We start from the raw sequence: 1,153,433 nt of genomic DNA, 5'->3' as shown, positions 1-1,153,433 counted from the left end.
CCAATCAGGAAAAAAATCTTTTATTGGAGACATCTTCAAATCAATTTTAAATTTTGCTTTTGTTGACACCAAGCGACAATTGTCCCTTGAGAAATTCTGCTAATTGTACTGAAACTAAGGATACATCCCACACGAATGAATAATAATAAAAAAACTGAACCAAGTAGGGTTCATTCAGTTCCAGTTTAATTTATTCTAAAATATATGCACTAAGTCACAAATGTCTATACATGGATAATAGTGGATTGGCATGTAAATGTTGGTATTCATTCTCTTTTTCATATTTATTTCTATAGGCTTTTGATGAAAGTCTCTGTAGTGGGTGGAAGTTTGCTATAATTTTTCTTTCCAGGCTATGACAATTTTTAACTTCATTTTTTTGTTGTATCTACCTTGTTTCTTTTTTCCTGCATTTCTACACAATCTAAAATTCAATAAAAATATTTAGAAAAAAATAAAAATAAATGGGACTCCCAATTCGAACTTTCACTAATAGCAATCAGAATGGGTGGTAGCTATCGCACCCCTGCTTTCATCTGCAAAATGTTGGAGAGTATACTTCCCCCAAATTGGCTGTTTATAGATCTGATGAAAGCCCTATGCGTGGATGTAACAATTTGATTCATATTTTTCCTTTTTTTTTTGAGATTGAGTTGCTTCCATTTATGATTCCTGGCCCTACAAACAGATGATGACATCTCACGTGAACTGGTGAAATGTGCCGTTCTCTTGCAGATGCTCCAGAACGCAGCATTGGTCCAGAGTCTGGTTGCAGCTCCAAGACATGCTTCCACATACTGCACTTCTAGAAATCACTTTGGGAGATGCTGGCTAAACTACAGGAGATGTGTGCAATATTTCGGTTAATTAAGAAGCAGCTGGTCCGCACAATGGGGAAGAAATTGTGTGCTGCTGAAATTCCTCTCTGGCTGCTTTTCTGCTCAAGATTGCCTTCCCAACTGCTTTCCCAGCTACATGAGGGGTGAGTCGATATGATGACACCTTCATTGCTACTCTCCCATTCACCATAGCTTCTTTTAATAAAAAAAAGACGAACGTTGGAAGGCTGTTACACACATCTCCTGTGCTGTGTCTAGTTTGGCTCTCAGAAGAGGTAACATACACAATTGTTCTCTCAGAGAACTACTCCCGTATTTTCAAAGCACCTTGCTGAATGTTCCATTCAGAGCCCTCCAAAAAGGAGTGATTCCCTGGTGAGGTGAACAGCTGAATGATAATAATAAGTGACCTTTAAATTCAAAAGTCTCAGAAAATATCTGTAAACAGCAAGCAACTAAAACGCTGCTCCATTCAGCCCCAAGCTGACACCTCCCAGGCTCCTTCTTTGAAGGCCCTTATGCCATTCACACAGCAAATGTTCTCATGTTTACCTTAGAAATGAGTTCAGATCTCTGCATTATTCCAATTTACCTCTTGGCCATTTGGATAACCCATCTATCAGGGCCTACTATTCTGTCTGTCATGCTGTGCGGACATATGTGAAAAGTGCCAGGCAGTGGAAAGGCAGAATAAATGCAGGCAGATACAGAGACAAGCAGCACGGAACAGGAAAGCACTTGCATGTGGACACATGGTGGGCAGTTATGTGCTGGAAATGACATGGGTAGGACATCACTTAAATGATCAGTTTAAGCTGGCAGTCTGACAAGCTGCATTAGCTGTCCAAAATTTGATTTATCTGCTTCATCTGTACCTCATTAAAAAGAGCCTTTCACAACTTAGCATCTCATTTTGCCATTTGAGAAGCTAACAGAGGCATTTCTCTGTGGCTACTTTCCATTTTTAATAACCGAACTACTCGTTTATTAAACTCTAATTGTTAAATGTATCAGAAATCTGCCATATGGCATATCATGTTCCCTGCCTTCATTTCCTTTTTCGTGTTGGGCTGCTGCATAATTCAGCTTTAGGTATGTTAAAGCTACAGACCACAATTGGTGGAGGTTCTGCAGTTGCTTAAAGATTTTGTTCTAGATGTGGCTACCAGGACTATTCTTCGTAAAAAAGCATTTTGGGACCCTGACTGACTCCAGCTACAAAAGCTGAGGCCTAACAGCTAGACTGTGAGAGACAAGTAAGTTAGGGTGAGTGCAAAACTTTCAAATTTTATTATGACATCCAAACTGTGACAAAAGGCATCCAAAATGCAACAGGGGACTATCCACCCCTGCAACAGAACAAATCTGTATTTTAAAGGACAGGTGGCAACTCTCTTCCTTTCCCCCTTTTGAGCCTGCTATTTCCCTCCCCACCACCACCACTTTTAATTAATTTGAACCTGCAACATGTTGTGACAGGAAAGAAAGTCAGGTGAGAGCTTGAAAGGTTTGGAATGCACAAATGTTTACATTTTGATGTATTCAGACACAGGGATTATTGTTTTAGCTTTCCTTGTAACCGGGTCACTGCTTCTGTCCCAATTTCTCACACTTATGTTTTGGAAATGGATATACCACCAGGTTGCCCTCAATTTCATTTCCACCAGTGGGTGTGACACAATGGCATGTGGTGCACGTTTGCTTCTGCTCCCTCGTGATTCACCCACAAGAACGGCAGGAAAGACCTCTAGGCTGGAACAGCACCCCAGATTTCATCACATGGTGTGATTTGCAGCAGAAAATTTACAGCGTAAAACTCCTGTGATTTTCTGGGTTAATGGGGTTGCAAATAGTCCCCCCCCACACACACACACCATAAGCAATTAAACGCAGAAATGAGCTCTGAACTTCCATTCCATTCTGCTACATTTCAGAAAGTGGCTTTGACATTGTGTGGAATAGATATAAAAAATGTGGGAATTAACACGTAAGGAAATGTTGGGGGGAAAGGAATAAGTGCTGTCTAAATGTAGCCAAAAAGAGGCATGCAAGGTACCAGTGTTTCTTTAAAAAACAATTTCCTGCCCATTCCACAACATTACTTGACAACCGTGTGGGCAGGATTTTTGGTTGTTAAAAATAAAGCACAATCTGACATGGTAATTTCACAGCCAATACCACATGCTGCATATTGAGACTCACACGCAGCATTTTAAACAAATCTGATGACAATCTCGTCCCGCTCACTGGCCCGGTGCAGTGAACAATTCCCAAACCTCCCTGTGATCCGTGGCAGCGCCCTGCAACCTCCACTGCAGGTAAAAGGCAGAAATTATCTCACTAAATCTTTTTTCTCTCCCCTTCCCCCCACTTAATTTTCATAAGGAGTGGCAGGTTCCCGGATTACTTATGCATCTGGCTCTGCCTCCAATAAACTAAATGTAATTAAAAACTAGACGGGAGCCCCGTTTCAAACAGCTTGGAGCTCTCCCTGTGGAAAGCTCGGCAAACAGTGAACCAACATGAAGATCCAGCTTTCGGTGGCACCTGCCAGGCACCCTTTGTTAAGATTAACAGCATCACACCAGGTTATTAGACTGAACATAAATACGTTTGAGGCTCTGTGGGTAGTTATGGTATCACGTTTTATTATCTTCCACAGAAATGAAATTACTTATTGTAATTGCTTGTCAGTCACAGGCCAACAAACCTGACAAAGAAAAGCCTGTGAGCTGGGAAGGTGGGCAGAGAGAAAGCGAGGGAGGGAAGGAGGGAGGGAGGAAGAAGGAAGAAAGTTGTGCTCCTCTGACATTGTGTGTAAGTAACAGAAAGTGTGTGTTTTTAATAAGGAGCCTTACACATGCACACACAAACACACACTATTTTCCAGAAGCAATGAAATAAGGATGGATAAATGATGGGGAAATAGTGCTCTGAAAGCAAAAGATCGAAGGAAGGAATAGGGAAGAGAGAGTAAGTTACACTGGGAAGGAGTGACAGGTTTATGGGTGTCAAATGAGCCAAAAGTGGCTCAGCAAAATTCCTCGATAAGATCTAAAATTATTTCCTCCAGACACACTGATGTCTGCTAATGCCAGTCGGCGGGAGATATAAGCTCAGTGTCAAGCATGAATCAGAGGCATGCGAGGGGCGGGTGGGGAGGAATCCTCCATTAGATTGTGTGCCCCTCCCCTTCCTTAAAAGAAAAGTTTGGTATCTACATTGAAATCAGGCTTTGGCAGAAGCCAGCAGGGATGTGCACAATGGGTGTCATATACAACGCTGTGCTCATCCTCCACCTCCACACTATGAATCACGATGTGCGATGGGAAATGGCCGTTAAAGGAGGGACGGGCAAGAAAAGGAGCAGTTCAGTGATAATAAATCACTTAGAAATCCATTAGGGAGGCTGGAGAAGGTGCTGGCATCTTATCGGAGCCACTGCAGCTCAGACTGAAGCTTTTAGGTGTTCACAGGATACTGCAGTTACCAAGGCGAAAGAAGTCATTCAGATGGTCTGACTGCACCTGCATCCTCGGCCTTGAGGTTGGGAGGGAATGATTATAATCAGAACACAGTGCATTATCTATGGGGATGAAGTTGTGATGATGATCTAGCAAGAGACTGGAGTGCTTATGTATACTGAGGGGGCTGAATAAATGGACTTTTCTTACATTTTTTAAAAGAAACCGATTCTCTCCCGCTCTCACCCCTTTACAGCAGTCTTTGCCATTTCTAAAGTACTTTTGCAGGTAGGAGGGCCAAACAGACAGGAAGTATTTATTATTTAGATCCTCAGTTAGAGTCAAAATATGGTATCTGTCAGAGTTTGACCTAAATTGCAGTGGGATACAGGAAATACCCAGAATGGTCTGGATTTACTCCTAGAGGTGCAGCAATAAAAAACTTGTAGCACGTTTGCAAAGCTAATCAGGGTCTGGTACGGTTTCACATTGGATGGGGGACTGTGGGTTGAGATTCCTGCACTGCAGAGAGTTGGACTAGCTGATCCTTTGAGACCCTCCCAAGTCTACAATTCTATGATTCTACATTGAATGTCTTTCAGGGAAGTGACAATCCTCTCTCTCTCCCTCTCCCTGACTCCAGTGCCCCAGCACCATTTATCGGCTCCTGTGAACTACTAGCTCAGCATTTTCTACGATTTGGCCACAATGATCACTACCTGATGACAACTGTATCTGTTCAGAAGTAACTCCTATTTAATTCACTGGGTCTTACTCTGAGCACCAGGTATGTGGGATTCAGATTGCAGCCTTTCCCATTTTTGTATCCCTCCCTTACAACTCCTTTCCTGGGACCCGTATGGCAGTGGGAAGTGGCGCCAGCTGCAGTGGTAGGCAGAGCGATGGATGCATTCCTCTCTTTTTTTAATAATTCATCTTTATTGATTTAAAATATCATCTTAGATGTACATTACAAATAATTACAGCAAAATTAAACACAAAAAATATAAAAGAAAGAAATATAGTAAATGAGGATAAAAAGCAAAGAAGAGTTAACGATAAGAGATGAATATTGACTATAACATCCTGTCTTTTCTAATAGTCTTTCTATTGGCAGTATTCCTAGAAGGAAAATCTCTGGCTTTTTTTGTTAAAGTTTGTTGGGTCGTATATCCTCTGACCCACTGAGTCTGCTGCAACGGCCCTGCAATAAATTTGATTTATTGCCACTCCGACAAACTTCCAATGGTGCCCACACGCTTCCACTCCACGCGCTGCCACTCTCCTCAGTTGCCGGGTAATAGCAGAGTTCACACGCAGCATAAAATGGCTTGTCTGTGTCAACGTGGTGTCTTGAATTGTTGGGAATCAAGCCTTTATCAGGAGAAACTGGCCATTCTCCAGGCACCCGGCTTGATCTCCAGTTGACCTCCTTGTCTGCATTCCCCGGCAGGATACAGGCTAGGTCGCGATAGGCGATCCTTCTCAGCGTGAGAAGAGCACACCCCCTCTTTCCTGCCCCCTCCCCCGGGCAGGTGAAAGAGATAGACAGAAACGTATTTACATGCCTTTATTTCTGTCTTTGCAGCGTTACAAAAAACATGACTGCTCTCTTCAAACTCCAACAGCCGAGAGACAAACTCCTCCTGTACTTCCTGTACAGTTCATATTACACTCTGAGCTAATTCCGGTGCTTCACACTGTGAATAGACTGTCCCTCTGTTTCCCACGGAACAGTCTCAACATTCCCATTATGTTTTGCTTTCAAGCTACCAGCTCGCGGCCGCATTGCTTCTATATCGTAACATGAATAACTCAGCTTGACACCAGCGCTTCTAATATAAAACTCTTTATTTAGTAGCATTCAAAACAGATAAGAAAACCTACAAAATCTAGCTGCAAGTTCACAGCTTTCTGCCTCTTAACAAAAACCGAAACGACCTTGCTAGCGTTCCCGGACAGACTGTTCTCCAGAGACAGCTCAGCCCCCACAGAGCACAGATCAAAGGAAAAAAGCACGGATCATGTGGGGAGTGCACCCAGTTGATAAGAACACTCCTGGAGTGTTAACTCCTGACAGTCCAGAACCACACCCCGTCTCGTTCGCAATGAGCTGGGTGCGAATATACAAACAGTTCAACCCATGTTTAGCCCCTCACAGAACTCTCCGTGCTTCTGGAAACCTAAGGGCTTGGTAAAACCATCAGCAAGGTTTTCTTCACTAGGACAATACCTCAGTTTGATCACGTTTGTCCTAACGCTCTCTCACACGTTTTTGAACCGTATGTCCAAATGCTTGGTCCAGGCGTTAAATTGGTCTGATTCTGCCAATTTCAGGCAAGTTTGATTGTCTTCCCACACTGTTATGGGTAGGCAACAATCTCCACATATCTCCTGGACCAGACATGTGTAGAATTCCAGCTCTCTACACACTCCTGAAAGAGCGCTGAATTCTGCCTCAGTCGATGACAGAGCAATGAGGCTTTGTTTCTTGGACCTCCAGCCAATTATAGAATCTCCGTACATTACAACCATTCTGGAGATAGACTTCCTGTCTGAGTTGTTGGCCCAATCTGCGTCAGCCCAGCACTGAAGCAGTGCATCTCCCTGAGCTGACAGTGTGAGGCTATACTCCTTGGTCTCTTGCAGATACCTAAGGATCCTTTTTATGCCATTCCAGGCCACCACACTGGGTTTTGCAGCCTCTCTGCTCAGGAGATTAACAGCAAAGGCTATACTGGGTCTGCTCCATTGTGATAGATATAGCAGACTCCCCAGAGCAGATTGAAACACCTCCCGGTTTTCGAACTCTGGCTTTACCTCAGACTGGCTGTCTTTCAGAAAACATGTTTCCATTGGTGTTCTGACACCTTTGCAGTCTGCCATCTTGAACTTTTGCAGTAATTGCTCTATCTTTGCTCTCTGATTTAGCAAAAAACTGCCATCTCGGTCTCTGTGAATCTGCACCCCAAGATATAAGCTCACAGGACCCAACTTGTTGAGTTTGAAGTGCTGCTTCAGCCTCCTTGCAAATTCCTGCACCTGTTTACCTGTACTGGCAACAAATACAATGTCGTCAACAAAGATAAGAGCCAGATCCTGCTGCTGGCCTGTCCCCTTCAGGTACAGGCAGCTGTCTGTCAGACTCTTCTGGAACCCTAGCTTCCCCAGAGCTTCGTTGAGACATAAATTCCAATTTCTGGCTGATGTCTAAAGCCATAAATCGAACGGTGCAGTCTCCATACCAGACCTGGTTTGTCACCCTCAAACCCCGGTGGAGGTAACATGTAGATCTCCTCCTGCAGTGGTGAGTTTAAATAGGCAACATTGATGTCAAAATAAGCGACCTCAGAACCTCTTTGCGCTGCTATTGCCAAAAGCAATCGCATGGTCTCATTTCTGGCTGTGGGCACGTACACCTGGGAATGGTGTAGCCCCGGTTGCTGGCTGAAACCTCTTGCCACCAATCTGGCTTTATATTGTGGATCTCCACCTGCAGTGGGTTTCAACCTGTAGTCGCAGTGACAACTCACTGCCTGCTGGTCAGCTGGCAGAGTTGTGGGAGTGTGAAGACTCCTAGAGACTTCGTGGCACTAAGCTCCTTTGCCATGGCTTTCTGCCAATTGCTGGATTCTGCCTGAGGTAACTTCTGAACCTCAGCAAAGCTTTCTGGTTTGCACTGAGCAAAACCAGCCCACACATTCGTGGCTGTGAAACGGTCAAGTGGTTTACCCTTCATGGTCCTCTTAGACCGTCTTGGCCCCATGCCGGACTCCCCCTCTGACCCAGATGTGCTGGACTCTGCCTGTGAGTCCCTGGCGTCTGGTGAACCACCAAGCGACTTGCTGCGCCTGCGTTGCACTCCTGGACTGTGCTTTTCTGTAGGACACAAGGGAAACCTTCTGCACCTGCACCAACTAGGCCAAATCTGCAGAGATGAGGGTACACTCCTGGGTTCTGACTTCACCTCTCTCTTTGGAATTGCCCCCCTGGCACTGCGGCCTGGTGGTGGGCAGCTCGGCAGCAGGTGCATCGCCATCAGCTCTGCCAGCAGGTGCAATTGGTTGACCCTCTGAACCTCTAAACAAAACTGTGAGCACCTCGGGGGTTCCGTGAATCCTGTCCCAACCAGCCTGCTCACAAAATTCAGCATTCCTGCTGATTAGCACATGTGAGCGATCTCCACTTGGATACGTAAACCTCCAGGCTTTTGACCCTGGTTCGTATCCACAGAAAATCATTTTGCGTGATCTAGGGCCACCTTTCCTGCGCTGCTGTTTGGGAATCAATACCCAAGCCTCCGCCCCAAAGGTACGAAAGTAGTGCACCTTGGGTTTCCTTCCACGGAGCATGAAATAGGGCGTGTTCCCAACCACAGAATTATATGTCCTGTTCAACGTGAACGACACTGCCTTCACAGCCTCGGCCCAATAGCATTTGGGCAGCCCTGAATTGAGCAGAAGAGCCTCCATGGCCTCTTGCAGGGTTCGATCCCTGCGCTCCGCAACTCCATTTTGTTGCAGGGAATAAGGCACTGTCTTCCTGTGCTGAATACCCTTCGCACGGAAGAAGTTTTGCAGGCTAGAGGCCATAAACTCCGACCCTCTGTCTGTCTGAAACGCTTTGACACGTGTGTCAAACTCCAGTTCTACTGCCACCAGCCACTCTTTGGTCTCCCTGGCTCCTTGCCCTTTATCTCAGAGTGTGATCATCCACCCCACCCTCAAGAAATCATCCGTGAGACACAGAATGTATCTGGAATTACCCAAGCTAGCCACTGGCATCGGACATCAAAGATCCGCATGCACAAGCTCAAAGGCTTTCTTGGTCACTCTTTGGTTTTTTTAAATGATATTTATTGAAAGTTTAGAATTACAGAAAAAAGTGGGGGGGAGAGATTAAACAATACAAGTCAAAGCATATAAAAAAGAAAAAAAAGAACAAAACACACAATACATTAAGACCAAAAACAAAAGCGAAAAAATTAAAAACAGATCCAATATTTCCATATTTTTGTCTTTCATTAACTTGTTTCATCGACCTCCTCACACCTCCCTTTTTTGTATTCTAGTTATTAATTATTTTAGCAAATCCTTTCCATCTTTCACTATTTTCTGTCATTTAATTGTCTTAATTTATTTTAACCTTATCTTACCATAAAAACCCTAAAACTTATTTGTACATAACTCCTTATAACATTTCTACTAAAGCCATATAGTTTCATTCCAACATTTTTCTAACACTCATTAATTTTACAGTATTCCTCTAAATAAATTTTTAAACTTTCTTCCAATCTTCATCCACCGTCTCTTCTCCCTGGTCTCGGGTTCTGTCAGTCTTTTCTATCCGTTCCATCTAGTCCATCAACCTGGTGATCTCCTATCCGAGGCTCTTAACTCTTTTCCATGCCCCTTCTGCAAATCTTCTTCATTTTTATACCTACACTTTACTTTGTCTTCTGCTGATCTTGTTCTTAATTTCCTTCCTTTGTCACTGAGGAGTAGATCTCGGGGAGACTCCAACCTAACAATGTCTTTATCCCTTCTCGACAGGTCAGCCCATTCTCCATAGACAGGGCCAAAATCCAAAAAATATTTCAAAACATGTTTCAAAGTCCCTCCAAAGTTAAAGGCCCCTGCCACTCCAATCTCCCCCTGGCCCAAAAGCAGATCCCAAAGGCCAAAACATCCCTGCATAAGGGGATCTTTCCAACTTTCCTTCTCCAATCCAAGCGGGACTCCATCTCTCCAAATCTGGCTTTCTCCAGATTCGGTCTTCAAAAACAACAGCTTATGCTCATACAAGGCCGAGGCTCTCTCCACCTGTATTACTTGAGGTTCAACAACAACCTCCTTTGTCTTCTCCACAGCTTGCCATGTCAAAGCAGATTCCTGGGTCGGTTCCTGAGTAGTTTCTTTATAAGTATTCACTTTTTGTCCCAAATCAATCCTTTTTTGTCCAAAATTGTCAATGCTAGTAGTCATCGCATCTATCTTCTCATGAAGCTGTTCTAATAAGGCACTTGTTTTGCAAAAAGCAATCACTAAGGCTTCTTCTGTCCACATTCTTGCCCAAGGTCAATGTCTAATTCTCACGGTCTTTAATCTCTGCAGCTGGAGAATTCCCCAGCTCCACTCCTGTAACAGTTTCAAAAGCTCCCTCTAGGGGAAACAATTTCTATTTGTATCTGTCCTTTTAAAAGCAGGTCCAGCAACAAAGTTAACAATGTTAATTTCGATTTTCAGATATTTTGCTCCTTTCAAGTGCAAAAGGAAACATTGGAATCAATATGTTTCTCTTGTTTAACTATCTGTCAACATACATTTTATTCACAGTCAATGAACTTTCCCAATACGTCGCTCCCTGGCAGCCCGTTCCCAGGTTCAAAATGGTGGTAATTTATCTTTCTTCACTCTCTCTCCTGCAGGCTTAAACAATCTAAACTTTCCCCCTCTTCTCCTGCTTCCAAGGGGGGTTTAGTAATTTTAGCCGATGGAGATTTAATCCTTTACAAAAGACTTTCCAGACTTTAGCTTGCAATGTCTTTGCTTCAATCTATTTACAAAAGCGGAAGGCGCACTTCCTGTTTGGAACCTTCCCGCTTCGGTACCAAATTAAAGATGTTTAGTAATCCAATTTTCCGTTCTACTCACGGGTAGTTGTTTAAAGTCCAATTGTCCACAGGAAAAAGTCAGCGCTCTCCGGCAACACCAATGCGGCTTCACTTTGTGAAAAAAGCAGTCGATTCGAAGCACCGTGCCACTCACCCCATGTCGCTCCGGATCCCCGAAACTGGGTTTCCCCGCGAGTAGGGGAGGCGCAAAAGGTGCCAGCCGAATCCCACGTCCACAGGCTTCTCCCGCCTGTGGTTTTCAATGGGTCTCCGCCTCGCCGTGGCGGTCCAGACCCTGATTTCCATGAAGCAGATCCGCCATTGCCGGAGGCGCTAACCTGGAAGTCTCTTGGTCACTCTTTGAGACCTTGGGTAATTGGTGGTCTACACTTTGGCTTTTTTACAAGCTCTACAGTCCATTTTTCCATATCTTTCTTTATTTCCTTCCATGTATAAATATAGTTATCTTCGTAAAGATTTATGTTTTTATTTGTGATCCACAATCCAAGATATTTTACTTTGTTTTTAATTTCCAAGCCTGTTTTTTCCTGTAATTCAATTTTCTTTTCTTGTGTTACGTTTTTGGTCAATAACTTCATTTTTTGGTAATTTATCTTCAGGCTCATTAGCTTTCCATATTTTTTAACTTCTAAGTATTCAATAACATCTACAATATTTCTAGTGTTAGCCGAGATTTGTCTTCCAGGGACAAATCTTGACTGATTTGGGTGTATTATTTCCTTAATGGCCTCTTTGAGCCTTTGTGCCAATATATTGGCAAAAAGTTTGTAATCACAGTTTAACAACGATATTGGCCTGTAACTGGATAGTTGCTCCAGGTCTCCTCCTGGTTTTGGTATTAATGTTACGTATGCTTCTTTCAATGTATCTGGGATTTTCCCTTTATTTAGAATATTATTCCTTATTTCAGCCAGTGGAGCTATTAGACTTTCCTCCATTTTTTTATAGAATTCTTCTGGGAGTCCATCAGGACCGGGTGCTTTCCCTGATTTTAGTTTTTTAATTGCATTTTTAATTTCTGATGTTGTTATTGAAGAGTCTACGATTTGTAATTTTTCTTTGTTTATTTCTGGGATCCTTTGTTGATGTAGGAAGTTATCCACTTTTATTTCTGCATGTATATCTTTCTTATATAGGTCTTCATAATATTTCTTGAATTTTTGCATTATTACTTTTGGATCATCTAGGATTTTCTCTCCTATTTTTATTCTATTTATTTCTCTTTGATTTTGCCTCTTTCTCAATTGCCACGCCAAATATTTTTTGGGTTTGTTTGTAAATTCAAAATTATTTTGCTTCCACATTTTCACATTCCACTCTACTTTCTGTTCTATTTTGGACATGTATTCTGTTTGTAATAACCTAATTTCTTTTTTAGTTGTTTCATTATTTGATTGTTTAATTTGTTCTTTTCCCCTTATTTCTTCCATTAGTTTTATTTTTTCCTATTCACTTTCCGTTTTTATTTTTATACCTTGTTTTATAAAATATCCCCTAATCACTGCTTTACCCACATTCCAGGCATGCAAATCCCTGGATATTTATACATACCCGCCCCTCATTTACCTCCATCCAGGTAGGCAAGAGACATTATCAGAGTTGATGGACACACTCCAGACAGGAAAAAAAGCATTCAAGTGGTAAGGGGGAGTGAGGAGTCTTGGGAAAAAGGAGTGTGGCTGATGTTCTCTTCCATGCAACATCCCTCCTTCTATCCCTCTTGGCTCCTTTCTCTATGGCTCATGTAGTGGCAATATTCCTGCAAGTGAAATTACTCGCTTGCTTAGAAAAATTGTTAGGACTAGATCTTACGAGAAACATAATTGGTAGCGGGACCCAGAGGAGGAATGAAATCAGCCTCAGTGGAGTTCCCTTGGTTTATTCAGTCCTCGTCCTCAAAGCTGCACACACTTTTAGAGCCAGTTTCACTGAAAGTAAATCAAAGTTAGAGTCTAGCTGGTGCCTCTTTGAATTGCTGCGGAGAAAGGTAAAGGTGAGCCGAGTTTACATGCTCATTTTGTCATTGCAGAGTTTTGAGAAACTAAAAAATAAAGTGCGAGACTGGCTTCATTATTATCAGATAATGGAGGCATATAATTCGGACAAGAAAATTGGTTTCCAGGTGGAAAAATCAAAATTAGAAACAGAACTGTTAGAACCCAAAACTAAGATTTTGTCAAGGATGTACAATCTGCTGTTGAAATGGAATACTCAGGATGAAACGGTGAAATCTGTTATGATTAAATGGGCACAAGATGTTGGACATAATATAATGATGGCTGACTGGGAACAGTTATGGACCACAGGTATGAAGTTTACGGCATGTAATGCCTTAAGAGAGAATATTAAGAAAATGGTATACAGGTGGTACATGACCCCAGTCAAACTTGCAAAAATCTATCATTTGCCCGATAATAAATGTTGGAAATGTAAAGAAACTGAAGGTACATTCTTTCACCTTTGGTGGACGTGCCCAAAGATTAAGTCTTTCTGGGAGATGATCTATAATGAATTGAAAAAAGTATTTAAATATACTTTCTTGAAGAAACCAGAGGCCTTTCTCCTGGGCATAGTCGGCCAATTGGTGCCAAAGAAGGATAGAACTTTTTTCATGTATGCTACAACAGCAGCAAGAATACTCATTGCAAAGTATTGGAAGACACAAGATTTACCCACTCTGGAAGAATGGCAGATGAAGGTGATTGATTATATGGAACTGGCGGAAATGACTGGCAGAATCCGAGACCAGGGAGAAGAGTGGTGGAAGAAGATTGGAAGAAATTCATAGAATCATAGAATCATGGAGTTGGAATAGACCACAAGGGCCATCGAGTCCAACCCCCTGCCAAGCAGGAAACACCATCAGAGCACTCCTGACATATGGTTGTCAAGCCTCTGCTTAAAGACCTCCAAAGAAGGAGACTCCACCACACTCCTTGGCAGCAAATTCCACTGTCGAACAGCTCTTACTGTCAGAAAGTTCTTCCGAATGTTTAGGTGGAATCTTCTTTCTTGTAGTTTGGATCCATTGCTCCGTGTCCGCTTCAAATTCAAAGACTATTTACAGAAATATTGTAAAATTAATGAATGTTAGAATGATGTTGGATAGAAACTAAGTGGTTTTTAGCTGCAACACTATAAGGGAATATGAAAAATGGATTACTAATAGGTAAAGATTTAATGTTACAATATTTTAAGATTAAAGACTAGGATAAACAAAGAGAGGAAGGATTTGCTGAACCAACAAACTGAATTGGAATACAAAAAAGGGAGGCGTGAGGAGGTCCGGGAAACAAGCTAATGAAAAATAAGTAATGGAAAGACTGAGTTGTTTTTAATTATTTTTATTTTGTATTTTTCTGTTTTCTATTTTTATTTTGTAATATTTTGAAAATCTTAATAAATATCTTATTAAAATAAAATAAAATAAAATACATGCTCATTTTGTCTGCCTCCAAAGCTTTGGAATCACTGTGATTCTTTGCTGACAAAAGCCCTTTCCCAAAGCAGAGCTGGGTTTCCAGACATTCCACGAATGCACTTAGAGGGGTGGAGTGGGGGACTGTGACATCTAGCACTAGAAGTCCGGCATTTAGTTTTGCATGTTGACAGGCCTTTGAAGCTGTTTAAATTTATTAGCCAGTCACTTTACTGAGTATTTGTATTGTGTACGTTCATAGTGGCATTTTATACACTGCCCTGATAGTTTACGATTTGGCGATAGAGAAATGTTTTTCTAAATATAAATAAATACAATCTGATGCATGTCTGCACTGTGCATCTCCTTGCGTGCTCGCAGGTGTCAGAATACTGGGGTGGAGCCTGCAACCACGCCCTAGGTGCATTCTTTGGCTATGGTGGCCGGCAACAGAATATTTCTGTCTCTGTTTGGCCTTTTGCTCTAAGAGAGGAAGGGATCGCCTGGCTCTTGGAGAAGGAGGAGGTTCTACCAGGCTTTCTAGTGACTTAGGGGATCTATAGTAAACTCCCACAATGAGGTCACTGTTATTCTTCTCTCCCTTAATCTTGACCCAAATGCTCTCACTTTGGCTTTGAGGTTCTAAATCTTGGATCTCTTCACAGGTATACACATCCCTGACATATAACGCCACTCCTCCTCCTTTCTTGTCTGGTCTGTTTCTCTGAAATAGATTGTATCCCTCCATTATTACATTCCAATCGTGGGACTTATCCCACCAGGTTTCAGTGATGCCTATTATGTCATATTTAGTTTGCTGTACCAAGAGCTCAAGCTCATCTTGTTTATTTCCCATGCTTTGCGCATTAGTGTACAGACATTGAAGTCCATTAATCATTCCCCCGTGTCTCTTATTTAAGGATTTTTTCCTCCCACCACTAGGTCTGCGTGCTGTTTGCTCCATTTGGTCTATGGCATTTGGATGATCATCTTCATTAATTGATAGACTCCTACCTTCAGGAGCACTGTCTCCCTCCCCCACATTAGTCAGTTTAAAGCCCTCCTGATGAGGTTTCTGAGATTTTTGGCAAAAACATTTCTCCCAACCGTTGTGAAGTGCAGCCCATCACTTGCCAGAAGTCCATCTTCAAGAAACTGCAGTCCGTGATCTAAGAATCCAAACCGTTCCTGTTTACACCATTTGCGAAGCCAGCTGTTCACTTCCACTATTTTTTCCTCTCTCCCTGGGCCACGTCGTTCAACTGGGAGGACAGATGAGATGACAATTTCATTTCATTTGCAAAATAGTAGGCATGTTTTGTAGAGCAAAAAAGAGAACACATTTGCTGACTTCTACTTTTAGTTATGGATCACTATGACGACTCTGATGATGGAGATGTGTGGGTTCTCCCTCCAACACACAATGGGAAGGGTCAATATCAATTTTTTATTTTTTGTTTATATGGGTAATGTTTGACAGTCTTTTAGGTAAGTGCATGCAGTGCTTTTTTCTGGGGGGTGCAGGGATACATATACCCCTAAACATTTTGTGAATCTAAGCTTCGCCTCATTGAGGGGCAGTATTTCAATATGAGTAGGAAAATGAGAGTACCCCTAAACATTTTTTAAAGAAAAAAAGCACTGAGTTCATGCCAGCAGAAACTTGGTTTTAATTAAGACTGAAGCCCTGAAAAGTACTAAATGCAGCACATACTTTTCAGTTTGTCTGGCCCCTTAATAACGCTGGCTTACAATTATGTGGTGTTGACAGTCAGTGTGAGCCTGCAGGCCTGAGGTGTTTATGAGCTCTGGGACTAGCGAGTAGAAAGTTAATTGTATGACTGGCACATTGCCCTTCACTCTGTAAAGGCTGGCCAAGTAACAGTTGGCACATGTGGGCATGCATGGCATTGTGCAGAGGCCACGGAACGTTTCCTGAAGATAATAATAAAGCTATCTCTCTCTTTTTAAAAAGTTACTATAAAGCTACTCGCCCTCAAATGCATAATAGCTTTGCAATGTAATATCTGCATGGAAGAAAAATGCTGGGTTTTCCCTAGATAAATCTAGAGTAGTTCCTGAGTTTCATGGCTTATCCTCATGGCTCCCTGATAACAATCCAGCCAGAGTCAGGCACTGTGAACCATGTGCTCAACTCTCTCAGTGAACTCAGGGGGACTTTGAAATGCTTCATTTTCAGTGTGGTGTAGTGGTTAGAGGGATGAACTAAAAGCAGGGACACTTAGCTTTAAATCCCCTCTCCGCCATGAAACTCACCTTGGGCCAGTCTCTGTGTCTCAAACTAGCTTCCCTTCACTGAAGATTTTTGTGGCTTTAGCTCTGCTCATATGCCTGAAGTTTATGCCCTGGGCTTACCTTCTGTTTAGATTGTGCACACTTCCTCCTCATGTTTAAGGAACAGAAGCCTAAAATAACATTAAGAATGCTAATCTAGCATGAACAAAATATACCTGAGTAGTTTTGTCAAAAATAGCTGCCATTTATTTAGAAAACGGAGGCTGTGTTTCTTGTCTGAATTCTCTTTTGGTAGATTGGATGCTACAGAGAGCTTTGGCTGATCGAACACAACTATGACATCACAGAGGCAGCTTCTGAGAATGTCTCTTTATAGGCTCTCCTTCTTTCTAGATATAACAACTGCCTCATATTGTTTAGAGGATGAAGTGTACTGTACTGTCTTATCTCACAGCCTTTGACATCAATGATCTCCTACTTTGTTTTTTAATTGATAAAAAAACCCCACTCACTTTCATATATTCTCTGAATGTAGGCTTTTAAAATGTAATGCTAGGTATGTAAGCTGGGGAAAGCTTCTCTTAATACACAATGAAATAAAATAGATTGTATTTTGTATTCTTGGGTTGTATCCCTGTTTTCTTGTGCCTTGGGACTATTTTGAAGTTATCTTTTGATATGAAGATGATTTTGATCTATGGATGATGAACAGTAAAATTCCTGCATGTTGCATAGTGGGATGAAAAGTCTGATTATAGAGGGGGGCGGAATGCCACCAGAACTTCCTTCAAGCCATAAACTGTTTTTCACACATGCCCTGATGGCTTCCCTTAAGCAGCGAGGAGGTTTTGATGGATGGGTGGTATTAGAAAACTTTGTTTTTCTTCCTTGCCCCATTAAAACCTGTTCTCCTTTGGAACTCAGAGCATGAAACAAGCTGCCTATTATCTTTAAATGCATTTATAACCCAGGCACTCCATAGAAGAGCTCCAAGTTTATGAGATTAAAAGATGTTTGGGAAGCAGAAGGCCTGATGATTTATTGCATTTGACAAGGTTTTTATAGGAATGGTTTTATAGCGATGGTACCATGACAAGCTGTACATGACAAGCCATATCAAAAGTACCTACTGTTTACAGAAATTGATGTTGTGTTCCTTGTCTGAATTACTTTTGGGAGAGTGGATGCTACATAGTGTTTTGGCTTATCATGGTGGGACTTTATTCAAAGGGTATAGCTTGGTTTAGTTCATAATTGAGCTTCAGAAGAGAAGATAGCTCTCACATAGCTTCTGCCGCCAGCAAGAAATGTGTAACAGGAAGGTGACTCATTGGAACAGATTTTCATCTTCTCATTCATCTGTAATTCTCATTGATTTTTGGTGGTTGTAAGGATGAACCTTAAAGATGGGGAAAGAAAATTTCAATCCATTTCAAACAGTTTTACACCTGCACTGATTACTGTATCATTTATGCTGCACTTTGTACATATTTTAGAATCTGGGACCCCCCAAAACCATATCTTGACCACTTTATATAGGATTTTGGTTTTTTTAATATCACTCTATAATGACCAGAGGCCTGTAGTTAATATTCGGACAAGTTGATTCCAACACACACAACTCTGCCCCCCCCCCCAAGGGTTACCTAGTGCACTACAAATCCCTTGGCAACTCTAAGTTGCCGCATAAGTTTTGCTGGTTTTGCTGCAAGAGATTGACATCTCTTTCTCTTGACTGACACTTTCTCACCCATCTCTCTGGCCTAATTCTCGCTGAGATGATAAATCCATATCTGGGTTTTAGTACTTCAAATTCTAGGTGGAGGCTCAAGTGATAGAATGTTCTTCCACACAAAATATTGGGGAATGTTCTCTTGATAGCTGAGGATTTCTCTTCAATGTTTTCAGAGTACATGACTGTTATAGGAAAATCTTCCAGGCTCACCTGGATTGCCAAACAAAGATACCAGCCAAGAATATAGGAGCAAAACAGCCGGCTGTAGGCTTCAAACTACCACAAGGAAAAAGCAGGAGGAAGCCCAGAACAAAGGATGGCTCCCTTTTTCACATGTTTCCCCTTTTACCCACAACACCCTTAGTGAAGCTTCATACATACATCATAAGTACATCACAGCTATGTCATAATCTGGAAAGGGTTTCCTGGCAAAAACCTGAACATTAGGTTTACCTTCATCCTTCCCTTGACCTCCACTTCACACCCATTAAGTAAGAGATGAGTAGTACAGTCATACCTTGGGTTGAATATGCTTCAGGTTGAGCGTTTTCAGGTTACGTTCCACGGCGACCTGGAAGTAATGGAACGCGTTACTTCTGGGTTTCACCGCTTGCGTATGCGCTTAAAATGCGCTCAAAACACAACCCATGCATGCACACTCGTGTAGTCGCGTGTTACGTTCTACTCAGGATGCAAATGGGGCTCTGGAACGGATCCCGCTCATATCCAGAAGTACCACAGTATGTACATGTCCCTGTTCTCTGGTCAAGTTAATCACACCCCTTTGTCTTGACCAAGATCCTAATAAACTGAGGTTAGGTTTACTATTGTTTCTGGAATGGCTACCTGTCTGGCACTCAGGGGCCAGGATGCCAGAGATTATCACCCAGGCAAGGAAGCTGCTGATTACTGGTCTCAGGCTTCTGGAATTGTGGCTGCCCCTGCTCATGTCCCAGGCTCCCCCCTTTGTAGCCATTTCCTTCCTGAACAGAACAAAGTTGGAAGGTGCAAATTGGACACTGGAGCGATTTTATATGACTTTCTAACATTTTCCCATTGAGCCAGTACATAGATACATTTATGAATGAATTGTTACATTTGGTAATGTGCAGCAGAGGCCCTTTTGAATAGAGATAGGAAAAAACTGTGTGATGAAGTGTTTTGTGGGGACATTTGCAGGAGTGATTGTGTTTATTTTGGTAGTCGGGGGGGTGATGTCCGCTGGAGGGGCAGCCCCCAACCTTTCCATGACACAGGTGAAATCATTTCAACTGAGGAGAGAGGACAGAAAAATGGGAAGAAAACAGTTTACAGTTTGAATAGAGGCAGAGGAAGCATTAGCTGAAACTGCGTATGCAATCTTGAATAATTTATGGGAAACTAGTGTGAATGCCCAACTGCTTTCACAATTGCAGGGTGAGGAATCTGTAGGCTTCCAGATGCTACTGGATTCCAGCTCTCATTTGTCTCAGCCAACATGGCGAACAGTTAGGGATGATGCCCGGCTCTGTGCTTTGCTTGAGAATCCATAAATAAAGCAAATTTTAGAGCAACAAAAATAGTCTTGGATATTTCTGCTCGAGAACAGAGAGTATCTTAATTTACATTTATAAGGGATTATCTACTACACAGAAAAACTTGTAAAATTATTGTAAGAATATTTTGACAGCTCATGACAAAACTTACTGTCTTTGACAGCTTTAACTCTGCTTTAATCTCAAAACCCCATCATCTCTATCAGTTAAATCTCAGCCTCAGAACACCTGATGAGCCATTCTTCTTTTGGATTGCAATCTTCCATATTAGGTACAGTCATACCTCATGTTACGTCCACTTCACATTACATTCTTTCAGGTTACGTCCCATGGCGACCCAGAAGTACTGGAAAGGGTTACTTCCGGGTTTTGCCGCTCACGCATGCGCAGATGTGCAAAATGATGTCATGTGCAGAAGAGGCGAATCGAGGACTTCCGGGTTAGCGGATCTGATCTTGAGGAATCCGCTCTGTGAAAATCAGGATCTGGACCGCCACGGCGAGGCGGAGACCCATCAAAAGCCACAGGCGGGAGAAGCCTGTGGACCTGGGATTCGGCTGGCACCTTTTGCGCCTCCCCTACTCACAGGGAAACCCGGCTACGGGGATCCGGAGTGACGTGGGGTGAGCGGCACGGTGCTTCGAATCGATTGCTCTTTTCACAGAGTGAAGCCGCATTGCTGTTGTCGGAGAGCCCTGACTTTTTTCCTGTGGACATTTGGACTCTAAACAAGTACCCGTGAGTAGAACGGAAAATTGGATTATTAAACTTCGTAATTTGGCACCGGAGCGGGAAGGTCTAAACAGGAAGTCCGCCTTCCGCTTTTGTAAATAGTTTGAAGCAAAGACATTGCAAGCTAAAGTCTGGAAAGTTATCTGTAAAAGACTAAATTTCCATCGGTTAAAACTACAAAACCCCCCTTGGAAGAAGGAGAAGAGGGGGGAAATCTTAAATTGTTCAAGCCTGCAGGAGAGGGAGTAAAGAAAGATAAATTTCTATCGTCTTGAACCTGGGAACGGGCTGTCAAAGATAGACGTTTTGGGAAAGTTCATTGACTGTGAATAATAACATATGTTGACAGATAGTCAAATAAGAGAAACATATTGACTCCAATGTTTCCTTTTGCACTAAAAAGGAACAAAGATTTGAAAAACGAAAGCAATTTTGTTGCTGGATCTGCTTGTAAAAGGATGGATACAAATAGAAATTGTTTCATCTAGAGGGAGCTTTTGAACTGTTGTTGGAGTGGACCTGGGGAACTCTATAGCTGTAGAGATTAAGGATCGTGAGAAACAGACATTGACCTTAGACAAGAATGTTGACACAGGAAGCCTTAGTGTCTGCTTTGTGCAGGACAAGTGCTTTGTTGGAGCAGCTTCATGCCAAGATGGATTTGATGACTACTGCAATTGATAACTTCAGTGAAACAGTGAACACTGATATAGAACCTGCTCAAGAACTGACCCAGGAATCTGCCCTGACAGGGCAAGCTGCGGAGAAGACAAAGGAGGAGGTTGTTGTTGAACCTCAAGTAATACAAGTTGAGAGATGCGGCCTTGCAGGAACATAAGCTGTCGTTTCTGATGACTGAATCTGGAGTGAGTCAGACTTGGAGAGACGGAGTCCTGTCGGGACTGGAGATCACAAGTTGGTCATATCCTCCTGTAGTGGTTGGGAGTTACTCGTGCGTAATCCTGCTCCGTTTGAGCATTAGATTGCCTGATTAAACCCTCCGGACTGCACAGCCCATCTCAGCGTGGCTGCCCTTAGTCACTCGTAGAATCTGTCTGTGGGCGTTTCTTAAAGCGTTGCCAACATAAGAGTTGTTTGACGCCCAATCGTCTCCGCCTCTCACTGCGCGGGAGTCTCCTGCGCAGGGTGGGCGTGGGCAGCGGGATGCTTGGGCTCTCCTCACTAACTTCCAATGAAGAGTCCTGGAGCCCCTGCACCTCCCTGTCCCGTTGCTCTCCTGGATCCCTGGTGTTACACTCATTCTCTTCCCCTTCTTCCCAGCTGAGTCTCCCCCTAGCGCTGGGACCTTCTCCTGCAGAATCAGAGACCCTCTCCTTCTCCCGTGCCTCTGATGTCAGTTCCCTGACACCTCCTATGCAGGGATGTCCTGACTTTGGGGATTTGGTTTTTGGCCAGGAGGAGATTGGAGTGGTTGAGGCCCTCAACTTTGGAGGGACATTGAAGTATGCTTTGGAATATTTTTTGGATTTTAGTGCTAACCATGGAGAACAGGCTGACCGGTTGAGAAGGGATAAAGACATTCTTAGGTTGTTCCCCCGAGATCTACTCCTCAGAGACAAAGGAAGGAAATTAAGTACAAGACCAGCAGAAGACAAACTAAAGTGCAGGTACAATTATGAAGAAGATCTGCAGAAGTTAAGAGCCTCGGACATAAGATCACCAGGTTGATGGACTAGATAGAACAGACAGAAAGGACTGACAGAACCCGACTTCCGGGTTAGCGTGATTGGCTAATGGCGGATTCCCTCCGAGCTCCGGAGGGAATCGGCTTGACAGGGGGCTGGGTCTTGCCGTGCCGGCGACACGGGGACCCTTAAAAACCACGGGCACGGAGCCCGTGGACATGGTGACTCGGTTGGCACCGTTAGCGCCCTCCCGACTCGTGAAGGAGCCTTTTTAAAGGCTACGGAACGGGTGCCAGGGAGCGGCGTGGTGCTGTGAGTCCTCCGCTTCCCCTGCCGAGCGAAGTCGCATGCCATTTGTTGGAGAGCGCTGACTTCTTCCTACTAAAATTTGGACTTAAAATCAAGAACAACAACCCGTGAGTAATTTGGAAATTGGATTACAAATAATTCGTTTGTGGATTTGGTACGAGCGGGGGAGGTGAAAAAAAAGGAAGTCCGTCTCCCCCTTATTGTAAACAGTTTAAAGCAAGGATCTGCCAACTAAGGTTGCGAGAAGAACTGTTGTGATTGGATAAAAGATATAAACTCCACAGATTTAAAAGTCTAAGTTAATGTGCTGGAGGACAAGCGTTTACTTGTTTGGATTAAGTACCACTTTTCTCAAGCCCGGGAGTAACCCGTGAAAAGAGCCTGCTGAGGATTTACAGAAAACTTTTGACAGCTGTCAAATTAGCTGTCAAAGTTGGGAAAAACCGAAAGCCTAAATTTTAACCGGTTATATTGCTACAAAATATTGAAAGTAAAGAAAGATTGATACAAATAAATTTGACTTTTGGATCGGAAGGGAAAGGAATACTAAGTAACCAGAATCCCTCTAGAGGGGATTCTTGGACATTACAAGAATGGAACTAGGTCGGGAAATACGAGCTGACTTGCAAGAGCTTCTAGAGATAAGAACCAAACTGTCTTTGGACTTGATTTATCCCTCATCTCACACGGACGCAGGACTGCTGCTACTCTGCATTTTCTGCCCGGGTCAGCCTCAAGCCCCACAGCAGAGCTGCACAGGGGAAGCGCTGACTGGACGGCAGAATTAATTTCCCCAAAGAAATGTTATAAGGAGTTATGTATAAATAAGTTTTTAAGTTCTAAGTTTTTTTTTTTTGTAAGATAAGGCTAAAATAAATTAAGACAACTAAAGGACAGAATACAGTGAAAAATGGAAAGGATTTGCTGAGATAATTAATAATTAGAATACAAAAAAGGGAGGTGTGAGGAGGTCGATGAAACAAGTTAATGAAGATAAGGATATGGGAATATTGGATTTGTTATTAAATTTATTCTTTTGCTCTTGTTTTTGATTTTAGTGTATTGTATGTTTTGTACTTTTTATTCTCTTTTTATTGATTTGTATTGTTTAATCTCTTTTTTCTTGCTTTTCCTTTTTTCTTTTTTTATGTAACTTTAAATTCCCAATAAATATATATTTTTTTAAAAAACTGAAGAGGCGAATCGCAACCCGCGTGTGCGCAGACGCACCACTGTGGGTTGCGCTCTTTTCATGTTGCGAACGGGCCTCCAGAACGGATCCCATTCGCAACCAGAGGTACCACTGTAGTTGAATAATATAATCACTATGAATATTAAGTTGTTAGACTACATCATGGCTAGAGTGTGGTAAGTTTTGTTTTCTTATATCTCTGTACTTTTTGATGATGTAGTTTTATGTTTTAGGAGCAGTGTTGCTCATTCCCAGCATTGCTCAAAAATTCCCCAAACCAGAAAAAAACAGTGAAATTTTGAAATAAGTGGTTAAAATCAGTGGAGTTTTGAAAGCTTCAATCTATCACCTTTATTCAAAATGACTTCGAGCTGTATTCAAACACAGATGAAATTTTTTTCTCTTGATCTCAAGAACCATTAGAAAAATGTGGTAATCATATTGGGTGTCTAAATGCAGAGTGAACCAACAATATTCCATACAGTAGTTTTTGAATTTGCATTTTTAAAATTATTTATTGTATGTTCTCCAGGGAAGTTTATCTTATGGGATGGCATACGCATGGCAAAATGAATAACCACATAACAAAATAAACAGTGACTAAAATCAGTGAGTGAGCAATTATGCCCTTAAATCCAAATCAGTGTTTCACTTGGCATTTATATGGGGGGGGTGGGGGTGGGGGTGGGGGGTGGGGGTGGGGGTGGGGGGGTGGGGGTGGGGGTGGGGGGGGGTAACTGACCGCAGTTACATGTTGGCAGATACTGATAAAATGTGTAATTTGTGCATGTGGAGAATACCTGAGCAAAGGAAGATTTATTATACTTTTAGCTATTCAGTGCAATTGCCTTTAAAATGCCATGTTTTTGTAAATACAGATAAGTGTGTTACTATCACTTGGTGGGAACCCTTAATTATTCTAAGGAAGAAATGTTTCGTTTTGACATGAAAATGGAGTGTCTTAACCTCTGCAGAACTGAGTAAGTATCGTTATCCCTATTTACATTGATGTTAAAAACAAAGTCAGGTGTTTAACAGCATGATGTTGCCATTCAAGGGGCACATAGGTAATAGCCAAGAGCTTTGTGTACTGCTGGTAGTGAGAGAAGGCAGCTTTCTCTCATTAGGGCAGAACTGTGAAAAGTTTTTCGTGCCCTTTGCCTCCTAAGTTCTTATCAGAGCTTTTGGAGTTTAACCAGGGAAGCACTTCTCATTTCTTCTCTGTCTAGGGGTGGCAGCTAGAACAGAGAAGAGGATTCTAACCCCCGCCTTCTCCCTTCCCCTGATTGGTACAACCTTCTAAGATTATACATTATACAATATACAATATCATAAGATGATGATGATGATGATAACAATAGATGCATTGCATTGCAATGATCAATGCAGATCTCAATGCAGCGTCTTTCAGCTAGATCTATTGTCTGTGCACATTCATGGGCAAATGATTGCTGGTGCTTCAATATCTTTTGCGGTCACTTACATTGTATTTTCCTTAAAGCTCTATTATACGTAACAGAATGTTCTCTTAAAGCAGAAGCAACTTGTGTTTTCACCGTTCCTAAATGCTTAGCTTTGGCACATACAAACAACTCTTCCTCCCTGTTTCTCCCCCTCTGCCTTCTCCAGGATTACCCTAGAGCCAAACCGAAGCGGCTGACTCACCTCCTTTCACTCTCATTGGCTCTTATCAGCACAAATTGTGAGAAGGCAACTTCTCAGAGGCTAAAAAGTGCAGTTTCCATGCTGATTGGACAGCTCTATGATGCTGGAGACAGGGGACCTTGATGCACCTCTGCTTTGGGAGACCATCACAGTGGAAGCAAAACCCACCCACTGCACACAGGCTTGTCCTCTCCAGTGACATTAACCCAACAGAGGGAAGTCCTGTGGTTTCAGGTTTTGGGGAGTCCTTTGGGAATGTGTCCCCCATGAGTCCCCTTAGCCTGGAAGACGGGCCAAAAATTCTCCCATGGTGCTTCTGAGCTCCTTGGCTGCATTACTGCTGGAGTAGTGGGGTTTTGCTACTCTTGAGCATATTTTGAACTCCACACTTGCTGCCCTCTGGATCCAGTCCTGTACGTGTATATGTTTTATTTATTATCTTACACTTATATCTCACCTTTATTCAATCATGGAAACCATATAGTGGTCACCTATCCAGGCACTGATCAGACCACCCGGACCTGCTTAGCTTCAGCAAGATGGCAGCCTCATAGGCATGTGAATTGCCTCTCTCTGTGCAAAGCGCACAGAGGTGCATTGAACATCCACCCACGATGGACATTTTGTTAATATGCAATAGAGGATGATTTAGTTATTTTGCAAAATCAGTTTGGTAGGTCTCCAAGAAAGGAAGCTCAGTAAAGGATGATTACTGGAGTGTTTTATTATACGCCCAAAGTCAGCAAAGGGAATAAATGAATAACTTTAAAAATATATATATATATAAAGCTACGCTGAGACAGCATACTTGCAAATATGCTGCAGGACACAGATACCATTGTATTGATTGTGCCAGAAACAATTTACTCGAGGTCCATGTCATCCTGGTCATTAGAGCAAAGCACCATCAAGGAGTTCAAAACATATTTCAAAAGCCCTTCTAGCCTATGTGACTGCGAGGAAAATGCTGAGATGGGCCAGCAGCAAATAATGAAGAAGCTGTTCAACCTGCAGCTAGTAGGATGGTCACCCCCACTCATCTCCATCCCCACGGCTCTTCCTTTTTTCCTAGTTGCAGAGAACAGAATGCAAACATGCTGGCCATCTTGGAGTTTTCCTGGTATACAGTTTGGGACACAGATCAGATTGCCAACTAACTATCCAGGCCTGCTCTCATGCCCTTAATAGCAGCTTGTTTTGTAGAATTATCACCTGCAATTGTCAGCAGATTGAGCTGAGGTGAAAGAGCACAAGTTGGGGGTGCAAAGTTAGCAGCCTTGAATAAGCACAGCTCCCATTGCCCGGTCCCTGCTCCTGCCAACCTAGCAGTTTGAAAGCACCTCAAAGTGCAAGTAGATAAATAGGTACTGCTCCGGTGGGAAGGTAAATGGTGTTTCCATGCGCTGCTCTGGTTCACCATAAGCGGCTTAGTCATGCTGGCCACATTACCTGGAAGCTGTATGCCAGCTCCCTTGGCCAGTAAAGCGAGATGAGCGCCGCAACCTAATGGTCAGGGGTCCCTTTCCCTTTCCCTTTATTTTCCCCTCCATAGTTTTTTGTTGCAATTTTTCATCATCTAACACAAGTATTAATATAAATAAACAGCCTTTGTTTGATGGCTGTAGTCAACAGGATAAACATGGGGCTTTAGAAATACCACCTCTTTGGGTAACTCAGCACCTACACCTGGAAGGATGACCCCTGTGGTATTTAGGATATATCATTTGACACCTGGCCACTAACCAGCAAGCTCTGGCAGAAATTGTGGCTGAGTGCCTTTCAGTTTGAGGGAGCTCTTGCTTTCCCTCTTCCTCCTTTTGCACATTTTCCAGTAGGCAACTGCATGCATTTTCATGAGTTAACAGAATTACCGGTATCTCAAATGAGCATTCAAATGTTACATGGTGCGTGGAATGTGATAGATTCTCCATCTGACTGGGATTCAGGTAAGACTCTTCAACACTGCAGCAGGCAGGTAGAAATGAAGGAAGTAATTCCTTCACTTTGATCGCTTTCTCTCTGAAGTCCCCCCAAAGTCTGGGCCTGCCGACCAAGCTTTGCAATATAGCTTAGGAGAGTCTTAAGCTTAGGAGAGTCTTGCCTGGGGGGGGGGGGAATGAACTTGCCTCTGCAGGATTCTCCCACCTTCCCTTTGTATTGCAGGTTTCAGGGAAAAGCAAAATGTAGGTAGCTTAGATTGTTAAATTATGGGCTTTGAAAGACTGTGAGTTTGTTTTAATTAGATAATTGTAGTAGAACCTATTTGTGTCTTGGGGGGTTGGGAAAGTGTGTTGCATTCATAACCTTGAAGTCATTGGTTACCACTCCATCTTCTGACTAGCCTACCAATTCCTTAGGCCTAAACTTGTGAGTCACCTGACACAAGAATTAATGCAGCTCCTGGGGGCAACACACCACTATGGACAATTGATCCAAGTGCCTCTCCCCCCTTTTCTCTTTCAAGAACAGGCAGGACACAAAGTAACTCCGGTTTCTGTCGGCAACTTAGAACCTGGCCTATGATATTTTTAAATGAGAAATGCAGCTGGCCAAGACAATGTGGTCCAATTGTAATTTAATAAACAAATCCCAATGCACCTCAAATGTCTTTGTAAGGGGAAATGGGTAAATTGTTAGACTTAAAGCTGCACCTCCCTTGAGGAGATAGATGCACCTTCAGTTTGATTAAAAACTCATTGATCTCATAAGGCTCTTTTTAAAAAAAGTCCAAACACTATCCACAAATGCACATTAAGGTTGCAATCATATGCATACTTAAATGGGAGGTAATCACACTGAACACAAAGAGACTTTCCTCTGAGTATGCATGCATACAATTGTGCTGTAGTAGACTTTGACGTTGCTGTTCTATGCATTCTTATCTAGGATTAAGCCCCCCTGAACACAGTGGGTAGGAGAGATGCAGTACCGCTGTCCCATTTCCAGCAGATGCCTCTGATAGGAAGGGAGGAGATTTCCTCTGATATGCTCTACAGCTTCCTGGGGTACATTTGAACCTCTGGAACAAATTGGAGGCAAGAATTTAGGGGGCTGCAGTGGAAAAGGAAGCGATGTCCACACTCTTAGGTTAAAGGAGCTGTCCATGGGATAACCAGCCTCATATAACCAACATTCTAATTAAGGCATGAAGGGGTAATAAGGGGTAATAAGCTGTGCTACTAGGCTTAGCTATGTCACTTCTCCTTACCTTGGGAAGAAATAGGTAATCAAACCTCTCTATCCTACCTGAGAAACTCAGCATGTGAAAAGGTTTGAGGCTCTCACCAGCCACTCTTGAGTTCCTATACCAATACTCTGTTATCACTTTGTAATTAAGCTATGTTTTACTGCCTGTGCAACTTTTCTGACTGATGTGTGGAAAGCATATGAACTGGACCTTTGAATAGTTTGCAAGTAAACCAATTTTTAAATTACCAAATGTGTAGTCTTTTCCTACGCTGGGGGAGGAGGGAAATTTTGGAACTTCCTTGGAAAGGGCATATTGTAAAGGCCTATATTTCCACGCTTTACTTTGCAACATATTTTGTGACTTTAAATCTCAGCTGGAGTTCTCCCACTAAAGAGCACTTGCCCCCAAATTGGATCTTGGCATCCAGGAATTTGTGTGTGTGTGTATTGTACCAACACTGTCCAATGGATCAAAAGCTGCTACATAAGCAGACTGGCTCTATCCAATGGGACATACCTTACTTTGAAGCCCACTTCTTAGGTTGCAGGCCTAAGAAGACCCCTGGTGGATCAGCATCTAGTCCAGCACCCAGTTTCTCACTGGGGCCAAGCAGATGCTTCTGGGAAGCCCACATAGCTTTGCTTCAGTGTAGTGATATAGGGAGAGAAATTTGCCATGGACATTTTTATGGCTTTGAGTGCTCCTCTAAAAAATTCACCCCAAATGCGGCCCTCTTTGGGGGATAAATTAATTAGTGTCTGCTATTGCATTATACTACCCTTTCTACAGCTTCTCCTTTCCCACCAGCAACTGGATAGAATGGCAAATGTATCCCTCAATAGATATCCACTGAATCAGAATGCAGGTGTTTGCATTTCAGCTCTGACCCCCAGGCAGATCATCCATTATGTCTAAGAGAGAATGAATGCCAGTTGGAAGAGGCGGAGCTGCACCACACTGATTGACAATTAGTGCCACAAAAGAAAAATATATCCTCCATGTACAAGTTTAAGGAGAAAAGCTGTAGCTTTGTTAAGTATTGTGGATAAGGAGGCTTCTTTTAGAAGTGGATTAATTCCTTTTTTAAAAAAGTATCTTTTACCAGATTTGAAAGAAAATAACCCGACCACATCTGTTGCCAATTACTTAGTGATGTGCAGCTTTGCTGTACAAAATAGCAATAATGTTTTCTATAAAATTTGGGGGTAATTATGATTTAAAGACCATTGCTCTGGAATCATGCCAAATAGATGCCTATTTTTCATCTTGAAAAATGATAAACAGGAAAATTGCACTCACATAAAAAGACTTTCACACACTCTTTCTGCCGCTTTTGTGGTGTGAATTACTGACTGCCACTGAAACTTGTGGCAGATGCACACCCACATTTGCAGCAGCAGAAAAAAATAGCCGTGGCACTGAAACACTCTTTGACTGAAGGTGGCTCCAAACCTCCTCAAAAGAGCAGCAGCTACACTGTCTCACTTCCATTCGAAAGGTGTGGATGTCATCATTTTCCTTCCACTCACATCTGGGGACCCTTGAGCAAGGGACACTTGACCATGGTAACAGCCTGCCATTATCATCGCCTGAAGATGCCATTCCCCTTCATCACCAAATGGGGAGTGTTGGTTAGATCTTTCTCATGTTGGTGATAGAATGGACCGTACCATTCCAGCTACAGTGGGGCAATCACTTTCTTGATGATTTCCCACAAATTAAAAAAGATGGATTGATAATATGGACAGATTAGCTACATACGAACAAATTGCATGTCGACGGAAAATAAGAATGGATAAATATGAAGAAATCTGGAACGAATATTTAAGCGATAAAGCGGATAGTGGTGGGAAGTAAGGGGAGGACAATATTGTTAAAAAAGGTGTAGTCATAGGTATATCAGTGTATTCAAATCTGAATTGTCAAATTGCGTTATTGTTGTTATTGTGGTTTTTGTTGTATGTGTCTTTTGTGGTTGATGTCTGTATCAAAAAAATGATTATTATTTTTTAAAAAAAGCAAATTAAAAAGGTGTAAGTAGACTAGCGCAGCAGACAGGACTCACCCAGGATCCTATTTTAAGTTTATGATTGCTCGGAGTTTCACATGGGAAAACATTCAAATATGTTATTCCCCACCTACATTCTGCAGTGGTACAGTCCAACAGACATCTTAACCTTTCCTTCCCAGTCTTGTTAAACTTAATGTGTTGATAAAAATAAATAATCTGTAGTAGCTTAGTTTATTATTGTCAATAGCTTAAATGTGCGACTTTGGTTTTTAACTACATAGAAGCATTGAGAGGTGTAAGCTAAGGTTACTAGACGTCCCTGTTTCCTGGGGACAGTCCGTGGATTTACAAATCAGTTCCCTGACAAAATCCTATCATTCCTACTGAAGTTGAAGTGTCCCCGGATTCACTGAAAAAAATCTTGTATCCTTAGTGTAAGCATTTCCTTTTGTGCTCATGAACCATCAGATACCAACAAACAAATAGAACCATATCATAAGCATAGCAAATCAAGGTGCCTGTATGTATGTATGTATGTATGTATGTAGCACATGGAAATAAAGATATATGTGCACTTCATCTGGGATTCAGTAGCAATGGTAAAACTTGGAATGGTAGCACAGGGAGGGAGAAGGGGGCACTATAAGACCATTAACGGAGGCAGGGGTAACTCATCCCATTTCTCTGCCTGAGATGAAATGGGAAGGTGCCCCCCTTACTGGGCTCATGTGACTGCGCTTTCTGGGTTCTGGTGACATCTCATGAGAAGTCTACAAGATCTTGCAGGAACCTGGAAGCCGGAGTTGCTTCTCTTTACTTCTCCAGTGGTGTTGGGGTAGGCGGGGTGCAACCCCTTGAGATTCTACTGCCCGAGGCGGCTGCCTCAGTCTGCCTCATTGGTGGGCCGGCCCTGAGTTGAGTATCTAGCTGCACCCCTCTTCAAATCCATCACTGAGCCTGCATAAGAATCGTAATATTAGACGAGGGAAAAAATACAGAATATGAACATATTAGGTGAATTTTTTTGGAACTTTTTTTTAAAAAAAATTATATTCCATTCTATTCCTTCCTAGCCTTATAAACCAGGGACTAACATTGGGTCCAGAGCAGAAAAAAACCCCAAAGAAAATTTGCCACCCTGATTTAAAAAGCACCTGTAACTATGTATACAGACAGCCATTTGTCTCCTGATTATATTTAAAAGAAAGGAAAGAAGGATGCTATCTCTGGGCCTGTTTTTGGGACTGCACTGGTCATCTTCCCTCTCTAGGTAGTCATTTTAGGGGCACGTCAGCTGTGGGGCTCCGGAGTTTGGCCCCAAGACCCATACCTAGCTGCACCATTGAGCTAGAACATCCCAAATAACAAAGGGAGATTAAAAACTATCAGGCCCAAAACACCTGCCTGCCAACCGCTAGTGGTGTCCAAAGAAGTCTGAAAAAGGTGTGAGAGACAGCATGTTAGGGTGAGTAATGTTAAAAATGAAAAGATTTGAAGTCTACTCTTTTTGAAAGTGATGGATAATATTTTGGTGGCCCAGGGATGTTTACTCTGACATTTTTGATCGAAGGCTAATCTGGTATTATTCATAGTATGCCAATCTCTAATATATTTAATCCCTGACAGATTTTGCAGTGAATAATGTAGAATCAGCATTTTAGGGCCACAAGATCAATCAAAACATCTACCCTCATCTCTCTCTGTGTCTAGCTTTTGTTCCAATGCTCACACAAGCCCCTGTTTAAGAAAGTCTATAAGGCTACCCCATCCTGCGTTCATGAAGAGGCTTTTTGTGAGGTGCAAGCGGCCGTACTGTGGAGGAGGAACAGGAAATGTTCCTCCTATGGGCTTCTGCTAACTTACCTTAGGATCTAAGCCAAACAGTATTTCAGTGCCAGGTTAAACTAAGAATTGTATTGCTACGAAAGAGTAAATTTGGCCTGTTTAGCAGGTTTATAAAGACATTTGGCAGATAGCATCCCAGAAGTCCAATAATGGCATAAGTGTTAAGATTAACAAATCTTAATTACTTAACATTCCCATACTCTTTTCTCATCCCTTGCTACCAATACATAATATCTGAGGAAATGGAATGGTTTAGGGAAAATGCCCAACTGTCTTCTCACAATGAAATATTAGTAAAAACTCCCACAAGAAAAGCATTTGATCATGCCTTAGGCAAATGGATAAAACTGAGTACAGTGGTACCTCAGGTTAAGAACTTAATTCATTCTGGAGGTCCGTTTTTAACCTGAAACTGTTCTTAACCTGAAGCTAATGGGGCCTCCCGCTACTGTTGCGCCACTGCCGCATGATTTCTGTTCTCATCCTGAAGCAAAATTCTTAACCCAAGGTACTATTTCTGCCTTAGCAGAGTCTGTAACCTGAAGCGTCTGTAACCCGAGGTACCACTGTATACAAATCTGGGTATAGTTACTGACACTTATCTTTTTTTACATATACAGTGGCACCTTGGTTCTCAAACTTAATCTGTTCCGCAGTTGTGGACCACAGATATAAAATTTACGGCATGTAATGCCCTAAGAGATAATATTATGAAAATGATTTATAGGTGGTACATGACCCCAGTCAAGCTTGCAAAAATCTATCATTTGCCCGATAATAAATGTTGGAAATGTAAAGAAACTGAAGGTACATTCTTTCACCTTTGGTGGACGTGCCCAAGGATTAAGGCTTTCTGGGAAATGATCTATAATGAAATGAAAAAGGTATTTAAATATACCTTCCTGAAGAAACCAGAGGCCATTCTTCTAGGCATTGTCGGCCAATTGGTGCCAAAGAAGGATAGAACTTTTTTATGTATGCTACAACAACAGCAAGATTACTTATTGCAAAGTATTGGAAGACACAAGATTTACCCACTCTGGAAGAATGGCAGATGAAGATGATGGACTATATGGAATTGGCAGAAATGACTGGCAGAATCCGAGACCAGGGAGAAGAGTCGGTGGAGGAAGACTGGAAGAAATTTAAAGACTATCTACAGAAATACTGTAAAATTAATGAATGTTAAAATGATGTTGGACTGAAAATAAGTGGTTTTGGTATTAAGGCTAATAAGAATATGTAAATATAGATAGTTATTTGGATGAAAATATATAGTTATAATAGGTTAAGATTATAGAGCAGTGTTTCCCAACCTTTTTTGGGCAAAGGCACACTTGTTTGATGAAAAAAATCTCGAGGCACACCACCATTACAGCCCCGTGACGTCAGCGCGCAGCGCCACGCCGGGAGGGACGCACGAAAGTGCAAGTTTCAATTTTTTTCCCTCCCCCTTGCCGGGGAACCTCCAAGCTTTGGGGGTGGTGGGGGGGAGGAGGCAGCAAAGTGAGGGACTGAGGGACTCCTCCAACAACAAGGGTTGGGGAATAAGAGAAAGGGCTATTCCGCTCCAGTCACGGGAGGGGAATATGTACTGGCCCAACTGGTGTGCGGTCTTCGGAAAGCGGGGTGCGGGAAGGAAGCCTAGGCTCGGGGTCCACCGACCTCGGCGGAGAAAGGCAACAACCGAAGCCTCCCGGCGGTTTCGGGGGAGATGTTCAGAGCTTCCCTGGGAGTTTCTCAGCCTGCCTTTCGGAGGAAGAGGCGGAGGGGGCCTGGGGATGGCGGTGGCCTCGGCCTCGCCCTCCCTCCGTCCCTCTACCTTTGTAGTGGACGCGCAGGTTGTTCTGTGAGAGGCCGATGTAGCTGAATTTGTCCTTCGGTCTCCAGGAGCGCGGCAGCGGCGTCTCCTGCTCATCCACGGCCGGGTAGAGCCGCTTGAGGCGCCACTTGAGCTCCTTCTCCTGCTCGTTCAGGGCCGGGTCGCCGCCGTGAGGGAAGGGCGCCGGGGCGCTGCTGCTGCTGCTGCCGCCGCCGCTTCCGGCAGGCATGGGCCCAGCTGAGGCGGCGGCAGCTGTTGTGGTGGTGGCGGCGATAGCGGGCGGAGGGGGGGCGGCGGCGGGGCCGAGGTGGCCGGCGGCAGCGGGGGAGGCGGCGGCGGGTGGAGCAGGAGGGCGGCCGAGGCCGGTGAGGGAGTAGGGTTGCCCGGGGCTTGAGGAGCCGTCGCCGGGAGTTGCTGCTGCGGTTGTTGCTGCTGCTGCCCGGACATGCCGGCCTCCTCCTCGTCCGCTGTCTCGCGCTCCTCCCTTTCGCGCGCACTGCCCCGCCGCCGCCCCATTGGCCGGGTCCTGTCAGCTGATCCTGTGTTATTTCCTGTGTGTGTGTGTGAGGGGAGAATGGAGAGAGAAACCTCGGCACCACCACTGCGGAGCCGCCCCCGGCTCGACGCGGATCCTCGCCGCCGCCCCGCCTCTCGCCGCCCGCCTCGCCCGCCTCCCTCCCACGGCACACCAGGCAACGTCCCGCGGCACACTAGTGTGCCGCGGAACACCGGTTGGGAAACACTGTTATAGAGTAAAGACAAATGAAAGAGGGTAAGGATTTGCTGAAAGGACTTTGTAAACAGGAATACAAAAGGGGAGGTGTGAGGAGGTCAAGGAAATAAGCAAATGAACTTAAAGATATTGAAAAATGGATTATGTCTTTCTAAGATATTTTTCTTTCTTTTTCTCTTTTTTACTTTTTTAACTACCGGGTTTTTTTAGGTTTCTTTTTTGGTAACTTTCTTATTAGCTCTTGTTCTTTTTTCTTTTTTGTATGTGTAATAGTTGGTTTACTTATGTTTTGTGTAAAATCTTAATAAATATTTTATAAAAACAACAACAACAAACTTAATCTGTTCCGGAAGTCTGTTCCAAAACCAAAACATTCCAAAACCAAGGCACACTTTCCCATAGAAAGTAATGCAAAATGGATTAATCTGGTGCAGGCTGTTGAAAAACTGCCCCTAAAACACTTCTCCCCACCACCCCAGTCAGTAACTTTCAATCTTTCTCTCTCTTTCAAGTCAAAGCAGCTGCGCTTCAGAGTGCTGCCGGGACGCTTCTCCCCACCACCCCAATCAGCGCGATCTTTCTAAAAACAGAAGCACAACACTAAAAACAGAAGCTCAAGTCATGTTTGACCTCCAAAAAAAATTGAGAACCAGAACGTTCACTTCCAGGTTTGCGATGTTTGGGTTGTAAGTTGTCCATGAACTAAGGTACCACTGTATACTAAGGAAACTATGAACATATTTGGAAGATGCAACTTAAATGCTAATGCAAAACACTGGAAGAGGCCTCCTGGATCAGACCAAAGGTCCCTTCTATTTCACACAGTGGCCAAATGCATACCATTGAAATGTCACATAGGCTTGCCATATTGTGAAGAGCATAAAATAGGATGCTATGACGACTCTCATTTGAAATACCCCTACTATATGTAGGCTATAGAAGCTGTGATATATTGCTGAGGGGGGCAGGAGAAGAGGGAAACAAGTCTTCAGCCACCAGTTATGTCTAGGTCTCATCCAGAAAGTACAGCCAGAGACATTTTGACAAATTTAAAAATCCACCTGGACAGTAATGTTACCCCTGAAAAAGAGGCTGTGTCCTTGAAGTCACAACCAAAATTGAAGGAGATTGCATCTCCTTCTTTTTGTCACTTGGTATTTAGAGGAACAGTGCCTCCGATTATCGGGATTCCTTTAGGATAGGGATTTGTCTTGATTTTTGGTGATGAGCGTTAAATTATTATTAATAATTAGAGTTTTACCACTTTGCTAATTGTGTTTTACCTTTTTTATGTTGTTCCTGCACTGTATTCTCAACTGTAAGCTGTGTCGAGAAATAATAATAATAATAATAATAATAATAATAATAATAATAATAATAATTTATACCCCACCACTCTGGGCGGCTTCCAAAAAAAATATTAAAATACTGTAATACATCAAACATTAAAAGCTTCCCTGAACAGGGCTGCCTTCAGATGTCTTCTAAAAGTCTGGTAGTTGTTGTTCTCTTTGACATCTGGTGGGAGGGCGTTCCACAGGGAGGGCACTACTACCGAGAAGGCCCTCTGCCTGGTTCCCTGTAACTTGGCTTCTCGCAGGGAGGGAACTGCCAGAAGCCCTTCGGCGCTGGACCTTAGTGTCCGGACAGAACGATGGGGGTGGAGACACTCCTTCAGATATACTGGGCCTTTGAGGCCGTTTAGGGCTTTAAAGATCAGCACCAACACTTCGAATTGTGCTCGGAAACATACTGGGAGCCAATGTAGGTCTTTCAAGACCGGTGTTATATGGTCCCAGCGGCCGCCCCCAGTCACCAGTCTGGCTGCCGCGTTCTGGATTAGTTGTAGTTTCCGGGTCACCTTCAAAGGTAGCCCCACGTAGAGCGCATTGCAGTAGTCCAAGCGAGAGATAACCAGAGCATGCACCACTCTGGCGAGGCAGTCCACAGGCAGGCAGGGTCTCAGCCTGCGTACCAGATGGAGCTGGTAAACAGCTGCCCTGGACACGAATTTGTCCTGTGCCTCCATGGACAGCTGTGAGTCCAAAATGACTCCCAGACTGCGCACCTGGTCCTTCAGGGGCACAGTTACCCCATTCAGGACCAGGGAATCCTCCACACCTGCCCGCCTCCTGTCCATCAAAAACAGTACTTCTGACAGTCTTCCTGACAGTCTTGTTAGGATTCAATCTCAATCTGTTAACTGCCATCCATCCTCCAACCGCCTCCAGAAACTCACACAGGACCATCACTGCCTTCACTGGTTCTGATTTGAAATAGAGGTAGAGCTGGGTATCATCCGCATACTGATGAACACCCATCACAAACCCCCTGATGATCTCTCCCAGTTGATGCATGTAGATGTTGAAAAGCATGGGGGAGAGGACAGAACCCTGAGGCACCCCACAAGTGAGAGCCCAGGGGTCTGAACACTCATCCCCCACCACCACTATTTTTGTATGTGCATAAGGCACATTTGCAAATCAGAGAAGCTGTTATGGGCACCACACAGAAATCACACTCGAGCACAGACTACAGCTTATACTATTGCTGACAACAGAATGTTTCTTTCAAGCCTAGAATCATAGAATCATAGAGTTGGAAGAGACCACAAGGGCCATCGAGTCCAACCCCCTGCCAAGCAGGAAACACCATCAGAGCACTCCTGACATATGGTTGTCAAGCCTCTGCTTAAAGACCTCCAAAGCAGGAGACTCCAACACACTCCTTGGCAGCAAATTCCACTGTCGAACAGCTCTTACTGTCAGGAAGTTCTTCCTAATGTTTAGGTGGAATCTTCTTTCTTGTAGTTTGGATCCATTGCTCTGTGTCCGCTTCTCTGGAGCAGCAGAAAACAACCTTTCTCCCTCCTCTATGTGACATCCTTTTATATATTTGAACATGGCTATCATATCACCCCTTAACCTCCTCTTCTCCAGGCTAAACATGCCCAGCTCCCTTAGCCATACCTCATAAGGCATCGTTTCCAGGCCTTGGACCATTTTGGTTGCCCTCCTCTGGACACGTTCGTTTGTCAGTGTCCTTCTTGAATTGTGGTGCCCAGAACTGGACACAGTACTCCAGGTGAGGTCTGACCAGAGCAGAATACAGTGGCACTATTACTTCCCTTGATCTAGATGCTATACTCCTATTGATGCAGCCCAGAATTGCATTGGCTTTTTTAGCTGCCGCGTCACACTGTTGGCTCATGTCAAGTTTGTGGTCAACCAAGACTCCTAGATCCTTTTCACATGTACTGCTCTCAAGCCAGGTGTCACCCATCTTGTATTTGTGCCTCTCATTTTTTTTGCCCAAGTGCAATACTTTACATTTCTCCCTGTTAAAATTCATCTTGTTTGTTTTTGCCCAGTTCTCTAATCTGTCAAGGTCGTTTTGAAGTGTGATCCTGTCCTCTGGGGTGTTAGCCACCCCTCCCAGTTTGGTGTCATCTGCAAATTTGATCAGGATGCCCTTGAGTCCATCATCCAAGTCGTTGATAAAGATGTTGAATAAGACCGGGCCCAAGACAGAACCCTGTGGCACCCCACTAGTCACTCTTCTCCAGGATGAAGAGGAACCATTGATGAGCACCCTTTGGGTTCGGTCAGTCAGCCAGTTACAAATCCACTGAGTGGTAGCATAGTCAAGACTGCATTTTACCAGCTTCTTTACAAGAATATCATGGGGCACCTTGTCAAATGCCTTGCTGAAATCAAGGTAGGCTACATCCACTGCGTTCCCTTCATCTACCAGGCTTGTAATTCTGTCAAAAAACGAGATCAGGTTAGTCTGACATGACTTATTTTTCAGAAATACATGCTGACTATTGGTGATCACAGCATTCCTTTCTAGGTGCTCACAGACTGTTTGCTTAATGATCTGCTCCAGAATCTTCCCTGCTATTGATGTCAGACTGACTGGGCGGTAATTATTTGGGTCCTCTCTTTCCCCCTTTTTGAAAATAGGGACAACATTTGCCCTCCTCCAGTCTGCCGGGACTTCGCCTGTTCTCCAGGAATTCTCAAAGATGACTTCCAGTGGTTCTGAGATCACGTCTGCCAGTTCTTTTAATACTCTTGGATGCAGTTCATCTGGCCCTGGAGACTTGAATACATCTAAACTAGCCAAGTATTCTTGTACTATCTCCTTAGTTATTCTGGGCTGTGTTTCCTTTGCTGAATCATTTGCTCCAAATTCTTCAGGACGGGCATTGTTTTCTTTATCGGAGAAGACTGAAGCAAAGTAGGCATTGAGGAGTTCAGCCCTTTCTGTGTCCCCTGTTTGCATTTCACCATCTTCTCCTCTGAGTGACCCCACTGTTCTTTTGTTCTTCCTTTTGCTACGAACATACCCATAAAAGCCTTTTTTGTTGCTTTTAACCTCTCTAGCAAGCCTGAGTTCATTCTGTGCTTTAGCTTTTCTGACTTTGTGTCTACACGTGCTGGCTATTTGTTTGAATTCCTCTTTGGTGGTTTCCCCCCTTTTCCATTTTTTGTACACATCCTTTTTTAATCTTAACTCAGTTAAACGTTCTTTAGATAGCCACCCTGGCTTCTTTAAGCACCTTCCATGTTTGTGTCTCATTGGTATTGCCTGACGTTGTGCTTTTACTATCTCCCTCTTAACAAACTCCCAGCCATCATGAACTCCCTTTCCTTTTAGTATTACTGTCCATGGGATCTAACCCAGCACTTCCCTAAGTTTTATGAAGTCGGCTTTCTTAAAGTCAAGAAATTGAGTCCTAGTATGCTTGGCTGCTCCTTTCCGCTGTATAGTAAACTTCAGAAGAGCATGATCACTCGCGCCTAATTTCACCAGGGGGAGGGAGAGGTGACCCTTGGGCATCAGGGAAAGTTTGTGTGGGTAGATGTGTGCTCAAGTGCACTGCTGGCGACCTTGGTATAAGGCGTTGAACAAATGAAAATTTTTTTAGATGGTTATACAATTGTTGTTGTTTAGTCATTTAGTCATGTTCGCCTCTTCGTGACCCCCTGGACCAGAGCATGCCAGGCACTCCTGTCTTCCACTGCCTTCCGCAGCTTGGTCAAACTCATGCTGGTAGCTTCGAGAACACTGTCCCACCATCTCGTCCTCTGTCGTCCCCTTCTTGGATGCTCAATGAACGTAATCAGAAACAGATTTATTTGAGGCTATCAAGTTGGGCATTACTCTAAGTATGACAACCAGGTTGCTCAGCAGATGTTGTTGTTGTTTAGTCGTTTAGTCGTGTTCGACTCTTCGTGACCCCATGGACCAGAGCATGCCAAGCACTTTTGTCTTCCACTGCCTCCCGCAGTTTTGTCAGACTCATGTTTGTAGCTTCGAGAACACTGTCCAACCATCTCGTCCTCTGTCATCCCCTTCTTCTTGTGCCCTCAATTTTTCCCAACATCAGGGTCTTTTCCAGGGAGTCTTCTCTTCTCATGAGGTGGCCAAAGTACTGGAGCCTCAGTTTCACGAACTGTCCTTCCAGTGAGCACTCAGGGCTGATTTCCTTCAGAATGGATTGGTTTGATCTTCTTGCAGTCCATGGGACTCTAAGAGTCTCCTCCAGCACCAGAATTCAAAAGCATCAATTCTTCGGTGATCAGCCTTCTTTATGGTCCAGCTTTCACTTCCATACATAACCACTGGGAAAACCATAGCTTTAACTATATGGTTGGCAAGGTGATGTCTCTGCTTTTTAAGATGCTGTCTAGGTTTGTCATCGCTTTTCTCCCAAGAAGCAGGCAATATGGTTATATAATTTTAGATGATCTACCTCTTCTTGGCATGCAGCCAAAAATAAGCACTTGAAAATAAAATAAGTTGCCCAACTCTGACTTAGAGATGGGTTCTTAGATGCTGGGTCCATGGTTTCATTCAAATCAAAATGCCATGTGAATTTTAAACCAACTGAGGCTCCCTGACCTTTAAAATGCAGCACTGTAAATTCTGCAGCATCATAATTCTGATAGGAATACCTCCAACTCCATAATAGCTTGGATATTGCTTATGGGCTATCATAAAAATTCTAAAGCTTTCATGAGAAGAGTGTTTAATTCCAATCGCTATTATATTTAATACTTTAATAGAGGCTGTCACTGTTCAGGTTTTTTTTTTAATAGTTTGCGACAATTTAAACTCCAAAGAAAAATGGCCTTCTATGCAGGAAAATTTGTGCTGGTAACATGAAGAAATAGGAAGACACTGTCTGCTGACTGATGGATAATTTTACAATATTTTGGAAGGTTTAATAGAAAATGGTCTGTTTGCATGGCGGTGTAGATTCCAGTTCTCTGTTTTAGTGTTTGCATGAAAAGCCCTAAATGACTTCGGACCCAGTTATCTGAAGATACACCTCCTTTTGTATTGTCCTGCCTGTTATTCAAGATCAGCCTGAGTGGACCTTGTTGTAATCCCATTGCCAAGTTAATTGTGTGGAGCTGGGGTTTGGATAGGGCCTTTTTAGTGGTAGCACTTGGGTTCTGGAATATCTCCTCCGCCACGAGGTATGGCTGGAGCTGACATTAATTAGTTTCCAGGGCCTGCTGAAAACTTCCTCTTCTTCCATCTGTAGCCATCTAGTTTGTCTTAGAAAGGAATACCATATTTTTCGCCCTATAGGACACACTTTTTCCCCTCCAAAAATGAAGGGGAAATCTGGGTGCATCCTATGGGGCGAATGCAGGCTTTCGCTGAAGCTTGGAGAGCGAGAGGGGGCGGTGCGCACCGACCCCTCTCGCTCTCCAGGCTTCAGGAAGACACCCGCAGCCTAGGCAGCCCTGCGGGAGTTCCCGCAGGGCTGTCTAGGCTGCGGATAGTAGCTTGCTTCCCGGAGCGCCGGGCACGCTGAAAGCAGAGCGCCCGGCACTTCGGGAACACATCCACAACCTAGGCAGCCCTGCGGGAGGTCCCTGAAGCAGAGCACCCCGCACGTCGGACAGACACCCGCAGCGTGGGGAGCCCAGCAGGAGTTCCCCACAGGGCTCCCCACGCTGCGGATAGCAGCCTGCCGCCCAGCAGGCAGGGCGCCCTGAAGCAGAGCGCCCCTCGCGCCAGGCAGACATCGGCCAGCCCCACAAGCTCGGGGGACAGCAGGGAGGCGCAGCCTCGCCATCCCGCTGTTCCTCAACCTGGTTCGGTTTCCCCAACCTGCTTTTTTTTGGGGGGGGGAAATAAAGGAAATTTCCCCCCCTTTATTCCCCCCCCCAAAAAAACTAGGTGCGTCCTATGGGACGGAGCGTCCTATGGGACGAAAAATACGGTATTTGGAGTGAATCATATATTGTCTTGCTGGATTTAAGATTTTTAATTGACCTTAAGGTAAGGTTACCAGACGTCCCAGTTTCCCAGGGAAAGTCCCCGGATTTACAAATCAGTCCTCTGACAAAATCCATTGAAGTTGAAAAGTGTCCCCGGATTCATTGGGGGGGGGGGGGAATCTGGTAACGTTACCTTAAGGTGTATCTTATTGTGTATTTTTGTCATCTTGATTCATCCTAAGATCACTTTGCAGGATATACACTTTTACAAATAAGTAATTGGTGTGGCAGTCAAAAGAGGGTTGGTATATATGATCAATGTGTGATTCTTTACAATCGCATAGCAAATGTCTACTTGTATCAGCAACCTCCTGGGATCAAGATAATGGTCTCTTTTTCCTACTAGGCTGCAAAATTAGAATGGATCTCTGGAATGCATATGATCATTTGTAAAACAAAATTATGTTTCTGAAATTAAAGCTATGATAATGACCAGATTTTGTTGGAAAATATTTGTTCCCAAAACTTTGTTCTCACTCATTTCAGCAAAGTTTTACAATACAGTTTTCCCTATGTGCTGCCTTGGTTGCTAAAGATAGTGTTATGAAAATCTCTGATGGGATTAAGTTCTGGAAATTGAATTTCACATTTATTACTTTTTGAAAGTGATCCTTAATTTTCTGTGGAGGAATGCAAAGTATCATTTTCTTCTCCTTTCAGATATTGGGCTAGCTTCTTAGATGGTGTAAGCTGGCATTTCACACTAACCCCCAAAGCAGCATAGTGGTCCATTATTCTAGAGCAACTGAGAATCTGAAAGTTCTGTCGTTTCATAGTCTGAAAGTGCCAGCCAGGGAGCCCCATGGGTGGATATGCCAGGTACTGAAACAGGCCTAGGAGAGGAAGACATTGCTGCACATGTGTGGCTTATCCCAAAGCTATGAACAACCAAAGGCTGCACCAAGGACCGCATCCCTGGTGCAATGGGGGGAGAATGCAAATACAGGCCCTCAGCTGCAGCGGTTTCAGGTGGGGTTGCCATTTAGTGGAAAGGAAGCAAGCACTTTCTAAAAGAGGAGAAGTGTCTAGAACAGCATGCCTATGGGCTTCTGGCTCATGACTGCAGCTTGGAACATCAGCTGTGAAATTGCTCCACTCACCAAGACAAGGCAAGAAGAGGACTTCCCACTTGGTCTAAGACCCTGAGAACCAACAGTCTTGACGGCTCTTTGAGTTTCTTGCCCTGCCTCCTTCTGGCTTGTTTCCTTAACCCTGACTTCCTGGTCTTCTCTTGTGTCTCTGGCTCAACTGCTCTAGCTCAGCCTTGACAGGTAATGATGCTGATTGTGTTCTAGATTGCCTCCTTAAAGATGACGGTGGCCATTGTGAAGGAGAGGCTCACAGGCCAGTCTCTCTCTCTCTGGGTAAAGGGCTTGCCAAAAGAAATGGAGAGATTGTTTTGTGCATTTCCTGACACAACTGGCAGCTATGCCCTTCTCTGGAAATGGCTCCTGTCCCTGTGAAACCGTGGCACCGCATATCAGTCATCCAATGTCTTTTGCACTCACTGGTTGCAACTTAGGAAACCAGGAGGACCCAATTTATTCTTACCAACTAACTGGATAGAGTAGACAGCCATAATGGCTTTTAGATTTCTCAAAAATTAAAGGGCTAGAGATGTCATTTTCTTTAAATGAAAGCTACAAATTCAAGGTGGGGTCTGGAAATCCCCGAAAAGGCCAGATCCACACAGGCCTTTCTATGGCATCAGCTGTGGGCACAGCATTGTAAACTGATTGCACATTTTCATTCTGCGTCCCACCAGTTCCCCAGAGGTTGCTCTTTCAATTCCTCCCCACCAGACAAATGGCTATTTCTGAAAGATAAATCACATTTATCATTCCCATTATTATAAGCTGTTTCCCTGCCCCCCCCAAGCTATGTTTTGCTTATTTCATAGCTTCAAAATCCTCTCTCTTTGGATCTGCATTTTGGCAGATATCTTGAGTGGCAAATGTGCTCTATTGTGTTACTGGTAATGGTTGGGGACACAGTGGTGCAAAGGTATGATCTTTCACCATCATTGCACTTGCAGCCAGTGGAGGCCACCAAGATTTATGGGATTCTGGAAACTTGAGGTGTTATATTGTACTCCCTGGACTTAGGTACAATATCTGCTGGTGATGTGATTTTTACAGCTGGATAATCACAGTGAATAGTAGGATGACTATTGATGGGAGGCCTTCCTGGAAATCTTTATAGCTCCTGTAGTCATTGTAAAATATGATGTCAAGGGCTAGTGGAAACCAAAGCTGCCGTGAGTCTAGTTTCTTTTTCTTACTCATATAGCATGATTCCTTTTCTATAGCCATACTTTCTCTTCCACCATTAAGCTGCAACTCATTTTAAGCTTCAGTCAAGGTTATAGGGAGGAGAGTGACATTTTTCACAAAAATAGCACACTGGGATGTGCTGTTTCAGCCCACTTGCTAGGAAACTTTGGGGTTTTCAGGTATTCCCCAACCTTGGGCAATCTTCTGAATCTAAATACTTTTATTAGAGAGGTGATCATTCCTCTATTGTGGATCAGCAATTCTATCAGAGCTCAGGAAACAAGAGTGTTAACTCCCTCCCAATTTCTTTCTTTTTCTTTTTAACCCTCCCTATTTCTGGAAAAAATAATATCCATCAAGGGGTTTAAAAGTGCTTGAATTATGATGGTTAGGGGGTTCCTAAGGAAACCCCAGCCTCTAACTCTGCTCCATTTAAGCTAAATCATGGCCCACATCTGGGTGCCACCAGCCACTGCAAGACCACAATGCTGAGCTAACAGTCTTTGTACCTCTGGCACTTTGCTGTGTTTCTTGCCCATCCAGCAGCACTTACAAGGAACCATTGGTGGCCTCCAGTGAATCACCATAGGAACTCACCTTGTGCATTCTCATAATACCATCATTCTCCCATTTCCACCCCCTCCCCGATATTTTGTTTAAAATCACTTGCAATCTCATGATGATACCACCTTGATGTCTGCAACCCATACAGCATGTGCACTTTTGCACCATGCAGAAAATACCAGATCCTCCTTGCTCTGCACATAAATACTCGGCAGCGGACTTTGTGAGTCCATGTTAGGGACTGGCTAGATGGTGAGGAGTGGTGAAAGGTGTCAGCTGGGGAACCCCCAAGGGAAATCCCAGAGGAGGAAGGATCAGAAGGCAGGGATTGGTGGTGGGACACTGAAGAGGTTAGAGGGGGAAGATTGGGAGGAGGGGCTGGATACTGAAGGGGCGACAGAGTTTTGTGAGTCAGAGGAACCTGTGAAAGGGAACAATTCAGACTCTGAAGCTGAAGCAAAGGAGTGGGGTCAAGGGGCTGCTAAAGAATCCCGGGACTCTCCATCTCCTGCTGCGACAAGCTCCCCCCCCCTCCGGTCTCCAAGAACGTGCAGGAGAATGAGAAGGGCAGAACAGAGGTCAGAGGTGGGCAGACACAGTTTGAGACTGCTTGGGAAACATCCGGGAGAGGTGGAAGGCAAGGACCTTCAATCCAGGCAACCGCTCTATAGGGGCAAGACCTGCTGGGAATAGTTGCTGAGTTGTATGTTGTGTCCTTGAAGAAAGAGTTAACTTCACTGCCAACTGACGCTGCATTGGACTCCAGGCCTGACAGCCCACACTGCTCAGTGAATGAGTTGTAAGTGAATTCATGGATTTTATGGTGGGTTGCAGAATGGGCACTAGCATTTCCAGATCACCATTTTTTTAGCAAATGCTGGTATCAAGAACATCAAAGTGACTTTAACATTTACATCTTGTGAAAACAACAGCATTCTGATTGAATTTTGGCTTCTGCCTGTCAGTGAGGCAGAATAGATGACAACAAGGCATTTCAAATTCTTGAGTACTGTTGTGACATTTCTTAAATGATATATGTGGAGTGTATTCAAACAGCTGTTTAGCTTAGCGGTTCATGGATGGAAATTGTCAAAAAGAATAAATGGTATTCATTAAAATCCATAAAGGTAATAAAATAGTGAAAGAGATGGCAAGAAGAACAACTCCATCACCGGCAGTGTGGTTTGCAAGATAACAACTGTGCTTCATAACATGAAGGCAAGGGTAGGGAACCTTTTCTGAAGGTTGGGACCGATCATTATCTCCTTCCCCCTCCTGTTGCGACAAATTTGACAGGTGGGTGGGGTAGCCCACCTGTCAATCACCTGACATTAGTAAGATGTGCTGTGCTTTGAAGCCCCGATTCTTGGGACTTCAAATCATAGCACGGAGCTGTCTGAAAGCTTTTTGCAAAGAGCCCAGTCCTGCTCTTTAAAGTGCCCCAAACTGGAAGTTCCAAAAGCAGCAAGGGGGCTTTCAAAGAGAGGTGGTCCTTGAGATCTCATGCTCCTGAGCCATAAAGGGCTTTAAAGTTCAAAGCCAGTACTTTGGATTGAGCCCAGAGATTAATTAGTAGCCAGTGCAGTCAGGTCAGAAACAGTGCAATATCACCCGACCTTCTGGTCCTAGACAATAATACGGCCTCTGAATTCTGCACAGTCTACACTGCACTAAATGTATGGCCTGTCTTCAAAGGCACCCCCGTGTACAGCATATTGCAGTAATCTAGCCTAGAGGTTACCACAGGTTCGGCAACTCAAGCTGTCTATATAGGGTAGCAGCTGGGGCACCAGTTGAAACTGCCAGTGAACCTACTTGTGCCTCCAGTGACAGTAAAGAATACAGAAGTACCTCCAAGCTGCATGCCAGCTCCTTTGAGGGCAATGCAAGCCCATCCAGAACATGTTGAGTCCCATCCATCTAGCACTGCCCCATAGCACTACCTCAGTATTATCTGGATTGAGCTTCAGTTTGTTGGCTCTCATCCAGTCCATTATTACAGCCAGACACAATCCAGAACATCCACTGCCACAAATGCAGATGTAGAGGAGGAAGATAGCTGTGTGTCACCAGCTTGATGATGGAACACACCCTAACTCAGCCCTTTCATATTTCAGATGTCTAGCAGCATGGGGGATAAGATTGACCCCTGTGGAACCTCACATTGAAGGCTTCACAGAACCAAGCTGGATCCTTCAAGCACTGCTCTACGGAGACGGCCACCCAGAGACCACTGCAAAGCAGTGCCACCCACTGCTACAAGGAAAGGGAAGACCATGCAGCAGAGACAACTGACCCAGGGACTAGGGGCCGGTAAGACGGAAACTAATAAATAGAGAAAGGTTAACGGGGAGCTAAACTGTACATTAATTAGAAGTAAATATTTCATAAAAACAAGAGATTGCTTCCTTTCTTGTTGGTGGCGACAGAAATGTTTCAAATTTGATAGAAACATGTATGTTGCCAAGTAATATGAATATACTTTTAAACTGAAGTATTCATGGGAAATATCTGCTGAGTATGGAAGTGAGAGCTGGACCATAAAGAAGGCTGATTGCCGAAGAATTGATGCCTTTGAACTATGGTGCTGGAGGAGACTCTTGAGAGTCCCATGGACTGCAAGAAGATCAAACGTATCCATTCTTAAGGATCAGCCCTGAGTGCTCACTGGAAGGACAGATCGTGAAGCTGAGGCTCCAATACTTTGGCCACCTCATGAGAAGAGAAGACTCCCTGGAAAAGACCCTGATGTTGGGAAAGATTGAGGGCACAAGAAGAAGGGGACGACAGAGGACAAGATGGTTGGACAGTGTTCTCGAAGCTACAAACATGAGTCTGACCAAACTGCGGGAGGCAGTGGAAGACAGAAGTGCCTGGCGTGCTCTGGTCCATGGGGTCACAAAGAGTCGGACACGACTAAACGACTAAACAACAACAACATCTGCTGAGCAACCTGGTTGTCATACTTAGAGTAATGCCCAACTTGATAGCCTCAAATAAATCTGTTTCTGATTACGTTCATTGAGCATCCAATATCTTTCTGAATCTTCTGGCCTGTGTCACTATAATGTGTGCTCATTCTTTGTACATGCACATTTGGCATAGTGAAATCTGCATTGTTTTGCCCGACAGTTTCTTTCCTTATGTCCAGCTATATTAGCATGGTTTGGCCAACAGTAGCTACAAGGTACACATTGCAGTTTTTTCTCTAATGCCTTTAATCTTCAAAGTATTTTGGTAGCATTAATTAATTAACATACTCTGCCAAAACCATTTTAATTAAGTGTATTTGCCCCCAAATTATCACTGCACACAAAAGATAGAAAGGTGTGCAATAATATCTCTGCATAAACACTTTCTTGTTCTTTCCTCAATAAAGCATCTAGATTTTCCTCTGGCCACCATTAGAACATAATTAAGCTTTATACTAAAAACAATGTTGGCATTTGCAGTGATATTTGCTAGTGTGTTCAGCATGTATAATGTTTTCAGTTCCTGTAACCAATGCAAACATGGTTATATATATTCAAGGCTGTTTTCCCCAGACTTCAGAAACAGAGCTAATACAAATAACAATTCCTTAACTGGAGGAACGTGTAGCTACGCTCCAAAGAATTAGAGAGCTGGAGCTCTTCTTGGAAGCAACAGAGCACACCGTCCCCACCAAGGAGGAGACAGGGGACTCCCCTGAGAAGGAGGCTAGTTCACCAACACAGGAGCCAGATATATGGAGAAACGTGACTCAAAGAAGTAGGAAGCCCAGGGTTCACTCTGATTGTTTAGAAATACACAATCGCTTTGAGGTCCTCTCCCCTAGCATGGAAGACGAAGAGCAGACTCCATTTGAGGATCTCTCCCTCATTACAGTCGATCAGGCATATGAAGACGAGCAGCAAAGTCAGTCCTCAGGGAATGTGCAGGCGACCTTGGAACGGACAGCTCACGGAAGAACCCCGACCAAACCCAAGAGGAGGCGTGTAGTGGTGATAGGGGATTCCCTACTGAGGGGAACAGAAGCAGTGATCTGTGGGCCTGACAAGATGTCTCAGGAAGTGTGCTGTCTCCCCGGGGCTAAGATCCAAGATGTAACTGAACGACTGCAAGGAATCATAAAACCCACTGACAAATACCCCTTCCTCTTGGTTCATGTGGGAACCAATGACACTGCAAGCAATAGCCTCCAGAAGATCAAAAGAGACTACGAGGCTCTCGGCAGGAAATTGAAGCAACTAAATGCACAAATTGTCATCTCGTCTGTCCTCCCAGTTGAACGACGTGGCCCAGGGAGAGAGGGGAAAATAGTGGAAGTGAACAGCTGGCTTCGCAAATGGTGTAAACAGGAATGGTTTGGATTCTTAGATCACGGACTGCAGTTTCTTGAAGATGGACTTCTGGCAAGTGATGGGCTGCACCTCACAACGGTTGGGAGAAATGTTTTTGCCAAAAATCTCAGAAACCTCATCAGGAGGGCTTTAAACTGACTAATGTGGGGGAGGGAGACAGTGCTCCTGAAGGTAGGAGTCTATCAATTAATGAAGATGATCATCCAAATGTCATAGACCAAATGGAGCAAACAGCACGCGGACCTAGTGGTGGGAGGAAAAAATCCTTAAATAAGAGACACGGGGGAATGATTAATGGACTTCAATGTCTGTACACTAATGCGCAAAGCATGGGAAATAAACAAGATGAGCTTGAGCTCTTGGTACAGCAAACTAAATATGACATAATAGGCATCACTGAAACCTGGTGGGATAAGTCCCACGATTGGAATGTAATAATGGGGGGATACAATCTATTTCAGAGAAACAGACCAGACAAGAAAGGAGGAGGAGTGGCGTTATATGTCAGGGATGTGTATACCTGTGAAGAGATCCAAGATTTAGAACCTCAAAGCCAAAGTGAGAGCATTTGGGTCAAAATTAAGGGAGAGAAGAATAACAGAGACCTCATTGTGGGAGTTTACTATAGATCCCAAAGCCAAACGGAGGACATAGATGATGCCTTCCTGGAACAGATGGCCAAACATGCAAAAGGAAGGGAGATAGTAGTAATGGGGGACTTCAATTACCCGGATATTTGTTGGACGTCAAACTCAGCCAAGAGCATAAGGTCAAACAGATTCCTCACTGGCCTTGCAGACAACTTCATTGTCCAGAAAGTGGGAGAAGCAACAAGAGGAACAGCCATTTTCGATCTGGTCCTAACCAATGTTGATGACCTGGTTAGTGGGGTAGATGTGGAAGGATCATTAGGCGCGAGTGATCATGCTCTTCTGAAGTTTACTATACAGAGGAAAGGAGCAGCCAAGCATACTAGGACTCAATTTCTTGACTTTAAGAAAGCCGACTTCATAAAACTTAGGGAAGTGCTGGGTGAGATCCCATGGACAGCAATACTAAAAGGAAAGGGAGTTCATGATGGCTGGGAGTTTGTTAAGAGGGAGATAGTAAAAGCACAACGTCAGGCAATACCAATGAGACGGAAACATGGAAGGTGCCTAAAGAAGCCAGGGTGGCTATCTAAAGAACTTTTAACTGAATTAAGATTAAAAAAGGATGTGTACAAAAAATGGAAAAGGGGGGAAACCACCAAAGAGGAATTCAAACAAATAGCCAGCACATGTAGACACAAAGTCAGAAAGGCTAAAGCACAGAATGAACTCAGGCTTGCTAGAGAGGTTAAAAGCAACAAAAAAGGCTTTTATGGGTATGTTCGTAACAAAAGGAAGAACAAAGAAACAGTGGGGTCACTCAGAGGAGAAGATGGTGAAATGCAAACAGGGGACACAGAAAGGGCTGAACTCCTCAATGCCTTCTTTGCCTCAGTCTTCTCCGATAAAGAAAACAATGCCCGACCTGAAGAATTTGGAGCAAATGATTCAGCAAAGGAAACACAGCCCAGAATAACTAAGGAGATAGTACAAGAATACTTGGCTAGTTTAGATGTATTCAAGTCTCCAGGGCCAGATGAACTGCTTTCCAAGAGTATTAAAAGAACTGGCAGATGTGATCTCAGAACCACTGGAAGTCATCTTTGAGAATTCCTGGAGAACAGGCGAAGTCCCGGCAGACTGGAGGAGGGCAAATGTTGTCCCTATTTTCAAAAAGGGGGAAAGAGAGGACCCAAATAATTACCGCCCAGTCAGTCTGACATCAATAGCAGGGAAGATTCTGGAACAGATCATTAAGCAAACAGTCTGTGAGCACCTAGAAAGGAATGCTGTGATCACCAATAGTCAGCATGGATTTCTGAAAAATAAGTCATGTCAGACTAACCTGATCTCGTTTTTTGACAGAATTACAAGCCTGGTAGATGAAGGAAACGCAGTGGATGTAGCCTACCTTGATTTCAGCAAGGCATTTGACAAGGTGCCCCATGATATTCTTGTAAAGAAGCTGGTAAAATGCGGTCTTGACTATGCTACCACTCAGTGGATTTGTAACTGGCTGACTGACCGAACCCAAAGGGTGCTCATCAATGGTTCCTCTTCATCCTGGAGAAGAGTGACTAGTGGGGTGCCACAGGGTTCTGTCTTGGGCCCGGTCTTATTCAACATCTTTATCAACGACTTGGATGATGGACTCAAGGGCATCCTGATCAAATTTGCAGATGACACCAAACTGGGAGGGGTGGCTAACACCCCAGAGGACAGGATCACACTTCAAAACGACCTTGACAGATTAGAGAACTGGGCCAAAGCAAACAAGATGAACTTTAACAAGGAGAAATGTAAAGTATTGCGCTTGGGCAAAAAAAATTAGATGCACAAATACAAGATGGGTGACACCTGGCTTGAGAGCAGTACATGTGAAAAGGATCTAGGAGTCTTGGTTGACCACAAACTTGACATGAGCCAACAGTGTGACGCGGCAGCTAAAAAAGCCAATGCAATTCTGGGCTGCATCAATAGGAGTATAGCATCTAGATCAAGGGAAGTAATAGTGCCACTGTATTCTGCTCTGGTCAGACCTCACCTGGAGTACTGTGTCCAGTTCTGGGCACCACAGTTCAAGAAGGACACTGACAAACTGGAACGTGTCCAGAGGAGGGCAACCAAAATGGTCAAAGGCCTGGAAACGATGCCTTATGAGGAACAGCTAAGGGAGCTGGGCATGTTTAGCTTGGAGAAGAGGAGGTTAAGGGGTGATATGATAGCCATGTTCAAATATATAAAAGGATGTCATATAGAGGAGGGAGAAAGGTTGTTTTCTGCTGCTCCAGAGAAGCGGACACAGAGCAATGGATCCAAACTACAAGAAAGAATATTCCACCTAAACATTAGGAAGAACTTCCTGACAGTAAGAGCTGTTCGACAGTGGAATTTGCTGCCAAGGAGTGTGGTGGAGTCTCCTGCTTTGGAGGTCTTTAAGCAGAGGCTTGACAACCATATGTCAGGAGTGCTCTGATGGTGTTTCCTGCTTGGCAGGGGGTTGGACTCGATGGCCCTTGTGGTCTCTTCCAACTCTATGATTCTATGATTCTATCATTCTATGATTCTATCATTCTATGACAAAACAAACCTTCTGTATATTCCACTTTCACATTGTTCTCCACACCCCCCCTTGGCGTCTCCATGGATTTAAGTTACATCTTAAACCCACCTCTGCATAACACCTGTGAGTTTCTGAAACAGACCTTTGGCAAGTAAGGTCTCTGGTATTAGTTGTCTATTATTTATAATATCCCTCTCATTGTTGTTGTTGTTGTTTAGTCGTTTAGTCGTGTCCGTCCATCTCGTCCTTTGTCACCCCCTTCTCCTTGTGCTCCTTGTGATCTTTCCCAACATCAGGGTCTTTTCTAGGGAGTTTTCTCTTCTCATGAGGTGGCCAAAGTCTTGGAGCCTCAGCTTCAGGATCTGTCCTTCCAGTGAGCACTCAGGGCTGATTTCCTTCAGAATGGAGAGGTTTGATCTTCTTGCAGTCCATGGGACTCTCAAGAGTCTCCTCCAGCACCATAATTCAAAAGCATCAATTCTTCGGCAATCAGCCTTCTTTATGGTCCAGCTCTCACTTCCATACATCACTACTGGGAAAACCATAGCTTTAACTATACAGACCTTTGTTGGCAAGGTGATTTCTCTGCTTTTTAAGATTCTGTCTAGGTTTGTCATTGCTTTCCTTCCACGAAGCAGGCGTCTTTTAATTTCGTGACTGCTGTCACCATCTGCCGTGATCATGGAACCCAAGAAAGTAAAATCTCTCACTGCCTCCATTTCTTCCCCTTCTATTTCCCAGGAGGTGATGGGACCATGGCCGTGAACTTCGTTTTTTTGATAGTGAGCTTAAACTTTTAAGGTCTCAGCTATTCATGTATCACACACACTTCAAGATAGTGTGCCTGAATGATCTTAGATGACATTCATCTGGGGCTAGCACTAGGAAAGTGAATTAAAGTGGAAGCTGGCAGACAAAATAAACGTTACTTCAAGAGATTTCACTCTGATTCAGAACAGGGCAAGCCATCAATAACCAAATATTGTTAGTTTCTGTTTGCCGCTGAGCAGAGCTTTGGAGTCACAAGACTCTGTTTACATTCCACACATTCCAGAGACAGTCCAGGCTGTTGGAAGTCTCATGGGAGACGGGAGACAGATGTGACGTTACTAGTTTCTTTTTCCTTTGTTCCTTTGTTGTTCAGTTGCACTCTGTTTTCATAGAGAGAGGATGTTTCTTTTCTGTCTGCGTAACGAGAAATAAAACTCTTTAGCCATGTAGCCATAAATCTCATCACTTCCCTGTGCTGCTTTCATAGAATCATAGAATCATAGAGTTGGATGAGACCACAAGGGCCATCGAGTCCAACCCCCTGCCAAGCAGGAAACACCATCAGAGCACTCCTGACATATGGTTGTCAAGCCTCTGCTTAAAGACCTCCAAAGTAGGAGACTCCACCACACTCCTTGGCAGCAAATTCCACTGTCGAACAGTGGAATTTGATTCTCTGCTGAATGGGAATGTGCCTGTGGCCTCATCAAAGGCTCAGGTCGTTAATCACGTCGGAGGGCGATTCCGGAAGATGAGCTTTATCAGCTCGGTTGTAACGGAGATGCCAACATTTTTGGTTATGGGCCCAGAAGAACGGAATTCAGCTCTTATCTTCTCTGCGTGTCAAGAAGATTGATGAGAGGTATGTGCTCAAGCCCCGGGAAGCCTGCCAGTCCCTAATTAATGGCATGAAGGGTGGACTTTGAACTTCTAGCCAAAGCACTTACCAGCAGCGGCAGGAGAAAGCGAAAGCCTCATGCAGTGTGCTTTTGGAATACAGCATGTAAACAGACACAGCCTGCTTTATAGACACAAGATGGCTAATCCAAAAGTACAGGAGGCTCTTCATTTTGCGTTGGGGATCCCAAAGCTTTCCAAGGGTAATTATCAGAACTTGGTGCAGTATGCAGAAGCTCTGCTAAGAAAAAAGGGTCCGTTTCATGTGATATCAGACGCCCCCGCCCCCCCCAGCTCCAATAACCGAAGACTGGGAGGCTAAGGATTCCAAAGCAAGGGGGACTCTGACGCTTATCGTGTCTCCTGAAGAGTTATGTCTTTTGCGTGACAAGGCTTCAGCCAAAGAGATGTGGGACAGTCTCCAACAGTCACATTTAAGAACAGAGGCGGAGCTTCTTTGTTATTTTATGCCAAGTTGCATGATATGGCACTTGCTGATGGAGCAGATGTACGTGCTCACCTCATGGAAATGCAGAATCTCAGGCATGAGTTGCAACAGCGTGGAATCACCTTTCCAGAGGCTGTGTATTCCTTCATGATTCTACATTCTTTGGGTTCAAGTTGGAAAGTGATTGCCAGCCAGCTTGCTGTTTTGCCTACTGCTCAGTTAACAGTAGCGCATGTTACTGCTGTGGTGTTAAATGAAACGGATCGGTGTAGTGCTAGCTGCATCACCAAGAGGGAGTCCTCACAGATGTCATCCCAGAATGCAGTGCAACCACTAGATGGCACCAAAGCTTTGAAGGCAGTGAAATGCTACTCCTTTGGACGTCTCGGCCACGTGAAGAGGGAATGCAAATATGCCAAGGCAACAGAGCAGCGCAGCGAAAGCTCAATGCGCGGAAAAGGCAAAAGCAAAGGTCCTAAGTCCAGGACAACACAACACAAGGCTATGGTCTCACGCTTCACCCAAAGGTCCAGAAGATGTCTAGATCTCGTTGGTCCACTAGGACCCTCTTTGGGTGGAGCCAGGTACTTTATGGTTCTCACTGATTCATATTCCAGGTATATTCATGTGTTCAATCTCAAGCAGAAATCAGAAGCGTTTCCTAGGTTCAAGGAATTCTGTGCTTGGTTGCAAAATGTGCATGATAAAAGGTGAAATGTTTGTTTACAGATTGAGGAGGAGAATTCACTTCTCAGCAGATTGAAGGTTTTCTGACTGAGAAAGGAATTCAACATGACCTTTCAAGTCCACGGCCTCCTGGGTGAATGGACTTTGTGAAAGGGCAAACCAAACTTTGCTTCAAGGCTTGAAAACCTTACTGCATGATGCCAATCTTCCAGAGAGTTATTGGGCACAAGCGCTCGTCTGTTTTGTTTATACTTATAATCACAGATTATCATCAGCGATTGGTTGTACCCCCTATGAAAAGATTTTTAGCAAGAAACCATACATCAAGCACATGATAATTTTTGTTTCTGACATGTGGGTTTACACACCACAAATCTCCAAGTTAGGCAAACATGGTTTGCATGGTATCTTTCTAGGATATCAGAAAGGTTCTTACAGAGTAATGATGACTGACTCTAACCCAGTTAGGCTCACTAGAAGTTGAGTACAATGCCAAATGGGGGGAGCATGTGGGGATTTTCCAATGTTATCCTGATGACAGTGAAGAGACTGAGGATAAACAACAGCAAAACCCCACACCCACTGATGAAGGTTCTGATTCTGATTCTGAAACTGACTCGGATGGTTCAGAGGATTTCAAGAGTGCTAAGGCCTCTTTGCGTCCCTCTGAAGGCTCTGATCGAGAATTGGAGGAACCACTTTTCTCCTAAGAAAGAAGAGGAGAGAAAGAGCCACAAAAGATAGACTTCCAAAGAGATTTGCTGATGAATTTGCTAAAGCAGCAAAAGCTGTAACTGTTGTTAATAGCTCCAAGAAGGTATTTGAACCTTCAAGCTTCCAAGAGATCCAGGCTTTAGATTCGAAGGATGCAGTGCCATGGTTAACTGCCATGAAGGCTGAGCTTGATACCTTAGAGAGGAACAAAACATGGGAGCTAGTTCAAACAGTTCCAGGGATGGACTTCCGGGTTAGCGCCTCTGGTAATGGCTGAATTCCTCTGGCCGGGAGGAATTCGCTTCATGGAAATTAGGGTCTGACCGCCACGGCGAAGGCGGGGACCCACAAAAAATCACAGGCGGGAGAAGCCTGTGAACGTGGGATTCGGCTGGCACCTTTTGCGCCTCCCCTACTCATGGGGAAACCCGGTTTCAGGGATCTGGAGCGACGTGGGGTGAGTGGCGCGGTGCTTCGAATTGACTGCTTCTTTCACGGAGTGAAGCTGCATTGCTGTTGCCGGAGAGCGCTGACTTTTTCCTGTGGACAATTCGATTTTAAAACAACTACCCGTGAGTAGAACGGAAAATTGGATTTTTAAACGCCTTAATTTGGTACCGAAACGGAGAGGTTTCAAACAGGAAGTCCGCCTTCCCCTTTTGTAAATAGACTGGAGCAAAAAGGCTGCAAGCTAAAGTATTGGAAAGCTTTTCATAAAGGATTAAACTTCCATCGGCTAAAATCATCAAACCCCCCCTTGGAAGCAGGAGGAGAGGGGGGAATTTTTAGACCGCGTAAGCCTGCAGGAGAGAGTGAAGAAAGTCAAATTACCACCACTCTGAACCTGGAAACGGGCTGCTAGTAGGACTGAAGTTTTGGATATGTTCATTGACTGTGAATAGATTGTTTGTTGACAGTAAGTTAAAGAAGAGAAATACATTGTTTCCATTGTCTCCTACGTTTAAAAAGGAGTAAATGTAATTGAAAATTGAAACTAACTTTATTGTTTGAATTGTGCTTAAAAGGATTGATACAAATAGAAATTGTTTTCCCCTAGAGGAAGCCTTTGAAATTGTTACATGAGCTGAGCGGGGAATTTCCAGCTGTAAGACAAGACTGTGAGAATCTGGGATTGACCTTGGACTGTTAAGAATGTTGACAGAAGAGGCCTTAGTGGTTGCATTATGTAAGATTAATGACTCACTGGAACAGCTCCATAGGAAGACGGATGTGATGATTATAAAAATTGATAACTTGGAACAAAAAGTGACTAACTTGAGACAAAAAGTGAATATTAATACAGAAACTATTCAGGAATCAATACAGGGATCTACCTTGACGTGGCAAATTGAGGTGAAGGGAGAAAGTTGTTAGAGCCCCAGCCTCACAGATGCAATTTGATGACTATAAGTGGATGCCTTTTATGACTGAATGTAGAGAAAGCCAGACTTTGAGGATTGGAGCCCCGCTTGGACTGGATAAGGAAAGTTGGACAGATCTCTTCATGCAGGGATTTATCGACTTTTGGGACTTGGACTTGGGTCAGGAGGAGACTGGAGTTGTGGGGACTGCCAGACTTGGAGGAACTTTGAAATACGACTGGAAATATCTTGTGAATTTTAGTTTTAACTATGGAGATTTGGCTGATTTGTAGAGAAGGAATAAAAACATTGCTAGGTGGGAATTTCCTCAAGATTTACTTTTCAGCATCAAAGGAAGGAAAATAAGAACAAGATCAGGAGAAGACAAAGTAAAGTGCATGTATAAACATGAAGAAGACTCGCAGAAGGGACTTGGAAAAGAGTTAAGAGCCTCGGACAGAAGATCACCAGGTTGATGGACTATATGGAATTGACAGAAATGACGGGCAGAATCCGAGACCAGGGAGAAGAGACGGTGGAAGAATATTGGAAAAAGTTAAAAATCTATATATGGAAATAATGTAAAATTAATGAATGTTAGAAAAATGTTGGAAGGAAATTATATGGCTTTAGTAGAAATGTTTTAAGGAATTAAGCATAAATAAGTATTATAGTTTTAATGGAAAATAAGGTTAAAATATGTTAAGATAACCATATGACAGCAAATAGAGAAAGATGGAAAGGATTTGCTGAAACAATTAATAGAAATGGAATACAAAAAGGGAGGTGAGAGGAGGTTGATGAAACAAGGGAATGAAAGAGAGGATATTGAGATGGTATGATGTGTGTTTTTGAACTGTTTTTACTTTTGTTTTGTTTAATGTGTTAATGTTTCTTCTTCTTTCCTTTTTGTAAGGTTTAAAAGTAATAAATATTTTTTTAAAAAACAACAACAAACAGTTCCAGGGATGAAATTGCTTGACAGCAAATGGGTCGTCAAAGCAAAGACAGACCAAAATGGCAAGATAGTCAGACACAAAGCCAGATTGGTAGCCATAGGTTTTTCACAGATACCAGGAGAAGACTATCATGAGACCTACTCACCCACCATGAGATATGAGAGCATTAGGCTTATGCTCAAACTTGCTGCAGAAGAGAATCTACACATTTCTCATCACGATGTGAATACAGCATTTTTGTACGGAACCTTAGGTGAATCACTTTATATGCTTCCACCTGATGGCGTACAGGTAAAACAGGGATTTGTTTGTTCTCTGAAGAAGTCCCTATACAATCTCAAACAAAGTGCACGATGCTGGCAGTCTAAACTCACTGAAGTGTTGTTTTCTCTAGGTTTTCAGCAAGGTAAAGGAAGGGCAACAGAAGCTGTATTGCTTATTTTATGTTGATGATATTCTTTTCTTTTGGAGGGATGTCAAGATGTACAATAGCACCCTAGCTCTACTGAAAGAGCACTTTGACATGAAGGATCTTGGTGAGGTAACCAACTACCTATATCTGGAAATAAAGAGAGACCAAGATGGTAATATTTTAGTACACCAGTCACAGAAAATTGCTGTTAACCAAACTGAACCTGATGGATGCTAACCCTGTAGACACACTGATGACAACAGGATATCAGGTAGATGATACTGAAGAAGCTTGGTCATAACGGAGATGCCGACAAATATATGTGGCTGGAAGTATTTGGTACGAGCAAAAAAGGTGTGGTCCAGATATCACAATCAAATAAATCTGGAAGGATTTTTCTAATTCTTCAGTGCAGAAGCCAGAATTTCAACAGTTTGTTAGGGGTACTGTCAGGGGCTCAGGGACAGAGGCACAGTGGAGACAGGAGATGGAGAGCGAATGGGAAGAATCTGAGGACAGCGGGGGGGGGGGATGACAGGGACCCGAGAGATTCCATGAGCCTCTCCAGCGAATCAGAGGATTCCCAGAAGGGGGCGCCGGTGGTCAGGGCAAGGGGGGGTCCCAGGGGGGACGCACCAGAAGCAAGGGGCCAGCGGGGACTCCCAAAGCAGCAGCTGGAGATCAGGACCAGCTTCCCCACCAGAGCATAGCGGGGGGTGGGGAAGGTTCCCGTGGGTCAGGGCCAGCGTCTCCTCCAGCAGGGAGAGGAGATGAGTCAGGGCTGACCACGCCTCCATCGGAGAGAGGGGGAATGGAGGGGAAGTCAGAGCCAGCTAATCTCCCCGAAGAGGAGGAAAGCAGCAACAGGAGCAGTGTAACGGTCAGACGAAAGGTTGGGGGCTGGGCGCGCGCGCCAAGTTCAAATGTACAGGCGCGCGGGACAGCAGGAAGCCCGGATTCGGAACCAGGTCCTGAAGCCCGCCGGAGGGAGGGAGAACAATCAGGGGAATCAGCGTCAGAAGAATCTAGGAAGGGCGAAACCCCAGCGGGCAGGAGGACCCAGCGTAAGAGAGAGCAAAGGAAGAGGTGGAGCAAGGCAAGGGTCTTGAACTGGTGTCTGGGAGGAACGGACTCAGACGGAGCTTCAACGGTCTAGGGTTTCAGACGTAGGGCTGCGCGCCGCGGCTGTCAAACCGAAAATGAACTGCAATAAAGACTTCTGTATATAAAGAGAAACTGGCATTGGTCCTTTGTGAGCTGGGACCTGAGGCAGCCCTGACAGGTACCATATTTCAAACAGTGAAAAAAAGTTGAGTTGGTTTTTTTAGTTTTGCCAAAATCATCCCCCAAAAGCCATTTCTGGGCTATTTTTAGATCAGACCTCTCCATTCTGAAGGAAATCAGCCCTGAGTGCTCACTGGAAGGACAGATCCTGAAGCTGAGGCTCCAATACTTTGGCCACCTCATGAGAAGAGACGACTTCCTGGAAAAGACCCTGGTGTTGGGAAAGATGGAGGGCACAAGGAGAAGGGGACGATAGAGGGCGAGATGGTTGGACAGTGTTCTCGAAGCTACCAGCATGAGTTTGACCAAACTGCAGGAGGCAGTGGAAGCAGGACTGCCTGGCATGCTCTGGTCCATGGGGTCATGAAGAGTCAGACACGACTAAACAACAACAAATATAATTTGCCTAGTCACTACAGTCAGTGGGATATGCCTTTCTGCACATCTCAGCAGCTCAGCTGATGGAAGAGGGGCAATAATATTTTGCAGCACAAAGGATGTGGTACTGCTGTGATCCATTTTGCCATAGTTCGCTTGTCACCAATTGGTAAACTGGTTGTATGTATAGTCCTACAAACTGGGAAGGGCAATCCTCATTACCTACAAAGTGATTATATACACACTGTGGGGAGGTGTCATTTTCTGGATTTACCCATCACCTGTCTGGGCATCATATGCATGCTGTATGAAGACACACGAAGGAATTGGAATTGTGCCCATTGGCCCAGACTAACCTCCATGCATCCATCATAAATTCTGATCCGATAGGCTATGGATTACAATGAACATGTGGAAAAGGGGGCAGTGGGTGTAATCCTGCTCCTATGAACATTTGAACACAAGACCTGTGTTGTATAAATATGGCTTCTGTGTCTTGACATTAGGTGTTAATTGTATTCTAATTGGCATTTCAGGCTTGGTCTTCTTTCATACTCTGACTTTGCTTGTTGATGTCACTATTCATTTTGTTCCTATTTGTTTGCTTTTATGTAGGGCTTATTTCATTATATTTCTGCAGCTAATGAGGCCAACAAATGCCTTCATTTTCTTGGAGTTTCTGACATTTGCTTCCACATGGTTGTCAGGTTGACTGCAATACAAAAGGAATGTGACATATTCAAATATTGCTGAGATGGCAAACTCAGCAAATTACTGATGGGCAAACTAAGGTCTATTTCATATAATTATTCTCCCTGGAATTCTGTGATTGGTAAATGTTGAAATAACATCACCCAGCTCCCATTACTGCATGCTAAAGATCATCTGCTCCCCTCAGAATAAGAATAGAATCCAAGAAGCACAGGGTGATATTGATTGTTCATTGTACAGAAGTCCTTGGCTATGATGCTCCAAGGTGAAGATATTTCATGGCTCATATCTGATTCCTTTTGTTAGCAAGGTGGGAAGCTGTTCTCTACCTATATTTCTCTAATATAATATAAAATTTAGAGTTTGTGGAGACAGGCATTGTGAGCAATATCACCAGTGAGAGCATGCAGAGGGAAGCCAAAGTTCCTTATCACTTCAAACATACACTCCAAATGTATTCTTCTCTCCCCCCCCCCCGAGGCAATCTTTATTTTCTGTTTCCTGCCCCAGGTACATTGCAGTCCATACTTTGTCCATGTTGTGTTTTGTGTTTTCCTTCAATCCTGTACCTGCAAACAGATAATGATATTTTATGCACATTAGCGCACCTAGCGCACCAGCAGCCACCCTGTCAGGCCTGCTGGAGGCGGTGGCCAGCTGGGCCTTGGAGTTCCCTAACCTATTGGTATTGGGGGACTTCAACATCCATGCTGATGCCACTCTCTCCTCACAGGCTCTGGACCTGGTGTCTTCCATGGCGACACTAAGGCTCTCTCAGTTTGTTTCGGGCCCCACACATCAAGCAGGCCACACGCTGGATTTGATCTTTGGCGTAGGTATGGATGTGATCATGTCTCCTTCGATGAAGGTGCCATGGTCTGATCACTACGCTCTGAAAGCCAGGATTGACTTTCCACCCCCACCCTGCTTAGGTGGCGAGCCGATTTGGGCTCGCCCGCAGAGGCTGATGGACCCTGATAGATTCCGCCAAGCCTTGCGGGACCTTGCTCCCCCTGGCGACTCACTGACTGAGCTTGTTGAGGGCTGGAATACCCAGCTCCTGGCAGCCATCGATGAGATTGCACCTAAGCGCCCTCTGCGACCCCACAGAAACCGGGCTCCCTGGTTTACCGAGGAGCTCCGGAAAATGAAGCAGGACCTCAGACGGCTAGAGCGAGTATGGCGGGGTGCCCGTGACAGAGCCTCAAGAACATCTTATAGGGCTTTTATGAAAACCTACGAGATGGCGGTGAAGGCTGCTAAGAAGTCTTACTTCTCGGCCTTGCATCCGCTAGCTCTCGCCCGGCGCAATTATTTAGTATAATCAGGTCTTTAACGTCCCTTGAGGGACAGCAAAATTTAAATAACAATTTGACACACAGCTGTGAGGCATTTGCGAGCTTTTTTTTTTGCGGAGAAGGTCTTGTTGCTCCGCCATGACCTCCCTGCCAATTTGGATACAATAAAGGAACTGGAGGCCCCTCAACTGTCCTCGGGTCCAGTATTGGACCACTTCGACCGGATATCCCCAGCCGATGTGGACAGACTCCTCCAAGCTGGAAAGCCCACCACCTGTCCTCTCGACCTGTGCCTGTCTTGGCTGATTAGAGCGTGTCCAGACGAAGTGCGGGCCCTCCTGGGGGATATCATCAATTTGTCCCTTGGCACGGGGACATTCCCAGGGGAACTGAAGGAGGCAGTGGTGTGCCCGCTCTTAAAGAAAACATCAAGTCTCCAGGGCCAGATGAACTGCATCCAAGAGTATTAAAAGAACTGGCAGATGTGATCTCAGAACCACTGGCAGTCATCTTTGAGAATTCCTGGAGAACAGACGAAGTCCCAGAAAACTGGAGGAGGGCAAATGTTGTCCCTATTTTCAAAAAGGGGAAAAGAGAGGACCCAAATAATTACCGCCCAGTCAGTCTGGCATCAATACCAGGGAAGATTCTGGAGCAGATCATTAAGCAAACAGTCTGTGAGCAACTAGAAAGGAATGCTGTGATCACCAATAGTCAGCATGGATTTCTGAAAAATAAGTCATGTCAGACTAACCTGATCTCGTTTTTTGACAGAATTACAAGCCTGGTAGATGAAGGGAACACAGTGGATGTAGCCTACCTTGATTTCAGCAAGGCATTTGACAAGGTGCCCCATGATATTCTTGTAAAGAAGCTGGTAAAATGCGGTCTTGACTATGCTACCACTCAGTGGATTTGTAACTGGCTGACTGACCGAACCCAAAGGGTGCTCATCAATGGTTCCTCTTCATCCTGGAGAAGAGTGACTAGTGGGGTGCCACAGGGTTCTGTCTTGGGCCCGGTCTTATTCAACATCTTTATCAACGACTTGGATGATGGACTCAAGGGCATCCTGATCAAATTTGCAGATGACACCAAACTGGGAGGGGTGGCTAACACCCCAGAGGACAGGATCACACTTCAAAACGACCTTGACAAATTAGAGAACTGGGCCAAAACAAACAAGATGAATTTTAACAGGGAGAAATGTAAAGTATTGCACTTGGGCAAAAAAAATGAGAGGCACAAATACAAGATGGGTGACACCTGGCTTGAGAGCAGTACATGTGAAAAGGATCTAGGAGTCTTGGTTGACCACAAACTTGACATGAGCCAACAGTGTGACGCGGCAGCTAAAAAAGCCAATGCAATTCTGGGCTGCATCAATAGGAGTATAGCATCTAGATCAAGGGAAGTAATAGTGCCACTGTATTCTGCTCTGGTCAGACCTCACCTGGAGTACTGTGTCCAGTTCTGGGCACCACAATTCAAGAAGGACACTGACAAACTGGAACGTGTCCAGAGGAGGGCAACCAAAATGGTCAAAGGCCTGGAAACGATGCCTTATGAAGAACGGCTAAGGGAGCTGGGCATGTTTAGCCTGGAGAAGAGGAGGTTAAGGGGTGATATGATAGCCATGTTCAAATATATAAAAGGATGTCACATAGAGGAGGGAGAAAGGTTGTTTTCTGCTGCTCCAGAGAAGCGGACACGGAGCAATGGCTCCAAACTACAAGAAAGAAGATTCCACCTAAACATTAGGAAGAACTTCCTGACAGTAAGAGCTGTTTGACAGTGGAATTTGCTGCCAAGGAGTGTGGTGGAGTCTCCTACTTTGGAGGTCTTTAAGCAGAGGCTTGACAACCATATGTCAGGAGTGCTCTGATGGTGTTTCCTGCTTGGCAGGGGGGTTGGACTCGATGGCCCTTGGGGTCTCTTCGAACTCTAGGATTCTATGATTCTATGATTCTAGAACTGGGTTGCAGTTCCCTGACACATTGAAACTGGAATTTTATACGCAGTTTCCTGTGAGTAATCCTCATTGAATTTTATGGTACTTACTTCTGGGTGGACATATAGAATTGCACTGTGTGAGATACATTAGCAGTGATGTGAATCGCTTCTGGGAACACAGGTCAAACTAGATGTTACACAGGACATATATGTAGCTATCTTCTGCATTTTTTAATTTAAGTGAAAATCTGCCAGTCCACAGAAGGACTGTGGGGTGCTGGGTACCCACAGTGTGGGGCCCAAGTCAGCCCCCCTGTCCACTGACAACCCCCAAGTATGATGATGCTGTTTTAAAGAAAGCCGGACCTGGTTTCTCTTGACACTTTAGTGTAACATCCACTTTGGCCCTTGGTCTGCTGGACTGCTGTGGCAATCAGCTGATTGATGAGGAACTGGTGGAAATGGCAATCCTGCTGGCGCCCCAATCTCTGTTTCCATTCATGTCTGTTTAACATTTATCTCTCTGTCTCAGACAGAGAACAGTAACATAAGAAATACAACCTGTTCTGCAACAATTTTGAAAAGACTTATGGTAGCTGAACTGAAATTGACAGTGATAAATATCCTATATTGGTTAAATAGTCCCATACTGTGCCGTTGTGTATATGGAAAGCCCTGTCTTGTAAATGTATTCCCTATGACATTCCTGCCCCAAACTTAGATTTTTCTTTCTTTAATAAAGAATGTCTGCAGAATGTATTGACTTACAGTGTCATCACAAAAGTGCAATTGAATCAAGCCCCGCCTGATGGCTTGCAGCTGTTCTGAGTTGATAATTATGCTTGATTAGTATTGATTCACTAAGAATAGAAATCAGCAACGGTCTTGGTTTAGATCAAGAGCGACATTTTTCTTCTCATTTGTAGCTATCACATTTGTACAGGAAGAAATACAGAACTGCATATCCCTACAGCAATTGCAGGCTATATGGGAACCATCTGACTAGTGGGTGAAACCAATGGCCTGTTGGGTGCTTTGGAAAAAAATAAACTTTGCCCTTCAAATCCAGTTTGTTGATGGCATACAAATACATATAAGCTGGGGGACGTAGTTTAATTTGGGGGCAACTTCTGCTGCTGTTGTCATCAGGTTTCTCCTTGCAGAACTTACACTACCTGAAATGGGAGTTCAGAATAAATTATGATTTGCTCCATTTTGTATGTTTGTATAATACCTAATGCTAGCATGTATATCTAGACTTCCTAAGCAGAGGCCAGCGCAAGATGGTTTATAACAGTTTAAAATAAGCATTATAACAAAAACAATTTAAAATGCAATAAAACAATGGAAAGCAGTGGAAAAAACAGCAAAAAGTAAAAACGGGCAGCACGGCAGCAAAAGATCCCTGCAATGAAAGAGCTGCAGCAGGAGCTCATCTCTGGAACTCCATGCCACAGGGCAACACACGGCTAACAGGGCTTGGGCAGGGGGCAGACAGCCTCCAAGGGAAAGGCAGCTCTCAAGCAAGAAAGCTCACAACAGACACTGAGCCGGAGCAACACCCTTAATTTTGCCCCCCCCCCCCATGTTGCTCTGTAGCCTCCCCACAGCTCGGATGTCAGGTTAGAGGGACCCCTAAACAAGAGTTTGGGGAGCTATTTCAGCTCATTTGCCCCCAAACCCTTTAATTCCTGCATAAATGTTAGATGGCCTTTGGCGAGGTCCAGCTGGGATTTTCTTACCTTTTTGCTGGCTCTTTCAATAAAAAACTAAGCAATGTAAAGGGAACATGGGAAGCTGCCCAAGCTCAGACCACTGATGGATTGATCTCAATATTGACTACACAGGCTGGCAGCAGCTCTCCAGGGTTTCAGGAAGGGGACCTTCCCAGCCCCACCTGGAGGTGCCACAGGGGATGGAACCTTTTGCATGCCCAGAGGAGGCTCCGCTGCTGAGCTGCAACAGAAGGAGAGAAGAAGAGTTTGGATTTGATATCCCGCCTTTCACTCCCCTTCAGGAGTCTCAAAGCGGCTAACATTCTCCTTTCCCTTCCTCCCCCACAACAAACACTCTGTGAGGTGAGTGGGGCTGAGAGACTTCACAGAAGTGTGACTGGCCCAAGGTCACCCAGCAGCTGCATGTGGAGGAGCAGAGACACAAACAGAAGGAGAGAAGAAGAGCCGATGCGCATTCCAGATTTTTTGGGGGGGCTGTTAACCCAGCAGCACCAGGGCCCCTGAAAGGGGCTCCTTATGTCTCTTTAAGTGTTTCCTACCCATCATCTTCCTCTCCCTCCCTCTCTCTCTTTCTAGAAATAAAAATAAAAATTGGTCCAGTAGCACCTCAGAGACCAACTAAATTTGTTCTGGGTATGAGCTTTCGTGTGCATGCACACTTCTTCAGATACACTGAAAGAGAAATCACCAGACCCTTATATATAGTGGGAGGGTGGGGAGGGGTATTACTCTGAAGGGTAGTAGGAGATGGGTGATTGACTCAATAGGTATGGTCAACCTGTTAATGACTGCAATTACTCCTACAGGAAAAAGCAAGGGATAGAATGCAGATAACCGAAAATAGTTTTAGCATGTGTAATGAGACAAGAATCCAATATCTCTATTCAGACCAGGTCTCTCCATAGTTTTCAATTTAGTAATAAGTTGTAATTCAGCAACTTCTCTTTCAAGTCCGTTTCTGAAATTCTTTTGTAATAAGACAGCTGCTTTGAGATCCAGTATTGAAAACTATGGAGAGACCTGCTTTTTCCTGTAGGAATTGCATGCTTGGCCAGTGGGTGCTTGAGACTGGGCCTTTTCAGTGGTGGCTCAACATTTCTGCAACTCCCCAAAGAGTTATGAATGACCTCGTATAGGTCTTTTTAAAACATATCTTAACCTTTGTTTCAGTTTGTGCTGGATTGAGGTATTGTGCGCTGCATGTTTATACTGTTACTGTTTTTAGATTGGAATTAGGCTGTTTTTGTGTATTCCCTATTTTAAAATTGTTGTTTACCAGTTTTTGCAAGCTTCTCTGGAAGGGCTTTGCCCTGATAGGTGGTATATAAACTCCTCAAATAAATAATATATGGTATGAGTACATAGCAAAGGGATATGCTTAGATCAACACTCAACATATTCTGTTTGCCTGGATTTTGAATTTAGACGCTCATACGAGCTTCTTTGCTTGTGGGGTTTGCAATGCTTACAAATCCATTCTGTATTTTCTTAGCAGTTCTATCATGATAGAATCTGAAGTTCCAACCCAGGTTTTATTTAGTCTTTCAATAAGGTGTGGCTCTCTAGTTCAAAGGCCTTGTGTCATTCGTAACTTAAAACAGCTCTGGTTGGCCAGGAGGCACACATGGAAATTTGATCTTGTTTCCAGTGCAAGAGCCTTAAACTGAATATTAAAAGTGTCTGGGGTTTATGGGAGTTGTGCTCCCCAACATCTGGAGGTCACCCAGTTGGGGAAGGCTGGCTTAGTTTGTCCCAAAATATATAGGAAGGAAAACAGGACTGGCCTGGCCTGAACTCAAGTCCCCATCAGCACCGGAGAAGGCCGCTGCCCAGTTCCAAAAGGGGGAGGGTAGGTGCTTTGTTGAACAGGAATTGTGGTGCGTTTGGGTTTTGACCTGAATGGGCACCTAAGCCCTGTCCTCGCGAGATCAAATCGCAGAGCTCAAGAACTGCATCTAGAACACAAGGAACACTGGGCACCAGTGGAATGCGATGACATCAGAAGACATCAGTTTAGAAAGAAGGGTGGATCTTTTTCTTTAATTGTAGAGAGTCAGAGTTCTACGAGAAATAAGTCAGGGCACTGAGCTTGGGATAGAAAGGGTATCAAGCAGGGGGCAGACCTGCCTCTGTGGGGAGGGGCCGCCCTCTGCTGGGCCACCCTGCCAAACCTCTGAGGACAGTGGAACTGCCAAGAGGGCTCCCTCTACTGATCTCAACACCTGAGAGTGTTGGAGGCGGTCGGACAGATATTTGGGACCTGAGTCATTTAAGACTTTGAACACAAGTGTGAGCACCTTGAATTCGACCCAGAAACAAATTAGCAATGGCAATCGGTGCAACACAGGGGTGAGTTGTAAGAGTTGTAAGTAGAACCCTAGGCAGCAATAATTTCCTTCTTTTCTGAAATGATTCTGTATTCATTTACAAAGAAGGGAACATGTCAAAGTGTCCTTGTGTCCATTTGAGAATTGCCAGAGTTCCTTCTTGGATAGTTCCCTGGCACTCTGTCCCAGGGATGCTTTGCCCCCCATTGGAGGGGGGTGGCAGACCGAGTTTGACACCATGCATACGTGATGCCCGCCCCTGTTGGGTGCAACTCGGTGCATCTGCTGCCACTGTTACTACTGTATTATTTGCCATTGGTATATATTTCATTGGGGTGCAACAAACATTTTGGTTTTTTAGTATAGGCATTCTGCTATTGCAAAAGTAGTAAAAGGAATGGCTGTACTAATCGTAACAATGATGGTGGTGCGTAGACAGAAAAGCACCGTGCATGAGGCAGGAAAAGTCTTGACTGAAAAAGCCTGTTGTGCGTTGGCAAAAATGTGAACGTATGTTGAAAAGCGGCCATATGATTCTTTTGTACCTTTTGTACCAACAAAGTCAATGGCATTAAATGACCAGCCATCCATGTACTTTTACTTAACTGCTTTTTAGATTTAGTAACCATTTGTCACTCTTGAACCTGTAATACCACTTCTCATTCACTCTTGTTCCTCTATGGTTTAAATTCCCTGCACAAAGATTGAAATGGTGTCCCATTACTAATACCTGCCAGTAGCCATTTAATTAGTGTAATTAATTATAAAGCAATTTATTAAAATGTAACTTTCAGATTATTCAGTATAACCCACAAACACATACACATATCCTGCCCTTACCAAAAATTGCAGAACCATTAGGCAGTATGCAGTGGTGCAAATTAAAGCTGCTGAAATAGTAGATAAATGGAACTGTCATAGATCTAATTGTTAGGCAAAGTTTTAGCTGAATCCACTAGAGTGTTATTAGAGTTTTCAGACACAAAAACAATGAATCACCATTTGTTTTCCAGTGTGTTTTGCTGTATATGAAAGATAAGGTTGTTATGGCCGACTAAGGGGCTGCTTTATTAAAGACAAATTTTATGTACCGGTAGTTAAACATAGGGAATGCACCACTGAAAAAACTGGGCAGTGGTGTATCTCTGAAGAGTTAAAACTCAATGGATGAATTTCAGTTATATTAATGGCTTTAATGTAGATTTAAATACCACAATGCAATATTTAATTAGATCTAGCAAGAATGGAATTTCATTCTCTTGTTTGGTCACTAGAAGGTGCTCTGCTTAAGATGGCCTATTTGTTAGTTATTCATCTTAAGAGGATACAATTGCTTCAACAAAGCACATTTGAACAGATTTGAAAAAGAACTTTTAAAAATATATAGGGTCGTAGTCAATGCTATTTGTACTCAAGGTAAGCCTACAGATATTAATAAGCATGCCTAATGATGAGCTTTTGGTCTAATTTCTTGGGACCTATATGGGACCAACATCTGTGCTTGTTATAAGCACACTGTTGAATTTATTTTAGGGACTTAACTAGGGTTCTTTGAAAAATAAATCTGCATCAGAGTCTTTATCTTTTGTAGCTTTGAATCAGGAAAAAACATCTCAGGACTCAGCTACACAGCTGCTTTTATAATGTTGTAAGTGTGTTATTATTAATTGTTTATTTGATTGTTGTTAGCCGCCCTGAGCCCGGCTCAGCTGGGGAGGGCGGGATATAAATAAAATTTATTATTATTATTATTATTATTATTATTATTATTATTATTATTATTATTAAAATGTGGCACCAGATGGCGCTGTAGAGCTCAATGGCAAATTGCATCTATATTTTTATAATGTTTTTAATAGCATTTTCATAGCGTTTTTTCTATATCTGTAGATATCTGTATCTATATCTTCAGAGCAATGGAAGGAAGGAGGAAGTACAATTCTGTAGCCAAAGTAAGTAGAATTACTTATTTATAGTTCAGCTTTAGAATGAACCTTTATTTCCTTCTTCCTGTTCCTGAATCCGTTACGTTCTTTTGAGAGCGATGACCCTTGAAGGATCTATCTGATGGATTGGACAACTCTAAATGTATTGTGCAAGTGCACATTTTTCATAGATCAAACAGACAGACCTACTAGCTCAAGATCAGTGTGGTTTGCATGGCTCTTTCATAACCTTCTTTGCACTTGTTAATAGACATTCTGTTGGCTGTCAGGGAGGGATAATGAAAATCAAGCCAAGCAAAGACCTGCAACCTCACTCCATCGGGGAGAGTTATCTGCTGCTAGAATTGTCTGCAAGGCTTAGCTAAAATCATCCATGCCCACATTACTCTTCCCCCTTTCATTTTTTCACAGCCAAACATGGTCAGAGAATAGAATTCTTCACAAATCTGTTGCTCATCTGCCAAAGCAGCTTTCCAGAAAGGCTCCTCTTCTATCTAGATCCTTTGTAATCAAGTAGTGATTTATTAACTAAGCAAGAGAGAAATATAATACATTACCTTGGAATTCATGAATATGTAATTCTGTTCAGGCATAATAATGGATCACCATTTACCAGCCTCCTCCTTTCTTGTGAGCATTGTGATGTTCATTTCCATATACATTTTCTCTTATTTATGTCCCCTTCCATTCTCCCTTTGTGCAACTCCTTAAAAAAACAATAATCCAGAATGTCTCTGAATCAAAAGCCCTACTCCCAAAAATTCAGTCTATTTTCATAGTACATGTTAACTTTCCTTGTCTGGACAAATACAGTATTATGCTTCCATTCAGGCCACACATGAAAATTTGCATAAAATACTGAAATAAATGCATATATACCTTCTAGTCTAGTACTTACTGCACACCAACATCATTTAAGCACAACACACAATTACAGTTCCTGTTTAACCACAGGTATAAGAATCAAATAATAATTAAACAAACAAACAAACAAACAAACCACGTATAACACATCATAGTTTAAAAATAACCAATCTATATTAGGTTTATATGTCCAGCAAACCTTGCTAGTTGGTTGGCCTAAAATTGTCCGTGGGTTGTTTGTGAAATACCAATAAATATGTTTTGTAGAAGCACTGTTAAGAAACTCATATTGCCTGGCAGGTGAATCCTAAAAGAAGACATTCCTCATAGCTTCATCTTATACTTCACCACAGCAGCAAAACAGTGGTCCGTATGGGGCACAATGACAACTAGACGAAGTGGCAGGGAACAGGAGCAAGGTGAGAAAATGGCCAAAGAGGCAGGCCTTTCAGGACCGCTAGAGACAAGATATTCTTGTTCCATTACATGCAGACAATCGAGAGAGAGGTGCCTAGTTTCCACTGAGGTGGTAAATGTGTGTATGAGCTTTACCTTGAGGTGCAGATTATTTAAATATCTCTTGTGCACATCAGCACTGTGCCTGGCAAATTTGATGCTGGCGGGGGGTGGGGGGTGGAGGGGAAGGTTTCTAGCTTAGCCTTCTCCCTGCTGACTAGGCTTTTGGGTTTAGGATGCCCTCTCCCTGGTCCTCATGCAGAGGAGCATTCAGTCTATGGTTCTCTATCAGCAATTTGAAATGGTACAATCCAAACCTGGCTTTACTCCCTCAGCGACAGCAAGGGCCAAGTAATCCTTCATACTCCCCCCTGGGCGACACAGTTTCAGCCTGTGTTGACAATGTATAATAAAGCAGGGGGCAGGAGGGCCCTTAAGAAAGAAAAGCAAAACTCACACAGGGCCATTCACAGACAGCAATGTTTATTCTGGCTTTAGGCTGCTTTGGAAATAAGATTTCCCTTCCCTTCTAGGTCAGTGCAGTTATGCTAGTTTCATGGCCCCTATTGGCTAGTGACCGTGGCATCAGCATGGTATCCTTTTGGTCATTCCCAGGCCATTTTGTGGCCTACTGTTTCTTCCTTTGTGGTTCAGCAGTCCCTACCGCACTAATCAAGTAGTGCAGCACTCCTCTAATTCTTTAAAATGGAACAGCAGAGAACTAGTAAAGAGTGGGAGGGGTCAGCAACTGGAGTGTCTGTGCCAAATCTATCCCACCGCCACCCATTGCTAACCAAAAAGAAAAAGAAATGTGCAAGGTTACCCCACTACCATGGGCACAGCCTGTATTTTAGTTAGGGGAAGCAGGACCTGTGGGGGGGGGAGGACTTTTGGGGGGGCAGAACCAATGTGATTGGTTCATTAGTTAAGTATTTCTATTATTTTATTTGATCTAAGGGGGGCAACTGCCCCCCCCTTGGCTTTGCCCATGCCCACTCTCTATAGACATGTAGCTATAACTCTACGGGTAATGTTTGAATTTCCAAAAATTGCCTGGATAAGCCCTGCTTTTGAACAAAATTGATTTAAAAGGACAGAAGTGAGGCTCTCTTTCACATTAACATAAAGCTCACAAGGACATTCGCACAGCGGTCTTTCATTAAGCTGCTCTTTCATGCTCAGCTTTGTCCAAGAAACTCCTTGTCAGACTCATACTCCAAGGATCCAGCACTCCTGTTTGAATTACTGGCAGGGTGATTGGCCAGGGAACGCTACCATTATAACTCGTGCCAAGCTCTGCTTGCCAATTGCTTGGGATTAAATAAGAATGGGGAGGGAGGGGGAGGGTCAGGGGGGAAACGGATCCCATTGCACGGCCCAGCCACTCCATGTTATTGTTATCTGCCCCCCCCCCTCTGGATAAACTCCCTGGATGTTAGCCTGACCTTAGAGTGGAGAGCGAGGCTGGAGCAGCCAGAGGCAGCCCTTCCCTTCGGAAAGAGGGAGGATCAGTTAAGCCATAGATTTGTATTACACACACTAAACTAACAGAAGAGACTATTTACAAGACTTCCCTAAATGCTTAAATCTATTTTGTGGACAAAGGGATTTTAAGTTAATTTATTTTTCCAAACGAATAATTTAAAGCAAGTTAGCATTTTGTTGACAGAATTATGATGAAATTCATTTTGTCTGCATAATTGATTGGACAGATAGCAGAATGCATTTCCTCCGCAGAATGAAGTATGTGCAGCAATTGTCAAACAGCATTGCCTCGGTGCTCTCAAATCGGTCTGTCAACAAAATGAATACAAAATCCTTTTGTCCACAACCCAAGGGCAGGTGTTAATTATTTGGGAAATGGATTCCAAGCCAAATTATTCTCTGCTGAGCACTGATAAATTTTTATTCTATGGGTGAAGTACCGTACTCTTCTGCTAGGCAAACGTTAATCTTGCAAACAAATCCCTTTGGAATGGAATCGCATTGTGCCAGGCTCAAGATTGGTCCATGAGTTGGTGATCATGAGGAGAAGAGATCTCTCCCTCTGACTGTCATTTTGTCAGGAGTTTTTCCCAGGTGGTTTGAAACCTGTTAAGTTTCAGGCTCCAACCTCCCAGATGTGGACAATCTGTCACTCACTGTGAAGGTTTTGCTAGATTCTCTGTCAATCAAAGTGCTCCTATTTGAAGATAGAAGCTTTAGTTGGTGGGCAATGCCGGTGGTGGTCTCCTATTCAATGTCAACAGATGGCAGCATGTACAGCCATTTGATTCATTGACAGCAGTGTCTGCTGGTGTTCTTCCAGGGCCATTGAAAGGAGGTGGTTTTGCCCAAACAGTTCCACAAGGACTGGGATTCATGTTCCTTAAATACTGTCTGTCCTTATATCTTTTTGGGGCCTTTGGGTTTTAGAAGCCATCTTGTAGACATGCTGGAAAACTGGCATATTAGTGTTTAAAATAACTAAAATGGCCTTTAAAGTTCATAATTTTTTTAAAATTAAATTGTGAGATTCAGATTTCAAGTTCATGTAACTTGTAAGTTTTATGTCTGTGAAATAATTCTATTTTGTCTCTAGTTTGCATATTTTGATTTGTTGTATTGGTGTTGGGTGTGGGCAGGTAGGAACAGAGGACTCATATTATCTCACATTTGCTGAATTTGTTCATTAGATCGCCACCGGAGGCGGGACACAACTAGCAATAATTAGCAAAGCATGTTTTGTGCTGAAAAAGAATGTGCACTGAATTATAGGGGACGTGTTATGTGGTTGGAGATGAACTCATTTTTAGTTCCTTCTAATACAGGCTTCTAAATACAATACTCTTCCATAATTACTCTCTCTCCTGTTGAGGGTAAAGCAAATCGGTTGTGTCAGCCTCCCTTGCTGCTAAACCCAGGCAAAAAAGCCATTAATGACTGCAACATATGTTGCTGTTTTCCAAGCCATTGGGACCTTCATGCATCTGTTAGTACTGCAGGACTCAAGACATGATTGTTAATATCATCATCCCAACATCCTTAGTCAGCAGAACTGCAGAACACCCCCCCCAAAAAAAAAATTAGCACTTTGTTAGCTCTTTGTAATTCACTGGCAAATAGAGATGTGTGTAAGATACTGATTAAAAATGTTGTGTTGAGAATAAAGGTGGAAAATTAAGCATGAAACTAGCAGGATATATTTACTTAATGAAGTTTACAGAAGGAAAATTTCCTTTCCTGTGCATCAGCCTGTGCCACCCAGGCTTACTGACACACCCATTTTGCTCAAACTTCTGCCATTGTTTTAAAAAGCCACTTCTTTCCTTTCAGTGATCCTCCCCCCTCACTGCACCCCCCTCATTCTTTCTCCTCTTCCATTCCTCAGCTGCTTCATGTGAGCAACATAAAGGATGTGGATCCTGCAGATATTTCCCAGTACTTCGCTCAAACCTCTGCCATTGTTTTAAACCATCACTTTCCCCCTCTGTGTTCCTCCCTTCTTGCTCCCATGCCTTGGCCACTGCTGTTGTGCAACCTGCCTTCACTTTTATTTCTCTATCCGGCCCCTACTTCATGTGAATCCAGGGTTGTGATGGGGCACTATAAATTGTCCAATGGGGACTGTGTGATGACATTATTATATTTTTATTATATAGAGAGATAAGCACCAGTTATGGTCAATAGATTGCTGCATGGGGGTGGGGAGCAGATAATTGGAGCCAGTAAATCCTGTTGGCAACCCAAAATGGTTGGATGGGATTGTTAACCATGTGGAATTGTTGTTAACAATGGAATTGCCCAAAGAAGGGGGCACAAAAACACTGAGGAGTTTGAACTGAGCCCTGTTTTCAAGAGTGCAGGCCCTGAAGGGGTATGCATGAAGGATGTGGGTTATAAAAAAACATGTAAGAGAACTACAGTTGGGAGCTCAGGGTTGGCTGATAAAGGCCCAGCTGGAAGGGCCACCTCTGTGTGTCCCACTTTGATGGGCAGGGAACCTGAGATGCCCCTGCTTTCTTTAGGCAGGCGTCATTTAAGGAGGACCAGGAAAAGAGCACTCACAATACCTGGTAGGACTGTGTATTCAGTATATCAGCAGCAATGTGAATAAAGGTTTGTGGGAGGGGAATGACAATATGGGCTGTCCTTGCACCATTCCTGCGCCGGTTTCATCTGTAAGAGCAATGTCTCAGCATCTGTTGTCTTGCGACTGCTTACAATGTGAATCATAATTGCCTCCTGGTTACCTTATGCTCCCCTTCCATCTGTTTATTTTATCACACCGCTGTTCTAGTGCTGCATCTGATGTGCAAAAATCCTCTGGAGCAGAAATTATGTTTGGGTTATTTGTGTACAGTTGCTAGGGCAGAAAGGCACAGAGACTTGTCCCCTCTACCGTTCCCCAGGCACTGCTGTAATTAATTGTAGAGGGTCTGGTTCAAGCTTTATGGTTTCAGGGGGAAGTTTTGGATGATTAAATACATAACACCCCCCCCCCCCCAGTGTCCCTATTTTCCAGGGATAGTCTCGGAATTACAAAATCCATCCCAGCTTCTGATTTGATCCCAGCGGCGTAGCGTGAGTTGTCAGCACCCGGGGCAAGGCAAGTAATTTGCGCCCCCTAACCCGGGGCAAGGCAAGTAATTTGCGCCCCCCCTAACCCCTAACCTGCCGATCTGAGGTGAGTTGCCGCTGGCGCTGCCGCCCAAACCACGCCGCTTGCCCGGAGGAGGAGGGGGGCAGAGAGGCGAGGAAAATACAACATGGCCCAGCAGCTGCAGCAGCAGCAGCGGAGGCGGGGCTGTGAGGAGGGGCTGCCTGGCGTGTCCTCCGCGGCCCTGACGCGCGGGGCTGAGAGCCGCTGCCTGCCGGACGCCTTCAGCCCGGGCGTGCGCACAGCTCGTCGGTTCCACGAGACATGGGGCTCGACTACAGCCTGCGCCGGAGGCTCTTCGGCGACTCCGGAGGCAGCGAGTGCGCCCATCCCAGATGTTGCGCCCGGTGCGGCCTGCCCCCCTGGCACCCCCCACGCCACGCCACTGTTTGATCCTGAAATGTCCCTATTTTCTCCTCCAGCGCCACCTAGCTCAGGGAAAAGGATAAGCCTGCGTCACTCCTACTGGTCAGATCCTCTGCCCATTCAGGAGCCATCAGATACTCCAGCTGGATCTGAGCTGGCGCTGTCACCGAGGGAGCTTGTCACTTGTTGGGCACCTGCTGTGCCTCCAGCCCTTGCCTTGCTTGTGTACTGTACTGATTTTTGGCACACAATGTGATCTGCGTCCGATTCCTTCATCCAGAAAGCGCCAGGTCAACCATCCATCTTGTGCTTTGCTTGAGATTTGCAACCTACTAAAGAGCCTAGAATAGAAGGTGATGGTAGTAGGTAGCTAAAATTGCTGGGTTTTGCATTGTTCTTATTCCACTGGAATAGCATATTTTGACATCCAAGGAAGCTCTGATTGGTAAAGGTGATGTCAGGAAAATCACATTGCAGTATTAATGGACTGCCCCTTTAAGTAGCTCTATTAAGCAGCAAGCAAGTATTTCTGGGTGACACAGATCCACATTTTCATGGTAATGGAATCTCTAACAAAATCTCCATGATCAATTAACTGTCCTGTTCAATTAGAAAAGAAAGATATCACCCTCCTCCCTTCTGCTGAAGGTGTCCTTGGTTACTATTGATGCTGCCTGTTGCGGTTCTTTCTGGTCACTAATTGTGGCCAAGAATGACACCTGCAGAGCCCAGCACAAACATCTGAAGTACATTGGGTTTGGTGGGGAGCACCTGTGCCCTTAAGTGTCCGGTTAGCTTTGTATCTCCCCTCTCCTCAGCAAAATGGGCAGCATGTCACAGCCACACCAGGCCCAGAGATGGTATGTCTCACTAAGTGATGGTCTTGCAAACAGAGCTTATTTTTTTACACCCACCCTCAAGAGGGCTATGCTCCTTTTAATACAAGAGCATCTCCAAGCTTGCAGAGAGTTCCTTTTAATCACCCCTGAGTTAACAGAGGCAGCTCCCGGACATCTGGAATTCTGGCTAGGGCTTTCAGATCCAGGGCTGGCCCAAGACATTTTGGCACCTGAGACAAAGCACAAAATGGCACCTCCCACCCTGCTAGGGAAGAATCTACACCAGGAACAAGGAGGGAATAAAGATCTACATTGGGAGCTGCTGCCTCTGTGGATCCTGCCACCCGAGGTGGTTGCCTCACCTTGCCTCGTAGGTGGGCCGGCCCTGTTCAGATCACATGATGTGCGTTCCATACAAGTTTGAGGCCTAACACATCATCAAAAATGGTAAAAAATGAAAAAAAGTGCCTGCACAAAATGGCTACCATGGGCAGTTCTTTGTACCGAGAGTATCATCACACAAAACATGACTGATTATAACCACTGCATTGACCCTCATGCTAGGGATGCATATAGCCATTTGGCAATTTTTCTTTAGTGTATAATCCCAGAAATGCTCTTTCCCTGCTCTTAGATATCTCTGCACCACCACTGCTACCTAAACAGCCAGGCTATCTTTCTACCTAATGAACTACATTTGTTTCCAAGCATTTGTGGCTCTTCATTATCAAGTGGATGTTCATTGGTTGTGTTGACAAGGAAAAAACAGTGTGATGGATTAAATCTTGGGAGAAGACAAAATGAGCCCGCCTGAATGGAGCTAGTCAGCAATTGATCAGTTTACCCAACATGCGGATGGCTCTCAGAGATAAAAAAGAACCATTTTTCCCTTTACAAAGTAAAAGCACTCAATTGAATCACCCAAGCTTATTTTCAGGTTCTGTAATACTAAAAGGCACCCACAACCCATTAATTTACAATTTAGAGATGTTAAGGAAATTAAAAGCATAAATCATATTAAATAGGGCTACACAAAAGTTCAACTCCAGCTATTTTGCTTACATCAGTAATTTGAATCCAGGATCCAGGGATTCTCCTGGACTCCTTCTCCATTCCCTTTAAAGTTATAGCTATTTGCAGGCCTATCCCAAATACGGCAACCAGATAGCAGCACAGCCAGCCAGCTTTTATGCCCTGCGAGTGGACCAGACCAAAGACTAGCCTAGCCAGGTCCCCACTCTTCTGGGCTCTGAGCAGCCCATGTAAAATTTAAAATGACTGGTGAGCAATCCCACCAGCCCCTGCAGCCGGCTGAGTCCAGTACTGATGTCAACTCCCGCCACTGTCAGAATTAGGGTAAGTGTTATGTACTGAGAACAATAGGATCCAAATTGCAGCAGTCTGATTAGTCCTAGAACAATAGGATTCAGAATGCAGCAGTCTGATTGGTCCTAGAACAATGCAGCAGTATGATTGGTTGGCAGGAACCACCCAATCCTGCTCCAGATTGAAGTGAATCCACAACCTGATTGGCTTACAGTAGAATTCCGGAATTAGCCAATCATGTGCAGCCCATTGTGTAAATAATGTATATAAAGCAGATACTGTGAGGGGACTTTCATTCATTCCTCCTCACCACTATGAGCTGAATAAAGAGCATGAAATCACTTTGCGACTCTGAGTATATTTCAGTAAGCACCCTCCCCCAGCTCTTCAGCTGGAGAGCCAGTGTGGTGTAGTGGTTGAGAGCGGTAGTCACGTAATCTGGGAAACCGGGTTCGAGTCTCCGCTCCTCCACATGCAGCTGCTGGGTGACCTTGGGCCAGTCACACTTCTGTGAAGTCTCTCAGCCCCACTCACCTCACAGAGTGTTTGTTGTGGGGGAGGAAGGGAAAGGAGAATGTTAGCCGCTTTGAGACTCCTGAAGGGGAGTGAAAGGCGGGATATCAAATCCAAACTCTTCTTCTTCTTCTTCTTCTTCTTCTTCTTCTTCTTCTTCTTCTTCTTCTTCATTATATAAAATGCACAAATAAAACACACCAAAGACCAGAAACTAATTGGTTGCCACTGCAGTCCTGCTAGAATTGGGGTTGCATGTTTGGACTGTCTTGCCCCAGTTAGCAACCTGACCACTGAATTCTGCACCGTCTGCTGTTTCTGATCTGTCTTCAAAGGCAGCCCCATGCATATAGCATTGCAGTAATCCAACCGAGAGACTGCCAGAGTGGGCAGTGCAGTTGTTCATTGGAAACGGGATCCTTCAGAAGGGAAGCAAATGGGTCTCCCAACTCACAGCCCTGCAGCTTAAATTTGCTCTCACCAATTACAGCAATTATACAGGACTCTTAGAGGTGTGAGGGTGCACTTGAAAAAAACATTTTTTTAAAAAAAAACCCAAAATGCTTCTGAGCACATTGATTTTGTAAAAGTTCCCTCTGCTATATTTCCTCTATTACCCAGCCTTGGAATAAATGGGACCCCATAAATGGGGACATCACACCTGTCATTAAATGCAAGGAAGCTTTGTAGACTTTTCTTGGCAATTGCTGTAACTGCTCATGTATGCAAAGCCTGACACATGTGAATTGGCAATGTGGTGCATATTTGGTCATGTTGTCCAGGTGGTGCTCATCTGTTTCAGTGGAAAAAATCAAGATAGGCATTTAAAAAAAAGACACAAAACTCTTGTGCTTCTTTTTAAATCTTGGAATTTCACAGCCATTCTAGTCTAAATATGTCAGCTAACCCCACAACCTGCATACTATCGGTTGATACCATACACCAGCTCTTATACAGCCATGACTGACTCCCAACTCCTCTAGCTCCAGGTCAGCTTACTTGATGTGGAACCTGACCCTCAACCTGTCTTAGACTATGTCATCTGCCTCTGGTGTTTTTGACCTTTTGCATGCTTGTGCCACAATTGGAACCCCAGTTGCAGCCTATCTTAAAAACTGGCCGCAGGCGACAGGAGTATTTTCTCCAGAATAGACTAGAATGTTGAGGGATCCTGGTGGATTTCTCTGAGACAAGAGCAGAGCAATGGAGTTTGATATATAGTCTTGATCTTTTGCAGTCAAGAAATGGAGAGGGACATCCCAAATCAACTGAGGAAAATCGGGATCGAGGTGGAGGACCTGCAGCTTGTAGTAAGTAGAATTACTTTGTTACCTTAATGTGTGATTTTAGCAATTTCTCTCTATGGTGCGGTTCTTCAGATGATGGAAGCAGATCTGTGACTGATCTTAATTTTTCACCTTCTAGGGCTGAAAGTGTTTGAATCAAGGTGAAAACTAATTTCAGTCCAGTTACCATACATAGTCTTAGTTGTGTTATGAATCAAGCTGGAAAATACATTTTAAAATGTTTAACACCCTGAATGCTAGGAGGTCTTGATTTCAAAGACTCAGTTTTCATTTAAAACAGAACTCTTTTTAAAGATCAGCCAAAGTTGGGTACTCAAAATATCTAACAGCTATTAAAAATTTAGACTGTATCCTGGAGCATGGTGCTAATAAGCATTCACTGCCTCCAATTTCAACATGGATGATTCAAGTGATCTAGTCTCATCAGTCCTTTAGTATTTTATATATTTTTCAAATGCAATTGGATACCCTAGTACATTATGCAAAATGAAATACAAGATGACAGTTTAGAAATCCATTCATCTCAATTCACAGCTTTATAACTTCCTGCTAGCTAAATGATATCAACACTGCTGAGATGTCAGAGTGGTTTAGTTCCAACATGATAGCAGGGTACATGTGAAAAGTGTTATGATGAAAACTGATGTCTTGAAAGCGACACAACACTTGCGCAGTGATCGTCATGGGCTTTTGATTTTCAAATGCATCCTTTACAAATTGAATTGGACAGTCCATTTTGTTACAAATACAGAAACGTTTCCATTTTTGTTATGAAATAAAAACAGGCCCTTGTGTGTTCTCTGTGCTAGATTTGGTATTAGGGAAATGTACACTTTTCATTCAGAAATAATGAAACCTGCAATTTCTTCTTGGAGGGATACAATCTATTTCAGAGAAACAGACCAGACAAGAAAGGAGGAGGAGTGGTCGTTATATGTCAGGGATGTGTATACCTGTGAAGAGATCCAAGGTTTAGAACCTCAAAGCCAAAGTGAGAGCATTTGGGTCAAAATTAAGGGAGAGAAGAATAACAGAGACCTCATTGTGGGAGCTTACTATAGATCCCCAAGCCAAACGGAGGACATAGATGATGCCTTCCTGGAACAGATAGCCAAGCATGCAAAAGGAAGGGAGATAGTAGTAATGGGGGACTTCAATTACCCAGATATTTGTTGGATGTCAAACTCAGCCAAGAGCATAAGGTCAAACAGATTCCTCACTGGCCTTGCAGACAACTTCATTGTCCAGAAAGTGGGAGAAGCAACAAGAGGAACAGCCATTTTAGATCTGGTCCTAACCAATGTTGATGACCTGGTTAGTGGGGTAGAAGTGGAAGGATCATTAGGCGCGAATGATCATGCTCTTCTGAAGTTTACTATACAGCGGAAAGGAGCAGCCAAGCATACTAGGACTCAATTTCTTGACTTTAAGAAACCGACTTCATAAAACTTAGGGAAGTGCTGGGTGAGATCCCATGGACAGTAATACTAAAAGGAAAGGGAGTTCATGATGAGTTAACTGAGTTAACTGAGTTAAGATTAAAAAAGGATGTGTACAAAAAATGGAAAAGGGGGGAAACCACCAAAGAGGAATTCAAACAAATAGCCAGCACATGTAGACACAAAGTCAGAAAAGCTAAAGCACAGAATGAACTCAGGCTTGCTAGAGAGGTTAAAAGCAACAAAAAAGGCTTTTATGGATATGGCCGTAGCAAAAGGAAGAACAAAGAAACAGTGGGGTCACTCAGAGGAGAAGATGGTGAAATGCAAACAGGGGACACAGAAAGGGCTGAACTCCTCAATGCCTTCTTTGCCTCAGTCTTCTCCGATAATGAAAACAATGCCCGACCTGAAGAATTTGGAGCAAATGATTCAGCAGAGGAAACACAGCCCAGAATACCTAAGGAGATAGTACAAGAATACTTGGCTAGTTTAGATGTATTCAAGTCTCCAGGGCCAGATGAACTGCATCCAAGAGTATTAAAAGAACTGGCAGATGTGATCTCAGAACCACTGGCAGTCATCTTTGAGAATTCCTGGAGAACAGGCGAAGTCCCGGCAGACTGGAGGAGGGCAAATGTTGTCCCTATTTTCAAAAAGGGGGAAAGAGAGGACCCAAATAATTATCGCCCAGTCAGTCTGACATCAATACCAGGGAAGATTCTGGAGCAGATCATTAAGCAAACAGTCTGTTAGCACCTAGAAAGGAATGCTGTGATTACCAATAGTCAGCATGGATTTCTGAAAAATAAGTCATGTCAGACTAACCTGATCTCGTTTTTTGACAGAATTACAAGCCTGGTAGATGAAGGGAACGCAGTGGAAGTAGCCTACCTTGATTTCAGCAAGGCTTTTGACAAGGTGCCCCATGATATTCTTGTAAAGAAGCTGGTAAAATGCGGTCTTGACTATGCTTCCACTCAGTGGATTTGTAACTGGCTGACTGACCGAACCCAAAGGGTGCTCATCAATGGTTCCTCTTCATCCTGGAGAAGAGTGACTAGTGGGGTGCCACAGGGTTCTGTCTTGGGCCCGGTCTTATTCAACATCTTTATCAATGACTTGGATGATGGACTCAAGGGCATCCTGATCAAATTTGCAGATGACACCAAACTGGGAGGGGTGGCTAACACGCCAGAGGACAGGATCACACTTCAAAATGACCTTGGCAGATTAGAGAACTGGGCCAAAACAAACAAGATGAACTTTAACAGGGAGAAATGTAAAGTATTGCACTTGGGCAAAAAAAATGAGATGCACAAATACAAGATGGGTGACACCTGGCTTGAGAGCAGTACATGTGAAAAGGATCTAGGAGTCTTGGTTGACCACAAACTTGACATGAGCCAACAGTGTGACACGGCAGCTAAAAAAGCCAATGCAATTCTGGGCTGCATCAAAAGGAGTATAGCATCTAGATCAAGGGAAGTAATAGTGCCACTGTATTCTGCTCTGGTCAGACCTCACCTGGAGTACTGTGTCCAGTTCTGGGCACCACAGTTCAAGAAGGACACTGACAAACTGGAACGTGTCCAGAGGAGGGCAACCAAAATGGTCAAAGGCCTGGAAACGATGCCTTATGAGGAACGGCTAAGGGAGCTGGGCATGTTTAGCCTGGAGAAGAGGAGGTTAAGGGGTGATATGATAGCCATGTTCAAATATATAAAAGGATGTCACATAGAGGAGGGAGAAAGGTTGTTTTCTGCTGCTCCAGAGAAGCGGACACGGAGCAATGGATCCAAACTACAAGAAAGAAGATTCCACCTAAACATTAGGGAGAACTTCCTGATAGTAAGAGCTGTTTGACAGTGTAATTTGCTGCCAAGGAGTGTGGTGGGGTCTCCTTCTTTGGAGGTCTTTAAGCAGAGGCTTGACAACCATATGTCAGGAGTGTTCTGATGGTGTTTCCTGCTTGGCAGGGGGTTGGACTTATGGCACTTGTGGTCTATTCCAACTCTATGATTCTATGATTCTTCTAAAATTATGCGGTAAAGGTAAAGGGATCCCTGACCATTAGGTCCAGTCGTGGCTGCCCCTGGGGTTGCGGCGCTCATCTCGCTTTACTGGCCGAGGGAGCCGACATTTGTCCACAGACAGTTTTTCTGGGTCTTGTGGCCAGCATGACTAAGCCGCTTCTGGCGAACCAGAGCAGCACACGGAAACACTGTTTACCTTCCCGCCAGAGCGGTACCTATTTATCTACTTGCACTTTGTGCAATTATGCAGTGTTAAGGTGTGACATGGTGGAGGCCAAGGGAAACAGAGGCTCTTGTACAGAATTGTATATAGGAGAAGGAGAAGCTAGAGCACTTGGATTGAGCGAGATTGGTCTTTGAGTGGGGAGGAAAGAAGGATTCCTCAAGTCAAAGAAAGGTCGGAAGATCTCAAGTGCTCACTGAAATAGCAAGATTTCAATCCTTCTTGGGTCTTCTCTGAATATGAGCCCATTGAGAACTGGGACAGACTGTACTTGGATGGGTCCAGGTGTCTAGCAAGTTGCTAAGCCTATCCCCACCACCACTTCAAAATCATGAAATCTGCTCAGATTGTAAGTGTTCAAATAATGAAAAGGGTTGCAGGAGAGAGAAGAGTTAAAGACCTATACCAATGCAGCAAACTCTGACAGGTAAATGAGAAGTGATGTTTACTTTTTAAAAATAGCAATACATCACCTTCACAGTAGCCTGAAGATGTGCAATAATAGCTAACCAGAAACTCTCCATGCGCCTAATGTGGGGGAATTTATTGTGCGACTGAATTTTATGTTACATTTACTGTAGATGTGCAGCTAGAATGAACATTTTCTGAATGTGAGGCAGTTACTGCTTCTAACATCTCGTTTCCATTTAATAAAATGATTGGGAAACCCACTGGGTTTTTTTCTTTTTTTAAAAAAAACCCATGTAATATATAGGAGCCAGTGGCGTAGCGTGGGGGGTGCAGGGGGGGCCAGCCGCACCGGGTGCAACATCTGGAGGGAGGCGCGCTCGCACTCGCAGCTCTCTGCCCCTACCTGGCTCCTGGGGGCGCAAATTACTTGCCTTGCCCCGGGTGCTGACAACCCACGCTACGCCACTGATAGGAGCCCATCAATGACAGCAAAATAAAATAAAACCCAGTGTGCCTCTGTCTGCTGTATGTGATGTTGCACACAGAAAGCAAACAACTGTCGATATAACTGCAGAATCTTGCTCAAGCATGAAATGCCTGAAGACATGATCACACACTTCCCCTGGGTTGTGGAGTGGCTTTTCACAGGCACCAAGCAGAACCCAGCCCCCCCCCGCTCTATCGCATTAACCACAGGCGTGCTGGTGTGCTCCATTACAACCTCAGCCATTCTTATGCAACCAGCAGCCTGCCGCTCTAGGGTCCTATCCATGGTACAAGAAGCTCGCAGTTTACGCTTGCTTTACTTACGAGACCATAACCTTACATGGATGTGGCTAAATAAATAAGTAAATGACAAGCTGGGGAAACTCACAGTTCTCTGCTCTGCATTTATTTATTCACCCCACCTTCACACCTAGCAGGTTTTCCTTGCTTACAGGGCTTTGGGCAGGGAAACTGAGGGCTCTGACAGCATCCCAGAGCCTTCACACCACCTTCCCAAAGCCCGGTAAACCCAGTGTCCCAGAGGGTGGTTGCCTCCTTGCATACTGGAGTCTGGCAAGGTTGTGGTATGGCCCTGGAAAACTCTCAGGACCCTCCTGCGATCTTTCCAGCTCTGGTAAGCAGCCCTCTGAGTTACATCTGAGTTCACTTTCAGACTTCTTCAACTGGTGACACCCTTCGTTTTGGCACATGACACTGGAATCCATTCATCTTATTGACCTTTTGTTCTGTCTTCTGAGGAGCTCAAGTCAGCATCCATGTGTATTTATTTGCCAGAGAGGCTTACATATCTGACCTAGAAAAGAATGAATCCCTGAGTGAGGAATAGGAGGAGGAGATGGGCCACCAAACTCTGTTGGGTCAAGTTGCCATCACAGCTTTGCCTTAAAGAAATTTGAGGTGAATTTGAGGGTTCTGCCTCAAACATGTGATGTTTTTCAAGGAATGACAGGGCTTTTGACAAAAAAACCACAATTGCTCAGGAGGCTTCTGTGCAAACATAAATTGCTACCTGAAATGAAAACTGAACATATTTGAAAGTTCCTCCTCAAACAAAACGTCCGAGGAAATTTTAATAAAGACAAATAATTGTTGCTCTGGCACATCTCTGCATTTGCAGCACTTCAGAAGCAATCCACTTACTATGTCAAAGAGAAAGGATTGTGACCAGGTATATACCAGAAACATATTAAAAAATTGCAAAAGATGCTGAAAAAGAAGACCATGACATATCTTAGTACCTGTAAAAATAAATTTAAAAATCCCAGCAGCATTGTTATATATGAGACAAAAATGATATAGAACATGAGCTGGGAGTTCAGCCAGCAGAGAATTGCTGTAATCAATTGCAGCCACAACAAAAGCATGAGGTCTCGGGCTGGTAATACTCTGAGATGGAGAAAAACAGCTTTAGAAGTAGGTCTTTAATGTATTCCTTACAGGTCATTAGAATCAACAGTGACACTGAGTTTCTTGACAGAGTTGGTAGATAATAATTGGATATTAGCCATAACATTCACAAGAATCAATAAGTAATTTTGGTGGATATATCAATGCAATACTGCTTACATCTGAGTTCACTTTCAAACAGTTGGTGCTACAAAAGGGTAGCACTTTCTGTGTTGCTGATCATGCGATATTTCCTTAGGGATTAGAAAGATTTTGTTTTCATATATTGCCTCGAGGGCACATTTTCAGCTGTCAGTCATACAGAAGCCAGATTTCTTCATTGGTTTCTCCTCCTCCTCTGAACACATAGGCAAGCGCATCTCTTTCTCTCAAAAGCAGCTTTAACTAGACAGCTGCCAGTCATTTATATGAGCCACACATGCAAGCTCTGTGATAAATAATATTGCAATCAGATAAACTATATGGGCAAGAGCAACAAAAACCCTAAACAGAAATTTACTAATTTATGCAAATCATTATTTGCATTATTGTTGAAGGTGGGGGTAAAAGTACTAAGCAAATGTCTATAGATAAAAGCAGAAACTGTCTTCTTCAAAGTTTCATGATATAGCATTTCTCTGAACAGCAACATATTACCAAATAAATTTTGGTATCTCAACAGATGAGAGAGAGTGGCTAATTGTTGCTAGATCTCAGCATATCCAAGTCTTCTATAAACACTGTTAAGTTGTAGGTGAACATATCAGACGACACAGTGATTCTCCAAACAGCTCTTGTTTATTTACAGGTCAGAACAGAACTGGACTGAAGGGTTCAGCCAGTACAATGTAACTGTAACAACTTTCTGTAACTATCCAATCACTGAATGTCACTTTCGATCCCTTATTTGCATATGTGGACCTGAACTATCTACAGTATCCCCCTGCTGGCCCAGGGTGAGAACTTCAGTACATAACAAACACCAACATTTATTAATAAGATTCAGACATGGCAAAGCACCAATAGTAGGTCCCAGTTCAGTTTACAGAACTGTTTGGCCACACTTTGTGTTTGCTCAGCAAGTACTGCCTACAGGTTTCTTAAAGGACTATTACACCACAGTAGCAGACAGCATAATACTGTAAATATCATACCAAGTGTTATAAATATGACAGCTGCCTTTCAGTTGTGCTTCCGAGCAGAATTCAAAGTCTTGCTGCTTATCTTGAAAGCCCCCAATGGCCTCGGCCCACTAGACCTGAAGCAGCGTCTCCACCCCCATTGCTCAGCCCCACTGGGGTCCTCCTCCAAGGGCCGTCTGCTGCCTGAAGCAAAGGGACAGGGAGCCAGCAAAGGGCCTTCTTGGTAGTGTCGCCCGCCCTGTGGAATGCCCTCCCTTCAGATGTCAAGGAAATAAAGAATGACACAACTTTTAGAAGACATCTGAAGGCAGCCCTGTTTTGGGAGGTTTTAAACTATGGTTACCAGATTTTTTTCAATGAATCCGGGGACTTTTTTTTTTTTTTTTTTTTTGAAGCTGAGTAGCAACAGGGAGTCAGTAATGGGGATGGTGAGGCGAAAGACCCTGGGCCCAAGCACACATGCATATTGTATAAGGGTGCAAAGCCCTTCTTTTGCACCCTGTGAAACATAAATGCCCTGAGTTTTTAAAAAACTGGGCTATGGTGTGCTGCCCACCAGTGACTCCCAAGCCTCAACGTATGCCCCCTTGCCACCTTGTTTTGACTGATCAAGGGAGGCTTGGGAGTTGTGGGCGGGTGGCCGTTTCCCAGTTTTTTAAAAAACGCAAAGCATTTATGTTTCATAGGGTGTGAAAGAAGGGCTTTGCACCTTGCCTGGCAGAAAACCACGTTCCTTGTGCCCCTCCTAGGCAACAGCCACCTGCCTGCGACTCCTGAGCCTCTGTCAAAACAAAGGGAGAAGGGGGCAGGAGATCTGTACTGCTGGACGTCCCTGCTTCCCCCTCAGCAGGGGCGGCGGCAGCAAGCAGCTCCTGAAGCCGGCCAGAGCCAACTGCGCTCCCAGGCTGGCTCCGGGCTGCTGAGGCTGCCGCTGCCACGTTTGCCAGGGACAGATTTGCAAGTCTGGGGACTGTCCCCGGGAACTGGGGACACCTGGTAATCCTATTTTAAACACTTGATGTTTTTCTTATGTTTTAGATATGCTATAAGGCCCAGAGTGGATGAGGTATAAACAACAACAACAACAAATCTCCACAGAACCGCACAAGGAACATCCTATTAAGACCTGGGGAGAATACCTCCACGCAACTGCAGGATACTCTGTATCCTGCACCCAAATACAAACCACCGAAGCACCTTCAGGTGAGTAAATCTCCTCCTCTACCTCCTCCTCTTTGCTATTGCTTTGGATGTTAGGGCTATTATCATTTTACTCTTTATTAAATGTATATACCGCCTTCCACCCACAGGTCTCAGGGCGGTTCACAGAATAAAATCAAAATATAAAACCACCAAAGGGCTAGACGATATGGTTTCAAGCAGAGCTGGCTGGCCATCTCTCACAGATGCTTTGCAGGGGGCTGGACTAGATGACCCTTGGGATCCCTTCCAGCTCTAGACTTCTAGGATTCTATGGGATATATGTCAAGTGGAAGAACAACACCACCTAGCAATACAGGCAAAATAATTGCAGGGCATAACTCAGATTACAAAACTGCGCCGATTTTTTGGTTTCGTGGAATTCCCAAGCAATGCCAGGGCTACAAGTTAAAAATTAAATCCACACTGGAGGACTCAGAATACTATTTTCCTGCCTTTCTCCTGAGGCTTTCTTTATGGGTCTCTTTTGATTTGCCAGTACCTTCTTTATGGGTAACAAAATGTTTTGGGGAAAATGAAGAGCTCTCTAAGGCTAGAATTGTATGCACATTTTCATTTATTTCCTTGCAGTCTTTATAGGCTGCCCTCTAAGTGAGTTCTCAGAAATGCACAGCATTGTAGCATTGGGACACAGGTAAATCCCACTAAACATTACAGGGGCAGAGAGTAGAACTGGACACACGGCTGCCATTTTGCTCATACACAACACATTCTAAGCAAGCATGGATACCATCAAGCTGGCCTGTGGTCTACTGAGAACGCTGCACAAATCACACAGGGCTTTGCAAGAGTGATTTGGTGCCCTGTTGGAAATCACATTCTAGATCCCATGGCATTAGCGTCTGCATTCTGACCCCTAGATTATTTCCCCTATCTATATTGCAAAGTTGCAGCAGTATTTTTTTAAAAAAAATTTGCCAGTTTTATTTTTTAGATATTTGTAAAAGGTTGCTGAAGTGCAACTTTCTTCTCAACTGTGTGAATAATCAGAGAGGATGATTAACGCAGTTCCGATGGTACCTCTGCTCTGACTAAAAGCCGCTGTAGGTTTTAAGCGATGTTTAAATGATATGTTTTCCTTTCAGTGGCCACTGCCAACTGAGCCTCCTCAGTTTTGGGGGGCAAATAAGTGTTGCTGGGACTGGGGATATATAATACATTACAGGGCCTTATTTGCAAGTGAACTAAACATGCCACAAAGGAAAGTAAATTGGTGCCCATCATTACTCCTCAAATGAGGCGTCTCTGCGCAACATTCTCCATATCCCTGTGAAACTGCTTTGTTCAAAGTCTGGTAATCATCAAGCACTGTGGGGAGCATAGGCAGATGGAGGGTGAGCCAGAAGGCTTAAATAGCTGCTGTTCCTGCTTCCTTTCCACAAGAGAGATAGCGAGAAAGCACAGCCCTCTTGTTTGACCTTGATGTAAGACCCTTTAGAGTCCAGAGGCTCTGAGTATAGAACGTGGTGTTACTTTAACCGTCAGAACATTTGCTCTCAGTAACGCCTTTCAAAGTATACTACGCTGCATTTGAGACCAGCTGAAGATGCAGTTTTCCTAAAAGTACTTGGGCAGGTAGTACTTCGGTCCATCAAGACCGAAAGGAGCTAATGATGGTCCATATCCTTTGAGGATCAAACACAAATCTGTAGCTCAACATTTTTACGCTGGCCTTTCATTGGAATGGCAGGCTCACAGCTTGTGGTGACCAGTAAATCTAGGTGTGCATAAATCTAGGAATGCATGGGCAAAATCTAGAGCAGCTCACAGTCTACATATTTGGTGATGTACCACTCCATATTTTTTTTAAAGAAAGTCTTCTACAATTTCTTCTACAAGAAATTGACCCCAACAGCCATTTATTACTTCTGAATATTGTCACTTCCATAACAGCCCTAAGGAAAATCAGATGTTTCCAGTGCTCAGGGTTAGATCTTAAAATATTCGTGGAGTTGATCACGGCTCAGGGAAATTGGAATGAGCCAATCAAATGCCGTGTGAGTACGACAGACCCATATTGCTATAATATCAAAGGCATCTTCCATTCTAAGCTCGCAAAAAATAGTAATGTCTGAAATAGAAGACTGTACCAGGCTGGCAGTGTGTAACATAAATAAAAGGAGCTAATGATGGAATTCTAATATAGGTGCCAAGAAGTTACCATGAGGGTATGGTAGCCCACTCTGAAATTCTGGGCAATCAGGGCATCTTTGCAGTGTAAGAGCATCTAATCAAAGGGACTGTTCACACAGGGTTCTTTCATCCAAAAGTGAAGGTTTGCATGTGTGAATGTGTCATTGCTGATCAGACATCACTGACAGCTTTCCTTTTGTCTCACAGCATCTCTAACAATTGTTTTCAATGACTTCAGCAGGGATGCGAAAACTCATCCATTCATTTATTTCCATGAATCAACTTCTCTCTGCTATAGTTCCTGGATGTCCACCCAGACTGTGGCGTCTCTTGTGTATATATACTTTTAAGAATTGCAAGCACATGGCACCCTTTCCTTTTAATGAACTGCATTTGCTCACACCTTCAAATGCACACCTCCCTTCTCAGTTCTCCAATTACCTTGTACAAGTGTTTCCACTTCCAGCTACAAATAATTTGTTTTTGCAAACTGAAAGTGAGTCAGATAGAAACAGACAATGGGTGTGTTTTGGAGAATTTAACACACCAGCGTAACTTTAATAGCCACACTGGAATCAAAGCTGTTGAATTGTTGTGACATCCCTGGGAGTTGGCCAGTTTGCACATTTCAGCTGCATCAAGTGAAGAGAAACCAAGGACTGCACATGCATGTGGGAACTAGCTGTTAGTTTGGGTTCAATGCCAGTTCCTCAAACAGATTTTTAAAATACAGCCACAGTACTTAGTGGGAAAGAAGGGATAAAGAAGGGAAGCTGCAGCAGAGCAGACAAGGCAAGAAAGGAGAAGAGAGGCGGAAGTGAAATAATAGATGGCTGTTTTGGTCTCTGTGGCATTTTGTGTCCTGCATGAGTAAGCTCTCCTCTGCTCACCTCAGATTAACTCAGAAGCTCTCTGATCTTAGATTATATTACAAACCAATCCAAGGCTTGACGAGAAAGTAGACCAAACTGTCCCTCATGCGGATAGCCCCCCCCCAATCCTTAGTTTTCCTGGAAGCAGCTCCTAGGCAAAGCAGTGAAAGAACATCTTTCTTTTGTTTCCGGGTTTGAGCCCAGATAACTCCAAGGGCACTTGTAGTCCTGTGAAAACTTGCTTTGACATTTCCACAGAAGGGTGAGAGAAGTTTAGTTTGGCACTTTTATATTCATAACTGAGGCAAATGTTTTATTTAGAAAATTATTTTATTTTTTTAATGACTGAGCTAGCAATACATTCAGAGCACAACCCACCGGGCGCTGAGCCCAGGACATTTGCACGGATTTACTAACATTTTTATTTTGTTTGGTTGTTTTGACAATTTATATGAAGCTTAATTACTGCCATCTGTAATTGAAACAATGAAACCAAAAGTAAGTTAAAACTATAAAGTTGGAATTCAATTAAAAGCCTTCATTAGTTCAAAGAGGCCTGTCTGACTTCAGCTGGAAGGACGTTCCATAAAGCACCGTCTCTCATCACGTGAAATGCACCAGTGGTGCAAGTTGCCTTCAACAGGGCAATTCGATTTCTTTTTCATCCAATTCTGGTGAGGTGATGAGGAGCTATACTAGTGCCAGTGTGCAGTAATGGAATGGATGATGTCAGTGCAGACAAAACAGAGGCCCTGTTGGTGGGTGGCTCATGGGAGCTCCATGTTAGTGGAGTTCATCCTGTGCTGAATGGGGCTGCAATTCTCATAGAGAAACAAGTTCACATTCTGGCAGTACAAGCGTCTCCCCACTTACATTGGGGTTATGATCTGGATCTGTGAGCGCATAAGTGAAATTGTGTTAATATTAATTATAATAATAATAATACTAACAACACCAATTTATTTATAAGCTGCCCATCTGATTGGGTTGTCCCAGCCACTCTGGGTGGCTTCCAGCAAATTAATACATTAAGCACGGTAAAACATAAATATTAAAAACTTCCCTATACTGTACAGGGCTACTTTCAGATGTCTTCTGAAAGTCAGATAGCTTATTTGCTTCCCAAAGGGCGGGTGCGACTACTGAGAAGGCCCTCTGGAAGTGGGAGCACCCTCTAAACCCTCTTTAAAGGCCCTCTCTGCCACTCTCTTCAACCCATACCAAAAAGACTATATCCAAAATATCCACAGCTAGATTTGAAGCTCTGGGGCTGGCAGGGGGCTGGAGGACACATGGGGAAGTGGCGCTGGCTGCTGCGCTACCCAGCACAGCAGCAGGGAGCAGGGGGGCCAACTTGAATAAAATATGGGGGGCAGGTAAGCCCTGCCTCACATAGCTGATTGCATGATGCAGTGCACACACAACATTTGAATGGCAATCCCCACCAACTGGGGGGCAGCCCCCTCAAATATTTTATTGTGGGGGCCAAAGCCCCTGTGGTCCTTAGGAGTTGGCTCTTATGGCGAGGAGGCTGAGCACATTAGGCTAAGCAGCATAAACCAAGTCCTGCTCTGCCTCCAGTCTCTTTGGGGCTTCCTCTGCCCTCACTGAAGTCCTCTTCGGGCTCTGGGGATGATCTCCTCATGAGCCACGAGGACTCTTCAGCTCTCTCTCTCCCCATTTCTGGGTTTGGATTTAATTATTTCCTGGTGCTGTACGCATATGTGGTAGTGTGTAAGTTGGTCGCATATAAGGGGGGGTGGCGCCCCTAAACTATCTCTGTAGCAATGCAGGTTCCTGCCCTAGCACAGAGCACCTCCCATCAGATTGGGGTGGTGGACCACATGTCACTCTGTCTTGACAGAGCCTGGCATCAGCGAACTATCTTTTGGTGGCTCCATAAAATAAGACTCCTGTAATACATTATATACTGGGACGTGGGTAGTGCTGTGGTCTAAACCACAGAACCTAGGGCTTGCCGATCAGAAGGTTGGCAGTTTGAATCCCCGCGACGGGGTGAACTCCCGTTGCTCAGTCCCTGCTCCTGCCAACCTAGCAGTTTGAAAGCATGCTAAAAAGTGCAAGTAGGTAAATAGGTACCGCTCTGGCGGGAAGGTAAATGGCGTTTCCGTGAGCTGCTCTGGTTCACCAGAAGCGGCTTAGTCATGCTGGTCACATGACCTGGAAGCTGTACGCCGGCTCCCTTGGCCAATAAAGCGAGATGAGTGCCGCAACCCCAGAGTCGTCCACGACTGGACCTAACAGTCTGGACTGGACCTAACCCTTTACCTTTACTACATTATATAGGTAAAGGTAAAGGTACCCCTGCCCGTACGGGCCAGTCTTGACAGACTCTGGGGTTTGTGCGCCCATCTCACTCAAGAGGCCGGGGGCCAGCGCTGTCCGGAGACACTTCCGGGTCACGTGGCCAGCGTGACATCGCTGCTCTGGCGAGCCAGAGCCGCACACGGAACGCCGTTTACCTTCCCGCTAGTAAGCGGTCCCTATTTATCTACTTGCACCCGGGGGTGCTTTCAAACTGCTAGGTTGGCAGGCGCTGGGACCGAACAACGGGAGCGCACCCCGCTGCGGGGATTTGAACCGCCGACCTTTCGATCGGCAAGCCCTAGGCGCTGAGGCTTTTACCCACAGCGCCACCCGCGTCCCTCTACTACATTATATACAAACCTGCAATTAATTCAAAATGTAGCTGTGAGGCTGTTGAGTGGGATTGGGCTTCTTCAGCCACAGCAGCACCCTGTTTATTTCTGGGTTCAATTCTCCAGAGTTAGTTTGTGGCTGACTGGCTTAAGCTTGCTGGTTCTGCTTGGCAAGCCACCTTACCCTCAAAGTTACATGTCATTGCAGCATCCTATGTTAGTTTCTGGCTCTCCCATTCTGAGTTGCAGTCAACTGCAAGTCTTGTGATCTTTGCTGCCTCCCAGGGTCAGGTAACATTACCAGTTACTTCTACCTTTTGTCATATCTCTCTCTCTCTCTCTCTTCCTCAGGTAACAGCAATAATATTACACATTACATGTCCTTCTTACAGCTGGATGACTAATGATTGTCATTATAGCTCTATGAGAGCCAGATAACTGCAACACTTCATTATATCTCTCTTTTACAGCCTGTAACTGCACTTCTCCACATTATACATTTCTTTCTCTCTCTGCAAATAAGGTAATTGTTATGCTCATCTTTATGTGTCTTTCTGGAGCCTGGAGCTTTAGCAGTTTCCATTGTATCTCCTCCAAGCTTGTAGTGCTAATGCTCCCTGCTATGTATCTTGGGGTCATAAGCTGATATTGCAGCGGAATCATCTCTGCTCTACTCTCCCTTACACGTTTCACCACTGTATAATTATTCTATCAAAAATGTGTGTTTATTCTTCTTCTTTGAAGATCTTAATACTTTTTCATACAGCGGCAAGTTCAGGCCAAGGACTGAGATTTGCGGCACAACAAATAAGAAACACAAGTTTGCAGAAAGGCCTTTATGCCCACTTTCGCCTCATGTCTACATGCATTCAAAAACAAGCTTGGTTTGTTGTTGATTTTTTTAGGGGAAACCCTAAAAAAATAAATCCATGCGAAAACTGGAAATTATTTATAATTACGTTGTTGTTGTTTTGTTTTAGAATCAGATGTAGGAACTAGCTATGAGGCAGTACAAACACTGCTTTCTTGTTTAAGAGCAGCTTCAAATCTGGGTAAAATGATTTTGAAAATTCCCTAAAGATGATGGAATATCCATAACACACGTTCACTTCCTGGGTATTTCCATAGAAAGAGCTGACTGCTCCCATCTACTAATGGAGTTTCCGTTCCCAAACTAATTTCAGTATTATGTGGGGGGGGGGGATGGTGGAGGTGGTGGAGACAATTGAGATGGGGGGGGTGACAACAGGGAGTGACACCCCCACCCTCCATACACCGTGGTCCTGCCCCTAGTTAAAAGAACCACCAATTAAATTGCTTTCACCCAATGACTCTAAATATGTCTGTCAGTCCTCTGTCCTCTTAATCTTTCCTTCAATCTAGTCTTATATCGCTGTAACCCTTTCTTACTCAAACCTCGACATTCTAACATTCAGCAAGTTTATAATAGTCCTTAAGGTAGATTCATGTTCAACAACACCTCCAGAACTGAAATAAAAAGCAATGGGGAAATTGGGCATCCCTGTCGTGTTCCTTTTTCTATCTTAAGTTCCTCAGTTACCACATATTTACAATTAGCTTGGCTTTTTGTTCAGAGTATATCGCACCCATACCGTTCTCAAATCCTTGGCCTACCCCCATCCCATGAAGATTCTTTTTCATAAAACTCCAAGAAATATTGTCAAAGGCTTTCTCCGCGTCCACAAAAATCAGCACTGCTTTAGTGTTAATTTTCACCTCTAGCAATTCCAAAATGTCTATTATATTCCTTACATTGTCTGATAGGTGTCTTTTTGGGAGAAAGCCTGCTTGGTCCTTATGAATCTTCTCCATCAACACTCTTTTAAGTCTTTTTGCCAAAATGTCTGCAAAAATTTTGTAATCCACATTAAGTAATGATATTGGGCGGTAGTTCTTAAGTTCTTAAGTTGAGTCTTTTCAGTCTCTGTCTTTGGTATGAGTGAAATATACGCTTCTTTCCACGATTCTGGTGCCTTTTTCCCCTCTAAGATCTCGTTGCAGACTTCCTTTAACGGATGAACTCCTTCAAAGATTTGTAATATCTGGAAGTCTTTTTTGTTGTTGTTGTTGCTGGTATTGTTGTTGCTTAGCCTTAGCTCTTGTGGTTATCTCTTCCGCTGAGCCACTCATGTCCCAAGGTCGTTCCCAGGAAAGCAGTCCCCTAATGGAAAATTCCACTGTCCTAGGCTTTACAGCTGTTACTTTAGCCCTCTAGGGGGAGCAGGGCAAAAAATAAGTATAGAGACAAAGAAGTTTAAAAACAAGTATATCAGGAGGCTTGTAAAAGTCTTTTACAACACTTTTTCCAGTAGATACAATTTCAACATGCTCCAGTAAACTGTAACAACAAAGACTTTGTATCAACAGAGACTTCAACTATGTAACTTCCTCGGAGTTAAAGACAGTTCAGTGCTTCACTATCTCATTCAGCAGTCTGCTTCAGGGCAATGAGGCAGCAGAAGGGTTTTTCCTTTGTTAAATAAATCATGCAGTTCTTAATGTCCTCCCCCCCCCCCTCTGCCCTGCCTGCTAGAGGGGAGGTCTAAGTTCAATGCCAGGTTTAAATAGTCAAAGAAAAAAGTCTCTTGCGGATGCAGCTTTAAAATTCCGTTGCTTTAGCTGTCATGCAGTCAGGGGAAGGCAGACTTCCTTAATTTTTTGCCTTTCCCGTTTTCAGCCAGATTTTCTTTTTAAAAGTTCCAAATAGCGTTCAATCTTACTCACAGGTTTTTTCAGTACCAGATTTACAGGAAGGAATCGGCGCTCTCCGTCAATGGCGACGCGGCTTCACTCTGCGGGCTGGGCAGCGACTCTCAGCACCGCGCTCTCCCGATGCCGTTCCAGAGACTTTAAAAAGGCTCTTTCTGCAGTAAGGGGGGGCGCTTCTGGTGCCCACCGAGTCTCCTTGTTCACAGGCTTCAGCACCTGTGATTTTAGGGGTGCCCCGCTTGCCGTAGCGGGTCAGACCCGAACTCGCAGAGCAGTCCTCCTCCGGAGCTCGGAAAGAGGGCCGCCATTAACGCTGGCGCCGACCGGAAGTCCTCCAATTTTTTTTTACCCCTTGTAATCTCCCACGTTTCCGGTATATAATTTATAATTAAATTCAATTCCCCTAAATAACAATTTCTTTCTATTACTCTTGCTATATATATACTTACCTTGCACCAAAATGTTCTTATCATTGGGCAGTTAATCATCATATGTACTAAGTTCGCATTTTTACTTCCACATCTCCAGCAGTTGTCTGCATTTGTTATTTTCTTCTGGTAAAGATTTGCTGGAGTCCAGTGGGCTCTGAATATTATTTTCTGCTGAATAAGTCTTAGTCTTAGATCCATAGAGGCTATTTCTGTTGATTTTATGCTTGACTCCCATATATCTTCTGTTATTTGTACCCCTAACTCTTCACTCCATTTTTGTCTATCATATTCTAAATCATATTTCTTCCTGTTGAGTAGGGTTTTATATAGTGCAAGTGTAGAGTTTTTTGTTTTTGTTGCAGAAATTAAATCTTGTAGCAGCCTGGGTGTTTCCGAAGCTGCTATAGCATCAAGGCCAAACTGCCTTTCCAATAGAGGTTTCAATTGGATGTATTGCCATTGTGTTTCACTGGTTAATCCATACTTTACTTGCACAGTATTATATTCCACAAATTTGTAATTTTCATCAAATAACCGATTCAGTGTCAAAATACCATTTGCCAAATTATTACTTGATTTCCAATTTTTAATTTTGGGTTGGCCCATATTGTTAATTTCTCATGCAGATAGGGGTCATGCTTATTAGTGTGGTGTAGTGGTTAAGAGCGGTGGACTCATAATCTGGGGAACCGGGTTCGCGTCTCCGCTCCTCCACATGCAGCTGCTGGGTGACCTTGGGCCAGTCACACTTCTCTGAAGTCTCTCAGCCCCACTCACCTCACAGAGTGTTTGTTGTGGGGGAGGAAGGGAAAGGAGAATGTTAGCCGCTTTGAGACTCCTGAAGGGGAGTGAAAGGCGGGATATCAAATCCAAACTCCTCCTCTTCTTCTTATATTCATCCAAATTTTTATAGGTGCTTTAATAGTCTCCAGGATAATAGGATATTTCATAAAATTAGAGCTGAGTTTAGTCCACCCTTCTAGAAGTTCAAAGAAACTATATTTGAGAGTAGCCCAATTGGGATTCCTGCTAGCTCTCCAGTCATTAATCTTACTCAGCATGTAGGCCTGGTGATATAGTTCCAGATTTGGAAGTCCAAAGCCGCCTTCCTTAGTTGGAAGTAGCATTTTATGTAGTGATATTTTTGGTGGCTTTGTACCACAGGCACCATCTATATAGTTGATTTATTTTTTGGAAGTAAAATTTGGGAACATGTATTGGTAATCCTCTAAGAATGTATAAAAGCTTTGGAACTACATTCATTTTGAGGACATTAACCTTTCCCCACCTTTCAATACCAAAAGTAATCTCATTTATAATTTGATTCAAATTTAATTTTACAATTTGGTCTATATCTGATGAAATCATTATACCCAAGTATTTAATAAAGTCTTTGCACATCTGAAATTGTTGGTTTCTATACAATGTAGCCCTTGGCCCAATTGGTAAAATCTCTGATGTTGTCCAATTTATAGAATATCCCGATATTCTGCCAAAGGTTTTTATTTTCTCTATAATTTTTGGAATTGTATCTTCTGTTTTAGTAATAAATAAAAGGATATCATCTGCAAATAATACAATTTTGTAATTATCTTTGTCGTGTTTTACACCCTTGATATGCTCATCCTGAATTATTGCTCTTGTTAATGATTCCAGGCACAGTTAAATAATAACGGAGAAAGAGGACATCCTTGTCTCGTTCCTCAATTTAAACTAATCAAATTTGAAATTCTTCCGTTGGGTTTTTATAAATCATTTTAATCCGATTACAGTATTCTATAGGGAAACCAAATTTACGTAACACAAACCCTATGAATTCTTTATATATTCTGTTAAAAGCCTTTTTTGCATCTAATGACAATATCATAAACTCTTCATCTTTATTTAAATTTGTCAAATCTATTGTTAATCTGATATTGTCTGTAGCTTGTCTTGTTTTTATAAAACCTGTTTGATTATTAGGTATCAAGTCTTGAATAATCTTTTGTAATTTTGCCACCAATATTGCATTCAAAATCTTTGCATCAACATTCATTAATGATATTGGTCTATAATTTGCACATTTAGTAGGGTCTTTGTTAGGTTTTGGTATAATTATTATTAAAGCTTCATTGAATGTTGTAGCAGATATACCTTTATGAGCTATTTCCTCATAGACTTCTAGAAGTCTGGGGACTAGTAGATTTTTGAATATTTTATACCATTCTATAGAAAGACCGTCTGGTCCAGGTGATTTCCCATTTCCCATTGTTTCTATTACATTCTCAATATCTGATATATTTAGGGGTGCTGATAGCATATCTTTTTGATATTCTTCAATAGTTGGTATTTTAATGACTGTAATGTGTTGTTTGAACCTTAGGCTTAATTTCCAGAGATGGTAAATCTGTGTTTGGGCTGTATGGCCTTAGGGTGCAGGTGAGATTCACATGGCTAAATGCCCCTCCATGTAAAATATTCCCTCCATGTAGGAAAACCAATATAGCAAGATAAAAGAACTATAGAATCATAGAATTGTACAGTTGGAAGGGACCTTGAGGGTTATCTAGACCAACCTCCTGTAATGTAGGCTTCTCAACTAAAGCATCCCTGACAGATGGCCATCCAACCTCTGCTTAAAAACCTCCCAGGAAGGAGAGTTCACCACCTTCCGAAGGAGTCCGCTCCACTGTTGAACAATTCTTACTGTCAGAAAGTTCTTCCTGATGAATCTCCTTCTCTGTAACTTGAAGTCATTGGTTCAAGTCCTACCCTCCAGAGCAGGAGAAAACAAGTTTGCTCCATCTTTCATGTAACAGCCTTTACATATTTGAAGATGGCTCTCATATCTCTTGTCAGTCTCCTCTCTTCCAGGCTAAACATCCCCAACTCCCTCAACCATTCCTTATAAGGCTTGGTTTCCAGACCCTTGATCATCTTGGTTCCCCTCCTCTGCACACATTCCAGCTTGTCAACATCCTTCTTAACTGTGGTGCCCAGAACTGGACAGCTTTCCAGGTGTGGTCTGACCAAGGCAGAACAGAGTGGCACTATGACTTCCCTTGATCCGACACTGTACTTACTTCTGTTGATGCAGCCTAGAATAGCACCAGCCTTTCTTATTGCTGCATCACACTGTGGACTCATGCTCGTGGTTTACAAATGTTTCCTTAATTTTTTTGTTTGTGGGTGAGCATCCTCCCAAGTCCTCACCTACAGTCTAAAGCTCTGCAACCTTTACTTAGGAATTGAGGAAGATGAGCAAACTAAGTCTTGTTTAAGTTTGGCAATATTAATTTGCTGACGTCCAGTCATTTCTGAGAAATGAGGCATTGCTTATATTTCCACTTTAAAAATCTTTCACATGCTTAGAGAAAACAAAAGGTATTACGGAGCAGAGGCTTATTACAAAAATGCCTTTTTATCATGAATATCACATCTCAGAATATAGGAAAGTCTCAGAGCCCTGTTTCAGAGAAGTGTGGCCTGTTTCTTTGGTTCTTTTATGCATGGCTTGAGCTTTTGAGCCAGTGTGGAATAAGCAGATGTATTGGGAATTTCATGGTATCTATGTTGTCAGTAAACCTGGATTTATTTATTTGTTATTTTTTTATTTTTGTGGCCAAAAAAGGAGGATAAAGAAGACAACCTTCTCTAATGTATAAACTGTCTACAGTGGAGAATGGAGCTGGGTTGCTGTTTTATATAAAAAGGCAGACATTTTCTAAATGTTAATAGTCTTATTCGCTCCCCACAGCAGCAATCAATATGCATTAATAGAAATATACCACACATAAAGCCTTGGCAATGTTTTGTTTATTGTTAAGTTTGTATCTGATAAAGTGATTAATCTAATTTTAGTGGTTAAATGGGTCCTGTGAATCCAATAACTTGGTTTTGTTCAGGTTCCAATTAATCTCCCTAGGATACTATCCAAAGGTAGTGACAGAAGCTGCACATACTGAGAATAATAAATAATAATAATAACAATAATTTTATTTATACCCCTCCCTCCCTGGCCAAAACTGGGCTCAGAGTGGCTAACATCAAATGTATAACACATTAATATAAAATCAAGCAGAAGTAGGTGACAAGATGCCCAATTGGTGTGTGTGCCTTGGATGCAGCCTGGTTAATTAACAAAAACAAAATCCACGTTGGGCCCTGGTTTTCAGATCCCAGGCTAATAGAATGAGAAAGGATATGATGATTAGGAGGACTTTGCATGTGAGCTGGTGGGACTTGCCCATAGTCTCTTTAAAAGTGGGGTGAGCCGTGGGGCTGGTGTGCCTCTTTCAGGCAAGGCAATGAGGAGCTGTTAACAGTGGCTGTGTTGCGTGAGGGTGAAGGCCCACCTAGCAGAGCGTGCGTCCTGGCTTCACCAGGAGGGCAGGCGCCTTCAGCGCTGTTTCCAGCATTAAGAGATGTCCAGGTCAAGCAGACTTGTATTGCCACATGTTGTAATGCAACATCCTTGTCCCATTTCTGTTGATTGCCTATTAACTGGAACAGCCGCTTCCTTGCCTCTTTCCGAAGATAGACAACCTTTTTTTAAAAAATAAATCTGAAGCGACAACATAAACAGGACAATATCAACACGATCCAAAACAAACAAATGAACAAACCCGCAATTACATGTGGTGGCCTGCAAGTCAACGGGAAATCCATTGAAAGCAGCATTAATACTTTGCAGTTGATCAAACTAAATAGTAAGTGAATGCACTGCTGCTCAGCAGCCCATGGCACACGACTGAAGGAAGACTGCTTTCCTTCCTCTCCAAAGATGCCTTGCATGGATGTCCAAATATTTTCAAAAAAATAGTATGTTTTACACAGGAGAGTTCTTAACTCCTTTATGACAGCTGCTTCATCCTCCAAACTGCTTTTTAATTGTTTTCATTTTATGTAATCTCCAGGCTGAATTCTTAAGATGCTCATTTGGCTCTTTTCCCGGCTATGAGCCCCACGGGACGTGGCAAACTGTAAACAAGCATAATGAACAGGGACTCATAACCGAGAGCAGAATTTTACTGACCATGTAAAAAAGAGCCTCCTGCAGGACATTGCTTCAATGTGGTTGCTTTGGAATTTTATTTTTTTGCTGGGGGGAATTCCCAATATTATAAATCTTATGAACTTGCAAGCTCGTCTCTCTTCACCTTTACTTTGAAATGGTGTTAATAGAAATGGTGTTAACAAGAGACAAATCTTGCCAGGATTTTACTCTTTACAAAATTTGGGACCCTGGTGCCCAATCTGCGGCATGGCTCTTGAAATGGTGGCAGCAGCTACGGGCTCTCCTACATTGCTTTCAGGGCTGCCTCTCGCCATTGCTTACACCCACCCCATCCACCGAAATGAGGCAAAATCAGAGCATAGTGCAAATTTGATTTGTGATGTTGCTGCTCTAGAACAGGGCCTGGGTCTTGCCATATAAACTGCTTTGCTTCCTACTGTGGATCCTATTGGAGGCCTCTAGTTAGTAGGGAGAAGGAAGCCAGACAGAAGCAACTGTGGCATGATGACACACGCTAATGAAGAAGACTGAGGAGTGGTCAAGGCAGGCAGAAACCTGGTCCAGAGCACAACATGTTAGCTCAGTGCCCTTGGCTAAAAACATTTGTAGGAAAAGTAACCAGAAACAAGAAAGTCATCCCATTGTCTGGGTTTCTGGGGTATATGCTAAGCTTTCTTAAGTTGTCCTTGTCCAATGCTCCTGCAGTACAGAAACACTTTAATATTGAACCTGGATAACTTATTATCACTTTTTAATATTAGACAAGGGCCAAGGCATATTAGCCAAGGTCTAGTACAGCAAAGCAGAACCCTTTTGGGATCCCAGTGGGAGTCTGACAAGGACTTCATTCCAGTAGTGGACAGGGCAGACTCCCACACCCCATTCTTGCGGAATTCCTGTGGGAAAGAGTTAAATATGTAATTACTGGTAACTCTTCATTTTCCCAGGGTAGGATTCACTCTGCAGCAGATGTCCGCTCCTCCTCATATTCTGGGGCAGTTCTTACAACTTCCAACAGAGACTTGGGGCAGAGGAACTGCTCTTCAGTCTTTTGCGCTGTGCTCTGGACCATGTTGTTGTTGTTTAGTCATTTAGTCATGTCCGACTCTTCGTGACCCCATGGACCAGAGCACGCCAGGAACTCATGTCTTCCATTGCCTCCCGCAATTTGGTCAAACTCATGCTGGTAGGTTTGAGAACACTGTCCCACCATCTCGTCCTCTGTCATCTACTTCCAGATGCCTTCCATCTGTCCCAACATCAGGGTCTTTTCCAGGGAGTCTTCTCTTCTCATGAGGTGGCCAAAGTATTGGAGCCTCAGCTTCACGATCTGTCCTTCCAGTGAGCACTCAGGTCTGATTTCCCTCAGAATGGATAGGTTTGATCTACTTGCAGTCCATGGGACTCTCAAGAGTCTCCTCCAGCACCATAATTCAAAAGCATCAATTCTTCAGCGATCAGCCTTCTTTATGGTCCAGCTCTCACTTCCGTACATCACTACTGGGAAAACCATAGCTTTAACTAGGGATTCATCCAGCCCAGCCTTTCGCATGATGAATTCTGCATATAAGTTAAATAAGCAGGAAGACAACGTTGTCTTTCTGGAACTCTCTAGCTTTCTCCATAATCCAGCGCATGTTTGCAATTTGGTCTCTGGTTCCTCTGCCCCTTCGAAATCCAGCTTGCACTTCTGGGAGTTCTCGGTCCACATACTGCTTGAGCCTACCTTGTAGAATTTTAAGCATAACCTTGCTAGCATGTGAAATGAGTGCAATTGTGTGGTAGTTGGAGCATTCTTTGGCACTGCCCATCTTTGGGATTGGGATGTAGAGTGATCTTCTCCAATCCTCTGGCCACTGCTGAGTTTTCCAAACTTGCTGGCATACTGAGTGTAGCAACTTAACAGCATCATCTTTTAAAATTTTAAATAGTTCAGCTGGAATACCATCACTTCCACTGGCCTTGTTATTAGCAGTGCTTTCTAAGGCCCATTTGACTTCACTCTCCAGGATGTCTGGCTCAAGGTCAGCAACCACACTACCTGGGCTGTACGAGACATCCATATCTTTCTGGTATAATTCCTCTGTGTATTCTTGCCACCTCCTCTTGATGTCTTCTGCTTCTGTTAGGTCCTTACCACTTTTGTCTTTTATTATGGTAATCTTTGTACGAAATGTTCCTTTCATATCTCCAATTTTCTTGAACAGATCTCTGGTTTTCCCCACTCTATTGTTTTCCTCTATTTCTTTGCATTGCTCGTTTAAGAAGGCCTTCTTGTCCCTCCTTGCTATTTTTTGGAAATCTGCATTCAATTTCCTGTATCTTTCACTATCTCCCTCGCATTTTGCTTGCCTTCTCTCCCCCGCTATTTGTAAGGCCTCGTTGTACAGCCACTTTGCTTTCTTGCATTTCCTTTTCATTGGGATGGTTTTCGTTGCTGCCTCCTGTATAATGTTGCGAGCCTCCATCCATAGTTCTTCAGCCAATCTGTCCACCAAATCTAAATCCTTAAACCAGTTCCTCACTTCCACTGTGTATTCATAAGGGATTTGATTTAGATTGTATCTTACCAGCCCAGTGGTTTTTCCTACTTTCTTCAGTTTAAGCTTGAATTTTGCTATAAGAAGCTGATGATCTGAGCCACAGTCAGCTCCAGGTCTTGTTTTTGCTGACTGTATAGACCTTCTCCATCTTTGGCTGCAGAGAATATAATCAATCTGATTTTGATGCTGCCCATCTGGTGATGTCCATGTGTAGAGTCGTCTCTTGTGTTGTTGGAAAAGCGTGTTTGTGATGACCAGCATGTTCTCTTGGCAGAACTCTATTAGCCTTTGCCCTGCTTTGTTTTGATCTCCAAGGCCAAACTTGCCTGTTGTTCCTTTTATCTCTTGATTCCCTACTTTAGCATTCCAATCCCCTATAATGAGAAGAACATCCTTCTTCGGTGTCACTTCTATAAGGTCTTGTAAGTCTTCATAGAATTGGTCAATTTCAGTTTCTTCAGCACCAGTAGTTGGTGCATAAACTTGGATTACTGTGATGTTAAAAGGTCTGCCTTGGATTCGTATCGAGATCATGCTATCATTTTTGAGATTGCATCCCAGTACAGCTCTTGCCACTCTTTTGTTGACTATGAGGGCCACTCCATTTCTTTTACGGGATTCTTGCCCACAGTAGTAGATATGATGGTCATCCGAGCTGAATTCGCCCATTCCCGTCCATTTTAGTTTACTGATGCCCAGGATGTCAATATTTATTCTTGCCATCTCATTTTTGACCACATCCAACTTACCCAGGTTCATGGTTCTTACATTCCAGGTTCCTATGCAATATTTTTCTTTACAGCATTGGACTTTCCTTTCGCTTCCATGCATATCCACAACTGAGCGTCCTTTCGGCTTTGGCCCAGCCGCTTCATCAGCTCTGGATCTACTTGTACTTGTCCTCCGCTCTTCCCCAGTAGCATGTTGGACACCTTCCGACCTGAGGGGCTCATCTTCCAGCGTCATAACTTTTATATGCCTGTTGTCTTTGTCCATGGAGTTTTCTTGGCAGGGATACTGGAGTGGCTTGCCGGTTCCTACTCCAGAAGGATCACGTTTGGTCAAAACTCTCCACTATGACCTGTCCATCTTGGGTGCCCTGCTCGGCGTAGTTCATAGCTTCTCTGAGTTATTCAAGCCCCTTTGCCTTCATGGATCACTGCCTTGCTCTGGATTATTTTATAATAATAATACATTTCCCTCCACAGTCAGTCCTGAGTGTGCAACAGCCTAAAGGGCCCAAAATAACCCAAGCAGAGAAATGCAAATAATGTCACTGATTGTACAGGTGACCTGCAAAACTTGCCCTACAAAGGCTCAAGTGCAATTGCATCTTGTACATTACATGCATGAAATTTGCAGACTGCATGGATGAATTTTTGCATATTTGCAATGCCCAATCTTCACACAGTTAGAGGTTTTCTTACATCCTACTGCAGATCTCCATGCAGACAAAGGAGCTGTGAGTACACATCTTCCAAAACAAATGGAAAAGTAGGGTTTCCCCTCCATTGCAATGGTAATAAAGGGTGAAAGGTCAAACCTCCACTGCTGGAAGCAGTATGAGGCTAAATGCCAGTTGCTAGGAATCCCAAGTTGCGCACAGGTCCCCGTTTTGGGGTTTCCCACAGGCATCTGGTTGCTCACTGAGAAAATAGGATGCTGGACTAGAAGGTCCACTGGCCTGTTCCAGAAGGCCCTTCTTATGTTCTTAAGGCATAGAGCCTCTCCCCTCCCCACTGAGCTCCCCACCAGCTGCTAAGCAGGAAACACTGAGCAGAAGAAAGTATAGCTATTCAGTCCCGAGACTTCATAGAATCATAGAATCATAGAGTTGGAAGAGACCACAAGGGCCATCGAGTCCAACCCCCTGCCAAGCAGGAAACACCATCAGAGCACTCCTGACATATGGTTGTCACTTAATGACTCAGGACCGCAGTACCTCAAGGACCACCTCTTTCCATATGAACCTACCCAGACCCTGAGATCATCTTCTGAGGCCCTTCTTCATGTGCCTCCTCCATTAAAGGTTCGGAGGGTGGCAACATAAGAACGGGACTTTTCTGCAGTGGCTCCCCGTCTACAGAATGCTCTCCCCAGGGAGGCTAGCACCTTCATTATGCATTTTAGGCACCAGGTGAAAATATTCTTCTGCAACCTTGGCCTTGGACTAATTATCAGTCTATGTCCTTTTAAATTTGTCTGTGGGGAGGGGGCTATTATTTTGCACCATTACCTGTCTGCTTCATTTTACCTTGTCCTCTCTTGTGCTGCGTGCCACACTTGGCCCAGGCTGTGTGGGAATGTGTGGCACAACTGGACCGGAACAAGCCAGCATGTGGGTCTGGCTTCAGCATATAATCAGGCCTAGCTCTTGAACTGGTTTAGCAGCAGGTGGAGGCTCCATGTCCTGAGTCTGGAAGAGCCTCCAGCCACTCATTCCAGAGATACGATCATAGAATCATAGAATCATAGAGTTGTTTTCTTTATCAGAGAAGACTGAGGCAAAGAAGGCATTGAGGAGTTCAGCCCTTTCTGTGTCCCCTGTTTGCATTTCACCATCTTCTCCTCTGAGTGACCCCACTGTTTCTTTGTTCTTCCTTTTGCTACGGCCATACCCATAAAAGCCTTTTTTGTTGCTTTTAACCTCTCTAGCAAGCCTGAGTTCATTCTGTGCTTTAGCTTTTCTGACTTTGTGTCTACACGTGCTGGCTATTTGTTTGAATTCCTCCATTTTTTGTACACATCCTTTTTTAATCTTAACTCAGTTAAAAGTTCTTTAGATAGCCACCCTGGCTTCTTTAGGCACCTTCCATGTTTCCGTCTCATTGGTATTGCCTGAAGTTGTGCTTTTACTATCTCCCTCTTAAACTCCCAGCCATCATGAACTCCCTTTCCTTTTAGTATTGCTGTCCATGGGATCTCACCCAGCACTTCCCTAAGTTTTATGAAGTCGGCTTCCTTTTAGTATTGCTGTCCATGGGATCTCACCCAGCACTTCCCTAAGTTTTATGAAGTCGGCTTTCTTAAAGTCAAGAAATTGAGTCCTAGTATGCTTGGCTGCTCCTTTCCGCTGTATAGTAAACTTCAGAAGAGCATGATCACTCGCACCTAATGATCCTTCCACTTCTACCCCACTAACCAGGTCATCAACATTGGTTAGGACCAGATCTAAAATGGCTGTTCCTCTTGTTGCTTCTCCCACTTTCTGGACAATGAAGTTGTCTGCAAGGCCAGTGAGGAATCTGTTTGACCTTATGCTCTTGGCTGAGTTTGACGTCCAACAAATATCCGGGTAATTGAAGTCCCCCATTACTACTATCTCCCTTCCTTTTGCATGCTTGGCCATCTGTTCCAGGAAGGCATCATCTATGTCCTATGATCTTCTTGCAGTCCATGGGACTCTCAAGAGTCTCCCCCAGCACCATAATTCAAAAGCATCCATTCTTCGGCGATCAGCCTTCTTTATGGTCCAGCTCTCACTTCCATACATCACTACTGGGAAAACTATGGCTTTAACTATACGGACCTTTGTTGGCAAGGTGAGGTCTCTGCTTTTTAAGATGTTGTCTAGGTTTGCCATCGCCTTTCTCCCAAGAAGCAGGCGTCTTTTAATTTCGTGACTGCTGTCACCATCTGCAGTGATCATGGAGCCCAAGAAAGTAAAATCTCTCACTGCCTCCGTTTCTTCCCCTTCTATTTGCCAGGAGGTGATGGGACCGGTGGCCATGATCTTCGTTTTTTTGATGTTGGCACCAATCATTAGAGGAACTTTTTTGGGGGGGGGGATCTAGCATATGTTCCCTCTCTTTTACATGACCATTTATATATAAGCATATACATATGAATTAAAGATTTGAAACTGAGATGTAGAACAGATAGCTGCCTTGATATAACAAATCATTCTTATACTTAATGGCTGTTCCTACAGACTATTCATGTTAAAGAGAAATAATATTCCCTTTATACTCTTTCCTGCTTTATCTATAATAAAAGAATGCTGTTCTCTTTGATATTATGGAATCTGACAAATATATAACACTGTTGGTATTCCAAGACTTTTCTCATTCATCCTTGGCCTTCCCCATCCCACAGCATTGTATCTTCATTAATTAACACACAAACAAGATTGAAGCTACACAGTCTCAGTACATGGGTTACGATGATGATCAACTGACCCTTTTCCTACATATGTGTACCAGAATCTCTGCTTTTATCATTCCTGTTTTACTCTGGTATTGCTTCCTCCGGACACCAACCCCCCAAAAACATGTACATGCATCTTGGAATCAATTCATAGTTAAAACCCAAGCAGAATATTGGTGGAGATACCTTTAAAAAGGAAAATGTTTAATGTGACTGTCTGAAGAGGAAATGGTTGCGTGGGAATGGAGTGAAAAATCACCCCACTCCTCTCCTTTCTTCTCCTAAATAGCTGAGCCAAAGGACACTTTACGTTGAACGTGTTTCTGCTTCAGGTGGTCTCTTTTATTTTGAAGGAAAGTGGCCATGCTGTTACCTTGAAGCTTATTTCAGCTTAACTCTGTGCATGCCCTGGAACTATGTGACTGCTTTGGCTGTGCTTGGTACGGTTTTCATGGTGCCCAGGTGCAAAGTAGCAAAGGATGGAAACAGTGGCTTAAGCTGGCTCACCTCCCTAGGCATGGGCTGGAGCTAGGAGCATTGTAAAGAAATGTGGTTTCCTAATGAGTCACTAGGGGACGCGGGTGGCGTTGTGGGTAAAAAGCCTCAGCGCCTAGGGCTTGCCGATCGAAAGGTCGGCGGTTCGAATCCCCGTGGCGGGGTGCGCTCCCGTTGTTCGGTCCCAGCGCCTGCCAACCTAGCAGTTCGAAAGCACCCCCGGGTGCAAGTAGATAAATAGGGACCGCTTACTAGCGGGAAGGTAAACGGCGTTTCCGTGTGCGGCTCTGGCTCGCCAGAGCAGCGATGTCACGCTGGCCACGTGACCCGGAAGTGTCTCCGGACAGCGCTGGCCCCCGGCCTCTTGAGTGAGATGGGCGCACAAACCCCAGAGTCTGTCAAGACTGGCCCGTACGGGCAGGGGTACCTTTACCTTTACCTTTAATGAGTCACTAGGAGCTTTGCCATATTGAGTCCCAGGCGACACCTCCATCCTGGAGAATCTTCCCCTGGTGATTAGACTGAGCATCAGTTTACAGTTTTAGGCAGCACTCCTACCTCTTCCCACAAGGAACACCTTCGGGACCAGGCTGTTGGCTCTGATTGGCCCAAGACTCCCTCGTGACAACCCTGGAACTTTGCAGGAAGAAACCTGTCTTTCTATGCCTGCTAACAATCAAGTATCCAAGGTGACCAATGCCCTTCAGACCAGCTTTCTCCCTCCTCTAAAAAGGTAAAGGGACCCCTGACAGTTAAGTCCAGTCGCAAACAACTCTGGGGTTGCAGCGCTTATCTCGCTTTATTGGCCAAGGGAGCCGGCGCACAGCTTCTGGATCATGTGGCCAGCATGACTAAGCTGCTTCTGGCGAAACCAGGGCAGTGCACGGAAATGCCATTTACCTTCCCACTGGAGCTGTACCTATTTATCTACTTGCACTTTGACGTGCTTTCGAACTGCTAGGTTGGCAGGAGCAGGGGCCGAGCAACGGGAGCTCAGCCCGTCGCGGGGATTCAAACAACCGACCTTCCGATCAGCAAGCCCTAGGCTCAGTGGTTTACACCACAGCGCCACCCGCATCCCTCTCGCTCCTCTAGCTACCTTTTAATTGTAGTCCACCAGGTCCCTTTCCTCTCTGGACATCCAGTTCTGTTGTTCAGCCTTTTTGTTTCCCCCAGGAAGTTGCTCCACACTTCATTGGACCTCATGGATATCCCTGGGAGAAGACAGATTTAGCTTAGCGAGACTCCTTCTCCCGGCCCTCTTCCCTCATCTGCTTCTCTCCATGTTTGTCATTTCTCTTGGTAATGTTTCGTAGATGTTTGTTAAACAAAATGTACCTTCATGCCAGCAACCACAAGTAACTCACAACTGGGGGTGGGGGGAGTGGCGAAGGGATAAAAAGACCAAGTTAGAGTCAAAACTTCTGAAAAGTTTTAATTAATATGGAAGAAAAAGAGGATGGTTAGTTCTCTAAAGGTCTCCAAGTCCCCTCTCCAGAGAAGGAAAAACCCTAGCAGATAAGAAATGCTGATTATTAAATATATTTTTCATAGTTGCTAGCAAATTTGAATGCCATGAATTACTTATAGCACAACACAAATTCCCTTGTTTTGATTTCCTCAAAGGCCTTCAGACTAGTGTACAGAATGGAATTCTAGTTAATTCCACATACAATATGCAAATTAAGTTGCGTCCTCCTTTAAAAGCAATTATATTTCTGATTCTTCAACTTCTAAAAAGTGTGTGTGCTTTTAAAAAAAATCGGTTCGAATCCACAGAATTTTTCCTCAACCTCTGCATCCCAAATGTAGCCTCTTGCTACCCTGAGAATCCACTCCGGGGGAGCAGGGGGCTTCTGAGTGGCTTAGGATGCTGTGGGTAGGAAGTGCATTGTGCTTACGCAGAGGGTAGTCTGGATGCTGCACAAACTAATATTTTCTCAACCAAACTCACATCTACTTGAATTTGGCAGCATTTGTAAAGATTCTATTGTGCTTGTATACATTTTAAAATATCCAGTTATTTATGCTGTTGGATAGGAGTTCAGTTCTGGCCCTACCATGGGGCAGAGTGAGGCAGCTGCCTCAAGCAGTGGATACTGTGGGGTGCAGAACGAGAGTGAGATGCTGGAGGACAGGTCTGTGTGCACCACACAATGTGTCCTGCACCTCTTGGCTAACCTGCTGTCTTCAGGTGCAATGGAGTAGGAATCACCAATGCAGTACCTAGAGATGACTTGAGTTTTCTCTGTCCAATAGGGGCCCTGGTGAACCATGTAATAAAGCCCCTTGCTCATGAAGATGTGGGAGAGTGATGTGGACACATGGGTGGGGGGGACAGAAAACGCTGACTTTGACATGGCTGCAATGTTGCCTGGAGTGCCAAGATGAGTGTGACCCAGGTGCCTTTAGAAAAGTTGCCAAGCATAAGGTTTTAACATTACAGCCAAGACACATAAGCATATCCTCCAGGAGTCGTGTGTGTAGTAGACAGACAAGGAATTACATCAAATATTTGTTTTTTCCTCTCCTATAGATGTCTCTTTTTTGGCAATTTGCTGAAAGCAATTTGAAAAATGTAACATTTCAGACCTTTTAAATATACACAATCTCTGACAAGTCATTATCTGGAAAAAAAATATCTTTGGGCTTTTCAGCAAATTTACATTGTAGTTACAGCAGAATCTCCATGTGTAAACCTGGGGAGGATATTGGGGAGAAAATTGATTTATTCCGTGTAAGCCAATTAATTCAACAAACAAATGCTAGCTGCTGAGGAAGAATGACGTGTGATAGGATGAGCAAGAAGCACTTCTTAGCTTTTGGTCAATGCATCAGGATGAAAAAAGGAGGAATTTTTTTACTCTTACAATTACACTTTCTGACAAAATATTTGTTTATTGCAGTATTTTTGTACACAGGAATTGTTGGAATGATCCTGATCTCCCACTGATGAAGAAAGATATGTTAGAACGTTGCCATAATGTCTATCATTCTCTTAGGCTTTTTATATCTTATTCTGGTTGTCTCTTATTTTATTTTTGTACACTGTCAGAATGACTACTGATTTCACTGAAAATGGTTTAAAATGTGGGTTACCTCGGAGCAAAATTTCATTTGCACATTTTTTGAGGAAAATCTGATGATGCGAAATATAGTTACTGTCAGTCAGTGAGTAAGATGGACTGAAAGTTTGATTTGGTGCAAGGAAACTTTATGTTGATATCCTGGAGTGGGGTATTTCTCAGCCTCTTTCTTTCCAACAATGGAAGTTTAAATATCTTTAAGCCATCTTTCCAACTGCCAAAGTCTGTAACATGTATGCTGACGTGAATTAGCGCAAGGTGTAAAGAGGTGAGTGAATTTTGACCTCCTGAAGGATCAGTTCTAGGGTGGTTGACTCATCACTTGGCCTTCCCTCCACTTTTCCATGGCAAGTATCATACAGGGCAAATCAGTATTTACTTAAAATTTAAAAGGTAAAAGGTAAAGGTTTACTGTACTTAATTATAATGCAGGCAAATTAATACAGCTTTTTAAAAAGGCTTTTTTGGGATGCAGGTGGCGCTGTGGTCTAAACCACTGAGCCTCTTGGGCTTGCCAATCGGAAGGTCGGTGGTTCGAATCCCTGCAACGGGATGAGCTCCTGTTGTGCGGTCCCTGCTCCTGCCAACCTAGCAGTTTGAAAGCACGTCAAAGTGCAAGTAGATAAATAGGGACCGCTCCAGCTGGAAGGTAAACAGCATTTCCATGCGCTGCTCTAGTTTCACCAGAAGTGGCTTAGTCATGCTAGCCACATGATTCGGAAAAACTGCAGACAAACGCCGGCTCCCTCGGCCAGTAAAGCGAGATGAGCACCGCAACCCCAGAGTCATTCACGCCTGGACTTAACTGTCAGGGGTCCTTTACCTTTACCTTTTAAAAGGCTTTTACTACACCAAGCTTTGTTATTTTTCAATACTGAAACCTTGAGATTGGGAACTCTGTGAATGCAGAGGGTTCCTGATCACATGGCAGCTTCTAAACACATCCAACTGAATGTGGACTTGCCTTTGGTCTGCAAGGCGAACAGTACTTGCAAGGTGAACAGTACTTGCAGACATACCCACATGAGAAAGGTTGGCCATGCCTATAGAATAGATAGGAATAGATATGATAGGAATAGGAATAGGAATAGGTATAGGTATAGGAATAGGAATAGGAATAGGTATAGGAATAGATGGGAGGTTGGGTCTATAGTCCAAAAACCATTTTTTCCTATATAATCTTGTAATTAATATTTTCATTTGTATTTTGTTTTTTGTCTTTTGGTGTATCAATAAAAAAGAAAAGAAAAAGAAAAAAAGAACATGTGTCTTGAAAGCTCTGTAGAAAGGGCTGAGCCCAGTGAGAACTACAAGCTAATGGCCATTGTGCTAATGAGAGCGAGCACGAGAGCGAGAGAGCTCATAGTACGAGAATTAATCCCAACATCTGTCAATCTTTCTTCATGTTTTTAATGTCTTTGCTGTGGAAGAAGCTGCCCTTAGCATTACTTTCCCTAAACTTTAAAAAAAAGAAGGAAAAAAGAAGAAGCAGTGATGAAACCTGACATGCTGTATTAAAGAGCCGTTGGGGTAACTATATATTTAGCCACTTTTAAAAACATGTCATACTGTGTAGAATTCAGAGTCATGATATCTATCACATCTGGTTAATCCATAAATTAAAGTTAATAAAAAGCCAGGTACATACAATGTGAGGTGGGCATTAAAAACAATCTAGAAAAAAATCATCAACATACTCATTTTGAGTTTCTGCCATGCATAAAGGTGACCTGGAATGGAATAACAGGCAAGTGTAATGAAAATCTGCCAACTTCCACTGACATAAACAGCCATCACTTCAAACGCTTGGAGAATATAGCAAAAGAGAGTGGACTATCCTTTGCTCTGTAAAGCAAAAGGAAGCCTCAAAAAAGAAGAAGAAGAAAGAATCCCTTTATAATCTGTCATATTCTATTTATATTGGTAAACACAGTCTGAATTAGAGGTGGGCAAAACAGGGTCTTTCCTGTCCATGCTACTTTTTAATGTTTTACCATTAAATCTGTTCTGTTCTGTCTCTGGATTAATCTGTGCATTCATTAAAAAAAAAAAAAACCTGCATGAAAACTAGCATATGCATGTATTTCTGAACACACCTCACCAACATTTCTAGACACGTTTTCTCTCAAATAATGCATTTCTAAATGTGTCTCAGAAGACACACTTCGAAACATATTTCAATATGTTTTTTTTAAACTGAGAACCCCATTGGAACATTTAAGAAGTGTGAGGCCCGTGGTCCCGGAAGGGAGAATCAGGTCTCTTTGTATCATAATTCACAAAGTGCTAATCCCTCAAGCATCCTTAATCTGAAACTAGTTTCATTCTTTCTGAATTAAGTTAACAGGCAAAATGGCTTACCTCTGTAATATGTTTTTAAAAACATGGTTGTTGTTTTTTAATTTACTGTTTTTAAAGAGTGCACATGACTATCATTTTTAAAGTTATTAACTTTTGCCCTAAGATTTTCTCAAACCAGAATTTTAGACCTATATTGGATTTTTATTTATTTAGTGTAATTTGTATTCTGCTTAATTGTAAACTGTTTACATAAAATGAAATATACACTCAACTTACCAGTTACAGATAGGTAGCCGTGTTGGTCTGCCATAGTCAAAATAAAAAAATTCCTCCCAGTAGCACCTTAAAGACCAACTAAGTTAGTTCTTGGTATGAGCTTTCGTGTGCATGCACACTTCTTCAGATACACACTAAGAACTAACTTAGTTGGTCTTTAAGGTGCTACTGGGAGGAATTTTTTTATTTTAACTCAACTTACCAGTGAGTCAGAGTTAAAAACAAGTTTCTGTAATACATGATCAGAGCCATCCCTTAACAACTGATAAGATTATTGTATCAACTATAGCATTATTAATATTTCAATTGCAATATAACATTGCAAGGCAATACTGTGGTACCTCAGGTTAAGTACTTAATTCGTTCCGGAGATCCGTACTTAACCTGAAACTGTTCTTAACCTGAAGCACCACTTTAGCTAATGGGGCCTCCTGCTGCCACCGTGCCATTCTCATCCTGAAGCAAAGTTCTTAACCTGAAGCACTATTTCTGGGTTAGTGGAGTCTTTAACCTGAAGCGTATGTAACCTGAAGCGTATGTAACCTGAGGTACCACTGTATCTAAATGGATTTTTTTTGGGGGGGTGTGTTAGAAAATGGCAACACTGTACCTGTCTAATTGATTTCTCAGGGTGTTTGGAGAATTTGTAGGGCTGTAATTCCCTGCTATCTATGTGAACTGTGCAAGAACTTGCAGCACCTCACAATGGCCCTTTTGCATCACTGTCCTTCTGTTGCCACATTACAGGTGCCTTTGGCAATATTGGCACAATATGACAACTCAGGATGATTCCAAGGTGCAGAGACACTTATACACAATCCTTTCCTGTTCACTCAGATACTCACAGAGATTCTTTTAAAGATGGGATAATGGATTTCACACTTAAAAATTGAATCCATTATAGAGTATCAGTTGGAGATATTATTTAGGAAAAACTGGCTTCATGGCCGTAAGGGAGGAAGTGAAAAAGAGAAGTGTATCTCTCCCCTCAATCTCTTTGCTTCTTCACTGCCTTCACCCTTGAGGACTGAAGCTGCTGTCAGTATGCATTTAAACACTGATTCTGGCACTAACACATCTCCATTAAGCTTTCATGTTTTATTAAAAAATCAAACAATGCTAATTATCCTCTAGTTTTGATGTCTGAAATAAAAACAAAAAACCCGAAGCCCAAGCAGCTCAGATTCTTCATCATTGTAGGAACACATCTCCTGTAAAGACTCTCCTCCCTGCAAGGGAAGGGAGTGGTTGTGGGCGGGAGCCCGAGCACCGCCCAGCAGGGGGCGTTGCCCCTGCCTCCAGCTCACCTGGCTGGCGCTCACGCCCCCCCCCCCGGTGGCCACCCAACCAGGTGCCACGGAGGGGGCGTGTTCAGCAGCCTTTTGCTGCAGTGCCAGCCACTCCCTGGCCTCATTCCTCATCGTCGTCCCGTCACGAGTCAACAGGATTGCCAGCAGACTGTCCTCTTCACTGCCTGCTGGAACTGGGGAAGTACTTTGCACGGCTTGAAGTGGTTGGGGGTGCTGGGGTAGCTGACTTTACTGTTAGCCTGCTGTGTTGTTTTAGTGCGTTTTACTGGGGTTACTTTGCTTTCTGATATACTGCTCGCCTTCAACTTCCTTTCTTCCTCTCCCCCCCACCACTCAAGCGGCATTTAATTATTGCTGTTGCAGAGGACGTGTTTTCCCCCACCTTTGGCTGTTCCGTTTTGGCTGCTTATAAGTCTTATATTCGCTAGTACGCGACCTGCAGCTTTACCCTACTTACCTGCCTTTTCTTTTCTGTCTTTTACCCCCAGCTATGCTCAGAAGAAGCGTGTGGATTTGCGGCCACAGTATAGTTCATTGGGCCCGTGTACGAGCGGGGAGCTGCGGCCTGGCACCCAGTCTTGGCCTTCCACATGGTGTTCGAGTTTCCTGGTTTTCGAGAAGAGGCATGCGTTGGGAGGAGCTGATGCCATTGCTGCGGGAGAAAGTAGCCAAGTTCGGCCCTCCCGACATCCTTGAGATTCATTTGGGGGAGAATGACCTCGCTAAGAGAAGGAGTGTGGACTTGCTGTGGAGCATAAAAAGTGACGTGAATGCATTTGCAGCCTTGTGTCCCAGAACGACAGTGTTCTGGTCCTCCTTCCTGAAAAGAACTGTTTGGCGCGGTGCGCAAAGCTGTATGACCATTGAAAGAACCAGGAAACTCGTAAATTGGGCGGTAGCCCGTTGGGTGCGCTTTATGTATGGCCGAGTCATTTATCATGACCGTATCCGGATCGGCGACCAAGCTTTATACCGGAATGACGGTGTCCACCTATCGGATCTGGGGAACGACATTTGGTTAGCTAGTGTCATCAAAAGCATCTGGGATTGGTTGCAGCTTTGAGGGTATTGGCGGCGGGCCTTTGGCTCGGGTGGCGGTTAGGCATTGGAATAATGTGTTGTGGTGTGTCGAAGGGCTAGGTGTGGCCATCGCCTATGCCTTCAATTTTTAGGGGTATTCCGTTAAAGGAATCTGGGGGTCGTGTATTCCGTCCGATGCCTGCTTGGCGGGAGGCCATGGCACGACCCTCGGTGACATCAGGGGGTGAGCCTATAGTTGGATGAGCATCAACAGGCTCCACCTACTGGTGAATAAACCCACTTGTTTCGATCCAATGCCTAAGCCAATACCTTTTCATTGCTGTAATCAATAAAGTTGTGGCCTTTTCTAGCCCATCAACCTTATATCTCGTGTCCTTGTGTCTTCATTTCACTTCGCGGGGGTCGGGTCCTCGAACCACAATTGAAAGCCTTGTCAAGCAAGCTGCCTAGTGAGACTTATGTACAAAAGATTTATCCTCAGTACCAGGCTTATTCAAAACTCACCTTTAACCTATTATCTAGTGAGCATCCTTAGAGGCCAGGGGTGATGATAATCATAAAATGCATTTTCCTTTTAGCACAATAACATGTGAACAGAACACATTTCAGCAGCCAGCCTTAAGAAAACAGCAAGGCTGTGAACCATTGCAAGTGAAGCCTGGAGTCTTGAAAAGCTTCCATCCACAATACCCAGAAACATGAAGGGGGCATGTCCTGAGAATACCGCTGGAAGAAACCCTGCCCCTGTAGGATTCAAAATGACCCGGTTGTGCGCAGCAGTTAAATCTGATTTCGTTATCACAGGAAAATCCAACAGGCATCCCAGGGGGACAAGCTTTGAAGGTGGCTATCTTTGAAGATAGTGCTGACATTCCAAATAACTACTTCTGCCTTTCAGAACTTTAATCATTGATATTGCAGACCTCACCCAAGGCAGAATCCTTCTTATTCCTTTGATGCTGGGAAGGCGATCATGCGATAGCCATTCCCACAGGTGGTAAGGAGGGGGGGGGGCCTAGTGCAAATGAGAACTGGAAACTAAAAGAGCAATTACAGCATGAGAACAAAACAGCAGCAAAATTGTCCACGGCAGAAGTTTGTCATTACTCAATTATCACTGGCAGTGTGCGCTGTGATATTTTTCAGTTGCTGGTTCTTAAACCAGCTCTTCTCTGAAAACTATACAGCATGGCAGTCTGGAACAGGCAGTTGTGCCCATACTGAGAGGGTAGAGATGTAGAACAAAGCTTCCTTTTCCTCTCCGGGCCAAGGAGAATTTATGGGACAGGTGCTATTTTAGCCTGGTACTTCCTTTTCCTGTAAGACTAATATTAGTATTTTAATACTATTAGCTTTAAGGAGAATAAAACAAACAAGAACAATGAGAATGTTCTAAAACGTATAATCAAATTGCTTCTCTGTGAATATTCTCTAGCTATTCTCTGCTCAAATATTTGCTCAATATTCACCGAATATTTTATATGCTTCAGTATTTCACTTCAATATTTTTAATTTTTACAGTATTCTTAATTGAGAGTGGAATTTTTTATTTGACAGCTGGCATGCAATGTTATCAAGTACTTGACAGCATTTGATAGGAAGGAAATACTTATCTAAAAATATTGATTATCAGTAAACAGTGGGCAATAATTTGGAAGCAGATGAGATTTTACATTTAATGGCTGCAAAAGCAAGAGAAGCCTACAGAACTCAGCAATATCTAATTTTGTGGTGAAATTTCATACTGAAAAATTTACACTCACAATTTGAGTTGTAAAACTGGAAATTCCAAATTTGATGTTAACAGACGTATCAATAACGCTTCAAGGACTTAACACTGTGCTTACAGCTTAATAGTTAAATATGAAAATCAGCTACTCAGTTTTATTTACTTTTCCACTAAAATCTACAGTTTACTTACCACATTGTCACCAGCTTGCTGCTCCCAATGTTTGCCAGTTAGGCGTTGCTTTAATTATTTCCTACAAGCACTCATAAACAAATGAGCAAGTTCTATAACAAAGGATTGTAAATCTAATCCTAGATAAACACCCAACTCTGTGCAGGGAAGAACTAGACAGTCAGCTCTGTGTTTGCTGGTCACAAGCCTACGCTGACCAACCCACAACCCCTGAATTAGTCATGGGTGCAGGACTGTTGAGAAGGATGAAAAGGGGCACATTCAATGGGTGAGTTACTTGGATGAGATGAAGTGATTCCTTATTTCCCAGTGAACTGAGGCAATCAGGTTTGGCAGAGAAGTAGCCTCCAGTCTTTTCAGGCTGAAGCTAATTTGGACTCAGAGGAGAAGATGGTGAAATGCAAACAGGGGACACAGAAAGGGCTGAACTCCTCAATGCCTTCTTTGCCTCAGTCTTCTCCGATAAAGAAAACAATGCCCGACCTGAAGAATTTGGAGCAAATGATTCAGCAAAGGAAACACAGCCCAGAATAACTAAGGAGATAGTACAAGAATATTTGGCTAGTTTAGATGTATTCAAGTCTCCAGGGCCAGATGAACTGCATCCAAGAGTATTAAAAGAACTGGCAGATGTGATCTCAGAACCACTGGCAGTCATCTTTGAGAATTCCTGGAGAACAGGCGAAGTCCCGGCAGACTGGAGGAGGGCAAATGTTGTCCCTATTTTCAAAAAGGGGGAAAGAGAGGACCCAAATAATTACCGCCCAGTCAGTCTGACATCAATAGCAGGGAAGATTCTGGAGCAGATCATTAAGCAAACAGTCTGTGAGCACCTAGAAAGGAATGGTGTTGTCAGAGCTGCTTGAAGATCCTAGCTCACAGAGGATCACGCTAGCCAGCGATCATTTAGTAAAAGTCTTTATTGAATTACAGTTTCCATTCTCACGCTGCTGCGCGCAACTCTACGTCTAGTAGCTAGATCGACGAAGCTCCGTCTGAGTCTCCGCCCCGTGCGCACCAACTTAATATCCTAGCCCTGCTCCACCTTTTCCGCCTGACTGTCCTCCTCTGGGTCCCTCTACCCCCCGGGGCTTCTTCCTTCCGGGATTCTTCTGACGCTGACCCGGACCCTCCTGCCTCCTTGCGCCGGGCTTTAGGACCTGACATCAATAGCAGGGAAGATTCTGGAGCAGATCATTAAGCAAACAGTCTGTGAGCACCTAGAAAGGAATGCTGTGATCACCAATAGTCAGCATGGATTTCTGAAAAATAAGTCATGTCAGACTAACCTGATCTCGTTTTTTGACAGAATTACAAGCCTGGTAGATGAAGGGAACGCAGTGGATGTAGCCTACCTTGATTTCAGCAAGGCATTTGACAAGGTGCCCCATGATATTCTTGTAAAGAAGCTGGTAAAATGCGGTCTTGACTATGCTTCCACTCAGTGGATTTGTAACTGGCTGACTGACCGAACCCAAAGGGTGCTCATCAATGGTTCCTCTTCATCCTGGAGAAGAGTGACTAGTGGGGTGCCACAGGGTTCTGTCTTGGGCCCGGTCTTATTCAACATCTTTATCAACGACTTGGATGATGGACTCAAGGGCATCCTGATCAAATTTGCAGATGACACCAGACTGGGAGGGGTGGCTAACACCCCAGAGGACAGGATCACACTTCAAAACGACCTTGACAGATTAGAGAACTGGGCCAAAACAAACAAGATGAATTTTAACAGGGAGAAATGTAAAGTATTGCACTTGGGCAAAAAAAATGAGAGGCACAAATACAAGATGGGGGACACCTGGCTTGAGAGCAGTACATGTGAAAAGGATCTAGGAGTCTTGGTTGACCACAAACTTGACATGAGCCAACAGTGTGACGCGGCAGCTAAAAAAGCCAATGCAATTCTGGGCTGCATCAATAGGAGTATAGCATCTAGATCAAGGGAAGTAATAGTGCCACTGTATTCTGCTCTGGTCAGACCACACCTGGAGTACTGTGTCCAGTTCTGGGCACCACAATTCAAGAAGGACACTGACAAACTGGAACGTGTCCAGAGGAGGGCAACCAAAATGGTCAAAGGCCTGGAAACGATGCCTTATGAGGAACGGCTAAGGGAGCTGAGCATGTTTAGCCTGGAGAAGAGGAGGTTAAGGGGTGATATGATAGCCACGTTCAAATATATAAAAGGATGTCACATAGAGGAGGGAGAAAGGTTGTTTTCTGCTGCTCCGGAGAAGCGGACACGGAGCAATGGATCCAAACTACAAGAAAGAAGATTCCACCTAAACATTAGGAAGAACTTCCTGACAGTAAGAGCTGTTCGACAGTGGAATTTGCTGCCAAGGAGTGTGGTGGAGTCTCCTACTTTGGAGGTCTTTAAGCAGAGGCTTGACAACCATATGTCAGGAGTGCTCTGATGGTGTTTCCTGCTTGGCAGGGGGTTGGACTCGATGGCCCTTGTGGTCTCTTCCAACTCTACGATTCTATGATTCTATGATTCTATGATTCTATGGACCATTTCTCCAGCATCCCTATTTCCATGGAATTATCGTTCTGCATTTGTGTAAGTTGAGATCTCCTTGGCAGCAGCCCTAGCACCCAGACTAAGTTCAAGCTCCAAGGATATAGGTGTGGGGGTGGTCATGTGGGAGGCAACACCTTAACTGGTATAGATAGTTGTTGTTAAAGCTTATTTCTGCATCCCCTTTCAGCCGCAAAAGGTCCCATGGTGTCTCACGAGGGTTGATGCACAGACAAAATTTGAGTAAAAAGATGCAACTTGCAAAAATGTAAGGCTACAAAATCTCAGCATTTTAAAAAAGGCTGAAACCCAAATACATCCAGTGAGGTAGGCACAGCAAGTGAAAAATCTTGCCCCCCTCCCCACCCCATGCTTGGGAGTGTATACATTTTTGGGACAGGCATCCCCTCACTTTCTACCTTTCTCTCACCACCCTCACAAAGCGAAGGTTTGGGGCTGCTGGTGTGGAGCACAAAGATCACCTAGGCTTATCCATCATGATGGCTGATAAGAAAGAGCCAAGAGACAAGGCAACGGGGCCAGGATTCTTACCACAAGGATGACATCAATCCTTAGTGTCTCTCCAGGCTACTAATTCCCTCGTAGATTTCTTCCTCCACAGAAGAATACCCGTGGGGAAGATTCTGTGTCAGAATGCAAAATAGATTTTCCCCCAAGAAAAGGCTTCATTGATCCATTTTCTTGCATATAGATCTTTCCAGCAAAACCCACACAGATTTTGTATTCTGATACGCTGCTTTGGTATATCTCTTTTTATATTCCTGTCAGAAACACACAAAAAAGTTACATGAGAATTGATCTTGAGTAATTTGTGGTTGGATTACACAAGAACCTTATGACAACTACCTAGCTAAAAATCTTAGAGCATAAACTTGCCTTTTAACCTTCATGGTTGCTATTGAGACTCTTTATGAAATATTTCACTCTTCATTAAGATGCACTAAATAGGCTTTTTCAGTTTCATAATGAAAAAATCCCATTTTGTAAGTACTCACAAAATCAAATTAATATTAATTGTATTCAGCTGTGTGCCAGTAAGGGGAATTTCAATTGCTTCAACCAGAAAGTTAATTTCTTTTTTCTGGAAGCAGAACATTGAACAAAATGGGAGGTGTGGGTCATCCTTTATTCAGCTGGATTTGCTCAGCCACATAAGTGTCTTGCTTTCCTTTGCAGAGAATGCTATTCCGAAGGCCCAAGCCACCTCCAAAACCTGGTATGTATAATTCCTATTTTGATAACTTCCCTGGGTTGGAATAGCTGCAAGTGGGTGGTCTGTGAGTATGGGGCGTTAAGGTGGCTAGGAGGGGGTGAGTTTCCTCTGTTTTCCTCCAAATTTTATTGTTATGCTTTGAGAGGATCTATATTTCTAAACAAGTCTGGCATTCTGAGGATGGAGAGTGACAGAAATGTAGTATACAGTGGGCCTGCAACTTACGTGGGGGTGGCATTAGGGGGGTTTGCACGCAAAAGCAAAATCATGCAGAGTGAGGAAGACCTCTGGGACACCCCCCCCCCCCGTGATTATCCCTACCTTCCTGGGCTCTGGGAAGGTCACTCAAGGCCTCTGGAAAGCTGTGGGTGGCTCCCGCCAGATCTTGTGGGAGCCTCACAGAGCCTTCCAGAGTTTGGTGAGCAAGGTGGAGGGCTTCCAAAAAAACCTCTGCAGGAGGAACACCTGGTGCAGAAAGAGCTTTTTACAGTAAGCCCAAGATCTCATGGGTCCTTCACAAGATCTCGCATGGCCTCTTCTAGCTACTCACACCCCAAATTCCCCGTGTACTTATTTCTTTTCATGCCACCCATGGAAACTTGCAACTGCTTAAGTAAATCACACATAAGTTGTGGGTCTGCTGCACTTTAATTTAAAAAGAGTCAAAGTAAGGCCTAGTTCTTATTGAGGTGGTAAACCTATGTCTGGGCTGCACCATTTAAGACTGCAGAAGAGTTCTCACCCAGCCTTAACCCTGACATGCTAACTTTCTCTGTGAATAAGCCTTCAAAGCTATGAGCTCCTACAGCTCCTACAGCCCAGACACAGATTTCCCATCTCAGTGAGGCGTAGGTCTAAATTTCACCTCATTCTTGCAGAACTGGTATTGGTCTCAAAAGAAAGGCTGGCTCTTCCTATATGTGAGATTAAGAATAAAAAGTTACTATTCAGGAATGTGCCTCAAACTCAGGCTGGAAAGTCCCTTCGAGCCAGGCAAGCAGAATGAACCGGTTTTTGTGATAACTGAAGTAACAAATGTAGATTGGACAATGTATTAGGAATGTGCTGAATTCTGGTAGATAGATTGTAAGCCAAGCCTCCAAAAGAGGGGCGGCAGCTGTAGGATAAAACTGCTGTGCTTATGCCCGATCGGGGCTCTTCGTATCCACGGGTACGGAGGGTCCGCCTTTGCAAACGCGCTAATAAAAGGGTTACCCTTATATTGAAGTCCTTTGTCAGTTTCTATCCACGGACAACTTCTCACAACTTTTGGCGCTCAACGTGGGGCCCTCGACGGGCTGCTCGGGGGGATCCCGGAATCCGGGTAGGCGCCCCTCCGTCTTTTCGGAGTGACCCGAGCCGGAGTCCACCCGTGACGGTTCACGAGGGCTAAAAGACAGGACTTGATATAGGGGGATAGAGAGAGAGAACTAGGTCTCATTTTTGGCGGTCCGGGACCGCGAGCACCCAGCGGGGACGCCCGCCTGTCCACTAGTTGTGAGAAGCGACGCTGGACTGTATTGGGTGAGTAGACATGAGAACTTTGTAAACTGTGCTGTGGGACGGGGGTGAGAGACTCGTCTCTTGGATGAAAGAGAGGCTCCATACGGACGCGTGAGTGTGGATCAGGGTTCGGCCCTGACGGGAGGATTAGCTTGCGGTTCCGTCTCTCCCGCGAGGGAAGCGGCCAGGCGATTCCGTGTGATTGTGTGAGTGAGTGAAATTGGAGACATTGTAAACCATGGGTAAGGGTCAGAGTAAACGACAGAAGGATTCAAATGGGAAGGGTCCTATTGATCCTAATAGTCCATTAGGACAAATACTGATGCAATGGGATGAGGACTATCTGAGACAATATACAATAGGCTTGTCAAAAGTGACTATGATTAATTTCTGTAGGGTGGTTTGGCCAAAATACCCTATAGGGCCAGATGGAATGTATAATTGGAACCCTGAGGGGGAGACTAAGGCTGGATCCTGAGCTTGATCAGCTCAGTCACATGACCTCAAAACTCGACATAAATGAAGGTGGCAGAAATACAGGTGGTGTAACTCAAACTGGATGATGTAATTCTAACTCTATTTTAGATACTATTTTTTCCTCTGCCTGGCTTAGAACAGCTCAGCCCGTGGTAGCTCCACTGCTGAATGGAATTTGGAGCCAGTTTATTTAACACAGGCTTAACTTATGCTGGGTTCTTCTGCATAGGATTTCTGCCTAAGAGAGAATGGATTGCTCAAGGTCACCAAGTGAGATTTGAGCCTGAGTCTGGTCAGTTGCAGTCTATAGCCACCTCTAGAGTCACTGCATCATGCTGGCTGTCTAAAACTAGTACAGTGGCACCTCGGGTTAGGAACTTAATTCGTTCCAGAGGTCTGTTCTTAACCTGAAGCGTCTGTAACCTGAAGCGTATGTAACCCAAGGTACCACTGTATATAAATACTGCCATAGCCTGGAACAGGCATAGTTGAAGAAAACAGAAATTTGATTTCAATAGACTTCATTTGCAAAATGAAGTGTTTGAGATCACCACCTGGTGATAAAAGCAACTATGAATGCTGAAACATATAATTTGCTTTTGTTAGTTCTAATATTATTCATTCTCAGACAACAGAGAATATATGTTCTATAACTGAGGGAGGATCCAATAATTTGGATATGTTAGGATGCACTTTCTTTCCACCTAGGTTTGCATAGCACAGTCTGTTTAATCACTACATTGAATAAAGCTGTATTATTCTATATGTTATTTTTGTTTTAGAAAAGTGGAGGCTTTTGTTTTTAACATTATAAATTATCCCTTGCTTCATTACTATTTCCTCAGAGGTGCAAATATTGAGGGTTTAGTGATCCGCAAATCAATTTATTGATTAAAAAGGCAGATGATTTATCTACTACAAATATTTATTATGTGAGTCGAATATTTACTTCCAGAAAAGAAAGAGGAGGCAGTCTTCAAACCTTTTGTCTTTATATGAACTGGAGCTTTAAAACTGCACAGGGACTTGGAATGTTGCGCTAAATCCCAAAGTGGTACATTAGTCACCAAAGGTCAACAGATGCAGCCAAAGATCCATGAGAAATTAATTTTTCATGTGGCTTGGCAATTTGTCACATGCAAGCACAGTTCTTTTATACAGCTATGCATTGGGGGGCACAAAGAGAGTGAAGGGAATTTTGGAATTGCAACCCCCTAAGAATAAAACAGACGTAAGAAGGATGTTAGGGTTGCTGGGGTATTGTAGGCTGTGGATAGATCAATGCGCAAAATTGGTTCAGTTCTTGAATCAAAAACTTGTTGGGGACGAAAAGGTAACGTGGAAACAGGAGGACAAATTAAAATGGGAGGAGATAAAGAGAACACTGATCGGGGCCCCGGTTTTGGCATTGCCCAATCTCCAGCAACCGTTCCACTTATATGTGACGATCAGTTCCCAGACGGCTGTGGGGGTTTTAGCCCAAAAGAGAGGGGGGCGATATCAGCCGGTTGCCTACCTCAGTAAAACCTTGGAACCGGTGGTACGAGCCTGGCCCACTTGTATCCAGGCAGTGGCAGCTGCAGCTGAACTGGTGGTTGAAAGCAGAAAGTTAACTTTTGGAGGGGCCCTGATAGTTCACAGCCCCCACCAGATATCCACTGTAATGACTGGGGCGGCCTCCACCTGGATGACAGATGGTCGCTTGGTAAAATATGAAACCATATTACGGACAAGCCCCAACATCACCCTGAGGACCGACCGAAATTTAAATCCAGCGGAGTTTCTGATCGGGGAAAGAAAAGAGTGGGAGCCGGATGAGCATGACTGTATGAATACTATACAATTAATGTCAAAAGTCCGGGAAGATTTGTCAGAGGTGCCATTGGTAGGGGGAGAAAGATGGTACACTGATGGTTCTAGTTATGTTGAAGAGGGAAGGAGAAAGTCAGGATATGCTATAGTTAAGGAAGATGGGGAAATTCTCGAAAGCGGAGCTTTGCCGGCAACCTGGTCGGCCCAGAAATGTGAGATTATGGCCCTGGCACGGGCTCTCGAGTTGGCAAGGGGCTTAGAGGTAACCATATGGACAGACTCCCGCTATGCATGGGGGGGGGGTGGTACATACCTTTGGTAGGACTTGGCGGGACCGAGGATATATTAAGGCGGATGGAAAGCAAATAGAACACATGGCATTACTAGAAAGACTATTAAATGCCCTCACTGGACCAGAAAAGGTCGCAGTGGTTCATGTTTCAGCCCACACCAGAGGGACGAGCCCCAAAGAAGTAGGAAATAGGTGGGCTGATTTGAGAGCAAAGGAAGCTGCCAGGGGCACCCCTAGAGCCGCATTGGTACAACAATATAGTTTGAAAGTACCTGTCCTGACCAAAGCGGATATAGAAAACCTGGTCTTTACCCCCCAAGGGATAGACTACATGAAGATGGAGGGGTGGGAACAGAGGAATAATGGATGGGAAACCCCGGCAGGACAAGTGGTAATACCAAAGGCTATAATGATGGGAATTCTAGAAAAGGTGCATGAGAGTGGGCACTTCGGGACGGAGGCAATGATCAATATGGTAAAACCCCTGTACTGGAGCAAGGACATGTGGCCCATGGCCCACTCAATAGCTTGGAAATGCCTAATATGCCAGAAAGTGAATAAGGCAAGGGCAAAGAAAACTGAAAAAGGGGGAAGGCCTTTAGCAGTCTGGCCGTTTCAGAGAATACAGGTGGACTTCACAGAGCTACCAGAGAGGGGGGGGGCAGAAATATTTGCTGGTGTTCAAAGATCACCTTACAGGGTGGGTGGAAGCCTTCCCTAGCAGAAGGGCAACGGCACAAGTAGTGACCAAAACTATCCTAGAACATATAGTCCCCCGGTATGGTGTAATTGAGGCCATCGACTCGGATAGAGGCACACACTTTACTCAAAGAATTTTACAGGAAGTGATGACAGCCTTAGGGATTAAATGGGACCTACACACACCATGGCATCCTGAGAGCAGTGGTAAGGTAGAAAGGGCGAATGCAGAAATCAAAAAGCACCTGACTAAGCTGTACCTGGAAAATGGGTTGCCTTCCACTGGCTTTATTGAGGATGCGGGTAGCGCCGAGAAAAGACCTGGGAGTCTCTCCTTTTGAGTTGATGATGGGAAGGCCATATCTGGCCCAGCTGGGTCAGCCTCTAGTAGAATTTAAGGATTTATTCCTAAGAAAGTATCTGCAATCACTCTCCCAGTCTTTGTTGTCTCTCCATAGACGTGGCGTTTTGGCCCAGCGTCCTCCCTTACTGGAACATCAGCACACATTCCAGCCTGGTGACCGGGTCCTGATAAAAGTGTGGAAGGCGGAGAAATTGCACCCTGCTTGGGAAGGTCCGTTCCAGGTATTGCTGACCACCGAGTCTGCAGTAAGGACCAGAGAGCACGGGTGGACTCACTATCACAGGGTCAAGAAAGCCTGGCAGGTAACTGTTGACCCCGATAATCCGCTGAAGGTGACGCTTACCAATCAGGGAACCAGGAACCAGAAAGAATCCAAACGCTGACCTCGATGTGTCTATTCTGTACTTGCAAATGTTTTTATGAATGCTGTTGCTGCGCTCATTGCGAATGTTGTGTGTTATGTGTGCATTGCACTGAGTTGTGTGACATAATTTTCATAGAAGACATAATTATACAATATTGTGCCATCACCCTTGAGGGAGAGGTCAATTGCAGTCTGAGCTGGACTCCCACGGTAGTGCAAGCAGTAAACCAATTAAGACGGAGGCAATGATAGCAGGGTTCAGCCTCCTGATTATGCTAGGGAGTATCCTGGCCACCGAAATTCAAGATGAGAGCTGCAGCCAATGTATCCGAGTTACTAAAACTGGGACAGTAATTACACGAACTTTAATGTATTATAATGTTGCCCCCGAGTGTGTAGTAGAATTAGACCCCTGTGTCCACAATCAGACTCAATATTTTAGATGTAAGACCAAAGAGAATAAGACAGAATGTTATGAGCCCCTAGCAGTGGGACCTATCACCTCCAGCATATATGTATATGGATATAAAGGGGGAACAGCAAATAAGGCAAGTGAAAGGGCACATATGTTTTCCCTAGCACAAAATAGGCAGGGATATATAGCCCACAACTCTACCAGGGGCACAGAGAAGATACATGTTTGTTTTGATGCGTGCATTGCTATCACCAAGGGGCAGGGGCCTAACAACCAAGATGGAGTCACCTGTGGGTCATTAAATTGGGAGAGATCTTATCTCCAAGAGAACAAGTACCTGTTTCAACAGTTTACCGGTTCTAATGTAGGGGCCACCCCAATAACGAATTACTGGTATACCGGAGGGGTGGAAGAGGCACCCCCATATAAGGGCCCAGAAGGGATAAATATCACCAGGGGGGCGGCTTCGACGGCCTGTGGTTCAGGGAAATGCAACCCTGTATGTCTGTGGGCTAAGGAACTCCCTTCCACTAGACCCAAATATATTCACCTTGGTTTAGGGATAGATGGAAATGGGAAGGATCCTTATGGGTACCTGATCATAAAAATACATACCACTAAAGTTAGTAGGAAGCCCATTTCAGTATATGAGAGCTTCGAGGAGGAAATACAGCAATTAAACAATTTACTCCTGCCCCCAAAAGCCCACAACATGTTTTTAAGCCTGGCTGAGACCATCGCTAAGGAGTTAACTGTGAGGAATTGCTTCGTGTGTGGAGGGACAAACATGGGAGACCAATGGCCTTGGGTGGCTCACGAGGTAAATTACACTGAGGTCTGGAAGAATGAAAAGAACTATACATACCATCATCCAGGCAATGAGATCTGGCAAATATCAAATAGCCTAGTGGGAATGGAATGTTTTGTTAGGAACACATCAAGTATAGAGGGAGGCATCAATGTGGGAGATACCCCTTGTGTGGGACAGTGGGATAACAAGCAATGGTGGAGTTCAGATAACATCACCAGGGAATGGCCACCTGCATTAGCTAACATGACTAACATGGCTTTTCTCCAGGACCCCCAGAACACCTCGAAGGAATGGACAACTCCAGATGGATTCTATTGGGCATGTGGGGGGTATGCATATAACAGGCTGCCTCTAAAATGGGTAGGGAAATTCAATCTAACAAATTGTTGTATTGAAATAGATGATAGTGGAAGGGTAGTAAAAGACATAGCTGACCGAATGATAAAATTAGCGCATGTTCCGGTGCAAACGTGGGAAGGCCTTAACTTCAAGGAATTATTCGGTTCATGGTTTCCAAAATTACCCGGATTACAAGCCATTGTAGCTTTAATTGGGCTGATAGCCGCTGGGTGTGTTCTAATCCCGTGTGTATTGCCCATTTTCATTAAGGCTATTAACAACTCACTCTCCCTGTTAGCCCAGCGACATGTGACCACCCAACTGATGGCAATGAGATACGAACCGGTACCTACTGATGAGGAGGAAAAGAACCACTGGGAACTGTTGCGTGAGTTTGAGGCAAAGTATCGGAAAGAGGGGGGATTGTGAGATTAAGAATAAAAAGTTACTATTCAGGAATGTGCCTCAAACTCAGGCTGGAAAGTCCCTTCGAGCCAGGCAAGCAGAATGAACCGGTTTTTGTGATAACTGAAGTAACAAATGTAGATTGGACAATGTATTAGGAATGTGCTGAATTCTGGTAGATAGATTGTAAGCCAAGCCTCCAAAAGAGGGGCGGCAGCTGTAGGATAAAACTGCTGTGCTTATGCCCGATCGGGGCTCTTCGTATCCACGGGTACGGAGGGTCCGCCTTTGCAAACGCGCTAATAAAAGGGTTACCCTTATATTGAAGTCCTTTGTCAGTTTCTATCCACGGACAACTTCTCACATATAGATCTCATGGCATTTGACTTATCATGTCACAGAGCAGGAGACCCCTGTTGTTTTGTACAGGTCCTCCATAAATAGTCTGCTTTGTCAATACTGCAGCCTAACCTGCGACTTCCCAGTCACCCTTCTCCAGGTGCCTTGTTTCCCTAATCTCCAAGCCACATTGTGACACAACAGTAGGTTAATCACCCTGCTCAGCCTGAATGCAATCCATGTCTTCTGAATCATAGAATAGAATCATAGAGTTGGAAGAGACCACAAGGGCCATCGAGTCCAACCCCCTGCCAAGCAGGAATCTGCATTAGACACTGAAACACAAGTGCTCCCTGGCACTATTTCACCTTGACCCACACTGAGGCTAGTTCTTGGTCCTTGCTGAACCTTGCCCTTCCTTTCACTGAAGTCTCAAATGGTGTCTTCGTGTGGGAATAAGGAAAGGATCTATTCTGACACTGAACTCCCCATAGATTACAATTTGAGAAGCCTTCTTTGAGACAGAGGGCTGGTTTTTGCATTGACTCAGACAGTCCATTCTCATGGCAGAAATAATTTAATTAGCTCTAAATCATCCCTGCTAGGCAATGTCAAGTCTGATTCCGAATATATTCAGAGTTGGCAAATTATCTTCAGTGATTTCATGTTGCCTCTTTGCTGCTTGTTCCAACATTTAATTGCTCTTTTTGCCAGGGACTTTATTGAAAACCTTTTTATATTCCTATATCGAATGCTGTGATCACCAATAGTCAGCATGGATTTCTGAAAAATAAGTCATGTCAGACTAACCTGATCTCGTTTTTTGACAGAATTACAAGCCTGGTAGATGAAGGGAACGCAGTGGATGTAGCCTACCTTGATTTCAGCAAGGCATTTGACAAGGTGCCCCATGATATTCTTGTAAAGAAGCTGTTAAAATGAGGTCTTGACTATGCTACCACTCAGTGGATTTGTAACTGGCTGACTGACCGAACCCAAAGGGTGCTCATCAATGGTTCCTCTTCATCCTGGAGAAGAGTGACTAGTGGGGTGCCACAGGGTTCTGTCTTGGGCCCGGTCTTATTCAACATCTTTATCAACGACTTGGATGATGGACTCAAGGGCATCCTGATCAAATTTGCAGATGACACCAAACTGGGAGGGGTGGCTAACACCCCAGAGGACAGGATCACACTTCAAAACGACCTTGACAGAGTAGAGAACTGGGCCAAAACAAACAAGATGAATTTTAACAGGGAGAAATGTAAAGTATTGCACTTGGGCAAAAAAAATGAGAGGCACAAATACAAGATGGGGGACACCTGGCTTGAGAGCAGTACATGTGAAAAGGATCTAGGAGTCTTGGTGGACCACAAACTTGACATGAGCCAACAGTGTGACGCGGCAGCTAAAAAAGCCAATGCAATTCTGGGCTGCATCAATAGGAGTATAGCATCTAGATCAAGGGAAGTAATAGTGCCACTGTATTCTGCTCTGGTCAGACCTCACCTGGAGTACTGTGTCCAGTTCTGGGCACCACAATTCAAGAAGGACACTGACAAACTGGAACGTGTCCAGAGGAGGGCAACCAAAATGGTCAAAGGCCTGGAAACGATGCCTTATGAGGAACGGCTAAGGGAGCTGGGCATGTTTAGCCTGCAGAAGAGGAGGTTAAGGGGTGATATGATAGCCATGTTCAAATATATAAAAGGATGTCACCTAGAGGAGGGAGAAAGGTTGTTTTCTGCTGCTCCAGAGAAGCGGACACGGAGCAATGGCTCCAAACTACAAGAAAGAAGATTCCACCTAAACATTAGGAAGAACTTCCTGACAGTAAGAGCTGTTCGACAGTGGAATTTGCTGCCAAGGAGTGTGGTGGAGTCTCCTACTTTGGAGGTCTTTAAGCAGAGGCTTGACAACCATATGTCAGGAGTGCTCTGATGGTGTTTCCTGCTTGGCAGGGGGTTGGACTCGATGGCCCTTGGGGTCTCTTTCAACTCTATGATTCTATGATTCTATGATCGTATCTCTGGAATGAGTGGCTGGAGGCTCTTCCAGACTCAGGACATGGAGCCTCCACCTGCTGCTAAACCAGTTCAAGAGCTAGGCCTGATTATATGCTGAAGCCAGACCCACATGCTGGCTTGTTCCGGTCCAGTTGTGCCACACATTCCCACACAGCCTGGGCCAAGTGTGGCACGCAGCACAAGAGAGGACAAGGTAAAATGAAGCAGACAGGTAATGGTGCTCTTTCCTTTTCTTACTTTTCATCCAGTCCTCCACCACCGGAGAAACCAGCCCTTCCCAGACGAGTAAGTAAGAACAAAATCAAATGCCACTGTTTGCTTTGAGAGGGAAATAATAACTGACGGTGCATGTCCACAGCTGTGCAAAACACAAACTTAGATTCATAGAGTTGGAAGGGATCCTGAGGATCATGTGGTCACCCCTGCAAGGGTTTCCCATGTGGGGATCAAACCCGCCACCTTGGCGTTATCAGCACCACGCTCTGACCAACTGAGCTTCCAGGCTGACAAAGTTTATGCTCTTGGGACAGTTGCAATAGTATAACCCTCTAAGTGTCCTGATTTCCCAGGGACAGTCCCGGAATTACAAAAGCCATCCCAGCTTCTGATTTGATCCCGGAATGTCCCTATTTACCCAGCCTGTGCTGCCACCACTGAACTCAGGGTGGAGGGTGAGACAGCACTTGCCTGAGTGGCGGCAGAGAGGGAGCATCCCATGGCCTGCCCAGGGCTGCTGCTGCTGCCGGCCTCCTTCCTTGGGCAGCTTGTAGCAGCTGCTAGAGAGCGGGTGAAGAAGAGAGGCTGCTGCCTCTTAAAATGAAATCAGGATTGAGGACGGTGGAGGGTGTGTTTGCTGTGTCCTATTGATAATAATAATAATAATAATAATAATAATAATAATAATAATAATAATAATAATAATAATATTTTTTATTATTTATACCCTGCCCATCTGGCTGGGCTTCCCCAGCCACTCTGGGCGGCTTCCAACAAAATATTAAAATACGGTAATGCATCAAACATTGAAAGCTTCCCTAAACAGGGCCACCTTCAGATGTCTTCTAAAAGTCTGGTAGTTTTTGTTCTCTTTGACATGGGAGGGCATTCCACAGGGCGGGTGCCACTACCGAGAAGGCCCTCTGCCTGGTTCCCTGTAACTTGGCTTCTCGCAGCGAGGGAACCACCAGAAGGCCCTCGGAGCTGGACCTCAGCGTCCAGGCTGAACGATGGGGGTGGAGACGCTCCTTCAGGTATACTGGACCGAGGCCGTTTAAGGCTTTATTGATGAAGTGGTGGCGGCACTCACTCTTCTTCTGATAGGAAATGTTCTGCAGGGCGGGGGGGGCAGGGGTTGAGGAGAGTCAATTCAGGGGAGTGAGAAACCTCCATATTTTCATCTGAGGAAGGTTGGAGGGTATACCTTCTGGGGGTACATACAGGAACTTTTCAATGAACCAACTTCGCTATGCATATAACATGTCTCGGTTATCTTGAGGGAGGAAGAACCCCCTTGGCAAGAATAGCAGAAGAGATGGCAGTCCTGCCGCAACGGCCAAGGCTGGGTGTGTTGCAGCAGGGTCAGCAGGTGCCCAAGGTCCAGGCAACCAGGCAGGCAAAGCAGCGTCCAAAGGCAGCCCAAGATCAGGGCAAGCAGAGAGCCGTCTGATGGTGCCCCTGGAGCTGAGTTTTAAACTTGCTCCTATAACAACCTGTCTTTTAGTTACTTGTTTTAATTATCCATATGAGGTTAGCTCCCAGAACAAGCTCTGTCTTTAATAGGCAACATACTTTTTGAGGAAATGGGATTTCCCACTGGGTTTAAAGTACTAAAACAGCAGTATGAAGAAGCTGGTGCATGCTGCTTTCAATGTAAGCAGTTTGCTGACTCCCTCTCCTCCTCCACTCCCACTCCCCATGGAAAGATGAGGAGCAAGGAAAACCCTTCTATTTGTTAACTCTACAAGCATAGGCTGAACTTTTCTGCTGCATTTTGTACTCTCTGCTCACTGGTCTGTGCTGCCGTTTTAAACTGGAAGAAAAAGAGCTTTGCTGAATTGTTGACTTATACTAGCTGCTAATGTGAGGCAGCAGAATGTGTTGACTTATCCTGGTGACTAACATGATCTCGCTAATGGGTTCAGCTGAAGAAAAGGGCTGCTCTTGTGTGCCAATCCTCCACTGGTGCAATTTGCTCTCTAGGCTTTGCTGGGATTTAAATTGCATTTCCTTCAGTGTTTGCTCTTTCAGAATTGGCAGAGAGGATAGGGAGGGGAAGTCAGAGATTACTTACCATCCTGAGGGCTAAATGGGCAGTGAGAAACTGGCAGCTTTAGTTAATTTTGGCAGTAGTAGGGGCTTCTACACTGGGGCAAAACTGCCTTCTTCCTAAAACGCTCACCCAGTGCTATAAGAAGAAACAAGTCCCATCCCACCAACAAATTCAGTATGAAAACTGCTGGCCTGGTGCAGAATGCAAGAACCTTGGATTTCTTGGTGTGCTTGGGCGTGCTGACATCAACCTGGTCTTAGTCGCAGTGATGTGTCTGCGTGTCTTAGCTGTTATTGCTCCTTCTGCTGCTCTGGCCTGCAGACAGGCATAAACAGGGCCAGAAACATCTCAGGGGATAAGCTAGTCTGCCTGTGATCAAGCTAGCAAGAGGGTGGTGGGAGTTGTAGTCAAAAACATGCAGGGCATTAGGATGGGGAAGGCTGGGATAAGACAAGGCAAGGGGTGGCACAGTGGAGTACGTACTGTTTATGTGAGGCACGGCAACATACTGTGAATGATGGGCAGTGCCTCTAAGGCGGTCTGTACAGACACATGGAGGTACCTCATCCAGAGTGGGACTACTGGCCCATCAACTCCTCAAATGTCTACTCTGACTAGTGGCAGCTGTCACAGGTTTTTTAAAAATGCTATTTCCCAGCCTAGCTACCTACCAACCAGAAAATGTGAGGATTTACGCCTGGGTCCTTCTTGAAAAATCTTGATCTAGCAATGAGCTATACATAGCTCAGCGGTTGTTTTAGTGGAAGGTTTATTATAGAGGAAGGTTGGTCTAGTACTAATGGTCCCCAATAAACCGTGGAAGCAGAGACCTAATCTGTGGCAAATCCAGAATGAGGGACAGATAGGATCAGATTCTCTATCTTAACTTGGTCAGAGGTCACATGAAAAATAGCTAGTGCAGATGGAAGAAGAGTGATGCATGCAGTCCTGCTGGTACCAGCAGCAGCCTGGAAGCTGCTTGCCACAGGCATTGAGGGACTGGGCTATCTGTCAGCACCTGCCGTCATTCTGCTGAAGTTTGCTTGCTCTGCTGTAGAGAACAGAAGGAGAATTCATGACATCGCTTTTCTGCTTCCTCTTGAAGAATCCCTTGTGGTTGTGTAACTCAGTGTGGAAAATATTTCTTGAAGCCAACTTTTCAGATCAAGAAAAACTAAGACAACAGGAGTTTTCAAAGATATGCCTGGTAGACCAAGAAAAATGAATTTCAAGTCACGGAAGTCTTGCAGAGTGTAACCTGATGCCAATGACCTGTTGTTTATAGCAGGAAAAGTATGAACTCATGTCTCAACTAGATGGCAAGGATGGCACCAATACATAAAGACACAAACTATCAAAACAAATACATTCCCCTGAAATCAGTTCCTTGCTTCAAACAGCATAGCATGCTTGTTACATGTTACTTTCTCTTTAAGAGATAGACAGCAAATTGCAGCAGAATTGGTAACTGCCGCCCAGTGCGGACTGCCCTCCCCACTCCCCAGCTATGCTAGGTCTTTTGTTTTTTTGTTTAAGGATGATAAAGTACTGGAAACAGGGATCAAAATAACCTCTGACTTTTCACTCTGTCAAGATCAACACTGATATGCACAAGTGAAGCTTTCATTGCATTGACTGGGTTTGTAGAGTAGCTGGTCTGATGACCACGCAAGAATATGACTAAGGTCAGTTCTGTGTCCGTTGGCATGAGAGAGAGCAGGGCCACCAAAAGAGGGGGGGCAGTGGCCCCGTGAGAGGGGTTAAAACTCACAGCAGGCAGGGGGGAACAACAACCCCACAAGACATCACCACAAGTGCAAAGAACTCTTCTAAACATTTTTTTTATTTCCCAATGTTACACATTTCCTATTTCATGTAAAAAACTGAGGAAACCCCACTGGGTTTCTCTTTTATAACACAGGAAAGGAGGATCAGCTGAAACGAGAGATCAATATTCAACATGGATCGTTATTGGAATCATAGAATCATAGAATCATAGAGTTGGAAGAGACCACAAGGGCCATCGAGTCCAACCCCCTGCCAAGCAGGAAACACCATCAGAGCACTCCTGACATATGGTTGTCAAGCCTCTGCTTAAAGACCTCTAAAGTAGGAGACTCCACCACACTCCTTGGCAGCAAATTCCACTGTCGAACAGCTCTTACTGTCAGGAAGTTCTTCCTAATGTTTAGGTGGAATCTTCTTTCTTGTAGTTTGGATCCATTGCTCCGTGTCCGCTTCTCTGGAGCAGCAGAAAACAACCTTTCTCCCTCCTCTATGTGACATCCTTTTATATATTTGAACATGGCTATCATATCACCCCTTAACCTCCTCTTCTGCAGGCTAAACATGCCCAGCTCCCTTAGCCGTTCCTCATAAGGCATCGTTTCCAGGCCTTTGACCATTTTGGTTGCCCTCCTCTGGACACGTTCCAGTTTGTCAGTGTCCCTCTTGAATTGTGGTGCCCAGAACTGGACACAGTACTCCAGGTGTGGTCTGACCAGAGCAGAATACAGTGGCACTATTACTTCCCTTGATCTAGATGCTATACTCCTATTGATGCAGCCCAGAATTGCATTGGCTTTTTTAGCTGCCGCGTCACACTGTTGGCTCATGTCAAGTTTGTGGTCAACCAAGACTCCTAGATCCTTTTCACATGTACTGCTCTCAAGCCAGGTGTCACCCATCTTGTATTTGTGCCTCTCATTTTTTTTGCCCAAGTGCAATACTTTACATTTCTCCCTGTTAAAATTCATCTTGTTTGTTTTTGCCCAGGAGGTTGTTCTTTTTCCACACTGCCATAATTTAGGAGGCAACTTAATTAGGTTGCACAGGAATGAGAATGTAGAGCGCCTCTCCTTTTGTTTCCATGGATATTTCCATTTCCTTTTAAAAATATATATATTTTATTTCTGAATTTTCATTTTTAATGAACAACAACAGAAATGAAATACAATAGAGATCTCCCCTTTGACTCCCCTCCCCCTTTTGTGGATCCTTATGTTGTGACTTCCCCCTGCATCTCCTCTATAGCTCCATAGTTCAAATTGTTAACTACAGGTTTTATGTCAATCCTACTAATTATTTTAATTGTTTACAATAATTTTTCAAATAGATTATGTACTTTTCCCATTCCTTATTTTTAAAAATGATTCTTCCTGTTTCTGGATTCTTCCAGTAGGTTTTGCCATTTCGCCATAGCCCATTAATTTTATCTTTCATTCTTCCTTGGTCGGGACTGCATCTTCTTTCCGTCACTGGCCTAACACAATCATGTGCATAAACAGTTTTTCCTGATATTTCCATTTTCTTGGCAAAGTGTCCTTGCCCATTTGGGCCATTTATGTGCCGTTTCCACGCAGATAGCCTTAGTTGTTTGATCACTATCTAGGAACCTAACATTAGTATAAATTGTTCCAGGTTGATTAAAAGATTATCAGTACTTGCTGCAACAAGCAGAAGGCCCAGTTACACAGATATAGTATTGTTTGCACTGGCCCTAAAATGATACAGAAACAACAGTCCAGCACAAAGTTAGGTACACTTGCCGCCCGTTGAGTCACCAGACACCAGCCCATTCAAGGAAACAGGCTTCCATACATCTGCCTCAGGGATCGGGCCATTTCCCCTGGCTTAGTGAGACAAATGTGAGTTGGATTGTTGGACTGGACAAGGGACAGAGGAAAAGGCTCTCAATGGCTGCTAGCCTCTGCCAAAGGCAGCTTGCTTCTGAAGAGCACTTCCCTGAAGCCACAGGAGGGGAGGGGGCTCTGGCGCTCAGGGGCCACTTGCTGGTTTGCTACAGGCAACTGGGAGAACAGGAGACGGAACTCGATGGGCCCTTGGCTTGATCCTGCAGGCTCTTCTTATGGTCTTCCCTTTCCTGCCAAGAATTTGGACGTTTCCTAAGCGATGCCCTTGCGTGCTCAAGCACGGAGTCTTCAATGGCTTTTGCACACTTCATGTCTCCAAGTCATGGATGAAAACCAAGCAAAAGTTTGAGGGCGCACCAGAAGAAAACCAAAAGCATAAGGTGCTCTTTGCCAAAAGAGCCAAAAGTAAATAAGATGGCTTCTGCTTAGTCCTTGGCAAAAACCAGCTTGTGTTAACTGGGGACTGCAGGCTTGTTTCCTTCCCTTGGCCGTAGGAACAGGTAGTGCAGAGTGTGTAACAGTATTTTGGCTGGGCAGCTTTCTTGACCTTTGTCTGGACCTGCTAAAACCAAGCAGAATGCGTGCTCTGGAAATGCCTCAAAACAAGATCAACATTAATTCCAGCTATTTATTTAGAACTATCAAGTGTGATTGTTGACTTTTAAAAATCCACGACTGAGCAAGGTGGCTTGTCCGTACTATTCTTGTTGCAAAAATGGAAAGACTCCAAAATACATGAGGGTGCATGTTCAGTTCACACTCCATCAATGTTTTGCTCTGCAGTGTTACTAGACTGCTGGCTTAGCAACAAAACAAAGCCAGGGCAATAATTCAGTATAAACTTACGCAAGTGGGAAGTTTCACATTCTGTTTTCCTTCCTTCTTGTTTTCCTTTTTTTGCTCCCTGATGGATGATATTGGTCTGGAGTAGATTGCATTTTTAAATGAAAGATGGCAGAAGGTGGGTGAATTCTTTGGTTTCTGGCATTTTTCACTACATTTCTTTCATTTGGTAAATGTCTCTGCAAAGTTACAAACTGAAGGGTACTTTTTTATTAAAAAGTTGAATTTACAGTTCAAGTCCATTGCAGCATTCTTTCGTAAAAAGCTTAAATTGCCATCCTGTCTCTTTCCCTCTGCAGCGTAATGCTGATGTTTGCAACCCCCAGGACAGCTTAGATCGATTTGGCAGGTTCCTATTATTGGTGTGTTGGCCGTAAAACAGTCCAATGCTGTTGATCCCACTGCAAAGATATAAGCCATTATCCAGTTATAAGATAGGAGGGTGAATAATTACCTTTGCCTCTGTCTGATGCAACAAGCACTGCCATTATCAACCCTCAAACAATTAAGAAGGATCCCTTGGCAGGGTGGCACAGATTCCCTCTGTCTTGCATGAAATGATCTCAAATAGGCCAGAAACTACAGGGCACAGTTCATGAACCAAGATCTCAGTTCTGTTAAAATAAAGACTGTCTTGATTGCAAGCATGAAACAGATACTTACTTTGTTTTGCAATCTCTGCTTTTATGTGTTTCTGATGCACTTCAGTTTATTGGCGTACTTTTATCAGAATCTTCCATCCTGATTCCAAAAGTGTCACATGTTTTCACCCATGGACACTTGGGGGGGGGCGGGAGGAAGCAAGTAACTGTATGTGTGTCTGTGCTCCTATCTGCCTTTTGTGTTCCCCTGGGGTGTGGGGTATTGTTGTCCGTGTTTGCTTGCAGAAAGAACTACTCTCAGTCTCCACCATTGGATCAGCCTTGTAGTTCAAATTTATTTTCTGCTTGTGTTGCTAGCTGTTTGTGCTGTGACTGTGTGGCTTGTTGTGTAGGAGAATTCTTTAGTCTGGCGGGCTACTCTCTACCATCCATTCTTGTGTAGTAGAACAAAGTAATATTGCCTACCCACCTCAGCTCTTTCCTCCTTTCTTCCTGTACCAGCAAAGTAGCTCAGTTGGAAGAGCAGGAAACTCTTAATCTCACAGTCATGGGTTCAAGCCCCGCTTGGGCAAAAGATTCTTGCATTGCAGAGGGTGGAATTAGATGGCCCTCATGGATCACTGCCTTGCCGTGGCGAAGGGGCTTGAATAACTCAGAGAAGCTATGAGCTATGCCGTGCAGGGCACCCAAGATGGACAGGTCATAGTGGAGAGTTTTGACCAAACGTGATCCACCTGGAGGAGGAACCGGCAAGCCACTCCAGTATCCCTGCCAAGAAAACTCCATGGACAAAGACAACAGGCATATGAAAGTTATGACGCTGGAAGATGAGCCCCTCAGGTCGGAAGGCGTCCAACATGCTACTGGGGAAGAGTGGAGAACAAGTACAAGTGGATTCCGAGCTGATGAAGTGGCTGGGCTAAAGCCGAAAGGACACTCAGTTGTGGATATGCCTGGAAGAGAAAGGAAAGTCCAATGCTGTAAAGAAAAATATTGCATAGGAACCTGGAATGTAAGAACCATGAACCTGGGTAAGTTGGATGTGGTCAAAAATGAGATGGCAAGAATAAATATTGACATCCTGGGCATCAGTAAACTAAAATGGACGGGAATGGGCGAATTCAGCTCGGATGACCATCATATCTACTACTGTGGGCAAGAATCCCGTAAAAGAAATGGAGTGGCCCTCATAGTCAACAAAAGAGTGGCAAGAGCTGTACTGGGATGCAATCTCAAAAATGATATCATTAGGAAGAACTTCCTGACAGTAAGAGCTGTTCGACAGTGGAATTTGCTGCCAAGGAGTGTGGTGGAGTCTCCTACTTTGGAGGTCTTTAAGCAGAGGCTTGACAACCATATGTCAGGAGTGCTCTGATGGTGTTTCCTGCTTGGCAGGGGGTTGGACTCGATGGCCCTTGTGGTCTCTTCCAACTCTATGATTCTATGATTCTATGATCTCTTTTTTTAAAAAAAAAAAAAATTATTGCATTTTTTCCAGATAGAAATAAACAGCTCAGAACAACAAAGAAAACAAGAAAGAGAGAGAAAGAAAAAAGACAGATTATTTCCGAAGCTTATTTCAATCCACCAACGGACTTCCCCACATCTCCCGCGCAGTACATTCTCAACAATAAATTTAACAGCAAATTATAACCTTATTTCGTGTGTTTCTTTTGTACTTTCAAATGCATTTTAAGTTTAAATTACTTATTGTCCAAATTACTCAATAAACACATATATTATCCTTTTTAAAACATTTAAACATTGGTTCTTTCATTATTATTATCTAATTTCATATATATTCCACTCTCGTTGCTGGGGCTATCCTTCCGAATCGTGCAAGCTCCTATAGTTCATATAACTTATAAAATTTTTGCAAATAATCCTTAATTTTTTTCCAGTCCTCCTCCATTGCTTCTTCTCCCAGATCTCGGATCCTGACAGTCATCTCGGCCAGTTCCATGTAGTCCATCAGTTGCGTTTGCCACTCTTCCAGCGTGGGCAAATCTTGAGTCTTCCAGTGTTTAGCGATAAGAATTCTTGCTGCTGTAGTTGCATACATAAAAAACGTTCTATCCTTCTTTAACACCTTTTGGCCCACAATGCCCAAGAGGAAGGCCTCCGGTTTCTTGGGAAAGGTGTACTTAAACACCTTTTTTAACTCGTTGTAGATCATTTCCCAGAAGGCCTTCACTCTTGGACAAGTCCACCAAAGGTGAAAGAATGTCCCTTCAGCCTCCTTACACTTCCAACATTTATTATCAGACAAATGGTATATCTTAGCAAGCTTGACTGGGGTCATGTACCACCTGTATATCATTTTCATAATATTTTCTTTCAGGGCATTACATGCCGTAAATTTAATACCAGTGGTACATAACTTCTCCCAGTCTTCAGACATAATGTTGTACCCAATGTCTTGAGCCCACTTTATCATGGCTGATTTAACTGTCTCATCCTGGGTGTTCCATTTAAGCAGCAAGTTATACATTCTCGATAAAACCTTGGTCTTTGGTTCTAACAACTCTGTCTCAAGTTTCGATTTTTCCACCTGGAATCCTATTTTTTTGTCCAACTTAACAACCTCATTAATTTGGGCATAATGAAACCAATCTTGCACCTTATCCTTTAGTTTTTCATAGCTCTGCAACCTCCAGTTATCTCCAATGTTTTCTATTATTTCCCAATATTTCGGCCAGCCGGCCTCCATATTGGGTTTTTTCCGAGCCTTGGCCTCTATTGGTGATAGCCACCTCGGAGTCTTACTTTCAAGTAAGTCTTTGTATTTCATCCAGACCATGAAAATTGCTTTCCTGACAATATGGTTTTTGAACATTCCATGTGTTTTTACCTTGCCGTACCACAAATACGCATGCCATCCTAACGAGTTATTAAAACCTTCCAGATCTAGGACATCTGTGTTCTCTAATAAAATCCAATCCTTCATCCAGCAGAAGGCTGCAGCTTCGTAGTATAACCTTAAATCTGGCAGGGCAAACCCCCCTCTTTCTTTTGCATCAGTTAGTATTTTAAACTTAATTCGGGGCTTTTTGCCCTGCCAAACAAACTTTGAAATGTCCTTCTGCCACTTTCCAAAACATTCCACTCTGTCCACGATCTGCAAGGTTTGAAATAAAAACAACATCTTTGGCAAAACGTTCATTTTTACAGCTGCAATTCGGCCCAGCAAGGAAAGCTTCAATCTTGACCAGGTTTCTAGATCTTTCTTAACTTCTAACCAACATTTTTCATAGTTGTCTTTAAACAGATTCAAATTTTTAGACGTCAAGTTTACCCCCAGGTACTTCACTTTTTTAACCACAGTTAGCTCTGTTTCCCTCTGAAACCCCTCTGTTTCTAAAGGTGTCAAGTTTTTCCCCAAAACCTTAGTTTTTTGTTTATTCAATTTAAATCCTGCCACCCGACCAAATTCTTGAATCAGTTCTAAAACTCTTTTTGTACTAGATTCTGGCTCCTGTAATGTCAAAACTAAATCATCTGCAAATGCTTTCAGTTTATATTGTTTCGCTCTGACCCGTATCCCTTGTATTTGCCGGTCCCTCCTAATCGTATTCAGCAGCACCTCCAGGACTGATATAAATAATAGAGGGGATAGGGGGCACCCCTGGCGTGTTCCTTTTTCAATATGAAACTCCTCTGTCACCACATTGTTCACTATCAACTTAGCTTTTTGTTCTGAATAGATTGCTTCTATGCCATTTTCAAACTCCCGTCCCACTCCCATCCCTTCCAAGTTTTTCTTCATAAACTTCCAAGAAATGTTGTCAAAGGCCTTCTCTGCATCAATAAAGATTAACACTGCTTTAGTGTTAATGTTTGTTTGCAAAAGTTCCAGAATATCTATAATATTCCTAGTATTGTCAAACAAATGCCTACCAGGGAGAAAGCCTGCTTGGTCCTTATGAATTACTTCATTTAAAACCTTTTTAAATCTACTTGCCAAAACGTCTGCAAATATTTTGTAATCCACATTTAGGAGTGAGATGGGACGGTAGTTTCTAAGTTGAGTCTTTTCAGTTTCCACTTTGGGTATCAATGTGATGAAGGCTTCTTTCCACGTTTCCGGTGCCCTTCCTCCCTCCATAATCTGGTTACACACCTCCATTAGGGGTTGTATCAAATAGTCTTTCAACGTCCTATAATACTTGGAGGTAAGTCCATCTGGGCCTGGAGACTTGCCCAGCTGCATATTCTGAATGGCATCCTCAATTTCCTGTTGTGTTATTTTACAGTTCAAGATTGATCTCTTCTCCTGAGATAATTCAGGTAAACCATTAAGATTCAAAAACTGATCCATCTCAGACATTTCCTCAGGCCCTTGTGTATACAACTTTTTAAAGTACTTCTGGAAACACTTTCTAATTTCGCCTGGTTTCTGGATATTTTTCCCTTCCACCTCTAGATTAGTGACATAGTTCAATTTCTGTCTTTTTTTCAACTGCCATGCCAGCAGTTTCCCACATTTATTCGCTGACTCAAAAGATCTTTGTCTCATTTGTTTAATTTTCCATTCCACTTCTTGATTTATCAATTTCATATATTGTGACTGGTGGAATTTAATTTCTCGCAGAATCTCTTTTGATTTTGGTTTAGATCTCAGTCTTTTCTCTCCATCTCTTATCTTCTCTAATATTTTATCCTTTTTTCCATTCCAGAGTTTTTTCTTAATCGTATTTTGTTGTATCAGAAACCCTCTCATTACAGCTTTACTTGCGTCCCAGATCGTTCTTTTTTCCACCGAAGTGTTCAAATTAATTTCAAAATAGTCCTCTAAAGTTTTTTGGGCCTTCTTTACCAACTCTTGATCTCTAAACAGGCTGTCATTCATTTTCCATCTAAAGGAGCCGGCTGGAGTAAATCTCACTTCCATTTTCAGGGCGTTGTGGTCGGAGCAAGTCTTTGGGCAGATTTCCACTCTTGTAGTCTTTGGTGCCAGCCCTCTAGTTGTCCAAATTTGGTCGATTCTTGTCCATGACAGGTGGGCCTCGGAAAAGAAAGTTCCTTCTTTACCTAGAGGGTTCCTTGTCTGCCAAATATCAATCAAGTCCATATTGTCTGTCAGTTCAAAAAAGGTTTTCGGTAGTCTGCCATCCTTAGTTAAATTTTGATTTTGTGACTTATCCATAAAAGTAGAGACCACCCCATTCATATCTCCCATCATAATGATGTTCGAATAGTCCAGATAGTCCAGCAAAGTCTCATGCAGCTTCCTGTAAAATTCCGATTTCCCCTCATTTGGTGCGTAGACTCCTAATATCAAAACTTTTTCTCCTTGAGTTTGTATTTCAATTGCCAGGATTCTTCCTTGTTCATCTTTAAACAAAAATTTCGGTGACAAGTTCTCCTTTGCGTAGATCACCACACCTCTCTTTTTAACTCTGTCTGATGAAATAAATTCTTGGCCTAGTCTTTTATTAATTAACACTTTCCTATGGAGTCTAGTCACATGAGTTTCCTGCAGGCAAATTATATCCAAATGTTCTTTTTTCAAAATATGAAAAATCCTTTTCCTTTTCTCCGGGGAATTTGCTCCATTAATGTTCCAACTGTACAGCTGCAGAGACATCCTGAATCAGTCTGTTGTTTCTATTCTGGGGTGTCCTTCTTTTCTTCCGAATCCGAGAGTGTAGGTATTGGTGCTATTCCAGGCTGTGGTGGAGGCCAAGGAACTGCTGTTCCCTTCTGCAGATCCTCTCCGTGGTCGTGCAGGAACTTCTGGTTGTCCTCTTTTGTTTTGATTCTAACCTTCTTTCCTTTGTAGTTAAATGATAGACCTTGTGGAAACTCCCACCTGTAGGGTATCCCGTTGCCTCTCTAAAGTCTTGCTAAATCAGTATATATAGCTCTGAGATCCAGTAATTGTTTTGGTATATCCTTGTAAATCTCCGCTCTTCTGTCCTGGATCTCAAGTGATTTATTAAAATGAAGGTCAAGTATTTTGTCTCTCTCCTGTTTAGACCTCAGAATAATCAGACAGTCTCTGGGCCTGTCCTTCTTTGCTGCTCTTCCCAGTCTAAACGCAGTTGTTATTTTAAAATCTTTGTCTTCCACTATACCCCAGAACTTAGAAAATTCTGCTGTCAAATAGCCAGTCAGATCCTCTTTCTCAAGCTCTGGGATAGAGCGTAATCTCAAATTATTTTCCCGGTTTCTCAATTCGACCATGGACAGGTAGGCCTGCTGGTCACTGATGTGCTTATGTAGTGGCCTTACCTCTCCTTTCAGTTCATCCACTTTCTGATTCGCTTGCTCCGCTTTTTCATTTGCTGCCTCAGCCAATTTCCGATTCTCAGAGGTGGCGTCTTTTAAATTCCCAATTGCTTGTGAATGTTGTGCCACTTGTTCAGATAGTTTTTGTAATAGAGGATGTGGCTAAGTCAATTTTTGCTGTTTGGTCATCAACCTTCTTATTTAAAATTGCAAATTGTTGTAACATTTCATTTAGAAGGGTATCAGATCCCCCTGCAGCCATATCCTCTGTTGTTGGCTGTTCAGCTTCCTTTAATAGGGCTGTTGTTGGGAGTTCGACTCCCTTTAATACAGCAGGGACAGATGATCTGCGAGACTAAGAAGTCAGAGTTGTTTGCACAAGTTGGCCTTTCCCTGCTTTCGCTTTTGCAGATCTTGTTTTCGGAGGGCCACTCATTCCACACCTGTCTATGAGTCAAGGTCAGGTTGTCAAATGTTCCATGGGAAAGACAGGCCTCAATGTAGATAACAAAACAGCTGAGAGCCAAAACAAAGTTAGTTCCCAGGAATTTGTAAATCCCAAACTCCACTAGAGGGAGTATTGTTACAGTTCAGGAGAGAAGGAGAAAAGTTTAGCCGCCATTAAAGTCCCTGCAGCTAAATAACTTAACAATAGTCCTGAAAACTTTTTCCACTTGCAGAGCCTTTCCCCAGTTACCATTTAGTTGCTTCTAAGAGGTGCAAGTTACAGTTGCTTAATTGTATCTTCCAATAGCGCCCCAATATAACAATGTGACAATTTCAAATATATACTGTATCCGCAAAGACAGCTCACTTCCCCTCTGTCAGCCCGAGGTTTGGTTTCTTCAGTTTACAAAGTCCACAGAGGGAGGAAAGTTCTCAATTTAAATCGTCCCAAAAGTAAAAGAAAAGAGAGAAAAGACTTGCCTTTCCTTTCGGTTACCAACTCCTCCAGCGCACGATGTTTTGAAAAAGTTTTAAAATCCCTTTTCACTGCTGCCAGCTTGTCAGTTCTTTGCCTTTGATCTGTAAGCCTTGCCGGAAGACGGACTTCCTTTTTTTCGTCTCCCGCTTTCAGCCGAATTCATAAATTTGTAATCCAATGTAAAACAACTCTTACTCACGAGTAGATGATTTGTAATCCAATATTTAAGGAAGAAAGGTCAGCGCTCATCAGCAACAGCCGCGCGGCTTCGCTCCCGCAGAAAGAGCGATGAACTCACAGCACCGCTTCCCCTCCACGCTTCCGGAGCCCCTTACGGGGTCCCTTCTTCGTTTTGGGGGTCGCTCCAGGTGCCCGCCGAGTCCCACGGCCACGAGCTCACTCTGCCCGTGGTTTATCTTAGTGGGTCGTCGCTTTGCCGCAGCGAACGACCCTTTTCTGCGGAGCCCCTCTTCACAGCGCGAAGAGGACCGCCATTGCTTGTTTCGCGCCGCCTCCAAAGCAGACCTTTTAACATCACAGTAATCCAAGTTTATGCATCAACTACAGGTGCTGAAGAAACTGAAATTGACCAATTCTATGAAGACTTACAACACCTTATAGAACTGACACCAAAGAAGGATGTTCTTCTCATTATAGGGGATTGGAACTTGAGGCTTTGTAGGGCAAGTTTTGCAGGTCACCTGTACAATCAGTGACATTATTTGCATTTCTCTGCTTGGGTTATTTTGGGCCCTTTAGGCTGTTGCACACTCAGGACTGAGTGTGGAGGGAAGTGTATTATTATTATAAAATAATCCAGAGCAAGGCAGTAATCCATGAAGGATCACTGTCTTGCGGTGGCGAAGGGGCTTGACTAACTCAGCGAAGATATGAACTATGCCGAGCAGGGCACCCAAGATGGACAGGTCATAGTGAAGAGTTTTGACCAAACGTGATCCACCTGGAGGAGGAACCGGCAAGGCTCTCCAGTCCAACATGCTACTGAGGAAGAGTGGAGGACAAGTACAAGTAGATTCAGAGCTGATGAAGCAGCTGGGCCAAAGCCGAAAGGTCGCTCAGTTGTGGATATGCCTGGAAGCAAAAGGTTTATGCACCAACCACTGGTGCTGAAGAAACTGAAATTGACCAATTCTATGAAGACTTACAACACCTTATAGAAGTGACACCAAAGAAGGATGTTCTTCTCATTATAGGGAATTGGAATGCTAAAGTAGGGAATCAAGAGATAAAAGGAATAACAGGCAAGTTTGGCCTTGGAGATCAAAACAAAGCAGGGCAAAGGCTAATAGAGTTCTGCCAAGAGAACAAGCTGGTCATCACAAACACGCTTTTCCAACAACACAAGAGACGACTCTACACATGGACATCACCAGATGGGCAGCATCAAAATCAGACTGATTATATTCTCTGCAGCCAAAGATGGAGAAGGTCTATACAGTCAGCAAAAACAAGACCTGGAGCTGACTGGCTCAGATCATCAGCTTCTTATAGCAAAATTCAAGCTTAAACTGAAGAAAGTAGGAAAAACCACTGGGCCGGTAAGATACAATCTAAATCAAATCCCTTATGAATACACAGTGGAAGTGAGGAACTGGTTTAAGGATTTAGATTTGGTGGACAGATTGGCTGAAGAACTATGGATGGAGGCTCGCAACATTATACAGGAGGCAGCAACGAAAACCATCCCAATGAAAAGGAAATGCAAGAAAGCAAAGTGGCTGTACAACGAGGCCTTACAAATAGCGGGGGAGAGAAGGCAAGCAAAATGCGAGGGAGATAGTGAAAGATACAGGAAATTGAATGCAGATTTCCAAAAAATAGCAAGGAGGGACAAGAAGGCCTTCTTAAACGAGCAATGCAAAGAAATAGAGGAAAACAATAGAATGGGGAAAACCAGAGATCTGTTCAAGAAAATTGGAGATATGAAAGGAACATTTCGTACAAAGATTACCATAATAAAGGACAAAAGTGGTAAGGACCTAACAGAAGTAGAAGACATCAAGAAGAGGTGGCAAGAATACACAGAGGAATTATACCAGAAAGATATGGATGTCTCGTACAGCCCAGGTAGTGTGGTTGCTGACCTTGAGCCAGACATCCTGGAGAGTGAAGTCAAATGGGCCTTAGCAAGCACTGCTAAGAACACGGCCAGTGGAAGCTGAACTATTTACAATTTTAAAGGACGATGCTGTTAAGGTGCTACACTCAATATGCCAGCAAGTTTGGAAAACTCAGCAGTGGCCAGAGGATTGGAGAAGATCAGTCTACATCCCAATCACAAAGAAGGGCAGTGCCAAAGAATGCTCCAACTACCGCACAATTGCACTCATTTCACACGTTAACAAGGTTATGCTTAAAATTCTACAAGGTAGGCTCAAGCAGTATGTGGACCGAGAACTCCCAGAAGTGCAAGCTGGATTTCGAAGGGGCAGAGGAACGAGAGACCAAATTGCAAACATGCGCTGGATTATGGAGAAAGCTAGAGAGTTCCAGAAAGACATCTACTTCTGCTTCATTGACTATGCAAAAGCCTTTGACTGTGTCGACCATAGCAAACTATGTTGTTGTTGTTTAGTCATTTAGTCGTGTCCAACTCTTCGTGACCCCCTGGACCAGAGCACGCCAGGCACTTCTGTCTTCCAGTGCCTCCCGCAGTTTGGTCAAACTCGTGCTGGTAGCTTTTCCCAACATCAGGGTCTTTTCTCTTTTCATGAGGTGGCCAAAGTATTGGAGCCTCAGTTTCACAATCTGTCCTTCCAGTGAGCACTCAGGGCTGATTTCCTTAAGAATTGATAGGTTTGATCTTCTTGCAGTCCATGGGACCCTCAAGAGTCTCCTCCAGCACCATAATTCAAAAGCATCAATTCTTTGGCGATCAGCCTTCTTTATGGTCCAGCTTTCTCTTGGAAAAGACCCTGATGTTGGGAAAGATTGAGGGCACAAGAAGAAGGGGACGATGGAGGATGAGATGGTTGGACAGTGTTCTCGAAGCTACCAGCATGAATTTGACCATAGTGCGGGAGGCAGTGAAAGACAGGAGTGCCTGGCATGCTCTGGTCCAGGGGGTCACGAAGAGTTGGACATGACTAAATGACTAAACAACAACAGCATGGTCCTTTCCAACTCTACTGGGGCTACTCCTGGACTGCTGCCTGTTGCATGTCCTGGAGGAACTAAGTGCCTCACTGCAGCCTCCAGCAGTAGGAATTCTCCACCTGGAAGAACCTGGATAACTACCAAAAATCGTTATTTTCCTCTGCATTAGAAAGGGGAGAATACAGGTGGGGTTGAAAATACAGCCATGATTCCAGTCATGTGTAGAGAGGAAATATGAACATCAGTATAAAGGAATAAAAACCTTTCATGCCTCTCACCCATCCCGGGGCAAGAGAACCTGTAAGCCATGACCCTATAAATCACTTTCCATGCATTTGTCTTCTAAAATGTCTGGAGGGTGACAGGTTGGTGGAGGCAGCAATGGCGTAATGTAATTGTTGAAAGCCCATGTGAAAACAGCACCATGCAGAAAACAGTACATGGGGGAAATGCCTAAAACCATAACTGCGTGCCCTGCTTCAAAGCAAAATGCCCATTAGCTCTGGGGGAGTGGTGAACAACAGTGTAGTAAGAGGGACAACTAGGCCACCTAGTGGCCAAAGAGTCGCCCTTCTGAAATTTCTGGACAAGGTTGTGGTTTCAACTGCCCTGATTGGAAAGCAAACACCGGTATTGGACAATGGTGTGGTGATTATGTTACATCCATGAATGGGCAAAAGAAGAAAGATAGAAAACCCAACTTGCATAGTATAAATAAGTATTTGAATCATATAAAGCAGGTCATGCCTAAAATAATATAGGATAAGGCATAATATTTGAGTACCCCTCTTCTTGTTTTCACCATCTTTCCACTCAAGGAAAGACCTTTCTTAGCTCTCCTATTTAAGAGATCTGAGGGGCTGAACCTTTGCACAGAATCCTTGTGCTCTGTTCTGTGCTATCATTTGAAGAACCAAGGGTGGGTGGCAGATGCCTAGTATGTTTAATAATAATAATAATAATAATAATAATAATAATAATAATAATAAAATTTATTTATATCCCACCCTCCCCAGTCAAAGCCAGGCTCAGAGCGGCTAACAACAGTAAAAATAGCACAATTTACATAAAATCACAGTCAATTACAGTGGTACCTCGGGTTAAGTACTTAATTCGTTCCGGAGGTCTGTACTTAACCTGAAACTGTTCTTAACCTGAAGCACCACTTTAGCTAATGGGGCCTCCCACTGCCGCCACGCTGCCGGAGCATGATTTCTGTTCTCATCCTGAAGCAAAGTTCTTAACCCGAGGTACTATTTCTGGGTTAGCGGAGTCTGTAACCTGAAGCGTATGTAACCTGAAGCGTATGTAACCCGAGGTACCACTGTAATTGAAATACATTCTAAAATCAGTTCAGAATCAAATTAATGGCAACCATTGGGCTAGAGCTCTATGAAGATTACAGAAGTAGAGAGAGGGTCAGACTGTGCCTTGGCCAAAGGCCTGGTGGAACAGCTTTTACATTTTCATCCCACCTTTCTACCAAGGAGAGCAAGGCGGCATAGATGGTTGCTCCATCACCACCGATTTAGGGTGGGATGGTGAAGAAGAGGACTGGGATCCTGAGTTTAATCATTGTGTGGAATAGTGGGTTCCTGGAGGGATAGCTTGTTCTGGCCACTCTACCATTTCCTGTGAGGTGTCTTTAGGCTGAGATTGGTCCAAATTCACCTAGCGAGCTTAATGGCAGGGGGGTCTCCTGGGTCCTACTAGTACCGCTATGCCACACTGGATCACTGGATGTAGAAGACCCGAAACAATCTGTACTCAGTGGTTCAAGGCTACATGTTTTGTTTAGAGGTGTATCTTTTTATACATATGATATTTGAAGAGCAAGACTTCTTTGGGCTGACATTAAGAAGGTGTTGGGGTGGGGTGGGGTGAGGATGGCATCTATGGATCTCAGATCTACAACACATGTGCCACGGTTGCAATACCATATTTGGGGCAACTTTCAAATAACGGCTGAGCCAAAAGAAAGTAAAGCCATGATTTGAATTTTCAAATGGTATCTGGGGGCTAGCTCGGTTAGTTGCTTTTCCATTTCAAATGTCCCTGAACATACTTTAAATGAAAACAAAACCCTAACATGCCAGGGATATGGTTAAGCTAGATTTTTTTTTGTATGGAGGAGCATTCAAGTAGGCAAGCTCCCGTGTGCAGTGTGAAAGTCATACAATCTAGATTTATCAGCTCAGTGAGAACTCTATTCCAACTCTATGATTCTATGATTCTTTCTTGATATGTAGCTGGGAATGGTCAACAAGTCACCATCCTCTCACCTTACCCTGACTTGCTGCATTGGCATCCCATCCCCTCAGAATGGACATGAAAATGTGCTCTTGGCCCATGAGGTAAGACTGAGTGAGGGGACCCAGGTTCTCTTTCATGGCTTAAAGCAAAGAGCCAGAAAGCAGCCTGCCATTTTGTACATTCAGCCTGCCGCTACCGTGATCTAGCATGACAAATTGGCGTCCCCAGTGTGGCAGCAAAGTAATCAGACTGTGACAAATGGTTTACTTAGAGCAATTTGTTTTCATTTTACTGAAAATTTCCGCAGTCTTAACAAAAGGATTTTCTTTCTTTCTTTCTTTCTTTCTTTCTTTCTTTCTTTCTTTCTTTCTTTCTTTCTTTCTTTCTTTTCCAAGATAAAAGTTTTTATGAACAGTCACAGAGGGTGCATACATTACAGACGATGCCACTGATCAGACATCAGTCTTGGATCTCCACTTGAGCAGCAGGTGGGCTAATCCTTTTCTATTTCTTTTTTATTTTTTTTATTTTCAATGCATAATCATAACAAAAATTACAAGATGTTGAATAAGACCGGGCCCAAGACAGAACCCTGTGGCACCCCACTAGTCACTCTTCTCCAGGATGAAGAGGAACCATTGATGAGCACCCTTTGGGTTCGGTCAGTCAGCCAGTTACAAATCCACTGAGTGGAAGCATAGTCAAGACCGCATTTTAACAGCTTCTTTACAAGAATATCATGGGGCACCTTGTCAAATGCCTTGCTGAAATCAAGGTAGGCTACATCCACTGCGTTCCCTTCATCTACCAGGCTTGTAATTCTGTCAAAAAACGAGATCAGGTTAGTCTGACATGACTTATTTTTCAGAAATCCATGCTGACTATTGGTGATCACAGCATTCCTTTCTAGGTGCTCACAGACTGTTTGCTTAATGATCTGTTCCAGAATCTTCCCTGGTATTGATGTCAGACTGACTGGGCGGTAATTATTTGGGTCCTCTCTTTTCCCCTTTTTGAAAATAGGGACAACATTTGCCCTCCTCCAGTCTGCCGGGACTTCGCCTGTTCTCCAGGAATTCTCAAAGATGACTGCCAGTGGTTCTGAGATCACATCTGCCAGTTCTTTTAATACTCTTGGATGCAGTTCATCTGGCCCTGGAGACTTGAATACATCTAAACTAGCCAAGTATTCTTGTACTATCTCCTTAGTTATTCTGGGCTGTGTTTCCTCTGCTGAATCATTTGCTCCAAATTCTTCAGGTCGGGCATTGTTTTCTTTATCGGAGAAGACTGAGGCAAAGAAGGCATTGAGGAGTTCAGCCCTTTCTGTGTCCCCTGTTTGCATTTCACCATCTTCTCCTCTGAGTGACCCCACTGTTTCTTTGTTCTTCCTTTTGCTATGAACATATCCATAAAAGCCTTTTTTGTTGCTTTTAACCTCTCTAGCAAGCCTGAGTTCATTCTGTGCTTTAGCTTTTCTGACTTTGTGTCTACATGTGCTGGCTATTTGTTTGAATTCCTCTTTGGTGGTTTCCCCCCTTTTCCATTTTTTGTACACATCCTTTTTTAATCTTAACTCAGTTAAAAGTTCTTTAGATAGCCACCCTGGCTTCTTTAGGCACCTTCCATGTTTCCATCTCATTGGTATTGCCTGACGTTGTGCTTTTAGTATCTCCCTCTTAACAAACTCCCAGCCATCATGAACTCCCTTTCCTTTTAGTATTACTGTCCATGGGATCTCACCCAGCACTTCCCTAAGTTTTATGAAGTCGGCTTTCTTAAAGTCAAGAAATTGAGTCCTAGTATGCTTGGCTGCTCCTTTCCTCTGTATAGTAAACTTCAGAAGAGCATGATCACTCGCGCCTAATGATCCTTCCACTTTTACCTCATTAACCAGGTCATCAACATTGGTTAGGACCAGATCTAAAATGGCTGTTCCTCTTGTTGCTTCTCCCACTTTCTGGACAATGAAGTTGTCTGCAAGGCCAGTGAGGAATCTGTTTGACATCCAACAAATATCCGGGTAATTGAAGTCCCCCATTACTACTATCTCCCTTCCTTTTGCATGCTTGGCCATCTGTTTCAGGAAGGCATCATCTATGTCCTCCGTTTGGCTTGGGGATCTATAGTAAATTCCCACAATGAGGTCTCTGTTATTCTTCTCTCCCTTAATTTTGACCCAAATGCTCTCACTTTGGCTTTGAGGTTCTAAATCTTGGATCTCTTCACAGGTATACACATCCCTGACATATAACGCCACTCCTCCTAATTTCTTGTCTGGTCTGTTTCTCTGAAATAGATTGTATCCCCCCATTATTACATTCCAATCGTGGGACTTACCCCACCAGGTTTCAGTGATGCCTATTATGTCATATTTAGTTTGCTGTACCAAGAGCTCAAGCTCATCTTGTTTATTTCCCATGATTTGCGCATTAGTGTACAGACATTGAAGTCCATTAATCATTCACCCCGTGTCTCTTATTTAAGGATTTTTTCCTCCCACCACTAGGTCTGCGTGCTGTTTGCTCTATGACATTTGGATGATCATCTTAGAATCATAGAATCATAGAGTTGGAAGAGACCACAAGGGCCATCGAGTCCAACCCCCTGCCAAGCAGGAAACACCATCAGAGCACTCCTGACATATGGTTGTCAAGCCTCTGCTTAAAGACCTCCAAAGTAGGGGACTCCACCACACTCCTTGGCAGCAAATTCCACTGTCGAACAGCTCTTACTGTCAGGAAGTTCTTCCGAATGTTTAGGTGGAATCTTCTTTCTTGTAGTTTGGATCCATTGCTCCGTGTCCGCTTCTCTGGAGCAGCAGAAAACAACCTTTCTCCCTCCTCTAGGTGACATCCTTTTATATATTTGAACATGGCTATCATATCACCCCTTAACCTCCTCTTCTCCAGGCTAAACATGCCCAGCTCCCTTAGCCGTTCCTCATAAGGCATCGTTTCCAGGCCTTTGACCATTTTGGTTGCCCTCCTCTGGACACGTTCCAGTTTGTCAGTGTCCTTCTTGAATTGTGGTGCCCAGAACTGGACACAGTACTCCAGGTGTGGTCTGACCAGAGCAGAATACAGTGGCACTATTACTTCCCTTGATCTAGATGCTATACTCCTATTGATGCAGCCCAGAATTGCATTGGCTTTTTTAGCTGCCGCGTCACACTGTTGGCTCATGTCAAGTTTGTGGTCAACCAAGACTCCTAGATCCTTTTCACATGTACTGCTCTCAAGCCAGGTGATAGACTCCTACCTTCAGGAGCACTGTCTCCCTCCCCCACATTAGTCAGTTTAAAGCCCTCCTGATGAGGTTTCTTAGATTTTTGGCAAAAACATTTCTCCCAACCGTTGTGAGGTGCAGCCCATCGCTTGCCAGAAGTCCATCTTCAAGAAATTGCAGTCCGTGATCTAAGAATCCAAACCGTTCCTGTTTACACCATCTGCGAAGCCAGCTGTTCACTTCCACTATTTTCCCCTCTCTCCCTGGGCCACGTCGTTCAACTGGGAGGACAGATGTGATGACAATTTGTGCATTTAGTTGCTTCAATTTCCTGCCGAGAGCCTCGTAGTCTCTTTTGATCTTCTGGAGGCTATTGCTTGCAGTGTCATTGGTTCCCACATGAACCAAGAGGAAGGGGTATTTGTTAGTGGGTTTTATGATTCCTTGCAGTCGTTCAGTTACATCTTGGATCTTAGCCCCGGGGAGACAGCACACTTCCCGAGACATCTTGTCAGGCCCACAGATCACTGCTTCTGTTCCCCTCAGTAGGGAATCCCCTATCACCACTACACGCCTCCTCTTAGGTTTGGTCGGGGTTCTTCCATGAGCTGTCTGTTCCAAGGTCGCCTGCACATTCCCTGAGGACTGACTTTGCTGCTCGTCTTCATATACCTGATCTACTGCAATGAGGGAGAGATCCTCAAATGGAGTCTGCTCTGCGTCTTCCATGCTGGGGGAGAGGACCTCAAAGCGATTGTGTATTTCTAAACAATCAGAACGAACCCTGGGCCTCCTACTTCTTTGAGTCACGTTTCTCCATATATCTGGCTCCTGTGTTGGTGAACTAGCCTCCTTCTCAGGGGAGTCCCCTGTCTCCTCCTTGGTGGAGACGGTGTGCTCTGTTGCTTCCAAGAAGAGCTCCAGCTCTCTAATTCTTTGGAGCGTAGCTACACGTTCCTCCAGTTGCTGGACTTTGTCTTTTAAAAGGGCAATCAACATACAATTGCTGCAGGTAAAGCTGCCTGCAACCTTTGGCAAGATGGCAAACATTGCGCAGGAACTGCAGGCGACTGCAGCTGTTCCCTCCCCCTCCATCGTGTCGTTGGGGGTGGCTACAGCGGTCCTCCATCATAAAAAGCATGAAGACAGGATAAATAACTCCCCCACAAAAAACCTAGGTCTCCCCCAACAAACGTTTGAGACTAGCTCCCCTAAATCTAAAAGATGGGTCAAACTGCCCTGCTAGCTCTGATAAGCTCCTCCCACAGCTAATCACCTGCCTCAACAGAAACCCTGCCCCCTCTGACCGTTGCACAGGGAGAACAGCTAATCAGCCACAAAGAAACACACATACATAAGAAAACCCTTTTTGCTCCTTCTTCAACTGCTGCCCTCCTAGCTCTGATGATTTTGCTTATTGCACTTTGTTGTATGTAAAAGCCTCTTATGAAAGCTTTACTTGCATCCCATATTGTCCTGATGTCTGTATCCTGTTCTTTATTTAATTAAAAAAATAAATTCTTTCATTAGTTCTTGTGCGTTTTTAACAATCTTTTCGTCATTTAATATTCTTTCGTTAAGTCTCCATCTTTTATTAGTTTTCTTGTATTCCTTTAATTCTAATGTGACTGGGTTGTGATCTGTAATAATTTTGGTCTGTATTTCTGCTTTTTTAATTTTAGTTGTTAAGTTATTTGATACCCATATGCTGTCAATTCTGCCGGCTGATTTTTTTACTTCTGAGAAATGTGTATACTGTCTTTCTCCTGTGTTTTTATATCTCCATGCGTCAATCAAATTTAAGTTTTCTACCATCTGAAAGAAGGTATCTGGGAGTCTTCCTTTTTTTGATTTTCTTTCTCTCTCTGTCCTATCTAATTCTAATGATGTGACACCATTTAGGTCTCCCATCAAAATTATTTCCTCTTCTATAAATTCCAGTATACTTCTACTTTTCTGAAGAATTCTGTTTTGTTACCATTCGGTGCATAAACTCCTACTATAATGAAATGTTCTTTACCTTTTGTTATTTTTACCCCTAATAATCTACCCTCATCATCCTTAAAAAAATTTTTTGCGTCTAGTTTAGGGTTCACATAGATCACAATTCCCCTTTTCTTTTTTACATCTGAGGATATAAATTCTTGACCCAATCTCTTGTTTTCTAAAACCCTTCTGTGATTTCTAGTCACACGGGTCTCCTGCAAGCATATGATATCCCAATGTTATTTCCTCAATACATGTTCTATTTTATTTCTCTTCCTCTTATCATTTAAACCGTTAACATTCCAAAATATAATTTTTAGATTCATTAATCTTTATTTATTATCTACAGTGGTTTCATTGAGTAAATAAAAAAAGAAAAGAAAAAAACTCAGAAATTTTAGGATTTTGATATTATGTTTCTTCCAATCTCTCTCCCCCCCCCTTAATACCCGTTTGTCTCTCTATACTTCTTGTGGCGTCTGCGTTGTTTCCTCTCGCTCCAATGTTGGATCTCCAGTTAGTTCTTTTTTGTACTTCCTCCAGAATTTTCCCAGCTCGTCTACTGATCTAAAAGTTTTTTCTTTTGTCCTTATATGTGAAGGTGATGCCCTCAGGAAATTCCCACCGGAATCTAATCGAATTCTTCTTGAGTGCTTCTGTTACTGCTTTATAGTTCTGCCTTTTCTTCAAAATTCTTGTGGGGATTTCCTTAAATATCTTGATAGGCCTATCTTCTATTATTAGCTTCGCTTGTCCTTTTTGATGTAATATTTTGTCCTTTAAGAGTCTTGAGTTGAAAAAAAAAAAATCTCCTGCCCCTTTATAAGTGTCCGATCTTCCTGATTTGATCCTGAAAATTTTATCAATATCCAATAGCATCTCTTCTACCTCTACTCCCAACCAGTTTGCAATCTCCTGTGATAGTTTCTCTTGAATTTGTTCATCATGAGTTTGTGGGATACCTCGGAAGCAGAGGACCATCTCCTTCTGACGCATGTCCATCAATGATAAATCATCTAGCAGCTCTTCATGGGCTCTCTTTAGGTCGTTAATTTCTTCCTTCGTTGAATCTTGTGATTTTTTAATGTCCTTATTTTCCATTTGCAATTTCTTCGTCATTTCCTCTTGTTTGATAGATTTACTCTTGAGTTCTTGTACAGATTTATCCAGTTCTTTATTTTCAAGTGAGAGGTCACTTATTTGTGTTGTTAAGTCTATTATTAACTTTGAGTTTTGTTGGATGTTGCCAGCTGGCAACTTTCTTTCTTTCTTTTTCTTCAAATCATGTTTGAACACTGCTAAAAAATGAATGTCTAGTAAACCTGGTCTGTTTTGTGGAGGTGGGTAGCTTTAAAAACCTATTTGTATGTGTGTAAAGGAACAGGAAGGGACGTGGGTGGCACTGTGGGTTAAACCACAGAGCCTAGGGCTTGCCGATCAGAAGGTCAGCGGTTCGAATCCCCTCGATGGGGTGAGCTCCCATTGCTCGGTCCCTGCTCCTGCCAACCTAGCAGTTCAAAAGCACGTCAAAGTGCAAGTAGATAAATAGGTACCGCTCTGGCGGGAAGGTAAATGGCATTTCCATGCACTGCTCTGATTCGCCAGAAGCAGCTTAGTCATACTGGCCACATGACCCGGAAGCTGTACGCCGGCTCCCTCGGCCAATAAAGCGAGATGAGCGCCACAACCCCAGAGTTGGCCATGACTCGACCTAATGGTCAGGGGTCCCTTTACCTTTACCTTTAAAGGAACAGGGCGCTGGAATAGAAGAGGTGTAGGCATTCACACAGGGCTGAACTGAAACTTCTCCAGGTTTGCTCATCACTTTTGGCTAGAAAGTACCAGTTTCCCAGAAGGGGTCCAAATACCCTCCAACAGCAGCTCCTGCTTGCAAGCTGTGCTCCAACACCCTGGAGAAGAGTGACTAGTGGGGTGCCACAGGGTTCTGTCTTGGGCCCGGTCTTATTCAACATCTTTATCAACGACTTGGATGATGGACTCAAGGGCGTCCTGATCAAATTTGCAGATGACACCAAACTGGGAGGGGTGGCTAACACCCCAGAGGACAGGATCACACTTCAAAACGACCTTGACAGATTAGAGAACTGGGCAAAAACAAACAAGATGAACTTTAACAGGGAGAAATGTCAAGTATTGCACTTGGGCAAAAAAAATGAGAGGCACAAATACAAGATGGGTGACACCTGGCTTGAGAGCAGTACATGTGAAAAGGATCTAGGAGTCTTGGTTGACCACAAACGTGACATGAGCCAACAGTGTGACGCGGCAGCTAAAAAAGACAATGCAATTCTGGGCTGCATCAATAGGAGTATAGCATCTAGATCAAGGGAAGTAATAGTGCCACTGTATTCTGCTCTGGTCAGACCTCACCTGGAGTACTGTGTCCAGTTCTGGGCACCACAATTCAAGAAGGACACTGACAAACTGGAACGTGTCCAGAGGAGGGCAACCAAAATGGTCAAAGGCCTGGAAACGATGCCTTATGAGGAATGGCTAAGGGAGCTGGGCATGTTTAGCCTGGAGAAGAGGAGGTTAAGGGGTGATATGATAGCCATGTTCAAATATATAAAAGGATGTCACATAGAGGAGGGAGAAAGGTTGTTTTCTACTGCTCCAGAGAAGCGGACACGGAGCAATGGATCCAAACTACAAGAAAGAAGATTCCACCTAAACATTCGGAAGAACTTCCTGACAGTAAGAGCTGTTCGACAGTGGAATTTGCTGCCAAGGAGTGTGGTGGAGTCTCCTTCTTTGGGGGTCTTTAAGCACAGGCTTGACAACCATATGTCAGGAGTGCTCTGATGGTGTTTCCTGCTTGGCAGGGGGTTGGACTTGATGGCCCTTGTGGTCTCTTCCAACTCTAGGATTCTATGATTCTATGATTCTACCCCTTTTGAGCCCCCTCTTTTTTCTATTTAATTTTCCTTCAAGTGTTCCCAGCTAGGGTTCACCCATACTTCCTTTTGTGTCATATTTCTAGGCATAGGTTTGTACTTTAAAGCTTCATATCCGAACCCGTTTTTGTTTGGTTTTCTGGTTTGCTCTGATGCTTTCTCCACAAAACCAGCTCTTTACCACTGAAGACAATACCACAGAAATCCCAAATTTGAGATAACGGATCACAGTACTATCATAGAATCAAAGAATTATCGAGCTGAAAGGACCCCAAGGGTCATCTAGTGCAACCCCCTGAAATGCCAGCATCTTAACTAAAGCATTCATGACAGATGGTCGTCCATCCTCTGCTTGAAAGCCTCAGAGCAAGGAGAGCCTGCCGTCTTCCGAGAGAGACGGTCCCACTGTCAAACAGCTCTTACTGTCAGAAAGTTCTTTCTGATGTGTAGCTGGAATCTCCTTTCTTGTAACTTGCATCCATTGTTTTGAGTCCTACCCTCCAGTGCAGGAGAAAACAAGCTTGCTCCATCTTCCACATGACAGCCCTTTGGATAAAGGCAACTCCCAGTTTGGGCGCATCCGAATGACTTGCGCATGACACCAAACCCAGAAGTAGCCCCCAAATGTTATTGAAACATCACAAAAATGGCAGGGGCAGACTTAGGCATACTCATCAAAACATGTGGGGGTCCGGAAGAAAACTCCCGTGTAAAAGAAGGATTGTCTGTATTTGAAGAAGGCTCTCATATCACCTCTCAGATTCCTGTTTCCAGGCTAAACATACCCAACTCCCTCAACCATTCCTCATAAGGCTTGGTCTCCTTCATCACCTTGGTCTCCCTCCTCTGCACACGTTCCAGCTGTTCAATATGCTGCCAATAACCTCTGACTTCTTGATTATGCCGCTGATGGTAAATCGATTTAAATTGAGACCATGCAAAAGCAAACACTTTCAAAATGGTCCTCCTCAAATGAGCAACTGCTGATTTGATTCCATTTTCTGGCTCAGTCCAGGATTAAGAGAACTGAGCTGCATTGCCTTTAGAAACCTTTACAACTAGGAGTTTAAATATTTCCAACATGGACAATACTCCCATTTTGAAAAACAAAACAAGAAAACTGCATGTAGATTGTTATTTCTATTACTTTCCTTGTAAAAAGGTAAAGGGACCCCTGACCATTAGGTCCAGTCATGGCCGACTCTGGGGTTGCAGCGCTCATCTCGCTTTATTGGCCAAGGGAGCCGGCGTACAGCTTCCAGGTCATGTGGCCAGTATGACTAAGCCACTTCTGGCGAACCAGAGCAGCGCACAGAAACACCGTTTACCTTCCTGCCGGAGTTGTACCTATTTATCTACTTGCACTGTGTGCTTTCAAACTGCTAGGTTGGCAGGAGCAGGGACCGAACAACGGGAGCTCAAACCTTTGCAGGGATTCGAACCGCCGACCTTCTGATCAGCAAGCCCTAGGCTCTGTGGTTTAACCCACAGCGCCACCCGCATCCTTATACTAACTGCTTTAATAGACCAAGACACACTATTACTGAAATGTATTGAGAATTCACATGTTGCAATAAATCATTTTATCATTATTATTAATGAACTGAACTGCAGGGTCTGGCGTGCCTTGGGATAGAAGTATATTTTAACAATTAGCTTCCACACACAAATGCTTCAGGTCTGCTCTGCAAATCGTTTATTTAAAGTTATTACCCATCCTGATGGTAGCAATAGGTTAAAAGATGTAAAATTTCCAAATAAAATCAGATTTCAGAGAGCTGAAACACGTCTAACAATAATCCTTCCTTCCCTGTTTCCCCTCACTTTACTGCAGTCACCGAAAGCTGTCCCAAATTAAAAGTTGCAAGTTGCTTGGACTGCATAGCTTTAGGTTATTCTATGTTTGGGGGCTATTTACACTTACCATCTTTCCATATTTTTTGTTCTCAAACAGTAATAGTTCAGAAACCAAGCAGGTTATATTAAATATAGCCAGGATGATTCCCTCCCCTATCGGCTAAATCATTCCACACTCATGAATATTCAAGCCTCTTCTGCCATTTCGTTTCCGACTCTCCCAAAGTCAGCTTTAGTTATTTCGAATGCATTTGTACTCTCTTCAGAATTTCCATCAATGTAATGAATATGTTGAGAAGCACAAAACTGATCATTGGGATTCTCTGCATTTTATTTCTAGTGAGCATTTTGGCTTCACCCCAAAGACTGCACTCTGTGTCTAGAGAGCCCTTCTGCCCATCCAGATCCAGTGCGCCCAGAACGCCAAGCCGTGTCTCAGCACAAAGGCGCCACGTGGGGCCTCCTGGAGCCAAGAACAGGAGTTGCGTTGCTCCTCCCCTGCTCCCGCTGCACTTGAGCCAGCTTTCGCTTAACGCTGGGGCACACTTCCCCGGGGGAAACCTCTCTTTAGCACCCAATGGGAGCAAACTGCAATCGGGGTTTCTCCAGGTTGACATTTGCTCCGATTTAGCGTTAAAGAGCTGGTTTTCCCTGAGAAAGGAGCAGGACAAAGAGAAGACTTCTTGGGCTCATGCCTAGAAAGCAAGGTTCAAGTGGAAAACCACTCAGATCCATGTTTTCTAGGCAGAAGACAAGTCTGGACAAGCCCTTAATGTTATGTCTGACCCAAGCTCATATTTTAACTCACCCCACAAATCTAAAAAGCAAATAATGTTCTCTTTGGGAGGCCACAGATTTGTTTGTTCACATTAATCCAATGTTTTGGCTTCGTGTTACGTGCAAACTGGGCCACAGTGGCCTGAGATGCGTCTTTTCAGGGCCGACCCTATTCCTGCCACCTTAATCTGTTTGGAGTGTTTTCGATTCTGAATTTTAAATTGTTGTAGCAGCCCTGGGACTTGCTGGTGCAGGTCAGCTAATAAATGTAATCATCGCCATCACCATCAGCAGCTCAATTATTTCTCCCAACCAGGGCAGGATCCTCCCTGAAGACGCTGCTCTGGAGGGACAGCCAAACTCTAGAGCCTCTTCTCAGGGGCAGTAGAAGGCCGTCAGCAACCTTTCGCCCTGTGTGAGTGGAAGCACCTCAGAGTGCAACCTTTGTAGTCCATCTTACACCCAGCGGTTTGAATCAGTGGCAATGCATCTGTGCACCTCATATGGCCCTTGTGGCAGCATTTGAGGAACATTATTCTTAAAGTCTTTTTGAAGGAAATATAGAATCATAGAATCATAGAGTTGGAAGAGACCACAAGGGCCATCAAGTCCAACCCCCTGCCAAGCAGGACACTTGTGTAGAATCACAGAACAGCCTCTTGGAAGACAACCTATGACCTCTTCCATCTGCCCCAGCCTTCTCATTTGAGGACAGTAATAAACAAGGAAACCACATTGTGCAATACTACATGGGGATATAATCCCACAAATCCCTTTTCCTTGAACATTTTGGTTCCATTATCAGCTCCTTTCTCACCATACTGGCAAATGTCACCCTAACAGCTTATAAATTGTGTGGGACAAAGCTTGTGTTATTTGCTAACACAACAAAATGAGTTAACAGAGGCCATTACTGCAAGAAGGGTTTCTAATATATTAGCAAACATGATAATGCAATGGAAAATTACTGGTACTAATTTGACCTCCAGAAATACACTAAATAGAATGTTTGACTCACGGTTGCACTGAATAATTTATCTGCAAATGAAATCTTAGGTTTTTGCATAACCTGCTGGTGGTTTGTGGTTTGGGATGTTTTTATTGTCTATGCATCTCTATTAATCTGACTGATGTAGGCGGTTTCAGATTGTTGATATTTGTCTAAGTGTCTAAAATAAGTGTCTAGAATAAGTTAGATTTACAACTTCATAGCAAGATATTCACAGCTATATAAAACCATGTGAGGAAATTATTTATTCAAGTCCAAGTCCTGAGAGCGTTGCATAGATAAAATTGTAGAAATTCAAAAATAAGGAAAGGGAATTAATTCACTACTGCTTACTGGGCCAGATCTTTAAGGGGGGGGGGGAAGGACCCAGAGTCTCTTGACTGCTTTCCTCCAAGTTGTCAGCCATCAGGTCTTCCAGCAACCCACTCGTTCTTCCAGTTGGGACTACTGCTGGATCCATTGCTGTTGCTTGAGACTCTGCTGGGCTTGGTGGCACAAAGTGCCTTCCATCAGCTTGGGCTAGTGGCCCAGTTGCACCCGATCTGTTATCTGTCCTGTCGGTACTTCTAGGTTAGATTACTGCAACACGTTATATGCGGGGTTGCCTCTGAAGAAAGTTAGGAAACTTCAGCTGGTGCAGAATTCAGTGGCCAGGTTGCTCACCAGGGCAAGACGGGTTGAGAGTATATTGCCAATCCTGGCCTCTGTGGCCAAGGCTTTGACCCTGATAGGAGGCAGAGCCTGGGAGCTCCTTGGTGGAGCTGAGTAGCACTTGGCCAGAGCAGAAAGCATCATCTGACAAATGGGGAACAGAGCTTGGCTAGGAGGAGAGATGGGTGAGGTCTCCCCCAAGCTCACATTGGATTAACCAGGAAAGGAGACTCTTCCCATCTAGATCATTCCTTGGAGTCCTGAGGAGAACTGCTTACCACATGGGGAGTCCCCAGGCTTGGGAACCCAGCATGCTGTTAATCAGGACAACTGAGCAATGACGAGGGAGAAGGAGTGGAAGGGACAAACCTCCTTCTTGACACCCCCATGCCAGCTGCTCCCTGACACTTTCCAAAGAAAGGAAAGGGGCTGGTGTGAAGGCTTTGTGGGATGGTGGGTTGATCTGAAAGCAGGAAAGGATTTGGCACAATGCAAGGCTGCTAGGAATCTGCTCAAACTCCCAAGCAACTAGACCATCAGAACCTAGCACTGCATTTGCCCCACCCTGCTTGAAGCCAGGCAGGTCTTCTCCAATATTAGAGTCAGAGATGAGATACTGGCCAGGGGGGACTGTGATGTGTCAAATGATGGAGAGACGGGGAGTAAGTTACATTTGCTGAACGTGGCAACAAGAGAAGGGGAAACTAGCATGTTTTGGACACTTAGGAACATGTTGCCTTCATCCCACCCTGTGCTTGTGCACGAAAGAGCATGAAATATAAGGAAGATCCTTAAATATAACTGGGTGCCCATTTGATTGGATTTGAGTCATTAGCTAGATTTTGTAGGTCCTAAAACTCAGGTGAACTCTGCAAATATTTATTTTATCTATTTATTTAACAAAATATACATATTTGTAAATTTAAAAGGCTAAGCACTTTACAAAGAATATGAAATGTATGCAAAACTGCCAATAAAAAATAAAGTTAAAAACAAGTTTTTAATTTAAAATAGGAATAAAATCAACAGGTAAAATTATAATTTAAATGAAAATTACAGATTAAAATGTACGTCAACTTTACATGCCTGGGTAGGTTTGCCTAAGCAGAAAAGTTTTTTTGCAAGTGTTGAGAAGAAGAGGAAAGGTGACTGTCTAATGCCAATATGAGAATCGGTCCTCCACATGAACCACAATACGCCTTCATGGCTCACTTCAAGCAAAGCAGGAGCAAGAACCATATTCATTTTCTTTTTTTACTTTCAGTAAAAAATTCCAAGAAGACCATACAATCCAATTATTACAGAGGAAGAAATATTTGAAATGGAAGTAAAGAAAACTAATCTCTTGTTTGAGATGAAAACAATGGTGAGTTGGTTCCTGTATGTATAGCATATCTATGTGTGGTCAATAAGGATGTATGTTGTCTGAGAGTAAGAGTCTCTGCCACAATGTGTGTGGCTAGCTGGAAGGAAATCCACTTGATAGCCTGCTTTCAACAGAATCCTCCAACATCCCTATAGTTAGAGAATCGGTGTCTAATATACAACATTCAGTATCTAGGATGCAGGCCATGGCATTTAAGATGGAAATCAGTTCCTGCGGAAGAATTATGCAGTTTGCAAATGTTTGGAAATGCCAGACTGATCCTTGTAATGCTGAGAGACAATTTAGAAAGGAGATAATCCCAATAGGCCACCACTGTTTTCATAATACTAAAATGCATTGCTTTCAGGAGCTACAACATCCACTTGTTGCTACAAAAGAATAGTCATTCAACTGACCTCACTGATTTTGACATTTAAGAATATTAAGGCCCCAAATTGCATATCCTGCTTCTAAACCATTCAGCACTGGCTTCTTGTGCTTTCATATTGTGAAACTGGACCTGCACAGCTACTGTGCATCATTGCCTAATCTAGAAGGCTTCCTTTAAAGCCTTGGGAAAGATTGCTTTCTTACAGCCAAGTTTGAACTTTGAATGAGCCCTCTATTAAGGCTCATCAAACTGCTTTTGCAACATGTTGAAGCAGCAAACCCAGGACAAAATTGTCACGAGGTTCTGAGCAGGTGGCTCCAACTACTCTGAAGGATTTGGGGCAGGGCGATTAATATATGTATCAGTTTTGTGCTGAGAGCCAGTTACAAAACTTGTTTGTTTCATAGCCAGTAAATAAAGGCAGGTAAAGGGTTATTTACTCTGAATTAGTTGAGTGGGAGAGTACAGTCAGCATTCATGACATGCGTGCATTTGGAGAGAAAAATCAAAATGTAGGATTGGGATTAATAAACACCAACCTTTTATTTGCATCACTAAATATCAAACTTTGCAATCTTTAAAGGCATCTAGTGATCTGTAAAATAGTGACATTTGAAGCTGGGGAGAAGTGAAAATTGTATGGCATTTGGCAGGCTGTTAATCATACTCTGGTCAAAATTAGTTTATGTTAAAATATGCTGAAACTAATATCATAGGTAACTTTTGCATTGTTGAAACAGGGACTGCACAATGTAGCACCGGATTTGGTGCGTAAAGGCACATCACAGCAGTCCTCCCTCTAGCTCTTATTCTGACAAATGCACCATAATTTCCAATAATGCAAAAAATGAAACAAAAAACCCTTTCTCTGCAGATGGAAAGAATGTGGATAAAGCTATTTGTATGCACCCAGTAATAAATAAATAAATAAATAAGTTGAACGAATGAGAAGTTTTCAATAACTTCAGAATTAAAATTTTAATTTCAAATTGCTGAAATGCTGCTTTTGAAATTTGATACTCCTAGTTCAAGATAGAAAAAATCTAATTATTAGATCAATATATACTTGCTAACTAGCACATCTTAGTGAGTGTGATGGAGTGTGCTGCTCCAGACAAGCGGACACGGAGCAATGGATCCAAACTACAAGAAAGAAGATTCCACCTAAACATTAGGAAGAACTTCCTGACAGTAAGAGCTATTCGACAGTGGAATTTGCTGCCAAGGAGTGTGGTGGAGTCTCCTACTTTGGAGGTCTTTAAGCAGAGGCTTGACAACCATATGTCAGGAGTGCTCTGATGGTGTTTCCTGCTTGGCAGGGGGTTGGACTCGATGGCCCTTGTGGTCTCTTCCAACTCTATGATTCTATGATTCTATGATTCTATGATTCTACTTTCTTATGTGCAACTTAAGTTTGGATTGGATTTGATATCCCGCCTTTCGCTCCCTTTAAGGAGCCTCAAAGCGGCTAACATTCTCCTTTCCCTTCCTCCCCCACAACAAACACTCTGTGAGGTGAGTGGGGCTGAGAGACTTCAGAGAAGTGTGACTGGCCCAAGGTCACCCAGCAGCTGCATGTGGAGGAGCGGGGAAGCGAACCCGGTTCCCCAGATTACGAGTCCACTGCTCTTAACCACTACACCACACTGGCTCTCTGCACACCTGTTGTTTGAAAGTATATCGCTGTTGCCAAGAGTCTGTTTGGCAAGACATCTTTCTTCCCTAAAATTCCTAGAGGATAGAGCATCTATAAATAGGAATGATGAAATAATTTAAATAATATAGATTTGTTTTATTTAATTTTTTGCAAACAAATTTAGACTATTTCCACATTTTCAATTCAGTCGTGTGACTCCTATAGTTGGAAGGAAAGAACTTTACATTAAAATACAGATACATAAATATTCCTTGTTGCACAATTGCTCTGTTCGACATTTGGGTTCAACAACCCAATGCCGTATTGAAAAACTTCATTTTTAGTATTTATTTAAATAAAAATGAAATTATCCTCCCTCCTTTTCAAAACGGAAAGCCTGAATTGGTCAGTCCATTTCCTTTCTGGAAGCAATGAAGTGACCTTCATAGCTCACTTGAGGTCCTGTCTCTTTAGAGTTATGGTCCATTCCCTTGTTAGTGATAATAAACTGTATTACATTCCACTTCACACTGAGGGAGACGATCTCCATAATGGCAAGTATTTTTTGTTTTAAAAAATAAAAGGTCAGCACATTATTCTCTCTGTGTTTTATAAAAAAAAAAACATAACTAGTTCAAATACTTTCATAGAAGATATATGTCCCCCCCCCAATATTATGTTTTGCACCTAAGTAGCCAACCTAGCAGTTCAAAAGCATGCCAGCGCAAGTAGATAAATAGGTACCGCTCCTGCGGGAAGGTAAACGGTGTTTCTGTGTGATGCTCTGGTTTGCCAGAAGCGGCTTAGTCATGCTGGACACATGACCTGGAAGCTGTGCACCAGCTCGCTTGGCCAATAAAGCGAGACGAGCGCCGCAACCCCAGAGTCGTCCACGACTGGACTTAACTGTCAGGGATCCTTTGCCTTTTTAGCTTGGGAAAATATTAATCTATTCATCAAAGGTACCATATAATTTAATAGCCTGGTCAAAAATGGGAGCTTCAGAATGCTTTGCTCTTCAGCTTGAGGGCAGAAAGGCTCCCATTGCAGGAGCCTCTGAAATATTTTGCACCCTTTGAGTGACCCTTTCAAGGGCCACTCAAAGAGCGTGTGAGAGCTCCAAGGGGCAGGGTGTTTTCTCAACTTGCCAGACTCCCTTCTGGCCCCTCTCAGGTGGGTGCCGTTGCTATTCGAATAGAAGGAGGGAGGTGTTCGTGGTGAGTTCTGGTAGCTCTTTTTCTGGGGAAACAGCACTGCGCAGGGTTGCATGCGCCTAAGGGCATGAAGGTCTTCAGGAAAATTCTAACCATGTTCAGCTGAACATTGCTAGACTATTCCTAGGTACCTTTTAAGGCAAGACTAAAAGTTGGAAGGGGAGGAAAAGTTGGGATAGGAGAGCAAACAACCACAGGATGTTGGGGATGGGGTGGTGCATGTGACTCGATACAGTTTGAACCCTCCCCAAGCATATCACAAAGATTCATAGACCTAATCAACTTGTCTATACAAACCACTATCTCCAATTACACAGTAAGACCTAATTCATTTAAGTAATTCAATTGCATGATTAATAAAAACCACAGTATAGTATTACTAAGGACAGAAAATTGCATTCATAATGTAGATTCTGTGGCTTTAAAGTAATTCTCCAGGAACCTCTTACCTTCTCTCTGCACTATTGGCCTATATGACAGGCCTTAATTAGCACAGATTTTTCACGTTCATGGGTAGATTGGAAATTTGGAGGCAGTTAATGAGAAAGGTCTCTTACCTTGACCAGGCTAAAATTACAGTTAGAGGACATTTGCTTGCTCCAATGGCTCACTGCATACAAATATTTAAATATTAACATACTGCATACACACACACACACACACACACACACACACACACACATACACATATGTGCTGCATGTTAATATTTAAATATTTATTTATATAAATATCCCGTGATCTTTAACATTGCAGTTGCTTAGCACCACCAAAGCTCTCAGGTTATACCAGAAGGATGATGGTGATTGCTGCAATAATTTAATTCAAGAAAAAGATAAATTTGAGAACCCCTCAGAATAGTGAGGAAGGCCTATGGAAGGAGGGTGTTGCATCATGGGATCCTTTCACAGGCATTTCAGGAAAAGTACGCTTGGCCAGGAGGTGCCTGCGGAGCATCAGATAATAATGGATTAGAATCATAGAATCATAGAATCATAGAGTTGGAAGAGACCACAAGGGCCATCGAGTCCAACCCCCTGCCAAGCAGGAAACACCATCAGAGCACTCCTGACATATGGTTGTCAAGCCTCTGCTTAAAGACCTCCAAAGTAGGAGACTCCACCACACTCCTTGGCAGCAAATTCCACTGTCGAACAGCTCTTACTGTCAGGAAGTTCTTCCTAATGTTTAGGTGGAATCTTCTTTCTTGTAGTTTGGATCCATTGCTGCGTGTCCGCTTCTCTGGAGCAGCAGAAAACAACCTTTCTCCCTCCTCTATGTGACATCCTTTTATATATTTGAACATGGCTATCATATCACCCCTTAACCTCCTCTTCTCCAGGCTAAACATGCCCAGCTCCCTTAGCCGTTCCTCATAAGGCATCGTTTCCAGGCCTTTGACCATTTTGGTTGCCCTCCTCTGGACATGTTCCAGTTTGTCAGTGTCCTTCTTGAATTGTGGTGCCCAGAACTGGACACAGTACTCCAGGTGTGGTCTGACCAGAGCAGAATACAGTGGCACTATTACTTCCCTTGATCTAGATGCTATACTCCTATTGATGCAGCCCAGAATTGCATTGGCTTTTTTAGCTGCCGCGTCACACTGTTGGCTCATGTCAAGTTTGTGGTCAACCAAGACTCCTAGATCCTTTTCACATGTACTGCTCTCAAGCCAGGTGTCCCCCATCTTGTATTTGTGCCTCTCATTTTTTTTGCCCAAGTGCAATACTTTACATTTCTCCCTGTTAAAATTCATCTTGTTTGTTTTTGCCCAGTTCTCTAATCTGTCAAGGTCGTTTTGAAGTGTGATCCTGTCCTCTGGGGTGTTAGCCACCCCTCCCAGTTTGGTGTCATCTGCAAATTTGATCAGGATGCCCTTGAGTCCATCATCCAAGTCGTTGATAAAGATGTTGAATAAGACCGGGCCCAAGACAGAACCCTGTGGCACCCCACTAGTCACTCTTCTCCAGGATGAAGAGGAACCATTGATGAGCACCCTTTGGGTTCGGTCAGTCAGCCAGTTACAAATCCACTGAGTGGTAGCATAGTCAAGACCGCATTTTACCAGCTTCTTTACAAGAATATCATGGGGCACCTTGTCAAATGCCTTGCTGAAATCAAGGTAGGCTACATCCACTGCGTTCCCTTCATCTACCAGGCTTGTAATTCTGTCAAAAAACGAGATCAGGTTAGTCTGACATGACTTATTTTTCAGAAATCCATGCTGACTATTGGTGATCACACCTGTCAGGGGTTTAGGAGCAGAGGCAAGGGCAAGGGAGGAAACAGAGAGCGAAGGGGAGGAGGCAGAAGAAAAGATGAGTGATGACGACGACCCGAGATCTCCGAGTCTTTCCAGTGAATCAGAGGATTCACAGAAAGGAGCACCAGTGGCCAGGGCAAGGGGGGAGTCTAGGGGGGCACCCCAGGAAGATAGAGCCAGAGGGGACTCAGAGGAGAGCAGTTGGAAATCGGGACCAGCGTCACCGCCAGAGAGCAGGGAAGAGGAAGGGAGCCAGGGGGCAAGCGCTGGCAGCTCACCACAGGAGGGAGGGCATGAGTCAGGAGTGGCCACACCTCCATCGGGGAGCGAAGAAACGGTTAAGAGGAAAGTGGAAGGTTGGGCGCGCGCGCCAAGTTCAAATGCAGAGGAAGGCGGCGCAGTAAGCAGCCCGGAAAGGGAGCCAGGTCCTAAAGCCCGGCGCAAGGAGGCAGGAGGGTCCGGGTCAGCGTCAGAAGAATCCCGGAAGGAAGAAGCCCCGGGGGGTAGAGGGACCAAGAGGAGGACAGTCAGGCGGAAAAGGTGGAGCAGGGCTAGGATATTAAGTTGGTGCGCACGGGGCGGAGACTCAGACGGAGCTTCGTCGATCTAGCTACTAGACGTAGAGTTGCGCGCAGCAGCGTGAGAATGGAAACTGTAATTCAATAAAGACTTTTACTAAATGATCGCTGGCTAGCGTGATCCTCTGTGAGCTAGGATCTTCAAGCAGCTCTGACAGTAAGCTCCGTCTCCAAATTGTGGGCATCTACAGCCCCGAGGAGGGGAGAGAAACAGGTGCCTACTAGTGAGCTCACGAACAGCAGACGACATGACGGCTGAGCAGCAGATAGAGGAACTCAGAAAAGCAGTGGCACAACTGAATGCCGAGGCTCTCGCATCCAGGAAGAGAGAGGAGGAGGCAGCTGCCGCCTGCAGGGATCTCCAGATCAGGTTAGACGTGCTGACGAAGCAGACACCCCGGCAGGAGGGAATTGGGTTGGCGAGACGAACAGGCGGGCTGGTCTCTCACTTCGATGGGAACCTGCAACAGTATCCCAACTTTAGAGCAGACGTACTGTGCGCACTGCAACTGCTGCATAAAGACTTTAGAGATGAGCAAGAGAGAGTGGGATTCATCATGGCCCATTTGCATGGGGATGCTAAAGCATGGCTACGCAATTTATGGAGGGATAAGGATCCGGCGCTCCAGAATGCAGATGCCTTTATTAAAGCGATGGATGGGTGTTTTTTATCAAGTATTGACGTGGATCTTGCCCGGAAGGAGGTGCATGGGCTAAGACAAGGGAGGGCCAGCGTCAGACAGTATCATGCACGCTTTTTCGCCTTGGTCAGTGCCCTGGAATGGGACAGAGATTCGGCCCCTGTAAGAGACCTCTTTTGGGAGGGGTTGCACAGCTTGATTAAAGATGAGATCGCGAGGGGGGAGAGACCCCGAACCACCCAGGAGGTCGTTCAGAGGGCACTGGCAGTGGGGGTGAGGCTGGAAGAACGTCCGTGGAGCAGGGACGAAGGGCGTGGAGGGCGCGAATCAGCCAGGGGCCCCTCCTTCCTTCCCAGAGAAGCAGCGCGGGCGCAATCCACGCCTCCGCCAGGAGGAGGAGCCGAACCTATGGAGGTTGGAGGTGCAAGGGCTCAGTCAGCAACCAGAGCCCTAGCACCGGCAGCAGTGAAAGCGAAGCCTCCTAGAGGGAACAGGAAGTGTTACGTCTGTGAGGAGCCAGGGCATATGGCGAAAGAGTGTCCCCAGAGGCTCCACAAGCTCACTGCAGCCTCAGCAATGGTGACTGCAGCAACGCAGCAAGGAGAACCACAGCAGGGAAACGACGATGTCTGGCTGGAGGAAGAGGCACTGGGGCCCAGCCAGACATGTCAGTGAAGCAGTCCCCAGAGATTTTACAGCCCGTGAACCCCCTCCCGCCCAAACCAGTGGTGAGGCTCACCGCATCTCTCCAGCTGCCCAATGGAATCACCATGGACGTGCCAATTACCATCGACTCGGGCAGCAACGCGGACTTTATAGGGCAGGAGTTTGTCGACAAGCACGCTATACAGTTGCTGCCTGCCACGCTGCCCCTGCAGGTTGTCACGGTGGATGGAAGGGAGTTGCTAGGGGGGCAAGTGGTGAAGCAGACGCCGCCAATGGTGATGCGACTTGGGAATCACAGGGAAATCATCAGCTTCAACGTCACTCAGCTATCGGACACGCCCATTGTATTGGGCATGAGTTGGCTGGACAAGCACAGCCCGGCGCTGGCTTGGTACCAGAGGCAGCTGACCTTCGGCTCTTCCTTTTGTGCTGAACACTGCATCATGCCCCAGCAGGAAGGGGAGCAAGAGGAGTCACAGCTGCAGCTAGGCACGCTGCAAGCGATTCCCCACAAGTACGCAGAATTTTTGGAAGTTTTCTGCGAGAAGGAGGCGGACAGGCTACCCCCTCACAGACCATATGACTGCAAAATTGACCTGCTGCCGGGGGCGGCGCTGCCCAAAGGGAAGCTGTATTCCATGTCAGAGGACGAGCTGCAGGAACTCAAAGAGTTCTTAGATCATAATTTGGAGCGCGGTTTCATCCGAGAGTCCAAGGCAGCGGGGGGCAGTCCTGTATTCTTTGTTAAAAAGCGAGACACGCCCCAAAAAAGACTGGTCGTGGACTATCGCATTTTAAACAATGGGACCAAGCCGTCGGACTTCCCCATGCCACGAATCGATGACCTCCTGGCGAAGGTGCGGAAGGGAAAAGTGTTCACCAAGTTAGACCTGCGAGGGGCGTACAACCTCATTCGCATGCGGGAGGGAGATGAGTGGAAGACGGCCATGTTCACGCCACTGGGTACCTACGAATACAGAGTTATGCCTTTTGGATTGCAAAATGGCTCCCACGTTTTTCAAGCTTTCATGCATCACGTGTTGGCGGGACTTCTCTACAAGACGTGCGTCTGTTTCTTAGATGACATCCTGATCTTTTCGGAATCGCAGCAGGAGCATGACAGACACGTCAAGGAAGTGCTGACCAGACTAAAGCAACATAGGCTCTACGCCAAGCTGGAGAAGTGCCAATTTGACGTGACGGAGGTGGATTTTCTGGGCTACAAGTTGTCTGACAAGGGGCTCGCCATGGACAGCGCCAAGGTTCGAGCGGTATTGGACTGGAAGAGTCCACGCAACCGAAAAGAGGTCCAAAGGTTTGTCGGCTTTGCGAACTTCTATCGCAAGTTTATCAAGGGCTTCGCTATGCAGACAGCGGCCATCACAGACACGCTTAGCTCCAAGAAAAAGAAGTTCGTTTGGACAGAGGAGGCGGAGCAGTCCTTTCAGGCACTCAAGCGTCTCTTCGCGTCGGAAGAGCAGCTGCTTCACGTCAACCCCAGCAGGCCGATGAGGGTGGAGACAGACGCCTCGGACAGAGCCGTGGGGGCGGTCCTGCTGCAAAAGGACCAGCAGGGGGTGTGGCGGCCAGGAGCGTTTTACTCCAGGAAGCTCAGCAAGTCCGAGCAGAACTACACCATCTGGGACAGGGAGTTGCTGGCCATTCATGCAGCGTTCAAAGCGTGGAGGCACTTCCTGATCGGCGCCAAGCACACGGTGCAGGTTTGCACGGACCACAAGAATCTGGAGCACTGGCGCACGGCACAGTTCCTAAACCAGAGGCAGATACGTTGGGCTGAGTTTTTTGCGAACTTCGACTTCCGCATAGAGTATGTCCCGGGGGACACTAACATCATGGCGGACGCCCTCTCCCGTAAGCCACAGTATCTGGAGGACGCAACGCCAGAGGCCGCCATGCACATCTTCGCACCAACAGTATGGGCGTGCGCCGCGGCCACCGTGGACCTGGAGGCGGTGCGACGAGCGTTGCAGGATGACTCCTTCGCGCAAGCAAAGATGGCAGAGGTGCAAAGGGGCAAGGCTGCGGCCGACGGTTTCCAGCTACGAGATGGATTGCTCATCCGTAAAGGGGCCATCTACGTGCCGGGAGACGACCTTCGCGCCAAGGTGCTGCAGCAGCTGCACGACGCGCCCACGGCCGGGCACTTTGGCAAGGAGAAGACGGTGGAATTAGTAGCCAGGGATTTCTGGTGGCCTGGAATGAGAGGGGAGGTCGCAGACTACGTGGCGAGGTGTGACACCTGCCAGAGGGCCAAACCAGTGCACAGATCGCCGGCAGGACTGTTGGAACCGCTGCAAACTCCGGTCGAACCTTGGGAAAGGGTGGCTCTGGACTTTGTCACAGATCTGCCCAGCTCGAGGGGCAAGACGGCAGTGCTGGTGGTGGTGGACCTGTTTTCCAAGATGGCACATTTCATTCCGTGTGCGAAGGTGGCCACGGCGGAGCAAACCGCCAAACTGTTCATAGACCACGTGTTCAAGGTTCACGGTCTGCCACGGTCTATTCTGTCCGACCGCGGGCGGCAGTTCATCTCGAATTTCTGGCAGAAGCTGATGGGCTTCCTAAACGTCAAGATCAACCTGGCGTCGGCGAGACACCCGCAGACCAACGGGCAAGCGGAGCGGGTCAATGCCATCATGCAGCAGTACCTGAGATGCTATGCGAATCAACAGCCTGCGACGTGGGTGGATTACCTGCCGCTTGCCGAGTTCGCCTACAACAACACGAAGCACGTGTCCACGGGGGTCACGCCGTTCTTCGCCAACAACGGGAGGCACCCCAGAACCTTCCCGGGACTGGAAAGAATGGGGGAGGGGGAGCCGCAGACAGCAGATGCGTTCGCGTCGGAGCTGCAGGAAGTCCACGATCAGCTGAGGCGCCACCTGGAGCTGGCCAAACACGCATACAAGGTACAAGCGGACAGGCACAGAAGGGTTGGCGAAGAGCTCCACGTGGGAGACTGGGTCTGGTTAGCAGCCCACGCAGTGCCGGCCAGGTCGTTGGCCAAGAAGAAACTAGGGCATAAACAACTGGGACCCTACCAAGTCGAAGAGCAGGTCAACCCGGTAGCTTTCAGACTGGCACTTCCGGAGGGTTCCAGAATGTATCCGGTGTTCCACAGATCGGTGCTCACTCCCTACAAGGCACCGCACAGGTTCCAGGAACCCGGAACGGCGCCGAGTCCGGTCAGAGACAGAACGGGGCACGCGGGAGTGGCACAGAAGGAGCGCATCAATGACGTCACGGAGATTTTGGACTCCAGATGGGGGGAAGAGGGGGTAGAATACTTTCTCGCCAAGGAGGGCACCCCGGCCAGTGCGAACAGCTGGGTGCCGGGCTACGCCTTGGACGAACCTCTACTCAAAGACGAGTTTCATGCCCTCTTCCCACATAGACCTATGCCAGCAGACTTTTTCGACGACTGGCTTTTCACGCCCACGCTTTCGGCCAGCACTTTCCGGGGGTTCGACTCGGACGAGGACCCGACACAAGACGTCCGTTCCCCGGAGGGGTCACCCTCGGGATCTGCATCAGAACCCTCGTATTGGTGGGACGATAGACCAGAGGAGCAGTTCCGCAGAAGGTGGCTGGAAGGCCCAGGACGAGCAACGCCGCCAGGAGGAAGTGAGGGAGAGACGGACATGGACGTTTTCGGGGACGACCCTGGTTTCGAGCACGGCGGCACAGAGATGGAAGCGGAGGTGACCGTCGTCGACGAGAGCAGGGAGGAAGACCCGCGAGACTTCAGATGGAGGCCCGCCACGGGAAGCGAACGATATCCGACGTTCGTCCCTTTGCAACAGCACACCCCAGCTCCAGCACCGGAAGGAGGGGAGGGGGGAATGGGGGGCTTCGAGGGGGGGATGGATGTCAGGGGTTTAGGAGCAGAGGCAAGGGCAAGGGAGGAAACAGAGAGCGAAGGGGAGGAGGCAGAAGAAAAGATGAGTGATGACGACGACCCGAGATCTCCGAGTCTTTCCAGTGAATCAGAGGATTCACAGAAAGGAGCACCAGTGGCCAGGGCAAGGGGGGAGTCTAGGGGGGCACCCCAGGAAGATAGAGCCAGAGGGGACTCAGAGGAGAGCAGTTGGAAATCGGGACCAGCGTCACCGCCAGAGAGCAGGGAAGAGGAAGGGAGCCAGGGGGCAAGCGCTGGCAGCTCACCACAGGAGGGAGGGCATGAGTCAGGAGTGGCCACACCTCCATCGGGGAGCGAAGAAACGGTTAAGAGGAAAGTGGAAGGTTGGGCGCGCGCGCCAAGTTCAAATGCAGAGGAAGGCGGCGCAGTAAGCAACCCGGAAAGGGAGCCAGGTCCTAAAGCCCGGCGCAAGGAGGCAGGAGGGTCCGGGTCAGCGTCAGAAGAATCCCGGAAGGAAGAAGCCCCGGGGGGTAGAGGGACCAAGAGGAGGACAGTCAGGCGGAAAAGGTGGAGCAGGGCTAGGATATTAAGTTGGTGCGCACGGGGCGGAGACTCAGACGGAGCTTCGTCGATCTAGCTACTAGACGTAGAGTTGCGCGCAGCAGCGTGAGAATGGAAACTGTAATTCAATAAAGACTTTTACTAAATGATCGCTGGCTAGCGTGATCCTCTGTGAGCTAGGATCTTCAAGCAGCTCTGACAACACCATTCCTTTCTAGGTGCTCACAGACTGTTTGCTTAATGATCTGCTCCAGAATCTTCCCTGCTATTGATGTCAGACTGACTGGGCGGTAATTATTTGGGTCCTCTCTTTTCCCCTTTTTGAAAATAGGGACAACATTTGCCCTCCTCCAGTCTGCCGGGACTTCGCCTGTTCTCCAGGAATTCTCAAAGATGACTGCCAGTGGTTCTGAGATCACATCTGCCAGTTCTTTTAATACTCTTGGATGCAGTTCATCTGGCCCTGGAGACTTGAATACATCTAAACTAGCCAAATATTCTTGTACTATCTCCTTAGTTATTCTGGGCTGTGTTTCCTTTGCTGAATCATTTGCTCCAAATTCTTCAGGTCGGGCATTGTTTTCTTTATCGGAGAAGACTGAGGCAAAGAAGGCATTGAGGAGTTCAGCCCTTTCTCTGTCCCCTGTTTGCATTTCACCATCTTCTCCTCTGAGTGACCCCATTGTTTCTTTGTTCTTCCTTTTGCTACGAACATACCCATAAAAGCCTTTTTTGTTGCTTTTAACCTCTCTAGCAAGCCTGAGTTCATTCTGTGCTTTAGCTTTTCTGACTTTGTGTCTACACGTGCTGGCTATTTGTTTGAATTCCTCTTTGGTGGTTTCCCCCCTTTTCCATTTTTTGTACACATCCTTTTTTAATCTTAACTCAGTTAAAAGTTCTTTAGATAGCCACCCTGGCTTCTTTAGGCACCTTCCATGTTTCCGTCTCATTGGTATTGCCTGACATTGTGCTTTTAGTATCTCCCTCTTAACAAACTCCCAGCCATCATGAACTCCCTTTCCTTTTAGTATTGTTGTCCATGGGATCTCACCCAGCACTTCCCTAAGTTTTATGAAGTCGGCTTTCTTAAAGTCAAGAAATTGAGTCCTAGTATGCTTGGCTGCTCCTTTCCTCTGTATAGTAAACTTCAGAAGAGCATGATCACTCGCGCCTAATGATCCTTCCACTTCTACCCCACTAACCAGGTCATCAACATTGGTTAGGACCAGATCTAAAATGGCTGTTCCTCTTGTTGCTTCTCCCACTTTCTGGACAATGAAGTTGTCTGCAAGGCCAGTGAGGAATCTGTTTGACCTTATGCTCTTGGCTGAGTTTGACATCCAACAAATATCCGGGTAACTGAAGTCCCCCATTACTACTATCTCCCTTCCTTTTGCATGCTTGGCCATCTGTTCCAGGAAGGCATCATCTATGTCCTCCGTTTGGCTTGGGGATCTATAGTAAACTCCCACAATGAGGTCTCTGTTATTCTTCTCTCCCTTAATTTTGACCCAAATGCTCTCACTTTGGCTTTGAGGATCTAAATCTTGGATCTCTTCACAGGTATACACATCCCTGACATATAACGCCACTCCTCCTCCTTTCTTGTCTGGTCTGTTTCTCTGAAATAGATTGTACCCCCCCCCCATTATTACATTCCAATCGTGGGACTTATCCCACCAGGTTTCAGTGATGCCTATTATGTCATATTTAGTTTGCTGTACCAAGAGCTCAAGCTCATCTTGTTTATTTCCCATGCTTTGCGCATTAGTGTACAGACATTGAAGTCCATTAATCATTCCCCGTGTCTCTTATTTAAGGATTTTTTCCTCCCACCACTAGGTCCGCGTGCTGTTTGCTCCATTTGGTCTATGACATTTGGATGATCATCTTCATTAATTGATAGACTCCTACCTTCAGGAGCACTGTCTCCCTCCCCCACATTAGTCAGTTTAAAGCCCTCCTGATGAGGTTTCTGAGATTTTTGGCAAAAACATTTCTCCCAACCGTTGTGAGGTGCAGCCCATCACTTGCCAGAAGTCCATCTTCAAGAAACTGCAGTCCGTGATCTAAGAATCCAAACCGTTCCTGTTTACACCATTTGCAAAGCCAGCTGTTCACTTCCACTATTTTCCCCTCTCTCCCTGGGCCACGTCGTTCAACTGGGAGGACAGATGAGATGACAATTTGTGCATTTAGCTGCTTCAATTTCCTGCCGAGAGCCTCGTAGTCTCTTTTGATCTTCTGGAGGCTATTGCTTGCAGTGTCATTGGTTCCCACATGAACCAAGAGGAAGGGGTATTTGTCAGTGGGTTTTATGATTCCTTGCAGTCGTTCAGTTACATCTTGGATCTTAGCCCCGGGGAGACAGCACACTTCCCGAGACATCTTGTCAGGCCCACAGATCACTGCTTCTGTTCCCCTCAGTAGGGAATCCCCTATCACCACTACACGCCTCCTCTTGGGTTTATTATTATTATTTAAAAAAAGAATGATAGCAGCAGTAGATTTAAAACAACACTCCACAGCCAGCTTTCCAGCCAACTCCTTTCCCTTCTCCTCCAAAGGTAAAAATAAAACCTGGCAGAAAAGACCCGTCCAGCGCTGTCTTGGACTTGTCAGTTCTAGCGCCGCATTGTTTACCGAGACAGACAGACCTGGAGCTTTCCAGAACTGGACGTTTCCCATCACCTGCTAGCTGAACCTTTTAACTGGAGGTCCCAGGAACTGAACCTAGGACATCCTGCAGGCAACACAGATGCTCTGTCACCAGACAATGGCCCTTTTCCAGCAGCTTGGCTGTTGCAAAATACAGCAAAACACAGCCTCAAAGGGGCTCAATTCTGCATAGACTTCCCAGGTAGCACATTTAGTGCCTGATCCCACCTGGGTGTCAGGGAACTGCCATCAGCTCAGAGGCGAGAGGTGGAAGGGCAGTTGGGTTACAGGGAGCCTCCAAAGATCATGAGACGCAGCACTTCCTCCGCGGAGGAGGGAAGCCCCGCCTCTAGTGGGGAAGAGATGCAGGGCTCGGAGGATGCAAGGGAGAGACACAGCGCCAAGCATGAACAAAGCGAGGGGGGAGGCAGGTCCCCCTCTGCGCACGCCCTCTCTGTGCAGTCGGTTTACGCGCAGAGAGGGGAGGCATAGGATGAGGGTCAAGAGACTACTCTGCTGGGGAAAGTTTAAGGACCGCCCACTCCCAGATTCTGCTAGTGACTGAGCAAGACATGGAATTGAGACGTTCTGCACTGCGAATGTTTTCGCACCGATAATAAAGCCTTTGAAAAGACCAGTGGGGGTCTTGCCTGTTCGCCCTCGAGCAACCACGCCAGCACACATAACACTGGGCATAACAGGGAACTCAAATTCCTGCATCAACATCATGTGCCCGTCTCAAATCATACAATATCCTGTTCTACATCATTTTTATTTTTAGGCAGTTATTTTATTATATATTTATATAATCAAGTCTTAATTACAAAATAACCTATCCCTTCACAGCTATTCCTAAGGGGTTTGATTTGGACAGCGTTTGCTCCCCTGTTGCTTTTTTATCAGCCTAGTGTGATACATTTCTTGGAGCCCTGCTTGAAAAGTCCACCCTCCAAATCTTGGAATTTTCAGAACATGTTGCCTTTCCTTCTAGCCAAACCTTGCCCTCCCCACTCACATTAGACGAGCCCAGCACAGCTGGTACAAATCAATAAATAGCAGGGTTGTATTTATGGCAGGGTTGTATATGCTCAATAAGTTAAGGCAATACTCAGTTAGTTATGGTGATGCTAAAATATATTTCTGTGTACTGTGCTCTGAGGCAAAAAACAGGCAGAATGTATTCTCTTAGATGAGGCTTTCCCCCTTTCTGACCTTTCTTCCTAAAGCCTTAGGATTAAATGCAAATTACATGTGTTTACATTTCCAGTGTTTTAATAACTCTGAAGCTGTGATCTATTAAAGCTGAAATGTCTAGTTAAAAAAAAAAGATGGATTGATTCTATGATTCCAATCCAATGGAAATCACTTGAGGCCATATTTATTATTATTATTGTTCATCCTCTCTCTATTAATAATAATAATAATAATAATAATATGCCATTTATCCAACTGGGTTGCCCCAACTCCCATCAAAATATTAAAAACACAATGAAACATCAAATAACCCAAGTTATTGTGATTCTGAACATGGGGGTTCCATTTGCAGTTACCATGGCTTCATAGGCCTATCTTCCCTGAATTGGCCTGATTCTGAACTGGTGCTCTTTTTCTATAGGAAATGAGAAGAGAGGAAGAGCTGAAGGAAAGAATAAAGAAATACATGCTCAATGGGAGAAGGAAACCTCCTCCAGAATCCCCAGGTACGGTACCATCTTGCATGAAGTTCAGCTTATGTTTCAGGAGGACCAGGTCAGCAAGCAATACACTGCAGGGTGCCCGAGAATCCCACAGGAAAGTCCAGCCAATTATTGGCAACGTACAGGGCTGGCCCAAGACATTTTTTGGCCCTGATATCCCTCCCCTGCCAGGGAGAAGGGGTGGGTGAAGATCTACATCAGGAACATGGATGGAATCAAGATCTACATTGGGATCTACACTGTGCCCCTTGGGATCCTGCCACCTGAGGTGGTTGTCTCCCCTTGCCTCATGAGTGGGCCAGCCCTGATAACACAGTTGGCATTCATTGGATCTGGATCCAATCCAATACCTGCTGTGTCTCCTACGGCACCCTTGACATTGGTGGAGGGCACCTTGAGATCCATGAGGAATGAGGCCACAGCTCTTGGATGAGTGTCCAAATGCACTTTTAATAAGAAGGGCAGCTTACATTCAACATTAGTGCTCCAATCCCATTCTCCAGCAAACCCACCATTCACACAACCCTTCTGTCCATGAGGACCATTGTGAGCAGAGCAGGCTGTGCAACAGCTTCCCTTTGCAGAAGAACCAGAATTCTGTCCGCATTGTGTTCTGATGGAAGCATGACTTTCTCAGTATTGTGCCATGCTCAATATTGTGCCATGCTCAGTCCAGGATGCGTGTCTGTATATCAGGCCCACATGACAGGGGCTCAATTAGCTGGATAGGTTACATCTAAACATGTGCAAGACCCTCTTGAGAAATTACCCGGGATGATCCATTTACCTCTTTAGTCAGCTGTAAATTTCCAAAGGCTCCAGCAGAATTTGGCCCACACTCTCCAGCTATTATCCAAATATTCACAGCTTGATATTCAAAGTCCTCAGACTATGGCCATTTTAATAACAGTTGGAGAATCAGGGCAAACAGCACCACATGGGGAAAGCCAGACCAATATCACTGGCTGGATATTACGAATGTCATGGTTCTTCCCACTTGATCACCCCTCTTCCATGTCTTTTCTGAATTCCAGTATTACTGGAGCAGCAGGATTGAACCACCAAGGAATGCTAATCACACTCCTTTTGTGACATAACAATTGCTCATTAGCCCTTTGTGCTGCCTATGAAAGAAACATTTATTGCAATTGAATCAGCAGGTCATTAAATCCATCCTGTGAAAAACCACAAATCTGTGAATACACCATGAATTCAACACGGCACATTTACACACATCCTGAACTTATCTTCTGCTACAAGAGAGTCCTTCACCCCTTGTTCTCTGGTCAGATTTGAATATCAAGGGTGGGGTACGGGGAAAATTCCACACACAGAAGCAACCATCTCCTTTCCATCCCCCTCCTCCCCCAATGAAGAAATTAATTAAATGATGTCATGCTTGATTTTATCTGATTTGGAAGCAATTCATCACTCTTTTGCTAGTTCTATTAGTCCAGGCGATCAGCATGTTAATTCATTTGTGAGAATAAGCTCAAGGGTAATTACAGCGGGGAAACTTAATGCCTAAACGTGTTAATGTCTGTAATCAGAACTATTTTCTCAGTGCAGAACAATTGTTAGACAATTACAGTTGGATATGATTGCCCTGGTAGACAACAGAGGCCATGTCAAGAGGGAGATATCAGAGGCTTGTTTTGCAAGTACAGTATTATAAGCAAGCTCATTTTCCTGAAGCCTCTTTTGTCTGGCTCCTGCCAATCTGTCTTCTTTCTTAAACACTGCACTGTTAATCATGTTGAAAAGTTACCAACTTTTCTCTTTCTTCTTGTGAGGACAGGGAAGGGGCATAAAGGACACAGGAGACAAGAAAATCACCTGCTCCTGTAAATGTCACCAAGTTTTGCTGGGCTGAGAGGTACCACCTGTGTGATAAGATGCTCCTAATTTTCTGCAGATCCTAATAAGCAATCAGCGTTGCTTACCGGTAAATAGGAATGGATAAGCATGGTGGACTACTTTTTTTAACAAAAAAGGAGAGGTTTCATTCCCTCCTGCAGACCAAATGAAATGGAATAAATTAGCTATATGGCAGGAAGACTTTTATTTTGATACTTATATTGGGATCAAGCCAACTATGAGGAACGTTATGGGTTAGAGGTGATAGCAGAGATTATCAATTAAATGTGCTGACGAAGAACAACCCATATTGAGAAATACCATTCAACCGCTCTCTTCCCCAACCCCTACCTGTGCCTCATAGAGGCTGCTGGAGGCTTAACGGAGGTGGTGATTCTGTGCTTGAGCTGTGCTACCTCAGACTGCAGGTTGGGTCTCCATACAAAATAACTGAATAAAATCCCACCATATAAAGAGTGGTCATCCTAAGGGAGAAGGCTAGGCCAGATCCTTTTTCCCTTTCATGCTAGGGGGTGCTTCTGTTTGCTCTGTTCCCAAATTGTAAAGTATGATATGTTGTTGTTTTTTGCTATGTACAAGCATCCCATCATGTTAGCCCACACTTGCAGTCGGAAATGGGACTAGCCAGGCCAGACCTTTGCCTGGCTGACCCAACACCTGATTTATATTCAAGAAAACGAAGTGTTCTCTGCCTGCATTCAGACTTCCTTTGGTATGGTCAGAAAGGTTCAGTGTGTTCACACCTTCCTGAAGCACTGACGGCAGTATGAGCCCCAATTTGACTGGTGTTTTCTTCTCCACCGTCCTATATTATGAGCCCTCAAGGTGTATCTCCACAGATTGTCCAGAGATTTCGTACATTTATTTACTTAAATATGACTGAACCCAGCCCACCCCGCCTTTCCATATTTGGATAAAGTCTCTTGCATTGTAAGTGGCTGTGAAATCAAGGAGGCGGCTGGGCTCAGCAAAAGCTGGGGAACTAGTATCAGCCCATAGATGTGCACCACTAAATGCAGGCTTTGCTGTTCAGTCCGGTGAGCATGCTGATGCATTTCAGGAAAGCTGTAGCCGCCCAAACTAAAGAGGGCAGCTGAGTATGGCCCAGGCCCAGATAAGCCTTGCCAGGTATATTTCCCCAAGATCCATTTTTTAAAAAAAAATTCCTGAGATGATCCTGGCATAAAGGCCCTCCTCCGCTTCAGATCATTTTAAAATTATGAGGGAGCCTCTGCCACCAGATCAGCAGTGGTGCCCCTGCTGCAAAAGGACCAACCTTGACAATCTCTCATGGGGTGGTTTCATATTTATTGCAGAGGAGTGGGTGTGCCTGGGAAATGCAGAGGTTTCCTTTCAGGCAAGCCTGTGCCAATTAGGATGCACCACGTGGACTGGAATCCATCGGTTCTGCCTCGTGGCTCTTCATTCCCAAGCAGGCAGCAAAACAAGGGAGTTGACTGAGCCTCTTTTGGCTCACCCAACATGGCTAGTGGGTGGCAATGCGTGCAGGTCAGCTTTTAGAGGCAATGGTGACTCACCTTTGAACTTCGGCAGTTTGCCTCTTTGTCTCTCCTTACACAAATGAGAATAAAACAGGCTGCAGCTTTCTGGTCACATGAAAGTAGCATGTCTAATTCGTTTTCCTCTTTCTCCGTCAACAGGCTGTTTAATCTGCAGAAGAGCTTGCTTAGCATTTGCTAGCTGAACACAGTGTGACTGCATTTGGGAAGGACAAGAGGGGATTAGCAGGAGGAGATCGCGAGGGCTCTTCTGCTGCGCTAAACTAGTCACCCTTTCCTGCCTTTCCCTGTAGTGATCTCCCAGCTCAACCAGGCTGGCCAGCTGCCTTCTCTTTCATTCCAACTCAACCCAGATGCTGTAGGGGTCTAGAAGGTGCATTGAGCTGAGTCTGGGAATACTGGGTATTTGCTACAAATACCCCGTATCCCACTGGTGTTTTAAGAAACCTATTTTCTGGCATTGGAAGAAAAGTCTCCAGCTGAAGGGGCCTCAATCTGGTGTTGAACACAAGGGTCTTATGTTCATGTGAAGCAAAACCAAATAATGCTTCCTTCTCCCTCCACCATTTTGTTTCCAACAGTCCCTCAGCCAGAGAAAAGGGAGAGGAGAAAAGTAGAGCCCGCAGTATGGGAATGACTGTCAAGGCCCAGGAGGAGGTGAGAATAAAGCATAGGGTACAAATCCCAAAATCTCCCGAGTTCAAATCCCCACTCAGCCATGAAGCTCACTGGGTGAGCCTGGGGGCCAGCCACTGCTTCTCAGCCTTACCTACCTCACAGGAGGGGGGAGAGGAGGGGGAGAACCTTGTTAGCCCCCTTGATCTTCTTGGAGGAAACAGTGGGATAGAAATGCAACAAACAAACATTCATTTCCAGAGAAAGACAGGCGCCAGGTCTCCCCTGTGCAGGCCCATGCCAGATGTCTTACTGCTTCCCCAAAGCTATTTTCCAAGACCAGATGAAGGCCAATGGTTGGTAAAAGAGCCTGGGGAGTATTTGCAGTAGGAGACCAGGGGGCTTAGGAAAGGTAAGGCATCCACCTTCTACTTGCTGATACTATTTTGAAAATCCTGCTGCTGCCGCAGCTGATGCACACATTTAGGGAAATACAAGCATGACAGGTAATTCTGCCCACAGCGTGAATGCTTTTGGAGCAGAGTGTAACTATTTCTCCTGGTTGTCCTTTTCAAGGGCAGAACCTGCCCTATACTCCCCTGGTTGATGCCGTTTAGGGACAGAGCAGCAAGGAAGAACAATCCTTTGCTTCCCACTGGTGTGGCAAAGCAAACAGTACAGAAGCGAAGCACTTTACTGCTAGAATGAATGTAGGAGTAAGCTGCTGTAGTTCGAAAAGGCACCTAAGGTTTAATCACTGTAGTATTTTTAAGAGCCTTATGCACATGCTGCTTTAAAATTCTGATGTAAGACTAGAATATGCCCTCCTTGAATATTTGATATCTTGAACAATGCCTGGACCCTAATAAAATTCAAAATGTAATCAATTAAATCAATTAGAAGATTAAATTCTACCATGCTATGTGTACCATTAGCAAAATTTACAAATCACATAATCAATGCAATCCATTAACACTGACAAAGGGTGGAGGTGATGGACTGGAAAATCTCCATCAAGGGCATTCAAAAGATGTAATTAAAAATACATTACACCTTGAATGCAAGGCTCCCTGCCCATTATGGCTGCCTCAAAGCACGAGGCTGCTGCTTCCGGCCTGCACATGGAGATTCCACACAGACAAGGCTCACATCTCATTATAAAGGTTAGGTAGCTGGTGCCAGCAGGGCACTGGGTAGATTCAAGTGCTGTGGACAAAGTCCTTGAGGTACCTTTGCACCATTACAAAAAACTGCCTGGAGAATCAGTCATGTGCAGGGGAAAAAATATTGAGCCTGGGTGTAGTTCAAATCTGTCAAGTGTCTCTGGGCGCAAGTCCCTGGAATTGTTGTAAATCTGGCCCATCCCAGCTTTCTCATCAGGACCTCTTTTAAGAGGAAGGGGTTTGTGAGCAGGGGATGAGCTGGAGTGCTAACAGGTGATGGAGGGCTGTCACTAAAGCTTCAGGAGTAAGTGAGTAGCAGGACAAGCTTGTGGTGCCTACCAGGAGTGGGAATCAGGAACCAAGAGTAGAAACCACATTGAAAGGGAAGGGAGAAAAATATTTTGCCTTAATTTTTTTTTGACGAAACATAGATGGCACTTAGCATAAAATTAATCTCACTACAATAGGTAGACTATTGATGTGGTGATTAATCTACCATCTCATAGTCTGATTTTATGATTTTTAGATACATCTCAATTTGTGCAGAATGGATTTTCTTCATCCCACTCAATCTCAGAATCTTAAAAGCAAGCAATAATACTCTTAAGAACTGGCAATATAACATTAAAATTAGTCAAATCAAATAATAATATTAATTTTATAAAGCAGCAGTAGCACAATCCAGTCTAGATAGGAAAAAAAGCTTGGCTGTCCCCCAGACGCAACAATAGAGTAACCATTTTATTTCCACCACTAATAAAAGTCTGAGAAACGTTGAAGAACAGGATCTGTAGGGGACGTCCTTAGACAGGGCTTCTGGTGGTGGGATTCACTAATTGGATCCTGCCCTTAATGTAGACTCAAATGCTTGTTTAACCTGATCATGGACCCCGAGCAGTGTAGAAATTCACCCATTGAGCCCTGTTGTTGTGGCAATGCCATGCCATAGTACTCAGTAGAAGACTCCACAGTCTTCAGCCATGTCTTCTCCAGCTCTCCCACTTTCCACATGGGGTGTGTGGGGGGGGGATTGTTTCTTGAGCCAGGTTTTACTCTTTCCCCATAAAATAATAGAAATGTAGTGCAAACATTATCCTATATATTTATTGCTTGTTGTTTGGCTTGTCTTGCACTGCACCTGGACTGCCTTGGGGGGCTGGGGTGGGGAGATGACTTTTCATGCTCTGTACACAGCAGCAGGTCAGCTACCCTTCTTCACCCAGTCTCCCAGACTCGGTCTCCTCTCCTTATTCCTTGGAGGGAACAGGGCATATCTATCAATCAATAGGACAACCCAACTGTCAGAGTTGATATATCTTGCTAACAGGTCAAAGCTTAGAAAGGAATAAACATTTCTTAAGCACTTGATAGCCTCAGGATATGAAGTTTAGTTTACAGATCAATATATAGAAACGGTATGTTAGGGTGACTTTGCACATGCATTTAAACACTCCAACATAATACACTGCAGTTAATCTAAAAGGGAAGCTTCCAACCTCTTCTTCACAGCCTCTTCTTCAAAAGGAGAGGAGGAGGGGGATGGAGAATTCAAGCTCGTGGGAAGGCTCGATTTGGCTCACTCCCATCACTATAAATCATAGCTCATTGTGGCTTTCAAACCACTGTCTGGTGTCAAATAAAGGTACTACACAGGCCCAAATCAACTTGCTTTTTAATGGTGAAATACCTTCAACTGATACCATGCAGGCCTGCACTATGACACACGTCATGTGAACAATACCCTTATTAGAGCCAGTGCACAGCATTGTTGTTGTTGTTTAGTCGTTTAGTCGTGTCCGACTCTTCGTGACCCCATGGACCAGAGCACGCCAGGCACTTCTGTCCTCCACTGCCTCCCGCAGTTTGATCAAACTCATGCTAGTAGCTTCAAGAACACCATCCAACCATCTCATTCTCTGTCGTCCCCTTCTCCTTGTGCCCTCCATCTTTCCCAACATCAGGGTCTTTTCCAGGGAGTCTTCTCTTCTCATGAGGTGGCCAAAGTATTGGAGCCTCAGCTTCACGATCTGTCCTTCCAGTGAGCGCTCAGGGCTGATTTCCTTCAGAATGGAGAGGTTTGATCTTCTTGCAGTCCATGGGACTCTCAAGAGTCTCCTCCAGCACCATAATTCAAAAGCATCAATTCTTCGGCGATCAGCCTTCTTTATGGTCCAGCTCTCACTTCCATACATCACTACTGGGAAGACCATGACTTTTACTATACGGACCTTTGTTGGCAAGGTGATATCTCTGCTTTTTAAGATGTTGTCTAGGTTTGCCATCGCCTTTCTCCCAAGGAGCAGGCGTCTTTTAATTTCGTGACTGCTGTCACCATCTGCACTGATCATGGAGCCCAAGAAAGTAAAATCTCTCACTGCCTCCATTTCTTCCCCATCTATTTGCCAGGAGGTGATGGACCTAGTGGCCATGATCGTCGTTTTTTTTGATGTTGAGCTTCAGACCATATTTTGCGCTCTCCTCTTTCACCCTCATTAACAGGTTCTTTAATTCCTCTTCACTTTCTGCCATCAAGGTTGTGTCATCTGCATATCTGAGGTTGTTGATATTTCTTCCGGCAATCTTAATTCCGGCTTGGGATTCATCCAGCCCAGCCTTTCGCATGATGAATTCTGCATATAAATTAAATAAGCAGGGAGACAATATACAGCCTTGCCGTACTCCTTTCCCAATTTGGAACCAATCAGTTGTTCCATATCCAGTTCTAACTGTAGCTTCTTGTCCCACATAGAGATTTCGCAGGAGACAGATGAGGTGATCAGGCACTCCCATTTCTTTAAGAACTTGCCATAGTTTGCTGTGGTCAACACAGTCAAAGGCTTTTGCATAGTCAATGAAGCAGAAGTAGATGTCTTTCTGGAACTCTCTAGCTTTCTCCATAATCCAGCGCATGTTTGCAATTTGGTCTCTGGTTCCTCTGCCTCTTCTAAATCCAGCTTGCACTTCTGGGAGTTCTCAGTCCACATACTGCTTGAGCCTGCCTTGTAGAATTTTAAGCATAACCTTGCTAGCATGTGAAATGAGTGAAATTGTGCGGTAGTTGGAGCATTCTTTGGCACTGCCTTTCTTTGGGATTGGGATGTAGACTGATCTTCTCCAATCCTCTGGCCACTGCTGGGTTTTCCAAACTTGCTGGCATATTGAGTGTAGCACCTTAACCTCAGGTCGGAAGGTGTCCAACATGCTACTGGGGAAGAGCGGAGGACAAGTACAAGTAGATCCAGAGCTGATGAAGCGGCTGGGCCAAAGCCGAAAGGACGCTCAGTTGTGGATATGCATGGAAGCGAAAGGAAAGTCCAATGCTGTAAAGAAAAATATTGCATAGGAACCTGGGATGTAAGAACCATGAACCTGGGTAAGTTGGATGTGGTCAAAAATGTTCTTCAAGCCCCTTCGCCACGGCAAGGCAGTGATCCATGAAGGGGGTGCACAGCATTACCATAACACAATTGCCACCATCAAACTATATAGCTGGTTTGCCTCCTAAAAATGTTCAGTAATACAATTCTAAAAGTGCACCTTATGGCTGTGGTATGAGTTTCCAATACTACATCTTGGGGAAGAGCAGGAACTTGAGTGAGTGAATCCTCACCTCATCCATACCCAGAACCCTACTCATATTTTACATCTATCCCTCCATAACACAACAAGAGGGTCAACTGTTTCTTGGATCACTTGCTCAGTTAACAACCCTCCCAGGAGCCAGGTGGACTCACTCTGTAGGCATGTTTCCCAGCTTGAGGGAAGGGAAGTTGAGGTTTTGGAGAATATAGCATGAGTAGATGAGAGGTGATAAAGCAGTCAAGTCCTGCTCCTTCCTGGAATCATAGAATCATAGAGTTGGAATAGACCACAAGGGCCATCGAGTCCAACCCCCTGCCAAGCAGAAAACACCATCAGAGCACTCCTGACATGTGGTTGTCAAGCCTCTGCTTAAAGACCTCCAAAGTAGGAGACTCCACCACACTCCTTGGCAGCAAATTCCACTGTCGAACAGCTCTTACTGTCAGGAAGTTCTTCCTAATGTTTAGGTGGAATCTTCTTTCTTGTAGTTTGGATCCATTGCTCCGTGTCGGCTTCTCTGGAGCAGCAGAAAACAACCTTTCTCCCTCCTCTATGTGACATCCTTTTATATATTTGAACATGGCTATCATATCACCCCTTAACCTCCTCTTCTCCAGGCTAAACATGCCCAGCTCCCTTAGCTGTTCCTCATAAGGCATCGTTTCCAGGCCTTTGACCATTTTGGTTGCCCTCCTCTGGACACGTTCCATTTTGTCAGTGTCCTTCTTGAACTGTGGTGCCCAGAACTGGACACAGTACTCCAGGTGAGGTCTGACCAGAGCAGAATACAGTGGCACTATTACTTCCCTTGATCTAGATGCTATACTCCTATTGATGCAGCCCAGAATTGCATTGGCTTTTTTAGCTGCCGCGTCACACTGTTGGCCCATGTCAAGTTTGTGGTCAACCAAGACTCCTAGATCCTTTTCACATGCTCTCAAGCCAGGTGTCCCCCATCTTGTATTTGTGCCTCTCATTTTTTTTTTTTGCCCAAGTGCAATACTTGACATTTCTCCCTGTTAAAGTTCATCTTGTTTGTTTTGGCCCAGTTCTCTAATCTGTCAAGGTCGTTTTGAAGTGTGATCCTGTCCTCTGGGGTGTTAGCCACCCCTCCCAGTTTGGTGTCATCTGCAAATTTGATTAGGGTGCCCTTGAGTCCATCATCCAAGTCGTTGATAAAGATGTTGAATAAGACCGGGCCCAAGACAGAACCCTGTGGCACCCCACTAGTCACTCTTCTCCAGGATGAAGAGGAACCATTGATGAGCACCCTTTGGGTTCGGTCAGTCAGCCAGTTACAAATCCACTGAATGGTAGCATAGTCAAGACCGCATTTTACCAGCTTCTTTACAAGAATATCATGGGGCACCTTGTCAAATGCCTTGCTGAAATCAAGGTATGCTACATCCACTGCGTTCCCTTCATCTCCTCCCCCTTCTTTGGAGGTCTTTAAGCAGAGGCTTGACAACCATATGTCAGGAGTGCTCTGATGGTGTTTCCTGCTTGGCAGGGGGTTGGACTCGATGGCCCTTGTGGTCTCTTCCAACTCTATGATTCTATGATTCTATGATTCTATGATCTACCAGGCTTGTAATTCTGTCAAAAAACAAGATCAGGTTAGTCTGACATGACTTATTTTTCAGAAATCCATGCTGACTATTGGTGATCACAGCATTCCTTTCTAGGTGCTCACAGACTGTTTGCTTAATGATCTGCTCCAGAATCTTCCCTGCTATTGATGTCAGACTGACTGGGCGGTAATTATTTGGGTCCTCTCTTTTCCCCTTTTTGAAAATAGGGACAACATTTGCCCTCCTCCAGTCTGCCGGGACTTCGCCTGTTCTCCAGGAATTCTCAAAGATGACTGCCAGTGGTTCTGAGATCACCTCTGCCAGTTCTTTTAATACTCTTGGATGCAGTTCATCTGGCCCTGGAGACTTGAATACATCTAAACTAGCCAAGTATTCTTGTACTATCTCCTTAGTTATTCTGGGCTGTGTTTCCTTTGCTGAATCATTGGCTCCAAATTCTTCAGGTCGGGCATTGTTTTCTTTATCGGAGAAGACTGAGGCAAAGAAGGCATTGAGGAGTTCAGCCCTTTCTGTCTCCCCTGTTTGCATTTCACCATCTTCTCCTCTGAGTGACCCCACTGTTTCTTTGTTCTTCCTTTTGCTACGAACATACCCATAAAAGCCTTTTTTGTTGCTTTTAACCTCTCTAGCAAGCCTGAGTTCATTCTGTGCTTTAGCTTTTCTGACTTTGTGTCTACACGTGCTGGCTATTTGTTTGAATTCCTCTTTGGTGGTTTCCCCCCTTTTCAATTTTTTGCACACATCCTTTTTTAATCTTAACTCAGTTCAAAGTTCTTTAGATAGCCACCCTGGCTTCTTTAGGCACCTTCCATGTTTCCGTCTCATTGGTATCGCCTGAAGTTGTGCTTTTACTATCTCCCTCTTAACAAACTCCCAGGCATCATGAACTCCCTTTCCTTTTAGTATTACTGTCCATGGGATCTCACCCAGCACTTCCCTAAGTTTTATGAAGTCGGCTTTCTTAAAGTCAAGGAAGATGGGGCAATGTGACCAGGCTCTGAATGGGAGGGCGGTTCAGGAGAAGACACCTTACCAGAAGAAAGAAAACCCTATCTGTGCTCCCAGAGCTAGGACATACTAACAAAGTTAATTATATTTTAATTTTTGATTTAAACAAAAGCAGAAAGGGGAGAGAACTGAGGACACAATTTGCTTGTGTCTCATTTGAAGAGATGTTAACCACACTGGGTTAGATTCGGAGTATGCTAGTTGAAGTTAGTCCTAACTGCTGCAGTACAGTTGATTCAATGGAAACTAAGTTCTACTAACTTTGCCTGGCTCCAACCCATAGACAGCAACCAGGTCTTTACTGTTGATATGCAGGGTAGATTGAGAGATTTCACAGCTCACTGCAAACACATTGTGAATTAATAATGCAACTGACACACCGTTGAATCTCTGCCCCTGTAGAAATTAAAGTGTGCGTGGATTCAGCAGCAGCAACCCATAACAATATAGAGTGCCGTCATTGGTTCAGGGGCAGAGGCACATGGGAGGTAGGAGAGGGAGGACCATTGGGCAGAGTCCGAGGGCAGCAAGGAGGAGGAGGACTGTGGCCCAAGGGACTCCATGAGCTTTTCCAGCAAATCAGGGGATTCCCAGGAGGGGGCGCCTGTAGCCAGGGGGAAAGGAGCCCCAGGGGGGACTCATCAGGGGGAAAGAGCCAACAGGGAATCCCGAAGCAGCAGCTGGAGATCAAAGCCGGCTTCCCCTCCAGAGCGTAGCGAGGGGGGGGGAGTTCCAGTGTGTCAGGAGAAGCAGCTCCGTTGGCTGGAACGGAGGGGAGGTCAGAACAAGCCACTCTCCCGGAAGGGGAGGGGAGCAGTGAGAGGAGTGACGTTACCATCAGGAGAAGGGTTGGAAACTGGGCGCGCGTGCCAAGTTCAAATGTGCAAGCGCGCGGGGAAACGGAGAGCCCGGGGGAGGAGCCAGGTCCCAAAGCCCGCAGGAGGGAGGGAGAGCCATCGGGAGATTCAGCGTCAGAAGAATCTAGGAGGGGCGGAACTCCAGCGGGCAGAAAGACCCTGCAGAAAAGGAAAGACAGGAGGAGGTGGAGCAAAGCAAGCATCTTAAACTGGTGTGTGTGTGGGGGGGACCGACTCAGAAGGGACTTCCACGGTCTAAGCTAACAGACGTACGGCTGCGCGCCGCTACTGTGGAACAACTAATGGACTTCAATAAAGACCTTTGTATATAAAGAGAAACTGGTGTTGGTCCTTTGTGAGCTGGGACCTGAGGCAGCCGTGACAGTAAGTCCCTTCTCTAAGTACGCAATATTTTTTTTTGCAAAGCTCACGAAGTTTGGCAGCCATGAGTATGGAGGAGCAGATAACAGCCCTGCGCAACACAGTCACAGAGCTTTCCACTGCAGTAGTGGTCTCTCAGCGGAAGGGTGAAGACGCAGAAAAGCGATGCCAGGATCTGCAAGCCAGGTGGGATCATGCCTGCAAAGTGGGGTTCCCGGGGTCCAGATCAGAGGGAATTGCTCTTGGACGGAGGGGGGGCAATTTAGTAGCCCACTTCGATGGGAACCTGAAGCAGTATCCCAGTTTGAGAGCAGACGTCGTATATGCGCTGCATTTGCTTCGGGCGTACTTTAAAGATGAGGAGGAGAAAGTGGGTTTCATTGTGTCCCACTTGCATGGGGACGCTAGAGCCTGGTTACGCAATTTGTGGCGCGAAGATGGTCCTGCGCGCAGGAATTCTGATGAATATATCAAAGCCATGGACGCTTGCTTCCAGTCCACCGTGGACGTGGATTTGGCACGCAGGGAAATGCATGGATTGCGCCAAGGAAAGACTACAGTCCGTCAGTACCATTCTCGCTTTTTTGCATTGCTGAATGTGCTTGGCTAGGAGAAAGACTCCTTGGCAGTAAGAGATTTGTTCTGGGAGGGGCTTTCTGGTTCCGTGAAAGATGAATTGGCAAGGGGGGACAGACCTCAAACCCTTGCGGACGTCGTGCAGAGAGCCCTCACAATAGGAGTACGGCACGAAGAACGTCCTTGGCACAGTGAGGAGGGTTGCCAGGTCCGTGCACCAGCTAGAACGCCTCCTTTTCTTCCCAGGGATCTGGGACGTGCGCATCCCTCGCCTCAGCTGGGGGCAGGGGAGGAGCCGATGGAACTTGGTGGTGCTAAGGCTCAGTCAGCTGCCGGAGCCCCAGCGTCAGGAGCAGTCAAGGCGAAGCCTCCTAGAGGGAGCAGGAAGTGTTACATCTGTGACAGTGCGATGCACATGGCCAAGGAGTGTCCCCAGAGGCTCCAAAAGCACACTGCAGCCTTAGCAACAGTAACTGCAGCAGCAAGCCATGAAGAGCAGTTTCAGGGAAACGACAATGCCTGGCTGGAAGCAGAAATGCTGGGGCGCAGCCAGGCGAGTCAGTGAAGCAGTCCCCAGCACCTTTGCAGCCTACAGACCCACTACCACCCAAGCCAGTGGTGCAGCTCACTGCAACTCTCCAGCTACCTAATGGACTCACCCTGGAAGTCCCCATCACAATTGACTCTGGCAGCAATGCAGACTTCGTGGGGGTGCAGTTCATCAAGCAGCATCGCATAGAGCTTCTACCAGCCACGCTGCCCTTAAACGTCGTCACAGTCGATGGCAGGAAGCTGCTGGGTGGGCAGGTGGTACAACAAACGCCACCCATGGTGATGCAGATTGGAAATCACTGAGAGGTCATCAGTTTCAACGTCACCCGCTTGTCAGACACGCCTATAGTGTTGGGCATGAGTTGGCTGGACAGACACAGTCCATCATTGGCGTGGTACCAGCGACAACTCACCTTTGGCTCATCCCACTGCGCACAACATTGCATCCAGACAGGCCAGGAGGCGGAGGACCAGGAGGAAGGGCAGCAGTTGAATCTAGGCATGTTGCAGACGGTCCCCCACAAGTACAAGGGGTTTTTGGAGGTCTTCTGCGAGAAGGAAGCTGACCAGTTGCCACCCCACCGACCCTACGACTGCACAATTGACCTCTTACCAGGGGCGACGCTGCCGACTGCAAAGTTGTATTCCATGTCCGAGGATGAGATGCAGGAACTCAGGGAGTTCATAGAGCACAATTTGAAGCGGGGTTTCATCCGAGAATCCAAGGCAGTGGGGGGCAGTCCTATTTTTTTCGTGAAGAAGAAGGACACGCCCCAAAAAAGGCTCATTGTGGACTATAGGTTCATCAACTCGATGACAAAGCCCAAGGCCTTTCCCATGCCCAAGATTGACAATTTGCTCGCGACGGTGAGGAAGGGGAGGATCTTCACCAAGTTGGATCTGCGCGGAGCATACAATCTCATACGCATGCGAGAGGGTGATGAGTGGAAGACGGCCATGTTCACGCCGTTGGGCACCTATGAGTACAGAGTTATGCCGTTTGGTCTCCAAAATGGCTCCCACTGTTTTCAAGCATTCATGCACCACGTGCTAGCGGGACTCCTCTACAAGAAGTGCGTATGCTTCCTCGACGACATCCTGATCTTCTCGGAATCGCAGGAGACTCACGAGAGTGATGTAAAGGAGGTCCTGCAGAGGCTACGGGAACACAGACTCTACGCCAAGCTGGAGAAGTGCCAATTCGACGTGACGGAGGTGGATTTCCTGGGCTACAGGTTGTCCGACAAGGGACTAGCCATGGACAGCGCCAAGGTCCGCGCAGTGTTGGACTGGAAGAGCCCATGCAATCGGAAGGAGGTCCAGAGGTTCGTCGGCTTCGCCAACTTTTACCGCAAGTTCATCAGGGGTTTCGCGAAAGAGACGGCAGCTATCACGGACACTCTCAGTTCCAAGAAGAAGAAGTTCACCTGGACGGACCAGGCGGAGCAGTCCTTCAGGCGACTTAAGAGCCTCTTCGCGTCCGAAGAACAGCTGCTACACGTGAATCCCGGCAGGCCCATGTGGGTTGAGACTGACGCGTCTGACAGAGCGGTGGGGGCCGTCCTCTTGCAGGAAGATCCGCAGGGGAACTGGAGGCCCTGCGCTTTCTACTCCCGGAAGCTCAGCAAGTTGGAGCAGAACTACACAATCTGGGACAGGGAGTTGTTGGCCATCCATGCAGCTTTCAAGGCGTGGAGGCACTTCCTCATTGGAGCCAAGCACACCGTGCAGGTCCGCACGGACCACAAGAACCTGGAGTATTGGCGCACGGCGAAGCTCCAGAGCCAGAGGCACATACGCTGGGCGGAGTTCTTAGCGGATTTCAACTTCAGGATTGAGTACATCCCGGGAGACAACAATGTCATAGCAAATGCGCTCTCCAGGGAGCCGCAATATCTCGAGGAAGCGGCACCAGTGGCGGCAAGACACATTTTCGCACCGCAGGCATGGGCCTGCGCTTCAGCTGCCGTGGACCTGGACGCGGTGCGTCGCGCGCTGCAGACAGATCCGTTCGCACAATCCAAGATGGAAGAACTGCGGAGGGGCACAGCGCAGGACAACGTTTTCCAGATACGCGGTGGCCTGCTGACCCACAAAGGTGCTCTCTATGTGCCGGGGGACGATCTCCGCGCGAAGGTTCTACAGCAGTTGCACGACGCACCCAGCGCGGGTCACTTCGGCAAGGAGAAGACGGCGGACTTGGTAGCCAGGGATTTTTGGTGGCCCCAGATGCGAGGAGAGGTCGCGGATTACGTCGCCAGGTGTGACACTTGCCAGAGATCCAAGCCAGTACACAAGAAGCCAGCGGGACTGCTGGAACCGCTGGAGACGCCACTACAGCCGTGGGAGAGAGTGGCGCTGGACTTTGTTACTGATCTACCCAGTTCGCGAGGCAAGACGGCGGTACTTGTGGTTGTGGACCTGTTCACCAAGATGGCGCATTTCATTCCTTGCGCGAAGGTGGCTACAGCGGAACAGACCGCCAAGCTGTTCATAGACCACGTGTTCAGGGTGCACGGCTTACCACGGTCCATCCTGTCCGATCGGGGCCGCCAATTCATTTCCAGTTTCTGGCAGAAGCTCTTGGGTATCTTGAACGTCAAGATCAACTTAGCGTCGGCAAGGCATCCGCAGACCAACGGCCAAGCGGAGAGGGTCAACGCCATCATGCAGCAGTACCTGCGCTGTTACGCCAATCAGAAGCCTGCGACTTGGGTGGACTACCTACCGATGGCCGAGTTTGCCTACAACAACACGAAGCACGCGTCAACGGGGGTGACACCGTTCTTCGCCAACAATGGGAGGCATCCCAGAACCTTCCCGGGGTTAACGCGGCAGCTAAAAAAGCCAATGCAATTCTGGGCTGCATCAATAGGAGTATAGCATCTAGATCAAGGGAAGTAATAGTGCCACTGTATTCTGCTCTGGTCAGACCACACCTGGAGTACTGTGTCCAGTTCTGGGCACCACAATTCAAGAAGGACACTGACAAACTGGAACATGTCCAGAGGAGGGCAACCAAAATGGTCAAAGGCCTGGAAACGATGCCTTATGAGGAACGGCTAAGGGAGCTGGGCATGTTTAGCCTGGAGAAGAGGAGGTTAAGGGGTGATATGATAGCCATGTTCAAATATATAAAAGGATGTCACATAGAGGAGGGAGAAAGGTTGTTTTCTGCTGCTCCGGAGAAGCGGACACGGAGCAATGGATCCAAACTACAAGAAAGAAGATTCCACCTAAACATTAGGAAGAACTTCCTGACAGTAAGAGCTGTTCGACAGTGGAATTTGCTGCCAAGGAGTGTGGTGGAGTCTCCTACTTTGGAGGTCTTTAAGCAGAGGCTTGACAACCATATGTCAGGAGTGCTCTGATGGTGTTTCCTGCTTGGCAGGGGGTTGGACTCGATGGCCCTTGTGGTCTCTTCCAACTCTATGATTCTATGATTCTATGATTCTAACGATGACGGCGGAGGGGGAGCCCCAGGGAGCTGAGCACTTCGCAGCAGAATTGCAGGAAGTCCACGAGGAGCTCCGACAGCACTTGGAGCTAGCTAAACACGCATACAAAGTGCAGGCAGACAGGCACAGGAGGGCAGGGGAGGACATCCAGGTGGGGGACTGGGTATGGTTGGCGGCCCAGGCGGTGCCAGCCAAGTCGTTAGCTAAGAAGAAGCTAGGACACAAACAACTAGGGCCATACCAGGTTGAGGCCAAGATCAATCCTGTAGCTTTTCGGTTGGCCCTCCCAGAAGGTTCCAGAATGCACCCGGTCTTTCATAGGTCGGTGCTCACACCCTACAGGGCCCCGCACAGGTTTCAGGAGCCAGGGGCAGCACTAAACCCACGCAGAAAGTCACCAGAGGGGGGGGAGTCACCGAGTCACACTCAACGAGGTCACGGAGATTCTGGACTCGAGATGGGGGGAGGAGGGAGTAGAATACCTTCTCGCCAGGGAAGGCACCCCGGCCAGCGCCAACAGTTGGGTGCCGGATTATGCTCTGGAGGAACCGCTTCTCAAAGACGAGTTCCATGCACTCTTCCCACACAGACCCATGCCAGCGGATTATTTCGACGACTGGCTTTTTACGCCCACACTTTCCGCCAGCACGTTCCAGGGGTTCTCCTCAGCAGAGGAGACGACGCCGGAATCGAGCCCTCCAAGGGGATCGTGCTCGGGGGTGGACACGGACCGCTCTTACTGGTGGGACGATCAGCCAGAAGTGGGGTGGAGCAGGAGGTGGCTAAGGCGGCCTTGGCAGACAGCATCGCCCGAGGTAACTGGGGGAGAGGCGGACATGGATGTATTGGGGGAGGAGGATGGGTTCGAACACGCATACAATGAACTGGAAGCTGAGGAGATCGACGTCGACGAGCTTGTTACGGACTGGCTGGATCCAGATGAACTGCGGCGCACCGGAGGGAACGAACTGTTTCCAGCATCTACCCCCGCAACGATGGAGCACCCGGAACCTGCACTCCAGCAGCGGGAGGGGGGATGGGGGGCTTCGAGGGGGGGATGGATGTCAGGGATACAGGGGCAGAGGCACATGGGAGGTAGGAGAGGGAGGACCATTGGGCAGAGTCCGAGGGCAGCAAGGAGGAGGAGGACTGTGGCCCAAGGGACTCCATGAGCTTTTCCAGCGAATCAGGGGATTCCCAGGAGGGGGCGCCTGTAGCCAGGGGGAGAGGAGCCCCAGGGGGGACTCATCAGGGGGAAAGAGCCAACAGGGAATCCCGAAGCAGCAGCTGGAGATCAGGGCCGGCTTCCCCTCCAGAGCGTAGCGAAGGGGGGGGGGAGTTCCAGTGTGTCAGGAGAAGCAGCTCCGTTGGCTGGAAGGGAGGAGAGGTCAGAACAAGCCACTCTCCCGGAAGGGGAGGGGAGCAGTGAGAGGAGTGACGTTACCATCAGGAGAAGGGTTGGAAACTGGGCGCGCGCCAAGTTCAAATGTGCAAGCGCGCGGGGAAACGGGGAGCCCGGGGGAGGAGCCAGGTCCCAAAGCCCGCAGGAGGGAGGGAGAGCCGTCGGGAGATTCAGCGTTAGAAGAATCTAGGAGGGGCGGAACTCCAGCGGGCAGAAAGACCCTGCGGAAAAGGAAAGACAGGAGGAGGTGGGGCAAAGCCAGCATCTTAAGCTGGTGTGTGTGTGGGGGGGGACCGACTCAGAAGGGACTTCCACGGTCTAAGCTAACAGACGTACGGCTGCGCGCCGCTACTGTGGAACAACTAATGGACTTCAATAAAGACCTTTGTATATAAAGAGAAACTGGTGTTGGTCCTTTGTGAGCTGGGACCTGAGGCAGCCGTGACAAGTGCTATCCAACTGAAGGGAGAGTTAAGGCCATGTTCTAAGAGAAGACCCCCCCCCCCCGAGAGACATGTGGGTGAGGCAGGGAGAGAGAATGGGTGGAAATTGCCTCCCTCCTCATTTGACTGATGCCTTGAGATTCTCATAGTATTAAACAAGAACAAAATATATTTGTTGGCGGTCATCAGCATTACAGGAGAAAACCTCTTGTGTGGCAAGATCCAAAGGTGCACACTCTCTGGGTGGGTGTGTTGCTACAATTCAGTTCCTTGTATTTGCAGGCTCAGGCTTTGCATTAATCGCGACAGATGGTGGTACCGCAAATGGTTCAGCACTTGTGTCAACTGCCACATGCAATGGCTCTGTGATTATCTAAAAGATGTTTGAATAGTGTGGGTACAATCCACAACCACCAGAAATCCCATTGATTCTGAGTCATGTCCATGCTTGCCTTTCAGGTCTCCTTCGAAAGAAGTGGGAAAAATAGCACACAGAACAAAGCAGCTCCCACAAGACTGTCCTCAGCAAGCTTCCTGGTCCAGTTAGAATAATAGAATCATAGAGTTGGAAGAGACCACAAGGGCCATCGAGTCCAACCCCCTGCCAAGCAGGAAACACCATCAGAGCACTCCTGACATATGGTTGTCAAGCCTCTGCTTAAAGACCTCCAAAGTAGGAGACTCCACCACAATCCTTGGCAGCAAATTCCACTGTTGAACAGCTCTTACTGTCAGGAAGTTCTTCCTAATGTTTAGGTGGAATCTTCTTTCTTGTAGTTTGGATGCATTGCTCCGTGTCCGCTTCTCTGGAGCAGCAGAAAACAACCTTTCTCCCTCCTCTACGTGACATCCTTTTATATATTTGAACATGGCTATCATATCACCCCTTAACCTCCTCTTCTCCAGGCTAAACATGCCCAGCTCCCTTAGCTGTTCCTCATAAGGCATCGTTTCCAGGCCTTTGACCATTTTGGTTGCCCTCCTCTGGACACGTTCCAGTTTGTCAGTGTCCTTCTTGAACTGTGGTGTCCAGAACTGGACACAGTACTCCAGGTGAGGTCTGACCAGAGCAGAATACAGTGGCACTATTAATTCCCTTGATCTAGATGCTATACTCCTATTGATGCAGCCCAGAATTGCATTGGCCTTTTTAGCTGCCACGTCACACTGTTGGCTCACTGTAAAGCATGCTTTACATTTCTCCCTGTTAAAATTCATCTTGTTTGTTTTTGCCCAGTTCTCTAATCTCTAATCTGTCCATGGGATCTCACCCAGCACTTCCCTAAGTTTTATGAAGTCGGCTTTCTTAAAGTCAAGAAATTGAGTCCTAGTATGCTTGGCTGCTCCTTTCCGCTGTATAGTAAACTTCAGAAGAGCATGATCACTCGCGCCTAATGATCCTTCCACTTCTACCCCACTAACCAGGTCATCAACATTGGTTAGGACCAGATCTAAAATGGCTGTTCCTCTTGTTGCTTCTCCCACTTTCTGGACAATGAAGTTGTCTGCAAGGCCAGTGAGGAATCTGTTTGACCTTATGCTCTTGGCTGAGTTTGACATCCAACAAATATCCGGGTAATTGAAGTCCCCCATTACTACTATCTCCCTTCCTTTTGCATGCTTGGCCATCTGTTCCAGGAAGGCATCATCTATGTCCTCTGTTTGGCTTGGGGATCTATAGTAAACTCCCACAATGAGGTCTCTGTTGTTCTTCTCTCCCTTAATTTTGACCCAAATGCTCTCACTTTGGCTTTGAGGTTCTAAATCTTGGATCTCTTCACAGGTATACACATACCTGACATATAACGCCACTCCTCCTCCTTTCTTGTCTGGTCTGTTTCTCTGAAATAGATTGTATCCCCCCATTATTACATTCCAATCGTGGGACTTATCCCACCAGGTTTCAGTGATGCCTATTATGTCATATTTAGTTTGCTGTACCAAGAGCTCAAGCTCATCTTGTTTATTTCCCATGCTTTGCGCATTAGTGTACAGACATTGAAGTCCATTAATCATTCCCCCGTGTCTCTTATTTAAGGATTTTTAAGGCAGAATGTCTTTTTCCTTTTTTGTGGCCTGGCAAGGCTGCACCGCTTTTTGCCATAGGGAGGTGCCAGGCCCTGGTCCCCATCACTCATCCAACTCTTCTTCTAACCTGAGCTCTCAAGACCTTTGGATTCCTTTCCTGAGCGGACAATTCTTTTTGCAGCGCCCTTGCTCCTTACTGTAGGCACACCGTTTGGGCCCTAGGGGTTTTTCCACAGAGAGGGTCGCCTATTGCGAACCTTGGGCTGAGCCCCCCGGACATCCTTTGTCTTGAAATGCTGCCGCCTTCAAGTGGGTCTGCCTTTTCTCTGCTTCCTTTACTTCCACATCATCTCTCTGTCTCCATACCTTTGTAGCAATCTCTACTAATTCAGCAACCCCAATTTATGAGTGCTTCAACAGACAAAGAACTGAACTTGTAACAACACACCGCATGTGTCACACATTATATATATTAAGGATTAAATAGAAGTTGCTGTTTGTCAGGTGATTAAAAGAGCAGCTGAATGGCAAGTGAAATGATGTCATCTAGACAGTGAAGTGACAATGGCCACAGCAATGGAGATACATCTTGGATATATCCTGTAATGGGGAGGGAAAACAGGTTTTTTTTTAAAGAGAAATTGTATCAAATTAAATTAACTTGGTTTAATTTGTAAAATCAATAATAAACAATTGGCCAAAAAAAGAGGACTTTCCCCTTTAACTCTCCAAAGTCATGGCCCTGCCACAGAATACAAAATTTCCTCAAGTGGGCGGGTGTTGCCCCTCCAAGCGGCTCTGCTAATAATGCCATAATTTACGTATACAGTCCCTTTGGTGCCACGGACCTGTATAGCTGGAAGGACCAGAATCCTTCCTTCTCAGAGGACCCCAAAAACATTAATAGTACATTTCGATCTATTGGATGCCCCCCCCCCCCCACTTGGGAGGACATGCATAACCTTTGGATATGCTTTTTAGATGTGTTTTTGACTACTTCTGAGAAGACCCCAGCCTCATGCCATAGGGGCAAATGTTGCCCAACTAGCTGAAGGTCACCCTGAGGTTCCCCCAGCAGGAACACGAGGATGGGAAGTGGGGGCAGTGAAAGGACAAGCAAAGGCAAAGGTGTATTTTCAGGATGTTTTAGGAGGAATGAGGAAGGTGATAAAGAAGGTAAATAAGCTGTTGAAGGTTCATTAAAAAGGTAAAGGTACCCCTGCCCGTACGGGCCAGTCTTGACAGACTCTAGGGTTGTGCGCTCATCTCACTCTAGAGGCCGGGAGCCGGCGCCGTCCGCAGACACTTCCGGGTCACATGGCCAGTGTGACATCGCTGCTCTGGCGAGCCAGCACCAGCACAGCACACGGAACGCTGTTTACCCTCCCACTATAAAGCAGTACCTATTTATCTACTTGCACTTTAAGGGTGCTTTCGAACTGCTAGGTGGGCAGGAGCTGGGACCGAAAGACAGGATCTCACCCCGCCGCGGGGATTCGAACTGCCGACCATACGATTGGCAAGTCCTAGGCACTGTGGTTTTACCCACAGCGCCACCCGCGTCCCTAAATTATTTAGCGTCCCTAAATAAGCTGTCGAAGGTTCATTAACTGGTGCCTAATGTCTGGATGGGATGCGGGTGGTTCTGTGGGTTAAACCACAGAGCCTAGGACTTGCCGATCAGAAGGTCAGCAGTTCGAATCCCCATGATGGGGTGAGCGCCCGTTGCTTGGTCCCTGCTCCTGCCAACCAAGCAGTTTGAAAGCACAAAGTGCAAGTAGATAAATAGGTACCGCTCCAGCGGGAAGGTAAACGGTGTTTCCGTGTTCTGCTCTGGTTCACCAGAAGAGGCTTAGTCATGCTGGCCACATGACCCGGAAGCTGTCTGCGGACAAATGCCGGCTCCCTCAGCCAATAAAGCGAGATGAGCTCCGCAACCCCAGAGTCGGTCACGACTGGACCGAATGGTCAGGGGTCCCTTTACCTTTAATGTCTGGATAGGCACCTCCTACCTATAATTGTCACTACCCAAGCAGTTTCTGCTTCTACAGGGTCCAGCTCACTAAACTGTCTCATTGTAGTAAAGATTCTCTCCCAAAACTTTGGTGACTCATCCTTTTCCCGCTGCAATTCATGAATCTTCGACAAATGATAAGAGGCTATGGTCTTAGCATGGGCCCAAAATGCTCTTTTCTCAGAAGTGGTCAAAAACACATCCCAAAGGTTGTGCGTGTTCTCCCATGAAGGAAGTCCAATAGATTGAAATGGACTAGTAATCTTTTTGGGATCCTCTGAGAAGGGAGGATTCTGGTTTTTCCAGGTCTGTGGCACTGAAGGGACTGTATATGTAAATTTCCCTGGACGTGTCTGGGAAAACCAAAGGTATGGCAACCCTGCCCCAGAGCCTCGTGGGGGACGGGGGCATCCATCCACTTGAGGGAATCTCACATTCTGTGGCCAGGCCACGACTTCAGAAATTTAAAGGGGAAACTACTTTTTTTGTCGGTTATTTCTATTAATTTTCCAAATTATTGCAAATTAAACCAAGTTTATTTAGTTTAATAAAACTTCCTAAAGAAGAAAATATTTTCCTCCCTGTTACAGGATACATCCACGATGTATCTACATTGTGTTGTTCATTCATTCAGCTGCCCTTTGTATCACCTTGCAAACAGCAACTTCCATTTAATCCTTAATGTATATAACCCGTAACACACGTGCAGCCCTTCCTTTCATTTTTTGTTTCCAGACGTGGTGTGTTGTTACAAGTTCAGTTCTTTGTCTCTTTAAGCACTCGCACACCCTTCACTGGTGAGGTGTTTCACTGCAGTGTTGTCTCTTCAAGGCCGCATTCCAGTCTGGGGACATCAACCAGACAAACTTTGTCCACTGCATTCCCTCCCCCCCCCCCCCGAACCACGTCTGGAGATAGTCATGAATAACATCCATTCACCCCAGGGGCACCAAGTATACGGGAGAGAGGGCGCTTCAGCCCCCTCAATATTAGGGCTCTGCCACCCCCTGTGCTGGGCCCATCCCCTGCCCCGCCACCAGGCAAGCACTCAGCAGCCGAGCAGGACCCGCAAGGGTGGACATCTCTCTCTGTGCACCTCATCCCATGTGCGCTGCAACCTGTCTCCGCCCCGGGTTAAGCTTGACCCAGGCATGGAGCTGCCCCAGACGGTGCAGGCCAGGGGAGGAGAGGGGCAGCAGACTCATGCTCCTTGACCTGGTGGCGACAGCATCATCACAGCAGTCGGTCTGGACTGCACTGTGCCTGGGTCTGACGATCGCTAGGGTGGCCAAAAGACTTTCCTGGCCAATGCACCAGTTTTGTTGCATAAATCTATGCTGGGTTCTTTGCTCTTGGATAGGTGTTCCAGACCCCCCCCCCCCATACGCCTGGCAAGGAAAAGGGAGTGAGAAGCACATGGAGGAAGAATCAAATATATTCATCATTTGTCCTGATTAGAGTAAGTAATCATGATTAATCTGCTTTTGTACTCATTGCTTTGCTGCATGCATTCTAAGTACATTTTTCCTAAAGTAAGGTACAGTCATAAGTTGCAAGAACACTGACGGAACATAGAGAGAGGGAGAGAATGGAACGTTGGCTCTGAGTAGGCAGATAAGATGAAGGAGAGAGCTAGCAGGAACTTGTTGGCAACAAGTTTGGCAGGCAGAGCCGTGCAGAAACAAAACAACTTAACCTGCGAGTGTGGCACACCAACAACTTTGTCATTTGCACGCCATGGCTTCCTTGGACAGATTACTGCCTTCAGTGGTTATCGAGCTGTCTTTCTAAATGAGCAACCCTTGGCTCCAAATTAATGTTTGATTTTCTCCTGTAAAATACTGGCTGATTAATCTCCATTTTGTAAGCTACATAGCATTTGGGAAAGATAAATAAAGACATTTAGCAATAATCTGGTCTCTTACATATTTTCTTCAGGTGCCCTGAATTTATGTATTTTTGATGGGTTGCCAAAGTCTTGCAGCAATCATGTCCACAGCTTCTAAGCCAATCCTGGCCCGCCTGTCAGAGCAGATCTTCAGTTCTCTCCAGACTGAAGTATTAATTAAGACTATATAACTCGGAGTTTAACTTCACAGCCATGCATTATAAACACAACATATTCAAATGCTGTAAAAGACGGGATAGGGAACCAACTGCTAAATATAGAGCAGGTCTAATCAAAAACTGAGAATGCACCATGGGATTCAAAAGGAAACATGAGGATTTATACCCCAAGTACAGGCAGAGGGGATGCCAATCTTGTTTCCCTGTGTCTGTAGCAGGTTGATTTTCAGTCCACTGACATTCAAGGGAATGATTCCAGTGAGTTTTATCTGCATCAGAGAAATAGATTCCATCAATATGCTTGTTGAAGGGCTCAGCCAGGAAGGTTAAAATATTTATCTGAAAGGATGTTGCAGTAAACAGGGTGTTTTAATTTGGTATATGCATGCTTAGGAACACAGCATGTTCACAACACATGAGACCCTCAGATGGTTGATAACATCAGTATCACTGCTTATAACAGAAAATTCCCAGTATTCACTATATAGCCATAACATCACATTTTGTACAATTCATTTGTTTGATTCTGCTGTACATCACAAAAATCTTATGCAATCGTTTTGACATAACTAAGGCAAGCCCAATGGGCTTCTATATCCATCCAGAGAAAAATGAGTCTATTTTTGCTGCAATGCATGTGCTGAAGCATGTGTTCTTCATTTCTCCCAGTGCAAGGAATACATAAATTCATAGAGGCAGCACCAGAAGCCACATGAAACACAGTTCAGCGTAGCATTGGGTAGGTTTCCCTCACAGCAATGCTGCTGCTCAGCTCAAATGGTCAGATTTTGCTATCGTGCAAATGGAAGGCAATGGAGTTTGACACCGACCAGTTCTAAGGTGACAGACCCTCTGGGTCACTATGCCTAGAACACAGACACAGAACACAAGCAGCAGCTGGGGCAGTTGGAGGGTTTGGGGTAGATGTATCTCTTAGAACCTTTAGGTAAAGGTAAAGGTACCCCTGCCCGTTCGGGCCAGTCTTGCCAGACTCTAGGGTTATGCACTCATCTCACTCTAGAGGCCGGGGGCCAGCGCTGTCCGCAGACACTTCCGGGTCACGTGGCCAGTGTGACAAGCTGCATCTGGTGAGCCAGCGCAGCACACGGAACGCCGTTTACCTTCCTGCTGGTAAGCGGTCCCTATTTATCTACTTGCACCCGGGGGTGCTTTTGAACTGCTAGGTTGGCAGGCGTTGGGACCGAGCAACGGGAGTGCACCCCGCCGCGGGGATTCGAACCGCCGACCATGCGATCAGCAAGTCCTAGGTGCTGAGGTTTTAGAAACTTTAAATAGGTCTTAATTAGAGACAGGCAAATGAGGCTTCATAAAAAGATCACCAGTGAAGGAGTTAGGGGAATTCGTTTCAGAGGAAATGGACTCCTCTCCTCCGGAAAGTCCCCCAAACTATTAAGAAGCAGGTTCCCCATATGATTTAAAACAGATGTGGAACTCCAGCTCTCATCCCGCCCAGCCTGCAATAGGGGAGTTGGGAGTCCACAAACATCTGGTGGGACACAGGTTCTCCACCCTGGTTTAAAGGGTTCTTCAACTGGCAGCTTAATGGTCCTGAAATAGAGCTGATCTACCTTTGATACCCCATTTCCCTCCATTCAGAGTTTTTCAGATTCTTTTGAAAAGAAAAGAAAAGAAAAGAAAAGAAAAGAAAAAGGGAGGGAGGCCTGGAATGCTTTTGGGTATCTGGCCCCAGCAGGAAAATGGGCCAAATTTCTCTCTTTCATGAATAATGGGAGTCCTTGAGTGGCTTCCATTAATGTTAGAACATTTCCTTGGTGGTTCTGAATACTTATAAAAGAAAATAGTTGCTTCCTATGGTTTCTGAGGTAATGGCTTTAATCAGTTAACATTTTCTGCAGTTCTGAGGAAATTGCACAGATTAGTTTTGGTGTAGCAGTGCCTTTCTTGCAGATGCTTCCAAAGTATTCAAGACAGTGACTATCCTAAGTCTGATAACAGACTAATAGCAATGCTTCATCTTAGCCCTACATCCATGTGAATCATGGAAGCTCACTGGGAGTAACTGTACGCCATTCATTTTGAATTTCAAACTCTGAGCATCAGTAAAGCTTTGACACATGACATAGCAAGACTGTGACAGCCTGGCTGCGGGCGAACAGAAAATAAATATGGAGGGGATCACTGCGAACTTGCTGGAAGCCATCAACACAACCCAGGTAGCTGGCAAAGACTGACAGTGAAAAATGCTTATGGATTTGCCTATTTCTTTTAGATTGCACTGAAGAGCACCTGGAAACAATTGCTCCTTACAAAGGACAGGGAAGGCTGACCTCCTAAGGCAGCAGGGAGATGCAAATAGGGATTCTCCCTATGGCAGCTTCTTGGGCTATTTTTATATTATCTGACAAACACATGACTTTGGTTTACCAGGGATGCTGCGCAACCTGTTTAAGTAGGAATCAAAGCGCAGTATTGAGCAGCTGCCATGAAAATCAATGTGCCGTTGCAGTGAAAAGGATCTCCTAAAAAAACTCCCCGGCTCTGATTCCATTCAAGGCCACATGAAAGCATCACCAGCAGTTAGTTACAAATATTCTTATGGAACATTCAAACTCTGATGCTAGGATTCACTGGTGCTTTTGGGCTGGATTTGCAGAGGAAGTGAACAAAGCAGGGCTTTATAAAAGTAAGAATTTTATTTTAGCAGATGGAGGCTACTGTGGGTCATGTGGTCTAGAACCAGCCATTGCCACTATAGAATAGAATAGAATAGAATAGAATAGAATAGAATAGAATAGAATAGAATAGAATCATAGAGTTGGAAGAGACCACAAGGGCCATCGAGTCCAACCCCCTGCCAAGCAGGAAACACCATCAGAGCACTCCTGACATATGGTTGTCAAGGCTCTGCTTAAAGACCTCCAAAGTAGGAGACTCCACCACACTCCTTGGCAGCAAATTACACTGTCGAACAGCTCTTACTGTCAGGAAGTTCTTCCTAATGTTTAGGTGGAATCTTCTTTCTTGTAGTTTGGATCCATTGTTCCGTGTCCGCTTCTCTGGAGCAGCAGAAAACAACCTTTCTCCCTCCTCTATGTGACATCCTTTTATATATTTGAACATGGCTATCATATCACCCCTTAACCTCCTCTTCTCCAGGCTAAACATGCCCAGCTCCCTTAGCCATTCCTCATAAGGCATCGTTTCCAGGCCTTTGACCATTTTGGTTGCCCTCTTCTGGACACGTTCCAGTTTGTCAGTGTCCTTCTTGAATTGTGGTGCCCAGAACTGGACACAGTACTCCAGGTGTGGTCTGACCAGAGCAGAATACAGTGGCACTATTACTTCCCTTGATCTAGATGCTATACTCCTATTGATGCAGCCCAGAATTGCATTGGCTTTTTTAGCTGCCGCGTCACACTGTTGGCCCATGTCAAGTTTGTGGTCAACCAAGACTCCTAGATCCTTTTCACATGTACTGCTCTCAAGCCAGGTGTCACCCATCTTGTATTTGTGCCTCTCATTTTTTTTGCCCAAGTGCAATACTTTACATTTCTCCCTGTTAAAATTCATCTTGTTTGTTTTTGCCCAGTTCTCTAATCTGTCAAGGTCGTTTTGAAGTGTGATCCTGTCCTCTGGGGTGTTAGCCACCCCTCCCAGTTTGGTGTCATCTGCAAATTTGATCAGGATGCCCTTGAGTCCATCATCCAAGTCGTTGATAAAGATGTTGAATAAGACCTGGCCCAAGACAGAACCCTGTGGCACCCCACTAGTCACTCTTCTCCAGGATGAAGAGGAACCATTGATGAGCACCCTTTGGGTTCGGTCAGTCAGCCAGTTACAAATCCACTGAGTGGTAGCATAGTCAAGACCGCATTTTACCAGCTTCTTTACAAGAATATCATGGGGCACCTTGTCAAATGCCTTGCTGAAATCAAGGTAGGCTACATCCACTGCGTTCCCTTCATCTACCAGGCTTGTAATTCTGTCAAAAAACGAGATCAGGTTAGTCTGACATGACTTATTTTTCAGAAATCCATGCTGACTATTGGTGATCACAGCATTCCTTTCTAGGTGCTCACAGACTGTTTGCTTAATGATCTGCTCCAGAATCTTCCCTGCTATTGATGTCAGACTGACTGGGCGGTAATTATTTGGGTCCTCTCTTTTCCCCTTTTTGAAAATAGGGACAACATTTGCCCTCCTCCAGTCTGCCGGGACTTCGCCTGTTCTCCAGGAATTCTCAAAGATGACTGCCAGTGGTTCTGAGATCACATCTGCCAGTTCTTTTAATACTCTTGGATGCAGTTCATCTGGCCCTGGAGACTTGAATACATCTAATCTAGCCAAATATTCTTGTACTATCTCCTTAGTTATTCTGGGCTGTGTTTCCTTTGCTGAATCATTTGCTCCAAATTCTTCAGGTCGGGCATTGTTTTCTTTATCGGAGAAGACTGAGGCAAAGAAGGCATTGAGGAGTTCAGCCCTTTCTGTGTCCCCTGTTTGCATTTCACCATCTTCTCCTCTGAGTGACCCCACTGTTTCTTTGTTCTTCCTTTTGCTACGAACATACCCATAAAAGCCTTTTTTGTTGCTTTTAACCTCTCTAGCAAGCCTGAGTTCATTCTGTGCTTTAGCTTTTCTGACTTTGTGTCTACACGTGCTGGCTATTTGTTTGAATTCCTCTTTGGTGGTTTCCCCCCTTTTCCATTTTTTGTACACATCCTTTTTTAATCTTAATTCAGTTAAAAGTTCTTTAGATAGCCACCCTGGCTTCTTTAGGCACCTTCCATGTTTCCGTCTCATTGGTATTGCCTGACGTTGTGCTTTTAGTATCTCCCTCTTAACAAACTCCCAGCCATCATGAACTCCCTTTCCTTTTAGTATTGCTGTCCATGGGATCTCACCCAGCACTTCCCTAAGTTTTATGAAGTCGGCTTTCTTAAAGTCAAGAAATTGAGTCCTAGTATGCTTGGCTGCTACTTTCCGCTGTATAGTAAACTTCAGAAGAGCATGATCACTCGCGCCTAATGATCCTTCCACATCTACCCCACTAACCAGGTCATCAACATTGGTTAGGACCAGGTCTAAAATGGCTGTTCCTCTTGTTGCTTCTCCCACTTTCTGGACAATGAAGTTGTCTGCAAGGCCAGTGAGGAATCTGTTTGACCTTATGCTCTTGGCTGAGTTTGACGTCCAACAAATATCCGGGTAATTGAAGTCCCCCATTACTACTATCTCCCTTCCTTTTGCATGCTTGGCCATCTGTTCCAGGAAGGCATCATCTATGTCCTCCGTTTGGCTTGGGGATATATAGTAAACTCCCACAATGAGGTCTCTGTTATTCTTCTCTCCCTTAATTTTGACCCAAATGCTCTCACTTTGGCTTTGAGGTTCTAAATCTTGGATCTCTTCACAGGTATACACACCCCTGACATATAACGCCACTCCTCCTCCTTTCTTGTCTGGTCTGTTTCTCTGAAATAGATTGTATCCCCCCATTATTACATTCCAATCGTGGGACTTATCCCACCAGGTTTCAGTGATGCCTATTATGTCATATTTAGTTTGCTGTACCAAGAGCTCAAGCTCATACATGGGCCAGCCCTTTCCACAATTCTGTGTGCTTAGCAAATGGCAGGAGTTCTACACATGATTCTATACACAGATGTGTTCTTTCAGCATGTGACTCTCTCTAGATGGGGAAAGGGAATAGAATGAACATGAATGACAGAAATAAAGGATCCCTGCTGACCACACAGACTTACACTGATATGCACATCTTTGATAAGCTTCACAAGTTTGGTAGCTTTGGTACAAAAGAAAAACATCAGTTGTTCTGTTGTGCTGGTTCTTATAGAGCCTCAGCAGGAGGCAATCATGTAAGTAACTGGAAGAAAGCTTCACTTCTGCTGCCAAAGCAAAGAAGACCTGTGTCATCTCCTAAGGGCAATCCTGCTGGCCTACATGGACCATTTCTTCACTGAGCAGTAATATAGGGTTGCCATATTTCAAAAAGTAAAAACCAGGACACCCCGAAAGTTGTTGAACTTTCTCGACAGACTTGCGGTGCCACTTTTTGGAAATTCCCCCCCGGACGTCAATTCCGCCTTTGAAATCCCGGTAATGTCCAGGAAAATCCAGACGTATGGCAGCCCTAAGTGATAAGAAGTAGTTGACATTTTGGAGAGCATGTTGTTGCCAGCTTCTTTCATGGCTCAGTATCTCATGGGTTTAGAGCGAAGATGTTTTCAGAGGTAATATTGGACAAAAGTAATTGATTTGTTTTTAAATTTTATTTTAAATATAAAACATACAGAACAAGTAAAATGGAAATATAACATTCTCCCTAATACCCTATATGTGGCAACGGTATCAGAATACAGATATTGTTCCACTATACTACATGGCATACCTACAGAATAGTAAGAGACGTACTGAAGGTTACAGTTTAGATTTCATTATGAGTTCCAGCTTTGGAGGAATACTGTTGGTAATGTGTTTTTCAACCCTTTTAAGGAGGCAGAACATCATGGCTACAATCAAACACACAACTGAACATGCACAACCCTGTTGGGTTGGTCCAACAAGTGAGTTCCTTATCCTCTGGCAGCGCCAGAAGGCTATGCTCACATGAGTAGGCTCACAGATACCTAACACAGTCTAGGGGTGTCCTTAGATGGTGCTATACCACTGGTTTTCAATGTGAAAACTGCCATATTGAAGGGTATGAAAATATTTGTGAAAATAACTGTTTTCCTCCCACTTTTTCCAAACCTGCTCAGAGCCACTGTTTCCCCAATCTATTACAATTTCAGCAACTTTTAAACATTGCAAATAAGCATTGCTCACATGCTTCTTTTCACTCATACTGCTATGAGCTGTCGTGGGTGTTAATGCACATAAAATGCATGGGATGCACAGTGCTGTACACTGATGCACATAAAAACAGGGCATGTTAACAGAGTCTAAAAGGACTTCAGAGAAACTATTGCTGATTAGGAAGTCTATGAGTGGTTTCAAAGTGCTGGTTTTGACCTGTAAAGCCTTGAATGGCTCAGGACTGCAATACCCCAAGGACTGCCTCTTTCCATATGAGACCATCCTGAGGCCCTTCTTTGTGTGTCTCCCCCACAAGAGGTCTGGGTGGCAACATGAGAACGGGCCTTTGTTTGCTGCAACTCCCAGTCTGTGGAAGGCTCTCCCCAGGGAGGTTTGCCTGACACCTTCATTATGCACCTTTAGGCTCCAGGCAAAAATGTTCCTCTTTAATCTGGCCTTTGGCTGATTGACATCCAGTGCCCTTTTAAAATGTGTTGGGAAGGGGTTATTGGGTTGCGCTTTTTTATTATGTATTTTGTGTTTTTATTGTGTTTTTATCCTGCGAACCACCCTGAGACCTGAGGGTTTAGGGCAGTATACAAATTTAATAAATAAGAATAAATAATAAACACTAGTTTTACATACACTGTATCTACTGAAGTTAATACATATTACTTAAATTCATTATTTTCAATGGGGCTACTCTGAGACAATCAAGTTGATCCATGCAAAATTCCACCTTTACTTGGATTGAGAATCTTTCTGAAATTTGCCTCATATTAATTTCTCTCTGGATTTTGGAGTTCTGAACAAGGAATTCGCTGTTACTCCATTTTTCATTTCTGAATTTTGTAAGGTATACAGGCCATGTAGCGTTTACTGAATTCTTTCTTTCTTTCTTTCTTTCTTTCTTTCTTTCTTTCGTCTTTTACTCTCCTTTTCTGGTGTGCATTTCGTGTCCTTTGAGAAAACATGACAAAAAAGCAGACCTGTGATCCTGTCTATGACTGCATCCATATTAGATTCACACAGAATTTCAACCAATGAGAATGTACATGGGGTTAATGCAAATATATGTACCTTTGTTATGTACCATTTGGATCCCTTCCAGTCGGGATTCAGGTCTCATGGGACTGAAACTGCCTTGGTCGTGCTGGTTGATGATCTCGGGCGGGCTAGAAGAAGAAGAAGAAGAGTTTGGATTTGATATCCCGCCTTTCACTCCCCTTCAGGAGTCTCAAAGCGGCTAACATTCTCCCTTCCCTTCCTCCCCCACAACAAACACTCTGTGTGGTGAGTGGGGCTGAGAGACTTCACAGAAGTGTGACTGGCCCAAGGTCACCCAGCAGCTGCATGTGGAGGAGCGGAGACACAAACCCGGTTACCCAGATTACGAGACTACCGCTCTTAACCACTACACCACACTGGCTAGGGACAAACCACTACACCACACTGGCTAGGGACAAAGGTGAGAGCTGTTTCCTAGTTCTGCTGGATCTCTCAGTAGCTTTTGACACCATCGACCAAAACATCCTTCTGGATCGTCTAGAGGGGCTGGGAGCTGGGGGCACTGTTATACAGTGGTTCCGCTCCTTCCTCCTGGGCCGTGTTCAGAAAGTGGTGGGGGGGATGAGTTTTCAGACCCCTGGGCTCTCACTTGTGGGGTGACTCAGGGTTCTGCCCTCTGCCCCATGCTTTTCAACATCTACATGCAGCTGCTGGGAGAGATCATCAGGGGGTTTGGGTTGGATGTTCATCAGTATGCAGATGATACCCAGCTCTACCTCTCTTTCAAATCCAGTGAAGGCGGTGAAGGTCCAGTGTGAGTGTCTGGAGGCGGTTGGAGGATGGATGGCGGCTAACAGATTGAGGTTGAATCCTAACAAGACAGAAGTACTGTTTTGGGGGGACAGGAGGCGGGCAGGTGTAGAGGACTCCCTGGTACTGAATGGGGTAACTGTGCCCCTGAAGGACCAGGTGCGCAGACTGGGAGTCATTCTGGACTCACAGCTGTCCATGGAAGCGCAGGCTGAGTCCCTCCCTGCCCACAGACTGTCTTGCCAGAGTGGTGCATGCTCTAGTTATCTCCCGCTTGGACTACTGCAATGCGCTCTGTGTGGGGCTACGTTTGAGGGTGACCCAGAAACTGCAATTAATCCAGAATGTGGCAGATAGACTGGTGACTGGGAGTGGCCGCCAAGACCACATAACACTGGTCTTGAAAGACCTATATTGGCTCCCAGTACGTTTCTGAGCACAATTCAAAGTGTTAGTGCTGACCTTTAAAGCCCTAAACGGCCTCAGTCCAGTATATCTGAAGGAGCGTCTCCACCCCCATTGTTCTGCCTGGACACTGAGGTCCAGCACTGAGGGCCTTCCAGCGGTCCCTCACTGCAAGAAGCCAAGTTACAGGGAACCAGGCAGAGGGCCTTCTCGGTAGTGGCACCCGCCCTGTGGAACGCCCTCCCACCAGATGTCAAAGAGAACAACAACTACCAGACTTTTAGAAGACATCTGAAGGCAGCCCTATTTAGAGAAGCTTTTAATGTTTGATGTATTATGGTATTTTAATATTTTGTTGGAAGCCGCTCAGAGTGGCTGGGGAAGCCCAGCCAAATGGGTGGGGTATAAATAACAACAACAACAACAACAACAATAATAATAATAATAATTAACCAATGTGAAGTCAATTTGTTCATCAATAAAATACCACACAAAATGAATCTTAATCCTATTAAGGAAGCTTCTTCATAATGTATTCTCAGTGTGCGTGCACACACACACACACACACACACACACACACACACACACACATTTATATCCGTAACGCTGGAGGAGAGGAAGGAACTGAAAGCTGTAGCATACTGTGCAGGCTCCAACACCAGAATTACAGGATTTTTTTTTATTTTTTTCCTATGTGCAGATGGGGCCCCAGTCAAGTGTAGTGTTATGGGGAGATACACTTCCCTTGACAAGTGGCCTCCTATAGGTGTAAGTAACCAACCTTGTAGGGACGTGGGTGGCGCTGTGGGTAAAAGCCTCAGTGCCTAGGGCTTGCAGATCGAATAGTCGGCGGTTCGAATCCCCGCGGTGGGGTGCGCTCCCGTTGCTCGGTCCCAGCACCTGCCAACCTAGCAGTTCGAAATCACCCCCGGGTGCAAGTAGATAAATAGGGACTGCTTACCAGCGGGAAGGTAAACGGCGTTTCCGTGTGCTGCGCTGGCTCACCAGATGCAGCTTTGTCACGCTGGCCACGTGACCCGGAGGTGTCTGCGGACAGCGCTGGCTCCCGGCCTATAGAGTGAGATGAGCGCACAACCCTAGAGTCTGTCAAGACTGGCCCGTACGGGCAGGGGTACCTTTACCGTTTACCTTTAACCAACCTTGTACTTTGAACATCTGGGCCAAAGAATCAAGATGGGGACCAGTGGTCCTGATGGTGTTGGAGGAACTTTTCTAGTTAAAGCAGAACTCAAGAGTAGTAGAACACAGAGTAAGATGAACTGGGGGTGGGGGGAAGGAACAGAATGTGAAAATTCTTTAATGGATGTAGTATATGCATGTACACTTTTTGAAGGAAAGTTATTTTCAGCCTTAAATTTGAATTTTCTAGTAATCTTGACACTGCTTTGGGACAAAAACCATTCTATTCAGGTTTTAACCAGACAAAACGCTGTCAAAAAAAGATTTGTATTGGAGTTTTTTGTAAAAGTGTGCCCACTCGGGATTGCCCTCCACCTCAGATATTTCAAGGTAGAATAACCTTGTGCAAGTACTAATTCTCCAGAGGGTCTGCGTACTTGCAATCAAGATTTACACTGTTGTGCATTTCTGAAAGAAATTCTCATAGTGTGAGGAGAAGGGATAGTAATCCAGAAACAGTTCAGCAGCACAGTGTGAAGAAGCAATCTGGTGACTTCTTAACGTGATACCATACAAAATCCAACAGAGTCACTGTATTCACAGAGGAACCTTCAGTTTGTGCAATGGGCTCTTACGGTTTGCAGGTGCCTGCCCCAAGCACATGTCTTCTGGTGTCCTCAGGCCTGAAAGGCCCTGGAGTGGAGGAAGATGGCTCTTTGTGAGGCGCGGTCTCCCTGTCCACCTCCTCCATTGAACGTGTAAGTGGGTCAAGGTTGGGGTACATCATATTTTTACATTTGCTTGGCTTCCATTCGCAAACAACCCACCCGTGCCCAAAAGACAGTCCCCAGCTTCAGATGTTCCCTGGGTAGAAGTGAAACTTCCTAAAAATAATTATACTCTGATTAGCATATATGCAAAGCAGGCAGCGTGACATATTCCTATCCCCTTCTAGGGACTCTGAACAATATCCAAATGAAATTCTGAATTAAGGGGGAAAGGCCACAGATTCTTGAAGGATACTTGCTTTCATAGGAGGAGACTCATTGCCTGTTCCCACGCCTCCTTTCTTACACTTTGCCTATTAATGGGTTCTGCGCAGAACTCACTCTTGTGAAAAAGTGCAACACACGCCAGGACTCACAGGTTGGCCCACAGTGCAGATATGTCTCTCTTGGGGACTTTCGCACAGGCTGCATTTTAATCAGACTCCCCCACCAATTTGCTTTGTGGGCTTAGGCACGAGATTTAAGCTCAGAAGCCTGGTTTCCATCCTCTCCTCCAAGCGGAACAGCTCCTACCTGAACTACGGCAGAGCTTTCAGGATTAATTAGTTAATGTTTGTAGAGACCTTTCAAAATGCAAAGCTCTGTGTAAATGTCAGCTCTTATTATGAGTAAGCAGCTTCCCAGCGGCAAGCCACTCCGTGCAAAGAGGTGGAAGCAGGAAGAACCGCTGTTTCTCTTACCTGTGGGGATCTGTTAAGAATTATCTGGGTTTAAGTAAAACCCGTTTGGCTGATTTACCCTGAAAAAGCACCCTTTGCCTCACTTGAGTTCAGCCTAATGAAACACAAATCCAGTCTGAAAAGGTTTGGTGCTGTGCCAGCCCACCAGTGGCAGTGAATGCCCATCTAGGGTCTGAGTCACCCAAGGCAGCAGAGGGGAAATGCCAGCCTGTCTTTTGTGCGGCATTAAAAATGTTCCTTTCTGAAGTCCCTCTTTCCTCCAAGATATATGTCCCCCCCCCATAGGCTGGCAGAAACACACACGCAGCCCCTCCACTGGGAAGTCAAAAGAATGCTTTCCCCATTCTGTACACCTCAGGGGCACCAAGAGAACAGCGATGTTGTTGAAAGCCTGAGCTAAAACAGAAGGTGCTTTATGGAAATGAGATGGATGGATCTGCATGCCTCTTTGCCCGCATCGACAAGAAAAAAACCATTTCCCCAGCTTTTCACACTGGCACATCTGCTGGGCCTGACGAATAGGGAACAGCTTGTTCCCATTTCCAGCCTTTGGCCCTGCCGTATTTGCCAGCAGACTGTCTTATTAAAGCCTTGCTCTGTGTCACAGCATACACAGCAACAAGAACAACAACTGCACAATAACTTACCATTCATAATTTATCGCCACTCTTTGCTAGCATGGGGGCTTATGCCTCTGTGATGTCAAAGGGAAGTTTTCCATTTACTTTAATGGGTTTGGAAGCCAGCCCACACGACACACATTCCAGGGGAAAGTCCCCAACTGATTTATCACGACTGCCGAGTGTCATTATCTCTTACAAGTGGCATGAAGTGGGCAAGTTGATCTATTTTAATAGACCAAGCTCTATCGGTGCAGCAGTGTACAAACCTTTGCGCTCATCAAAATGGTGGAGTGCAAAAACAGAAAGAGGGCAAACGGGTTCTTTTCTTATGACAAGCATTTTGAGTTGCTTGAGGTGGAGTAAACTTAAATGAGATAAGAGCACTCCAAACACTTAAGCCAAATTTGCAGAAAACATAAAGAGCTATGTACAGAGCCAACATCTGTAGGAATTTGAAGGGAAGAATAAGGGAGCAAAGTGAACAAATTTCACAGAAGGGTTTCAAACTCCTCTTCTTATGATAAAATGTGCAGCCTAGGCCAGGCCTGTGCTACTTGTGATCAGGGATGTCAGAGGAATCTGTTGAAAATGGACTGTCAAGTGGCTTTCCTCCCACCTGCCCATTTGACCCCCCCATTGCAGTAACACAGATTATTGCTGTGGAAGCGAGTCACTTTAATTCTCAACAATGAACTTTTAAAAAACAGACACACATTATATGTTAAGATATACAAGTTGCTTTGCAATTTGTGCTATTTACATATTCATTGATGTATACAGGCACCTCATTGCTTTTCTTGTTTCTGGAGCGATGTTTGTTGCCAAAAGCAGCCTATATGCAATGAGACTGCAGACTTCAGCAAGACATACTCACAGGTAAGTGGGGTCAATACTAAGAGGTTCACTAAAAGGACCTCTCCAAACTGAGTGAATGGGTGGCAAAATGGCAAATGCAATTCAATGTAAGCAAGAGTAAGTGATGCATGTCAACTCGAAAAACTTAATTTTACATATATGCTTCTGGGGTCTGAACAGGCAGGGACTGACCAGGAACAAGACCTTGGAATCATGGTGATAGCTCAGTGACCATGTTGAACCAGTTGGCGGCAGCTATGAAAAAGGAAAATCCATGCTAGGGATCATTAGGAAAGGAACTGAAAATTAAACTGCTGAGAAAAGAAGGTACTTCTTCACACACAGTTACAAATTCCAGAGCTCCCCAGAAGAGGCATAGATTGTTATACTATTTTGAAATGGAAGCTCTGTGAGGGGAATAAGAATTGCCTAGCGTCCCTCAGTGTTTAATAAACTACACTTCCCAGGATTCTTTGGGGGAAGACATGGCTGTTTTGCAGAGGCATGAGACTATTTTATAGGTACAGTGCAGATGGGACCAGTGTCACTCAAAAGGAACAGTGCCCATGGCTGCTAGGTTGCTACGGTCATCGTGCCATGCCCTCTGCTTTGACACATGGCTTACGTGTCAGATAAAGATTAAAAGGGGGGAAAGGGAAAGGACCTCTGGATGATTAAGTCCAGTCAAAGGAAAAGGAGAAGCATAATGCTCTGCTTGCTGCCCATGCATTGCACACATGATGCCAGCCCCCTCAATGCTGGGTGTAACTCTGTGCCTGTGCTCTAAAGAAAGAAACCCCTAAGATGCCATGCCTCACAAACAGAGACAACTTCTGCAGCATGGAAAGAAGATTCATTTCAAAACCCATCACAATTGCTTAAGTGCCCTTTGTGCTCACAGGGCCGGAAAACCTGTCATAGTGTCGTAGGTGAACATGGCTCAGAGGCAATCAAATCTACAAAAGCCAGCCAGCTGTTCCTCAGCAAAATCAATCAGTGGTGATTCAGTTAAAGATAATTCATTCAAATCAGTCATTCATTAAACTATTTGCAATATTCAAAAATAGTCAGTTTGGACTATAAGTTATGGTTTAACTCTTAAATATCCAGCTCCTCTGGTGTTCTTCTTGACCTTACTACTCTCTAAGTGGATTCAGTTCCCACCTGTAGCCTGTCCAATCACATATAGTTCAAAATAAGTTCTATAGCAACTAAATTTTCTTTGTGACCTCTGGTAATCTTCATAGCTTCCCATCCCCCCTCACTTTATGTGATATTTCTTCAAGCTTTCTTTATTTCTATGTAATTTTATTTTTTTTCAATTATTTTTATTGATTTTGCATTATTTTTAACAAATTGTGATCAAATTAATACAAATTTTATACAAATGATTACTTTAGTTAGACAAGAGATTTACCATACTAGACTACTTTGAGGTTATTAAGAAATGTATAAAAGTCTTAGTGGAAATTGAGCAGGTGATGTGTAGAGAGAAGGGATGAAAATTTGAAATGAAATCTGGAAATGTTATGGCACTGGGAGCAGTTTACACCTTAGGAAAGGATGGCTGTAAGGTACAATGCCTCAGAAATGTTGACTGCTTCTGTTCCAGAGAAAGAAGACTCACTTGAAAGCCCATTACTGGCAAAAGGTTTCCCTTGGGCAGTTTAAAGCTGGACTATCCTTTTGGCCATATGAGCGTTACTCTGAAACTCCACCCTGGTCTTAAGGCAAGGGAAGCACTGCTCCAGCAATCCCAATCTTCCCTGATCCATTCCAGGTGTCTGTCCCCCAAATGATCAAGATCACTCAACACCCCCCACCCCAAAACCCATATCCTTAAATTTCCACTCACTGAGAAGCCTGAAAGTTGTTCCTATCTGTCTCCTGCGGTGGCCAATGCACCTTCTACAGGATGTTTTCTATAAAGCAGCAGCTCCGTCAACTCTCTCTCACACACAGGTGGGAACGGGTTAGGTAGTCCGAGAGGAGTTCTCTCTGTTTTCGCACTTCCTCCCTCTCTTCCTTGCTCACCACCTGCCTCCACTCAGGTGACTTGCGTCTGCCAGTCAGATATGCACTTTTATTCTGTGGCTGGAGGTGGGGGTCATTTGGGCAGCCTGAGTTTTCTTCTCTCTTTCATCAGTCAGCCTGAGGGGGTAGCAGCCAGCAAGTCTCTCTGTAAGTGGAAGCTTGAAATGATATTACTCTGGATATTATTGTTTATTATTCTGATAAGGAGGTGAGGGCTCAAAGTAGCTGTCAGAGAACTGCAAAATCTGCATTATGTGCTTTTGGTCATTTTATTTTCCTTTTGTTGCGGGAGCCTGACTCACTTCTCCTTTTGCCATTATTTCTTGTTCCTTTATTCTTCTGAATCAACTCGTCCTGTTTCTCTCACATTTCTCTTCTTACAGTGCAGTCCTCTGATACTCAATAGTATGTCCCATTGAGTTCAATAGGGCTTGCTCCCAAGTAAATGAGTAGAGAATGAGTACAGTTTTACAGGGCAATCCTAACCATCTTCACTTGGAAGTTCTCCTGAAATCATTGGGGTTTATGCCAGCTAATGGGGCCATGCTGATGGAAAATCAGATTGCCTTCTGTGAATTTTAACTTCTAGTAACTATTCCTAAATTAGTACCAATACATATAAATTATTACATGCAGCTGAGTGAAGTGGTGGAGCCAATGGCTAGGACAGCTGAGAATGTCTATGGGTGATCCTGATCCAGTCGCTCTCTCCTGGCCTAATGGACAGAGTTGGAGCCTTATAGCTGCTTTGAGCTCACCAGGGTAAAGGTGGAATAAAAGTGCAATAAATAAAACAAATAAAGCTCTTCTGGCCTGTAGCACTTTAGGTGCAGGGAGAGGAAAGAACGCGTCTTGAATGTTTCTTAACCTTAAAAACCAAATGGACCTCCATGCACATAGAAAACCAGTATGCCAGTTTAGAACACTGGCATCTCATGGGGAGGGCCTGGGGACGGTGGCCCCAGGTGCATTTGGGGGGGGGCATTTTGCTCCTTGCCACCCTGCGCGGCTCACACCCCCTCAGTGGTGAGGGCTGGGCACCATTGCCCCTCCATGCACCCCCCCCCCCGGGCACGTGCACCCCAGGGTATGTGTGTGGCTGCCCCAGGCACCAGCAGCACATACTATGCCCCTGGTTTAGAGTACTCTCTCACATTCTATTTTTCTACATAGGGAGGGTATATTTTTGATTTTTAAGAAAGAGAGAAAATGAAAGGTTTTGCCACTACATTCAGTTTCATTTGTACAGTAAGCCCTCAACTTATGCAAGGGTTAAATTCCAAGGTTTGTGCCTAAAGCAAATATCACATATAGTCAAAACACTCTGGGTTCAATGACAGGTGGGATTGCCAAAGTCTTTTTATCTGGATGCATCCTTTCCACCCTGTTTTTCACATTCATTCATTCATTCATTCAATTATTTGCCAAGCACATAAAACTGTGCACAAGTTAAATGAACGCAAGTTGCATGCTTACTGTAAACTGACCATCAGGATACTGAATTTTGAGAGTGACTACTTAAGTGAAATTAACACACCAAAATGCATCATATGAGGGGAATCTCTTTGCAAAAATGTCTTGATCAGGCAAAATACCACACACAAATGTATATTATTAGAAGAAATGGTGACAAAGTTTCACAAGGACTTTTTTTAAAATAAAAAAATGCAAACTGATGCACAAACTGAACTGGAAAAATGAAAAACAGACAGAATTTTATCAGATTTGTCCTTCCCTAGCACCTGTTCTTTATCCTCTCATGCTTAGAGTCACGGGTCTCTGACAAATATGGAAAGTTTGGCAGAAACATCATATCGTAACTTTTTTATTTGGAATACCTGTACGGCTTCTTGTAACTTACTTCCTTTGGAAGCTAGCATGTTTCATGTAGAAACATTAACTGTAGAGGTTAGGAAATCATAAAAACACCTTAATAGGATAAAACTCATTCATAGGAGTAAGTGGAAAGGGCACATTCCTGCTTATGCTGTAAAGATTCTGGGGTATCTGTTGTCATTGAACTGACACATAATATTGAGTTTAACAAATAGATTCCAAACAAACACTGAAATCCATGTACGTTTACAGTGGGAGAAAAATTGGTATGTATCTGCGAAATGACCTTTCCAGGCTACTAAGTATAAAATGTTGAGGTCATTCGTGAAACGCTGGCAATCCAGGAAAGATTGCAGCATTTTAAAATGTGCCTTGAAGAACGAAATGACCTTTACTGTTTCACACTAAATTTAAATGGCTCTCGTGAGTCCTGATATATTCTGCTTGTACTGTTTTAAAGGCAGATTTGGAGCTTTTAGATATGGGACACCCACAGAAACATGACATTGTTCACGATGTAACAGGATTCAGTGCACATGTTGTTCTCCTTTCCCCCTTCCTCCTCTTGCCCGCATCTTCCTTCCTCTTCCCCACATTTCCTGATGCTGAGTTTCAGTTCTTCAGTTCCTTGGTTCAGGGACCTGCCTTTTTGTCTGCTGCCCTATAAAGCCTAGTATTTCCATTAGTGGAGCTGTATTAAAAATTATAATACAGTAACTACTACAGGAAAGGTTTCATCTAGACGGCTTATGGGCAAGCAAAGAAATTTAGTTTCAAGCTTTAAGCTCCTGTAAAACTACCATTCAATGTGTGAATTCCATATTGTTCTCCTCTTGGGAAGTTGGAAATGTCAACAAGTATCTGTGATGACACACTTTTCTGTAAACCCAATGGTTGCTGAGCTCACACCCCAGGTTTAAAAACATGTGCTCCAGGGAGCTTGTGATACTAGCCTCATCTATGAGGCTAGTATGACTCCCAAATTCTCCTCCGCCTGAGATTTTGATCTGAGGCAGAGGGAAATTCTCCAAGGCAATTCTCAGTCACCCAACTGCCTGTCCCCCAGCACCGATCCCTCAACCCCTTCCTCTGCATTTTCCCCACCCCAGTTATCAGCAGTGGCAGCATTCTGACAGCAACTGATGAATAATTAGAGGTTAGTGAAATAACATGTGGCTAACATAAGATTGATTAGTTTTTTGTTTTACTCAGTGTGACCTCAAAGTGGATTTTTGGATTGCATAAAAGAAGAGGAGCCATTTCCTCCCCAAACAGGTAATAATAATAATAATAATAATAATAATAATAATAATAATAATTTTATTTATATCCCGCCCTCCCCAGCCGAAGCCGGGCTCAGGGCGGCTAACAACAATAAAACAGTACAAAAGTACAGCATAAACAACATTCTAAAATCATTCATTATAAAATTAATTAATTCAAGCCACTGGCAACCATTGAGCCAGAGCTCCGCGAAGATTGACGAGGGAGGGAATGGAATGCAATGGTTTAACCAATTCAAATTTGCCTCACCAAGTAAATGGGGTTTAACTGGAAGGCGAGGCATTTGGGTGGAGTGGGGTAGTTAGAAAGTCATCATTCTCATGGTAGCACACCTCCAATCAAAATATTTTGTACTTGCCACATGACTGTGTCTTCATGTTGCAAGCTTCCCAGCCTAGCTTCCCCCAATGGTGGGCATCCCTGTGTTGAATGGTCACTTTAAAATGTGAAGGTTCATTATTATTTCACAAGTTGTGTATGTCTTTAAGGGCCAGGCCCAGGGCAAATAACGAGACCCAGTCTTACAGCTGTGAAACATAGCAGGTGCTGCTGAGTTGTGTTAATCAAGCTGTGTCAGCAGTTGGGTCTAGTATATAAGGAGCAGCACCTAGCTCTCCCATTACCCTGGGGGATGGGTTGGTGGTTGGGTCATGTTGTTGATGTATTTAGTGTAAATGGAGTTTTTGTTTTTGTTATTAAAACCTTGTTTAAGTTATTTTTGAGTCCCTTTTTAATGCATGATCTCCCCAGCAAGCTCTCTGCAGCGCTACTAAACTGCAGATAGCCAACACCCTGATGGTGGGTTGGAGTTGATATTTTGCTATGTGATGATGTGTCTTGCAAACATAATGGCTGGAGAAGGTGGCATTTACCACGGGAACTCAAACAATAGTGACCATAATGTTCAAGTCTTGTCTTGATTGGCTCAGGTGTCAGAAGTGACAGCCAGAAGCAAGTGTGTCCCATAGGGGGCTAGGGGTGTGCGATAATGTCCATTTCATTTGTTTTTAAACTTCTTCAGCTTTAACACAAACAGAGCAGGAGGAAACCAGGCAGCAGTGAAGATGGCCAACGGAACTGTGTTATATGAGGCTTCTAAAATTTCTGAAGGCAGCTAAGGAAACAATTATGTTTAAACTATGCCACATTTTACTGTGGCATAGTTTAAACATAATGAATCAACGTTCATTGGCTACTGATCATTGCTAATTAGTTCTGCAATGACACAGATGACTTATGCCTTTAATTACATCTTGGTTGGGCCTTGAAAGTGAGTGATATTTATTTCTCAGTTTATCCATCTCTCTTGCCTGTATCATTCCTCTCTCAACTTGTACTGAAGCACGCGGACGTAAGCGGGTACTCGCTTGGTGCTAAATAAGGATCAGGCAGACTCAGCAATGAAGAATAAGAAGGTGAAGTTTATTGCCAGGCAATAAGGACCCAGTTTGGAATCTCTTCCAAAAGGAACAGGGACCCCGATTGACAGAAATCCAGAGGTCTTTATACCTGAGCAGATCACAGCAAATCATAGATCATGAGACAACCATGAGGGATTCACGATATTGTCAGCGAGAATTAGCCAATTAGCAAGCTCTTGCCACGCTACCAGCTCCTGGTCAAGCACTGGTCAAGCACCGAGTTCCAGTTCTGCTTTCCATTGCTTGCAGTGACGCTCTGTCTAACCTCTCCCCTAGTTATGACAGGACAGGGAGTTTGGAGATTTTGTGGTTTTGCTCTTCCTGTTCTGTGGATTAATTTAGCCTGTATCTGAGGGGATTTTGTACCAGAATCCCTGATTCACGTCTTCCCCTTGTCCAGGGCACACGGATGTTTGTAGGGGAAAGGTTGGCTCCTAACTTTGCTGTTCCAAGCAGTTTGCAGTTAGCTAAGGCACAGCTTCCCTTTGATTCAAAATGGATTATAAAATACTGTAAGCCTTGATTATGTGTAAGCATATATGAATATATTGATTACTGATAACTGATTATATGGATAGCATAGGGGTAGCCCTTCTTCCTTGCCTCAGTACTATTTCTTTATCTCTCAATAGTCATATGAAGTGTAGGGCAAAAAATGGGAAACGGGGTAGCCCTGTTTATTTGGATTAAATATTACTGTTGTGTCATGATATAAGCTTCAGGGAAGCTTCCTCCAGTCTTAAACTTTGAAGCCCTGATTTTCTTAAATAAATACCATTTTCAGTTTTGATTATTATAATTCTGTGTCTGGGATACATTTACACTTGCTTTTTCATGCCTACTTGGCTACTGAGAACTTCCAGCTATTCCTAAATTGGAGTAGGGGTAAGGAATAAGAGTTTTGGGCACACCATAATTCTTAGGGGCCTTTTTTGGTTTTATTTATTAATACAATGGTTAGAAAAGTTAGACGGAGGAAATTGTAAACACCTTGGACCTGATCCTCAACACATCCCTCTTATCATATCAAGGATTGCTGCCTCAGTGCCTTGACATACTGTGCTGGAGAAGGCTTGGCTCTGCCTGCAGCTTTCCTTTATTCTGCAGTAGTCTGTCTTGTACTGATGTAAAAACCAAAGGGAGGAGTTCTTCTGGTTAAAGATGTGACAGAAAAGACTAACTGTTCCGCAGTATATTGTCAACCATTCAAAATATAGTGGAACCTCTGAAGCCGAACAATTCAGAACCCGAACGCCGACAACCCGAAAATGAATGCTTCCATTTTCTAACGCGCCTCGGAAGTTGAACGGCATTTCTCCATTTTTTCAATGGATTTTGCTGACCGGTAATTGCACTTCGGTTGTCGAGCATTTCAGAAGTCGAACAATCTTCCTGAACGGCTTACGTTCAACGACCAAGGTTCCACTGTACACCTTAGCAGCTGTGAAACAACAGGATGTGTAATTTATATTGCCTTGCAGCACAGTTTTGACTATTTACTCCAAATTAAGTCCCATTGCTTTTGTTGGGGCTTACTCTCATAATCACATAATCACTCACAAATCTCCATTTACCATTGAATTCAACAGGATTTATTTTTGAGCTGTTAGATTTAGTACCAACCCAGCAATATAAAACACAGTATTGAAAACAGTGCATGTTTTGGAGATTGCTATAAGGTTGCCATATTACAAAAAGTGAAAATCCAGCCAGAAAAGTTGAGATATTTTTTGCAAAATCTTTTTTAAAAATTGAAGTTTTTTGAGTTATTTTTAAGGAAATTTACACTAATTTCCCTGGACACTGCATGGGCACTGCCAATTGAAGGGCTCTCTCAAAGAACAGTTCCCTGTTCAAATGAGTCCTTAATATGAAGGCTCTCCAGTCCAAGCCCAGTTTAACTATAAAGAACCTCCACTATGATGAGATGTATTTCTATTTAAACTACAGTGGCACCCCGGGTTACAGACGCTTCAGGTTACATACGCTTCAGGTTACAGACTCTGCTAACCCAGAAAATAGTACCTCGGGTTAAGAACTTTGTTTCAGGGTGAGAACAGAAATTGTGTGGCGGTGGCACAGCGGCAGCAGTGGGAGGCTGCATTAGCTAAAGTGGTACGTCAAGTTAAGAACAGTTTCAAGTTAAGAACGGACCTCCGGAATGAATTAAATTCTTAACATGAGGTACCATTGTATAATTATTATTTTGGTGTGAATATGTATAATTTTTATCTCTCTTTTTGGGGTGTGTGTATATGAAGCATTTTCTCTTCTTTGGCAATGCTTAATGCAAGATGCAGACCCATGACTTTCAGAAATAGGCCATGGGGAGGAAGCTGAACTCTGGAGAATTAGCAACTCACCCTAAAGTTGGAGAATCCTTAAGAAAAATAGCAAATATGAAATGCTAAAAACACCAAGTTTCAGGTTAATAAATGCCTGCTTCCAAGGCAAGAAAGCAAAGTATTTCCACCTTTTTTTTTAGCTTGCGTGCAGACAACAACAGACACAAAACAGCTGGGTAGAGGACATATTTACATCCTTCCAACAGCTGCCTCCCCTTACAGTTCCAAGAGCCAGCAGAAGCTGATACCTTCTGCCCAGTGAAGCCTATGAGACTCAAGGACAGAAAAATATGAGAGTAAGCTATCTTTAATATGCTTTAATATGCTTTAATATGCCAAGTTTTGCTGTGGAAACCACTTTGAGAACTTTTCTGTGAAAAGTGGTATATAAATAAATAAATAAATAAATAAATAAATAAGGCAGAAATGGAGACAAAATAAGCAGTGACCCTTCAGGGACAGGCAGCAGGAAGAGATGTTCCCCCATGTCCCCCCCCCTTCATACTTATTTCACCTTCGTAATTCCTATGATGAGAATTCAAGAAATTCTACTTCTGTTCTGATCAACAGACACATAGGATTTCATCCTCGCCAGGGAGATGTGGAAGCGCAGGACGGCTTGCAAACCTTGCCATGCTGAAAGTTGCTCTGAAATTTGGAATTCTGAGGCTGAGAAGCTACAAAAGATGTCCATTCCCCCACCAGCCTCATTCCCCACAACGTACAACCAAGTCAGGGCTGGTCTAAAAGGTGTGTGATCGTTCATTCAGCCCCAGGCACTCGCCCAGCCCGACTCTCACGTTGTTTAAGGATCTGAGGCCTGGTCACCAGCATTTCTTTCAACCTGGGAAATGGGGATTTATGCAGTTAACCTTTAGTCATATTAGGCCCACTTAAATTAAAGAATCTGAACTAGCCACAGGCATCCATTTACTCTCGAGTAAAAGTCAGTTGGAGACAACTGACACAGTGGTCATCATTTTACTTCACACTTATTAATGTTTGGGTTAGCCCACTGAAGTGCAGGTGGGTTCAGGCATGACCCAAGACCAGATTTCGGTACAATACAGCGGAAAGGAGCAGCCAAGCATACTAGGACTCAATTTCTTGACTTTAAGAAAGCCGACTTCATAAAACTTAGGGAAGTGCTGGGTGAGATCCCATGGACAACAATACTAAAAGGAAAGGGAGTTCATGATGGCTGGGAGTTTGTTAAGAGGGAGATACTAAAAGCACAACGTCAGGCAATACCAATGAGACGGAAACATGGAAGGTGCCTAAAGAAGCCAGGGTGGCTATCTAAAGAACTTTTAACTGAATTAAGATTAAAAAAGGATGTGTACAAAAAATGGAAAAGGGGGGAAACCACCAAAGAGGAATTCAAACAAATAGCCAGCACGTGTAGACACAAAGTCAGAAAAGCTAAAGCACAGAATGAACTCAGGCTTGCTAGAGAGGTTAAAAGCAACAAAAAAGGCTTTTATGGGTATGTCCGTAGCAAAAGGAAGAACAAAGAAACAGTGGGGTCACTCAGAGGAGAAGATGGTGAAATGCAAACAGGGGACACAGAAAGGGCTGAACTCCTCAATGCCTTCTTTGCCTCAGTCTTCTCCGATAAAGAAAACAATGCCCGACCTGAAGAAGAGTCTAACCCCCTGCCAAGCAGGAAACACCATCAGAGCACTTCTGACATATGGTTGTCAAGCCTCTGCTTAAAGACCTCCAAAGTAGGAGACTCCACCACACTCCTTGGCAGCAAATTCCACTGTCCAACAGCTCTTACTGTCAGGAAGTTCTTCCTAATGTTTAGGTGGAATCTTCTTTCTTGTAGTTTGGATCCATTGCTCCGTGTCCGCTTCTCCGGAGCAGCAGAAAACAACCTTTCTCCCTCCTCTATGTGACATCCTTTTATATATTTGAACATGGCTATCATATCACCCCTTAACCTCCTCTTCTCCAGGCTAAACATGCCCAGCTCCCTTAGCCGTTCCTCATAAGGCATCGTTTCCAGGCCTTTGACCATTTTGGTTGCCCTCCTCTGGACACGTTCGTTTGTCAGTGTCCTTCTTGAACTGTGGTGCCCAGAACTGGACACAGTACTCCAGGTGAGGTCTGACCAGAGCAGAATACAGTGGCACTATTACTTCCCTTGATCTAGATGCTATACTCCTATTGATGCAGCCCAGAATTGCATTGGCTTTTTTAGCTGCCACGTCACACTGTTGGCTCATGTCAAGTTTGTGGTCAACCAAGACTCCTAGATCCTTTTCACATGTACTGCTCTTGTAGCACCCTGCTTGTGGTTAACGCTTAGCTGGAATGAAATATTCAACGCAGCAATAGAGAAATTAAAATAATTATTTATTTGTCAGACAAATAAATGAGAGGCACAGTGGTATATGGTTACCAAGCTCTGGCCTGGCCTCCTGCCATTATGGCCAGCAGTTATATTCCCTTAATCCAGCCCCCTTTGCTCCTCCTGTGGCTGCCTCTGTCCAATCAGCCTGGTTGAATTTCCTATTGGCTGATTGCTAGAACCAATCCTAGAAGATACACCCATATCCTCCTGTCCTTATATGGAACACAAAGAGCTATATATTGTTACATCTATAAATGACAAATAAGTAGTAATATATCTTACATGTGTCTCAACAAGGCATCTTAATTACCAGCTCACCTCTTGCCCTCCTTGCCCTATTGCCTTCTAAAACAAATGGTTAATCTTAAATTTTTATCTTAAACATATGTCAAGGATCTTGAGTTTCACATCAACATTGAAAGATCTCCTTCATTTGAAGGTTTCTAAACAAATGTCTGACAACTAATATATCAGGACTGCTCGGATGGCGTCTTCCTGTCTGGCAGGGCTAGGCTGGTGGCTGACTTAATTTAACTCTTACAACTATATGAAATCTAGCATTTCTTAAATCCTTTGCATAATTACATTTAAGACAATATATTTAATACATAACATAGGTAGCCTTTTAAAAGGAATAAGGCCTTTGTAAAGTAGAAAAGGAACTCAGTAAAAAGGAACACAGTAAAAAACCGCTTTAAAAGAAGCCTCTTCAGTTTACAACCCCTCCTTCAGCCAGCCGCTTTTCCCATTAGCTCTTCCCAACATTTATTGCCCTTTAACTCTCTTCAGTTTAAGAAAGAAACAGCTTTAAAAAGACTTCCCAAAAAATGCTTTCTTTCTGCCAGCCAGATGCTTCTCCATTTGGTCTTTAACCTTGGAAAGAAGATCTGGCTCATTTTACTGGGAGGCACATTGGCATTATTTTACTATTTACTCATTCCTAATTATTTATTTCTGCCTTTTTTATCTTCTGTAACATATAGGGTCAGTGTCCTCACTCAGTCTGTAATTCCAGCTTTTACGACTTTGAGAATTGTTTTCTGCTATCAATCAAAGGGGCCCTTGTCTAGGAGGATAAACATTACCAAGGTTGTAAACTGCTGGTCTTCTGCCTGGCTTGAAACTTTTGAAAATCTAAGCTCTCTCTTTAATATACAAGTCCTGATCAAACATTAATAAAATGCAGGCCTATGCCTGATGCCTTACTCTCAAGCCAGGTGTCACCCATCTTGTATTTGTGCCTCTCATATTTTTTTTTGCCCAAGTGCAATACTTTACATTTCTCCCTGTTAAAATTCATCTTGTTTGTTTTTGCCCAGTTCTCTAATCTGTCAAGGTTGTTTTGAAGTGTGATCCTGTCCTCTGGGGTGTTAGCCACCCCTCCCAGTTTGGTGTCATCTGCAAATTTGATCAGGATGCCCTTGAGTCCATCATCCAAGTCGTTGATAAAGATGTTGAATAAGACCGGGCCCAAGACAGAACCCTGTGGCACCCCACTAGTCACTCTTCTCCAGGATGAAGAGGAGCCATTGATGAGCACCCTTTGGGTTCGGTCAGCCAGCCAGTTACAAATCCACGGAGTGGTAGCATAGTCAAGACCGCATTTTAGGCACTTCCGGGTTAGCGTGATCGGCTAATGGCGGATTCCCTCTGAGCTCCGGAGGGAATCTGCTCGACAGGGGCCGGGTCTTGCCGTGCCGGCGACGCGGGGACCCTTAAAAACCACGGGCGTGGATGCCCGTGGACATGGTGACTCGGCGGGCACCGTTAGCGCCCTCCCGACCCACGAAGGAGCCTTTTTAAAGGCTACGGAATGGGTGACGGGGAGCGGCGTGGTGCTGTGAGTCTTCTGCTTCCCCTGCCGAGCGAAGCCGCATGCCATTTGTCAGAGAGCGCTGACTTCTTCCTTTTAAAATTGGGACTTAAAATCAAGAACAAAAACCCGTGAGTAATTTGGAAATTGGACTAAAATTATTTCTTTTGTGGATTTGCTACGAGCGGGGGAGGTGCAAAGAGGAAGTCCATCTCCCCCCCATTGTAAACAGTTTAAAGCAAGGATCTGCCAACTAAGGTTGCGAGAAGAGCTGTTTTTTCTTCCTGATTGGATAAAAGTTATTAATTCCACGGATTTAAAAGTCTAAGTTACTGTGCTGGAGGACAAGAGTTTATTTGTTTAGATTAAGTCCCACTCTTCTCGAGATCGGGAGTAACCCGTGAAAAGAGCCTGCTGAGGATTTACAGAAGACTTTAACAGCTGTCAAATTAGCTGTCAAAGTCGCAAAAAACTGAAAGCTTTGGCTTTAGCCGGTTATATTGCTACAAAGTATTGAAAGTAAAGAAAGATTGATACAAATAAATTTGACTTTTGGCTCGGAAGTGAAAGGAACATTAAGTAACCAGAATCCCCCTAGAGGGGATTCACGGACATTACAAGAATGGAAATAGGTCGGAAAATTCTGGCAGATCTGGATGAGGTTGTCTTTCTCATGGGAAAACTGCGAAAGATGTATGAGCAAGGCCATGTTTTGTCTACAAGTCCTATAAAACCGAAGTCAACAGTAAATATACCCTCTGAGTTGGAAAAGGACTTGATGTTCAAAACACAGGCAGCTGGACAGGAAAAGAAATCAAAGATTGAAGAGGAGGAAAAGATACTTGCTGAACAGGAGGAGCAGAAAGGAGGGGTGGCCGAAATGTTACAGAAGACAAACGAGAGCTGGAGACCTGTCAAGATGACTTCAAGCTCGACCAAGGTGGAAGCTGGACTATTTGGGACACATGGATTTAAGAAACAGAGCTTGAGCTCCATCTCTAAACAAGTAGGCTTGGCTGGAAGGATCATGGACATTATTGAGAAAGTGCCTCTTCGAGTTTGGGTGTCAAAGAAGCCGGCTGAAAGGGACTGAGAGAGATTTGAGAGCCTCGGACGTAAGGTCACCAGGCTAAAAAGATGGACTAATGGACTATGGTCTGGGATTGAAACCGGGGAGAGAAGGGTGGGGTTTGGAAGTCCAAAGGGGGCTTGATCTTTATTTTGCTGTGTTAAAATTTTATGTTGTTTATCATTACAAGAATGGGGAATTCGTGGAAGGGAAATAGGGTCAACCTTAGAAAAAGTTTCTTTCTTTTTTTTTACATATGATCAAGGTATATAATTTAAAAGTTGTTTTATAAACTGAACTAAATAGAATAATGAACTAAGGGTTAAAATCTACTATAAAGAAATACATTAACAAATTAAGGTTAAGACATTAGGGATAAAAACTTGTTGAACAAATAATTGGATTTGGAATACAAGAAGGGGAGGTGTGGGGAAGTCGTGAAAAGAAGTTACTGAAAATGAGATCTTAAAGGTGGAACCTTTTTGTGTGTTTCTATTTGTTTTTCTGTTTTGTCTTTTGTACCTTTTGAAACTTTAATAAATATTTTTTTTAAAAAAAAGGACCGCATTTTACCAGCTTCTTTACAAGAATATCATGGGGCACCTTGTCAAATGCCTTGCTGAAATCAAGGTAGGCTACATCCACTGCGTTCCCTTCATCTACCAGGCTTGTAATTCTGTCAAAAAACAAGATCAGGTTAGTCTGACATGACTTATTTTTCAGAAATCCATGCTGACTATTGGTGATCACAGCATTCCTTTCTAGGTGCTCACAGACTGTTTGCTTAATGATCTGCTCCAGAATCTTCCCTGGTATTGATGTCAGACTGACTGGGCGGTAATTATTTGGGTCCTCTCTTTTCCCCTTTTTGAAAATAGGGACAACATTTGCCCTCCTCCAGTCTGCCGGGACTTCGCCTGTTCTCCAGGAATTCTCAAAGATGACTGCCAGTGGTTCTGAGATCACCTCTGCCAGTTCTTTTAATACTCTTGGATGCAGTTCATCTGGCCCTGGAGACTTGAATACATCTAAACTAGCCAAGTATTCTTGTACTATCTCCTTAGTTATTCTGGGCTGTGTTTCCTTTCAAACTGCTGGGTTGGCAGGAACTGGGACAGAGCAACAGGAGCTCACCCCATTGTGTGGACTCAAACATGAGATCTGTTGTACGGTGGTACCTCAGGTTAAGTACTTAATTTGTTCCAGAGGTCCGTTCTTAACCTGAAACTGTTCTTAACCTGAAGCACCACTTTAGCTAATGGGGCCTCCTGCTGCCACTGCGCCGCTGGAGCACGATTTCTGTTCTCATCCTGAAGCCAAGTTCTTAACCTGAGGTAATATTTCTGGGTTAGCGGAGTCTGTAACCTGAAGCGTCTGTAACCTGAAGTGTATGTAACCCGAGGTACCACTGTGTCTCTATTTAAATTATAGTAATTATTTCTAAATTTCTGTCTGTACATATAAATTATTGTATGAAAAGTTTATGCATATTGCCGTCTTCTATTTTGGTGGTGCAATGTAAAAATAGGCCACCCTAATTCTCAATGACCACAGCTTTATTTGATTACACCAAGTGGTAACAAATGCTGTTGGAAGACTGCTGAATATACAAGCACTCTCTCTTGCCCTTTCAACTTCAACCTTTAACATTCCCAGTATTTGTACAGAAAACAATTGGAAGAATATTAAGGGATTTAGATGTTAATATCATCCAAACATGCCCATATCATCTTATTGTGCCATTTAGAATGGCATAGAACAACTGTCCTACTGTGTCCTATTTAGCACAAAGAGAACAATTTATGTTTCCCTAGACACAGGCATAACCACTCGAGCTGGAAATTAGTATTTTAAGAGATCTGAACAGCCATGTTTTTAGATTAGCATTTGTGCATTTAAAATTAGAATTCAATCTCTGAACTTTGGAGGCCAGGTTTGCAAGAACATTGCAACCATAAAGCATAATAAAAGTATATAATAAATGTCAGTGGCTTCTGAGAATGCATTTAGAGCAGATTCTTTTGAAATCATTCAAAGAATGGTTTGTGGGGAATTATTTTTTCCAAGTTTCCTTGTAAAGTCTATATACAGCCATCCCAATACTTATCTTGCATCTGGACATACTAAAGATTCCACCACCACCAGACGAGAGCCAGAGCCAGCCTTCACAACCAATAACCAATAGGTAAATTCTCTGAGGGGGCAGACCATGTTCTCTTCTGATAGCCACCGAGTCCTTGAGGATATAAAGGCATTTGCAGCTTATTCCCCAAAGGAGTGGGGTTAACTGCAGGATATTTTCTCCAACGTTTTCTTCTGTTATCAGCCATACAGAGGTGGGGATTTACCCACAATGTTAATAAATAAATTAATTTTAACAGTATAAAGTGAAGAGCACCACTAGTTTGAACAGATTCAATGAAAAACTATGTGTGTGCTAAAACAGATTTCTGCAATTGTTGTGCTTATTAAAAACAGAGAAAGAGCAACAGCACCCGCCTTGACCCATAAGAATCGCGTGTATCTCATAAATACACATATCTCTGTGTGTGTGTGTATCTGGATGCATATACTCTTTCTTGATCTGTCATTATAGTAGCCTTCATAAAGTCTCTAGGTCCTCCCACTTTTAGGAAGTTGCCCTATTATGAGTCAATCCATTGGTCCATTTAGCTCCTTATTGTCTGCACTGACTGCCAGAAGCTCTCCAGCATGCCTGAGAGGTGTAATTTCTACCCTTGATATATTCAGGATGATTTACAATTCAAACATTATACCACATTTGAACCCGAAGCCCTCGTGTGCGTCCTACCCTTTCCCAAGAATGTTTCCAATTCTCAGTACTGGCTGCGTTCACATGGCAGTTTATTCCACTTTTACAACATTCCCCTAACTGTTACTTTCCCATTATATTTGAGCTTTCACACAACATATAAAAGCCACTTCTGGAAATATAGCATAAGTTTGGCATTTATTTTTGTGTTATTTGCTGCCAGGAAACAAAGAGTTTTCATGCCCAGAAACCCAGGTGTCTGGTGTAGGTGTTGGTCCACAAGGGCCCTTTCCTTTAGGAAAATTTGGTTGTAGAAAGAAATTAGAGAGGTAAAAGGCTGTTGCTTCTAAAATAATAAAATGGGAGCAGAACTTTAGGAAAACTGAACTGTGGAACTCCTTTCTATAAAGAAAATGCAATGGCAAGGGATTTAGCAATTTTCTAAGATTGATTTGATATCCGTAGAAAATGATGTTGGTAACTGCCAGGTGATTATGCCACAACCCCATCTCCCTTTGCCTCCATTTTGTGACTGGCTTGGCTCCTGCAACACCATTTTGTGACTGGTGGGCCTCAGTATTATTCTGCCCTCTCAAAGAGTCCCTGGGGTAGAAATTTTGAGAACACCTGATCCATGTGAACCTATTATGGTTTAATTTGTCCACAGCTTTTGAATGTAAAACTTGTAATTCAGTATTTAGTCCATAACTACAGCATGCCTGATTAGGTCTTTGTTGTCACAGGGCACAGGGAATGGATGAATTCATGTTAAACATTAAGCTCCAAATTCTAACTGTATGGAATAAAAGTAATTGAACATCCAGCTATGTTGAGAACTGACCTGCAACACTGAACTAATTAGAAAATAAAAGAGAGCGAATTGAACCGCAGAGTTGAAATTCATGCAAACGAAGTACTGCAAATTAATAAATACAAAACCTCAATGGCAGATATCCTCTTTCTTATAATCTCATTTGTATGTAACAGATTGTGGTAAAAGCAACCTTCTTGCCCAAAGCCAGCCAACACGCCCATCGTATGCACCCAATCATTAGTATGCCTTTCCCCCAATCTTTACATCTCCGCCCTCAAACTAGCATGTCAATAATTTTTTATAGTACAATTCCTTATCCTCGACATGTTGAATTGGCTCATAAAAATGGATTCTGCTTGAGTGCATGTTTCTGTTTCATTTGTAATGAGTATTTTGACACTTGGGTGAATTCAACCTTTTGAGGCTGCCTAGTTAATACAGATGCCCCAGTCACCTGCCTGCTTCTTCATGGTCTCTCTCTCTGTCTTTGGCAATCCTGTACATTCTCCCCTGGGAGAAAGTTCCTCTGAGCAAAGAGCAGTGAGGTCACCTTTCTGATGAAACCAAAGTGCTCAGGGTGCTGAAAGCAAATAGGAGGAGGATCTCTCCATGCTGAGTGAATAGGCAGTAAAATGGCAAATGCAGTTCTATGTAAACAAGTATAAACTGATGTATATCCGAGTGGGGTGGGGTAGGGTGGGGGGAACCTGAATTTCACATGTATGAAAGATGTTGACCCACCCCAATGCTTGACAGCTTTGGAGGGGGGGGAGGCCAATTTTATGCTAGGAATAGTTAGGGAAAGAATTGAAAGTAAAACTGCCAATATCACAACGCCATTATACAAATCTTGAAAAACAGTGTACAGTTTCCACCTCATCTCAAAAAGGATGTTGTAGAGCTGGAAGAGGGTCATAAAAGGGCAACCGATATTATTGGGATGATAGAGCAACTGCTGCGTGAGAAAAAGTTACAACTTTAGGGGTGTTTTGCAGGCACACCTTCAAAAAAAGCAACAACTTGGGGGATGTTTTCATTTAGAGAAAAAGAGAAGATGGGGAGACATGAAAAAGGTGTGAAGGAGCTGGATAGAAAAATGTTCTCGCTCTCTCATAACTAGAACTCGTGGGCATCCAGTGCAGCTGAATGTTGGAAGATTCAGGACAGACAACAGAAAGAATGCCTAGTTAAAATATGGAGCTTGCTCCCCCATGAACCACACTGATTAGCCCTGCTCTAAAGAGAGCCTTTCCACACCTCCTTGGAGGGCAACATCCTGCTCTTATCCCAGTCCCCTGGCTTGAGGCTGCTCCCAGTAAAAACATTCTGCTGGTAGCAGGGGCAGAGCGGCATTTGGGGGCCCTGGCAGGAGCAGACGGGTGGATTCCCTAAGGCGAGGAGAAGGCTTCCCGTTGGGTGGGCCAGTTTGACTGCAGTGGAGCCATTATGGAGGGTACTGCAAACAAGAAAACAAAATGTAGACACATTTAAAATTGAGTAATTTGGATTAATTGATATGTGGTTTGGGTATGTCAGCCTTTAATCCAAAGTAATTTTAATAAGAATACTTAATTCATGCCAAAGCACTCTGATCAGTCCCCTAAGAGATGCCTGGGAGTAGTTAGCAAGTGTGCTGGTGCTCTGAGTTTTTGAAAGTGAAATTTTACCATTCTGTACCTATGCAAATATTTCTTCTGCAAAACTTATTTATTTACAAGTGAAAGGAATCCTGAGGCCTGCCACATGAGGAACAGAAAGAAAATCACCAAGCGGTATTTCAGAGAAAAGTTTGCTAAATTCCTGTTCTCTATAACAGTCCCCGTATTTCCTATGGTTAATTGTGGTGTACAGCAGAGCCAGATGGCAATTGGAAATTACAGACAGAATGAAGTATCAGAAGCAACATAATCTGGAGGACAGCCATGGAATGCTTTGCAAGGAGGCAACAATCTGGAACAAATAGCCCAGCAGCACGCAGGAAAAGGTAAACAGAATGCTTGAAGTGGTGCTGGTTGTTTGAATGAAAAGACACCCAATCCCAAGCAGATGCAACATTTATGGAAATGTCCCACATAAATCCAAGTGTGAAAACATACACATGCAAGAGAAAGGGGGGGGGGAGAAAGAAAGAAAGAAAGAAAGAAAGAAAGGAAGGAAGGAAGGAAGGAAGGAAGGAAGGAAGGAAGGAAAGATTCATTTGGAGTCCCATTCATTGTTCTCTGAAGTCAGTAATTTGGTTTCTACATTCTGGATATGCATTTATTATTCTTACTTTGAGCAAATAGAAATACAGGGAATTTTTAAAAAGTGGAGCATAAAGGAATTGCCATCACTACAGTCATGAAGATGAAAGTTTATTTTGATGTCCATGGATATTGGCCTTACAAGGGAATTCTTCTGTATATGAAAGGTGAATAATTTAAAACATTATCAGTGATGTTGGGGTTTTGTTTTCCATTTGAGGCAAGCATTATGATCTACGAGATTCTTCACTGGCTCAGATTAAAATCCAGATTGGAGGAACCACTCTGTTCGGCTCTACCCCATCTCCAAGGAAAGTGCCAGAAGGGGAGGAATTTGAGCAGAAGCAGACAATGGGATAGATGAGAGGATCTGAACATATTGCACTCTCAACGAAATCTTTGGCTGTCAGATACAAAGACCCAATAATAGAAATTTATTTATGCCCACTAAAATAGAGGTGACTTTTGGAGAAAAAACCCCACGAATTGAACCTGCTGATCTACCAGCTGCTAACTGCATCCTCAGTTCACCAACTGAGCTAAGTGATGCATCAGTACATTCTTCCACCCCTAGCTCCTGCTCGGTGCTTATAAATACTGAAATGCAGATGTTATATGGTCTTGCTGAGGGGATGAAAATCAATATGCAACGTCTCAACAGAGTATCTGCATTTCAACTTGGCAAGGCCTCTCCCATCCTCCTTGGATTTAGAAATACAATGCAGACATGTGGATACTGGCTGTTCAGGAGACTTTCCAGGGTAGGATGTGCCTGGTCATGTGGTAAGAGGAGAGCCAAAGACATATAACTTGTTTACAAGCAGATAAGTTTGAATATATTTTGAGGCATTTGGGTTTTATTCTGCAGATTTGGCTTGTGGTTCAAAACGGATATGCATGGGACTGGATCAGAAGAATAATTTCAAAGCCATTCGCTTCCAAATGGGTTATTTCAATTTTTCAACTTTTTGCTGAGCTACATAGGAATGAATTGCAAAATCTCAAAGCTTCTTTTATTCCAAAGCAGTCCCAAAGATTTAAAAGTTGTCCCATGCCATTACTTTCATTGGTGTTGTGTGTGTGTGTGAACTCTGGGATTGACCGTGTCATCCTTTGTATGTCTCATCAGCAGTGTGCCCCACTAAATTCAGTTGGACTTTCTCCCAGGTCAATGTGCTGAAGAATTGGCAAAACTAAGTAGAGTTGAGGGAAGGGGCATTTCAAAAATTGCTCTTTCACACTGGTGCTAATAAACAATTGACACTATATATTAGCTAGTGTGGCAAAATAGTTCCAAAACCTCTTTTGGGGGGGATTTGCCTAAAAAAGCTCAACAACTGTTCTGTCCGGACTTTCACTTTCTGAAATATGGCAACCCTAGGTTATTGCTCAAAATCAGTTTGCAGACTGCAGACATTTGGGACAGTGAGGAAGGATCTTATTAAAATGTGCTCATGCCATTCAAAAATTCAAATTGCAGAGTCTCCCAAATTGTGTAATGGTAGAAAGAGGCAAGCAATTGGGATGTGTTTGGAGAGTGGGACCTGAAGTGAGGCTGATTTGTAGCCGTTTCGAAAGAAGAATGCCATGGAGTATATTTTCCTTCTGTGCTTACTCCCTCGGGAATTTCAGTGGACGAGATGAGATTATTCTCACAAGTCATTTCCACTCAATGTGCCTCAGAAGACTGTTATATGGTGGCCGTTTTTGTAGTCATCTAAGCTGTGAACAGTATTAGCCTTTGGGGGGAAATTTGTTTCAAAGAACCTGCCAGACTTTATGGATGGTGTCTCTACCTTGTTACAGAGACACCATCCCTTTTACTATTCAGATAAAACGTGAACATGGAAAGAAAAGGTGCACATGCAGGAAAACATCTTTTGTGGAGGAGGAATACAGGTAATCAACTCCCGGACACGATCATGAATTGCCTGTTGGATGGTGGAGTGATTGCATTTTATGGATCTGTTGGGAAGCAACTAATACACAGTAGGAGCAATTCATAGCCGCCAACCTTGGTCTGCCAGATAATGTCCAGTGCAGCCCCAAATTGGGATAAAATAAAATGCAATGAAGCTTGTTCAATCCATATGAATCACTCCTGTTTTATATCATTTTTCTAGGACTCTGCATAGAAGGGGGGAATTTGAATTCAGTTCCCTAGGACTGAGGTGCCCCACCACCTTGCCTATTTCCTGCAACCACGTTTGCACTGCCCAGAGACCGATGTAGAGCCTAGCACAATCTGTCCATGCCTCTCACCCTAGTGCTTGTGTTGCCAGTGCCACCATTAATTCTGTGATACACCTTAAATACGTTGCACACAATTAACATTTATGCACAGTTAATTTGGGTGCTATGGAGAATAGAGAGTAGAGATGGCAACAATACAAGAAACTGGGCAGATAGTGGGGCACATTAGGAAGGAGGATGCAGTAGGCATGGGGTGTGATAGGTTGGCACTGAACCAGGCTGGCTCTTTCCCTAATTTGCACAAATATGAAGCAAACACTGTTTCTTGTAATTCTGTATACAGATACCTTCAGCATTCTACATGCTGCTTCCTGTGGCTCTCTGTCAGCGCCAGCCACAGAGGATACAGGTAAATCAACTGTTTGAGTCTAGATAATCCTGCCAGGCAAGCCTTCCAGACTTTAGTTTCATATGAGAGTCCTCAGAGTCAGACTCATCCATATCAAAGTGTTCCTTTACAGATAATCTTATATACATATATTTTATGTAATCCAGTTTCTCTTTATTTCTAGCCCATTGTGTCCTACACCTTCAGGGTAACTAACAAAAACAATTGTTGGTAAAACAGAACAATGTACTTGATCTAAGTTTAATGAATGCTTCCCACCCTTTCCCAACATTCATGAGTTCCAAAGGCCAATCAAAAGATGTAGGCTTGGGCTGGGGATTCGTCAATGGTGTGATACTCATTGGGGATCTCTAGCTCCCATATTGTCGCTGAGCCTCTTGGGCTTGCCAATTGTAAGGTCAACAATTCGAATCTACGTGACAAATCCTAGAATCTAGACCAATCCTAAACAAACTTGGGCTGATTTGGGTTGATTGAGGATTTTCCTAGAATGTCAGGGCTCTAGACCCAGATTGGGTCACATGGGCTGTCGGAAGAGGAGTTGGTTGGGTGACCACGTGTTTACTTAGGGTTGGTTGATGAGGAGGAGGAGGTTGGGAAGGAGATGCAGGCAGCTATGCTCACCCATCCTTCTCACCGCTGACTGCATGATTAATTTCAGTTTGCATTTCTTAGTCCAGAAAGTATTGATCTGATGTGTAGAGATCTTTTCTATTCTAATTGATTCAAGAGGGTTCTGGAAGCTTCTTGGTGTGAAAGAAACAAGCAGAAGGTTTATGATGTTTGGGATATTCCTTCAGAGAAGCTGAGTGCAGCTAGCTTAAACTGGTTCTCTTATTTCTGCCAGTCAAGGTCATGCTGACTATAAAAGTAAGGCCAGAAGGAGCCTGGGTTTCACTTTCTCTTCCTACCTCTTTTCCTTCTGGTGTGGTGTTCTGAATGATATGCCTAGTGTTAAGGTTTAGACTTATTATAAGTTATTGTAAGTTTAAGTCTGCTGCAACTGGATGTCTTATGGACTGTTCCAATCCTGAATGTACAGTGGTACCTCAGGTTACATACGCTTCAGGTTACATACGCTTCAGGTTACAGAGTCCGCTAACCCAGAAATATTACCTCGGGTTAAGAACTTTGCTTCAGGATGCAAACAGAAATTGTGCAGCGGTGGCGCAGCGGCAGCAGGAGGCCCCATCAGCTAAAGTGGTGCTTCAGGTTAAGAACAGTTTCAGGTTAAGAATGGACCTCCAGAACGAATTAAGTACTTAACCCAAGGTACCACTGTACAACAGATCTCATGTTTGAATCCACACAACGGGGTGAGCTCCTGTTGCTGTGTCCCAGTTCCTGCCAACCTAACAGTTTGAAAGCATACCAGTGCAAGTAGATAAAGAGGTACCGCTGTGACGGGAAGGTAAGCAGCATTTCCATGCACTCTGTCACAGTGTCATTGCACCAGAAATATTACCTCGGGTTATGAACTTTGCTTCAGGATGCGAACAGAAATTGTGCAGCGATGGCGCAGCGGCAGCAGGAGGCCCCATTAGGTAAAGTGGTGCTTCAGGTTAAGAACAGTTTCAGGTTAAGAACAGACCTCCAGAATGAATTAAGTTCTTAACCCAAGGTACCACTGTATTGGATTTGTGACCATTATGTTCATTTGCCTTCAGTAGCAGTAAAGCTCTGCTGGATGAAATACAATTGCCCCTGGCCTATTTTTTGGGAATCCTGCAATCTGTTCAAGTTGTTACTCTGCTCACTATGCATTGGAATCTACTCTGGATCAATACTGAGTAGAATTTCTCAGTTCTCATACTGAGAGCCAGTGTGGTGTAGTGGTTGAGAGTGGTAGTCTCATAATCTGGTGAACCGGGTTCACATCTCTGCTCCTCCACCTGCAGCTGCTGGGTGACCTTGGGCTAGTCACACTTCTCTGAAGTCTCTCAGCCCCACTCACCTCACAGAGTGTTTGTTGTGGGGGAGGAAGGGAAAGGAGATTGTAAGCCGCTTTGAGACTCCTTCAGGTAGTGGTAAAGTGGGGTATCAAATCCAAACTCTTCTTCTTCTAGAATTTCAATGACATAATATGGGTTTAAAGCCCTAGTAAAATGTACAGCTGTGCTATGCCTCCAGTTTGGTTTGGGGTCTGGAATGGGTCCTGGTCACCCCGGATTGGACTGGGCTCAAGAGAGGATCGGTGTACGTATTTACACATGTGTGTGCGCACATGGTAGGTCATAAGCACAACCTGCCTCCAGACCATTCTGCGATGCTGGCTTGCGGTGTCCTGACTGTGATCCAATTCAGGCACATGAGGTAGCGACTGCCTTGGGCAGCAGGATCCACAGGCGCAGCAGATCCAGCCTCCAAGGAATCGCCCGCTGCTGCAGTGGCAGTGACAGCTGCAGCAAACTCCTTGGAGGCCGGATTTGTCACCCCTAGTGCTGCTAGTCAGTTCCTACCCTTGTTCCCAATGGCATTTTGTGTTTTGCCTCAGGTGTCACAATGTATTGGACCCAGCCTGGGTGGCATCTAGAACTGTAGAAGCTGCTCCAGGAGGCTGCCTCACTTGCGATAAACCTTACATATATAACAATACAAACACAACATGTAGGCTCATAGTTAGTAGAGAATATATAATGGAATAATGATATCATTCAGATTATAGAACTAAGCCCATCAAAGTTCATATGTACAATATAACAGAGTGGTAGCGAGGACCGCCAAGCCGTGTGTTCAAAATAGATGTCGTATTCAAAGAGATTCCATCGAGGTTTCTTCGAAGGAGAGACATTTATAAGCAGTTAGTAAACCAGCTAAAGAAAAATGGAATCCAGTACAGATGGGAATTCCCAGAAGGGGTATCATTCTGTTATAAAGACAAGAGATTCAAACTATCTCCCACGCTGGAAGAATGGCAGACGCAACTGATAGACTACATGGAATTGGCAGAAATGACCGGCAGAATTCGAGACCTGGGAGAAGAGATAGTGGAAGAGGCCCGGAAAAAGTTTAAGGACTATCTACAAAAACATTATAAACTGTATGAATGTTAAGAAGATGCAGGATAGAAAACAACATGGCATCAGCAATTTAGTTGAAGGAATTATGAGAATAAGTGATGTTTAAGAAAAAGATGAAATCTGGAGCAATATTATGTTTAAATTAAGTATTTAAGTATTTGATAAAAATATCCAAAGACGGAGACATAATATTTGAAAATTACAAAATAAGAATTGAAATAAGGTAATAAATTGCTGTTTATAATTTTATAATTGGGAACGCAGGAAAGGGAGATGTGAGGAAGTCCAAAAGGTTATGGAAATATGATTTATGGACAGTTGTTTTCGTTGTACTTTTTATATTCTATGTTTATCTTTTTGTTTTTCTCTGTTTTCTTTGTTTGTTATATGTTATATTATGGTGATGGTATTCTATATGTTTGGTGATTTTATTGTTTAAAACCTTTAATAATTTTTTTTTTAAAGAGAGATTCAAACTATCTAGTCCCCAGGAACTGGAGAAATTTGCCAGAAGGTATGACAAAGAATTGGGAAGGACAGAGGGGGGGGAGTTAAGGGGGGACAGACAGGAGGAGACAGAGGCAAGAGGAGGAGAAGAGGAGGAAGAAAAGGAAGCAGACAAAGAAGAAGAGTCTAGCAACAAAGACTTTTAAAGTTAATTTACTGGATCTGCTTGTAAAAGGATGGATACAAATAGAAATTGTTTCCTCTAGAGGGAGTTTTTGAACTGTTGTTGGAGTGGACCTGGGGAACTCTATAGCTGTAGAGATTAAGGATCGTGAGAAACAGACATTGACCTTAGACAAGAATGTTGACACAGGAAGCCTTAGTGTCTGCTTTGTGCAGGACAAGTGCTTTGTTGGAGCAGCTTCATGCGAAGATGGATTTGATGACTACTGCAATTGATAATTTCGGTCAAACAGTGAATACTGATATAGAACCTGCTCAAGAATTGACCCAGGAATCTGCCCTGACAGGGCAAGCCGTGGAGAAGACAAAGGAGGAGGTTGTTGTTGAACCTCAAGTAATACAAGTTGAGAGAGATGCGGCCTTGCAGGAACACAAGCTGTCGTTTCTGATGACTGAATCTGGAGTGAGTCAGACTTGGAGAGACGGAGTCCTGTCGGGACTGGAGATGGCAAGTTGGTCATATCCTCCTATGCAGGGATGTCCTGACTTTTGGGATTTGGTTTTGGGCCAGGAGGAGATTGGAGTGGTTGAGGCCCTCAACTTTGGAGGGACATTGAAGTATGCTTTGGAATATTTTTTGGATTTTAGTGCTAACCATGGAGAACGGGCTGACCGGTCGAGAAGGGATAAAGACATTCTCAGGTTGTTCCCCCGAGATCTACTCCTCAGAGACAAAGGAAGGAAATTAAGTACAAGACCAGCAGAAGACAAAGTAAAGTGCAGGTACAATTATGAAGAAGATCTGCAGAAGGGACATGGAAAAGAGTTAAGAGCCTCGGACATAAGATCACCAGGTTGATGGACTAGATGGAACAGACAGAAAGGACTGACAGAACCCGAGACCAGGAAGAAGAGACGGTGGATGAAGATTGGCAGAAAGTTTAAAAATTCATTTAGAGAAATATTGCAAAATTAATGACTGTTAGGAAAATCTTGGAATGAAACTATTAGGCTTTAGTAGAAATGTTATAAAGAGTTATGTATAAATAAGTTTTTAAGTTCTAGGGTTTTTTATGGTAAGATAAGGTTAAGAGAAATTAAGACAACTAAAGGACAGAATACAGTGAAAGATGGAAAGGATTTGCTGAGAGAATTAATAATTAGAATATAAAAAAGGGAGGTGTGAGGAGGTCGATGAAACAAGTTAATGAAGATAAGGATATGGGAATATTGGATTTGTTATTAAATTTTTTCTTTTGCTCTTGTTTTTGATTTTAGTGTTTGTATGTTTTGTACTTTTTATTCTCTTTTTATTGATTTGTATTGTTTAATCTCTTTTTTCTTGCTTTTTCTTTCTCTTTTTTTCTATGTAACTTTAAATTCCCAATAAATATCATTTTATATAAGACTTTTAAAGTTAATTTAGACCTGACAACTAATTAACAATGGCTTTGAAAATACTGTCATGGAATGTGAATGGACTTAACAATAAAAATAAGAGAAATCAAATTGCACAGGTGTTGATTAAAAAAAATCTTGACATAACATGTTTGCAAGAAACACACGTTGCAAGAAAACATAAAAGAGTTCTAAGTAATAAAAGATTAGGAATAGATTTCGTTGCCTCAGATAAGAACAAAAAAAGAGGAGTGGTAATATATATAAAAGAAAAAATATGACCCAAAATTAATTTATAAAGATGAAGAGGGGAGAGTGATAATAGTACAAATCACTTTCCAAGGGGAGAAAATAAATATTGTTGGAATCTATGCTCCTAATGATAACAAATCAACCTTTTACTCAACATTGGGAGACAAGTTGTTAGAATTGATGGACCAACATTTGATACTGATGGGGGATTTCAACGGAGTGACTATATCGGACTTGGACAGATCAACAAGGAAAAAAGAAACGAACGAAGGCAAACTACCTAAAACCTTTTTTGAATTGGTGAGTAATATGGGACTAATTGACATATGGAGATTCAAAGATCCTACAACAAAACAGTTCACCTTTTTCTCAAACCCAAATCAAAGTTGGGGAAGAATAGATCACATTTGGATCTCAAAAGAATTAATTATGAGAGCTAAGAAAGCGGAAATTCTTCCACAAACATTATCTGATCACATATGGAGTTAAGAGGAAAAGACCCCGCAACCTTCAGATGGAGAATGAATGAGAACTTGTTCAATGATCAGAAGATAATAAACAGGGCGAAAGAGACAATTGAGGAATACTTTAAATATAATTTGAATAAAGGAACAACCATAGAAATAGTCTGGGACGCAAGTAAAGCAGTTATGAGGGGGTTTTTAATTCAGAAAAACAGCCACTTAAGAAAGGGAAGAGAGAAAAAGAAAGAAGAAATCTTGATACACCTCATGGAGAGCGAGAGACAGTTAACAATTAAACCAGAAGATGAAACAATAAAACAAAACATAAAGATGCTACAGGCCCAATTTTCCATGGTGGTGTATCAAGAAGTAGAATGGAGAATTAAAATGATGAGGCAAAAAAATTTCGAATCAGCTAACAAAATTGGGAAATATTTGGCTTGGCAATTAAAGGAAAGGAAAAAAACCAAAATATAATAGGTAGAATAAGGGATGGAGAAAAGATAGTGGAAGACCCCAAAGAGATAAGAAAGATGTTTCAGAAATATTATAAAGAATTATATAGAAAAGAGAGAGACAGATAATAGAATAGAAGAATATTTGGAAAAATACCAATTGCAACAGATTACGGAAGATGAAAGAGAACAATTAAATCAGACAATTACAGAACAAGAAATTCGGAAAACAATAAAAAAAATGAAAATGGGAAAGGCTCCGGCGCCAGATGGCATTTCATCTAAATATTATAAAACATTATGTGACCAAATAGTCCCAGTGTTATGCGAGGTCATGAATAACATCTTAAAAGAAGGGAAAATCCCAGCCACGTGGAAGGAAGCTTACATTACCTTGATCCCCCAAAAAGATGCAGATGGCTTAGAAGTTAAAAACTACAGACCCATCTCCTTGTTAAATAACGACTATAAAATATTTGCTGATGTATTGGCGGAAAGATTAAAAAGACTTTTAAATGGGAAAATTCACAAAGATCAAGCAGGCTTTCTTCCGGGAAGACAACTGAAAGATATTGTAAGAAATGTCATAGACATTATTGAATATTTAGAGAATAGGATAGACAAGCAAGCGGCATTGATATTTATCGATGCCGAAAAAGCATTCGATAACATCTCCTGGAGATTTATGAAAGAAAATCTAAAAGCAATGGGAGTTGGAGAAGGGTTTGGAAAAGGAATTGAAGCCATATATCAAGATCAAAAAGCCAAACTCATAATAAATAGCAATATATCGGAACCTTTTGATATCGCTAAAGGGACTAGACAGGGTTGTCCCCTGTCTCCCCTGTTATTCATAACAGTATTAGAGGTTTTTAACAAGAGGCTAAAAGAAGCATCAGAAGTGAAAGGGATCAAGGTAGGAAGTAAAGAGTACAAAATTAAAGCATTCACGGATGATCTAGTGTTAACATTAGAAGAGCCAAAGAAGAGTTTACAAGAAGCCTTACAGAGACTAGAAGAATTCGGCAAGGTGGCAGGACTCAAACTTAACAAGAATAAGACCAAAATGCTGACAAAGAACATGACCAAGGAAGAGATAGAGGAACTACAACAAAGATCTGGAATTACAGCAGTTAAGAAAGTTAAATACTTAGGAGTATGGATTACAGCAAAAAACATAAACTTATACAAAGACAATTATGAGGCAACATGGAGGGGTATATTAAAAAGGACCTAGAAATATGGGATAGATTAAAGTTGTCATTCTTGGGGAGAATATCCGTGATTAAAATGAAGGTTTTGCCCAGAATGTTATTTCTATTCCAAACTATTCCAGTAATTAAAGGGCTAAAACAACTTAAAGAATGGCAAAAAAACATTAGTAAGATTCGTCTGGCAGGGAAAAAACGCGAGAATAAAAATGAAAATCTTGGTGGATAAAATAGAAAGAGGAGGTTTTTCCCTGCCAGAACTGAGTCTATACTACGAAGCGGGTTGTTTAACATGGGTGAAAGACTGAATAAAATTAGAAAACACCGATCTCTTAGACTTAGAAGGTTTTGATAATAGGTACGGGTGGCACTCGTACCTATGGTATGAGAAGGTGAAAGTTCACAAGGGTTTTCTAAACCATATAATCAGAGGATCAATATTTCAAGTTTGGGAAAGAAACAAAGACCTATTGGAAAGGAAAACCCCTTGGTGGATTTCACCAATAGAAGTTTTAACTATCAAAAAAGTTAATATGGAAGGGGAAAAAGCTACTTATGAAGAACTAATCAAAAAGACAGATCAAGATATAAAACTCAAACCGTATAAAGAGGTAGAGAATTTATATACAGGGTGGTTACAGTATCACCAAGTTAATGATCTACTAAAAGAAGATAAAAGGAAAACGGGATTTGAGGATAAGAAATCTAAATTTAATATTGATATTCTAGAAGGTAAAAATAAATTATTATCAAAAACATACGATTTATTATTGGATTGGTATACGAAAGACGAAGAGATAAAGGAAGCTATGGTTAAATGGGCTATTGATTTTGGCCATAAAATCGATTTTGATGCGTGGCAAGAACTGTGGAATGTAAACATGAAATTTACGGCTTGTACTGCTTTAAAAGAGAATTTGTGGAAAATGATCTACAGATGGCATCTAACGCCGGTAAAGCTAGCAAGGATGTATAGAACAAAAAATAATAAATGTTGGAAGTGTGGAGAGGTAGAGGGTGACCTCTACCATATGTGGTGGACCTGTAGTAAAGTGAAGGGCTTTTGGAAACTAATCTATAATGAACTTAAAAAAATCTTTAAATATACTTTCCCAAAAAGACCTGAAGCTTTTCTACTGGTATTGATTGGAAAGGAAATTGAAAAAAAAGATAAAAACCTCTTTTTATATGCCACAACAGCAGCCAGAAATATGTTAGCTCAGAATTGGAAAACAGACATAATACCGAATATAATGGACTGGCAGGTTAAAATGATGGACTACGCAGAACTGGCCAGACTATCAGGAAAATTAAGAGATCAGGACGAGCAGAAGTTTCAAGAAAATTGTAGTAAATATTTGATGTATATAAGAAACAATTGTAAATCTTTGAAGACACTGGTAGGGTTGGAATAACTTTTACAGCGTGTAGTTGATAATAAGATATATAGAGTACGTGATATTAGAACTTTATTTGATACTTACCAAAGAAATGGAGGGAAGTCAGAGGCATGATAGAGCCTAAGTTAAATATGTAACCTATATGTGTGTAATTTATGAATGTATATATGTGTACTGAAAATCAATAAAAATTTAATTTGCAAAATAGATGTCTAAGGACGTCTCACAATAGTCCTTCAAAAGTTTCAATGGAAGACGTATCAAAAGCCTCAAAAGGACAGTGTCTCCGGAATGATACTACTGTTTCGTAATAGTCTCTGCATTAGCCTACATGTTGTGTTTGTATTGTTGTGATTAAACCTGACATGTAGGCAGTGAATGTGTTTCCACCACATGCTGACTGTGCTGGACAGAATGGGTGCATTCTGAGCACTGGCTAGAATCTGCATTCAACACCACCAGCATCTTGGATTCCTTGGTGGATTATATGTAGTGTGGGCAGAATTCACAAGCTTTCCTTAATCTATCCAATGTGCCACAACAGTATAAATGAAATCTTCCCATGATGAATATATAGTCCTGTTCTTGAAAGCTGAACATTTGTAGTCCATGAAATATGCCCCAGCTCTATTGCAGGAGATAATAGATCACTCTAAATCTTGCGTAGACATAGCTGGGAGTAAACTGAACTCTCTGGGACTTACTTCCAAGTAAACTTGCATAAATTGTATGTGTGTTTCCTTGTTGACTGGTATTTTGTTGTGGGCAAAGTTTGCAAACTGTGCATTCTGTCATTTTGACAGTAAGAAAATGCCTTCTGGTGCATACGTTTTGTACCATTTTTTAAAAATATCATTATAGATAACACAATATTGCAACCATATTGGAAGGGCATAACAGACCAGACTACCTTTTTTAAAACACACACACACACACACAAAAAGTGGTCTCCAATTTAGAGCATAACTAGGGCTACAGCTAAATTATCTGCTTAGATTACAGTGGTACCTCGGGTTAAGAACTTAATTTGTTCTGGAGGTCTGTTCTTAACCTGAAACTGTTCTTAACCTGAAGCAGCACTTTAGCTAATGGGGCCTCCTGCTGCCATTGCGCCGCTGCTGCACGATTTTTATTCTCATCCTGAAGCAAAGTTCTTAACCCGAGGTACCACTATATATGGATAGCTTAATCTTTCACCCAGCAATTCCACTCCTCCCAAGATACAAGCATTGGGTATCTTATAGCATACACCTATATCATCTTTGTGCTAAGACTGGCTAATTCTGGCATCTTAGCAGCTTCCAGGAGAGGGGAGATGCGGAGAAGAGTGTGTTCTACCTGAACACTTGAGTGTCTTGTGGTATGGGAAGAAGTCTAGGACTAGGGTAAAGGATAGGTGCAGTCCCCATTCAAATCTGCAGGCTTTTGCTATTGCCTTTATAGAGGCACCCAAATGCCTCCACTTTTAGTTGGCTACAGTGTTCAAAATTAATGTTTAATTCAACCAGGCAATAAGAAGAAGAAAAAGGCCACATGCATGAAGGACCATTTGTTTTGTATTTTATTGAATTTCATTTATATTAAATTAAAAATATATTTTTGACAGATTCATGTAACAAAAAAGCAGAACAGTTTTCAAATTGTTCAGCTGGGATGATCAGTGTGGGATGAAGCTAAAGCAGGTTGCAATCTACATTTGTCCTAACAAACAGATAAAATTTCCAAGGAACTTGGGAGGTAATACAGAAAAAGAACAATCCTAATCACACAAAGGGAAGGGAAAGAGACACTGGTTTCTCCCATAGCTTCCAAAAGCAAAAGGAAAGGGAAATGATACTAAAATATATAGATAGCTAAATATTAACAAAAGTTAGTTATGTAATTTTTAACAGTGCATAATCCTTCATAGCTGAAAGATGAAAAAACTAAAGGTTAAAGTAACATTACACCACACACAATTTGCCATATCCTCCTGTGTAAGCAGGTGCAGGAGGTTGAACACACCACAATAGTGCTAACACAGAATCACACAGAATGTCAAAATGAGACCTCCAATCGAACCTGCAAGGAGAGAAACAAATAGGGGGCAAATGGGAGGGGGAGGGAGAGAGGATGGAATCACAGGCCAATTACTTATATACAAATCAACCTTAAGAAAATTATGTTCCAAGGAATGAGGCCCACAAAGGAAAATAAAAACTACATTATCCTTATTTACATATGCAACTAGCCATGTCTTTAACAAGCTATAAAAATACTATTCACATTTTCAAATTAACATACAGTAGTTTTGTTTTTAAATTTTTGTTTCAAAAAGGCAGCTAACTCTGAATGCATTGTCTCACATGAAATGAGGATGCAAAATCCACAATACATGGATGCATGGTGTCACTTTCCTGTAAGTTTACAAGGTGAAAGTATTTTGTTCTTTGCATTTTTAACAGTTGTACTAGGAATGGAGTGAAATAGCTAAACCCAGGATGTTCTCACAGCCCAATCCTAAGACATACTGCACTAGCAAATAATTTTGTTTAGGATGCAGCTTGGGCACAGTTCTGTCAACAAACAATGTTGCTACACTGGGAGAGATTCTTAAGAGACCAGGATTCAAATTTTTGTCTTTGTGTACACCATCCCTGGGTCCATCATCTAAAAACAGCAGAGCAAATTTGGGACTAAAGGAAGTTGACAAACTCACCACTTCTCTTTGTCAGAGTGTATCAGTTGTTAGAAACTGGTCCATAATTCAAGCTTCCTAAAAACCATGTGGCCAAATAATATTTGGAATAAAGAACTTTCAATGCTACCATAAACATGTTGTGTTTCTTGCATTTAACTAAATTTAGCTCCACTGAAACCAGTCGGACTACCAGGGCAATCCTATGCGTATCGTTGCAAAACTAAGCCCCACGGAGTTCAGTGGGGTTTAAAAATAGGGAAGTGCGTATAGTATCGCAGCATTAATTGCCCCAAATCTGATCTGGGTTAGGAAGCAGATTGCGATGCATATTTATTTTAGAAAGGAAAGCAATTTCCATATTGAGTTTTATTCAATAACAAATTAAAAGCTTTATATTAATAGGGGAAAACATGTTAAACATGTTAGAATTTTTTTAAAAATGGGCTGCAATCTTAACAGGGAGTTCCAACCTAACAAAATACATTACATTGCATGTGCATAAAAATTATATGCACTACATTTGCTTTTACCTTTCTCTTTATCTGCTATGAAGAACTTAAAGTTACTTTGCAAACTAGGTGAGTTTACCAAGTAGCATGGCTTAGTCACTATAGAGCTAAACAACTGAATCATTCCTTTAGAATCATAGAATCATAGAGTTGGAAGGGACCCTGAGGATCATCTAGCCCAACCCCCTGCAGTGCAGGAATAAGCAGCTGTCCCAGACGGGGATCAAACTTGCAACCTTGGCGTCATCAGCACCACGCTCTAACCAACTGAGCGAGTGTGTGGATCTGGTGGCCAGAACTAGAAAAGAGGGTGGAAAAAACCAACCTGCAGGTTCATTTTGGAAAACACTCACCCCTATGGAGAGTTTCTTTTAAAAAAACAAAAACCCTCAGAAAATCAATATTTCAGCAGTGAAAAAGTTAAAAACCAGACATAATGTACATTGTACTGGCTTTGAGCTTGACCCACAATTCCATTAGGGCAGGGGTCTGCAACCTTTAAGCCCAAAAGAGCCACTTGGACCCGTTTCCGAAGGGGAAAAAAACTGGGAGCTGCAAAACCATTGCGACATTTAAAAGAAATATATCTCCAGAGCTGCGATCTGACAGCGGGCGGGAAGGTGACGTCGGGACTAACGCACGCACCGCCCCCATGCGACGTCACAGCCAGTACAGTGCCCGCCACAGTGGGGAGTGTCAGGGCGCACAATGCGCCTCCTTCCCTCGCTAGTATCCGCCCCGGAGCCGCGGCAAAGGTGTAAAAGATCCACATGTGGCTCCGGAGCCGCGGGTTGCAGGGCATCGTATTTGGGTCTATGCAAATTTAGTCTCATTGAGAGTTGTGGCTCACTCAGATGGGTGCAGAATGTGGCATGTGAACATGTAGATTGTTGCTGCTTGAACAGTTTGAACCAGTTCCGTCCCATGTGTAGAACAGATACCCTGTCTATATCCAAATGGCCAGTGATTTCAACTGGAATAAAAACTGTGTACACCCAAGCACTTCTTTTAACTGGATTATGCATTTCCTGCTTCCAGAGGATCATTTTGTTTCCTTGCATTCAAAGTTAGCTTACCTTTGCACAGCTGCTCAGTTTAATTATCGACCCATTTAACAGCAGTACCGTTTTATGCTACATATTTCATAGTACCTCACTTCAAAATAACGGATTACATGTCTACACTTATAAAATACCATTCACAGTTTGTTACTGTGGTTATCGCCCCCAAAATGGTTTAGTCCGCTGAGTGCTTATGGATAATAATGCAAGCTGACTTTCATGGCAGTAGAAAGGAATTGTTTTCAAACAATGGTTATTAAAATAATCCAAATGAAGGTGCTTTTTCCTTGTGAGTAGCTGTAAGGTGCATTTCAACTGGCCCACCTTTCAGTGCATCCTGTCACCCTGGATAGTACCTATTCAAATTTTGTTGTAAGGTTAGCCTCCCCTGTCAGTTAGCAAAAAGCTTCCTGTATCACCCTGATTTTCCTTCTCTCTTTTCATTGAATTTATGCTCCAGTCAGTTGCTAGGGCTAATGCTATTCATTTGCTGTGAATCCATGCACATGAAAGCTGGTGTTTGACAAAGGACTCAGATTTGCAAGACTTAGTTTTTTTAAAAAGCTAAGCATGCTTCTGCTTATCATGCTGGAAATTAATTTGAAAGTTAGCAAGTTGTGTCTGCACAACAAGGAAGTTTTTTCCAGTAAGCATGAGTCCTGAATGCTGTACGGCTACTTGTTCACACTTCATGGTCCCTACTCATGTTCTACTAAAAACCTCCTTCTAATGCCTATCCTACAGCTTCTACCAACACAACTAGTGCAAAAGCAAAAACAACAACAAGAAGAACACCCTTTGTAGCTGCTTCAGCATAATGCATGCAACTGATGATTTGTATGCAAAAATGAAAACTTGCATAAATATTATTGATGTTCTCAATACATATTGAGTGCTGTAGTCCATCTTTCTTGGTGGAGACTTTGATGCAAAGTATGAACATCCCTTGCTATATGCCTTCAGAGGCTAAGGAAACTCACAGCTTAATGAAGCTATGGTTCAGGAAAGAACTTACCTCTGTGCTCAATGTAAATTGATCTGACACGAGTGTCTAACACAGGTACCATCGAAGTCAATTGGTTGTTCCCTGCTAAATTTCAGCTGGTTTGCATCAAGCCCCCAGGTGATTAAAGTCAAAGATGTGCATAAGCACATTTTCTGAAGTGGCAGGCTATGTGCGCACACAATGATTACAACGATCGCACCCAGTTGCAACATGCTACCGCAACAAGATCAATAATAATTACAGCTAACCGTATAATCACTCTGTGAATGTGGGAATGAAATGGCACTGTTTGTGCTGTAGGGAATTACTTCACAAGGGAACAAGAAAATTGAAATCTATCCCTTGCTTGTTTTTAAGTGCAAACACTGAAGGAAGGAAAAGATACAAATTGGCCTTTTGCATTCTGAAGTGCTGGTGTTTCTGGCCATGGAACATCCTTGGTTTACATTTGTCCCTAATTTTTAACAGTAGATATCCTTGTAAAGCTTTCAACTGAGTCATGTAAAGAAATAGCATCCAAAGAAACAACTCCAAATGCTTACTCCAACATCATTTTATTTTTCTACAACTATGTTCCTAAAGGGCTTAAACCTGAACTCTAGGCAAGGTCAAAATACTGTATTTTCCTGTGTATAAGACTAGGGGTTTTTTTTTACCCAAAAAATAGGTTTAAAATTGGGGCTTGTCTTATATATGGGTAGTGCTGAGGGGTGTTTCCTTAATTTGGAGTCCCCAAAAATAGGGGCATCTTATACATGGGGGCGTCTTATACACGGAAAAATATGGTAACTTAATTTAATTAACACAGCCACCCTTACAATCGGTCACTCTGACTTCCTTGGGAATGCTAGGCAATGCGTGAAGGATCTGTGAAGATCAGATCTATGAGAACACTAAATCTAGTTCCTTTTATTCTTGGTCTGAGTACTTGTGCTTACTAGAGAACTTTGTATGGTTCAACAGCCGATAAAGTTGGGGCAGTATTATATACAGTGGTACCTCGGGTTACATACGCTTCAGGTTACAAACTCCACTAAGCCAGAAATATTACCTCAGGTTAAGAACTTTGCTTCAGGATGAGAACAGAAATCATGCTCCGGCGGTGCGGCAGCAGCAGGAGGCCCCATTAGCTAAAGTGGTGCTTCAGGTTAAGAACAGTTTCAAGTTAAGAACGGACCTCCGGAATGAATTAACTACTTAACCCGAGGTACCACTGTATCCCATTTACCTGTTCTATGATACCTTCAAAAGCACCTCACATACTATGGGGCCAGCACAGCTACAACATCCTAAACACACAGGTTTGACAGATACCAACCATTTTCAGTGTATTATGATGCCTTGTTAAATTAATGCCTATTATAGAAACACAGTGATTTCTTGCATGCATTAGTTTTGCTTTGCTGAATACTCAACATTAGCAGCACTGGGGAGTCTGAGTTTAAGTGAAAATGAGTGAATTATAAGGGGCATTGTTTTGAAAGCAAAGAGGAACATGGAAACCATAGAACTAAACTTCCCATTCCAATATGGAGAAAATTATAAAGTTACAAAGATAGGATTGAAAGCATCACACACATCAAGTAAACCTTGGGAATTCAAATCTACCTTCCTGTCTGCTTGCACAGTAACTCTACAGCTCTAGTAGAAAGGAATTTCTTCCGCTCTGCCCTCCTCCATGTCTTCTGAACATTTAAAGGTATGGCTGCAGAAGGCTACAGAAAAGTCTTAAATGTAAATATACTTAAACAACACCAAATAAAGAGATACTTACATAGCTAAGGCACAAGGAAAACTACAACTAAAAATGTTCAGACCAGACAACTCTGCCTTTCCCCATTCCTTGACTGGGCAGAATGTTCCTCACTTCTGTTGTTTTTAACTGAGAATGATGGAGCAATAAAGGTGATTTTTTTAAACAAGTCAGCTGCTGAAAGCATGCAGCACTTTCAGCTTCAGTTTTGGCTTCTGGTTTTAGTGAATACTTTGAAAATGTAACTCACAGTGTTTCCTTTGGGCTCTGAGCCCAAATAACAGCTGACAAGAAATTCACATCACACCTCTGTAAAGGGCAATATAAGGCAATGTATAATAATTCAGAGCGAAAAAAGCTTGCTCCCTTAGCGCATGTGCCTTTCAAGAGAGGTAACATTTCCCACAGTACCCAGAGTTCAGGCCCCTTTATCTTCAAGTCATGACTGCTGTGTGTTTTGGCTGGTTTGCTGTGTCCCTGCTTGAAGCAAATGTCAATTATTTCCCTCCTTTGTCACTTCTGGAAGTTTCCTCAGTGATATTAACTACAGGAAGGCTATGGCAGGGTATTGCCTAACTTCTATAACTTTTCCACAAATTGTGCAATATCGGTACCTGTGTGATTTCCACTGTGGCAGGGTATATTTTCTTTAATCTACAGGATGCAACGCAGTTAGCAGTGCTAACTACAGGGCTCTTCAACACAAACAGAAGGACGTCTGGCCTGAGGATACAGTTCTCACAGCCGAGCTGCTACCGCTGAGAAGATGAGGCTGGAAGCTTTATTTACCCTGTTGTCTTTCTTAGCAGCATGATCCCAATGAAATCACGCTACTCACAGGCTTTTTTGCATTTAAAGGGAGACATGCTGGTTATTAAAGAAGATTTTTTTTAAAAAAGGTGGTGAGATGAAGATTAAACTGCACTAAGAATTCATTTTGGTCTTCTGGAACAGATCAGAGCCCATCATTTCATGCAGTTTCCCAAAGAATGCTGCCTAAGAATGCTTTGGCAAAGGCCGGACACGGCAGAAGCAAGCTGGGCGGAAGTGAAGTTGCCTGACCCTCTGGCGATGGCGTAAGGACAAGGGTGCGTTTACTAAGCTAGAGGAAGGATGCTATCTCTACCAAGCAAAAAATGTCCCCCACCCAAAACAGAAAAAAGAAATGCTAGTTTAAAGGTTGCTTCTCCTTTTGCAGGAATCAGACTGGTTGCTTAGGTAATGGCGTATAAGCAGGTAGCTATTTGATACATTCAAAGTTTTTAAATATAGCCTTGGTGTACATGTGAGAAGAAAAGTCTGGACTAGGGATGAGGGAAAGACTTGATTCAGGAAGCACTGAAAGCCGAATCGATCAAATTTGTATTTTAGAAACAATATGCAAAGCAAACACAGCTATCCTTCAAAGCTCCACCGAATTCAAGTTTTGTGATGCAGTTTCCAACCCACCATTGTTTACAAAAATGCATATTTTAGGGGGAAGTGTAAATAAAAATGAAAATATTTAGGGAAAATGACTTGCAGAAATGATTGTATTATGGAAAAAATGCTTTCAAAAATATGTACATTAGTCAAAACTGCATATAAAAGGCATAGCTCACCTACTATGGAACTGCACAGTAATCCAATTTTCTGGAAGGAAGTGCAGGGGCTAGAATTAATCTGGTTCTCTACAAATCCCTCTTAACAGGCAACTCTACCACTGCAGTTGGTTGCATACCTGCCAGGTGGGGATTATCAAAAGCGCAAGAAGGAAGGCTCCACTGAGCCATGTTGTCATCAAAAGAAATATTGGAACTATCTGGAGTACACCAAGCACAGCAACCTGGAGACAGGACCTCCTGCAACCAGCATCCCATGAAAAAATTCTGCTCTACAAAGTTCAAGCTTCCAAGAGATTTTGAGTGCATTTTTGGAACTGTTTGCCGAATAATATCTGCATTTAGATGTAATGGGAGGCACACTGCAGCGATGGGAATTTCCCCAAGTTAATGAATGTTAATCTAGGACTACAGCAGAACATTGACACACATTCATCAGAGTGCGGAAACCTAGACACACTTTAGCTGAGTGCCAGAGATGATAATACTGTAGCTATACAAACAAGACGAAGAGGCCATGAGCTCAAAGAGAGGGAGCAAAACTGGGGGGGGGGGAGAGGAACTAAAGGATTATACCATTTTATTGTAATAATATGAAAAGCCCAATAAACCATGTAATAAAAAGGGAAATGCTCTGAAATAATAATGAATTTTCATAAGGATTTTTAAAAAATTTAAAATCACAGACTGCTGCAAAATGTGGAGAACAATTTAAGGCTGGAAACATGGACGACAGAAGATTATTTGGGTTACCTGAAATATATATGAAATTCACAAATCCTTCCATTCATAGTCTGGACTGAGAACATGGCATGGAGGAAGGAGTTTTCCTTTCTGTCATTCCCAAAAGCCTGTAGAGTTTTACTGTTGAACAAACTGGTATTAGGTGAATAATTGCAATCCATTTTTTCATGTCCCCACCTGGACAGGCCCTGCTAGTTCCCAAAACTTTAAAGTGGGGTGGGAGGGGAGCCACCCAGATGTTGTGGGACTTCAACTCCCATCAACCTCATCCTGTGTGGCCAGTGGTCAGAGATGATGGGAGTTGCAGTCCAGCAACACCTGGAAAGCCACCTCTGCTTTAAATAGATAGAAATGGACACGCATCCCAGCGCCACTGGAATAAGAGATTCAAATGAGGTCACAGCCTGGATTTCATCTCACACAATCAATCAAACTGACTTCCTTATACATGCATTTCCCAGAATTAAAAGTTAATATGCTCCATCAATTCATATTTTGAGAATGCTATGGGGGGAGGAACAATTTACATTTTCTTTTACTCTGCGGGATTGTTTCCTTTATGCAGTACTTATCTTGAATTGCCAAAAGCCCTGCACATAAACAGGTTTCCATCTTTGGTTAGCAATAGCATGCCAAGATGCTTTGGTGAATTTCTCTCCCCTGCCTCCCCCATTCTCTTCAAGCGCACAGGCGTTTACTCTTTATAGGAAGCAAATATATATTACCATTTGGCTTGTAAAGGCTTTTTACATGTGGGGAAAGCAGGACTGCATGCTATCCCTTGAATTTGCGGCGAGCTTTCCATTTATGTTCATTGAGGCAGCTCAGTCCTATGGACCTTAGGCTCTCAATAACTTATGCTCTGTCAAATATAAACAAACACACTAACCTGCTGAGGATTCCTGAACCACCAATTTTGAAACGGGTAATCTGGGGAACTGAAGTATTGCTAACTAACAGCACACAGCTCTGCATAGGATCCAACATTTGCAAAGGAGCCAAAACCAGCAGTTACCAGGAGAAGAGCTCCCCTGTACGCTCTTCATTGTGAAATGGTCAGACAGCTATCTGTCTGGAGACTTCTATATTTGAAGACCCAGGAAAACCACCATAACTTTGCCTCAGTAATCCTATGGTATATATGGCTATAGCAGTGAAATCTCCACTGATGGTAGAAAATGTTTCCTTAACACTTGCAGCATCCGTAGGGTCAAAGAATGTTCTGCTTTCATCTAGCAGGCTCCCTAAGAATGTAGGAATCACCCTACTTAGTAGGCCATCTTATTTCCAATGGTGGTAGAAGCCTCTAAGTTGGATATGAAAATAACACTTTCTCCCTGTAGTCACCCCTGGGGCAATACAACTGGTTTTCAGAACCCCCTTAAAAGCCACTCTCTACCACCTCCCTCAATGGGTAAACTAAAACTTCTGAAATCAGTGAGCAGCCAGCACTTGAACACCAATTCTTTGCGTTCTGCACACACTGCTTTTCTGCTGTTACAAATGGGAATTTGGCCAGCACATCAAGAGAATAAACTTCACCAGGCCTGCACACATTTCTGTCCATTGTGCAATTGATTCTGACACTAAACATTGTATTATGAATGTCTCCTTCCTTCTCGCTGCAGTTTGACACATATTTTGAGTAACTAACAATATTTTTTAGAGAAACTGTGTAATTGGAAATAAGTCTCATGCCTACAGTAAGCACTCTTCTACCTGGCAATTAAATGCAGATACTTAAAATTAAGCATTTTCTGGAAGAACCCAAGTTTTGTACTGCTTTAGTGGAAGGAATGAAAAAATCTACTCTCTCACACACAAAATGTAATTTCCAATAACTGGGCAGACTAATACTTTACATGCAGAAATAAGGCCAATCCGATGTGAAGTCAGGTCTCACTCGGCTCCATCTTTAAAGCAAAACAAACCTAGAAATATGCATTATTAGCTCAATGAGGCTCAGGTCATATTACACCACGTAGTTACTTAGTACATAATTTGTTCAATTCTGGGCAGAGAGAGATTGAACTGGCTCAGGAAGTTCAAGAACCTGTAGTCTGAAAGACAGAGGAATATATGCCTCCTGATATGGAATGGACTTTTGAGAACCAGAAATCCCCGAGTTCCTGCCTAGCAGCATCTCCTGTGCACAGACATAAAAGAGTTGACCGGGTGCAGCCACCAGAAGGCGGGCTAAGCACCATCATGTTTACTGGGATCCCCAGGGCAGTGGGAGCCAGTGTTGCTGACAGAATATTTGAGAGTTGATGAGCTGGTACTCCTGCTTCCAGGGTGACCAGAATAACATGCTGGATCCCAGCGACAGGGAACAGTGGCTAGAGGGCAGTTATCACTCATCTTTAAATATACATTCATGCCATGTCCGGCTATCATCATATACCAAGGAGCCAAAAAACACAATAAACCCAAGCAAACGAATATCAAGAAGCAAAAGCACAAGCTTCCATGGGTTTTCTCAAGACATGTCAAATGTCTATGAAATTTCTTTGTGGATCACGAGTGCTTCCCAAAATGACCTCACAATCTGAGTTTGCTACTTGGACCACTCTTGGGTGACCATGGGATCTACAATGGCTTGTAGGATGATGTGCTTTCAAAATCTACCTTGGCCAGAGGATTGGGTGTGGCAAGAGCTCCCCGTGCCCTGGCTCCATGCCCTGGCTCTTCTCTGCTCAACTTGCCTGGGGTTTTGGGCTGATAGCTGCAGAGCTATCACCTGTTCTGGACCCTGGATGTGACTGCTATGCAAGGAGTCCTGCCTTGGTCACTGAGAGCCTTTGGGGTCACTCTGTTGGTGTCTAAGAGATAAGGTTAGTAGGGCTGTGCTAAACCATTTTTAAAAGGCTGAGACTTTTAGCATTCCCTTTCCCCCACACAGGTGTTTTGCCCCTTAAATTCCAGCCATAAATAAGTACTACTCTGTTGCTTGGTGACAGAGAGAGGCTGGAGCATCACAGAAACATACTTTATGAGCAAATGGCTACCTATATCAAGTCAACTCCTGAAACTATGAGCTTTGTTTGTTTAGCAGAATAAACCTGGAAGCTAGTTCTTGAAATATCCCCTAACATGCTTCTCTAAAATGCTGAAGGCACCCCTTGACTTGTTTTCAGTCTAATAGGATATGTGAAGTATTTTGACTCAGCTCCCTGCCATTATTGAATGCGCTTGGTTTTAATCATTACTAAAGTGCATACAACAAAATACTATTGCCCCTCCTGCAATTTCATTCAACATATAGTGAGCCTGCAATCCATTTTCCTGGGATTAAGCCCCATTGAAATCTGTGGGGCTTACTTCTGAGTAGATAGGATTGCACTGTAAGAATGAGGGTGATCCCCCCCCTGCCCCTACTAGATATTATGTCTTCAGAGCTGTATAAATAACCTCGAGCTAAAAAAAAATCCAGTCATGAAGGGAACAAACTAAAAAAAAAAACTTTTAAAAAAATTAAAAATAGCATGTAAAAGCCAGCAGAGAATGAAGGTTCGTAGATGAGAGAAAGCTTTGAAATTATTTACAGTTTTGACTGAGAATGTAATAGCCATGCACACCCAGAATTTCTAAAACCTTGCTTCGCGTTTCTTCTTTGTGCTAGGAAAGCAATAAGCAGGCCTCACCACAGTCTTTGTCTGCTAGTCCAAGTCAGTCCAGCACTTCTTCCCGCAATTCCCCCTGCCCTGTAATCTGCTTTCCTTTCTGAGGCAGCCCCAAGGCGAGTTACTCCTTCAGCAGTTTTCCTGTGAGCAGTCGTTGCACTGATGAACAAAGTTCCAAAGACTTCACTTTGTTTTGGCATTTTCCACAGTCATCTTTTATATATATCTATATTTATATATCATTATAATAATAATTCATTTTACATTTTAAATTATTTTATTTTGCTGGTCACTTCCATATTGCTTCATTCAGATTCCAGAATACAGTTCAGGGTGAGGACAAAAATTAAAAACGTAGCTTAAGTGCAAATGAATTTTCCAGTGATCTGCCATGTGCGTTTTCTTCTTTATGAATTGAAGTCTGCCTCCTGACCCTGCCTCCTTTAGAAGCAGGTCACCCTTAAACAAAAACAACCCCAAAACCATGAATTAAAAGAACAACAACGATGGATTTTCTCCCTCTGTCCAGTCCTCAGTATTCTCTACTGCTTCCCAACTTTAGCTGATAAACCAGAAGAAACTGAGGAGAAAATAGCTACATTTTGTATTCAAGAAGTATAAAACATCAACAGGAGGCTCTGTGCATATAAATCTTGGTTGGTGGCTTGCCCTCAAAAAATGAGATGTTCTTGTTTTCCCTATAATTTTGGCCTTTGTGTCCTGAAATCATTTTTGCTTTCAAAACATTTGTTCTCCTATTGACCTGTAGAAAACCTGTAGTGTCATGCACAGAAGCATGAAGACGTTAGGTCTGTGCAGTTAGAAAACAGACCCCCAACTGCAGAAGTGGTGGAGAAGGGGGGAACTGGCCGGAGAGTCATGTGATCTTCATTGTGATCCCTTTGATGGATGGACGGATGGACGGACACAGTGAACAAGATGGGAATGGCAAGCTGCGTTAGCCATTTTGTTTATGTGGTAGAATATAAAGTGTTAAAGAAAGAAGTCGGATTCTCAATCTCATTACGTCATCACTCATGATATTAAAAATGTCCTTTCCTACCCTCTCTTTTCCCTCCCCCTGCCCAAAACCGCACTGCCCCCTCCAGGATTGCTCCGGTGGCTCTCAGCATTTCCTGCTGATAGAAGCTGGCACTGTTGTGACTTTCCCTGCAGCATCAAAGCTGAATTGCTACGTGGAGAACTAGTTGGACAGCAGGCAACACCGCCACCGGCTTTTACTAGTATTCATTGGCTTGTCTGACCTCCTGGCCCTGCGGGTGCACAGAAAGTGAGAAATGCCAGCCTTTCTCCCTCCCTCCCTCCCCACTGCTTCATTCACTCTTTACTTTTCTTTCTTCCCAGCTTCCTGGAACAAATGACTTAACTGTGCCTTTCCATTTGCAGACAACCACCTGCAGGAAGAATTGGCAAGAAAAGGAGAAGAGAGGGTAAGAAGAAGGGACAGAAGAGAAGGGAGACAGAGACGGAGGAGAAAGGAGAGTGCTGGTATATGGGTCCCCCATGACTTCCACGCTTTGGGGATTACACCACTGTGTTTCGGTGTCTGTAGGGCGGAGGGGGCAGCATTGTGCCAGGCTTCAGGGAGAACTCTGAGAGGTATTCGGGGTTCTCTGCCACAATGGGCCGGATCCTTCCATTTTGTTTGTAAAAATATTTTGTGCTGTATTCCTGCAGATAGTCCGGGTGCTGTAGGGTACTCCGTGGGGGCAGGCTGTGATTCCAGTAACCTGGGTTGTCAAACGCCTTCTTGGGTTTCTCTGGCAATGGAAGCCCGTTTTTCTTCAGGTACTCTGCATTCTCGAAGGTGCCTGTGAAGGTGTTGAGGTACAGTGGCTCATTCACATACTCATCCTCTGCTATGGGTGGGCCATTTTGGCCATTGTGATATTCTGGGTTGTCCAGCGCTTGAAGATCACCATTTTTCCGCCGAGAGACAAATGGGTTCTCCTCCACAGGATTCAGGTGATCTAGAAATTATAAAACCCATATGAGCCAAAGAAACAAACCACATCTGAATGGAACCTAATTTGAAACAAATTTGTTTTAATATTTCTATGTTGTCAAGCTGTACCATGATGGGTTACAAAAAAAGAATACCAGCTGATATTAGGAAGAAACAGATGAGCATTGTGCTGGTGAGTTGTTCCAAGTGGTTTAGTGGGCTGGACTTTAACAGACTTCATGAAGCAATGGATTGATATGAAAATGTTGCTAATTCCTAGCTAGAGAGAGAGTTGAGTCTGGGTGGGGGAATCTGTGGGCATCCATATCTTGGTTGTGCTGCCACTCCCATCAGCCCCATCCAGGATGCTCAAAGGCCAGGGATGATGGCAGATGTAGTCCAGTAACATCGGGGGGGGGGGCCCTACAACTTCCCATTCCTGGATTAGAGCTTCTTGGGTACGGATCTAACACCAGCTAGTCATACAACATAAAACTGCCCTGTCACTACTCTTAGGTTGAAATAATCTTAGGTTGACACAAACTGTAGCTTATTTCAGGTCAGTGAAAACAAACTGACAGGAGTAAAGTTTTGTGTGATTTTATGAGATCTATCTATCTATGTGAAAGAAAAGGCTATTGTTTACTTAATCACTATCCTCGGATCTTTATTCTCTAAGAGGATGTCTTTGCAGTAAAATTTATGCACCTTTACCTCTAACATCAGAAGCTTCTGCTTGTATGGACTCAGCCAGTCCCTTTCCATGAGGAGAGAACCCTGCTGCTGTAAAGTGGGCAGTCCTGGGATATTAACCTGCAAGGAGGCACCTCCATTTCTCACAGAGCTGAGCCCAAAGTAAGCACAGCTGATCTGAACTTTTCCAGCAGTGCTGAAAATGTCTCCTGTTTACATTGCTTATCCTCAGGGAAACAATAACAACCACTGCCATATAACGTTATCTGGCAGATTATGAAAGTGCCACTAGCACAATTAAAAAATAAACAACACCGTTACATATTACACGGGCCATAGAAAAATACAATAGCCTCAAGGAACAAACCTAGCTAACTCCACTCTCAAATATGAATATGTTGATTTAAACAGTGCAGGAAATCCCAGATTAAAATGCAGGAGGCATTTAGCTTTGCGAGGGAGGAACTCTTCCACAACTCTAAAATGAAATACTTCATTTTAGAGAGAGAGAGGTGACCGAAAACTATCTGAATCAAGCTATCTCTCCTGGGTTAGAGATGTTACTGTAGCATTTTGGCTCAGGACATATGTGCACACTGACCTTCAGGTCTTTTTCACACAGTACATCTTAGACAAGCCAAAAGCCTGTGGTCTGCAGAAACAAAAGTGTGACGAGGAGTGCAAGAGAACTGTGGAAACTCAGTGGGCTGTAAGTAGCATGGCTAGAAGGTTAACTACAGGGGTGAGGACAAGAGGAATGAAGGACATCTGCAGTGAGAAAGTCTCAACATGCTATGTTCAAAAACAAAATCTCTTTTCTGCACCAGGTTTTCTCCCTTCTTTCACATCTGTCCATGACTATAAGTGTCAATAATCTTTAAGATTGCTCTTTAGTAGTTTTTTCAATGTTTTCAGAGTGTAAGAGGTATGATGGCAGAGTAGTTCTAGACAGAGCAAATAGACTATAGCAGGTGTCAAGTAGGCACATGTGAAGCTCACACTTAATGGATTAAGCAAGGTAATCGTTCCAGTTTTGATTATTTACAATTCCAGATATTGAGGTCTGACCAGAGAGACTTGCATTCAAATCCCTACATAGATATGAAGCTCACTGCATGATTTTGGGCCAGTCGTGGGTGAGACTGGATCCTTCAGATAAAGATAACCTAATTTCTCATTGAAATATGATCTAAGTCACTGAAGTTAAGCCCCGCAGTGATTTTACCGGAAGTGGACTCTTTTCTTTGGAGAAAAGCAATGAATTATCAGGAGTATGTCACTTTTCTCTATATATTTTTATAGCCTTGTAAATCTGCACAGGGTAACCTCCCTTTATTTCTTACACTCTAATTTATCTAAATTTAACCTCTCCTTATCTTTTGCTAAGCTCACAATGTTATTGGGTAAATATCCCCTTCTCTTTGTGCAGCACAAATCCCTTTATTAGTATTGTCTTTGCCCTATAACTTATATCGAGGTGGAGCTCTTTAGAGAAAGAGTGGGGTTTAAACATTGATAATCAATCACCTCTGGAAGCCAAGCTGCTACTAGAAATTAGCCTTCAAAACCTTTAGATGCAGCTTAGGTCCTATTCCAAACCCAAAACCTTATGATTGCTATCACATGTATGTATCTACATACCTGTTTTGGGTTTTTCTGGCATTGGAGTCATGTATCCATCTTCATCCAGCTCGTTTCTTGGCCCCCGTTCAGGTATAAAGACTGTTGGGTCAGCGCTGTACCTCTGAGTGATGCTGTCTTCCTGTGAAAGGCTGGCCACTTGCTTCCGCAAGGTGCCATTGCAGCAAGTATCATCGCAGATCTCTGCAGCACTTTGCATGATGGGAAGTTCTGGTGCTATGCTTGGCATGGCAGCTCGGTATGGCAAAGGAATTACTTGTTCGGTAGCCAAGCTGCCGTCTCTGTAGATAAACTGGTTCTGTAAGAAACACCGAACACGATACAAGAGACTCATAAACGATTGTACTTGTGGGCTTTTGTGCATATAATATTACATTTTATTTTCATTTATTTGTTCAACTTGATATGTCCTTTCCAGATATGCTTCCCTGGTATTCCAATTAGAATAGACCTCAAGTATCACAGCACACATCTTCAAAAGAAAAAACCTTACAGAAGACCTAGTAAAATTTTGCCAAAAATTCAAAAACTGAGGGCAAAATAGAAAATTCCAGGTTGACATTCTGTTAAACTCCTTTTTAATGCAGTCATTTAGAACTTTCTGAACCATACATGTCAGTACTCTCCCTTGAATAATAATAATATATATATATTACCATTTCAAGTATCATCTCTCCTTGTTTGCCTCATCATATTCCCACCAGTGCCTGGCTTCAGCAGTGGTTTTTTGAGTGTGTGCATATACTGCAAGAAATTCTGCCACTTTTACCAAATTCATTTTGTTTTCCCTACAATTCCTTAGATGTTTCTCCCTAGCAGAAACCTCCCAAATCACCCAAAAAATTCCCTTTAGGTAAAACTCAGTGACAATTTAGACAGGTACATATCAGCATCACTCACAAATTTTGCTTAGACAGTTCACATTGGCAGGAAATTCCACTTTTGCCACAGAATTTTGCTTTAGGCAAAACACTTTGGAAACACTTTTGTTCCCGGGCCTAAACCTGCAGAGTACTGGCGCCTCTTATTTTTGCTGCCCATGGCAGCCATTTTGTGCTGGTACCCAAAGCACTTTTATGAGTACCAAGCCTCATTTTTTCAACAAAAAAGCACTGCAGCACAGTATCAAGTAAAGTAGCACGCATAGTTGAATTATCTTTGTTCTTTCAGAAATAAACTTTATATGGATATGGTTGAAATCTTTCATAAAAGGGTAGGGGATAACTTTCTTCTTCTTTCTTGTGGGCTTCTAGAGATTATTAATCAGTTACTCTTGCAGGAATTACCTGCTACTTTTGGAGCTCATCATCTCGAGAAATTATCATAAAATAAGATTTTCTGATGATCTTATAATGTACTTCCTGTCATTTTGTGTGTAGCTTCACCACATACTTTAAGTCTATATAAAGAGAGTGATTTTATATACAACTGTGACCTATATAGGGCCTTATTTCTTGTAAGTTTGAGAGGTGTTCTTTCTTACTTAACAGGTCGTGGGGGTATTCTGAGAGGTGCTATTCCCTTTAGCTTATATTTGTTACAAATAAGGGATGTTTGGCTTTTTTGCAGAGGGGAGTTATTGGTGCTTGTCCATTATTTTGACCATTATTTTGTTTAATGAGGTACTGTTTATTAGTATTATATGTCCATTTCCCCCGGTATTCGTTATATATTTTTTCTGTAACTGCTACAATGTCCTAATAAAGAACTTGGTACTAAAAATGCACTGGTATTGAAATTCATACCTTTTTGGATCAGTAACACAGACTCTTGCCTCTGCAGATGTTGGAGAGAGACTGAAAAAGGGAATAATCTAAACTAGCTATTGAAAACTGCCTATCTTTGATTTCCAGCAGAAAACAAACATCTTAATACAGCAAATTTAAAATCAATTGACATCTGTTATGTATCACCTTCTTTTACTTATGAAGGAAGATTTTTCAAACTTCAGAGCTATTAATTATAAATTAAGACATGGCACCTCTCCTTGGGGCATTCCAGTATCTGATAACTGATCAGAATGGACACACACACACACACACACACACACACAGGGCCGGCACATCCATTAGGCAGGGTAAGGCCTCTGTCTCAGGTGGCTCTAGTCCCTGAGGCAGCATCCCTGTGGGCACACCGCCTGCCCTGCTGCTTCCGCTGCCAGCACTGGTGCCCATTTTAAGTGAGATCTTGCCAAAATCATGTGGAATCTTGCAGATCATGCGAGACCTCATCTGAAATTGACACCAGGGCCAGCACTGCTTCTCTGCCGGCAGGGGTGGGTGGTGCAGAAAGTGGCAGCAGGGCAGAGTGGCACCTCCCATTTTGCCACAAGCGGTGCCACTCCTGCACCCCCCCCTAATTTAATGAGAAATGCAAGTAGCACATCCAAACTTACAGGGGTCTCCCCCTCCCCCCAGCAAGATGCATTTAGGCTCGAGAGTGGCTTCCTAATCTGTCTGTACTCCCTTGTTTTAAATCATAACAATTTCTGGTTATCAGGAAAGCTGAGAACGTAACTGACTAATGAATTAGCAACACCTGACAGTAAGGTAAAATAGGAACTTATTCTGAAGCAGATATTAAACCCTGGTGATGTTTTATTTTGTAGAGTTCCAAGTTCTCAGTAGAATTTCCACTGAGATCAGAGAGACCACTCAGTCCCTCAAGATAAGTTCTGGAACTAGAATTGAGGAAATGGGTGAGAGGCACGTGATGGAATTTAGAAAGAAAAGAGAAGGAATGAAATGTTTTTAAAAAGACAGACAAACCCCTAATTGATGAAGGTTGATTGGGAAATACTTACTCCTGACATAGGGGCGTAGGCAGGAGGAGGGCTGTGTCCAATTTCACTCTAATAGGAAAGAAAAATGGAATGATGGATATAGTAAGAGGTTGCATGAATGAAAAGAAGTCACATGAGCTCCATGAATCAATGAAGAAAAAACATGCACATTGGTGAGATTTACTCAAATCTCAGTCAAATTCAGCCCTTGATGCTCAGGGAAAACTCCCTAGGGAAAGGGGTCCAAAAGCAGTTTTGCGTGAACTCAAGGTCTGGAAGGTTTGACTGGGAAATGGTTGAGAAAAGGCTGAAAAGATGGGAAGGAGTTGCACAAAGAGCAGCAGGCATGCAGCTTTTGTCCTCAAACCAAGAGTCATATGGAACGTCACCAACTATTGACCCACCTGATCTAAAAAGGAAGGGTTTGTTGCCCAAGAATGAAAAGAAAGCAAGGACTGAATTGTCAGAATCTCTTATGTGGCAAATATTTGTCAGACACACAAGCAGAACTGTCCTCAGATAGATTTTCAAATAGTAAAAATTTAAAGTGGCATAAAAAACCTAATGTGGTAATAGCCAGGGAATATGCAACCCGACTTCTTGATACCGTTTTCAGATTTTTCTTTCAGTAAATATTTTCAGGTGTGTGTGACAGAGAGACAGAGAGACACACAGAGAACAATACCACAGAACCAGACTACGTTTCCTAAGCAGCATTTAGGATGTAAAATGATTCATGTAATGGAGTATGTGGCATGAGTCCATCTTGGCAGTCTCCCCACTCTTTCTGCCATACAGTTCTCTTCTACTTCAACCCTTTTTCAGGTTGGGGTTGAAATGCAAATCGGTAGAGCATGAGACACTTAATCTCAAGGTTTTGAGTTCGAGTCCCACATTGGCCAAAAGAGTCCGGTATGGCAGGGAGGGGGTTGGACTAGATGACCCTCGTGGTCACTTCCAACTCTACGATTCTATGTTTCGAGGGTCAAGAGGGCACTAAATGAAATTCTGTCAACATCCATTCAGATGCAGAAGAATGGCCCACTTTGTTTTCATTCATCACTTATTGATGTTCACCATCCTTCTAATAGTCTCTTCCTTTGTAATGATTTGATACTACTTGCATCTTTGTTCTGTACTACAGTAAACAGACTACAGGGCCAAACTAGGTGTGATGGTGGCCTCAATCAAGAAGGTAAGGTCAGTGGTAGAGTCTGGATTAAAAAGCAAACATGATGCATGGATGAGAAGCGGGGAACCCCCTGCCCCCGGTGGCTTATCTCTTCATTTTCTCACCCAAATATTCTTCTCAACCAGGTCATACACCAAAAGTTGACTTGTGCGGGCAGAAGGTCTCTCAAAATCCGCCATCCTACTTGTGGGCAAACAAACTGAGGAGGGTCATTTCACTCAGTTTCTCTGGGGAGAGGAGACATTCCCCAAGAGTTTCTCAGAGTGAGATTTACTGTTAGTAACAATAACAGCAACCTACCTCACAAACAGCAGTGCTGTGAGGATAAATGATTCTAGGTGCTGCAATACACATTTTAATGAATAATACTACTGGTATTATTTTAGAAAGAAGGCAGAAAAAGATCAGGATTATTGTTGTGGGAGCAGCTTTTCCAGACAAGCAGCAACTCCTGCTATGCATTGCTCAACAAGCAGCCTGCATAAAGACTTATACACCTAGTGAGCTTCCTGACAGGTCTGTGAAGTGCAGAGTTGTCTCAAGGAGATTTCATTTTATGAGTCTGCTAGCAGACCACTGTATCTTAACAGTCCCAGGCAATAGGGTTGCATAAGTAAGCAAGTAGCAGAATAATTAGTGTCATATTCTAATGACGTGACCCCCCCCAAAAAAAAAGTCCCGTGGAGCCTCTCTTTAACCCTGGTATAAAGCCTTGATATAATATAAAGTCTGTGTGAGTCCAACCACAAAGATGGCTGCTGATGGTGCCTAGGGTCTTTCATCGGTTTCAGGATAAGCCAAAACCTTAGTTTTGGCCCTGAGAACACTTAACCCTCCTGCCAGCTAGGGAAACATTTCCTTGCATTATTCATTTAAACAAATGACATATGGGGAGGGGGGGGGTAAATACTACATTTGTGAAATGCACTTGGAATACTTATGGTTTTGTTGTACCTATATATTGATGGTTTGTTTACTGTTCTCTTGTGAGCTGCTTTGGGCATAATTTTGCAGAGCAGTAGGCAAATAAACTTCAGGATGATTATTTATAAGGTGTTTGCTTCTGTGGCTTCACTGTGCACAGAACTACCATGTAATAACTCATTTAATAACTTTTAAACAATAGCATTGCTTTTTTCACAAAATTCATTTCTTTCAAATTTGTAGTCTCCATTCATAAAATAAATTGAAGGCTGACTTTCAAACTCGGGTGATTGCTTTTTAAGAAAGGGGGATAGGATATAGGGTACAAGCAAAGCAGTAGTCTTCATTGAGAAACCTTCAGGAGTACAAGAAAATATGCACAGATTAATGCATTTGGTGTGGTCAAAAACTGAGAACTTACTCAGACTTGCAGGAAGAGAACACGGTGTAGTTTTCATGGGAAAAGAAGAGTCCAGAATGCCAAAAGCTGCTTGAACATATAAGGGAGAAGTCTACCCTAGCAACCTTCTCCCTGGCATGCTAACTTTCCACATGAAAGGAGGCTTTGACACATAGATTCATGCTCTGACAACTACAGAATGTACACTATGGAATTCAGTACCATAAGGTGTAATGCCAGACACCAACTAGGACATCTTTCAAGGGGGACTCATGAAATTCATGGAGGACAAAGCCTTCCATGGTTACTACTACCTCTGATGGCTCTATTACCTCCAGTGTCAGACATTTTGGAAACCAATCCTAGAGTAGAAGGCCTTTGGTCCAGCAGAGCTTGCCATTTGCTCTTAATCCACCAGAAGCATTCTCAGGTGGCTCAAAGTTCTCTGTGGACTTCCTTCTTCACTGTTTGAATCGCCTTTCAGAAAGGTACCACTACTAGTTGCATAAACCTTTTGAAAACATGATGATTTGTGAGGAAATACAGTGATGGTTCCCATGCCAAATAAGAGCTGTGGGGAGGGAGGTTCTTCGTTGGGGCTGCAGTGTTAACTAGTCTTCATCCTGACTGTGCTCCCCACATCACTACATACTTGCTATTTAAAGAAGGTTCAGACAACTGCAGGGGGCATATTCACCATCACAATGTTTAGTCAGTGACCTGCCAAGCTCTACACTCCTGCTTCAGCTTTTGTGTGTGTGTTTGGTCATTAAGTGATAAAAGTGCCATAGTCACAATTCCAAAAAAAGAATGCCAGGAAACAGCTGAAGCACAGATTAAATGCAACATAATTGTTTCTTAAATGTCGTTAAATTGCTTCCTAATTACAATGCAATGCCATAATTTTGGAAGCCTCAAAAATACCTGTTTGTACTTAAGACAAAGAAACAAAAAGGAGTCCAGATTCCTGCCCCTGCTCCATCCGCCTTCTCTTGATTGTGAGTGTGGGTTCTGGAGGGAAAGGTGAATAATTTCTCACCAGCTAGAAAATTATGTATTGGCAGGGGAAGGGTTGGTATTGAGTGAAGCAACAGGCTGAACTAATATTCTTGAATTACTACTATGCAATGCTTTTGACAGGCTAGGAAACAGAGGCGCTGCATGCCTGGGGTGTGTGCTCCCACAAAGGCTGGTAGGAAGTGGAACCCAGTTGCCAAGGCACTGCTCCCACGTAGCAAAACCAAGACACTGAAATCCAGGGGGTGATGATTAACCTTTAGCACTGTAAACCAACAAACGATGGTGATACTAAATAGTAAAAAGAGAGCTTTGCCTGGGGCAGTGTGGGACAAGAAAATGGTGGCTGGGCACTGAAGACATCTTGCTATGGCCACTGTGACAGCAGGTTGTTAAGGGAGATCGGGTTTCTTAAGGGAGGAAAAAGGAATAACTGTGAAGCCGTTGCTAAAGATGAACTGTTCTCCTCCAATTCTGTTCCACCTGTCCAGTTCAGGAGCCAGAGTTCGCTTGCCCTCCCCACACCCATAGTAACTTCACTGATCCTTTTCCCAGCTCTTGTATCATTTATAAAGTGCCTAAAATATTAAAGGCAAATGTAGCCATCTTAAAATCAAAGAAGCACCTTTGCTGGCAGGCTATTATCTACCCGACCGGACTACAAATTTTAGTTAATAACTTCTTCTTTAACACCACAGCTGCAGTCGATACGCCGCACAACCGAACGAAGTTCCAAGTAGCCTTATTGTACAAGGACAATCGAGCTAGGACATATCTGAGGAGCTGAAGGAAGTAATCGCCCAGGACGTTATCTACCTTTACCTCCCCACCCCTATTTTATGTTGTTATCTCAATGTATCATGCTATGACCACTCGGCTAATGCAATAAAGTTTACTTACTTACTAGTTAATATAAGCTTAAACTTATAATTAACTACCTTTCCATTCTATTGAATGGGACAGGGACTTCAGTGCAAGAAGGGGAGTGAGTGTAAACAAGATGGGAGTGGGAACTGAGTGGCTGGGGGGGGGATGTGTAGAGAGAAACATGTTATGGTCTGGATAGGTTATTTCCTGGTTCACACTGAGGAGCAAGGGGAAGAAACAAGGGCAGCCCATAGAACTCAATGGAGGACTGGGCACATTCACATTAGCCCCCCCCCCAAAAAAAACACACACCCAAAATTGGTGGGGGGTTGGGTGAGAGCAAAACAGGCCAATAAGAACTGAGCATGCTCAGTATGCACAGAATGCTGACTTTTGTTTGGGTAGGAGGAAAACTTGGGGGAGGGCGAATGCAATGGAGCGGCTAGACAGAAACACATCCCACTGCAATGTTTTATTACAGAGGCATCTTACCTACTTTGTTTTTCTGGGGTCAATAGTGTCCTACTACTGTGCTCGTATCATCAAGTTATATGTTCCTTAAATATCACTATCAGCGCCATTCATGATTCTAGTCCACAAAAGCTCATGGTGCAATAAATGTGCTAAAGGTACTGCAATATGTTTTGAGGGATTACCCTGAGGAACGTTGCTACTTTGGTTGTTTACCATGCTGCTGTTAGGTCCATAAACGTCAATGAGATCCCCTCAGGAAGCTGCCTTCTCATACGGAGTTAAACTGCTGAGGCTCAGTATTGTCTCTACACAGACTGGGGGTGTCTCTCCCACTCTCCCACGGAGATGTCTGGGAGTCAGTGTGGGCCCTTCATGCAAAGCATATGCTCTCCCATTGAGCCCCAGCCCTTCCCAGCACAGGGCTAGGCTCCTGGAATTTGGATCTCAGTTACACCCAAGAAGTGTTGTTGGACAGCTTTTTGAGAAGCAGTGCTGGGGCATATATTTGCCCAGGTTCATCCAGGAAACAGGCACATGTTTTACATCTTGTAGGGAAATGTCACTTTGGTCAGGAAATGCAATTGCTGCTGAGCTGAAAGCCTAAGAAGTGCAACGATGGGGCTAAAGCACATGTCTGTGCGTTTGCATCAGGACTTCAGTCTGCACTGGAACAGCCACCCAAATTGTTCTTCTGCATGGCCCCTCCCATGATACTCTGTTGCCTTGGATCAGAGCTTTGTCCCCGTTATCATTCAGGGCTGGTTTCTCTCGCTGCTTCCCTTCCTCCATGGCGACACGTCCTCCCTGTGGCGATAGGAAAAAGAATCCTCCTTCAAAGCTGCATTTGCTGGTTTTGAGGCAGCTGGAAACACAGGAGATCAGTGCCTCTGACGATTATCACCTAGCATTGGGGGGGGGGCGTCTTCAGGACACAAGCGTCCACAGCTCTCATTCATCACTGCTGCAAACCTTGTACTCCCTAGCTTTGTACTTTTGCACAAACATTTGCTGTTCAGCTGCTCTGAAGCTGTTGGGGGATACAGACACATCTGAAAAGTGACTGCATAATTGGTGTCACTTTCTGTTAGGGATTGTATTTGATTGCCTGCTAATTTCACACTAGACGAGAGGGCTCTCAGCAAAGGTTAAAGAATGACTATTTCAGTGGAGCTGTATGAAGATATGCACTACTGAAACGAGCAAAGACAAAGATCTGAGCTCCCGACTGCCAGGATTTCTCACCCTCCTATGCCTGCTTCAGTATCTCCTGAACAATTAAGTCCTGCTTGTCCGGCAGTATATTGGCTTCACCCAATGAACATCATCCCCCCCCCCTTCTGTGCCCATGCAATCCCTCCTGGAACTCCTGTTCATGAAACTCTCATCCATGTATGCATCTGCGGATGCGCGATGACTGCCTCAAATGTTCATATCACTGATCATTCCATATCCGGTTTTCTATTCAGACTGAAGTTGGTTTGAGAAAAACACATTATAGAGCTGTATTTGTCAGGAAACAACAGGACTGATATCGCGTATATGAATTCAGCCTTGAAAACTAGCAGTGGGAGCACACTAGATGCAGAGTAATGTGGAGACACCATAAGGTTCTATACTGTACTTTGCTTCACCGTGAAACTCATTGGGTCAACCATTCTCTCAGCCTAACCTACCCCACGGCGTTGTTGGGAGTGTAAACGGGGGTATGCGCCCCACCCTGAATAGCCACTCTTTTGCAGACGTAAGAATGTGCTGAATGTGGAGGTTCTATTTGGCTGTCATGGCTAACAGCCACTCATAGACCTATTCCAAGGCTGGATTTAGGGGCAGATGGCCAGCATGGGGGGGGGGTGCCAGTTCACATGGCATAAATAAATGCACAGTTTCTGATCCTTGCATACAAATTTGTCATCTTCTGCAGCAGGAAATAATCCTGCATCAACTCTTAAAATGTGCTATATATGAAATAAGACAAAATAGTGAGATGCTCCTTGCCTAGGGGGCATTTGTCCTAGACTATGTATCTGTCTTCCAGATTCCCCTACACTTGCTTGTGGGGTTTAATGTTGGGTTTCAGGCTCCCTCAGCATAGTGGCCTCGGGGTGTTCTGCACTACAATTCTCATCATCCCTAACCGTTGGTCTTGCTGGCTGGAGCAGAAGGAAGTAATAGTCGAAAACCTCTGGAAGGAAACAGGTGGAGGAAGGTTTTTATGATGGAGCTTTTTATGATGGAGGACCTCTGTAGCCAACCCCAACGACACGATCTCAAGATGGAAGGGGAGGGAACAGCTGCAGTCGCCTGCGATTCCTGCGCAATGTTTGCCATCTTGCCAAAGGTTGCAGGCAGCTTTACCTGCAGCAATTGCATGTTGATTGCCCTCTTAAAAGACAAAGTCCAGCAACTGGAGGAACGTGTAGCTATGCTCCAAAGAATTAGAGAGCTGGAGCTCTTCTTGGAAGCAACAGAGCACACCGTCTCCACCAAGGAGGAGACAGGGGACTCCCCTGAGAAGGAGTCTAGTTCACCAACACAGGAGCCAGATATATGGAGAAACGTGACTCAAAGAAGTAGGAGGCCCAGGGTTCACTCTGATTGCTTAGAAATACACAATCGCTTTGAGGTCCTCTCCCCTAGCATGGAAGACGAAGAGCAGACTCCATTTGAGGATCTCTCCCTCATTACAGTCGATCAGGTATATGAAGACGAGCAGCAAAGTCAGTCCTCAGGGAATGTGCAGGCGACCTTGGAACGGACAGCTCACGGAAGAACCCCGACCAAACCCAAGAGGAGGCGTGTAGTGGTGATAGGGGATTCCCTACTGAGGGGAACAGAAGCAGGGATCTGTGGGCCTGACAAGATGTCTCAGGAAGTGTGCTGTCTCCCCGGGGCTAAGATCCAAGATGTAACTGAATGACTGCAAGGAATCATAAAACCCACTGACAAATACCCCTTCCTCTTGGTTCATGTGGGAACCAATGACACTGCAAGCAATAGCCTCCAGAAGATCAAAAGAGACTACGAGGCTCTCGGCAGGAAATTGAGGCAACTAAATGCACAAATTGTCATCTCATCTGTCCTCCCAGTTGAACGACGTGGCCCAGGGAGAGAGGGGAAAATAGTGGAAGTGAACAGCTGGCTTCGCAAATGGTGTAAACAGGAACGGTTTGGATTCTTAGATCACGGACTGCAGTTTCTTGAAGATGGACTTCTGGCAAGTGATGGGCTGCACCTCACAACGGTTGGGAGAAATGTTTTTGCCAAAAATCTCAGAAACCTCATCAGGAGGGCTTTAAACTGACTAATGTGGGGGAGGGAGACAGTGCTCCTGAAGGTAGGAGTCTATCAATTAATGAAGATGATCATCCAAATGTCATAGACCAAATGGAGCAAACAGCACGCGGACCTAGTGGTGGGAGGAAAAAATCCTTAAATAAGAGACACGGGGGAATGATTAATGAACTTCAATGTCTGTACACTAATGCGCAAAGCATGGGAAATAAACAAGATGAGCTTGAGCTCTTGGTACAGCAAACTAAATATGACATAATAGGCATCACTGAAACCTGGTGGGATAAGTCCTACGACTGGAATGTAATAATGGGGGGATACAATCTATTTCAGAGAAACAGACCAGACAAGAAAGGAGGAGGAGTGGCGTTATATGTCAGGGATGTGTATACCTGTGAAGAGATCCAAGATTTAGATCCTCAAAGCCAAAGTGAGAGCATTTGGGTCAAAATTAAGGGAGAGAAGAATAACAGAGACCTCATTGTGGGAGTTTACTATAGATCCCCAAGCCAAACGGAGGACATAGATGATGCCTTCCTGGAACAGATGGCCAAGCATGCAAAAGGAAGGGAGATAGTAGTAATGGGGGACTTCAATTACCCGGATATTTGTTGGACGTCAAACTCAGCCAAGAGCATAAGGTCAAACAGATTCCTCACTGGCCTTGCAGACAACTTCATTGTCCAGAAAGTGGGAGAAGCAACAAGAGGAACAGCCATTTTAGATCTGGTCCTAACCAATGTTGATGACCTGGTTAGTGGGGTAGAAGTGGAAGGATCATTAGGCGCGAGTGATCATGCTCTTCTGAAGTTTACTATACAGCGGAAAGGAGCAGCCAAGCATACTAGGACTAAATTTCTTGACTTTAAGAAAGCCGACTTCATAAAACTTAGGGAAGTGCTGGGTGAGATCCCATGGACAGTAATACTAAAAGGAAAGGGAGTTCATGATGGCTGGGAGTTTGTTAAGAGGGAGATACTAAAAGCACAACGTCAGGCAATACCAATGAGACGGAAACATGGAAGGTGCCTAAAGAAGCCAGGGTGGCTATCTAAAGAACTTTTAACTGAATTAAGATTAAAAAAGGATGTGTACAAAAAATGGAAAAGGGGGGAAACCACCAAAGAGGAATTCAAACAAATAGCCAGCACGTGTAGACACAAAGTCAGAAAAGCTAAAGCACAGAATGAACTCAGGCTTGCTAGAGAGGTGAAAAGCAACGAAAAAAGGCTTTTATGGGTATGTTCGTAGCAAAAGGAAGAACAAAGAAACAATGGGGTCACTCAGAGGAGAAGATGGTGAAATGCAAACAGGGGACACAGAAAGGGCTGAACTCCTCAATGCCTTCTTTGCCTCAGTCTTCTCCGATAAAGAAAACAATGCCCGACCTGAAGAATTTGGAGCAAATGATTCAGCAAAGGAAACACAGCCCAGAATAACTAAGGAGATAGTACAAGAATATTTGGCTAGTTTAGATGTATTCAAGTCTCCAGGGCCAGATGAACTGCATCCAAGAGTATTAAAAGAACTGGCAGAGGTGATCTCAGAACCACTGGCAGTCATCTTTGAGAATTCCTGGAGAACAGGCGAAGTCCCGGCAGACTGGAGGAGGGCAAATGTTGTCCCTATTTTCAAAAAGGGGAAAAGAGAGGACCCAAATAATTACCGCCCAGTCAGTCTGACATCAATACCAGGGAAGATTCTGGAGCAGATCATTAAGCAAACAGTCTGTGAGCACCTAGAAAGGAATGCTGTGATCACCAATAGTCAGCATGGATTTCTGAAAAATAAGTCATGTCAGACTAACCTGATCTCGTTTTTTGACAGAATTACAAGCCTGGTAGATGAAGGGAACGCAGTGGATGTAGCCTACCTTGATTTCAGCAAGGCATTTGACAAGGTGCCCCATGATATTCTTGTAAAGAAGCTGGTAAAATGCGGTCTTGACTATGCTACCACTCAGTGGATTTGTAACTGGCTGACTGACCGAACCCAAAGGGTGCTCATCAATGGTTCCTCTTCATCCTGGAGAAGAGTGACTAGTGGGGTGCCACAGGGTTCTGTCTTGGGCCCGGTCTTATTCAACATCTTTATCAACGACTTGGATGATGGACTCAAGGGCATCCTGATCAAATTTGCAGATGACACCAAACTGGGAGGGGTGGCTAACACCCCAGAGGATAGGATCACACTTCAAAACGACCTTGACAGATTAGAGAACTGGGCCAAAATAAACAAGATGAATTTTAACAGGGAGAAATGTAAAGTATTGCACTTGGGCAAAAAAAATGAGAGGCACAAATACAAGATGGGTGACACCTGGCTTGAGAGCAGTACATGTGAAAAGGATCTAGGAGTCTTGGTTGACCACAAACTTGACATGAGCCAACAGTGTGACGCGGCAGCTAAAAAAGCCAATGCAATTCTGGGCTGCATCAATAGAAGTATAGCATCTAGATCAAGGGAAGTAATAGTGCCACTGTATTCTGCTCTGGTCAGACCACACCTGGAGTACTGTGTCCAGTTCTGGGCACCACAATTCAAGAAGGACACTGACAAACTGGAACGTGTCCAGAGGAGGGCAACCAAAATGGTCAAAGGCCTGGAAACGATGCCTTATGAGGAACGGCTAAGGGAGCTGGGCATGTTTAGCCTGGAGAAGAGGAGGTTAAAGGGTGATATGATAGCCATGTTCAAATATATAAAAGGATGTCACATAGAGGAGGGAGAAAGGTTGTTTTCTGCTGCTCCGGAGAAGCGGACACGGAGCAATGGATCCAAACTACAAGAAAGAAGATTCCACCTAAACATTAGGAAGAACTTCCTGACAGTAAGAGCTGTTCGACAGTGGAATTTGCTGCCAAGGAGTGTGGTGGAGTCTCCTACTTTGGAGGTCTTTAAGCAGAGGCTTGACAACCATATGTCAGGAGTGCTCTGATGGTGTTTCCTGCTTGGCAGGGGGTTGGACTCGATGGCCCTTGTGGTCTCTTCCAACTCTATGATTCTATGATTCTATGAAGGCTACAGTATTTCCACAAAAGTGACAGGGAGGGGGTTAAAGTGAAAATTTTGATGAATCTAAATTCCTGAATTATTTGGATCAATGGCGTCTGCACCAGTATTTGCATTATTGTAAATCTCGGCTTGATTTTGTTTGATTCAGCATTTTGCATGGTGTGGAGCCCTGCTCCTGAGCAATGCAACCTTTGGGGAAGTGTGTGGCACATAGCCCAAGCAGCTCTCAGATGCTCTGAAAATGTTAGGCCATAGCTCCTAAACTCTAATCCACAGAAACAATTAATAGGAAGCATGTCAGGAAAAGTCAATGAACCAAGTCCTCCTACCCTGGCAAGACGATATAGCTGTTCCACTAAGTTGAAAGATTTGAGAAAGAGCTCTGTGTGGAATAAGGACAGCTGGTTTATGCAAGTGGATCTGTGTAATATCCTACAGATACCCAAGTGGAAAAGCAGACAGAAAATACAATACAGAGCCGTCCCATCAGCTCAGAGCAAATATTTCAAAGGAACAGGCTGGTATTTACAGCAGATCTGAACTGAACTGAAATTCAAATTGGAGAAAGCTCCCTGGAGGGGACCCACACCTCTTCCCAAGAGCCACATTGTTTTCTTCTGAATATGGAACAAAAAGCAGACAGACGCTGCCTTGCTTAGGCAAAAAACCCCCTAAAAGAAGGATATTTCAATCCACATCCAAAGGAGACAGGGACATTTCCCACCCCCACTCCCCAAAAAAGAGGCATAGCAAAATGGAATATATGAATAAAGCAAAGGGGAAAGGACCTTCCCTGCATGTTTTTGCATTCTTTTCATGAAAGAAATAATGAGCTAGATAACGAGCCAGCAGGCTGTGGGGGGAGAAACAAGGGGGAGTGGCGGAGTGTGTCCATGGCTCGCCATTCCCTGAGCACTAATTGCAAGAAATAGGCCACAGCCATGCAGCTCCTGAGCTCCATGCCTGCTCTTGCCAATCTGAGTAGGGGGGGGCAGGAACAGCAGGACCCTCCCCACTCTCCACCTCACAGCTCCTGAGCAGCCTTACTCTCCTGGTTGGTGCTCGGCCAGGACTGAGGAGTAGGACTCCAGGGGAACAGGAACAGGGACTCAAAGAGACCTGCTGACCAGTTGGCCTCTGGCTCCCTTCTTCCACTCTCGCAGGCTGTCAGAGAGGGCCGGCGAAGGTGGTGATGCATTACATTAAATATATTTCCAATCAAAGAAACTGTCATACGCTGACCACAGTGGCAGTAGCACTGGGAATGCTTCCACTATTTCATGCACCCTGACTCTGTTTTCAAGGAGATGTGCTGGCTTCTGTTAGCTATCCCTGTTCCTATTTTGTCCTAATTTCCCCCCTTAAATTATTATTTTTTTTATTATTATTCATATTGTTTCTATACCGCTTTATATATTTTAAGAAAAGATCTCAAAGCCATTTACAACACATTAATGCCTTAAATAAAACAATCCAGAATAAAACCGTACTGCAGAAAGTCAAATAAAGCATGCATTTGAAGTCACAAAGATTTCGAGGTAAAACTGGAGGCGCTATTAGGAGGCGCATGCATGCAGCCAAGTGCATTAGCTCCCACTTCCTCAATGTTACTGAATGTGCTGAGTTGCAGAAGCTAGTCTAAGGAAATTGTAGCCAGATCTATGATGAGATTAAAAATGCAACCCCATCCTTGGTTTATGCCCACCCAATGAAGATGTGGAGTGGTAAAGCCCAGAGATAAGAGGAAAGGTCTTCTTCTGGATCAGGAATTGGGTAAGTGGCAGCAAACAGTGGAACAAATGGTAACTTCTCCCAATAGAGAGATGTAGAAAGCAGAGTCCCCAAGAATTGGCATTGGGACCTGCAGTTTTTAATTTGTACATAAACCATTGAGAGTTATTGGGTAGCAGGCAGGTGGCCAAGTTCGCTGAAGATACTAAATTGTTCAGGGGTGTTAAAACCAAGAATGATTATGAAGAGCTCAAAAAGAATCTCTCCAAACTGGGTGAATGGGTGGCAAGACGGTAAATGCAATTCAATGTAAAACAAGTGTAAAATGATGCAAGTTGGGGCAATAATTTTAACGTCACATATATGGCTCCTGGGCCTGAAATGGCAGGGAGTGACCAGGAATGAGACCTCGGGGTCATCGTGGATGGCTCAGTGAAGATGTTGAAGCAGTGGGCAGCAGCTGTGAAAAGGGCAGCTTCAATTCTAGGGATCACTGGGAAAGGAAAATAGCTCTGCCAGTAGCATAATACTATTATACAAATCGGTGGCGCAACTGCATTTGAAGATACTGTTATACCAGGGAACTCTCATGACCGCACCCTGTGAGCATGATATCCTGGCGCAGGTGTGGGGAACCTTTGCCCTCTGGGTGGTGTTGCTCAAGTACGACTCCCATATCCCTGGCCACCGACTGTGCTTGCTGCGGCAGATGGGAGCTGCAGTTCAGCAACAGAGGTCCAAAGGCTCCCCACGCCTGCCCTAGTGTTTCTCTTCCCCGTTCCCAGCAGGGCTCCCAAGCCATGGAGTTGGGAGGGCATTGTGACGGGAATGCACGCATTTGCTCCGGCGCATGGCTGGTGTGTGCGTGCACCTGTCAAAGGAGTGTCCGCCTGCAGGTCGTTTGTGGGGCCAGAAGATTCAGGTCCTAGGGTGACTGATGCCAGTTTTCTGGGCCTGTGCATGCTAGTGAGGGGTGTGTGGTTTCCTTTGCTGCTGCAGGGCTGTAATCCTGCACGCAAGGGGAGCAGAAAGATGTCACAGGGGAGATTTGCCACTCCTACGCGTGGGAATGAGAGTTACTGAAGAGTTTCAGGGAAGCGAGAACTGGGTAGAACTAGGTTCAAATAGGGCGAAGAATAGCGTCTGCTGCCTTGAGGTCCTTGGAGGGCAGGTGGAATATAAATGGAAGAATTGATTAATTCTGGGCCTGGCTACTGTGTGGACATCCTCAGCATGGAAGTATATGACTTGGATGTCATATTCTTGGCTCTCGGGGTCTCCATGAATGCCACTGGCAGGCCTGCGGCTACGGTCGCTCTTGACAGTGATATTCCTTTACTGCTGGGAGTCTATTGGATTGGATATTATGGTTGGAGATTCTGCTACAGTGACACTCCCACTCTTTTGCACCCCCTCACATCTTTTTCCAGTTTGCATAATCCCTTGCATTTTTATTTTTTTAATGTGGCATTAGGAAATTTTTATTCTGAAAGTGTAGCCCAGAGGGAAAAAGTTTGAGAACAACTGCTTCACACTGCCTCTCTGATCCTCCCATCCTGTCTAAATTTAAAACAAAACGAAAAGCCTTGTCATGTCTCAAGGGCCACACATTGCCAGGCTCCTATATTTTTAGGCCCTGGAGTTGGCAGTGAAACCAAGCTCTGTGTGATGCTGCAGTAGGATTGGAGTTCTGAACTTTAGAGTGGGGGAAAATTCCTCAAGAGGGAATCAAAAATGTAACATGTTTGTGATGTGCTGCGAGGAGGAGATGGGTTGGAAGCACAAAAAAGGGTCCATGAACGCATTTCACCTGCCCCTTCCCTCCTTTCCCTGTTTTTCCCCCCAGTCTACTTTACACAGTAATCAAAGGATATTCTGAGCCTCTCAAAAGCCATCAGCCCTCATTGAGAATGAAATAGAGCACATCTTCTCCAGAGCCTTTAGCGCAGCAATCATTACAGCATGTTGACTGGCCTGAACAGGGGAGCTCAGATGGATCTGCAGGGGGGGGGCAGCGAGAAGCCAGCCTAGACATGTGAATAGAAAGTTGATTATAATCTCCCCAATTTTATTACAGTTGTTGGGGGGGGGGTTAAAGAAACCCATAAACGGGCACTCCTGGCCTCTTAAAGGAAAGAATGGTTGTCTTGATGAAATGTTCTATTTTTCAGGTGTTAGAAGAGTTTGGGGAATCTACTGGTAATATTACTTTACAAAAAAGAATGAAAGAAAGATTTGGAGAGAAAATAATCATTAACATTTTAAATCTAAATGTTATTTTCACCCCTGGGTCGCTGCCTTTGTTTCCTATACTATCACTGATTATTCCTTAAGAAAAACAGGGAATAATGAGGAAGGCAGTCTCCTGGGTTTTAGCAAAAATATATTTTCCTCCATAGCATTGCAGTAAATATATATATGGCTCCTTTATATAGATTATATATGATTATGTATTATACTTACACCCCCCCACACCCCAGTTCTTCTCACACCAGATTGTTCAGACCAATTCAGACAGTGCCATTTTTCTCTTCAGGAAGGAAACCCACAACGTTGTGCTGGTTTGTGGCTTGTACTATATACTGCTCACACATGCATTTCCGCCGCGTGTGTTATCAAAGTAGTGGCCTGTAATAAACCTCCTGCTCTTGTGCAGGTTGCCTGGGCCTCGTAGATGTCAAAGTTTGAGGGGAGCCAGGATGCTGCCTTCTACAACTCAGACCATCGGTCTGTCTAGCCCAGCACTGCATAGTTGACACACGGTCTGGCTGTGGCTCCCCAGGCTGTGAGACAGGGATCTTTCCTCGCACTACCTGCAGATGCCGTGGACTGAACTTGGGATTTTAAATGAATATATACAGCGCCTTACACTTTAGAAACAACATCACAATGCATGGAATCCTTTACACACAAAGCATATGTTCTACTCCTAAACCATGGCCCTTCAACTAGAATCCTAAGGTGATAAGATGGAGGATCACATTTTTGAAGGCTTTAACTTTTTTTTTTAAAGCAAATTACCCTGCAAGTAAAAAAAACCAAGCCCTTCGGGTAGAAAGGCTCTAGTCAGCCTGTTCTTGTCAGTGCTGGTTTGTCCTTGAAGTTGCTGGTTTGTTGATTATGTGGGCTTGTGAGTAGCTCTATCCAGTTCAAGAGTGAGAGCATTATAAAAAATAAATTAGAATTTTAGACTTACAGTTTGCTAACTCTAGTTAAACTGAAAAGCAGCTATCAAGAGGCAACCTGACAGAACTGACTCTAAGTAAGAGGTTACTTAGACAGTGCAGCCCTTGTCAGACCTTCACATCTACTGCCCTCTAATGCTTTACAACTTAAAATAGGAAGATTGGAAGCTGCCTTAAACCAGGCTATTTGTCCATCTATCCCGGACTGCCTACAGTGACTGGCAGCAGTGCTCCAGGGTCCCCGGCAAAGGCTTCCCACATCACCTGCCACCTGAGATTCTTATAACTGGTAACCCCATGATTTGAACCTGGGACCTTCTGCATGCAAAGCATGCAAAACAATCATCAAAATTACAATCAACAGGAAAGACTACCACGACCACAATACCTCATCATAGCACTTTCTCTCTAACGTAGAGTTTTATTCTCTGCTTCACACCCAATAAGTGGGATTTGTTCCATGTACAAAGAGCAGGAAGAAGGCTGGCACCAGAGAGTGGAAGGGGCAGGAATTTGTTGTGGCTCAGAGACCAGCCAAAAAGGCCACTGACCAGCAGTGCCTTTGCACGGAGGACAGAGCAAGGCCAGAGGGGCCACGAGATCATGCTCTATGTGTCCTTCATTCAAGCTAATGGGACTCAGGGAGATAAGGACCTAAGAGGCCCCCCAAATCCTGGTGCCAGCATTGGCAAAGAAATTCCTTCTTTAACTTTCTTTTTAAAAAAATCCATTCAACTAATGGGATAGTTTAATGAGACATTCATTTTTATTCCTATTTTAGATAAAAAAATTAATCTCTAGGAAAGAGTTCCAGATCCTTTAGATGTCAACTTTCCATGCCTGCACAGAAACTTTGCCATAAAATTTAATTTTCCAGTCACAATGAACATAAACTGCTTAAGCTGCATCAATTTATTCACCATTCATGATAATAGCGCCAATTATAATGGGCCCATTTAATGTTAATGTTCATTAGAGCAAACAAGGGTATATCCAAGTTACCAAAAGGAAACACAATTTGAGGGGAAACACGTGGACTGAGTTTTAAATGCATTTCACTGGCTTTGTGTATACGTCCTACAACCACCAGTTATTTAATTCTGAAAGTGTATGTTATTCTAAAAGGGACTTCTATGAGCACAGGAAGCCAGACCACTGGCTCCTTCCAGCTCAGAACTGCTTTCTATGGCCGGCCCTTTCTGAGCTCTGCTACTTGGGGCCTTTCGCTGAGAGGGGGACAACTTTTTCCTTCTGAGGACCTCATGGAAGGTTGGGGAGGGAGAGGGCCTTCTCGGTGGCTACGCCCAAACTTTGGCACTCCCTCCCTAGAGAAGCTAGACTGGCTCCCTCCTCCTTGTTGTCCTTCCGATTTCCTTGTTCCAACAGGCTTTTGAGAATGGACTGCTTTCAATGAAGAGGCCGTGCTGTTTTTATTGTAATTATTTGTATGTTTTAAACAGATTTTGTATATGTATATAGTTTTAACTCTATCAGTGCTTAATTGTTTGCTAATTTTTTTCTATGCTTTTAGCAGTTCTTATTTTTATCTTTAAGCCGACTTGAGTCCCATCAAGGAAAAAAGGTGGGGTATAAATAAATATATAATAGTAATAATATAGTGTTAGTGGTGAAGAGACACGGAGCCAAAAGTACACAAGGTCTGACCCCAAGGGGTGTAGGGCCAGCCCATTTTTCTTTCTGCTAATCCTCCCCTCTGGTTTTGAAGGAGCTTCAGGTGAGACGCACCTGCCTTCCAGCCCCCACATGCATACTGGGCTCCATAGAAGGATCCTATTCAGCTCTCCTCCATCCAACTGCTCAAACTGCCTCTTTACTCCTCTTTATCTTCCAAATGGTCCTAAACTGCATTGCTGAAAGAGCTTCTTTCTCAGTCCACAGCCAACTGTATTTCAGTTAGGGAAACCAGCAATGGAGCCCCCCCCCCCCCATGAGGCAACCATGCACGCTCTACAGACACGCTTCCAGGAACATATCAAGACCAGTTTGAAAACCACTGCCCAATAAACTCCTAACAAGGAGTGCAGAACGCCCACCACTGCTGCCTTCCTTGAGTGTATTGGGAAAGTGCTGGCAGTGGGATCTCCTGCATCAGTGGAGAAGCGGCTCTGTTGTACTCCCAGTTAAACATGAAGTTAAACCATCATGATTAAAGCATACTTACCTTTCAGTGGCTTGCTCACAATATACATTTGTGCAAATTATTACTTTGGATTGTTTTCAGCGAAATAATTTTGTTCACTAGCCCTGGTAACATCTAGGCAACATGTTATACATAGGGCTGCCTTTGAATATAGTTCAGAAACTAACTACAGTTGGGGAAGAATTTGATGTGCAGATTCCCAACCAGTACAAGACAGTCAGGATATATAAAAGCAATTCTGGCATGAGTGCCCTGGCTACCAATTAGTTTCCAAGACCGATTTGAAGTGCTGGCTTTGACCTATAAAGTTCTAGGTGGCTCTGGACCTCAATACCTCCTGTCCCCATTTGAACCAGCCTGGACCTTGTGATCATCATCTGCCCTCTCCAAGGGAGGTCTGGAGGCTGGGCCTTTTCAGTGGTGGCTCTCCGCTGATGGAATGCTCTCCCCAGGGAGGCATGCTGGGCACCATCCCAGGCCACTTAGACCCTTGGCCTCTTTTAGTGGGTGAGGTGTGTCAAACAGCTTTGTATTTATACCAGTATTTTGTGGTTTTGTTTTCATTTTATATTGGTTTTCATTTAAATAAATAAAAATAATAAAAATTTAGTGCTATGTTGAATTTGACCCTTTGTATCAAGGAAAATATACACCTGGTTAAAATACATACAAATGCTTATATGGAGAGAGCTAGTTAAACTCATGAATGCATTTAGTGTCCTTGCAGACAGGCAGGATGACATGTTACTGGCACATCCAGGTCTTAAGTCAGTGTATCGATCTTAGCTGAATGTATGTGTCAATGTGAGCCATGTTCATCGGCCATCTCTCCACGCTTCTGTGAAACAGCTATGAAGTGTCTTCCTGAGGCTGCAGCCCATACAGGAGTAAGCTGTTTATGGGCTGTTGGAACCACTTTATTGAAATGTGTTGCTTTGTAGGTTGCGCCTTTCTTGCTCTGAACCTTCCTACAAGTCGCTTAGAGACTTTTTGAAGTAAGCTTCTGACAAGACAAATAAATAATACTAGTATTAATAATGAGTTCCCTTTGTGCTTCCATTTCCTAGGGAAATGTGGGCTTCATTGATATTTAAACTGAGTCTGCGGATGACTTTGCCAGTTGGCTTTGTGTGCATTTGATTCTGGTTTTAACATCATTGTTTGCTCTTACCCTGTTGGAGTCCATTCTTGCCCTGGATGTATAGATGGGTGGAGGAATGTTAAATGCCTGAGGAACTAGGTATTCTTCAGCATCCATCATGTCTTCCAGGTCTCCCTCATCCAGAAGATTCTGGAAAAACTTGCTGTCGTTTGGGCTTGGGAGTTTCATGCGATCGTCACCCTAGATATGGTACATTGATGGAGAATAAGGGGGGGGGAATCATCCTTTGGTTATTTCGCCTTACCAATAATCTTTCTGTTATAGCTATAGACTCTTATCTGTCTAGTTATTCTTGTTGCCCTCCATTATTATACAAGTGCATTATGCTCTCATATTTTCTCCAATCAAATTCTATTGTCCTTTACACATTTTCTGAACGGCTCTTTAAAACTAAATAAAAAAGGAAATTATTCTTGGTCAAAACTTGGGAATATGATGACAGAAGTGTAATAACTGTTATCAGTCAAACAAAAGCCCCATTATTATTATTTCTACATTCCTATAATGGTGCTGTTTGGGGGTGAAGGATGACCCAGGCCATCTGCTTTTGACAAGTTTGACTATTTTTGTGAAATGTTTGTGTTACTGAAGTTAAAATGATTGTAGACAGCGATAGACAGAAATAATTTTCATAATATCCTTATTCTGTTATAATCACCACCATCACCATCATTTCTTTAGCAATTTTGTTTAGCACTAAAAATCATCAACAGCCCTCTAAGGTAAGTTAGTATTATTATCCCTATATTTTATTTAATTAAAACCTTTATCTATCACCCCTTTTCATTTTTGTGTACACACATACTACTACTAGTAACAACTAAAATCCTTAAAAACAAAACTGAAATTCAGAAGAATTTAAAATGCCTGGGTGGAACCTCTTTTCCTGGGGTGGAGGTGCTGATGATGGGATAGCCCTCACCTTTGCTGTTATATAGCACATTGGCTGACAGAGGAGATCTTAACCCAGGGTCTTAACCCAGGGTTGATATGGGAAGAAGTCCCAGACTTCCTTCTCAACACTGGCCCTTGCAGGAACAGAAGCCTGACACTCTGGGAAACACGGTAGGCAATGTCACTTGAGGCAACAGCTGACGTGTCAAGAAATATTGCCTACTTGAACAACGTTTTAACTCTTTTTCTCAGTGCCTCAGTTCAAGCCACTTTGTGCAAACACTGGCCAAAGAAGCCCCCAAATGAGCAAAAAAGAATCAATCCATTTTACCTCTATCTGAGTAATTACTACAGTACTTAAAAAGGCTCTATTGAGCATGGAAACTGAATATTAAGGTGCTAATTTTTTTAAATAGCTGCATTCAGTTTTTAAGAAAGGGGAAAAGCACTCCTTTTTTTCCATTCATCTTAATAAGAGAATTTGGTATATATTCTTTTTTAAAAAAGAAATCACTTACAGAGCAGATGCTAAATGAAAATGTAAAAAGGGTTTGGGTTTGAAGTAAAATAAATAATTTAACTGAAATGTCATTTTATACTTGTTGTTCTGCCTTGTAATAACATAATCACACAAATGGTGATGGGGAAAATATTTTCTCACTATATGCAGCTCTTTAGCTGAATGAGGGGAAGGGAGGAGAGGCAGTACAGGCAGAGATCCCTATAAGCCAGGAATGGAAAACCTGTGGCAGGCCAGAGGCTGCTGGACACCAACTCCCATCAGCCCCAGGCAGCATGGCCAATGGTCAAGGATGATGGGAGTTGTGGTCCAGCAACACAGAATCAGAGAATTGTAGAGCTGGAAGGGACCCTGGGGGGTCATCTAGTCCAACCCCCTGCAATACAGGAATCTCAACAAAATCATGCATGACAAAACAGACCACAGATTTCCCAGTCCATCTAGAATTAGAGTCCTCTTTCTTCCTCCGCCCCTGACACATTCCATGGGAGTCCAGGGCACTGGAGGCCATTTCCACATCCATCTTGCTCCTCTGCCACTGGTCTGTCAAGTTACTTGACAAGAGTGGTCATTCTCTGGAATGGGCTGTTGCAGTGAAACAGGACTCTGTTGAGCCGTGTGGTGATCTCTCCATGTGCAAGCAAAGGACCACACACTACTCCAGTGAGTATCTTAAGTGCAGGCGTGTGAAACTAGTTGCATTCAGACTCTCCCTTAAAATGAATTTCAGAGAGACTCTGGGATTTCTTTAGAGGCAAAATATCTTGGGGACCCTCTGAAGCATATTTGCAAGGGGAGCACTGAGGGTCTGGAGGGGAGAGACACAATGCTGAAAACTGCCCTCCTTCCTGTTCCTCTGAAGGGTTTCTTCCTTCTGCAGAAAGACACCATAGAACATTGCCCTTTGAAATTATTGTGATTTCTTCTTGGATGGAAATCCAGATGGAAGATGCAGCACCTCTGTGTGAGCTAGCAATGGGGGCAGCCATGTGTGCCCCCACTCCACTCACTCAATGTCCCCATCACCATGTGATGGTGATAGAAAGGGCCATTTCTAGTTCTATTTCAATCTGCACAGCAGCTGCTGTGCTTTTTAGTTAGCTAGTCACAAGTGGCTGGACCCTGTAAAGAATAAATAATATTTTGAAAGGCATCCATTGGACCACGTTGTAAATGGTGGTTCAGATAATAGTGGTGTCGATTCAAAAAGAATCCATACATACAAGGACAAATAGGACAGAATGGTCTTTGTATCAGTCACATGCAAAATTTAAACCAATTTGTCCATCTCTACTTTTGTACACCCATAGGCTACCCACTGGATTTTGCCTGAGGAATTTCAGTGAAACTCAAAAGGAGTTTTTCATTAGATTTAGGGATGTCTGAGAACTTCAGTATTTGTGAATTCTGATATGAATCGACCTAGTCTTCACCTCCCAGATTAATGATCAGATAGGGATTTAGTTATCTAACAAGTTTTCATACTACCTAATGTGCATTTTGATTTTTGAAAACTCTCTCTACATTTGCATATGAGAAAATATGCAATTTGATATTGGTGCATTTAAAAAAAAATGGATTAATGCATATTATAGCAGAAAATGACATGGGCAGGAAATAGACTGATTCGCCCATCCCTAATTTGACTACCAAAATTACTAAGGACAACTTTGCACATCCTTAGCAGATTTAAAAATTTAAAATACCAAGATTACGCGATTACACAACTCTCCAAAATGTATTTGTGACATAACTCTGTTGGAAAACTCATGCATTATATAGGAATGTTAGTCAGAAACCAGGAATAGTAGTGGTACACTTGTGAATGTTTACTTGATAGCAAAAAAAAAGAGTTTGTCCCTGTGTAACCTTTAAAATGATCTTAGGAAAGCCCATTCAGAGAGAAAGTCTACTGCAGAGCTGCTCACCTGGATGACCAGGTATCTCTGAGGATCTCGAGCCATTCTAGAAAATTCAGCAGCCAATTCCTTGAACTTAGGCCGACTGTCAGCATCAATCATCCAACCTAAGGCCAGATACAATGAGAGGAAAAATGCTTCTTGTTAATAACAAGCAATGTATGGCTTTTCATAAACAGTTCAGTCCTTAAGAGGAGGTATAAACTCAAGGCACCACCCAGCTGAAGTTGGCTATATCATGGGCTATATTATGGCTTTTTACTCTTTACTGTACTCAGTACACCTTACATTTTCATTTCCTAAATATTTGTTCCCTATCATGGTTTAAGCTTACTTATTAAGAGCAGAAATCTTAAGCATATTTACTCTTTACGTATGGTACTTATAACCTGCCCTTTACATTTACAGTAAAATAATAAAAATGAACCGTGTTCAAAAATAGATACAATAATATTGACCAGCTAAACATGTTAATCACAGATAAGATTCACATGGTAATAATTTAGTAAAACACACACTCAATCCACAATGCACTTCGCTTCACTGGACAAAGATCTGTCTTTAACATTGGAGCATGACACACATCATGGATGGGGTGTGTGTCATTCCATAAGCTTGGTGATAGAACAGAGAAGGACATCCCATGCACCCACACAATACAGACATTACTTGGCAAAAGGATACGAAGTAGGGCCTCCTCTGCACATCTTAATGCAACGGCAGGAGACATTCCTTCAGATATTTGGACTTCAAGTCATTTAGGGCTTTATATGTCACCATAAGTATCCCGAAGGTGATTGGCAACCAGCACAGTCCTTTCAAAACAGAATCATAGAATCATAGAATCATAGAATCGTAGAGTTGGAAGAGACCACAAGGGCCATCGAGTCCAACCCCCTGCCAAGCAGGAAACACCATCAGAGCACTCCTGACATATGGTTGTCAAGCCTCTGCTTAAAGACCTCCAAAGTAGGAGACTCCACCACACTCCTTGGCAGCAAATTCCACTGTCGAACAGCTCTTACTGTCAGGAAGTTCTTCCTAATGTTTAGGTGGAATCTTCTTTCTTGTAGTTTGGATCCATTGCTCCGTGTCCGCTTCTCTGGAGCAGTAGAAAACAACCTTTCTCCCTCCTCTATGTGACATCCTTTTATATATTTGAACATGGCTATCATATCACCCCTTAACCTCCTCTTCTCCAGGCTAAACATGCCCAGCTCCCTTAGCCGTTCCTCATAAGGCATCGTTTCCAGGCCTTTCACCATTTTGGTTGCCCTCTTCTGGACACGTTCCAGTTTGTCAGTGTCCTTCTTGAATTGTGGTGCCCAGAACTGGACACAGTACTCCAGGTGTGGTCTGACCAGAGCAGAATACAGTGGCACTATTACTTCCCTTGATCTAGATGCTATACTCCTATTGATGCAGCCCAGAATTGCATTGGCTTTTTTAGCTGCCGCGTCACACTGTTGGCTCATGTCAAGTTTGTGGTCAACCAAGACTCCTAGATCCTTTTCACATGTACTGCTCTCAAGCCAGGTGTCACCCATCTTGTATTTGTGCCTCTCATTTTTTTTGCCCAAGTGCAATACTTTACATTTCTCCCTGTTAAAATTCATCTTGTTTGTTTTTGCCCAGTTCTCTAATCTGTCAAGGTCGTTTTGAAGTGTGATCCTGTCCTCTGGGGTGTTAGCCACCCCTCCCAGTTTGGTGTCATCTGCAACAGGTATTATATGTGACTGTGGCAGTGCCCCAAAGGATCTTGGCCACTGTATTTTGCACCAGTTGCAATCGCTCAATTGTTTTCAATGGCAGCCACACACAGAATGCTTACAATAGTTCAGTCTGGAAGTTACCAGAGCATGGATAACTGTGGCCAGGCTATATCTCTGCCCAAGAAAGGCCGGAGCAGGCAAGCCAGCTGGAGCTTGAACAAGCACTTCTAGACAATGATTCCACCTGTTATTCAAATGATAACGATGGCTTCAAGAGTACACAACTGCTCCTTCAAGGGGAGTAAAGCCCCATTAGAGCAGGGTGTCCCTCCAAAGCCTGGACCCAAGAACCAACCACAAACACAACACCACGGCTTTGCCTGGATTCCGTTTCCAGTTATTGCCCCACTTCCAGTCTATTACAACTTCCACATGGTGGTTTAGCATCTGCATTGCTTCTCATAATTCAGATGGAACAGAGAGAGAGAAATGGTTGACACTTGCATAATGATCACACCTCGCTCGAAATTCCCTGATGACTATTACCACCAACTTTATATCAATATTAAATACCATGGAAGACAAGATCAAACCCTGCAGGACTCTGCAGGTCAGCTTCCGCAGGGTCAAGTAGAAGACTTCCATGCCCATTCTTTGAAACCATCTTGTGAGGGAGGAGCAGAACCATTGCAGAGCAGGGCCCTCCAACTCTCAACTTCGAACTCTGGGTGTTCGAAGGAGGTACATATCGTACCTCCAAACTGTCCTGCTTTGAGCAGGACATCCCAGATTAACAGAAGTCACCCCAGCTTCCGTTTCAAATCCCGAATGTCCCAACTCCCCATCTGCTGCCGCCTCAAGGCCTCCATCGAGGCCTGTCATGGCTGCAGACGTGCCTCTGCAAAGTGTGGCGCCAACTTCCGGAAGTATATCAGCAGCCGCAGCAGGCCTTGTGGCACAGGAGGGCTTGGCCTCATCACAAGTGGCAGTGAGCTGACAAAGGTAAGGCAGCAGGTAGGCCAAGGCAGCATAGGTGTGCTTGCAGGTGGGGGGGTGGACGGTGGCAGCGGCAGGCCAAGGTGGCATGGTGGAGTTGCGGTGGCATGGTGTCCTGGATTTGGATTGGGAAAAGTTGGAGACTATGAGGTACCATGGTCAATAGCACCAAAAGTCACTGGGAGGTTAAGGGGAATTAACACTTTCCCTCTCTCTTTCTTGAGAAAGGCCATCGATCTGGGTGACAAAGGCAGTTCCAGTGCCAAACCTAGGCTTGAAATTGAGTCTATGAAATGAGTCCTATTATACTCACTTCCAAGATGACATGGTGCATATCTTAACTATCCCTTTTCTTTCTGAGACACTTCCTTGTGTTGTTATTTTCATTTTTGATTTTCTCTATACTTGACACACAATCAAATCTTCCCCTGAGGTTTCACTCAGTTGCTTGAGTTATCTGCCCATTCTGTTCTATGCAGCATTTTATTCATCTCTGCCTCGTCTTTATGGCACAGTATAATGCAGATTGTGTGGGTAAGCTGTAGGGGCTACTGTCACTCATTACAGGTATCCTAGTACTATGAAAAACCAACACATCACACAGCTTCTGAACCCCACTTGCAGCTACACTGGTTTGCTAATGGCTGGGTAGGTCCCAATTGTTTCTAATCCTATCTACATCTCATGTTCCATTTATTATGATCCCCATTATACTATGGAGAATTCTTTATCTCAAAAAAAAAAAATACAGTAGAGAGGAAACCAAGCTTCCCAGAAGCATAAAATGGGATGGCTATTAAATATGACAGCTCTTGATATCCCTGTCAAGTTTTTTTATTGCCCCCCCCCGGCATCATTTGTTAGTGTTGATTACATTGCAGAAGTACATCTGTGCATCTAAAGCCTGCTTGATTACTATGGCTGCTGCTACCTAGACATGTTTGATTTTTCATAGTATGGCATTTTGTTTCCTCTTATATTTCTTCTTGCTGGTTCAGAGGAAGGCTCTCTGAAAATAGCTGGCTCTCCTCTGCTGCATGACCGAGGGCACAAAGTATCACTAATAAGTATATTCTGCTCCGCAACAGCCACTAGTTTATCTCAGAGCAACCCTCTTCCACCCAAGATAGCATCAGCAATTTTTGAGGAACCTGTCATCATTTGGCAGGAAGTCTAAATAAAGTGGGTTTTATCTGTTGAAACCTCCACTCTTCCCCATTTACCGGTAAATACCTAGAACCTGTGAGTAACACCTGACTGCTAGTGATGAAGTTGTACGTACAACTCAGGATGAGACTAGTACAACACCACATTAGCTTTGAGCATCTTGCCAAGTGGTTTCCAGTGTAGAATCACATCCAGAGATCATGAGCTGGCTCACATATGGCCCTAGTGTGAGATTCTAGTGTGCTTGCACCCTTCCCCCACGTTAAGGCATAAGGCAAACTGCAGAGCTGGTATGTGCTTGCCTGTATATGCACTGATCCTGCCCTGCATTTCATCTCCCTCAATAGAGGGGTGAGTGGATCACATGAGCAGGATATATACACATGGCTCTGGGGTCATAAACTATTCACCACATGTAACAAGCATCTCACTACACATAGAGGAAATGTGCAGACACACATGTGAACCAGCCTGCACAACTACAGGCCTGAGGTTCTGGTCTGTATCCCCCTGAGGTGGTTAACTTGAGCCTGCCTTGTTCCACTTCAAATTGCAAGTGAGGACTCTTGCATGAACGCTCCTCCATACGAAATATGGTAATTCCCTGACCAAAGAAAAGCAAGGGAAAGTATTCTATGAGAAGGGAAGTATATTGCAGGGAAGAACATGCATGTGGATCTCCACCTGCAATCTGAACTGGTGCAGCGCAGAGAGAAAAAAGTTAATTGCTTCCATGACAAGCAGGCCTGTATGTCCAAAGTGTGATGCAATTCAGAACATGTGTAATCTCTTCCCAGGGGGCCACATATACGTACATCCTAAACCAGCCAATTAAAATACAAAGGAGCAAAACTTCCCAACCAAACCAGATAATGCACTTTTCAAGCATGAATTCTGTGAGGAGGACCTTGGAGACCTTAAAACCAACCAGGCTTCTATAGAAAACAACAACACAGTAAGTGATTATGTGTAAATATTTCTCCAACCTTAACTGCTACAGCTAGACTTCTGGTGGTTGAGAATGATTGTGATGTAGCTACGCATATATAGGAAGGACTTCAGGTTGGCTTCTGGTTTACGTGCCCTCAACAATGGTTTTGCCTCATGTCCTAAAGTCTTGTTATGAGGTCATCATCCTCTACAATTAAGTACTCGGAATGCTAATTTTGTTTACCTTGCATGCTGTTGCAGAAGGAAGGAAGTCATGACTCAACAAGTTGGGGACTGAGCATCCACCAGCAATGGCACAGTTCCCTCCCTGTGATTCTTTGGTGATGCTGAACTTGGTAGGATTCCTGGCCTTCCCCAACAAAGCTCTTGTGTGCTGCTGCAGCAGCCTGTCAGCTCAAGCGGTTAGCAGGATTAGCTTCTTCGTACTCTTAGTTTAATGTTTTCATCTGTACACACGAGCACCAAACCCCACGTGGAGGAAATGGCTGTGTGTTAATCTCATTTAAATTAAGTCAGAAACACCACAGAGACTTTCCTAATTCTTTTTAAATTAGAAGCTTGAGCTTCAGGGTCACACTTTCTAGCATGTGCACATTGGGAGAGTGGGGAGATCTGTTGGTGAGCATCCAGTTGCAAATAGCACAAATAATAATGATTTGCTCGGGATTCTTGCCCAACTCTTCTCTCCCCCTGCCCTTAAAGATGCATATTTAGCAACTAAAATATCAGTGCCTCTCCACACTGGAACACTTCCTCCCAAAAGCTCAGTCTTTTCATATTAATCCAAGTTTTTTTTAAAATAAAACACGCTGGATTTTGTTTCTTATTCACTATGTCATTTAGAGTCAACTTTCACCCCTTTAGAACCTTTAATAGGTGACTACCTGGGTACCGTAATTACGTGAAATGCTATCATCTAACAAATCAATTCTTATGGAAATGATAGCAATTTGTCTGCTACAATTTTGACTTCACAGGAATAATGTCTGATACTATCTGCTGGCAATAAGAATCCAAGCTAATGCAAGCGTATTCCATCAGACTCACATCCTTCACAAGTGTGAGGCTTGTGTGTAATATTTAGACATAATTGATGTAGCCTCCTGAATATAATGCTTCAAAACGGCAAGCAGTATTACAGAGGCCTCACGACACTGATGAATGCAAGCTGTGGCAGACCAACGCTTCAATACAGCTCATCTGCACAGAGCTACAGCCCAACGAGAAATACTCACATTTCACCATCACCATGTAAACATCAATGGTGCAGATCGGAGGTTGTGGCAAGCGCTCCCCTTTCTCTAGCAAGTCAGGGATTTCTCTTGTTGGGATGCCATCATAGGGCTTTCCACCGAAGGTCATAAGCTCCCAAATGGTGACACCTAAAACAGAAAAGCAATGGTCACATTTTAATGAATGCATACTTGAAACATGAATATACACACATTAGGAATCATTTATCTGAGCCAATCTAAGGTTACAGTGGGATTTGCACCAGTTCATGTGCGGTCTTGTTTTAGGAACATGCAACGCAGAGCTCCTTCATGAGGCCTGTTAGAGAAAATGCAATACCAGTGTCCCTCCACACGTGTTTAAGCACCACTGCCACCTCCTGCCCTGCGCCATGGTAGAGGATGCTCCTGTGCAAGGAAAGGGAGCTCTCTGTGAGCACTGGTGCTCTTCCTGCCCACAATCAAACACTGGATCAGGTGGACTTCCAGCATTTCATATGGCAAACTGAGAAAAGCAGTTTCCACTGATGCAAAAAGGATTTGTAAAGAAATCCCAGCACTCTGTTCTCCTATTGCTGCTGGGGTCAATCTACTAGAAAGTTGTCTTGACGAAGCCTCCTTGAATGAATAGTTAGGATCTTGAGTAGCTCCTCGGGGGACTGTGGCCAAAGTGTATTTTTTTAGCTGTTTTTATTCCAGTTTAAGGCAGAAATGGGAAACCTGTGGTACCCTGACTGCAACGTGACTTGATGGAGATAGAGCCTATGTTTTGCATTCAAAAGGTCCCAGGTTCAAGCCCAGGAGCCTCCAGGTAGGGCTAGGATTGTCCCTTGTGTGACACCCTGGAGAACTGCTGCAGGCAGTGTGTCAATAGTGAGCTGGGTGGACTGCTAATGGCTGCATGGTCCTTTGGTATACAAAAAGGTGCTGGACTCCAACAGGCATCAGCTGCCTCCAGGCAGCACAGCCAATAGCAGGGGATGATGGGCGTTTGGGCTGACGACTTCTGGAGAGCCCACAGCTCCCTCAGCCCTGGTTCAAAGCTGAAACACGTTCCCTCAATGCATAAAAGATAATGTATATAAAAGTTGGGGGGAACCCCAGGGGGAAAACAAGACCAAAGAAGAGATCCTACAGTTTGCTGTTATAATCCTCAGCAGATCCAAAGGAATATTACTTGATTCTTTCATCATTTAAGAACCTGGGACTTAAGGGAAGAATACTGCATATCAGCAAGGGGAAAATATTTAGAATGATTTGCAGGGGTGCAGTTTAAAAATTACGTCACTATTTTAAAATGTGGAAAAGTAAAAAAAAAAAAAAGCCACCTACACCAAAGAAACTTCTATTGTGAAGAGAGAGAAAAACCTATTTTCTAAAATAGCACATTTTCTCTAACTTACCCCGAAAGCAAAAAAGTTACGGTATACTATTTTTATGTTTCATGTCACTCAAAATCAGTGACAGTGTGTGATGAATGTCTATATCATATATATTTAGAAATGCCTTATGATTTATGGCAGTGCAATGTTTTTGTAACTGGGACACTATTTTCAAATGTCTTCAAAATTATTATTATTATTATTCTCTTTCAGCTGGGAAAGAAGATAAATAACACACACAAAGCCGTAAGTAACTTTTTTTTTAATCCCCAAAGACCTAGTTTAATATCAAAACTACCCTCTTGTCCCAGCAGCTTCCTTATTTGGTCTTTTTTAATTCTTTTATTTTAATGGTCATTTAAAATATGCCTCCAGTGCGGTAATCATATCTTGCAGGTTGTTACTTTCAGCCAGGAGAGGGGCAGGTAACACAACTATTGATAGCGCATAGAGTACAAACATGTGGCTCCCTCCCCCCCTCTAGCCACACATTTCAGCATCGGATCCAGGCATCTCTGGGGCACCATATGGAGCTGGCAGAGTGGAAATCACGCACCAACATCCCACCTCAGCTGGCCAGCAGAAGAGCAGCAGGGCTTCACTTGCAGAAGTGGGGCAACCACTGAGTTCAGCCTCACGCTTCCTCTGGGCTGCTGTTCTTTGACTGACTGATATTGTCATCAAAATTAAAGATACATGCATGCATGCAAATCTTACTAGCTTAGAAAAATGAGAACGATGTAGACTAAAACACCACAACTGGAAGTAAATCTAAAACTCAATGCATTCAGAAGTAGGAAACTAGCAATTAAACACTATTAAGCACATTCAAGTCATTACAACAAAAAAGTGTATCACAAAAAGAGACCATAGGGTTACAGATGCTGTCATGCGCACATTTAGCTGGCTGTAAGTTTCAGTGACTTTACTGGGACTTAACTTCTGAGTAGAGATGCATTGGGTATGGCTGCCCACCTGAGACCTCCTGCATTACTTCAAAGGTTCCAGGGCTGAGGTCTTTCTCTATAGTGTTGTTAATCCTTCTCAGAGAACACGGCTATTTTGCTAACTAGAGGCATATATCACAAAAGAGGCCATTGGATGTCTTTGTATATAAAATCCCAATGTCCATTTTTTTTCTTAGCTCAAGAGAAAATAAAGGTAGCCAGTTTGAAGAGCCAAATACTATATTTTGCTATCACATCCTAATAAGATTTCAGCTAGTACCACACAAGTGATTGTACTACTGTTGTTGCAAATACCTTTTGCAAGAGCAAGTGATGACCAAGTTTGTTTTAATTGCTTCCTGCAGGCTTCATTCTCTCTGGTTTCACTATCCAAGGGGCAGGGAATCATTCCAGCAGCAGCTGGAAGAGCTCAGGAGGCAAACAGCCAGACAGGTGCCAATGAATTGAGCTTGATATTCCAATTAACTAAATTAAACTAATTCCCTGTTTATGGATTTCAGAGATTCCTCATGCACTCGACCTTTCTTACAAATGGTAAGATTATTTGGGAAGTACAATTGGATCCCATAATGATCAGTCTGCTTACCTATCAGTTTAATCCTCCCTCTCACTTTATTTGTTCTGTGTTATAATAAATTTCCTTTTATGGTACAACAATTCCCATCAGCCATTTTTTTAAAACAACAACAACACCCAGAAACATTCACAGCTTTTCAACTTAGCTTTTCTAAGGAGTGTTGAAGACTATGGCCCCCAGCATTTTTTCTATATATCTTAAGCTAAGCAGAAAAGAACTGTTTTTTTATGATGCGCCACACTGCTACTAACCTGCGCTTACACCAGTGAAGGTAGCATTACAGTCTGGAATATTTCACAGAAACAACTTAACAACTCTATTCAGATTTTTCTTTTTGAAGAGAACCAGCAGATGAGGAAGTGTGGAACAAAGTTCAGGGCAAGGACTCGCTTTATAGCATATTTAGCTAGGCAGGAGCAAGAGTCCGAACTTGCAGCAGTGGCTCTTTGGCGTCCCAAACAGAAGTCATTCTCACCTGCTGGAAGACAGGAAAGACCAGACCTCCTAGCTGATGCCCTAGCTGAATATTAGGTTAATGAAGTTTTTAAAAATTAATGCCAGGTGTGCAGAGAGGGAGCTTGCTACCAGCACCACACCTGTGGGGAGGGGAGGTTAAAGCCTTCCCTCCTCAGCTGCAGTCTAAATAAACATATTTCTCCTTCCATATGGCAATTAGCTTTTGCCATGGAAAGTTCCCATTGGTGGCAATTTGATACCCGCCCCCCAAAAAGCTCATGGCTGTGCATGGTAGAGGTGGGATATGTTACCAAGTGGTGCTGATAGCAATGTTCCTTCATGCCTGGTATTTAATTTTCAAAAAGCCACAACCTAATTGCTACTTGCTTCCTTAAGGGAACATGTAGTCAGGCCGTGAGGCTTCTACAGGGAGCTCATGAGTCCAGCCACTGAATTTCCTCCTCCTTTGTACTAAAGATAAATGTCAGAAACAGGTTAGAAGAGCTCCATGCGTAGATACAAAGTAATGAATTAAACAAATAGGCTTTTGTTTTACCATAGCTCCAAACGTCAGTCTGATGTGTGAACTTCCTGTAATGTATACACTCAAGAGCCATCCACTTAATTGGCATCTAGGGTGACAAAAGAAAGCAAGCAAAAGCAATTAGTGTAGAAAAGGATATTTGCCCCAAACCTGGGTTTTCAGTTCACAGGCAGCCGTGGTCGGTGGGTTCTCATCTGGCTTCCCAGTGCTGAGCATCACTGGTGTTTACCGAGACAGGGAGGGGAGAAGAGGAGGGCGCTCATCCTGGTCCAGGAGCTTTCCTGCTACTGTGCCTGCACCGTACTGACCTCCCCCTGCCTTGTCCCTCCTCGCTCAGCAATTGGCAGTGGAGCTCAGTGTTCCTCTGCTCTGCCAGGGGGCAGGGCTGGCGCACGTCCTGGGGGCGGGGTGTGCATCCTGGGGGTGTGGTGCGCCATCTGCGGAGGTGTGGCACCCCGCGTGGGCGGGGGGCAGCCGTGATGGCACCCCACTGGGATTGCGCTGCTGGGGGTGGTGCGCTCCCCAAACACTCCTCTTCCTCCGCTACAAGTGATTTCAGGAGCATCATTTGGCCTTGCTCAATGGTGAGGCTCAGAAAATAAACATATGCTAATGGTTTACATTATCAGTTACAATCTAATTATAGCTCTATTCATTGTCTGAATGTTCTTTCTCTCTTTAACAGTGCCTTGGGTCTCAAGTGCTGCCATAAGGAAATCTGGCTGTTTATTGTGAGCTGAAGTGCAGATTTGTAGGGAAAACATAGATAAAAATCCCCGAGTGGACTGTCTAAAACTATCTGCATTTTTCTTCCAGAAAATTAACAATGGAGGAGAAACATTTTTAAATCCCACAGTAGATGATGGGAATTCATTGGAATAGGAGTTGTGCAAAGCCCATCCCTTTACTTCTATGAAGTGTTCTATCTTTCTGTTCCTGCCTCCATGAAGGAAATCTTTGCTTTCAGGAACCATGGCCATAAATCAGATGTGCATTGGCAGGAACAAGCATTTCAAAATGGATACCATTTAGCTATTCCATACTTTCAATGGGATATGTACTGAACTGCTGGTTCCATAGTAACTCAAACATCCAATCAGTCTGCGCAAAGTGTTTCCACAACCAGCAACAAGCTTGTTTAAGAGTTTCTGTAGCTTCTTAGCTACTCTTTTCTTCACTCCAACTCAGCTTGCAGAAGAATTTGCATGTCTAGTCACCCTTATTTGCATGCCCTGCCACCAATAATTGGTTTTCCCAATGAAAAGTAAATTGAAATGAATTGGACGCAATCAAGGTATGGGATAATTGTCTTTGTAATATTGGATTGTCTTTGTAATATTGGATTGGGGACGCGGGTGGCGCTGTGGGCTAAAGCCTCAGCGCCTAGGGCTTGCCGATCGAAAGGTCGGCGGTTCGAATCCCCGCAGCGGGGTGCGCTCCCGCTGCTCGGTCCCAGCGCCTGCCAACCTAGCAGTTCGAAAGCACCCCCGGGGGCAAGTAGATAAATAGGTACCGCTTACCAGCGGGAAGGTAAACGGCGTTCCGTGTGCGGCTCTGGCTCGCCAGAGCAGCGTTGTCACGCTGGCCACGTGACCCGGAGGTGTCTCCGGACAGCGCTGGCCCCCGGCCAATAGATGTGAGATGGGCGCACAAACCCCAGAGTCTGTCAAGACTGGCCCGCTCGGGCAGGGGTACCTTTACCTTTAATATTGGATTACTATGGCACCCCTGCAACAGAATACTATGAAACAGTTGTGGTTCCTCAGGTTTATAATGGTAGCAATCAGGACCAGACCAAGACATTTTAGCACCCAAGGCAAGTCACAAAATGGTACCCCCTCACTAGTGTAGAAGTGGTGAGTGAAGATCTATATTGGGAACAGGTGGAGGAGTCAAATCAACCTTACCCAATGGTTGACGTGGGAATTAAGCCCATCACTGGGGTGGCCCCTGCTCTGAATCACATGAGGTGGGTACAGAGCCCAGGAAACCCCACAGAGCAGCTCCCATCATTTCCTCCCTAGGGGTGGGAGGAGACCAGTAGCACCTATTCGCCAACAGGTGGCATGGGGGGGCACTGCCAAGGAGGGGGCAGATCCAACCTCCAAGGAGCGCAATGCAACTGTCGCTGCCACTGTGGAAGCTGGCAATGCATTGCTTAGAGACTGGATCTGCTGCCTCTGTGGATCTTGCCACCTGAGGCAGTTGTCTCACCTTGTCTCATGGATGGGCAGCCCTGGTATCAAGATGGGGGCCATGAAACTCACCTTCCCCAAAGGTTTATCAAGAAACAGGCTTAGGATCAAGGCCCTTTCAAATCCTGGATTTAATCCAACACCCACCTTTCCTCCATCAGCACTGTACTCTTTCTCATCCCCTTCCAGTAGTCTGGCCAAGCCAAAGTCTGTGATCTTCACATGGTTTGGTGATTTCACTAAGACATTCCTGGCTGCCAAGTCTCTGTGAACCAATCGCCTCTCTTCCAGGTACATCATTCCCTAAGAAGCAAAAAGTTGTGTTTTTTTAAAATTGAGAACAGTTTTTAAGGTCCTGCTTTTGTAAAACATTTGCACAACATGCACCTTAGAAACATTCCCAGCTCTTGGACTAATGTGTGGATCAGAACTTACAGTAGCTGCCTCCCCCGATTCTACCTGTCTCTGAATATTGTGGCACAGTTCTCAACAGTTTAAACATACCAAAACAAACATGTAAATATGTAAATTGAGACAAAATACACATGAAATATGCATTAAATGCTATTTTGAGATTTTTTTAGAAAGGAACATAATTATGGATAAAGTGGCATAGACCAGAAATAGATGGATTTGCCCATCAGTAATCTGTGTTTCCCTTCACAAACTGCTAAGTTTTGCAATTAGGATTTAGATTTTGTAGATATTTTATATTTCTCTCCCCCACATCATCATTTCTATTGGGTTTCTAAATTATTTATTTCTTTACAGACATAAAACAGGGACAGATAGCATTAATGTATACAAAACAAAGGAGCTGCGAGATGCCCATATAAAAGCATATGGGTTTGTATATGATATCTTTCTATTGCAGTAGTTCTTTGACTATACTCTTGAGCTCAGGCAGCTGATCTCGAAAACAGGCATGCCTTCAGTGAAATTTGTCAGCACTGAAGCAAAGGTCCTGCCAAGATGGCCATCATCCTTTTCATATTTCCCACTTTTTTCGTCAAGAGCCCTTATGCATTAAGTTAACCGTCTCTCTGAGGAAACCATGGAGGATCCCCAACTTCCCTTCTTCCAGTTTTGTATGAAGGATTCCATTGACAATTTCTGATGCCACAGGGGTGCCACAGGGTTCTGTCTTGGGCCCGGTCTTATTCAACATCTTTATCAATGACTTGGATGATGGACTCAAGGGCATCCTGATCAAATTTGCAGATGACACCAAACTGGGAGGGGTGGCTAACACCCCAGAGGACAGGATCACACTTCAAAACGACCTTGACAGATTAGAGAACTGGGCCAAAACAAACAAGATGAATTTTAACAGGGAGAAATGTAAAGTATTGCACTTGGGCAAAAAAAATGAGAGGCACAAATACAAGATGGGTGACACCTGGCTTGATAGCAGTACATGTGAAAAGGATCTAGGAGTCTTGGTTGACCACAAACTTGACATGAGCCAACAGTGTGACGCGGCAGCTAAAAAAGCCAATGCAATTCTGGGCTGCATCAATAGGAGTATAGCATCTAGATCAAGGGAAGTAATAGTGCCACTGTATTCTGCTCTGGTCAGACCACACCTGGAGTACTGTGTCCAGTTCTGGGCACCACAATTCAAGAAGGACACTGACAAACTGGAACGTGTCCAGAGGAGGGCAACCAAAATGGTCAAGGGCCTGGAAACGATGCCTTATGAGGAACGGCTAAGGGAGCTGGGCATGTTTAGCCTGGAGAAGAGGAGGTTAAGGGGTGATATGATAGCCATGTTCAAATATATAAAAGGATGTCACATGGAGGAGGGAGAAAGGTTGTTTTCTGCTGCTCCAGAGAAGCGGACACGGAGCAATGGATCCAAACTACAAGAAAGAAGATTCCACCTAAACATTAGGAAGAACTTCCTGACAGTGAGAGCTGTTCGACAGTGGAATTTGCTGCCAAGGAGTGTGGTGGAGTCTCCTACTTTGGAGGTCTTTAAGCAGAGGCTTGAAGGAGTGCTATGTCAGGAGTGCTCTGATGGTGTTTCCTGCTTGGCAGGGGGTTGGACTCGATGGCCCTTGTGGTCTCTTCCAACTCTATGATTCTATGATTCTATGATTCTATTCTATGATAAAATACGGCATGCTCACATGGTTATTTTGAGAGCACTCTGTTTCTGGATGAATGGCCACGACTAAGTTAGGTCCATTATTTTTTCCAGTGACACAGGAAAGGAAATGGCACCATGCTGAATAAAAATAGATTGGTTTGGCCATGGCTTTGGGCTGCCAGACTTGGTGTTTGTTTTATGCTTAGAGCAAAACCTATTAGTAACAAGGCTGTATCTGGAATGGCTCCGATAGTTTCCCAGAGTGCACAGATACCATATGGGCAGTAAGAAATTTAAATTGGTCTTTATGAAAAAGTCCCTTCTGCTCATTAGCAAATTGGTCCTGTAGTGAAACCGCCATCAGGGACAATATTTTAATGTGCTGTTTTACTGGTCTCCTAATAAAGTTGCTCCTAGAAATTGGTAGCTATTTCACAATGGTGGACCTCAGAAGGTGCGGTGTGTGTGTGTGTGTGTGTGTACGCGCAATGTAGTATTTACCATGAGAGACATCAGTCAGATTTTTCTGACTCAGGCTGTGGCCTAAATGAGAAGATAGCTGTATATTATTTTATTATTCCATTTCTCAATGCATATTTTGTAATATGGAAGCCAAACTATCCCTGTTTCATAAGGCTGTTATAAATTAAATGTAACAAAGTAATAAAATCACCAAAGATTGATTCTAATAAAAAACAAAGATGCCTATATGAGCATTAGAATGGGGAAATTTTAGCTGTGTCATGGCTCAAAATACCAAGGGCCATAAAACCATTTGATTTTAACCTAGGAAATGTAGGAGGTGAAGTCAGAATGGAACATTTTTGAAATTTATATAGGATGTCTTGTGCAAACTGCTCCTTTTGGGGCTTTTACTATTTACAATAGATTTTGTAGCAGCTGACAGTGAAGAGGTTTGGAAGCAGACCCACACACAAAAAAACCTCTTTGGACACAGACTACACAGCATTGTTTTCAAATAGGCTTTAACTGGCCGAGGCAAGCACATTCTCTCTTGCCAATTGCAAATCAATGCTGCTGGCTGTGAAACATCAGAGCTCTGGAACACTGAAGGATTAACAGTTTCTGACATTAAACCCAAAGCCATAAAAATAAAAAGTCAGGCAAATAAATCACAGAGGGTCAAATGATTATGAGCAGTATATACTGGGGAGTGCTATAAAACACTAGATTGCTTTAGATGGCACCTGGGCCGAGCACAGGCATTAACATGATAGAAATCCCAAAGAGTGAAGAATCTTCCGCCTAATGAGGCCACAGTTCACCCAAACGTTATGCAGAGCAAGCCCCGTGAGACGAAAGGAACAGGGGCTGGGTAAGCAGCCCAAAACATACTGTAGTAGTTAGCAACCACTGCACAAGCATGCAGAACTGGAATTTCCAAAATTAAATTGAACTCCTCACCACATACATGTGCTTTTCCAGTGAAGGCAATATTCATTAACCTCAAGTCGTACTTATTAACTTCGCAAAGGCTTACATGAGGGGTGGTGGAATGTTTTTACCTAGGGTAAAATTCTCTCAGGGGAAAGTAGTTGGAGACCACAAATTGGCAGTGAACAGGGTCAAGGTCCAAAGAGGGCAGGGCCAAAAAACATATAACCCCCCCACCACCACCACCGGGAGAGAGAGACTCTCCTTTCTCAGCTTGCCTTCCTTGCTGTGTGTGAAGAAAGGGGATCCTCTTTCCCATTGCACAATGAGGAAATGAAGTGAAATGGTGGTGCAGGAAGAAATCTGACCACCATCTTAATGTGCAAGCTGCCCAAGAACATGAGATGTGCATGCCTAAGGGCACTCGGAAAGGCCAAGACTGAGCTGAGAAGCCACCCACACCAACAAGCCCAGGGGCTCAGCTGCAGTGAGCAGGAGACTGGGCTCGCTTTGCTAAATTCCACGGTGACACTTCACAGCAAATGCTTCCTGGGTTTTTGGTTTTGCAGGATCGTGGCAGATAGTAAGCACTTTAGCACTATATCCTCTTAAGGATAGTCACAGTAAACTACATATTGATTTTTCCTCTCACCATCCTATTAAGGTGTTTTGTGAGTGGCTGAGCACACACAATATATACCCGAAAATATTTTTTTGTATTAAAACTCAAACGATATCAGGCAAAACGAAATGAAGCTAGAGAAGGATACCTAATGATGCTCTCTGGATATGTAGAATTCAGATATATATTTCCCGGATGCTTCATTTGACCTTTACAAGCCTGATAGGAATGGTATTATGTACTTATATTTAACTGTATATAAGGATCATAAGCACAGTAAGCAAATTGAATTTCACAGAGTGAAAATAAATACTTAAGAACTAGAAGACATATTCTCAAAGCAAAAGAAATTTACCATAGTGGACAGCGAGTTTGAAACACCACTAGAAGCCAGTTCATATAAACATGCATGCACGTTTTGTAACTAATCTAAAATATATAGTACATCTGGTGACTATAGTGCTTGTGTACTTTACTGCCAATCACAAAACAGAGATGCAGCAGAATTTATTTATTTAAAATGTGCATAGGAAACTCCCGATATTACTGGTATATTCAGAATATAATCAATAACTAGTCTTAACCATAAAGCACAACCAGAACAAAATACCAAAATACCAGCAATATCAGTAGAACTTAATTTGTTCTGGAGGTCTGTTCTTAACCTGAAACTGTTCTTAACTAGAGGCATGCTTTTGCTAAGGGGCCTCTTGCTGCCACTACGCCGCTGGCACACAATTTCCGTTCACATCCTGGGCAAAGTTCCCAGCTCGAGGTAACTCTTCCAGGTTAGCGGGGTTTGTAACCTGAAGCGTTTGTAACCTGAGGCAGTTGTAACTTGAGGTACCACTGTAATCACAGCAATCAGCCCAGTAATTACAAACAGGTAGCACAAAATAATTGAAACTATTGCTGTATCATAGCATAAGAAGCTCAATTTTTAATAAATAAATAAACAAGAAAGAAATGTTGAACAACTGCCTGCTCCCAGAGGTGATGTGCAGAGGACTGTGACTCTTGGAGAGGAAATAGAGAGGAAGGTCCTCCTTCTCTTACATGCTCTGTATTCTCAAGGGTAAGAATGAGGTGCACCTTCAGTGAGAAGCTGGCATGCACTGGGCACTGGCACCAACCTAAGAAAAGTCGCCATTTAATATGAGACAATATGAGCAACAAGGAAGTGCCCCAAGTGTTAAAACTAGACCTCTATCCCCCCCCCCCCACTCTCACATACTGGAATCGGCCTGACCTTACAATTGATAACCCCCCTTATCACAATGACTACAAGCTTTTCCTTGTTGAGGATATCATTACAAGGGCAATTACTGCCAAACTCCTCTAACATCAAATCACTCTTTGAAACAGAGCCTAAAGACATTAAGAAGTCGAGCAGACATTAGAACCAGTTTTAACAAAAGGCACATTGAGGAAGTCTCCCTGGAACCTTAGCAGGAACAGGAGCAATCAATTAATTACAATAGCTGTCTTTATATCTACATAATGAAACACTTTACAGTTGGTGTTCTTGCATTGTTTCATGCTTTCATTCCACCTACACAGGAAATGGAACTAAAACAGCACCTAGCACCTGGCAAGGAACAAATGGCTTCCTAATTTTCCCCTCTTAAAATTAGAAAAATTAGTGCTGCAGTGAAAATTTTTCTGTTCTCCATCAAATAATGGGGAAATAAATTGCATTCAAATATTATTAAAGGGGAGGGGAAAGTATCACAGGTGGGTGAGGGGAATCAGGTTTTTGTCACACTTGCCTTACTTTTGTGGTGGCAGGGGATGTTTGTGAGTGCCCTTTCTTTCATGCCACAAATTATCTCGGCGGTTCTCTGTTCTGTGCAGCCTTCCTGGGTGGCCTTGCTTCAATGAAAGCCCAGAGGAAGACGTCAGAAAGTGACTCCTCCCATGAGCCTTTTCACTTCAGGAAGTATGGGGAGCCAGGGAGGTTGCAGAAATGTTTACTGGATGGGGAAAAGGCAGGCTGGCAGGCCAGCTGGCCACCAATGGGCACCTCATTGGGTCGCCATACACCTGGATTTTCCCGGACATTACTGGGCTTTCAGAGGTGGAATTGACATCTGGGAGGAACTTCTGAAAGGTGGCGCTTTGTCCTAGATCTTAGGCAAGTCAATCGAAAAATTGCATTTTTGTAAAAAACAAACAAACAAACAAACAAACAAAAACTCGACAACTTTTGGGTGGTGTTCTGGTCTTTACTTTTTGAAATATGGCAACCCTATCACCTCACAGGAGATGCAGGTGGCTCTGTGGTCTAAACCACTGAGTCTCTTGGGCTTGCCAGTCGGAAGGTCAGCGGTTTGAGGCCCTGCGACGGGGTGAGCTCCCTTTGCTCAGTCCCAGCTCCTGCCAACCTAGCAGTTCTAAAGCACATCAAAGTGCAAGTAGATAAATAGGTACTGCTCTGGTGGGAAGGTAAATGGCATTTCCGTGTGCTGCTCTGGTTTCTCCAGAAGCGGCTTAGTCATGCTGGCCACAAGACCGGGAAAAACTGTCTGTGGACAAATGCCGACTTCCTCAGCCAGTAAAGAGAGCGCTGCAACCCCAGTTGTTTGTGACTGGACTTAGCTGTCAGGGGTCCTTTACCTTTTTATCACCTCACAAGGGAAGCTCCAAACCGAGCACCTACAGAAAGTGCTGTGAGAATAGGCAGATAAACAGAAGTTTCATTCACAGGAGAAGGGCCGATTTAAACGCAGCTCTACTTAAAATATCCTCCACCTATGGAGTGCCATAGAAGCAGAGTAATACTCAGGGAGTGAAGAAACAGTCAGGCAGCAATGAGATGCGGAACTGATTTCCTCCATAAAAGCTGATGCTCCTGCGGGACAGGAGTCGCCCTTTGCTGCACGGTTGCTGAGGTCCTGCAGCTTCCTGATGCTCCTCATCAGGACTTGTTCACTCACAGACCCTTGGGCTAGACTTTCCCCTGTGCCATGAGAGGTGCTTTAGAACTGAGAGGTGCCTCAGGAATCTCTTAAATGCTGCTTAGCAAAAGGGCCGTGTGAGAGGGAAGCAGATGCTCTTCCCATGTCTGTGCGCTTTCCCTTGCAAATACCATCTGTCGGCATACAATCAGAGGGATATCACCATTCTAGACATGTAACTATAAATGTAAGGATCTTGAATCAAATGTTGAAATTATTTTTAAAGCACAGAAGTGGTTACCGCCACGTTCCTGATAGCACTTGCTAGATGAAAATAGAAATATGCTTGCAAATAGCCCTATTCTCATGCCAAGGTTTAGTTTCCACAGCCTGCCCTCTGCTGACTTAGCGGACAAGAGGGTGTTTATTCTATAAAAATAAATCAAGAGCATGAGCCAGATATTAGGGATTAACCCTGGTCAATCGAGATAGCAGGAGCAGATGTTATCAGGGCCAAAAAAATGACCGCAGATTTCTGTGACATATACAGTGGTACCTCAGGCTACAGACACTTCAGGTTACAGACTCCGCTAACCCAGAAATATTACCTTGGGTTAAGAACTTTGCTTCAGGATGAGAAGAGAAATTGCGCAGTGGCAGCGCGGGAGGCCCCATTCGCTAAAGTGGTACCTCAGGTTAAGAACGGACCCCCAGAACGAATTCAGTTCTTAACCCAAGGTACCACTGCATATTAAGGAATAAAAGGGACCCACATTCTGAGTAAAATCATGCCCTCTGATTATTTTCTATTGCCCAGTAGAATGGACTAGAGAAAGAGAGTTTTATCCCACTCTGGGACAAACTAGTTAATAATCACTGAGGTAAAGGTATAGGAGGGATAAATGGAGAATACCCACCTATTCCCTTCACAGCACACTTCCACATAGACTGATGTCCTGATCTAAAATGCCTTTCAGAAACAGGCACTCCAATATCATCAGGAAAGAGTGGCCTTGCATTCACTACATTTTGTCCAATCCTAGCGGTCACTAGGTCTTCTTAGAAGCCTGGAGAGGCACACTCTAATATGTAATATGAATAAGGTAAAGGTAAAGGGACCCCTGACCATTAGGTCCAGTTGTGACCAACTCTGGGGTTGCGGCGCTCATCTCGCTTTATTGGCCGAGGGAGCCGGTGTACAGCTTCTGGGTCATGTGGCCAGCATGACTAAGCCGCTTCTGGCGAACCAGAGCAGCGCACAGAAACGCCATTTACCTTCCCGCCAGAGTGGTACCTATTTATCTACTTGCACTGTGACATGCTTTTGAACTGCTAGGTTAGCAGGAGCAGGGACCGAGCAAAGGGACCGAGCAATGGGAGCTCACCCCGTCACGGGGATTTGAACCGCCAACCTTCTGATTGGCAAGTCCTAGGCTCTGTGGTTTAACCCACAGCACCACTCCCGTCCCTGTAATATGAATACATAGGGACAAAATTCAACACAACGGGGGGGGGGGGTTGAAATGCCCAGAATTTTTGATTTCTTATTAAATGAACTAACCCTCATCTTAAAGTATCAGCAAGCAGTGGAGATTTCAAATGGGATATTCCAGAGACAACAGTATCTTTAGGGAGGTTAAAAGTGTAAGAGCATTATTGCCATTTCTCACTATTTGGTTGTTAATATCTACATTTACTGCTGAAGTGCCTATTATCCCTGACAAAACATATCTGAACAGATTCTGCACTGAATGATAGCTGAACACCACTAGGGTGTTCTAAAGAGCAGTGTCAGACAAAATAACAGATATAACAAAATAATAATTTCTTCCCTCTGGTGCAGAAATCAATTAATTTATTCCACACTACCAAAGGAGATGTTGTGCCAAACTTGGAGAAGTTACAAAATGTTCTGTATTCTGATACTGGCTTAGAATCACCCAAAAAGGAGAATGAAGGTTTACTGCATCCTTTGCAGAGGCTGCCATTTGCTGCCTGGGGACAGAGCGGTCACCACACACGACCGGAGGAGGATGCGGGGCTCCCCTTCTGGACGCGTGTTTTTGGTGTGAAGACGACTGCTAACCTGGGACCTGCTGAGGACCTACTCCTGAGTGACATGTCCAGGATTATGCTGCTGCAGCTTTGAAGCTATTTGCACAGCCATGCAATAAGAAACACAGTTCACCAGCTTAAGACTATTTGCCATACAATTTCAGATTTCCATACTATTATGATACATGCTTCTGGAAGCGTGACTGTCAATAAATTGTACAAATGGAGGCAGTGCAGGAAAAAACAACAACCAAGGCCTTAAGGAAATGAACTGTGATGGGAATGTACAGGGAATGTAGAGGAGGAATACAAGGTTGAGGGTCAGAATTGGAGAACTGGAGTGGGCAAGAGAACTGACTGGAAGGCAGAAGACGTTGCAGAGACAAAGGGGCCTTTTGTCAGCCCTATTTCAACAAATGATACAGAAGCATTTAGAAATTCCATGATTTGTAACAATTAGTTATAGTTTTACTATCTCAAAAACAAATGTAGCTACTCATATTTAAATATTAAGATATACAATTTAAAACCAGAGGCAGACATGAAAACTATGGAAATGTCAAAAAGGACTGCATCTGTGTAAGAAATGGATGCGTCAAGAATGTTAACAGAAAGAATGGCTTCAATACTAGAACAGCAATTATAGTGAAAACATGCAATGAAACTATGCAACCAGTATAAATTGTAACTCTGGCATTGTGAGCTAGATAACATAACATAATAATATTTTCTTCTTAAAAACCAGAGGGGTAACCATGGATTATTAGGAGAGCAAAAATATGTCTCTAACACCAGGATCTTATAATTCTGTCCTGTAAGGGAGCTACGAGTACCATCTTTCTAATGATTTAGTTATGATCTACCCAGAAGAGAGATAATGTGGATTTCCTGAAACATTAACCACATGCAAAGGCTCTTCTGACTAGCCCAGCGGAATACTAGCTGCCCTGCTCTGATGTCCCCTCCCCCCTCCCCCATTGACCTCTTGCCAATACAATTACAACAGGGGGAGTGCATTGTGTACCGCATGCACTTTCTCCAAGAAGTGTATTTAAAATGGATTACTTCTGCTTCTCGGGCAGCAGATCAATAGAGATGTGGATTGCAGTTAAGTGTTGAGATGTCTGTGGGCTGCAGTAGTTATCCTTTGTGTCTCTTTAGAAATTAATTAAAAATCAATGGAGTGTGCAGCCCATTAATAAGGCAACTTCCACATTAACAGATACAAGTGCAGCCTTCCCTGGTTTGCAGAGAAAGCAAGCAAGTGCAATCAAGCCTCACTGGCACTTGAGACAATGGGAGGGATTCTGGCCACTTATTCCCCACACAATGGAGCTGCTGCCAGCGGGGCGTGCATTTGTGCAGGCCTGCTTTTAGCTCCCTTTATCCTCGTACTCTCTCTGTTGGTAATAAACAAGCAGGATGCTATTTAAAGCAGCACCAGATATTCTCCGGTTTGGATTTTCGGTGAAGTAAGAATTTCTCCACTGCTGCTTCTGCAATTTCCTTCTGGCTGAGTTTAAAACTGTGCTTGGCAAACCAAGCCGCCTCTCCCTCCCCTTTCCTTCCAATGCAAAAGTAGCACAATTTATTAGATATGTGTTTGAGCCTTCCATTATGTGTGCTGAATCTTCTTAGGTACTAGACTTATTTTTATCACTTTCTCATTATTACTTTGAAACTTAGTATTAGCCGTTAGTTTCCATTTGTCCTTAATATTTGAATTCAGGTCCTATAGACCGTTAATCAGCAAATGTTGTTTGAGCAGTTGCTACAAAGGACAATTTATGTCCCATCGCAGGCAGATGCAGTAGTTCAAGGAGGATAAATCACCAGGTGGTAGAATGGTATAAGTAACCTACCCCAATAACTTTGCCTATGGTGGTTTGTGAATACAAGGTGTTGTTGTTGTTTAGTCATTTAGTCATGTCCGACTCTTCGTAACCCCATGGACCAGAGCACGCCAGACACTCCTGTCTTCCACTGCCTCCCGCAGTTTGGTCAGACTCATGCTGGTAGCTTCGAGAACACTGTCCAACCATCTCGTCCTCTGTCGTCCCCTTCTCCTTGTGCCCTCCATCTTTCCCAACATCAGGGTCTTTTCCAGGGAGTCTTCTCTTCTCATGAGGTGGCCAAAGTATTGGAGCCTCAGCTTCACGGCCTGTCCTTCCATGGAGCACTCAGGGCTGATTTCCTTAAGAATGGATAGGTTTGATCTTCTTGCAGTCCATGGGACTCTCAAGAGTCTCCTCCAGCACCATAATTCAAAAGCATCCATTCTTCGTTGATCAGCCTTCTTTATGGTCCAGCTCTCACTTCCATACATCCCTACTGGGAAAACCACAGCTTTAACTATGCGGACCTTTGTTGGCAAGGTGATGTCTCTACTTTTTAAGATGCTTTCTAGGTTTGTCATCGCTTTTCTCCCAAGGAGCAGGCGCCTTTTAATTTCGTGACTGCTGTCACCATCTGCAGTGATCACGGAGCCCAAGAAAGTAAAATCTTTCACTGCCTCTATTTCTTCCCCTTCTCTTTGCCAGGAGGTAGGAACTCTGAAAATGCTACTCACCTATTTATCATTCATGACTGAAGAGCTGAGGTCACTTTGCATCCAAAAGTATGTACGGTCCACCAGAGACATAGAATCATAGAGTTGGAAGGGACCCTGAGGTCCAACGCCCTGCAATGCAGGAATAGGCAGTGGTCCCATTTGGGGACTGGACCTGAAACCTTGGTGTTATCAGCACCATGTTCTAACCAACTGAGCTGTCCAGACTGACTCCTAGTTGCAAGCATATGACTGCAGGATCAGGGAGCTTCGGCTGAGGTGTGAGATTCTTGGATCTTTGTAGAAGTTGGGCACATCTGAAAATCTGCCCACTCCGGACATCAGAAAGATATTAGTTTTAGGTACTTAAATGACTTTGATACAAATGAAGGGTCCTCAAAGGCTACCTAGCTCAGCCAACTGAAAGGAGACTTGCTCCTGAATCCCACTCCCAAACAAAATCCTTCTGCATTTCAAGGTTCAGAATTACTAGAATTAGTGACACTGATACACCCAGAATCCCCAATTCTTGGATGGGGGATGGATTATTATTATTTTTTAAAACCCACCATGCGCACACATAAATTTATGCCATTTCCTTAGGTGTCAAACTACCCCAGGTAGTATGAGCTACGATTATCAAACCACTTAATTTAATAATCCTATTCATTTTGATAAAGTCAATCTAGAGTTACTTTGAGGACTATAGTTAATTTTTTCTCCAGGCAAGGCAAAACAGCCAAGGGATGAAAGGATTTTCTTTGTTCTGTTCCATTTTTTGTTCCATTCCTCCTCATTTAATTTGGGTTTAAACAAATCTAAAATGTGCAGTTTAATGCAGCTTTTAGTTCCTTCAGTTCACGCTGGCCTCTCTCTTTGTCCAGCCCCCCCCCCTTGCAAAGAAAAGGAGCTCTCTGCATCCAGCCCTCTGTTTCCAAAGTGACTGTTTTCCCTTATGAATAATGCTTGTGATACACCACTTCCATCATGAGAAAACACAAATTCTATGACTGGTATAAATTATTTCTATTAATTAACATTCTCCCCCCCCTTTTATCCCTCACCCCTCACCCCACCCTTGTGTTAGACTTCCACTCTACTCAATTGCAATTTCTTTCCACTTCTATTACTTTCTTTCACACACTTTTAAATCAATTTTCTACTTCTTTTTCTCTTACACATTGTTATCCATAATATTTAGTATTTCAGTATTTATAACAGAACTTGTTTATTCTAATAGGAGTTCTGATTTTTCAATATAATTTTGCAAGTATCCTTTAAACACTTTCCTTTTTAAAAATATTTCTATTACATTTTCCATTTTAACAATCCAATCAAATCACATTAAATATTCCAAATTCTACAATTCTACAAATACGTATCATATAGTCCAAATATTCTGCCGAATTATAAATTTTTGGGGGGACTTCCCATGCTTCAAGTTTGGTGGGGCTCTGATCATCTTGTATCTCTACTGCCTTGAATTTAAACAGTCCCTTTAAATCTTCCTGTTGTTACCCTTCCTTCTTTCATGGCCTCTGAGTTGTTTCCACAGGCGAGTTGAAGTAAACAATGATATGCTTCTGTGTGAAATTAGTATGCTTGACTCTCCCACTATTGCAGCTGGTAAGCCTATTGTTTGCAGTATATCCTCACATGCTGGTGTTTATGCAGAATCAATCCAGAAGTCCATTTCGCCGCTGGCAGACACCATCTTCTCTCAGTTCGGATGAAATCAAATCTAAGCATTTACTCATTAATTTTCCCAGACCGGTTACGTCAAACATTAGCCTTTCCAGTGGAGATTTGCCAAGTCGGACTTGAAGTGCAGATATATTAACAAATAAAGAGCTAACCTCCCCCTATGACTATTTATCTCTGCAGTCTTTCCAAAGTTTTTTGAAGTCTGTCCAGCAGCTAGCAAGATCCTGCTCCTTTCTAATATCCATATTTGGAGAGTCTTTTATCTTCTTCCAAGCATTTCACAGAACAAAAGCTTTAGTTATATAGTATTGTTATTTTCACACAGTTTATTTTCTCCCATCTCACTTGCTATAAATAATGTAAATGGTTCTTTGGGGGGGTGGGGTTGTCAAGTATTGTAATAAATCGTGGTAAACCCCCCAAAAAAAACTTTACCCCCCCTTTTCCATTCCATTCCAACGTACCGGCTTAGATGTTATTCTTAGATGTTATTCTTTCTTCCTCTCCGTCACTCTTGGCACCTCAGTGGCTGGCTTAATTGGCAGATTAATTTTCCCCTCCTTGCTTGAAGCATGTCCAAAACTTATATCCAATTTTTCATCTTAAGAAATGGAACTTGGTGCGCTCGCGGGGACAGATTCCAGGAGATCCGAACTCCCTTGGGGGCTTTCCATCCAGTGCCCCCACCCACTCCTTCTTTACGAACTTGGGGGTGGTTTATTGGGCATCCGCAAATGAGACTGCATCTTCCCTTACACTGGGAAGAATTTGAGAGGCTGATTACTCCCATCTCAGCCTCTAAATTGCCTCGTGGGAGCTGGAGAGAAGGTACTGTCGGCCATCTTCCGTGGCGCCTCAAGCGGAAGTCTCCTTTAAACACCTTCCAGTCCTTGTCTATCTTCTCCTTTGAGATCCTTCCAATTTCTCTCATTGTTTTGGATATATTGTAATACTCCAATAATTTGGCAAGCCACTCTGTTTTTGTCGGTATAATACTACTTTCCCAATTTTTCGCAATCAATAGCCTTGCGGCTACTGTTGCATATAAATTTAATGTCTTTTCTTCTTCCTTTAGACTTCCTGGTACTATTCCCTATAGAAAACCTTCTGATGTTTTCCTGAATGAATATCTGAACATTTTTTTCATTTCATTGTATATTGTTTCCCAAAATTGTTTCTCATTCTGAGTCACAGACAGCATCCCAATTACATCACAATTAATTAACATTCTGTTTGATTTATTATTTCTGGATGTAATTGTGATGCTCTCTGTGACTCAGAATAATAATAATAATAATAATAATAATAATAATAATAATAATAATAATTTTTATTTATACCCCGCCCTCCCCAGCCAAGGCATTGTTTTCCATTGGTGGGGCGACATGTTGGGTCCTGGAATGGGATTTGGGAAACAAATAGGCAGGCTGATAAAGTCAAGAATTACATCTCTCTGTCTATGGAGACCATAGCCAGCTCACTCTTCCTTAGAGGTCTCTTCATCCAACTTCTGATGTTTATTAATATATTTGATATTTATTAATGTGCCTCCATGATGACTAGAATCAAAGGTGATAGTGCAATGATTTTGAAAAATGCCATCGAGTCTGCCTCAGGAGCAGGGATAGAGCAATATTTTTGTTCTTGCTTTGAGTAAGGAACAATGATGATCAAAACCAGATGGATGCACAATAGCTAGCCAGTTTGTGGCTTGAATGGAAGATACAATGAGCACTATTTAGAATGGCTGGATACATAAAGCAAGCCATTTGAATAGCAAAGCATATACATCTAGGTCCATTGTGCATGCACAGTGCAAGATACAAAACAACCATTGGGGGACTGGAAAAAATTATACATCCATATAAATTACTCAAAGGATGAAATAACTGTGTTTGGGAAGTTATCAGGGCAAAAATTACAAAGTTCCACATACCCCTAATTAGAAGCCATATATATGATTTGTTGGATGACCATAGCTCTGAATACCATCTGTCAAGCAGTCTGCCTAGCTCTACCCCACAGAATTTGGGCAAAACATACTAAGCAACACACTGAGAAAAATATAAAGCACAGCCCTCCTGAGGCAGTATCATCTGTGAATGCTCTACCACAGAATAAAACCCCACACACCAAGCTACAATTTTTCTCCTTTGACATAGCTGCGTTCTATAAGTAGGAGTTTTAGGACACGTGGAGCCTGTTTGTTCTGTTGTATCATTCCAACATTAAATCCAAGTGGCTCTCAACTAATTTCCATGGCCAGTTCAAGGTGCCATGTCTTACCTTTAAACCTCCAAACTGTTTGGAGCTGGAATATCTAAAGGGTCGTCTCTGGCCCCATGAACCTGCCCACACGTTACAGCCATCAGAAGAGGCCTTGCTCCATGTCATTCAGGAAGGACATGGATTTCTCATTAGTGATGCTCGGACTGTGGAACTCACTGGCTTGGGATGTTTTATGAAAATGCAGCCCCAATTCTGGTGTGTTTCGTGCAGGGTCCCCCCTCAGTTTTCAGTTGTTTTATTACTGTTGCTTTATGACAGGATCTCTAAACTTTCTTTTTCTTCCCCCCTCTTCTCCCTGCATGCACCCCTGAAATTGACTTGGGTTTTTTTGAGGGGGGGGGGAGAACACTCAGAGCAGCATGCAGGCAACGAAGAGAGGGACGTCATTCTTTCTGGCAACCAGGAATGCGATTGCCTTATTGTGCAGCTGAATTCCACCCATAGCTTTTACAGTTGTATGCAATGCTAGTCCTAGTTGGAGTAGAGCCATTGTAGTTAATGGATTTGGCTAACTTTAATCATTAATCTCAGTGGGTCTTCTCTGAGCAGGACTTAGTCAAATACCACTGATGGTATCACATCCCTGCTTTTCACCTATGAATGCTACAGAAGTTAATTTAAAAAATAATAATTATGGATGAAATTTAGTGTCGCACTATGGTGAACATGCCATCAGCACAAACATTGCAGCTTTCCCCAGAAAAGTCCAGAGTGAATTCTTGAGTGCTGCCCCAGTGAGGCCTGGCCATTTGCTTTCTCTGAATGCGCAGATCAGCCCTTAAGGATGACTATATTCCAATATATATTTTTTTCCCCTTTTAAGCTTAATGCTGCCAAACGAACAAGTAAAATGCTCATTTTCTCACTTCCTTTCCACATTCTGAACTGTTGCGTTTGCAAAGTAAAGGAAGGATTGAACTCTGATTAATAAGAATACACACAGAGGCTTGAACCAGCAAGACTCTGGGAAGGGTGCGTATAATCGTGTCTCTCTGTGCTTGTCCGTGTCTCTCCGCAGCCCCTTGGCCCAGGCCGTTTTTATTCACAAAAGAACTTTTTACAGAGTGTTCATAAGAACCAATCAGATTTCTTCTGAGCATTTCCACAAACCCACGTGGGGAGAAAGTTAAACTACTAAAACTAATTAAGCACAGATATTTCTGGGGTAAACAAATTGAGAACTACAAAGAAGAGCATCTGGCAACCCAGGAGGTAATAAACAAGCAATGCATATGATAAGGAGGATGGCCAGGAGGACAGTGACCATTATCCCCTTCATGTGAGATCTGCTTCCTGGCCCCAACATCTTAAGGTAAATATTATAAGAAAAGCTACATCAAAGAAACTGCCCATAGTCTTTAGATGACCCAGGACGCCTGCCTGTCTGTCGAAGTGTGTACGTGACTCGTGAAGAAGAGGGGAATGGGCAGTAGAGGCAAAAGGGCATGAATGTAGAATCTTATGGGATTTAATCAGAAATTATCGTCAATATATCAAACCCAGTCAACACAATGTCTTCATCGTGGACACGATGGCTTGATGTATATTCTATAATTCCTCATGGTAATCCCATCTGACCCCTACACTGAACATCCCAGCACCTTTTGTTTCTGCCCATTTTGCAGCTTTCCCTGCCCTCTCCAAAAACACCTTTCACTTTTTCGATGTGTGTGTGTGTGCCTGGAAGGGCTAGGGATGGATCAGTCAAGAAGATCAAACAGCTTTGGAGTGGTTGCTAGTCCTCCTTTGCAGAGCCTAGGCAGGAGAGGCAGAGGCGCTGCCAGGCCCCTGTGCAGCCTGGTGTGAAATAGTTTTCCTCGCGCCCCCCCCCCCAGCTGTCCTCTGCAGTGGCAGGTTAGGGTTAGTGGCCGGGCTCTAACAGCTGGAAAACAGGCCCTTCAAATGACAGTTACGACCAAACCCAATTCCGCCTGCCCGTTTCATCCCACTGCACTTCTGCTGCACACTCCCCAGTTCCACAATATAATGATGAATCAACCCTACCAGAAGCGAAAGAACCTTTGGCATGTTTAATGGGGTCACTGGTCCTGGCAGGGCTAATTCTGAAAGAGGAATGTGGATTAGTGTGGCCATCAGAAAAGAGACAGCAGCACTGCTTTAGGATGCTGATAGGAGAGAAAGAAAAATGAACTTTGTGAGACAACATGCACATCTCAGGCGTCAGACTGAACAGAGTTTTAAAAGATACTTGTTTTTTATAGTCAGCGTAGATTTGTTTGAAAGGTCACTACGGCATTTTCTGTTCATTTTTATTAGCAAAGTGTTTGTGCAGAAGTTGAATTACTCTCTGAGAATTCTAGAATTCTACTGTGTTTTCTATTTTGGGCTTTTATATTTGCATGAAAATGTAATGCTTTTACCTTTTATGATAAGGCTTAGCTCACCTTGAAATAATAACTGTATTAGCAGTTTTACTCACCCAAAACAGTTCAGTTTATTATGGGGGGAGGAATGAGTAAGCTTCTCCAGCCTATCATTAATTCTGACTGTTTTAATTATGAGGAATAAAATATTCTATGAAAGATTTTGTGGATAAAAAACCCTATGATGCAAATAATAACTACAAAATAAAACAGTGCTGATGAACGTTTATCTGAAGTGACATATTTATTGTAGAGTTAGCAGTAGCTGCTTAGGATAGCTCAGTCAGTAGAGAACTAGGCACTTAATTCCAGGGTTGTAGGTTTGAGCCCAATTTAGGCAGAAAAAAATCCTGCATTGCGCGCGCGCGCGGGGGGGGGATTGACTAGATGACCCGCGTGGTCCCTTCCAACTCTATGATCCTATGATTACATAGACATACAAACAAACCTGTAGGTGGGGGGGGCGAGGGGAGAAACCCGATGATGATTTTCAAATTATCCAAAATTATGCACACTCTACTCTTTTTCTCTGTATGTAAGTAGTTTTGATTAATATGAAGTGTATGCTGGGGGGGGGGATGTAATGTGTAAGCCAGGTGAATATAGATATAATCAACAACTTCCATGATCACAGTGGAATCAGTTGATGGGTCCAAGAACTTACGGTCGATTCTATGTGTGCTACTTTGGCCTCATACATTGTGCTATACACTGAAGGAAGTATCATACCACTTTAAACAGTCACAGCTCCCCACCCCACACCCCCAATCCTGTGAAATGTGGTTGTTAGGAGACTCCTATTTCCCGCACAGAGTCTCCAGTCCCTCCTCCCAGGAAACTATTGGAATCATAGTTCTGTGAGGGGCATAGGGGTCTCCTAGCAACTCTCAACACAGGGATGTCTTCATTCTCCTCAATCTCGTTATCCTCCTTTGCTCATGACTGGAACATATGTATACTGCACAATTGGTTTGAGTAAAACAAAAACAAAAAAATGAGCCATTTAAATCCAAAGCATTTCCGAGTAATTCTTGCTTTTGGTTAAGAACAATCATACTTAATTGTGGGCATCTCAGTGATTTGCAGAACCCCTGCATTATGGCAGAAGGGAAATCACACAGGTAGGAGGACTGACATAAAGGTCAGTCTTTACAAACTAAAGTCAAGCATTTCAATAGAGCTTGATTTTCACCACTATAATCAACAAAAGATGCAGAAATTTGCCATTTATGAAAATCAGGCCACTCATTTAGTTAACCAAAAATTGGCTCAAGACTTGTGAGGGAATAAACATAGCTGTGTAATACTCTTTTCTTTGTAGAGTGAGCCCACCTTTACTAACTCTGAATACAAAATTAATAATGAGTCAGCACTCCAAAGAATTACAAGATGTTTCAAATGAAGACCTTTTTATGGTTCTCTTTTATGGTTTAAGAAGTTTTGCTGCCCACTTCTCTAAAATGCAAGAACTAGCATGATTATTCAATAGCATAATGTGATCTTTTGTTATTGCTGATAATGAGCATTGTGTGCTCAGAGGGTGTAGATGGGTCTGTTTGTGTCTTGGTGCTCAATAGCTGGAAAACCAAGACAGCCAGTATATAGCAATTGCTGGGTCAAGATGATATGCTCAAAAGAAACTGGGAAACTCAAGAGAAACCAAAGAGAACAAAGAGAAAGTTTTAATGGAAAAAGTGAGGAAAGCTGTTATAATTTACAGGACAGAGGCTTAAAGAACAGCCATGGAAATAATCGTTAACTTACAGAACTAAGCCATGTGGTGATGGCCTCTAACATTTTAATGATTAGATAAATTAATGGAGGATAGATCTATTAACAGCTATTATCCATGCCTTGCTAGCTAGGATTTCATTTTAAAGATATGAGACGTGTGTGGTTCTGTGAAAACAATGAATCACAATTCTGTTTCAGTTGATTAATTCACAGGATGAATTCTACAGGCTAGTCCCAAAGACAAAATATGAATTAATCCCAATTTAATTATCAATTTATTTATTTGACACACTGAGGCTGAAATCCTATGTTCATTTATGGGGGGGGGGGTAAATCCCAGTGGACTTAATAGGGCTTTCTTCCAAGTAAACAAGCATAGCATTGCACCATCAGAGAGCTCTTTGTTCTGAACACACTTGCATCTCAACAAACCACACATATATTAAAATGTGGGACATGTTGTGTGTTCCAATTTATCCAAGGTTATTTACTGTTATTGTAGAGAGAGAGAAAATGGAGTTAATAAAAACTGGAATAAAGAGCTGAAGAATAAAATTTTCTAAGCGCAAAATAAATAAGTGTTGGTAAGGCTTTCACTCTAGATTTGAAAAATCTTAGGACTGAGGGCCCCTTCAGACTGACACTTTTTGCAGGTGTATTCTGCAACATGTCATTGACACAATAATAGTGCATTGGTGGTAATTTGATATAAGAAGGAAACAAGCAAAAAATTTCTAGGTTGCACTATTTATTTCTACTGGAATTGGAATTATGCTTTATAGAGTTCGGTGGGTTTGTGCAATATTCAACATCTCAAAGCCTTTTATGATTCAAATCATTAAAAATTTGGGGGAAATACATAAAATGTTCAATTTCTTCATTGGCTAATTCAATTTCCCTCGACACCTGATACATTAGTGTCTTAGAATCCTAGGAATGAAATAAAATCTCCACACCTCCGCTTTATCGCAGAACATTAGCAGATCAGCTCCAAGAGATTGCTGTTCAATATCAGTTACTGAAATAGATGGCAGGTGTAATGAGATTAAATTCCAATTGGACTCTGCTACCCACCTACTGCAATTGGTTTTATTCTCTTAAGACTAACCAGAAAAGAACGCCAAATAAAAGTTTCCCTACAGGACATGAACAAGCAAAGCTAATTGCTCAACTCCACTGGCAAGCGGACCCATGGGAAGATGAGTACAGACATCTGGTCCCCACTGTGACATTTTAGAAATTAGGCTCACTTTCAGTGCCAGTTTAGCTGAGAAAGCCTATGTTGGCTCATTAATGAATACAACAGGCAATAGGGTGAACATGGAGCAGAATGAGATGATGAGGTCCTGAGCTGGTAGAATGAGCTATGCCCCTTCCGGATGCTGGTGGGGAATGCTCTTTCTGAAATCTCCCATACACTAAAAACTCCCTGCAGGTAACAAATAACCACAACAAAAATCTTAGCACACCAAGGAGAAAGCTGTTTTCCTCCTTGCAGGGGGTTTAAGCTGGGAAACATTTAAACAGATGAGATTCCTACACCAGGAGTCTGAAGTGGTGCACTCCATTCTACACTGCATGTGTTGAGCAGGCCAGAGTTTCATAAACTTGGATGTCCAGGGAGAGAGTGAAATGTTTGATGAGAAGATGGAGACACAAAGGGTGTTGTTGTGATCTCTTCCCCCGACTGATCTTCCTGCAGCTCCTCCACCTGAATCCTGGCTGAAAGTAGTGCATGGCAGGAACAGGCAGTGACTATAAATGAAGGCAAATGATTTTTGTGAAACAGTGGACAGGTAACATGAAATGAAGTAGTGCTGACCACCACCTTTTGAAATAAGGAGATGAGTGTTTGAGAAAAAGCAAAAAACAGAAAGATATGGCAATAAATTTAGCTTGCAGGATTGTGAGTCCACACATTATTTTTTTTAAAGCTACTTGGCTAAACTGGAATTTCTCCCCTCTTCAAGCAAGCAACAATTCTCATTCTGTCACCTCCACACATTATCATGCCAAAGCCAGTGTGGCCGTTTGGGTGTGTTTGTTACAAATGAGGCATGGGAAAGAAACCTTACAGATGCTCTCAGCTAGCACAGGCTTGTGGAGAGATTGGTAAGAAACAAAATGTAAGAGGATGACTTTGTGGGAAGCTGGGCATCAGCACAATTCCCTCCAATGAGCTCAGATTTTCCCCATGCACACAAGAAACCATACAGTAAAGGAAGATTTTGACAGAATCAGCACCATTTTGATAGGAATATGGCATGATTGAGCCTATGCTTTCAAGTGTTTAGATACTGTAAACAAAGATAGACCAGAAACAGAACCCTGCTACTTGAACCCAAGACGCCATCTCAGCGAGGGTGAGCCCGTTGCTTCTGGAAGGCCCACAAGCACGGCTTGAAGTCCACAGCCTTTCCCCACGTTTCATCCCCACCACCTCAAACAACTGACGTTGAACTTTATATTGCCTCGGAACCTAGCATGCATTTATCTAATGCTGAAAATAAACAGTGACTTTTCATGAGTTGCAAATATGCCTCCACAACATCAGTTTTGCCGACTTTTTCATAAGAAAAAGAATTTTAAAACCTAAGATTCATACAGTTGCTCTTTGTGACAGATTGTCTGTGCTAGCTTCTCTCTGTAGGATTATACTCAAACATTCACATATCACAGCCACCATTGGATGTTTCCGCCTTCAAGTGATGAACATGTGTGTGTGAACTGGGTTTGGATGATGATTTACGGGTGACACTTTCCACACTGAGGATGCTTCATTACAGTTTATCTAATGTGTCAGACCTGGTGGTGATGGCTTGTTCACACATGACTAGTAATCACTCGAAGTTGTGGTTGTCAAGTGATGAACATGGCCACTGTATGAAAACCACCCAACCCAGAAAACGAAACAAGGACTCTGTACACCTGGTCATAGGGAATGCCATCACAAATATTGATAATATACAAATACCTATATTACCAAAGTTTTAAAAAAATAAATCATAAATCTATAAAGTTTATTCTATTATTCAGCTTGTTATATGATGTGCTTTTAAGGAATTAGTTAAAACAGCACCAGCTTTTAACGTGGTTTTTTTCATGATAGGATCTTGTACCTTAAGGACTGCCTCTCCCCATATGAACTGAGGCCCTTCTTGGTGTGCCTCCTCCAGGAGAGGTCTAGAGGGTGGCAACACGAGAACAGGGCCATTCCTGCAGTGGCTCCTTGCTTGTGGAATGCTCTCCCCAAAGAGGTTCGTCTGGTGCCTTCATTACATCAGTGTTCCCCAACCTTGGGTCTCCAGCTGTTTTTGGACTACAACTCCCATCATCCCTCGCTAGCAAGACCAGTGGTCAAGGTTGATGAGAATTGTAGTCCGAAAACAGCTGGAGACCCAAGGTTGGGGAACACTGCATTACATAACTTGAGGTGCCAGGCAAAAACGTCACTCTGTAACCATAACTTAAGCTGAATAAACAATCGATGGCCTTTTAAACAGTGTGGGGAGGTATTGTTTTTTGTTTGTTACTGTATTAAGTATTTTTATATTGTAAACTGTCCTGTGATCCTCAGAAGAAGAGTGGTGTAGAAATTTTTATAATCTACTAGTACTAATATTTCCCTGAGAGCACTTACACACTGGCATTTGGCCTTTTCTGTTCATAGGCTTCATTCAGACTAACCACCTTATGTAAACTATAGCCTAGCCTGCTTTCATCTGATGAACAATAGCTTTTGTTTTGTTATTCACGAACTAGTACAGAGAATAACACCAAAAGCTGAGTAATTTGGCATGACGTCAGGATAGAATGTGAGGCAAGGGATCGCAGCTCCTTCCACTGCCAAGTGATGTTTCCTTTCCTCACTCCAGTTTTAATTGTGAGCCTCGTAATTGTGTTGCTTAGTTGATGGAAACAGGATACTCCAGAACTCCATTAGCTTTCTCAGCCCATAGGCAAAGGAAATTACTCTTCCTATCGGGGAAATAAGAAAGGGAAGCCCTCTCCCATTTGACTTGTCATAGCCTTCCTTCCAGTTTATTTAAGACCCAAACTGCACCTGACACCCAGAGACCCACAAGCAGTTTTCTAATATGCATGGGCAAGTGTAAAATGGAGGCTCCAGGAGCTTTAAATTTAATAGCAGAGGTACTATTGTTAGAAGGGGGTATTTAACCATTTTCCCAGAGACCATTTGCCCCCTGCCCCGCACTGAAATCACCTTCCTGCCCTTTTCCCCACCCACAGTGTGAAAAATGCAGGGACTGTGTGTTCTCTCCTAACTAAATATAACACACACACAACAAAATGCACCTCCCTTTTCCATCCAGTGAGCTACAGTATTTATGGGAATACAGAACACAGCAAGACAAGCCTGATCTGTCATGATGTATTATTAGGGCAGGGCATAGCACAACAGGCCCTCTCAAATACTAGTTGTCTTTTGTGTATTTAAGTCTTATACATCTGCAAAACAGAAAGAACAACAGCCATGTGGATGCTTCTGTATGAGTTTACATGCTTCATTCAGTAAAACAGACCTGGAACTCAGGCATCTGTACAGCCCTGAACATGATGACTGGAGCAGACACAGTCTTCTCCTTTGAATTCTGATGCTAACCCCAGGACACCTCCTCACAAATACAGGCTCATGAATGATACCCTTTGCAGGACCTTACTGTAACTGATTCTTCACAATTAATTTGACATGCCATTTCTGCAGTATATCCTAAAGAACAGGGTCTAAATCAGGGGAAATGTCTGGGAAAATCCTGACGTATGGCAGCCCATGTTATTACATTTGTGAAGGGGGATATAATTTGAATGCATGCCACAAGGGAGAAGGCAGTGGACGTATTGCATGCTCCTTGTGAACTGCAGGGAAGGGCAGAGTCAGGATTGAACCTGATGGCCAACCCTTGACCTCCATGCATCTGTACTCCAGTCAGGCACATGAACATAGGTCATGCAGCTAGGACCTGAAATATATAAAGGTGTCAGAAGCTGCAGGGCTGGAATCATTTCTCTACTGTACGCTACAGGGGCTCTGGACAGGGCTCACCCACCCAAGGTAGCCGTTGGCCCTCCTGAACAGGAAGGGCGATAAAAGCCTCCATATTTAGGCTTTTACGACAGAGGAACAAGGGTCTTCAGAGCTTTGCTTGGTTTGTTCCTCAGCTCTGACTCCTTGCCTGTGCTTCTGGGCCCCTGGCTCACTCATCTCAAGAGTGTTGCCTGCCACCTCTGGCTGGTCAGCCATAATAGGAGGTCAGGAGACTGGGAAGGAGGTTACCAAGCACTGCACTGGTGCAAAGGTGCCTAAAGTACCATCCTGAATCTCTTCCCAACCCGTGTTCACATTTATGCATTCTCTTCCTTATGAAGCAAATGGAAGCACTTTTTTACATATATAAAAAATGTCTGCCTGCCTTTCTGCTGAGTGTGTGCGTATGTGTCTGCCATTTTGTGCTGGCATGTATGTTCTGTCTCGAGACAGTATAGATGGGTCCAGGCTGCTTTTTAGTCTATCGTAAACATCCGAAACCAGAACTTTAATGATATGGGGATCAGGTTTCTAGATTTTGCACAGTTACTAGTTATTCCTTACATGCACATACCTGTACACTTGCTATTCTCCTAGGGTGGTATTTAATTAAGTATTATTCTGAGTAAGCCCATTGAAATTAATGAACATGTCAAAGTTAGGTCCATTAATGAAGGCTGGAAACATCAACCCCACCAACTGGGAATCCCTTGCAGATGACCACAGGGCCTGCAGATAGACAAATCCACAGCAGTGACCAGAGGAGGACCGCCCACTGGGAGGAGCAAAGAGAAAAGAAACTGCATGGTGCATCTGTAGCAGCACAACCAGACACCTTCATCTGGCCCAGCTGCAACAAAACATGTCTCTCCTGTATCAGTCTCTACAGCCACGGCAGGCGCTGTAAATCTCCAGCAGTTTGACCCCCAAAGGTGCATTCCTCCATTGTCTTCTGAGACAGACAGATGCCAGCCTGGACCCTGAGTAAAACCACCCCTACTATTAAATACTATTCTGACTTACTCTTAAATCCTACCTAAGCCTCTACCCAAGTTAAATGCAAAATATATAATTTTGTAAAAGCAGACAATGAACAAAAATGATACTACATAAAAAAACCATGTAGATTAATTTCTTGAAATTAACCCCCTTGATGAATAATTGGCTTAGGTTTTAAAGATAGCAGTCTTTCAATGAAAGCCCACAGTTCCTTTTGGAGATGCACAGTTCTCCCGCGATGTATCTTAAAACAGCCAACCTGTCAGCTTTACATTTTCCATTCATTTATCATCAACAGCACGAAGGTGTGGAGGCGAAGGAAATGGGTGAGTCCTCCCCCCTTTTTAAATCAGGTATTTCATCCTGGTTAGCAATCCTACTTGGATCGACATAATAATTTTTGCTGCCACTGTGTCTGGGGGATGGAAATATGCTGTATCCAACATGCCACACTCAGGCAGCGTCTGGGATATCATATGAGCTGAGGGAGTTTGGGCCTTTGCTTATGTCAACAGCATGTCTCACATCTTTCCGCCACGGAGACATGAAGGTCACCAAGGAAGGGCACTTAAATCAACACAGGCCTCTCTGACAAGCTAAACTTAAGCCTACAAGGAAAATTGCTTCCCCCTCCCTTCTTCTTCTTGGGGGGGGGGAATAAACCCTGGCCACGATTGCCAGCATCTTATCTCTGGGCCACCTGCAGGCTTTTAAGATAACCCTGGCTGCAGTATCTTGCCACAGGAAAGCAAACCCTCGGCTTGTTCATCCATTGTACAACTAAGTAATATACCTGCTAACATTTCCATTGAGATTACATTATTGATAATGCTTTCCTATTTAAGCTATAGGACCCACTCATGCTGGAGCTGAGGACTAAGGTGAATGTGGGAGATTAGTAGAGGGAGGACTGTGTGCAAAGTGAGAGAGGAGAGAAAGGGAGTGATTTCTGCTTTCTGAGCAATAAAGATCAGATTTACAAGCTACTTTGAGCACTGGGAAAGGCAGTCCATTCTTTTACTGCAGAGATCAATGATTGGTGGCCAAAAGGGGCTGGCTATGGCCCTCTGAGGGTTGCTGTCTGCCTCATCTACACCTGTCAGCCACTCTCTGTCTCCTTTCCCTTCATGCTTCTTGAAACACTACAGAAGAGACAGAGCACAGAGTACACAAGCAAGAGAGAGACATTCATCTCCTTTTCACAACCCATTTTCCTTACTGCACTTTTACTTTTGAAGGAAGTTGGGGGAGAAACAAGAAGCATTAACAATGGCTGATTCTCCATCTCTGGAACTACAAAAACCAGCCGTTAGCCAGGTCTGTGTTCAACAATGATTGGTTCAGATCTAACTTACACAACACATATGCAAGGGGAGAGCAAGCGGATTGCTTTTGCTGTGCAGCAGGGATTATTAGCATGTGTTTGCACCAGAAGTGGTGTGTGTGTTTCTCAAGGCATGCTACAGCGCTCCAGAACTACTGGATTTCATCTTCCTCCTTGTGTATTAAGTGCAAAAAATGCCATCAGGTGCTGTAATAAGAACTCAGTTGTCACAGAAATAGATGATCTGTTAGAATGGAGTGAACACTTTTAGGTTTTCAAATGCATGTGCAAAATAATGAGGACTAGAAACATGTATGTTTAAGAATCAAAAGTGAAGATTTCTGTGTCAAATATCAGATCCTATGTTAATCTTGCCAATGTGGAATTGTTGACAACAAAATATTGACTGTCTAGGTTCATACAATAAAATTCAAATATTATTTACATGATTCTTTGTCTCAGACAAAAGCATTTACCCAAGGTCAGGACATATTTTTTAGGACATCATTTTTCTTCCACTATTACTGTTGATATTATTAAGCTTATTCTGCAAAGTAAAACGAAAGCATTGCTGAAGCCCTTTAGGAAGACTTTTGTAAAATCCTTCACATATAATTACTTTTTTTCTCATAAGTTGTCCCTGGTGTTCAACACAATAGCATTCACTGAAGGAAGTCATGGGCTTTGTGCAAATGTTAAAAGATGCTTTATAATGGTACAAGTAAATAGGAGTATTATGTTACAGAGAAAACAAATTTTCTACTCTGCAATGGCAAATGAATAGCTTTGATGCTCTTCCTTCCACTATGAGAGGTAAACTTAGTACTTGGGTAGAAACTACAATGGCAAGCCTTTCATTCCTTCATAATCTGAGTGGCATTCAGGACCCCCCTTTCAGATCTATGGAGACACACTTGACTCTTTCCCCCACTCAAGTAAAACTGAGGAGTGCTTCACAGGCTTCAGATTTCATGAAAAGAAAGCACTTCAGCACAGGGGAAAGTGTGAAAACTACAGGCAGATGGTCGCATGTGACAATCATACACAGGCAACAAATTGTACGTGCACTGAAGTGTATGTATGTAAAAAGCCATGCACAGCTTCCATGGGGAGGGGTCTGCAGTCTATAGATTACTCTAATAATGACATGTGGCCTCTTTTGCCAGTGCTTGGGGCCCAGAAGGGAAGAGGCAGGTGCAGGCAGAGCAGGATTCAGGGCCATGGACAGCTCTGCGCCCACGCTGCTCCCTTAGCTGCAGACAGCTGTCCTTCCCGCAAAGCCACAGGGTCCCCGGGAAGCTTAAAGGCCTGGCCTTCTGGCGACTCCACCCCAGGACAGTTTTCTGCCTGCTTCAGCATAGCTGAGTACGTGGGCCGGGAGGGTCCCGAGAGGGGTGTTAAGGGCTTCTTCCATCTTCATCTTGACACAGAGTTCATGGCCCTATGCGCTTCCAGCAGCATTTATACAACACCCACAGTATCTTCTTAAAGGAAACACAGAAGCAAAATAGGCAAAGACAGTGGGTTAATGGGGAAAGTTGATGGATATGCCAGTGGGAGGGGGCGAATTGCTAAGAGGAACTAAACCTTCAGACTCCATTGAACATGCAGAATTAGTTGTGAAGTTATTTGAAGCTTGGCCTTAATGGTTTTTTTTAATCTATCTTTCAATCATACTTATGCATTGTTCTTCTTTGGAGAAGCTCAGAAGGGCTTACGTTGCCTATGCATCCCACATAGCCCTCCATCCAGGGAGTTTAGAGGGTTAAACCTGCTTAATATCTGCAGTAGATAGCATTGAAGCATGTATAAGGTAGCTCATATATCTTTTCTCAATAATGCTCACAAACCCATCTGGGTACTATTGTCCCCATATTGCAGATGTGGGGACTGAGGCAGAGAGAGGGGGGAGGGGCTTTATGCCTGAGGTGGAATTTGAAACAGGAGCTTCAAAGCGTAAAAAATGTGTTTAGGTTTGCTGTTGAAGTTTAGAAGCCCCTGTTTCAAATTCCACCTCAGTGGAACTTGCTTCTGAGTAAATATCCACAGGATCGCACTGTCAACCCCTTAGCCAAGAATTTAGCTTGCTGTTGTTACGTGTTTCAGATATTTGCATACTATCCTACAATAAAATTTTCTCCAGAGTAAATAAAATTGTTAAAATATCAATGCAATGCCTGGGAGCAGCTAAACAGCAGCATTAAATTGTAGTGTCAGATGTCAAAATGGAGAGTGAGATAAAAAGGTCTTTACCTGTTGCCAAAAAATAAATCCAAATAAATGCCAGGTGAGCCTTCCAATGGCAGGCAGCACCACAGAGATGGCCCTGCCCTGGTTTCCGCCTGCCTCACGTGAGAAGCCAGGGCTCTGGGAGGACTTCCAAAGATGGCACAGCCAGACTCATGTGGGAATAGGCACAAGTTTAAAAAGCTTGTATTTTGCTTTTGGTGCCCATTAACAGTTTTCACACATGCACACAAATGCTGAGATGTTCACTACAATTGCTTTCAGTACCATGTGTGAAAACACCTTAACATTTAAACTAGGGCTGGTGCAAATTGTTCTGTCAAATGGAGCCAATTTAACCTTACTACAGGCCTCTCAAGCTCTATCAGCTCCTCCTCTAATAAACAAGGCATGGATATAAGTACAAATAGCAGCCAGTACTGAAGCACACAGGCAGAAGCCAGTCCTCCAAAATGTAAGCAGTATCAGCTGCAGTAGGAGGAGGGGCAAAGGAAGAACAGAGAGAAAAGGCCTACTGGGATGTGTTATGGTTCTCAAGCTAAGATCAAATGCCTGCTTCTGTAAAGGGGAGGCAATGTCCAGCATGAGAATAAAGACTGCCAGACTGTTTCAGGCACGATGCAGAAGGTGCCAAGAACTGAAACGCAAGTGGTTTATTCAACAAAAGAGAGAGAGCACACAGTTCAGCTGAGGGGGGATCCATGTGCAAAGCCGTAACGCAATAAAATAAAAATCCACCCTGTTGCTACGAAGAGAGCATTTATAGTTGTGCAGAGAGGAGGGGGAATGATTCTCAGTAAGAGATACAGATTCCTTCTCTTTCCGTCAGCTAGGTCTGTGCTTCCTAAGTTACAAATGGACTTGTAATAAGATATCAATAGCTGTATTAGAGAAAGGAACGGCAGGGATATTGATTGACTGATATGAAAAATATTAGATGGATGGCTCTATAAAGGAAATGCAGTGAACAACAGATAACCAGCTGGGATTTATTACCAAGATGGTTCTGGCTTTGGAGGAAGCGCTCGGCAATTTGGATCCTCCAATTGTGTGAGAAAAGAAGCTTTCCTCCTTCTAGAAAATATTCCTCAGTATGAAGAAAAATGTGTGTGTGTGTATGAAAAATACCCTTAAAAGGTAGCATATCTCTATGCTTCATAACTTCATGTACTGCATTGTCAACCAGACTGGCAGAGATGAGAAGGATGACAGCTCTCCAGAGAGCCCTGGCTGAAGCCGCTGTGCAGAAGTGTGGAACAGTACAGACCTGATCCTGCATGTAATGAGACCAAACAGAGCTGGAAGGTAAACATCCTTCCCTCCACTCACGGCTTCTCTTCCAGCGCTGCAATAAATACATAAATAATGGAATATATATATGAGAGAGAGAGAAAGAGAAAGAAAGGAAGACTTGCAAAGGCAGCTGGCTGGCTTGTTGTCTGTCATACCTCACTATTTCTCCAGGTGCTGTTTCCCTAGGAAACTGACTTTACAGGAGAGGTTCTCGCAGCAGGTAGAAGTGCAGGAAAGAATTCAGGCTGGGGAGGAGAAAGAATGGAGATCTGTTGAAGTGCCCCTGCTGGGGGCCTTGAGACTTTCATCTTTGGATGCAGCTTTGTGGATGGAGCAGGCCTTTCAGATTCCTTGCCTGCTGTGGGCTTCACACAGTGCAATTCCACGCATGTTTACTTCAAAGTAAATTCCACTGTGTTCAGTGGGGTTTACTACGGCATACATGTACATGAAATTGCAGCCTGACAGAAGAAATCTGGGGGATTTCAGAAGATTAGGAAACATACACTCGCTATTTAGAGTGGAGCCCCAGCAGTGCTGGCATGCAGACCTTTCGCATGACAAGATTCATGCCATCAAGATCTGCTTTTTTAACTTCCAGGAAACAGTACAAGAGCGGTTTTGAGCAGCATCTATTTAGACTTAACATCTCTCAGAAGCTCACCATTTTTAAAATGTGATTTTCCATCAAGGTTGACATGAAAAACTGTTTATTGAAGACATATACAGTGGTACCTCGGGTTACATACGCTTCAGGTTACATACGCTTTAGGTGATAGACTCCGCTAACCCAGAAATAGTGCTTCAGAATGAGAACAGAAATCATGCTCCGGCGGCATGGCAGCAGTGGGAGGCCCCATTAGCTAAAGTGGTGCTTCAGGTTAAGAACAGTTTCAGGTTAAGAACGGACCTCTGGAACGAATTAAGTACTTAACCCAAGGTCCCACTGTAATATAGTTTGGTCATGCTAGGGTTGGGTTATTGTCTCTTTGTGCTATAGGCAATCCTTCTGCACAATTTTGTCCATAGTGCTCCCCCTTTCTGTATTAAACAGAATTATTACTATTTTTAAAGCCTCTCAAAAATACAAAATTTAATCATAGAATCTTAGAACTGTAGAGTCGGAAGGGACCACAAGGATCATGTAGGCCAACCACCTGCAATGCAGGAATCTTTTGTCCAACGTGGGGCTTGAACCCACAGAGTCCCATGCTCTGCTGATTGAGTTGTCCCAGCTTCTAATGTCTATTAATGGTTAAGAACTACATCACAATATACCGAAAAGTGTAAAACTCGGTGATAGCTAAGTTCCAATCTGCATGTTAGTCTGAGAAGCGTGTTCTCTACATGACAATAGAGGCAGCACACATTTTAGGTGCAAACAAATGATGTTTGATCGCTGATGTGTGGGTCCTTTAGGACCTGGAAGAATGGGGGGCAGGGTGGGGTGGCGCATGCTCTGCGGGCATGTGCAGGTGCCAAGAACAGAACGCCACGCGAAATGGTTGTCGCTGTATATCTAGCTTACACAATGTATGTGTGGCGGCATCTAGCTGACTAGGCAATACATTGCTGTTTCCCAGGTGCTTCAGAAATCCTGGTTTTTATATCCAGTCTGGGTTCGCTTGTAGCTGATTCAAAGCAACTTGGAGGGCTGATTGAAATGAGGAGGGGGAATCGTGTGGCAGCTGTGCAAATATGTCGTCTAGCTCTGGCTCTGTTGTCATTTGTCACTCTGCAGTGGCTGTGTGAAGTTGTGCAGCTCAGGAGGCCTGGACTGCTAATGGTGACAACTTTTTAATATTGCCATATCATATAATATTTATCTCTGCAACGTATATAGGCCAGTTTTGAAGAAATAAAAAAATTCAAAGCTACCTACAGTCCTCATTAAGGTTACATTTAAAATGTCCCCCTAAAGTTATTTGAAGTGCACACTCTTGCCTGATGCTTTTCTCTCTCTTGCTAATTATCCATTTTGTATATTATTTTACTATGTACACTGTGAGCACTTCAGGCACTGGGGCACTCTAAATAATAAAGAAGTCCTAGTAAGTCTGCTGGCCTCTTCCTGAATCCAATTTCTGCATTTATGAACACTGACCTGCAAATATGCAGGATATACAATTTGATGGCAATGACTCCTCATGGTCCTCACAAAACAAGCATGCTGGAAAAGCCTCATTAGCTGGTGACAGTTTCAGCTACAGGACATGCACATAAGTATTGCTGTGAATATTAGTTCCCATTAAATTAAAGCAGGAACAAACATTGCCACTCTAATGTGACATCCTGTCTTTCTAATTCCTCTGTAATTGGTATCCATGTAACTGACTGCTTGCGTTTCGCATGGAGTTATATACTAGGACACTCAGACACTGACATTCATCTGTGAGCAGAACAGAAATGGATTTGCCGTTTGTTGACTCCTAGCTGGGACCATTCAAACAACAATGGCCCCAAACAAGAAAATAGGAGAAATACTGTGTCACCTGGCTCTTGGAAGCCACAGCAAACTTACAGCAGTTGGAAGGCAGTATACCAACCTGTGATGAAATGAGCATATAATGTGGTGTTTATAATAATCAAAATGTTTTCTATGGAATCATTGTCATCTCTGTGCTTTCATTCTTGAAGATTTTTTAAGATACTGGATTAAATGTTGCAGTTACCCAGAACGTGGCATGTTATGCTAAAGAAAGGGTTCTCTAGTCAGACTCAGAGTATGTCCAACAAAGTTTCCAGGGCAGATTTCAGTGATTTGTCTTGCCCATAGATTTAAAGTGGCATTGCTGGCTAGGCGGTGTTTGCTGACTACAGGCATTGTGCTGCCACTATTATCTGCTATTTTAAAAGAAAGCACTCTGCAGAAGCAAGACATATTTTATTCTTGAAAAACTGAATTTCGGCCACTTTCAGCATAAACTGAGAAATGAGTCAAAGACAACTGCAGAAGTTTTTAAAAATATGAGCCAAGCAAATGCCTAGTTAGATCTATGTTTGGCTGGTACTATCCTATGGGGGTGAACTATCCTATGGGGTACCTTTGCATGAACATTTAATGGAGCGGCTTCATCCTGGCTTAGATTGACTTGTGATCCTACTGCTCTCTTAATGGTCACCTACAGCCACAGAAAATGATATTGCAATTGCAATGCAGTCCTGACTGCATTATGCTCCTGGTGAAAGATTTTGTGCTCTGAGCCAACTGAAAGGGTGGCATAGGCAGTGGGAGCCCTGCAGCCTTGGAGACTAGCCCAGGGGTGGAGCAACGACCAGGCAACAATGGCGTAGCTCCAGGCGACAAAAAGCCACCCACCAACATGACTGGTGAGCGATCATTCTGAACCCTGTGGCTGCAGTTTAAACTACAGGCTCCATATCTATTCTGTGATGATTTGGGTCGAGGGACCCATAGAGCACCAGTGCTCTTAGCATTTGGGCAATAGTTTGTGGGCAGGAGGCTGACAGTTGAGCCTGACTGTATCCAATGTACATTAAGATGATTCATGTGGAGTAGATACTACAGCCTGGAGGGGCTGAAGTGACCCACAAAATTGAGGATATGGAGTAGGCAGGACAAAATTGAAGTCAAATGCAGAAGAGGAAAAATATAATAGGTCAAAACAGGAAATGTAGCATATGCCCCACTCATTGACTATGTGCAAGAATTACGGTGAGAGCCAAATACATATTCATGGGGGGGGGGGCGGCTTTAGCCTGCATTAATCCTTTGTAATTATTGGGATCCTGGGCCCAGCAAGAGTTAAAATCTCACAGAAGTATCCCAAAGGCATTCCTTTTTTGGGGGGTGACATTCTTCAATTAAAACCACTTTCTGTTCAAAAAATAAGAAAAAGGAAGGGGAGCAGAAAGGGGGTTAAATTCACCATGTTTCACTCCTCTTTAAGAAATGAGGTTGCTCTGTTAAAACTATTAGACTGGTCATTTGGTGTCATGAGGGGGAGGAAATCACACTGACTCAAAACGCAGTGTGATGGGAATAAGGGAGGTATTGTTACGTATACAGATGCAGATGACAAGCGGAAACAGAACGGCATATTCTTCCAAGGGCCCCAATTTGCAGGCTTGTTCCTGTATTTTCATTTCTCCTGCGAAGCAGCACTGCTGTTGCTTGAGCACAAGAGGGCAGAGTGACACTGCCCTGCCAGATGTACTGGGCATCAACACACCAGCCGACCTTGTGGGTGAGACCTGGCCTCATCCCTCAGACGGAAGAGAAATACTCGAAAGCAGCAGCCCTTCAAAGCGGCTGCGTGTGTGTAAGAGAGAGGAAATGAGGAAATGACAAGCTCCTCTCCCGAGCATATTTCACTTTTCTTCAAAAACTAAAACACTGCGGTCTCATCATACCATTATTATTTGCTTTAAAAGTGCATTTCATTATTTTGGTTTCCCTGGAGGTCATGAGTAAGGAATATTACTGCACATTACGAGGGGCTTTCTGAGGAGGGGGGTGTTGCAGAGAGAAACCAGAACTTTGACTCATTATTCTGATCACCCCAATCTCTCTTTATGCCCTTCACACTCCCACAACATGACTCTTTCGCCCCAGATCATCTCCATGTCAGGGACTTGACAAAAAATGAAAGACGTTTCACCATCCCTGTATGACAATAACAAGACAGATCAGTTGCACTGAGATGTTCAGTGCACTAAACTAGAGACTAAAGGAGATCCTTTGGCATATTGTGTCAATGGAATTGCAGTTCATTTGGTCTGTTGGAGCAAGAGCTTAGAAGGCGACTTTTCTTTTGTTTTGTTTTTATAAATTTTTTATTCAGATTTCACACAAAAATTTAACAAACACAGCAACACAAACAAACACAAAACTAAACAAAAAACATGTATAATTTCAAATCCTTATTTTCATATAACTTATTTCCCAGACTCCCCCATACCTCCCCTTACTGCATTCTAATTTCAGACTTTTTTTCAGCAAATTCTTACTCTCAGTCTTCTCAAATTTATAACCTCCTTTCTACTTTTTAGTCTTAATCTTTACAGCTGTAAACCCCTTAATTTATAAAACCAGCGCCATTCTAACATTCATTAAGAAGGCGACTTTTGAACCCTGCAAGGATCAATGATAATATGCTAACTTTTAAAGGGAAGTATTTATTTACCAGTCTATTTCCTGAAAGGTTTGTAAAGCAGAGAAGCCAGATCACTCACCAGAAAATTAGAAAACCAGGGTGCATTTTCTTTTAGATTTTCAGGGAAGACCAGGGTGCATTTTCTCAACACTTGCGCCTTCTTAAGAGCCTAGTGTGGTATTTAAATTTTCTGGAGAACTTTAGAAAGTTACCACAGGGACCAGGGCCTGGGGTCAGAATCATGAAGCACCTATCAAACCACTGGCGCTGTGTGTGTGTGTGTGTGTGTGTGTGTGTGAGAGAGAGAGAGAGAGAGAGAGAGAGAGAGAGAGACTGCCAAGCCCTGGAGCCCTTGGCTCTGCTCCTGCTCCTCCTTGCTCCCATTGCCTTTTCACATCCTCCCTCTGAGTCTACAAGGATGAGCAATAATTAGCCTCTTCTCATCTCAGCATCTCCAGATCAGCCATTCATATTGGGCCCCCAAGAAGAGGGCAAGCATGTACTTACTGTATTTACCGGTATTTCCCCCGATTTGAACTATAAAATGGTGATTTTCTTGAGTCAAAATAAGAGTACTAAACATTTGTAAAGAAAAAAAGCACTGGGGGGACAACAGAAAGGGCCCTCTTTGAGGCTGCCAGCTTCAGTTTATTCAGTGGGAGCCTCATGAAAAGGGTGTCCAAAATGGGTCTTAAAATTTGGGTATGCCCATAAGGGGGTAGTCAGTCTTTCCAGTAGCCTGATACAGAACAATACAGTGGTGCCTCGCAAGACGAAATTAATCCGTTCCACAAGCCTCTTCGTCTAGCGGTTTTTTCGTCTTGCGAAGCAACCCGATTAGCGGATTGGCGCTATTAGCGGTTTAGTGGCTATTAAAGGCTTAGCGGCTTAGCGGCTAAAAGGCTATTAGCGGCTTAGAAAAGGGGGGGGGAGCGGAAAAAATCGGAACTCTTGGAAGACGTTTTTGTCTTGCAAAGCAAGCCCATAGGGAAAATCGTCTTGCAAAGCAGCTCAAAAACGGAAAACCCTTTCGTCTAGCGGGTTTTCCGTCTTGCGAGGCATTCGTCTTGCGGGGCACCACTGTGCAGAACTAGAATAATAGACAAGATAGAACAAGATAATCCTAACTCCGCATATGACATGACATGATGTCAGCAAGCAAGCAAGCAAGAGCTGATGTCAGAAGAAAAAGCACGGAACTTAATTTGGGGTGCTGGAATTACGGAAACACCATATGAACTAATTGCAGCCTTCAGTCTCTTGACAGGTTTTATTGCTTTTACTTGTGAAATTATTAATTGCTGGCTTTCTTTCTGGAATTCAGATATTTTATATACAGCTTCAGTCAAAATGCATGTTATATCGATCTGAACTTTGGTATTTCAAGCATGTCCCATTTTCTTAAACTGTAAGAAGGCCTTTTTAAACCTCGGAAACAGCCTTACCTCTCTTGGTGTTTTTTCTACTGCCACTTCAGAGCAAAAGATAAGCCATGAAAATGGCTATATTTACCTCATCTTCCCCATGCCAGACTCACTCCGAGATCTACCCTCCAAATATAGTGTCATTGACCTGAATAAAACGTTCAGGTCCTTTGTGTCCTTGCAATGTTAATTTTGGAGCAGGTATTTTATTTTTCCTGTTACTAAGAAGAATGCAGTCAGACAACCATATATCTGAATGCTGTAGGCCAGCTTTTCGACTTCACATCCCAGCGCTACACTTGGACAATAACTGGAAATCTCTTCACCAGCCACAAAATTACAATGTGCAAAGCAGGCCCCAGTGGCATCCATATTCTAGGGTTATTCAGCTATATGTTCTGGCTGAAGTCTTCACCCTCAGGCTTTGTGGCTACAGTTCATGCCTGTGTGACCTTCAGTTTTACAGAAACAACCCCGGGGCTTGTGGAATATTCTGCAGTGTGCCTATACAGCAAAATGCATTATTAAATAAAAATAAATAATGCATCTAGGTTTTGATTTAGAATTTAGGCTAGATTTCCTTCACGGCAAATAACAAATATTCATGGTGTAGTTTACCAATATTTAATTGTGTGGCTGAGTATTTCTGGAGGGTGCTAATTGAATGCGCACTTGTAGTTCAATAGGGTTATTAAGACTAATTGGCAAGGCCTTTGAATGTAAAAACTCCAACCCTCAGTTCCTCTGGCACCTCTGAGTGGGACCTAAGACCTTAGAGTCAGCCCCTGAGAGTCAGCCTAGGCGCTGCTGAGTTAGACAGACCCCTGGCCTCACTCCGTGCAAGGCAGTTTGCTACGCTCCTTGTGGCAAACCCAGAGAGGCCGACCAGAATGGGTTGGCCACTCAACCGCTTCTCACCCTACATGATATATATATGAAATGCTTTGATATATTCACCATTCATAAGCATTTCTCAGAGAATGTAAGAATAAAAGGACACGTCCATCTTTGGGAGAGTGCTGAGGCTTATTTTAGAAATGGTAATGTAGGAGGACATTAAAGGCAGTGCTTCAGGAATAAACACATCTGGTGTTCTTTTTTAAAAGAAAAGGAACCAGAGAGGGTTCTTACTTGATGTCCTCATATGGGATTGCTGATTAAATAATTGAAAATAATCAGGTATATTTTACCAAATTTACACACACACAACCTCTTCAAGGTCATCTTTGGCAAAACTGGAACCTAAGATTGTTTTAAATGTGGGTGCCAAGAATTAAATATTACATGAATGATGAAAAATGCATTTTCTCCTTGAGCTATGGACTCTTCCTGGATATTCACAGATTCGTAAGTATGCAATGGAGACCTTTTCTTAAAAAAACAAAACCCCAAAACAAATCCTGTATACATCCTAACACGTTACTACTAATTAAACCAATAATAAAAATGGAATAGATTATGGCAGAGGTTAAGATTTAGAGAATCATTTTACTAAAATATTTTGGATTTTTTTTAAAATAGTTTTTACTAGAATAGAGTAACTGAGCCCCAGTCACTTCCCCAGATGGAAAATGGGTGCCCCGAGAGCCCGTGTCATTGCTGTCTGGCACCTCGCCTTTTCTAGTGCTGGGTGGTTCCATGGGTCTTCCAGACCAGAGAGGGGAGCTGTGGGGATGAAGGAGCTGAGCAGATGCCTGTGAGTCAAAAGCTGATGTCAAGCAGAGACCTGCTCTTCCCCGGCTTCCATGCGACCGTGCATCCTCTTGTGAGCAGCTCTTTCTGATTTCGTACAGCGTCCCTGCCCCCACTACTCTGGAAATTCTACATGGCCTGTTTTTCTTTAGGAAACTTTTTGCAGTGCTTGGTGCCCCTCCAATAAAATTATCTTCCCAATTAGGAACCAAGGACTCTCTATTACTCTTTTGCAGATCGTTGCTTACACAAGTCGTCGTAAATCAGAACCAGAGTATTTTATACACACTTTGCAATCAAATAAATGACTGTAGAGTGTGAGCTGGAATGGCATGAGGATGGAACTCCAAATCAAACCTGGAATTCTAATCCTGCAAGAAAGATCCTCATTCAGATCAAGAGCCCTTGCCCTTTGGGTTATGCTCACTTTATGGTTTCTTTATACTGATTAAGTGTTATAGCAGCAATATTTGCCATGCTTCTCACCATTATGCATCTCTGTAGATTCGTCAGAAATGATGTTGTCTGTGTGGAATACAAGTGGGATGTGCAACACAATGTTGCAGTGAATCCACACTGAACAGGAAAAGAGCTTTAGGATGCCCGCTAAGCCCTGTTCAGGATACTATACACTATAAATGGCCAACTAAGGTGGGCTATTCTACTTTCTCTCTCCCTCTCGCCCATTTCCCGTTTCCCTCCTCCACATTACGTGGGGAGGGAGGTTGCCCCCTTGAGGAGTAATTCAGCGTTACACTCTTCCTCTCATTTCTGCTTGCCATGCAGAAAGATTACCCCTCTTCTCCTCCCCCCCACTGTTCTGGGGGCTCTCTTGACCTTCCCATGTGTATTTTGGGGAAGACATGGGGGCAGGAGATGAGGAAAACCCTGCTGTGTTGGCAACAGGCTTCCACTAGCACACTGGGTTAGTTGAATCTGGGCCAATTGCTTTTTAAAAATTGTTTATTGTGTTTCTTCAAACCTCAGCTTTCCCCAAGCATCCTGATACCCCCCTCCCCACCTGCCCCAGTTTGGCTACATTCCTATCTTCTGCAACAGAAAAATAAAGATCTGCCTTGCTTTATCTGGATCCTGCTTCCATCCATTCATCTCTGACCAATCATGGACTTAGGGGACCCGGTCCCTTGGGAAGCTGGGCAGAAAAAGCCAAACCCCAATTTTTCTACATAAGTGCTGACCCTCTGAATTTGCTATTTGAGGGAGCAATTTGTGTATCCACCAACCATCATCTGCTTTGTACTGCTTACTTTTATTGTACGGTTTGCTTCAGAAATTAGGGAAACCTGAGTTTTACAGGTTGCTGATTTAGAATTGTCACCCTGAACCAGCCCCCTTGTTTACTTGTGCAAAAAGCACCCATAGCTGTAAGGTCACTGTCTGCTTGTGTGTGCATTGGCGGGGGGGGGGGTGATCTTCCAATAAACTGCAAGACTGACAAGCGGGAAGATGAGAGAGACTGACTAATGGTAGCAGGACTTTCTGCCAACATGCAAAGCAAAACACAGATGTCTCTTTAATTTCAATGATGGGGCACAGCAGAGGTTTGCTTGTGGTGGGATAAAAATAGCATAAATGAAACAAGGGTTCATTTGGGACATAGAAGGATGGTGAAATAGTGGAGGGAACATGGAGCAGCGCAGTTCCAGAACTCTTATTATTTTTTTAGAGCAAGTATGATAGCATTATTAGCCAAAGTGCCAGAGTAATTGATGACAATCGAATGGCGTGATAAAGAGAATGAGGAAAACAATCAAGCAGAAGCTGGATACTTTTCTGTGATGTTTAAATGGTAACACTTCTTTACAAGATTGTTTACATTTCTAATTAAAAGCTAAAGGCAGCCTTTCAGCTGCCTGAAGTTATTTTGCTCAATGCGTTTTACAAGTTGAATTTATTCAGTGAACATAGAATCATAGATTTGTAGACCATGAGGATCGTCTAGTCCAAGCCCAGCAGGGCAGAAATCTCAACATGGGGCTCTTACTCCTGACCCTGAGATTAAGAGCCTCATGCTCTGTCTATGACTGTTAGGAGGTTCCAATAAACTGAGTATGATGCCATGTACTGGGTGTAAGAAATATATACTTGCATGTATATAAAGGTAAAGCTAAAGGGACCCCTGACCATTAGGTCCAGTCGTGACCAACTTTGGGGTTGCGGCGCTCATCTCGCTTTATTGGCCGAGGGAGCCGGCGTACAGCTTCCGGGTCATGTGGCCAGCAGGACTAAGCCGCTTCTGGCGAACCAGAGCAGCGCACGGAAACGCCGTTTACCTTCCTGCTGGAGCGGTACCTATTTATCTACTTGCACTTTGACATGCTTTCAAACTGCTAGTATATAGAAGCATAGAATTGTAGAGTTGGAAGGAACTCGAGAGTCATCCAGTCTGACCCCTGCAGGAATGCAGGAATATATGTGGGCCAACACAAGCTGCTGGCACTTCTGGGCTGTCCTTGGGGGGTGCCCTATCTGACCCCTCATAGTGACCTCTTGCTCTTTACAATTTACCACTGTGCTACTGACGAAGAGCAGCAACGTCTCTTCGCAGCCACCTGCATGTGCTCACCTGGAGGAGCAGGGGCCACGCCGAGAGCGTCTTGCCTGGTGGGAGTTTTACCTTTTAAAGCAAAAGGTGTGCAAAAGGGTGAGAGTAGCTCACCCAGTCCAAGCTCCCCTCCCAGGCTGCTGCAGTGCTGGGAGTGATGGAGCATAGGGAGGGAAGATGGGGGCCAGTTCAGGATTCAAGCTTGCAGCGGCTCCTGATCCTGGGGGGGGGGGGGACAGGTGCTTGCGTTAGCACAACTGTAACAGCCGTAATCTCACTCTTCTAAGCAAAGAAAGGAAAGAGGAGTGTGGCACTTCCCTTTCCCCCGGGGTGCTGGTGAAGTGGCCAGAGCAGCAGGTTAAGTTATTAAGTCAAATGACACGGATGTGGGAGAGCTATTGGGATTACATGGATGGAGCAGCGCTGTGCAGCCCCCGCCACTGGTCAAAGTAATTAGCTAGTATAATGAAGAGAGAGGGGAAGGGAGGGGAAGGAGGAGAGAAGAGTATTCAACACAGGAGGGTTGTATGGTCAGCATTTACAATTCTCCAAGAATTCAAGACACAAATGCGCTGCTGAGCTTTCAGTAATCTTTACGCATGGCTACCCATGAAGGGAATAATTAAGAAATGCAAGGGCTTCCCTGGGAAAACTCTGCCATACCTCAGATGAACGGAGGACCTCACCATGTCAGCTCCACCTTTTGCTTGCCTAAATAATAATAATTTAAAAAAAATGCAGTGGTGTTCCTGGAAATCAAACTGCTTTTATTTTCATTGTCTGTCAAAACTAAGTGGATTAAGCCAAGGGATGGGCAGTATTTTAACGAAGGGGGGGGGGGAGGAATAGCTTCCTTCATACCAAGCTGGATTTTTTTATCTGCCAGGAAATGCTTACTGAAGATTGTGCCTTCAAAGATATAAAACTCTCATTGGGCACGACTTAGTAAATAGTTAACCACACAATCGATATAAAAGGAAACAATGCACTGTATTGTACTGACTGGCTTTAAAGGCAATGTGTTCCAACCAACGATCAATAAATAAGTTGCAAATCTTATAGAACATATAAAAAAGGAACTGTTATAGTTCAAAATCCTGTGTCTTCTGTTACATCAGAAGGCCTATTGCAGAGCCTCGTGGCTGCAATCTGCCCTCTACCACTGATGGGCAAACGGTCTTCCCAGTCAATCTGAAATGGTTTTCTGGTGCAAGCACTGCCACACTAGAGGACCTCCAGGCCTCCCCAGCTAGTCTTCCCACATTGACCTAGCATGTTTTAAGCTGGTAAGGTGTACACAGCCTTAGTCTGTTGTCACAGTGAGGAGCTGTGTTATTTAATGCCCAGTTTTATTTAAGTCGTTACCTATCTCATTGGCCTATTTTATGCTTTGACCTGCCCTGAGGTTGCATGAAGAAGGGAAGACAAAAGCATTCTCCATAAATACATAAAGACTGCCACCACATCAGTGCACATGCAGCATATAGTGGGCCATTTCTAAAATCGGGATATGACAATTTATAGAATGTTGACAGCACATCTAAGGAACAAAATAAAACCAACTTTAGCTGTCACACTTTAGAAGGGGCTGTCAGTGCCCTTTCATTTAAGTTGCCTTTCATGTCTGAGTTTCAAGATGTGAACAAGAGGCACTTCTGTTTCTCACACGATGGACACCCTGCAAGGAACAATCAGGTAGATGAGTAAGGCCACGATCCAATGATTCCCTCATGCTTGGGGGGTTCATGAGGACTTGATTGTGCTCAGCAGGAATCCTCTCATTTCCTGAGCAGCATATTCTCACATAGCTTCGTCTTCTTCTTTCTTCTTTGGAGATCACTTGTAGCCAAGTAAGATTGTCTTCCATGAACATGGTCTTAACAGTGAGCCGTAAGTGACTGTGGAGGCCAATTCTGGATCCACACATTCTTCCACAGTGGAGACATAGGTTTCCGGGTGGGAGTTGATCATGGCGAGGGTTTGCCAAGTGTGCCTTCCTCTCAGCATGTTTCGTCCTGAGTTCGAGCATCTTCATAGTCCATGACACGTTTGGGAAAGGCTGTTCTCCAGTTGGAGTGCTTGCAGGCCAGTGTTTTGCCTAGAGATATCCTTTAAATCCCTTTTGTTGACCACCATCATTACACCATATACAGCAGTTGGTTTTGCGCTCTGCATTTTTCTTGAAGCTGCTGAGCGGTGAAAATCATGTCTAATTTCCCACAAGTTCTGGATGCACCTAGTCTGACCTTGTTTTATCTACTTTACTTCTTATTTCCGAGGAATTTATATCCTGCTTTTCAGCACAAAGGCAGACAGAGAGTTCATCCACACTTCCGCTTGCCCTGTGCCAAGAAAGTATGTGTCCTAGCAGTTTTCTGCTTGTCGCATGCTTTGTAGGCATGGGTCCAAGCAGTTTTATTGCTAAATCGGAGCAAACATCAGTTCAGAGAAATTCTGAGTGATGGTTGTTCCTATTCAGCTGTAAACAGCAGGATTCCCCAGGGGAAAGTGTGGACGAGCCCAGAGTGACGAAGAGCCTTTTAAAAATGTTAACACAATGATCAGAACAGTGCATTATGTTATGAACATACTGGTTTAAAACAGGAATCTAAACAGACACAGTGCACTGACAATGCTTGAGTGAATAAAAAGGTCTTCACCTGGGGCCAAAGAGACATCAGATGACACGATACAAATCTGTCTTAGGGCACCACAAGTGAAAAGACCCTATACTGGGTCACCACCCTCCCTGCCACTGAAGGGAGGGGGACAAAGTAGAGGCTGGTAGAAAGTAGTCATTTTAGGTGCTCAGGTCTCAAAACATTTAGGGCTTTAAAGATTAAAACCAGCCCCTTGAATTGTGCCCAGAAATGGACCAGGAAAAGGACAGTGCTTTTTAGAATGGTGAAATATGTTACAAACAACATAGTTACTGCATTTTATACCAACAGAAGTTTTTGATCACTCTTCAGAAGAAGCTCCCTGTATAATGCATTGCAGTATTCAAAATGGGTTGCCAGTGAATTGCGAGCAGGCTGCCTTTAGGCAAGGCTGAGCTGCAGTTGGCACCCCAGCCTATGCTTCCGAAACATTTTGCCATGGATGCAACTCAGACTACCAATGACAGGGAGAGATGATGATGATAAATACCCTACCCATCTGGCTAGGTTACCCCGGCCACTCTGGTCAGCTTCCAACATATTAAAAACACTGCAGAACTCTCGGACTGCATGTCTGGACCTTGAGAGGAAGTGCCACCCCATCCAGAACAGGAGGAATACCACGTCCCTGGTCAGAAAAACCAGCAGTTTTACAATCTGCCCATATTAAATTTCTGTTACTTATTTAAGATAATGCATGACAAGTTGAATTCCCGCTACACTTGCTGAGCTTATTAGTGTTTAAGTCCTTGAAACTATGGTGACCTCAAAGTAATAATGCAGGAATTGTCATACGGTATCCAGAACCTCGTCTACCCAAAGTAGAAAACAGCATGAAGGACAGCCATAGGAAACCACCCCTATTGCTTTAATTCCTGAAGCAATGGTGCGCAAGTCAGGCATACAGGTTGCCCGCCTTCTGAGAAATGCAGCTGCCACCATCTTGAATGGAATCTGTGCAGCAGGAAGCAAGATGGTCCTGCCGTTCTCACACCTCACTTTGCCCTTGAGCAGCTCCAACAGAAACAACTGCTAAGGCACAAGGGACCACGCAAATGTCAAGATACCCGGTGAAACTCACCAGTCAAGTCATATTCTTCCATAGCCTTTGTAGACAAATAGGGAAGAAATGTCCCCCCCCCCCAAATCTATTTTCAACTTTAGAAGCTTTTTGCAAAGAGGAGGCAGTGAAAGAGTTGACAAATCTATTCATTTTTAAAATAACAGAAATACCATCCTAACTCACTCTGACAATATGTCTCATAGCAAAAGAAGCATTGTACAAGTTACCTTCTGTAATATAATCTTATCTTCCTATATTTTCTATAGGCACTGTAACTGCTCAGGTAGAAGAGAACATGCCAAGAAGTCTAGGTAACATAACTTCAAGCTGTTCTCCAAACTTTTTGTTTTATTCTGTTTTATACCAAGAGCAGACGTCTCAGATTGTCTTCAGAGTGTGGAAAGTTCAAAGTGGATCACAGAGTGGATCTGAATGCATAACTAACCTTACCTGCTCTCAGATTTCAACATGGCTTCCCTTTGAGGAAATTTTATGTTCTTTCATATGCTTACCTTTCTTGCTTGCTTGCTTTCATAGCTAACAAACTTTCTTCCCTAGTTTCAATTCAACCCCTATTGCAAACACACCAGCCTAAGGAAAGCAAACCATTCTGTCTTGAAGCTTCAGCCCCCCACTCTCACCCCATCTGCAATAAGGAGATAATACTGCCGTATCTTACAGGGGCAAGGAAATATTAATGAAATTATTAGGATTACTCATAAAGCACAATATACACGCTAAGAATTATTATTAATAATCCAACACATCGTAAATGTGTATTTACGCTCAAAGCAAGAAAAGGTGGACAAGAAATAACCACATGTGTTTATGCCTAAAGTACCAGTAAATGGGAAAGATGCTTCCATTATAACACTTGATTTCCTTCTTCCCCCTGACGTATAGCTCAGGTTAAGCGTGGACATGGGATAGTGCACTGTGAACGTCTGCCAGTTTTAAGGATTTCTTGCCACTTGGGGGAAGAAAGAATTGGGCCTGCTGAGAACCCCTAAGTGCATGTAATAAGCAGGGTTTAATTTAGGGCACATAGGCAGAACCAGAATATTAGAGTCAGGAACCAATTTCACTCCTTTTACTTTAGTTGCAGCAGTACAGGATTCAGCTTCAGGCGGCACAAATTTTTTAAAAAAAGGATGTTTGGGCCATTTGGAGGATCAAAGTCTCATGAGGATGATGGAGACTCTGGGAAAGGAAGGCGGTGGCAAATGAAGGAACTGGGGAAAAGACTGTGTGTTTGAGTGGGAAGAATACTGACTCTCTCAAGGAAGTGTGTGTGGAAGGGCCATTGCTTAGAGGCTTTGCATGCAGAGAGTCCCAAGTTCCAATTCTGGCATCTCCAGGCTGGGCGGACAAAACTCCCTGCCTGAAACCCTGGATATCTGCTGCCAGACAGAACTGTCGCTACATGTACCAATGGTTCTGACTCAATATAAGCAGAGGGGGCACAGTCCTCCTACTGAAGATGTTAAACAATATTTTAAAAAGTTCTCCTCAGAATCTCAAAGCCACACACTCTTTCCACACATACCGGTATTTTATACTTCCTTGAATTGGCTGAGGCATTTCTGTCAACCTCCTGTTCTCTGTCCAATCAGTTATTCACCAATCTTAATTCAAAAGTATAGCTGTGGCAAAGGCAGAGGGGGAAACTGGGCTCCAATAATGTTTTTGACACTTCAGCATTGTGCCACTTGCTTGCCTCATTCTCCCTCCTCTGGCAGGCTGCAAACTACAGGCTGAGAACAAGGATGCACCTTCGCAGCATGATGGCAGCGCACATGCACAACCCTTTCCCTAAGCTGTTTGGGGGGAATATGGCATTCTAACTGCAGAAAAAGGAGGGCTAAGAAAATGACCCTCTAAGAGGCAAAGCTGACAAGGTGCTGAAGAAATAGTACCAGTTATTTTCCCCAGCATGCCAAAGGGTCTGCATTGTTCCCAGAGTGTTTTCTGCGTCACAATTAGGAGAGCTTCAACAAAGCAATTACCTGCATGGCTGTATCCAAAGCAATATTTTAGCTGGGATCTCCAAAAGGGTACTCCTAATTCACTGAAAGTCACTCAAATGGCTTGTTTGTTGTTTTTTAATAATTGAAAAGTCAAAATAATTGGTGTAATCTTTCTGGCATGATATTGTCACAAAAGAGTGCCCTTACGCTGCTTAAACAGCCTTGGTTGAAAAAGAATAAAAGTAAGAGCTTTCTAAAAGCCAATCATTGCTTTCATAGAATCACAGAGTTGGAAAGGACCACAAGGGTCCTCTAGCCCAGCCTCCCGCAGTGCAGGAGTCTTTTCCCCAACATGGGGCTCGAACCCACAACCCTGAGATCCGTAGTCTCATGCTCCACCGACTGAGCTATCCCTTTTTATGGGACTACATTATACAGAAGAACTGTGTGGAAAGATTCAGAAGCACTTCCTAAGAACACATCTTTGGCAGTGGCTATGTAATTCTGTTCACACATACATTAATGCATGTATCCACCACATGTGTGGGGAATGGGGTGGCACCTGTTGACCAGGTCACATTTAATCTAGGGCACAGTCCTTACCGGAGATGAGGTTTAATTAAAGAGTAGAAGATTTATGCACTTTTGACTACTCATCTGATAGCCATCGTTCCCTTTTAGTCACCATTACCTTTTGCAATGTATGTTAGCCACTGTAAAGAAAACAGGCACAGGTGGAAGTTCCACTGATACAGCGAATTTCAAAAGCCCCACTGCTCAGACCATCTGAGCAGTCCGAGAACTGGAGGAATCACTGTTCACTATGGGTCGCTATTCTCCCAAAGAAGAGAAGCCCAGTCTGGAAGACTTGGGTCTCATACGCAGATCTGAAAGAGCTACAAAGGGTAAGCTACCCACTAGGTATACTCGAGAGTATGCTAACACAGCTGTTGCAAATACAGCTGTGGCTAGTAGCTCAAAACAGGTTTTGAATCTTGAGGTCTTGCAAGCGGTACAGGGTTTGTCCTCAAAGGACGAGAAACCAAAGGCTGCAAGAGACAACACAGTTTCCTTAGACAGAAACAGAGCTAGTGCTCTAGTCCCATGGAAGAAAGGTAACCAGGAGTCAGGCACAAGGCCATTCCAGTTGCAGGTAGTTCCAAAGGTGGAACGGGTACTACAGGGGTATACTATGTGTATGACAACTGTATGGTTACTTCACTTACTGCTGCATTATCCTGTGCAGCATCGGTTACCTGAAATGGTGGAGGATGTTAGCATTTCATGCATCCGATGCTGCAGACAGCCTTATCTCTCTTCCGTTGTGGGGACTGTCAGACTGTACTTTTGCTTTTACTTCGCTCTGTCCTCTCTTGGAGCTGATGAGAGAGGACACTATAATTCTTTGTCTGTACATAGTGTGTAAATAAATACGTAGATTAGCTCTGTGATGTCTCACGCTTCTGGCTGTGTAATGATAGAAGACTAGTGTGCATATACCATCTGGTATATGTCGCTGAATGCACTGGAGAAGAAGGGAAATGCCTTTTCCAGAGCTGCGCATACTGGAGGACGCTCGGACAGCGGGGCCTGCAGGAGCACCTCAGGGCGTTTTCCAACAATCTGAATGTATTAATAATACTTACGAGTTTATCTGCTGGATAGGTCAAACTGTGCAAAGCAAATGGAAGCCACTGGATGTTGGCCACAGAGTCTCAGGTTCAATGGCCGGCATCTCCACTTTGGGCTGAGAGGGACTAGCGCCTGAGACCCTGGAGAGCTGCTGCCAGCAGACAAGACTGAGCTGGAAGAGCCAATGATCTGACTCAGAAGAAGGTGGCTTCTTACATTCCTGTCCCTTCTCCCTGGAAGCCCTGTGGCTGGAGACAGCAGCACTCCTGGTGCAAGAGGCTGCATTTCCCCAGTGAGCAAACCCCAGACCCTGTCAAGCAAGTGGGAAATTCACCCCTTTGAATTCTCTCGCTCTTTGGGAACTGGATTTATTTTAAGCGCTGTTGTATGTCTACTGTGGAAGGAGAGCAAAGGGAGAAAATGTATGCCTGTACAGGGGGAGATGGAGAAGTCATATTTAATAGAGCTATAAAATTCTGCCCATCTTGGATCAAATGCTCTGTCATTACTGTCAGGCAAAATTATGGCAAATCAGTATTAAAGGTGCATTTTGGGGGAGAAATCTATAGCGCTGCTTCTCACATTGATTGGTGAAAACAATTCAAATACGTCCACATTTTTTAATATATCAAAGCTGTGGCTAGTAAAACTAAATTTGTGTGCGCGCATACACGTGTATGCTCTGTTTCATTTTTCTTCTGTTTGCCACAGGAATATCCTTTCAAACACATTCATTACTGTGACAACAAGTTGAATCTGTGATTCCCCATCTGCCTAAATTACATTAACCTTCATGCAACCTCATAATATCTTTGGTGGGTTTTGTCTGAAATTTAAAACACTGCTAATATAAACTTCTAATATAAACTGGAGAGGGCAAATCATTGTCTTTCCCCACAAAACAATGTATTGCCTTTGCAATTCAATATAAATAACAAGCATGCTTAATTAAGGTGTTAAATAACATTTTCCATCTGTAATCATAACAGCCCCCATTGCCAAATACTCATCTGGCTTGAAGCATCATCCGTAACTGAGCAGTGGCTATGAACACATCATGGTTCTCTCTCTCCCCCCCCCCCCATATATATATATATATGCATGCACACACACACACACACACACACACACACAAACGCATCCTCCAGAACTCTGAATAAAATCCAGATCTTTTTAAATTAAATGACAAGACACATATGAACATAAATACCATATTTTTCTGTGTATAAGACGCCCCCATGTATAAGGCCACCCCTATTTTTTAAAAACCCAAAATTAAGAAATTAAGTTGTTTAGCTCTTGGGGAGGTTGGGGGAGGTCACTTTCGCCAGCCACTCACCTGCCTGCCCGCCACTGCCGATCACTTGCCACAGCCACTGCCGATCACATACCTTGCCCTGCTGCCAATTGTCTGCCCGCTTGCCACCACCAACAGCCCACCCGCCCACTTGCTGCAGCCGCCAATCACCTGCCCAAATGCCGCAGCCACAGCCAATCGCCAGCAGGCCTTGCCGCAGCCACCAATCACCACAGCCAATCTCCTGCTTGCTGCTGCCATTAATCGAACGTCCCCCCCCTCTGCATTCACTATCTGTGTATAAGACGACACCCAATTTTTGCCCTTTTTTTAATAGCAAGAAGCATCGTCTTATACATGGAAAAATATGGTAATTCTTGGTGCCCTTTTTAATTTAGGAAAATGTTATATGTGGCAGTTATATCAATGGATATTAACTATTCTGGATTTCCTGTTTTGTTTTCATGAAATATGTTACATTTATTTCATCCGCTAGTTAATCATTAGGACATGTCAACAAACTGGACAGAAGCAAGTTAAGCCTCTAAAGTACTATCAGGAAGTGCTAATTTGAATAATTTGGAAAATGCTAAACACATCAGATTGGTTTTGTTATGTAAACTTTACAGGTAAATTGGTGCTAAAAAAACTCAGAAGCTTCCCATGATATCAGAAAGAAAACTTTTAATAACCTTTTGGGAAATATTTGTATCTCGATATTTCTAGCATTTGTCTGATGCTTCTTAGAGGGAGGACAAGAGGAAAATGCAGACGAGACAATGGACTAGTAAACACTTAGGTATGAATACTCATTCTTAAACCAAATGAGCTACCATGTTTCTATATGCCAGACTATTCTAAGTTCACTTACTGGAACCAAGAGGCACAGAATTGTTAATTTATACTGCGGCAACATTATCATGTAAGAATGGTCTACTTATGAGCTCATGTAATTTTCATTAGGCCCTGTACATAATTTCAAGAAAGACACCCATTCATTCATTCATTCATTTATTATAAGGCACTGTGACCCAATGGGGTTGATAAGTCTTGTGATTTTAGCCTCCTTTTCCAACAAAGGACTAAAAGGGATGGCAAGGTGATAACACCTAGGGAAACAAACGTTTTCTGCTTCGCTTGAGAACTTTTGCTATTCGTTCTGATTCTCCCCCTCCATGTGCCTCTGGTTCCTTCTGAGTGACCAGGTGATGCCAGACTTTTGCCTTGACCCAAATGATGCCCTTCAATGGGCCCGCTCCACCACATGTCACAAAACTCTACCCCTGACCATCCCCTAACTCCCAGGCTCCTTCCCCAAGCCTCAGGGTCTGAGCCTCTGAATAGCCAGCACACTTGCAGAGCAGATAATCACAATATATAGATCAGAATTAGATGCTGGAGTAATCATTTGCAAATGGTACCAAGGGCACACTATATCTTGTGACCTCAGTCAAAGAGGGCACCACTAATTTGTATTGCCATTTCACAGCTAAGCATATAATTTGCATGTTGCACTGCCAGCATCTTGAGGTTTGGAATGGCCATCTTTGAAAAAAAAGAAATGTTGCTGTTTCTAATAGGTTTTAAATAAAGCTCTGAACTGACCAGTTGTTGTGGAGAGAAGGCCGGTGGGTCTCCCCAAGGGGAGGAGGCTGCTCCTTTACATTGACTTTCTCATTCATTTTTATGTTTTTTAATAGCATACGGGGACTTGATCTGAGGCACTGCATATAAAAATGGCTAAGTAGAAATATAGCTGTGGGGACACGGAAATCTTGACTTACACTGACAATCCAGACCTGCCTTGCACAATTCTCTGAACTAGCAACAGATAACATACAGAAACCCACACAACAACTGGCAGATATTTGATCTCCATTCCTCACATGCCTTGAAAGAACATAAATACCTTCTTGATGCAGTGCTATAGCTATGGAGGACGGAGTTCTAGCTGAGTTTACTGCCCAGGTGAAGCATTCAGAGGGGTGCCAGTGAGGCTCCCAGACTGTGTGTGTGTGTGTCAAACTGGGTCTTTGACTCAGGTGAAATAAAGCCTAGTTTCACCCCTGCTTGATGCATCCCACTTTTTCACTTTTCCTCTTCCTCCTTCCCGCTATCATTTGTAGCAGACAGATATATATATATATATATCAGACATCTTTATTGAAAGTTAAAAAGCACACAATTATAAGTGCACTAAACATGGAGAGACGTAAACAAAAGAGAGAAAAAGGAAAAGAGAAACAGCACCCAAAAGGGGGAAGGGGGGAAACCCCAAAATTGTATACAGTACTATACAAAGTTGTCATTGTAGATAGATAGAATGGACTTACAGACTCCTGTGTGGGGTGCGAGTATGTGAACAAGATGGATAAATTGTAGCAAATGCTTACTTTAAGATGTATCACAGAATGTAGAAAACAAAGAGTTGCTTTCTACGTGCATCAAACAACACAATGTGTTAGACCATTTCATTCTGAAGCAAATAAACTATACTGCTTCATAAAAGATAGGCACTAAAATATTGGAATGATTAGCTAATCTTCTAACAACCTGCCTCAAAAATGATGAATTCTGGAAAGAAGATTGCTGGGAGTGCTGTAATGGAGACAGTCACCTCAAATCATTTCATCCATGATTCTATTAGTCCTCGGCTATCTAAAATGGTCATTGCCAATGTACATCAGGGGGAAAAGTTTTATTTGCTGTACCTTTTATCTTAATAGCCTACTGTCACACTGTATTTAACATTTTAAAATTAGATTTGCTGTGACAGCTGCCTTTTTATACTATCTTGTAAAGCTAACTTCTAAGAATGCATCACAGACTTCTTAAATGCGCTGCCAATGGCTCAGTTTGGTCTAATCTATCATTCTTGGCTTCTGAAGTAATTTCACTGGCATCTTGGCCTTTTTTTTATCTGAAGGAGGCTAGAAGGTCATTAAGATAACTGGACCATACAGATCAGATCCAAGAAGGTCTACGTACGGATGCTTAAGGGGCCAGTTCAGAGATTTATTGTGCCATCTGGCTCCTAAGTAGAATGATGGGGTCTACCGACAGCTGTGCCATCAAAGTGTGCATGCACATGGAAGCTCATACCAATGACAAACTTAGTTGGTCTCTAAGGTGCTACTGGTAGGAATTTTTTAATTTTGTTCCATCAAGTAAATGTGTAGGATGAGGATGATACACAGCACAATGTCAACCATGACGCCATGCCAGAAAAGTTGCAGGGAGGTGATTATGATGTGGCCTACTACACAAATGTGCTCACATCCTGAACCAATGTTTGCAGTCAGTCCTTGGTTGGTGAGAGTGCCTTTTCAGTGGTGGCACCTCAGCTGTGGATTGCTCTGCTCAGAAAGGGTAGCCACTCTGTGGTTGTTTTGGTCCCAGCTGAAGTCATTTTCATTTCCCCAGTCTTTTAAACTGCTGAACTCCTACACTTTCTAAGTTTAACATATGTGCTAAAATATTTTTTCGTCTTACTAGACAGTTCTTTGTTATTCTCTGCTGCTGAAGTTTTATGCTCCATCATATGTGCCACTTTTATAGCTGCATTTTAATGTTTTTATTTTAACTGTAAGTTGTTGTTGGATGGAACACAAATGTTGTTCATATTTATGTAAGCAAACAAACAAACACACAACAAAAACAACAACAGAAAGGAGAGCATGCCATGCAAGGAATTTTGGAAGGTGGGATAATGAACTGAGGAATCTCTCAGCACTATAAAATAAGGCTGAAAGATCTGCATGTGAGTCTCTGCCTGTTGCTATAGGACAACTGTGCAATGGCTTGGCTGCTGGGAGTGGGACTAGGCGAGAAGGAAACTGCTCAGCTAGCCCTGAAGTGAAGTACCACAGTGCAGAGAAGGGGGCAGTGATTTACCTTCTCCTTTCTGTATGTCTTATGGAGAGTTTGTGGAGTTAGGCTTTTTTGAAAGAGGCCCAGTGAAACAAGATGCTATTTTCTTAAAGATTTGCCAGGGACAAAGGGCTGTCTCCAGATTAAATTAGTCATCCTTAAATCCCATTGAAATCAATGTGAAAAGGGCAACTAAATTCCAGGTCAAGGTCATTCTGTCAGGACTGCCATTTTGTAGCTAGAAACTGAAGCAGCCTGCTGTTATTTAACGGACTGTGGCAGATAACTGCCAGAAACCTATAACAACAAAAAGTTGGGGGTAGTGCATGTGTTATTCAGCAAACTGGGGTCCAAAAAATAACTAGGGTTCTTTTTCTAAAACAGAACAAAACAAAAACTCAGTATACAGATCAGTACAGATCTGACTGCTGCCATTTCTTCTCTTCAAAAGCTGTTTTTCTTTGATGGTGGTAGGCATACATTTTTCATCTTTTCCAGCACACACGTAGAAAGGTTGAACTGCCAGAGGTTTTGCTGATGCTTTCATAACTTTGAAGACCACTGACTTTAGGCACAAGAACTTCCTCACATTGAACACAAACCAGCAGGCACAATGCAATCTCCCCTGAAATGAATGGGAGTTGCAAAAGAGTCCCGAGTTCTTGCATAGCTCCTAATAATTTCAGTGGAACTTGCGCAGAAGAATCTCCCAGTGGATCTTACCATGTGCTTTCAATTAAAGTAGACCCAACAGATTAGCAAGAGTATTTGCTGCCCACTGTTCATTTGACTGAGTAAGCTTATGAAATGCAATTTATGGCCTCATTTCATCCTCTGAGTATTCTTTAAATTTTCATTTATAACACTGTCATATCAGTCTTTATGAGGCATTTGTAATCACAACAGTACAGAATGTTGTGAGTTTAGATTTGTACATAGACATAAATGCAGGTCATAAATTTTAAAGAAAAATGAGATGATGTGCTCTTGAGAATTGTGAATGAGGACAAAGCAAATATATATTTAGGATATACTGAGACAGTTTTGATTTACCATTTTACAGCTGTGAATGTGGTTATCTATAGATGATATACACAACAGCTTTTTTAGGTATTACACTTTAAATTTTTTGCTTTTTGACCTAACACACAGTAAAGCTTTTTGGAAACTAAAGAGAAAACAAAACAGGTTCACAAAACAGCAGTTTTTGAGTAAATGTGTCAGCTATGCTACTTGTTCCTGGTACAGGAATCATTCCAAGAATTACCCTGTGGCAAGAAGATTTGAGATCAGTTATGGAGTCCCTACTTTTGTGCCTGCCACTAATAGAGGTTAGCTGAGCAGGTACAAGGGACAGGGCCTTTTCTGTGGTGTCCTCTTGACTTTGCAATTCTCTTCCAAGATATATTATCAGCTCTCCTTGGTAATGTATATAAAAAGGCAAGGTGTGAATCGTCTCAGGAGATGCTTAAGAAGAGGACAGGCTTGTTGAACTGGTTCCCAGAACCTGCCTTCAGTAGGAATTTTTGGCACAACTCCAAGTCATTCTCCTGGACAGAGCAGATCAATATACAAGTAATGCAAATGGATCTCCTTCCAGCTTGCACGTTCCCCCCTTCTGTGCGCCCGCAGCTACTACTTCTGCCTGAAGCTTTGTCTCAACCTGCTATTACTATGCACAATAGTGTCACTGACTTTCCACCAGCTACCCTTAGAACCCACAAACGTTCGCTTAGAAGTGAGAACTCAAGGACATAAGAAGAGCCTCTTGACAGTGTCCCATCTGGTCCAGGCTCCTGTTCCCACATTGGCCAGCCAGATGTCCATGGGAAGCAAGCAAGTGGGGCCTGAGCACATGAGCACCTGGTTCCAGAAACTCTTTTCTGAAGCACCACTGTCTCCTGGTGTGGAGGCAGCGCAGAGCCATCATGTCTAGTCGCCATTGATCAAGGAAGTCCCTCTGAGGTCACTGAGGCTGACTCCCAGGAAAGTGTGCACAGACCAGAACGCCAGCTTGCTTGTTCTTGGCTTCATTTTACAAATCCGACCTCTGTTTCTCATCTTCAGGTGTTACGGAGCCTCCTCAAGGCAGAAGACAGGTTGTTTTCTAAACCTCTCCAGGGTAACTGGGCATGAACACCCACTGCACCAATAGCCCTTTCCTATGCATGCCAATATAGATAAAATATCCACAGACATGGGTATGCCAGCACAGATTGAAGCTGTATGTAAAGGATATATTATTCTCTGTGGACCCTTAAAAGGATGTACCGTAATTTCAGTCTGAGTTCCACAGATGCTATAACCTGGATGAGCAAAGTTAGACTCATACTGAGCCTAAGGAGAAATGACAAGCTTTGTAAAATCACCCTAACCTGCCTTTTAAAACAGTGTTCTACCCCAACAAATGAACTCATTTCCCTTCCTTTTGCCACTATCCACTAAAACCGAAGCCACTTCATCATTTATTGTTTAATTGTCATGATATATATCTGGGAAGCTGCCGTTACAAACTTAAATTATTATACCAGTTACAATGGATGGCCAGGAAGGACTTCGCCTGTAAATTCTGTCTACTGAGATTGCTTTGGCATAGAAAAGTAAGGGGGTGTACACTCTTGTATACTCTACATCCAGTGTCCCCAGTTTGAGAAGTGGTGTACACACACAATGCCAGCCATAATGCACATCTTGTTTCTTATGAAACACTGCATTCTGAAGCATTTCTCCCCAAAGCAGATTCAATCTGAATCGAGAAAAAGAACAACCCAGCTTTAAGCTGGCAATGTCTACACAGCCTTGGTTTGTTACCTAGGCAGCTGTGCCTGATCCTGAAGCGGGGGGGGGGGCATCAAAGGGCCTTCAATCTTGAGTTAAAGCTCTTTTGAACTATATTGGAGGTCCTGCAAGCCACAGTCTTAGCCACTATAGGGCTCAGATTGGGAGTCCTGCAGGTCAGGTGTTAGCTGCTTGCAAAATCTGCCACCAGAGCTGCTGGCTGGAAGTGGGGGGTGGTAGCATCCAATTCTAGCTGGGAGCCTTACATAACAGGCCGCAATCCTTATAGCCTGAGAAGTTGGGTTGATACCAGAGGAATGTTCTGGTGAAACTTGTTGAGTAAGTCTCTGAAGGCCTGCTGACTTTCTCAGTCTTGGTCACCTTGTGACTGGGGGGCAGGCTACCTGATCCTCCTTCTGGCTACCTGGCTACTGGCCTTGAGCCAGCTGGCTTTTGGCCAGCTACTTTTCTCTGGCCTGCACACCTGTTCTCCTTCAGGTACAAGAGCTTGATGTGTCCCTATGAAACTTGAACAGCCGGGAAATCTCTCTTTCATTCTCTCCCTCCCCCCCTCTCTCTGTGTGTCTTTCTCCATAAATAGGTGGTGCACATTCCACTGAAGAACATAAGAGCAGCCTCACTGGATCAGACCACAGGCGCATCTAGTTCAGATTTCTGCTCCCACTGTGGCTGACCTAATGTCTCTATGTTATTATTATTACACTGGCGCAATTTATGAATGGGTAAAAAGTTGGGGGTGGGTGGGTGGGATTATGGCCCACCAGGGGGGAGGGGGGATCTTCTTATGGCTTTTGACATGGGCAGATGCTGCCTTATCCAGCCCCCAGTGACATGTTTAGCACTGCCTTGGGCAAAGTTTGGGCAACAGAGAGGCAGGGCTGGCCACAAGCTGCATCCTGTGACCCTGGCCAGGCCTCCCCCCTTAGTGGGGCTTGAGTGGGCAGTCTCAACATGGGAACTCGTGCCAGCCCAAGTTCAGGGGGAGCAAGCAAATAGTGCCTGAATCTCCCCCACCCCACAGTTGTCTCCATTTCTGATTGACCCTCTGTTTCTGCTCCAGCACTCTGTCACCTTATTTGCTGTGCAAAAATTAAATGCTGGTTAATGTGCGCACATGTGTGTGTGTGTGAACATACGCGTCAATGACATTGCAGCACACAGGGATGAGAGCTTGTTTAAGTTCCTTTCGCAGCCATGATCTTTGCAAAAAATATCCTTCAGGGCAGTTAGCATTAGAAAAGAAATGGCTTCCCACTGGTGCCAATGGAAATTCCAGCCCCAGCCCCTGCATGCTAGTTGCCATTGGGGAGATTTAGTACAGAGACTGCAGCAGGCTTAAATCTCCCTTTTCTGCACACTGAGAACAATCTTTACCTCCCTATTCTTGCTTTTTAATTTTTTAAAACATGTGGCTGTGGTTGCAAATCACATAATTAATGTAAGGTCCAGTTAGGCTTGTGTGTTCTGCTTGGGGGGGGGGACTGGCTCTATGGGCTCTTTCTTTTGTGTTTGCTTCAAGGCTCTCCTTCCACGCTGATGTGGTTTCCTACATGGCTTGAAAGATATGCTCAATTTGTTTTTGTCTTGCAAATGCAGATGGAAGTCTAGCAAATATAATAATAATCCCTTTAGCTTCTCTCAAGTCTTGCAGAGATATCACCTAAGGAAAAGCCTCCAGATTCATCTTGATGCTCAGAACTTTGCAATTTCAATGGCAAATCTAGTTTGAAGTATTCCTACTGCTTTCAAAATACTGCTTAGCCGAGTCCCATCGGGGAATCCATATAATGGTACTGCACTCGCGTAAGAGACAATGCTGTTGGCCTGATGTATCCAAACTGCAATTCGCAGCTAACATTGTAAAGTGAGAGGAAAGTGATTTTGTTAGAGCTGCCAGTTGGTGACCCCCACATCACACATGAAAAACATATTTAAAGTACATAGCTCCCCTGCCCTAGAATCCTGGGAACTGTAGTCTACCCCTCACAGAGCTACAATTCCCAGCACTTTTAATAAAGTTCCTATGATTCTTTGGCCACATGCTTAAAATGTATGGTGTGGATGTAATGCCCAAGGATGCCCTCTGTCTGACTTCTTATCAGCCCAAAATGAAATGCAGCAATATTGCTGAAGGGAAGGACGGTGACACATGTGCAAGACTCCTCAATGTGTGGTGCTCTGACGGCTCCCTGTGTTGAGATTGCTGGCACATATGAATGGATTACTTTGTCAATTACTAGGTACAGAAGACTTCCAGAATTGCATTTTCTTCAATTTGGCTAAATTGCAGAACCAAGTAATGCATGTCAGCGCAAACAATGATAGACTGTTGGTCCTTAACAAGAAGATGCATCCAGAATTATCTTGTATCATTTATATTTCTCATTTATCAGGCAAAACATCAACAGCCCAAACACTAAAATGCTAATTAAGAAATGTGAGATGCAAGTAATGAGCCAGAAGGGTAGAATAAGAAATGTCTGGAAAGAATGCTGCTTAGGAAGATATGAATTGATAGTGAGGTGACACATTTGGAAAGGGCCTTGGACATCTACGGCACACAATAGTGAATGAACCAAAGGCTGCGATACTTGGGTGCCAGATAACAACAGAATCAGGTTGTGTGAACTTTGGAACTACAAATGTGCCACTGTTTATTATGGCGTTAAGGCCTGATTCCAACACAACAATTCTAAACCCATTACTAGGAAATACATCACAGCAGAACTTACTTTGGGGTAAGCAGGGATTGTGTGGAGCTCCATCTGTGGGCCTTTCTAACAGATGCAGCAGTATGACATTATCTGGAAATGTGGAGAAGCAATCCTGGTCGAAAACAGGACAGGTGATCTTTAAAAGCCAATTCTAAATATTTTACTCCTCATGCCGAAGCAGTGCCATGCTAAACATGAAACGGAAGTTGAGAGACTCGCTGAGGGAAGGGGGATGGAGTGGTGTCAGATTCATAAGACAGAGAGCACAAAGGAGAGCACAGCGTTACTAGCACACAAAAGAGTCTCGCATAAGCCTGAATGCCAGCCTGGATGCCAATGGCGGCGCTGCAGCCCACCGACCCCAATGCAGCAAGTGGTGCCTCTCTTTCCAAGCCCACTTCCAGAGGGTGGGTGGGGGACCACAAGCCTGCAGGCAAGAGCAGGGAGAAAGGAGGAGACATTAAGACAGGTGACGAAGAGGCAGGAGAAGGGGGTCGCTGGGGGGGGGGCGCTTGGCCTGCCTGACTGCAGAGGCTGATACATGCAGGAAGGATTTCAAGGCCCACATCTTCAATGTAGGCCATTGTGGTGTCTGGGTTCAGGAGGAAAGCTGGAGGACACAGAAAGAAGAATCATGACAAATATGAGAATGGCTCCATGCTGAGAGTTAATTTGCACAAATGGGCTAGACAGAAACAGATGGCAGAGAGGGAAAGTGTTGACTAATGACACCTGACTGCCAGATGACCCTGAGGGTTTAAATGTCGGCATGACATCTGAACTGGTGCCAGGAGCTATTTGGTGCTGCCCCCTCCGCTGCTTACCCTTCTCCTGCATTTTATGAAAGTAGTAGCTTTGGGGGGGGGGTGTGTGTGCACGTGCTTAGTAACACACACCACACTAAATTCCTAACAAACAAAATAGGAACGCAATATCTGATTGGGAGGATCAATTGCATGCTGTGTGAAATATACAAATCACGTCAATTTACCACATATTTGTTTTGTTTTGTTTAATTGTAGCAGAGTTTTGGACTGGCATTAGTCTTATTACCCTAAATAGGATGAAGAGGAGGAAATGTGAGTTTGAAAATATATTTTGTTGATGCTGGCACCCAGGCTGGAGACTATACTGTATTGGTTTTGAAAAGCAAAAGGTATGCACACATTATATCCAGGATCCAGAATATGATTAATAGCAGAAATAATGGTATGTGAATATTAATCTGAAATAACATATTTCATAATAAAGCACTTATAGAGACATTAATCACTTGAGATTTACAGTGTCTAGTTTGTAAGTTTCAGTGTTTTATTTCCATATTTATTGTTGTGGATTAGCTGCATTACAAATTTATACTTTTGAACATTTTATTTTAGAGGAAAAGAAGTATTTTCTTAAATTCACAGCAATACAAAATGGCACCCCGACTATTATTTTGATACTTCAGCAATTCAAAAATAACCTCATATATAGATTTCTTGAATAATACAAAATAAAATTGCCTCAGGCCAAGACTTTTTATGCCAAGTCACAGTCCGGAGAAAAATTTTATGGCTACATTATAAACATGAAAAATATGGGTTTATAATGGAATTCCTGACAGACCTTAGCAGAAGCTGCTATAATATCTTGAATCTGATTTAGGAGAGGTTTTCAATAATACTGTTCCAAGACAGTCTGTCGGGGACTGCTAAGAAAAACATAATGGGTTTCTTTTTCCAACTGGCTTGCTGTATTTGATGATAGTCTAGGTGTTTTATGGGAGATTATTCTGGAGCCCTTAACTCCTGTATAATCTGCCTGGCATCACACAGAATCTGTGGGGTGAGTTAGGTTTGCAGGTATTGTTTCAAGGAATAAAGGTTAGGTTAACATCTTGCACAAACTAGTGATGATTAATTAGAGGATCCGAGAAAGAGCTTTTCCAGCCTTTTTGTTCTACAGACATATGAACATTTGTGAACATCTTACTGTAATTTGGGTGATATCAGGAATTGGGGGATGTTCTGTCAGAATGAGACCACTGTAAAAATTGCCGGCAGCTTTTTGCCCTTCACTTAATAATTCAGATTAAAATGAAGTGAAGTGAACAAATAGCTAGTCCACTGTTAATATGATAATCCAGGAGTGAGGAACCTTTCACCAAATGTTGCTGAACCTCCCCTCATCCCTTGCCACTGGCTGTGCAACCGTTCCCCACCTCTTCTCTCCCCCCACCTCACAGGCTGGGGTTTTGTTGTTGTGGAAGGGAAGAGGAAACTGCATGAGATTACCGGCAGATAGGCTAATAATAGTCTGCTGCGCCTGGTCGGAGAGCACAGAATGATGGTCAAGGAGAGGAAGGATAGGGAGAAAGTGGCAGGCTAAGCATGAAGAAAATGGCAGCAAGCAAGGAAGAAAGAGAAAGTAAGGTAAAAGCCAGAGAGGCTGAGAGAAGAAATGAGTCATATCACACGAGAGGGAAAGGGAATTTGAAAATGGAGGAGAGTGAACAGGAAAATATCCCCACATACAACCTTTAATTAATGGGATGATATGCTTCACTGGCAGCTCTCCAAGGGCATTATGGCTGCCCTTCTTTGCAATGTGTTAGCCATAATTAATAATACTGTAGTAATTAGAGGAACATAGTCTGATGAGTGCTGTAGTTTTCAAAAGGACTCCGGGGAACGAAGCACTTTGCCTCTGTTGGAAATTAGTCCAGTAGGATAGCTGCCGCTTTGCAACCATGTTAATCAAGTCAGTGTTCCCATATTACCTGGTAATGAGAGCTTCATTTCTTTTGGTAACCCTTTACAAATTTCACTTTAAATTGGCATGCACACAATTGCAACACTATTTTTACAAATCTGCAGACCGCTAACTCTTTTGGGAGAACCCGGCACATGAACAATTTGGATCAAGTCACCTGACAAACTAGAAGAAACTGTACACTCTTTCCAACAGGATCACACTCTCTTCCTATGGTATTCCACTTTATCCTGCTTTGTTCTCAATGTTATGTTAGTCACCTAACAAAGGGCATTGGCCTTGATGCAGCTGGGTCATGTTCCATCAGAGGCCTTGGAGGAAAGGAAAGAACTTGCTGCTCAGAAGATGTCAGTATTGGCAGGCAGGCGGACCTCACTGCAGAAAACATTCCAGGAGCAATGAGCCACAACTGAAAAGGTCTTCTTGTTGCCAACCCCAAGCCTCAGATGTCCATGTGTGCAGTGCAGCTTGCTGGCACTTAAGATCTATTGATCAGGCCCGAAGCTCTTATTTGCTGCAGCCCCCTCTCAGAGATCTCCCTTCCAAAGGAGGTTTGCGCAACCTCCTTGCCATTATTCCACTGATAAGGTAAAACTCCTTCCAATTCCAGGAGGTCTTGACTGTGGCATCACAGGTTTTACAACAATTTGTCTGTGTTTAACTTTCTCCTCCCACCCTTTTGGGTGTGAAGATTTTATTGCATTTCGAGTGTGTAGAACTGCTGGGATATATTTTATGAACAGTGCTATATAATTTCAGATAGGTAAATCAAATAACCTGCATACATATTTTAAAGTGGATTCTGTTTTTATTTTTGTTGTATCTTGTGTTTTCAATTGTTGTGACCTGTCCCTGAGATCACATGTGATGAGGGGTGATATATAAATCATGTAAATAAATGAATATCCAGATGGGCAGAGCAATCCTAATGGGGGGGGGGGGTTACCCAGTACTGTACTGGGAATGGTTGGCGTGGTGGACCATCTGAAGCCCTATCTGTCAGGGTGGAAAGTGTGTGCATGGGGGGACACACACACACACACACACACTTTTTTCCAGGCCCCTCAGCTAGCAATGGGCCAACAGGATCCAGCAGATCCTTGGCCAGCTCTGCTACCTCATCCTCAAAACACCCTGATGCCCTATGCCAGCTATCACTTGCAAGAATACCACTAGCAGCCCCTGCTCTTGGCACAGTGTGGGCCTCCCCAGTGGAAGAACCTATCATAGGCAGAGCCAGGCAGAGAGAGGCCTCTGCCCAATCCTAACCCCTCTGGGAGCACAGCTCAGAGGTAGGGGAGAGCTCCCAACCTCCTCTATGCCCTGCTGAAATTTCTAACGTAGGCAAGACTATTCTCTAAAGCACAATATCTCTGGTTTACCATGTTCATTTAGAGTTACGAGTTCTCAGTGGTGATGTCTCCAACAGCTGCCCTGGAGGCTCATCGGAATGAGAGTCCGAGTATCTTCTGGGGGCAATCTTTAAGTCCCCCCCCCCCGCGCACCTTTAAGCAAGCATTTTATGGTTCGTTTTAGCAATCTTTATTTTTAAAGAAGTTAAAACGTATGTAAAGTTTTATTATTGGTATGGTAGCATTTCATATTGCACCTTGTGGAAAATAGAGAGGATGGATGATAAACCTACTCAGCATAAGCAAGAAAATAAAATATAGCTGACAAACAAGCAGAGAATCTTGATCTTGAGGTGGCTTGATAAGTCCTTGGTTTAAATTCTTCTCTGCTTCCCACTGAACTTCCTACCAGAGCAGCCCCATTAGTAAACTACATTTTATGTTAATGTACTTGCTTGGAGTGATAATTATCTCAGCCTTTCGCCCTGGTCCTTGCTAGTGTGAGTGTGTCGGTATAGCATAATAATTATACAATTAGCCTTGTCATGGCAAGGAGCTTTGGGAATAGAGACATCTTGAAGTTTAAAATGTGGACAGCTGATAGATGACAGTCATTAAACTCATCCTTTGTTCACTCCCTGATAGGCTTTTCAGAGAGCTGTGAGCCAGGACTCCTTAATGAAAAATAAAGACCTTGAACCACAGCTACATCCCTTCACCTCCTCCCAACCTTTCCGCTCACCCCGGCTTCCTCCCTCTGCACACACAGTCTGTCCATCTTTCACTCCTGGCTGCTTCAAAATAACGAAAGCTGCTCCTAACTAGCACGTTTATCAATCAAATGCTGCCAAGGAGAATAAAAAGGAAAATGCTGCTCTCTAACAATGCGGCCAAATGGTCCTAATCTTAGAGCCATTTTGACCGTGGAGGCTTGCTCTCCCTCTCTCGGCTTATAATCAAGGTTGTTGAGCCGCGCCAAAGAGGTGCAGGAAATGTACTAGTGTTTCCTCAACTGGACTTTTTTAATGTGTGGAAATCTGCTTGGAGCCCAAGCAATTTTCTATCAGATGAGAATCCTGATCTCAGCTTTATTTTGTGCACAAAGATGTATTAGCCTAACTGCAATGGGGAAAGTAGTTTTCAGCCACTGAAGCTGGCCAAAGATGACTAGTTATTTCTCCATTGGACTTAGCCCATAGGAGGATAATTTGCATTATTTTTGCCATACTCTCCATGCGGTCCATAAGGCTCACAATATGGCATGGATTCAGTGGGTGGCATTGCAAACCATCTTTCCCTATCAGCTTCCAGGACAAGAGCAAAGGAGCAAGAGTTCATCTTGGTGCTGGGCTAGAAAGAACAAATTGTTCTTCTCTCTTATCCCTTGAAACCAACCAAGGAATGAAGAGTGAAATTGGGAATAATCACCACCCACAGAAAATAAAATAAAATAAAAGCTGGGACGATACCTAGATTCTTGAAGGAAGGACACTTGGACCTTGTTGAAGCGGTTGCTCAAAAAATTCTGAAATATGATTGTTAGTTTCATGATTGTGGGAGGTATGGAAAGAGATCTCTGCACAATTGCATTCTGAGTATTTACCCAGTATATATATATATATATAGAGAGAGAGAGAGAGAGCGCGCTCTGAGTTGCAAATGTGCAGCTTCTCTTTTTCCCTGAAGGAGGAAAAATCCCATGGGAGGCAGGCAACATCACAGCCTGACTTTCTTTCCTGAGAAAATCTGATTCTGCCCATTTTCCTGGCTAACGTTCTCTTTATTGTACTTTCTCGCCTCCCTCTCGACTGATGCTATGCTTTGCCTTGGTTAATGTAATTGTAGAATTCTTTTATATTCACAAGATGTTAAAAGGATCTCCCCCAGGATCTGATTTTCCTTTCCTGACATTCGAGTGTATCAAACTGCTTATTACCTTGGCTTATTATTATTATTGGAAAGTAACACTTATGGAATTATTTGAATGTAAAATGTGATAAGCAGACTTGACAGCCTCCCAAGAAAGAAACAAATGGAAATACAGTTTGGACTGTAATTCACTATGGTGCTGCTAAGAGCACCTGCCATGCCCTAAGAAATGGTAAATGAGTTACAGCTGAATTCACATGACCATGTTATGTATTCAGTCACTGTAATATCAAGTGAAGTTTTGCATCTGTGAAACAGGCATCCCAATCAAGCATCAGAAACACACCCTTCTTATCACCTGATATCGTTCACAAAAAGCAAACTTTTAAAGGGGGGGCTCCACACCTTCAGCAACTTGTAGCATACATGGCATGTGTGCCTCTTATCTTCTTCCTAGATGGCAGAGTCCATGTCCTTACAACCTAAGAAACACCGAAAACCATGCAAATTTTAATCAATGTGAAGATCGTATGCAGGGATAATAATAATATAATAATTTATTATTTATACTCCGCCCATCTGGCTGGGTTTCCCCAGCCACTCTGGGTGGCTTCCAACAAAACACTAGAATACAATAACCTATTAAACATTAAAAGCTTCCCTAAACAGGGCTGCCTTCTAAAAGTTTGGTAGTTATTTTTCTCTTTGACATCTGGTGGGAGGGTGTTCCACAGGGTGGGCGCCACTAATAAGAAGGCTTTCTGCCTGGTTCCCTGTAACTTGGCTTCTCATAGCGAGGGAACCGCCAGAAGGCCCTCAGCACTGGACCTCAGTGTCTGGGCAGAACAATGGAGGTGGAGACGCTCCTTCGGGTATACTGGACCGAGGCTGTTTAGGGCTTTAAAGGTCAGCACCAACACTTTGAATTGTGCTCGGAAACGTACTGGGAGCCAGTGTAGGTCTTTCAAGACCGGTGTTATACGGTCTCGGTGGCTGCTCCCAGTCACCAGTCTAGCTGCCGCATTCTGGATTAGTTGTAGTTTCTGGGTCACCTTCATAGAGCACATTGCAGTAGTCGAAGCAAGAGATAACTAGAGCATGCACCACTCTGGTGAGACAGTCCACGGGCAGGTAGGATCTCAGCCTGCGTACCAGATGGAGCTGATAAACAGCTGCCCTGGACAGAGAATTGACCTGACCTCCATGGACAGCTGTGAGTCCAGAATGACTCCTAGGCTGCACACCTGGTCCTTCAGGGGCACAGTTACCCCATTCAGGACCAGGGAGTCCCCCACACCTGCCTGCCTCCTGTGCCCCAAAACAGTAGTTCTGTCTTGTCAGGATTCAACCTCAATCTGTTAGCCGCCATCCATACTCCAACCACCTCCAGACACTAACACAGAACCTTCACTGCCTTCACTGGTTCTGATTTGAAAGAGAGGTAGAGCTGGGTGTCATCTGCATACTGATGAACACCCAGCCCAAACCCCCTGATGATCTCTCCCAGCGGCTGCATGTAGATGTTGAAAAGCATGGGGGAGAGGACAGAACCCTGAGGCACCCCACAAGTGAGAGCCCAGGGGTCTGAACACTCATCCCCCCCCCCACCACTTTCTGGACACGGTCCAGGAGGAAGGAGCGGAACCACTGTACGACAGTGCCCCCAGCTTCCAGCCCCTCAAGACGGTCCAGAAGGATGTTATGGTCGATGGTGTCAAAAGCCGCTGAGAGATCCAGCAGAACTAGGAAACAGCTCTCACCTTTGTCCCTAGCCCACTGGAGATCATCAACCAGTGTGACCAAGGCAGTTTCGGTCCCATGATGAGGCCTGAATCCCGACTGAAAGGGTTCCAAATAGTCTGCTTCTTCCAGGCGTGCCTGGAGTTGTTCAGCAACCTCTCGCTCAATCACCTTGCCCAAGAATGGAAGATTTGAGACTGGGCGATAGTTGGCCATATTGGCAGCATCTAAAGATTTTTTTTTAAGAAGCAGTTTGATAACCACCTCTTTCAGCGGGTCTGGGAAGGCTCCCTCACAGAGAGAAGCATTCAACACCCCGTGAAGCTTTTATAAGCCAGGATGGGCAAGGACAGGTGGTTGGTTTCACTCGTCAAAGCAGCCTGTCCACGTCCTCAGAGGTAACAGATTGGAATTGATCCCGTGCAACTTGACTAGACAGAACTCTCCCGGCCCGGCCCTGCTCCCATGGTGGAGTCTACCTCTTACCGAATCTGAGTGACTTTTTCTGCAAAAAAAACTTTGCAAAATCATTGCAGGAGATCATGTGGCCCATACTGGGCCCCTATGTAGCAGGTGGTTCTGCTAAATTGCGAACCACCTGAAAAAGTTGCTGCTGTTTTCTGCAGATGCAATAGAGGCAGTGAAGAAACTCTTCGCCGTCGCTACCGCCACTTGGTAGGCTCAACACTTAGCTCTAACCCGTGTCTGGTCAGCTTCAGAATGAGTTATCCGCCACCGGAGCTCTAGCCGTCTCAACGATTGTTTTATTGCCCTCAGATCCGTGGAAAACCACGGGGCTGTCCGGGCTCCATGCAATCGGAGAGGGCGCTTTGGAGCCAAACAGTCAATAGCCCTGGTTAACTCCACATTCCAGTGGGCCACCAGGGAATCAGCTGAAAGGCCATCAACATGGGATAATGCATCCCCTACCACTCTCTGGAAACCTTTTGGATCCATTAAGTGGCGGGGGCGGACCATCCGAATTGGTCCCACCTCCCTGTAGAAGGAGAGGGTCGCGGAGAAGTCCAGTTGCACCAGGAAGTGATCTGACCATGGCACTTCTTTCGTTTCGCTTTTACTTAGTGTCAGATCACTAACATCCATAGAGGTGAACACCAGGTCCAAGGCATGTCCGTGGCTATGGCTTGGGCCAGACTTATTGGGATTTAATTTTAAACAGATATGCCTTGAAATGCACTGTAAGACTGCAACTCCTTGCTTAAATTATGCTGCCTGGAGAACTTTAGGGTTTGATGTACAGTAGCATGGAGGAGAATGTCATGAGGAGAATCCCAAACTATCTCAGCCCCAATACCAACACAAGAGATTGTGCAAGTGAAAACCTGGCCACTTAACTCAATAGCAAGCCCATGCTGTCTATTCTACTACATGAGCACCAGTAAATAAATCTGAGATGAGGAGCCTGTGGCCTGCCAGATATTACTGCACGACAACTCCAATCTCCCCACCCACTGGCCATGTTGGCTGGAGTGGGTGGGGGCTGACAATGGCTGCAGTCTAAAACATCTGTAAGGACACAGCTTCCCAACTTTAAAAAAACAGCCCCAATCCTAGCATGAACCTAAGGGGCAAGTATGCTTTTGAAATATTAGACAAGCCTTTCTCTTCATTTTTCAGTAAGTCACTCAAATTTGCTAAATCAATCTCAAGAGAAAACTCAGTTGCTTCTCTGACAGAATATCTGCTGCAGAGAGCAAAATGAATTGAAAATACCCCTTAAAGCCTAAAATATAGACCATAGATGCATGAGAAAGGCCGCTGAGATTTCAGTCCTGAGTGGATAATGCTTAGAAACACGAACCAATCGCCAAACTTCAAAGGACATCACCAGAGGCTGTTGGCCCCGGCAAGCCGACCGAGGACTTCTGCAGGTTTTGCAACTCTTTATGCAAAAAGTCAAGACAGCTTGAAATGAACATCCATGCATAATGAGATCTTCTAAACCAGCAGGCGTAATAAAAAACACTGCAGAAAATATAACAAAGACCGACCCAGTAGGGTGACGCCCAGTGCAGCACAGCCAACCTCATTATGATAAACCATTCAATAAACAACATCCACCACTCAGCTAAAGGTAGCCTTTCCTCTTCCTCCCCTTCCATTTTCAGCCTTGATACAGAAAACTGTTGCAGAAGCAGATACAGAAAAAGATGTCGTTATTAAAAGGCAAGGGACACGGGTGGCACTGTGGGTTAAACCACAGAGCCTAGGGCTTGCCAATCAGAAGGTTGGTGGTTCGAATCCCTGCAACGGGGTGAGCTCCCATTGTTTAGTCCCAGCTCCTGCCAACCTAGCAGTTCGAAAGCACATCAAAGTGCAAGTAGATAAATAGGTACCTCTCCGGAGGGAAGGTAAACGGCGTTTCCGTGCGCTGCTCTGGTTTGCCAGAAGCAGCTTAGTCATGCTGCCCACATGATCCGGAAGCTGTATGCCTGCTCCCTCAGCCAGTAAAGCAAGATGAGCACCGCAACCCCAGAGTCATCCACGACTAGACCTAATGGTCAGGGGTCCCTTTACTCTTTACCTTTATTAAAAGGCAAACATCCAAAACTGCCTCTGGCCACACAAATAAGTGTCTGAATGTTTCTTGGCTCCTATCAGACCCCTGAATGTGCTCTGGGTAGCTTTCTAGGCAAGCACTATAAATCTTTCCAAACCGCTTTAGGAAATATAAAGCCAAGAGTAAATCTTGTGTGTTGTGGCAAAGGAAGTACCTAACTACATATTCTAAAGGTACTCTTTTCTTTTCATTTCCCCCATAAGACTCCGGATTAGAGAAAAGCTGGGTTCTCCTAAGATTTAAACAGAGCTGAGCTGAATTGTCATGACTTTTGATCATCATGTCAAAATTTAAGGGTTAGACGACACAGCTGGTTTCCTTGGGCACCGTAGCAAATTGCATGAAAACTGACAGTATGGGGTTCCCTTGTATGCTTAGAACTGTATACAGGAGAGCATGGAATGTGTCATCCAGCCCACTCTGCGTGAACCCCCTCCTTCCCACAACATGTGACTTTTGAAGTTACAGCCTGCCATCCCCGTGTGTTCTGCCTGCACCATTTGAAACTCCAATAAAGCAAGGGGAGCCGATGTGAGGACAACAGGCTCTCATTGTCAGAAGTTACTCCTCGTGTGTAATCACGTACGGGAAGCCAATGTCTAAAAAGGGCTAACCATAGCTCAGAGATGTGCCAGGGCTGCCATGGGTTTGGTGTTTGTTTGTTTGTTTTTTTTTAAACTGCATAGTTTTATCTTTTTAAATCTACCTCAATGCATCCTTGCGAGGTCAGACTGAATCTGCCACATTCTGTGGCATCAGTTTGGATGACATATATCCCTGCAGACACTTCCCCTCCCTGCCTACTATAATCTGAAGCAGAAATGGCAAGTAAAGGGGCCCAACTGCTCCTGGTTGGTCACATGTCTGAGAGCACCCCTGATAAAAGCGAAAATACAAATAAACCACCATCACCACACAGGAAAAACTGGTGTAACAAGGACAAGTCCAACTCCCTGGCATCTACCATATTTTTCGCTCTATAACACGCAGATTTTTTCTCCTAAAAAGGAAGGGGAAATGTCTGTGCGTGTTATGGAGCGAATGTGTGGTCCCTGGAGCCGAAAAATAAGGCAAAAATCAAACCGCGCTTCAGGGAGAAGGGAGCTCTGTGAGACAGGAAGCTGCTGCTTTCCTGCATTCTGCCTCAGGGTCTTACTGCCCGCCCTCTCTGTTTCCTTGCTGTGTTTGCTCAAACGGAACAAAGAGCAGGGGAAGCCCCTCCCCTCCAGGCAAGCAGAGAGGAAAAGCAGAGCGTCCCTCTAATTCCTCTCCCTGCTCCGGAGGGAACAATGTTTGTGAAGGGAAGAGAGATTACAGGTTCGGCTTAAAATTCTGATTTGACTTCCTGCTTTTTGTTTTTGGAGACACACAGCATTCAAATATGCTTTCTTCCATTTAAAAGGATGAAATCCTTAAACAGTGGCTGGCTTGTGTGGGTGGGTGGGGGGAAACTTTTGCCTTCCTTTCCTCACGTTATAGCCCTCTCCTGCATTCTTAGCCTTCTGTGTTTTTCCTTCCCTCCCCACTTAAAATGTGGTTACAAAGCATGGATCCACAGGGATCCTCAGGATCTTTGCATTGGGTCACCCCAAATTCACCATCAGATCACATGTCTGTGGCCACAGCATGAAGCACAAAAATGATACGTCCACTGTTTCATTCAGAATATTTTTTCCCTTGTTTTCCTCCTCTAAAAACGATGTGCGTGTTATGGTCAGGTGCGTGTTATAGAGCGAAAAATACGGTATTTAAGTTTTGTGTGTAGAGAGTTAGTTTTATATGGAAATGCTCAATTATGCAATCCCACTTCTGAAATTTGGGGTTAAACAGTTGAAAAACTGTTCTTACCAATTCTTTTATTATTTGCACAGAGCTGGGTTAATATGAAAATTTTGGAGATAACGTAACTACTTGTTCTACAGTAAGAAGTAGGTGCTTCTTTCTGTGTGTGTTTTTTTTAAAGCAGAAGATATGAGTCAGCCGCTTTACTCTGTCACAGTTGTGCACAGATGATGTGTGTTGTATTGCTGCACTTCTTTCTTGCCAAATATTTTTCTCTCTTTTAACATATTTTGGTGTGTGTGTTTTTAATAGGAACGGAGGAGCTGTGGCTTTCTATGGCGCAAGTCTTCGATTCCCACCAGTCCCAGCAATCATGGCCAGGGGGCAGGGAAGATGGGAGGGGCAGTCCAGCAACATCTAGAGGTTCCTCACCCCTCTGCTGTGACTCCCCAAGGACACACAGGCATCTTCAGTCACAGGCAGCCTGTGGTCTCCACTTTTACAGATTTGCCACCTGCATTGTGCAAGCTTGATAGTGCTTTTGAAAACAGTATATGGTTCAGACTATGCAATATCGAAACATGAAGACTTTGAAGTGGGGGCCCTTTACCACAAACCTGTAAGGCTCCATAATAAGAAACCGCATGACTCCCCCTTTGCTAACACAATTACAACACAAATGCAATCACAACGGAATGATCTGCCATCTTCTTGTGATATATTTGAACAAGGGGTGCCAGCTCCCCTGGTGGAAGCACTCCCCCCCCCCAGAATTTTTAAGGAGGGGATTAAACCCCCTCAATATCCAGTGGCAACACTATGTCGTCGCATGGCATCCTGTGTGGGACGTCCTGGCATTGTGTGGGACGTCAGGGCATCACACACAAAGTCATGCACAACGTCAGGGCGTTGCGCATGACACGTGACTTTGTTCCCCTCAATCGTGGCCACCAGCCGGTGCCAATGATTTGAACCACAAATTGTAAGGGACTGGGAACATCTGCCCGACCCTTGCAGGCTCGTAGTTCTCACTTCCAGAAAGGCAAGTGGAGAAACATGCAATGGACACATACATGCCATCCAACTTCTAGGGAGAAACTGACCTTAGCATGTTAATGACCTTAGCATGCTAATCGGAAAACACAGTTCTATGCATGCCTACTTGGAAGTAAGCACTACAGTTAGTGTACATGTATACAAGACTGAATTACTGAATTCCGTAAGGGGCCTTTTTCCTAGTCTCCTTTGCCCAAGTATCAAGGAAAACAGATCTGCTGCTGCAAATACATTTCATTTCTGAAGAGCTGAAACTGATGAGCTTTATGCTATAATAACACAAGGTCAAAGTAATGCTAACCTTAGACCATGGTGATACAGAAAAAGATAGCTTAATTAAACTTTGCTGTTCCACCTCAAAAAAATAAGTTACCTTTTCCTTACAATAATCCTCCCCCTCTTTCCCTTAATGGTTCACATCAATTAATCCTACAATTTAGTCTTTAAAGAACAGCTTTCAAGTATGGCCTTTCAAGTATGTCTGTGCTAAACTATTAGTAAAACTCTTTCTCACTCTTCCTTAGCATCCTTTCTTTAAAGACTTAATTTTAAATTTACTCATTTGGGAGACTAAGGCTGCAATGCTGGGAATAAGCCCAACTGAATTAAATAGGCCTATTTCTGAGAATACATAGTTAGAGTCACCCTGTAGAGTTGTAACTCTGTACCCACTTGCTAGAAGGAAGCCAAACTATGAAGACCTTCCCCTGAGCTGCCACATCATTTGCCTCAGCTACTAGCAGTACAACCAGGTGAGCCTCCTCAAGTTTAATGTGGCAGATTCCCAGATAAGTGTGCATAGATCGCAGCTGAAATTCACCCATGGTAAGAGGGATCCTGACATAATCTGATATTATAGCACAATCAACAAATTAATCAGGCTACAGATTTATATTTTATGTTTCTTTGGTCACAATAACATCTGTAGGAATAAGAAACTAGTAGTGAAAAACGTTTGCATATTATCCCCAATTAATTGTTAGGGGAATTTCTTGTGGGTGTTTCACATCCAAGTTCCATTTTACTTTGTTTTACTTTCCTTCAGTGTCCCAGTTCTAATGTCTGCATCGTCCCTTCTCCTATTCCATCCCCAACGCTACCTGATGAACTCAATGCAACTTGTCAGGGTGGATGGGTGCCTGCGGAGCTTTGAGGCAGCATCACGAAGTAGCCTGTGATGAAACTGCCACTCCAGCAAATTAAAACACATGGGTTCATGGTGTTCCATGAAGAATAGGTGCATGTCTAGAAGAAGGAAGGTCTAGACACTGGCCAGGAGGAAGGATGTGTGTGAGACCTAGCCAGGCCAAGCCATGTGTGAAGGACTTCCAAAGCACCTGACATCCACTTCCCAGTCTACTCATCCAGTAAGGCAACAAAAGCAGGAGTTGCAGTGGTTCCTGAAGAGCTATCATACATCCCTAGTGGGCTAGTCTAGGCCAACTGTGTTAAAAGTTTTGATGTCTTTAATGATGTGCTGCGTTTTAAGGGAAGAAAGTGCCCAGGAAATGGAGAGTGACAGATCATACACAGAATGTGGTATGTGGCCTGTGCCATCGCCTCAAATGGTTCCCTTTCACAGACTGCAAGAAAAAACCACCAGGATCAATGCTTCACATTTCATCCATTCAAATATTGATAAGAAAGGGTGGAAACAATAAATATTTCAGTCCAAGAAATAGGAAAGAGCAAACACAATCCCCAAACTTTGTTTTTCTACATAGCTTCTGCAGGGAAACATGCAATGATATTGTAGAAGGGACTGGTATTTGTTTTCATTTTTATCTTGGTTATTTGAGAAAGCAAAGACTGAATTATTGCAGCAAATGATTTACTCTGGATCCTTTTCTCAAATCCCACAAGATATTTACCTACCTCAATTTGTTTCAGGTATGTGAGATCCAGTTCTCCAAAACTTGACTCTCGCTTTACATCATCAGCTTGATTGTCTTCTTCATTTAATTACATTTTATTTATCAATTTCAGTAAGTGATTTCTTCTCATATAGCAGATTTGTTTTAGAGAAATAAGTGTATCAATAATGAAAAATGCATGAGATCTAAAGCTTGACCCAGTGGAAAAATCTTCAATATATACAAGGGAGCAAAAATCCACAGAGCCCGCTTTCTCCCTCCCAAACCCAATCACAATAAAACATATTCCATAAATTAATAGAATGCAAAATTTATTTTTGCACACCAGAGATATGGAGCCTAAACAAACATCTCAAGCGGGGAATCTCAAAAGGTTTGAGATCTCTAGGAAAAAGCAGCAGCTGATTCTGTAAGCGCTTACCTTGGCTATCTGGACACACCAGTTCAGCAGGAGCTGGGAGCCAATGTTATCCTTGTGTTCATGAACGTAGTCCAGTAAGCAGCCGTGGGGCATCAGCTGAGTAACAAGCTGGATGGTTGGGCTCAAGCAGACTCCTAGCAGCCGTACCAGATGTGGATGATCCATGCTTGCCATTATAAGAGCTTCCTGCAATAAAAAGCCATATATTTAAAAGAGCCACTTAATACCACACTTCCGTGCCCAACTGAAGCTACCTGGGCTGGTCCTGCTATGTAGCACTGTGAGTGGGAGACAGATGAAGGCAGGAATTGGTGTCTAAATGATGTTCCTAGTATGGAGGAGGGAGGGTTGCAAACTGGGCTTCATTTCAGCAGTAAAATGTTTTGAGCTGGCAATGAAAGCAACTTTGGCTACACTTGTTAGGATGTCCACCATTTGCATTGCAAGCTGTGACTCCTTTCATAGATACATCAGTGTACCTCTTTGAATCTGGATTCACTAAACACATCATTTCAATGAATGTATCACTGCACCATGGAGCAGGAATAGTGAAAAGCAAAAAAGGCAAAGAGGTTTCCTTTGAAAAAAGAAAAGCAGGAAGCTACTTCCTCCGTGTTCTCTTTCAAAATACATGCATTTCTGACAAGTTTTTTTAAAAATAACCACAGTGCTTCCACATGTGGTGGTAAAAAATATCAAATGATCTTGCTGTTAGTCATATGAAACCACCATCATCCCCCCCCAGTCCCCCAAAGGGGGTAGAAGGGTAGAGGGAAGTGGGGTGGGGGAATTATATAGGAGGGGAAGGAGGCTGGGTTTGTATTTGAGAAAATTGCTCATCAGAGCACAAAGAGCATTTGAAATCAAATTGCAGTGTATTTGCATAATGGTTCTTTTTTCAAAAAAAGAAAGAAAGAAAAGATGAACAAGACATTAATTGTAGGGTGTGTGTATAATGAAAATAACAGATGGTTTAACCTTTTCTTTACTTCTGATATTTTTGAAATTATGTCAACTCATGTTTTTCAGGGCGGGCGTAAGGGCTCAGTGTAACTCATGGCAGGTTTGGGCCAGCAAGGGAGCAGAGGCAGGAAGAGCAGTTCCATTTAAACCATTTGTTCCATGTTAAAATTAATACACTAGTCTGTTGCACGGGGTCACCACGATGCAATGTTAGTCGCTTTTCGACTGACACCAGAAAATAGCACTGAAGGCCGGCAGAATAAATACATGTTGACAGGTACATTATCCATTTTCGAGAAACAAAATAACTCTCTGGTTTATGCCCTCCCCCCCCCATAAAGTTTTCTCTTTCTTTTCGGCAAAGAAGCAAGCGTTTCTATTTTAAACTGTGGCATTTTTCTTCATGTTGCCTGATTGGGATATGGATTCATTGTTTTTGCACACCAAAAATCAGTGGCAACGTCCATATTGCATGCCCCAAGAAATGAACAAAGGAGGGTATAAAACACGTAGAGACTATACTATACTAGTATCATAAACACAAAGATTTTCATGCCTCAGTCAGCATGACCAATGTTCAGGGTTGATGGGAGTTGTAGTTCTACAATATGTGAAGGGCACCATGTTGGCTACCCCCTGTACTATACTGTAATTGGTCTAAAGGATCATGAATCAATTCTGTCATTTGTATTGATGTAAACCTCCAGAACATATTTTGTATAGCTACGGTAACTATTTAGCTCTATCCCCAGTATATTTCATCTTATTGCTAAGGCTAGTGGCTAATGCAAATAAAGTTTCTATCTGTCCACTGTAATCGGACTAGTGATAGGCAAAGTTCTGGGTTCAATCTGGAACTAACATGACCTACTTAGTAACATTAGATTCTTTCATGCCCAATTCTTAAATATGGACATGCTGTTGTCCTCCCAATGACATAGTGTAATTGGGCCCAAGCAGGTCTCCTCCCTCTGTGACCCATCACCACCTCCTGAACTTGCAGTCAAGACCTGCAGCCTTCCAAGGTACACATGTTAGGTTTCCAGGAAACTACATGCAACATACACAGACACACTTCACAACATTGGCATGGTGATCTCTCAAAAAAGATGCCTCTTTTTTTTGCTCGTGGTTCTGAGCTAGGAGCCACTTTGCTTATGAATCTAGGCCCGTGGGCTTCAAGTCAACACAAGGATGGAAGAAGCAATAGTTTAAGGCAGGGGTTTTTTTTCAGCTGGAGCTCACCGGAGCTCAGCTCTGGCACCTCTCAGGTGGGCACCATTGCCATTCTATACCAGATCGTAGCTAAAAGGGCCGAGAAGTGATATTGGCGTTCTAAGAAAACAAGGGAGAAGTTAGTGGTGAGTTCCAGTGAGGGTGGATGATCACCAAGGAGTGGGTTCTTTCAGTGGTAGCAGCCAGTTATGGAAAGGACTCCCTAGAGTGGCTTGCTGCGTGCCTACATTGTGGTCTGTGTGGCCTTTTTATTTTCTCAGCTGTTTTAAATACATCAGAACATATGATGTATTTGCTGGATCAGGTCAGAGGTCTAGTCCAGGATCCTGTCCTCACAGCGGCCAACCAGATGGCTGTGGGAAACCAGCAAGCCGGACATGAGCTCAAGAGCAGCTCTCTCCCCCCCCCCCGTGGCTTCCAGCAACTGGCATTCAGGAGCTCTGCTGCCTCTGACAGTGGAGGTGGAAGATGACCTGCTTCCCTGTGGCAGCTTCAAGGCAGCCTTACATTGCTTTATGCGTTCTTTGTGCTGATTTTTATGCAGATTGTTGTTGATGTTTAAACCTTGGTTGTATTACTATAGTTTTAATACATGGTTTGTGTTGGGAACCTCCCAGAGGGCCTTGCTGGATATATAAATGTCAAAAATAAATAAATGAAAATAAATGAATTTCAAATGTGGCATGACAACTTATACCAAATTTGTCTGTTTCAGCAGCCTTGCTACAACTTCCAGTTAGAGTGTGGCTCAGCACCACCTGCCTTCGTATGAAGAACAGCCACAAATACACACAAAAATGGCCCTGTATTGTACCCATGAAGCATGCAGACCTGGCCCAAGATCTTTCTGTGACAGCTTGATAAACTGAAAAGTTGTAATGCACCATGACACTGATAAATGTTTTTGCCTTTCTGAAAATATATGTATAAGCAGATGCCTCCTTAAATTTGCCTTCCCCTGTTTTGGTTTTCTATATTGCAGCCACAAAGACTCTTTAAAGTACTTAAGAAGCTCACCGTACTCTGGGCTGGGAATTATTTGCAAAACCTCAAATGTGTGTTGTGTGACAGGAGAAAGATATTAGAGCGGACACACATTTTTTTCATTAATTTTATGGTACCTGTAATTGCTACAGCAAAGAAACATGTCTACAGTGCATGTCTGAGCAGCCTTTGGGAGGAAGCAATTACAAATTGATGTATCTTCAACATATTTTGCTTGCATATTAAGTTTTGAAGAACCTCCTGCAGAATGCATCCCTCTAGACCTGGCTAACTGCTGAAGCTGACGGAGCCATATGTGGACGAAAGAAAAAAACCAAGAGAGGAGTGAAAAGAGGTGCAAATATATAACTAACCATTTAGTTATATGCAGAAACAAACAAACAAACCTATCCTCAAGGGTCTCCCAAGAATATAAAGGCACCATATACTGACGCATCAGAGTAGCTATGAGTCAATCTAGATGTGGCAGGATCAGTGATCTTGGTTTTTCAAGCAATGGGACTGCCATGCTTGTTGTTCATGTATAAAATGTTTATGAAATCTTAAAAGGGGGGCAGTGAAATTATTCCTCGTCTTACCTCTGCATGCTTTTCTCCCATCTGAGCTCATTTCTCGTAAGAGAGCTGAGCTGTGAGTGCTGGGGCTGCTACTCTCAGAGCCAAACAGGAAGAAATGAACCTGGGCTGATGGGAGCTCCAGCAGATGAAGCGTCAGGCAGAGTTCATCCTCAAGGCAAGGAGGCCAGGGCACACCACCAAGCCCCTCCACTCCTTGACATAAACAAAACCTAAGCATCTAATAATGTAACTCGATAAATTGCAAACAAACAAACAATTATGCAGGCAGAAAGCCACAAGGGGTGTGGGGCCTTTCCAGTATTTTGCACTGCCTCTCACAAGTATGCCTATCTGCCTACTGGATCTATCTATATCTATATCTATATCTATATATCTATATCTATATCTATATCCATCTATCTATCTATCTATCATCTATCTATCTATCATCTATCTATCTATTTTTCTTTCTATCTATCATCTATCATCATCTATCTATCTATCATCTGCCTTGGGTGTGTCCTCTATGCAATGAGATTTATTTTCCTTTGTTTTCCATTCTTGACCTTAACTTTTCATTTGGGTGAACTTTAATTAGAACAACTGGAAGAGCAACCATTCTTGTCTGTTTGTCCAATCTTATCCTGTTGTTCTTACAGGGTCCCTTTGAGAGTAAGAATTCCAAATCAGACCCACATATTATTTCTTTGCTTGTCCAAAGAGGCCATGGAATCAGCAAGCAGGATTCTCCCCCAGGACAGTACTACTAAGGGGCCCACAATGTCTGCTTAACTTGAAACAATGTCATGAGGAGTATTGGCTGTTGAAATCAGATCACTATCACAGTCAAAATAAAGGAGGCTTTTTAAATGTTCAATATTCAGTGCCGACTGAAAGTCAGTGATGGAAATAAGATAACCATGAAACACATCACCAATTGCACCTAGACATTTTGCAAGCTCTGGTTTTCCATACAGCAGGCTTTTTTTTATTACCAAAGGTAACCTCATTTGCAGAAGGCTCATGTTTTGAGCAGAGAGGCAGTGGTTCACTATCTCCATGCAAAAATAGTCAATATTTTCCCTATCGCAATGGCTTGGCTTTGCCACCTGATTAATGAAGCAGCTGTAAAATGGTATTGACTGTTAATATCACTCTTATCACAAGCAAAGTGGTATTATCTCTCCCAGTTATCCGGACATTTTCCTCAAGAAGATAATGCAAACAGTTGAGATAACACTAAGGCCCAGGCTATCTGGTGTTGACCTCATTTTTTTATTGCACAATAATGGTCTATTTGTCCAATTAACAACTAGTCTTCCGAACTAAAGCAAAAATCCTTCTGGAACTATTTTTAATCACTGTAGAGGCAAAATCTAAGATAACACATACACCACTTGTAACTAATAATACATATTTAAAGCTAGCAATGATGAAGCCAGGGTCATACCACAGGGCAACATTAAGCACCAGTCAACATGAAAGGCTGACAACGGGTGCTGAATTCTAATGGCCAGCCAGAACTAAGTTAGTAAGGTTTCAGCCAAATACTTGTCGCTTTTCATTTTGGAGTCAAGTGAAACATTTTGGTAGTTTTGGATAAACAACTTACCAAGATAATGTGAATATCAGTCTTTGTCTGGTGCTGCTGATTTCATTTACATTTCTTGGATTAATCACATGAATGATCACACCCAGTTAGGAATCATTGTAATAAAGTCGCATGGCATCATGACGTAATGCCGCCAATGAGAGTTGGCTATATGATGGTGTCAGTGAGGGAAATTAATTATTATGCCCGCAGTCCTATGCATAGTTACTTAGAAGTAACTCAATAAGTAACTTATTGTACTCAATAAGACTTAGTAGACAGTGCACATTGCAAGGAGTGTCAAAAATGTTAAAAAGGGAAGAGTTTTTTACATTGTTGAAAACTGAGCTGTTTTGCTTCAGATCTAGATGAATCAGTGTTTTAGAGATTTTCAAATCCTTGTTTTTAGTTATCATCTTTAAGGCCCTAGAAATGTGGCTGGTTTGTAAGTTATGCAGAATCTGAGAGAATTTTGCTTCTCCAGGGGATTTCTGTTTGTTGATTTGTCCATCTTGGGAATATACCTGACAGATATTCAAAGTTCAGGGTGCTCTTACATGATGATAAGGCACCAGGAGCAATCAAACCTCCTGAGACCTCTGAGTATGTGCATTAGGACTCTTATCGAATTTACACCAGCAAAAATCTGATGTCCTTAACCTAATATGCTCCCTTTTCTAAATTCTTGGCTCCTTCTCACATTGAAACAACAATGATTAATGGCACGTTGTTCTTTCTCAGGGACTCTTTACCAACACTACTTTACGTTTTGCTGCTGATTTCTGAGCCATTGAACTGAGGTATATTATCACACTCTTGTGCTCAATCTGTTATCATGAAAAAATCTAGAAAGTAATAACTTATCACTATAAAGTTCTCCTTTTTTAGAAAATAAAGTTTCAAAAATTGCTTAGCTGGCAAATTATATTTATATATACCCTATTTGATTGGCTTTAATATCTAGACAGTTCTGCTTCAATCAGACATGTGCTGATTGACTGCTAACCTTGAACCATTCAGCAACCTCATTGGAAGGCATTACGTATACACTGAAGAAAATAATACCTTGTATTATTAACACACATCCCATAAAACCTTCATTTATTATCAGCCTAACAGCAACCTGGCATATACATTACCATTTAGAAATTGAAATACCAACGTGTCTGTTCTGAATTGCTAATATAAGCTGGAGGCATGCAGAGAAAATTCCTAAATAATAGGAAGTTCTTTGATAGAGACTTTCCATTTCTTATTGTGAAGCATTGGCACTAATTGCTCAGTTCTGGGTAACAAATTCAGCCTTTAAAGCTGGATGTTCTTTGCCTGTTTCTTTTTTTACTATAGTGGAAAGGGATTGTTTGGTAATTATGCCTCTCATTTTATTAATTTTAAATATTTCCTTCTCTTTGAACTTTGGGAAACTTTGAGGCAGCAGAAAAATTATAAGTTTGTAAGGAATGAGCAGGAGAATTCTAGCTTCAGCCCACACAGCAGTTACCAGGAGAATATTAGGAGCCAGAAATTTTGACATCAGAGACCAAAATGCCCAGGGACTTTTGTTTGTGTTCCTTGGGTGGGCCGTTGTTGTCCTCCATGTACCAGATATGTATAGATGTGACAGTCTTGTGAATAATTTTGCTTAAAAAGCCTGTGCTTTTTAGGTTCTTTTCTTCCCTGGTTTTTGTAGAGCCAATTGGGAGCAGTGACCACTGTGCTATTAATTAAAAACATATGTAAATGGCCAATTGCAACCATCATCATCATCCAACATGGTGTCTTGGGCTAACCAAGTCAGAATGATGCAAATGGATGGTCTGCCAGGGATCCAGGGAAGGGCTGGATGGGGAGGTTTCTGCCAGAATTGGGGCAGCCTGATAGGGAGGGTCCTGGAGGCAGTAATGCGACAGGGCTCCCCAGGAGGACTCCGTGGCTTGGCCTCCCTCCTAGCGCAGCCGCTGCTCCCCACCCTCTGCTACATTCTAATAGATAATGACTATGAAACATTGCTAGCCTCATCATCCACGAATTTGTCTTAACCATCACTGTATCTTGTGGTAGCAAATTCCAAAGTTTACCTATGCTCTGGGCAATGAAATACTTTCTTTTGTCTGTCCTAAGTCTTCTTGAATCGGTCTGGGTTTTAGTGTTCTTGGGTGGTCTAGATTTTCGTGTTGCAAGGTGGTGGTGGGGATATTCTCCTTCTCTACACCATGCATGTTGTGAAAGGCATTTATCATATTCCCCACTTTATAAACTGAATGCGGGACTTCTGTTTTTATTCTTCTGTGGGAAGAATAGCTTACCTGGGTTAAATATAGTTAAAGCAGAAAAAAGAACACTGCCTTGAACATTTCCTTGTCTTCCTGCAAATTATCTAAAAGCAGGTAACTTTCACTAGTAATCAGGTTTCTGGTTTCCTAGAGGCTGATTGCTCCAAGGCATTGCTACATCACATATTTAGCTTTTAGGAACATCCTCAAGCCTAGCATCTCCAGAAAGGACGAAAATTTCCATTGCACTCACAGTGACCTTTTCTGCCTGGAAGTCACAACTGTATCAACAACCTGGGGAAAATCTGCAAACTGAACTCCCAAGGTAAGTAACTGCTCCTGTAAGAGATCCGTGCCCCTAGGCTTGCCCGAGGGTTTGAGATTAAACCGACCAAACAGAATCATGCCACTTCCTACCAGTTGCAAAATGAGGTCCTCATTCTTTATGGAACCCCTCTGAAAATGTTCAGGATGACACCAACATGTCCCTAGGAGAAATTAGTTGTTTCACAGTGGAGAAGCCACTCTGGAAAAGCCTCTTATCACTGCACACACCTGGTGTGCTCTTAGCACATAGAAGACAAAGTCTGGCAAGCGTTTGGCTAACCTTGTCAACATAGTGGGCAGTCTTATTGAAACTTTTGCATACTGATCACAGAGTTCTAACCATCATGGTCTTAAAGGCCTTACAAAATAAAACATGTCTGTTATTTTTCTGTACTTGGGGGTGGGGGTGGGGAGAAATCTGATGCCTGCATTCATCAAGCCAAGCCTAGTTTTCTCTCTTTTTCCTCTGCAATCACTTTATCCATCAAACCCCCTTTGAGCTAACTTAATTTATTTCCTGCATGCTTGGCAGGAGTGGCAGCTGCAAGAGCACTGGTCAGTATTATTTATTATCTTTATGCATCACTAAACAAAACACTCTCCTTGGACATGAAAAGCTATTTCTAGGGATATTGGTGAGCCACAATACGTCTGGAGGAAGTCAAGAATCCCCTCGATCTTAATTATAAAACCATAAAAGAGACCAACTCCCTTTGCAGGCTCTTACCAGGAAACAAATGAGAATGGGAAATTTATTTCAAATCATAAATCCAAAAACCTTCAGTTTAATTTTTCCCAAGCTAACTTTCTCACCTAGCTAAGCAGAAGTGCCTTCTATTATTAGCTCCTGGCCCAATATTGGCTGACAAGCATCAGTCAAGCTGTCTTCACCTCAATGAGCTTGGGGACTCCCAAGGAACTCTACATATACAGACTTCTGCTTGCAACCCCTAATTATTTTCGAAGAGATAATGAAACATTTAAGTGCACAGAGGTTAGATTAAACTTGTAAGTGGATCAAAACCCTGGATAAAATTACAGCTTGTGCAACATCGCCTTTTAGAAATGCAAGACTGTTTCTTTTCTTTTTGCCTGATGAGATGTGTCAGACTTCATTGATTTCCTTCTCTACTAGTATCCTGGATAGTTTATTTTACTTTCTAATCAGGAGTGCACTTCATGGCATGTAGGATATCTCTGCTTTGATGATAAGCTATTGGCTTTTGGCAACAGCCTCATGGCTGGTTAGAAATTCATGACATCTCCAAGTCAATTGACTTACAATGTATTAGGAGAAGGGAGGAGGGCTGGGAGACTTCACAAAGCACAGAAATTAATGTTGTTTTGAAAAGTTCCCACACAGCCAATTGGTGGGTCTCTTAGTACCTGCCTTTTCTTTCACAGACACAGCACTATGGTGCTTTATACCTTGATGTTTGTAAGGTGAATGACATTCACATTCCACCCACTGCTTCCCAAGTCTGCAAGTTTTTTAGGTTCCCTTATCTGCATCACCCATCATGGAGGCTTTAAACCAGAGCAACCTCAAGGGCATGCACTGCAAGGGTAGAAAGATTGCTCCATTATATAACAGATACAAAACCATGGATGTTCAGCTAGCAGAGTTGCAGACACTCACAATTTGAGGTCACTGCTTAAGGGCCCTCCCCCATTTTAAGCTATGATTTCCTGACATTGGTTTTTCTCTCTTTCTCATTATTTCACTAAACAATCATATAACCAACAAAGGTTAGCCAAACTAATTAAAGCAAAGCAAAGCAAAGCATATTGCAACAGATCTCACCTCCTTTCTGCATTCGTAAAACAGATTCTGTGGAAGACAATTGCAGAGTAGAAGTATGTTGTAAACACTGAACCAGCTTCAACTAATAAGCTGTGCTAGCACGAGCAAGTGCTGCAAGTCCCCCTCACACAATGGGGCTCCCCTCCCCCCCATGTCTCCAACCAACTCTGGGGTGATGGGAGAACCCCCAGAACAACATAAAGGAGAAGGAAGGAGGAGATCATTCCACCAGGCACACAGAAATGCTTGCATTGATGGGTAATCTGCTGAGTGCTACTCTGAATTCCACCCGCTTTGTTTTGCTCCAGTAACCCCATTTTCTAGATACCTTATTTTGACAGTTCTTGCAATGCCCAAGCTGCTAAATCTTTGCTGAGTTCTTTATAAAACCTCAGTTGCATTGAAAAAGGACTTTTTCTAAAACTGAGGTGCTAGATAGCTAAGCTCTAAGGTATTCAGGTGAAGCCTTTCAGGTGAAGTCAACATCAGAATTTACAACCTCAGAGGAATGATGCAACTAATAATGGCAATATGATGCAATTATGAAATGCATTGAATAATAATAATAATAATAAATTTTATTTATATCCCGCCCTCCCCAGCCGAAGCCGGGCTCAGGGCGGCTAACAACAATAAAACAATACAAAAGTACAGCATAAACAACATTCTAAAATCATTCATTATAAAATTAATTAATTCAAGAACATAAGCTGAATGAAGGCAAGCCTTTACAGCAGTTACTCTAGTTTTAATTTAATCGTGAACCAAATTATAGATTTTTTGGATGCCTTTAGCTATCTGTTACAAGAGATATTTGTAAAAAAAAGAATGGAACACAAAAGAAAGATGAGGACTGAAATAACTTTTGAGTGAGACATATGAGAAATAGTATTTGCTGTGCTAGGGGAAAAGGTACCATTCAAACATAGGGATTTTTCTTTGCTACTGAATTCAATGTCCCCTGTTGAGAGAAATATAGGAGGGGGCTGCTCACATCATGTACTAGCATGATGCATTATGTCATTATAGTCATTATGGATACATTAGAAAGTTTTCAAGGGTACTGAAATGACAGCCCAGTTGCCAAATTGCCACGGCCTATTCTCCTTTAGCCGTACAGCATTTAAAAGGGGCCCAACTGGTCACAAAGCACTCCTTGGTTTCATTTTCTTTCTGCCACCATTAAAAGATTAAACAAAAAGCAATGACTCCTACTGCTAATCTCTTTGTCTTCTGCAGAATAACAGGCATTCACTCTTGCATGTCTTTTGTGTTGTCGCTCTAATGGGCTAAAGTAAAATAGACATCTGTGCATACAAATCAGAATAAAACATTTGCAACAACATATGTTGTTTTACTCATTTCACATGTCAAAGAGAAATGTCATCTTATCAGTTGCAAGGGTAAAGTTCCAGAGCTTGTATCACAGAGCTGAGAAAGGTTCAGAAAAGGGCAACCAAAATGATCAAGGAGATGGAGCAAATCCCCTGCCAAGAAAGATCCAGGTGTTTTATTGTGATCTACAGGTCTGCAAGATATTCTGGGTTGTTTTCCCCCCTGTAACCTGAAATCCACCAATCAGCATCAAATGCAAACTAGTGGAAGGCAGAGACAGATGCAAAATGGTGGCGCCAGTTACCTCCTGCAACCACCAGGCCATACACTATGATGAACTGCATATACAAGTGCAAATCCACATCTATGTTACTACAGATCAGAGGTTGCAACACAAAACTCTCAAACTGGTCAGCTGAACAAATGAAGGGCAACCAGTTAATTTTCACATGTACTGAGAGCAGTACATGTGAAAAGGATCTAGGAGTCTTGGTTGACCACAAACTTGACATGAGCCAACAGTGTGACGCGGCAGCTAAAAAAGCCAATGCAATTCTGGGCTGCATCAATAGGAGTATAGCATCTAGATCAAGGGAAGTAATAGTGCCACTGTATTCTGCTCTGGTCAGACCACACCTGGAGTACTGTGTCCAGTTCTGGGCACCACAATTCAAGAAGGACACTGACAAACTGGAACGTGTCCAGAGGAGGGCAACCAAAATGGTCAAAGGCCTGGAAACGATGCCTTATGAGGAACGGCTAAGGGAGCTGGGCATGTTTAGCCTGGAGAAGAGGAGGTTAAGGGGTGATATGATAGCCATGTTCAAATATATAAAAGGATGTCACATAGAGGAGGGAGAAAGGTTGTTTTCTGCTGCTCCGGAGAAGCGGACACGGAGCAATGGATCCAAACTACAAGAAAGAAGATTCCACCTAAACATTAGGAAGAACTTCCTGACAGTAAGAGCTGTTGGACAGTGGAATTTGCTGCCAAGGAGTGTGGTGGAGTCTCCTACTTTGGAGGTCTTTAAGCAGAGGCTTGACAACCATATGTCAGGAGTGCTCTGATGGTGTTTCCTGCTTGGCAGGGGGTTGGACTCGATGGCCCTTGTGGTCTCTTCCAACTCTATGATTCTATGATTCTATGATTCTAATTTAAACCAATAGCTTACAGGAGAGGAACACTGAAGCTGAGAGAGAAGAGATTAGCACAAAGCCAGCCACAGCAGAGAACAAGTTATTGCTGATTCCCTTCAAAAACAGCATTCAAGGACAAAGCATCAACTCTTTCCAGTCATGCTGGGATGCAGACTACCCCACCCCATCCCACCCCAAATCAAATGTGAATCATGAAAGAATTTTTTACCAGATAATATTCAATCTACCTGTGTCCTCACTTGTGTGGAAGGAAGGCATGCCTGTTTCAGGATTGTATCCCCCTGTCTACTCCCAAGACATCGTAACTCCCTTCCAGCTGCCATCACAGAACTTGAGAAATATTGCACCAAACAATTAATTCTATCTCAGGTAGTCAATAAAATTTGAAGAACACCCCCCAAAGTTGTCTAAATGTAGTTTTATCAAGTGATTTGCTTTTAAACGCTGCCCCTACCACAATCCCCTAAAGCAAACATTCTTGTCCCACAAAAGCCACCTTGTAAAAAAGGTGTGTGACCCATCCACTCCCAGTACACAATAGTCCTGAGGAATATGGTATTCTAGATGGTGTGGACTGCAGTACAGCTGCTGCAGTTCACGCTGAGAGCGGGCAGAAGGCAGACCGAGATCTACTGGTAGATCTCTAGGTGATTGGCAAAGGGTTAGCACAATTCCTAATCAATTAAGAGTAGCAGATTCCATTCCTCTTCTAATCCCGATACAGGGATTAATCCCCCAGCCCACAGATCCTCATTTGCAGGAGCAGCCCGTATGTACCTGACTGTGTGTACGGTTCTTTGCTGCTCATCTATGCAGCACACACTTGGCACTGTGTTGTTTCAGAGTTCGAAAGATAAAGCAACAAAGTGAGCCAGAGTTCAGTGAGCTTGAGGAACACTGAGCTGGTACCATATTTAGGTGTACGCTAGGTGCCTACTGAGTGCAGAGAGTTTGGCCACCAAATCCATGCAAGTTTGGTTCTTCCAGGGCAATTCTCTCTGGGCATCATAAGAGTGTGTTAATTGGAAGAAGTAGTTGCCACTGTGAAGCTAAACCACAAATAATGTGTGTGAACATGCATCGCTGGAACAGGGTATCCATTACTTACATCCATGAACTCCACATTGGCTTTGGGGCCAGTTGTCTCATTCAGGATTTTAATGGCCACAGGAATCTTCACACTCTCTCCCTCAGGAACCCAAACACCCTAAGATGTTGAAAAAGTGAAGAAAACCGTAACTCCAAATTAGCTACTTACAAAGCATTTGTCAAAAAGAAATCAACTGAACCTTGTTATTTGCCACACGCCTAAGTTGATCTTAGTACTTTCAGGTAAATGATCCTTTGAGTCCAATTTACATTTTCTAACTGAAATACCTTGCAGAATACTGAGCAGCCCAATTCTGAGAACTGAACACAGCAGTTGAACACAGGATCTGGGCACTGAGTTCTAAGTTGCATGTATAATCAAAAGGCATTTTATCTTCATATTTCAGGAACCCCTTGAACACACTACTATCCTATTGCCCTGATAGGCTGAAGGTTTCACCAGATACACACAGTAGATGAACTAAGTCCATCAAAGGCACATACCTTATACACAGTTCCAAAGGCCCCGGATCCAAGGACTTTGACACGTTTTAGCTCTGTTTCTTTCAGAATGCGGAGCTGTGCCTGGTTGGGGGCTGTGCCACTAGGGGTCAAGGGTTCCACCAGCTGCAAAATGAAACTGGTGTTTAGTGAATACTGGATACAAAAGTGGGAAACAGTGAAAAATGACAAGTCCCTATGCTAATTTCAATGATTTGTTCCTTAAAATCAAGTTTCCATTGCAGTTTTTAATTATTTAACATAATAGGTTTCCCTCTTAATTATTAATAAAACATTTAAGAGGTTTCCAAAGACTATAAAGTATTCATTAACAATGTTGTTGTTGTTGTTGTTTAGTCGTTTAGTCGTGTCCGACTCTTCGTGACCCCATGGACCAGAGCACGCCAGGCACTTCTGTCCTCCACTGCCTCCCGCAGTTTGATCAAACTCATGCTAGTAGATTCAAGAACACCATCAAACCATCTCATTCTCTGTCGTCCCCTTCTCCTTGTGCCCTCCATCTTTCCCAACATCAGGGTCTTTTCCAGGGAGTCCTCTCTTCTCATGAGGTGGCCAAAGTATTGGAGCCTCAGCTTCACGATCTGTCCTTCCAGTGAGCACTCAGGGCTGATTTCCTTCAGAATGGAGAGGTTTGATCTTCTTGCAGTCCATGGGACTCTCAAGAGTCTCCTCCAGCACCATAATTCAAAAGCATCAATTCTTCGGCGATCAGCCTTCTTTATGGTCCAGCTCTCACTTCCATACATCACTACTGGGAAAACCATGGCTTTTACTATACGGACCTTTGTTGGCAAGGTGATGTCTCTGCTTTTTAAGATGTTGTCTAGGTTTGCCATCGCCTTTCTCCCAAGGAGCAGGCGTCTTTTAATTTCGTGACTGCTGTCACCATCTGCACTGATCATGGAGCCCAAGAAAGTAAAATCTCTCACTGCCTCCATTTCTTCCCCATCTATTTGCCAGGAGGTGATGGGCCCAGTGGCCATGATCTTCGTTTTTTTGATGTTGAGCTTCAGACCATATTTTGCGCTCTCCTCTTTCACCCTCATTAAAAGGTTCTTTAATTCCTCTTCACTTTCTGCCATCAAGGTTGTTCTTGCATTTCTTTTTCATTGGGATGGTTTTAGTTGCTGCCTCCTGTATAATGTTGCGAGCCTCCATCCATAGTTCTTCAGGCACTCTGTCCAGCAAATCTAAATCCTTAAACCTGTTCCTCACTTCCACTGTGTATTCATAAGGGATTTGGTTTAGATTGTATCTTACAATGTTAATAAAAGTTAAATACAAGTTGTGTTGTGTTTTGTTTTGTTTTTTTAAAAAAATGACACTATAAATAAAAGCAACAGTTAAAAATATGCTATACAGTGGTACCTCGGGTTAAGTACTTAATTCATTCCGGAGGTCCGTACTTAACCTGAAACTGTTCTTAACCTGAAGCACCACTTTAGCTAATGGGGCCTCCTGTTGCTGCCACACCGCCGGAGCACAATTTCTGTTCTCATCCTGAAGCAAAGTTCTTAACCTGAAGCAATATTTCTGGGTTAGTGGAGTCTGTAACCTGAAGTGTATGTAACCTGAAGCGTATGTAACCCGAGGTACCACTGTACTGGAGAATTTTGTGGAATCACAAAATGCTTTTGCGTTCTGCCTTCTCATGATGGGCACTGAATCATCAATGTTTTGTGTTTGGCATGACCCAACCAATGATAAATGCACTATGCCAAATAGTGCATGTGTTTATGTTTTCCACTGAATAAATGGATTTGATAGTTTGTTAATTCAAGCTGGATTGATCGTGATGAGAGAGACAGAACTTGAATGTAAGACTTCATAAAATGTACAATGATGTTCTTGAACATCAATTTTAATTGTGATATATATCACAATGTTATCTCAACCACAGGATTTAACTGAACTCAGGCTGCAACCGTATACATACTAACCTGGCAGTAAGTCTCATGGAACTCAGTGGGACTTCTGACTAGACATGTATAGAAGTGTGCCAGGGTACCAACTTGAATAAAATATTGGGGGGCGGGTAATCTGCACCCCACATAATCACACGTCATGGTGCATACACATCATTTGAATGGAAACTCCTATCAACTTTTGTTTATTTGGGGGGGGGGGACGACTCCCTAAAATATTTTATGGGGGGGGGGACAAAGGGACCTTGGCTGCTATGAATTGTGCTTAGTGTTTAGTTTGCTTGTTTTTAAAGCCAGATCCCTGCAATAATCTGAGACATAATCTACACCCCATGACATTCAATGGCAAATCTTCCATTGTGTACATGCATCCTACATTAACCGACACTTCAAAAAAGAAAGGGAAGGGAAGAAGGACGGGATAAATTAGGGTTCAGTCCTAAAGCCAGACCACCAAGATGAGTGGTTAGGATCCAGCAGATTTCCAGCTGAGCCTGCCCCCCCCCCAGTGTTCTGTCTTAAAAAATGCCCCTAAGGAAGCTTCAAATTATAATTGTAATTGTAATTACTCAAAGAAAACAATAAAAAACCAATAGCAACAGCCATTGACCTGGGCCCCTCCAGATGTTTTGGGCTACAACTTTCATCAGCACCTGGGGCTGGCTGTAGTCCAAAACATCTGGAGGACATGAAGTTGGCAAAGGTGCCCAAGAACATAAACAGAAAGCCATTATAAACAGTCAGCACCTTAATATTTAATTGATCCACCTCCCTTTAGTCTGCTTTAAAGGTAATGTTCACTCCAAGCTTTTTTCAAAAGAAAGGGGATTTTGGGGGAGGTTGGATTATTTTTCACAATTACATAGTGCTGGAGACCCTAATTTAATGCACATGCCCCCACAAATGCTCTTCCATGTGCTATGAGTTGTAATCCAACAAACCATGTGAATGGAATTCAGTCAGAAGATCGTCAATTGATTAGAACTATACAGTGTGCTTTTGACTGGAAATATATATTTCTGTAAAAATAAATGGGAAAAGACTAGCCTCTAAACACTGACAAATAGCCTGTCTTCTTTCAGGATAAGGAAAAATAATTAAGGGCTACTCTTGTTCAAATTGGGTTGAAACCACTGCAGTGTTTCAAAGTGTCTGTTTGCAAGGCTAAGTGCTCTGTGCATTGCCATTTGAGCACCATTATCATGCCTCTGTGAACATTGCGGACTACTTAATTAGTTGTATATAGACTACGCTGTGCAGGCAAAAATTATCGGGAACTGGGAATTACTTTATTAATCTAGAACAAAAACAAATAGCAAAGAACAAAGCCATAGACATAAGCCTGACACCATAATTTTTACACTCTGCTTCCCTTAATTAACTTTCAAGCAGCCAGATGTATGCCAAACACTAAAAATAGGTGTAAGGAAGAGGACGTTATACATTATATGTACAAATTCTGATTAAAAATATAGTAGTTACAGTATCCAAATATACTCATACTCATCTAATTAATTCTTGTTATTATTTGCTATCATATTAAGGACATATAAATATGTTTTAAAGAACTAGTTAAATATGCAAGTTTAAAACCCTATTGGCCATCTTATATTTTGGATACTTAAGATGTTCTACACATCTGACGACATCTCCAAATTTTGAAGTTATGATGCTGCAATATTGTGGCCACTTACCTGGGGGGGGGGGGGGCTCGATCCCGTTGGATTCCAGTCTACTGGAAGCAATGTAAAGCCATCATAACTAGAAGTCATTGACAGTTTTAGCCTCCATAAAGGTATCTGATTTGTTTTTTTTCCATTCCTTTCCTTTTTTTTATGAAAGGAAATCTGTCCCCTTATTTCTTTACATCCCTGTTTACAAAAGTGGAGCTTTCAAAAGTCTCTGATTTTAACAACAAAAAATGCTTCAAGGTGCCTCTTATGTCTCTCATCACACTTGTATTCAGTGCTCTTTCTTCTAGAAAAATAAGTGCTGAAACTCACCATGAAGGCCTCCCTCGTTCTCTTAAAATGGCAATGGTGCCCACCTGAGAGGTGCCATAAATGAGTTCCAGTGAGATCCAGTTGAAAAAAGCCCTGCTTGTACTATTGTATTATTCAGCAAGATTTCAATAATGTTAACTGAAAGACGATGCAGTGTGCTACCCTTCACTGCCACTGCCCCCAGTGCTAGCTGTGACAGCTGTGCTGCCTGGGGTACCTGGAGCTGGTTGTAGTGCAAAATATCTAGAAGGCAGCAGGTTGGCAAAAGTTGTTTGATAATGACTTCCAAGTATTTTATCCAGTTAATTTTCACTGTGTCCAAACTAATCCCATTTTTCAGGCATCAAAATTTGACTCAAAATATGTGTGCACAGATAACTATAATAGATCAGATCATCCATTCTCCTTATATTGTATAATCAGTTGCACAGTGGAGAGAATCTGAAGCCTTAGCACAATCTAGGATGTTGCAAAATGATCGCTGCATCATTAGTATTTCCTACAACACGTTTCGTGTAGCAAAGCAAACAAAGAAAACGGCCCTTAAGGCGAGAGCAGTGGAGCCAAAATACCTTGCTCAGCTGGCAGACAGCCTCTAGAAATCAGAAGCCAAATGTTAAAGGTTTGAGAGTGTGGCACTATAACCAAACTGAGTGCTTCTAGGGTTATAGAGGAATATTAAACATAGAGGGATATTCTCTCCTATTCATTCAAATAACACATAGGGCATCCTTAAAGCCATTTCAAAATTAGAATGCTTAAAAGCCAAACAATATGATTTCTTTAAAAATAAAACAGCAAGACCAGTTTCTTCTGAACTGGTTACTTATGGCATGGTTATAAACCAGTCAAATCAAGGGTGGATCAATTAATTAATTTTAAGTGAGAGAAAACAATAGAATTACAACTTCATCAAGGAATTTGCTTTACACTGATCTGCTATGAAATTAAAGCTTGTCTTCATCTAAGCCTAACACTGCTGAGAAGAAATAGATTTCTGTTCCACTTGTAACTGCAAAGTAAAGCTGGATTTCTAAAGGCCAGCAGTTCAGATAAAGCAGAATCAAATCATGTTGGCAGTGTTTTGCTCATATACAGCATAGTTCTATACACTCTGAAAAACTTGTTAAACGGCTTAAAATAGCCAACTGAATGCTTTGAGCTTGGACTGAAACAAGCAGTTTCTAAGCAAGAGCAATGCATCTTGGGAGCCTGCACACCTTAAATGTCAGGGGGCCTCAGGAAGAAAACTTTTATTCACAGCCCATCATTAAACAAAAAAGCTTTCAGATAACTTCAGCAACCTCTTCTCCAGCTCCCACCAACTAGGGCTGGCAATCTGCACTTTTAAGGGTCGCATAAAACATGGATTCACCAGGTGCAACTTTTTCCACCACAGAGATGCAGTGACAAGACAAGCGGCAGCTGGCAACATACTCTCATACTCTCATGCAGTGGACAAACATATGGAGTCAATTTTCCCCCAAATTAAATTTATCTGGTCTTCTTCAGCTTCACAGTCCTCAAATTTTGAGATGAGCACTCTTGATTGCAACCCATTTCAAGACCTATCATCATGGATACCCAATGATAACAGTCCTCAAAAATAAATATTTTTTTGTGGAAAATGGGTAAGGATAATACATGGTTTAATCTCAAACTAATTTAAGGTAGTGGGGGAGAAACTCATACTGGGGGAAATGCTGTGAATCGTACTCTTCTAGGAAAAGGCATTCAGGAACTCAGTACTAACTGGGGGCCAAATTTGAAGAGGGCCCCAAGTGTTTAGGTACAATTGGAGAGAGGTTTTCATTAAAAGTTCAACAACCTGTTTGGGACAATTGTGGAGGGAATACACACACTAATTCTACATAGTCAACATAATAGTACCCCATTATCAGTAGACATATTTGGATGGGAAGAATTTCATGAACAACTCTTTATAGGAGAATAAAAACAATTTGGACAAAGCTGGACAGAAATGTCTTTGTATGTATCTAGTGCTTCTTTGAGGGAGAAAGAAAAACTCTTCACCTCAGTCTCCAAGAACCTTCGCAAAGCCCTCTTTTTTTTGATGCTCTTGCGCCTCACATAAACTGCAAACGTCAAGCCCAGAATGACGATGATGAAGAGTCCTCCAATCACTCCGGCAGCTATCAGGGGCGTTCTGTGAATCAGGAGCCAACAGTTAACTGTGAGTCACAGGAGCAGGTTTGTGTGCATGCTTACAAATTAAATTTTGCGAAGTGTAAGGATTTGTGAAGTTAGTATTGCAACATTTCAAATCACACAAAAACACAGTACGATTTGTGACAAAGTTTTTTTTCTTTATCACATTCTGTTCTGTTGTTGTTTTTTAAGCAGGCCATCATGCATGTTTGATGGGGAAGGAGGGCCCTGGGTAGAGAAGAGGCAGACAATTACCATGTGTTTGGATGACAAATGGAAACACTGAATGGAGAAACAAAGATTCACAGTGCAAGGGCTCCTCTCTGACATTAAATGCCAATCAGAGATGCTCCACAATACTTGCACGAAGAAACTACTACCCTAGGTAGAACCATGGGACAGGGCATTGCCAGAGGCCAGGCCAGCCCACCCATGAGGCAAGGAGCAGCAGATCTGGCCTCCAAGGAACGCATTGCCCACTGCTGCGTCTGCCACTGTGGCCACAACAGCTATGGCATGCTCTTCGGAGGCTGGATCTGCCTCCTCCTTGGCGGCCTGCCCCTAATTCACTGCTACAGCAGCTGCTCAGTGAACAGGAGGCACTGCAGGTCTCTCCGCACTCCTAGGGAAGAAATGTCAGGGGCTGCCCTCTAGAGCAGTGTTTCCCAACCTTTTTTGGGCAAAGGCACACTTGTTTCATGAAAAAAATCTCGAGGCACACCACCATTACAGCCCCGTGACGTCAGCGCGCAGCGTCACGCCGGGAGGGACATGAATTGCTAGCAAATTACATAATCAACTCCTTGAGGGCTGGCTCATCTTCCCCGAAGGCAGAACCCCATTAATTAACAGCACAGACTCACACCATAGCCAAGACGAGGGGGGAAAACCTCAGTCATGCACAGTCATGCACATGTGGGGGCTAAATGAGGACGAAGACCGGGCAGAGAGCAGGGTTCAAATCACCCCACCTGGCCAGGACAATCCCTGGGTGCTCCCTTGGGCCACTCGCCTGACCCACCTCGCAGGGCTGTTGTTGCGAGGATAACACGGGGAGAACCACGCGTGCCCCCGGGAGCTCCTTGGAGGAGAAAGCGTGCGATGAATGCAATGCACGAAATATATGAGAGGCAACCAGGTTTTGCAGGTGAGGGGCCCCCGCCAGCCTCCGCTTCCAACACCCGGCGCAACGACGCCGAAGTTTCCCCCCGGGCTCGGCTCGGGGAGCAGCGCTGCTCCCCCCCGGCTCCCCTTCGCCCTCCCGGCTCTCTCTGTCGCCCACTGGGGACCCCCCTCACCTGCCAAGTCTGGAGTGCCGGTGGAAGTTGCATGCATGCATGCAGGGCGCCGCGTTGCCATTGCATTGCACTGCACTCCATGCAACGCCTGCACGCATGCATTGCCTTGCACGCCCGCCAAGGGGTCTCCCCGCGGTCCGATGCGTCCCCCCCGGCGCGGATGCAGCATTGCAAAAATAAACACCCCCCCCGACGCAGCCCTACCTGGGGGGCAGCCTCCGCCGCTCCGCCTCCGCGGGGATCCTCGGGCTCCATCCTGCCGCCCGATCTCCGCGGGGGCGCAGGCAGGCTGCGCGGGGTCTGCGCGGAAGAGCCCCTGCCCGCCCGGCCGCCGCCACTGCGCTCATTCCATGGCCGGGAGAAGAGCCAGGCCACGCTGGGAAACGTAGTTTGCGCACCCCGCGCGGGCGTGGAGCCCAAGGGCGAGGGGACTACGGATCCCGGCAGCCCCCGGGGACGGAGGGGGAGAGGCCGGGTGCAGGGATGGAGGGACGGGTGGGCGAGCGAGTGAGTGGCAGCCGCCAAGCCTTGGCCGAGAGCTAGGAAGGGCCTCCCCGGAGGAGGAGGGAGGCGCAGAGCGGGAGGGAGGGAGGGAACCCCAGGGGTCATCTAGTGACGGCGCCCCAATCGAAAATTTGACTTAAAAAAAAAATCTTTTGAATTTTTTAATTTTTCCCGCGGCACACCAGGCAACATCTTGCGGCACACTAGTGTGCCGCGGAACAGTGGTTGGGAAACACTGCTCTAGAGTCTCCTGGTCTCTGCATTCACCTGGTATGATTCAGAGCAGGTCCTTTTCTTCCCCATGACAGCCTTTGATTCCCACTTCCCCCCTTGTCCTTGAGAGAGATATTCACTCACCCCTCCTTCCCCGGAGAGGGTCGCCATGTTGTGGTTCACCTTAGGTGCCAAAATGTCTTGGGCCAGCTCTGGCCAAATGTAGTAATTCACACAAAAAATGGGTTTTCCCCACAGAAGTGAAGACTGTGCCTTGCAATTCCATGCAGCCTACTACTGTGAGCAGTTATTTTTGCAACTCGGGCATTGAGCATATTACTAGAAGTCATATCTAGTCATAAGAAGTTGAAAGTGGACTGTGCTCACACCAGATTCTCATTCCATTTGGGGACATTGTTTAGTCCTGCTCAAATTGTCTGGAAAATGTTTTAAATTTGATTCTGGCAACAATACACTGACATTTTTAAGGGATAATAAACCCATCTAGTCCAGCTTCCTATTCAAAAGCAAGATCCTCTAAAGTAATAGCTTATCTTAGCTGAACCATGTTATATTGTTAGGAAGATGAATGAAAGGTCAAGAAATTAGGGATCAGTTGCAATTTCAACAATTCCTCAAAATGAATTGTGACCTATTCAATACAATTTTGTCAAATCTCTCTGAGAAAATGTCAAGGTAGGAGTCTCATGGATGCCCTTTGGGTAATATTATGAGAACTGTGTTTAAGTAGCAATATTTATATAATACATTATACAAACACAGAGGTTTCCAATATTTATAACATTTGTCCTTGCAACCATCCTATGAGGTAGGCCACTATTTTTCCAACATCAGGTAGGCAAATGGGCTAGTTTTGGAAAACCGCAAATCTACGCAGAAAAATTATGGCTGAGAAGCTGTCCCTAGCATTTTCCCTTTGACACTCATCTGTCATTATTATTTTACATTATGCTTCTCCAAATGAAAATGAAAATTAAACACAGTTGAGTCCCATTAGTTTCAACTGGATTTAGGTATCTTTAACTTGCACCCACTGAATTTAACAAATTGATTAAATAAGCCTAGCTATAAAGTGTTTTTTGCATGGATGTGTGCGCGTGTGCGTGTGCGCAAGGCCCCACAAGGACTTGTCATCTCTTCACAGTCCATCCATTTCTGTGTGAGAGGAAAGTGGAGTAAGGTGGTGTGTAGGGCTGTAGGGAAAAGGGGAAATCAGAGGAGCTTTGTGTGTGCAGATAAAAGACACAACCCATCAGAAGGAGAATCCTAGAACTAGTGGAAGATGACTGCTTACCACCTAATGGCAGACCCTCCAAGTGTCCCTATTTTCCAAGGAGAGTTCCAGATTTACAGACATTGTCCCGGTTTCTGATTTGATCCCAGAATGTCCCGCTTTTCCTTAGGACGTCCCTATTTTCACTGGAGAAATGTTGGAGGGTATGGTGTTATGCAACCCCCGAACCAAGGAGATAAGTTATTATACAACTTTTAGAAGACATCTGAAGACAGCCCTGTATAGGGAATTTTTTAAAAAAATTATGTTTAATGTCTTGTTATGTTTGTTTTTTTTATATCTTGGAAACCGCCCAGAGTGGCTGGGGAAATCCAATCAGATGGGAGGGGTATAAACAATAAAATAATTATAATTATTATAATAATTTTCATCGGATAAATTTTGGAAGGTATGCAATGGTGAAACTTTATGTAAGGAGATAAAAACATCCCTCCACCCATTACGTGCTGCTTCTCAATTTGGTGTCTATATGTTCTCATATGTTCTCTGTGTTGACCACAGCAAACTATGGCAAGTTCTTAAAGAAATGGGAGTGCCTGATCACCTCATCTGTCTCCTGAGAAATCTCTATGTGGGACAAGAAGCTACAGTTAGAACTGGATATGGAACAACTGATTGGTTCCAAATTGGGAAAGGAGTACGGCAAGGCTGTATATTGTCTCCCTGCTTATTTAACTTATATGCAGAATTCATCATGCGAAAGGCTGGGCTGGATGAATCCCAAGCTGGAATTAAGATTGCCGGAAGAAATATCAACAACCTCCGATATGCAGATGACACAACCTTGATGGCAGAAAGTGAAGAGGAATTAAAGAACCTTTTAATGAGGGTGAAAGAGGAGAGCGCAAAATATGGTCTGAAGCTCAACATCAAAAAAAACGAAGATCATGGCCACTGGTCCCATCACCTCCTGGCAAATAGAAGGGGAAGAAATGGAGGCAGTGAGAGATTTTACTTTCTTGGGCTCCATGATCAGTGCAGATGGTGACAGCAGTCACGAAATTAAAAGACGCCTGCTCCTTGGGAGAAAGGCGATGGCAAACCTAGACAACATCTTAAAAAGCAGAGACATCACCTTGCCAACAAAGGTCCGTATAGTAAAAGCCATGGTTTTCCCAGTAGTGATGTATGGAAGTGAGAGCTGGACCATAAAGAAGGCTGATCGCCAAAGAATTGATGCTTTTGAATTATGGTGCTGGAGGAGACTCTTGAGAGTCCCATGGACTGCAAGAAGATCAAACCTCTCCATTCTGAAGGAAATCAGCCCTGAGCGCTCACTGGAAGGACAGATCGTGAAGCTGAGGCTCCAATACTTTGGCCACCTCATGAGAAGAGAAGACTCCCTGGAAAAGACCCTGATGTTGGGAAAGATGGAGGGCACAAGGAGAAGGGGACGACAGAGAATGAGATGGTTGGATGGTGTTCTTGAAGCTACCAGCATGAGTTTGATCAAACTGCGGGAGGCAGTGGAGGACAGAAGTGCCTGGCGTGCTCTGGTCCATGGGGTCACGAAGAGTCGGACACGACTAAACGACTAAACAAACAACAACAAAAATGTTCTCATAAATGCTAAAGACAGATCCAAATGACTGCTATCCTTTTTCATTTTCAAAGGAATAGCAGCGGCTGCTTCTTTGACCCCGAGTGCATTGACAACACCTGAGATCTTTTGCACTGGGCACCAACTTACTTAATTAGCCCCTAGCCTTCTATATAGGTTGCTGGCTCTAGCATTTCCCTGACATAATATTCATCTGATGTTTGTTACAATCAATAGGTCATGTGCCTATCTGCACTTGTGAAATGAACCTGAAAACACTAGAAAAAAAGTTAATACTGATTGCAGAAAAATGTATTTCTAAGGTGACTTTTCTTTACTTCTACAAGTGATAGAGGCCAGCAGCTGACCCATAACATATGCTCCTTCCAGTGTCACTAATAATGTTTAATGTCTTAAGATGCTGAGCAAAGTCTGTGTGGGATGAGTTAATTAGTCCAGTCCTTCCGTGGTGCATTTTTTAAATAGCCATGTTGACCTTGTGCACGAAAGGCCACAAAAAGTAACCTGACATTATGACATTTGTAAGCACAAACTATCATAGTCTCATTATCATGGTATAATGTGCTTCTAAGCTGAATAAAATCAGGCCTATACAAGTTAAGGACAAAGACTTTCCACTTAGTTTTTTAAATATACAGTAGTACTAAGGCCAACATAAGGTAAAGGTAAAGGTACCCCTGCCCGAACGGGCCAGTCTTGACAGACTGTGGGGTTTGTGCGCCCATCTCACATCTATTGGCCGGGGGCCAGCGCTGTCCGGGGACACTTCCGGGTCACGTGGCCAGCGTGACATCGCTGCTCTGGCGAGCCAGAGCCGCACACGGAACGCCGTTTACCTTCCCGCTGGTAAGCGGTACCTATTTATCTACTTGCCCCCGGGGGTGCTTTCGAACTGCTAGGTGGGCAGGCGCTGGGACCGAGCAGCGGGAGCGCACCCCGCCGCGGGGATTCGAACCGCCGACCTTTCGATCGGCAAGCCCTAGGCGTTGAGGCTTTAGCCCACAGCGCCACCCGCGTCCCCCAAGGCCAACATAAGTATTACTATTTACACTGAGCAGACAGAGTGGTCTGAGGGTATCTGATGGAGACAAACATATTCAAGGTTGGCCAACCAGAGAAATTAACACACACTTTAAACATTATATTTGCAGCTGTATAGCTGAGTCCCTGGTTAGCACGTTAAACAACAGCTGCTCCTATTCTAGACAAAGAGAGCAAGAGGCAAGTGAAGCCTTGCAGTTTGTAACAGGCTCTTATTCCAAGGACTAATAATTCCCAAGCTCCTGTTGTTCCCCCCTCACTCCTGCACAGGCAGGAGGAGCCAACTGGGTGTGGCATCCAGTTGGTACCAGAAAGTAGGAACAAAAGACATACTAAATCCGGGATACTGATCTACCAGGGGCAGTGGGAGTTAGTGGTCAAGACAACATTTTGAGGTCCCAGTTATATATCTGGACTCCAGAGTGAACAGGAAAAAATGATACTAGAACCCATGATAGGAAACAGTGGCTAAAAGATATCTGTCACTTGGGTTTAATGAATCCCTATTTCTGCCATATTACGATACTAGAAATGGAAGGAGCTTAAATAAAGGGACCCAAAGAAGGTGAAGGACAAAAGTCAACCAACCAGCTTTCCAGGACAAGCAAGGCCTTTTGGGGAGATAAGGAAGCCCATGTTGCAAATTTATCACAAAGCCCATTGTGGGGCTTGAGGTATCTTCCCATAGACTGACTTCCTCCGCTGTTGCCAACCACAGACACTCCTAAGGCCCGCTGTGACCCCCTTGCCCATGTCTTCCTGCGAGGAATATAGGGTCCTTCCTTGGCATGGTGGACAAGGCAGCCCTAGAGAGTGCTTCCCTCACTTGTACTTTTGCAGCTGTTTAACTGCTTAAACAGGTGCATTCCAGGACCAGCTCACACACTAGACCTCATTCAGAGGAAATACTGTTCCTCAGACCACAGTGTAGGTGACCCAGCCCTTCAGGGACAGTGCCTCCACTTCCTGCAGCACTCCTAGACCCCTAGGTTGGGAATAGCAGCTAGTTGACTGCTGGGGGCAACTGCATCCACCACTACAGAAGCAACTAGCCAGCCAGTGTAACAGTGGTGAGTAGCTTTATGGGCAAATGGATTCTGGAGGAGTTCTGAAAGGGGGTCACTGATCCATCGCTCCTCAACATCTGCCAGCTGATGCAAACATCTCACCTTGGCTCAAGGATGGGTCAGCCCTGTCTGGAAGTCTATTGCTAGAGCTAGGCAGATCTGTCCCAATATGAAGCCAGGACAGGGAATCACTTGGGAAAAAGAAAGCAGGTGCACCGAGCTCTTTGGAGGAATAATGGGGTACAGTAATAATTAATAAAACAACATAATATTTCTTACTTGCTGGCATTAAGGAAGTCACAAATGGACGACTTTAAATAAATGTTTTGACTCCTTAACTAGGAGTGATAAACAGTGAGCTGGCACTTATCTAGAAGAGATCAAGAGTGTACGTTTATTTAAACAGTATGCAATATTTTCCTTTCCTCTGTAACATCTGCTATTCAGTCCTGTACAGGCACACACACCAAATCAAGATGAAAGTTCAAAGTTAATATTGCAAAGGTACATGAGGTGGCTCAACAGGGGAGCATGTATCAACTCTGTAGCCATTTCAAAACATCAAAAACATCTACTGTCCCTATGGTACTGTCAGAATCAGGATTTGGAGCTTAATTACTTATATATATTATTACTAAGTGTTTTAAGGTGTAGAGTAGAGAACAGGAAGAGACACTGTGAAGGAAAGCCAGGGGAGAGAACATCTGTTATCCTATCTTCTTTATTAAAATAGGTAATATAATATGTGAGTAGGCTGAGCATTGAAGCCCTTGTTGCTACAGAATTTATGAAAATAAATTAGTAATCTTTATTCCTGTTTCTACATAGGTTCCTGTGAACATACCTAAGTGACATTTTCATAAAACTCCTTCTGCAAAGGAGGGTTTAATTATGTTGTATACTGCCTAGGTATCTGATTCACACAGATTTTATCAGTCCCTGTTTGAACTTGAGCATCTTTCACATCAGTCAGCTAATGACACAGAGAGGCATTGAGTTGGACCATGTAATGAGGTGTATGCAGAGAGGTCTATGTGCCTTAACAAGGTGCCTTCTCAGTCCTCCCTCCCCCTGCCCTCCGGTAATACTGCACCCACAATTAGACAACTTTAAAATGCCTTACCCATCACTAAATATAAAAATATACAGACTAAGAAAGCACAAAGACAACCGCATCTTCCCATATCTCCCCATAACAAATTAAGGTGACCTTTGTGCTTTCTTAGTCTCAGTGTTATAGTTGTTAGCCAGTCTAAGACATTTTGAATACTTCTGAATGTCTGAATGTCACAAAACCCAGAAGCATTGCTGCTTTGTTTTGTTTTGTTTTTTGCTGCTGCTGCTGCTGTTGGGAGATATATATGGGTAGTATCCAACTAACATCAACACTAAGATTTCTGCACAATGGGACTTTCATCCTTCTACTCCCCTATGCACACCCTTCAACCTCCCCAAATCTACTCCAGAGGGTTGGGGGAACCCCTAGAACAGATTTGGGGAGTGCAGGGGGAGATCCCACCATGCAAGCAGAAATCCTTGTGCTGACGGAATGCATTACTCAATATTGCTCTAGCTACAACCCTTTCTTGAAGCCTCATGCAATAATGTTATTGAAGATTCCTCTCATTGCATTTGGATATGTTTGGTGCTTTAATAAATCTGAGCACCTTTAAGAGTTTGCTTTACATAACTGTTTATTCAATCTCCCTCTTTTGTGGATTTATTCACGGCGGAACGTCCCCCAAGCAAATTAAAAGGTCACCAGAATCTTCTGGGCAGTAACTGGGGGGGGTGTGTGTGTGCTGCTGCTCACCTGTCCTCTGCTCAGTCTCATCCTTTGTGCTTACCAGAAGGTGGGTGGAGAGGAAAAGTGGCAGTGAGGTTGGTGCAGTGCAAATGCACCAGCAGAACCTTTGTTGCCTTCTTACAGGGGTACTGGCTGCAGCGATAACTTTTTTGGCCCGGAAATGGAAGACACTACAGCTCTTGTTGCAGTACAAGAATATGTGGATTCTAGCTACTGTAGAGAAAATATCTCAAATATCACACATTTCTAAGGGTAAGGAAGAACCGAACATCTCTACGCCATGTGGTAGGATGCCATTTCTTATGTGTCCAGTTCAGATATACAAAACTCTCTTCCCCACTTGCTGCTTGAAAAAAAATATTATCTGCTCCCTATTTAGTGAGAAAATGCAACCTCTGAACTGCTCCTGTTTGGAAACTTATGCTTTCTTTTTGTTCGCCTGTACTTAGCATTAATAAAGAAAACTTAATTTCCAAAAAGTGGGAAGGACGCGAACATTCAATGGACATTCTGTGGGTCGAAGAAACTGTAGCACAAATAATCAGGAAAAGTTAACATAAGAAGAACTTTCATAAGCACTCTTCTTCAGTGTGTGTCTGATTTCACTAGAAGAATTAATGCTGTTTTTAAAATATGCCAAGTCAGGTCCTGTCTAATATAGATTGATTTAACTGTGACGGGAAAACATCTAAATCCACTAGATTGGACTCTCAGGTGAAACAGGTTCAACCTAAGCAAAAGAAGAGCTCTCTTTATACACTTGCTGCATATTTTCAATTTTCTACCCCCTCCACAAAAAAAATGAATATTTTCTTCTTCTTGGATCGAAACAGTCTAGTGACTGTCAAGCCAAAAGGGGTGATTTGCAACTTGCGCCCTTATCTCTTCTTTAGAGAGTCTTTCCCTCCATGAAGCTTCTCTGTTAAACCCTGCAAATTTGGGTTAGGCTGTACTAGGCACGCTTCACTTTACCAAGTTGTATGTGGTTCTCTCCATGTTTATTTTTGTGCATTAAATGGAAAATGTGCTTTTTACAAATGTAAGCACGTATCACACTGAGCAGAAACATATTATGCACCAAGAGGTCAGTTTGCTCTGGTGACATCCATTCTAGGTCCTTGGCAGTAGTTCAGATGTGGTCAGCATTTAGCAGGTGGCATAAATAGCTGTGTATAATTAACCTGATAGTTTCTTCCACTGGTATTTAATTGGGGCACTGAATCAAGAACATGCTATGGGCAGCAATATTGATGGAAGAGAAATGGCCATGCCATCCTACAAAAACTTAGCTGTTCCGCCTCTAACAGAATCGATAACTACTCACAGCTTTCATACAAAACTTGTCATGGTTGAGGCTACATTGTTCATTGCCAAACAGCATATTGTGTTTCAAAGTATTTTTTAGTGGTGGCTGATGAGCCATGCTGGCACAGCCCAACACTGCAGGATGATTGGGGGACCATCCATGAGCCTCTCTGCCTGTATTTCAGGAAAAGAAAATACTGGTGTTTCCTTCAATGCACGCGTAAAATGTTCAAGAAAATTAATCATAGATCCAGGCACTGAAAATACATTCAGTCATATCTAAATTCAAGGGCATGTTCAGTAAATGCTGCAAACGCCAACATATTTTCACATTCATGCCACAGCAAGGCCAGATTAACAAAGGAGGATATGGTAGGCAAGCAGGCATGTTATTCTGTGGGCTCTCATCACCAAAGATTCAGAGCATGGCAGAGGTCAAACATTTGAATGGGAAGAAATCTGAAAGTACATAGGAAGAAAAGATGGCAAACAGAAGTAGGTTTCACATGCCAGAGATTAATGTACCTGACAGTAGCAAGATGTACTTAGGATGAAGGGAGATTCAGCATTTTAAATGCGGTTGAAGTGGTTTGAACACAGAGATGCTACACTTGTCTCTATGGTGGCAAATGTGCATCCATACCACTTTCCCCATATGTAATGTGTGATGTCAGCCTCTGCCCAGGCTCAGACTACACAGGTTGAATACCGAATGCCATTCCACTGCCTGGGGCAAGATGCCACTCAGCCGATCCTAAGAAGAGTTTGGATTTGATATCCTGTTTTATCACTCCCCTTCAGGAGTCTCAAAGCAGCTAGCATTCTCCTTTCCCTTCCTCCCCCACAACAAACACTCTGAGAGGTGAGTGGGGCTGAGAAACTTCAGAGAAGTGTGACTGGCCCAAGGTCACCCAGCAGCTGCATGTGGAGGAGCGGAGACGCGAACCCGGTTCCCCAGATTACAAGACTACTGCTCCTAACCATTACACCACCCTGGCTCTAAATTAACTGCCCAGGGTCTCCATAAACCATAATCTGGTTTTGTAATACTTGTGACATTAGTATTCTAGTAAACTGCCCCCGAATCGGATCAGTATTTATACTTGCACTCAAGCTGCTTCTAAATATGCAAACCTTCACTTTCTGAAGTGTATGAGGGAACAAACTTCTCATAGGCTCATAAATATCAAGGAGAATTCAAGGTAGCTGCAGAACAAAACAAGAAAAAGTATACAGTATTTATTCCTTGGCCTGCCTTGATGCTACTTTGGGAGTTATCACTATTATATTACAAGAGCAGTATTCTGTCTGTGTAAATGCCCTACACAAGTTATAGCATGATTATCAAATCCCTCTTGATTATGGGAAAAGAGGCAAAATAAAGTCAAGAGTCTGGTGTAAATTAATGCAAGGCTTACACATTATGCACATCTGCAGAATCTCAATGACTTGCATAGTATGCATTAACAATCAAAATACTGTGACTTTTAAAGATGGATTGAATCCTTGGTTTTTCTTGTACCTTTATTGTCACACCATATTGTGCTTCTTTTCATTAAGCTACTGCACAGCATTGTTATTTGACCCTCTGAATTCTATTGATATTGGTAATTTAAAGGAAATGGGCTTTAGTGAAATATGGAATAAGGAAACCCTAAATTTCAGTTCTGTTACAATCTTAAAATTTTTTCATCAACACATTTTTGCACAAAGGAAGTTGAGTTGTTTTCTGTTGTTAAGGTTCTTGAGCTATTCTTACATGGGGGGAAAGGGAGATTTGTTCATTCTGTCTTCAGAAATCCAATCAGAGATCTCCCATACTGCGTCAAATTTGACCCTGAATATCAGTTATCAAATACTGAAAATTGCTGCTGCATATGGTCAAATTCTGGCTGCAACCACATGTCATCTCACAGCTACTGTCAAATGTTCACTGCCGCAGCAAAATCTTTTCATGTCAAATGCTGATGGTGAATATAAAATATGTGCTTAGAATTTGGAGAACATTAGCACAACCAGAGGATATGCAGCGGATACACTCTTTAAAAAATCATGTATGATAATTTTGAGAATTTGGGCAGTAAATTCAATTAAACTTCAATGAAAGTTGGAAAAATAAGCAATTTATTCCGCTATGTAAGAAGGATGCTGGGTTTCTGGAATGCTCCAGAACAGGACCAGATTTGTTAAGAAAGTACCAGCTACACTTCTACTTGCATTGGGGGGGGGGGGAGATTATGTGTTACTTCTTTAACTTTGCTACTCAAGCTGATACATTGCCAGCTAATGTCCCTGTATATGTCATTATTGATGATATTTCCTCTCCCTCCCATCTTCTCCCTTATTTTTGGTTTCTTTCTGGATAACTTTTGTTGCATATTCTCATTTGTACAATTCATCCCCTTGTTTTTCAGATCCTACCTCGTCTTACAGGCCAAGATACTTGCCTTTCCTAAAATCAAAGTGTGTTTGCAATTTTTTTATATAAGACACCATTGCAAATAAGCTTATATATTGCTTAACAAGCAAGGTTTTAAATTTGGATTGTTCAATCCTACTTATGGCCCATTTTAATGGAGCTCATACAGATGACCAAACCACTCCAGGGGAACTTCTCTTATTGTCCCATCAAATGATAAGGAAGATTGTCCCAAACATCCAGGGCAGATGTGCGGTAAAATGTATGCTAAAATTGTTATCTGTATCCACCCACAGATTGCAGATATGGAATGGCCAGTTTGTGCCTTTATGCACACAAAAAGATGCAGTAACAAGGCTTTCAAGTGTCTGGTTTACAAGTGTTCATTGGAATTGGCCAATTAGCTTGCTTAGCCATTTGGAGTTAGGTAATATTTTATATTTTAGTTAGTATTAGCTATGGCTCCTTCAGCACCAGAGATGATGCCTAGATTATACCACTCATGGCAGATTTGTCCGAATTCAAACACTTAATGGGCTGGGGGAAGTCTTCACCTGACAGAGCAGTAAGCCCTCCCCCCCTCTTGCCGAAGTTATACCCAATTTATGTGATTCTCCTCCTCCTGAAAAAACAGAGGGGATTGCATGAATATGATACAAAGGACCAGCCATGCCCATTCAACTACTATCCAAAACCTCTTGCTGTCCTGATGAGCCGAGCCTCAGACATAATAATAATAATAATAATAATAATAATAATAATAATAATTTATTATTTATACCCCGCCCATCTGACTGGGTTTCCCCAGCCACTCTGGGCGGCTTCCAACTGAATATTAAAAACAGTACAGCATCAAACAATAAAAACTTCCCTAAAGAGGGCTGCCTTCAGATGACTTTTAAAAGTAAAATAGTTGTTTATTGCTTTGACATCTGCTGGGAGGGAGTTCCACTGGGCAGGCGCCACTACCGAGAAGGCCCTCTGCCTGGTTCCCTGTAACCTTACTTCTTGCAATGAGGGAACCGCCAGAAGGCCCTCGGCGCTGGATCTCAGTGTCCAGGCTGAACGATGGGGGTGGAGACGCTCCTTCAGGTATACTGTGTAAAACCTGTGCAAAATCATACTGTGTAAAACCTACATTCAGCAAGCTCAGCCATCATACAGCCAACTCAGTCCCCATGGACTCTAAAAGCAACAAAAGCAAACCCACAATCTATTTAGCTCTTGTTCACAGACATGTCGTAGGTTGCTTTTTTGACAGCCCTAGCTCTGCTACTGTACCTGATGCAAAGCTCACAGATGGCCATTTGGGTCAGCCCCACAGTGAAGTAAGTACCCTATCTGAACTAATATTTATGTTAGCAAAAGAGATTCTGTTTCTCAACTTAACAAACAGCGGGGATTTTCAGAACAGGTGGCCTTCCTTGTGATGAATCTGCACAAGTGGCAGAAATTTAGGCTTAGCATGTAATTTTGTTGACTGAGGTTCTTGGGCCTCATTCATTAATGAGGCACTAGAGAATCTTGGAATGTTCCCAAATTGCAGATTTTCTGTTTCTTCTCCACCTAATGATGAATTCCTTTCAGGTGCTGTTTGTAATTACAGCTGAATGAAGCTGTGTAAAGTAAGTTTCCGAGAACACAGGCTTCAGAGTTATAAATAGGTACATACCAGAAAAAATCATAGTAACAGGGTGGGGTGGGGAATAAAACCTACATAGCAACTTGAAAAGGAACCCATTTCCAAGGACACAGAGATTGAGACAGAATTTGCCAGAGCAGTAGAAGCACCACCTCTGTTCCTTTGCTCATGAGGTTTGATTTCTTGAAAGAATACAGTTCCTGCAGCTATCCAGTCTTTTCAAGGTGCTAAGATCAGTATTTCCTTCCCTTAAAAAATGAGGCGTTAGTATTCATATATGGATAACAAGTGCTGTAGGTGCAACCACACAATGACTGCGATTGGCAGCAACGAAAGAGGTAACAGTTCTCCATACCTGCCTAATTTTAATAGTTAAGGAATTCACTGAAGGTCTCCACTTAAAAGGAACAGTATTAAAAATGCACATGAAAGTTTAGAATAAGTTGCTTCTTCCCTTAGACTGTTCCTAAGAAGTCAAAAAAATTGTACCTGACATTTTCAAAACAACAGCATCAGATTAGCCCCTAACCCCAAATGGGTGTTTGCACAATTAAGGAAGATCCAGTTTTCAGTTTCAGAAGCTCTTTCCATGCTTCAGAACATTTAGTCAGGTGACACACTGGGCCAGTCAAATAAGAACAAGGAAATGGTTACTTGATCACATCAACTGGGCTCCCATAGGCAGTAGAAGTGGTGCCTCGCAAGACGAAATTAATCCGTTCCGCGAGTCTCTTCGTCTAGCGGTTTTTTCGTCTTGCGAAGCAACCCTATTAGCGGCTTAGCGGATTAGCACTATTAGCGGTTTAGTGGCTATTAAAGGCTTAGCGGCTTAGCGGCTAAAAGGCTATTAGCGGCTTAGCGGCTTAGAAAAAGGGGGGAAGGGGGAAAAATCGCAAGACTCGCAAGACTTTTTCGTTTTGCGAAGCAAGCCCATAGGGAAATTCGTCTTGTGAAGCGCATCGAAAAACAGAAAACCCTTTCGTCTAGCGGGTTTTTCGTCTTGCAAGGCATTCGTCTTGCAGGGCACCACTGTAGCTGCATTGCCTACAGAACCATGGAAATGAGCCTGGTAATGTAATCTCCTCCTTTCCTACTCTGGCATAGCTGGGAGATCAGAAGCATTTGCTTCCTGTGTTCAACTAACCTCAGTTTGTTGTTTTGTCTGAACTGGGGCAAACGCCCTGGAGTGGTGCGTCCTGTTTCACTGCTTAAGGTGAAATGGAAAGTGCTGCCCCTGCCACTGCCCCACGGCAGCATTCCTGACCCAGGTTCCGTGCGTCGGCAGGAAGTGGTGAGATCCTGCCAGAAACCAGCGCAGATGCTGGCACCACTTCTCCAGCGGAGGTGGCGGGCCCCCCGCAGGTCGACTGCCTTGGGAGCTTCTGCCCCCTGAGGCAACTGCTTCACCACACCTCATGGGCAGGCCAGCCCTGGTTTTAATTATGCCTTGTCTGAACAAGTCATGGTTTGCAGTTCAGACTTGTTCAGTTGAACCATTTAAAATAGCTGCAGTTCCCAGTTTCAACATAACAAACTGCAGGCAGCTGAAAACAGGAAGCTGCCTTAACATCAGGCCAGACTGTTTGTCCATCTAGTCTAGTATTGTCTACTCTGACTGGCAGTGGCTATCCAGGATCTCAGGCAGAGGGTCTTTTGTAGCACCTGTTGTTTGGTTCTTTAATTAGAGGTTTCTGGGGATAGAAACCAGGATCTTGTCAGGGAACTGCCATCGGAGCCAGAGGGAGAGGAAGGGCTCCAGAGGGGTTCCGGAGAGCGTCCCGGGAGGGAGAGAAGCAGCACATCTTCTGGGGAAGGAAATCAGTGTAGCACCAGTGGAAAAGGGGGGGCAGATGGGGGAATCGGCGAGGTGGCTCCAAGACTCCTCGCCGGGGACCAGCGGGGAGATCACGGGTCCTCCGATGCCCACACCCTCCCTGCGCAGAAGGCTTCCGCGCAGGGAAGCTAGGTGGAGACTAGGCGTCAAAGAGCTTCTTTGCTGGAAGAAGTTCAAGAAACGCCCACTGACGGATTCTGCCAGCGATTGAGACAGCCACGGGCGAGTGGCTCTCCAGACAGAAAAGGTTCACTCAGGCGACCCAGCCAGGTGTGGCGCCGATTTACGCACGAGGAACCCCTAGAACCATTACAGATCTTCTCAGTGCTTTGCATAGCAATGGTGCCTCCCTCAACACATTTTTCAGGTATGACCGAGATAAGTTCTCTAGTACATTATAAGTTGTTGTTTTCCCCAAAGGCCTCTGTTGGTAAATACTTTTTTGCATAGTCAATAGTACCAGTCCAAAGACAATTTTTTGCTTTATGCTCACAAATTCTATTTCCCTCTCTTTAAGTAGATTTTATGGTGTATTTTCTCTCTCACTCACTCTCTGTCCCCACCAACTTTTACAGGATTATGTATATATGTATATGTATATATCCTGACAGTAAGAGCTGTTTGACAGTGGAATTTGCTGCCAATGAGTGTGGTGGAGTCTCCTACTTTGGAGGTCTTTAAGCAGAGGCTTGACAACCATATGTCAGGAGTGCTCTGATGGTGTTTCCTGCTTGGCAGGGGGTTGGACTCGATGGCCCTTGTGGTCTCTTCCAACTCTATGATTCTATGATTCTATGATTCTATGATTCTATATAATTATCCTATAAATATCTGGAACATATGGGAAACTTTAATCCATGCAGAAGAACAGAGAGTTATAAAAATGAAGATGACTATGAACATTCAGAGTTTATTAATGGCAAGCTTCCCATTCCCCATCATGTATTCTGTGCTGCTGAGTTACTGTGAAATTATAATGAAATCATACTGTGAAGCGGGTATCAAACACAACGAGGAAAAGGTTTCACTACTTTACAAAGGATTTGCTGTTAATTAGCTCTTGTATACATACACAGTCAACAAAAAAGAAGAGCCTGATATCTGTAAAGGGATGAGTCGAAAGGAGAAATGCGCTTTTGTTCAATTGGAAGAAAAGGATGAAGAGAGTTAATATCCCCACACTGTTTCATGCAACCATCTCTCAGTGGGGAAGACTTGGCTAATTAGCTCCTGTTAGTTAAAAGGAGAAATGTGGAAATAAGAAAGACCTTCATTTAGGGTGTAAATCAGTACATACATCAGATTACACCAGGAAATATTAAAAACACAGTTTCCCCATGCTGACTACATCTGCCATATTATGATTGTTCATCTACCAGGAAAATAGAAAATTGTTCACATTGGCTTACAGGATTCTTTTGCTCTTAATTACACCTTGAATGCCTACTGTGAAAGCCGAAATGCTGGCAATGTTTTCCCCAAATACAATCATGCTGCTTGGTTTTGAACATTGTACCACACACAGTTTGCCATGCATCTGGCCCGACACCTTTCATTTCAGTGCTCAGTAAAATGCAAAGCAAGAAAACAAACTACAAAATCCCAAGTGCTTACTCTAAAGTGTCAGGTAGTCACCACCTATGATCTGTTCAGATATCACAAGGTTGGGTCATACCTCAGTTGTCGAACACAAACATTGCAAAAAGGTCTCAGACTGGAGGGCTAGAAAGACCTTGCTCTCCCCAGGGCTTTGCAGAGTAGGAAAGGCAGCACTGGCAGATGGAACAATGGTCTGACTTGGTGTAAGGAAGCCAGTTTATATGTGCATATATGAAGTTTTGTATGCCTTGTAATTGTGAGATACAGCTGCCTTTATTGCACATATAAGTGGACCAAAAGCAATTCGTGTTGCATGTGAGTTTTATATACCAGAGGCACCCTAGTCAATCTTTTATTTAGTTATTTTGACAATTTGTACACAACTTAATGGCAATTGTCTTTAAGCCATGTAACAATATAAAGTAGTCAGTTAAAGATATAAAATCAGAATTTAGGTAAAATGCCTGCTGAAGTTAAAAAAGAGAAAGGCTTCAGTAATACGCAGATCATGGTCTTCTGAAGTTTACTATACAGCGGAAAGGAGCAGCCAAGCATACTAGGACTCAATTTCTTGACTTTAAGAAAGCCGACTTCATAAAACTTACGGAAGTGCTGGGTGAGATCCCATGGACAGTAATACTAAAAGGAAAGGGAGTTCATGATGGCTGGGAGTTTGTTAAGAGGGAGATAGTAAAAACACAACGTCAGGCAATACCAATGAGACGGAAACATGGAAGGTGCCTAAAGAAGCCAGGGTGGCTATCTAAAGAACTTTTAACTGAATTAAGATTAAAAAAGGATGTGTACAAAAAATGGAAAAGGGGGGAAACCACCAAAGAGGAATTCAAACAAATAGCCAGCACATGTAGACACAAAGTCAGAAAAGCCAAAGCACAGAATGAACTCAGGCTTCCTAGAGAGGTTAAAAGCAACAAAAAAGGCTTTTATGGGTATGTTCGTAGCAAAAGGAAGAACAAAGAAACAGTGGGGTCACTCAGAGGAGAAGATGGTGAAATGCAAACAGGGGAGACAGAAAGGGCTGAACTCCTCAATGCCTTCTTTGCCTCAGTCTTCTCCGATAAAGAAAACAATGCCCGACCTGAAGAATTTGGAGCAAATGATTCAGCAGAGGAAACACAGCCCAGAATAACTAAGGAGATAGTACAAGAATACTTGGCTAGTTTAGATGTATTCAAGTCTCCAGGGCCAGATGAACTGCATCCAAGAGTATTAAAAGAACTGGCAGATGTGATCTCAGAACCACTGGCAGTCATCTTTGAGAATTCCTGGAGAACAGGCGAAGTCCCGGCAGACTGGAGGAGGGCAAATGTTGTCCCTATTTTCAAAAAGGGGAAAAGAGAGGACCCAAATAATTACCGCCCAGTCAGTCTGACATCAATAGCAGGGAAGATTCTGGAGCAGATCATTAAGCAAACAGTCTGTGAGCACCTAGAAAGGAATGCTGTGATCACCAATAGTCAGCATGGATTTCTGAAAAATAAGTCATGTCAGACTAACCTGATCTCGTTTTTTGACAGAATTACAAGCCTGGTAGATGAAGGGAACGCAGTGGATGTAGCCTACCTTGATTTCAGCAAGGCATTTGACAAGGTGCCCCATGATATTCTTGTAAAGAAGCTGGTAAAATGCGGTCTTGACTATGCTACCACTCAGTGGATTTGTAACTGGCTGACTGACCGAACCCAAAGGGTGCTCATCAATGGTTCCTCTTCATCCTGGAGAAGAGTGACTAGTGGGGTGCCACAGGGTTCTGTCTTGGGCCCGGTCTTATTCAACATCTTTATCAATGACTTGGATGATGGACTCAAGGGCATCCCGATCAAATTTGCAGATGACACCAAACTGGGAGGGGTGGCTAACACCCCAGAGGACAGGATCACACTTCAAAACGACCTTGACAGATTAGAGATCTGGGCAAAAACAAACAAGATGAATTTTAACACGGAGAAATGTAAAGTATTGCACTTGGGCAAAAAAAAATGAGAGGCACAAATACAAGATGGGTGACACCTGGCTTGAGAGCAGTACATGTGAAAAGGATCTAGGAGTCTTGGTTGACCACAAACTTGACATGAGCCAACAGTGTGACGCGGCAGCTAAAAAAGCCAATGCAATTCTGGGATGCATCAATAGGAGTATAGCATCTAGATCAAGGGAAGTAATAGTGCCACTGTATTCTGCTCTGGTCAGACCTCACCTGGAGTACTGTGTCCAGTTCTGGGCACCACAGTTCAAGAAGGACACTGACAAACTGGAACGTGTCCAGAGGAGGGCAACCAAAATGGTCAAAGGCCTGGAAACGATGCCTTATGAGGAATGGCTAAGGGAGCTGGGCATGTTTAGCCTGGAGAAGAGGAGGTTAAGGGGTGATATGATAGCCATGTTCAAATATATAAAAGGAGGTCACATAGAGGAGGGAGAAAGGTTGTTTTCTGCTGCTCTGGAGAAGCAGAGACGGAGCAATGGATCCAAACTACAAGAAATAAGATTCCACCTAAACATTAGGAAGAACTTCCTGACAGTAAGAGCTGTTCGACAGTGGAATTTGCTGCCAAGGAGTGTGGTGGAGTCTCCTCCTTTGGAGGTCTTTAAGCAGAGGCTTGACAGCCATATGTCAGGAGTGCTCTGATTGTGTTTCCTGCTTGGCAGGGGGGTTGGACTCGATGGCCCTTGTGGTCTCTTCCAACTCTATGATTCTATGAATACTGGAAGTTCAAAAGCAAGGGGATCTTGTCTGGCCTCAAGCACAAGTTCCATAAAATTCCCAGTACTGAACACACAGTTTCAGGGGATATGAGCAGTGCATCTGAGTCATGGGGGACCCCTTACAGTGACTTCCCCAAAGCCCCCAGTGATTGGGCTGGGATATAATGAGTTAGGCAATCCTTAAGGTATCCTGGACCCTGGAGTTAAGAAATTTTTAATTCATCTGCCCTCTGTCTTGCCCTACTCAGGATGAAGATGTGTGTTTCTTTGTGGCTGATTAGCTGTTTTCCCTGTGTAAAGGTCAGAGGGGGCAGGGTTTCTGTTGAGGCAGGGGATTAGCTGTGGGAGGAGCTTATCAGAGTTTGCAGGGCATCAGTTGAAGAAGGAGCAAAAAGGGTTTTCTTGTGTGTGTGTGTTTCTTTGTGGTTGATTAGCTGTTTTCCCTGTGTAAAGGTCAGAGGGGGCAGGGTTTCTGTTGAGGCAGGGGATTAGCTGTGGGAGGAGCTTATCAGAGTTTGCAGGGCATCAGTTGAAGAAGGAGCAAAAAGGGTTTTCTTGTGTCTGTGTGTTTCTTTGTGGCTGATTAGCTGTTTTCCCTGTGTAAAGGTCAGAGGGGGCAGGGTTTCTGTTGAGGCAGGGGATTAGCTGTGGGAGGAGCTGATCAGAGTTTGCAGGGCAGCGGCGCGTGCCTAGCGGCGCACGCAGTTATACCCATCTTTTAGATTTAGGGGAGCTAGTCTCAAACGTTTGTTGGGGGAGACCTAGGTTTTTTTTTTGTGGGGGAAGTTATTTGTCCTTTCTTCAAGCTTTTTATGATGGAGGACCTCTGTAGCCACCCCCAACGACACGATCTCATGATGGAAGGGGAGGGAACAGCTGCAGTCGCCTGCGATTCCTGCGCAATGTTTGCCATCTTGCCAAAGGTTGCAAGCAGCTTTACCTGCAGCAATTGCATGATGATTGCCCTTTTAAAAGACAAAGTCCAGCAACTGGAGGAACGTTTAGCTACGCTCCAAAGAATTAGAGAGCTGGAGCTCTTCTTGGAAGCAACAGAGCACACCGTCCCCACCAAGGAGGAGACAGGGGACTCCCCTGAGAAGGAGGCTTGTTCACCAACACAGGAGCCAGATATATGGAGAAACGTGACTCAAAGAAGTAGGAGGCCCAGGGTTCACTCTGATTGTTTAGAAATACATAATCACTTTGAGGTCCTCTCCCCTAGCATGGAAGACGAAGAGCAGACTCCATTTGAGGATCTCTCCCTCATTACAGTCGATCAGGTATATGAAGACGAGCAGCAAAGTCAGTCCTCAGGGAATGTGCAGGCGACCTTGGAACGGACAGCTCACGGAAGAACCCCGACCAAACCCAAGAGGAGGCGTGTAGTGGTGATAGGGGATTCCCTACTGAGGGGAACAGAAGCAGTGATCTGTGGGCCTGACAAGATGTCTCGGGAAGTGTGCTGTCTCCCCGGGGCTAAGATCCAAGATGTAACTGAACGACTGCAAGGAATCATAAAACCCACTGACGAATACCCCTTCCTCTTGGTTCATGTGGGAACCAATGACACTGCAAGCAATAGCCTCCAGAAGATCAAAAGAGACTACGAGGCTCTCGGCAGGAAATTGAAGCAACTAAATGCACAAATTGTCATCTCATCTGTCCTCCCAGTTGAACGACGTGGCCCAGGGAGAGAGGGGAAAATAGTGGAAGTGAACAGCTGGCTTCGCAAATGGTGTAAACAGGAACGGTTTGGATTCTTAGATCACGGACTGCAGTTTCTTGAAGATGGACTTCTGGCAAGTGATGGGCTGCACCTCACAACGGTTGGGAGAAATGGTTTTGCCAAAAATCTCAGAAACCTCATCAGGAGGGCTTTAAACTGACTAATGTGGGGGAGGGAGACAGTGCTCCTGAAGGTAGGAGTCTATCAATTAATGAAGATGATCATCCAAATGTCATAGACCAAATGGAGCAAACAGCACGCGGACCTAGTGGTGGGAGGAAAAAATCCTTAAATAAGAGACACGGGGGAATGATTAATGGACTTCAATGTCTGTACACTAATGCGCAAAGCATGGGAAATAAACAAGATGAGCTTGAGCTCTTGGTACAGCAAACTAAATATGACATAATAGGCATCACTGAAACTTGGTGGGATAAGTCCCACGATTGGAATGTAATAACGGGGGGATACAATCTATTTCAGAGAAACAGACCAGACAAGAAAGGAGGAGGAGTGGCGTTATATGTCAGGGATGTGTATACCTGTGAAGAGATCCAAGATTTAGAACCTCAAAGCCAAAGTGAGAGCATTTGGGTCAAAATTAAGGGAGAGAAGAATAACAGAGACCTCATTGTGGGAGTTTACTATAGATCCCCAAGCCAAACGGAGAACATAGATGATGCCTTCCTGGAACAGATGGCCAAGCATGCAAAAGGAAGGGAGATAGTAGTAATGGGGGACTTCAATTACCCAGATATTTGTTGGACGTCAAACTCAGCCAAGAGCATAAGGTCAAACAGATTCCTGCCTTGCAGACAACTTCATTGTCCAGAAAGTGGGAGAAGCAACAAGAGGAACAGCCATTTTAGATCTGGTCCTAACCAATGTTGATGACCTGGTTAGTGGGGTGGATGTGGAAGGATCATTAGGCGCGAGTGATCATGCTCTTCTGAAGTTTACTATACAGCGGAAAGGAGCAGCCAAGCATACTAGGACTCAATTTCTTGACTTTAAGAAAGCCGACTTCATAAAACTTAGGGAAGTGCTGGGTGAGATCCCATGGACAGCAATACTAAAAGGAAAGGGAGTTCATGATGGCTGGGAGTTTGTTAAGAGGGAGATACTAAAAGCACAACGTCAGGCAATACCAATGAGACGGAAACATGGAAGGTGCCTAAAGAAGCCAGGGTGGCTATCTAAAGAACTTTTAACTGAATTAAGATTAAAAAAGGATGTGTACAAAAAATGGAAAAGGGGGGAAACCACCAAAGAGGAATTCAAACAAATAGCCAGCACGTGTAGACACAAAGTCAGAAGAGCTAAAGCACAGAATGAACTCAGGCTTGCTAGAGAGGTTAAAAGCAACAAAAAAGGCTTTTATGGGTATGTTCGTAGCAAAAGGAAGAACAAAGAAACAGTGGGGTCACTCAGAGGAGAAGATGGTGAAATGCAAACAGGGGAGACAGAAAGGGCTGAACTCCTCAATGCCTTCTTTGCCTCAGTCTTCTCCGATAAAGAAAACAATGCCCGACCTGAAGAATTTGGAGCAAATGATTCAGCAAAGGAAACACAGCCCAGAATAACTAAGGAGATAGTACAAGAATATTTGGCTAGTTTAGATGTATTCAAGTCTCCAGGGCCAGATGAACTGCATCCAAGAGTATTAAAAGAACTGGCAGATGTGATCTCAGAACCACTGGCAGTCATCTTTGAGAATTCCTGGAGAACAGGCGAAGTCCCGGCAGACTGGAGGAGGGCAAATGTTGTCCCTATTTTCAAAAAGGGGAAAAGAGAGGACCCAAATAATTACCGCCCAGTCAGTCTGACATCAATAGCAGGGAAGATTCTGGAACAGATCATTAAGCAAACAGTCTGTGAGCACCTAGAAAGGAATGCTGTGATCACCAATAGTCAGCATGGATTTCTGAAAAATAAGTCATGTCAGACTAACCTGATCTCGTTTTTTGACAGAATTACAAGCCTGGTAGATGAAGGGAACGCAGTGGATGTAGCCTACCTTGATTTCAGCAAGGCATTTGACAAGGTGCCCCATGATATTCTTGTAAAGAAGCTGGTAAAATGCGGTCTTGACTATGCTACCATTCAGTGGATTTGTAACTGGCTGACTGACCGAACCCAAAGGGTGCTCATCAATGGTTCCTCTTCATCCTGGAGAAGAGTGACTAGTGGGGTGCCACAGGGTTCTGTCTTGGGCCCGGTCTTATTCAACATCTTTATCAACGACTTGGATGATGGACTCAAAGGCATCCTGATCAAATTTGCAGATGACACCAAAGTGGGAGGGGTGGCTAACACCCCAGAGGACAGGATCACACTTCAAAACGACCTTGACAGATTAGAGAACTGGGCAAAAACAAACAAGATGAATTTTAACAGGGAGAAATGTAAAGTATTGCACTTGGGCAAAAAAAATGAGAGGCACAAATACAAGATGGGTGACACCTGGCTTGAGAGCAGTGCATGTGAAAAGGATTTCTACAAGAAAGAAGATTCCACCTAAACATTAGGAAGAACTTCCTGACAGTAAGAGCTGTTCGACAGTGGAATTTGCTGCCAAGGAGTGTGGTGGAGTCTCCTACTTTGGAGGTCTTTAAGCAGAGGCTTGACAACCATATGTCAGGAGTGCTCTGATGGTGTTTCCTGCTTGGCAGGGGGTTGGACTCGATGGCCCTTGTGGTCTCTTCCAACTCTATGATTCTATGAAGTCATTGCCCCACCAGTTAATGTGACTGGCCTCATTCCCCAACCCCAGTGTGATCCATGCTAACTTTGTAAAACTGGTTGTCTGAATACCAAACAGCAAATGGTCTATCCCTGGAAGAGCTGTGGGAATGGGAAAAATGAATGCTGGTTTTCTTGTGGCAAACAGCCTCAGCATTTGACATCAGCAGGATGTGGCCTAGATGCCTGGAAGGAAGCAGGCTACCATCTCCTAACATCAGGCAGGAGTGGGTGAATTGGCCAGGTCTGTGAAATAACAAATGCCTCCTTGTGGCAGAAAGTGGCTTCAAGCGCATCAAAGGATGTGACTTTGAGGCCACTCTGTGGATGACTTTTGTTTAGTTTTGGTTGTTTAACATCTGCACAAAATTGCTAGATATGTTAATCTGGTTTATGTAGTAAGGTGCTGTCATCATAGTGATGACACCCAACCCTATTTCTCTGAGGAAATGCTGAACTAGTGGCAGAATTTCCTTTGAAACAGAAGTAAAAAATATAACCTAAAACCCAACACACAGTTATGTATAGTTTCTTCTGATGCTCAAGATTGTATTCTAAAATTAAACAATTATTATAAATTATTTTAATTGCTGATTACGGATAGGTAGCCGTGTTGGTCTGCCATAGTCAAAATAAAAAAATTCCTTCCAGTAGCACCTTAAAGACCAACTAAGTTAGTTCTTGGTATCTGAAGAAGTGTGCATGCACACGAAAGCTCATACCAAGAACTAACTTAGTTGGTCTTTAAGGTGCTACTGGAAGGAATTTTTTTTATTTTAATTGCTGAATTATAGCTTTTTCATGGTTACTGCCCCACCTCCTATTTTAGACGTTCTCCAATACTTGGGAATTCAAAGGGAAGTGAGTGCTCAAAACTCCCTGGAGGTTAGGAGAAGATGGCCTGAGAACTGAAGCTCCAGCTGCTTGAAAATGCCAGGCTGCACTGCCATACAGTCCATGCAAGTCAGTACTAATTTTCTCATCATGATTTTCAGAGAATGTGTTGTAATGTAGCCTTTTCCCAGTGCAATAAAGCGCCGTCATCCAGAAACAACTGTGAAAAGTACAATAGAAAATCTTGGGGCAGCTAGCTGGGTGGGTAGCAACAGTGAGCAGGCTGCAACCCATCTGCCAACTCACAGAACCACTGCCAACTAACTTTGGCACAGAGTCCTGCTCTCTCCTGTTCTCCTTGGCATGCGCTTCCTAACCTGGTTTTAGAGTTGATGGTGCCATTCTGTGCCAACTGCCCTATGCTAGGGAATTTTCAACTGGCAGGAACTGAGCAACATCTGGCTCCTTAGTGTTACAAGTGAGTAAGACAATTAGGAAATTATTCATGCCCATAGTCTGCACCAGATCTATATGCTGGTATACACTAGTGTGCAATTACAATGCGATTACAAGCTCTAAACAGACAATTATATGTTTGGCTGAGTCTGACAATAGGGGATCTTTAGGGGACTTTATGCGATCCCAGTCTTAAATCAAGAAAACAAAAGTGATCAAATCCAACCAGCAGCCTGGGATGCCTGAAATCTTTCTGACACCTGAAGGAGCTTTGCAGCATATCTGCTCAGAAGTAAGCACTGATGTGTCCACAAGGTATATCCCCAATGGAGAAGACTGCAAGCCTAAGCAATTATGTTCTTCTGCAGCAGAGGAAAAGTCTTTGGATGTCACACAGAAAATATATCTGTTGAGTCCTATTCCGCACTCACTCCACCTGCCCTGTTTTCTATGCCTCCCGTGCAGGATCTCTCTCTGTGTGCCAGGAAGGAAGTATATGGTGGCACAATGAGTTCACTCAAGGGCTGCAGTGCATTTGATTGGAATTTCTTTTGAAAATACAAATATGTGTTGCTTCTTGATGATTTGCAATAACCAGGGCTGCTGTATGATCTTAACACATAATTCAAATATGGTACCAGACTCACCATATATAGTCTTTAGGCAAATTTCTATTTTGGTAACACTAGTCCTTCAAAACCACACACAATTATTAATTAAATAAACAAACCAAAGATATTGAGACATTTTCAGAAACAGACACTGAGCATTTGTATTACTTTTCTACCTGAAAGACAAACCAGAAAGAACTAGGTACAATTCTTTATGAGGTGATGTTGATTTAAATTAAAAAAATGTAACAATTAGTTTTTAGGTTAGAAAAGAATGCTTGAACCAGGAGGTCATGTTAACCAGTTTGAATTGGTTACTAGTGAAGAGTTTATATTCTTTTCATAGGAAAAGAAATGTTGTGATTGCTCTGAAAGAATCAAGTGTATTTTAAAATCAAACAGATAATTATCATAGATTTATTAAATTAGGAAATATTCATGTAACTCAGATGAACTTTGCATATTTTGTAAAAGCTGGTATCAACCAGCTATGTCTATGTTTGGTACTGGGGGTGGGGGAGAGCAGGGAATAAGAGGGGACAACAGTTATTCATGTTATCAATGTCCAATTTCAAATTCAATAAATATAGATTTCTTTTTAAAAGTGAAATACTCACAAACTTATATTTCATTTTTGCTCTTGTGACTGTCCCCTCTGCCCAAGAATCCTGGGTACCGAAGTTTGACAAGAAGGTTTAGAGTTCCCCATGGACCACCACAGTGGTACCTCGGGTTACAAACAGTCCTGCTTACAAACGCTTCGGGTTACAAACTCCACAAACCTGGAAGTAGGTGTTCCGGGTTGTGAACTTTGCCCTGGGATATGAACGCAATCTGCTTCCGGGGCCGCAGGAGGCCTATGTAGGGAATGCATGCCTTGGGTTAAGAATGGACTTCCAGAATGATTAAGTTTGTAACCTGAGGTACCACTGTACTCTCCCTCACAAAATGATTGGGTTTTCTGCGTAATCAATTTAAGACTTTGGTGAAGATATGGTGCATCTATATCTTCCTGTATTCAGTTACATGTGCTTTAGTCACCTTAAGCACTCTGAGGAACTTGTGAGGAGCTGCAGACAAGAATCAGTCTGCACACTGGCCAATCCATTTTCCAGAGCAAACTGGTTAGCACGATTCTCCCCTACTGTATAAAATATAGAAAAGGGCAAGAAGAAGAACAAAAAAGCAGGGATGACGGATGTTACCTAGCGTGTTGTAGTAAAGTGGACTGGCGTGTCCACGGATAGTAAATGCAGTCATGACTAGAGGGGCCTCTACACCTGCAGGCAATTACAGAACAGAAAATATCATTCACCATTCACAGGGGCCATGCACACACAAGCGCCTTTGCCCACACATGGAACATGGGAGGTGTGGCAAGAGGAGCAAGTGCTCAGCAAGTACCTATCCATGAAACCAATGCAGTCCTCCAGGCGTGGGCCTATGCACCTGCAGCAAATCCCGATGGAAGGAAGGAGAAAGAGAGAAAAACATGCATTAGCCATTGCGTAGGCAGCAAAAGAAAGACTCTGCATTCTGCCTTGGTCCAGGCAGTTGGTTATCATTCTCAGAATTAACCAAGTTGTCATGAAATCATTGCTGGGAACATTTTTTCAGTGCAAGATAACAAGCACCAGAGAACAAAATGAGCCTGGCCAGGCTGTGGTTCTTGAGCTACTTACCTTCTAACAGTTCATTGTGGCATTGTGGAAATGACCAAAGACATGGTTTACCTGCTAAGGTGAGAGACCTACCGAATGCTATTTTCTCAGAGCAGCTGCTTAATCCGGCAGATTGATAGACAGGCATTAGTGACTGCAGCAGGGGGTTAAAAGACAAGAGACACACAACTAAATCCATTTTAAAATCTTGTCTTAAATAGCAATCTGAGTGGGAATGTGCAATGAACCTAGCTGTTGGCAGATTCCTTGTTCTTTCCACTTCATTTATTACTTTGTTTTCATTTGACAAAACTCCTATTTTTATTTTTTCCATAAAAACTGCCAACTGTCTGCAGTTGTCTTAATAGATGAACTTAACTGTATCCTACAGAAACTAGGTTCAGGTAAATTATAGCAGCCATGGAAAAGAAAGCTTCCTCTGGGGTGTGAGGTCTGGTTTTAAACACCACTCCGGGTATTAAAAGAAAGAAAGAGGATTCGGATGGGCGCCTGGCAGTTCAGTTGTTTTGGGCTTCAAGTGTTTGCATTTCATCCAGCCACTGACCTTCTGGCAATATTTCTTCTTCACATGCCCTCTCTGCAGTTCCCATAAAACTGTGCTGATAACAAAAGAGGATGCAAACTTCTACAGTTTCTCTTCTGTAGCACATCAAAAGAAGCAGAGCATGGAGGCATTCTTTAGCTATAAAAAATGCCTTCTATGGATGCCGAAGAGTCCATTAGCCATCTAGGGAGCTGGCTGGCATAAAAGGGGAATCTCTCACCTTGGAGTCTTTCTCGCTTTTCTGCTTCACATATTCTCAAAGCTTAATGAACATGGTTGCATTTTTTTTGGGGGGGGGACCTCACCTGTTGTCTAAGTTGACAAAACCTTTCAATTTAAATGCACAGAGCCTTCTTCTGTTTTGTACGTTAGGTTTTTTTTGGAAAGAAATACACACTTCAGAATAAAGGAAGAATAAAACAAAACAAAACACCCCCCTACTTCTGTTGAGTACCTTCACTGATCTAACCTGATCTATACACGTAAAGGAGAAAGAGAACATTGTGCACTGCGAGGTGATGGAATGTGTTCCTTAGTCATTATTCTCAAAATGCTCACATTCCTTTTATTCTTGAAATGTGCCTACCATACAAAACATCTGAGATGGGTTTCAAAGGGTGCCTATGTATGTTGGTGACAGCTTTCCACACACCGTGCCCATCTCATCCAGCATTTCTGGCTGGCTGAGGAACTTGAGTGCTGTAATGAAAGAAAAGCTCTCCTGCACATCCAGGGCAAATCCACGGGGAAACTGGAAAAACACAGACTTGCAGAACAGAGAGGAGCTGGCACAGTTTTATTGAGGGTGATGGATATACTATACAGGACATTCCTGAATGAAATGCTAGCATCTAGGTTTTTTAAAGTGCTGTTCTGTTGAGTGGCATAAGGAGAAAAGACCACCTCCATCATTTGAAATGTCTACTATTGGCTTCAGTGGGAATCATTAATTTGATCTTTTAAAATAAAAAATCCACCTTAAAATGCAGTATTTCTGTATTTAAATTCTTAGATAAAATTCTCTCAAATATGCATTTCTAATCTCAAAATATGCATTTTAGAATATATTTTATCTAAGTGATACAAGCAGAGATTAGTGAGGACAACAGTGGGCTCACAATTCTATGATTCTGTGTGGCTCAACCCCCCTCTGCCTTCGGATGCCGTGCTGTACTTACATACAACAGTGCATTCTGGGTGAACTGAAATGGAGGTGGGGGCAAGGTCAGTCTGTGCTGAGGCAAATACAAAATGGGATTCCTTGCTGGACAGTCATGGACCCTACTGGAGCAACATGGCTCCAGGATTCGCTTTAGCATGCCATGTGCTGCCACTGAGTTTGCTGGTAAGTGCAGATCAGGTCAGCACTTGTAAATATAAAATGCCTCAAGAAACTCTACTCAGAAATCATTGTTCCTGTTTAACTGAAATGATTCCTATTTTTGTGCTTTTTAAAGCTGTTTTTCTGCTGTTTTTGTACATCATCTTGAGACATATATGCGGAAGGAGAGTAATTATTTGGTAAATAATAATACATGAAGTAGCATTCCAACCCTTCCTATTGTGGGCCAAAAAACCAAACAGGTATCACATTCTGATCACTGCTGATATTATTTCCATTTGCTTTGTACAGGGAGGAAAGAAACATTAAGTGCTGATTTCTATTGTGAAGCCAGGAAGCTGGGGGGGGGGGCATTATGAGTTGGAAAATGAAAAAAAAGGGGGGGAATACTAATTCTGTCTCAGGGCATATATAAATGAGTGCCTGACAGATGAGACATTAAATCTAGATATCTGGAGCATTCATTATGACCACTCAGTTTCCTTTTAATATTGAGTGACAGAAGTACATTTAATATAGGGAGCAATCTTCATAAAAGTATGAAGGAAAGTGTTGCTGAGTGGTACCTTGTTGCATTTTTGTTTTGTTTCGTTTAGCCATAAGATTAATATATTCCCCCCCATTTAGCTGCTTCTTTGTTCATCTGAGTCTAGGGTATTCTGAGTGGTGGCAAGATACCATGTTTTACTTTTAATAATGCAAAGATCAGGAAGTTATCAGAAAGCACATTACACTGAACCAAAGCCAAACCACCTGCTACAGAAGGTAATTTTCCAGGGTTTCAGAGTAGGCAGAGAGAAAGTTGGCAAAATTACTGCTAATGCTGTCGTTTTTCATGGTTTGGCAGTCCTAAGAAAAACCACGTGTGAATTCTTATAGGAAGGGCTAGCAAAACAAAGATTCCTATAGCAAAAGCAGCAGAACTGGGGGGATTTGTTCCATGTGCTCCTTTATGAAGAGGGATACACATTTCATTCTCCATAGCCTCCAGAAGCTCCAGCAAAAGAAATAATTTATGACACAACATATTGAAGAATATTACTTTTGCCTGGAGAAATTTCCTTCACTGTCTGTCTGATTGTAAGGACTGAATTTCAACTTACAAATGGGTTTGGCCAACAATTTTTTTTCTGGTGCTGCTCGTATGCTCAACAGACTGCAGAAATTTAGTAAGTTATTCTCTCCTCCACTCCCCTCATCACAGAAATAAAGGAGGGAGAAAAAATTCACCAGCTAAATTCCTACATGTCAAGCTGTACTTAAGGCTTAGGAGCAGAACCAGTAAAATCTTTAGGAGCCTACCCATATAAATGGATAAAAAATAAACTTTGCATGGCACTATCACTATATGAAGCATTCCCACTCCTTTCCACAATGGAATAATAAATGATATCATGTCCTACATGAAATTACATTATTTCTTCTCTCATAGCAAGTGAAGAGCAGACCAAGTGTTTTCACTTCATTTCACATCTTAGCTAAGCTACCTGGAGCAGTTTGCAATGTCACAGTTCCATCTTGAGTTAAAATGTAGTATTTACATGTTACACAAACATTCTGTTAATGGAAGACACCATTAGAAATGCTCTACACCTTTCTCTCTCACCCCGTATCTGTTCCGTTGCTTCGTTCCAATAGTCTCCCAATTTTCTTATTATATAACCCAGATTTTAAAGGGCCAAATGGAAGATGCCTCTGCAACAGATTCTGGCAGTGTCTCTGCGATCTTACTTTCATTTCCCTAATGGCTCTGTTGTAATTAGATTTGCAAAAACAGCAAAAGGTCTCATTTTGAATGGCAACAGCTGTTGACATCAACATTTTATTGAATAATTTACTGGTTTAATTTTAGCTGCAAAACAATAAAAGCCTCTTGTGAATGATTATTTTACAGGATGAAGATTTTGCTGTTGTTGCCTCTTGCTTCTGGTTGGGCATAGCCAAACTGGCTCACTGCAGAGAAACCATCTTTAACTCAAGTGGCCCATATTAAACGTTCGCAGCTCACATTACTTCAGCTGTTGCAGTGCCAGGTTTCTTTATGATTATGCTAAAGTCTATATTCTGCATGCTGAACATTGGCATTTGAATATGCACTGATTTAGAGTCTTTGCTATATGTAATACATATCGTGTAAAAAATAAGCAAGGCTCTGACTGTAGATCATTTGCCTCCAAAGATGGGTAGAGAAAGCTGGCTGGGATCATAGAACTGCCGGTCCCATTTATCAGTTGTTGTCTATGTTCATAGCCCTCTCCTTTAGAGACCAATTTTCTCTAGGGGCTGGGAGGGAGAGGAGAGGGGAAATGAGCTGATGAGAAAGATAAGAAAAATGGAAGGGATGACTCCATGATTCTGCTATCCCCTCAAGCTTCCTCTGCCTTGGCTCTAGGGAAGTCTTCAGAATTCTTGCCAGTCTGAAGCTGGAGATGTCTTAAGTTACGTTCAGGTGTGTCCTATGAAAGATAGAGCACCCTGAACCAAGTCAAGTTACTAAGCATAATGCTAAGCACTGAATGAGCTATTTATATAGCAGGTAGTGCTCTGCCACAGACCAATGTTGCTTTCTGGGTAACCCAGATATCACTATGGGCAGATGCTGCTAAAAAGGGTGAAAGATTATGCAGTGAAATGAAGTATGGGTCAATCAGCAAGCCCAGTATGCTTGATCTGGGCCACCTTGCTTGTGCGTGTAGGTGTGTCTTCAATGGTTCATTCAGAAAGTAATATTACAGTTCTTCAGCCATAAGCACTATCTAATGAAAAGCATCCCATTGAAGTCTTCTGGAAGCAAGTCCTTTATTTTTAACAATGTCCCATGACATCTGCTCAGCAAGCATTACCAACTGAATTATGGTACTCAGAACCAAAGGAAAAGTTCATAAATAAATATGAATGAGAGTTTCTGTATTTGTATTGGGGTTGCTTCATCCACAAATGTGCACCATTCACAAGGGGCATTCAACAGAAAACAAGAGCCATTTTAATAGGTTTAGAGGAGAAGTGTTAAACACTCGCCATTGGAACATAACAACTGAAGCGGAAATGTAATCACAGATGCCTAAAAGCAAAACCTTAGAAGATTATGTTGTTTTCCAGATATAGATGGGGATATTTTTCATCAAACAAACTATTTTGGTCACACTTTATTAAATTAGTACAGTAGCTGTATAGCTGTGGTATATGAAGGAAAAAAATAGTGAATGGATATTCCAATGAAAGGCATAATCTTTATACATTTTTATAAAATCTCAAAGGTCAGAGACATTCTAACAAAAACTGACTTCTGCATTTATAATGGTGCTATCAATATAAACAGCATTTTACCAAACTCAGGGACCTAAAGAGTTGGGTATGTTTAGCCTGGATAAAAGAGGACTGAGAGGAGATATGATCACCATCTTCAAATATCTCAAGGAAAATGGAGCAAGCTTGTTTCCTCCTGCTTCAAAGGGTAGGACCTGAACCCATGGCTTCAAGTTTTAAGAAAGGAGATTCTGACTAAACATCAGGAACAACCGCTGCTCCAGAGAAGCGGACACGGAGCAATGGATCCAAACTACAAGAAAGAAGATTCCACCTAAACATTAGGAAGAACTTCCTGACAGTAAGAGCTGTTCGACAGTGGAATTTGCTGCCAAGGAGTGTGGTGGAGTCTCCTCTTTTGGAGGTCTTTAAGCAGAGGCTTGACAACCATATGTCAGGAGTGCTCTGATGGTGTTTCCTGCTTGGCAGGGGGTTGGACTCGATGGCCCTTGGGGTCTCTTCCAACTCTAGGATTCTATGATTCTATGAACTTTCTGACAGTAAGAACTGTTTGGCAGTGGAACAGACTCCCAGAAGAGGTGATGGACTCAGCTACATTGGAAATTTTTAAACAGAGGTTGGATGGCCATCTGTCCTGGATGCTTCAGTTGAGATCCCTGCATTGCAGGAGATTGGACTAGATAATCCCTGGGGTCCCTTCCAACTCTACAATTCTATTATTAAAATAAACTATTTTAAAGTATCATTTTGCACACTGGCATCCATGCAGCCTACACACACACACTCACTCACTCTCTCACTCTATGGTACAAGCCAGTCAAAGTCAAGCATGAGCTTCACTTTTCCAGTGAAATCACGGAGTCTCAAAATGCTTAACTTAGAATGTAACTGGCTCTGTGTATATATTGCACAAATACCTACAGACTCACACAGACTCATATTGTTAATAAAATCCAATCTACAAATATAAACAAAATGGCAAATTAAGACAGGCAGGCAAGCATACATTTCTTATTCTGCAGATATTTTAAAAAAATATAACAACACACATTAACAATATTTTAAGCAAACATTGGGAAATATGGGGAAATGGCCATTACTTAAAGTATATAAGCTTACCCCTGAGTACAGTTTGGATGACAAGAGTGACATTCACGGTCTTCATCAGCATATTTGAATATGAAGCTGTTTGTCCCTTGTACACCATCAGGGCACTTTTCGACGCAGTTGGGGCCATCTTTAAAATGGAAGCACTTGGTGCACTGGTCTGCTCCCTACACAGACAAAAGGAACTACAGTGTTCAGATCTCTTCCCCACCTTGGAGCTTCCCAGGAGCTACTGAGGATATACCAAATATAGGGACCAATTTCTTTTGAAGTGCAAGATCTCTTAGTTTCTTCATGGGATCAACTGCATTTTTACTTTTATGGCTCATATTGAAGCCCTTGAAAAGCAGCAGGACTGCCTGCTTCCCATGCACTGCTCCCTTCCCCCAATTCAAGAACTTGTACTGGATTTTATTTTTCTTTCTTTGAAGGAGATGCAAGCTAACACTCACCCAGCCCTGTTTCCCAACATAACAAAGCAAAACAACCCCCCCCCAAAAAAAAAACCCTTTATATAAAACTTAAAACAGATTTGTGGTTATGTTTTGGTGTTTACAACCAGCCATTTGGAACAGTTAACCAAAAAATAAGAGTAAGGTATATGTAGCAGCTATCTGTTATGGTTTAATCCTGCTGCCTCCAGATTGTTCTCACCGGCCCCCGGCAGGTGATCCTCCTGTTGTCCATCTTCTCGCACTGAGGGTCGCACTCCACGCAGACAGAACCATTTGCAAACTCCCTGTATTCCCTGCGGAAAGAGCAGGCAGGTTAAAGATGCTGGAGGGTCCAAACAGTAACTGGGCTGGTTCAGTTTCTGACGCAAACATGACTGCTCTGCCAGCGAGGACCCTCATCTCCCCTGAGATTCCTGCATTGCAGGGGGCTGGACCAGATGACCCCCGGGGTCCCTTCCAACTCTACAATGCTATGAATCAATGATTCTACCAAACCAATCTCTCCTCTGGTTTTCTCCAATTTAAAAGGTAAAGGTACCCCTGCCCGAGCGGGCCAGTCTTGACAGACTCTGGGGTTTGTGCGCCCATCTCACTCAAGAGGCCGGGGGCCAGCGCTGTCCGGAGACACTTCCGGGTCACGTGGCCAGCGTGATTAAGCTGCATCTGGCGAGCCAGAGCCGCACACGGAACGCCGTTTACCTTCCCGCTAGTAAGCGGTCCCTATTTATCTACTTGCACCCGAGGGTGCTTTCGAACTGCTAGGTTGGCAGGTGCTGGGACCGAGCAACGGGAGCGCACCCCACCGCGGGGATTCGAACCGCCGACCTTTCGATCGGCAAGCCCTAGGCGCTGAGGCTTTTACCCACAGCGCCACCCGCGTCCCTTTTCTCCAATTTACTTCCCACAAAAATATTGGTGGCTTGACGGCTGAGAAGACTGAGAATGAAGATGTGCCCCTGCTTTTTGTTCACACTTCCTAAAAGCAAGGATACTGAGAGATTTTGTGTAGTGTGTGAAACTCTGGGCATGGAAAAGTGGAGGCAGCACCTACCTAAATAAAAAGACAAGTTTTGCAGATCCTGAAGAGGCTGCTAAAGGTTGTGATGAATTTGCTCACCACTGGCCTAAAGTCAGCCAGAATGGTTTCCTCCATCTCATGGAACTGTAACTTTGGCAACTTTTTTGTTACAACTTAAACAACTTCACAAGTTTTCTCTAGGGGAGAAAAAGCCTTATCCAAATGCTATATACAATAATTATCTCTGAGCTGCCTCTGAATTCATCCGCGTTAACATGGTGCTGTGGATGGAAATTGTGTAGGACTATTAACCCCTGCCTTTCCATCCTGAGAACAGTTTCAATGACTCTGCCTAACACCAGGCAGACCTGAACTGGCCTAACAGTTGCCCATTCAGTTCCCAAACCCCTCTTTGCATACTAGATAGGTTTGTGATTCAAGGACCCTCCGCCCGCTTGGGGATAAGAAAGAGACATGGACACAGTATATTAGGTTAATGGGCTAAAAAAGGTCACAACTTTACAGCATGTGAAAGGTATCGGCTTAGGCATTGGATAAAACAAAAGAGCGTGACTCCACCCCCTCAGGGAGGGGTGAGTCTAACAAGGGTTAACCACCAGTGGGAGGAGCCTGTTGTTGCAAATACAACTGAAAGCTCTTCCTGATGTCACCGGGGGTCGTGCCATGGCCCTAGCCACTAGCAGGGCATCGGACAGGATCCACGACCGCCAGATTCCTTTACCGGAATACCCATAAAGTGGAGGGGTAGGCGATGGTCACACCCTGCCCCCCAATACACAAACATATTCCAATGACTAACCTCCAATACCTAAAAGTTGTGACGATTTGCTACGAGGTAGGCTGGTGCCAATTTGCCAGTTGGATAAAAATTCCTACCAGGCCCCTTGGACAACCAAGGCAACCACCACAGGTCCATAGCAAGGTCAAGAACCAAGCAATGGACTAAAGGGAGGGTGGGTGGGTGGTCCGACGAAAACCAGCAGCGGAATGAAAGGGAAGTGCTGCCGCGGCCACATGTGAGTGGCAAAACCCCGCCCCCAAGCCTCCAGCTGATTGGTTGGCTACTTCAGGGCGTGGCGCGGCAGCCAGGCCAGCTGGGCAGGGACTGGAACGCCCCCTGCCAATGCGGGAAATGGCTCCTGCTCACAACTCCTCCCCTCTGTAAGGAGGAGAGGCTTTGTTGCAACGCGAGGGAAGACATTGGGACAATGGCTGAAGCAGACTAATATTGTCTCCCTGCTCAGTTTTCCCATCACTGGTGAGTCTCCATTAGACAGATAACTCTAATGCTAGGTCTTGGGTAGAAGTGGCTCCTAGTAAAAAAAACAAAAAACACAAACCACCCACCCACCCATTCTATTAGAATTCTGCTGGTCTGGAGAAGATATTTGCACAACTCAAGGACTATGAGCACCAATTATTGGACCATACCATGATGCAGGGCTGGGGAAACTGTGGCCCCCCCAATGTTGTTAGAGCCCCCCAGCTCCAGCCAGCTTGGTCTATCAGGTAGGGTGGGAGTGCAACTCCAGCAACACCTGAGAAGCCTCAGGTTCCTCTTTGCTGATATAACACAGTTTAGCTTTCACAGTTCACTGCTACCTAGGCACTGTACCACCCCGGCTGCTGGATAGAAGGGGAACTGCAAGCAATTTCAGCAGTGTCTCATATCACAGACCATAATCCTACTGGCCTGGGAGGATCAATCTGGTGCTGCCCAGTATAAAGACTCTTGGGTCTGGATACTTCCTCAGTCAAAGTAATGTCACTGTGGGACAACTGTTAGTTCTCACTAAGTGCACTACTGGCTCTCAGTCACCCCTTCTCCAGCTGATGTCTGACCAGTACCTAGCTGGTTTCCAGCCTGTCCCCTAACCTGTTTTTGGACGGCCCACCTCCAAGGTTCCTCACTCCTGCAATAATTGGAGCCCCATATACTTGTCCATCTTCTTGTTTTCTTAATGTTATGAGATTTTTGTGTGTCAACTGAGAGTTTGTTTAGACCTTAGGTTAGAACCTGTAGGCTGAGAGGGAAGGTGTATTAAAAGGAAAATGAAATGATATTGATTTTTTTAATATATGAGTAACTTTGTATTAATGTAACATTTTTATATGTGACTGTGGTTTTTTTTGGTAATATTTTGTTTAAGTTGTATGTTGCTTCAGTTTTCTGCACACCGCTTAGAGATATTTTTAATATATTAAGCGGCATAAAAATAATCAACCAATCAATTCAAGAGATGAACTGCAGTACTCTGTACGTAACATTAGCAAACCACACATTAAATGTATCTTCGGATCAGGGCCATCTTACCCACAGGCGCTAGGGGTGTGGGGCGCCGGGCTCTCAGGGGCGCCAGGCCAAGAGTCCGGGCCCCGAGAGTTGCGTCCAGGGAGCGCTGCAGGGGGCTCTTCTGCTGTGGGCGGCTCTGTGCCGCGAGTTCGGGTGCGACTGAGCCAGTGAGACCCTGAGGCGTCAGACGGCTCCGCCCTCCTGCGCACCTGGGACTGGGCAACCTGGGGGGGGGGTGCCGGGTGGATCTTTGCACCCCAGCGCCACATATGCTTAAGACAGCCCTGCATCAGATTATCAGTTTTCATCAGTTTTCAGATGAGGGTCTCTCTTCCAACATATTTTCTCAGTCACAACAAACCCAATGCGTCACCTCCCACTCCCACTTCCCTCCTCAGGAAGGCACAAGAGGACTATCATGTATGAGTAATAATAAACACGATGAGATTCCAGACAGCCTGTGAACTGTAATGTTTTGAAGTGCTCATGCAGAGCTCATCTGTTGTTTTTTTGCAGCACAACAGCAAGATCTGGTGAATGAGCCGAGAGACAGGCAAGAAAAAGAGCTATCTGAATGTAAATCTGTTTTCTGTATGTACTTTTTAGAGTCAGTGTGTGTGGGAATTCTGTGCAAAACTGGAGAAACAGAGCCAACCCACCAATTTCCTACTTTCAATGCTTAGCCTAAGGCTGGAACCACACTCTGGTGGCAGACTCAGTTCAGTGAGTTGGAGTCTCTACTAAAAGGCTATAAAGTGTGGGTTAAACGGACTTCCGGGCTGGCGCCTCTGGCAATGGCGGATTTCCTCCGATCGGGAGGAACCCGCTCCGTGGAAAATAGGGTCTGAACCGCCATGGCAAAGCGGAGACCCATCAAAAACCACAGGCGGGAGAAGCCTGTGGACGTGGGATTCGGCTGGCACCTTTGCCAGCCCCCTCCACTCGTGGGGAAACCCTGTTTTGGGGATCCGGAGCGACGTGGGGTGAGTGGCGCGGTGCTTTGAATCGACTGCTTCTTTCATGGAGTGAAGCCGCATTGCTGTTGCCGGAGAGCGCTGACATTTTCCTGTGGACAATTGGATTTCAAACAACTGCCCGTGAGTAGAACGGAAAACTGGACTGTGAAAATTTTTTAATTAGGCACCGAAAGCGGGAAGGTCTAAACAGGAAGTCCGCCTTCCGCTTTTTGTAGATAGATTGAAGCAAAGACACAGCAAGCTAGAGTTCAGAAAGTCGTTTGTAAAGGACTAAATTTTCATCATTTAAAATTACTGAACCCCCCTTGGAAGCAGGAGAAGAGGGGGGGGGACTTTTTTTAGACTGTTTAAACCTGCAGAAGAGAGAGTAAAGAAAGGTAATTTTCCACCGTCTTGAACCTGGGAGCGGGGTGTCAAGACAGATGTTTTTGAGAAGTTCATTGACTATGGACAAACGTTTTTGACAGATAGTTAAAAGAATAGAAACACATTGATTCCATTGTTCCCTTTCGCTTTTAAAAGGAACAAAATATTGACAAAATATCTGAAAAAGGAAAACTTTGTTGCTAAATCTGCCTTTTTTAAAAAAAGAGGAGAAAAAAAGACGGATACAAATAGAAATTGCTTCCCCTAGAGGGAGCTTGTGAAACTGTTTTTAAAGTTGAACTCAGGAGTTTTGCAGCTGAAAAAGATTAAAGATCGTGGGACCAGACTTTGACCTTGAACAAGAATGTGCTCAGAGGCTCTGGTGCTTGCCTTTTGCAAGACAAGTGCTTTATTGGAACAGTTACATGAGAAAATAGATTTGATGACAGCTGCGATAGGAAATTTTGGACAGGCAGTGGGTACCTATATCGAACCCACTCAGGAATTAATCCAGGAATGCACTTTGACAGGTGAGATGAGGGAGGAGGCTGTTGCTGGACCTCGGGTGGCAGAGATGGAGGGAGCTGTGGCCCAGCAGGAACATGAGTCGTTGGACTTGATGAATGAACCTGGAAAGAGTCAGACTTGGAGAGATGGAGTTCTGCTTGGCTTGGAGATGGGGGGCTGGATGGACCCCCCCTATGCAGAGATGTTTTGATTTTTCAAGTCTGGCTTTAGGCCGGGGGGAGCTCGGAGCTGTGGGGGCCCCTAATTTTGGAGGGGCCTTGAAACATGCCTTTAAATATCACATGGATTTCAGTGTTGACTATGGAAAAGGGGCTGACTTCTCGAGAAGGGACAAAAATGTTGTCAAGTTGGAGTCTCCCAGAGTGAAAGGAGCAGAAGACAAAGTAAAGTACAGGTATAAACATGAAGAAGACCTGCGGAAGGGACATGGAAAAGACTTAAGAGCCTCGGATATAAGGTCACCAGGTTGATGGACTAGATGGATGGGACAGAAAGGACTGACAAAACCTGAGACCAGGAGAAGAGACGATGGATGAAGATTGGAAGAAAGTTTTAAAAATTTATTTAGAAAAGTATCGTAAAATTAATGAGTGTTAGAAAAATGTTGGAATGAAATTACCGTATTTTTCGCTCTATAACACGCACCCAACCATAACACGCACATAGTTTTTAGAGGAGGAAAACAAGAAAAAAAATATTCTAAACGAAACAGTGGATGTATGATTTTTGTGGTTCATGCTGTGGCCACAGACATGTGATCTGATGGTGAGTTTGAGGTAGCCCAATGCAAAAATCCTGAGGATCCATGTGGATCCATGCTTTGTAACCACGTTTTAAGTGGGGAGGGAAGGAAAAGCACTCAAAGGCCAAGGAACACGCGTGGGGTGGGTGGAGAAGGATGCTGTTAATAATGCAGAAGAGGGGTATAAGAGGAGAAGCAAGCAGGCTGAAAAACTTTGCTGCTATTTAGCCAGCTGAGTGGGGAGGAGAGAGGGACAGAGAGCCTGCTTGCTTTAAAGGAGCCAACTGGACAGGAGCCACTTACACTCCTCTCCCACTTTGCTCCTTTAAAGCAAGCAGGCTCTCTGTCCCTCTCTCCTCCCCACTCAGTGGCTCTTCTCCCATTTTGCTGTTTCAAAGCGAGCCACGGAAGAGGGAACGAAGGGGAACCATGGATCTTCTGCTCACGACTGCAGCAGATCCCCTCACCACCCGCAGGCATTCGCTCCATAACACGCACAGACATTTCCCCTTACTTTCTAGGAGGAAAAAAGTGAGTGTTATGGTGCAAAAAATACGGTATTTGGCTTTAGCAGAAATGTTAAAAAGAATTATGTAATAATAGGTTATGGTTAAAAGAATTTGGTATAAGTAAGATTTAAGTTTTAAGTTTTAGGGTTTTTTATGGTAAGATAAGGTTAAAATAGATTAAGGTAATTTAATGACAGAATATTGTGAAAGATGGAAAGGATTTGCTGAGATAATTAACAACTAGAATACAAAAAAGGGAGGTGTGAGGAGGTCGATGAAATAAGTTAATGAAAGTTAAGGATTTGGGAATATTGGATTTGTTTTTAAATTTGTTGTATATTTTTGTTTTTTAACTGTGTTGTATTGTGTGTTTTGTTTTTTCTTTTTGATTTTGGTTTCTATTGATTTGTATTGTTTAATTGTTACTTTTATCTACTGTTGTCTTTCTTTTTCTCTTTTCCTTGTTTTTTCCTTCTTCTTTTTTTGTAATTTTAAAATTTTCAATAAATATCTTTAAAAATAAATAAATAGTAAAGTGTGGGTTAATCGACAATTTGCAGCAGAGAAGTGGCAGATGGAATGCGGATGCTGAAAGTTTCCCTGTGTAGATAGACAGAAACTTTATTTGCATCAGCAATAAGATAAAATATATTGGGGATAGAGCTAAATAGTTAGCTATACAAAACCCCACTTTACCCTTGTGCTCCTGAGCCCCTTGGACCCCTGCTTTCCTTCTGAAATGGGAAGCAGATGTCAATAACCTCAGTTACAGGGAAAGCAGCGAAAGGAAGGTGTTGAAGCATTCGCTGATTGGCATCACACACTCGCACCTCTGTTGTAAAGTATATGCACTATGATAAAATGCAAGCTCTGTATATTCTCATGGGATGGGAAGCACAAATAAAACCCCAGTTTAATGTTGGAAGAACAATTATAAGGATGTATGACTTGGTAATCCTAACTATTGCAATGCAAGGATAAAAAAATAGTGTTAAGCTGGGGAGGGGGCACCAAAGAAGAGCATCATGACCAAGAAGGACAATTATGAAGCATATAATTATAATTTCTTGAAACTCAACTCTTGGATATACATGAACAGTCTTTATTGTCTGCAGTGTTGTTCTTGTATATCTGGAAGGACACCTTCTAAAATTACACCTAGGTAGATTTTACAAAAAGGTTTTTTGCTACAGATTTTGAAAAGAAAATCTTTCAGGGAAATTGGCTATGATTACTAGATGCTAATGGGTAATTTGGACTTCTTTCATGCATCCTCTGGATAGAACATCTGTTTTTCAGGCCTCACATCAAAAAGCAGTTTAGTGCATGCTTAATTGAAGCATGTTGACTACTTAAGTTAAATACACTTTCTAAAAATCAGCCCTAAGTAGGGGATATACTTTTTGTGGTGTGCAGGTTTCAAAGTACAGAGGTAAGGGAAAGCTGAGTGTAGTCAGACACACACTCTGGACTTTAAAACGGCCAATTTCGAAAAGCTGACGGAGCTACTGGGTGTGATGCCATGGCCAGAATTACTCACAGAGAAGGGAGTCCAAGATGGAAGGGAGTTTCTAAAAGGAGAAATATGGAAGGCCCAAATGCAGACAATACAAACAAGAAAGAAAAGTGGGAGGCATCAAAGGAAACCGGCGTGACTGCATAAGGAACTTTACAGATGAGGTGAGAGTTAAGAAGGGCATGTATAAGAAATGGAAGAAAGGGGAAATCACGCAGGAGGAGTAGACACGAGTACCCAACAGTTGCAGGGGGAAAGTCAGATTGGCTAAAGCTCAGAATGAGTTCAGGCTTGAAAGAGAGGTTAAAAATAATAAAAAAGGTTTCTTTGGCTATGTATGAAGTAAGAGGAAGAACAAGAAAGTCGTAGGTCCTCTGTGTGGGGAACATGGAGAAATGCTACTGGATGACAAAGAGAAGGCAGAACTACTCAACATCTACTTTGCCTCTGTCTTCACCCAAAAGGAAAGTGGTGCCCAACCTGGTGATAACAGAATAAATGATGTAAGGAGGGAACTGCAGCCCAAGATAGGAAAAGAGGTAGTATGGGAACACCTAGCTACTTGAAATGAAGTCAAATCTCCAGGGCCTGATGAGCTGCATCCAAGGGTACTAAAGGAGTTTGCGGATGTAATTTCAGAGCCTTTGTCTATTATCTTTGAGAATTCTTGGAGAACAGGTGAGGTCCCTGCAGGCTGGAGGTGAGCAAATGTCCCCATCTTCAAAAAGAGGAAAAAGGAAAATCCAGGTAACTACCGACCGGTGAATCTGACATTGATACCAGGGAAGGTCCTAGAACAAATAATTCAACAGTCCGTGTGTGAGCATTTAGAAAAGGATGCTGTGATTACCAAGACCCAACATGGGTTTCTCAAAGTTAAGTCATGCCAGACCAATCTGATTTCTTTCTTTCTTTTTTAATGGAATTACAAATTTGGTGGATCATGGAAGGAAGCTGGTAAAATGTGGGTTGAATGAGGTAACTGTTGGGTGGATTTGTAGCTGGTTGACTGACTGAACCCAAAGAGTACTCATTAATGGTTCCTCGTCATCCTGGGGAAAAGTGACAAGTGGGGTGTTGCAGGGTTCCCTCCTGGGCCCGTTGTTGTTCGATGTCTTTATAAATGACTTGGATCACACAATGCTTCTTTAACAGGGGAATCACCTCTTACGTGGGGGTTTTGTTCCTGACCGCAGAGCACGTCACTGCAACATGCATGAGTGGGGAGTCTTTCATTCTGCCTCAGCTGGCGCCATTCCAGCCTTCTTCCACCCCTGCTCCATTCCGTCATGTCCTTTTTCTGCACTGAAAATGGTGCGCATTTCAGTGGAAGTGTGCATGCTGATTGTGTGAGAGTGGGGAGACGCCTGCATTCATCCAACCACCACAAACGCCCCCTTATTCTGCTTTCCATAAACTGACATTAGATTTTTGGGCCTACTTCGTAGGCATCCAAATTTTTTTGCTGCTGTTGCTCATCATTTCATAATAAAAGTACTAAGAAGCTATTTCAGATTGTGCTTATCAATCCCACACTTATTTCAGATTGTTCCAGACTATTGGTTTCAAAAGATTGGCTAGTTATTTTGCTTCAAGCCGTGCTCCTCAGTCTCCCAATTCAAAGCTAATATCAGGTAAGCAAGCCTTCAAATCACAGACTGGGCTAGCAATTTCGCTTCGTGCTGGGCTATTTTTCAATATCGTTCCCATTTGACGGGCACATATGACTAGCTACTAGCTATCATGTAAGAATCCTACATGGTGTCCAGCAATTATTGATTGCCTGCTGGTTGTTTGGGACATTCACCTGCAACAGCAAATTCCTTTGGGAGCAGAAAATCATGAATATTGATAATAATCTTATTTCATATGGGAATCTGAACCTAGCAACATGCTTGTTTAAATTTCAATATAATGAGTACACTTCTTGGCAAGCACAAAAAAATGCAGAGGGGGGTGTCTTACCCATCATAAAGATTACAAGCCTTTACGCAGGTCCTTCCCCTGATGAAGTGTTTGCAGGACAAACATTGGTCCGGTCCTGGCCCCCAACATCCATTTCTTGAGCATAAATGGCTGCACACCATGCCCTCCGTAGCTGCAAAATAAAGAGAATAATAACGGTTGAAAATACTGTATACTTAACAGTATTTTCTAAATGGTGAGCATTGTTCCACCACCATCAATGCTACCCTCCACTACAGTCGACTCACACCTTACGCACACCTAACACGTGCGCTTTCAACTTGATACAGTTGAAATTGCACAAATTAAATGCATGGAAGGCAGAGAACTTAAGAGTTATTTTTGTACTGGGTTTTCCCAGAGTCCAGTAAGCAACTCTGCAATCTTAAAAGTAGCCATCGTGCACTCAAGCGCTGTGCTGTACTTTTTGCAGGCCCCCCCCTTTTTTTACTATATGTGACTTCAGCTTTACGAGCTGTCCCTGCGATGTAACCCACATGTAAAATGCAAGCCGACTGTATATGAAAAAGGAAAATGCAGGGTGAAATCTCTCTGCAGGGAAGAATTCCTTCTGGCTTCAATTTGCAATGACTCTCGACCAGAGCATGGGGTGGTATGGAATGACCTCCCCTAATAAAGGCCTGTCTTGCTACATCATTGTGTTTCAGGAGAGAATATGAAAATATACCCAATAGACAGACGTGGGGGCAATTACTAAGATAATTACTACAGCTGCCTCTCATTTTCTGTTCAGATTGTGTATTTGGACTTTGCTGTGTGATTTGATATGCAGTATTTATTGTTTTCTATATTAAGGCCTGAGGTGATGTGTAAATGGAAAGGCAGTTATAAATAAACAAGCAAATAAATCAAATGCCTGTTGTTATTTAGCGATTGCATTTTAAAGCCCACCTTCCCCCCAAGGAGCTCAGGGTGGCATCTCCAGACATCTCCTCACAACAACCCTGTGAGGGAGAAGTTAGGCTGAGAGCTGGTCACCTTTCAGCCACGCTTACCTGGAGTGGTGCAGCTGGTGGCAGCAAGAAGAGAGGGAAGAAGGGAAGTCTCTCCCTCCCTCCTTGGGTGCCTGGTATGCTCTGCTCCATCACACTAGAGCAGGGGGCGGCAAGGTTTACCTTGCCTGGGCCAGTTTCACTCCAGCGGAGATCCCTCCGTGGGCTGGATCGCACGTGAACAGCGCAGTTTTTGGTGTCTGCACAGACACGATTTTCGGCGTCTGAGCATGCGCAGATGCAAATTCTCCACGCTGGTTTAGCACAGCGCACAGAGACTCGCTGAACAGGTGGCTCAGTTCAGGGGCGGCTCGTGAGCCGGTTAAATGACCCCCGTGGGCCACTTGTGGCCCATGGGCCTTAGGTTGCCAACCCCGGCACTAGAGTTCTGGTGCCAAGGTCTCAGTAGTTACGGTACTGTCATGTCAGTAGTCCTCAGGAAAGCTACATTTCCCTGGAGCTATCTGAGCCTGGAACCCTCTCGATGCCCTGCTAGGCACAAGAGAAGGGCTATTCATCTCCCCACAACATGCCACCTGCATGAGCCAGCAAAAGGCCTTAAAGAGAAGGCGGTGGCTGGTGATGGTGGTGAGTAGGATAAAAGTGGGACAGGAACCAGGGTAGGCACAGAAGTGAGCTGAGCTTCCCCCTGGCGATGTGGCTTATATCTCAGCCATTCCTATGCAAGCCACACGTGGCTCATCTACTTCTACGGATAATAATTACTGTCTGATGAGAAATGTGTTTTCATTAAATAGAAAGATCCATAAAGGTGACATCACTGGGGCAAGATGGCGCCCCACTGCTCTTGCTCAAACTCCCCCCACCCCACTCAAACTTTTAACAGCCCCAAGCACGCTTTGAGATGCAGCATCAGAAGATCACAAAGCAGCACTCTCGGCAACTGGTTTTCGCCTCCATCTCAGATCATCAGATAATCACAAGTCCAGGCCACAGCCGTTTCCAAAATGGTTGTCAGGGCTCAATGAAGTGAAAAACAACAACTAGTAAGTTCGGTTTTCCTAATTTACATGAAATTAAAATTAAATAAATAAGAAAACAAAAAGGATCTGTAAAAATGAGATCAACACACACAGGTATCACATATGCTACAGAACACACAGATATAAAGTCTAGAAAGAAGAATTGCACTCTAGAGTACACCTAACATTCCAGATGCAAGAGGCAAGAAAATGCTCTCCAAATTTATTTATTTCCTTCTAGTAGTTGTTGCTTGTTGCTGCTGCTGCTGCTGCTGCTGCTGCTCCACCAACGCTCAAGGCCTGTTGCAGAGTTGCTAAAGGACAGACCCTTCCCCTGAGGGCCTTATGATTCAGCATCATGGTAGAGGAGGAGATGGAGGAGAAGATAACAGCAAAAAATATGCATTCAGTTTATAATGTTTACTTCACAATGTGATTTAAAAGCATGTGCATTTCCTTCATCTTATCTTAGCTGGGGTGGGGGTGGGGGGGCTCTAACTGCCTGACTTAAAATGATGGGTTGCAGTCCCAAAAGATTTGTTGCAGAAAGTCCCTGCCCCTTTCCTTCTTGTGTTCTCTGTGGTTCCACTTATTCTGCACAATATCATGGAATCTTACACGGTGAGAAGTGTTTACTCTGTATTCCTGGCACCAGAATGAATGGCTGACAGTGCCTCATTAACAAATATGCCGAATATCTGTCATCTAAGTGTACTAGGCACTTAAGCATATTATTACTTTCATATAGCTGTTCCTTCCTCAACTCTCTGCTTCACTCTCCTCTTTCATCACAGAGCTGCAGTCTTCAGCACTGGCTATGTTTTCTCCAAATGCCCCATTTGAACAATACAGCATCCCTTGCCTACAGTGGCGTAGCGTGGGGGGTGCAGGGGGGGCCGGCTGCACCGGGCGCAACATCTGGGGGTTAGGGTTAGGGTGCGCAAATCCACGGGTTAGGGGGCGCAAATTACTTGCCTTGCTGTCAGGGAACTGACATCAGAGGAAAGGGAGGTGGTAGGGCTCCCAGAGGCTGGGAGGGAGTCAGCAGCTAAAGCAGGGACCAGCAGGGGGAGCGAGGGGTCTCTGGAGGAGGATCTCAGGAATGCTGAGAGAGACGCAGCAGCCAAGGCAGGAACTAGCAGGGGAGAGGGAGGGGTGAGAGACACGTCCAGCGAAAACAGCGGGGAGGTGTCAGAAGCAACCATAGGGAGACCCATGCTTCGCCGGAAGCTGCCACGTCGTGAGTCCAGGAGACGCGTTTCTGTTTAGGAGCTTCTTTGCTGGAAGCGCTTCCGCAGGCAGCCACTGTCAGACTCTACTAGTGACTAGAGCAGACATGTCTGAGGAGCTCTGTCACACACAGAGGTTTGTGGAGCCGCACAAACTCTGAGGGAGCACAATTTTAAGCACAAGCAGCTAATCATCCCCTCACAGCAGTCTGACAGTCTTTGTACGCTGCCTGTGCAGGAGAAAGCATCATGAGCAACCCAGCCGGAACCGGAGGGGCAGGGGTTGGAGCTGGTCCAAGCTTGGAAGAAAGGTATCAAGCTTTGGAGGTCCAACTTGCGCTGCAGACGGCGAGGCTCGAGGAGAGAAGGGCTCAGGATGCAGACAAAAAGGGGAGAACCACTCAGTTCCCCAGAAAGGTACCAGGATTGGTGCAGAAGTTTGGGGGGGACCCCAAGGATTACCATGCCTTTAGGACAGAGATGCAATATGCCCTTAACGTGCAGTTTGATGAGTTCCCTGATGAGGAATCGCGAGTTGCTTTCGTAATTGGGCATCTTGAGAAGGGGGCGCGAGACTGGGTTCGACCCCTGATGACAACGCACAATGATATCCTAAAGGACACTATGAAGTTCTTTCGTGCAATGGATATCATGTTTTCCAGCGATATTGAGGAAGGGGTGGTGCGCAGACAGCTAATGGCTTGCAAGCAGGGAAGCCGGTCTGTCCGGGAGTACTGGACTGAATTTACCATGCTGATTCACAGATTGGGGTGGGATTTATCGGTGGCACCCATTCAGATGCTATTTGAAGAAGGTCTTTCTTCGGCTGTGAAAGACGAGCTGTCCCGGAGCCCCAGGGCGGTGTCTATGGATCAGCTGACCAAATCTGCGCTGACCATTGGAGCGCGCCAGGAGGCAAGAGCCTTGGAGAGGCGGGAAGGGAGAGGGGAACGTTGGAAGGAGTTCCGCATTCCAGACATTCCTGAGCCAGCTTTCCCGCCGGCAGAGCCGATGGAAGTCGGAACAGCCCGCGCGCGCGCAGTTTCAAAGCCCAGTGAGGGGGCTAAGAAGGAGGGAAAAGGGGCCCGGAAATGCTATCTCTGCCAACAGCCAGGCCACTTTGCCAGAGTCTGCCCCCAGAGGAAGGAATGGCAAGGGATGGTGGGAGCTGTTGAGGGGGGAGAGCAGGGAGAAACGGAGCAGGTAAAAGCCAACGCCTGGTTGCCACAGTCGGGGCACTGCAGCCAGGCCAAAGAGCAGTGAAAGTGCCCGTGCCAGAAGCTCCTCGACCTGCTCTAGTGATTGAAGTGTCGCTAGAGCTGCAAAATGGACACCCCCTAAAAATAAAGGCGCTGTTGGACTCAGGCAGCTCTTGCAATTTTATGAGCAAGGAGTTTGCTGCTGAACACCAGATACAGACGATCCCTTTAAGCAACCCCCTGCAGGTGACCACGATCGATGGCAGGGAACTGTTGGGAGGAGGAGTCAGCTTGCAGACCGTCCCAATGATAATGAGGGTGGCAAGGCACACAGAACTGATAGCGTTTAATGTGGCCACCTTGGGAGGCGCTCCCATTATTTTGGGAATGAGCTGGCTAGCCCTACATGATCCGCTGGTGGGCTGGCATCAAAGAGTGGTTTCCTTCGGTTCAGCACATTGCTTAGAACACTGCAGGGGGGAAAAGGGTTCAGCAGGGGCCCAAGCCACCCTAGCAGGGACTGAAGTAATGGAGAAGGTGAAGGTGCCACCACAGTATGCAGATCTCAGCGACGTGTTCAGCGAGAAGGAAGCTGACCAACTACCCCCGCATAGGCCCTTTGATTGCCAGATCAATTTACTCCCTGGAGCACAGCTTCCTGTAGGCAAGTTGTATGCCATGTCAGACAGGGAAATGCAGGAGTTGCGAGAGTTCATTGACAAGAACCTGAAGAGAGGCTTCATCAGAGAGTCCAAGGCAGCGGGGGGTAGCCCAGTGTTTTTTGTGGATAAAAAGCACACGGACAAGCCGAGACTTGTATGTGATTTCAGGCGGTTAAATGCAGTGACAGAGCCGGCGGCTTTTCCTATGCCCAGGATTGATGATATTTTGACCAGGGTGCGGAAGGGAAAGATTTTTACAAAGCTGGACCTAAGGGGGGCGTACAACCTGATACGTATAAGGAAAGGGGATGAATGGAAAACCACCATGTTCACCCCTTTGGGGGCATTTGAATATCTCGTGATGCCTTTTGGATTACAAACAGGCTCCGCGTGTTTTCAATCGTTCATGAACCACGTACTGGGGCCTTTGCTCTACAAGAATTGCGTGGCCTTCCTAGATGATGTGTTGGTGTATTCGGAGAATGAGGAGCAACATGTGAGAGACGTCAGAGAAGTGTTGAGCAGGCTGCAAGCCAACAGGCTGTGGGTGAAACTGGAGAAGTGTCAGTTTCATACCAAGGAGGTGGAATTCCTGGGGTACCGCCTGTCAGACAAGGGGTTGGCCATGGACCCCGGCAAGGTTCAAGCAGTGCTGGAATGGAAAACACCCAAAACCAAGAAGGATGTGCAGAGGTTCCTAGGGTTTGGAAACTTTTATCGTAAGTTCATCCGAAACTTCGCCCACCTGACGGCGCCCATCACGGACTGTCTCAGCAGTAAAAAGAAGTTTGTTTGGACGGCGGAGGCGGAGCGAGCGTTTGAGGAACTGAAAAGGGCCTTCGCCTCTGAAGAACAACTTCTGCATGTGGATTTACAAAAAAAGCTGAGGGTCGAAACAGACGCATCTGACAGAGCCATAGGGGCGGTGCTTCTTCTGCAGCCGGGGAAGGAGGAGTCAGAGTGGCGACCGTGTGCCTTCTTTTCGCGAAAGCTGAACAAATCCGAGAGGAACTACACGGTGTACGACCGGGAACTTCTTGCTATTCATGAGGCTTTCCGGAGATGGAGGCACCTGCTAATTGGTGCACAACATAAGGTGCAAGTGTGCACGGACCATAAGAATCTAGAGTATTGGAGAACTGCGCGAGTGCTCAACCAACGGCAGTTGAGATGGGCCCAGGAGTTCTCCAAATTTAACTTTGAGATTTGTTACGTGCCAGGCCCAGAGAACGTTAGGGCGGACGCTCTCTCACGCAAACCTGAATATTTGGAGGGGGAGGGAGCACCCGAAGAGACCCATGTCATTCCAGAGGACCGCTGGGTGTGTGGGGCGGCATTGGTGGGGCAAAGGGAACTGGTAGAGGGAACGGTGCAGGATGAATACGCCCAGGACAAACTCAGGGGTCTCAGGAGGGAGGGAGACAAACCCGGGGGTTTTGAGGAGAGAAACGGGGTGTTGTACTACAAGGCAGCGTTATATATACCTGAAGGGGAATTGAGGGAAAAGGTACTCAAGCAACTGCACGATAGCCCCACAGCAGGGCATTTTGGGCAACACAAAACCATGTGGCTGGTTACCAGGGAATTCTGGTGGCCCAAGGTCAGGGAAGATGTGCGGGAGTATGTGAGAGGGTGTGACCAATGCCAACGAGCCAAGGGGGAGAGGCGGGCACCGGCAGGTTTATTAGAACCACTACCCACGCCTGAAAGACCATGGGAAGCAGTGGCAATAGATTTCATGACTGATCTGCCAAGGTCCAGAGGGAAAACAGCCATCATGGTTGTGGTAGACCTGTTAACCAAGATGGCCCACTTTATAGCCTGCTCACATGCGGTCACAGCAGAAGAAACCGCTAAATTGTTTGTAGAAAATGTGTTTAGGCTGCATGGCGCCCCCTTGAGGGTGGTTTCGGACCGAGGGAAACAATTTACTTCCAGGTTCTGGAGGAAGCTCATGAGCTTACTGCATGTAGAGGTTAATTTCTCAACTGCCCGTCATCCAGAAACCAACGGGCAGGCGGAAAGAGCTAATGGTGTCCTCCAGCAATATTTGAGGTGTTATGTGAATGACAGAGAGAATGATTGGGTGGAGAAGCTGGCGTTGGCAGAATTTGCCTACAACAATGCAGAGAACGTGTCCACGGGGATGAGCCCCTTTTTGGCTAATCACGGGTGCCATCCCCGAGCCTTCCCAGGGGGGGAAGGGGAGAACTGGAGCGTTCCAGCTGCAGAACAGTTTGTAGAAGAAATGGAAGCGATCCATCGCCAGCTCCAACTTAACTTAAACAGGGCTAAGGAGGAATATAAGAGGCAGGCAGACAAAAACAGAAGGGAAGGTGAAAGCATTAGGGTGGGGGACCAGGTGTGGCTGTCCACCCAAGGGTTACCATTCAAAGGGGGTTGTAAGAAGTTAAGACCCAAAAGGCTGGGCCCATTTGAAGTCACGCAGCAGGTCAACCCAGTGGCTTTCAGACTCCGGTTACCGAACCACATGAAGCTGCACCCAGTGTTCCACAGGTCGTTGCTGTCACCGTATAAAGGGGACAGAGAAGGGAGGGTCAATAGGGGACCAGCTATGGAGGAAAAGGAACACAGCTACCATGTAGCGGAGATTCTCGATTCCAGGTGGAAGGGAGATCAAGTAGAGTATTTGGTAATGTGGGAAGGGGAACCGGAGTCGGAAAACACCTGGGTCATGGCAGAGGAGGTAGATGACGAGGTTTTGATAGAAACTTTTCATCAGAGATTCCCTCGTAAACCTCAGCCAGTGGCGAGGTTCCGGAGGAAATACTTTGCCACCACCGACGAAGAAGAAGAGTTGGAGGGGTTCTCTGATTCCGAGGCGGAGGAGGATTCAGCGAGCCGGAACGAAGACCGATGGAGGGAAATGTTCGAGACGTCTGAAGATGAAGAGGATTCTTTTTGGGGTTTTAGCTCCTCACCGCCCAGAGGAGAGAGTAGGGGCGGGGGGGAAGGGGGCCCTGGAGGGGAGGTGGATGTCAGGGAACTGACATCAGAGGAAAGGGAGGTGGTAGGGCTCCCAGAGGCTGGGAGGGAGTCAGCAGCTAAAGCAGGGACCAGCAGGGGGAGCGAGGGGTCTCTGGAGGAGGATCTCAGGAATGCTGAGAGAGACGCAGCAGCCAAGGCAGGAACTAGCAGGGGAGAGGGAGGGGTGAGAGACACGTCCAGCGAAAACAGCGGGGAGGTGTCAGAAGCAACCATAGGGAGACCCATGCTTCGCTGGAAGCTGCCACGTCGTGAGTCCAGGAGACGCGTTTCCATTAAGGAGCTTCTTTGCTGGAAGCGCTTCCGCAGGCAGCCACTGTCAGACTCTACTAGTGACTAGAGCAGACATGTCTGAGGAGCTCTGTCACACACAGAGGTTTGTGGAGCCGCACAAACTCTGAGGGAGCACAATTTTAAGCACAAGCAGCTAATCATCCCCTCACACTTGCCCCGGGTGCTGACAACCCACGCTACGCCACTGCTTGCCTAATAGCATTTTTTTTAAAAAAATGTTCTTATTGTGGTTCAGAAAAACAACACTTATGCCTGATCTCAGGATCTCAGGATCTGTCTTGATCTGTCCGGATTTCAACCTCCTCAATATTTCCAGGAGGAATCTAGTATCAATATAGGATAAGAGAGAAGCAAAGGGGTGGGAGTGATCTTTCCCAAAGGGTCCATCTTCCCTATTCTAAAGTTGAAACAACCATCACCTCCACTCCTTTTGTAGCATGTTCTTCCAGCCTTAACTCCAACCTTCACACCCACCTCTCCCGAGGGAGAAAGTGATTGAAAGGTAGACACCAAAAGAGGACCACAAGGGCGCATGGGAGCATAAATAGAAGGACAGGCCTAAGTTCTTTTAGAATGTGGTGTCTTTATGCTATATGGTTTTTTACACATATATACAACCTGAGCATAAGATGTAGGGGTTCGCTGTATTGCTTCTCCCACAGCCACAGCCTCTGTCTCTCAGCTGCCCAGACTGCTCCCTGCTCTCACACACCACTCTGACTGACCTGGCCAGACCCCTTGACAAGGCCAAGCCACATTCCTGAGGGCAAAACAAGGGTCTGGGGGAACTCTGGCTGCTGCTTGTCTGATACCCTCAAGAGCTACTGCCAGTCCGTGAAGACAATACTGAGCGAGATGGACAATGGCATGTTTCCTCATCATCCTCATGCTCCAAAGCCAGACTTTGCGAAATTACTTCAGCTGTGATTCAGTTGACAACTACGATATAGTCCAAGGCAATGAAGAATTCATGGGACCCAGAGAGAAATAAGCAGCTTTGAGATGCAATATCACCCAGACCATACTATGTAAATTACAAATGACATAATTATTTATTATAATTATTCTCGTGAACACCTAGGGTCAGATCAAGTTAAAGGCAAATTAGGCAATTGCTTTGGGCATTATATTACCTGGAGAAACCCCAAAACTGTCTTGCTTCCTTTTCTAAGGCATTTTTAAAGCTCCTCCTGGAAATTTGACAAGGTAATGAACTTTCTTTCCCTAGCAAAGACAAAATAAGTCCCTCTACATATATAAAGGACATAAACATGAGAATAAACTTTCATTAAAAATCTTGGCTTGTCACTCTCTTTTATTAAAGGAAAGTTCCACAACAATATTACTCAGTAAATTAAACAAGTAGGAATAAAGTCAATTAGGCCACAAAGGTTTGTAAACATAATTGACTGAAGGTGTTTATGAACAAGCTGCACCTTTGCAAAATATAACACTGGCAAAGTGCTACAAAGCACTTAGGTACTATTCAGTTCTCCCCTATTCACAGTAGTCTATTATTTCCAGTAATGGAGGAGTAAGAGTTGCAACATTTCCCTGACCCATTGCCTTATTCTGTCTGGAGTTGGGACCATCTCTCTCACTACACAAAAACAAGCCATGTGTATTTTATTTACAAGAGCACGGAGACTATAAGATAGACCCAGCAAAAACTAAGAGTTTGCTCTGCAGCTTGTGGGTACGTTTTTAAAAGTTCTCAATGCCAAATGTTAGCTTTAGACTTTCAGCCAATGAGACCACCCATAGGCAACACCTCTGCTCAGGTACAGTGCCCATTGTGTGTTTTGATGGTGCACCATGTCACCAGCACCAACTCAATGCTAAATAGCAGTCATGAAAGAAATATCAAGTTTTCTTTCTTTAAAATAAGGGGATCCTGGTAATGGTTTCTGATATTATCTGTTCCTCATTATCTAAGTATACTGACGTCTAACTGAAAGTTAAAGATATTGATGGCAACTCTTTCTCCATAGTTTCAGGTCACTTCTGTTCTCTCAGCTCTGCAAGTATAATTGATTTGTGGGGGTGGTAAGGAAGGAGAACCCACAGTTCAGTAGTGAGCATATACTTCCGACTTTTAAGATTGCAGGTTCACCCTCTGGAACTTTCAATCAGAGTATCTCATGCAGCAAACTGAGGATGGGGTGGGTGGAATCACACCAGAGCAGGATGGGCACATGACCAGTTTTATAATTGTTGTTGTTTAGTCGTTTAGTCGTGTCCAACTCTTCGTGACCCCCTGGACCAGAGCACGCCAGGCACTTCTGTCTTCCACTGCCTCCCGCAGTTTGGTCAAACTCATGCTGGTAGCTTCGAGAACACCGTCCAACCATCTCGTCCTCTGTCGTCCCCTTCTCCTTGTGCCCTCCATCTTTCCCAACATCAGGGTCTTTTCCAGGGAGTCTTCTCTTCTCATGATCTTCTTGCAGTCCATGGGACTCTCAAGAGTCTCCTCCAGCACCATAATTCAAAAGCATCAATTCTTTGGTGATCAGCCTTCTTTACGGTCCAGCTCTCACTTCCATACATCACGACTGGGAAAACCATAGCTTTTACTATATGGACCTTTGTTGGCAAGGTGATGTCTCTGTTTTTTAAGATTCTGTCTAGGTTTGTCATTGCTTTTCTCCCAAGAAGAAGGCGTCTTTTAATTTCGTGGCTGCTGTCACCATCTGCAGTGATCATGGAGCCCAAGAAAGTAAAAGCTCTCACTGCCTCCATTTCTTCCCCCTCTATTTGCCAGGAGGTGATGGGACCAGTGGCCATGATCTTCATTTTCTGGATGTTGAGCTTCAGACCATATTTTGCGCTCTCCTCTTTCACCCTCATTAAAAGGTTCTTTAATTCCTCCTCACTTTCTGCCATCAAGGGTGCGTCATCTGCATATCTGAGGTTGTTGATATTTCTTCTGGCGATCTTAATTCCGGCTTGGGATTCATCCATCCCAGCCTTTCGCATGATGAATTCTGCATATAACTTAAATAAGCAGGGAGACAATATACAGCCTTGTCGTACTCCTTTCCCAATTTTGAACCAATCAGTTGTTCCATATCCAGTTTTATAATGGATAATCCTATATGTAAATAATGCTTTAAATAAATAACATTCAAAGGGCTGCCGGGGCAAGTCCTCTACTTGAAGGAGTCCTCTGATTGAAGGGTCTGCTTGGTCAATGTTCATAGAATCATAGAATCCTAGAGTTGGAAGAGACCACAAGGGCCATCGAGTCCAACCCCCTGCCAAGCAGGAAACACCATCAGAGCACTCCTGACATAGCACTCCTTCAAGCCTCTGCTTAAAGACCTCCAAAGCAGGAGACTCCACCACACTCCTTGGCAGCAAATTCCACTGTCGAACAGCTCTTACTGTCAGGAAGTTCTTCCTCATGTTTAGGTGGAATCTTCTTTCTTGTAGTTTGGATCCATTGCTCCGTGTCCGCTTCTCTGGAGCAGCAGAAAACAACCTTTCTCCCTCCTCTATGTGACATCCTTTTATATATTTGAACATGGCTATCATATCACCCCTTAACCTCCTCTTCTCCAGGCTAAACATGCCCAGCTCCCTTAGCCGTTCCTCATAAGGCATCGTTTCCAGGCCTTTCACCATTTTGGTTGCCCTCCTCTGGACACGTTCCAGTTTGTCAGTGTCCTTCTTGAACTGTGGTGCCCAGAACTGGACACAGTACTCCAGGTGAGGTCTGACCAGAGCAGAATACAGTGGCACTATTACTTCCCTTGATCTAGATGCTATACTCCTATTGATGCAGCCCAGAATTGCATTGGCTTTTTTAGCTGCCGCGTCACACTGTTGGCTCATGTCAAGTTTGTGGTCAACCAAGACTCCTAGATCCTTTTCACATGTACTGCTCTCAAGCCAGGTGTCACCCATCTTGTATTTGTGCCTCTCATTTTTTTTGCCCAAGTGCAATACTTTACATTTCTCCCTGTTAAAATTCATCTTGTTTGTTTTTGCCCAGTTCTCTAATCTGTCAAGGTTGTTTTGAAGTGTGATCCTGTCCTCTGGGGTGTTAGCCACCCCTCCCAGTTTGGTGTCATCTGCAAATTTGATCAGGATGCCCTTGAGTCCACCATCCAAGTCGTTGATAAAGATGTTGAATAAGACCAGGCCCAAGACAGAACCCTGTGGCACCCCACTAGTCACTCTTCTCCAGGATGAAGAGGAACCATTGATGAGCACCCTTTGGGTTCGGTCAGTCAGCCAGTTACAAATCCACTGAGTGGTAGCATAGTCAAGACCGCATTTTACCAGCTTCTTTACAAGAATATCATGGGGCACCTTGTCAAATGCCTTGCTGAAATCAAGGTAGGCTACATCCACTGCGTTCCCTTCATCTACCAGGCTTGTAATTCTGTCAAAAAACGAGATCAGGTTAGTCTGACATGACTTATTTTTCAGAAATCCATGCTGACTATTGGTGATCACAGCATTCCTTTCTAGGTGCTCACAGACTGTTTGCTTGATGATCTGCTCCAGAATCTTCCCTGGAAGATTCAGACTGACTGGGCGGTAATTATTTGGGTCCTCTCTTTTCCCCTTTTTGAAAATAGGGACAACATTTGCCCTCCTCCAGTCTGCCGGGACTTCGCCTGTTCTCCAGGAATTCTCAAAGATGACTGCCAGTGGTTCTGAGATCACATCTGCCAGTTCTTTTAATACTCTTGGATGCAGTTCATCTGGCCCTGGAGACTTGAATACATCTAAACTAGCCAAGTATTCTTGTACTATCTCCTTAGTTATTCTGGGCTGTGTTTCCTCTGCTGAATCATTTGCTCCAAATTCTTCAGGTCGGGCATTGTTTTCTTTATCGGAGAAGACTGAGGCAAAGAAGGCATTGAGGAGTTCAGCCCTTTCTGTGTCCCCTGTTTGCATTTCACCATCTTCTCCTCTGAGTGACCCCACTGTTTCTTTGTTCTTCCTTTTGCTACGAACATACCCATAAAAGCCCTTTTTGTTGCTTTTAACCTCTCTAGCAAGCCTGAGTTCATTCTGTGCTTTAGCTTTTCTGACTTTGTGTCTACACGTGCTGGCTATTTGTTTGAATTCCTCTTTGGTGGTTTCCCCCCTTTTCCATTTTTTGTACACATCCTTTTTTAATCTTAACTCAGTTAAAAGTTCTTTAGATAGCCACCCTGGCTTCTTTAGGCACCTTCCATGTTTCCATCTCATTGGTATTGCCTGACGTTGTGCTTTTACTATCTCCCTCTTAACAAACTCCCAGCCATCATGAACTCCCTTTCATGTTTAAAGACACACACACACACAAAAAAAAAAAAACCTGTTAAAAGGGAGAACAGTGGCGCAGGCCGTGAAGTTGCCCATCAACAGTTAGCACACCAGGACTGCCAACTGAGCAGGCACACAGAGGCCACTCTCTTCCCCTCTATAGTGAGATGCACTGTTCTTCTGAGTAAGTTGCAGTAATAATGCCTAAAGTCCATCTACACACATAAATCAGGATACACAATTTCTATGCAGGTGTATGTCCTCGTTTGTCCTCTTATTTGATTTTGAGGTTTTTTTTGTTTGTTTCGGAGGTGCCTGAGATCCCAAAAATATGGCAGCAGCCAAGGCAGACAGTGGGAGGCTAAAGAGACCAAGAACCTGACTCAGCTCAAGGCCACTTTATAGGCCTCTCTTTCCCCTGTATATCTAGGTTCAGGCAACCAAATAAATACACCCCGACCCTGAAATCTCTCCTCGTTCCTTAAATTCATCCCTTCAAGGGTTCTGGGACTCCCTGAGGTTACAGGTGTGTATTTGTGGAAATAAGAACTTAAGCTTCACTATCAGTTATTACAGATGTTTGCGTATGCGTTTGGAGGGCATTTCTTTCTGTAAGCATCTTCGAAGTTAGTCTCTCTGGACTGGATTGAATTTCCATCATATAAGGCTGACTGCTCTGTGGTACAGCTTTCATTTCAGGGCATAGATATACATTAAAGGGCTATGATTGATGCTAGTTCTCAATGATTTTTAATAAGAGATCTGCAACATTTGTGTTTCAAAATAAAGATTAATAATTTTAAATAGTCTGTAGGCAAATGCAATTAAGCATAGAATCATAGAATCGTAGAGTTGGGGGGAACCCCAAGGATCATCTAGTCCAACACTCTGCTATGCAGGAATCTCAACTAAAGTATCCATGACAGATGACCATCCAACCTCTGTTTTAAAACCTCCAAGGAAGGAGAGTCCACAACCTCCTGATGGAGTCTGTTCCACTGTCTGACAGCTCTTACTGTCAGAAGGTTCTTCCCGATGTTTCTCTCCTTTCTTGTAACTTGAAGCCATTGGTTTGGGTCCTATCCTCCAGAGCAAGAGAAAACACGCTTGCTTCATCTTCTATGTGACAACCCTTTAGACGTTGGCTATCATATCTCCCCTCATCTAGGCCAAACCTCCTCATACTGGCCAAACATCCCCAACTCCCTCAACTCTCTCATAAGGCTTGGTTTCCAAATCCTTGATCATCTTGGTCACCCTCCTCTGCACATGTTCTAGTTTGTCAATATCCTTCTTAAATTGTGGTGCCCAGAACTGGACACAGTACTTCAGGCAAGAACGGAGTGGTACTATGACTTCCCTTGATCTGGACACTAGACTTCTGTTTATGCAGCCAAGAATGGCATTAGGGTTGTTGTTGTTGTTGTTTTTCCTGCTGCATCACACTGGTGACTCGTGTTAAGCTTGTGGTCTACCCGCATGGAAGGCACTGCAGGAAAGGCCTGTACTTGTGCTGCCGTCCTCCAGGCCTCTCCTAGAGGAAGCACAAGAAGAAGGGCCTCTGAGGGTGATTTCATGGTCTGGGGAGGTTCATATGGGGGAGGTGATCACTGAGGCCTTCCTGGTCGGTCACTACCAGTTCAGACCCCAAACGCACAAATGATAAATTAATATTTTTTTGTTCCGACATGAATCATTTTACTTTTGTTCACATTTAATTACTTAGCCATTTTACCACCCATCCACTCAGTTTGGAGACGTCGTTTTGAAGCTCTTCACAATCTCTTTTTGCTTTAATGACTGAAAAATTTAGTATCACCAGCAAAAGTGGCCACCTCACTGCTCACTCTAGATCATTTGTGAAGTTCAAGATCATAGTACTGATCCTTGGGGGACTCCCCTTTCTATGCATCTGCATTGGGAGAACTGTCCATTTATTCCTACTCTTTGCTTCTTGCAATTTAACCAACTCGTGATTCACAAGAGGACCTCTTCTCTTGTTCCTTGACTGCTAAGCTTTCTCAGGAGTCTTTGGTGAGGTACTTTGTTGAAAGCTTTTTGAAAGTCTAGGTACACTGTGTCAGCTGGATGACCTCTATCTATATGCTTGTTGACACTCTCAAAGAAAGGCTTGTGAGAAAGGACTTTCATATGCTGCTGCCTTTTTCAGGCTGTTCAAACTGCAGATGCTTCTTTGAAATCACTAACAATAAGATGAAATCTTCATCAAGTCACATTTTTTCCCCTTTGAAGATCTGAATGCAGGCACCTAGTAAATGTAGTTTGAAATATCATAACATTTGTGGCTCTTTCAATCATGTAAGAAGCAACTGTGTCTCTATATTTAATGGAGGGTTCCAAAATGCTCAATGAATGTGATCCAACATAGTGTCAATCAGATGTCCACGATGAACTGCCATATGCAAGGAGACTCCGTCTACCTAAACCAGCTCATGGACCTTGGAATTCAAATTCTAAATGTGGTAGTGTCCATTCTCAGCCTGGCCCCCAAATGCCCAGCCCTTTGACCAAGGCCTGGCCATTGCAGCTAAGAGGCAGGGAGTCCGTGAAGTGACCAAAGAGAAGATGGAAAGTCCAACAAGGAGAAAGGAGAATAATCTGACAGAAGATACAGCCCATTTTGCTGTTGGACCCTCTGCTACCAGCATAATAACTCCTGGCAAAAATGTTGTCTATCATTTTTGGGTGAAAAGCACAGGATTATTCAACCCATCCTAATGAGAAAACTTGTGTTTTTAAATAAAGCAGAAGGGGTTTAATTGAACAACGCTATTAAAGATCTAGGAATCCAAATTCAAATTTTAAATCCTGCCCCCAACACTCACAAATAATTCCTCTAAAGACACCCAGTCCTTCTGTGACTTCAAAACAACTAAGCCAGTGGCAGCTTAGGGTCTATGACCAGCTGCAGTGACAGCACCTAACAGTATTCAGACAGCTGGCAAGGCCAACACACACCCAAAGTGCCCCAGGGGCTGATGCCTACATTGCTGCCCATTGGCACTGCAGCCAGCATGAGACACCTTGGCAGCGCTGCACCCACTCCCCTTAGAGGGGCTTACCTGATGTGGTACTGCTGGTACTGCATTGCAGGAGATATAGTAAAAGTAGCTGCCTGCCACTGACTGGAGACGAGTAAGTGCTTTGCTCCACTTCCAGTGGCACTGGCTTCACACGCTGGGCAAGTCCATATGGGGAGAGGGGGTGACTGACTGCTGGGAACAGCACCCACATTTGAGCTCCATGTGACCTAAATTGTGATGGTTGGCAGCAGCAATTCCTACAGGGCCCTGGGGATTCTGGGGGCGTAGCTGCGACACTGAGGGCTTATGCTCACTTACCTTTCCTCCACTCTTTCAAGGCATGGTCTGAGCACCCCTTTTTTGTTCTGGAGCTTTCGCTGCAAAATCCCGCTCTTTAAAGCTCAAAGTCAAATTGACGTTTGCTCTGATTCAGCTTTAAAAAGCAGACTTTTGCAGGCAAAGTTCTAGAACAGAAAAAGGAAAAAACCTGCTTGGACACAGAGCATTAAATCACAGACCTCTGCCTGGAAACAGCAGGGCAAAAGAGGAGGATAAGCCCCAACCTGCAGAGCCACATTAGAAGGTACGTTGTGGGTGAAGTCCAAGGACAATGAGGAACAATGGGAAAGGCTCAATGATCTTGAAAGCCCTAGCCCATTAGTATATTCATGTCTGTGGTGTCACAGGCAATGTACATGCAGCACATTTATATAAGTGCAGTTATCCTGTGATGGGTCTTCGTGAAGATTGCTGGCTTGGGAAAGGGAGTGCTTTCCTGTCACATTCTCCAGTATATTTGCTTAAATTGAAATGAACCAGGCTGCCACCTTTAACCTGAGTTTTACTTATACAATAATGCTCAATATTGGTGCAATCATTCAACGTTATGCCCTCTTCTATAAAACAGCAAATAATTAGTTTCCTAATGAGGAAAATTTAATTTATTCTATTAAAATATTGCTTCTGTGTCATTACCAAAGCAATATGTGCTTTGTTTATTTCTGTACAGGTAGACAAGCTTCCATATTCTTCAAAATGCAAGGAGAATAATACTTACTGCAGTTTTCAGCCTTCTTATTTCTGTGGATCACAGTCTTTTGATTAGGAGTGCTGAAGAGACTGGTCCAGTTGATGGTGTGATAGTAGCACAAGTTACTATTGTCTGTTATGTAGATGTTGCCAGCACTGATATGCTTCAGGGACTGGAACTGTAGAGATCTAATTCCCTGCTGCTTGAGAATAAGCAAAGAAAGGCCACTGGAGGAGGAAACAAGAACAGAATAGTAAATAGGCACACAGAGATATATAGAGGCACGCATATATTGTGGGAACTTGCTTTGTTGCTTAGATACAACTATTGCATGCAAGCAAAGGGCCAGAAATGGAAAAGATGGGAAAGTAATCTAATTTGAGCCCCTACTCTCCACGCTTTGACCCATCCAGAGTATAATGTGCCACAAGCAGAGAGCAAGTGCTAACACAGTGCGCAAAGCCACAGGTGCTCAAAGGTACAGAGCAAAGAACAGTCCAGATGTTTGAGGCAAGGCAGGTAGGCACAACACCTAAATAATAGCTTTGGGGAGAACAACATGATCAATGATTACTTGTTTATCCAAAGTGGAAAGTAGGTCAATGCATTTGGGCATTAATGATGGCTTTTAAAAATTGCTCTTGGAATGCATAGGAATGTGATCATGTTGTGAAATGAATTCCAGCGGCCTCTGCAACCCTTGCTCCAATCACGATGAGATCCAACTGCAGAGTGTACTCATTCACCATCAGCACACATAATGAATATTTTCCCCATATGACTGGGACAGAGAAAAGGCTCAAACTGACTGCTGTTGGCATCCATCTGTCTTGGGAGACAATCAAAGAGTGCACCTTTGGGGATGGAGACAAACTGCTGTGGCTGTAGAGACCGATATGGGAGAGGCATGTTTTGTTGCAGCTGGGGCAGATGAAGGCATGTGGTTGCGCTGTTGCAGATGCGCCATGTCATTTATTCTTTCTGCTCTCTTCCCAGTGGTCATTCCTTTTCTGATCACTGCTGTGGATACACGACCTGACTGATGGTCTCCAGCTGTTGTGGTTGTCTGCAAGGGATTCCCACATAGCAGGGTTAACATTGCCAGCCTTCCTGTCATGTTTGCAGACATCTTTGTAACACGGAGTTTCTCTGCCAGCGGGCTGGTGCCTGAAGCCAGCTCTCCTCAGAGCACGTCCCTGGGGATCCTGCCATCTTCTGTTCTGTGGACATGAGCAAGCCAGCACAGATGTCGCTGAGACAGGAGTGTGAACATGCTGGGAATGTGGGCTTGGGAGAGCACATCTTTGTTTGAGTCTCTATCCTGCCATGGGATGCCCAAAATCTTTCTGACATGTGGAAAGTGTGGAGGTGTCGCTCCTGGTGGGCATACGTTGCCCATGTCTCCCTACCATAAAGCAGCAGGCTCAACAAGCAAGCTGGGCAGGGCTTCATCTTGGTCTTGGCAGCTAGCCTCACAGTCTCCCATCCCCTTTTGAAGAGGCAAGCTTTCAGAATATTTAGAATTAGCCAAAATGACAGATATAATAAGACAAAAACCAAAAAGTGAAGTGAAAAAGGAACGGGAGTGTCTAAATGAATACCTTAAAAGCCAAGGTTCGAGGGCAGAAATCTGGCTGAGTCTGGAATAACCTTGTGAAGTGAAAGGATCAGAAAGAGGGATTTATATCTGGATGCTAGGATAGAGATGATAAGGGAAACAGGAAAACAGGAAGACACAATGGAGGTGCTGTGGGATTCGTGGAAGTCAATAATTGTTTTTCTTTTTAGTGTTTATATTATTAACTTGTAAGATATGGATTTGTGGTGGGGTTTTTTGAATGTCGGTTTTTGTGTTTTGTGTATTGTTATTTTTCAATATTTTCCGTGGTGTTGTTGTGTGGAAAATACTAATAAAATTTTCAATTATTAAAAATAAAAATAAAAATGAAGAGGCAAGCCATTGCCATAGTTGCCTTGCCAATACACTTGTCCAGCTCTGTGTCGATGGACAGAATGCTAGTTATGGTGGAGCCCAGGAAGACAAATGCATCGACTACCTCAAGTGTGTGGTCACCAACACTAATGCTTGGAGCGCTGACTATGTCCTGACTGTGAACCAGTCATATAACTACAAATGCTTCACTGTTGACCATTGTTGAGGCAAATGTTAAGCAGAAAGGCCCCACAGGGCTTGAAGCAGAACCACTCTCTGTCTTGCCATCTTATTCAGGTGTGATGGAATAGGGGGCAATCATTTTTGATGTTTGGGTGTCTGTGTGTTCCATGAACCTTCCCTTTGCCATCTTGCTTTCTTTCTAAAATGTCCAAGTGTGTGAGCTATCATTATTTTAAGAGACATGCACCCTCCCTCTCCGCCAGATTGCTTGGGTCTTTGAGGGCTTTATACCACCAGAGCTACATTCATAGCATATGTGTGTAAATGAAAGTCAAATTATTAATTCCAAAGAGATTCTCTGCTCCTTTGCCTAAGATGATGATTTTCTTGGCAGCCAGTCATTTTCGTAGCATCAAGCAAAAATCTTAACTGTGAAGTGGAGATAACTTTGTTGAAGTGGAGAGTCTAAAGTTTGTGAAGCTAAAGTAGTTTATGAGAAACCAGTACTCTGCAGATTTATTTGATATCTTAAAAAAACCCCAAGGTAATTATTTTCCAGCTGTTCTTGATGAAAACCAATACCACAAAAGCCAGCACGAGACTGTAATTCAAATCTCAAGGTTTCACTGTTATTTATAATCTGCTTTGGCCATTGTTTACAACACATACAGAGCCCCTTGACTGATTAACTACATTTTGCTCTGTGGGCCATGGTATATATTACACAGATAGTTTCACGCCCATTCTGTTTTGGTGTTCTCTCTCCCAACAGGAACTTTTCCTGTGCATCAGCTTTCATATCAGAACATGTTTCTTAAAAATGGAACATGCAAGTTATTACAAATCTCATATTCTGTAATGCCTGTGCAAACACCACTGTGATCTCTGGCATTTTTGTGTCCTTTTACTTTTTGTGACAAAAAATAATAATTCCATATCAGAACAATGAAAGACTGGTTCACGCATCATACTGCGCTAGACTGTGGCTTAGAAAGAACATGTGAGCATGCTGGCTCTCAGAGAGAAGACTGCAGCTACTCTGCTCCTTCCTGGTCATTCGTGTGTTGCGCTGCTTAGTGTGGTGTCTGAACTCATAGTCCTGGTTTAGCTCTCCTGGACAAACCATGAACCATGCATCCACTGATGTCCACACGTACCACAAGAGTTTAGCAAGGGGGCCTTCTCATGTACAGATAGGTGTGCATGGGTATTTATGGGTATTTATGCATGAGGTGGGACAAAGATATTATCCAGACCCCAACACCATGCTCTGTGATAAATTTCTTTAATAAACTCAGTCTGTGAACATTGATTTTAAAAGTGAAAATGCTAAGAAAAACAAAACAGCTTAGCCCACCTGTATAGTGCTCTTCCACCGATAGTAACTAGGTTAGAAAACACACTGAAATCGGTCATGTTTTCAGGCCATGATTGTATATTCAGGAATCCTAAAGAGGATAAAACCAGAAATATTACAGACTTCCTCACTGCAGTCACAGCTTCACTACAGACTTGAAATCTGATCAGGCAAAAGAGCGGAAGGAAGGCCATGCCTGCCTAGCCTTGGAATTTATACCGCGTTCTATGGCATCTTGTGTGACAACACACGCCACTGCCCAGGAAGAGGAACCTGTGGCCGTCCAGATGCTGCTGGACTCTGACCCCCATCAGTTGATGGTCCAGTATGATGGGACCTGTAGTTCAGCAACATCTGGAGGGCCAGAGGTTCCCCATAGGCCATTTTGATTTCTAAGCTGAAGGGCCAAATAGTGCCCATCCCTCCTGTTCCATTTACAGAAAGTGAACTAACTGGCATTTGAACCTCCCCTTCATCCCTGGCAACTGGACAGTGTCCCTCAGCCACTGCCTTGCTAAGGAAGTGCAGACCAGGCCATAAAACACACAGAGCTCTGTCCTCTAACATCTTGGCACTGTGACCTGCCCTCTGGCACCTGCCGCCTGAGGCAACCACTCCATGCCCTGGGCTTCATCTGAGGAAGGCGTTTCATGGAGAAGTTTCCTGAACTCCTAGAAACATAGAATCATAGAGTTGGAAGAGATCACAAGGGCCATCGAGTCCAACCCCCTGCCAAGCAGGAAACACCATCAGAGCACTCCTGACATATGGTTGTCAAGCCTCTGCTTCTCCAAAGAAGGAGACTCCACCACACTCCTTGGCAGCAAATTCCACTGTCGAACAGCTCTTACTGTCAGGAAGTTCTTCCTAATGTTTAGGTGGAATCTTCTTTCTTGTAGTTTGGATCCATTGCTCCGTGTCCGCTTCTCTGGAGCAGCAGAAAACAACCTTTCTCCCTCCTCTATGTGACATCCTTTTATATATTTGAACATGGCTATCATATCACCCCTTAACCTCCTCTTCTCCAGGCTAAACATGCCCAGCTCCCTTAACCGTTCCTCATAAGGCATCGTTTCCAGGCCTTTGACCATTTTGGTTGCCCTCCTCTGGACACGTTCCAGTTTGTCAGTGTCCTTCTTGAATTGTGGTGCCCAGAACTGGACACAGTACTCCAGGTGAGGTCTGACCAGAGCAGACCATCCTGTCTGGGTGCTGGTCCCACAGCTGCACTGAGTTCCTTAGTAGCACAAGTTGACAGGGCATCATCCTGTGCCTTTTACCACGTGCACTGAAATAGAGCATCCTTTCACTGAAACAACCGTCTTAAGGACATTGCCTTGATAAACCAGTGGATTAGTAGTAAGCTTTCAACACAGCCATCTTAAAAGCACAGAGAAAGGGAATGATAACATTGTTGTTGATGATGAGGATAATAATTTGTATGTATATGCTGTTTTAAAATATTCAATCCACTTCACTTACAGCAATCACTACAACAATATTCACTGCCATCTTGTAAATTTATGGTTGAGGTAAAATTTGTACTACAAACCTCTTTTTCATGCTACACTGTTACCTCTGCTCATTTATGTAAGCAGTAGCTTTTCTAAAAAAATGGAAAACACAAATGATGTAGTATCATAATTGTAGGTTACCTGTTATCTCTCTCACTGTTTGAAAGACATTTAAATTCTGAGGGTCAATTGCTTCTATTGTGTGATAGGGGTCCCTGGAAGAGAATAACGACACATTGTCAAGATGTGAATATGGAAGAATGGTGAAGGATTCCCACCATATCCTGGGAGTAGAAAACTAGCTTTGCCTTTCTTCTTCCTGAAGTGGATGCCCAGGAGAGCACTGCTAACAGAGCTTAGAGCTCCCAACAGACGGATCACAGAGACAGTGACTTGACTGTCATTTTGGAGGAACCCCTAATATAGTAGGTCATTTCAATGTACACATTTTCTGGTTGTTATTTGGCCAAATGACCTGGTACACACTTCCTCTGAGGCCCTATCCAATTCCTTCTCCAGACTTTTTCAGGTATGGTGAAGAAAGGTAAGAGAACATGGGGGTGGCTGCTGGCAAAAGGCAGGATGGAGGCTCAGTGTGGAGGGGGAAGGAGGCAAAGGGGTGGCTGAGAGAGGGGAGAAGGCTTGTGTGTGGAGTCTGGAGACTCCAATTAGCTTGCAATAAGTCCTGGAAATAGTTTGGCTTATTTCCCAAGAGAATTTGAAGAAAAACCACTAGGACAAAATCTGAAAATCAAAAATGGAGGAAAGGTGGCTTGGTGGTGCACCTTCTGGAAAGAATATTAAAACTGGAAGAATGTGAGCAAGCATCCTTCTCTCTTTCCTTTCAACTCACAATCTTGGTCACTACACTGCAACAGTTCTCACTCTTTGCGATTAAGGTGTGGTTTGTTTTGAGAGCAGGACTTATGCCTCCTTTCAGTAAGCTTTGAACTGATTTGACACAGCCAGTCTTAAAAGCCAAAGACTCTTGTGCCAATTAATGTAGGACACCCTGAAATAAGAAAAGACAAGCAAAAGCATCCTGTGAAAAGTGCACATCTATTTTTGGTGTGGGGAAGCCTTCACAGAAAAGTATGCAAATAAATGACTTTTATTACCCTTTAGAGTCAGGCTCTACTTTTCTTGTACAAGCCTGTGATTATAGAAATAATAATAATAACACACTTGGAAGACTGTGAGAGGCACATAGTAGGCAACTCTTTTTCTGCCCTTTGGAAGTCCAGAAAGAGTATAGGAAACAGTTGGACAAGGCTTGCAGACAGGACTCATGGACTCAGTTTTACATTTACAATTTATAGTGATGTTAGCAGGAGGGAAATGGAATATTCAAAGAAAGCCCAAAGGATTAGCCAAATATTATACAATTAATTCTTGTGGTTTAGGGCTCCCTCACCCCCCACCATGGCTTACAATCTGTTTCATGCAACCAGGATTTATCCAGGATTATCGTTTTTAATTACACTTTCTGCTCAGTGTGAAGCTCCCAAGAAAGGACTGCCAGCGGAAAGGCGGGGGTCTGCTTCAAGGCAAGGCATGAAAAGTTCAAACCTGTGTGCACGTCTTTAGTAAAGGCACGGCATGACAGAGTGACTCAAATCGTGTTTTGCTGTGATGTCTGAACTCACAAATCCTGCAAACCAGACTTGGAAACCACAGTTTGAAGTGGGATTACAAGAAATGGCTTCTGCTAAGGACAGCTTGATGTGATTTCTTAATTTACACACTGTATTTACCATTGTTACTTTGCCACAGGAGAATAGTGTACCATAAGCAGGATGGTGTGGCTGGTGAGCAGATGGAAAATGAAAGTAGCTTTAAGCTAAGGGTGCCTGTCAAATTCACTTCAGCTGAATACCTGCAGAACTTTCAGAGTTCCAGATTACCTGGTCTTGTTCTGAAAGTGGAACTGATGCACTAAGAAACATACGGTATACTGTTCCATTCAGAGCACCATACACAGGTGGTATATTTCTTTCCTTCCTTTTCACTCCTTTACATTAACAGTGTGTAGGTTCTCCACCTAGATATAATGCCTCAACAAGAAAACATTGATTTGCCTTTAGGTACAGTTGATTCAATTTTTTTTTTTCTAATGAGGTACCCCCAGAATACAGCATAAAGCACAGCACAAAAGAATATTGATGCATTTATGCATACAAGCACACCACGGTTGGTTTTTATTCTGCCCTTTCAATATGCCCATTTGCATTGGCAACAGAAGGGGAGAACAAAAGAACCTGGATGTTGTGGTAAACTGTGCAACTCCCAGCTCCATAATTTTAGACTTTTCCCAGTTAAAAAGAACACAAGGAGTGCAGCATGGTGCAGAGTGAACCCACAGAACAATAAAGTAATGGTAAGTCTGCTCATCCTTAACCTAAACCAAAGTTTGCCAGTATGTTTTGAAGTTCAAACAATAGGTTGGGTTTGAGACTATGGTTAGCACTGCAAACCAACAAATGACAAAAACTTGAGTGACAACCTATAGCAGCACCAGTGAAGTTTACATAGCTTACAATAATTTCAGCAAAAACTGCAGTGATCAGATATATTACTGTATTAAATAACAGCCCCAGGATTAGCCTGAACCAAGTTGGCAGAAGCACTGGATTTGCACAGATCTGACCTTGCCACTGCCTCACTCCTCTCCCTCTCTGTCCCAGCATGCAGCAGTGACTCATCTTGCGGGACCTTTTACAACTTCTAATTTCTCTGCTTTACAAACGTTGTGTGGAACCAGCCAAGAACCCAAATGAGTACCCTGAGCATGTTTATGGAATCGACCAAGAATGATCATTCCTGCTCCAAATATAATAATCCCGAGACCTGACAGTAGCTGATGGAGCACCTTGAAATTAGTGGCATGAAAGGGGCTTTGAAGCATGGTATAGACTAACTTTGTCCATGTATATATACTTTTGATACTGAAAATAGAAATTTGTACATTGGGGTTAAAGGCATGTTCTGCTATCCTGAGGGAAGCTCCCTGCCTAATGAATGAACTAGTAGATTATGGTTGTGACCAGTGCTATTTTTCTAGAAAAAGAGGTGCCGGAACTCACTATGAACACCTCCCTTGTTCTCTTTGAATGGCAATGGCGCCCACCTGAGAGGGGCCAGAACTGAGTTCCAGCAAGTTCTGGCTGAAAAAAAGCCTTGGTGGTGACTCTTCTTACAAAGAAGTGCAGGAAAATAAATTTGTGGTACAGTACATCATTCACATTCTTCTGCATTATAGTGATGTGAAAGGCCTCTCTTTGAGAGCAGGGGGAGCCACTTCCAATTAGCATAAACAATTTGGGTTAGATGGGCAAATAATTTAACTTGGCATAAAGCAGCCTCCTAATGTTTCAAGGCTGCCTTCGATTTAATAAGTTTAAATATATATTGATATTTTTTTAACATTAGCTATTAAGTGAGTCCCTAATATTATATACTAGAAAGTTCCCTATTATTTAAATGTTGAATAACAGAGTTAATCCTGAATGCAAGAATATGTTCAAATACTCTAAATTAACATTATGAACAGCTAATATATATTCCAGGTTACCATTTTACACTGTCAACTTTTTATAATGTGCAGTTCAGTTATACTTTCCTTATAACTTCAAGATTGCACATAAACTTCGTAGCAATAATATTTTAAAGACCAAATTTAAATAATTTTAATGCCCTCTAAAACATATGATTTAAAATATTGATTTAATGTGATGCTGGCAGTATATTAGGAGTGATGCTCTTTCAGGAGCTGGAAGGCACGTGACATTTTGGACACAACAAGAAGGGCTGCAGGTAGGAGATCTGTATGCCTGACAACAGTGTTACACTTATTTTGTTGAAATGGCTCCACTATGTTTTCGACCCATTTGCCTTAAAATTCAGCTCGGTTAATTCCTAAAATTAATTTCAGATTAGGACATGTACAATTGGATGCTGTTTGCAGTTTGCACCCACCCCACATTCTCTACTTACATGTTACCAATGCACAGTAGTGCATAGCCACAGTGATTAAATCAGCACAAAAAGGCATCATTATGTGATCACATGATTAAAATAGGATTCCTTTTTGCACAGTGATGTAATCAATGCACATGGGCCCTGATGCACATTGGTAAACTATAAGAAGGGGGGGGCAAAAACTGAACACCGAAGTAAACTTCACATACCCAGTGGTCTGGGAAAAAAAATTAGGAAATCAAATCAACATTAAAAATGACACATTGTTAGCACAATGCCACTTTGGAAACAAGATTAGGTAATCTGGAAACTCAAAATCTGGAAACTAATCAGGCCAGAACAAAGGAACAGAGGGCTCCTCCAGACATGCCCTTGCAGACCCGACCTCGATCACTGAATCAGAGTTTTCAATCGAGTTTTTCCCCAATTTATTGCTAATGTACAGGTTTTCCAACGGAAAGCAGAGAGGCAATGGGACAACTGCTTGAACTTGTGCTTTCTAAGTACAGAATAAGTGCAAGTCTGGATGAGTCCAGAGAGATAAAAACAGGTGGAACTTGCATTGATGCTCCAAATGTTTATTTTGTTCATATTGCAGCATGCAAGAAAGGCAAGAACTGAAAAAAGGCAATAAGCTATTGTAAGTCCTTGCATGCCCTCTATAAGCCCCTTTGTCTTCCCTGAGACTGATCAATAAGTTTCCCACCACAGCATTCATTCATTCAACATGGGCTCACATTGTGCCTCAGCAGTCTTGGTCAGGTTTATCAAATTCTACAGACAGAAAGGCAAAGGCCGTGCTAGCAATGAGCAGAACTTGGATTTCAACCCCACTATCTAGAAGTCAAAAGGCCCCTTTAGACATTACTGTTATGTCATAGGAGCCCATCCTCTATACCACCAGAAAATTTGGGCCAAGCTGGAAAGAGCACAATACACAGCTCCATCTCATACAATTCTCAGAAGAAGCAATGCTGGCCTGATAGTCCATCCCAACATTTAGGGACCAAAAAAGTGAAAATGAACAAACTAGGTGGGTGTGTTACTAAGATGCAGCATGTTATAATTATCTGCACTCACCCATGAATCCCAGTGACAAGGAAGATGAGGTTCCCATTGATCTTGGTACAGTTGACAAATTTGTCAATGTTGCTGGAGTCTACCGTTTGGGCATACATCAAACTTCCTGTACCGATGCCATCACATGCTGTAAAAATAAACAACTTTGTAAAAAATATGCATTCATATATTTGGATCTCTTGTAAATCACTGAGTGCATTACGCCATTGTGCTTGTACTGGCTTAAAATCAATGAGGCAGCGGGGAAGGGTAATTAATCCTGTTTTCCAGGAATTGGGCTGAGAGCAAGGAGCGTCTGTCCATCTCAGACTGAGGAGCAAAGATCAGTCATAGAATGCTGACACTCTGTGAAGCTACAGGTTCAAGTGGAAAGAAAACCCATAGATCTATGGACAGCAGATTATATATGAGACGTAGTTAAAGCTAATATTGTAGAGGAGCTGAAAGGCCATGTGGAAGCAGGCTGGGAAATCCCTCATGCAAGGACAAAGGGCAGGGAGACAGATAGTCTGCAGGCGGTGGGAAAGGAAAAAAGATAGGAAAGGGATTTGTGTTCTAAGAAGCCAAGGAGATAGTGATGACTAAATTTCATATGCTGTTGAAATCACAGGCATCTAAAGTCATCTATTTCCCCAGAGTGTGACCAGCATCTCCCTTCCTTGTGGGTGCATTTTAATTTCAGATGTTTCAGAAATTTCCATTTGAGTCCTACCTATTTCACTCTTGAAGCTGATGAAGGCATAAGGCCACAGGGTGCTAGAATACTTAGAGTAGCCTAACAAGCCATTATTATTTTTAAACTGCCTAAGTGTCTGTGCTTATGGAGTGTGTGTTTCAAGGATTTTTTTTTTTTTATGGCAGCAGTGCTAGGAGTCTGATCTGATGTTCAAATGCAGTGATACCAACCATGCAGGAGAAAGCAGGAAGCCTGGGAGGTGAGCACCACCAGAACCATGTAAAAAGGAAGGAACTCAAGCCTAGGCAATGGGACCTGGCTAGTATTAATTTGTCCTACTTCCAAGCATGGTTTACTACTTACTTTTCTCTTTCTGTTTCTCTGCTTTACAAAGGCTAAGACGAACCAACTAAAGAACTGTCCCTTGCCTCAAATATTTCTTTATAAAATTGTTCCGGAAAGATGCCTCTTACCTAGAATAAAACTACAATGGTTCATCGTGACAAGCCCAGCAGCAGCCATGTGATCAGCTAAGATGCTCAAATCCATTTTGTTACATTAGAGATCTAAATATGTATGTCTGTATAGAAAAGTGTTAGGTCACAAAAGTTAAAACTTATTTGAAAGCCACTTGGATTGGTTGAATGCAGGGTAGCCGATGCCTGTGCATGCAGAACCTAGGTCTATGCACATTTGTCTGTGTTCACATGAGCCTAACCAGATGTTGCAGGCAGATGTGACACACCTACCCTGTTCACATATAATGTGGTGAGCATGGCTGCACATACACAGTCTACCAACAAGTTGCCCTTCAGATGTTATGGACCAAAGGTCCCATCACTTCTGCTCGTTGGTCCCCTTCTCCTCTGCTGTGCAGTTCCCCCCAAGCCCCCTAAGCCTGTTCTGGGTTTCCCCACAACTCTCCAAAACAGGTTTAGTTTGTGAAGAGTTTCCCACAGGAGGAGAAGAGGAGGAAAGTCCCACTGTGCAAGCAGACCTCATTCCACATGCAACAGCTTTGTTGAATCCTGTCATGCTCAGAGCAGACCCTGAATGGGCTTCTGTTACCTGTCCATTGGTTTCAATGGGTCTATCTCGAGTATGCCATAGTTAGACATCACCCGTTGTAGTTCTGTAGACAAGCTAGATGCTGGGAAGGCAAAGTGCCAAGGTACAGTTGCTGTCACTAGAGTCTACATGTTTCTCCTCTGTATTCCTTCTTCTGCTGCATGAGAAAGGAATTATCTGCCCCTGGAAACCTGAGTCTCAGAACACCTTCCTTTTTCACAGTATCTGGATCAGAAAAGCCAAACATGACACCACTAATAAATGGGACCAAGTTCTCCTTCGGGAGCATCTGGGCTGGGCTGCTTGTATCTGCAAGTAGGGCTCATATAATTCCTCCATACCAAGGTATTCCGATAGAAAACTACACATCAAGGAGAGGAATCTTAGCAAAAGGGAGAGGACAGGTGTAGATCACATACTTAGCATGCAAAAAAGACCAGGCTTTCAGGCACCAGCGTTGGATAAGACCTCTCCTGAGCTGAGTAGGCCATACTGGGCCATACAAACCACTGATGTGAATCCGTATAAAACAGCTTCTTATGTTCATATATAGCATTCCCCTCAATACTGTAGTTCTTTTTGTATAGCCATGGCAGTTTAATGGGGAACATTCATTTATGCACGATCCCACCTGCAGTCTCTAAGTACTTTAGCCCAGATGTAGCTCTGCCACCTGGGTGAGAACTGGGTCAAAGAAGTATGGCTATAAAAGGTTTTTAAGGTCCTCAAGCTAAATATTAGAAATGATCTATACCAGTAAGCATTATGATACATTTCAGAGCATGCTGATTCCAAAAGTCCTTTTAAAAAACAAAAACAAAAAATGAATCTGAAGCCCCTATTAAAAGCCTGCACATTTCTTTAACCTCCACAATTGGGTTTTCCTCTGCGGTATTTTACCATGGAAGACATAAAACTGGACTAAAATAGGCATATTCCTTCCATGAGAGCTAACACAGCTTAATGTTGTGTGGATGTCTAAAAAGAAATGATTTTATTACATGGATATGGGTATATAGCCTGTCTTCTTTTTAAAGCTTGGAGTAGATAACATTTGTTATCTCCTTCAGTTCCATATCTCAGTTCAGGAAGCAGGTAAATGAAGATGGATTAACACCGTTCAATAAATCCCCAACGGTTAGGGTTTGAAACAAGCACGCTGAATCAATGACACTTTACATATATGGGAACTGTATTGCATACATGGAAAACACAAAGTTTACCTCAATGGCAGGGGCTTAAAATCCCAGGAAGCTAACACAATTTCAACAGGGAATTTACTAGTTCTGTAGGAAGCCACTCTGGCACCTGTGACTTTCAGACCTTCAAAATTATGCGCAGGTGTTGTTATGAGTTGTATTGGGGAGCCTCAGGCGTCTTAGACTTGAGGGCCAAACAGATCTGCTGCCAAATCCCTATGAAGTTTCTGAGTGGGGAGCAATTTAAAGCACAGCTTGGGAGAGGGCTGAGAAGAACAATCTCCATCAGCAAGCAACCTCCCTTCACCCCTAAAGCCTAGTTTTAAAAATATTTTTTCCCCACAGTTGTGCTCCAAAACTGGAAGTAATCCCTGCTGGGGTGAAAATGGCTAAAAATAGCAATTTCTGGTGGGAGGCTACAGATGGAGGGAGGATTCAATTCACTCACCTGTGCTGCATTTTACATGCCCTCCACACCACCGTTTTGTTGGGAACAAGAAAAACCCGGGTTGCTATTATGCCCAGTTGTATTCTGACACCCGTACTCTAAAGATAGAAGAGCTCTCTGGTTATATCCTTCTGCGTGGGCAGGGTTGTATCCTCCAGTGCTGGGGTGGCTAACTGTAAGGTAAAGGTAAAGGGACCACTGACCGCTAAGTCCAGTTGTGGACGACTCTGGGGTTGAGGCACTCATCTCACTTTATTGGCCGAGGGAGCCGGCATTTGTCCGCAGACAGCTTCTTGGTCATGTGGCCAGCATGACAAAGCTGCTTCTGGAGAAACCAGAGCAGCGCACGGAAACGCCGTTAACTTTCCTGCCAGCGCGATACTAATTTATCTACTTGCACTTTGACGTGCTTTAGACCTGCTAGGTTGGCAGGAGCTGGGTCTGAACAACAGGAGCTTCACAGGGATTCGAACTGCTAACCTTCTGATTGGCAAGTCCTAGGCTCAGTGGTTTAGACCACAGCACCACCCGCGTCCCTAACTGTAGCCTTACATATTTTGTTGGGCTCCCACCAGTCCCAGCCCAGCCAAAGGTCAGTGGTGATTGAAGCTGTTTTGACAACCTTATTTATTTACTTATTAAATTTGTATACTGCCCGAGATCTCAGGGTGCTTCACAACATTAGAGGGACACAGATTAGCCAACCCTGTTCTAGCCTATTGATCTTCAAGAGGTGGGTTATGGACTGGCTGGATGCAGCAGAGTGGTGGGAGGCCCTGCATGGGAACCCCCAAGGGAAGAAGGCTCAGAGCCAGGGGATTGGACAATGTGAGGTCAGAGGGAGAAGAGGGAGCAGACTGAGAGGAGGCTGTGTCAGAAGCAGAAGAGGTAACAGGGTTTAGTGAGCAGGATCAGGCTAGGGCAGAGAGCAGCCGAGAATCAGAGTCTGGAGAGAAGGGGAGCCAAGAGGCAGAGATGAGTCAGGCTGATGAGGAAGCCAGGATTTCTCGCCCTCCTGCCATGGGCAGGTCCTGTCTCCCAGAACATGAAGAGGAATGAAGAGGGAGGAGCAACGAGAGACCAGACAAGCAGCCTCAGGTTGCTGGGAAATGACCTGGGGGAGGAGACACCTTAGAGAGTGGTGGGAAGGCCTTCAACTCTCACATCTGCCTCATTGCAACCAGACCTACTGGGAAGAGCTGCTGTGATCACTTGGCCTGAGCTTTTTAGTTAACTTCACTGACACATTGTGAATTATTGCTGTCTTGCTCCCAACTCCCACCTTGACACTTATGGACCAACTGTGGCACTATTCTCTCTCTCCCCCCCCCCATTTTTTTCCTGAGGAAGGAGGCCTCCTCCCCCTCTCAACTCAAATACTGGACAGGCACTGCTGCTGCGCTGCTTCATGTCTTCCTTGCAGGGACAAGGGGAGGAGGCACAGTGGAGCAATGTACACACAAAAGAGAAAAGGCTCACAATGCAGTTGCCACCTTTGGGCTAAGGTGAAGCTTTGCACCCTCCCTAGCTCAGAAGTGGGTCCCGTGTTTCAGGCTGGGAATCCAAGTGGGTTTCAGCTCTTGAAGAACGCTACTCTAGTGGGCTAAATGAGGAAACACCTTATGACAGGATCTCCATACCAGACTGCCCACAGAGATCAGTATCCCAGTTCCAAGGAGAGTAATCATAGCCTGCCCCATACTGCATCCAGGTTTCACTAGTTTCATGCCATTTCCAAATTAGTTCCTTGCTTTATGTCATGGCAATGCACAGCACACAAGGTCAGAAGTATAATGAAGAGCAGCCTACCTTTAGGGCAAATGTCAGTGCATGGTTTACATGTCTTAATGCCGTTTTCTTCAACTTCCATCTTGGGGCTGGGACAGGCACGCACACAAGAGCTGATATCAACCACAAAGTTATCTAGAAGGAGGTAAAAAAAGAGGAAATGTATTATTGAAAAGAAAACCATCTACAAGCACCACACAATGGATATTCTGAGCATCCCTTTTTAAAACAGAGAGGTGTGGGGGGAAATGGGATGTGGGTCCCTCTTTTCTGCTACTGCATTCAAGATTCATTTTTATGTATTTGTCTCAGAACTGCGTTTTATCTTTTGAAGTTTTCTCTAAGCTCACATTCTCCTGTATCCCTGTTGCTTTATGTTGTTGCTAATTTCAACATTCTTTAAAAGTTTCATTTCCCTTGAGATGCTGACGCTGTAACTCCATCTTAATGAGGTTTGTATTCTGGAAAATGTTTGAAATGTTATTTTAGCATCAAAGGATACACGGCCACAGCCAAGCTGGTATACCAACCACTGGATAAAATAAAAGATGCTTTGAATTATCTCAGTCTTATGCTCATACAGACAAAAAAGAAAGAAAGAAAAGAAGGTATCTGGATATTCAATTTTGTAGATAATGGCAATTAAATTTCAAAGCAACGACCAAATGGGAATGTATATTTTTAGGCATACTAAATGTGGGATTCATTTCCACAACTAGTTAGCAAAATGCTGCTCTAGTATAAAAAAATAATAATAAACTTATGTATATATATTTTTAAGGTAAAGGTAAAGGGACCCCTGACCATTAGGTCCAGTCGTGGCCGACTCTGGGGTTGCGGCACTCATCTCGCTTTATTGGCCAAGGGAGCCGGCGTACAACTTCCGGGTCATGTAGCCAGCAGGACTAAGCCACTTCTGGTGAACCACAGCAGCGCACGGAAACGCTGTTTACCTTCCTGCCGGAGCGGTACCTACTGATCTACTTGCACTTTGACGTGCTTTCGAACTTCTAGGTTGGCAGGAGCAGGGACCAAGTAACAGGAGCTCACCCCGTCGCGGGGATCCGAACCACCAACCTTCTGATCGGCAAGCCACCCACGTCCCATACCTTTTTTTACTTAACCACAAATCATTACAACTAACTGTCAAAGTTTCCCCTGATTCTAGCTTATTATGCTGGTGCTGACAAAGCACACCAGGTTCTGGGATCCATGGTAATATGAAGATATTGTACAGCAAGCCAGATCATTGGTTTGTCTAATCTAGTACTCTCTGCTCTGACTGGCAGTGCCTCTTCAAGCTTTTTAGGCAGGGATTTGTTCCAACCTTACAATGAAATGCCCCTTTTACTGGAAATGACAGGGATTGAACCTGATGTATGCAAAACATATGTCTATAGCTGCTTCACATAACTAGGATAGCACCTTGTACTTCTTGCACCGTTAATAATTATGTAGAAGAGGGGATTTCAGCAGGTGCTGCTTGCTATGCAAATGTGGCCTAGTGTTGAGAGTGTCAGCCTAGGACTGGAAAGACTCAGCTTCAAATGGGTAAGGAAGCTCTCTGAGTGGCCTTGGCCAGCCACTATCTCCCAAGCTAACTTGCCTCACAGGGTTGTTGTGAATAAAAAATAATATGAGGGCCAGAAAAATGGGCACTGCCTTTCGCTCAGTATTCGAAACTCCCATTGTTCTAGGTGCATTTTGTGACAGGGAATTTCACTACTGCGAGCAGTTTCTCAGCTCTGGGCGCTGTACTGCGCCTAAGATTTCAGATTAAAACTGCAGAGCGGAAGGAAAGGAGAACCTTTTTCTGTCTCCCCACTTCCAGCTACTATCTAAAGACTGGAGAGGAGACCTTCTCAAGAATATTAGGGGGGTGGGCAGGGGAAGGACTAGACCACGTGAAAAATGAACATAATAATTTAGCTGTAGTTCCTTCATTTTCAGCTTCATATTCTTGTTATAAAAAAACTGAGCCTGGACATTTCATTGTTGCACCCATAACCTACATTTAAGTTGCCATTTAGCTCCTAGCTTTCATATCTCAGTTTCTAGCACTGCTTTCACTTCTTGGATATTATTACAGTACATGCACCATACTTTTCTGCTTGTAGCATGCTCAGAGCTACTTATATCAGAAAAAAATGCAACACAACAATGAAATTGGGAAAGATTGTCAAGAAAGAACAATTTCACACATAATATGCACATCATTCAGTGACTACACTGAAAGGCACTGTGTGTGATTGCAGGTGCTGTGAAAAAACTGGGTTCAGTGGTGCCCCGCAAGACGAATGCCTCGCAAGACGAAAAACTCGCTAGACGAAAGGGTTTTGCGGTTTTTGAGCTGCTTCGCAAGATGAATTTCCCTAAGGGCTTGCTTCGCAAGACAAAAATGTCTTGCAAGTTTGTTTCCTTTTTCTTAAAACCGTTAATACCAAGGTGCATTGCTTGAAGAGGTGCAGTTGCGACTTGACTTCGAGGAGCAACTCATAGCACGTGGTGTGGTAACCTTTTTTGAGGTTTTTGAAGACTTTGGTGATTTTTGAAGCTTTTCCAAAACTTCTTTTGCAGCCATTTGGTAAGTTAAACTTTTAAAACTTTTTTTTTTGGGGGGGGTTGGATTTTGGGTTGGGGTGTTTGGAATTCAAGGACTTGGTGTTGGGGAGGGGTTTGCAAGAATCTGGAAGCTTGTGTGTTTTTTTCTGCATTTTTATGATTTTTTGTGACCATTGGGCTACTCTGCTGTTTTTTTAAAAAAAATTCTGGATTTGAATTTCTGTGTGGTGGGTGGCTGGGGGAACAGTTGGGGAGGGGTTTGCAACAGTTGGGGAGGGGTTTGCAATTTCTGTGTGGTGGGTAGCTAGGGGAATAATTGAGGTTTTTGAAGACTTTGGTATTTTTGAAGCTTTTCCAAAACTTCTTTTGCAGCCATTCGGTAAGTTAAACTTTTTAAAAAGATTTGGGGGTTTTTGGGTTGGGGTGTTTGGAATTCAAGGACTTGGTTCTGGGTTTGAATTTCTGTGTGGTGGGTGGCTGGGTGCTTTTGAATTTTTTGGATGTGAAGCACTGATTTTTTTTGGGGGGGGGGTTGCGAAGGTAGGAACTGTGCTGCCATGGGACCCAAGAAGACTGCTGATGCAGAGGCCGGCGAGGGGAGGAAGGCGAAGGTTACGCTGGAAATGAAGAAGGAGATCATCCGGAAGCACGACGGTGGAATCCGTGTGACAGACCTCGCCAGGGAGTACGGGAGGAATCCATCGACCATCGGGACCATCCTGAAGATGAGGGAGAAGATCCTTGCGACTGATGCAGCCAAGGGAGTCACCAGGATCGTGAAGAACCGCCCAGCTGTTCTGGAGGAGGTGGAGAAGTTGCTGCTCATGTGGTTAGAAGAGAAGCAGCGTGCAGGGGACACAGTGACTGAGGCCGTCATTTGTGAGAAGGCCAAGGCCTTGCACGCAAACCTCATCCGGGAACAACCAGGAACCTCAGGCGAGCCAGAAGTCTTCAAGGCAAGCAGAGGCTGGTTTGACTGGTTCAAGACAAGATCTGGAATCCACAGCGTAGTCAGGCATGGAGAGGCTGCCAGTTCTGATGTTTCTGCGGCTGAAGACTTTGCAGCGGAGTTCCTGGAGGTTGTGAGGTCTTCAACTGCGACGAGACCGGGCTGTTTTGGAAGAGGATGCCCAAAAGGACTTTCATCACTCAGGAGGCCAAGTTGCCTGGCCACAAGCCCATAAAGGACCGTCTGACCTTGCTCTTCTGTGCCAACGCAAGCGGCGACCTGAAGATCAAGCCCCTGCTGGTGTACCACTCGGAGAACCCACGGGCCTTCAAGAGACACAAGATCGACAAGGAGCGGCTGAGTGTCATGTGGCGATCCAACAGCAAGGCTTGGGTCACACGTGTACTGTTTGTGGACTGGGTCAATCTTGCTTTTGGCCCTGCTGTCAAGCAGTACCTGCTGGACAACGACCTGCCGCTGAAGGCTTTGCTTCTGATGGATAATGCTCCTGCTCATCCTTAAGGCCCTGAGGAGGACTTGTTGGAGGAGTTCAGCTTCATCAGCATCATGTTCCTGCCGCCTAACACCACGCCACTGCTCCAGCCGATGGATCAGCAGCTCATCGCCAATTTCAAAAAACTCTACACCAAGGAGCTTTTCAGGCGATGCTTCGAGGTGACTGATTGCACCACCATCACCCTACGGGAATTCTGGAAGGACCACTTCGACATCGTCACCTGCTTGAAGATGATCACCACGGCCTGGAACGGGATCAGCCAGAGAAATTTGAATTGCGCTTGGCGCAGCCTGTGGCTGGACTGTGTGGCACCAAGTGGCACCAAGTGACTCTGATAAAGCTGGTAAAATGCGGTCTTGACTATGCTACCACTCAGTGGATTTGTAACTGGCTGGCTGACCGAACCCAAAGGGTGCTCATCAATGGTTCCTCTTCATCCTGGAGAAGAGTGACTAGTGGGGTGCCACAAGGTTCTGTCTTGGGCCCGGTCTTATTCAACATCTTTATCAACGACTTGGATGATGGACTCAAGGGCATCCTGATCAAATTTGCAGATGACACCAAACTGGGAGGGGTGGCTAACACCCCAGAGGACAGGATCACACTTCAAAACGACCTTGACAGATTAGAGAACTGGGCAAAAAGAAACAAGATGAATTTTAACAGGGAGAAATGTAAAGTATTGCACTTGGGCAAAAAAAATGAGAGGCACAAATACAAGATGGGTGACACCTGGCTTGAGAGCAGTACATGTGAAAAGGATCTAGGAGTCTTGGTTGACCACAAACTTGACATGAGCCAACAGTGTGACGCGGCAGCTAAAAAAGCCAATGCAATTCTGGGCTGCATCAATAGGAGTATAGCATCTAGATCAAGGGAAGTAATAGTGCCACTGTATTCTGCTCTGGTCAGACCACACCTGGAGTACTGTGTCCAGTTCTGGGCACCACAATTCAAGAAGGACACTGACAAACTGGAACGTGTCCAGAGGAGGGCAACCAAAATGGTCAAAGGCCTGGAAACGATGCCTTATGAGGAACGGCTAAGGGAGCTGGGCATGTTTAGCCTGGAGAAGAGGAGGTTAAGGGGTGATATGATAGCCATGTTCAAATATATAAAAGGATGTCACATAGAGGAGGGAGAAAGGTTGTTTTCTGCTGCTCCGGAGAAGCGGACACGGAGCAATGGATCCAAACTACAAGAAAGAAGATTCCACCTAAACATTAGGAAGAACTTCCTGACAGTAAGAGCTGTTCGACAGTGGAATTTGCTGCCAAGGAGTGTGGTGGAGTCTCCTGCTTTGGAGGTCTTTAAGCAGAGGCTTGACAACCATATGTCAGGAGTGCTCTGATGGTGTTTCCTGCTTGGCAGGGGGTTGGACTCGATGGCCCTTGTGGTCTCTTCCAACTCTATGATTCTATGATTCTATGATGCACCAGAGTCAACAGTGGTGCAGGACATTGTTGCCTTGGGGAGGACCATGGGCCTGGAGGTCACAGAGGAGGACGTCTGCGAGCTGGTGGAGGAGCACGACCACGAGCTGACCACCCAGGAGCTGGTCGAACTGCAGGCAGAGGCTGCACAGGAGCAGGCCTCGCTGGAAGAGGAGGAAGCAACTGAGGAACGGCTGTCCTCCAAAGAACTGAGGGACATTTGCCTGAAGTGGGAAGATGTGCAGGCTTTTGCACAGCGGCACCACCCTGACAAGCACGTGGCACATGACCTTGTGAACACTTTTGATACAAGGGTCATGTCGCCTTTCAGGGAGGTGCTGAAAAGACGGATGAAGCAGCAGACCATGGACAGGTTCTTCAGCAAGAAGCAAAGAGTGGAAGAGGAACCTTCTTCGAGTTGTCCCCCAGAGTCTTAGAAAATGTACTGTACACTTTGTTGATTTTTAAATGTTTTTCTGTCATGTTTAGAAACTTAATGTATTGTTCCTTGAATTTTTGAAATGCTCTTTACAGTATGTGTGACTTTAAAGAGCACTTAATAAACTCTTGTTGTACCAAATTTGGCTTTGTTTGGACTTTTTTTGACCATAGGAACGCATTAATTGAATTTCAATGCATTCCTATGGGATTTCGTGCTTTGCAAGACGAAAAATTCGCTAGACGAAAAAACTCGCGGAACGAATTAATTTCGTCTTGTGAGGCACCACTGTTGTTTGTTTTGCAATGTCCATTTCTACACATCTATTCCATCACTTAAGTCAATAGACAATTATACTAGCCCATCCTTAAGAAACTCCCTTACACAGATCCCCCCTCAATTTCTTTAATTGATGTTTAAAAGATTGTACCCTTAAACCCCAAAATATTCAAATATCAAGTATATGTGATCCCCTAAGATGTTATTGAAATGAGAACATGTAAAGGGTTGTTTGCATGCTTTCAGTTTACATCCACTTGCGCAGGCCTACGCAGCAACAGAACATGCTAAATGCTCTGGCAATGTGATAATGCTTGCTATCTTCACTGGCAGTGGGTGGCTGGCCTCAGGGGGTCAGAAGAAATCATCATTAGGATCTATCGGAAAGACATTATTTTAGCCACTTACTCTGCACTACTCCCACTGGGAACAGTCCATATAAATAGTTTTAGTAATCCAGTTTAACAGTCTGTACCTGAAAGGCATTTATGGTGGAGTACTTTATATTTTCAACTGACTGAAACCTCCTCGGTAGCCATTGTAATGTTGGGAGTTGGGAGCAATATTTTAGTGTGCCTTGATAGCAATGAGCCTGTTCTGACTCACATTACCAAACCACACACTTGAATTTCAAGAAAAGGTCAAACATAAAAAAATTCCACTTATGTTTGAGGGGAAATGAAAATGAGACTTTGTTTAAAGAAAGGAAATGTTAGAATCTGCTCCATATTTGACATCTGCTGCTGGATGGAAGCTGAGATTTTGACCACACAAACCAAAACATTTATCATGGATTTTTGGCTCTAAGTTATAGGGTGTTATTAAAATGTCAGCATTCAACAATGCCATTCTTAGAGTAAGTTATAACTTCCAATATATTGCTGTTGAAGAAAATAGGGTGCTTTCTCATCATTTTCACCGTACATTTGGCATACTTTGCAATTATTATTTTTAAAGACTTCTGCGGTGACACTTTGAAACAGTTGCCCTTCATGGAACAAAGGCAACCCTCCTCCTGTAACTTACGCGGGCACTTTTTGACACAAAAAGCACCATAGGTGTATTTGCCGTCTCGGTTGTTTTCCATCTGGAAGGTGGCAGGATTGTAAACTGAAGTCTGCGGACACTGCGTGACACAAGCCCCACTGTCATTAAAATTCATACAAGCCTGCAAGACAGGAAAGAACAGTTTGAACCAGAGCTTATATCGGCATTTAATAAACAGACCCTTGACAATAACAATAGTTTCTTAAGGTACCGTATTTTTCGCCCTATAGGACGCACCGTCCCATAAGACGCACCTAGTTTTTTGGGGGGGAAATAAAGGGAAAAAATTATTCCCCCCCCCAGGCGCGGGGCTGGGGCAGCCCGAGCTTCCCCCGACCCCAGCCCCCAAACAGGCAGCTCTCTGCAAGCCGTGGGAGCCCAGCGGTGACTCCCGCTGCTTGAGGAGAGATCCGCGAAGCCTGGACGCGCTGAGATCAGCGCGCGCAGGCTTCGGGATGCCGGCAACTCTCCCCAAGCAGCGGGAACGTTCCCGCTGCTTGGGGAGAGATCCGCGAAGCCTGGACGCGCTGAGGTCAGCGCGCGCAGGCTTCGGGATGCCGGCAACTCTCCCCAAGCAGCGGGAACGTTCCCGCTGCTTGCCGAGAGGTCCGCGAAGCCTGGAGAGCGAGAGGGGTCGGTGCGCACCTACCGCTCTCGCTCTCCAGGCTTCAGCGAAAGCCTGCATTCGCCCCATAAGACGCACCCACATTTCCCCTTCATTTTTGGAGGGGAAAAAGTGCGTCTTATAGGGCGAAAAATACGGTATTCACTCTACGTAAATAATAACCTTTAGTTCCTGAGTCATCAAATTCAATTGAAGTCTAATTTGAGAAATTTAAATAATATTCTTATAACACATCATGAGGACTGCATATTACCCCCAAGTAATCACAGGCACCATGCCCCTGAATACCAGCTGCTGAGGATCGAGAGCTAGGAGTCTAACTTTGGGGCTTCCCAGAGGCGTGCGGTTGACCACTGTGGGAACGGGAGGCCAAGAAGGACACTGACAAACTGGAACGTGTCCAGAGGAGGGCAATCAAAATGGTCAAGGGCCTGGAAACGATGCCTTATGAGGAACGGCTAAGGGAGCTGGGCATGTTTAGCCTGGAGAAGAGGAGGTTAAGGGGTGATATGATAGCCATGTTCAAATATATAAAAGGATGTCACATAGAGGAGGGAGAAAGGTTGTTTTCTGCTGCTCCAGAGAAGCGGACACGGAGCAATGGATCCAAACTACAAGAAAGAAGATTCCACCTAAACATTAGGAAGAACTTCCTGACAGTAAGAGCTGTTCGACAGTGGAATTTGCTGCCAAGGAGTGTGGTGGAGTCTCCTGCTTTGGAGGTCTTTAAGCAGAGGCTTGACAACCATATGTCAGGAGTGCTCTGATGGTGTTTCCTGCTTGGCAGGGGGTTGGACTCGATGGCCCTTGTGGTCTCTTCCAACTCTATGGTTCTATGATTCTATGACCAGGTGGGCCTATGGTCCGACCCTGCACAGCTCATGTTATGTTTATAGGACTTAGAGCTATAAGTCTCTGCTTAGGGGGCTGGGGTATGACAGGCATAATGGAAGAACATCGTCCATGTGATGATCATCAAGAGAGGACCTTTAAATTTTTGCTGAAGGCTGGAGAAGCTGGAACCTAAAGTGCAACAGGCAAAAGGTACTATTCCAGTGACCTAACATGAGCAAATGGCAGGAGCTAACACCACAGTCCTTTCTGGGTGAGCAGTGGACTCTAAGGCCTAAATGCACACATTCCATAGTTGCTCTTGAGACCAGATCCCAGCCTCAGATCACGATATTCTGTGCTGATACGCTAGTTTATAGGATTGTGCCTTGAGTACTCAGCACCCAGGCTGGTCCACCCTTGAGGCCGAGTGAAGCCTCAGGTGGTAAAATCCCATGGGGTGGTGCCCCTGCAGGCACTATGCCTACCCCTGCCATCATGGGGGTTGCACAGCTGTGGTGGTGGCTTCTGTTGAGATCTCGCAAGATCTTGCGGAACTCTTATGAGAGTTCCACAAGATCTTGTGAGATCCTGCCTGAAGCCACCACCACTGCAACCCTGGTACGCAAGGCTTCGCAGGGTGGGAGGTGGCAAAATAGGATGAACCGCCACTGTTGGCACTAGCATAAAAACAAATCTGATGCCATTGCACTGACTATTCTGAATGTGACAAGACAGCAGTAGCAATCAACCGTGTTTCTGTGGCAATGCTTATTCCCTATCCTTTCCACAGTACGATGGAGGTCCTTGCAGTGATAAAAGAAAAGCTACCATCATTGTTTACTACACTGCTCAAGAGCAGAGGTTTCCATGGCAGGAGGCAATTGGGTATCCCTTGACAGTTGTGCTGCTGGTTTAGCGGCAAGTGCCCAGTGTACTTACTGTTTGTGCTCTCCTGCCAAAGCAGACTTAGGGGATCGGGGTGCCAAGCCAATCGCAGTAGGAATGCATGGCCTGCCATGAACTGAAAGCAAGAAGCACTTTCTCCCTGCTGTCAACTGTCGATCGATCCCTAAAGCTCAACAACTCTGGTCTCCCCCACCAAAAAAAGCTCAACAACTCAACAACTTTGGTCAATCCAATGGGTATAGTGGGAGTAGATCACAGTCTCTTGGAAGTTGGACACCCCTGGGCTACACCAATTGAAATTATAATAATATAATATAATATAATATAACATAATATAATATAAATCACACACACCCCACATCAAGGTAGATTTCTGCATGGTTTATAAGTATAAAATATTAAAATATGAACTAAAACAATCCCATTATAACAACAAAACAATTTAAAACAGGAGAGTCGGATTGAGAGATCAAGGGGATGCCTTTGTAAGCAAGTGTTTCTGTTTATTGTCAGACATAGAATCATAGAATCATAGAGTTTAAACATGCCATTGTTTAAAGCATTAGAAGCCTTCATCAGGAAACAGGGTGTCAGCTAGGACTACAGCAAAGTTAGGAAGAGTGACACAGATTTCCCTGAATCAACTTAAGGAGCGAATGGTAAAGGCTGGTTCTGTTTAAGTGGGCACCATATTGAATGTTTTGGTGAGGTAGATGCAAGGCTTTTATAATGGAACCCCTTTTAATTTAACAAGACCAATGTGTTGAATTACTGCCGAGTTATTAAAGGCACAAAGTACAGTCAGAGACCTGTTTAGATCCACTTTAATTTTGACTCTCATTATTCTCTAAATACCTCTAAATCCTTGTGAGTACATTTACTGAAACATTAATGCTGCAGAGATAGGCATTGCTTTGCTTCCAAGAATGCTCACACAAATGAATACATGCCAGCACTTGCGAGAACAATGGATGATTGCCTTATCTAGCAATTTACACAGCAGGATAGTATAGGTTCGAGGAAGCGGGCATTATAGGTCAGACCATCTCTTAATGCAGCGTATGCTGAAATTGCTTTAATTAATACATAACATAACTCATTTAATTCTTTCCCTCAATCTAGTGCCTTTATTCATTTTCTGCCCTGGCACCTTATCATCATAATGAATTGCTTAGTAACTATATCATAATGATGTAGAATGCTAATGATGTATAGCCCAAAGCTATGGTAACCTTTCATTAAGGATCTACTAAAATCATTCTGAAGAGTTCAGCAAATTTTAAATTTGTGGCTTTAAGTATTGTTTACAAGTACTGGTAGTATATTTTGGAGCATTCCATGCTTTTGAGCTGGAGCAGAAAGGCATGTGGCCTGACTTCCTGTAGCACAGGAGGAGGTCTAGTATTTTGCGGCTTTACTAAGACAGCAACTTCCCATTTACATGTGCTCTGTTTGCACGTGTCACAAGCAGTGTCAGGAACCCAGAAATGCAGAGCACCCTGGAGAAGACCCTCTCCAGAGCAGAAAGAGGATGCCCTCTTCAGGACCTGGGCAAGGTCCCCTTGTGAGCCAGAGGCCTTCCTGCCTAACAGCTGACATGCAAGGCGACAGCAGCCGCTTCCCCACACGTCAGCTGTGCAAGCCTTGCTGCCCGCCTGCTTATGTGAGCCAGAGGGGCAGTGGGTCTCAGCTCAGCTGATGTGTGGAGAAGAAGCTTCCCAGTGCATCAGCTGTGCAAGCCCTGCTGCCCCTCTAGGGTGCTCCCAACATACGCGATTTCAGTTACACATGAGGGAGCCTGGAATGTAACCCCCATGTAAACTGGGAGTTGCCTCTACAGTCGTACCTTGGTTCTTGAACCCCTTGGTACTCATACGTTTTGGCTCCCGAGTGCCAAAAACACAAAGGAAGTGTTCCGAATTTTGGAACGTTTTTCGGAAGCCGAACATCCTATGTGGCTTCCACTTCAGTGCTGGAAGCTCCTGCAGCCAATCAGAAGCTGTGCCTTGGTTTTCGAACAGTTTTGGGAGTCAAACGGAGTTTGAGAACCAAGGTACGACTGTATTGTCTGTTCCAGGGCTCAGTAGAGGTAGAGGTAAGTATACTCCAGGAGCTTAGGTGATGGTGAGGAGCGTACATAAGGTGGCACTGTCTAACCTTTCCCCCTGAAATGTTTTTGAGATGCACAACTAAGGTGCTATTTCCCATGTGCGTTTCTGTGGAACATCCATACATTTGTAACTTAACAACAACAACCCTGTATTGGAATATTACAGAAAAGTTTTGTTATCGCAAGGATTTTAGGTGGTCTGCAACAATGCTTCTTGCATGACTATGCACTCCTGTGGGCTAGGGCTGCTAGGCCTTTAAGCAGGCCTTTAATTCTGCTACTTTTGTACAGTATTAGTTTCTCACTAGTTGGTTGTATGCTGAGATGGCACAGTTGTGGGAATTTGTATCTTTAAGACAAAGCTCCAGCTGGCATTTAGAGTAGGGCGTAAAGGCTATTCTTAGGAGTTATATATTTTGCTGCCTGCAAAATACCAACTAGCCTTTTACTATGGTAGGAAACTGATGTGTCACCCAAACATCATGCATAGCTTGTATAACCCCCAACAGTATATAAGTTTCAGAAGACTGCTGCTGGTCAGATCCTCAGAACTGCAGAGCTTCAAAGCTTAGGAATCTCCGCAGAGCCTGCAAAGTTGCCCGGCTGCATCTCCGTCTTCAATAGCCATGTCTGCTGCTGACAGAGTGCCCAGCAGCTAGAGGGATATCACAGTGCTTTGCGGCTTTCTTTGGGCTGGCTAATAAAATCTTCAGCCTCCATCCCATTTGTGTGCTTGTGTTTTGAATCCAAAAAGAGCACTTGCTCCTTGACAAACCCATAGGAAATCATAACATGAATCTCTCACCATCTCATCTAGCTCGGACCCCTGATCTTAACAACAAAGGACATGCAGATGTGGGGAGCTGGACCTTCCTCCTTCCCCTTCCTGGGATTCATCACCCCAGGCGCTTGTTCCGGAGTCCCAGCCCAGCTCAGCTCACTTCCATTTGGGCATCTGACTGCAAACTGACTGCAGAGGAAGCGCAGGTTTGCTTCCCTCGCTTATACACCCACTTGATCTTACACACAAGAACAAGCACACACACACCCCTTTCACACACCGGTGGGGTTCCTATGATCATGCCTAATTTGGCCTCCAGCATAAAAGAAACCAGGCAAAAAAAACAACCTTTTAGGGGCACGAGGGGGAGAGAAAATACCCATTGGTAGCTAAACTAATGGACTACATACTGTTTCCCCAACTTTTGTAATTCCTGATTTCAAAGCCAGTTTTCTTTGGAAGAATGGGTATTGTTAGCTCACCCGTTCTTTTGATATAAAGGTGTACAGAGGACAGGAGCAAAGGAACACCTGCAAACGACAACCTTTAATTAAGGGTGTTAATTCCCTGCCATGTTCTTGTTCTGCTTTGAGTACCATTTTGGTGACATCAAGTTAGAGCTGAAACAATTTCCCAGTTCATGCAGAGAAATTCAAAATCCAGCTCTTCTAGATTAAAATGGAAATACAATATTTGAGTCCAATTCTTCACATTAATTTTAGCTCTGAAATGCTCCATTGCATTTCCCACCTGGGAGGCTCCTAATCCTAACTTGACATGTACATACATTGTTTGTGATAAGTTCCAAACAGTTTAGGCATCACATTTATTAGCAAAACTTAGTCATGGCCACCTGGTTGTTTAAGCTGGGTATACCTGACTGAGGCTGCCATCAGAAGCTCACTTAGGAGGAAACATTGTCCACAGAAATAAATTAGGCTTCCTTCACTTCCTTCACTTTTAGGCAACAGCTCTTATATTCTGTTTTTAGCAAATATGACAGATGGTGGATTTTTGGTCTGTCTTTTGTTTAAAGTCAAACTTCTGATATAAATTGCCCACATCCTATAAATGTTAATTTTTAGGAAAGTAAAATGTATTTTCACTTAAGATAAAAATCATACCAATTAGCATATAAATGGTTTCAAATCTCTATTTGCAAATCTCATAAATGTTTCAATGGGTGAAATAAGCTGATAAGTAACGGAAATGTAATGGGAAAATATGAATGCTAAAACGGTGAGTGAATATCTTCCACTGTACATGCAGTATAATTAAAGACACACACACACACATTTCCTTGGCAAGAAAGCCCAAGAATGAGCAAAGCTGCTGATAGGAAGACAGAAAGGAGTGGAGGGTGAGACCTACAAAGCAGTCGGTGTCTTTTGGTCCAGAACAGCCTCCTGCGCATTCACGGTGGCAGCATTCGCTGACGGAGCGCCCATAACACCTGCCATCACATTGTTCAGCACATACCATCTTCGTCACTGGAAAGGGCAGAGAAATCATAAACGCTATCAGCACAGAACACAACCTCAGCCTGGACAACTGAGAAGCTGTAAGAGAAAAGGGAAATTAAGGTAGGGGTCCCCAACACAAATAAATTACACCTTTGTCCGTTATTCTGTGACATGCTAACATGACCAAAACATACTTCTTTTCAGTTTAGTTAGGTGATAAGCATTTGTACGGCACTCTCAATGCTTAAGTGTCTGTGGCGCTTTTTGCATGGAGGAAGATTAGGAGAAAACTATAACTTGGCCACACCTCTGTGTCTCCTCGGCCACCAAGCAGTCCGGCCACCAAGCATCAATTACAAGCCTGGTAGATGAAGGGAACGCAGTGGATGTAGCCTACCTTGATTTCAGCAAGGCATTTGACAAGGTGCCTCATGATATTCTTGTAAAGAAGCTGGTAAAATGTGGTCTTGACTATGCTACCACTCAGTGGATTTGTAACTGGCTGACTGACCGAACCCAAAGGGTGCTCATCAATGGTTCCTCTTCATCCTGGAGAAGAGTGACTAGTGGGGTGCCACAGGGTTCTGTCTTGGACCCGGTCTTATTCAACATCTTTATCAACGACTTGGATGATGGACTCAAGGGCATCCTGATCAAATTTGCAGATGACACCAAACTGGGAGGGGTGGCTAACACCCCAGAGGACAGGATCACACTTCAAAACGACCTTGACAGATTAGAGAACTGGGCAAAAAGAAACAAGATGAATTTTAACAGGGAGAAATGTAAAGTATTGCACTTGGGCCAAAAAAATGAGAGGCACAAATACAAGATGGGTGACACCTGGCTTGAGAGCAGTACATGTGAAAAGGATCTAGGAGTCTTGGTTGACCACAAACTTGACATGAGCCAACAGTGTGACGCGGCAGCTAAAAAAGCCAATGCAATTCTGGGCTGCATCAATAGGAGTATAGCATCTAGATCAAGGGAGGTAATAGTGCCACTGTATTCTGCTCTGGTCAGACCACACCTGGAGTACTGTGTCCAGTTCTGGGCACCACAATTCAAGAAGGACACTGACAAACTGGAACGTGTCCAGAGGAGGGCAACCAAAATGGTCAAAGGCCTGGAAACAATGCCTTATGAGGAACGGCTAAGGGAGCTGGGCATGTTTAGCCTGGAGAAGAGGAGGTTAAGGGGTGATATGATAGCCATGTTCAAATATATAAAAGGATGTCACATAGAGGAGGGAGAAAGGTTGTTTTCTGCTGCTCCAGAGAAGCGGACACGGAGCAATGGATCCAAACTACAAGAAAGAAGATTCCACCTAAACATTAGGAAGAACTTCCTGACAGTAAGAGCTGTTCGACAGTGGAATTTGCTGCCAAGGAGTGTGCTGGAGTCTCCTACTTTGGAGGTCTTTAAGCAGAGGCTTGACAACCATATGTCAGGAGTGCTCTGATGGTGTTTCCTGCTTGGCAGGGGGTTGGACTCGATGGCCCTTGTGGTCTCTTCCAACTCTATGATTCTATGATTCTATGATTCTATGATCAGGTCCAGCTGCCCTAACCAAATTACTTATCACGCTGTTTAACAGAGCACAAGCTATTGCAGTACAAAAAGCTGAGGTATGTTTTTTTTAAAAGGATCCTTACACCAAATTAAATTTCAGATGTGAGTTTTATTTCATATGCATAGTACCTTGCTGTCTTATGTGACAGAACGATGCTTTTGCCTAGCATGTTAGTATTTTCACAACTAAACATTTTAAAGTTTTGCAATATTTCTTTCAGCAAAAAGCACACACTTCAGAATTTACTTTTCTCTACCTGAATATCATTTGAATAAAGAAATGTGCAGATCCTTAGGGGAAAATATGTGAGGACATTGATTGCCCTGGGACTTGTTCTTCTAAGCTTAGTAAGTTTGAGGAAATCCTGACTTAGAATCATAGAATCCTAGAGTTGGAAGAGACCACAAGGGCCATCGAGTCCAACCCCCTGCCAAGCAGGAAACACCATCAGAGCACTCCTGACATATGGTTGTCAAGCCTCTGCTTAAAGACCTCCAAAGCAGGAGACTCCACCACACTCCTTGGCAGCAAATTCCACTGTCGAACAGCTCTTACTGTCAGGAAGTTCTTCCTAATGTTTAGGTGGAATCTTCTTTCTTGTAGTTTGGATCCATTGCTCCGTGTCCGCTTCTCTGGAGCAGCAGAAAACAACCTTTCTCCCTCCTCTATGTGACATCCTTTTATATATTTGAACATGGCTATCATATCACCCCTTAACCTCCTCTTCTCCAGGCTAAACATGCCCAGCTCCCTTAGCCGTTCCTCATAAGGCATTGTTTCCAGGCCTTTGACCATTTTGGTTGCCCTCCTCTGGACACGTTCCAGTTTGTCAGTGTCCTTCTTGAATTGTGGTGCCCAGAACTGGACACAGTACTCCAGGTGAGGTCTGACCAGAGCAGAATACAGTGGCACTATTACTTCCCTTGATCTAGATGCTATACTCCTATTGATGCACCCCAGAATTGCATTGGCTTTTTTAGCTGCCGCGTCACACATATGATAAGCTTATCACAGGCAAGCTTATCATATATCTACCCATCTCTCTTGATGGATGCTGTTTGTCCTGCTCATGATAGCCAAGGCATGATGCCAGTTTCAGGTGACCAGTTTCAAATCATTATGGGAGGGGAGAAAGGTTCTGTTTAAAGGCAATAGGGAAACGACTGCTATTACTGCGATCCTGGAGTGTTCATGTAAGGTTAGTTCTATATTTAAAAATGTAGGAAGACACACAAATACAAGCTCATCTCTCTGAAGTGCTCAAATTATTGTGCCACCTATCTTTTCTTTTGTTTCTTTTTTATAATTTTATTTATAGTTTTCATTTTTATACATTTCAATAGTTTAACAATCATTTTAATATTTCAAACCTTGACTTCCTTCCTCCTTTTTCTGCGGTCCCTTATATTTATTTTATCATTTCTTGCATATTCTAAATTAACTTAGCTAATTCTTTTATTCATCTATTTTGATTATATATTCTTCTGAAACTGCAGGTTATTACTGTAATCCTGCCAATGTCTTTATCTGTTTACAATTTGTTTGTAGATATTCAATAAACCATTTCCATGCTTTTATAAAATGTTTGCTAACTTGATTTCTCATTCTTCCAGTAAGTTTCGCTATTTCTGCATAATCCATAAGTTTTTGTGTCCATTCATCTCTCGACAGGACTTCTTCTTCTTTCCATTTTTGGGCAAGTAACATTCCTGCAGCTGTACTTGCATACATAAATCAATTTCTGTACTCTTTGGGTAGTTCTATACCTATGATTCCCAAAAGAAAACCTTTTGGGGTTTTTATTTTACAAATGCTATTTTAAACATCTTTTCCAACTAATTATATATCATTTCCCAGTAAGCTTTAACCTTACAACAAGACCACCACATATGATAAAAAGTACCTTCTTTTTCTTTGCATTTCCAACACTTATTTGATTCTGATGTACACACTTTTGCCAATCTACTAGGTGTTATATAGATACCATCTGTGTAACATTTTAATGTAATTTTATCTTAAACCATAACATGCTGTGAATTTTATATCTGTAGTGCCACCTGTCTTCTGTGACAACAACGTAGCTTAGAGCTTTCCAAACTTTTCATGTTAGCGACACACTTTTTAGACATGCATCATTTCACGACACAGTAATTCATTTTTACTAGCAAATCAGAGGTGAAACTAACCCCTTTCCAGCCCCGGGAGGAGCATGGGGAGCATTTGTGTGACACACCTACACATTGCTGCTGACACCAATGTGTCATGACACACAGTTTGCAAAGTTTTGCCTTAGTTACTTCCTTCTTTATTGAAGGAAACCTACTTGGATATTTCCAGCTCTCTACATGCCTGACTGAGGAGAGCAGTCTGTTCACAAGATGAGAGATGCTGACAAAGTTCATTGGGCTCAGGAAGGTATACCAGGTTGGGGACTCCTGATGCCAGTCTTAAATACGAGGCGAGCATCACAAAGCCCCTTAATTCTTCTCTGTCTTGGGTTATAATTTTAGGTCCAAATCAGATTCCCTCAGGAAACAAGCAGAGCCATTTCTGCTGGTTTCTGTTTATTTTTCTGCAACTTGATTTATTTTTCAAACCAATCACTCAAGTCTAGAGCAAGTAACCCATCTTTACCATACATTTCCCCCTGCTCTGTGTAATCAGGCTTTCTAGTGAAGGCTTTTCACCCACATTATGATCCCAGAAAAGGTGTCAGGCCTCAGCAGGAGTCTGTTCTTGCTGTCAGGTTCTGAGACAAGAGCTTGATGTAGTTTTCATTGTGAATGCCTGAATGTTTTGAATAGATCTTTTATATCTATATCTTTTTGTTGGCATCCGTCTGTCTTGGGAAACAACGGAAGACGGTAGGGTGAAGCCAAGCCGTTGGAGAGTTGCAGCACTTGATCTCTCTCTCTTTCTTTATATATATATATATATTTATATATAAATATAAATATATAAATATAAATATAAATATAGGGTGGCGCTGTGGGTTAAACCACGGAGCCTAGGGCTTGCCGATCAGAAAGTTGGCAGTTTGAATCCCCGCGACGGGATGAGCTCCAGTTGCTTGGTCCCTGTTCCTGCCAACCTAGCAGTTCGAAAGCAGTGCAAGTAGATAAATAGGTACCGCTCTGGCGGGAAGGTAAACGGCATTTCTGTGGTTTTTAAAAAAATGATATTTATTGGGAATTTAAAGTTACAGAAGAAGAAAAAAGAAAAAGGAGAAGCGAAGAAAGAAGAAATTAAACAATACAAATCAATAAAAAGAAAATAAAGAGTACAAAACATACAGTACACCAAAATCAAAAACAAGAGCAAAAAAATAAATTTAAAAACAAATCCAATATTCCCATACCCTTATCTTCATTAACTTGTTACCTCGACCTCCTCACACTGAAGAACACGTGACAAAGGTCAGAAGACCTGAGACTCAGGTAAAGATTGCACTTAACATATGGAGCAGTAAAGTCTTTTGGAGCCCTGAGTCTAATAATAATAATAATAATAATAATAATAATAATAATAATAATTTTATTGTTTATACCCTGCCCACCTGGTTGGGTTTCCCCAGCCACTCTGGGCAGCTTCCAGCAAAATATAAAAAATAATAAAATGTCAGACATTAAAAACTTCCCTGATGTCTTCTAAAAGTTGTGTAATTCTTTATCTCCCTGAGAGCTGATGGGAGGGCGTTCCAGAGGGAGGGCACCACTGCCAAGAAGGCACTTAGTACTCTCTACCTCCCTGCCTATCGCTTCCCTATGGAACAACATCATACTGGCTCCCAATCCTGCAAAGATGCTGATCAAAAAGTTCTCTTGCTTAAAGTCTAAGTTCTCCAAAATGAAGCAACACCCTACCTGAAAACTGAATCCAGAGCAGTGCACTTTATTCAGCTAATTAGCTATTGTGTTGTGGGGGGGGGGGAGAGAGTGCCGTTGGGCCACAGTCATAAAATATGCAGAAGTGTCTTCTACAGGTTAAACACTGCTGCGTCCTGAATTCCCAAGGTGGCTGGTGATTCAAAAATGAGCAGTCAACAGCCAAGCTGCACTCTTCAAGGTAATCATTAAATGAAACCTCCTGAACTCTCTATCCAATTTAAATATGATTCACTCTTCAATGATTCATTACATGAACCTAAAAAAAACAAAAAAACCCCAACAACTCTAAAATGAATTTTCTAAAGTGTGCAGTAAGAAATTGTAAAAGCTCACTGAGGACTAAATCTTGTTTTTTGCCAATGGAAAGGTGTAACATTGTACTATAATGTTATATAAGCTTTTATAATTGATAATTAATTCCACATTTCTAGCACACCGAGTCCTTAGCAATCTTCAGCTTGCTTGTCCTCACAATGAGACAAGCCAATATTTACAGCTTGTATTTGCTCAAAGTAGCTCACAATGAGTCAGATAAATCACAATGGTTGCATTAACACTGCTTCTATCTATCTACAAATCAATGGTTTTATTCTGGGCTTTTGTTCAGCCAGAACTCACAGGAACTCAGTTCCAGCACCTCTCAGGTGCCATTGCAAGAAAGCAAGGGAGGCGTCCATGGTGAGTTCCGGCACCTCTTTATCTAGAAAAATAGGATTGGCTTTTATTTATTTTATTTACAAGAATAAATGTACCAGCTTTCAACACACAGCTCAAAAGGCAATTCATCAAAACAGAATTTATAGCTAATCAAATAATCTAACATACAAGTAAAAAATAATAATAATATGAGCTGATCAGCGCTGACGGCTGTGCACTGACCATTCATTCCTTGCTGAGAAAGAAGACTCCTAGCAAGAGACCTGACTATAGGTCTCCCTTATCCAGATGTATAGGCCACTCAGAGCCAGCCCAAGGCATTTTGGCGCCTGAGGTGAACCACAAAGTGGCATCCCTACCCCTACCAGGCAAGAGGGGGTGAGTGAATATCTACATCAAGAACAAGGGGGAAATGAAGACTGATATCGGGATCTGCTGCCCCGTGGATCATGCCGCCTGAGGCAGTGGCCTCACCTTGCCTTATGGATGAGCTGACCCTGAACCGCTGATAGCTGGACCTTACCAGCATTCGTAAAAAACCACACCTGTAAATGTTGAAGTGCATGCTGATTGCTGGAAGCTGGGAGTGCCCTAATGGCAATAATGACACACTTCTGATGATTTCTGTGAAAATATCCTTCAATATAAGTATAAGCTGCAATCCGAAACACACAGCCAGATGGGTCGGGTATAAAATAATAATAATAACAACAACAACAACAACAACATACTCACAAGCCAATTTTGCTGCTTATACTAAGTTTTTGAGTCTGAGTTAAACCAAAAAGGATTGTGAAGGGCTTGAAAAAGATATCTCCAAACTGAGTGGAGAGTGGCAAATGTATGCCAGTGTAAACAAGTGTAAAGTGGTGAATGCCAGCGCAAAATATTCTTAATTTCACATGTACACTCATATGGTGTGAGTTTTTGGTAACTGACCATGAATAAGTGGTCAGAATAAGTGGATAGCTTGATGAAGATGTTGGCCCACCGTGAGGCAGCTGTGGAAAAGCTAAATACCACTCATTAGGATCATTAGGAAAGGAACTGAAAATAAAATTGCTGATATTGTAATGTTATAAAAAACCTATGCAGCTGCATTTGGAATGGCGTGTAAAATTCTAGTCACCTCACCTGAGAAAGGATATTGTACTGTTGAAAAAAAATTAGAAGGGGCAGCAAAAATGATAGAGGGGATGGAGCGACTCCCCAGTGAGGGAAAGTTGGAGCATTTGGGGCTGTTTAGTTTAGACCTACCTGGGACGCGGGTGGTGCTGTGGGTAAAACCTCAGCGCCTAGGGCTTGCCGATCGCATGGTCAGTGGTTCGAATCCCCATGGCGGGGTGAGCTCCCATCTTTCGGTCTCAGCTCCTGCCCACCTAGCAGTTCGAAAGCACCCCCGGGTGCAAGTAGATAAATAGGGACCGCTTTATAGCGGGAAGGTAAACGGGGTTTCCGTGTGCTGCGCTGGTGCTGGCTCGCCAGAGCAGCTTTGTCACGCTGGCCACGTGACCCGGAAGTGTCTCCGGACAGCGCTGGCCCTGGCCTCTTAAGTGAGATGGGCGCACAACCCTAGAGTCTGTCAAGACTGGCCCGTACGGGCAGGGGTACCTTTACCTTTAGTTCAGACCTAGCTAACAGGACCAGTGGTCAGGGATGATGGGAATTGTAGTCCCAAAACAGCTGGAGGGCCAGGTTTGGCCATCACTTGTTTAGAGAAAAGGCAAGTTGGCTACCAACTTGGATGGCTTTTAAGGAAGATGGAGGCTGTCAGTGACTAATAACTACGATGGCTATGCTCTGCCTCCATGGTTGGAGGCTGAATGCACTGAATACCAAGTGGCTAGAAACTGTGGGAGGAGAGAGCGCTGCTCAACACAGGTTCTCCTTGTGAGTTTCCCACAGGCATCTGACAGAACGGTGGATCAGGTGGGCCTGGGCCTGCGACTTGATCCAGTGGAGCTCTTCGTATGCTCTTAACCAAGTCCCATTGAACTCATAGGGGCTGACCTTCAAGTAAAAATACTTAGGATTGTGTCAGCTTTTCTGTGATGAAAAACACTGATAGTGGATTTGGTGGCTTAAGTCAACATAAATACAAAATGTCAAAGAAGATGAACCACCACGGAAGCTATGGAACTGCAGCTCCTGGTGATATTTATTTATTATTTATTATATTGTTCAAATTTATATGCCAGGTGGCAAACAAGAAGAGACCAAGCACTGGCAAGCTCTAAAAGCTCTTAAAATAGTTCTAGTACAGATGCAGACTGGGAAAGATCTGCCTCAACTTCAAAGGCTTGTTGAAGGAGGAAGGTGTTCACTAGGTGTCAAAAAGACAACAGAGGTGGAGCCCCTGTCTAATATTGAAGGCGTGCTATATCTATGCCATGCACGTTTCTGCACCTTCACACACATGCTTAACCAGATCAGCATTTTTTGAATTTAATTCAATAAGTTAATCCAAATATTGCATTGGTTGAAATTCCATAAAAGCAGATATCAGTTACATGTTTTATAACACAAAACATTTGATAGCATTTTGTAATATATTGATGGATATAGATTAAGAGTGAATTGCATTTGGAAAATAACCATCCAAGCTAAATTCATGCTGATACAATTTTAGAATATTAAAAATGGAAGAGAGGGGCATATACAGTAACACAGAATGACATTTAACTGCAACATATCATTTTTAGAAAACAAATATGGCCCTCTTCAGATGTAGCTCACCTTACAAATGTGCATATTTTGAACAGACTTTGAATAAAAATTGCCTGCCTTGGATAGGATCATACTCCCCCTGAAAGAGCCAGTTAGTACTCTGGGGCTCATCCTGGATCCATGTTTGTCACCGGAGGCCCAGGGGACCTTGGTGACTATAAGTGCCTTCTACTAGATTTAGCAGGTTTGGAAGAAAACACAACAAAATGCAGTATTTGATAAGAAATGACATGTCATATAGAGATTAGATATGACCTGTGGCTAATGTCTTGTGTACACCACTTTCCAAACCAGTAGTGAGAACATCCTGGATGCAGAGTAATCAGGAGTATATACAGAGCCATACACTAGGAATCGAAGGGACATGGCATCTCTGAGCACATGCTCAGCTCAGGAATTGTGATCAGTACCAGGACCAAGCTCACAAGTCTTTTCACACAAAAAATAAGATTCCTGGTTGTTCCACTCATTTTCAACAACCTGACCTAAGAGGGCAAGGGTGAAAGATTTGTTGTTGTTGTTGAACTCAGAAACCCTTGTCTACAAATCACTCAGATATCTGCCAGTAGATCATGATCAACCTTCTACCCTCCCATTCCCTAGGATAAATGAAAATTTGACTTGCAATCCTCACAGGGACTGTGTCAATCTTCACAAGAACTTCTCCCTAACCAACTGAATTAGCAAGAAGAATGTGGGAAACACAGCAATTGCAGGGGAAAGCCTGCAACAGTGGTGACAAGCCGATACACTCGTTGCTATTAAGTACCTAGTCCCCATCCTGTTTTGGCACTGCTATCATGGGGGAATCTACCAATGGGGAACACCAGGACATCCAGCATTTAAGGGATTGGATGACTGTTGTCCCAGGAACCTCTCTGTTCCTAAAGTAGCTATGATGAAAGTTTTCTGCATTTGTGCCATTTGTGTGAGTCCTCTCTTCTTGTGATTCCCCCTGCCCCGCCAACTGTGTGCGTGTCATTTGTGACAGCATTTTCCTTTCCGAGAATGCTAAGGATTGTGTATCGCAGGCTTCCTCAACCTCGGCCCTCCAGATGTTTTGAGACTACAGTTCCCATCATCCCTGACCACTGGTCCTGCTAGCTAGGGATCACGGGAGTTGTCGGCCAAAAACATCTGGAGGGCCGAGGTTGAGGAAGTGTAAATGGAATTGAAATGGAATCTTAGGCAAGGCGCCTTCTTCCATTTTCTGTGGAGACCTGTAGTGAAAAAAATCTGCACTTCTATAGCTGAATAAATCAATGGAGAGCATCTCTAGAGTTAGACATGCTGTCCCTGCATATATGTGTGAGGTTAGTGGGGGAACACATGGTGAATGGGCCAGATCACCATTGTTTGAAACAAGCAACTGAGCATTTAAGAATCTGGTGCTTGGGAATTATGGTACATGTGCTCTTAAGCATAGAAGCCAACTGCTAGGGGCTGAGGTCCCTTCTCCCCCTAAAACATTTAAGGGGGCCAGCCCCCCACAAAGTTAATGGGCATTGCCATTCAAATGGCGCGTGTGAGTGTGCTGTGTCTTGTGATTGATTATGCAGGGTAGGACTTACCCCCCCCCCCCAATATTTTATTGAAGTTGGTACCTCTGCTCTAAAGTGTTCTCTGGATGGCAACCTGACGGAAGGAAATCTCTTCCCACCCCCAATTGCCAATTTATTTTGTTTTGTTTTGTTATCGGCTAGCAGCTGCATTTACGAAAAGTAGTCAGAATGGTGGGTGGCATTGTTTGGTTACACAGTTGCCTGCAATTAATCACTCTAAATGTTTCCTTTCCCTCGCCATTACAGGGAATTGTAAATCTACCAAAAGGGGGAGAAATGGGAAATAACTGAAATCAATAAGAAAGCCTTATGAACATGTAAAGTTATTAGTGAAATACAAGGGTTTTAATTAAAGATGCCAATGTTTTGTTAAAATGCCAGGTTTCCATAATTGATCCACAGCTGCTGAATCGGCTTTTTCTGTTTTTGTGTCCCACCAGCTCCCATTTGCACCTTGCTGCTCTTATTGATTACTTTCCCTCTGCCCTTGGACAATTCTCTATTTTTAAGCAACAAAATATTAATTCTTAATCCCGGAGCTGTTTATATAGGCATGTAAAGGTCTTGTTGTTTGCTTGTGTGTGTGTTCAATCAAGAGCAGCTATTGCCTACAAAGTAATAGTTGCTCTCTCCGGATATCCTAATTATTTTCCAGAGATGACGTCAGTGCCTGTCAGGCTAAGGCCCAGATATGAGCTTCAGGAACTTGTGAAGAGGTGAGCCTTATGAGGCCTCTGGATTCTTTTTCACTTCAGATTTACGCATGAGCCCACACACCACTTTCAGACCTCTCCTGAGGACTTTCCCAAGAGCGACGGCAATACCAGCAGGAAATTACATGTGTACCAGGAATCATGGTTTTTTGAATAATTTTCCATCAAGAAATGATGGTCTATGAATCACTTGCTGCCAATTAGAAGACCCCATAGGAGTTTTCATTGGCTGTGGTGCAAATGACAGGATGGGGGGGCATCATTTCCTACTGAGCACCAGTAAATCCCCATCAGGAAGGCACCCCATGTCTCCCTTGCCACCAAGGAGAAGCTCCACAGGTCTTCCGCTGTGTTGATGGGAACCCCTCCCCAAGGCAAGTCTTTCTTTGAAGGGGGGGGGCTTGAGGAAGGGGATAGCTGTGAGCAAACTGGGCTTTTCGGGTATCAGTTTTTCACATCAAGCATTACCAAAGCCCTTTAAGGCTTTCTGAATTTAAAATACTCATCCAAAACTTACAGTTTATTTTGGGGGTGAAGAGGAAGGGGGAGGAGCATTCCAAGTTTAACTTACAGCATACCCTGAAAGAATGGTACAGAAACAAGAGTTGCTGTGCAACTTTCCTTGGATAGGGGAAAGTCTACTTCTACTAGATGAAAAATGTTAAAGGTGAATTTAATCAATTGCACAGAGTGATAAGGAAAGCTGCACCAGTGGAGCTTCCTGCCTCTGTTGGAGCTCTCAAGGGATCAAAGTGATTTAGGAGTGGCGCTGTGGTCTAAACCACTGAGCCTCTTGGGCTTGCCGATTGGAAGGTCGGCAGTTCAAATCCTCACAACAGGGTGAGCTCCGGTAGTTCGGTCCCTGCTCCTGCCTACCTAGCAGTTCGAAAGCATGTCAAAGTGCAAGTAGATAAATAGGTACTGCTCCGGCGGGAAGGTAAACACCGTTTCCGTGCGCTGCTCTGGTTTCGCCAGAAGCGGCTTAGTCATACTGGCCACATGATCAAGAAGCTGTCTGCGGACAAACGCCGGCTCCCTCAGCCTATAGAGCGAGATGAGCGTGCAACCCCAGAGTTGTTTGCGACTGGACTTAACTGTCAGGGGTCCTTTACCTTTACCTTTTTATGCAAGGAGACAGAACTTTCAGGGTGGCAATGCTACAGAAGGAAGAGCTTGGCCTCAAGGGCAGGTTTAGGATTCTCTAGCTGGACTACAGTTCCCATCAGCCCCATCAAACATCAAACATAGCCAGTGCCCAGGACTAATGGGAGTTATAGTTCAGCAACATCTGGAGGGCTAAATTCCCCATATCTGTTCAAGAAGAGCAGACATTTCCCTGATAAATTCTTCCAGGAGCATTGCACAAGAATCTGGAAGAGATGGTGTTCTCCCAACGTCACTATACTTTCTGAAGCCCTATCAGTCAAATATCTGACTATGGAAAGTGCTCAAAGACTAATTATTCTCATTAAGGTGATGTACAAATGCTGTGTAGCTTTATGGGAATATTTCAAAATGTCTGTGAGTGCATGGGCATGATCCAGTACTACAGCCCTGTTTGTTTCTGAAGTTGCATCTGTGCTTAATTCTCCTCTCCTTTAAATCAGTAGGATTCAAATGTGTTGCCATTTGCCTAGATTGTGTGTTTTGATTTAAGCCCATTGAGAAAAGGCAATGGAATGTTACAAAATAGAAGCCATGCATCTTGAAGAGAGTTCAAAACAGCACACACCCTCCCCTTGCAACCATCCGCCCCAGTGTTGTCCCCTGCTTTTCTAGCATTTTAATTTATAGTGGCTGGTTAATTATATAACATCATATTCTGAAGCGATCTCTTCCTCGTAAGACACACTGTTTATAATTCCTTATTAATTGCCCTCTTAAGTGTGCAAATTTACATATCAAATTTATGTAGACAATAAGCAAAAAGGAATAAGATGCAGGTGGTTGTTCTGGAAAGATTTATAAATAGCGAATGAGAGAGGCAAATAGACAGAAAAAGGCAAAACTTAAAGCAGTCTGGGGTGGACAGTATTCGTTCAAGAACAAAAGTATCCAACTGCTATGAAAGCTGTGGATTAAGATATCTCAGATTTATTCCTCCCTCCAACCTGGAAAGAATTTGGATCTTAGCTTAGAAGGGGGGCTCATTAGAATATTTTCTATTCTGTGACTCCATTAAAAAATGTATTAACATGCAGATGTGCCCTCAAGAGATTTGTTTCTGGAAACAAAACATGTCATTTGGTTATGTGTTAGACATGTTTTCATGTACACAACTGAAAAATGTGTTCCATTGCTTAGACTTGTGGGAGGAAAAAGAAACCTAGAGAGGATGGATGAAGGGTGTCTCAAAATAGCATCCATTGCATCAAACATTTAAGCGCCTTTCTTTCTCTCTCTCAAGCACATTGATCAAAGCGAGCATGGGCTCCTTCTTCAAATATTTCTTGACAAAAAAAGAGCCAAACTATTTTGGCCACTGCAAATAACTTTTCCACAGTCACTTTGATCATTACCCACCCTTTGTTTATAAAGAAGTATGTATGTCCTGAATATGATAATGGGTCAGGAGATACAGTGAAGTTTGCAAGAAGAAATACCCGGTAATTATAATCCCTGATGAGCAGGCATTTCAGAAACAAATTTTAACAACATGGCTCAAGCACAATGGTCAGATGGAAGATATACTGGAGTCATGCGTATACCCACTGTGACTACAACTGTGGGTCTGCCCCCCGACTGTAGAATAACTTTCCCCTAGGGATATCGTGGGCACATCTAGCAACGGTGTTCTGCCAACTGATTAAACCATATCTACTTGCAAGGGCACAGTGAATGTTAGAAATGTTGGGGGTTTTCGTATTTGATTGTCTTTTGTCTTGATCAGAAAATAAGAAGAGCCCTGCAAGATCAGGCTAAAGGTTGATCTAGTACAACACCCTGTTCTTACGGCAGACGACCAGAAGCCTGTGGGAAGTCTGCACACAGAATCTGAGCTCCCAGCAACACGTTTCCCTCCGACAGCCACCATGCCGAGCCCCCTCTGAAAGTCTTATCCTCCATGAATTAATCCAATCCACGCCAAAAGCCTTCCAAGTTGGTGGCCATCACTGTCTCTTGCAGGAATGAATTCCATAGTTTACACAGGTAAAGAAAGACATTCTTTCACCCATCCTGAACCTTCCAACACTCAGCTTCACTGGATGTCCTGGAGCGCATGAGAGAGGGAGAAAAGCTCTTCTCTCGCCACTTTCTCCACACTAGGCATCTTTCATTCAGAATTTGCACTAAATCCAAACCATTCAATGGAGTATTTTTAAAATACACATCAAACACCTGCTTTGATATCCACCAAAATTTCAGCACTCATCTAAAAAAAAGGGGGGGGCAAATGGTTAATTTGCTTTTGTGGCCAGGAAATTCTCATCTGCAACATAATGGAGTAGTCCAAGGACAGCAGTTATAAAATTTGTTTTAAAAGAATGTTTTACAATAAGTTTTGTGTGTATGAATTTGGTGTCGATGTGAGGATTAGTACATGACACAAGCCCTCTATTAAGTTCTCCACTGGTAGGAGCTGTGTATACTGTATATCATGCAAAGGTTCTGATCCTGACCAGCTGCTCAGACACAGACTTCCCTAATGCTGACATCCCAGGCCACATGCAGACCTTCAAGAGGCAGGAGCCCCCTTCCCAACTCGGGTGAGGCCAGCACCCCAGTCCTGCTGTCCCCTTCTCCGTACGTGCTTTCGCCTGAAGAGGCAACTCATGGATCTCATATACAGTGGTACCTCGAGTTAAGAACTTAATTCGTTCCAGAGGTCCATTCTTAACCTGAAACTGTTCTTAACCTGAAGCACCACTTTAGCTAATGGGGCCTCCTGCTGCTGCTGTGCCACCGGAGCACGATTTCTGTTCTCATCCTGAAGCAAAGTTCTTAACCCGAGGCACTATTTCTGGGTAAGCGGAGTCTGTAACCTAAAGTGTATGTAACCTGAAGCGTATGTAACCCGAGGTACCACTGTACTTAGAATAGGTTGTACAACTTCATGCTTTAGTGGGGGGATTCACTTTTTGAGCACCTCCCCAATTCTCCCTGAAAGTAAGAGAACTAGAAACAGAAAGCTTCTACACTAGTCTACTCCATGTGGTAAGTTTTGTTTTGTTTTACGTTTAGGCATTTTTTTCATGTAGTGGAACGGTAAGAAATGTTCATCCTCCAGCCTGAATAATTTCAGACTTATTCTACTATTCTGCATTTTACTAACTCAGGATTCTACCTGTTTTCATTTTTGTCCTTGTTTTTATTATGTATTTTTTGTTTGTTCTTCTATATTTACACTTTGAACCACGCTGAGATCCACAGATGAAGGACAGTATACAAATCTTAACAACAACCACTTCATTTCTCATTGTTCTGCTACCTAGTGACTTCGTATCACTGAGAAGAAAACTCTCATTGATTATTACTATATGGAGGGTTGCTGTTATCAGACTATATGCATGAACTCTTCTTTCACCTGACTTTATATTTTTCTTTACTTAATCTAATGCACTTACAGGTCTGGCATTCATCTGCTGAAGGTCCCCAGCACCGGTTTCCACAGGACTTGTGACAAGGTCCACCTTTGGGAAGAGTAGAGGCAAAATACAAAGAGAAGTTAGATGATTACTTTTTATTTTGATTTTTTCTGCAGTGCTTTAAAGACTCCTTAAGGGGAACCACTATCACACTTTTATGAGAACTCTATGCCTTATCACAATTGAAAGATTTGCAGCAAAAGAAAACCTACACCAAGTTTCAAACAAATATGAATTAGAATTTATAGTGGGGCTTTGCATTTCCCCCCTTGTTGCTGTTGTTATTATCTGTATTTTAAAATAGATCTGTATCTTGTTTTAATTATATGAGTGTTTAATTGCTTTTCATCGAACCATAGAATTGTAGAGTTGGAAGGGACCCAAGGGTCATCTAGTCCACACCCCCCCCCCGCGATTCAGGAATCTCAACTAAAGCATCCATGAGAGATGGCCATCCAACTTCTGCTTAAAAACCTCCAAGGAAGGAGAGTCTACCAATAGAGCAGTTGGTTAGAGTGTGGTGCTGTTAATGCCAAAGTGCAGGTTCAAACCCCATAAGGGACAGCTGCATATTCCTGCTTTGCAGGGGTTGGACTAGAATAGGGGTGGCCAACTCCCAAGAGACTGTGATCTACTCACACAGTTAAAAACTGGCAGTGATCTACCCCCTTTTGGGGGGTTCGGGTCAAAGTTGTTGAGGTTTTTTTCAGGGAGGAGGTAAAATGTTAAGCTTTTTTTAGGGGAGCCACAGTTGTTCAGCTTCTTTGGGGGAAGCCAGTGATCTACCAGTGATCTACTGCAGACATCCAGTGATCTACCAGTAGATCATGATCTACCTGTTGGACATGCCTGGACTAGATGATCGTCAGGGTTCCTTCCAACTCTACAGTTCTCTGATTCTATATCTTTTCTATGTTTTTAGCTTTTTCTGTTTCATCTATAAGCCACATTGAGTCCTGGTCTGGAAATGAATGAATGAATGAATGAATGAATGAATGAAGGCAGCTACTCTGGAAATTAAAATGTTCTTTTCCAGCTCCAATCTTTGTATATGGACCTGCTGAGCAACAACAAGAAAAGGAAGACAGGCTTTTTTTTCAATACAAGCTTTTTTTAGATACAAGCTTATGGAATACATTCTTAAAACAAGCATAATGACATCTGCACAGTGCCTTAACCAAGATGACAGATTCTTATTACCAATTGATGCATAGTGCTTTGATTCTTCTGGGCACCGTGTACACAGAACCAATGGTGCACAACTTCCCATGTTTTCCCACAGAAGCTCACCTTTTCAATACTGTCCTTTATATTGTAATGCGATAGGAAATTCATAGGGAACAAACTCTTTCCAGCTCTTGATTAAAAACCAATTTTGTTTCATTGGAATCTCATCATTAATGGGTTGATGCCCACAATGTATCTCTATTGTGTGTCCACTAGTTCTTCTGGCCTATTAGGTGTGCATATGTTGGAATAACTCACAAGTGTTAATTTACGGCGGCATTTCCAAGAAATGCTATGTGCTTCCTCTGTCCCTGGCACACAACTTGCAGAAGAACCCTCTCCCATCCTCACTCCTGGACAAACCTTCTGTGATCAGTGACACTTCAAGCTCCTCAAAATCAAATGTGGGCTTTTGTGGGTGGATGTCTGCCTTCCCACGCCCAACAGCAGTGAGTGAGGTGAGTCGCTGGCAAGAACAACTCGCTGCTATTGTGGGGATGAGGATGCTTGTCCGAAACCACTGTGAGGTGGCAGGGGAGACAGGGGACACATGTGGTTTTAAATTTATCTTCCTTGTAAAGTAAGATATGCTGTTCAACATGCATAAAGTGATCAGGTCACTGGAACCACATCCTCAAGTCGAATTTCACCACTTTCTGACACTTACACAATGTTGATAAAATCTACTGATTATGTTGTACAGCAATTACACATGTATGCCAACTACCTCATTAAAAGTATCATCTCCTTGATGTAACAAAGTTCATTTAAGGCAATTATGCCAGAGAAATGCAGTTGCTGACATCGGTGTATATTTTCCTGTCACTGCCTGGCATCTGCTTATTGAGACCAGCAGCTACAGCTCAGCAATGCAAGCCCATTCTGTTTGCTGGGAAAGGGACTCCAGTCTCCATCTGGCACAAATAGCACAACTTTAACCCACAATAATGACAACAATTATTATTAAAAAATCTGCTGAAGCCCTGTGCAGAATGCTAATAGCACCAAACTGCCTTCAAGGGAAAGAGATTATGCACGAGAGAGGGAGAAGAAACTGGCTCTGAAGACTTATTCAGTTAAGACCAATTGCAAATTGCATGTGAATGAATGAAGACGTATGCAGATTTAAAACTCTGCTCAAGTTTATTTTATTTCCAGCTCTCCCTGCCACAGAAATGCAATAGTGCCCCCCCACACCTACAATGCTTTTTTCCCTATAAATAAATAAATAAAAATGTTTAGGGATACTCTCATTTTCCTACTCATATCGAAATACTGCCCCTCAATGAGGCCAAACTTAGATTCACAAAATGTTTAGGGGTATGCATAAAAAGTGTGTGTGTGTGTGTGTGTGTGTGTGCGCACACACACACACACACACACACACACACACGACTAGAAAGAATACTAACCCATTTTGGACCTATTAATGAATAACCATTCTTATACTTTTGACCAAATAACCAATTGAGGCTGGAATTTTACCTGGAAGTAAGTACCATTGAATTCACTGGGACCTATTTCTAGTTAGAACATTTGCAGCATCTCAGCAGAGGTGATATTTTGAGAAAATTATAGTTCTCTCCACTTATGAACATTTTCATTTATACAGAGGACACAATCCAGCCAAGGCTAATCATGTTTTCAGTCCTACCAATTCCATTGATTGAGAGTTGAGCACATACTTTCCCCCTTGTGACTGAATAGCCCTGAAGAGGACTTGTAGCTACTGGGCTCTTTTCTTAATGGGTGTGGCATGCTGTTATTTCTAACCATTTATAAATATAAATGAATACACTTAAATTTGCTTTAACTTTTCACATTTCTCCACCCAATTATCCAAGAGAGTCTCCATTTTTTAAGGATCTGTCCCTGCTGAACCACTGCCCCTCATTTGCCTCTTTGCAGGTGCGCCAAATGACACTCGTGAAAAGACATAGCAGGAAGACTGTGTTGGGGCATCACTGCTCTGGATGCGCCTCGTGATTGGCTTTCCAGCCAAGAGACACACCCAGATTGCTGCCTCACAGAGGAGCACATCCTCCAAAGATATGTGATTTTGACACATACTGAGGGTGAAGACAGGTGTAATAAATCAAGAGATTTCACAGTAAATCCCTGAACCACAAATAGACTCCACACTTCACAAATGAAATGACAGGTACCTATTCCATCTAATCAAACTTTAACCCAAATCATCCATCATGCTCTTCCCACATGCACCCACCTGCTCCCTACCCCCTGTTTAAAGTGTGGCAGTCTCCACACTTAGGCCATGAGCCCTAATCCTATGCAAGGGCTGACCACCCTTTGTGCATCAGAGGCTCATAAAGGAATGTAAGAAGAGTCTGGTCGGTTCAGGCCAATGGCCCGTCTCGCCCAGCACCCTGTTCTCACAGTGTCCAACCAGATGCCCCAGATAGGAGGCCCTCAACAGCCCTCTCTGCTCCTTCAGTTTCCAGCAACTGGTACGACTCTGGTTCTAGAGCACAGAATGGTGTTGGTGAAGATGGACAAAAGCTTAGCAATTGAACTGATTCATATTGGTGTAAAAAACTGGTATCAGAAGATCTTCTCAAGCTGAATACTGTTACGAGTTTGTGGGTGCCGGACTCCCCAAAATTCCTGGGTCCAGTAGGTGTTAGAATTTAATCAAGCCTCCTGAACCCCCGGAGCCAGCAAGGGTTAAAATACAAGCCAAGGTAATCCACCTGGGTGGCAAGCCATTAAGAACACAAGGAGAGGGGGCTCTGTGCCCAACATCAAAAGGTTGGGGCCCCTCCTCCAGCTCAGAGTTAGTTAGAAGATAAAGCCAGGGTTTGAATGAGTCTTGAGTTGGCTGTGGTGTAACCTAGAGGAAATAATGTTGCAGGCAAGCTGGAGAAGGCCAGAGCACAATGGTTGATTTTTGTTTGGTTCCAAGGCTGTGCCTACAGGAGAAGCAAGACCCTCTTAGCCAGTGTGAGAGCCAGTGTGGTGTAGTGGTTAAGAGCGGTAGTCTCGTAATCTGGGGAACTGGGTTCGTGTCTCCGCTCCTCCACATGCAGCTGCTGGGTGACCTTGGGCCAGTCACACTTCTTTGAAGTCTCTCAGCCCCACTCACCTCACAGAGTGTTCATTTTGGGGGAGGAAGGGAAAGGAAAATGTTAGCCGCTTTGAGACTCCTGAAGGGGAGTGAAAGGCGGGATATCAAATCCAAACTCTTCTTCTTCTTTTTCTTCTTCTTCTTAGAGTGTTAATGGTGTGAGCCTCTCCATCGTAGGCTCAAGTTGTATATATGTATAAATCAACCATATACCATAAAGACTCCACAGTCTCTGCTGTGCCTCATTCCAAAAAGGAAACACAGACCCTGGGTAAACTACATGAAACCCCCTGGAATCTCAAACAGCTCAGATATTGGGGTGGTGTGTGACCAGTGCTATTTTTCTAGAAACAGAGGTGCCGGAACTCACCATGAATGCCTCCCTTGTTCTCTTATAATGGCAATGGCGCCCACCTGAGAGGGGCCGGAGCTGCGTTCCAGCAAGTTCTGGCTGAAAAAAACGCCCTGTGTGCAACAATACTTTTATTTCACTGGACTTGCCCAGATAAGGGGATGTTGTTTTAAACACCAGGTAACTTAATGCATAGACATTAAGAGCACAAGGGTGATCCTACCTCATGGCAGTAGGCATATGTTCATCATTTTCCATACAGGTAGGTGAAGATTTGGAATAGCAAATACGGAAAATGCCATAGAGTGCATTGTCAGGGAGAAAGGTCCTAGCTCAGTGGCAGTCCCCAGCATTTGTAGATACAGCCATGAAACCCTGGCTGAAACCTTGCAGAGCTGCTGCCAATCAGTGTAGACAGTACTGCGCTCGATGGACCATTGGCCTGGCTCGGTATAACACAGCTTGTATGTTCCTAAACCTGTTGATGCGGATGCTATCGGAGACTTCTTTGTGCAACATATTCTCAAGGAATCCTTATTTTCTAATACAGAATCTCCTACGTGTTCTAGATGAAGCCAATTCCATGTTCTAATACAGTGGTACCTCAGGTTAAGATCTTAATTCGTTCTGGAGGTCCGTTCTTAACCTGAAACTGTTCTTAACCTGAGGTAGCACTTTAACTAATGGGGCCTCCTGCTGCCGCCGCACGATTTCTGTTCTCATTCTGAAGTAAAGTTCTTAACTTGAGGTACTATTTCTGGGTTAGCGGAGTCTGTAACCTGAGGTACCACTGTAGAAGGAAATTCTGAAGTGACCAACAAAACGCCTTTTGCTGATGGTGTTCTGGAACTCTCCATGGTGGAACTTTTAAGTAACCCAACTTCCACATTTGTGCTTGCTCAAATCCCAGAAATTGACAGACCAGAATTAAAGACCTTCCATGGCACTGATACCATTCTTAGCGTTAAGCCAGACGTTCTGCCACATAGTTTCTACTCTCATGGAAGTAAACACTATTTGGGATGCTTACTAGTTATTTTTAAGGGACTTTGACATGTCTACCTGTTTCCGTTTGCGTGGTGGGTTTTTTTTTTAATAGCGTCAGGTGATAATTTGCATTTAAATAGAGACATTTAACAGCGGAGCAAGAGGAAGCTCTGCCAGCTGCCTCTCCCTCTCACTGGGAACTTGAAAGTGTGGCTTCATTGTTTTCTCTTCTCACGGTTACACAGGCAAAATGAGGCGCTGAACATGTAGACAGCACAACTTTGAATTAAATTATCACAAGTCCTTTGAAGGTCACATATCAAATAAATTGGGAGAAAACATGTCTTGTCTTATTCGATAATAATAAGATGTCTAGCAGAAGCAGGTACCGGACAAGATTCTGCCCTTATTTTTATTCTATCCCTATGCTGCTCTGAGTGTAGGCAGTGAAACTAATTGAGGATATTTAAATTTCAGCCTGTCCTAAGGATCATGGTGGGGAACATTTTAGTGGTGGAGTTTCACCGAGAGATAAAGACTTTGTCCATGCCATCTACAAAGTTTATGCCCAGGTTTGGGGGAGACAGGAGGAAAGCCTGCAGCTTCGTCTCTCTCTGGACCCTTGGCTGAAAAACCCAAAGTTTCTTAAGACATGTTTTGTCAATGCCACCAGTGGGTATTTAAATAAGCAAGCTAGGGGCACTCTGTAAGGAGAAGAGCAGATTTCCTGTATTCTGTTATATTTTTGTTTTGTGGATTGAATCTGCATTTTTCTCCATCATCCCGTCTACAATTTCTACAATTAATTCATGAACTGGTGTTTGCAGTTTGCTTCAGTACTTTGTTCCAAGAGTTCCCAACCTTTGGGGCCCGTGTGGAATTCGGAGGCAGCGTTGCAGGTACCTGTCACAGAAAGGATGTTGCAGGGCTCAGAAAAGGAAGGGTATGAAAAGCAGACTCTTGTAGTTAGACCAGATGCCAGAGAGTGATGGCTAAGACTGTCAAGCATTAGGATATGCCCCTGTGTTAGGTTACAGTGCTTTATTTACAGCCTGCCTATCCTCCCAAAGGAGCCCAGGGCAGCAGGGCTCTTTTTTGTTTAGACAAGCCTATCCAGACACGTAAACAACAACAACAACAACTGAAAACAGTTCTAAAGTTCTAAAAACATTTATAAACATTCTCCAACAATTATCTCAGGGTTGCTAGCCATCAAGTGCCTGCGTAAACAGGACTGTTTTTTAATTTCCTCCTGGAAATCACTAGGGAGGGAGACAGACACACTTCACTCTGCAGGGCATTCCACAAATTGGGAACTGCACTGAAAGAGTCTAGGTTTTCTTTAATCAGTTAGAAAATGGTGGGGAGTGGATGACTTACAGTAAAACCACACTCTAAGGCCTTCTGATGCTATATTTTTTTCCTGACGAAACCTTGGCTTTAGCTAATTCTGTATATATCAACCATTCCATGGTTTCTTTTCTTGGGACCAACACAGAACAATTCTCTTTGCTTAAAAATACTCCATCAAGAAAGCACATTATAAAATATGTGAGTTCTTATTTGTTTGCTTGGCTTTGCACATATCTTTCAGCAAGCTGAACTGAGATGAATAGGCAGATGATTCTGCCATATGTAGGGTGAAGATTCTGTTTTTCAGAGACCCTAAGACTGGGTTCTAACCTGGTGTATTGGTAGTTAAAGTGCAAGGCACACTAGGTGACCTTGGGCCAGTCACTCTCAGCCTCATTTGTCTTGCAGGGTGGTTGTGATGATAAAACAGGGTGGGGAAAAGAGAACCTTGTATTTTCCCCAATCACCTTGGAGGATAAATCTGCAGTTAGTATTTAAACAGCCTTTTAATCTATGTGAGGTACATAGGAGAAAATTGAGCTACACAACATCTGTCTCTGCAATTGGCAGGCAGTATGAAATCTCTGGACTGAACACGGCTGATACGACTTGTCAACACAGCAGTCCAGCTTGTCTGCAGCCGGAATCCCTGCCCTGAGGAATCCAGGAAGAGAGCGCACATTCGCCCTCTGGATTCATATGGAACCCCCAAGTAGCCCCTGACACTGAATGGTTTTACGTTTGACTAGCTCCACTTCCTTCCAAATGGCAGTGTGAAAATTCATTCACTATTTATGGTTCAATAGCCTCTGACACCCTGAAGGTCATCGTGACATTGGTAAGAGCTGATTCTTCTCAGCACCTTTGCATAAGCACTTGGCTCTATGTAAGACTGGAAAATGTCTGACAGAAAGAAATCTCAAACCAAACACATCTGATCTTAGGGTAGTCAAATGTTGACTCACAGCAATTAACTGGAACCCGGCCATCACTACAATATGTGACGTGGGTTTGACTTTCCAAAGCAATTTTCTTTTGTAAGTGGTTACCTTGTCCATTTCCTGAACTGCCATTCATTACAGACTGCAGGGTACAGAAGGGTGTGTGTGTGTGAAATCTGACGTTTGATCTACAGATCTCCCTTGCAATTGGCATGTGAGAAACCAGCTCCCAGGAGGGGAAATCCACTTTTCCTTCCTTTGTCCTTAAGAGTCTGAAGGACGCATCTCATAAATGTTTCTTCTCCATTTCTCCCAGAACCTTAGGCTGCCTTTTAAGACTTTAGCATTAGTTTCCCATCTGAATTATCTATCAGTGCATAACTTTACAAAATAAGTGGTGCAATGCTAAGGCTGCAATCCTATGAGGAGCCTCATTGGGCGTAGGATTGAGCTAGAGAAAGTCATATGAATGAATGAATGAATGAATGAATGAATGAATGAATAAATTTATTACGGTCATAGACCAGAAGAAAGGGGGAAAAAAAAAAAAACATAAAAGGCAGCAATAATTTACAAGGGAATGGTGGTGTCAGTTAAAAGTTGTAAAATTATACATAAAAACAATGCACATATACACACACACACATATACATACTCATGTATGCACTACAGTATATGTATGGGCTTAAAAAAAGGGGGGGCTTATCCAGGGGTCAGATCTTTTACTTTTTTACAGCTAATGCCCTCCGCTTGATCGCGGCCGCAGAAAACTTGGCCACTTTCAATGTTACTTCTGGGTTTTTGTCTCCTAGTAGGATTTTCAGCCGCTGAGATTCAGATCGACCTGGAAATTTCTGAACGATAGGGGAGATAAACAGTAACCTGATATCCCCGTAAAGGTCGCAGTGTAACAACACATGTGAAGCCGTTTCCACCTCCTTCAGACCACATGGGCAAACTCGTTCAGCATAGGGTGTGCCCTCGTATCTGCCCTTTAGTAAGGCAGATGGCAATACATCAAATCTAGTAAGGGTAAACGCCCGCCTATATTTTGCGATTTGTAGGTCCATCAAATATGGGGTTAGGTTAAACCCTTTTCCATAATCTTGGATAGCTGGATATTTATCTATCTTGCTCATATGGTCCTGAAGCTCTACATCTCCTATTCGCTGGCTCACCATCATTTTAGCCTTTTCAAAGCCTGAGGCTATAAGTTCTTGTGAGGAAAGCCCCAGGCCCCTCAGTTTTTCATAGAGCGACAATCTCCATTTAGACTGGAACGGGTCTAGTAGAGTCAATGGAGCCACTCCCACTGGGAAAAATATGAGTTTTAGCCAGAAATGAATCTTCAGGATCCATATCCTGGCATTAATAGGGAGTTGGCCAACCTCCAGCCTAACGGCAGTGTTAGAGACACAGGTAGGTAACCCTAGTAGGGAACGATAAAATTTAGTTTGTACAGATTCCAGGGACTTGAGTTTTTGACAATTAAATATCTGGGTGCCATAGGTCAATTGTGGAAGTATTTTTGCAACAAAGACCTGGGAGGCAGCGGGAACATATTGACCTCCTTTTCTATAAAAGAATCTTATGATAGCTCTGGAAGATCTTTGCGCATTTACAATGGAATTCTTAATCTGATGGCACCAAGACCCCTTCTCATCGAAAATTATTCCAAGATATCTAAAAGATGTTACTTGCTCAATAGGTTGGTTATTAATTTTCCATTTATGTCGGAGTTTTCTCTTGGAGAACACCATAATTTTTGATTTGGTGTAGTTTATTATTAGGTGTTCAGCTTCGCAATACTCTGTAAGAGCTCGTAAAAGTTTTCTTAGACCCACACAAGAGAAGGAAATAAGTGCCGCATCATCTGCGTACAAAAGGACCGGGATTGGTGTATTATTTAGATTTGGGGAGTGAGTACTTGCTTCCTCCATCTTTCCGACTAAGGAGTTTATATAGAAGTTAAAAAGAATAGGGGCAAGAACACAGCCTTGCTTGACACCATGGGAACTTTGGATTTCCTTTGATAGGTTCCCATAACGGTCGCATCTAACACGGATCCGAGTATTTTCATGTAGTCTACGGATAAGAAGCAAAAGACGTCTATCGATGTTTGTGACATTTAGTTTTTCCCAAAGTCTGTGCCGGGGTATCGAGTCGAAGGCTGATTTGAAATCTATAAAGGCTACATAGAGAGAGCCTCCTTTCTTTGAGGTGTATTTCTCCACTAGATGTTGCAATACCAGTCCTTGGTCTAGAGTTGATCTATGTGCCCTGAAGCCAGCCTGGGCTTCCTTTAGGATGTGCTCCTGTTCTAGCCAGTCCGCAAACTTTTCACGTAAGTGAGTTGCATAAAGTTTGCTGATGATGCTTAAGAGACTGATTGGTCTGTAATTGGCTGGATCAAGTTTACAGCCTTTCTTGAATATGGGAACGATGATTGCCAATCCCCAGTCCTCTGGTATTATTGCTGTTTGATCTATGCTGGTGAAAAGGGTGGCAAGGACTGGGGCCCACCAGTCAATATTGGCTTTGAGAAGTTCAGGAGAGATGTTATCTGCTCCCGGGGCTTTTCTGTATTTGAGTGCCTGAATAAGCCTCCTAATCTCCGCAACCGACACCGGAGGCCACTCATCATCTGCCGCACACTGTATTAGTGGCTGTGTCAGAGGCAGAGCTGAATATGAAGATTGAAAAAATGCCTCCCAAGTCCCTGCAGGTATAGTATACTCCACTTCTGAGGAAGTAGGTCGCACTCCATTTGCTACCAGTCTCCAGAAGGTGGCCGAATCTCTCTCTCTGGATGCATCTATTAGGCATTTCCATTCTCTTTTCTGTGCCAGGAGTTTTTTGTTTTTGATCAAAATTTTATAATTCCGTTTATCTTCAAACCAGCCCGTGGGGAGTTGGGGTAAATTGGCAGATCTATAATTCTTGTATTTTTTCAGTAAATTTAGCTTCATATCCTGACATTCTTGATCGAACCAGGGTTTGGAGTTTTTATATACTGAGGATTGTCTACTTGGCCTGTTCCTTTTTTCCTTCAGGGGATCTTGAAGGAGTAAAATTAGCTCCTGAAATAAATTTATCTTTAATTCATGGCTTGAGGAAGTTATGAGGTTTTCTCTCTTAATGAGGAATTCCTTTGAGCATAGCCTACTTGAAATTTCCTTATGCAGTTCATCTGTCCATCTAATGCGCGAATATCTGAGCTCCAAAGCTGTAGGGCTCGAATGCTCGATTTTTTCAGCGCAGGATAAATCCTTTCCCGCAGCCACAAGTGGGCGTAGGATTGAGCTAGAGAAAGTCATACTCTTTGAAACTCTTAAGGCTAATCCCATATGTTTGTGAATTGGTTATGTTTACTTAAGGTTCTGGAGGTATGCTCCAATGTGGTCACATATTTCCCACAGTAGGGTAAATTTCTTCCATTTTAGATTCTGTTTATCTGTCACAGGAAATCCTGTAGTAGGTTAGAGAACCCCAAGGTCCGTCCCCCCACCCAAAGAATGAAATATAACAATCACAGCAGAAACAAAATAATAAAAATTCCTTCCAGTAGCACCTTAGAGACCAACTACCGTATTTTTCGCCCTATAAGACGCACTTTTCCCCCTCCAAAAATGAAGGGGAAATGTGGGTGCGTCCTATGGGGCGAATGAAGGCTTTCGCTGAAGCCTGGAGAGCGAGAGCGGTAGGTGCGCACCGACCCCTCTCGCTCTCAAGGCTTCGCGGACCTCTCGGCAAGCAGCGGGAACGCTCCCGCTGCTTGGGGAGAGTTGCCGGCATCCCGAAGCCTGCGCGCGCTGATCTCAGCGCGTCCAGGCTTCGCGGATCTCTCCTCAAGCAGCGGGAATGTTCCCGCTGCTTGGGGAGAGTTGCCGGCATCCCAAAGCCTGTGCGCGCTGATCTCAGCGCGTCCAGGCTTCGCGGATCTCTCCCCAAGCAGCGGGAACGCTCCCGCTGCTTGGGGAGAGTTGCCGGCATCCCGAAGCCTGCACGCGCTGACCTCAGCGCCTCCAGGCTTCGCGGATCTCTCCCCAAGCAGTGGGAACCACCGCTGGGCTCCCACGGCTTGCAGAGAGCTGCCTGTTTGGGGGCTGGGGTCGGGGGAAGCTTGGGCCTGGGGGGGGGAAATAATTTTTTCCCTTTATTTCCCCCCCAAAAAACTAGGTGCGTCTTATGGGACGGTGCGTCCTATAGGGCGAAAAATACGGTAAGTTTGTTCTTGGTATGAGCTTTCGTGTGCATGCACACTTCTTCAGATACACTGAAAGATTAGTCACCAGACCCTTATATATAGTGAGAGGGTGGGGAGGGGTATTACTCAGAAGGATGGTGGGATAATCACAGGATAGTCTGAGGAATGCTAAGGACCAACTGCCTAAAACTTGGGAGTGATCAGCATTCATAGGCAATATGCATACTCTGTTAAAAACCAGAAAATAGTTGTACCATTGTCCTACAGTGAGATTAATTTGCTTTGGAAGTTCTGGCTGTGCTCTCATTAAATTGAGTTATTCCACTTCAAACTGCAGATGGCTGGTGGAGTACATGACCTCTCTAGACTGATAGGTAAATAGATAGAAATTAGTCTAGAGTCTTTTTTAATTGACATCTAGTTATAGACAGATAGATGTGTAGATAGATATAGATACAGTGGAACCTCGGTTTAAGAACAGTACAGTTTAAGAACGATTTGGTTTACAAACACCGCAAAACTGGAAATAGTGTCTTGGTTTGAGAACTTTACCTCGGTCTAAGAATGGAATCCGAACGGTGGAAGGGCACCGGCGGCACGAGGCCTCATTAGGGAAAGCGCACCTTGGTTTAAGAACGGTTTTGGTTTAAGAGCGGACTTCCGGAATGGATTAAGTTTGTAAACCGAGGTACCACTGTATTGATTACATGTAGGAGCATTCAGTAATAAAACCTCACGTAGGTGGTATGACTGAAACAACAGTTTACCCCATCAATGAGAAGCAGGCCTGTGTGTCACACTATGGAAACTCATGGGACATCTGTCCCTTACAGTCACAAAACTTTAAACCCAATGCAATATAGTTCTGAATTAAGAAACCACTATTACTTCATTGTGGGCACACACGCTAAACCCTGTCTGTGGTGCCTGCCCTTTTCCCCAAAGAATGAGACAAGAGACCAGAGTAAGGGTTCAAATTGGCCACAACTTTATTGAGCTTCAGAAGTGGGAAACTTGGCACAGGCCTTGGCAGGTAACCCTCTCAGCCCGTCGGGCTGAGGATATGCAGGCAGATGAGATCCAGTGAGAGGGGACTGTAAAGCACAAACGTACACAGCATGCCCTTCCACTAACCTCAGCCCGGGAGTTTGACCTACATGCCACCGCTATAGGGCCAGGGACTCCTGGTTTTTGCCCTTTAACAGGCCCTGCAAATGCTGCCACATGGGAGGGAGCATGAATGCATCCCCCCCCCGACTTGATGTCCGATTAAAGGATACCTTGCCAAGGCCTAAAACCGCCACCCGAGGCCCTGAGGGGCCTCACCGCCAAGTCCCACGACCGAGGACCAATCACCCATCCTCTGCCATCAAACCCTGTTGTCTACTCAGTCCCTAAGGATTTGTCACAAGTCATGCAGCCATAGGTCAGCACTACCCGCATCCCTATTACTTCATTAGTAATGTTTGAATATGACTCTGTTTAAATAGCTCTGCATTGTGTTTTCCTAAGTAGTTTAAGAGACCAGCTTTTTGCATGACTAAAACGATACATTTGATTGCAAAATCAAAATATAATTCAAACAGCACAGTATGGCATTAGTACAAATTAAAGATACTATTGTTGGGATGAATTGTTCTGCCTTTATCAGCCTGTAATGCCTTCTGTGCCCTTGTCTGACAATTCCTATTGCCATGCGTTTATTCATCCACACTCTTTTGTTAAGTAAAAATCATTTTACATTTTCTACTACCCCTATGCTAATCTTTAGATCTCTTCTATCGATTTGAAAGTTAATTACCTAGTAGAAAGCCAGACTCTCAGGTCCCGTCCCCCTCCCCCTCCGCTCTGCTTAAAACAGAATAGGCAAGCTGTTTAAACACTTGGAGCACAAATGTTCCTTCCAGTGGAGGAATCCACCAATGGTGAATGAACACAAGGGATTTTCTTCCATAAGCAAATGCAGCTGAATTATTTGTTCTCATGACTTATATTAGATCTCCAAGACCACAGTTTGCTGCTTCATGGGCACTTTCCATTTCTTTTGTGGCAACATTTCCCAGACAAATCAGCTTTTCAGTTTGGGGGTGCTCCTGGACCTGCTTTTGGGGGACAGTTAGCTGCAGTGTGCTTTGAATGGTGCTCTGACAGCCTCTTGAAGTTATAAAGCAGGGTGTCAGGATTCAAAATGAAAAACAAAAAAACAAAAACCCACACACATTAATCATATAAATAAAATCCAAAGCATGCTCTCAACCAGGCAGAAAAATAGAAGTTTCTTTTGTCGGGGAAGAACACTTTTGAGAAATTAGAGGACAGCTTTGGTCCAGCACTAGAAACAATAAGGAAAGAATCACGCGTCCTTTTCTGTATCATCTTTTCTGTCATACATTAACCTTAGAATTCTAGATACTACTGAAAATTTTTCTAGTGAGCTTTCCATCCTTATAATGGAGACTCCCTACTTCATCTGCTATTCAGAGCCCATGGCACAAATATTCCACGTGCCTAGCAAATATTTTAGTAGGAATGAACATAAATATACCAGTTGGCCCATTCTATTTATCCACTAATCTTTCTTTCTAGATAGATAGAGACACACACATAGTGATTCAGACACATATGTAGATGAAAAAGAGACTGACCAGGGAAATATGTTTGTGTTGTGAAAACAAACAGAAAGAGATACACACTGAGAGCTGGGAAAAGAAGAGAGAAAGAAAGAGGACAGCAGTAAATAAAAATCAGAGATAAAAACTTAAAGCTGAAGCTGAACAGAGGAAAAACAGAAAACTTGCAAACAATGAAATATGTGCTTTCATGAATAATATGAAATGGGAGGCCCAGTGGTGTGGCAGGAGAGATAATAATGCGCTTAAGGAATTGAGGAAATCTGTATAGAATCCCTAAATTACAGGGTATCACTGAAGTGGTCCGCAGAAGACAAGCCTGATATGAAGAGCGATCGACCGACAGAGGGAGGGAGTCAACGGGAAGTCAAGAAATGCATGTCTGCAGCACAAAATTGACACAGCCCACTGGCTTCATATTTATCAATGACAGTGCAGGATTGATAGCAGGTTTGCTGTAATGTTACTATTCTGTTCTGACACAGAAATGTCTTAAGGCCAATGTGATGAGAACAGACAAGAGACTACGCTGAAAAAAGGCAGGAGAGAGGTGTCAGAAACCATCCCTTCCTGGCTTCCTTTCCCCTGCAGCAACAGATACAGCAGGCATAATCGCCAAAAGATCCATAGGAAATTTGGGGCTTGTTCCTGCAAAGGCCACTTTCTCCAGGCAACTCATTCAAGTATTTTCATAAAGCACAGATGGGGGAGATCTGGCCTCTGAGACATTTTGATCTGGGTTCCAGTGGTTCTGTCACATATTAATCAAGCAATGGTAACAGGTTCAAGGGAAGTAATAGTGCCACTGTATTCTGCTCTGGTCAGACCACACCTGGAGTACTGTGTCCAGTTCTGGGCACCACAGTTCAAGAAGGACATTGACAAACTGGAACGTGTCCAGAGGAGGGCAACCAAAATGGTCAAAGGCTTGGAAACAATGCCTTATGAGGAACGGCTAAGGGAGCTGGGCATGTTTAGCCTGGAGAAGAGGAGGTTAAGGGGTGATATGATAGCCATGTTCAAATATATAAAAGGATGTCACATAGAGGAGGGAGAAAGGTTGTTTTCTGCTGCTCCAGAGAAGCGGACACGGAGCAATGGATCCAAACTACAAGAAAGAAGATTCCATCTAAACATTAGGAAGAACTTCCTGACAGTAAGAGCTGTTCGACAGTGGAATTTGCTGCCAAGGAGTGTGGTGGAGTCTCCTCCTTTGGAGGTCTTTAAGCAGAGGCTTGACAACCATATGTCAGGAGTGCTCTGATGGTGTTTCCTGCTTGGCAGGGGGTTGGACTCGATGGCCCTTGTGGTCTCTTCCAACTCTAGGATTCTATGATTCTAGGTTTGCCTGCAGTTTTACCCATCAAGGAAAATAGTTTCTAAGCTGTATATATGCATGGTTTTGCATGTAATTTATTTGTGTAATTTATGTCAGGGACTGTATCCAAGTCTTACCCATAGGGGCTAGTGGCGCGGGGTGCCAGGGCACCAAGTTCTGGAGGGCGCCAGGGAATAGGCGGAGGCTGGACGCGGCACCTCCCAGCATCAGCTCGCCGCCCTCCCCCGAAGCAGCACCGCACCGTGCCTGGAGCTTCCGTCTGCTGTGGCCACAGTGGCACAAAGTGGCCAGCTGAGCCTCCGCCTCTTCCCTGCCGGAGGAGCCGCCCTCCAGCCACTGCCCGCCTCCTCCAGCCCCACTGGCAGCGCCATCCTCCCTTAAAAAACTCTGGGAAATGGGGGGGGCACCGGAGGGAGCTTTGCACCATGGCGCTGGATATGCTTAAGGCGGTCCTGCTGCTAGGACCTTCATCCCTACAAACTTCCTCCTCCTTCCAAGACAGCCATATCTCTGGGGGACCTTTCTCACTGGACCCTTCCCTTGCCTTTAAAACCCTCTGTGGCAGGCTCAGCCTGCACACACCCACACCCAGGCTCCTGTACAATATTCAGGACCTTTAGAAGAGATCACAGTGGCACCGTCATCTTCGCAATGGAGAAACTGCTGGCTTCGTGCGAGCTGTGAGTCTCAGCAATATCCACCAGGGCACTACCCAAGCCATGTACAGCCCCCCCCCCACTTATGCACAATCGACTCACGCATGAACACATGTATGTGTAGGAAATAAATAATTCAATTCAAATCTGGAAATGTAGGGCAAGAGCTGGGGAGTCCTCGTGGCTAAAGAGGACGTCAGGGAGTGAGCTTAAATGGGCCTTATCAGGGGTGGCTCCTCCTGATTGTCCCATTACAACTGGAGCTCCCTGACAGCGGCAGCCAGCTGATCAGCACTGACAGGGAGGCCTCCTGGGATGCTACACTAAGGTTACCAGACGTCCTCATTTCCCAGGGACAGTCCCTGGATTTACAAATCAGTCCCTGCACAAAATCTATTGAAGTTGAAAAGTGTTCCGGGAGTCATTGAAAAAAATCTGGTCACCTTATGCTACACTAAGGAGTTCCCCCAACAGGAATTCCCTAGCACAGCTGAGCTTCAAACCACTTTTTTCAAGCAACCTTTTCTTCCTCTGCAGACATGGTATGAATCCAAACTGCTTCCTCTAAATGGACTTGAGTGGGGCTGCTTAATCAGCAGTTACAGCAAGACTATTGGAAGGTGTGCCCCCAGTGCCAACCCACTGATTGACACTGAAAGCAATTTTATGAAGGCTGCAACTTCCTTTGAACCTTGGGAAGTGGCAGTCATCTGACACATTATTATGTCACATGATTGACAACTGGGCAATCAACCTGGATTCAGTTCCCACCTCTGGTATAGATGCCCATTTAGAAAGATTCACTGTTGTTGTTGCTGTTGGTGCTGCTGCTGCTGCTGCTGGCATCCATCCAGAAAAAAATGGAGTCTACCTCCAAGAGTGAAGTCAAACTTGTGGAGAATCACAGCACCTGCTGTGGCTGTAGGGACTGGTAACCTGTAACTGTTGTTTTTGCTGCAATAGCAGTACTGACGTGACCGCCCCAGGGTGCAAGCCTGGGCAGTTTGTATGGAGGCCCTGGGCTGCCTAGATGACAAGACTCCCTTCTTAGCCTCACTGATGTGGTGCAAAGGAAAGCAGAGCGATGCATTTGGCACCAGCATGGTTGCAGGAGTTTCCAGAAGAAGGCGCACAAGGCACAGTCCAACCATCTTACGGACTCCACTACAATGTAAATAAAAATACAATACCTCCCCTTGCTTTCTCCTCTTAGGGTTCTCTATCTTTAAACTGAGATTGGACCAAACTGCCCAGGAGACCATATGATTCCTGCACACATTACTGGCTTCTCTGAGGGGAGGAACTTGTGTATCCTCAAGGTGTTGTTGGACCGCAGTTCTATTTTCCCTGACGCCTCCCCATTCTGGCTGGGGCTGATGGGAGTTGGAGTCCGACAACATCTGGAGAGCCACATGTTCCCCACCCCTCTGACAGAGTGTGGCTGGAGGGAAATAAATGTCACACAAGCAGGTTTGTATAATAGTAGACCTTTTTCTATCAATGCAGCAATGAGGATCAAATGCAAACTAAAATAAAAGAACAGGTGGTTTCCTATGAATGTATCAAGACTTACAGATGCATTGCCAAGAGGGTAATTACGTGTGAGAATCGCAAGCTACAGCCACAAGAATTTTCTTTGTCACAGTACATAATGGTGTGTGAGAAACCTGAATGTCACCGTAAGAGATTTTTCCAGAGGAGGTACCCAGCAAAATCAAAGGCACGCTGACAAGGAAATGATGAGGCTTGTGGCATTCTTACTCTAATTCCACACTAAAGAAAAACAATGAGCATAACGGAATTATTGTGCAGTAACCCAATGTATCTTTTAGCTGTTGTTGGCATGCAGCCAGAGCTGGAAGAATCAGGGAGGTGAGAGAGGAAACACAGTTTGATGTGTTAAAATAAAAAGATTTTGGGGAGAGGCAGGGAAACCTTTTCTAAATGCTGTACTAAGTGCTGTTTTCATTATGTGGTATTTTTACTGGAGGACGAACTGCTCACCCTTTTACAAAGAAGCATCAAAATAACACCATACTGTATTCCTGAACTCCTTGATCCCCCTGGTTTCCACACTGGGAAGGGTGCAAGTACTTTGTGTCCATTCTTCACTCCCATGTTTCTTTACTCTCCCTTGATGGCAGAGGTAATTGTGTCCCTGCTCTAGCACAGGTAAAGGTAAAGGTAAAGGACCCCTGGCAGTTAAGTCCAGTTGCAGACGACTCTGAGGTTGCGGCGCTCATCTCGCTTTACTGGTCGAGGGAGCCAACGTTTGTCCGCAGACAGTTTTTCCGGGTCATGTACCCAGAAGGACTAAGCCGCTTCTGGCGAAACTAGAGCAGCACACGGAAATGTCGTTTACCTTCCCGTCGGAGCGGTACCTATTTATCTACTTGCACTTTGACGTGCTTTCAAACTGCTAGGTTGGCAGGAGCAGGGACCGAGCAACGGGAGCTCACCCTGTTGCGAGGATTTGAACTGCCGACCTTCTGATTGGCAAGCCCTAGGCTTAGTGGTTTAGACCACAGCGCCACCCGCGTCCCCACAGCTTTAGTGCAAATAACTATGTGGGCAACTATGAGTCACCAGAGGTTCAGCATTTTTGGCAGCACAGCGGTAAGGCGGTGTGGCGTAGTGGTTAGAGTGTTGGACTAGGACCTTGGAGTCCATGGTTCAAATCCCCACGTACTCGTGAAGCTCACTGGGTGACCTTGGCCCAGTCACCGCCTCTCAACCTAACTTTCCTTCACAAAGGATTGTTGTGGGGAGTAAATGAGGAAGGGAAGAACCATGTATGCCACCTTCCTTGAGTCAGGATTTCACTGGATGGATACAGAAGGGTGTGTGTTTATGTGTATGGCAGCTTTCCTTTGAACTGTCCCTACAGGGGACAGCATTATGAGCAGCCATCTCACTCCTCCTATCTCGGGCATATTCATGCCAGCTGGGTGCCAAACATACATACAGGGGAAGGTTGGTGGTGCTGTTTGCACTAAACCATGGGTGGAGTCACTAGTTCTTGTCTGGCTGCAAAGTGTGGCCTCCTCTTGAAAGAAGGACATCACTTTCCCACAAGCACTGATTTCAGGAACGGGCAAAGGTTTTCTGCCAGCAAAGTTGTCCATAAGTAGTAAAAGCATCCCTGGGCATTTACCCCAGAGTTAATCCAGAGATGTGGGACTGTTCTTCCAGTCTGTGGTTCTGCAGCTGAGAAAAACCACATGCAGCAATTCTCATAATGTAGTTGGCCGGTCAACTAGCAGAGGCTCCTACTTGCTACTGTAAAAGGCAGCCAAACATCTCTGGAGTCCCTGGATCAACTTGGGGGTAAGTTTAGTTTCCATCCATCTGTCTCGAGAGACAATGGAAAGAGTGTGTCATTGGGGGTAAAGTCAAACTGCTGTAGAGACCCATATGCATCTTCATCTTCTTCCAGGCAGGGCAGATGAAGGCATCCTTGACGGCATTTCTTCTCTCTGTGCTCCTCCTATCCCTGTAGAATAGGTCTGGCGTTTTGTTGAACGACTAAGCAACAGATGGGATTTTGAACCCTGGTCTGTTGAAGAGCACCAATTAGTCCAGCTGGCTTCAGGCCACACATGCCCCTCTACTTTGGCAAAGGCCTTCTTCAAAGATAGTGAGCTAAATTATTTGAACCCTATTATGAGAGATGCAAGCTACCAATCCGTCCACTCACCCAAAAATGTCAATAACAGAATCAATGGAATTGTTATATAATTTGTATTTCCTACATTGCCACTCATAAAAGGGAATAATAATTCTTTTTAAGCTAAATGCTTCTCCTTCCTGTGAAGTACTGTTTTAATTAGCAGATGGGTTTTAAACAAGCCATGTTCACATAATATGTTATACATTTCAATAGGCTAATGTTCACTAAGAAACTGCAGAGTAGGCTTTCCTCTTGTAGGGATAACATGCTAAGGAGGAAAGAGGCTGTTTTCTACGCTCAACCATGGTGGGTGGTCTCTCACTGAAGGGATTTGATCCCTCTTGATATCTGCTGGAATCTCACTGCACATACTTTACACTAAGGTAAGGTAAATGACCCCTGGATGGTTAGGTCCAGTCAAAGGAGACTATGGGGTGCGTTGCTCACCTCACTTTTAGGCTGAGGGAGCCGGCGTTTGTCCACAGACAGCTTTCCAGGTCATGTGGCCAGCAGGACTGAACCGCTTCTGGTGCAATGGGACACCGTGACGGAAACCAGAGTGCATGGAAACACCATTTACCTTCTCGCCGCAGCAGTACCTATTTATCTAATTGCACTGGCGTGCTTTCAAACTGCTAGGTTGGCAGGAGCTGGGGCAGAGCAATGGGAGCTCACCTCGTTGCACAGATTCGTACTGCTGACCTTCTGATTGGCAAGCCCAAGAGGCTCAGCAGTTTAGACCACACACCTTACTTTACACTACTAGCTTATTAAAGTGCAGAAGGATTTGAATTGATATGGTTTCCTTCTTTGTACCTGTCTTTTATGTTAATTGTAAAACTTTCTTTTGACTAGTATTCATTCTGATGTCTCATTGTGACGGATGCTATATAAGACTGGAACCACATTTTATGGTGAATGCAGAGCTCCAGTTCAACTTAGTAATCCACCATCTCCTCATTCCTAACACTCCATAAGGCAGAATGCTATAAAACATATGGTATAAACGTCACGGTGCTTTTAAAAAGATCCCTGCCCACACTCCCTTCTGTTGATTACTGCTTATAGAGGGGCCATAAATCTCCAGGTGCAATGGCATGAGCATCACATGTTAGGTAGTGCCATACATTGCAGGAGACAAGGGGGGAGGAGATATACGACTGCTGCTTCTGTCATTCCTGATTTAATGACGACATGGAAATGCACACAAGTACAGAAATCTAATCATTTACTGTAAAGCTAATCACTATTTGGATTGGACTTAAAATCATTTTTTATTATTAAATTCCTTTTGGGTGTTTTATGGGAAGTGAGTACTAAATTAAATACATAAAACTGTTTAATTGCATTTTAATTATTGTCTTTTCTATTATTTTTGCTTTCTCTATTTCATCTGTGCAAGCCACCATAAGCTGCAGACTGGGGGAAAGGTGGAATATATATAAATAATCATAATTAAAAAACAAAATTTGCCAATAATTGCTCCAGCAACATAAGCAGAGGTAAGCCTATTTACACACATTTGCCCAACTGGCCTGGCCATGTGTGGATGCCCAATAAAAGAGATTCTTCAAATTCTGGAGTAAAGAATTTTTGAAACAGGAGTACACATGTAGGCATGCCTTTGAAATCAGTATTTCAGCATGTATAAAGTACAGCAGGATCCTACCCTCTGACATTACAAGGATTAGACTTTCAGAAAACTTTGGGAAAATCCAGTATTTTTTTGTCACCAGGCACTCAAAAGCTTGGTCTGTTTCCTGTTGCTGAAATTCTTCCTCAGTTGGCTTTTTATATCCACTGGTACTTCAGAGTACAAAGAAGCCTTTTCACCTTTTTTAGCTCTTTCTCACATGAAATGCTTTCATGGGGCTACTAAATTCCCTATCTGAAATGCCAAAACTCTGCAAGTCTACTTTCCGCCTCACATTCCTCCCTCTTTTCATTCTCCAGCACTTGGCAAAAACGGGTTTTTAAAAGAAAACAAATATTGACATTCCTCCATTCCCCACCACCCACTTTCCATTGCCATTTTTCTAAAGCAAATTATACTCCCAGTTCATATTCTTTAATTGCAGGAAATGCAAATAAGTGCCTATCTTTGAAATGGTTAACAACTTGAGGGGGAGCACTGGCTCTCTCCTCAGCATTTATTGGCTATGCTTCCCGGCTGAGAAAACACTTGTGGCTGTTAAAACATTATTTTGTGAGCACTTGAGGAATTTTCCATACAAAAGAGGTTTTTGTATGATACTTTCCTGATTTGTGCCTTTGTTTTTGTGAAAGAACAGCTTCTCTGGCTGGTATTGTGTGCTGACACCTGTCGCAATGATTCAGGGGCCCCTGTCTGTGAAAGCACATTTTCCCTACTCCCCAAGCACATACGTATTTAAAATGTTAATTGACTGCACCTTAATAAAGGGATATAATTTAACCTAACTCTACAATAAAAACGTGTTCACCATCTACTGTTCCGAATGTCACTTTCTCGGTACACAGCTTGCAATTTAAAGCTGCATTAGAAATGATATACTAGGCAAGAGTTGACTTTAAGAATGGGAATTAGTCACCACTTCACATTTTCTGTCAGCCAAGGTGAGAAAATGTATTGCTGTTACATTCTGCTGGTGATTTGTTTCACTGCGATCAAATGCTGTTCTAAACGGCATAGGTTGTATATAAGATGAGTAGAAGGTTTCAGCTGGGGAAATTTGTTTTACCCCAAAGAACTTTAAAGGAACACAAACTACTTTGTGACTATATTTGTTTCCCTGCAGCTTTATGGAAGAGAGGACAGCCAGTTCACCATTTTACTTAAGATTTTAGGGGAAACAACTCCCCCAAAATTTAATGTTACGGTTTCATAACACAGAGGAGTGTAAAGCATTGAGATGCTCCCTCTGAAACTCCCACAAAAGAGTCCCCAAAACAAGAAAGGGTAAAGTGCAGCATTTCCAGATTTCTCGTGTAGAGGGGACCTGTGTGCTAGGTGCAGTTAAATATCAACATCAGACAACCCACTGATATCTCTTCTTGGGTTCATTTATCCTACTGAAGTTCATGGCCAAGACACGTAAACTGAATAAGCTAGTAATGACTAATGCTCTCTCTCCTTTTGGGAGTTGCAGATCTTGTCTCTGGCAGGTTCAGCTTTCTCAACTATATATCCAGGCATTGGTAGAATATAGATGTCTCAACATAAACCACTGATTTGGGTAATCAGGAAGGGTTGAAGTCTGGACATCAAGCTCAGAGGACAAGATTATCAAAAATACCAAAAGTAACTTAAGACCACACATTCCATTGACTTTCAATGGGATGTGTGCTGCTAACCCACTTAGGAGCTTTTGGAAATCTGTCCCTTAGCAGACTAAAAGAACAAATTCAGCTCTTTAATACGGTATGGCATTACCTCCTGCTCTTTCACTGACTTTCCACTGCTCCTTCACACAACGGTTTATAGTGATGAAGGCACCTTGTACTGCAGTTGAGGTTCCAGATCATCATCAAGTGAGGTTGGGTCTTAAAGCGGGAAAGGGGAACTTGAGGCCCTCCATAAGTTGTTGGGCTCCATTTCCCATCAGCCCCAACCAGTCTGGCCACAGAGTATTCAAACGCCTTCACAGGCATTCTTCTAATCCTTACACCAACCCTGTGAAAGTGATCAGCATTATTATACTCATAATGCAGCTATGGGGTTTTGAACTGGTGCATTCCTGATTCGTCATAACCACTAGGCTGATTACTTTCCTATTTCAGACAACAGCACACTCTCCTTTTCAATTCTCCAAAGGATGCAGACCTTAACTTTTGCTTATGTTAACCTTGAAAAGTTCCGGGCCAGCAATGTGTTTGAAATGAAGGTTGCCCACTGTCCTAACACCATGATCACGCTGCAGTTTTAGTGTTCCAATCATTTTCCCCCACCTCGTCCAAAACTTTACAAACTTGAATACAACAATGCTGTGTCTTAAAACTTTTGTAAAACTGAGCAACATCTTGCTCTGAACTCTTGACGGGTGGTAACATGGCTCCTCTATTTCTCTGAGTAATTGTACATGAATATTTTTTCTATATTTTGTACCAGAGAACTAAATGCAGGCATCTGAAAACCTGTATGTGGATTGTGTCCACTTATTTCCCCCACAAAGTTTAAAGAGCCACAATTTTTCTGTGATGTCCTCTGAAGTTCAAATACCTTGGTAATACTGATTCAGCCATATTTTAAGCCATATTTTAAGTCTTATAGAATTGCATGTGGTGAATGAAGAAGGCTCTGCATTTAAGTGAAGGCTTTGGGGGTACCTGACTGTGATAATGAAGACCACATCAGCATATAGGATTCCAACTGCTAACAAGAGAAGAGAAGATTCAGGATCCCTTGAAAAATTAGAGTGGATAGTTGCCCTCCTTTGGCACTAGAGACCCACCTGAACTAAGACTGAAAGTTGTATGTCCGTGTTTGTCACCTTGTAGCTCAAAGTGGCAACTTTTCAAACTCAGGCTTAGACTGAGGCTTAGGCTTTTAGACTGAAGGCTTGGCCAAACTTGGCCCTCCAGCTGTTTTTTGGGACTACAATTCCCATCATCCCTGACCACTGGTACTGTTAGCTAGGGATGATGGGAGCTGTAGCCCCAAAACAGTTGGAGGGCCAAGGTTGGCCATGCCTGGTTTAGAGCTTGCATATGGAACTGAAAGTACAGCAACCAAGTAAAGCTATTTTTAGATTCCAGTTCAGATGTTATCCCCACCCTTGTACAGGATATATTGATTTGCTTTCCTAAGTGAGGATATAATCAAGCCATGTCAGACAAATCACCAATGCAGGATAGAATCAGGACACTTGAAGAGAGCAAGGGGCAGCTAGCTGCACACCTCAGCCTTTCAGAAACATTTGATAAACTGAGTGAGAATTGCTTCAAATGGGAATTGGAACACCCTGTGTATAGTTAAACCAGGGATTGGCAAGATGGTCCCCTCCAGATGTTGTTGGACAACTCCCATCATCCCTGCCCATTAGCCATGATGGCTGGGGCTGATGGAGTTCAACAACATCTGGAGCTCACTACATTCGCTATCCTTCAGTTAAATTAACTCATATGGCTAGATTCTGTGAAGAGAGGGAGATGGAACATTTAAACAAAATAAGAAGGTACTTGGACAGCTGGCATCTGGTTGCATGATACTTGAATTCTAGGCTAATGAAAGAAATGGTTAAGCAGTTTGTGAGTATCAATGCTAACTGCAATTAAGACAAACCAGGGTTTTGCCCTTGCAGTGGAATTCTAAACAATGGCGTCTTTGAAGTGGGCTTCAGGTCCTGGTTTCTTTCAGCATGAAATGCAACCTTGGGCAGTTTGTTGGAAAGGAAGCTTACGGATAATGTAAAAAAGAAAGAGGGAAAAAGGAAAATAAATGGAGGGTGGGGAAGAACCTTGGAAGCAGGCAGGTTTTTTGAGTGGTTAAATCATAATGAAACCTACTTTGCAACCCTATGCACACTTACCAAGACATGAGTCTCACTGGACTCAGTGCACTTGTGTCAGAGTAGACATGCACAGGATTGCACTGTTAATGTACGGATGTTACAGAAAGCAGAGAAAGAAAAAATAGATGTGTACCTGAATAAGCGTGAGAATGGCAAAGCGGTAAGAGTGGAAAACAAAGTCAATACTTACAATCTGCACTGCTGTTTTTCGGAACCACAGAAAAGTTGGAAGCCAAAGGGTTACGGACAATATCTTCCCACTGAATAGTGTCTGCATAGCAAAGAAATCTGTTCTGTCCAACGTATACTCCTCCATTTAAGATTTCTGTACCAAAGAGAAAGATGAAAACACATATATTAAGGACATTTGACAAAGGGATGGTGGGATGTGGTCATGTTAGAATATTCAAGCAGAATTAAGAACCTAAGAAGAGGCCCCCGGACGAAACTCATGGTCATAGAATCATAGAATCATAGAGTTGGAAGAGACCACAAGGGCCATCAAGTCCAACCCCCTGCCAAGCAGGAAACACCATCAGAGCACTCCTGATATATGGTTCTCAAGCCTCTGCTTAAAGACCTCCAAAGAAGGAGACGCCACCACACTCCTTGGCAGCAAAATCCACTGTCGAACAGCTCTTACTGTCAGGAAGTTCTTCCTAATGTTTAGGTGGAATCTTTTCTTGTAGTTTGGATTCATTGCTCCGTGTCCGCTTCTCTGGAGCAGCAGGAAACAACCTTTCTCCCTCCTCTATGTGACATCCTTTTATATATTTGAACATGGCTATCATATCACCCCTTAACCTCCTCTTCTCCAGGCTAAACATGCCCAGCTCCCTTAGCCGTTCCTCATAAGGCATCGTTTCCAGGCCTTCTAATTCCGCATCCAGTTCTCCCCATGGCCAACCAGATGCCTGGGGAAGCCCACAGGTGGGGCCTGGCAGGAACAGCAGCCCCCTCCTCTCCTGCCGTTTCCAGCAAGTGGCATTCAGAACATTGCTGCCTCTGACCGAGGAGACGATTAGAGCAGAGCGATTGTAGCTAGCTGTCACTGATAGCCTTATTCTCCATAAATTTCTCTAATCCTCTTTTAAAGTCATCCAGGTTGGTGGCCAACCCTACTTTCTCCAAGAGCAAGTTCCAGAGTTTAACTCTGCACTGTGTGAAGAACGACTTTCTTTTGTCTGTTAGGAATCTTTCAACTTCATTTGATGCTGGTGAGTTCAAGTGTTATGAGAGAGGGAGAATCCCCCCCCCATCCACTTTCTCCATGCCATACATAATTTTCAGTCACATCTCCTCTTGCCCACCGTCTCCGCAAGCTAAGAGGTCCCAAATGTTAACTTTAACTTTCCTGATAGAGGAGTGCTCCACTGCCTTGATCATGTCTGATGTCCTTTTTTGAACGTTTTTCAACACTACAATTTCCTTTTTGAAGTGAGGTGATCTGTACACAGAACTGTACACGGTATTCCAAGTGTGGTCACGCCATAGATATTTATAACACCATTATGATATCCAGCGGCGTAGCGTGAGTTGTCAGCACCCGGGGCAACGCAAGTAATTTGCGCCCCCTAACCCGGGGCAAGGCACGTAATTTGCGCCCCCCCTAACCCCTAACCTGCGAGTTGCCACTGGCGCTGCCGCCCAAACAACGCTGCTTGCCCGGAGGAGGAGGGGGGCAGAGAGGCGAGGAAAATGCAACGGCCCAGCAGCTGCAGCAGCAGCGGCAGAGGCGGGGCTGTGAGGAGGGGCTGCCTGGTGCACCCTCCGCGGCGAGCGCTGAGAGCCGCTGCCTGCCGGGCGCCTTCAGCCCGGATGTGCGCACAGCTCGGCGGTTCCGCGAGACATGCGGCTCTGCTACAGCCTGCGCCCGAGGCTCTTCGGCGACTCCAGAGGCAGCGAGCGCGCCCCCCCAGATGTTGCGCCCGGTGCGGCCTGCCCCCCTGGCACCCCCCACGCTACGCCACTGATGATATCATATCAGCACTTTCATTTGCCATTCATTTCCTAGCATGGAATTTGCCTTCTTCACAACTGCTGGACACTAGGTGTTCACTGAGCTAACTACTACAGCCTCAAAGTCCCACTCCTTATCAGTCCCTGCTAGTTCAGACCCCATGAGCATATAGATGAAATTAAGACATTTTGCCCCTACAAGCATCACTTTACACTTGCTTACACAGAATTGCATTGGTCATTTTACATTCAGTAAATGTAAAATGGCCCTTTTGGATCTCTTCACAATCTCTTTTTGTTTTTATGACCCTGAACAATTTAATCCCTTCTTCAAACCTTGCCACCTCACTGCTCATCCCTAATGCTGGATCATTTATGACCAACTTAAAAAGCACATGTCCCAATACAGATCCTTGGGGGGGATACCACTTTCTCCATCTCTCCACCAGGAGAACTGTCCACACATTCCTAGTCTCTGAAAGTCAGTTGCCATTTCAGGTGCAGGACTTTGAAATACTAAAGGGAGGGAAAGTGGGTCCTAAGAGAACGTGAAAAGGGGAACTGAATTCCACATAACTGTCACCCGTTGTTGCAGGGGGAGAAGAGGCCACCCCTGGAGCACACCAACAATAATTAGGATAATGGCTGGCAGCAGCTCCTGCACCTCCCACCCACCCTGGCAGTGGCCTAGAGAAAGCCATAGCTTGGGGTCTGAACATAGCTGCTGCCACCACAGCTAAAGGCAGGAGTCAAACTGAAGAGTGAACAAAAAGAGGGGGTGGCACTAAAGGAGAGCGGGGCTCAGAAATGAAAATTTTACTGTAGCTTATGATACACAAGGCCCAATTCATACATGATAAGAAGAGTATTGGTTTACAGCTAACTTGGAAAATATTCTACAGTGGTACCTCTGGTTACGAACTTAATTCGTTCCAGAGGTCCATTCTTAAGCTGAAACAGTTCTTATCCTGAGGCACACTTTCGCTAATGGGGTCTCCTGCTGCGTGCGCGCCTCTGGCGTGCGATTTTCGTTCACATCCTGGGGCAAAGTTCACAACCAGGAGCAGCTACTTCCGGGTTGGTGGAGCTTGTAACCAGAAGCGTTTGTAACCAGAAGTGTTCATAACCAGAGGTACCACTGTACTGAGGTGAAGAGCAACTTAGACCCTCCCTAGGCTGTCCTGCTCCAACAGATGGGCCACAGCTGTGGCAGAGTGAAACAAACATAAACCTAAACACATACCCTCCAACATCTCTCCAATGAAAATAGGGACATTAAGGAAAAGCGGGACATGGTGGGATCCAATCATAAACCAGGACGGCTTCTGTAAATCTGGGACTGTCCCTGGAAAATAGGGACATTTGGAGGGTCTGGATTCATGCCTACTCAGAAGTCAATCCAATGGGATCGACTCCCAGTAAAATGTGATATAGACTAGTGATCTTAGTCTCAAGCATTACGTGCAGTTAGATAGCCCAAAATATTTTATATTCTTTGTGTGCAATGGATAAACTGCTGGACTACAATGAAAGGAGACCAGGATTCAAATCCCTGCTGTACCATGAAACACACGGCGGGATTTGAGCCCGGCACTATCTCTCAGTCTGGCCTTGTGAGGATAAAATGGTGGCAGGGAGGGGGAGGAGAAGCACTCCTACTCTGAGATTCTTGGAGGAAAGGTGGGATCTAAATGTCCTATGGCTGAAACCTGAACATGCTTACAAGAAAATAAAACTCACTGAGTTGGAGGAACTTTCTTCTAAATAAATATGCATAAGATTGTGCTGTGTAACAAATAAATCAAAAATAGCAAGACAAAAGTGTGCATCATCTCCAGGAACTCTTCTCAGAAACAAACGTATAGTTCATAATTATGCAGTGTAACTGAAACTGACGCTCTGTGTGCAGAAGGGGTGGTGTCCTGGGGTGAATGCAGGCCGAGGGAAAGTTATCTACAATTCCCAGAGGGCAATAAGATAATACATAAGCCACCATTGATAACATCAGGGTACATGACAAGCCAGGAACTTTTGAAATGCGGACAAACATTTTCTGAATGCTCACAATTACAAAGCCAATTACAAATCAAGACAAGAAGCAAGGTGCACAGCACTAGTGCCCAAAGAGAGAAAACACTGCTTGCCATCAGAAAATCTAACCTTCACTTCCTGCATTTCCAGAAGCAGAAGCCTCAGATGAAAATGAGGCATTTAATATCAGTCTTGTATAATTTCCTCCCCTTGACCGTATTAATCAGGCAAAGGTACTGACATTCACTTCTAGGAAACCTTTGGCTTAAAAGGAGCTTGGCTTTTCCACAGAAAAGGGGATTAACCTACACAACAGCTATAATATAGATAAGCACACAAAACAAGTGATTGAGATTAGGAGCATAGTGTATGATCAGCCTGCATGGGCATGGATATTCTTATGATGCACACAACATCTGTTAGCAATCTTGCACTGCAACAAAGGTGGGATTTGCAAGGAAGTCTAGTGATTAGCAACAATTCTCATTTTGTTGCATTAATGTGAGGTTTGCTTAAACCCACTGCATCAAAATCTGGTATTAATGGAAGAGATGGCTCACAAACATGGAGCACCACACTGAAATTCAGACTCAACGGAACGTTTACAAATTTATATGAAATATCCCGCCCCACTATCTGAATATATAAAAGAAGCTTGTGTTGTTTGGGTACACAATCATCTCAAAATTCACCAGATGTTCAAATATGATTAGCAAAAATACTTGGTTGGACCTGTAGGGTTAGGGAATCCCTTCGTATTATTTTTCCCCTCAAGGTTTTTTGAGGAACTTGCTCTACCTGATGATCATTATTACTCAAAATTGAGTTGTTATTGTTCTAAACATATTTGTATTGTATTGTTATGAGCTGCTTTGTGAGGCCTAGGCCTTGAAAGCAGGACATAAACAGAAAAAAACCATCAGTCAGAGATAAGTGTATGGAGATGATCATACTCAAGTTTGTCTTGCTTCCTCCTGCTGAGAATCTGTAGACTGGGGTACTAATTCATAGGGATACTGGAGAAATTCAGTTTCCTTGGCATTTTAGTGGCTAACTACCCAGTTCACCCTTTTTGAACCAATACACAAATTGAAACATAACTGTCACGTCCTGGCGTGGTTGCTTGAGAGCGAACAGGCAAGACAGTCTTTTCCAGGCTTTATTATCTGTACAAAAACATTTACAGTGCAGAGCGTCTCAAGTCCGTGTCTGCTCAGTCGCTAGCAGAATCTGGGAGTGGGCGGTCCTTAAACCTCCCCCAGCATAACAGCCTTTTGAGCCCCATCCTTCTCCCCCCCTCTCTGCGCGCAAACCGACTGCGGAGAGAGGGTGTTGGCAAAGGGGGACTTGCCTCCCCCCTGCTTTGCTCAGGCTCGGTGTTGCGGCTCTCTCTAGCATCTTCTGATCCCTGTATTCCTTCCCCACTGGAGGCAGGGCTTCCCTCCTCGCCGGAGGAAGAGCTGCTTCCCACGATCTTCGGAGGCTCCTTGTAACCCAAAACAATGCACAAAGAACCAGGCTGGGGAAGGCGGCCCTGGAGGAACCACGTTTCCTCTTCCCCTTCACCACCAGGTGCCACTCTTGGACCCACCAGGCCTTTGACCTCTACAAGTGCACAGGGGGGGGGACGACCCACCCCATGCCAGAGTTTCATCTTTTATGCAGTTGGTAACACGGTTGACAGGGATGAGGGGAACATCCGATTTGGCCTTAATAGCTGCTCTTCTCTTCCTGATTTGTTAAGTCTGCACTGCTCATGCCTTTCTCCCAGTCGTCATTTTTCTCTTTTGCTCTCACGGGACAGGTCCTCCTCAGATAGTGTAAACTGCCTGTGGCTCAGTCCATTTCAGTCGACTGTTTCAAATTAAACTGAGCATCTGCTTTCCATCTATTTTGCCACTCTCTGTTCCTCCACCTCCTACACTGAGAGAGGGATGTTTGGAAAGACCTATTAAACCCTATGACACATTAAACAAATGAAGCTCAAATGTAATCAATATACAAAAGAGTTGCATTATAATGACCTCATCATCCTAAAGTTAACAACTAATTTTAATTTACAACAACACTGAAAGCAAGAGATAACATTAAATTTAAAAAGGAAACCAGAAGGAGAAAGGCTGGCAGCCTTTTGACGATGCCAACAAGTTGGCAGGAAAAGGCAAGTGAAAAATGCAGGCCTCCCCTCTGTTCTAATTAATTTGGGCGCCAGCACTTCTTGGAGACACAGATTAGGAAACTGAATGAAAGTTGGGTTGTTGTTTTTCATGCCTGCTATATTCTTTAGTAGCCGGAGTCATAGATTTTTGCTTAAGTGGTCTCTTCCTCATTCCTGTGTGGATTTTCGTGAGGCTCCCAAAAGTCCTCCCTCAGAGTCATGGGGGTAGACCCCAGAATTTGTTGCCCATTCTGGGTATTTATGAAACTCCACGGCAACCCCAATATGAATTCTTTTGCTATGCTGTTGCCAATGTTGTTTTTCAGAATTTGTAATCAAATAGATCAGGGATGTCCAACCAATAGGTGGTGATTTACCGGTAGATCACCGGCTGATCCTGGTAGAACGTGGGATCCTTATTGTGTACAAAAAGTTATGAGGGGAAAGCTAAAATCTCCCCCCAAAAAGCTCAACAATTTTGGAAACCCCCCCCCCACTCCTCCTCCCTCCAATGACAGTGGGTAGATCACTGCCGGGTTTTTTTTAATACCGGGAGTAGAGCACAGTCTCTTGGGAGCTGGACATGCCTGCCCTAGATGCCATGGGGGTAGCCAAAGGTGGGGGCAGCTGCCCCCCTAAATCAATACAAATCAATACAGTGGTGCCTCGCAAGACGAAATTAATTCGTTCCGTGAGTTTTTTCGTCTAGCGAATTTTTCGTCTTGCGAAGCACGGTGTCGGAAAAGTTTTGGAAAAGCTTCAAAAATCACCAAAAACCTCAAAAAAAGGCTACCACACCGCGTTCTATGAAGTCAAGTTGCAACTTATTAACGGTGTTAAGAAAACGGAAACAAACTTGCAAGACGTTTTCGTCTTGCGAAGCAAGCCCATAGGGAAATTCGTCTTGCGAAGCACCTCAAAAACCGCAAAACCCTTTCGTCTAGCGAGTTTTTCGTCTTGCGGGGCACTACTGTACAAATCTGAAGTTCTGCCCCTCTAACAAAAGCCTGTCCCCTCAGCAAAACTCCTGGCTACACCCATGCTAGTTGCTACATTTTGAATGCAAGTGGGGCTGGAAACTGACAGCTTATCTATCATCTATCAGAAGCCCCATGTCATATGTAGCTATGAGTAACCAGACATAGCAGGATGTCATTGGGAACAAACAAACAACTAAATAGCTAACTATCCAACCAATTAAAGGAAGGCAAGGCAAGGGAAGACAGAGTCAACATTTGCATTTGGATGTGCATCCATTTTAGTCCCACAGTCCTTGATTCATGAACGTAATATGGATGTGGCTCTCTGCTTTCATGCACTGATTTTCTGACCTAGATCAGGGCTTTGTTCTTTGCTGCAGATGATTTATAAAGCACCAAAAATTGAAATGTCACGTTTGTATTAGGAGGCAAGGGAAGTGTGATTACAAAAACGAGGACTTTAGCCTTCTTTCTTTCAGTCCAGTGACCATAAGCAAAAGCTCAAGGATGTGCATGCTTAGCGGCAAATAGGTGTCTGGGCTAGTCTTGGATTAAACCTTTAAAAGTAACAATTATCTGGGTAATTAGTGAAAAAGCGGACAAAGACTTGCAAGAAAAGCACCCAAACTTTAGTGACATTGACTTGAAGGCAGATTTCATTAGAGAAAATATTGTCCATATAGGGTGTGGGTGTGTATTTTTTTAACACAGAACTTCCCATTAAGCGCAGCTTAGAAAACAAATAATTCAGCTGCTCCAAATGTGAAGTTGGGAATAAGTATTCCGATGGGTTTGTGTTGCCTCTAGAAAGCAAGCTGAGAGCTGCTTTTGGTTTGTGGTAACCTGGGACTAAAGTTGGCTGGATTGGCAGATGAATCTTGCTTCAACCCTGCTAACTGGGTGTCCTGAAGGCAGAAGGCTAACTTCGGTGGTTTGGCACACAGCTCTGTCTCCCAACAGAAAGGCAGGACCAGGGAGCCTAGGAGGATGAGGGGAGGGAGGGGCTGCTGCCTCCTCCTGCTTCGTGGGAGGGCCAGCCCGGGGATTTTTTAAAAGCACCCCCAGTTCTATAGAATATTGTCAGAGAGAAGATTAGGCTAGAACTCAGACGGATGCACTTACTTTTTCCATATGTATACAGTGGTACCTTGGGTTACACACACTTCAGGTAACAGACTCCGCTAACCCAGAAATAGTATCTCGGGTTAAGAACTTTGCTTCAGGATGAGAACAGAAATCGTGCGGCAGCAGCAGGAGGCCCCATTAGCTAAAGTGGTACGGCAAGTTAAGAACAGTTTCAGGTTAAGAACGGACCTCCAGAACGAATTAAGTTCTTAACCTGAGGTACAGCTGTACTTAGATGTAGTGCAGACATGTGATGGATTTTACCACAGTGTTGTAATTCTGTGAGTATATGCATTTTAGGAAACATGGATTCCAGACTAGTGAGAACATTTCCAGGGAAAAGATTAAAATAACCAAAAACAAGTGGCACATGTAGCACCTGTAGCACAGTGTGGAGTGCTCCTGCTTTCAGCATTTCTACCTCTCAGTCCTCTTCCACAAGATTCCTTTCCATTCTTCTTCTCACCTGGCTTTCCATTTCCACCACAATAGTCCATCCATGCTCTGTAGTCATTGAGCATGGCCAGCCTTTGTTTGTTTGTTTAAAATGAGTCTTTTAAAAATAACATTATATCATATTAACAAATTAATCAACTCAAATACAAGAAAAGCATGCCAACAAAGTCAAATCCTATGTGTAATGCTCAAAATTCTATAATTAAGCTCAGGATTTCCTGAAAAATGTTGATAGCATTGTTTCTGCCTTCCCGCAAATATTTATCAGCCATAATACTTTGCCTTAATATGATGCTCCACCACCATCAACTGAGAGCAGGTGGAATTAGCTGACTTCCATGCATTTGCCAATAACACACATGCCATGGTTAACACGGACACAACTATTATTGTATGTTTCCTTCTAGTATGTCCTTTTATTTTTCCTAATAATATTGCCTGTAGATTTAATTGAGTCTTGTATCTTCTGTCTTCTTAGCCTCTTTTACAATAACCAGTAGCTTAGCGTCAGTTGCTGGTGCCTGGGCAGAGCCGCCTGACCATCTGTGCAGGGGGGAGCCCAGATGGTCAACACAACCCTTGGTGAGCGGAGAGGAGCACTGGGCCGGGCCATGCTGGGGCACCTGCATGGGGGCACCTGGTTAGCTCCCACTCAAAAACTGGGCTCCTGGAGCCCAATTCCCTCCTGGCACCCCCCCTCCCCAGTGCTGCACCCCTGACAATAACTGACCATTACTGCTTTTTATATAAGGACATCGCCACAAAATATAGGGAAATGTAAAGGTAAAGGTAAAGGTACCCCTGCCCGAACGGGCCAGTCTTGCCAGACTCTGGGGTTTGTGCGCCCATCTCACATCTATTGGCCGGGGGCCAGCGCTGTCCGGAGACACTTCCGGGTCACGTGGCCAGCGTGACAACGCTGCTCTGGCGAGCCAGAGCCGCACACGGAACGCCGTTTACCTTCCCGCTGGTAAGCGGTACCTATTTATCTACTTGCCCCCGGGGGTGCTTTCGAACTGCTAGGTTGGCAGGCGCTGGGACCGAGCAGCGGGAGCGCACCCCGCCGCGGGGATTCGAACCGCCGACCTTTCGATCGGCAAGCCCTAGGCGCTTTTTATATAAGGACATTTTTATATAAGGACATATGCTTTTTATATAAGGACATCGCCACAAAATATAGGGAAATGTACCTTTCCCTTTTTTTTACATCTCCAACATATACAAAACATTCTGTCACATTTTTTGTGATTTGCATTGGTGTGTGGTATTATTTACATAGTATTATATATAGCAGTTATTGGACTGTTTGGGGGGTTCCCCTTGGGGGTTCTTGTATTTCTGGAGATGCTGGGGTTTCCTTCAAGCCTGCTGGAACCTTGGTCAGTCTTCTGCATGGATGGTGTTCTTTCGGCTACATAAAAACCAGCACCCATGCATGAACATCAGAAATGATCCTTAGGCTGCAATCTAGCAGTAAGACAACTCAAACTCAATAGGACCTACTTCTGAGTAGACATACATAGGATTGCATTATAAGTACCCCAAAAGTAAAACATGCAATTAAGCCACTGTATGCAGCTTTGTCTAATGTTCAAGTGTCATCATCATCATCATCATCATCATATTTTTTTTTTAAAAAACCCTCAAAGCTTTGGGTGCTCAGAATTAGAACTTTAAATATACTCTTCCAAGCACGCTGACTAGTGCTCGTACTCCTCTCCTGTTGCAAAGGTCCAAATTGCCTACAGGGATATTAAAGACCGTTCTGCACATCACTCAGGGTTGCCTTCATAGGGACACATGGCTGCAGTTTATTCTACTTCTTTCTAACAAGCTTACAGACAGATGTCTTTGCAAATAGGTGTTTCTCACATTCACACTTTGCATTTTTTTACATACACACTTTTTAAAAAGGAATGTGTGAAACAGCTGTAGCAATCCATTCAATTCAATGGGGCTTTCAGTTGCCCGTATCACTGCCGTATCCACTTTGTTTCAAAATGCAGTGGTGCCTCGCAAGACGAAATTAATTCGTTCCGCAAGTTTTTTCTTCTTGCGAGTTTTTCGTCTTGCGATGCACGGTTTCCCATAGGAATGCACTGAAAATCAATTAATGCGTTCCTAGGGAAACCGCCTTCAGACCAGGTCCGGGGACAGTCTGTCCCCCGACCTCTTCTGAAAGCTGGGGGGGGGGACAAGGGCTTTTCTTCCCACCCCCAGCCTTCAGAAGGCTGTTCTGAAGGCTGGGGGTGGGAAGAAAAGCCCTTCTCCCCACCTCCCGCCCCGCAAGCTCCGGGGACAGGAGGGCTTTGCTGCTGCCCGCCAGCATTTTAAAAGCCCCTGCTGTCCCGGGGCGATTTTAAAATGCTGGTGGGTGGCAGCGAAAGCTTCGCTGCCGCCCGCCAGCATTTTAAGATCGCCTGGGACAGCAGAGAAGTCTCCGCTGCCCCGGGAAGGCAGGCAGGGGGGAGCAAAGACTTTTGCCCCCCGCCGGCCTTCAGAAGAGGTCCAGGACCTCTTCTGAAGGCGGGTGGGGGGCGAAAGTCTCCCCCCCGCCTGCCTTCAAAAGCCGTCTGGGACAGCGGAGAAAGACGCTGCCTTTCTCCGCTCTCCCGGGAAGGCAGGCAGGGGGGAGCAAAGACTTTCGCCCCCCCGCCGGCCTTCAGAAGAGGTCCAGGACCTCTTCTGAAGGCCGGCGGGGGGCGAAAGTCTTTGCTCCCCCCGCCTGCCTTCAAAAGAGGTCCAGGACCTCTTCTGAAGGCCGGCGGGGGGCGAAAGTCTTTGCTCCCCCCGCCTGCCTTCAAAAGCCGTCCGCGATAGCGGGAAGCGCTTCCCTGCTATGCCGGACTGCTTTTAAAATGCTGGCGGTGGGGAGCAAAGCCTTTCGGCCCCCGCCGGCCTTCCTGGACCTCTTCTGAAGGCCGGAGGGGGGGAAAGGCTTTGCTCCCCACCACCAGCATTTAAAAGAGGTCCCCGGAGATTTCCCTATGGGCTTTCGTCTTGCGAAGCAAGCCCATAGGGAAATTCGTCTTGCGAAGCGCCTCCAAAACAGAAAACCCTTTCGTCTTGCGGGTTTTCCGTCTTACGAGGCATTCGTCTTGCGGGGTACCACTGTGGTTGATTTCACAATGTAACCACAGACCAAAGGGCAAGTGCTAAAGCAAGGCGGCATAAATGCCAATGCAATATCATCAGTGCGACCAATGCTGCAGGCAAGGGAATAATAAAGACGCAAGTCAACTTACAGCATAAGCCAAACCATGTCTACGCAGAAGTAAGTCCTCTAGTTCAGTGAGGCTTACTCCCAGGTAAGTGGGGTTAGAACTCCAGCTTTAGTGCTTTTTCTTCTGTTGTTTTTGAAACAACCATACCGCTTGTTTTAAAAGCTTAGATGTATGATTAAAATATGAACTCCCAGTACTGTCTATCCTGTTATTAAATAATTTGATCCAAGGACATCACTCATGCTGCTAAACTTGCATTATTCAGATCTAAGATAAACCAATTGGCATCCCTCTACAATCATCTTAAAGTGGATCAATCTGCCACAGCAATTATTTAATTTGATACATTATTCAGCAAATAGAGCAACTTCAACATAACTTTACCCTGAATCAGCAAGGTCCTTCGGCACATGCTAATGTTGGACCATTAAGTGAGAATCTCTCTGTGCTGGTGGAAGGAGACACAGCCTGATTATCTGTAAATGTAGGCAACAGATACTGGAGACACAGGACCAGCTCTTGCCTGGCTGTGACACTGGTGCTAATCTCAGAGTGGGAAATGGGGAAGAGCTAGTTCAGGGAAACCTCCATTCCATTTCTTCTTCAGTAAATAATTTGTAATGTGTATTAGCAGTTTGGCCTCACATGCCCTATCCAACATTAAGACACATATTCTGTTACACCATATTATCCCAGCTGCTGGAAACCACAGGAGCTGCTCAAATTCTGCTGACAGGTTCCCCACAGGCACCTGGCTAGACATTGTGAGAACAGGAGGCTGGCCGGACCCAGCAGGGTCTTCTTCTGGACATAATATTAATGAGGAGAATGGGGGGGGGATCTTCAGGGGTGGGAGAGAGAAAGAGTGTGCAGAATAATCAGAATCAGCTCCACAATGGGGAGGGAGGGAGAGTTATATTCTTTTCCTCAGTTGTGGTCCCAATGGAAGTAATGAAAACGTAAGAAAAGCCTTTGGAATCCCAACTAGATCATATATAGGCTTGACCCTCACAGTATTTTAAAACAGGGTCAGACTCTGTTCCCTGACCAGGTTCCTGCTCATTCCAATCTCTTCTCACCCAAAGTGTGTTTCAGGCAAGAATCAGGAAAAATGGGTCCTCTGTGCTTGCGATGCTGTGCAGATGCAGACAGAACACCTCTCGGGAGCAGCACAATTAATTATTTTTACATTAAAAAAAGAGCAGTTCAACTGCACTCAGGTAAATCTGCCATTCATAGAATCATAGAATCATAGAATCATAGAGTTGGAAGAGACCACAAGGGCCATCGAGTCCAACCCCCTGCCAAGCAGGAAACACCATCAGAGCACTCCTGACATATGGTTGTCAAGCCTCTGCTTAAAGACCTCCAAAGAAGGAGACTCCACCACACTCCATTCATTGGGGGTCCAGCTACATATTTAAATAAGCTTGTTAAATTGAGGTTCTGTTGAGTGAGCTGGGGGGTACTTTTATTTCAATCATCATCATCACTATTTGCATTATAAAAACAAACAAACCCAGCCCCGGTCAAATTCACTTTTTCATGGAGCTCCAATTCAGTTTTAAAAATTGTGCACAGCACACGGAAACACCAGAGGCAGATTGAGTAACTTTCAACAGATTCAACCTCCCTAAACTTGAGCTGGATTTTAAATTCTTAAACTTTCTGCTTCCTGATTCTATTATCTATGAACTATTGTTCAAAACATATTGTTAGAGATGGAGGTGATAAATGATACAATAAACTACATGCACAATAGAACTTTTCATTATTCTAAAGCATTTCCTATTCCTGGTGGTTTTTTAAAATGTGAGAGTTTTTTTAAATCAGAAGCAAAAAGCCTGGATTTTATACAAAGGGGGAGGGGAGTTCCATATTATTCAGTTTTTCATATGTTTTACAAAAACAAAAAGCAAAATCCCACCTCACCATTTGTCAGTTATTGGAAGTAACATTTAATGTACATTTATAATACAGAGAAGCCCTTGCACAGAACAGTGTCTTGACACATACTCCAACCCATGTTACATTTCTTCCTCATCTTGCACCTACACAGAGGAAAACGGACTCCTGTGCGGCTCAGATAACCCTTTTAAACCATGATCTATGTTTTAGGATGTAATTAGGTGATATCACCATTGATGTCTTTTATTAATTTATGAGCAGAGGGTGATGTTTATGTTGCAAATTTATTGTAATGTATGATGTTGGTTTTTTGTTTTTGGTTTGCTTTGGTTCTTGTCTGTTTTTGTAAGTTTTGGCGGTTTTAAATTTGGAGGTTTAAGTACATTATGTTGGTATGGGAAACTGTCGTGTGATGGGCCAATGGCCGTAATAAATATCAATACAATACAATACCTACACAGAGGCAGCTATATTGTAGGGATGCAGTCAAGCCGGCATGGGGAGAGTGCCAGGATCTGGCCTGCGTGCCTCCTTGAAGCATGTTTCGTTTGCTGATATCTCTTCTCTCCAGCCCCTGAAGAACTTCCATAAACCGCCAAAAATGCTATCAGGAAAGGGAGACTTACAGGGAAGAGCCTGAGCGCAGTGGCAGAGAAGCCTAGGTTCAGTCTCTGGCATCTCCAAGGAGGGCTGGGAGAGAAACTGGAGAACAGCTGCCAGTCAGTACTGACAGAACTGGGTTAGACAGACTGATGACCTGATCCAGCAGATTCCTATGTTCCTTTTGCAAAAGGAAGTCAAAATGGTGCCCTCTAGTTCTTGTTGGACTCCACCTTCCACAAAATCATAGAACTGTAGAGTTGGAAGAGACCACGAGGGTCATCTAGTCCAACCCCCTGCAAGGCAGGAATCTTTCACCCAACGTGGGGCTTGCACTCATGATCCTGAGAAAAAGAGTCACATGCTCTGCTGCCCGAATTGCTGCCTGACCATTGTCCACAGTGGCTAGGAATGATCAGTGTTTGAGTCCAACAACATCTGGAGGTCACCATGTTGGTGACCTCTGGTGTATACTGGGTCTCCTCAAAATTTATTTCTTTTGCCACCTCCTAGCAGGAGAAAACCCAAATATGCCTTGTGCTCCATTATTCCCATATCCAATTTCTACTGCAATGAACAAGAGTGCGGCCAATCAGTTCTTCATGAAATGTGCCTGTATTTGGGGATTTGGTAGCATTCCTCTTGTTATGTCATAAGGGAAACTGTCATACATCACATTATGAGCTGTGAATAAGTTTAATGGAGTGCATAGTTTTTAATACTGGATCATGCTTGCTAGTACAGGAGCCATTGCTCAGTGTCAGAGCACTTTTTGGGGGGCACACAGAAGGTCTCAGGTTCAACAAGGGGCATAAAAGGAATCAAGGGGTTAAAAAGGGATCAAGTAGCTAGAATGTCTGCCTGAAATTCTGGATGATCACTGCCAGAGCAGAAAACACTGCGCTAGATGAACCAATGGATTAAGGCAGCTTCATATGTTACATATGCAAACTCCTTAGTTTTTTGTATGTTCCAAAAATACAATGCCAAGGATGACAGTTCAACTGTAAGTCATTAGTGTGTCAAGCTGAGTGCTTATTGCAAAAGTTCTACAATGTGATCAACTATGGAGAAGTGTATATATATTCTAAGAAAAACTCCCTAAGCACAGCTGTCACTAAGAGACTGCAGTTCTGGCAGTGAACTGTGCAAGGCAGAGAAGACTATCCTATTGAAAAGAAGACTTTAATTCAAATTGCACACTGCCTCTTTCGAGAATTTCAGTAACAGATAAACGAGTGTCTTCAAAAGACACCACTACTGCTTCCCACCACATGGTGATGCAGCCAAACTGAAATTTAGTTCCGCTGGTCTGCTTTGAAAAATCAGTCTCTAATTTAGGTAGGCACATTAAAGGTAAAGGAACCCCTGACCATTAGGTCCAGTTGCGGACGACTCTGGGGTTGTGGCGCTCAGCTCGCTTTATTGGCTGAGGGAGCCAGCGTACAGCTTCCAGGTCATGTGGCCAGCATGACTAAGCCGCTTCTGGCGAACCAGAGCAGTGCACGGAAACACCATTTACCTTCCCGCCAGAGCGGGATTTATCTACTTGCACTTTGACGTGCTTTCGAACTGCTAGGTTAGGCACCTTACTTAATATGAAAATGTCTCTGCTTGTTTTACAACGGTGCTCTGAAACAGCAAGTCTATCAGTTCCAAAGCCCACCTTTGAATTCACACTAATGAGGTGACAGTTTGGGATTATGGGTATGGGAAGACACACATTCATTCAATCCCATTTATTTATGCACACTGAGCATCTACACCTGATAAAGAAGCCTCGTGTAGCTCAAAAGCTTGCAATAGAATTTTCAAGTAATTAAAACTGTGTTAACAAAATAGATGGTTATTTATTTCTTCCAAAAATCTTTGAAATACTTCAATTCCATTGTTCCAATTCCCATTCTCTCTCCTGTTTTCTGCTACTTCACCAGCATGGCCACAACTGTTACTTTAATTGCATCCCTCTTGTCACACCATTTGCTATGTGATATTTGGATCACAACCTGTAGTGTTTACCATCTGCCAGTGGCAGCTCTCAATTCATCTTCTGTCTACAAAGATGCATGCAAGGCACCCCATTCTTCGATCATGGATTATTATTAATATTATTATTATTGCAACAGTAAATGCTGCATGACAGTTCTCCTGCCACCACTTATTTTCTTTCCCAATTTATTTCTCATGTGAAAGTGCAAGACTTTTGTATTCAGCATAGACATTTTTAGCTCTGTGACAAGGGAAGGAATGCTAACAGCAGCTATTTTTCCCAAGGTATCCCAGTCACTGAGTATTATTTACGAAGATGGCACAGCTGATTGTTTTATTGATTTTGCATTTAAAGCACATCAGAGTGCAAGTAGATAAATAGGTACCGCTCCGGCGGGAAGGTAAACGGTGTTTCTGTGTGCTGCTCTGGTTCGCCAGAAGCGGCTTAGTCATGCTGGCCACATGACCCGGAAGCTGTCTGTGAACAAACGCCGGCTCCCTCGGCCAATCAAGCAAGATGAGCGCTGCAACCCCAGAGTCGGCCACGACTGGACCTAATGGTCAGGTGTCCCTTTACCTTTACCTTTACCTAAGGAAAATAATATTGCTATGCGCTTGCCACTACCCTGAGTAGTGAGAAGTTCCAAGTGCAGAACTCACTAGGGTTTGGCTTCCTTTGGTGGAGAGATCAGAGGAGAATGATGGTTTGTAATACTGAATTCATTTCCCAATATGCAAGTGGAGAATGGGTGGTGCCAAACAGGCTTAAGCATTCCTTGAAGGAGCACATCTACTGCTCCTCATCAGGTTCCCAGAGAGGCACCCCAGTGCCTTTAGTTGCCTTCCACCCTTCAGCTCACTGCTCAATCTCTGTCTGCCTCTCTGTTTCCAACTGCAGATTCTTTTTCACTGCCCTGCAAAACACCCTATTGTTCATACACACACTTACACAGTGTCAAAAAGAGGACAAAAGAGGACACAGAGTTGAATAAAAATTCCCTATGCTAATTTATATGATTATATGCAAATTTAGAAATAATTACTATAATTTACTATAATTTGGATAGAAATATGAAACATCTCACCACAGAGGAAAGGACTGTGACCAGATGACCTGTATGTTTGTGCAGTCTGCAGTCCAGACATGTTCTTCATGGGCAACGTCAAGGTCCTTCCTTCATAGGGTTCTCTGTCTTTAAAGTGCACTTGGACCAGACAGTCCCTTCAACTAGAGGACATCTTCAAGTAGAGGACTGTTCTTTGAGTCCTTCCAATACCGAACTGCCCTTTGTAAAGTAGGACCTCTTGGTCACCTTACTCTCCTCAGATGGTGTGTCACCTTCTGAAGTCAAGCTTTCTCCATTCAGAACATGCCAGAGGTATCGCCATCCATTCTCCATCTGTCAAGGATTGTTAGCCTTCAGCTGCCCACCCAGAGCCATTAAGATTCTTTTGTCCAGTTCCCAAACTCTGATGCAGCACTGATTGCCTCAGGGCTAACCCAATAGTATGTAGCAAAAACAACACAAGAGCCTTAAAGGCATAAGCTTTCATTGACTAGATGAAGTAGGTTATAACCCATAAACGTTTATAACACAGTAAATCAGTAAGTCTTCAAGGGGCCATAAAACTCTTTGCTGTATATTCCCGTCTACTAATTATCTGCTCCACTCTAGCTGGATGTTCTGCTGAAATCTGCATCATGATATTTATTTAAGACAATTGTGCTCTGCCTTTCCATTTATTAAAAAAAACCCCACAGGACAATTTAGAAAAGTTTATTTAAAATACACATAAATAAAGACAGATCGAAAAAGACTGACAGTTGCCTTTAGCTATCTTTTACTCACAGTAGACCCACTGAAATTAATGACCATTTCAATGGGTCGACTCTGAGTAAGTGTTAGCTGAATTCAACTCTAAATCAGTAGTGCAGAATAAAACCCAGCAAACCAGGGGAATGGCCTAGCCTTTCCCCAGCATAGGGAATGAGTTGCCAGGCGGTGGCACAACTGAAGAAAAAGATTCTCTCTGCAGCAAACATTCACCTGAGCTTAGGTGGCAGGAGAAGCCAGAAAAGCATCTGCTGGCCCAGAGTAATCTGTGCCTTTCAGGGGAGCAGGAAGCGCCGCCACTGAGTAGAGGCTTTGATCCTGTGGGTGCAGGTGCCTCTTTGTAAGTGGCTTTCCTTCACTTCCTTTTGCACTGCACAGGATCAGATCCTCCTACTGAGCAGCTGTAAGAAGCAGCAGGTGGTAAGTGGAAGGATCTGATCCTGAGGGGTGCTTGTTGTGAGCAGCTTGCTTCCCTTGCATGAAGAGGAGTCACTTGTGAAAGAGCAGTGTCACATAGGATCAGACACCTTAACTAGTAAGCGGGAGGTTCCAATCCTGCTAAGTGGCCCTCGCCATCATGTTTTTAAACTAAAATTTAACCTTATGTTACAATGGGGTTTAAAAAAGTTATTTGGGAACAGATCCAGGGACCACAGATCAGGCCTCCATGGCAGATCACAGCACTGATTTGCTTCCTCTGTTTTAACAAGTAAATTTATATTCATTACCAACTCAGCCATGCTTCAATCAGCCATGGGCTCATATATCTATTGAGCTAGGTTATAGCATTTGTGGGACTAACCAGTTCTTGTTTAGGGGTTCCCTTGAAGTGGAACCTTGATGGGCCACCGCTCAAGTCACCTGCAGGTTGATGTTTGGCCAAAAAGGGGTGTTATTGTGGGGAGAGACATAAAATGCACACACTGTGCTAGTTCTCCCATACATGGCTCAATAGTCTCTTATTCTCCAGAGCTTCAAAAGTTGGGCTCCAAATTGGATGTGAAGTCAATGTAAACCAGATGTAATCATGCCCGTATCTCTCTGGCCTTCCAAACCCAAAGAACATCTGCTTGCTGGTGAGTGCAATTAATTAGCTGCATGGGAAGATTGTTATTTTTAAGACATCATGTGAGGGGTCAGAAGGGTAAAACTGAAGTCTGAAAAAGGCAGACCTTGTAAAGAAAAGTTAGTAAGGTGCTTCCGGGCAAACTCTTGGCGATAAACATCCAATTAATGTATGAGGGGTAGGGAGTTCCCATGCACAGCAGTTGACATATCATAACATATTGAGATCTGATCCAAAAAAATTAAAAATTAAAAAGCACAGCCTATTTGCTAGGGGATTCCTTCAGCAGATTAAACTCTAGGAGGTCTGATGTTTATGCAATTTTCTTATTTATTCTCCCAACTTCTGCAATATGTAGTTCACATTTTGAGAACCTAATTAGGTGACAGCTTGCTCCAGAATACTAATAAGAGAATGGCCACATGTGCCAAGCTGAATCATCCATTACACTTTGCATCAAAAATATTATAATGAAGTTTGAAAGGCTATCAACACATTTCCAGAAGGGTATCAGCTGCAAGTTTGGAACCAAAGTTTGTGTCTGTTCAGGTGATCTTTGGAGTGGCATCTGAGGCCCTTCTATTCTGTCCAGCTTGAAATGGGATGAAACAATTGTAAAAAAAAAAAAAAAAGACAAGGGGGAAACAGCACAGCCACCTAGCACAGGGGGCAAGAGAACCCAGCTGCCAGTATCGGGAAAGTTTCTCTCAGAATAAAATACCTACTATACTTTCAAGACTGCCACTTCTACAGCCTGTTTTTACGGACATTCTCATGCCACTGGATCTTCAGCAAAGGAAAATATATGTTTTGTGGGTTGTGCTGTCTGAACTCCTTGGTTTTGTCTTTACAGTGGGATTAGACTCTTCTGAAGGGTATTGCTTTATCACAACAGGTGGTCTTGGCAACCCACGGTGCTTACAATGGAAGTCCTTACCTACACACATCACTTTCCTATTTTGGTTCTTGGAGAATTTATAGATTTATGAATTCATAGAAACCCACAGTTGAGATGTAGCACATTAATAATATGACAGATTCTGATGATGATGATGATAACAACACTTAAAAAATTGCAAAACATGACACAAAGACTCTGGTCCATGCCAAATGGCTTACAATCCAGGTGGAATGGCTATTGAAGGAACTATGAATCAAACAGGCAGAGTCCTGAGTGGAGAGCCACCTAGATTATGTTACAATCACTAGTGCAGGTGCTTAAGTTGCGATAGACACAGATTCAGCAGGCAGGTGAGGGGAACCATGGTTAAATATCTGAGTAGGGTCCCTTTCAGTTCAGTGAATGCTTACAGTTGTTTGTGGCCCCCTTCTTATGCAGCACGCAACCACACACACACACACACACACACACTCTTAGGGTGGCAAGATGAAAAAGGTGGTGTGTGTCCTCTATATAGCCCAGGAAATCCATATTGTGTAGAGCTCAGTAAGAAAAAGATACTTAAGAATCTGAATTTGGTACAGTACATCAGATGCTACGCATTGCTTGAGGAAACAGTCAACCTTGACTCCTCGTTTGAAGAATGAATCTCCTTCCTGCATAGTAAGGCTCTTCAGCCAACACATATAAATAAGTATATATATTTTTTAAAAAAGAAAAAGGGTTACTAGGGCAGGCTTTTCTCTTTAAAGGCAGAAGATTCTAAGAAAGCAAGCTGGCATCATCATTATTCTCCACACTGAATGAGATGTCTTGCAGACAAAAGACAAAGAGGATGATATTGCCATGAAGAACACATGCTTGAAATTTTATTTCATAATTACAGCAATTACTCCTGCAATGAATAGGGTGGACGAGATAAAGGGAATTCATATGCTAAGCGGAGAGGCACCTTTGGCTACAGACATTAGTACACTCAAAAATAAGCCCAGATTGTTTGAATATATGGATCAAAAAATCATACTAATGGGAGACATGAACGGAGTAGTTTCAATGGAAATGGACAGATTAAGAGATAAAGAAGTTAGCAAAGAAGGAAAACTACCCAAGACTTTCTTTTCAATGACGAAAAACTGTAACTTAATTGATGTTTGGAGACTTAGACATCCATTGGAGAAACAGTTTACATTTTATTTGGAACCAAATCAGTCAATGTCAAGAATAGATCAAATTTGGGTCTCGAATGAATTAACTCCAAGAATTCGGCAAATTGAAATTCAGCCAAGAGGAATTTCAGACCACAGATTAAAGGTTGGAGATTAAAGGTTATGAAGAAAGATCATTTAGATGGAGAATTAATGATTACCTCTTGGATGATCAAAAAATCATACAAGAGGCGCAAAAGAAGTTGATGGAATATTTTATGGACAATATTAACAAAGGCATAAAAATGAGTACAGTTTGGGACGCAATTAAGGCGGTAATGAGAGCATTCTTCATCCAACAGAATGCGATTAAAAACAAGAACAGAGAGAAAGGAAAGAAGAAAATTTTAAGACAAATAATGGACAATGAACAAAAATTAATCAAGAAGCCGAACAATTTAAAAATAAAACAAAACATCAAAGTTCTGCAAACGCAGTTCGCAATGATAATAAACAAGGAGGTGGAATGGAATATTAAAAAGCTAAGACAAAGAAACTTCGAGTCTGCCAACAAGTCAGGTAAATGGCTTGCATGGCAAATTAAGAAAAGAAAGGAACAAGAGTTCCGGTCGGCGCCAGCATTAATGGCGGTCCTCTTTCCGAGCTCCGGAGGAGGACTGCTCTGCGAGTTCGGGTCTGACCCGCTACGGCAAGCGGGGGACCCCTAAAATCACAGGCGCTGAAGCCTGTGAACAAGGAGACTCGGTGGGCACCAGAAGCGCCCCCCTTTACTGCAGAAAGAGCCTTTTTAAAGGCTTCGGAACAGCATCGGGAGAGCGCGGTGCTGAGAGTCGCTACCCAGCACGCAGGGTGAAGCCGCGTCGCCATTGACGGAGAGCGCCGATTCCTTCCTGTAAATCTGAAAACTGAAAAACCCGTGAGTAAGATAGAACGTTAATTCGGGACTTTATTAAAGAAAATTTGGCTGAAAACGGGGAAGGCAAAAAGTAAGGAAGTCTGCCTTCCCCCGACTGCATGACAGCTAAAGCAACGGAAATTTAGAGCTGCATCCGTATGAGACATCTTCTGACTACTTAAACCTGACATTGGATTTAGATCTCCCCTCTAGCAAGCAGGGCAGAGGGGAGGAAAAAGGGGCATTAAGAACTGCATGATCTATCTAAAAAAGAAAAAAGCCTTCTGCTGCCTTAATGCCCTGAAGCGGACTGCCAAATAAGACACTAAGGCACTGAACTGTTTAAACTCCTGGGAAAGTTACATAGTTGAAGTTTTGTTTTTAAAGATGAGCAAGGAAGATATCTGGCAGTTGAAATACAAGTACAAGGAGAAAAACTTTTAATAGTTGGAATTTATGCGCCAAATGAAGGCAAGGCGGAATTCTTCAAGAAACTCCATGAAACTCTGACGGACTATTTGGATTATAATATGATAATTTTGGGAGACATGAATGGTGTAGTCTCTACAAATATGGATAAGGCACAAAGACTGACAATCTCCAAGGAAGGGAGACTTCCGAAGACCTTTTTTGAGATGACGGAAAATATGGACTTAATAGACATTTGGAGAACAAGGAACCCTCTGGAGAGAGAGGGAACTTTCTTCTCCCAAGCAATGATGACCTGGACCAGAATTGATCAAATTTGGATTACTAGTGGGATGGCTCCAAGGATAAGGAGGGTAGAAATCTGCCCAAAAACCTGCTCCGACCATAACGCCGTGAAGATGGAAATGAAACTTACAACAACTGGTCAATTTAGATGGAGGATGAATGACACCCTCTTTCGAGATAAGGAGATCCACATGAAGGCCCAAAAAACTTTAAAGGACTATTTTGAAATAAATCTAAAGGCCGATGTGGAAAAAAGAGTGATCTGGGACGCAAGTAAAGCTGTGATGCGAGGATTTTTGATTCAACAAAACTCAATAAAAAAGAGAAAGCAGAATGAGAAGAAGGAAAAGATCTTGGAAAAGATAAAAGAAGGAGAGAAAAAATTAAGATCAAAACCAAAGTCCCAGGAGATTTTGAGAGAGATTAAGTTATATCAAACACAATATATGGAATTGATGAATCAAGAGATTGAATGGAAGATAAAGCAAATGAAACAAAAAACATTCGAATCGGCAGATAAATGTGGCAAACCTCTGGCATGGCAATTGAAGAAAAGGCAGAAACTAAATACAGTTACAAGCCTAGAAATGGATGGAAAGAACATATCTAAACCCAATGAGATTAGAAACTGTTTTCTGAGTTATTTTAAAAAACTTTATTCTCAAGGACCACAAAATGAAGAGGACATAGATAAATTCCTTAAAAAAATATGGATTACAAAAAATCTCTCATCAAAGTAAGGTGGATTTAAACCAGAGAATAACAGAACAAGAGATAGAGGGTGCCATTCAAGACATGCAATTGGGCAAATCTCCAGGGCCAGATGGACTGACTTCCAGATATTATAAATCTTTGAAGGAGTGGTTGGTTCAACCGTTAAAGGAAGTCTGCAACGAGATCTTAGAGGGGAAAAGGGCACCAGAATCGTGGAAAGAAGCATATATTTCACTCATACCAAAGACAGAGACTGAAAAGACTCAACTTAAGAACTACCGCCCAATATCATTACTTAATGTGGATTATAAAATTTTTGCAGACATTTTGGCAAAAAGATTTAAAAGAGTGTTGATGGAGAAGATTCATAAGGACCAAGCAGGCTTTCTCCCAAAAAGGCACCTATCAGACAATGTAAGGAATATAATAGACATTCTGGAATTGCTAGAGGTGAACATAAACACTAAAGCAGTGCTGATTTTTGTGGACGCGGAGAAAGCCTTTGACAATATTTCTTGGAGTTTTATGAAAAAGAATCTTCATGGGATGGAGGTAGGCCAAGGTTTTGAGAATGGTATGGGTGCAATATATTCTGAACAAAAAGCTAAGCTGATTGTAAATAATGTGATAACGGAGGAACTTAAGATAGAAAAAGGAACACGACAAGGTTGCCCAATCTCCCCATTGCTTTTTATTTCTGTTCTGGAGGTGTTGCTGAATATGATTAGAAATGACCAGCAGGTTAAAGGTGTACAGGTCGGAGCTAAACATTACAAGCTAAGGGCATTTGCAGATGACTTAGTATTGACCTTACAAGAGCCAAACACTAGCACGAAAAGAGTGTTGGAGATAATTCAACAATTTGGCCAGGTAGCCGGATTTAAACTGAACAAACAAAAAACTAAAGTCTTAGAAAAAATTTTGACAGTCATGGAGAAGGAGAAATTCCAAGAAGAGACAGGTTTGACAGTGGTTAAGAAGGTGAAATACCTAGGGGTTCATTTGACATCTAAAAATTTGAACTTGTATAAGGACAACTATGAAAAATGTTGGTCAGAAATTAAAAAAGATCTAGAAATATGGTCAAATCTAAAACTGTCAATGTTAGGCCGAATTGCAGTCATTAAGATGAATGTATTGCCTAGAATGTTATTTTTGTTTCAAACATTGCAAATTCTTGACAAGATGGACTGTTTCAAGAGGTGGCAGAAAGACATCGCGAGATTTGTCTGGCAGGGCAAAAAGCCCAGAATAAAATTTAAAGTACTTACAGATGCAAAAGAAAGAGGGGGATTTGCCCTGCCGGACTTAAAACTGTACTATGAAGCAGCAGCGTTTTGCTGGCTAAAGAGTGGATGCTCTTCGAGAATACAGATATCTTGGATTTAGAAGGTTTTAATAATACATTTGGTTGGCATGCATATCTATGGTATGATAAAATCAAAGTGCATAGGGCCTTTAAAAATCACATTGTCAGAAAAGCGTTGTTTAATGTTTGGATAAGATATAAAGACTTGTTGGAAAACAAAACCCCTAGATGGTTGTCACCTTTGGAGGCTAAGGCACTGAAGAAACTCAATATGGAGGTCGGATGGCCAAAGTATTGGGAAATTTTGGAACAGGATGGAGATAAATTGAAATTACAAAGTCAGGAGAAATTGAAACCTAAAGTACGAGATTGGCTCCAATATTACCAAATAATGGAGGTTTTCAAACAGGACAGGAAAATTGGCTTCCAGGTGGAGAAATCAAAATTAGAGACTGAACTGTTAGAACCCAATACTAAGAATTTGTCAAGAATGTATAATTTGCTGCTGAAATGAAATACACAAGATGAAACAGTTAAATCAGCTATGATTAAGTGGGCACAGGATATTGGTCATAATATTATGTTTGCTGACTAGGAATGGTTGTGGAACACCGGTATTAAATTTACGGCATGTAATGCCTTAAAGGAAAACATTATGAAAATGATTTATAGGTGGTACATGACCCCAGTCAAGCTAGCAAAAATATACCATTTGCCTGATAACAAGTGTTGGAAATGTAAAGAAACTGAAGGTACTTTCTATCACCTTTGGTGGACATGCCCGAAGATTAAGGCTTTCTGGGAAATGATATATAATGAAATGAAAAAGGTACTTAAATGTACTTTCCCTAAGAAACCAGAGGCCTTTCTCTTGGGCATTGTCGGCCAATTGGTGTCAAAGAAAGATAGAACTTTCTTTATTTATGCTACAACAGCAGCAAGAATACTTATCGCAAAGTATTGGAAGACACAAGATCTACCCACTCTGGAAGAATGGCAGATGAAAGTGATGGACTACATGACATTTGCCGAGATGACTGGCAGAATCCGTGACCAGGGAAAGGAGACGGCGGAAGAAGAATGGAAGAAATTTAAAATCTATCTTAAGGACTATTATAAACTTGATGAATGTTAGAATGTCGAGGTTTTGAGAAAGAAAGGGTTACAGTGATAAAAGATTAGACTGAAGGAAAGATTAAGAGGACAGAGGCTTGAGAGAAATAATTAGAAGTTGCTAAAAATTTTGGACATCGGGATGCAGAAAGGGGAGGTATGGGGGAGTCTGAGAAACAAGGTTTATGAAAAAAAGGTTATGAAACTATACGTGTTTGTATGTCTTTTTATATGTTTGTATTGTTTTAAAAAAAGTTTGTAAAACCAATAAAAAAATTTATTAAAAAAAAAGAAAGGAAAGGAAAGGAAAGGAACAAAACACAATCAACAAAATTATTGTGGATGGAGAAGAGATTGAGAACCCGAAAGGCATTAGAAAAGGATTCTTGGATTTTTATAATCACTTGTACAGAAACAGAGAAAAGAACAATATGAAGAAAATAGAAAGATATTTTTTTTAAAAAAAGGTGCAAAAGATCCCGACAGAAAAGAAAGACAGACTGAACGCCCCAATTGAGAATGAGGAAATAATAGAGGTCATAAAAGAATTGAAAAAAGGAAAACCTCTGGGACCAGATGGATTTACAGCTAGTTATTACAAAGTACTGAGGCATACCCTGACGGTACCACTGAAAGAAGTCATGAATAACATTTTGAAGGAAAAAGATATTCCGGAAACTTGGAAAGAAGCTTTTATCACACTTATTCCCAAGCAAGATTCCGATTTAACACAAGTCAAGAACTATAGGCCGATCTCATTGTTGAATACAGACTATAAGATTTTTGCTGGAATATTAGCAAAAAGATTAAAAAAGGTATTGCGAGAATTTATTCACGAAGATCAAGCAGGTTTTCTTCCAGGCAGGCAGATGAAAGATAATGTGAGAAACATAATAAATACTTTGAAATATCTGACTGCTAGGATTGAGAAACAAGCTATACTAATGTTTGTAGATGCGAAGAAGGCATTTGATAATATATCATGGGAATTTATGTTAAAAAATTTAGAATTTATGGAGGTGGGGAACGATTTTTATAATGGAATAAGGGTGATTTATACAGAGCAAAGAGCCAAATTGATTGTGAATAATGTAATAACAGAAGAAGTGAAGATACTGAAAGGTACAAGACAGGGTTGTCCTCTTTCGCCACTGTTATTCATAATGGTTCTGGAAGTCCTCCTGAGTTCAATTAGACGAAACGAATTAATAAAAGGGGTGACAGTAGGTCAAAATGAATATAAAGTTAAAGCCTTTGCCGATGACCTGGTAATAACGATAGAAGATCCTTTAAATAGTTTAAATGAGGTGCTAGAGGAGATGGAACAATTTGGCAAGGTGGCCGGGTTTATATTAAATAAGAAAAAACCCAAAGTAATGGTTAAGAATATGGACCAGAGTGTAATAGAAGCAATGCAATGAGAAACAGGGATTGAAGTGGCGAAGAAGGTAAAATATTTGGGAATATGGTTAACTTCAAAAAATATTGATTTATTTCAAAACAACTATATACCGGTGTGGAACGGAATAAAAAAAGATCTGGAAGTTTGGGGAAGGATGAAACTTTCTTTTTGGGGTAGAATTTCAACGATCAAAATGAGTGTACTACCAAAGATGTTATTTTGTTCCAAATGATTCCTATAATTAAGGGGACAACGACTTTCAAAGAGTGGCAAAGAGTAATTTCAAGATATATCTGGCAGGGTAAAAAGGCAAGAATACAATTCAAGTTATTAACAGACGCAAAGGAAAGAGGAGGCTTTGCCCTGCCAGATCTGAAATTATACTATGAAGTGTCTTGTCTCTGTTGGTTAAAGGAATGGATAAAATTTAAAAACAATAAACTGTTAGATTTAGAAGGATTTGATAACAGATTTGGATGGCACGCGTATTTATGGTTGGAGAAGAAGTCATAAGGGCTTTGAGAATCATATCTTCAGGAGTTCCATAATAGAAATATGGGATAGGTATAAAAATATATTAGAACCCAAAGTTCCACACTGGTTGTCTCCATTAGAGGTTATGAGTGTAAAGAAAATTAATATGAGAGGGAATTGGATTACTTACGGAGATTTAATAATTAAAGAAGGGGGGAAATGGAAAATGAAGCCATATGAACAAGTAAAAGAACATGTGTTTGATTGGTTGCATTATTTTCAGGTAAATGAAATGTTTAAAAAGGACTTAAAAGAGAGTGGATATACAGAAAAAGAATCGAAATTTCAAACAGAGATAATAAATGATGATTATAAGATAATGTATAAAATGTTGGAATGGCAAACGATGGATGAGGAGGTAAAGTCGGTTATGATATATTGGGCCAGAGACTTTGGTTATAATATACAATTGGCTGACTGGGAAAAAGTATGGAATGAAAATATGAAATTTACTGCATGCACGGCGTTAAAGGAAAATATTATGAAAATGGTATATAGATGGTATATAACACCGGTTAAGTTAGCAAAAATGTTTAAAACATGTAATAAGTGTTGGAAATGTAAAGAAAAAGAAGGATCTTTTTTCCATATGTGGTGGGAATATAAGAAGGTAAAGGGTTTCTGGGAAATGATATACAATGAGTTGAAGAAGATGTTTAAATATACATTTGTAAAGAAACCAGAAGCCTTTTTGTTAGGAATAATAGGAAGAGAGATAAATAGAAGGGACTACAAACTTTTTCAATATGCAGTAACAGTGGCAAGAATATTAATGGCCCAAAAATGGAAACAAGAGGAGTTACCGATCCTTGAAGAGTGGAGAATGAAACTTATGGACTATGCAGAATTGGACAAATTGACTGGGAAGATTAGATATCAACGAGATCACAAGTTCATCGAGGACTGGGGAAAGTTTACAGGTTATCTGAAAAGCATATGCGACGAACAGACAACGCTAGTGGGATTTAAAGAGGCTTTGAGGAAAGTTAAAAATGTATTGTAAAAAAGAAATAGAACTGAAAGGATAATATTAAATGGCAATATTAAATTTAGAGAATGCGTAAAAATAGAAAATATGGATGATTGGTGGAGAAGCTGGTGGAAGTCCAAAAAGCTGAAATTTGTGAATATTGTTTGAGATGGCGAATTTGTAAAAGGAAAAATTTAATAAAAATTATTATAAAAAAAAAACAAAAAAACAAAAATAAGCCCAGCTGAATTCAGTGACACTTACAGCTGAAGACTAGAATATATATAAAGGCTGAAGGCCAGAGGAACTTGAATCAGATTTAGTAGAACAAGGCAGGTCGGGTTTATTCTGGAGCTTAAGAAGCAGTCACACAATCATGTGCATCAAGCCAAACAGCACATCTCCCGAGCCATGTTTGGTGGTCAGCCAATGGCTGGATAAAACTATGTGTGTCTTGCCCAGGACTGCGAGAACAAGGAAAACAGACTATATTTGTTTTGAAGGTTCATAACTTGTGTAGGCCTGACTTATAGGAAGTATATCCCAGTGCTCCATACATTTTTCTGAACACAACCCTGCCAAAATTACTGTGAGCACTTTGTAGTTAAATACTCTCAGTCAGACAAAACGGACGTGTACTGATTATTATACATTGATGTTTTATGTACAAATATGGGGTGTGATGTAGGTACTGCCATGGGAATATTAATTTCAGAAATACAACTAAATTAGAGTTCTGCAGATCAGTATAATCCCCAAGCCACTTGCACTTCCTTGCAGAGAAGACATTTTGTTCGGCTTGCAATCTGCACTTCCCGAAACAATAAGCCCGTGAAAATGCAGCTAAGCTACTCTTTGAAAATGTGCACATCTCCAAGCAAACAATCTGTACAGAAAAATGTGCATTTCGGGGAAAGTGTGCATAACAAGATTTGAGTGGAAAGTGTGAAAACAACATACTAGAAATATAGTAGCAAAAATTGTTTGAGAAAATGTATATATTTGGCAATATTGCATACAAAAAGGTGTGTTTGGGGGGAAATTGCACAGTAAAATGCTGAATTTTTGTGGAGACTGTTTTGGGAGAGGGAATAACAAAATTATGTGGAAATGGGGTGAACTGGACTTAAGATTGAGAAAATGAGAGAAACTGAAATTGACAGATTCGTGCACTTAGAATCATAGAATCATAGAGTTGGAATAGACCACAAGGGCCATCGAGTCCAACCCCCTGCCAAGCTTCTGCAATGCTTCTGAATTCAATAGCATTATTCCTGAGTTAGTCACTTGAAGGTTCAGAATAAGCATGCATCAGTATCTCTTGGCACCTCCTCATGCACAGACAAGGTGAAGCATTTTGAATTGTAATGTAAACTGTCTCCCACATCTCATGTTTTAGAAACTTGCCTGAAAGGATCTTTGAACTATTTTGAAGAGAGAAGGGACCAATGAGATCAATGAGCTCAAATGAAAATAACAAATCTATGTCTTTGTTTTCCTGAAGCCACAGGCACTTATTTTCTCTGAACTTTCACATGGCAGCAGAGATAACATTTTCAGGAAAGAGCCCACTTTCAAGAGACACAGTCTGTCACGCAGTCCAGTGGAAACGCAGAATCTGAACTGCCTTGATTTCCCTCAGTTATGCTACTGCCAAATATTTTTGTTGCATTACCAAAGAAGGGGTGTGGGGAAGGGGACACATCCTGTTACCAAATGCAGTGAGTGATGTTCCTCTGCAAAATCCACCCTTGAGCTCTACTATTAGATTCTACCCATTTTCATTGCTAGCATTACAGGTAGCATTATAGGACTCTTGGGGTAAAAAGGGGGGAGGGGAACCCACCAAGTGCCAGAAAATGAACTTCATTTCTCTGGCCACAAAATACACTGGAGGGTTTTACACCACTCCCTTCCCCCATGTAGCCTCAAATTGACTTAGCCCTATTCCTGCATTTGGCTAAAAATATTGTTATAGGTGCTGTCAGTGACAGGCCATAGATGGTTAGGTTGTGGCTGGCGAATAGTCCCAAACTTGCTGTGTGCTGTTTCTTCAACAGGAATTAGTGACAGCAGAGGGGCTCCTGACTACTGGAGATGTTTAGTGCACTTGGCAAAGAAGAGCATGTTGCACTTTGAGTCAAGACAAAGAGAATTCATGCGTGCAGAGGGTGTCTAGCTGGGTACATACTTCGATAGGCTGCTTAAATTTGCTTTTTAGGAATCTGATTCTGGCTATGCAATCTGCGTATTGGAGTAGTTTTGCCTTTAATATGCTCTACTTGCATATTTGTAACTAAATATTTGAAAACATCACAAAATTCACCTGAAATATCCCATGCTCTCTGATCCAAAGGAAGCTAAATCCTGTTATGTCAAGACTAGTATGCAAGATTATAATGGCAATATCCATTATAGAATAATAAATATCAACTAGTGGCAGAAATTACAACAGACAGCAATGCCATAATGAAGCAGGCATGCGTTAGAATCATAGAATCATAGAATCATAGAGTTGGAAGAGACCACAAGGGCCATCGAGTCCAACCCCCTGCCAAGCAGGAAACACCATCAGAGCACTCCTGACATATGGTTGTCAAGCCTCTGCTTAAAGACCTCCAAAGTAGGAGACTCCACCACACTCCTTGGCAGCAAATTCCACTGTCGAACAGCTCTTACTGTCAGGAAGTTCTTCCTAATGTTTAGGTGGAATCTTCTTTCTTGTAGTTTGGATCCATTGCTCCGTGTCCGCTTCTCTGGAGCAGCAGAAAACAACCTTTCTCCCTCCTCTATGTGACATCCTTTTACATATTTGAACATGGCTATCATATCACCCCTTAACCTCCTCTTCTCCAGGCTAAACATGCCCAGCTCCCTTAGCCGTTCCTCATAAGGCATCGTTTCCAGGCCTTTGACCATTTTGGTTGCCCTCCTCTGGACACGTTCCAGTTTGTCAGTGTCCTTCTTGAATTGTGGTGCCCAGAACTGGACACAGTACTCCAGGTGTGGTCTGACCAGAGCAGAATACAGTGGCACTATTACTTCCCTTGATCTAGATGCTATACTCCTATTGATGCAGCCCAGAATTGCATTGGCTTTTTTAGCTGCCGCGTCACACTGTTGGCTCATGTCAAGTTTGTGGTCAACCAAGACTCCTAGATCCTTTTCACATGTACTGCTCTCAAGCCAGGTGTCACCCATCTTGTATTTGTGCCTCTCATTTTTTTTGCCCAAGTGTAATACTTTACATTTCTCCCTGTTAAAATTCATCTTGTTTATTTTTGCCCAGTTCTCTAATATGTCAAGGTCGTTTTGAAGTGTGATCCTGTCCTCTGGGGTGTTAGCCACCCCTCCCAGTTTGGTGTCATCTGCAAATTTGATCAGGATGCCCTTGAGTCCATCATCCAAGTCGTTGATAAAGATGTTGAATAAGACCGGGCCCAAGACAGAACCCTGTGGCACCCCACTAGTCACTCTTCTCCAGGATGAAGAGGAACCATTGATGAGCACCCTTTGGGTTCGGTCAGTCAGCCAGTTACAAATCCACTGAGTGGTAGCATAGTCAAGACCGCATTTTACCAGCTTCTTTACAAGAATATCATGGGGCACCTTGTCAAATGCCTTGCTGAAATCAAGGTAGGCTACATCCACTGCGTTCCCTTCATCTACCAGGCTTGTAATTCTGTCAAAAAACGAGATCAGGTTAGTCTGACATGACTTATTTTTCAGAAATCCATGCTGACTATTGGTGATCACAGCATTCCTTTCTAGGTGCTCACAGACTGTTTGCTTAATGATCTGCTCCAGAATCTTCCCTGCTATTGATGTCAGACTGACTGGGCGGTAATTATTTGGGTCCTCTCTTTTCCCCTTTTTGAAAATAGGGACAACATTTGCCCTCCTCCAGTCTGCCGGGACTTCGCCTGTTCTCCAGGAATTCTCAAAGATGACTGCCAGTGGTTCTGAGATCACATCTGCCAGTTATTTTAATACTCTTGGATGCAGTTCATCTGGCCCTGGAGACTTGAATACATCTAAACTAGCCAAATATTCTTGTACTATCTCCTTAGTTATTCTGGGCTGTGTTTCCTTTGCTGAATCATTTGCTCCAAATTCTTCAGGTCGGGCATTGTTTTCTTTATCGGAGAAGACTGAGGCAAAGAAGGCATTGAGTAGTTCAGTCCTTTCTGTGTCCCCTGTTTGCATTTCACCATCTTCTCCTCTGAGTGATCCCATTGTTTCTTTGTTCTTCCTTTTGCTACGAACATACCCATAAAAGCCTTTTTTGTTGCTTTTAACCTCTCTAGCAAGCCTGAGTTCATTATGTGCTTTAGCTTCTCTGACTTTGTGTCTACACGTGCTGGCTATTTGTTTGAATTCCTCTTTGGTGGTTTCCCCCCTTTTCCATTTTTTGTACACATCCTTTTTTAATCTTAATTCAGTTAAAAGTTCTTTAGATAGCCACCCTGGCTTCTTTAGGCACCTTCCATGTTTCCGTCTCATTGGTATTGCCTGATGTTGTGCTTTTAGTATCTCCCTCTTAACAAACTCCCAGCCATCATGAACTCCCTTTCCTTTTAGTATTGTTGTCCATGGGATCTCACCCAGCACTTCCCTAAGTTTTATGAAGTCGGCTTTCTTAAAGTCAAGAAATTGAGTCCTAGTATGCTTGGCTGCTCCTTTCCGCTGTATAGTAAACTTCAGAAGAGCATGATCACTCGCGCCTAATGATCCTTCCACTTCTACCCCACTAACCAGGTCATCAACATTGGTTAGGACCAGATCTAAAATGGCTGTTCCTCTTGTTGCTTCTCCCACTTTCTGGACAATGAAGTTGTCTGCAAGGCCAGTGAGGAATCTGTTTGACCTTATGCTCTTGGCTGAGTTTGACGTCCAACAAATATCCGGGTAATTGAAGTCCCCCATTACTACTATCTCCCTTCCTTTTGCATGCTTGGCCATCTGTTCCAGGAAGGCATCATCTATGTCCTCCGTTTGGCTTGGGGATCTATAGTAAACTCCCACAATGAGGTCTCTGTTATTCTTCTCTCCCTTAATTTTGACCCAAATGCTCTCACTTTGGCTTTGAGGATCTAAATCTTGGATCTCTTCACAGGTATACACATCCCTGACATATAACGCCACTCCTCCTCCTTTCTTGTCTGGTCTGTTTCTCTGAAATAGATTGTATCCCCCCATTATTACATTCCAATCGTGGGACTTATCCCACCAGGTTTCAGTGATGCCTATTATGTCATATTTAGTTTGCTGTACCAAGAGCTCAAGCTCATCTTGTTTATTTCCCATGCTTTGCGCATTAGTGTACAGACATTGAAGTCCATTAATCATTCCCCCGTGTCTCTTATTTAAGGATTTTTTCCTCCCACCACTAGGTCCGCGTGCTGTTTGCTCCATTTGGTCTATGACATTTGGATGATCATCTTCATTAATTGATAGACTCCTACCTTCAGGAGCACTGTCTCCCTCCCCCACATTAGTCAGTTTAAAGCCCTCCTGATGAGGTTTCTGAGATTTTTGGCAAAAACATTTCTCCCAACCGTTGTGAGGTGCAGCCCATCACTTGCCAGAAGTCCATCTTCAAGAAACTGCAGTCCGTGATCTAAGAATCCAAACCGTTCCTGTTTACACCATTTGCGAAGCCAGCTGTTCACTTCCACTATTTTCCCCTCTCTCCCTGGGCCACGTCGTTCAACTGGGAGGACAGATGAGATGACAATTTGTGCATTTAGTTGCTTCAATTTCCTGCCAAGAGCCTCGTAGTCTCTTTTGATCTTCTGGAGGCTATTGCTTGCAGTGTCATTGGTTCCCACATGAACCAAGAGGAAGGGGTATTCGTCAGTGGGTTTTATGATTCCTTGCAGTCGTTCAGTTACATCTTGGATCTTAGCCCCGGGGAGACAGCACACTTCCCGAGACATCTTGTCAGGCCCACAGATCACTGCTTCTGTTCCCCTCAGTAGGGAATCCCCTATCACCACTACACGCCTCCTCTTGGGTTTGGTCGGGGGTCTTCCGTGAGCTGTCCGTTCCAAGGTCGCCTGCACATTCCCTGAGGACTGACTTTGCTGCTCGTCTTCATATACCTGATCGACTGTAATGAGGGAGAGATCCTCAAATGGAGTCTGCTCTTCGTCTTCCATGCTAGGGGAGAGGACCTCAAAGCGATTGTGTATTTCTAAGCAATCAGAGTGAACCCTGGGCCTCCTACTTCTTTGAGTCACGTTTCTCCATATATCTGGCTCCTGTGTTGGTGAACTAGACTCCTTCTCAGGGGAGTCCCCTGTCTCCTCCTTGGTGGAGACGGTGTGCTCTGTTGCTTCCAAGAAGAGCTCCAGTTCTCTAATTCTTTGGAGCGTAGCTACACGTTCCTCCAGTTGCTGGACTTTGTCTTTTAAGAGGGCAATCAACATGCAATTGCTGCAGGTAAAGCTGCCTGCAACCTTTGGCAAGATGCAATTGCAACATGCAATTGCTGCAGGTAAAGCTGCCTGCAACCTTTGGCGTTGCACCACCACAGTCCTGTGAGAACGGGGGCTTAAGGATTTGGTCCAGCAGATTTAGCACTGAAGAACTGCTAGTGATTCATAGCACTTTGACCTCTCAGTTTCCTGAAAAATTGGAATACATATTGATATTGTGTGTTACACTGTACAGAACTATAAACTATAAACTGCCAGTTAATGATGGGTTTAGAGAAGTAGAACACCCAACAGTGATTTAAATTTAAGAATGCCTCTTTATGCTAAGGAAAAATCCATTGGTACACAAACAAGTATCACATTCAGATGATTACTCTGGTAAATGTATCTGTGATTCAACTCCCAGAGTGACAATTAAAAAGTGCCTAACATCCCAGCTATGACGGCAACAGTATTTAATAAATCAAGCAGGTAATTTCCATTCAGGAGCAGGTAACCCTGGAAAATGCTGATGTGATGTAATCTTATACCACAAAGGGCCTAATTTACTTAGACTAGAATTAAGCTTGTTAAGAAAATTAGATTCTTTTTTCTAATTGGCTTGAAATTGAGTGACCTTTTTATGAAACCTGAAGGCCAGTTTACTTAAAGGATGGGTGAGTCTCTGTGTGATGATGTGCTGTTATCATATGCCTGTAGCTGATATCATCCCTTTGCTACAATTAATCATTTCCCCCCTCTTAACATCTCCTAGGCACATTGAGCTGACACCATAAGGAAGAATGATAAATGACAGTGAATGTGTGATAATGACTTCACACGTGCACTCTTGTGATAGCTACAATTTTATCACAAAAACTGTAAATGCTGTCATACAAATTGACAATATGAATCACTCCCAATTGTTTCAGCCTGGCAGGAGAACTTAGCTCCCAGGCAAAGCTCTAGAGGGCTTGGTCCTCATATTCTCTGTTGACACTAACGCTACAGCTCTTGGCTGAAACCTCTCCAAACCATCTCACAGGTCAAAGGATTTCTAGGCCTAACCTGGCTCACAGACACCCCCTCTCCCAACTGGAAGTAGGTGGTCGCCAACAATAATATTCCACCTAAAGCAAACTCCTGACATGAGACCCAACTTTGTCACCACTTCTATCTAAAACAAAATAATCACAGAACCAAACAGTATCAGCCATATGTCATCAAACCCTTTGTATCCACTCATCTAACATTTTATCATCTGTTGCCTGTCTTTTACACAGGCAAAACGGTCTTTGCATGAGGGTAGGAATGGACACAAATGGGAGAATTTAAAATACTGTAGTACTTCATTCTACCAGAACACCTTATAGTACACTTTAAAGCCCAGGCTCACCCCCAAAAAAGTTCTTAAATGAAGATTCCATCATATAACATCTGAATTAGATTGTATTAGTAAATTTGACACTGTGGAACTTTGTATACTGCTCTTCATCCAAAGATCACAGGATAGTTCACAACATAAAAATACAAAATGGGAACACAAACCGCATAACAATAACAAACAAACAAAAACCAAATCAATAACCCTGTTCCTACAAACACACAGTAGATAGTTTAATCAGCCAAAGGCCCAGTTTTAGCAAATGAGCACACACTTTACATGGTGGGTGCCCTTTGCGGGATCGTGTGTGGTGCTACAGTTCCCCTTGTAGCCACTATTCACTATATGTTGTTTGGTACTTGCATTTGTTTGACTGGACTCTATTCACTTGTGCTCTGCATTGTACTTGGACACACTTACCACTATCTCATGTACTACTTGCCATTTTGCCTTCTATTTATACAAAGAAAGCCCCATCTTCCCCATTTACACTCAGTTCAAATTCTACTGATCAAGTGAAAGTCTTCATTTTCTGATGAAGTAGGTTCTGGGCACAAGTTTAAGATGGCACAAGTCATTTTGTTGTGTTTCATTAGGAAATGTCTGAATGGAATTCAGGCCCTGATCCAAGTATGAGCTAGCTGAATCCAATTGCATGCACTGGTAATTTAAACAAATAATTAGCTATCACACTAAATTAATATAATGGTAAATGACTATATTTTGGTTGGGATACACCCCCTGTGATTAAGGTCTCTCATCCCCAGATTTGAACCAGATCCTTATGAGCTTTCTTAAATCAAATATAAGCTTCTACAAGCTTCCCAGTGGGAACTCCATGGAAAAAAGAAGACATAACTGCAGGTGTCTGGCTGCCGCGCCAACTGAGTTGTCTCTCCCACTTTCCCTATGGGGCTATCTACCAACTGCCTGGTGGAAAGGATTCCAGAAGAGAGGCAGCAGCAAGTGAAGGGAACAGATCCTGTTCCAGCTGGATGGTCTCCCATTTGCCAACAGGGCCAATTGTTACCGGCTAAACTGTGGGAAGGATCCTGCTGCATTGCTGAGTTTTGATACTGTTCTGATTTTACCAAAGCACATTCAAGTTACTTGTAAGCTGCCTTGGAATGATTTTTATCTTGAAAGAAAGTATGTAAATACTGTAATTATAACAAAGAAAGCTTGCTGGATCTGGGGATGGAAAGAATAAAAGGAAACTGTGAGTCTGAAAGACACCATAAGACTCAGGTCTGAAGATCAAGGGAAGAGAACAAGTTGACTTATTTCTATGCTTCACCTTTGTGTCTAATCTTGAGAAGGGCAAAATATTTTCATCAGCAAATCCCAACTCTGATCTGGAGAGCATACTTAGGATATATGATTGGCTTTTCGCCAGATTCTGAAATTACAAGGCTGGCTTAAATAGAAAATATATCATCAGGCAAAAATCACAGTACCACTCACAGAGCCATCGCCCTTCAAATGTCCACTTCCAGCCCATCTGTTGAAGACAATAAAATTTCATTCTTGCTGAAAGTGTAAGCCATTTCTGATAAAGACAGATTGGTTCACTGGAATGTAAAAGCTCCTTTAGATGCAAAAGTGAATATGCTTTCAGTGCTGAGTGAGGTTTGTAGCCCAGTGCAAGGCCCTGAAACCCCCAAACATTTTGCAGCTACACACGAGTGATCTATTTGGGATTCATGTTATAGTGATAACCTTGATTCGGATAATGCGTCCTTTGCTCCAGCACCTGTCACAGCTATTGCCTTCTTGTCTTGCCAAGATTTCTAGGGGGATGAATGTTCTCCTGGGGAGGGGAAGGAAAATAATCTATCAAAGTGCCAGGACTTGTCATTAAAAAGAAATGGAGAAATAACAACAAAAAATTAGGGGGGAAAACACTTAACACTTCAGAAGACCCTGCCAAAATCTTTCTAACCTAAGACCTCACAACTTTTGCATCAAGAGATGAAATTAAGATGGACATAAAAATCAGGTTTCAATACAAATTTTACTCAAGCAGTCCAAATTTTCTTTTTAAATCCAAAATGCAGCTATTTTTACAGTCAAACATAAAAATAATAAATTATCTATTCAACTCATGATTAAAAGCAGGGGAGACCCCATTGATGGGCAAAGTGGGTTATAGCCCTCACAATAATATAATTGAAAGGGACTCCAATAATCATCTAGTCCAACCACTTTCAATGCAGGAAACTCAGCTAAAGCACCCAGAACAGATGGCCTCCAAGGACGGAGAGCTCACAATCTACCCAGGGAGTTTGTCAAACAGCTCTTACTGCCAGAAAGTTCTTCCTGATGCTTAGTTGGAATCACTTTTATTGTAACTTGAAGCCATTGGCCCGGGTCCTACCCTCCAGTCTCCAAGCTTATGGCTCAATCTTTTTTCTGTCACATTTGCAGTGACATAGAACAGAGGTTGGCAACCTAAGGCCTGTGGGCCAGATGCGGCCCAATCGCCTTCTCAACCCGGCCCACGGATGGTCTGGGAATCAGCATGTTTTTACATGAGTAGAATGCATGCTTTTATTTAAAAAGCATCTCAGGGTCATTTGTGGGGCCTGCCTGGTGTTTTTACATGCGTAGAATGTGTGCTTTTATTTAAAATGCATCTCAGGGTTATTTGTGGGGCATAGGAATTCGTTCTCCCCCCCAAAAAAAAAATTATCCAGCCCACCACATGGTCAGAGGGACGGTGGACCAGCCCACAACTGAAAAAGGTTGCTGACCCTTGACTTAGAGGCTTTTTGGATCCTTCTGTCCATCTCCTCTTCTTAATCAATCAAGAAAACCACTAGCAGCTGATGCCACCCCCAGTCTCCAGGGAGGAAAACCACTTTTTAAAAACCCCAAATATGAAACTCTCTCACATAGAAATGACTTGGGGTAGGACAGGAACAATCGCCATCCTTTTCCAAGCCTTTGCAGCTAAAGCAGAACATGCTTCAAACACACATAATAATAATAATAATAATAATAATAATAATAATAATAATCAGCAGCAGCAGCAGCAGCAGCAGCTCATCAACACAGAGCACTGGCTCCAGTACCTTGATCATTTGGGATTTTTTTTGGCACCTTTCCCAGCAGCTCTGCAATGTCCTTTTTGAGGCACAACAACCAGAACTGTACACAGCATTCCAGGTGTGGTCACAACACTGATTTGTAGAAAGGCATTTCAATATTGGCAGCTTTATTTTCATTCCCTTTTCCAATTACCTATGGCATAGCACTTACATTTCCCTCCACAGCTGCCACACACTGGGCTGATGTTTTTATTAAGCTGCCCACCACCAGTCTGCTAGAAATATACTCATCGGACTATAGATGGTATAATATCTTATTTTTTGCCAAATGTGCATCATTTTATGCTTACTTGCATAGAACTGCATTGGCCATTTGACCTGTTTTGGAGAGATTGTTCTGGAGAACCTCACAATTGTTTTTTGGTTTGATTTTGATGACTATGAAAAAAGATTAATCCCATCAACAAATGTGGCTGCAATTCTAATACAGAAATTGTTGTTGCATGGGATATGATGGCTGGAACCAAGGAGCAACCATTACAAACATATCAAACTGCAGTCTCATGATAAAACAAAGTTTCAGTGCTTATGTGAAATATTATTAAAGTCAAGGAAACATTGTATGGTGCTATATGGCAGCTGAGGAGGAAGAGAGAGAGATGGAGGAACATTCAGGTTGCCACCCCTGAACCCTTTCTTGAAGGCTGGTTGGTTCTACATAACAGTATCATACAAAGTCCTATATCTCTCTACCTATCTGAGTCACAGTTTTGATTTCTTCATTTTAAAAGGCCAGAATAAGATGAGAGACCTTTGAAGCATTTTGCAGAATGCATCAATAACATGCTCACAAAAAGGGAGAGAATATTCACTTACTTCTCCCCCCTCCCCCAATCTTCTTCTCATATCATTTCTGCACTTTAGCATACCAGTATTCGTCTTCTCACCTATACCCACAACACACAGTGCTGGATTGAAGTAGAGGTGGATTCACACCTTACTTCTAACAAAGCAGCAGGTGTTATTTATTTATGAAGAATGCTTTAGAAGCAATTCAAAGTTAATAAGAATTCAGAAAGAGATTGCTACAAACACAGATGCTGACAGCAGTTTTGAGGGACAGCTCCATTCCTTTCAAGACAGTACCAAACAAAGTGGTCCAAGTGGACCTCTTCTTCACTCCGCCATACCCTCCTTGAGAGTTTTGGTCTGACTGGAACATATTCCTGAACTCTGGTGGCTCTTGGCTGCCAGGATGGATAGACTGAGTGTATGACTTGGTGTAGAAAATAGCCTTCTTTGCAAAGGTAACAATTTGCATTGATTGTTCTGCCTACCTTCTCCCATCTCTGCTTTGCACACAAAAGGTCCCAGACACAGTCCCCAGGTGGGGTGGGAAGGTATTCCTGTATGAAGCTGCTGTCAGTCAGTGTAGACAATACTGAGATAGATGTACCGTAATTATTCTTTTTCTCTGATGGCACTGTCTGATTCAGCATAATGCAGCTTCCTGTGTTGTACGTGACCCTTGGGCTCGTCATGTGTGCATTGGTAATACAGAGGTAGAAAAAGGTGCCAATGAACTGAAGGGACATAAAGATGTGACAAACTATGCATGCATAACATGGTGGATTTTTACAAAACCTGAAAATTAAAATGCAGGAACAATGGAGATTTCCTAATGCATTGGCTCTACTTCAGAAACAATGCAGGTCAATTCAAAACTCCAAAAATCCAGAGAGAAGTTTGAATGATGAGAATTTTCTAAGCACAATTTTCCAATGTACCGAGCCTTTATAGCAAAAGTCGTCCATCTATTCAAAACCAAAGTGTAAAAGCTTTCACTTCTTGTGAGAAATGGGTATGTTCAAGAAGAGGGAATCTGACAAAATGGAATTGGTCGTTACAGTCAACAGTGAAGGCCACGTTACTGCTCTGTGGAATAAAAGGTAACGAAAAAGATGACACATTATGAAAATTCAAGATGTGTATGGTTCAAGGGGAAAACATGCCAGAAAGCAAAAACCTGCCAAAAAGAAGCATTTTCAAGTCCGATATATATCAGTGAGCAAGTATGCTTTTGTCCATTTAAGTCAATGGGATTTTAAATCAACTGACTTTGCCTCGATCATGTTTCTGCAAACTTGGAAGGGACTATCCAGGAAGTATTCCACACTTTAAAAGGTCCTTTAACCCCTCTAGCTCACCATATCCTTATAAAGGGGTAGTTCCTCCTTTTTTGACTTGTTCATGGGAGATTCATTATTTACACATTGCTGGCAGTTCTGTTGTACCCAAGGGTTTTACTGAGCGATTTGTAACGTTCTAGCCTCGCTTTGCTTACATGGACCATGCACAGTAACCAGTCTATATTAAATTAGGCACCATCAGGAAAAAAAAAAGAGAAAGCAGTTTTTCTTTCTCAGTTAGTTAGGGGCACAGCCAGACATGATTCAATTTTCTTTTTTTTATTAACACCATTGATGGAGCCCTGAAGAGGAAAATTCTGTTTCCAGTGAAAAAGTAAGAACTGAAACATTTGAGGAACCAGATGTTCTAAAAAAAATACTTGTAAAACTCCTTAAACTGAAACCATCTGGCCCTCAGTGATTTGCCACTTGGAAGATCTGATATTGCATTCTCATTTCCCTCTGTTGATACCTCTACTTCAAAATTGAGCTATCTGTTCCTCTGAGAGTCATGGGATATTAAGTTTCCCCAAGAAACATTGCATTTGTTCGATAATAGAATTTTCTGAAGGAGAATAAAGCTGTAAATAAAAATGAAAGAAGCCTCTTGTCATCCCACCCCCTTTTTCCTACTTGACAGTTTGGGTCACTGATAAACTATTAAAGGAGTGGACGTGTCCCATGTGGGAAGTCTTTGGTCTCTGTTTATAGCTTCAGTTGCATATGTGAGACCTGCGCATATGGCATTTTTAATGTACAGTGGCAGGCAGGGAAGGAGTTGCTCACGATGGCCCTGCCTGCTCTGTGTGTCCAATCTCTACATACCTATGGGCATGTCTACATGGTGGTCTATGTGCATAGAAGACTCAAGTTCACAATCAGCACACTGGGAATAAAGGCTTGCATGGATCCTGAATTGGGAGTCTCTTTACACAGACCACTGTGGAAACATACCTTAGGAAAAGTGGAGGTCAGGTACTCTAGATTGTTGGGACATCCATTATAATTGTGATCCCCACCTGCATCCATAGAAAATATCTGTACAGGGTTTCAGAGATGAAGAATATTGCTCGCCTGCAAACTAATGAGTTTTCTTTTTAAAAAATAAATAAATAAATCAAGTGGTATATAAATTTTATGAAATCTATCAATCAGTGAACCTGAAAAAACTATGTGGTACATGAATGACACAGAAAATGAGACGCCCCCCACACACTCAAAAACTCTACTGGCATTACTGTTAGCTGCCAGGGGCAGAAATAGCTCTTCACTGGAAGGACACATCAGGCTTTGCTCCAGGGATGGATAGGCAGAATCTGGCACGTAGCATTGTCAGGTAAACTTGTCCACCAACAGCCCACTTATCTTTCTGAAGGGGAGTCTCATCATCTGCTGCACTCACAGTGCTGGTTAATCTCTCCTCTTCTCCCTCTGCCTTCCTCTCCCCTTGTTCTATACCAACCTTGAGGCTTTTGCATGTGCATATATATATTGCTTGCACTGACAATTCTTATCTCTTTCTTTCATGCATGTAGGGCAGAAACAAAGACATCCGATGTAACTTGTGAGAAAATGTATTTGTATTGAAAACCTAACAAAAACTTTTTCTGTTGGGGAGGGGAAGATTCCTCTGCACCTGGTCGTATCATTCATTGGACAGAACATGGACTATATGCACACATAGCCCAATCTGTTCATTGATCACTCTTCAAAAAGCAAGGGAATAAAGGCTATATTATTTGGGTCTACAGACTCATTATACACACTCATTGGACTCTATCTACATAGACCATACAGAACCAGAATCGACATTAACTGTGGTTCTGGAAAATGCCCTTTGTATTTTCCTCCATTTTGAATAGACAGTCTCCCTACTTCCATTGCATATAGTTTGCATTGCTGAATCATATTTTTTATTTTCTTTTTGCTCTTCCTCTTCTTTTTTGACATTATCATACAAAAGATAAATAGTTATGGCAACAAGTCAAACACCACTTAAATATCTTCAAGTGAAAATTTTCAGACCTCAATTTCCATACTACCTGTTCTTGAATTCACTATCAAAAAATTGATTTGACTCTGAAAACTGTCAGAAAACACTCATATTTAGCAATATTGTCATTTACCCTTAAAGCCACAATCTGGCAACTATGATTTTTATTTCTGTTTTTTCAGCAATTTGACTGACAGCCTGAAAAAGGTTTAGCTTAATGGCCCATACAAGGCAATTATTCTGGAGAAGAAACATGTGCATATATTTAATGAACACAGAGAGGTTCTGTTAAGATATATAGAAAATTCATAGAATAGTAATTTAATGACGGGTGGGGGAAAAACATTAAGCTCATTTTGTACATTCCATTTCCATTACAAGGCTAAAATTAAATAAATTATATAAAAAAACCTGTTTACAATGCATGTTCCTTCACCAGTTCTGGAAAAAAGTCATCACTCGTCTTGAGAATCTTTTCCATAATAAAAGGCATTTTTGTTTGTACATATTCACTGCTATCCAGTTTCAGTTTCATTTCATTACTCTTCTCTCTCTCTCTCTCTCTCTCTCTCACACACACACACACACACACCCCACCCAATTTCATCTTTAATTTATGAGCAAAGAAAACTGTGATTCTAGAGTTAACTCTGGCACTTCTGAAAAACCAGCAAGGCACACCTGATAGCCAGGAACCTTCAGAGCATCCTTAGATGTGACCTCCTTTTAGAATACATGAAGGAAAATAGGGGGATTCCCCCTTTTTAGTGCTAATTAACAGCAAACATTAGGTTTATCTTTAAAAATCTATATCACTCTTTGTGCTGAACTTGACACATTCCTCTCCAAATATAGTAGATTCATGAGAAAATATTTTGTAAAGCTTAAAAGTAGTTGTTTTTACCTTGACACACCAGACCTATAGCTGATGAAGCATTGAACAAAACAGATTACCGTTAGTTATCTGGAAACTCTGTTCTAGCGATATTTGGTAACAGATTATGTATACATCGAACTTTTGAATTATTCTACCGCGACTAGTGAAGAAGATTTAGAGACTTTGGTTGTAATTTCTGATCATTTGTATTAGTCTATAAATAGTGTTTAGTGCCATTGTTATTGGCCATTGTGTTGTGTTATATTGTTCAGACCTATAGCTGTAGCAGTCATGCCCAAAAATATGTTCCTAAGTGTATCAATCCACTGATTCGGCAACTAATATTCACCCGTTAGTTATCAATGCAAGAAGAAAGTTGAAACCTAGCACCCAAAACTGAATCACAACAGACTAAATTTGTTATCTCCCCCACTCACCAAAAAAAGCATCAATAAGAATTACTAAGACCTGTTTCTGTGAAGAGAAAATAATAAAACAGCAGCATCTTAAAAGTACATTGGTACCTCTGGTTATGAACTTAATTCTTTCTGGAGGTCCGTTCTTAACCTGAAACTGTTCTTAACCTGAGGTACCACTTTAACTAATGGGGCCTCCCGCTGCCGCTGCACCACCACCACGCGATTTCTTTTCTCATCGTGGGGCAAAGCTCTTAACCCAAGGTACTACTTCCGGGTTAGCAGAGTCTGTAACCCGAGGTGTTTGTAACCTGAAGTGTTTGTAACCCGAGGTACCACTGTACAGAGATTTAGTGGAACAAATCATGTCATATCTCAGTACCTCATCTTGGTTTGCACCACCCTTAGCAAGCAGGCACATACACACAAAAAAGCATTTGACACAATGGATAGTTGCTATGTCTTTACCTTGAGATGGCCTCCATCCAAACTGGCAAGGCTAGAGAACAGTACTTATCAATTTGAAATGAAATTGCCCTCTCCTGTTCTATTTGCCTCACATGAACCGTGGCTGCAATATTTGCTGCTGAATGCTTTACAAAATGAGGCCACGTGAGACTGAACCATACCACGAACCTTCTGCCAGCTAAGTGATGCCCTTAATCCAATCTTAGTCCAAAATATCCCTTTCTTTTTCTGAATCAGTGAGCTAGTTGCCTATAATGTTGGACAGTCCCTGCCCCAACTCTCTCTCAGAGCTTCCTAAAGAGCACTGCTTAAGAGTTCCTCTGTACAGAATTGATGTTTACAACTAAGGTGCTTTCTTTGTCTCACGTGCAAAAACATGAGCATACAATTTTGTTCCAAAAGTTGAAACATCACATTAGCTGCTGCCTTGCAAGACATCTTCAGGAGAAGAAAAGCTAAGGAGAAACCCTACAGAAATCTGGAGTGGAGTCCCTAAGATGGTTTGATGGCACTCAGTATGCCTCCTTCCGGCAACTCCTGCGTGTGTGCGTGTGTATACGTGTGTCTTTGACCCGGGTGACAGAAAGCCTAGCTTCTGTCCTGCTCACAGAACTGTGATGCACTGGTGATGCTAAACATAAATGCTACCACAAACGGTTAATTATAGACCTCTACTGTGTCAAAGTGCAAGTAGATAAATAGGCTCTGGCGGGAAGGTAAACAGTGTTTCCATGCGCTGCTCTGGTTCGCCAGAAGTGGCTTAGTCATGCTGGCCACATGATCTGGAAGCTGTACACCTGCTCCCTCGGCCTGTAAAGCGAAATGAGCGCCGCAACCCCAGAGTCGGTCACGACTGGACCTAATAGTCAGGGGTCCCTTTACCTTTTACTGTGTGACTACAGGGGAAGTTTTATCTATGAAAACACCCATCTTCTGTGATGGTGTAAGTCACAGTAGCACCACTCTAATGTATGCACACCCTTCCCCTCCTTAGTTTGTATTTGTTTTGAAAAGAGTTTTGGAAAGGCTGTGATGGATGGGGGGTTAGCAACAGTAGGTGATTCCCCCTGGGCTGGGCATTATTCCCAGTTGTGGAGAATTCTCAGAAAACCTCCCAGAGATTTCCTCCAAAGCCCCCTGAAAGGTCTCAAATCTGGCCCAGTAATAAGAAAATAAAGAAACATCTCCTGACTCCATCATGCGAAAGATAAGTGTGAAAATTAAAAAAGTTAGTTTAATCTCTTATCACAAAAGTACCTTCAGTACTCAGCAAAAATAAACTAAAAAGACACCTTACACTACTGTCACCAAAAAGGGACACTCTCTTTAGCACTATCCAAAGGAAGAGAAAATGCTTCTTCTTCTTCTTCTTTGCTATTTAGTGTAATATGGAGATGTTCTAAAAATGAATTATTTTATGACTACACTTTTACTCTTCTAAAAAACAAAAGTGATTAAAGGGTTATTGGAACAGCTCCCTTATCTTTATAGGCAGCATTTTAATCTAAGAGCTAATGATTTTGGAAGCCTGTGTTTCCAGCCAGCCGTAGTGATGTACCAAATTGGATTCATCCTCAACGTGTTGCGTGAACACAGCAGACAAAAAATTCCCCAATAGGCAGACATGGGAACTCCATCCCTGCTAAAGCCAAGTTTTCATTGCCTGTTCTTTTACAGACTTGGTACCCACTCCTCTCCCAGCATGACTGAATAAAATTGTGCGTTTTCTTTCTTTGATTCCCAACCCCCTTTTTTTTCTTTAATCAAAGGAAATGATTTATAGTTACTTTGGGGCACAAAGTATGAATTAATGTCTTGGTGCTGCTATTATTTTCCTCCCAAAGTGCAAATGAAGAGATGCTTTTAAGATTATACATTTGAAGTTCAGTTCTTTGTTTTCTAAAAAGTGTATGGGAACAGTGAAGCACTGTATTGGTATTGCTCCCAAAGACAAACATAGCTCACTTTGCAAATATGAGGTGTTATACTATGGCATAATTTAAAAGGGCATGAGTGACATTCCAATATGGGCAGGAAGAAGTCTAGCATAAGAAGCAAGTTATGCATCTGAAGTAATTGACTTGTCAACCTATAATTCACTTTCCTGCAGTGTTTAAGTTCTTTTAATTTCAGGCATGTTTACATTAAAGCCCTCAGTTAGAAAATAAGGGGTTGCTAAAAAATAAAAACAACTCATGCTGAAAAGTACAAAATACCATCACATTACCTTCAACACACCCACACACTTCAGCAGAGCAAAGCAGGCAAGAACAAATTCAGAAAGTCAACAGCTGCATTTTAAGGAGGTTTCTCTATGGAACCCAAATATATGATTACTGTGTCGGGTGCTCATGGCTTGTTTACATTAAAAAGGGACAAGATTTCTGTACAGATCCAGAGGCAAACTAGCTTGCCGAGGTCCCAGGTGTGCAGAGGGGTCCCAGACTGGGATTGAAGGAAAGAGAAAGTGCAGTCTTGGATTGGGGGAGGGGGGGTACTCATGGAGGAAGCAACAATTCTGTCAAAGAAGCAATAGGTGGCCAGTCCCAGGTAGAGATGGAGAGAAATCAGATTCAATTTGCATTTAATGATGAATCTATCAAATTCACACTTTCCAAGAGAATACAAGGACTGAAATGCAGCCATCCTTCAAAATTCACTTGTCTGAATTGCGTGATCAAGTTCACCAACAAATGTTTGCAAAAATGTATATGTTTGGGAGATTGTGTGTAAAAATTAACATATTAGTGCTAATAACATAGAAAAATGCATTGCATTAGGGAAAGCTGTACATTAGTCAAAACTGCATAAAGATGTATTTAGTAGGATAAATTTGCACTAAAAATGCTTATGAATTTTCATGAAGAATTCATGCAGAAACTGGATTGAAAAAATGAGAAGCAGAGAGTAGTGGATTGATACGTCCTTCCACCCCTAGTCCGAGGGCAGCCTGGGGGAGATACCTCCCTCACTCCTGCAGCCTGAGGCAAATCTCTAGGCCAGACATAGGCAAATTCGGCCCTCCAGATGTTTTGAGACTACAACTCCCATGATCCCTACTGTGAGATTAAGAATAAAAAGTTACTATTCAGGAATGTGCCTCAAACTCAGGCTGGAAAGTCCCTTCGAGCCAGGCAAGCAGAATGAACCGGTTTTTGTGATAACTGAAGTAACAAATGTAGATTGGACAATGTATTAGGAATGTGCTGAATTCTGGTAGATAGATTGTAAGCCAAGCCTCCAAAAGAGGGGCAGCAGCTGTAGGATAAAACTGCTGTGCTTATGCCCGATCGGGGCTCTTTGTATCCACGGGTACGGAGGGTCCGCCTTTGCAAACGCGCTAATAAAAGGGTTACCCTTATATTGAAGTCCTTTGTCAGTTTCTATCCACGGACAACTTCTCACAACTTTTGGCGCCCAACGTGGGGCCCTCGACGGGCTGCTCGGGGGGATCCGGGTAGGCGCCCCTCCGTCTTTTTCGGAGTGACCCGAGCCGGAGTCCACCCGTGACGGTTCACGAGGGCTAAAAGACAGGACTTGATATAGGGGGATAGAGAGAGAGAACTAGGTCTCATTTTTGGCGGTCCGGGACCGCGAGCACCCAGCGGGGACGCCCGCCTGTTCACTAGTTGCGAGAAGCGACGCTGGACTGTATTGGGTGAGTAGACATGAGAACTTTGTAAACTGTGCTGTGGGACGGGGGTGAGAGACTCGTCTCTTGGATGAAAGAGAGGCTCCATACGGACGCGTGAGTGTGGATCAGGGTTCGGCCCTGACGGGAGGATTAGCTTGCGGTTCCGCCTATCCCGCGAGGGAAGTGGCCAGGCGATTCCGTGTGACTGTGTGAGTGAGTGGAGTTGGAGACATTGTAAACCATGGGTAAGGGTCAGAGCAAACGACAGAAGGAGGCAAATGGGAAGGGTCCGATTGACCCTAATAGTCCATTAGGACAGGTATTGATGCAATGGGATGAGGACTATCTGAGGCAATATACAGCTGGCCTGATGAAAGTAACTATGATTAATTTCTGTAGAGTAGTCTGGCCAAAATATCCTATAGGGCCGGATGGCATGTATAACTGGAACCCTGAGGGGGAAACTGATAAGTATTGGATGACCCAGTTAAAGAAATATCTTGTAACAAATAAAAAGGACAAGGAGAAGCCGTATTTGGAGGTGTGGTTTCAGGTCCGATTTTTTGGACCTGATCCCCCACCGGTCAGCCAGTTCCCTATGAGAAAGAAGGGGGAGGAATCGGACGAGGAATCACACCCTGTCCCTTCAGCCCCCCCTGCTATACAGAGGCCACCAACACCCCCTGCAGCACTAAATCCCTCGGCCAGGGTCCAGTCTTTAGAGACTGAGGACCCTCACCCCCCCCCCCCGTTAACCAGAACGTTGGGGTTTTAGTGGAAGGGCTCAATGCTCCAACCGCTTCGCCGCCGCCGTACCGCTTGTCACACAAGGAAGTAGAACAACTTAAAAAGGATTTGCAAAATTTTCCACTTCCTGAGGGAACGCCTCGGGTTCCCCCTGGATCTAATACATTCAGGAGATTCAGAGACCGGAACGACTCCCCAGTCCACAGCTACCCACTTAGAGAAACACCAGGGGGTATTAATGCTAACGGACAACCAGTTATGGTGTATGTGGTCAGCCCCATCAAGCCATCAGAACTTAGGGAATTAAAACAAACTCTACCAAAGTTACATGAAAACAGTCAGGAAGTTGCAAACCTCCTGCAAATGTGGATGGGGCCACACATATACACATATACGGAGTTAATGTACATTCTGGGCCATCTTTTTACACCAGAGGAAAAAGCAATGATTAGGCGGGCGGCCATGCATTATTGGGATACCCGACAAATGCAACAGGTAGCGGCTCCAGATGCAGGGGGGCAACAAGTTCCGGCGGAAACTAAATTCCCTACAGCCGAACCGAATTGGGATATAAATAATGTCGATCACCGGACGCACTTAAAGGATTTGAAAGAAATGATCTTAGAGGGAATTAAACGGGCTGTGCCCCAGAGTACAAATCTCACTAAGGCATTTGAGGTTAATCAGTTGAAGGAAGAATCGCCAGGCGATTTTATACAAAGGATCCGAGACCATCTGACTAAATATTCAGGGGTGGCACCGGATTCGGCGGCATTTGATAGCCTTTTAAAAATGCAATTTGTTACAAAGGCATGGCCAGACATTCAAAAGAAACTTCAAAAGATGAATTGGCAGGACGCCACCATTATAGACCTAGTGAGAACTGCACAGCAAGTCTATGTCAACCGAGAAGCAGTCAAAAGCAAACAGAAATGTCAGATGATGGCGGCCACATTACAAAAGACATGGGAAATTCAGAAACAACAGGGAAATGAAGTCAGTAGGGGGCGAGGAGGAACAGGATACCGGGGAAGGGGAAGGGGGCAAGGAGGTTGTTCCCCAGGCTCCGGTGTCATTTGCTATAGGTGCAACAAACCCGGTCATTTCGCCCGAGAATGCCGGACTCCAAGGGCTCAAATACCGGAGAGGGAGGAAATGAGAAGGGGAAACCAGGCGCCGAGGCAAACAGGAGCAAAGGAGGAGACCGGAGTGGCCGAATTGTTTAGTTTATATGACGAATAGGGAACCTTCGGCTCGCTCCAAGGGGCCCGGAATGAGCCACTGGTGAATTTGTGTGTAGGGCCCTCTAAGAAATCAGTGGTCTTCTTGGTTGACTCAGGAGCGACTCGGTCTTCTGTATGCATACCTATTCCGGGGGTGCGCAAGACAATGTCAAATTTGAAAATAGTAGGGGTAAGCGGGAAAGCAAAAGAAGTTGTACAATTAGAGGAAACCATTATAATGAGGGGAGACCGGATGGCCAAGGGATCCCTACTATTCATTCCCGAGTCAGGGATAAATTTGTTAGGGCGGGATCTGATGGTAGAACTGGGATTTCAGTTACTGGACTTAGACTTAGGAACTCCCATGTACCCTCTACAGATAGAGGATGAGGAACAAATAGACCCAACAGTGTGGGCAGATGGGAAGACGGTGGGTAGACTAGAAATGGTCCCAATCAAGATCACGGTAAAACCCGGAATCACCCAGTCATGGACCCCTCAGTATCCTATGACAAAGAAAGGAAGGGCAGGGTTACAGCCGGTAGTGGATGGGTTACTAAAGCAGGGGCTGTTAGAACCCACCATGTCACCCTTTAATTCCCCCATCCTAGCAGTGCAGAGGAAGGATGGGAAATATAGAATGGTTGAGGATTTGAGAAATATAAACAGTATAGTGGTCCCCCGGTTCCCAGTAGTGCCAGACCCTTACACGTTGCTAAGCCGTATTCCACCCACTACCCGATGGTACACGGTTATTGACTTGAAGGATGCATTCTGGACTTGTCCCCTGGATGCTGAGAGCCGGGATTTGTTTGCTTTTGAATGGGAGGATGCGAACACGGGCAGGAAACAGCAGTATAGATGGGCAGTTTTGCCCCAGGGGTATACAGAAAGATTGTTGAACTGGTTGGGAAAGTTAGGAGTGAAGGTGTCAAAGGAAAAACTGCAGTTCGTTCAGAAGACAGTGAAATATTTAGGGCATCTGTTGGAAGAGGGAACGAGGAAACTGGACCCAGAGAGAGTGAAGGGAATTTTGGAATCAATGTGCAAAATTGGTTCAGTTCTTGAATCAAAAACTTGTTGGGGACGAAAAGGTAACGTGAAAACAGGAGGACAAATTAAAATGGGAGGAGATAAAAAGAACACTGATCGGGGCCCCGGTTTTGGCATTGCCCAATCTCCAGCAACCATTCCACTTATATGTGACGATCAGTTCCCAGACGGCTGTGGGGGTTTTAGCCCAAAAGAGAGGGGGGCGATATCAGCCGGTTGCCTACCTCAGTAAAACCTTGGAACCGGTGGTACGAGCCTGGCCCACTTGTATCCAGGCAGTGGCAGCTGCAGCTGCAGCTGAACTGGTGGTTGAAAGCAGAAAGTTAACTTTTGGAGGGGCCCTGATAGTTCACAGCCCCCACCAGATATCCACCATAATGACTGGGGCGGCCTCCACCTGGATGACGGATGGTCGCTTGGTGAAGTATGAAACCATATTACGGACAAGCCCCAACATCACTCTGGGAACCGACCGAAATTTAAATCCAGCAGAGTTTCTGATCGGGGAAAGAAAAGAGTGGGAACCAGATGAACATGACTGTATGAATACTATACAATTAATGTCAAAAGTCCAGGAAGATTTGTCAGAGGTGCCATTGGTAGGGGGAGAAAGATGGTACACTGATGGTTCTAGTTATGTTGAAGAGGGAAGGAGAAAGTCGGGATATGCTATAGTTAAGGAAGATGGGGAAATTCTCGAAAGCGGAGCTTTGCCGGCAACCTGGTCGGCCCAGAAATGTGAGATTATGGCCCTGGCACGGGCTCTCGAGTTGGCAAGGGGCTTAGAGGTAACCATATGGACAGACTCCCGCTATGCATGGGGGGGGGGTGGTACATACCTTTGGTAGGACTTGGCGGGACCGAGGATATATTAAGGCGGATGGAAAGCAAATAGAACACATGGCATTACTAGAAAGACTATTAAATGCCCTCACTGGACCAGAAAAGGTCGCAGTGGTTCATGTTTCAGCCCACACCAGAGGGACGAGCCCCGAAGAAGTAGGAAATAGGTGGGCTGATTTGAGAGCAAAGGAAGCTGCCAGGGGCACCCCTAGAGCCGCATTGGTACAACAATATAGTTTGAAAGTACCTGTCCTGACCAAAGCGGATACAGAAAACCTGGTCTTTACCCCCCAAGAGATAGATTACATGAAAAAGGAGGGATGGGAACAAAGGGATAATGGATGGGAAACCCCAGTAGGACAAGTGGTAATACCAAAGGCTATAATGATGGGAATTCTAGAAAAGGTGCATGAGAGTGGGCACTTCGGGACGGAGGCAATGATCAATATGGTAAAACCCCTGTACTGGAGCAAGGACATGTGGCCCATGGCCCACTCAATAGCTTGGAAATGCCTAATATGCCAGAAAGTGAATAAGGCAAGGGCAAAGAAAACTGAAAAAGGGGGAAGGCCTTTAGCAGTCTGGCCGTTTCAGAGAATACAGGTGGACTTCACAGAGCTACCAGAGAGGGGGGGGGGCAGAAATATTTGCTGGTGTTCAAAGATCACCTTACAGGGTGGGTGGAAGCCTTCCCTAGCAGAAGGGCAACGGCACAAGTAGTGACCAAAACTATCCTAGAACATATAGTCCCCCGGTATGGTGTAATTGAGGCCATCGACTCGGATAGAGGCACACACTTTACTCAAAGAATTTTACAGGAAGTGATGACAGCCTTGGGGATTAAATGGGACCTACACACACCATGGCATCCTGAGAGCAGTGGTAAGGTAGAAAGGGCGAATGCAGAAATTAAAAAGCACCTGACTAAGCTGTACCTGGAAAATGGGTTGCCCTGGACAAAAAACCTTCCACTGGCTTTATTGAGGATGCGGGTAGCGCCGAGAAAAGACCTGGGAGTCTCTCCTTTTGAGTTGATGATGGGAAGGCCATACCTGGCCCAGCTGGGTCAGCTTCTAGTAGAATTTAAGGATTTATTCCTAAGAAAGTATCTGCAATCACTCTCCCAGTCTTTGTTGTCTCTCCATAGACGTGGCGTTTTGGCCCAGCCTGGTGACCGGGTCCTGATAAAAGTGTGGAAGGCGGAGAAATTGCACCCTGCTTGGGAAGGTCCGTTCCAGGTATTGCTGACCACCGAGTCTGCAGTAAGGACCAGAGAGCACGGGTGGACTCACTATCACAGGGTCAAGAAAGCCCCGCAGGACTGGAGGATAACTGTTGACCCCGATAATCCGCTGAAGGTGACGCTTACCAATCAGGGAACCAGGAACCAGAAAGAATCCAAACGCTGACCTCGATGTGTCTATTCTGTACTTGCAAATGTTTCTATGAATGCTGTTGCTGCACTCATTGCGAATGTTGTGTGTTATGTGTGCATTGCACTGAGTTGTGTGACATAATTTTCATAGAAGACATAATTATACAATATCGTGCCATCACCCTTGAGGGAGAGGTCAATTGCAGTCTGAGCTGGACTCCCACGGTAGTGCAAGCAGTAAACCAATTAAGACGGAAGCAATGATAGCAGGGTTCAGCCTCCTGATTATGCTAGGGAGTATCCTGGCCACCGAAATTCAAGATGAGAGCTGCAGCCAATGTATCCGAGTTACTAAAACTGGGACAGTAATTACACGAACTTTAATGTATTATAATGTTGCCCCCGAGTGTGTAGTAGAATTAGACCCCTGTGTCCACAATCAGACTCAATATCTTAGATGTAAGACCCAAAAGAATGAAACGGAATGTTATGAGCCCCTAGCGGTGGGACCTATTACCTCTAGCATATATGTATATGGAAATAAAGGGGGAACGGCAAATAAGGCAAGTGAAAGGGCACATATGTTTTCCCTAGCACAAAATAGGCGGGGATATATAGCTCACAACTCCACCAGGGGCACAGAGAAGATACATGTTTGTTTTGATGCGTGCATTGCTATCACCAAGGGACAGGGGCCTAACGACCAAGCTGGAGTCACCTGTGGGTCATTAAGCTGGGAGAGAGCTTATCTCCAAGAGGATAAGTACCTGTTCCAGCAGGCTGCCGGTTCCAATGTAGGGGCCACTAAGATGACGAATTATTGGTATACCAATGGGGTGGAAGGGACACCCCCATATAGGGGTCCAGAGGGGATAAATATCACCAGGGGGGCGGCTTCGACAGCCTGTGGTTTGGGGCAATGCAATCCCGTATGTCTGTGGTCTAAGGAACTCCCTTCCACTAGACCCAAATATATTCACCTTGGCTTAGGGATAGATGGAAATGGGAAGGATCCTTATGGGTACCTGATCATAAAAATACACACCACTAAAGTTAGTAGGAAGCCCATTTCAGTATATGAGAGCTTCGAGGAGGAAATACAGCAATTAAACAATTTACTCCTGCCCCCAAAAGCCCACAACATGTTTTTAAGCCTGGCTGAGACCATCGCTAAGGAGTTAACTGTGAGGAATTGCTTCGTGTGTGGAGGGACAAACATGGGAGACCAATGGCCTTGGGTGGCTCACGGGGTAAATTACATTGAGGTCTGGAAGAATGAAAAGAACTATACATACCATCGTCCAGGCAATGGGATATGAACCGGTACCTACTGATGAGGAGGAAAAGAACCACTGGGAACTGTTGCGTGAGTTTGAGGCAAAGTATCGGAAAGAGGGGGGATTGTGAGATTAAGAATAAAAAGTTACTATTCAGGAATGTGCCTCAAACTCAGGCTGGAAAGTCCCTTCGAGCCAGGCAAGCAGAATGAACTGGTTTTTGTGATAACTGAAGTAACAAATGTAGATTGGACAATGTATTAGGAATGTGCTGAATTCTGGTAGATAGATTGTAAGCCAAGCCTCCAAAAGAGGGGCGGCAGCTGTAGGATAAAACTGCTGTGCTTATGCCCGATCGGGGCTCTTCGTATCCACGGGTACGGAGGGTCCGCCTTTGCAAACGCGCTAATAAAAGGGTTACCCTTATATTGAAGTCCTTTGTCAGTTTCTATCCACGGACAACTTCTCACACTACCTAACAGAACCAGTGGTCAGGGATGATGGGAATTGTAGTCCCAAAACATCTGGAGGGCCAAGTTTGCCTATGCCTGCTGTAGGCTCAGAGAGCATGGCCTCCTCATGAGGAGTGGCCTCGTTGTTCGTCAGGAGCTATTTGTGAGCAAGGAAAGGGTCCTGAAATGTGGGCATGGCAGGAGAGTCGCATATAAAAGAAGAGGAAAGGAGAGACCCAGAGAAAGAACCTCTGAGACCCTTCCTGGTCAGGGAGGAACTATGGAGAAAAAAGCAGCCAGGTGGCAACTTTCAGCCTCTTCTCTCTAGCAAAAGCCAAAGAAGCTTGATACCCAGCCAAAAAGGCCAACAATTTAATAAGCAGGACACAATATGCACTTATGTCCCTAGGATGCAATATACAATTCCTTCTAATCATGAAGCTTGGGTCCCTGTTTGGGGCTGAGAGAGTGGCAGTTTCCTAAAATCTCAGAATGCAAGCCTCCCCAGCAGGAACCCACATAGAATAGAATCATAGAATCATAGAATCATAGAGTTGGAAGAGACCACAAGGGCCATCGAGTCCAACCCCCTGCCAAGCAGGAAACACCATCAGAGCACTCCTGACATATGGTTGTCAAGCCTCTGCTTAAAGACCTCCAAAGTAGGAGACTCCACCACACTCCTTGGCAGCAAATTCCACTGTCGAACAGCTCTTACTGTCAGGAATTTCTTCCTAATGTTTAGGTGGAATCTTCTTTCTTGTAGTTTGGATCCATTGCTCCGTGTCCGCTTCTCTGGAGCAGCAGAAAACAACCTTTCTCCCTCCTCTATGTGACATCCTTTTATATATTTGAACGTGGCTATCATATCACCCCTTAACCTCCTCTTCTCCAGGCTAAACATGCCCAGCTCCCTTAGCCGTTCCTCGTAAGGCATCGTTTCCAGGCCTTTGACCATTTTGGTTGCCCTCCTCTGGACACGTTCCAGTTTTTGGACATGCATGTCCAAACCCACTGTATCAAGTCCAGTGACTCCAGTCAGACTTGAGGTCCCTGCTTTCTTCTCAGAGACAAAGTTGATCTTCTTTTGGTAAGTCATCTGTTTACTTAGAGCTTTTACATTCTGCATCTATTCCGCAACTACGCACAAAGGTGAACAAACGCCATGGGAGAGGCAATCTCTCAATACCTTCCTGCCAATGTCTAAGAAAGCTGTAGATCTTTTGGTATTTCATCATGATTAATTTCAGGGTAAACAGAAATATATCATCCTTTAAAACAATAAACTCTGCAGCGCCCATCATCAGATAGAAATGCACCTGTTACATTATCTGAAATGAAAATTGTGCAAATGTAACTGCAAGCCAGGGTGACATACTCATTTTTATTTCTGTCTTGAGATGTCGGCAATTGCAAACATGAAAATAAATAACTGAATGGATTTAAATGATATAAAAAGTCACTTTCATTGCATATGTATCGAGTCATCAAACATTTATTTGTTGCTACACAATATTCACTGTATTTCAGAGGAGCCAGGAGAGAAGCAACAGCCCTTGAAAGGTGTTGATTATCCCATAATGTTTCATCTATTCTGCACAGTATTACCAGGGAATAACATGGAACATAATAGTAACATTGTGATATCCAAGAATAGATGAGAAATGACCAAAACAGACGCCCCTCTTTTCATTCTCCTGCTCCCCATTGGAAACAGGCAGTTGTCAAGCAACTGGTGGCTGGCTGGCTGTGCGCTGTTCGTTGGAATTATGAGCTAAGAATTCATTCATTACAAGAAAATTCATAACACTACTTGTGAAAGGAGGTGGACAGCAATGGGGGCCTTTTTAGGGACAAGGAACTGGTCTTTGACATCTGTGATATTTGTTTTCAGTGCCCACCCTATTCCTGTGGTTATAATCTGTTTTAATGGTTTTTAATTTTTAACTTTACATTGTTCTAATGCCCTGGGAACAACAACAACTAAAGTGAAGAGGCACTTTGCTGTGATGACTGGAAACTTCTTGGCTTCCCCAAACTTTTGCCAGGTAAATAATGAGGGCTAACCCCCCCCCAAAAAAAAATTAAATCTGACATTCTCAACATAGCAGGCAGCTGCCACATTCTGTATTTAGATATTATTTTTTAAAATAACTAATAAAATTGGCATCTTCCCTCTTTCCCCAAATTTTTACACTATGCCTCAGCTGTCACTACGGATGCAAACATACAAGGTTTAACAGTTGATTCACTCCCTAGGCTTGTGGAAACAGAGTGGATCAGAGAGGCAATTGCTTTGGTTTGGGGATAAGACTGACAGGTCTATCAGTCATAGCGAACACACACTGTGGAGCACCACTGTAAAGAATAAAGAGAGATTTGGGCTTGCTCGGCTGCTGCTCTTGCAGCAAGATGCAGTGCAAAGGGGGGGAAAAGGTCACACCCATTCAAAAATAGGGCAGCAAGATAATAAAAATAATCATTCCCCCAAGAACTTAAATAGTTTGTGCAGGTTTTTGTGCAGCTTCTAGTAAAGCCAAGATCTTTAGGATTAATCCTTTTTCTTTTTCAAAATAATAATAATTACAGCACTGTACCGTGGACATAATCATCCTTTAACTTCTATGAATGACAGCAGTTCATCTGAATTAAACATAAAGGCTTAGGGGATCTTTTCAATAACCGAAAACATGATCCTAAGCTTCATATCCATAAGCTTCATATCTATGACCAAATTATAGAGATCAAAATCTGCCTTATTGGGATCTGATAGAGAACAGAGATTGCCGGGCGAGAGGAATGTTTTGAAATACTGTTTTGGTTTTGCTGATCTCACCCGTGCTGTTATGTTGGGGCGCTAGTTCTTAACCATGAGAAAAGTAGCTACCTGATGAGAAGGAAAAAATGGGAGAAAGCACTGACAGAAAGAAAAAAAGCATTTGTCAAAATACAGATTAAGACATGCCCTGGTATCTAAACACACTTTCACACTTGCTGAGAAGTATGAAAAATGGAAGTCAGTTGCTGTTTGTTCTCCTAACTGCAGCACAGGGATCAGGAGAGTGTGTGCATGTCTGAGCAAAAGAGCATTTGCTGCTTCTTGCCTGCAGTCTCTTGATTTTGTTAAGGTTGATTCAGTAGCGCTTCATTTTCAAATATGAAGAACAACTCAACACATGTACATACTATCCACCCTTTTGAAGTCAAAATGTGTATAGAATTTGTCTTAGATTTGATCCATTGGTGCCCGCACATATTGGATTCTTCAGAATTCAGTGTGATTCTAAACGTTAGTAGAAGCAATCTAGGGACCACTTGAGAATCTCCTGAACGTACGTCTCAAACAGCTAGGAGGAGAAGAAGGCAGTGGAAACGTCCGAATGGGCTGCCATGGAAATGGCCTGGCATGGCTCCAAATGTGACCTAGAAAATGGAGGGTGACACAAACAACTGTGGTAAAGGTTCAGCCACGCAGGCAAACTTACACATCTGCCTTAAAGTCCATGATGCAAGGATAAGCAGTTTTCACACTGTTTTGGGATAGCTCTGTTTCAACACAGGGCATTTTGGGTTAACTTCCACAACAGAGAAAAGAAATTGGTAAAATGGGGTTAAAACTGAAAATCATGTAATAGTAGACATAAGAGAATATATTAGAAACAAAACACAGATTTCAGAAGGAGAGTCATATTAAAGAAAGTGTTTGTCTGGTTCTGGGAAATAAATATGCAAGCCAGTATCAGGCAACTAACTTTTTCTGGCAGTGTTCAAACTCTAATGAGCATTTAAGATGGGGAGGGAAGGGATCGGGAAATAGGGCAAACACACAAGCGTCTCCTAATACAGTCATCCCTTGGTTTTCAAACAGCTTAGTTCTCGAACGTTTTGGCTCCCGAATGCCACAAACTGTTCTGGTTTGCAAACGTTTTGGAAGTCAAACAGACTTCCGGAACGGATTCTGTTTGACTTCCAAGGTACGACTGTACTTTCTGTAGCAGAAAGTTTTACTTAATCAGAAGGCTATGTTTTGTTTAGTTTCCCATTCTCTATTAATTTCACTGGGTCTACAACATTCACTGACTGCCATCCTTGGATTTAGTTCTCTACACAGCTACTCCTTCAGCCACTAACACTTTAAGAATCTGAAAGTACCAAATATCTAAAAGGTAAAGGGACCCCTGACCGTTAGGTCCAGTCGTGGCCGACTATGGGGTTGCGGCGCTCATCTCGCTTTATTGGCCGAGGGAGCTGGCGTACAGCTTCCGGGTCATGTGGCCAGCATGACTAAGCCACTTCTAGCGAACCAGAGAAATGCACGGAAACAGCATTTACCTTCCCTCCGGAGAGGTACCTATTTATCTACTTGCACTTTGATGTGCTTTCGAACTGCTAGGTTGGCAGGAGCAGGGACCGAGCAATGGGAGCTCACCCCGTTGCGGGGATTTGAACCGCCGACCTTCTAATTGGCAAGCCCTAGGCTCTGTGGTTTAAACCACAGTGCCAAGAAAGACTGGAGCTAATAAAAAAGACTAAGCATTTTTTACATAATTTAAACTTGGGAGGAAAACACTGGGGAGAAATGTGGTGCTAATCAAAGGCACTGGATGGAAGTAAAAGAAATTAGATGATGTTTTCCTAGGCAGTTGCTAGCACCACTCCCTGCTTTTGTTGTTAAGCATATGTTAGCTCCATTCTCATTTTTCATGATTTTGAAAGTTTTGACTAGAATAGAAATTATGCAATGTAAGCTTAAATAGTGTGTTACCTGTGAGCTGATGTAGCTCTATGAACATGATAAATCATATCAGTCTAGATCCAGATGCCACCTCTTAACTTAGGGTCCAACCCTGCCAATAATTGTTGCAATTCACTGAACACAACTAAGTAATGAGGGACAGAGATATTAGAATGAAGTTTTCAATGGCCACAGAATTAATGGACACTTCATACAAAAGTATTTTCATTGCAGTTTTTGGGTTTCAATTTACTGGTTGTTGGGGTCACGTCCTAACAATGCCCCATAGGATGCTAGAAAACCTGGTGCTTGTTGTTGTTTAGTTGTATAGTCATGTCCGACTCTTAGTGACCCCATGGACCAGAGCACGCCAGGAACTCTTGTCTTCTACTGCCTCCCGCAGTTTGGTCAAACTCATGCTGGTAGCTTCAAGAACACTGTCCAACCATCTCGTCCTCTGTTGTCCCCTTCTCCTTGTGCCCTCCATCTTTCCCAACATCAGGGTCTTTTCCAGGGAGTCTTCTCTTCTCAAGAGGTGGCCAAAGTATTGGAGCCTCAGCTTCACAATCTGTCCTTCCAGTGAGCACTCAAGGCTGATTTCCTTAAGAATGGATAGGTTTGATCTTCTTGCAGTCCATGGGACTCTCAAGAGTCTCCTCCAGCACCATAATTCAAAAGCATCAATTCTTTGGCGATCAGCCTTCTTTATGGTCCAGCTCTCACTTCCATACATCACTACTGGGAAAACCATAGCTTTAACTATACGGACCTTTGTTGGCAAGGTGATGTCTCTGCTTGGGGAATGCCAATTAAGTCAAGAACCCCCATCTTTCTCAACATTTATTCACAATCTGTATATATCGTAATGGAATTTTATCTTTTGAAACATGTCTCCTTTTAAATTTATTGTAAGTTTTAAAAAACGCTTAGTCAGCTCAATGCCTAAAGCTAAGGTCATGCCTAAAGCTAAGGTCCGGAGAAGCGGACACGGAGCAATGGATCCAAACTACAAGAAAGAAGATTCCACCTAAACATTAGGAAGAACTTCCTGACAGTAAGAGCTGTTCGACAGTGGAATTTGCTGCCAAGGAGTGTGGTGGAGTCTCCTACTTTGGAGGTCTTTAAGCAGAGGCTTGACAACCATATGTCAGGAGTGCTCTGATGGTGTTTCCTGCTTGGCAGGGGGTTGGACTCGATGGCCCTTGTGGTCTCTTCCAAGTCTATGATTCTATGATTTTTCCTCTTGAATTCTAAGCAACACTGTACAGTAAATTTTTATTTCCACTGGCTATCCTAATCTCATTCGACAACCCCCCTGCCATTCCTCGACATTAAGGGAAAGAAAAAGCTTCTCTTTCCCACCGCATGAGCTTGCCTTTCACCTTCCCCTCCCCATTTCTGAAGCCACTTTTCTCTTTCATAGGAGCAGATGGGGCTCATCAACCTGGGAAGGTAGCCCATCTAGGAGAAGGAAAACCCTGATCCTAACATTCAGAGCAAACCCTACACAAATCGGGAGTGGAGCCCCTATGATGGTGGGATGGCACCTTGTACACCTCCTTCCAGCATCACCTGCAGCCAAGCTGGTTCTATTGGACCATATCAGCAAGGCCAAGGGGGGGGTCTTCTCATCAGGGAGCCCAGGACCTCCATACATGCTACCCAAGCTTGCCCCCTGGGGAAGTCACTTTATATTTGATGGCTCCACAACCTTTATCTCCCTCACCTGAGGCTTTGAAGTTAACTGGTTACAGTGCTTCCCAAAATTTGATGATCAGCTGATTGTCAGTGCTTTGCAGGCTTTGCTTGTATGTTTTGATTTCAAATCCTGTGAGCCAAAACAGGTCGTCTGTTGTCACTGTGATATTAGGCGGTTGACAGGTAGGCAGGTCTGATGTGGTCCATGAAGAAGGGAAGATAAGGATCTGGCCCACAGGGCAGATATATAAACTATGTTCAATGAAGTCTTAAAATGGAGGTGGGGCAGCAGCATGCAAGCAAGTCCTTCCCCCCAAAGGCTACTCTTCAGATCTTCACCTGTCTTAGTGACAAGGTCTGAAGAAGGCTTCTAAGTGCATTCAATTGAACATGCTTAGAAACATCCACATGAACAGGAACCCTGTCTGATCAATGCACCCTATCAGTCCCTTTGTGCACCCTCATGTGTTCTGGCAAATTAACATGCAAGTAATGTTTACTCAGAGTAGACCCATTGAAATTAGTGGACCCATTGAAATTAGTGAGACTATTCTGTGTAAAAGTTACTTGAATGCCACTCAAATTGCAAGACAACCTCATTTTGCATTGTACAGACTGAAGATGTTGCATATGGTGGGGTTGGGCTCTGCTACCTATGGCTATGTGTGTGTTCACTGAGTGTACAGAGGAGCACCAATAGCATCCAACGAGATGATAGGACCTAAAAATATACACCTCAAGTGAACACGTTTCTAATCCACTCCCTATCCGATTAAGAGTTCCATTACTTGTAGTATTACTTACCCAACACTAAATTATACATTCTTAAAAATAAACCCATTCTACAGTTATGACACTGTATAACAAATTCTGATTGCTTTCTGCAAAGGCCAACATATTAATTTATGATCCTCTCACTTTTAATATCTGTGTAACAAAGTCAGAAGCTGAAGTGATCCTTAAGGTCACTTAAATATATGCAAATCCAGTTCTTCATCTTTCCAGGTTTACTGACTTGTCTATTAATCTTGGATATTAAGAATTAGGTAAGGATATATTTTATCGCGCGCACACACTTCTTGTGATTAATCACAACAAATGAACTCTCTTTCGATTATGATGAGGCTGAACTGGTTACATGTAAAGTGAGTATTCCTGGCCTTGTCCACCTATAGCAATTATTATCCCCAGGGCCTCTCTCTCCATACCCAACTATTTGGGTTTTAGCTGTATCATTCTGTATAACAGAAAAGATTAGCACAGCTTTCCCACCAAATTTAAGCAAGAATATTCAGATGCTTTAACAGCTGCCTGGGCTTCTTAAGAACTCGTTAATCCTTTAATCTCCAGACACATTTTTCCCCCATAAAAGATTCACAAGCAAAACAAATGCAATATGGATCAAAAAAATTTAATCAGAATGCTTAAAATGCAATTACATTCATCAGGGTGTTCTGTGAGACTGGGTATTAAATCTGAGCTTTATTCAATATCCCCTTTTATTATAAAGCAATATTTTTCCACTCTGTAAACCATCTGATCCCTAGGCTAATGTCCTCTTTGCCCAAATATTAAAACAAAATATAGAGGCTGTAATAAACGAGTTGGACAGAAACCCCTATACTGGAGTGGTTTCACAAGGGGTGCAAAAAATGTTCAAATAAGAATATGCCTCAAATCTTTCACTGAAGTGGAAAGGGAAATTTGCATGACTGAGACCCTGCCGTTATTGCTTTAAATAGTAACCATCAAGGAAACTCCATCTTCAAGGCAATCTACAAAGCAGCAAAGTCCTTCACTCCCCTCTCCTGTGATTTCCACTATAATCCCTGGAAAACAATATTTACAGATTTCCCTCAAGACAAAAGTCTTCACATGCAGGGGAAGCCCCTAACTCAGAGCTTTCCAAACTGTGTGTCAGGATGTGTTAAGTGTGTCGGCTGCAGTGTGTAGGTGTGTTGCACAAACGTTCCCCGTGCTCCGCCTGGGGCTGGAAAAGGTTAGTTTAACCCAGAAGCGAAGCTAGCTGCTCTGGCCCCTGGAGCGCCACACATGCTGTGCACCCTGGGGGGGGAGGGGTGAGCATCCCAGTGGGGCATGGTGGGTGTCCCAGGAGGGCACCACCCATGGAAAGCATCCAAGAGGGACGCCAGGGCAAGCGTCCCGGGGGCGAGGTGCCCATGGGGGGTGGAGCAAGCCGCCCCTGGTGGGCTGCTTCCTGGGGGGAGGAGAGGGAGCCGCACCGCTTTGCCAGCAGCCTTCCTCCCTTCCCTCTCCCTTTTGACATCTTGGAGGATTCCCCCCACCCTGGAAGCAGCCCGGGAGCGGGGGGGGGGTAATGGAGCACCACCCGCCCGTGACTCCCAAGCCTCCCCCAAGCTGTCAAAACAAGGGGGGGGGAGGCCGCCGATAAGGCGCGCAGCTCCACCCCTTCCCCCATCGTTCAGGGAAGGCTTGGGAGTCTTGGGCGGGTGGCGCGCGGAATGTCACCCCCCTCAGTGATGACACCTGGGGTGACTGCCCCCACCGCCCCCCTTCCTCCACCCCTGGTTTAACCTCTGATTTGCTGGTCAAACTGAATTGCTGTGCCGTGAAATGATGCATGTTCAAAAGGTGTGCCACCAACTTGAAAGTCACCTGACTCATTGAGGGCTTGAAACCCTTCAGCTCCCCTCACCTGGTTTAAAGGTAAAGGTAAAGGTACCCCTGCCCGAACGGGCCAGTCTTGACAGACTCTGGGGTTTGTGCGCCCATCTCACATCTATTGGCCGGGGGCCAGCGCTGTCCGAAGACACTTCCGGGTCACGTGGCCAGCGTGACAACGCTGCTCTGGCGAGCCAGAGCCGCACACGGAACGCCGTTTACCTTCCCGCTGGTAAGCGGTACCTATTTATCTACTTGCCCCCGGGGGTGCTTTCGAACTGCTAGGTGGGCAGGCGCTGGGACCGAGCAGCGGGAGCGCACCCCGCCGCGGGGATTCGAACCGCCGACCTTTCGATCGGCAAGCCCTAGGCGCTGAGGCTTTAGCCCGCAGCGCCACCCGCGTCCCTGCAGCGCCACCCGCGTCCCTAGCGCCACCCGCGTCCCTAGCGCCACCCGCGTCCCTGTGCACCCTGGGGGGGGGTTTAGCTGGCCAGTAAAAGCCATTTTCTCATGCTGACAGCTTCTAGGAGCCACAGGTGAGAACAGAGTGCAGGGTGGGGGCCCCACAGGTGGACAAACTACCTGAGGAGGAGCAAATTGTTAAAGAGATACAAAAACAACTGATTTTCACAAGTTATGGATCAAAGTTATGAGGAAAATAACAATACTGTTTTCTATGCTAAATAAACCTGCATAAATGTTGGTTGATTCGTTTTATTCATTGAAAACATCTGTATTCTGTCTTTTCTTTAAAAAGCGTAAGGTAGTTAAGAAAGCTAAACCATACGTTAACAATTTAAAACAATTAGTTACAAAAAAAGCCTTCAAAGCACTAAAACTGCAATAAACAACAACAACAAAACACAACAATACATCAGCAGTGGTAGCAAAGGATATTTTTATAATAACCTATAACATGAGTAGGCAAACTAAAACCCGGGGGCTGGATCCGGCCCAATCGCCTTCTCAGTCTGGTCTGCGGACGGTCCTGGAATCAGCGTGTTTTTACATGAGTAGAATGTGTGCTTTTATTTAAAATGCATCTCTGGGTTATTTGTGGGGCATAGGAATTTATTCATTTCCCCCAAAAAATATAGTCCTGCCCACCACAAGGTCTGAGGGACAGTGTACCGGCCCCTCCCTGAAAAAGTTTGCTGACCTCTGACCTATAGATATCAATACATTCTTATTCACAGACTCCACAGATAGTTACCGCCATTGCAGTTTCTCTCTGTATGCTGCATTTTCCAAATAACTGAAATGGTATCCCGTTTCTATTACACTTGACTCGCAGCTTACACGGGAGTTACATTTTAGGGATTGTGTGAAAAGCCAAAATCACAAATAGTCAAAACAACCCTTTAAAAACCGGGAAGTGGCCACTCACGCATGCTCCCAAGGCTGCTCACAAACTCCCCCTCACAGGAAGTGATTCATAAATTCAATCAATCAATCAATCAATCAATCAAGCTATTCCTAAAGTAGTACCTCCTAGACACAGGTTTACTGCCTTGGTGAAAACCCTCCCTTAGCCGCAGGTATTTCTAAAATGGTTTTAAGACGCTAGTGATAAGATACACCCAAAACCATCCTGGCTTTGGTCCCCCAAGTTTCCTCCTTTTAACTTCCAAATAGCACAACATCGTATTGGAAATAAAGAATCAGAGTTGCTTCTAAGAAAGCATTATATAGTTTTACATTATTATTTAATTACAGCATATAACCTGCTTTGAGGGGCCTTAAAGACAAAAAGCATTTAACTAGAAAATATATATATGAGGATATGCTTTCAACTACCAACATGTAAAATGCAATAAAATGGTTAAAAGGGTGCATTTAATGTGTCAGCTGAAAATTCCTTTATTTGCTTAGAATAAAAAATGTGGCTTCCCATGTGCTCCAAAAGAGCTTGGCAGTGTTCCTAGAGTTTTGTTACAACAATTTGGCTCCCCAATAGTTGGTCTGCAACCCAAAGCCATTTGTTACTATATGTCTCTGTCTTGTTGAAAGCAGGTGTTCCTGGATAACAGGACGAGCAGCCTGAGCCACAAACCATTTGGGCATCCATTAGGCTCTAAAAGGACAAAGCTTTGGCCTGGCCCTCAGCTAATTTGGGTACTAGTCCCTCCTAAAAAAGTAAAGCAAAGTGGGAAGTGGACTTGCTTTTCCAACCTCTGGTTTCCAACTCGGAAGTGGGAATAGTATGGGTTGGATTGTTATTAAGATGGTAGGAAACTGATAATGGGTGGTATATTGTCTGAACAGGTTTTACCTCTCAATAAAATCAGGACATGTAGAATAAACGATGCAATCCCACCCATGTCATTTGGATTAAATCACACACTTCTTTGCAGACTGTTCTCTTGAGCTGCAAAGTGAAGGCGGTGGAAGGTCGCCCTGTGCTTGCGAGCCTTGCGACTGTGCCCTTCTCAGCCATGGGAGGTGTGCAGTTTTCTTTTTCAATTATCCCTATTACTTCATTATCTTGGCAGATTGCTGATCACTTTTTCTCAGCGATTAAAGCGGAAACCCCCAGGTTACATCTATTCAGTTCCAAAGTCAGTCTGACTTAAAACTGATTCAAGAGTTCTCACGCATATCAAGATACTGTCTACATACAGAAACTTACAAGCCACAACTTTTGTCAATTTGTTTAGAATACAGTCTCAAATGTGACAGGAATAAAAACCACACACAAAAGATTTCCCCTTTTAATGTGTTAACATAAGCCACAACAATCATCATGCTATGTACATTTTACAGTATATTATCTGTCCAGAATAAATAATTCACTAGCCCGTCTACTTTGCAGGCTCTTTACACACTTTAAAGTCTGCAATTTTCTGCCTTTCTGCCCCCTTGCTGGCACAATTAAAGTTTATTGGTGGTAAATATCATAAATTTTTATTTTCTCAGTAGCAATCTCTTGATGCTCTGGACCCTGCTGAAGCAATGGCTCTTCTGGATGATAGAAACATTCCGTAATTACTTACTACTGAATATTAACAGCCAGAATATTAATGAGGATGCTAACTCTAACAGAATGCCAAGATTATGATGCCAATCTTGCAAATTAGCAGCCACTAAAGAAGATACGTAGGATATGAGTGGAATTTAATATACTGTAACTCAATCTCCATTGCAGAATATCGGAGGCAGGAGTGAGGACAGGTTCGTTATAGAGGACACATTTGGAAAATCTGTCTAAGGATTTTATGCTGTGGCATGTGGTCAACAATGTGACTATCCTCCTTAAGGACAACAGGTTGAGTTCAGTGCATTTTGGTAGGTGTGGATTTGGAAGCCAGTGAAGGGCTGAAGTTGTGGGGAAGAACACCTGCTTTGCCTCTAGAAGGTTCAAGCTTCAATCCCCAGAATTTCTAGGCAGAGCTGGGAAAAAGCCCCGTCTGGAATCCTAGAGGCCTGCTCCAAGTTGATGGACACAGTACTGAGTGGGATAGAGTGTTAACTAAAGAATCGATTCACTTCCAGTTCAGCCCTGGGACTGAGTGGCGTGCTGCTAACCCCCAAAGCAGTGCCAGCCTGTCATTAAATAAATGGACCAAAGGCAGCTGCTTCATTTTTACTCTGGGTTTTTCCTCCCCTCTCTCCCTTGTTTTGTATGTTTGACTTGTTTTGTATTAAAGGAAATAGGATTGGACTTCAACGTTAATAACAACTCAAGGACATCTAAACTAATTTTCTCTTCTTCCCCAAATGACACTTAATACATCAGAGACTGTCACGCAGGACTTCCCCGTATTACGGTATAATGGTTGCAAGGTAGGGGAAAGCGTTCAAATGAAACACTCGTTTAATTCTATCAAGTTGGAAACATTTTCCTGGGTTTTTTCTTCTTCTCTTGTGTTTAATTAAAAGTTTAAAAGCTTTAAATGTGATAGTAGGTGTTTGTCCTTGCGAGAAAGCAATCAGAGACCTCTTGCACAGATCTAAGGATGGGCAGAACAGCCTGTTTCCATTCCGCGTGAGTTGTGGATATATTTCCCCATAAGTCTATCTTGACCCACTCCTACAATCATCTGTGAATCTTTTTCCCCCTTCAAACATCTTCATGAAAGTTTGCATTTAAATACATATTTAAATATGTAATACAATATTTTACCTTAAAATATGCTTTTCTATACATGATTTCCTGCCAAAACATGCAATTTTAAACATTTCTAAAAATAAATACTGTAAATAAGCCAAGCAGTTTGTTGCAATATATTTGAAGAAGTGCAAGATCTAATGGGCGGCTGCAAATTCACACAGTAGCCCTGGAGGTGTGGATCTTGTTCATTTGTACTGGAATCTGCAAAGATTAGATTCTGCAAACAGCTCACAACATCCAGACACAGGGCTACTCACACTGGCACTGAAAACAGAAAAAATGTGGCAGCATACCTGCTATGTATCTTCTATGGTAATCACTGTAATGTTTGAAGGAGATCTGCCAAAATGGTCAAAGGCCTGGAAACAATGCCTTATGAGGAACGGCTAAGGGAGCTGGGCATGTTTAGCCTGGAGAAGAGGAGGTTAAGGGGTGATATGATAGCCATGTTCAAATATATAAAAGGATGTCACCTAGAGGAGGGAGAAAGGTTGTTTTCTGCTGCTCCAGAGAAGCGGACACGGAGCAATGGATCCAAACTACAAGAAAGAAGATTCCACCTAAACATTAGGAAGAACTTCCTGACAGTAAGAGCTGTTCGACAGTGGAATTTGCTGCCAAGGAGTGTGGTGGAGTCTCCTACTTTGGAGGACTTTAAGCAGAGGCTTGACAACCATATGTCAGGAGTGCTCTGGTGGTGTTTCCTGCTTGGCAGGGGGTTGGACTCGATGGCCCTTGTGGTCTCTTCCAACTCTATGATTCTATGATTCTATGCATTTGTCTAAATTAGGGATGGAGAATCTGTAAATGTTGCTGCACTCCAAGCTAACAACACCTGGAGGGTGACAAGTACCCAGTTTCTTGTCTAAATGCATGGTCAGCACATGGCAGGTGATTGATCAAGTCACCAGAAACAGTTGGATGCGTTGCAATTTTAACAGGAGCTGTGACATGGGAAGAAGTATGGATGAACTAAAACTGCTTCTGATGAAATTACCCTGATTTGCAATAAAGTGGGCTGGGTAAGAAGACAGGAGGGCCTGGCATGCTCTGGTCCAGGGGGGTCACAAAGAGTCGGACACGACTAAACGACTAAACAACAACGGGCTGGGTAAAGGAGAAAATTTATAAAATAATTGTCATATTAAATTGGTTAGAAAGGAACATCTATTACAACCTCCTGATGCTGTCATCAAACAGGATCTTCTGCACACAGGAGGGAGATGATTGTTTTGTTCTTGAACTTAGAATCATAGAATCACAGAATCATAGAGTTGGAAGAGACCACAAGGGCCATCGAGTCCAACCCCCTGCCAAGCAGGAAACACCATCAGAGCACTCCTGACATATGGTTGTCAAGCCTCTGCTTAAAGACCTCCAAAGTAGGAGACTCCACCACACTCCTTGGCAGCAAATTCCACTGTCGAACAGCTCTTACTGTCAGGAAGTTCTTCCTAATGTTTAGGTGGAATCTTCTTTCTTGTAGTTTGGATCCATTGCTCCGTGTCCGCTTCTCCGGAGCAGCAGAAAACAACCTTTCTCCCTCCTCTATGTGACATCCTTTTATATATTTGAACATGGCTATCATATCACCCCTTAACCTCCTCTTCTCCAGGCTAAACATGCCCAGCTCCCTTAGCCCTTCCTCATAAGGCATCGTTTCCAGGCCTTTGACCATTTTGGTTGCCCTCCTCTGGACACGTTCCAGTTTGTCAGTGTCCTTCTTGAATTGTGGTGCCCAGAACTGGACACAGTACTCCAGGTGAGGTCTGACCAGAGCAGAATACAGTGGCACTATTACTTCCCTTGATCTAGATGCTATACTCCTATTGATGCAGCCCAGAATTGCATTGGCTTTTTTAGCTGCCGCGTCACACTGTTGGTTCATGTCAAGTTTGTGGTCAACCAAGACTCCTAGATCCTTTTCACATGTACTGCTCTCAAGCCAGGTGTCACCCATCTTGTATTTGTGCCTCTCATTTTTTTTGCCCAAGTGCAATACTTTACATTTCTCCCTGTTAAAATTCATCTTGTTTATTTTTGCCCAGTTCTCTAATCTGTCAATGTCGTTTTGAAGTGTGATCCTGTCCTCTGGGGTGTTAGCCACCCCTCCCAGTTTGGTGTCATCTGCAAATTTGATCAGGATGCCCTTGAGTCTATCATCCAAGTCGTTGATAAAGATGTTGAATAAGACCGGGCCCAAGACAGAACCCTGTGGCACCCAACTAGTCACTCTTCTCCAGGATGAAGAGGAACCATTGATGAGCACCCTTTGGGTTCGGTCAGTCAGCCAGTTACAAATCCACTGAGTGGTAGCATAGTCAAGACCGCATTTTACCAGCTTCTTTACAAGAATATCATGGGGCACCTTGTCAAATGCCTTGCTGAAATCAAGGTAGGCTACATCCACTGCGTTCCCTTCATCTACCAGGCTTGTAATTCTGTCAAAAAACGAGATCAGGTTAGTCTGACATGACTTATTTTTCAGAAATCCATGCTGACTATTGGTGATCACAGCATTCCTTTCTAGGTGCTCACAGACTGTTTGCTTAATGATCTGCTCCAGAATCTTCCCTGCTATTGATGTCAGACTGACTGGGCGGTAATTATTTGGGTCCTCTCTTTTCCCCTTTTTGAAAATAGGGACAACATTTGCCCTCCTCCAGTCTGCCGGGACTTCGCCTGTTCTCCAGGAATTCTCAAAGATGACTGCCAGTGGTTCTGAGATCACATCTGCCAGTTCTTTTAATACTCTTGGATGCAGTTCATCTGGCCCTGGAGACTTGAATACATCTAAACTAGCCAAATATTCTTGTACTATCTCCTTAGTTATTCTGGGCTGTGTTTCCTTTGTTGAATCATTTGCTCCAAATTCTTCAGGTTGGGCATTGTTTTCTTTATCGGAGAAGACTGAGGCAAAGAAGGCATTGAGTAGTTCAGCCCTTTCTGTGTCCCCTGTTTGCATTTCACCATCTTCTCCTCTGAGTGACCCCATTGTTTCTTTGTTCTTCCTTTTGCTACGAACATACCCATAAAAGCCTTTTTTGTTGCTTTTAACCTCTCTAGCAAGCCTGAGTTCATTCTGTGCTTTAGCTTTTCTGACTTTGTGTCTACACGTGCTGGCTATTTGTTTGAATTCCTCTTTGGTGGTTTCCCCCCTTTTCCATTTTTTGTACACATCCTTTTTTAATCTTAATTCAGTTAAAAGTTCTTTAGATAGCCACCCTGGCTTCTTTAGGCACCTTCCATGTTTCCGTCTCATTGGTATTGCCTGATGTTGTGCTTTTAGTATCTCCCTCTTAACAAACTCCCAGCCATCATGAACTCCCTTTCCTTTTAGTATTGTTGTCCATGGGATCTCACCCAGCACTTCCCTAAGTTTTATGAAGTCGGCTTTCTTAAAGTCAAGAAATTGAGTCCTAGTATGCTTGGCTGCTCCTTTCCGCTGTATAGTAAACTTCAGAAGAGCATGATCACTCGCGCCTAATGATCCTTCCACTTCTACCCCACTAACCAGGTCATCAACATTGGTTAGGACCAGATCTAAAATGGCTGTTCCTCTTGTTGCTTCTCCCACTTTCTGGACAATGAAGTTGTCTGCAAGGCCAGTGAGGAATCTGTTTGACCTTATGCTCTTGGCTGAGTTTGACGTCCAACAAATATCCGGGTAATTGAAGTCCCCCATTACTACTATCTCCCTTCCTTTTGCATGCTTGGCCATCTGTTCCAGGAAGGCATCATCTATGTCCTCCGTTTGGCTTGGGGATCTATAGTAAACTCCCACAATGAGGTCTCTGTTATTCTTCTCTCCCTTAATTTTGACCCAAATGCTCTCACTTTGGCTTTGAGGATCTAAATCTTGGATCTCTTCACAGGTATACACATCCCTGACATATAACGCCACTCCTCCTCCTTTCTTGTCTGGTCTGTTTCTCTGAAATAGATTGTATCCCCCCATTATTACATTCCAATCGTGGGACTTATCCCACCAGGTTTCAGTGATGCCTATTATGTCATATTTAGTTTGCTGTACCAAGAGCTCAAGCTCATCTTGTTTATTTCCCATGCTTTGCGCATTAGTGTACAGACATTGAAGTCCATTAATCATTCCCCCGTGTCTCTAATTTAAGGATTTTTTCCTCCCACCACTAGGTCCGCGTGCTGTTTGCTCCATTTGGTCTATGACATTTGGATGATCATCTTCATTAATTGATAGACTCCTACCTTCAGGAGCACTGTCTCCCTCCCCCACATTAGTCAGTTTAAAGCCCTCCTGATGAGGTTTCTGAGATTTTTGGCAAAAACATTTCTCCCAACCGTTGTGAGGTGCAGCCCATCACTTGCCAGAAGTCCATCTTCAAGAAACTGCAGTCCGTGATCTAAGAATCCAAACTTGTATTTATTATGTATTTTTTGTTTTCCTTTTGTATTTTTATGCTGTGAAGCACCCTGAGATCTATGGATGAAGGGCGGTATACAAATTTAATTCATTAATTAATAATCTTATTAATAATAATAAACACCCTACAGTGATTTAAGGGCTTGCATAGTGGCCAAAAGGTTGAACTATGACTTAAGAAGTCAAAAACTTGCTTCTGGAATGAAATCACTGCGCATTGAGTGACCTTCGGCAAGCCACTCTTTCTCTGCTATCTTCCTTATGGGCAAAATAATACTGATCAAGGATTATTGAAAAGAATACAATGTATGAGAAATGCCTGTAGTTCTCTGAGAGTGTTAACATATTCTTTCTAGAGGAGTTAGCCATGTTTGTGTTTTGTAGTACAGTGGTACCTTGGCTTAGGAACTTAATCCGTTCCAGAAGTCTGTTCTTAAACCAAAGTGTTCTTAAACCAAGGTGTGCTTTCCCATAGCAGTGGGAGACTCAATTTAAAAATGGAACACACTCAATAGGAAGCAAAACATGTTCTGCTCCCAAGGCAAAGTTCACAAACCAAAACACCTACTTCCGGGTTTCCAGCGTTCTTAATCCATGTTGTTCATAAACTAAGCTGTTCTTAAACCAAGGTACCACTGTATAAGCAGTGCTTTTGAAACCACAATCACATGACCAGATGATGGGCTACACTATCTTATAAGGGGATTTAAATTCCCCCCCCCCGTGCTTTCACTCATTAATGGGGAGTAAGGCACGCACAGACTCTTCTGGGCTGCAGCCTGAGATTCTGCTGTTTTACGCCCTCATTTCTCCGTGGGCAACTCAGTGCACTAAGCGTCCCAAGCAGTGATCCTTGGCAGGCACCGCCATGCAGTACAGATCCCCTGCATTGTGCATGGCCACAGCAGCAGCCGGGCACTGCCACTTTCACCCTCCGTCCTCCAAGCATGCGCCCTGGTGCCAGTCTGGCCTGCACTGCGCAGGTGCCCCGAGGGGCAAGCCTCGACAGCTGCTTCTCTGCATCAGAAGGCAGCTGGAGTGCCTCCCCCCCCCACTGCTGCAGCGCATGCGTCAATCCTTTGCTCTCACCGACCATTTTGGGGCTAGTTTTTGTAAACAAGCAGCACTATCATCATCAGGAAGCCGGCCACCTGAGAGATGTCAGCAGTAAAAAAGGCACCTTTTAGACTCACAAAGTTATGGTACTATAAGCTTCTAGAGACTGCAGCCCAGTTCATCAGATGCATTAAATGCTACCCTGAATTATAGATAGGTTTGTGTTTGCAGCATATGTACAGACACAGACACCTTTTGTGGGATGGAGGAGTGAGGGAATTGTAAAAAGTGAAGTCAGAGGGAAATGAACAGCAGGAAAGTGCACAGTGGATAATCGATAAATTGTTTACATTCCTCTGCCCTTAGTTATTTAGCTTAGTTATTTCGTTTCAGAGGAGGAAATGGCAAATTGTAAAAGTGAGAGATCTGGCCTAAAGAGTGAAAGAAAATTGAAAGGGTGACAGCTGCTATAATCTCATATTCTCATAGTCGCAGACATTCTTGCAAATAGATTAAAAATGGTGCTGAAAGAGATAATTCACAAAGATCAAACTGGATTTCTTCCTGGACGATTTATGCAATCCAATATTAGATGTGTGATTAATGTATTAGAATATTTGGATATTAAAATTGATAAACCAGCAGCTATTATGTTGGTGGACACTGAAAAAGCTTTTGATAATGTGTCCTGGAAGTTTATGAAAAAATTAATGAAAGAAATCGGACTGGGAGAAAATATTTGTAAAGGAATCAATGCCATCTATTCGGAACAATATGCAAAACTGATCATCAACGGAAGAATTACTGAGGAGTGCAAAATAAACAAGGGAACCAGACAGGGCTGCCCACTGTCACCACTGATATTTATCTTGGTGACGGAAGTCTTGAACAATCAGATAAGAAAGGATCAGCTTGTTAAAGGCATCACTCTGGGAAACAAAACATATAAAATTAAAGCTTTTGCAGACGATTTACTTGTTATGACTGAAAACCCTAAAGAAAGTCTGAAAAGAGTGCTGGAATTGATTAAAGAATTTGGAGAAGTGGCAGGCTTCAAGCTGAATATAACAAAAACAAAAATGCTTGTTAAAAATGTAACCACAGAAGAAAAGGACGATTTAGAAAAAAATATTGGGCCTGAAAATCTCCTCAAAAGCGAAATACCTGGGTATTTGGATCACCCCCAAGAACATAAACTTATTTCAGGATAATTATACCAAAACTTGGTTAGAGATTAGAAAAAACTTTGTAACCTGGAGTAAACTAAAATTAACATTTCTGGGTAGGATTTCCATTATAAAGATGAATGTGTTTCCAAAATTAATCTTTTTATTTCAAATGATTCCAATACTGGGCGAAGCAGATTGTCTCAAGATATGGCAAAGAGAAATTTCCAAATTCCTGTGGGAAGGGAAGAAACCTAGGATTAAACACCTGATCTTAATAGACATAAAAGAGAGAGGAGGCTTTTCCCTACCCAACCTAAAACTTTACTACAAGGCAGCCTGTTTCACCTGGATAAAAGATTGGTGCATGTTGCAGGATTCGGACCTCCTGGACCTGGAAGGTTTTGACAACCGTTAGGGATGGCACACCTACCTAATATATGGAAAAGCGAAAATTCATAAAAACTTTACCAACCATATAATAAGAAAGTCACTCTTTGCTGTATGGGAAAAATATAAAGACCTGATGGAGCCTAAAGTCCCGTGGTGGACTTCTCCAGTAGAAGCCATAGCAGTAAAACGGAAAAATACTCAGGAAAGCTGGCCAACATATAAAATACTTCTAAAAAATGAAGATAACCAAATAAAATTTAAAAACTTTGAGGAAATAAGAGACCACATTTCAGACTGGTTCCAATACCATCAGTTATTTGAAAAATTTAAATCTGACAAACAAAAGGGGTTCTCAACAGAAATTTCCCGATTCGAATCTGATCTTGTAAATTCTAAAAGAAAAACTCTTTCCAAAACTTACTGACTCCTCCTTGACTGGACAGTCAAGGAGGAGGAGGTAACAGTGGCAATGGTGAGGTGGTCCCAGGATTTTGGCCACTCAATAACCATGGCCCAATGGGAAAATTTATGGAAGATCAATTGGAAATTCACAAATTGTTACACGATTAGAGAGAACTTTCAAAAAATGCAACATCGATGGTATCAAACACCATGGAAGCTTTCAAAAATGTATAAAAATGTATCAAGTAATTGTTGGAGATGCAGAGACTCAGGAACATTCTACCATATATGGTGGATATGTAGGAAGATACAGGTATTCTGGGAGAGTATACATGCAGAACTGCAAAAAATGCTAAAGATTTCTCTCAATAAAAAACCAGAGGCCTACCTCCTGAGAATAACAGATTTGGATATTCCACAAAAGAGGAAGGGTATCTTTTTATATGCGATGGCGGCAGCAAGAGTTTTGATCGCAGCAAAATTCAAGATTGGATCCAAAAGATTGGATATTCAAGATTGGATCCAAAAGCTGACAGAATATGCTGAATTAGATGGTTTATCAGAAAAAATAAAGAATAAATCAAAACAGGAATTTGTTTCTAAATGGAAGGTTTTTAAAGAATATCTGAAAAATAAATATAGTAGTTTAAATTCTGTTGCAGCATTTGAGGAACTTCAGTAATAGTTGCAAGGTAGATATAAGAAATTAGATTTAATGAGAATAAGTTTAATTATGAAAAAAATGTGTATTGGCAATAAGTAATATGAATTTGAAGTATGGAATAGACGGGAGGCTGGGTCTTTAGTGTTAATGTTGCTTTCCTGTGCTGAGGGCTATAGAAATACATATTCTACCCATTCAGAATTTTCAGAGATCTCCATCAAGCATCTAGCTTTAAATTCATTGAAGAACCATTTTGAATCGTTGGCTTGTCCTCTTATTGGAGTGTCATTTCCCACCCCCCTCCTCTAGCAGGAGCATTCTACGTGTATAACTTTTCTCACAGGAAGCTTAGATCTCTCCCTCTCAATAATTCATAATGATTTGGGAGAAAGTGTTATTGTTTGCTAAGAATATTATGTGTCTATGGTTATTTTTGTAATTTGTGTGTAATTTGCTATTTGTGTTTTTTGTTTGTTTGTTTTTCTTGTTGTATAAATAAAAAACTTTAAAAAAAAGAAGAAAGAAAGGGTGACAGCTGCTATAATCTCATATTCTGGCAGAAATACAGAACATGGCTGGGCAAGAAAGGGGGAAAGTGACAGCGGTGAATTCTCTCAATGTCTAGGACTGCAGAAAGGACACCACCTGGAGTGGTACATAAAAGAATGAGAGGAACTTGGAACAAGTATCATTCACTTTAAAGAGATCCACAATCACCACCTGTCGGGGTCTTTGGGTCGCCAGCACACTGCATTTCACAGTTGTGAGTTTAAGTGGAGCACTTGGAGGCAGGCAGGAATTATTTACTGCTCTGTGCTCCTTTTGTTCTCAGGCCAAAGGAGTCATGATTTGTAGTTAGTCTGAATACTTAGCTGCGCTGTGGAAAGGTGGAAAGGGACAGGAAAGGGACAGAAGGTGCCCCTACCGCCTGCCTACCTGCGTGGCATCCTGCAGGCCTTTAAAGTGGTGCTAATATATCCAAACCACAGAGGGATATTCAGGCTGCCCCATCTCCCAGCCACAGGGCTGCCATGGCACAAAGTTGTGGTATTGCTCTAGCAGAACATCCTATAATATCCTTGCAAGGGCATCTTCCTGCCCCCTTACGTGGGCATGTATATAGGGGAAGACTCAGAGTTCTTTTGGTGGTGGTGATTTATGGCAGAACTGGGCACTATACTGAAGGCATGACTGCGTGCCACAAACAGCAAACCCTTCTGTGACATCCTTTGTCCTTCCACTCTGAATTGCTGGCTGGTGGTGGTGGGAGAAGGGAAAGCAGTGCAGTGTGATCTCACAGCCTAAGTCTAAGAGATGCCTGGTAGACATTACAGGGGCAGGGGCTAGATGTTGCTGCATGTTCAGGCTGTCACCACCTGTGAGACATATTTTGTAATCCACAAGTTCATTCTGGAATGGATCATTTATAGCCAGTTTTGAACTTAACATTGGAGCCAGGTAATCACATGAATGTGGCAAAAACTCCAAGGTCTCACCTCTGGATGAAACTGGTTCTATTCTTATCAGTCTACCTTAATGTCTAGTTATGGTACAGAAATTGCCACAGTCATCCTGATGGGCAGGAGGGGAAGAACAGGTTGGTTCTGCTGGCTGTCTCAGAGGACTGAGCTGAGATGCACAATGCGAAGATGATTCTGTGATCACTAATCACTGCTGCTCTTAACATCAGAAACTGCCTTATACTGAGTCAGGTCATTGGTCTATATAGCTCAGGATTGCCCACAGTGGCTCTGGAGGCTTCCAGAGAGTGGAGATCCCCAGCCCTACCTGGTAACGCCAACAATGGAACCTGGGACCTTTTGAATGCAAAGCAGAGATACTCTTTATCTATATATCTATATCTATATATCTATATCTATATCTATATCTATATCTATATCTATCTATATCTATATCTATATCTATATCTATATCTATATCTATATCTATATCTATATCTATATCTATACTATACTATACTAAGCTATAGCTGTTCCCCTGCCACTAAGCTCATTGTGCCCATTTTACATAATTTAATCTCTAACTGTATTGTCACTTAACTCAGTAATGCTACAGTGATTGTCTTATCCCCAGCTACTGCTACTGTGAAAAATCGTTTTGCATATATTTAAGCTGTAATTGACTTGCCACAGACTGTACTTTTACACTCAGTCGACATTTAACTCCGCTTAATTCTTTTCTCCTTTACACCCATTCACCTTTATATGCACATAACCACCCCACCCCATGAGTCTCATGGTGTGTACTACAGTCACAAAGGCTTATGCCATAATATAAATTTGTTAGTCTTTACGTTGCCACAAGACTCTTTGTTGCTTTTGCTTTCATCAAAAATGCAACTCTGACTTGACCTCAACCTTTAAAGCTGATGCAGCTCACCATTTTTTGGCCCAAGAGCCAAACCCTCCAGGGGCCGCCTGGCAGTGCTGGGTGTGCTGAAATGTGAGTGTGTCTCACACTCTTACGCATGCACCACACATCGAGCGCACCAGCTTGCCCCTGCGACTGAGGGGGCCACACAACACAACCTGCGCACACGCCATGCAATGTGCTGACGTCACACACACATCCCATGTGACATGCTGACAGGTTGCGTGCACACCGCACGGCTTGTGCAAGTGAGGCAAGGATGATGCCACATGGAGTGCACAGTCGCTGCAGAATTTTGAAGGGGTCCCGCCCCCTCCTTGGAAAATGGGGGGGGCTTGGCCTCCCAGCCCCCGATGGCGCCCCTGCCAGCCACACAAGTACATGTACAGAGCACACTGCTCTCCTCCTCAGCTATATGGGAAGATAAAGGACACATTGCTCTCCTCTTCCTCACCCAATGATGGAGCTGATTCCTAGGGAGGTGGCATGTTGCATACCGCCCCCCCCCCCGGTCTCTCTCTGCCAACCCCAGCCCTGTGTCTACCTTCATGTTAATTTTCACTTGCACTACTCAAACTGGTGGGGTCTTTGGAGTAAAAATAAATAGCTTGGGTGTCTAGATCAGCCCTCCAGCTCTGAGCTGGGGGTTAGATGCCCCGCTTTAAAATACTAAATGACTGTGACCCAGATTATCTAAGGGAGTGCCCCTGCTCCCTCAGCAGCCGTCCTTCACAACAAAGGACTTAGGGAGAGTCCTCTCCTTGGCTGGGGTAAGTGTGATGGGGCTGAGTAGCTCTCTCTCTTTCTAACTCTCTCCCTAGGGAAGCCTGCCTTGCCCTCGCCTGCTGGGAAGAATTTAAAACCTGCAGGCATATGGAAGCTGAGGCAGCTGCCAACTTAAAAAGACCTTTAAGTTAATCTCCCTTCCTTTCCTCTGCCCCTTTCACTTTATTATTGTAGACATTTTTATCTTAATTAATTGTAACTTTAAAAATTCATTATTGGCAGCTTTCTTGTATTTTCTTGTAATATTTCATAATTTTACAGTAGGCCATCTTGGTGACCTTTATAAAGTCACATGGTTTGATGCAAGTGAAATAAAAAATGAAACAAAATAATATAAACTTGGAGCAATCAAGCTTAATACAGCACATATATGCGTAGCATGTAGAAACTACAACATTCCTGCCACTGCAATGTAGGCAATCAGGGGGAATGGGGTGAGCAGGGGGTGGGGTGGTAAATGAACTATACAAACACAAACAACTTTTATGGATCATTTCTTTTGAAGCCAGACATACATTTTAATCAGATACTTTAATGATTATTCATGAATGAATTATTAATGAATGTTCCAAAAATATCATTCCATGGTATCATTCCCCCTCTTCCCCAACCTAAAATAACACACACACACACACACAAACAGAAAAATAATGGAAGGAGGGAAAGAAAGAACAGCCCCCCCCCCCCGATCTTCAACATGACGACACAGGCTCTGTTTGAACATCGCTACGGCCAAAGCTACAGCTTGTGGGTAGCAAGAAGAAAACATAACTAGAAGTTCAGGTTCAGAGGACACACTAAGCCAAAACTTGGCTCAATTCAGCATGGCACAGGAGTAGGAAATAGCGAGAGCAGCAATGCAGCTGCAAGCTCCTTTCTCGCAGCCCACACGTTTGCACAATTCCCAGTAAACCATGGTTTGGCTTTCTGCGACATGCAAGCAAGGCCATTGTCATTTGTTCTTTCTTTATTAACTGAAACAGTCACACACACTGAACATAAACACACCCTTTGCCTCCAGGTGATGCAAGGCAGAAGAACACAGTAGCAGAGAAGGAAGTCACAGAAGCTACTTCTAAACATTTTCATGTATTCTTCCTGCTTTCCTAATTTTACAGGAGCCCAGTTACCAAGCTACAGAAACAGGAAGGGCAGCTTATGCTATTCTTTTGTTTTGAAAATGAGAAATGCCAACAGTGAAACTTGCCTGGAAATCATGCTTTCTTCCCCTGAAAGATTTCCTTGCCAACTTCAAATGCAGGTAGGCAAGTTAGGGCTGCTCATCAGTGATCAGAGAAAGGCCCTCTACACATGTTCAAGTGTGCTTACCTTTTATTGTGCAATTTACATTTTCTAAATGGAGCTCTCCCAATGGAAACTGGTTGCCTTGCATATGCAGAGTTCTCCAAACATTTTATATTTTGTGAATATGAAGGGAGATGAAATCAGCACAATGGATATTTTTCTGCCTGTGAACTATATTCCATGCACAAGACAAGGTTTCTTGCCAAAGGAATCCTAACTGCCACAATCCATCTACATCATATCTCCTTGTTTTTCCAACAACATAAACTTAAGCATGAATGAGTTACCTTTAAACAACCCTTCCCTTTTTTTATACTAACATGCCCAGGACAAATGCCCCACAGCAATGGATTGTTTGACAGAGCTTCACACATGTCACATTAGTTCAGAGATAACAACAGGGTATTAAGTGGAAAATGACAATCTCATCAACTGATTGTGAAAATCAGCCTCCCTCCAGGGTTTCTTCCTAGATCTCACAGCCAGAGATCAGGCTAAGTGGATGGAAACTTGGCTGCAACATATAAGCCGGTCCAGAACACTGCTGCCCTGCCACAAAACCACCAAAGCTCCTACTAATGCATTAAAGTCTCAGCAAAAGGAGTCGCTGGGTCTTTGATGGGGGGGGGGGGCGTTGTCAGTAAAGGTAAGTGCTTCTAAAGCATTTCCTTTTTTGTTATTTGAATTGGCTTGACTAACACATCCCCTTCAGAAGCCGAGACTATGTTAATTTGCTAAATGATCAAACAGTCCTAAACTAAACAAGTGCTGAACACTCAGTAAAAGGGTGCAAGTTCAGAAGAATTTGAAATGAGCCGTTAGTCTTCAAAGAAGTGGGTCAACCTTTGAATTCTGTTGTTCTCTTTTCTTTAAATAGCAGATGTTTTCCATATATATCAAAACGTTATACGGCACAATGCTAATCTGTATGAATGACCCTGAACTCCTGTTAATTTAACAAAGGCCTAGAAAATTGTTTAATTAACATGTTTAATTAACCTTGTTTCAAGAATTTCCGTACACTAATACACCAGCTAACTTTCAAATGGCTGGGCACTCAGGCTAAAAAGCCATCTCAAGAAAGCTAGAGAGTTCCAGAAAGACATCTACTTCTGCTTCATTGACTATGCAAAAGCCTTTGACTGTGTTGACCACAGCAAACTATGGCAAGTTCTTAAAGAAATGGGAGTGCCTGATCACCTCATCTGTCTCCTGAGAAATCTCTATGTGGGACAAGAAGCTACAGTTAGAACTGGATATGGAACAACTGATTGGTTCAAAATTGGGAAAGGAGTACGACAAGGCTGTATATTGTCTCCCTGCTTATTTAACTTATATGCAGAATTCATCATGCAAAAGGCTGGGATGGATGAATCCCAAGCTGGAATTAAAATTGCCAGAAGAAATATCAACAACCTCAGATATGCAGATGACACAAGCCTGATGGCAGAAAGTGAGGAGGAATTAAAGAACCTTTTAATGAGGGTGAAAGAGGAGAGCGCAAAATATGGTCTGAAGCTCAACATCAAAAAAACGAAGATCATGGCCACTGGTCTCATCACTTCCTGGCAAATAGAAGGGGAAGAAATGGAGGCAGTGAGAGATTTTACTTTCTTGGGTTCCATGATCACTGCAGATGGTGACAGCAGTCATGAAATTAAAAGACGCCTGCTTCTTGGAAGAAAAGCAATCACAAACCTAGACAGCATCTTAAAAAGCAGAGACATTACCTTGCCAACAAAGGCCCGTATAGTAAAAGCTGGAGAATTGATGCTTTTGAATTATGGTACTGGAGGAGACTCTTGAGAGCCCCATGGACTGCAAGAAGATCAAACCTTTCCATTCTTAAGGAAATCAGCCCTGAGTGCTGTGATAGGAATTTTATGGTCTTAGATATATGGTAATGTTCATAACTGCACATACATAGATCAACAGAGGAAGACCAACCTGGAACCATTTTGATTCCTAAACTGACCAAATCCTTTCTCTGCAAGGTTAAACTGGAAAAGCCTCCCCATTGTCTCTTTCCTCACAAATCCTGTCTCAAGGATATGTCTGTTTGAATAAGGTGTGAGCCTGTGACCTGGCCCAGGAAATAAGTATTTTACCACTACAAAAGAATGGCCAGGCTCCCCAGGCAATCCAATCAAGTAACTTGCCAGACAGGAGATAAACTGTGACAAGAGAAAAACAACATTAAAATTTCTGTGATGTAGGTGGGATGTATCTGAGGGGTGGTCTTAGGTTACACCCCTTCTGTGATGTATGCATAATGTTTCTGGGGGTGGTCTTGATCTAGAGGATGGGAATTTCAAAAGTCTTTATAAGCCCTTGCACAGCAATTTTGGGGGGTCCTCTTCCTCTCCTGCGTGTGAGGGGAGCACCCTGTTGCAACAGATTGTTACGGCTAAAATCTGGGTGGGGGTTACTCTGCCACCCAGCTCATCGGACTAAGTCCGTGGGTCCCTGCGGAAGAAAATGAGCTCAGCCGGACGCAGGAGCAAACTGCAGAAGATCCAAGTTTATTGCGCAACAGGTTCAAGGCGAGATTGAACAGCGAGAAAGGGGGTGACATGAACTTTTGAAATTTCCCTCCATGTCCCAGAATACAGTGCAAAATACCTCCCAGTTACATCACGAATACATTAAGGAAAGGTTGGGTTACACAGATTACATCATGAATACATTAAGGAGAGGTTGGGTTACACTGGATTAACATATGGAGGAGGGAGGGGGGATATGCAGAGCTGGAGATATGCGCAGATAAGCACATCCTGAGAAGACAATGGTCCATGTACGCATAGTCTGTCACCTGGCATTGCCCGAGGAAAGGTTTGGCAGAGTGATTTTGACAGGATTACTTGAGAGATTATGGAGGACAGGGGAGGGGTGATGGAGTCCTAGAGAAATTGAGCAAATATATTGTAGTGAAGAAGACATGCCCCCCCCCTTCCGTAACAGTCCCCCATTCGGAGATAGATTTGCATTAAAGTTCTGTAAGAACTTGCAAATCTTTTCTCCGCACCCTAAATCTCGGTGAATGTAGGTTTTCCCTGTGAGTGGGAATACGCTCTAATGGAAAGGAGGTGGGTTGAGCAGGGCAGCAAAAGAGGGAGCAACACGGACGAATACAATGTACACGCGTGTTATATATATGCGCTAAATAATAACTTGGTATCTACCGTACCAGATGTGTGGGTTTATGCAAACCTGAAAGGGACTTGCATATCATGCTGCTTTAAGGATATTTGCACAGAAATATAATGGTGTAACAGTACACATAGCTAGACATAGGATATCACGTAAATTAATATTTTGTTGCTCAGTTACTTGTGGTATTCTAGCACCTTGGAAGAAATATTTTCTCAATAGTGATCTATGCTTTACATTTAGGCAGGAAGGTCCACTAATGACTGCAAAGTGCAGTTTGCTTCCCCCCCGCCATTTTGTGTTCTCAGGTGTCAAGGTAGCTCTTCTGTGGTCTCACACTGACATAGTGCTACAGCAACACATCCTGTCTGTTGAATCCCCTCAGGGCTTTCATTTAACCATGTCGCCTGGCATTCACCATAGCTGGCACAGGTTTGGGCATCTCTGAGGGAGATGTCTTCGCCTTGGCCTTTAGCTATGGGATTTTATTATAGGCTGTGGTTTTGCACGCATGGGGGTTGCTCACTTGCACTTAAAGGACCAAAAGGCTAATTGCAGCCTGGATACACGTGCCCAATTCAAACTGAGTCCAATTTGAATTTATCTTGCCCCATGGTTCTCAACTCTTCAAACCAATCTGTTAAAAGAAAACCATTCTTAACAAGGGCAGTTGTCCAAATAAGTCAATTTAAGTCTATAAGGAATCATTCCTGCTAAACCAAAGCATATCCACCTTCATGTTTCTTAGAAGCTTCTCCTTGGTAAAGCAAGTTTTAGCACATTTTTAAAATGGGTAGGGAAGGTTGGCATAGTGCCAGGTGGGACAACGAATTGTGGTTATCTAAACATTGGACTACACAATAGTGTGAGCTATTAGAAAGTATAAAATGCATGAGAATTCTCCACGGGTGTGTAAGGAATAAGACATTAAACATAAAAACAGTTACACACAATAAATTGCCCCCCTTTGTGGAAATCACACTGTCAGACACATTTCAACATTCTTACATAATAACACATAATACAAAACAAAATAATTAAATATCTGTTGCATATCTTGACACCATTGTGATCTTTTACGTATGTATCTTTTGAATCTTGGAGCAGAGGCTTGAGGTTCAAGTGAAAAAATGTCCTTGCAATTCAACTCCTCCCCCCTTTGTCAGCCCCCCCCCCGTCAGTCTATATCATTTTAAAGAGATAGCTGTGGCCACTTTGAAAACTCTGGTGTTGCAGGTCTTGTGATAGCGAAGAACTGAGTTGAGGGGTTGTTGAGGGGTTGTTGCTGCCTTTCATCATTGCACATCTGTAGAAGTGATATCCTGTAAGGGGCAGGGTTTTGGGGTGACTTAAAAACAGTTAGACAAGGAAGGGGCAAAAGGCAAAAAGGATGTCCTCCAGTTTCCATGGGAAGCTGCAAATAATAACAATCTTAGTGGATTAAACATTTTATTCATTATCATTATTGGACTATTTTGATTGTTGTTAGCCGCCCTGAGCCCAGCTTCGGCTGGGGAGGGCAGGATAGAAATAAAATTTACTATTTAGTATTATTTATTATCACATTTCCATATAATTACTGTTATTATCTGCTAAGTTTGTTTGCTTTCCTTCACTTAGTTTTTGTTGTTGTTGTTCTTTTCATATTATAAAATAAAAATTACTCCACATGTATAGAAAGAGAACTGAAAAAATACAAAGGTTAAAAAAATACAAAAGAAAGCAAAAAATTAGATTACCAGTCAGATGAAAACAAACTTGACACAAGGACATCAGATTTAGAAAAGAATTATTATTAAATATATTATCAAAACCACTAGACTGAAAAGATGGGAAAACAATGGGGAAAAACTTAAAATTCACCATGTGCTATCTGATAAAAGAACTTCATGAAACTGACTTTCAACATGTGATGAACATGTCCCCAAAGTAAAACACAAACACACAAAATGAGCTATGAGGAACCAAAATAAATAAATGCTAAGACACACAATTAATAAGTAACCTGTAGTAATCTGTTTTGGCATTCTAACATCCCAAATGAAAATAAAAGTGTTTCTTGATGTGACATCAGCTGTAATGTTAATAGTGGAATACTGGGAAATGAGTTAATACCAAGAAAATGAATGGCAATTTAAAGTTGTGCAAGTACCTTGCACTAGCCAAAATGACAGAATTAAGAAATGCTCAGGCAAAAGGTAAACAAATACCATTCCACAAACAATGTTTGGTTGTGCTTCGATTAATTTCATATATATAATGGAAGAACTGATAAAACGAACTTAATAAAGGAAAACAGATTATTTGTAACCTAAAAAATAATGTCAAAGCCACAAAGAGATAGAAGGAAATCAACTAATATAGCAGGGATTCAGACTTGTTTTGCTGAACAGAAAGAAAGTGACTGTTTGGCTTTAAGGGAAGAAAGACAAAAGGAAAACAAATGCAATTACTTTTTATAGAGTATTTAAATCACTGTTTGCATCCCCTCAGAAAGGACACTCTGTTAAAAGGGAAAATTATTTCATGTGAGAGGTCTGTCAGGAAATGCTGTTCCTAAAATGCATAGGCATATACACATACACACACACACAAGAAAACTGTTATAAAATTTAAATCACATGGGGGGGGGGAAACTACTCAAGAGAGGAACTCACAGTGGGAGTGCTTTGATATTTACCTGTGAAAAGAATTTGGCATGTCCAGTACTTAACTCTATTGTCTTAAGTAGCCCTGGAGCAAAACACATTAAGGATGATTTCGCTCAATGGTTCCAAGTTTTACATAAGGAAATTTGTATAGGTTTCACGCTCTCCAAACCTTCTCTCTCCCCCCTCCTTTCTCTCGCTCTCTCTCTCTCTTTTTTTTTTAGAGCTGATCTAGCCTCTGTGCATGTGCAGAGTTCATGTCTCAGCAAACCTTTTATACCATTGAAAATGTTGCATCCTTTGGCTCAATTAGAATAAGGAAGGGAAAGGTAAGGAGTAGATTTTTAAAAATAGGGTTAGATTTTAAAACAACAAAAAAGAGAAACTCAGCAATTTAAGTATTCACCAAAGCTAGCAATTTCAGCCCCAGCAACAGGAGTGCTTCCTTTATGTACAGGAAAGGACTATCATTATTGGTCATTTTATCTGGTCATTCGCGGAACAATCAACCGCTCTCTTATTTATGAGTAAAATGGCCAGAGAGTTAGAATTCATATGATTTTTTTTTGTTTTTTTTTGTTTGTTTTTTTTAACATTCTCAGCCTTACCATCTGCAGACAAATTTTACTGCCCTTTATTTACAGGATGGATGGTCAAGGCTAATTCTACTTGATTATATGAATTTTTATGTGCTTAAACTTTTAATGGACTTTTAAGTTTGATTTTTTTTAAAATAATAGACAAAATGATGAACACTGTAATCACTTAAATGCTTGATATTACCAGTTGGGCTTCACCTCTCACCTTTTAAAACTAAAGAGCATAGCTAGGTTGAATTTCAACTCCATCACGTCACCAGAATTTAAGAAGTACCCTCCAATGCTTGCAGACACATGTCCTTCCACACAGCCACAAATCGGGAGAGTTGAAAGGGGACCCTGGGGTCATCTAGTCCAACCCTCCAAAATATAGGGTTCACAGCAAGATTTTGCAGCAAGATTTGTACTACCAAAGAGGCATACACATTTAAGTACAGATTTACAGCTGGGAAAGGAAACATCTATGCTCCTATCATGTACTAAGGAAGAGGAAAATAAAAGTACATAACTTTACACAGAACCCTTTTTGCAGATCTTGAGATAGTTTGAGTGAGTTTGAAATGATATTTAAGGAAGATTGAAGTGAACAGTTTTCGTAAGATAGGGAGAGGATCTCTTATAAAGCACAGTTAAAGCAGCCTTAGATTTGATTTTTTTTTAAGGGAATACACGAGTGTTGCCCCCCTCCCCTCTTTGCAGTTTCCTTTAAAGGAAGCTTACTCGGGAGTAAATTTACCTGGCACAGAAGTAAGAAGGGGGAAAACAACTGAAAGAGGCAGAGTGAAACAAGGGGGAGGGGGGGCATTTTCTAACAAAAGAGGCCATGAAGTCTTATAGAGACTGATATCAGGAGCCTTACAATAACTCTTCTGTCCAACCAAATCAAAGTTAAAACTGGATTCAAATATTTTTCTTTGAATGAACACCATACTTTTATAGGCATATGCTTAATGAAGTACATACACTGCATTTTAGCTTGAGAGAGCAGTTGGCTCAACTAGGCTTTTGCAGCAGAAACATTAGGTTATCAGCACCTTCCAAAATAAGACTGTAGACTCACAATCTCAAAAGTTGGGGCAAAGCAAGAGGTGGGGTAAACATTTGCACACTTCATTCTCAATTTTTGTCTTATTTAGGACTGCTAAGATCCAGCATGGCTTCCTTAGATTTAAATTTTGAAGCAAGCTTGCAGTTTAAACTATGCACACTTAAAGAAAGGCAGTCTGCCAGAGACAGAAGGAACAGACAACACACATAACAGACAACATGTAAACATACATCTTCTCATATATGTATTAACAGACAACACACATAACAGACAACATGTAAACATATATATTCTCATCCTTTAGTTGGTTATTGCAAGGAGATGGGCCACTACCTTTGGCTTCATTAAGTGAAATTAGTAGGAAGGTCCCACATGGTTTTATGAGCCTCCTTGCCTCTTCAAACACACCAGCAGGTAATCAGACTGGTAGGGCTCACAACGCTTGGTTGACTGGGTACCCCTTTATAGATGCATGCGTTGCTGTTGTTGCTTTTTTTGCTTTTTTTTTGGGGGGGTGTCTGGGATAGAGAAGGGGAAAAAGAGGGGTTGATTAGGATTGGTATGTCTAGGGGTTTGGTATGCTTAGTACAGGGACGTATAGTAAAGAGGAGAAGGGGCTTCTAGTTGCCTGGCAACTTCCTTAGTGGGTTTTAGAGAGCTCTAGCTATCCGGTTCCTTGCGTTCCATTTCCTATTTCCTTATTTCCTTATTTCCTGTAACCTGGGGTCTCTTTCCACTCTGCCGGTCCTGCCCAATTCCTCATGGGCTATCCCTCCTGGCAACCTCCTACCTATCGTCACATCTCAGGAAAAGGGGCCCTACTGGACGCCCGCGCCATGCAGTGCCAGATCGGGTGGTCCCTGGATAGAATTTCGGGTCGAAAATCCCCCTTGCTTTCGGAAGCGAGCTTACAGTACATGTAGCTCGACCGGTGCGGCTGGGATTGGGATAGAAAGCAAGACCACTTCCTGCCCCCTAGAAAGGACGCTCGGGAAGATCGGAAAGAGAGCTCCAACCCCTTGCTTTCAACTGGGATGCCCGTTGCAGAGAGTCGGCTATCTTTCAAGTCGGGTCTCTCCGTCTTACTTTCGAGCTCCCAATTGGTGCGGCTGGCTGGAGATTTTAAGGAAAAGGGATAGAGCTCAGAACCCCCCTTTCGGGTTGAGCAGCGGTCCACGGTCTCTCTCACTAACCGGACCAAGAGAAAGGCAAGAAGGAGCGATAGAGAGGAGGGCAGAGAATTCAGTTGCCAGGAGACTTCCACCCCCTTCCCACCAGTGCACTGGATTTTCCTTTTTCCTTATACTCACGCGTCTTCAATGATGATCCCGGGATCGATGAATAAGCCGGCTGGATCCCTCTTTTGCTCCCCGGCTGAACTCCTAGGGCTTTCGATTACCGCCCAGAAGATGGCTGGGGGTCCAAAAGGATCTTCCCAGGCAAAATGGCCTGGAGCCGGCTGAAGATTTCGGGGCCCCCAGTCAGCAGCTCGGGAGAACCGCAAGCCCCACGTTGGGCGCCAACTGTTACGGCTAAAATCTGGGTGCGGGGTTACTCTGCCACCCAGCTCATCGGACTAAGTCCGTGGGTCCCTGCGGAAGAAAATGAGCTCAGCCGGACACAGGAGCAACTGCAGAAGGTCCAAGTTTATTGCGCAACAGGTTCAAGGCGAGATTGAACAGCGAGAAAGGGGGTGACATGAACTTTTGAAATTTCCCTCCATGTCCCAGAATACAGTGCAAAATACCTCCCAGTTACATCACGAATACATTAAGGAAAGGTTGGGTTACACAGATTACATCATGAATACATTAAGGAGAGGTTGGGTTACACTGGATTAACATATGGAGGAGGGAGGGGGGAATATGCAGAGCTGGAGATATGCGCAGATAAGCACATCCTGAGAAGACAATGGTCCATGTACGCATAGTCTGTCACCTGGCATTGCCCGAGGAAAGGTTTGGCAGAGTGATTTTGACAGGATTACTTGAGAGATTATGGAGGACAGGGGAGGGGTGATGGAGTCCTAGAGAAATTGAGCAAATATATTGTAGTGAAGAAGACATGCCCCCCCCTTCCGTAACAAGATTAATAAAGATCAAGCTTACTAGCTGCTTTGCTTCTCAATATTCTCTGGTTGGCCTCTGTTATTTTCTCCTACCAATAGGGAACCTACGTAAGGACTCTATATGGGCTCTTGGGTACCCCATAAGGGAAAAGGGCATATTTTTATTTACAAAAGTGCTCACTGGAAGGATAGATCGTGAAGCTGAGGCTCCAATACTTTGGCCACCTCATGAGAAGAGAAGACTCCCTGGAAAAGACCCTCATGTTGGGAAAGATTGAGGGCACAAGGAGAAGGGGATGACAGAGGACGAGATGGTGGGACAGTGTTCTCGAAGCTACCAGCATGAGTTTGACCAAACTGCAGGAGGCAGTGGAAGACAGGAGTGCCTGGCCTGCTCTGGTCCATGGGGTCACAAAGAGTCGGACACGACTAAACGACTAAATAACAACATGCTTCAAACTCACCGAACTTTAACTGTGCTCAAGAAGTGCAAAAGGAAAATTCCATTTTAACTCCCTCAGAACTTCTGCTGCTTGTTCTGAACTGCTATTTACAATTTTTGTATGTATATGATGCTGTATTAAGTTTCAGTACCATAGTGCATGGTTGACACTGTAAAGGCCTCCTTAGATATCTCAGCCCAGCTTGGGTCTTCACTATTTCAACACACTAATTTTCATTCTGATTCTCTCTCTCTCTCTCTCTCTCTCTCACACACACACACACACACACACTCACTGAAAAAGGTGGGGCATGGAGGAAGAATTTGCTCTGCCTTTCCCAAAAGGCTGTACAGTGATACCTTGGTTCTCAAACTTAATCCGGAAGTCCGTTCCAAAACCAAAGCATTTCAAAACCAAGGTGCACTTTCCCATAGAAAGTAATGCAAAATGAATTGATCCATTTCAGACTTTTAAAAACAACCCCTGAAACAGCAATTTAACATGAATTTTACTATCTGACGAGACCATTGATCCAGAAAATGAAAGCAATAATCAATGTACTGTACTATAAAATAAATAAGACAGTATTGTAGATGATATAAATTAAAATTATTATTATTTTCTTACCTGCACTGATAATAGTCATTGTTTGGATGGGGGGGGGCTTTTATCCATTTCTGCAGTCATACAACCAATCTATCAGTAGCTGAACACAGTCACAAGAGCAAATTAATCGAAAAAGTCTCAAAAACACAAAATAAATAGCAAAAACAAAAGTGCCAAACTTAATCAGTTTTGGAACTTCCAGAACGTTCAAAAACTAAGGCACAGCTTCTGATTGGTGCAGGTGCCCCGGAAACAACAGCCGACAGCCGCGTTGGATGTTCGGCTTCTGAAAAACATTTGAAAACTGGAACACTAACTTCCAGGTTTTCGGAGTTTGAGAACCAAGGCACCACTGCATCTATGATGCTTGTGACATTTAGGAGCAGCCGCCAGCCAGATGCCTCTGAGAGGTCACAAGCTGCCCATGAAGGCAATTCATATGTGCAAGCAGTTAGTCAAGACCGAGACAAAGACTTTGCTGAATAAAGTGCATTTTAACATGGTGTTAACCTGCTTAAAAATCCCAGTATTAACACTTACATTATCTCTCATCTCTCGTGAACTACATGCACACTTTTGCAATACATTCTCGCTGCAAAACACAGTAAAATGTACAGAACATTCAGGTCAGTCATTTCTAAAGTGGAGCCAAATGCATCCCTTTGGTTGTTCATCATTAATATTTTATCAATTTCCAAGCTGCTACAGTTTTCTCCAGGGATATCATTAATAAAATACCTCTAAAATCAGCAAGATAGCAGGCAGAGTGACCAAACTACAGAACAAGTTTTAATTATCTTGATTTTATATAATGCTGAGTGCATGGCTTAAATTTAAAGAAATGTGAAATCCAGATCTTTGATGAAGGAGGAAATTTTTTTGCTCATTATATTTCATCAGTTGTTTTAATTACTTCTCATGCATCCCCTCTTCCAATGCCTATACAAATGGCAGAAACTTGTCTCCATGAATTAGCATATATACTGAAATCAACTTCCATTGAACTACTTCTGTGATACTCAACCCTAGATGCTTGGATCTTTCCACCTCTTCTAACATCCAGTTCATACTTGCTCACGCTGTTCTGTTATACTCTCTCCTTCTTAGGGGCATAATTATTCATGCCATGATTCATTTCAGTCCAGACATTTAGATCTCCCCCCTCCACAAGTCCAGACAGCCTTGATACAATCTCCAAACATGTACAGATGGGCTTGAAATTGAGAAGCAATCCCATACGATTTCTAGGCTTCAACACTGCCCTTCTCCTACACTGTATTTAATTTGCATATTATACACAGATTCCTGTCAGTAAAGATTCAATTTGACTAATGGAAGAATAAAAAAAATCTGTTTTCATTTTGGTTATGGCAAAAGAGGCTGTGTTTATAATTTGTTTCCAGTGTAAAAAGGAACACATTTTATATACAGTGAGTTTTCCTGGCGGGGAAATGCCACCTGTTTGCTCTGTCTAGAACCTCCCAAGAGGGTTCATAGGAATTGGGGTCCCAAATGTGTGGCCAGGAATTTGAATCAAATCTGCAAATATAACTATTTTTACCAACATTGGGCTTGTGACTTGAGGACAACAAATTATTGTTGCCAAGTGTATTCAGGATGTTAATAATTTGGTTAGGAAAATATAGATTTTAGTACAGTGGAAAGAGCCTTAAATTTTTTCTCTATTTCAGCTTCACATTAATCTCTAACGACAACCTCATTATGTTATGTCAAATAAAATAAATAAATAAATAAAAGAAAACAAGCTGAAACAGATAAAACGTTCTTCTACAGTTAAGAAGAAGAAAAGGTATTTGTTAATTTCTCCATGAGACAAGTTGTATCTTTCTGGACAAAGAAGAAAGAGTGTGCTTAGTAAAATGTAAGAGTAGCAAACAAGAGTTATGGTTCTATGGGGGAAAATAAAGAAGCAAATTTAATGTGTCAGTCTATGTCTAATGTTAGTCTATCTTCAGCATACTCCCACTAAAAAAATACAAACAGTTTCAGTGCTAGGCTTGTTTTGCGCAAGGTGTTTGTGCCTTGGCAGCCGCAGCGGCCATGGTGGGCAGAGAGGCACGCAGAGGCAGTGGCCAGGGCGGTGGCAGCAGCCAAGCCCCCCAGGGGCACCCCCAGTCCCACGGAAGTGGCGCTCGTGTTGCTCACTGACCCTAATTGTTCCTTGGTTCTGTCCACTTACTTGCCTTGTGGCTCCTGGTATCCAGCTCCTAACTCACCTCAGACTGCTGCCCTGTTCTCCTTCTTCACACCAGAAGAGATGTGAACTAAAGCCACAATAACATTTTAAAATTTACTGCTTTATAATGATTCGCCTTAGGATACACTATATTCCCATAGTGCTAGGAGATGCACAGATACAGGATAACTTGTAGATAACTTATTGCACAGCAGTAAATTAGAGAATCCCTCTCATATCAGGCACTACATACTAATGACATTTGCATTAAACTTTCAGTATATGAAATATAAATGGCAAATGTTACATTTAAAATAACTTTGTTTAAGGCATGCATAAAAGACAAGTATGACTTATGTCCTTAATTTTGGAGTGGAAGAATAAATTAAAATGATAATGATAATCAACAGGGCACATGACAGGGGCACACTGTGATTTAATAGCTAAAAGCTACCAGTAGCTTTGTGGGTCTCACTAACATTCACCATTTGGTTTTGGTTTTTGTCAATGGCAGCTGGTACCTCTCAACACCCACTGGTGTTCCATTGATCCCAGCTCATCCCATGCAGCTAATTCATCCAATCACTGGTTTACGAAGGTTGCCCATATTCTGTGCTGTCACCATGCATTATTTCCATGTCCTGCATTATTTAAGCAGATTTAAAGCAGGTGCTCACAATTTGTGAACCATCGAGCCAAACAGAGCCCACCACCTGTGGCATCCCAACAGAAACTCAATAAACTTGTTTTTGCTGTCTAGTTAAAAATACAAAGAGGTGTAGGTGTGGAGTATCTGGCTAATGGGCTGAATCTGATTTGGTGGGTCGCACAGAGTGCAGGACAAATATTCTCATTAGCATATTTTGAATACAAGATCAACACAGATTTTCTATTACTTGTCCTATTTTTTAAAGCATAGCACAAATTCCTCATATAATAAAAGTTTAGTTCTTCATGTCACCTTCTCCATCCATATTTTTGTTTGTTTGTTTGTTTAGAGACAGTTGATAAAAGAGGCATTTTTTTGGATCCTGCAACAGCCAGCAGCCTTTGCAGTATTATTTCACCCCTCCTCTTCCTGCCACATCTAAGACAATTTTTAGCAATTGCTAAAACCTCCTTGCATAAACAGAATATATAATGACTTTCAATGGGATGACATGTTTAATCCACTCATTTCGTTTCTTGTTTGTGCCTGCAGCACTCAGGAATTAGGAGATCTCCCTCACCCGAGGATCAATGCTTCATCTATCCCACTAGAGACACGATAGATTACTTCCGAGTGTCTACACATTATAAGTGGGAATGCATGCTGTTATTTTACATCTGACAAAAACAATTTGCTGAAGCATTTCGAAGTGGTGCCTCCAGCTGATGTATTTTCAAAATCCCTCTCATGTTTCAATTACAACGGCCAAGCAGGTTTTATTGCACCTATTGGTTACACTGAGCAGTGGAAAACACATGTGAGGCACTTTTATAGGGATTACGAACAGCCTCAGTCACTAGTACTCAGTACCCCTCTCTCTCTCTCTCTCTCTCTCTCTCTCTCTCTCTCTGTGTGTGTGTGTGTGTGTGAGAGAGAGAGAGAGAGAGAGAGAAGAAATTACTACCATTTCATGCCACTGTTCTTTTCTCTAACTTCCCCTAAGTCTAGGGATGGAGAAGAAATTTGATTCTGTACTCATTTAAAAGCCAAATCTATTTGTTTTATTTTACTTACTGAATTTGATAGTCACTTTATCTTGCCCAGAGCAATCCAAAGATACATTAAAACCAAGAAGAAAAAGAAACATCTCATTTGCTTTTAAATGGCCACAGATAATTAAAAGGCTGATTATAGAGGAAAGTTTTCTCCTGGTGCCAAATGATCCTGTCAGGTGAGCCTCCCTGGGGAGCGCATTCCACAAACAGGGAGCCACTACAGAAAAGGCCCATTCTTGTGTTGCTGCCCTCCAGACCTCTTGAGGGGATGGAGCACACAAAAAAGGGCCTCAGATGATGATCTGTACAGGGCCCAGGTTGGGCCATATGGGGAGAGGCAGTCCTGAGCTATTATAGGTCAAAACCAGCACTTTGAATTGCGCCTGAAAATTAATTGGCAGCCAGTGCAGTTGGGCCAGGATTGCTGTTACATGCTTAACTGCCACTGAATTCTACACCAGCTGGTTTCCAAACCCTCTTATGAGGCAGCCCCACATATAACATGTTGCAGTAATCTAACCTAGAGGTTACCAGAGCCTGGAAGACAGAACTTAGGCTATCCATCTCCAAATAGAAGCACAGCTGGGTCACCAGCCAGAGCTGATGGAAGGCGCTCCGGGCCACGGAGGCCACCTGAGCCTCAAGCAGCAGGAATGAATTTCAGAGGGAGTGCAACCCCAAGCAAATTTAATAAATTTGCAGTTTCCTAAACAATATGCAAACCAAAACACAGCTATTCTTCAAAATTTGCAGTTATCATACTGTGTCCCTCAGGGCTGGTCCAATATGTTTTTTGGCACCTGAGTTGTACCATAAAATGGTGCTTCCCACAAAAAGATGCCAGGGAAGAAGGGCTGAGTGAAGATCAGTCAATCAATTAACCAATCAATCTTTATTGCAGTCAAAGACCAGACAGCAAAATTAACAACAGCAACATACACTTCATCATCATCAAGAGGTGGATGTAATTAGAAATTCCCTATAAACCTATTTACATTCTAAATAGTGTAAATGAGTTAAAATCTACATTGGAAACGGGGGGTGGGGGGTGGAGACCAGCAGCACCTCCTCTTCCCCGAGAGGCCACTACAGAGGCCGCCTGAGGGGCGGCAGCCATGCATTCTTCGAAGGCCGGATCTGCGGTCCTTGTGGATTCTGCCACCCAAGGAGGTCACCCCACCTTGCCTCATGGGTGGGCCGACCCTGGCGTCCCTCTTTCCCCCTCCATACATGTAGATAGGAAATTCAAGACAACCTGAGAAGGTGTGGCATGGGCAGCTTTGTGGCATACATTGCAGCTCTTTGTGAAAATTCCTGAAAGAGGGCAGGATCCAGTGAGAACGGAAATGTGAGAAAATCCTATCAGTATCTAAACTGAGGTGACAGCTTTGGCTGGCACACCAGCCAGCTAGTTCAGGTGCAATGGGGAAGTGGGAATAAATTGAACTTTTTAAGAGTGCTTATATTAAAGAGAAAAATTAATCTGCTAACCTATTAATCAGTACACCACTTTTTTAAAACTGATAAGGTAAAAGATTAATAGATTAAATATTGTACCTCTACAAAATATCCTTACGTTGGCCATGCGTGTACCTCAGGCCAAATTTCATCAAATTATGGAACAGACATTTGTGAAGGAAGGAACTAATCTTCTGAATTTCTACTAACAGAAATGTAATTTGTAATTTCTTTCAAACAGAATGTCATTCACTGAGATTTAAATCTCTGTCCCCAAAGGGGAGGGGGGAGAGTCAGAATAGAAACTTTCAGGAACACTTTTCCCCACAAAAAATCTATTTATCTCAAAAAAAAAATTGTCCCAGAGATCTCCTAAAATGTCAAATACCACTATTAAAGAGCACATTCAGCTGAGTAAAGTCAGCGCTTGGGTTGTTGCACCAACAAATCAGAACACCATCTGAAGTCAGAGCTGTGAAAACAATGCCAGTATTGAAACAAATCAGATTCAGGTTTTGATCCTGATGTCCCCATTGACACATGGCTGGCTTTGCAAATAATCCTGCCAGGGCAGTTCTCCCACCAAATCCCAGGCTTCTTATGTATCAGAGCTGGCTGAGAAAGGATGGTTAGGTTTACAGGCAGAAAAATGAAATCCCCAGCTGGGCACAGGAAGGGAGAAAGAGAAGGCACACGCGCGCACACACACTTATATCCTATAGACTTGCTAAAAGAGACTTGGAGTCAGCCCGCCTACAGCATATTTGACAGTTAGCTCAGAGCTGCATAAATCAAGCTGTTTTGTTTATCTCGTAAAAAGAATCCCAAGAATGGTCCGGCTTCTTTATTCAGGAGTGCAATTCCCAATGCCACACAAGTGGAAAAACAAGCCCCAATCTAGCTGCAGGGTTGCCAAAGTGTGCCTGTCCTTTGTCGGCTGTGTGTGCGTCTATGTGTTAGTTTATGGCAGTCCAGCCCCATAGGAAAAAAGCTCACATCTCATTCTGAACATCTTTGGGCATAGAGAGGCACCCCAAAGGTTCTCTGACAAGACTCTTCTTGCAGTCTCTCTTCTCACAGCTCCCACAGCCTTCCTCTGTGGCCAAATTATTCTTCTTCTGGGCATTTTTTTTTTTTTGGGGGGGGGTTCTAATCCTTCTCCTAGGTTGGCTTCAGTCTTCCTGTTCTTGTCTTTGGCCTTCCTCTCTGATGGGGAGAACTCTCTAAAACACTGGTAGGCAACCTAAAGCCCAGATCCGGCCCAATCGCCTTCTAAATCCGGCCCGCAGACAGTCCAGGAATCAGCGTGTTTTTACATGTAAATGTGTACATGTGTCCTTTTATTTAAAATGCACCTCTGGGTTATTTATGGGGCCTGCCTGGTGTTTTTACATGAGTAGAATGTGTGCTTTTATTTAAAATGCACCTCTGGGTTATTTGTGGGGCACAGGAATTCATTCTTTTTTTCTTCTTCTTCAAAATATAGTCCGTCCACCCCCCCAAGGTCTGAGGGACAGTGGACCGGCCCCCTGCTGAAAAAGTTTGCTGATTCCTGCTCTAAAAGATTCCTAGCGAGAATGCCTGCACCTTGGCGAATTCACCACCAGCCCGGCTGGGCAAATTTCTGGCCAGACCATGCAAGTTGGAGGAGGCACCAAGCCATACATGTGTCGCCCCCGGCCAGGAGTGAGGGAGGGTGTGGCTGAAACTTCCAAAGATAAAATTAGGAAAACAGAGACCCCCTTTTGCATCAGGGCTGATTCACACAACCCAGAGAATGGTCAAAAGACAGATCAGAACAGCTAAAGATCAACACAGTCTGGCTATGGGAAGCCACCCAGGAACTACGTAAGCCACTCTTGAGTTCACTGAGCAGGGAAATACAACAAATCATGCATAAGTGAATAAATCTAAAATTTGCCCTAAGTGATCGCTGGTGCTGGTGCCACAATATTTTCCAGATCATAGAAAAATAATAACCAGGTAGCAGCAAACAACGGTGCGGAAGCCTTTTTCCCCCAACCCCCTTTTAAAAATTGGTGTTACAGTGGCTGCCCATCCAACCCTCCAGCAAGGAGGCTGATTTCACTAACAAGTTACATACATATTTTCATTAGAAGATGAACTCGCTCAGTTGCATATCAGCTGGAACCAGTGACCAAGTGATGGTTCAAGCTTTAGAATGCTTAATCTGAACTACTACTAGTAGTAGTGCTACTAAAATTGTATATTGCTCTTCATCCAAAGATCTTGGGGTGGTTCACAGCATAAAAAATACAAGATAAAAACACAAAATGCATAATAAAACAAGAACAGAACAATACCCCCCAAACACATTTAAAAGGTTGTTGATTAGCCAAAGGCCTGGTTGAATCACTCTTCTGAAGAATGGAAACTTCATCTTAGAACAGACTCCCTTCATTGGCTTTTGGAAAGTCCTGCCTTCTGCAACCTCTACAAATGGTAGAATATTGATTGGGTCCCTGATACAATAACAGGTGAGTTCTCTTCTTCTTTCCAGTCTTTATATTCCTTATTGAAAGAAAACTTCCCAGGATACACTTTTCCTATGGCAATTCGGCAGATGTTTGCTGTTTCTTTTTTCTCTGACAATATGTGCTTGACAGCAATGAAATCTGATTAGCTGCATCCTAGTCCCCTGGACAGTCCTTGGAAAATAGCCTTTTGCCCTGAAACCCTTGTAACAAAAGCAAGAATGGTCTCTCTCACAATGGGGCAGGGAGCTTCTTAGAAATGCCTTGTTTTATTTTGTGTTTGAATGTCAAGTGATCTGATTTCCTGAAAATTAACCCATTGTCAATTGCACATATTTGGAGCTGAATTTGAACCTTCTGCCTTGCTGCCTATGTGCTTAAACACACTGCTGTGATACACATTAACAGCAAACTCATTTTGGTTTGGTTTTCTTTTAAGGAAAAGCTGGGTTCTCTTATAAAGGACAACTGAAACCACATTATTACTGTCCATTTAGAGTCATAGAAAGCTATTTCTAACTTTTTTGGGGGGTGGAGCTTCCTTTTTTAATCTTGATAGGGGAACGTCTCAGATTGCCAGGATAGGAGACAGACGAGAAGTTAATATCGCTTGCTTGGTTCCGGGTTCCTTCCACCTGGTATCTTCAGCCATTTCAGACTCAGGACCCACTTTTAACCCAAACATGCACTGGGGACCCATCTCTCCATCTTTTACCATATATTTGCATGGGGCTGGAGCACCTGTTGAAACCCACCATGGATCAGCCACTAAACAGGTTGTCTGACTCTTTAGACCTTCCAAGAGAGAATACTCCTCCTTCTTTTGCTTGGCTTAGACCACATAACTAAGCCGTGTAACTACCTGCATTCCAGAAGGCACCGCAGGGTTAATAGTGAAGGTGGAAGGACACACAGAGTCGCTAAGGCAAAAAAGATGCCACAGCAATTGTTCTGGAGGAGGGAGGAAGAAACATCCGCCCCACCTGCCACCAAACTACTTGAGTGCTATTTCAAGACACGTCAGAAGGACAGAATCAGCTGCAGGTGCCCTATTTTAAAAGAGCTCACATTGGCAGGTTAGCCTTTTCCCTGTGAACATCCATTGTGATTCGTCTTCCTACCATTCCATTCCATTATTATTCCGTGGGCCTGCTCTGCCTGCCGCATGTTCTGCTCTGCCTGCTTCCTATTTAACTTGGAGAATTTCCAAATTAATTTCAGAACCGATGCACACGCTGTGTGCTGCAGTCTTCAGTTCACATGCTTTTGCCTCCCACATACTGACACATACCAGCACATATGTGCATTGATTAAACCACAGCACAAGCAACAGCAAAGGAATATTGATGCTACCTTGCTATCACATCAAGATTCCTTTTCATCCCATGATATAACCCATGTGCCTATTATGTAGTGGTTCTTTTAATTCCATTTATCAATTACTCGAGTAGAACATCCTGAAGCATTTTAACAATAAAAATAAAAGCAATTCCATACATAAAAACAATTTCAAATCCACCTGAGCACTGGCAAGATACCTAGCTCTCAAGCAGCTAGAAGGAAACGACAACTAAAGGCAATGTGGTGAAGAGAATTCAGGGGGACAGCAACTGGGCCAGAGAGATAAATAAACAGCCAATGGTTTCTAATAAACACTGTAGATCTGAAAGGAGATTTAGTTTCACACATAGCACTCAATCCGCACAGAAACCTTTTGATAGAAAAGCAATTTTGTGACCTTTCTTGTGTAACTCAACTCTCCTAAGGGCTAGTTTTCACTGGGGTGGTAAAACCGAGTCTACATTGCATCACTTCAGAGTTCATGTGGGAGCTCACATGGTATGGATGTTTTTCCATGCAAAAGAGAAAATCACTGCATGTAGAAAATTAGTGTGTCAGGGGGAAGTTTGAACCTTTCTGCCTCCTATAGAGGAGCATTGACTTATAAGCCCCCACATGCAGTCTGAAGTGATGCAACCCAGGCACAGGCTTCTCACTTCAGAGAGAACAAGGCTGAAATGTAAACTGTTCCTTATGGCCATTCTCATTTTTGTCTGTCTTTGGATCAAATGGTGCACATTAGATTACCTCCATTAACTTCTCTGCCCTTTAGAATTTCATCCACTGGCAAAGTTTAAGGTCCGAAGAGTGTCCATTTAACCGCACACACGGCTATTACGTCTTCTGTGCACACATCTACCACTGACTGGAGTGTGGCTAAGGCATGTCCTTAAGTTTACAAAGCAATTTAGTCCAATACGGAAGAATACAGGTGACGAGACCCCAACCTTCCCCGGCAAGCCCAGCAAATGGCTAATTGCATTTTAATGACAAAACTTAAATTGGTGCCTTATTTCTAATTTGAATGTATTCTATTTTAGAAGAGTAAGAAACAGCAGTCTTATCACCCTGAAGATGCCTTCTGAGACACCACAAGCTGCCTGCTCTCAAAACATTCATTAGCTCTGTGCTCACTATTTTTAGTTAACATATTGAATCTATCCCCGGGAGCCAACACACCAGGTTCAACAGAATCCTTGTGAGATTATACTAAATTTTGCCCATAAGCAGTTCTGCACTGGGAAATTTGGATGAGCTGACATATGTCTTTTCTTCTAGGCAACAGAAGACTGCCATGTTCTTGACTGCTCGTGAATCAACAGGAGAAAAACTGTGGTGCCAGGGAGAGACTGCCTAATATTTCAGAAGAAAATGTAGTTGAAACTTGAGGGCCCTGTAACACAACATGGCTGTCACATGGAAGCTGCTTGAAACTCCATTTGGCAGCTGCTTTGTGTAGTCTCTGTGAAACCAGCCTCTGCCACATGGTTTCTCTTCATGATATTGCCAAAATACCCTGAAAGAATTCTAGGCAGTATGGGACCTGATCCACGTGGCAAAATGGCACACACAAAACGCCTCACCACACAGAGCAGCCAGCATGTAGAGAAAGTTCCAGATTTATTGATGTTAGGAAGGCATCCTTGCAATGAGGTTTAAGGTGCCTGCTGTGGGGGATTGTTTTGGTAAGTCTGCATATTTGGGTTTGGTTTTTTTAAGTGTTTTAATTGAAGATGGTTTGTGTATATTTGTTTTAAATTGGTCTGTCGACTTTAGCTGTGCTTTTTATGTACAATTTTATTTGTACACTACTTGGAGAGCTCTTCGATCAAGAAGTTTATGCTTATAAATGTTCTAAATAATTATGTAAAATTATCCAACAAAGGCCACCACTTCCTACATGCACATGCTCACATATTACCATCATCTTCCAAGGTAGTAAGACAGGTAATGCCTATGGAGAAGACCTTCTCAGTTGTTTCACTGCTGCTCTCGGGTGCTCTCCGCAGGGAGGTCATTTGGCACTAAACAATGTATTTTTGGTGCCAAGCAATACCGTTTTATTTTCCCAGGTCTTAGGCCTTTTACTCTGTTTTTCTGCTGACACTGTTCTGTTGGTTTGGGGGCTTAGCCACCTTGTTGCCTGCAAAACGACAATTTCAATGACTTTTAATGATCTATTTTTGCAGGGTTCTCTGTTGGCCCCCCTGCGCCCTCCAAAAGTGACACTACCTGATGAGGTAGTATTGCTCTGATGGGGACTTTTGAGGGGATGGCATTCTTAGCCCACAGCCAGCAGAAGCGAAGGGAAGTGAATGAATTTAAATCCAAGTACTTGTGTTCTTAACTGGTTTGTGAGTGACTGTTCACAGGTGTCCCTCAAGTGAAGGTATTGTGTAGATTCACCTCTCACTTTGGCCAGTATTCCAGGTACATCATAGTATATGGCATGTTGGAGTAAAAGAAGAGAGATGCTGGACTGCAGAAACTGGATAAAGCTGGCACTGGAAGAAGTCACCCCAAATTGTATCCTTTGTATCAGCAGCAGAACAAATCTCACTGACAGGTCCCTGAATTCAATTACACAGGATTCAAGTCCCAGGATTCATTTTGTTTAGTTCAGTTCCAACAGATTCCATTTATTCAGAGTCCAGATGGCAGAGATGCCACGAATTCCACAGAAAAGCTGTTGCTGATTAGTTATTCACACAAAACAACAACATTGCCCCTTGGCTACCACAGGGGTTAGTGTAGCAGTTCAAAGCTGCAGATTTTTAAAAAGTAATCAATACTTCAAACAGAAGGAAGAAAGTTAAGAATGCCCCTCAATTAGTTTAGTATCGGACTTATACTTTGTTGATCAATACTTTCAAAATAAGATTCAACCCATAGTTGTCAGTTCCCTGTAAAATATTTTCACTGGCAGGCCACCATGTTGAGTTGATCAATGTCTAAGGTTATAAAAGAAATTATAATGGATGGGTGACCAAGGCCTGATTCAGAGTCAAGAAAATGGAATTCAGTAAACCCCCATAACCTCAAATGATTTTGATAGGCTTCTTAACTTAATCACTATAAACTGATGTTTTACAATTCAACACTACCTCTCATCTGAGACACTGGAAATTCTAGACTACAACCATGCACCATAACCATCTCCTACACTTGACAGCATGTTGGAGGGCCACCCAGCCCTTGGGATTTCACCTGGGGGCAGGCATGGCCTTTGGAGATAGAGGTCATGAAGTAAACAAACACTGTTACAAATGTCTTAGTTACTGCCCATTTGCAATTGTCTGGTAAATGTCCAACAGCTTCAGATAGATTCAGGCTGTGAAAATATGCAGTGCTTAATGACCAATCTGGTACCTAGCTAAAAACAGACTTAGCTCAGTTTAAAGAGAAACCTGTAAAGATGTATACTTACATCTATACTTGCAGATAGATGTAAGTATATAACATAGATATAGGTTGTGTAAAACACACACACACACATATTTCAACTAGCATATTCACTATGCCTCTCCCTGAGATAAGCAGAAATTCTTGCTGTGAATTTATGTTCCCAGGGGTCATTCCAGAAGGTTAGCCATTGTGATTAGCATGGCTCTTCCCCGTGGCTGGAGAAGGAGGGTCCTAATCAGACGATCCCTCTCAAAAGGAGGGCCATCCCATTCAGCAGACCAGCTGACAGAACAAGAAGGTCTACCTCTCCACCCTCATGACAGCTCCATCAGAACAGCAGGATATCAGGACAGAGCAATAACACTAGAACACAGAACCGCCCAAGCGGCGAGCAAGGAAAACATATAGAAAAAAAGTTATGTAAGAATAACCACATAAAGTGTGGCACAAAATCCCTGGGAGGCGTTGGTGCTGTCTGCTTAGACAACCATGACCAGACATCCACAACCAAGAGGAAGGAATTGCCCTCCAGGAACCCTTGGAAGTAGAAATTAACAGTAATAGTTTCGAGTTTTCCCCAAAGGTAATAATAATAATAATAATAATAATAATAATAATTTATTACGGCCATAGGCCCATACAGATAAAAACAAGACATAAATAACAGCTTGTGCACGTGGGAAAAAACAGCCGCTAAAACACTACTATAACAATAAAATACTATAAGATGGAATGGCATACTACGCCTTAATTAGCTTGTGGTGCTCCTTGGCAACGCTTTTGGGTAAGGACAGCGACCAGGAACCTAGCCCCAAAGGTTCCTGGAGGGCAGTCAACGTGTATTGTGTATTGTCCAGAATGGGATTCCAGAACAAAAGGCCATGCCTGAACCACCCATTACAGGACCTTCCTTCCAAACACTGCATAACCAGACACACAGGAATCCATGTTGTAACACCTAGCAAACATGGGCAGGGAAGCCCATGACATAATTCCATATTATTGTATAAATCCACAGAATGCAATGCAAAGTATATATAATGTATGTATTGTGCAGTTGTGTTATTATGAGTGTGCAAGTGTTTTATTGGGTTGTGAATCTAGAGAGTAAGGTACTCAGGTGATTTTCAGTTCACCTGGGTTTTATGAAACCTATTTATTTTTCAGCCTTGGTGAAATTTTATTACAAGCTCTCCTATTATTGCTTTGTGGTAAATTGTTCTCACTAATCAGTGCTGTAACAACAACAAGGGCGATTGCAGGGCATGCCCACAAAGACACTCACTTAATAGGAAATTGCATGTGGAAGATGTCAACAACAGACTGCTGGCCCAGTTCAATTTTGCAATGCACATGGGGCCCCAGTGCCTCTCTGCATCAGACGTTAAACAAATAAAGCAGTAGATTTAGAGGCAGCAGAAGCATATATGTAAATCGTTGCTTTAAAATACTACTGAAACTAATCAAAATAACAACAGCTCTATGAAAAAGAGGCAATTTAATGTAAATGCCAAATGTTCTTGAAAAAGCCATTTTGTGTTGGTGTTATTAAATATATTTACACTGCTTCAGCAGGAAAAGGAAAAACAGAAATTGCTGATATTACGGATGATTATCTAGTAAGAAAAAATACTACCCCAGACAGGGTTACCCAAGTCCACTGCTTGTTACTAGGCATAGCAAGTGGGAGACCTACAACATAGGCGTATCATTCAGGGTGTCGGCCAGCCAAGCCGCCTCCAGGATAGCATAAGTTGTAAGGGGTTCAAACCCGCAAATGGTTTTCCAGGTCCCTCTGTCCCCCGCATTTGACAATCATATTCTGTGCCTTTTGAATATCACTGACCATGTTCAGTCCTCATAGGGCTAGTTGGTTCTGCCTGCCGTGTAGCAAATCGTCACAACTTGTAAGGTTGCAATAGGCTCTGGTTCAGGTGATAGGGATGGGAGAACGCTCTCGCCATCCCTATGTGAAGGGTACAGTGGTACCCCGCAAGACGAATGCCTCGCAAGACGGAAAACCCGCAAGACGAAAGGGTTTTCTGTTTTGGAGGCGCTTCGCAAGACGAATTTCCCTATGGGCTTGCATCGCAAGACGAAAGCCCATAGGGAAATGCTGGCCGTCGGGAGCAAAGACTTTCGCCCACAGCCGGCCTTCAGAAGAGGACCTCTTCTGAAGGCCGGCGGGGGGCAAAAGTCTTTGCTCCCCCCGCCTGCCTTCCCCCCCCCGCCTGCCCCGAGCGATCTTAAAATGCTGGCGGGCGGGAGCGAAGCGTTCGCTGCCGACCCCCAGCATTTTAAAATCTCCAAGGGACAGCAGAGAAGTCTCTGTCCCAGGGAGGTTTTAAAATGCTGGGGGTCGGGAGCGAAGCGCTGCCGACCCCCAGCATTTTAAAATCTCCCCGTGTCCCGGGAAGGTTTTAAAATGCTGGGGGTCGGGAGCGAAGCGCTGCCGACCCCCAGCATTTTAAAATCTCCCCGTGTCCCGGGGAGGTTTTAAAATGCTGGGGGTCGGGAGCGAAGCACTGCCGAACCCCAGCATTTTAAAATCTCCCCGTGTCCCGGGAAGGTTTTAAAATGCTGGGGGTCGGCAGCCCGACCCCCAGCATTTTAAAATCTTCCCGGGACACGGGGAGATTTTAAAATGCTGGGGGTCGGCAACGCTTCGCTCCCGACCCCCAGCATTTTAAAACGCTGTTCCGAAGGGGGGGCGGGGACACCTGCCCCAGCCGCCCCACTTCGGAAAGCTGTTCCGAAGTGGGGCGGGGGGGCGGGGACGCCTGCCCCAGCCGCCCCACTTCGGAAAGCTGTTCCGAAGTGGGGAGCGGGGGCGGGGACACCTTCTGAAGGCGGGCAGGGGGCGAAAGTCTTTGTCCCCCCTGCCTGCCTTCCCAGGGGCTTTTAAATCGCCCCGGACAGCGGAGAAGTCCTCCGCTGTCCGGGGCGATTTTAAAATGCCGCCCGCCAGCATTTTAAGATCGCCCCGGACAGCGGAGAAGTCCTCCGCTGTCCCAGGGTTTTTTAAAATGCTGGGGGTGGGAAGAAAAGCCCTTGTCCCCCCCCAAGCCTTCAGAAGAGGTCCGGGGACAGACTGTCCCCGGACCTGGTCTGAAGGCGGTTTCCCTAGGAACGCATTAATTGATTTTCAATGCATTCCTATGGGAAACCGTGCATCGCAAGACGAAAAAACCGCAAGACGAAGAGACTTGCGGAACGAATTAATTTCGTCTTGCGAGGCACCACTGTATTCTATTAAAGGAATCCAGGGACTTGATGGCTTGGTCAATCCCTGAGAGGGGGTTGTGCCCGTGCCTGAGTCTAGGGGGTATTTGGGTGGCAGAGATAGTCCGTTCCCAGCTTTCCACTTATCCAGGTGTTCATCCTTGGCTGACCTATGCTGGTGCCCTGGCTCAGCGCTACCTGCCACAGTGCAGGGAGCTAGTCGAACCAGAGCCTATGCAACCAGTCACTTTCTGTAATCAATAAAGTTGTGGCCTAAATTCTGCCAAAAACCAAACCAAAATTTGAGTCTTGTCTGAATTTATTTAAGTGGGATGTTTAAAGGTCTGAACACGAAAACAGACATTTTAAAACCAAGCACTGATTTTACACAACTTTAGAACATCTGCACAGAATTGATCTCATTTTGATTCTAGAAACATGTCCTTTCACATATATTTATTCTGTAATGGGGAAACACAGCTTATCTGAGAATTTCTAAAATATCCTTACACTCGGTTCCTAGAACTAGACAAGAACATGATTGCTCATTTCAGGCATTGTGCCAAATCATGGTTAAGAATGTTTAAATATAGTTTGGCCGAATTGTCTGAAATGGCAAACCAGAATCTAGTATGTGTTGATGCCTGAGTTGATGGGCCATAGTTATATCAATTGTTAACCTCCCCCACAATAAGGATTGTACCTACACAGTGGGGTGATTATTAGATATAAACAAGCAACATGAAACCATGGTTTGCCTGTACATTTTGAAGCTCAGAGAAGTGTCTCAGTATTAAAATATGATTAGTGCTAGCCATGCGTTGAAGGATTAACAATTTCTAGGTTAATTAAGGACCTTTCCAAATCAAAAACACCCTTTTCAAAAGGGGGAGACCTTAGCTTTCACTATCCACAGAAAGTGATATATTACACTGCCCACGGCAAGTTTTTGCCCTGATGTAGTGAAAGGTTGCTGGGATGTCCAAGTCACTGGAAGGATTGCTTTGCATGCGCAAACACCAGGATCTTTCAGCTTACCAACTGGCACATGAAGGTGTTTCCTTTAATTTGTAAAAGTTAAAAACAAACTCCTATACAGTATTATGGTAAGTAGAGAAGAGTGGGAAGCAGGCGAGGTGGAAATGGGCACCGAGGGGTTGAGAAATCATATTTCAAACTCAGCATCAATCTTTAATCAATTCAGATTTACACTACAGAGTTTTCGTTTCTTCTTTGAGTAAGTCCTCCTTTTATTTCACAAACCCCCTACCGTGCTAGTGTTGCGACAAAGCGACTGTCCCTATGTGCATGTCAATCAGGTCCACAAGTCTCTTTAATTATTACTGCGACAATAGAACTGGTCTTCCTCATTCTCCCATTGCCACAAAATGCAATTCCATATTCCAGAATGCAACACTTTCCTGTAGTCGTCATGTACTCCCTTGGACGGCGGTGTTAATTAAAATGTCAGAACGACATTTCTTTCTGCATAAGCGGGTGGTTTTGTTTTCAAAGAAGTGAGCCAAAGCAAGGTGGGAGTAAACCAAAAGCAGGCCATGGGATGATAAGAGAATTACAAATTAAGTTTCACACCTGCATGGAAAGCAGTGATATTGCTGAAACCTACAGCAGGCTGCGCAATCAGCAGGGAACACGGTGGCTTGTCCGGTGCTCCCTGCTGGATTACCATAGACCTGGGTGACTAGGTTTCTAATAAGCTCCACATGCTGTTTTGCTGCCTCTGTTTCTGGCTGCTGTCTCCTGCAGGGCAGCACCAAGTCTTCTATGTGGAACATTTTCAGTAGGAAAGAAAAAATGAGCCTGACCCTAAAATGTTCCATCCAAGCCCCTTAAAGATTACGGATTGTAATACGTTATTGGAAGCTTATATTGCTTTGGCAACATTCCCCTGCCTCCTTTGTTTCTGTCTTATTCCAGAGAATTGTGCAGCCCAACAGATTTGGCAAGGATAAACAAAGCCAATTCAGGAGGAAGGCATTGCTTTCTGAATCAGATTTAGCCATGCACAGTATCACGGGAGGCAAAAGAGTCGTTTCAGAATGAGTACACTGCTACTCACATCACATTTCATTTATTCTGAAGATATAAACACTTTTTGGTTTGGTTTGTTTCTCACTGGAAAGGGACACTTTTTAAACATAATAAAAGTGTACGAGAAATGTACACACACACAAGCATTTCATTTCAGCTCACCACCAGTCATCAAGTTTGAATGTCAGAAAGTGATTGATATAAGACAGAATTAATGTAAAGCCTGATAAATAGCTGTGTCAATTAATAAATCATCCCACTGTTTTCTGTTTTAAAACATTCATTATAGTTTAACATTCATCACCATTTTTAATCTTTCATGAACTGCTCTCTTCACAGATAAGGATAGTTTTGCTGTCCGTGAAGAATAATGTGAAAATATTGTCTTTGGTGCCTAACAAAGAGCATCATGTACTGAGATCAATAATCTAATGATTTACAGCATAATCAATTGAACAAGTCACAGAGAATCTCTTCTATATCTTTTTTTAAGTACATCCCTTTAAAAGCTACATATGAATAGTAAAAAGTTAGGAGGGCAGCTTTCCCCATCAGCAGATATCAAAACTGACAAAATCTGCCCTGTCAGGCTACTATTTAAAGAGTCACAGTTTCCATGGAGGAAAAAGTTGACAATTCCAACGGGTTTTGACCTTTCTGTACACATTATTTGATCACAGAGAATAAATTTAGACCCGTGTTAATTTAGACCCGTGTTTACTCAGAAATAAGTGCCAATGGACTCAATTGGACTTACTCCCAAGTAAGTGAGCAGCCTGAAAGACCCAGTGTGTGTGTGTGTGTGTGTGTGTGTGTGTGTGTATCTGGGGTGTTTTTTGTGAATGGAACAAAGGCAAACAAAATAGGAAAGGAGAGATATTTAATCAATAATAAGGAAATAAAAAAATGGCTAAAACACATGTCCCTTTAAAATCTGGATCAGAAACTCCCTCTCTGGGCCTAAAAAATGCTGATACCCAATTTATTGTTTGGTGATCATCAATTATTTGCTATCCAAGATTCTATCAAAGGTCAGAGGATTTACCCTTCAGGGCTGCAAGATAGGAAAGTCTGAAATACTCAGCAACCACAAAGCGGATTAACACTTAAAAAATCCTCAGCACTTACTTTTCCTGGGTTTATCTGAGCCAATATAAAAGTGATTAGTGCTGAAATCTCACCAAAGTGAGCACTAGCTTATTACTCTATTGCCAGGCATACCTACTGACAGGTAACACTACCCAGAACATTAAATGAGAGTTGGGAAATCACCATACAGATAATGTTTACAAATCTAGAAAAATGAATTGCCCAGATACCCTGGAATGACGACAGGAATGGGATGAATAAGGACCACAAGCAACCTGTACAGCCATTAATTCAGCCTCACTCATTCTGGGTCCCTATAATTTAAGGTGAGAGCTAGGAAGGCCCACCTCCCACCATCTGCCTTACGTGAGAAACCCCACATGACTCACAACACCCCATCGGTCTAAGATCTGGTCCGTTTTCCTAATCCCCAGCCAGTCTTAAGGGATGCCGAAGAGTCTCTCACTGCATCCTTCCCACCCTAGCTGCTCATCTTTATGTGTGATGATCCCCACCAAGGTCCAAGGCTAACTTCCCTTAAGGCTGGTCAGAAGACAGGATAGTTGGGTAAGTGTGGTGTAGTGGTTAGATGTAGTGGTATAGTGGTTAAGAGCGGTAGTCTCATAATCTGGGGAACCGGGTTCGCGTCTCTGCTCCTCCACATGCAGCTGCTGGGTGACCTTGGGCCAGTCACACTTCTCTGAAGTCTCTCAGCCCCACTCACCTCACAGGGTGTTTGTTGTGGGGGAGGAAGGGAAAGGAGAATGTCAGCCACTTTGAGACTCCTTAGGGTGGTGATAAAGCGGGATATCAAATCCAAACTCCTGCTCCTTGCCACAAACCTTGCCTTTGATGGAGATCTTGTTTGGAGGAGGACATAAACCAATGACCTTAGTGTGAGGGCAGGTTGGTATAGAGGAAGAATTCATTCAGGTTTGCCTCCTCCCATAATTTCAAGCTTCTCGCACCCTGGGGATTTAATTCCTTGCCCCTGGAGGTCCCGAGGAGGTGGTTGAAACCTTGCAACTTCAGCTCTGAGACATGACTGCCCTGGAGATGGAAGGTAAGGAGAGCAGAACTGGATAATGTCCAGAATCTTAAGAACTGGAGATTCCCTTTAACACTGACGGAAGCAGAATCTGTACCTTGGGTTTGGCCTCAAGAGAAGACCGTCTCCAATCACAAAATAGCATGGAAAAGTAATGTGCTACAAGCACAAGCTCACATTCAGAACAAGCAAAAAAGGTTAAAACTGTATAGTTTTTGAGTTGGGGAGAGAAAGTGTTAAGGACAAAAGCACGATCACATTACATGATACATGCCACCATGTAACTGTGTGTCTAGCAGTGCTTAGAAAACATGTGTTTTGTCATTTTAAAAAATGGAAACTGTGACCACAATCCTGAATCTCAGCAGGAGTCGTTTACTGAGGTCAGCAGTCAGCAAACCAGAAACAACCTATACAGTACATCAAAATCCTAAATATGAAACAAATGCAAAACATGTAGCGTAGTAACATCAACTGTCCCTCAGTGGATACTAATGACCATTTCACTGTATATTTCATTAAACATCTGTGAGCTGCTACTTGGCAAAACACTATGCCAATTTACAGGATAATAGATAAACAACCAAGCTACAATGCATTGAAATAGCTCACCCCAGTCATCTGATTTGACCGGTTCAGATCATGTGAATCACAATCCTGAACATTTTAGCTTAGCAGTAACCTCAGAGACTTTATTGGGATGCCTGCCAGCTAACTCGTTCAGGAACAGCAGCCAAATTAAGAAAACCCGTAGCTATGACACCCTGTGAAGCATTCACTGTGTGAGCCAGGGACAGAGGAGCAGAGAATGAATATGCCACGTCTAGAAGATGTTCTGCTGTTAGCTCCCCAGGCTTCTTTTGGATAAGACAAGTGTCTACGCAGAGCTCAGCTCTTTGCTAACGCACGCTCAAGGCTTCTATGGAGACCAGCTGTTTTAGCAGCCCAGCGAAGAGCTGGTATCACCCAAAGCAGCACCCAGCAGGAATAATGTGTTAATGTGACATTTATGGGGGGCAAATTAACATAATGCATGCACATTGCTGCCAGAAATGAGAATAGCTTCAAGAGCATTGTGCCACATTGTAGTATGAAAAATACTGTGTTATAGGTAATGTCCTCGGAGTGGATAGATAATCTGTGTATTTGATAACTTGGAAATTACACCAGGTGCTACAGCAGCCATTTGGCAAACACATGGAAGACAATTTCTCCTCCGACTTTCTGTAGCTCATGGGCATATATTACCAAACACATCTTGGAAAATGCTTTCATTTCTTTTCTGACACCATCTAGAATGGCAACATGTGCACTGACTAGTAATGCTTACCAAATTTCTCCCCATGTGACTTGCTATTGTCTTTGGATTTTCAGGTTCTGAATTACCTGATCTTACCTGGGGACTGGCAGTTAAGTGTGAGAGTTCTGCCAGTCTGATTTGTGTTTTTATTTACACAATTCCGACACGAAAACACATTTGCACAATTCACTACAATTTTCACTATTTGTGTTGTTGTTTCCCGCCTAGGTTACTAATGCATGCAGACATATAAGTATCTTAAATAACCCACCATGCAAATTATCATATCAGGATTCCTTTTAGCACAAATATATATTCATTGTGCATGTGCGCACCAGTATCCTGTAAAAATAAAAATACATAAACTGAATCGTATGTCAAATTCAAAGATTTGTATCCAGTGAAGTTGTTCCATTCCCACAGGACTTTTTGCTCATTCTAGGGGTTGCCCAACCTTCTGGGGCAAATTCGGTAAGGTGGAGAGAGGGAAGAGGGAAGTTCCACTGCACAAGCAGAAGTCCTTGCACCAATGGGATGACTTCACAAACCTATTTTATAAATTCTCCTTCAAAGGAAGGAAGGAAGGAAAGAAGGAAGGAATGAAGGAAGGAAGGAGACAACAGGACACAGGAAACTTGTGGAAGAGTAATGAATCAGGATCGGAGACAGCAATTAATTCCTAATGTTTACTAAATAAAGTCAAGAGAGTTTTGTGTTCCCCAGCATATTTCTGTTTATTCAGATACTGCACACTTGTAAATTGCATTTTTTTGCAGTTACTTGGAATATCCACAAGTAGAACCTTACCCCTGGACATTTATTTCAGCCTTTTAATGCTTCATTTCTGTTGGACTATTTTCCTTTTTACTATTTGTCAGGGCTGCTACCGAGTCCCAGCTCACATAGGACCACGTTAGCCAGCGTTCACGTTAAAAGAGTCTTTATTGGGTTACAGGTTCCATTTCCAAACTGCAATGTGCAGCCCCACGTCTTCTATGTCAGACCGGCGAAGACCCGTCTGAGTCTCCGCCTCTCGCACACCAGCTTAATACCCTAGCCTTGCTCCACCTCCTGCGCCTTTCCTTCCGTCTCTGGGTCCTTCTGCCCCCCGTGGTCTCTTCTCTCCTACTCTCTTCTGACGCGGACCCCCCTGACCCTTCCGCCTCCTTGCGGCGGGCTTTGGGACCTGGCTCACTCTCCGGGCTGCTTACTGCGCCAGCTTCCGCTGCATTTGAACTTGGCGCGCGCGCCCAACTCTCTACCTTCCTCTTGATAGTTTCGTCGCTCCCCGAGGTGGGCGTGACTACTCCTGACTCATGCCCTCCCTCCTGCTGAAAGCCTCCGGAACCCGATGTCTGGTCCCCTTTCTCCCCGCTGCTCCCGGCTGGGCACGTGGGTCCCGATCTCCAACTGCTGCTCTCTGATCCCTCTCTGGACCCTTCTTCCTGGGGTGTCCCCCTGCTTTCCCCCCTTGCTCTGACCGCTGGCGCTCCCTTCTGGGAATCCTCGGACTCACTGGACAGGCTCGGTGATCTCGGGTCGTCATCCCCACTCATCCTTCCTTCGTATTCCTCCCCCTCGCTCTCTGTCTCCTCCCTTCTCTGCGTCTCTGCTCCTGAACCCCTGACACTATTGAATATGTATTTCTCTACAGTTGACTTTTGGAAATGAAGATTTTTAACTCAGTGTGTGTACATGTGAATAATATAGTTCAGATAGTGGGCACGGGTGCTGGAAATTTCTGTTTTTTCTTTTTAACTACAATTCTAACACAATTTCTAGAATTTTTGCAAAGGAAGTGACTGTAGCCTGAGATGCAAAAGAATCTGGAGATTTTAGCAGTTCTCCTCTTAACTGAGATTGGATTTTACAAGTCCCCAAAGTTCTTCTCTGAAGCAGAAACCTATGAGACATTTACCAACAACTCTAGTCATTATGCAATTTGCGTTTGATCCACTGTCTTAATTCCCGGGAGGAGAAGGAACCACAGGGGAGCGGGTGAACTATTGTCATTTGCTGAATTTGGCACTAGGAAAGCCAGGCTGCTGCATCTGGCTGCTCCTTGTTATCAAAATGCCAGCCTTCAGGCTGCTCCTAATTATACAGGTGCGCATTGCTCACGCATGTCATGCTCATATAGCTTTAAGGCCTAAAAGGGTCAGGAAAAAGCAGGCTGAGAATGATAACTTATATACTAAATGCTATTGCCAAATACCAGTTTCTGCATTTGTTCGGTCATGTGGGGAATTGGGACAGGGCTTGGTTGGAAGCTCCAATTTCTTAGGCTCTCACTTGAGCAGAGGGAAGGGGATTAAATCGCACTGGACTTCTCCCCCTCTCTGTCTCAGTTTCTGGGCACCCAGGCACTTTCAGTGGAATTCCTCCCTGAATTGCCTCCTCAAGTCCAGCTCTTTAACGCTGGTCCCCGTGCCCTTCTCTTTCTTCCGCATGCCCCTTGTGACTGCAAGATGCCTGACAACAGGGGTTCAGCGTTCTTCTTCACCATCAAGGCGACAGGGTGACTGGCTTCTAAGGTGTCCTCTGGCCTTCATTAATGAGCCACCCCAGCCTCACCTCCTTTCCCTCCCCACTCCTGACACAGGCTACAAAGCTACACCTCCCTGCCAAGAACCCTTTCACACCAGCACAAGCTGGAAAGGAGTCACATCTCCTAAGGACTCTTCTTCAGCAGTGATGTGGGTTTACTCTGCCCCCTAGCCAGGAACATTTGCAATCTCCTAGCTAAAACTCAAAAGAAGAAGAACCCAGAGCTATGATAATTTCAACTGACAGAAGCAGCAGGCAGTTCTCTGGAGAAGCACAAAAACAAGCACAAATTCTTTCTGATGGTTAGCTGGACAGACACTATCTTACTTTTACATTTAAAAGGAAATGAATGCATATGTGTTTTAACGTAGTGTAGGGGGGAAAGGAGTTTCAGAAGAGACAGCCCCTAGAGCAGTTTGAGAACATCAAATAAAAAGGCCTCCAGCATGTTCTCCCAATGTGACACCTTTGTTCGTTCAGCCCCAGCCTGCAGGCACATTCCCTGTGACACACGAAAGGTTCCTCATATCAGAAAGAGACAAAATACAAATGAATTGCCAACCTGTACGTTCATCTGCCCATCTCCACCACTCACAATTTATAATGGAATATTTATTTACAAATCAGATTGAGGAAGCACTATTTGTAAATGTCACCGAACACCCCAGAGCAGGTAGTGAATGTAGTTGCCTGTCTGTTCACGTTTATAGAAGCAGATACTTTCCTTGCAGTCGGTCTTCAGAGTCCTTCTGTTTATTCTCAGCTTTGGACTTTGGTGCTTTTGTGTGCCGTCTATTTTCATTTCCCACCTGAGTTGGTTCTCTATCTCTGTCCACTTTTTCGTCTCTCTTAATGTATCTACAGTAACATGCAAACCCTACAAGTCCATGCAGACTCTGTGCTTTATTATGAATGCAGAAGGCAGCCATCACACTAAACAGAAGCACCATATTTCCAATTCAATCACATTTCCTACCATTTCCTAGGACCCCTCCTAATGCTGCAAGTTATATGACATGGGAACATTTTGACTGATTGCTTCTATGCCAGGAAGTATCTTGTTGAAATGCTTCATATATACCTATATAAATAAATAAATACTAAGCACAGAAGAAAAATGTGTGTACTGCAGAGGTGCTGCCTATGCCTTTAGTATTAGCAGTTTCAAAGAGAGGATCTTAAGGGAAAGTAACTTAAATTTTAAAAGAGGATTTCAGTGTCACATTTTCTGCAAGGAAGAGAAGCTTTTGGGGGGGATACTTGCATCAAGGTGACACAAAAGTTTGAAATACATGGGAAATAATCAAGAATGCAATCACTTGCAGCCAGGGGCAGAGGAAGAGGTGTGTGGTGGGGGCGGGTCACCCTGGGTGTCACCACTGGGGGGGTGACAAAATGCCAGGCGGCACTCTCCGCGGGGCCTGCAGCACGCCCAAGCCATGCGTCTCTCCACGGTGGCTTGGGCGCCCACGGGCTCCGCGCTGCCCCAAACAGTCCACCCCCCTCCCCCTCAGCTGTAGGGCGGCTGAGTGGGAGGAGGCAGGCAGACTCCTCGGAGGCTCTGCGGAGCGTCCTGCCCCTGCTGGCCCTGCCCCGCGGGCACAGGGCACACGTGCCGCCCCAGGCACCTGGATCAGCTTGCTCTGCCGCTGCGTGGAATGTAGTCATGTTCTCCACATCGCTCTGTGAATGGCAGGGTGATTGGCATGAGGGGTCATTTCCTCACACACTTAAGACAACAGAGTTAAGTCATTTCCTGGTTAAGTCATTATGGTCTCCCAGTCTCATTTTTTTTCCTGGGGGTACTCGGGGTACTTAGTACCGGCACCTTTCCCCACAGGAGGAGCTTATCAGAGTTTGCAGGGCATCAGTTGAAGAAGGAGCAAAAAGGGTTTTCTTGTGTGTGTGTGTTTCTTTGTGGCTGATTAGCTGTTTTCCCTGTGTAAAGGTCAGAGGGGGCAGGGTTTCTGTTGAGGCAGGGGATTAGCTGTGGGAGGAGCTTATCAGAGTTTGCAGGGCATCAGTTGAAGAAGGAGCAAAAAGGGTTTTCTTGTGTGTGTGTGTTTAGATGTATTCAAGTTTAGATGTATTCAAGTCTCCAGGGCCAGATGAACTGCATCCAAGAGTATTAAAAGAACTGGCAGATGTGATCTCAGAACCACTGGCAGTCATCTTTGAGAATTCCTGGAGAACAGGCGACGTCCCGGCAGACTGGAGGAGGGCAAATGTTGTCCCTATTTTCAAAAAGGGGAAAAGAGACGACCCAAATAATTACCGCCCAGTCAGTCTGACATCAATACCAGGGAAGATTCTGGAGCAGATCATTAAGCAAACAGTCTGTGAGCACCTAGAAAGGAATGCTGTGATCACCAATAGTCAGCATGGATTTCTGAAAAATAAGTCATGTCAGACTAACCTGATCTCATTTTTTGACAGAATTACAAGCCTGTTAGATGAAGGGAACGCAGTGGATGTAGCCTACCTTGATTTCAGCAAGGCATTTGACAAGGTGCCCCATGATATTCTTGTAAAGAAGCTGGTAAAATGCGGTCTTGACTATGCTACCACTCAGTGGATTTGTAACTGGCTGACTGACCGAACCCAAAGGGTGCTCATCGATGGTTCCTCTTCATCCTGGAGAAGAGTGACTAGTGGGGTGCCACAGGGTTCTGTCTTGGGCCCGGTCTTATTCAACATCTTTATCAACGACTTGGATGATAGACTCAAGGGCATCCTGATCAAATTTGCAGATGACACCAAACTGGGAGGGGTGGCTAACACCCCAGAGGACAGGATCACACTTCAAAACGACCTTGACAGATTAGAGAACTGGGCAAAAATAAACAAGATGAATTTTAACAGGGAGAAATGTAAAGTATTGCACTTGGGCAAAAAAAATGAGAGGCACAAATACAAGATGGGTGACACCTGGCTTGAGAGCAGTACATGTGAAAAGGATCTAGGAGTCTTGGTTGACCACAAACTTGACATGAGCCAACAGTGTGACGTGGCAGCTAAAAAAGCCAATGCAATTCTGGGCTGCATCAATAGGAGTATAGCATCTAGATCAAGGGAACTAATAGTGCCACTGTATTCTGCTCTGGTCAGACCACACCTGGAGTACTGTGTCCAGTTCTGGGCACCACAATTCAAGAAGGACACTGACAAACTGGAACGTGTCCAGAGGAGGGCAACCAAAATGGTCAAAGGCCTGGAAACAATGCCTTATGAGGAACGGCTAAGGGAGCTGGGCATGTTTAGCCTGGAGAAGAGGAGGTTAAGGGGTGATATGATAGCCATGTTCAAATATATAAAAGGATGTCACATAGAGGAGGGAGAAAGGTTGTTTTCTGCTGCTCCGGAGAAGCGGACACGGAGCAATGGATCCAAACTACAAGAAAGAAGATTCCACCTAAACATTAGGAAGAACTTCCTGACAGTAAGAGCTGTTCGACAGTGGAATTTGCTGCCTAGGAGTGTGGTGGAGTCTCCTACTTTGGAGGTCTTTAAGCAGAGGCTTGACAACCATATGTCAGGAGTGCTCTGATGGTGTTTCCTGCTTGGCAGGGGGTTGGACTCGATGGCCCTTGTGGTCTCTTCCAACTCTATGATTCTATGATTCTATGATTCTATGTTAAAAGTGAGGCACTTAATGTAACAATTTCATGGTGAATTTCACCGGCACCTTCCCCCCCTTTTTCTTTTTAAAAAAGCACTTGGGTCTCCCCCACAGGAAAACTGAATATTCCAGGTTTGAGTCTCAACTTCTGCAGATCTTAGCAGGAGGAGATCATTTCTCACCTCCAAAGCTGTCCCCTCCTATCTACTAGTAGATTGTATCCTGGAAACTTGCATGTACAATTGCTCGGGAGAATTATGGACAGTTCCTTCAACCAATGCCCTACTGCTGACTCTTCATCCCTTGGTCTTAACACCACCATAAATCCTGCAATGCTGCATTTTCATCTCAATGGGTGGCCTCTGCGTCTCTGCTTATCACAGTTTTGATGTTCGACAACACATAACTCACTTTTCACAGGCAGAGAGATCTAGCAGTACAACAAAGGAACGATCAGGCTGGGGCTCCCATGTGACCTGAAGAGATGTACTTCATCATTTTTATGAACACTCCTACAAATTCCTCATGAACTGAAGCTTGGCAAGGAGGAGAAATGTCAATACATTCAAATTACAGGGGAGAAAACATGTGCATTTCCTTCTCATTGGTGCCATTGGAATGGAATCTATAAGGTATACATATTTGTCCCATATTTCCAACTGGGAGGAGTTTCACAGTGCTGTAGGGTTTAGCAGTTTTCTTTGGTTAAACTGCAGCATTATAGCATCTTTGCAATATGTGTTTCATTTACAATTATCCAACTAGAGCATTGTGAAGGTAAACACACTTCAATGTACTAGAAGCACAGTCTGCTCACATTCCCACAGAGCAACAAGGCTTCACCAGACCACTGCTGTCAGGGGTTCAGGAGCAGAGGCGAGGGCAAGGGAGGAAACAGAGAGCGAGGGGGAGGAGGCAGAAGAAAAGATGAGTGATGACGACGACCCGAGATCTCCGAGTCTTTCCAGTGAATCAGAAGATTCACAGGAAGGAGCGCCAGTGGCCAGAGCAAGGGGGGAGCTTAGGGGGACACCCCAGGAAGAAGGGTCCAGAGGGGGCTCAGAGAGCAGCAGTTGGAAATCGGGGCCAGCATCACCAGCAGAACGCAGTGGGGAGGAAGAGCGCCAGGTACCGAGTTCTGGCAGCTCGCAGCAGGAGGGAGGGCACGAGTCAGGAGTGGCCACACCTCCATCGGGGAGCGAGGAAACGGTCAGGCGGCAAGTGGAAGGTTGGGCGCGCACGCCAAGTTCAAATACACAGGAAGGTGGCGCAGTAAGCAGCCCGGAAAGGGAGCCAGGTCCTAAAGCCCGGCGCAAGGAGACAGAAGGGTCCGGGGGGTCAGCGTCAGAAGCGTCCCGAAAGGAAGAGACCACGGGGGGCAGAGGGACCCAGAGAAGAACGGTCAGGCGGAAAAGGTGGAGTAAGGCTAGGGTACTTAGCTGGTGTACAGGGGGCGGAGACTCAGACGGAGCTTCGCCGGTCTAACCCTTAAGACGTAGAGCTGCACGCAGCAGCTTGAGAATGGAAACTGTAACTCAATAAAGACTTTTACAAAGTGACCGCTGGCTAGCGTGATCCTCTGTGAGCTAGGATCTGGAGCAGCTCTGACAACTGCATTCAAACTGCAAACTATTATATTTATTTTTTGCTAATTCTTTGTTCTTTAAAATAAGTGCAAGGCTGCTATGTCTTTTTTTTATCGTCATAACAAATTCATGCTCAGGGCAACAGCAGCAAAAATAAAATCCAGGTTTCTTACATGTTGCACAAAACAAAGTGCAAACAAGTCAAGGTCCCGTGCTCAACAATTTGATCTGTTTAGAAACGGCATTATCAAACACTATCTGCCCAAGCAGAAAGATTACTGGATTCACTATTTAACTTCCCAGAATGCAAACATTGAAAGAAAATTCTGTTTTGTCAAAATCCATTGAGCCAGCATAGTGCTGAAAGGCTTGGGAGTTTTCCAGACAGATCCCTCGTGCTTGCATTGTCCATGCATAGCCGCAAAATATTGTTGTGCCCCTCAGAGGTACCAATTTATATCTGAATTAATGCTGCACCAATTGTTACCCACTTGGACTTTGATTTCTGGTTGAAAGGTTGCCATCTCAAGAAGTCCCATTAAAGAACAGTCTCCTTCCTGCAAACAACCTATGCTTGAATTAAAGGAGGGAGGGGCAAATCTGTGCTTTTTGTGTCGAGGCCCCTTAGCTACTGTTTTGGAATATTCCAGCGGTTGGGGGGGGGGAGAGAACTTGCCCCCTATCCTTATTCAAGGCCCCTCTCCACAAGGTCTCTCTTCTACCATGTGTGGGGCTGAGGAAAGTTGCTTTGTTTACTCTGCCTATTCAGCACTTATCCGAAAGACAGCTCAGTAGTAATGTGAATGTTCAATGAATATCATGCATTTAGTTGAGGATAAACCAAAACTGAGAAATGTAAGTATTATTTTTGTAGCTTTTTAAAAACCCACAACAGTCCCAACGTAGAACTGAATAAAAATGGGGTAGTTTCAAAAGTTGCTCATGGAAAGAAAGAAAAACACGTGAGGGGTAAGGAACCCTTTCCAGCCTGAGGCTCAAATTCCCTTGAGGGGCTACTTTCTAGGACTGGACATGCCAGTGGTAGACAGAACCAGGGGCAAAGGTAGGCGGGTCAACAGATGTGACTCTTATCTCTGTCCTGTGGGGCACATCCCAGCCATGCTAAAGAGGCAGAGATTTCTGACCAGGGTTGCACCAATCTAAAGGAAGAAAGCCTCCAGATATCAAGTGAGGGAGGAGAACCTCTTCCCTGGAGAAATGGTTGCAAGAAGAAAAAGAGCAACAAGCTCCAAAAGCTGGATCGGACAAGCTACAAAAAACACCATTGGTCTTTTATAGCACTTTTGGATATTTTCCACCAGTTTCTTCTGAAATTATGTTTTTACAGCCATATCCAAGACCAGGGGTTGCCCAGTTTTGCGGGGCTAGTGGCCACACTGTGCATTTTGAGAGTGATGTGGGCACCAGTCACAAAATGGCAGCCATGGGAGCATGGCATAACACAACATAGTTGCCATGCTGGGGCATAGCACAGCACAAAACTAGACTGAATACAGTCATGGGGAAGCTTTCCTGATAATTGCGTTTCCATACTAGAAAAAAGATCAAGCTGCTGAATTTATTTCTGACATACAACTGTTAAAGGCACGAGAACCCTGCTTTCTCCCAATGCTAACAAAAGCTCAATCCTGCGCCCACTTACCTGGGAGTAAGCCCCAGACTAACTTCTGAAGTATACATGTATTCCACTGTACTGTACTGTGAGTTAACTATACAGTGATTTTTTGATGAGTGTGCACAGCAAGAGACATGTCTAAGGGCCTTTACAAAGTTTTCACATTTATTTTTTAATTGCTGCACCTACTAACACTTGCTTTCATTTATCTGCCCCCACCATGGTGCCACCTGAATGGCACCATCCCACATGGCAGGGATGGCCTTCCTAAGCATCTTTCAGTGCATTACTCCAAAGTCCTGGAGGGAGAGAATTGCAGTGACAGACTGATAAGGCAGAGCAGTAGAGTTTAGCCATGCTAACGATGAAACATACTGTCTTGGGACTGACTTGTTTGCAAATGCTTGCGTGGAAGGAGAGAAGAGCTTGTTTACTGAAGATGCAAGGAATAGGTTATCTGAAATACCCCAAAGCATTAGTACAATTGCACAGTTTTTCAGAAAGTGAAGTAGAAAACACCTGCCAGTTTGTATTATTACTGGTGCACCTTTTGCAGGCCTTTGTCAGTCAGACTAAGCAGAGAATGAACCCAGGCTTAAGCTGAATGTGCTGATTAACAGGAAGCCAGAGTCAAGAGCATGTGACTGATAATATTATAGCCACCCCTCTGAAGTGATATAACATAGTTTTAATCCTTCAAAGACAACATGCCTAACATAATTAGACATGAAGGGATGGTGTGCCTTGTTCTTGTAATGGAAAGGAAGGTGTTTATTCAAACTAATCCATCTGCCTCCAAAATCCCATATACTGCATTGCAACCATGTGAAACTTTTAACACCTCCCTTCCTCCCAGCTATTTCACACTCACAAGATCACATGAGGCAAATGAGATGCCCTCAGGCTGTGTGCTTCTTGGTAATGGATCAAACAATGTAGAGGATTTGTGCAAACACTGGTATACAAAGCTAACTACACTGGCTAACTAACAAACAGTTGGAACATAAACTAATGAATGTTTTGTGCCTCAGTGCTGAGGACTCATATGGCCACACCTTACAAGTCACGCCTGCATGGAGAGAAGCAGCCCTCGGGAACACTATCAAAGAACAAAAAGAGAGGACATCAGCCATTTTGAGATTTGGGATTTGATGCACATAGAACTGGACACAGCTGTGACTTCAATTTTCCGTGGCACCACCTTACAAAGTTTGCAGCAGCAAATATACACAGCTGATGGAAGCATACTGCAGGGCCCAACTGCCTTTCCCAGGGACATTTCACTCATCTTAAACTGTTTGTTTCGAACCTGTCATGGAACTGTATCTACATCATCAGAGGGAGGAGGCGGAGGCGCGGGCAGGTGTTCCAAGGGCTAACCATATTGGGGGAAAGCGGAGGAAGGCGCGCAAGCGCTTCTCCCATAGATTTGTAGTGGTAGACTAGCATAGATGGTCTGATCTGCGGGTTTACTTTGGGCGCTATCCCCCCCCTCTTCCTCCCGCCCTGCCTGATGGAACTGAGAGCTGCAGATGGAGCACGAGAGAAAAGATACAGAACTGCAACAGCATCTTCGCAGCTTGGAATTCGTTTTGCACAAAATGTGGTTGCTGCTTGTAGTTATTTAATTGCAGTGTTTCATCAGCTGGTGTCTTGAGCAGCAACCTCTGGAAACAAAGGGCTAAAAACCGGCGCTGCTCTCCAAAATTACCTGGTCCCTTTTAACTTTGTATTTCAGCTGGTTGACTAAAATCCCTTGTTTTGGCTGCTGATCCCTTATTTTCAAATCTGTAAGTTGACAGCTATGCCAGAGGGGCTACTTCCCCCAGCCCCCATGGGTCCAATGCCCAGTTTCCCAGGAACTTACATGGTTTTTTTGGGGGGGCAGTGGTGAGGAATTATGAGCAGGAACCTGTGCAAATAGCACATGCCATTCATGCATCCACACTAAAGTTAAGGACTGAACAAGACTGATGTCAATTTCTCTCTTTCTTTCTCTCTCTCTCTCTCTCTCTCTCTCTCTCTCTCTCTCTCTCTCTCACACACACACACACACACACACGCCCCTACTAGAAATGCATTTCCCAATACCTTCCACACTGCAGAAACTAGATGCTTATAAAACAACACTTAGAATAGGCAGAACTCAGATGCAAGATAGACTTTAAAGCCAGTGAAATCCTCAAAACATGTACAGCAATAACTGAGTTTACAAATATATGTTTGGTTAAAAGCTGCCAAAATATTTAGCTCCAATACAAGACCAATGTAAGCCAAAAATAAAATGCAGCCCTTCAAAAATGGAAAATAGTAGAAAGATGTGTACAGTGGTACCTCGGGTTACAGACGCCTCAGGTTACATACGCTTCAGGTTACAGACTCCACTAACCCAGAAATAGTACCTCGGGTTAAGAACTTTGCTTCAGGATGAGAACAGAAATCTTACTCTGGTGGCATGGCAGCAGCAGGAGGCCCCATTAGCTAAAGTGGTGCTTCAGGTTAAGAACAGTTTCAGGTTAAGAACGGACCACCAGAACGAATCAAGTACTTAACCCGAGGTACCACTGTATTTAAATGCTGAGGATCTGCATTTCATTTGACCTAATCTCCCCCCCCCTCTCTCTCTCTCATTTCTGCCTATCAGAAGATTTCCATGTGTGTTGTCAAATATTGTTGCTGCTTAGATGAAAAGTTTGTTTTGGGTGAATATAAAAATAATTCCCAGTGCTGCTTCATTTTTATACAGGGACATGTTTGTTACTCAGGCATGCTGCTGGCCAAGGTGGAAACAGGGGCTTACTTTGATCTTTCAAATTTCAGCGCCATCTCGCCTCTCGCCTTCTGTTCGGCTCAATTCACTATTCCATAGTTGTGCCCCCTGCAGCGCCCCTAGGCTTGGCACTTCATACAGTGGAACCAGTCATGATGCCCTAAATCCACATCTGGTAAAAAAGGACTCCCTGCACATTCAGTAGTTGTGTATATATAGATATACACAATCATGTATTTTTACCCTGGTCTTCAGTCGAAAAGGCTCCCAGAATAGCTTTTGTTGTTGTTTAGTCATCTTAGTTGTGTCTGACTCTCCGTGATCCCATGAACCAGAGCATGCCTTGGAAACTCTCACTTTCTTCTCAAAGATTCTCCTTTTTTATGTCCATGGAGTTTCCTTGGCAAAATACTGGAGTGGTTTGCCAGTTCCTTCTCCAGGTGGATCACATTTAGTCTAAACTCTCGGCTATGACCTGTCCATCTTGGGCGGCCCTGCACAGCATAGCTCATAGCATCTCTGAGTTCTTCAAGCCCCTTCGCCACGACAAGACAGTGATCCATGAAGGGGCCTAGAATAGCTTACATTCTCAATAAAAAGAAGCTCCTGCTTGCAGGTTTACAATCTAAAAGACATAGCACAAATGAAAGCAGGGATGAGGAGGGCAAAGAAATCCAAGCAAACTCAGGTACGTGGAGTAATATAAAGATTCTTACTAACAACCAGCCGAACTGGAAACATTTCAAGGAAAGGAGGAGGAGCCAAATGGATCTGGTCTCTTAGTAAAGTTGATTTGCTGCCCCAACTCTCCTGCCCCCGCCTGGGTAAATGACTACTGCCAAGTGACAGCTGAAGTAGTGACTATCAGGGATTGGCCTGCATATTCCCTGGTGGCCTGCTGGAATGTGGAGTTAACCAGGGGTATTGACTATTCGGCTCCAAAGCGCCCTCTCCAATTGCATGGAGCCTGGACAGCCCCGTGGTTTTCCATGGATCTGAGGGCAATGAAACAATCACTGAGATGGCCAGAGCATCGGTGGCGGATAACTCATTCTGAAGCTGACCGGACATGGGTTAGAGCTCAATGTCAAGCCTACCAAGAGGCGGTAGCGACGGCGAAGAAGACTTTCTTCACCACCTCTATTGCATCTGCAGAAAACAGCAGCAGGAGACTTTTTCAGGTGGTTCACAATTTAGCGGAACCACCTGCTACATCGGGGCCCAGTACGGGCCACATGATCTCCTGCAATGATTTTGCGAAGTTTTTTTTGCAGATAAAGTCATTCAGATTCAGAAGGAGGTAGACTTCACCGTGGGAGCAGGACCAGGGCGGGAGAGTGCTAGAGTCCCGTCTAGTAAAGTTGTGTCGGATCAATTCCAATCTGTTACCTTCGAGGATGTGGACAGGCTGCTTGGACAAGTGAAACCAACCACCTGTCTCCTTGATCCTTGCCATCCTGGCTTATAAAAGCTAGCCAGGAAGGGCTGGGTGATGGGCTTCCCTCTGTGAAGGAGCCTTCCCAGACCCACTGAAAGAGGCGGTTATCAAACCGCTTCTTTAAAAACCATCTTTAGATGCTGCCAATATGGCTAACTATCGCCCAGTCTCAAATCTTCCATTCTTGGGCAAGGTGATTGAGCGAGTGGTTGCTGAACAACTCCAGGAACGCCTGGAAGAAGTGGACCATTTGGATCCCTTCCAGTCCGGATTCAGGCCTCATGGGACTGAAACTGCCTTGGTCGCACTGGTCGATGATCTCCAGCGGGCTAGGGACAAAGGAGAGCTGTTTCCTAGTTCTGCTGGATCTCTCAGCAGCTTTTGACACCATCAACCAAAACATCCTTCTGGACCATCTAGAGGGGCTGGGAGCTGAGGGCACTGTCATACAGTGGTTCCGCTCCTTCTTCCTGGGCCATGTTCAGAAAGTGGTGGTGGGGGATGAGTGTTCAGGCCCCTGGGCTCTCACTTGTGGGGTGCCTCAGGGTTCTGTCCTCTCCCCCATGCTTTTCAACATCTACATGCAGCCGCTGGGAGAGATCATCAGGGGGTTTGGGCTGGGTGTTCATCAGTATGCGGATGATACCCAGCTCTACCTCTCTTTAAATCAGAACCAGTGAAGGCGGTGATGGCCCTGTGTGAGTGTCTGGAGGTGGTTGGAGGATGGATGGCGGCTAACAGATTGAGGTTGAATCCTGACAAGACAGAAGTACTGTTTTGGGGGGACAGAAGGCGGGCAGGTGTGGAGGACTCCCTGGTCCTGAATGGGGTAACTGTGCCCCTGAAGGGCCAGGTGCGCAGCCTGGGAGTCATTTTGGACTCACAGCTGTCCATGGAGGCACAGGTCAATTCTGTGTCCAGGACAGCTGTTTATCAGCTCCATCTGGTACGCCCGCTGAGACCCTCCCTGCCCACGGACTGTCTCGCCGGAGTGGTGCATGCTCTGGTTATCTCTCGCTTGGACTACTGCAATGCACTCTATGTGGGGCTACCTTTGAAGGTGACCCAGAAACTACAACTAATCCATAATGTGGCAGCTAGACTGATGACTGGGAGCGGCCGCCAAGACCATATAACTGTTGGAATTCTGCCTGGGTCAGAGGAATGTGCCACAGCGTAGGCACCGGCAGATATTCCTGTCGACCTCCCCGCATCTCCAATCTGCTGATAAGCAGGCGAGGTCCCGGCGATTCATCTCAGATGTGTGAGAGGAACACACCGTTCTTCGTCTCTCCCCTTTGGTGTCCCCCAGGAGGGGAAAGAAGCAGACAGAAAACTATTTACATCTTTTATTTCTGTCTCTCATATCAGTACAGAGAAACATGTCTGCACTCGACAACAGCAAGAAGAAACTCCACCCATGTACTTCCAGTACGGGTCATATGACACACACTCTGAGCTAACATCCGGTGCTCAGTACAGAATGGACTGCCCCTTTGTTTCCATGGCAACAGTCACAAACATCCTGTCTGGCTTTCCAGCCACAAGCAGCTGACTGAGCTGCTGGAGCCTTTGCTTGCTGCAGCATTGGTGCTTTATGGTAACATACTCCCCCTAAAGTATCAATGCGTGCTGCGAGCAAAGCGTCATCCAGAGAAGAAAACAAACAGTTGTTATACTTATAACATTCCCCTGTTGTTTCAGTTCCACCCTTGGAACTACCCGCCACTGGTTTTACCAATGTACCTCTCTGGTTGTGTGACTTCGCATTTCCTTGGTTAACAACTCTCTGTTGTGCCTTTGTCTCTGACTCAGACACAGCTTCAATCTGTCCTTGATCGTTTACAACAGCAACATATGCTAGGTTAGCAAACTCCTTTGAATACCTATTGGGTGGTACACCCTTCGTTGCTCTCTCAGACCTCCTTAAGAGCTGCTGCTCTTCTCTGCTTTCTGGTTCAGCCTCTGAACTCTCCGGAGAACCAGTACTAAGCTTAATCAGTGGTTCATCCTCCTTTTCTGAGGGTCTAGTCATTATTTGAGATTTCCTCTCAATGACTGTGACAACTGAGCTGTCTGAGCTATCAGTGTCATCATCATCAGTACCACTGAACTCAATAAGATCAAACTCATCATCATCATCATCAGAATCATCTGTGGAAAATGTGTGAACAATCACTCTCTCTCGTTCAGGAGCACTTTCTAGAAATTTTGTGAGAATCACCTGACCAGATTCAGACAAAATTATTCTGTAGAGACCTTTTTCATAACCCACAAAGATGCCTCTGGCATTCTTTACCCCACTTGGATCTTCTGTTCTCACATGAGATCCGAAAACCTTAAAATAGGCAACAGAAGGTTTTCTATTAAACAGCTTCTCAAAAGGAGAACATCCCAACTCTGTTGAGACTTTTCTCAACCACACATGAAGATAGGACGCTAAAGATTCGGCCCAATAATCATGTGGCAAATGTGAACTTAGCAATTGCGCATGCATCCCCTTTTGCAATTCTTTGTTCACCCTAACACAGACACATTTCTTCCATGCTTCTTCGGAAGTAGCAAGTTTGTGTCTTATCCCTTTCTCATCCAGGAACCTCTGGAAATCCTGTAAAAGAAAAACTGGCTTGTCATCTGTGAAAAGACAATCAATGTTAGCATCATGCATACTTTTAACCTTGTCACAAAACTCCTGAAACTTTTCTAAAGTTTCTTGCGGTTTCTTCATCATATAAACCCAAGAATAATTAGTGTAACAATCAACACACACAAGGTAATATTTTGCACCGCCTCTAGATGGTTCTAAAGGACCAATCACATCAGCATACACCCGCTGAAAAGCTCTGTGGACCTTCTTAGCCACCTTCTTGGTGTTCACACTGGTCACACCTGCAAGAGAAATTTCGTTAGAATCAGAAGTATTACATTTCATGTAATCACTTTGATCAAAAGTCAACAAATACAGTCCATCTTTCTCTTTGGCAGTAAGAAACAGTTCTCCATCTTTGTAGATCTTGCATCTTTTAGCATCATAGTACAGTTTTAGTCCCTTCTTTGCAATCTGCGAAGCACTCAGCAGACTAAATTTCAGTTCTGGAACCAGGTAAACATCGCTTATAGTCAAGTTCAGACTCTCAAGATACACAGTTCCAATTCCGGTTGCTTCCAGTTCTTGACCGTTGGCTTGTTTCACAGTGAAGCTTTGCTTCTTCAACGTCGAAAACAGTTCTCTGTGTGGGCAGAGATGCTTCGTGGCGCCCGTATCGATTATGAATGCATTCCCAACATCTGGCGTGGTTCCTTTCGCCATCATAGCCTTTGCAGGTTTCACCTGGCACTTGGTACGGCTTTTGCTTGACGCCTCAGGCTTCGTAGAGCTGTTCTTGGCTCCTTTTGACTGTCGCGGCTTCTTACAGTTTCGTTGTAGATGCCCAGTCTGTCCACAATTATAGCATCGGACGGCACTCAATGCTATGGCATGCTCTCCAGTAGATTCAGCAGTGGGAAGATTTGAACTCTGTTCTTGCCTCCCTCTGTCTTTCACTTCCAGTGCAGCAAGTCTGTCGTGTTCGTTCAGGACGACGGCACACACTCTTTCCGCGGTTAGCTGCTGAGCAGGTAGCGAACCAAGCTGACTGGCAACAACCTTGTAGGTGCGGTTAAGGCTGTTTATCATCATGAAGCAAAACACTTCCTCCTGTAGACGGAAATTGCGTTCCACCATCTGTTGACGCAGATACTTCATTTCTGTCAGGTGCGCTTGAACATCTCCATCAGGCGCTAATCTCAGATTTGTCAACTTCTCAAAATACAGCAACGCTGAAGAACCAGCATCTCTCTGATGCGTTGTACGCAGCGCGTTCCAAACCTCTTGCGCAAATTCCAAATGCTGTATATGCACAAGCTGCTCATCTGAGACACACAGAATTATAGCAGTCCTAGCCTTCACATTCTGTGACTCCCAAGCACGCGTTGGTGCTGCTGGGATGGGATTCTCAATCACCCCAAACAGTCTCTGATTCTGCAGCAGGGCCTTCATCTTTACAGACCAAGATGAATAATTGTCATTGGTCAGGAGGGGTGGAGAAGGCAAGCCTCCCCCCTTTTTAGCATCCATTTTGAGTCCTTGCATTGACTCTAAAACACAAGCCTCTAAAATCCAATAGTTGGCTTGTTTACTCTCTGGACACCTGGCAACTCTGACACTGGCTGCGTTGGAAAGTCCCTTCCAGCAGTTCGTGAGGACCTAGTCATAACAAACTTTGTTTTCGCCTCTCTGAAGCATAGTCTGACTGTCCAGCCCTCTGAAGGACGTTGCCTAGCAACAGCGCATTCCTTTGCTTGGACAGGAAACCACAAAAATGCCTGGTATGCAGGCCTCTTCTAAGTTGGAGCTGCTTTCCCACACTCGCTCTCCGTGAAGCAGAGAATGAATCAATCTGCATTCACACTTCTAAGCCCTTAAAAGTCTCATACCTTGAGTATCGGCTTGGCTGTCAGCTTCTTCTGGTCAGCTTCTGGCTGCAGAGAATCAGCCTCTCAAATCAGGCTTCCATGGAGCAGAGGAGGACAATTCACCAACCTCTCATCCAGATGTCCGATGGACAGCAACCATCCGAAGGCTGCCACTGTTGGAATTCTGCCTGGGTCAGAGGAATGTGCCACAGCGTAGGCACCGGCAGATATTCCTGTCGACCTCCCCGCGTCTCCAATCTGCTGATAAGCAGGCGAGGTCCCGGCGATTCATCTCAGATGTGTGAGAGGAACACACCGTTCTTCGTCTCTCCCCTTTGGTGTCCCCCAGGAGGGGAAAGAAGCAGACAGAAAACTATTTACATCTTTTATTTCTGTCTCTCATATCAGTACAGAGAAACATGTCTGCACTCGACAACAGCAAGAAGAAACTCCACCCATGTACTTCCAGTACGGGTCATATGACACACACTCTGAGCTAACATCCGGTGCTCAGTACAGAATGGACTGCCCCTTTGTTTCCATGGCAACAGTCACAAACATCCTGTCTGGCTTTCCAGCCACAAGCAGCTGACTGAGCTGCTGGAGCCTTTGCTTGCTGCAGCATTGGTGCTTTATGGTAACAATAACACCATTCTTGAAAGACCTACATTGGCTCCCAGTACGTTTCCGAGCACAATTCAAAGTGTTGGTGCTGACCTTTAAAGCCCTAAACGGCCTCAGTCCAGTATACCTGAAGGAGCGTCTCCACCTCCACCATTCTGCCCGGACACTGAGGTCCAGCGCCGAGGGCCTTCTGGTAGTTCCCTCACTGCGAGAAGCCAAGTTACAGGGAACCAGGCAGAGGGCCTTCTCAGTAGTGGCACCCACCCTGTGGAACATCCTCCCACCAGATGTCAAAGAGAAAAATAACTACCAAACTTTTAGAAGACATCTAAAGGCAGCCCTGTTTAGGGAATCTTTTAATGTTTAATAGGTTATTGTATTTTAGTGTTTTGTTGGAAGCTGCCCAGAGTGGCTGGGGAAACTCAGTCAGATGGGCAGGGTATAAAGAAATTATTATTATTATTATTATTATTATTATTAGAAGTGCAAAGCAGTTCCCTGCCCGTTAAATCTACTGGCCAAATAATATTGCCTTGGGCCTGATCACTATAGAAACCTTTCTGGGGCCAGCCATAGAAAATACCGGAAGCTGCAGAAAGAAAACCATGCTCTAAATTATAATGGGTCTTGAGTTGTGGCTGTGTCACTGCCCCAGACCATCGTATCACAATGACCTGAGCAAGATGTCACAACAGAAAATTAGTATCTCCTCAGGCTGAAATACACCAAGCACCATATGCAATTAATTTTAATGGAGCCTGCCTGGGAAGAGGGCACAGGAATGACACCATGGAGAAGCAACACACAAACCTTAGTGAGCCTTTTGGACCACACACAAGCAATTAGGCATAGAACTGTACACACTAAAGAACGAGGATAAAAGGAACCATTGCCGTCCTTGCTTAGCACTAGGGAATAATCAGTGCCTGAGAAATAAATAGACCCATATTCAGACTATATACTAATTAAATTAGTATACCACCCATCACAGTGCAGTTCACAACACAAAACACATGTATGTGTGCACAATTTTACTCCCATGGGAAGCAGCGGTGGACTCTGAGAGATGACTCCGGCTGCTTTGCCCCACAATGTTGCTGTGAAAAGATCATGGAGCACCCCTGGGAGGAAAAACAGGGCTACCCCGTTGATCTACTTGGGACAGTGATGTGCCCCCCCCAAATGCTCCTGGAAGGGTGTCCTTCCATAGAAACATTGTGGAGTGAAAAGACGATGGACATCACTAGGAGCACGGCAAATTCTTTCTGTGACAGCTAAACGGCTTCTGGGGGGGGGGGGAGAAGCCTCTTCTGCGTGCTACAAATCAAGTCCCATAGTCCTGAAATTTGTGAGAATTTTGCCAGTTCAGTTCACCCCTGAAAAGTGGGGAAAGTGCACCCCTACATTCACAGTGAGAAAATGGAGCTTGCAGGGTAGAGAGGAACCTTCAGAACAGCACTAGTTTTAAAACAGGCAATTCTTTGCTGTATTATGGGATGCTACCAAAACATACTGGAGCAGGAACCGGCAAGCCACTCCAGTATCCCTGCCAAGAAAACTCCATGGATGAAGACAACAGGCTTGCCTGGCGTGCTCTGGTCCATGGGGTCACGAAGAGTCAGACATGACTAAACGACCAAACAACAACCAAAACATACAGAAACATGTTGCATCCCAAAGCCAACAAGTTTAAAATAAAAATAAAAAACCAAACAGCATTACTTATTTTCACATGCATAATTTACAAGCACTGATCTCCACTCACTTGAAAATACGGGACACTTCCTAAGTGAGTTATGTACGGTACATTCTTGCTTTTCCTCACCTTTGAACACCACAATGGAGATCTCCCATCAGGCGCTATCCAAATGCGCTTTAGTTCACACAAGCCTGCAGGTGGACAAACCCTATGGGGCCAACGTGTCTCAGGCCCCCGAGAAGAGCTTTGTCCGCCCTGTAATCAATTACTTATAACTCTACCAGACATCTCACTCTCTGATCCCCCACACAAGCCATTAGATGTCATTTCCATGGTCTTCGGTGAAATATCACCCGTGTGTTTGCCTCTCTGGGCTTCTTTGGGAGGAAGAGCACAATATAAAACAAATAAATAAACAAACTTTATAAAATGTCCCCTAAGGAGGGCTTTTTTTCAGCTAGAACTCAGGTAGGCGCCATGCCATTATAAGAGAACAAGGGAGGCATTCTTGGTGAGTTCTGGCACATCTTTTTCTAGAAAAATAGCACTGCCTCTAACAATGAGGGGTGGGGGATAAATTCAATTCAGTTTGCATTTAAAGGTGAACCTATCTAATTTGCATTTTCTGAAGCAATACAAGAACTGAAACACAGCCATCCTTCAAAATTTGCAGTTCTCTAAATATTGCAGTGTAGTCCTTCAAGCTGAGTAATCTGTGTTCTCTCTCTCTCCATACATACATACATTGCGCACACACACACACTTGGGTAAAATGTTCATACGGATGCATAAATTACAAAAAATAACATATAGAAATGCATTACTAGGGAAACTGCTTTGCAAAAATGTGTATATTAGGGAAAAATTGCATACAAAACTTTATATTTAGGAATTATCACTAAAATGTTGATGATTATCATGTGAACTGAACATGAGAAAGTGAGGAAAACCAAAGAGAAATTGCAAGAGATAAAACTTTTCCCATTACTGCACTGCCATTCTAGGGAAAGCTTCACCTACCAAATTTCTGCCTGTCAGTGCTCCCATTGAAGGAACAGGCTCCCTGGGAGAAAAAGATAACACCTGTATGGAGGTATTTGTTGTAGACTGCAGTATCAGGATGCTTCTGTGTACATTTTCTTGTACACAGAAAGACCAGCAAGCTCACCTGCCAGTAGAATCAAACAGCTCTATTAAAAGGTCTTTCCCTTACCAGTCAAGTTCTTCAGTCCAAGTCGCCTGAGTCCAAAGCTACCATCCTTTTTGTAGTTAAGGAAGATGGCCAAGGCAGAGCGATCATAGAGTTTAGTTCCACGGATGATGCGCAGATTCTCCAGGGGAAGGTATTCAAATTGATTCAAAGCTACCAAAACATAGCCAGTGACTTCTCGGATAGACTGCAAGAAACAAAAACATAATTTATTTGCTATTTAACATTTCTAGACAGCTTTTTAAAAAAAAGAATTTACATTCTCCAAGGAGGCTTACAAAGCGTGCTAAAAACAACACAGCATTAGCATATCATTTAAAAACAGACTGAATTAATACAATTCCAGTCAATGGCAATCTATCCATAAAAACCTGTTGAAGCATTCCAACAGTCCCCTGTGTGAGGACTGCTATGATGTAGCCCCTAAACGCCAGCAAAGAAAGAATTAAATTGCCCCCATGAAATCATTCAGTGACTTTGGTACCATCACAAAGTAGAGAAGGGTCAAAGTCATTTGCACATAAAAGCTCCCAGGTCCAGTTCCTGGCATCTCCAGGCATGGCTGAAACCCTGAAGAGACTACCAGTCAGTGGACCTACATTACTGAGTAAGATGGACGGCTGATCTGACTCAGTCGGCAGCAGTCTGCTGTGCCCTCCCCCCGCCAAGCTCAAGACTTAAGAATAAGAGAGTAATTCACTTATGCAAACATAAAAAGTATGCCCAAACCATTGATTCAGATATCTGAACACACCGCCAATCAGTATATCCGAACAGCCAGAGTGTACTCACTTTCTTATTTGGGACTCAACCATACAGCAGCAAATAAAATGTTTTAAGTGCAATATACAATGTGACACAAGATGGCGATGGTGAGCCTTATGGAAAATTCAGTGTACCACACTGGTCAATTCATCAGCCACAACTTAGCCTCCAGATCCTAAATTGGATAAATTATCATTCATCATTTGGCACAGAACTGAATTCCCAAGTCTTCTGACTCTTTGCCATAACCCAAACCTAATGGTCATGATCATGCAAATATCACTCAGACCACAGTATTCATTTACAGAGCATCTGATGCAACTCAGCAGCTTAGAGATCTTTTCCTCTAATTTGCCTGGGAAAGAGCTACATTGTATTCATTTTTTGTATTTTCTGCCCCACTCCACCCCCCTGCTGTCTGAAAGCATCTTAGACGCAAAGTATTCAGGATCCACTGAGGTCAAAGATCCAGATTCTAAAGCAAATTTGCCCTATGCGGTTTTCTGACTCCGCTCATCCATGTGAATGTTAGAGAAATCCCACTTCCCTGCTAGGAGAAGATCTCCCTGGGGGCCGTGTGCTCAGTGAGTGAGGAGCAAAGAGAGGAAGCAGCTGCCTCCATGCCCCACTTGGACCTCCTGGGAGTATCTGGCTGGACCCTTTGAGAAACAGGTTCCTGAACCAAATGGACCCTGAAGCTCATCCAGAAGCGCTCTCTAACATTCCTGTCGGACAGCCTTGTCTTCAGGGCTGGCCCAACATATTTTACCGCGTGCGATGAAGGGTAAGATGATGCCTCGCCCCTATGCTGCTTTCAGAAGCTGATCAGACTGCTTGTTGAATTCTGGCAACAGCACATCACCTGGAGGGCAGCAAGGTAGCTTGTGGGACATAGAGCTGGCCACTTGGCATACTGCCCTCCAGCACCTTACTGCTGCAGCTCACTGCCTGGCAACTCAGAGTTATGAGTAGTGGTGGGGGAGGGGTGTCCATTGCTGTCCTAGCTTACCAGTCTTGTGGGTCACTGCTGCTTTCCAGGAGGGTGAGGAGCTCAGTACAGGGATCTCAGCATGTGGTGACAGAGCCAATCCAATTCTACCTTCCACTGAGCTGCCCACGTCTTGCCTCTTCCCCTCCAGGTAAGCAGCTGTGTTGGAAAGCCAGGAGAGCCACAGAGTGTCACCTGTGCCACTCCACCAGCTGCTACTGACTGCAAGATGCAGCAACAATGCCACCATGCATCACATGAGCAGAGTGACACAGGTGTGGCATCTGCCAGGATGTGTGGCCCGGTTGCCCCTCTCCCTGCTTGCCTGTGCAAGGGGCTCGCTCAACTATACTATGAGGTGGGTTGGGAGAAGGGATTCAATGAGACAGGCAGATTGCCCAAATCAGCAACAAGCAAGCATAGCTGCTTGGCCAAAGAGGACAAGAACACCTGGGAGGACTCATCATTGCTGCCCTCCTGCAACTGCTGCCTGAGGTGGCTATTTCACTCTGCCTAATGGTAGGGCTGGCACTGCTTGGCTTCATCCAGACCAGAAAACCCACAAAGCATATGACTGCATCAGAACATTTACAATCTCCATTGCAACAGACCTCGTTTGTAAATGCAGACAAGAAAATTAAAGCTTTTTGCCACATCAATGCCTCGGTTGTCTTTGAGCCTGTGTTTTCATCTGGAAAGGGCTGAGGGGGAAAGGCAGGGATTTTCATCTTCCAGCATTACTACCCACAGAAGCAAAAGTCAAGTTGCAGTTCTTCCACACCCTGAAAAGGATGAGCTGACATCTGAACTCTGAGCTTGTGAAGTGCAATCCTTCCCAGTTCCAAAAGACTTAATTCAAACAAAAGGTTGGTGACTGATAACTTCTGCTCTTTAAGATAAAGCTCCATCCATTTACACTTCAGGGGAAAATGCGCCACAAGCAGGATACTCTGAATCTTTTGAGCTGCTGAAGCTGTTGGAAGCAGCTCCTGCCCCTCCTGTCAGAGTGAGCTTTGGCGTGTACTTGAATGAGGCAACAAAGGGAGATGCTGAACCATCTGTTATCTCAGTGGCTTCCAATGTTTCTCTCCTGGCCAAAGAGCCTCTATCTAGATCAGGCTGAGGAAGTGAGAAGAGCGGCAAAGAGGGAAGGGGGGGCGGGTTCTGAATGGACACACCCTCACGTTGGACAGCCCTGCCTTGGCTTCTTTTTAGAGCAGCTGTGTTTGCATCGACAAGAATAACAAACTAATCGTTCCACCTGCGGCGGATGCAATTCAGTGATACTTTGGAGAGGGGAGGGGAGATTACTGCACTTCACTTTGAAGTCAGTCATCAAATCTAGCAGAAGGTTTGCCAGTTCTTCTAAAAGCAATTCATGTAAACCAAAGGCAGTGGGGGTGTGGGGAGACTCACAGCATATTTGGAAGCCAGATGGCAGGCAGTTTCATATATGAAATTGTTAATTAATAATTCCACAGAACCCAGTAGCCCAAATCTGTACCCACCAACATCAAATGAGTAAAAGACTTCATGGTCTAAAAAATAAATAAATGCCTTGCAAGGCTGCAGACCCAGGAAGCTGGGCCGAAAAGTAAGAGCTTGTCTGTAAAGAGCAGGGGTAGATCAGCCTTTTCCATTTGTGTCATGAGTTCAGGTATAAGTCTGTTCCAGTCCATTTTCTGCAGATTTCTTTAAAAAACAACAACAAACTGCTCAGAAAGACTATGCACCTTTTGTGTGTCCTTTTCCTAGAATGCTCATTTTTAAAATGTATTTCCTGCCCAAAAACACTTTGGGGAGTATGCTTTTCTATGTAATTTGCCTTCAGATCACAAGCTAACTTCAAACGATGCTTTCAGATCCTGGTTTGCAGGCCCAAACAAAGCATGGCTAGTAAGCTTGGCCAGGTTTGGATGAACAGGCAACCAGAACCTAGCTGAACTAACCATGGTTTAGTGCAGGGGTAGCCAACATGGTGCCCTCCACTTGTTGCTGGACTACACATCCCGTTACCACTGACCCTTGGCCATGTTGGCTGGGGCTGGCAAGACAGAGACCAACAACACCTGGAGGTTAAGTGTCCTATCCAAACTGGGGCATTATCTTGTAGTCCCCACAGGAACCCTATAAGGGAGGCCTTTGCCTTACCCCATAGTATAGCCTCACACCAGAACTCTTGGCAGAACAGAGAATTTGATTCCTGAACTATAGGGTGTCTAAGGTTCTATATAATGGAAGTTTCCATAGTTGCTTGCCGAAGGTAATTGGTGATTGACTATTTATAAGCCTGCAACTAATATGTAATTAAAATATAGAAAGGAAAAGCCAGATTAATGAACAGTAGATTGTTACCCCGAGTCCTATTACAAAGGATTAATATCAACACTGCTTTAAAAGTGGAAGGAATTGGGAGGCAGCTCTAACAAGCATTGCACACTATGCTTGTGACACAGCCAAATAACAAGGTTGTCCTTGACCCCAGGCAAAATGCAGCAAATTCCTAAGGCCATTGTTGAAGCTGGTGAGCATAAACACAATGTATATATAGATGCCCATGTAACAGCTCTCCAAATACATGAGAGAGAAAACAAGCGTGAACATCAAAGTAAGTTAGCAGATCAAAGAGGAATTTGTTAACATGCACTGAATTAAGTTTAGCTCTAACAGAAATGCCAGATCTATAGCAGACTGCTCTTGACTCTGCAAATTGAAAACCATGAAACTCTGGGGCCTGGTTCTCCCTGAGGTAGCAAACCTGTGTCTGGGCTTTTCAGCCCAGCAGGTGGGGGAGCACATGATGGGATGCTCTTCTGTGCAAAAAAAGAGAAAAACCCTCACAACTAACATGTCAAGGAGAAGCCAAAGGCTCTCTCCGACATGCTAATTTTTTTAAGTCAAACACACACCCTTCAGCGAGAACAAAGTTTGTTCTTAGCAGCAAAAACAACTGCTAACCAAATCTATATATATATGGATAGATATTAAAAAAAGAAAATCCAAAGTATATTGGAGTAGAATAAAACCTTGCGCAGAATATATATATTAATCATCTGCGCACCCCACCCCCATGAAAGGTTCCACTCAAGTATGACAGAAACATTTCTTTTAGTGGTTACTACAAACTTATATCCACTTAATTATACATTAAATACCCCCCCCAACATCTCTCATCAAGCCATTCCATCATGTGGAAAGATGTAGACCACAATTTCTGAACTCACGTGAACAAACTCGGCAAGGCTGCTATACTTAAACTGCAATCCTATCCACATTTACCCATGAGTTAGCCCCAATGATCTCAATACAAAGCTTAATTTTTAGTAGATGTGTAATGGAGTGCTGTAAGGCTTCATTTGTAAGAACACTTATTTGTCTATTTGGAATAATTTGTAGTCTGCTCCCCCCCCCAAAAAAGGAGATCAACGTGGAATATACTGAAAGCACTAAAAAGGCATTAAGGAGCAACAGCAAACAACAAAATTCAAAGCAGCCGAAAAAATCTAGCAGGACTCACAAACTTGATTAAAGAGAAAGGTTTTACCTTCCCTCCCAGTGAAGAAGCCATACTCAAGACTTTACTCAAGAGAAAACCCCACTGAATTTGATGGGAGCTGCAGTAAAAGTACAGGGCCGATCCAATGTTGTTACTAGGGAGCTCAGACTCACTGTACTTTTGAGTGTCTTCCTAAAATCTTGAATCTAGTTATTTTCATTTTGCCTGGGGGAAAGTTGGGATAGTCAGGGCAAGAAAGTTCTTTTTTTGCATTGCTGACCTTGCTCCCTAGAATTACTTTTTTCAGAAGAGATGCTTTTTCAGACAGAAACAGTCCACTTGTCAGCAGCTGGAAATGACTTTTGGTTGTGGCAAAAGGCTTGTTGCAGATGTGCAGTTTGGTGGCAAATTGGCCAAGGGGGAAGCTGACTTGCGTGGCAGATAAGGCATTGGGTTGGATCCTTCAGTAAGTGGGCATTTCCCTAAAAGGGTTCAAGAAGCGATGTTTCTGTCTGGGAGCCCACATGGGGGCTAATGGGCCATAGCAACCTTCCCAATGGCAGACCTGGTAGGGTTGCCACAATTTGACCCATGTCATGGGGTGAACCTCAGTCCAGGGTCACCTTAGCCCTCCAGTCAGGTGGGCTAGCTGATGCCATATTCATACGCAATGCCTTCACCAAAGCTTACTTACATCTGTAATCAATAAAAGAAGTGGCCTATTTAAACCCAAATACCGATGGTCTTCTGCCTTATTTTGCCTCTTGTCCATCTTTTCTGGGCTGTGCACCTCCTACTATTGGGTATGCAAGTAGATCTGCTGTATCAACTCTCAGTCTGGAGACTTTAGAACTAGATCTGCTATTCTTCAGCTCTTCAAGTCTTGTGTATTTTGTGATGTGTCAGAAATGTCCTTGTCTACCGCAAGCTGAGCCATTCTCCTGTGAATTCCTTTGGTGCTTGTTGCATCAAAAGATGTGGAAACTATAGCAGACAGATTGAAAATAGCATGAGTTGTCCTCTGCCTCTCTTTGCTAGGACAATAGTAACAGGAGATACACAGCCATTACAGTGAAGGAGAAAGAACTAAGGCATGGCAACAAAGTCTGACCATTTATGCTACATACACATGCTATGGACTGCTGATTATGAATAGCCAACAAAGTGAGTTTGCACCAAGGTGATTGTCATTAAATAGTATGGTGGGTAATAACTAACAAGTCGGTGTATATGGCTAATAATGGTTTCATATGGAACAAAGGACAGAGCTAAATGTTTTGTACGTATGAATACATGCAGGTGTGTGTTGGTGTTCACAAAGTTTCTGATCCTCCAGTACCTAGAGAGGACTATACATCAGCTCATGCCATACTACATACGTTACGGGCAAGAATCCATGATCAGTGTAATGTGTATGGGTTGCTCGTGCGTAAGTTGCCACCTCCCCAGGCTTTGTTGCCTTGCTAAACCTTTCAGTCTGGACAGCCCTTCACTTCGTGGCTGCCTCAGTCGCTAGCAGAATCCGTCAGTGGGCATTTCTTAAATCTTTTCCAACATAAAAGTTGTTTGACACCCAGTCTCCTCCTACTCTCTCTGCGCGGAGGTCTTCTGCGCAGGGTGGGCATGGGTAGCGGAGGACCCGTGCTCTCCCCGCTGGTGTCCGGTGAAGAGTCCTGGAGCCCTCTCGCCGATTCCCCCATTCCCCCATCAGCCCCTCTATATCCCTGGTGTTGCGCTGATTTGCTTCCCCATCTGCGGAGCTGCCTCTCTCCCTGCTGGGCCCTTCTCCAGCATCATTTGAGAGCCTTCCCTCCGCCTCTAGCTCCGATGTCAGTTCCCTGACAATCAGCAACTAGTTTTTATAGGAAATCATATGAAGAAAAGAATGTGGAATAGCAGGCGAGGGTCTCTTTTTCTCCCATGCTCTATCAAGTGGCTGGCTGCCAAGTCCACAACCTTCTTTAGCTTCTGAATCCAGTTACATTGGAGGAGATACAGCTACCCAGAGGCCCAGTTTGGACCATGGACTACCCGTTCAAGAGCCCTACTTTATGGCATAAAAACACCCAAAGTTCATATTGTTTGGCTACAGATACGAAGACTGGTGGCTTTTCATATTGATTCTTGAGGTCCTCTACAGCTTTTATTTTAATCCAAGCCGGATTCAGTCCTTGCCTTCCCTCCAACTGAACTACCATCCATTCACCCACCTGCCTGCAGCATGGCAGAAGGGTGGAGTCCCTCCATCCTCTCGTCCTTTGTAGAAAGGTAAGCAGGGAAAAGATGGGCAGAGGAGGGGGTTAGAGATTTGGGGCTTACAGGTGGGGGTAAAGGGGAAGCATCAATCCATTTTGACTCAGGATAAGCGGAGCTATTTTCTGAAGTCCGCTCACCTGCACTGGTGGGCAGTGTTGCAGCTAGGCTCTGGGCGCACAAGTGACCCAACAAATGGCTGCCGCTATTGGCCAATGCTGGCAGCCCTTGGACAGGCACTCCCCTGGCAGCGGCCCAACCAGCCCCTGGGGATGCTTGGGCCCGCTCTCAGGGATCATTAAACTGTGGTCTGCCCGGCAGTCTTTCCTATCTACTCTCTTGAATGGAGACAGAGAACTCACTCTAGTTATTATGCATATGGATATTATGTATTCATATATCTGGATCTTCCTTAATGTGATTCATTTGAAATAGTGCTTATTGCATATTTATGTATTTTTATTATGGTTTTTTTATTTTAAAAATATCTGTGGATACTAAGTCATATGTAAATGGAAAGACTAAATAATAATAAATTAGTGGTGATGATGATGGAACTTACAGTCACCAAGTTCAGAACAGATAAGAGAAATACTTTTTGAAACAATGCATACTATTTAATACATAGAATTTAGAACCAAATGAAGAAACTATGGTCTTAGACAAGTTTTTAATTATCATTGTTTTTCCAAATTTCCCTTCCTCGTGTCAACATGATCCCACAGTGGTTTTGTAGCAAATTCATGGAGCTCACATAAGCCTACCATTATTAGACAATATGAGTAATGAGAACTTCCATGCTCAGAGGAAAACATCCTCACCCTGATAACAGGGTTGGTGACAAACACACCTCAGGGTCATGTATTGCCTTCCTGCTCACCTGTGAGCTGCCTGGAGGTATCCAGTTGTCCACTGTGGGGAAAAGAATGCTGTACCTCATTGTCTATTCTTGTATTATTCCAAGCACAATTGAGGGAGCCTTGTGGGGAGGGGGATGAAGCGGGGTCATGCCTCAGTATGAGTCTCATCCGAAATTCCTTATTGCATGGCTTGGGGTTTGAAAGTCTTTCCTAAGATTTGGCTGCAATTACGGCCTGCTTGATGGTGAAGCAAAGCAATTCAGAGCTTGCCACTTTTATACTGCTATCTTCTCATTTACTTCCTTGTTAAAGTTGGCCTTGAAATCTTACTGGCGGTGCAAGCTATGCAGAGCCATTCTGTTCTGCTGATGCACTGACACCAGACGTCTTCAAAGCTATATTTCTGCCTAACATTCACACCCCTCTTTCATGATACCACTAGGTCAAAAATCAATAAGAAAACAAACTCTCTGTTCACCAATTCCCATAATAAGCATAGAATGGCCAGGCTTTTTTACTTTTTCTTTTTAGAGCATTTGGAGTCTGAAGCAAGCCCAATAACAAGTCAATGATTTAATGCATGTTTTTAAAGCATTCACATTTTTTTCTGGAAGTCAAATAGCAACACAAGTATTTATTATTATTATTTTTAATGAAAGGCTCATCCTGTTTAACAGCCATCGTGTTTGGTGTTTCATGTGGCAGATTTTTTAAAAAGAAGATATTGCCTTTAAAAACAAGTCTGTTTTCTGGTTCTATAAACTGGCATCCAATTCATCTGGCATATGTGTGCAGCAACCGTAAGAGGTAATTTTTACTGCCTTTCCTAGGTGCTTAACATAAATCATTCTGGAGAGATTGTTACTACTATCATCATCAGTATTAGCCTCATTTGGGTGTTACAACAGGGCCACGTGCACTGGCCCTGAGCCCACCATTGAATCTCTTGTCAACCTCTCTCTCTCTCTCTCTCTCTCTCTCACACACACACACACACACACACACACATACACGGCCCATGTAATGGTGGATTGTCATAAAGAGGAAGCTAGCTGAGCACACACAACTTATCCCTGGGATTTTAAACCCTGCACCATCATATCATTTAACTTTGTTGAAAAAAGTAAACATTTCAACAGATCCAAAAATTCATCATGCACCATAGAATCATAGAATCATAGAGTTGGAATAGACCACAAGGGCCATCGAGTCCAACCCCCTGCCAAGCAGGAAACACCATCAGAGCACTCCTGACATATGGTTGTCAAGCCTCTGCTTAAGGACCTGCAAAGAAGGAGACTCCACCACACTCCTTGGCAGCAAATTCCACTGTCAAACAGCTCTTACTGTCAGGAAGTTCCAGCAGGACCAATCCAGCAAGAGAAGGCATCCCCAACCTTCGGCTCTCCAGATGTTTTGGACTACAATTCCCATCATCCCTGACCACTGGTCCTGCTAGCTAGGGATCATGGGAGTTGTAGGCCAAAACATCTGGAGGGCCGCAGGTTGGGGATGCCTGAACAAGAGCATCAATGCAATGCACAAGTGCACAATAGATGCAGTTTGCCTCCTAACAAAGCTCAAGAACTATGCAGTGCTCAAGGCTTGCAAAGGTGCAAGATATGTGTTATGTGCCATGTAACAGAATAAAGTAGATGAGGTGAAACATGAGAGCAACTGTGATAATAACTTGGTAAGTCATCATCTTGCTAGGGTTTAAATTTAATTTAATGCCTAACAAAAACCATGTTGTGTACAAAAATATACTGGGTACATCACTTGTCCATCTGATATACAAGTTACTCATACAAATGTGCAGGCTTTTTGAAAATATAAAGTGTTAATTCAGACTCAGGAGCAAGAGGAAGTCTCTTATTAATGGGTCAATCACATGGTTGAGCAACGATCCAATATCCAAGCATGATTTGTCGGAGCCCCATCTTGGCACTATTATCCATGGTGCCTCTCATTCAGAATCCAGCACAAACCACCGTTGTCATAATGTATGTTGAGTAGTCAAGTGCATGTCTGGATGCATTTGGTTTCCTTAAGAAAGACTACAGCTGCTAATGAAAAGATCTCAACTCCCCAGTGCTCTCTTGTCAAGGAGGAGAAATGAAGTTCAGAAGAGCATGACAGCAGCTGCCACCCAGGCTGCAAAGCAGATGGGAAGGTACAGTCAAGGAAATCAGAGTCAGAGGTGGCTGCTTTCCTGACTTGTCTTGTTAGATTTGTTGCTTTTTTGAAGGGAACACATGCACAAAATAAAGCAATGGAATAAAACACCAACAAAAAGTTTTTAATATATATCAAACCTGATGAATGTAAAATGGAGCAAGCTTGATACCTAACTGGATACCTGGATATGCAAGAGAAGCCATATATACATTCATATACATACACAGCATTTTGCATGCAACAAATGCACTCCTGGAAGGTGCTATATTATGTGAGGCGTTAAGACCAGGTTTGCTTTTTTAAAACAATGCTTCCTTTCACAGATATAAGCAGAAGAGGTATGTTCCCTCCCAGCGGCGTGTCAAGGGCAAGGCCTTACAAATATATGTAGATCAGATCTCCACAGAACCGCTCCTGTCCCCCGGCACTTGACATAACATGTGCAGTGGGTCTGCTACTGCCTGCTCCCTGCTCGCTTTCTTTGGCGAACTGACAGCACAGCTGGACATTTCGCTACGCTGCCATCCGTGCCTAAGATATGGTATCCACTCAAGTGGTCTCTCTAACGAGGGGAAGAAAATGCTGCTTTTTCAGATGCATTAATTGTTATTTCCACTCTCTTCACACATCGCATCACATCCTCCAGCGCCCCGATACCAGGGTTTACTACCCAGAGCCTGCCATTACACACTACTAAGATCTCTGTCCGTCTGCTGTGTTCATTCACTGCCCAGGAGCCCTTCCTTTGCTAATCTAAAAGACAAAGGATGTTTCGGGGGGGGGGGGCTGCATTGCATACTAGAAAAATGCAAATGGGTCAAGTTGCAACGTGGAACGATCCTGTTTAGGAGCACAGCCACTCTGCTCCGTTCCCTTTTCTCCCTCCCAGTTTTCTGTCACTCATCGTTCTGTGTCCTTCTATAGATTTTGGGTTTTCCCTGAGCCTGCTAATATGTGAGCCTCTTATTATGCGTGGAAGGTGCAGTTTTGGCTACATATGGATTTGTACTCAGATAATCCAGTTAACTATTCGTATTATTATTATTTTTAAAATAATTTTTATTAACCGGCCAATCAAATCAAATTAAATCACATCACATAAATTCCGAATTACAAAGCCGAATTTTAAATTTTATTGGGGGGACCCATATTTCAAGATCCGAAGGGGAATTCTGATCATCTTCTTGCTGCTGTGTTAATGTCCCAATCAGTCCAAACAGAGTTCATAAATCTATCCCATCTTATTTTTCCACATCACATCTTGTTCATATATTTTCTCTTTTTTCTTTATGATCTCTTCTGATAGTCTCCTTAAGCCGATAAACACCAATATTAATCCTGTGTGAATTTTTCCGTTCTTCCAATCCTCAAATCGAGATGGTTCCCATATACCATCACCTTCATAGATAACATCGCTCTTTCCATCATTAATCTTGCAAAACTGTCGCTCTTAAGTCCCTCTGAGGAGTTTCACCTACAATATAAAAGCAGCTCTATTTCTCTTTTTCTCCTCCCAGACTCAAGACCTCCGACAGAACTTCCCAATATGGCGACGGCCTTTTTAACTGTGTCATTCCACGCTCTTCTTAAAACATGCGTTGATTCAAAAGTTTATCTCCACACAGTCCACAGCTTAAGTCCTTAAAACAACATTTCTGACTCGTGAGGGGAGGGGATTCTTGTTTAATCACATAAAGAAAGAAAGGAAAGTTTTTCCCCCCCTCCCCCATCAGTCATTTGCCATACCGTATATTGGCGTATCTTTACATGATTTATTCTTGTCTTGTTTTATCAGAGATCTCTTCTCTTAGCAGTCTTTACTCCCCCTCCTTCCTTGAAATATGTGCATTCCTTCATCCAAATTGTTTCTTTTGAAGTTCTTGCAGCTAGTGGCGCAGATCAGGGACGGCGTCCAGGAGTGCCGGAATCCCACAGGAGGGCTTTGTGCCTAGTGCCCCCATCCCCACAAATTCGGGGGTGGTATAGGGCACAGCAGGCAAGGGCAGTCCCCCCCACCATCCTGGGGGGGGTAGGGAGGCTAATTACTCCCATCATAGCCTCCAAATTACCTCGTGTGGGTCGGAGAGATGTTATTGTCAGCCATCTTCCAATGCGCCCTCTAGTGGCCCCCAGTTAACTATTCGTATTAGGGCTCCACGATGTTATCTCAGCATCTGAGTTTTTTTATGCTAATGCTGTAAGTTGCCAGAGATCTTTTGTTACAGTTGGCATACAAATAATAATGTATATAAACAAATGTCATATGCCCTCAATCAGCCAAAACAGAGAGGTTCAATCATCACTGGTTTCCTTATCGCCTTCTAAACAACTGTGTCAATAATAATAATAATAATAATAATAATAATAATAATAATAATAATAATTTATTTATACCCCACCCATCTGGCTGGGCTTCCCCAGCCACTCTGGGCGGCTTCCAAAAGGATATTAAAATACTATAAAGATTATCAAAAACAGTTAAAAACACAAAATAGCAAGGCATTTAAAGCAAAGCAAAAAATCAGCATTCACAATGTTAGAAGAAATAAATGCCCAATTGTCTTACTTTAAAAAAAGAAAGAGAGACTGTGGCTCTTGCTGCATGGGGGGGGGGAGCAGTTGTGAAGATGAGCTCCTTTACTTATGGGATCACCTAAGCCCAGGTGCCCAGCTGAATGCTTTGATCGGTGGAAGGGGCACTGTTAAGGTACCACATTATACTCGTTCCACAGGCGTCTTTTAGTGTGGCAGCACCTGCACTTCGGACCCCCTCCCTATAGACTCAGGCAGCCGCCTTCATGGTCCTCTTTTTAGAATCTGCTTAAAACATTTCTGTCTAAGCTAGCCTATGCAGACACGTAGATGCTGATGGGTTTTTTAAAAATTCCTTTCACTGCTATTTTAATTTATATCTTTAAAATGTTTTAAACTGCTTTTAATGTTTATTGTAAACCACTTAAGAAGTTTTACTACAATCAAGTGGTATATACATATACTGTTAAACAAACAAAATATGAAGTGTAATAGATGCTACTATCAAGAAGCCAGTGAGAATTTTTTTTTGGGGGGGGAGAGAATCTGACAGTGAGGAATAGATGAGGAAGGTGTTTTACCTTATGATCTTTAATTGCTCTTTGTGTACAAGACGGAGTGAAATGGTAACAACTAAGAGGGAATTTTACCTTCTGTTCAGAACAACAGATCAATGGACAATTAGGGAAGTAGATGTTTCTCCTGAACTCCACAGGGATTTATTTATTTTTTACCAAAAGCCCTTTAAGGAAGAATAGCCTTGTGCTTAAGACACCAAATGAGAACGGGGGGATCAATTTCCAGCTCTGCTAGAATAAGCGTATCACGAGACCCTGAATGTGTTTCACAGCCTCAGCTGATCCTGATGAGCAGCAGAGTAACTACAGCCTGAGATTGGAACTACATCTTACATTAAACACAGAGCTACTGTCCAGAACAACTACTGCACATTTAATCCCCTCCCTCCTTCAGTAACGTGTTACCCTTGTAAAAACATATATAGAACCCCATCACCTTTTCAGGTTCTGAGTGGAGGAGGCAATTTTGAGTAGGAAAAAGAGCTTAAGGAGGAGGAAAGTATTATCCACTGTTTGTCCTGCCAGTCTTCCGCTCAAGATTGCAACCTCTCAATGCTGTTTTCAATTTAAAATTGGGGGTGCAGTAGTGGAGAGAGATGTGCATTTACATGTAAAGTGCAGTTTGTTCTAATTGGAGGAGGGAGCGGGAGTGTCTAAGGCTGCAGTGCTAAAACTAGTTACTAAGGGAGTAAGCCCTATTGAACAATACAGGAGTTATGTCTAAGATTGCATAAGACTGAGGGTCATGTCTCATTGTTCTAGCTGGATGAGCAAATTGTGCTGTATCATGTAATATATATATTGTGCAATCAAACCTGTATGCGTTGAGCATATGTACCTGCATTTGAAAGTAAAACATTTCACACAGGTTAACAGAGCATTTGTGACATTGAAGAAACAGTGCCCTATGTGATCTAAATTCAAGCGAAAGATTCAGACGCTTGTCAAAACTTGTGCATTGTCTCTTTTTCCCACTCAGTTGGAATATTCCCTTGTAACTTCAGTGTTCATAAAATTGTGATCTTAGAGCCTCTCTGAGCATCAGTAGTTTCCTGGATATACAGTACAAGCTTCAGTGGAGAGTGAGCACAGTGACAGATTTTCAGGGCACAGATCATGAAAAATAGGAGAAGAAAGAGAGTTCTCCCGCTTCCTGTTTTCTTTCTTTCTGGTGCCTAATCAGGAAGCAAGTGGGGCATTATCAGAAGAGTCATCTCATCAGCCCCAGAAAAGAAGAAAGAAAAAGAAAACAATAATAGTCTAAAAATACAAAGATTGTAATTTTAGGGCAGGTGTACCAAGGAAAAATGTGTGGTGCAACTAAAAATAACGGCACACTTATAACAAACTTTATATAAAAAGACTGGATAGCCTAGGGATGAATGGATTCCCCTGTTCTATTGCTTCATTTTTCTGAAGTTTGCTCTGTGCTCATTTTCACGTCTCCTTAATTTTGGTTTAACAAGAAGGATTTCTAAAATTCATTTCCAAACTGTAGCATGCAATTTGCTGCAGCTGTCAGTTCTTCCTATTCATTAGCATCCTTTCCCTAACCCACCCCCAAACATTGCCAAAAATATGAAGGCTATGTTGATTTGATGGGGTGGGAGAATATTGGTTTGTGGTGATTTTTTTATTATTTTGTGTTTTTATCATGTATTTTCATGTTGTGAGCTGCCCTGAGACCTATGGATAAAGGGTAGTAAATAATATGTATGACTGCATCACAGCTCTCTTTGCGCAGTGTTTTCCTGAAGCACATGCGCGCTCCTGCGCATTGGTAAGGCACCACACAAAAAGAAGTGCAATACATACAACGGCCCTTGCATCGAGATTGCCTTTTCTTGTGCGCATTCCGTAATGCACAGCAGGAGAAAAAACAAACAAAGGGACTGAAGGGACTGACATTTCCAGGAAACCATGCATCTACACTATTCTGTGCACAATTCAGCATTGAAACACAAAAGAATCATGGATTTTCATTATCACTTCAGGAAAAAGAGAAGGTAATGTGTAATTCTAGAATCCACAGAGAAATTTGGTTGAGAAAGACTTCAGACTCCCCTAACGTTGCCAAGGACGTCATCTTTCCTCTAACTTTAAGTAGGGCATATTCCACGCCTTTTGTCACCAGAAGCCTCAGTCACCGTGCCTGGGAAATGTGTGCGAAGCAGAAGCTCAAGCACGCAAGGCAAGAAACTTAACAGCTGGTATCTGCAACTCTCTGCATCCATGGATCCAAAAGAGGTACTGCTATCACTGGCTAGGCAGAGCAGTGAGGAACATCCAGGAACATCCAGGTGCCTTTCTCTCACCTAGCTAAGTGAGCGCAGAGACATCTTGATTGGGATCCAGTTAGAACTCGGAAGGAGGAAGCTGTATTCCAGAAGCAATGCCACCATAACCAGCCCTTGGGACCTAAGGTTGTGCGAAACAGCAACAGCAGGTATTTTGCACCACATGCTTACTGCACATTGCATGCCTTTACACTCATTACTTTGAGAGGTGGAATGAGAGAGGGGAGGCTTCCCTGCTATCCGCAAGCCTAGGGAGGCCAGTGGTAAGTCGCACCGGTCTCCCCAGGCTTCAGGATGCAGGCAGCACTGCGCAACCCTCAGGAGGCGGGCGCGAAGTGGCGCCGGTCTCCCGAGGGCTGCACAGAGCTTCCTGAAGCCTGGAGAGCGAGAGGGGTCGGTGCGCACCAACCCCTCTCGCTCTCCAGGCTTCAGCGAAAGCCTGCATTCGCCCCATAGGACGCACACACATTTCCCCTTCATTTTTGGAGGGGGGAAAATGCCTCCTATAGGGCGAAAAATACGGTATTATCTCCTGGGTTCAGATCATAGAATCATAGAATCATAGAGTTGGAAGAGACCACAAGGGCCATCGAGTCCAACCCCCTGCCAAGCAGGAAACACCATCAGAGCTCTCCTGACATATGGTTGTCAAGCCTCTGCTTAAAGACCTCCAAAGTAGGAGACTCCACCACACTCCTCTGTCAGGAAGTTCTTCCTAATATTTAGGTGGAATCTTCTTTCTTGTAGTTTGGATGCATTGCTCTGTGTCCGCTTCTCTGGAGCAGCAGAAAACAACCTTTCTCCCTCCTCTATGTGACATCCTTTTATATATTTCAACATGGCTATCATATCACCCCTTAACCTGCTCTTCTCCAGGCTAAACATGCCCAGCTCCCTTAGCCGTTCCTCATAAGGCATCGTTTCCAGGCCTTTGACCATTTTGCTTGCCCTCCTCTGGATCCACCATCTACAAAAGGGGAGATCCACCATCTATAAAAGGGGAGCTATAGTTACTCACTTCAGGGAGTGGTTTGTTAGTAGAAAAAAATATATAATATTTTTAAAAGAAAATATTTTTAAAAGAAAATATTTTTAAAAGAAAATATTTTTGAAAAGAAGGTTATAGAAATTCTAAATGTCTAAAATTATAAATATAGAAAATATACATTGTCTAACGCATTTGTAAAGTTGTGGGTGAACATATCAGACGACACAGCGATTCTTCAAACAGCTCTTGTTTATTCACAGGCCAGAACTGAACTGAACTGAAGGGTTCAGCCAGCCTGCTTATATAGAGCTCCACTATCACACAACTGGAACAACTTTCTGTAACTATCCAATCACTGAACGTCACTTTCAATCCCTTATTTGCATATGTGGACCTGAGTGAAAACTATCTACAGTATCCCCCTGCTGGTCCAGGGTGAGAACTTCAGTACATAACAGCATTGATATGCATGGTGGGTCATGATGGACCCCACAGGGGTCAACAATCATGTCCTGATCTGAAAAGGGTCCTACCAGTGTTTTGCTGATCAATATATCACAGCAGCTGATCACTGAACAGATGATATATCACAAACAAAGATTTGGCAGTGTGTAAGACCATGGGAGATACCTTGGCAGGTGAGCAGACATCTGAAAAGCTTCACTTCAGCCTTGGCATTTGGTTCCCCAGCTTGCTCTATGCAAGTTCGCCTTTCATATTTTAACTGGAAGGATGGCGTTCTTATGTTAAACTCCGACTTTCGTTTGCAGCTCTGGGTATTTGCACTGCATCCCTCCTCTTAATGGTGTTTTCATGGATGGATGGCTGACCTTTCCATAGAGCAGCTTTGCTTCCCACATTGCCAGTGTCTGTTACAATATTTTCTTATCCTCATTTGGCCCACAGGCCATGAATATTTAATACTAAATTAAACCGCTGCAGACTATGGAGCAATTTGTGCTCCTGAATGCACAGTCACAACCCCCACTGGCTTTAATGAGAGTCGCATGTGCATGATTAAGGTTCTCATCGTTGAGAGAAGCCTTGGGGTCAGATCTTGGTAGCTGCACATAGCAGGCAGGGAATTCCTCTCTCCCATCCCATGAGCTTGGGTGGTTGGATAAGGCCACCGTGGTAAGCACAACATTCATAATAATAATGACAGGAGCTGCTAAAAATGCTTGAGATGGCTCCACCATCCTTTCTTTCCTTCTCTCTCTCTCCTTCTCTCCTGTTACAGCGTCATTCATTATCACTTAGAACCAGAGATACTAAACATGAAAATAGATTGAAGAGCTAAATTTATAATAAATCCTGAAATTATCAAAGGCAGAATTCAGCCAAAGTTAAGCACTTTCAGATGCATATTCAGTTCCAGTAGGAAAGTTAAATATACCACCTGAATTTATGCATGCTTACTTTTATGTCAGTAACAGTACAATCCTGTGTGTGTTTAATCAGAAGTAAGCCCAACTGAGGTCAATGGGACAATTTCCAGGTTTGTATGCATAGGATTATGCCCTAAGTGTGTATAGGAAGGTATACCTAGAAATTAGGTCATGCCCCAAATTTTGAAATTTTAGAAAACTAGTCTGCCAGCCCTGCTTAAACCTTGCCACTCAATAATTAAGACCTGCCATATTAATGTGTTTCCATTTATTATTTTTGTTTTATTGCATGTGCAGGAATGCAACATTGAAAATTACATGTTATCATTCCAGAATGATTTGTGCTTTCTTTCTAAATTTGTACATTAGCAACTGGCAGAGTCTTGATTTACAGACCTTGTTCTTGTGACGTCAGTGGCAGTCTTTGGTGAGGTTTTGGATGAGGCCTATAAAAAGACACTGGTTTGAATGATGATGCCACCTGTACCAGTGCATGTCTTACACTTCCTGAAACCAGCAGACTTACATCATGGTTCACCTATTTAATCTGTTCAGTAGGATGAACAATTTGGTTGAGTGAAAGTCGAACTGATACATCTGGATGAAATGATTTCAGATTAATTGCACTCTTAACTGAGATATTCCTATTCCTACTCCTCCTACAGGGCAATGCTCTAGAAAATTGTACAATGAAGCCTGAACCATTTATGTCTGGAGTGGCCCGAAGGCATTATATTTGGAGTGTGGGACACCCAGACAAGAGGTAGTCCCAAAACATGAAGTTCATCTGTCTGATCAAATTCTGTAGAATAATATGACTTTATTACAGGTCCCTCCATACAGTTGATTTCCCCAGAGATGAAGTATTGGGTGCAGCAAGAGGTGTGACTCTTACCTCTGTTTAACAGGATACATTCCAGCCGGGCAAAACCCACCCACCCCACTCTCTCCAGGCAGGCAAGCACAGCTATCACAGTTCACAGACACAGTCCAGTGAGCAAAAGAAAGAGGGAGGGCATGAGGCAGCTCCCTGAGAATCCAGGACAGCCAGAGTCGGGAAAAACAACAGACAGTTCTTTCTACGAGGCTATAAAAGCCAAAAGCTATTCAAACCTGCTGCTGGCACTAATCAGAACACCCACATATCCTGATAAATATGTTTTTAAAAATTATCTGTGCATTGAATTCATCAAATCAAGTTAAGCATATTGCATTCTCCACTGAGGAAGTTATTGTTCATACTGAGCCTAAGAAGGTCTTGCATACGGGTGTTTGGGTGGAAAGTTCAGACAAGGCAGAATAACTTGTGGGTTTGTCCTGGATGCCTAATATCCAACATCATTTTTATATGATTCATAGAATCATAGAGTTGGAAGAGACCACAAGGGCCATCGAGTCCAACCCCCTGCCAAGCAGGAAACCAGATTGAGACATTTGGGGGAGTGGTTGGGGTCTCTTTCCTGATGCAATCATGTTTGTCTCTCTTGAGACAAGTCCCTGTTTCTCAGAGAAACAGATGGTAAATTGCTATGCAACCTCTCAACATGGTTTCCCCCTAGCAAACAGATGCATCTTTCCGTAAGATCAGGTTCACAGTCGCCTACTGCTCAGGACCGACAGAGAACTGTCCATGTAGAATTTCCAACTTTCTCACTGTACAAACCTCTCTCCAAATGAAAAGAGCAGTTGCACTAACTTCGCTTTAGGAGTCTCCACTGTGCCTTCCCTTCGAATTCCGAATGTCATGTTTAAGATTCACACAGGACACCATGATCACTGAGATAATGAAGGCTATTAGCGCTCATCTTTTTTATCCGGATTCACTTTCACTCATATGAAATAGATAGGCAAACTATGCTTCTTTCTTTCAGCTGAGGCAAAAGTTAACTCATGGGAAGTCTGCAAATTAACATAATATGTCCTTTGCCTTTGCTGTTCTGGATGAGACTAATGCTGAATCAATTAAAATAGATAAATCTGTAATAAAGTATAACGCTAAACCTGAATTTCATCGCTGACTCCCTGGGGAGTAGAGGGAAGATACCTGAGGCCAAATTTACCTAATTGTTCCACAATAAATCCTTGTGTTTAATCACAGGCTGCTTCAAAGGAACTCCCGATAGTTTTAATTAATTAGCTGCTTGCCACGTTCTTTCATGGAATTGAAAATGCTTCGCATTTCTTATCTTAGCTGGCAAGCCATCAATTTTTACACTGCAGGATATCTTGAGGAAAGAGCCTTATTTCTCACTTCAGGTGCTTTCATTCTAGGAAAATGAATCCGGAATTAATTACATCTATACAGACAACATATAGGATGTGCTTTGACATTAATAATTTTGTGGTACAACAGTAGGAAAATCCATTGCTTGTATTTATTTTAATGAATGGAAATGCTTGCAAAGCTGACAGGGCGGGTTGGGATTGCTGGTGCATAACTCCTGTGGATGCGCACTGCTTCTGACCATAGCTCACTGGCAGAGTGTACGATTTGCATGCAGATGGCTGTGAGGTTGAGTCCCTGGTGTCTCGAGTTAAAGAGAATCAGGCAGCAGTGATGGGGAAATGCAGGAAAAGCTTCGGCTAGCCAGATTAGATAATGCTGGACTAGTAGTCTGACTCAGCATAAACCAACTGCTTTATAAAGACAATGTCTGGACTTTAGAGGTGCCAGAGAATGTGGAGGTTCCTGCTTGAGCTGTGTGTATGGTAAGGTAAAGGTAAAGGACCCCGGATGGTCAAGGATGATAATGGGGTGTGGCGCTCATTTCGCTTACAGGTCGAGGGAGCCAGCGTTTGTTCACAGACACCTTTCCAGGTCATGTGGCCAGCATGACTAAACCACTACTGGCACACAGAGTGCCAGAGTGCATGGATTTGCTGTTTACCTTCCTGCCACAGTGGTACCTATTTATCTACTTACGCTGGTATGCTTTAGAACTGCTAGGTTGACAGAAGCTGGGACAGAGCAATGGGAGCTCAACCCGTCATGCGGATTTGAACTGCTGACCTTCCGATCAGCAAGCCCAAGAGGCTCAATGGTTTAGACCACAGCGCCACTTGCTTATATGTGTATGTGTGCATTCCTCCAATATTTTGAATATAATTTTGCAATTAGGCATATATGCATATATGCATAAATAATATAATGATTAACCTATATTATCAACCCAAATACATATTGAATACCACATTGAACCATTTACACTCATGAAAATCTTGTCCTAGTGAAGCTTCTCCACAGTCATAAATCATAAATCCACTCATCATCCAGTTTCCCTCCAACCCATCACACTTTTCCAGACTTAGAAGGTAAAATGGCAGCTGAGAAGATTTGAAAAAAGGTCGTGCCAAGTTTTTTTATTACTTCTGGTAAAGAACCAGGAGGAATAAAAGCATCTTTACTTTGTACACTGGCAGGAGAGCCTAGAAGTAGCCAATGGTGTGGATTGCAATATTTCACTGAATGTTCAGTTTTCTAATTACCGTAATTTTCGCTCCAAAACATGCACTTTTTTGCTCCTAGAAAGTAAGGGGAAATGCCTGTGCATGTTACGGAGCGAATGCACTCGACCGGAGCCATGGCTGCTGTCAGTCAACCAAAGCGGGAGCCCTTGCAGGGCTTTGCACGGCTCTAGCTTTGCTTGCTTTACAGCCAGGAGGAGGGGGGGAGCCCAGGAGGGGGGAGGGAAGGAGAGCCATGGCAGCAAAGCGGGAGGAGGGACAGACAGGAGCCATAGCGAGCCGAAAAAAGCGCTGCGTAGCCAGCAACAGCTGCTGCAGCCTCAGCTAGCAAAGGTCCGTGCGCTCTCTAAACGGAGCAATGAGGCTGCAGAGGGACGGCAGGGCACAGGAGGGCTCTGAGCCACGAGCGCAGTGAAAACCAGTAAAAAGGTTTTTTAAAAGGCTGCTGGGGACAGGAGGGCATGGGATGAGGGAGAGGGGGAAATTACGATTCTCCCAGCATCTCAGCTGATCCGCTGAGCAGGACTTGGGTTGCAGGGGATTCGCCATTAGCTGCTTAAAGCAGCAAAGAGGGAGAGAAGGAGCAAAGCGGGAGAGGAAAGGAGCTGCTTACACTGCTGTAAGTGACTGCTGTCCGGTTGGCTCCTTTAAAGCAACAGTGCTCTTTCCCTCCCCCCCCCCCACTCAGCTCGCCGAAAAGCTCCTTTTCCACACACCCCATGTGAGCTCCTTCTCTCTATAGACCCCTCGCCTGCATTATTAGCCGCATCCTTCTCCACACACCCCACGCGTGTTCCTTCTCCCCTTAAACCCCTCTTCTGCATTATTAGCAGCATCCTTCTCCACACACCCCACACGTGTTCCTTCTTCCCTTAAACCCCTCTTCTGCATTATTAGCAGCATCCTTCTCCACACACCCCATGCGTGTTCCTTCTTCCCTTAAACCCCTCTTCTGCATTATTAGCAGCATCCTTCTCCACATACCCCATGCGTGTTCCTTCTCTCCATAGACCCCTCGCCTGCATTATTAGCAGCATCCTTCTCCACACACCCCACGCATGTTCCTTCTCCCCTTAAACCCCTCTCCTGCATTATTAGCAGCATCCTTCTCCACACACCCCATGCGTGTTCCTTCTCCCCTTAAACCCCTCTCCTGCATTAGCAGCATCCTTCTCCACACACCCCATGCGTGTTCCTTCTTCCCTTAAACCCCTCTTCTGCATTATTAGCAGCATCCTTCTCCATACACCCCATGCGTGTTCCTTCTCTCCATAGACCCCTCGCCTGCATTATTAGCAGCATCCTTCTCCACACACCCCACGCGTGTTCCTTCTCCCCTTAAACCCCTCTTCTGCATTATTAGCAGCATCCTTCTCCACACACCCCACGCGTGCTCCTTGTCCCTTGAATGCTTTTCCTTCCCTCCCCACTTAAAACATGGTTACAAAGCACGGATCCAGATAGATCCTCAGGATTTTTGCACTGGGTCACCCCAAGTTCACATCAGATCACATAGCATATCCATGGCTACAGCCTGCACCAAAAAACACACACGCACCCACTGTTTCATGGGGCTGCAATGACACAAAAACGTGGTTACAAAGCATGGATCCACATGGATCCTCAGGATTTTTGCATTGGGCTACCCCAAACTCACCATCAGATCACGTCTGTGGCCACAGCATGAACCACAAAAATCATACATCCACTGTTTCGTTTAGAATATTTTTTTCCCTTGTTTTCCTCCTCTAAAAACTATGTGTGTGTTATGGTCAGGTGCGTGTTATAGAGCGAATAATACGGTACCATACAAAAATTAGGGTAATTAAATACATGGCTTGCATGATACACATCATCTTTCTTTTAATCTCAAATGTCAGAATTTAAAAACAAGTAAATAATAGATCATTTGGAGACGCTGAATGAAAACCTAAGAGAAGATAAGAGTTGTGTCAAGTATTTGTTTTGCTTTGCAGTGACGAATAATACTAGCAGCAGCAACACATAACATCTATCTTCAGAGTGTTCCAAGTGTTTCATACACATTATTTTGCTATATTCCTTAAATTACAACTTTGTACAGCTAATTCACTAATCACCTTTGTCATATTTGATTGTCTTAATGCAGTGGTTCTCAACAAGGCATTTAACTGTGGCTGCAGGGGAAATCACAAAACCTACACACAAACAAGTTAATGGGCTGATCATGTACTTCAGCTGTCAAAACTTCCTTTTCATGGGGAAGCCGTTATATGAGATCAAAGAAACAAGACCTCCTTCCCTATCCATAAGACTTCCTTCTAAGGAGGGCACTCTTTCCTAACTTATAAAAAAGCTAACACTTTTATTCTGTATGTATTTGTTGACTTCCCGTGTTTAAATCAGTACCACAGATATCCCATGCTGGATGAATTACATTTAAGTATATTCCAGATCAATTTAAAATATTGTGATGGATCACGTTATTACTTCATCCGCTGATTTTTGTGATTAGTTTAAACTGTAATTCTCAGTTGTTTTATCAACTAAATAAAAACGATGACTACTAAAAACTCTCTGAGTGGATCACACTTGCGGCCAGTGGGGCCATGTTTGAGACACCATTCCCTAAATTAAAACATTGACTAGAAATTCATTCTTTATCAGAAAATGTGTATTCCTAGAAAAAGAGTCAGGAAAGAAGGCAAGAGTGCTTTCTAGGAGGGCAACACACATGCATTCATGCGCACATGCACACCTACCCACACATATGCTGACTTGACAAATCTCCTCCCTTAATCAACTTATTTACCCTCTTGAAAGCTCATGATGACAAAGTGTCTGAACCACGGCAACTTGGGAGCCGATATTCTTCAGTGTCTTCTGCACTGAATTATTACTGTCTTGGCAGGCTCTGCTGACGGAGATGGAAAGGGGCGATAGTGTTCCATAACAAAGGATAAATGGTAATACCCACCACCGCTTCCAGCTTTGCTCCCAAGATGCTCGCAGGAATTGCTTCACCAAGGAAATTCCACTACTACTAAAAAAGTACCTTTCCATTTTCTCTCTACCCAAGGTAAAGCAAATATAAATGAATGAGCCAAAAGATTCAATATCCACAATCATGCCAGTTCTAACTATTCCTTTGTAGTGATTCATTGCTATTAATAAGCATGGTGCATTTATATTATTTTCGCTCTGCAACCATGACGGAATTTCATATCAACATGTGATTTTCCCCAAATTCTCAGTATCCTCCTGCAGCTAATTTATATCTGCTCAAATTCTCTTGCATTATTCCTAGTTAAAATAAAATAATGATTTTATTTGCCTTTGTGATACTTCCCATATATAGCCAAAGCTTTTCCTTGTTCTATCACCATTGCTATTAACTAAGCAATGGTCACATCCGTTATTGTAAACCACTTTGAGATATTCTGTACTTAAACATGGCCTATAGATAGACTAACAGAGCAATCCAACCCACCCCTTATCCTGGGCTATGAGGGGTTTGGGTTGAGTGGAGATGCCCCTCCACTCAGCTCTGCCAGCTGAGTTGCTGGCCACCAGAATGACACAAACATCACTCCGTCAGTGTTGACCTCTCCATTCTGCCTGCCAGTGATGTCCCTGCCAGCAGAGGCCAGTGGAAAGTCCCAAATGTTCCAATGGCAGGAACTGAATTGGGCCAGGATCTGTTTGATTCCAAGCCATCTCACTGCCATTTGTTGCTCAATGGTATGAGACCAGATCTGGCCCCACCAGGCCCAGCCATGAGTGGTTGGACTGGAGATGTGGTGGTGAATCCACACAGCTTTGCTAGGGCTGGGGTTGGATTTCAGCCTAAACAAATAAATACATCAGTATTGCCAAGTGTTGCATGCCCTACTGGTTACCCCAGCAGCGGATACTATTCTAGAAATCAACTGTGAATGCTGCACACGTTCATACACTGACCTCTAGATGTCCTGAATCTGCACTAAAACATCCACAACATAATAAGAGGAATACAAATGAAAGTAATCCTCAGTCACTCCACTGAAAACACGGAAGCAGCGGGCCTCAGCTCTCTATGGGGCTTCTTTCATCAGCTAGACATGAGCACCTTATTCTCTGGGTAGTTACTGGATTTCCTCTCTCAGGGATGTATGATTAAAACAGCTTCAAACATTAAGCACAATTACTTCCGGCTCATCCAAACAGTCTCTGGTTTGAGGCGTTTTCTGTGATTGTTTTGTGGTGGTGTCATTTCCCCCTTTTTCTTTTAAAACTTTTTTAAAAAAAAACTCAGCATCACTTTCAAAAGCTGCAAGAGAAGAAACCACCTCCAGGCAGACAGAGGGCATTTTGCTACCTGGAGCACAGTGCAAATATTGCCCTTTGCCTTAAGCCCAACATTTCAAAACCTCTTCCTGCCCCATTCAGACACCAATTCCTGACGTCATATATCCTTCCCTCCTGGTGCTTCCAGAAGCCAGCCACTTCACCTGATGCCTGGCAGGGTCAGTCCTACACAGCCTACATTTTGTTGCACCTGTGAGATCCATTTCAGGTCAATTTTCCTAAGCTAGTTGCATCTGGGCATATTTTCCCACAATAGTATTTCCATGTAACAATATATGGCTTTCATGCTTTGTATGATGGGTGAATATCTGAACCTAGGGTATACCTTGAGAATGTTTCATAATTGCTGATAGTTTTAGGAAGGAAATGGAGCAGTGAAATGGAGTGGATAATATTCTGGGATGTGCATCGTTTCCATTTTTCCTGTTACGCAGCATAAAATATCCAAAGGATGCATTATGCCATTCAAATTTATAAAAGGAGAATAGTACTCACAGACTGAGTGTTTTGGACCACTTTGCATACAACAATTGCTCCCGCAGGAAAGCAGGCTTTCAAAAGTGCAAAGCTATACACATGGAGACAACTGGTTATTTGTAACCAATTGTATGAAGTTGTATAAAGCATTTCCATGATTATTTCTTTATTTTATTAATTTATAAATGGCCTCCCACAAAAGTCTGAAGGTAATTCATGTAAAAACAAGTAAAATATCTATTTAAGAACAGTAGAAAAAAATCACAGCCAAAGACATAGTAGAAAACATTTTTCAGGAAAATACAAGTTCCTATATTCCCAAGGCATGCTGCCCAGAGTGGCTGGGGCAACTCAGTAAGATGTGTGGGGTATAAATAGGGGTATAAATAGTAAAATTATAATCATGGAATGGGACATCCCTATTTTCATCAAAGAAATGTTGGAGGACATGCATTTCACACTCCCACCCCCACACAAATATTATTTGGCAGATTAGATTTTGATATACAAAATTGTTGAGATTAAAATATGTTCTATATAGTTCATACCTATGTATGTTTTCAAAATGGTAATTGTGGTATGTTGATGTTTGTTTGAATTTGATGTATCTCAATATTTAGCTGACAATTATGCTTTGAGGGTAGCTTTGATTAAGCTTGCATATTATTACATCAATTGTAATTAAGTTAGCAGATGAAACATGGAGGTTTGTACATACACCTGCATTGTTAGATAAAGATATAGAAGGACAATCCGGCTCACTCTCTTAGGCGGACGCCATTTTGGGCCAGCACTCTTCCCGCCCATTGCGCTTCGGTGGCAGAGGCCCCGCTTGAGCTTGCTACCCAGGAAATGAATTCAGCCTGCTCACACCGTTGGCCAATCACAAGCAGGCTTGGGGAATAGGCCACCTCCGGCAGGTGAACCCAGCTGGGGCCGCTGGCTTCACTTGGGTCCACTCCCAGGGGATTTAAAGAGGGTCCACGCCTGGCCTTTGTTGGGATACTGCCAGGGAGATAACGTCCATCATGGCCCCCAAGCCGGGTGTCGAAGGATCCATCGGCCTCCCGTAGACAGGCAGATCCAGCAGTTAGCGGCACGAAGCCTTAGAAATAGATTCCCACATTCCAGGCTTGTGCACACTGTTTATCAGCAGAAACACAGCCAAAAGCTTGCACCGCAGAAGAGCAGAAGAGCATAATTTACAGACTTTATTTAGCGTAGAACAGAACAAAGAAAGACATGACCGTTCTGTGTCAGCATCTCTGGCCAACTGAAATCGAAAGGAAAATCAGAACATAAACATCCTGTGAACAGGACATGCGCAGACTCTGTGACTCCCAAAGCCTGCTCCCTTTTAAGGTGGAACGGAAATATCCTAACAGCCTTGTCAGCCACTCCTTCACTGGATCGCCTGTGCCCCCTCCCTATTTTCCCCAATGTGTGTTCCATTGAACGGCCTTGCTAGGGACATTGTCAGTTGCTGTATTTGGGACCAAGCTGGAATTTTTCTATTTGATTAATTGGGTCCTGCCATCTGGTTTTTGCCATCCTCATATCAATTGTCACAACTTGGGTGGTTTAGGCATTGGGGAGGCGTAGACTTGGACAGAGGAAAGAATGTAGCCTCTGCCTGCCCCTCAGGAAAATGGGGTATCCCGTTAAAGGGATCCAGGGGAGATCCAGGTGGGGGGTGGGGCAACAGCAAAACAAACAAATATCTTTAATACGGTCAGTGACCAGGAAGCAATTTATAAAATATGACATTAAGAGTAGTATTGTGCTACAAGTAGCGGTAAAAATATGGCCAATTCTCAGAGTTGGTCTTATATTTATGACCAGGTTTTGAGTTTTAAGCTTTTAAAATTCAATTCAGGAGTCGCTACTGTTTATTATCGTTCTTTCGATGTTTACAGTTTGAACTCCTTTGTAGACATCATTGCTCGTCTTATTCTTGTTGCAATGTAACAGTACTTTGCCACAGACCTGTTAATTTCGGGCTCTTTGTCAGCTAAGAGGTGTCTGATATAGGTGTCGTCTGTACTACGAGGTATTTTCCTCAGAATCGGTTCGATCAGCTCTTTTCTTGAGTCTCGATATAATGGGCAGTATAAGATGACATGCCGAATGGTTTCGATTTCATTGCTGTTACAGGGACATAATCTTTGTTCAATCGGTATTTTATTGTATCTTTCCTCTAGAAGAGCTGAAGGGAGAGCGTTAAAGCGGGCCCTGGAAAATGCCCATCGGTGTTTAGCGTTGTCAAGAACTTTGAGATAGTTTGCTAGATGGGGCCTTTGGGAATTGTATAGAAGTTTGTAAGTTATCGGAAGTTGGTTAAAGTCATTTTGGGTTTCAATGTCCCTGAGTCTTTCTTTGATTATGTTCTTGGCCCTTCCCCCTTCTAAACTTAATAAATACTCTGGGGAGAGACCGTATGTGGCCAGTTTTCCGAGAATGCCCTTCAACCAGCTAGATTGGAATTTGTCAAGAAGCATCAGGGATAGTAGTCCAACCGGCGAGTTGTTAAGTCTTAGCCAAGTGCATAAGGTTCTTATCCATACTTTGGCTTTAATGCTGTATAAGCCTGCTTCCAGTCGTAGGGCGGCGTTTGGGACGCATTTAGGTGTTTGCAGGAGTGATCTAAGGAAACCTGATTGTATCTTCTCATATGGGTCTAGATTAGAGAGGGAGACGAGTGGTGCGCCGTATAGGATTTGTGCTGTAGGTTTTGCAACGAATAGTTTAATTGTAGCAGGAATGAAATTTCCTCCCGTTGTACGATGGAATCTTAGGATTGCCGTTGTACTTTTTTGAGCTGTAAAGGAGCTGTAGTTTATGTGGGCAGTCTTCTTCCTTGATGCTTGGAATATCATTCCTAGATATTTAAAGCATGTCACTTGTTCAATCTCCTGATTGTCTAAATTCCATCTGTATATTTTCCTTTTGTTAAAGAAAACCATGATTTTTGTTTTTTGGTAGTTCACTGCTAGTTTCTCTTATCTACAATACTGGGATAAGCTGTTAAGAGCTCTTTTGAGGCCCATCTGAGTCTGGGACAATATAACCGCATCGTCTGCATAGAGTAGGATAGGCAGTTTTTTGTCTGCTAATTTTGGGGCCACAGCACTCCCCAAGTGCAATCTTGAATGTAGGCCAAGAACTCCCTCTCTTCTGGTTGACCCATATCTACCCAATGCCTATGCCAAACCTCTTACATCTGTAGTCAATAAAATTGTGGCCTGATTTGACCCAAAAAAGAACTTATCATTTCTCATTATTTATGGTTTAATATGGTCCATAGAGCAGGAGGACACCTGGGCATGCAAATTGCTAATACTGAATTTGAAAGGTTTTTCATTTTACCATAAAACTCTCCATTTGTGTGTAATGTATAATTAATTTTATAACTACTTCCATGAACGTTGCCTTCAAAACTAAAATCTTAGGTGTTATGTAATCATGCACCAATCGTGTGCTTTACTGAAATGTAATACTGAAATGGATGATGTTAAGTTGTGGGTTGACATAGCAGACGACACAGCGATTTCTCCAAAGCAGCTCTTTATTTTGTAAGCTGGAACAGAACTGACTGAGGAGCTCAGTCAGCCTGCTTATATAGAGCTACAGAACAATTGTAACTGTTGCAACATTCTAAATCTATCCAATCACTGAACGTCCCTTTTCGATCCTTCATTTGCATACAAAACTATCCAATCATTGAACGTCTACAGTATCCCCCTGCTGGCCCAGGGTGAGAACTTCAGTACATAACAGATGACAAAATCAGTCCACTTCTCAAGGTAAAATGAGAGTGTGAGATACAAAGTGGGAAAAGGGTATGCTATACTAGCAGACGCACATGAGTCTAAATAGTACAGTGGTACCTTGAGTTACATACGCTTCAGGTTCCAGACAGAAATCGTGCTCCAGCGGCACGGCGGCAGCAGGAGGCCCCATTAGCTAAAGTGGTGCTTCAGGTTAAGAACGGACCTCTGGAACGAATTAAGTTCTTAACCCGAGGTACCACTGTATCAGATATCAAATATCTTTAATACGGTCAATGACCAACAATACTGTATCAGATAATTGGCAGATGTGGCATATATGATTGAACTAGTGACAAATCACCTGAACTCATCAAACTATGCACATTTATTCCAAGATCAGTGTTTTTTCTCTTTTTGAAACCTACAAAACCTGGCATTTTCAGATGTATTTTATATATTCCATGGTTTTTGTTGCATGAAGTGATTATGGCTGGGATTATATCATATGCTGCTTTATACTCGGTTTTCCTACAAGTACCACATATATTCTGCATGCAAGAAGTGCACTTTAATTGCATGCATATGTGTGTGTGTGTGTGTGTGTGCGCGCATGCCATTTTCAGCCATGGCTGCTGAAAGTCTCAAGGGGAGGAGTTTCTCTCAGGGACTTAAAATATGAGGCCACAAGCAAGATTTACCAGAACAATTGGGATGTGCACAAAAGAAAGAGCAGACTTTAAATGCTGCTAAGTACACTATAACAGCAGTGTAAATGTCAACCATATTATCTTCTTTGTGGCTATATACTTGAGACTTATTCAAACCATAAAGCAGAGCTACAGTTAAAACTTTTTTTCCAGTGTTAGAGGAGATATCTTTATGTGCGCAATATTGGTATTTTACTTCACATAGCAGTTATATCAAACATTTCACTTTAAAAACTTATGGTGGCTGAATATCACCCCTATTATTACAGGTTGGGGAACAGGGAACACTGTTCTTACACTGCTCTAAGGCACCTCTGCACCCCAAAAGCAGGAATTCTTACATGCAAAGAATAATCAATAGCAGCATTATGTGAAACAGGTAGAACAAGAGGCCACTTGCACAGGCTTCTCAGGTTGGGCCAATTTTTGCTTTCATCTTCACACACATAATACCTGATGCATAAAGTTTAAAGGCCTCCCTGATGCAATTGTGAGGAGGAGTCCCTCCTGGCCCCTTACATTTGGTGATGTAGGCTGTGTCTTAGCTGGTGCTTGTTTTCAGCCAGCCTGCAAGTGAAATTAGCCCTCAAACAGAGTTAGCTGTCAAAACTTTCTGCTATGCGACCCTTATCTCTAGGCAGTCCGTTCCAGATTTTAAGCGATAAATTATTACTTCCTTTTCCCCTTCTTTTTTTGCAGGTATATTCAGCTCAGTCTTTTCCCCCCCTCCTCTCCTGCAATCCGGAGGGGGAGAACCACTTTCAGATGTTAAGATCAGCTCTTTTTTCCAAGCAACTTTCTATATTTCCGCTTTAGAGTCTCTTTGCTTTGATCTATTTACAACGCAGGGAAAGCAGACTTCCTGGTTGTACCTTCCCCGCTCAGTACCAAATTAAATGTCTTTCTTTGAATCTGATTCAATCCTACTCACGGGTAGTTGTTTTCAAAATCCAATTGTCCCAGGAAAAAGGCAGTGCTCTCCGGTAACAGCTTCGCGGCTTCACTCCACGGAAGAAGCAATCGGCTCACAGCACCACACCACCCCCACTCCGCTCCGGAGCCCGTTGCCGAGCTCCTTTTGCAATTGGGGGGGGGCGCAAACGGTGCCCGCTGAGTCCCAAGTTCACAGACTTCCCCCGCCTGTGATTTTTGAGGGGTCCCCGCTGCGCCGTAGTGGTAAAGACCCAATTTCTGCGGAGCTCTGTCCCTCCAACTCAGAGGGAAGCGGCCATTACCGATGGCGCCACCCCGGAAGTCTAAAAGAAACAGAGGGGTAATAGTACCTTCCTTGGGAGTAATAGTGCCTTCAGGCCTTCAAGCTACCTGAGAGAGTCTCTGTCTTCCAGAATACCATTTGTAACAGAAGAATCTTTTGCACTGAAAACTCCTGTCACCCCAAAGAGCAGCTCTGCTGAAAAAGGAAATGTCGCCAAAAAATGTGTCTTCACAATTTTCCTTTTTGTGGAACTCATCTCTGCATCTCTGGTTTGCCTGATTTATAGGGTTGGGCTTGAAGGCCAGCTCAAGTCCTCTGGCTGGGATTGGGCGGTTATAGCTCAGCCTGGCACAGCCTCAGGTGTAGTGGTGAGGGCAAATTGCTATTCTGAAGCTGGGTGGAATGCAAATAATGAGCGGGAGCCTCACCTGCTGTGAGAGGCAGTTCTGAGTGCCACTTGGGGGAAGCACCTGAGCCTGGGAGCTGCTGTTGGAAGTGGTGCGTGTGGCACATGGCACACAGCAGTTAAGATCCTGGCTAAGCAAGCAAGCAGATAAATAAATGCCCTTAAGTGCACTTCAGGCCCAGTGTAATTATTATTTGCAGGATAAATTTTGTCTTAATTACATAACATTGTCCATTGTGTGAGGAGAGTGAGGCTAAAGAAACTGGGAGCTTTACTTCCTTGGGTTTATCTATTGTTGTTTTTATTTATTAATTCGTGAATCACCTTTTACATGTGTGTCAAGACGATTTACAAACATATTATAAAATGGCAAGAAACTTATAAAAACAGTACAAAAATCAAATGAATGTATGTTTTAAAGACAATGCAGTTTGCAGGGCATCAGTTGAAGAAGGAGCAAAAAGGGTTTTCTTGTGTGTGTGTGTTTCTTTGTGGCTCATTAGCTGTTTTCCCTGTGTAAAGGTCAGAGGGGGCAGGGTTTCTGTTGAGGCAGGGGATTAGCTGTGGGAGGAGCTTATCAGAGTTTGCAGGGCATCAGTTGAAGAAGGAGCAAAAAGGGTTTTCTTGTGTGTGTGTGTTTCTTTGTGGCTCATTAGCTGTTTTCCCTGTGCAAAGGTCAGAGGGGGCAGGGTTTCTGTTGAGGCAGGGGATTAGCTGTGGGAGGAGCTTATCAGAGTTTGCAGGGCATCAGTTGAAGAAGGAGCAAAAAGGGTTTTCTTGTGTGTGTGTGTTTCTTTGTGGCTCATTAGCTGTTTTCCCTGTGTAAAGGTCAGAGGGGGCAGGGTTTCTGTTGAGGCAGGGGATTAGCTGTGGGAGGAGCTTATCAGAGTTTGCAGGGCATCAGTTGAAGAAGGAGCAAAAAGGGTTTTCTTGTGTGTGTGTGTGTGTGTGTGTGTTTCTTTGTGGCTCATTAGCTGTTTTCCCTGTGTAAAGGTCAGAGGGGGCAGGGTTTCTGTTGAGGCAGGGGATTAGCTGTGGGAGGAGCTTATCAGAGTTTGCAGGGCATCAGTTGAAGAAGGAGCAAAAAGGGTTTTCTTGTGTGTGTGTGTGTTTCTTTGTGGCTCATTAGCTGTTTTCCCTGTGTAAAGGTCAGAGGGGGCAGGGTTTCTGTTGAGGCAGGGGATTAGCTGTGGGAGGAGCTTATCAGAGTTTGCAGGGCAGCGGCGCGCGCCTAACGGTGCGCGCAGTTAGATCCATCTTTTAGATTTAGGGGAGTTAGTCTCAAACGTTTGTGGGGGGAGATCTAGGTTTTTTTGTGGGGGGGAAGTTATTTGTCCTGTCTTCAAGCTTTTTATGATGGAGGACCTCTGTAGCCAACCCCAACGACACGATCTCAAGATGGAAGGGGAGGGAACAGCTGCAGTCGCCTGCGATTCCTGCGCAATGTTTGCCATCTTGCCAAAGGTTGCAGGCAGCTTTACCTGCAGCAATTGCATGTTGATTGCCCTCTTAAAAGACAAAGTCCAGCAACTGGAGGAACGTGTAGCTACGCTCCAAAGAATTAGAGAGCTGGAGCTCTTCTTGGAAGCAACAGAGCACACCGTCTCCACCAAGGAGGAGACAGGGGACTCCCCTGAGAAGGAGTCTAGTTCACCAACACAGGAGCCAGATATATGGAGAAACGTGACTCAAAGAAGTAGGAGGCCCAGGGTTCACTCTGATTGCTTAGAAATACACAATCACTTTGAGGTCCTCTCCCCTAGCATGGAAGACGAAGAGCAGACTCCATTTGAGGATCTCTCCCTCATTACAGTCATCAGGTATATGAAGACGAGCAGCAAAGTCAGTCCTCAGGGAATGTGCAGGCGACCTTGGAACGGACAGCTCACGGAAGAACCCCGACCAAACCCAAGAGGAGGCGTGTAGTGGTGATAGGGGATTCCCTACTGAGGGGAACAGAAGCAGTGATCTGTGGGCCTGACAAGATGTCTCGGGAAGTGTGCTGTCTCCCCGGGGCTAAGATCCAAGATGTAACTGAACGACTGCAAGGAATCATAAAACCCACTGACAAATACCCCTTCCTCTTGGTTCATGTGGGAGCCAATGACACTGCAAGCAATAGCCTCCAGAAGATCAAAAGAGACTACGAGGCTCTCGGCAGGAAATTGAAGCAACTAAATGCACAAATTGTCATCTCATCTGTCCTCCCAGTTGAACGACGTGGCCCAGGGAGAGAGGGGAAAATAGTGGAAGTGAACAGCTGGCTTCGCAAATGGTGTAAACAGGAACGGTTTGGATTCTTAGATCACGGACTGCAGTTTCTTGAAGATGGACTTCTGGCAAGTGATGGGCTGCACCTCACAACGGTTGGGAGAAATGTTTTTGCCAAAAATCTCAGAAACCTCATCAGGAGGGCTTTAAACTGACTAATGTGGGGGAGGGAGACAGTGCTCCTGAAGGTAGGAGCCTATCAATTAATGAAGATGATCATCCAAATGTCATAGACCAAATGGAGAAAACAGCACACGGACCTAGTGGTGGGAGGAAAAAATCCTTAAATAAGAGACACGGGGGAATGATTAATGGACTTCAATGTCTGTACACTAATGCGCAAAGCATGGGAAATAAACAAGATGAGCTTGAGCTCTTGGTACAGCAAACTAAATATGACATAATAGGCATCACTGAAACCTGGTGAGATAAGTCCCACGATTGGAATGTAATAATGGGGGGATACAATCTATTTCAGAGAAACAGACCAGACAAGAAAGGAGGAGGAGTGGCGTTATATGTCAGGGATGTGTATACCTGTGAAGAGATCCAAGATTTAGATCCTCAAAGCCAAAGTGAGAGCATTTGGGTCAAAATTAAGGGAGAGAAGAATAACAGAGACCTCATTGTGGGAGTTTACTATAGATCCCCAAGCCAAACGGAGGACATAGATGATGCCTTCCTGGAACAGATGGCCAAGCATGCAAAAGGAAGGGAGATAGTAGTAATGGGCGACTTCAATTACCCGGATATTTGTTGGACGTCAAACTCAGCCAAGAGCATAAGGTCAAACAGATTCCTCACTGGCCTTGCAGACAACTTCATTGTCCAGAAAGTGGGAGAAGCAACAAGAGGAACAGCCATTTTAGATCTGGTCCTAACCAATGTTGATGACCTGGTTAGTGGGGTAGAAGTGGAAGGATCATTAGGCGCGAGTGATCATGCTCTTCTGAAGTTTACTATACAGCGGAAAGGAGCAGCCGAGCATACTAGGACTCAATTTCTTGACTTTAAGAAAGCCGACTTCATAAAACTTAGGGAAGTGCTGGGTGAGATCCCATGGACAACAATACTAAAAGGAAAGGGAGTTCATGATGGCTGGGAATTTGTTAAGAGGGAGATACTAAAAGCACAACGTCAGGCAATACCAATGAGACGGAAACATGGAAGGTGCCTAAAGAAGCCAGGGTGGCTATCTAAAGAACTTTTAACTGAATTAAGATTAAAAAAGGATGTGTACAAAAAATGGAAAAGGGGGGAAACCACCAAAGAGGAATTCAAACAAATAGCCAGCACATGTAGACACAAAGTCAGAAAAGCTAAAGCACAGAATGAACTCAGGCTTGCTAGAGAGGTTAAAAGCAACAAAAAAGGCTTTTATGGGTATGTTCGTAGCAAAAGGAAGAACAAAGAAACTGTGGGGTCACTCAGAGGAGAAGATGGTGAAATGCAAACAGGGAACACAGAAAGGGCTGAACTACTCAATGCCTTCTTTGCCTCAGTCTTCTCCGATAAAGAAAACAATGCCCGACCTGAAGAATTTGGAGCAAATGATTCAGCAAAGGAAACACAGCCCAGAATAACTAAGGAGATAGTACAAGAATATTTGGCTAGTTTAGATGTATTCAAGTCTCCAGGGCCAGATGAACTGCATCCAAGAGTATTAAAAGAACTGGCAGATGTGATCTCAGAACCACTGGCAGTCATCTTTGAGAATTCCTGGAGAACAGGCGAAGTCCCGGCAGACTGGAGGAGGGCAAATGTTGTCCCTATTTTCAAAAAGGGGAAAAGAGAGGACCCAAATAATTACCGCCCAGTCAGTCTGACATCAATAGCAGGGAAGATTCTGGAGCAGATCATTAAGCAAACAGTCTGTGAGCACCTAGAAAGGAATGCTGTGATTACCAATAGTCAGCATGGATTTCTGAAAAATAAGTCATGTCAGACTAACCTGATCTCGTTTTTTGACAGAATTACAAGCCTGGTAGATGAAGGGAACGCAGTGGATGTAGCCTACCTTGATTTCAGCAAGGCATTTGACAAGGTGCCCCATGATATTCTTGTAAAGAAGCTGGTAAAATGTGGTCTTGACTATGCTACCACTCAGTGGATTTGTAACTGGCTGACTGACCGAACCCAAAGGGTGCTCATCAATGGTTCCTTTTCATCCTGGAGAAGAGTGACTAGTGGGGTGCCACAGGGTTCTGTCTTGGGCCCGGTCTTATTCAACATCTTTATCAACGACTTGGATGATGGACTCAAGGGCATCCTGATCAAATTTGCAGATGACACCAAACTGGGAGGGGTGGCTAACACCCCAGAGGACAGGATCACACTTCAAAACGACCTTGACAGATTAGAGAACTGGGCAAAAACAAACAAGATGAATTTTAACAGGGAGAAATGTAAAGTATTGCACTTGGGCAAAAAAAATGAGAGGCACAAATACAAGATGGGTGACACCTGGCTTGAGAGCAGTACATGTGAAAACGATCTAGGAGTCTTGGTTGACCACAAACTTGACATGAGCCAACAGTGTGACGCGGCAGCTAAAAAAGCCAATGCAATTCTGGGCTGCATCAATAGGAGTATAGCATCTAGATCAAGGGAAGTAATAGTGCCACTGTATTCTGCTCTGGTCAGACCACACCTGGAGTACTGTGTCCAGTTCTGGGCACCACAATTCAAGAAGGACACTGACAAACTGGAACGTGTCCAGAGGAGGGCAACCAAAATGGTCAAAGGCCTGGAAACGATGCCTTATGAGGAACGGCTAAGGGAGCTGGGCATGTTTAGCCTGGAGAAGAGGAGGTTAAGGGGTGATATGATAGCCATGTTCAAATATATAAAAGGATGTCACATAGAGGAGGGAGAAAGGTTGTTTTCTGCTGCTCCGGAGAAGCGGACACGGAGCAATGGATCCAAACTACAAGAAAGAAGATTCCACCTAAACATTAGGAAGAACTTCCTGACAGTAAGAGCTGTTCGACAGTGGAATTTGCTGCCAAGGAGTGTGGTGGAGTCTCCTACTTTGGAGGTCTTTAAGCAGAGGCTTGACAACCATATGTCAGGAGTGCTCTGATGGTGTTTCCTGCTTGGCAGGGGGTTGGACTCGATGGCCCTTGTGGTCTCTTCCAACTCTATGATTCTATGATTCTATGATTCAAAATGAACATTGAATGCAGAAATTCACTGTGCAAAAGAAACTCACTTATATAGATTTGTGTACAGTTTATAAATTACTTCAAACTGCAGAATGTACTTAGATGCCTTTGAAAGTATGAATGGTAAGAATATGTCAAAATTGACCAGATGACTGTTGCAGGGTGGGGGTGGGGAAGCTACGATGACTAATACTTGGGTAAATAAATATGCATTCCCTTTGAAATGAAAAGCTTTGTTATACCACTGCTGGGCTGCGAAAGCACCATAGGAGCTATTCTGGTTTATAATGCAAATCATGTAATTTGGGACACACGTTATGTGTATTAAAAATGCAAAGCAAAATCTTTGTGAAATGCTGTTAATTGGCAAATGCCACTTTTCAAAGTGTAATTTTCTCAGGCATTTACATTTTTTTAATTCCGAAAATTAAAATTAGAGTATGCAGAACATTTGCTGCAATTTATTTACTGGCTCAATAAAGTTGCTGTTGTTGTTTGTGCTAGAACAAACTGAAAATGGTAGCATGCAAATTACAAATTTGCATATGATACGATAGCCATCTTCAAATATCTTGAGGGCTGTCACATGAAAGAGGAAAGAAGCTTGTTTTCTCCTGTTCTGGAGGGAAGGACTCAAACCAGTGGCTTCAAGGTGCAAGAAAGGAGATTCCTACTAAACATCAGGAAGAACTTTCTGACAGTGAGAGCTGTTCATCAGTGGAACCGTCTTTCTCCGGAGATTGTAGACTCTCCTGCCTTGGAGGTTTCTAAGCAGAGGTTGGATGGGCATCTGTCCTGGATGCTTGAGCTGAGATTCCTGCATTGCAGGGGTTGGGCTAGATGACCCTTGGGGTCCCTTTCAACTCTACAGTTCTATGATTCTAAATAAATATATGAACTAAGAAATATCCAAACTCGGTTTTTAAAAAACAGAACCCCCTGCCGGGATGGGAGCCTTTTCTCTGCCTAACATTCCCCTAGCAAGCAATGTCAGAGGCAAAGGTGGGTTCTGTCCTGGCTCCCACCCAAGACAGGCAGAGAGAGGAAGTATGAGCAATAACCTTATTTGGGTAAGTAATGATACAGGCTTGGCAGCAGACAGAGTGCTCAGGAGTCATGGTTCAGGAGCAGGGCAAGAAGCCCAGAACAGGAGCGATTACCTTGTCTGCCCACAGACGGAGAGCCAACTCACTACACTCAGGCAGAAGGTCCCCATCTCAAACTGTCAGCATCTCACTTAACAACTCAGGACCATGGTACCCCAAGGAACCATTCTTTCCATATGAAATGACCCTAACTCTATGATCATCCCCTAAAGCCACAAGAGTGGCAGAAAAGACACGTGGCTCCCCACTTGTGGAATGTTCTCGGCAGGCGAAAACATCCCTGTCTTTAGCTAATTAAACCATCTATGGCAGGTATGTCCAAAGTCCGGCCCCCTGGTTGATTTAATCTAGCCCCCCAAGCAATTCTGAGAAATGAATGTGTTGTGGCCCCCGAGTGCCTGTTGTTCAGCTTGTTCTGCCCAGGAGCCAGTGCCTTGATGGAGAGCTTCAGCTCTCCAGCATCGACCCTTGGAACCGCCCACCCCCCGGCTTGCACATGTGCCCTGTTCTGTTTTCCGGCTGCTGGCCGGCTTGCGCAGGCCCCCTGTGTGCGGCTGGCTCTCTATCCCGGCCGCTGGCCAGCTTGCGCAGGCGTTTTGTGTGCAGCTCTCTATCGTGGCTGCCGTGTGCCTGGTGTGCAGCTCGCTCTCCCGCCCACCTGGCCAGCCCTCACACATGTTCACTTCATCAAATCTGGCCCTCTTTGAAAAAAGTTTGGACACCACTGATCTACAGCCTTTTAGACTGTGTGTGCTTTTGTTTGTTATTATGACAATGTGCTTTCCTGTTTTTATATTGTAAACTGCCCTTTGATCTTCGGATGAAGGGCAGTATAGAAAACTATGTTACTGTCGCTTCCTAGCATTGTCATTCTTACTATTCCACTGTGGGTCTGAAACCTCTAAGTGGGTAGATTCATGTGCCTTGTCTCTAGTGCACAGGTAGAGAAATGGATGTGCATGAACACTAAGGGACACTGCAGTGCGCAGCCTGCCATTTCACACACTGCAGCTCCAGAGGATTATTTTGAACTGTTGACAGCCCATTGTAGGCAATTATGGGTTTCGTTTTTAGTGCATCAGAAGACCGATCATCCTCTTGGCTTTTGAAGCAGCGGAGGGCAGACCATGGAGAGCAAACAAATACAGCAGGCAGCAAAGAGCCTTCAGCTACATGTCATAGTGGAGGGAGGGAAAGCAGGATGGAGGGGGCGGGCGCTTGTGAAGTGATCTCTGGTACAAGGATAGAGGTCATGTACCGTATCGATACAGTGTTGGAGAGGATGCAGCGGCATCTCTGTTTAAGTATAAAATCAGGGAGTGGTGGGATCAGTGTGGCCACAAGTCACTTCACACCCGTCTATGTCAGCTCCCACTGGTTGCTGGGTCACCAGAAGGCAGACCTAGGGCCTGTCCATCACAGGCTTGTCCCTCAGAGCAAGGCGTGAGAACAAAATAATTTTCTTCATTAAAAAAAGTATAGTCCACCCTTTATTGCTATCAGCACCAGGGTGAAGTACACCATAAAATAAACCATGCAGCCATCACTGTACTGAGGCTAGGTCAGTGGTAGTTCAAAGGCAAAACTGCTTCAATGGCAATGCTACTTTATTAAAAGCAACATGCCAACTTGCTGCTGCAAATCCCCTTTTCCCAATGGTAAAAGGCAAACTCCTAGCCTCCCCCTCTTGCTTTCAGATGTAGTCTTGGATGACACTGAAAACTCTGTCCACCCCAAGCCAAGGGTTATTCCTTTTTTTAAAAGAATATTTTTTATTAACCGACCAATCACATCAAATCAAACCAAATTACATAAATTCCAAATTACACAGCCGAATTTTAAATTTTTGTTGGGGGTACCCATATTTCAAGTTCTGAAGGGGATCCAATCAACTTCTTGCTTCTTACTGCTGTTTTAATGTCCACAAATCTAACCTTATGATGTTCACAGTACTATCCAGTCCTTTCTTATTGTTTTTCCACATCTCTTGTTGTTATTTTCATATATTTTCCTTTCTCTTTGTGACCTCTGATAGTCCTCACAAGCTGGTTAGAACAGTTTGTAATCCTGCATCGATATTATTTTTTTATCCAGTAGCCATATCCAGACGTTTTCCATATAACATCACTTCCATACAACGAAACAGTCTTAGCGTCATTAACAGTCTTAGTGCCCCTAGTGGCCCCAAGCCAAGGGTTATTCCAAGAGTGTGAAGGAGGAAATGTATAACCTTGTGCCTGCATTTTGTTATACATATGGCTAGGTTTGCTCTGTGCTGTGCTGGAGTGTGGGCCATTACTGCAGTGAAGTAGCAGGAATAATAACAATAAACAATAACAACAATAGTACAGATAGAGGGGGGTACCTTTCTTCTCACAGATGGCAGTAGCAGCACAGCCTGACAGTGGCCGCAGTGCTTGGCAGGGGCTTCGCTGCACAGTTTGAACAAGAACACAGGAAAGAAGTACATTTTCCTGCCACAAAACAGCCAGAGCAGGGCAAGGGACTTTGTATGACCCTGTCCACCCCCCATTAGAACTCAACTGACCAATCAGGAACCTCTTCATGTGACAGCTGGCCAATCATAACAAAGGCTGTTTGACAGCTGGCCAATCACAGGCGAAATCCCCCTTGGAAAACAGCAGCCACAACAGGCAAAAAATAATATTAACAGGCTCTCCAAAGCACACATCTGCAGAACCTGAGCTAAAATCTCAACAAACCCCAGCTAATTGACTCCCTGCTGAGGTGAGAATGGGGACCACTTGCCTTATCTAAGGGAAAGTATCAATAAACAATACCACCCAATATTGCCACAATGTTAGCCTATGGGGAAACTTAATAAATCCACTAAACCCAGATCAGCTGTTTAACCAATTCTCTTCATTCCAATCGTGTTTTGCTCCTCTCGGGGAGGGGAGGGGACAGGAACTTGGGCAGCTCTCAGTCCGCCATGATGTTTCAGATGTGCCATCACATACTCAAAATTCCCCTTCCAGTTGCCAAACCAGGTGCTGCCCGTGCCAACAAAGGGGGTCATGTGGGCTGGGGAAGGTGCTATTAGAATCACAAAACCCCAGATGGAAAACCCAACTCCAGAGTGGGGTGCGACCCAGCCTGAACAAATAAGCTGTGCCAGCCATGTTTTAATGACAAAGGGATATGGAAACACTTTCTTTAGCTGTGTGAGACACATGTTGGGACAATATGTGATTGACAAGGGCATGTCTGGATCTCACATTTCTGCCTCACACCACTCCTCTTCTGTGATGATGTTTTGATGACACTGTGAGAAATGTATTTTGGGAAATTGTGGGAACTTTTAAAACATCATGTAACCTTTCTTCTGATTCTTCTTTTCTTGCCTTAGAGGTTGGAACCTTTATTGCGACAAATAACAATCAGGCCTAATGGCCACTGATATGCTTCTTCATTGCTTGGTTGAAGTCTTATTGTTTCCTGGGCGATCCAGAATCCACAGGGCTGGTATCTAGCAATGTTGGGAAGAACTTTAAGTAGTGTACCCCAAGTTTTGTCTTTTTCACACAACAATGCTAATAATGTATCATGATAATGTATAGAGATTTAGTGAAATGCCTGGACTCTGCCTCAAAGAGCTGACACTCTAAAAATCAACACATGGGAACAAAAGAGTCAGGGCTTCATACGAAACATGGAAACAGGGGTAGATAAAGGTAAAGAGCCCCTGGACGGTTAAGTCCCGTCAAAGGCAACTATGGGGTGCAGTGCTCATCTCACTTTTCAGGCCAAGGGAGCCTGCGTTTGTCCACAGACAGCTTTCCGGGTCATGTGGCGCACGGAGGACTGTGACGAGTACCAGAGTACATGGAAACGCTGTTTACCTTCCCACCACAGCAGTATCTATTTCTCTACTTGCACTACTATGCTTTCAAACTGCTAGGTTGGCAAAAGTTGGGACAGAGCAATGGGAGTTCACCCCATCACACATATCTGAACTGCCAACCTTACGATTGGCAAGTCCAAAGGACTCAGTGGTTTAGACCGCAGCACCACCCGCATCCCTGGAAACAGGGGTAAACATGTTCCATACAATATGCAACTGCTTCAGTTTCACACGTGTAGGTAAAGTTACAAGATAACTTACATTGTGGCATGGAAAGAAGTGATTCTGAGCATTTCAAGTGTTAGCCATTAAAATGTCATGCATACAGGTTGCTGTGCAAGGCTACTTGGAAGTAAGTTCCAACGAGTTCTGTGGGGTTTTCACCCAAGAATGCCTTGCCAGCATTTCAGCCTTATAGCAGAATCCTATGCACATTTACTCAGATGTAAGCCTCACTGAGTTCAACAAGGCTTACTCCCAGCAACACAGCAACACCTAGAATATTTATATACAAGACTTCAAATTCCTGTCTCTGGCTGGCCAATTTTGAGTCAAGCATCTTTATCTAAATTGGAAAGATTTAGACCTCACTAATGAAGCCAAGTGCAAGTTTTCTAGATGAGTTAATATCTCATAGAATCAATTCTGTATATTAGCACTGAAACCCTAGGAAGATTAGTTTCAACACACAGAGCTTGCCTCTTCACTTCTCAAAAAGTTGCAAGGATGATCCACATTCCGAAAATCATCCAAGAGAAAATGCAGACTGATTACTTCTTTAAAAGCCTAAACTAGGTTACCAAAATAGAGGCTATAATGGCCTAAATATAGAAAATCAGTGTTAGAAATCAGCCAAATCACTGGCATATTACAGAACTTGAACAAAAGCTTTCTGAGAAAATTGCTTGGAACTATGCAAATGACACCATCTCTCACACATACCACAAACCTCCCAGCACGCCAGATGCTAAATGATCATTTTCACAAAGTGATCTTTACAAATCATAAAGGGATTTTTTTCTACAAAGAAAATAATTAGGTTCAAACTCTTTTCCTCTCTCATTAGGAATTTCTTTATGAATTCTGGCTCTGAAGATGACCATCTTTGCGTAATTACAAAATGAGGGAGAGAGTTCCAGAATTATTCCCGCAGGAATGTGAAAAGAGAAAAACGGCCACCAAATTACAGGCACTTTGAAGAGCGTTTTTGAGCAATATACATGGTGTCAAGGCTGAACCATCCATGGGGCAGTTTGCAATCTATCTGACCCACATGGCTGACTATATCTCTGGTGTACAAAGCTGCCTGCCACATTCCATGACTAGTCATTTTTTGAGTCCCAGTGAATACTGGGGCTTGCCAAGCAGGTTGTTAGGCAACCATGCTGCTATCACACATTCCCCAGCCCTGGCACAATGCTGTGCTGGAAGCAGAGACAAGCTGCCAGAGCCAGCTGTAGAGATGATTAGCTGTGCAGCGAGAGAACATAAAGGAAGCAAGTCTGTGGGGAGGAAAAACTTGGGGACAGAAGAACAAGGGCAATACAGAGATGCAGCCTGGCTTGTGAAACAGCCAAATATTTACTCCTATGGAGATTTCTAGCTCACCCTTCAAGTGCATATACATTAGTCAAGGCGGCTGATAACAATTTGAAATTAGTGTCATAGATTACAGGCAACTCCCAATTTACGAGTGCCCAATTGACACTTGACCACACACACACACACACACACACACACACTGCACCAAACCCAAAAGAGACTTTAAAAACGGCAAAACAGCCCCAAAAGGGCAAAAAAGCAGTGAAAACCTTGCCTAGCTATCCCATGAGCCTTTGCAAATGCAATTCCATAAGCCCTTGCACCAACCATTAAGGTCTTTAAAGAGTTGTAGTTCGAGAAATGTTTGGGAGGATCGATTGTGGTGAAGTTTGCCACCATTCCTGCCAGTCTGGCAAGTGCTACTGGTTTTTTAAAGGGCTTTTCAAGAGTTTCCAGATGTTTAGAGGATTTTTGCAGGCTTTTTCAATGGTGTTGCAAATATACAAACGTAACCCCTGCATAAATTGGGAGTTGCCTGCAGAACTGAAAACACACTAAAATGCATAGCAGATACTGAGCAGGCAAAAATTACAGTAGTCATAAATATATATATCTTTACAGCCTGGAAAAAGACAACCAGAGGAGAAGGGGCTATTTACATTTCATGGGGCAAGTGTTGGGGTAGCCACTGAAAAGACCCTCTTCTCTTCTTGTCATCCGCTTTGCCCCACCATCTGTTCCTAGATGGGACAGAGAAAAGGGCTCCTCTTTCTGAACCAGGCTCAAATGACATTCTGTGAGGACTGCGGTTTACAAGATCTCCTTCACAGCATACATTTAAAGCACTATGATACTACTTTAAACAGGCATGCTAAACCAGCATGGTTTAACAGAGTGGTTTACAGGCAACTTTGGAAGTTGTGAATCTATGAGAGCCACAGTGGACTCCCTTAATAAACTACATTTCCCACAATGCTATGGGGGAAGCCATGGCTATTTAAAGTGGTATCACAGTGCTTTAAATGCATGGTTTGAATGTGGCCTGAAAGTCATGCTGATATTGTTTGCTGCCCTTTTGCAGAAAAACTGGCCGCTAAGAGTGTGAAATGCTCCGTCATATCCCTCTGAAAGCTGGCCTCACACTATGGACCTCTCATTTTCCCCTGCCACCAACAAGGGTCTGCTGTCCCACATTTCCTCTGTTGCGTTATGCAGTTTGACATGATAGCCCTGATAGCCACAGGATCCACAGCATGAGACAAATGGACAACACGTTGAAAGCATCTTTCTTGGAAAAGGCTAGTTTGAAGGGAAGGGATGACTTGAGGGCTCTGGGACCACAACTGTGGCAGTCGAGCCTAATTCAGATTGACCTTGATTTGATCTCTTTCCCTTTAATGGGCGGGAAGGGTGTCTGCAGGCAAGAGGGAGTAAAGAGGGAGAAAGAAAAAGTTGATGCCTCCTCACTGACCAAGCTGGCGGATATGAGGAAACAGAAAGGTCATGGATAGAACTCCAGATAACATAATAAAAACATAAGCTTTCTAACACCCAGGGGTATCACCTCCCCTCTGAACTAAAGCAAGTGTCAGTGCTGGTGCTGTTTTGGTGCTTGCTAAAAACTCATTTATGTTCTCAGATCTTTGCTGGTCATTAGTATCAGTTGGTTTCATTTTTATTATTTCTAAGTCTTGCCCAGATTACTGGCTGCTCTTTTATTATGTGTTGGTTGTTTGTTTGTTTGTTTATCAAATTAGTATGCCACACTTCATCTGTATACAAAAATTAAAATAAAATATTTACTGTACACCACCTTATGATTTTAATTGAAAGGCAGAATATTTTAAATAAATAAATAACAATATATAAAGTCTAGTTTTCGTGGCCAGACACTGCAAGTGCCTGGCTATAATTTGCACCCCATAATACTCATTCCACTGCTTTTGTGTGAGATGCTGCTGCAGTTTACACAATAAAGGAACCTTATTATACAGTAAGGGAATTAAAAAGAGATTATTAATTTCAATAAATATTGCTAAAACTGCCATGGCACAGGTTTCTTTTTTGTTAGGCTTCCAGAAAATTAACTTAAACTGCATGTTTTTTATGACTGTTATAAAGCAAGTAAAACTACAGTACCCGAGCTGTTTACAGCCTGGTCCAGGCTTAGTAAAAACTTCAAAGGCTCATAAAAGCCTCCCTCTGCCCAACCCAATTTTTCTCCACTTGGAATGAAATCCAAGCAGGAGAACAATTTGCCGGCATCCCTGCTTGGCAAAGGCTTTGTGCAGCCTGGGCAAAGCCTTTTGCATCCAAATCCTAACATCACTTCAGTTGCCATCGCCCCCACAAGCCTTTTAAAATGGGTCTTAGGCAGTGCATTGGGGCACAGTTGCTCTGTTACAAGGCACAGGGCAGATTTTAAGAGGAGTGGATGCAAAACTGAAGTGCGTGCCTGACCTTTGACCCCTCCCCTCTGGTTTTGCCCCCGGGGCATTGTTTCCCATCCCTATAAGAACTAAGGGAGTCATTTGTTCTTATGAAGATAGGGGGAGAGGCTTCTGAGGCAGGCACAGTTCTTCCAAGTGGTCAGATGCGCTCAGATAAATTACCTGAGTTTTTCCTACTATTTGTTTTTTTATGAGCTTTGAGGAGAGCTTTGGGAAGCTTGCCCATCTCCAATTCATCAGCTTTTCCTTTGCTTAGTGGGGGGAGGACACCACGGGGGGGGGGGTTGTGAGCTACCGGATGCGGTCATGAGATTAACAACAAACAGCAAGATGTTTCTGACATTTTCCACTTGCTTCTAAAAAGTTTAAGTAAATGTTAACATTCATCAAAGTTCTGACATTATATAAATTGGGGAATTGGGGGGGGGGGGTCATTCTGTCTCACCCAGACAGTCCACAATCTATTTAGCCTCATTAAGCATGCATGTAGAAGGCTCTGTGAAAACACGTTTTTCAAACAGTGTAGGAAGAACAGCGCCACAACATCAGTGACTCTTTGGATACTCAGAAAGGCTCATCCATGAGCCCCGCAAGAAGTGAGGAAGTTTCTGGACAAGAGTTCTGTGTGTAAGGTGGTGCTGATGATTCTCTAGAGCAGGGCTAGGCAACCTAAGGCCCGGGGGCCGGATGTGGCCCAATTGCCTTCTCAATCCGGCCCGCAGACGGTCCGGGAATCAGCGTGTTTTTACATGAGTGTAATGTGTCCTTTTATTTAAAATGCATCTCTAGGTTATTTATGGGGCCTGCCTGGTGTTTTTACATGAGTAGAATGTGTGCTTTTATTTAAAACGCATCTCTAGGTTATTTATGGGGCATAGGAATTCATGCATTTCTTCCCCCAAAATATAGTCCAACCCACCACATGGTCTGAGGGACCAGCCCACGTCTGAAAAAGGTTGCTGACCCCTACTCTAGAGCAGCTTTCCCTCGAGATGCTTTGGATCAAGGGTCAGAGCTGTATTGCAAGTCATCTGAAAGGCACCAGATTGGGAAAAGTTTCCTTAGGCCAGGGGTGGGGAAACTGCGGCCCTACAGATGTTGCTAAACAATGACTCCCACCATCTTTGTTCCCCAGCCCCACTCTAGGTATGCTCATTGCACACCGTCTAAGCCCATGAGAACATTAACCTAGCTACCCATCACTCTCGCTGCATGAAAAGAAGCCACATATAGGACCAGATTTTGTGGGTGTCACATCTCCAAGCTCAGAGTCCAAGTCCGGAACAGCACAGAAGTGGGAATCATACGAGGCAGGAAATGTACTTCCGATTCCATACTGGTCTTTTTTTTTTACTAGCAGGAGAGACAAGAGGGATGACTTCTTCACACAATTAACGTGTGGAAATGGTTCCCTCAGCTCTGGATAAAGATGGTGCTTTAGATGGCTTTAAAGAGAATTACAAAAATCCATGGAGGACTGGTCTATCAATAGCCATTAGCCATGGTAGCTAAACAGAATGGTCAAAGCCAGAAAGTGTCTGAATGAAAGATTCTTGGTGCAAGGAAGGCAGGGAGGCGTTTCACCTCCAGGCACGTAACATTCATGGTGACAGAAGCTACAAGGGCCAGTTCATTTTGGTTTTGGTTTGGATACATTTCCTGGAGGTGTTTCTGTATGTGCCAGTGCTGCTGATTCTGTACTTTTCTGTACATAGCTGGACATGGTCTTCCAAGAGGCAGATGGCTGATCACTGGGTGCCTGACTTGACTGACTTTTGGTCTGATCCAGCAGGGTTCTTCTAAGCTCAGGTAATTCATTACAGTTTCCATTTGATTTTCTTCAACCATTCGCTTTATTAAAATAAATAAATAAATAAATAAAATAAATAAACTTAGCATGAATCTATCACACACCTTGCCAAAGTACTCTTCGTTTTCTTCAAGACAATACCACTGCTGAGAAGTTCTGAAGTTACACGACATTTTTGCTGTGTCCTCAAATTATTGTATTTTATTGACTTCCATAATTAAAATGACTGGCAGTACAGTACCAATTGATTTTGCGATGAAACAATTAATAGTGATTAATATTTAAAGCCACCAGCTTCAGTAATTTTTCTTCCAGCTGTCATTTGCTGTCTCTTAATTCATGCCCTCAGGCAGAAGATGTAAAACAGCAACAACTTTCCTTGACCAGATGTCTACAGAGGCGGTTTTCTCTCCCTGTGTAGAACTGCATGTGTTTAACATTTCTCAGAATTCTGGTCACTTTTTATAATCTGCTATGAACACTTTTGTGTCTTGCCAGTTTTTATTGTTCAGTTCATAACTTCCACTTAATGTCCATGTTTTTGTAGGGTTAAGGCTGCAGTCCTAAACAGACTTTCAAGGAAGTAGATCCCACTGAACCTAATGAGATGTATTTTGGAGTAGATGTGCTTAGGCTTTCACTCTAAGAATATATATATATATATATTCACATACACTTTTTTCTCCCTATCAATCGTCCTTCAACTAGAAGTGGCTTGTTCTGATTTGGCTAAGTGATATCAAGATTGATTGTAATTCATCCTATTAACTAATACTGATAATACTGGAGTTTTCACATGCTTTCAGAGCTTGAACCCTGCTTGAACCAAGAAAGAGAAGATATGCAAACCAAGTGCCAATAACTCTCCCTTAATAACTCAAAGCTTCCACATAATTGGTTGGCATCCATTGTCTCAAGAACAATGGAGTATGCCTCCAGAGGTGAAGTCAAACAACTGCAATAGCAGCACCAAAGTGACTTCCCTGGGGCACAAGTTTGGGCAGTGTGTCTGGAGGTCCTGGGCTGTCCAGATAATGAGACCCCGCTCTTGGCCTCACTGAGGTGGTCCAAGGAAAGGAAAGCAATGTATTTGGCATCAGCATGGCTTCAGGAGTTGCCAAAAGGAGGCATACAAGGCACTATGCCACTATTCTTTGGATCTGTGTGGGATTTACTCCTTAGCCTTTTCTTCTCCTGAAGAAGTCCCACAATGCAATGGAAGTTTAGGATCAGAGTTTTCCTTCTCCTAAATGCGCTACCTTCCCAGGTTGACAAGACCCATCTGCCCCTGACACAAACCCTCTAACACCTTGATGTATTTAGGTTCCACAGACGTCAATGGGCAAGTTTTACATTTAATTTCACTGACTGAAAACAATAGAACTTAGATGAGCTAGGAACCCTCCTCACATTTAAACTCCTCCAAATGGCTGTAAAATTATATTGACTTCCGTATATATTGACTCCATATACATATGGAGAAGTTCCATGGGTAGGAAATCCCAGAAATTTGGCATAGCTACATAGCGAGGTCTAAAAAGGCCAACCACGAAACAGAAACTCCCCAAAGAAAATCAATGAAACATTTAAGTTGTAATGAAAACCATTTCAGTTAACATTTCTAGACAGAGCTGGGCCAAAACTCTCCTCCACCTGCTTTCTGGAGTCAGTTAAATATGATGACTTTGTCAAGAAATGTTACTGCATAATTCAATCTCCTATTTCAATCATTTGTTCTCCTTTCAGCCAGTGGGCACATCAACACAAGGGTTCTTCTGACATGGTGCCACCACCAGATAGAATTGTGCACACGATAGCAATCAATAGACTTACTCAGGGCATGAAATTTAGCAAGCAGTAAATCTTTCCACGCTTAAGGTCTTAACGAATCAATAGAGGCCAAATGCAAATAGATTTTAAAATGGTCAGACATTGATTCTGAACTGGTTTAACTAAATTAATTGAGCAAACTGATTTTGGTTAAACTAGTGCCTTTCCCTCCTTTTTTTGTCTCCCTTTGCATAAACAGGCATGAAGTATTTTTGGTTTGGTTTGGCTCTTCCCATTCAGCAGTGCCTACTGTGTGCATAGCCAGTAATGCTGTAGTGAGATGGATGCTGCTAAGAGAGGCTCCTGAATTGCTATGGCAACCATCCAAACTCAGGAATGGGGGCAGGCACACGCAGCTGCAATTGCAACAAGGCAACTAATATAGGTATGCACAACATATGGCCCCTCCCTGAGTCTGTACGGTCTTCCCACCCCCACTCCCACCAGTGAAGTTGTAATTACCCAGGCATTGTGGTCTGCCTGCCTATTTCTGGACTCTCCAGCATGTGGTCCTTATTTCAATCTGTGCCATGTCCTTCTGCAGACTGCATTCACTCACCCAGCGTTTTGACAAGCATAGGAAGATAGACTTGTTAGTATTGAACAGAACCAGAAGAGGAGGGTGGGTTGGGGTAAGAACACAGAAGCTACACTGCAGAGCTCTTCTTGGCTGGCTGGTTGGCTGGCTTGATTGACAAACTGAGGTCAGACCCACACCATACAGTTAAAGTGCATTCAACACACATTTGAAGCACAAAGTCTTCCCCCAAAAATCCCGAGAGTTGTAGTTTCCTCCTCACAGACCTACAATTTAAAAACTACGGTTCCCATAATACTTTGGGAGAATGCAAGTGTCTTAAGTGTGCAATTGATGTGCTTTTAATGTATGCTGTGGATCTGCCCTAAGACAAGAGCAAAAATTGTACCAAGGGAGAATAAGTCCAACTGAACTCAGTGGGGAAAGGCCATGGCTTGAGTTCGATTCCTGGCCTGGTATCTGCAGATAGTGTGGAGAGCAGACCTTGTATAAGGCAGCTTCCTTTGTTTAGATTTACTTCAGAGTAGTTAACAAAACACATTATCAGTCTTTGTGAAACAACTAAATTGGATGCGGGGAGTAAGAAGAGAACTAGATTCTCTCAGCCAGAAAAGTTACGCTATCATGTGTTTTGAATTTAATCAATTAAAATAAAGCTATTAAATTTTTATTTTCTTTATCTCCAGCTAGTCCCTAAATCAATGAAGTGAGGTGGAAGAGATAAAAGAACTGTATTATCGCAATCGGAAAAAGTCCTTGATTATGCTTGTTTAAACAAAAACCTCCAACTAGTTGCCGCCCCCATCTTTTTTATGCAGTACAATTACAAAATGGCAAGGTTTCTATGCCCCTTCACTCTGGATAATAATCCAGAACTCTCCCTGAAGCTTGTGCCTTTCCTACCCTATATTCCCTTGCATCATTTAATGGAAGTGGACATGGCAGGGATGGGGTGGGAGGACCACAGAAGGTCCCATTCAAGTGGGAAGGGGCAAAGATTTATGTGCCCGTAAATATGTGATGCATCCAAAGCTCCCACAATCCATAGATATTTTTGATGCACAACATATGATCAGGTACATCTGAAACTTTCTTGTACCCTTCCTGTTTGGATCTCTTTGTCCCTCCCCATACAGAATGTGAAATGTGAGGGAAAGTGTGCTGGTGGTGGGGTCCAAAAGAGGTGGAGCCTAATCTGCAAAAAGGCCTCTAGATTCCATTGCACTGCTGATAATGGACCTCCCAAAGGACCTTTTTAGACCTATTGTACGCTTCACAGGCTTCATAAAAACTCAGAAATTAGATAAGTGGAACTGAACACTATCAAAAGAATTCTTCATACCATGCCTTACATTTAATTGATCCATCACTTGTTTTATTTTACACATATGAAACTGATTTTATATCTGCTGTAACTTTTGTTTCTTATCTGTTTCATTTATAAGCTTTACTTATTTTATTTTTCTGATTGTCCACATTTACATTATGTTACGTTTGCTTTTTGAACATTATCATGTAAATTTTTCTAAAAAAAACCAAACAGTTAAATGTTTATGGTTTAAGTAGTCAATATTGTCTTCCTGTGATTTCCTAAAGCAGCTGGCTTGGCTGCTAAGCCGTAATCTCTGCTATCAAATGGCACCCAAAGCTGTGTGAATTAACAATGAATGCCTACTCATGAAGCTGACTGCAGAAACCAATGGGCAAAAAGTAGTATGGATAAAGAAACAAATTGTAAGGCACTTGTATGCCAAATGACTTAATACTTTGCCAGGAATAAATTGTTCTCCCTTGACTGGCGATAACTGGACTCCTGCAGGTAGTATTGCCTTGGCATTTCACAATGGGAGAGGCAGTTCCTCTTCCAACCACAGCCTTCCAGGTAAAACAGGTCAGTTAATCCCTTGGGTACACAGAGTATATCACAGAGCAACCTTCCCAGGCCTGATGTTGGAGCACAACTCCCATCACCCCTGACTATTGGTCATACTGGCTGGGGGCTGATGAGAGCTTGAATCCAATTCAATCTGAAGGGCACTAAATTGGGGAAGATTGGCATGGAGAATTTGCTCCCATTAGATTACACTAATAGCTTCCGAAGGGTTCCATGCCCCTATTAATTCAAACAGATCCAAACCACCCTGCAAATAAAAATGGGAAACAGCTACATATGGGCATGAAGGAATAGGCACTCTATCCATTCTCAACTAGAAGAGTGTAAAGAGTGAGCCATTCATGCCCATTTCACATTAAAGTAAGCAACTTGCTACTGAAACATCCTAATGGCACAGGAAGGTAAAAAATGTACTGGCGGCCAGATCCCCTTTCTATCTACAGCCCTGAAAGCACCTTTTAATGTTCATACAACATATCCTCTCTCTCTCTCTCTCTCTCTCTCTCTCTCTCTCTCTGTGTGTGTGTGTGTGTGTTTACTTAGTGCGTGCCTCCGGCCCTTAGTACAAGATCACTGCACTTCCACTGTGAGGTGAAAACACAGAGCATTGATTCCCAATATGAAGCATTACCTCCAAATTACTCAATAACAGAAGGCTGCAGAACAAGCAAATGAGTAGGACTAAATCCATAGAAAACCAACACCTCCCACAGTTTATGCTGAGTAGCTTAACAATGTCTTGGGTGTTCCATCAGCTGTTACTAATGACAGCATTAGATTACTCCATGCCCTTTCCCATTGAAGAACATTTCTTCAGACAAGCTCCTGTAGTAACCAAGATTAGTTGCCAGTGCCCTGCAGCATGTCCTCATTTAAGAGCCCATCAACATCTTTAACCATGTCGGGACTCACTTAAAAGGAAACAAGAAGAAAAGTAAAGTAGTGTTGGGAATAACAGAGTCTTGTTTGAATACCTCATTGATTTGTGAAGGACCCTATAGAACTAGAGTGAATTAATAATATTGGCTTGGATAGTGCTGGGTCAAGGAGCACAAACACACCAAAGCGATGAACCCAATCTCTCCAAGGAAGTGCCAACCATCCAGAACAGGTCTACTGGTCTCTCTACTGAACCCAAGAGCCACAACGCACAGCACCCCCACTTTGTCTGGATTCAGGTTCAATCCATTGATCCACATCCCTGCTATTACTGTCTGCAGGATGCAGCCCAACACTCAAGCTGCCTCCCTTATTCAGGCAGTACAGACAGATAGAAATGTGTGCTATCAGCCTACTGGTGACACCTCCCATCAGACTCCCTGATGACATCCCTGAACAGCTTCGTATAAATGTTGAATAGTGCAGGGGAGAAGATAGACCGCTATGGAAGGCCACAATTTAACTCCTATGGTATTCAGTAAGAGTTCCCCATTGCTACTTTCTGGAAACAGTCCTGGCAGTAAAAGTAAAACTACTGCATTGTAGGGCTCCCCATTCCCAACCTATGAAACGTCTGAACCAGGGGCTGGGCATTCTCTTTTGCTGCTTAAGGTGAAACAGAAAGAGCAGCCCTGCTCTGCAACCACTGCCACTAGCATCATACCTGCTGCTCCTTCTCCCACCTGCCCTGCCCACTCTGCTGCCACCGTCTGCACCGCGGGATTTCTGGTGGAGAAGCAGCCATTGACGCAGATTTTCGGTGAGATTGCAACAGTTTTGTGCCCGAAATCAGCACAGATGCTGGCGCTGCTTCTCCTCTGCAGGCAGTAGTTGTGGGGCAGGCAGAGTGTCCATGGGGATGCTGCCTCTGGGGCTTCTTCTGCCTCATCATGCCTAATGGCTGGGCCGGTCGGGGTCTCAGCTCATGCTGAGCAAGAGAAAGCAGCCAGAACATAATTCTTTGAGGTTTTCTAAATTGGCAGTAAGTTGTTTGGGGTTGCCTTGGGCAAGATAAAGCAACAAACAAATTCAATATACAGTGTTACCTCGGGTTAAGTACTTAATTCGTTCCAGAGGTCCGTTCTTAACCTGAAACTGTTCTTAACCTGAAGCACCACTTTAGCTAATGGGGCCTCCTGCTGCCGCTGCACGATTTCTGTTCTCATCCTGAAGCAAAGTTCTTAACCCGAGGTACTATTTCTGGGTTAGCAGAGTCTGTAACCTGAAGCATATTTAACCTGAATTGTATGTAACCCGAGGTACCACTGTATAATAATAAATTAATAAGTGTAACAGACAGGTAAAAACTTAAAAGTACTTCTGCTTCACTCACTAGAATATGTCTCAAGTTTTGTGTGTGTGTGTGGTGTAGCAATGAAACTGCTGGCACATTTGCAAAGCTAAACAGAGTCCTGTATGGTTTCAAATTGGATGAGATTCCTGCATTTCAGGGGGTTGGACTGGGTGACCCTGGGGGTCCCTTCCAACTCTACAATTCTGTGATTCCAGAATCTAAAGCCTACAGCACTGTACCAGCAAGAGCTGGGCAATAAATTATGAAACAGCCTTTTAAATCACCGATTGACAGAGTGATGATAAACAATATATATGAGAATTAACAAACACTTCCAGCTCTCTTCTCTGTATCTATATTTTCTCTTTGTAGTGGCAAGTGAAAAACATAAACTCTTTTAATTGAGTTCCACAATAATATGCAATGATTGTAACAGACTTTTAAAAAGTAATTGTAACCTGGAGGTTGTAAACAAATACAATGCTTTTAACTTTGCTTTAAAATGCTAAACCCCTGCGTGCTTCTCAATTCAAATTGAGGCGATAAATATCTGAAATTGCTTGCATACCCTAAAAGAAAATGTATATTGCTTGTTTCTGTACATTCCAAGTTTCCTAGCCACAACTATTTGCTTGCATTTTAGATAGTCTTCCGTCTGTTGACAAGCCCGTCTCTTGTCTAATATTGCAAAATTCCTCACTTTGTAAAATGGAAATTATAATAGCTCTTTGGAGTCTTTGATCTTACTAAAACAGTTCTTCCAAAATGATCTGAAAGTTTTCTCCTTTGCTGCTATTATAAAAATGTGACATCCTCCCAAGATACCAGGAATTTATTGAAATTGACTTCACCCTTCAAAACGCACTGTCACTTTTACCCCACAAGCCCCCAAAACATGAGTTTCTAGTGCTCTGAGTTGCAAAAATACGGTACTGAAATATCCAGTTGCATCATGCAGAATATTGGCCCATGAACTAGCTGCAGTCAGGTCCTTCTCTGTATCCCCACCCCCACCTTGAGTGCACTTTGATGGTGTCAGGGGATGATTAGCTGCTTGTGCTTAAAATAGTGCCCCTTCAGAGTTTGTGCGACCCCACAAACCTCTGTGTGTGACAGAGCTCCTCAGACATGTCTGCTCTAGTCACTTGTAGAGTCCGACAGTGGCTGTCTGCGGAAGCGCTTCCAGCAAAGAAGTTCCTTAACGGAAACGCGTCTCCTGGACTCACGACGTGACAGCTTCCGGCGAAGCATAGGTCTCCCTGCAGTTGCTTCTGACACCTCCCCGCTATTTTCGCTCGAAGTGTCTCTCACCCCTTTCTCTCCCCTTCTGCTTCCTGCCTGAGCTGCTGCGTCTCTCTCAGCATTACTGAGATCCTCCTCCAGAGACCCCGCGCTCCCCCTACTGGTCCCTGCTTTAGCTGTTGACTCTCTCCCAGTCTCTGGGAGCCCTACCACTTCCCTTTCCTCCGATGTCAGTTCCCTGACATCCACCTCCCCTCCAGGGCCCCCCTCTCCCCCGCCCCTACTCTCTCCTCTGGGCGGTGAGGAGCTGAAACCCCTAAAAGAATCCTCCTCATCTTCCGACGTCTCGAACATTTCCCTCCATCGGTCTTCGTTCCGACTCGCTGAATCCTCCTCCACCTCGGAATCAGCGAACCCCTCCAACTCTTCTTCTTCGTCGGTGGTGGCGAAGTATTCCCTCCGGAACCTCGCCACTGGCTGGGGTTTCCGAGGGAATCTCTGATGAAAAGTTTCAATCAAAACCTCGTCATCTACATCCTCTGCCCTGACCCAGGTGTTTTCCGACTCCGGCTCTCCTTCCCACATTACCAAATACTCTACTTGCTCTCCCCTCCACCTGGAATCGAGAATCTCCGCTACATGGTAGCTGTGTTCTTTTTCCTCCATAGCTGGTCCCCTATTGACCCTCCCCTCTCTGTCCCCTATATACGGTGACAGCAATGATCTGTGGAACACTGGGTGCAACTTCATGTGGTTAGGTAACCGGAGTCTGAAAGCCACTGGGTTGACCTGTTGCGTGACTTCAAATGGGCCCAGTCTTTTGGGTCTTAACTTCTTACAACCTCCTTTAAATGGTAACCCTTGGGTGGACAACCACACCTGATCCCCCACCCTAATGCTTTCTCCTTCCCTTCTGGTTTTGTCTGCCTGCCTCTTATATTCCTCCTTCGCCCTGTTTAAATTAAGTTGGAGCTGGCGATGGATCGCTTCCATTTCTTCAACGAACTGTTCTGCGGCTGGAACGCTCCAGTTCTCCCCCTCCCCCCCTGGGAAGGCTCGGGGATGACACCCGTGATTGGCCAAAAAAGGGCTCATTCCCGTGGACACGTTCTCCGCATTGTTATAGGCAAATTCTGCCAACGCCAGCTTCTCCACCCAATCATTCTCTCTGTCATTCACATAACACCTCAAATATTGCTGGAGGACACCATTAGCTCTTTCCGCCTGCCCGTTGGTTTCTGGATGACGGGCAGTTGAGAAATTCACCTCTACATGCAATAAGCTCATGAGCTTCCTCCAGAACCTGGAAGTAAATTGTTTCCCTCGGTCCGAAACCACCCTCAAGGGGGCACCATGCAATCTAAACACATTTTCCACAAACAATTTAGCGGTTTCTTCTGCTGTGACCGCATGTGAGCAGGCTATAAAGTGGGCCATCTTGGTTAACAGGTCTACCACAACCATAATGGCTGTCTTCCCTTTGGACCTGGGCAGATCAGTCATAAAATCTATTGCCACTGCCTCCCATGGTCTTTCCGGCGTGGGTAGTGGTTCTAATAAACCTGCCGGTGCCCGCCTCTCCCCCTTGGCTCGTTGACATCGGTCACACCCTCTCACATACTCCCGCACATCTTCCCTGACCTTGGGCCACCAGAATTCCCTGGTAACCAGCCACATGGTTTTGTGTTGCCCAAAATGCCCTGCTGTGGGGCTATCGTGCAGTTGTTTGAGTACCTTTTCCCTCAATTCTCCTTCAGGTACGTATAACGCTCCCTTGTAGTACAACGCCCCGTTTCTCTCCTCAAAACCCCCGGGTTTGTCTCCCTCCCTCCTGAGACCCCTGAGTTTGTCCTGGGCATATTCATCCTGCACCGTTCCCTCTATCAGTTCCCTTAGCCCCACCAGTGCCGCCCCACACACCCAGCGATCCTCGGGAATGACATGGGTCTCTTCGGGTGCACCCTCTCCCTCCAAATATTCAGGTTTGCGTGATAGAGCGTCCGCCCTAACGTTCTCCTGGCCTGGTACGTAACAAATCTCAAAGTTAAATTTGGAGAACTCCTGGGCCCATCTCAACTGCCGTTGGTTGAGCACTCGCGCAGTTCTCCAATACTCTAGATTCTTATGGTCCGTGCGTACTTGCACCTTCTGTTGTGCACCAATTAGTAGGTGCCTCCATCTCCGGAAGGCCTCATAAATCGCAAGAAGTTCCCGGTCATACACCGTGTAGTTTCTCTCCGATTTGTTCAGCTTTCGCGAAAAGAAGGCACACGGTCGCCACTCGGACCCCTCCTTCCCTGGCTGCAGAAGAAGCACCGCCCCTATGGCTCTGTCAGAAGCGTCTGTTTCGACCCTCAGCTTTTTTTGTAAATCCACATGTAGAAGTTGTTCGTCAGAGGCGAAGGCCTTTTTCAGTTCCTCAAACGCTCGCTCCGCCTCCCCCGTCCAAACAAACTTCTTTTTGCTGCTGAGACAGTCCGTGATGGGCGCCGTCAGGTGAGCGAAGTTTCGGATGAACTTACGATAAAAGTTTCCAAACCCTAGGAACCTCTGCACATCCTTCTTAGTCTTGGGGGTTTTCCATTCCAGCACCGCCTGAACCTTGCCGGGGTCCATGGCCAACCCCTTGTCTGACAAGCGGTACCCCAGGAATTCCACCTCCTTGGTATGAAACTGACACTTCTCCAGTTTCACCCACAGTCTGTTGGCATGCAGCCTGCTCAACACTTCTCTGACGTCTCTCACATGTTGCTCCTCATTCTCCGAATACACCAACACGTCATCTAAGAAGGCCACGCAATTCTTGTAGAGCAAAGGCCCCAGTACATGGTTCATAAAGGCTTGAAAACACGCGGAGCCTGCTTGTAATCCAAAAGGCATAACGAGATATTCAAATGCCCCCAAAGGGGTGAACATGGTGGTCTTCCATTCATCCCCTTTCCTTATACGTATCAGGTTGTACGCCCCCCTTAGGTCCAGCTTTGTAAAAATCTTTCCTTTTCGCACCCTGGTCAAAATATCATCAATCCTGGGCATAGGAAAAGCCACCGGCTCTGTCACCGCATTTAGGGCCCGAAAGTCACATACCAGTCTCGGCTTGTCCGTGTTCTTTTTATCCACAAAAAACACTGGGCTACCCCCCGCTGCCTTGGACTCTCTGATGAAGCCTCTCTTCAGGTTCTTGTCAATGAACGCTCGCAACTCCTGCATCTCCCTGTCTGACATGGCATACAACCTGCCTACAGGAAGCTGTGCTCCAGGGAGTAAATTGATCTGGCAATCAAAGGGCCTATGCGGGGGTAGTTGGTCAGCTTCCTTCTCGCTGAACACGTCGCTGAGATCAGCATACTGTGATGGCACCTTCCCCTTCTCCATCACTTCCGTCCCTGCTAGGGTGGCTTGGGCCCCTGCTGACCCCTTTTCCCCCCTGCAGTGTTCTAAGCAATGTGCGGAACCGAAGGAAACCACTCTTTGATGCCAGCCCACCAGCGGATCATGTAGGGCTAGCCAGCTCATTCCCAAAATAATGGGAGCGCCTCCCAAGGTGGCCACATTAAACGCTATCAGTTCTGTGTGCCTTGCCACCCTCATTATCATTGGGATGGTCTGCAAGCTGACGCCTCCTCCCAACAGTTCTCTGCCATCGATCGTGGTCACCTGCAGGGGGTTGCTTAAGGGGATAGTCTGTATCTGGTGTTCAGCCGCAAACTCCTTGCTCATGAAATTGCAGGAGCTGCCTGAGTCCAACAGCGCCTTTATTTTTAGGGGGTGTCCATTTTGCAACTCTAGCGACCCTTCAATCACTAGAGCAGGTCGAGGAGCTTCTGGCACTGGCACTTGGGAAAGGGGCACTTTCACTGCTCTTTGGCCTGGCTGCAGTGCCCTGCTGGCAACCAGGCGTTGGCTTTTACCTGCTCCGTTTCTCCCTGCTCTTCCCCCTCAACAGTTCCCACCATCCCTTGCCATTCCTTCCTCTGGGGGCAGACTCTGGCAAAGTGGCCTGGCTGTTGGCAGAGATAGCATTTCCGGGGTCCCTTTCCCTCCTTCTTCGCCCCCTCACTGGGCTTTGAAACTGCGCGCGCGCGGGCTGTTCCGATTTCCATCGGCTCTGCCGGCGGGAAAGCTGGCTCAGGAATGTCTGGAATGCGTAACTCCTTCCAACGTTCCCCTCTCCCTTCCCGCCTCTCCAAGGCTCTTGCCTCCTGGCGCGCTCCAATGGTTAGCGCAGATTTGGTCAGCTGATCCATAGACACCGCCCTGGGGCTCCTGGCCAGCTCGTCTTTCACAGCTGAAGAAAGACCTTCTTCAAATAGCATCTGAATGGGTGCTGCCGATAAATCCCACCCCAATCTGTGAATCAGCATGGTAAATTCAGTCCAGTACTCACGGACAGATCTGCTTCCCTGCTTGCAAGCCATTAGCTGTCTGCGCACTCCTCCCTCCTCAATATCGCTGGAGAACATGATATCCATTGCACGAAAGAATTTCATAGCGTCCTTCAGGATATCGTTGTGCGTTGCCATCAGGGGTCGAACCCAGTCCCGCGCCCCCTTCTCAAGATGCCCAATTACGAAAGCAACTCGGGATTCCTCATCAGGGAACTCATCAAACTGCACATTCAGGGCATATTGCATTTCAGTCCTAAAGGCATGGTAATCCTTGGGGTCCCCCCCAAACTTCTGCACTAATCCTGGTACCTTTCTGGGGAACTGAGTGGTTCTCCCCTTCTTGTCTGCATCTTGAGCCCTCCTCTCCTCGAGCCTCGCCGTCTGCAGCGCAAGTTGGACCTCCAATGCTCGGTATCTGTCTTCCAAGCTTGGACCAGCTCCACCCCCTGCGGCTCCGGCTCCTGCTGGGTCGCTCATGATGCCTTCTCCTGCACAGGCAGCGTACAGTGACTGTCGGACTGCTGTCAGGGGATGATTAGCTGCTTGTGCTTAAAATAGTGCCCCTTCAGAGTTTGTGCGACCCCACAAACCTCTGTGTGTGACAGAGCTCCTCAGACATGTCTGCTCTAGTCACTTGTAGAGTCCGACAGTGGCTGTCTGCGGAAGCGCTTCCAGCAAAGAAGTTCCTTAACGGAAACGCGTCTCCTGGACTCACGACGTGACAGCTTCCGGCGAAGCATAGGTCTCCCTGCAGTTGCTTCTGACACCTCCCCGCTATTTTCGCTCGAAGTGTCTCTCACCCCTTTCTCTCCCCTTCTGCTTCCTGCCTGAGCTGCTGCGTCTCTCTCAGCATTACTGAGATCCTCCTCCAGAGACCCCGCGCTCCCCCTACTGGTCCCTGCTTTAGCTGTTGACTCTCTCCCAGTCTCTGGGAGCCCTACCACTTCCCTTTCCTCCGATGTCAGTTCCCTGACAGATGGCTTTCAAAGGCTTGCTTCAATTCAACATGTGCTACTGCAACCTTTGCCAAGTTGGGGCCCTCCAGTTGTTTGGGACTGTCACTCCAGAGGATTGTCAAAGGCTGTCTTATTGGCTGCTCTTTGCTATTTTGCATTACTGCTGTAATTTTAAATGTTGTTTTTGAGTTGGTTAGCTGCCTCAGAGTCAAAGAAAAGCACCATGGATTTAAAAACAAAGAACATGAAAATACAAAATGAACCAAATAGATAAGTGTAAGCCTGTGTGATACAGTCGCTAGAGTATTGTGACCACATGTCCGAAAGCTTTGCTAAAACCCTGACGGAGCCATTCACATCCCATTTTTTCTTTAGACACACACACACACACACAGCCTACAGTGTTGGCAAAATACACATGCCACACATATATGATACCCCATCACACATGGTGTCGGCTTCTCGTAACTGGAAAAGCATCACGAGAAAACAAACCAAATAATGAGAGGTATGAAAACAAGCAACAGGGGAGAATTCTAATCTAGAACTTGAAAGGTATATTTAAGGATGCCTGGGGAATTTGATCTTTGCAAATTTCTGTACAGCACAACGTGATCTACACTTCTCTCAGACTTATGTGTGGATCCAAATTTAGCTATCCATTGCATTTTACACTTGATTGAATGCTGTGATGCAGTTAAAAACAGTGAGAATGTATCAAAACATTCATTTTAAAAGGTACTTTGAGAGGAAATACATATTTAGATGTGTGCCCTGAGGGAAGAACCATGATGAAATATGTAGCTTGAGAAACCAAAAAATTAATAAGTAGAGATCTGGACATATAAAGTAAAATCAATGGTTAATTTGTAAAGAGAGCATGTCAAACTGACCCAGACGAGAAAGAGGCAGATCCAAACATCTCTTGATGCATTTAATGTGTAAATACCATGTGACACATTTGTACATTTTCTACTGATGTGGAGCATCATTAATTTAGCCAATTGTCAATTATATATCACACTAGCTTGATGAGCCAAAGGAGTGGAAAATACGAAGCATTTTGTGGAAAATACAAAACATTTTGGTCTTCCTGGCCCTCTGAGTGGGTAGGCCAGCTGAATAGCATCACCAATAAGCTGATGTAAGAAGGAATAAGCTTTGACAAGATGAAGGAGTGGTATGTTCCTAGTTATAAAAGAATGCATCTATTAAAACCTACAGGGAAATAAATAAAAATTGCTTCCAGCCAGAATTATTAAGGCCGTCTCATGCCAGGTACAAGAGCAATTCGCTTTCTCCCTCAAAAGTAATGCATTTAGGAAGCTATCACTGGGAGTAGAGGAAACTAATGGATTTTTTAATTCTTATTATTCATCAGACAGTGACATTAAAACAAGTCACATCTTGTTATAAATATGCACACTTCTCAATACCCAAAGCTTTCTATTCAGCAAAGAACAAATATAACCAGAAAAATCATTGCAAATTCTGCTGTTCGTAGTGAAGTTCAGCAAACATAAATCCTGAACCATAAACTGTCCATGCAACTAAGAACTCCAAATCACAAGCAAAGCCATATGTTCAGGATTCCCTTTAAATGACAAGCTGTTAAGGAATGCAGTGGCAAGGAGGGCATCCACACATATGACCCCAGTCTTAATCATGTGAAGGGAGAAAAACGTGAACAGGGCTCAAGGTACACTTCGTAATGGAGCTCTACAACAAAGGAGACTAAACTATTACTCCTCCCACTTCCAGTATATTGTTGAATTCCAACACACATCAGCCCCAACCAGTATGACCAGAAGTCATGGATTATGGGAGTTGGACTCTGACAACATGTGAAACGCCACATGTTCCCAGAGAAACAACTGCTACAAGGTATGCTTCAGAACGTATCACACACTGCAAGAGGTCTTGTTAGGAACTAATTTCTGCTTTGTAGGCAATCACTGGTCCAATTTTGCTCCTATTTTTGCCTGTTGGGAATGCCATATGAATATTTGTTGGATTCAGCACACAGGTCTCTAGCGTTTCAGTCGCTGAATAAAAAGGGGATTCCTCTGCTTCGACTGCACATCCACATAAATGTACAGAAACACAAAAACAACATGCCATTTTTTAGCCATCCAGAGAAACAGTTACTGGACAGCCTTATAAAACAAAACAACAAAATACAGCCAGCCACATTGCACACTGCAGCTCCTGAGAGTTGTTTCTTGGGCTCAGAGTACAGGTTTCTTTGGAATCTGGCCAGTACATTCTGAATGGTTGGTTGTCTGATCATATTTAGCCCTGAGGCTGCATACAAAATGAAACACATTTCTTCATAAATTGATTTATGTCACCATTTTCTTTCTTTTTTTTAAAAAAAGTTACAATCATTATCTTCTTTTTAAAAAGATTAATCACAATACATTGCTCCTAAAAAGAGCACATCCCACTTTGTTCAGGTCAGTGTGATATAATAATGTGTTGGGGAAAAAATTGGAGTTACATCTTCAATTGTCTTCTCACTATGGCACCACTAAATGAAGGTAAAGAATTTTGGCTAATGAATCCTATTCCTAATAAATAAAAAAATAAGAAAATTGTCCAGTAGCACCTTAAAAACCAATTAAGTTTGTTCTGGGTATAAGCTTTCGTATGCATGCACACTTCTTCAAATACCAATACCTGAATCCTATTCCTGATCCTTTTGGTGACCTCTACCAACCTGTAGTTTGACTGCCATTTTTTAAAGAACAAAACAAACTCAAAACTGTTGCCATTCAAGTGTAACATTCTTGCTGCTTTAAAAAATAGAAAAAACATGTCTAAACTGGTCCCAGAAGAGAAAAATTTCACAGCTCCACTCATTTCAATTACGGAAGCATATTCTCAAACACTTCAAATAATGAAAACTAGAGTTCTACAAGGAGCCATTTAGAGCAGCTTCTAAGACTGGCCTCAGTGAGCACATGACAGTTGCACAATCTTTCAAGGACCTTTGCAAAGGGCAGCGAAGTACAGCAGAAGGCTTGAGAAGATGTAACTGTGCACATCTGCCAGAAATCTATAGGCATATACAGTGCAAATGTCCACTAGAATTCTCCACTTAACCTTCCCCCCCAACTGTAATGCAAACATGGGGATATAATATTGAATTACCTCACACGATAGTTTTTAATGATTGCTTTCAGCACTTAAGTAAAAGATTACACAAATACCAAAAAGTGCAATTCTTATTTACTGGGTCTATATTAGAAAAAGTCACCATAGTGGTGCAGGCGGACAGCTAGCATCCAATCAGAAGAGACTTTGGAAAGGGGGTGTGCCCTGCCCTTCATCTGAAGATCACAGAGCGCTTCGCAATAGAAAAATGCAAAAATACATACCATATAACCAAACAAATCATAGAATCATAGAATCATTGAGTTGGAAGAGACCACAAGGGCCATCGAGTCCAACCCCCTGCCAAGCAGGAAACACCATCAGAGCACTCCTGACATATGGTTGTCAAGCCTCTGCTTAAAGACCTCCAAAGAAGGAGACTCCACCACACTCCTTGGCAGCAAATTCCACTGTCAAACAGCTCTTACTGTCAGGAAGTTCTTCCTAATGTTCTTCCTAATAATACTAAACAAATTAAAAGGTGCCTGTACAGACAAAGCTCACCACATGTGAATCCTCTTTTGCAGAGTCTCTGCACAACAAAATCAAGGTAGCTTGAACAGAGTAAAATATGTAATGAATAAACTAGAGAAACAGGAACGATGTCCTTATATACACACAGCTACATCCCATAATCTTGGATTTAGATATGCAATTTATAATGCAATTTCAAACAAAAGAGTTCCAGAAGATGGCTTAAGAGGTTGATAGGAATGATAGGTAGAATATCCTGGGCCATCTTACGTGGTGGGAGGGTTGTGCAACATGTCAGCATCACAACATTGGTTTTAAGGACTATAATTTGTAACTACAGGCACATGAGTAATATCTCCTTTGCTCAATTTTACTGTTACATCCCTTCACCAACAACACCATTCCATGGTTTTTGAACAGTATGATTAAATACAAATTGGAAAAATGAAAAACTCAACCAAAATTAGTTTAACCCCACCCTATGGGAGCAATTATGCAGAATTATGCAGTGGGGAAGGGGACAGATAAACAAAACAATGCAAGATAATCTTAGAACATGAAAAATATATTAGCATATGTAATGCATCCTAATACATGTACCCCCAGAAACCAGTTTTTTAGGCCCATACCCAGAAACCTCTGTATTCTTAGATACCATAGCTCAATAGGAATTGGCTCAGATGACCTCCATTGCTTCGCAACTTCAGTCTTAGCTACTACCAACATATAAATAACCAAGTGTTTGATGGGCAGCAAATCCTTATACAGTCCAACAAATAGGTTAGGCAGTGCCAGTTGTGGATCTATCAGTCTTCCATGTCCCATAATTTCCTTGTGTACTTGAGTCTATAAAGCCTTCAACACTGGGTGCCCCAGTGACATATCCAGGTCGTTACCTAAGCTATTACAACCACCTCAAGACATCAGTAATATTTTCTCTCTCTAACCTTATGTAGCTTGTTGAGTTTCTCCCTTTTTACATGTGTTTGTTTTTTATTTTCAAAGTTTCAGTTCTGTGGTCTTTTCCTCCAAAACCACACCATGCATTCCACAGCAACAATCCCAATATCAAAACACCGCTTCTCCACATTTTTTCACTTATTGAATACTAAAGGAAAAAAGCCTATATTGCTTTAAATCCCAGTGTTTTTAATCAAAGAATTATTCCCTTAATTGTAGAACCAGTTGAGCTACTTAAGATGAGGATAAAATGTGCTGTTTTGTTTTGTATGTCATTAAGCATCATTTTATACATATTTTATACACACTGTACTCAAAGAGATGGATATTGTTTAATTGTTTTACATTTGCATTGACTGAAAACCCATACTTTTAGGCTGTTAAGAGACAGAAACTTCAAGACAACAAAATTCTGGTCCAAAAGTTGTAAGATGGGGAGCAGATTGGATAATTTTGACATTTGAATTTGAATGTCTGAAGCTTCTCTCTTTCTTCAGATAGGATCATTAGCACTCTGCTTATTCAGTTTTTGCATCTTCTTTACAATACACAAAACCAGAATCTATTTTAATTGTTACATTTCATGATCCTATATGGTGTTTATAAAACAGGACTTCATAAACGTGACTGGTACACACACAAAGAAACACACAGGGTATTCTTAGATTTGCATTTGGGGGAAATAGTAGGCAAGGGCAATTAGCGCTCTCTCAAATATTTTAGAAAGTTTTAAAACGAAAGACAGCATCCAAGTTTCACTGGCGCAGTGACACAATCTCAGCCCTCAAATTTCTAGAAAAACGTGGAGCATAAGAGTGGCTACATTAGTCTCAAGGGAATGTCTGTTCAGCCAAACAATCCAGCCATATAAATGAACAGCTGCTACCATTTACTCCAAGGACACATTCCGTGCCCAGCCTGACATTTGGCTTGGCCCTTGCTAGAAGGTCTCACTTGATTAGGTTTGTCCTGACCGGAGCTGTCGTGAGAGACTGTATTACCACCAAAACATTTTTAAAGGCTATTGAAGAGCTCCCTGCACCCTCTTTCTAAAATGTCATTGACTTTCATTACTGTAAGACAGTTTTGTTTATATTTTTCTAATTAAAACACACACACACATACAGAGGAAAAAACAAATGATACAACCTGAGGTGGAATAAAACAACAGATCTTTATTCTAATTAGCAAATTCATTATTTTTGGAATTCTGCAAAACATCTGTAAATGATGGGTGGAGAGAATGCTTATTAGACTAATGAAATAAAGCCCAGTTTGAGATCCGTGATAAAAGGGATGAGAGATCCAGGAAGCCCACAGGCTTTTGCCTGCCCAAAGGGTCCTTCCTCTCTCGCCACCTGGCAAGCAATTGGGCCCTGCTGTCTTGGACTAATTGGGGATCTTGCTGTTAACTACTTAAATCCTGGGGCTTGAATGGGTAGGAAGCACAGCTTCGTTTTAGAGGAGGGGTCTGGCAGGTTCCTGGTCAAAGGGTCTCCATGACCAAAGCCTTCTACTAGGAGGTAGCCAGCCTGGAAGAATCAGTTCAATGAAGGGCTCAAGGTACCTAAGGAATTTGTACCCCTGGGAGAGCAAGGCAGCAGAAAATTATATACGGGGGGAGAAAAAAAGGAGAGTAATATTCAGCTCAAGGGTATGCAATTAAAACAGAGGGAAAGATCCCTCTTAAACTTTGATTATTGTACTTTGTCTAGGAGAAGATACTGGTTTTCTGCAAGTCTTTAGCTTCAAGCCCCATTTCTTTGCCTTAGTAAACTTTTATGTTTATTAAACCTGTGTGGTCTCAACTTACAATAAACATGCTCATGCCCAGAAGCCAATTTTTAAGGCTGCTTTTAAGTGTAGTGGTGGTGGAAGTGCCTTTTACCCACTAAGCAATCTGAATACTTGTTTTCTGTGGGTGCTTCTAATCCGGCCCCAGCACATCAGTCCATCATGGAAACAAATGTGGCTTTAAAATATTTTGCCAGTACACCAATTGCAAGCAACCTACAAAGACATGTTTTCAGAAGCTCTCTGTTCCTTACCAGCCTGCTAGCTGATACCCTTTTTCAATTAGTAGCTGATTGTTTCAAACTGTGAATGAGCTACACTTATCAGTAGTAAGAATCTCTGGCACATCTGGCAAGACATGAGTCTAACAAGAGAACATTTTCTACAGTGGGGGGGGGGATCCTAATGTGTTGCAATTGTAGAGGGATCAGAGTCAGCCATTTGGCAAGGAATTGTTCACAGCACTCTCTGACCTGAAAAGGCATCACTTCCTTGGCACTCACAGATTTGGGGGAACAAAGAGATACAGAGAACTGGAGAAGAAAAATATAAAAATTCTTTTATAAGTGCAGAAAGTACGTGTCAGGTGAACAATGTGATGCAACTTAACATCTGGAATCATTGCCGGTAAGAACTAATGCTGGTTTCGGTATCATGATTTCCAAACACTTCTATCAGTCTAGGGCTTGGAAGCCACATATCCATTTGATATGTGTCAATATAATAGCAGTTCTTTAAATTATATTCATTTTAAAAATCTGCATCGCACCTTCTCACAAAAAAAAGTTCCCCCAAGGAGACTTACAACAAATAAAATGAAGAATTTTATTCTTATTGTGAACCCATGCAAGATGCTCACCACATCTGCCTCTACTGCTTCTCCCACTCACCGACTCCAGGGATCACCACAAAACTTACTCTGGTCAGAGAGAAAGCAGAGGCACTGACAAGTTAGATTGGAAGTTAGACTGGCTTCAACCAGAGCCAGGGCCTTTTCAGTGATGGCTCCGGTCTGGTGGAACGCTCTGTCTCATGAGACCAGGGCCCTGCAGGATCTGATTTCTTTCCGCAGGGCCTGTAAGACAGAGTTGTTCCGCCTGGCCTTTGGCTTGGAGCCAATTTGATTCCCTCCCTTTCTTTTTCCTTTTCCTTCTCCTCCTGCAATGAGGCTACATTTTATTTTAATGTTGTAATATTTTAATGTTGTATTTTAATTTTGTTTTTAAGTTGTAATCATTCAACTTGTTTTTATTATTGCTTATAAGCCGCTCTGAGCCTGGCCTTGGCTGGGGAGGGCGGGGTATAAATAAAAAAATATTATTATTATTATTATTATTATTATTATTATTATTATTATTTCTTTTTCAAAGAAATCTTCTCTCACTAGAGGCTGGGCTGCGACTGCAAATCCCAGCACACATAGGAAGATGCTCTGGGTGGTGGTGGTGGTGATGTTGTCACTAGAATGCAGAGCCCCTCCCACCTTTGCCATTCCTTTCCTGAGGGGGGGGGGGAGGGAGTTGGTTCAAGAGCTGGAAAAGTCCAGCCATGATTTGCCCCTGTCCTCTTAAGAAGGGGAGAGACATCCAAACAGAAGGCCCAGCGTGATCTAAGACATCAGCATTCCTAGTGTGGTGCTTATGAAGAGTTTGTCTGACTTCCCAGAATGAGGCAGGATTTCAATCCAATATGTAAAATTCACATTGTTCTGGTTCTTTCACAACTAGTTATTACAAAGTAGAGATTATATTCCATCCATCTATGCATTGCCATCAGGGCAAAACAATCTGTACAATGTGTTACCAAGTAACTTGTCCTAATGCTAATGTTATAAAGGAAATTTAGCACAAATTTATGCACATCACTAAATATTCTTTTCACATGTCAAATCCTCAAATATTGTTGTTTAGTCTTAATGTTCATTTTTCAATTTATATGCCCCCTGCCTATTTTTCATCAGCATCCCATCAGGGGCACCTGCAGATCATCAGATGGAAACAGATTTGGCATAGGAAAAGCTCTGATAACTAGTGGGAAGCAGGCATGCAAGAACCAATGAAAGCCAACTACAAATAAAGAGGGATTAAAAAAACAATCTCACTGAAAGAAAAAGAACTAGATTGGACATAATAATTTATAACCATGGAGAAATGCTCACAACAAGGCAAGAAAATAAAATTTTTAAAAAAAACCCACCCAACTCTACAATCCTAATGGAAAGATACAGAGCTTTTCTATTAAAAAATGTATTATTTCTTGAAAAGCAATGCTTCTTAAAAAACAGTCACCTCCCCCCCTTATTTTAATTCATTTATTTTAAACATTTATGCCCCACCTGTCTGCTAGGATTGGCCCCAAGTAACTTAAAAAAGGTTTCCTAAAAAGAAACAGAAAGAAGTGAAATAAACACCTCAGGAAACAAATATGCTAGATGGTTGTGCCCCACCTGCAACCTGCAACCTCCAACCCCAGCCAATTGAAATGGATCCAAGCAAATGCAACAGGATTGCTAAGGGAATATCCTCTTCATCCTCTTTCCCCCATAATATGAGGGAAACTTCGCATTGCAATTTACCCTGAACACATAAGCAGAGAACAATCAAGCTGAGTGGGGCAGGCAACTTATGAGGCAATTTCTGCATGTCACAAAAAACAATAATGCAAATGCCCTTTCTTCAACTTTGCTATTAAGCACCCATAATACACTTGGTAGCACTTTTAAAAATCCAGTCCCCTTTGTATTTACAATCTTTGTTTCAAAGTTCCTCGGGCACATGGTTTCTCTCATTCCCATTTTATAAATAGCAAACTGACTCTGCAAGTGCCATTGAGGGTCCCCAGAGGATCCCGCCTGCTCCCGGAGCTCTTCAGCGGAAGCCCTGCTCTGCATGGCGCTGCCATCAGAAGTGCAGTGGGCAGGGGTTTTCTGCCCACCATGCCCAGGCTGTGTAGCTCCCTCTTTATTGGTGCTTCCGTGTATTTGTGTTATGAACTTTAGTTTCCCAGTGCTTTGAGGTTGGCTTGATTGCTTTCCCTCCTCTGCGGTTCTAGGATATTGTGTTTCTTTTTTTTTTCCTTTTTCTTTTTGCTGTTTGTTTTTATTGATCTTTTTATTGATTGTTTTGCTGTTGTAAAAGTGATGTTTGGTTCAGCCACAGAGGGGTCTGAAGGCTGGAAAGCAAGTGAGTGAATTAAAGGGTCTCCTAGTGAGGATGAGTTTCAAAATTTGAACCCAGATCTCCCAAGCACCTCATGCTAGCCCCAGGGAAAGGGTAAAGTGCAGAGAGGCAAGCAGAACTAAAGCAGAAGAACTGTTCCTACACCTGCCTGATTCCTGCACATATAGCAACAGTTTTAAAACAATTATCAGTCATAGTTGCCAAAATTAGTTCCTCTGTGATTTGGTATGTCTAACCAATGAGAGCAGGAGAGCAATGCCCAGAGCCTCTCTGGAGGGAGGTACACCAAGGAAGTCCATAATACCCACTGCTTTTGGGGTTGGGACAGGACTGGCTCCAGGCTTCTGGGGGCCCTTGAGCACAGGGTATCAGTGGACCCATTGTCCCCTTCCTTTCCTCCTTCTTTGTGGCCCCACCCCTTTCAAATAAAACAAATCTTGGACGATACAGCAACCATTCTCGGGAATAGACCAAACAGCAAGGGAGGTGGAGTGGCATTATATGTAAAGGATGTGTCCACTTGTGAATAAATCCATGACCTGGAGCATGGAAAGAAGATGGAGAGTATATGAGAGTGAAAACTGCAGGAGAGAGAAACAACAGTGGCCTTACTGTGGAGGGTCTGCTATAGACTGCCAAGCCAGACGGAAGACTTGGATGATGCCTTCCAAGAGCACATTATCAAACATTCAAAATGGAGAGATATAGTAGTCATGGGAGACTTCAACTTCCCATATATCTGCTGGAGCTCAAACTCTGCCAAGAATGTAAGCTCCAACAAATTCCTCCACTATCTCACTGACAATTTCATTTCCCAGAAGGTAGAAGAAGGAACAATGGGGATCATCCATCTTGGACCTAGTCCTCATCTGCTGGGAGGAACTGATTGATGAAATGGAAGTACTTGGAAACTTGGGAGGAAGTGCTTATGTCCTCCTGGAAGAAAGGGGAAATCACAAAGGAGGCGTATGCAGTGATTAAGATGAATGTATTGCCTAGAATGTTATTTTTATTTCAAACTTTGCAGATTATTGACAAGATGGACTGTTTCAAGAGGTGGCAGAAAGATATTGCGAAATTTGTCTGGCAGGGCAAAAAGCCCAGAATAAAATATAAAATATTAACAGATGCAAAAGAAAGAGGGGGATTTGCCCTGCCGGACTTAAAATTGTACTATGAAGCAGCAGCATTCTGCTGGCTGAAAGAGTGGATGCTCCTCGAGAATACAGATATCTTGGACTTAGAAGGTTTCAATAATGCATTTGGCTGGCATGCATATTTATGGTATGACAAAATCAAAGTGCATAGTGCCTTTAAAAATCATATTGTAAGGAAAGCGTTGTTCAATGTTTGGATGAGATATAAAGATCTGTTGGAAAACAAAACCCCTAGATGGTTGTCACCCTTAGAGGCTAAGGCCCACAAGAAAGTTAATATGGAGGACGGATGGCCAAAGTATTGTGAGATCTTAGAACAGGATGGAGAGAAACTGAAATTAAAGAGCCATGAAAAACTAAAACCCAAAGTACAAGATTGGCTCCACTATTATCAAATAATGGAGGTTTTCAAACAAGACAGGAAAATTGGCTTCCAGGTGGAAAAATCAAAACTTGAGACAGAATTGTTAGAACCCAATACTAAGAACTTGTCAAGAATGTATAACTTGCTGTTGAAATGGAATACACAAGACGAAACAGTTAAATCAGTTATGATTAAGTGGGCACAGGATATTGGTCATAATATTATGTCTGCTGACTGGGAAAGGTTGTGGAACACTGGTATTAAATTTACGGCATGTAGTGCTTTAAAGGAAAATGTTATGAAAATGGTCTATAGGTGGTACATGACCCCAGTTAAGCTAGCAAAAATTTACCATTTGCCTGATAACAAATGTTGGAAATGTAAGGAAACTGAAGGTACTTTTTATCATCTTTGGTGGACATGCCCGAAGATTAAGGCTTTCTGGGAGATGATATATAATGAAATGAAAAAGGTATTTAAATATACCTTCCTTAAGAAACCAGAGGCCTTTCTCTTGGGCATTGTCGGCCAATTGGTGCCAAAAAAGGATAGAACTTTTTTCATGTATGCAACAACAGCAGCAAGAATACTGATCGCAAAGTATTGGAAGACACAAGATTTACCCACCTTGGAAGAATGGCAGATGAAAGTGATTGACTATATGACATTGGCGGAAATGACGAGCAGAATTCGTGACCAGGGAAAGGAGACTGCGGAAGAAGACTGGAAGAAATTTAAGATTTATCTTAAGAACTATTATAAACTTGATGAAGCTTAGAATGTCGAGATTTTACAGAGAGAAAGGGTTGCAGTAATATAAGATCAGATTAAGAAAGGACTATGATGAATTAGGATGGGAAAGAACATTTATAAGTTGCTATAAAATTTGGACATGAGGATGCAGAAAGGGGAGGTATGGGGAAGTCCGAGGAAAGAAGTCTATGAAAGGATATTTTGAAATTATATTTGTTTGTTTGTCTGTTTTTCTTTTATGTTTGTTTGTTATAAAAACTTTTGTAAAACTAATAAAAATTTTATAAAAAAAAAAAAAGGAGGCGTATACACAAGTAGCCAACAGTTACAGGGTGAATGTCAGGCAGGCTAAAGCTCAGAATGAGTTCAGGATTGCAACAAATGTTAAAAATAATATAAAACATTTCTTCGGCTATGTTCAAAGCAAGAGGTAGTTCCTTTGTGTGGAGAAGACAGAGAAATGCTGTTGGGTGACGGAAGGCAGAACAGTTCAACAACTGCAGTATTTTTCCTCTGTCTTCACCCAAAAGAAAAGCAATGCCCAACCAGGTAATAACAGAATAAATAATGTAAGGAGCGAGCTGCAGCCCAAGATAGGAAAACAGGTGGCAAGGGAACACCTAGCTACTATAAATTTCACTATTTTGAAAAAGTGAAATTCCAAGTTTAAAAATAAATCACAGTAATTCAGCTACATTTTACCTATATCTTAAGCAAGTGTGTATATAGTTTACAACAAGGTATGCAAACTGTCAGGTGGTGGGGATGGCAGCATGATGCAAGTGCACTGCATTCACACTACATCAACCTTGCCACCACCTCCAACCCCGCTCCTGGGAAGAAGCTGCAGCAGCTCACCTGCCAGGAGGGCAGGTAAGCACCTCTGACCCACCGCAGCATCTGCTAATGCTCATATCCCACATTTCCTTTGAAACCCCCATGAGTTAGAGTTCTCTCCCCCCCCCCCATTTTATCCTCACAAATACCCCACAGGGTAGCTTTGGCTGAGATAGCAACTGGCCCAACATCACCCAGTGAGCTTCATGGCTAAGCAGGAATTTGAACCCATTTCCCAGGTCTTAGTCTGAGTTAGCCCCTTATTATAAGAACCATGATGTATTTTACTGCCCATTGTGGTAAGGAGACATAGGCTACGGTTTACCAGTATAGGGCATCTAAACTTTTTTTTCCTTATTTCCTCATTTACCTTTATACCTCTGAATAAACAGGAAGCCTAATTAGTGAAGAAAACATATGGTAGTTGTTTAGCAAAGTCCAGGGGACTGAGAGCTGTGGGATGCCCATGGCTAGCACAACAATTACAAAAAAGCCCTAACAAATAAATATTCCCCTCACACTCCCACGAACAAGCAGTCAGTTCCAATTTGTTTCATGACAATGCAATAGAACTTTGATAATTGTTTTAATTAGGATTTTTAAACAGAAGTACAAATTGCATCAGCAGGCGCTGCTTGGAATCACTTAAGTAGCACATGCCTGCCTGCTTCAGGGCTGTGTCTCCTGGGACTTAGAGGACTGGCTGAGACCTGCAGAAGGAAACAGCCACATTGCAGCACAACAGATTCAATGCTTGGCAAGAGCTGTGAACTCCTTAGTTTCCTGAGCCTACCAGTCTGTTGGTTTCATTACCTGTGGCCCTGCAACCTATTGTAATGTAAATTCCCCTGAAAACACCCACTGTAAATAGCAGTTGACTCTATAGGGTTGGCATATGAAGTATATAGAGTTAACATAACTGATCTGTATTGCATATGTGCTTAACTGGACATTTATTTATTTTTTAAGACATTCAGAGATATTTCTCAATCAAAATGGGATTGCGAAGGAAAACACAAACAGCACACCTGGGTGTGTGCACATTGGTGTTGGCAACCAACAACCAAAGGCAAAGACCTGGAGCAATAATAGCTGGGCCCAGTGGGATAGGCTCTTCCCTGGTCACAGCGAGGAGGAGGAGCGGAGGTGGTCAGAGCCCTTATCCCTCCCTCTTTCTCCACTCCCTCCTGCTCCTCACAAGTGGGCGAAAGAGTTGCCCTGTTGTGCTCCAGACACTTTCCTTCTCCCGAGATACTTTCAACCTGAGGTTACGCGCAGGTCTTTTGCCTTGGCAATGGAGCTGCAACCGGCTGCTTCTCCTGTCCTGTTTCCCACTGCTGGAAAGCAGAAGAAGGCCCATCTGAATCAGGCTACCTAGTTCAGCATCCTGTTCTCACAGTAGCCAATCAGATGCCTTCTAAAGATCCATTGCCTTCAGGCCTGGCAGCTATCAGCACTGCTGTGAACTTCATCACTGCTAACTGATCAACTGGTAAGGGGCCTCAATGTTACTTAATGACAGGGAATATATTTCCCCCCAATAGCCTGGATTCCAGCTTTTGGAAGGTGCCATATGCTCCACTGTGTTGCCGGACTGGAGCACAACTCAAGAGCAAGGATGCAGTTTGAATATGGTCTCAAAAACACAGGGAGTTGAGAGTTTTAGCAGGTGTTAGATAAAGCTGGGCCACAGTCCTGAGTAGCAGCAACCATAACACATTTCCTGCAGCACACCTTTTTTATATTGCTCACTGTCTCTCTTCGCTCATACAACTTTCAGCACACACAATACAATGCTAAATATGTTAACTCACAAGCAAGGCCTTCTAATTTCAATGCAAAGTGTTCCAGTGTAAATGTGCTCACAATCTAAGCAAACTATTTTCTTTTACACACTTTCCAATTGAACCTGCTGCAGCACAGGAAAACCTGCAGATCCTCAGCTATATCCACACGTGTTTATATAGTCCTCTGCTGTCTCTTTCATGTTCCTGCCATCTCAACTGGTGTGTACACTAAAACAGTGTTGCAAATAGAGGACAACATTTCACAAATGCTCTCATAAATATTGGGGAGAAAAAATGTTTCAGAACATTTGAAAGAACCTTATGCCTAGACAATCTGTGCTTTCCTACTTCAACTGCCAACAGAAAAGGCAACTAAAATGTTGGATTCAAAAAACAAATGAGCCACAGATTAGCTCTTCCTGTTCAGCATGAATACAGTTTTGTAGGTCAGGCAGATGGGAGAAAGTTATTGAGATGCTTGGCCACCTACAATCACCCTGAGCATCCAGAAGCTTCCTGTGCAGGGCTGGGCAAGTCTCTCCTTTACCCCACTTCTCTTCCTACACAATAACTAACAAAGAAGATTGCAAGGATAATAATTCATGGAGCTGAGAAACTATTTAGATCAGATGGATGGGTGGGAAGGAACTATTTCATTTGGATGTCACTGAACACTTTGCATTTGGGCACAATTCCTAACTCACATTACCTATTTGTATGCTTCAATGTTTTGCTAATTAAGGGTGTGCAAATTTCCTCTGTTCTGTGGGTTTGATCTGTCCTGACTCAGGCTGCATACACTCCATGCATTTAAAGCACATGACTTTCATCAAAGAAACCTGGCAAATGTGATTTAGGAGTGCAAGGGATTGTAGTTATGTGAGGAGTAAACTACATGTACTTTCAATGTATTTTAAACATAATGCAAGTATATGCAGCCTGAGTTCTGCTTCTCTTGGAAAACTTTCTAAAATTAATTTCAAAACTGGTGCATATGTGGTTTGCCACATTTTGTAAACTCATATTTTTGTTGATGATTTCATCTTACAGGTTACCAGTTCACATAAGCAAATATATATACATGTTAATTAAATCAGTAGAAAAAGGAATCTTGATGTGATTGCAATATCACATCAGTACTGCTTTTATTGCATGAGACTTCAAATGAGTGCACACATACACATGTATACATGTAAGGGGGAAATGATACTAGCTGAATAATCTGCAAAATGCAAGTGGTCAGAACATAGTCCAAAAATAAATTTAAAAATGCAAGAATGCCTAGAAACAGCAGGCAGCAACAGAGACATGTAAATAACAGCAAAACCTGACTTGTACAAGGGGGGCAAGGCCTTTCCAGGAGAAGGACATGTTCATTTTAGCAAATACACCCACCTCCACATTCTAACCACAAGCTATTTCCAATATTGCTTAGAAATCAATTATGCATGGAATTGAGCCATAGAGATATTCTCTAGTCACCAAATCATCCATTATGTGGCTCTGAAACTTCTGAAGCAGTAGCATTTTAGGAAGCAGCCACTAGCTCTAGAGAAGAAAAACACACTTAAGCCTTATTGTCCATCACACACACACACACACACACACACACGCGCGCGCGCATTTCCCCCTACTTTTCCTTAAATGACCAAAATCTAAATATATTTAACTAACTAAAAATATGCTTTGATTTTGACATACGTTTCTTCATAGCTTGGAAAGAAGAGACGCTGAAGCGCAATGCTGAAAATGGGCAGATAGCACATTTTCCATGCAGATAGCATAATTCTCTATATCTTTTTTGTAGGTGGCTGGATGCCTAGCATGGACTAAGGAAGGCTGTCATGTGGTTTGCAGTAAAGGTGTGGTGCAGACAGTTCTGTTCCTGGAGAACGATTAGAAACCCAACCCGCACAGCAGGGTCGAGATGGCAATGCAAAGTGCTTATGCCTTTGAATCCTTCCCACTGCAGCTCTCTCACTGCTTGAAAATCACTTTCTAATTGAAAATCCAGTCCAGAAGCACCCGAAGAAACTCTAGAGTGGCATGCAACAAAGCTTGAGGAGCTTGTATAAAATGAAGGCAAAAGAGAGCCAGTGTGGTGTAGTGGTTAAGAGCGGTAGTCACGTAATCTGGGGAACCAGGTTCGCGTCTCCGCTCCTCCACATGCAGCTGCTGGGTGACCTTGGGCCAGTCACACTTCTCTGAAGTCTCTCAGCCCCACTCACCTCACAGAGGGTTTGTTGTGGGGGAGGGAGCGAAAGGAGAATGTTAGCCGCTTTGAGACTCCTTAAAGGGAGTGAAAGGCGGGATATCAAATCCAAATCCAAACTCTTCTATTTAGAAAAAACACACCACAAAGCATAGAAGACATTAAAACGTTTTCTCATTCTGTTGCTGCCTTCTGAATCCAAATATCTACACCTATCTGCCTGAAATTTTGCAAGTTTCTCATGTAGTGGTACCTGTACCATGTAAATCATTTTAATACTAATTCTTTAAAACAAAAAACCCCCGATAGTAATAAATAAGTCTATTGTCCCCAGACTTTGACCATTCCCCCTACACAAACACCCAGCAACTCTGCTTGCAAATTCCAATTCTGCCAAAAAGTATTTTTTTTTTTTAGTTATTAGCACTTTCCTGTTTCACAAACTCAAAATGAAAATGCTGCTTGCTTTAAAAAACAACCCTTCTACCTCTTTGTATTAAATTTGGGAGGGTTTATACACTCAAGAAGGATTGCTGATCATGAAAGTTTCATCCAATTCTGTCAAAAAATGAAAACGTTCTAATCATTTGTTCATTTCCCCATGTAAGTCAATGGGGAGACATACAAAGCCTCTGATTTTCCAGAGCAAGGCTCTGGTTTAGAAGTGAGTCCAAGTGGTGGGACATCCGAAGTCAGCAAAGCTGAATAAATTCACATTCCAAACTGGGTTCTGAACCAAATCATGTCTTTGGTATGAATCTCTAAAGTAAGTATTACATCACTAGCATTCCCCAAACTACAATTGTGTGCAGAATCTATGCACAGAGGGTGACAGGATGCACTTAACATTTGCATGTTGAGCCTAAGGTCAGAAGGCAATCTTAGGCACATGATCTGTTCCAACTTTAGGAGCCTGGAGCTCAGGAGGCACAGCCAGGGGGCTTGATCGCTCTCCCATTCCATGTGTAGATTCTATGTGCAACTATTGTGGTGAAAGCCCCAGAGATTTTCCATGCCCACTTAGTCCCTATGTAGAGTTCAATGGGCAGCCGTCAGGTGAAGCTACTTTCTGTTTTTCTAGTGACTGTCACAGCTTTCACCAATGGGCGAAGTCTCAGAAGAGGCAAATGAAAGCCTAGAAAATTGGGTGGAAAAAAGACAACAACAGATCGAGATCATGTTTCGGGTCATGTGGCCAGCATGACTAAGCCGCTTCTGGCGAACCAGAACAGCGCACGGAAACGCCGTTTACCTTCCTGCCAGAGTGGTACCTATTTATCTACTTGCACTTCGTGCTTTCAAACTGCTAGGTTGGCAGGAGCAGGGACCGAACAATGGGAGCTCACCCGTCGCGGGGATTCGAAGCGCCAACCTTCTGATTGGCAAGTCCTGGGCTCTGTGGTTTAACCCACAGCGCCACCCGTGTCTGTATACACTGTCACAAAAACAATCAGCTTAACTCATTTTGCTATTTAGGTTTATACAAAGAGTGGAATCCAAGATATGCAGCCAAACAGCCCTTCCCAAACAGCACACCTGTGGCACTTCAGTTTTTCAGAGAAAAGGAAAATCTGGGTGGCAGCGGGAGTGCGGGGGGAGGTTGGCACCAATTCACAAAGCTCTTGCTTTTTTTATATGTAAAAAGAAAAAACCAACTTCATGAATGGACCAGCTGAAGTTACTTATAATGAGGTAATTTCCATAAAATTGAACTAATTAATTTCCATGCTGTCTGATGAAAATTGCTAAGACTGGCTTTTTAGTGACAAATGAGGTCCTGCAGGCAGCTTCGTGTATGCCTGCCTAAAGAAATTTCAGGCCAGATCCTCATCAGGCTTATACTGATATGGCTTCTTTCTTATCAACAGAGACAATCAGATGTACTCCAGCAGCACTTTTGACCAGGTGCATTTTAAAAATGGGGTGGAAAGGATTTTAATACCATCAGCTGGGAATATCTAACTACAGAACTGTAAGCAGTTTTCAATCATTAGAGACTTGGGCAAAAAAATATCTTAACTATTTCTGTAACTATCTCCTTTTGCCTGTGAAATTCCCCAGTACAGTAGTGTAACCTCCTGCCAGACCACTCAGTCTGAACTCTCTGGCAAGTTGCAGCATTCATAGTGAACCACTAGTTCTGCAAACCACTGGGATAAAAATACATGCAATATTTTATAAACTGTCAAAAATAAAAACATTGCTTTCATGCATTATTCACGTGTTGAACACACGTGTTGTGGAAAGTGGAGTGGGCCCTTGCTGTTAGCATCCTGCCCAACACTACGTCGTCTTAGATGAACATCTGCTTGCTGGATGTGGTTTTCTATAAGAAAAACCCAATGTGCAAGCTCCTGTTTGCATGCAGGGGCTTTGCAAGTTCAGGACACTTCTGCCCACATGCAAGAGCCTGGATGCTGAGCTTTCTTTACCAATAACTGTAAAGGGTTTGAGAGAAGAAGAAGCTGTCAGGGACGAGACTAAAAACACAGTCCTACTCCATTTTCTGTGTGCTTACACCTTAAATTAGGGTAATGCATGAACTGGGTTAAAGTATACAACCCCAAGGATACTTACAAGGAACTAAGTTCCACCAAAATCAGCGGTGCATCTGAAGGATGAGGCCAGGCCTAACGATATTATGCACCACCCCAATTCATTTTTTCCAGGTTCCATTAGACGCAGGTATATAAACAATTTGTCAAAGTGCTTTAAAAGTGAGTCTACACTACCTGTTTTCAAAAATAAGTCACAATACAAGTAAGCATATCAACACCTAATAAAAGGCAGGACTAAATTTAGTTTTTTACACTTGTAAATTTCCTTTACTTTGTTCTAATCATTTTGTGTAACATGTTAACGCCCTATTTTTCAACACCCCATCCTTATTGCATCCTCCACTCAGAAAAAACTCCCTGTTAATTAATAAAAATACCAGCACATCACAGAGAGAGACATAGCCCCACTGTGCTACTTATCTATTTGTGGGGAGATTTTTATGTGGGGAGATTATCAGTGTGACTCTTCACTGCAGTCTGAAATGGTAAAGTTTATTCTACCACCTCAAGACTCTACCATCTCATTCAGCTCCACAAGGAGGGCAGGCAGAATTCACTGGCCTGTTTACTGAAATGCCTTTATTTTATGTCCACATACTCATGCACATCATTATTTTGTGCCCTCCCCAGAAGGTTCTCTATGACAAAATGTGGCCCTCAGTCTGGAAAGGCTTCTCCATTTCCTATTGCAAAACAATTACCGTATTTTTCGCTCTATAACACGCACCTGACCATAACACGCACATCGTTTTTAGAGGAGGAAAACAAGGGAAAAAATATTCTGAATGAAACAGTGGACGTATCATTTTTGTGCTTCATGCTGTGGCCACAGACATGTGATCTGATGGTGAATTTGGGGTGACCCAATGCAAAAATCCTGAGAATCCCTGTGGATCCATGCTTTGTAACCACATTTTAAGTGGGGAGGGAAGGAAAAACACAGAAGGCTAAGAATGCAGGAGAGGGCTATAACGTGAGGAAAGGAAGGCAAAAGTTTCCCCCCACCCACCCACACAAGCCAGCCACTGTTTAAGGATTTCATCCTTTTAAATGGAAGAAAGCATATTTGAATGCTGTGTGTCTCCAAAAACAAAAAGCAGGAAGTCAAATCAGAATTTTAAGCCGAACCTGTAATCTCTCTTCCCTTCACAAACATTGTTCCCTCCGGAGCAGGGAGAGGAATTAGAGGGACGCTCTGCTTTTCCTCTCTGCTTGCCTGGAGGGGAGGGGCTTCCCCTGCTCTTTGTTCCGTTTGAGCAAACACAGCAAGGAAACAGAGAGGGCGGGCAGTAAGACCCTGAGGCAGAATGCAGGAAAGCAGCAGCTTCCTGTCTCACAGAGCTCCCTTCTCCCTGAAGCGCGGTTTGATTTTTGCCTTATTTTTCGGCTCCAGGGACCACACATTCGCTCCATAACACGCACAGACATTTCCCCTTCCTTTTTAGGAGAAAAAATCTGCGTGTTATAGAGCGAAAAATACGGTAATTGAGAAGCCAGGGTTGGGTTCCCTCAGGCCAATTAGCACCCCCAGAAAATCCAGTTTTGTGCAAGCCTGGATTAAAATCTAGCATGTTAGGACAGTTTCTTGTGGAAGCCATAAAATAAAAGTGCCTGGTGTGTGCGCTATGCATGGATACAGAAAAACTTTTACTAATGATAATAAGTTGTAGACTAGCTGCTCACTGATCATTGACTAGGCAATTCTTAATACGTCAGAGCCCCAGGCAAATGAACTGTCTACATAGGCAGAACTCCAGATTGTATTGTCCTCAATTTTACACGTAGCTTTTCTGCACGTATAATCTTGGACCTGTACAATAATTTATTGATTACCTTGCACAACTCTTTATTTAAAAATCCCTGTGAAGACAAAACATTAATTCTTTATGTTACAGTAGAAATAGCCTGCTCTTGTTGCTGCCTGCTGACCAGAATAACACCCCCGTCTGCTCCTTCGACTCCAGGACTTTCATGACACGGAGACAGACGCACGCTGCCATCTGTTCCAGCTGCCATTAAAGGCACAGGAACACAAGTCAGTTTTTTAAAAGTTGGCAACACTAACTGCTTTCGAGGTACCGGACAACTATTGTTAGAATTTACAGGATTTCAGCATTTTCATTTTAAAGAAATGCATATTCTTAGCTGTCATGGTTGCAGGGACAAGCTAGAGCTAGACAACAAGAAAGAAATGTTTGCCCATTTTATTTATTTACAGTCTAATCTTGTACATGTCTACTCAGAAGCACGTCCATTGAGTTCAATGGGGCTGACTCATAGGATTATGGACTTATTTACCGTATATATTAAAGCAATCTATATCCTGCCTCTCAGGTATACTCAACAAGACAAACAATATCAACATATAAAATCACCAGGATCCTCCCCACAGGGCAGATGGAGGTACAGTCTTTTGGGGGGAAAGAGGACATGTCAGCCAAATTATCAACAACCAAAGCTCTATTTCCCAAGGCCTGGTTTTCAGCGCAGTTGAAAACTTTAGTCTAGGTTGTAGTGCTTCAGAAGAAGGAGCATGTGACCAAATGGTCCTACACATGGAGACATATTCCTGCACAGAAAACTAGCATGCCAGGGACAAGGCTGGACATCAGGCAGTCCCAAAACATTTTGGCACCTGAGGCTATCCACAAAATGGCATCTCCCACCATGGGAAAACAGATGAGTGAAGATTGACATTGGGAACAAGGGTGGGGGGAATCAAATCAACCTTACTTGATGGTTGAGGAGGGAATCAAAGGCTGTTGCGAGGGAAAGAGGGCCCATTCTGAATCACGCTGGGTTGGTGCAGACCCCAGGACACTCTAGAGAGCAGCCCCTACCATTTCCTCCCTGGGGGTGGAAGGAGACCAGCAGCACCACCTACAGAGAGGTGGGGGGGCTGTAGAAGTGATGGCAGATCTGGCCTCCAAGGAGCATTCTGCAGCTGTTGTTGCCACCCCAGTGACAGCAGCAGCGATGCAATCCTTGAAGGCTGGATCAAAGAATTGTAGAGTTGGAAGGGACCCTGAAGGTCATCTGCTCCAACCCCCTGCAAGGCAGGAATCCTAACTGAAGCATCAGTGGCAGGTGGTCATTCAACCTCTGCTTTAAAACCTCCAAGGAAGGAGACTCCACCACTGTCCAATGGAGTCCATTCCACCGTCCAACAGCTTCTGTCTGAAAGTTCTTCCTGATGTTTAGTTTGAATCTCCTTCCTTGCAACTTGAATCCATTGGTTCAAGTCCAACCATCCAGAGCAGGAGAAAACAACCTTTGGGATCAGCTGCCCCTGTAGATCCTGTCACCTGAGGCAGTTGCTTCACCTGGCCTCATGGGTGGGCTAGCCCTGACTGGGCTATTATAACCCTTCAATCTGATGCACAAGTGTGTGCTGAAGGGATTGTTCTGTGTGTGGGGGGGGTGCATTTATTCACGTGAACCCCCAGACGAAGACTGAAGCACTACAGCCCATGCAAAGGTTTACCACCTCTGAGAGAACTGGGTTACATCAATAAAGCATTCGCTCATTCAAGGGTTCACTTCAACACATGGGGGGGGGGGAGTGGTGGGGGCTGTCCTCCTTGGCTCCACCCCAGACCTTCCCATTCCATGGCCCCCCTTCTGGCCTTCCCTTTCTACACAGGAAGGTCTGCACAAGAGTCAGGGTGTGCAGTGATGCTGCGGAGTGAGACCTGCATGCATGCTTTGCCTCTTGCCCTCTAATCCCACACGCCTTGGCCTGAAATGCTTGAATATGTGTAATGGGGCAAACGCAGGAACAAAAATCCAAATCCTGACCCTATATGTGATGTACTTCCTGTGGCGCCCCCAAAGAGGTTTCTTTTTCGAGGTGAAAAGTGACACATGGGGTTTCTCACTGTTTGCATTTCCAAGTTCAATTTACAGCCATACTGTGAGCAATGCCAATAACATATAGATTAGATATATAGACAGACAGACAGATATGGCTACAACTATAGGTTACTTGAAGGGGAGCTCCTAGTTTGTTATGATCAGATTACCTGAGGTAAAAAAGTGTGAAATTGATAGCAATTATGAAATGAAAGGTGTCTTCAGGCAGAGGAATTACAAGCCTAACACAAAACATTTATTGTCTGTTTGTTTCTCTATTTTAGTTTTAAAACACTCATTAGGAAGAAAAAAATGTTGCTTCAAAATAGTGAGAGCTGTCATTGCCAGTACAATGGAACCTCGGAAGCCCAAAGCCTGTAAACTTGAATGTTTCTGTAAAACCTGTAAAATTTCTGAATGATCAAAAACTGGAAGTGATTGTTCCGGTTTCCGAATGATTTTCAGAAGATGAATGTTCAACATGGCTTCAGCGGTTTCCGAATGGCTGCAGGACGCTTCTGCAGCCAATTGGAAGCTGTGCCTTGGAAGCTGAACATTTTGGAAGTTGAACAGACTTCTGGAACGGATTCTGTTCAGCTTCCAAGGTATGTCTGTTTGGGCAAAATCTAAAATGTTTGGATCAGTGCATCAGTGTCAAAACTTGAAAGGTCCTCCTAGACTGATTTAGTGCATCATTAGAAAGCTTCTGATCTACATAAGATGAATTACAATGTATTTTCCATTAATTATGGAATTGAGGGGCGCCTCATCAGCCCTCAGGATCAAAACACCACCCTTTACACCAACCAAACAGGATTTACTCAGGTCCTTTGAATTTTGTGCTACTATTGCCTGTCTGATCCATGTAATGTCAATTCTTTTTTAAAAAATTCATTAATGAAAGGTAAACATAATTACATACAACAAATCTCAATACCAAAAGTATAAAACAGATCAAAAGGAAGCCACTGGGCACAGGTATCAAATAAAAAGGTATACAATCATTGACAGTGAAAAATGTAATCAACAGGGTGTAGAGGAGTTAAGAATATATATTTAGCCAGATAAAATCGTATTTAAACAGAATGTGCCAATCATGTAAGCCACAAAAAAATCCAATGGATCAGTGTCTGCCTGGATGACACGCAATTGGTGGCTTAGTTTTCCAGCTATGACAATATCTCAGATAGATTCTTGATGGTCCACGGAAACCAGGAATTCACAACCTCCATCCTTCATTCCTATTATTTTTGGATGTGTGTTTGATAGCTCATGCCATCTTAAAGGAGCAGGTTCCCATTTTGAGAAGGAGAATGCCACACACCTGGATATTCTGCACACTTCTTGCCTGCAAATAATTTAATAATAATAATAATAATAATAATAATTTATGGGACGCGGGTGGCGCTGTGGGCTAAAGCCTCAGCGCCTAGGGCTTGCCGATCGAGAGGTCGGCGGTTCGAATCCCCGCGGCGGGGTGCGCTCCCGCTGCTCGGTCCCAGCGCCTGCCCACCTAGCAGTTCGAAAGCACCCCCGGGGGCAAGTAGATAAATAGGTACCGCTTACCAGCGGGAAGGTAAACGGCGTTCCGTGTGCGGCTCTGGCTCGCCAGAGCAGCGTTGTCACGCTGGCCACGTGACCCGGAAGTGTCTTCGGACAGCGCTGGCCCCCGGCCAATAGATGTGAGATGGGCGCACAAACCCCAGAGTCTGTCAAGACTGGCCCGTTCGGGCAGGGGTACCTTTACCTTTACCTTTACACTGCACATCTGGATGGGTTTCCCCAGCCACTCTGGGCAGCTTTCAACAGAACATTAAAAACAGAATAAAACTTCAAACATTAAAAACTTCCCTGAAGTCTTGCAGATTTGAGAAGTCTTGCAAATTCTGAGTTTAACTCAAGGGCCTACTGTCACTTCTTACTATCCAAGTATTTCCTTGCTTCCCTCACCCAACAATGCAATAGACCTGGAACCAGAACACCACTTTGAGATCAGATTGACAAGGGAAATGAATTATGTGGGAGAAAACAACAGAGCTCAACAAAGTACTTGTAATGATAACATTATATGATGAAGTAAATTGCAAGCACTGGTGGCCCAAGGGGGGGAAAGTGAATTTTGAGGAAGGAAATAAAGGAAGGAAAAATGGAGTGAGTCAGTACTACGCAGAAGGAGCAGAATGGTGGAAGGAATTAATAAATAAGGCTGGGAGAAGGCATAATTATAGATAGTATTATCTATTTTACTACATTAGAAAAGGGATCCTTATATTGAAGAACACCAAAACAGCCAAGCTAGATCAGGAAAAAGGCCCATCACATACCCTCCAACATTTCTCCCATGAAAATAGGGATGTCCCATTGCATAATGATAATTTTACTATTTATACCCCACACATCTTACTGGGTTGCCCCAGCCACTCTGGGCAGCTTCAAATATATATAAAAAATAAAACATAAACCCCCTTCCCTATACAGGATTGCCTTCAGACGGCTCCGGGGTCAGATAACTGTTGGGATATGAGTACAACGCAGCTGCAAACCAGTAGCTTGATGTTGACATCACATGATGTGACTACTCCTGGGAAAGAATGTACCAGGCAGTTCTTATCGGAACGGTTCACAGGGATTTGTTCTGTGTGTAATATGAGACCTTCCGTTTGCGCTTGTGAAGGAAGTCTTACTGAGTTACTAGGTGATGACTGAGCTGAACGGACATGTTTTTGTACAGATGTAAAGACAGAAATAAATCGTAGATGATGTAGACTTTCTGACTTTCTTCTTTCTCCTGCTGGTATGCAAGGAGCAAAGGGGGTGTGCATCTTCCACGCTGGGAGATGTCGCCTATCAAGATCTCCCTGGACTTGCGGGGATGCCAGCCAGGGAAGATCACCGGTAAACAAGCTCCGGGAACCTGCGAGGGGGGCCAGCCTCTTCCGAGGGGGCTTGTTTTCCAACAATAACTCCATACCCTCCAACCTTTCTCCAGTGAAAATAGGGACATCCTAAGGAAAAGTGGGACATTCTGGGATCAAATCAGAAACCGGGACAGCTTCTCTAAACCAGGGACATTCCTGGGAAATAGGGACCCTTGGAAGGTCTGCCATCCAGTCCAGCCTTTTGCTCTCATAGTGTCCAACCAGATGGGAAAAGAGTACAAGAGCCCTGCCCCTGCTTGTCTTCTCCAGCAACTGGTTCTCAGAGGCAAACTGCCTCCAACGCTGGAGGCAATCCATGGCCATCATGACGAGTAGCCACCAAAAGGTTTACCCTCCACGAATTTGTCTGATCACCCTTTAAGGCCAAGAAAGTTGGTGGCCATTTTGTGGCAGCAAATCTGGAAAGGAACACTGGAACTTGTAATTTCCCCACATATCCAAGTTTTAAAACCAAACTAAGATGCATTTTTTTTCTTGACCAGTATAAAATTTGACAGTGTTTTAAACTTAGCAGAAGTATTTTTATTTTATGTTTTTAAACCACCTGCATCATTCAGATAATAGTAATAATAAAACAATACTCAAATGCCACAGTAAACTGCTTCCTTGAGCAAACTGGCTATGGCATGACATAATACAAGCATTTTCCATTAGTTAAAATTAGCAGTCTTGAGCTTCACTGTAGACTTCCTTTCTACTATAAAGGGCATTTATATATATATATACACACACACTGAATTTAATATATATTGACACTTAAATGAATAGACCCGATAAAATAATGTAGTTTCTATGCTCTGTACCGAAGCATTCACAGAAACACAATGAAGTCAATTTACACAAATTATATACAAGAAGATAGCAAATATGAATATGAAAAGCAAAAAACCTCCCAAGTGCAATACAAAAAGAGCCAACAAAGAAGAAACAGGCCACCTAATTGTTTTGTTTCCCCCATACCATGAGATACCAGTTTCCAGAAAACAATAGTTGCTTCTCAAATCAAAGAAGCTTAAACACACAGAGACTTCTTAATCTAATTTCTTTTGTACAGAAGGTCATTCTGTGTGCTATGAATTTTGTCATTGCATGTATATACTACAGGCCTCATACTTCATTTTATTATTCATATACTAAGGATCAGCAACTGGAGGCCCTTGGCCCCAGACTACCCAACAATGAATTACCATCTATCCACCCCATTGCCACCTAAGAGGCAAAAATTAGTGTGCAGGAATGGCTCTACCATTAGGCAGAGGGAGGAAGTTGCCTCAGGCAGCAGATTTGGGGTGTCACAAACCTGTTAATTATTTAGTTTGTTGCTGCATTTTGAATGCCAGGGAAGGTAAAGGGAGGATGCTTATGGGATTTTCAGGTGCCAAAAAAATTGGCTAGCTTAATTTTGGGGCTGGGGCACCCCTTCCTGGTCCACCTCAGGCAGCAAACTGTTTGGGGCCAGCTGCTAGAAGTGGCATCTGTGGCAATGGTACTTGTTGAAAAGCAACGTCAGGGGAGGTGCCTTAGTCTATTGACCTTTTCCCAAAATCTCTTTTTTAAACTGACCCTTCAGCAAAATTACCGGTAGTTGCTTTCCAACCTAATCTATCACCTTGTACTATTATACTGGGCTTTGCAAATTTGATCAGCTTTTGCCACAGAGTGCAATTACTATGTATGGTTTCATGTCTATTAAAAAAAGAATAATTGATTTTCAGAGTAACAAAGAATAATGTCTATTTATCTGCAACTAAGAATGCTTACGTGGGTGGCACTGTGGTCTAAACCACTGAGCCTAGGGCTTGCCGATTGGAAGGTCGGTGATTCAAATCCCCGCGACGGGGTGAGCTCCTGTTGTTCAGTCCCAGCTCCTGCCAACCTAGCAGTTCGAAAGCACATCAAAGTGCAAGTAGATAACTAGGTACCGCTCTGGTGGGAAGATAAACGGCGTTTCCGTGCACTGCTCTGGTTCGCCAGAAGCGGCTTAGTCAGCTGGCCACATGATCCGGAAAAACTGCGGACAAATGCCGGTTCCCTCGGCCAATAAAGCAAGATGAGCGTCGCAACCCCAGAATCATCCGCAACTGGACCTAATGGTCAGGGGTCGCTTTACCTTTATCTTTAGGAATGCTTGCAAAATTCTCCCAATCCTTTGGATTCCAAATAACACATTTATTGACAGAGTGGCACAAATTAGTAAGTCACTTTTTTATGTGTATACTTTTGTTAGCAGGTGTACCTGTTCAGCTTTTTTTTTGCTTTCCCCCCCTTGCTTTCTAGGTTACTCCTGTGCGTGTATGTGCTGATTAAATCACAGCACACTGCACTTTGGTACTTATAAGGCTGCTGTAGAATGATCCCACCTGTGGCTATAAATACGGTATGTGGGACTATGAGCTAGGAAAAGTCTTCAGCAACTTTTTCACAAGCACTGATGACGCTCGCAGGAACTGGAGGGAAAAGCAAGCAAATTTACAATTATGGGGAGAGGAGACAGGGAACTATTTTCCCCAAGCATATAATCTTCACTACTGCTCATAACTGCCAGGCACAATATGAATTAAAATTTGTTGGTGCATGTCTCTAGTGACAAGAAAGATCAGGTGTTGTTTCAGTATTCTGAATTTTCACATTCCATCATCTACATACAGTCATTTGCAAAATAATAGCAGTAGTAGTAGTAGTAAAATGCACATGAAATATCCCTGTGTTAATGCTATGTGAAACTTTGTCATGACACCAGGATGAGACTCTATACAATCTGGAAGTAAGTTGGGAGAAACCTCAGAAGACCCTTGCTCCACATGTGGCAGAAGAATCCCAGAATCCAGTCCTGCCATCCATAGACTCGTGAAATCACCCTGTCCTCTTTCACAGACTCAGGGGACTTCATTTTGGAACCCAAAGCAGAGCCAAGGTCCTCTCAACACTACTGGAGCCGATGTCTGAAAAATTCGGCAATGCCCCTTTAATCCACAGGCAGCTTCCCCAACATCCTGCCCCTTTGCTCAGCTCTCCTGGCCCTGGCTACAAATGCCACATGGAACAGAGCAACCTGAATTCAAATTATATGTCTTACACATTTGTTTAATCAGGTTTAGGGATTGGGGATAAATTAGATTCAGTTTGCATTTAAAGGTGGGTCTCTCAAATTCATACTTTTGAAAACCTTATGAGAAACAAAATACAGAACCATTCCTTCAGATCTGCGCTTATCTGAATTTTGTGATGTAGCTCTCCAAAAACCAATGTACATAAAATGCATGTATCTGTCAGGCTTCAGGGAAACAGATCCCTCCCACGGTGGCAGCAAAGAAGCAGAAAAAAAAGAGTTCTTACCAATTAGTTTATTCAATAATCACAGCGAGAGACAAAGGAATGTGGTCTCTCTCTGGAAGTGGCATTGCTCCAAGTAAAGTCCCCCCCCTCGTCCCCCTTATTCTACATCACTCCTGTGTCGGCTAATCTGAGCTTTCTGCCTCTGAGCTCTCTGTTCTACTACCTGCAATGCCCGCCTGGTCAGGAATGCTTTCCAAGGACACTGAGTCTGTCAGCTGTCTCTCCCCTGGTGCTTCTTCTTCCTGCTGTTCCTCTTCCAATATTTCCCAGCTTCTCCCCTCTGCAGCTTCTGAACTATGCCCTTCTGCAAACCACTGTTCTAAATCTATACTGTCCTGTTCTCGGGAAGGTTCAGAAGAAGGGGGGATACTTGACAGTATCAAGTAAACAAAAATATTGTTTAAAAAACATAGAAAGCATGGTAAATTAGGAGAAATTGCTTGCAAAAATGTATACTTCAGTAAAAATATGTTTATTAAGAGAAATGCCACTAAAAGGCCAAAGATTCAAAACAAAAACATAAATTGCTGCACAAATGTGGAGAATCGAATTTAAGCTTCAGAAAAAAATGAGAAACTCAATTGATAGATCTTTCTAACCTCAATGAATTTTTGGTTTGTGAGTATGTGCCAATACACTTAGCAGTAAAATGAAGCTCTGACTGTGCAGAACAGCATTATATGAATTTGGGTGAGGGGTGTAATTTGACAATGTGTGCAATTAGTCTTTCTTTATGAAATCCTGGAATCCTTACATTTTGCCATTGTTTGTGCTAGACTAGTCACTGACTGTTCCCGTCCCTGTACTCTGTGGATGCTAAGGGGCTTGGGAGAGAGGTGGCAGTGGGCAGGCAGGGGGAATCTTTCAATGATTCTATCTGCTTCAAAGCTAAACCAGTGAAAGATCTCTGCCCTATGTTCTCTCCTGTTCATGGAGAACTTGGAGAAGGAGGTGATCTGTTTGTTCCTGACTATTCTGCCTCACCAGAGGGCTGTGGCACTTGCCCTAGTCAAATGCATTTGTGCTTAATTGTGCATAGTTTACAATGTACTCAGCAATCAGGAAACTGGCTTATTCATACAGAACTCACCAAGCTACACCACATCAAGTGTGTGTGTGTGTGTGTGTGTGTGTGTGTGTGTGTAGAATATCATTCCTTGAAACAAATGGTTACATCTCTAGAGTGTCAAAGGCATGTCCTTCAATATTTAACTTCTTTACTCTTTGTTCTCCATCTCAAGTTGAACAATATGTTAATTACCTGATGAAGCATTATAATTACTCTAACAGCTCCGCTCTTACTTATAATTATGGCATCCACACTTTCTTTTTCATATGCCTCAATCTATACCTATTACATTGTCATGATGAAGACACATTAACATTATAATACCATATAATTAGTTGATGAGCAATTAAATTATTCCACTGCTCTTGTTCCTCTTAGCCAAGAGGCTGGTTTCTAAGCTCCATTATCTCCCCTTCCTCTCTAATTTGCTTTAAAGGATTTTTCCCAACATTAAAAAAATCCTCTAATTTTATTCAAGTATTTTTATTTTCATTTCAGAAACAGCCGATATACTGAAAAATAGAAGTGGTTTGAGGACTTCAACCTATTTTTGCCCGTTCACACTGGCCAAGAGTAAACAGGTTTATGAAATAGAAAAATGTTGGGGGGAAACAAAAATATAACAGGATGAAACCTTTATTTAATGTGCTGAAAGCCACATGACATAACCAAGTTATTTTTTAAAACCCCCTGAAAGGTCCTTATTTTGTTCTCATTAGTGCAAATTTATCGTAGTTCACTTATGAGGAAAAATGGAAATGATTTCAAATCACTCCTTTTTACAACATGCACTACAAGTCTGCAATCTTCCAGATTCAAGCCATGGATCATCAATAAAGGTGAGAAGACAGGAAGGTGATGGATGGAAGATGATGATGAAAGATGCTTGAGGGGGGGGCAGAGTGGGAGGCTGGGGGGGGAGGAAGGGGGAAGCTCCCAGGCGAGAGTGGGAGAGCTCACTCTCCTTTGTGGGGAATAACCGCTAAGATATGATATAGATAGAGGGCTTGGCATTATTTTTTTTATCCTCCTTTTTCTTTACCTTCTTCTTTTTGCTATCTTTCCTTTCTGTTTTATTTTTATCGAGATTCGTTTGGCTTTTATTGTATTCTATGTTGAAAACTTTCAATAAAAATTTATTGCAACAAATTCAACTGAGACAGAAGCCCCAGTAAATTCAAATGGGGGGAAATAACAACAGCAACAACATTTCAATACCAACCTTCAGCAGAGGATTACACGGTGGCTTTCAATACAAAAACACAAAAATACATACCCCAATGAAAAATGAAAAACAACACCACCCCCCACAGTTTGAAAAGCCATAAATTGTTTAATTAGCCAAACACCTGGGAGAAGAGGACTGTTTTTGCCTGGTGCCCAAAGTTATGCAATGAAGGTGCCAGGTGAACTCCCTGGGGAGAGCATTACCCAAATGGGAAGCCACCACAGAAAATGTGGGGAGCCATCCGTTCACCCTCCGACCCTCTCATGGAGGAGGCACATGAAGAAGGACCTCAGATGATGATCACAGGGTCTGAGTCAGTTCATATGGGGAGAGGCAGTCCATGAGGTATTGTGGTTCTGGGCCATTTAAGCCTTTGTAAGTCAAAGCAAGCAATTTGAATTGGGCCCAGAAACTAATTAGCAGCCAGTGCGGTCAGCAGTCAGGATTGGTGTTATTTGCTCAAACTGTCTTGGCGCAACTTGGCTGCTGAATTCTGCACCAGCTGAACTTTCCAAACTGTCGTCAGAGGCAGACCCATGTACAGTGGTACCTCTGGTTGCAAACAGGATCTGTTCCGGAGGCCCGTTCACAACGTGAAGCAATGTATCTGCGCAAGTGCACGGCGCGATTTGGCGCTTGTGTGCATGCGCAAAGCGTGATTTAGCACTACTGCGCATGCGCAAGTGGCAAATCCTGGAAGTAACCCTTTCCGGTACTTCCAGGTCACTGCGGGACGCAACCTGAAAAAACGTAACATGAAGCAAACGTAACATGAGGTATGACTGTATAATACATTGCAGTAATCTAAAGCTACAGGTTACCAGAGCATAGAGAACAATAGTTAGGCTATCCCTGACCAGACAGAGGCACAGCTGGGTTACCAGCCAAAGCTGATGGAAGGCACTGGCGCCACTAAGGCCACCTGAGCCTCAAGCGACAGCAAAGGATCCAGAATTGCCCCCCAAACTACGCGCCTGCTCCTTCAGAGGGAGTATAACCCCCATCAAGAACAGGCAACCTTCCATCCATCCGGTCTAGGGAACAGGCCCCTAACAGTGCCTCAGTCTTATCCGGACTGAGTTTCAGTTTATACCTAATATCTTACAATGTTACAATATCAGCTCCCTTCTATAGATTATTTACCTTTCTTCTCCTTTTGCTACTGATTTTATGTCTGATAATATATAGCCATTGTCTTTCCATCCCAGTATAATTTTCCAAAGCAATTTCAACATATTTTCACAGATTCCTTCCTTGCCTGATATGCCTCTTATGATTCCTCTGAAATGCACTGTTTCTAAAGAAAAAGATTTGAAAAAATAATAGAAATATATATTTTTTTCATTGCACCAGCACAATCTACATAAATAGAGCAGAAGAAGTGCTTCTTAACCTTCCTGCACTCTCAGTATGTAAAGAGTGTAAGAAGAGCACAGCTGGATCAATCTCTCTACTGAGATCCAAACTTGATGTGATGGCAGCAACCACATTCATTGTTCATGAATAGGCATGCTGTTCTGGTAATGTCTAAAGGTCTTACATTTCCTTTAATTCTATTGAAGCTGCATGTGCCATGAATGCCAGCACAGGTTACCACTCACGTACTTCCCACCTCCTTCAAGAGAAAATTATGCAACCTTCTCCTGTGCGCTTTCTATAGTTCTGGAGAAGTGTGATGCCAGTTGTGTTCATTTCTGTAGATCAGGAATGGGGAGCCTGTGCTACCCTCTCCCCAGACTCCAACCCCATCAACCCCAACCAGCATAGCCAGTGGTCAGGGGGTGGAAACTAGTACAGCAAAATCAGGGGAATTTGCTGTAGGTCCACAGATATGTAGATATGTACTTACCAGTGGGACCTGTAACAAAATGATGTGTAGGGTACTTCTGCTATGCAGTGACTTCTTCTGTTATGTAATGGCTCCCAAACTCTCCTACTCCAAATCACTTGAAAATAGCTAAGAGTCTTGGTGGACCACGTAATATTTTTTCTGTCTGTCACAGCAATTGTTAACATGTTATGAAGATGCTGTATGCATTTTAATTGATTCAGGACATAACTTTTTCATTCTAGCCTCACATTAACTTCTCTGCTAATCCTCTCCTTTCAATGGTCTCCTCCCCTGGGCACTTCTGGTCTGCTCACCTTCCAGGCAGACTGCTAGGTTTTCACAGACACTGCTCCTGCTGTTCTTCCCATACGTGCTGTGGAACACATGAATGAAGTCTGTGGATCACTGGTGGTCCATAGATCACAGTTTGGAAAGCCCTGGTGTAAAGTGCTTCTGTTCAGGGTTCCAGCCATTCCAATTCCATTCTTTCTCCCCCACCCCAAACAGTAAGCATTCTGTGCCCACTGAGCATGTTGAAATCTCATTTATGAGATTTACCCTCTTCCTGAGTTCTTTTCTAAAACCAAAAGCAATGTACTCCTGCAAGCCTCAGGGGTCCCCAAAACACACTGATACACACACACTGTTGTGTGTGAATAATTCCACTTAGAACTAGGGTCACTGTTAGTACATATGATGATAAAGCAGAGTTAAGATTTTTCAATAATTTTCACATAGGAACTGATACTTCACTGGATTCAAAAGAAAGCAATGAAGTCCTGCAAGAATCAACTGTTGCTAAAGTTGTCTAAATTTTGAAAGCAAACCCCACACCAATGAAATCAAATTATAGTTCTACTAAATCAAGCATGGCTATTAGGCATCCTCTGGATTGATACATTTTCACACTATAAAACCAGTCTCACATAGCACAAAGCCCAAAGACTGACCTGTCCATCCCCAGTCCTCAGGCTATTTCCAGTTTGTATCAATCTTGCATATGCTTATAAGCCCAGTCATTTTTATTTCTGTTTCAATCTTCAATTTAAAAAACCACACACATTAAAAATGTATCTAAACAAATGCTCAAATATTTATTTTATTTCAATGTAACACATTATTAAACATATTTACACATTTTATGCAGTTCGGTACTTTGTTTTGAGCCAATAATTGTACCACGAAAAAAAAGGGGGGGGAGACAGCTCTATATACAGTACTCACAGGAAGAGGAAGGAAGGATAAACATAGTTATATGAGACGCTCTTAAAAAACATCATCTAGAATACTACAACTGTGTTCACAGGGTAAGAGTTTAAATTCAGAGTTTAACAGGTGCAAGGAAAGCATTTAGCTACAGGCATGATAAGGACCTAGACAAAGTGGAATAGACATTGTGAAATGATAGTGTTGATGATTTATTTAAAATCACTGTATTTTCTAAATATGGGTAATATTGTGCAGCAATGAAGTTTGGTGTACATGCTGCCCTACTAAACAATTCCTACAGATAAATTGGCAAATGGCAATTTCCTCGTGAACTCTGCTGCCTTAAAATAATTCCCTTGCAACATTATCATGCATTGTGGCTTGTATCCTACTATGTTCATGAAGATGATATGCAAAGGTCAGGAAGCTGCTGGTGCTCTGAACAGTGGCACATTGATTTATAGGCCCTGGGTCTAGTCCAAGAGCAAACAATCAGCCTGTAATCAGAAATATGAAGGGCAGCAGCAAAAAAATTTATTTTTTCCATCTCACAGCCAAGGCAACAGCAAGCGGACCAGTCTAAGCAATCTCATTGTTACACAGCCAATAACAATCAGCCTCACACACAGAGAAAGATTTGCTGCTACCATAGGTGGGAGCAGCACACAGATGTAGAAATTGGGGTTCTAATTATTTGTATTTAAAGTAATGTGACTTTCCTTATGTAAAACATGTTTTAACTACTGCTATGCCAAAATCAGCAATATGTTTCACAGAATTAAAAGGGACTGCCCTCCAAAGATTTCAGGGATTGTTGCAAAAGGGCTGACACTCTAGTTAGTCCTTGGAATGCTTCCTGATTGGATGGTAAAAGTATAAGGAAGCATTGTTGTTTCCTATTTTCGGCATCAAGAGACAAGGAGTGTGCCTCTGGAAATGAAGTCAAACTACTGAAAAATCACAGCGCCTGCTGTGGCTGCAGAGACTAACTCATAAATGCTTCCTCCTGCATTGTTTTTGCTGTGTTAGCAGTAACCTCTCTGAGGCACAGGCCTGGGCAGTGTGTTTGGAGGTGCTAGGCTGCCCAGACGACAAGACCCCCCCCTGCCCTCGTCCTCAGTGATGTGGTCCAAAGGAATAATAGATTTGAGGTGCAAGACCCCATCTTCCTTCTCCTACAAGGGCTTCCTTCCTAGATTGATGAGCCCCAAGTGTTCCTCATTTTCCTTTACCGCACATGCCGTTACTGCCTTCTTGACTGTTGGACTCACCTATTCGTCTCATCTGCTCAATCTGCCAGAGCCTGTCTTTGTATGTAGGGGAATTCCCTAACTCACTGAGAGTTTGAGATCCATCGGCTACTCTCACCTGGGTTATCCAGCCAGTTGAAGTCATTCCTGGGGTGTGGCTGCTGTCGCATGCTGACAGCTTCTAGGAACCACAGGTGAGAGCTGAGTGCAAGGTGGGAAACAAAAGTGGACAAACTACCCCAGAAGGAGCATGGTGTGTCACCCCACCACTGCCAAACTGGTCAGTTCTAATAATTATCCCCAATTGGCTGGAATATGATCAGTGTAAGAAGCAGCGCCTTCACTCTAATGGGCTTTTATGTCTCCTTAGTGACATCAACACATAGCTATATCCAGTTGGTGCAGAATGCCATGATATTGTCACATCCAACATGTGAACACTTCTCATCCCTGCACATAATAATACTTTACTACAGCTGCTGATACACAAGAGTTACATCACCTCTTCTTATCCTACATGCATCCTGTTCATGAAAGTGCACTGATATCTATATGGCCTGTTGAGAAAAGTGAATATCCCAGGCTCTGAGACAGTGGCTGTTGGTGCAAATTAGTAATAGTTACTATGCTATATACTAAAAGCAACCTTCTTAGCCTTGTAAGGGAAAATATCTGGGGCCTTTGTATCTGTGGCCCTCCCCATGAACGGGAAAGCAACTTAGGCAGACAATGTGTAGTTAGATTCTCGTCATTAACTAGGCTTAGCTGTTTATTTATTGAATTTATACCCTTCCAAAGGAGTCCAGGGTGGCAACAATAAAGTGATAAACAGTAAAACAACAAACAGATGCAGACTGGGAAAGATCTCAACTTAAAAGGCTTGTTGGGAGAGGGAGGTCTTCAGTAGGCACTAAAAAGACACTAAGAGATAGCAACTCATATTTAGGAGAAGGACATTCCAAAGGATAGGCACCATAACACCAATTCCTACATTGTGAGGAATGGACCTCCTCATAAGATGTTATCTGCAGGAGGTCCTTGCCTGCAGAGTGCCATGATCAATGGGGTATGTATGAGGGGGGACATACACAATTTTTCCAGTAACCTGGTGCCAAGACATTATACATCAAAACTAGCACCTTAAATTCAGCCCTGTAGCTAATTGGCAGCCAGTGCCATTATTTCAACACTGGGGTAACATATTGACAATATCCTGCCCCAGTGAGCTGCTGAGCCACCACATTCTGCATCAGTTGCAGCTCTTGAAGCAACCTCAAGGACAGCCCCACATAGCATGCATTGCAGTAATCCAACCTGGAGGATAGCTACTGTTTGTAAACAGTCCACGAAAGCAAGAGAATGCAACACATAGCAGGATGCTTTGTTAATTCTTTTCCATATGGTCACAAACCATGTGGGCCTGATATCTATAGTCACTCTCCTATGAGTCAAATCAAAGAGTCAGGCCATGTCTCATCCCCCCCACCCCCCACCCCGGATGAATATGTTGCAAGGAAATAAACTCGTAAAGGAAGGAGTAGTTACTTTTCATTTCTATTCAACATTATAATTAAGCAGCAAGAGTGGTGAACTAACAGTGCTTATATTTCATTTACCAAGTCTTCATTATTGCTATTTTTAATATGCCAGGCAGGCTACCCTCAAGATCAGGCTCTGTTTTTCAATCAGGAACTGAGAAGCAGGTAAATATTCAAGAGAAAAGGATTCAATGTTCGTTCATCCCTAGTGTTTGTGGATGGAAGGGCTTAGTGAACAAGGCAGCTGTTCAATATTTCGTTTCTTCCTCATCATTCAGTGCATGGCTCCATACCTCCACCACTTAAATACTTTCAAGCCTGTGCAGCAAATGAGTTTGGAGAACCAACAATGATAGCATCACATGCTGCCTTAATATATTCACAGGAGGTGCTTTCAAATGTCATAAACTGCCAATGGCAATTTGGAAAAGATTACCCATGTTGTCTTATGATGCCATGCATTGCAGGGAGAATTCATCCCTAGCACTATGTCTCTGTACACACCACTCCCTAGCACATATACAGGCTAGCACAGGCTTGCACCCTGGAGAGGTCACTTCAGTGCGGCTAATGCAGGAAAAACAACACAGGAGGCAGCAGTTATGAGTTACAACCACAGTAGGTGCTGTGAGTCTCCAGCAGTTTGATTTCATAGAATCATAGAATCATAGAGTTGGAAGAGACCACAAGGGCCATCGAGTCCAACCCCCTGCCAAGCAGGAAACACCATCAGAGCACTCCTGACATATGGTTGTCAAGCCTCTGCTTAAAGACCTCCAAAGTAATAATAATAATAATAATAATAATAATAATAATAATAATAATAAATTTTATTTATATCCCGCCCTCCCCAGCCGAAGCCGGGCTCAGGACGGCTAACAACACTAAAATAGTGCAACATTATAAAAACATCATAAGAATTAATTAAAATCAGAATTGATGGCAACCATAAACTAAAGTATTGTAAGGATTGCCAAAGGAGGGAGTCAGGCTGTGCCCCAACCAAAGGCCTGGTGGAACAGCTCTGTCTTGCAGGCCCTGCGGAAAGATGTCAAGTCCTGCAGGGCCCTTGTCTCTTGTGACAGAGCGTTCCACCAGGTTGGAGCCGCAGCTGAAAAAGCCCTGGCTCTAGTTGAGGCCAGCCTAACCTCTCTGGGGCCTGGGACCTTCAAGATGTTTTTATTTGAGGACCGTAAGTTCCTCTGTGGGGCATACCAGGAGAGGCGGTCCCGTAGATACGAGGGTCCTAGGCCGTATAGGGCTTTGAAGGTTAAAACCAGCACCTTAAACCTGATCCTGTACTCCACCGGGAGCCAGTGCAGCTGGTATAGCACCGGATGAATGTGATCTCGCAGCGAGGACCCCGTAAGGAGTCTCGCTGCGGAATTCTGCACCCGCTGGAGTTTCTGGGTCAGTCTCAAGGGCAGCCCCACGTAGAGCGAGTTACAATAATCCAGTCTGGAGGTGACCGTCGCATGGATCACAGTGGCTAGGTCAGGGCGAGAGAGCTTGGCGGAGATGAAAAAATGCCGCCTTTGTTATAGCTGTAATCTGCGCCTCCATAGAGAGGGAGGTATCGAAGATTACACCCAAACTCTTGACGGACGGTGCTGGCACTAATTGCACCCCCGCAAGAGATGGGAGTTGCCCCCTCAATCCCATATCGTCCCGTCCCAGCCAGAGGACCTCTGTCTTCGAAGGATTTAACTTCAACCGGCTCCCACGTAACCATCCAGCCACAGCTTCCAAGCATCTGATCAGTGTGTCTGGGGCCGAGTCAGGATGGCCATCCATCAACAGATAGAGTTGGGTGTCATCAGCATACTGATGGCAGCCCAGCCAAAACTCCGGACAAGCTGGGCGAGGGGGCGCATAAAGATGTTAAAAAGCATCGGGGAGAGAATCGCACCCTTGAGGCACTCCACACACCAAGGAGTGGCGGGATGACAGTTCCCCCCCAAGCGCTACCCTCTGTCCCCGACCAGAGAGAAACGAGCGCAGCCATTGAAGGACTGTGCCCTGGATCCCCACGTCGGCGAGGCGGTGGTCCAGAAGTTCGTGATCGACCATGTCGAAAGCTGCTGACAGATCTAGAAGAATCAGCAGCCCCGACCCGCCTCGATCCAGCTGTCTACGAAGATCATCTGTTAGGGCGACCAGAGCCGTCTCGGTCCCATGACCAGCGCGGAAGCCGGACTGGAATGGATCCAGAGCCGATGTTTCATCCAGAAACCTACCAAGCTGTTCAGCAACCGCTCTCTCAATCACCTTACCCAGGAATGGAAGATTCGAAACTGGGCGGTAATTGGATAGATCTAAGGGATCTAATGATGTTTTCTTTAAGAGCGGACGCACCACTGCCTCCTTCAGTTCCCCTGGGAATGTCCCGGTGCCAAGGGACAAATTGATGATATCCCCCAGGGGGGCCCGCACCTCGTCTGGACATGCTCTAATCAGCCAAGACGGGCACGGGTCGAGAGGACAAGTGGTGGGCTTTCCAGCTCGGAGGAGTCTGTCCACATCGGCTGGGGATATCCGGTCAAAGTGGTCCAGTACTGGACCCGAGGACAGTCGAGGGGCCTCCAGTTCCTTTATTGTATCCAAATTGGCAGGGAGGTCATGGCGGAGCGACAGGACCTTCTCCGCAAAAAAGCTCGCAAATGCCTCACAGCTGTGTGTCGAATTGTTATTTAAATTTGGCTGTCCTTCGAGGGACGTTAAAGACCGAATTATACTAAATAATTGTGCCGGGCGAGAGCTAGCGGATGCAATGGAGGCCGAGAAGTAGGACTTCTTAGCGGCCTTCACTGCCATCTCGTAGGTTTTCATAAAAACCCTATAAGATGTTCTTGAGGCTCCGTCACGGGCACCCCGCCATACTCGCTCTAGCCGTCTGAGGTCCCGCTTCATTTTCCGGAGCTCCTCAGTAAACCAGGGAGCCCGGTTTCTGCGGGGTCGCAGAGGGCGCTTAGGTGCGATCTCATTGATGGCTGCCAGGAGCTGGGTATTCCAGCCCTCAACAAGCTCAGTCAATGAGTCGCCAGGGGGAGAAAGGTCCCGCAAGGCTTGGCGGAATCTATCAGGGTCCATCAGCCTCCGCGGGCGAGCCCAAATCGGCTCACCACCTAAGCAGGGTGGGGGTGGAACATCAATCCTGGCTTTCATAGCATAGTGATCAGACCATGGCACCTTCATCGAAGGAAACATGATCACATCTATACCAGCGCCAAAGATCAGATCCAGCGTGTGGCCTGCTTGATGTGTGGGGCCCGAAACAAACTGGGAGAGCCCTAGTGTCGCCATGGAAGACACCAGGTCCAGAGCCTGTGAGGAGGGAGTGGCATCAGCATGGATGTTGAAGTCCCCCAATACCAATAGGTTAGGGAACTCCAAGGCCCAGCCGGCCACCGCCTCCAGCAGGCCTGACAGGGTGGCTGCTGGTGCGCTAGGTGGCCGGTACACCAGCCAGACAGCCAAGCTCACCTCGGAGCCCCACACTAGGCCAACACATTCAATGCCGGGGATCGATGGCGGTGGTAGAGCCCTGAAAGAACAATCTTCCCGGATTAATAGTGCCACCCCTCCCCCCCGGCCCACAGTCCGTGACTGGTGGAGGACGGAGAAACCCGGGGGCGCCATCTCTCGTAAGGTAACAGTTACCCCTTCGCACACCCAGGTCTCCGTCACACAAGCCAGGTCGACCCCCTGCGAGATGATGAAATCTCGCAGGGTGGCGGTTTTGTTGCCTATAGACCTGGCATTGCACAACACCAGTGACGGAGGTGAGTAATCCTTTCTCACCCTACCCTCGTCTCTCGGGATGGGGCGCAGATTGGAAGGGGTATGAGCATATCCGTATCTCGATCCCCTTCGCCTATGCCATCTGCCCCCACCGCCATACCTCCCTCGCCCCTTCACAGTAGGAATCCCAAGCCTCATACTCGCCTCCATTTACAGAATATAAAAGCAAACAAAAAATACACCAAAACAAAACCAATCCCCACCCCACTCAACAAACCATCCCACCCCAACCCAAAATAAAACAAAACAAAATAAAAATACATGGATAAAAAACCACTGTTTTTGGTGTTACAACAAAATAAAAAGTAAAAACACCTTTAAAACATTTTAAAATATATAACACGCTTAAACATTTGCTGCCACAGCAGCAGTGTCCTTAGAGTTGTGGCGGTGGTGAGTATGGGGGCCGCCCCCAGGCCCAAGGTGGAGAATGGGCTTGCAGGGGGAGCGGTCCTCCCCAAGACTCACTGGCAATAAAACAATACAAACAAGAAACAGTAAAAATTACAAAAACATCAAAAAAAAATAATAATTCCCCAAGCCCAACCAAACATCAATCCCACCCCCACCCCCCACATACAAAAAAATCCAGAATTTTTTTTAAAAAAAACATTTTAAAAACACTCTGTGCCTCTCCGGCAGTAACAACTGTCCTTGTGAGGCCCCAGGCCCCGCCCCAAGCCAGATGGTAAGTGGCAAGAGCAGGGCCCTCAGGCACTCACTCAGGGGAGTCCTCCTGGGCAGCAGGCCGCAAGCAGCACACAGTCCTTGTGAGGCCCCAGGCCCCGCCCCAAGCCAGATGGTAAGTGGCAAGAGCAGGGCCCTCAAGCACTCACTCAGGGAGTCTTCCTGGGCAGCAGGCAGCAAGCCACACGCAGACTCCACCACACTCCTTGGCAGCAAATTCCACTGTCGAACAGCTCTTACTGTCAGGAAGTTCTTCCTAATGTTTAGGTGGAATCTTCTTTCTTGTAGTTTGGATCCATTGCTCCGTGTCCGCTTCTCTGGAGCAGCAGAAAACAACCTTTCTCCCTCCTCTATATGACATCCTTTTATATATTTGAACATGGCTATCATATCACCCCTTAACCTCCTCTTCGCCATACCTCTTAAGGCATCGTTTCCAGGCCTTTGACCATTTTGGTTGCCCTCCTCTGGACACGTTCCAGTTTGTCAGTGTCCTTCTTGAATTGTGGTGCCCAGAACTGGACACAGTACTCCAGGTGAGGTCTGACCAGAGCAGAATACAGTGGCACTATTACTTCCCTTGATCTAGATGCTATACTCCTATTGATGCAGCCCAGAATTGCATTGGTTTTTTTAGCTGCCACGTCACACTGTTGGCTCATGTCAAGTTTGTGGTCAACCAAGACTCCTAGATCCTTTTCACATGCACTGCTCTCAAGCCAGGTGTCACCCATCTTGTATTTGTGCCTCTCATTATTATTTTTTGCCCAAGTGCAATACTTTACATTTCTCCCTGTTAAAGTTCATCTTGTTTGTTTTGGCCCAGTTCTCTAATCTGTCAAGGTCATTTTGAAGTGTGATCCTGTCCTCTGGGGTGTTAGCCACCCCTCCCAGTTTGGTGTCATCTGCAAATTTGATCAGGATGCCCTTGAGTCCATCATCCAAGTCGTTGATAAAGATGTTGAATAAGACCGGGCCCAAGACAGAACCCTGTGGCACCCCACTAGTCACTCTTCTCCAGGATGAAGAGGAACCATTGATGAGCACCCTTTGGGTTCGGTCAGTCAGCCAGTTACAAATCCACTGATTGGTAGCATAGTCAAGACCGCATTTTACCAGCTTCTTTACAAGAATATCATGGGGCACCTTGTCAAATGCCTTGCTGAAATCAAGGTAGGCTACATCCACTGCGTTCCCTTCATCTACCAGGCTTGTAATTCTGTCAAAAAACGAGATCAGGTTAGTCTGACATGACTTATTTTTCAGAAATCCATGCTGACTATTGGTAATCACAGCATTCCTTTCTAGGTGCTCACAGGCTGTTTGTTTAATGATCTGCTCCAGAATCTTCCCTGGTATTGATGTCAGACTGACTGGGCGGTAATTATTTGGGTCCTCTCTTTCCCCCTTTTTGAAAATGTGGACAACATCTGCCCTCCTCCAGTCTGCCGGGACTTCGCCTGTTCTCCAGGAATTCTCAAAGATGACTGCCAGTGGTTCTGAGATCACATCTGCCAGTTCTTTTAATACTCTTAGATGCAGTTCATCTGGCCCTGGAGACTTGAATACATCTAAACTAGCCAAGTATTCTTGTACTATCTCCTTAGTTATTCTGGGCTGTGTTTCCTCTGCTGAATCATTTGCTCCAAATTCTTCAGGTCGGGCATTGTTTTCTTTATCGGAGAAGACTGAGGCAAAGAAGGCATTGAGGAGTTCAGCCCTTTCTGTGTCCCCTGTTTGCATTTCCCCATCTTCTCCTCTGAGTGACCCCACTGTTTCTTTGTTCTTTCTTTTGCTACGAACATACCCATAAAAGCCTTTTTTGTTGCTTTTAACCTCTCTAGCAAGCCTGAGTTTATTCTGTGCTTTAGATTTTCTGGCTTTGTGTCTACATGTGCTGGCTATTTGTTTGAATTCCTCTTTGGTGGTTTCCCCCCTTTTCCATTTTTTATACACATCCTTTTTAATCTTAACTCAGTTAAAAGTTCTTTAGATAGCCACCCTGGCTTCTTTAGGCACCTTCCATGTTTCCGTCTCATTGGTATTGCCTGATGTTGTGCTTTTTCTATCTCCCTCTTAACAAACTCCCAGCCATCATGAACTCCCTTTCCTTTTAGTATTACTGTCCATGGGATCTCACCCAGCACTTCCCTAAGTTTTATGAAGTCGGCTTTCTTAAAGTCAAGAAATTGAGTCCTAGTATGCTTGGCGGCTCCTTTCCGCTGTATAGTAAACTTCAGAAGAGCATGATCACTCACGCCTAATGATCCTTCCACTTCTACCCCACTAACCAGGTCATCAACATTGGTTAGGACCAGATCTAAAATGGCTGTTCCTCTTGTTGCTTCTCCCACTTTCTGGACAATGAAGTTGTCTGCAAGGCCAGTGAGGAATCTGTTTGACCTTATGCTCTTGGCTGAGTTTGACATCCAACAAATATCCGGGTAATTGAAGTCCCCCATTACTACTATCTCCCTTCCTTTTGCATGCTTGGCCATCTGTTCCAGGAAGGCATCATCTATGTCCTCCGGAAGTGCACTCCATTGCCTCTCATGACAGACAGATGCCAACAACAACATTTATTTGGCTCACCGGCACACCCTCAAATATTTCTCAGGGAGACATTTGCATCTGTGCATGCCATTTTCCTACTAAGGGATAACTGTGTGAGGTCCCTTCTTTCTGTATGCTACACAGTCATATCCTTCACCATTATCTGTCTTGTTCTGGCTTCTAAAAGAGTGCATGTGAATAACAAGAGATAACCAACAGAAAATAGATAATATTAAAAAGTTAAGGATGTCTAACAGAATATTTAGTTTCACAATGACTCTGATTGCTGTTATAGCATAGCTGCAACTGAGACACCAGCACCATGAGATGGATAGAAGAGAAGAAAGTATTACACTGGCATTTTGCTCACATGTATTTACATTAATGAGTATGTGGCACTAGAGGAAAAATGCAACCCTATATTCATGGCACTGTTCAACTACTAAGGGACGCAGGTGGCTCTGTGGGTTAAACCACAGAGCCTAGAACTTGCCGATCAGAAGGTTGGCGGTTCGAATCCCCGTGACGGGGTGAGCTCCAGTTGCTCGGTCCCTGCTCCTGCCCACCTAGCAGTTCGAAAGCACGTCAAAGTGCAAGTAGATAAATAGGCACTGCTCTGGCGGGAAGGTAAACAGCGTTTCCATGTGCTGCTCTGGTTCGCCAGAAGCGGCTTAGTCATGCTGGCCACATGACCCGGAAGTTGTACGCCGGCTCCCTCAGCCAATAAAGCGAGATGAGCACTGCAACCCCAGAGTCGGTCAGACTGGACCTAATGGTCAGGGGTCCCTTTACCTTTACCTTATTCAACTACAAAGGATATTCTCTTGCACAATTGACTTCTTCCCTTCCCCACCATGTGCCCCAGATCTGCTCCAGAGGGTAAGGGGGGGCTCCTAGAACAGATGTAGGGGGAAGGATGGGGAGAGAACATTCTGTTGCACAAGGAGCAGAGGCACCAGCTTACGAGGGCAACTGGGGGGCCAACAGCATGTGCATGGCGTTATGCATGATGTCAGGATGCTGGAAGGAGTCAGAGCCGAAGGCATTGGCCATGTGGCTCCAACGGCCAGTGGCTGCTCCTCTGCCTCCTCCTGGCCCTGCCACTGGTGGAAGGCTGCTGCCAGCCCCCTCTCAAAAGGGGCCCAAAACAGCTCATCCTCCAGGAACTGCGCCCCTGATAAGGAGAAATTCTTGTGCAACCACAAAACTCACACAGCACTGCTCAAAATGCAACCTTTAATGTCTGGCGCCCAGGCCATAGAGCTGAACATGCATGTGCAATTGTGTTCTAAGTATTATTATTTTTTAAGGCATCCCAACATCTCCCAGAAAGGCAAAATAGGGTCAGCATTTCACCAGAAAATGACTGCCCCCAAAAATATTTACTGATTTACTTTTGCCATTAATATTAAACACAATAAACATGATATATACTATAAAAAGGACAAGTGGAGTATTTGCACTAGATACCTACTGGATTCTATTGGTTTTAGGTGCCCATTTTAACACTTTAAAAAACAGTGTATGAACCAGTCAGTATGAAATGCTTTTGAGTCTCTCTGATTGAATAAGACATGCTTTCTGGGAGTAAGTCCGATTGCTCTCAGTGAGAGCTGAATAGACATGCACAGGATTCTTGCTGCATGCCACACTTTCACACTGAAATCAGAGGGGATTTAAAGTGCTTCACTTTAACTAGGTCGTGCCCTGTATCTATGATATTTATGAAATGGCATTAGAAAAATCTAACAATGGAAGTTGTCCTGCACATGTTGTGGTTTGCAATGTCGCTTGGAAGCTTCTCTCTCCCTCCTCTCTCTCTCTCCATAGGAATGAGCACATTGCAGTCCGCCTTCCTCCCACCAGCCTTGCAGTCTCATTGTTACAATGTATTTGTAATAGGTTGAAATTGAATGGTCAGTCAGCAGCACCCAGAGCTCTTTAGAAGAATAAAAAGTCTGGTGTACAGGGCGATTCCCTCACACAATCTTTGTTCAGGTTGATGGATTAACTCCTGTAATGGAGATTAACTCTCGTAAATGCTGGTGTTTTAAGGAACAGCCACCAGGTATTTAGAGGTGTGCACACTATGAACTGCTACTTTAGATTATGAATTACCATGGAATAAACAATGCAATTCCCATTAATGCGCTTCTGGGTCAGATTAGTTTCATTCACCTGACCGAAAGATTAATTTTGAGATGAAACCTAACAGGAAACATAAAAAACAGGTACTGCAAACTTGGGGCTCTTCATTTGCCTCCATTTTATCTCTAGTGAATGGAAGCACGTGGCTTCCATACTGTGCAATAATGAAAACAGCCAAATATTGACATAGAATCCAGAAAAATAATAAAAAAGGGAATCCCCAAACACTTTGGTTTTATGCTTAGAGTCTTTGTTAAGATTTCAAGAAAGGGTCAAAAATTAGTTTCCTCAAGAAACTGAGATCATGACATGGAGGAATCAGATGAAGATCCTGCAACAGGATTGTTCATCTTCCACATTTATTTTCTTCCATGAAAGACATTCACTCATAAGGAAAAATGTAAAATATGACAATTTGGGGCACTGTCATGGAAAAGGCAGAAGCCCACTCTTAACTCTGCCTCTCTGAATAAAGAATGTACACAGGCACTATGTGGCTTCTGATCTTTGGATTAAATGATTGTTGCTTATGCTATTACCTGACCCTCTGCTTTCTATTTTTAATTTGTGTGTTGCAGCCATCTTGCCTGAGACAAGAATGGCACGATATAATTAAAAGTAATACAATGATTTCTCTGCCTCATGCCCTCAGGCCAATTTTCCTGCCATGCACAAACCTCTGTTCACAAGTGGAGACATTTTACATATTATATATACCCAGTTCTCATGTTTCTGTCCAACTATCACAATGCTCTTTGGGAGCATGGACATATTGCCAAGCATAGCTTCAACGAACTGGATGCTGTCTAACTGGACTCCTGCTTTGCTCAGTTTTCCAACTGGTCTATTCTATTTTTTGTAAGCCCCAGTGATCCCTGCCCCTTGGTCTGCACTCTCACACACATTAACTTGTTTAGCTTGGCAGGGAGTTGAAGGGTACACCACCACCCTCACTGTAGGAAGTTACTGTGACTAATTAGTCATAGAACTTATTCATAGAACTAAGCATTAAATCTGAGGCCAAAGCAAAAAACGATAATAAAAACCAGCTCAAGCATATGGAACCTTCTAGCTTTTGAGTTTTCCCTGTCAGTCCTCTCAGCCCAGTACTGGCCTTCTTTCTTCCAAGGCTCCAATGAGGTATATGACTATTGATCCAAGTTAACTCCCTACTGAAAGCTTGTGGGGCTCCAAATGACAGCAGTGTTCCTCAGGCACATCGGCTGTTTTAATTTCTCATGAATGCCTCACATAAGACTTACTGTATGTGCTTAAAGTCTAATTGGACACATTTGTCTAAACTTCTAGAGAGAAGAGAGATAGAGACAGTTGCACCGGGTAAGAGATAACATACCATTATGGTCCTGTAATGCCAAGGCCAAAGTCAGTGACGATACTCACTAATCAAAGCTAGAGTCAAGTGAGCTGACTGTCAAGTTCCTGCTAGTGCAGAATTAGGTTTTGTGTTCTGCAAACTGCATTGAAACAGGTGTGAGTATACTTTGTGCTTTAAAAAAAATCTGTTAACATTCTTTGCCAAAGTAATCCAGATTCTGTGACTGGAAAATCTAAATTATGTGACCTACATAAATTATAAAACATTATGGAAATATATGCAAATCTGTCTAGTGAGATAATTTATTGTGATTATGCTAGCCATGGGAAGGGGGCAAAGGGCTCAGTTTTAGGACACTGAAGCCATGGATATCACAACTCAGCCCTGCTCTCATTTCATTTCACGAAATGCCGCTCAAACCTGAGGTCACAACCCCAATCCTAAACAGCAGCCAGGATAACACTGCAGAAAAGGAAGATGCTGGATTAGGGTGAGCCATGCTAGTCATTCTTCAACGTCAACTTTGTTGGACTGGTCGTGTTGTGCAGATGTCTGATGATCGTCTTCCAAAGCAACTACACTATTCTGAACTTAAAAATGGAAAGTGTAATGCTGGTGGTCAACAAAAGAGGTTTAAAGACTGTCTCAAGGTAAATCTTTAAAAAGTAGCATAAACACTGACAACTGGGAAACACTGGCCTGCGAGCGCTCCAGGTGGAGAACAGCCTTTACCAAAGGTGTCACGGGCTTTGAAGACACTTAAACTCAGGACACAAGTGAGTAACGTCCTAAGAGGAAGGCAAGCTGGGCAAATCCACACCATGGTCAACTCTCGCCCGGAAACCAATGTCCCCACTGTGGAAAGACGTGTGGATCCAGAATTGGCCTCCACAGACACTTACAGACTCATTGTTAAAACCATCTTTATGGAAGACAATCTTACTTGGATACAAGTGAGCACCAAAGAAGAAGAAAGAAGAAGAAGCTAGTCACAAAAATGCTGCACTCAGACCCAGACCTCAAAATGTTTCAGAAACAACAACACTGTCCTCAGAGGATGAGGAAAGTCTGGGACCAGACCCTAACAGTATGAGAGCCAGTGTGGTGTAGTGGTTAAGAGCGGTAGTCTCGTAATCTGGGGAACTGGGTTCGCGTCTCCGCTCCTCCACATGCAGCTGCTGGGTGACCTTGGGTTAGTCACACTTCTTTGAAGTCTCTCAGCCCCACTCACCTCACAGAGTGTTTGTTGTGGGGGAGGAAGGGAAAGGGGAATGTGAGCCACTTTGAGACTCCTGAAGGGGAGTGAAAGGCGGGATATCAAATCCAAACTCTTCTTCTTCTTCTAACAGGCCTCAGTCGAGCTCTGTTGGAGCAAGCTGTCTACTTGAAGCTGTCCAAGTCCTGCAACTGCAGTGACTCTACCTACAGTCAGTAAACAGCTCCACTCCAGCGTCTATCATATTTTGAGTGCTTCTGCTTATGGTCAGGGTAGGGCACTTATCATTCTAGTCTTATGGGATCCCAATTTTCACTTAGCTTCCCCAACGATAATATGATACACCTTCCCTTCCCACAGAGACTGCCAGGACAACCTTGATCGGATCTATTCAGTTTTGGAGACAAAATCATTGGAAGCTTATAACATGTGTTAAAATAATTTACAAATGCACAGTGTGAGCAGGTATTATAAGGTGGAGAAAATTCTTAGTGTGGGGAGAGTAGGAGATTCACAGGAAAATCCATCCCATTAGCTTTACCCTACAAAACTCCAAAACTGCTTCTTTTTTTATAAATCAGAAACTCCATCAACCAGCTCCAAACTCAGCTTTTTGAGCCCCCTATACAGAAAGTTTCACTGCCTTTCTTTCCACCCTTTTAATGGGTGTGGAGCAACTCTCCAAATGGCCAGGTGATTTTCTGCAGGTCACATTGCACATTAATTAGCATCCATTGCTGGTGGCCATACCAAAGCTAGTGGGAAGCTTTGAATAATAAGGCAGCAATCCTCATAACATCATTCAGTTAAGTGTGATTCAGCCTCAATCAATGATAAACAGCCATCTATTGAAACACTGCAGAAGGCAAGACAAGAGGATATGAGTATATATTATATATTAGAAGTGCCAATGAGCCACAATATATTTACCATTTCCCAAAGATATCAGTCAAACATTTATCTTGCTCTTAAGATGTAGATATGATGCTTTGTCTAAACTGTCATGAGTCACAATGTAATTACATGGTAATCAAACAGCAATTAATCTGTATGATTTTCATTTGAAAGTGAGAAAAATCAGGCTTGCAAAAGCATGTAAGATTAGTAGGCACACCAGAACAAGGAAGGAAAATTAAGACACCAAGACAAAAATAAAGAAAATAAATATTAAAACTGATGTTTAAGCAAATTAGTTCAAGTTTTAGAGGAAAGCGCTGAACTGAATCAATTTTCTATTTCTAAGTTGTGTCGCTCGTGATTATAAAGTTCAGCTTAATTATTTAATTCATTTGCCTATCTAGCATTTTAAGCCCACTGATGAACTGGTTCTAAAATTTTGAGCAGAAAACATTACAGTATGATTAAATATATACCCCACCAAATTTTCAAAGAAACTTTGGGCAGCTTGCAATCCACTAAAGCACTTGCAAGAGGACATTCCCACGACTGGGCCAGCACAACCACAGCAGACCCAACTGACCCCCACCCACCCCAGGGAACAAAGGCCTGGGCAATGAAAGGTGCAAAAACTTCACAAGACAATGCTCTGGGATTTACAATTGGCCACAACTTTTATTGAGTACAATTGTAGGTAGGCTTTGGCTCAGGAATTGGGTGTATATCCATTCTCAGCCTCCAGATGGAGGGCTGACACTTGAGCAGGGTCATGCCTAGAATTAGGGGGCCTACTCAAGATGTGGGTCTACCTAGGTGGCCCCCTGAGGCTGCTGCCAGAAGCTCTATGGCCCATCTCCCCACACACTTGGCTTCTGGACAGTCTTCCCACTAGATCACTCTAATGGGGTACCCTGTGATTGCACCAGTTTGGAACGACCCAATATTAGACTAAGGATTCCACCAAATGCCTTATCCACCAAAAGTTGTGACTAATTGCTATGAGTCATGTGAAACCTCCAAACGGAGATACATTGCCATAGTAGCAAATCATCAGATATATTGCTTAGAAGCAGTAATGTCACTACAACATTCAATGTGGATCATCCACCTAAGAGCCCTGAAGCCTTTTTTTCTAACATGTTGATACATGTGCACAAATGAGTGTGGGTGCTGTACACTGAGAGTGCTATTACACATGGAATGCCCCAGTGAGGCCAAGCTTTTTGAGTTTCCTGGAATTTTTTTAAAAAATTAAGGGCACCTGTTAAGCCTTGTGATTTTATAGCTTTAAGATTTGAGTCCACAGAAGATGATTGAAAAACATGGTCAGACCAGTTTCCTTTGTTAAGCAGATGTCCTGCCATATTCACAGAAAACTGTTCCCCTCTCTAGATGGATAGCTGGATATACAGTAGATCATACACAAACAAACACAACATGTTCATTGAACATTCAACTAATGAAGTAGGGCTGCAGCCAAAATTTATTTTTCACCATTGCAAGGTGCCTCAGAAATTTTGCTTCAACAGACTAACACTTCAGAAAGGTAACCAAAGTGGTAGTCTCCAGATGTTGCTATTATTATTATTATTATTATTATTATTATTATTATTATTATTATTTTGTACTGGGTTGCCCCAGACATCCTGGGCAGCATATATAAAAACATAGTAGAACAGGGATGTCACAGGTTGATTGGGACCGAATGGTTGATCCCTGCTGTTGATCGTGGGCTTCTTTTCCTTTGCTTTTGCTCAACAACTTTGACCTGAACCCCCCCCAGGGTTTTTTCTTCCTGTGAGTAGATTGCAGTCTATTGGGAGCTGGATGTCCCTGTAGTAGAACATTAAACCTTAAAAAGCTTCTCTATACAGGGCTGCTTCCAGATGTTTCCTAAAAGTTATATAATTACCGTATTTTTCGCCCCATAGGACGCACCTAGGTTTTTTTGGGGGGAAATAAAGAAAAAAATATATATTTCCCCCCCCAGGGGCGGGGCTGGCGCGGGGGAAGCCCAAGCTTCCCCCGACCCCAACCCCCAGAACAGCCTGCTATCCAGAAGCCTAGGGAGCCCGGCATGAAGTCGCGCTGGTCTCCCCAGGCTTACGGAGAGGTGCGTGAAGCCCGGGTGCACTCTTCAGCGCGTCCCGGGCTTCGGAATGCAGGCAGCTCCGCGCAGCTCCGCGCAACTTCGCGCTGGGCTCCAGATGGCTGCGCGGAGCTGGGCGAAGCCCAGGGCTGCAGGCACCTCTGCGCAGCGTCGGGAGCCCAGCGCGACTTCACACCGGGCTCCCGAGGGCTGCGCAGAGCTTCCTTCAGGCTGGAGAGCAAGAGGGGTCGGTGTGCACCGACCCCTCTCGCTCTCCAGGCTTCAGTGAAAGCCTGCATTCACCCCATAGGATGCACACACATTTCCCCTTCATTTTTGGAGGGGAAAAAGTGTGTCCTATAGGGCAAAAAATATGGTACTCATCTCCTTGACATCTGGTGGGAGGGTGTTCCACAGAGCGGGGGCCACTGCCGAGAAGGCCCTCTGCCTGGTTCCCTGTAGCTTTGCTTCTCGCAATGAGGAAACCGCCAGAAGGCCCTCGGCGCTGGAACTCAGTGTTCGGGCAGAACGATGGGGGTGGAGACGCTCCTTCAGGTCTACTGGGCCGAGGCCGTTTAGGGTTTTAAAGGTCAGCACCAAAACTTTGAATTGTGCTTAGAAACATACTGGGAGTCAATGTAGGCCTTTCAAGATCGGTGTTAAATGGTCTCGGTGACTGCTCCCAATCACCAGTCTCACTGCAACATTCAGGATTAGTTGTAGTTTCTAAGTCATCTTCAAAGGTAGCCTCACGTAGAACTCATTGCAGTAGTCCAAGTGGGAGATAACCAGTGCAGGTACCACTCTGACAAGACAGTGCACAGGCATCTAGGGTCTCAGTTGGCATCCCAGATGGAGCTGGTAGACAGGCGCCCTGAACACAGAATGGACCTGTGACTCCATGGACTGCTGTGAGTCCAAAATGACTCCCAGGCTGCGCACCTGGACCGGCACTATTATGCAAGTATTCACATCAATTTATCACTCAGTATTTCAGACCTAGACTGTACAGAACGTAGCAGCAAAAAGGCTTTAAAGAAAGCAAACTCAGGAAATACTTGCCTAATCCCTCATGTTTTATATTTGAAGAGAAAATTATATATATCTATAAAGTGCTCAGGACTGGGATCTATGTGTTTCCATGTACAGACAACAGACTTGCCTTCTGAGACAAGATCTTTTATTACTACAGTTATTTCTATTCCTAGCACCACTACCCCCCCCAGCTTGTCATGTATGTCACAGTCAAACTTCCTTAGGGCTGACGCATGCCTGACACACAGGTCCCTGTTCTGAAGGCAATATAGAATACCACCATCTCAAATGGAATTCTTCAGAAGGATGAAACCTTAGGGAAGCAATGAAATTTTCTCCGCCAGTACTTCCCTCTCTCTCTCTCTCTCTCTCTCTCTCTCTCTCTCTGTATGTGTGTGTGTGAGAGAGAGAGAGAGAGAGAGACTGGAATCCATGTTTAACAAATGAAAAAGGAATAAATTCAGTAGTGGCTAAAAAAGTGCCTTTCTGAACTTACAAACATTTTCAACAAACAACAAAGGCTAAACAACAGAAATGAAATCATTTGACTGTACTGCATGTTAACTTGCTGTACATTAAGATGCATCACATGGCAAATTATTCCATGTACTGCTTTGCCTTTTAAAAAGTCATCCTAATTAATGGCTTTAGTTAATCTCATTCTTATTCATACAACAGGCTGTATTTATTTTGCAAAGAAAATGTTTAACTGGGGATAGCCTATTGAGGTCTTCCTTACTTGCATTCATCTGCCGTTTTGGGATATGGCTGTGTAGTAATAATTTAATACATGCACTGAGTACAGCAACTTTGATGAAAAGGGGAATAAAATTATACAATTATTGCATTAATTATACATTTTACATTTTTGTTCAATGGCCCTTAGCACTTTGCAGAATGACTGGGTCACCTGGAGAGAATTGGCATGAAAGTTTTATCTCATTAGCATTGAGAATGGCACACCTTGGACACAGCAAGCAGTTGGCAAATACAAGGCTAATTAATAGAGGAGATAATATTCCACCTAAGCACATGGACTGAGAAGCTATACGAGTCAGCGGTGGATGTGGCCTTTTCCTCCTCTCCACTCTCCTCCTTTCCAGGCTCCCCCATGTTCCAATGCCCTATTACCTCCTCCTTCACTGGGCAAAGTTATTTCCCTCTCCATTGCTATAGCAGAATCTTTGATTATGTCATAAGATGTTTTTTGCTGGAACTGTAACAAGCTTTGGAACTGGGGGAGGGGATTGGGAAACTAAGCTTGTTATGATTCCTTTATATGTTGGGCAGTTGCTTAAGTAAGTTGAGTCCAGTCCATTCCCAATGGGACTCCCTTCCCAATGCAGCTGACGGGAGGGCAAGGAGAAGCCTGCTCCTCTAGCTTTTATTAGGCCGGAAACAGCAATGGACCCCAGGTATTATAGCTGGCCAGGAGTTCTAGGGCCTTCAGACCTAGATGCTTTGCAAACTACATCCCTCCGCCTACCTTACACGTATACAGAGCACTCAGTTGCTCCTGTGGGAGGGGAAGTTCACAAACGGCTTTCAAGCCTCAGTGGTGGTTTGAAGGAGATGCGGCCGGCTGGATGTTAGCTGCCATATGCCTATCAGCTTGCCAGCGTCAAGGTTCCCAGGGCACCCTGCTACATTGCTCAGTGAAGCACCTCTGCCGCCTTCAGAAGGGGGACAGGCACCTCACCCAGTGGCTTTGCTAAAGGGTTTGCCACCCTTCCAGGGCCACAGGTGCCAGGGGTGAGGGGCACGTGGGCGCCGGCTCTCAGGGGCTCCAGGCCGAGAGTCTGGGGCCCGAGAGTTGGAGTCTGGGGAAGAGCCATGGTGGGCTCTTCTACTGTGGGTGGTTCTATGCTGTGAGTTCGGGGGCGAGTGAGGCAGCGAGGGGCTGAGGCGGCTGGCTGGCTCCGCCCTCCTGCGTGCCTGGGATTGGCGTAGGGCCGTGGAGAGGCCCGGCTGGTTTGTTGCACTGGGCTCCTTATGTTTCCTTTGGGGTCCCCCTCCTAAAACAAAAGTTCGACTACTCTGGGCACCCCAGTGCCGCATAGGCTTAAGACAGCCCTGCACCCTTCTATGAAACCTTGCTCCAGGTGTGTTTAACAGAGGAGAGGAGAGACACTTTGCACTCTGGCCGACCCTTCCTCACACTGCAGCTGGGCAGCTGGAACCTGGAGCATGATGGCATTGTACATTTTCATGTATATAGGAAGAAATTACATAAGCAGAGGCATGGAGCCTCTTGAAGGGGCTCTACATATAAATTTGTTTTGGCCTTTGAAACAAACTAGGATTTGGAATTTTCCTTGCAGAGTAAAGCCCACACAGTCGTTTTACTTTGCTCTTGCATTCTTCAGAGCTTTCTAAGTATCTCCACTTTATCTGTTTGGCTACAGGCCAGAAAAATGTATTTTAACAGTTGCCACAGCAAGATTGATCTCAGTCTTGCTTCCTTTGCCTGAAACAGTTTTCACTGAGGACACATCATGGAAGAAGCTTTAATGGACAATATATTTCCCCACATCCATTATGCCTGCTTCAGGCTTCATTTAAATATGGCAACAATAAAACTATTTGTACTTAAATAAATTATTCTTATACAGCTTGAGCTAGTCAATGTGAGAAATCAGACCCAGTTCAATTAGCACATTATGACAGTAATGGGAAAGATATTCTGCCATGTCCTATTGTAAATCTACGAGATAAGACTCCAGCAGGACACGTAATACTATCAATGCTAATTGCACATAATTGTACATTGAAACAGCATTTAACAATGATTTCTGTGATATTCAAAATTTCACTTTTTAACATTTGCATTTCTTCAACATAAAATATCTCCAGCTTGCAATGGAGTTTTGCAAAACAGGGTGCCTTGTGGAAAAGAAGGGAGAGCGTAGCCTGGTAAAATTCAGGCCCAATATTTGGATAGAAATGGGGGAAGCACTGATGCTTGTCTGGTCCTGCTGGACACAAGAAAGATGACTTCAAACACACCAGAGAGGCAAGCAGGGGAATGAGCAATCGCCCTCAGACTGTTCCATTAACTTTCTGGGTTAATAGATAAAATCTTAAAAAATCCTTCCAGTTTAATGGAGGAAGTATAAAATTAATTTCAAAATCAGTGCATGCAGAATGTCTTTTTCTCTAATCTTGTATTAACAAACTGGTCACCTTTTCCCAGTTCTGGAATTCACCTGCTTTGAGGCAGCAGGATCAAATCCCAGACTGGGAAGGTAGAGACAGCATAAAGCAACTTAAACCATTTTAGTGAGGAGGAGCAAGTTACAATGGCTCTCTGGAAATAAAAGGTTGGCAGTGGTAGTGGCCGTAGTTTCACTGCTCATGCAATACCACCCAAGCTGCTAGCAGGGCAAGTGTCTTAAAAGGAAAAAAGAAGTAAAAGGAAAATGTAGAGGAGGTGGAAGAGGGAAAGGAAGAGGAGAGGAGAGTGCTTCACAACAATGGTTAAGTCCCCTCTCCCCTCCTGCGGTCAAATCAGCTTCCTAAATGGCACTGGGAAATGCTAACCTTATATTACAAATATCTCTCTTCAGAGGTTTAATTTATTTAACATTATAACCCACACATAAATATATCCAAAACGTTCAGCAAGAGTCACCTGGCATGCACACGCCCAAATGCTAACTAAGCTCAAGCATTACATTTAGGAAGCCAAATTTCAAAACGAGAAACTACAAGCACACAGCATTATATTAAGTTTCTTATGATGAGGGCAGTTCACATCCATGCTGGGGAGGAAATAGTACCACTGGAAGAACTGTTTAGCTGGGATCTTTTACTATAAATTCCACTATATGTTATCCCTTTCAAACACACCCTTTTATAAAAAAATAAATAAATTACTGCATCTTTTGTTAAGTTATTGAACAAACAGCTCACTTTTCCACAAAGGGTGATAGACTGAGAACATATATGCAAGCAGCTGGAATCTTTCAAACAGGAAATCCTACAAGAAATGATGAAATTGGCCATTAAGAGTATAACACATTCAGTGAAAGAGGAAGCACCTATGACTTCTGTTTTGAAGAGTTATCAGAAATCAGAAATCTCAATAACTCTTTTGTGTCTAAGGCAGGGGGTGTAAGAAGGAGGAATGCAGCAAAGAAATGCAATACATTTCCATATATAAAACTGAAATGCTCATCCATGCCATTATCCTTGATACCATTTTATCTTGGGTAAGTGCATTTTATTTTTGGCACCTTGTCCATTTCTGAGCAGGGTCAAAACTGTCAGCTACTAGCACAATGTTAGCCTTAGACTCTTGTTTGTTCTATTTTACAACTCTCTCCCATGCACTTTTTTTTTTAAAAAAAATCTGTCAATAGTACCAAAGACTCCCACAAGCCATAAAATGCTTCTGACATTCATGGTTGTTGTTTTTTATAGCCAGGGTTTCAAAGGACGCCTGCTGAAGATTATGTTGATTAAGCCCGGAGACACATTTCTATAAATCTGTGGCTTAAACAAAAAAAGAATACAGGCAGTGGGTGTGCAGTAAGTCACTGTCACAGTGATCAGCCCCAAACTGTTAGTAAACTAGAGCACACAGGGGATGAAATCCAGTGGAGCAACTTGCGGGATCACACTCGGCAAAGATTTGTTGACAGCAGCAATAAGCAGTCGCAGCATGAGAGCAAGGGGCAGTCTTTTATTTCGATTAAAAAATACATGCAAATAAAGGCATCTAATAAATAAAAGTTAAGTGCATGTTATTCAATACCTAACCAACTCTTAAATAGTAACAGCCTCTTTAAAGTTCTAGCAAGAGACCTCTTATTTAGCAAGCTCTTCCTTCTGGGCCTTAAGCATGCTCCTTCCAACATGATACAGCCAGATTTCTTTAAGGAAACAACGAACAGTTTTACTGGAACTTAATATTTTCATAAAACGGAGACGATGGGAGCTTCCTTACTCTCTTTTTATTATATGTACCTAATTGTGTCTTCGTTTTATGGCTGCAACGACCAAAGAAAGCACCTTCCCATGCTAAAGTTTATGTGCTCCTGTGACAATTAATTAAGAATGAGGCTGCCAAAGGGAAAAGGTCAGAATCCAGTTACAAGCAGCGCGTGCAGCCGAAAGCGGGTAAAAGTATGAGCAACCCTAGTAACGTTTTAATTAATTCCATCCCCAGGACTGAAATTAGTGTCTATGTATGTTATGATACCTTCATTTATTCTGCATTTTAAAAATGTTTATTTTGCTAAAATCCCACACTTACATGGGGTTCTCATCTAGGGACCAATCAGGTCATCATCCATTTAGCTTCAGCCATGCTGCAGCACCAGGAGTTCCCAGACTAGGTAGGTAAGGTAACTAACACACACACACACACACACACACACACACTTTACGAAAATTCATCAGGGGGAGGGTGTGGAGAGAGTAAGTTAATGTTTATTTTCTTTATTCATGAACATTTAAAAATGGTATGCCTTAAGCTTCTTAAAGTACGTACCTCAAGGAAGCAAGACTGGTACAAGGTTTTACCCCACTGGCCTACAACACTAGCAAGCAACTCAAAAGTTGAGTTCCAAATGATGAAAATCAATGAGAACCAAGAGAAAGCCAACGTCTCTAAAGATGGTCTGCATTTTTGTGGGGTTCCTTTTTGCAGCAAAAAATGTGTCACTTAGGGTATGTGAAGTTTTCTGTAAAGATATCTCTGGCAGTGCTGGTGATGTTGCATTGGACAAGAGTAATATTTGATTGCAAAAGTGATCTGCTACCTTTTTTCTAACAAGAGGGGAGAGATTGCTGTGCTGGATGTGCAGGATTGCTAATTTGCAGTCACTTGAATGGAGGGAATCTACTTTGTTAATCCTTTCTTGACAATGCACTTGCAAGACACAAGAGATTGTGGCGCCACCTGTGCATGGCCACTTTCAAAATGGCAGCTGCAGCTCTAAACACACGTCCTGTACACTTTAAAGTATTTAAAGAACTATCTGTCCCAGCACGTGCCCCCAACAGTAACATAATAAGCCAAAGTCATAACAACATTTTAAAATTGCCTGGCTAATTTTGCATTCCTACCACTCTTCATGAGAAGAGAAGACTCCCTGGAAAAGACCCTGATGTTGGGAAAGATTGGGGGCACAAGGAGAAGGGGACAACAGAGGATGAGATGGTTGGACAGTGTTCTCGAAGCTACCAGCATGAGTTTGACCAAACTGCGGGAGGCAGTGGAAGACAGGAGTGCCTGGCGTGCTCTGGTCCATGGGGTCATGAAGAGTCGGACACGACTAAACAGCAACAACAAACAACCACTCTTCAATATGAGCCGTGCATAGAAGAATTCTGAGTATGGAAGCAAGGGAAAGAAATACCATAAGTAAAAGATCAGAGGTTGGGCAAGGAGTTAAAGATTGATCATTTCCCAATATAAAAGCCATCCTTGTTGAGAGATGAACTTCTAAAATAGCCTGGTACAGCAGCCTAATCAAATATTTCTTCTAGTTTCAGAGTAAAATCTGAAACAAAGTGTGTGTGAACTCTGTTCAAAGCTATCTAAATAAATGAAAATTATTTCTTTCTGGGTGAGGATATAGGTGGACTGGTACATTTGTGTGCCAAGCCTGAGATTACTTTATTTGAAATTATTTCACTTGACTGCTCAGCATTTCACAGCTGAGCCAAAGTAAGAACATGCAATTCCAGTTGTTATTTACTACTCAACGTCATTCAGGGACAAGATGTAGCATCCAGACATTTAACAAAGACAGATTACATGTGTGATCCATAATCTTCTTCTCCATATCACTGCACTCATTGTTTTGAAGGGGCATGTATTTTACCATCTGAAGTACAAAATGGCAGATAATGAAAACAAATAAGGAAACCAAGAGGTGAGGGACACTGATTTCTTGATCCAAGGAATACAAATTTGAATTCCAAAATGTATGGATCACCAGACTCTTCACCACAGGACATGGAAAACAAGACATATATGATTAACAAAAGGAGTTGCAAAACCCTGTAATGGAAATATGCATTGAGAGGCTTTGCAGGAGGGAAATGTTCCTCCCATTCACATGCCTTAGGATCAAGACAGCATCCGGAAATGGCACTACCAGCTGCATTCTGAAAGAGTACATTGCACCACCAATGGTTCTATTATATTGCTGCATGTGGACACCAGGCTCTGCCAGGGATGTCTGTCTTTGCACCAGGCACAAGGATTCAAAATTTTCTGCCAGAGATTTACTACTATAGGAATCAAAGTTTTCCTTAGAGCTGGATGCAGGTTGTTGCTAGCAGTGGAATTTGATTCGTGCCTGAAAACAAAGACCATACTTCTTTCCTGAAGTTAGTTTATTTGATGGTATGGGTGGCAAGTTTTTCTCTCATTAAAAATAAAATAAAATTCACTACACCAAAAAAAGGAAATAAAAAGTTTCACTTTACAAGTTCAGCTGTATCAAAGTGAGGGCCTCTCTGGATGGCCCATTTATTGAACACTAGTCCTGATAGGGACGCGGGTGGCGCTGTGGGCTAAAGCCTCAACGCCTAGGGCTTGCCGATCGAAAGGTCGGCGGTTCGAATCCCCGCGGCGGGGTGCGCTCCCGCTGTTCGGTCCCAGCGCCTGCCCACCTAGCAGTTCGAAAGCACCCCCGGGTGCAAGTAGATAAATAGGTACCGCTTACCAGCGGGAAGGTAAACGGCGTTCCGTGTGCGGCTCTGGCTCGCCAGAGCAGCGTTGTCACGCTGGCCACGTGACCCGGAAGTGTCTCCGGACAGCGCTGGCCCCCGGCCAATAAATGTGAGATGGGCGCACAAACCCCACAGTCTGTCAAGACTGGCCCGTTCGGGCAGGGGTACCTTTACCTTTACCTTTTAGTCCTGATTTGTTTGAGAATTTTTACGCAAAGGGGAGACCATGTCTGGTCTTTAGTAAGCATTTATCCTGATTTGTTTTACAATGGAGTTATATGACACAGAACATTCATTCAGCATTCATCCTGATTTGCTTGTGGGCTGTTTACACACCCATTAGTTATTTGTTCATTCCACACTTTTCACTCCCCAAGCCACAAAAAGTCCAATATTTCTATTTTAAGTAGCTTTGTTGCATAAGAGCAGTGGCAGAGTGCTCTAATCCTAGTCACGCAAACCTAAAGTTCTGATATACACTTGAATCCTTCCTGCACAGTAGCAACAGTCTGGAGGCACCCTGATTCTCATGTAATGGAATGGTCCCAGGGAAATCAGCTCATAGGAAAGAGACCAACTGACGCCATGCACGTCTCCAAGTCACATCCCTAGGGTCCTTCTTTCTCCTTTCATTGTGGGTACTGAATACTGGCTATGGACAGGATCTCATTTCTGCTTTCCCCATCATGGCCAAAATGGAGAGTCAAGCCTCTGGTTATGTCTGGAGCGGACTGGTCTTTAAGGAACCCCTTTATTATCATTTTGTGCTGAGGGTTCTCTGAGTCTATACCTCCCCAGGTTTTGATGGCATCCAGTAAGCTTGTATAGTAGTCGGATGTTCATCTGGTCCTTGGAGGGCGGTCTAGACTTTACTCCAGTTTACACGTTGCTGGCCAGCTGCTCTGATGCCATCAATGATGGCCTTCTTAAAAACAATATTTAGGCATATACGGTGTTAAAGGAAAATGTTATGAAAATTATGTATAGGTGGTACTCAACCCCTGTAAAACTAGCAAAGATTTACCATAAGAGTGATAATCTATGTTGGAAATGTAAAGAAAAAGAAGGTACCTTTTACCACATGTGGTGGACCTGTCCCAAGGTGAAAGACTTCTGGGGAAAGATTTACAATGAATTGAATTATTTTTTTAAAAAAAATACACATTTATTAAAAAAACCAGAAGCCTTTCTACTTGGAATAACAGGTTTAGAATTGCCCAAGAAAGACGTTAGATTGTTTTTGTATGCCACAACTGGAGCTAGAATTTTGTTGGCCAAAAATTGGAAACTACAAGAAGTACCAACAGTGGAGGAATGGCAGATGAAAATGATGGAATTTGGGGAGATAGCTGACCTGACTGGAAGAGTCTGTGACCAGAGGGAGGAGGAGCACCAAGAGGAGTGGAAGAAATTCAAAGACTATTTAGCTAAATATGATAAGATAACATAAATAGAATTACTTGCGAGTACCAAATAGGCCTAGGATTTGAAAATGTGCTGTGTAAAATACTATGTTAAAGTTAAAATGAAAAGAAAGAAAGATGTTAATTGGCCAAGTAAATTTTATGTGAAACTAGTTTTGGAAAACTGTTACAATGATTTATATGGAAACTCAGCCAGGGGATTCGAGGAAGTCACCTAACAATGTTAACAAAACTGGAACTATTACAATCAGGATCAATGTTTGTTGGTTTGTTTTTTGTTTTTCTTTTTTCTATTTGTTTGTTATAAATCTGGAAAATTAATTTTTAAAAAATGGGGGGGGGCAATATTTAGGCTCCAGAACTCTTGCTCATTGTTATGATTCCACTGTGGTTTGTTCTGGAGGTCCTGGGCAGTAAGGAAGGTTGCATCATCTAGCTTATCCAGTTGCTACACCTAACAAGCCTCAACTATTTGGAAGGTTATATTAGACTGGAGTGGTGCATATGAAGCCAAAGCAGATTGCAAGCTCTTGACTCAAGCAGGAAATTATCAGCGCTGAGGACAGCTCCCAGGGAGAAGATCTCCAGAAGAGAACAAGAGAGCAGAGCAGGTTTGAAAACTGCCTCAAACCTCAGCCATCAGATGAGAAGTGGATTTCTTAAAAGGACTTTGAGTCACTCCTTAAATATTATTGTTCTTTTAGTGGCCTTGTTTGCACACAAATGAAGTTGTTTGTATCCTCTTCCTCCCAAGAGGAGTAAGGTAGCAAAGGGAAGACCAGCCTAGTTCCACCCATTGAAGAAGGGGTTGCAGGGAGCTAGCATTCCTGCTCCTTTCTGAAAAATAACTACTCCCAGTTACCTTGGGCCTGTTGAGGAGAAGAGGAAGCGTGTTCTGGCCTCTGGAACCAGCCTGGAGATTAAGAGCTGTCAGAATGTTACATCACATACAGTCCAGAGAAAACACCAGCAAGTTAGCCACACTTGGATGCAAATGTTTATCACTTACTGCTTCATTCGGGCATTGAAAAACTGATATCGCTCCTATACCTCTTTCCTCTACTCTCTTTCCATTGTTTGCTTAGGAAGTTAGTCTGTAATCCTCATAGCAAAGCAAGTGTTTTATTTTCTCATATATAGAGTACCCATTAGCAACTCTGCATACTGAATCTTAATTGAGGAGGCTAATTTTTGGGTCAGGAATTTTTTAAACAAAAATCTATATAGCCAGTGAGCATGACCTGTTTATCTCCAGACTGGGCTTCATATTGCCTAAAGGGTTTCTGACCCTATGTCATAGAATCATAGAATCACAGAATCATAGAGTTGGAAGAGACCACAAGGGCCATCGAGTCCAACCCCCTGCCAAGCAGGAAACACCATCAGAGCACTCCTGACATATGGTTGTCAAGCCTCTGCTTAAAGACCTCCAAAGAAGGAGACTCCACCACACTCCTGGGCAGCAAATTCCACTGTCGAACAGCTCTCACTGTCAGGAAGTTCTTCCTAATGTTTAGGTGGAATCTTCTTTCTTGTAGTTTGGATCCATTGCTCCGTGTCCGCTTCTCCGGAGCAGTAGAAAACAACCTTTCTCCCTCCTCCATGTGACATCCTTTTATATATTTGAACATGGCTATCATATCACCCCTTAACCTCCTCTTCTCCAGGCTAAACATGCCCAGCTCCCTTAGCCGTTCCTCATAAGGCATCGTTTCCAGGCCTTTGACCATTTTGGTTGCCCTCCTCTGGACACGTTCCAGTTTGTCAGTGTCCTACTTGAATTGTGGTGCCCAGAACTGGACACAGTACTCCAGGTGTGGTCTGACCAGAGCAGAATACAGTGGCACTATTACTTCCCTTGATCTAGATGCTATACTCCTATTGATGCAGCCCAGAATTGCATTGGCTTTTTTAGCTGCCGCGTCACACTGTTGGCTCATGTCAAGTTTGTGGTCAACCAAGACTCCTAGATCCTTTTCACATGTACTGCTCTCAAGCCAGGTGTCACCCATCTTGTATTTGTGCCTCTCATTTTTTTTGCCCAAGTGCAATACTTTACATTTCTCCCTGTTAAAATTCATCTTGTTTATTTTTGCCCAGTTCTCTAATCTGTCAAGGTCGTTTTGAAGTGTGATCCTGTCCTCTGGGGTGTTAGCCACCCCTCCCAGTTTGGTGTCATCTGCAAATTTGATCAGGATGCCCTTGAGTCCATCATCCAAGTCGTTGATAAAGATGTTGAATAAGACCGGGCCCAAGACAGAACCCTGTGGCACCCCACTAGTCACTCTTCTCCAGGATGAAGAGGAACCATTGATGAGCACCCTTTGGGTTCGGTCAGTCAGCCAGTTACAAATCCACTGAGTGGTAGCATAGTCAAGACCGCATTTTACCAGCTTCTTTACAAGAATATCATGGGGCACCTTGTCAAATGCCTTGCTGAAATCAAGGTAGGCTACATCCACTGCGTTCCCTTCATCTACCAGGCTTGTAATTCTGTCAAAAAACGAGATCAGGTTAGTCTGACATGACTTATTTTTCAGAAATCCATGCTGACTATTGGTGATCACAGCATTCCTTTCTAGGTGCTCACAGACTGTTTGCTTAATGATCTGCTCCAGAATCTTCCCTGCATATGTCATATGTCATATGCAGAATCTTCCCTGCATATGTCATATGCATATCTTCCCATATGTCCTCTGCATTTGTGTCATTACCTGGGAAGAGGGATGGAACACAGAAAGATGCCTAAGAGGTCAGACTATTTGTCCAGCCAGTAGAGTAGACTCTGATCTGCAGTGGCTCCACAAGGTCTCAGGCAACAGTTTCCATGTCACCCACCTTCAAAGATCCTTTTAAGTAGAGATGTTGTGCTGGAATATGGGAACCTGTACATTCACAGAATCATAGGGTTGAAAGAGACTCCATTGGTTCTCTAGTCCAACTTCCTGCAATGCAGGTATCTCAGCTAAAAATATGGCATCCAATCTCTGCTTTAAAAACCTCCAAGGAAGGAGAGTCTACCACCTCTGAGGAAGACTGTTCCACTGTTGAACAGCTCTTACTGTCAGAAAGTTCTGCCTGATCTCTAGTTGGAATTTCCTTTCTTGTAACTTGAACCCATTGATTCAAATCCTCCCCTCCAGAGCAGGAGAAAACAAGCATGTTCCCTCTTCCTCTCCCTTGAGATATTTGAAGATGGCTATCATATCTCCTCTCAGTCTCATCTTTTCCAGGCTAAACAAACCCAATTCCCTCAAGCATTCCTCAAAAGGCTTGGTTTCCAGACAATTTATCACCTTGGTTACCCCCTCCGCACATGTACTTGTACCACTGAACGGCATTCCCTCTCCACCAGTTTGATGCCTCAGTCACTGACTCGGATCAGGGCACTAATAAGACATTTTAAAATTCAGAATGATTTCCCCTGTGGATGACATGCTGGGGGTCTGCCATCAGGCACATGGCCTCTATCCAGCTGAGTTGCTGCAGCATTCTAGAATGGAGAGGGACAGGGGCGGCAGCAGTGAGGTTGTCCAGAGGACTGCATTGGCTCTGCTGGTGCATTTGCACTGTGCCAACCTCTTGGCTGCTACGCTCTTCCCCTTATCTGTCCTGGTATGCTGCAGAGATTCAGCTGGATAGAGGTCAGGAGAGCAGCACAACCCCACCGCACCATCCACTGCTGCTGCAATGTCCCCAGTGTGGAAGGACGTGTGGATCCAAAATTGGCCTCCAAAGTCACTTACGGACTCATTGTTAAAACCATGTTTATGGAAGACAATCTTTCTCAGCTACGAGTGATCACCAAAGAAGAAGAAGATTTCCAAGAAATGGCATCCGTGTAAATGGTCAGTGAACTGCTCCCTGTACAATTCTAACCCCATCAAATTCTGAGCAGTTAGAACTGCATTTTGTGCTTGTTAAGAGATGAACTATTTTTGAAAGCCCAGGAGTTTGAAAGATTCGAAAAATCAAATCTCAATAGCATTCACTGTTTCTAATTAAACCTGCACAACAATTTGCTGAAAATTTCCAGTGCCTAGAATCAAGAGATACCAAGATAGTTCCTATTGTTAGAGTAACAGGGAGAAACCTGAAACATCTTAGAATCTGCTTTACTATTCTTCTTCTTTCAGTTCAGCCAGAAAAGAACCTGGTTTAGACTGGGGGTGGGAAGCAGAGAGATAAATGCCAACTCTCAAGAAAAGTGGCTAACATTTAAGAGCTTATTCATTTTGAAAATGCATGGAGTTTGCAAGTATAAAATACAAAATCATGTAAAATCCCCCCCTTTTTAACATATAAGTACATAGAGTGGTACCTCGGGTTACAGACGCTTCAGGTTACAGACGCTTCAGGTTACAGACTTCGCTAATGCAGAAATAGTACCTCGGGTTAAGAACTTTGCTTCAGGATGAGAAGAGAAATCGTGTGGCGGTAGTGTGGCAGCAGCAGCAGCAGTGGGAGGCCCCATTAGCTAAAGTGGTACCTCAGGTTAAGAACAGTTTCAAGTTAAGAATGGACCTCCAGAACAAATTATGTTCTTAACCCGAGGTACCACTGTACAAGAACAAGCATCACACTCAACAACCTTCTTCCATGATTCTGGATCAAAGGCAGGGGCTCACAGATATGGCCATCAGATCACCAGTGGCAACAAGGAATGTCATGCTGGTATGGGACCTAAAAGGAAAACTTCTTTATATCTCACCCCACAAGTAGCAAAGTATTTTCACAGTGAGGCAAAGTGTGCTGCCAATTCATAATGGCACCATCCTATGTGTTACCAGTGTCCTCATGGGCTCCAGGAGAGGGGTTGCTATAAACACCCCCTGCTCCCTGCCCATGGCTCCTCTCCGTTCTGAGAGCAGAAAACACAACAGAGACATGGAGGTTTTGTTTCTGCAGGGTAGGTTGTGAGCCTGGCTACTGGGAACAATGGTTGGCTATCAACATCAATGTGTTTTGGACTCTTTTATCAAAAGGAACAGATGTGCTGATCATGGACAGGTTACAGACTCTCCTGGTTTTGATGTTATCCATTAACAGAAAATAAGGGTGGAAAGGGGGGAGAGAGGGAGGGGGAGAGGGAGGGAGCACAAACTACTGCACAGATCTGTGCATGGGAAGCAGAATACTTAACAAGGCAATGGTCCATATACCGTCTGTTTTCAGTTCATAGAGTCCTATCTACATTGTCAGTACATTTGATATGAGACATTGCTGTCATGTGCATTGTGAGGTTGGGGGTGGGGTTTATCCATGAAAATATTTTAATAAAATCTAATTTTTTAAAAAATTAAAGTCCAACGGTCCTGGTTGAAGAGTTCTCTTGTACCTTCTTTCTTTAATAGCTATATGGGAGCAAGAAGTTCAGAAGGACAAATACTGTTGGCTGGATTGAGCTACCCTGAAGTGCCAGAGGAATCCAGTGCAAGGACTCCTGCTTGCTCAACAGCCCCCCCTTCCCTGCACTCACCCCCACACCTCACCCAAATCTTCTCCAGAGCTTTGGGAGAACCCCCAGCACAGAATGCAGGGGAAAGAGAGGGGAGAGAACTCCATCTGGTGTACATAAATGCTTAAGCTGATGGAACAATCTTATTAGTGTGACGTTGAATTCCACCCTGTGTTTCAAAAAACCCTCATTCAGAAATAACATGTTAGAGGAGAGACTGTTGTTCAGAGGCATCCCTTGGCCTTTTATTGGGCTCTGCTGCGGAGGCCAGATGTAGAAGAAGACAGGGTTATTATGTGTTTAACAGTAGTATAGAATACAGTAGGTGCTGCAACTTTTCTGAACTATGCATCTTCCAAAATACCAGAGCCCCGTAGCCTTTAGGCTTTGCATAGCACTGCTATCTCCTAGCTCCCTCTCTTTCAATATTACTGTTAAGACTCTAAACCTAAGAAGAAACCATATAGCATTTCTCATTGCATCGATTTGCCTTTAGGAAGGCCATGTGGATGTAGTTACTAGGGGTCTTAATAGACACAATAATAACATGAGTCAACAGTGTATAGTGCCCCAATCAAGAGAAGTCATAGTCCCACTCTATACTGCCTTGGTCAGACTACATCTGGAGTCCCGTGTCCAGATTAAAGGAGGATACTGACAAGCTGAAACATATGCAGAAGAGGATACTCCATCAGGCAAGGCCTTCTTCCACCAGCCTTGCCCCCCCCCTCCGGCCCTGGCACTCCTCCAGGCACAGCTTCTTTATGAGGAAGACCAGTGAGGGGAGAGACTCCACCAGGCAAGGCCTCTTTCCACCTGCCTTGCCCCACCCTCCAGTCTCAGCTTCTCATTTTGTATTGTATTATGTTGTGCACTGTAGTTTGCTGTTGTTTTATTGATTGGAGTTTAGAAATTACTTATTGTAACTGATAAGTGTGGGTTTCTGTTTAATTTTGAAGTGCTGATATTTAATATTATTCTATATTATTTTAATGAATGTTGAATGTTATTTTATTTGCATATTGTATATCGTATTATGCATATTGTCTTATTTATATGATGTTAGCCGCTCTGAGCCAAGTTTTGGCCAGGGAGGCGGGGATACAAATAAAATTATTATTATTATTATTATTATTATTATTATTATTACCAAGATGATCAAGGATCTGGAAACCAAGCCTTATGAGGAAGGGTTAAGGGAATTGGGTATGTAAAGAGGAGACTGAGGGGAGATATGATAGCCATCTTCTAATATCTAAAAGGCTGTCACATGGAGCAAGCTTGTTTCCCCTGCTCCAGAGGCTATGACATGAAGCAATGGATTCAAGTTACAAGAAATTAGCTTCTAACCAGGAAGAACTTTCGGATGGCAAGAGCTGTTCGACAGTGGAACAGTCTCCCACAAGAGGTGGTGGACTCTTTTTTTAAAAGCAGCGGCTGGGTGGCCATCTGTCATGAATGATCTAGTTGAGATTCCTGCATCGCAGGGGCTGGACGAGATGACCCTCAGGTCCCTCCCAACTCTACAATTCTATGATTCTATGGGTAAGAATCTTTCTATTATAGAGGTCACATGACAGAAGTAGCAGCATCCGGCCAGTGATGGGCACTTTCTTTTCTTTGAGCAATGCTACTGGGACTAGGCTATGCCATATTATTCCAACTGAGATGGGGTGGGTGGGTGGCCTGCCAAGCTGCTGCCTCCAATTCAACTGAGCATCATTCATTTTCTAGCTCATTTGTATAACCAGAAAGTCCTATTTGATACTACTGCTGACATACATAGCTTTTTCAGTTTTGAGATGTATTTGCAAGGATATAAATACATTCTCACATATCTGCTTTGTCTTCATTGACAATTCAACATCACCAGGACAGGATATAAATTTATATCCAAACCTTTTTTTAAAAAAAATCCCAATTGGCCTTACAAGTAATGAAACAAAGAGGTGATAATTTGCAGTGTAAAAGCAGCTGCTCCATTGAGATCAGATGATTATTTCTGGGTTGAAGTGAATGGCTGACTAGAGAGTGTGTATCAACACTCACAGTCATTACTTAGTGCTGGGGCACCGTTGTTGTAACCTCAGGCTAAACTGACAACCAGCAATAGATCTAATTGACAGGATGGCTCTTTTCAGCTAATGGTTTGTTAAAATTGATGGACCTCAGCCTGGCCTCAATTACAGATATCAGCATTTTCAGAAAAAAAACAGGGTACAGATGTCAGCAAAATATTTTTATTTTTTTAAAAGTGTGGGATCACAGCCTTCACTCTAACAAAGGAGATTTGAATTGTGAGCTTTTCAACTATTTTGCCATATTCTGTGCTCCTTACTTGTTTTATACAAGTTAGGTATGGTTAATTTTAACTCAAGTTCCACTCTGTTCAATGAGGAATACTCTTAGGCAGGTGGGTATAGGGCTGTAGCAGGACTGCACAATTTTTTACATCTCTTAAAACACACAGAGTTCAGTGAAGCTTCCTCCCAGGTCAGGTACTTGCAGGTAGGCTGTAATTATAAAGACACTTAGGTTGCAATCCTCTACCTACAATCCTATCCCCAATTTATTCTTTGTAAAATACATTTTTCTAACAAATGCAGTAGAAATACTTGTCAGTTTGCTTTTTTTGGTACAGAAAGTAAAATGTAGAGATCTATTCTATTTAATTCAAGATGGTTCTGGAAGCTTCTCTGTGTGATACAAGCTGGAAGTTTCTAGCTGACAAGCAACCTTCTGTTCTGCCTAGAAGCAAGCAGAAGGTTCCTGATGTTTGGGTTGTTCCTTCAGAGAAGCTGAACAGCTGGTTCAAACTGGTTCTGTTATGTCTTTCTGTCAAGGTCATACTGTAATAAGAAGGCCAGAAGCAGCCTGAGTTTCACTTTCTGTCTCACTTTCCTTCTGGTGTGGTGTTCTGTACATAGTGTGTTTAGCGTTAAGATTTTAGTCCTAATGTAAAGTTTATGTTAAGTCTGCTGCAACTGGATTACTTATGGACAGTGCCATCCTAAAGATGTATGTATTTGTGACCGTTAAGCTCATTTGTCTTCAGTAGTAAAACTCTGCTAGATGAAGCTAATTGCCTCTGCACTGTTTTTTGGAAATCCTGCAACGTGTTTATGTTTTTATTCTGCTAACTCTATGTTGGGGTCTGCTCTGGATCAATATGAGCAGAATCCGTGTCAATACTAAAATGTTCATCCCTACTTCTAGGTGGTGATGTCCTGATTGTGCCCTGCTACTGGCACCACAAATAGGCAAAGACCTTTCTGTTTTTACTGAACAATGATGGGACGTTAGCTGCCACTGCCGTTGGAAACCAAGAAAGACTTGGTTTGAAGTTTGGTGCTTTGCTTTTATCTGTTTTCAACTGCTTCTTGTTTTCAACCACATTGTAATCTGTTTCGGAATCATTTGATTAAATACAGATTTAGTAAACACATTTCTGAAAGTCTTCTTAGTCTCTTCCACAGAAAGATCATGGCCCAGATCACAGTTATTCTGAAAGTATTTCCTACACACACACACCAAATTAGGGAAGTTTTTAAATGTTTTTAATGACTGATGTTTTAATGTATTTTTAATCTTTTGTTGGAAGCTGGGGTAGAAATAAATTTATTATTATTATTATTATTATTATTATTATTATTATTATTATTCCCTTGCTTGCATGGAGTTTTTTTTGTTGTTTTGTTGTTTGCATGGAGCTTGCTTGCATGGAGCTTTGCATGGAGCTTTTGCATGTAGCTTTTGTTGTTGTTTAGTCATTTAGTTGTTTAGTCGTGTCCGACTCTTCGTGACCCCATGGACCAGAGCATGCCAGGCACTCCTGTCTTCCACTGCCTCCTGCAGTTTGGTCAGACTCATGTTTGTAGCTTCAAGAACACTGTCCCACCATCTCGTCCTGTGTTGACCCCTTCTCCTTGTGCCCTCCAGCTTTCCCAACATCAGGGTCTTTTCCAGGGAGTCTTCTCTTCTCATGAGATGGCCAAAGTATTGGAGCCTCAGCTTCAGGATCTGTCCTTCCAGGGAGCACTCAGGGCTGATTTCCTTCATAATGGAGAGGTTTGATCTTCTTGCAGTCCATGGGACTCTCAAGAGTCTCCTCCAGCACCATAATTCAAAAGCATCAATTCTTCAGCGATCAGCCTTCTTGATGGTCCAGCTCTCACTTCCATACATCACTACTGGGAAAACCATGGCTTTAACTATACGGACTTTTGTTGGCAAGGTGATGTATCTGCTTTTGCATGGAGCTAGAACAGGCACAATGGCGGGGGCCCACTAGGGGGCGCATTGGAAGATGGCTGACAATAACATCTCTCCGACCCACACGAGGTACAGTGGGTAATTTGGAGGCTATGATGGGGGTAATTAGCCTCCTTAACCCCCCCCAGGATTGTGGGGGGGGGCGGCCCTTGCCTGCTGTGCCCTATACCACCTCCGAATTTGTGGGGGTGGGGGCACTAGGCACAAAGCCCTCCAGTGGGATTCTGGCACTCCTGGACGCCGTCCCTGATTCACGCCACTAGATGCAAGAACTTCAAAAGAAACAATTTGGATGAAAGGAATGCACATATTTCAAGAAAGAAGGGGGAGTAAAGACTGCTAACAGAAGAGATCTCTGACAAAACATCTTGTTTTGTCATAAAACATGAGAAGATACGCCAAGACAAGGTACGACAAATGAATGATGGGGGAGGGGGAAAAACTCTCCCTTCTTTTCCTATGTGATTAAACAAGAATCCCCTCCCCTCACGAGTCAGAAATGTCGTTTTAAGGACTTAAGCTGTGGATTTAAGGCTGTGTGGAGATAAACTTTTGAACCAAAGCACGTTTTAAGAAGAGTGTAGAATGTGTAAGAGCTTTGGAATGACGCAGTTAAAAATGCCGTCGCCATATTGGGAAGTTCTGTCGGAGGTCTTGAGTCTGGGAGGAGAAAGAGAGAAATAGAGCTGTTTATATATTGTGGGTTAAACTCCTCAGTGGGACTTAAGAGCGACAGTTTTACGAGACTATGATGGAAAGAGTGATGTTATCTGTGAAGGAGATGATATATGGAAACCATCTCAATTTGAGGATTGGAAGAACGGAAAATTCACACAGGACTATTATTACTATTGGTGTTTATCGGCTTAAGGAGACTATCAGAAGAGATCATAAAGAAAAGAGAGAAAATATATGAACAAGATGTGATATGGAAACAGCAAGATAAGATGGGATAGAATTATGAACTCTGTTTGGACTGATTGGGACTGATTGGGACATAAACACAGCAGCAAGAAGATGATCAGAATTCCCCTTCGGATCTTGAAATATGGGTCCCCCCCAACAAAATTTAAAATTCGGCTTTGTAATTCGGAATTTATGTGATATGATTTAATTTGATGTGATTGGCCAGTTAATAAAAATTATTTTTTAAAAAAGAAAAAAGAACAGCCACAATGGCAGTGTACTGTAGCTCATTTCATCTTCACAATTGCCTTCAATCTGTACCCACAGAGAGTACCCACAGAAAGTAACAGGGGTAATAAAAATGAGATTTTTAAAAAGTAAATAACAGGGATTGTGTGGTTGATTAACATATTCCGCTTTAAATTGTTCAGTGAATAGAATCAATCAAAGGCAGAGATTAGGTCCAGTTTAAATGTGTTACGGGAGAGGGGAACATTCTGGGTTTTAAAAATGTGCTCGGCATCAAAACTGAAGCACAAACTGTTTTTGTGGCCAACATTGTGAATAAATCATTCAAGGGTCCAGCTTCCTTTATACTAGACCCTTGGCATCTTCCTCATATTGTAATTCCTACTGTGCTCCCTACTATAAGTTTCACGGCTTGCTGCAAGTAAGCCTCTAATTAGTACGTGAGCTTAATGTTACTCTCAGATTTCAGGTGGAGCTGTTGGTAATATTGTTCAATGCTGCAATATCAACATGTGTGTTGGCACTTCTGAACTTTCAAAGCCTGCCCGCAGGCATCCACAGCGGAAGCCTTTAAAATTGATCTGGTTTAGTGAAAACCAGTTCCCTGAGCCTACAGCCGCCTCCCCCACTTCTGCTGCCCCCTGACGGCTTACAATTAAAGACTTTATCTTCTATTTCTTTCAGCTTTTAAATTCATTAATCCCAGACACTAAATCGATGGTTTACAATGCAACATTATTCAATCCTCTGAATGCCAGTTTTGTTAAGTTTCACTTTCAGAAGGGCAGAACAACTTGATTTTTTTGTACTTTTTTTAAAAAAAGTATTCACAGTGACAATGACAGAAATTCTTCAAGGCAGAATCAAAAATTGTTCTATTCTGTTATAGCTATCGTCCCATTGATCCCCATCCTCTCAACATTTCTATGTTTCCCTTGCTCTGAAGATATAACTTTTATTCCCTGGAGGGGAAAAGCAGAAGCAAGAGGGATATGCATAAACAAGCCTTAATGACCCCTATGATTCCCTTGAGCAAAGTCCATCAATATATAGCGTGAAATGTTATTTTTTGGATTCCTAATTAAGGTTGTGACCACCCTTTAAAATTCATTACACTCATCATTGAAGCCAAATCTTAATACCTCACCATCAAGTCCCCCAGGAAGCCGTGCACTTGGCTTTACAACCTAATAAATCCATTTTCAATTTAAGTGCATTTGCCACGAGAGCTTTGGATGCTTTATATACTGGACTGTTTTCGCGGAAATAAAACTTAAGCCAGCATTTCCTACACAATGCAGATGACGGCAAGGGGTGTGTAGGGCATCAAGATATAGAATTGAGATGTTAAAGTAGGTGGCAGAGGTTCAGTGCTTCTCTCATTCAGGAGAACAACAAACTAATATCTAAATTACCTGTAAGCAACAACAAAAATAAACTGTGGTGTTTATTGCATAGCTAAGCATTATTTGCACCAATGCTGACTTTAATCACAAGGTCCACATTTAATGGACAACACAGGGAGGAAATACCTTAATTCATGGTTATCCTTTACCACAGTTGCTCTTCGACCACCCTAAAAAATATGGGTGTTTTTCTCAACCCCCAGAAAGACAAGGTCAGTGCTACAGCGTCTGCTTTGCATATATTTAGTTTCAGGCCGGACTCCTAACATCTAAAAGTAAAGGACTTGGGCGGCTGCACTGAGGACAGTCTCTGGAGAACTATTACTGACAGTGTCACAGCTCAGTGACTTTTTGTGTGCAGAAGGTCTCAGTGCAGCTCCCGGCAGCTCCAGCCAAGGCTGGGAAAGGCTCCTGCCTTAAAGTGGGACAAAACGGTTGCTAATCAGTGCAGACACTACTAGCAAGATGAACAAATATGCTTCTAATTTTCTGTGCTGGGCTCGAGGGCTCCACAGCGGCCCATGCAGCCCAATCAACCAATGCACTTGTTAGTATCTGTGTGTGTTGATTTCTGTACCATTTTATGCCAACATAGGATTATAAGCAGCTTACAAAGGATAAAAACCTGTTTCACAGACTTTAAACTATAAACATCCACAGTTAAAATACACAATAAAACAATTCAATTAAACCATTAAAATATAAACATTCAGAATTAAAATGAACAATGAAACAATCCCATTAATATGACACAGCAATTAAAAGAGAGAAACTCAGGTGGAGAGATGAAAGGAATGCCTCAGTCTGATGATCCCAGAAAGGGGGCTGTTCATTAGCTACCACGTCTGGTCACGGTTGCAACACTAAGTTTGAGCATTACAGTTGTGCCACTCAAGTATCCTATTTTAAGACTTTGTGATTGCAGGGGGTCATGACAAATCAAATGAATAATTTCTGCATGCCTTTGCTAGAGTATAATGGAATGAGCGTGTTTCAAAGTGCTTTGAGGGAGGCAAGGCATAGAGAACTACAGTAAAAAATTGAAGGTTATTTGGAATCTTTATCTACTATCCTTTAACAATACTTTCTAGGCAAAGCTGTTAAAAGATCTGCAGTTTGAAGCTGTATGGAAACAATGGTATTAGGATATTTTAGACAGGCAGATTATGTGATCTGCAAGCAGAACTAAAAGGGCTGGGTACTACTAAGAGGTTGAACCTTTTAATGTTTAGAATGGAGGAGAGAAGGAGAATGGTTGCGTTCTCACTGCACCTCAGAGCACCAACACCTGATCCTCTCCTGAAACTCATGGTGGGAAGTCTTTTCAACCTACTTTTTAAATGGAAACAACAATTGTGGACATCCAGTCTTCCTGCTCTTCTGTTCTTTGGCCAACAGCAATCCTGGGAGGGGGGGGGCAGGCGCAGCCAGCCTATCTTGGGACCAAGCACCTCCCACCTGGCCCAGCCAGATTGGCCAGGATTCAAAAAAGGCCAGTGTTAGGAAAGCCTGCCAACCCCCAGCTGCCAGCCTGGAAATTCCCCACGACCAGTCGCCTAGGCCCCGGCATTGCTCCCACAGGAGGGAGCCCACCATGGGTAAGCCACTATTATTCACATGCAAACAATATAGTGATAGAGCTCAAAGGATGACAATACCAGGACATGGATTAAATTCCAAAAAAGAAATTGTGTGAGTGTATCCTCTATTGACTATGCCATAAGAAGCATGGTATGTCTCGTTGCAAGCGGAACTGAAAAATTCTATTCATGGTCTTAGAATTGGCCATTTGCAATGTTCCGTTCTTAGTAAGCATGCTCTGAGCCAGCCTTCAAAGGCCACACAATACTCCTCTAGAACACTATGTGAATTTAAATAGCTGACGTAGATTTGATCTGTGCCTCATATAATTCACGCACATGGTCAGAAACAAACCATGGCTTCCCACAAATGAGCAACATACACTTGTGCACACAGCTCACTTGTGTCTGAGCTGAGTGGAAGCAAGGGGCAGCACTGGGTTAGCTCTCTGAGAGGCTGCTCTCTTGTTGTGTTTTGGGTATCTTCTCCCTGGGAGCTGTCCTCACTGGCTTAGCTTTATGTGTAAACCAACACTTGTGGTTTGTTTCTTGCAAGGCGCAAGCTGGCAACAAGCCAATAACAAACCTTGGCTTATGGTCATAGTTTGGTTGGAGAGAAACAAATCACAAGCGCTGGTTCACACATAAAGCTAATCCAGGCTACAGTTTGTGTCCTCCCAGCTGAGCAAAGAGAGAAGCAGGGGTGCAGGCAGGGATCAAGGCGGGCGCAAATGAGCCATGTGCACCAGCATGCTGCTTGTTCATGCTAAACCATAGCTTATTTCAGATTATGGCTTACTGTGATGTGCCAACTAAGACATTATGAACTCTGCCAACACACTCCCAAGTTTGTTCTCTATTCAGTCCACCAGCGAATGGTTTCTTCTAGTTTCTTACATTCACATTATGTGCTTCCAATGAAGTTCAATCATTTAAAAAATAAAAACAAATGGTTAAATGGAAGTGCTTTGTATTATTGACTACCTTTTGAATATACTAGTAGTCTCTCCTTCACTGGATAGCCATCTGTCAGGGATGCTTCCATTGCGTCACACACTGTAGAACCTGCATTGAGCTGCAGCTTACAATAGAATTCTTCTAGTCTATGTTTTTATTCTATTCTTCCTCCAAAAAATTCAGAGCAGGATACATTACTCTTCTCCCACCTCTACCCTGTGCAACACAGACACCTCATTTTATCCTCACAACAACCCTGGGAAGAGAGTTAGGATGATAAAGCCTAAGGGACCCTGGTTAACCCATGGACTTCCCTGGTTGAGTGAGGACTTTATGTTGTGACCCATCCTGAGATCAAAGGATGAAAAGCAATATACAAATTTAATAAATAATAAGAAGAAGAATTTGAACCTGAGTCTCAAAATCGTAGTCTGACACTGGGTCTTTATTCCAAATTCCAAATTGAAGCAATGGTTTGTGTAGTTGATTGGCAGAAGCTTTCTGGAATCATTCCAAGTCCTACAAGGCAGTGTTTTCAACTGGAGACATCAAAGACTGACCTCAGACTTAGGCCACATACATTGCAAGGATATATTTTACATTTGCACTATAGTCTTCTATTGCTGGCCATGAGGAAGAGAGTATTTACACTTATCAGAAGAAGAAGAATCTTTCTTTGCATCAGCCACTAGCCATGTACCGAAGATAGAGGTAAAATCTACATTCTGGACAAAATACATTCTGGAGGTTTACATCAATAATCAAATAATAGATCTAATTCTAATTGCCCCTGCACTTATCAATAGTTTTTAATTCTTTCCTGCCACTGCTAGGAAACATTTCTTGAAAAGGTTTGACAATTAGATGTTGTTTTCTGTTTGAATGAGACTGACCTTATAAGAGGTCAGGAAATAATTGCCCTTAGGATACACTATCCAATGATCTTGGAATAATTTGTGTTATGTTTCCCCTTCCTCTGCAATTTTTTTCTATTTGGATATATTCTGACTATATTTATCATTTTCACTATGGCATGGCTTATGGTAACTACTAATGTTCTGTATGGGTGTGTCCTTGGCTTTTTGATACAAAATGCTATTAATGTTATTAATATATGTTTGACTTTAGAATAGTGTTTAGTACCCAAGTCAGAATCAGCATGGATAGCATGCAGCTCTAGTGCAAGATGCTGCTTAAGTCCACACCTAGTTACATCTAACATTAATTCGCTCAAAACATTTACCGTTTAGCTCTTCAAAGTGCAAAGTGGCTCCTAACAGTGAGTGTGTGTGTGTGCCTGTGCGTGTGTGCACGCACACACACACAGTCCCATGACGAAGATGAAATAATGTTGTTCTTAAGCATTTGGAGCTTTGAGGATGAAATGCTCAGAAGGGCTTCATTCATGGAAGTTAAGTGGAACTATCCTCCAGGCTGAGGCCATGGGGAGCCAATGTATCCTGTGTGGTCATCCAGAAGTTCTCCCTCTTGGCTAACATGGTTGCATCTAAAAGTTAACTGGTATAATGATCTCTGACAGGAGAACAAGTCCCAATAAGAAGTAATGTCTTTCCAGCAGTTTTAAGTGTGTTTATTTACAAAAAGACACATCCAGAGCATGGCTTCTCACCTGCTCGCATTTACAATAGTTGGTCAGTCTGAATTTTTGCCCCTCCCACAGCAGGAAGGATGCCAAACTCCTGCCTTTCCCCTCTTGCCCTTCCGTTGCCATCTGATCTTATCCAGATGCCTAGAACGGGGACTGAGAGGCTGGCCTGCCCCCTCTCCACTTTCACTCGACACAGACTCAGACCTCTGCTTATCTGCTGATTGCCTAGCAACGCTCTGGCTGCCTTCCAACTCTTCCTCTGCTTGAGAGCTAACAGAGTCTTCCCTGTGAAGGGGGTTGAACTGCCCTTTCTCGACTATGTCAACCAGCTCTCTTCTGCAGAGTCGGTCCCTCGTTCACTTAGTTTGATTTCTGAGTCTAACTCTTCCCCTGCACTCTGGGTGGCCATGTTCCTGACAACTGGTAACTCAGGTAGTGGTTCTCAGAATTTAAAGGTTTAGTAACTGGTTTCTCCACTTTTTAAAAGTCAAAATTGAAGATTTCTGGTTTCTAAAATATGTGCAGAGGTCAGCTGTAGCTCTACCTACATACCCGATATGACGTCCTCTTTTTTGCACTCATTGATTTAGGTTCTATCACAGGACCTGAAGGTGATGGTGAAGTAGTAAAGTCCAGTAAAATAGTAGCAGCTGTCCTGCTGCTCCAAATCCCAACAGGCACCCAGAGCAAGCGGGAATGAAGTGCTACTTGATGCATAGCCACAAATAAATAAAAGGCTATCATTAATATGTCAGTACCATCAAGACAATCAAGAGCAGCTGCAACATGAGACTACATTCCCCACACTCAAAAGCTGTAAGCCTTTCATAAAAGGGCAAAGTTTTACAATATCCTCTCTGGAAAGTATCTCCAAAGCTACAGAACAGCTTTGAACCACTCTGGAGAGGTTGCACATTCTTAGAACAATCGAGGTAAAAACTGCTTGCTTGCCTCTTGTTGTGCGGCCACATGGTAAAGAGACTGCCTTGTATAATATGAACTAAGGCTGATAGAAAAATAGTCTTTTCCATTACACCTTTGATACAAGTTGGCATCCCCTACCAAAACCTCAGCCAAATGCGTGTTCTTCTCCTGTTTACTCTGACTTCCAAAATACGTTCTGCTCCCAGTTCCCTGCACTGCCAGGCTGACAATTACAAATGGCCAGAGATGATGGAAATTGTAATACAATAACATCTGGAGGGCCACAGGCTACCAATCCATGCCCTGTTGTGTCCCCTACATCCAAGTGGAAATTGCAAATATCCAATTGTAGATTGCAAGCACCTCAAAGCAAGAACCCATCTACTACTGCAACACTGCAAAGCTCCATGATGCTAATTGTATAATTAAATGCATAAATAGATACATGAAGCCCATTTCAAGTCAGCGGAAGGCAGCTGCTCTCGTAAGAATGGGAGCCTCAGAAATAGCAGGAAAGATTTCATGATTTTCCAAGTTGAAAGTGACAAGTTGCTTGGGCTCTTGATTATATCCCATCTGCCACCTTTGTTAGGCATTAAAATGTGTTTTTTTAAATGAAGAAATAAGCAGCATCCTTGAGCTAATGAATGTTAAATTATTAGTATAAACATGCCACCTTTTATTTCTGCCTCCAAAAACGTCTTTTCTCTGTTTTGTTTTCTAACTAAATTGCTATAATTTATCACATTAACTTCAGCTGCTCTTTTTTGCTGAGACATCTGTGAGGGGGCAGTCTCAGGTAAAAATAAAAAACAACTGCATGAAATCCTCAGTAACTATTACTACAAAACACCCGCCCACGCCCAAATGGCGAGATTCTGTGGGTTTGCCACCTGCTGGCTCTTATTTCTTCAAGTTTAGCAGCCTCAAATAACATTTCACTCAGTTCCTTATTTAGAAAGCTAAAGTCAAAAGGAACAGCAGAGGGGTCTTTCTTTAAAAAAAAGGAAAGGAAAGGAGAAATAAGCACTAGACAGAAGCTTGAAGTTAAGGGAAAATATTACAGGGAGCTGCTATCTCTATGAACATTTACTGCATAGTCAGCAACTAGTTTTCTTGGAGGACCACTAGGTGATGTGAGTGAGGGGAGGTGGGGCCTGGCAGGAGGTTCTGTTCCCACTAGGTCTGCCTGCTATGTGGTTTTTGCCTCTCAGCTGAAGAACATAAAGAGAGCCCTGCTGCTGGTCCAGGAAAAGAGCACATCTGAGTCCAGCACTCTGTTCTCACAAGGGCCAACCAAATGCCCCTGGGAAACCCACAGGCAGAACCAAAATGCAACACTCCTGTCCACATCTGGGATTTCCAGTAAATTTTATTTAGAGGTATACTGCTTCAACTTCCTCAGACAAAGCATCTCTCAAGGGAATGGATTTGGATCAGGGCCTCCACAAGTTGCTCACCCGTAGCATACGTACTTGCATGCAAGATATTGATAGTATATTATATTATATTATATTATATTATTATTAATAATAATATTATTTATTATAATATATATAATATTATTATTATTATTACATCTATTAACTCCTTTCCATGCAATTTTTTAAATATTCTAAATTATGGTTGTGTGTGTGTGTGTGTGTGTGTATTATGGTTGTGTGTGTGAGGTGTGTATATCACCTCATCTGTCTCCTGAGAAATCTCTATGTGGGAGAAGAAGCTACAGTTAGAACTAGATATGGAACAACTGATTGGTTCAAAATTGGGAACGGGGTACGACAAGGCTGTATATTGTCTCCCTGCTTATTTAACTTATATGCAGAATTCATCATGCGAAAGGCTGGGCTAGATGAATCCCAAGCCGGAATTAAGATGAATCCCAAGCAGGAATTAAGATTGCCAGAAGAAATATCAACAACCTCAGATATGCAGATGACACAACCTTGATGGCAGAAAGTGAGGAGGAATTAAAGAACTATTTAATGACGGTGAAAGAGGATAGCACAAAATATGGTCTAAAGCTCAACATCAAAAAAACAAAGATCATGGCCACTGGGCCCATCACTTCCTGGCAAATAGAAGGGGAAGAAATGGAGGCAGTGAGAGATTTTACCTTCTTGGGCTCCATGATCACTGCAGATGGTGACAGCAGTCACGAAATTAAAAGACGCCTGCTTCTTGAGAGGAAAGCAATGACAAACCTAGACAGCATCCTAAAAAGCAGAGACATCACCTTGCCAACACAGGTCCGTATAGTAAAAGCCATGGTTTTCCCAGTAGTGATGTATGGAGGTGAGAGCTGGACCATAAAGAAGGCTGATCGCCGAAAAATGGATGCTTTTGAATTATGGTGCTGGAAGAGACTCTTGAGAGTCCCATGGACTGCAAGAAGATCAAACCTCTCCATTCTGAAGGAAATCAGAATCACTGGAAGGACAGATCGTGAAGCTGAGACTCCAAGACTTTGGCTACCTCCTGGAAAAGACCCTGATGTTGGGAAAGAGGGCACAAGGAAAAGGGGACGACAGAGGACGAGATGGTTGGTCAGTTTTCTCAAAGCTACCAGCATGAGTTTGACCAAACTGCGGGAGACAGTGGAAGACAGTGGACCTGGCGTGCTCTGGTCCATAGGGTCACGAAGAGGCGGACACCGCTAAACAACTAAACAACAAAAACAAATATAACAGTTACATATATAGAATCATAGAACTGTAGAGTTGGAAGGGACCCCAAGAGTCATCTAGTCCAACCCCCTGCAGGAATCTCAGCTAAAGCATCCATGACAGATGGCCATCCAACCTCTGCTTAAGGTGAGTCCGCAACCTCCCAAGGGAGACTGTCCCATTGCTCTTACTGTCAGAAAATTCTTCCGTATGTTCAGTCAGAATCTCTTTTCTTGTTACTTGAAGCCATTGGTTCAAGTCCTACCCCCCCCCCCGCCAAGCAGGAGAAAACAAGCCTTGTTCTCAATTCCATGTAACAGCCCTTGAGATATTTGAATATGGCTATCATATCTCCTATCATTCTCCTCTTTTCCAGGCTAAACATCCCTGACTCCCTCAACTGTTCCTCATGAGGCTTGGTTTCCAGACGCTTGATCATCCTGGTTGCCCCTCCTCTGCACACATTCCAGCTTATCAACATCTTTCTTAAATTGTGGTGTCTTTCCTTGATCTGGACACCATACGTCTCTATAGAAAAAACTGTAAGTAGCATATAAGCTATACAGACACTATTACAACAGTTCTTTCATAAACTATCCACACCTTAACCAAAGAGCAGAATCAGTCTTTCTCTCTGTGTCTGTGTGTGTGTGTGTGTGAGAGAGAGAGAGAGTGAGAGAGAGAGAGAGAGAACATCAGTCTTCATGATCTTGCAGTTCTCTCTCATTTGCAAGTTTTTTTTTAATTCCTAGTCTATGTAATCTGGTCATCAATAGAATATATCATCAAGTGAGCACACAGATGGTAATTTCTGTGGTGCACCAACTGTGGTGCACTAACAATGACCTGCCCTTTTATATTAATTTTGCCACACTCACTGGCCCACCCTGGGTGTCATCCCTGGGGGGGGGGTGACATTGTCTCGCCCCTCTGGGACGCTGCCGCGGGCGGCTATCCCTGTCCCCGGGTGCACAGCATGTGTGCCGCTCCAGGTGCCAGAGCAGCTAGCTCTGCCTCTGGCCATACTAGCCTTAATCCAGCACTGGAAGTTTGATCATAGATAGCATAGTATCACAAAAAAGGCTGAAATACGGGATATGTACCGTATTTTTCGCTCTATAAGACACACTTTTCCCCTCTTAAAAAGTAAGGGGAAATGTGTGTGCGCGTCTTATGGAGCGAATGCAGGCGGGAGGCTCTGCTCAGCGCTCCCTTTAAAGAGCCGCGTGGAGCTTTTCCTCCTTGGGGAAAAGCCCCCAAGAGCCGCACACACACTCCACACGCTCTTTAAAGGGAGCGTGCGGCTCTCGGGGGAGCCTTAGCCGTGCGCAGCCTCTCCCGGGCAGGGGGTGAAGGCTCCCCTTGCCCAGGAGAGGCTGCGCGCAGCTATCCCATAAGCCGCGTGCTCTGTCCCTTCCCCCACCTCCCGCAAAAGCCAGGGACAGCCGCGCTCCCTTTAAAGAGCCGCGCAGAGTGTGTGTGTGGCTCTTGGGGGCTTCTCCCTCCGCGGGGAAAAGCCTGCATGCATACAGACTCTGCTCAGCACTCCCTTTAAATATTTCCCCCCCTTGCATTCCTCCTCCAAAAACTAGGTGCACCTTATGGTCAGGTGCATCTTATGGAGTGAAAAATACGGTGTTTACTCAGTTTCCCTAATTAAATATGTGTTGGGGGGTTATTGTTTTAGTTTGTTACTATGTTATGTATCTTTTTGCTTTTGTATTGTAAACTCCCCTGTGATCCTCGGTATAGAAACTTAATATAACCAATATAACCCTACCTGAGTGGATGGAGCAGCCAAGTAATTTCGTTGTCCCCGAGAGGGGGCAATGACAATAAAGATATTATTATTATTATTATTATTATTATTATTATTATTATTATTAAATGCAGCCACTTTCTCTACAGTGGTACCTCGGGTTAAGAACTTAATTTGTTCTGGAGGTCCGTCCTTAACCTGAAACTGTTCTTAACCTGAAGTACCACTTTAGCCAATGGGGCCTCCTGCTGCAGCTGTGGCACCGGAGCACAATTTCTGTTCTCATCCTGAAGCAAAGTTCTTAACCCGAGGTAATATTACTGAGTTAGTGGAGTCTGTAACCTGAAGCGTATGTAACCTGAAGCGTATGTAACCCGAGGTACCACTGTAGTTCCATTTAACTGTCTAAGTGGTAAAGCTGACTAGGACTGCTAGTCATTGTCACAAGGTAAATTACTCAATTAGCTATGCAGAAAGTATTTCATGTTGCACAGAGCAAAGTTTCGAAGTTGCTCTAGTAATTACAGAGCAGAGCCGTACGTGTTACTCTCCTAGGCACTACACAAAAGGCATTGGCAACAGCTACACCAAAACAGACACACATCCGTTCCAGGGATCTATTGCATTCCTCCAAAGGCTAACATTGTCTTTTACAGAGTACAAATTAGAGCCCTATGGGAACTTGCAAAATCAATCTAACTAAAGGCCACAGCAGGACACCTGCACACAAACACCCTGTGTACCACTGGCAATATAGCTCTGCATCACCCCCTAAAAATCTCTGTAGAGCTGTCATCTGTACACAGCCTCAATCTGTCATTGCAAAACCAAATGTCAGCTCACATGTATTTTTAAAGTAGCAGAGATGTCACTTACCCGTAAGAAGGAGAGATCTCGGTTATGTTCAATGCTGGTGATTTCTAGGTTACCCATAACTACCTCGCAGTTCTCATAGTACTTTCGCAATGCACGATACTGTTGCTCAAGATCAGACAAAGAGCTTAGCTTGTTCTCCGTGCCAGCACAAACTGGAAGAAAGATGAGAGGGAAGAAAGAATTAGAATTAATGCAAATATACAACTGTAGCAAGATATACAAGAGCAAGGCTTCTGTACATGATGCACTTGACTCCATTAGACCATGCCTCTTTACTCCATGCATTATGCTTGAAGCAAAATGGTAATATATACAAAAGTAAGCTACAATCCAGTGAATTCATTTGAGCAAAATGTACAAAATGGTTCATGCCCACAGGGTGTTTTCTCACTCTCCTGACTGTCGGCCATTTAGCCAACCTCTTCCACATTCAAATATGCTTTTTAAACATCCACAAGATTTGCAGCAACAGAATACATGGGGTAGATACAGGTGGGATTCCAAACAGAAAATGAGAAAAGCTTCATTATGTTCCATGATCTGCATATGTGCAACTCTGCATTGAAATTAATATTCACAATGGGATTTCAAGCATGTGTATGCTGCAATTCAAAAGTGGTGTATATTGAAATGGGATCAGAAGATTGGTAGTGATGCCTGAAAATATATCAGTGGGGCAGCCAGTGGAAACCTAGTACAGACTCAAATGTACATTACCTTACAGTGGGTGATGAGTGTGGTGGCCAATCCCAACTATGGAGAAATGCTTATAAACTGAGCTAGTTTGTGGTCATACACTGACATAACTTTTGCAGCATCTTAACAACCACTCAAGAATCCAGGATAATGAAATAAATTTTGATGTCATCAGAATTCACTAAAGGTTTGTTTTAAATAGCCACTATAACTTAAAGGCAAAGGACCTAAGTAGGTCTGAGTACAGTACATGACAGAGGGTGTGTTTGGATATTACCAAATGAGAAGGATAGACTTCTTTTGGTAGAAGGCTTAGCCAAAGCACAGAAATACAAGTAGTTTCAGAATGCCAAGCAAAAGAAGCTGGGTTTCAGTTATTTTGCACCTGAATGAAACAATCAAATTTATGTGCCTTCTGTGCTCTTCTGTTCTGTTTTGTTTTAATGGTGAATAGAGATGGAGTCCAGGGCAGGAAAATGTGCACCCTCTCAAGCTCACCACTGCAAGTGCCTCCTTAGTGCTACACAATAAGCCAAGGCTTGCTGAAACCAAACACGGTGATGCAGAACAATGAAGGACCAGCATGTACAGTTATCTCTTGAAAGCTTTTGTGGGATTACCAGTTTCATGTAACCAACATGCTTAAGTATAATTACTGCATGAAGGGGTTAATGTAATAGAGTAAGCTGTTCTGCCAGACTTCTCTAGGTCACTCCCCTTCACCTTGGGAGGAAAGTAACCAAGCCTATTGTTCCCTTTTAGTCTACCTGAGAAGCTTAGCATGTAAAGATGTCTTAGCTGCTTGTTCCAAGCTCAGACCTCATGGCTCTTACAAGCCATTGTTGTGTACCAATAATTTAGGAACTCTCACCACTGTAACTAAGCCAAGTTGTACTGCCTGTGCCTTCTGAATGCTGCATTGAAAAGCACCTGAACCTGATGTTTGGAGAGCAAGTAATCTAGGAATTCTTTTTTCTATAGACCTATCTTTTCCTTGCCACCAACAGCTTTTAGAATTATATTATCAATAGTAGCAACAGTATGAACCTCTTCCCCTCACTTCTAATTGTAACTGCCTGCAAGCATCATCTACTAACTTTTTTGAAAAAAGAACTTTGAATTATTATTTTTACCAGCATATTCTTGCATTGCCAATCAAGAATTTTATCGGAGAGAAGAGGAGGTGGTAGTAATAGCAGTGTGGGCTACCCAAGTCATAGTGCTAGTTGCCCAAGAGAAGCCACCTGTCGCTGCAGGTCAGGTCTTGCTGCCCAGCTCATGTCAGGTGAAAGCTGAGCCCAATCCAAGTAATTGCCAGTTTATGTTCCTGGCGAGTCGGGAGCAGTGTGTTGAGGTTGGGAAGTCAGCAAACAGTTATTTGATTTTGCAAAGATCTTGTTGACAATATGGATGCCCTGCCCCTACACACACATGACCAGATCAGACAGGCATTAGAGACTCATAAAGAAACTGATGTAATTGGCAGGCAGAAGAGCATTTTCAGGGGCAAGGGAGCTTGGTTCAAAATACATCCACATCTTGTGAGATGGGCAAATATGCATTGCAACCCAGATTTTTTTTGTAGCCGAAGGAGAGAGAGAGTGCAAAAGAATCCTTTCCCCCAGGTCCAGACAGTCCCCAGTTGTGGAAAAAGAAACTGCATTTGAATGTAAAGGTTGGATAAAACTATGCCAAAAACTAAAATCATACAAACAACCACCCAGATTCTGCAGCCGATTCAAAGACTTAGGATGCCCAGCTTCAAGAGGCTGGAAGGGAGTATGTTTCTTCCCTGATTTTATGGCAGATGTAGTATCCAAAAGGGGAATACAACCTCTACACTACAGAAATCTCTGGCCGACATATTGGGAAATTTTGGAACAAGAAGGAGACAAATTGAAATTGCAGAGTTTCGAAAAATTAAAAAACAAAGTGAGAGATTGGCTTCATTATTATCAGATAATGGAGGCATATAATTTGGACAAGAAAATCGGCTTCCAGGTGGAAAAGTCAAAATTAGAAACAGAACTGTTAGAACCCAAAACTAAGAATCTGTCAAGAATGTTTAACTTGCTGTTGAAATGGAATACTCAGGATGAAACGGTGAAATCTGCTATGATTAAATGGGCACAAGATGTTGGACATAATATTATGTTTGCTGACTGGGAACAGTTATGGACCACAGGTATGAAGTTTACGGCATGTAATGCCTTAAGAGAGAATATTATGAAAATGATATACAGGTGATACATGACCCCAGTCAAGCTTGCAAAAATCTATCATTTGCCCGATAACAAATGTTGGAAATGTAAAGAAACGGAAGGTACATTCTTTCACCTTTGGTGGACGTGCCCAAAGATTAAGGCTTTCTGGGAAATGATATATAATGAACTGAAAAAGGTATTTAAATATACCTTCCTGAAGAAACCAGAGGCCTTTCTCCTGGGCATTGTCGGCCAATTGGTGCCAAAGAAGGACAGAACTTTCTTTATGTATGCTACAACAGCAGCAAGAATACTCATTGCAAAGTATTGGAAGACACAAGATTTACCCACTCTGGAAGAATGGCAGATGAAGGTGATCGACTACATGGAATTGGCAGAAATGACTGGCAGAATCCGAGACCAGGGAGAAGAGTTGGTGAAAGAAGACTGGAAGAAATTTAAAGACTATTTACAGATATATTGTAAAATTAATGAATGTTAGAAGGATGTTGGATAGAAACTAAGGGGTTTCCAGCTGTAAGGCTTTAGGAGATACGAAAAAAAGGTTTATAAATGGGTAAAAGCTTAATGGTAAGGATTTGCTGAACTAACAAATTGAAGTGGAATACAAAGAAGGGAGGTATGAGGATGTCCGGGGAAATAAGCGTAAGGAAGATATGTTATGGAAAACATGTATTTTGTTTCTTTTTGTTTTTTATTTTTTTCATTGTTATATTTTAAAAAACTTTAATAAATATCTGGGGGGGGGGGAATACACTACAGAAATCTCTCGGTGCAAATTTCCTCTTGGATTTTACTTACTTAAAAGTGTACACCTGAACATTCTGGCAGCTCCAGCAACCTGGATTACTGGCCACCGCCGCACAGTTTAATGGTACAGACAGCAGCTAGGTGCTCTGAAAATGCGTTGGCTCAGCACCATGTTGCTTGCAAACATCCTGTCCAGAAAAGATAAAACTCCATGCCTGGTCCAAAGAGGATTCTCCAGGAACTCATTCATAAATCTCTTGCCTTTGAGAAATATGAGCCAGCATGATACTTTGGTCTATTTCTATCCTATGCTAAATAAACAGCTCTTATAGTTCTCCACCCACCCCATCCCAAATGTTTTACCTCCAAAAAGGAAAGACTAGAGGCCAGATTGGTTTGATTTCAGGAAGGATTTTAAATTTAGGAAAAGAAGCATAGATACACCTGGCAGCAAAAGTGCAATAAGATGTATTTCGGGAAGAGCATTTTCTGTCTGTATCCTTTTGATACATTGGAGTAAAATACCAAAAGATGAGCAGAGCATTGCGGGAGAATTCTTTCAGTTTAGTGACAACCTTTCTGACGAGAGCCTAGGAAATAAGTTCCAGGTTTAAGAGAGTTTCTGAAGTCTGAGATGGAGCAGAAGTATATTATGCAAATCTGCAGACAGAAGAAACTGACACAATTGTTTCCTTGAAAAAGAAACCTGCAAGACATAGCTAACCATGTGAAAATGACCCCTGAGGCGCTGGAGATACACGGGCCCTATTTATAATGACAAAGGAGTGCCTCCTTAAAGTGAGAATAGTGTCAGAATCCCTACTGGAGGTCAGAGTCAGTAAGGTTCTCTACAAGATTGCAATTGTAAGTTTCATAAAACATTTTCATATGGTATGTTTAGATATATTATGGCCGTATAAGAAAGCGCCTTGCTACTCTTTCAAGATCTGAGTAGAAAGACCAAAGATCTTCCTGTTCTGGAGAAAAAAGAACAAAATGGGATTGGTGTAGCAGAGTATAAAAAGCCAGGCAGAAACCACTAGAGCCCCAGAGAAGGTTCAGTCATGCTAATGTAGAGAGCTGCCATAGAGTAGTGGCATTAAGTGACAGTCAGGAAGCCCCAGCCATGAATTCACACAATTGCCTAATTTCTCATCAGGCTACAATAATAATAGCAGCCCACCTTACAGTAAACTTGCAAGAATTAGTGCACTGTAGTGATAAAATATATTATACCACAACAACCTACCAGGGTGTGTCTATATATGGGGGGGGGGGGGAGAGAGAGAGAGAGGAGCAAAAGAAGAAATGGCTGGGAGAGAACTTTCCAAAAATTAGCAGGAAGTTTTCTCTTCTATAGAGTATATTTCTAAAACTGCAATCTGACGTTGTACCGTCCGTTCTCTCACCACATTTTCCCACATATGTATCAACATGAGATAAAGGCACATGAATTGTGTTGGACATGTATAAATTGCTATACAATTGCCAAGTATTAATACACAGAGCCTTCTGCCTGCTTAGCAAAGAAATTAGGAGTCATATAGACTTGTACATATTTTTAGCAGCCACCCCAATGCATGACAACAAGCAAAAAACACTAATGCTATACATGGAATGAATTTGGCAAACTATGGCTAGTCCAAAATATGTTTAATTATCAGAAAGTGAAATGACAGATGTTGAAGTTTGAACACATGACATTGTCCAACCTTTGAAATCTAAACGGGGGTTTTTTCCATAAAAATATCAGCACTGACACATATCTACTCAGAATTAAATATTCAACCCCAAATGTTGACACCTGCAATGAAAATACTAGGATGGTTCCAGACTAGCTAATTATACAGTAATGACTACCTTCAATTTATTTGTATTTATGTTCTTAAATTTATAACACACTTTTCTTCCACCCACTCTGAGCTGATTTTGGGGTGCACATGGGGGGAAAGGATGGGAAAAAGTCCTGTTGTACAAGTGGAATTCCTTGAACAGGACTTCTGCTGATGTGACTTATTAGCTGAATACCACCCCAAGTAAGGATCCAACACCAACTGAAATTCTGACAACAAAGAAGACTTTAAACAGAAAATATATTAACCTGCTACTGTTTTCAAAAACCAAGGCTGGCGTGTGGCCTCTAACTATTTTAGCCACACATTTTTTGCTTTATTGATGGTGGTGTAGAAGCTGCGCAAGCACACATTGCATCTTCTGCATTCTGCTCCTGATTTAATGAGGTTAACTGTTTAAATGACAGATTAATAAATACAAAGAGTTCAATGGCATATTTTTCATCACATCGTAAAACATGCATTCTGAAATTTATTATATGTGATGGACCAAACAAGAAACATAGAGACAGAGCTACATTCTACAAATAATTACAGAAATATATAGTCATTCTGCAGTTATCCCTTGATTAATTCCATTTTAACATTTAAATAATTGCTAATATTTTCAGGAGCACATTTTCGATAAGCCAAGGCTGGTTGTTTTCTTTTATTTTTAATTAACTTTACTTAATGCAACACTATGCACTTTTGTGCATCTCTCCTCATCAAAACTGCAGCTTACTTTTTAAATTGCTGAGGCTGTTTGTGTGCGAGAGTGTCATTTTACTTTAAAAAAAAGGAAAAGGGGAAGAGGGGGAAAGCTTGTTAAAGAGGGGCTCCGGAAAAGATTACCAGCCGTGGCTCTCTACACGAGGCCTTGCCTGAGTAGAGCACGACTTTCATTTGCCAATCGATTTGCCAATCAGGCGGTATATACACAAGGCATTGCTCACAAGATCAGGCCCATTGATTTCAGAAGTCCATTTATGAAAAGAGAACTGAAAATTCACTTTCCCATGTCAGCTTAATGACATGGAGCCCTCTTTTGAACACAATTGCAATGTGTTTGTAAGCTTTTTCTTATAAGGCTTTATCAACCTAAATTGTTTGGCTGATACAAGTAAAAACATTGCTCTGTAGTCTTGAAAGAATGTGTTAAACCACACATTGGTACCCTAAATGCCTCTATTCTGAAGCCTCACAAATGGCCTTTTAAGAAAGATGCCAAGGGGCCAGTGTGGGCACCATCGCTAATCTTGATGTAACCACTTGTAACTTTAAAAAGGTTGTTCTGAGGCAGCAGCAACCTGAAAGCAAGAGATTGACTTAATGGTAGTCAGGAGTCCAAACTGGCCATTCAACAAATGAGGCATCTGTCCCCAGCATCAGGTCCCTTGGAAAAGGCCAAAGAAATCATCTTGATGTTGCCCAACAGTTCCAGAAGGACTAAGTTGCCTCCATTTCTAAGGCCCTGCAAAGGGTCCACAGGGTCCCATTATCTCAGACTAGTTCTGTTGCATCTGTTTCACCTCAGTCTGAATCAGGTGCTTTAAATGTGGCTGCTTACTTTTCAGCTCATGCAAATTGTCTGCTAATATGCGCAGTTAATATGTGCTGGTTCGAAAGCCATATAGCATACCACGGTGGCAATTTGCACAATCAGGGAGAGATTCCAGAGCTCCCCTGATTACAGAAGATGCAGCCATGCTACAGTCTCCCACTCCATCAGCTCACATATTATTATGCTCCAACTAGCAGATCGCCTGCATTAGCTGCAGAGATTATACATAATGGCCACGTTTAGCATGTGAATCTGTGCTAAGTGACTGTGTAAAATAAAAAAAATAAACCAAAAGAACAGTATGTTCTCCATTATGCAAAATGCAGCTGAAACAGATTTGCCACAGAAGACCATGCTTACTTTACCATCTCACTGCCTTCTCCCCAGACTATGCCTGCTACTTTTAAGAAAAACTTTGAAATCTTGACAAGACTCTCTCCCATGACTTTGCAAGAAAGCTACACGTTTTGTTACCTTTCCTTTCATTCTGCAACAGTTATTGCAAGACCCATATTCTGCCTTTTCTCGTGGTTTTCTTTCCTGATTTTACAGATGTCCTAACATTTCAGAAGCGTCCTGTAGTGATTTTACTTTTTTGAGATTGCAGTGTTACATTACCAGAAGGAACCAGCCTATAAACCAGCAAGCAATGGATGCTAATAGAGAACACAATTAGCAAGTGAAGCACATTACCAAACCCCAGTCGGTGGGGGAAACTGCGTCAGAGCGCTATTGCCCTCGTGTCTTGGTAGTGGGTGGGTGGAAAACAGGATGCTTAACTAGGTAGATATAACCAGGTGGGTGGGCCTTTGCTCTGGTTCTGCAGGGCATTTTTATATATTTATGCAATACTGCTAAGCACCTGGCAGAAGACATGATGCTGATGTTGAGTAGGGATGCTGACAAAAATTGCTATGTCTTAATGTGGTACCAAATGCTTTCAAAGTTCCATACTGGGACTTATGACTGCTACATAATATAAGTATTTCTTCAAAGCTATAAATAATTTTGGGAACTAGCGGATACAGGATGTATCTCACACTCAAGTTCTGTTTGCATGACAGACTTCTGCATATGCAACGAAACTTCTCTTTCCTCTTGTGACACCTGGAAGCCCCTGCACACCCTCTAAAACTTGACCCAGAGAGTTGGGGACCCCTAAGGGTAGATTTGTGGGGTGCACAAGAGGAGAGGGGAGGAAGGGGTAACCCTGTTGTATGAGTAGAATTCTGCTTGCACTGCATAGGATGCAACGCTATGTTTGCTTTATAAGAAATAGTGATACATGCAAATATTGGGAACTGTTACATCTTATTGAAGAACAAATACTTCAGAAATATTCTCTATGCCATTGCTTTGTTTGTGAACATTTTTTTAGGACACTGTACAATGAGGGCAATTGGTCTGTAGTTGGAAGTGAAGCAAATATTGTTAGATTTGACAATAATGGACATGAAAAACATTTTTCTTTCTTGGTCACCAATTATTATTTTGTGTTATGGCCCATCTGTAAAGGTGTTCCTATGTTTAAATACTGCACTACTGTGAAAATATGCTGGAGGGTCTACACCATGCACACAACTAGCTACAAGCTCTCCAGGCTTTGCCAAAACCATCTTTCTAACTTAGGCTGGGAATAAATTAACTGCCGTTCCCGTCCTCCATCTCAATTTCTAACAGCCTTTTCCTTATTTTGTTCTAGCATTGTTTTGCCTTGAGCTTAAGTCCTTAACTCTAACATAGGTACCGGACTTGACAAGCAATTAGAGCAAGCAATTTCCACTCGTCAAACCTTGCTAGATTTGTCATCTGCCATCTGCACGATCATCTGGCTCTCCTTGCGGCCTTGCTGTGAATCTGGATCTACTTGCGTAGGAATAATAATAAAAAAGGGCACAAGACACCATTCTGGTGGGAAGAAAGTGACACAGTGGAGGAAGCTGATGTGAGAGTTATTGGCATGTTTTAAAATTTGTATTTCTTGATGTTTTATTATGGGGGCGTGTTTAGGAACACTGCAGCTCTGTGCAATTCTAGTTATGTTTACTCACATATAAGTCCCTTTATTCTCAGTGGGACTAACTCCCTTGTAAGCATGCATGTACGATTGTAGCCTCAGCCTCAGTGCACAATTACCAAGCTGAAATTTCTCACTGTGAGACACAGCTCACATTCAAGCAGGGCTAACTGGGCATTTGAAGTGGAGAATTCTCATAACCTATGTGACAATCAGACACCTAGGGGCTGCCCATACTTTGGGTTCATGAGGATTGTGAACCCCTTTCACTTACTTTAATTCACCCTTGTCCCTGTGGCATTCTCGTCCAAATACTGCTGTTGCACACTTTCCACTCCCTGGCCTGAATCCAGAGATTTCCTATGCTTTGCAAATCCAAACAGCAGAGGTGAATCACAGATGTAGGAGGATTGTTAAAACTGATTTATAGTCTAGTTTATGGGTGTTTAGTATAACTATGTTGGTTTTTAAAAACTGTATTCAGTGCCATTTGGTGAAAAGGTGGAACAGCAATTTTAAAACAAATCAATATCCCAAACTTTATGCCCATGGCACAAATACATACTGAAATATGAAACAACATATAGCCTTGCAAAGATGCAAATGAAAACTTTGGCTTTCTTAAGTAATGGTTCTTTCAGAAATGCATTATGCAGCAAAATTTAATTGAGAGCCAATCATGAAATTGGAAGGGACCTAAGGGTCATCTAGCCCAACTCCCATCCAATTTGAAACCATAGTGGCCCCTGCTTAGCTTTGTAAACGTGCTAACACTTTTATTGCCGCACCACTAGAAGGCAAGTCTATATTCTGCATATCACAGTAGTGTGCAAGTGGGAATCCCCAGGTAAAAACTCCTTACATATAGAAAACTACTATGTCAGGGAGAAGTATATGCTATAAACATTCTCCCCAGTACAGTATCTATTTTTTTGTGTGTTTGTGTGAATTAGTTTTGATTTTGTATTTAATCATGTGACAGTCCCCCTGCCACCCTTGCAGCAGCCTGAATTAATAAAAGCATTAACAAAGCTTGAGAGAGAAGATGCTATTGTGCAGATTTCACCATCATCCTCTGAATAAAAATTGTCAGTCACAGATCTAGAAGCTAGATTGCAAAAGCACCACTACTAAACATGCTTTGATGTGTAAATAGACAGAGCTACACATATAAGCAAATATATATTTAACAAGATACTCTGGGTAGGATTATTCCCTCCCCCCATTGTAAGCATTAGCTATAAAATTCCTATTGTTCTTACGTGTTTCTTCAGAAGGCATTACAATGCACAGAAGCAACAGTTTATTCTAATGAGAGAGCTATTCCTCACTGGGCTGAGCTGTATTTTAGAAAATGATGCTGAGAAGCTGCAGCATTGTGCTCATACATGGAGCTGCGCTGCCTGCCTGCCTGCCTGCCTGCCTGCCTGCCTGCCTGCCTGCCTGCCTGCCCAGGGGGGAGCCCAGCTAGCAGGTGAATCCCCCTGACAGCCACAGAAAGGAGGGCTGGGCTGGGCTGAGGTTGCCTCTTGCTCCCCTCCCTCCATCTGCATCCGCTCACCATGGGACTGAGATGCTCTGACGCCTAGGCCAGGATGGGGCAGGGATCCCCGTGGAAGCCGGAGCCTGCATGGGGGTGTCTGGTTGTGCCCCCTCATAATTTTCTGCACAGGGCCACCGACTCCCCCCCCCCCAGCTACATCACTGGCTGTAAGAACTGCATCCAACTTGAAGCTGAACATGCTAATTTATTCACCCCAAACCCCAGCAACATTACAGTTGTTTAAAATCTGATGTCCTGCTCAAAAGCAACAACACGAATCTGGAGCAGCTTACAACCTCTTGTCAATAACACTTGCTTAACAATAACCTGCTTAGCTATGATCCATCCTAACCAAAGGCTGCTAATGCATCTTTCTAGATCAAAAAGCACTGCACAACCACTGTTACTCTAAAAGGCATTCGGGTGCATTGGAAACCTTTTGAAACAAGAATGGTTTGATTACTCTGGAATGGTAAAAGGATTAGCCATCTGTGGGTAAGGATGACCCAAAACCATAAAAACCATACAACAGCCTGATTGGGGGTTGACTTTTGGCCACTTGCCTGAAAAGTAAGAGGCAAGGCTGTTTGTCCATCCAAGCCTTTTAAAAGAGAAGCATCCGCTATGTACCTCAAGTAATAGGCAGCTAGATTGACTGGACTAGCCCCAGACTACTGGGATGATCTTTTGAATAGACTAGATGAAGCTGCTATTCTCTGCTCCTGGGCTGCCCAGCAAGTGAAGAGTGTGAGCAGTTAGAGAAGAGAATGGAAGAGCTTCTGTGTCTTTATTTTTGTGTAAAGGTGGGAATTTCAGAATACAGATTCTTTCATCCATGCATCTGCACAGCTAAAACTCAATGCACCTGTTAAAGATACAGCAGTCCTGTGTTTCTTTGTTCTTGGTTACCCTAAAATGCATGGCCAAGCCGGCATTTGAATGCAGGTTTCCTTAGCCTGTTGCCAACACTTTGCCAACTGGTCCAAATGCTTTTCACAATATTTCCAGTATTTCTGTATACGTTTTCATCTCGTAACAATGATTTCTCCTCTAAAGAGCATTCATTAGCATTTACAGTTACTCCTCTGAGTTTACTGAGTGAAACCATAACTCAGAAGCATAATGTCAATTGCTATTTCACATGTGCAGTGACAAAAAAATAAAATAAAAATACCATGCACCACTAGCCTTTTAGGGAATGGTGCAATTGAACAGTTATTCCTGGCATAGGGAAAATGAAGATGTTTTCTGTTTGCTAGGCAATTTAAGGAGGGGATTTACAACTATTTGTAACAGCTATTTCCAAATGAACTGAGAAGTGCCTGAAAGCCTTTCAGTGAGCTTCATTCTTTCTTCTGCTCCTAGAAACTAGCAAAACATCCAGCCATGGTATCACACATACAGCCATCACCAGAGGTAACAGGACAAGGCATGGAATGGAGCCACTGATGCAAAGATGGGGTCCTGTCTCCCCCTGTGCTTTCGATAGTTGCATAGAAGTTACAGTTTTTCATGTCCCTGCAGGCAAAACTGCACGCACTCATCACCTGCACTCCAGAAGCTTAATCCTCCTTTGCCACCCTGGACCATTGTTTCCTCCCCACTCCCATCTTTCCATTTGTAGGTCTAACTGGTTACAGAAAAAGCTTTCCTATATTGTGACTAAAGGCTGGTTTCGAAGAGGGATGAGATGGGGGAGAGGGAGGGAAGGTAGACACAACAAACTTTGTGATGAATAATCACACAGCACAACAGAGAAGCCCTTTTGCATGCATGTGAGTGTGTGCATAAAAGAAGAATAAATTCACCCAGGAGCTTCTACAACATCTGTTGCGATGCTGGGACCAAACCACTTGCAGTCCTTACTGAATTATGCTTCCTAGCTTCAAAGCATGAAGGGTTTTTCTTCCCTCACTCCTTTGTAAAGCTGGCACTCTCCTAGAGGACCAAGTGTCTGCTTAACTTGCACAACACATTGCTTTGGTACAGGAGCAAAGAATACCATAGCAACTCCAACAACACAAAACCTCCTTTGGGATTCAGCTTTTCATTCGCCTTTGAATGTGGGGGGGTGGGGGAGGGAGACTGAACAGAGGGGTGCTTGAGGGCTGCAGACATTTACTTGACGTTAAATGTGTTTTAATTAACAGCACACAAAAACACTGAAATTTGTGCCCATTCATTCATCTGATATCAGGCTCAACACCATTCAAACCAATGGCAGCTTGGACACCCATCTCAGTAGGTTAGAAGAGAGCTCTTATTTCCCACCTCAGAGTTTTAAACCACGTTTGGTAAATTACAGGAAACTTTTTTCATCTCACCATCATGGCTTGTGCAAGAGAGATGCCTCTAGTGGTGGCAGTCCAGAGTGGTAGTGATCAGCATTTAACTTCACCAGTCACAGATCAATGTAATTATGTGTAATTATTCACCATTTGATTGCACTACAATTACTATGTAGTTACAGGCTAACTCTGTGGTTACTTGTGCCATAAAATTAAAGCATTACCCTGAGATCCACAAATTACATAATAATCCTCTCCCAAAGTCAATTAGTAATTGCCACATAATCCATAGGTCACATAATGAAAAGGTACAAATATCTGTTGTGGGTAATTAGACTGAGTAATGGCCTAATTATAGAGAACCACGCCCCAATATTCTCCTCTTACTGCATTGCTGAGCTAGAAGAGGACTAAAAATTCAGAAAAAGAAAAAGAAAAGGAACTCTCAACAAACATTTTGGAAGTGAAGTGCTTAAGTATAAAATGTCCCCTTTAGGGCTTAAAAACCCTCTATTCAACTGAGCAAGGATGAAATTAAAATTAACTGACACTGATGTTTCTCCAAAGCTCCTCCAGCGTATTGGGAGCCTCAGCAGAAGATGACATTCTTCCCAATTCCCACAAATTTAAGAAAGATTAAATTAAACTTACTGTAGAATATTTTCTGCTGATCAACACAGCAGCTCACAATCTGAATAAAGCAAAACAAAAATACCTTAAGCAGTTTTCCAACGGAGCTTTATGTTCCCTAACTGACCTGATCCAGCAGGGAGGAGGGAAATAGGGGCTTCTTTCATCTCGGGGGTTACGAGCTGCAGATCCTGATCAGAAGCTCCATCCTTCTACTCTGAAAGCTCCTTCTCCTAATCCGAATTATTAAGCAGGCTGGTTGTGGTTATAATGGTCTGGTCCAGATGACACACCAAGCCAAACCATGGCTTTGTGTGACTATGGGAGCACATGGTCAAAAAGGAGCTTTCAGCCACTTTGTTTCTTCTCTCCAGCCCTGTTTGCTGCTCATGTTGTACCACACTAAGCCAAGGTTAGGCTTAATGTGTCATCCAAACTGGGGTACATTGTTGAACTCTTTTCACATTAACCATGGTTAGTTCTTGGTTGTGGCTCATGGTTAGTGAAGAGAAAGCCCTAGTCTGGATAACCAGCAAAACCAAGGAAGAGCAAAGCAAGTTCAAGCTCCTAAGCAAGAGTCCGCATGGTCTCACTTCGCAAAGATTTAGCTCAGTGTGTTGTCTGAATCAGGTCCTAGAGGAGAATGGAGAATGCATTTTGTACCTGCTCTCTACTTCAGGTACAGAGAAAGATGTCTAACAAGAAAGACTCTGTACACACATAGCTATTGATTGATACAAGGTGTTTTGTGTTCTGTTTTTTATCTAGATCAGCTACTGGGGAAAAGGTTGGAAGAGAGTTTTTGAGTCTCAACAGCAAAGCCAAACCGCCTCCACCCTGTAAATTGTGTGCCTAAGCTCCCGATCCAGCCGCTGAACCAGAGACCAGGTTAGCCTGAAGAAGAATTGTATGGAATGCTTTCCCACCAATGAGATGGTCTGCACATTTTCTTTGCCTTAGTCAACACTTAAACTTTTGTTGCAAGTTACTGTTTTTAAATGAGACACGCTATGGCACTGATTAGGCTATTAATAAAAGCCAGCTGCTTGATTGAAAGAGGATATCAAAACCGGCGCTGCTCCTCAGGACATTTCCTTGTTCTCCCCCTCTCTCTGTAGTTTTGCTTGATTTATAGGGATTTTCTTCACCTAAAACAATTCCATAATAAATTGCAGAAGCTGACTTTCAGTGGTGATGAATTCAAGGAAGTCAGTAACAAGCGGAAATCCAAGTTCTTTCCCACCACCATTAGCTGATTCACTACAAATGGACTAAGCTCACACTTTGCCCTAACCAATTTTTTTTTTTTAAAAAAAACCCTGAAAATCTGGTTAAATAGCAGGATAAATGACATGGGCCCAACTTCATTAGGTATCCTGCTTCCTTCTGCATGTCCTGTTAGAAGCACAAAATTTGTTCAGCGTCCTCCCCTCTATAATAATAGAAAGATACTTGGGGACATAATAGCAAGCTGGGGGTGCTAACCTGTGGCCTTCCAGATGTTGTCCGACTTCATCAGCTGTAATGAGCAGGGCCAATGGTCAGTGATGATGGACTTGTGGTCCGGCAACACTTGCAGGGCCACAGATTAGGCACGCCTGCATTACAATAAACATGCTGGGCAAAGGGGAATTTTGAGAGCTGTGTACATGTTCCATGCGCTGCACACTGGCATATGTAACCCATTAGCAAAAACTGCCAACTCAAATTCAAGCTGAATCTTCAGAAAACACAATGGCAAGGAACTTGCCTGCTTTTAAAATTGCAAGCTGACAATTCTAGTGGTCGTATGAAATGCACCTACGCAGCAGCTATATTCTATATTCATCAGATACAGCCATCTCTACAAGGGATGAATACTCTGAGAACCGGAGTCTTGCTGTCTAGAAACCCCTCTGAGATAGAGTGGGGCTGATGCTGTGGGATCAAATAGGAGACTTTAAATTGCTAACATCAGCAAGGTTTCACGGAAACCTACTGAGTTTAGATTGTATCAAGTGGGGACTGATAGCAAGCAGCTGTTCCCTCCTCCCTGTCCTTTGGATACAGGATGTGGATTCACCCTCCCCTCACATCTCCCTAGCAGCTTGCACAGGGACCCACCCCACACTGTGCTTCATTTGGGACCTCGTAGGAATAATGATCTCCCAGCCCCAATGGGCTTGGTGCCCTGGTAGGGGTTAATGCCATGGAGATAGCTTGCCCCAAAGCCAGCCAGTCACCTGAGCACCCTGCACCCAAGGGACCGTTCTCTGTGAAGAAGGATGGCACAGGGAACAAACTGGGGTTTGGCTTTCACTGGTGAAAGTGACCCCTGCTTCCCAGCCTATCAGCATGTTCCAAGTGCTGCCCACACTTTTCTGCACTTCCATCCAGTCCTGACCAGCGTTCCATCTGGAGGTCACCAACAACGTGAGAGTGGGGTGGGGGTGGGGGAGCCGGTGGCCAGCCAGGTGTTGTTGGGCTCCTATTCCATCAGCCCAGCCAGTACGGCTAAAGGGTTGGGGGGGGGGATGAGAGCCATCATCCAGTTGCCTCTGGAGGACCACAGATTATCCACCCCTGCCTTTGGGAGTCATGTCCCTTTATGTTCTTTTTCTTTTAAAGGCTCATAAAGCCCAGCTTGCCTATAGGAAACTGCTCCTTTGACTTTTTTTTATTCAGTCATGGGTTTTGTCGTCCCCCCCCCCAAAAAAAACCTCCCATGTTTAAGGCTCCCAGAAATGGGAAGAGTAGTCAAGGGTTGCTTTTCAATTATGGCTTTTCAATGATGTGGCTTTTGTTTTCTTTCAGGGTCCCCAGTGATTCTTGAAATACTTTTTTTTAAAAAAAACCCTGAGAAGCAGGTGACGAAAATATGCCTTAGAAGTTAGTCAAGGGCAGCAGTATAATAAAGTCAAGGACAATATTAAGAAGTATTGGAACAGAGCCAAGCTGGGCTATCAAATAACCTTGCTGCAGGTCAGTAGCACTGTATTTGAAAGACAAGCCCCTGAACCTTAATGGCTTGCTACTAATTCAAGTGAAGGGAACTCACATTTCCACAGCTGAAAAAAGCTAAGGTTTTCACTGTTATTGATGATGAACTTTCATAGCATTAATATCCAAATGAAGGAGCACAATAAATACAACACACTTGCAAGGAGTCCGGGCATTATTGTGTCCTCTTCCCCCCAGCTCCCGCTACCCAGCTCATACATACTACACGTTCTCAGCTGGAATCAAGAAGCAGTGGTAAAACAGAAGAAAAAATGTTTACAACAAATCCAGTCAGTTAAGTGCTGTCTTGTCCGTTATGCTCTCCATGATGCCACCTCCTTGTCCAATCTCCCAACCCCACCCCAGACTTCCACTACGCGTAAGGTTGAAATTCTAAACACATTTGTTAAATGTAGTAAGAATTACTTCCATGTAAATATGACTAAGATCCTGCTGGGAATTGATTTCCATGGCATTTACTCCCTGCAAAGTATGTTCAGGATCATAGCCTGGGTCCTTATCTACTGTATTCCATTTTGGAGGCAACGAAAGAGAGTATTTTATTTTACTGTGTTTTAAAACCTTGCCTTCAAAGAGCCCCATGCAGGTCACACATCTCACCCCTCGCCTACATCCCTTTATCAAAACAAGAACCTTGTGTTGTTGGTTAGGAAGAAATGGTGGTGCGGATTGGAGTCTAAAGGGCACCATGTTGACTAGTCCTGCTCTACCTCCTACACTGTATCTTGTTAGCTTATCTTGGTTATGCAAGATGTAGACTGCCATTCCTTGCTAACTGATACCCACTTCTATCTGACAATTGGGGAGCAGACTACCAGCTGCCTCAGGAGTTACATTTTGCTGTCCGATGCCACCAGAAGTAAATACAAGTGCACACAAGCTCTGAGAAACAAAAGACCTTTCTTTAATATTCTTGTCTATTATCTCCTGTTGCCCTTAGGCAAATGTGAGGGGCCTTGCTGCCTTCTCCACCGTGGCCTAAATGGGGACAATGCAAAGGTCCATTTCATCTAACTTCTGAGGGCATTTGTTCATATGCAGGGGTTTCTGAAGGAGTCATTACTGCGCGCTCTCAGCGTACGGAATGTGACCCATTTAAGGCACAAGGCAAGACTTGTGACTGAACATTCCTGCATAATATTAAGGAGTTGTCAAAGCATGTGCAAACCAGTTGGTGGCAAGTGGTCCCGTGCGTGAATTTACCCGCTGCAAAGGGTCCTTGAAGCTACTCATCAGTTCTTGGTAAACGGCAGTGAAAGTCAGTGAATCTAATTTGACAATAATGAGCCTATGCATCAATGTACGTCCCACCAACCTCTGGCTTTCCTTTTTAAAAATAATAATAATGATAATAATAATAATCAAGCCATAAGAGACTAGCTACTCAGTGTTACAACAGAAATATGCTGATGAACGGGGCTCACTTCTGTGCCCTTCATTCTAACAAAAAAGACAGAGTGCCTGAATGCAATCACTTGCAGTTTGTTACAACTAAAACAGGGGCTAATAGGAAAGGTTTAATTAATAACAATTATCCAGAGCGTCAGTGTGATTCAGGCAATGTCTCCGAGCATGAAGGAGACGCTTGACACTTTGCTTCCATGTGCGGATGCAAGAAATTTCTAGGCAAAGTTAATGGAAAATGAGCGGATGACTGCTGCCGCAATTCAAATGTACTGTAAAATTATTGAAATGATGCCAATGTCACAGGAATGCGCTTGGCACTAACTTCTGCGATCATTAGCCCTTGCTGCATGTTAATAACGTTTGGTCAAATACCTCGAAAGCGTGTCACAGATTTTCTTTAAAAAATAATAATCTTACAGGTAACTGTTTTCTGTCTTCATTATATGATGTACAGATAGAGAGACAGCTACCATTGTTCCTCTGGGGGGTCAATATGCTGGCTTATCAGAGCTCTGAGCTTTCTGTGCTAAACCCCCGTGATCTCAGTAATGCAACACTCTGATTGCTCTGTGGCGACTCTGGATCTCGCCTGTTCATGTCAATTTCTCTTCTCGGAGGCGGCTGGGCAAGGAGGAGAAGAAGGGTTTTTATGAAATTCCAATTGTCTAAAGCGGTAGAAACTCCTGTCAGTCACAGATGGTTTATTGGCTGAGTTCGCCAGCAGGGGGTCTCAGCTTGAACCTCTCCACTATAATTAGTGTCATCGCAGTCAAATGCAATTTGTCTTTTTAAAATATAGGAAGAGGGCATGCTAATGGTCCAGCTGACACTTCTACAGCAAAGTCTCAAGAAGCGCGCTGCAGCTTCTCAGTTGTTAGGAAGGTATGAAGACCATGACCTGCACGGTACAGCTTTGAACAGATTTTACTTCCTGGGGGCAGTGTGTGCATTTCCCTTTACAGAAGTCTTTCCTCCACCTAAAACTGCAGGTAGAGTTTTACATTCTGTTGTTTTTTTTAAGAAGTGCTGAACTAACTATTGAGGGGCCATAGCTCAGTAGCATAGCACACCGCTTTGCCTGCAGAAAGTCCCAGGTTCAGTCCCTGGTGTCTCCAAGTAAGGCCAGGATTGTTTGTTGGCTGAAACCCTGAATAATAATAATAATAATAATAATAATAATAATAATAATAATAATATCTATAGCCTGAAAATCTGGCTGGGCTTCCCCAGCCACTCTGGGCAGCTTCCAGCAAAATATTAAAATAAAATAAAATACAATAATATAAAGAGCTGCTGCCAGCCTGTGTAGACAATACTGAGCAAGACAGACCAGCAGTTTGACTCCGTATAAAGTAGGTGATTATACTGCAGTGCATATACAGACTCATGCAGACCTTAATAAATGTAGGCAGCACAATGAAAGGGGGTTTAAGATTGATTAGCCTGGTTTATCTACCAAAGAAAGGAAAATGTCAAGCCTCCTCCGCACTTTCAGAGGTCTTACCTAAACCACAGTAATATTCTGGATAATTGTTATTAATTAAACTGTTCCTATTAAATCTAGAAAGTTTATAACTACCGCCTTAAACAATGATGATTCATATTACTCATTCCAGCCAGATGATTGCACTCCTGTGAACAGTGACTAGGACACCCTGAATAAAGAGGGACTTATTCCAAAGTAAACACGTATAGAATTAAACTGCATGGCTCTGGACACCCAGGAGAATCTTCTTTCTTTCCACTGCACCCATACAGGTATTTACCCTAACCCTAACCATTCAACAAAGAGAAGGGATCTTGGCAGTCCTTGCGGTTTTGCATTATTATGATCATGCCTTGGACCTATGGCCCGCGGAGGACCTTACAGTCCATAAATAACAACCCTTTGGAGGTCCCGGGCCCCAAGGAGGTTAGATTGGCCTCAACCAGGGCCAGGGCCTTTTCAGCACTGGCCCCAACCTTGTGGAACGCTCTGCCTCACGAGACCAGGGCCCTGCAGGATTTGACTTCTTTCCGCAGGGCCTGCAAGACGGAGCTGTTCTGCCAGGCCTTTGGCCTGGACTCAGTCTGACCCCACCCCTTTCTTCTTTTTGATGGAACCCCTTAGTTGGGATCCTGCATATAAATTTTCCCTCGGCCCTTTTACTGGCCCATGTAGGACCAACATGGAGAGCTGGCCCTGGTGAATATTTGATGTTTCCTCCTCTCATGGTCTTGCTTTATGGGCCACCAGTAAAACGAGGCTGCATTTTAAGCTGTATTTTAATCAATTGGGTATTGTTGGTTTTTTTGTTTTGTTTTTAACTGTATTTTACATTTGATGTTAGCCACCCTGAGCCCAGTCTTGGCCAGGGAGGAAGGGTATAAATAAAGTACTATTATTATTATTATTATTATTATTATTATTATTATTATTAATTATCCTCATCATCATCATCATTTTTTTTTACTCAAAGTTATAACAAAACATATTTCCCAAAAACATATCCTTATTCCCCCCCCATTTTTCCTCCCCCCACCCCACCCCACCCCGACTTCCCTCAGTTCCAGAGGTCACTTCCTGGTTGGCGTGGAGAAGCAGTTTTCAACGGAGCCCAGCGACGGAAGTGCACAGCTGCCCCTGCGTCCCCCATGTTACACCTCTAATTCCAGATTAGATACTTCAGAAGCATTTTGAGAGCTGGCATGGGTGTGCCTGCAATGCCACAGCAATGTTTCTGCCGGGACCTAGCAGTTTGTGGTGTTGTATTGGTGACCAATCTAAGTAGTTGCTGACCTAACAATTCTGAAATGGACAACTAGATGCCTCAAACTGGACTTTCCACCCCAATCCTAAAGATCAGGGCATCAAAATGAGGAATGCTATACTCAGATGTATTGTTGGGCTGTAAGTGACTAATATGATTCATTTCTGTATACAGAATCCGATCCTAGCCTAATCAACACTCTGTACAGAAACTAACATGAGTAGAGCAAATTTCTCCCCTTTTCTTACTTTTATACTTTGCATGTTCCTCTGAATAGACTTCATTTTTCCTTCTAATCAAGTGATTAACTTTCACAGAAATCAACCCAACACTTCAATTTTTGGGATTATGCTTTATCTCTGTTGCACCAATTGCAAATATCATTATTGCCCACACAAATGTGCTGTGCAGCCCTGGCTTTATCACGAAAGGACTAGTTACCCTTTTTAGAGTGACCAAACCCTTATTGATTCTCTATATTTGGTCACTTTCATATCTGTTGATGATGATATTAGTACCACACAATAATCTTTCATCTGCTTTTCATTGTTTATCACGGCTGTTATTCAGAGCCACTGCAATCCTGGAAAGCTGTCATTCATCTGTGCTATTGTTCGCTCTTGAAAATATGGAGGAGCCCATCTCCCATGACTTATTTAATATATATCCATGGAACTGAAGGCAGAATAGTTTTTTCTCATGGTCAGTGAATACTTTATGTATTCTACTGAACACAATATTTGAAGTACAGTGTTTGGAAAGTTCTGAAGTCTTACTTTGATTAGAACACACAAATGTGCATGCACACACACAGAGAGAATATGATATTTGATTCTTTATCTACCTAAATCAAAATTAATCTAACCCTAATTTAAACATTCAATTTCTCCTGGCTGTAGGCTTTAAAAACCAAAAGGATTTGCAATAATTCCTGTCTAAAATACTAACAGCCAGCAGGGTTTCCAGATTCAACTATTCAGTGATCAGGGCTTGACTTCATGAGATTCAAATATTCATAGAATATTAATAAATATCTGAATATATTTGTGAAGGTGCTTTCTGAAGTTATAGCAATAAGCCTAAATAAATTCTAACTTTACTTGCATATTAAAAGCATTAGAACTTTGTTTTCTCAAGATCACCAAGATGCTCATTTCCAGACTGATGTTTTATATAGAAATGTAAGAGCTGGATAATTTAGTTCAAAGAATGGAATATTCAGGCTTAAAGCTTCAACAACACAGACTTCAGAGGAGGCTTCTTTCATGCAACACACATTTACCTAGGGATTCATTAAATTTGTCCCGTCCCCCCCCCCACCCACGATCCTCAAACACCAATCAAAGCCCTAGGGAGTATCACAAGCATAACTCTTTTAAAAACCGTGGGCATAATTTGGGCATGTGCATCCATGTGCAGGTGCTGTGCATGGCTTTGAATGGGGTGCAGATCTCTATTCATAAACACCCAGCTAGCTTGTGAAAGTGTGCACACCTCCGACTGCCCATATTCATCATCATTGTCATAGTCAATGTAAAAAGTAAACCTAACAGGATTAGTGGCAAAATGATTGTCGGCACCAGTGAAACTATGTTGGGAAACTAAGAGACTACTGCAGCATCCTTAACAATCCCCATGATTAGAAAGGGGGAGCATAGCTCAGTGGTAGCGCACCTGCACTGTGTACATGGGTTCAACGCATGCCATTGTCAGTTAAAAGGAACTGGAAGCAGGCGACATGAAATACCTCTGCCTGAGATCTTGGAGAGCTGCTCCTAACCCAGTATTGGGTTAGGTAAATAATAATAATCAGAGGAATTTGGGAAAGTATAGCTGGGAAAATGTGCTACTGGATAAGAATGTAGTCAAGGAAGTAATGGGGAAGTCATCTACCAACAGGCTCAGGAAAATTCCCTTTTGTTCCACTGTATTCTTTGGTCTAGATCTTTCTGAAATTACAAGATGGATTTTGAAGAGTAAAGCTGAACCTGGAATAAACATGATAATTTGTAGAGGAAATATTCATACATCATGCACTGGTCACAATATTGATGGTTTAACTGAGCACTTAATCTAGTAGCAATAAATCAATATATCACATGACATGCAAAATGAGAGCAAATCACTTGTTATCTGCTACCCACCAAGTACCTTGAATACTAATGCTGTTGTTACGCCTGCCCCAATCTCCACGTGCTGCGAGATTCCGGGGGATTCAGGGCTTGTGTTTCCTTTTGGACAAAGAGGCACAGCAGAGACTGTGAGGTCTTTATAATATATGATTTATTTCCTCATATTATACAACCTGAGCCTAGATGGTGGGAGAACCCCCGTATTACACCCCAAGAGAGTCCTTTGCATCTCTCAGAAGCCTTGGGTCTGCAAACAGAGAAACCAGCCATACTGTCTGTGTCTTTGTTACAGCCTGGCCCAACCAGCCCATACAGTGTTCTCCCCCCCCCCCCCGGTTTCTCTGGCTTGGCGGTTTGCTTGCCAAACTGACACAGTTTTCCTGTTCCCTTGTGTCAGGCAAACTGTAATTCTACACCAAAACTACAGGTCTTCTGTCTTATCAACTATCCCCTATTTGCTTTGCATAATAACTCTGTCTTTGTTATGCTAATGACTCAGCCATTGCAATGATTACCTCTTGATGGTTCTTCTCCATGGCTCCTCTGCCAGGCGGTTTCTTGGACATGGAAAACTGGTTTAAACTCCAGCCTCTGCTAGGCCCAGGAATTTAGGGGGTTGCTTAAATTCTAACCCTTTACTGAATCCAGATATTTTAGGGGAGTCTTGTTCCCCTCCCTCAAAAAGCTAATAACACTGTTTTGTACTGGAAGACTAGGCTCAAAGATGTGGTTCACAGCTCTATTGAGCAGGAAGTCAGAGAGGGAACTTGCTGGGGTGGGGATCAGGATTATTCAGAGTCCTTTGGGTGAACACTCAACAGCTGAACACTCTCCAGAAGTCAAAGCACAACACAAAACAAGTTTAAAAATGGCATAGCACTTGACTGAGACATTCCATACTGGGAATTCAGTGGCCACCCAATAAGAGTTTGACTTGGGCCTACATTTTAGACATAACTTGTTCTTCAGCAGGAGTTTGATGGGGAGAAAATTAGAGGATTGGGGGCAAAGAGCAATACCCAACTCTATCATCCTTCGCAGAACCAGCAACAGCAACAGGTTGTGGCAAAGCGTCTGAGAATGAAAGCTAGTGGGATTGCTAGACAAGAGCAGCAGTAGCCATGTGAACTTGTTCCACACTTGGCTCTCATTGTCCTTGACTGGTTCTTCTTCCTAATTCCCAATTATTCTAGTGTGAGGCGGTGTGGTGTGGTGTGGTGTAATGGAGTGTCAGACTAGGACTCGGGAGACAAAGGTTCAAATCCCATTCTGCCATGAAGCTCGTTGGGTATTTCATAGGACTGTTATGAGAATAATAGGCAGCGGGAGAAGAGACATGCTACACACACACACACACACACACACGGCACCTTTGCAGGTTAGTTAATTTCAGACTGTCCTTTTATTTGGTGTGCTCGACAGTTGTACAAATGGTCTAACATCAGATCTGGTCTTTCTGTTTTTACCTCATTTAAAGACCTCACTAAAACTCACACAGCCTTCTATCACTCTCAAGAACCAGCATCTACAATTCCAGCCACGGCTATTATCAGTATGCAAAGTGCCAGACAAGAATAAAAAATGAATCGCAGCCCAATTATATCAGATAAATCAAATCTTTATCTCTTTTCCTTGTGTTACTGTCACCTTAGCAGTTCATTTATACTATCAGTGCAGCACATTCACCCTTGAGGACAGCCCTCCCTTTTTCGTTTTTTGTTTTTGCACAGAGTATTCCAAGCCTCTTCAGAGAATGCTAGAAAGGAATGCTATGAGAATAGAAGTAGTATTATTCAGACAGCATCAAAGGATATTGTACAATACTTTTGTGCTAGCTCAACAGAGTTTTTTGCTAACAGCTTTAGATTATATATGCGGTCACATACTACAATTGAATGCTACCATTCCAAAGTCTTGAATTAGTTACAACTTTAAGCTTATACTCCTTAACCTGTGCACACTTTTGACTGCCCTTTGTACACCTTTGACTCACCTTTTACCTGGCCTTTCCCCTTTCTCACAGTTCCTGCCAGCTGCTTCCTACTCTCTCCCAAGTCACTCAAATTCAACTACAGTACTTCCCTATTCATCTCTGCTCAAGCAACTTATCACCTTGAACTGCAAGAAATTAGGGCTCAGTGGGTGATGGCAAGCTCCCCCTCACCATCACAAGGTTTCTGTGGTAAGAATCAGGCTTGGGCTATGTGTGTCTTCTGAAGGGATGGAATGACATGTCGATTTCGGTTCCCCTGATTTCTCATTTTTCTAGTCTGAATTTCAGTTCTCCACATTTTGCAGCAGTTTGCAGTTTTTTATTTTAAAAAATCCACATGAAAAATTGATCAGCGTTTTAGTGCAAATTTCTCCTACTAATCTTGTTTGGACCAATGCACACTTTTTTGCAAGCAACTTCCCCTAAATGTTATTTTAGGCAATGTCTTCATTTTTATGCATGCTTCCCCCTACATTTCTGTAAAAACTGGTTGGAGAACTGCATTGCAAAATCTGGATAAGTGTGAATTTCTAAGGATAGCTGTGTTTTGGTTTGCCAATTGTTCCTTCCCTTCTGGAATAGTTTCAGCAGCTGAAAGGGTCATTGAGAAAGATTTAGGCATACAAAATGTAGACTCTCTGAGGCAGACCTTTGGAGGACACAAACTGCCCGGTCCAGAACCTGGTGAAGGAACCGCCCCTCACTGCCAAAAGGGTCCTTTCTTTGGAAGCGGAAGATGGACAATGTGCACCACACACCTCTTGCCCCATTAAGTATATTCACAAGAAGATTTAGCTCCCAAATGTGGCGAGGGAGACTTCCAGTGTATTTTGCTGTCCAAAATCATTCTGTGACCCTGCACTTCTACTGAGGTGGTGATTTCTGAACTTCTTCCTGCTATTCACAATACAATACAATACTCTATCTAAACTGGCTCCTTTCCATTTTCCATTTCATACTGGGAATTGAAAATAAAATAAAATCACACGTGTTAAAACATTTCAAGGCCTCCCCACCATTAAATTTAATTTTTTTAAAAGGGGATTCCTGATTGATCTTGGAACTATCACACTGTCCTGCCAAAGCTGGCTTTGACTACAAAGCTTAAACTATTGCCAATTCCCCCAACAATAACTAAACTTGTTTTTACATCAAATTGCCACTGGGGAAATGTGAACTCAAGAGTGTTGCACTCCCTGCTATCAGTAACTTGAGCAACAAACCAACAGCATGAGAGAAATGCAAACATGCCCTCAGCGCACAAGGTCATAAAAGCTGCCTTATCTGTTAGCCTAGCAGCACGCAAAGCATTGATTACTTCCCTGTGTGTATAACACCCTTCTTTTTTACACTTTGAGTCATAGCTTCCTGGTCTCTCTTCCCACCCCTGTGAACATTGCCATAGCTGCTGCTCCTTCCATACATTCATTTTGCCTAGATGAAGGCAAGTGAGGGACCAACTCTGGGAGCTTAGAATTTCTAGCTTATTATTCCTATCTTTGAAACCTCTTCAGCATCCACTGCTTGTCTGGGAAAACAGACTTGTACAATTTCTGCAGGGGAGCATCTAATTTACAACTAATTAGTAAACTTACTCTGTGTCAAATTTATTCTGCAGCTCTAGCGTACCCCAAAGACAATAACAATTTTCCTTTATTAAAAGAGAGAGGGAGAGAATATGTCTCTTTGTCTCATCTGCTTTGAATCTCTTCAAGACTCACTACATTGCTTAAATACCTTGCTAAATAACTTGTCATACCAGCAGCTTTTCACAGAAAAAAGGAGGCCACATGAAAACACTTCTGCATGGCAACTGCTCCACAGAGCAACCCATTTTTGTTTCTTTCTGTACCCGCTTGCAGAGTTGCCCCATTATGGAAACAAACCCACCCACATAACACCAGTCACCAGCAGAGACATTTGGCAGCAAACTAGAAATAAATTGCACTGTGGGTGCTGACCGGGGCACTGAGCACGCACAAAACGTCTCGCCATGTAGGGCAGCCAAACAACATAGGCAGCCCAAGCAGCTTCTAGAAGAAGCTCGTCTTCTCAGTTCGCTGACATGCCATCATTTTTTCTGTTGCCATTGATTGTGTTTTCTTCACACTGCTCCTAAGCTCCTCTCTCCTCTGGACCTCCTCCAAAACCTACATTGTTCCCTTTCCAAAAATACTTGATGGGCTGGCCAAGTTCTTTGTACCATTTTCTCTGTGCGATATCCAGTGGACTAGCTAATGCCTCATAAGTAGTTCTGCTATGCCCAGGGCAAAGTATTGAGCCCTTCTCTCCTGTGGCAGCAGGAAGGAAGGAAGGAAGGAAGGAAGGACGGAAGGAAGGAAGGAATTTAAGCTGGGAGCACCCATCTAGCTTGTACTAGTCTTGACCCAAATACGTCTGTTTACTTGTGGTACCAGAGGGGTGAGAGCAGGGGGAGCATTTTCCCCCCTCAACTCCCTGACTGCACCCCCAGCCATTCTTCCCCCAAAGATCACACAACCCTCCCACTTGTGCATCACCAAAAGAAGAGGAAACACATCACTGACTGCATAACATTTAGCACACAGGATTATAGAACTGGAAGGGACCCCAAGAGTCATCTAGTCCAACCCCCTGTAATGCAGGGATCTCAACTGAAGCATCGATTACAGATGGCCATCCAAACTCTGCTTAAAAACTTCCAGTGAAGGAGAGTCCGCCACCTCCGAGGGAGACCGTTCCCCAGTGGAGCAGCTCTTATGCTTACAATTGTGCTCTTTAGCCTTGGATTGCCAGACGTTTTTTATTGCAGCTACCATCATCCCCAGCCAGCTTAGTCAAAAATCAAGGGTAAAGGGAGTTGTGGTCTACCCTATGGTTGAAGAACACCATGCACAAACAGAAATATCAGTGCCGTTTCTCCACGCAAAGAGGTGCTGAACTCACAATAAACTGTTTACTTGTAATGGCAATGGCACCCACCTGAGAGGAACTGAGTTCTGGCTGAAAAAAGTCTGGTTATTATAATTCAAATGGAAATACATTTACACTGAAATAAGTTCCACTGAGTTTGGCAGAGCTTACTTCCGTGTAGGATAGAAGCCTTAAGTCCAGCCATTTATATCCTGCTCAATTCCATCCCATTTGCTAGAGCGGTGGTTCCTAATTAGCTAAGTACTGCAGACCTCCTGTTTTCTTAAAAAGCCAAGTCATGGACCTCCTAATTTTGTAAATTTTGTTATCTCTATGGTAGTTTTTGTTATGTTAATGGTGTCACAGAGCCCCTGGGTGGGTTACGTGGGCCCTCTGGGGTCTGTGGACCACCTATTCAGAACCACTGTGCTAAAGCATTTGATTTAGAAGCAAAATATTTCAAAGGTAAAACACTGTATGGTATCATTGACCTGCTACTGTTACAACTATGGACATGACATCCAAGGACATAATTGCTCCAAATAATCTTCCTCTTCCTGGATCAATAATGGCTAGTAAATGTGCTAGCATACACACACAAACATAATGTGTAGTTATAAAGCACACACATTCTATGGTTATAAAGCACACCAATTAAGTTTACCATTTTTGTGTGAATGGCTATTTTCCTTATTTGTTTCTCTCTGCCTTTGAAATATTTATGATTTTTTAAAAACAACAACAGCATTATTTTATGACCTACAACACTTTCTCTCTCTGAATTGGTGTGCCCTGGAATTTTGCGTAAATAAACTCTCTTTAAATAAGCTTAAGGCAACGTGTGTGCTGGGAAGAGAGGGCTTTGCTTAATTTTTGTTTTGAGGCTTGCCATTTGCTTTGACATATCGTAGAAAATAAGTTTCATCCAACATACGTAAGTGCAAATTAGAGCGACAGCAGCACCTACAAAGACTCCCCTGAACCATTCAAGAAAGGAAAACAATGCTGCGAACAGGGAGCTGGCTCCAAGGACCTCTCCAGATAAGCCAAAGAGATACAAGATGACAACTACAAAGTATGCAGCCTGTACCGTGAAGGTTAAATATGGGCTCCCATGGCCATTATTTATCCCCCGAAACAGCTGGGAAACTTCTGAAGTAGTTAATATATCACAGGAGTAGAGGAAGCGAGACTGACTGTATAAACATACCTCAGGGCTTGCTACTGTTCCCATTAACTGCCTGTCTCAGTAAAGGGCTGCTATTAGATAGATTCCTGCTGCATTCATACTGATTGAACACTGCAGGCAGGGCAAAGAATTAGAGTGAGACACGTCTTTAAAGACTGTTCAGAAGAGGTTTTTGTGGGGTGGGGGAAGGGAGGAATATAATATAGGTGGCAATTTTATGAAGAGCCACATGTGGTTATACCAATCCCATGTCCCAGTGTATGTCAGGAACTGTACTGATAAGACTATCTGGACACTTCTTTTGTTTGTGCAGATGAAAGGGTAACATGAGATTCCGAGATATACGAGTTGCGCTGAAATGTGCGGGTCACCCTGTCGGCTTGAGGTTGAACCCATGAAGGTCAACACAATGCGTATCATTTGTGAAGAAGGATTTTATTTCAGAAATACAGCAGCTGAACTCCTACAAAATCTCCCAGAGGTGAACAAATGGCAGTGAAGAGTGCAAAGTGAATGAAAATTCATCACAGAGTTTTGAAGGCAATAGAAACTATTCAGGCAGGATTCTGCCGCTTGAATAAGAAGGCAGCTTTGAAGCATTTTTGACTAAAAGGGAACGTTATGTGCACTGCTAACTCATGCCTAGAATGGCAAATATATAAAACTGAAATTATAAAACTGCCTATTTTGAGACAACAATATCTTAGGGTCCTTTTCAATCACGCAATGGGAACAACAAAAGTTTTATTATTGTTCCTTATTTACTATTGATTCATTTCAAATAAATTGGCAACAAAAGGCCCTTCAAATCCCGCCAGTACTGAAGAAGTGTGGATCAACATGCTAGGAGAACCATTTGCATGGTGATTCCCTGAGCATGTGATTCCATTACCCTCTGTTCTGCAACCATGCTAAGCTGTTTTTAGATCAGCCAGAAGGCAATGCAGAGTACATGTGACTTCCCCAATGATATACAATGTCAGTATTTCCCAGGCCAGCTTGATCTGGGTTGCTCAGGACAATTTTTGAAAAGATTTCTAAAAGATCTGTCACATTCCAGAAGGGAAACTGTGTTTGACTGCTGCTGAAAAGGGAAAGAGTCCTGTATGTCACCTTGAAACTTAACAAATGCATCAGGTGGCTTTCAGGTGGGAAAGGACAGAGCCTATTTTATCAGCTGCACGAGGTGCTCACCTAATTATGTATAGATATTAATATGCACACCCTGAGCTCAGAAAGAAGAAGAAGAAGTATTTGGGAAGATTTCAGTGTCATGCTCTTCTGATTGTTCCATCAGTCAGGACCGGTCTGCCCATGAGGCAATCCTGCCTCAGGTGTCAGGATCCATAGGGGCAGCAGATCTCAATGTAGATAATGATTCCCCCCTTGTTTCTGATGTAGATCTTCACTCACTCTTCTTGCCTGGTGGGGAGGAGAGCGCCGTTTTGTGGTTCACCTCAGGTGCCAAAATGTCTTGGACAGGCCCTGCCATCAACACAAGCATTTTGGCTTGGCAGACAGAACAATCCCTCTTCAGTCTCCCTGCGCTGTTCCAGAGATTCTTCCTACCCCTCCAGGTCATTTTTTGTGGTGCGGGGAAAGGAGGGGGGAAGACTTCTTGCGCCAGTGGAAGTTTCAGCTGACCAGATTCATTATTTGAATCCCACCCGATGTGTACATGCCATTTTTGGAAGCCAAGTTCAGAAGGTCCAGCAACACAAAAGATGAAGCAAAACATTTGCTCAGAATCGGAAGTTTTTTTGCTTATGCTTGCAGTTAACAAAGATATTGTGATGGGTGACATATGCAGGTCATGTCCTTACCAGATGATGACAAATCAACAAAAACTAAAAATGTCATGTAGAGTTGTCATACTTTGGAATGAACCTTAATATGTGTATGTGGTGGAAAAGTCAAGGAAATGATGCATAAGGGCTACTGTAAAATAGGATGAAGATCATGGCTTTGTTCTATATTATATGGAAACTTCCACTTTCTCTCAGTTGCTTCCAAAGACATTTGAGACAGGTATTGTGCCATGCTATAGCATGTAGCTAAATAAGTAATGAAAGAGAACCATGAGGTCATTAATCAATTTTTGAAAGTACAAAATACAGAAAAAAAGTTTTCATAAGGAAAGAAGGTGTACAAGAAAAAGTGGAAGCTGAGTGAGAACATGCTGGGAAAGCCGCAGTTGTGTAAAGCCTTTGAAGAAGAATTTCTTGGACAACAGACTACAGGGTGGTCTACCTGTTTCATGGTGAAGCCTTGCCTTGGACTGAGAGGAAAAGGTTCAAGATTCACTTCCACCTAAAAATTAAAGCAGCAGACATCTCCCCTAGCTGAAGGTGCAAGGTTTGATTAGACATATCCCCTCTTGTGCTTGAAGCATTCATTTTGAACTCATAGAATCATAGAGTTGGAAGAGACCACAAGGGCCATTGAGTCCAACCCTCTGCCAAGCAGGAAACACCATCACAGCACTCCTGACATATGGTTGTCAAGCCTCTGCTTAAAGACCTCCAAAGTAGGAGACTCCACCACACTCCTTGGCAGCAAATTCCACTGTCGAACAGCTCTTACTGTCAGGAAGTTCTTCCTAATGTTCTTCCTAATGAACTGTATGGTAGCCCTGTGGTCTGAATTTATGTTCATGAGTATACAGCCGGTATAAATCTTATAAACCCTAACCCTGACCCAGGTGAATGCTTACAGTAGGTGTAAGCATTTTTTTTTTTAAACTCCATAGACAAAGCAACAGGTGTGCTACAAAAGGACAAAATAATGCAGATTCCAAGCTGTTAGGAGTGTTTGACACCAACACTTGACTGCTTTTGTTAGATTCGGTATTCATTTGTGCTGTACATCATTTTGTGACACACCCACTGCTATCTACTGAAATGCTAAGGTTGTGATTTTCTTACTCATATTTTTTTTAATCTATAGTACATAGATACTCAGAATTTCTTACCTTGATTTTGACCTCATATTTTCAGAGGATTGGCACCTACCAATGTTGTTTCGTTTTGTTATTAGCCAAAAGAATGAGCAGCAGTTTTAACAGCAGTGGTTGGTTCACTGTAAACTACAATCCTAGCAGAATACCTAAAATTCCACAGCTGGAGGCCCCGATGCTTCGGAAGACCAGCTGCTGCAAACGACATCTCCTGCTCCCTGGTTCCCCACAGACCTCTGGCGAGGCCTTGGGGGAAGAGGAGGAGGAGGCGGACGCTGCTGCCGCCCCAGGCGGGCCACTGGCCGGGTCCAGCAGGATCTTCCAGCAGGGTCCTTATATAAATCCCAGAAGTTTCTAAAAATCCCTGAACACTGTATAATTCTGTAAAGCTTCAACTGACAGAATGTCAAAGTACAGTCACACCTCGGGTTACAGACGCTCCAGGTTGCGTTTTTTCAGGTTTCGGACCGCCAAAACACAGAAGTACCAGAACGGGTTACTTCCAGGTTTCAGCGGTTGCGCACATGCAGAAGCGCTAAATCACGCTTTGCGCATGCGCAGATGTGCCGAATCACAACCCACACATGCGCAGATGCGCCACTGCGGGTTGCGGGTGCTGCGGGTTGGGAACATGCAACCCGCACAGATCACGTTCGCAACCCGAGCGTCGACTGTAAATGGAAAGTTGCCATGCGTCCACAAGCAAGACACTCACTACAATGTTGCCACTTTAAGGAACCCTATACAGTGCAAATTTCAGGACAAAGAAACTTCACAATTAGGGTATGTCAAACAGATGCCTTTGATATAAAAAGTATGGTGATAATTATACAGTATAAGCAAAAAAAAAAAAGTTTTACTGTTCAGAGATCTTTCTCTCTTTTAGATGAAGAAATGCAGCATCTGCCACTGAAATGATGCGCCAATTATTGAAGCATATAATGTATCCTCTTGGGAACAGTGAGACTGCTTTATTTATTCTTAGCCAACTGTGAAGATAAACAAATTTCACTAAAAGAGGTATTTACAAAATTCCATCTACTTAGAAAGCTCATGTATCAGTGGGATTTTCTACAACGTCACTAACAGCTTTTGAAAACACTGAAATCATATGTCCTACCCAAAAAGTACATAACCGGTCCTGTGAAAATGGGGACTATCTTCTGCTGCTTTCTTGGGGACAGGCAAGATTTCTCTGACATTTATGAGAATGAGTTATTGCTTACCTCTATTAACGTTTTAAGGCTCTCAAAGTCCCCTCCCTTTGCTTGCTTTTTTAAAACTAAGATGGCACAAGGCGCTCTCTGCAGCTCCTGGCTGGAAACCTAGAATGCCTTAGTGAAGTTTCTACCTGCCTAACATGATGGTTGAAAAAGAAACTATTGAAATGTTCAGCTCATGTATATGAAACTGAAAACGACGATTGCAGCAGCAAAAGGATAAATGGAGATGAGGGTAGACATGATTGGAGGTGAGGGGAGGGATCCTTGAGAGAGATAATGGAGTGCAGTTGTTAGAGGTTTAGGCCCACTCTCACCCAAATCAGAGCTCTACTCACCCCCTGAACAGTCTTGAAATCTGGTCTTGGAGACCTTGTTCCCAGTAAAGAAGTAACCCTCTGTTTGAGTCAACTCTCATAAGAATGCAGATAAGGATCAAATGATGAAATAGTGATTCTTCATACAAAAAAATAGTAGCAGAGCACTTAGAAAATTAGTTATCAGGGAGAAGGTTTTCAAAAACCTAGGCTTTTCCATGACATTCTGGAGAACTGGGCCATTGTTTCCGGAGTTTCTATCCTTTGGAATTTCTATTCAAGGGAGTACTGAGGAGGGGACCAGCTCAGTACATTTTGGCAGCTGAGGCAAAGTGCAAAATGGCGCTCCCCTTCCCTGCCAGGGAAGAAGAGGTGAGTGACGATCTACATCAGGAACAAGGAGGGAATAAAGATCTGCATCAAGAGCTGCTGGCCCTGTAGATCCTGATGACCTAGGCCAGAGATGTTCAACCTTTTTGAGGTTTGCTCCCTTGACCAACTACATTCTTTCTGCTTTTTGAGGTTTGCTCCCTTGACCAACTACATTCTTTCTGCTGCACCCCTGTGGGGCTCAGGAGCCCAGTTGTGTCACCCCTTGCCTGCAGAGCTGGCAGCTTTTCACCCTTTTTCAAACACCCTCCCTTGCGGAGTGTGCCCTCAGCCTCCTCTCCTCTACTTGGGAGGGAGTCCTCTGTGCAGTCACTGGTCTCTGAGCTGCCCCCCTTGCCCCCAAAGAGAGGTGCCTCTTCACACTGCCCCACAGAGGCCTGAGGCTTGTCTGCCCATTCCCAACAGCAAGGGCTGGTGGACTAACTGGCTGGGCTCCCTCGCCTGCTTGCTTGCTTACTCAAGGCCACCTCAGCTCCTGGCAACCAGCACCCTCTGACCAGCTCCAGAGGCACCATTTGCCCACGGAGCTTGTAGCCAGGGCTGCTGCAATAAACAGCTGCACAATACTTTGGGAGGCAGAGATCGAGAGGGCATCAGAGGAGGAAGGGAAGGAAAGAGGGACAGAGGCCAATGTTGCCCATGGCACCCCTGCCCTAGGCAGTCACTTCACTTTGCCTCATGGGTGGGTCAGCCCTGATTAAGGGCTTCATAGGTTATTTATGTTCCTCACAAACATGTGTTATTGTTACACATTCCACCAGGAGGGCATTATCTACAAGCTGTCTTTCTTGGGCTCCATGATCACTGCAGATGGTGACAGCAGTCATGAAATTAAAAGACGCCTGCTTCTTGGGAGAAAAGCAATGACAAACCTAGACAGCATCTTAAAAAGCAGAGACATCACCTTGCCAACAAAGGTCCGTATAGTTCAAGCTATGGTTTTCCCAGTACTGATGTATGGAAGTGAGAGCTGGACCATAAAGAAGGCTGATTGCCGAAGAATTGATGCTTTTGAATTATAGTGCTGGAGGAGACTCTTGAGAGTCCCATGGACTGCAAGAAGATCCAACCTTTCCATTCTTAAGGAAATCAGTCCTGAGCGCTCACTGGAAGGACAGATCATGAAGCTGAGGCTCCAATACTTTGGCTACCTCATGAGAAGAGAAGACTCCCTGGAAAAGACCCTGATGTTGGGAAAGATTGAGGGCACAAGGACAGAGGATGAGATGGTTGGACAGTGTTCTCGAAGCTACCAGCATGAGTTTGACCAAACTGCGGGAGGCAGTGGAAGACAGGAGTGCCTGGCGTGCTCTGGTTCATGGGGTCACGAAGAGTTGGACACGACTAAACAACAACAAGCTGTCTTCAGTTTTTTATTATGAGCCCAACATCAGGCAACTGACTTTCTTCTTTGGCTCACCATTTCTATTTTCAGGTTTTCCACCAGCTCTGGTGGTGACTCTTAGCCAACATACAAAAACATCTTATCCCACACCACATCCTACCCACTTTCTCAAATTGCCATGTAAGGGAGCTGGGGAGCTAACTGATAACTCATCACTGGCAGGTGGTGAGGATGGCCTTCTCCTGTTGAAGATTCATTTTGAAAGTGAATTTGGAATGTCTGGGCACTTTTGTTTAGTGAAGCATGCTTTTAGATGCTCCCTGATGTCTTGGTCCTATGAAAGGTATGTGAGTAGACCTTCTCAGCAACTTAAATGAACTGACCTAGTGCTTACTGCCAAGAGAGAGAGTCTGTCATAAGAAATCACTTAGACCACATGGAAAACTGTAATTAGCATGTAGCATAACAATTGTATCACAAGCAAAACAGACAAAAGACAAGGAGTGAGAGGGGCAAACATGCTGAAGTCTTTGAGAGTCTTGCCTTTTATAGCAATGGCAGGATAATCTTGTTTTGAATGGCTACAGTCCCTTTGCCAGGACTGATGCGTTAATTGTATTTCTATACATACATAAACTGCACTTGTGCACTGATGAGACGAGCCAGAGAATAAGCATGAAGGCAAGAAGTGTGCTAACTGGTTTATAAAATAGCTAAATCATTGCAAGATGTTTGTCCCAAGGACCTTATATTGTTAGGACTATAAAGAGCACTTTGTTTTATGGCAAGGAAAATTTCTAGAGGGATATTGGCGATGTTATGTAGGGTTGTGTTTGCTCGGGGACTCAGAGGCAATTTGCTTTATGGAATGGATGGAAGGACTTTGAACAATGTAATTTACCCTGTCTGTTTTTAATGCCTCTTGGTTAAAGGAATGTGTTCTTTCTAAAACAGTGAAAAATGCAGAATAAATACCCAAAGAGTAGTGACAAAAAAGGAGGGAAACACTGAAGGCTTGAATGTCAAAATCTCGGTTAGAGCATAGGATCTGCTTGGTTCTCAATACACAGACACCCTTGCTTGCCAAGTGCCATCACTGCCCAGGACACAGAAGGCAGATGGGGCTGCCCTCTCTCCTCCTGATATTCCTTGAATCCTTCATCCCCAAGGAGCCAGCAAAAGTTCCTTGTGGCTTGTCACAGAGGTGTACAAAAGTATGCATGGCTGGGGAAAGTGGATAGAGAAAAGTTCTTTTCTCTCTCTCATAATACATAAGAACTAAACGACAACAATAATAATACATAAAAACATAATACATACATAATAGTACAATAGACCGCCAATGAAGCTGAATGCTGGAGGATTCAAGACATACAAAATAATGGACTTCTCCACACAGTGAATAGTTACATTTTGGAATTCACTCCCTCAAGAAGCCACCGACTTGGATGGCTTAAAATGAGGAATAGACCAATTCATGTCTACTCACCACAAGGGTCATTTTCCAGTTCCACTGTTGGACACAGTCTGCCTCTGTGTGCCAGTTGCTGGGGAGAATGCTGTTGCACTCAGGGCCTGCTTCTGGGCTTCCAAGAATGCCCACTATGAGAACAAGATGCTGGCTGAGGGGCCTCCCTCACAGCAAGTCTTATGTTCTTGCAGTGCTGTTGCATCTGCCGCTACTATAAGTGGGATGGAATTCCCTCTTACCCTCTCCCGGCAGAAGTACCAGCCACAGATTCCATGTTTGTTACAAATTGCAAATGGATCTCCTCATTTTGTGCATGAGGAAGTGTGGAAGGCACAGGGAGCGTTATCTGCAACCCAGTTTGCTGTTGAATCTGAAATCTGCTTCTGCCTCTGTCCTTTGCAGGCTCATTGAGGCCGGCAGTGGGCACCTTGACTGTAAATGTCTCCTCCCTTCTCACTTACCCCTCCCACTCCTGCCCATCATCCGGACAGGCAATAATAAACTACACTCTTATTATGTGCTCCTCAAATGTGTGATTTTCATGCAATTCTGGATATTCCTGCTTATTGGGGCCAATTCTTATATTCCGCAGCACTATAAAGGCATATCCCAAATATATTTTCTTCTTCTTCCATTTTAATGTATCAGTACAGGCAGAGCTTATGAATGGAGAGGGAAATGAAAGGGCCTAGATAAAAATTTTCAACTATATTAACATTTTTCTTATATTTACTTCATACAGGGGCTATTTCACTTTGTGTAATTACAGGCTTCACTAGCTTCAAGGAAATCAAATCTGTTACCAGCTCCAGCAGGAACCTTCAGAAAGTCAGTCCAATAAATTGAAAACATATATAATTTTTATTCTCTGGTTTTATTTTTTAAGAAAAAAATGCTTGAACCCTATGAGTTTAATTATAGAGTTACTATAAAGAAAATATGTTTACCAACAAAAGTTTATGAAATGGACCTCTATGAATTACATGAATTCCTGAACAAAGGTAACATCTCTCAAACAGAAATATATTAAACTGTTATGCAAAAGAAAAGAGACAGAGAATGTCAGGTTCTGGTTTATGTACCTTTTGTGACATTTCACAAACCCTCCATGCCTGGATTTTCATTCCAAAAACCTGTTACTATAATTAGGGTCACTCTTTTTAATAATTTCAGTATAAGAAGTGCCTTACAGTTCTTTTCTCAGAGTAGCTTTGGATGCCATATCACAAAAAAGAGCAAGGTCAGGGATGGGAAATGGCACACACATAAGATTCGCAATCTCCACACATCCACAGAAAAATGGGATGCAAACATGAAATTGCACCAGCATTTCTTCCCCATCTTTCTAAAGAAACAGAAGTGGCTTGCAAATAAACAATAACAATCAAACAGTAATAAATATCTACCAATGCAATCCTATGGGGAGGCACTCCAGATGCTCTGATCTTTCCACCAGTGCCAGCATTTCAGCCCCTCTTCTCCCCCCCCCTGCACTGTTCTGGAGGCTTCTCCTGGCACACACAAACCCTAGCCGGTTTCAGGGGGTGTGAGCAGGGAGGAGGGGGGACCCATTGTGCAAGGGAAGTTATTTCACAGGGCCAGTTGAATCCCACCCATGGAGGAAAGCTTTTGTCCGCCACAGGGCAGAGAGGAAGCTCTGTGGGTGGAGCAGGTGGTCAGCCCACGGGGCATCCTTCTTGCTGCTGCAGAAACTTCTGTGGCAGCCCTCCAAAAACTGCTCTGAGCTCAGGCCCTGGTCAAGTCTGGTACCAGTTTTTTATGTTTATTATACCATCAGGCTGCGGAGCAGAGGGGGGGGGCATTCCATTGGCTTTGCTTAAGACAGCAGCTGCCTTTGGCTCTCCCTCAATTCCTAGCAGTGGCCATTCTGTCAGATTGCAAGAGAGGGGCAGATGCGAACGAACAGGGCAGTAGCATCACCCCTGCTAAGAGGCTACTGGCTCCTCTTATCCCTGAATACTTTTCATTCCATCTCAGCAGGTCATTATAAGAACTCTGTAACTAGCAGCTTTGTGTGCTTTCCTCCCTCTTCCCACCCCACCTCCGGTTTTCTTTCGTGTTGTGTTTTTTAGGCAGGCTGGGTCTGCTGTTGTTGTTGCTGCTGCTGACTTCTATGCTGCTTTTCGGCAAACGAATGGGGTAAAAAAAATGCTTTCAATAAATAAAAATATTAAGAATTGGCAAGCCTAGTATGGCAACAGGGCTTCAGAACACCAACACTAGTGAATGGGGCCTAAATATCCTTGTTTTGTTTCTCCAAGATCATTTCTGGACCTTCTGTATGTACTTTACAAGAAACTGCTGAATGTAAAGTGGGACTAGGAAGCACTAGCCTGGAGACCAAATCCTTGCCATTGTGCATTTTCTGTGTATCTGAAGCTCCCTCAGCTCCAAGCAAGCACTGCATTGATTCAGCCATATAACTCCAATTTGCAAGGTCAAGATAAATAGAAAGTGCACTTGAAAGAAAGAGAACATATCCAAGTTGAATTCCAAAGAAGGCAGTAAGTTGTCGCTCACAATGCTAGACGTAGCCATGTGTGCTACTGAAATCATCTCTGCCCGTCCTATTTGACTGCAGGCTTTCAATTTTTGGTAGGTGCCTGCCCGTAGTCTCTTTTCTGAACTGTTCCAACCCAGCATTTCTTTCCCTAACCCTCCATTCGCAGTTCCATCTGATTTACTGATCTATTACCCATTTATATTAGGAACTTCTTCAGGGTGAAATTGAAGCTTGTCTCCATGAGAGGCAATAAAAAGCAACACAGTCAAGAATCACTGTAAGGTGATATTTTACTCCTTTAGCCCATTAAACAATAGATAAAACACTAGAGAAGCGAAATCACAGCAGTGATGTGATCTAAAAAATCACAAAAAACCCTATATCCTTTTATTGTGGAGGAAAAGGCAAGAGGGGAGAGGGGCACCATTCCTTTCCTTACTCACAACCCCTTGCAGATTCTCTTGCCTTTTTGGGACAGAAGGCCCACCCACACTTCCATTTATCCTGTGTTTTATGGGTCCAAGTGTTGTTTCTTACTATCTGGCTTCTTTCCCTCAAAAACCCAATTGATGTTTGTTTTGATTCAGTGGTAAAAAGTGTGTTTTCCTGAGGAAAGTGGCAGGACAAAAAGAAAAAACCTCTCAGACCCATGACTTGAAATCACGGGACAAACAGAAGTGTGGCTGGGCCTTTACTGTGGGGGGTGTTTGGTTCCAGCCCCACTCCTTCCACAGTTCTGGAGTGGCAACCTCACCCTCCAGCCCAGGGTAGCCAATATGTTGCTTGACTACAACTCCCATCAGCCCCAGACACCATGGTCAAGAGCCATGGTTGATGGGAGCTGTAGTCCAATCATACTGCAGGTATCTGGTTGCCTGAAACCAAAGTTTTCCGGCTTCCAAGCTTCCATTCATTCCAAATCACATCCACTGGAACACTCTTCGCCCTACACCATCTGTGCTTGCAAGTCCTATTGTATTAAATATATTTTAACAGTGGTTTAGCTAAATTGATTCTGAAGCCAGTTAGAAATCATCTCCAGAATACAGAGGCCTTTTCTATCATCCTATCAGTCACAGTCCAAACTGTGTTATTCCAAGACAACAACATGAGATAGCACAGAAGGAGATACACACACACACACACACACACACACACACTTTCTGCCTTTTTCTCTTCTCCTTTTAGACAAATATTGGGTGGAAAGGGATAGGTTACATGTCTGGAATATTTCAGATATGTACTATATAGCTGAGCTGTAAAAGGAGAAGTTTTTGATGGAACTGACCTTTTTGCTCCTTTCCTCCACCTTCCTCCTGGAAACTTTTGCCACCAGTCAGATACGCAGCATTTATGTTTCATGACTGACAATTATCTCATAATGAAAAACAAGTCACAATTAATAAAGCTCAAAACTAATACCTGCTAAATTCATTTAATGATTTAATGAACTAGGGGAGAGCGTTGTGGTGGGGGGCGGGGCAGAATAGAAATTTAAGAGCAAAGGGATTCCATTTCCAGTTAGAACTTAAAATCATTCTTGAGTCTTCGTTGAGGCTCCAAAAGCAGGGGACAGGAGGCACCTTCATATTTTCACTCCCTACTTTTACAAAGGAACACCTCAAAGCCCAGCAAAGATCCATCTAGGGTTGAATTGTTGACCTTTTGGTTGCAGCGGCTCACCTGGTGGGCTGGGGGAAATCACATTTGAAGCCTTGTTGTTCCAGGTCCATTATGCCTGCATATGCACACACATAGTCAGTATTAAGTCGTGTGTGTGCCTATCGCATGCAGGGAGAACTATCACGATAGGCACCCACGCTACTTAATACTGACTATGTGTGTGCATAACAGACCCAGAATAGCAAGTCTTCAATTGTGGGATCAAATGTGTGCCCCCGTTTCTCCTAATTGCACCCACCTTCCCCTCCATACAACTGAGCCAAGCAGAAACGAAAACGACAAGCCTTCCAGCTTCTTTGTCTTCTCTGCAGGAGGGAGGAGGTGGTGGGGTACCAGGTGTCTTCCCTGAAGCTGGCAAGGAAGAAGGAGCCATCTGGCTACCATGGTTTCTTACTCGGCTTACAAGGCCAGACAAAAAATGTAAATCCCTGTGTATTTTGGGGTTTTCAAATATTTGCACCAATAATTATTTAACCGGCTTCCCCCTGTAGCCCAACCTAAGAGTATTTTATTTAAAGGGCAGGTGTGGTTGCAAACTCAGGGTGGGAGCAGATCTGGGTGTTATGGGAGAGGGGCATCCCATGGACTGCCATTAGGCTATGCTATTCCACACACAGACTCACAAGAGCCTCTCTAGATGTTGCTGAACTACAACTGCCATCACTGCCAATGGCCAGAGATTATGGGAGTTTTAGTTCAGTAATATCTGGAGTGCAAAAGGCTCCACATCCCTCTGGACCTAGAAGAATAGGAGGCTCCTTCCTCTACCTGCTTGCATAGTACCACCTTGGGACCTGATAACAGCCTGCGCCCCCCCCCCAACAATCCTGCTGGTAGGAAGGTAGCTATTTGTTTGTTTTTAAATAGAACGTGTTTTATTTATAATTTTTATAATTTATACAAAATACAATTATATAAAATGATAGGAACATAATGAAATATTGTTGAAGCAGAAAAACATAGAATCCTAGAATTCTGGAGGTGGAAGGGACCCCGAGGGCTATCTTTCAAGTGCAACCCCCTGGAATGTAGGAATCTCAGCTAAAGCATCCATGACTGATGGCCATCCAACCTCTGCTTAGAAACCTCCAAGGAAGGAGAGTCCAGAGCCTCCCGAGGGAGATCAACCATCCAGGTAAACAGCACTTATTTGACCCCAATTATTTCACATGGAGAGGGAAACCTACAGATACAGTCCAAAAGGTGCACAAGGAGTTCTGTAATACAGTGGTGCCTCGCAAGACAAAATTAATCCGTTCCGCGAGTCTCTTCGTCTTGCGAAGCACGGCTATTAGCGGCTTAGCGGCTTAGCAGCTATTAGCGGATTAGCGGCTATTAACGGCTTAGCGGCTATTAATGGCTTAGTGGCTTAGCGGCTTTAAGAAAAATGAAACAAACTCGCAAGAACTCGCAAGACATTTCATCTTGCGAAGCAAGCCCATAGGGAAATTCGTCTTGCGGAACGACTCAAGAAACGGAAAACTCTTTCGTCTCGCGCGTTTTTCGTCTTGCGAGGCATTCGTCTTGCGGGGCACCACTGTATGGGATAATTTTAAAAAGCAAGTGGTCCTCACTGAACCTGGTTCAAAAAGATCTTGTCATCTGGAGGAGCCCTGGCTGGCTAGACAGCCCACCACACTCTTACCTGGGAGTAAGGCCCACTGAACTCAGTGTGGCTTTCTTCTGAGTATATACTTAGTTATTTACTAGATGCAAGTCAGCAGCACCAGATTACCCCACATGGTTAGGATTTCACCCAGCGCCTTGCAGAGCCGGGGTGACGCTGCCGATGGGCCCTATGCCCCTTGGCAACATCCAAAGGCTCTGATCTGCTAGGCGCTGGGGTAGACTGCACCCTGCCCCTTGCAGACTCAGGCCCAGCACTGGGGGCAGCAACAAGCAGCTCTGGCTCACCCAGCCCTATCCTTTGCCACCCCAACACCACACTTAAACCCTGGGGGTTTCGGATCGTGGACTCTACTGAGCAAAACGGGAGCCTCAGTGATCGCACTCTCCCTCAGGAAACAAAGCAGGAAGGTGCTCCAAGAAAATGCACGTGGTAAAAAGGAGTGCTAGGTGGGTGGGCTGCCCCCTCACCCATTTGTGATTGGCCAAGCAGATCAGGATTTTTAAAAAAACAAAATGGATTTTCTTTCTTCACTTTGTGATAGGAATTTTATGGTCTTAGATATATGGTAATGTTCATAACTGCACATACATAGATCAACAGAGGAAGACCAACCTGGAACCATTTTGATTCCTAAACTGACCAAATCCTTTCTCTGCAAGGTTAAACTGGAAAAGCCTCCCCATTGTCTCTTTCCTCACAAATCTTGTCTCAAGGATATGTCTGTTTGAATAAGGTGTGAGCCTGTGACCTGGCCCAGGAAATAAGTATTTTACCACTACAAAAGAATGGCCAGGCTCCCCAGGCAATCCAATCAAGTAACTTGCCAGACAGGAGATAAACTGTGACAAGAGAAAAACAACATTAAAATTTCTGTGATGTAGGTGGGATGTATCTGAGGGGTGGTCTTAGGTTACACCCCTTCTGTGATGTATGCATAATGTTTCTGGGGGTGGTCTTGATCTAGAGAATGGGAATTTCAAAAGTCTTTATAAGCCCTTGCACGGCATTTTGGGGGGTCCTCTTCCTCTCCTGCGTGTGAGGGGAGCACCCTGTTGCAACAGATTAATAAAGATCAAGCTTACTAGCTGCTTTGCTTCTCAATATTCTCTGGTTGGCCTCTGTTATTTTCTCCTACCAATAGGGAACCTATGTAAGGACTCTATATGGGCTCTTGGATACCCCATAAGGGAAAAGGGCATATTTTTATTTACAACAACTTCTCACTTCCCTCTGTGGCCCCTTAGCCTTATGCTGTGGGCCCCTATTTATGCGATTTTCACCTGTGGTCCCCTTGGAATATCCTGTGGGGCCCCAGAGGGCCATATGGCCCCCAGTTGGGAAACACTGTTCTACGGGAGCTACCTCATCATCCAATTCACATGTCTCACTTTACAACAGGCATAGGCAAACTCGGCCCGCCAGATGTTTTGGGACTACAATTCCCATGATCCCTAGCTAACAGGACCAGTGGACAGGGATGATGGGAATTGTAGTCCCAAACATCTGGAGGGCCGAGTTGGCCTATGCCTGCTTTACAGGTACTACTAGTGCTTACAAAGGCCTTCTGCACAAGCTCCAGAATCGTATTTAGAAATGAATATTCTTTTCATTAAATTTCCATTAGGCTGAGTGAGGCGGCCACCTCAGGTGGCAACGGCTGGGTGGGAAGTGGCAGGGTCAGGGCCATCTTTACTATATGTGGCACCAGGGTGCAAAGATCCGCCCGGCGCCCCCAATTTTTTTTGGGGGGGGCAGCTCAAAGTTGTTGAGCTTTTAAGGATGGGAACAGCGATAACCGCTAACATGGAGAGAAAAACAAGCAGCAGCAATAACTCCATCTTTCCGTTTTTGCGATCATGTGAAAATGAAAGACATCACTAGGAGGCACTGCCGGATACGTTGATTCTGGAGGTCTTCTGCAAAAGAGAATGGAAATGACCCATTGACCGCAATCAGTCGGGTGTTGCAGTTAAGAGCTTAGGTGGCTTCAGCGCCCCCCAGAATTCGGCGCCTGGGTGCATTGCACCCCTTGCATCCCTGGGCAAAGACGGCCCCGGGCAGAGTGTGTGAGGGCACAGCTATGCCTGCCACACATTCAGCCCTGCTGCACCTAAGGTAGCCTGTTACTCTCTTAACTGATGGAGAGAAGCCAGCACAGAAGTGAAATTCAAAGGCCAGTTTGGTTGGCTTCCGAGTGTGGGATTGGGTGGGTGCATGTGCCATCTGGTCGCTCGTCCCAGGCACCAAATGTCTTCAACCAGCCCTGATTCCTAGGTAGAGAACAAAGTCATGGCAGTGCCCCTGTGTCTGTCAGAACTCTGGCTCCAGTATATGTTGCACATGCAGTTGTCAGGTAGAAAAGCACCTTCTGTTTTAAGCACAAGCTGCAACAAATCTTTCTGAAAATTATGTTCAGGATTTCTGGCCAGCTGGCGCAGGGGGAAAAAGTCTCATAAAGGCCTTGCTGAATTCCCTTGTAAAACAATATTTTCAAATTTATTCTCCTTTTCTTTTTAATAAAAAGCTATCTTGCATTCCCCCAAAATCAAATTTAAATATACAACAATAAAACAGGCATTAGTCTCCCTGTCAAAAATTGCAATCATATCTTCCTCAGGTGAAACATGCAGAGTCTGCCCTAAGGCTAGAGTGAGCAGGGCTACAGTTGCCCATAATGTTCAGCAGGAAAGTCAGGAGAAATTTATCGATGGTGACACAATCTATATTGCACTGGCAAAAGCACACAGCAGAGCCACTCAGAATATTTTAGATAATGCCTTGATGTAATTGATAGCATTAAAGCCGTACGTCTCTTTCACTATTCTGTTACAATGATGGGGGAAATGCCAATAAGATTACCTGCCTCTTTGTTCATCTTGGATAGAAGCAGGAGAGCTCTTGCAAGCAAACCAATTCACACACATATGCAGAGTGCTATGATGGAGATTCGCATTTAAACCTCTCTCCTCACAGTCAAGTGCCTCGGCCAAGTGCTGTGATGGGGCAATTTCTCCATGCAGCATCCAGGTGGTGAGGAAATCGCTGTCTCTGCCCTTCAGAGATCTGCTGCTGAAGGATGCGGAGGAATGCAGGGGGCTGGGGGGCCAGTTAAAAGGGCTTTGTGGGCCAGACACATCTGATGTGTCCACTCTGTGGTTTCCTATAGCATTCCATGTATATTGCTGTATATTACCTTAAAAATACTCTGAAAGAAACAAATACAGTAATTCCTCATCTTACATGTGGGTTTGGTTCCAAAGATTCCAGGTTTACATGAAAATTGTGTACAGTCAAGTTCTTGGAGCCACCACTTGGCTAGTAGGTTGGGGGGGAGAAAGAGAGCATCCCCAGCAGTCTCAGAGTCTGTATGCTGAGTGGGCTTTGCCCAGCGGGCAGGCAAAGTGCTTAAAATCTCTTTTTGCACTGGGTAACCCCATGCAAAAAGAGTTTTTAAGCTTTCCGCCTTGCTTGGGACATAACTTGAGCAATTTCAACCAGCCCATCTTCAACCATCTTCAAATCAACTGCTACTAAGATGAGGGATTACTGTAAATAAAAAAGATGAAGTATAATTTTCTATATAGAAAAGGGCAAGGAAACCCAAGCACACGCGAGTACGTGAGAGTTGTTGTGATGATGACAGCTTCTCCTATATATTAAATATCTCTGGTAGTGGGGCTGAGCTAAATGTACTGGACTGACACAGTACTTGTTGGTTGGCAAGGGAAAAAGAAAACATAGAAAGAATTCCCTGGATGCCAAGATCCAGGTTTGGGAGAAGTATTCTTTGGTGAGAACCCCAGCAGAGATTTAAAATCACAAAACATGAAGCAAAGTAAAACATGGAAAGATAGGCTGTTAGACCTTTAAAATATGACCTTGTCAGTTTCAAAACTTCCCTCTTCCCCTAGCATAGAAAAAGGCCACACGTTTGGTATGTTTAAAATTGTTTACTTACAAACTCTCTAAAGATTAAATTCATGTGCTTTCCCATACAGCAGCCAGAAAACACAGGCAGTACAATTTGGCTGAGTGGTGGTATAGCCATGCAGTCTGAACTGGAGCAACAAACTCAGATCTTCCCACATTGAGCTTCTCAGGTAGACTGAAGGGGGAACAAAGGCCTTTCTTCCCAAGGTGAGGGGGCGTGACCTAGCTTACGCTTATGGCATTGACCCCTTGATGCATAAATTAGACTTAAGCATATTGGTTATATCACAGTACAGTGGTACCTCAGGTTACAGATGCTTCAGGTTACAGATGCTTCAGGTTACAGACACTTCAGGTTACAGACTCCGCTAACTCAGAACTAGTACCTCGGGTTAAGAACTTTGCTTCAGGATGAGAACAGAAATCGCGTAGTGGCAGTGCAGCGGCAGCAGGAGGCCCCCTTAGCTAAAGTGGTACCTCAGGTTAAGAACAGTTTCAGGTTAAGAACGGACCTCCAGAATGAATTAAGTTCTTAACCTGAGGTACCACTGTACTAGCCCAAGCTTAGTGTTTACTCAGAAGTAAGTCCTGCTAAATTAAATGGAACTCATAGGCACTCACTCTTGCCCATTCTTATTGATGTGAAAATCACAAATCCCCTTAAACTCTCTAAATGTACAATGCAACAGAAAGTGAAAATATCAATGAAAATAGGAAGGAATGTTTGATGCATGAGTGCTACAGCAGCTATCATGACAATGTTATATTACTAGGCACCTTTATATCAAACGACATGTGCAGTAGATCGAACAATATTTTATTACTTGCCTCTTCAGAGCTTTCTATTTCTGAGCATTTGATAAAATTCTGAATGCCTCAGCTTTTCAAGGGGAACAAAAATATGCCAAGGTGCCTTTACTTCTAAAGGCAGTGACTCTCAGCTAGGCTAGCAATCTGGGGAAAATGTCACAGTATGTTCAAGCAGCTAAGCGATTTCCCCTTCCCCTTCCCCCAACATTGTGTAAACGTGTGTGACGAGAACAGCAAGGTTTTGCTCCAGAGGTTGACACTTAATGCAATTGTGGAACTCTGATCTCCAGGGAACAAAAGATGCAAACTGCTATTGTCCCAAAGGACCATAAAGGAGCTCTTTCAGCTGTAGCTAATGTCAGCTCAGGGAGCAAGTCCCAAATGCATTGCTAAAGTGGGTGTCCTTGCCAAACAACATGCTACTATGTACTGCTAGTGAATGAGTTGGCTGGGTCAGTCTCCCTTTGAAAATGCTTCATCTTATAATGAAAGCCACCAGGTGCATTTTTACAGCTCTTTGAAATGGAATACCAGCTACTGAAGATTTGCGTGTTCAGCCCAGAGAACTCCCTCCTAAATAAAGACACATTTGACTCAAATTTTAGTTTTGGTTTTTGGCAGAATTTAGGCCACAACTTTACTGATTACAGAAAAGTGAGTGGTTGCATAGGCTCTGGTTCAACTAGCTCCCTACCCCCTTGCAGGTTCCGGAGCCCCGTTCGCAACCTGAAAAGAACACAATCCTTGTCTGCACACACACGGGTCGCAATTCGCCGTTTCTGTGCAAGCACGTGACGTCATTTTGCTCGTCTGCGCATGCGCGAACAGTGAAACCCGGAAGTAACCCTTTCCGGTACTTCCGGATCGCCGCGGGACGCAACCTGAAAGCGCACAGCCTGAAGCAAATGTAACATGAGGTATGACTGTACATGATTTTTTCCCCCAGGTTTAGCAAAAGAGCTTGTTTTTATCATGATGGTGCACACATAGCACATCCCTATCAATCTCATCAGATATGGATGAATTGGAAGCCTCTGGCTTCCGAATGTGCAAATGTGTGGCAAAAGAGATACAGGCTCTGTTCTACTCATGGTGATGTACTTACACCCTTATATGAAAAGCGATGCATTCATCACAGCTAGAAAAATGTAACAAATAAAGAGATGCTGGCTATCCTGAACTTTAGATTTATATTAATAAAATCTTGGAGAGATGAATATTCTCCCCATATGAGCTATAAAATACACAAAGTTCACAAACATTTAAAACAAATCCATCAAGAAAATACAACTAAGAGACTATATTGAAAAAGTGCTCATCCAACAGTGCCATAAAAATGGCCAGAATTTATACTACAGAATGTTCCCAAATAACAACAAAATTTGTGGTTAAACTGGGATGTCTTAAAGCTGTTCTCCTGGAAAAGCATTCCACAAACAGAATGAGCGGGGGCAGAGAGGAGACATTCTCGCATGGGCACTCCCTGACCTCTGGGGAGGGGGGATGACACAGATAAAAGTCTCTGATGAAGACCACATGCATTATACCAATAGCAAATATTTATTATACTCTTTCTCCCTGTTTTTCCATGCATTGAGGCATTTTTTTCACAGAACATCCAGTTCTGCCCTAAATATTTGAATAGCAGCTTCCTGCTCTCTCATTTAATCTCCATGGGTTTTTTTGTTTGTTTGTTTAATGTGGAGACAAAGACCACAAATCTCATTCAGATAACTGGTAAGAGAGTTCAACAAATGAGTTTGAGCCGTGGGGGCAGCTTCCCCAAGACATGAAGCACAGAGACACACCAGGTACCCTCAATGCCACTCCATTAGTGCATCCAGGAGGGCGAGAATGTGTTCCTATCACATTGTTTCGCACATAGCAGGAGCTTGTGGCATACAATAGATTTCAAGCACTTTCGGTGCTGCTAATTGTAATTTTCCAATACATCCTGTCCAAAAGAGTGGACAAAGAAAGAGCTTATGCAACTTATCATTAGCTTCATGGATCAATATCGTTTAGGAAATACAAAACAACTCTAGTTGTTTAAAGACAAGAAGTACCAGGAGGCGTCCCCTCCTTTTGTTGACAGCAAATCCCAGTATTGATCTGTCTGCAGTGTAACTGCAAAATTTGCAGAAAGCAGGTGGACCTGCTGAGAATATAAATAGAGCCACTCTTCTTGCTTGGCTCTGTGTAAGGTCCCTGCAAGCTCCCCCTGGGTAAGGCAGCCTATATCCTAACTAAATGATACATTCATCTGGTATCAGAAGAATATAAAGAACTGACAAACTAGAACCAATTTTTCCAAAAGATGTTTTCTCCTGTTATTCTCCGAGAATATCTTCTTTTCAATTGTCCCAGCTGAATTCCCTCAAACTCTCTGTGCCTTGGCTGATTTTGAAGCAGATAGCATATAGGACTATATATGAAGGTAGACCACAGTCCATTGTATTTAGTGATCTCTAAAATAAGCAGTAGAATTCTGAAAGCATATGAATTAAGATTTATAGAGTATAGATTCAGGCTAAACAGTGTTCGCATTATTCACCCCCACAATAACTTTGAGTGGCAAGTCACAGTAACCTGACCAGCATCTCAGCTCTCATTGCCAAAAGCCTACTCACTGAGTCCCAATGACTAATCTCATATCAGAACCCAGGTCTCACAGATTAAAGTCAGAGCTTTATTCACTAGGAAACATAAGGCCAATGTGGAATTTCTTTCCACACAATCAGAAGATTTGATTCCATTCATTTTTTGGCTTAACTAGGACCTTGGAGTTTCTTGCACACTAGAGGACTTAAATTATCAGAGTACAGCACGAAAGGTTGTATTATCACCATTTAGTGAACTTGTGAACGGGCCATTGCTCTTACCCTGTAAAGCTTACCTTTGATCTCTGCAGACCAGCCACTCTTACATTTCATGGCTTTTTCACGCCTGCTTATAATTATTACTTCATGACCTGGACAAAGCTGGTTTCAAAGCTCATGCCACATGCAAAAGGCTAGCAGCCTTCAATGTGCCACATGTTTATTTATCCATTTATTTTTAGCTGCAGTCAGTTATCTCAGGTACCTCTCTGTAGAGGAGACAGAAGTCAGTATAGAGGGGGCTCGCATTTTCTCCAGAAAGCTCACTCCCAGTCTCTCTTTCTCTAGGGATAATCTTACACAGTAAATACTGTCCAAAGAGGCCAAGTGTCATTTAAAATAATATGTTCTGTTCTCTCAAATGAATTATATACTAAACAACTAAGGAGGGAGAACCACACAGGAAAAAATTGGTCAGAAAAGATTAACGGGAAAGATTGCCAATCCGAGAATGTAAAAAACCCTCACCATTTACTGCCTTCGTTTCCCCACAGAATAAGAGAATCCATTTAGAAAACTGGTCCTATTTATTGTATTTATTGTTGTTGTACAGCCCTATGACATTTAGCTATGTCCTAGCAGTCTACAAATAGCTTAAATAAAGATTCCACATCCCTCAGGCATCCACTGGGCACTCCTGTGACCAGCTCAGCACATGGCAGCACAATTAAAAGTCCATCTGGGGTGTGGTTGTGACACAGGATGCTGGCTTGCATTGCAGTTTGCTCTGAGCCTTTCTGACCACACAATGAGAAGGCTTCATCAGACACCATGTTAATTAGATTACAAACATGGTTTCCTGAGAGGATTAAGGTAAACAAAAGCCCTTCTAGAGGCAAAGCAGAAAATAAAAAAAAATGCTTGCTCCTCTCATTTCCCAAGTGCTGTTAGATTTTTCCAACGTTCATCTGTTTACTCCTCCAATGATGATGGAACTGGAGTTTTGTTTTTCTTTCAATAGCAGCACAGCCTCAGTTATTCTCAGCTGACAATAGGACATGACGGTATCTGGAGGTCAGTCAACGTGGGAGTAATCAATGTTTGCATTAGTTCCCATCAGATGGCATCTCAGACATTTATTTTATTTTTTTGCAGCTGTGGAGAAGCATCAGCACTGTCACAATGCATGCCATCCAAAATCCTGACAATTACACTGTGGGATATGAGCCAATCATAAGCACTGGCAGGAAAAGGAAACGTCTGCATTGATTGCTAAAGGAAGCATTGTTTACCATTCCCAGCAAGGAACATATACATGGTACTTGCTCCCCCAATAACCACCACCGATCCGATCCTACTATTTGAAGGTATGCATTGACACAAAAGCACAATGAAACTGGGCTGCTGTTTCATATTGTGGATGAAGAGGGAAGTGTCCAAAACAGGCAAAGAAAATTGGCACGCCCTATAGTGAAAGCTGGGTGAAAGAGGGTGGCGCTGTGGTCTAAACCACTGAGCCTCTTGGGCTTGCAGATCGGAAGGTCGACGGTTCAAATCCCCACAATGGGGTGAGTTCCCGTTGCTCGGTCCCTGCTCCTGCCAACCTAGCAGTTCAAAAGCACATCCAAGTGCAAGTAGATAAATAGGTACCGCTCCGGCAGGAAGGTAAACGGCATTTCCGTGCACTGCTGTGGTTCACCAGAAGTGGCTTAGTCATGCTGGCCACATGACCCGGAAGCTGTACGCCGCCTCCCTCGGCCACTAAAGCAAGATGAGAGCCGCAACCCCAGAGTTGTCCGCGACTGGACCTAAGGGTCAGGGGTCCCTTTACCTATAGTGAAGGCTACAATTGCTCATGGATCTCCTAGTCAGGAGTCACCTGATGAGTCCCGACAGTGGAAGCCTGAACAAGGATTTCTAGTTGTGCAATGTGGCTTCCCCCTTCACTTTCCCCACACACTTTCCCCACACAATGGCTCTGGGGATCACAGCAGGAGCAGGGACCGAGCAACGGGAACTCACCCCATTGTGGGGATTTGAACCGTCGACCTTCCGATCTTCACTTCCCCCTTCACTTTCCCCACACAATGGCTCTGGGGGGCTGGTAGAACCCTCAGAATAGTGCATGGGTGAAAGAGAGGGGAGATTGCTTGTGCTGATGGATAATCAGAAGAATACCATGTTGTCTCTCCCCACCCCAGTCTCAAAACTTCTGTGCTCTAGCAAGGGAGTATTTCCAAGAACATCAAAAGAACCTTCATGGATCAGATTGTGAGTCAAATTACCCCAGTATCTTGTTTCAAAAAGTGGTCAGACAGATGTGTCTGAAACGTCCAGACAACCTAGGAATCTGCACACAGCACGAGAGAGAAATGTAAGAACACATATGAATATATTGACAGAAAAGGCAATGCGTATTGCAGCATAGGAGTGAACAAATGTGAATCTTTAAATTCTCACATTCTGGCTCTAAACCACAATTTTTCCCCTTAGAGAATATGCACAACGCTTTTCAATCAGCTCACGCTGCATAGAATGATCAAGCTAATAAAAATGACTTTAAGGGTGCATTAAATTTGGGTTTGGGATGGCTCTTGTATTTGCAGCATAAATGCTAATAAAATTATAAATCTGCTATTAACTTTTTATTTCCTTACCAAGTGATCAAGATTTTTAATGGGTGCTTTAAAAAGGCGCATATGACTAACTAGAAAGGTACAAGAGCATCAGTGAAATAAGAATAAGCCTATATGCTGCTGGGATTATTCATCTGTCTTTCATGGGGCCTCTTCAAGGTGGACGAGGATTGATGTATAGCAAAGGAAGGTTAGTGGGGGGGGGAGGGAATACTTTAATTTAAATGACAACTGAAGCATTTCCTCAACAGATTATACTCTAGGGACAACACTTAATATGTAGTGTTAACTTTATAATAATTTCATGTCAGTGATACAGCAAAGCTTACTCATTAGGATCATACAGCTTGTTCATTGTAAGTTAATATACTATGTTATGCTTTGCTCTCAAACTAAAAAAAAAAAAAAGAGTGTGTATGTAATTGCTGCCCATGGAATGGATATCAGATGGATAACCCTTTCAGACATTAAGGTTCGTGCATTTCATTATATGCAATTAAAAACATATTTCAGTCTTGTGCATGAAATAATGGCAATTAAAGAATTACTGTTTCTGGTTTGGAATGGAGCTTCTTTAGCTCACAGTATCTCACTTTAAAATAACACTTATTAGAAATCATAGGAAATAATCACTGATGCTATATTTCCAATTTTCAAAAATATCCTTCCTCAAAAGATTGTCCCACTTCCTCGAATAGAGAGTCAAGGTGCTTCATCTGGTCTATGCTCAGTTGTTTGATTGCCTAGATGGCAGCAGCTGTCTCCTCTCTCTTCTGGAGAGGCTCCAGAGCTCATCACAGCCTGAATCTGGAAGCCTCCAGAGTTGGGAGTCCAGGGACTGTGCCCCTTCATATATGCTATCTTCTATCTGCAAACTGAATCTTCTCCCACACTGCACAAACTTCCTGGGCACAAAAGTTAGCACATCCAGGAGATGGATACTACCCTAATCATTTATCTGATGCACTATTTTTTCTATACAGCAGGAGTTGAGGAACCTCAGTCCTGGGCATGTGTATGTGTCACATGCTGCTCTCCAGGCCTCTCTATCAAGCCCCCTAGACCAAATCCCCATACCTGTGTCACACCTGCCCTCTTTTGCTTCTGGCCTTGCTCAATATGTAGGGACGCTGGAGGTGCTGTGGTCTAAACCACTGAGCCTATTGGGCTTGCTGATCAGAAGGTCGGCAGTTCGAATCCCCACGACAGGGTGAGCTCCAATTGTTCGGTCCCAGCTCCTGCCAACATAGCAGTTTGAAAGCACGCCAAAAATGCAAGTAAATAAATAGGTACCACACCGGCAGGAAGGTAAGTGGCATTTCCGTGCTCTGCTCTGGTTTCGGTGTTCCATTGCACCAGAAGTGGCTTAGTCGTGCTGGCCACATGACTCGGAAAAACTGTCTGCGGACAAACGCTGGCTCCCTTGGCCTGTAAAGCGAGATGAGCATCGCAACCCCAGAGTCCTCTGCGACTGGACTTAACTGTCAGGGGTCCTTTACCTTTAGCTTTTCAGTCCTTTTTGTAATGTGGAGGGGCATTGAATATGCCATCCCCTAGCCTAGCTGTATAGGGACGCGGGGGGCACTGTGGGTAAAACCTCAGTGCCTAGGACTTGCCGATCGTATGGTCGGCAGTTCGAATCCCCACGACGGGGTGAGCTCCCGTCGTTCGGTCCCAGCTCCTGCCCACCTAGCAGTTCGAAAGCACCCCTAAGTGCAAGTAGATAAATAGGTACCGCTTTATAGCGGGAAGGTAAACGGCGTTTCCGTGTGCCGCGCTGGTGCTGGCTCGCCAGAGCAGCTTCGTCACGCTGGCCACGTGACCCGGAAGAGTCTTCGGACGGCGACAGCTCCCAGTCTCTAGAGCGAGATGAGCACGCAACCCCAGAGTCGGACATGACTGGCCCGTACTAGCAGGGGTACCTTTCCCTTTACCTAGCCTAGCTGTACCTGCAGCTGCATCTTCCAGGGTTCTTCATTGCACAGAGAGCCTCCATATGTAGAACCAGTTCCAAGTCGCAAAAATTATGCTAGGACATGGGAAAGCCAGCACGAGACACATGAAAATGAGGGTGGGGTGGGGCTACCAATGGGACTCTGCCTCTCCTTGTGCTGTTTCTTCACCCAAAGAGGGTCATACTTTGGCAATCATGAAGGAGAAGAGTATTTTGCAATTGAGAGTCATACTGATATGACAACTGTATTGTTAAAACTCATGGCCAAACAAATATTGATTGGCTTGTGCACTTGAGAGATATGAATGGCCCTGAAGCTCAGATTTGTACGTGGTTTGTAAATTTAAGAAAGTATGTATGCTTGGCCAATCTTTGGCCAAGATTGCAACAGGACATGAGAGTGGAGGCAGTTTCTTAGGCATGGTGGACCCCAAAGCAACAGCCAGCTTATCCACCCAGCAGACTCAGGCGGTGAAGCTGCCCTAGACTGTACAACCTGATGCCACAGATGTGGGTTCAAAGGTTTGAATGCTCTCCCTTTCCAGAAGATTAACAAAAGCACTTAGCATGTCAAACAGAAAGGGGTAAGCTTGGGATATACTATTTCTCTATCTGCAGAGAGTTTGATGTGTTTTTCCCCATGTGGGGGGAAAAAGAAGTCAAGTCCTGAAGCACTTATCCCAGGGGAAAGTTTACGACTAGATATAGCTTTTAAAAACTGGCACCTAGCACAAAGAAAAACATACTTTGTAGCCAATACTGTATTCTTTAAAATAAGGGTATATATTCTGCAAATAGGCATTGCAACAGATCAATGCATTACTACAAATGTTTAAAATATAAAGCTCTACATCTTAGCAGGACTGCAGGGGTGCATTAAGCATAAACTTTAATTCGGGTTATATCTCTGTATATTTGCAGAAGTTTACAGCTGTTTTCTCTTTCTGATTTGTCTTACTGCCAGGGCAAAAGAAACCACTTGTGTGTAACATGGGCTTTAAGGTAAAGGTAAAGGTACCCCTGCCCGTACGGGCCAGTCTTGCCGGACTCTAGGGTTGTGCGCTCATCTCACTCAAGAGGCCGGGAGCCGGCGCTGTTCGCAGACACTTCCAGGTCACGTGGCCAGCGTGACATAGCTGCTCTGGTGAGCCAGCACCAGCGCAGCACACGGAAACGCCGTTTACCTTCCCGCTATAAAGCGGTACCTATTTATCTACTTGCACTTAAGGGTGCTTTCGAACTGCTAGGTGGGCAGGAGCTGGGACCGAAAGACGGGAGCTCACCCCGCCGCGGGGATTCGAACCGCCGACCATACGATCGGCAAGTCCTAGGCACTGAGGTTTTAGCCACAGCGCCACCCGTGTCCCTAACATGGGCTTTATCACCACTCAAGAGAAAACAAGCAGTTTCCATGAGAGTGCTAATGCCTTCACCAGTTATCCAAGGTTTCAGATCTCTCACTCTGGGGTTCATGCACAGAATGCAGATTAAAATATAACACACTGGTTGCTCAGCTTGTTTTTAATCACAAATGCATAGTCTTTGTTCCATTGGCATCTTCTTAGAACGTCCACTGAAGACCACAGTTGGCAAGACTTAAAAAACAATCTAGTAACTGCATTTCTTAATGAGACTGACAGAAGTTTGGATAGATAATTTGCTCTAAAAAAGGGTCTTTGGGTAAAATAGGGGGAAATCAGATGAAATTCAGTTTTTCCAAAATAATCTTAATTATTTTTTGTCCACACCAAACTATAACCTTCTACCACTGCCTTCCAAAACACATATTTGTCCAGGAGCAAACAACACATTTCTGGTAAGTGACTCTCCAAAGTAAAACTAGCTTTGTTCCACTGACTCACTGAATGGATAGAGAAGTTTCAAGATGTTTACACTGGAAAATTAGTCATATAGTGTACATGGCCCTGCACTGTCATTTGCATTGTGAAGCAATAAGAGCACCATAAACCTTGTTTTTAGATTTAAAAAAATGGTTATGGTCAATTTATCTTATGCAAACTCTCTTATTTTAACTAATTTAAATGAATGAATGGGAGAAGGTTGCAACCCATCTTAGTGGGAGTCTGGAGGCAGTACTTCCCATTAAAATGAATTGGAAGGTAGCTATGTTCAGTTTAATGAGCTTTTATAAGAGAACTATGTCCCATATAAAGGAATCCCAGAGAAAAACAAAGCCCAAAACTACAATAACTGTAAGGTTTTATAAAAACAACAACAGAAGCACACATTGTATTTCACTGCTTCACTATGAAAATATAAGTTCATGCTCTTACATACTGTGTCCCACATCCCCAACTTTCGTTAGTACAGATCAGACAGTACTTCAGCCTGGATCCACTCCCATATGTATGGCAGAGAGTACAGCCCAGGTAGTGTGATTGCTGACCTTGAGCCAGACACCCTGGAGAGTGAAGCACTGATAATAACAAGGCCAGTGGAAGTGATGGTATTCCAGCTGAACAATTTAAAATTTTAAACGATGATGCTATCAAGGTAATACACTCAATATGCCAGCAAATTTGGAAAACTCAGCAGTGGCCAGAGGATTGGAGAAGATCGGTCTACATCCCAATCCCAAACAATGCTCCAACTACTACACAATTGCACTCATTTCACACGCTAGCAAAGTTATGCTTAAAATTCTGCAAGGAAGGCTCAAGCACTATGTGGACCGAGAACTCCCAGAAGTGCAAGCTGGATTTAGAAGAGGCAGAGGAACCAGAGACCAAATTGCAAACATGCGCTGGATTATGGAGAAAGCTAGAGAGTTCCAGAAAGACATCTACTTCTGCTTCATTGACTATGCAAAAGCTTTTGACTGTGTCGACCACCGCAAACTACAGAGCGTGTTCTCACTAGCAGAGAGCACGTGTTGCGGTTGGGGAGCAGGCCACCATCATGACTAGGCAATTTTGGGAACCCAAGATGAAAGGGTTAATTGGGTCGCTGGGGAAATTTGGGTGTTGGAAAATTGGAGGAGGGGTTTAGAGTCTATAAATTGAGGAGCTAGACTAGGGGACTTCCTCTTGGCCGTTTTGCATCGGATCACCCGCCCCCCTCCCTTTTATAGGGTGGTTCTTGGGTTCATTTGACCTTGCTATGCCTGTCATGGGGTCGTTCGCCTTTGAGCGGGGGCCTGGTAGGAATTTTGCCATTTGGCTGATTGGCTCTTGCCACTTGGTTTTTGCCTACTGCGTAGCAAATCGTCACAACTTGTAAGGTTGGCGGTTAGGCATTGGTTAAATTGGTGCTTGGAGGGGTAAGGTGCCTATCCCTCCAAATGATGCGAATGGGAATTCCGTTAAAGGAATCCAGGGGCTTGCCATCCTTTCGTCCTTGTCCGTGGAGCCGGACTTGGGCCGGGCAAGACCCCACCGGAACATGAGGGTGAGAGGTGTTGGACTGCATTTACCCAGCCTCATTTCTCCCCAATACTTGTTTCCCACGCTGGCTTCCGGTGGTGTCCGGAAGTGCCAGCGCTGTCCTTGGGGGGGCAAGGACATAGTCATAACCAATGCCTAAGCAACCACTCACATTTTCTGTATTTAAATAAAGTTGTGGCCAAAATTATGCCAAAAACCTTAAACAAAAAATTAACGTGTGCTGTGTGAATTTTTTTGGGGGGTGGCACTGCGGAACTCAACACGCAACAAGTTCTTAAAGAAATGGGAGTGCCTGATCACCTCATCTGTCTCCTGAGAAATCTCTATGTGGGACAAGAAGCTTCAGTTAGAACTGGATATGGAACAACTGATTGGTTCCAAATTGGGAAAGGAGTACGGCAAGGCTGTATGTTGTCTCCCTGCTTATTTAACTTATATGCAGAATTCATCATGTGAAAGGCTGGGCTGGATAAATCCCAAAATGGAATTAAGATTGCCGGAAGAAATATCAACAACCTCAGATATGCAGATGTCAGGGAACTGCAGGCAGCGAGGGAGGAAAGAATTAGAGGATACAGGGAACGCTCTCCACTGCTCAGTACTGAGTCCTCCTCAGAAGACAGAGAAGAGGATAGTGAGTCTGGGGAGGAAGGGGTGCTTCAGAGAGAGGGGGATCCACGTCACAGGGGAAAACGGAAGGGGCTGAGCCGTTGGCTCTGTTGGTCTCGAGGGAGAGGGAAAAGAGAAAGTAGTTAGAGCAACGCGTCATGAGAGACGGGTCACTTTGTTTATTCTGCATGTAATCTTGTCAGAAGGAAATAAAGAAAGGAATTTATGGCTGGACGCTGGGAGTGTTTCTCTGCTAAGTGCAGCAATGCATGCAGCTGGCTAGCTGACAGCAGATGACACAACCTTGATGGCAGAAAGTGAGGAGGAATTAAAGAACCTTTTAATGAGGGTGAAAGAGGAGAGCGCAAAATATGGTCTTAAGCTCAACATAAAAAAAACACACGAAGATCATGGCCACTGGTCCCATCACCTCCTGGCAAATAGAAGGGGAAGAAATGGAGGCAGTGAGAGATTTTACTTTCTTGGGCTCCATGATCACTGCAGATGGTGACAGCAGCCACGAAATTAAAAGACGCCTGCTTCTTGGGAGAAAAGCAATGACAAACTTAGACAGCATCTTAAAAAGTAGAGACATGACCTTGCCAACAAAGGTCCATATAGTAAAAGCTATGGTTTTCCCAGTAGTGATGTATGGAAGTGAAAGCTGGACCATAAAGAAGGCTGATTGCCGAAGAATTGATGCTTTTGAATTATGGTGCTGGAGGAGACTCTTGAGAGTCTCATGGACTGCAATAAGATCCAACCTTTCCATTCTTAAGGAAATCAGCCCTGAGTGCTCACTGGAAGGACAGATCGTGAAGCTGAGGCTCCAAGACTTTGGCCACCTCATGAGAAGAGAAGACTCCCTGGAAAAGACCCTGATGTTGAGGAAAATGGAGGGCACAAGGAGAAGGGGATGGCAGAGGACAAGATGGTTGGATAGTGTTCTCGAAGCTACCAGCATGAGTTTGACCAAACTGCGGGAGGCAGTGGAGGACAGAGGTTCCTGGCGTGCTCTGGTCCATGGGGTCACGAAGAATCGGTCACAACTAAACGACTAAACAACAACAAAAGAACATGCCTCTTTTCCTTGCCTACATATGTCTGGATGTTCTCTGATTCCCCACCCATCTACATGGAAGCATGATATTTAACTAGGAACTACATACATAAAACTCAATGCAGCTGGTTATGCAGTCAGTTCAAAAAAGCATGAATGAATCTATGCACAGTGAATAGATAGAAGTTTTCCTCCCTTTCTCATAATATCAGAATTTAGAATAATCTGATGAAGTTGAATGTTCGGAAATCCAAGACAGACAAAAAGAGGTACTTAATACAGTGCATTATTAAACAATGAAATCTTATACCACAAGATGTAGTTATGGCCACCGACTTGGATGACATAAGAAGATAAATTATTGGAGGAAAGGACTATTATTGGCTACTAGTCATGATGGCTACGGAGGCTAAATATCAGTTGCTGGGGAACAGGAGTTGGGGACAGGGCTGTAGATATCATGTCCTGCTTGTAGGCTTTCCATGCAGTGGCGTAGCATGGGCTGTCAGCACCCGGGGCAAGGCAAGTAATTTGTGCCCCCTAACCCATGGATTTGCGCCCCCTAACCCGTGGATTTGCGCCCCCTAACCCTAACCCCCAGATGTTGTGCCCGGTGCGGCCGGCCCCCCCTGCACCCCCCACGCTACGCCACTGTTTCCATGGGCACCTGGTTGGCCATAGCCAAAAAGGGTGCTAGATTAGAAGGGTCTTTGGCTGGATGTAGAAGCTTTTCTGCAGTCTCCAATCAAGTTGCAATGGTGGTGGTGGTGGGGAATTACTTGCAACATAGACTTCAGACAATCACAACTGCAGGCATAAGCATATTTTGCCTACAAGATTTGATGTACAAAAGTGCCACTCTCTTTTCTCCGCAAGCTTTTTTCTTCTGAATAAGAAAAGTAATGTTATTTTCACGATTTGGGGAAAGACACTAGAGAAATGGTTTTGAAGTACCAAGCAAATTGGCCTAAATTTATTCTCACTCATACTAAGGTGGTAAGTGTTAGAAAACTGGATACTAAAAATGAGGAACACCCAAATAATTGGTTTAGATTTCACAGAACCCCAATGACACATGTCTTCCTTCCTTAATAACAAACATCACAGGTGTTCCTAAGGAGATCCCCCACTTCCACTATAGCTGTCCAGCAGAGACAGCCCTTCAAATATTACCCATGGAGCAGTGTTGCAAGCAATCGCACTGAAGCAGCTCCCATACTACAAATGTAACATATCATGGCATTCTGGTAGAAGGAAAAATGTGCAAATAAAAAGTTCCCATGGGATGGGGTTTAAACAGTGGTGGTTGCTTAAATAATCACCATGGACCGTGATGGTGCTAAGAACCAGCAATGTATGTCAGTTTTCATATCAATCAATAATTTTAAGTTAGAGGATTAATTTTAGCAATATCACCTAGCACAGTGTGGTTGCCAAGTGTGGTTTTATTATGCCACAGATGCAACGAACAAGTTACTGAGCAAAAACCCTATCAGCCATTTAAAGGCTAGATGAGGGCTCTGTTTGCATTGCACTATACAATTGCACAACATTTAAAATCCACAAATAGAACTTGGCTCTCCCTTGGCTATCTGCCCTCCCCCCCTTTCTTTAAATTGATTTATTAATGTCCAGTATTGCTTTGCGGTTTTATCCTTTTAGCAATAATGGATGTAATATATCACAAAAACAAATTTTTAAGAGTACATCATTAGAGTGATGTAGCACTGGTAATAAACCCCCTTCACACTTGGATGAACTTAAATCAGTTTCTCTTTATTGATTTTTGGTCATAACATAATTTTTAAAGTTCAACTCAGTTAATAAAAAAGACTTGCTTTAGTGTTGTGTGTTGTTAGGTTTTCATGTCATTTTTTTTAAGGAAAGGCTGTTATAATACTATTGTACATAGATTTACACATGCATTTTCCTCTGTGCGTTAATCATGATGAGTCATAGTTATATCGTATATCTCTTTTCTCAGCCTGCATGTCTTGGTCAGTCTTTATTACCATTGAGCTTGACATGCAATAGATTTGTGTGACTGACTTTCTATCCTGTGAAGATAGTAATTTTCCATAGGAAGCGACTCAAGAGTGTTGAATAACTCTGCTTCATCCAAGCGCACAAGATCCCAATGAATTATGCTATTTGTACCTATTTGCCAATTAATATTAATTATACTTTTATTTTACCCTTTCTCCAGAGCACTCAGGATGGCACTGTCATGCACGGGTCATTGGTCAGAGATCAAGGACATGTTCTGCATACAGACAGTCCCAAGTTTAACCCCTGTTTTATTTGACTAAAAAGATCCAAAGGAGCGGAGCTGGGGAAGTCAATTGCCTGACATGTTGGAGAGTCACTGCCAGTCACAACGACAGCGCTGAGTTAGATGGACCAATGGGGTCAGATTATGTTCAATTTCATGTACACTACACTACAGCCATGCAAGTTACACTGGGCGGAGAGAGTGGTGACCTGCTGGTTTGGGTTCAATGAGCTTCATCTCTCATCAAGGTCCAACTCCAGCATTCTGCTCTCACCATATTGCTTCCCCCAAATCACACTGACTTTCAGCATACATTTGCATGGCAAGCACGGGCGGAGGAAGAGGGGGGGAGCGCACCGCCCCCAGATAGATGTGTAGGATTGTGCTACTTAACTCCATAATTAATTAACCACCTTAATTAATTATCATTGAGAAACAAAGTACATCACTCGGTCTGTGTCATCCGTTGCACTAAGCCACCTCAGACAAGGATGGGAAACTTTCTTATTGCTGAAGGTCATATTCCCACAGAGATGGCTATCCCAATGGTGTGTGGGGTCAGAGGCAAAAATGGGAAGGGCCAGCCCCTTTTCGCTCTCTCTCTGACATCCCATTCTCTCCACTTGAGTCTCCATTTCCCAACTAACAGGCCAATGGAAGAGTTCAGATCACTCTTGCTGGAGGCCTAATGTGAGAACTTGCAGAGGACTTTTGAAATTAGTCCAAGGGCTGTATAAAATCAGGCCAAAGTTCACTCAGGCCTTGGAGTGTGGGAACTAATAGAATTTTAAACTTTTCATTGTTTGAACAGATGATGCCCATGCCTTATCTTAGAAAACTTGTTTTGTTAGTTTAATGTGTTAGTGTTATGTAGTGTCTTTGTATTGTATTGTATTGTCCTTTTTGTGTTTAAACTGTTGGAAAAGTAATATATATATATATATATATATATATATATATATATATATATATGCTTTCGTAGATTTTCACGGGTACAGGAATGCAGGTTTTGGTGTCTTCGGGTGTCTTCCCGTGTAAGAGTCGGGGTGTCTGTGCGACGTTTCGACGAGGTCTCACTCGTCATCTTCAGGCTGGTGCTTTCGGCTTCTTGTTACTGGAACAGAGCAGAATCTGGTGTTTGAGTTCCTATAAATACTGTTGAGGGGTGTGGTGTATAGCCTCCAACGTTCTGGGCAGAGAGGAAGTTCCTAGATTAGTGTGCCTTTTCTTCTTTTGTTCCTTAATTACTTGAGGGATATCTTGAGTGATTTCATGAGTGATATTCTGAATACCACTGGGTGGGTCATTAAGTGTAGATTAGTTGCTAAAGCTTTTGTGTCTTGACCTCTTGAGCTTGTGAAGAGTTTTTCTGAGAAGATGGCTGTGCTGCATTTAGTTGTGCTCTGGCTTGGCTTCGTGTATAGGGGCGAGCTGTGGTTTTGTGCCTTGTGCCAGCCAGATCTGTGTAGGGATTGCAGGGGGGTGCAGCATCCAGAGGTGCCACTATAGTTTGGCTACTGGATGGAGTCTGTAATATGTCTGTGGAGAGGGTGTGGGTTTGGGTCTGGTGTGGTTGATTGGTGACGGCGTTCTGTGTGCCTCTGGTTCTGGTGTCGGTTTTTGTGGGGAGGGCTAATTTCCAGATGTCTGGCAGGCGGGACGTGTCGTCACGCTTGTTCATGTTGTGAGGGTGTTTCTCTATCTCGATGGCTTCCATGATTATTCTCTTGTGGTGATGTTCCATGTTAAAGAGCAATTTGGAATCTGCAAAATTAATTTTGTGTCCTGTTTCTTTCATGTGTTGGAAAAGAGAGGAAGTTTTTTCTTCTTTTTTGACGGCATTCTTGTGTTCTGCGATACGTGCATTTATTCGTCTGTTTGTTTGTCCAATGTACGTGGCTGGGCAGACTTTGCAGGGTATTTCATAGACCCCTTGGTTTTCCAGCTGGATTTTGTCTTTTGGGTTTCTGAGGATATTGGCTATTTTTTGGTTGGTGCAGAAGGCTGTTTTGATATTGTGTTTATGGAGGATTTTGCTGATTTTGTCTGTAGTGCCCTTGATATAAGGAAGGAGGGCCATGCCATTGTTTTCTTCTGTGTCTTGGTTTTTGGGGGGTGTTTCTTTTTGGATTAGCTTCGTAACCCTGTTTTTCTGGTATCCATTGGCGATTAACACATTTGAGAGATTCTGTAACTCAGTTGTCAAGTGGTCTTTGTCAGCCAGGCGTTTGGTTCTGGAGATGAGAGTCTTGGCTACGGAGTTTATTTGTGCAGGGTGGTGGTGTGATTGTGCATGTAAGTAGCGGTTGGTGTGTGTTTTTTTCCGGTAGATAGTGTGTCCTAGGGAGCCATCAGGTTTTTTGTAGATTAGGACGTCAAGAAAGGGGAGTTGGTTGTTGTCTTCTATTTCCATAGTGAATTGTATTTTGGGGTGTAGGCTGTTGAGATGTGTGAGGAAGCTATCTAGTGAGCTTCGATGTTGTATCTCTCTTCACTCAAGTGCCCATTAATGAAGCCTTGACAGCCATTCAAAACAAATACAACCCCCCCAAATACATCCTGGACCTGACCAACCACTGCCTAACCAACACGTACTTCATCCACAATGGACAAAGATACAAACAGATAGAAGGAGCACCTATGGGATCACCCCTCTCACCGGTCATCGCAAATTTGTACATGGAACACTTTGAAACCAATGCTTTAGACAAGTCAGAACACAAACCCAAACTTTGGCTCAGATATGTTGACGACACCTTTGTAATTTGGCCACACGGGAAAGAAAAACTAGATAGCTTCCTCACACATCTCAACAGCCTACACCCCAAAATACAATTCACTATGGAAATAGAAGACAACAACCAACTCCCCTTTCTTGACGTCCTAATCTACAAAAAACCTGATGGCTCCCTAGGACACACTATCTACCGAAAAAAACACACACCAACCGCTACTTACATGCACAATCACACCACCACCCTGCACAAATAAACTCCGTAGCCAAGACTCTCATCTCCAGAACCAAACGCCTGGCTGACAAAGACCACTTGACAACTGAGTTACAGAATCTCTCAAATGTGTTAATCGCCAATGGATACCAGAAAAACAGGGTTACGAAGCTAATCCAAAAAGAAACACCCCCAAAAAACCAAGACACAGAAGAAAACAATGGCATGGCCCTCCTTCCTTATATCAAGGGCACTACAGACAAAATCAGCAAAATCCTCCATAAACACAATATCAAAACAGCCTTCTGCACCAACCAAAAAATAGCCAATATCCTCAGAAACCCAAAAGACAAAATCCAGCTGGAAAACCAAGGGGTCTATGAAATACCCTGCAAAGTCTGCCCAGCCACGTACATTGGACAAACAAACAGACGAATAAATGCACGTATCGCAGAACACAAGAATGCCGTCAAAAAAGAAGAAAAAACTTCCTCTCTTTTCCAACACATGAAAGAAACAGGACACAAAATTAATTTTGCAGATTCCAAATTGCTCTTTAACATGGAACATCACCACAAGAGAATAATCATGGAAGCCATCGAGATAGAGAAACACCCTCACAACATGAACAAGCGTGACGACACGTCCCGCCTGCCAGACATCTGGAAATTAGCCCTCCCCACAAAAACCGACACCAGAACCAGAGGCACACAGAACGCCGTCACCAATCAACCACACCAGACCCAAACCCACACCCTCTCCACAGACATATTACAGACTCCATCCAGTAGCCAAACTATAGTGGCACCTCTGGATGCTGCACCCCCCTGCAATCCCTACACAGATCTGGCTGGCACAAGGCACAAAACCACAGCTCGCCCCTATACACGAAGCCAAGCCAGAGCACAACTAAATGCAGCACAGCCATCTTCTCAGAAAAACTCTTCACAAGCTCAAGAGGTCAAGACACAAAAGCTTTAGCAACTAATCTACACTTAATGACCCACCCAGTGGTATTCAGAATATCACTCATGAAATCACTCAAGATATCCCTCAAGTAATTAAGGAACAAAAGAAGAAAAGGCACACTAATCTAGGAACTTCCTCTCTGCCCAGAACGTTGGAGGCTATACACCACACCCCTCAACAGTATTTATAGGAACTCAAACACCAGATTCTGCTCTGTTCCAGTAACAAGAAGCCGAAAGCACCAGCCTGAAGATGACGAGTGAGACCTCGTCGAAACGTCGCACAGACACCCCGACTCTTACACGGGAAGACACCCGAAGACACCAAAACCATATATATATATATATATATATATATATATATATATATATATTAGAAAACTTCCTAAACTCCCCCCAGATTCAAAAGCAGTGTGCCAGCTGTTTAGGAAAAGTCAAGTCTTCCTGCTCAGTCATATGCATGTTCCTTCTCTAGCCAGTCTCGCCGTCTTCAACGGAGCTCGCTACTTAAGAAGCATTTTAGGACTTTAGCCTCAGGTGGGTCACTGAACCAGCTGCACCATCGTTTGTGTAGGGCAGACACAACGTAGAAATATGAAGACAATAAACAATAGTTGCTTCTCTAATTTCTGTATAACAATGACAAGCTGAAATGCAGCTAGTTTCTCTTGGTTTCTCAGATTCTAGAAATACCTTAAATTGTCAACGCAATCAGAAGAAAAACACAAATGCAAACTAGCATATTTTGAATGTCAAGGAGGAAAAAGTATTCCTCATTTTCCTTTGAACTATACATAGATATGTGCCATCATCAGGGTAATTCTCTAAACTTTAAGCAGCATATGAGAGAAAATTGCTGCGCAGATTTCAGAACATACCCTATAATCTTGCAACATATTTAGAATGGAAAATTAGAACCGTTCTAAACGACCAATTGTGTCAGTGAAAACAGCTTTTCATAGCAAAATGCCAATTTTCTGCTTTTGAAATCTGCCTTTTTTATTTAAAAATGATGCAGGAATAAGAAAATGTCACCTTTTGCATTGTGAGCAACAGCAAAAAATTCTTTTTAACACGCAAGAATGCAGGAATAAGAAAATGTCGCCTTTTGCATTGTGAGCAACAGCAAAAAATTCTTTTTAACACGCAAGAATTTTACTACTTACAGTTTTTTGTCAGGTATTTAATTTGTATGGAAAGCTTTATAAAAATGAGCATAAGCAGAGTTTAGTAGTTTAGCCAGTGCCAGCAGCGGTGATGTTTTCAGGTGGGATTCCATAATCCCTTCAATGTAACTGATTTAAGGGAGTGAAGATAGTCCGCATGAGAGACACTTGCTTGGGAGGGGTTTAAATGTATTATTTACTACATTTACGGAATCCCACCTGAAAAAGCTTCCCATACAAATTAAATACACATTTGCACTGTGTCCTTTGCATCAACTTCTAGTCTACACATTGTTAGACCTTCTCCAGTTATTCTTTTAAACCAATAAAATTATGGAAGTATTCTAAATTTTAATTGTTCTATATTTTAAGGAGATGAGCAGGCAGAATTGCACTTCAGAGTGCCTTAGTGGCTTTCCTTACAGGCCAGGTGTTGGGGGAACCTGCAACTCTCAGGTGCTGTTGGACTACAAACTCCCATCAGACCCTGCCAACATCACAAAAGTCTGCAGCTTCTCAGGTTTTCCATTCCTGGACAGTTACCGTATTTTAAACATGACAGGGCTGGTGTTTTGTATGCACTGGCTGGGGGGGGGGGTGTGGAGAGAGAAACCGAGAAATTCCAGGAGGCAAGAAAAGTTCTTTACCCGGGGAATAACAAAGGTGAAGCCATTCAGCTTAAAATATCCTCTGCTAAAAATAAATACTGCTTCATTTCAGCCTTTATCTTCCCTAACATCCTTTTGGCCATCTAATATCTTGAAATTTGGAAAGGGAGGCATCTGCCTTCACTTTAGGTGCTTTAAAGACATCCATATGGAATGTGTGAGCCAGGCCACAACTCAAAATGGCAGTTCTGAAGAGTGATGTGTTTCCGAGCATCCCAAAGCACAACCTGCCGGATTTTCTGCTCTGCTCCTTTGGCCATTATTTACAACAGCAACTTGTTTTTTAGGGGCAGAAATATGTGGCCAAACATTGGGTTAATACTTTTCCTGTACTAAATCAGAATCTTAAAATAATGAAGCAAGAGTTTTCTTACTTGGGTCAAGAGACTGGCTACGTGGGAAATAATGGGCAATGGGAGGAAACAAGGTCATGGTGGCATTTCTTGCCAGCAGTAAAAACAATAAAGCTAAGGTTGCAGATATAAATAAAAATGAAACAATTATCTTGTATTGTTAGCTCTGCAGGAACAGACAGAAATGGGGGAAGACCAAAACATTAGAGTGTTGAAAAGGAAAAAAAGGAAAAATGAATTAGGATATTAAATCTTGCTGTCCTGCTAGGACACTGGAAATGGGCTCTAAGGGAATAATTAAACCCCAATGCTGAATGAAGTGAAAAGCAGCCTCTGTGGCCGACATGCTGCTCTTTAAGGAAGTGTAATGAAAGGTGGCATTGATGAATAGCTGATCGGTTCATGGCTTGAATGAGATGCAAATCCATAATAAAGGTCCCCACCACCATCATATGGAAGCTGGGCATGGTGAATAACAAGGCAGCCCGCGATACTGGCAGGGAAGGAGCCTGTCTGCGGTTTGGGATTCATGATTTTAAGATTAGCCTAGTGGTGAATTTGAAATACACACTGCCTCTGCAGCCAAATATCCCCATGTTAAATTTGTTTGTTTGCTTGCTTGCTTTTATCCCACTCTTCCTCCCAAAGGAGCCCTACATCATTCACAATAAAACAACATAATTAAAACACTGCAGAAGTTAAATAAATCTCAAAAAAGGCAGCTGCTAAACAAACCACCCTTCAGTTGCTAACACCTGGGCAACAAGAGCACGCTGAGATTTCGGAAAAGCTAGGCAAAATGTGCACTTCACAAGTGAAGGGGTTCCTCAGCCAGGATGCGGCCACAGAGCAGACCCTGCCTTGGCCTACCGCTCCCAGGCTGCCCCAAACCCCCGGCGGCAGCAGCAGCAGCAGCAGCAGCAAGGCTTTGCGCCCGCCAGTCTCAAGGCCTAAGGGCTGGCTGGTACTTGGGCCCTCAGCCATTTAAGGCTTTGCATGTTAATGCAGAGAAGAGGCCACTGTCGACAGCAACCCTGAGGGTGCCATGATTCTCTTTTAAATGTTGCTCTCCATCTAGCAACGATCTGTTTAGGTGTTCTCCTAAACAGCTCTGCTTGAATATTATTTGGACACAATAAAGTTCCCAATCTACTATTCTTCTGCCTAGTTAGAATCGCATAATCACAGAATTGTACAGTTGGAAGGGACCCCGAGGGTCATCTAGCCCAACCCCCAGCAATGCAGAAATCTCCGCTAAAGCATCCAGGACAGATGACCATCCAACCTCTGCTTGAAAACCTCCCAAGGAAGGAGGTTCATTGTTGCATCCCATTCACGTTAAACATTTATAAACTGCATTTTAATAAAAAGTGAAAAAGTAAAGATACAAAAACATTTTAAAACTCACATCCCAATATTCCGCCACTACAGTGACCAAGATACAGAACCCAGTGTAGGGCATGCTGCCTATAAATCTGTAGGGGTTTTTTTGGGGGGGTATCCATATGCCCACATGGTGGCAATCCCTGTGGAGGTCCCCCCATTAGATGTAAGTCATAGGAATCCCCCACTGCTGAGGTAGCCTTTGGTGCCACTTCCAGCAGGCAGGCCAGAAGTCTTCTTCTGTAGTCCATAAAACTGTGGCCTTCAGCAGGCAGGCCAGAAGTCTTCTTCTGTAGTCCATAAAACTGTGGCCTTATTCAATCTAACTCAAGCTGTGTTGTCTCCATTATTCCTATCCAGTCCTCCCTGACCACTGGCCATGCTAACTGGGACTGATGGGAGTTGGAGTCCAAATACATCTGGGGGCAACAAGTTCCCCACCCCCGCTGCTGTAGGTGCAGCACCTGCCTAATAGTTGTGTCTGTTCCGACCTCAATACAGCCTCCCTCATATCTGCTTTTACAGCTGAAAAGAATGTGTTTTAATCCTCGCAACAGATATTTTTTGCTCCGTTGTCAGGCTAAAGCACTGTAAGGTATTGTAAAGCTCCAAAAGATTAAGCTTTCCAACACGCAGCTGACCTGACTCGATGAAAAATAGCAATAGGCAGTATATGCGCTATTGAAGTCTGCTGAATCCCTTGCATTTAAGAAGGAAGATTTGCTACTGATTGGATTATAATGTAAGTGAGAAATCTTGGGTATTAATGATAAACCACATTATTATGTGTATAGATGAATATGCGGTCATGGGGCACATTAGTTACTAACTTTTAAATGGAGATTATTTTTTCCTAATGAAAAAGAAGAAATAATCCTTTCTGGACGTGCTTCAGTTTTAATACTTTCTGTCTGACAGCTACATCTGTATGCTACTAGTTTTGACATACTGCGAGACATTTACCATTTGTAATGTTTCCTTCGTGGGTATGTCATTACTTTGCTTCATCCAAAAAGGAAAAGAAGGGGGGGGGGAATATTAACATTCTACATTAAATAACCAGGAAGAGAACCTACAGAAGTACCAGGAAAACCAATTACAGCTACAATTATACTAGAGCTGTTTGGTTCAAATTTTGAAGTAAATAGTAAGAGGGAAAATTTGCTTCTTTCATAAGACTCAGTTATCAACCATCTATCTTTTTTCAAACTCCTCAAAACAAGGCTTTGATGACTGGTGCATGCACACAGATTGGTGGCAAATACCCAACCTGGAATTGCTCAGAAATATCCAACCTGGAATGTTTTCTTTATTCCACAAAACAACACATAATGAAAATCGTAAAATTACTAGAGCACTAACCATTCAACAATTAACCATTCATTAAAATATATAAACAGAAAATTAAGTGGGCATAAAACTTAGCAACAGGTAGATTAATATCCCCAAGTAGCCCTAAAGCAAAGGGGCCACTATCAGCAATAGTAACTAGAAACCCAGCACACCAGCTTTTATAACTAGACTCCAATGGACAGAAACCCCCTCCAAGTTATTCAGCCAGCAACTCCCTTTTGAAGACTGCTGCGCAGGGATGAATTAGTGTCTCTCATCCCACCCCACCCCCCGCCAACTTAAGTTCTGTTTCACCCAAGTGAGAAAATGCTTGTACCCGTGCTTTCTAGACATGGAACAAGTGGAAGTGCAGATGAGCTCTAAGTAAATATGGTGTCACATATGAAGTAAATATGGTGTCACATATGAAGACAAGGTAAAGGTAAAGAGACCCCTGACCATTAGGTCCAGTCGTGACCGATTCTGGGGTTGCGGCACTTACTGGCCAAGGGAGCCGGTGTATAGCTTCCGGGTCATGTGGCCAGCATGACTAAGCCGCTTCTGGCGAACCAGAGCAGCGCACGGAAACGCTGTTTACGTGCTTGCTGTGAACTAGCTGACATATGTAAAGTACTGGAAAGCAAATTTGAAACCAAGGGAAATGGAACACCTGGTATCTTGCTTAGTTGGATGAACAGCGTATCAAATGTCTGATCCACAATACTGTACAAATCAACTATTGGAAACTGGTGATCCGTAGCTAATTATATATTGTGTGCCCTCTCCATTTCTGATTCTGATCTGGGTTATCAAATGTGCTTTCTTTTACTTATAACAATGATACGTTTATCCTTAAAGTAGCCCCCATCCCAGTATTCTCTATCCTCTAAATAAGGCTTCTCCTTCCTTAACTTTGGTAGGTTGTTTGTCAGTCTTTGGGACATATTTCCTTGACAGCAGGGGCGTCTAACTTGCAGCAGGGGATGCGGGTGGCACTGTGGGCTAAACCATTGAGCCTCTTGGGCTTGCTGATGGGAAAGTCGGCGGTTCAAATCCCAGCGACGGGGTGAGCTCCCGTTGCTCTGTCCCAGCTCCTGCCAACCAAGCAGTTCGAAAGCACGCTGCGGCAGGAAGGTAAATGGTGTTGCTGTGCACTCTGGTTTCCGTCACGGTGTCCCGTTGCACCAGAAGCAGTTTAGTCATGCTAGCCACATGACCCAGAAAGCTGTCTGTGGACAAACGCCAGCTCCATCGGCCTGAAAGCTAGATGAGTGCTGCAACCCCATAGTCGCCTTTGACTGGACTTAACAGTCCAGGGGTCCTTTACCCTTACCTTTTTACCTAACTTACAGCCTTTCAGATGATGCTAGACTACAACTCCCATTACTCCTGTCCAATGGCCCTGTGGGCTGATGGGAGTTGGAGTCCAACAATATCTGGTAGGGTGCAGGGTCCCCAACCCTGCTCTTCGTAAGTGAAACCTGAGCATCTCCCCCAAACTATAATACATTTATTGAATAAAATTTGTACACCACTTGATTGTAAAAAAACCTGAACAAAACTATATCTATATAGCAATGCCTTTTGTGGCTTGGCTCTAGCATTGCCAGTTTCAGGTATCTTACTTGCCCAACTCCCTCAAGCGCATTGTTATGCAGCCTGTGGGGCAAACAAGGTATTAAAACAAACCTGGTAGTAAGAACTGCCAACTTCTGATGCACCCAAACAAAGCGCCACTCGCTTTTCCGCCCCAGCTCCACCCACTTTGGAAACTCAGAAACTGACAGCGTGACTTGGTCTCAAGGCGACCCAGTGTTTCAGTGGATTTTATTGAATTATCCTAGCATGAAGCTTCCTCTTTCATACACCACCACTTCCATATGACTTTTGTCTTCTGCTTCACCTTCTTCTTGCCTCATGCAGAACACTGAACTTCCCTCCAGCTGCCCATCTAAGCCCAATGCCTGCCTGTGTTCTGTACAGAGGCTGCAAGGGCAAGAAGAAACCAGGCAATGGAACTCAGCAGCTGCAAGGGGTCAGTGATTAGAATGAGGAATAATATGCAGAAAAATTAAAACAATGAAAACTGCTCCATAGATTTTTGAAAGGTCAAAAGAGCAGGCTAGCAAAGGTGGGGAAACATCACTCAGAACTGACATTAATTTAGTCAGGTTTATAATCAATAAATATAGGTTTTTTTAGACGGACAGCTATATCTTATTACATTATAAATCATTTATTTGCCCTGGGCTTTGTGGGTGCTGTGGTTACAGAAATGTTTGTTTTGAAACCTGCATAATATGTTTTAGCCAAAGCAAATAATAGTATAGTTGCCGTTGCCCATTTTTACTTGCACTTATTTTACTTGTACAATTTCTCCAGCACTTAATTTTTTTTGAGAGCAAAGTCTGGAGCCTTGATTATTGATTGAAATTTGGGTCAATTATAAAATTAGCATTTTTTAAGGAATCCAGAATAGATTTCTGAGAAGCGGAAGTTCTTAGAGATGCTTTACCAACTGTTAAGACCTCAGCAGAGAGAGCAGCTCAGAACTATAGGCGACTTTTGTTGTGCTTCCAAGCACAGCTCTCCTCATCCCTGGCCACTGGGAATGCAGGCTGGGACTGATGGCACTTGGAGCTAAAGGCCATCTGGGGGGGCCACAGATTAGTCATGTCAGCATTAGAGAAAGAGCAGCTGAGTTCTTGGCTGCCCCTATTATAATGTGTAACAGGTTGATAGCACAATGTAAATAATCACTCAGAGTCAACAGCAAATTTGAAGTATGCGTATTACTCTGGTTAACTCCTCAGACATTGTATAATTGGCCTGTGGGCTGTATACACACAATAAAAACTGACAGGTTGGGGGAATATCAGTATCAGGCCACAAGTCATCAATTACACCGCAGTGTTTAGTACTCACAGTATTTCTTATTTTTAATCCTACTCTCCCCTTCTTTTCCCTCTCCCACAAGGAATAGTGAATCAAGAGCATTCCAAAGACAATAAATAATCACGTCCTCAAAACGAGGACCTGATCCCAGTAACATGCCACTGTGCCCCAGGAAGTACAGAGCACACAGTCAGTTTCTTCACATATCTTTCCAAATCATTCAACATGAAACTGAATTGTTTTCTAATCAAGAAGAAATAAAGCTGCATTTAATGAGCAGACCCGATGACATTTTTAATGGGTCACCGAACTGAATCAGTAACTTTGTCTTTCGGGATTACACAAGGGCAAACAAAGCAGTGACTTTGAAAGTACCAACGATCCCTGGTGGTGGGCAGACCATGCTTTGCTCTGTTATTATTTTGCTTCAGCACAAAACAGCCTTTAAAACAGGGCAGGCTAAGTTGACATAAGCTTCTTTAGCACAAGCCAAATATATGATAATCCATGTGTGTGTGTGTGTGTGTTCATGTGCTCTCAACTAAATACAGGTTGCATCCCTCATATTTAACAGTGCAGCCTTATCCTTCAAAACTATTAACATGCAGGTGTGAAGTCACTAAGACCACCTTCTCACAATATCATCTGGCATGGGAGCAACAGTGTTATGAAAATGCCCTTGAAAGTGCTAAGTTGTGTGAGAAAAGCCAGTGCATTAAAATGGAGTGATAAGGTAACTCATTGCACCCTTCTGACCACAAAATCTTGCATACCCCAATGCACATGTGTGTGTTTCTTTTGTATCTGATGTGTGATACACACAGGAGCAGACTATGGTAATCTTTTGTAATATGGCACCTAGTGTGAGGCCAAAATTCAGTGCCCCCAAATGAAGCTTCTCAATTTTGCACCTCCTAAGTCTGGCATCCTGTAAAGGGAAACTGCTCGCACCACCCTAATTCCAGGGCTGATACAGACCCCTGATATATTAGGGATGGACGGAGCGATTTATTTCTGGTCCTTCTTAAAGGTAAAGGTAAAGGGACCTCTGACTATTAGGTCCAGTCGTGACCGACTCTGGGGTTGCGGCGCTCATGTCGCTTTACTGGCCGAGGGAGCCGGCATACAGCTTCTGGGTCATGTGGCCAGCATGACTAAGCTGCTTCTGGCAAACTACAGCAGCGAATGAAAAAGCCATTTACCTTCCCGCCAGAGTGGTACCTATTTATCTACTTGCACTTTGACGTGCTTTCGAACTGCTAGGTTAGCAGGAGCAAGGACCGAGCAACGGGAGCTCACCCCATCGCGGGGATTCGAACTGCTGACCTTCTGATCGGCAAGTACTAGGCTCTGTGGTTTAACCCACACCGCCACCCGCGTCCCTTTTCACTTTCTTAGGTCTGTTCAATCCTATTTTTCTATTTGCATCCCCCCCACAAAAAAATGCAGGAAAAGTAGTGATTAAAATAGTATTTACATTGTTAAGGGGTGGCCTGAAGGCTGCGCTTTTAAAAGGCCTGCTTTTATAGGTTGCCTCTGCAACCATATTCAAAACAGAGCTGAAGTACTCCTGATGCACCATCCCATTGGGTATATTTTAACCTCCCCCCACGCATGTTTTCCCAATGCCCTCGGGAACGATGGCATGTCATCATGTCCTGTTGCTCCTAGGGACATCTCCAACCCAAAACAGCTGTTTGGTGCTGCTATTGTCTGTGAGCAAGCCTTGGAAAACGTTTAAACTTAAGGCAGCTCTCAGAAATCTTTGGAACAGTGAAAGTCTTGCAGAAATTGAAGGTTAACTGCATCCTTATTTGCACATTAGTTCAGCAGACACGGCTTTGGTATACGGACCAATCCAGCCTGATCTATGCCAGGAACAGATGGCCAAGCATGCAAAAGGAAGGGAGATAGTAGTAATGAGGGACTTCAATTACCCGGATATTTGTTGGACGTCAAACTCAGCCAAGAGCATAAGGTCAAACAGATTCCTCACTGGCCTTGCAGACAACTTCATTGTCCAGAAAGTGGGAGAAGCAACAAGAGGAACAGCCATTTTAGATCTGGTCCTAACCAATGTTGATGACCTGATTAGTGGGGTAGAAGTGGAAGGATCATTAGGCGCGAGTGATCATGCTCTTCTGAAGTTTACTATACAGCGGAAAGGAGCAGCCAAGCATACTAGGACTCAATTTCTTGACTTTAAGAAAGCCGACTTCATAAAACTTAGGGAAGTGCTGGGTGAGATCCCATGGACAACAATACTAAAAGGAAAGGGAGTTCATGATGGCTGGGAGTTTGTTAAGAGGGAGATACTAAAAGCACAACGTCAGGCAATACCAATGAGACGGAAACATGGAAGGTGCCTAAAGAAGCCAGGGTGGCTATCTAAAGAACTTTTAACTGAATTAAGATTAAAAAAGGATGTGTACAAAAAATGGAAAAGGGGGGAAACCACCAAAGAGGAATTCAAACAAATAGCCAGCACGTGTAGACACAAAGTCAGAAGAGCTAAAGCACAGAATGAACTCAGGCTTGCTAGAGAGGTTAAAAGCAACAAAAAAGGCTTTTATGGGTATGTTCGTAGCAAAAGGAAGAACAAAGAAACAATGGGGTCACTCAGAGGAGAAGATGGTGAAATGCAAACAGGGGACACAGAAAGGGCTGAACTACTCAATGCCTTCTTTGCCTCAGTCTTCTCCGATAAAGAAAACAAAGCCCGACCTGAAGAATTTGGAGCAAATGATTCAGCAAAGGAAACACAGCCCAGAATAACTAAGGAGATAGTACAAGAATATTTGGCTAGTTTAGATGTATTCAAGTCTCCAGGGCCAGATGAACTGCATCCAAGAGTATTAAAAGAACTGGCAGATGTGATCTCAGAACCACTGGCAGTCATCTTTGAGAATTCCTGGAGAACAGGCGAAGTCCCGGCAGACTGGAGGAGGGCAAATGTTGTCCCTATTTTCAAAAAGGGGAAAAGAGAGGACCCAAATAATTACCGCCCAGTCAGTCTGACATCAATAGCAGGGAAGATTCTGGAGCAGATCATTAAGCAAACAGTCTGTGAGCACCTAGAAAGGAATGCTGTGATCACCAATAGTCAGCATGGATTTCTGAAAAATAAGTCATGTCAGACTAACCTGATCTCGTTTTTTGACAGAATTACAAGCCTGGTAGATGAAGGGAACGCAGTGGATGTAGCCTACCTTGATTTCAGCAAGGCATTTGACAAGGTGCCCCATGATATTCTTGTAAAGAAGCTGGTAAAATGCGGTCTTGACTATGCTACCACTCAGTGGATTTGTAACTGGCTGGCTGACCGAACCCAAAGGGTGCTCATCAATGGTTCCTCTTCATCCTGGAGAAGAGTGACTAGTGGGGTGCCACAGGGTTCTGTCTTGGGCCCAGTCTTATTCAACATCTTTATCAACGACTTGGATGATGGACTCAAGGGCATCCTGATCAAATTTGCAGATGACACCAAACTGGGAGGGGTGGCTAACACCCCAGAGGACAGGATCACACTTCAAAACGACCCTGACAGATTAGAGAACTGGGCAAAAACAAACAAGATGAATTTTAACAGGGAGAAATGTAAAGTATTGCACTTGGGCAAAAAAAATGAGAGGCACAAATACAAGATGGGTGACACCTGGCTTGAGAGCAGTACATGTGAAAAGGATCTAGGAGTCTTGGTTGACCACAAACTTGACATGAGCCAACAGTGTGACGCGGCAGCTAAAAAAGCCAATGCAATTCTGGGCTGCATCAATAGGAGTATAGCATCTAGATCAAGGGAAGTAATAGTGCCACTGTATTCTGCTCTGGTCAGACCACACCTGGAGTACTGTGTCCAGTTCTGGGCACCACAATTCAAGAAGGACACTGACAAACTGGAACGTGTCCAGAGGAGGGCAACCAAAATGGTCAAAGGCCTGGAAACGATGCCTTATGAGGAACGGCTAAGGGAGCTGGACATGTTTAGCCTGGAGAAGAGGAGGTTAAGGGGTGATATGATAGCCATGTTCAAATATATAAAAGGATGTCACATAGAGGAGGGAGAAAGGTTGTTTTCTGCTGCTCCGGAGAAGCGGACACGGAGCAATGGATCCAAACTACAAGAAAGAAGATTCCACCTAAACATTAGGAAGAACTTCCTGACAGTAAGAGCTGTTCGACAGTGGAATTTGCTGCCAAGGAGTGTGGTGGAGTCTCCTACTTTGGAGGTCTTTAAGCAGAGGCTTGACAACCATATGTCAGGAGTGCTCTGATGGTGTTTCCTGCTTGGCAGGGGGTTGGACTCGATGGCCCTTGTGGTCTCTTCCAACTCTATGATTCTATGATTCTATGATTCTAGGATCCCCTCTGACTGCCATCTTGGCACTTGGGAGCAGATTCTTATGGGCTTTCCTGGTACTTCCTAACTTTCATCAATATTTAAGTTTAGTCCAACCTTTCTTTATTTATCTTGAATCATTGTGAGCTTTCTCAATAAATTGTTGTAAGCTGACAACTCACTCTGTGCCAGCTGGGACCAGATCTCCCATAAAATATAAAGACGCTCTAAAATTGTATTGTACTGTTCATAAGAGGGACACAAGGCTTTCATAACACCCAAACCTGCGCTCCCAATGAAGGTTCCAGTTTAGTTATCAGTGATGTGGAAAAGCTGTAACTGAGCAGCACCACTTCAGAATGCGGGTGGGGGGCTGACATGACTGAATCTCTCCAAATACAAACAAATTCCTTCCATATAGAAAACTATACATCATTCAGAATGACTAACCGAGACATCTCCCAGACATGCTAGTTTTATGCGTGCATGGATTTTTGTGTGTGAAGAAACGTTCAATCACGTGAGCCTTCCATTGGCAAGGCTTCCATCTGCGTGATACGACACAAACACAGATTTACCACCACACTGGGAACTAGGTTGATGATTAATGTTTGTAAAAAACCGCTCCCCAAAAATGGACCGTCTAGGCAGGTTTCAGCATTCAGCATTCAGTGAAGGTATATTCCATCACCCCACAGACCTTCCAGATTAGCTTAATATATAAATATATACATACTGTATGAACTTCTAATAATAAATATGTGTTTTATTCTAATCCATATCTGGGAATAACATTAGTGTGGTGCAGAGAGTCCATTAGCTCCTTTCCCTCCCTGTTGTGTCCTCACTGAGGAGAAGATGGCGGGTCAGTGAGTCAGCATTTTGTCTTTCCCAAGGGGGATGACATAGCCATGTGTGGATTTACCAGCTAAGCAGAAAATGAGCTTAGTATCCTGGTTTTTGGTGAGCGCTTCAGTTTGATAAGCACAGCATATGCATTAACATACAGAAATTCTCTTTGTTCAGTTGGTGATTTGCCATTTTGCACACCCTAACTTTAAATCAACTTTTGCTTTTTAAAATATATTCCTGCCTATTCGTTTGTATGCATGTGTATATGTATATAAATAATATAAAATGGCTACAATCTCACTAAAATTATACAATGTAAAGTGACAATCACTTTAGTGGGCAACTTAAGTTCAAGCTTAAATCTGTCACAAAATTTAATGGGACTTTAAACTGCTTAACTGGACTGTGTATAACATTTACTTGATACTTACTCTATTTTAAAAGAGTAAACAAAACTGCCCAATGCTATTCATTTCAACAGAACATATGTTCATGTACAAAATAAAAAAATTCCTTCCAGTAGCACCTTAAAGACCAACTAAGTTAGTTCTTGGTATGAGCTTTCATGTACATGCACACTTCTTCAGAACCTCTGAAGAACATCTTCAGAACATCTGAAGAAGTGTGCATGCACACGAAAGCTCATACCAAGAACTAACTTAGTTGGTCTTTAAGGTGCTACTGGAAGGATTTTTTTTTATTTTGACTATGGCAGACCAACACGGCTACCTATCTGTATATGTTCATGTAGGCAGCTATAAAGGGCCAAACTAGACAAGGCAAGAGGAGAGCTGTCAATGGATTTCCTCTGGTTTTGTTTGTTTGTTTAATTAGAATCATAGAATCATAGAGTTGGAAGAGACCACAAGGGCCATCGAGTCCAACCCCCTGCCAAGCAGGAAACGATTAATTAAATAATTAAATAAGTTGTTAGAGGGAGGCAATCAACAGTGCTTTCTTATAAGCTGAACCAGAAGTAAATCCCATTGAATTCAGCTACAAATCCACCAGTAGATCCTGGCTAATGAACTGGGAATCAGTGGAAGACAATCTGTATATTAATTGTATCTAATTAATAATATGCAACAGAGTATTACATGTACATTATAGAATATGGCAACATTATCCACTTGTGGGATGCGTGCACACCTGTTAGAATCCCAACTTTCCTTTAAAATAGCTAGAAATAATATGACAGAAACAATATTTGGAGTATCATGCTCACATAAAGGTGAGAAACTAAAATAAAAATCCGTTAAATGTGTAAAAGATTCTTGCCATTTTGAAGTGAACCTAGCAAGATATTGCAAGGTATTTTTCATGTCTGAGGCTAAGAAATTTGCAGTATTGCTAAATAAGTGCAATATAGCTGCCAACTACAGCTTGGCATCTATACCGTGTCCAAGAAAATGATATGCAAATTATGTTAATTACATGCAATTAAAATATCTGAATTAGCTAGCAGCAGCCTTCTTGCATGCCATACATTTCCCCAATGGCCCTGAGCAAGTTGCCAACCCCTGCTGTAACCAAGGCTTGTACTTAGACATCCCTTATCACATGCACTGTGAGTCTACCGAGGCAGACAAATCCAGACCTGAAAGAATATGGCAACGTTCCACACTATAGTCTGATTGCATTAGGCTGAGCACAGCAAAAGAAATAAATATTTAGACAGGGAAGATGATACCTTGAACACATCAAAGTGTCACTTCTGATAAGTGACAACTGAAAACACCCTCTTCTTCCTCCTCCTCCCTCTGCTCATATGAAACTCAGCACCCCTCACCGTCTCATCCAGATGGTGTGCTGAGAGCTCTCTCTCTCTTTTGTTCCTAGAAAGCTTAAACTCCACACCCAATCTGCCACATTATTTCTACGTCTCTCTCCTCTGATTCATTTATCAATGCCAATGAGTCTATTACAGTGCTTGCTCTCTTTCTCGCAGGTATTTATGATTAAACACACTTGTATGCAGTACTAAACTGGAGTTTTACTTACAACAATCCAGCAGGTAATTAAGGAACTCAAAACCTAAGCCTGCCTAGGACTTTCTGCACTTAATAAAATGACGGAGCTTTTTATAATGCTTTTTTAAAAATAAAGAGAAGGAAAAAGGCATGATCCTTCTTTTTTCATGTTGTCAGGAAAGCGGGAGGATGCTTGATCACAAACATCACAATCTATGGAATACCAAACAAATTTAAGATGTGATTTCAATTCACAATGTTGCTTTAACAAGAAGGTGAATGCACCAATCTTATGATTGTCTCCTTTTGAATGCTGAAGCCGTGGTTAGGATTCAAGCCCTAAGCCCACAAAACTATTTCTAGGTGCTTGTACTGGGTTTTTATGACCATTCTACCAGGTGGATTGGACATTTCATTAACATCACAGATCACAATATTTAGTAAGATATTAAATGTTTTCTCTCTTTTAAAAATAATAATAATCACATAATTTCTGATCCAATGGATACCATGTCAACAAGCCAGTTTCAGAATATAGCTGGAGATGTTTTCTTTCCCAGCCCAAATACAGAAGTCAGCATGCTCAATTGAAAACCACCTGGCAGCTTCCGTAGCGTTCGGCATTCCTACACACCCTTCGCATTACCTCATAACTTGGTAGTCTTTTCTTGGCACCAGAGTTCTGCTTCTGATACATGTTGGGCTTGGCATGCATGGTGATGCTGTCTATTCCCAAATAATGAATTGTGTCACTTGGAATACATATCCTCTTCTATTTGTAACTATTAGATTTGTGCATATTTAAACAGAGCTCAGCCAAAAGTGAGGGAGGCTGAGCCAAAAAGAGGGGAAATCTGTGGTTCGGAACAATTGTGAACAGCCACAGAAAAGTGGGGCAGAACTAAAAAAAAATCATAGAAAACCTTTTTCAGAACAATGTTATTTCCTTGGAAATACCATTTCTAAAATGTTCCAAGGGCAGAAATTTGGCACATCCCTCTTTATGACTCCCCTGAGTCCGCATTAGAGTTTTAAAAAGATGAGCAGAAATAAGATCTTCACTCATAACTGGAAACATTGACATCCTGGCCCACGTACTGGCAAGAGAAATGCCAAATTCTGCACTTGACTATGCTTTTGCCTTCTGGACTATGGAGCAAGAGCTCTTACAGCTCGGTTATTATTTTGCTGAGAATGATACACTGCAAAATAGAAGCAATTAAAATGATGAGCAGAGAAAGAGAGACCTGTAAATTTATATGTAAATGCTGTAAAATGAATTACCACCATGCTTGGTACATATCAAATAAGTAAATAATAGAAGTGTTATAGTCCTTTTAAAAAAAAACCCAAACTGCTCAGCATTGTTTGTCTGTCAGTAGGAAAACTGCCCCGTTTCTCAAATAAACTGCTGTTCCACTATGTCTTTACATGCAGTAGAGTAGTGATACTATCATTCAGGCATGTACTCATCTTCCAGCCACATATAACAAAATTGTCCAGGGCTCCCTACCAGCATGGGCTATGAAATACTGTATCCAGGAGCAGCAATTCAGGGTCCTGTATCTTTTAGATAAGAGAACACTGGAAACCCAAGGTATTTTGTTACATCTGCTGTATCTGGAAATATATAAAACAGTTTCTTCAGGGCAGGCAACATAACTGGTTAGCCTGCACCAGATTCTCAAAGTAGCAGAGTGGACTCCTCTTCAATCTCCAAGGCTGCTTCCAATCTCGCTAGCTCCACAGCTCTGGATTTGTATCCCAATCTAAGCATCCCACAAACTTAAAAAAAAATGCCCAACAGCTGAATGTATTCTCTTCCAAAGGCAGAGGAGACAAACTTTCAGCCACTTAGGAATATTCTCTTGCTAGGCACTGACCTCTCAGTTGCTAGCCAATAGACCAATTCACAGCAATAAACTAATAACCCTACAACAGCAACTACAGGGGCAATATGTTATAGGGGAAATTGTGTTGGTAACGTGACTGTACAAAGTTCTGCAATATGTTTCAAAGAGCTAATACAAGAAAGAAGATTCCACCTAAACATTAGAAAGAACTTCCTGACAGTAAGAGCTGTTTGACAGTGGAATTTGCTGCCAAGGAGTGTGGTGGAGTCTCCTTCTTTGGAGGTCTTTAAGCAGAGGCTTGACAACCATATGTCAGGAGTGCTCTGATGGTGTTTCCTGCTTGGCAGGAGGTTGGACTCAATGGCCCTTGTGGTCTCTTTCAACTCTAGGATTCTAATGTGGTGTGGAATCTATGTATTGCTAAACAGGGTGCTATGATAATACTCTAGATGTAAAACACCATATTTATAGAGATATGCCTAGCACCTAGACTGTCTACCTTAAGGCACCAGGTAAAAATATTTTGCTTTGCTATGCTTTTCCTGGTTGAATTTGTTACTAGTTTTAATGCTTTTACCATTTGCTTTACTATTGCTGGCCTTATTGTTGTTTTATTGTACTATGTCCTGATTTGTTTGGTTTTATGTATTTATATATTTTTATATAAGCCACTCTAGATAATTTGAATGCTGGGACAGAAATCTATTGAATAAAATAGTAAGTAAAAATATACAAATGTAAACAATAAAGTTCAATTAAGCCATGCTTGCTACTCAGGTCTCTCTTATATCACCGGTTCTTTAGGGACAACCATGCCTTAGATTATACTACACAATCATTGTGTTAACAAAATAATATGAAACAAAGCCATTGACATTTATCTTGCATATGGAGAGATGATGGGTGATCATAAGTTACTGCAAATGCATAGTGACTTTGATCTTGTTGAAGCAAAGGGAAGCGCGAATCCCATTTTTGCATGCATTTTACATGCACTTTAAATGTATTTGTATGCATTTTAATACATGAAAAAGTGACCTGTCAAGGTCAGTTTCACAAGCTGAACATTTTATCATAATGTGCCCAAAGCTCTGAGATTTCCTAGAGAAATGTAGCATTCTGTAAGCTTGTGCATTCGGGGGGGGGGGACACAGATTCACACGAAATTAGCGAAAAGGGCAGGAAAATAGTTTTATGAAAAAGCTTATCAGAATAAAGAGAGGACCCCAGTGGGGCAATTCTTGGAGATCGTTGTAAATTGCTTGATTCTTATAGGGATTCCTTGTAGGATAGGATTGCCCATTTTACCAATACAAGAAACACTGCCCTTGTTTTAATGGGATTCACTGATTCTTAGTGACATCAGCAAATAACACCAAGTCTGAGCTGACTGGTTGACCAGAATCACACTCAAAGCAAAATGCAAGAGAGGGGGAAATGGGTTGGGAAATGTTCTTCAGTCAATGGTGCACTTCATGATTTCTGCATGGTACAGTCTCAGCATCTAGAGTTAAAGGCAGACAGGAAAGATGCAGGAAGAGGACTTTTCCTCAAAATTATGGAAGGAAAAACTTCTAGTAATGTATAAGGCTTGGCAATGCTGAGGCAGATGGAGCAGCAGTCTGACTCAGCACAAGCAGCTCCTGATATCCACAGATGAGTGACATGAGCTCCCAGTCACTGTCTGACAGGCTGAGACAGATGAAAGGGGTATCATGCTAACCCTTCTACTAGTTGCTTGTTGTTCTGCAGTTTGGTATGGATGGGCAGTTACTTCATGTGTGGGAAGCAGCACTGAAACTGACACAAATAATCTCTGGGCATGATCCTTATCCAGGCTGGAGTACAAACAGATGACATCGGGTTTAACTGATGCTATATTTTCCCTCCAACACCATGCATTAATATAATAACAAACAAACAAGGGAAGCATCACAGCTATCCGGTGACATCTGAAATACAACAAACACAAAATTGTGGGCGGGGACTTTTTTTCATCTGATCCATCCACTGCAGTTATTAAGTTTGCAGATGATACCACCATAATGAGTCTAATTACAGGTGGAGATGAATCAGCATATCGGGAGGAGGTTCAAAAAGTCTTGACATGGTGCCGAGAGAACAACTTGCACCTAAATTTCAGCAAGACAAAGGAGATGGTGTTGGACTTTTGGAGGAAGAGAGGGGAACTAGCTCCGTTGTATATTTGGGGGGGGGGGCTGTGTGGAGAGAATCTCTTACTTTAAATTCCTGGGAGTTTGCCTTAGTGAAGACCTCACTTGGAAATTCAATACAACCCAGGTGGTTAGGGAGGCCCAACGGAGACTCCATTTCCTCAGGGTCTTGCGAAAGAACAATGTCAAACAACAACTGATGATCTCCTTCTACCGGGCCACAACAGAAAGTGTACTTTCATACTGTATAACAGTGTGGTCTGCTGGTTTGACAGCCATGGACAGGAAGTCCCTACAGAGGGTGGCAAATACAGCACATGACATCATGGGCTGTCGCCGGAGTTCACTAGATGACATCACGGGAGACCGCTGCCTCAGGAGAGAGAGAGGAAAATTCTTAGGGAGACTCACACCCTGGCCAGCACTTCTTTAATCTCCTACCTTCGGGCAGGAGATACAGAGGTATAGTCAGCCGCACCAACAGGTTAAAGAACAGTTTTTATCTGTGTGCTGTTGGGCTGCTGAATGGGAAAAAAAGTGTTGCAATTGACTTCCGACAAGCACACAGAGCGCAAACAAGACTGACTGTATGCGGGGGGGGGGGGGGCTCATTTAATTTCACTACACACAGGTGGTGCAGTGACAATAAAGGTTTATTTTATTATTGTTGTTGTTATTGTTATTATTATTATTGTTACCTCTCTGGAGGACAGCTTTCCTGGGGCAGCAGGCAGCTCAGATGGACACTGCGTCTCCTTCTTATCTAACAATGCTGCTTCTGCAAATGTTACAAGATTTGGAAACGCCCCAAATACAATGATAATAAAATGAGTTGTGGTGCCATTTTGTGATCAGGTGAGGAGCTGGGGGTGTATGTGTACTGCTGGACCCAGGGCCGTCTTTAGCAGATGCGGCGCCAGGGTGCAAATATCCGCCCAGTGCCCTCAAATTACCACGGATAGTGGGGGGGGAGGGGAGGCGAAGCTGCACTCTGCCAGCCATCGGGGGGGGGGCAACTCTCCCCCATACCGCTTTGGGAGAGCAACCCCGCAGATGCTTGGGAGGGAAGCTGCATGCCTGCCAGCCATATGGTTGGCGGGGCGCAGGTGGCATGTGTGCAGGGAAAGGGGAGGCCACCGGCAAAGCCACGCAGCTCCCCCACTCGCTGGGGTGCTCCTGAGAGGCTGGCCCCCTGGTGCGATACACTGCTAAGCCCTATGGGAAAGAGGGCTCTGGCTGGACCTCCTTTTGCAGCGGGGAAGTGGGGGTAGTGGCCAATAATAGAAAGCAAATGTGAAGCAGCAGAATAGAAACCAAACCCAATGGCAAGGTTCTCAGGAAACACGTAGCAAAAAATCCTTTTCTTGAGAAACAGAAGTTTAGGTGTTATTGTTTTCACTGGTTGAAGCTGAAAGAAAGGTACAAGGCTTTTCTGCACAAGGTTGCTAGAAAGAAAAAACAAAGAAAGGAAGTTGTTTCTATTTGTTTAGCTACTGATATCATCAACAACTTCAAGAAGCAAAAGACAGCTAGTCAGCCCCGGACACATATTGAAGATGCTATTTGATCAGACATCATGCAAGTAGCACCCAATGTGTCTGCTGCAAAAGAGACAGTAAATACTGAGGTACTGAGGCAGGTGATCAGAACCTCCCAACTGAAAATACTGAAGCAGCTACCAGGACTGTACAACTTGAATGACAGCAAAACTACATCTCTAAAAACTACATATCTAAAGCAAATCCTCTCTCAGATGTGTTAAAATTTGAGCTGCTCAAAGAATGCGGGACCCTGACAAAAAGATATGACTTTAAGAGCATTTCACCATCTTTGGCTTTCTATATACTCTTCTTGGGTAACATACTGTATGTCATTACTGGTTTTTATTTCCACAGCTGATTGTACGAGGGTTACAGGGCACATTCACTACCTAGGTCTGTACCAAGTACAAAGAGAGCACTCACAAAATGGATGGCAATGGCATAGTGATTCACATGAAGAAGTTATCCTTTCTGTCAAACAGGAAAAAGGTGTCAATTGAACAGTGACTTAATAAGTCATATACAAGAGCTATGAAGGAAAACCAGCAAGTTGTTAACCCTTGTGTACAGTCATGTGTCATGTGACCTTACTATCTGTGATAAGACCAGTAACACAGGTAACATGATAGACCTTTTAGAGCTTTGTACTCAGGCAGGGGACAAAACGTTTTAGAATTCCGGCAATGAATGAAGCTTGATTGGTGTGTGTTTGTCAAGTGTCCATAAAGAAAAGCTGAAGCCCTATAAAAGACGTTATTGACCACTTTGGCCAAGATGCTGGAAGACTCCAGTTTTTGATTAAAGCGTTTTGTATTATATTCACCACAGCCCAGGCAGATTCTGTGTAAAAGGTGTGAAATTCAACCTTAGGGGCTTTTAATTTGGTTTTGAGTCCTACGGTGTTGTTGTTCAACTGACAAATTGAGGCTGTATGTGGTTCTAGCGCCTTTCTCTGTGGTTGTTTTAGGGACATATAAAGCAATTTGCTAGAAGTTACTTCTGAAATGTATAATCCCGAGCGATACAGTAAATCACCAACAGGCACAACCCACCACTGCTTCTTGCTGCTTCCCTTCTGCTGGTGTGTGGAGTTTGGTCATATAAAGTCTGCAAACAGCCAAGTCAACAACCTGTTGCTACAAGTCTTAGAACTTGCTCCCCACAGAGAATTATTTCTGCCGACACTCATATAGCCCAACACTGCTTATTTTGATTGGCAGCTTTCTACAGCCTCCGGCAGAATATTTTCCTTTTAACTGTAAATGCCAGGCTCTGGACCTAAGCTGTCTGTATCTGAACCAGCCTCCCCCAACCTCCAGTGCCCTCCAGATCTTTTGAACTATAACTCCCACCAGCTCTAGTCAGCATTTCCAAGCCGGTTGGGTCTGATGGAAGCTGTAGGTTGAAAGATCTGCCTGGCACCAGGCTAGGGAAAGCGGATCGGAAGGACGTGCTCTGTTGCTGAGTTACTGGCTCTCCATAGTCTACCACCAAAAAGTAAAGATATGGAATCAGGTGCAAAAAAGCTGAGCTCCTTCCAATGATTCAGCACACAGGATTAACGGCTCTGTGGTGCCGAAGATGTAAGATCACAGGAAGCTGGATTAGGTAGTCAAATGGCTGGACCTGATTTTGAGTTTCTAATTTCTTTTAAAGTGCTATTTTTGTGATATACAAATGACATGAGAAAACTTGGTATACTTATTTGTATAACATTATTCTTGTTTATAAAACCCAATAATAACAACAACAATAATAATAAACTCAACCACCATAAAGTGATACTCCCACCACCTGCTTTATTTATGACAGACACTTATTTTCTGTTCTATATCCACAATACAGGCACAACCAAAATAAATCAACTTAAGGTGCAACTGCACATGGACAATAGCAGTTCTAGGGAAAGAAGTTAAAATCAAACTAAGAGGTAATTTATGTTAATGCGGCCATTACAACAAAGAACATAGCCTCAAATTACTTTGTTATAAGCACTCCAATTAATTGGATTAATTCTTCACTTAAAAGCAGACTGTGCACGACTGTAATCATTGACATATGACCCAGTCTTTTGCAAAAGATAAACTTGTTCCTTCTGTATGAGTGAGAGAAAGGGAGAAGGGGAGGGGACTGGCCTTTTCTGTTCACACTGTGCAAAATCTCATTCTGACAAGAAAAGGTCTATTTTTTTCATTTTGTGTCCTACAATAAGTTTAATGACATTTTGCACTGGGCTCTTGCTTTGCATTACAAAAAATTAAAGGTATCCTCTGGACATCAACAGTTCATCACCAAAGAGAGATTCATAGTACAAGTCATGGATCAATAGGGAGAGTTGAAGCAGCAAAATCATGACAATGAGTAGAAAGGGAGGGAGGGATATTGGCTGAACTGTGATGTCACATTTCATTTTTCAATATAATACATTTCTAGATGTCTACCCTGCACAAAAAGAATATTTTCTTGCTTTCTCTAGAATCCACCTCTTTTCGCCAAACTTCCATTTTTTGGACTTAGCTTTCAGTCAGGTGGCACACTTGTGCCTGGGTCCTACCACTTCTGACTGTAGGTGCACATGATAGAAAAACAATCCATTGCATATAAAAATCTAGATGACAAAAAGGGCTTTCTCCCACACAAACCATGAGCAATTATGTTGTTAATTCCCATGCCACTGTCACAAAGGGTTAATAGAATTAACTTTATTATTTGTATTATCAAGTGCCTATGGTGGCTAGGTACCGTACCACACAAAATAATTAACTGGTCTGGTTTCTGCTGGCAGACTTACAACCTAAGGTAGGGATGACACGTGAAGAAAAGTAAATAGGGGGAGGGAATCTGAAAAGAGAAGATGAGGCGCAAAGAGAAACAGACAAGGAAAGAAAAGCAGGAGAGCTGTTTTATAAGCAATCACCAAAACAGCAAAATATTTAGTTTTCCTGCTGGCTGTGCAACTCACATAGAGATTACTAGAAAATTTCTCCTGCTAAAGAGCCCAGATCTAAATTCCAAAAACTTTAGAACTGAGCTACTTAGGCTGCAATCCTACGCACAATTATTTGGGAGTGAATCCCATCGAACACAGTGCAGAATACTTCTAAACAGACATGCAAAAGGTTATGCTGAGACATGCAAAAGGTTATGTGGGCACAGAGATAATATGAAAAGGGGGGTGCAGCCTCTATAGCATCTCCTCACCACCCCACCTCCCTCCCAGGTGAGCGCAACACCACTGCTCAGAAACGTTGTGGGGGAAGGGAACAGGCTTGTCCATCCTCTAAAATGGGGTGAACAAAAAAAATTCGCGGAATCTAAATTTGGGCTGAGCTCCAGCTGCTTTGGGAGGGGACACATCCATTTCCAGCATTTCTGCAATATTCTGAACATACAGTGGTACCTCGGGTTAAGAACTTAATTCGTTCTGGAGGTCCGTTCTTAACCTGAAGCACCACTTTAGCTAATGGGGCCTCCTGCTGCTGCCACGCCACCAGAGCACAATTTCTGTTCTCATCCAGAAGCAAAGTTCTTAACCCAAGGTACTATTTCTGGGTTAGCGGAGTCTGTAACCTGAAGCGTATGTAACCTGAAGCGTATGTAACCCGAGGTGTATTGGCATTGTTTTGAGGCTTTTTCCACACCCTTCTCCCCACCTCCTCAGCATATTTTTTCTTTATTTTTGCTTTCATGGTCCTCAGTTGCATTTGTCCCAACTGCTCTTTAATTTGATTCTGTTTTCTGGCACCCATGGTATCAGAATTTGATTTCATTGACAAAATCATATGGGTCACCAGAGCCAATCAGATCACGGGGCAGTGAAGACAAATGAAAAGACCTGGGACAGGGGCAACAACAAAGCAAAAGTAATGTGAAGCAACAGCAGATAAAGAATAAAAAGCAGATAAACACCACTGGAATGTTATGAATGTTCAACAGGGTAGCTCCCAACCTCTGTAATTAGCTTTGGTGGGTGAATTATGCTCATTTTGCAACTGATATAAAAATGAATGAATATTTAGCAGAGTTCTCATTTTAATGCATAGGCATGCAAAAACAGCTTGCACATTAAAATCTGTGAGCTTTATTTAAGTTATGCCAGAAAGGTGAGTAGAGTATTGTAAGCACAATTCATTGGTACTTCTACTTCCAACCTCATTCTTACAGAATGTGCAAAGTCACCCAGTGACCAGTCTTTGGGGTGAAGCTTCTGCCCTTTGTGGTGTGTTGGCACATCTTCATAGAACACATGAGCTAATAAACATAAACTTTCAATTAAGTTTTTATGACTTCTTGATAAAACCTTGTGTGCTCATTTTGTATACCCCTGACAGAATTAAGGGCACCTGCTCAAATGCCTTGTTTATTGTTAATATTGCAAGACCTCATTTATGGATGTTATGCTCTGTTACCCAATTTTAATAGTGGCCAATGTCTGGTATGTAGTTTTGCTTGTTTATGGCAGTAGATTATTCTTATGGAGCAAAAGGAACTGGAGAATGCATGCAGTCTCACCTAACGGCAGGAAATGGGTTATACATTCAGCAGCACCCCCCACTGAATTTGGTATTATTCAGTGATGTAAGCCATGTCTGTAGTTATACAGCAGCAGGGCTCTGCAACAAGAAGGAGTGCAGCTTCGGGCTGGATTTAGCTATTTTAAAATGAAGAACATAATCCTACACTGTCTTGTGAGTAGCAACTGAGTCCCTTCAAAAACAGCCACCGAGTATAGCTTTTTATACATACTTTCTGTGGGCTGCCTGACGACATGAAGAACAAGGAATGCCTCAATGCTAGGACATAGTCTTGGCATATAAAAACAACTGAAATAGCACAATGGAAAGGGTATGGTCCTTTGGTTGCAGAAAAGTCAATAGCTGGCTTTCAGAAGTGGAACTTTCCCCATTACTTCCCTTATCTGTTGTGTGTGTCTCATGATGACCGGCCTTTTCTTGTGGGGAGGGTAGCAGAGACTAGAAATGAGCAACAGCCACCCATTTCCTTCTTGTTGCCCCATGCGTTTGCACTGCCTTGCTTTCTGTCCCACCTACATTCAGTTTCAACTGGAAATTTCTAAGTTTTGAAACTTTGCACCTTGACCATTTTCAGCTTCTGCCCCCCCCCCATTGCCTCCACAATGGTTAAGAAAACAAAGACCACTCAAAAAAAAAAAAGGGGGAAGAAAGGAAGGAAGGAAGGAAGGAAGGAAGGAAGGAAGGAAGGAAGGAAGGAAAAGAAAAGAAGAAATATTGGTGCATGTGACCAACATCCCCCTTCTGAATGTTTTTTAACCAAGCCTCTTGGTGTGGTTCTGCACAATCGTAATCAGTAAGAGAAAAGGAACAAACTGAATATCGTGTCACACAGGGCAACTGCACTCGCCCCCCACCCCTTGTGATGTCCAGCAGCTGGCATTCAAAAGCACACTGCTTCTGACAGCGGAGATAGAACTCAGCCTGCATGAACTGGCTTGTTGGCAGACTGTGGGTTGATCCACAGATGCTGATCCATTTGTGCAATGACTTCCACTTGTGCAATGGAACTGCCCCTACCCCTCCTCCCCAAGTGCCCCCCAAATCCATTCTGGGAATTCTTCCAAACTTCCAGGGAGGATTTGTGGTGGGAGCTCCGCTGCACAAGCAGAAGTCCTTGCACAAACAACTTGGTTGGATATAGCCCTGCATGCTGGTGGAAGCAGCTCAAACACTCCCTGCTTCACTCCTTCCTGGAGCAGATTTTATACTCAGTGTTATGTCCAAATACAGTGGTACCTCGGGTTGCAGACGCTTCAGGTTACATACGCTTCAGGTTACATACTACGCTAACCCAGAAATAGCACCTCGGGTTAAGAACTTTGCTTCAGGATGAGAACAGAAATCGTGCTCCAGCAGCACAGCGGCAGCAGGAGGCCCCATTAGCTAAAGTGGTGCTTCAGGTTAAGAACAGTTTCAGGTTAAGAACGGACCTCCGGAACTAATTAAGTTCTTAACCCGAGGTACCACTGTACATACATGTCTATGATTTGGGGGTCTGCTCTAAACCTGGTTGCATGTATGTATCTAATTCTCATTGCATTAATTATTGAGACAACACTTTTGTGATTCCAGAACTGGCTTCTGGGGGTCCTCTAATGATTTTAGCTCAAAAAGCAAAAGTGCTTTTGTAGGAAAAGGGGTTTAGGCACTTTGCTCTCTCCCCAATTGTTTTTCCATCACTGCAGTTATATTTCCACCACTGCTCATAGAAATGGATTTGACGCCCACTGATCACCTATAATAAATGTGTATGTCTGCCTGTCACAGTCAATGACAGCAGGCCTTCTTCACATGAGTGTGCTTGTCTGGCTCGCTTGCATTATTGTGCATCCTGAATACTAGGAAAAGGCTTGCCCAATATCGTTGTGTTGCTCTAGTAAACCCTTTGTAATGAATCACAGTTGTGCGCGCTCTCTCCCTCTCTTAAACAGACACACATACACCCCAAACAAAAACTGTGCCGGAACGGCATGTCAAAAAACCAGCAATAAAAAATTCATAACCACCCCTCTAGGCCAGAAGAGCTGCTGCTTATTGTATTTACTGAGAGGCTGCTTGCGAGCCTAGAGGCTGGAATTCACACCAATCTACTCATAAAATAAACTAGATCAGCACCGTACAGATTAGGGCAAAAAGGCACATAGCAAGGCTGGCTCTGCTCACACACATCGCAGCATAAAGACAACCACCACCACCCCAGCTGTGTTTGTGTATGTGTGCACCCTTTAAATGAAATTTCTTAAGCAGCAATAAACATTTCACACTTTCTTGCTGTGCTGTTTTCTTTCTCCCCACCTGTTCTCCTCTGCCAAGTTTTGCTGCCTCAATCTGTTCTTCTGAGGAATCAACAATTTGAGCTAAACCCCTCAGGGTAGCAATATTCCAGCCCAAACAGTAGTATCTCAGAATGCCTTATGACACTGATTCTTCATAAATTCACAGTTTTCTTTATTTAGCAGCAGTTGTACTGGAAAATGGTAATGTGCAACTGATTGGCAAGCTGTTTAATCCATTTTCTTTCTTTAAAAAAGATACTTAAAAAACAAATAGAAAAAAGAAGAGAATTCAACACCCATTGCTCCAGTTTAGCAAATTGTATTATTCTGCAAGAAGAAAAATGATCACTGGCTCACCATCTACTGATGAGTAAAAAGAAATACAGATAACTATTTTTGGATTTGTTCCAGCTAGATTAGGTGATGATAGATGAGAGATAGATAGAGTGGTAAAGGTAAAAAGGTAAAGGTACCCCTGCCCGTACGGGCCAGTCTTGCCAGACTCTAGGGTTGTGCGCTCATCTCACTCTATAGGCTAGGTTGGCAGGCGCTGGGACCGAACGACGGGAGCGCACCCCGCCGCAGGGATTCGAACCGCCGACCATGCGATCAGCAAGTCCTAGGCGCTGAGGTTTCACCCACAGCGCCACCCATGTCCCTGATACAGTGGTACCTCGGGTTAAGAACTTAATTCGTTCTGGAGGTCCGTTCTTAACCTGAAACTGTTCTTAACCTGAAGCACCACTTTAGCTAATGGGGCCTCCTGCTGCTGCCGTGCCGCCAGAGCACAATTTATGTTCCCATCCTGAAGCAAAGTTCTTAACCTGAGGTACTATTTCTGGGTTAGCGGAGTCTGTAACCTGAAGCGTCTGTAACCTGAAGTGTCTGTAACCTGAGGTACCAATGTAGATGATAGGGAGATATAACCAATAGCTTTCCAATTCATTTCATTTGAGAAACAGTGCCAGGTTATCATATAATGGACCGGTCACCAGCTTCCTTGCAGAAAACACACAAAGGAAAGTTTAACAATTCTATTAAACAGTGAGAAGTAGTAACTGAACTTGTGATACTAAATGTTTCAAGATGATACAGTTGCTTCTCTGCATCAAATTCCACTAAATGCATCTTCAAAAATGATAGGCATGGGTTTGAGCTTCTGCAAAGGTCACAGGCCAGCAGCAGAACTACGGTGTGGAAGCAATGCAGTAAGATCCTTGAACAGTCACCATAGTGGGGCTTGAGAAAGCAGTGAAGGTGGCCTGCTTGTTCAGTGTCAAGGGGAGCTGCATATTTTTTCTAAGAGGACTGGTGGGCAGGGGCGAAGGAAGGCGTTGTGACACCCGGGGTGGGCGTCACTACGTATAGCGCATGCGTGCGACGCCACATATGTGCTGTATAGTGGTTTGCCACCGGCGCCGCTCCAGCGCCATACGGACGGTGCCAGGATCCCTCCGCCGCTGCTACAGCCGCAAATGGAGGATCCTCCACAGGCGGCTGTGGCGGTACGATGGCTGCTCGTGCCACCGCAAGCCCCCGCGGGATGACTTCTTGTCACCCCAGCAGACATGGAACCCAGGGCGCAACGCGCGCACCCCCCCCCCGGTTGCGAAGCCACTGCTGGTGGGCCAGACATGAGTTCCCCACTGTCCAAATATCCCCAGAGATTCAGCTTCAGAGGAACTAACTGGGAGCATACTCAATTCTTCCTTTGCAGGTGCAACTTACCACTTATGGCTGGAAAAGAAAAAAATGACATTATAGGTACAGTTTGAATCCTTTGCATCCCTGGCTTGAACTTAAGCCAGGTGTATAAATCTAATAAACCATAAATAAACATTAAGCCAGGGATGCAAAGGAAGACTTGGGAGTATATTGCTGATTCTTCTTCATTTTACCTGGGCTTGGACTTCTCGAATCTGACATTGTATATCATGTCATGCCTGGAAAGGGGAGGTGTGGGTTGCGAAACGTGGACTGCGGGCCAGAGGTTTCTACCTCTGAGCTACACTCACATCATAACAAGATTATAGATTATCTATAATTTTACACAGCAGGGCTGGACGATATCTGGTTTTCAATATCGTGATATATCACCAGCAAGACATTTTGATATATGGATATATCACAATGTCTGGAATAAGGATGGAGCTATGTGCGATGGGGCATTGACTGGCTTTACTGTTTTTCCTGCATTGTGATTTTTGCTGGTGCCTGTTCTTGTGGTTTGCCACCCTCTGCATGAAGAAGGGAAGAGCTGAGCCAGCAGAGTTAACAGGTGCTGCAGGAATCGGGAGAAGCTTTGGCTGGTTTTATGATTTTTCCCACATTGTGAATTTTACATGGCGGACACACACACACACACACACACACACACACACGCATGCATCATGATTCACAATATATTGCCAGGTCAAAAATTATGAAACCAATAGTACGCTATGGACTTCAAACCGGTTTTGTACAATATATTGATATATTGCCTAGCCCTAATAGACAGACAGACAGACAGACAGACAGACAGACAGACAGACATTTACCTAATGACCCAGTTGCTATCTGTGCACTGTTTGGAGAGAGAAGAACAATGTGGTACTTGGAAAAATGGAATGCATCAGACAACCTTTTTGTCAAAGAGACAACAGGCCTTGTTCAACGTTTCTGATGGTGCCAATCTAGTATGCAGCACAGAACATCAAAAACCCCTTCCGTATCTTGAAAGTGGTTTTTGCTCCAGTATAGTGAGCTGGGGAGCAGACACAATACAGAACCTGAGAGGCAGGAATATAGGTCTGACTCTGTACATTGTCAACCCACAGATCCTCATGTACCTGTCCAAATATACCCCACCAAAGTGTCTTCTCCTGTCCGGATTTGCCATAAATTCATTTTACCTATCTATGTTACTACTGGGTCATTCCACGCCAAATAACTTGATTTTAATACTCAACCGTGCTCTCATGACTCAATATTTTCTTCGGGGAGAAAAATATATGTATGTAGATACCTGTGATAAAATAATATTTTAAGATTTTTGGGTCCAAAATTGGGCACAGGAGAATTTTTTCAACCGATTGGGCTTATTTTGGTATTATTGATCCTACCTGGAATAAAATGACAAAAATTCACTTTGAATGGTCGGTGACCCTTTTCTGTGGCACTTAATACCATTTTTATACCTTATTTGGAAAGAGACCACAATTAGCTTTATTTTGATACCAAAAGAAGCCCAATCAGTTGAAAAACAAGCAAAACAGGAGGTTTTTTCTACACTGACACAGAAATTGCATTAGCCTAAATTGTGTGAAAATTGAAATTTTCAAAAAAATCTCCTGCACCCAATATTGGATCAAAAAATCTTAAAATATTATTTTGAAGTTATTTCATAGGTATCTACACATAATTATTTTTTTTGAAGAAAATCTGAGTCGTGAGAGCACATGGCACCAGGTGATTTGGCATGGAATGACCCTGCTGTAACAATCCTGAGCAACCGTATACTCCAATACAGTGGGGCAGAAACATACCACAACTTCACTGATGCAATGTCTGCCTTATCCTATAGCTCCTCAACCAGCATATCGTAATGTACTAGAATGCACCCTAAGCAATCTATGTAAGTGGGACACAAGAAATTCTTAGATCACAAATGTACTTGCACAGAAAAATATTTATGGAGAAAATACAAACCATGCCATTTTTCTTTCAGCCCCTTGACCAAAAAATTATGTGGAAATTATTTTTTAAAGACTACTATAGCAGGGAGAAAAGATTTTAACCTACACTTCTCTATGACACACTAGTTTTTATGTGTAGGATACGTTTTTAAATATGAGAACATTCTGAAATTATTTAGTCTGAAATGGTTTAGTCTGAAGTGGAGGGCTGTACTATTATTAATGTTGTGTATGTAACCTGGCTCTTGTTCCTCTATTAGTGACAGTTTTTGAAGCCCAGTTTCTGCAAGAGCAGCATCAAATACTTCTTAAACAAACATCCTCCCTGGGGTCTCTAGGGAAGGGTCCTTTCACCTTAACAAATACCAGGTTTGAGTAAGAATTTTGAGTGAAGTTTCAGGGCAGGTTGAATTAGTTTATATTTTCTCTGTACTCGTTCACCCATTCCTAGCCATGATAGGAATGAAATAAACTCAACACACTATTTTATCTTACAAGTCATTGGAGCTATAAATTGCCTTTAAATCCAAGGTCTAGCCTATGCTTCACACCATATTCGGTCTTCTTGTGGTGTTGCAAACGATGAATGGAAAAGCTCTACACCAGCTCAGTTTTTAATTTAGAAGCACTGATATCTTAAATAAAGCTGTGATCCACAGCTCATTCCATGTCGAGGAGCTGTTTTCACATTGACTTCACAGATGCTCTGAGTTTTCCAACTGTTCCCCCACCCTCACATGCACAAATGCAGGATGCAGGACACAGAACAAATGTCTGCCAACTCCATTAAGAGCATGAATTCCAGTTTAGAATAGATCCAAACAAGATGCTAGAGACCTGTAAGATCTCTCGACATTTATTGCTTGATAGAAAGCAAACACGGGAGGCTGAAATCCAATGAGGAAGGCTGCATAAACCCCTTTCCCCACATCAGTTTTCCATTCAAAACTGCCCTCAGCCCACTCAAGCTGTTCTTCCACTCACATGGGAGGGAAAGCTATGAGTATCTGCATATTTCCCCTTACAGGTAAAGGAACAGCCTTCTCAAATATGTCTCATGGAGGATAGGAAGTATTCCATGAACCACAGCTGAGTCATGGAACAAATGTTTTGCATGCAGAAGGTCCCAAACTCATTTTGCAGGATCTCTTCCTAAAGGACCAGGAAAGACTCCCACCCTATGAACCTGGAGAGCCACTCATAGTTGTAGCGGACAGTATTAAGTTGGATGGAACAATAGTCTAAGCCACTATAGAACAGCCTCGTGAATTCATGGGCATCTCATCCAGGATACTTCAATGAGGGAGTTGGACAGTTACAAAATCATCCCCAATCCCAGGCTGTCATACCAATTTTCCTTGGTAATGGCAGAGGAAAAGCTGGTGCCAGGTGGCCAGTGGTATATAGCACTTGTTTCCAGAAGTAGCCTGCCACCAAAATCACCATATAGTGGCAATACAATATGTGCTTTTTTACATGGGTAGAGGCATTTTGGGCTTCCTGCCAACTCTAAACCAGCTCAGGATTTCGTCTGGGAGCCTGGCTACCTCAATTACAGCTACAAGCCATGGCCTGCATCCACATGTTGGCCATGTTTTCAAGCAAACTTACCAGAAGTCCCAATTTCCATCTGCGTTTTCTCATAAGGAAGAACCCAAACGACAGGATGTGGAATGTAGAACTGATTGATCATTATCCTATTCAATCAATATACTCATCAATATACTCATCATTCTTGATTGATCAAGAATGTGCTGGTGGCTACAGTCTTGCCTCCCACCACCCCAACCATCTTCCATTCAATGGACAGCAAGCGCCCACAGGGCTCTCTACGTATTCAGGGGTCTCAATCTGATGGGAATCCTTCACAACTACAGCTGCAGTTGGCCACCTTCCAAAGATCAGAGGGCAGCCAAACTGGGCATGGGGGCAAGATAGAGAGGGTGGGGCTAGCTTCCATTCACCTGCTCTCCCTCAAGCTGTTACAGTCACATGGAGGAACTGAACACCCATGTAGGACTCATGTCTAAGAGCATGAATTCAAAATTAGGGTAACATGACTATTCACACTATAAATTCACAAACATTAATGGTGATACTTTTATACCCAAGCCATGTAAAATGAATGATCATCTGGGTTTCTTTTTTAAATCAAACCTTGGAAAGTTCAAACTAAATTTCAAATCTTGTGAAAGTTTTGCTGCAGTCCCAGTCTAATTTAGCTAGGCAAATATATATTTTGACACCAAGCCTTTGCTTATTTGATAGAATGCTGAGCATTTTTACCAATCCTAGGTAGAAAATAAGTTCATATCATTTGAAGCCAAATGTCACTTGACATTCAGTTTAAAACATTTCTTCAGGCATCATTCTCTGTTCTTTTGCTAGGAAGAAATAAGTGCTGCCACAAACAGGATAAAGAGAAATGAACTAGGATTCTTCTCCTGAATCCTCTTCCGCATTTTAAGTTGAAAGTAGGTATGCACGTACACACATGCACACACCTGAATCACAGTGGCACCACACATGCTGACAATGCTCTCAAGTTGGCACATGATTGGCCAAATCTAAAGCAGTGCACCTTTACTGCGCAGAGGGTTTCCCAAACAGGGATGGGCTCACTAATGGGCTAGGTCTGCTGTCCCTCCTTGGAAACCCTGCATGTAATTAAAATGACCCTTCTCTTCCGGCTCAGCCAATCACACATCTGCTAGCATGTGAGGTATCACTGAGGCTCTGCCTTCCTACAGAACCCCTTCACACAGTCGATGGCAAATGCCTGAACAAGGCTTCAGGCTGGAAGTGAGAAGAAAGACGACAATTAACGGATCAATTCTTTCCTGCAATCATCCATTATTTAAACTGAGAAAATGTATGATAATTAATACAATTGTTCTATAATTAATAAATGATCACAAATATGAATACATTCATAAAATATTCAATTTTTTAAAATGTCCAGTTGCACTGGAAACTTGCAGATCAATAAAACCTTTTGGATTGCTTTCTCTTTTCTGCTACAATGGAATGCATCATGCCACAGTGAATCACTATTTATTCTAATATAAATCTTATCTTGGGTTCAAGTTACTGACCGCTGTTTTGAAAGTGTAGGAGGAAGAAGAGAGAAAAACCATCTGCAAAACCATTTGGCTGCCAGCTTTAGCTAGGTAGACGTGCGGCAGGTGTGTTATCTGCTAGATTAAATATTTAAATATGGCACAAACTAATCCTATGAGTAAGTCCCACTGTGTTCACTAGTGTGTTGCTCCCAGGTAAGTGTACATAGGACTGAAAGAAAGAAAAACAGTGACACTTGATAAATATGTAATGAGAGTGACTTCAAAAGTAGAAAGCGTGACATCATAAAGATTTGATCCAGATAGTAGCCCTATGATCCCCCATGTGATCATATCAGCAAGGAGGAGAGTATGGAGACTCACTTAGAGGCCCCATAGCTTCTGTTGTATTCCTGTAAATCAGCCCCATTGGTCCCTCCCATGTAATGCAGGAGAGAGGTCTGAAGAGGAGAGTCTTCATCAGAACCTCCTGCCTGACACATAGTCCAAATGCAATTCAAAGTATTGTGGCACGTTAAAGACATAAATTTATTATGGCATAATAAGTAGACTGTAGTCCACGAAAGCTCATGCCATAATCTATTTGTTAATCTTCAACTGCCACAAGACTCTTTATTGCCATTACAACAACAGCAACATGTCTGGAAACCTTAAAACACAGCTACACCACTGTCGTGAGGGCTAGTGACCTGTTTCTCTAAAAAGCCAATTTCTCTGCTTGGCTCCATTCCGAAAATAAAAGGCAGTCTGCAGTACCCCTGTATGTAGAATCGGAATAGAGCAGAACTTTGTTTCTTATCTGCCCTTCTGATTTTTTTCTTTTCTTTTAAACAAATTAAGTGCCTACAGCTTTGGCAGGCATTTTTGTTTAATCTCCAACTACAGAAAAACATTGTGTTATGTTAATGTGAGGTCCTGGGCGATGATGAGGTAGACAAAGAAAGGGAGCAGAAATCATAGGGCTAGGTGAGTGTAGGATGCCCTGCCGGGAACAAAGTGTTCTATATGTCACAGCAGCAGGAAAGAATTTCTTCTTCTTCTTCCACAATTAACAATTTGTGAATACCGTTTTGTTTTCAAGAATCCCGAGCTTTCGGTTTTCAACTTTTAATGTAACCACATCAGTGTGAGCATTTTGTTTTAACTTACTCATTTCATTAACAATTGCCCTTGAAGTTTGAAATGAAAAAAGCTATAGCATAATATAGCCTCCCAAAGGCTTCTTCTGGGCATAAAAATGATTGGTCAAGATCAAAATAATCAAGAGACCAAAAAATTGAAATAAACAATGCCCTATTATTTTTTTAAAAAAACACTCTGCAGGGTTTGGGAGAAGTGGTTCAAGGATGGGAGTAAAGTACCAGACAATATTACCTGCCTGTCTAATATTTAGCAGCCTGTGTAAGAGAGAGGATGTTTATACAGGATCAGAGCCAATCTCCAAACTGCATTGATTGAGGGTGGTCAGAAAATCTTTCCTTTAAAGGATGCATTTTGTAATCGTACAAAGTTACTACCTTTTATATTCCCTATAAGACTGCTAACCTGCAGTCTTCTAAACAAACTCTTCCTTCCTCCTCCAATTTTTAATTCTCTGACACCCTTCTAATAGTTTACAGGATTGCCCAGGGCTACTGCTAGGCTACTGCCATGCCACCCTTGGCATGGTGCTGCTGATGCCCCCCACAGTGCCAATTGGGTCATGGTGCCCCCCTTGCCACCTGCTGCCTCATGGACAGCCTGTCACCCCATCAGCCCAGAGAGGACTAAGTGACAGTAGTGCTGTAATAGGGTACGGACAGAGCGGCTGCTCTGCTCTGATTGGTGTCAGCTGGACACCATGTTTGATCTCCTTCAGTCTATATTGGTATGTTGGAAACAACCTTGTGTTGAAAAGCTGTCTATAAGTAAATATAATGGAATTCCAGGCATCAGCCTCAGTAGGCTCTGTCGGGGCGCTTCCCTATAACAATAGATTTATCACTTAAGCATACTGTGCTCATGTATTCTTTCATCCTCTTCTCTGACATTACACTACTGTTCAGCAGCAAATGGGGAAGCTCAACAAAATGCTTAATTTATATCCACCAGCTATTCCCTTTTTGATTATTCATCCCCAGCACAATGAAATGCAGTTGATGCACGGCTGTGCTGGTGCTCTCAAATCCAGTTGCTGAGAGAGATAGAAAGGACAATGTGGAATTCATCTCCAGAAGTCTTGTTCATTGGGATTCAGCTGCCAGTCACATTAATCCCAACACAAATGCTGAAATGTGATGGGAAAAGTAGCTTGATTAAAAGAGTAGCAACGAAGGGCTGTAGCTTTGCTTAGAAAAAGTCCCAGGTTCTCTGGGCATCTCCAAAACATGTGGGCAATGATTCCCATCTGAAAAGCCCTGAATAGCTTCTGTCAGTCAGCAAAGACAAGGAGTCGTCACCGTGATGCCCTCTAGATGTTGCTGGACAATAGCTCCCACCATCCCTGATGATGCCAAGGCTGATCCGAGCACACAACATCTTGAGGGCATCACCTTGACTAACACCCCCCCCCCCGTGTAAACAGCATTGAGCTAGATGGATTATTGATCTGCCTTGGCATAAGGCAGCTTGCTAGGGATGCTATTTACATATTCATAGAGGCTCACAATTTAAATGACGTTATTTCCTCCCCCACCTGTATATACAAATCTATTGGAGGGGTGGGGGATTGACTGTTGTCAATCCCATTGGTTAAATGCTCAAAGTTGGTACATATTAAATCAATGGCAAAGCTCTGGTTTTCCTCAAAAGAAAAAGTACTGCACAGCTGCAAACTCCTTTCTAAAGAGTTTGGCATCCACCACTTCAATCAAGAAAATGCTGCCCATGGGTGTCTTAGACATAACAAGGGCAGTGCTTCAGAAAGACAGGGATGATAATGGATTATTTTAAGACAAATACTGGTGTGTGCATTTGTTTGGGGAAGGAGGAAAAACAAATGCTATAGGCAGTCCACACCGGTTTTTTTGAAAATATGTCAAATGGCATGGGGAGATGTAGGCAGACAAACACCATTGGTTTATTCAAAGGGCAATGAATTAAAAGCAAACTGTCTGCTCAAGGTCTGTGGCCTAGAGAGACAGGCAGAGCACAGAAAATAAAGATGGGGCAAACAAGATCCTGACCCTATTTGAATGTGTGTGAGCATGCGATTCCCCAAACAGAGCTGCTATTTCCCAATGGTGATTCACATGATTACAGTAGCACATTTGAAAGACACCAGATCCAGTTCAGTAAGTGGTGGCAGCTGGGATTACTGGGGGAAATGCAAAATAAATGTCAGCGCGCCCTCCAGGAAATGTCAGTGTGCCAGATGTTGCTGAACTCTAGCTCCAATCAGTGTGGCCAATGGTCAAATAAGGTGAGAACTGCAGTCCAGCATCTGGAGGGCAACAGGTTACCCACCTTTTCACTACGTGCTCCATGCAACTAGTCCTTACAGTGCTGAGATAGGGCCAACACACCTGGCAGTAATAAAGGAACTCTGTCTCCAGGAGTCCTAAAATTAGGAACTTTGCTGCTACTAAAAATCTTTCTGTAACTGTGGCAATATACTAGGCTAGGGGAACTGGTAATGGGAACCAGTCAAGGACAAATGTACCAGTCTTTGCTGGTGTTAAGTACTCCATAATGAGACAACTATAACTCAGGCTGACTATAACTCAGGCTGCTCCTCTCTTGAATTCCACCTCTGCCAAGCACTCAACAGGTAGCCTTAGGCAAGCCACAGATTTCTGAGTCTCAATATCTGCAATATGAGGATAATAATACTGTAGGCATCACTATGAAACAATGCATCTTGAATATGCTGTGAATATGTTGAATGTATGTTGAATATATATATGTTGAATATATATGTATATATGCTTATTAATATATGTATATATGCTTATTAATTATCACCAAAATAGATTATAGACATGGCTTTTTTTTTACTACATCCCAGGTGGATTATATATTTAAATGCAAAAATCAATAAAAACTATGATATTAAGACACTTATTATTAATAATATACAGAGGAAGGTGAATCAATCAGCCTCCACCAAAATTTCTCTTTCTCCTTCTGTGTTACAGTAACCACTGCAGGAGCAAATATAAAGAGTCATGGGGCTAATCAGTCCTGGCAGACCTTCTGCTGTACTTTTGCTGCAATAGCAATTTTCATTTTCAAATCCTATCTTTCTAAAGAGAACTCCACCTATGCCTCAAAAGTAGCAATCTCTCCCTCTGAGCAACTGAGATGCTGTTTTTCAATTTCACTCTATTTGCCTTTAAACACTTTTGCTTCACATTCCTTTCATTTGAAGCTGAGCAACAAAAGACAGAGAGGCATGAGGGTTCCCCCCCCCCAGAAGATGCCTGCTTAATTCTTCTCCCACTTGCCTTCTTTCCGTAAGGAGAAAGGGGGAAATATGCAGTAGAAGCTAAAGAGGTCAACATTATCTCAGGCGCTCTTGGGTGGCAGGGAGATAAGCTTTGATCTGAAAAGGAAAGGGCCTCTTCCCTTACTAAAGCTGACTCAAGGGAGCAAATGAGCGGCAAGAGAGCCAGATCACCAGCTTGTTCAGTTGCGATTCTGAAATGCAGAGAAATTTTTAAATTAAATGGAAGCCAACTTATCCCCCAATCATGTAATTACTGCAGAGAAGGAATAAATGAGTCATGCACAGAAAAGGAAATTCTACTACTCAAAACATTAAAGACAACAGTACATTAACACTAACACAGCATGTTTGTGCATAGCGCGTGTGCGCATGTTATACTTCTAAGCATTGGAAATCCCACTGTTTCTAAAATGGGAATTCCTCTCAGAGTCACCTCGTTACAAAAATCTGAGGCAAAATTCAGACAAACTAGAAACAGCATGGCTCTGCTTAAAATGTAAACATGGAAATTGGTATAATTAAGGGGATCGCCAAGTGCATCTGGTAGATTTCACCTGGAATTGCAAAATTGTCAAAATGAAAGAACTGCAAGAGTAAGGTGAAAATGACTAAATCTGCATGGCAAGGTGCAACACATCAGCTCCTTGCTGTTATGTGGAAGTCTTCAGGTGGCTGCATGTTAAGAAGCCGTAACTCCTACAAGTTTGTGTGAATTGGGCTCTTTGCCTTATTTCTACTGTTCATGTCCCAATTTTTGGTCTTCACCCAAATATTGTCTATTAAGTATAGTGGTTTGAAAGATAGCACTTACCTAGTCAAATGACATCATGAAAGATTAAAACACTGGACAGGTGAACTGACCTTTGACCTCCAACTACCTCTGGCCTTTTAGGAATTTTTTTACTATATTTATTGAATTCCCTTCCTCCTTGCTTTCAATGTCTTTATGTGGGTGTTTTCTTTTTTCCCCTTTGGCTGTAAGTTGTTCTGAGAAAGATAAAGCAACTAACAAATTTAATAAATAAATAAAATAAAATAAGGTGAGAAATCTTAACTGTTTCATTAAGAAATCTCATGTAGAAGCTTGCATGAAACTTTTGTTTTTCTAAGATCTCATAGTTAGTTAGCTTCAATTTTTGTACACGGAAAGCCATGAGTGAGAAAGAATTTTTAAAAGGAAAGGAGGAAGAGGATACTCACCAACATCTGGTTAGTCTTTCTACTAGTCATCTCCCTGCTTTTGAAATAAGCATTTTGTCACTGCATTAGAGGCGGCACAGCACTACCAGTCTCAGTTGTGCTCGGAGAAAAATCACCTGTGACACAACAGCAATACTGCTGCAGCTAGAAATTCTGTTTAAAATTAGTTAAATATTTAAGTTACCTTAAATGTTCATCTAGATTTAATTTACAGCTGTTGCAGGAAAGCCAGACCACCTCACGTGAGATGCCTTCCTCCCTCCCTCAGGGTGAGGCAGAGGAATGGATTATGTGCTCTGGAGCAGCAACAGCCAGATAGGTGCATGCACAGAAACTACGCATTTAGGAGTATTCAATCTTGGTTTGAAATAGAAAAATATTAAAGTTCATTAAATGGAGAAGTGAGGTTGGCCCGTGTCCAGGCATTTCCAAACCTACCAGGTTGAGATGATAAAGATTGTCCTCTGTTTAAACTCCAAAAGATGGGCAAATCTAGTCCTGACAGGTTCTTTTGCATACTGTGAGCAGATGGGGAAAGGCTCGTGCTGCTACCTCTGTTTTCTTTCTACAGGATTAAAAAAATAGTTCTCTAATACAAATAACATCAGGAGGATGAGAAGAAAACGTCTGATGCAATTTGATTATTCCTAATGGTCCATTCAGCAAAGCATCCCATCTCCAAAAGCACCAGATTAAGTTTCTTCAGCAAGATTGTAACAGAATCCTCCATTTCCAGCCAACTAAACTTAAATTACTGATAATAATTCCTAATCCAGTCTTCTCTGATCTGCGTTGCTGTCATAGGGACTGAAAAAGACACATTAAATATGGTATTTACTTCTAACAACCTCTATCAACAAATACTCTGATTTTGGTGGTAAATAAAGATTTCAAGTAACCCTTGAAGCAAGCAGGATGCCTTCCCACCGGCAAGTGGAGTCCTGTGCAGAACACTGTCTATGACCCCCCGAGACTAGAGGGTCATCAGGGAACTCCCTCCCTGTCTTATCAATAACTATTTTTACTTTCATGATAATTCCTCCTATGATTCACCCAACCAACCTCAAAATTTTACTGCATATCTTATTTTAGGATAAATGTTTGATCATTACTCTAACAGGAATAATCAGTATCACCAGGAGGTCCCATATAAAGTGGTCCAGGAGGTCCCATATAAAGTGTTATTAGAGGATATGTATAGCAGCAAATGAAAAGTCACTATGGGAGGAGCCATACCAACCAGCGGTGCAGACCAGCTCCTGCCCCAAACTAACAACCCCTGCTAGCCTTGATTATTGTTCAACCGCCAGGCGTGTCTTTAAGACTTTTTTATGCCAACACGTCTGTGCAGCTGATCTGACCATCTTGATCTGCTGTTATAAAGCAGGTTTTCTTGGTGTGAAGCTGTGGGTATTGGCTTGTAAAGGCAAGCAGCATTCACTAGAATGGGGAAAACTCCAGTACAATATCTTCTAATGAAAACACGCCTAGAATGTCTACAGTTCCCACTAGGGTGGGTAAGCAATCAAAATAAAAAGAAGGGTCAACTACAAGCATTCAGATTCACTGCTAAATTTCCTGTTGACTTTAGTGAGCGTTTGATAAAAGGGGAATTGTACTCTTAAAAATAAAATACTAATTATTTGTATTTAATTGTTGCTATAAAAAGAGCATTTCCCCCCTATGACAAGTTCTGTTCTTGCTCCTTTCTGAAACGCTCACTGGCAATGCACCCACCCCGCAATGGCTTTCTCATTTTGCATAAGTGGATAGGGGAATTTTGGCTGGGATCACAAGCAAATGAGTACCAGAACAAATCAGCAGGTCTGTGTAGAATGCCACAGAGAATTCAATTATTCTAGTTACCTCTTCATCAGGTCATTTGTCTTTGTTAGCAGGCTTGGAAAAGTCTGGGGCCTGCTGTATTTTTCAGGAACATGGGTGGCTGGCAGACAGTGCCCAACACTCTGCCCTCCTTAACAAAGCAACTGTGGGCAGACAGATGTGGCTGAACAAGGTGAAATTGCAAGAGAAACTGCATTGTTGCCTTTCATTCAAAACAATGAAAAACAATCAACCTGCTTTTGGGGAGCTTATGCACGCATTAGATATTAATGAAATTTATTCCAGGGAAGATCTGACCAAACTGCGGGAGGCAGTGGAAGACAGGAGTGCCTGGCATGCTCTGGTCCATGGGGTCACGAAGAGTCGGACATGACTAAACGACTAAACAACAACAAATTCCAGGGAAGAAGGTTTTAGGTCCTTCCCGGTCCCTGGCCAGGGAACGTATCTACATACTGAGATGAAGTTAAGTGGCAATTATGCCTTGGCAGAGACTTGCTTACCTCTAGACATTGTTTAGACATGAGGTTCACACCTGTATCACACCTTTTCACACCTTTTATATAAGAATCAAAGAATACTGTAAAGCATAATTATGTGCACAAGCCTCACAAATAGATACCGGTAGATGGTGGTTTATACATTGTGATGCATGTGAGTTGAATGGAAAATGTGAATAAGATTTGGCCCAATGTGTACATTCACCAGACATTTGCACCACTGGATGGAATTGATTTGCAAACCAATTCCATACAGTGGAATTTTTCTGGCAACCCTTGTTAGCTGCTCTAACTTAGTTGGCTCCAGTGCTGACATAACATTAACCTATGGTAACAGCAAACTGTGGATGGAGGCAGAATTAGTGCATGAATGAACAGAGGGACCCTTGTACGTTCACACCATATTCCCAGCCTCCAAACCATGTTTTTCAGACTGATAATGTTGTATCTGAACCAGATTATGTGATGGAGGGCAAATGCATCATGAGAAGAGAAATTATAGTGGGCTACTCACCAAAGAGGTAAGCACACTTCCCTCACTTGCAATACAGTAAATTGGAACGGTGGCTCAATGGTCATGCTAGCTTATCTGAAGGCTGTCTGTATTTTTATTTTTTTAAAGCATGATGACATGTTTTTTGTTCATGTGTTCATCCACTTCTTTAGAAATGGAAATACACTGGTACATCCTGTTATGTACCATCTCCCTCAAGATTGATGCAGGTTACGCGCTCCGCTAACCCGGAAGTAAATGCCCCTTGTTGCAACCTTTGCCCTGGGATGCGGGCAGAAGTCACACTCCGGCGGCGCAGCAGCAGCGGGAGGCGCCATTAACGGAAGTATGCCTCCTATTACGAGCAGTTTCCTGTTACAAACGGACCTCCAGAACAGATTAAGTACATAACACGAGGTACCACTGTATGTTTAAAACTTCTCAGATGTTTGGAAGGGATTGTTTGTTGGTGACATCACAGGTGTCAGCTCTAAGTACACAAGCCATTGCTGCAAATTCGAAGAATTTTTTCCCCTAGACTTAATCCTGGAGATGAAGAGTGCATTGCACTCACTACCCTATAAATGCTGCATCTTTCTCCACAATGACACCATTTTCTTAATCTGGCAGAAAGGTATAGTGCAAAACCAGAAAGGATAGAGCCACGCTATTCCCAATGAAAGGCACTAAAGCTGACATTGAATTGTAATCTTGATTACAGAGGAAGTCATACAGAGAAATCAGTCCATTGGCTGAGCCTTGCCTTAACTGCAATCCTTCAGGTGATCCTGTAGTATGTATAAACAAGATTCAGCAGTTCACAAGATTCTGAATTCTAGAGGAATTTCGATATCTCCCCCTTTTCACATGGTCCTATTTCAGTTGATTTTTTTTATTAGTATTATTTTACTATTTATTTAATTTGTTAGAAAAGCTAGATCATAAGCCAGCTGATGACTTTGTAAATGCAAACGGCCAATGTTGTGGAACCGACAATCTAATGACAGAGTGTTTAGTGTTCCCTAAAGCGAGAGACAGATGAAGAGAAACGGCGAACCGGAAACCTTAGCATAATTAAGAGAAGCCTGAGTGCTTGCTGTGCTGCTGCCATTACATTAATCTCACATCAGTGGCACCTGGCTAAAATTTATGAGCTGTGTAAAAAGGCCCTTTCTGACTGACCTTGATAAGACAGTGTTATCTATCACGTGGGGGGGGGGCTGAGGGGGGATGAGGCAAGAACATTGCATGAGATGGGGACAGATGAGAAATGATCTTGAAAGGTGCTGAGGGGCTACTGGACCAAGAGCTTGTTTACAAGATCAGGGATACACAAGGTTGTTCCACAGGTTGACTTAGAATAGTTATTTTAAAATAACACTCTTCGCTTATGTAGGAAGTGAACCCATTCATTTCCTAGTCACCCTCTTCTGATCCCTACCTCTAGTCCTATTCATAGAATCATAGAGTTGGAATAGACCACAAGGGCCATCGAGTCCAACCCCAAGCAGGAAACAATTCATACCACTGTGGCCACACTGATAAATCCTAATTATGCCTACTGCATTTCGGGTTCCAAGATCAAATTTAAAAAGCAGGACCCAGATTATCCATGATCACAGCTTTGTGGTGAAGTACTAGAATGGCTTATAGAAGGCCCAAGGTTGAATGTGTGGTCTGGGTGCAAGGGTCAGGCACTGGGCAGGGAGGTAAGAGGTTGCAAGAAGAGAAATAAAGTTCGTTAGAGTGTATGCCTCTCCCAACATGGTGTACTGGCTGGATGTTAATCCTGCATGGTGCCATAAGTCGGATCTGAACACACACCTCTCAGTGGCCCCCAGTTTTTTAAAAAAGATACTTGATAAGAAATAACTCATTTCCCTGTGTGAGACCCTTGGAAGCTAATACCTTCCAGTAACAGCCTAGACAGGGGTCAGCAAACTTTTTCAGCAGAGGGCCGATCCACTGTCCCCCAGACCTTGTGGGGGGCCGGACTATATTTTGAAAAAAAAAAATACTGAACGAATTCCTATGCCCCACAAATAACCCAGAGATGCATTTTAAATAAAAGCACACATTCTACTCATATAAAAACACGCTGATTCCCGGACCGTCCGTGGGCCGTATTGAGAAGGCAATTGGGCTAGATCCGGCCCTGGGCCTTAGTTTCCCTACCCATGGCCCTAGAACAAGGGTGCAGGATTTGTGGCCCTCCAGATTTATTTTCTTTCACAGCAAGTTTGCATTTATTTTCTTTCACAGCAAGTTTGCATTTGCTGTCTGTCTCAGATTACTTCTATTGTAGGCAATTCTACTTCCGTGTTCTGGCATCATTTCAGGCACACGTGTCAACATGTTCCACAGATATTGGGTGAAAAGTAGTTGCATTCTGCTGCTACCGAGTAAGCCATTGGGTTTGGGCTCAATTCTTTAAAAATTACTGCATAATTATAACACAAGCATACAACATAACTATTTGTGACAAACGGTTGTACTCTGTGAATTCCAGGTCTGCCTATGAACAGTAAGGATTGGTTTATAAGGACTACAAAAGAACAGGCTCCCGGATGCATTACTATCTGGGGGGTTTTATTTAAAACATTGCTGATTTTCCAAAAAATCCTTAACTAACAATATTTTCCTTTCAGTCTCATCCACAGATAAAGGATGTGTTACCAATAATATATTTGTATTGAAGTGCTTTGATACATATTGAGTTATCTACTTATGCCCTGAAGGCAAGCCTGAACGGAACAGCTTCAATAAAAACTCATTTGTACAGGGCTCAGGAAAATAGTGAAGCAGGGTAAAGGTGGCGATTTTTAAATTCCAGCAGTCACTCAGGTTTTCAGAGGCAAGCTTTGGAAAGGAATAATGTTTGCAGAAGGCTGTGCCCGGCAGTTATGCTCTGTCTCTTAAGAAGAGCACCTTCATCTGAGAAAAGCCAAAAACTGCTGCAGAACTACAGACTTTGCACCTTTGCTCCTTCCAAAGTTCCACACTATCATCACTCCACCACAGCTCCCCACAGTGTATACACACGCACACACTCCTACAACAGCAAAACCGAAGCTGTTGCCACCTCCTCGTTTTCTTCAGAACAAAAAGAAAAGGCTGAGACTTAGTTCAAGTAGAATCTGGGAGCGTCTCCTCTTATGACCAGAGGCCTGAGCAAATGTCCACCTGTGGAGGATATGACTAAACACTATGCTAATCCTGCCATTTAATTAATATACCCCAGTCAAGCGTCTAGTTACTCAAAATCTGAGGTAGGCTTCCTACAATTGTTTCAGAAAGCAGGGATGGGGAACTGGACTGGACCCTGTGGTCCATTTTGACAGGAGGGCGGCACACCTACCAATCCCCAGACATCACCTGACATTATTTGGCCCGTGCAGTTTAAAACCATAGGGCAACTGGTCACGGCTTGGGGAAAACAGCCTCATGGGCTGTCCTAACAGCCTTAGGACTTCTGCTGGACCTGTAAGGCCCATAGGCTGGAGGTTCCTCACCAATGGCTCAAAGAAGAAAGAATAACTCTGAGACAGGTCACCCTAAGCTGAACCGGTATCTTTGAATTTCCTCATGTGTTCCAAACCATCTCATTCTTCTCCGTTTGGGACAACTATACATCTATCTCTATGGGGGGGGGACTAAAAGGGGGAAAATCCATGGCTGATCTCTGGACTTTTTGAAAAACTTAAAAGCCGTTGGAGAAGCAGGGAGGAAATTGGATTATGCCAGTGGTAGTAGGAAAGAAAGATTAACCGGTGCACCAGTTTCTCTTACTGCAAACATTATGGAAGAAGTCAACCTCAGTTGCTGGGGAAGACAGCATGTTTTATCCACCTCCTCCCAACAGTTATGGGAAATGATTTTTCTCCTTCGGCAGCCCTCCCTCTGCAAATTTGGGCCCGCCCATAGCTGCATTTTTTTACCATTGGGAGATCCTAGCATTTGTCTCCATTTGATTCGAAGGTTGCTTTGTATTCAATAGATAATGTTTATGGTTAATGCAGGATCACTTGTTTTCAAAGCATCCTTCAGGGATGTTTTCAGACCTGGCAGGAGGGAGGGGTTGACTCTCTAAGCATTTTGTTCCATTTCTAGCTTCTGGTATGGAATCATAAAAGCTTCTTATTAATTTGCAAAAGGAGAATTGGCTGCCTTTGAGGGCTTTTAAATTTGACATAAAGGTAAAGGTAAAGGTACCCCTGCCCGTACGGGCCAGTCATGTCTGACTCTATGGTTGCGCGCTCATCTCGCTCAAGAGGCCGGGAGCCGGCACCGTCCGAAGACACTTCCAGGTCACGTGGCCAGCGTGACGAAGCTGCAGCTTGGCGAGCCAGCACCAGCACAGCACATGGAAACGCTGTTTACCTTCCCGCTATAAAGCGGTCCCTATTTATCTACTTGCACTTTGATGTGCTTTCGAACTGCTAGGTGGGCAGGAGCTGGGACTGAACGGCGGGAGCTCACCCCACCGCAGGGATTCAAACCGCCGACCTTACGATCAGCAAGTCCTAGGCACTGAGGTTTTACCCACAGCGCCACCCACGTCCCCACAAATTTAACATACGTTCCCCAATTCTTACTCCATACTCTGTCCATTAATCCACATTCCATGAACCAAGGACTAGAATGAGAACTGCTGCTGAATTGCACATCTTTGTTCAGTCTCAGTCACACTTTGAAAGCTCAAAAGGTTTCCACATAATATCAGGAACCTGACAATGGCAATTTGAGAATGGCTGCAACAGAGTTGTGCGCTCCCTACTCCCAGCTGCTTTTCTGCATGCATATTATTTCAGCTTCCCTGATTAAAGTCAAGACTAGCTTTGACCTTTGGAATGCTTTCTCCCATCAAGCCTTACTGAAATATGCCAGTTTACCTCTCTATCCTATTGAGACAGAGTAATGTCTTTGCATTTTTATTGCTAGGTCTGAAGAGGAGAAACCTTTCAAGCATTTCACTAAGATCAAGATTAAATCAATGTAGAAGTCAAAGATTTATCAATAGAAGGAAATTATATGGATCAACAAATGATAAGAATCAGCACTTCTGCATACCTTTTTGATCATGCTTAATTGGTGGAGGGAAATAAACACTGATTGGTTTCTGATGGGATACCATTGCTGATAGAAGTTATTTCCACAATAAACTATTTTTATTTGCCACTACTGTGTTAAGATTATTTTAACAGAACATAATTACCCTGTAGAATACACATAGTATAACGTATTATCTTGAGTTAAAATAAATGTTGTTTCAAAATAATGGGCCAAAGGTCAGTCGAATAGAGAGTTTAAGTCAGTGGGACTTAAAAGAACGGTCCAGATTTAGCACCTGCTACTAAATTCAGTGTGGAACCCAGAAGATGAGCAGCCTGAAGGCCATACAGTCAAGCATCAAAATATCTGAATCACTATGTTGCCCATGTCTGAGTTCACACAAAAACGGAAATGGTCAAGAAGAGTAAAAGATATGTGTGCATCTTTTCAACACTAACATATTTGAAATAACATATTTTGAAGGAATCACCTTGTGACAGCCTGCCATTGCCTGTAAGAGGAGGCAAGATCAGACTCAAAACAAAAAACAATGGCAAAATAAGTAGGTGAAACCAGAGAAGGGCTGGACCACACGGAGGCCACTAAACCAGACAGGGATGTCCACAGCCTGGGAGGAAGTGTTCCTGACCTCTCTAGCTTAAGATGAACCAGGTGATTCAGAAACAGAAGATGAAGATCACATCAAGATCCTTGTTTGTGCTATTATTTAATCTATGGCTCATGTGTGCTGCTGCTGCTGCCTGAGTTGCAATCCTACAGGGGGGGGCGGGGGGAGAAAGTTTCAGAATCTGTATATGTGATGTGGCCTACAAAACAAAACATGAAGGGTGGGAGATAGCTAACAAACTAGTGGCTCTCTGGAAACAAGATCAGGTAATTCATGACCTGACCTAATGAACAGAGAGAAATTTGGATGGGGAGAATTTAATGAGCATCCAAGTAGCCCCTGAAGCAGAGCCCAAGTACCCCTCCTCTACTAGGCCCAACAAAGACTTTTAAAAGTCTTGCTGCACCATTCAGGCATCAGTTCTTGCCTGTATCTCTCTCCCCTCATGCTGCTTCCTGGAGCAGATTGTTTCTGCCATGTGGCAGGGCAGGGACAGCATCCTAGAACAGCAAGCTATACCAGACTGAGTGCTTGGTCCTGACTTCTATCATCACTTAGAGGTGATGGTGCTCTTCCAAATTTTGCAGCATACACTTGTTCTCGTCACTTGCATGTGTGTGTTTGGAAAGGTGGGTTTTTAAACTGAATAAATAAGAAAAGTAAATGGGGATGTTACTGTGCAATGGAAAGTGCATCAAAGAAGGATGCGCTAACTAGCTAATTGCTACAAAAGGGGATATTTACACTTAAAAAGAGGTTATCAAAGTTGGTGCTCAACCTACTTTAATCAACAGGTTCAGATAAGATTATTAGACCATCTCATGGGATGGGCCTGTCAGACCTTCTGATTTAAATATCCATCTTCATGGCTCCCTATCATCCCTACACAAAGAACCCCTTCTTCTCTCTCTCTCTCTCTCTCTCTCTCTCTCTTTCTTTCTTTCTTTCTCTTTCTTTGTTCATTCTACTTACTCCCAAGCCTGTCTCTGAACTCTCAGTCTAATTAGCTCTTGATAGATCTGCTGCCCTGTTTCCACAAACATTTAATTCTGCCGTCAGTCCTATTTACATTACAGCATGTTGCATTGTCTTTTACCAGACTAATTTTGTTTGAGTGAATGTAAATCCCATTAAGCAGGCACTATGTACCTATTAGATTGTGACATATAAATGGAAAACCCTCTTTATTTACAAAAAAGCCAACATAAGGCCCAATTCATAAAAGATATCTGGGGCACTGCAATTTGAGAGCCTGGGCAACGGATGCTGAATATTTTCAGTAGGGATACAAGCATTAAAGTTTGCTCAGTTTCCCACCCTGTACATTCTGTACTATTACATACCGTATATGTTAATATACTATTTCAATGGATAGAAAGAATTGGGAGAGGGAATATGCCAACCCTGCTTTCACAAAAGTTTTGTTTTCATTTTGAAAATTGAACACATGGACATTTGGTGCAGCTTTTCTATGAAACCAAAACAGGACCTTAAATTCAGCCATTAACTGCCACTTTTCATCTCTGTCCTTCCTAAACTGTGGTGATGTGAAGATGAACATATCCGCTTTCAACATTAAATCCCTACACAAGTGTGAATGGGAATGTTAAAAAATATGAAGAGGTCAACTGTTCTGGTCATTTTCTGACTTGGTCTGTTGCACACTTCATCAGAGAAAAATATTGCTGTGTCCTGCCATATTGCCTTTTCAAGAGCAAGACCACATGGGGAGTTTTCTGTCTGAAAGGGTGTCCATTCCCACCCTCCTCTCTTGAGAAGACGGGAGCAGAATCTCCAAATCACAAAACGGCTGCAATGTGTCCTTAATGCTTATGCTCTATAGCCAGCTGTTCTAGGACTGGAGCTAAAAAGTGATGTGGGATGATTGATTATATAGATCCATTTCAATTTAGCTTCCTTATTGGGTTTGGCACTGAAGCTGCATTGGTCACATTGGGAAGTGTCTGCTGTTGACGGTCCTGGCTCACTCTCACCATGGCATATTTCTGGTTAGGCTTTGGGGGCTGAGAACTTATGGCCCTCTGCAGGATCTCTTGGGTTCCCATTTGCCCCCTCCCATGTTGTTTAACTTCTACATAAAACTGCTTCACTGGCACCTTTAATCTACAAATGCTTCTATTTCCATAGAATAACTTAGCAGAGAAAAGGGAAATGATTTTTTCTCTCCCCTCAAAGCACATTTGTGCATAGCATTTACTGCTTGCCAAAAGATGGGGCACAGAACCACTCCCATAAACATTAAATTATCAAAAGGCCACCTGACTCACTTTCTTCAAGTGGAAATAGATTGCAGTAGCTATAGTTGCCCAAGATACCTTGACAAACACGAAGCAATTGTTTCAGCCCCTGTCAGTTCATTTTAAAACTCCTTTGATAAAATACATATTCCACCCCCCACTCATAGCTAAAGGAACATCTCACATCCAATAATTAGCAAAATATGCACCTGGTTAAATAATAGTTGCCAAGTAAAAATTATAACTTGACAAGAATATTATAACTCTATATTTGGCATTACCTTGTGATAATAATAAAAGCCAGGTCATATGTCATCCCAACTTCTATAAGACTATGATTTTAATGTTGCCAAGCACAAAACATACTTTTGAAAGTTTCTTTTCTACTGATTTGTTGGAAATTAAATGAGAGAAGATCTGGCAGAAAAGAGATGAAATTATAGCTTTGCAGCTCCATGAGCAATACAGAACTGCTATCTTTTTTAATTAGGCTCATCCTTTGGAATACTCGTGTTTCAGATGTGACACATGTGTATTGGCAAATGAAGTGTATTATTTCCACCTTTATGATGTGTATGGTCTAAAAAATGTTGAGTTTTTGTTTTAAAAAAGCACCTGTTTTAAGAATACTTCCCTGCAACCCGAGGCACGCCATCAAGGTATGCTGATACCTGCAATTCTATGCACACAATCCTTGCTTGCATCAAACAGCATATGGACGCACCCCCTAGGAGCCAGTATAGCTCTCCCTTCACACTGCCAGGTGCACCACAACATGGTCAGGCTGTTCACTTTAAGGTAACGTTTCCCCATGTCTCCCCTAGAAGTATCCAGCAGTTAATTTTTCCCCAGGCTCCTGGCATGCACACTACTAACTTATGAGTGAACTTGCTTTGGCTCCATTCAGAATCAGCTTCATTACTGTGAGCTTTCTTGTCAAGTCTTTGGGAAAATATTGTTTGAATGCCCACCTTGAAAGTAGGCATCCTCTAGGCCTGATCACTCTGATTATCCCTTGGCTGGCTCAGATATTTCATGTCACAAGGTGTGGGGCCTCCAACCCCTCTTCCCATATTCTTCAAGTCTCAAACTGAAGGGTCACCATTCTGATATTTTCCTGGAAGATCTGTGATCTCTAGTGTTGACAGAGAGTCTCTTCTCACCTGCTTTTTTCCTCTAGTTAAGCACAATGGCTGCCAAAATATGGACATACCATCTTGTACTAACAACTCACATGGTTTACAAGGACAACACAAGCATTTCACACAAGAAAACCCCTTTAGTTTGGCTTCACAAAACAAGATAAGCTATTTCAACATTTGAAGAGGGTAAAAGTTCTGATGGTTCCTTATTTATCACATGCCTCAAGGTTTTGTTGAAGCAAACTGTGAGCAAGAACTTTCCTGAGTCACCCAGGGAACTGAGTCACCGCTGGTGTCAGGTAGTTGGTTTTGGGATGCAGCACTACAGAGGCAGCCATCTGTCCAGGCTAATGGACCATCTGTGGACTGAAATGCAGCTAGTTTAGTTGGCAAAGCATGAACGTGTGTCCCCTAATCAAGCTATAAATCACAAGTAGGCCTTGCGAGTTGTCAATTAAAAATCTGATATAGTAAGTGTCCTGGCTGCCTGCTTGTTTTCAACCCCTTGAGGGTGACATTTGGTGGTACCATACTATCACCTCAGAGGTTTTATCTGTTAGCACTTTGCACAAGAACCCGAGGAGGCAACCGAGATAGAACAATTTTTGAAAGATAATGGCCTACCAAAATTATCTCAAGAGAAGAGATCAATCTTGAATTGTAAAATAACACAACAGGAAATCGAGGATGCCATTCAGAATATGCAATTAGGCAAATCTCCGGGCCCCGATGGACTTACCTCCAAATACTACAGGACTTTAAAGGACTATTTGATGCAGCCATTAATGGAGGTTTGCAACCAGATTATGGGGGGAGGGAGGGCACCAGATACGTGGAAAGAAGCATTCATCACATTGATACCTAAAGTGGAAACTGAAAAGACTCAACTTAAGAACTATCGCCCCATCTCACTCCTAAATGTGGATTACAAAATATTTGCGGAGGTCTTGGCTAACAGATTTAAAAAGGTATTAAATGCAGTAATCCATAAGGACCAAGCAGGCTTTCTCCCAGGTAGACATTTGTATGATAATACCAGGAACATTATCGATATTTTGGAACTCTTACAAACAAATATTAACACCAAAGCGGTGTTAATTTTTATTGACGCGGAGAAGGCCTTTGACAACATCTCTTGGAAATTTATGAAGAAAAACTTGGAAGGGATGGGAGTGGGAAGGGGGTTTGAGAATGGAATAGAGGCAATCTATTCTGAACAAAAAGCTAAGTTGATAGTGAACAATGTGGTGACAGAAGAACTTCATATTGAAAAAGGAACACGCCAGGGGTGCCCCCTATCCCCTCTGTTGTTTATTTCAGTCCTGGAGGTTCTGCTGAAAATGATAAGGGAGGATCGGCAGGTACAAGGAATACGGGTCGGAGCGAAACAATATAAACTGAAAGCATTTGCAGATGACTTAGTTTTAACACTACAGGAGCCAGAATCTAGCACAAAAAGAGTTTTGGAATTGATTCAGAAATTTGGTCGGGTGGCGGGTTTTAAGTTGAATAAACAAAAGACTAAGGTGTTAGGGAAAAACTTGACGGTTACTGAAACAGAGGGGTTTCAGAGGGAAACAGAACTAAACATTGTTAAAAAAGTGAAATACCTGGGGGTCAATCTGTCCTCCAAGAACTTGAATTTATTTAAAGACAATTATGAAAAATGTTGGTCAGAAGTTAAAAAAGATCTAGAAATCTGGTCAAGATTGAAACTATCCTTGTTAGGCCGAATTGCAGCTATAAAAATGAACGTTTTGCCAAAAATGTTGTTTTTGTTTCAGGCTTTGCAGATCGTGGACAGAGTGGATTGTTTTGGAAAGTGGCAGAAGGATATTTCTAAATTTGTCTGGCAGGGCAAAAAGCCCCGAATAAAGTTTAAAATATTAACTGATGCAAAGGAGAGAGGGGGGTTTGCCCTGCCGGACTTAAGGTTATATTATGAAGCTGCGGCCTTCTGCTGGATGAAAGATTGGATTTTATTGGAAAATACTGATGTCCTAGATCTGGAAGGCTTTAACAATTCGTTAGGTTGGCATGCGTATTTGTGGTATGACAAGGGGAAAACACATGGAATGTTTAAAAACCATATTGTCAGAAAAGCAATATTTATGGTCTGGAAAAAATACAAAGACTTATTGGAAAGTAAAACTCCGAGGTGGATTTCACCAATAGAGGCCAAAGCTCGGAAAACATCCAATATGGAGGCATATTGGCCGAAATATTGGGAAATAATAGAAAACATTGGAGGTAATTGGAGGTTGCAGAGCTTTGAAAAATTAAAGGATAAGGTGCAAAATTGGTTACATTATGCCCAAATTAATGAGGTTTTTAAGCAAGACAAAAAAATAGGATTCCAGGTGGAAAAATCGAAACTTGAGACAGAGTTGTTAGAACCAAAGACCAAGGTAATTTCGAGAATGTACAACTTGCTGCTTAAATGGAACACTCAGGATGAAATAGTTAAAACAGCCATGATAAAATGGGCTCAAGACATTGGTTACAATATCATGTCAGAAGACTGGGAAAAGTTATGGACCACCGGTATGAAGTTTACGGCATGTAATGCCTTGAAAGAAAACATTATGAAAATGGTATACAGGTGGTACATGACCCCAGTCAAACTCGCTAAGATATACCATTTGTCTGATAATAAATGTTGGAAATGTAAGGAGGCTGAAGGGACATTCTTTCACCTCTGGTGGACGTGCCCAAGATTGAAGGCCTTTTGGGAAATGATCTATAATGAGTTAAAGAAGGTGTTTAAGTACACCTTTCCCAAGAAACCAGAGGCCTTCCTTCTGGGCATTGTCGGCCAGAAGGTGTTAAAAAAGGATAGAACTTTCTTTATGTATGCTACAACTGCAGCAAGAATTCTTATCGCCAAGTATTGGAAGACCCAAGATTTGCCCACACTGGAGGAGTGGCAGACGCAACTGATGAACTACATGGAACTGGCTGAGATGACTGCAAGAATCCGGGACCTGGGAGAAGAGGCAATGGAGGAGGATTGGAAAAAATTCAAAGACTATTTGCAAAAGTATTATAAGCTGTATGAAACATAAGATGTCGTATGATTTAGAACGTTAGCCCCAGCAATGAAGTTTAATTATTTAGGAAATTGTTAACATTCGGGAAAGAACCAAAGTTTAAATGGGTTAAATGATATCAGGTTATATTTTTAGAGTAAACGGAGAACAAGAGATTTAAACTTAAATTGCAATTGAAAATATAAAGAAAAACACGAAATAAGGGTATAATTTGCTGATGACTTTATTATCAAGAATGCACTATGTGGGAGACGTGGGGAAGTCCAATGGAAATTTGAAATAAGTTATTGAAATGGATGTTATTTTCTGTTCTTTTTTCTTTTCTTTTCTTTTATTCTGTCTTTTCTTATTTGTAATTTGGAAAAATGTAATAAAAATTATTATAAAAAAAAAAAATATCTGTTAGCACTTTGAAGCATCACAGCAGTAACACAGTTTATACAACTGGCAGGATTAAGTCTTTACAATTCCATAAGGTGAAAATAGAATTGATCTCGTTTGGTAACTGCATTGACTTAAAATGGACCATATAATGAACATTAAACTGGACCATATAATGGACATTAAATTATACAAGCTTTTAATTTTTCCTCCTAGTTATGATTTTTTAAAGGAAAAAAATCCAGTACTTTAGGTTTTCGTCAATTAACACATTCAAAAACATTACAGAAAGTTTCCTGTGTACTGTTTCTCCGAGTACCACCAGAGTCCTAGGTAAAAAAGAAAAGAAAAGGTAAAGGGTTCCTGGACGATTAAGTCCAGTCAAAGGGGACTATGTGGTTGTGGTGCTCATCTCGCTTTCAGACCATGGGAGCCGGCGTTTGTCCACAGACAGCTTTCCGGGTCATGTGGCCAGCAGGACTAAACCACTACTGGTGCACAGAGGAGCATGATGAGTGCCAGAGTGCATGGAAATGCCGTTTGCCTTGCTGCCGCAGCGGTACCTATTTATCCCTTCTCCCCAACATGCTGGTAATGTTTTTGTAGAGGTATTCCCACCTCCAGTCTGACATGGTACAATCAGTACAGGTTTATTGTAGACAATACTCAGCAATATGGCCCAGTGGTCTGAACCAATATAAAGCCAATTAAGTTCTTTAGCCTTATTCACACAGTCCTGGACTATAGGCTCAGATACAAAAGATAACTCCAGAGCCCCTTATAAGAAACAGAGTAAGAAATACAGGTTTTGTGCAGCTGATAACTTTTCAGAGATAGCTAGGGGGCATTGTAGAAGTACCATATGTTTGGACCTGGTACACACGTTCATGTCTCACTGATCAGAATTGATGTATCTGAAGAAGTGTGCCTGCACACGAAATCTTATACCAGAACAGACCTAGTTGGTCTATAAGGTGTTACTGGGCATTTTTTTATTTTTTTATTATTTTTACTTGATCAGAATTGGTTTGGGAGGTTTCAGTAGCACTTTAAGCATGTATTGAGAAATGCCCAAACTGATTCCGAACACTGCTTCAAATAGATATACAAGGTCAACATTGGTAGTAAGCCGTATCCTCCTTGAATTTTTTTAAAAAAATTGTTTATTTGTTTATTTAAAAATGAGAAGATAATACCATTGTGGACAAATAGCATACTCCCTCACCTCACTCTGAGCAAGTTAAAAAAGGTAAAGGCTGCATGCATATTCATTATTTATTCTGGTACACTTTCAAAACAAAAATAAAAATTGGCTACACACAGCCATGCACAAAGCAATGCCTCACAGTTTCCAGAATGATTTTGTTTTTATTGAAACATTTTTTTGTTGGATGATCTAGTTCCCTCCCTGAAACATTTCAGTAACATTTTTTTAAAATTCTAATTCTAAATTTTTTGTTTGTTTAGTCGTTTAGTCGTGTCCCCATGGACCAGAGCACGCCAGGCACTTCTGTCCTCCACTGCCTCCCGCAGTTTGATCAAACTCATGCTAGTAGCTTCAAGAACACCATCCAACCATCTCATTCTCTGTCGTCCCCTTCTCCTTGTGCCCTCCATCTTTCCCAACATCAGGGTCTTTTCCAGGGAGTCTTCTCTTCTCATGAGGTGGCCAAAGTATTGGAGCCTCAGCTTCACGATCTGTCCTTCCAGTGAGCGCTCAGGGCTGATTTCCTTCAGAATGGAGAGGTTTGATCTTCTTGCAGTCCATGGGACTCTCAAGAGTCTCCTCCAGCACCATAATTCAAAAGCATCAATTCTTCGGCGATCAGCCTTCTTTATGGTCCAGCTCTCACTTCCATACATCACTACTGGGAAAACCATGGCTTTTACTATACGGACCTTTGTTGGCAAGGTGATGTCTCTGCTTTTTAAGATGTTGTCTAGGTTTGCCATCGCCTTTCTCCCAAGGAGCAGGCGTCTTTTAATTTCGTGACTGCTGTCACCATCTGCACTGATCATGGAGCCCAAGAAAGTAAAATCTCTCACTGCCTCCATTTCTTCCCCATCTATTTGCCAGGAGGTGATGGGCCCAGTGGCCATGATCTTCGTTTTTTTGATGTTGAGCTTCAGACCATATTTTGCGCTCTCCTCTTTCACCCTCATTAAAAGGTTCTTTAATTCCTCTTCACTTTCTGCCATCAAGGTTGTGTCATCTGCATATCTGAGGTTGTTGATATTTCTTCCGGCAATCTTAATTCCGGCTTGGGATTCATCCAGCCCAGCCTTTCGCATGATGAATTCTGCATATAAGTTAAATAAGCAGGGAGACAATATACAGCCTTGCCGTACTCCTTTCCCAATTTGGAACCAATCAGTTGTTCCATATCCAGTTCTAATTGTAGCTTCTTGTCCCACATAGAGATTTCGCAGGAGACAGATGAGGTGATCAGGCACTCCCATTTCTTTAAGAACTTGCCATAGTTTGCTGTGGTCAACACAGTCAAAGGCTTTTGCATAGTCAATGAAGCAGAAGTAGATGTCTTTCTGGAACTCTCTAGCTTTCTCCATAATCCAGCACATGTTTGCAATTTGGTCTCTGGTTCCTCTGCCTCTTCTAAATCCAGCTTGCACTTCTGGGAGTTCTCGGTCCACATACTGCTTGAGCCTTCCTTGTAGAATTTTAAGCATAACCTTGCTAGCGTGTGAAATGAGTGCAATTGTGCGGTAGTTGGAGCATTCTTTGGCACTGCCTTTCTTTGGGATTGGGATGTAGACTGATCTTCTCCAATCCTCTGGCCACTGCTGAGTTTTCCAAACTTGCTGGCATATTGAGTGTAGCACCTTAACAGCATCATCTTTTAAAATTTTAAACAGTTCAGCTGGAATACCATCACTTCCACTGGCCTTGTTATTTGCAGTGCTTTCTAAGGCCCATTTGACTTCACTCTCCAGGATGTCTGGCTCAAGGTCAGCAACCACACTACCTGGGGTGTACGAGACATCCATATCTTTCTGGTATAATTCCTCTGTGTATTCTTGCCACCTCTTCTTGATGTTTTCTGCTTCAGTTAGATCTTTACCACTTTTGTCCTTTATTATGGTAATCTTTGTACGAAATGTTCCTTTCATATTTCCGATTTTCTTGAACAGATCTCTTGTTCTTCCCATTCTGTTGCTTTCCTCTATTTCTTTGCATTGCTCGTTTAAGAAGGCCTTCTTGTCTCTCCTTGCTATTCTTTGGAAATCTGCATTCAATTTCCTGTATCTTTCACTATCTCCCCCGCATTTTGCTTGCCTTCTCTCCCCGGCTATTTGTAAGGCCTCGTTGGACAGCCACTTTGCTTTCTTGCATTTCTTTTTCATTGGGATGGTTTTAGTTGCTGCCTCCTGTATAATGTTGCGAGCCTCCACCCATAGTTCTTCAGGCACTCTGTCCAGCAAATCTAAATCCTTAAACCTGTTCCTCACTTCCACTGTGTATTCATAAGGGATTTGGTTTAGATTGTATCTTACCTGTCCAGTGGTATTTCCTACTTTCTTCAGTTTAAGCTTGAATTTTGCTATAAGGAGCTGATGATCTAAATACTGTAGTGATGATGATTCTAAATACTGTAGTGCAATTGACCTGACTAGAAACAAGTTGTGAAGAGTTGTTTTTAGAGCTCTGATGCCTGGGACTAGTTAAATAGCTGCAATTACACGAAGGAGAGCTGCTCCCGCTGTTCCACTGAACTTACTGCCTGTATACAGCTTTAGGTTCTTTTTCTTTATGTGTGTGTAGCAGCTGTCCAAAACGGTAAGGGAAAACCTTTTGATCAGTCCTTCCTATTGGCAAGGCCATTGAATAAGAAGACAATCCAAAAGTAATGTGAAATTGGCCTTAAAACCACAACATTAGACTTCGATAGGGACGCGGGTGGCGCTGTGGGTTAAACCACAGAGCCTAGGACTTGCCGATCAGAAGGTCGGTGGTTCGAATCCGGGCGACGGGGTGAGCTCCCATTGCTCAGTCCCTGCTCCTGCCAACCTAGCAGTTCGAAAGCACGTCAAAGTGCAAGTAGATAAATAGGTACCACTTCGGCGGGAAGGTAAACGGCATTTCCGTGCACTGTTCTGGTTCACCAGAAGCGGCTTAGTCATGCTGGCCACATGACCCAGAAGCTGTACGCCGGCTCCCTTGGCCAGTAAAGCGAGAAGAGTGCCGCAACCCCAGAGTCGGTCACGACTGGACCTAACAGTCAGGAGTCCCTTTACCTTTACCTTTAGACTTCAATGGGAAATCTGTTCATAAGGCCTATTTCCTTCTGATCTAGAAAAATAAACCAATAGGGACTCACAAAATAAAGCAGCGGGGAGCACCACACAAACAGTTCCCCACTTGCCACACTGGATGTATGTCTGAAAATTCATTGAGATCAGAATCCATAATCCCAGTGGGGAGGAGAACAGATCCCAAAACTATAAACTACGGTAAATTCCATTAAGTTGCTTCTTTGCATTTAGGGTTGGATTTCAAATTACAGTTGTCTCTGAATATTAATTTGCCCTGATACTCACTTGGTATATAAGAGGAAACATTTGAGACTGCATTTATATTCAAGACTTGCCTATACAACTTCAACATTAACTAGAGATTTCCCCCAGAAAGTAAGATACACTTCATCTTTCTTCATTTAAAAATCCCCATTCAAAAAAGTCAACTGACATTCTAAAATGCTGCCAACTTGCATCACTGACCAGAGCAGCACTTTAAAAAAGGGTGAAAGTATCCCCATCAACAGATGAGGATGGCCGATATTAATTAAAATGCCTCAGAATTAGGAAATGAAACTGTAGAACATCAGAAAACTAATTAAAGGATTCCATCTCTGCTGACATCAGCCCTGCCGGGGGGGGGGGGCTAGTCTGTTTGTGGGATGTCATGGCTACTTGGCATTTCCCACACCCCTGCCACACATGGGTCTAATAGACTAGTAAAACTGCTGAATGGGCCTATCAACTCCCTTTAATATATCAAATAAGAGCTGCTCACCTTTTAAGATGCCATATTCAATCAGGTAGAAGGCAGTTGGATAGCAGGAAGATAGCTATTGCCAACGAATACAGTGTTAAGGATGGCACATTGCCTGTGCCTTGTGGTCTAATGCTTTCTGAAGGGATAAATCTGTGGCAGGGCTCTATCGCTTCACATTTTAGTGTACAGTAGATACTCAAAAGCTTCCTCCTTGACATGCTTGTTTTCTGCACGCAGGGAATTTTTAGTGTCAAGAACCCTCAGTCATGTGAGCCCCCAGCTGATTGCTGCTTAACTTGGCGCAGATGCCCCATTCATTATCTAGTGGTTCACTTTTGACACAGCAATGCTGCAATGGGCATGGGTCTGTGCTGATGCCACACCTCACAAACAGATGGATCCAGGGAGATTTAGTCCAAGGGCAAGGAACCTGTGACTCTCCAGATGTTGGAGGACTCCATCTCCCCCGGCCCCAGCCAGCATGGCCGGTGGTCAGGGATGAAGAGGCTGCTAACATGCTGTTGCTTATGCCATTGTGGTTTCTAAATGTACACCAACTTAGACCAGATCCAGCCAGTTCCTATCTTGAGTTATGCATGCACAACACGTGATTCTTTTAGTTGCTCAGCTGAGGCCAAGTTGAGAGGAGTCATTACATCAGCAAATTAGTTCACCCAAGCAATAGGCTCAAACCACAGGTTAATTTGAACTGTTCAAATATAATCACTTTAAAAAGGAAAAGATTCATTACTTTTGTCATGTTTGCTGGTCTGCTGCACCACTGCTGGATAGTTTGTCAATAAACAAATTACATCTTACACTCTGCCCTTGTGCTGAACAGCTCTCTTGTGAATATATCTTATTTGTTATTCATTGTGCCAACAAACAAATATATATTACATTTCCTCAAATGCTAGTTTCTCCTCACATTTCCCATTTAAACTACTTCACCTTCAAAACTGCTGGAGAGCCAAGTGGCATTTAAAAAAAAAAAAAAGCTTTCACGATATTTTTGTTCTCCATTCACCAGGAAACAAATCTAAGAGAGACTGAGTAAATGAACCCCCCCCCCACCTTGCAACAACTCCCCAAGAAGCCTCTCCCCTATGGCTCCCACTGGTGGATTTGTTTTGTCACTGCCATCCTATGCCATCCACGCAAAGCCCTTCCACATAAATATCTGAAGCATCCCCTAACTCCCAATATAAAATGCTTCACCACAGGCACAATTGAAGAAACACAATTATATTGATGTTTCAAGTAATAAATAATCAGACTGCAATTATATAACACATGCATAACGATTGGTTGAATTAACAGTCTTGTCCCTCAGGCTAACACAAAGCTCTTATCTTATTCTCATGGCTTTGGGTGGATAATATTTAATCATCTCAAAAGCCATCTTCATATGTTACATATATGAATGGGGCACTGCATTTAAAGAAAAGCTGTGGTGCCGTACTGTTGGCACAGCTTTCTCTGCCCTGTGCTTGGCATCCACACATTCGGCAAGGATGTCTGGGCCACACATGGGTCCCCGTAATCTTGAACCAGGGTCACAGGGAAGCTTACATATACTGAGATGTACACAGATAGACTTCCCCAGCTCTGAGGTCCATGCCTAACACAAGGACATCAGGACAGGGTTAGGGATGCCTTTGAGTGAGGCCAGTGAGGCAACCTAGCAGTTCCTTTAAACACGTGGTGCCCCTTTGCATGAGTACCATGAAGAGGCGGGTAATGTACCATGTAGGGTTCAGCTAAAACTGCAGGTGACAATTTCAGGAAAATATTCATTAGGAAAAAAATTTAAAGACCTACTTTGGGGGCCACTTTTTAAGGAATCATTGCAGAAAAAAAACAATTGGATTCCTGATTAGCTAAGATTGCCCTTGTGATCAGTTCTGGACAACAATATGTAGATAAACCTAATTGGCTACTAAATATCACAATTAATATGTGATTGCTGATTGACTTTAGTCACTGAAGGAAGAATGAAGCAAACAAGAAGCAGCAGCAAAGGAGGAAATCGCTTTTTGAGACAAAATCTGAACCAGCTTGGCTCAATTGTTCATATATCTGTAAGTTAAGTCACTGTTGTCTTTTTAATAGTTTATCAAGATTGAAAAAATAACTATGGCTGTCTTCATGGATGACTATACATGACTATACCATCATGACCATTCCATCACACATGGGGCAAAGTATTTTCAGAACATCAAAGAGGTAAAAAATAGTGACAAGGCACTCACTTAAACATTGGCTACACTGCTGGCCCTGGATGTGTTTCTCATATCCCATGAAATAAAAATGATCAACTGCGCATAAACAATCAGAACTGTGGGATTTAATAAATAACTATCAATGGCAGCTCCTATAAATGAATGATATGTTCCATGCAGTGGGCAAAATGTAATGCAGAAACAGCTGCTGTGTGTTTTCTACTACTGATCTGTAAGATGAATTAGAGCAGGCAGCTCTACCATGGGAACAGAAAGATGACAGGATTTCTGAGGGTTTCCTGTCATGTGTGTAATCCCAACCCCAACAAATGCCGCAAAATGTAGCGTTATTCATCAAAACTGGGGTTTCATCAAGCTGGGAAGTCTCTGGAAATGGGAGAAATTCTTGGCAGGAATGTAGGGATGGAGAGCGATGGACTGGATGAAGGGAGAGGTCAAGGGACGGGGTGTTCGTCATGGTTCGGCAGAACTGGTTGACAGCACTCAGATTCTCCGCGCTGTCACCCAGATCTTTAAAACGGAAAGAAGACTCATAGGCCGCACAAAATAAAATAAAGTGTTTAGCATTTAAGATGCCTAACAATAAAAGGATGAATAAAAAGGAGGTGATCTTAACTGATGCATTCTAACTAATCCTAGCACTAAAACATTAAAATAAAATATATCTTTACAATCTAAATTGAAGCTGATTTTACTGAAGGCATTGTTCTGAACTCACATTTACTTTGGTCACAGCCATGTTTAATGAAGACAATAGGTCTCTACTCATGTTATGTACCGCTGACTGCCTTGATGCAAAATGCATGTCAAATAGTAGTAGTAGTAGTAAAGGTAAAGGTAAAGGTACCCCTGCCCGAACGGGCCAGTCTTGACAGACTCTGGGGTTTGTGCGCCCATCTCACATCTATAGGCCGGGGGCCAGCGCTGTCTGGAGACACTTCCGGGTCACGTGGCCAGCGTGACAAAGCTACATCTGGCGAGCCAGCGCAGCACACGGAACGCTGTTTACCTTCCCGCTGGTAAGCGGTACCTATTTATCTACTTGCACCCGGGGGTGCTTTCGAACTGCTAGGTTGGCAGGCGCTGGGACCGAGCAGCGGGAGCGCACCCCGCCGCGGGGATTCGAACCGCCGACCTTTCAATCGGCAAGCCCTAGGCACTGAGGCTTTTACCCACAGCGCCACCCGCGTCCCAGTAGTAGTAGTAGTAGTCCTTTTTAAGGAAATTGCCAATCTGGTTGACATTTCCATCCAAAGCTTGATATGTTTGGAGAGGTAGCCTGTTTGCAAAAAGTGGTGTCACTGGTTCACTGTGGATGCTGGGGCTTATATTCATATTCCCCTCCCCCATGAGGATGGATACTCTTCCAGGGAGCTTGAGCTCCACCCGCATCCATTATCTCTACATATAAGTTTCCGCAGCCTTGGGGTGGGGGTGGGGGAGCTACAGGACAGGGGGAGTGATCAAGCCAATGAATGATGTGCTTGAGTATCAAGTTGAAAAAGTCTTCTTTGCAGCCTGCTCACAGCATGTGTACAAGCAAAGCCCTACTTAAACCTATTCATGAGTTGAACAAGGGTGCCCACTTTCACAAACATACTTCTTCAATTTCAATTTCTGGATTTCTGTCCATGCAGGAACTTAGAAGTCTGTGGGTTGCCTCACAGTGTGTAGAGCATACATAAAGCCCTCCACTCCCACAATATGTGATTCTCTCTTGCACTCTGCCACAAGAAAAGGCTGCATGGGAAGGCAGTGTATATTTTGCTTATTTATTCCTCAAATAAGAGGCACTCTCTGGATGATGCACAAAAAATAAAAAGAGTCTCAAATCCCCAAATCCAAAACACAAAAGTATGGCCTACCAAGTTTCACAGAATTAAAATGACCATATCTGAACACAGTATAATTCTACAGATTAGCATCATGGAATGTGAAAGCCTGTGCAAATAAAAAAGACTTGAAAGTGGGTACCAGGTAAAACTATCTGGGAAGGGTGCTCCATAGCCAAGGGCTCACTGCTAAGAAGGCCCTTTCTCTTGCCACTTGCCACATCTCACCTCCAAAGAGAAGAAAGGCCTCCCTTAATTATCTCAGGTCTTGCTGGATAGATACATCTGGGGAGAGTTTGGCTGAATCAGGTACAAATGGCTAGAGATCAAGCAACAATGTCATACCCTCCAACATTTCTCTGATGAAAATTTCATTATTTATACCCCGCCCGTCTGATTGGGTTGCCCCAGCCACTCTGGCCGGCTTCCAACATATATAAAACATAATAAAACCTTAAAAGATATAAAACTCCCCTATTCAGGATTGCCTTCAGATGTCTTCTAAAGGTTGTCTAACTTCACACGCTCCAACTTTTCTCCCAAGGAAAATAGGGACATCCTCAGGAAGTGCGGGACATTCCTGGATCAAATCAGAAACCGGGACAACTTCTGTAAATCTGGGACTGCCCCTGGAAAATAGGGGCTGCCCAGAGTGGCTGGATCTGCAATTTTCACCTGTCAGTCCCATTCACATTACAGTGGAATGAAACTGAAAGACAAACTTAAAAAATAACCCTGAGAAACTGAAAGTGTAAATGTGAAATTATTATTTCAGAGTAAGTCCAGTTGATTCAAGAGAGCACATTTTATGGTGGCATAGTTCCAAGCTATTTGTAGAAATATTGTTTAACAAACAAACAATATTATTAGCCTAGGGGAAACAACAGGCACTGTTTAGGGTTTATAGACTTATGACTCCTTATTTCATTTAATTTCACATTTTCCCTCATCAGCACAGGCAGACTGTTTTGAGAAAACCTTCTTGGAATCAGAAAAATTTCAATAAGCCTGATTTAAGTGCGACAAATTTCTTGTTTTTATTTTTGTTTCAATATGTCATGTATAAGCATGTGTAAAAACAAACACAACACGTGTGATGCGGCAAAGATAATTTTCTGTATTCATACTACTGCTGTGTGTTTTCCTTGACCAAAGTCAGAAGTTTGAGCATTGATACCATATAAGCTGCTTGCCCTTAAAACCTTTTATGGCCGCGGGCCACACTCATGTTGCCACACTTTTCAAGCTAGGAATTATGAATAAGGTAATTAAAACCGGTAGTGAAAAAAGCAACACATCTGAATATGAATAAAGAGTCAAAATGAAATAGCTCTGATTTTGATAGCTAGCAAACATTGCTATAATCATTGCAAAGATAAAATGCGCCTCTAGCCCCTTGATCATGAATATACATGAAAACTGTGCCTTTCGATGAGCACTTCCATATTAATTTTTCCTCCAATCAGAATACATACAAGAAGTAATAATACCATGTATAACACAATCTCAAATTCCTGTGACACAGTCTCAGAAACAGGTGTTTCAAATACTGGACACAGACAGCATATAGTGAATTATAAAAGAGTACAGAGTGCTTAATCTTAAGGGATTTAAAGCAAAACAAAATTTATCTCCTTCCAGTATTAGCTCTGGCAGTTAGCATCAGTAAAAACACCCATGGAGATTTTTCAATGAATGTATTGTTCAGGTATTATCATCTATATAATAACAGAATCTATATGGAGCTTATTTCCATGGATAAAACTTATGTTTTAAATGGTCTGTTTTCTTGCCCAGGCCCATGACTCAGCCAGGCTAAATGCTGTTCCCATCCTAAACTTCAAAAGGAGGGTGCAGGGAGATTGTTGCTTGTTGGATCAACGTTTTAGCTTGCACCCAGCCATCTAAGCCTCTTGCACAACTGCTTCACCTTGTAACAGCGCTCTGCTCATATGCCACTCTGGTTTAAGTATTTGGCAAAAACCAAGCTGGAAATCTGAGTTCTTCTTCTGGCAGTGAAGGCCAGGACAAGGCCATCTTCAAAGAATCAGAATGCCCCCATATTCTCAGGGCAAACCTAATCCAGACCAATAACCCTTGCCAACAGTTTAATCAGAACACGGCAGCATATGGTGGAATAAGCAAGCTAGTGCAAGGAAAAATCCTAGCCAATGATTCGTTGAGGTTACACTGGGGCTCTGCAAACAGTCCCCCAGCATCCTCTTATGCAAGGGCTCCACCCCCTTCTCTTCTTTGCCTTGAAGTCAGGGGCGCCAACTTGGGCCCCAGGTTATGGGTGCCCAATGGCGCCTGTGATGTCACGATGTCATGTTGGGTCGACACTGTGGCAGCTCTTCCAAGAGAGACTTCTGAACACAATTTCTGGTTTCCACCAGAAGTTTCATTCGAAGGTGTGGCAGGGCCTTGGACGTTGCTTCTGCCACCCTGCGAGCTCTCAGAACTGACTTCCAAGGCCCTGCCAGGCCTCTGAACGCAACTTCTGGTGGATACCAGAAGTTGTGTCAGAGGTCTAGAGGCCCTGGACTTGACCTTGCGAGGTCTCAGAGGTCACATCTGAGGCCTCGTAAGACCTCTACCGGAAGTTTCTTTCTACCAGAAGTTGCATTTGTCATCTGGGAGGCCGCGTCAGTAACCAGAAGTCGTGTCAGAGCCACTCGTGGGTGCTAAGCACCCCCAAAAAAACCTGCAGGTGCCCTGGCAGCCAGGGCTCCCTAGACCTGGCACCTATGCTCACAGTTCACCTCCCCAAGTAGTCTCAACTTACTGACCTCATCACTCCAGGAACAATAGCTCTCTACCCATCCAGGGCCCAGACCTTTTTCTCTCCAGTATGGCCATGTCTATGTGGAATTTGAAAATGGATTCTGCAGGAATGTGTCTGCAGTTATAGGATTCTTTCTAAGGAGCCTGTAAAGTCTGGGCCAGCACTGCAGGTTTAAAAGTACTGTTCTATCTAACAAGGAAGAGAACAACATATTGTAGCTGGAATTTCGACATAGCAGACGGATGCATTCTTATACCCATCAGAAACAGGCTTGGGGTGATGAAAGCTCTTTCTATACACGCACAGCAGAAGATGATGTGATGGATGGTTGCCTTGCTAGAAAAGGCAGTCATGGATGCCACCCTATTTCATTATTTAATTACACAGCCGCCTGAATACAGGGCAATAAAACTGCATTTTCATCCATAGCTGATTTCCATTTAGAGTCTGTCATGTTAATAGTGAAATAAATTGCTCTAATTGCCTGCAAACTTCATCAAATTCACATTTCCCCCTCTTTTTGTTCAATATTTATTAAACACCCATGTCATGACTAGCATGAATGGTATAAACAGGCCAGCACCTGAATAAAATTATAGCCTCGTATCAAATGTATTGCTTGTTTCATTTCTGAATTTTAATTCATCCTGCAAACTTCAGAATGATGTACCCATTAATCATGAAATGTGAATAAAAGTAAACTCTTTCATAATGTACTATTTGCTCAGATACCACTTTCGTGCAACCAAAAGCTCACCCACCTGCTTCACTGGTGAAGTGGTCAGAAAGCAGGGCGTCAACTGACTGCCTGGTGTTAGAGTATGTTGAAGAAAGTTAGAATTCTCCAGTATTGCCTGACACCATGCCAACCTATAGACCAGCAACAGAGAACCTCTGGCCCGCACGCCTAATTTGGACTCCCAGCGCTATAAGCACCTGATTTCATGGACATGTCTACTTGTGTGCAGTTTGTATGCATGCATGGTCTGTTCAGTCTGCTGATAAGGATCATGCCCTGTCCCAATGCTGCTAGTACTGAGTACAGTATTCACTAGTCAATGAAAACAGCATGGTAGCACTGAAGAAACAATTAAGAAAAAACCCAGGCACTGCCTTTACAGTCACCACCATCTTAGTAATTTAAAACACTCCATCTAAGCACATATCACCAACAGCACCTTCCTAACCCCACACCTGTGTTAATGGCTGGGGACAGGATGGCATGCGCCTTTCCTTCCTACAAACCAGCAGAGAGCACGTCATTGCCAACCAAGCACACCACATATTCCCGTACATTCCAGAAGACGAGACAAAACCATCTCCTTAATGCTCTGCCTTTCAAGGTGCTCCATTGCTGAACTCCTGTTCTTTATGCTGTATAGATTTGGTGCAATGAAACACAGCAGACTTTTTATGGTTATGTGAAAAATCCACAGGGAACCAGTTAAGGACTGATTTGTACTATCACTGCCACATTTTGGAAACGAAAACAATCTCAGAAGAGACTTTCTGGACCAGACCAAGGTGAGCTCATCTAGGCCAGGCATTATATTTCCAACAGTGACCAGGCAGCCCACAAGAAAAATAAATTGAGAAACTGGAGGTTTTAGAAATCATTTAATGGGAAATTTTGCTAGGTGGGAAATCTTTTTAAAAGCATGCTGTTTTCCATTTCCTAAAAGTTTGGCTTTATTATAGTAGGATAACTTTTAAATGTGGCATTAGTCATATTGCCCCATGGCTGCAGTCTTTCCCACAGTTTTGTGCAGGCAGGTCTAATCCAGCCTCTCTCAGTTCTCAAACTTCTGATAACAGAGACTCAGTTCCCTCTCTCCCTGAATTTAAACTGGAGGCATGCCTCACTCTTATACTTGAAAAGCTTTACTTTTACAATGAAACCCTATACATGTTTATTTGGAACCATGTTTTCAAAAAGGGGGAAAGAGAGGACCCAAATAATTATCGCCCAGTCAGTCTGACATCAATACCAGGGAAGATTCTGGAGCAGATCATTAAGCAAACAGTCTTATACCAGCTGTATACTCATGAACATAAATTCAGACCACAGAGCTACCATACAGTTCATTAGGAAGAACATTAGGAAGAACTTCCTGACAGTAAGAGCTGTTCGACAGTGGAATTTGCTGCCAAGGAGTGTGGTGGAGTCTCCTTCTTTGGAGGTCTTTAAGCAGAGGCTTGACAACCATATGTCAGGAGTGCTCTGATGGTGTTTCCTGCTTGGCAGGGGGTTGGACTCGATGGCCCTTGTGGTCTCTTCCAACTCTATGTTTCTATGTCACACTGAGTTCAGCTGAGCAGTCCCAGGTAAAGGTGTATGGGACTACAGTGTGAAAGTACCACCCACTCTCTTAAAACAGTATTAGGCTTGCTCCTTAACTAAGTCCTGAACAGTAATTCATGAAGAAGCAACATTTTCCTCTGTAGGCAGGTAAGTCTGCTGCATCTCTATATTGGGAATAGCTGCATACTTCATCTCTTACAGTTGATATCAAGGCAAGGAAGAATTAGCCACTTCTAGTGGGAGCTGGCTGGAGGAGGCAAAATCAGTGCAGTGAATCACACAGAGATGCATTGGGCAGCTTCGTCTACAGCTGGCTAATTTTCTTTTCCTCGTGACACACTCACTGTTCCCATGAGTCACATGAGCATATTCTGGTTCATCTTTCAGAAAGTTCTGATCTAAATTATTTCAATGGCACTTACTGATTCAACCTTCTTCAACACATCACAAATATTTTTATCTAACACATCACAACTCAGCACATTGCAAACATCTGTATCCTAGAAAATAAGGAAAGATGGTAAACTAAGAGACTTGTTTGGATAGTTTCCCCTGCCATTGTTTCCAATATTCATGCTGCCTTAAAAAAGAAGTCAAGACTGAGGTTTTACCTTTTATTTTAAATCCATTTTTTCAAGTTGTACATATCAGTGGAAACAATGATCTAATTTCCTTGCCCAATACCTTGTCTATCCTCTTCCCTCTCCACATCCCTCCTCCTTCCCCCAGCAAAATCATGCCTAGTGTAGCATTTAGGTGGTAAAGCCCTGTATGAACTACATCACTTTAGAATGGAAGTTTTGCCATAAAAAAAATTTAAAAAACATAAAAACATAAACATAAAAAACTCTCTGTCTTTCACAGAGAAAATCTGACATTCTGAATTTGGTCAAATTTGAAGCTTTCACTGCCGGGTCGTATTGCTGCGATAAAAATGAATGTATTGCCTAGAATGTTGTTCTTGTTTCAAACATTACAAATTGTGGATAAAATGGACTGTTTCAAGAAGTGGCAGAGAGATATTTCAAGATTTGTCTGGCAGGGCAAGAAGCCTAAAATAAAATTTAAAATACTAACAGATGCAAAGGAAAGAGGTGGATTTGCCCTGCCAGACTTTAAACTTTACTATGAATCAGCAACTTTCTGCTGGTTGAAAGAATGGCTGCTTCTTGAAAATACAGACATTTTGGATTTAGAAGGTTTTAACAACGTATTTGGATGCCATGCATATCTGTGGTATGATAAGGTTAAAGCACATAAAGCATTTAAGAATAATATTGTCAGGAAAGCATTGTTTAATGTTTGGATAAGATATAAGGATTTATTGGAAAATAAAACCCCAAGGTGGCTGTCACCGATGGAAGCTAAAGCACAGAAAAAGCTCAATATGGAGGCCAAATGGCCAAAATATTGGGAAACTCTGGAACAAGAGGGAGATAGACTGAAATTGCAGAGTTTTGAGAAACTAAAAAATAAAGTGCGAGATTGGCTTCATTATTATCAGATAATGGAGGCATATAATTCGGACAAGAAAATTGGTTTCCAGGTGGAAAAATCAAAATTAGAAACAGAACTGTTAGAACCCAAAACTAAGATTTTGTCAAGGATGTACAACCTGCTGTTGAAATGGAATACTCAGGATGAAACGGTGAAATCTGTTATGATTAAATGGGCACAAGATGTTAGACATAATATAATGATGGCTGACTGGGAACAGTTATGGACCACAGGTATGAAGTTTACGGCATGTAATGCCTTAAGAGAGAATATTATGAAAATGGTATACAGGTGGTATGACCCCAGTCAAGCTTGCAAAAATCTATAATTTGCCCGATAACAAATGTTGGAAATGTAAAGAAACTGAAGGTACATTCTTTCACCTTTGGTAGACGTGCCCAAGGATTAAGGCTTTCTGGGAGATGATCTATAATGAATTGAAAAAAGTATTTAAATATACCTTCTTGAAGAAACCAGAGGCCTTTCTCCTGGGCATAGTCGGCCAATTGGTGCCAAAGGATAGAACTTTTTTTATGTATGCTACAACAGCAGCAAGAATACTCATTGCAAAGTATTGGAAGACACAAGACCTACCCACTCTGGAAGAATGGCAGATGAAGGTGATTGACTATATGGAACTGGCGGAAATGACTGGCAGAATCAGAGACCAGGGAGAAGAGTCGGTGGAAGAAGATTGGAATAAATTTAAAGATTATTTACAGAAATATTGTAAAATTAATGAATGTTAGAATGATGTTGGATAGAAACTAAGTGGTTTTTAGCTGCAATACTATAAGGGAATATGAAAAATGGATTTAATAGGTAAAGATTTAATGTTACAATATTTTAAGATTAAAGATTAGGATAAATAAAGAGGGGAAGGATTTGCTGAACCAACAAACTGAATTGGAATACAAAAAAGGGAGGCGTGAGGAGGTCCGGGAAACAAGCTAATGAAAAATAAGTAATGGAAAGATTGAGTTGTTTTTAATTATTTTTATTTTGTATTTTTCTTTTTTCTATTTTCTTTTGTAATATTTTGAAAATCTTAATAAATATCTTATAAAAAAAAGAAAGAGAAAATCTGACATTCTGAAGAAGGGTCCCCATCTAATCTTCTCCCTGACATGCTGGTTCTCTATGTGCAAGGAATTGGTTTGCATGTGATGCTAGTCAATCCATGCCAAGACCCCATTTATAATCTGACGTTCTATAGTACGTGGTCAGGTTTTAGCACCTGAGTGAGAACCAAGCCTTAGTCTTTTGAGTCCTAAACCCAGGGATGGGACTAGGTGTGGTGATCTGAAGCAGCCTCTACTAAATATTCATACACTTAAGAAAAAAAAATTGTTGTTGTTGTTTAGTCGTTTAGTCGTGTCTGACTCTTCGTGACCCCATGGACCAGAGCACGCCAGGCACTTCTGTCATCAAGAAAAAAATACAGATCAAATTTGTTAAAAAGCATTTTGTGGTACTGGTGCTTGTAAGTCTACTAACTGCTATTTGCTGTTTAATGGGTTGGTGTAGAAATCCTCAGTCCATTATCCAGTGTGAGAAGGACAGGTCACTCTCTATCACTATGACCCTCTCCCACTTAACAAGCTGGACGAGGCAGTCAATTTCGCAAAGGCTTCAGCTGCCACACAACCTTGGGGTGTTTGTGTATACAATACTAACATCATAAAATGATTTTAAGGATGTTCTGGTGCAAAACATTATATGGTGGCAATGCCAATAAAATGGCAAATATTCTGAAGCTACAGCAGGTCAGAATCATACATTAAATGCTCCAGGCTATCATGCACATGAGTGTATGCTGGTCATAAAAAATTTACCAGGAATAAATGTAGCATTTTTTCCTGCGAAAACAGTTTGTGTTGCCTCCTAAATAGTGATAAGCAGGACTGCATAAAATCCTAGGGGTGGAAAAGAATAGGAGTTATGGGCACAATTGCTTTGAATTGCGCAAATTGCCTGGACACTTAATGTCTGCTGTATCCACGTGGCTCCTCTACCCTCAAGCACACAATGGCAGAGATGTATGGGGCACGACATGGAAGGGGTCAGAGTGGTCTTCTTTCTAGAGAAGAATAGTATTACCAGCTGAGAAATGGAAGCTGTTCTTACTGAGCAATGAGCTCACGCAGTCTCTCTGCTTAGCCACCTGACTGCAAGCATGAAACAGAGGCTGTGTGCACAACATACATATAAAGCACACACCCCTCTCAAAATTCCTGGGAACTGCAGGTTGTTAAGGGTGCTGGGAATTGCAGCTGAGATATAAACTACAGTTCCCAGAATTGTGTGTGAGTGCTCTAAATATATGGTGTGTGCGCAACCTATGGCTAGAGACGGGTATAAATGGAGATAAAAGGAGAGTTCACAGCACCCTAATGCTACCTTCACACCTGGACTACAGGGTATTACAGCAAACTGAATGTTCACCCCATTCTTCACTGACTACTACTTCATTTTCTAGCACCAGTACCTCCTAACATCTCCTCCTTTAATGAAAAATGCCATCCCCACTTCTGTAATGAGTAAGGCGTACCCACAAATCCTGAGGCAATCTTGCTGCAAGTTTCCTCTGTCCCATCAGGGTAAAGTCAATTATGTGGGCCAAGGAGCAGGGAAAGAAGCACAACAGGCGGGGTGGGGTCTGGCTTGCGATAGGGTGCATAAGGTTAATTCCATTCTCTCTCCCACCAGGGCTTCCCCACAAATTTGATTTGTCCCCCACAGCTGCTACGTAAACTGACGAAGGCCAGAGGTATCACACCTGAAAAACTATAATGAACTGGTTTATAAAATACTTTTAAAGGCATCTTCTGTAAAAGCAAAACAGAAAGAAAGCAGGTACCATGATCAGGGAGATACTACAAACTAGGGACCATCTCTATGGTCATTCGGAGAATAGGCAGAACATCATGATGGCAAGTACTGTGAATGAGGGTGAATGAGGGATAGGGATGGCAGAGCCAGTTATCTCCTAAGTGCAGCAAAATACCGTAGCTGGCTGATTGCTCTAGGGCAGACTGGGGTGTTTGGAAAGGGTGTATTTTTCTTTCCCTTAGTTTCAACTGTTGTTACGCTGTTCTCATGTCATAAAAGGGACAAACAGAATTTGTCATTTTGCTGAGCATGCCATTGTGCTTCCTGTTCCGTTTTACAAAGTTATCTGGGGTTGTTGCTTTTTTGTCTTTGCTTGGAAATGCTCGTTACATTTGCCCTATTTTTCAATAAGATTAAGAATTCACTGCAAAGTTATCAGAAGCACTGTCTTTTGTTTCTATGCTTATTTTGTATGCACACCAATTAATAACATTATTTGTCACAGCTGGAAGGGGGACGCAAATATTGAGCCTCTTTCCATGCTCTGTAAGAGGAGGTGGCAAGGATCTCACCCCACGGAGAAGTGGGATAAGGTCATGTAAGACTACAGTAAGAATTGATGGTGTAATCGAAAGTGGTCTTCTAGGTGTGTGTGTGTTTTTAAATCTCAGAGGACACTCTTGACTAGTGATTGAAATGCCATAAGAAGACTTGATCAAGAGCAAAAAACCCAGCAAGAGTGTATTGCAATTTTAATGCAAAGCAGTTTGGATGCCGGCTCCCTTGTCAGAACATCATAAGGTTCTCCCAGTAACAAGGAGCCCGTGGCTATTAATTTTTCATTCAGGAGGACATATTACCACAACCTTGCAGGGAGTTATTGATAAGGAAAAATGAAAAACACAAAACACCCCTACGCAGCATCTTTAATCATTGAGATTCTTTTCCCCTTCTAGGCTGTAAATTGAAGTAAACTAATTAGAAAAGAAAAAAGAAAACCCATAACACAGGTGATAGCTGCAGGCAGATTTCATCACTGAAGCATAGCTAGCTTAACAAAACTGACAACTGTAGTGTTATGATATATGCATATCTACACAACAAAGGATCACAGCAGAAGGTCAAAGGTTCTGGAAGAGGAGGCATCCTCTCAGTCTGAACCACAAAACTCAAGCTGTATAAAACAAATTGATGACCATCTACTAAATATTTAAAAGATTACAATGCAGCTCAGTAGGAAAGCAGTCCCCTGAGAGGTAATACAAAAATAAATAGTTACTGTATCTTATTGCAGCTTGTGACCCGCCCTGAAGCATCCTGCAATGAAGAGAATGCCTAATAATGACATTGTTATACTGTCTTGTCAATTTGCATTTGCCTTCATGCAAATGCCAGCATGCTGAACAGTGTTAATTACGCAGTATTGTTCTCAATGCCACTTCCATGTAGCCATCTGCAGAGATGTTAACAAGAGGTATCTGTCACAATTAAAGTTTCCTGGCAAATGCCATACCCCCCTCCCCATTGTCCTGCCAAAACAAGTCATTATAGTTCCAAAAGATGAGAGAAAAATCACCTAAATAAAAATCACTATTGCTGCATTAAATAGTCTCCCTCTGCTTTTTGTTTTTTTAAGGAGACATAAGACTGGAGTGCTAAGCGGGTTTTTGTGGCTTGGTCTTGTTATGAATCTGTATTAATTTTCCTGAGAAATAAATGAGCACTACAAGTGAATGTAATCAAGTGTAAGTAATCCTTCTTCCTTATTCAGAAGATGCCCAAGAAGTAGACGAGACACAACCTACCCTCGCGGAAGAGACCAGGGCAGTCCTAACTTATACGCACAGCATCGTGTGTCACTCACTGTCTAGGGAGCCCAGTAGATTTTCAGGGGAACAGCACATACGTCAAAGTGCAAGTAGATAAATAGGTACCGCTCCGGCAGGAAGGTAAACGGCGTTTCCGTGCGCAGCTCTGGTTCGCCAGAAGCGGCTTAGTCATGCTGGCCACATGACCCGGAAGCTGTACCCCGGAAGCTCCCTCGGCCAATAAAGCGAGATGAGCGCCGCAACCCCAGAGTCGGCCAAGACTGGACCTAATGGTCAGGGGTCCCTTTACCTTTACATTACCATATGTTTAGTCAGACCAATGGTCCATCTAAATTCTAACTCAGGGTTGCCTATGCTAACTGGAAGCAGCTTCAGACAGGGGTTGTCAAAGAACTTTGAGTAAAATCAGGGGCTCTTGTATTTCAGCAAAGTAGTTACCAGAGGCCTAGAAGCAAAACTTTGGGAATGAAAAGGATCCTGGTACGGTGGAGTTGCGGTGGGTGGGCAGTTCCTGTATTTGGGGCAGCCTCAGCAAAGTGCCATGTTGCCTCCCCAGATCCTGATTTAGTGAACAAGGCACACCATCTCGCTGAAAAAGCCATACTGGCAGGTTCAGTGAGGCTACAAGCCCATAAGGGAGAGCTCTGTCACTTCCACCACCTCCACACTCACTCTGTTCTGAAAGAAAATAAGTCTCTAACCGTCTGTGTCAATCAGGTCCCTTGAAATGTATGAGACAGATGTTCAGATTTCATCGTATGCTTTAAACTAAAGTTATGAAGGCATATATAGGTGAACTTTAACCTTAACTTTGTTTTTAAGAAGTAGTAGTGTGTGAGACAGAAGGAAAAGAGCTTTGTTTTCGGGATTTGTGGTGATCTTGCCAAGCTAGCAAAAGTCAGAAAAGCTTTCCTTTTACTTGGTAGCTGAGCATCTAATGGATATAGAGTCATTGATATGCAGAACAGGAAAAGCTGCTGAGCCCAGCTTCAGAGTCTTTTTTCACAGAAGAGCTACAGTTTTTAAGAGAGAGAGGTTTTTGTGTGTATTTATCATTAAATAATGAAGGATGACAGAGATTTTTTAAAAAAATAATGCACAAACATGCAAGTTAGCAGCCAAGCCCTCTGTTCACATCATGTTTTCACCCCTCAAAGCTTCCACAAGTCGACAGAAGGTTTTTAAATATTTAAGTCCTGCCAATACAAATACGGCAATAATGATTCCGTATCCCAAATCGGTGATTAATTCTGTCTGCAAAGCCAGCCTAACAGAGCAAAGATCAGCCAGGAGGGAAATGCTAGAAACTGACAGTCTTTTATATTATGTGGAGAGTCCCAGACTTCTCCTAGACTCTAATTAAAGCTAAGGCAACAGGCTAGGAATGGGAAAGAAATTAAGTTCACACTTCCTGAAATAACAGACAAATGATAGATGCAGCTCTCCAGTGAAATTTGTACTTCTCCAAATTTTGCAATGCTTTAGCTGATTAATATTCTACAGCCTTTTCAATGGGTCTATGGGAAGGGGGGGTTATTGTTTTGCTCTTTTCTTTTACTTATTTTCATGTTTTTATCCTGTATTTTACTCTGTGAACTGCCCTGAGTTCTTATGATGAAGGGCGGTAAAGAAATCTAATAAAATAAATAAATAAATGCAGTTTTTCAAGCAAAAAAAAGTGTACAAAAATGAATATATATGGGGAAAGGGTGCACAAAAATGCATATATTGGGGAAAATGTTTGCAAAAGTTCCTCAAGTAAATTTGCATTAGAAGAAAGCCAAATAAAAGCTGAATAACTTTTGTCAAGGCTTTTTTTAAAAAAAGAAAATAGCCAGAACTTATGTTGAAATGTGGTAAACTGGGAAAATGAGAAACTGCAAGTAACTGATTCATCCAACCTTGGAATAGATAAGTTTCAGCTTTAAAATTATATTAAAATTATTTATTTTTATTTAATTATTGATGAACAACATTGTGCATGCTTCATAAACAAAAATACAAGATAATGATCCAAACATAAGTACAAATGGTCTGATGAAGAATCACTACTGAATATATTTATCCATTTAAAAAAATAATAATGGATATTTCTCAACCAGCTATGTTCCTTAACTCACATTATTAAGTCACTTAGATCTCATGCCAGAGGCGCTGTCTTGTGCCTAAGATTGGGGTCCCGGTGCCTGCCACATGTGTGTGATGCCATGCATGCAGCGTGTGCACAGTGTCACATGACAGGGAAGAGGCCAAGCTCTGCCTCCTCTGCCCCCTGCCAGCTGATACTGAGGAGGCCAAAGCCACCACCGCCCCTAGTGGACGTGCCTGTATCAAGATCAAACAACTGTAAACTGAAACCACTCAAGTCTCTTGTAGGAAAGTTAATGGGGGGGGGATTGGCTCTCTAGATTTGGTCTAGATTTGGTGCAAATGTGCTTACTACTTACAGAGAAAATAAGCAAGACTGTTCTACAGTTTGGAGTAAACAGTAATTAATGAAAATATGAAAGCAAAAGTGACACTTCTTTACATTGCCATGCATACAGGATTGTTTAGTGGGGCAGTTGACCAAAATATGGAGCAAGATGTGAAGCATTGGGCAGTCTGACTGTAAGGTAGCTTAGAAAAGCCCAAGCATCTTCTCCGTCTTTGTGTTGTGTCCTGTTCCCGTCAGCAACTGAGGAAATAAACATTGCCCACTTCTCTCCCGAAAAGCTGTAAGATGGCTGGGAACGAAAGCCCAAGGAATTGGGAGAGAGAAAGCATATAGAATCTGTAAGTGCTGCACGGATGCACAAGTCTGAGGTCAATAAAGAAATATATAATTGATCTTACATATAATTACATATTCACATCAGACATGCATTCACTCCTTCTCCTGAACGGAACACGAATATTGAACACCTCACAGAAGTTGGAAGCCCAGTGCACCCAATATAATAAAACATGACTACTTCTCCTATGTTCTCAGTTTATCCCCTCCTTTATTGGTATCTTTTCACACAATTCCACCCTCCTTCTCCTTAATACTATCTTTTGGGGAAAGTTAACATGGGGGGCTGCAAATGACCAATGGTGACTTCCCCTCTCCTCCTGTGAGGAGGCGGCAAACATTTGAGAACCTTCCTTAGTTGACCCCACCACACAAAACAAACAGAGGGGGAAGCACACAAAGCACTAATTAGCATGGCTCTTCAGGTCATGGCAGAAATTGAAGCAAGAACAGAGGAAGGGAGAAAGGTCAGTGCCCTTGTGTTGTTCAGCTCCTTAGTTATGATCCCTGGCCACCTCTTTGTTGCCAAGGGATGCTTCTGCTATTCTTCCTCTTACTTGGTATGCCAGACTAAATTATCATCAGCATTAATTCTTTTGTTCCTTTTCTATCCTAACAGATGTAAGAACCATTCATTTGGACACTGGCAATATTTCTAATTGTATAATGGGGCTGCTGGGTACATTAATTAGTGTATCTAAGTTAGTTTTTTAAAAAAAATCTAAGCTGCTTTTTTTGGCTTAAAAAAACATTTCCAGTTGCTTATGGCTGGAGGATCTGCTGCCACCATACAGATGTGCCAAAGAGCTCAGTTAGCCATGTTGAGTAATTAGGAAACATCTCCCTGTTTAAAAACACAAGAAAAACAATTATGGTTGCGCAATTGGGAAGATGATTTAAACAGCACATACTTGACGTGAACACAGCGCAACAAAAAACATGCAGTCTTTCCCTATGTAATAAAGTGACCACATTTGAGAATAGTGCCATGGACATGTGGCAGCGCATCTACCGCAATTCGAAATGGGCAGGTAATTTCTTTGGGAACCTGGTACCCACCAAGGCACTTGTTTGCTGGACCATCTCAGCTTTCTTTCAAAATAAAGAGCAAACTTTCTGTCCCATGAGGATGTGTTTGAAAATGCACACATAGCAGTTGCAAAAGACTCAGGGGAGCCGTTTTGTTTGGCTGCCTGTCTTCTGTTCCTAGATGCTGGCAGTGTTTCCTGGCAAAAGAACTCTTGACAACTCCTCAGTTAAGTGTACCTGCCACTACACACACACACACACACAGAGAGAGAGAGAATTCAGACTAAAATTTAAGGCATGTTTGACCATTTTAAAGATATGTCACATATGCTGAATGCAGAATTTAACATTTATTTGCCCCCAGATTCTGCACTCTTTGCTGTAACTGACGTTATTTGTCCCACATATACTTTCTAAGCCACAGCACCCTAAATAAGTGCTTTCTGCAAAAGAAGATGTGAGGCCAATTGCAAATGAGAGAATGTTTCAGGAGCAATAAAAAACAATCAAGGCCATCTGTGTCTTGAGGCAACTGTGTGTAAACGGGACTGTAAACTGGAAGCTGGAAGCCAGGGAGCCCATGTGGATCAGAGGCGGCTGCAGGCCAACAAAAGGAGAGTATGTGGCACTGATTACTATACATGCTGCCAATAGGGAAATTGAGAGGTGCATAATACCAAGCTAATCTATACAAGAGCACTGCCAACCGTACTGAAAGCCTCTTGCTGGAGGCATTATAAGCTGCTACGAAAGCCTATGACACAAAGCAAAAGGTGCAGTGGATGTACAAAGAAAACAGAAGTATGGACAACGCATGAGGCTTATTTTCCCCTGTAAGGGACTGCACAATTCTAATTTACACCAGCAATTTGAAAACTTGCTAATTAGAGCACTGTGGCAACCCACAAACAAAGCCCATATTTAGCTCCATGCTATTCAACCGCCTAGTTCTCACTGAGGTTATAAACCTCGAGTCTGACCTGCTTCACTCCGGACTGTAAAAAGGGGCTTACATACATTGAAGATCCCTCTTACCAAAGAAAGCAGAAAGGGAAATATCATCACCATGGGTTCTAGGCTAGCTCTGTCAGTTTTCTATATGGAGGTAATTGTTTTGAACTGTGGAGCATTCAGTCACAGGAGTCAGCAGCTGCAGTTTAGGATGATATTGCTCAGCTCAGCATCATGGGGAGAACTAAATACAGTGGTACCTCGGGTTAAGTACTTAATTCGTTCCGGAGGTCTGTTCTTAACCTGAAACTGTTCTTAACCTGAAGCACCACTTTAGTTAATGGGGCCTCTCACTGCCGCCGTGCAATTTCTGTTCTCATCCTGAAGCAAAGTTCTTAACCCGAGGTAATATTTCTGGGTTAGCGGAGTCTGTAACCTGAAGCGTATGTAACCTGAAGCGTATGTAACCCGAGGTACCACTGTAGAAAAAAAGGCCTTGGGCAAAAGGCAAGTATCTTTTCAAAGGTAACACCCTCACTTAACACATGTGAGCTGCACAGCCAGTGTTGGTCCCTGCCAACAGGGACTGGTGAAGTTGGCTGGTGAAGCATCAGTGCAGCATAATGAAACATTTATACTGCACACAAACACACACTGAGAAATAAGAAGTTCTAGGAACTGGTGTACAGGCGATTTTCCTTCTTAAGGAATAAAACATTGGAGATATGTGACATTTAAAGAACAACCTACAAATATCTGTGTGTGACTGAGGAGGTTATGGGATTTAGAAGAAGTCAGGCAGTTGTTGTTGTTGAGTCATTTAGTCGTGTCCGACTCTTCATGACTCCATGGACCAGAGCACGCCAGGCACTCCTGTCATCCCCAACTCACTTAAACCTCCAAACTGCTTATTACAGAACCTGGTGGAGGCCAACAGGCAGCAAGGAGTGGGTGCTTTGAAGACAATAACTTTTAGAGCACCTGAAAAACTTTGTATCCTATCAATTCTGTTCGTCCAAACCTCCTTTTCATAGGAACTTAATGAATGACCTTTTCTCCCATGATAATACCACATCAAACAACTGCCAGAGATTGCTGCTTTTTGGAAGTTCATGGTGTTTGCAGCTTCTTTTTATCAGCTATAACCTCCCAGAAGAACATGTGTTGTTTGTCACTCTTATTTGAAGACTACTGAGCTTCAAACACAAGAGACATTCCCCAATTTGTCAACCTACATTTCTTTTTCCCTGCCTGAAAAATAAGAAAGGCATCCTTAGATTAACCTTTGTGTCAACACATATAATATCCCTTTAATCACATACACTGGAAATCAGGCCTGCCTTCTCACATGCTTTGACATTTCTCCTTGAATTTCAGTGGAGTGGAAAATAGACATTCAACTTATGACCCAAGTTCTTTGGGAATATTAATAACGTGCAGTATTTGCAAAGAAATCCTGTAACTTGAATGATGAATGTACAAATCAGCACCAAGCCAGCATGAACACAATCAAGTTGCCAAGTAGACACAAAGAACAAAGGACCAATTTAACCCAGGGGACACCGATAGCCAGTTATCAACTGGCTCGTTATATACAATGAAAAATCATTTCATCACCTAGTAATTTTTACCGAGATTTGCCACAATTTTGAGCATGCTGTGCTTTTTAAAAGGTTTTCTTAAAAGACATTTAAGGACATTGCCTGTGCGTGCATAGCATAACCTGCAAAAAACTGCAAAATGCCCATATTTGACATGGTCATCAGAAGATTCAGAGACTTTTAAATCTGCTTGTAATTTTACTTGTAATTTTACCATGCAAGTCTTCTTTTAGTTTCAAAGTGTTAAAAGCCTGCTTTGGATTCTGGGCTCAAGGAGATGGGCCAAAGCTCAGCAGTGAAACAAGTGTACTTTGTGTGCAGCAAATCCCTTGCAAGCCCAGTCCAAGAGCCTCAAGAAGCAGAGATTCCAAAGAACCTGGAGAGGGCATTTATTTCCTAGCTGAAGTAAACAACATGGAGCAAGGCTGAGCAGTGGTCAATGAAAGGTCAATGTTCACAAGTCATCACTACAAAAGATCCCTACCACTGCCCAAACAGTCCCCACTCCTCTTCTAAGAAAATCCAGTGGTCATGATCCATAGCTTCACTGGAAATGTAAAGAACAATTTGAGGCAAGGAGCAGGAAGATAAAGAAAGGGAAAAATTTGCCCCCAAAGCCATATCTTGCCCTCATGGGAGGCAGACCCTGAAGTCGGGTGGAGGTTTGGTGGTAATAGCACGCAATGTGGGAACTGAGTGACTTAAACCTCAAAATTACTAGAGTTTGGAAGTTAGACTGAAATCAGCTATGACATGGCAGCCATGTAGTGTGTCTTGTTTTTACTTTAATGCCGCTGTTGTGGACTTCAAATTTGATTATTAACAGGGTGAGTGAGCTTAACCCTTTCCCTGACAGCCATTCGTCCACCAAAAATTGCCCTCCACAAACTGTTTTTCTTTCTGCAGTGGTAACTCGGGTTAAGAACTTAATTCGTTCTGGAGGTCTGTTCTTAACCTGAAACTGTTCTTAACCTGATGTACCACTTTAGCTGATGGGGCCTCCGCTGCTGCTGTGCCGCTGCCGTGCGATTTCTGTTCTCATCCTGAAGCAAAGTTCTTAACCCGAGGTACTATTTCTGGGTTAGCGGAGTCTGTAACCTGAAGCGTCTGTAACCCGAAGTACCACTGTATAGGGGGGGAAATAATATGGACCTCTACATTTTCTCCTGTTGGCAAAGCAGCTGGGAGGCACTTTAGATCAGGAAAATAACCCTACAGGTGAACAGCTAATCAGTCCCTCTGCCTCTGTTCTGATCAATTTCAGAGCCCCCTCCCTGTAGGTTCATTAAAAAAACATTTGAAAACATTGGTGGCATCCTGCAGGCCTCCCACATCCCATTTAATTTGGCCTTCACCGTCTTCCAGATTGTCCGCTGCAATCTGAGGTGTGACAAGCAAAGTTGCAAAGATATGGAGAGTAACCTAAACAGGTTTGTAGGACAGTGTTTTAGTGTTCTTCAAGTTTAGAACTACATGTGCTGTTAATCTGCAGCCTATTTTGGCATCTCACCACCATACAACGTGACATGAAAAATGAGCACAGCTTGGTGGACGTGACAACTGACACAGCCAGACACTGCAACATGTGGGAGTAGAGGAAAAACAGCCCACCTCTGATCTAAATGTAGTTACTTCTGTAGCATCTCCGTTTCAAATGATGGTTTAGGATAAAATCCCTCAAATTCAGGGGAATGAAACTTCAGAAATGTTGAACCTTGCTGAATGTGTGTATATGATTTTCTACTATTAAAGTTTGATAGTTTTTATTTCACAATAAAAACTCAACCAACCAACCAACCAACCACTGCACACCTACATACCTTCAAGGAGAAAGCAGTTTTTAAAAATGCTTTTATGTTATGAGGAATTACATCTCTTGATCAAATAAATGCTCAACAAATAGGAGATCTTTCCTTACCATATAGCCTCAGATATTGTAATCAATGTGATCATGAAGAAGTGGTTAAATTGGCTGCTTGCTTGTAAGTAGCCCAACCAGTAATTAGACAGGATCTGCTGCAGCTGAATAAGGATGGGGGCAAAGTGACTGTGAAGCTCCAGACCTGGAGTTTATAAGTCTTAGAGGCTGGGGCGCCATCTAGGGGGGCTGAAGGGCCAAGCCCCCATTTTCAAGGAGGGGGCTGGGCCCCCTCAATATTCTGCAGCGATATGCAAACATATCAGCACATCACTTGAACGTAAGCATGTCGTGCTTGCATGATGTCAGCACGTTGCACGGTGTGAGCATGTTGTACAGCATGCACATGGGAGCACGTTGCGTGGCAAGTGCATGAGACATGCTTAGAGGGAGGCAGGGAAGAGGGGAGGAAAGGAGGTAGAGGAGAGGCCTGAGAAAGGCTGCTCTGGAAGAAGGCTGCCTCTGGAGTCCAGCATTAGGTAGCTTTGTCTCTCTGTCACAGAACAAGACGGTCTGTAAATCAAACAGTTCAAAGCTGGAGCCGGGGCTCCGGAACAGATCCTGGCCACAAAATGAGGTACGACTGTATTAGCTAAATACGATCTGCACAAGCTTGGCTGAGTTCCAGGCCCTGTAGGTCTTACTCCATGAAGCCAGTTGCCAAGACTCAAAGACCCCACCTCACCACAGCCGTCTATGCCTCTTCTTCTGCTGGGCTTCTTCCAAGCACCTGGAGACTGTGTCTGTGTGCTGCCTATCTTGGCTCCTCCTGTCACGTACATCTTCTGGTTCTGGGAGATAAGAAGGGAGGGGATCCTGTTGCAGCAGGAGACGGGGGGGGGTACCCACAACTCTCCACCAGCCTGACTCATCTCTGCCTCTTGGCCTCCCTCCTCCCATTCTCCTGCTTCAGCTTCTGCCTCCAATTCTGGACTTCTCTCTGCCACAAACTCTCCCAACTCACTAAGCCCTAGCTTCTGACCCCTCCTAGAATCATAGAATCATAGAATCATAGAGTTGGAAGAGACCACAAGGGCCATCGAGTCCAACCCCCTGCCAAGCAGGAAACACCATCAGAGCACTCCTGACATATGGTTGTCAAGCCTCTGCTTAAAGACCTCCAAAGTAGGAGACTCCACCACACTCCTTGGCAGCAAATTCCACTGTCGAACAGCTCTTACTGTCAGGAAGTTCTTCCTAATGTTTAGGTGGAATCTTATTTCTTGTAGTTTGGATCCATTGCTCCGTGTCCGCTTCTCCGGAGCAGCAGAAAACAACCTTTCTCCCTCCTCTATGTGACATCCTTTTATATATTTGAACATGGCTATCATATCACCCCTTAACCTCCTCTTCTCCAGGCTAAACATGCCCAGCTCCCTTAGCCGTTCCTCATAAGGCATCGTTTCCAGGCCTTTGACCATTTTGGTTGCCCTCCTCTGGACACGTTCCAGTTTGTCAGTGTCCTTCTTGAATTGTGGTGCCCAGAACTGGACACAGTACTCCAGGTGTGGTCTGACCAGAGCAGAATACAGTGGCACTATTACTTCCCTTGATCTAGATGCTATACTCCTATTGATGCAGCCCAGAATTTCATTGGCTTTTTTAGCTGCCGCGTCACACTGTTGGCTCATGTCAAGTTTGTGGTCAACCAAGACTCCTAGATCCTTTTCACATGTACTGCTCTCAAGCCAGGTGTCACCCATCTTGTATTTGTGCCTCTCATTTTTTTTGCCCAAGTGCAATACTTTACATTTCTCCCTGTTAAAATTCATCTTGTTTATTTTTGCCCAGTTCTCTAATCTGTCAAGGTCGTTTTGAAGTGTGATCCTGTCCTCTGGGGTGTTAGCCACCCCTCCCAGTTTGGTGTCATCTGCAAATTTGATCAGGATGCCCTTGAGTCCATCATCCAAGTCGTTGATAAAGATGTTGAATAAGACCGGGCCCAAGACAGAACCCTGTGGCACCCCACTAGTCACTCTTCTCCAGGATGAAGAGGAACCATTGATGAGCACCCTTTGGGTTCGGTCAGTCAGCCAGTTACAAATCCACTGAGTGGTAGCATAGTCAAGACCGCATTTTACCAGCTTCTTTACAAGAATATCATGGGGCACCTTGTCAAATGCCTTGCTGAAATCAAGGTAGGCTACATCCACTGCGTTCCCTTCATCTACCAGGCTTGTAATTCTGTCAAAAAACGAGATCAGGTTAGTCTGACATGACTTATTTTTCAGAAATCCATGCTGACTATTGGTGATCACAGCATTCCTTTCTAGGTGCTCACAGACTGTTTGCTTAATGATCTGCTCCAGAATCTTCCCTGCTATTGATGTCAGACTGACTGGGCGGTAATTATTTGGGTCCTCTCTTTTCCCCTTTTTGAAAATAGGGACAACATTTGCCCTCCTCCAGTCTGCCGGGACTTCGCCTGTTCTCCAGGAATTCTCAAAGATGACTGCCAGTGGTTCTGAGATCACATCTGCCAGTTCTTTTAATACTCTTGGATGCAGTTCATCTGGCCCTGGAGACTTGAATACATCTAAACTAGCCAAATATTCTTGTACTATCTCCTTAGTTATTCTGGGCTGTGTTTCCTTTGCTGAATCATTTGCTCCAAATTCTTCAGGTCGGGCATTGTTTTCTTTATCGGAGAAGACTGAGGCAAAGAAGGCATTGAGTAGTTCAGCCCTTTCTGTGTCCCCTGTTTGCATTTCACCATCTTCTCCTCTGAGTGACCCCATTGTTTCTTTGTTCTTCCTTTTGCTACGAACATACCCATAAAAGCCTTTTTTGTTGCTTTTAACCTCTCTAGCAAGCCTGAGTTCATTCTGTGCTTTAGCTTTTCTGACTTTGTGTCTACACGTGCTGGCTATTTGTTTGAATTCCTCTTTGGTGGTTTCCCCCCTTTTCCATTTTTTGTACACATCCTTTTTTAATCTTAATTCAGTTAAAAGTTCTTTAGATAGCCACCCTGGCTTCTTTAGGCACCTTCCATGTTTCCGTCTCATTGGTATTGCCTGACGTTGTGCTTTTAGTATCTCCCTCTTAACAAACTCCCAGCCATCATGAACTCCCTTTCCTTTTAGTATTGTTGTCCATGGGATCTCACCCAGCACTTCCCTAAGTTTTATGAAGTCGGCTTTCTTAAAGTCAAGAAATTGAGTCCTAGTATGCTTGGCTGCTCCTTTCCGCTGTATAGTAAACTTCAGAAGAGCATGATCACTCGCGCCTAATGATCCTTCCACTTCTACCCCACTAACCAGGTCATCAACATTGGTTAGGACCAGATCTAAAATGGCTGTTCCTCTTGTTGCTTCTCCCACTTTCTGGACAATGAAGTTGTCTGCAAGGCCAGTGAGGAATCTGTTTGACCTTATGCTCTTGGCTGAGTTTGACGTCCAACAAATATCCGGGTAATTGAAGTCCCCCATTACTACTATCTCCCTTCCTTTTGCATGCTTGGCCATCTGTTCCAGGAAGGCATCATCTATGTCCTCCGTTTGGCTTGGGGATCTATAGTAAACTCCCACAATGAGGTCTCTGTTATTCTTCTCTCCCTTAATTTTGATCCAAATGCTCTCACTTTGGCTTTGAGGATCTAAATCTTGGATCTCTTCACAGGTATACACATCCCTGACATATAACGCCACTCCTCCTCCTTTCTTGTCTGGTCTGTTTCTCTGAAATAGATTGTATCCCCCCATTATTACATTCCAATCGTGGGACTTATCCCACCAGGTTTCAGTGATGCCTATTATGTCATATTTAGTTTGCTGTACCAAGAGCTCAAGCTCATCTTGTTTATTTCCCATGCTTTGCGCATTAGTGTACAGACATTGAAGTCCATTAATCATTCCCCCGTGTCTCTTATTTAAGGATTTTTTCCTCCCACCACTAGGTCCGCGTGCTGTTTGCTCCATTTGGTCTATGCCATTTGGATGATCATCTTCATTAATTGATAGACCCCTACCTTCAGGAGCACTGTCTCCCTCCCCCACATTAGTCAGTTTAAAGCCCTCCTGATGAGGTTTCTGAGATTTTTGGCAAAAACATTTCTCCCAACCGTTGTGAGGTGCAGCCCATCACTTGCCAGAAGTCCATCTTCAAGAAACTGCAGTCCGTGATCTAAGAATCCAAACCGTTCCTGTTTACACCATTTGCGAAGCCAGCTGTTCACTTCCACTATTTTCCCCTCTCTCCCTGGGCCACGTCGTTCAACTGGGAGGACAGACGAGATGACAATTTGTGCATTTAGTTGCTTCAATTTCCTGCCGAGAGCCTCGTAGTCTCTTTTGATCTTCTGGAGGCTATTGCTTGCAGTGTCATTGGTTCCCACATGAACCAAGAGGAAGGGGTATTTGTCAGTGGGTTTTATGATTCCTTGCAGTCGTTCAGTTACATCTTGGATCTTAGCCCCGGGGAGACAGCACACTTCCCGAGACATCTTGTCAGGCCCACAGATCACTGCTTCTGTTCCCCTCAGTAGGGAATCCCCTATCACCACTACACGCCTCCTCTTGGGTTTGGTCGGGGTTCTTCCGTGAGCTGTCCGTTCCAAGGTCGCCTGCACATTCCCTGAGGACTGACTTTGCTGCTCGTCTTCATATACCTGATCGACTGTAATGAGGGAGAGATCCTCAAATGGAGTCTGCTCTTCGTCTTCCATGCTAGGGGAGAGGACCTCAAAGCGATTGTGTATTTCTAAGCAATCAGAGTGAACCCTGGGCCTCCTACTTCTTTGAGTCACGTTTTTCCATATATCTGGCTCCTCTTCCTAGTCTCCTCCCTGTGACCACTCATCATTGTCCCACCACCATTTCCCAGGCTCTGAGCCTTCTTTCCTTGGGGGTGGTTCCCCAGAGGGTTCCACCTGTGTGTCCAGCCAGCCCATGACACTACCCATCTGCCCCTCCCTTGATGACCAGGGCTTTTCTGACCAGACAAGCTGTTCAGAGAAGGAAGTGCAGTCTGCTCTTGAAAGAAGCAAGGGCAGCTCTGAAGGGGTCCAGGACCCTGTGACTGTGTTAAATATATAAGCAAAGCATAAGAACTCAAAACGTGAAGATTCAGTTTCTTTGCAGATCTGGCCTCTAATTTGCTCCCACAAATGGCAGTGTTAAATTAGGGTATATTCATATTAGCAGCTTGAAACACAGCAAAGTCATTCCTCTCCTCCATCTCAAACCACATTTTCACAGAGATGTTTGCATCAGAGAAGGGGACAGGAATGTCTTCGTCTCACATGCATGACTTTCTTGGTTTCCCTGCCCCTGAAACACCCCCTCGTGTGCTCTTCTGCGCCTGCGCAACAACCATTAGGGTATGTTCACCTTATTGCTTACTCCGCACCTAGTTTTCTATTCAGACAGAAGCTAGTATGAACATCAAACAGTGCTATTTGTCAATCAATGACAGAATCATCATGGATTGTGACAAATGTGTGAAGGTGACTTCAAAAATTAGGCGTGGAAGTGCACTGGTTTGGGGACCAGGAGCATAGGCTACAGGAGCACAATATTTAGCTGGCTTTTAAAAGCTGTTATAAGTTTGATTCAAAGAACAAACAAAAAACAGCCAAGGACAATTTTGAATAGTGAAATGGAAACAGGAGCCATTCCCATCTGTTTCATATGAAAACTGAAACTGACTACACAGATAGGAGCAGGGGGTGAAAGACTTCAAAAATGCAGCCTTTCGTTATAATATCACATTAAGCCAGTCCATCATGCGTAAATGTAACACCAAGGTTATGTCTAAATGCCCAGAATGTAGTTACTTATTTATGTCTTACAGAGATTCTGCCATCCTTTTGCTTTAGCCTCACTTCCTGAGTTACAGAGAGTGATAGCTGGCCTGTTGTAGAGGACAGGGTATTTGAGGATAAGTTATACTCACACATGCCAACAGGTTGAAGCTTGTGCCTGATTTAACAGTGCCAAGAGCTCTTGTTCCAATGTTTCTCTGGGGCATCGATGCCTGTGCGAAGCACTGTGTGACATAACCTTCCTGCTCTCTTTTACCCTGCTGTACTGGCTCTTGTCATAGCAGCATGTAAGGTTCACAAGTATTAATGCAGCCTGATCAACAATAGCTCAGAGGGATAGAACTAGGTAATAAAAAGTTCTCTGTAATGGGATGTATGTAATCAGAAGCAACCTTGAACAAATGGCGCACCATGCTTCGCGTAGAAAGAGCTCCCCCTATAATTTTGGTGCCAAGTCTCAAGATGAGTTTGACATCGCATGCAAACTCTCCTTAGCAATAACTCTGCCGGCATGTTTACAGCCACCTGTAAATATAGAACTTTAAGTCCTTTATATCTACTGCTTTTTGAATTTTTACTGTTGCTACGATAATTTAATTTCTAATGTTTTTTATCTGTTTTATATTTGTTTTTTGGTTCCCTTTTGTAAGCTATCTTGAAAATCTAGATTTAAATGCACATTTTCAAATACCTTTTTTTTTTAAAAAAAAAAGACTTTCTTGTGTTGCATATTAGTTAAGAGCACAGCTATGGCCTGCAAAGCCCACAGTTCATATATCTGTCCTGCATCCCAGCCTGCTCAAATGCTTACAAGATTGTTGTAATAAATGACTCAGAACATTGCTCCTGTGTGGTGTGGTACCGTAGCATCCCATCCACAAGGAGTGCAGGGGTAGTCACAAATGCTGTACTCTGCAACTGGTTATTGTTTATATTTGTTTGGTTACATTTGAATTTATTGCTGAATACAACAAAACATATTTACAGGATGACTTCTACTTCTTCTTCTTTACACCAGTATACTTATTATAAATATGTGCACTGGGGCAATGCACAACATTTCTGCAGATTTTTATTCTCCGTTGCCTTCAACCCATCACTCATCATACTTATCACTCAAAGAAACATGGAAAGATAAGTGATAATAAAAAGGAGGAGGATGAATATGCATTATGGAATGGATCACAGGATGTTTTGGCTTTATCAGCTTCAATGTATCCCACCACACACACAAACATGCAGATCCTATATCACATTCACAGCATGCAACAGAATCATCAGGGAAGGCTTTATTAGATGAAAATAAATGAGAGAGGAAAAAAAGATTTCCTTTCAATTACTCTGCTGCCATTATATGGCCACATGCTCCTGCAGTTTTTCAAATTAATATGCTTAGTTTTCTGAGTGGGTGATCAGAACAGAGGAATTCTAAAGGGAACTCAATTACCAAAGAAAATGATCACTCAAGCATTTGAGAAATCGGAACTACGTCTAATTGTGACTAGTGGATTATTATTGGTATTACAGAAAAGCACTTCAAACAAAAGCTTGGACACAGTCCTAGAACTACCTTTATCATGTGCAGTGTGCGCATCAGTGAGAGGCAGGCTGCATCTCTAATAGATGGGTCATTTGAGGAAAGTTGATGTTCAAAATGTGGGAGTCCTGGTTTGCATGCTTGCCCAAGAGCAAAGCTTAACAGGCCACTGGGTACATTTAGAATCATAGAATAGAATCATAGAATCCTAGAGTTGGAAGAGACCACAAGGGCCATCGAGTCCAACCCCCTGCCAAGCAGGAAACACCACCAGAGCACTCCTGACATATGGTTGTCAAGCCTCTGCTTAAAGACCTCCAAAGTAGGAGACTCCACCACACTCCTTGGCAGCAAATTCCACTGTCGAACAGCTCTTACTGTCAGGAAGTTCTTCCTAATGTTTTCATACCCTCCAACATTTCTCCCATGAAAATAGGGACATCCTAAGGAAAAGCGGGACATTCTGGGATCATATAAGAAACCGGGACGGGTTCTCTAAATCAGGGACATCCCTGGAAAATAGGGACACTTGGAGGGTCTGACATTTTATTCCCCTCAACCCTTAGCAGGTGATTTGCAATTGACAAAGCTCTGCCATAACAACTTGTCTTCGGCTTATTGTGTATGCCCAAGCACCTGAATATGTTCCCACTTAGGCTTGGAAGTAGATACACAAATTAACGCCGATTGTAGAAATAAATGCATATATTCATGTGTTCGCTCCATGAGGTGGGATATGCACAAGGCTCTATAAGACCCTGTCGGGATTCCTATATTGCAGTGAACTGGATAAGCAGCCATTATAAATAGACTACTAATGGATAGTTTATACATTTTATTTTAAAAAATGAAAATGCTTTTTGTAGTTAAGTATTATGTATAAATGGGTCATAATGCAAAGTCATTCCCAGTCTAATGTGATCGTGTCTTTCCTCAGGACACTTCTCATACTAACGATTCTCTGTTACATTAAGCAACCACCAACTGAGAACTTATTTCTGGATTAGCCTTTACAACACTTTTCATTCATTCATACCCTTGGAAAGCTGCAGTAGCTCACACCAAGATGGCAGAGATGGCAACTTGAGAGCAAAAACAATTTAAGACAGCATTCACCCAAAGCACCACCTTTCTATAGTGTGACCCAGTTCGGTTACAGGTCATCCAGAAAGCAATACAGTATTGTCAAGATTATGCTGCCTTTTGTTACAGGTCAGCTACAGCCATTGGCAAAAAACAGAATGATGTGCTCAGTAAGCACTGCAGAAAAACCGCCCCCCACTGTGTCAGGTTTTAGCCCAGGAAATATTGACTTGTACTGCTCTTTCAAAGTATCTGTGCCTTCTTTACCTTGGTCGTATAAACTACCCACTATGTGAATTATTCATGATTTCAAGAAGGCTGTTGAATTTCAGCTACATCACAGAGATTCACCTATAGCAGTGAACAGCCAAAGTTGTTCAAGTTTACATTTTGGCTCAAATGTACTGATTTAAGGCTACTTAATTGCTACTGTCGGCAATCATGCGACTGCCCCTTGCATGTTTGATGTCATATTGTGTTTTAATTAGTTGGAAGCCACCCAGAGTGGCTGAGGTAACCCAGTCAGATGGGGAGCCTATAAATGATGATGATGATGGTGGTGGTGGTGATGATGATGATAATTGGATGTGATGAGGCCATAATTGTATGTAGCTAATAAGATTTGACTATTGGCTGATGCCGATAATTCAGAGGCCAATGCTTCTTGTACAGCTCTTAGCCAATCAGCAAGCACAAAATGAACACAAAATTTGCAGCCCTTTCCCAAAAAATGCCACCAGGGTGTGTGTCAGGATTGACTGTGATGACGATTTCCCACACACTCATTGGTTCAGTCACAGCTCCAAATGATGAACTTGAAAGACAAAGAGCACTATGTTCTTAAAATGTAAAGTAGCTTGTCATATTTATATACCACTATTCCAGAGGCAGAAGCTTAGGTAGCTTAGGCTAAGAAATACTGACTTCTCTTGTTTACATGGAACTTCAGGGAGTGCAGAGAAATTTCACGGCAATAAAACACCATCTGCTTCTCTGTTGCCAAGTTCATCACTGAGTACAAACATTCTTATATAAAATTCATACCATCTTGATGGTAAGTCTTCATAAATAGTCATTTGCTATCTTCAGGGTCACTTTTTGCACTGGATTGCAGAAACACATAGGAATATTCCTTTGCCTGAATGGCAATACAAGCAACTAGGTCAAAGAAAAGAACCATGACGAACAGAACTGCTCCTTATAGTAGGAGTGCTATGAGCCCCCCCCCCGCACCTGCCCCCCCCAGCTTCACCTCCCCCCACACCAAGCCACTCCCTTTAGTGCTGACTTCTTGAGCCAACTACGCACTTCTGCAAAGGAGTTTCTTTGTGAACCTTTAACTTGAAACTGCTCCCTTGCAACAGAGGAGAGAATCCCATGCATTTTTAAGAACCCCTGACAAATATCCTTAAGAAGCCACAGATTTTCATGTGCTGTTAGTTAGCAGATGATGCAGGAAAAGTAGCCATGATTAGAGCACAAGGCCGTGCTTAATAAAGGCATGGAATGTGAAACAGCAATTTCAGGAACAACACAGTCTCACAGACACAAAAGCTGTATGCATTTTTTATTATGATTTGGTACATGCTTCTAATATGTACCAACAGTGTTTGGGAAGGCAGAAATATCCCTGGAAGCAAGCTGAAAGGTTTTCAACCACCCCTTTTCCTTAGAAGATATCCATGTCTGATACTGCAAATCACACCTTTAGACAGCATACAATTTTAGACGAACACAGTTATGCATTCAATACCCTTAAGATATCAGAATCCCCAGTTCACCATAAGAATGCACAAGAAGGGAACACTCCTAATACTTTTGCCCTTTCGACAGTGAGCACAAGAGTGTGGCTAAAGGCAACTGTTGAGTTTTTGGAGTGGTCTTGAGAGTGCTCTTACGCTCAGCATAAAATTGACAGATAGATGCAAAAGATGACTAGCAGCTAGGTAATATAAACAGGCCATTATATTTATATCTGCTTTTTGAACAGATAAAACTATATTATCCTGGTTCATATTTCTTTCGGTTTGTCAATCTTATTCCTTCTCCCCCCTATCTCCCTTTGAGTAGACAAATAAACATAATAGATTACCTCAAATAAACCTCTTTTTCAGAACACAAAAGTGAGAAGAAGCAAAACTTCTAAATAAGTGCAAGTTACTGTTCCTTATCTAATAAATAATGGACACAAAAGGCTGGATCCAGGGCTCCTATAAGAGCCACGCCAATCTCATTATGGGGAGCAAGATGCATCCCAAAGTGATTAGCCAGCTATTTTAAAATTTTGAAACTCTTATTACAATAATAATCTGTTGGCTCAGGGGTCAAAGGCTCACTATAGTTAGGTAGTATTGGATAGGTGAAGTCCAATCCACCAAATGCATTTCAACATTTTCTTTATATTTATGCTTATCACAAAGGTGCTATACCACCTTGGCATCAATGAACAATTTTAAGAACATGAAGGCCAGCAAACATACAGTTCTTTTAAGGTCTCTTTTCAGGGTTATGGTCTTACAATCTTAAGTCTGAAATGATAATAAGGTTGTGGTTTCCTTTTTAAAAAGGATCGTGTCTCAATATTCACATCAACATCTCATATGAATGCTGTTGGCACACAAATGCACCAATATCAAACAGAGATTGTTTTCTATAGCCACCATGCAACTTCATGTCTTCAGGAATTGTATTCTCTGTGCAGTTGACCATCAGAGATCGTGATGCAATAAAAAAATCAAGGACCTCAGAGCAAAAAGCGGGGGGGGGGCACTTTGAAGCTACTGATCATATGCTCAGTGTCAAAACTTTCAAACAGATTTAGAGGTTCACAATACCTCTTGCTAGAGAAGTTAAAAGCGAGAGTTGTTGGAACAGTTGGTGAGTGGCATCCTGCTGATGCAAGAGATCATCATGACTGCAGAAGAAAGTTTATGTCTCAATCCACTGTAGTGGCAGGAGGAACAGCTCCACTAATGGAGACAGACAAGGGATTTGAAATCGAAGCCAATACATCATTGAAATGAACTAAAATAAACACTTAGCTGTTTTTACAGCATAAATGGAGATGCTAGGGAATAGGATCCCTATGGGGCGGCACATCTCATCATGAGGTTTTGTGGGGGGGGGGAGCAGCTGCCAATATGCTTCACATAAGTACCAGACGAAGATGATGGACAAATCCGCATTAAGGATGCAAAGGAAAAATGTCCTGCCAATTATTTCTTATTACTGTATATTTCTCTCATGATATTCCTCCCAAAGGAGCCCTGAGCAGCAAGCAACAAAGCCACAAAGTAATACAAATAGAATAAAACTTTTAATAATATCTAATAAGCAGGAATATATCATCACTGCTAATAATTTTAAGGCATCCAGGAACAGTACCCATCAACTGTCCTGGACATCCCATTTTTGAGGGCCATGTTCACATGAGATCCCAGCCAGACATGTGTCTCGCATGAGATTGCAGCACCCAAAAAAAACCCCGTCTTTCACCGTCTGCTTCCCACAGAACTGCAGCCTCCATGAGTCCGAGGAGATCCTCCCTGACTGCTTCCTGGTTCATCAGCGCAGCCCAGGCATCCCACGGCAGGGAAGGGCAGGAGTCGGGCAGTGGACTCGCAGCCCCTGCATCTGGGGAAGCGCTGTGCTGCTCAGTCACTTTTGGCCAGATGGGGGTCACCATCTCTGCTGCTGCGGTCCCTCCTGCAGGGGCCTTGGGGCCACCGTGTGGGTTGCTCCCGGGAAGGACCTTTCACACTGGCACTTACTCTGGCTACATTTGCCTTGCAGTCGTGACAGCCGAGGTCAAAATCAAGATTTATAATTCATATACGGAAATGGTAGGTCCATGCTGTGGTCACATACTATTACACTGGATTTGTTCTGCAATTAATGTGTATGGTTGCTTGGCCAATTTATAACAACAACAACAACAACAACAACAACAACAACAACAATTTTATTATTTGGGTAAAAGATGTGGGTCGTAATATACAGCTTGATTCATGGGGAAAGTTGTGGAATGTGGATTTAAGATTTACTGCTTGCTGCTCGTTAAAAGAGAATTATGATGAAAATGATGTACCAATGGTATTTAACTCCTACAAGACTTGCAAAAATGTATAAGAAAATGTCTAATGTTGGAAATGTAAAGAGAATAAGGGCACATTTTACCACATGTGGTGGACCTGTAAATTAGCAAAGGCCTTCTGGGAAATGGTTTATAATGAGTAAAAAAAAAAAGTTTAAAATAACTTTCGTTAAAAAACCAGAGGCTTTTCTATTAGGTATAATAGGAGAAGAACTACTGAAGGAGAAAAAGGTCCTATTTATGTATGCGACGGCAGCAGCAGGAATGTTATACGCTCAGGGATGGAAGGAAGGAAGAATCCCATCGAAAGAAGAGTGGATCTTGAAACTGATGGACTATGCCGAAATGGCGAAATTGACTGGGAAGATCAGGCACCAAGAGGACAACAAATTTAAAAAAGAATGGATTAACTTTATAGAATATACAAAGGAGCACTGTAAACAATTAAAAACATTAGCAGGATTGGATTAGCACTTGTAATATAATTTGATAAAGGGTATTAAAAAGGAGATTTAATAGATTGGATAAAATATTTAGACACAGAAAAGAGAAAATTATTGTGGAGATAAAATTTATACCACGCCCATCTGGCTGGCTTTCCCCAGCCACTCTGGGCAGCTTTCAACAGAACCTTAAAAACAGAATAAAACTTCAAACATTAAAAACTTCCCTGAACAGGACTGCCTTCAGATGTCTTTTAAAAGTAAGATAGTTGTTTATTCCTTGACATCTGGCAGGAGGGCGTTCCACAGGGTGGGCACCACCACCGAGAAGGCCCTCCGCCAGGTTCCCTGTAGCCTCACTTCTCGCAATGAGGGAACCGTCAGAAGGCCCTTGGCGCTGGATCTCAGTGTCTGGGCTGAACGATGGGGGTGGAGATAAATATCATGTGTTAACATTTTTTGTTAATTGCCATGTTCTTCTGGGGCACACCTATAAACGCACATTTTTGGTTGGTGTTGGAGACATTGTGGCACCACTCACATAACAAAATCTACCACAGAGATATAAACATTTTCAAAAGTAAAGGGTCTATGGCTTTACTTTTAAAAAAAGCAGGGAGTCCATAGTACTGAGTGAATTGGGAACCACAGACTCAGGATATTCTATTTACAATTAAGCAGCATATAAAAGTTTGTTAAATAAATTATTATTATTATTATTATTATTATTATTATTATTATTATTATTATTATTATTATTTTACTAGAAAGAATAACAAGATTGAGAAAAACGGTGGAAGACTATGTGCCACTCCTTTTCAGTGATATTGGAAATTATGCTTCGTAATTACAAGAGGCCCTGACTGAAAACATCATCAGTTGTGTAATAAAATGTTCCGAACCTCTTGGGTAGCTCTAAGTATCTTAATCAAAATAATAAAGTTTATGCAAAAGCCTGTCATATTTCAGAGTCATTTGTACCCCTAGTGCTTTGAAGCATGTGGGGCAGGGTCTCTGTGGGGCAGGGGGGTGCATCATCAAACTGCAGTAAATGAGAAGGACTAGCCTGAAGGTGCAATTAAAAATGAAATTATTCACATGTCATCTCATGCACTTAATGCCTGCATGACTCTTCCTCATCAGGGAACTCTAGAACTGCAGGGAGATCGGCTTCTTTTTCCTCTCCAGTCTTACTGAATGCCTTCCTTCACGGCTTCCACTTCAAAGAAACAGAACCTTAATATCTCTTGTTCAGGCCAAGATGGAAACCCCAGGGAACAACACACAGTTTGTCCTTCATCGTTTTACTGTGGGCTAAATGCTGTATCCAACAACATAATCTCCTTCCCACACAGAATTCCGTTTGTGGAATGGAATTTCCCCTCGCCCCCCCCCCCAAATTTGCTCTGCAAGGTTGGAGGAAAACCTATATGCTGGTGTTGGATAGGGACAGCAGGTTCTCTTGAACAAGCACCACACATTCAGGATACAACCAAAAGTTAGAAGCAGTAAGCTGCACACACCATGGATATTCTGATGTGAAGAAGCCAGCAGTTGAAAGTGGAAGGGTGCAAGGAATTACGGAGAGCTAGAAGCACATTCACGGTTGTGTATAAGTGAGTGAGAATTAATCTGTTTTTCAGTTTCACACGACACTCTTTTAGCAGAAAGTATTTAATTTTTCCTTATGAAAGAGCATGTTAATAGGCAAAATGCCGTACCAATTTAAATAACTGCAAGGAATATTTCATCTATGCTGTTCTGTACTTTCATGGCCCGCTATAAAATAGGGGAAAGTGTCATATTTCTTTATTTGGTATTTTGCAGTTATGATAACTAGGTCTTTCCATTTGAATCTATTCCAGTTTAAAGTATCCTCTATTTGAACAGTGACATTAATAGTAGATTGGAAGAATCCATGAAAAGCCACACCATTCCTGCAGGACTTAATGGGTAAAGTTTTCTGTGGTTGTTTTTTTAAAAAAACCCCTCGTAGTATTAAAAGTTTTGAGTAGGCTGTATCCAAAAAGGTTCACATTTGGAGAATATAAATAATATCACGATGAAACATTGCTTTTTCATTCCATTCCTTGTTTATCTACTTTCGGGACTCCCACATCAGAAATGTAAAGAACGTTTTATACGCCTGCCAGTAAATTACTTCAAATAATGAATGTATGTCTTGTTTTAAAAACAAAAATGACTTTAAGTTAATGGCCCTCTTGGTGTGGGAACAAATCCACTTTGTAAAACTTGTTAAGCTTTTTCTTTGAACAGCAGAGCTATTCATTGCTTTGAACAGACGCTTCCCTTATCTGCTGCTGTGGTTTACATAGCCAAAACGCTGCCCTTTCCCAATGCTGCCTGGAACAGAAAGCATTGTCTCAGGACAGAGATATCCTTGACAGTCCCACATTAGATGGGAAACATATCATAAGAAATGCTGTATCTGGACTGACTAGTCTGCTGACTTTAGACAGGTTTTTATCTTAGGACTAGTTCACAAAGCTGCAAAAGTTATCAAGGGATGTGTGATCACTAGATAAGCTTGGTAAGTTACTGGGAAATATTGCCTTCCAATGATAAGAAACTTATCTCTGATAACCATTTCACACCACCATTTCACACAGAATTTCAAGTGATAGTTGCAGTTATTGCAGGAATTGGCCCTGAATATTCCAAATAAGGAAGTGAGGCACTAGTGAATTTTTAACTGACAGTGAATAATCACATCTGAATGTACACACACACACACACACACACACACCACTACAGGTTAAAGCTGATCACATGCTGAAGCTATTCCAGATGCAATTTTACTTTCCATCTTCTTGCTTTGTGCACGCACACGGAGAGAGGTGGGGGCGGGGGGCTATCACATATTTCTTTGCAAATGGAAGAGCATGCAAATCATACTTTAACTGATAAACTAAGTTGTCCTTAAACAAAATCACAGATGTGCTTGCACTGCCCACTTCATGCTTGGCCTTTGCAGCTGTAGTTTCAAGGCTCCCTTTAGATTTTCAGCAATTTTTGAAATTTGCTTTTTAATTAAGCTGGCTACTCCACATCGCAACCCACTTTTCAGCCTTCCCCACATAATTAGTCTATGTCACACTGCTAAAACTGCACAAAAACTGCAGGTGGGAGTTCTACGGCACATTTTGTCAAGACCAAGTGGGCTCCTGAACAGGCGATCCGGAAGAACATTATTGTTGATGGTCTGAGTGATCCCTAATTGGTTGGGATTACACAGAGTTAATGAAAGATGTTCACTAAAACAGCAGCAGACGTTAACAAATACTGGGGCTGCGGAAGACACAATAAATCGAATTAAGGGATTTGGGAGTGTAGAATGGATTCCCCTTTCCTAAATTACTAGTTTCAAAGTAGAATTTTCAGCACAGACAGCATGTCAGTATTATTGCAACTTGTGCTGAAATCCATCTTTCAACATGTGGCTTTTCCATCAGCCTGTCTTTGCCATTCAGCACCCTTATATCACTCATGTCACGTGTCAAGATAATGCCACAAATATGAGGTAAACAACGCTAATATAATACAGCAGCTAAACTTTAAACATACATTATCAGTTCTGACCGGCTGTCAATTTGAGAAGCATACATGCTAATTTGTTACAGCAGCTGTTCCAGACAGTGCAAATGCCAAAGTATTGCAAAGAGTGCATTCCACTGCATATCAATTTATGGGGTCCCTGGAGGAAGGGAAACGGGGGGAGTTGGCTTAAAACAGATCAGACAAGAGGCGAGGAACAAAAGACACCTGAGGACATGAGCCTCTCTAGAACACCATAATCTGGAGTGTATCTTTGTGCTGAACTAGCTCAGTGGCAAAGGATGGTGTCCTGCTTCCCAATTAGGTATTGAAAGAAGCATCATTTTATGTTCCACCCAGTATTCCTCAGACACAGCATTGTTTCCATTCCACTGCAATTTGTCTTCTGAAGTATTAGAAACTCCGAGATATAAGCTAGGTGCCAAGCCAGAGCTACAGTTGCCAAAATGGAATGTTTAGTTGCCATTTTAAGCCAGACAGCTCGGAAGTGACTTGTTGGTTCCTGAAATTCGTTCCGATTGTGCAGAGAAAATATCGTGGATAGAATTCTAGAGGATGTGCTGTTAGTGTGTGAAAGCAGGCAAGACCCCAGGATCCCCAGGCAGGCAGCTCCAGGGTGCGGTCAGGCGCCATCCTGACACCCAGGCATCTTCACTCGGTCGCAAGTGGCCAACGGCCAGGTACAAAATGCGCCTGCTGCCTGGCGAATTTCAAACACTGGTTTTCTGCCAAAAAGTATGTCTTGCTGTCTGGTATGAATAAACTACGTGATTTAGGTAATTAATTACATAAATTACGTCATTGCATTATTCCATCCCATTCATTTCAATGCAGAGGAAACACAAGCCAAATGTGGAAAAACATAATTGTGTATCATTTTTAGACTGAAAGCAATTAACAGTGAACACCAATCATATTCGCTGGATTGATTTTGGCTCCAGACGTGTCACAATTTCCATGACCATTTCTGTTTTTGGAAGAGTTCTCCAATATCCCTATTTGCAACAAATTGTTTTGTCTTGACCATCATATAGAACATATGGAGCTCCCTTACACAGAGTCAGATCAATTCAACTAGGTGATCTCCACTCTGACCAGCAAGATCAAGGTATCTGGCAGAAGAGTCTTTCCCAGACCAGCTGTCAAAGAACCTTGACCCAGAGATCCCAAGGAACGAACTTAGGGTGCTATGCATATGAAACATGTGCTCCAGGTGAAGTCTGCATCTTATTCCTGTTGATGCAGAGCCTTCTCAGGCAGAACACAGCTTCCCCATGCCATAGAGTGACCTGCTGGACAATCTCACGGGGAGGGAAGTTAATTTCAAAATGCAAATACATAAAACCAGAGCAGGAGGAAAACCCACCTTGTATAGGCAGCCTCAGAGGCTGCAATAATGAGCCAGAGGGGAAGGGTGGCTGAAGCTTTTCCCTTCCTGCCAGTTTATACTCAAATGTGTCCTAGCAGGCTGCTTTCTGATCCATGGGGGAATGATATAGAGTCTTTCCCCCTCTGAGATAAAAAGCAGTTAGGCAAGGGACATTTTGAGTGGACAAAGAGAAGGTTAAGTAGGTTCTCCACTCAAACAGCATCTGTTTCTCAGAAGTACTGTATAAAACAAAAGATGCTGAGATACTTTTTAAAAAGATCTTCTGCATATAGTCTAGCCTGGCTCCAAACAAAAATATATTCTGCAATAGAATTATGAGCACATTCCCTGCTAAGTAGCAGTGATTAAAATTTAGCCCTATTTCTTGAAATTTATGAACAGAAGTCATTTTAGGTATCTGTTTTTGCACTCACTCTTCCGTGCCTCATAGTTCAAATGTTTTTGATTCAATCAGGTTCCTTAAGACCAAAAATGGGAAAATTTCTCAGACACGCACTGCAAACTCATACCAAATTTATTCAGCATTCAAATTCTCGATGCCCAGCCACCCAAATGTTAAATTTAATTATCTGATTGAGATGTAATAGAAAAAGAATATTTGCAAAAGGGCTAAGCATAGTTCACTGGTTTCAAAACATTTTAAAGCATAAGTGTTCTCAGCATTGTCCTGGTTTACTTAATTAGGAATTGTTTGTTTTAAGCTTTGGTTAATTATGGAGTGGCATAAAAGTTTGAGGAAGTGACTTGCATCAGCACAAGGAAAAAAAACTTGCATGAAAGCAGTGAACTTTTCAAAGGGCTTTTGAAATATGGCTTAGCGGTTAGTCAATCATATACTACCAAGAGCACCCCCAGAGCTATGCATTTTATTAATTAACCTGAAATGGTGTGAGCAGAAAGTCAAATATAAGCATTGCTCTATTGCTACAAAGTCTGAACTCAATGTACAAAAACAGCTCTCATAGAAATTCACACTCACTACCACAACTTAATTTGCAAAATAATTTTAAACCTGATGAAGGTCATTAGTTGCATTTGGGATTTTAATTGAGTCAACAAACAGGGTTGTTTTTTTAAAGGCAGCTAACTTGTGGAAAATATCCATTAAGTGCATTATTATGTATGTATATATTCATACAAATTGTGTTCATGTAAATTATATGAAAGCAGGTAGCTGTGTGGGTGGAATTAAGCAAAATTCACAGGGACAGTAAAAACTATACCTTTATTTAGGACTAAATAATGTGTAGTGTACAAAGCAGTATGAACCCAAATGCAGGGCGTATGTCCACTAACACCTGAAACAAACTAGGGAGAGTCACATTAAGCGTTAAAATTATGATAGCTAAAGATGATACAGCAACAATGGCTTTTGCTTAATTTTTAAAGGTGTTGGGTCCCAATCTTAGACATGAATTGATTTATTAATTGATGAACTTCCCTATACATCTGCCTGCTTCATCACAGCAACAGTCTACAGGCATTTGTAGAAGTAGACAGTTGCCACAAACAATAAATCATTGTTTTACTTTAAATCATGCATACACTGCAATCCCAAACACTGTATACAGTGGTACCTTGGGTTACATACGCTTCAGGTTACATACGCTTCAGGTTACGGACTCCGCTAACCCAGAAATAGTGCTTCAGGTTAAGAACTTTGCTTCAGGATGAGAACAGAAATCGGGCGGCGGCAGCAGGAGGCCCCATTAGCTAAAGTGGTGCTTCAGGTTAAGAACAGTTTCAGGTTAAGAACGGACCTCCGGAATGAATTAAGTACTTAACCTGAGGTACCACTGTACAGCAGACCTGCCAGTTTATACAGTCTTAATGTTTAACGGACCACTGTATTTTAATATTTTGTTGGAAATAACACCTCTAGGCACAATCAAGAGAAAGTGGCAGTTAGGAAAGGGTTAAACTCTCCCTGCACCTGCAGTCCTGGTCCAGACTGGTGGACACTGCTGCTGTTTTTCTGAAGGCAAGATAATGAAAAGTTGTAAGCATGCCCTTTAAAGCTGAAAAACCACACTTTAAAAGGTCCAGCTACTGGACCTTTTTACTGAAGTTTTATAACTAAGCAACTAAGATAAAAAGAACAAAATAATAAACGCAAACTAATATGCAGCAGCTCAGTAACATCTGTCTAGACAGTTCTGGTTCACAGAATAAGAACCACATTTCTAGTAAATGTGATTCGTCCACATTTTGCAAGTGGCACGGCTAGGTAATTTCAGATCTTGAACTTAATGGTCCTATGTGAGGGATGATGGCCATGTGCATTACTTCAGCTGCAGCCCTTCCAGGCTATATTACTGCTTCTACACCCGTGATATGTTAGGCCAGTGGCAGTCAACGTGGAACCATCCAGGTGCTGCTAAACTCCAGTTCCCAACAGCCCCAGCCTGCACAGCCAATAGTCAAAAAGGATCAGAGTTGGAGGCCAAAAAAACATCTGGAGGACATCACATTGGCCACCCCTGGGTTAGAACAAAGAAAAAACAATTGACCAGTCTCCAATAAAAAGAGAAATACTCTAATACGCTGAGTGTATGCAGCTTTTCATTCTAACTTCACTGATGTCATAGCACCATCATGCATTTGCCTTGATTAAATATGTTCACTTGGAAATAAGCACCATTTTGTTGTGGAAAATGATGCACTTACAATAAAAAATATAATGAGCACCAGTAACAAACAACATGCCCAGCTAGCCTCTCTCTCAATAAAAATAAACATGCTGACCCATCTGTTGATGTGGGGCCCCATCATCTGCCACAGTCTGGTGGATCATTTAGGGACCCCTGAGCTGCGACGCCCCAAACGTCCACCCCGAGGTCCAACCGTGGCTGCACCAGGGCATCTCAGCCTCATGAGCTTATGCCAAACCATAATATCAAAAACTTTAGACATCCATTCTTTGTGAGTTGTGTAACATAAGTCTCAGTCATTTTGGTGCAGGCTGCTCAATAAACTTAAAGGGAAGGGATTCATATTACCTTACATATTTTTCAAGGATGGTCAAGCTCAATTAATGCACACCAGTCCCACCCAACACTTTTTTTGGTGGGGGGGAGGGAGTTGGTTCCATTAATCTTTTGAAGATAAACGACAGTTTGTTATTTATCAATTCCCTCTGTGCCCTCTTGCACTTCATGACACAATCAAGTAGTGATCAGTTGCATTTTGCATTAGCTTTTTGGCATCGCTTTGCTGGCAGATGTTATTTCAAATAAGAACAGTAGCAGAGAAAATGCCTTTAATGCTCTCAGCAGACCACTTACGGAGGCAGCTGCATAAACGGGTGACATTTAATTGGTATACCTCTCAGACATCTCGCCCTTCACACCATCAAAAATTGTTGCACTCACATTCTGTTTCCTTGATTGGTTCCTGTCCCGATACTTTTTTCCTAATTCTTTTGTCTACCATACTAATAAAGGGGATTTTGCTGGTCGAGTTTGAATCAGTCACAGACTCTGATTTCCAAGACATGGCTCCAAATCAGTCACTTGAGAATTTGGGCTTTCATCTAATGAAAAGAATATGTCTAGAAATCAGATTTCTGTCTTCCACCTGAGCCTTATGCAGACAATATGCCTGGGTAAGAAATGGAAACATGCATAGGGGAGGCTGAAGGTATGCAAGCTGAGTCACCCCCTCCCCAATATCCCTGTGTGCACTGAACCTCACATGCTCCACCACATGTGTTTGAAAGCCCCAGCACAATTCAGGAGTCCTGCTAAGGCAGGATTCTTGGCTGTGTGGAGGCTTCCAAGCACTTCAATTGAACGTCCTTAGAAATGCCCTCAGACTATCTTGCATTATGTGGGACTGTGAGGGTGCAATGCACGCCAGACTGGTCTCATCCTTTCCACATTTTTTTCCTCCCTTGTTTGCGCTGAAAAAGTGTGACTGGTACAAGGTCACTCAAGTAAACTTTCTCTTTGAGTGGGCAAATGAATCTCTGTTTCCCCAGTTCAACTCTGATGCTCTGTTAACACTGACTCACTTTGCTGTGAATATATTGTCTAGAAGGCATTATTGCACCTATTAGTTACTAGTAGACTTGATTTCATTTTAAAACTTGGGGGACGGGGAGAGAACATTTGGAAAAGGATGAATGGGGGCATCTGACATACAATCAGGTCATGTGCTTCTTCTGCCCTTCCACATGATGTTATTTACGTGGTCTTGTTTGCACTGACCTGTCTCCCCATTAATGTAGGAGCATTCATAGGACATCATATCATATCATTTCCTCCCTATCCCAGTGCCGTCATGGACCTTTCTCCTCTTCAATGGGAGGCTTTTGCATCCTTTTAAATTCAAAAAAGTCAGGATCAAAACATTGTGCATTTAAAGAGGGAAAGGTCCATTACAACCCTGGGGTGGGGTCCATATTTTGCCCTGGTGTGGGACAAGCCCCCCCACAACTTTTTTTGCTGTGCAAATTTGATAGCCAGCCTGGTGAGTTAATGAAGGAGGTCAATGACAATATCAGAATCTCCCTTTCCTCTCCTAGATAAGCCATGCAGGCAGCAAATTAGACCATTACAATTAACAAAACAGCAGTCAAACAAAACCCACACACAAATTTGTGCAGGCAAAACGTAAACCAAGTTAAGACATATTGTCACTATTCATTTCAAAGTAGCCTCATTATTCATTTTGTATTACAATACATGAGAAATTCTGGTCTTTTATGCTTGATAGCAGCAAACAAATAGTTGAGATCTCACTCAACATAAATTATTATAATCCACCTTTTTAAAAAAGCATAACACAAAGCTAGATACAGAGGAACATCAGGTGATTTTTCTTGCTTTTCAGAAGTGAACTGGACATAACTGTTAGTAAGATTTGGGGTGCTGAAAGTACTGCTTTCTCCAGAAAAACACCAAACAAAGTGTAAGATCATTGTTGTTTTTTTGAATAACTTTTATTGGGTTTTATAAACAAATATCTTAGTAATAATAAATGATACAAATAAATAGGCCAAATCTTCTTATGTCATTTGTATATCTGAAAAATAGCATAATAAATTTTCAGCAATATCTACAACACATGGTTCATTATTTGTGGTCAATGTATAAGTTATTGGTTCATGAATTGGTTTAAACAAAAACAAAGGGGAAATCGGATAGACCAGAATTAACAGATAATATTCAGCATCGCATAGCTAAATGCCTAATCAGGAGCCCTTGTGGTTGTGCTTAGATTAAGTATTAGTCATTTTTTATTGATCACAAATTCCCCTTACATTCAGTGTTATGGCTTTTACTGAAACCATGTCCAAAAGTTATTATTATAACATTTATAGCAACAACCTGTTTGGGCAATGTTGAAGTTTTCCCTTTTGGGCTACTAGCAATTAGCAAATTATAATATATAATAAACAATATAAAAACAGATATCTGACTTTCAGTAAGAGTAACACATTTTCCCAACTGATATGTTTGGTCTGGTGGTTGGGCAGACCTCTGAACCTGCAAACTGCAGCAGGGGAAAATCAGTAAAGAGCTTACAAGCATTTTAAACATTCTACATATAAAGCTCTTTAAAAAGGAGGATATGAAGCATAATGCAAGGGTTAAAGACATATGGGCTCCACTGTTGCCCACTTCACACTTCACATTACACTTTGTTTGGTTTTGGCTGGAGAAAGCACATTCCAGCTGTGGGAGATGTCCTTCTTTCAGAATTAAGAGTATTGTTGTGCACTGTATTTCTCTCTGTGTGGGTGGGTGGGTGAGGGAGAGAGGGAGATAAGGGTTGGGATGTTGGGAAGGGTGCTTGGGAGGAGGGGGCTGGGTGAATGGGAGTCAAGGGAATGGGGGAGAGTTGGAAAAGGGGCAGGGGTTAGATTAAAGGCTGCATCACCATAACTGGGATGTTTTTTATGGATATTAAATTCTTCAGTTTGTTCCATACTTCCTCCTTCTTCCTATAACAGGCAAAGCAGACAATGATATCACAGGAGAGGGGAGCTCTCCCTCTTCAGTTTGGGTCCAAGTGGTCTGCATGCATGTTCAAAATCATCCGCTAAACTCGGGAATTACATTTAGGAGTTTGCAAAAGAAAAAAGAAAACTACCTGTGTAGGTTGGGTTTTTTTGGCAGTTCTTATAGCAAGCACACATCAGTTTAGTAACTCCAATTATGGCTGTTTGTGTCTGTGCTTATTTATTCATAAATAGCACGCTTTCTCACATTTTTTTATTTCTTTCAGGTTCCATAGCCACGCCATGTGATTAATAGACCTTATCATCTTTTACCTGCTTGGTGGATTAGTAGCAAACCTTCCCAGCAAGATTTGAGCCAAGTAACCATGACTACATTTCAGAACAGGCATGCAATCTCCAGTCTTTTCTATGAAAGCAGAAAAGCTGCTCAGCTTATAATTTTGAAGGTAAAATTACTTGTGATATATAGTATATATAATTAATTTTGGGGGTAGGCCCTTGATATCAAAGACAGGCTAATGCTTTCCTGTTCCTGAAGAGTTCCTTCCATGTTTCACTATACATTGTGTTTGCTCCTCCATGCTAAGCTCTTGTAAACTCCTTGTAAACGCTATTCATTTTTTTCTGGCAAAACAGAGTATGGCACTCGCTCCAATACTAGAGAAGGAAAGGTGAAATCTTAAGAACCCCATATTTCTACCAACAAGGCAAGCACCAATTCAGCATTTCATTTTTCCGCCAATAATTTTTCCTATTTTTGCTTGCTTGCTTCACATTCAAATCTTCTAGGAGATTTTAAAAACAAAAGTACAATTGAACCATTTAAACACCCGCCTAATAAAATGCAAAACTAAACCAGAATACTTTGTTGGTCCATTCCCTGAGAACGCCAGAAATCTTGATGGATGAGCAGCACAGACCCCCTCTCCCGCAGCAGAAAACTATCTACAGGCAACTCCCCATTTGCACGGGGGCTGCGTTCTGAGGCACTCCATGCATCAGCAGGATGCGCAGCTGCCTGCTGGTGCCGAAAACAGTGCGTGCATCAGCAGTTGCATACAAGTCAAATGCACGCAAATGGGGGAATTTCCTGTATACATGCTTTTTTTTAGTTTTGTAGTTTGCTTTCATTATCAAATGCATTCCCTATGCTAGTGATGGCGAACCTATGGCACACAAGCCAGAGGGGGCACTCAGAGCCCTCTCTGTGGGCACAGGTCCCGTTGCCCCAGCCACCGAGTTCATTACTAGAAAGCCAGAGAAATCGAAGCTCGCTGTTGTGACGCAGACACAGGGATAGATTTGTATTGGGTGCTTCATTTTTTAATTTTCTTGTGTGTTTTTGTAGACTCCAAGTCTGGAACACTCAAAAAGGAATACGGGGGGTGGGGAGCAAGAACAGACAGTGGAAGATCATTGAACGCAGGCGAAAAGCGTTATGTCTTCTGTGCAATGAAAGTGTTGTGTGTCGCACATCAAGGCTCTGACAGCGCTTTGGCACCAACCACAAAAGTGTTGCCCAACTTGGTGAAACTGAAAGAAAAGAGTTTCCCGAAGGGAAATTGATGAAATATCATTCCCAGTATCTTAAGTTTTTGCAACTCTCTTTCTAGAACAGATCATCTAACAGCTTACAAAGTATGAGCCAAGGTTAGACAAATGATCAGCATGCATATGACAGCAAAAATCACATTAATTGTTCCAAAGCATGCCAAATGCAAACTTTTACCTTTCAATAAAAAGTGGTTTGTATCATTGAAAGCTCTGTTGTGCTTTTCTTTTACAGCAAAATATGTTAATGTCCAAGTTGTTTTTTCTAAACGAAAACCTTGGTATTCCAGTTAAATTGCCGAGCAGGTTATGGGTTGCAGTTTGGGCACTCAGCTTCTAAAAGGTTCATCATCACTGCCCTATGCCATGGCTTATTTCTCATCAGTCCATAACTTGCTTTATTTACATGTTGGACACTGACTTTATTGTCTGTCACTGATTTTGTTTCCTGCTTACCTTATTTATGTATAGGCTTAATTATTTTATTGTTGTTACTGCCCAAATTTATACTTTGTTTGTTTTTGAATTTATGGGAAATGTATTTTTTTAATCACTTTACGAAAAAGGAAGAAGTTCTTGTGTAAGTGGCATCATATTATCATCCCATAATAACAGTAGGAGTGAGGACCTCCTTGTCCAACCCAAGGCCTGCAGGCAGGAATCGTGCACACTTCTTGGCCTGCAACTTTCCCCAGAGAGCTTCTACTCTCTATCTTAGAGGTGCAACTTCACAGCTGTTCAGTTCAGTTGTGTCTGGCAGGCCAAAGGGCAGAGTCTGGCAGGTCCTGGTGGTTCAGGTGTGGGTCTTGGTGAAGTGGATAGAGACAATAAGTTCTCAAGTAAAGTCTGACTATCAACACATAGTTCACAGCATGGTTACCACAATCTTTTTCTCAATTTTAGACATAGAGGAGAATGCTGTTAGGGATACATTGTGAGATAGCCTTCCCCACCTCCCTTTGCTTTCAACCTCTCACTGTAAGAGGGAGGTTAATCACTTTGAGATGCTTCAAATTGCTTTGAGATGCTTCATAGGAAGTGATTCGTAAATGAAAAATGAAATGAAACACTCAAATCTTCTGTGAAGACCCAAGACCTGGAACCTTTATGCCCTCCTTGATTACCGTAAATCTCATGGCTTGGTGTCCTGGTCTTCTTCTGCATCTACTATCTGTTTGCTTTGGTGCTTCCAGCTATCTCTGCACACGTGGAACATAGTAACAGTGCTGGGCCAAAATATTTTGCTTATTTGTGGTGGGCTTTTTAAATATTTCAGGGATGGGGTGGGCCAATGAGAGCAGCCAAAGACCTCCCCCTGTCACCAAAGTAACAGCCCCCCAGCACTGTTCCATTTGGGACAGTCTATTGCAAGTGGGGAGAGCCACATGGAGGCAGGGGGCAGGCAGGGCTGCTGTCACCACTTGAAGGGGCAGGGAAACTTTTGTAGTTAAACATACAAGTGCTGCCATCCTCATGGGAAAACTGCTGTCCCCGACAAAAACAAATTATTTTCCCATCAAATCACCAAAAGTTGCCATAAATGTCCCCCAATGTTAAGGTGGAGGGATATTATTCAACCCAGCACTACAGTTGTTGTTATTATTATTATTATTAATCAACAACGGAGAAGGGGGAGCTGACCACATAAGGCTTTAAGAATGGCTCCTTTCAGATAACATAAATACATTTTGTACACACTGATAAATGAGTACAGCATAACATTTTAAGGTCTTGTTTCCATGAGCCTTTAATTCTCATTTTTAGTCTGCTTTGTAAGCTACCAAAGAAAATTGTTATCTTGCTGTATCATGCCATATTTTAAAAAAACCTAAATGTTTTACAGCTGTCAAAAAGAGTAGGATGCAAATGTAAACCTTTGCTTCTGTGAAACTTCTACATTAATGGGATAAGGAGAACCAACAATAAACTTAATACAAACCAGCTTTCTTAAGAATCAAAACATCAAGGCACTGTATTTGTATGTCTAAAAAGGAAAGTGTGCTCTTCAAAAGCCACCCAAAAGAAAAGAGCAAGCAAGCAAAGAAAACCATGGGTCAACCCCACAGCAACTTATCCCTTTGATTTTCAGCAAAGGGACACCTCACACCTTGCCTGACGCATCCAATTATTTATAAAGTGTTACATATTATATTTAAATGTAGATTGCCTTTTGGATTCCCCCCACGGCACCAAAATGTAGGTTGTCTCTGCCCCTGCAACAACATTAGCAGCCCCATCCCATAAAAACAGCAAGGAGTCTTATGGCATCTTCAGGACTATGGAATAAGCTTCACCAGTTGTTCTCTGTAATCATGAGGGCTTGTAGCTTGAAATGTAAAAAAAGGGGGGGGACTTGAGCTTTATAGGATAATCTACCAATGCAGGAATGACTCTGGCTAATACTTCTTTCCGGGTCTATGATGTCCAACAGAACCCTGGATCCAACTGCTGTCACTCAGTTGCAATAACATTTCTGCTTTCACCCCGAAGCAAGGTGTCTGCCATCAAACTTTCTTGGGTCAGAATTACACGTGCCACTGTTTCACTTCAGGCTGCTCCATAAATTATAATTTCCCATGAAAATATGTTCTCTGGGGAAACTAGTGAGGACCATTTCACTTAAAAAAGTGCAGCATGCTGTGCTGTACCCAAACCTGTCCTCCAGATTTCTTGAAGGTTTTCTTTCCCTGCAAAAGCAGCTTCTGTTTTTCTGCTCCATTCACGGGGAGCCTTCGTTTTTGAGATTTCCCTGAGTGTTGAGTTTTGAGCTTACCTTACAGTGCAAGGTGGGTCATGCCGCCTTCCTTTCCATTAAACCGTTCTCCAGTACTCTGCAGGCAGCAAGCCTATCCCACGTTCCCCGATCTGAGAAAGCGCCACGGGGAGAGCTCCCTCATGACATCTTCTGTGGGGCTTTAATTAAAGGGCAGGAAGATGGGGAGGCTTGCTACCAAGTGCCTGAGATTGGTGTGCTCACTGATTGACTTTACTCCTAAAATAAGTTGACTTAAGGACATTTAATTATTTTTATCTTTAGAGAAGGCGGTGGAAGATACGTTTATCTTTTTTAGAAAAGGAAGGATTTCGATTAAAAACAATGTCATGTATGAATATCGTGTAGCCCTTATAAAGGTACAAGCTGTGTGTGGAAGGAGAATGGGGGGAGAAATTAAAGGAGATGGGTAGAAATACTTTGAGAGGCATTTGGGTGGGGAAAGGGGAAAATATGAAAGAAAAAGGCTTTTATATTTAGAGCTTCTGGGAAGCAAATCCTGCCTCAAATGGGAAGTTTCCCCCAATACCTTCAGAACAAATGTCTGTACTTAAGCTTGAGGTAAGCTCAGCTAATTAACTCATTGCCACAGGAAAATGCTGCGATAAAGAATTTAGCGCTTTCCTAGAATGTACTAAATATCTGTAGAAAATGATGTCTGTAATTGACAGCTGATTATGCCAAACTCTGCTTTCACCTGCTGCCATTTTGTGCCTGGATCTGCCCCTGCAGCAGCACTCTGTGACAGGTGGGCCTCAATAATTTCCGGGCATCTCAGTGGAACAGAAAGTTTGAGAACAACTCCTCTACCACCCAGTAATATGATCTCTCCCCAACTAGAATAATCTCTTAAGAGATTACACTGAGGAAAAGATCAGGTAGTAGCTAGACAGGATCATCAGATTTCAAGCGCATTTTTCCTTCTAGGCAAAATGTTTTATGTATCGTCAGAGCATTAATTCCACCAAGATAGTCTACTGATAAATCAGCTTTTCATAACTACTCTGAGTTTTCATTTTCATGACTTGGCTATTTCAAAATCACTATCATTATAAGAAATAATGTCTTTGGCTTCACAGATTCAGTGCTGGCACAGTACAATGTGTGTGTACAGCTGACAGCTAATTAACCACATAGCAATGCCAAAACCCTATTATTTGCAAGAGGGGGGTGGGTGTCTGTCTGTACCAGACTAACATTGTTCCTTCCACATCCCAAATACAAAAGGCATGAGATACTATCTTGCATTGCACTCCTTCTTTGTTAGTTTAGGTGATGGTGGAAGATAAGAAAAAGTCAGTATACAGTGGCTTCCTGGCATGATATCACCATACGCTTGAAGGCTGTTCCCTCCCCACAGAAATGGCTGAACACAATTGTGACGATGTTGGAACTACCATGCTAGATATGGAACTACCATATTTTTCTGTGTATAACATGCCCCCTGTGTAAGACGGGGACTCAAAATTAAGAAAATGGGGGGAGATTGCCCTCATATATAAGACTATCCCCCCCCTTGTAAAACTTTTTTTTAGTAAAAAAAAATCCCTAGTCTTATACACGGAAAAGTACGGTATATTCAAAAATAAGCAAAAAATGAAAGGAGAAAGTCGGAGAAATGTGACAAAGTGGTGATTGCCCCCCACCTCACGTAGATCATAAAATGAACTCATGCTAAGAGGTTTTGCCTAATGGAGAGCTGTTCTACTTGTACATTTATATTTCATAATACAGCAACTGAAGCTTGACCAGTGAAATACAACTGCTTAGCTATGATGCTTATTTTGTGGAACAAGCACAGCAGCAGCTTTCTAAAGGAAACTTCAATATCATTTTGCTAAGTATTCATAAGCCGATTTCTCCAAGAGTCATTCCAGTGTTATTTTCTCCACTGTACACCAGAGTTACAGAAAACTCAAACTCATGACTGCATTTAAATAATAATAAATGAACAGTTATAATGGAAGATGCAGTAAACCTTACATATTACAGCAAACAGATTTATTACAGTATAAGCTTTTGTGAACTTCAGATATGTGAAAGTTTATTCCAGTTTACAAAAGTTTATGTCATAATAAAAATACTAGTCTTTAAGGTGCAATGAGACTCTTTGTTGCAACTGTTACACCAAACTACCAAGACTACACCTCTGAAAGTTACTACATTCGTTTTAGATGTACTGTTTTCTCTTTCTCTCTCTCCTGGATATACATTTATATGCAAATGCAAAACCAACAATATGTTATTATCTGTCACTGAAGAAACTTGCAAAACTCTCTTCTCATTTTAGCTTCGTGAATTTTCACATTTGGGAATGTCTTCAGAGAGTGTGCACCTTACTTTTAAATGAATTGTAAGAAGCTGCCACCAAGGATCAATACAAAAAGTGGCATTACTGATCAAGTGGAAAAGCTGGAGAGAAGAAACTGACTAATTTAGGAGAAGCAAGGGATGGTGACATGGTCAAAGGATGGGAAATGTAGAAGAAAAACCAAGGGGGTGGGGACAAGGGTGGCCAAGGAATGAAGAGACCAGGCTTCATCTCTAAGCCTAGCTTCATTCTGATCTAGCAGGATTGTTCCTCAAATAGAAGTCTCCACCCTGAAAGAAAGTTAAATCTGGGACACGGCAGCTAAAAAAGCCAATGCAATTCTGGGCTGCATCAATAGGAGTATAGCATCTAGAGCAAGGGAAGTAATAGTGCCACTGTATTCTGCTCTGGTCAGACCTCACCTAGAGTACTGTGTCCAGTTCTGGGCACCACAATTCAAGAAGGACACTGACAAACTGGAACGTGTCCAGAGGAGGGCAACCAAAATGGTCAAAGGCCTGGAAACGATGCCTTATGAGGAACGGCTAAGGGAGCTGGACATGTTTAGCCTGGAGAAGAGGAGGTTAAGGGGTGATATGATAGCCATGTTCAAATATATAAAAGGATGTCACATAGAGGAGGGAGAAAGGTTGTTTTCTGCTGCTCCAGAGAAGCGGACACGGAGCAATGGATCCAAACTACAAGAAAGAAGATTCCACCTAAACATTAGGAAGAACTTCCTGACAGTAAGAGCTGTTCGACAGTGGAATTTGCTGCCAAGGAGTGTGGTGGAGTCTCCTACTTTGGAGGTCTTTAAGCAGAGGCTTGACAACCATATGTCAGGAGTGCTTTGATGGTGTTTCCTGCTTGGCAGGGGGTTGGACTCGATGGCCCTTGTGGTCTCTTCCAACTCTATGATTCTATGATTCTATGACCAGAGGATGTTGCAAACCTTGGACTACACTGTCCTTTTGAGGAATGAAAGCCAGACACCCAAGAACTTTATCTTCTATATGGCCCACCACTCCACGTTCCCGGCCAACTTAAGCTTAAGAATGCAACAAAGTTGTGGGTTTTTTAAATGATTATATCACATATATTTGCTTTGTTTCTTACTAATGTGGTAAAGAAGATGAAGTAGCAAGAATACCATGACTAGGAGAACAACAACAACAACAACAACAACAAAAGGTTTTGTATATATCATACACGGTATTTGAACTGAAGGCACCTCAGAATGATTTCCTTGACAAAGCCAATTAATATATTGGAGAGAGCTCACTTATGCTACCTGTGTATCACTCTGGACACTATATTGGGTTAGTGCATGTCCTTACTTTTAGGAAAGAGACAGATGTGCTGTAGAGCCAAAAGCAGCTCAACAATACCTGTGACTTTCTCATAAGTAATCATGGAACTTAAGCCATAATTCCACTCTATTTCCACATTGTGATTTTAAGAGTCCTCTCAAAATACGTATTTTAAATTTATATTTTCCTTTAAATGAGATGAGGTGAAAAACTTGATCAAGAGATATATTTCAACCTGCATGGTTAGCCTTAAACATTCATATCAGGTCATTTTGTATAGAAATTCACTAAGATCACATTCCTCAAGCATCCCTACTATGCTAAAAAAAAATGGGCCAAGTGTCTACCGACTTCTGGGTATGACGGTGAGCACTGTTTGTTTTTTGCTCTGCAGTTTGTTTAAGTTTTTATCATTTGAAACACCTTTTGAAGTCCTAATTGTTCTAAAATAGTTTCTTTTTTATTTGCTTGTATTACAGTAAGCAACTGCATTTTTTTTTATTGAGAACTTTTTATCTTATCGTCTGTTTTGGCTGTGGTGGTCCTGCATGTGTGGTAAGAGTCGCCCTTTGCTTGGCATTCTTTCTTTGTCTCTTTTTGATTGTATTGCTGGATGGGATACTCTCCTGCTGGCTGCTGAACTGCCTAGAGTTTCTGCTTCTGTCTAGGCTTCTTCTGGCTGAGGAAAAAATAGTGTCTTGCCAGTGACGGTGTTTGCAACAAGAGAGGAAAAGTTCCTGTCTTCGTTTATCCCCATCCCACCCCCATTTACCCCTACAGCTTTCCTTTCACTGGTGGAGTTGCTACGAGGTGTTACTAAAATAATTCCTGATGTCCAGGGGGAAGATATGAATTTCAGGGGGGTGCAAAGTTGGAGCCATAAACCTTTACTATAAAACAAAACAAAGCTTTACATTAAGATAATGTATTATCACTTATTGATAAGACTGGCAAGAAGCATTGACTCCCACTACATGCCTCTTAACCAAGAGTGGAGAGACATGAGGGTGTGCTTTGAGTAGCTTGGGTGCTTGTGAATGTGGGTTATTTTATTTATTTAATGTGCTATTTTGTTCACGCTGCAGCAGGCCTCAATGGTGGTGCACTGCATGACTGGGCTCTGTCACCATCTGCAGTGGTTGCTCTTCGATAGCAGCCAGTAAGTGCACAGGTCACTCACCCCCAGCTGTTGCTCAGTGCTGGTGGCCAGGAACCGCAGTGTGTACCATTACACAGGCCGTTGCTGCCCATCTGTGCCCCCAAACATTCATTTGAGGATTTCTCCACCCTACAGTCGTAGCTGGCAAAGAGAAACAGACTAGCAATTCCCCACGGCATTATGATGAGCGGCATCTAAATGCTCTGTCTTTCAAAGCAGGCATGGTGCACAGTCCATTGGTAGCTAAAACAGGCAGATACCAAATATTTAATTTCAAGTCCTTCTGAGACACACAGTGACGTCATTAACAAGGTACTACCATGTGCCTGCATTATTCTTAAGCACTTCTTCATGCAGCACATAGTCAAACTACACACTCACTCTAGCAGAGGCAGGAATGGCCTCCACTGGATGGCTTTAAAAAGGATTAGACAAATTCATGGAGAAGGCTATCAACGGTTACTAACCATAATGGCTGTGGTCTACTTCAGCAATGCCTCCATATGCCGGCTGCTGGAATCCATGGGAGGGAAGAGAGCTGCTCTTCTGCTCATGTTCTCCTCCCTGGTTTCCCACAAGGGCACCTGGTTGGCCCCTGTGAGAACAGGATACTGGACTAGAAGGGCCACTGGCCTGATCCAGCAGATGCTCTTCTTATGTTCTTAAGAGACATGGGGAAATCTGTGGTATCGGACTATTAGATCATGTTAGGCCGGTCCTACCATTTGGCGGACATGGGGGTAGGATCAGGGAGGATGAGCCGGTGTTTGCAGTGGTGCCACACCCTCACATGCACCAGCTGGCTCCCCTGAGAGTGCCGCATCAAAACACATGTGTCCCAATTTTCATCAGAGTAATGTTGGAGGGTATGTATTCTCACCACAGCAGTCCACTGCTTTCAAGAAAGACTTTCCAAGGCAGGGCAATACCAGTGTGACTCGCTTCAGTTACAAACAATAAAAGTAATAAGTGAAAAAGCATCTAAGTATTCTTTTGAGAACATTCAAAACCCGCATTAGCATAAATATTTTACTAAATGCAAGCAAATTCTATGTAAATACTCTATTAGTCCCCCCCCCCCCCATTTTTGAAGCAGAATGCGTGTTAAGTAACAGCAGTACCCAAATGGATCTCAGCCCTTTTCAGAAATGTGTTGGGGGGGCATGCCCTTCTTTTCCCTGTACTACAGCCTCATCCCTGTTCACCATGCTTGTAATGATAATATATTAAGAAAATGAAACTGCTTCTCTCATTTACAGCACTTTAAAGTCATTCTGTAAACTCAACACATTAGTCAGGGTTATACGAGGACCTAAAATTAGGGCACTTGGAATATGATGGACCAACATAGTAAATATGATGGTTTCATAGAACAATGGGGTAGTTTGCAGATAGTCAAAGAAGCAACAGCTGGAGATGGGCAAATGGTGTCCCCAACTTCAAAAAGGGGAAAAGGAAGACCCTGGTAACTACCAACTGGTGAGCTTGGCATTGATGCCAAGCAAGGTCCTAGAATAGATTGTTGGCTCAAAAATGCACCAGAATGTGTATAAAATGTGTATTTTAAGATTAAATACATACACTTAAAAAAAAGTGAATTAATGACATTTAAAATCCACAATATAGAGATGAATAAGAAAACACTGCAAAACTGACATGGTCTGGAAATAGACTAAATAATCCAGCCTGAATGATAAACACATAGCTTTGATGATTAACAACATTCATTGAGAACCATTTAGCTTATAGCAGGTAAACACTGTGTGAAGCAAAACTGCTTTGCTTGCAAGCACTAATCGGAACAATGAAATGTTAAATTATGAAAATTTTAAGTGAAAATTCTGCCCTATGTGGTACGCAGGTGTAGTTATACAAGTTCCTCTATGTATGAAGACTGTGCCTTTATCTGTCATACCACTTCCTCTTCCTTTCTAGAATGTACTCACTGCATTTTTTCTCTCAATATGAAACTAAATGCAACATTAAGTCCTCTCTTAGGACATGGTATAGGGAAGTTTCCCGCCTTTTATCAGAAGAACATAGAACATTATACAAGACTATCTTGCTGAAGATCAGTGTTAATTGTCCAATGCCTGTGTAAAAAGCCTGGCTTTGAATTGGCAATGACAATGACAATGTCAGTCAAATTTAAAGGGGCAGAGAATTCCAAAGCTAGGGTGCCACCAAGAAGACAAACCACCAAAGTGCCACCATCAAATACATGGATTTCACTGTTGGGATGCTGTGGAGATCTTAACTCTTGGACCAGGCTGTATTAGTAGAAGCACTCCTTCTAGTACTTAGGTTTCAAGCCATTCAGGGCTTTATATGTCCTCTGTAAAAATATTGAATTTGGACCAGAACAGTACTGGCAGCCAGTGTAGATCTTTGGGAACAGTATGAGTCTGACTAGCAAATCCACCTAAAAGCTGAGCAGCCACATTTTGCACATTCAATACATATTGTCCTGCGGATTGTTCAGCTTTTAAAATAGTATGCTCACCCAGAGCATAAGTACCCGGTACTTTGGAGATTAGAAACTCTGACCACCATTATAGCAAGAATAAAGGCTTCGAAGAGGCCCAATTGCTTAAAGGTAAAGGTAAAGGTACCCCTGCCCGAACGGGCCAATCTTGACAGACTGTGGGGTTTGTGCGCCCATCTCACATTTATTGGCCGGGGGCCAGCGCTGTCCGGGGACACTTCCGGGTCACGTGGCCAGCGTGACATCGCTGCTCTGGCGAGCCAGAGCCGCACACGGAACGCCGTTTACCTTCCCGCTGGTAAGCGGTACCTATTTATCTACTTGCACCCGGGGGTGCTTTCGAACTGCTAGGTGGGCAGGCGCTGGGACCGAACAGCGGGAGCGCACCCCGCCGCGGGGATTCGAACCGCCGACCTTTCGATCGGCAAGCCCTAGGCGTTGAGGCTTTAGCCCGCTTTTACAAAAGTCATTCACAGTTCTCTATAAAAGAAGGTAATTTAAATACCACATTGTCAGGTTAAAAACAAGGGATGTTTTCATACTTTTAACTGTGAGCAAGTAATCTTTGGAATGGTTTTCAAAGACAATATCTGAGTAATAAACTCGCATTTGGTTTTCGAAAAGAAACAGGTTTCAGTGGCCATCTTTAAAAAGACATTTTAAATACAAATTTATGTGGTCTTAATTACCCAGACTGCAGTCTGGAAAGTTAAGGTATACTCTGCACTATTAAAACTATATACACACTAAAGTCAACAATTTTGGCTTTGAGAACAAAGCAAGCAGCAGCCCTTTACAATTCCCTAAGGACCACATGAGCAATTTTAAAATCTTGTTTCCATCATGGACTGGAGTTCAGATCATGCTCCCTAAAGTGCCCCAGTTGTCTAAAAATGCTACACTTAAAGAGTTACTTTATATTACTGTTTTCAGCAATATATAGTATTACATCAAAACACATTTCTTTTTTCCCCCCACGAGACTGCAGCCTTCCTACGGGATGGCTTTAAAACAGCCAGAGCTACGTAGCCCATAGCGCAGCTGAAAAGAAGGTTTGTGGTTGTAGAATCCATTCACAGAAAAATGAAGCAAAAGAAGTTGGAAAGACTTTTTCATTTGTCTTATACCAGGGGCAGGCAACCTAAGGCCTGGGGGCCAGATGCGGCCCAATCACCTTCTCAATCCAGCCCGCAGATGGTCCAGGAATCAGCATGTTTTTACATGAGTAGAATGTGTGCTTTTATTTAAAATGCATCTCTGGTTTTTCTCTGGTTGTTCTCTGGCATTTCTGGTGGGGCATAGGAATTCATTCATTCCCCCCCCCCACAAAAAATATAGTCCGGCCCACCACATGGTCTGAAGGACGGTGGACCGGCCCATGGCTGAGAAAGGTTGCTGACCCCCTGTCTTATACCAAGGACTCAGAGTGGATTAGCAGTGCTGAAACAGATGGGAAATGGGTCCTGGTCTCAAACACACTTGAACCACACACACACAAAATCTGCTCATGCCAAACCAGTCTGCATGACAAAACAAATACAAATGTCATTCTGGTACCAGAGTTCAGCCACAAAAAGAAAGGAACCGCAGATGGGGAAGGAGCAAGAGACAAGAATAACAAGGGAAGAAGCAACTGCAGCTAGGATAAGGACTAAGTGGTTAAGCCAAGAGTTTCACAAAGGTGACCTGGGAAGAAATTCCTGGCATAAGGGGAAGCACAAGAGAACGGACGGACACAATCTATCAAGAGAAGTACAGAAGGTCACAAGTCATGAGATCAGATGTGTAACCCATCTTCTTCTATCCCTTTTGCCTCACCAACATTTCCCCCAAATCAGCTCAATCTGCTATACAGTAGTACCTTGGTTTTCAAACTTAATACATTCCAGAAGACCGTTCCAAAACCAAAGCGTTCCAAAACCAAGGTGTGTTTTCCTATAGAAAGTAATGCAAAATGGATTAATCCGTTCCAGACTTTTAAATACATACCCTAAAACAGCAATTTAGCATAAATTTTACTAACAAGACCACTGATCCATAAAATGAAATCAATAAACAATGTACTGCAGTCACATAATCAATCAATCAATCGGTAGCTGAACTGGGTTCCACACAGGCACAAAAACAAAACAAAAAGAGCCACAAAAACACAAACACAAAATAGCAAAAACAGACAGACCTCAGCGTAACACTCAAAACAAAAGTGTGGCATTCAAAACAGAAGTGTTACACTCAAAACAGAGCATGTTTGACTTCCGAAAAAAGTTCACAAACCAGAACACTTACTTCCAGGTTTGCAGTGTTTGGGTTCCAAGTTGTTTGAGTACCAAGGTACCACTGTATCTAATGGCCTAAGCAGGTCCTCTTTAGCTACCTGCAGGGAAATTATAAATGTTCCTGTGGTGGAGAAGGTGGGGAGGGAGAGACAGACAGAGAAAGATGGCTTGTACATATCTCTCCCACTAACTTGCTAGAACAGCTTCCCAGGAGACTTGTTTACTAATACAGAGGATAAGGGACCTGGTGTAACGCCATCATCATTTACTGCACAATTTCACAGCAGTTTGAGAAAAACTCACTCTACTGTAGCAGTGATTACTGGCCATGATCTCTGCATCTGTTTTCCTGTTTAGATCCTGGGAAATTTGCATTTCTTCACTTCATCCAGACTAGTAAACAACACAAATGGAAGACAAATCAATTGTTCTCACTTTTTCTTAAGTTCAGAATATCCTGCAGTCTTTTTCTGCTGTTTCATAAATTAGAACACAGAAACTTTATTTTGATTAGGTTCTACAGTATTATTGCTTTAAAAAAAATAGTGAGGGAAGAAAACAGCCCATAGTGTCAAAATGAGCACTGTTTTTACCTGATGGTTCATATCTGTGAGTATCAGCAAGAAAGGTAAAAATAACAACCATCCAGTACAGTATATGACGAAACAGCCAGGCATAGATTCACAATGTGTCCCACTGGCTAATGCTATTTTTCTTTGCCATTTCCTGGCAAGGAGAACTGGAAAACCCTGGCTTAATTATCCCCATCGGTCTCCCAGACAAGAGTTTTAGCTGCTGTAAACATTCCCTTGATAGCTGATAAGAAATCTGCTGAAAAGCTTTTTGTGGGGGGTGGACTGGGGGCATCATGGGTACACCCATTAATCATAGTGCAGTACTGTACATGTGTTGCCTAGAGAAAAGACACAGAGCTCCACACAACCTGGCCAATATAAGGACACAGAATACTTGGGTTCCCTGCGCAGGCTGGGAATATACAGATGGTCAAGGGACTTCCTGGTGAAACATGATGGCAGGTCACTTAATACACATCCACCTTGGAGAAATATACCTGTGTGTCGTACACCCCCCCTTTTTAGTCATTAGTCTCCACACGTTTAGGATTGTGGAGGGAGGGCTGCTTCACCTGTGTCCATTGCAAGCCCCACCCCTAAGGTGCCTTTGTATTGGGGGCATATCTGCCCAGTGAAAAGTGCCTAACGATGGCTAAGTGCAAATGCTTCAAACAGATAAGGAGGAATGAGTCGGTGCTGCTTTGCTGAACAGAATTTGGCTGCAATTTACTCTGGATTGGTAAATTGAGGGGACACTTTGTTATTATGGTTGTCAACATTTCTCCTAAGATCTTATTGATTATATTCCACTACTGTAATTTGGCAGGTCTTTTAAAACTCAATTACACTCTGGACAGTTATTGTTCTAAATAGTAGAAAGTTCCACAGGGTCAATCGTGCAAGGGAGGGGAACTATTTTAATATTTCATATAAACTGATGAGAGGTTTTATTACAATCAAGTTCTCTATACATTTTGTTATTTAAAAGGGGGGAAGGAAAGGAAAGCTTCTGGAGGGCGGTAAGATCCCCTCTTCTGAATTAGACGGCTGTAAGTGCTAAACAACAAACAACAATCACATAAAAAGTTTCTATTCATGGTATGCACACCTGAAAAAGTTAATTTTTAATATAGATATAATTTACTAGGAAAAGAAAAGGTGGGTGAAACAATTCCATTTCAGAAACGGCCTTTTATGTGCTTTTTCCAGGTTTACACGTTATTCTTTTTAAAACATGTTATTAGTTATAGAAATATCCTGTAAATTCACACTGCCATTCAAGGCAAGGTTAGCACTCTGTTCCAGATAAGCCATCTTCACATAGATAAGACAACATGCAGATTGAATTCAGTCTTTGAACACTGAATAGTTTTAAAATAATAGAAAACTGTGTATAGATCAAAAAGAGAACAGAACCTCACTCTCTGTCTTCTGTATAAGGCAATCGCTGTGTGAAACATTTAGATAGATAAATGAACCCATTCAAAATCAAAATTATCATCATTAATCATTTGTTTGGTGGTGCCAGCAGTATACGAGGCAATTTCCAGAAACACAAGAAGGGGCAGTATATGCTCCCCAGATATCACAGACATCAGACAGGGTGTGTGTGTGTGTGTATTTATATATAGGTGATGAAAATAGAAATTCTCAGTTTGATGCATAGGATGTCTTAAAGCTACTTAACATTTGGGGTTTTATTGAAACCATAACTGCAGAAGAGATCTCGATTGCATTTTGAGCCTCCATAAACTGAGCAGCTGAAATAAGTTTCCCAAAGCTCAGGACAAAATCAAGCCAAGGTGAAAACAGGCCCTGCAGAAACAGCTGGTGCAAAAAGCCAGAAAACAAGTGGAACACAGCTGTGGTCAATATCCACAATACCCTTGACCACCAGTTATTTATAAAATGCTCCCAATGCCATAAAAATTGGGTCATTGGAACCCTAAGGCACTATAGCAGTTATTTTGGTCTGCCTCAGAAAAAAGCCTTCACTACATTTCCAAAACTGTCACATGGAAAGACAAAGGTCTGTTACCTTGCACATATTTCATTTTTGCATTTTAGGTTCTGTGCAAAACGGGGAGAGAGGACATTCCCTGCCCTGATGTCATACCATCTTGTGGATTGCAAAAATGAAATATGTGCAAGGTAACAGACCTGGTGGCGAAGGAATTCTTGTGACAGGATGAACACCTTCCTTGTTTATTTAGTTTTAAATGGTTTGGTAGATAAGCATCTCTTGACGCCTGCTTGCCTGCCACTACTGCATTGCCTTCCAAAATGCAGCTGTAGTGGAGTGCTGGGGTGGGACTGGAGAACCTACCACTCTCTCTGTCGCTGCCCTATAGCGCCCCTCAATCCTGACCACCGGCTCTACTGGCTGGGGTTCAAGGGAGTTGCAGTTCAACAGCACCTAGAGAGCACCAGGTTAGTGAAGGCTGCTCAGGGCAAGTCGGTGTGGAAAGGGTTCCCTGAAGTTAGAACATTTGAGAAACTGAACCACAGGGAGGGAAATACCAATATTATGGTGAAGCCATGTGAGTTTTGGCTCTCTGCCCACCCCCAAACACACATTCAGAACTGGCCGCCTTCAGGATAAGTCCAGACAAGAAGAACGCTCTCTCCAGGGAGGCCTGCCCAACACCAACCTTGCCACTGTTTCAGCGCCAAAAACCTTCCTGCTTTCTTGTGCTCCAGTGGCAATATATTACACGGTTAAATCTGTTTTGATAATGTTTGTGTGATTTTTATTATTGTGTTATTGTTTAACTTTTGTTGCCAACTGCTTACTTTGTTGAGGGTGGTGAGAAGTGTCAGGGGCCCCCTTCTCCCCTCACAGAACTGTCACAGTTTCCAGAGATCCCTGAGGAGAAGGACGGATTGTTAAACTGTTCTAAAAACTGCAGCTCTGTAAGGAGAAAAGGGGTTTCCTAACACACCCCCAGCATCCTGTACAAACTACGCCTCTTAGGATTATTTGAGGGAAACCATGACTGTGGCGAGAGGCACAGTAACGCTATAAATCCACAGTGCAGATGAGGCACAGTACTCAACTTGTTTGCTTTTCCATAGAAGAAGATACCCTTTTCGTCTCAGCTGCTCAGGTGGAAAACTGGGGGGCTTTCCGATTTCCCCTCAGCTTCCTATCCATCTCCCATTTCCCCAGTCAAGCGGAGGCCTTTCCACAGAATGATATTCAAATGCTACATGCTCTAGCAGAGCCGATAAATGGTTGGGCTATAATACTGTTATAAGTTTGGGGGAGAGAAAGACCCCCCCCAAAAAAAACCCCAATAAATTCATGCATGCCAGGATCTAGCAAATGTTGGGAGCACTGAGGGGAGTTACCTGGCATAGAGGCGTTAACATGACAAAAGGTGTTGCTGACCCACATCAGAGAGCAATCCCTGGGCCTGGGCAGACTGTGCTCCGAGGGCAAATGCGCCTCTTTAAAACAAGGCATGGGGTAGCAGAAGGGGGAGAGGCCTTGCTTGGAGCAGGGGGTTCCTGCCAGCAAGAAAGGGGAAGAAAGGGCAGATCTATCTTGGCAGGCTGGCGGAAGGGAGCCCACCACAGAAAGAGAAACTTCACTCTTGAGAGCCAGTGTGGTGTAGTGGTTGAGAGCGGCAGATTCGTAATCTGGGGAACCTGGTTCGCGTCTCCGCTCCTCCACATGCAGCTGCTGGGTGACCTTGGGCTAGTCACACTTCTCTGAAGTCTCTCAGCCCCACTCACCTCTCAGAGGGTTTGTTATGGGGGAGGAAGGGAAAGGAGAATGCGAGCCGCTTGGAGACTCCTTAAAGGGAGTGAAAGGCGGGATATCAAATCCAAACTCCTCCTCCTCTTCTTCTTCTTCTTCTTGCCCCTCCCAGTTCCGCCTCTGGCTCCACCCACCAGGTGGGCGTGTGGCCCTTGGGAGATTCCTCAGGAGGGAAAGCGGCCCTCCTGCTGGAACGCATTCAGCACCCCTGCGGTTTGAATTGAATCTAAGATAAAAGTAAATTCAAACATTGCTTGCTGTTCCTATTTCTAATAAGTAAAAACATGAACAAATCACTAATTCTTATCCAACAATCCGCTGAATGGAAACCTGGAGGTATTTCAAAAAGGGCAGCTTTTTCAAAGAAAATGAAACTACGGAAGGGGAGGATATTATATAAATAAAGACAGATTTCCTTCCAATAAATTTGTTCTCAACTTTCATATTTATTTCCCTTAAAAATATTATAAAGAAGGGCAGCTGACTCTGCAGCCCGGCATTTCATCTTATTACAGGAAATTAAATGTGTAGCTGTTTTGCAAAGGGCAAAGAATGCCAGGACGCTTTCTCAGGAGGCAAAACAAGGCCAGCTCCAGCACCGCTTGGGATGGCAGACTCAGCTGTGTGAGCAGACTCTCAATAACCCCCCCACCCCGCCCCCATCCCCATCCCCATCCCCACTTGCACACTGCTCTACCTTTCATGTCTGCTTCGCATTTTGTGCATGCCAGCAAACTCCATTCACCCTCACTTTCTCAAACGGAAGACAGGAAGGAAAGACTTTTAAATTGTGAGGCTCTGACTCACATTGGCTTTTAATACAGTGCTGCAGAAGGCGCTCAGCCACTGCTTTAGGGGGTTATGAAACCTCAAAGCTCAACTTTTAAACTGGTATTCAGATTACAACCAGACTGACTGGGGGCATTTGCCTGCTTGCTAATGTTTTATTCAAGCAGAGCTACTCTTTAAACATGCTCAGAGATTGCAACTTACACCTGTTCCCTGCTAGAACACAAGGCAAAATACCAAGGCTGACATTAATAATAATGGCCTTCCCTATGTGTTGCTGTCTCTTCAATATTCTGAAGAGAGGTGTGCAAAGAAAATCACTATCTTTCATGTTGCAGAAACTGTGACAACAAGTACAATATTGCCAAATGTCTCTGTGTAAAGAAGTTGACCAAAAAGATAAGACATTAATGAGAATATATTTGAATTTAATGAAGCTGGGACACGGACACACACACACTGTAGGCAGAACAACAGGGGCCAGCAAACTAAGGCCCACGGGCCGGATCCGACCCAATTGCCCTCTGGATCTTGCCCGCAAACGGTTCTGCTATCGCCACTTGGATCGCTGCAATCACCATTTTTTTAAAAAAACAGGCGCCCTTTTTTTGCGATATCCACCCCCCTCACCACAGCGGCGTCTCCTCCCTCCTGCCCCCCCCTCTTCCTGGCTTCTCCCTGCCCTGCGGATGAAGAGGGCTGGGCTTTGATAGGAAGCCTCACTGCCTGCCCGCCAGCCTCTCCCCATGGCTGTGCTGTGGGCAGGAGCTTGGTGCGCCTCTTGGCCCCTCGCGCCCTGCCCGCTGGCCTCTCCTCCTGGCCTCGCTCTAGGCTGGAGCTTGTTGCATAAAGGAGACGTGCTGCCACTGCTGCCGGCTCCCAACCACAGGCAGAGTGGCAGAGGAGGTAGGCAGGGGGAGGGAAGGGGCTGGGGGGGAGAGAAGCCTCCGCCGTCCCGTGTGCGAGCTCCTGCGCAAGCAGTCCGGCCCGCCACTAGGTCTGGGTGACAGTGAACTGGCCCCCTCCAAAAAAAATTCCTGACCCCTGTAGTACAATTTCACTATTCCCACCTGCTATTTATTACAAGTATTAGCTACTTCTCTATAAAGTTCTGTCCTCAGGAGTCTTGAGACTACATAGGAACTTCCATTTTTCATAAATGAATTTATTGTTTTTGCGGCTACAAGAATGTCCTCCTAAATCATTTATAAATAATAAAATACCACACGGCAAATAAAAAACAAATGTCCAACTTTGAACTGGGCCTGGAAACTGATTGGCAGCCAGTGCAGTTGGGCCAGAATCGGTGTAATACGCTCAAACTGTTTTGCTCCAGTCAGCAACCTGGCCATTGAATTCTGCACCAGTTTGAGTTTCCAAACTATCTTCAGAGGCAGCCCGTCATATAACTCATTGCAGTAAGAAACAATATGGATTTTGGAGTTTTAGCTGTCCTAGTGAAAACATACCCTAATATGGATTGAGGAGGAAAGTAATTCCATTTTACTTCCTCCATCACAGCCCCTAGACCTATTTATCTGCAGTTTTGCAGGGTTGTTTGTTTGTTTGATCCAAGGGCAAATTCCAAACCAATTGCCCACAAAACACTAGGGTAGATTAAGTGATTCCCAGTTTTTTAGTCACTTGATGCCCTGGAGGGAAAATTGCTGTAAGATATTCTTCTGAAAGTTGGTATCCTTCTGAAAGTTGTAGCTACAGCTGGATTTAATTCCGAGAGAAAATGCAAAAGTCACAGACTTTGCATTTGTTGTAATTGGGAACATTTAGTCCACTCTGGAAGAGTTCCCATACCTGCAAATTTCACTCACTTTGGCCAAAGGAGGGAAGTTATAGGTTAGGGTTAGAGTCCCCATTAAAACGATAGAGGAACACAGAGCTACATATCCTTTAGAATGTTTTGGAACCCAAATTACAGATCAAAGAAGTGAGAACACAAAGTGCACCAGAAACATCAGAGTTTTCAAAAACACACAGATACACACACAAGGCAAATCTTGAGGCTACTGCACCTCTCTTAATAGGGTATCTTAATATGGTTTCATGAGAAAATTATATGCATTCCTAAAATTTCTTCTCACGGCCCTTAAAATGTTCTCAAAATAATTGCTTAATGGGGTAGTTTAATTGGGTCAAGTTGCCCCATTAAACAAGGCTAAAAAGAAGCATTTAAATCATGGTCTCATTAAAAAAAACTTCTTTCTTAAGAGTATAATAATAGAGGTTTAGCCACTGTAAGAACAAATGCATATTCATTCCCCCTCTTTTAAACTGACACATTTTAACAAATTTTATAGATCACTTGATTGTAACAAAACCAGCAATTTACAAGAAATACCATATAGTCATGATACATTTAGCACTTCGGAATTTTCCTGATGGTGTTGCATCATTTTTGTTCTTAATAATGAATTGGTAAGATTACTTATTGAAAACAATAACACATTTCGATTAGGAAACCAGTCAATCTCATTTGGGTCAGTAGCCATGCAGAATAACAATCTCTGACATAGCACTACTGTCCGAGACTAAAATGTGGAAATTTCTTTGCAGCAATCACAGTCTGCACAACCTGGAATTGGTTACAGGTGTCAAATGACCTGTATAAGCAATCACTCTACGGTGCCCTGCAGATCAGTTCTACTTCCTTACTAGTTAATTATCCAAGCTATTAATTGGCTTTCTGATGGACCTGCTTTATTGACTTAATCAGCTTGACTTTCCTCCTTGAAACTAGGCCTTTCTAGGATGGACCGTATCTTAGAGGTAGAGCATCTCCTCTGCATACAGAAGGTCCCAGGTTCAATCCCTGGCATCTCCAGGTAGGAGTGTGAAATTCTGGAGGGCTGCTGCAGCGGATGCAGAGGATCCTGAGCTAGATGGACTTCATCCAGGGCGGCTTCCTTTGTTCCTTCTACAAGACCAAGTTCCATATGAGTCACAACAGTGAATCTACAAATCTGGTTGTGTGAGTGGAGAAAGTTACAGTTGATGTTTGTTTAATATTTATGGATGCATCTTTCTTGAAAAATATGTAGAAAGAGAAGCTCTTTTGTGCATAGTTTTTTAAAAAAATCTTTTCTTGCTCTAATGAATATTACAATGAAAATAATTCATTCTGCTTATATGTGCATTTGCTAGGTACAATGTGCTGTAAGTACATGATTGCCGACATTTCTTTTCAAAGTAATTTAATTCTTTTTAAAGGTTAGGACAAAATTAAGATTAAGACTTTACCTTCTCAGTACCCTTCCTCTACATTATTGTATTTTTAAAGAACTTATTGCAGCAATAGCAGAAAAGAACAGCTATATGGCAGTCATAGAAAATTAATGTGTTCCCTTGTAGTGAGTAGCAAATGACCCATACTAGCATGAACAGAAGAACACCCTTCGCCTCCTGTCATAGAATCCTCAAGAAACAAGTTGGCAGGGCCATCTTTACCTGGGATGCAAGGGGTGTGGGGCACACGGGCACTGAAGCCACCTAAGCTCTTGACTATCTACCTGTTATGAAATAATAAATAATTTTGATCAAGCTAGAAAAACAAAATTCATATATACCTAGGTATTACTGAAATGTATACTTGCTGTTTCACTAAAGGACTTTCGACTTTGTGCGCTCATTTACCAAAGATGCGCCGTGCCAGCGGTGGCGCTTGTCATTCACAACGATGGTGCTTGTCAGACTCAAAGACGGCGCTTGTCATTCTCAACAGCGTCGTGCATGCAGAATTAACTCTTACATCAAAATATTATGTTCCATGTTGTATTGAGCTGCTATGTGGCAGCGGGGACAGCGGCACCTTTGACATGACTGGCAGGCAGGCAGCGCAAGATCAGTTGTGTCAAAGGTGCCGCTAATCCCAAGTAGAACATTGCAAATTGTGTTTTCATTTCATCACTTACAGTTCAAATTCATTTAAAGAGATCGTTAAAAAATACGTTTATTTTCGCTAATTGTCGGCATTTTCTTTGACCAACTACTTAGGGCTCTACTACACATGCGTTTTAGCACACGGTTTTAGTTTTCCATTTCCGCAAAAATGCACCTAGAGCACACACTATGAATACCGTGAGCAGCATTTTTTCTTCATTTTGGGGATAAACTGTATTTGGGGGCACTTGGTGGATCTTTGCACCTCAGCGGCGCATCTGCTACAGACCGCCCTGCAAGTTGGAGTTTGGGACTGCCTAATCCCAAAATGTGCTACAATGGCATCTACTGTACAGTGTAACAACAAAATATACCATACAATCCTATACACCTACTCCAAAGCAAGTGCTACTGAATTCATTTGGACTTACTCCCAAGTAACTGGGTATAGGATTGCAGCCTCAGTGCCCCTTGGACTGCCTCCTGATGTAGAAATCCCCTGTTTCAAAAGAGAGGAAAGTGAAGGGTTGTCTTCATGGGAAGGTGATCAAGGGGCCACAGAGGTTACAATCCTACACCCACTTAATGTTGGGATCCATCTTAATATTGCGTTCTAACAATAGACCCAGAAATGTTGAAGTTCGCCTTGCTGCAACCTTCCAGATCTATACCAGAGTTAAGGGAGGTCACTAACCAGGGTTTTTATGCTGTTTTAGAGTGCACAGATGCTGAAATGTTGCATCTGCATGTCTCATCAATTTCGTGCTGCAGCAGTATGTTTGTAGTGGTTGTGGATTTTGCAAGGTGGTCCCTAATCTGAGTTATTTTAGTCAGTGCTAAATTGAAATGTAAAGCAAGCTTGAGAAAACCACTGTCAAAATTTAAAGGCAATTCTTTGGCAATTCTTTAGAGACTTGTAAAATTGCCAAGAAGCAATTTGATTCTTAGAGTAATTTATAATTGGCTAGGAACATACATGTTACCAATACCAGAAAAATTGCCCTTATTTTTATGTGTTTCATTTGCTTTTACAAGCCAAATCTGATTGGTTAGATAGGATCCAATATGTGTTCACTGGCTGCCTGCGATCACTCAGAAAATTGAAACAGAAAAATAAGGTTATTGAAGCTGTAGCAGAGGGGCAAAATAGTGGCTGTGAAGTTAGAAACACTGGAGGAAAACGTTCAGCCCCCTCATCACTACTTTTGAAGTAGAAATTGTACCCTGGTGACTTCGGGGTCTGGAGTCCTTTCACTGTTTTTCAGTATTAACAAGCTGGATCTTACTACCAACCCATGGATAACAATAACAATTTAATTTGTGTGCTGCTTAACCAAAAATGTTCAATGAGGTTGACAATTCTCATGAAAAGTATCACATTATTTGGACTTCAGATTTCAAAGATGGTTTTTATCCAAAAGCTGAATACATTGCCCTAATTGAGAAATTGTAATATTTATTGTGCAATTTTAATTAACTAGCTGATTAGGTTTAAAATAGGGCAAAGAGCTCAAAATTATTAATCAGTTGACAACCCTATTAATTACTTCTGCTAGCCCCATAAAAGCATTGTTATATGGAGTCAAGTAGGAGTCAAAAAATTATTATGGTTTTGTCAAGCATTTAATAATGTTTCGTCTTTATTCATCCTTTAAGACAATCAAGGAAAAACAACATTATAAGGTTATACCAAAACCACCTGATCTTGGCTCTTACTGTTGCTCTTAATAACTTAATGTGAATTATTCAGCTATTTACTATACTTGAAAAATTTTAATATATAAGCAAGAATGGCAAGTATAGGGAAGAGCTTTACTGCAGATTAAATCATCTCGGAAACTAATTACAACGACAACAAGAACTGGATTTGAAAGAAAATCTGCAGGCACTGAAGATCTTGGGTTTTTTAGGATTATTTTAAAGCCAATTGTTAAACAAACAGGTGGCAATATAGTGTGATTGATATTGGCTGGTTAATTTTCATGCAATAAACACAATTATTCTAAAACAGGATATTTACGTAAATTACAAGGACAGATCTGTGGTTTCCATTGGCCAGTTTCTAAGCTAATATGTGCCTATAGTGTGGAGATATGTACCCTAAATCCAAATTACTATTTTAGATGTAGTCATTCTTTTTAAAAATCTGTAAGGATACATACATTATACATTTTTTTTAAAGTATCTAGATTGCTTGGGGCAAAAGGGTTGATCAAAACATTCAGATAACCAAACGCTCAGCACCATACAAACGAATGTACTTCTAGTGTTGCACAGATATATAAAGAAGATCCAATTTAATTTGCTATCAAGACATTTAGGGTGTAATCCATCTTGATTCAGATTAATGAGATTTTTGCCTTTGGCTTCAGTTCCACTATCCTCTCACCATGGCTCTGTTGTCATTGTACATAAGGATTCTCTCAGACCATTCTCCATACACATTAGCTATTCCAAGCAGCAGACTCCTAACTGGCCACTAGAAAACAGCCATCTGTCTTTTTTAATGTATGCAAATACTTTGCAATAATTATGTTTATTGCATAATAATTAAGCCGCGTGTCTGTTGCTGCAGACAGTTGATCCATGTACTGAATGATACAATACAGGTAAGGCAGATAACAAGCAAGCTTTGGAGTCACATAGAATCCATCAGTCAGAAGAGTTTAAGAAGGGGTCTGAAATATAATTATTTGTATATTCCTAGAACCATCTGGATGGAGAGAGAGAAAGAGAAGCAACTCTGATGTGATTATAGGTATGGTTCTTTTTAAGCAGTGCTTTACTCATGTGCTCCTGCACATTGGTAAAACATGGCACACACAAAATCTGAAGATGACAATACGTGCAATCAACTTATGATGGCCCATATCAGCGCACAGAGAGGGGAGGAATACAAGGAAGAACTGGATGTACTGAAAGCTGCAGCAAACTGCAACATGCCTCGCGCTCTGTACAACATTCAGAAATAAAATTTTAAAAAGTGGAGCTGTGGAGGATTCCTGTCACGTTGGTTCCATGTCTGAGGGTGGGGGAAAGTCCTCAGGGAAAACCCAGGGAGAAAATCTGATGAGAATTATGGAAGCATTTCTACATCAACACAAGTTTGAGATTTAGTGAGCTCCCATCCTTCCAGCATAAGGCTCCAGTATAAGGCTCCTAGGGGTTAGGACAGATCGTAATGTATGGAAGATGCCTGGAAGGAATATCATCTTCCTCAATACTAGAGTCTGAAAAACCAACTTTCAGAATCTAGCAAGCGGGGTTTTTTGTAGCTCATGGCTACTTTAATTTCTTCCCAGCACCACCTGGTTTGCCAGGACCCAGCCTTGAGGCAGGAGAAGATGGCACGAACCCTTATTTTGCTGCGTACAAGCCCTACAGTGGCCATAACAGGATGTCTTTCTGCTTCTCAGCATACCAATGAAGATAACTACATTTACTTTCTATTGTATTTGGCTCCGGGGCAAAGTAAAGAAGCACATCATACACAATCCAACTACTAGGATTGAAATATGAATTCCTGCCTCCACCTGAGTAATCATTACTAATTAACAGCACCCTGCACAACTTTAAATTATGCATACAAGTAATGGCATTATTTGTATAAAAAATTACTACATTTTAAAAAGACTTTCCAAAGTAGACATCTTATGTAGTTATGCAAGCAAATGCTTTGAATATGTATAGAGTTCTTAAATATTGCAACATTTTGACTCTTGCAATCCATCTCTCGTATTACGTTGCCTTTTTTTAAATATTTTAAACCACCACTTAAATTTTTTATTATAAATACTGCCTACACTAAAGGCACACATTCAATTGCTATTCAACATTTCAAATGAATAGGTTAATCTATGTGAACTTCGCTGTTGAGCAAAGGCTAACTCTGGCTGTCATTTGTCGGTGATCAAAGATGCTTGCTGGATTTCCTTATTTCAAGAACTGATGCAAAGCCTAATACCAATAAGCCAACTTCTGGAGGGATATAGTTGACCTCCCTGGTTTGTGATGTTGCAGAGCCAAGATTACACAGAAACAAAAGCCCCAAAGCTCCCTAGTCCTTGTTATTTCAATAAAGATTTTGCTGCGTACTTTAAGAGCCACATACTCAGTGCATATACAGACCAGGGCTACTGCTAACTAAGCGAGGATCAGTCCATACCGAGAAGTGACAGCCTGAGCTTTGCCCTGCCATACTCATCCTCTAATAATGTCAGCGGATGCAGTGTCACATTGGCTCTATAGCAAGGAAGTGCTCTTTTCAAGCTGTCAAAACCTGCAAGGGCATATTGTGATCCTATCTGCTTTTGCACCAAGCTGCCCTATTACAATCCTCTTTCATGATGGTCTCTTATTCTCTTAAGTGTCACCCTTTCAGACATGAGACAGTTCTAACCAATGGATAATTTCTAAATGGAGAGGGACTCTTAGACTGGCTAGAAGCCATATGAAAGCGCACCATCAAAACGAATCATCTGCGAGTTGAGGGTGAAGGTGGGAAGGGGGCAAAGCAGCCCCCCCCAATACAGCACTGCATTCAGCAGGAGGAGGGGGGGAGAGGTCACAGCAATAGCATGAGAGCTTACAGGTGCACACATAGACACCCCTGGCCTGTGATGGCTCTGCCACCCATCATTCACGGCTGCTGGGGGGAAGACAAAAACTTTCCCCACGCCTTCAGAAGCACTGGCTGTGCCCTGGGTCTCTTCCTGCTCCTGAATCAAGTTTTACAGGGTAATCTTAGTCACAATGTTTGCTGCCTTAACAGTCCCACATTATGATCAGTGTTGCTTCTGATCATTTAAAAGCATTTCTAAAGTGCTCAATGTTTTTTAAAAAAAACTCTTTCAATAGTATACATATAAAAACATATCAGTTACAACAGAAATACAACCTAAAACAACAGGATAACATATAAAAGCAAATAAAACAGGGATTCAAAGGATTCATTCACATGAAACAGTCCAATGAAGCTACAGGTGGTTCCTGCTTCTGCCTGCATTTCATACTCTGCTCTGATAATTCTCTCATCACAAAAGTGTGCATGCCCAGCCATTTCCTATTTAGTCTTCCTCTCTGCATGAATTTCCATAATATGATGAGTGAAATGAATTCCAAAAATGGTCCAAGGTAGGCAATGCAGATTATGGAATTTGGTGACAGATAACACATGCTGGCCAACAAGGACACTGTCCCACAACTTTCAACAATTCACCAACTCCGGCACGAAGTTTTAATTCCGGTTTCACTTGTCTGTTAGGAACCCTCTGGTGCTTTTAAAAGCCAGGGGCAACATTTATTTTAAAAAGTTCCAGTTGACTAGCACAGCACATCTATAAAGCTGTTGACCCCTCCTGCCCATCTAGGGATATAAGGTTTGAATGTTGTTGCATTAGCTTGATTTGGCAAAAAACCAAAAACCTCTCTCTCTCTGCTCTTCTACTGTAGCACTGAATATTACCTTCCAGGGACTTCCCATGCTCAGACCCCTACAAGCTGCAAAAGCCAATTCTTTAGATAACATTAATTCTTTGTATGCTTTCTGGTGCTTAAGTGAAACTTTGAACCCTATTCTCTATCAGCCTTGCCCAGGCTGGTGCTCTCAATATTTATTCACTTTTTTTAGTCCCGCCCCTGTTAGCCCCAGCCAGAATGATGGCTCCTTTGTGTGAGATGGGGGGTGGTGGTGGGGAGGAGGCTGGAATTATCTTTTGCTTGTAGTGTCACATCAAACAAGTAAACATTCTTTCTAAACCTAATAATTTACAGCAAGCAAAACTGCCCAGCCCCAGTGGCTACCATCTCCGTAATGAGCTGAGAAGCTGCCTTTCCTTTCCCCGAAGCGAGACATCATAAAAAAGTAAGTGACAGAGCTTGTGACCCTATCTAGGCAGTTTATGAACACGATTTGCAGACAGGCTGAGTTACAATGTTATTGTAGCACCTCATCAAAATTCTTCTCCAGCAGTTCGCGGCAGTGACTTAAGACAAGTGGACTGCCCTGAAAGTGGCTTGGATCATTTCCAGGGGCTTCTTCCACCCCAGGCACCAAGTTAGCCTTTTCACTTAACCTCTTTTATTTCTCTCTCCCTCCTGGCAGTGCAGTTGCAGGAGTTGCACTGGGGGCAAGAGTGTCTCCGTAACTTGATTGCAAAGCGACAAAAAGGCTGGAACATTTTTTGCCCTGTTCTCTCACTTGAAAGTGAATTGCTAACATTTCTCGGAGTTCAGGTTCAACCGAGGCACTTAACTACAGGAGCTAAATACGTAATGGTCAAAGAAGTATCACGTTCCATTTTTCTTCCTCTTCCTTTCCCTTTCTGTTTCCACTTCCACTACGGTGCTGTGGAAAGACTCTATTATATTTTTACAGTCCCTGTTTCTCCAGAGGGGTCAGCACATCAAAAACGTATTTAAAAGCAAAGTTACAATAATTTATGCAGGCATAATTATAATTACAATAGCCATTTCCACCTGCAGTCAATTTTAAGTAGATAATTGAAACACGTATTGGCCGGCGATGAAACATCTGGACAGTATGATTTGAGGAAAGAGTTACAACTTTATGAGAAGGCAATGATGACAAAGACCTCAAGAAAGATAAAGTAAAGGTAAAGGGACCCCTGACCATTAGGTCCAGTCATGACCGACTCTGGGGTTGCGGCGCTCATCTTGCTTTATTGGCTGAGGCAGCCGGCATACAGCTTCCCGGGTCATGTGGCCAGCATGACTAAGCTGCTTCTGGCGAACCAGAGCAGCGCACGGAAACACCGTTTATCTTCCCGCCAAAGCGGTACCTATTTATCTACTTGCACTTTGACGTGCTTTCGAACTGCTAGGTTGGCAGGAGCAGGGACCGAGCAAAGGGAGCTCACCTTGTTGCGGGGATTCGAATGAAGAGTGACTAGTGGGGCGCCACAGGGTTCTGTCTTGGGCCCGGTCTTATTCAACATCTTTATCAACGACTTGGAGGATGGACTCAAGGGCATCCTGATCAAATTTGCAGATGACACCAAACTGGGAGGGGTGGCTAACACCCCAGAGGACAGGATCACACTTCAAAACGACCTTGACAGATTAGAGAACTGGGCCAAAACAAACAAGATGAATTTTAACAGGGAGAAATGTAAAGTATTGCACTTGGGCAAAAAAAAATGAGAGGCACAAATACAAGATGGGGGACACCTGGCTTGAGAGCAGTACATGTGAAAAGGATCTAGGAGTCTTGGTTGACCACAAACTTGACATGAGCCAACAGTGTGACGCGGCAGCTAAAAAGGCCAATGCAATTCTGGGTTGCATCAATAGGAGTATAGCATCTAGATCAAGGGAAGTAATAGTGCCACTGTATTCTGCTCTGGTCAGACCTCACCTGGAGTACTGTGTCCAGTTCTGGGCACCACAGTTCAAGAAGGACACTGACAAACTGGAACGTGTCCAGAGGAGGGCAACCAAAATGGTCAAAGGCCTGGAAACGATGCCTTATGAGGAACGGCTAAGGGAGCTGGGCATGTTTAGCCTGGAGAAGAGGAGGTTAAGGGGTGATATGATAGCCATGTTCAAATATATAAAAGGATGTCACATAGAGGAGGGAGAAAGGTTGTTTTCTGCTGCTCCAGAGAAGCGGACATGGAGCAATGGATCCAAACTACAAAAAAAGAAGATTCCACCTAAACATTAGGAAGAACTTCCTGACAGTAAGAGCTGTTTGACAGTGGAATTTGCTGCCAAGGAGTGTGGTGGAGTCTCCTACTTTGGAGGTCTTTAAGCAGAGGCTTGACAACCATATGTCAGGAGTGCTCTGATGGTGTTTCCTGCTTGGCAGGGGGTTGGACTCGATGGCCCTTGTGGTCTCTTCCAACTCTATGATTCTATGATTCTATGAACCACCAACATTCTGATCAGCAAGCCCTAGGCTCTGTGGTTTAACCCACAGCGCCACCTGCATCCCTCAAGAAAGATAATGTGCAGTAAATTCATACCAGAATAAACAAAGTTTCTTATTCTGGTATTTGTTATATGACTATAACATTGTTCATATATATATTTGAAGTTTTAATGAGTGAAGCTTTAGGCACCATCACACCAAAAAGTTGAAGAATGTTGTTGGTCCACCCCATTTCAGCTTTGTTAAACTGAGTGGTGGAAAGGAATGCTTTTTTTATCGTAATTAATATTAAAATGCCTGAAGAATATGGGGGTAATCTAAAGACTTTTCAACAAAACTAGCAATTCTTTTTTCAGGAGTGAGGAGAGCTTTGCACATCCCTGGTGTGTCACTACATTTGACTTACAACAAACACAAAGCAGGTTTAAGATTCATCCTCCGCTGAAATTTTTAGAGGCAGCCAATGAGTTCTGATAAACCTAGAGAATTTATCTCCAGGTTTTACACGTCGACTATTTTTATATTTATTAAATATCCATACCGCCCTTCATCCGAGGATCACAGGGCAATTTACAATATCAACATATTCTCTTACAGAATGAAAAGGTGACCAAAACTCACATTTTGTAATAGCATTGTATATCCAGTACGAGCAAAGCTGTAAAATATAAAACTTGTCCAGGGTTAGATTAAAATTCATTTTTGTTCATTGAATTCATTGTGAATAAGATCTCAAAATGTTTTATCCAGTTGCTATATGCACACACTTCATCTCATCCAGAGAAATTGCAGAGACACTACCCAATGTACACTTTAGGCAATGCACACAATCTGAGTAACGTTTACACCTTTTAATCACAGGTAATGTATTTCTTGCCACAGTGTTCTTGCCTTTCCTAACCTTTAGAATTGTTTTATATTTACTCTTAAGCTTTTCAGAATGTGTTTTGTGAGCCTCTAGTAGGCGAGGAACTGCAAGTCTATTATATGTTAATGAATTGCAGACGCTCTGCATTTAAAATGGCTCTTGAGGATGGCATGAAACAGGACAGATACCAGCCACCTGTCAATGATCCCCCATATTTTTTCCATGTGGAGTACACTGACTTCCGTTCAGCAATTTCTAGTTTTTGAGTCCTTGATCAAATATTCTGAATTATATTTCCTTAGTTATTGTAGTTATTCTGAAATTTGAACACTTGGCCTATTAATGCACAGAAGCATCTGCTTTAACACCAGACTATTTGTCCACTTAGCCCAGAATTGTCTATGTCAGGCAGTGGCTCTCTCAGGCAGAGAGCCTTTCTACAATAGACTATATAAGTATCCAAGCGATTCAGCAACTTCCCATGGCTATCCTAGCGCATGAAGATGCAAAGTGGAAAACTGGAAACAAAAGGTTTTCACACATCCAGCACACATCTTCACAAAACATCCACTCCACACACACCAGGGCAGCTGCACCTTCCTCTGCTTCTGCTGCTACCGTAATAGCAGCAACAACACACTTGTTCCTCTCTTCACAGAACCATGGTGGCATTTTAGACCAGAGAAGAGGGTGGTAAGTCTGGGCCAGGCTAGTGATAGACCCATCTGAGCTGCTGAAGTCCTCAGCCCAACCTGGTTGACCACTGGTGCCAGGCCTGTTGTCAAGAAGGACTTTTGGGGAGAATAGATTCAGGTACGTAGTCGTGTTGGTCTGACGCAGTCAAAATATATTAAAAAATAATAAAAATGTCCAGTAGCACCTTAGAGACCAACTAAATTTGTTCTGGGTATAAGCTTTTGTGTGCATGCATACTTCTTCAGATACACTGAAACAGAAGTCACCAGACCCTTATATATAGTGGGAGGGGAGGGTGGGTGATTGACTCAGTGGGTATGGTAAACCTGTTGACGACTGCAATTAGTCCTACAGGAAAAAGGAAAAATAAAAAAATTCCTTCCAGTAGCACCTTAAAGACCAACTAAGTTAGTTCTTGGTATGAGCTCATACGATAGCTCATACCAAGAACTAACTTAGTTGGTCTTTAAGGTGCTACTGGAAAGAATTTTTTTATTTTGACTATGGCAGACCAACACGGCTACCTATCTGTAACAGGAAAAAGGAAGGGATAGTGTGCAGATGATTAGCATATGTAATGAGACAGGAATCCAATAGCGAGATGAGCGCCACAACCCCAGAGTCGTCCACGACTGGACCTAATGGTCAGGGGTACCTTTACCTTTTAAGGTGCTACTGGACATTTATTTTATTTTTATATTTTGGGGAGAAGTTATGGGACCCACTCAGCAGAATGAAGGGGAGGATCTCTTGTCCACATTTTGAAGCAAGATATATTTCCATCTAAAGGGGGAAGGGGGAAGACCATGAAGTACAGAGGCTAAATTTACTAACTACAGCACTGCTGGGAATTATAGAAATTTGCTAAAGGGCTACTAAAACCTCAGATTCACCACCTACAGTCAATGGTGCATTTTGAAAGCATCTATCTCTACAGAGGCATCTGGAAACATAAGATTCACCATTTGAGGACAGTAATATAATAGATACGTAGGCACTGTAAACAAATGCCTCTTAACCATAGCTGTCTACTTACAGATTTGAAAATAAGGGACCAGCAGCCTTGAAAATAAGGGACCAGCAGCCAAAATAAGGGACCTGCAGCCTCACCTGTTCCAGGCACTCCAGTCTTCCTGTCCTCCTGCAGTCTGGTCAAACTCATGCTGGTAGCCTCGAGAACACTGTCCAACCAACTTTGTAACCAGAGGTTCAACTGACTAGAATCTGAATCACATGCACCACAAGGCCTATGCAGACTCAACTTAAAATGGCTCCCCGGCCTGGCTTTGCACTGCAAAGTTTGCAGCAGCACGTGCAAGAAAATGGCGTCCAGCATTCAAAAACCCTCTCAGCTTGCATTAACTAGCCACACACAAGGCATGCAACTCCACTCCCCAGTCGTTCTTAGACTTCTTATTGGGTGAGCAACACAGCCAAGCAACACAGTTGGAGCCTCCCTCCTCCCTGGCCGGCAGGGAGGGAGGGAGTGGGGCTGCTTCCTTTGAAATTTAACGGACATCATTTAAGGGACATCCATCAATAAGGGACAGCAGCGGGACATGGCGCTGGAATAAGGGACTGTCCCTTCAAATAAGGGACACTTGACAGCTATGCTCTTAATGGGATAACAAAGGACAGCTGGATTCTTTATAGGTCCGATACAAAAAACAACAACACAACAGCAAACCTAACCCTTGACAAAAATGTCTAGCAAATGACAAAATGGAACTTCAAATTAACATTCACTTATGTGAGCAGGACAACAGTGCCTTTACTAAAAATAAATCTGGAGAGTCAAAATTAGCAGCTGCTTGTGGATCATTAAACATAAATTAATTCCCATTTACTGACTGGATGTCACTCTGACTGATATGTAACAGAAAAATGGGATTTTAAATAGGTATTAATTTCTTTCTGTGGGTGACAGAAAATGTCTTGAAAGGCCAAGAGTCTTGAAATTGATGTATCGTGACAATACTATACATTATAAAAGGCAAAATTTGAAAAATAATCTTATTTATTTATTTATTTATTAAATTTCTGTGCTGCTCTTCCTCTCAAAGGAGTCCAAAGTGGCAACCAATAAAACAACAAAACTAACAAAAAAGAAAACAAAAACATTTAAAAACAAGCAAATATCTCCACAGCTAAATAATTTGCCAGGAACTGCCGCTAACTTTCAGGTATCTCTTGAAGACGCCTCTCTATAGGTCTCATTGTGAGCACTGAAGGTAAAACCAGTCATGTCACCAAAGAGCCCTTCATTTGAGACTGGATTATCCACTAGGATTAATAGGCGCAGTGCCTTCATTAAACAATTAAATTTGCCATGGGGTTTCAAGCTGTATCCGCGGCATTCAGAAGTCGCAAGGCTTCCAGCAAAAAGAAAACTAGGTCATTTACTCACCTTCCATTTTCCTTTTCTCATTAAGACATATGGCAGACCTTTCACTTTCAATTTCCCCTCCCCTCCGTATTGAATTTATGAGTACATATTTATATTCATAAAGGTTATATGAAAGTCAACATTTGAAATGTAAGCCTTTAAGTATTTATGTTAAGGCCTAATCAAAAAGTACTTTCATGGGAAATGTCCCAGGACAGCCAAACTAACCTAGTTTCTAACCGCTGGTGCTGAATCCATTTCCAGCAGTGCAAGCTTGGTGAAATAATGTAGGAGTAGATGTTTATACGATGGTTAAATGTCAAAGCTATTAATACAAGAAGCTATTAGGATATGTTATGATATATGAAGACCTAAGTCATGCAATTATTTTACAGCTTATTGACTCTCGTGTACACATGGAGACCTGGAGAAGGCGGCTGAAACTACAGGAGCTTCAAATCTAATTCTATCAATGGAAAACTACAGAGCTCTCTCTGTCCTCTTCACCCCAAAAGCTCCACAGCTATGCTGATAATTTATCCTCTCCTGAGAAACTCCCTGACGAGGCTCCCTAAGGGTGACCTGCAGCTAAATTGCTCTGAAACACAGAGGAATTCAGGCACCTTACCAATTCCATGCGCCTCAACTTTTCCTGCCACCAATCTGAGACACCCCCCAAAAAAACCATGCCGCCGCCACCCCTAACCCCCCCCCCACCTCCTGCCTCACCTTTGCCAGCTTTCTCTCTGCCTCCTCGGCCACTGCAAGGTATGTCAGGCTGCCACTGTCACTGCAAGCCTCCAGGACCACTGCCGCAAAGCCTGCCAGCCCAGAATGAGGCTTGCCAGGCCACCGCTGCAAGGCTTCCTCCGTACTTCTGGAAGCCAGTGCACTTCCAGAAGTACGGCAGTGGCTTCCGGGTGTGTGGCCAACAGCAGAGGTGGGAGGCCAAGGCAGCTCGCCAGAAGAAGCAGGACCCCTGGGATTTCAAAGAGAAGCCAGGGCGGCTTCTGTAAATCCGGGGTCACCCGCTCAAAGTGGCACCGATGGGAGGTATGCAATTCCAGAGCAAAATTACAGCCTATTTTGGACTGCTTCACGCTGCTGGAAATACGGCACACAGGGTTAATGTGGGTAGACATAGTTAGAATTACACTGTTAAACCTTACAGCTCTATGTAAGGAAGCCCAGGAAGTCGAGAAACTTCATTTTTGTTGCTAAAAGCCTCATTTAGCACCTTTTTCATTTGACAAGTTTTTGTAAATTTTTGCATGAATTCACTGGCTTTTATGCCAATTTGGTCCTGATGTTTGTTATCAGTGTCTTTCTACATCCACACCATACATTTAAAGCATTATTATTCCACTTTGTCAGGAGTCCCAAAGGAAACCTTGTAGCTGTAGCTTCTTAAGGGTGCTGAAAGTTGTTTGGAGTCCCCTATTCCCCTCACACTTCCAATAGTTCCCTGCGAAGAGGGACTGATGGGTAAATCCAATGTTTAATTTTCCTTCCTCCCCCCTCACCCACCCACACGGGCATGAATAGAAATCCTGAATAGTACTTCCAATTCCTCCCCATTTATCCCTGATTTGAAAATGTGTCCATTTGTGTTTGTGTTTTCATTTGTTTTGAAATGAATGTGCTACCCCAGCCTTGCCATCTCTCTGCCACATCCCATCTGCTCAGATTTCAATAGAGGAGCTTCAGGGGTGAGGTTTCAAAAAGGTTGGGAATCAGAAGGACAATAGGCAGGTTAGTACTAGTCTGACGGAAAGTCCCTGTCTGTTTCAGTACCAAAAGTTGTGGAAACCTAACCTGTAACAGCTCTGTGATAAGTTCAAATAACTGAAGTAAATCTAAGCTGTACACTTACCATCTTATTGAAAAGCCTCTGAAATTCAACTCTACTGAATTCAATACACACACACACACACACACACACACACGTAGTTTGCTGATTCTTTAAAGATTTTCAACTCCCTACACATCTCTATTTCACCATTTTTTCTTGTGAAATAAATCCTTTTTCTGTTTAACTTTCATAAAGCTCAAAATGCCACTTTAAAAGGTGGGAGGCAATTTTAAATAAAGACGAAGTGTACAACTGTTCTGGGGCTGAGTGATATAGCTCTCAGTATACACCCAAGAGACACTATTTCTCACCATTTAAATGCTGTTTTTGCAAATTCAAACATATTCATAATAGTGTCGTCAGTTTGTGGAAATTACCCATAGAATGCACACCAGGAGCTCAGTGACTTGTCTCTGTTACATCTTAATTAACACCAGTGAGACTCCAGCCAACTTTCTTCCTCCTTAACTGAGGAAAGCTAAGGAGAACAAAGTTTACACTCGCCTACTCTCATTGAATTGCTGCTGCCTTTTAAAACACGGAATCTCTTTTTGTTTAAACTACTGCTACTTCGTGACCTTGAATCTTTCTGCATTAGTATTCCACAAATGAGTCCTGAAGAACAAATTTACAAATTAATCCTGAAGTAGCAAAATGACCGCTGCGTAAGATGAGTTGCTCTCCCAAATATTTACTTAGATGTTTGATTAATTCCCCCGAGCAAAAGGATGGAGAGCTAAGAAATGGAACGGGGGTGATATTCTCCTCACCACGTCAGAGACCCAATTCCCCACTGCTACCGCGCAAACCAAAAGCTTCCATATACTTGTACAGCTGGAGAAAGTTGACTGCAGAGTGTGATGATGCATCTTCATTTCAGGAAGACGGCAAAGAGTTCTCATGCTGCTTTGTGCTTGCCAATCTCTACAGCCATCGATTAAATGCTACAGGGCTAGGCAGGGTTTTGAACATTGCTATCTAATCTAACTGGCAATGGCTCTCAAAGGACTCTGGCATAGGTCTTTTATACTTGAAATCCTTTCAGCGGAATATTCCAGGGATTTGCCCAGGGACCCTCTGCATGCAAAGCTTATATGTTCTACTACAGAGTTATGGCTCCTCAGCCCTTTGCTCTGGGAAATGGGTTGTGAAATGACTATTCACTTGTTGTGTGCATACATTCATATGGCATCATCGACTAATGCAAGTGTTATTTTGAAATGGCATTTTCTTAGCACTTCATTCCAATGAAGAGTTGCTGAGAGTTTACCATTTCCCCTCAATATTTTTGGGAAAATATGACCTCTTTGTTGGTCCCTGCGATGTTGCAGCCACCTTAAGCACCATCCCCATCAGCTGGAAACCCCTTCAATTCCACAGCCCTCCCCAGGGGGACAGCAGCAGATTGTCCTCACCCACGACCACCCACGCAGCGTACGGGGTGGGCGTGTGCAGCCCGCTGCTTAAAGGGAGAGATAAAAGTGCCCTTGGGCACAGCTGAGGACGGGTCTGCTTCCCTTCGGCCCACCAGGAAGCCGCCGCACCGAAAAGGGAGAGACTCACTTGCTGGTGGGGAGCTTGGACAGGGAGCGGCTGCCGCATCCCCGCCGAAAGCGTTCCCCCCTGCCTCTTGGGGGCTCCCCTCCCGCACTCCTGCCATGCGCAGGAGGCTTGGGAGGCACGTGGCAAGGAGAGCCCAGCTAGGAAAGAGGGAGGAGCAGGCGGGCAAAAGCAAGGAGGAGGAGGAGGAGGAGGAGAAGGAGCCTCACGTCTGCCGCCTTTTGTTTCGTTCCCATCGCCAAGAAGGCCTCGGCTCCCAAAGAGGGCGCGTGAGGAGAGGGGTGCTGTGCGCTGCGCTCGCTCAGCTGCCCAGTTTAGAGACGCGTGCGCGCGCACACACACACCCCCAACCTCACAACACCGCCAGCGAGCAACTATTGCCTTGCAGAAGCCCGGTGCGTGCCCGGGGCAAGCGGATGCTAGGAAAAGCCGCGCCGCTCCCCCACTCGCTGGGGCGCCCCTGGGAGACCAGCGCTGTGGGGCAAGGTGCCACCAAGCCCTATGAGGAAGACGGCTCTGGCCCTCCCCGCTCCTTTTTCTCCCACTGTTTGCAGTACGGGCATATCTTCGAGTTTTGAACACAATACCAAGAGAGAAACCCAACTATATTTTTTCAGCAAGGCTATCTACTGGTACCAGGGCTACCTCTCCACTTCCGAAAAGAATAGTTTCATCGTGCCACCAGTGCTGATTCTCAGGATGCTGAAAGCGGAAAGGAAATAGCAGCCCATGTACGTATCCTAAAAATCCATGCCTATCTCTCCAAAGCATGAACAGGATTTATATAGGGACACTTTTTAGAATGTTGTAGGCCTCCCTCCCTTCCAAAAAAGAACCCAAGCTGAATCTTACATCTGCTGACACTAGACAGTAAGTGTCGCATAATGGATGGTGATCCCAAATTGACCGCAGTTCAGGTTGTGTCGGAGTTACAAAGCTTGCCAAACCTGATAGATATGGGCATGTATGTAGGCAGATTGGAATTTAGCAGCCCCCCCCCCCCGCTGCTGTCAGACGCTGAGTTGGTCAAGAGGACTTTAAACCACAAAGGCTTTGTACTGTATTCAAAACACATCCCCACCGTCAAGTGTTCACCCCTCACAAAGTTACACTGCCCAGCCATGCTTAACAAACTGCAGAGCCCAGAAGGGAACGCATGGGCTTCAAATGGGCTTTAAAGCTATCATATGCACAGGCTGTGGAGTCCAAGTTATTATTATTTATTAAATTTATATACCGCCCTTCATCAAAAGATCTCAGGCCAGTTCACAGAATAAAAAAGTTTAAAAATTTAAAGTGGTGCAACAACAGAAACAGATATTAAAATACGCTTTAAAGGTATAGTGTTTACTAGATAGGGTTGCCATATCTTGAAGAGCAAAAAGAGGACAGCCCTTCTGGGGCACAGCACCCTCTTAAGCACTGGCATGCTTCCCCCCCCCCCGAAAAGTGACTGGGCATGACTTTGTTGCCTGACCCAACGGAGCTGCATCTTAAGTTACAAATTGATTTCAGGTGGAATCTTGGTACCTCACACCTAGAATTTATGGGGTTTAAAACCTTAATTTGTGCAAGTGCTTTCGGGTTTTTGCACACATGTGCACTGAGCAGAGGTTTATACTTCTGCAAAGCATTACTACTAACTTGTTGAAATGCGATTTACAAAATTCTATTATCATCCCAGCAAGGTCGTTTAGTCTAACAGCTGAGAGGGGAAGAGGCAAATTAGCATAGTCTTGCAAGTGCCAAGCAGACTACATAACAGCTTTGCACTTAAAATAAACTATCAGCAGCACATAACAAGCATAAATAGTCCTCTTGACAATGAGGATGGCACAGGTTCCTGTGCCAGCTCAGTTCTACTCTCTCCCTGCACCAATGCCCCTTTCCCCTCTCCTTCCTACACACTGCTAAAATGAAGGATGCACAAAGGCTGCCACTTTATTTCTGCTGTTTTCCACTTTTCCATGGGTTTTGATATTCCCAGTAACTCTGCAGTCTCAGATTTCCTTGCTTTTTAAGAACTGTGAGCATAAATACACACCACAATGCACAGCCACACTTAGATGCTGTGCAGAGCTTTCGATGGAATGCAAATCTGAATGTCCACAATCCTAATCCTGCTTTACCAAACAATGGCCAGGAGGGAGAGGGCCTGTTCTGTTGTGGAACTCTTCCGTGGGCTGACATGCTTCAATTTTTTTGGAGGGCTTTAAGAATATATCTCTTCCAAGTGCCCTTTTCTTCTTATTTTAATTGAGTGTATTGGTTTTACGTGTGAAACAGCCAGTCCTATTTTTCTAGAAAGAACTCACCAGGATCGCCTCCCTTGTTCTCTTATAATGGCAATGGAGCCCACCTGAGAGGGGCCGGAACTCAGTTCTTGCGAGAAAAATGCCCTGCATCTGCCCTATTCTTGGTTAATATCTTCTGGCTTGGACTGTGAGCTGCTGGGGCTAAGAAAAGTGTCTTCATTGGCCATCTGGTTTTCTTTTTTTGGGGGGGGGGTGGAAACTGGAAATTGTAGCGGTCTTGTGTTGATGTTTTGTAAACTTTTACCATTGTAAGTTGCCCTGGATGGGCATTTCTGGAAAGGTGGCCTATATACTAATGAAAATATATATCCCCCCCAAAAAAAAAAAATTGGTTATATTTTTTATTTTTATGTGAAATGTCTCAAATATCAACAGTTCCCAATAAAAACTGAAGAAGTGTGCATGCATACTCATACTACTGGAAGGATTTTTTTTATTTATTTTGTTCCGATAAAACTGTTATGATCTGTTGTGGTTGAGCCATTGCTAGGTGTGTTAGAATATTTGCATTTCTATATAAGAAGGTGTGTTTTCTACAGCAGCAGAGTTAGCAGTTTTTGGGTTCCAACATAACTTGACCACATCAGGCTACTTTGTACTGAATTTCTATTGGTATCTCTTGTCTATTCTGAGGTCAGTAGTTCTCAGGCTTCAGTCTTTTCCAGCTCAGCACTGTGGGATCTATTTAACTGGAGATATGATGACGGAATCCTGGAGTCTTGCACGTGGAAAGCATGTGCTACAGGCCCTTCCTCATGGGGGCTTTATTACACCATTGAGACACAGAGGCTGTGAGATCCCAGGGCTGTTATCTGGAGAAAACGAGTCAGGTTCACATAAACAAAGAATTTCCACAGCTTGAGAGCGTACCCTATGCAGGTCCCTTGGGAAGTTGGTATTTCACTCTGTCTTCTAACCAGAGACAGAAACCCTCCTATATTTCCATGATTACTTCAGGCTGGTTCAGATGCTGATTGTTGTGATAACAGCAGATGCAGAGTGGAACAAATTTAGAACCCAGAACTGCATGTGCCTTCTACCCCACAAAGGGTAAAAAATTGTGGCCCAAGCAGATGCTCATGGGGATGTATGAGGAGTTTGCTTAATTTACTCTCCTTCCATCCCAGGTCACATGCACATCCCACTAAATGAAGAATATACCACGGTGGTCAATGATTATATGTCCAGCCCTTTGGCATTTTATTCAGGTTAAATTATCACATTTGCTCAGGACACACCTATATACCTCTGCAGCTTACTTCTCAGTGTTCAGGGGGCAAGTCTTCTGGAACATGGGGGGATTTAACTCAAGATCTAAGGGGACCTCTCCCAACTGCAGCCCTGGGTCTTTTCGGGTAAAGGACAGGCTGTTGCCAATCTCCCTGAGGTAGCTGAGGAACTAGCAGGTTTACCAAAAGGCACAGCAGCAGAGCATGCATAACTTAGGTACATCTGTCTAGAGAGCAGAGTGATGGTACTTGAGAGGAAGAGGCAGAGAGGGCACAAAGCTTTCCCACAAATTGTTGTTGGTTTATTTTTTTTAAAAAAAATGAGGAAGGAAAACAAAAAAGGCAGGTTTACACAAAAAGCCAATCTTCAACAGCTCACTCAAAAACTGCCTTTTTGTTTTACACGAAAAGGCAGCTTTTGAGTGAACTGTTGAAGGCTTTCCCAGTAAAGGGAAAGATAGTGGGGGAATGAAATGGTGGCGAGCCAAAGGCCATGGTGCAGTGGTGCATCAGCATTTGGGCGATAAGAGGCAGACTGAAACAGTGGAACCTCAAAAGGAGGCAAGAGAGAATTGATTACAGTGGTACCTTGGGTTACAGACGCTTCAGGTTACATACACTTCAGGTTACAGACTACGCTAACCCAGAAATATTACCTCAGGTTGAGAACTTTGCTTCAGGATGAGAACAGAAATCGTGCTCCGGTGGCGTGGCAGCAGCGGGAGGCCCCATTAGCTAAAGTGGTACCTCAGGTTAAGAACAGTTTCAGGTTAAGAACGGACCCCCAGAACGAATTAAGTGTGTAACCAGAAGTACCACTGTATATCTTTCCTTCCTTATGTTCTATTTGAAACACAAGGAAGGGAAGGAGGTTCCTCAATGTGAAGGCTGCTTTCCTTGGCTACGGCAAGGCTTTTCTGTGCAGGAATCACCAGTTGATGTGGTGCAGAGACAAGCAGGCACTCCAGTGTCAGTCAAGCTAAGTTTATCTCCCATTAACAAAAGAGAGAAAGATCCTTAACTATCTTGCTTAACAAAATGGAAAGGGGTGCTGCACTCTTGGCGGGTGTTGCTTTCAGAAACCACAAGAGAATTCAGGACTATCAAATCAATAGCCAATTTATAAGTGACACAGGGTGTCCTGACTGAATTAGAAACCCTGCATAGAGGGTGTGGCGCTTCTTTTTCAATTTCAATACAGAATTTTTGTAGGAATTTTCAACGCATTTTATCCCAACTCATTAGATCTAGTTCCTCCCCATGCCAATGTTTTGAATTTTGTTAATAAGTGGGTGCTTCTTGTAAATTTTGGCACAGCTCACTTGGAAAAGTATCATATAACATAACAAAACAAAACAAAATTAAATGAAGCTAAACTAAGCTAGAACTTGACAGCTTAACTTTCCAGACAAAATTGAAATTTTTGAGCAGAAATGGTAGGGTGAGGAGTGGATCACATCAAGGTGAACTGGTGCTATCTAGTGACACCCTTAAGCTCCAAAGATTAAGCGAGAAAATAAATTTTCCCAGCATAATTTAATAGTGTGAAATAGACCCTAAGAGCCCTATGCATCTCAAACTTTGAATTCTCTTACACCAACACCCATCCCAACATTTGGATTGTGTGATTCTCAACACGACTCATTCTTTGGCCTACAAAAAGAACCCATGCTCAGAAATGACCCCTTTGTGAAAGCATTTTGGAAAGCTGGGAAAATCTGAGGAAGCCAGTGTTATACTCATTCTCATCTATCCTGAATGCAAGGTTATTAAATCAGAACACATAGTATCTTATTTCTGCCTCAACTGCTTATGCATGTTCCTACTTGGTGAAGGGACTTATAGTAACTTGATAAGCAGTTCCTCAGAAAAAGCCTTATACACTAAAAATTAACTGTGTTTACTAGCACACAAAATAATTTCAGTTTAAGGTCTCCTCCACCGAAATCAGTGGCATCTCTATAATTCCTAACATTCATATTTGCAGCAGCCCACAGCTATGTCTCAGTGCAGAATGAAAACTGCTCTTCATTCTGAATGATTAGCTTATCAGAATTCCTCACTGGTAGCAACTAGCTCAGATCAAAGCATCAAAAGCTACTTTGTGGGTTCAGTTTTCTTGCCTGGCCATGGCCAAGCCACTATCATTCTCATTCTATTCGCCTGCCATAAGGCAGAATGAAATCAGGATGGTAGAACACGCAATGTTGTGCCATAGAAAACAATAACAGGGTTGGTTTTTTTAAAAAAAGTAATAAATGCAAGAACATTATACCCTGAAAGTGACAAGATATTTTACCTCTGAATAGCATTGTCATTATCATACTGGTGGGAGACTGGCAAGTGGCAAGTCTTGGAGCAAATTTATCCATTATTTATTGTCTGTTTTCCCTTTCCCCAGTTTGCGAAGAAATCCATTTTACGCTGCAGTACAGGGGGAAGTCTGTGTATGTGTGTGCTTGTGTGTGTTCCTGTCTGTACCTGCCTCCTCTCTCTCACAGGTCCACACATTTCTGTTTCTTCCTCCACCCCACTCCCCAACCCATCTCCTCGTCATGCTGGTGGAGGAGCATGGGAAGGGCAGGCCCATGAAATAAGTGAGAAGCAGCAGCCACCTTGCTGGAGAAAGAAGATATGGGTGAGGGAGGACAACTGCCTGGTCAAGCATTTAATGAACTCTCTAAACCAGCCCACAGAAACATTGGGGGGTGGGATTTTTGAAAAGCAGAGAGGAATCTAGGATGTGGGAGCAGTCAAAATAATTTGTGCAAACAGTGTTGTGCTGAGAGTTTTCCTTAGCAAATTTCACCTTCCCATAATGTAAAATAGCTGATGTCTCCATTAGGAACACAATGACTGGCCTCTTTGATGTTTGGAAAAATTAAGGGGACTTGCATTGCATTGGGGACTGGGATTCTACAACATTCTTTAAATGGCAAAATGCTACACCTCCTCTGAACACAAATATAACACCGCCATGTCATGAAATGTAGAAGAGATTACAATATTCATCATGAGGGTTAGCTTTTGCAGTCAGCAGCCTACTGATTGCAAAGGTCTACCATGGGTGTAACCCAAGGAATTATTTGACCCAGTTTCCCTGATTAACAATCTGCAGGACAAATAGTACAATCTTTTTCCTGTGGGTAATTTTGTTGCCATTACTGCATCAAAAAGAGCTGCTCTCTCACTAGTTAGGTTTAAAGTGAGAGGGACGTAAGACTGCATGAAAACCTTGTCCTGCAAATTCTTGATGTCATTCTAACATTGTCTATGACTATAATGCAAGAAAGTAAATGCACTCAGGACATGCTCAGGGTCCACACACTATTTCTGTCACTTAACTAACGGCACTTACTCTTAATACATGCTCATAGTAAGGCTTTTATACTAGAGTATATCCTTAATGTTGATTACTTTACAAGACTCAAAATAACTGGCAGCGCACTGGATTTCACCAAGAAGATCAGTTGAGCTGGCCAATGAGCACTGAAAAGCAAAGCAACAGACAGCCTTCCTCACTCCCCGCAAAATCGTTGCAGTCTTAATTAGAGGTTTCTACAACTGTGTGCTAAGTTGAAAGAGCAGATATTGATTCAAACACTGCAGCTAATGTTTTTTATTGTCTCAGTTGCTCAGAGTCAAACCTAATGATCATTATTATGCTTATATGAATTGGAAACAGAAATTGTGTTTCACATGGGGAGCAGTGAAAGCTTTAAAGCAATACACTCAGTTTGGAATTAGCATCTTTGTTGTTGTAGAAAAGCAAACTGTTAAAAGCTAAATAAGACTGGCAGATTTAAGTAAACATGTTTATTTCCTAAGTTATGCGAGCATTTGAGTATGTACTTAGATAAGCATCTCTTCTTTTCCTAATTTACAGGGAAAGATTTAGGGACGTGACCAAAGAAATATTTATTTGCCTTCACAGGCAGCTGACATTCTGCCCAGGCTGCTCTTTTACCATTCTCATGGATAATAATTTGTGGTAGGGCAGATTTTCACACCCTTTTCCATGTCGTGATATATGCAGTTTATCACCAAATTGCTACTACATGTAGACTGGGTCGGTGTTTTCTGATGCCAGGTATAGATATTCATGCGGAATGACTTTTTACTTGCCATTTCAACAGTTGCTTTAGAGTATTAGCAATGGAATAAAATTTAAAAAAACCATTGGAACACACACACACACACACACACACACACACACACACACAACACAACCAGCTCTGCATGTTCAACCTGAACCTGTCTAGATGGCCTGGTTTATGGCACAATCTTGAGAAAACTCTTTACACACAGCTCCCTCTAGCTTCAAGGTGCAGTTTTCTGAGAGCACTTGGCAGCTCTATTGCAGCTTGACTGCCGTCTAGCTTTAAACTGAATGTGGAATTCAGGGTATTCACACACACACACACACACACACACACGCACGTGCTCTCCTCTGTCAACTGTGAGCATAGCATTAAGCCTCCCTTGACCCATTCTCATTATGCAGGGGTGATCCCTGTTGCCTCAGCTTTAATAAATTAAGTACATAAAAAGAGGCTGATGGATCAGGCCAGAGGGCCACCGGGTCCAGGCGTCCTCTTCTCCCAGGGGCCACACAGAGGCCTGTGGGAAACCTGAAAGCACAAGATACACAATACCATTTTCAAATAAGATATATAAGATGCACAACTGCTTACAGCCGAAAGGAAACTTCAAAGATCCCACAGGGTGAGGGCACTGCTCCTTCTTGACAGCAGGTTTACTAAGCAACTGACAATTGGATTATTTCTCAGGCTCGGCAGTCAAAAAGTAGGAAACCTTTTGTGTTCAGAACTGATAGCTAAGGTGAGCTGGAAGTTGTTACCTACCAGGCCTTTTCAAAGAGTTCATATAGCAACAATTTCCTCCTAGGAAGTGTATGCTGCCTTTCAACTTTCCCCTCTCTCCATTCCACTTCCTTCCTTCAGCTAAGAGTGTGCAAGCTATGAGAGCCAAGTGCCGGCTGCAGATGCTCCAAGTGGCCAGGAGGGCTGCTTTCGGGTCTTGCCTCAGGTCAACTTTAGGGATGCATGAGTGTAGGACACCGGAAGTAGAACACCCTGGATTTCTCTAGTGATTCCTTCCTCACAGTATGCAAACATGTCTAAGGATGCATGCATCTTCTTTTTTCACCAGATGTTAACTCCTTACCAAATTGCCCTATTAGCAAATCTCACATGACTCATGACCATAATACATACTCTGCAAGAAGGAATAAAACTTCTAGGCTGCAGATATTAACTAACTAACCAGAATGGTTATCAGATTTCAGGGTTTCTCAGAGGCAGCCCCTGTCTCAGGTTCTCCAGGGGAAGGACTAAAATCTCAAGGTGACGAAGCAGGATATTTTCTACTTGGCTCAAATGCTTTAGCAATTACCTCAACTTTCCCATATCCAGTGCTTTTTTCCTTAAAAAATGTTTAGGGGTACTCTCATTTTCCTACTCATACTGAAATACTGCCCTTCAATGAGGCCAATCTTAGATTCAGAAAATGTTTAGGGGTATGCGCCCCCCCCCCGAAAAAGCACTGCCCATATCTATCAGGGTTCAATCCTAATCCACCATAGTCAGGCTCTGTCACCCTCTCAAGGCACCACCAGATTCTACCCTGACGATACCAAGTTCTGCCCTTTGATCTACCATACCCTTTAGTTTCCAAGCTCTAACTCCTCAAGAGATATGAGAACCCATACAGGTGGGAGAAGCCAATGTCAAATATTTTAACCTGCATACTGGATGGGTGCACAGATGTGGAAGAAGAGTTGGATTTGATATCCCGCTTTATCACTACCCAAAGGAGTCTCAAAGCAGCTAACAATCTCCTTTCCCTTCCTCCCCCACAACAAAAACTCTGTGAGGTGAGTGAGGCTGAGAGACTTCAGAGAAGTGTGACTGGCCCAAGGTCACCCAGCAGCTGCATGTGGAGGAGCGGAGACGCGAACCCGGTTACCCAGATTACAAGACTACCACTCTCAACCACTACACCACACTGGCTCCCAGTAAAGGAGTGAAGGTTAGTTCATATCCACATAGCTCAGGCTACCAATGAGTAGCTTGATAGCATATTTACAAAGAAGTGAAGTGATTAACATGTGAAACCAAACACAGTTCCCAGGCAGCACCATGAGAACATAGGCACCAATATTATGAACTTGATGAGAGCTCTCAGAAAACAGATGAGCTTTCCTGGATGCTTGCTGGGGAAAAACTTGTCAATACTGAGCTAGTTCCAATTGAGCTGAGTGGAGTTTGCCCATTGGTACTGCTCCTACACCAACCTTCACCTTGGTCACCCCATTTTGGAGGCAATCCTGCTCCCCCCCCCCATGAATAAGTTTAACTGCAGTCAGCCAGATACACCTATACACAATTGATAGCAGGATTGTAGCATATGCCTCTAAGAGCTGAGACACTATAGTGTTTAAGCCAATTGCTTCCATGTTGTATTATTAAGGGGGGAAACAGGAGGTTCCACACATTGTCTCAGTGCAACAAGGCCACTAGGCATATAAAAGGGTGAAAAAATTGTTTCATGTTGATTCTTAGTAATAATAGTGTGTCTGTGTGCAGTAAAAGATAAAAGGTGCATTGAAATATTTAATAATGGTAATGAAAAATGTAAATGACATACCCTCCAACATTTTGTGAGGAAAAATCAGGGCTCCCCCACCCCACATCTTAGTTGCTCACCCCCTCCCTGCTGCCAACCCCTTCCTCGCTTGCCTGCTCACCACGTCCTTCCCTCTCCTCTCTGACTATTGCTGTCTTCAGCCTCTTGCTCAAGAGACAGGCCTGGCAGCTGCTGGAGATGAAACAACTGCTTTCACTTATGGAGCCTCCCGGGCAGGCAGGAGGGGCACCAGTGCAAACTATACACCCTATACACTCAGAGCTAGAACTTCAGTGCAGACGGTAGGAGATCCTTGCTGATGATGTCAAAAGCCACTGACTGGGCAAGGAGAATCAATAGGGCCACAGAGAGAGAGAGAGAGAGAGAGAGAGAGAGCATCCACTTTCCAGAAAAGTTCACTCAGGGTAACCAGGCATGTGTCCTGATATGGGATGCTCAACTTTGGTTTCAGATGAAGCCAGGTGGCTCATGGCTGAGGACAGCAATCATCTGCATGTCATGGGTGCCTCAAGTTGTACTTAACTGAGGTGCTACAGCCCTCGTATTGGGGACGGGAGCTCTGGACTGTTTTTTATCTGTTCCAAACCAGTGCACTGTGACACCATCATTATTTCCAAGGAGGAAAGAAAGAGGAAAGCCTGGAAACTTGGTTTTCTTCCAGACTTAGACACAGGCAATAAACAAGAAAAGCTGTGGGAATAGAGGGCCAACATTTGAATTCTCAGATAACAGCAAGCATTCCTTTCAGAATTTCCCCCCAAGTTGCTGACGGCTATTGAAGTACACTGCCGCCGCCACAACTAGCATCTGTTTGACTGTCTATATTTATTGGGGAACATTGTAAACTTATTGAGCAGCAGGTTCATAGTCTTATTAGTCAAGAGGGATGAAATTTTATTAGCATATTACACCATTTCAACAGATTTTTTTTAACGGGCGGGGGGAGGGAGTAAAATTTAATGTTTGCAATTTGCTGAGTGGGACGGTGTTAAACCAGGAGACACTTGGCTCATGTGCTGGCACTGGAACTCACATTTGTAGCTCTAAAGGTGCCCTAAAACTGTGAAGTGCTGCTATTATGTTAAATGACATTATATTGCTTCATTCCCCAATCCTTGCCATATCTACAATAAGGCACTTAAAAGAAATGTTAATGCTCCAGTTAAGAGTATTTAATAACCAAATATATTTTTGGGATCATATAGGGCCCACATATTCTGATCCAAATAATTCCATGTGCTAGTGATATTAAAAGATTCCTGCAGTGCAGAATGACCAGAATTTTCTGTACTGATTACTTCATCCCACCCCTGCCTTCCTTTCCGTGGGTATGATGCAAGAAATGTCCTTAATGATTTCATCTGAAATGGAGAGTATGTTTATGGCACAGTGTGTTCAAAAGTTGACCTCTGATAAGGCAGTTGTATTGTCACAATGCAGATCTCCATCTGCATCAACACCTGACTGAACATAAAGAGTCCAAGAGATCATTCCAAACTGCATTCAAGCTCCAAGGTGTTGCCTGCTTTGTTTTGGAACATAAAAAGCTTTATTCTGCTCCACTCAGAATTGTATTTCATTTCAGAAACACGCCTCTATCTGGATTGTAGAAAGTAGACTTTTATGATGCTGTCAAGGAATGAATGTCGGATGAGGTTATTATCTACAGATGACTTGAATATTCTGAAACAAAAAGCACAAAATGTCATTTATTCTGATTCGAGAAAGCTACAGGCTGCTGGGAGGGGGCTGGGGCCAGGCACACAAAAGCTCTGAAGATTCATTTTGGGGAGGGCTGTATCAAGAGGACCGGGAGCATTATTAACATGTTGCAAGTTTCCCCACAAGGTATTTGTCAGAGTAATATAGCATGAACTGGCAGTAGTCTGCTATGCTGATCCTCCTCAGAGAATGAAATTCTCTTCAGGCAGCAAGAGCGGAGCCTCGGCATACCTTCCAAAAGCATAATGTGCAAATCAGTAGCACACACGGATATTTCCTGCAGTCAGATTCACTGGAGCTCCAGAGTTCATCTTAGGGTACATATCTGACTGCAAGTAAAATTCAGGTGCCAGGAATTCACACGCTGCATTTTGATCAGGTAGCTAGAAATTCAAAAATACCTTGTAAAAAAATGGTGCCCTAAGTGGCCTTCTGTAAGGAAGCTGCATCCTCTGGTGCGTCTCAGGACGGAACATCACAACAGCATGGCGGCAAGACGCTCATCGGCATCATCATCAAGCTGCCCAAGGGATTCTGAGGAATATCAGTCTGCTTTGGGTAAAATTCACTAAAATAACTCAGTGGTAGACCAATTGATTTGCTTAAAGAAGACCCTGGCATTTCCAGGCAAAACATTCGCAGACAGTGGTGCTGAGAGAGAGGGCTGCTGTCAGAGCAAAAGCATTTGGCCGGCTGACCAATGGGCTGACTCAGCACAAGAAAGAACTACAGATGTAGCCTTAGCCAGGCTGTGAGGCAAAACATGGCTCCAGAATACTGACAGGGATCAGCTGAAAATGTTCCGAGTGCTATAACTCCTTCTCAGGAGTGACTTGCTGAGACACACACCTGAAGAAGAGTTAAAACAAGAGTTAAAACATTTTTGGTAATAAATCATCATTTAATGGATCCCCTCAAAAAATAACATTAGAAATATGGTAGGTGTCCCCATTGCATGAACACCTGAAATTCTCCATCACTGTGGGGTTTACATGAACTGCATTACATGAGATCTTCCCATTACAGCATCCGCCTCCCAAATGACTTTTTGATGCTAGCGCAAATGTTTTTGAGCACTCTACGTTATGTTGTATTTGTGCTAGGATCCCTTTCAACACGCATAAAGAAAAGTTATGATATTTTCTGTTCAGCCTTTCTCTCCATGGTGGTACCAGTTAGTTTCCACCAAACTTGATACTTTTGGAAGAAAGGAAGAACAAACATCATATGATTTTCAGATACATCACTTTGGCTTTTGAGTCAGACAGCAGGTTTGGCATCTTCTGTCACTACTGTAGTTTAAGTGTCCTACAAATCTGCCCAACTGACTCCTAATAAAATGCGTTTGTTGACAGCTCCTGCTCGTACAAACCACCCAGCTCCTTTAAAAGTTTACTTTAAAACAACGTATGTTAAGAGATAAATCCCAACTGGATCAAAAACAAAATATTCTGGGCACATCTGTGTATGATGATCTCCCCCCAAAAAACTGCTACAAAGAATCTATTTATACCCCGTTAGTGCCTTTCTTTCAAACTCTGCATAAACACAAAGAGCCCATTCCACAAACTTGCACTTGTATAATACTTTCCTTTGTCTTTCTCGTCATCTGCCCACGGCTGCATTAGCCGATGCAACCATCAAGAGTCCGCGATGGAGGAGGCTGCATTTGTCATGCTGACATGAATGCCAAGGGATCAAGGGGAGTGAATGGCGAAGCAGCCCTTGAGCTCTATCCCCTGCCAGCCCTTTCCATGGGACCCACCTTCCTATGCTGGGCCCCTGCCTCCCACTCACACCTATTTATCTGCCATGTCGAAATGAAGGGGCTTCTGGGAGGAACGGCAGGATGGGAGGATTAAGGCTCACATAGAGCTCTCCCAGCTTCCTGCTTTTGAAGGGGCTGCACAATACGGCACTGTTCACACACAGCTACCCTCTCAGTTCTTTGCCAGAAAGGACCTGCTCCCCTTTCTGCAAAGATCTGCCATCGCATTGGGAACAAACGCGGGGCTGGCTGGGAGAAGGGCATTGCTCCTTTTGACAATTTCCCTTCGCTTCATTAAAGGATGCTACAGCACCTGAATTTAAGCAAGTGTTTCCCCTATCATTGCCACTTATGCACTGGGCCAATATTGTATTTTCAGGTTTTTTTAAACAGACACACACAGAGACACAACCCCCTGCTCCTCAGCAAAAGCAAGCAAAATAAACCCAATTAACAACAACAGTAATGCACATTCTGCAGAGCTGTGTCAGAAAAGATAATCACTATGCTGCTCTGAAAAGAACGGATTGCACATTCATACATATTTAAAGTAAAATTACCGTATTTTTCGCTCTATAACACGCACCTGACCATAACACGCACGTAGTTTTTAAAGGAGGAAAACAAGAAAAAAATATTCTAAATGAAACAGTAGATGTATGATTTTTGTGGTTCATGCTGTGGCCACAGACATGTGATCTGATGGTGAGTTTGGGGTGACCCAGTGCAAAAATCCTGAGGATCCATGTGGATCCGTGCTTTGTAACCACGTTTTAAGTGGGGAGGGAAGGAAAAGCACTCAAGGGATAAGGAGCACGCGTGGGGTGGGTGGAGAAGCAGCTTTTCTGCGAGCTGAGCAGGGAGGGAAAGAGCACTGTTGCTTTAAAGGTATACTTAAGGTATTTGCCCTGTGCCTGGGTTTTTTTCCATTTAACAGTTTGCAGCCTTTTTCTTCGCTCCTTGTTTTGAGGCAGAATAGATTTGAGCAAGTGAGGAGGACTTGGATTGCAGCGGATTTGCTATTAGCTGTGTAAAAGCTCTCCTCCTTGCAGCCTTCTACTTTGTTTGTACAGGTGGCTACTGGTATCAGGTTCAGTTTGAGTGATAAGCAGCCACCAGCAGCAATACAATGGAGCACAAAAAGCAGTAGGGGCACTAGGACCCAGACAATGCTCAAATCTATCCTGCCTGAAAACAGCTGAGAAGCGGGGGGGGGGGGATAGCCTTTTCTTTTACTTCCTGGTTTTCACTGCGCTCCTGGCTCAGAGCTCCAGGTTGGTTTTGGGTATTTTTGCTGCTGGTTGCTTAAACTTTATCCTTCCTGATCCAAGCCCTCCTGTCCCTCTGCAGCTCATTGCTCCATTTAGAGAGCGCTGGGACCTTTGCTAGCTGAGGCTGCAGCAGCTGTTACCGGCTACTTTAAAAGCGCCTGCTGGCTTTGAACTGCCTGCCTTCTCCCGGCTTGCTATGGCTCCCGTCTGTCCCTCCTCGCGTGTAAGCGGCTGCTGCCCGCTTTGCTGCCATGGCTCTCCTTCCCTCCCTCCTCCTCAGCTCCTCCCCCTCCTCCTGGCTGTAAAGCAAGCAAAGCTAGAGCCGTGCAAAGCCCTGCAAGCGGCTCCGCTTTGCTTGACTGACGGCAGCCATGGCTCCGGTCGAGTGCATTCGCTCCGTAACACGCACAGGCATTTTCCCTTACTTTCTAGGAGCAAAAAACTGCGTGTTATGGAGCGAAAATTACGGTACCTCTGCACACCACACCTAGAGATTTGCACAACTTGAGAAACACCTTTCAGTTCCCTTGAGACTGCCACCAGAAAGCTTGCTACTTGAGGCAGAGCCCAAATGGTGTTTGGGCTGTGCTGTTGCTAGGGCCCACATTTTAAAATGTCTTGTTGCACTGTTCAGACACTAATCCTGCCATCATCCCCCAGTTATCTCCACCACCACCCCAATACCACTTGAAGTAGGCTGGGTCACCATGTTGCATGCCAGGGTTGGGCTGTCCCTTGAAGTTCTTCAGATCTTCCAATTCCTGTTCTAGGCAGTACCTCTACCAGAATCTGTCAGTGCTCAAATTATGGGGTAGTGTTGGGAATCTATAAAAGCTTTCGTGGACTCTACAAGCCCTAGCCCCTGGCTCCCCAAATTTTAGGTAAATCATGCCACTCCCACACTATGTCTTTTTGAAACCAGGAGCTACCAGAACTGGCACAAAGGTGGTGGGATGAGCCCCACCTTCCCCCAGTATTAGAGAGGTGGAATCATGTTAGGGTAATAGTATATTTTAGAAAATGGAACACGGGTGGCGCTGTGGTCTCAACCACAGAGCCTAGGGCTTGCCGATCAGAAGGTCGGCATCAGAAGGTTGGCGGTTCGAATCCCTGCAATGATGGGGTGAGCTCCCGTTGCTCGGTCCCTGCTCCTGCCCACCTAGCAGTTCGAACGCACATCAAAGTGCAAGTAGATAAACAGGTACCGCTCCGGCGGGAAGATAAATGGCGTTTCCGTGCGCTGCTCTGGTTCACCAGAAGCGGCTTAGTCATGCTGGCCACATGACCCGGAAGCTGTACGCCGGCTCCCAAGGCCAGTAAAGCGAGATGAGCACCGCAACCCCAGAGTCGGTCACGACTGGACCTAACGGTCAGGGGTACCTTTACCTTTATATTTTAGAATATCTATCTTCACAATAGTTCAAAACAGCCTTTGGGAATCTAAAAACAAAACAAAAAACAGTAAAGCAAAAATCTTCAGAGACTTCTGTGCAATGAACACAGATTATCAGGTGGTGGGCCTATCCAGTTCCTGCTGCTTTGCTGCGGGAAAGTGTTATTTTTCTAAAAAAAAACAACAACACACAGCAATGACCAGAATTGTGCCTTTGCTGACCTGCTCCCCACCCCACTCTCCCCAGGGGAACTCTGTGGGACTGAGAACAATATCAGTCAAGGGTAATCTCCAGTGATCTTCAACAGAAATAAATGTAGTTATTAACTGATGACTATAGAAAACAGGTTTCTTGCAGCATTTGCAAGTTTCTTTTAATGCAGAAGATAACAATCCATGCACGGGCGTTCCCGCCTCCACAGAATCTGAACTTCTAGTGATAAGCTGGATTTGCTGCAGTTTCTTTTGCTCCAAATAATGCTTGCCATAGCCCTCATAAGATTTTATCAGGTATTTTGTCCTCCCGTAGGGGAAATAAGCCTACAGAAGGAAAAATATAGCAGTTTGAACAAACAGCCAAATTAAGAAGCTTGTATAATTCTCACAATATAATGTCAAAAGAGACATATTCGGATACACAAAAGTAGATGGGATTGGAAGCTTATGTATTTGAGATATAAAGATTATAAAGGAACTTCAGCCTCACAAATTTTTACACCCACACACCCACAAGAAACGTGAAATAAAATATAGAAATATAAATGGCTGATCTACCACAGGGTGGCTGGCATGGTGACAAGAGGAAAGGACAAGGTCCAGGAAAGCTGAAATTCTTCACCTGCACAGTGATTTTTTTTTGGGGGGGGGAATATTAAAACAACTTTTGTACACTTAAAGATAATGTGAAATATGTAAGAAATAATAATAATAATAATAAATTTTTATTTATACCCCGCCCTCCCCAGCCAAGGCCGGGCTCAGAGCGGCTTACAAGCAATAATAAAAACAAGATGAATGATTACAACTTAAAAACAAAAAATAAAATACAACATTAAAATAATGGAACATTAAAATATTAAAATGTAGCCTCATTGCAGGAGAAGGAAAAGAAAAAAGAAAATGGGGGGGAGGGAATCAAATTGGCTCCAAGCTAAAGGCCAGGCAGAACAACTCTGTCTTACAGGCCCTGCGGAAAGAAATCAGATCCTGCAGGGCCCTGGTCTCATGAGACAGAGCGTTCCACCAAGCTGGGGCCAGTGCTGAAAAGGCCCTGCCTCTGGTTGAAGCCAATCTAACTTCCTTAGGGCCTGGGACCACTAGGGTGTTGTTGTTTATGGACCTTGAGGCTCTCCGTGGGGCATACCAGGCGAGGCGGTCCCGTAGGTACGAGGGTCCTAGGCCGTGAAGGGCTTTAAAGGTCAAAAGCAGCACCTTAAATCTGACCCTGTACTCCACCGGGAGCCAGTGCAGCTTGTAAAGCACTGGATGAATATGCTCCCATGGCAGAGACCCCGTGAGGAGCCTCGCTGCAGCATTCTGTACCCGCTGGAGTTTCTGGGACAGCTTCAAGGGCAGCCCCGCATAGAGCGAATTGCAGTGGTCAAGCCTGGAGATGACTGTCGCATGGATCACTGTGGCCAGGTCGGGGCGGGAAAGGTAAGGGACCAACTGCTTGATGCGGTGAAGGTGGAAAAATGTCGCCTTGGCTGTTGCTGTAACTTGCGCCTCCATGGAAAGGGAGGCGTCAAGGATTACACCCAAACTCTTAACGGAAGGCAATGGCACTAACTGGGCCCCCTCAAGAGAAGGGAGTTGGTCCCTCATCCCCATACCATCCCGACCCAGCCATAGGACCTCTGTCTTCGAAGGATTTAGTTTCAATCGGCTCCCACGAAACCATCCAGCCACAGCTTCCAAGCATCTGGTCAGTGTGTCCGGGGCCGAGTCAGTGTGGCCATCCATCAGCAGATAGAGCTGAGTGTCATCAGCATATTGGTGACAGCCCAGCCCAAAGCTCCGGATAATCTGGGCAAGGGGGCGCATAAAGATGTTAAAAAGCATCGGGGAGAGAATTGCGCCCTGTGGCACTCCACACACCAAGGAGTGGCGTGACGACATTTCCCTCCCTAGTGCCACCCTCTGTCCCCGACCAGAGATAAAAGAGCACAACCAGTTACGGGCTATGCCCTGTATCCCCACGTATGCGAGGCGATGGTCCAGAAGATCATGATCGACCATGTCAAAGGCTGCTGACAAATCTAAAAGGATCAGCAGCCCTGACCCGCCTCGATCCAGTTGTCTACGGATATCATCTGTTAGGGCAACCAGAGCCGTCTCCGTCCCAAAACCAGGACGGAAACCAGACTGAAATGGATCTAATGCTGATGTTTCCTCCAGAAACCTACCAAGCTGTTCAGCAACCGCTCTCTCAATTACCTTACCCAGGTATGGAAGATTTGAAACTGGACGGTAATTGGATAGGTCTAAGGGATCTAATGAAGTTTTCTTTAAGAGTGGACGCACCACTGCTTCCTTCAGTTCCCCTGGGAATGTCCCCGTGTCAAGGGACAAATTGATAATTTCAACCAGGGGGGTCCGCGCAACATCTGGACACTCCCTAATCAGCCAAGACGGGCACGGATCAAGGAGGCAGGTGGTGGGCCTACCAACTTGGAGGAATCTATCCACATCAGTAGGGAGTATCCGATCGAAATGGTCCAACACTGGACCTGAAGTCAGTCCAGGGGCCTCCAGTTCAGTTACTGTATCTAAATTGGCAGGGAGGTCACGGCGGAGCAACAGGACTTTCTCCGCAAAAAAGCCCGCGAATGCCTCACAGCTGTGGGTCGAATTTGTGCTTAAATTTGGTTGTCCTCCTAAGGACGTTATTGACCTAATTATTCTAAAAAGTTGTGCCGGGCGAGAGCTAGCGGATGCAATGGAAGCTGCAAAGTAAGATTTCTTAGCAGCTTTCATAGCCATCTCATAGGCTTTCATAAGCGTCCTATAAGACAGTGTTTCCCAAACTTTTTTGGGCAACGGCACACCTGTTTACTGAAAAAAAATCTCGCGGCACACCACCATTAAAGCCCCGCCCTGTGACGTCAGTGCGCAGCGTCACGCCGGGAGGGACGCACGAACGTGAAAGTTTTTTCCCTCCCCCTTGCCGGGGAACCTCCAAGCTTTGGGGGTGGGAGGAGGCAGCAGAGCGAGGGACTGAGGGACGGCGGCAACTGAGGCGGCGGCGGCTGTTGTGGTGGTGGCGGCGATAGCGGGCGGAGGAGGGGGCGGCGGCGGGGCTTGAGGAGCCATCGCCGGGAGTTGCTGCTGCTGTTGTTGCTGCTGCTGCCCGGACATGCCGGCCTCCTCCTCCTCCGCTGTCTCGCGCTCCTCCCTTTTGCACGCGCTGCCCCGCCGCTTGGCACCACCACCGCGGAGCCGCCCCCGGCTCGACGCGGATCCTCGCCGCCGCCGCCTCTCACCGCCCGACTCGCCCGCCTCCCTCCCACGGCACACCAGCCAATGTCTCACGGCACAGTAGTGTGCCGCGGAACACCGGTTGGGAAACACTGCTGTAAGATGTTCTTGAGGCTCCGTCACGAGTCCGTTGCCATACTCGCTCTAGCTGTCTGAGATCCCGCTTCATTTTCCGGAGCTCCTCAGTAAACCAAGGGGCCCGGTTTCGACGGGGTCGCAGAGGGCGCTTAGGCGCGATCTCATCAATGGCTGCCAAGAGCCAGTTATTCCAGTCCTCAACAAGGTCATCTAATGAGTCGCCATAGACCATCCCTGGGCAAAAAGTAGTTTGTGGTCCATGACAAAGTCCACACAAGGCAATGAACAGCATTATAAACTCCCTAGAAGGCTGGCTAAGGGGCCCCTCGGTGTTTTGAAGCTCCCATTCTGCCCACCAGTTGCTCTTTGAGGAAGTGTCAACACAAGAACATTGATACTGATGCCTTTTCATATTATGAACACAGGTGTAGGAGGGTATCTGGAGGAATCTTATGGAACATCAAAACTGCCCTCAGTGAAGGAATATGAAAACATTCACTTTTGTAACTGGCTGGTACTTTTTTGTCCCTTCCTACTCAGCAGCAGGTGGTGCTGTGGGTTAAACCACAGAGCCTAGGACTTGCCGATCGGAAGGTCGGTGGTTCGAATCCCCGCGACAGGGCGGGCTCCCATTGCTCGGTCCCTGCTCCTGCCAACCTAGCAGTTCGAAAGCACATCAAAGTGCAAGTAGATAAATAAGTACTGCTCTGGGGGTAAGGTAGACTACTTTTATTTTGGAGGGGAAAGCAGCTGTGAGTTCCCAGTTAAGAACATGCTCTGAATCAGGGCCCTGAGTTGGTTTTCTGCTGAAAGTTGTAAATCACCCCCACCATAACTCTTTGGCCCCCAAAGTGCTGTTTGTCGCAAACTTGAGGGTAAACCTCAGCCCAAAATGGGGGAACTTAAGTAGAAAAACAGGTCAGGATGGGACCACATTCTGCATTGAGGCCCTACAGTTGCTTTTCTTCCAAACTATAATTTTTTTTTTTTTAAGTGTGCCTAATATCCCCTGGAGTTTGGTCCCTTTTCATCTTCTCCCCACCTCATCACTCCCTATCCTCCCCCTCTTGTGTGGGCAGGGACCATCCTGTGTTATGTAAGCCACTCTGGGAGCCCTTTTGGCTGAAGGGGGGAACACAGAGGCTATGAGTAAATAATAAATCAATAAACAAACAAATAAATTTGCAGTTTGCTACTTTTGCTTGCTTGCTTTTAAATCAATGCCACAAAACGGGGAGGCATGCATTGATCAATTTTCTTCTGCCCAATCGGCTGCATTTGCTTTAGCATTCCAGAAAACCCACTAAAAATCCACACCTCATTTATACAAGGGTTGTAGCACAAAGCTCCTGAAAGGACCAGCCTCCAACTGTGCCTCTAACAGGGCATGCAGAGTGTGAAATAATGGTGTTGCAATGCCATTTACCTCAGCCGAGTGTCTGTTTCTTTTCCACCTGCCACTTGTTCAAAGCTAAATGATAGGGTGTGTGGGAGATAAGAACAGACAGCCATAAAATCACAGGAATGATATACAGCAAAGTGTGATACAATGGCCTGCCCTTACTCAATTGCTAGCTGTATCACTGGTATTTTAATACATCACTGACACAAGAAGGGTGTGAGGCAGACAATGCCACTGCCATCAGAGGATCCCCACCCTGTAACTGGAATTACAGTATCTTTAACGCCTCTGTAAATCACTCAGAGAACCTGGTTATATGGGTCATAGTGTATGCACATGTAATAACAAACATACTGTACAAATATACTACACAAGGATGTGGGTAAACTTTTATCTTCACAGGTACCGTATTTTTCGCTCTATAAGGCACACATTTTTCCCTCCAAAAATTAAGGGGAAATGTGTGTGCGTCATATGGAGCGAATGCAGGCTCCTTGGCTTCAGCAACGCGAAGCCTCCAAAGCGCAGTGGGAGCTCCGGAGGCTTCGTGTTGCTTTCGCTGAGGCCTGGAGAGCGAGAGGGGTCGGTGCGTCGGTGCGGGAACTCCAGCTGCGCTCCGGAGGCTTCGGGTTGCTTTCGCTGAAGGGGAAGGCTATGTGGGAGAGGGAGAGCTGCGCAGCGCCCCTTCAGCGAAGCAGGAGGAGAAATGGAAGGGGCTCCATTTCTCCTGCCGCTCGGCTGAAGGGGCGCTGCGCAGAGAGGGGGAGATTTTTTTTTCTTGTTCTCCCCCTCTAAAACAAGGTGTGTCCTATGGTCAGGTGCGTTCTATAGAGCGAAAAATACGGTATTTTTAGCTTCTTCCAGACTAGTGTCACACATTGCAAACAGTTTTCCCCAATGCAGTATGGAACATTGTTGTATATATTGCAGGTGTGCTATCAAGAATATCAGATAGTACACAAAACTGCCACATGCCATTGCCACTATGTTTTAGGAAGGTGAAATCCCACCTGTTGTGCCCTGTTTTGAACACCATCTCAATTTACTCATACAATTATTTTACTAATTTTTGGCTACTAGTTTTTAAACCATTTATTTGTTCATTTCTGATGGTTGATTTTGATTTTAAGGCTGGGCACTGCACTGCACTGCATTTTGTGAGGTTTGATTTTTGATGTGAGAGTTGCCACTGGAGCGATTCTGCAGGCATGCTCACTCTTTCTGTCAGTCTTTTGAACATTTCTATCATGCTGGTCTGCAGCAATTTGGTACACACTTCAAGGGGCTTCTTCACCGCACGTTCCCAGCCAGTCAGGGATCTTGCAGTGAACATGATGATGTCATCATGACACCACATAGCCAATTGGGTTTAGCTGCAGGGTAAAGGTAAAAGTAAAGGGCCCCTGGTCAGTTAAGTCCCGTCAAAGGCAACTATGGGGTTGCGGCACTCATCTTGCTTTCAGGCCAAGGGAGCCAGCCTTTGTCCACAGACAGCTTTCTGGGTCCTGTGGCCAGCATGACTAAACTGCTTCTGGTGCAACAGAACACTGTGATGGAAACCAGAGCGCACGGAAACACCATTTACCTTCCCGCTACAGCAGTACCTATTTATCTACTTGCACTGGTGTGCTTTCGACCTGCTATGTTGGCAGGAGCTGGGACAGAGCAACGGGAGCTCACCCCTTCGCAGGGATTTGAACCACCAACCTTCTGGTTGGCAAGCCCAAGAGGCTCAGTGGTTTAGACCACAGCGCCACCCGCATCAGGCCACAGGACCAGCCCTACCATTAGGCTGCCCTAGTCAGCATCATTTAGTGGAAACATTTGCAGTTCTGTTTCATAGTGATACTGTATATAAATGTATGTGTAGAGTACTACATTCAATAATAGCACTAATGTTTTATTTAAACAAACAAGTGTAAACATGTATCAGTGACAATGCTTTTAATAAAACATGCATGCACAAAAACTTGTTGCATTGTTTTCAGAAAGAAATTATTCATTCTAGCTATTGTTTTTCTGTGTGCAATAGTGGTAAGGAAAGTGCAGGTTTAGTGTACAAGGAAGAACAGATGTACCCCAGCTGGAAGAAAAGGAGGAGGCAACCCCATAAATGGAAGACAGTGGGGCATTTTTGAACAAACCCAATACTGGGAAAATGATTTTGGTCAAGCAATGGGAGAGGAAAGGGTTCCTTCTTCCCCCAACTTCCTCTCTGCTCAAACTATGAGCTGCCTGTGACAGCTATTCGGTCTACAAATGCAACACAAAATAAAAGTCTGTTCAAACATCCCTAATTAACTTCTACTTTGGTTTGACTTGTCTAGAATTTATGGAACCCATGTATCATTCAAAGTGTGCTCATCACGCCTGAATTCTCATCACGCCTGAATTCTCATCACGCCTGAATTCTCAACTAACTCTAAAGGCTCATCCACAATTCTGCTTCTTGTCCCGTACCTAGAAACCATGGGTCTTGAGTTGTTTTCTGCTTAACCCACACTCTCTAGGAATGGATCCAAGTGGCCTCACTCTTTTCCCATGAAAAGCCCACTCTTTAGTGCTACATCAGAGAAAACATCAATCTGGATAAATCTCAAATTGCCATTTGCTCCAGCTGAGTGCAAAAGAGTAGTTTTCCCCAAGGAGAACAAAGAAGGGGGAAAGAAGAAGAAGAAGAAGAAGAAGAAGAAGAAGAAGAAGAAGAAGAAGAAGAAGAAGAATAGTAGTAGTAGTAGTAGTAGTAGTAGTAGTAGTAGTAGTATTTTACGAGTCTAGCACTCTCAACCACTACACCACACTGTGTGGGTGAGCCCTAAGCTTCTAGCTGGACTTATCCTCAAAGGAAAAAGGCCCAGTGGCCCTCAGAAAGGTCCCCTCCTGGGTTAATCCTGTTCTGTAGCTTTCTTAGGTATGTTTATTGACCTGGTTTTGAATCTGCAGTAAATTGCTGGTGTATTAATGTAGAACTAAACATATGAAGCTGAATAAGATAGTTAGGAAGTAACTGCTTTGAGGGTAGTTGTTTTTTACAATCAAGTAGTATATAAATGTAATGAAATAAAATAAAATAAATAGGGGAATAACTGTGTCACAGAGGGAACAGCTGTAAGGAAGCAACTCAGCATAGCATACCAAAGAAAGAGCAGCAGGGACTCTGAGAATAGATGAGCATAAACAGCCTCCTTCAAGTAAATACTTTTGTCGTATAACTTCTGACACCTGGTTACAAACACCACTAAAAATTGTGCAGTTCTTGGTAGCTGTGTTTTGCTTGTGCAACCTAAATCTTTATTTCAATCCAGACCAATTTCCTAAAATTTCATCATGTGCATCCTCCTATTTTTTTATTTAGTCATGTGGTTTTCTTTTATGTGCCTGCCTTGCAAATGAGTTATTAGCATCATAGAGGTGCCACTTCCCTCCTCCACCCCCCCTTTCTTGCCACAGTAGCATTTTAGATAGTTATTTGTAAGTCTTGTGTGCATCTGGCTAGGAATATAGTATAGCATCTGTCTGACTATCTGTGCTGTTGTGTGTGTTTCTTGTGCGACTCTGTTACACATACACACAGAATATAGGTGTGTGTTTATGTGCATATGTAACATGTACATATATATTTTAACTGTTTTTAGTTTTTTGGTGGAGAAGTGGAATATAAATCCCATTACATATATGTACTGAACAAGTACTACAGTGTACACTTCCATTCTGCCCCCCACCCCCACCCCACGCGCACGCGCGCCATACAGTGATATCCACCCCCTCTGCTGTGTTCCCATATCCCTCTCTGTCTAATCAGCTTTGAACTTTCTGACTTAGACTTTGGTGCCAACTGAGAAGAAAACAAAGAAAATGCCTCAGACTGTTTTTCATTCATCACAGCTCCCTAACCCCTACACCTACTCTTCTAAAACACTGCAAGAAATATTCCTTGGGGCACCTCTATGATGCAGCCTTGATGCAAATTGGCCACAGAACTACTGAGAAAGTAGGGGGCCCCTTAAAAAAAATGCAAAAAAGCTGCCCCTGTACAAAAGCCCATGCACCTATTTTTCTGACATTTGACATTCTTAACATTCTCACATGCCTGCACATTTCATCTAATTCTGCCAGAACATTAAAATGTTACAGCCATTCATTGATTTCCACACTATGGTCAATGGTGAGGCATAGGAAGCTTCAGAAAACCTTCCAAAGTGAGTCTTCACTTCAGATTTGAACCAAAGCACAATGCCTGTCTGAGCCAAAGCAGCCCCCTTTCCAAGATTATGAAGTGGGATCCCGACCAAATCTTTGCACTATGCACATCCCTAACATAAACCTGAAAGAGTGCTAAGAGGATGTGGCAAATTGGCATTCCTAAATGGTCCTGGTTCCCCTCTCTATTTCAATCCATGAGTTAGCAGTTGGAAGAAAGGAACTGTACACTAACAGGAAACACTCAACAGATTAAAATGTTATATTGTCACCACATTACATACTGCAGGTTATAAAAACTGAAATCCTCAACAGACTGTTGCCCCAGTAAGGCTCTTATTATTTGGCTCCAGTTTTCCACTTTCTTCTCCCCTTTGCACTTTTAGCCCCTGATTAATTAGTTGTTGCTGCTTGGGTCTTGCTGCTCCTGTGCACTGGCTGTGAATCATAATCTGGCTCTAAAAATTTAATAGGTACACTGCTATTCTATCTGACAGCACCCCAATGAGTGTTAAATAACTCACTCCCCCCTTCCTTTTTTAGGGGTAAATACATATTTTCAACCCAAAGGAGGTGTTAGCCTTAAATAAATCCAAATGTCACCAATAACAGTAATTAGCAGCTATGCTGCCTTGTTGAGAGATCACCTGATAAGAATCCAATTAGGTTTTTTTTTTTCTCCTTTAAAAGAAGCCATCATTGCACATTATTGAGCTCCACTTTCGTGCTGTGCATCTGAGTTCATTAAACACCAATGGAAGCAGGAATGGTCAATACATTTTTTTCTCTAAAGGATGACCTCCAAGAGACCTGCTTTTAGACTGCATGTGTCTAGATCAGCAAGGGACCATTCATTTTTGCAGGCGGCTTCCCCTCGCCCATTTTCGGAGTGATTCACAGGGAGTCTAGAGTGTGAGAAAAGCCGTGATGAACTCCTGGCAGTATCTGTGAACCTAATGAAACAACATTGTCTTTGTGTGTTACACAGCTTTGATTATATTGTGTAAAGATGGCACGGGAACATTTATAGCACACAATCTAATAATGGATTAGATTGGATTACATCTCTTATACCTTTGAAAAATTCTTCACAAGTTGCTGGTGGGATTCTCTTTTTAAGGTGAAAAGCATTCTGTGTTTAATTAACATAGTATATATATTACCAGCATCAACAAGCAGTTGTTGTGCCAACATATTGCCATACCATGTTTTAGATTGAAAGACCCTCAGATTTGGTTCTGGGAGTTTGGCAGTCAGATTAAGAGACAGTATGGCACGTCCTAAGTGCAGTTAAGACAAAACCAAAGTTATTTGGAGGGCAGAGCCCACCTGTGCCTGAAGAATGGAGCTTGCTCAATGGAGCTCTATTTTGACTGTATTTCTGAGGGCAAGGAATTAGTGGCGGGTGACTAGCTTGCAGCCACAACCACCACGAGAGCTTGGCCAAGCACATTGCTCTCCCCGACACAAACACACACAATCATAGGCGCCGACTCCATGGGGCTTGAGGGGGCTCGAGCCCCCTCAAAAAATTTTTTGGGGGGGCTCAGCCCCCCCAATAATCTCGGGTGGGCGCCCTTTCAGCAGAGCGCCGCCGCCGTCCCCCGCCTCCTCCCCACCTGCTCCTTCGCCAGCCAGCCAGCCGCGCGCCCTAATCGCCAAGGCACTGCCGGAAATCCCGCGAGAACAGGGGAATCCCGACTGGCCACACCTCCCAGCCAGCCAATCGGCTGGCTGGGGGGCGTGGCTTGCCCTATTTAGGGCCGGAGCCACTTTATTTGCATATTCATGAGCTTATTTATTATTCATGAGCTTTCCCGGGCCCCCCCAATATTTTTTCTAAGTCCGCGTCCCTGCACACAATAAATAGCAGAGAACCTCCCTCTCTCATCACACTACTGTGTAAGGATAGGTAAACCCAACAGGCAGCCCTCTTTTCCTCCAACCTCCCAAACTGGAAACATTGTATTATTTTTATTTATCCGAAGGATCCCCCCCCCCCCAACTCTTCAAGCAAAAAAGGCTCCCAGAGCAGTGATCAAAAGACAGTCCCTGCCCTCAGGTTTACGGTCTAAATTATCTTCCTCCCTTGTGGGAAAATATGGGATAGTCATTCTCAGTATGGGGTGCGCAGGGAAACAACTGATGTAAATGAAATTAAGGGAAATTACCCCAAGAAAATGTGGAATTGAAGGTGTATGGGTTTAACTTAAAATTACAGAGTAGAGTGAGACTCAGCTGGTCATCTTGGTCAGACTATCCCAAAACCAGATAAACAAGATAACAGAGCATATTATAATCAGAGAAAGAGAGATGAGAATTTCAGGTTTATCTTCAGATGTCTGTTTGTTTTTCTCTCTTGGAAGAAATGTAAACTTTGATTAAGAAGAAAAACATTCTGCACCAGGTGGAAGGAAGGAAGGAAGGCACAATTTGACAAATTATGAGATTAGAACTGAGTCAAATGGACCCTTGAGGCTGAAAAGTTGCTCCAATTTTTTAATGAAAGTGATAGGCCTTTAGAAAACTTTGGGGAAACATTTAGCACCCCTTATAAAGACCTCAATTAACAACAAAAAATCCCAGCTGCATGTATTCAGCAAAGTCCTGCAACACAAGCCTCTAATTTATCATGGTTAGATTATCTGCCCAAACAGCCTTCTTCCGGATTTCTTCCTTCTCTTATGCACTGCCCAATAAGATGTTGGGATGCTGGGTAAATTGCCTAGAATAATGGACAACCTTTCTGATTGGAGAGAAACTCTTTGAAGCCTGCAAAGTTGCACATGCTCAGATACTATATAAGTTCCCCACCACCAGTTAAGTAAGAGGCTGTCACGGCTACTGTTGTCCCCAAATTTAAGTTCAAAATTGCTTACAAAAGTTTCCGCTGATTCCTGCCAAAGACAAGAATAAAATTGACTGCACAAGTCAGAGAAGCAGAAACAGGCTCCTGGTTCCAGCTGAATGGAAAGCAGAGAGCAAATTCAAGCATCAAGACATGGGGGGAGTGGAATTCCCCCACCCAGGTCACTTCTCCTGCCATAAAAATACTCAGGTGGTAACAGAGCCAAGCGAAATGAGCAGGACTGCAGATATAAATACACACAGAATTTGCAGCCAAAACATTTGCAGATGTTAGCGCAAGCAAAACTGTGTGTCAAATACTACGCACGATCTTCATTCAGCCTGCCCAGTGCATAATATGCGTCATGCTGGAGGACACAAGTTCTTGGCTCCTCTTTGTAATCCATAAAAGATATGAACTTTCTAGCTTTCATTCTCCCCCCAGCAGCAGCCTGTGTTTGTACATAAGCAGCAGGCTTGTACATCCTGTGCTGCATCCTAGGAGAAGTCAGGGAGCCAAAATAATGAGCAACGAAAGCCCAGAAATCCCGGCGTTTGAGTTGACTATTCATGGCTTTTAAAAAGCCTCCAGCCAACCCTCTTGCCGCACTCTGCTAAATTGTTTTTCTCGCCTGGCTTATGCTTTCTGTATGAATCTTCTATCTGCCTTAGAATTCTTACTTTTCTTTTTCTTAAAGCACACTTCTTTGCTTTTCGAACTCAAAATACGCCAGTACCTCCACATGTCTGAGTTAAAGAGCACATGGAAAAACAGGCTATATTTTCACTTGCCAAGTTTCCGAGCAGATTTGTTGCCCCAAATATTTCAATGGGTGAAATTTACTTGGCCAGTCTTCTAGTCAGTCCGTCCAACGTAAGCGCTGGTTTATTTTTAAGTCTTTTCCCTACATCCAGTCTTGTGTGATTATTTGGTAAGACCTGATGAATCATTTTGTGGATATAACCTTAGAGACTTGTGATCCTGTAATAGGTGTGAAAGTGTTGTACCGTAGATGTTTGGTCTGTGATTTTAAAGTGTGCTTTGAGCCCTGATGGGTGATGAGCAACAACAGCAAATGGCAATATCAGGCATGCCCAGCAAAGGCCCATTCAGGAGTTTATAATCGCATTTCTTCAGTGTCAAATAGTGAGTTGACCAGAAATATAGATGCGCCTTAGAACTAAACCTGACCACAAAACTGGGAAAGCCCCAATGGCAGGAAAAAATGAGCAAGAAACTCGAGGTGCTTGAAATATTTATTTCAAGCCTGGTAGTTTTATAGTGGTTTATGCACTTGATGAGAATTGATGTTCTTTTGAAACCCCCAAGGAAGAGTTGTTCCAAAATGTACCGGGCCTGAAATAAATCTTTCTCCAAGCACCTGGAGTTCCTTCCTCTTTTCTTCCTTCTTTTTTTTCTTCCTTAGATTGATGAAATGTCCATATACGAGACCACATTTGGCCGCATCCCCAGTAAATGGGTGGAGCGTGGTTCTCCTTCTACACAGGGAGGCAGGTGGTAGTTCCTTGTAGGGATGTCAGAGAATTCTGTTGGAAATGGAAATTGGAGTGGAAATTGCCACAATTCATGTGTTCATTTGAGGTCAGGAACAGAAGTCATGCAAGCAAATACAAGTACTATTTGCTATCTTTTTTAAGCTCATAAATTTTACGTAAATCATTGTGTACTTTTCTGTATTGTTGTTGGCATTTCCCTTCCATTTAAATGCATTGGTTGATTAATTATGAATGAATTAAAGTAGTTTCAGCCATAGTGGAGAACGAGGTGAATAACAAAGGTTTTAGTAGGAGCCAAACTGCAGTGCTATGGAAACAGCGCACAGCGCAATGATCACAGGGTGGGACAGATATCCATGCCTCCTTGCACTGATAGTTCCTTTATAATGACAGTTCCTTTTGCATCTCAGGGAAGGTGGGGCTCAAGGAGCAGCCACAGAAAAAGGGAGCTGGAAAGCACAAGAGCAGCAGACATTGAGACCTCAGCCATAAGCATATTAACCAATCCACCAGCAGATAACCAATAATTTATTTTTGCTTTGAAAAATAATACAGTAAAATGAAACATAATATCTGTTTGTAAGACTGCAATACTACTACTACTACTACTACTACTACTCATCTATTATAATTATTATTGTTAAATAATCACATCATATATCATTTAAATATATTTAAATATTCCTACAAATCCTCACAGGGGGAAATAATAATAATAATAATTTCCCAATTTATTTTATTCTTTCATCTACACTCTTAGACTTGCTCCAGCTAATTATGAGTTCACTGAGTCTTTGTTGTTCCAGTATAAAATACACAAACTCAATTTCCCAATAAAAAGCATTTCCCCCCACTTTAACCAGATTTGTTAGCTTCACCATACATGTCATGTCTCAGACGAGTTAAGAATATGCAGAGGGAGGGACAGTACTTTTCAATTCTGTCATATTATCATTCCATATGATAATGGCATATCATCATTGGGCTGCCGTTAGCAAATAAATTATAATTTCTACGACTTCCTCTGGCATGCTATCCTTCAGATAGCTGAATAATGTTACCATTGGCTCAAGATACATTTATTTCTCTAATAATACCAAATTCCAGAATATCTTTCTTACATACCTACCCAGGAGTAAATTCCATTGAAGTCAATAGATTTCAGTTCTCACTGGACATGAGTTGCACCTTGTAAGCAGGGGCACCATTTCAGACTAGAACTGGGGGAGAGTGGAAGTTATAAGACTGCAGGAGGGAAGCAAGACTCCCAAGATTAAATCACAAAACAACCAGAGCCAGTTACCGGTTTAGTTTAACATCATCTGTTATGCCCAACAAATGCACTTCTTCAAAATATAATAACAACAATAATCTTGATTATGGTCCAGAGACCCAACAAAACATTACAAATCAATACAGAGTTCATACAGCCTACCTCCAGGTTAATCAAGCACTTTGTTTGGAATATAGGGCTCGTTTGTTCTTGCCACCACCAATAAAAACTTTGCGACTGCCAACGTTCTAGCTTTTGTCCGGTCTTCCAGTAGGAACCTGACATAGTGAGCCTCTGACTTTCCCGGGAAAGGCACCAGCAAGGGTAGTATCAGTATATAATATAATAATAACTAGTGGAATGTTATTGACTGTCACCTTTTTCCTTAGTCAAAAGGACCTGTGCCTTTAGTGGGCCTGCATAGCGCCTGGGCACCATCTAATTGTTTATAATAATAAAAAAGACATAGTCACTCAGTGTGTAGAACTAGTGAGTTACTGAAACATATGTTCTCCTTGGGAATAATAAAGCATGGTGTAAAATGCAAGGAGGACAAACTCTCTGTTCACATATAAGTGGAACTATTTTTCAACTCTACTATTGAGCTGGCATTCTACAACCAAGATTTAAAGTACACTAAATTGTCAAGATTTGTAGAGTCCAAGAGGATTGAGCTAGGAAATCTGTGTGCCAAACGGAGCGAATGGAATGTCTCTCAAAGCATCCCAAATCCCAGATTTTGTTATTGTTTGTTTTCATCCCCACTGACAACTGGAAGAGTGGCATTGAGATCAGAATTTTAGCAAATGACTCGAGCTTGAAGCTCTGCCCCAAATAACAAAATTACTATCAGGGCATGTATTGCAGAGAAAGTGTCATCAGGCAACAGAAAGATTTTAACTCAAAACTGCCCTGTTTTAATATTTTCTGTTATTAGTACAGAAGCTACATCAAAGTTATAAAAATTCCTGAGATATTACAGAACACACGCATAGTTTAGAATACCTAACCACATTGTAATAAAAATAGATGACATTAAATACTGAACAAGGTCCTGCGATTCTTGGTTTGTCATCAAACAAGAAAAATGCAGGCCTGTTCATACTGATATGTTTCTTTTGATAACTATCCAAAGACTGTGGTGGCTGTATCCAAAGCGACATCCCAAAAAATGTCTGTGACAGTTGGGTTTAAGCCTATGGTGCATGAACTGGAATACTGCAGTGCAAAGCTATTCCAGGCTTGCATTCCATTCATTTCTGTCTAGATTCCATAGGACGATGCTATTTGTATGCACAAAGCCTGCCAGATTTATATGTGGTGGTGATTAAGCTGTGTGCAGCAAAAGCAAAAGAGTTAAACACAACCCCAAGAGAACAAGAGCAACATTGTTCTTAGCATCTCCTTAGCAGTTTGTGAACGTTTAAGTATTTTCCAACAAGGTTCCCCCCCCCACACACACACTTAAACTGGGGCCTGTTAAGAACTTCCATTCAGTTGTAGAGGTCATGATTGGGACAGAAAGGTATGCCAGGAATGAATTGTAGGAGAAGATCTTCAAAGTTAGCAACGGCTCTGTAAATCACAGGGACAGAAGGACTTTGCATATGCTCTTGACTTTCAAAGGTTCCCAAGGGGCAAGGCTCTTTGTGGAAGACAAGAGTGTGAGTAAAATGACAACTTACCAGGGTCATAAGCTATTGCATCAGACATTAGTCTGCAGTTTGGTTTAGGGAAGTGGTTATATTTGTTGTTTTCTTACAAGTTATGGATGCATTTACATTACCCAGATAATTACAGTTTGGCACCATTTTTTAGTGAATTGGATAACCTCACATTTTTTGTGAAATTGTGACCCCATAGGTTAGGGATTTTTTCAAAAAAATGATTTTCTGCAGGTTAAGGTGTTGAGCCCTGATTTTTTAGTCTATGATAAAAACCCTTCTGTTTCCACCACCAAACCTTTCAGGGGAGAACTAGCAACAGTTGGCGCCATTTTTGAATGAATTGAATAACGGTAGATTTTTGGTGAAATTGTGACCCCGCAGGTTACAATTCTCATCCAAAATCTGTGGAGGGAGCTGAAGGTTCGAGTAGCTACACATCAGCCTCAAAATCTTACTGACTTGGAGAGGATCTGCAAAGAGGAGTGGGACAAAATACCTCCTGAGATGTGTGCAAACCTGGTGGCCACCTACAAGAAACGTCTGGCCTCTGTAATTGCCAACAAGGGTTTTGCCACCAAGTACTAAGTCATCTTTTGCAAAGGGATCAAATACTGAATTCACTTATTATAATGCACATCAATCTCTGACTTTTGTCTTCTGGGTTTCTGGGGGTTTTCCTGTTGTTATTCTGTCTCTCACAGCTACAATAAACCTACCATTAAAATTATGGGCAAACGGGCAAATTTAGCAGAGGATCAAATACTCCCCCCCCTCACTGTAAGTGGTAGGTCCCACTTCATGCATCCGCTGTAAACAGGGATAGGCTAGACCAGTGGGTCTCAATCTTCTTTCTCTGGACCAAACTTTCAAAATAAAAATTTGCTTCTGCCATACTGATTTTTTTAACTGATAAAAAATACTGGAAAACACTTATCACTTGATGCTCTTGTTCTCATTTTGAAAAGATATCTATCCATTTTCTGAATGTATATTGTCAGGGGTTCAGGAGCAGAGACGCAGAGAAGGGAGGAAGCAGAGAGCGAGGGGGAGGAATCCGAAGGGAAAATGAGTGATGATGACGACCCGAGATCTCCAAGCCTAAGCAGTGAGTCAGAGGACTCCCAAAAGGGAGCCCCAGTGAGCAGAGCAAGGGGGGGATCCGGGGGGACACCCCAGGAGGAAGGGAACAGAGGAGATTCAGAGAGTAGCAGCTGGAAGTCGGGACCCACGCTCATAACTGAGGGCGGCAGCAGCTGGAAGTCGGGACCCACGCTCAAGACTGAGAGCAGCAGGGAGGAAGGTAGCCAGGCATCGGGTTCCGGAGGCTGTCAGCAGGAGGGAGGGCACGAGTCAGGGGTGGTCACGCCCTCCTCAGAGAGCGAGGCAACGGTTAAGAGGAAAGTAGAGAGTTGGGCGCGCGCGCCAAGTTCAAATGCAGCGGAAGCTGGAGCAGTAAGCAGCCCGGAGAGTGAGCCAGGTCCCAAAGCCCGCCGCAAGGAGGCAGAAGGATCAGGGGGGTCAGCGTCAGAGGAGAGTAGAAGGGAGGAGGCCCAGGGGGGCAGAAGGACCCAGAGACGCAGGGAGAGGCGAAGGAGGTGGAGCAAGGCTAGGGTATTAAGCTGGTGTGCAAGAGGCGGGGACTCAGACGGGTCTTCGCCGACCTAGGGCAGAAGGTGTAGAGCTGCACGCTGCAGTTCGGAAATGAAACCTGTAACTTAATAAAGACTCTTATAAAGTGAACGCTGGCGGACTTGGTCCTATGTGAGCTGGGACTGGGTGGCGGCTCTGACAGTAAGACCCGTCTCTCAAAAGCTTCGGACACCTGATATCTCGCAGCGGAGAGAGAGGCAGCTGGAGGAGGGGATCGGTGTTTGGGAGCAAGCTCACGACGGTTAGCAGAGATGACGGAAGCAGAGACAGTTGCAGCGCTGCAACAGGCAGTTACCCAATTGAACGCGGAGGTACTGGCATCCAAGAAGAGGGAGGAGGATGCGGCAGCCGCCTACAGAGATCTCCACGCCAGGTTTGAAGCATGGGTTAAACACGGGCAGCCAGGACCCAGACCGGAGGGGGTTGGGTTGGCACGGAGAGCAGGAGGGCTTGTGGCTCACTTCGATGGGAATTTACAACAGTACCCCAATTTTCGAGCAGACGTAATGTGCGCACTGCAACTGCTGGCAAAAGACTTTAGAGATGAGGAAGAGAAAGTGGGGTTCATACTATCCCATTTGCATGGGGATGCTAAAGCGTGGCTACGCAATTTGTGGAGGGATAAAGATCCGGCGCTTCAGAATGCAGATGCCTTTATCAAAGCGATGGATGCGTGTTTTTTGTCTACTATTGATGTGGATCTTGCCCGACGGGAGATTCATGGACTAAAACAAGGGAGGGCAAGCGTCCGGCAGTACCACGCCCGCTTTTTTGCGCTGGTCAGTGCCTTAGAGTGGGACCGGGATTCGCCCCCTGTCAGAGACCTGTTCTGGGAGGGTCTAAGCTCTGCGGTCAAGGATGAGATTGCAAGGGGGGAGAGGACCCGAAGCACGCAGGAGGTGGTCCAAAGGGCGCTGACTGTGGGGGTGAGGCTGGAAGAACGTCCATGGTGCAGAGATGAAGGACGTGGAGGGCGCGAAGCAGCGAGAAGTTTCTCTTTCATTCCAAGAGAAGCAGCGCGTGCGCAATCCACACCTCCGCCTGGAGGGGGAGGGGAACCGATGGAGGTTGGAGGTGCAAGGGCTCAGTCAGCAGCCAGAGCCCAAGCACCGACAGCAGTGAAAGCGAAGCCTCCTAGAGGGAACAGGAAGTGTTACATCTGCGAGGATCCAGGCCATTTGGCGAAAGAGTGTCCCCGGAGGCTCCACAAGCACACTGCAGCCTCAGCAATGGTGACTGCAGCAACGCAGCAAGGAGAACCACAGCAGGGAAACGACGATGTCTGGCTGGAGACAGAGGCACTGGGGCCCAGCCAGACGCATCAGTGAAGCAGTCCCCAGCGATCTTGCAACCCACGGACCCCCTCCCACCCAAACCAGTAGTGCAGCTCACAGCATCTCTCCAGCTACCCGATGGCGTCACTATCGAAGTGCCGCTTTCTGTGGATTCTGGAAGCAACGCAGACTTTATAGCGCAGGATTTTGTGGAGCAGCACGCTATACAGCTACTGCCTGCCACTCTGCCCCTGCAAGTCGTCACAGTGGATGGCAGAGAGTTGCTAGGGGGGCAGGTGGTGAAGCAAACGCCACCGATGGTGATGCGCCTTGGCAACCACAGGGAAGTCATCAGTTTTAATGTCACCCAACTGTCGGACACGCCCATTGTGTTGGGCATGAGTTGGCTGGACAGGCACAGTCCGACACTGGCTTGGTACCAGAGACAGCTGATCTTCGGCTCCTCTTATTGCGCAGAACACTGCATCCTGCCCAGACAGGAGGGAGAGGAGGAGGAATCACAACTGCAGTTGGGAACGTTGCAAGCAGTCCCCCACAAATACGCAGACTTTCTGGAGGTCTTCTGCGAGAAAGAGGCTGACAAGCTACCACCGCACAGACAATATGACTGCAAGATTGACCTCCTACCAGGGGCGACGCTGCCGAAAGGGAAGCTGTATTCCATGTCTGAGGACGAATTACAGGAACTCAAACAGTTCATAGATCACAATTTGCAGCGCGGTTTCATCCGGGAGTCCAGGGCAGTAGGGGGCAGTCCTGTTTTCTTCGTGAAGAAGAAAGACACGCCCCAAAAGAGACTGGTGGTGGATTTTCGCCTCTTAAACAAGATGACCAAGCCTTCTGATTTCCCCATGCCCAGGATTGACGACCTACTAGCGACGGTGCGCAAGGGACGCGTGTTCACCAAGTTGGACCTGCGAGGTGCGTACAATCTCATCCGCATGAGGGAGGGCGATGAGTGGAAGACAGCCATGTTCACGCCTCTGGGCACCTACGAATACAGAGTGATGCCGTTTGGATTGCAAAACGGTTCTCACTGTTTCCAAGCTTTCATGCATCATGTGTTGGCGGGACTCCTTTACAAGAAGTGCGTCTGCTTTCTGGATGACATCCTGATATTCTCCGAATCGCAGCAAGCCCATGACCAAGATGTTCGGGAGGTGCTGAAGAGGCTGCAGCAGCATAGACTGTACGCCAAACTGGAGAAGTGCCAGTTCGACACGACGGAGGTGGATTTCTTGGGTTACAAGTTGTCGGACAAGGGGCTAGCCATGGACAGCGCCAAGGTTCGTGCGGTGTTGGATTGGAAGAGCCCGCGCAACCGGAAGGAGGTCCAGCGGTTTGTCGGCTTCGCCAACTTCTATCGCAAGTTTATCAAGGGGTTCGCGATGCAGACGGCGGCCATTACGGACACGCTAAGCTCCAAGAAAAAGAAATTCATCTGGACGGAGCAGGCGGAGCAGTCCTTTCAAGCACTCAAGCGTCTCTTCGCGTCGGAAGAGCAACTGCTGCATATCGACCCCAGCAGACCGATGCGGGTAGAGACAGACGCGTCCGATAGAGCAGTGGGAGCTGTCCTGCTGCAAAGGGACCCACAGGGGGTCTGGAGGCCGGGAGCGTTCTACTCCAGAAAGCTCAGCAAGTCGGAGCAGAACTACACCATCTGGGACAGGGAGTTGCTGGCCATTCATGCAGCTTTCAAGGCGTGGAGGCACTTCCTGATCGGCGCCAAGCACACGGTGCAGGTCTGCACGGATCACAAGAATCTGGAGCACTGGCGCACGGCTCAGTTCCTGAACCAGAGGCAGATACGTTGGGCGGAGTTCTTTGCTGACTTCAATTTCCGAATAGAGTACGTCCCAGGCGACACCAACGTCATGGCGGATGCACTGTCCCGCAAACCGCAATACCTCGAAGAGGCGACGCCAGCGGCAGCCATGCACATCTTCGCGCCAACAGCGTGGGCGTGCGCTTCAGCCACAGTAGACCTGGATGCGGTGCGGCGGGCGTTGCAGGACGACTCCTTCGCGCAGGCGAAGATGGCAGAGGTGCACAAGGGCACGGCGAAGGGCGACGAGTTCCAGATACGAGACGGCTTGCTCTTACGTAAAGGGGCCATCTACGTGCCGGGAGACGAACTTCGCGCCAGGGTACTGCAGCAGCTGCACGACGCACCCACGGCCGGGCACTTTGGCACGGAAAAAACGGTGGAATTAGTCGCAAGGGACTTTTGGTGGCCCAGACTGAGAGGGGAAGTCGCGGACTACGTTGCGAGGTGCGACACCTGCCAGAGGGCCAAACCGGTGCACAAACCACCGGCGGGACTGCTGGAACCGCTGCAAACGCCGTTTGAACCGTGGGAGAGGGTGGCCCTGGACTTTGTTACGGATCTACCCAGCTCGAGAGGCAAGACAGCTGTACTAGTGGTGGTGGACTTGTTCACCAAGATGGCACATTTCATTCCGTGTGCGAAGGTGGCCACGGCGGAACAAACCGCCAAACTGTTCATAGATCACGTGTTCAAAGTGCATGGTCTGCCGCGGTCTATCCTGTCCGACCGCGGGCGCCAGTTCGTCTCGAATTTCTGGCAGAAGCTGATGAGTTTTCTAAATGTCAAGGTCGATCTGGCATCAGCAAGACACCCGCAGACCAACGGGCAAGCAGAGAGGGTCAATGCCATCATGCAGCAGTACCTGAGATGCTATGCCAATCAACAACCTGCGACCTGGGTGGATTACCTGCCGCTCGCCGAGTTCGCTTACAACAACACGAAGCACGTGTCCACAGGGGTGACGCCGTTCTTCGCCAACAATGGGAGGAATCCCAGAACCTTCCCGGGACGGGAGAGAGTGGGGGACGGAGAACCACAGACGGCGGACGCGTTCGCGTCAGAGTTGCAGGCGGTACACGATCAACTCAGACGGCAGCTGGAGCTAGCTAAGCACGCCTACAAGGTGCAAGCTGACAAGCACAGGCGGGTTGGCGAAGAGATCCAAGTGGGAGACTGGGTCTGGTTGGCAGCCCACGCAGTGCCGACCAGGTCACTAGCCAAGAAGAAGTTGGGGCACAAGCAAATTGGTCCGTACCAAGTCGAAGCACAGATCAACCCGGTAGCCTTCCGACTGGCGCTGCCGGAGGGTTCCAGAATGCATCCGGTGTTCCACAGGTCGGTGCTCACTCCCTACAAGGCACCTCACAGATTCCAGGAGCCAGGGACGGCACCGAGTCCGTTCCGGGAGCGGACGGAGACGCGAGGGGTGACGCAGCAAGACCCCATCAACGAGGTCACGGAGATTTTGGACTCCAGATGGGGGGAAGAGGGAGTCGAATACCTCCTAGCCAGAGAGGGCACCCGGGCCAGCGCCAATAGCTGGGTGCCAGACTACGCTTTGGAGGAACCCCTGCTCAAGGACGAGTTTCATGCCCTTTTCCCACACAGACCCATGCCAGCGAGCTTCTTCGACGACTGGCTGTTCACGCCCACACTTTCTTCCAGCACGTTCCATGGATTCGACTCGGACGGGGAACCCGCGCTGAGCACCCGTTCCCCTGAAGGATCGCCGGCGGGTTCGGCGTCAGACACCTCGTATTGGTGGGACGATCGACCGGAGGAGCAATGGCGCCGGAAGTGGCTGGAGATGCCAGGTCGAGCGACCGACGCAGAGACTGACATGGACGTGTTCGGGGAGGACCTTGGGTTCGAGCACGGCGGTACAGAGATGGAAGCGGAACAGGTCAACGTCGGCGACCGCGAGGAGGAAGACTCGGAGGTCTTCAGTTGGCGGCCAACCACGGGGAGCGAACTGTATCCGGCATTCCCTCCCGTGATGATGGAGCACCCAGCACCCACACCTGAAAGCGGGGAGGGGGGAAGGGGGGGCTTCGAGGGGGGGATGGATGTCAGGGGTTCAGGAGCAGAGACGCAGAGAAGGGAGGAAGCAGAGAGCGAGGGGGAGGAATCCGAAGGGAAAATGAGTGATGATGACGACCCGAGATCTCCAAGCCTAAGCAGTGAGTCAGAGGACTCCCAAAAGGGAGCCCCAGTGAGCAGAGCAAGGGGGGGATCCGGGGGGACACCCCAGGAGGAAGGGAACAGAGGAGATTCAGAGAGTAGCAGCTGGAAGTCGGGACCCACGCTCATAACTGAGGGCGGCAGCAGCTGGAAGTCGGGACCCACGCTCAAGACTGAGAGCAGCAGGGAGGAAGGTAGCCAGGCATCGGGTTCCGGAGGCTGTCAGCAGGAGGGAGGGCACGAGTCAGGGGTGGTCACGCCCTCCTCAGAGAGCGAGGCAACGGTTAAGAGGAAAGTAGAGAGTTGGGCGCGCGCGCCAAGTTCAAATGCAGCGGAAGCTGGAGCAGTAAGCAGCCCGGAGAGTGAGCCAGGTCCCAAAGCCCGCCGCAAGGAGGCAGAAGGATCAGGGGGGTCAGCGTCAGAGGAGAGTAGAAGGGAGGAGGCCCAGGGGGGCAGAAGGACCCAGAGACGCAGGGAGAGGCGAAGGAGGTGGAGCAAGGCTAGGGTATTAAGCTGGTGTGCAAGAGGCGGGGACTCAGACGGGTCTTCGCCGACCTAGGGCAGAAGGTGTAGAGCTGCACGCTGCAGTTCGGAAATGAAACCTGTAACTTAATAAAGACTCTTATAAAGTGAACGCTGGCGGACTTGGTCCTATGTGAGCTGGGACTGGGTGGCGGCTCTGACATATATGTATACGTATATATTTTGATACTATACTATACTATACTATACTATACTATACTATACTATACTATACTATACTATATTGTTTTAATGTTTATTTGATTGTCCATGAATCTTCCTGCTACACTTGCCATCCCCTCCTGCTAGACGATGTTGTGCCCTCCAGTTGTTGGCTTCCAACTCTATTATCCCTGGGGCCAATGGGAACTGGAGTCCAAAAAAATCTGGAAGGCACCACAATGGTGACACATGTTCTGTACTTCCTCGTAAGTGGTCACTGCTTTGTGGAGTGACCCCTCAGTCTTTACAGTTTATGCTAGGAGTAATCAAACCAGCGCAGGTTTACCTCTGAGTAAATGAATTCTGCTGTGGGGCTCAAGGACCCACTGCCACCCATGTTCCAAGTTCTAAGGAAGAACTGTAAAGAGTTGCTCTGAACCTGTGAATATTCCATGTTCTGCCTTAACATAACTTCCCTACTGGAACCAGAACTTTCAGACTTTCAATATTGCTCAAGCAATCAACTATATATTCATTTTATTATATTTATATCCCACCTTTCCTCCAATAAGCTCAAGGTGGCAGACATGATTCTCCCTCTTCCCATTGACAGTGACTGGCCCAATGGCAATGTCTGAGGGGGGACTAGAACCCTAGGCTCCCAGGTCTAGTCCAACAGTACAACCACTACACCACACCGCCTTAACTAATGGTTAAGATTCTTCAGACAGTAGCCTCAGCAACACATCATCACCGCCCCTCCATTAGCATGCACAATGCATTACTGAATAACATTAAGGAATGATGTCTGTAAGGAGGAGGCTAATAAGAGAAGAAAGGGTAGCCCTATGCAGGCATTATTAGAGCTGGGCTTACTCATGGAGGGCCCTGGGGCAGTGTGTGCCTTCCCGTCACAATGTCCATACCTCTGCCATTTCTGGCCTCTGCATGTTCAGCTCTTGGTCATGGGGGGGCTTCAGAGCCCATTCAGCTGAAAGTGGTTAGAAGCACCACTCAGACCTTTAGGTGTTGGAGTTCTGCACCCAGCACTTTGAAACATTTCAAAGAGCAATGGAATTGCAATCAGGAATGAGGCACCTGTGGTGCTCCATATGTTGCTGGACAATAACTCCCATCTGTCCCAGTAATGTTAATCAATTGTTAGGAATAATGGGAACTGAAGTGCAGCAACACCTAGAGAGTTTGGGGTTCCCCACTCCTGGCATAGATGGTGTACTGAACGGATGTCATGAACCTCAGCTGTCAGGATAGCTTTTTTTCCTATTTCTTTTTAGGTCCCACCTTGCCATCTTTGTTTACTTCCCAGCTTGGCAAAATACATGGGCACTTAAAAAACTAATGCTTAAATGTCAGCACATATCTAAGCTGACCATGAAAGTTCTCATTTTCTGTTTTGGCTGCAGCAGACAACATAGATATTTGCTGGAGATCCATTCATCTTGAAGGTATCCATTTAAAAAGAGAAACAGTTCAGAATATCCCAATCCACCACTGTAGGAAAGCAGAGGGGTTAATTCCAATCAGAATGCTACATTTCAGCTTATGGAAAAGAAAGAGGTTTTGAAACTATCAAATCTAAAGGTAATTTTGCCCTGTGGACCTTGATTGATTTGAATGAGGCGATTAAGAATAAGAATGGCAGAAAAGGCTTGCAAAATTTGGCCGCAGAATAACACAGACAGAGCAAATACGCTTCTCTGAATTGCATTTTAATGTGATGAGTTTAGCAGGGCATTTTACAGCAAGCATCATGACATGGATTCATTGTCTTCAGCAGATCAGAAATTGTAAATAAACTCCCAAGGCAACCGATATCCTAGTGTGGTCTTTAATCCATCAAATATGATAATTGTTAGAATAATCCAACTTCTTGCTGGCTTGCAAATTAATCACTCTGTCTGATCAGCAAGGTTCATCTCTTCTTTTTATTACAGATGCTTGACGTCTGAAATATAGCTGAAAGGAAGCCTGCAATTTCTTTTCACAGACCAGTTTTTATAATAAACAAACAAAACAGTAGGTCACAAGTAAACACAAATATTCTAGTCTATGAATATGGCACTTTTTTACAGGGTAAACAGCCACTTAGCAGGCAGATGACTGCAGCTCAACACCTTGAGAAAAACAGCTGACACAAGGGAAGGAGGAGCCAGGCATCACTACAGAAGGTCCAGATCCAAAGTTAGGAAATGCTGCAACAGGCAAATATTATGCACATTAGAGAAACATGTATGCATTTACTTAATATGAATAAATAGCTTGAAGGCATGCAATGCTGCAGTCTTGGTGAAGATGAGCAGCCCAATCAATCAAAATGCTGAGTTTTAAGGCTGTAAACAGCTGGAATCCCGAGGCATGGAAAGGAAGACCTGTCTCGAGACCAAGCCGCATGGATGTTAAGGTCATCTGCCACAGCTCTTCTTCAGACACACACACGCCTCCATCTTGCTGGATGTGGGGAGGGATGACAAGTGAGATGGTATTTTTGCCTGTGTGGTGTAGTGGTTAGCGTGTTAGACTAGGACCTAGGAGACCAGGATTTAAATCCCCACTTGGTCATGAGGCTCACTGGGTGGCTTGGGGGCCAGTCACTACCTCTCAACCTCTACCTCCCAGGGTTGTTGGAGGGATTAAATGAGGAGCAGGAGAATCATGTACACCACCTTGAGCTCCTTGGAGAAAAAGGTGGGATATAAATACAACAACGACAGCAGCAACAACAACAACAACAACACTCTGTTATTTTTCAAGCACTGAAAAAACCGCTGTTTTTCTTCCAAGTCCTTTAGGTATTATAGATCTAATTCTGACACTTTGTGCTATGAATCTTGCATGTAAGCCACACTGCTTTTATTTTTCGTTTGTTTTTTAAAAATTCAGCTGCAGAATATGAATACCTAAAACAGTCCGTCCATAAAGTGAGTCACAGGCAGTATAAACAAGAAGTGGCTGATTTGCAAGGACAGTCACATCTGGCGCTGGGCGCTTGGAAGCTCAGAATGCCACCCCATTGGCAGGATTCCATCACACAGTAAATATCTTATTATTCTTTCCACACTTAGAGAACAAGGCTGACAGTAATCTATTTTCACTTATTGATTGACTGCTTGTGTGTGTGTGTGTGTGTGTGTTGTTATGCGGGAACAGTTTGGGGGTCATTTATGATGGAAAGAGGCATGCAAGAAACTTAACTAAATAAATGTCCTTCCCCCAGGATTGCCGCATGTTGCTCCCAAGGTATTCTGCTGTCCTGCAGGACCTCAGGCAGCCGAGAACAGTGTGGTACACTTGTTAGCTGCCTTTAAAATAAACAAGAAGGAGAACAAGAAGGAGACCCTTGGCTAACTTGTATGGGAGAACCCAGTCAGGTGGGTGGGGTATATTAATAAATTATTATTATTAAATTATTATAAAGCAGGGAAGGGGAACCTGTGCCCTTTCAGATGTTGTTGGACTACAACTCCCTGAGCATTGTCCATGGTCACTGGGCCTGATGGGAGATGGAGTCCAACAGTATCTGGAGGACCACAAATTCCTCACATCTAGATTAATATAAATGGCATTCCCCACTCCACAAAGATTTATTTTCCCTTCTGCTGACTGTGGAGGGCTTGGGTTTGCTCCCAGTCACTCCACAAATGGACAAAAGTTGCACAGCTCAGGAATGGAAGAATTGGTGTATTGGGTGTGTGTGTGTGTGTGTGTGTGTGTGTGTGTGTGTGTGTGTGCATTGCAGCATCTCATCTATACAAGGCGAAGGCAAACAACTAAGTGCCATTCCATTGGAAGAAGCAGTCCATTGAAACTTGTACCACAGTAAATGGTAATCTTTAAGCTACCACAAGACTCTCCTGTTTTTGCTGCAATAACATGGATATCTCCCTAGGATCCTTTTTGCTTTCCATGGTGCTAACGGCTATCTTTTCCCCCTTTGTTTTGTTTATCTTCAATAATATCTTTGAAATGCATTTGCAAGGCCCATGAGACACACTGTGATGATCACCACAATACCTAGCATTTGGAGGGTTAAATGGAAGCCTTCAGATGAAAGGCTTAATGCTTTGAAGCCTGACCTAGCTAAACTCAAATGGATCGATCAGCCACATATACTATTGCAAAGATAGGACGGAACTAAAATATGGAAACGGAAAAATACTTTTCCAACAAAGGACTTGGATAACCTTCAGAACGGGCATATTCCTGCCAATTTGTGTGTGTTTGTGTGTGTGCATATGCATGTGTGTGTTTGTAGTTATTGTGTGACTCTCTTCCCCTCCTCATTATCTAATACTACTACTGCTTCAAAGCAGCTTTCAAAATAAACACAAATACAACAATATGTATGAACTTAATCTAATAGTGTGTGTATGTGTGTGTTAGATATATATATATATATATATATATATATATATATATATATATAATAAATTGGTAAATTATAAGACAGAGCTGTAACAATTACAGCACTCTTTCTGCAGTAATTTAAATATATATGGCAGTTTTGTTGAGGTATAAGACATATTTGGCCAATAATACACAAATGTGGTCCAATTCGGCATGTGTCATCTTCTTCCTTTTCTTTCTCCTCTTCCTAACTGTGAGGTTATTTGACTCCTGGGAAAGTGACTGATTCACAAGTGCTGCTATTGGTTAAGAAACCCAATTCATGCTTACCTTGGAGTAAGACCCCCAGAACATACCTCTCAGTAAACATACATAGAATTTGGGCACATGAGTTTGGAAAAACTGGGAAGGTGTTTAGTAAGTCAGATGTATTTTGCAGAGTTTGGTAATGTTTTGCTGAATATAAAGGTTAAGTGGGAAGTAGGAACAGCGTGTCTGGAAGATGAGTTGGAATAGGTCTGTAAAGGCTGTGAGAATTGGACAGGCCTTGTGGAAAGATTAGTGGCTCTTCCAAGTAGCCCAGGCAGTTTGTCCAAGCAGATTCCTACAAGTTCAAGTGCAGATCAGCCCCACTCCTTGTCAGCTATTCAGTAAGGAAGGAAGGAGCACATAGGCCCACCTTTAATCTTTAAATAAAAACAGTTTCAGTATCTCTCAGCACAGCATCTTGGGGCCAAAGGGCATGGAAAAGAAGCTGTAGAGTTCTATGACAGTCTGTCCTCTTTTCTTCCCTTTTATTTTTTGCTGAACCCTAGGGAAACCTGGGTGGAGGCGGACAGAATCCAAAACTGGTTACCTGAGAATAGTTTATGGTGTTCCTCAAGCCAGTACCCACGAGGTAGTCAAAAGAATATTACAAAGAAAAAGGGTGACCTAAATTAGTGGCAAAGGGTGAGGTGAGAAGCAGAACAATCATTCAGCGCTGATTAATTAATACTAAATTATGCCTTTACCTGATTATTGTTCTCCAGATACATAACATAGCAGAGAAAACAACTTACTATATATAAATCTTTATTAACCCCACAATTATTTAGGAGAAGGGCACTGGGTGAATTGTCAGAAAAGGCAAAAGGACAAATGTGAACCTAGTAGGATGAACAAAGATGGCACAGCAGGTTCAGTAAAACAGGTTTCTGTTGCTCTGTGATGGGATTCCAGGTCCCTCTTGTGCTATTGGAGTCTGTTCTTAAAATATTGTTACATATGTGCACTCTCTCCTTAAAATTTAGATTCAAACTGGTGCTCTGCTGAAACTCCCATTTCCCAAAGGTGATTTCACCCTGCGAAGGAGGCTTTCATTTTTCTGCCTCATTCTCAGGAACATATACTCATTCTGTGGGATATCTGCCCCTTTCCTCTTCTTTTTTACTGCAGTGCTATAAGCTCTCATCCACTCTGTGCATGTTGGGGGTTTTTTGGGGGTCGGGTGAGTGTGTATTTTAATGGACTCATATTGTCTCATTACGGAATCTCTTTGGGGTGGAGTACTTTGGTATTTCTACACAGTCCCCGGCTGTGGGCCCTTGCCTTTAATTACAGAAATTATTCATAAAATATTAAAATAGGCCATGGTGATTCACTATTTCAGTCCTGTCTTCTGCACATCCATGAGATCTGTTAAGCAATTTATTGTGTGTAGGATGATTTTAAAAAACAAACTGACAAGGATGCTTTTGCATAATTTTGTGCCATTAGGAGTGCTAATGCAATACGCTCACACATGCACAATATTTTTATTGATGCTATCTTTCACATTTGGTCCTGGCAGGAGCCCCTACCCCCATTTATGAATAAATAATCCGGATTACATATGAAGCTAGCAGCATGGTGTGATGAATTCACACTTTTCATAGAGATATTGCTACCACTCCAGAGGTGTTTCAATACCGTTATGTGTACGTAAAAAGCTGAAGCCTATCAGATTGCAGCGATTTCTGAGGCAGTAAATAAAGCTAGCACAATTAGATAAATGATAGTTGATTAGATAGATAGATAGATAGATAGATAGATAGATAGATGCCTGTGGCATCTACTGGAGCGTCTAACATTACACAGGAACATAGGGAGGTGTGCTCTACTGAGTAAGACCATTGGTCCATCTAGCTGAGCATCATCTACCCTGACTGGCAGCAGCAGGGGTCTCTCCTGGCCCCACCTGGAGATGCCAGGGAATTGCACCAGGAACCATTTGCATGCAAAGCTGGCGCTCTGCCCCTGAGCTCTGACACACTGCAGTCAGGAACAAAACTTCCAGTAGATCAGTATTGCCCTGGAGGAGAGCACTGCCGTAGGATGCCTGCAAAACCCATGTTCCCGAGGGAGGGGATTGCCAGAGGTTCAGGAAGCATCCCCTGGCATGTTGGAATTCCCCCTCCTCCCTACACAAATCATAGAGCAAATACCTTGCAATATGACGTGGCCCAAATCCTGGACGCTATCTTCTGGGTCCACACTCCCATGCGAGTCACATGACCCACATGAGATTGCAGCCCCCCCAGGCACTTTTTTGTGCATAGCACCCCAAAACATGTCTTTTGGGATGCCTTGCCCCCACCCAAAGTGCAGCCGAAAATTGCACAAGATCACAGTGGCCATTGAAGCCACTGTCTTCTCACAAGAAAAAACAGGATGTCCTGTTTCTTCTGGGGCAGTTGATGGGTATGAGAGAACACCATATGCAACACATCCTGTACTGTCCTGTCATTGAGCTGAAACACAAGATGACAGAAAGCCTCACTGCAACGCAGTACTATCTATACTATGTTCCTCACTGAAATATAAAACATCTAATTTTGATTTTGCATCTGGCCAGTGATAATAAAATAATAATAATAATAATAATAATAATAATAATAATACTTCTGATCCAATATAAAAAGTCACAATAACTTTAAAATAAACAACTTATGTCAAACAAAACAACACTCAGTGGTAGCTTGATTCAATCCAGGTGTGTCATTCAACTCTGTTTCGGTTCTAGTTTATATGAGTTAGTTGAATTTGTGACAAGATCCAGAGAGAGCCAAAAGGTGTTTTGTTTTATTTTGTTTTATTGGCATCAGTGGTTACCTTCATGGCCTGCTTGAAGAATTCTCAAAGACACCTGGCTCACAAGGGTTGGTAACACTGTGCAGCAGGCATTACAACTGAGGTAAAGGTAAAGATAAAGGCACAAATGAGGATCAGCAGGGACTATCAAACTAGCTCCATCTCCCTCTTGTGGCAGGCGTCATCTTCCAACTCATGGAAGGCAAGGCAATCAGGGAATCTCCAGCACTTTTGGAAGCTCCTGGCAAATCAGGGCTCTAAGGTGCCCAGGTATGGAGACTCCCTGATGCAGACCTTTGCCTTCCATGAGTTGGAAAGCAGCGGGGACGGCAATGGAAGTCTAGAAAGGTTCTTGATTGGAGTACAATTTCAACTCTGTCTGATTCTTTGTTCAATACCCCGTAATGAAAACCCAAATGCTGGGGAAAGTTTGTAGAAATTGCCTGCTCTACTCTACAAAACAGACACATAGTTAACTAATAGACTTCATTTGGCTTGCTGTTGACATTACGACACATATTAATCTTTTTGCTGTGCTAAAGTAAGAAAGAGTGCTTTTTGCTGGGTAACAGAAACCTGCAGCTAGATGCTTGCTGAACAAATTGAATATACAGAAAAATGTTACGCTACTTGTTACCACTCATTCTTCTTCCATTCTGACTTCTCTCCTGATCATCTTAATAAGAACATCCATGCACTTGGCTGCCAAGAGATATTAGCTGCAATTCTACTTGATAATTTCAGCCACAGAGCTATGTTAATTACCCTAGAAGAAATGGGTAAACTATTGTGGCAAGGAAGAGAAAATGGCAGGTTTTTGTCCGGCCAGTTGTGTGGGGCTGTTCTTTTCTTGCCCAGTGGGTGTGGCTCTATCAAGAAAAGGCTAAGTGACGTGGAAGTGAAACTGTATGGATTAAGAACCTCAGAGGGAGAGGCGGAAAAAAGAGCCCTTGTCGTGGGGGTTCTTTACTATGCAAAGCTGCCTTGCTGAGAAGAAAAGTGCTATTCAGAAAAGGTGAAGGGCACCAAAAATGAGAGAAAGCTAATAAGCAAATATCCTACAACTTGCACTCCAAGAGGTCTGGGTTTTTTAAATGGAATGTCTGTTGCCCAGACTCATTAGCCAAAATTGTTTTGACAAAACAGTTTAACACTTTTCTCTCTCCGTCTTTCTTGTCTGGCAACAGGACAGGACCCACGCTCAGCAACCTGTCTTGAAATAGTTGAGAAGTCACCGAGAACAAAGATATAATGAAACTCATGTGGCACTAGGCGCAGCTGGCCAAAAGCTCCTACAGCCTTCAGACCAAAAGTATCATATGCTCACAACGCACAAAATGCACACCTCTCAGCTAGTTAGACAGAGGCTAGTTCTCCAAATCCAGCAGTGGTACATCTTAGTTGCTGGGAAGAAGTGTTGATTTGCTCCCTGTTGCTACACCCTCATATGAAATTGTACTTTCTGGGATTTTCATGCACAACTTTTTCTCACTTGTATTCTGAGAGATGCATTTTAAAAAACGATTTGGAAGCTGATGTTAGTTTTATTTGTTCCTTTGAACACCTTGCTTTTGTACTGTTTTTCACATACATACATACATACATACATACATACATACATACCAGCAAACCGAATGCTAACTGAGTTATCTGTCTCAGACTTTCCCCCATGCTTTGGTTTTTAATATTGTTATTCTAAAAAATTGTATTGCTCTGTTAGCTAATATTCTTTAAGGTTATATTTTTTTATATAAATACTGTTTATAAATAAATAAGTATCGTTTAAAAGAGATGTGCAAAGTTCAGCATCTGGTTGCTCACCGGGGCAAGCTGGTTTGAGTACATAACGTCAATCCTGGCCCAACTGCACTGGCTGCCAGTTAGTTTCTGGGCCAAATTCAAAACACTGGTTTTAATCTATAAAGCCTTAACCAGCTCAGGACTGCAATACCCCCCCCCCATGAACCCACCTGGACCCTGCAATCATCATCTTCTTTGTGTGCCCCCTCTGCAAGCAGTCTCAAGGCAACAGGAGAACGGGCCTTTTCTGTGGTGGCTCCCCACTTGTGGGATGCTCTCCCCAGGGAGAATCACCTGGTGTCATCATTATATATCTTTAGGTGCCAGGCAAAAACTTTCTTCTATAACCAGGCCTGTGGGCTTTAACTATCTGTGGCCTTTTAAGAAGTGGGTGAGATGTTTTTCATGTATTTCCTGTTGGTTTTAATGTAACTATGTGGGGTTTATTGTCTGTTTGTTTAGTTGTAAGTCACTTTCGGTTGCTCTGGGCAAGATAAAGCAACTAACATATTTAACAAATAAATAAGGTGCTGTTGAGCTGGAAGCCCATCTCTAAAGAGCCTTGTTGTGGTACTGAGAGTCAGTGTGGGATTTTTCTAAAAATGTTTGAACTGAAAGAAAGGACACCCTCCCTAACATTAGTTCAAAAAATAACCCATCCTTTTTTTGGGGGGGAGGGAGTCTGATGCAGTTCTCTCCATCTTCCAGTCTTTTCGGAGGCATCTTCACTACCTTTCACCCTCGCCAAATGATTAAAATTAAGGCACTTTGAAGGTTTGAGACAGCACTAATCATGTGGAACTTCCTCTGCTCTGCCTTCAGTGGGAATTGGCACAGTTTTGAAAAAGAGACTTATTCATCTATGATGGGGGAGGGGGAAATGCAGTTCTGCAGCAAGACAGCACTAGTCTCTTGGTGACTTTGGGCTTTTGATAGTCTCCAGCTGAGTGCTTGGCTGTTTGGTGATGAAAAGGATTTGCTTCTCTGGTAGCTCATAAACAGAAAAATATCTCATACCATGTTGCTGTGAAATTGCACTATCTAAACATTGGAATTTGCAGCAATCGTTCATAAACACAGGTTACCCCAGGTCTGTAAAATGAAGCACAAAAATATGAAAGCACTCATTCACTTAACTCATTCTTGTTTACTAGACATCAGAACCTGGAATTCCTGGGAGGCCCAGATTTACAAGCTGCTGTTGCAAAAATACCACCACTGGATCTGCCTAGCTCCACACCTGGTGAGCACCAATGAACCACCTCAGCTTTAACATGAAAGCTATCATACCACTAAGTTACTTGCCCTGACCCATAAGCAAACTGTTCACCCAGGAATCCCACATGCTCAAGGCTTTCTCCATTCTCTCTGCGGAGCTGCCTGATTGCAGCAAATGGGAAGCCTGAGAAGTCAGTGTTAGTATCTTCGCTCACAGGCAGAGGTACCTGGCCTCCCCCGAGGCAATTGAGCGAGATACTGTGTTTACCTTCCGTCTGCGACCCCGGCAGGCTAGGTAAACAAACCCGACGATTCTTCTCATTAGACGTGAGATAGAACACACCCTCTGCTTCTCTGATCTTCTCTCTCTCCCTGCATTGTCCCCAGGGAGGGGAAATGAGACAGACAGGAGTCCTTTTACATGTTTATTCCTGTCACTCATCAGTACATAGAAATGCAACCGTTCCCTTCAGACTCCATCAGAAGAGACTCTCACTCCTCCCCTGTACTTCCAGCACAGGTCACATGACACACTGAGCTAACATCCGGTGCTCAGTACAGAGAATAGGCTCCACCTTTTCCCCAACAGTACATCTGCAAAACATAACATCCTGTTTTGCATTCCAGCCATCTGGAGCTGGCTTTTGCCTTGGTGCTTTTTCCCAACAGTCAGGAGGTCTTTGTCCATATCAGAGTGCCTTCAGAGTTTTGTAGCAGGCAGAGAGAGCTTGAACTCTGACATGTTTTAGAACAATGACTGAATTGTGTAGGTTTTGGCTTGGGTTCAAAGCTGATGCCAATGGAAACCTTTGGGCTAATGATCTCTCAATGGCACTGAACATGTACAAATCCCCTACTAAGAAAAGTAGACATGATGTGTGATGTTGATGTGTGGCATATCTGGATTCTTATTTCATCTCTGCCCTATGAAATACTTGTCAAAGATTATTAAAGCTCCCAATCTAAATGATGATAATAATAATAACAATTGCAATTTATATGCCACCCTTTTTCAAAAGATCCCAGAGCAGCCTACAACATTAAAAACACATTTTACAGAGCACAACAATAAAAACCTAATAAAAAGCAAAATAATTTGGTAGCTAAGATTAGTTGCTCATTCAAATAAAGCTCTGCATTTAAACATCTCAACCCTAAGGGGCATGCTCTGCACATACTAGGGAATGATAAGGTTTGTTGCCTTTAGAGCTCTTCTACATCACTTAGGGGAGGGCTCCAAGATGGTGGCATACAAGATGTCCACCAAGCCTCCTCTGAACTGTCCCTTAATCCAATGAAATCAATGGGAGTCTGACTTAAACAAATTAGTATTGGCATATGTGCAAAGAGTTCTGAGAATTATGATGGCTTTCTTTTTCGTGTATCAATCTCAAAGGGTCAACTCAGTCTCAGACATAATGCCCTCATGTTACACTAAGGGTTCAGGAATGAGCCTTTGGAGAGGGAGAGTCTTTGCATTCCCCAAACCATGGTTTGACATTATGGCTGAATTAGGCCTTTTAGATCAATACACATAAAAGGGAACCATCACATTTCTTGGTACTCTTGGTACATGGGGCCAACAGTGGCTGTGACCAGTAGTAGCCCCCTCTTAAATGTATTTTTCCCAATGTCTACTTTCATATATATATATATATATATATATATATATATATATATCCATGATTTGTGGTGATACCCAACTTTAGATTGTGCTGGGATCAAGGCAGTATGTGGTTTCCACAATCTACTTTGAGGTTTTCGCAAAGAAGAGTGGATGCATCCCACTTTCTGTCAAAGCTTTGTGTAGTAGATGCATTTAGTTCTTTGCACCCCAACCTTTTGTATCAATTTGGGGTAAAAACCTCAAATAGGTTTTCATGTGGTGCAAAGCTTTGGAATTCAGAGCTTGAATTTTAGGAAACACACTCAGATCTCAGTTCAGCCACAAAACTCTTTGGAAGATCACCTGAAGTGATAATAACAACACCATATACCAGAAAATATAATGCATTCATAACTTGTAGAACGGAGACCATAAGAAATCAAAATTGAAAATGTGTAATAGTATTAATATTAGAGAAAAAACCAGCCTCTCCTTTACCATGCAACATATTCTCGCCATAACTATCCCAAAGCAATAAGTATTGACTAGTAGCAACCATATATATACAATTCAATCCTATTTGTGTCCTCAAATATAAATCCCATTAAGTTCAATGGGGCTTATTCCCAGCTAAGTAAGTGTTGGACTACACCTTCAAGGTCTGTTTTTTCACGTTAAGTAATATTTTACTTTGCCATATCACTATCTAAAAAGGCATTCCTATTTCATCCCTGTATAGTGACATTTTATGAGATGAGAGCTAATTATTTTGGGACTTTTCTCAACAAATTTAGTTCAATCAGCTGCACAGCTCAGTTCAAAAGGTGATTAATTGAGGCCTATTCTCCACTGCAGAATTACAATCCTGTCAATGGTACATGCAAAGCCATAGCAAAATTTTAAATTTAAGCTCAATTGCCTTGACTAAACGTTGAGGGAGGGAGAAAGAAGAGAAGTGAGGGCAATTGGAATTCAAAACTCATCTGAGGAAAAACAATTAATTTCCAACTCTGCTATGACCCAGTAGTGTAGCATGCACATAAATACTTGTCTATCAGCCGTCAACACCTAAGGCAGCAGAATACAGAAACAACTCCTCGATCTCGTTGAAACGATGTTCATAGGATTAGGTATGCATGAGGTACTATCAGGAAGGAACCTCTTGAAGTCTGAAACTAATAACCATTCAGCTCTTGTTCCTCAAATCCAATCCTCTTAGCAATGTTTTGAAATGTTTAATTATTATATTCAGACTAATCGCTTTTTACAGAGGGGTTCTTCCCCCTCCATGATTTTGTTACATTATTAAGCAGCTACTTAACCTCCTTCTTTTGTTTATACATGCTGATTTGGGAGGGGGTGGAGAGAGAAGGCTTGGAATAAATGTGAATAAATACCTGATGAGGCCTTTTAATTTTTACCATTTGCTGAGAGAAGGAATGGGGGAAGGAACGCCCCCCTTGAAGAAGCGTTCTACTGCAGGCAGTAAAATGGACGGTGGGGTGTGGGGTGCCTTTATTAGTTTCCCCAGTTGCCAATGTGCCCAGGGACCCCAAGAGGCTGGTGACTCCCACTCCAAATTAAAATAGGTAATGTACTTAATGGATGAGCATTTTACTTCTGCCTCTGGGAGTCTTTTAAAAAAATGTTTTAATCCTACAGATGTTGTTGGACTCCAGCTTCCATCAGCCAGCCAGCATGGCCAGAGGTCAGGTGGTGCAACAGGTGACCCAGTCTGGCAATGTCTGGAGGAACTTTCCCATAGAAGGGAAAATCCACTGACACTGAAAACTAGTATGCCAAGGAGACAGGGTCTAGCCTGGAATTCTCTTTGACATGTGAACCACCACCTGCTACAAAGTGGTGGTATCCAGATACAGGTTTACTATCTCAGATCTGGGCCTCCCTCAGAGAGCTCCTCTTGGAGGCAAGAATCAAGGGAGACCTTTAGCAGCCTCTGCTTCCATGGCTCACTACAGAAAGCTTGGTGAAAGAACGAGGGCTAGACTCAATTCCCAGCAGAAGCAGCTATCTGGCAGGATCTTTAGTCTTTCTGTGCCATGCAATATTTATAGAGCGAGGTAAGAGAATTTATATTAGAAGAAGACTTATTCAGTGTGATCCTGGGGCTCCGGCACAAATGTATGCATGCTTACAAAAATATGGCTCAGACACGGTTTTACAACAGATATTACCCTATCCAATGAATTGATCCAGTCCTGTGAATTTAGTACAGTATTGCTAAGTGGAATCCCTTAAGATATTGGCGTCAGACAGAATAAATGAGAAAGGCTGTACTTAAGCTACTGAGTATAAATATTATTCTGTCAGAACTACACAGTGTGTTTCAAAACCCCCCGCTGCTGCCCATTGCAGAGAAGCAGCAGGAAACAGACGAAAGATAGCAAAATGCAAAGTGCGTCATCTGTTCCCTCACCAATCCAAAGCCAGAGCGCGCACATCAGGTAGGAGGGGAAATGCCCGTCTTCAGGCCTGCGTGTTGGCCCTCTGGGAAACTCTAGGGCCTCCTTTGACCCATGGGCTCCTTTGAGGAGCCACAATAGGACACTGAGCCCCATTCAGGCCTGCTGCCTCTCTCTTAGAGGAGCATGGAGAGACATGCATGTGCAGGATGTGGTTTTTGTGTGACTGGAATGTAGCAAGAGTCACATCCACTGCTCTGCCTGCTTTTGCCTCTGGCACTGCCAGTCACTGTGGCCCTTGGAAGGTTTCCCACAAGGGAATGTGGCCCTCAGGATTCAAGAAGCTCCCTTCTTTCCTCTAGGTCCTGCTACATCAGGCCCTTTGGGGAAATGTATAATGATGGCTTGTGACCACTTCTCACTGACACCAATGGCGGAATCAAATCTGAGGTCAGTGTTGACCCCATTGAAGTCTCCACATTAATGTTGCAAGGCATAACATGGCCCTCAAATTGGAAACTTCTCAAGGTGCTGCAAGTGAAGCTGGGCTTGCTCTGCATGTGAGAGTCGAAGCACAGAAAGGGAAAGTTGCAGAACTGGGAAAGGCAAGCAGTCACCACAGCTTGAGCACCCAGATCTTCCCTACCCTCCAATTCCTACTTCCATGTTACACATGAGTGCAGAATGAGGAAACACAACTCAGCTTGCACTTTGACACCATGTTCTTTCCAATGCCGTCCATTTCCTTAGCAAACAGTTTTCAAATGGAAACAAATGGGCTATGGAAGGAAAACAAGCAAGCCTGAGGACATTTGGGAAAGAACAGAAAGGAATGAGGTGCAGCCGTAACTGAAATGATGCACTTTCAGTTCCTGCTAATGGAATGAAGTTGGACTAAGGCTGCAAAGCTCACAGAGCACTACTGCCAATAATAGTGGTGCCATTGTTTCCCTTAATACACCTCCAAAGCCCTCTGAGAAAGCAGCATTGTTTTGGCAGCATGGGATGGTGGACAAGAACTGGCCTCAAATTCTGCTTCTGTACTTACACCACCACATGCAGATAAAAGCAGTTTCTTCCACTTCCAAAGTGAAGTGCCACTTTTAAATATTTCCACTTTGCTTGCGCTGAATTGCCGGAGATCAAATAAGTCAATTAAGCGCTGTGTCTTTTTTGTTCAGAGGCGAGATGAAGGTAATTTGCTGCTCGATGCATCTGTTTCCTCATCAGCACAGTGAGGACCAGGCTAATTAGGGGAGGAAAACAATATGGTCATATGGATAGGCCAGATTGCTTGTCACTCAGCTATTCAGTGTGCAGGTTCTGCTTGGAAGACAGGAAACAGATGATGATTCTGAGCCTCCCTTCCTTGCCATTTCGGCATTGGGGAGAAAAGGAGCTTCGGGCACTCAGATGTTTGCCGGCCTATTTTTAGCATTAATCACAGAAGGGTTTTCACCTACCAGTATCATTATTTATTCTTGCTCTAATGGATGTGTACTTCTGGTGCCAAGACCTCAAGTGGAATCATTACTTCCGTGTAGACAATTCTTGTTTACATGATCATCAAGATTAAAGTGACAGGCTAGTGTGACACACTAGAGCTCATTTACACCACCAGACAGCCAGAGAAAACAATCCCTTGTTTCAGTGTCTGGATGGAACATGGGGGGGGGGGAGAGTCTTTGCTCATCTCCACATGGGCTGCGTCTGTTCATACCACTTGGCCAGGCCCTTATTTGCACAGGTTGGGTAATGCTGAACAATGCCCTCTTTTTTATCCAGGCACTCTAGAGCAGAGAATGGATAAGGCCCTCGGTCACAAAATGAGGGTGCAGGGGCTCAATTGGCCACTAAGTGGTGGTAGATGGGACTCAAGTTTGCCATCGCCAGCTGCCAATTACTGCCATTGTTTTCTATCCTTCTCTGGAATTTGCTTCTCCTTTCTCTCTCCCTCAGTCCATTCTCAGCAGCTCCACTTTGTGTCCCTCCTTCTCGTTCTCTCTTCTTTTCTCACCTTCACACTGTCCATTTCCTTAATGTCCTTCTCTGTCTTCCCTTCCCTCTTCTCCAACCCCTTTACCATTTCCTCCCACCTGATGACCCAAGATCAAAGGAAGGTTCATTTCCATGCAGACAGCCAACACAACTCCTTCCTCTCTTCCATAGAGAGCAGAAAGGAAAGGAAAGCCTTTCATTCCCTGTTCATGGTTCTTCAGCAGAGAGAAGCAGCTGAATACTTCCTCTCTGCCTCTGAAAGCTTTCCATCTCGCTTCTTGTTGACTCACAAAACTCCAGCTTCTCGATACTACAGCCCTTCTGATCGCCTCCTATTTTGTAGGCACAGCTGCATATGCTGACACTGAAGTTTAAATAAAATAAACTTAATTTTATAATTAAGTTTGTTTATTAAGCAATTAAATAAACAAAAACTATTTAATTAATTAAGCAATTATGGATATTTATAGTTTAATGTCTTAATAGGATTGTTTTAACATATATTTTAAATATGGATGTTAATATTTTAATATTTGTGTAACTGGTTTTTATACTTTGTAAACTGTTTAGAAGCCTATTTTGGTGTTAAACACATAACAACAACAACAACAACAACACTCACTTGGATCTCCAAGAGACAACACTTATGATTCATTACTATGCCAGCCAATTTGGGGCAGGTTTGAGGGATGCCACTAGGCAGCATATTTTGTAGCATTCTTACTTAGTTTTATGCAAATAAAACTGGGAATTCCATCCTCAGTTTGTTGTTTTTAGAGGGAGGCAGCAAAGCTTCCTAAAGAATCATTTTAAACATTGAACGCTAAATTATCTTTGCTGGCAAAACCCTGGTATAATTTTAAGCAAGACGATCCCTTTTCTGCCACTGGGAACATGCAGAAGTAAAGAAATCTAAAGTTAATAAAGAAATCTAAAGTTAACCTTTTAAAAAGTGGAATGGCAAGAAAGGATGCCTATAGTTTTCAAGCAATACTATCGGGTACTACTTCTAAATAAATAAGAACCAAAGCCTGTTGTTATTTTGAGTCTACTTTTGCACAATTACATTCTGCAAACTCAAAAATCCTTATTTTGTCTCCTCATGTTTTAACTCGGCAGATTAAATTTGCTGCATGATTTCCTTTCTTATAGCTTCTAATTTTGTAGCACTGCAGAATTCTGTCATCCAAACAAGTCTCCAAAGCCATTCAGCTTTGAACAGATTTCAATTTTCAGCAACTAATCAGGACCAGAATGTCCAACAGCAACAAAGGGCTTGCACACGTGCGCACTGATAGGTACGCCAGTTATTTGGAAAATACAAACCATCTACTGAAAACCCTATGAAAACCACACAGCAAAGCAAAGCTCAGGATAAAGCAAGATTTGCTATCATGGCCAATACTGCATGGTACACTTTATTTTATTAGGAGAAGATAGGGAATGGGCAAAGATGGGCATTGATTCACTGGCCTGTGAAATAAAGCTGCTCTAGCCCAATGCTTACTGAGGCTCAGCTCTATTTCTGGCTGCAGAATAAAATGTTACCTTGGAAAGGAAGCACTTTGCTCTTTTTCAGCACCAGGGTGAAATTTACGTAAATGAAGGGGCGTCTGCTTATAAGTGTTAGCAACCATGAATGCAGAAACTGAGCTAGGCAGAGCACAGGGAAAATGAGGAGGGTTTTCTTTTGTCTGCTTGTTGGTTGAACCTCCCATAATATGCCATTGATACCCTTTATATTCAGGTGCTGGCCTGTATTTTTAATGCAACTGAGATGGACCTTTTCCATCACCAGTACAAACAACACCTTTTGTAATATGTGCCGTAAACAAAGCTTTTGATAGCCATTCTAACAACTAGAGTCTTGCTGCCTGAAGCATTAATAAACTGATATGTATATTTTTTTTCTCCCTAAGAAGAATTGTCTTCTTGCAATTCTTTGGCACCTCATGTAAACCCCTGACCCTCTGTAATGATTTTCTGCTGAATGATTCAAGAGTCTCTATTGAACCAGCTCGCTCTTCTTTGCGCTAAGGAAGAAATGACAGTGATACTTTAAGAACATTCATACAATACATTTGTAGGTTTGGCCTTTCTCCTGAACATTAAGGCCCAATTTTTATGTGATGCATAAATTTATATATGATGTATGTATGTGACTGAGCATACATGCTACTCTTAAATAGGTAAGCACTTTCCGCACGACTCTTGTCATATATAAATCAGGTATCCTTCAAAATCTGGAGTATTAAATGATGATCTGCCTGATGAAATGATAGCCTGCTTTAAAATCTGGAGCTCTCAAATGTGAATATACACATACACATTGCTTTTTTATGGGGGTACGCAGAGGTACATATACCCCTAAACATTTTGTGAATCTTTGTACTGTATTTATTTTCCCCGATTTGAACTATAAAATGGTGGTTTTCTTAAGTCAAAATAAGAGTACTCCTAAACATTTTTTTTAGGCGGGGAAAGCACTGCACATACATACATTCAGATTCAGAGAATGCAGTACCAAAATCTAACTACAAACAGAACTAACAATTTGTTTCTTCCTGATTTAAAATCTGAGGTGGGAAATATGACAAAAAGTTGCTAGCTAGATTTGGAGTTCTGATAATGGAGCTCATGAGAAAGAATTTAGGATCAGAAGAGTTTATAAGATCCATAGGATCAGCTTCTGGGGATGATTACATGCAAAGGCTCAGAACAGCAACCCTAAACTGAAGTTTATGCTATGCCTATGTACAGTGCTTTTTGGTAAAAGGAAAAAAAGAAAAAAAGGAGTTGCCAGTGCTCTTATATTGATAAAAATGTTGCGGGTGCTTAGCACAAAATGGCCACCATGGGCAGCAAAAAAAGAGGAGGGGCAGACTCCATTCTGGTGAGTGCCATCACACTATTCCTGGTTCCAGAGAACAATTTTGGGTGCAAAATTACCCTGGTAAACAGGAAGTACAAATCACTCATGCTTGCTGTGTTCTTGCTTCTTTGCTACTGTCCAAAATATAGGCTCCCGTGCACACAGGAGAGATGCACAACTTAAGCATCCATTTTCAGAGCGATTTGCTCATACTTCGTTTGTCATGGAAGTCGCCACATCTGAGAGTACTCAGAATATATCTTGCTAAAATAGCACAAGTGTGGTTCGGAGCTGAGAAGTTCCATTTTAATTCTTTTAGGACTGTTTAATTCAAAGTACAACTGTATTGGCCAAGCCAATGAAGCTTTAAAGTGATGTGACTTTTCATCAGAATAGGAAATTGAATGCTTCACACAAATAGGGACATATTCATGGTGTGCCTTTGAAAAGTTTACAGATTCAAATGCAGATAACTAACTTCAAGCCAATAACAAGTAAACTCATTGTGGATCAGGCCACAATTGTAGTAACCAAGATAAAAGTTGGAGGGTTAAAAAAAGTGCAAAAATGTAGTTTAATTTATTTAAAGAATTTAAAGTTTTCAGATGAATTTAATTATAGTCCAAGAAACACCTAAACCATTAACTCCCCCTCCAAAAATGTATATACAGTATTTATTATATAATTGGTGTCTGCTGTCATCTAAAAGATAAACATATTGTACACCCCCTAGACAAATACGATAATCAAATTTAATAAACTTTGTAGAAAACGTGGGTGGTAGAAATTGACAAACCAAGCTATTTGCCTCGTCAAATAAATTCTGCATAAAAGTTGTCCTCTTTAGAGACAGAAGGGTTGTACTTCAGGAAAGAACATGTATGTGCATACATAAAATATTACAAAGAAATTATGTGCCATAAAAAGCTCAGCACACTAACAGCTTTTTTGAAGATGCCCTACGTATAGGGGTCCCATCTTAAATTTGTTTTACGAATCAAATTATTGGCGCAAATAAGAACCTCAAAAACTTGGGATTACTACAGAACCCTACTGAATACTAACTATTCAGCACAGAATACTATAAACTGCCATGGAATCTGGCAAATCTGAATACTTCCATGTCAAACATAGAGCAAGCCTCTGGTCCCCAGGGTTCTTATGTAGGGCTATGGGGGTGGACTGAGCAGAGGTGCCATTCTGCTTAGTTCTGCCAGCTGAGCTGGCCTCCTGCCTCCAGGTCTGAGACCAGTTGATGGAGTCCCACAGAAAGCCCCCAAATGGGATATTCCAAGGGTTGTATTCGGCCAGATTCCACAGGAATCCAAGCTGCTCTCACTGCCATTACCGGCTGGCATCAGGACTGATCCGGACCAAATCGCGGCACCAGCCTGGAGCTGATGCAGGCATTAGGCTGGACTGTCCGCCACCTCCTGCTTTTGCCATGATGACCAGGAGGACTGTGAATGTGACAGCTCCACTCAGGAGCACCAGCTGAGGGGGCCAGAGACACTTTGGGCCCCTCTGAAGTTCTTAAGGAGGGGCTGGGCCCCTTACAAACATCTGCATCACATAGTACATATAAAGTCTACAAATGATAAGGAAGAAGGCAGATGGACTCCCAGGGAGCCTTGCAGTATTGAAGATGCACTTGGGAACCACTGCTTTTGAATGTTGACAACACCTACCAAAGAAGTGAGCGGTGTCTCTTTTGTGGCAGATCAACAGGGGTTTTAAACTAGGCTTTCAGTAACCCAGCGAGCATACCTGTAAGTAACTTTAAGTCATTAAATAGCATTGTAAGGTATTTTTAATGTGTAAAGTGCAGCACAGAATCTACTAAGCCAATGAAGAACTCTAAATTTCTTTCCATTAGCACTTCAGCAAAGCAAATCTACTTTCCATTCTCTTCATTATTGCATCAGCAGTGATGATTCTTTAATAAGCAGCAATGCATGTTTTATATCATTGTCCTATGAGCCAGGCATGAACTTTCACATTGTAGCTCTTTGCTCTAGAGCTCACAGGAGTCACAAAGAAGCAGTTGCATGCCATTCATTATGGCTGCAATTTTTCATTTTCAACTTTGCATTTCATAGACTGGATTTGTATGCATTAATTTTCAATGTTTCTAATTTCTCTGTTTCTTAGTGCTGATTGGACGATCACTCATGTCGAAATAAAATGGTAATTAATGTAAGATCCCATTTTCCTACATGCAAAACTAAGCCACAATCTTACCAAATGTTTTTTGGGGGGAATTCTCCTGAGTATTCCCATCATATATTTTATACACCTGACACTGTGCTTGAGCTTGTGCAACATGAAAGATTTATGAGCAACAGTGACTAGGAACAACTGGTAACTGACTGGAAGCGTCTTTCCCAGCCAGCTTTTTATTTAATGCCAGTGTAAAAGCAGCGCAGTGGTCCTAGTAGCACAATCACTTCCATTTCCAGACTTCTTCCCAACCTTCTGGAGCAGATTTGTGCATGGGGAAAGGGCAAAAGGAGAAGAGTAGGAGAGGAAGTCCCATTGCACCTTACTGTAACTTACTGTACTAACAGGGTGACTTTGTTGGAAACAACCCATAATTGCCTCATTTGGCACGGACACTGCCAAATCATTGGCAAACAACAACTGTATTGTGGGTAGAGACTACCTTCCTTGAGAAAGCTTTAGAAGATCTTTAAATGTGTTTCCCCCCATATTCACAAGGGCTAGAAGCTCATTTTTAAAAAATAAAATAAAAAATTTAACAGCAGAGATTTTTGAAGTCCTGAAGAACAAATTCTGCACCATGCCACCAGGCTCCATGCAAGAGTCTAGCCAAGTAGAATTCCGGGCTCTCCTACATTAGTACAGGACTCCACATCTTGTTGTTCAAGTTAAACACTGCCCACCAGATATAATGGCGGGCATTCAAGTGGTTGATAACTTTTCTACTTTTGCAGGTAGACGGACTAAAAATATTTATTGATTTCTGATGGACAGTATTTGTATTGATGGTTCACAAGTTGAACAAGCCCGCTCTAGTAAAAAGCATTTTCTGAATGCTCTGAATTTTATTTCTCCATCTACAAAATTCAGATTTTGTTCTCAAACTATGTATCTTAAAGTAATAAATTTGAAGCTACACTGAGATCTTGTGTCTGTAATCTATGGCACTAACTTTGTGTGCTGGCTAGAGTGTTCATGAAGATTCCACATGCTCAGGGATCAAAGTTGTCAAAATGTTTGCAGTCTGCTTCTGAGGGTCAGGAAAGATGTCATTTAGACAGGGTTACAACAACACACAGGCCCTAGAGACAAGAGTTGCTTTCTTTGGGCAAGCTGAGAGATGGAAACATTCAACTGCAAATGGGCAGTAAGGGCCAGGGACCCCCAGGGGAAAGGCAAATAAAGTAAGGGTGCTGAATCAAAACTAATAAATTAATTTAGATTCTACTTTATACTGCATTTTTTTGACCCAGCAACCCTGACGGGAAATCAATTTCGCATATTGATGTGAACTGATTAGACAACTTGTACATTTTTCCTTTTAGATTTCCCACAGTTATTCAGCATGTGTGATTTGAGAATTGTAGCCAATGTGAGATTATGTCCTATGTTCATTTTATCAAATGCAAATAAAATATCTTTTGGATCTTTGAATTTCATTAGGTGGGGACATAAACTGCAAACCTCCCACTGTAGAAAATGTTTGAGTTGCCTCTATTAGTTGTGAGAAAGAAATAAGAATAGAAAGGCAGGCAAAGGACTATGCAGCTCTTCTATCAATATTCTATCTAATCAATCCGGACTAAATCAAGAGAGAATTCCCTTTTCCTGGACTCTGATGAAATCTGTCTCCTGAGTATTCCAATCTTTTATAGCCTCGGCATTGTACTATTTAATTTGTGCAACACAAATTATTTATAGGCAATAGTGACTAGGAAGCTGGAAACTGACTGTAAACATTACTTCCAGTCAATTTCTATTTAATGCCTGTGCAAAATCATAGTTGCTTAATATGTTACAGGTACTTAGTATGTTGCTCAGCCTGTTACTGAGGGCTGCATCAAATTTGCATGAAGTGTAATATTCACTGAAATTGTTGCCACTTTGGGGTCATGAAATACGTGTGCAAAACGTTCCAAATTTCCACTACTTCATGCACACACACCCCCCCCCCATCTGCTTGGAAGCCACTGCATGGAGTGAGAACATGTGCAACCAGGATGGTGTTTGGTGCGCTGGATGCACATTCAAGGGCACATCACATCAAAAGCAATGCAGAAGAATACCAGTTGCATTTGGTTGCATATACTGCTCTCAGTATTGTTTCTTTTTTTGCTCGATTTGACCAAGAGCTGGCCTCAGCAAGGAGAATGCCTTTCTCCTTGTCCAGCCCCATCTCACCCCTCTCTCAAAACGTTTCCATTTGCTCTCACAAAGGGGTGTGGAAATGGCTGAAAAGTGTGGGAATGTTCAGGGAGGCAGGAGAGGATAAATTGTTTGATAATATTATTCACAACTTGCGTTAGCAAGTTCTATAATTTAGCAGAGTAACATTCCCTTTTTAAACTTACACAGCGGATAACTTGTTGCCAGGCTTGCTTTAGCCTCTAAAATAAGTTTCCTGGTAATTCCTCTTTATTCCCTCCTAAAAAGAATAGACACGAATAGTCTTGTATAAAAGGTATAAAATAGTTTACTCACACATTCTGTTCGCAGATGGATCCCAGAAGGCAGACTTAAGTTACAAAACATATACACTTGGAATCTATCCCATAAGGAGATAGTTCCTTTGTCCTCGCTTTGCTGGAGGCCAAGAGAGCATCTCAGGCTAATCAGCTGATGCTTCTACGATGAAAGCAAGATGGAGAAGAGGGAAAGGTGGTGGCCAGCCCTGTGCTTATGTTACCTGCACAGGTAAGGTCACGCTCACCTCTGGTCACATGTAGAGGAAGTTTGCCCCAGCCTAGGAGGAAACAGGAAGTTCTGACTGGCTAGTACAAACATGTCCACTCTAGGAATGTTGTAGTTGACTGTTCTGTGTTTCACATCCCACAAAAAGCAGTGAAGGCTTGTTTCAGAGGAGTGGGGACATTCGTGAGATGTACCCTCCCCATTTTGGCTCAGCACTATCTCCTAAATCAAGCTGTGGAACCGGGTCTATGTCAACATTTACAATGCATGATCATAATCATCTATTACTTGGAGATCTGTATTAGTTCCATTTGATTGCTGTACTTGAGGCCACATCATCAGTCTAACAAGGTTCATCACAACTAGATCAAAACTAGAGTACTGCTCAGTAGGATAGAAAAGAATAAGCACTTAAACTGATTTTTTAGAGGGTTATTGTGACATTATGCCACACACATCAGAAATGGATATATTCGAGGAATTTTAACTGGGGGGAAATTCACTTCCTTTACAGCTTTCATATTATCTTGGGAGTGCTTGCTTAATAACATTGTGAGGAGGGTTAAATGTGGCCAAAAGGGTATCTGAATAGCGGTGGGCTTTCTCCTTCCAGTTCCTTGGATCTGATCGTTCTCCCACTGAATGAAGCTGCTCTTTAGGAAGTGGGGGCATCACCTAGCAGGGCTCTTCTTCCCAATGGACATGATTTGTGCCACAAGACTCATTTTTTATGCCTGGTATTGGCTGCCTGGGAATTGCAGTCAAGCTGAACAATGCATGCTGCTGATGCCAACATTGTAGTCATGTTCTAAGTCAATTAGGGAGACCTAGAGCCAGATGGCTGCAAATGAGCAAGATTATACAGTACATTTTATTTACCGGTTAGGATTATCATTCAGGCAATAATTGCTTTAGGCAGATTACTTACAGCTCTTGACATTCAAAATAAAATGAGAGTAAATGAAAGTTATAAATACTCAATTTTTCTGTTCTCTTTCCCCTTCAGGGAACTTGATCAGTTCACATATTTAAAGGGAGGGGGGAGCTAAGGTATTCCCACAAAGAATACTTCTGATTTCATCAGCAAAGTTAATTGGATATAGTGATTCCTTGGTAGCCATTTCTTATATTTTAGCAATGCATAAAACATATTTGATTTATTGCTGGGGAGAGGTAAACTGCTAGGTGCCTCTTAAAATGTAAGACTATTGCCATACATTCCTAAATAGAAGTACAGTCCAAACTGAGCAAGCCTGGAAGGTAAACTGAACAGCTTTTTTACAGCGATTTAGTTTGTAAACCCTCTTGTAAACCCTGACATGCAAAGAGCCTCAGTTTGAATCACTAAGGATCCCTTTCCCATTTCTTTGGGTTAACAAGTGTAGGGAAGTCTACCCTCCTATTACACAGAATGAGGGAGCCATTTCAGGCACCAGTTGCTAAGCAGGAGGTGGGCAAGATGTTGGAGGACAGAGCAGTTTTGCCATGTGGCCTGTCATGTGATCCATAAACTAGCCTCCTGCTCTCAGATGTGGAAGATACTGTCCAATCACCCCTGTTAAAGTAAGAGTCTCTTGCCAGTCTGGTGGGCTTCTGTATGCGGAATAGCGTGCTCCTGCTGTCTTGTCCATTGCCTCAGGCAGCAAAACATTCTGGGCTGCCCTGCATGAATGGCAAATCAGAGTTTCAAAATAAATTTAGAGCAAACCACATGCAGAAAACTTTTCCCAGTCACTGCAGAACACTTGCAGAATACTTGCACTCTGCCAACCAACTACTGAATGCTAGTAAAACCATGCAGAATGATGCCCCATTCTCCCTCAAAGGAACAAAAGCTCCTGAAATGATACAGATAACGACTTCTTAATCATCTTGTATTTTTAGTATTTACAGTTGTACCTCCGCTTACGTATCCCTCTGGTAATGTAAACTTCGGGATGCGAACGCGGCAAACCCAGAAGTATTTTTCTGGGTTTCACCCTGTGTGCATGCACAGAAGCACTAAACCATGCTATGCGCATGCGCAGAAGTCATCCTCTGGGTTGCAAAAACCTCAGGATGCGACCAGACCTCCGGAATGGATCCCATTCACAACTGGAGGTACCACTGTATTTCATCCATCTCAGCATACTACTACTACTAGTAGTAATTTATTATTTATATGCTTGCCATCTGGAAGCCACACAGAGTGGCTGGAGCAGCCCAGTCTGATGGGTGCGGTATAAAATTATTATTAATTATTATAGTCATTATTATTAATGTACACAAAATACTGTGTTTGAAGTTTAGATTGGACAGGAGCTTTTACAGTAGTTAATGTGGTAAATCCAAGCAGCTATTGTGAGCAGGAAGTGGATACCTGAGAGGGATCAGAGAGAAGTTCTTGGACTGCGTTAAAGAACTGAATCTTGTTGCTGCTTGAGTTACTTTTGTATTATGTGTGTGTGTGACTCGTGTTGCTTTTGTATTATGTCATTTTGTAACATTAACTTGTAACTCTTTTTAAGACTGTTCTGCAGTAAACTCATTCTTGGGGTGTAAAGCTCACTCATTTCTACACAAGGTCCAGGTCAGGGATTCCACGGAACAGCTCATAGGCACTGCCATGGGTCCCTTGCTATGATTACAGGATGCCAAAAGGTGTTTGTGACCCCCCTCCCATAGCCCCAAAATGTGTCCTTGAAAATATAAAAAATTGCTCCACCTCCTTTGACATAATGCCCCAGAAGCTTGAGCCTGGGTCAATGCGGTGCATCTCTCTGCCTGAAAGGGGTTAGCACCCCAATAGAATTGAAGTAGTTCAAATCAAAGAAAATGCTATGCCAAATATTTTATCTCTCTCATCATGGATTTAAAGCAGACGACCAGTAAGGCATGCCAGTACCTTTTAAAGCTGCTTAAATCCATCAGAGTATAATTGAATACAGTGTTGGCTGACTGGTGGCTGCCAAAACAGAGTTCATTTCAGATATCGTATATTTTCCTCAGTGATGCATGAGTGTCCACGCTACAGGCTGCCAATCTGGCATGTCAAAGCTATCCGTTTTTGGTCCTGCCAAGGGAAAAATGGCCAATAAAGTCAGGTAAATTGTCCCAATAGCATCCTGCCCTTTCTCTCCCTCCCCGGCATGCTCCCATCCCTCATCATATGGCTCTTTGTTCTTGATTTGTCCTCAGAGCTTTCAATAGTAATAAGGATTCACCCAAGCAGTTGTGGTTCTCCTCCCTCCAGGCTGGTTACCTCTCTGTTTTGATGGCTGCATAATTAACAAAACCACTCCAGATAACTGGCAGGCACAGCAAATTGAAAGGGGGATAGATAATCATTCGGCCCAGGGAAAAGCTCCAACCACATCCACCAATGTGGTCAGCAATCTGTCTGTTCTATTAGCCAGGCTGAACTATTAGCAAGTGAATTTGTCTGAAGAAAAGGCTGTTCCCGGGGAATATGTAGATTATTATTACTCATGCAGCTGACATCACACACATAGGAAACAATGGTAGATTGAACCAACTCAACTGAAGAAGTCAACAAGATTCCTCAGGGTTTACACAATCATTTTATTTTACAGCAAAAGATATAGTATTTTTGCTTGCAGTTAAGACTAAGGGCTATCCACTCTTCCCTTTGTCCCACAATTTCTTCTGTTTGTCCCATGATTTCTAGGCAGGTCTAAGAGGTTATTCTTTTATCCTGCGGCTTTTTCTGAGAAAACCTCCTGTTTACTGCTGAATCAGAACAATGTCAATCTGTAGAAAACCCAATGGGCATTTGTTCTGATTCAGGAGTAAGTCTCAGGATTTCCTGGGCAAAGCAGCAAGATTAAAGAAAAACTCTTCAGATTCACACCGAGAAATCATGGGACAAACGGAAGGGTGGATGAACCCTGAGTCTTGACAAAAAACTGGGTTCACAAAACGGGGGTCCTCTGCTGTGCCTGAAAGATGATTGAAAAGGCACTTCATAGTGAAATAATGTTGGTGTGAATCGATCCATGTTCAGCTGATGGCTGCAATTTCCAAGTATAGCTAACCAAGAGTCCTGCGGCACCTGAAAGCCTAACAACGTAAAAAGCCTACAGACTAGAGCCATCAGAAGTATGAAGTGTTACCATACTGAGACTGATTTTATTTTTTTATATAAACAGGTAGATGTGCAATTAAAAAACTACCATGAAAAAAAGTTGAGGGAAACCTCTTCAAAGGCTCACTGTAAACACTGGTGTTCACCCTAAAGTTATGTACACAGATGCACACACCCGACCTAGAAATCACACAACACACAAATTAATATGACTAGACATATGGTAGTGGAGTTTCCAAGTAAACAGGCAGAAGCATAAATGGGGTTTTTTAACAATAAAAATTACTATCCATTTTCTGTATGTGCTTAAATCTTTAAAACATGAATAAGCTGGTACTGTAGCTGAAAACGATGGAAAAATCCAGGCCAGAATGATATTTCAGAATGCTTTCAACTCAATCATTTTCAGAAGGAAGGCAGGGAGAGATTTGAGGGTTGGTTCACCTTCATTTATAAATGAGTTGGTTGAGGCTAGTCTTCCTTTTCTTTCCTTTTTCTCTCTGTACCAGCAAGCCTTATCACTGGCTATTCAAAGTCTTGTTCTGAGTATCTTCTGACCAGGCATAAAAGGGGTAGGTAGCCACAAGGAACTCTGAAAGCTGCAGAGAGACCAAGCGTCGTCCCTCCTCTCCCTTCTGGCTTTCTTTTGGCCTCACTGGTGTTTCTAGCTGGATTTGTTTCCATGGTGATCTGGAACAGTGGTGCGGCCAGAATAAAGTCAGAAGGCAGCTTTGCAGAAACAGAGAAGATTGGGCATCTTACCCTTTACTACCTTATCAGTAAGGTAAGCCAATCTTCATCTCCCAAAAAATGTATTATTATTATTATTATTATTATTATTATTATTATTATTATTATTATTCATCTCTGAAAAGGACAGAAATCCTCTCTCCATATTGTGTGTGAGTGTGTGTGTGCAGAATTGGTCACAGGAAAATGGAGAGTAAGATTTGGCCCAGCACTAGGGGAGATCTCAGGGAAGACGTGCCATAGTAGCAGGAAGGGAAAAAGTCTCCTATGATTTAAGGGAAAATATTGTCTATATGCAGCATATATCTACCATACAAAAAGGGCCCATGGACTGTGATGAGATTCTAACACTCTTGGGACTCATGAAATTTTGGTTCGGTACCCACATCCGAAAAGGTCCCTTGAATTTTTCTTGTCACATGTGTATCCCTTGAGGTTTTCAGCTGGAGAGTATAAGCACTCTAGTTGGGGAACTGCTAAAATATTCACTTCTTCCTGGCTAACAATGTTCTGCTGCAAATATTAATTGTAGGAGCTTGAGAACAAGAGAGAGAGAGAGAGAGAGAGAGAGAGAAAGAAAGAAATAACAACCAGAAAAAACAACAGCCGAAACAGGAATAGAACCGATATTCCTTCCTGAAATGACTGAATAAAAAACTTCTAACAGTAAATTAAAGCAAGCTTGGTGCTTAAGCAAGGCATCTAATTTGGCTAATTAAAATTGTAATGACAGTTGTAAAACAAAACAACATTAAAATATGCAATATATTTGCCATTTACAGGTTCGCAAGAGCAGCAAAGAAAACAACTTCAAGGAACAAGTGTGTTTTATTATGTTCTGGCTGTTATGCGATAGCCATAAAGGCTCTATATTTTATTTTTATTTTTCTACCTGCTACAGGTTTTTAGCTGAATCTTGACAGGTGAGTTAGTTTGTAACTGGAAACCTCAAATCCATATGCATAATCAGTACTATACAACCACAGACAAAATAGTAGCTCAACCTTCTGCATTCTAACAAACAAGTGCATATTTGTTAAAGGGGTGGGGGTTAAAGTGACTTCCTTTCTTGACTCTGTCACATGTCAAACTTTGCTGAATTTAGTTTCCACAGCCTGGGCGGGATGCGGGGGGCAGAAGGGAAATTACACATACAAGATTTGCACATAAACTCAAAGGAAAATGGGCAGACCAGTTTGGTGCCTGATCTGGAAAAGCAAAATGGCCACAGGTTTGATAGAGCAGGTGTGCAATAGCAAACTACAGTGGTGCCTCGCAAGACGAAATTAATCTGTTCCGCAAGTCTCTTCGTCTTGCGGTTTTTTCGTCTTGCGAAGCACGGCTATTAGCGGCTTAGCGGCTATTAGCGGCTTAGCGGCTATTAACGGCTTAGCGGCTATTAACAGCTTAGCGGCTTTAAGAAACAGGAAACAAACTCACAAGAACTCGCAAGACATTTCGTCTTGCGAAGCAAGCCCATAGGGAAATTCGTCTTGCGGAATGACTCAAAAAACGGAAAACTCTTTCGTCTTGTGCGTTTTTCATCTTGCGAGGCATTCGTCTTGCGGGGCACCACTGTAGTTAGAAAATGTGCCACCCTAATAATACCCCCAAATCTGCCACCTGAGGCACACCCTGTCAGCTGGCCTAATGGAACGGCTGCTCGGGCCTATTGGGACTGATGGGGCAGAAGACCCCAATAGTTTGTGGAGCCTGACAGAGGAGAGGGTCTTCTCAGTGGCTGCTCCCAGACTATAAAACTTAAGCAGCAGGTGAAGACTTTCTTGTTACAACAGACTTTGAGGGAATGTTTTTAATGATGTGGGGGTTTTCTAAGTTTTAGGGCTGTTTCTACTTAATCTGCAAACCGCCTTGAGTCCCTGTCAGAGAAAAAAGTGGCAACAGAAGAAGAAGAAATCTCTCATTGATAGCAGCTAACAATGTGTGGCAGTGTTCTTCATCTTAATGCACAAAGATCTGTGTAAAAAGCAGTCAGGATGTTCAGCATTGAACCTGCATTAACCACAAGTATTTCTGTTGCTTTATTATAACTATTGCTGTCACCCAAAAATACCTTTTTTTGGCATTAACATTACAGAGGAGCATTCTTTTTGCTTAGGCATCAGAATATGCAACGGGCGAAGTATGGGAAGAGAAGCCACCGCTGCGCAGCAGTGACTGAGGCATCATGTGTGAGACTCACCAAGATAATTAACAGCTACGCTGACCCCATCAGGAGTCAAAATTCATTTATGTGATTGAGATCGGACGTCGTTCCAAGACATCACACACAGCGTGGCAGTTCAATCACAAACACACACCCAGGTGGCGGCTTGAAGAAATGCACTTTGTTTTCAGTACCTACACTTACCTTAAGCCACGAGAAAAATGTGTGCATGTGATACACATTGTGTGGAAGGGGGAAAGACAACACTTTGATGCATACCCTCTCCTACCCTTTTTCTTAAGGTGACATTTTCAGCTATAACAAAGGAAATATTTACAGGGTGCCGATGACACTTTAAACAAATCAGTGCAGGTCCCTCAAGAAAACAAGCGGCGGCATATTCTGCAGGGGCTCGGAGCTCATAGAACAAAACTGACAAGAACATAAGATAAACCCTTTGTTCTGTCACGCAGTGTCATGTTGTGGGAAACACAAAGCGCTGCGTGACCTTTGGCAGCACAGCCAAAAGGCCCCTCGTCTGTTGCCTCATTGCAGGTGTTTTCAAAACTTGGAGGTCTTGGCTTTCAGGAAGGGTGTTTGGAAGCCATGTTCTGGAAGGATTATTTTCTCCCCTGAAACATAAGAGGAAACTGACAGGCAAATGGGAACCTTTCCCATTCTTGTGGGGAGGAGAGGAATACGCAGCAAGAAGGAGAGAGAGTATGCAGCAGAGTGGAATGGCTGCAGATGCGAGTGGGTTCCATTTTACTTTGATTTCCTGAAATATGTCTATTGTTGTTGTTATTTCTGCAGCATTTATATTCCATTTTTCTTCCAAGGAGCTCAAGGTGTCCTACATAGTACCTCCTTTTATCCTTGTAACAACCCTGTGAGGAACTTAGGGTGACAGAAAACAAGTTTCCTGAGGTCATGCGTAAGTGAGGATTTGAATGTGGGCCTCCTCAATCTTAGTCAGGCTCTCTAACCACTACGCTGGACCTCATGAGCTCCTTTTTTAAAAGAATATGCATGGAGTTCTCTATATAGGAAAGTTTCTTAGGTGCTTATCACCATGGGGGAACGGGGGGGAATAAAATGACTGAATGTTCTTCTGTATAAAAAATTCCCTCTACACAGAGTGTAGGACAAAAGCTGCTGTAAGCTTGGCCTCATCCCTGATACGCACTGGGAATTTTATGGCATGGCAGAAGGAGCACTCAGTCAAGTGAGCCGTCTGCTAAACTCTGAAGTGGTACAGTCTGGAGGTAAGTCCAGTTCCTCGGTACAAACTAACTCAAAGTTCCATGAATAAGTAACACGGGTATATGAGGGGTAGGAGGGCTAACAGAATAATAGAATTGTAGAGTTGGCAGGGATCCTGAGTGTCATCTAGTCCAGCCTCCTGCAATGCAGGAATCTCAACTGAAGCATCCATCACACATGGCCATCCAACCTCTGCTTGAAAACCTCCAAGGAAGGAGAATCCACCGCCTCCTATGGGAGTCCGCTTCACTGAAAAATTGCTCTTATCAAAATACTTGTGATAACAGTAACTTTTGGGGAACATCTGTTTGCAAGGCCAACTGTACTCTAAGGTGAAATGAACATTATAAAAATGTAGTTGCACATTTGAAATTACAGTAATGATAACAACATTTCTCATAGGAACATCAACACCCTCTTGTCTCCAGTTGTTTGGCATAGCTGGCCTGGTAAGGCATTTTAAAAAGTGCCAAGTGCAGAAAGGTAGACCCAGCGGCCAATGCCTGAGTGCAAATCTGTTCTCTATTTTTAACCGTTGTTTTGTGCTATCTGAACTGGGATCAGATGGGCTAACCTGTACAGTAAATAGATTTGACGTTGGGAAGCCAGTAGAATTCCATTAATGTTCCATTTAAATAGCAATAGGCCAACTGCAAACACTTCTAGAACACATCATTAATCAGAAGTGCTTCTGACGAGAGCGAGGATTAATATATACTTAAAACAGTAGCCAGATGAGCATTTTTTTCAATACATTAATAAATATCAGAAAGTGCTAAATTAAAGGGGCAATGTCTACTTTTAAAGAAATGCTACTTTTAGTACAATGAGCTCTTTTGCCATCATTATAAGCAACACTAAAGGCTATTACAAAAAAATTGGCAACATGGGGTGGGGGGGACTGAACCAAAATCAGCTTAATGGAAACACTCCTCCTGATTTAAATAGATGCATTAGGCCATTGTTCCTTTTCTCCAATGTCATCCAACCAACTACAATAAAAGTGCTTCAAATAAAACTGTTTTGGGCATTAGAGAGTGAACTTTGGTCTAAATTTGCACAGAAGTTCAGCAGGCAGGAGGTGAAGCCCATGTAGGTTCAGTCTTTGGCAACAGGTGCTGCAAATAATCTCCAACAGGCTATTAAGCATTTCCACAGAAATGTGAAATCTCAGAGGATCACACAGCTGCATAAAGTGAACTTAATTTACAAATTGACACTATCAGACTTGGGTTCACTAGAGTGGCTAGCTCACTACAGAAAGTAATTGCCCCTCTTCTGACAACCATATGTCAGGAGTGCTCTGATGGTGTTTCCTGCTTGGCAGGGGGTTGGACTCAATGGCCCTTGTGGTCTCTTCCAACTCTATGATTCTATGATTCTTCTGTACAATACGTATATTCTGTTTGTCAATTCATTGCCAGCTGGGAGTGGAAACCATTGAGGGGTATTTTACTCTTTTGACTGGATCTCCTTTTCAACTGTGCGCTGCATACTCCTGTCCTTGCCCTCCCCCCCCTTGCCCCTTCTCTTTGATCCTCCTGCAGATATTCCTGCCCACTGAGGCCTACTTCAAGCAACTGACGGAATCGCCTCTGAATGATATACCACAATAAACGTTTAAGTGTTTAAGGTGCCACAAGGTCCCCTTTGCCCATTGTGCCACCACAGTGCTGAAAATACAATAAAACACCGCAAGGCTACCTCTTTCCCCTGTCATTTCAGAAACTGGCAGGAAGAAGCCAATTTCAAGAGGCAGAGCTGCAGTTCTCACATACACTCCTGGGGCCTTAAAACTGGAAATGGTATTCCCTTCCAGCACACAACAAGGCAGTCCTCTCGAGCAGTAAGACTGCCACACTTTCACACAAAAATAACTTAGGAAGCTGCCTTATACCAAGTCACACGATTTGTCCATCTACCTAAGTGTTGTCTAGTCAACAGGCAGAGGGCTTCCAGAGGTCCGGTCAGGAATCCTTCCCAGTCCTACCAGGAGACGCCACCATGGAACCATGGCCCCTAGGAATGGCAAGCAGCACTACAGGTGACATGTGGCACCAGTGCAATGGAACTGGTAAAAATGAGATTGGGCGGCAGGGCTGGCCCGCTTATGAGGCAGACTGAGGCCGCTGCCTCAGGTGGCAGAATCCCCTTGCTGGAGAAGTGGCAGGTGGTGGTGGCTTCTGGTGAGATCCCGCCAGAGTTTTATCTAAGCACAACCTGCTACTTGGCAAATGCACAAAGGAAGGCTGCAGTTCCTGGCTAGGGAAAACATATCCTTTGCCGCACAGAATAATAACCTAAAGTGGGACTGAATCCTATAAATGTGACTATATGTAAAAGCCCCGTGTGCATTCATCATGATTAAAACCAACAATATTTTTTTAGTATGACAGCATCTTTTCAAACATATCTTGTCTCAGAAACTCAGTGTCTGAACTTTGAGTAAGCGAGAATTATTTGATATACAAAAGATATTTTCAGTCATTTCCCTTTCCTTTGTTGCCTCCTCATGTCACGAGCTTTAAATCACAGCCCTTTCTTATTAATTACTTGTCACTTTTATAAGACAACCTACAGTTACAGAATTTCCATTATGAACCGTTTATATTTACATCAACTTTACAACTGCTTCTTACTTGTGCATCTCATTACTGTGAAAGAGACAGATAGGCAATTAAGCTGTATTCACATGTAAGAACTGTCAAGGTAAGAGAAATACACACTTGAGGATAAAGTCCATTTGCAGGTGTTAAGAAGCACACTTTTCCAAATATAGTGAGAAGTGTGTATGTAATGGTTAATGACACAGGCAATATTTGGATTGTGAGCATCACATCACTCTGAATTAGTTTGGTATTCATCAAAGCTGCTGCGCTCATAATGAATTCATGGACTGGTTGTGTGGCTTTCAAAAGCGCTTCCACTGTTCCATTATAATCCTGTTTAAGCACTAGTTGAACATTAATTAATACACAACAGTGAATCACGGAACACAGAGAATTTTGTTAGGGCATGGACCAAAACAAAGCCCCTGCCTATAAAGTGCATCTTATCAATAAACAGCACTTTGGGTTTCAACAGCAGGTCTCATGGATGGATGTTTCTCATTCTGTACATTTTTAGCCTTCACAGATGGGGGCAAATAAACAGAATCCAGAGGAGATGGAGTCCTGCTGGTGGGAGATTCATCTGCCCATGTGTCCTCTGCTGGATGGACTGAGTTATATATACATATACCCACAAACCCCTGCAGAAACAAGCCCACAGTTTGGTGGTCCTTCATTGACCCACCTTTGCCATTGGTGGTACAAGTTGCCTCTGTGATATGGAGGCTTTCTGTGAGATTAGGCTGGTCCATCTGCTGCAATCCTACCTGGAGAAAGGTAACCTGGCCTCAGAGATTAAAGTACTGTAATGTGGTGTATATGTGAGGCTGCCTTGGAACACGGTTCAAAAACTGCAGTTAGTTCAAAGTACAGCTGCAAGGCTGTTAAATGGGGCTGAGTGATCATAACTGTGCTGGCTCCCAGTACAAGGCTCAATTTGAAGTGTTCATTATGACTTTACATGGCTTGGGATAGTGTCATGAATGCAGGAGTGGTGGGAAGTACCAGCTGGGGAACCCCTGAGGGAAGAAGGCTCAGAGCCCGGGGATTGGTGGTGGGATGATGATGAGTGGTCCGGGGGAGAAGAGGGAACAGCCTGGGAGGAGGAGCTGTCAGAAGCGGAAGAAGTAACAGGGCTTAGTGGGCAGGAACAGGCTGGGGCAGAGAGCAGCCCAGAAGCAGAGGCAGAAGAAGAGGCTAGAGAGCGGGGCCAAGAGGCAGAGATAAGTCAGGGTGGTGAGGAAGCCAGGCTGTCTCCCCCTCCTGCAATAGGCAGCCCCCTCCCCCTGGTCACCCAGAACCCAAAGAGGTGTGCAGAACTAAGACAGAAAAGGCAATGGAATCTCGGCTTGCTTGGGAAGGAGTCAGGGGAGGAGGAGACTTAAGAGAGCTGGGGGAAAGTGGAGACCTTCAGTCCCTGCAGCTGCTCATGGGGCAAGTTCTAGCCGGAAGAGTTGCTGTGCTCACTAGGCCTGGCCTCCTGAACTGTCTTGTCACTTTGAACCAACAGTTAAATTTCACTGAAGCATGTGAGTTATTGCTGACCAGCTCCTGGCACCTACTCCTGACAGGGGTACCTGAAAACAGTTTGTCTGTTTCACAGAGGTTCTTATTCACATGCTTCCTTGGCTCAAAATCTAAACCCATTTGTGTGGAACCTGGATCTAACAAGCCCGTTCCAATAGCCAGAAATATTGTGATACGGGGAATAATTGCAGAACAGTAAAAAATGAAGTTACCCTGCTTCCTTGCCAAACCTCCCCTATCTTTTCCAAGCAACACAGAATATTGTGCTTATTTAAACTATTTAACTGCATTACTTATCGGTGAGCGCTGGCTAGAATACTACCTAAATGGTTTTCCTTATACCACCACAAGTGACTTCTTTAAAAAATAAAAACTGATCATCTAGGGATGGGGACTAGAATATCCCCAAGGCCTGCAGAAGTAAAAACTATTTGTAAATACTAAACTATGTAAGTTTAACTATAGAAGTTCATCCTTCTACACACAAGCCCTGTCTATCTTATTTCTGTATCCCACCCCCCATAGCTGTGTTACCTGGAAAGTTGCAGACATGGGATTGTTTCATCCCAATAAATAATTCAAGGTGTGCTACCCAATAAACCAGCATTGTTTAGGATGATTCCAGGACTTAAAACTGTATATGTGTCTCTTTGATATTGTGAACAGGTTGTTTGCAGCAGTTTGCGTGTTTTGTTTTGATTTTACTTACTAGATTTGCCCAAGAAATGATAAATCCAAATTAAAATGGGTGCGATAGGGGCTGGGATTTTGAAGCCAATCAATGTTATGTGGTCATTGCAAAAAATAAATGCATGCATGCATGAGGAGCACTCTGCAAGAAGCACCCATCTGGAAGCACCCTTAGACACATTCCACTCATCCCAACTAATCTTCATGGTACGTATGAAACAATAGCGAAACAATGCTTTATTCCTATTAAATGAACAAAATAATTAGTTAAAATAAATCAGTAGAAACCCAGCTGGCAACCGTTTATTTTAAGTGCCCAGTAACTAATACTGAATTGCGATGAAACTCTCTCAGAAGTACATATGGCATCCCCTTGAATGTTCAATTGTTTCATTAGTTCCACAACTCTATAGCCGACCAAATGAATTCATAATAATGAAACTATTATGGAGGGGGAGGAGAGTCACCCAGAAAGATAAAGCATCATACACATATCAACAGTGTATTGCAAACCTTGTCTTGCCAAGCAAATAGCAAAAAGAAAGTTAATGCAACATTAAGGTGGTATTTTGAATGAGGAGATCCATTTATAACAACTGCCTTTCCCCCTTTTCGATCTCTTGCTAACTCCTTACCAGCCTTTGTCTCAGAACTTTCTGTTCCTACAGTGGAGTACAAGGGTGAGGGGCTGACTTTAAATTCAGGAACAGCACTGAATTTGGAATCCTGCAGCCAGCTTTTTCAGGCATCTCTCTCCTACTGATCAATGTGAATTAGGGAGCCTAGGCTTATCTGCAGAACCCCCACTGAGGGGAAGGAAAGTATTTTAGAAGATGATATGCCCAAGAGGAAATAATGAACTGGCTGCTTCACAGAAGTGGGATCTGAATTAAATGAGGAGAGGGGCATTTTTAAAACCATGTCCGTGCAAAAATGACAGGAGTAATTCTTTGCGCTACTGAAATAAAAACTCCCAAACTCTGTACAGGGGGACAGCTCCAGGAGGTTTCTTCATCTGTGGCTAATATTAGCCTCCTCTATATTTAACACAGATTTATGCGCATCTGTCCATGGCTGCTCTATTGCATTGTACTGGAGTGCTTCTGGTGCAATCCTACGCACAGGACTGCAGCGTTGAGTACGAAGTCAATATTTCTCTTCTGTAACCCTTAGTTCTCTCCTTAGTGCTTTAAATACCTCTAGGTTAGAGTCCAACCTAGGTTAGATAACTGCAATGCATTATACGTGGGGCTGCCTCTGAAGGCAGTTCGGAAACTTCCGCTGGCAAAGAATTCAGCAGTCAAGCAAGACAGCACTGGCTGCCAATTAGTTTCGAGGCCCAATTCAAAGTGCTGGTTTTGACCTATAAAGCCTTAAACAGCTCAGGGCTACAAAACCTCAATGAATAAATATTAAATAAATACATCAAGCTGTGGGTTAGCCATGCTTGCTTCAAAACTATACTGACGATACTCTTGTGAAATAATAGATTTCTATAAATTTAATTTATATAACTATATAAAAGATTTTCTTTGTGAAATAGAGTACATATAAATATGTCCTCTATTGTGAAATAATAATATTCACACTCTGCAACACCTGTTTGTAAAGCTGGTTTGTGTTTGATTTCTAGTAAAATTATATAATAAAATTACTTGAATGAATTACTTTGTTAGGTTGCTGTGTTTTAATTACACCACATGCAGGGTGTCACACTTTTTTATTGTCCCGCTGCACAATTAGTAATGGTCTTCAGCTAAGCATATAAGATTTGGCTCAGATGATGAAATGAAGTTACCCTGCTTCCTTGCCAAACCTCCTCTATCTTTTCCAAGCAACATCTGCTTTGCTTGGGGAAGGCAGAGGAAGCCAAAGGAAACTCCGTACCAGAAAAGACTTGCCGAGCAATGCCTCTGCTTAGCTGGCTGTCATTCATGGAGTGCCACTTCCTGTGTGGGGAACCATAGGGCCTGAAATTTTTTCAATAAATCTGTTAGAAAAACAAGATGGAAAATCTCCCCTAACAAGCATTCCAAAGAAAAGAAAAAGCCAGCCTGCTTTTGTTTGTTTGTTTTCTTTGTGGTGACTGACTGACAAGCTCATTTCAAAATGCTGTTTTACAAGGAAGAAACTGTTTTGCTCAAATTTAGGGTATTGGTGAGGACCCCTGATTATGCAGGTGTATACAAGCATGGATTTATACTAATCACTTCAACAAGGAAAATAGTTCTTTATAAATGAAAAGGCAATGCAATGGTACATCATCAGCACAATTTAGCCTAATTAAAATATTTGATTCGCCCAACAAGCAGAAGCCAGTGGCCAGATAAACTAGCGAGCAAGTTCAATAAAGGATTAAGTGTTCAGACCCTGAACTACAATGGACATAATGCCTAGCAAGAATTCCATACAACTAGCAAACGACTTGGGCGAATGCTCTCTCATAGTTCAGCTGCCAGTATCTGCACATCTATAACCACCTAGAAAAAGATAGAAGATTAAAACAGGGTCCTTATCTTTCAAACTACATTCCTATGCCAAGCACCCTTAAAATATAGCAAACAAAATTTCACGTGTGACAGCAGTTATGTTGAAGTTTCTAAAACAGCCAGAGTACTTTTGGAAGCAGACAAAACCCACACCAAGAGAAATCCACACACATAATCACTAAAAATAAACCTAGTGCTACGCTTAGACGTAACCTGATGCTAAAGCAATATGACAGCTGGCATTTGTCTTTCTCAGGCAAAACCAATGACAGAGTATAGTCATTGTGTCCCAATGATACTGCAGCAAATGCTAGTCTATTATTGGAATATTTACAGCTACTGGTAAATGTTATGAAAGCAGAGCCAAGGCCTCCAAGAGGTGAAGGAAGTATGTGTAACAGAAGTGATAAGGCCCCCAAGACGCAACTGGGAAGGAAGAAACAACCAGATGGCCAGGATTCACTGGTGGAAATTCTTTTTATCTGCCTTAAAGGGCTGGATACATTTAGCAAATCTCTCATTTCCTTATAGCGAGGTCATACATATCTAGCTTTTCAACCGTCAGTGAAATCTTTAGCAGAAAAGATTTTCTTTATCCAAACAGACATCCCTATGGAGCAATTAGAAAGTGAGAGAGCACAGGTTCTGCATGCAAAAGGTCCAGGGCTGGCCCCAGGCTTGAGGGGGCCCACAGCAGAGTGCTTGCTGGGGGTCCGCTCTCTCTCGCACCATGGTGCCCTGCGGAGCTCATCCTGCGCTTTCAGTGGCAGTGGCAGGCAGCACCACCAATGCTGTAATCAGCACAGGGCAGGTGGGGGATAGGTTACCATTTAACATAGGAAGGTGCCCTTGCACCAAGTCAGACCATTGGTCCAGCTAGCTCAATACTGTCTTTATTATTATTATTTATTAAATTTGTATACCGTCCTATACCCGCAGGTCTCTGGGCGGTTCACATACTGACTGGCAACAGCTCTGGAGGGTTCAAGGGAGACAGAAGTCTGTCGCAGCCCTACCTGGAGATGCCTGGGACTGAATTTAGGACTTTCTGCAGACAAAGGCAGCTGCTCCACCACTGAGCTCTGGCCCTTCTCCAATGTGTTGAACTGAGCTGATTTAATATTTGTATTCCACTTTTCCAACAACAAATGTTGAACTCAGAGCAGCTCACAATAATCACAATAGCATTAAAGCAACAACAACACTGCAGTCAATATCATATCAAACACAACAGCATATAAAGCAAACCACAAATTTATCAAAACAATTAATACAATTCAATAAATCCACAGTAACTCATAGTATTGCCAGGATACTTCCTAATCACATGGAAGCTTACTTCATAACAAAAATATGGATTAGCTGTTGGTTATCAAATGCATTGTTTTTCAACACTGCAATGGGTGGAAGCCTCATTCACTGTACATGAATAATAACGAATTCTAGGGATCTATATATTTAAAAACCATAGGGGGGTGGGCAAGGTCACTACCTGTGGTGGGTGGTCAGGGTCAGATGTAGTTGAAGGAAAAAGGATTACCTGGAATCATTTCAGCCTGGTTTCAAGCAACACAATGCCCTGGACTGACACTAAGTGAATGGCATTGTGAAAAATTAAAATGATGGTTCAAACCTAGCTAACTAAGGGTACCGCATCTTGACATTAGGCCTGAATTAGAGATGTTATTTTCCTTTTTCCCTCATCCCTTTGCTGCTGCTATAGGAAATCCACAAGCATCTGAGGCTGAAAAACACAGACAGGTTCTTGGTCTGGAATGAATGTGAGAGGGACACTACAAGAAACTTGGGCAATCTATAGGAACTGGCTATCAGCTTTGAAGATCCAGTAAGACAAAATACTTTGCAAAATTCACAATAAAAATAAACACAGATAATTACCAAACGTATTGCACACAAATCTAATTTTACAGAATAATGGGAGGTCAGAATTACAGAATACATGCTGAAATGATCAAGGGAAAAATATCAATGCTCATTTGCTTAAAACCACTTAATGAAAGACAAATCACAACTAGAGAGAAGTAACAGAAAGTTTTCAGTTAATTAGTATCTCATCTTCTATAAAATCTCTTAACCCAATAAGCCCATTATTTTTATTGCCCAAATAGATTTATATTTGTTAATAGCTAGAAGGCTTGCAGGTACCTTCCTTTTATCGTGTTTCAAAAGAAAAATAGCATACTTCAAAGCATCCAAAAACCATACACATTATCCACTAAAGCTACCCAAATCCCAGGCTCACAACAAACTATGGACAGCATTGCATGCAGGGCTGGCCCTACTGGCAGGTAGAGTGGAGTAACCACCTCAAGCCACAGATGCTATGGGATGTTAGGGGGCAACGATAGCAATTGCCTGGTCATTCCTCCTGTCCATTTCCCTTGGCTGGAAGACAGAGCTGTGTCTGCCACATAGTTTGCCCTGTACTACATACACAAACCTATGGGTAAATTAAAAAATTGTGCAGTAGCACCTTAGAGACCAACTAGGTTTGTTCTGGGCATAAGCTTTCATGTGCATGCACACAAAAGCCTATACCCAGAACAAACTTAGTTGGTCTCTAAGGTGCTACTGGACAATTTATTTATTTATTTATTTATTTTGACTGTGTCAGACCTACACGGCAACCTACCTTCACCTATGGCAACCAAGCCCAATGCAAGATGCTGCTGCCCTGTTGCAGCAGTGTTGAGGTAAGCATCAACTGCCTGTTTAGTCAACTTTGGTGCTGTAACTGAGGGAGGCATAATATTGTCATTGGCCTCAGGCAGCAAAATATCATGGGCTGGCCCTGACTATACATGCTATGACTGTTGCAGGAAACACCAATGCCTTCGATGAAAAACACATCAATTGTGGAAGTGAAAACAGGGGTGCTTGCTGGCCCAATCAGTGTGCTCACATGCAAAGGGACAACAGAAGTGAGGGCAGATCAGAAATCTGCCTGATTCAATGCTGTTTAGCTGGGTGCCATTCAGTTTCAGACAGCTTACTTATGTTCCTATGAGTGAGTTCTAGGCACAATACATGCAATCATCAGAAAAAGCCAGCTCTGGCTCTCACGTCCAAGTATGTGGAGCAATGAGATGCTAATATTCATAAACAGTGAGGTATATGCATTCCTATATACAAAGGATAATAGCCAGATCCAAAGAAAACACCTGTACACACGCTGCACATACTCGTGCCTTTTCATTTCAAACATAACAAACCATGAATGCAAGTCATTTTTTCCCTAATAGGTTCTGAAGAACCTTAAGGTTTTGTGAGAAATAGCTAGTTTTGCACACAGTTCCTTGCACAAAGAATTACGGTACGCAAAGAGAACAACTCTCTTGTTCAGTTGATCAGTTGGATTATGCTGGCTGAAAACAAGTTACCTGCCACGGCTCGCAGTCTTGTGAAAGAGAAGGGAGACACACTTTTATACTCTGTGTTGAATGGCTTGGAGTAATAATACATATGTTGTAGTGCAAAGCCAGTGAAGACTTCAATCTCTTGAAGGCTGATGCTTTAGTATGGGTGCGAGTCAAGGTCAATTGTTTTCTTTAATTCTCTTTCTTCCCTTCTCACGGCACAGGGAAAAGAGCTCAGTTATTTCTGCATGGATGCAAGGTGAATGAGGCTGCTGCTTCTCACTGCAGTGCTATTTATTACACGTCAGTGACACAGAACCAAAAGAAAAGTTCTTTAGCTTCTCGCTTATATGAAATGTACAAAATACATTTTAAAAACCATGTTTCTGACAACTGCATCAGTCTGTTTTCAGTAACCTCCTGCTGAAAAAGCAAGCTACCCCGCTATTACAGAATTTTTTGAAAACCTCTATATGCAGTTAAATAAATATGTTGCACATACATAAAATTAGCTGGCAGCTGCAGTCTTGCACCTGACCAAAACAAGCAGTCTGGATGAGAGGAAGACATTGTGGGTATGTTTCCTTCCAGAAAATGACTGGGGAATCTTGACAGCAGGGCAGGCTCCAGAAACATAACTGCTGCTTGACCGTTAGCGTCTTTGACGAGCATGGAGAAAGAGAAGTTCATGCCCAAATGTACCATAAAATTAAAGGTTAGATCCTCTGCTGATGTTAAGAAGTTAAGCCAGGTTTTTTCAGAGGTGACACAGAGAATACTTTTTTATGCTGAGCACCAAGAACAATGGCTTGAATGGTAATCCCAACAGCCTGCAACTCTGCTAGACAATAGATATATTGATGGGGAAAATTTACACAGGACAAACAGCTCTACAGATTACTGTTTTCATTCAATGCCCATAACGTGTAGAGCAAATGTGGCTAACCTGTGGTCGTCTAGATGTTGAACTCAAAGGCTCATCATCCTTGATCATGGGTCATGCTGCCAGGGGCTGCAGTGCAACAGCATCCCATTCCTAGTGCAGTTACCTTGGTAGTTTATACAGGCATTTTTTATTAGTTACAGTTTAACTATTTACTCTTTACATAGTGCCATTGATATGCATAGAATTTCACCAAGTCTCATTGAGAGAGACGCAAGTCATAGTTTTAGATGAGAAAATATCATCTCTTTTTACATTTTAAAATGTTTTAGCCAAGAATATCAAACCCTGTGCCCTTGTGCCTGACACATGGAGCTGTATATAAAGCAATACATTCTTTACATGTTTGTCAATCTTGTCTCATGCACACAAAAGTATCTACAATGGTCCTGGTTAAGCCTATTTTTACATGCTGCAAATCTTTAACTGTAGTATATTCCATAGATGCCTATTTATAACACATAGTTTTATGTTGTAGGTGGGGTTTTAGAATTTTTGTTCCATCTATTTTTATACAAAACCACCTAAATTTGCATCTCAGATTAATACATGGATCAGATTTCGTACTTCTCTGAACTTTCCAACTGAACCCCCGCAAAAACCAATAGAAATGTGTAGCTTAGATAAAATATATTTAGATATGTGTACATCGAGATAAAATGCATACTTAAATATTTTGTGATAAAGTAAGTATATATTAAATAACTGACTAATGTGTGAATGGGATGAAATGAATGCACATGCAAAATTGGCAGGGAGCAGAAACTGACTGACCCATCCATCTCTACACATAGCCAGATTGGAATCTAGGTCTATTTTTACTAGAGGGATGCTCTCTGGCTGACATGGTGTTCCTTGCTTACCAGGACTACATGTGTAAATTCCTACATGCAAGCAACTCTACTAATAATAATAATAATAACTGAAAAACAGAAAGCTGAGTGCATAGAAATGCACAGAAATGGACATCAATTTGGTTAGCTTCAGTTTACTTGCAATATACTTTGGTTAGCGGAATAAAAGTTTGAGAGGAAAATCCGAACTTCTCCAGCCCAGGGTAGATGTTAAGAAGGAATGTAAGCATATGTTACAATAGGATGTAAGTAGACTTACAGGTCTACATTTGAAATTTTTGCCTTTTCTCATTAGTTCACACTTTTACCACCCCACCCCCAATTTCACAGTTTATTCTATAGCCATAAGAAGTGTGATGGAAGTGGTTTGAATTCACTGTTCCAAAAACAAAGAACTCGGAATGTCTAAATCAATTCCACCACACTTTAAAATGAGCTGAATCCAGAACAAGTTAGCTGCGTGTTTGGTCTTAAGTTAGCTATGGCGCCAACTGGAGCTTTCCTTGCGATGCTAGCAGCAGGTGCAAGGTCCAATCCAGACTGGGACTGCAGTGGGGAAGGCAAAGGGCTGCAACCCCCCTAACCCTCCTACGGGCCCTGATCCGGGTGCTGCCCCCCTCCCTTCTTGCTATTTATACTTTTCTTTTTAAATCCCGTTTTACTGGAAGGAGCTGCTAGAGCTTGAACGGGGATGTGTGGTGCTGCCCCATCTAGTGCGTCACTAAGCTGCATCTTACAGGATCTGCATAGGCAATTTCGTATCCTCGGTCATGGGTGGACACATCCCCACAGAGTGGTCATTGGATTATAAAAGGGCTGCTTCCTCCCATTAAGCCTTGCTTGAACAAGGTCTTCACAGCTCTGTTGTGCTCCTGTACCCTTTGGTTGTCCGTCAGTCCTCAGTTCTGGCTTCATCCTCATTGCAAAGCTTGAAAATAGATGCTTTTCCTGTGCATGTAGCATTCATGTCAGTACACTAGAGCTTAGCAGTTCACCAAGAGTGGATTGTGATAGAAACGAAAGACAGAATAAATTAACTTTCTATTACAGCTAGCTTTGGACAACTGATAGTGGGGAGGGGGGCCAAGGTTCAAGGGGTAACAGTCTGCCAGTGTTAAGGCTAGGCGGATATATCATATAGTTATGCACTGACAGTCCGTACATAGTCCCCCAAAATTACCTGATTACTGATTTTATTTTAGACATTTTATTGAAAGCAGTAAGCACCCTAGGCAAAATATTGAGAAGCTTGGCAACAGAGTCAGAAGAAAGGACACCTTGCCCCCTCTCCCCCCGGGTTTGTCCACTTCATTCATCTGGCAAGTGAATTACCATCAAAGTCACTAGAGGTATATTTAGAAGTCTTTCAGAATACGGCCCACAGAGGTAGCTATGAATTTTTGTTGACATATTTAATTTTCACACTTCCGTGCTAACATTAATATTTCTCCTCTCGCCAGAATCCCATGATGGATGACGGGTCAAAAGGCGTTTGATATAATATTGGCACAAACAAAAGGCAGCTCTTTATTGAAAGGCAGCACATTTCAAAATCTTGAGATTTTATTTATTTTTAAGCGGGGTGGTCTGTCGCTCTGCACACTAGCAGGCTACTACTGTGAGACTTGTGTGGATCTCCACAGCTGCACGTTCTAGTACTGCAGGTGGTTTTCAAATCTTCCCGGTGGCAGATCAATTTCATTCCATTTTGTCAATTCCACACTTTTAAGGAAGAGGCCCGTGTGTTTTACACATATGCACACCCCACCTGCCACTGTGCAATGTTGTGTCAAAATACTAAGAGCATATTTAGTTTGGCATGAAAATATGTTTTACGGCAAAATGGCTGAAAGATCACAAGGAGAAAATGGTTTGGCATTAAAATGTTAAAATACTGTATTGCAAGATTGCAGAAATTGTGAGAATATATAATTTGTATTCAGCTAATGTTTGGCCAGCATGCAGAGGTATATGCATTACTTAATTGTTGAGCACTTGCTAAACCCAATCCATATACACCTTGGCTCCCCCCGCCCACCTAAAACCTGTAAATTTCTTAGCATACTAAATTGGAGGTGTTTGAAAGAGAGAAAGAACATAAACTTGAACTTTGCAAACAAATCTCAGCTGTTTAAAAAATTTCCCCTCACAGAATTCCAACCATGTCTCCTCTACTGTCTTACCAACTTTTGATTAATGTGCTGATACTCAAATATTGCAGCTTCTTCATGAGAGTTTGGAAATAAAATACTTTTGAACAAGCACAATTTAGAAGTGCAGACACAAGCAAGGCCAACTTTTTCTGTTTTTATGCCTGTGAATACTTGGAAGAATGACAATTTGATGGCTGGATGACTAGTATTGTAAGGCTGCAACCCTACACAGCTCTCAGGGAGTAAGTCCTCCTGAGCTCAATGTGGCTTACTTCCGAATGTATATGGGCATGGGCCTGAGCTGTAAATTTTAATGGAAATCATGCTGTCGGAGAGTTAAATATGCATAACTCATTTGCAAGGGACACCTTTGGGATAAAGAACTTGCACTAAACGGACAAATCATAATTACATAAATGTATTTGCAGCCTTCATTGACACCGCACTAGGAAGGAAAGAACACATTGTGTGTCCTGCTAAATAAAACTTATGGTCTATTTTGCAATTGGTTTGATAGCTTTCTTCAAGCCTTTTCAAAAGATATGTGAGGGACATAACTTTGATTCCTCACCCTGATATGTTTTATTGGCCTCTGTAAGACAGTGGTGAATAGATGGATACTTATTACTTCCTGCTGTGACTTCGTCAAGGTCAGTTACAACTATCGGCTGTTCTTACCCGGGTTTTGCCAATGAAAACTGCCCTGAAAGAAGAACCTGGTGATCTGGTGTGCCAAAGTGTCTATTTCAATACATCGGATTTGTTTCTTCAAGCATGGAAACACCCACGTCCATGAGCCGTGCTGGCTGAGAGGAGTTGGAGTCCAACCATTTCCCCATCCTTGGTATTTATGATAGAATTCCCCACTTGAACTCTTAATCTTGTAGATTTGCTGAACAACCCATTGATATACAGTTCTGTGTGTGTGACACTGTTTGGTCTGAGGCAGTCCCAGAGTGAAAACCCAGGTAGTCTAGGCAAGGGAAGGCACAGCTGACTCGGGTGTCATCAGGAAAGACCATGCTTGGCCTGAAAACCCTAAGTCACGGAAAGCATTATATTTTCCAGAAGAACCAGTGGAATTTCCTAATTTAGGGTTCCAATGTGATGGAAATGACAGTATTATACCTGAATTTGGTATCTTCACAAATTTCAGCCACCAGTGTTGTATGTTCCTTCTCCCAACAGACATTTATTCTACACAATATTTCAATCCCAGCTATGCCAGGCAGGGATGGTTAGATAGCTAAGCGACTGGCTGTGCATGCAATTATATGCACAATTACCTTATTGCATAATCGTGAGGTCTTAATTATGAAAATGGGCTTTTGATTTTTGTGGTGCTCAAACATTTTCAAATCCAATCAACCCATCAAGAGATCAACATTCCTTCTTATTGGTTCAGAAAGTACTTTTAAGATACAGTTGGATGCACATGCAAAGGGAAACTGGACAAACTCTCAGCAGGTACAAAGCATCCCTTGATGGTGAAGAAAACAAGGATCTCACCCCACCTAAATAACATATGGAGAGCTGGAAAGTCTGGAAAAAATCTTAACTATGCCTCAGATTTAAATAGAGGAGAAGACCACTCATGGATATGACGAAGCATGATGAGAATGAAACTTCTCTCCCAAAATGTTCCTGCATCACCATGGCTGTGCGATGCTGAAGCCAATTCATTTTGGAGCATAAAACTCTAAGATGCATGTGGCCTGTTTCCTTTCTTATAGCTTAGAAGAGTGGGGAGGCATTGAGAATATGTTACACCCTTTGTGCGTAAAAATCAATCCATTCCTACAAATGGAATGTTAACTCTGTTATTGCTGCTAACTCCATTGAACTTGTTTCGGGTTTGCAGATGGTTGCCAGAATTCATCCCATAGGTATTTCATATGTATGCTGCCTGCAACGAGTGACTGAGTCCGCTTGCAGTGGGCGTGAAATAGCAGGTATCAGATCTCAATTTGCTCAACAAAATTAGCTGCATGCCAGCCTGTTTGTATATCAATTTCTCTTGCTCATAGAGTGCTAATTCAGGCAACAATCATTTACAGTATTCGCAGGAAGAATAATAAACCATATCTTTCAAGAAGTTAAACAGTCACATATGTTGTTTTGTCATCCTGTGCAACTGCAGGGATTTGCTCAGCAATTGCTCTTCACCCTCTACACTTGGTTAACAGCCACCAAAGAACTACATCTACTGACCAATAATTTGTGCCCCAGAGTTAATAGCAAGTACAATTTTAGAGCGTTAAATGCATCACAAAGGACAGTAGTTACTAAAAATGGATGCTAGCAATTGAAAAGCATTTGATGTTCTATTGATATTTGCACTCAGTGCAGAAATTTATCTCCTAAAATAAAAGGATCTTTTATTTTTTCCTCTTTATAAAAGACATAAAAATAGCTCTGGACTCTCAGGATTGCCACAAATCCTCCATGCCCAGCCACCTATACTTCATTGATTACACTTTTATTACTTTCTGGTACAAAGCAATGAATAGAAATATCAACTTTTTAATTTGGCTTGGATTAAAAATGGTAAACTTTCCTTGCGAATGGCTGTCAAGAGAGGACCACATTCAAACTTGGGGAGACAGATCAAAACAAAGTAATTCCTCTGGAGAAATTGTGGCAATAATCAGTGGCTAGATATCACATTATTTTTACAGTGCAATCAGAGTATGTGATGCTTTACACAAGATTTAATAGCCCCCGTGCTGTATGAACCAGCTCCAGGCTTTTGGTGCTAATCTCTCCCTTCAGAATTAAAAACAGTTAAAACAGATTAGAGTCACAGGAACAGGGTGAGCCCCGGAAACACACATCCCAGATGTCAAAGGCTAGGACGAAGCAGCACATCTTTGGCATTTGCCAAAAGCTGCATAGGAAAGAAACCAGATTCCCTCTTTGGGGAGGGAATTCCGCAGCCTTTGGGCTGCCACAGAGAACAGCCTCTCCCAGGCCACCACCACAAAAAAGAAGCTTCCGAGAGGTAGAACTACAAAGTTCTACCACTGATCTTGATGCCTGGAAGGCTCTGTAGGGAAGCAGGGCACCCTTTCAGCTATCTGAGGCCCACGTTGTTTCAGGCACATATTGCAGAAGGAAAGATGGGGGGGGCACAATATGACCCCTGCTGCTGCCACTCAGACAGAGAGGGCAGGTGACAGTGGTTTCTGCTGAATGGAGGTTGGCAGCGAACCCTTGATTTCTGCCTGGCTGCAAGTTTAGCCTTTTTAAAAGGACATTTGAGCCTGAAGTGAACTTCTGGGAAGCATTCAGCACCACACTTTTCTGATCATTCTGTCAGCACATGCATTCCAGCTTGCCAGCCAGAATGACTCCCCCCCCCATCCTTCCCCTATGTGCTGCTCTGGGGGTTCTCTTGACTCTCCAGAGCAGATTTAGGGGAGGTGTGAGGGGCGTGCAGGGCAGCAGGAGGGAACCCCCATTGTGCTAGCAGGAGTCCTTGCTCTGGGTTCTACTAGTGTGTGTCGCAGTCTTGGGCTGCACAGCCATGAGTAAAGCCCAGTGGAGGGAGAGGCCAGCCAACCATTGAAGTCTCAGAGAGGCCTGGAAACAGAGTCCGTAAGCAAAGTCAGGTCTGGTCCTAAGGTCAGGCATATGGCAGATCATGTGGTCAGACAGTCCAGGGGTCAGAGAATCCGATGAGCGAAGAGCAAGAAACAGCAAGGTGAGCCAGAAATGACAAACATTGTTTCCAGCTACTGGCTGAGGCTGGAAACCCTGGTTAAGAAAGTTGGAGGCAGTTGTTTCTCATCAGTGCTTCCTCCTCTGAGTCCCTGAAGGCTAATCAGCAGCAGGTGGAGTCACTCCACCTCCTGCCTCTTCAGGCTGCTGTTCAGCAGGCAAAGCTGACTCCTGGTCCATGACACTGTGCCAGGCAAGCTGAATTCAGCCCAAAAGGTCTATGAGCCCTAGTCAATGTTCTCTGTCCATGAGCACAAGAGCCGCTAGCACTAGCTGATGGCAACCTTTAAAGGGTGAGCAACAAAAGAGTCCAATGCCACAACTGCAGTAGTGGGAAGCTTGTTGTGCAACAGTTGGTTCTTGTTGTGCAACAATCTTTGGCAATGCATTTGTGTTTTTCCGCATGCAACAATGTTCTGCCAGTGCAACAAGTGCATTGCTAAGCTATTTTAACTTCACACTGCATTGAATACAATCATATGATTAAATATACACACAGACCACAGAAGTTGCAGCTTATTGATAGACCCAATGCCTTGCGTATATAAACCTCTAGTTAAAGAGATGTATGTTTGTTCAGATTCAAAACATGAAATTGGACCATAAACTATTGTGTGGCATCAGGAATCTATAGACATCTTTGTATAAACTCCCCTCCCCCATTCATTTTGGAATCATTTATTTAGCATTCCAAACCATTTTCTTTCATTACTTGGCTAGTTAATTTTTTAATATACAATTCATGTGTTGCAAATGAGCCTATTATTTGATCAGCCACTTAGTACCTTTATTGAGATATTAAGTTTTTTAAAGTATGTAGTACATTATAGCAAATGTCAGAAACTTGGTGAAGGTTGTCATTTACTGGTAATTAACATTTTGAGAGGCAAGTGAGGGAAATCTATACTATCGTATTAAATACTATCATACTTTTATATACTAAACACACATCATTCCTCAACAATCCCACTCTGAGAAAGCCACTTGTTCAGACCCACTGCTAAGTGGGTAACTGCAGATGCACTGGATCTGGACCGCTGGGATGGGGGACTGAAGAGTTCCTCAGCCACAGCAGCAGCACCTGGCAGAACATGATCCCAAATTCTCTGGGTGCTGGATTCTGGTGTTGGTCACTCTCAGTTCACGAGAGGAGTCAGGCAGGAATCTTGCCTGTGCCCCCGGCAAAGTGAAAACAGAAGCACCACTGATAGCAGATGAAGACTTGGGTGAGGGCTTCTTCCATTCTAGAGGGAACCCAGCTCTTAAGAGGAATCCTCCACCTCAGCTGGCCACCTTGAACTCCATCCTATTGCCCTTGCCATCCTCAGACTCACTAACACTGCCTTCCAATGGACCCATGAAATCCTCTGCATGCACAGTGGAAATTGGAATGTTTCTGACATTACTCTCTAAATCTGGACAACAGATTTCTTTGTCATGTGAAACATATGCAGTGATGTGGCAGAAGACAGATACTACAGCAAAGATGGGGAACCTGAGACCCTCCAGATGCTGCTGGGCTACAGTTGCCATGGCTTTTGGCCATGTTGGCTGATGCTGATGAGAGGTGGAATCCAGATCCCCCTGGAAGGCCACGGAATACCCATCCCTGCAACGCCAGCAACTGAATGACTTTTCTGACTAACCTGTGCTAGGTCTTCACTTACCATCTCCATCTGAAAGGTTACATCCCAACAATGAGGGGACAGGACCTCAAGCTGAAAATCCCCATGAAATAAAGGTATGTATTTTGCATATCTCCAGTACTATGGTATAAAAAAGGATTTGTTTAAAATGTGGAATAGCAAGCAGCTGAGAGAGTCAGATTGAGTGAGGGAGTGGGGAATTAATGGCTTCAGGTTTACAGAAAGATCACAATCACAAAGCCAGTTGGACCCAACACAACCAAATCATTAGCAGCAAACTTTTCCATGCAAAGAGGAAATGATAGCACACATGATGAGAAACTCCTCATGCGCTAACGTGCCGTTTGACTAGGGTAAAAGATGCACATATCTCATTAACCAGAAAGTGAGCTGAAGGGATTGACATTCTGCTATGTCTTCATAACAGCCCTGACAGATGTAACTACGGATCTGACTTAATCACACACAGAAATGTGGCAAGTTTCGGCATGCGACACAGAAGAAAATGAGTGGATTCTGAACAAACAAGCATCAGAAGACGTCTAAATATCATCTGTAAGGGAATAACAAGCAAAAATAAACAGTGTAAATATCACTATTACTAGCATATTGTCATTTTTATCACTTTCACTGCAGTCAGTACAACTAGAAGCACCAGGAGGTGTGTTCAGGTCTTCACCCTCAAGCAATTATACCGTATTGGCCTGAATATAAGCCTCACCTTTCCCCCAAATTCTAACCGTGAAAAGTTAAAGTGTGGCTTATATTCGCAGCCAGGAGCGTGGGGCAAACAGCACCAGGAGTGCGGCAAAGCAGCGCCAGCCCTGTGTGTAGTCCCCCGCCCTCTCCTGCAAGGCCAGGGAGGGAGAGCGCGAGGAAGGGGAAAGGCCGCTGGCAACGCAGCAGAGCTCCCACCCACCCCCGCCGCCCCTCCCAGTATGCACTCTGCTTTCTGGTTTCCCACAGACATCTGGCTGGCCATTGTCAGAACAGGACGCTGAACTAGATACAGCAGGCTTTTCTTATGCGATTACATTATAATTTTGCAAGGGCAAGACCAGGGCCCTGCTTGCTAGTCCCTCCCCCACCTGTCTATGTTTTGGAATAATGTCTGAAGAAGGGGGGCTGCTGGACACCTGGAGACACGCTGTATGATTTAGAACAGGCATCTCCAGCCTTCGGCCCTCCAGATGTTTTGGACTACAATTCCCATTATCCCTGACCACTGGTCCTGTTAGCTAGGGATCATGGGAGTTGTAGGCCAAAACATCTGGCGGGCTGCAGGTTGGGGGTGCCTGATTTAGAACCCTGATTGCAGAGTGCTCTAAATCAGAAGGGGGAGTCCTGCACACAGAGAGCAGACTTCCCTCCTCAGGCTTTCCCTCAACAATGGGGCATAGTCAGCAGCATTATGATAGCAGGGCGAGGGCCACCTGTAGTAATATACAGTTACTGACTCACACATATGTGCATGAAATGGTTAAACTGACCCCTGAGCTCAAGTTACCAGAGTGGATATGGTTTTGCAGGGTCTCAGCAGCCTCTGCTTCCCCCACCCTTCTCTTTATTTTCTTGCTTCCTGGAGCAAGAAGGAGCCATGTGGTCAATTTCTTCTAGCTACAAGAAAAACCAAGTGAATTGAATATTTCCAAAAGGAGGATTTTACAGCCTACATCTTTGGTAACCCAATAACTGCACAATCCTTTTCACAAGCAAACCAACTATTTTTATTTTGAAGTTGTTTTGAACCTTTTTTTATCTTCATTTTACTGCTAGCAGATGGAGACTTACTTGCTTAATTTCTGGAAACTCTGTGAGTCAAAGATTCACTTATTTGCAAAGCTAAGTGTCTATGATTTATTCTAGCCTAAATATTTTTATGGGGAATGTTCGTTTAAAGGAGGAGGATGGCAGATATAAATCTAACCAAGTTTTTACGTACTTGGAGCAATCAGCATTGTACTACCTCTGCTACCAAAGAATAAGAATCTCTCTTCCAAATCTCTCTCTCCAACACCACTAAGTGCAACCCTGTTTTCTCCCTCACACAATTGAAATGGTAATTGTAATAGAGCTTCATTAGTAGGCAAAATAATTTCACTTAATTCAATGAGGTTGTGATCTCATAGGTGTGAATTCACTAACTGTCTACTTGTTTTAAAAAAAATCTTATTTTAATGTAGTTATGCCAGAAACTTGGCAGGACAAGATGTGGCCTGGAAACCTACTGACACAAACTTTAGGTATGAAATGGCTACTCCTGCCAGTCTACTGCTCACCTAGCGCTCCAGAGCTAAGCAGACACAAGAGGAGGAGGGTATTTGCACAGCATTAAATATTCAAAGTGCTTGAAGCGCATTATCCAGCTGTAATTCCTGTAACAACCCTATGTATGACAGTCATGATTATTCCCCATATTGCTGTATGAGGTTAAGAAATAGTGACTTGCCTAAGGCCGTCTAGTGAGTTGAGGCAAAAATTAAACCAGCAACGTCCTCATTCATCAGTCTCTTAGCCACTACACTATACCGACTGTGGCGATCCCACAGGGTCCCCGGACGTTTGACGGTCTATTGATCCCTGTGCCACCACTGTGCTCACTTCCCCGCTGCCACCAACCCGTTACTCTCGGGTACACACTGAGTCCAGACAGTTGTTAACTTTAAACAAGTTTATTTTATAAGCGTTATCAAGTTTATGGTTTCTCAGATAATTTTCTTGTCAGTTTCTTAACCTTAGTTTCTTTACCGGCCTATATATTCCTAATACCTTCTGACTGATTATCTCAACTATTTGACTGACTCCTCTTAACAGATTCTCTCACTCTCTCACATCAGACTAGCCCAACCCACAGACTTATCCTCCCTCTCTCTTCTCTAACCACTCTAACTCTAACTCCTCCCCTTGGGTTCCTATCAGTTAGTCATTTTACACTTAGTTAACCCTTTCCTTATGAACCCAGTATGATGTCACACACCTAGAGGGCAAACGCCACACCGACTCTCTCCTACTGGTGGGGAGACGCTCTGTTCCCAGATTGACATGGCATCCAGGGGCAACCACCCATCAAGCTCTGCGCGACCTTGGAAGAGACTAAGCTTTCACAGAAAAGTTGGGTGAAGATTATGAATTCACTGAACTTCCCTACTTAAAACCCTGTACAATATGCCTCCTTATTGGGGGGGGGGGGGTTTGATCGCTGCAGGGTGCCTACTGAGGATTTTGCCCAGACCCCCCTCCAACCCCTGATGCATTGTGGTTTTGTGTGAATACCTTACTAATAGTCTTCTCCTTTGCATCTCAGCCAAACCATAACCTAAAACATGAGCAGAACTTCCTTGGAATGCCAGCCTGGTTCAGGGAGAGTTACAGAATTGCCACATTTGAAGACCAATTAAGCAGCAGTCGGCAGGGGCCTGAGAAAAGACCCTATCTGTGTGTCAGCATCCAGGCTGTGGAGAACCTTGCCCCATGAGGCTCACCTGGTCCCCCCCTCTTTCTGTTTTCTGCTGGCTTTCTATTCCAGCTAGCTTCTGCCTTGCTAGGTCAGATAATGTTCTGATTTGAATATTGTTTTTGACCGTCATGCAGTAGCAGCGAGTATGATGGGCTAGAGCTGTGGAGTTATACTCCCAACTCCCCACAGCCGTGCTACAGCTTAACTGGAGAGCACTGGGGCAGGAGGGCAGCAATACGGATAAAAACAAATAAAATTCTTTAACCTGCAAGGAAAGTTTCCTCTTTTTTTCACAATATTGTCCAATTTGCTTTGTCAGTATTCTGAGAAATCCCTATTTTGGCATTAGAAGCAATCCTAGACAATAATGTGAAATTTACTCCCCTCCTCATCGGCTTGCAAATTTCTCACTTCTCCCCCCTCTTGACCCTTGCTAATTTAAATGGAATGGGGAAGCAGTGCTATGGCCTACAGTAGCCCCCAGTGGTGTGTCAGCCCTTCACCCCTTCCATCCCGGATAATTTGCGTGGAGTGTGGTAAGAGTATAACAGGGTCATGCTGGGGATCTCAAAGACCCTGACAAGGCCCTCTAGCTGCCATGGTTGAGGGTCCTGCCACAAGAGATTCATTATCTGCACAATATATCAAAGCACTCCACAATTATTAATGCGGTCTTCAAATCTACAGAGCACAATTTGGATTCAAGGTTGCCAGCACCACTCAAATGCTTACGCCGACTGCAAAATGGTATTCATGAATTATGTTGGCTGAATCCTCCAAAGCCTGTTTAAGTTCACGTGTAAGACAAATACATACTCCACTGAAAAGGCATTGTCCTTCCAAATTTGTAGCCAGTCAAACAGCTAAACGGTGGTGTCTACTTCAAAATTTAATTTGTGTTTATCCAGCTTTAAAAGTATTTACACAGTGGGAGCGATGAAAAAAATCCAAACAAACCATTATGGCCAGCCAAGTCAACAGCTTTCCTTTTATGCAGACTGACAGCAACATCAAGCAGCAACAGGCTTCCACAAATGGCTCTCCTTGCCACGTGTATTTGGGGCACGTAGATGGCAGAGGGGGAGAGTTGTCATACACATCCGTCACCAATTCATTTTCTGTGGATCAGGGCCTTCCATGTGTACACGCAGGCACAATATTGACCTCCCTTGACAATAACTAGTTTAATCCCTTCCTCTAAGACATACACAGGTGAAGTACTATGCACCTAAACATGTTCAAAATACTCCAGTACAGACTGTGCAATAACCCAGTTTCCTAGCAAGAATGCCTTTCCTCCAAACACCATTTACAATGAATAGATGAGAAGAAAAGCATCCATTAATTGCTCTCAGGGCTTCTTCTGCAGTTAAGCAGAGTTTAACTCCTATGTTCTGAAAACATAGTATGAAAAGAGGGTTTTTTCTTTAAAACAATTCATTGTCCAGTGGGTACACGGCAGCACTGGATTTAGGGCAGTGCAGGCAGTTCCCCCGCACAGGGTGCCAAGCTGAGGGGGCACAACACTGAGAAGTTCCATAACTGAGAAAGTCCATTTGGGGGCACCAAATTTTGGCCATGCACAGGGTTCTATATTATGAAAAATGACCAAAGTCTGCCCCTGGTGGAAGGTGTTTCCTGCCAATACCGTAACCCCATTTGCAAGTAGGGGAGACAGACAGGGGAAATGGCACAGCCCTCCCCCACAGGAGAATTACAAAGAGCATGAACTAAGTGCTTTCTTTTTTGCTTGAGAATGAGGGTCCTGATAGGGAAGACACCTCCAGACTGTTGCTGTTTTAGGGTGGGATTCTATCACATACAGTGGTGCCTCGCAAGACGAAAAGAATTCGTTGCGCGAGTCTTTTCGTCTTGTGATGTTTTTCGTCTTGCGAAGCACGGTCCGTCGCAACTGCACCTCTTCAAGCGGCTTTTTTTAAAAAAGTGCAAGACGTTTTCGTCTTGCGATGCAAGCCCATAGGGAAATTCGTCTAGCGAAGCATGCAAAACCGAAAAACCCTTTCGTCTAGCGAGCTTTTCGTCTTGCGAGGCATTCGTCTTGCGGGGCACCACTGTACCAGCAAATTCCAGTAATGCAATCAGAGTTGATTTGGAGATTTTGTGCAACAAACCTGCACTTCTTGCAATAAGGAAGGTGATGGGGAAATAGATGGTGAAATGTGGGTTACATTTGCTTGATGAATGCCATCCAATCTCCCTGCAAATGAATCAGGATGGAGGCTCAATAAAAACCCAAGTGAGGTATTTTCCCAGCCGCTTGCTAAATCCATCCCTTTCCACTCCAAATCTATTTAGCTTAAAATTACAGCCTCTGTGATTCCAGATACAGACTGTAGTTATGTGCGAATAAGCCACATTTAATTCTATGTGATAGAATTCTGAAATCAACCAGACATAAATGGGATTATGTACATTTATGATTGTGATCATAAATGGGATTGTGTACAATCCAGAAATTCCAGCATATTGGGACTTTAAATTCTCACTAGTTCATACTAATTATTTTTCTGAAGTGTTTACAAATCCATGGCGTTTCCTGTTGTCTCCTATAAACTTACTATGTAATTGTTGGTCTTCTTATTGAGAGGTTTATTTTATTCATCCATAGTTCCTGAATTAAGTCCTTCATATCAGAATTGTCTACCTCTTGAACTCTTTCTCCCAGTTTAGTTATGGCACTCTGTGCAAGTAAAGTAATGCAAGTTAATAGCTAGTGCCATATTCTGTTTGCATAAAGCAAATACAAGCAGACTGTGTGAATACTGGTCCCTAGGCAACAACAAACTTTTTACAGGACAATTAACTCTTTCCCAGTACATGGTCAAGTTACAGAATAATCAGTTCTTCACTGCCTGTCTTATGTGGTGCCTTTTGGAAACATAAATAATAAGCAATGTCGATGGGTGTCTACGGAGCTATTCAGGGAGTACCCTGGGAAGTGCAGTGCTACTATTATTATTTTATTAAATTTATTACTGATCCTACATCAGAAAGGCCCTGGGGGGAGGGGCATGTTACAGAAAAATAAAATACAGCATTAAAAACATATTTTTTAAAATTACGATCACAATTAGAGTGGGTCCGAAAGATAGACAGAGTCAATGGCCAGGATAAAGAGGCGTGTTTTCAGCATATGACAAACGCTGTACAGTGAAGGGGCCAGGTGCACCTCTGTTGTGAGGGAATTCCACAATTTAGGGACTACCACAGAGAATACTCTGCCCCGGACAGTTTTTCAGACACAGTATTTAGGGCTTTAAACACTAGTGTGAGCACCTTAAATAGTGTGTCCTTTCCCCTCCACCTCTCCCCCACCTCCTGGGCACTACAAGGCTTCTATTCCGGGCTGGTAAAAGCCCTGAACAAGCACATTCCTCGGGGGTGGCAATACGCCACATCATTTTGTTGCAAGTCCCACTTGTCATTTTGAAAACCAGTCTCTCCTTGTTAGCAAACCGAGCAACATATTTTGTTTTGCCTCATCTGATCTGTTCCCTCAGAGGGTTTTGTGCAACCTGAATCAAGCTGAAGGTGGGGGGAAAGTCTGACTCACCAGTTGCTATATTTTCTTTGTAGCTGCACACTGAAGGCTTGAAACCCGAGTTTCAAATAATCTCCTCCCCTTGCCAAGCCAAAGTATATATAGCCCAGTGACCACAGGGTAGAATGCAAAAGGCAGTTAGCCTTTAAATCCCACTTGTTTCAATGGGTCTGAAGCGCACTTGGATTGCACCCATCATTTGCTCAATGATCTCCTTGTTATCAGATCAAACATGTGACAACGCAAAAGGCCTGAGCAGCATGCAAGAGCGTTTCTTTCTCTAAAAGGAATCAGTGTCGACTGAGTGAACGATGACCCACAACAGCTTACCTGGTCCATACTCCCTCTTTAGATGAAACAATATTAGTTGGCAAGCTTTACTTTTTTGGATCTTGAAAATATGTACCAGTATTTATGAAACTCAAAGGAAAATGTCTATATGCTGATTCTTGGCAGACCAATACTCTAAATACAGCCATGGCTCTTAAAAAGAGTTCAAAAATAAATGTCAATATTTAATCACAAGTATCATTCAGGATATGACCATATTTGGAATACAGCTCCAAATGCAAGTATTTACAACATTAACACAAAAGCACTTGGATGTCATGTTTAGCTCCAGTCCAAAGAAAGGACATCAACTTGACAGAGAAAAAATTGCCGTGATGAAGCTGTGGCATGATGAATCTCTTGCCAAAAGGCCTCACTTGACAGAGAAAAGTCCTCTGAAGGAAACGTAGGCTGACCAATATATCAGATAAAGTTGTCTCCTTGTTATGGAAGGGGAAAGCACATACAAAAAATTAACTGCACTGTTTGACAGAGCAGCTGGATACTTCAAACTCTGCAGAGTTAACTTGGCTTTACTTATTCAACAGCTCTGTAGTTCTTGGATTTAAAATGGTGAAAGGGCTCAGCTGAAGCTGTAGAGGGACCAGCTTTCACAAAAGCTTTCTCCTGCTGTAATAATGGTCAGGGATTACCTTTTTTTAAAGGCAAAGGGAGGCGGTAACTATGTTTGCCCATTCAGAGGGAGAGCAGGAAGGACTGTCCTCACTCCAAACTCACTTCATGGTGTTTTCCTACTTAATGTGCAGTCTGCGTCCCAGGAAAATATAGTTTCAAAGATAAATATAGAACCAAAGGAGCTGCTGACTGATCTGCCAACAGCTCAACAAAAAAATGGGCAGGAACATTTGAGGAGCCCTCCACAGCATTTTGGTTGATTCCATCAGCTGCCCATCAACAGAGGAAGTATGGACCAAATTCCACAGTCTTCTTCTGGCAGGAGATGTTGCCCCTGAGGGCAGAAGAAGCACAAGGTGACTGTGAAGTGGGGAGCCTTGTGCATCATGGAGACTCCTGACATACCCTGGAACCTTCATTTCCCAGGAATTTCAGAACACCCCCCACCCACACAGGAGTAAACAACCTCACTTTTTCTTCTTCTTCTAGAGCCACAAGAGCAGAATATTGCAATTAACTGTTGCTGGTTCTCTCATACAAACTAGCCATTCTTGTAAGGTTTTCTTCAAAATGAAAATTTTCTCTAATCCAGTGGAAAATTCCTGTCCTGGTACTGAGATTACCATTTTGCCACTGTAGCTGTGCTTTTAGCAACTGCATGATGTGGAAAAGATAATGGTTATCACCATTTTCTGAAAATCTTCACATCAAACTGCTGTTAAAGCTAAAGGAGAGCAGGCTATGCCACTTTTTCAGGTTAACCAGTAAATCTATTCAGTGTTCCCAATGTTCTTGAAAAGTTAAAATTCAATTAGAATAAATAAAAAACAATATAATTTTCAAGTCTAATTGCTAAGCACTATTGTTCAGAACTGGGGTGGGGAATCCTTGGTCCTCCAGGTGTTATTAGGCTCCAACTCCCATCAACCCCAGCTATCATGCAACATCTGGAGGTCTGCAGATTCCCCTCTTCCAAATGTTTATCTTGTGAAGCCCAATTCCATACAGGGTAAGACACACCTGAGTTTGAGATCAGGCTGTTAATACACAAGGGGCTGCACAGTCTCTCTCTACTCTGATCCCCAGTTCTCATTTTACACATGGCAAACTCTTGCTATTATTTATTTATTATTAAATCTATATGCCACCTTTCATCACAAGATCTAAGGTGGTTCACAGAATAAAATGCAATATAAAAACCCAAGTAAATAAAACAAAAACAACAAAGCAATAGTCCCCCTTCCCACAGACACATTTAAAAGGCTGTGGGATATTAATCAGCCCAAAGCCGGGTTGAAGAGGAACATTTTCTCCTGGTGCCAAAAATATATATATAACGAAGACACCAGGCAATCCTCCATGGGAAGAGCATTCCACATACGGGGGACCACTGTAGAAAAGGCCCATTCTCGTCTTGCCACCCTCCAGACCTCTTGTGGAGGCACAAGATAATGAACACAGAGTCCAGGTCAGTTTATATGGGGAGAGGCCATCCTTGAGGTATTGCAGTCCTGAGCTGCAACGGGTGAAGAAGAATCTGAACCATGATCCAAATCAAACACTCTGATCACTGAAGTTTTCCTCCTTTAATACAGTCTTTGCATCAGCTGTTCACCATGGGCAAGTAACGGTTCTCTCCAGGCAAGCAGCTGGCACTGATCTGACTTCTTTGCAGCCCATCAGCACACTTAGGCAGGCTCATAATTCTGGTCCTGCTTATCTCCAAGGCAACACTAGTGGACTTCAGATCAGAGCTTACCGCAGGGGCTGGGGACCTTTTTTTCTGCTAGGGGCCACATGCTGGTGGCAGGCCAGGCCAGAGTTGGTGGTAAGAGGGGTCAAAGCCTGTTATGGGCATGGCTGGAGCCCAAAGCAAGCAGGCACTCATTTTCTCTCACTCTCTTTCTTCCTTTGCCTCTTTCTCCCTGCTGGAGAATGGACAAATCACTCTTGCTGGAAGTCTGGACTGATGGCTTGCAAAGGGCTTTTCTCCTCCTCCCATCATTCCGCCCATTTCAGGTTTCTCCCCACCCCACCCCTAATCACCCTCCAGACTTCTCTCACCTGCATGGAATTAGGCAACGTGAGCCCCTGAAGGTGAAGGTTCTCCCCTGCTGGACACACCATCCAACATATGCCACTGGCCAAATTCCACCATGATCATCTCCCGTGCAAGGTTCTCTGAAATGCATGGGAGAGGCATGGGTGCCCCTTATTTCCCCCCAAGGTGTACTGTTCTCCAGTTTAGGAGCCACCCGCTCTGAAACACTTCCGCTCAACTCTCACTGAGAACGTGAGGCGGCACCAGCAGTCATACAGAGCAAGGCTGCTTGTGGACTGCAGCTTAATACAGTGACCTCCTCTCAGAGGATGCATCCGTCATGAGATAATAGGTCGACCATGGATCAGCAAATGTTTACAATTAAAACACTTCTGTTTAACTAAAGTGTCTTTCTTCCCTCTGGAGCCAGGAGAAGCTATAAGAGATTGTGCCCAGGGGAGGCATCAGCATCCTGTTAAGGACCAATTCGGCCTTGGGAGTCAGTGTTCTAAAGAGCAAGTGACCCTGGATCGATGCCATTTTATTTTCTTTCAGGAATAAATCTGGGCAGCAGAATAGCTTTGTGATTGTCCACTCAGCCAGCCATGTCAGATTGATCAGAGATGGGTAAATAGAGAGCAGCTCAGGCTCCATCCACCATCCAGTTAAGCTGAAGGGTTTAGAATCAAGACAATCTAGTCAGTCGGACAAACACAGTGAAACCTAAAGGCAGCTAAGTATCAATGGATTCCAGAGTTGGACTACATCAGATTATGAAGGAAAGGGCTCCATTACTGTAAATTATTTTTTACATATTGTGATTTATTTATTTATGTTTAAAAAAAGGAAAAAATTGTGACATGCAGCTCGATACTATACTGATTTACCTGGAGCTAAATGAACACAGTGGGGCTTATTTCTAAGAAAACATGCAAAGGATTACATGCTTAAAGTCTAGGCGCTCTAGCAAAACTAGACGGCAGGTAAGGATCATTAACTCTAGTAACGGCAAAAAACAAAGACACCTAGAGAAGAAATAACACGGAGGGAAAGACTAGGCAACGACCGAACGAAAAGGAAAGACAGTTGATAAGGGGAAGGAAGGAAGGTTAGCCAGCAAGAAAAGAACAAGAGGCAAAACACAGAGGGAATAAGAAATGATATTTCAACTATGGCTAACAGAGAAGAAAGGCTTGTGCAAAAATAAGTAGAATTATTAATATCCTACAATTGCCAATGGAAAAAGCCTAACAGAAGGAAATACAAGAGGATCAGTTAACTAAAAATAGACAAAAGACCAAAGTAACATTCATGGACAAAAACAACAATTCAGTAGAATTGTAAAAAGAGGAAAACAGTACACACGAGAAAGAGTTTTCCTAAAACAATGATTTGAAGAATGAATATTCTGCTTCATTCTCAGTATGCCAGGAAGTGTCATGCTATAAGAACAGAACTGAAAGCCGCAGTATATGTAAATCAAAAGGCTAGCATTTGCCAAACTTTTTCACATCTTTGTCTGTTGAGATTTATCATGGCTTGTAACTGTTTACCTAAGCCAGGTTTAAACTCTTTTAGGCCCACTGGGAAAATGCAATAGATTGCAACTAATATAAATATCCCTATTTGGGCAGAATGGACCGAATATAATCAAGGCTATCTGTCATTTCTAGCTCACAGGAACCACATATGTATATAAAAACGGGAATTCTTTTAAAAAGAGGATCAAAGCCAACACAGCCCCCTTACTGCCTTGAAATTAAATAGAGCTTTTACTCTTGACTATATTTAGTCTCTCAGTTCCAATATGATTATCTGGCTTCTGGCTCACATGTAATCAGAACCTCACATTTATCTGGATTTAGTCAACCATGTTTGGAGACACCTTAAAATCGTGAAGGAAAAATAGCTGGCCTGTATGCCTTAGGCAGAGATCCAAATTAAACAATGCAACATAATGTGTGTGGACCAGAATGCCTGATCAAATCTGTCCAGCAGCACACAAAACAATCCCTTTACTATGTGTGGGAGGTTATGATGATGGTGCTAATTTTTAAAGAAAGGTGCTGCAGAGAAGCATGAGCGGTGAGATCTGCACTCGTAAACAACATGCAGCGTAATCCCACACGTCCAGTGTAGCTGGACCAAAAGGATTTATGCCAACATACAGCCAGATCCTAATCGTGTTAAAATATTTCAATGCGCTATAGTTTTCCTTAGGACAATTTACAACCTTAAAAGTTCCATTCAGTCCCAGCTCCATTCAGTCCATAAATATAATTCAAGAAACTAGGTAAGTTACTGGACCATCTCCCTTGATGGACAAGATTCTAACACCAATGAGAACCGGCCCCGTAAAAGGGCTTTCCTTTCCTCGCTGATTTTTGTCTATCTTATTCTCCAAGAACAGCAGGCTTAAATGTTTTGCTAATGGGTCTAAAAATAATGAAACATCCCAGTATGAAATGAGGCAGCATTCTTGGAACCTCCTCTTTTAAATAAATCTCATAGAGACTGGGGTTGTCCATATATTATTCAAGCAATAAAATTAACCAAACACACAGGGAGAATTTCTTGCGATTTCTTTGGAGAAAAGAACTCAAAACAAAATCTGTTTCCTTATTTTTTATTTATTTTTTGGTAGCGTACCAAAACAAAAAAATACAACCAGCAGCCTGAATTCCCATGCTGTTCGCATAGAGCAGTAAATAAGGTGCATCCCTCCCACTTCCTAAGGAATTAGCATTTCAAAAATACACCACTTTCCCCCCCTGAACTCCAAGCCGTGTCTAATAATGCAAGAAGCAGATTGTCTCCCCTCGTTTCCTTAATTTGTTTCATCTAAAAGCAATTCACTCAACATCTTGTCGCCCTCTGGCAGCTCAGTTTACTTATCCACACTTAATTTCTCATTTGGACCAAAACAAACTCCTCCAAACTGCTACTGGCTGAAGGGAAGGGAAGACAAGGAAAAAGAGCTCCCTGTGTAGATTTACCAGGGGATGATTAGCTGTACCTCTCCATCTCTCCACACACAAACATAGAGAGATTGAGGCAGGCGGTTGCTGCAGGGGGGTGGGCCCTGGACATGAAGGAATATTCCACTGGGAAAGTATCTTGTAAAAGCTCCACTGAAATGAATGGGAGATGTGTGAGACCCCTCCTGTTGTCAGTGGGGCTTGCTCAGGATGACTTTCCTAGAGATTTGCCTTAGGAGATCCCACAAGCACATGCATTGTCTTTGGCCCTGTCAATGTTTTGTGAGAGCAGGCAAGCTTCTGAGTAACACGGAACTATTCCTAAAGCATCTATTGTTTTCAGATGGCAGTCTCATCCTGCCATATTTATGTCTGTTTTGCTCTGAATGGAGCTGAGTAGTTTGCACTACTTCCATTCAGCACAAAGGAAATTTGATGGCACCTGAAACTTGTATAAAGTCATTGGTCCAGTAAAACAAAACATGTTCTTATCAGTTCTCTCTTTCTCTCCTACTGTCTCTCTTTCACATGCACACACAGACGTCTATATTGCATCTGTATCTTTGCCTTTGTCTTTGCCTTTCCCTAGCCAAGCAGTGGTGTTGCCATTTGCAAATGCCCACATCTTTGCTCCAGTCTCTTGCCCAAATGTTCCATCATTGAAAACCTGAGCAGCAGAAGGCTTGAAAAAGAAAAAAAAGCAGCACTTGCTACCAGTTACTCTAAAGCAACATAAAAACACAGGGATGCTCTCTTTAAGAGCATTGCAGAATAAAGTAGGTGTTTGGAGAGGGGGGAGGGAGGGGGGAGAAAGTTGCTGAGAAGAGAGGGAATCCCCCCAAAACAGCGAAACCCCAGAAGCTCAAACTAATAGCAAAAAATTGCTTTGGACCAAAACCATCAAGAGCCACAAAGCCCCTTCAAGAAAAATCCTCGACCCTATGAAACGCCCAGTCGAAAGAAATCTTTCTGCTTTGGGGCGGGGGGAATCAACAGTGCCTTCTGAACCCCCACCCCCAAGAACGAGGGGGATCAAAAGCAAGGGCGGAGCGAAGGAGACTAGATTCCTGCATTCATCTGGACATTTATGGCACGCTTATCTGGAGCCGCGGCTCCTCCAAAGGCGTCAAGAGTCAACAGCAAAACGTGCGTGGCAGCAACACCGTCTACACGCGAGAAAAGTCCATAGAATTCGGCCCAGCAAACAGCCCTGCGAGCGCAAGAGAAGCCAAGGAGGGCTAGCGGACAGTCACAGAACTGTAGAGTTGGAAGGGACACCGAGGGTCATCTAGTCCAACTCCCTGCAACGCAGGAATCTCAACTAAAGCTTCCATAGCAGATGCGCCCCCCCCCCGCTTCAAAACCTCCAATGAAGGCGAGTCCATCACCTTCCGAAGCTTTGTCTGTTTGTGTCACACCCTGGTGCCCAAAGGTCTAGATTTTTGGGAGCAGTAACTTATCCTAATTCGCCTCCTTCCTTGGAAGTAAACGCCAGTGAAATTCTCTGGACTCTTTACTACCAAGAAAACAAGATTCGTTGGGAGAAGCAGCTCCCGGCAGGAGAGATCGAAGTGTGTCCAACTTTGCGCTCAGATCCTGCCAGGCCCTCCCCGGAAAGCAAACCTGGCTGACCCTGCTCTCTCCCCACCCATCTGCGAGGGGTCATGCCTCTGGGTCAGTAAGAGAAGGACCCACAAGCCCGCCACCCAGAAAGGAGAAGCTCCTGCGCAGGAGATGAGAGGGCGGGAGGATCTCCTGTTCCAAGAGGCGCCCGGGGCGGCGAGCGGGGATACCCCAGCTGGAAAAGCCCCGATCTGTATTCAGTACCCGTTCCTCCAGGTGGCAGCTGCAAACAAGGGGGCTTCTTCTTCTCCCTCTCCCGGAGGACCCTTACACCGCACAAAGCAGGGCACCTCGGGCAGGATCCGCCCAAAGTTAAACCCTCACTCTCAGCTCCAGGGGAACGGAGGGGACGGGGCTCCTGGAAACCAACGGAGGCTGGGACCGGGTTGGATCGTGCCCCTTCGTTCGGGTGCCAAGAAGCCTCCCCGCCTCCCGGCTCTCCTCTCCAAGCCAACCGAGAGCCCGCCTTCCCGGACAACTCAGCGCCGTCCAGAAACCAGAAACGACCCCGTTCACCTCCGCAGCCCTGTCCGAGGGCAACCAGAACCGGTGGGCTGCTGTCCCGGCCCCAGCCCTCCCCGCCACACACCCCCTGGGACCGGATCATGGGCCACAAGCGAGAGGCACCTGCCAGCCTCGCGCATTTGCCAGAAGCGCCCTCCGCCGAGGGCTACGGAAGGACGGGAGCCGCCTTCTCCCTGGCGCCCGGCTCCAAGAGCTCGCTTGCTCCGGAGCCTCTGCTTGGAGTCCGAACCCGAGCCAAAGAGGCCCGCCTCGAACCAAATCGTTTCAGTGCGTTTTAAAAGAAAACCGGATCCTGTACCCCAAGCGCGCGCGCGCGCAAATAAAGCGCCCCAGAGGGAAGCAGGTGGCAGCGGCCCCTGGAAAGAAGCAAACCACCCCCTCAACTTGCTTTAGCTGCCGGTACCAAATCTCCCAGTTTGAAATATTATCCGGGGGTGTCCTTCTGGGCGCACGAAAAGCCGCTAAGATTTATTTATAGAGAGGGAGGGAAAGTCTGCCGATCTTCAGAGGACATGTAAAACGGGGAAAGGGAGGAACCTCGGCTGGATCGGCGCGCGGAAATGATCCAAAGCAACCCTAGAAAGAAGCAGAGCGAGAGCCGCGACCCGCGAGGCAGAAGCGGAGCGCACCTGACTGAGCAGCGCCGAGGCGGAAGGTGCCGGCGATCGCGAGGAAGCTGACCCAGCAGAGCACTCTTCGTGCCGCCGCCTCCTTCGTCATCGTCGAGCTTTGATCGTCTGCTGTTTTTTGGCAGGGACAAGGAAGAAGGAGACTCGGGAGGACGCTCTCCTGGGCTCCCCAATTACATGGTCGAGGCGGCGGCCTCGTCTCCCTCCGCTCAGCGCCCGCGATGCCAAGCGCGCAGCGTCCTCTCGGCTCGCCCTCGCGGAAGGCGCCCCCGCCAAGCCGAGGACGAGGGGAGCCCCTCTCAGGTGGCGCGGTCTTCTCTCCCGGCCGCCCCCTTTAAGCGCTGGGCATGGCCTGCTGCTCTGGACCGGAGGACCTTCCCAGAAGCCGCGACCCGCAACTCCCCAAAGTTGTTGCCACAGTTTGCAAAAGGGCAAAACAAGCCGAAAGCCAGAAGACCCCAAACGCCCCGGCGGGGCCAAGCTTCTCTTCCGCCGCTTCCTCGGAGTCCGCTTCTCCGCCGGCTCCTGGTCCACCCTCTGGCCGCCTTTCTTCGGCTCCCTTCCTCGATTCCCCGGGTGCTGAGCGGAGCGCGGAGAAACAGAGAGTGCGAGCGATCCTGGGCGGGGGGGGGGGGGTTGCTGCTGCTGCTGCTGCTTTGCTTTTAGTTTATTTCCCTGCCTCCCGCTTTCTCCCTCCAGTCCAGGAGCTGCTGTAGTAGTAAAACCTCGGCGCGTCGATTCCCATTGATTCCCAGGACTCCGGCTGCTACCCAGATTAACAATCCAGCCGGCCGAGCAAGCCACCCCCACCAGCCCCCAAAAATCCCCAACCCAGAAGGAGGAGGAGATGATAGGTTGGAGGAACTCAGCGCTGGCCCCGCCTCCTCGCTGCCTCTGAGAGGAGCAAGCCCCGCCCCCCGCCGCCCCCCCATGCTGGGATCAGCCGCTCCCCCCCCCCCGCCACCAAAATACCCGGGAAACACCTGTCAGGAGCGCGGGGCGCGCGGCTGCTGCGCGCAGGTTACCATGGAGCAAGGCGGAGGCAGCCACTGCCAGCGAGCGCCACAATGTGCCTTTTCAGGCCCGGGCAGGAGAGAAAAGCGGGTTTGTGTTGGGCTTTGCTCTTTAATGTGCCATTTCAGGCATTTCCTTGCGGATTTATTCCGCGCGGCTCCCTCGGCTTTGTTTTGCCGGCTCCCTCTCGGGACGCCGGATCCTTCCAGGCTTACTCGGAAGGAAGGCGCGCTTTGAATTCCAGTGGAACTTACTCCCGCACCCCGAATAAAAGTGTGCAGGGCAGAGGATCGCAGTCGCCGGGGGTGCATGTGTGTACTTACTAGAAGCATAGACAGGTGTGATTCCGGTAGCGCACACGCCCCGGTAAAAAGAGGTGCAGCTAGATCCGAATCTCCTTTCCTTTCTCTCTGACAATGAGAGCGCGCAAAGAAAGACTCGGAAATCGAACCACCCAAATCAAATCTGGGGTCTCTCCCTCCCTCTCTTTACCACCAGACATAGGAGGGAGGCGAGGACCCGTAGAGTTCAAGTCCGCGCCAAGGCATACAGCAGGCGGCGGCGGCGGCGGGGTCCGCTCGGTTGCGCGGGGGTGATTTCCCTTCCAGAGCGATTCCTCGCCGCGACGGCTCTGGGAAACTGAAAGGGAAAGTGAGCCGGGGCGGCGAGGCTCGACGGAGAGCGAGCGGAACTTTCTCCTCTTCCTGCAGACGGAGACGATCCGCCTCAACGTCAGGCTGCTGGTTCGCGGATGCCCCTCGGATGGAAAGCTGAGCGCAGAGACAGAGAGGAAAGGAGGATTTCGCAGACTCCGGTGACCGGCACCACCTCCCTGCCCCCCGCTCCATTTTTGGGGGGGTGGGGTGGGGTGGGGAGGTTTGGTGCGCAGAGCCCCAGCCAAGTCCTCAGGTCTGTACAGGAATATGCTCGCGTTTTCCTTTCATACCCACACCTTTTTGTTTTTGGTCCTGTCTGGTCTGTTTGTGGCGAGTGTATGAGTTGGAATGGAAGACTTTGCAAACGTGTATTGATATATGTGTTTGGGATGATGAGACAGTTGTTTCTTTCTTTATGCTGCTGTTTGGCAAATTATTTTTTTAAAATCATGGTTAAACTGTTTAAAATGAGGTTTCTTTCTTTCTCTGTTTTTGATAGCTCATAAAAAGCAAACCTTTCAGCGCAGGAATACTGGCCCTCCAGAGGTTGTTGGGCTACAGTTCCCATAATTCTTGTCCACCAGCCACCCTGACAGGGGCTGATGGGGTTTGAGGTCCAACAACACCTGAAGGGCCACCACTGAATTATGGGATACATGAACTGCCTCCTCAGCCTCCCTAAACAGCGCTTCTCTGTCCTACATCCTTTTAAATTGTGTGAAGACCACTGGACTCTTGTGGTACTTCTCTGTTGTATTTTTTTCTCCACTAGAAATGAGCATAAATCAAGATGGAAGTCCCAAATGTTGTTAATCCTCCAAAGCCAGATGTTGGATTGCAGATCCCATCACCCTGATCATTAGTCAGGATGGCTGGGGCTGGTGAGGGCTGCAATCCAGCAACACCTGCTTGCAGGGAAGCGCAGCAGCTCGGAGGCTGAGCACCTGCATTGCACACCAAAGGTCCCAGTTTCAATCCAGCATTTCCAGATAAGGCTAGGAGAGACCCCAGTCAGTCTGGGGAGATAGAACTGAGCTAGATGGAGCGATGGGTCTGATTTAGTAAAAGGCAGTTTCCTCACACCCGGAGATTTCCACCACTACTCTAAAAGGATACCAGCATCTGTGGTATTTGATTTGCAGTCAAATCTAGCAATGCCTATTCTTGTGAATTAGCATGTGAAGGGGTTAAGACCACAGAGCCACATTGATGATAGGCTGACTCAGACCATAGGAATGTACTTGGTAGAGAAGGTTCTATGGCCCGTGTACTGATGGGCAAGGCACTTGGGTAGTAGATAAGGTGTCACTCAGAGAGTAGTTGGTTTCCTTGATTCCCATTCTGCTTTAATTCTGTGGGTTCTTTATGCCAACCATTCTGTTCACATTGAGACCTTCTGCAATTAATTCAAGAGCTGCTACGTGAACAGTATGCTATACTATTTCTTTTCATTTTTAAGACTTCCCTCTCCTCTGCTGATGTGTATAAGTGATCATTGATGAAACGCAGCTTGAAGGAGCACATAGTCTCCTGGGCACACACAATTCAAAGAGCCCCAGAGAGGGGCACCACAGTTCCTTTTTTGCCCTGTTTCATCAAGTGTCACAAGTGGAAGGAAATGAAAACCCCTCGAAGCCTGGAAAACAAGATGGAGAAATGACAAAAGATCCCTCAGGCATCAGTGCTGCTCTGCAAACAAAGCCAAGTAAATTGGAGATCTTGGAGAAATTCAGACAGGGAGGATTTTGTAAACATCCCTGGTGTTAGTCGTCTTGTGTCCTGAATTCACTGAGGGAGAAGTAAAGAGCTGATTTGTCCCACTAAAAATTCTTTGTCTTTTCCTTCCCATCCTTCTCATCATATACCTTTCTGTTCCACACTAACTCCAACTCTAGGAATCACACACAAGCCCGTCACCTGGCATTTCCAGTGAGAGGGGGAGCTCCTTTTGCATCTGGCCCAGTGCCTTGGAGATCACCTTTGGGGCTGGCTGCAAAACAGTTGCTTTTGTTTGGGTGGGATAGACATTGTGCCTCCACTTCCTCACCATTCAGATGCTGTCTAAGTGGGAAGTCTTTGTTGGATGTGATCCATGAGAGGCAGTCAAGTACAACATTCCTTGAAATGCTAGAGAAGACATGCGAAGGAATGTTTGGTCCAGCCAGTAGAAACTTCCTGTTGCTCCTGGCTGGAGCATCCTTCCTTTTGCATGTGATAGAAGGTGGGCGTGACCTAACCTGTCCAGGTAACAAAAGGACGAGTCATGCAGCAACCTCTCTCTTTTTTGACTTCCTTCTTCGTTTGACCAGCTTTTAGCTAGGACTGCTCTGCTAGCTCTCAGCTAGCAGAAGCACTGGGGTTATTCCTCCATATGGGGTAGATCCACATATACATATTTGTAACTAAGTCTGCCTTCAGGAATCCAACTGTGAACTGATGTAAGTAAACTTCCTTTATTGCCTTTGGAGCCTGCAAGGTTCTGTGTTTCTTTGGTCCATGTCACACTGGTCTAAGGTTTGCTCGTGGCTGTCTATGGCTCTTATTTTCCTTTCTCCTTCCACATTTGGCAGATACAGTGCAGGTTTAGGTGAAGGAAAATATTGGTGAGCACTAGTATTCAAATTCTGTACAATGGTTTGTCAGGAGATGAGCAAAATACTCAAATATTGCAGTCTGATTTCACCACAGCTTTGTTTACTAAATCTATGGGATGATCAACTGAAAGGCTTCAGCTCTCAGGAATTCTTGATGTTGATGCCTGCCAGAACTTCAATTGCCCAGAAATGGAAAAGCTCACAGGACTTGCAACTTTCACTTTGGTATACAGATATGTGGAGTTTAGCAGCAGCTGAAAAACAGCAACTCATAAATTACATTTTGCCAAAGGCTCAGAGGATCCTTAAAAATTCTGTGCTGTTTGGTGGGGTTTTGTCTTAAATACTGGGCAACAAATACAAAGACACAGGATGCCCTCTCCATTGTACAACGTGAAATTGGGTTTTCCTGGTGGTCTTAAGTACTCTACTTACCTGATTTAAGTCTCTTCTGGATATACAGCACTTTGTTTTTTGTATTTGTACTTCTATTATTTTTATTGTATTGATTTTATTTGATTTGTTTCAGTTTAAAAAATGTTAAAAAAAAATGAGCCATGCATTCAAACGTGGAAAGGACAGTGAGATCTGCTGATGTCCTTCCAGCCTGGCAATGTAAAGCCACCTTCTTAGCCACCACAAGGGCTCATAAAGTCCACTTTTGTTGTCCACTCATTAGTCTCCACACCACAGGTATATAATTTAAGAGTATGTGAGCATTCACAAATATGAATAAATTTTCTAAAACACAGTTATTGCCAACAATAATTTCTGACCAGAAAGTGGACACCACAGGACATATTCAGCACTGCATTTCCACCAGCTAGGGAGATGGCTTATAATGGATGGGCAAGAGTGGCTCTCCTGGTTTTGGACTCCAACTCCCTGCCAGCCTGATCCAGAAGGGATACTGGAGAGGGATAATAGTCCACCATAACAGGAGGCCTATAACTCTGCTCACCCCACACCCCTGGCCTTTAAGGTCTCAGATTTCCTAATATGTTAATAGCAATTGTGGGGACAGATTGTCAGACTTGAATTAAGAAGGACTGCATTGAAACCTAGGCTGTGTATAGTCCATCAATTGCATCTGTCACTCTTCCAGTGTGGGCAAATCTTGTGTCTTCCAATGTTTTGCAATAAGTATTCTTGCTGCTGTAGTCGCATACATAAAAAAATTTCTGTCCTTCTTTAACACTTTCTGGCCGACAATGCCCAAGAGGAAGGCTTCTGGTTTCTTAGTAAAGGTATATTTAAATACCTTTTTTAACTCATTGTAGATCATTTCCCAGAAGGCCTTCACTCTTGGACAAGTCCACCAGAGTTGAAAGAATGTCATCCTTACATTTCCAACATTTTGGAACTGGCCGAAATGACTGGCAGAATCCAAGATTTGGGAGAAGAAACAATGGAAGAGGATTGGAAAAGGTTTAAGGACTATCTACAAAAACAGTATAAACTGTATGAATGTTAAGAAATTGCACGACCCAGAAAAATATGGTTCCAGTAACTTGACTGTGAGATATAGAAAATTAAGTGATATGTAAGAAAAGGTCAAAACTTAAAGCAATACTATGTTTAACCTAAGTTATAAATAATTGACAAAAATTACTTTAAGTCTAGAAATATAACATTTGAGAAGTATAAAATAAGAAATGAAACAAGGTAATAATTTGCTGGTATTTTTATTACAGAGAATGCAGGGTAAGGGAGATGTGAGGAAGTCCAGTTAGTTATACAAAAAATGTTATGAATAGTTGTGTTTTTCTTCTTTTTTCTTTTTCATACTGTTCGTTGGTGTAGTTGTATTTGTTTCTTACTTTTGTTATTTCTTTGGTGAAGGGATTGTGTGTGTTTGCTATGTGATTTTCTATTCTATGCTTGAAAATTGAATAAAATATTTATTTTAAAAAAAGAAACCTAGGCTGTGTATACACCATGCATTCAAAGCACATCAGTTTCCCCAGAGAATCCTGGGAACTGTAGTTTACCTCTGACAGAGCTACAATTCCCAGCACCCTTATCATTTCACATGATTCCTTGGGGGAAGTTATGTGCTTTAAATGTATGTTATGTATGCAGCCTGACTGATTCTTCCTAGGTGATCTTACCAAGCTAGCTACTATCTCATCACAGTGATCTTCAAATGAAGGGCAGTATAGAAATGTAATAAATAATAAATTATTACCTCTATTATACTTTGCAGGGTTGTTATGAGGGGGATATAGTGGATATAGGAGGAACTGATATAGTGGAAGGTTTGTAATCGACACAAATTGGCCCATGCATTGCCATAAAAAGAGACCAGAAATTTCACTCTTGGGAAATGATCATGATTATCAAGATCATGAATACATGTTCATATCACAGTGTTCCAAGGTTAGGAGCTCTGAGGCATGCATGGAGTTCTCTCAAGTCCAGTGGCTTCCTTCCGCTAATACAGTGGTTTTCAGCTAGTGTGCTGTAGCACCCTGGAGTGCCTTGAATGATGGTCAGGGGTGCCGCAGTCAACACTGGCCTCTGTCCCTCTTTCCTTCCCTCGGATGCCCTCTCACGCCTCTGCCTCCCAAAGGCTTGTGTGGCTGTTCATTGCAGCAACTGTTATGTATTGAAGTTCTCACCCTGGCCACCAGGAGTATCGTGTAGATAGTTTTCACTCAGGTCCACGTCAGTTATTTTAGGCGGGAAACCCTGGGTTGCTGTTGCTACAATGTTGACAGCTGGCTGCCTATAAAAGCAGGCCGGCTGAGCTGTTTGCTGTTCAGTTCTGTTCCAGCTTACAAAATAAAGAGCTGCTTTGGAGAAATCGCTGTGTCGTCTGCCATGTCTACCCACTATTTAACAGCAACCCTGGCTACAAGCTCCGCAGGCGAATAGTGCCTCTGGGGCTGGTTAGGGGGTGCTGGCTGCCAGGAGCAAAGGTGGCCTCAGAGTAAGCAAGGAAGTGGGTGAGGGCACTCAGCTCCCAGCCAGCCCTTGCTGTTGGGAATGGACAGACAAGAGGGAGGCTGAACAGGCAGGCAGGCAGGCATCACACTAGCCTTTCTTGTGCTTGCTGTGTGCAAGGCTGCCTGGGAGCTGAGTGCCTGGTGCTGAAGGGGAGCCTTTCCACCACGCAGGCCCAGCAGCACCCAAGGTGAGGTGCTGGCTTCACAGTTGGCCAGTCACCATTGGGCCACTAAGGCTAGGGGCATCCCAGGCCCCTGTGGGACAGTGTGAGGAAGCGCCTCTCTTTGGGGCGGGGGGGGAGCTCAGAGACCAGGGACAGCAGCAGTTGCCTGGAGGACTCCCAAGGAGAGGGGAGAGGAGAGGAGGCTGAAGGAACCCTCAACAAGGGAGAGCATTTGACAAAGGGTGAGAAGCTGCCAGCTCTGCAGGCAAGAGGTGACATAACTGGTCTCCTGTGCCCCACAGGGGTGCCACAGAAAGAATGTAGTTGGTCAAGGGAGCCATGGACTCAAAAAGGTTGAAACCCTCTGCTCTAATGAATCAAACACACTTTTGGTTCTCCCTCCCTGAGAATAAATGGCGCCACACCCATGAGCAAGGAGTCTCTCTGTGTGAGCTGTCAGAGAACCCTTGGGGTAAAGATCTGCCTAAAGCCAATATAAAGGTGAATTCTACCAGTCAACATAAGCTTAGGCATATTGGTTTTGTTTTTAATCAACCTATTCAATTTCCATGCTTTATCCTGACTCTGCTGCAAAAAAATGGAGTTTATTGAGGAGAAATTGTGTGGCCACAATAGAAATGTATGGGCATGTTAAAGGGATTAATGGTGGGAGGCTGTGACAGCAGGGTTGGAAATCATTGTGAAAGATGGACAGAGAGCCATGTAGAGCTCAGAAGGGGTATGTAAGGAAGAATGAAACGGAAGGAGAAGAAATATTTTGTGTAGAAATTAAAGAAATTAGCAATCGAGACCAGTGGCATAGCGTGGGTTTTCAGCACCCGGGGCAAGACAAGTAATTTGCGCCCCCTAACCCGTGGATTTTAGCACTCGAGTCTCTTCCGCGCCCCCCCCAGATGTTGCGCCAGGTGCGGCAGCCCCCCCTGCACCCCCCACGCTACGCCACTGCTCCCACCACAAGTCTTCAGGACAGCCTTCCGAAGGCTGGCGGCGGGAGAAGGTCTCTCCGCCCCACCTCCAGGCTTCGGAGGAGCCTTCCGAAGGCTGGCGGCGGGAGGAGGTCTCTCCCGCCTTGGAGAGGTTCCCGCTTCCTCGAGGGGGGGCGGCCAAACGCGCCCCCCCCAAATGTTGCGCCCGGTGCGGCTGGCACCCCTGGCACCCCCCACGCTACGCCACTGATCGAGACACAATCCTTCCTTCTCGGTGATTTTCTGCCTTTTAAGATTTCAATTCATTGTGTGAATCATGCATTTTATTAACATATTCTATACTTGGAATGTCACAAGGTCATGTGGAAAACTATGCCTTGACTGGTGCCTTTTAAATGTGGCCGGCAACATAACTTGAAGATCAGAAATAAATCTATCACAGCAAATGATTCCACAATGCCATAAATTGTTTTGAGTTCTGATTAAAATCTGCCTGGATTCTCTACATTTCTCCTAGAGCATTTTTGTGTGTCTGCAATTTTGTGTGTGTGGCTATTGAAAGTTACCTGACACAGAATGTGAATATGAGCGGGCAGCTTTGAGGCTTCCCTGAAATCAGACTCATTGCAAACTAATTAACGCTACAACCAGTGCCTGCTTGCATGAGGAATGGTGTTGATAACTGGAGGTCTGCCAGGTCAGAGAAAGAAAAAACAGGAGCCAGAGCAAGGACCTGTTACAGTACATTCACTGTTTGCGAGGAAATGTATCCTAACTGACCCAGAATGGAGTCAGCTGAGCTGCAGCCATAGATGCCATGACTGCAAAAACTATTCCTCATGGCTTATTTTTTGTCAAGGTCTAGCTCCATTCCAGTAATTAAGGCACCCTGTATATGTAGACATTTCCCAGGACCACAAGGAAGTACAGTTTAAACAAAGGGTATTTTTAAGTTAGTACAGTAGACTCTCAGTTTACGTGGGGGTTACGTCTCGGGATAGCACGTGAAGCCAAAATTGCATATTGATGCTCCTGGCACCTCAGAACACTCGCCCAAGGGGGCACTCTCCCTTCCAAGGCTGCCAAACACTCTCTTTCCACCTCCAAATATCATCCCAGTATAAGTGCAATGGTGGGTGGGATTGTAGCCTCACTTTCGTCCTCTTAAAATGTTCACTACACCATTGCCTGCAAAATGTCACCTCACGAGACCAGGCTTCAAGCAGGGACCCACAATAGAGTCCTCAGGTCACTTTCTTCCCATAGCCAGATGCCTCCCGTTTCCCTCTATTTTTATTGCTCCTTTTCCAATTAAATGTGAGGCTGGCTGGGTGTTTTAAATCCCAAAGTCAAGGCTATATTTCAAGCAAGATCACTGTTCTTTTATTTTGTTTATTCCTCTCAGAAACTCAAAAGTTTGAGCTGTAAAGAATTAACCAGACTTTGCAGGGAAGTCGATGTAAAGGGTGAGATTTTACTGCACTTAGCACACTGCATTTTGTTGCCCTATGACAGTTCGACATAGATCAGTGGTGGCAAAGAGGTAATTATGCCAGCCGAGAGGAGCGCAAAAGCAGGCGCTTTGTGTTCTCAGACAGAAACAAGCAGGCTTCCTGGACCCCCGTTTTGTGTGTGTGTCTTCACCACCTCCTTTTTCTTAGTAATTTGTCATGCAAGGTCTTTATCTTGTTGTTTACAGTTTTCAAGACACTGGATGGAACCAAAGAAGGAGCCAAAAAGGTAACCTCAGCCTCATAAAAGAGTGAATCAGCTGGAATGCTAATTGTGTTGGAAATGGTCTTCTTTCTGGCAACAGACTGCACAAGATTCCTATTTTCTTTTACATAAATTAGCCAGGCATAAGCAAGAGAACAATATCCTTCTTCAGCCTTTATGTTTGCTTCCTGTCATGGTCCACACAAATGTCAACCTTCCCCTTTTGCTTCTGAGAGCCTGTTTAAAAAATCAGCTAAGTAAAGTGTCAAAGCTTCCTCTGGATTGTACCGCTTTGGGCTGGCCCTAATGTGAGGTTCAGAGAAGCAGTCACCGCAGTCCGCAGCTGCTAGGAGATGGTGAGGTGTTGAAAGACAGACCTGAGTGTGCCCCATAGCTGCCTGCCCGCCAACCCCTCGGCTAGCCTGCTGCCCTCAGATATGGTGGACACCAGTCATTCAAACGCCACCCCAAAGTATCCCCAGGGAATTTGCTAAGTTTCCCATCTAGAGAAGTGGACAACTACAGATCTCCTCAGGACTAAATGTGTTCTAAGGAGTAAGATCCTCCTCTCAAGCATACCTTTGGATGAAGGGAGTTGATAGGAGTCAGCTGGGGTGTGGCTCTAGCAGACCCAATTGTTGAATCGCTTCACTTCAGGTGCTGGGCTGGAAGAGGTGTGTGTCTATGTTCCAGCACTAGACTGTCGGCTATCTGATCTCCTGCCTATGTCAAATGTGCCCTGGCCCTGACCGTAGACTGCTCTGACTGCCTCTCCCTTGACCCTTTGTGGTGGCTTCTGCTTCTTTGGACCTTGACCTTGGACTGGCCCTGGATACTGCTTTGGTCGCTGCCCATGTTCAGGGCCAGGTCAAGCAGTTGCCTCCGCTCAGCAAGCTCAGGCCCACAGGGACAAGCGGCAGTTCTAGGCCCATGAGGAGCCCGTCACCTGCCCCCCGCATCCTCTTCCTACACACCCTTTGCTGCCGCCAACTCCTCTCCCCCAGCCTCATTTCCCCTCCCTTTTGCACCTTGGTGTTGGCAGTGGTGGAGGGGGGCAGCAGAGGAGTCATGGTCATTGTGTGAGTCAGGGGAGCAGAATGTTCTGGGACAGCCCCCCGCCCATGTTGGTGCGGCTGGCAAGTCTCTCCTTTACCCAGAAGCTCAGTGAGAAGAGGGCATGTGTTGCTGCACGTCAAGTGAGCAGGCAGGTTCACAGCAAAACTTGGAAACCAACTTCAAAACTCCAGATTTCAGATGATATTGTGTATTTCTGTTCATCTAGAACCTGCATTTTGCCTTCAACCCATATGCCAGACTTCACCACCTCCTTTGTTGTATTTTTCTGTACCCTCCAGTGCTTTTTCAGAGCTTCTCAATACCATTTCATCTTCAGATTTAATTAACACCATGTTTACACTTGCTTCAAAATTGTTAACTCACATCTTTATTAAACTCTTGTCTAACAGTGAGAAGTGGTGATGGTGCAACTGCATGCTTGTCCTTGCTTGAAGCACTGCTCTCATGTATTCTTTATCATTCAGGGCCTCTTAGTTAATGTGGAGTTCCTCCTTATTTCACAATTGAAGCTTTAGCTAATTGTTCATGAAACAGTCGTATTTTAACATGATTTTCTGAAACACTGCATTTCAAGGATTGTTAAGGACAGTAAACTCTTAACATTAATTATTTCTAAAGAAAGTAATAATACTTTTATAAGTGTGGATGAAGCTTGGCTCTTGGATCCTAATCCTTTGCACCAACCACCGTTGTCCTTCATTTATTGTAACACTGCCAGTTGCCACTATATGTATTACGCCATTCGCACCAACCTGTGATACGGCCATAACTCTCATGTTTTTCAGGCATTGTACTAGTTCAGTACAATGTACAAGCACAGCTAAGCACTTGTATAATCAATTATGCCAAGTTTATGATCAGGTGTAAGTTTAGACTTGATAATGCCTTGAAAAGAAAAGAAAAAGTTGTTATTAGGAGGTTTGGAAATGGGCTCTAGAGAGCAAAACTGTATCTCAGAAGCTAGGAACGCATTTGGCTCAAACACCATACACAAAAGAAATGAATGGGCTGGCTATCAGACTGGGGGTGGGCGATGTAAGAGCGCTTTTTATCCATAGCTTTTGAACATCTTCAGTAATGAGTTGAATGGAAGAATGTAAAACGTGCCTAGCTGTTTCATTGAGGACACAAAAGTGGACAGGATTTACAGACACTATAGGAGAGAGGCTGGGGCTCATCTCAACAAACTGAAGACTTTGGCAGATAACAACCCCAAGAAATTCATGTTATGCACAGGAGAGAACAGTGCTAAGTCATAAGAAAGAGCGTTTCTCACAGGAAAAAACTGAAAGCACAAACATAAGGGCTGGTTCATAAATGCATATTTATGATAACTCTTGATCACTTTGCTGATGGGCTGCTGATCATGTGAACTGCCTACACAACCATAAGTTTAAAGCACGTGGGTTTCTCCAGGGAATCATGGGAATTGTAGTTTGCCCCTCACAGAGCTACAATTCCCAGCAGCTATGATAACTACAGTTCCCAAGATCCTATGGGTGGGGAGCCATGTGCTTTAATGTACGGTGTGTACACAGACATTTGTGGTGTTAGATCTATGACAAACGATACATGGAACCATAGAAGATATCTCGTTATGAACCTGCATCTTAGACAAAGCCTATAATACGGGATAAGGTAGAAGCAGACTTCTGAAAAAGATATTACAATGGGTAACACATGGAACGTGTGAGAGGGACAGAGAGCAATCACATGTAATTATATACTCATTATACAGTTTAATCATTAGTTGGCACAGGACTTAATTGTATCTGAGTGGACTTTCCAATTGCTATTCTGTTCTTGGTGGAGAACCACAATGAAGTTTTGTGTAGCGTCCTGCCTGGTCTGTCCTCTAGGCCTTCCGTGACACAGTGTCAGAAGCCGAGTCAAATAAGACAAAGAAGATGGCACAGTTCCTTCCATACCAGAAGCCTCAAGCTTTCATAATTCCCCATGGCCTGACTGGCAGCAAAACTGACATGTTTTCACCAGGTCATGAGCTACACAAGGAGGAAGGAAGGGGACAAGTAAGCCCATTTATTTATGCTGTGGGGAAAGAAGGCAGCAATGTCTACAAATCAGCTTTGCTGAAGAGGCCTATAAGCACAACTGCTCTGGCCAAGTTCAATGCCCATTTCAATCCCTAGAGGAATGTGGTTAATGAGGTGGCCTGCTTCCTTCAAAGAGCTCAGAAGAAATGGTTGAGTCATTTGTTAGGGCCTTGTATGACCAGGCTGAATGCTGTGAGCTAATTTGAAAAAAAAAAGGAAAGCCAAAGTGAGCTATGTAAGGTGATGAAATCTCACGCATACTGTGAGGTGCTCTAAAATATCTTTCCAAAACTGGGAGATGGAGCAGCAGAACAGCAAATATAGCCACAATGCAATTAATTTAAACCCCATTGACATCAATGTGGATTCAGTGCAACTGAACACCTGGCTTGTGTTACCCTTGTGCAAGTAAGTGCAAAACATGGTTGGTGAGGCACATGGGAACAAACTACCCACACAAACACGTTACCTATAGGCTTATGAATTGGACTGAGTGTTCATGAAAGAGAACTTGTGCAGACAATCGCATCAGGTCACCGAAGAAAATCCCATATGGATGCACCCTTTGACACCAGATATATCAGCAATAATA

The 1,153,433-nt window shown here is 43.5% G+C and overlaps 2 protein-coding genes and 3 long non-coding RNA genes across 18 annotated transcripts; 3 read left to right on the top strand and 2 right to left on the bottom strand.

Annotated features, from left to right (window-relative positions):
• Positions 1–16,834: 16,834 nt before the first annotated feature.
• On the bottom strand, positions 16,835–18,684 carry LOC309520056. Its single transcript, XR_014214137.1, has 2 exons — positions 18,557–18,684; positions 16,835–18,010 (listed from the first exon to the last, which is right to left on the bottom strand). It is a non-coding gene; the product is annotated as an uncharacterized lncRNA (long non-coding RNA).
• Positions 18,685–24,636: 5,952 nt separating this feature from the next.
• On the top strand, positions 24,637–208,612 carry LOC309535362. Of its 9 annotated transcripts, XR_014221217.1 has the most exons (12): positions 24,637–24,740; positions 47,285–47,480; positions 70,490–70,551; positions 80,786–80,858; positions 89,038–89,202; positions 118,819–119,083; positions 123,883–123,922; positions 134,015–134,051; positions 167,347–167,448; positions 183,550–183,634; positions 187,611–187,686; positions 203,118–203,206. It is a non-coding gene; the product is annotated as an uncharacterized lncRNA (long non-coding RNA). The 9 variants fall into 9 exon arrangements; XR_014221211.1 differs by lacking the exons at positions 89,038–89,202; positions 118,819–119,083 and adding an exon at positions 208,061–208,612 and having other exon boundaries at positions 203,118–203,200; XR_014221216.1 differs by lacking the exon at positions 118,819–119,083.
• Positions 124,962–129,445, top strand: LOC309535834. The gene is made up of 2 exons (XR_014221409.1): positions 124,962–125,443; positions 129,161–129,445. It is a non-coding gene; the product is annotated as an uncharacterized lncRNA (long non-coding RNA).
• Positions 208,613–241,390: 32,778 nt separating the features above from the next.
• On the top strand, positions 241,391–267,806 carry LOC309535346 (uncharacterized protein; the record flags this gene model as incomplete). 3 transcript variants are annotated; one of them, XR_014221182.1, is made up of 4 exons in its annotated part: positions 241,391–242,652; positions 243,701–243,768; positions 244,406–244,471; positions 267,686–267,795. XR_014221182.1 is itself a non-coding variant. In XM_082228368.1 (4 exons), exons 1-4 carry the CDS (start codon positions 241,549–241,551, stop codon positions 267,804–267,806), a joined length of 342 nt encoding a protein of 113 aa, XP_082084494.1. In that variant the 5' UTR covers positions 241,391–241,548. The 3 variants fall into 3 exon arrangements, 1 of the variants encoding a protein (XP_082084494.1); XM_082228368.1 differs by having other exon boundaries at positions 241,391–241,610; positions 243,676–243,768; positions 267,686–267,806; XR_014221183.1 differs by lacking the exons at positions 241,391–242,652; positions 243,701–243,768; positions 244,406–244,471 and adding an exon at positions 259,442–267,235 and having other exon boundaries at positions 267,686–267,789.
• ERBB4 (erb-b2 receptor tyrosine kinase 4) lies at positions 267,235–1,140,526 on the bottom strand. 4 transcript variants are annotated; one of them, XM_082228041.1, is made up of 28 exons: positions 1,139,672–1,140,526; positions 819,329–819,480; positions 672,333–672,516; positions 536,865–536,999; positions 510,718–510,783; positions 494,942–495,060; positions 488,294–488,435; positions 481,110–481,223; positions 475,910–476,036; positions 470,993–471,066; positions 469,338–469,428; positions 465,892–466,091; positions 448,143–448,275; positions 438,407–438,500; positions 437,765–437,919; positions 431,016–431,090; positions 402,975–403,107; positions 396,995–397,117; positions 396,510–396,608; positions 383,153–383,338; positions 308,440–308,595; positions 306,110–306,185; positions 302,174–302,320; positions 296,122–296,219; positions 292,789–292,959; positions 273,382–273,429; positions 270,579–270,876; positions 267,235–268,269 (listed from the first exon to the last, which is right to left on the bottom strand). In XM_082228041.1, exons 1-28 carry the CDS (start codon positions 1,139,760–1,139,762, stop codon positions 267,824–267,826), a joined length of 3,933 nt encoding a protein of 1,310 aa, XP_082084167.1. In that variant the 5' UTR covers positions 1,139,763–1,140,526; the 3' UTR covers positions 267,235–267,823. The 4 variants fall into 4 exon arrangements, with proteins under 4 accessions (XP_082084167.1, XP_082084168.1, XP_082084170.1 ...); XM_082228042.1 differs by lacking the exon at positions 431,016–431,090 and adding an exon at positions 431,215–431,259 and having other exon boundaries at positions 1,139,672–1,140,525; XM_082228044.1 differs by lacking the exon at positions 1,139,672–1,140,526 and adding an exon at positions 857,342–857,362.
• Positions 1,140,527–1,153,433: the final 12,907 nt, after the last annotated feature.

Source organism: Podarcis vaucheri (genome assembly GCF_965113315.1).
Source record: "Podarcis vaucheri genome assembly, chromosome: 1".
Lineage (NCBI taxonomy): Eukaryota > Metazoa > Chordata > Lepidosauria > Squamata > Lacertidae > Podarcis > Podarcis vaucheri.
Note: the sequence above shows the minus strand (reverse complement) of the source record. Positions and strands in the feature narration are given on the sequence as shown.

What these genes read in the sequence shown, in the direction of transcription:
- ERBB4 (XM_082228041.1), bottom strand. Translation starts at nt 1,139,762, where the DNA reads ATGACGAAGGAGGCGGCGGCACGAAGAGTGCTCTGCTGGGTCAGCTTC. An exon ending in ACTTTACTACAACACGCTAG is followed by an intron (nt 403,108 to 431,015) that starts GTAACATCCGTC and finishes CCTGATTCACAG; the next exon opens with AACGCCCCTGATAGCTGCCG. An exon ending in GCCAGAAAAACCCAAAACAG is followed by an intron (nt 268,270 to 270,578) that starts GTATGTAGATAC and finishes TATAATTTCTAG; the next exon opens with ATCACCTGAATCCTGTGGAG.